This window comes from Bombus bifarius, unplaced genomic scaffold (genome assembly GCF_011952205.1).
Source record: "Bombus bifarius isolate JDL3187 unplaced genomic scaffold, Bbif_JDL3187 scf7180000007970, whole genome shotgun sequence".
NCBI classification, from domain to species: Eukaryota; Metazoa; Arthropoda; class Insecta; order Hymenoptera; family Apidae; genus Bombus; species Bombus bifarius.
In genome coordinates, this window is record NW_022884356.1 from 5680281 (window position 1) to 6806070 (window position 1125790).

The 1125790-nt window shown below is 39.0% G+C and overlaps 9 protein-coding genes, 1 long non-coding RNA gene and 1 pseudogene across 19 annotated transcripts; 6 read left to right on the forward strand and 5 right to left on the reverse strand.

The window, feature by feature from the left end:
• The first annotated feature begins 6595 nt into the window (after positions 1-6595).
• Positions 6596-493579, forward strand: LOC117213030. 5 transcript variants are annotated; one of them, XM_033458240.1, is made up of 19 exons: positions 6596-6650; positions 31902-32002; positions 173569-173631; positions 257957-258215; positions 287375-287512; positions 345824-345933; positions 360844-360962; positions 374252-374555; positions 411932-412225; positions 462075-462356; positions 470183-470297; positions 479147-479418; positions 479609-479965; positions 481321-482848; positions 483667-483770; positions 484567-484947; positions 485207-485290; positions 486169-486335; positions 488133-493579. In XM_033458240.1, exons 2-19 carry the CDS (start codon positions 31991-31993, stop codon positions 488470-488472), a joined length of 4929 nt encoding a protein of 1642 aa, XP_033314131.1. In that variant the 5' UTR covers positions 6596-6650; positions 31902-31990; the 3' UTR covers positions 488473-493579. The 5 variants fall into 5 exon arrangements, with proteins under 5 accessions (XP_033314131.1, XP_033314139.1, XP_033314168.1 ...); XM_033458248.1 differs by having other exon boundaries at positions 479150-479418; XM_033458277.1 differs by lacking the exon at positions 486169-486335 and having other exon boundaries at positions 488133-488336.
• LOC117213091 lies at positions 18819-26626 on the reverse strand. Its single transcript, XR_004488582.1, has 3 exons — positions 26586-26626; positions 19587-20173; positions 18819-19511 (listed from the first exon to the last, which is right to left on the reverse strand). It is a non-coding gene; the product is annotated as an uncharacterized LOC117213091 (long non-coding RNA).
• A 12205-nt stretch (positions 493580-505784) lies between the features above and the next one.
• Positions 505785-506859, reverse strand: LOC117213618. Its single transcript, XM_033459116.1, has 2 exons — positions 506790-506859; positions 505785-506722 (listed from the first exon to the last, which is right to left on the reverse strand). The coding sequence occupies exons 1-2, from the start codon at positions 506832-506834 to the stop codon at positions 506375-506377; spliced, it is 393 nt and encodes a 130-aa protein (XP_033315007.1). The 5' UTR covers positions 506835-506859; the 3' UTR covers positions 505785-506374.
• Positions 506860-509048: 2189 nt separating this feature from the next.
• Positions 509049-576717, reverse strand: LOC117212668. The gene is made up of 11 exons (XM_033457622.1): positions 576462-576717; positions 547977-548165; positions 547366-547584; positions 546219-546455; positions 525067-525363; positions 520429-520546; positions 519500-519516; positions 510474-510577; positions 509795-510400; positions 509381-509491; positions 509049-509311 (listed from the first exon to the last, which is right to left on the reverse strand). The coding sequence occupies exons 1-11, from the start codon at positions 576691-576693 to the stop codon at positions 509075-509077; spliced, it is 2367 nt and encodes a 788-aa protein (XP_033313513.1). The 5' UTR covers positions 576694-576717; the 3' UTR covers positions 509049-509074.
• A 5957-nt stretch (positions 576718-582674) lies between these two features.
• Positions 582675-660330, reverse strand: LOC117213602 (angiogenic factor with G patch and FHA domains 1). Of its 3 annotated transcripts, XR_004488691.1 has the most exons (10): positions 660075-660139; positions 659399-659598; positions 659087-659323; positions 658854-659012; positions 658499-658655; positions 658094-658254; positions 657555-657997; positions 657235-657334; positions 634307-634526; positions 582675-583371 (listed from the first exon to the last, which is right to left on the reverse strand). XR_004488691.1 is itself a non-coding variant. In XM_033459104.1 (9 exons), exons 2-9 carry the CDS (start codon positions 659579-659581, stop codon positions 634377-634379), a joined length of 1590 nt encoding a protein of 529 aa, XP_033314995.1. In that variant the 5' UTR covers positions 659582-659598; positions 660186-660330; the 3' UTR covers positions 634244-634376. The 3 variants fall into 3 exon arrangements, 2 of the variants coding, with proteins under 2 accessions (XP_033314995.1, XP_033314982.1); XM_033459104.1 differs by lacking the exons at positions 582675-583371; positions 660075-660139 and adding an exon at positions 660186-660330 and having other exon boundaries at positions 634244-634526; XM_033459091.1 differs by lacking the exon at positions 582675-583371 and having other exon boundaries at positions 634244-634526; positions 660075-660138.
• A 29-nt stretch (positions 660331-660359) lies between these two features.
• LOC117213590 (dnaJ homolog subfamily C member 13) lies at positions 660360-671863 on the forward strand. Of its 2 annotated transcripts, none has more exons than XM_033459071.1 (18): positions 660360-660723; positions 661233-661500; positions 662546-663391; positions 663757-664200; positions 664294-664704; positions 664802-665367; positions 665491-666406; positions 666481-666837; positions 666919-667110; positions 667190-667702; positions 667793-668371; positions 668445-668874; positions 668945-669227; positions 669303-669516; positions 669585-669770; positions 669846-669986; positions 670061-670301; positions 670388-671863. In XM_033459071.1, exons 1-18 carry the CDS (start codon positions 660656-660658, stop codon positions 670501-670503), a joined length of 6771 nt encoding a protein of 2256 aa, XP_033314962.1. In that variant the 5' UTR covers positions 660360-660655; the 3' UTR covers positions 670504-671863. The 2 variants fall into 2 exon arrangements, with proteins under 2 accessions (XP_033314962.1, XP_033314971.1); XM_033459080.1 differs by having other exon boundaries at positions 663832-664200.
• Positions 671864-673307: 1444 nt separating this feature from the next.
• Positions 673308-679129, forward strand: LOC117211306 (probable methyltransferase-like protein 15 homolog). Of its 2 annotated transcripts, XM_033455027.1 has the most exons (6): positions 673308-673561; positions 673781-674336; positions 674422-675413; positions 675500-675725; positions 675822-677315; positions 677532-677695. In XM_033455027.1, the coding sequence occupies exons 1-5, from the start codon at positions 673467-673469 to the stop codon at positions 676599-676601; spliced, it is 2649 nt and encodes an 882-aa protein (XP_033310918.1). In that variant the 5' UTR covers positions 673308-673466; the 3' UTR covers positions 676602-677315; positions 677532-677695. The 2 variants fall into 2 exon arrangements, with proteins under 2 accessions (XP_033310918.1, XP_033310928.1); XM_033455037.1 differs by lacking the exons at positions 673308-673561; positions 673781-674336; positions 674422-675413; positions 675500-675725 and having other exon boundaries at positions 676617-677315; positions 677532-679129.
• Positions 679130-679147: 18 nt separating this feature from the next.
• LOC117211293 (C-1-tetrahydrofolate synthase, cytoplasmic) lies at positions 679148-686380 on the reverse strand. 2 transcript variants are annotated; one of them, XM_033455007.1, is made up of 13 exons: positions 686340-686380; positions 685185-685250; positions 683959-684294; positions 683329-683421; positions 682993-683134; positions 682520-682631; positions 681514-682079; positions 680900-681203; positions 680609-680826; positions 680065-680528; positions 679731-679983; positions 679463-679648; positions 679148-679396 (listed from the first exon to the last, which is right to left on the reverse strand). In XM_033455007.1, exons 1-13 carry the CDS (start codon positions 686363-686365, stop codon positions 679307-679309), a joined length of 2856 nt encoding a protein of 951 aa, XP_033310898.1. In that variant the 5' UTR covers positions 686366-686380; the 3' UTR covers positions 679148-679306. The 2 variants fall into 2 exon arrangements, with proteins under 2 accessions (XP_033310898.1, XP_033310905.1); XM_033455014.1 differs by lacking the exon at positions 686340-686380 and adding an exon at positions 685328-685443.
• A 36707-nt stretch (positions 686381-723087) lies between these two features.
• LOC117212402 lies at positions 723088-724594 on the forward strand (annotated as a pseudogene).
• A 246222-nt stretch (positions 724595-970816) lies between these two features.
• On the forward strand, positions 970817-975735 carry LOC117212683. The gene is made up of 6 exons (XM_033457643.1): positions 970817-970973; positions 971069-971184; positions 972003-972106; positions 973575-973579; positions 973902-974020; positions 975349-975735. The coding sequence occupies exons 2-6, from the start codon at positions 971104-971106 to the stop codon at positions 975490-975492; spliced, it is 453 nt and encodes a 150-aa protein (XP_033313534.1). The 5' UTR covers positions 970817-970973; positions 971069-971103; the 3' UTR covers positions 975493-975735.
• A 2247-nt stretch (positions 975736-977982) lies between these two features.
• On the forward strand, positions 977983-980396 carry LOC117212338 (omega-conotoxin-like protein 1). The gene is made up of 3 exons (XM_033457092.1): positions 977983-978132; positions 979486-979597; positions 980072-980396. The coding sequence occupies exons 2-3, from the start codon at positions 979487-979489 to the stop codon at positions 980204-980206; spliced, it is 246 nt and encodes an 81-aa protein (XP_033312983.1). The 5' UTR covers positions 977983-978132; position 979486; the 3' UTR covers positions 980207-980396.
• The last annotated feature ends 145394 nt before the right edge of the window (positions 980397-1125790 follow it).

Sequence of the window (1125790 nt, forward strand, 5' to 3'; positions counted from 1 at the left end):
GACTGGACTTGTTTGACAGGTACCGTTAAAGTGCTCGAGCTGTGTTTGAGGAAGGGCGAGCTCGGTGAAGCGTGACACGAGGGTTGGAATGTCTGAAACAGAGGGTAGTCCGTCTTGCCGCGCGTTGGATCTTGGCACTGTCATTCGATAGAAACTACGAATAGCGCGTCCGTTTTGTTTGAAGCAAGATTTTCATTTAGCGAGATCTCTAATTATATGACAAATATTACGGATACGAATAATTTACGATTTTAGACACTGTTTCTAGTACATTTACGATAAACAATGCTCAATTTCTGATTCTACGGTCAATACACGAACATGTTTAAGCTGAGGATGGGACGAACATTTGATACGATAGCAAAAGAAACAAAACGCTCTAAATAAACCTAGTTTTCAGATCCTAGTATTTCATCGTTCGAACTACGTCAAATATCCACACGACGATTTTCACCTTAACCACTCTGATCCTATATCCGTGAAATTATAGCATAGAAAAAAGAGCTGCGAATCTCCAAGTTTATAACCTGCGCGCAAAACACACTTAAGCCGAGGTATAACGAAAACTCGATACAGTAGCGAACGAGGTGAAACGCCGTAAATCATCGACGATCACGATGGCATTCTGGCATCGAGTCGGCCAATGGGAATCGACGTTTCGAACGGACACGCGGCCATTCCCGCGTCCTCGCCGCCGATCGTGAAATATCGTCGGACGTTAAGCGGTCCGCGTGTAATTTACTCGGGCCGGCCTCGAATTAGAATTCCTACCTAGGGCCGAGCAACCTCGTATCTAAATGGTAATGGGTCCGCGTCACGCTAAAGAAGCGAGGGTGAAACGTTTGCTAACGGATAGTGAATCAGGTGGCGAGCGTCTAATGGCCTCTTCCAAGAGACATTGCCGAGTATCGAATACTGCTTGCTGCATTGCCGATGCATCTGCGAATGCTGGTTTATGTTTCTGTCAATTATCTCCGGTAATGAAAACACGCGAAAACGAAAGCAATCGTGCTTTTGCCTTGTTCGCTCGGCGAGGTATTTGCCATTTGTTGCGCGATGGAAATGCTTTTTAAATTGACAGACGATCGTTCGCGCATATGATATATGTATATGTAATATATATTGCGAGTTAAAAGTTAGAAATCGTTTCGCTGGAGCGCGATTCGAAGGGTAATGATTTAACTTCAACTGTTTATCTAATTGTCCGCTGTTTATTAAATTGTCCATGAGACATGGAAACGCGTAAAATTGAACAGAATGCATGTAATGAAATCTACGAAGTAAAGTGCTCGTTATAACGCGATATATTAAAACGAAGGAGGTCCATTTGAATTATACAGAAGTTAAACTGTTGCTCCACCGATTTGCTTTCTCAGAGGTTAAACGTCAGTTATATGCGCGAATTAAAAACTTTTTAGGAAGACAGTTGATCGGTTTGACATTTTAAATGGCTCGTTTATCGAACTTCTTTTTGGTATTAATTTAATCGTGAGTCTTGAACAATACGACTCGTCCGTGTAATCCTCACGAAAGTACAGAAGCTTTCGCTAATTGGTTATTAAAATTCAAATTATCTTCTCGGTTGGTAATTTCTTCCAGAGAAATATAATAGAAGATGCAAAATTTCAGGAACGAAAGAGATATGTTCGCATCTTGTTACGAAGCTCGCAAACTTCTTTTCGTATCCGGCGTTCTAATGGTCGCGTTCGTTAACGTAACGTCTGAGAATTGCCAACGTAGAACGACTGAAAACGCAGGCTGTCCCGAAAGCTAATATTATTAGTGGCACAATAGAGTCTCGATTATCCGACTCGGTTGGAGCCACTGCACAAGGAATGCCATGGAATAAAGTTTACCCTTTGACGTACTCCCATCATGCGAACGTCGGCTGAATAGGGAGTTACCAAAGCATATGCGTTATGAACTTTATGCACCGTGCCGCGATATTGCCTTCTCGCGGGACGATCGTTTACTGCTTTTCAGCAACGAACAGGACAGTCTCGTTTAATAACGATAAAGTGGAGAAAATTTAGTAGTAGAAAATTATAAGTTTTTAACGTTTCATTTTGTCCGGGATAAATCGGCCATTTAAACTTCTAAAATACGAATGCATTTGGAAAAAATTCGATCGATCTCGGAAATTGAAAGTCCAGCCATTAATTTGTTATTCATTGGAATTCTTAATATTTTACGCGCGTTGCTTATAGATGGATTACTGTCGCGTTTGTTTATTTGCCAAAGCGTTCATTTCTATCGCTATTGATTCACTTCGAGTGAATTACAAGTATATCGCGTAATACTCGATTGAAATTTCAATCAAGTGTGCTAAAACGTTGTGAAATCGTTTAAAATCTCATACATACAAATAACTTATAAATATCTGTTGCACCAATGTAACATGCGTCAATAATTTATAATTTGTCTCGTTGTTCGTATGTTTGACCTCAAAATAGCAAACTACAACAACGTACGTATATGTTTCGCAATTTTCCATAATAACTGAAGTGCTTGGGCGTTAAAGAGTTACGCTTTGCCATTAATTTCTACGAAGCGAAAAAGAACAATACCGACGGAAGCTAAAGAAAAACACTGGAATCGACCGCGTCTTCCGTTCTTTCTTCCCTTTTTCTTTCCGCGAGTACGTAAACCGAGGAAACGCACAATGGCGCAATCAAAGAATAGATTGGTGCTCGCGATAAAACGACACGCTCTCTCTATCCACGAGCGTAAAACCCGGAGTGCCAGATGTACAGTGTACAGTCGTGAAACATTTGTTCCGACTAGACCGGCAACGTTTCGAACACAACGTATTTTCCTCAGCATTTGCCGATATAACTCAAGGAAATCTGGCACGGACGTGCGACGAATGTATCCCCCTATGTAGACGCGAAAATCAGTATATTATACAGGTTCCTGTGTCCCCTTTTCTCTCCTGTTATTCCGTCGATTTCGTTCACGATTCAGTGACGAAAAGGTACCGTTGCAGCGTTACCTCGTATAGACAGGCGACTACGTTCTTTTCATCAGATTTGTGAAAGCAGGCAACCAAATTTTTCGAATGTAGCATTTTACATTTGGTCCTTGGTACATACAGTCCTTGGTCCAACAGTTTCACCTGGTGACGCCGAAAGTTTGAAAGAGAGAGAAGCGAAACGTCGTAAAATATTTTCTTAGATAATGAGTTCCGAGTTTGCAAATATGAGAAAGATCCGTATGGTTCTTTAAGTTTGTATATTGAGAATGGTAGGAATCTTTTTATACAATTCCTGGCAATTGGATTCATTTTACTTTCTAATTGCAACGCTGTATCACGAATAGGAAAGCGTACCGCTTGACAATAATATCGTACACATGATAATTAATTTATTACTACACTATATCGTAGATTCGAGTCTCTCACAGTGTTCCATCCATTGAAAAACATCCTTCAAACTGATTTAAATCGAGCCTACAAAATGACATATATTGTATATATACTTGGTTCGCCTAAATTAAATAAATTCTGCCCTTATTGGCTCTCTTATTCGATCTCCACGACTATCTTTTGCATTTCACGTAAATGTATGTATACGGTAGTCCCACGACAGGTAGGTTCGGCGTGTCAATAAATTGTTCATTCCGATCCACTTCTTCACGGACAGCCGTGTCCCGCCATGCGGAACCGTCCAGTTGTACAGTCAATTTAGAGTGGCCGTACCTCGTGCGGTAGATAGAGGCGACCTTTTTAACTGTGCTCCGTTACGCATAATTTACGTTCATTATCTTTAATGGGCGAGCTATTAAGAGGGGCGCGAGTAATAGTATGGCAATACCACTAATGCTTCCGCTCCTCTTACTTTATACCTTCTCCACCTTCACTCCCTTTCTCCCTTTTCTCTCTCTTTCTCTCTCTCTCTCTCTCTCTTTCTCGCTTTTTTATTCACGCACACATAGAACCTGGATATACACACCGATCTACTTTCTTTCTTTCTTCAGCTTTCGCAGCGTTCTTTCAGTCTGCTCGTTTCACCATTTTTCTGCCGGCACGGTTTAGAGGGCCGCGCGAAGCAAACGATGCCGGGGGAGCATTACTCTTCGCGTGGGAGAATGCAATAATCGGCGAACGATCGCTCTCGTCGAATAAAAGTATTTTTTACGCGGCGCAGAATCGCTCGAATGGGTAATTCGATAGCAATCGATGGACGGTCGTTTTTCTTGCCCTCCTGTCCTTCTTTTTCTTCTTTTTCGGTTTTTAGTTCGATTTGTCGTTCGCTCCTATCGATAACGAATGTGTTAACGACGATCCGTTTCGGGGGATGATTCCGCGAGACAGGTTTTCGCCTAACTGTTTAATCTTCGTCCTGTTTCCGCGTATCGTGAAAGATGGCTGCAGTTTTCGTGAAACATATTTCACAGGCTGGGCGATAGTAGATTTGTGTTGATTCGAAGCTTAGATAGAAGCGGATTGAGAATTTAAATAGACAATTTGATTGCACGACGAAAGAGAGGAAACAGAAGCTTACGTATAGCGGCTATAAAACATGTTTCCACATACTCTTCATTTTCTATCGAAACGTCGTTTTTATCATGTTTCGTGCTTCATCATATTCGTAGTATTAAAATTTTGTAGCCGTATGAAAGCGTTGTTAAATGATATGAAATTTGTTATACTTGAACTTAACCGATTAATATGCAAATGCTATAATAATATACAATGGTATGCAAATATTTTTTGTAGCCATTGCATATCGACTGCGTTTAATTTAATCTGAGAATCGAGAACGCAATTTACCATTCGATAATACGTTTCAACGATAAGCAATTATTAATGGTGAAATTTCATTCTCTCCATATATGCATCTCCTTTTTCACTCTAGCAACTTTGAAAGTTGTTTTGCTTTAGTTTGTCTTGAATTATGTACATATGTATTCCAGGAAAACATATCTTGCTTTTCATTAAAATAGGTTAATGTAATTCAACTTGAGATCCAAGAACTCCACAGCCGGGAACCTTGACGAAGATAAATAGCACTTGAATGAGTCATAAGTTCTTATCCAGTTTACGAAGAAGCTCTATTTATTCTATAAAAACTCAGGCTTTAAATTTTAGCTTCCGACGGAAAATGTATAGTAGAGGCGACGCTATAAATCAATATCACCTACATAGTACGCGAATAACGCTATTTTTAACCTTTCTACTGCGATCGAATCTGTCTCTTTCCTCAAACTGATACAATCTTTTCATTTCGAATTTTACCGAAATCAAATTTCTCCACTTCGTTCGTTTACGTTCGTGTTTTAGTAGAATACACGCGTTTTAGCAGATTTCGTGCTTTTTAATTTTTTTTAATTCCATCGAATCTCTTATTTTCTCCACTCGGTACATTTTTTCCAGAACAGTTCTTCGCGGAAACAAGAATAAGTCAAAATGTCCAAGATAAATCCTTCGCTTGTCGAAGTTGCTTTCGTTCACCGATATTACGAAGCACATTTTTTCACAAATCCCCTACTCTTATCATCTTCTCTAGCATCATCAAACCCTTTATTCCTTCGATTCATTATCTTCGAGAAGAAAGCTTGACAAAAACAGGATGAGGATGGAAAAAGAAAAATCTCCGGGACAACAATTCCACCGATTGTTCTGCAGAATTGTCGTCGTCGCGTCGGTCAAACGATCAGCGAGATTTTTCGCGACTAGTTTCATCGTCGTGTTCCCTCTTTCTTTGGCAAAAGTGCGTCCGAACTTTTGCACGATGACTCGCTGTTCGTTCAGCGGATTCGTGCGACCGTCTTCGCGACATTCTGGCACGAGTATCTCCGAATGTCTTTCGACCTGTCACTTAGCGTCCCAAAGAAATAACATTTCCTCCTCCAGCATCAGCGCGACATTGTCGTCGTCGTCGTCGTCGTCGGCGTCGTCGTCATGTTGCTCGTTGTCCGCCTCATTCTCGTTGGACACTCCAGTTTTCCCCTCTTTCTGCAGGACATCGCGGTGAGCGGATCCTTGTCCTTCCGTATTTTTGTTTCTCGCCAAGCATTCTTGTCCGACGAGGATCCACCCTTGCTAAGCGTCGCGTCACTGTCAGCTTGAATAATACATGTAAGCGACATAGAACGTTCAGCTTGACGTCCTGTACCACGTTGTTTGTCCTGTACGAAACTGCTCACGCGTCTGTATAGCTCGTTCGTGAAACTATTTTTATCATGGAGATTGTTTTTACCGATTTTTTTAACAGCCACGAGGACGTAGTTTAATTATCAAATGCATGATTAATGTAAATCATTTGTAGACCTTCGCGTAACGAGCGTTACCGTGTGAACGTAACATACGCGTGAAAGCTTTCCATTCTGTCCGTGTATTTTTGAACCATTCTACGTAATCTCGTAGGTGCATAACGAATTCCAAGATGTTTGTTGATTTAAACAAACTTAGTTTACAGTTCGCGCACACATTGTATATTTCTGTTCAGTGTAAAACCTTTTCACCGAGTACTCGTGTCGTGGCAGTGATCGAAGCCTAAAGCAACCCTGGCGCGGATTTCCTGTGTCGTCCCGGTAGTCAACAACTCGGTTAATGTTTCATCTCTCTGTAACCGTGTACCTCTGTGTGTTTCAGGGATTGCCTTCGACGTGAATTGGATGTACTGACGTCATCTGGAGTTCGCTACACGGTGAGTACACCTATGCAACGATGTGACCCGAACCCAGTCAACGATAATTCGTCCGGGAGTGTGCGAGGCGCTTTGAATTTTCAACCGAACCGAGTCGATTCGAGTGTTTACCTCGTTGCGCGCGCGTTTGCACGATTTCCAAAAGCGATTACAAGGCGAGCGTCGAGTGATTTCTAGATTTTTAAGAAACGTTCATTAGTTAACGCTTTTCGCCCTTCTTACAAATTTTGAAAAATCGAGAATTACAAAATACGTTTAATCGATTTGCATAGGAAACGCTGGAACTCGACTCGGTCCACGATCAGACGCAGATTGGCTTACAAGTTAAAACGTTTCAACCTTTCGAACGATACTGTGTGTTACTGTATTAAAATTAGTTGTTGCTAACGAAGCTGGATGCAGAGAACAAAACGAAACTTTAGTAATGGCAAAAGTATTAACTTTACCTTCGTACAGAATTAATTCTCCGATCGTGTCATTCGCCTCGCTCGACTTTTCCACGCGACAACCACCATACGCGAATTCTACTTCAACCCGTTCCCCAAACCGAAACCTCAAGATACACGAAGAAAGCCCGCTCGAACGAAGAACATCCAGTGGCGGTAGGTAAAACATACCTTAACGCTGTTAGCCGAGCCATGAATAAATTTAGCGCAGCGACCGAGATTACGAGGCCGGTCAAGTAATAATGCGCGCGAGAAGAGGCGCGCCCTTAGCCCCGTAGACGTTATCGAGCAAAACCATCCCCTTTCGCCCTCAAACTAGTTTCGTACGCGCGTGTACAGTACTGTACAACCGTGCGCGTTTCTATAACGCGTGTACACACGCACAACCGTGGTTTCACATACTCCACTCTCACGAAAGCTCGTAGAATCCACGCGAACGACAAATGGGGAGCGTAGAACACACACACATAGACAAAGAGAGAGAGAGAGAGAGAGAGAGAGAAGGAAAGAGAGAGAGTGTGTGTGAGAGAGAGAGAGAGAGAGTGGTCCAGCGGGGGTGAACAGGGGTTGGGAAGCGCTCGAAAACATTTACAGCGAATCGGATTAACGCGGGTATTTAATCCCGCCCGCGGCTTTCTCGTCGGCAAAATGAAAAGCGGGACGGCTAAAAAGGCGTATTAAAAAATAAGGCCGACGGAGGGTGAAAGGGGGGTGGCTCGCGGACGAGTGGAGGCGGTGAAACATGGCGGTGCTCGCGGACACTGTGAAAAGGGGCGGAATGGGCGAAGAAGCAAGATACAGGGTGCGCGCGGGCCTTCGATGAAATCTCATCTCTTTAATGGGAGAAACTTTTCCAACGAGCGAAGTCATCTCCCTCGAGCTTTCTCATCGAGTATCGGATTTCTGGCTGATCGCGCGCCGCCGCTGCCAACGACGCAGACACCCTTGAATCCGCCGCGTCGGGAGGGATGCTTCTCTTCTCTTCTTTCTTTCTTTCTTTCTTTCTTTCTTCCTTTTCCCGACGAACGAAAGTTAACGGCTGAAACGAAGAGCTGGTGAAAGGAGAGAGACACAGATGGGCCTGGTCCGTGTCCGTGTTTTTTAATCATCCTGAAAAGGAGCTCGAACGTGTCGCGTCTTACGTTTGAATCGGCCAGATGCTCGAATGGAAAGGGTGAGCGCGAACTTGTTCACGGTTATCTGTCGCAAGGGTGTCGCAGCTATTCGTACAACGCTCTCGTGTCTTGGATGTTCTGCACGAGGCGTGTGTGCATGGTTTCTCTCGTTCTTTTGGGCTTGTAGGCGGATGATTTGCGACGATAGACATGGGAAAAGGGTAGTAGAGAGAGAGGAAGTTGTTGAAAAAGTTGGAAAATTTCAACGTGGCGGAACTGTGATCCAGACGGAAGGTGCAGCGTTCTTGCTAAATTCGTCCTTTCTTTTGTCCGAGATTCATTGTAAATGAACGTTTTGTATCGAAATTTTCTATGGCGTTTTTTTTCATTTTTGTTTTCCTATGCAGATTTTTCTATCGTCTGCAATTTGTTCACCATCTTCGTTTGATTTTAGAATTAATTCTTAAAAGTCGTAAATCAAATCGAAATAGTATCGTCGATATTATTGATAATACTAATATGTGGCGATGATGTACGATGTGTGAGGATCTTCACTGTTAATTATCAAAAAACTTTCCTTTTTCCTTTTTGTTCTTGGCGATGTACAAATTTTTGAACTGTTTGAAATATCGGTACTACAGAGAATCCAATTATTGAATAAAAGTGCCGACTCTTTGTATTGAAATTTACAAATATATAATCTGCGAGAAAGCAGCATCGAGGAAGTGTAAGGAAACTCGTACAGTTTTTCAGTAGTCCGTGAAAATGATGTCTTCCTTTTTTTCAAGATCAATACTAGAATCAGTTTCCGGGTCTTTTGAAACAGTTTACTCTGGTTTAAAAACGAACGGCGAATAAACTTGGAAAAGAAAGGCCTCGGTGAAAAGTGGTGCAAGAACGATGGAACATTTTGAAACAGAAGACGTGTTGCGTTATGGCGATTCTTTTCACGAGCAAATAGTAAATGTAGATTCCTGACGGTACACGCAACAGAAGGATTAATGAATGTTGAACAGCGAAAACTTAATAAGCGACTAAAACTTTGTGTCTTGTATGGAAATACGGGCATTTAAAGCATTGCTTTTAACGTAAAGAATTTAATTTCAAATTTATACCGTAAATTTATACCGTATGCTTGGATTTTATTCTAAGATAAAACGCGCAATGATAGAGGGCACTGTAATTTTCTGATATGCCGGAAACAGAATGTAAAATTTTACTGGGAATTATTTTATGAACCCTTGAATATTCTTTTCAGTAATAATTTTAGACTTTTCGAAGAAACTTTTATGTATTTAATTCATTAAAGATAGGGGAAGCGAATTAATACGTAGAAGGGACAGGCAAGAAAAATATTAAATGAATTCTTGGAACTCCCTTCGGTAACCACGGTATTAAAAAACAGAATTGAAATCTCAGTTATTAGCTTAGTTACTTTCAACGCATGGTATATTTTTTTAAAAGATTAAATCGCAGTGAAGAATTCTATGAAAAATGTATTCGCGTTAATTATCGTGTGCACCATCTTGAATTTCTAAATCTCTATCATTTATCCCCTTTAAGAGACTGGCCGAAGAATTTCAAACGACGAAGACGCAAAATGCTCGTAGTTAAATGCTTTCGAATTTATCGAGGTAATCGCGAAGCGACCTGAAATCTTCCGTTTGCATCTTTGCAGTTGGTTGCAGCACGTGAGCACGATAACTCGAAGAGCGAGGCAACTTGTTCAGGGAACGCGTTTGTGGCGCAGAATCTCACGTACGTTCACACGAACGCGGCACGCTCGCAGTTGCTGCGCCTGTTTCGTTGGAAATTGCCATCGGAAAGTCGTAATTAGTTTAATCAGTTTCATATTGCTCTCTTCCTATGGATATTGCGTCCCAGCATCTTACGTCACGTCACATTTTCCTCTTTGCTGGCAAACAGATCTCTTTCAATGGGAAAATATTTTGGAAATTTTCTAGAAACGTTAAAATTTGGGTAGTTTCGATATTACGACCGGGCTTAACGAATCTGATTCACAACTCTAGGTTTGTGAAAAGGAAAACTCTTTACTTTGACGGTAAATATATTTCAAATTGCGTCGAATTCCACTGTATTTATATTTTATTCTTCAATTCTGTGATCATCGCTTTAAAGTTATTGACGTTTTATCAACGTCGTCTACGTTTAGTCGAGTATTTTATTTTTTATTGTTTACTTTAATGCTTCAATTTTTACATTTTTATTCCTATTAATAATAGAAATTAATTCTGTTCAATTCACTTGGGAATGAATATATTAATAAATACATTTTATTAGTAGATAAATGAAAGTAATATAAAAATACAGGAAACTCGACAAATGTCGAATTATTTTTTAATCATACACGAAGAATAGAAAATACCAGGAGTTTTCAATCTGCGGCTGTTTAGGAATATTTCAAATAATAATGAGTAACGAAGAAAGTGTGAGTAATATATATGTTTGGACTAAACGAATGGCAGTAACAATGTCGAAAGATAATGTACTATATCTCTGGTGTGTTGTTTGATAAAAGAGCATTCAGAAGCGAGAGGAGAAAGCGGTGGAAATAAATCGACGAGGGATAATGTCCCGAAACGTTCGTGTCAATCTCAAATGCCGTCAGTCCCTTCTCAAGATTCGTCTTCGCGGATTCGAGTGCAGTAACAAATACCTTTGCTCGTTACTTGTCATTCATAAGGTTTTATGTGGAGATAGCTGAACGTGCCTCTGTTCTATTCGTTTTCGTATAAGTCGAACTGACATTCCAATTCTACCCACCTTCCGCGTTTTCTCGCATCTCCGTACGAAAGTATCGAAAGAAATATTTCTGTCCAGTCAAAGGATAAACATCATTCGTCTTCGAATTGATAAAAATTCGCAGAAACATTTACGACACGGCGCTTTAGTTAATCTACGTTTTCATATCTTTTCTCTTTGCTGTAACGAAGAAACGTCTTTATAGCTGGTATATGTTTGAAATATCAAACGTAAGTTTACCTTCTTATTAATAATTTCGAAATAATTTCTCATTTGTACTTGTGCCGGATTTTCTAATAATCTTGATAATAAATTAAAATTAATGCTACAGATATCGATAGCAATTTTCTTCCGGTTTCGGTAGATTTTTGACAAAAATGTTTCCCAAAGTTAAAACGACTATTTCACCAAATTCTGGAATTTTATGGAACATATAGTTACTCTAAACTGTAAGATGGCAATGTAAGTAATTTAGGATAAATAATTTAGGAAATGTTCTTGGAAACACAAGATTAGGTAAATTTTATCGAACAGTTGGCCTTTAAAAAGAATCAGATTATCGATTAGAATAAATGTTATTTTGTTTTGGATTATTAATTATTTCCTTCTATAAATTGAAGGGTGTAACGATATGTTTTATCATCATTATTATTTATCATTATTGCTCTATTCTTGCCACTTTTTTCTACTATTTATTCTCTCAGCGTAGGTATTGGAAATACTGTTTCCTACCTCATTTGCCAAGAATAAAAATGGGCAAAAAACGGGAAAGTGATATTTCAATAGAATTGGCTTCGATCAGCTTCGAACTCCTCCAGCCCTCCAGCACGTTTTATGGAATCCGCTATTCAGCTAACACTAACAATATTCTTTCATAAGACATACTAATAGAAACAGTCTACTGAAAAATTAAGTCAGCGAAGTATCAAGAGATACGTCAACGTTTAAAAGCAATCTAATTCACCGTTTATCGATACTATATCGTAAATTGATTTTATAAAGATGACAAAAATTACATTTATAGAGATCATAACTATGTATTACACCCTCCCATCCAAAAAAAAGCAAAAGAAAAAGAAAGAACACTAAGACGTACTAAGTTAAATTTCTGTCTTTAAATTGCACTTCGATATAACTTAAGTATCTTCTTCGAACATCTTACCAGAAACCTTAATAAAACAAAATATTTCGGCCATAAAAACAAGGAATAAATAAATTCTCCTCGCGCAGCCCAACTTTCTAAAAGCAGATAAAAATCGTATAGTGAAGGAACAAACGACTACCGAAATACCAAAATACTAAAGGAAATCTACTCAATAATTCAACGTAAAAATTCAGAATACCATTGAGCGCAACACGTGCCACCCGTATCCACGTCAGCCCGAGACAACCATTTCTGGATCACTTACCATTCCTGAGACGTGTATCGTACACGTTGAACGGACCACCCATTTCCGTTCCTCGTCAGTTCACCATCACCGTGATAGCGACTGGTTCGTAGCTGAAAATCGGCTCTCGAATCTCCTACTTGCTTCACGAATCATACCTCGTCGGCTACTTCGCGGAAGGCATTCGCAATTCCTTCGGCCTTTCCCCTCCAGTTTCTTCGCTTCTGTAATCGGTCGTTCGTATCTCGCGGCACTGACGTAGAGAGAACGTAGTGCGGGTTCTACGTGTTATCGTGGAGAGCGAACCGCGTGATCGCGGCCAGGCCGATTTCGTGGCGTGAACGATGTACGATCGAGTCGGCTGGGTGAAAAATGAACAGGTTTCTCGAGGCGGGTAGAGGCTTAGCCACGCGAGCCGAGCGTACGTTACGTGACCTCAGCGAGACTTCATAAATCCGGCATCAATATCGAGCAGGCAGCCCGTGGCCGGCATCGCCCTTTTCTCTCACGTTTTCCTCGCACGCCACGCTCCGCGCGTCAAATTTATTGCGATTGTCGTCCGCTCCCGTTCTACGATTAATAGAATCTATCGAACGTACAGCGCTCGGCACCCTTTCTACGATACTTTCACGCGAAATCTTCCCGCCGCTGTTTACACCCTGCAGCTTAATTGTATTCTTCTGTCGTTGAAAGTGGTCTCTCGAGTACGAAAGAAATATGGTGGAATCGTTGTTAATATTTGCGTAGTTTCTCGCTTGTGCTTTTTCGTAATCGTAATGTTTGACCGTTTTTAACATTAATTAATTAGGGAAATTCTACGAAAACGCGAGAAAATATATCGTATTTGATTCAAGACGTTCGCATTGGATGACTATTGTTGTTATTTGACAATCCGAAGGAAAAGAGGTCAGCGTCATCGATCAAATACTTAGGTATTGCATGTTTTAAGAAACATTGCCGCACATCGGTTGATAATCGCGGATTATGATTAATGTCTGTATACGTTCTCACAAACCGCTCCACCAATTGTCACTTTTTATAACAGACATATAAAAGATCAGTCTTAGACGTAGATAAGTTACCTAGTTCTTATGAAACACGCTACTCTACGGAGCAGATAATCTGTTCGTTTCTTGTCAAAGGACACTCGCGTTCCTTCTCCATGGACACCTTAATCGCACGATGCAAAAAGTTAAAACGGTAAACGTGAAAAGCAAATAGAGAGGAAGGGAGAAAGAGAAATAGAGAAGAAGAGAAGGTGAGCAAATAAGAGGTTTGCCGCGTTGTTTCACGAATGCATATTTCATCGAATCGACGCAACCCTTGACTTTTGTCGGCAGCTGCCGTCATCTCGAGAGATCCTGCAGAAGATTTCTTTTGGAATCGAACGAGCCACCGCCGGTCTACATCTTGATTAAAGCGATTGTTTCGACGAAGAGCACTTTCGTAGGCGCTGCTCCTTCTTCTCTTTTCATTTTCCTCTCCTTTTTTCTCGTTCGAGCACGATTTCTAGGTCCTCTTCTCCCTCCAGAAACGTCCAAGCGTGATATCTACTTAATTACCGAGGCTTTTGTAAGCGAAACGAAGCAAGTGCTCGACAAAGAGCGTCGGAAAAAAAGGACGATTGTATATATGTATAAAAAAAGAGGCAAAGAAAGAGAGAGAGAGAGAAGAAAGGGAACGAGAGACACTGCGTTGATACCAATGCTGGAAAAGGCTCGAGGAAATGTCCGTTGGTAAGAGGCATTTACATGTAAATGGCCCCATGGTTACGAAAGTCTCGTCGAGTGGGACGAGGAGAGCGAAGTTAACGAGGCTCGATCGTCAGGAGGAAAAAGAAAACGGCTGCCAGACGGAAAAAACGGCTGCACCATAGAGAAAGAGAAGGGGGATATCGTTCCGTTCCGTTTCGTTTCGGTTCGGACTTTCGTCTGTCGTTAACATCCCCATCCTCCTGAGTTTCTACCACTTCCACCGTTCTTGCTCGCTTCGCGCCTCCAACTATCTCGATTTCTTATCCTACCTCGGCTAATACCCAGATATACTGGATAAATCGAAGCTTCGTGGATGAGCTACTATTGTCCTCTCTATGAATGTGCTTTTGTGATAAATATGTGGATACAATGGTTGATTTTTATCGCGATGAGATTAATTTAGGAATTGTTGCGATTAACAGCCTACGAATTTTGATGCGTTCGTAGGAAATTTTTAAGAATTTGCATGGAACGCACGTAATACGAAAAAGTAGGTAAAATATTCAGCGTACTATAGAATTTTCTTCGCTACTTATCGTTAGTAGGTAAAACGATTTTCTACGGAGGTTCTACTTTTTTAATTATATTCTCAAACATAGGAATTTGCATACAAATCCGCAGTATAGTAATCACTGTTTGGAATTCAGGATAATTCGAAAACTTAAGCTGCATGACATTCTCGGTATATTTAGAAATCTAGTATTTTGTACGCTTTCGCGAATGAAAGATATTTAATAATTAATATAAATATATGAATTAATATAGATTTTCGTAGAGACCTTTAGCTAATCGAATACAACCGCTTCGAGTAACTTTCGGTCAGATTCTCACGCTTAACTACACGACGCTTCGAACTGCTGTGACAAATTACAAATTCCTGAGATTATAATTACAGTATTATAATTATATAATTGTATAAAAAATATAATTATAATATCGAATATAATTGAAACCGATAGAAATAGAGTGCGAAGTCTAGGACCGCTTTTAGAGCGAGTCGCAGGTTGAAAATCGAAAATGGAGGGTTGGCCAGTTGTCACGAGGGTTCGCGTGTATGCGCATTAGGTACACGCAAGTGCCAAGCCAGACTGGTCCGGCAAATAGTTGGAAGCCTTACGGTCGTATATCATCGGGACAGGATTTATGCAACGTGGAGATTCGCGTGTAGGTACGAGTGTGTTGGCTTAAGCGAAGGTAACGGGCCGCGCGTACAACTATAAGTCACGAACAGTTTTCAGTGCACACGCGCGAACAACATTCTCTTCGACGTGTCCACGCGGAAGTATACGTGTTCCTTGACGCACAATTTAGTCGAGATTAGTTCGTCATTGTATACCTTGTACGTAACGTTATTACTAAATCGCAGATTTTCAAGCAAATTCGTACTTTAACGAACCTAGTCAAACGAATGAAATTTAAATAGGAATTTGTATAATCCACTGAGTGTTATAACAAGTATCATACTTTGGATATTTCGTGCACTTTTTGTAATTTTAAATTTACTATAAGTATAAAGATCTGCGTTCGTCATTTGACACCAAAGGGTTAAATTACTGTGACGAGTCAGACTCGTGATATGAGACCAAGGGATTAAATTACCATGACGAGTCAGACTCGTCATTCGATGCTAAGGGGTTAAATTCTTTCAAAAGGAAAATGGAGGTATCGTATCGTTTCGTGTAATTTTGCGTCCCAGCGCAACGGATACATTATCATTTACGAGCGCTCGGTTGTTGCAGGCGTTTGTCGCGATTGCAATTACCATTGAACTTGTTACTGGCTACAGAGGAATCGATCAGTGTTGAAAATTGCATTAATTCGATGATGCTGAAGTTAAATTTGTGGCAGCCCGATCGATTCGTTTTTCTAGCAACTTTTACGTTTCGTGCATAGGGGAAGGTAAATGGTTTAAACGAAGAATTATAGCGATATAAAAATAATTGATACTTTTATAGAATTGGTGGCAAGTTGATCGTCTATTGCATTTTTCCCTATAACGAAGAATAGACATCGCTTCTCATCCAGTAGATGTTCGCTTCTGCCATTTCTCTTAGACCAATAATCTACAAAATGATCTACTTTTTCCAATATTCTTGATCCAATATTATCAGTGTACGTGCAATAACTAAACCGTGAATATTTGTACATTCGTGACAAATATAAATTTGTAAATATCTACAAATATGAAAAAGTATATTAAATATCAAATATAAAATACATGTTAGATAATAATTAGAAAGTAAGATATACTTTTATTCGTCTTTTTTATCAGTGTCTACAAAAACACGAATTGACATAAACATTTCACAGTACGCTAATAAACATGTAATCGTTCCTTTCTTATTTTTTAAATTGCCATATTAAATATTTGTAAATGTGAAAAATTCAATTTATTTGCTTAGAAAAATCCACTCTCCTCGAGGAAAAATTTCAACCTGTAAGATCAGCCGAATGCTGCATCAGTTCGTAAGCTGTCGGTTATAAACCCGAGATACGATGAACACGCTTCAGAAGCACCTGACTGACGTCAATCTGTAATTGCATTTCTCGTGACGTGTGGATACATTTTGGTCGAATTGCGTCGGATTATCTGTTCTCAATGTGCGATAGCTTCCGTGTTCTAACTGGCGCTACGTGGACAAGGGATTCTAGATCGTGGTATTAGACAAGCTTTTCGTAGAGCTTTGTCTTTAATTAGATATCGTCTTTCAATTTCAATAATGACTGCTCTATCCTGTGAACATTTTAACAAACGTATAATGTTTTGTGAGACAAGTACAGCTATCAGAAATCTATCGGACTGGTCGATACAAATAACACGTAATTATAAAGATATGTCATCTTATTCTCGTTACAGATTTATAAACGTAGAAAAGAAATTAGAATCGGTCTGCTATTATACGATACCGAAAAAAAAGAAAAAAAAACAGTATCGACAGAAATACTATCTATACGAAAACTAAGCCATCGATCAATGATTCAACTTGAATCCGCTCTACCACTTGAAACATACCAGCTCACAGTTTCATCAATCATAATACATCTCGAACGATCGTCACAATTCCAACATATCAAAATCGCCGAATATCCAACGTTTCCATAAAACAAAAGGAAAAAAAAACGAAAAGAATCCCTGGCCAATTTCCCGAAATAGCCGAATTTTTCGCTTAACTAATCGTAGAGTCATGCTCGATGCGTTAATTTACAGTTCGTTTCAAAGGATCGTCACAAATTTATATTTCCAGAAAACGAAAGGCAAAGGGGAAAGAATTTTTGAACAATTCGTCAAACTATGCGCGTTTTTCGCTTAACTAGCGACGAGCGTGCAACGCGATAAAATAGAACGGCGGAGATGGGTAACACGGCCGCGGGAGAGCGATAGACCGATAGAGCCGTAGACATTGAATCGGCCCCGTGTAGCCAATCATTGGAGGATCCTCCCATTCCCTGTTTAATCGTCTCAGCAACCTGGGTTCCGGCGGCCCGATAATGAATACGCCCCGTAGCGCAGTTAGCTGCATCTGCAACCGACCACCGAGACACTCTTGGCCAGCGCGAAAATTCTCGAAACTTTGATACTCCGTGGCCGTGGTTAAATTTCAACTTTACTTTTGCTGTTGGAGAATAAACGAGATCGAAGAAAAATCATTGAAGGAAGAAGAGAATCGTAGAAAAATTTAACGACAATACCAAGTTGTTAGCATGGTGGTGCGATTGATGGAATATTGGCATTGGTTTCGGTTCTATTGTTCGTGGCTGCACGCTTCGAATGTTTGAAGTTATGCGTCGAAGATTGTTTCAAGCTGTTTAGTATTAATTTTCCTTTGTTTCGGAGTTCTTACGGAAGGATTTAACATTAATTTAACTCGATTAATTTTGGAAGGAAAATCATGGTATATGTAACTTTTGTTTTTATGTGAAAAGATAGATCTTTATCGTCTTTTTAATGGGCGCTATTTATTATTCGTGTTTGTGATCTAAACTACATTTTTAGGTAATAAATAAAATATGAAAATCTTACGAACATCGTATCTTCGGTGAATATTTATTTATTGCACACAAAGATATCTTTATGATATAGGACAGGCAGCAATACGGTGTTACTATATAATTTTAGTTTTGCCCACGAGAAATTCGTTTTCGTGCGATTCGCGAGAATCGATCTTAGAAAATGTTTCTGTCAGGCACAAGCCGCCGTATAAACCTCCAGCCGTTGATCGGTAAATTCATCTCCAGTTCCTTTCATTGAAACACAGAAAGTGTTCCACACGAGGGAAATGGATTTCTTGTTCGGTCGTGTGTCGCCATGGGAACTGGAACGTGTTTTACAGACTTTTATTTTGATCTCGATGGAGACCGTATGTAAGCTATGTAATTTTCGTAGCAGACGATGAACATAATTTCTGAAACCTCCGAAATACAGACTTTTGCAAACTTTCTTATTTCCTAAAAAGACAGGTAATCCCAATAAAAAATTGTTCATTAGAAATTTCTCTTGTACCATTTGCGTTATACCTTTTGCGTATTAAATTTGCATATTATGTGTATATTTTTTACATTTGCATATCACATCTGCAAGCTGGTATTCCGTCGTTCTAAGAGCAAAAATGAAAGAAAAATTACACTCTTGATTTGTTTATATGTTTCTTTATATATAATTCTACTATCTACGTTTTTAAAAATTATAAAACTGGACAATTATATCGCTGCTTTTATACTTATAGAAAGTGTATCGGTTAAACTGTACGTGCTCAGCTACTCTATTAGCCGAATATACCGATCGCGTGAATATCTTCCTGTATTTTACTTCTGGCCATGTATCTCAACGCTTATCAAAGCTTTCGAGAGTTCTAAATTTCGGATCATGTTCAAAGCGATTCGAATTTGCCGCCACATAAAATACAGTACAGGTTCGAAACGATTCGAAGTGTTTCAGATCTCATCGTCAGACACATCTTCGTGCAAGGTAGAGAGAAGAACTCTAACGATATCTTTCGATTATACTCCGATCATAATTCTCGACGACGATAACCTTCACCTTTTTCAGACATTTCTAGACATTGGTCGTATATCGATTGCAGCAACGAGGTAGAACGCATCTGTACACAGGGTCGTTCGAGTTTGGCATGATTTAACTGCGGAACAAAGTGACGATTTCGCAGGTGGTTTGAGTCGTTTGTAAGCGTCGCGCGTGTCTAATGGTCCCTGTACGTGTAATTACGTTGACAGCCCACGGCAGCGACGAATTGTACGACCGATGTGTGGCGTACGGTGTGCGTCGTCCTAGGGATAGGAACGTTCGCTTCGATCGGTGTCCTGTTTGCCTACTCGATGACGCATTGCCACGAGATCCTCTGACCTTTCCGATTCCAGCTCACGCGTTCCGCTCGACGATCTTCCAAGAGAAATTGCAATGTCAAACTACGTGTACCAAACAGGTTTAGTTTAGGATAGGAGTTTAAAGACTTACCTATATACATAGATCCCTTAAGGTGAAGATATCCAGGGTCTTGCAGTCTTGCTTAGTATTAAATACTTGCTGTTAACACACACTTGGAAACCTGATTTCGATATAACGCGGAACGAGTTAACCATGTTACAAAAGGCCTGTCTGTAGCAGAATTAGTTGGTATCAGTCGAGTGTTACCTATTAGTTAATATCGGAGAAAAATCGAAGCGATAGGTGTAAAAAGTTTATTTATCGCAATTTGTAATATAATTTTTTTCACAAGAATCGATAGCGTCTGTTTTATATATAAACGTACACGTGTATCCAGAAAACACACGTGTGTGGCATAGTTAGAATAATCTCGTAGAACTTTTTTCCTATAAATTGGAGGGAACGTAAGGATCACACAGGGGGGTAAACACTCGTGTCTAGTTGCCGGTTCGGTGGTATGTTCCGTATGTATGTAACTATACATTGACCAGCTCTAGAATTCCACAGGGACGGAGGTCGCATCTGCGAATACGCACGTACAAGCACTTATGCGTGTTTGTACGTAAATGAAGCTATAAGCGACGATAACGTTAAATTCACCGACGCTTCTGCAACATCTGAAACACGGGAAATATCGGCTTGATTAATGGCGCATTCGTAAATGCTTCGAACGTGTTCCGCCCGAGTTTCGATTCTAAAAGTCACGCACCGTTATGCGTGTATTTTGATGCTTGCGCAGGAAATGTCAAACACGCTGGAAATATTAAAATAGCCTGGAAACGCGGTAAAATATGTTTGCGGTAAAGTATGTGATTAAAGTTACAAATGTAGCCTCGTTTTTGGGTTATTAACGCTTATATAAATTTATTACCGAAGCATGCAAATTTTATATCCTTTTACCATTTTCCTTTTTTTTTTCTTTCTTTTTTTGACGACATTTAAAATTCGTCTCAAAATTTGACGTCGCCACTGTTGTATTGTCACCAGAAAAATATGTCCACCGCTGAGGGTTAACAGCTAAAAGCATTCTCTACCTAAGCCCTATTTTTTTCGCAGAAAGTATGAATTTGCAGAAATACGCACAGTCTACTGGCAATAAAAATCTACTGGCAAATATTCGAATCGAAAGCAACCCCTTAACAATCTGTGGACGCGTGGCCGTCGAGTCGAACGAGGCTTCGATTACGCGAGACAGCCAGGGTGCCGTTCAATTTCGGTGACGTTACGTCAGTCGACATTCCGCACGGTTTGCTGACTCGCGAACGGCCGCGCGCTCACCCGCGCGTGCATTTCCGTGTAAACGGTACACGCTTGAAAGTATCGTCTCTCTCTCCGTGAGTTTCGAGTTGTTTCCACGCGCGCACGGTGAAATCAAGCCTCAGCCAGCCCCCTGGCTGGATTTACGCTCGGCCCGCTCGTCTCCGCCGCATACTTCTCGACGTTATGGCAAAATTGCCTGGCACGTGTGAACGAACAGGCGTACGCGCCGAATGCGTGTGAATCGTGGCAAGAATCCCTGTGAATAAATGTGAGCGTCAATGTTCGCGTGGCCAGCCCCTTTGGCTGCTTGTCTCTCTGTAAAAAATACGAAACACGCTGCAGGGAAATAGCAATTTGTCGAAGAAAGAGATGCAGAAGGGCGATCTGGTTGGCGATGGTAATGTGTTTTTCCAGAAAGAAAGCCTCGCTGTTCGGGGTCATAAGAATTTTGATGGATTTTTATTGTTGCGGTTTATTCAGAATTATAGTCGTCGGGTTTTCGGAATTATAGTCAGAACTATACAAGTTTTTTTTTTCGATTTGATATTGATTTTTGGAAGGGGCTAAGCGTACGCTATTTTCACGTAGATCGAGAAACGATAGATGTATCGGTGGGATTTTATTGCCGGACTTTGTTTAGAGATTTACTTGGTATTCAGATTATTTATCTTGGATTATTTTTGGAAGGATTTCAATGTCTGCTATTTTAATAGAAGAATTGTTTATATTTGATTTGTAGAATCTTCGAATTAGTGAATTATCCGTAACTTATTACTGTTTACTTTTACTTACTTTTTTCAACATAATTCACAATTTCACGATTTTTGTTTAGCATAAAGTGGCAATAGGAATCATTCACATGTCAGTCACTTTCAGCTAATATACTTTGTAAAAACGTGATCATCCTCGATCATTTCGTACCCGATGTACGCGACACTGTGCTTTTTGTAAGTTACTGATTAATTAAACTTGTTAAGTTTAAATATATTTATTTTCTATGAGTCTATTGATTTGATGAGTCTATTATTTCTATGAGTCCTAAATATATTTATCTTCTATTGAGTCTACGTTACAGTCAACCGGAAAAATGTATTGCTACTATCAGTAACTAACAAAAGACAATTTTTTATCACAGAGCAAAGAAAGATTTCGGTCATAGAAGACTCGGATTGTCTTCAATTACAATTTCCATCGATAAGATACTGAAAATCTCGCACAAAGACTTTAAATGAACGTGGGTAGACGAACATTAGACGAAATTTCAGTACGCAGATTCGGTTGTACACTTGGTGGATGGCGGAAAATCGGAGTAGACGTTTTGCTACGTGAGCACGAAACTCGCATGCATGATCCCTGGGGCATGTCAGCCCGATCGGACAAGAATGTCAGGTGGTCACGTCACGGACCACCGGCTGTCCATCAATCCTGTCCATGGGGTACATGGGGGTCCCCGTCTCATTTCGATTACGTCGGCATACTGGTTGGATTTCACGTGTAAACTACGACTTACTCCCTTCGGTATTATCTCCCTCTCTCACTAACTTCTCGTCTTATGACCCCGTCATGGGTGATAATAGAGTTCTGAAACGCTGAAGGCATTTCTGGCCACGTACATTCTATAAATGTTCGTTCTGCTGTCCGTTGAATGTAAAAAATGGGCTATTTTTGTCCCTCGATCCTCGATAGCGCGAACGATTCTTTTAATTTATCCTCAAATTCCATTGATTTTTCTTTTGTCTTTTTGTTTTTGTAATTATCGAGTTTTAAAATTGATCGACAGAGCCGGTTGTAAACAGCGCGAGGGTTTTGAGTTTAAAATTTTGAAGTAAAAATTTCGCCTATTTTGTTATGGAAAATACGATATGTGGTGGAATATTGGGTAAAGTAGAATGTTAATTATAAGTATGTACATCGCGAGATATTTGTTGTCTACGCGTGCTAAAGAAGTTTGAATTTGGTAGAGTCTGAATCTACTAAGTAGTACAAACGAAGTATGAACATAGATTCATTCTAACTCTCTCTCTCTTTCTCTTTTTACAATACTATACTCTATATACTAATAGATATATTAAAATGAAATATAATCAGGAAATTGTAAAAAACCCAATCATGAACTTACGTATATTAATCGCGATTCAATAAATTCGTATAGTATATTATACTGAAATTCAGATCACTGTTACTTCGATCGCACCTTGAAATTTTATCAAAAATGTTTTCCTTATATTTTCCCCTACTTTCCACTAAAATGTTTCTCGATGTTGTTGCCTGTAGTTCGTTGATGTTTCCAAATTTCTTTTATTAATACCATCGATCGATACTGTTACAGTGATTTTACGTGGATTTTTGGCTTCGAGTGGTAGGAATAATAATATTCGATAAAATATTGGAAAAATCGTGACTAAAATTTAGTTGCTTACTGCATAGAATAAAAAATCGAAAGTTCAACAGACTCGAGACGAAGAAAGAAAAAAAAGGTGAGATGATGTAGGTTCGAACGAGGGGGAACAAGTTTCAATATCGATACGTCGGATTGGCTGATGCCCGGCGGCGCGCGCGTCGTGTCGACGATGAAGATCAGAGAGTAGCGAGACGCGTGTTTTCAAAGCGTGCAAAGGATCGGGTGAAATTGGGCGAGATATTATTGAACACGCTCGCTAGCCAGGTGGAAAGGCGGAAAGACTGCGTTCCGGTGATGTACGATCACGACTGCGTGCATCGAAGTAACGTAACTGGCGTGCATAAAGAATTTAGTTGCAGCATCTTTACTGGATGAAAGAGCTGATGTCTGTGAACAGCTCGTTCACGGTGCGCGAAGGAACTCTTTACCAAGGAGCACAATTTTTCGATATATTTCGTTGACGATATCTCGTATTTTGAGGATACATGAAAATATCGATGAATGTATCGTATTAGAATAACGAACAACGTCGATCGAATGAATATTTATATGAAATTGTCTGGAAAATTCACAGCGAAAGTTAAGGAAGGTTTAACGAGAATTGGATCTTTTTTCGTCTAATAATCTCACGAGTATTTTCTCGAAAAATCACTTTTTTCTTTTTTCGTTGATGATGAATCAAGTATAATAGCTTTTACAGGATTGTAAAAATATTTAATTTTTCGCTCGCGCCCTTTCAAGAAGTTTTGTTAAGACCATGATAAACTATAACGAGACTATTTTTATCCATAGAACAGTGTAACAAAATTGATGCAAAAGTAACGAACTGAGAAGAAAATCTTCTCAGTTCCTAAATGATAATGCAAAAACGAGCAAAAACCATCACTCGGTCAAAAATTACCCTCGAATCGGGCCAAATAATTCCACCTTGCCTCAATTATCACTTACACAATCTCCGAGTTCCATCGCGGCCAATTAGCATTCCGGGTGTGGAGGAAAAAAGCGTCGCTTCCGGAAAGAGAGCCGAGAGAGAAGCAAGCGCAAGGGTTAAATCAATTCGCACGATTCCCCGGCAACAATAAAATTCGTCGCGTTGTCGAATTTTAAAATTCAATTGCTGGTCGGAGCGCGGCGTGTAAAAAGCGTCGAGCGAAGACGAAGGAAAGAAGAAGGAAAAGAAAGGAAGAAAAATTGTAAAAGATGAGAATAACGAAAGAGGAAGAGGATCAAGAGGACGAGCGGTGACAGAGCGCGGGAAAGCACCGAGATTTCGCCGGAAATATTTCCCGCCATTGGCATGCGGCCCGCGATTATTCGTATATTTCGAAAGACCGGTACAAATTGTTCCCGCTTCCGGCCCTAGCCGCGTATCCCTGTCTCCGCGACCGTTTAAAATTCCACGCGCGACCCTGCCCACCGCGATCCAGGATTTTGATTCTCGCCGTTCGACGCCGCTTAGCGCAAACCAATACGATCTTGCGCGCGTTCACGCTCATATTCTTCTTTTTGTTGGAGAATGTGTGCGCCAACGACGTCTCTACAGAGCCGCGTGTACGATCATCGTTCGCCCGCTTGCTTCCCTTTTCCTTCTTCGGTGTGTACTTACGTGATCGAATACGTAAGCAGCCGGCTTTCTCGTTCTTTTACCGCGAATTCCACGATTCGCTTCCACGCCACTCTACCCACCCTTTCGAACTCGCCTACCTGCTTCGATCCGCTCGATGGAAATCCAGATAGAATTCGAGTTATTTGCTGGGATATTTTAGTTGCGTCGGGGGGCGAGGGGTAACGTCTCGATCCGCCGCCTCCCTCTACAGCTCCACTCGGCTTCCTCGGCACGACGTCGTCGTTTCCTTCTCGATTGGATTTCTGAGAAGCTTCTTCTTGGAGTACGCGTGACGCTAATAACGATGTCTGGCGAGATCGCCGAGGAGAGGATGATACGTTAATAGACGCGTTTTTGCGTTTGTTTGGTCGACGGACGATGGGGTTGCGTGACGAAGCTTTCGCAGATGAGAATAAAGAAGGAACGATACAGGGAAGATGCTTTAAATTGAACTTTAACTTCGTGATGGTCGACGATATTTCTTAGCGTGCAACTGGGCATTCTTTCAAGTTCTAGAATTGTTTACAGTTTCGGAATTTTGTATTTGTTCTATTGTTTTATGTATTTCATTCTTTTGAAGTCTGTAGCGGAGATAGGTGGAATAAGATGACGTAAAATTAGAAGAGTGTCGTATCTCTGACGTCAAGTACAAAGGACGCTATTGTCTACTGTATTCGTGGGTAATAAATTTTAATAATTGTATAATCTCATAGTTCTTTGAACACGGAACCAACTACTGGCTAATTGCAAGAATCGACATAAGTATAATTCGACCATCTTTCGCGAAACGTAGCTCGCGTACGTTGCAAGAGCGCCGAGGGAAAATAATTGAAGGTAATTCATAAAATTGTCCCTCCGTTCAAAGGATAAATACACACGGTCCACGGGCGACTCGCCGAGTCGTTTAATTAAGTCTTCGCGGTGGAACAAGCTTAACGAATGTAAAAGACAGGGTAAATTCGTTCTGCCGTGAACCGCCACGCGGCAGTACGTCTTCCTCGCGAGAGATGTAATTTAATCGCACGATTAAAGCTCCGTGGGAGAAAGAGAGGTCTATAAAAGTGGTGGAGGCGTGGCAAGGGGTTGTGAACGTGAGGGGGTGGAAACGAGAGACGCGTCCCGACAGATAGAAATGGGACAACACCGGACGATTCTTTTGCCACGCGTATTTAAGACGTTTAAGCGTAAAAGCGCGCAGCGCAGCCATTTTTCCTCGGCGAGATAGCGAATACTAGCGTCGTCGTTCTTCGCCGTGAACGCATTCGAAACTAAGTCGGCAATCGTAGTTCGTTTCTTTTTTTGAATTTATTTTAATGGTTTTAATGATTTCTTTGGCGATTTCTTCTTTGTGAATTTTTGCACCTTTTCTACGTGCTTTGCTTGTGTTATTTACGAAGCTTCTCTCAGTGACTCTCATTTATTTACTTCCTTCCGATTTTTCTCAAACTCATATAAATATCTTCAATATTTGGCTTGTACGTGTATACGTATCTTGTTAGTTAAAATTCCCTTTATCTTGCCACTGTAACTGGAGATTCAAGTTATTCATGAATTTATTATCATAATTATCGAATATTAAATAACATCTCCATATTGTTCTACCGTCGCTATTCTCTTATCGTTCGCTAAAAAATTTGCATCGTTGAAGCTTTCAAAAAGTTGTCCATCCTCATTTCCCTTTATTATTGTAATTTTTAGTAGCGTAACAAGTATGCCGAAAAATGTGCAAATCTCGAACAAATTTCACCGCAAGTATCCCTACCCTTACAAATTCTTCTCTGTCGTCGAACCACCAACGCCAACTTTCATTTTTCACAAATTATTCGGAGAATTCCATCTGAAGAATTAAATCTTTTACTTTTCACCACAAAGCCTCTGCATATTATATACGGTAAACCTGCACAAACTTTCGCAATTCACAATCTTCGCAAACACCAGCGAACACTCGATACATCGTATGATCGATACGCGAAGCACGTTAATTCCGTATACTTTTTATCGGTTTTAACGAGATCTCGGTTATGATAATGATAATGAGACGATAATCGATAGCCACTCGAGCTCGAGCCGCATTATCGTTCCGTTATCGGTTCAGGTATTTCGCGGTCGGATAATTGAGTTTTTCGCGACGAGTTACGACGACGTTAAAGGCGTGAAAGCCCGCCAAGCTGAGACGTAACACGGGAACGTCGATGGCCTGTTGCGTGTCTATCACTATGAAAGCGGTCATTCGCCACGTACGAGACGCTAGTTTGCGCCACGGTAAAACTGTACCCTGCTAGAGCGGACGTGTTGCCGTGCTCGCGAAATTATGGCGCAGCCCGTTTCATGTTGCAAAAGTGTTCTTGTATAGCGGCCACGACGGCAACTCGTTTCGAAACTGCGCTTTAGCGCCGACGAATATATCTGATACGGGTTTTCGTGGTCGTTGCGCCATGATCGTTGATACTGACGAGCGAAATCGAGGTTAATGGTTTGCTTAAGTGTAATATTTTGGAATTTGATAGCGATGCTCGTGCTATACTATGGTTTAGGAAACGTTGACGCGGTAATACTTGGTTAATTGTAAGCAAAACGGATGCTTTGTTTATTCGAAGTATTATAAATGTTAATATAGTATAACGACGGGAAACAAAATGTGATGTTCTAGATTGTGTTACAGATAAAAAGTAATGCTTCGTATTAGTGTGTTTCAGTGACTTTTCAATGTAAACACTCGATTGATTGGTAGATTCTTTCTTTTGTTATATAAGTACCATACGTAGATAAAATATTCTACTGTCATTTTACAACAACGACATTCCATTACTTTAAGAAATTGTTTGTCAGAAATACCGTTTGAAAATTATTAAATATATGATCTATAGATTAATATTATTGGAAAAACGAAGTAGTTTGACATCTATTGTTTGTTGGTTCGATAGTGAGCACACTTTTAACGACACGGTAGAATATAAGAACGCGAAATTCTACTTAAGCAGTCGATTATCGTATAAATATTATACGAGCGTGTCGCATCGAGTAAGATTAGAGCAAAGTACCAGAGAAAACGAGCAATTTGTAGCGAGCGTCTGAATAAAGGTTGATGCTGGTTATTTCCGATGAATCGGATATCGAATTGAAAAGAAGGAAAGCAGGATCGCAGAGTGGATTGGAACACTGTCGAATTTGTGAGAGATCCGCCGAAAGCTTTTCAGATTTGCATACTGCCGAATTTTATTGAATACATTACTCAACGACTGACAGATCTCTCTTCAAACTTATTGAAAGCAAACATTAGTATTAAAAGGGGAGAACGGATTTTATTAATAGCGGAGCTATACGAAAATCACGTCTATATTTATCTTTTTATATGTTCTTCGTCTTTCTGTATCTCATTATGGAATACTTGATACAACATAGATAGTTTAATCGACAAATAATTGTTCAGAGTACTGTACAAATTTCTTTTCGTTATCTTCTTCTATTTTAGTATTTTTCGCAATATTTTATTGATAATTTCGGAAACAATATATGTTTTCTAACTGAAGAGTTTTCTAAGCAACGTCGTTTCTTCTATCGTCATTTTATTCTATTGTTTAGCTCGTTCTGTAAAAATACTTTTGATACGTGCACATATCGCTTACATACATATATCCCTTTTGAAAATAATACAAAGATCCTAACATTTAAACATATTTAGCGGATATAATTCTCACCGCAAGGCAGACCGCACGTGGGCAGCCGCACAATTGTTTCTAGTTACGATCGATTCTCCTAATGAGATTCTATACGAAAACTACGGCAACGTATTTCATTGCTGCGAGGCAAATTACACGATAACACACACAGAATCGTGATCTAGTTTCCTCTGTGATCAACGTACCCGAAATTAAGATATCAATTTCCTATGAAAGACCGAGTCTTAAAAACCAATGTCTAAAATATATCATATTACGAGAACCATCAACGAATTTAATTGTTTAAATCAACAGAAACGTCGATATTTCTTATTATTAAATGTATCGTCCAAAATAAACAAAACTATCCAATCATCCGAGTATTTTTTATCCACTTCTCAAAGTGTACTTTCTCTACAGCTATCGACGCGGTAGAGTAAAACGATAAGTGTTTATCAGAGATAAATTTCTGCTACATTTTACCTTGCGCTCTTTTATCATTTTTCGTAAAATATATCAAGTACTCTTATCGCCAACTATGTACAACATACCAAGCAACGCATTATCCATCAAAGTACCATTCAATCAGAGTCGCGAAAGAATCACCCCCGCGGTGAACACTTACGACAATTCGACGGCAGTTAGGCGCATCCGAATCAATGGCACTCGACCATTATCTTTCCTCTTCATCCATGCGAGGCGAGCCGCAGGGTACGCCCCGATAATTATAATCAGTCAGTAGGGGTCTGGCCAGGGGTTAGCCTGGATCGTCCAGGTCACTCGGGGGTTGATGTAACAAGAGCAAGACAGACAGAGAGAGAGAGAGAGAGAGAGAGAGAGAGAGAGAGAGAGAGGGAGAGAGACGTTCAGCTAACGACAGAAGGAGAGAACTCGTGTGTCGTCTCTCCTCGCTACGACAGAGGGTGGACAGAGCATTTACATCATTTAATTTATGACCCTCTACGCTGCACCGACAACAAGCGCGAGAAGGCTGTGTCCCTGTAGGTGTACGCGTAGTCGCGCGTGTGTAGACGTATACTCGCTGCCGGACACAGCATGGATCGCACACGGACGCATATCCAGAATAAATTTGCATACGCATGTAACGGTGCACGGTTGCAGTCGTGGAAAGAGGGGAGAAAGGGGGTTCCTGCGGGGAAGAAGCAGAGTGGAACACCGATGCCCTCCCTCGAAATCGAACTCGCCGCGTTGGAGAACGCTGGGGTGAGAACGATCTCGATGTCGAGCGAATCGTACTGGCTGGATAATGCCGTGTCGTTTCGACCGGTTTGCGACTGCTCGCGCCGAAATACAGAGGATGCCTGAATGCCGAATGATTAGGTGATTCGCTGACTGTAAGCGCAGGGTGCTGTTGCGTGCGTATGTAGTCGACGCGTAGTGGATGTTTATTGGGATTATTAGCGTGGAAGAGAGTTTGAATCTTTTCGGTGGATGATCGGAAAATCAATTTGGCCATCTCTAGACCTAAATACTGTTTTGCGAGCAGTAACGTTCATGCGAAATATTTGACTTGAGTATTAGTGGATCTGGAAGTTTGATTGGCCGTGAACAGTATATTAAGTTTTGACGAGGCAGGTAGAACTTCAGCTTGTACGCCGTAAGATCTACGGGAAGCCGCAACTTGGCGAAGTCACAGACAAATCGGATTTTAGGTTGCGTGTTTTTAGTTAATACACGCATCGATATTTACCCGTCTCAGCGTCTTATTTAAACAGCAATTAATTGCGTCTAACGATTTTCTCGTTAAATATTCACTGAGCAAACTGTTCTGTAAATTCATTGCAATGGCACGGTATAAAAGAATTGTTCAAATAAAATTACCTACATGTTATATTAATTATCGACTGTTAATCGAACGAACGTATCATCTTTTTCATTCTCATCTCTTTCATTTCGTAATGAAACCGTGGTCCTTTGTGTCAGAAATCAATTCTTCGTTTGAAATTCGTCCTAATACGTTTAATGCGACGATTAAGTCCGACCACAGGCTGATAGTATTTTATGCGATTGAAGGTAAATGAAATCTCCATATGACTTGTAATATCGTTTCATCTACGAAAATTCCAAAATTGCAGGCTTGTATGGTGCTATCGAAAAATCATGTAAACAGTAAGCAGAATATCGAAAGCTGATACATTTTGTTGTATGGCTGTCTACTTCGTATTTGAAGTATACAATACTCGAAGAGTATCAATCATCGTAACATTTCATAGCAGAGGAATTTTTAGGATAAAATTTTTCGTAATATAAAGCGAGAGCAAGTTAAGATTCAATAAGCCCGATTTTTACGTGTGGCGAACGTGTTCAATTAAGACGCCAACGAACGAAGGATTAAAATTCGTGACCATCCCATTTTCCACGTCTTGGTGGCGCGACAGTTCGCTACCTTAGCGAACGAAGATGTAATTCTTTTAATTACTGGCTAGCTTAAAATACAGCCCCTTTTAAAGCGCGCGAGAAACGAAGGAACGCTGGTTACGCCAGGACAACGACAGCGAAGAAAGAGAACGAGAGAAAGAGCACTTTCGCGAGGCTTCAAATTAAAACGCGTAATTACGCTGGGCGAATTTAGCTGCAATTAGTTTACGATTGGCTTTCAACTTGCTCCTGGACCGCATTGCCATTCGAATTTCCGAAATTGACTTACTTCCCTGTCAAGCGACGACCGTGTAATATCTCATTTTCATTTTGAAAAACAGACGTCCTTGGCGAAAAAGGAGTTTAAGGATTGCTCGACGATCGACGAAGATACATTTCAAGGATGACACGAGTGATTCCTTTCGAAAGTCTAGAGATGACACGCGTTTCTATCTACTTTGTTATTTTTCTAACAATAGAGTTATGATTTACGAGTTAGGAGGTAGTCTTGGAATAATTTTATTATTTGTAATGGAAGATATCAATTTTCGGAAAATTGAGAAGGAATCTTTCGTGATTTCGGATAAAGTATGGAGAGAAATAATACGTATTTCATATTTGTTTTAAGTAAATATCAATCATCCTGATAATTCACAACTATTAGGTCGTCCGAAAAGTTTCTTTTTAACGAAATAATGGGTGCACAACATTTTCCGTTTTATATTACATCATCGAATTACATGGTCCATTTTGTTCTATCAAAATAAAGATCACAACGTTCGACTGATTAGGTTTCATGTTTGTATAAAGATGCGTTGTTGTAAAAGACGTGTCTGTCAAAGAAAGACACTTTTCGGACAACCTAATATATAATTGTCATGACGTTTATAACATTCGTGGACGAATAATATTTGATACGACGACTGTTGTTTCCAGTAAGGAAATCTTTACGTCCCAAACAAACAATGCCTGTAATAGTAATAATAATAATAATCGGACGATGGAATAAAGCGTATTATAGGAATACATTTCTATTGCAGAATGTCCAAAGGCGGTACAGATTCCGGTTGGCTATGGCTCGCTTAGTGAAGCCTCAGATCCCGCCGTCCGAGCCGCCCCTCATCTCTCCATGGCAGCCACGGTAAGTAAATTGACGCTAAAACATTGTTAACCAGAGACCCTTCGTTGCTCCTTATGCAACGCTATGCCAACAGTCTGTCCGTCGACGAGTTTCCCCGTCTTGATCTTAATAAGTGGACGACAATAAAATTAGTTTCGTTAGCAGGGAATCTCGCGTGTCCCATGCGCGTGTCTTCCGTTTTCGGCTAACGGCCATTCCTTTACCGCGTTTACCCTCGTCAACGCTTTTCTCGTCTGAGATTCCGATATCAAAGTTATCCGTTTCTCCACGAATATCCTCTATAGCAATTTGTTTCCGATGTCACTCGATAGTGGAGAAAGATTTGTTTCTGCGAGTTTAAGTTGAATTTATCCGTCGTTCTAAGGTAGAATTTAATGAATTTTGTACATTTGTACATTTCTTATTCTATTTCTAATAAATTCACGTTCGTTTATGTAGTAACTTTTAAAAATTATAAATTTCAAATAAATTAACAATAAATAATACATTGAAATAGAATGAATACTTGGTATTATGATATGTACAAGGGTGAAAATAATAGAGGAAGAATATATATCAAGTAATTAGTTTGGGGTAGTTTAATCAGATGGGTATTAATGTAAGTGCAAAGTGTTTCAATAGTGTTGTAGTTTTACTTCGATATAAAATTCAATGTATATTACTTTTTTTACTTTGCATATAAATAATAATGCCTAAAGCCGCGCTTTAACCTGCTATCTGGAAAGACGACTTAACTTGTCACAAAAATTGCCAATATTTTAGACACAGTGATTGATTTATTCGAAGATATTTATTCCTCGAAATGCAACCTTATATTTATATCCAAAATATGAAAAAGCTATATACAATGTTACTACACTTTGACCATTTTTATTAAGAAAATTTTTAACTTCGTATCTGAAGCAGTTTATGATTATAGTACAATCTCGTTAATAGGCCGAGGGTATAATCATCTTCGTATAATTAACGATAATTCCAGGTGGTAAATATAAAATGACAACCATAAGCAATGTTACATACATGAATTTTATTGTTCACAAATTTTATAATCTTCGGTAATCAAAGAATTATTTCATACCGTGAACCGTAGTCTAACGATCTTGAAATACATCATCATTGATCTTCCCTGTAAAACGTTACGATTTCGAGCATTGTCGCTGTATCCCCCCGGAGAACAACCCTTCCTCAATCTCGTAGTTTATACTCCGAGTCCCATCGGTCACTAGGCCCTAGAGGAAGGCCTGTTTGTCAGCGTGCACGTGCAGCAGCGCGTTACGATGGAGACAGGGGCACTTCGTTCTCCCTTCACGATGGACAAAGTCCAAAGTTTCAGACCGCCCCTTCCGGATATTCGTTCCTCGTATATCTCCAGCTTGGCCGGCCACGTACGCGCCTGCCTGGATCAAACAGGACGAACGTCGTTGCAACTAGGTGTTCACAGGGTGCAGGTTATTCTTGAATACCCGTTAAAGGTAGAACCTATTTTTTTGAAATACGATTGAAATACGTGTACTTTTGCGAGGGTGGACACACACCCTACAAGTTAAAAATATGTATGATTCTATGGATCGTTGTTGTACCTGTATCACTATAATGGAATTAATTGCGATTAATTATGTATATTATTTTGTCGTGTTGCGAGGATTCGTTACATTAGCACCAGAATTTCTAATCACTTAAGTTGACGTTCCTGCCATTTTCTCTTATACCAATCGTTTAAAATTCATTCTATTCCTCCGTGAAAGCTCACAGCTCACGCGCAGCCTTAATTCCACTCTTTATACACCATTTTCCTATTCCATTTTCCATCACCCAATTTGTAAATTTAAAATAACATACTTTCCAAGGAATGGAACAAGTAGCACACAGAATCTATCGCGAGCAAACTAGTCCAAGGGAAAAATTGAATTACAGATACTCTTTTCGCAAAATCGTCCGTAAATACGCAACTCACAGTAGGATCTGTAAATATCCTTATTGCTAAATATTTCTATTATCCTTATTGCTATAACGGCAATCCATCTGGCCCGTTCCACCCCTACAAAAGAATTCTACTTACCAGCTCCTTCCCGTGTTTTCAGCAACGTTGATCGTTCTTGAATTGCAGTAAGGAGGGTAGAAGTTCGGTGATCGTCGGTCAGAGGGTGGCTGCTTGTTGCGAGGGAACTAATTGGGTGGCTAGAGCACGCGAAGGGCTACGCTATCGGCACGAACATCCATTTTGATCGTTGGCGGCCGCAGCCGCGCCATCAGACTTACCCCTATACTGGCTCTCGTAGATGTTCCATCGATGTATTGGCCGACCGTTTATCGCTAGTCGATAACACGCAACACGCACCTGCGCTGGAATTCTCGGCGACGCAAACTAGCGTAGCCGAGGTCGCTGTCGGTTTCCGTTGTTTTCGTGACATTACGGACTCATTATGGGGTGACTGTTTGATGTAGAGTTGATCGAGCGAAGGGATATATATAACGTCTGGGGTGTAAGAGCCGTGGAAGGAGAATTAAGGGGCTGGTTAGGGTGGTTTGTTAGGTATGTTTGACGTGGTCGTATCTAGGGTGACTTTTCTGTAACATACAGGTGGTTGCTGTTTTCTTGGATTGGCATATGACTTATTGAATGTCTATTTGTTTTTCTTGATTAGTTGGGGATCGTTATCGTAACTATTTGGGAATTACTTGCTATCGGGGTTTTCTAGTTAAATATGAGGAGGAAAATTAGTTTTATATTGAAAGTATCAAGGTCCGTTTCGAATTGATCTAAGTTTAAGTGTGAAGTCTAGACTCTGAAGGGATTTCGCGAAAGCTCTACCACCATACACTTGTCCGATCGATTCAATCTATTTTCCCGATGCTTCCTCGAGCTTAGAGAGTGTTTAAAACTGATTGGAGAGCGGCCTCCATTAAACCGGTGAATAAATATAAGGAAATGGGGATTCGAGTTGCTTAGGAATAGATTGTGATGTATTTTAGCTGCACTGATATAGTATAGGATGATAGAAAATTGTTAGACATACGGGCGTACAGTACAGCGTGTGTAATGTTGAACGCAGTAGTATATGTCTGATAAATCAGACACGTCTGTCTATTAAGTTTTAAGCAAGTGTGATCCTTACATTATTTTGTTCCTTCAATCTTTTTGGAAATTTTTGTACGTAGGTATCGGTAAAATTTACAAAATCTTCGAAAGTTTTAATCAAAATTGGTTATTGTTTTTATACAATAGTTGATTTTCCAAGGTTCCATCTTCCATTTAACAGCGTAATTCCACCATATACGCTGTATTCCACTATGTGGTTCTGTAAATTTCAATTACCGCTATTACTTGAAGCAATAGGTGCAAAAATGATTCGCAAGAGTCATATGCCTGCAAAAGAAGATACAGTAGCAATAACTTTTTGTTAGGAGATAAGCATCAGTCTTGATTCTTTAAGTAGGACGTCCAATGCTTCATAATCAAATTCATTTCGTTGTTTGAACGGAAAATCCTGCACTGTGAAAAACGTGTATTGTATTGTACAACGCTATTAACATTCGGTTTGAAAAATCACGCTTCATCTGCAGATTTCCACCTACAAAAACACTGTTGCTACTACATTGTGCCTCTCATCTATCCTTCGAGAAGAAAGAAAGATTATATGCATAGATCAATGGTTATCACGAACAACATAAAAGGTCAGGTGGCATTAAGCGACGAGTTAAAGTGTCGAAAATTAAGGTAGCTGAATCCATATCTTGCATCGCCTTTCCTTTTGGCGTCGGTAACGCCTGTCTCGAAGGAGACGTGCTTCCAATTGCAGGGTAAACCAAACCTGACGTTTCCATGCCGCTGGTTTTCATTAAGAAGCCAAACTGCAACCACACGTAACAGACTAGCCGTGTTTAGCATTCAGCTCCGCTCCTGTTCGACGCCCACCCCTCTAAGCGCCAGCTTCTCACCCCTCTATCGACCTTCTGCCAACCTTCCATCCATAATAAAATATTACGCACGCCGATTATACGCGTAATTGCCGGCCTAGTCTATCGGAGAGTGTTCCATCAGTTTTGCGATCGATCACGTTACACCATGGTAATTAGTAATTAATATTTTTCCATGTCCTGATAGAGGATCGGATATTTAGGAAATTGCTTTATAACAGTAGAGCAACAGATTGTAAGTCGATTAAATATGTTATTTTAAATGTAACTCGATATATTAGAATCAAATTTCAACGTGTATATATATATATATTATATATATATACTCTATATATATATATATATATATATATATATAGAGAGAGAGAGAGAGAGAGAACGATCGATTATTTGAAAGTTAATTTAATTTTTCTAAATAAAATTATTCTATATACAGTTTCATAGAGCTTATATATTTAAATATGTTTATCGTTATATTAATAATTAAAAGTTGTTATTCGCGTTTAATATCAATATCAAGAAAATACTGTAAAATAAAAAATTCCCTCGTACATGAAAACGAAATTATTCGACTAGCCGAACATTTCGATTATCCAAACAGGGTATGCCATAATTAATTAGAATAATCACGGTTCTGTTGTATTTTGGTTCCCTTGTTTACATCGCATACGACGAATTTCTAGCGTATAAGTCCTTTTAGCGGAAAATTAAATTCTTCGTAAATTAAAGAATAAGCTTCATCCAATATTTGTGTAAATGAACATTTTTCATTATCCTGATGTCTACTATCGTCCAAAAAAATTCTACATATTCATAAACATCCTGTTGAAAATATCACGGATTGAGTTGCCGACTTATATACCATTATTTATGTACATCGATAAGCATCAAATCAGACGTATTTCTTTTTCTCCTTATTTATTGTTCAAACATTTTCCATTTCGTCGCATAAAATTCTAATTCCGTCCTAATATTTTTCCAATCGCTACCGGTGGTGTTTTTATTGAAAAAAATGTTTCATTTCTTTTCTCCGAATATTGTCCCATATAGCAACCGAACGATGCTCACGTGAAAAGCATTTTTGCGCTTTAAAACGAATCATTAATTTCACAATTTTTCCGCCTAACCGAGGCAACCTCGGCGAAGCAACTTTTTTTCTTTTATTACCGAGCAAAGAAGTTGACCCTCTTTCCTTACAGCATCTCAACGTTTTTTGCACGCGTGTGCCGTCAAAGCGAATCGATTAATTAAGCACCGACGTGCATGCTTCTTTCACGAGCACCGGCTCGCTAATCATTTCCGTCTTGAAAATTCATTCATTTTGCCGGTTAAAACGTCCGATGTTAAAATATCTTCTAACTTGCATGGGATTTTCGTCGATTAAAAGATCCATCGAATATACCGCGACCTTTGCCCTCATCTCGTTAACTTGTCTATTTAATCATTTTCGATCCAGTATCGGGTTTTCCACCCTCTTTCAGAAGGAGGTCTACTCAGCAGGGTTGAGAAGAACCATAGCGACAGAGTCGAAGGACAGACATGTAAGAAGAAAGGGGAAACAGCTTTGTATTCGAGTCCATAACAATGCCAGTGATGCAAAGAGTTGCTCCCCTCCGAACGATAGTCAAACTGGTCCGACTATGGGCTGTAGTTTATTGGTTTTTTATGATTCCACTTTGAAAACAAGAGCGCTTAACCTACAGCCGCGAACACCGAGGCTTCAAATATTTGGTTCTTGTGGAAAGATTTCGACATTTTTTCCCCCTTTCCGAGTTCTGTTGTCTTTTCAGGGTTGGAAGATTAGCTTCTCTTCTAATTCTAAGAATAACTGAGATTATTATTATTTTAAATTGCTTCTCTTATCTATTTATAAGAAAATTTCAGACTTCCTAGAGATTTTAATACTCTTTGCTTTTGTATATCGATCGACGTTATCATTATTCTTTAATTTTCTGATTTATATGAGATTTAGCGGCTTTTATCGATACTACTCGACGATTATAAGAGACAAAATTTTTTATTTAACGTTGTTCGATCAAATATAAATCATAGAAAAATTTGTCTTTTCATCTTTTGCTTTCTCAGATCGTTCACGGGCCAAAGACAGCGAGCACTCCGTGTAATTAGAATTAATTCGATCGCGTCGAGCAACGATGATTTCAGATCTTTTTTTCCTTTCCCTGGCTTCGTTTCGTTTTCCATCCAGTATTTCCGGGCCGAGCGTGCACTCGGTTTCAAGTTCGTACTTTCGAGCCAATCCAAGAGCGGTCTAGAGTTCTCAGACCCGTAAATCCTTTAAGTGTCTCCCCGCTTTTACCACTCAACCCCTGGAGTGTAGATAACAGAGTGAGGAGGAGTAAAGCGAAGTACTTACTTGTGCAGTTGTGCCATTTTTCTTTGCGCGCGTCTGCCCGCTATTTTTTATGCGCATCTCTCGCAAGTAATATCGCGACCGACGCGCAAACAAATATTCTTTGGCACGCGATACACAAGCATCGACCATCCACATCTTGCTCATTCTCTACATACGACGTGAATGAAAATTTGTTCGTTTCGTAGACCCGTTCTTCGTTATGCGCGCGTCACGTTCCATATTATCGCGTTTCATGGAAAAAGAAACAATTGCTTCTTTCGCTAATAATTGCGCGCTGGGTATAAAAAATACCTCGAGATTTGATTCGAGGAACAGCGTAAGGTTGAAAAATTCTCGCCTTTGTATCGTCGAGTATACCGTAGTTAAAGGCTTCTTTCTATTAAGCCCGAAATAACTCCTCGTAAAGTTTTTACGCTATAATTTTACCATTTTTTTTTTGTATAAATTAATGTATTAATTGTATTTCTTCGTTGGTAACACATATATATAAATGAAGAAAAAAGTAAAATATATTTATCTCTCTTTTTGATCGAGAGGTCGCTAGCTAACAAACTAAACTTCTAATTTCCACTCGTAGAAAGCTAACGAGGTCTAATCCAGGATATTTGCTAGAGGAGAGAAAAAGGCGAGTTCGAACGTCGATTCAGCTGGCTACCCGTTAAAGAACAAAAAAAAAAGGTCGAACTCCAGAAACAAAATCGATCGCTGGTAGCAAAACATGACTCGAGCACCGATCTCGGCCACGTGATCCGAAAAATTCGTGGCGAAAGGAGAAACCCTCGAAAACTGGCAAATTAGTTCGACCGGATTCCCTGGATTCTCGACTCGAACTCAAGATGAAACTCCGTCCAATCGTTAGGGTATCTCTTTTCGACGGGAATCAAAGCAAAGAGATAAAAGGGAACGTCAGAAGGTGAAAAAAATTCCCGTTTAAAATATCCATCCATCCGTTCGTCGATCTCATCGACACGGGTGTACAGGGTGTCTCAATAATCAGGTACAATTTGCAAACGGCTGCTTCTGGATGAAAAAACGAGTTGAAAATGAGGTTTCGTTTTCGAGAAAATGAAGCTTCAGTCTGTCAGATATACGTGAACTTGGCCAATTCCTAACCGGATAAGAGCGGACGATCGACTGAAGCCTGACACTTGAAAATAAGTTGAAACCGTAGAATAAGAATTTCTTGCTTGAAGTCTCGTCTTTTAGAAAATCGAATTTGCAAGTTTGCCGACTACCTATGCATCGAACTAATTCTACGCAAATTTTGTTCCGCAGCTCTGAACCTGCTGTCGATTGTTTATTCGTCAAATTCACATATACTTAACACATTCGTCGTATGAAACAATTTCATTTCCACTTGCCTTTTCATATAAAAACCACCGTCTTGCTGATTGCACCAAAATTACTGGACACCCTGTATGAACATTCGTCTGTGTATGACGGATTTTCTATCCGAGCACCGATTAACCGAGTTCCAAAGGGTTGAAAAGGGTTTCTCCGGTGGTCGAATCGCGAAACGATCAGCGAGGCAAAGCGAGGAGCGGCGACAAGAAGAAGCGAAGAGCGAGAGAGGACTGTGCTCGGCTAGTGGAAATTTTGCCAAGAACCACGGTAAATAGTAGTAAGGTGGAGGCTGGTGGCGTTCGCGTAGGCGTTCGACTGCACGCCACGCACACCACACGGTCGACCACGTGCACCAGGCGGCCACGAAGTTACTTTGTAGCGGCTTCGAAAAGACCGATGGCGTCGCCGAGCACTCGAGCCGGCGTGATTGTAATATAGGTCAACGTTTACACAGCTGCTTTAAGCTGGATTTACTGAAGAGCTTTCGCCCTGCCATGCCAACCGGGGCAAACTGGGACGGCAAATACATTTTTTTTTCTCCTTTTTTCCCTAATGTGTATGCGCCAATGTGTGAGTACGCGAGTACATGTATGTAGGTGTGGACGTTTGGGTGCTGATGGGTGGTACGTAGCACGTCGAGGACCTCGAGTTTGTACACCGTGATCGAGAAGACGGGGATTTTTTGAGGAAATCTTTCTCTCGAAAGGAAGACGAGGACGCAGGTTTTTCTCAGGAAAATTGGATTTTCGGAATTTTCTGGACGTACGCGGCTGAGATGAAGCTCGTTGGAAAACCTTTTAATGGATTCTGAGAGAATGTTTTTGTACATAGGGTTGATCGAAGGGTTGTTAAAACTGTTGTCGGAGGCGTGCGTGTTTTGAAGCAAGGGCTTGTAGGGAAACCAATTAATCTAGTAATAGATTACACGTCTCGAGCAATTACAATTTTTTCGTTATATTTCGTGAAACGTTAATATCATTGCAATTTTAATAGGAATATTGTGGCGATAGAAGAAAAAAATATTTGTAGTAACGAGGGAATTAATTTCGCTAGTTGGAACGAATTTGATGAAACTTAAGTTTGTCAAAAAGCGTTCCAATGGATGGTAACATTTGCGCAAAGCTGACCGCAACCGTATTTATGACGAATAATTATTACGAATGAAAGAATCTGAAGGATTACTAAGGATATTTTGTTAGAATTTCCCCGTTCGTACTGTTAAAGCTATTGAAATTAATCCACTCGTTAGGATATATATACTTTTCGACTAGAAGTTGCTCGTTGAATAGCTTCGTTTCATTTATAATACGTGGCACCATATTTTCTTATTATTTTTGATATAAATATGTTTTGCTTGGAATGTGATAACACTATAACACATCGGAACGTGTATTCAGGTATTTATAAAAAGTATGATATAAAGTAGCAAGAGTGTGCGAATACCATGGCTCGATTTGCTTATTATTTAGAACTGGAGTAAAAAGACAAGAAATTTCTTTGGTCTCAGAGTCACTGATAATTGGCCTCGCACGCCTTCTTCTGCCACTTTGTGCAAGTACAGTGACGACAGCACTTCTAACTTCGATACCGAGTTCCTTGCCTCTAGCCATTTCTTTCCTCGTAATATCTGAGAACTTGGTTCTGTACCTTGACAAATAAAACTGTCGACTTTTCGCTAAGTCTTTTAACCTAACCCATACCAGATATACAGTATACGCTCGGGAAACAACAATTTCGTTCGCGGGATATCATATAAACTAATTGCAAGCGGAAGAAACTGAACCTCCAAGTCATAGAGTCGCGATGTTACAAAGGTTCGTAAATGACATTAGACGCTATAAAAATGTATTAACTGTAGTTCAAAAGAAAGCTTTCTATTTTTAACAGCAAAAAGTCATATGAAAGATACATGAAAATTACATATAATGAAATATTAAATTTTGATTTTTTTTTTTTTATATATAAATGTAAAATATAAAGGCAGTAACTTCCCATCCGAAGATTTATATCGCTATTCGTTTCTTTGACGATAGTGTGATAGTATGTAATAGTATGATATGACATCATTCATGCTATCCACCTTTATAGTTACAGTATGTTGTTAAATTGTTATTGCCTTCTATAAAATAACCCTGGACCGCTACAACGTTAGCGGCTTTCCGCTTTAGCCATGAAAAGACGTAGTACTACGTCAGCGGTGGTTACTGCGTTAAGATATACAATGTAACCTCGTTTATAAGCGTCACGAAATCCTCAAAACCTGTAGGAATTGCCATTATGTTGGAGATCAAATTTTATCTCAACGTTATCGCAAAATTCTCGTCGCTTATTTCTTCTATCGCGTTTGTTGTTTGACTTCATTCCGTAGAAAATATTCTGCCAAACAAATTTACCTTACAGAAAAGTATGACTGGCTTAATACGACTTAAATATATTACCATTAATAATTAACAGTTAACTACATACAGCCTTCTTTCGATTGTCAGTCAATTGCAAAAAAAGTTTCTACACGGTTTTTTCATCTTATACGATTCGTTTCACCGTAGAATTATTTCTACGATTACCAGCACAGCTAGTATTCGTAGATGTCTTCTTCTTTTCGTCATTCCTCTTCGTTTATTTCGGTTGCCCGTATTTGAGCCGAAGCGGCCATGAAAGTCGAATTAACCTTTCGAACTGCCTCGTTTCGAGTTTAACGTCGGTTAGTCTGAGCTTCTACGAATTTTTTTAGGACAGCTGTATACGTGCCGCGTTTCTACGTTGCGTTCCGTTTCGTGGCTTTGCGCGCGGTGCCGGAGGGTTGTTTCCGCTTGAAATTTTCACGCGACCAGCGTTGTTTCACGAGGAAAAAAGAACAACGAAAACGTTTCGTTGTATCCGTTTCGTTTGCCGCCGCGTTGTTCCGCGTTTTAGAAATTGCTTTGTTTATGAAATTAATGTCAAGTGATTGTAAGTGTACGGGCTCTGAAAATTGTTCAGCAAGTGAGAAATAAAGAGATTTCAGATTGCTGAAAGATTCATTTTTATACAAATATTAAAAATATTTAGTATGTAACTTAAATAAAGTTAAGTAAATAATTGTGATTAAAATTATACGATAAGAATCGAGTAGGAATACAGTGGAATTTGTATTTAGAATTCAGTAAAATCAACATTTCCAACGGTTTGATGATTCTAGGTCGATATATCTTTAAATTTTCATAAAATATCACGTTCAATTTGGATAATACAATTTAAGTAATAAATTCATAATAAAAACGTATTGTCAGTAAAATGATAAATTTGCTTTTTTTTATCATTCGTTTCATTTCCCTCGTTCCTCCGTAATTATTATTTCTTACGTCATGACACGCTATGTATCATAATTTCTGACTATTTACGTATAACTTTTAATAATATTTTCTCAAATTTTTCATTGTACTTTTCGTTTAATTTAAAAATATATAATATGATTGTAAAACTACGTGACACTCTTTCTCGATCATGGCCTGCACAACACGCATACAGATCGGTATCTCCTAGTTTTATAAATTTCATTTCCGCTCTATTTTTTACACCGTCACGATATTCGGGAGCTTTCATTGAAATCGGAGTAATAAATTACGCGACAAAAACGTTTGTCACGTTCGGCGATCCATTACTCAGCTGCGGATAGATAACAGAAAAATTGCAGTAACTGTTAATCGAATGAATTATGTAGAATTTTCCGTGCATGCGCTCATTCGTGTTCACTGTCTCGAATAATTAATTCAGGAGATAATTACAATCAGAGAAAATTATTGCAAACAGTCAAACCATGATATTATCGGCATCGTGTATTATTTCTATCTGAAATTTTATTATCTTAATCTCTAGTAATATTATTTTTGCCATCTTATAATATAAAAAAAGTAAAAGGTATTAAAAAGGACCATTCGTCATTTTGATTAATTATTATTGTACAATAAAGGTTTATGAATAATTAATTGGGAATAGAATTTGAAATTGATTTTTATTCAGCTATTCTTTCGTTAGTTCTGCGTTTCTATCTATCCTTTGTTCGAACACGAATAATTATGAATAATTTGCTTTTTGTTCTGGGTGAGTCATCGATACGCGCGAGAAAAAGTTACACAACAGGTTGTTTACAGTTTGAATGAATCATTCGTACATAATTTTGCACCTTTTTACGTTGAATAATTCGTTCTTCTTGAAAGTAACAATCTCTACGTTGTGCCATTTTCACAGATCATAATTTTTGTGAAAAACTCGGCACTTGCACCTGCTTCAAAAGCAAATTTCGTTGTTTCTGTTGCTCGAAGTTTGGCCTTGCATCGTACTTTACACCGTTTGCTTGCGTTTCAGATCTAACAACAGATATAAATTTTAGCGACTGGTACTTGTTAGCGAGGAACATTGCACGGTGTTGGAAATCCGTTACAACGGAACACGTGCGTAGAATTCATATTAGTATGGATCACGAGACAAAGAAAATAAATCGTGTTTTAAAAACGAAGCGACTAAAGGTATTTATTGTTGTTGTAGAAATGAAACTTACATCACATGGGAAGGAAATATTGAGATCAAAAGGTAAAAATCATGAGAAATGGAACGTTTCCACTCACATTAATCTCTTCTTGGGATTTTCCATTGATCTACCTTTTATTGTATTTGACAAATCTGAAAGAATCTTCAAAACAGTTCTATTCATTCCTCCATGCAAAAAAAAAGTTCATTGTAGTTAATAATTCTAAGCGATACTGCAAAAAATAGATTATAAATTCTAAATTATAAATTCACGTGAAACAAGATTTTTTCCTTTTCTCGTGTACCAGGGAAGATTAAAATAAGTTTGCTTCTTAAATCTTCGTTTTATTTACTCAGATTGCCAAAAAGTGAAGCTGTCGGTTTTGTAGTTGCAATCTCTTCGATCGTATTTTCGACCTCGTTGTAATCAATAAAACGAGGCGACCAAAACGACAAGAAAGGAAGGGAATGGAAGAAAAAATGAAGTATGCTATTGGTTATTCGCAGGATGAGCAGAGAAATCGAGGAGATCGCGTATCAGCGTGATTCTGGCGGACAAACGAAATTTGTTTGCCAACGGCGCGAATTTCGCCTCGTTGTTCCAACGGATGGATCCAATGAGATTCCAAGAAGATTAAAAAGTTGTCAACTGCTCTTTCTCCACTTCTTGGTCCGCCCCCTCAGCCGCCCTTCTGCCTCATTTTCCTCTTACTATCACGTCGCCGTCGCGTCGCCGGGAAACTTTGCTAGTTAGAATTTTGCGCGGTACGTTCCGAAAGGAAATCACCCTGTGTCGTTGCTGAAGCAAAGAAAAGCCCGGGAAAGCTACACGGTTTATCAAGTAGCAAAGCTGCTCGCCACGCGCAACTTTCTCTCTTTTCCTCTTTCCTCGCCAACTCTGTAACCAACCAAGGGAACAGATGCTCGCAAGGATGCTGTTATTTTCGACAATTAAAGGAAGGTGTTTCGATAGTATGCAGGGAACGGTGTTCGTGTAGGTATTTACATTTAACTCGCAAATATCGTGATAACGTCGAACAGTGTGATCTGTGTTACGTTCTGTAGTTCGGAAACTAAGTTTTTGTTTGATTCGCTGTATCTTACGTTTCTTTTTGAGATTCAGAGTTTACCATAAGAGAGTGCTTCTTGCACGATAATTCATTAATTAATCATAAACTGCGAATGTTTATGCATTTATAATTTCCACTTAGGTTATATTTTCTATATAAAAGAAATTTCATAGTTCCAAAATAAAAATTGATACGTTAGATCCCAATACCAGAAGCAAAATTTAAGATACGTCAATTTTTTAAACAAATACAAACTTTTGTCTGCAACGAACGCAAAGTTCAGTCTCCTACCCACCCAGTACAAGTTAGTTAACGCGATAAATTTAATTTTAACGCTTCTGCACGTTCCATTCTAAAATTATAGGTGAAAAAGTCGCGATAATGGATCGTCGAAGTAAGGATAATCGCAACAGCCGGAAACAATGAATCAATTATGCGAAGGGTACATATAGCGTTCGGCAAACGGATGCCGGAATACGCTTCGCCGAGTTGCGAGCGTTCGAAATAGAATATGATTGCATTTCACATGACGCGAACTAGAATTGCAAAGGACTTCGGCCCCTTTGAAGATGCGTGCCGCTCGGTGCCGTTCTGTTCAAGACGTGCAGCTTCCGACGCTTTCGTCGTCGACGAAGACGCACCGTCAAAGACGTCACGCGAATCCGTCGCCTCCTCCACCCACTGTGAACTCACTTATTCCCTGCCTAGCTCTCTCTTTCCGTTCCTCCATCTGTCTATCTCTTCCTCGCCCATCCTCTCACTATCGATCGATATGTGCCGCTTTAAGTTCGTTTAAATCGCATAATCCTGAAGGCGACCACGTTCTCTTGAAATCGAGTTTCCAGCAGCACGTCCAAGTTTCCCGGGAATTTTCGAAAAACTACGTGGACGTTTAGCGAAAGGAATAGACGTTTCTGTGCGAGTAGGTTGCGAAAGTAGTTAGCGTTCTAATTAATAACGACAGTGTAATCTAATCTGATAAAACGACAGTAGATTAGAATCGTGTATTTGGTCCTGACCATCGACATGTTGTAACGTTGCTTACAATTAGTTGAAGGGTGCGAGGAGTGAGAAAGAGAGAAAGAGAGAGGGAAAGAGAGAAAAGGAGATACCAACGACCAAAGACACCAATAATCAGCTAAACGCCAGCTATTTCCTTCAAAGAAGTCCTCTGTTGGTAGTATTTGTATGCTTGCTACAACTTCGTTGAAAGTCTTTTGATGGGAATAAATAGCTGTTACATTAATTAAATCCGCTTTAATTATATCAACGTCTTTAGACCTTCCTCTCATTAACTTTATTCTGTTGTTGAAGAATAAGAACGAGTCACAAAGGCCAAGCCTTGGCAAAGAAGCAGAGGCCAAAATATGCTGCTCTCTTTCTATTCATTTTTATTTTTTAAAAACAAGCTCTTGAATCTTAGGAGTATCAGACATTTCAAAAAAGTGTTTGTCCACAAGAAGCTTTATTATACATTTTCACCCTACTTTTTCACGTCGAGTCTATCTAACAAGAAGCAGCCTACATTCGATCATCCTTTAACTCATTGTCAGTGAAACTAGACAGATATCAATGTACACTTTTAAAAACGACATAAACTGGAAGCCTGAAACGAAAATCATTTCGATAAATTTGCCCATCCTAACGCCAAACTTGTACATCCTTGGCTTGTACATCTTTACTATCGATAAAACATATTCGCACTAATTTCGAAATGAAAATACAATTTTTCTATTTTTATACAAAAACATGTGATTCTGCCGTCGTGTCTTAGACAGCAGAGATCTCGCTGTCGGGTTGGTCCGTAATTGAAAGACGTTCTTGCGTTATCGAGGGGCGGGTGTAGGGGTTGTTTTCCCTCGTTCTCGTCCTTATATTCAAGCCGCGGCCCAAGGCCACGCCGCGTCGTGACACGGGATCCTGAGTGTAGCCATGGCAACTTTTGATTATGTCTCGCCGCGTCGTTTCCTTGGAACGTAGACTCCTGGTGAGCGTTCGTCGCGTCTCCCCTTCGTGGCTGTCGTGTGGAAATATGCGAAAAGGTGTCTCTCCCGCCCTCCTCGTCTTCGACGACGACGATGCGCGATGATGTCGAACCAGTCGAGGAAAACGGGTCTCCTCGCGAACGACTGAACATTGCGTGACAATTGACGGTGAAATTGGCGTGTATGAACCGTCTGTTTCGACCTGCAGTCGATTTGTCGAGTTGTTTCTGAAGGGTGGCTTTTCTTTGTGGAAGTTAAACGGCCACGCTTGGAAAGGAATTTCATGCGTATCCTTGCGTAGCTTCGCAATTAAATTCTTGCACGAATACTGAATTGCAGACAGATTTTGATTGCTATATGTACGTTGGATAAAGTAGGCGTAATTCTCTAGAGAATTCACTTTTGTATTTTTATCGAAGGCGAAAATGGAGAATCACGCGAATCTTCTTACTTTATTACATTTATTTATCACAACATAGATAGCTCGTAAAACAGCAAACTGGAACGAGAGAGTAGTTATTCAAATATTCTTAATACAAAACGAAATTGATGATGCGATACGAATGAAGTACACATCTTAATACGTGGAGTGTGATGGCGAAATATCTAACCCTGTTTGCTGGTTACAAACGCCTGAATTGTTACCGATCATCGCTACCGACACTGGAGTAGACTGGAATTATTAAATAATTGGAAGCAAAATCAGGGATTGTTTCAACACGATTACGAATTTCGATAATTCAACATATTTACCGTAACATGCTTATTACGGAATATTCTACAATTCTACTAGTATCTGCATTATCCACAAAACTTATGACCTACAGTGTACATGATTTATTAAACCTTAAATCAATCACCAAGCAAGTTAACTAAACCGGGAACAAAGAGCCGTAACACGCATTGTTTTCAGCTAATAAACGCCATAGCCCAGCAAACGAGCAGCCGTTCGATAAAGTCAGCCCAAAAGAAGAATCATCAAAAATTACGTACCCCATTGTACGTCATGGTGTTTGGTCACCATGCCGGTCGGAACGGAACGAACACTCGTGGCAAGGGTAAACGGAGTATCGATCGAAATGGGTTAAAATCACTTTCGATGGTCTGGTCGACGGTCCAGGCGCGGGCTACACTCTCCATTCGAAAATCGATAACACGAAAGCCGCTTGATTTAGGCCGATATCACCGAGGGGATAATGTATGGTAAAGCCAACGAGTACGGGCACGCATAAACGATAAGCGGCCTGCTCGTCCCTTGTATGCGCGCTCTCCTGTACGAACCGCGAACGCGAGGGAGACGCGATTTACATACCAATTAAAGCGCGCTCCCTCCTTCTGCTCTTCAACCCTGTTCAATCCCGCTATCCTCTTCTGCACGACCGTCACTGTAGCCGTAATAAAATCTACGCGATACAGGCCGCGGTCATATAATAAGCAATCTGCATAAGCCCCTTCGATTCCGCCGCGACAAACCAGACCACCTCGTAAAATCCACTGCACTTTTTAAACGGTCCATTCCCGCGTGCCACCATTCCATTGCCTCGTTATCTGCTCGGATCTCTTTTACGTTAGATTCTGGTTCACCTGTTAACTGGGACAAACGAGTTGACTTCGCCAATCAATATCTCGAATACTTACTAAGCGATTTCTTAAGCTTTGTTGCGAAATTGTAGGAGAGGATCGCGAGCTTAATTACCGATCGTATTCTTCTTTGCTTTATATCGACTTACGACTTGTAATTTTAAACGTACGTCGCAGTGAAGTTTCTTTTTCAAAGGAAACCATAGAAGGGAAGCGCGAGGCGAAGACGAAGAAACATTTTTCTTGACAATATTGTTGGACACACTTGCAGTTTCGCATCGTACCTGTTGAGAACCTTTAAAACCTGCGAAAAATAGGCGATAAATCCACGAAGATTAGTAAAAGGAGAAAAATAAAGCAAACGGTGTAACTAATCTTATAACAATCGATATTTTTGAAATATTTTTCAGAGGATAGGAAAAATCTGTATTTAATCCGAGAACTAAATAGAGCAACAGCTTTGCTAATCCAGGATTGCTCGACAAGATTATGAATTTTAACATCGCCCTATGGTGTTTGGTTGAATTTTTCTGGGATTAAAAAGCCCCTTTATATAAAGAGCAAACATGTTCGGTAACTAATAGATTGGTTAAGAATCATCGAACAATTTATAGGAAAGATTTATGTCGCGTATCGGATAGTAAATTGTTGTTGACTGGCATACTTATCGATGGTCCATTGTTCCCGTGAAACGCACGCTTGCGAGCTTTCTAGCATTCGTGAAGTCATGCTGCCCCGTTGGAACGGGCTGAATTCAGTGCAACCGACTACCAGAGACTATTATTCTTCGTTATTTGTCGCTATTACACGTAACTGTTGCGTTCGAGGCATAACTAATAATTAATTTCAATAATTTATACGTTCGCGTTCGACGATCGTGTTGGCCGTATACTGAAAAATGTACGTCACTTTTCGTTTAATTAACCTGGCTATGTAATTGCTTCTTTTACGCGTAATGTAAAATTCCATCGTATCGGTAATTAATAATTGTTCATCGTCAGAAGTTGTTTACTGTACGCGGTAATTTGCATCTTGGTGTTTAACTATCGTTATATGTACATATATACATTTATTACAGTTTCATTATCGAGTACTTTTTAAGCTATTAATTTATTAAGCTATTTATTATTATCGTAAATTTTAAGCGTAAGAATCTCGATGCAAATGGTGTTTTATATATATTTTCTTAAGAGGCTAAATTTTCCCTTTTCCTCTTTTACTTCTCCGTTGCTTGTTAAATTTCCAATTAGTTCCTTTAAAGATACAAAATTTCCACACTTTTTCAAGATTTAACGCGCACCGGTCGTCAAGCAGCGAAATCTTTTTCCAACGTTTTTCGACCACGTTCTTCGCCGAGCATTATGCAAACTCGACCGAGCGCACTCCTGTTCGAAGGTTTTCCAAAGGACGATTTACTGGCGGTAATGGGACGCGAGAGGATCCACAGGCTCGTTCATGTATCATTCATACGTCGTCGCCGGTTACTCGCTTCGGCTGCGCGCGAAGTCGCGCGTTCACGCACCTGACGTTGCACTTCTAGTTACTTTCCAGAACGAAGGTTACGTCTTTCCGTCAAGTCAAATAGTTCAAACGTTTATCTTCATTCCCCGAGCAACGTAAGTAAAAATGAACTCGAGTTATATTTTCGACAGTCGATTTGTAACGTCGATTAAAAATGGAAAATAATATCGGTATATGAGGTTGCCATTGGAAAGGCAGCTACGCTCGTAGAATAACGAAGTTTAAAGATCTTTATAATTCATATGTTTAGTATAGTATCGGTTTTTAGTATCGAGAACTTCATCGGAGACGCTCGAAAGATGAAAATACCAAGATTATTTAAAATAACTGTTTTATTAATGTATTCGTAAATAGGTGGGAAGATGTCGTCCCGCGTTAATCATTTGTATAATTCATTATTAAAGGATGTATTGGATTACAGGCAGTTCACGATAGTTCCAACTAGATCGTTTCGTTTCAACGTATATCCCATATTAAGAATCGTCAATGGGATTCGTCGAGTAAGATGTACGATACAAATAGAAATCCAATATTGTAAAATTAAGTAACTTACGTTAAATTGGTTTCAAACTATCTTGATCATCCATGCTTCAACAGTATCGATCGAAAGTCAAAATGGAAAAATATCCTCGTAAAATCTAGATAAAAAATTAACACGACTATTCTTCACCTACAACTTGATTACAGATCTTTATACAATATCGTAGACGTTTATATTTTTATGAATAAAAGTAGAAAAATCGAATATAAGTAGAGATTTCTTTCAAGCAGAACGATTTGATATTCTAATGTACTTTACATATTATTGCGTTATATACATTTTCCACATGGTCGTGTATATTTTCCATAAATCCAGGAACATTTTTAACCTATTCGTTAGCAGCCAACGTTCTCGATCTACTCGTTATCAAGGCATAAAGGAAAAAGAAACGAAGTTTGCTTTAAAATATTTAACAATCCAATCAGGAACGACCCTCTCTTCGTTCTCGCACATTGTACACACGCAGGATCGGTGGAGGCGGATTTCATTAGCCCGTGACCCTTAATCGTCGCGGTCGATGATCAACGAGCGATCGAGGCTCGTTTAGCCGGCGCAACGAACGCTTCCGCCCCCGCGTCAAAGTTAGCAGCGCGTGTTGGGCTAACCCTGGTAATTTACGGCTAGCCCCGCCGGGGATTTAAATATGTCCGGGGGACCGAGATCCGTTTCCGCGCGGCGCGGCAACTTCCCGATAAGCCGGTAGCCGCTTTAACTTTTCTTTAACCGGAAGATTGAATTTCGCTTCCGCCCCTCCGCCTCGCTCGTCTCTTTTTTATCCTGAACGAATGAACGAACGAACCGCTGGCGAAACTTTCGCTCTGGAAAAAGGTATAGGAAGCTATTGTTACAACGGCACTCGGCGAAATTTCCTCGAAAATCAGCGTGGATCGCGGATTTACGTCATCCGCGCGCCCCCGGGGGGTGGAGACCGACCGAAGAGGATGGAGGAAGGGAAACTTTCGTGTAGAGTATCGACTCGAGTCGCGCAACCTTCACCTGTTTCGTTTCGGAAAATCGAGGGAACTGGGTGGAATTAATGGCTTGTTTTACGACTCTTTTTCCTCCTGATTGTTCCAGAGGTTGGTTGCTTAGTGCTAGCTTTTCTTTGATGGCGATGGATAGTTGAACGTGAAGTTGAAACTGAACTGTGTTACGAGGCTGGGATAGTATGCGAAGACGTTTAAGAGGAACCGTAGAACGGGCGATTTGAATTGCTAATTGTTGGAGAAATTGTGTTACTTTAATTTTACTGTTTTTTGTGTTAGAAAGTTTGTGCATTGGCTATTGATTGGCTCATATTAATATCGAACTACGCTCCTGATGTTTCGATTAGGGTTCTGGTTTAATAGAAACGGATTTATTTGTAAGGAACTGTTACGACCGTTGGGGGAGAGATGCGGTCGCTAGGAAAACGCGTCTGCGAGAGGCGTAAATTCTCGCTACGATTCTGTTAATCGACGCCGCGAAATAGTCGTTCCCCTGTTTCGGTTAAGATAACAGAGGTGGTTCAATGACTTTAACACTGTATTAACAGGTTAACATAAAATAATATATTTGACAATAATATGATGAACACGCCACAAATTGTCTAACAATGAATAAAGTAATATGCTACAGAAAGTTGACTCGACTTTACAATGTCTCTCAATGAATTCGTTAGACCATGTGTCTTTGATTTTGCTCGTCAGACCTCTCGATGTATAACGTTTGGCTCGTCGGAAGGGACTGATTGCCTTTCGATCATTTCTTTGTCTTGTTTGGAAGACGACTCCCACTATGCTCGGGTCACGCCACCGCTCGCGTCTATGATCACGTATGCCGCCTTCTTGTGTGGAAAACGTAACGGACAAAAATCGACGTTTCTAGAGCTCGCTGCTTGACGACAACTATGCGCTCGTCGATACATTGTATATGTTCCGTCGGGCAGATAAGACGATCTGCCTGCGACACTGCAGGACCGCGAGCGACGGTTAGAAATACAGCCTGTGGCAAGCCTCGTGGCGTAACAGAAACTGTCCTCAGTTTAATTAGTAAAATTTACAATTAGTAAAAACTGTCCTAAAAAATACGACAATCAGAATCAACGCTATTTCTCACCGTTCTGCACTTCGTTTTATAAAATATGCCTCTCTTCCTAAGTCCTGGTACGTTATGCCTCATTCACAAAAACATTCGAAGAATCTTTGTTCCTGCTAATAAAATGAATCATTCTCACAGACTGAAAAGAACTCGGCTCTTAAGTACGCAGGACATTATATTTCCTTCGAGACATTACAACAATCCCACGCAAACTATAATAACGTCGCAGCATCTTAGTAATTCTTTTCCCTCCGTTATTTCACTCTACCTTTCCGTATAGCCGAGAAAGGAACGAGGCAATTCTTCCTCGAATTCCAGGCTACCGTTCGCATTAATCGATCCTCGAGAATCCTGATCGCCATTACAATCGCGCAGCGTCTCGAAAACTTGGAAAGCGAACCCTCGATTTACGTCGGGGTTTGAACGGACAAGAAAAGGGGACGATAGAAGAGAAAAACGGGGATGCCTTTAACCTGGTATGCTCATACGTTCGAGGGATATAGATATAATTGCCATAAGGGCGGTGGTTGAGATGAAAGAGGGGACGAAGGAGGAGACGAAAGAGGGTGGCAGAAAGACGGTAAAACTTCCGTTCTTCTCGAAGTCGCGTATTGGCCACGCTGTTTTCTTCCGCATTTTTCAGAATTTCATTGTCCTGCCTTCGATCCAAGCCAGTAACAATGCTGCTCGAAGCACAATTCGAGAAGGATTTTCTACCTTACGTACCCATATCCGCTGTTCCCTACCTCTTGAGGATTGGCCACCACCTCGTCCGGTTGTACACGTCCGGCCGTTTTTCAATATCTTTCGCGTCGCCACGGAAATGGAGGAACGAAATTGAAAAAACCCGTGTATCAATTGCTGGACGCGTCGACGTCCGCGGTTTTGCTATTTTGTACGCGTTACGCTCGAATCGATCGCGGTTTAGGAGCTTTTCGGCTGCACGTTGAAATCTTTTAATATTTTTTTTTTCTACGTTTTATAGAATCGCATTGTATATACTTCTTTGGATTTCAGCTTGTAATTTCGTTGTATTAGGTTTGGTAAGATCGCGAAGCGGACCGTGGATCGATTCGTTTGGACAGAAATGCGTTCATAATTTACAGCGCGCAGGTGTTGATCAACTATGTATCGATTAAACCGGAGGAAACTTGAGAAGTTTTAAATATTTTAATTTATGGTCGTACTTTCATACAAAATTTCATTTTACGAACCTTTCCATCTTCGAGACTAACGTAGCAAAAAAATTCTTTGCGAATGTCCTTTAACGATATTTTTCAAGATTCTCGTCAATCGAAATGTTGAATCAGCGCCGGAATAGTCGCTTAAATAGAGCAAGATTTCTATTTTAATTTGTCACTTTTTTCCCTCTATATTTTGGTTCGGTGTATTTTGTCCACATTATATCTAGTCGCCTGTCACAAAGCACTGCTTATCATTTATTTCTTGTCTCTTTGTCTGTTTCTGCTGCTTGTTATTTCTTATACTACACGCTATATATCCAACCCAATTCCCACTATTTCCTCGGTCCCTTTGATTTTGCTTCCGTATTTTTGAATTATTAACCACATTGGCATTAACCCAAGCACATAATACAGATCTCTATCTCTATGGTATATTTTGTCTTCGTATAACACATTGAAAGGAAAATTTAAGCTATAAATCATAATATCTACTTACATGTTTCACGAAAAAAAATTAATAATTAAGAAGATAACGAGATACGTCTACGTCTCTTAACATTCAGCGTGTCTCTAAATTTTCCCATTTGATTAGCTATTTATTTCATGTTTCACATTAATACTACGATATTTACAATACCTTGAAGAAAACATATTAAGAAGATATTAAAAATATTAAAATCTTCTATTCACGAAAGAAATAAAGTACAATTATATATTTTCAATCATATCGCGGTAAGAAAGATTTTCTCCAGAGTGGATGAAAAACAACGTTCATTTAGTCGTACTACTTACACGACGAGACAAATACAGTACAACACATAAAAATCAATTTTCTAGCATTGATTAATCTTTATGCTTCTCTGTCGTTTCTTCTGCGTCTCCATTGGCTTCCGTTTGCAACGATAAATCTCGACGAAACAGTGATCAAATAAATAATCTGTTTCGTCCTTTTCCTGCCAGCCAGTTTTCCTTTTCGCGTAACTTTTCCTGATGACAAACTAGTTGGCTTGGCGCCATCAAACGCGACCAAGTCCAAACATTTAATTCAACCACGAACACCGAAAGAGGTCAGTCTTTCCGCTTCCTTCGCGCCATTCTCTTCCCTCCTTTCCATTCTCGGTTTTCATCTTTCTTCTCGTCGATCGTACGATCGATGATACGCACGAACAACGAAGAATTTAACGTATAATCGAAGAGAGACGGGGTGGAACGTTTCACGAGTGGGGGGAATAACGAGGCTTGGCTAAATAAAAATTCAATGCAGCCTCGTTAGATGGGCAGAGGCGCGATTACGAGAGGTCCCGCCCCGGTAACGGCGTATTTGCATACGAAAATTATCCCGTTGAATTTTTCACCTTCGTTAAAACCGGAAGAAGAGGGAAATAAGAGGGGTAAACGGCGCGAGAAATTGAAAATGAACGAGCTCAGCTATTTGCGCGATAAAATTGCAACACGACCGGTCCATGAACAAACGAACGAACGACGACAAAAGGAAATTTTTGAAGAATTTCCGCGCCAGTCTTTTTCTGCTTTTTTTTTTTTCTCCCTTTGTCGCTTGTTTGCGACGATGCTTTAAAAAGAATCGCTCGATGCTTGAAACGACGATTCTTGGAAACTTCTCAAGAAACGGTATCGGAAGAATGTTATTTGAGACTGGAAATTGTGCCATTGTAAATGTTTCCCGACATAATTAGTGTGTTAGCGGATATCGCGATTGGAGTTTGCGAATCTCTACCGCTCCAGATTACATTTTTTTTTTTTAGTTCGGTTTAATGCCTTAACGAAATTTTTACGCGATCAGAATATTCGTTAAAAATGTACATTCTCGGCGTACTTTCAAATCTATAGATTTAAATACGAGAAAGTCTTTTCACGTGTTCTTAATTTATATAATGGATTCACAGATTTACAGGTCTCGTCATACAGGTTTCTGCGTCGTTCAAGTTACTCGAACCTTTTTTTAACAATTCTTTGAACGTGTCGAATGGATTTTAGAAATCCGAACGAAGCTCGAGCGGGATAATCTTCTACATCTGTTCGGAGAACAATTCAATGCAAACTTTCCTTTCCAGCTATAATATCACAGAGCACGAATAACGTATGCACAGCCCACAGATTCTTAAGGAGTAAGGCGGCTTAGTAACAACGACGTAACCATATTATCCGCGATAAAATCTAGACACTGACACTGGCTGCGTGCACGCGCACCTTCCATAACGGTGATACATTTTTTACACGACCAGGCCTGGAAAAAGCCGCTGTAATCCAGAAAAGTTTGGATAACGTATGTACCGCGTAATATCGCCGCGAAAGTTCAGCCGTTCGTTGCCGAACAACCGAAAAATATGCTTCCATTTCAGAGGCCACTTAATTCCAAACGAGGTGGCGACTGTTGGCCAGATGCTCGCGACACAGAGTATCTTTTCTCAGTTGATGTTCGCTCTGTTCCGGGTTCTTGCTCCTTCCGAAACTAGTGTATCGTAATACTTTGCGTGGAGTTAAAAGAAGTCCGATTTGGGAAGGCAAAGATTGGAAACTAAGTTTCGCGAACACAAGTTTCGTCCTTCTTTAAAGAGTTAGATTTTGGTAATCTCGCTTGTGCGTTCAAGTGAAAAGGATGGTTTCTGTTGTTTGAAAAATAGACAGAGTTAATATCGGCGACAGAGGGCATGATGGTGCTTATGTTAAACAAAAATACCGAATCTTAAGTTTGGAATTTTGGATTTTATTGGATAGGACTTCGTATTCCGAAGCCTTGAAGTGTAATGGTCGAAGAAACTTGTGAAACTCTAGGATTTTTAATTTTGTTGCAATCGTGTCTAACAATTTGAAAATCTCTCCATTTTTTTTTTTTTTGAGAGCTTCCATTTTAATATATAAAATTTTTAGAAATCTACGAAACTGAACAATGCTTTCTTTGATCTTTTTCATTTCATTCTATTGTTGTTATGTATTCTCTAAAGTAGTGTAAATCTAGAGCCATACAAAATAGGAAACTATCAAAATTTTCATTTATAGACACATGCGGAATTAAATATTATAGCGCTATATTTAAATGCTGTAATATCGAACATCATTCTGCGTTATAATCATTCAGAAACCCTCTGAACCAGTACCATATTCAACGCATCTTTTCCTATTTTACAATCTTCTTTGATTTTTCTAACAACGTAAGTGCATATCCACTAAATATTTTGAAGAGTCTCGTTCCTCTCTCAGCGTAGCATCGAACATTCGAACTTTTCGCACATTTTTAGTCCACAAAATTCAATGACTCCCATTGAACAGTTAAATTCCCACCCTCACATTATCAATAAATTAATCGCTAATGAAACAGGTTCAACATTTTCAACCATCGTGCTACGAAAGTTATCCAAACTTATTTATTATTTGATTAATGGCGTTGCAAAATCCTGGCATAGAGCCGCTGCTGAATCGTTCAGTTTCCACGTTCAGCTGCTCGATTAATATATTAATATATAAGCATTAACGTTTAATGCGATTCACGGGACGAGCTGCGAGGGTGGAAACGACACTAATTCGCGTAATACGCTCGAAGCTTTTCCATCGGTTGTTCCGTTCTGATGTTTAGCGTTAAAGAGATCCAGAACGTTATTTTCACTTTTAATCCACCCCTCCCCTTAATCCAAATGCAGACTAAAGGCAACTGTTCGCTCGATGCAAAGCATGCTTTATTGCCGATGATGTTTAACCAGCGCTGCTAGTCGTCGCTGATATATCGTTTACCCTTTCACGGAAATCGCTGTGGACCCTTTTGTTCCTCCCATTAGTTCGGTCGAAGATTGTTTAAGGTCTGTAATTAGAAAACATGGAATTATAGGAGAAATAAGGATAATAAACGTTTCTTTGGAATAATCATTTATTTTTAATTTTAATATAGTTTCTGTTCGGAATTTTGAGTGGCTGTCCGTTTATGGCATGGACAGGCCCATTCCCTTCTTCAGGAAATTCCGAATTTCATGTCTTCCCCGAGTTGTAAACCCAATGATTCCGAGGTCAGGTCAAAACCCCGGGAAAAGTCCAGCCGGCGAAAAGTCTAGAGACGAAACCCAACGGCTGTTAGGGAGAATCAGCAACGTAGGGGAACAGTTCATCGACAGACCGTCGATTCGTACCGTGCGGCTGAAATACTCCACATCCAACAAAATTTTACCACCGCCATGTTCAGAACATCACACTTTACGTTTATACAACAAGTGCAAATACAGTGCCGGATTACTTTAACACTCGATCTTTTAAACCTCCTCCACCTTGTGCGTTAATTCATTCGAGGTACGCGATATCGACCGATCGGTTTGACCTGACCGGTTGCTCTTTAGTCGATGATTCGCAACAGTTTTCTTTAAAAAGGTAAAAGGGTAAAAGGAAATTTTGGTATTTTATGCATTATATGTATGCTATTTCGTGATATTGTAAACATATGATCATGGGATAGAAACAATTTGGTATTTAATAAAATTAGGTATAATACAATATCGATTAAGATATCAGGAAATTGTGTGTAACTGACAAGTACCATGCACTTTCCAATTCTTTGTACAGTCGTATAATAAAGATTACCTGTTAGTTTTTAAAGACAACATTAATTTTGGCAAGCTATTCTTTCTCTGTCAAAATTTATCTCGATAATCCATCGATATCAGTACATGAATCGTTAACCTACGTTAAAACTGTACGTATAATGTTGAAAATAACAACGTGTTTCGTGCTCGCCATCCATATGCAGATGCGTTAGTTATAAGAAATAGTAACTAGGAGATAATCCTAATCCAATCGATAGATTTAATCGATAGGCTTGAGATGCTTTTTTGTTTTTATCCCTAGTTTTTGTAAGCGCGTGCAATAAAGGTTTTTTTTTGGCTCAGAACGGTGTGATAAATTTATCCATTCAATACAATAATAACTATCGTGATCCTACCTCTGAGTATAGGAATAACAACATATAAATACGCGTATAATATATAATTTTTATTACATGACAAATTACATATGTAATAAAAACGATTAATTTTTCTATTCGTCGAATTATTAAACAATCTGCGTGCCGTGATAGACTTCTACATTTACCTACTACCAACGTTAATATTTTCGAGTTTTCGCAATCAATTCCTTCTCTTTCATAATTCGTCCTACTTTTTCTCGACTGTTTTCTAAAAATCGATCTCGTGAGTCGTTCGTTTGACCAAAGAAGTTCCTGTCAAGTGTTATACAGTGAGAGCTATACGAGCGGTAGTTGAACGCGAGCCATTGAGTTAACTGGCGAGATTTATCGAAGCTGGACGACCGGACGATAAAAGTACAATTAAAGCGAGGATAATATATTCTCAGCCTGGAGAAGGATGGTACACCTGTCGGATACTCTTCGTTGCGATCGGGCAAGGAGAAAACGAAGCTGAAGAAAAATTAACCCAGTTACAGGGAATAATAGGGGCGACGATTCGCTACTCGCCGTTTCCCGCTAATAATCGATACTTCCCTTCGATATTCATTTTTCCATCGTCAAATGATAATCAATTTCCTTATAGCGAACGATTCCATCTTATATCTTGTTACACAGTTTCTCTAATTTGGCAAAAATCTCACTTTGGAGAATGATGCTGTCGGTTTTGTTTGTTCCCCGAACGAAGTTGTATTCTAAATACAAATCTAAAACTTTATGGTAAAAGTCTAATTATGGCGATTAAATATTTTTTTACTTACAAAAGTTACCTACAAAAGTCTCGATACGTCTCAGAGGAAAGCCATTTCTGTTTAAGAAGAACGTATACGATATCGTGTTAAAATGTACAAATTTATTTTGTCAGAGGATAAAGCAAGAATAAAACAGAATTTTTCTTGGCACAGAATTTTTAAAAGTATTGACTTCGCCGCGAAATTTCGTACAATTTCACTGCGTTAATAGAGTTTATGAAAAGTTCTATCGGTGGGTGTGTGTTTGATTTTGCAATATGGTTTTGCATAGGGAAATTCTATTTCTAATTTAATGAAATCTAGAGATTTGAAGTGCCAGTCTTGAAATATTCAGCATGAAGGATGATAAATTGTATCGTTGTTTTCTTATAATGGAAAAGACAGAAGTAAAGTCGCAAGGAATATAAGAAAATGCTTTATATTTCTGAAATGATTCAGTGGAAATATATGGCCAGCAACAAGTTTCTAAAGCAGCCGGATCCTCAAGGTATCCAACGAGGATTAAAAAGTTTTTGAGCTGATTCATGCCGTGAAATACTGCAGTGTACAAGCGATCCTGATATAGGGACAATTAATACGTGGAAAGTTTATTTTTTTCTCTCCAAATGAGCAAATAAACGAAACAAATTTCTTCGATCGAACGAATTCTATTTCATTCTTTGAACAAATATCTCCAAAGACAAAGTCTAAAAAATTTCCAAATTGTACTTAATCATCATTAAACGTGACGACAAATTAAACGATATAACAGGCCAAACAGTAAGTTGATGAAACAGTGAAAATTTTACGGAATGAACGAATACAAACTCTGTAATATGAGTATACATCATCACAAAAAACTAAAAATACTGTCTTATACTTATTGTCAATTTGTTTTACAAATTACCTATCACAAGACAAGAAGATTTTTATTTATGCAAGACAAGTGCACTCTGTTACATTTTTAAATTGATCGTCTACAATTGCATCAACCATTACAATGCAAAAGATACTTTTGTTTTACTTATTTTACTTGTTATTCCCTTTATTTTTATTCCTTCAGCTTCGTTCCTCTCGTAGAAAAGAGACGACGCTTTCTACGAATAATATTCAGCAACGTTCATTTGGAATTTCTTGCTCGCAATTAAACGTCGCTTCAAATTTAATTACCGAAAGTATTTGACGCAACGCTTTATCAAGCACTCATTATCCTTCGAGTATAATGGAACGTCAAAATGTCCGGCAGTTTTTGAAGTCGTTTAACCAACTAGAGACGAGCAATGCGTTTGTTTATTCGACGTTGTCCGATGAAAAATCGCCGAACGACGAGGAACAGGTTACAGGCGTTGATCATCGAATTCGTGAACGACACGATGATGGCTCGAGCCATCGGCTTTCCATGAATAATGCAGGACAAACGCTTCTAATTATAAATGCTAATTGGTCGAAATGTAGCCACGTTAAACGGGACCTGGCAAATCATTACGACACTGATAAACATACGATTCTGATTTTGTGATAACAATAGCTTTTATTAATTATGGATGATGTTCGTGTTTGATCTAGTAACCTTAGGAAAATATAGGTTGCTGATTTACTAAAATCATTCGTAACAATACCATCGCAATAACCATACTACGAATTCAAGATTTTTTCTTCGAAAAATATACACGGTACTGTCGTTCGACTATTAAAATTCAACGTTGGATAAATGCATCGAATTTGTAAAAATCGCCAATCGACGATATACTGAATTCGATCCTGTTACAAGTATATGTTATATATGTTGATATATATATATATATATATATATATATATATATATATATATATATGGAATATATATATATATATATATATATATATATATTCACAATCAGCGATTGCCAATCAAATTATAAAATAGAGAACATTGTTTCACCTATAGCATAAAGAGCAAAGAAATTCTTCAAACTCTCATTGTTCCTCACGTATGCCACTGTTAGAAGGTAAATAGTAAATATCAATTTAAATCTAAAAACCATCATTTTATCACGTTCCAAATAACCTCGATAACTTACGCGCCCCTGTTGCAAATGATTAAAGACAAAGAGCGAAAATCAAAGTAGGAAGAGGGACCGCGGCAACGATCTCTAACCATCGACAACATTCACAGGAGAGCAGATTGACTGGTGGTGGATATCACGGAGACACGACATCATCGGGTTCGCGTTTTCCGCGAGCCATTGTTCGTTATCGATTACCGATGTCCGTCGTATTTAACCAGCGAGGCCCACAGTTTCCTCCGCGAGCACGCTATTTTCTGTTCATTGGCCGTCTTATCGCGTGCCACCCTCCCACAGCATCCTCTGTCGCTCGTTCACGGGGCACGAGAGAGCAGTCGGAACCCGCAGGTTCAAATTGTTTGCATTGTGCGGATCTCCGATGATATTAGCCATTATATTAAACTCTGAAGAGTCCGCCCGAAAGGGAGTACGACGTGAATAGCGACTCTATCGCCGCTGGCTACTGGGCAGGAGGATGGTCGCTTCCTTCCGCAGCGTCGTCCAACCTTCTTCTTGCTGCCTCCTACGGTAGCCAGACTGATTTCGATGCTTCCGTGATCGGAACCTCGCCGGGTTCTCCGTTTCGTTCGTAGGTCTCCGTTTGTTGGCGATGGAACGTATGTGTTTGCGATAAGAGCAAGTTTTGGAAACACTAACCAGGACGTTGGTTTCTTCGACTAGGAAATTATATGGTTTGGTCGAGAGAAGAGGGTTTTGATATTTATTGATATATGTATAATTTTGTGTAACTGTTCCGTTGGCAGCGTGGTATGGAAGATGGTGAGACAAAGAAAGTGCTGAGACGCGTTGCGAATGTATATCGACGAAGATCCTGGAAATCGTTTATTAAATAAGTCTAAAACTATTTTAATATGAATTCTAAGTGTAACCTTAGTGTTCCTTTACTTTTATTTCGGCAATTAAGATCCACAATTCTCATCAATATTAAAATAATTAATCGAGTCAATGTGGTCTATTAACGAATTAGCAAAAATTAGTTTCGTAAGAACGAGCACGTTGGCTTGCAAGCTTCTATATTGTACTATATAATGTATGGTGTAAATATTATATCATGCTTGCGAGTTTCTCAAGTTTAAAGCACAAGCGTTTGTCTATGACTTGTTTAAGATAGTGTATGATATCTTTAACGATTGTTTTTCGTTCGAAGAGGAACATTAAAAAAGGAAAGTTCTAGTATTCGTAGCTTTAAGCGAGACTGGTGTCAATGAGACTTTTCGGAGGAATTTTAGAAAATTGATCTTCGTTATTCAGCTCATTCAGCTCTAAAAATCAGAGCTGCAGGATCAACATTCCTTGTCAAAAATCCAAATTTTCATTCATCCCAAAGCAGATATCTACAATTCACCATCCATAGACGTTTACACTCAACGTTCCATTTTACTCGGCTTTCTTCGCTCTCGTTTCACGTTCGCGCTCTTCGGAAATGTATATCGAAGAAGCTGGCGCACGCACGCACTTTTTATTCGATTTTACTCGACCATTTTCCACCCTCGAAGCACTGTTTGCGTTCACCTTAGCGAGCGTCGCCCGTCTTCCGGAAAATACGTTCTCTCTCCAAGTATCCGCATTAATTTGCAGATTGCAAATGGAATAGCGGAGTCGCACGGTACACATCGATAACGATTATTAGTCGCCTTCGGATGGTCGGAGAAGACTTCGATTCGAATATGCTAACGAGAGAACGCAACGTCGACTTCGCCCATTTGCAAAATCGAAAAATGGAAGAACTGGGTCAAAGCGTCACGGTGACAGTGTTTACGTAGCTCATAGTCCTTTGAACGTAACATATTTCGTCACGTCACGTAAATGAGGAGCCGCGACTGAACCTATAAAAGCGTCCGCGCGATTGTTGCTGTAACGGCGTTAATTTGCACGAAACTTGCTCGCGACAAACGGCCCCTCGTGTTGCGGCTTTCAGTGTTTTGAAAAGGCTCGTTATGTTTCGGATAAGAGGCGCTGGTAATTTTCAATTTGAGAGTCGATAGTTTGAGAAATCAGCTTTTAACAACGCGTTGTATATATTATACATTGACGTCGAAGAGTATTAGAACGGTTGTTTTGAAAAGATTTGATTTCATCGCAAAATCGCTATTCGTCTTCGCGGTTGATCCTGGCAATGTTATAAGACAATTCAACTGCGATTTTATTTTTTACAACTGCAACTTGCAACAACAGATTGGAAAGAGTTGCTCAACGTACAAAGCTTTCTCCTACGTTTCAAGTACCTGTTTCCCGATAACTCAAGATTCCTGTCGATTTATCCAAAACAATCGCAGTAAATGCAATCGCTGAAATCTCTCGCCCCGAGCCACAGCCGCCAATTGAACCTTCCAAACGGAAGCTACGATTGAACGGGAAAAGCCCATCCCCCTTTAAACACGGTAACATCCAAAGCTCATCTCTGAAGCACATTTTACTTGTTGCATCCGCTTCGAAAAATCGACGCTGAAAAGCGGAAGCGAATTTTCGGCCAAATACCATCCAGCCCGGCGCGTCATTAGCGCTAAGCGTTTACGTAAACTCCGATACCGGGCGAATTGTTTACGCGTTTTACGCTGGCCGGAAGTACGATGGAAAGTTGGTTCGCGATAAGCAACGTTTCGACAGCGAGCACATCCCACCCCGTCTGAAAAACGGGCACCGGCTAAACGACACAACCGTGCAAATGCGACTTTGATCGTTCTACCTTTTGATGTTCATCGTCGATATCTGACAATCTATCCGTTCCTCCATCCGGTTATCGATTATCGCCCGTGGCGCAAAATGAATACGACTATATTCGGTGACGTGGTGCGCTCTGTGTCGCGCATGCAATTTGTCGCGCGGCCGCCGCCGATTCGTTAATGGCGGCAGGAAACGCGTTATGACGCATTAACCCTTGTATTTGTCGGTACGCGTAAAACACGCAATGAAAGCAACGATCGCGAATTGCTGGTAGTATACTGATAGAGATTCGCGTTTTTCGGAAACTGTTATTGGAACGATCGTGTGATATGCAAAGGATAGCTTCAGTTTGTGTCGAGTCTTACGAATGGTATTGTAGTTGTATTCGATTCGGAGTTGGTAATTGTACGTCGTAACGAATAACGCGTTTTATGTTGTAACGGTATATTTACAATATATATATATTAGGTGGTCCGAAAAGTTTCTCTCGTTTTATAAGGAAATAATGGATGCACGACATTTTTCGTTTTATATTATTTTACTGAATTACGTATGATCCATTTTGTTCTATCAAACTAAAGATTACAACGTTCGACAGATTAGGTTTCATGTTTGTATAAAGATGGGTTGTTGTAAAAGACGTGTGTGTAAAAGAAAGACACTTTCCGGACAACCTAATATTTGTAATTATATTCGATGTAATGTAAGTTGTAAGTACGAAGAACGACGAAATGCGCGGAAAGATCTCGCGTAGTAGGACAAACCGATTATTTTCAAGAGATTTTATTTTATATCTGAGGCCTAACGCGAGTATTAGGAAAATGAAAATCTGCTTTCGAATTAACGGTAAATATAATAGAATTGTTGTAATACGTAACTTCATTCCGAAACTGATACGTTATTCTAAACTCGAGTTTTATTTCAAACTATCGATTCTCTTTATTGACCGAGTCTATTTTGCTCAAAGATAGCTTAACCTATTTTTATCTCGTCGACACTTGTGTTCCCAGAGTCTACTTCAAACTCTTGTAGAATCTGTTTGAAGTATGTTACGTATCGGTTGTGCAACGTGAAAATGGATAACATGTACATCTACTGTACTCACTTGTATTTCAATTGTAGAAAGATCGACGTTATTTACGCGATACCGAAGCGAGCAAGTAATAGAGACGTGAACATTTTTGTTGCACGTTTTATGTCCTAGTTCTAGGCCACAGTATAGAGAAAATACGTACACTGGTTTATTGCGTGTTCCAAACTTATCATAATGTACTTTGTTCCGAAACTCGGCAAACATTCGCGTACCTAACATCCTCTAAAAACCAACCGCCCAACAAACCACAAAATCCTCGAACAAAAGCACCCTCTGCGCTCCAAATTCCCCCATGAAATCTGCAATCAAAAATCACGCAACAAACTCACGCACAACCATACCAGTAGCTACCAACCAGAGCCAGAAACAGAGGTCCGTGACGGGCTGGTCACAGCGACGCATCCGTCACGAGGCGTAATACATTTTTGAGAGCGGGCAATAAATCGAAAGCTGACGCGGGTCATCACAGGGCCAAGGATGTCGTCGCGAAACCCCCAGCTCGTCCCGACCGGCTTTATGGCGCACGCCAGCCAGAGGGAAACGCGTTCGACCCCGCGTTATAAATCAACCACTATGAACCCATTAGGGTGGCCATAACTCGTCGATATCTCGAGGACCGGCAGCTTATTATATCCTGCATATATAATTCGTCCAAGTGCGAGCATCCGTTCTCCAGTAGCGCGTGTTACACGTTGCGAGTAAACCGTTTTCACCGGATCTCCAACCGGTTTGATCGATCCGATTGATTGGCGAACGATCGATCTACGGTGATCGATGGCCAACGAAGCCAGCCTTCTCTACCTGTGGCCTATCGTTGCTCGACGCGTGTGCCTCGCCCGTGTAATTGGATTTAAAGATACGAACCAGCGATAAGCTTGACGAATGCTCGACCTAGACCGACACGAGGCTACGATTTGAGAATATTATTCGCAAGGGACGAGAAACGTCCATGGTTACGTTATTTCGATTATTTCTCGGGTGAATGTAGGGGTCCTGTAAGGAGATTTCTATCGTCTAAAGTCTAAAGCAAGAAACATTGGGACGTGGAGGATAGATTTGGAATAATGTGGAGCATTTGAATGAATCGCGAGGATTAAGCGAGATTAGATAAGATACTGTTGCTACCAGATATTATTTAAGTTACCTTGTTTCGGATAGTTTTAAGAGGTGCAGGTTTTGTGAGTAGGTTTTTGTAGCCTAAGGAAATGTGATCGATGGAAATTTTGAAAATCACGCGAGCAGATTTTACTTGTTTATCATGAAATTGGAAAGCTTGTGCAAGGGAAACCACGAATTCGTGAGAATCAAATTTTATCGTGAAAGCCACTTAAAGAAGATAGTATTACGTCATAGATTAAAATTTCACAAGCAAAGTTTAAAACCAATCTCTAGTCGAAAGATTCGGAGGAAACATGGCCGGCGGAGGTTCGAAAAAGCTGCCACGGCGTCTCTTTTCTCTCGGCCAGCCTCGTACATCACTCGATTCCTGTTCGATCCCCGTCACGATAAATCTTCGTGTTCTTCCGACGATCAGCGTTGCTGTCGACGAAGAAACTGGTTATTCGAGCCGTTAGTTTTCAAGCCTGGCCACGTTGTCGCGAGGAAAAAGGGGCGAAGCATCGCGTGAAATTCGATTACGCGGTCCGCATCGCGCATCCATCGACGACTCATCGCAACAGCATCATCGTTCCTGCTTCTGTACACGTGATAACGTACATATAGCGAGCCACGAGCCATGCTTCCGGTGAAGAAGATCCTTTGATCAAAACTCGCAGCCTTTATTACCTTGCACAATACGCCGCGACTGAATTATGCAAAATGCTCGCGAATTCGTGTTGCCTCCAGGCGTTCGTTACGTGAAAGCGATCGGAACGCGTCCTAGAGGAATTTAAAAATTTCGACGGTTGCTTGTTCCAGAGTTTTCAACTGATTGTTCCATCGCGCTCTTGGAAGTTTATTTTTTTCATTAAATTCCTTCTCAATTTCTTTTCTTTCATTTCGATAGTGAAAAGTTGTTGAAATAATAATATTTGAGAATTTTGTTCTCGCTCTCGTTGGTAGGAATAGCGGTTGTAAATTTGACGTTTAAGAAGGAACGTGTGAATAGATGTCGAGTATCAAGGAAATTACTATAATGTGTGTGGTAAGAAATATTATTAAGGCTCTATTACGCGTCTCTATTGTGCGATCGTTTAGAAAGATCGCTTCAATGTCTGACTAGCGTCTTATTCTACTTACGAGCGTTGTTCGAAAAAGGAAACAAAACAGGAGAAATAAATACTTCATTTTTGGAATTTTTTTCTCTCTCTCTCTCTCTCTGGTAGAGTCTCATTACCATATAAATGAACGAAAATGTTTCCACATTAAGTTTAGTGAATCGACAATTATATAATCTTCTTAAGCAGTCGTATCGTCAGCTTGCTAGAAGAATAATGCCGATAAGAGTAGAAAAATTTCTCAGAAAATCGGTTTGAAGTAGATAAAAAAAGTTTAGAATAGAAAATTTTTAATTATTCCACTATTTAACGGTCAAAGTATTTTCTCTCTCTGATTATTTAATTAACAAGCTCTTTTTGCAGCTGTCTAATAAAATATTATTCACGTGTATTGTTTATTATTAAAGCTGTATCGTAAGTTGTTCAAAAGCGTTCTTAAGTAACTACGACACTTTTATTCTACCAAGTGACACACTTTTCATATCAATTCCTGCAAATATCTCAGAAGCGACTATATTTAAAATACATTGTTCCTGCAGCAAACTTACAATATGCTTAACCACAATGCGCAGAAAAAGTAAAAGAGCCGGATATTATTAATTTTAACGGTATGAACTATTTTAAATATTACCTGAAGCATTTTAAATAATATATGTCAATAAACATTTCTTCCGGATAGAGCTCCTTACTAAAAGCATTTCGGTGTTCGTCTGATCAAAAAGTAAAATATCCCGCGATGTGAAACATTCCTGGGGCAATCTATACGGTCGTTTTTCGTGGAAAAACCGAGCTGGTCGAAAGGCAAACGTACTCGCCGCGAAACGTACACTCGTTCTCCTCTCGACTGCTCTATTCCCACCCTGTTTCTATTTCTCCTCGGTGAGTCTGGTTATGCAACTCGCCGATCGAAAATAGAAGAAGGTGCCGACATCGTCGACGACGCGACAACCGAGTGCGACCAGTTGATACGCCTTCTTGGAATTGCAAGGAGAATGAGACGGGTCGACTTCTTTGTCGAATCATCTTTCGCCTATTGTCTTTATGGTAGAATATAAAAAAGATATTAAAAAAAAAATTAGAAGCAACGCGGAAAACTGAAGGAAGGCCGAAGTAGTTTGGAAGCTGATATTTTTGGTTCGAATGGAAATTTACATTGTCTATATAATTTATATTAATATGACGAGAAATGACTTTTGACGTTCGAAATGTTACGTAGACCTGCTGACTGATAAAAGGTTTTATAGTCTGCACTTGTACATAATACAAATATAAAATTGAACGTTATGGTAGTATAAAACGGTATTAAATTTATTAGAATTTGCGATAATTTATTCTACCATTTTATTATTATTAGCTTGTTATTATTAGAATTAGGTCGATATAGATTCTTGACATCTCAGAGGGAAACTTTTCTAAATAATCAAACGATGTTAAAATCGAATGGCGTGGTTTAAAAAACGGATATGCTGACGTGTGACAAAAAAGAATGACGATGACCTTGGAATGGCTTCTAAGATGACTTTATGCTTCTTCCATTTCTTCCATCGTCATCGAACGTATGTAAATCTTGAAATTATATGAACTTTCCCTAGTTCTCTTTTCTTTTCTCCGCTATCCATAATTCAAATATTCGTTTTACAAGTCGCCATACAAGTCGTAACTCATCGAACACCAATTTTCAACTAAATTTACCAAGATAATTTTAAGCAGACGTATTTAATATATATCGAATTCCTTTTTGGAATATTACGACAACGATGACGATAGTAACGACGATAATAGCGAAAACAATGACGCTCGAATAGGAACGGCATTAGCAACGCGTCAAGTGCATTAATTGCAAATCATTCGCCGACCGTCCATTGATGTTGCTTTAAAGCGGCGCATATTAAATCAGAAGCTCCGTTAATTATATCTTTTGCCCCGGCGCATTGTTTTCGCCCGGGATAACGTTACCTCGTTGCATTATTTCTATATAAATTGGCGCAACGATGCTTGTTCATTGGACAGCCGCGTGATTGACAGCTGTTCGAAATGTTAATAAGCGTGTACAATATGTAACAACGAGCAAATACGCTGGCCCGATGGTAGAAAATTACCAAGCGTTGGAAAAATTCGTTGCATCACGGACTGCAGAAGATCGCCGTACAATAGACAGTGAAACGAGTATAAGAGGTACAAAGATCGGTGCGTAAATAAAGTTTATATTTCAGTTTCTATGAAGGTACGATGAAAATAAATAAACGTATATGATCATGTTTCTATTTCGATAAAAGCCAACATTAATTTTCCCCAAAATAATTGTATGTTATTTGTTGAAGCGGTCACCACTTCTAAGAAAACTCTACATCTGGTCTTTTTTAGTTTTCTCAAGCACCGAAGCCATCGACAGCGTGTAGACAAAAGACTGCGTCGAAGACAGACCATAAACGGTAGACAGGCGACGTTGGCTTCGGGGTTTTCAGTTATCGGGTAACACAGCTAGCGTGCGGATCTGCACCAGCTCAAATTGTATTCTTACTTCTAATTACACTTCTATTTAAATATATTTTCTGCCTTGCAATTTATCCACGAGTTTTCTCCGTTTACACATCGAATAACCTCAACATTATTAATAATTACAAAAGATCCGAAACTTGTCGGATTTTCTGATACTTATTTGAGATTATTGTTTCGCTATCCATTGGTTCTCTTGTTGCATCTTTTTCGTTTTATGTAACGTATACTTTCTGAAACTTCGTAAAACGTGTCACACATACAGACATCGTAAACTTCATAAAGAGTGCTACACATACGTTAATTGCAAGAATCGTAACTGTCGACGATATCGATTGTTTTTTACATCGATGATATCAAAGCATAGAAATAATATAGATAGCGAGCTGAATTCTGGAATTAACAGATTTCGAGGTTTTATGATAAATTTGCTTGCATCGTTCTACTGCGGGAAGGGTAACGTTAAATAATTACCGACGTATCGATGCACAGAGTTAATTGTATCGAAGCTTACAATTGCGTGGATCAGTAATGAACGTTATCAAATATGTCAAATTACCGTCTCTGAAAATTTGATTAGTAAATCGTCGGACGTTTGGTATTAAATGCGCCGTTTCATAATTTGTAACGTAGCTTTATGCTAACGCGGTTTTTGTAAGCGTTGACCAACCAAATTCTCTTACGGATAATATTATTATTTTACGCGAATAAAATTTCTATCGTTTTATTGTCTGGCCGACTGCAATCAAAAATATCCTTCCCTACACGAAAACATATTTTCATACACTATATTATCATTTGCTTGTGTAATGCTAAATGAAATTTTCCATGTACTAAATTTATCGCTTCTTTTTATCCTAAAATTAGAACCATATGTAAAGCTTTATAAAAAAAAAAAGTATCCAGATTTCAAATATATTCTCAGTCGGAAATTATTTGATGGCCATAAACGTTTGTTTGCGACTCTTTTGTCCGCGTATATGGTAGATGAACGAGTCAGACGAATATCTTGACATTTAAACCGAGCAAGAACCGGAATAAAGCTAGAGTAGGCTGTGACTTTATGATTAGTTTGTGATGAAACAAACATTCCACTTCATAATCGTAAATATATATTTATACGACTATCATGAATGTCACTATCAATAAATAGTAAATGGAGAAGAGAAACAAGTACTGCAACATAATCGCTCAAGCTTCTAATACATCGTATGTCGATTATGTAAACATCTTTCTCGTGTTATCGATTAACAATCAACAACTGGTCGGATAAAAAAGCGTGTGTTTTTTCTATTAACAACAAGTAGGTACATTCTCAATTACAGAAACTTTCTTCAAAAATAGTTTCATATGTGAATACAAAAATTTCATACACAACGGGTATACTTTTGATAAGCTATCGAGTAGTAGTATGGTAAAAACATTATTTTATCTTTTCACATAATCGCCGCGAAAGGTATTAAAAGTTAAATATCGATGAACGTATATGGAAAATTAATTTCTTCTAACAATATTCTTCATTCTCTCACTTTCTCTTTGAATCGTCAAATTTTTCACTATAATACATTATCTCGCGCGTTTCCCTGATACGACAGATCCTGACAAAAATGAACTACGACCTGCTATTTTTCTCTCGATCTTCAGACGTAAATATACGCGCGCACATATAAAACAAGACCACAGGCAAGCTCGTCGCGTCAATTCACCGATTATGGCTGGCGAACCGGCCCCGCGGCGCATTAATTAATAACCCGCGATACAGAGGGGTGATCGTTATCAGTATGTACCGACACTTTTTCAGAGACACGGTTGTTACAGCGGCACGCCGTGTTTCCAGATATCGTAACGCTTGCTGATAAATAAATTTCGCCGTGGCCGCGAGCGTGTTTCGTTGAGGTACGAGCGTATTTCCCTCGTTACCGATTTTTCCTCTAACGAAAGTTCGGTTGGCGAACATTCGCTGGGATACACGAGGAATATTTTTCGCGTCGTGTAAACTCGCTCCATGAACATTTCCTCTGTACATTTCCACCGCCATCAGTGATATGCCATGTTTAATACGAGTATATTAGTAACAATAATGATTTTATTTTGCATTTAACGAAAAGGGAATAGAATTTGAGTGGACAATTGAAAATATCATTGAAAACTGAGAAATAGAGGAAAGAGTGACGTTCTTGGAAGCTAGAGTAAAGATCGAAGCGAAGGTGAACACGTGAAAGAGCAATCGTAGATCATTAAGTGTAGATCGAGATATTCTTTGGTGAATTGAAAGTAAATTCTACGAGAATTCGATAGAATACGCGAAAAATTTCGTTCTTTGAGGAGAGAAAATATCGTCTTTTTATTATGAACGTATATATTTTTGTTATGAACGTTTTCTTTCGATTTTTATCAACTATGAAAATTTTCCACGTAATTCGTGTAACGACAAAACTATTTAGCAAAAATTAAGAAGATGTTAAAAAGAAAGAATCGCTTTTTAATAAAGTAAAATATCGAGCTTCCTCTTTCAGATTTCTCAACATTTATATAAATGTATATTCGATCATTTTTCGACTAAAGTGACATTCTTCCTGTAAGGTAGAGGATCAATTTTTCACCGCGGAATCAGCAATATAACGAGACAAAGATTTCATCAACGAATCTCGATCCATCATGACCGATCAAAAATTCATCGATTTTAAATGCACCGCGGACAAAACTCGCTTCTGAAATTACACTGGTGAATTTTTTCCCCCTTTACGATGGAAACTTCTCGTTGGTCCGGATGAGCAAAACGCGAAACGTCCCCATTCGATTCGCAAACCGACGCGATCGTAATGGCTGGCGAAGTAACGAGCAAATTTGTCGCGCGACAGGCTGACTACGTTTCGTTCCTGGTCAAGTTCGATTCTTTCAACGCCCGTGTCGATCGAACAAGACACGAGTGGGGTGCACGTAACTCCGCGTGGTTGGGAAACCAATGTTTACCGGACGGAGAAATTAAACTGAAGCTTGTGTCAATATCGTTGTCGGCTTTCGTCGCTGTTTCCGACCCGTTCACACCTGTGTCACCTTTTTCCATGCTGGCGCGTAATCGTTTTGGCCAATTCTCGCGGAAAAATTATTCCCTCGTTCGTTGAAATTTGTTCAATTCACCAATTTAAAAAATATTTTTAATTTCAACTTTAACGATACTTCGATTTCCATGTGTTTCCTTTTCTCTTTTTGTTTTTATTTATAATTTGATTCTTTGTTGTAGGTACTAAGCTGTAATCACGTAATAAAATACGTGAAACGTTGAATTTTCTTCTTTTTCTTTCCCAATCAAATTTTTGTGTCTGTAGATCCTTTCAATGTATCCTTTTAAAATTCAGAATTTTCTCTTGCACGTAGGAGTTTGATTTTTCAACGTTCATATATATACATATTATATATATATATATATATATATGTATATATATATATAAATGTATCTTTTCTAGAATTTATACAAAAAGTGCTAGAGCAAAGTAATCAAAAAATATCTTCTCGAAGGAGATGTAATTGTACTGAAGAAAGAGCTGTGATTTGAAACAATTTCGTGGACCAGCCTGCATATTACAAGTAGGTAGACCTAATGTTCAATCACATTTAACTTTGCTATTCGCAATTCGACAAACTAAATTATAAATTTAACTGTTTCAGGACTGACTGTTTTTATCCTATAAGAAAAATGATATTTTATTGATCACGAATAATAGTAATTCATTTTCGCTAAAATCTGCAATTAGTTTCATCGGAAACAAATATATTTATCTCTCAATCAAATATCGTAGTAATTTATTTCTAGATTTGCCCATCTACATGTAATGTACATACGTGAAATGGTAAACTGTCTCCAATTATTTACTATTTTATCACACACTTTACTGATCTTTAACATTTCACTGAAAAGAGGTAACATCAACAGAAATAGAACGTAGATATACGCTTACTGTAACCACAAAATGCAAGAGAGAGAGAGAGAGAGAGAGAGAGAGAGAGAGAGAGATCAAACTCGACTGCGTCCATTTCGCGACGGTTAAAGAAGTTCATTGAAGAGGACATTTCTATGCGCGTGCATTCACGTTCCGATTGACGATTTCATTTTGATCCTCAAAAGCAGAAGACCTTCTGCCGGACCTTTTGGGCCTCGCTTTTCGTTTCTTCCCTTCCATTTCCATCGGGAGCTTTCCCGATTATCGGTGACCCACCACCTTTGTGCGCATCGAACGATCGGAGCACAATGGTCGTCACAATACCACTGCATCGAGCCGTAAAACCATAGACTTTTGGAAATCGTGAAACGATCCGAAACGCGACTTACGTAAGTATATTGCGATGAAATCGTACGTATCCTGTGTACGTAGTAGGAATCAGCTTCTCAATTGTCTGATCTGGAGATTTTCGATTAGCGTTGTATTTCAGAAAGGCGTAAAGAAAGCGGAAACGCGTAGAGAAATTCTTGTAAGCTTTATTAGTTGGCAGTTTAAACGTTTGAGAAAGGTATTTTTCTAGTTATAAGTATACTTTCGAATATTTGATTCTGTAAAAAAAGGTCTCTTACTATGATATTTTTTTATTGTAAAATATTACTGTAACTTGTAGTCAGTTGTATTTACTTGTACATTCCTTTGGTGGCTTTTGCGTTACGATTGCTCAGAGAGAATCCATTTTTTAAAACTTTTGTGCTAGCGATGCAAATCGTGGATAAAACGAATATCATTTGCACTTATCAAGATAACGCTACTAGATAATGTAATAACTGAATGATACCAATAGCAAGTTTGATAGCGCAACGTGGCGCTAGACGATATTCGAAGAATAATTAATTTCTTGATTAAAATCGTCGATACAGTACATTATGTATTATGTTCTTACTTGCACGTAAAACACACTGTTAACAAAACCCAGAAAATCCAGCAATCTACAATTTCATCAATTTCCCAAGACTTTATCCGAAAATAAATTCTGCTTGGAAACACTGATTTTAATCAACCAACTCGCCAACGGTACAAAATTCTTTTTAAAAACACCGTCCACATTCGTAGGAAAATCGTAGTCGGACAAAAAGTCAAAGTTCATCTCCTTTGGTGACGTTTTCCTTCGTTACACAGCAAGAGGAACGTAACGGCCGTGTAAAAAAGAAGTCGATTAACGGGAAGGATAAATTCGTCCGCTTAAAAAATCAATCGAAGAAGAAACGGTTCGCCCCTTTTCAATTCCCCTCGCGGCTTCGTCCGTACAAAGCCGCGAAATTGCTGACGAATTACCCATTTTTCCCGCCTCTCGACGCTGCTCTCTCTGCTCGATCATACCCACACACATAGATGTGACACGCGTGCTCGTGCGTAAATCGATGCGAACAGGATAGAACGCGAAAAGGAGAAATTCCGAACGACAAAAGTGCGTTGGCGCGTGTATCGAGCGGTTCTCGAGAAAGATCGGACAAAGAGATTCGCGAGACGCGTATGAGATAAGAGGACAAAGAAGAAGACGCGAATCGTGGCGAATAATTTCAAGTAATTAAAAGTAGACCGACTGGTGAATCCAGCTTGACGAATTTCATTTCAACGCGAGCATTGTTTGCGCGCCGCGTGCGAGCGATTCGCTTCGTAAATTCGTCGTCCTCGTGCGTGAAATTGCTAGTGGAATCCGCGCGATGATCGTCGACGTAATTTCAGACGTGAGATTTTTACGAAGGCAGATCTTACAATTTAACGCTTAACTTAACACGTTGTAAATCTTAGAAGGAAAGTATAAAGCAAGGTGATCATCCTGGTATGAAGTGAAATTTTAAGATCATTGAATAGAGCGGTTGGCAGAATGGATGTTCATACAAATTTATATTTTTAGCGATACTAAGCAAAAAGGTAGAAATTGATTAGAGGTATAATTTATTTTTCAAATGTTGTACCATTTATTTTATCTTTTATATTTCATACATTTTTCCAATTATGTTACCAAATGTGTTAGAATTATCGTCTACTGTTTTATAATCCATATCCATAGTCTAACGTCTCGTTCCATTTGGTACGAAAGCATATTTGCATGAGCTGATGCGAAGTATAATTGTAAGGGGTGAGATTAGAGCGACGAAGGAAGTTTTGTAAATATAAATTTTAGATCGAACGTAATGTCGTAGACTGTGCCTGAACATATAGCAGAACATTTTTACGCATGTTTTATTGACAAGTAGTAGATGAAATGTCTGCTTTTTTCAACATTTCTGTATCATAACATATTCAATTGCTTTAATGGATTATGTTTCATTCATGCTACTTTTTAAATATCTGGTTTATAGATCGTGGTCTGTTCAGAGAGCCTGCATAAAATCGATAATAACTGTAGCTTAAAAGTTACAGGCCGTGCCATTTAGTTTCCAATATTTCCAACGAAGATTCCACGTATAAATATTTGAATGATACTAAACTATGTCGGACACGTCTGAAAAGGATTTAGAATCTTGTAACTCAAACCTTCACACGAGCGCTTAGCACATACTTGAATCTTAACGCATACAACGAGGATCAAAGTTTTCTTCCTAAGAAGATTATTTTACTGAAATAAAATGGCATGAAATTAAAATAACGTCGTAACATTAATTTGAGATAAAGTAGTCTTAGATACGCGTATTTAATTACTAAAATGCTTAAACAAAGCTCACGTTAATAAAGATAATCAAGAATAAAGTCACAATTGCTCATTGTATTTGTAATTGCATCCTGTTTAAAATAAATAAGCGATTAGATACTTTTAGCAATATTATATCTTCGAATAATACTTCCTGTACTTACAACTATACCAAATACATCCTATGCGTCACACTAATACAATTTTTTGAGAAACCATTACCATTTTCAATTACACCATCTTTCGCGAACGAGGATCTCGGTAAAGAAGCAATGGAACAGGATTTTTTCCCAAAAAGAGGTAAATACAAAAAAGCGTAGATAATATAAAGAATTTTATAAATTTCGAAACTTCACTGATTACATGTAACAACTTATTTTGACACTTAAAAATATCCATATTTCCCTAGGCTTTATTTTAACCCTCGCTGTCTGCTAAGTAAAAAATTTCTCCCTTGTCCTCCTACCTTCCTCGTTCATTCACCACCAACATCGATATCCATCACACCGCATCTTCCAAGCAATTTAAAAATCCACCACTACGTTGAAACTGTCGCCTGAAACCACCCCAAACAAACCGAGTCACCCTCTCATCTCTCCATTCATCCAAAAGCGTTCCGCTCGGTGGTCGCGTGATGCACGTTGGCGGAAAAATTTCGATCGTGAACGAGAAGGATCCGGCGGTTCCAGCGGCGCGCAGTCGGTGTCAGCGCGTACGCGCCGTTCTCCTCGGTAGTACGCGTCGCCGCGCGCGTAGTACGGTCCGGAGCGGAGAGCAGCAGCGTGTGCTGGCGGTTGAATATAGCGTCGTGGATGGGTCGATAACGCGCAACTCTCTCGCTCATCGCGGAGTCGCCGATGCCACGCTGTAGCGCTCCTAAGCCGAGCTTTCCTCTCATTCCGTCGTAAGCCCGCACTCTGGCACATCCATCCACCGCCGCCACCTGCACCAACCAGACCGACCGACCGGCCGACCTCCGCTACCATATCGCACCGCCGAACCACCACCATTACCCCCGCTATTATCGCTACCACCGGCGCGTGATATTCGGTCTGCCAGCGGCACCATCAGCAACACGGCCACCAGCAACCCGCCGGTTGTCATCTCTCGCGACCCGCGTCATTCGCGGCCCGAAACGTCGTCAGCTAGTGGTGCGAAAAGTAGCCGGCGAGGACATCGGTGCCCGTTTCAGTGATGTCGTCGAAAGTGATCTTGTTGATGTGAACATCGGGATAAGATCGACGATTCGTTCGATCAAAGTGTGACTGCGTGTGACGTTACTCTATCTGTTCGAGTTGCCGATGAAAGAAAGCTAATGCGTTAGTTTAGGTGTTGGTGAAAGGAGTTTGACGAGGTTTCTGGTAGTCAAGGTCAGTCTGGCGTGGATCATCGCGCTTTTCTTACAGTCGATGCGTGCCTCGTGCACGCGAGACGCCGCCAGGTGATTAACAGGTTGTTGTCGCAGAGCCCCTTTGTTGTCGCGCGTCACAGGCCAAGCATACTTTCGTCTCGTGTCTCCGCGATCGGCCTTCGAATTCCGCGAGCTTCGCGAATTTCAGTGTGCACGCGAATAGAGATCCTATTTGTACGTGGTGTTAGTCGGTCAACCGAGGATAGACACAGAGAGAACGGATCGATGGAAGGTGACGAGTGATCGATCGGTGATGCGTGAATCGAGCAGTGATCTCGTGGGTGTCGACGAACGAATCGGGCAGCCGTGTTCGCGTATATCGAAGCATTTCGAGGCGTCGTTGCTGACAGATTGATCGAAGAAGATGAGGAGTCTGCGAGAGCAACGGTGTGCTCGCGGACGAGCGGAACAGCGCACAGTGAAAGTGATTGCTAGTCGATCGACGCGATGTCAGTGATTCCGCGATCGATCCCCAAACCGATCGATCCCTCTCTGATCCGTCACGTGCGATTCATTCGAGCGAGATAGAGATTCGAGGGTTCGAGACTGAAGCTGGATAGATCGGTGCTCGCGAGTGCTAGTCCACAGTGTCGTGATGTATCAGTGGTGACCAGTCGCAGCATTCACTGTTGTGTCTTTTTACGATGCTATGGTGTTCGATTCGCAGCGAAACGACGGTTGCCAGTCCAAGCGACTGGCTTCGGACATCCACTCGAAACTGATCTTAACCAAATCTTCGAGTGTTAAGTATGGCACAGGGTGTAATTTGCGATTCGACGCGTGGCTAGACTCGAGAAGAAGAGGTTCGATCGTGTACAGAGTGTGAGAAGGTTGTAAACGCGCGACCATCGTCGTCGAACAGCTTCCGAGTATTACGAAGTGGCATTTTTACGCCACCGATAAAATTCAAATTCCTAAGTTGGAAATCGAATCTCGATTCCTTCGACCTGGCAAAGATCTCCGCTATAACCGTGTTCCACCGAATGTCCCAGCCAGTGTACGCGTACGGTCGATGGTCGAGCGTCGGTTTTACGAGTGCTCGGGAACGTTAATGTCCGTGGTCGGACGGCAATTAAAGACGCCGCTGCGTCCGTCAGCTGCGTGTGCCGTTGCTGGTCCAACAGATGTTTCCCCGCCTGGAAGATTTCGGTGCTACGAGCGTGTTGTTGCAACGAGCGGATCGTGCGAGCGCCGTGAGCGCACCGCTCATCCGCTAAAGATAACGAGTGTCATTTGCAAGCCGGCTGATCGTGCGATCATTGTCGTCCCGTAGTTTGTGGCGCAGTTAAATCACCAAGCCGCGAAACATTAGTGCCCCACGAGAAAATGAGGAGATCCTGTTCGTTCTTCATCTCAAGGTAGGACGTCTTCTTCTTTTCATAGCGTTACTTTTATCCCTCCATTTTTTATCCTCGTCAGCCCTTATCTTTTTTTCTCCTCTGTTCGTTCATCACGATGCAAACGAGAAACTTTCTTTCTTCCTTCCATCCATTCCCTTCCCATGTTAGTTCCGTGAGTTCGTTTTACACCAGGATGGCCCCAAATGATAAATTTCTCCCTTTGGGCGCCAACCTATTTGCCACGTACGTGGTCCCTCGCGTGAATTTTAATGGCACCCCCTCGCATTACGAGGATAATCTAACGCGTCGGTGCTGGACCTACGCGAGAAAGAATCCCACTGGATGTCTCTTGAAAAGCTTAAAAGATACGTGATCGTTCAGGAATTCACGTTGACGGTGGGTAGATTTTTATTGGGCTTTAAGCGGCTGTTTATTGTCAGCTCGGAGATCGTCGCGCCGGTAACTACGAGTTTATCGCTTTTGTCAATTTTTCAGGGCGCGATCTCTGCGCTCGCCTCTTGTCACGGTGGTTATGTAACGCGTTCTCTGTATTTTCTCTCTCTCTCTTTTTTTTTTTGTTTTTTAAAGAGCGTAGTTTTTTAGAGACAGTATTTGTTTTTTTAGATCCAGTAAATGGGATTGTATGTTCCAAGAGAAACAGAGAATGAATTATAAACGACAACCGGGTTAGCGATAGATACGTTAAAAACGGCCATGAAAGGATATTAATTCCGATGGATATAATATTCTTTTTATGGTGCAGACCGGTGATTTATCGTGTTATTATGATAATTTGCTTGCGACGAAGCAAACGTTGATCGTGAGAAGTTTAATACGTACTTCTTCCTGCTGAACAACTTATCAAGTGGTTATTATTAAGCGAAAATGTTTTCATTTTCGAAGGATTTCGCAGAAAAATCGGCGAGTACAGTTTCCCAAAGTTTAATAGCTTGCAGTTCACTGAAGATTGTCGAAGGTCGTATGCAAACGAAATTGTCGAGATGGTCGTATTCAAATTCCTAAAGTGACAGAGCTTCAATTTTTGTGTAAAAGATGAAAATTCTTTACAGACACCAATGGACTCTCGTAATTTTGTTATTGTCTAAGACTAAACAGAGTAGAAAACGATAGATCGTGAACATAAAGTAAGTTTAATGGAAGGTTCTAAGCAGAAGTTTTAAATATCATTCTCTATGACTTATGGATAGTAGTGCACATGTTGTCCTACATTACTAAAAAACCATCACCTACCAGCGGTTCCAAATTTAACGGGTGAATAATAAAAATAAAACGTTCTTTCAACTCGCTTTCACAAAGAGGAATGCTAAAATACCTGTCACGGAAAATCAATTTACGAGGGCGAACGCGCCCAGACAACAGCCCAATTCATCTTGACACCCACGTATCGCGAGGAACGCGTATTTTTTTCCAAGGCACGAATCCTGTCCGTCAAAGAAGCTAAATGTCCACTTCGGTGGCGCGCGATGTGATTAATGCTCGACGTCGTTCCGTTTCGGATGGTTTTCTTACGCAACCCGTGGAATGCGGACATCGCGAAATGTAATGTCCACGAACTACGGACGGAATTTCTTCTCGTCCTGTAATTAGCTGGTACAACGAGCCCACTCGAAACGAAGTTCCGACAGCGCGCCGTGCCGCTTGCAACGCTTTGTCCCCTTAACCGCGAAAAATGCCACCGAATTATCGCGTTTTCAGAATTATTTCTCATCTTATTTTTCCGTCAGTTTATTTTTCATCTCTCCTCCTTCTCGTTTTTCGTTTCATTGCGAACAGCTTGCTTTCTATTTCGAAGAGTTTGAAAGTGAATTATTGTGTTACGGAAGACAAGGAGACGTAAAAATTTGTGGGTCACCGTGAGAGATATTTGAGAACCGTGACAAGTGTATGGGATAAAAATAACGCCGAGCTTCTGTTTTATTTCGAATCAATTTCATGCATCGTATAAATAACATTTTACCACATTTTTATTTCGAATCGTCTATTTGTATGTTTCAGCGGATTTACGTTTAATCATGTTATATTGTGATTAATGCAAGATTTCGCGTGGTTGTCTTTTAGTTTAGTTTCGACGTGTCGCCGCTGGAACCTGTGGAAACGATGTAGTTTTTTTTTTAGAGCGACTTGTCAAACGGAATATACAGAAGTTTGCACGGGGGGCAAAATAAAAATAAAATTGTTCAGAATTAGACGCGAACGTGAAACGTTACCTGTAGTAGATCTAAAACCGTGGACTTATAACAACGTTTTAATTTTCTTCACTACCTTCACTAACCTTCGTTTAATTTAATCCCAACCTAATTTATCTCTCGGTGTCAAAAGGTCGATATAATGGAAAGATAAATAGTTAAATGCAAATGCCTTCTTGAAAATAATACGCTTAAGCATAAGCTTCTCCTTTCACTCACAAATAATAAAACGACGTGTAGTAAGACTATGCTATCTCCTAACTTCTACGTGTCAAATAGATACAGCAGATGGATAAGTGGTTGAACATGAACTTCAAAATGACAAACTGTATCTTTCAGACGACCGTTCTACGCGGTGAAACACCACAACGCCCGAATCCCTGATCCAACTTCCATTTAACAAGAAGCATCCACCTCAATTAACAAAAAAAAAAAAAAAAAACGGAATAAAAATCACACAACTATAGGTATCCTCCATTCACATAACGCCACGAAACAAAGGAACCAGGAAGCTGGAAACTCGGATCCCCGGTAAACGATCCAACTTTTATCGCCGCCGTTTTTTTATTATTATTATTTTCTTTTTTTTTTAACCGAAACGAAGAAGATGCTGTTTGCGTTTACTCGACTCGGCCTTTACGACCTACATTTTCGTTGGAAGAGCGTGCAGGGTGCGCACGGGGGTGCGTCAAGGAAAACGAGGCAAAATCTGTAACGTTCCGGCCGTGGGTAGAAATTTCACGAAGGCCGCCGGTAATTTCATCGGCGAGTGACGAAAACGTTGCACGGTTCGACCTAGCCCGGTGATATTTCGCTTGGAAACGATCGTTCGGATACGGATGGACACTGAGAAAACAACGGCGACGGCCAGTGGCCACTTTGAGAGCGGATGCAGGCGCACGCAACGCGCAGTGACAACCGATGCTTTGGTTACTTTAAACAAACGCGATCAAAGAAACAGGTGCCACGTCTAGAACGTGTCGACGACGATGTTTCTTCGTTACGAGCGTTTCGTTTCCTACTGGCCTGAAAAGCTTCTTCGCGGAACTGGCCGAACAAGCAAAACGGCCATTCTCCCTTGTGATATTTTCGAATGATTCGGAGTATACCGAGAGACTTCGTAGGCGTTTATTTAAAGTGTAGACACGGCCTTTAGGTTTCGTTTCTTTATTAATCGAAGGATATTTGTTTTTCCAGCGTTAGATCGGTGTTAGATTTTGCATTTTTTAACCAAGTGTTCGATTTTTTTATCAAGAAATTTTGACTAACGTTACTGTTGCCATTAGCGCAGAGGTTGCTTCGGTTATTTGAATAATGTTTTGCTATCAACTACCGTAAAAAATATATTACAGCGTTAGAAAAGCTTCTTTAAGTTGCGTATCACGTTTTTCCATTAAACGATATTATTCGATTTTAGATCTGTCAATGGTACGCGTTTACGTTACGTGAAGAGTATGATATATTACGCGAAGCAAAATTTTCTGAAATAAAAATACGTGATATTAAGAGGAATATATAAAATGTTTTGGTAAGTCTATCCCACGTTATTTTCTAAAATGACTATAGTAAACATCGATGATATCGTAGGATGCTGTACCAATGGTAACTGTACACTAGTCCATGTTCAAAATCAATTGACCGCTCAAGGCCACTACTCCCACTACAAATGACGTCACAAGTGACCCTTTCCTGAATACACTGAATATTCTGGATATACTAACTGAACTTCAATATGATAGAACTCATCCAAAAACGTCTACCTCCAAATTTACATACATTTTCTGTCTGAAGCGGAAGTCCAACGATATTAGCCTAACGTTGTTAGGTCATGTCACAAGTGACGTGAATATTTTTCTACTTTTATTATTATTTTAAACAATAGTTTTTTATTCGCCTGCAGAGTCTCCGTTTTTTTTTTTTTTTAATCAATTTTCCCATTTCATTGTCAAGTTTTTCAAATATTTGTATTCCTTATGGGATAAATTTCTAGAACAATATCAAATATGAGGGGAAAAAAGGTATAAGATAGGATAACGACGAAATCAATCAGAAATATTATTTAACCTGTTAACCGGAGAAAAAAATTGGATTGCCAATATAAACGAAAGTTGATTTATTTATGAATACCTTAATTTTTATACATTCCTTTATCGAACTTCATAAAAGACAAATTAATATAATATTTATATTTGAGGACTGGGAGGAACATTTTTCAACTTTTATAGTCGATGTATTTTACGTTATCAGAAGTGTCTGTTTCTTTTTCGAATTTAATATACACTTTCGTCACCCTGTAGAAAACTCCAAAAATATTGATTTTCATAACATCAGCTGTGGTCTACTGTTTCTCTACAATATTTCATGGATATATCGTCTATTTTTAAAGGACCTGTTTCTCTTTTCAATATTACCAAACTATATATATTATATTAAAAAATTCTCCTACAGACGTGAAATGGTGAAACTTCTAATATTTTCACTTTTCCATCTTCATTTTTAAGGAACCAGACGGATTTAATCAAAATTTAACAATTTTTAACCTCGATATTAATTTCTCGATCGTATCAACGTTTCTTAATCGTGCAACCAATAAAAAAAACTGTTAATATTTACGTAACAAGCTACCTAACGGATTACACACCCAACTTCTACAAAAGTATCCCTCGTTGTTTTATAGAATTTATCAAATCCTGTGTTTACTTAAGAAACAAACCATTTAATTAAGTAACAACGTCTACCCAATCAACAAATTAAAAATCACGCATCCTCTATAAAGTCATCTCCGGCATCTTCCTCGATCTTATCGATCTCTAAATCGATTAAACGCCTGATCAACTAACGAGCAACTTTACAAGATCCATACATCCCTATAGAACCATCTTTTGCTCCAAACTCTCGACTCATCTTTCGCAGAAAATAAGAAACAACGGATCAGCTATAAACGATCGACGATTCCAGGGACATTTTCGAAAATCCATGGGCCATCGGTGGCGTTGTAAATTGTCGCGGGTTCGACGACGCGTGTGGGTAGCACACGCTCAGCTGTGCCAACGCGAAAATCAACCAAACTCGGAACGTTATCGTGGAACGTCGGGCAATGGGAATTCGAACGCGTGCGCGAAACCATCGGCCTCGCCGCGCGGACGTATCGTGCGAGCCATTGAGCTTCGATTTTGCGTTTCTCTGTCGTGCGGCCAGATTTTCGTAATAACGTCACGTACACAACCGTCGACCACGTCGCCCGATGGATCAAAGGAGGAAGCTGGCTCCCAGCGATTCGTGCTTTTAATTTAGCTCACGAACCATTTGGCCCCCGGCTGCCACCGCGAACGTGTCCGGGTTATCCTTATACAGAAATAACAAGGGACTTAAATTTTCCAGCCTAGTTTTTCGAACGTACTCTCATGTCCAGCGTTTCGGTCTGTTGTTGGCTTTGGCCAGGATGGTTTAATACCTTGTGTTGCTTTCGTTTCGAAGGATTGCATAGTATCGTTATTATCATTGTGTCGGGTTGATTGGAAAGCTCTGTCGCCAGATTTTCTTTCTATATTCATAACTTCATTTCAGGATTTTCATCAATTATGGATAGCTTAAATGTATGTACTATATCGGCCGCAAATTTTGAATCAATACGTATCCTGCGGATATTGAGAATTTAAAAAATGGGAATTTAGGATTCTCTTATGCCAAGTTACGAATGGCGTTATAATTATTTCTTTGGAATTAGTTAGAACGAATTATTTACGAATAATAATTCCAAATGTTTGATCGTTAGTATATGTTCCAAGTGCGAGAACATAGAAGACAATATTGGTGGAGGAATTACGTGTTGTTCAAAATTCATTTAAATTACTCTACCACAAATGTATCTAATATATATTAAACTTTGCAATTCCTACTCTTGTCGAATAAAGCAATGAGAGAGAATATATAAAAAGTTGATAGGCTCGTACCAATGTTTTATAAATGGCAACCTGACGCTTGCTCTTTAAATTGCTTGTTCAAAGTGCAATATCTTTGTCCACTTACGGCCAATTTTATTACCATATAATTGTAAACTTATTTGTTATTTAGCAATAACTGTTGAGAAAAGCAAAATGTTAACTTAACAAGTGCGCAGAAACTTTCGTAGCCCAAGGGTTACCGAAGGAATGTTTTGCGATGAATAAACCGCCGAAAGAGGAGCCAAGTAGTAGAACGAATATAACCAAAAGCGCTCTGAAATTAAACGAAAGAATATTCGAAAGTACATTTTCGGATATTTTATATACTCACAAGAATCAGATGGAAACTAATAGAAATATCTGAATACCTGAACGTTTGCATAGTTTCTCTTAACTAGTGCGTCATATTTTACGGCCATTTTTTCTACCACCTTTTGCTTTCTTTCTCATAACCGCGCCAGAATCGAATATGCAAGATACGAATCGCGCGATTCTCGTTTCGCTGAGTTGCAGCTGCAGCAACCATGCCCGTATTTTTGCCTCCATATTTCTGATAATATCGACGCTTCAATCAAGCAGATATAACCCTCATGCGATAGATAGTTTTTGGTTTGCAAGGACAGTATCTTTTGACACAACTAAATTAGTTTCGTTTATTTCAATTACTTGCATCGTGTTCCTGGTATGCGATACGAATAAGAATGCATCGTGAAGAAACTAAAATGTAACTAAGACACCGTCATCTAAATGGGATATATAAATTGGAAAAGTTACGATGATTTGCTGCGAAGCAAAGGTACCATTGTAAAAATATAGAAAATACAGCACAGGTACAATGAAGAAAGCGATTTGAAATGTTTGAAAAGAACGGAAGAAGAATTAGAAACAGGGATCAGTGATTCGATTAAATTATCACTGGACTGCGGATGTTTGTGCGAATTTATATTTTTATAAAGGTGCGCAAAGGAATAAAACCAGAGTATACTTCATATAGTTTGTCTTCCGCGTATATTCTGCAATAAAATCTAATTTAACCTGCAATCTCTAATAACGATCACGTGATTTCGAGTGTAAAGTCGAGCTACCTTGGTCTCGAGGTCGCTCGATCGTCGAGATACCGATCGAATGGAGCGTTTCCCATCTTCTATCGTCGCGTTGCACTCGGTTCGCAGCTGCTGCTGCGTGACAAGAACGGACAGAGTTAATCGAGAGGCTCCGTTACGCAAATACGCCCGCGACGGACTATGTTTAGTCGGTTTCGAACGGCACCGATTAGAATCGTATTTTCGTGCTGGAACGTGGACGTGGCCGGTACTTTTGAAATATATCGTCCGACGTTGAAGAATGCTGTCCGCCACGCGGTGACTCGACTCGATTGTTCAACGCTGTTCGTCAACTTAATAGCTGGTGACTCGGCTGGATCGAGACTTGGTCGATCGCGATAATGTCGGTGGAAAGCGATACCAAGGAAGCGATAACGCTTACGAGCGAGAATAAGGAAACGAAAGAAATGTTCAAGTCTCAATCCGGATATGAAGTTTTTCTTCGTGTGTCGCGTGAATGACGACGAAGAATCAAGTAACCCGTTCTTCCAATAGAGATTACTTTCCATCATTTCATGTGCGGAAAGAAGCGAATGGAGAGGATTAAATAGAGCGAAAGACGACGAAGAAAATATGCAATGAAATAGCGTGAAATATTTACAAGCGTAAAGCGTAGGTAGAGAAATGTAAAATTCTTACTTCCGATATCATACTCTACGATCTTTCTTTTTTAACATACGCGTCAAGGTTTTCTCTTTTCCCAAACTAAATTATTATAAACTTGTCTAAAAGTTAGAATAAATAGACGATACCTCCTCGATATATATCACCAATTGCAAAGCAAAACCAAGGTATTGCTACGTAGTTCAAAAATGACAATAAACGTATACTTTGAATTCGCACCAACTTAGAACAAAGCATCGCAAATATATCCCGAGAATTATAATAAATTTCCAGCCGAAGAATAGAATATCGTGAGAAACTTGCAATAAGGATAGATGTTCAAATTCTAGCTGAAAACCGTCGGTTCGTCAAAGGAAGCCTTTGCGCTTGGTTCGAAGTGGTTCGCGGGCAGCCCCCGGGCCGATTCTAATTATCAAAGTCGAGGAAAAATTACATAAACCGGGTCTTCTGTTCCTGCGGGATATCTGGAAAGTGACGTGATTAACCGAAATGAGCGTTCCTTCGTTCACCCTTCCGGCCGTTAGAGCCTCCTTTGAGAATCCGCCGGCTTCTTCGCCCCCGGAGAGGAGCGTGGTCGCGTCTCTTGACTTCCGGTGTTATCGTCGAGAAGTTCAGGGACAAAAAGGAGGGCGCGAGCGCGCGTTTAAAATTCCCGTCCTCTCGCGATTAAATTAAGAGGGTCTCCTCCTCATCGTCGACATTAATCTTCTTTTGTGACGCGTTCCTGGAAATCTTTCCAACGATCGTTACACCGTGTGTCTTAACGCGAGGCGTTCTCCTCCCGTGCGCGTCGTAAGCCCGTTACGTTCCAAGCGGAAACGCGAATCGAGTAAGCTTCTTAGCGAGAAATTACTCACCCAAAAATCTATCCAGACGATGGTAGATGATACGTAACAGCGATTTTTAAGCGCTTTAGTAGAGCAGTGTATTACGATTATTAGACCGCGAATGTTTATGCATTTATGGGAAATTCGAAATATACGGAATGTACGATTAATATACAAGATAATATAGAAAATATTTCTCTTTCGATTTCTTAGTGTTCGGAGATTTTTCAGATAGAGTTGATTTTTTTTGTGAAAGGGTGAATTCGATAAAAAACATGGCAAATTTTTATTAATGTTATTATTACCAAATATATAGCTATTTCTGAACTGACAGTTGAATGATTTTGAGGGAACTTAGTTATTTTTGCGAAATATAAAATATGAATTACTATTGGAAATTCCATTTTGTTCCATCAAATTTTACTTTGAGTTATCAGGAATGGCGAAGCGTGGACAAGAGCTATCAAAAGCCAAGAGTACTGCCAGATAGCCCTCGTCCACCCTATTCACGTCTCAAGACCACTCTGCTTAAATTCGTGATGTGTCTGATAAGAAGTCAGAATGATAAATGAGCTTAAGCTACAGTTTCGCGAGCCCCGCTATATAGTATATGGTAGACAGCAACCCCTAACTTCGGAACGTCGCTTAGAGATCCTTGCTGAGTCTACAGTTTAACATACTTTTATTATACTGCCCTGTGATTTATTAATTTTTCTGCATTTACATGAACTTATGCTCGTGAAAATTTATTATAATTTCCAAGCATTTTTTATTATCTCGCATTAAAACACGCTATTTTCTTACGAAACGAGTTCCCAGCGAAATTTACGCAAAAGCTTCAACGTTACGTATCTCCGTAAAATCGAAATACGTCGAAGAATAAAGCAATGGCCAGACGAAGTCAACATTTCGCGCTAACAAACAGGTCGCGAGTACAAATGTCTTTGTACTGCGTATGGCAGCGTGAGGAAACATTTGCGTTGTTTGATAGGGGTTCGCGCTTTAATCACGTAATTGGTTGGTTTTCTCACGAGTCGACTTCTCCGACTTTCGAACGCCACCGAGATCAAGGAGGCTCGAACAACGACCAGAGCTATCCTAGCAAGGGAGGAAAGACGCCATGGAAACGGATAAGGTCGGTGTGGCGTTGTACGCGGCTGCATTATGGCGTAGCCTGCTTCTAATGGCATAACTCGTTGACGAGATTATAATCAGCTAGCAGACATTAAAGCTGCAAGGGCTCTGCTTCGCTTCTCGTGCTCCAACTTCTCTCATCGGCCTAAGAACTGCATCCAGCTTTCGCGTACAATCACACGATCGTCCATACGTACATATAACCGTTGCAGCGCGTGTAATTGTGTATGCGCGTGTGTCTCGAGCAGAGATAACGGTCGTACGTCCGCAGTGACTTTGTGTATCGGCCACAGATCCTCCGAAAGCGAGGGTTTGCGCGGACTTTTCCTTAATCGCGTCAGCCCACTCGCCTTTGATCCGGGCTTACCCATAAACATCCTTTTATCGAGCCTTCGTTAGGAGGCATCGAGCGAAACTGCAGGGACGACGTTGTAGTCGCTGTACAAAGGACCGGTTGTAAAGTAAAAAATAAAAATTCAAGGGAGTAGAAGAGAGAATGTACGCACGTATATGTAGAAGAGGAGGGAGGAGAGGGGTTAAGCCGGATCGGTGGACGATGCTTCTACTCTTCGTCTCGCGTTTTGATTAAAAACTTTTTAAGGGCTGCGTTGCCTGGCGTGTTCAGCTAAATAGCTCGTTAATTCGGCCACCTCCGAACTTTGCTCGGCCTATCGAACGGTTAATCTGCGTTGCACGGGACGATGGGATTTCATCGATTAGCACGGGGTTGCCAGCTGGATGTTTACTCGATTGTAAGTTGAAAAGCGCGAGATTTGTGCGGTCTATTCGAATGCAATGATATTGTTATAATAGTGCAGGATATGATACACACTAGTTCGAACAGAATATTAATAGGTCAATCGTAACTTTGCCAATGGGATATATATTTGCATTTCGGTTGTCGTGCTTTGGTTAACAGATCAGATTGACTGAATTATGAAACAATTGCGTTATTTGGTAGATTATTAGGTCGGAAAAATTGCGACGATCCAGTTATTCCTCTAAGAGTATCACTTAATGGAAGAATTTTTTTCTAGAAAAATTTGTTCGCGAATGAATCAGTTTGTGATACGCGTTCATAGCAGATGGCAATGTACTGAGTAGCAAATTACACGTATTTTATTCGCCTGATTCGTTATTTCGAAACTCCATATCGGCTGAAGTTTCTTTGGGCTAGCGTTTCTCTAATATTCGATATCAAAATTAGATTAAATTTCAATATAAAATTGAATTCTACGTGATATCGTAAATTCAATTTCCTCTCCTTACGTAACTCGATTTCTAAATATACCATACCTATAAATCCAATTACGCTCGCAGCTCGAAAAAACTAATAACAATGTATCAAATCCCTTACGTTCTTTTAATCTATTTTCTCCTTTCAAACACAATCGATATACCACTATTCGTGCCTCGACGATTTATCCTCTTATTTCCTCATAAATCCAAAAACTATCAAGAAAACGCTACGAATCTCGAGTTGAAGCAAAATCGAAGAATTCCAGTCAACATACGACTCATCCCCCGAGAAGAAGACGTTTATCCAGTTCGTGGAAGGATTCTACAATTTACTGGCACTCGGTCGCCAGATACAAAAGTCGTTCGTAACAAGTCTTTCGATTATTCGAAGACGACCGTTGGCGTCGACGATCGAGATCCCTGGAATCTGATTCGCGAGTTTACGATTTTGTGCTACGAGTTAGCGCTGGCTCGGCTCGGGAAACGAAGAAGAGACGAGGAAGAAGTTGTAAACCCCGGGCTTGAGCGGCGCGATAAAAACTTTCGAGGGCAGTACAGCCACGCGGCCGTATTTCCGGCCCCTCGTCCGGCAACAACGAGCCTAGGCAACGGGAGGAGTAAAGGGAAAGAGAGCGATGGAGGCAGCTTCCAGCAGAGACAATGAAAAAGACGAACATATAACGGTGAAACTTTTTCGTTTGTAACGTCGTTGCGCCTCGCTTCCAGCGAATTGGACCGGTGCACGCGCTTACCTGTAATCTTCTCCTCCCTCAACCTGGAAAAGTCGTGTTGATTCCGGCTTTGTAATTTCCTAGCTGGATCCCAGATATCTCGGGCGCTCGATGCGGTGTACCCGTAGCGAGAGGGGCCGGAATTGATAAACGGTTGAAGGAATTGGAACGATTAATCGGCTATTCTTTGCTTCGTTTCATGGTTTTTTGCTGGTCGACGAAGAAATTGCTCGAATTTTGCAGGAAATTGGTTTAACGGGTGTCGGATGCGATCGTAACGATCCTGCTATTTGTTCGATGGTTTTGTTTTAGGCTGACGGTTAGCCACTTTTGTGAAATTGCCATCAGCGGAATAGACATTTGGAAATATTTTATTTCTGGAACAATGGATCAATCGTATGTTGCAATTCGTAAATACGATTCAATTTTAACTAAACAATTCTACATTTTGTACGTCTATATTTTGAAATACCGCAAGAAGGAGAATGTGGATCAAATAATAGATCGGTTGTAGTCGAAACGTTCGTTAAATTTCCAATTTTTCCATATTTTCATTCGTAATGTCTATCCGATTAAAGATAATTGAACGAAAATATTTGTACGCGCGATACAACTTTTTCCAACGATAAATTTCATTTTTTAAAACATGCGAAGCTTCGATAACAATACCTCAATAACAATAGCAATCAATCTTGCTCTTCTACCAGCGCACTGTGATGAACAATACGATCAACAGAGAATCGCCAGGTTTAAAAACGAAAAAGAAAAACGATGAATTTTTCTTTACAGCCCTCCATAAATCTCGTTTACGTTCCGCGTTTTCCCCGGACATGAGAATGCATGCGATCATTCTACGAGGATTCGTTCCTCGCGCGTATTTATCTCAGCCTGAACGAATTTGGATCGTCATGGTGGTACACGGAGGAACGAATGGAGGGCGGGACGAAGCGAAGCAGATTTTTATGAAGCAGATAATGGCGTCTGCAATTTAAATCCCAGTCAGAAGAAGAAGAGAGAAAAGAAGTTATAAACTTCAGCTTAAGCCGCGATGTTTCCGACTGGCGGTTGAAAACGTTCGTAAAAATGGAGAACGCAATAAAAAATGACGCGCTCAGAGAGTTTCTCCGCGCGGTATCGCGACACGTCGGTCAAAGCGCGGCGAGAAATGGCTGTTTCGTCATTGACTTGCAGCGTGTAATTAGGTTTGGTTTAAGCTCTTTTTCTTTACTTGCTTTTTTTTTAAATTAGTTTCATATAGAAAATAGATGTTTGCGATATTAACCGTTTTGCCGGTGTAAACTCGTGTTGTGGTTTCAGATATTATAGTTTGCTATAGATTAAGAACGAAATTGCTCTCATATTGGCGAACGTCTTTTTTTCATTTTCGGGTACAACATCGACATCGTTTAATTTTTTAATATCGTCCATATCGAAGCAGTGATTCGACAGCAATGGAAACTCACGGAGTATTTAGTTTAGCGAGATTTTAAATATTTTCAACTTTTAACATCATATTTAATTTGTAACATAAATAGTATTTTTTGGATCCACTACGTTTTTTGTCGTAAGCCACGTTTCTTCTAATCGTGTGATTTCTCGTCACGAATGCATAATATTTGAGTACGATAATCGACCAAAATATTATAATTATTCGTGATAATCGAATATTATTAATTGAAACTCGTTTCAGAGCTAACAATATTTAACGCGTCAATGAGAACGCAAAAACCTATCCGTTTAATAAATCTGCCGAAATATAACACTCGTTGTTTCGTATCCAATTACTCGCTTTAAAACCACCCATAAATAAACGAAACAACTTGCCCTACTTTCGATTCCTCTACCCTCGCCTTGCTCTTGAATCTTCGACTCAACTCCCGGGTACAATGACCAACTTTTAAATTCCACCTAAAGGACCCACACCACCGTAAAGAACATACGACCTAAGAAGTTCAACGGCAATAAATATAAGCCGAAGAAGGAAGGTCCCAGAGAACAAATCGCCACGATCTGTGACCTGTGACGATCGACGGGAAGATCAAACGTTCTCGGTCGCTTTCGCTCCAGAATGAACAAGTACACGCGCGCTACCCACCAGCAAACTTTAACCCTCCGAGCTGACGCAAGCGGTGTAATTACCGTGCACTCTGTTTCCACGATCCTGACCTCGCGATGCGTGTATTCGCCGTGCTCTTTCTTCTTTCTCCATGCTCTCTCCCTCTCCTCGTTTACGGACGCGAGAACAGTCGACCTGGAGGGTGAAAATACAAAGGGGCGGTCGTAGGTGCACCGAATTTCAGAGTTCGCAGTTTATCTTGCCGCATTTGCAGACGTACCGGCTAGGCGGCAGAGTGTGTGTGTGTGTGTGAGAGAGAGAGAGAGAGAGAGAGAGGACGGGCGAGGAAAGGAAAGCGAAACGAGGCGAAAGGGTGGCTTTGTTCACCGTGTATGAGGGAGGAAGTAAGGACGAAACGGGGGAGAAAAGAGAGAAAACTGTCCGCGGTGATTGCTCTAGTGGGTGTGCAAATTGCACGGCGGGGTTGGTCCCGGCGAGGAAAATTATTTTTAAGCGACCAGAAAGGGGTGGATTCGGGTAAAGTGCCGGTGAAATGATGACGTTGCTGATCGATGATCTTTGTGTTTCGAGGTGAGTGATAAGGGTTTTCGGGGAGGAATTGTTTTGGGAGTTTGGGATTTTATAGACGACGTTGTTTGTGAGAACAGATGAACGTACAGAATAGCGAATGAAGAGTTCAACGTCGATGTTATGTATAGGACCTTTTTAAATTCTCGTAAAAAATTAAAGATGTTCCTATAGGAGTTGAATAACGTCAACTTTGCTATCGATAAAATATCCTGGTTTTTCGATGTTTTTACACTTTTCTTCCCAACTTTTTCTCTATCATGCTTTTTATCTTACCTGTCATAAGTAAAAATAATTTATCTCATCAGTCACGTTGATTGCCGACAATGTAACGTCTATGACATTACTCCTATACAGCGAACTATTTGTCATCATCAAACAAGTCTGTCGAACTTTCTATTATCCGTGTAACGTTGTGCCAATTATTTATTTTCATAGTTTCAAACACATTTTCTCAGAATTGCACTTACCATTCCTAACATGCTAATGTTCAAGCGTTATCCTTAAACGAACTATATACAAAAGCCATTACGACATGCTCAGCATTCTTCGTCTCCTTTACAACATTTCTATTTCACGTTTAACGCGTTCCATGAAAACCGATCATGTTCTTCCTAAGAACATAATAATTCGTCAGATGATCGTCAAAGGAACGTCCTACTTTCAATTAGTTACGCGGATAAGCAGCTTTATCCTGCTATACGATTTCCTACAGGTTCCTTCCATACCAACACATTCTTAAAAGATACTCGCGAACGCGAAATGCTCTCATCGAATTTTCATGTCGCGATTCCGACGCAGCGGAGATTTATATTTTCTGGCCGTTATCGGGCTTCCCCTTTTGTGCCGGTCCGTCGTTGCGTCCATTCGACCCCATTTTCGAGGCTGGCACACGAGCCGTTCCGCGCGTTCGGGAAAAAGCACCCTCCTTATATAAATAGCCCCGCGTAGAGCAGCGTGACAATAACGATTCAACCGTCGTCAGATGGAACGATTTTTATCGTCGCCTGCAGTTGTACGGTCTATTTCGAGAAAATCGAGAATAACGATTCGATGCTCTTGATACCCGACGCGCTGTCGTCCCCTTCTCACCCGTCAGCAATCCGCTTCGCTCCTTCCACCCGGTCCTCCGCTCTATTCTCTGGAACCCTTTCCCTTTCCGGGTCCTTCTTGAGTGGCCCCCTTATCTGCTGGCAAGGATCCAGCTCCGTGTTATCGGATCCCTTTGACGCCAATTACGCGATTTTTCAAAATGACGACACCGCCCTTCACCTTCCTACACGGAGTGGACCTCTGGCGCCAGTTGCCGCGAACAGAGGGTCGAAGATGTAGAGGTAGGTTCGATCGAACGACGAGTGTTCTTTCGCTACCGATATCGTTCAAACTCTAAAGGGGTGGGTTTGTTTATTGGCCTCTTGATAGGTTTCGTTCGATGCTGGAATTTTCAGGCGCGAATGGTAGTACTTATGGAACGTGTTATTTGTAGGTAGGATTTTTATTTTTCTTCGACGAGTCGAAATCTATCCGAGTTACACGAGATGCAAGTGAAGTTGCAAGCTTCTTAAGAATTTTATCTAGCGTTTGGCGCGTTTCTTTTTGTGTATTCGTTTCACAGGAATTTTATTTGTCCATTAAGAATTTTGATAACTCTCACATGACCGAACGTTTCTATTGTGTAAGAGAAAATTTGTTCTTGCCGACTGTCGATGATAAAAATATACTTCTTCTGGCTTTGTAAGGAAGATATAACGCATGAAAAATGGTATTATTAATTGCTTAATAAGTTCGCTGTCCATGCTCGATATTAAGTACGAAAGGGTGAACTTTCTATGAGAATAAATTTCGTTCTAAAGAATTGTCACGTTGGATTTTGATAAATCAAGCTTGGAAACTGGATAGACCGTGGGAATGACAAGACAATGTTCCGCAGAATTTCCTCTATTATTATCATCGTTCTCCTGAATGAACTTTGATTAACCAAGAGTTGGCTGAAGTGTAAGTTTAACTCTGGCGAAACAAAAGAATCTTCTGGCGCATCGTCTTTACTGTTAATATGCTTCCTCGCGAGAATATATTTAATCAACTTTCTCCAGCAATTTAAAAGCGAATAACAAACGAGAAGAGAAAAATTATAATGTTATATTCTAAACGAGAGATTCTTGAAGAGAATTTCCATCGTTTCCAACACCTGGCAGAATGAATTTCTTTTTGGAAGTCGTTCACGTTTTAACAAAGCCTGATTAACAAACGACTTTATAAAATTTCGGAAGAACGCGATTTTCTTCGTTTGTAAAAAGGATGCGCCTGGCATGCACGTGCTTTCTAGCGTCGAAAACGTGTCATAGACGCCGAGATCTCACGGAACACAACGTCGCGTCTGCAAAAATGTCTGTCGGCGCTCGGCCATACAAGTCGTCTAATTAGTTTCACACTAACGAGGAAGAAGGCCGGTGCTTCTTTTACAGAAACATTAACGAGGCTAATTTCGTATTTAGCTTTATACGCTTACGAGTGCCATTCAGATGATTACGAGGATGCGCTACAGGCATATTCTAACGATTCGTCTTCTCGTTTCCCTTGTTAAACAGCCATTTCTGAACCTTTATGCGTCTGTTTGTAAATTCGAATGATGTAACAGATTAGGTGTGGAACATGTGAGTTCACGTATGTATAGAGGAAGATTTACGACGTAATCGTGAAACACGAGTTTTAAATTTCAGGGACACGAGGTGGAGATCGAGTAAATTCGAAATCTAGCAGTCTGCGTTTATTGTCCATCGTAAAAGATGTTTAGAAAGCGCGGATTCTATTCTCGTTGCTTACTCTCTGGTGTTTTTCAGTTTGGAAATTATCGTAACGCGACACCGAGGTATATAAAGATAAGTGAAATTTATTACGACCGTTTTGTAATTGATACGCAACTTTAGTCGTATTTCTTTGTGATTTAAAGTTTTATGTTGTATAAGTTGCGAACTAGAAAGATATTACCCTCTCTTTTGATTAAACGCCTGTCTTTTATTATAATTTTACGCATTCGTCCATTTGGTAGCGCTATGGTATATTTTCAAAATTCGGGGAAATTATTCATATTTAAAGTAAACTTCGAAACTACGTTCTTAGTAGATTTTATGAAGAAACACGAAGAGAAATAGTTCGCTATGTAAGGAGAAAATAACAGACTATAAAAGAACTCGATATAGAAGCCGCAAGTGGTAAGGGACTCTACTATGGTCAGACATGTGTCACGCCCGACAAGACAGCTCTACTTACAACTTTTCAAGTATTATATCATAGCCGGTTATAAGCTTTTAAGTCACAAGACGAGTAAATGTACCATTTCCTGCGCTAATGATCAACATCATTCTTCGTATTTTTATTTCATACAAGTACTTTATTATGTACTGAAATTTTTGGTTACTAAAAGAAAGTTAATACTCTTCTACCTAGGGCAGGGAAATTCTTCCGCTAACACACAAAACAGCTATTCCTCAGCGAAATATTAAAACGAATGACGCTATTGCTTTTAAGCAGGTGTATCGCCCGCATCAACTGTTATATTTCAGCCACGTCTACGTCAATTTTAAATTCCCTCTCGCAAAGAACGCTGCGAGCGTGCATTGTCGAAAGTGCTGCTAGTAAAATAATAGCTCGCGTCTAGATTCTCAAAACGGTGTTCCGCCTTGCCCCTGCAAGGCTGCTTTCCACTCTCTCCGCGGCGACGCGAAAAAAGAGAAAGGTCAGAGAACAAATTCACTGTCTCTGCCTTCGCGAAGCGAGGTCGAGGCCGAGGCTGTTCGGAACGAGCAATTTAACCGGAAGTGCTTGTTACGTAAAGCCGCACTACAAAGATATCCGTTGAATGATATTATTTGTACACGCGACTCGGAGATACCGGGCACACGCCTGCAGCCAGCTCAAAGATAAGCGTTCCGCGTGGCGAAGACGCGAGGCCCGGCTCCTCGCGAGCCCTAATTAGTTTCCTCCTAACGAGCCTCGGGCCTGGATTGTATTCGTCATAGAGCGAAATTAACGAGGCCAATTTTACATTTAACTTCGTACGCCGAGAGAGTGGGACGCAACGGTGATTACGGGGTACCTTCTCTGCTTTCCCTCCTCTCCCTTTCCTCGTCGACACTCGTCCATCCGAAGTTCCGTGTGTGCTGCCACGAGTTCGTACGTGCGGTGTAACTGTACCACACTTGTCGTTGCGCCCACGCAACGACGAACACCGGCAAACAGGATGGAGTAGAAGCCAGCAACGAAGGGTCGGAGACGGGGACTGTGCGAGTTTACGTTCGTTTGCCTAATGTCTGCTGCACTGCCTTTGGATATGGCTACGGGGCTCCTTTCTCCGTGGCGTGCCTATTAATTAACTCCGAGACGTTAATTGCGCCGCGCGCACCAGGAACAAGTTTTCGTCGCGCACACGTGTATACGTAGGTACGTATGCGGCACACGCGGCGCGACAACTATCTGCGGATCTTCGGGGCGTCTGTTTCGCCTGTTCCGGACGTATCTGTGCGTATTTAACCTAACTACGGCAGAGCATGCTTTGGCATTTCTCTAACGAGGCAGAGACATCGGTCGAGCAAATTAAAAGGCGTTAATCGTGCGTCGGAAAATATACTTTTTCACTTTTGTTGCTGGTCGTCTTGTGAAAGGGCTGAAGGTTTTCGGAGAAGGGTTTAGCAATGGCTACGACAATAAGAAGATTTTCATTGCAAATTCGAAATACAACTTGGCCGCGTTTTTGTCACCTTGTACAATCCTCCAACGAGCAAACAAAGAAACAATTGTCCTGCAATAATTGGCATAGACAGCCAACGCTCAATTACGGGATCGTTATAACAAAAAGTCAAGCATTCCGCATTTAGTCCTCCGAACTAATCTAAACCTAATGTACTAAATCTTCAAGATCATCCGAATCAGACTACGAAGTATCCACAGACTTCGAAGTGGATCAAACAAGGATCTTCGAACGCCTCGAATCCGGCTACGATTCCACGATCGGTGACGGAGCACGTCGCTTCACAGCCTGACAAAACCGGACGCCTCGAACTTAATTAAGCGCGACGAGCGTCTCGCTCGTCGATTGATTAATTCGCAGAAAAAGCTACGCTTATTACTCGTGCGAGGGCGAAGCATACCGTGTCGCGAATCCGCGCTGACGAGCGTGAACGCACGCGGCGCTGACTCGCCGACACGGAAACTCATGCCGGCCTGATCGATGTGCCTATCGTTCGAAATTACGTTAATTGGACGTTGTCGAGAGCAGCGGGACAGTTTTCTATGCTACGTGGAGCGTGCGGCTTTGTCGAGTCGCGACAGAGAAAAACGGACGATAGGGAAAACCGACGGGAAACGGAGAAAGATGGAAAGGATAGAAAGCGTTTCAGGGTAAATGGGAAGGAGAGGCGTAGCGAGAAGCTGAAGCGACGCAGAAATAGCGACGAAGGGAAAGGGTGGAGTAAAATGTAACGGGGTAGAGTGCGAGGTGGAAAGAGACGGATGGAGAAAGGATGGAAGGGCTGGGGGTGGCGAGGGGGCGGGTTGGGAAAGCGCGCGCGGTCCCATTGGGTCGTAGTCAAGTGGTGCCCTTCGCTACGGTAACGCAGGCTCTCCATGTATCGATTCGTCTTTCAAACTTCGAATTTCAGCGCGCGCGCGCACCTCGCTGCTTCACACGCACGACACCTACGTGCGTGTATATGTACATGTGTGTTCGAGTGTATACACTACCGCTCATAAGTATCGGGACACTTTGATCGATTTGTCGTAAGAGGTACATGAATTGTAACTAAGTGTAGGAATTAATGGAAGATTTATGTGACGAGGAGCAGTACTTGTTGCCTTTTTATGGAACTGGTAGACCGTGAATTTCGATATTTTGAATATTTTAAAATTTTTAGATGGATATTTTAGTACGTCATAGTTGGAGACGTGATTTGGAAATGCAACTGTGGTGGATGGTTAGGTATTCTTGCTTGGATTAATTGCAGTGGTTCGTCAGTTTAGAGATTACAGGATACGAGATTGAAAAATTTCTCAAGCGACAAAAGAATTTCACGAGGTTCGATGATTATAACAAATGCGTGTAGAAGATCAAATTTATCATATTCTATCGTACATATAATGAACAGACGCACACGCATATATACAGAAATTAATTACTGCCGAATGTATTTCTCGAAATCATTTGTACATGGTATTAAATAGGACGAGACGTTTTGATATTCCCTCCGTGCTCTGGCTCAATTATGATTCCTCCCGATTTGCAATTGTTGAAAATGTTGTAATAAATGAAGTTCTGACCTAAATCTCGTAGAACGTAGTTAACTAGAACGCGTGAGGGCAGAATGGAAAGGCAAAAAAGGGGAATCAGCTCCTCGAAGCATTAAAAGAAGAATTACAAAGAAATGTGAGTTGTGTGTATCATGGGAGGACAGTCGTGCGCTATTAATTATTAAATTCTCTGATGTTTCTTACGAATTAACAACGAGATTAAACGAAACGTTCCTACTTCGTTCAAGGCTTTTAAATAATACTGTCAGCAAGGAATATACAATACAGTTCGACACTTTCAAGAAATTAGACACTCCTATGACATGACAACTATAGATTTACGTTTAATCTCCAAAAATGATGTTTTTCAACGCCAACGATAAAAGTAAAGGCACTTGTTACGTATTTCTTCCTTGTCTTTCATTGACTCTGTATCTGCCTCTAGCTTTGAAACTTGAAACTACGGTATTTCTACCGAATGTTATGAAACGCCCTATAGACAAAGCGTTTAGCAAAGAGAAACGTACGTACGCACGCACGGACATGGACGCGTTAATGCGTGCGACGTCCGTACGAGTAACGGGATTTCGAGCGATTCGAAAATCCGGACGCGCGACTATTTTATCGCAAGCTTCGATTTGAATTATGTGCCAGCAGTAATTGTATCTGCTGCTCTCGTTTCGGTCGTTTCGCCGATCGAGAGTCGTACTCTCGACCCGATATCCCTAGCATCGTCGATGGAATCGTATTCGACACCGAACTCGCGGATTTGCTCGGATAGCACCGATTCGCCTGTTCGGTTCAGTTAGATGCTCTTAGTTTTTTCGGGATGAAACTTGCGAATTTGATGGTATTCTCGAGTTCTCAAGGTAAAACCATTGGCTTTGTGATGTGAACAGGGAAATGGGAAGTGCGAGCGAGCAACGAGCGATTGTGGAAACAGATATTTTGTTATAGAAGATATTCGCATTAAACTTCGAAAAGAAATTATGTCAAATAATCATCCATTCGACCAAGATTTCTTTCTATTCGTTCCATTAACCAATTCTTTATACAATACGCGATTATTGAATTGGATGATTCGTTTGAATTTTCGTTTTGCGTTATAATGAATTTAATAAACACTATCTTTTAATAAAAGGTATATGAACCAATAGCTGTATTACTACACTATGTAATCCTATTGATAAATATTGTAGCTTAATGTTAAAGAATATTAATCCGAGTCTAATAATTGCAAGGGTATAAATCATGTATAAATTATATCTCGGTTAGGTGACTATTCCATAAAATTCTTTTTCAACGTTTAATACATATTTTGAGATTAAAGATCGTATCTTACTTGTTTGTCTTTGATGTTTGACGAACTACACAGAAATTCTAATATATCTTTCAGCTATCTTATTTCTTACCTCAAAATCACTGTACTTTTCCACGCTTTCTAACCTTTCGACTGCTTACTTTAGGATCGCATGCAAGAATATTGCAATTCAACCACGTGGAATTCATCAAATGCTTTCTGAAACGCCAGTCGGTTATATTCAAAGTCATTACCTTCGAGCCAATTTAACTTCCTGCGTCATAAACCTGACCAAGCAAAGGAATCATTCGACAATTATTCAGCCGGTGGAAAAACTATTTTATTTCACTGTGCTATTCCTCGATTATCAGTTCCGAAATTATATTAAATATTAAACAATAATTACAAAAGAATCTAACATCGCACCGGGAAGGAGTTTCGCTTACCAAAAATGAGACTGTTTAATATCATTTTATTCTGTATTATTCTTTCATTGTCGATTCCACGGTTATATCAAATATTAGACATTGAACGCTGGCACAAATATTACAAAAAATTTCACGTTGAGAGGAAAAACCTCAAAATAGAGTTTTTATTGAATCGCATATCGCAGCATGAAGGATTTCCCATTATGGAATCGTAGCTAACGAACAAGCTACTGGAAAAAAGGTAGTGGCTTGTTTTTTGGAAAGTGATCATATTACAGTGCAGAGTACTCATATATCGATTCGTTTTTTCAAACTTTCAACTGGAAAACGCATGCGCCTCTCGTGATCCCTGCGTGTACGGGTACATACGTGGAGAACCTGCACCACCAGTGCATTATCAACGAACAAAGCATTAAGCGAAAAGAAGAATTCTCGGTAAATTAGCAATGGTCATGGACGAACGTAACTAGCGATACACGAGATCGCGAGCAACAAAAATGTTTCAATGGCACGTGCACCGATCGAGTACTAATGCTATTTAGTACGGCGAAGAGCCTGTTAAGTGGCTTTGATAACAAATCGCTGTTTCTATTGAAACTTGATATATTATTCGCTGCTGATAAATTGGCAAGAACACTTCGATATTTAAGTTACAATGTCATAATATATCTATTGATGGTTAAAAGCTGCTGCTTACCGATAGTCAAAAGTGTTTACGTAGCCAGCCTTAGAAAATCGAAATATTCTGAAAATGTATAGATCGTACACAATGGATCGCGAGTTTTACCTCTATGTTTATTGAATAAAAATTAAGAAACGATGTTCGATGTACCGTTTAACGTAGGATATTTAATAATAAGAGGCAATTTATAAATACGAACATAGAGGTTCTCGAGATTCGAAACGCGAACCATTATTCACCATTAAGTCAGTTAAATTTAACAGAAAAACAGGGATGCACAATGTGTCTCGAATTAATTAAGAGGATTATTTAAGCAAACCACTCTTGGTTTCGCGTCATTTATCTTGCCCCGGTGAATTCCAAGTGGTTTCACTGTAATTTTAAGTAACTCACGATTAGTTTCGGCATAAATCAACGGGGATCCGATGTATTTCGAGTACGTGTTTTGAAGCCAGTTGCCAGCAGTTTGATTCAGCACGAAAATATTTGGTAATGTACATGCCTAACATAGACGCGATGTCTGAATGTTGGAAGAGACGACGGCGACATCGGCTGGTGAAATCGTGGCCATTGTTTCCCGAGCCAAGTGTCTCATTTACCATCGAGATACAGTTTGTGGTTTGCTTTGTATAGTTTCTAGTTTCGTCGTTTCCTAGGGGCTGGTTGTTCGCGTTCCTTTAATAGGATCCGCTTCGCGTGAATCGCGTTCACGAATCGGCAATTAAAATCATAATTAGAAACTGTTGCAATATCTCGTGTTAGCTTTGTCCCTGATACTTAATAGATTATGTGGACACTCTTCTGTAATAATTTATCAATTCATAGTATCGGTAAATTGACATATTACAACATGCAAATTATAGATTTCTTTTTTCGTAATCTTGCAATGTAGTCTTAACGTTGAAATGGATACATCAATGATCGTTTCATTGTCTGGGTTAATTACTATTGCAATAATTTCACTTTTGTATTTAATATTCTGTATCTATTATTTATCGTATCGAAAGTATGACCATATTTCGCTTCCGGTCTAATCGATTGGAAAGAAAATGTCGAAACCTTAAAAGCTATCGTACTATATGATCAAGCATCGAATTTCGAGCGCATCCACCTAATCCAAAACTGATCGGGAAAGGGCAAAATCCACGGCAAACAAAATTCGAGAATATTTTTGCCGGACGTCATTTAACCCCTTCCCCTGTTCGCCAGTGATAATCACACGTATTGTGAACACTGGCCTAGGGGGCGCGGCCATTTATTTGACCGTGCGCGTCGCTACACTCGCCATTATCCTTTTACAATGTGTTTGCAGCCTAACGGGATTGAAGTGGTTGGAAAATTCGGACCAGCTCCTGTCCGTTCGTTCCTGCCTCGTCATGCGAATTTTATCGGGGGCGCAATTTCGTCCGCTTTGATTATACTTCAAAAGCAATTGTATCGGCCCGCGTGCACGCGAAGCTTTTGCCAATCACCGCTACGACTTGTTGCTTGAAAAGGCGCGAAATTACAATGTATCAATTTGATGCGCGTCGACGTATTAATTTTACGAATAAATTTCAAAGAACCATCGCCCAAACCCTCGCCGTCGGTTACACGTTGCCTCGCTTTGTGCAAATTTACGCCGTCAGCAAATTTTCCGGCTGCAAACTTCGTTGCGCCTCTTTGTTTTCGTTTTCCTTACGCACTGCCCGTGATATTTTTTAAATAATCACGTGCGGAAAATTCAGGTCTCAGGCACACGCATACGTCGCTGCTATCGTTATCGAGTAACGCGACATCGTTAATTAACGCTGCGGAATAATGTTGCGGGGGTGATTATAACTGCCTGGGATTAATGTACAATTATATTCTAATTTATTGTGGTAATTCGGTGGGTTCCGTGGATCACTTCTGCGTTTCGATGGTTTATTTGAGAAATTAAATATCACGGGTCGGGGGGGAGGAGGGACGGGTAATTAGGTTGCACAGCGTATAACAAGCGAGAATTTCGTAGAATATACTGCAATCGTAATGCGAACTTTAATAAATTAAATTATCTTCGAACTAGTCTCGTCGTTCAAATATTTAAAAAGTCCATTAAATTTGCTCGATTCCAGCATTTTGGTACCTCTATCTATCTCCAGATGCGAAAATTTCAAAGGGACATACGCGGTATCTATATAATTATTCGAAATTATTCCGACACTTGCTGATTTACGACAAAATGTCTATCGATTATAAGATTATGAATAGAAAACGTACTAAAGCGATATTATTCTTCATAATTGCCATAAGTTTCTATAATCGGTAACGGTAAAAGTGATATTACAAAATGTAAAACCTTGTAGAATTATTTTTTACGCGACAAACTATCTATCTTCAAATTCTTTAACGCTAAAATCCTGCAAACTTAATTATTAATTAATTAATTATCCTTAAAAAATAATTCTTGACTAATATCATTCGTGCGTAGAGTTAATGGTAAATAGAGTAAATAGTAAAATATATTCTTGTTACATCGTGCAATAAATATTTGAAATGTATGGTCTTCCGAAGCGAAAGGTAGCGATTGTTTCTAATTATTGATTCAGCAAGTTGAACGCTATGGTTAAACTATTCGAACAAAAGAAAGCAACAGAAAGGCAATATTTTCATTCTTTCCACTCTATTTCCCACTTGTCGACAGAGAATTCAAAAACAACCCGTAAACTGGCCAAACAACACGATACGCGAACACGGCTCTCGTGCTTTCAGCTTTAGCTCGATGTTTTTCGCGTTAAAAGAAGCTTGCGTCGAAAGCACCGCGATAGGTAGCCATTTCGGTGAACGTAGCTTGCTATCAGGAACGAGAACGGTCCATCAAAATATCGTTGCGATTTCATCCATTCTGATAAACGTCTAGCCTTTCCATTGTTTCTCTTCGTCGTTCTTCCTTATCAATCCATCGTTTCTCTTCGTCGTTCACGTAGAAGAGTCGAGTATACGAGAATGTAGTGGCGTCGTTTACCCCGTGCAACTATTATATTGACCTTCTGTTCACGCAAACAGACCGATAGCCAGAATACGGTTTCACGTGGTTCGGATCGACAAACAGAACGTTCTCGGCGCGATATAGGTAAGTGCGGACTTTAGCCAATTTCATCCCGAATTGCACCTCTGCCCCGTAGCAACTATCCCTTAAATTCACCGGAATCACCTGACACCGGACGTGGATTTCTAAATGGTTCCCAGTCTACGTACGTTGTTCCATCGTTGTTCAAGCGCCTAGTTCATAGTGGAATTAATACGGGGATGAAGAGCCAGGTTCTGGTTGTGTGATGTTTGTGGAGAGAATTTGGGACTCTGGCTATAGCGTCCTTAAGATTAGAGAGAGGTTCAGAGGAAATGGTTCAAACGGCTCTTGATATGGATTATTTGACTTTCTATTTTGCACAGTAGCTTTTTGTTCGAAAGCTTTAGATGTGTGTAACGTCTGTGGAGAGAATTCAAGATTCTAGATATAGCGTTCTTAACACTTGCAAAATTGAACTTTTCTCTCGGTGTTTCGTCGATCATTGTGGAAAAGATCTTGGACGGTTTATCGACCAATTATTATTATTAGCGATAGAAACACGTTTCTTGTAAACGTAAAATAATCGATCTTTTTTACGCGCATTGAAAATGGTAAAATATTTCTGGAATATCGAGAAAAATAATTCCTTTTATATTTTTCTCCTCTCTGTTCCTTTTACTTTTGTATTCGCAAGAAAATTTGAATCGCAAACTTTCGCAGCTTTTTGGAATTCTCTCTTAGTCTTGTGTTCTATTTAGTTTAACGGTGGACGCAATTATATTTGTTCTACGCAATTTCTCAGAAAAAACTTTCCAGTTAGATTAAGTGGATGATGTTCAATTTGCATGAGAAAAAGGTGACTCGCTTTAAATTCCCGATGAAATACTTCTGGTTCAGCGGAAACTTTATCTTAGCCCATCGCCTTAGGTTTGTTCAACTTATTAAAGAACTTTGACGAAACGAATTAGACGCGAGCGCAATTAGATTCATCGATCGTGCAACTTTCTGTCTTATTCCTTTTTCCCCTTTGTGAAACGTTTCGCAGTAACGTTCGTATTAACATGTATAAAAGTTCGTGTCAACGTTTCGTGGAAACGTCTCTTCGAAAGAGAACGAAGACTCGAGGGATACTTTGACCAGTCTGAAATCGAATTAAAATGTAGATGCAAGAAACAACGAATATTCTTTAAAAAATAAATCTCAGTTAAAATGTTTTAAGTTCAATACATTCGCTACTTGCGGCATAGGTAACGCAAATAACGTTCACAGAGAACATGTATCGCCTCCTCGAAATTTCCTGGTTTCTATTAATCTAAATCAACTTCGATCGTTCGCCACAAAAGTACACGCCTACTTGAACTCGTACATACAGCGAATGACTGAGCCTAGCGAAGCAACGATAATCGCGCTACTTAAAATCCATTTCAACAATTCCAATTTCAGTGCAAATACTTAAACGCCTCTTTCGCCTACCACCCCCGTCCACAAAGTCACGAGTTTCTAGATCGTCCTAAAATTTATCCCACGAACGTCAGAACCATTCGCTCGATCGTCGGCAGAAATGCATCCAAAACTACTTACGATCGACACAATGGCGACGAAAGCTGCGACGCGATAATCGCATCTACGGCATTAGCACGGCAGACACCAACGTCTCGATACCGCAAACGTGCGTCTCTTTTAGCAGATATCATCAGCCATTCCCCTTTATTCCCCGTTGGATTCTCTTCCTGCCATTAGCCTCCTGCTTGGCCAAGTAAAACTCGGCTGCCACGGCCGGAATATCTCGCTGGAACAGACAGTTAGCCTGAAGTTGACTGTTGTCCCGGACCTAGTCTGGGAGAGTCTTGGCATAAATTAATCGACCGATGATAAATGCGAAACGCCGCGAATCGAGCAGCCAGCCACGCGCGCGCGAGACAAAGAGAGAGAGAGAGAGAGAGAGAGAAAGAGAGAGAGAAAGAGAAAGAGAGGAAGTGGCAGGGAAACGCAAAAAGAGATTGTCATGAAAGATGGATGTCTCTGGTCGGTAATCGCGTTGCATTCGCTGAACTTGGACCATTCAGAAAGTCCTTTCCCCTTTGCATTCGAACAGCCAATCTGCACAGGGTTGTTAACGATACGATGACTTTGGCGGATCCACCCTTTACACGAGATTTTCGTAGTCATCGACGGTGGATGGCTCGGAACGGCGCATAGGGGAGAGCACAGGCTTTATAGAGGAAGAATCGTTGCTTCGATAGGCAAGTTTGTCTTCGTTTTTTTTTCTTCTCTGGAATTTCGTGATTTATTGGCTGGAATTGGACCCTTTGTGCGAGCGATTGGTTGAAAGTTTCGGATCCATGGCCGTCAGGCTAGTTCATAAATCTTTTCCGGTGGAAGGTACACGTGTATGACTTTGATACTATATTCCATGAAGCGTGTCTTTGGAAATTTATGTCTATCGCCCGATGAAATCTATTCGCGTGTTTTATTGACGAAACAAGTGTCAATTTCAGCGTACAAGTTTACTTTACCGTACTACTCTTTGTTAGTGTTCTTCGGCAAATTTTCGAATATTTTTTTTTATCACAGATTCACAAAAATTGAGCTTCTATAGAAACGATACTTTACTTCGGATATTTGGTATTCTACGCATTTTGCACACTCGAATGTCCCACGAATCCAGTCTAATTATCGTACAATGCCAAAATTGTTTCCTTATCTTTATTCCAGTTGGAACATTCCTTCTTCTGTTCGCATCGCGTTTACCTCGACAAACAAAAGCTGGCCACGACTCCCAAACAGCTACCCGAAATTCAGACAGTCGACGTTGCACAGACATTCGAGGAAAGTGTCGAGAATTGCTGATCGAAGTACTTTCGAACGTTTCTAGTCGCCCGCACGAGAGAATTCAAGTGCGTGTTTCTATTTATTGCGCGTTTATTTGCGACGATTCTTCCGTTACCTTACCAAAGGCTTGTTTAGTGGGTCCATTGTCTCTAATGCATTGTCTGGCATGATTTCTCGGAAAGTATTACGAGATTAACGCGAAAAGCGGCAACAGAAGATTGGTGTTCGAAGCGGTGCACGATTGGCGTACCGAAACGTCGCGCCGCTAGCAGGTCTTGATTTATTTCGAGTTTCGTTCCAACAGATAAATCTGCGAACGTTACTTCATAAAGAATTCAAACAATCATTTCTCGTTCGATTTATTAAGTCGACTCATTGTCGCCACTAGAATCGATTCCCGGCTGTTTGTATGCCAAAATCCTTGGCACGAGTTTCGAAGGTAGTTGACGTTATTCCAGACGAGGCTTCGAACGATGTTTAAATTGATGGCAGTTTTAACGTTAAGTATGATTTTGATGAATATACAACAATGTACATTAGTGGCTGAAGACGTAATAAATTTAGCGTAATAATTTCCGCTGCTAATCTTCGATGTATTAAGTCGTCCGAAATGTTCCTTGCGTTTTATAAAGAAATAATGGATGTACGACATTTTTCGTTTTATATTATTTTATCGAATTACGTATGATCCATTTTGTTTTATCAAGATAAAAATCACAACGTTCGACAGATTAGGTTTCATGTTTGTATAAAGATACGTTGTTGCAGAAGACGTGTGTGTAGAAGAAAGACACTTTTCGGACAACCTAATATGTAACTGTTAAACGCAATATCCTTCTGCATATAATAAAATAATATGAAATGAATATAATAAAAAATGTGAACACATCAAACAGTGGAATAGTTTTCGCTACTAAGATACTTTAGTGTAATAACAAATACTTTAAATAAAACAGAAAGCAATAGCTATGTATAACATTAAAATATTTCTACCCTAAAGATTCTGAAGAGATAAAATGAAAGATAGTGTAGCTGATATTTCATAGCGATATTTTCGGTATTACGAAAATACGTTCGAAAACACCGTGCAACAAGTACTGTGTGTCTGCTATAGTAGAAAATATAAGAATGCTGCTAAATGGTTCGTTTAAGAGTTAAATAACAATTTCCATGATGACTAATAGCTGTTACGTAATTTATCTTTTGCCATAAACGTTCGAGAAAAAATTCAATACCCGCTAAGTAATATCGTAGAATAAATACTAAGAAGATTGATGTATCGATAATCGATACTCTAAAATTGTTACAATTTGCTCTACATTGTGTATGTTTTGACAAAAGTACAGTAATTTTATAATATTTTATGGCACTAAGCTAATTACGTTACGTCGATGAAATATTCTTGACGAATGCTTAAAACGTTCAATCAGAAGAATTTCATTCGAACTCTCGAAATTATGCAACTTTGTTCGACCCATTTTCCTTTAGGTATAATATTGACGTAAATCAAGGTGGTAACTTCGAGTGACTCATTCTGTGCAAGTGAAAAGTTCGAAAATAATTTAGAACTTTTCTGAAGAAATTTACGTGTGTGTATAATTAAAAGATCGTAGTTGCCTAAAATTTGTCAAGGACCTGTTAATATCTTCGTACTGCGGTAGAACGTTCAAGTATCCTCAATTACACATTGACTATATATGGAACAAATTTTATGAAAAAAACCCAAATGCTCACAGCGTCAATGTTATTTGTGATTATCCCAAGAATCATTTGTGTCATCTATCGTACCTTCTATCCTATCTATCCTTGCTACAAAAATGGATGGAAAAAATGCATTAAGACATTTCTTAAAACTTTTTACTACGAGAAAGTTTCCATAGTTCTTTATAGCTCTGAACTAAAAATAGCAAAAGCCGATCAACTAACAGCAAAATCACAAAATAAATTAATCGCATCTGGAAACACGTACCGACAAACGGATACGAAACCGTCTGAAAACAAAATCTCCTTCTTCTACAAAATAGAAGAGAAATATACGACAATATCAGCAGTTCCGTGGAACATTAAAATTGCCAAAGAAGCGTTCGGCAAGAAGTGGAAGAACTCGGAAATGGTGGAGCGGGTCCTTTCCGTGCTCTCGCGCTTTGTCCGTCGACGGAACGAGCGATCGGTTCTCGCTCTGATTTTCTTCTCGTTTCGCTTTTTCCAGCGCAACGATTTCCTGCCTCTGACACGGCCGGACTTTTAATTTTAATCATCGACCGGGGAATTATAAAAGTTGCTCCCGCTCGAGGACGCTTTCAATTAAGGATTTCCGTTCCTCTCGGGACGATCGGCCTCGTTCGAAGAAGAGAGGGCGGAAAAAAGAACGAGAGAAAGAGAAAGAGAGTGGACGATACGCTCGAGAAGCAAGCTCTTCCTTCTGTCCTTTTTCTCTCGTCTCTCTGGGCTTGTTCTTCTTTCCTGTATCCCGCGGGAAGGCAAACGACGCTGCAACGACATGCGAGGATTTTTCTAATTAATTTCACGGAGACGGATCACCGTTCCTTCACTGTGGCAAACGTTGCTTCGTTCGGCCAATGTTACCGTCGTCAAAGAGGAATCGACGGATAGCGGAATATGCATCGTTGATGAAATTAACGAATCTTCGTTTACGTTTGAACAAAAACGAGTAATAAGGCGGACTTTGTACATAAAAGTATAAAGATGATATAAGGAAAATTTATATGAACACGTGGCAGTTATTCGTTAAATGGGTCTACATTAATTGGGTCCGTAGGCGTGACATTTTCTGTCGAACTTTTAGAATGTCTGAAACTATATTTCGTACGTTTTATTTTATTAAACGACTTGAGTAATTGCTTTGGGGCGTATTTGAAGATAAATCGATGAATGTATTTCGATTAACAAAGTGACTGCTGTTTAACATAGAGTCAAATGCAAAAGATTCACTTCTTTAAAGTCCTGTTTAAATTGCCTTAAATACAACTAGAATTATGCATATCTCTCATAATACGTTTTGCTGATCATAATAGAAGTTATTATTGTAATATATTCTCTGGGCAAGAATAAAAATAAACAGTTTCGCTGTTAATCGTAATTCGATTCGCCGATCTTATACGTGGAGTTGCAGCGTCTTAAACAAATTTGTAACATTATGTAACAACGTGTGTGTGTGCGAATGAAGGAAGGAAGAACGCAGAGGAAGGAAAGAAAGTGGATAGAAGTAAAAGTATAAAGTTCTAGTCAGACACGTTTCACGCTCGATACGTTCGACCTCGGGGCAAACTAACTCGACTCGCTTGAAATCGTTTCGAGAGCGAGCGCCAACTCGCCTCAACTCGCTCTAATTCGCTCGAACTTGTTCGCGCTTAAACTCCAGGTTTGTTGGAAATCGCGCGAGCGCGTTCGAACCAGCCACGCAAACCGCTCCAATTTGTGCTCTCAAATGACGTCGATTTATTTCTATTCCCTTCGAGTTTGCGCTCTAAGCGCGCGTTCGCAGTCGCGAATCGAGGACACGCGTTTTTCAGGCCAGTCATAAACATCGAATTTTATAGGCTGTTTGAGATACACGCGGCACCCTCGTCACGTTAATGTCTACTAAAAAGGTACATTTCCATAAGCATTGTTAACCTTCGCTGTAACTACACGAGACGACTTTCCGATATTTCGTTTGACCCTGTCGGTATGAGAATTCTGTCATCCTATGTTTGCAAGTTATTTTAAGGCTCTTTCCTTCTGCGATCTTTCATATTTTTTACGATGGTTATCGTTCAAGTTTTAATTAAATAACACGTTATCATATTCCTTTTGGTCTTTGGATAAGCTTTTTAACTTTTTATAGAGCCGTTTCAAGTTATACGCTCATGAACCTTCTTTTTAAAATCCTCGTTCCATTTATTTATTACTATACTCTTGTACGATTTTATCGGTACCAAAAATTATATCGTCGTCACAAGAACGTCGGAAGAAAATGAACTTTCATGATCAACGACGGATCGAAGAAAATTGATCCGCTAAAAATCCTCTTCGTCGTAACCATCTCGAGTATTCCAACATCTTAAAAATCATTTCGCACTTCGTTCAACTTCTATCGTAATAATAAATTCTCGCTCAGTCGTCCAAGTTCACCCTGACGATTCGTCGTGTCATTTTTCGAGCAGCATATGCACGAAACGATACAGCCAGTGAACGGATGTTTCATGAGGATTCACACTGATGCACGAGCTATTAAGCCAGCTCGCGCATCTTTTCGTAGACCGAACGCTTGCACTGGCCAAGATATTATTCTTCCCGAAAGACTTATGCGAAACAGCTGCGCCAGCTCCTTACCTTCTCTCTTTCTCTTTCTTCTGTTTCCCGCGGTTGAAACTACAATTACGTTCGGTCGATCTTTACACAGCGTCGGTTCACTGCCGATGAAACAGCGACCAACTTCTTCTATAACTATATATAACGATTATTTGATCGTTACGGTGCTTTATTGCGGCTGGCTAACGACACCCCGGATAAATCACCAATGACGAACAAAGAAGCTTCTACAGGTTCCAATAGAATTGGGTCGTACTCTTTAAACTTTCTCGCGAATGTATCGAGGGATCACGCGGCGCTAATATGCCTGTGAATCCACTTCTACGTTGATTTTATTACGAGACTTTTAGAATCTATGAGTAATGCAAGTTGTCTGACGAACCTGTAAGCTGCGAGATTTCATGATACTTTAATGACAGAATTATTGCTTGTACAATACACATTTGTGATGAATAATAGGTCGATGATGGTATTACAACGCGAGGTTGGGCTGAAATTTTTCATAAAACTGAAAAGTTACATTAGTCAGCTCCATAGTTTCAAAACAGAGGGAAGTGTTAATATTACAAACGTTAGTTTTCGAAATTTACGATTCCTTATTTCATCTTCGCGCTATAAACAAACTTATGAAGGTTTATTTTTTAAGAAATCTGACTTCTTATACGCTCAATCCACGGAAAGAATAAGTAATCTTAGGAGATGAACTTTTTTTTTTATCAATGATTCATACTTTGCTAGTAGAGGGTACGAATTCCATTTCTGTATTACTTTGCTTCCTTTAACGAATTTAGACAAATTGTACATTTTATCGTTCTCCATATATTTAGGAAATTTCATGCTGAAAGTGCGATTCTCCGTTTACTTCACGCTGCCACGAAGATTTATCTATTGTACGCGTACAAGACGTATGAATAATAAACCGAAGTTGACGTTCGGAAAATGTTTGCCTAATTTCGTAAGGGAGCAACAGGTAAGGTATTGAACAGCAAGAAACAAAGCAAGGGCCTCGAATCGCTAGATCGATAAGAGCTTCGAACGATTGACGTTTGCATAGCGGCACGTACAAAAGGAGCAAGGAAAAATGGCGGAGCTTTGTTTCGTTGTGCTCAAGGGAAAGATAAGAGCCCTCGGTGGCTAAAGTAGCTCGACTACCAACTTTCGTGTTTTGCCTACGGATTTGCCGATTTCTCATGTCGATTTACCCAAACGAGAAATAAATATTTCCGAACTCGTAATCCCCTTCATTGTTCCGGAAAGAAAGGAGAGAATCTTGAAAAGTTTATCCGAAGAGGAAAGAAGAGAAAATAAATATCAACGAAGTGGATTTTCCTTTGATCTTGCATTGAGAGTAGATTCTACTATTTTCCAGGGGCGGATTTATCTTCACGCTAATGACACGGTAAACGTCGGGCCCCGGAAACCTATGGGGACTTCAAAAGTGTTTGCGAAAAAGAAGAAACGATTATCAGAATTACATAAAATACATTTTTTAGTACGCAATGACCGGATACAAATTTTAGCTCGGTTAAAACAATATTCGCCGAATCAACAAATATTATCGTTCGAATATTCGCGACGCCTATCGAGCGCTCGAGTTTTGAAAGATCCTTGCGTTTTCTAGAACGCGTAGAAAACAATCGACTCCAACTCGCTTGTTCGATACTCGATAGGAATTTTGGAGACAGCTTTGGACTGGCCATCGCATCGTGCGTATTCTAATTACTAGACACGAGGTTGATATTCACCGTCTAAGTGAATATCGTATTTTGACAGATAAGTTAAAGGATCTGTCAATGTAAATATTAATTTCCTATTGGTTTAACAAACATTGTCTTGGTCAGGCTACGCTTTTCCAAATCTGTTTTAGCTCAGGAACGATTACTACGATAGTTGCAGGCCCGCAAAGGATTAAATCCGCAACTGCTGTTCGGCGAACTTTGTTCTTGAATCGAAGATGCGCGGTCAGATGACAAAGCGTCCGTCCAAGGCGACGAATTAGCTTGGAGAGCGGCAAATTAAACGTCAACGCGATTATTTGCAAATACAAACGGGCCAGCGCTGAATTTCGACGGTGGCCGCATTCTCTTTGTGCAACCGGATATCCAAGCTCGCGTTAATCTGGCGCTTCTACGTTGAGCAGACGCGTCTTACCGAAATCCCACCGCCTCGTGTTCCGGAGTTTGCATAATTCCGCGACAAATCGCACCGTCCCGTCTTTGCGAGGGAAATTTTCTACACACTAGTGTACAAGCTTCGTGTTGTCAAAAGGAAAATCGTTTTGATTATTCACAGACTGGTTGATGTGTTATAAATGTTCTAACAGGGTTCGTTTAATCGTTAATTAGTTTTGATAAAGTTAAATAGCGAGCGTTCGTATCTGGTATACTCTCGTTAGCTAGAGCTAAAAATATTCTTTTCAAAGTCGATATCTTCGTAGTCGAGATATAATAATATTTCACAAAACATGCTACAACATTATCAATTACAAGAATGTTGCGAATTTCCAAAATATATAATAACAAAAATAAAAACTATTTCTAACATCTTATTTTATAGCAACGTTAATACTTTCTCTTCTGATATGCCTATCAGTACAGTATATCTACTAATATGTTATATAAAATATTTAAGTTCTTCAAAATGTCCTTTCAATCTCGTTGAAATATTTACTCATTGCCAAACTTTTTTTTCTGAAATTATGGCCCTAACAATTAACGAGCAAGCTTTTATAAAGCAATCAACCGGAGGACTAAGACGGAGCGGCGCAAACACGCGAGAACGCAACGTCTGTGTAGTACATCGGTTCAACTGGCAATACTGCAGCGCAAATAAATCAATTTTCATCGGTTAATCGAGGAATTTCATCGATGTCTCGAAATACGCTCTTCGAACTAATCAAGCGCCACGAACGAGCGCATCAATCGGGTGACTAGAAAATCGTGGCGCTGGTTTTCAAGGCGAGCCGCGCGTATAAATACGTCTATAGGTATGTATTTATGTTCCTGGAACGCTTGCACGCTCTTAGGGCGAGCCCGGAAACGACCAAGTTCCGCGCGAGAACTTTGCAAATTTGTTAAATTGCCAATTTACCTTCGCAACTAGCGGCCACCCTTCAGCCTCGTCGCCTCCATTCCAGCGTTCCACCTCCGTTCTGCCCTCCGATCCCCCTGTCCCAGCCTGTTTCTTTTCTGCTTTGTCTCTTGTTAGCGAACCAACCAACTTTTTAATTTTCATTTCCGTCCAATTAGCCGCGGGAATTAACTAGGAATTCCTCGAGACACGCGCCACGTCCTTTTTAAAACGTCTACGGCCCAGCTGCGTCGCGATTGCTCTATTAATTCGAAAGGATCCTTCGGATGAAACGTAACTGTACCTGTTGCGAATGAGCGTAGAAGTATGAAGTACGCATTTGCTTCGTTTTGTCCGAGGTTAAATCGGCGTGGATACACTAAACCGGTGTAATTTCTTCATATTCTAGCACCTAGCGACGAAAACACGTCGCGTACGTGTTTCAAAGCTGACACCTGTGTTGTAGGATATGAATGTTATATGTTGTTGAGGTATATATAATTATTTTTGGTACTTTGCACGATACAAAATACCTATTGCGAAAGTTATTTCGTAAATTTATAAATCTCTTCATCGCACACATATGAAATAACAAAATTATACTACTCCGCAGTGCAGTCCACTTGTCATATTAGCTTTATGTAATTTCTAACAAAGGAAACAGATCCATTTTTAATTGAAGATGGAAATTCGGAATTGCTGACCGTGATATATATATTATACTTGCTTTTCATAAATCAGTAAAGTGGCTCGTTTAGTAGAAATTTAAAATGATAAAAAATTTTGACATGAATTTTGAAACTCGACAGTGCAGGAATTTTATTTAGAAAGACAACATCGAACAGCAACTGTGCGCACAGAAATCTTTAAATGGATATATTTTTTTCTTTAATTACACACATCTTAATGCCATTAATTTCACGGTCGTGACTCGCATGATCGACTTTAAGCTGTAAAAAAAAAAAAAAAACATGCACGCGTATATTCCGCATGACCCAGTTTTGAGTTATAATTTCCTGTATTTTCATTACTCTCAAGTCGACCGTGCTCTCATCTCTTTCGGTTGCGTTAAAAAAATTCCCGGAATTATCCACTGCGAACAGAATTACCATCTTCCTCGTAAAAAATTTGTTAGGTATAACGAATCGTAATTTGCAGTAGAACAATACGAGACAATTGACATAGAAACTCCAAATGAAAATGTTAGCCGTCGCTTTTCTTTTCACATATCTGTTAAATTTCCATTATTTGTTGCGTATGTCGTTCACATGCGGCAAACTGTTATCATCCTTGTTTAATTAAAAACGATTTTCCGTGCCCACGTGCACGTAGGATCGTACATGCAGAAACGACTGCAAATCACAAAATCAAAACCAACTTAAAAAATACTCTAATCGCGTTACTTTCGAAACAGGAAGGGCATTGAGTCCGCCAGAATAAACAAGCCAACCAACGAACGAATGTATTACTCGATCCAATAATTTCTCCGAAATGTCTGTGAGACACAAAACCAAAATCCATTCGAAAAACACTTTAACTTTTTACAAATTTCCTAATATATCTCGAAATATCGTTCGGCTCGAGGAACCTTAAGAACAGACAGAGTATTAACTGTCAGAATAAACAAGACACTCGGTTCAGTTCGCTGTTGTCATTTTTTCCCGAGCATCGCTCAGTCAGTTGCCAGCGAAACGGACATCCAATTGATTCGCATTTTCCGCATGGAGGTTGATCCCATCATCGAGCTCGCATTGTCATGCGAACAGTTGCACGATGCCAGAAGGGACGCTGAAAGATGGCTGGTTATGCACCACCGGATAAGGATATCCGGATATAGAACATTCTGTAAACGAGTTTCATGTATTTACATTGCCGTTGCCATTATTCGTTTATCTATCGATCCTTGAGAGTATCTCAAGGGAGTATAGCGAACGACCATGGGGCACGCTGGTTATTCGCGGCCGATCGATCGGCGTAATTGAACGAGATCAACGGCTGCCAGAAGCATATCGCTATTTTTTTCCTGGTTCGTTATCGGTTCGTTCCAATATACCGGCTGGAATCGATCGAATCGACCATTTCGTTCGCGATTCGCGTTTTCATGTTAGTCTGATTTTGATACTACGTTACGTTTATTCTTTTTCTATTTTTCTTTTCTTTTTGTGTGTGTGTGTGACGCAATCGATAAGCTGGAATCGAACGGCGTATTGTGAAAAAAGATAAGGTTCAAGTTGGAGAAATTTCGTCGTTTGTTTAAAAAGAGCGTTTTGTGATAAATGATGAGAATTGAGTTAAATCGTATTCTGGTATGTTACAGTTTGATATTTTGAATGGTTTAACATTCCTGAACTTTTATAAAAATGTAATGGAATCATTATTAATGGAGTATGATCTCTTGTATCAATTTTATGCTAAAAATATTCTTAGAACGTTAGAACTTAGAGCGTCCTTTTATTTTTTGAAACAACAGTGAGCTATCTTCTTGTTTGATAAATTACTCTGAATTCTACGCTCGTAATTATAAAAGAAACATAAGTCGAAAGCTCAGAAAATGCAAGTTTATCGCTGTTGCTTCCTCCAGTCCACATTCTCTATGATAAAGTGAAACTATCTTCAAAAAACAGTTATAAAGAAAACGTTTGTCGCCATTAAAAATATTGTCTAGTACATATACGAAAATATTTCACAATAAAGATGTATAATAAAATTTTTGCAATTATATGTTCAAGATGTTTCGTAATTATTGTCGAAGTAGTTTAATTAGCTTAATTACATTGTCATATAATATGTTCCAATTGCTATACCGTCGGTTTGTCGAATCCTCGAGAAGTTTGCATCTTATACATCTGCCGGAAGTTCTCTCGTGTTTACCTGCGTTTCCACGTCTTTGCCACATTTATCGATCGTAATTTCTCTTTTTCACTTCCGCCATGGCGAAGACTTGAAAGCGAATCGCTCAAATCATCGAAGTTAATAGCAAAATTTCGACTTCGCCTTTCTTTTCTTCAAATTCAAACTCAACTGTTTGAATAGTTTATTCCAAAGCACTAAATAGAAATCTCGCATTTCTTCGCTCGCCTCTCAATTTTGCAACTTGATCGAAATAGTCCCAAAACGATTCGACTTATCCTAACTAAAAAATCTTCCAACCGGAGCCTGCAAAATTGAGCCAAACAAGCATCTCTAATAGCTGACAATTTACCATTCGACCAAAAAGTTTTTCAATAAAACCTTTCTACCCAACCTTCCCTCTCTCTTACGGAATACCAAAAAACCTCTGCAAAACGACTCTCTAGCGGTCCCTTTCGAATTTCCAAAATCTTCCACTGGCTCGTCCATCCATAATTCCGGCGCTTCTTTCCCTTTTGCCCACCCCCGGTTTAAGGAGTCGGTAGAAGCGTCGTAGTATATTCGTAGCGGCACACTCAAGGGCGAAATAGGGAGATACGTTTCCGGGCGACGGTTCCGGAATGTCGAATGTCCTGCGCCGAAGTTCGCCGCACTTACAGGCAACGACTCGTGTGTCCAGCTATCTATCGCGAGGAGCGGGAAGCGGCGGACGACGAGTGGTACCTCTAGGAAGCTTAGCTGTCCTGGCGTACAATGTAGCAATCGCAGCGGACCGTGGGGCTGGGCACGTGTAATTAAATGCAATCAGGGAACAGAGTGCTCCGAATTGCCAGCGTTTAGCCCTCACTCTCTGCCCTCTCGGCCGCGCGCTCCTCTCTCCTCTTTCCCTCTTACGTTTTCCGCGCACATAAACGTTCCGGGGCGGCTCGTTCGCTCGCTCGCTTGCTCGCATATAGACGGTTGGGTGCTGTCTATTCGGCATTTCATCTCCCCGCTAAGCTCTGGAAAGAGCGAAGTTGAAAGGCTTTCAATTCGATAAAACGCTTTCAGCAAACTTCAGTTCGGAGCAATTAACGGAAATTAATTCTCGTTTCTTTTTCCACCGCCGCTTCTTCTGCATCTTCGAATCACCCCCCCCCCTTCCCATCTCGCCTCGCCCTTTTTCTATCCCTTCTTTCCCCCTCCCCCCTCCGCCGCACGCTTTTACCTTCTTTCAAACCGGTTCGATTCGATCCTTTGGATTTTCTTCGCGCGATTTACCTCTCGACGACGAATTCTGTCGCGATTCACACGGCGCGTCCGCCGAGGGTGGCGATTCGTCGACCCTGGTGGAAAACCAGGGCTCCTCTTCTCCTCGTGGTCGAACGGTGAACGCTGTAAATTCGCGGAATTCGCCGAGATTTCGAGTCGATTGAACGTGTTCAATGGGAGCTCAGTCGGTCGAGAACGATCGCGAGTAATTAATAATTTACGCGCAACGAGGAAAATCGAAGCGGGTAGCGCTATGTCTCTCTGGTATGGCTTGTTCGTGTCGCTAGTTAAAAACGAAAGGTACAATTATTAGCAGAAACGAGATACAAAGGGAGCGATAATGCTGAAAAATTTGTATTTACTTCTTAATCACACCTCGGATCTGTTCGTATTATCGCTATTAGTCTTACGAATAGTAACGTGTCTGAGGAAATGTAGATTTTCTTATCTTCTTTGATCATTTCCATTCGTATCGACCGAATTAACTAAACCTCGGAAATACACAATATTTTCTAAAATCCCAGATAACGAATCTTCATTGCGCTATAACCATCCGAATTATTGATTTATCGATTAATTATGTTACATAGTAGTGGAGAAAATGAGATGCAGCTATTAACCGTGATTTCAATTGTATGTAGATTAAAAGATTAAAGAAGATATAACTATTATAGAAACATATTGCAACATCGAATACTACATTCATTAGAGGCAAGAAACAATGAAATCTTTAGTGGTGTCATTAGATACAGGATGCCATGAGAGGTTTCAAATATTCGATAGGGAAGAATTGTTAGAAATAAGTAAAAATGTCCAACATTCGTTCGGATGGTAATGAAACACGTATAAGATTTGTATAAGAATTAGTTCACAAATGTAAGACACAGAACATTATCCCAGCAAGGTGTTTTTAATTGCCCAAAAGGCAACTCCACCACGATGGATTATGTTTATGAACCGAACGCGACCTATTCGAAGGAAATTCCCCTGCGTTGTGCCGAAACAGCTTTGCTGTATTCGTATCCCCGCGTTAAAGAGCTACTTTAAAAACTAGCTGGTTGTTGTTCTGGTATATATTACATCGAAGCATATTGGGTAATTGCAGTTTCATTTGTTGTTCCCACGGTTCGTTTTGTGAACGTCGCTTAGCAATTCGTTTGGTTATTCGTCTATTTCGTAACGGAAGTCAAGTAGAACATCTGCGAGTCAACGATTAAGAAAGCTGTTTATCCAAAGCATAGCAATCACGACCAAACGCCTGTATATGTTCAAAGATTAGCAACGAACTCTAAAAGCATGTCCCATCATTTCCATTTGCATCACTCAAGACGTCTTCGAAGATAAAATGAGCGCGTGGCCATGTAACATCTCGTCGCTGGTGCTCGAGTACTATTCGTTGGAATTGAAGCGAACGGACAAGAAGGCTAGCCCGTTCTCGAGAAAAAGAACAAACGCTTCAGGTATTTCCGCGAGACTTTTCGCGGAGGACCATTATCCTCGCTTTTTACCCATTTATCGCGATGTTGTCGCGTTTCCAGCACGCGCGAGGAACAATGAACGCGGCGAGAGAAACGTTCTTCCGTGCAGTCCCCTGTTTTCTGGCTTGTAGAGTTCTGCAAGACTACGATCGATCGGAGGGGACATCGATCGGCGGACCGTAGCCCATTCTCTCTGTCCGATGCATCGTTCTTCGTCGTAGCTCGATAATCGTAGCGGAGCAACAACAACAGTTTCTTCACGCTTTAGATCCGGCGATTTAAGCGAGACCTCGATCGTCTCTGTAAGTCGGGAAACGAGGGGGATGAGCGAGCACCGTTTTCGCAACAATAAAGCCACGCTTTCTTCGTGAAATGGACAGAGAGAAGGGGAAGCTTGAAACGGGGCGAGGAGAAAGACAGGCGTTCCACTAAGCAAAACAAAAGCGAACCGAAAATCACGGGCGGCAAGAGGGGCAGCGAGGTCTCGAATCCTCGACAGGAAAAGCGCAGACAAAAGGGTTTAGAGGCGGCCTATAATTCAGGGTTGATGGTTGGATGGACGAAGGGGATGGAGAAACGGCGTTGCACGCTTCGAGGTGAAGAGGGGTTGGAAGGGAGAATTACGAGGTCACTTCCGGTGGCGCCTGCACGAGCTTCCGTTTCCGGTCGTGCTACGCTGCCCCTCCCGCTTTTACTCCACCGATGTCTTCCTCTTCTCTCCACCGTGTGCCTACTATTCCCGCCGCCCCATTTTATAACCCCTTTTTCATTCTGCTTCTCCACGATTCTTTCTCCCGTTCTCTGTCTCACCTCTTTGTCTCGCTTGTCCCTTCCACCGCATCCTCATGTATATGTCCATTCTCTACCGACTTCTTCCCCGAAACCCACTGACTTCCTCTATCCCCTTTCACCTCCTCTACACTCACGAATCCCACCTTAACGCGATGGCCCTGCATTTACACGCGGTGCAACCGAGGCTGTAGGACGCTCAGCGCAAGCAAACTTCGCACAATGGCGTAACTTGCCTATTACTATCGCGTGCCCTTGCCTTGGTCATACCTTATCGCCTCCACTTCGCCCTTAGCCACTTGCAACCACTCTCTCCCACCTCCTAGTTCGCCATCATGCCTGTTCTATTATGCAGAAACGCTGGCGCAGAGCAGATAAATGGGGGAGAGAGGAGACGCGCGGCTTTTCGGCACTGGCCCCAGCACGCGCGTTCGTACATCTATAATATAAACGTGTACTAAGGTGTTTGGAATGGTGTAGTTGGTAGTATGCGAGGCGGCAAGTTCCTCGGTGGGGTGCGCAGGTGACTCTATTCGGGCGTAAATTCCTCGTCGTTAGACTCGGGGGCCAATAACACGACCGATCAGGGACATCGGCTGCATCGGCCTGCGACACGGCAAGAATGTGGATTACCCGGCTGGTGATTAGAAATCGACGACTGGCCTGGTTGCGCGAATTTATCGCGTCTCGGCCGATTGAACCCGCTGCTTCGATTTAACGCGAGTATCCCCCGCCGGTAAAACAGCTTACTCGAGGGGAAATTATGTCTCTGTGTAATTGGAAATTAAGCGAATCGCTGGTGCGGTGAATATCGCTCGTTCGAAAACATTGTAGCCTCTAGCGGTGTACTGGAGTGTATTCTTTTTCTTTGTCAGAATTATCATTGGGCATGATTCCGTTCTTCGATTCTTTGCTCTTTATTTATCCTTTTGTCTAAGAATTTCTATCTTTAGTTTTTGTTATACGATTCTTCTTCTTGTGCTTATTATCGAATTCTTATACCAAACAATTTGTTTTCAACAATTCGCTAAAAAATCCTTGTCAATCTAAATTGTACGAGTTTGTGAAGCTGGTAATGCTTCAATTTTTATTTACGTGACTTTGGACGTGCACGATGCACTCTGCACTTTCATCTTTGAAATTAAAATCTATTCTTCGTTGCAATTAAACCTCCCTTTCCTTATATTACCTAACAAAAGTACTGTAGCATAACGTGGCGTAATCTCATGATCCAACCGGAATACTCGGTTCTCAATTACCGTCGATTGATCGAAACATCGTTCGTTTCACTGTCAAAGAATCAGCGTCAATCGAACCAAGCGTTGCTTGACTATAATCCCAAACGGATACAAACATCCTATCTCACTGACCGTTCGTAAACACACGGGAATCACGCAGCGGATAATTTTCGCGCTAATTGTCGACAACAGACCTTGCATAGGAAATTTTTAACAACACTCGCGAAGTAGAGGGTCAGAGGTAGTTGATACAATGTCAAAACCGCTGTAACTTGAAAACCAGGTCAAATAAGACTAACGTTCGCGGGAATAATTTTTTCCTCCCGTTTCACAACCGCGACGAAAAACTTCACGTTTGCGCTCGTTTGTATACGTTTGCACGAGACGCGTCTCTTTCCCTCCGTATCTGTTTCCGGTGGCTCCTCTTCTGCGTTAGACAGGAGGTCGTTTAAAAACGCGACGAAAATTGAAATTTTATTTCGCCGGACTCCGCGATGAAAGCACGACGATGGAACGCACGACCAAGCAAACGCTCATTGTTCCATCGCGAATCCGCGCGTATTTTCGGCGCGGCTGCCCTCTTCGTGTGTGCTCTACGAACGAGAAACGACGCGACGCGGCGTCACGACGTACGCCACGACGCCGCGCACAAATTGCGCCCGACTATTTGCATCGTGACCCACTTACCTCGAGATACGTTCCCGTTATTCGAGGCAGCGTTTCCTACGCAATGCCAGTGGAAAAAGCGCGGTCAAAACCGGCCATTCTACTTTTGTTCTCCCCCTTTCTCTTTCCTTCCCTTTTCTTTTCCTCTTTTCATTCCCTCTCTGTGCAGGTTTCCTTCTTTTTGCCTCTTCCACCTTTTGCCTCTTTTTTCCCTCGTGGGATGTCACGCGTTTCTTCTTCCCCCGCCACAGATTCCAGGATAGAAGTGGGAAATTTTTACGTGAGCAATTATTTCGCGGACGCTCGTATCGCGGCCGCGCAGCAACGCCGGATTGTAAATTACCAGAGATTTTTCGGGCTTTTTCCGGATCACGTTATAATTAATTCCGCGCGCTGCCCGGCCACGCTGATAAATTTCAACGTGATTAGGTACGTAATGTACGTTCTTCGCGCGGCTACGTCGAATTCGCGGTAATTAATGCGCCACCGATGCTTGTATTTCATTTCGCGCCACCGGTAAGGGGTGAGACTGCAAGGGTGCACACAGCTGGTTATAAAAATTTGGTCACGCTTTCGGCGTAAATATTTGTTATCGTTGATGGGCCGTTCTTATTCAGCCGCGTCGATATATACGCGTTTCGCAAGCCTGTTCTCGCGCACTGTTCTGATATTTAGTACATACTAAACTATACCATATTCCACGGATCTGCGCGCCAACGTATACACCAGGCCATGTATGTGTTTGCATAGGATTTCGAAGTAACGTTGTATAACGTGTAATAGTAAAACAGGCGGAGAGCTTTTTTTTGTTAAATTTTCGGAACATGGATTTCGTGGAAATAGAACGTCGGACGAAGGAGATGCGTTTTATTTTTTGGATAGCAGAACTGCATTTAGGATTGATTATATTAGAATTTCTCTCTCTCTTCTACACGTCGGTTTTGCGTATGTGGAACCTTTTCTTATGGAATGCCTTACAGCGAATAGGAGCTCAATAAAAGAAGAGTGTTTTTATCTCAAATAGACGTCGTTTGTCACGGATTATTTAGATCCTTTTCCACGTTTGTGACGAATCTGCTTCACATTCACTTTCAATTCACTTAGCCAATGTTATTTAGTTTGGCAATCGATCTATCGCGAGACTTTACGACGAACAAACATCTTCTAGATAATCGCACGATTTATACAGAACAAAATTTGGTCCTCAACTTTTTATTTATTTTTTTATATATTCTCCAATCTGTCCTCCAGTATATCCTAAATACCGTAATCCTGCCTGAAACACAAGCGTGCTAAGTAATCTTATTGACAATTCGATTCTTAGGCCTGAAACCAAAATGTCCGCTGCTTTTCTGTTCTCTTATCCTTCTTTCTTCGTTCTTTTCCTCTATTTCATTCCAGTGGCAGAAATGAAAGAAAAATTAAAAAATACGCATAGTCAGCCGTGTGTTTTTTCTTACGCGAAAGTCGTTAACAGCGGCGTTACGTTCGTGATTCGCGTATAACGAACGATCGTAATTACGGTTAACCCGCTAGGCAATTTCCACGGTTACAGTGACCGTGAAACGACTATTGGTCCTGCAGGGGCCGTTCGTACCGCTGAAATTACGATTAGGCCAATCGACTTCGTTCGCGCGTTTGCAGAAGCGGCCGCGCCATTGCTGCGGAATCCGGTCTTGATTCGTTTGCACGGCCAAGTTAATTACCGAACTGCAAAGCGACGGCACGTCTGAAACAGACGAGACGAGCTCGCTGTTTATTCGTACGGAACAAAGTGACCGGAAAGGTCTAAACTGTTTACGAGGCTTTCTTCGTCAAACGTTTAATTTCATCCGTTCTTTAAGACGCCGGAGGAATTGTTCCATTTTATTTCAGACGTCGTTTAATTTATCAGATATAACATTTTAGTGCGAAACATTTGCCAGATATAACTGTTCAAGAGCAATGCTTCTTAACAAAAATTTTGTTTGTTGTATTCTTTTTGTCTGACAATTTGAGAAATTGAAATTGTTTATGGTTCAAGTAGCAGAAACGAAGATTTTTTATGGACACGACGTTTGAACGTTATTGGTTTTTTAGTTTCATTAAGAGGCGCCATAAATGATAAGAAATGTAGTAAGAAATGTAGAAATTTATTTCTACGTTATACTTTTCATTGTTACCATTCGTTTCAATTACTTAATTAAGTAATAGTACATCGCGTAGCAGAGTTAGTTAAATTTTTGGTATCCCCGAGAATTTTCATTAAAAATGCTGTTTCATACACTTGCTGGAAAATTCATTCCGCCGTTTACTTTTTGCTTTTCACTTTCCGCTAGTGCGATGAAACTTGCACGAATATTAAACAACGCTTTAGTTCTTCTTTCCAATATGATACTTACCAGAGAAGACGGATATTAAGTTAAGAAGAGGCATTCGTCCTATCAAAGAAGACGATTAAAGTCGACTGGCGACTTTCCAGTCGCGACTGATACTGACTTTATCCACTGGAGATACGTGATCGTAGAAAGTTTTTGTTATTCAAATGCAATTCACTTGAATTAATATTATTTGCTCAATTTGATCGTGCAATAAAACAGTTCCAGGTAAACTATCAGTCGTTGATCGCGTTACCGTTTGCTTTACGAGACTGCGGAGTTTTAACTCTTTACTCGATCGCGCTAAAACTTCCAGGCTAAATTGCTATACCATGTATAGCGTAGTATAGGCGAATATATAGCGTAATCGCCTAGTTTATGACACTGTTGCGCTCCAACTTTTTAACAGCACGGAGTTAGATCGTGCTTACGAGTTTAAATGAATATGGGAATTCCATCACGCGACCATTCTATCCAAAACCCTAAACGAACAGTGTAATTGGTTTATTGCGTTATCGCTGTTTAATGTTAGATATTCTGCTTGAATTTTTTAAACAAAGTGTAGCTCATTTTTTTATTAATATCGAGAGCGAAGTGCGAATAAAGCACTAACCTTTTTCAACGAACTGTAATTTAACCAAGTTTTAAACGAATAGAGGAGTTAGGCGATCGTACAGTCTCTTGTTCACGCTATTGCACTTGAACTTTAAGCGAACGTTAGTCTATTATATTGTCGCTTGCTTCACGCGGTTTCTGCACGTTAATCTGTTTATCCAATTTTCAGGCAACCAACGAAGTTAAGTACATCAAGAACGAGTATTTTATTCGTTCAAACTTTTCATTTATTTGGTTAGAACAATTTGAAGGTATGACGTAATGCACAGAGAAGATAACGCATAATGCTCGTAAAAAAGCAACATTTTTTTCATTAATATAGATCCATAACGTATTAATCCTGATACGAATATCGCCGGATACAGAAATTTAATTTGGTCTGTCTTTCAAAGTCAGTAGGTATGGTATATGAAATATGATAATAAAGGTTCTGGGAAACGACTCATCATAAATGGAGACTTTTCTAAATGTTTGTAATTTCTTTTCGCGGAAACGTCAGATCCAAATTAAAATGGAAAGTAGTACGCTTTTATGACAAACTGGAATAAACATCTAACTTATGCTCTACAAGATTACTTTGCGGATTCCTCTCGAGAGAATATCTTTCGCTAATTTTAATTTGTACTACATGCTCCTATCTAAACTAGACCACTTAATTATCTTTTATAATATTATGCTCTTATATGAAAACTTGAAAACTCTGGAAACTACAGCTTTGGAAGAGAACTCCACGCAACGTATTTATCCTCCGGTTGCCGCTTAATTTACATACAAAAATTTCGTATCGCCGTAATTAGAGATGACAATTAAGTAGCCTGTTTCAAATGAAATATTATCATTACATCAACATAAGTTTCAACCTTTGTTAAGGCGTCAGCAATAGTTAGTTTTAAATCTGGTTGCGGACATGATTTTCTCGCTATCTTCCACTTTTATACCTACGTTTGTTTTAATTTCATTTATAGCCAGGAGAACCAACTTTCTAGCGTTAACGAACAATTTTCAAGTTGTACAATTGTATTATTTATCGTTGCACTGTGGATTTACATGTTGATTAAATGCGTTGTATACCTGTCACGACGAGCAAACATCAACTGTTTTAGTATGTGAAGTGATGTTTGAAGCATGGGCGTGGCGATTGTGTTCACTGTTATCGGAAATGACGCATAGTTTGACACCAATTTATTGAAGCCAAGCAGCTTTGCATTTTCACCAACAATTAACAAACAACGATTTTTCTTACAGGCTAAAGAAAACATCGATCTTGAAAGGATCAACCAACGACATCAACTTATTCCTCACCGTTTAATCCATTCATCAATCCATGTTGCCCAGTCCACCAAGATTTTACCAAGCTTCCAAACAATTTCAAACTTTTGATTAGGAAGAAGAAGAAAAAAAATTGATAGCCTCTAACAGCATGCCTCGTGCTCAACGCGTCGATTCGATTATCCAACGGAGCACCTCTCGGCCGGCCGAAAATAACCGGCGTGGTCAACCTTTTGAATCGAACGGCGTTCGCGTCGAAAATTCGCAAAACGCGGCGCGCGCACAACCGAGCGGAACCGCTTGTAAAATTCTAAATGCGGACGGTGAGTTTGTGAGGTCGTCAGACGCGGCGGAGGTGGCACGGGTCAGGTCGGATTACGCGTGGCCGCGCTTTCTTTTGCCCGCGTTCCGCGCGCGATTCGAAAGAAGGTCGGCGGGCTCGTTTCCGACGACGCGCATCCACGTGAATTACGTATTCGGCGAATAGAAAAGCCGTCTTTTGGCACCTTGCCAAGGAATGCAGACGCGGTTACGGTTACGCGCCGGGACCTATCGTAACAACTCTAAACCGCTGTTCGAGGAAAAAGAAACGAGGAATAATGAGTCATAGTTCGTTCGTGGTTCATCGAGTGGTTTTTAAACGAAGGAGAACTCGTACCTTGTTTCTGGAATTTGAAATAGCAATTAGTAGACTGATAGGAATTCCACCTGACAAATTTAAACAAGAATTATGTTTTTGGTTATTGATTGGTTGGTAAGTTAGAATAAGAATGGAACGATGTTAAAATGAAGATTTAACCGTTTCATTTTTATGCTAGTTACATGGCTATACATTGGCTATAGAAATTATTTACACGCCATTGTATTTATTCTACTATTTACTCAGTGATTGATTAAGTTTTAGTAAACTTTACTTTAAATTTCGTATCATTTGGTAACACTTTCATGAAATTGTTAGTATCTTCTGGTGATATGTTTGGTGTTTATAAAAGCGACACAATATTAAGGATTGATTGAAATAGAATAGTGATTGAAAAGAATAGTTCCCATTCATAGACCTACTGGACTCAATGTTCCATAAGGTAAGTACGCGTTTCTAATTAATTTTGATATTTTGTAAATAATTTCAATTCGAAGCAAATTTTACTTTATTTCCTGTGAAAAACGCATACACTTCGGTGCAATGTAAAATTGGCCAGTCATTTAGAATGCAATTTCACAATGTTAAGCTCGGTTCACTATCATTCTTACGGCCGACAGGTGGAGAAATAGCGAAAGCTCGCTAGGAAAATAGTCGGCCATCCTTCAGCGTCAGCAATAGTGGACCATAATATCTATACCGGGGTGAGTTGGTGTGATATATTGTTGCCCTAGACGGACGTTAACTTGACGGGAGGAACGTAGATTGTCTTGGTTTGACAGCCGATAACTTTCCAAAATTGTTTCTAAAGATACAACGGACCGGGCACCTTCGAAGCCGACAGAATGAATTGCTCGACGACGTTTGAGATGAGCCTCGATAATGGCGTTTCAAAACCATCGATCTCGGACTTTGCCAACGGGGTTGATAGAACGTTGATGAACAGAGCGATTCTTTCGTTAGCTCGACGGAAATACGATTGATAATGTTGGAATTCCATCGTACATCATGTTTCTAATGCTTTAACGTAACGGCGCTGTTGAAATTTTATAGAAAAGTTTGTCTTTCGATTCGTTGGATTTAAGTCAGTGAAATTGAACTTTTTCGTTCGATGTAGGAACTTTTTAAACTTGAAAGTTGTATCTGAATGTTTACGCTACCAATCTGAAATCCCTACTGTAAGAACATCGATGTGACATGATATTATTTATAAAATAAAATTCACATTTTTCATTCACAATTAGATATTCCAATTACAAATCATATCTCTCTATATAGTAACGAGATATTAGTTTTTCATAAAATAGAAACCCAAATTTTAACCAAGTTCTATCTTCGCGATCATGAAACATTTTTTTCTTAAATTTGATGAAGATATAAGACAGTCGTTATCAAGATATATAATTCCTTATTTATACATGCTATAGTTCTCGAAAAAGTAGAAATGGATTTGTTAAAACAAAAGCAAATCAATGGTACAAAAATTCAAAGCCAATAGCAGAATTAGCAGCCTAATTTTTCACTAGTTCAGCAACATCATCGCTTCTACTTCCCTTGCTCTGAAACAAAAAGTCATACCGTTGTCATTCGCGCGTTAATTGGAGTTCTTTCAATATACAGCCCAGTCTCAGATGCCAATAAACGTGCGCACGTGACAAATGGTCGCTCAAAACACGAATTGGTAATGGGTAGTTGCTATGTTGCTTGACGGAGACCAGTGAAATAGCGAAAGCTGCGCAAGAAAATAGTCGACCATTCGTCAGCGAACGGCGATCGTGGACCATAATATACCGGGTCGGCAGATAAGTTACTGCGAGGGACAAGCATTAATTTGGGGCTGAGTTGGCGCGCGAGACGGCATGCCACGTCGAGCCACACCGAGAGCTCTCGGTGTGTGCGCTTCAGGACTTGTCCCTCGAGGCTATTCCGTCCCGCTAACGGATAGCCGGTGCCCTTAGACGAATCGATCCTTCTTAGTTGCAGCGCCAACCTCGCCACGAGAAAGACCGATTCGAAGTCGGGAGACGACCTCCTTCGACGACGAAAAACAAACATTCGATTCATTCCTCTTTCACAGTTGTCCTACGGCTTCGAAACGTCGAGCTTGGAACTGTGGGACTTTCAGCAGGAAACGACTCGAGAAACGTCTCGCTTCGCTGATCGACGTGGTTGCTCTCGATACCTCCGCGCCGATGCGCCTTTGCGCTTGGGAATTTTCGATTTCTTCTCGAGAAGGCGTTTCGCTTTGAAAGTTAATGCGAGACGAATTGATAGGTCACTGTTCTGGGAAATAATGGTAAGAACTTTCCGGAATTTCAATAACGCTACGTCACGTTAGACGCAATTATCGTGGTTTTTATTATCATTTACCTCAAAGGAACGACACTACATTGGCAAGATCGCTATTATACAGACTATCTTACGTACGTTAACACGAAAAATTCTAAATGAATTTTTGTATTTCATACGAGACATGATTTTCTACTTTACTCGCGAGGACAACGAGATCTAACAATATGCTTTATTTCTCGAAGTTTGAAATTCCAGTAGCGAGGAAAGAGTCGAAAAGGAATGAAAAGAGTGGGAATGGCATTCCCCTTTTACCATTCCCAAAATCACGAGGCAAGGCACGGACTTTTGACCGGGCAAGTAGTGTCGGAGCACGGTGGCGAACACGAAAGGGGAAGAAAGAGCAATTCAACGCTCCTCTCTTCTCTTCGTGTTCGGCACGACCCTGAAACTCTGGCAGTCACGCAAGCACGCGGAACGCCGGTAGGTATATTCCTGCCCCGGCGTTCCTTCCAAGTCCCGTAGTACTGGGAGGGTTCTAACGATGCTACGGAATTTTAATTCGATTTGTACCAGGGAGATCCCCGCGAGAGCGAAGCCACGCCGTCTACCAGCAGGCGTAGAATCAGAATCCCTCTCGTATTCTTCGTGCAATAAATCCTCGCGCGATGTAACCCAATTACTTCTAGTCGTGGTGTGTTCGCGTGCACGGAGGGTACATCGTCCTCTCACTTCCGATACGGAACCGACTACCAGCCTTTTATCAACGCGTTAATTGGAAAAGGGTGCAACTTCACGGAAAAGTTACATCGTATCGACGACTTGCGAAGAAACTAAAAGATAAGAACTTGTACTATATTCAACTTATGATAGTAACATTCGTAGCAGGTAGATAGAAGGTTCTTTCAATTTACGGTATCGTGGTTTTTGATTTGCTGATTTGTTTGTAATGCAAGTCGCGTTTCATGTTTTGTTCTGATCGATTTAATGGATCAGGTGATTGGTAATTCAGCGTTCTTCGGTTTGTATATTAGCTGGAAATGAGCAGTGTTTGTTGGAATTCATTCTCTTTTATTAAGCGATAAATATCTTATCCATCCATTATATAGGGAAGATTTACTTAACGAAACAACTGAATTATATCTCGAATATAATACCGTTAGTCACGTTTAATCTATAATTTGTGGATCCTATTCCTAAACGTACAAATAAAACGTTTTGCTCGCGATAATAGGATTTTTTGTTTGGAAACGAAACGCAGATTGACCTACTTTAAGTTGTATCCCCGTGAAGCTAACACAGTCAAAGCCACGTTATTTTAATTGGTGACTTGTTGCGAATCATTTATGTGAATTTACTTTTATTTACTTTCTCCTGCAATCAGAAATCATTTCTATGAAACGCTGGCAATTATTTTAATTATTAATCTGCAGAAAAACTGCATTAGCTTCTGTTAACCAAATATTCTGTGTGGCAAACTTCCATTCCAGGATTTATTCCTAGGAATGGAGCGCTTTGCCTTTACTCGACTTAATTCCTAGCTGGATTGTATCAAGCTGGGGGGCGGCTGAATGGTTTAAATCTACCGAAACAAACGTTACCCTCGTGATGAACGTCGAGAGTTTTTATCTCGACGAACTTGCTCCTTGCACGTCTTATCTGGGATTATTTCTCCTGTTACGGCTATTTCCGTGGGGATCTGCATAACCTGGTTGACAGATAATTTATACGTTCCCAAGTATTCCTCTTATTTTCTTTTGGTTTCCTTTACTAATCGTAAACAGCACATTTACATTCGATTAAAGATGTTATTATGATAACGATAGGTTTCTTCAAGATGGGCAATTTTGATTACAAACGATGTAGTAAATACTATGGATCGAGTAGATGAAGCTACATGAAAATGATTGAAAAAAGACACAATAAGTCACATTTTTCATATTTTACAGAAAAACAACTTTAAAATTATCACATATTTTCGTATTCTTCGTATTCTAAGGCAGTGATTTATAGAATTATTTCGTTCTATCGTATGAAAAAGTGCAATATCTATTTCGAACTGTTAGGTTGAAATACAGCGTGCACAAACGGATCATATGACGTCATGTGTTCATAACATACTCCACTTTATTAATTCCAAAACCATCACGAAACGGTACACTATGAATTCAGTGTACAAACACGTCTTGCAAACAATCAACTTAACAAGTGTAACCAATCGAATGAAACGTACGTATCGATTCATCGAATAAACTCATCCCTCTTCTCTATACAAATTTCTGATACAAGATTTACCACAATTGGCCTCGTAAATATCTAATTATTCAAGCATCGCGCGTTGGTGTCCGACTAATTTCACACCGACGAGGAACGCGTCAACCGGCTGATAAGCCTCCGGTAATTACTCAAACACCAACACTGAAAACGTCAAGCGTCGAGCAACGAAACCGATGAAAAAAACAACAGGGATGATTCGAGACAGGCGGATTAAAAATTCCATTTTAGAGCCAGGGAGAGGGACAAGTTCAAGCGCGGAGCATCTCATTAAAACAGTTCGATGGACGGGACGCGCGATGACGAAAGGATTAACGTGGCAGAAGCTCGAGGGAGGCCGGAATGACAGTAATAACAGAGCCGTCCGTCAAAACCGAAGTTCCACGGACATGCTCGATAATCCAACGAGCCACGGTAACACCGGATGATCTGTCAGCTAGTTTTCCACCATCTCCCGCCCGAGGTCGACCTTCTCGAGAATCACAGCGAAGCTCTGGGAAATTTCGAAAACGACCGACCCTCCCGTCGACCAATTTTATTTTTCGCCCAGCGCGATAACGCACACGGGGGTTGGCTCGACTTTTCGACGTCATTTGGCACGGCCTGATAGGAAATGGAAACACAGTCGAAGGGGCTTCGACTGTCGATAATTCTCGGTGGTAACTGGCCGATTTCGAGGGGCATTTTGGCAGAGTGCGTGATTTCGATCCGATTGCTCGAAGGTGGAGCTGATCGCTGATACGTCTGGTTAATTTATTGAGCGAAGAAGCTTATTTTCAGCTTGTTTGTTTTAATAGAATTTACGATGCTTCAAATATCTTCTCGATTTTCTTGTTCTTATAAGTATGAAGCTTTCTGAAAATGGGAATCTTTTGAAGACGAAATGTCAATGAGAAGAATCTTTTTCAAAATTCTCGAATTTTCTTTCATAACAACAATGTGTAAAGTAAGATTCGATTATATCGATTGACTGGAGAAAGTGAAGAATTAGAAAAAAGAATTGCGAATTACATGAACGTAATATGTCGGATGAATACAACGTTTGTTTTTAATAAAAATGCTTCAGAATTACGTTCAATCTTTAATTCTTAATTCTAAGTTCAAGTATATACAACGGAACAACTATCCACGAATTTCTTGTTTAAGGGAAATTGCAAGTAATCACAGAGAGAAAATCTTTCTTTGGAAAATGCTCGGCTATAGAATCGTCATATTTCGACTTCCGGATACACAGCAACGTACGGGAGGTTGTTATAGACTTCGCTTAACATCTCGTACACGCAATATACGTGGAATAACATGTACCACTATTATCTTCATCTCATGCAAAGTTTTCTTCGTGGAACTGGTTACGTGGAGCAACTCAAATTAGACTTATCCGTGCTGCATCATCAACTCGTAGATGATGCATTAAGTTACTGCATTCGGTACAATAGGCCATGATACACGGGCAACTGTGCGTAAATGGGAAATTGCGAAGCGGAAAGTTTACTGCGCGCCGCATTGACTCACAGTTGACGAAACTGCATATTTATTTGTGTACCGGACGAAATTAAGAGCAATATAGCTACTTTCACGCCCTCTTCTCGGATAAATGGCTCTTACTTGTGAAAACGGTAAAAATATAACGGCAAAATGTAACGAGCAATTTGCTATATAGAGAGATGCATTTTTTTTTTGTTAATTATCTAACAACTGGTATTTTCAGTTTATTCATGCAGAGAAAAAAGTTTGTGGACTGGTAATAGTAATCTTGATTTTATTGTAAATGTGCATTACTTAGCAGAAGTAGAATAGTATACTAATAAAACATAATAGACAATAAAATAAAATAAGTCGAAGATACAGATAAATATACGAGTAGGTATATGCGTATAGATAAAACCAAATAGAGATAAGTTTCCAAGCTAAATCTCTAGGCTCTAGAATACTTGGAACTTTTGATTTTTCGATATAAAGTAAAATATATTCCTATTCTTGTTCACAATGAGATGTGCTTTGTACAAACCTTACTGTCTACTCTGAAAACATCTTAAATGTGTAGTATGCCAATTTTAATCGCAAATGTTCTCTACATGTTTTCAAATTCTTCAGATATCTACGATCTGACAATTCTGACGTCAAACCGCAAATGAATTTATCAGAATATCATGTATCATGATTGCACAACGAACAAATCCATACAGAACGGTTCTTGCCGAGGTTCGATGATTCAATTTTAAGGGCATTTTACAGGGAGCCGCGCTTTAACCAGCTAATATTAACACCATATTTCAGCGGATAACGAGAGAACGCGCGCCGTTTAACGCGCGCTCCGTCTACACGCAATGCGTAACAACGGCGATTTCTCTCAAAACCTCTCAACGTACGTCAGCGAAAATTTCTGGTAATAGTCCGGTAAGCCCTTTTCGGTGGGCGCACGATATTCCAATGGATTTTCGCAACGTTCCATGCTTGCCGATTCACGTGAATGCCCGGCATAAGCCACGTGGGCTTAACAAAATGATCCACGATGAATGAAACGCTATTTTATCTATAGAGCGGTTGGTCGAATATGTCGATTCGGAGCCAAAAAGATATCGTTGAATCCACGCCAGAAATTTCGTGACGGAATCTTGCGGTCGTGACGTTTTTCTAGAAATAAATATGTACGTGTATTATGTGTGCGTGTTCAAGTATGTGCGAGCATCATCCTGCCATTTCATGCGTTTTGGCTCGGTCGCCATTATATGACGTCGAATCGCGATACATATTTGAATTTCCATTCTGATCTATTCACTACACTGACTGACCATTTACTCGGCTTGATGTTTCGTATGTAGAATTCTCCCGTTCTCTCTCTCTCTCTCTCTCTCTTCTCTCGTTGTGTATTTTTTACTTTGATTACCAATTTTGATAATATCCGTGAGCATAGTGCCAATATCCGTATGCAAAATACAGAACGAGGATTATACGTTTTCCACGAAACGAATGTATGAATTTTCTGTCAACGAACTGATATGTGGAAAATATTACGAGGAAAAATCGATAAACCCTAGAAATATTGTAGATTATGTAAAATTCCAATTATTGGAGTCTGTTAATTCTGTGGAAATCGCAGTTCTACATCTTCCATAGCAAATATATCTGAGTATAGTGGTGTAATTAGTTAAAATAGTTTCAATAATTAAAAATATCTAAAAATTAGGTCATTTACAGTGAAATATCGTGATTGAGTTATGATAAAACAAATTTAGAATTGAGTAATGATGAGGTAGGGTATACAAATTTCGTGTGAGCCAGATATTAGGTTAAAGTAAGCAAAGGTAACAGCTTCTCTTTCGTTTCATTCTTTTTTCACTCGCCATTCCACCATATGTCTACCCTTTCTTCCCTCAGCTTCTATTCTCCTTCATCTTCCCCTCCCTTTTTTTCCTCTCCTCTTTCGACAATCCTATTTCTTCATTCTTTTCCTCTTTTTCGTTTTCTTTCGTTTCTCCTCCCTCCCCATTACAGTTTTGGCAATTGCTCCGAATAAATTTAATTTTGATGTCTAATAATTTCGCATAGTAAACGTTATATTTAATCTGCGGAAAATCGTACATTCTGCCAAACTATGAACGAGGAAACAAAAGTTGAGATCATCTGAATACGCCAAAGCACAAGCCAAAGAAAACACGCACGCTATCTTCGAAGCTCCGATTTCTTCATGAATATATCGAGCAATGTTGTATTATATTCCGGTAATTTTAAAAAGGTCATCCACTTCTTACTTCCTCTTTCTCGCTCCTTTCCATATACATGATATTAATCTGCATTAATTCAATATCGTGATTCACTTATACGTTAGAATGGAATGCTGGTGATACAGCGGGGTAATTTCCTTTCTTTTTTATCTGACGCAAAATGAATATTATATTTGGAAGAATACGATGCTCGCCTACTCCATGTCGGTATAAGAAGCGCATAGAATATTTTAATTAAATCCGAGCCCTCAGAGAATCTCGGCAAAAGGAAAGAAAGTACATATAGCGGGAGTATACTGCCTTGAGGAGATTTATTACCGTACTTGGAAAGACTAAAACGCGACCGAGTAAATAGCGAGGAACGTGGAGTTTATCCGATGCTGTTAAAAATTCTTTAAGCATCTCCCTCGGCCAGGTATATCTAACGTTCGAGAATTAATTAAAAAGATGTGCCTTTATCGCAATTATCAAGATGTTGCGCAACACGAAGTAAATATCCACGATTAATATTTTTTATGGATTAAACAATGAATCACAAAGACGAGTTATTTATAAAAGCTTTAATTTACATACTATTGCAAACATATCTGTGTGAACATCATCCAGTAAGAATGTATATCTTATAAAAATGAATTATGCTAAATAAAGCTCTACTAGCCGTTTCTTCTAAACATAATCAATCGTTGTTCTTTATTTTCGTCCCGATAAATAAATAAGCATGGTCGCGTAGGCGAGCACGCGGCAACACTTAATTTTCTCGGATAAAGACCAAGACTTTACGAGCGTTTTATCCAGCTTACCCGGAACCGTTGATTATCCCTGTGCAAGGGACGTAAAATGAATCTAACTCAAATGGATTTCTACTTGAACTAGACAACGCAATTATTTGTAATCGCAACAATGTAATTACTTGACATAAGTTATTGGAACGTGCGGTTGCAAATCACTCGCAGAGAGAATCCGTTGGCAACTATTTGCGGATCTATTGAGAATTTGGATCCGTAGATACGAATTGCCGCTATGCATGCCGTACAACCATCTCGCTGTTTCGTATCAAACTGATTCGCCGAGCTTTCTCGCGTTCTCTACTAAAAATATCGACGGATGTATCGGTTACAAAACACGAAGCAAAGAAGCTCGGTGCGAATAGTCACGACACGTTAGGAAGGGGGGCCTGGAATTAATGATCCAATGGGATCTCGTTAACATCGCCAGCAAAATTGTTATTAAATCGAGCGGCTTTGTTTGAATCCGCGGCTGCAGTTAATTAGGTGAGCGAGACAAATGGCGTTGTGCCTTTTCCTCACTTTGTAAATCCGTTGGCGGTTACTCTCGAAATTCGAAGTGCCATCTACGCGCACCAAAGTGACCTACGTGTATTTTACAAAAAGTCCGGGGAACAACCGACCACGGCAAAAAGAGACGATCCCTGTGGCGCCATTTCAACGATTTACAGCACCGCTTTTCTACGCTCGTTATGTTCCTAACTGTTCGTCGATCGTAATTTTCCCGGCTAATGTGCTTAACCATCGTCAACTCCTGCCTCCCTATCGGCGTGTCTTGTCAATCATATTAAAAATAGAACTGCCTACTTCCGATTGTTATTTCTTTTTCCTTCAAAATCACGGCGCGGCGCAAGCTTGTTCGTTGAAATAAATTTTCGTACGCGCGTATCTTCCGACAAAGTTTAACATTTCTTAGTGAAGAAAAATTAAAAGAGGCTGCAGCGAACCTAGTGAATGTACGGGAGACGAATCGAAAGTTCCTTCCTCGATCCTTTTTATTATCATTTCTCAATAGTAAATTTGTAATTTATTTTACTTTGACGTACACGCGGTTGCTTTCTCCCCCAGCCATTTGTATCCGATAAAATATGCTGCTTGCTCGGATGTTTAATGAACGATCTTGCGAATATTGAAAGAGCATACTTAGTCGACGGAGCATGTTTTACGTTTAATCTATAATCTACACGCATTATGCGGTCTAACGTTCCGATCTTGTTATACTCGCAATTTCTAAATAGAAAACATTTAGATATCTTCTTAAGTACATGCGACATCAGAACGTAACTTTTGGTATTGCCATATCCTTCAATCTCGTTTTACCACGCATGCTTTATGATTCACCAAATTATAATCCACGATCATAAAACACGACCACGTAGCTTGACTTTTACAACTCGTGTTTTATTCGGAGAAAAGAAAACGAGACCTGATCTGCGATTGCTCAGTCTGGACAGTAGTGTTCAAATAACGTGTCCACTAAAAAGTACCAAGCGTGCTATGTACATCATTTCGTAAGGAGGCATAAACGTTAAATTTACTTTAAATTGGAACGATTTGTTTTCCAAGCAATGACTGTTGGGAATAAGTAGGTCGAGATCAGTGAAAACAAGGAATATCAGTGGAGCAGACGGAAATATAGAGGCTGGCTTGATTTCCGTTTCTTTCGCGATGAAAATTGTGCGCGGGCGCAAAGAAACATCGAAGACAGGTGAAGCAATAACATGCGGAGCAGTAACAGGCTGGAGCAACGTCCAGCAGCTAACGTTGGCGGGAAAACAAAACGTGCAGATAATTCCCGGCTGAAATTATTTACACAGGGAATAACGAAAATTCTGCGGCCACGTTGACAATTAACAGAAGCTCTACGTCAAATAGATTTGTTTTTTCACGGCCATTAGTAAGGTTACACCGGAACATTTCCCTTAATCCGTGTTTACGGAGGGTCGAGGCTGCGGTATATCCGTTCCTCTATCTCTCCGTTAAGAAACGAGAAGCTTACCAGACGCTGCATTTTTTTGTAAACGAGCCGGGATAATGGTGCGAACCGCAAGTAAGGAACCACGCTAAAATGTTGCACCTTACACCTTACACCTTACGCCGACAGCGTGCGACAACGTTTCTGGTATGGTAACAAATTCGTCCAAGCTTTATTCGCATAGTTACCGTGCTACCGATGTATCTCGAAATTAATAACTGGTTTCCGTGCTATACTTATTGCGTTTGCAAAATTCGGTCTGATATTTATAACGAAAATCGATCAATTCTCTGGAATCCATCTTTGTGCTATATATGTTGATTATAGTTTAGACGAGAGCAAAGTAGTAATTGACTCTATAATCTGCATTTATTATGTATCAGTGTAATCTGTATGTACATATGTATTGAAATAGATTTGTGCCACGATTATAATAGCGTAAGCATCTTTCTTACATATATAAAAAGTAAAAGATTTAATTACTGTGATACAATACATACAACAGAAAATTAAGAAGTCTAATTGTAGTAATGATCGAGATAAGGTTATGTTACGACGTACATAGAAAACACGTGTACGAGTAGACTATAACGATAGAAATGCAATTATTTAATAATTAAAAAAAAATACTTTCAGTAGAAGTTACATATATCGAGCTTTATAGAAAAATTTTCAATAATATTCCGCCATTTTGTAACTCTGTCACTCTTAGTTATACTACAATATTAATGGTGAAACACTATAAACTCACAATAGCATGATACGTGCAGATTCGTACATTACAGATTCTTCGTTCAAGAATAAATTCAAACTGAACAACAATATTCTTCGAAATAACACCTTATCTTTAAGGAGATCGACTTTGAAAACATTTTAAGTATGTGTACTTAGCCTTAGCTCGAACACAATAACTCGGCGTGCCTTGTCGCGTATGTTTGTCGTTATGTTTCTAAACATGATTTTCGTCGTAGTTTACTACCCAGCGTCCTGTAAGTTTGTTATCGATACGAATAATCAATATCTTACAAGATATGTATATAGTAGTCAGAAAGTAAGACAACGTACAGATGAACCGTATTACAGCACGTAATATAGGACGATGACAAAGACTCGCGATGACAACGACACAACATAGACGTGAATTTAAAATTTGTTTCCCCCACTCGATCGGAACGTACAGCATGAAAGGGGTAGTGGGCCGAAAGGACGACATAGCGCGAGTGCGCGCGCCTATGGCGCGCGCGGAAGGACGGTTGGCCGCGAGGAAAAGAGGGTGAGCACTACAGGTGGTGGGCGTCCCAACGTCGTGAGCGCCGCTGCACAACGCGACAAACAACTAAAACGCGGCCGTCGAAAATCCAACCCAACGTGTGTGTCCATCCATCCGTCGGTGGTATATACGACACGTTTGTCACGACGCGATGCGATGATCCAAACGCAGCAAACGACCGTCAATTTCGGCTAAGTCTTCGTCGTACGCGTTCGCGCTCTTCCGTTGAATCCTAGCCATTTCTCTCTTGCTCTTCCTAGACTGCGCACATTATATATACGTACAGATATAACACACACATACAGCGATACACGATCTATATATTTCTCTTTCTACCCGTAGCCTACTATTACTACGTGCACGCGCACCGATCTACCTATCTCTCTCCCTTTCCGGCATCCCCCTTCTTCTCTCTTTCTCCGACCTTCCGTCCTTACCCCTCTCGCGTGCCCGTCGGATCGTTTCGACGAGATACCGCGCAGTGGCGCAGTCGTCGCCACGAGAGCGACGTGCTCTCCGTCGGTGGTCATGAATCGTGCGGCGGAAGAGGTCCTCGCGAGCCGGCCGCCGCCGTCGTCGTTGTAGTCGCGTCGTCCTAGTCATCGTCGTCGCGCCGTTGTGCTAGTCCTCGTCTTCGCGCGATCGTCACGCGTTTGTGGATCTTTGTAGCAGTCGTGTTTGATACGTGCGGTGGTCGTCGTTGTCGTGGTGGTGATCGTGTGGTACACCGGATCTCTTTGAACGGACGATCTCGGTCTCGCGTGTGGTCGATTACGAGCGCGACTGTACCGATCAAACTCCGCCGGTGTTGTTGTTGCCGTTTACCGTGTGACGATCGAGTGGTGGTTTTAACGAGAGGAAGAAATATGGGCATTGGTTGGCGCGTGCCGCGTCGCGGTGAACGTTGCGTCGCTGATCGCCGACAGCGGCGCCATAACGGGGCGCGTTCGCACGCGATCACAGTGTGAGACGAGAGAAAAAAAATATAGAAGAGGAAGAGGAAGAAGTGCGGAAGCCGGTTGCACGCCGTTCAACCGGAGGAGATATATAAGGCCTGCTGCTCCTGTTTGTATTGGTTTTTTCTAGTCAGTGCCGTGATCATAGCCGCGTGCAACCACGCTCGTTCGGAGATTGTGCTCTGTGCCCCAGCGGGAGAACGAGAGCGCGCCGAGGGCTGAAAATGTGAGAAACTTGTTGTTCCGGCTGGTTGGCGGGACACCGGACGATTTCGTTGACAAGGTAATGCGATACGGCTGACCAGGCGTTTTTACGCGCCAAATAAACGCGGGTATGGTTCGTGTCCGCGTGATTTACGCTCTGTACGCGCGCAAACGCGACACGTCGCGGATTTCGCTGAAACGTGTGCACGTTAATTACACGATTTGTGGACTCTGCCTCTTCTCGTGCAACCGTTTTTTCGCTACCCGTGTTTAGTGTCGATGTGCAGTATTGCTCGCACGTCTATGTGTGCGAGGTGCACTTTCCATCGCAATTTCGCGTGAAAATATCGCATCGCGTCGCGGGGATTCATCGAAATAGCCAACCCATTGTCGACGTCGATTAACGTAATGGTCGATCGCGTGTTAGACAGTGATCGATCGTAATATAGTTTGACACGGTTACACTTAGAAAGTAAGGATCGCGTAATACGTTTTCGCGATGACAGATGTAGGTTAGATTGTATGATCTTGGATAGTTAACTTCGACGCTTTTCAGTGTCGCGTATCGAAGCAATTATTAACGTCTTGTTATACATCCGTACGCTGTAAAGATGGCCGCCGTTATCGATCTATATTTCTCTTCGATATATCAAACGACACCAACTTTTTACTTCGATTCACAATTTTACCATGTATTTTATAATAATTAGAAACATTCAGAATAAGTGTTAACCCTCTTTAATAATTCGAAAAGACTCAAGGGAATCGATTCCTTTTACTTGCTCCGAATAGGAATGTCAAATCGCTTTTTCTTTCTGCAAAGTTGATATTCGAGCCGGTTGCGTTCGAATAAGCGGGAAGTGATTAATTGAACGCTCGTTCCGCGGTTCGACGGCGCGTAACAACGAAACTCGCTTTCCAGCAGGACCAGTAGCTGCTCCGTGAAAGCGTAGAATTCACGGACGAATAAAGAGACTCCGTGAGTAGTGGCGGCTGTTCGTCTCTGACGTTCGGTGGATTTACTGTTTACGCTGTTTCCGGCGTTAACTGTACACGTTGGAAATTTCGTAGTTTCGCGAGGCGTTCGGTGACTTGTGCTTTTTCAGATCGATACCAGAGTCAAGGTTGCCGGTACGGCGGCACGTAAAAATAATAACACGCCGCGAGTACGGCGAGGGGGGAGCAAGGAGGAGGGAAGATGGAAACAAAGAGGGAACGTGCAACGGAGTGTTTTACGCTCCCTGTTGCTCCCTACATTGTTCCATATTTGTCCGGCTTCGGTGACCCTATCGGAAAAGCGCTATAAATAGAGAACGATTTCCAATTTTACACAGAAAGGCAGGCAACGCACCAACTGCAGACGAGATGCGACTACTCGAGTGCGCCAGACGTTTCCTTTCGTAATTAGGTCAATCTGTACGTAATGAGACATTACTCGCGCGCGTTTCTCTACGACCATTCTCGCGTCGTTTCGCCTCATTTCAGACGGCGAGATTTGTCCCCTCGGATCGAAAGATTTTAATTAAAGGTTCGCCACCGAGATTCGGTGACGACCGCGCGTTCCGACGCCACGAGCTGTCGTCTTCGCGCACTCGTTTTCGAGAATACACTCGGCAACGATTACCTCTTTAATCTATGAAGTGAGAAATTGGTCCAACGAGTTCGATTCGAAGAGATACGATCGTTTTATGAATATATGGGAACGGATCTTTGTTGGTTCGATAGTACTAATGGCTGTGGATTCATTGATAAATGTCGATGAATATTGATGCGAATAATAGAGATAGTTGTCAGAGTAGAGGAGAGTAATGGGTATAAATAGTTGTTTACGAACGAAGAGAAGAGTGGAAATTGACATTAGTTGTATTGCTTGCGGAGAAAACAAAAGAATCGAGTTCTTTCTGCATCGGTACCTATCTTTCTCTTTGTTTTACGTTAATTTATTTTCATAATATTTTACAAGAAGCCCTAGAAACCCTTGATCATAACGACGATGAATAAATTTGTACGTGTGATTTTTCCCAACGATTCGAGTAGTTTAAAAATGCCAGAATGTAATTAAATTACGAAGACGTTACTTAACTAAAAGTACTATCAACATTTATCACTATCTGTAGCTTACTTATACTTCGAAACTTTACAATCATTTATAAATGATTCGCCGTCGACGGTCACCACTAATATGATCATTTTACGTTGTTGCTTCTAAACAGATAATTTATATACACGGAAGGGACATGGAATCTGTCGTGTCCGTGTAAATCAAAGTTAAAACTTTAACCGAGTAGAGATCACCGACCAGAGAATTATTACGGAATATCGTTGGACCGTGTCGCAATCACGGCCCCGGTATTAGTTACATTCTTCATTCAGTGAGTGCATCAGCGACTTCCTCGTCGGTGGCGTGTATTTGCGCGCGTGGCGCTTTAAAATAGTCACCGGTAAATATACACACCAGCGGGGGAACACTTTTATTTATCGCGGCTACTACGTGCCGTTTCTGATTGACGGGCATTAGCTGCGGCCACTCGAACGTTCGTGCGCGGTTACCGTTTCGAAACGAATCGAAACGTCGCCGAATATTTACGGGGAATTTCCGCTATCGCGAGGAGGCCCGCGAAAGTTTAGATCGCTTTGCGGAATCGAGAAGGTGCAGAACGGATTAGAATTTCAGATGCACGCTTCGTTGCTATAGGATGTTTGCTGAAGTGATCTGTGATTGCTTGATGAGGAGAAAATGGAGATTCAACTTTGATTACTAGGAAATTGTAATGGAAGAGATTTTGGGAATAGTAGTACTGTCTGAGAATTGAAGGATTTGCAGTAGGAAGATTCGGTATTTGAAGTGTGTTGTTTGAAAGAGAAAGAAAGCTAGAAGCTATTTTATATTCGAAAGTATAAAAATTTATTTTTACGAACATTGGTTGTTTATTCAGATGGTTTTCGTTGCTTTAGTCAAATTACTGGAAAGTGGAATTGTTTAACCGAACTGCTCCCTTTGATTTGCATTGAGCTATCTATTTGCTATCGAGGATTTTTGTCGATTTACAAGAGAGGGGAAGAATGTACATGTAAACGGTACTGTGATATGCACAGTCTGATCATCTCGGGTGAATCTACTGCGCTGCTATGTGCCTTTTCTCCGCTAGCATAATGTTAAAAAATTTAAATTTTCTTGAATTTTTAAGTAAAATTAAAATTATTTAAATTCATTTGTAATATTTATCAATTTGATAGATATCGTGTAGGATGTACTGCTGCTTTCGAAGATGATGCTACTGATTCAATATTGTGTGCACGTTACGTGTTTTGAAAAGGTCAGGAGGATCGGATTAAATCTTTGAAGCAGTCATTGTTATAGTGCATTATACGTATAGTACACAGATTTTCTTGCGATGAACGATATGAATACAATCTGTATGACAACAATAATAATTAAATTCATGCTTAGCTTAAATACATTCATAGTAGATCGAGTCACTTAAGATAAATTGGTATATACTACAATGTATATCCGTATATGTTCAGTTTATATAATATTTGTCACTGGCAAGAAAGTTGCGAGAGTATCTAGCGTAATACACAATTTTGATTCGAATTCTTTAACTTGAAATTATTGCAATCGACACGATAAGTTTCGTGACTGTGAATTTCTCAAAATTGAAAAAACAGCGCTGCGGAATGAGTTTCAAATTCTTCGTAGAAAACAAATAATCCGAATGAATAAAGTATGATTCATCGTGTTTGGCAAAGTATGCGTTTATCTTTTAGTATCATCACTTTTTCCCGCATTTGTTAATTTTTTTATTCGAAGCTCCATCAATTTTTCGTATAAAAATATCGCCCCGTCGAATGTAGATATTTATTTTCGTTTCACAACGACGTATCTTCCCTTTTATTCCTCTCCAATAAATCGTGCAATTATTTGCCTTGTGACTATCTCTCCGTGGAATGGATCAACGTCTCTTCGTTAAAACGATCGTTTCCTATTCATGAGATACAGTTTACAACTCATTCTATTTTCTTATCTCCATATACGTCTGAATACGTTATATATAATACATTTCAAGGATTGGTAGCATATATGTACGTACATATGTCTTAAGGTAATGAAGCATCGCATATAAAAACTGTATTTTTGTCAGAAATGTATTGTGCTTTCCCTCGTTCGTTTCATATTTTATGATATGTTATCTTTAACATTGCAATTTATACTTCGTGCGTAAATTTTTACTAAATTGCCAATTAATTACAAACTTACATGCACATAACATTTTTCTTTTTTTCGAAATGAAGAGAAACGTGTATTTGATAGATTTAAATAACCAATAATTCCTTTCAATATAATTATAGAATACCTAGGATTATTAACAACGAATATTATTATCTTATTTGTTATAATAATATACGTGGTCAAAAAGTACATGAGATACAATTAGCGGATTGAAAGTTAGTTTCACAGCAATTATCGTCCCATTCTACTTGTCTATCCATCGCTCTCCTAATCTACTAATTGCAACATTACACACTATGCCTATCCCCCAGACTTACTCGAACCAACACAAGAGTAAACCAATCTAGAAGAACCGAACAAAATCTCCATTCCACTTTCGTACATGTGTATTTCCAACTATCAACCAATATCTGCACGTTTTAGCGGCATTTGTCCTTTTTCAACGAAACCAAAACTACGCTCTAGAACCATTTCACGTCGATCGTGCATCATTCACGATAGAACCGTACGCTTTTCATTCTGATCGCGCCCGTGAGCTGCGCAAGAAACGAGCGGAAATAATTTCAAAGCCGGACGCATTTGCCGATAGAAAAATACAGAACGATGCAAAGGGATGCAAACGAACGGATACAGCTTATCCCGGCGTTATTTTTCCTTTCCATTATATCGAGAATCTTACTCGCGATTCATTTCCGACTGCATGGGTTAGAGCTTTAGATTAGCGAGGCTTTTCCGTTCGCTTGCTTCCTCCCTGCTTTTTCTCCCCTCTTTTTTCCTCTCGACCTTGGTCCCTCTGCCTGCGATAAACATTTCCACATCGCTTTGACTCATTTCAATATTCAGCCACGAGTGGAAATTGACAGAACTTGTTACGGTCTCGCCACAGGCGAGAAATCCGATGTTGCTTGAATAAAAAGCAGAGAAAACGGAATAAAAGAACCGAATGGACGGGAGATCCACTCTCGTTCTCTTTCGTTCCTTTCCATTCTCTGTCCAGCGTTCAAGTATTCAACGATCGTTGCGAATCGCGAATTAACCCCACGGGTTCGACAGGGCGAGCCGCCCACCCTTTCGCGATCCTCTTCCGGTATTCTAAAAAATAATTCTCGCGCTTCGGGCGGTTATCGTGTGCACGTGAAGCTGAAGTAAGAGAGCCGTTTGCCCGTGCTCTTTATCGAAAATTGCTTCATTTATTAAACCGTTTAATATCGGATTTAAAAGCGCCGCGAACGATTCCTTTGAAGTCAGCCGCAGACAGGAAACGCGAAACATCGGCCGGTTCGTAGGGATGTTTCAGTGCAAATAGCACACCGGAAGAAAGAAGGAATGGAAATTAAAAAGTTTCAGACAAGCCATGTTAGGTCATCGTTGTTGCATTTTTGAAGCAGTTATAATTATTGCTTTGCACTCGGTGTATAAATAAAGCATTCCTTTATGCGTCGTGAGAGTGGTAATAATAGTTTTTGTAGAATAATTCAAGACAGGAAGAGAAATATTGTTGTTGCTTGCAGAGCTTTGATATAATAAACATCGTAATGTGATTATTGTGTAAAATGTTAGGCTGTTGTCTTGTAATATCCGTGACGATCGTGACACAGATTACGATTATGGTTGTATTCGTATCATCCTTTTAATCCCAAGACATATCGTATTTGTAGTTTTTCTAGTTTCAAATATTTATATCGAAGATTGACAAATACAAACTATACATACAAATGTGTCACGATAGATAAATGATTAGGGACTGAATTTAATCACCTAACAGCGTCGTCACACGGTATTAATCACATTTGTACGGATATCAAGCTTATTTATTTGTTATCGAACACAGTGCTGTCGAAAAAAACGCCTAGTGCATACCTTTGTTATCGTCCATGGGATTTTCGGGTTCTGGCTTCAATTTTTTCCCCTGTCATATCGCGCTACGGTATCTGTTTCTTTGGCTGCGGTCCAATAGATTTGGACGCGACCATTTCATTATTTTTTTGACTCGGGGCAAAATCTGTGGATCCAGTTTGTATGTGTGCGGATTTGAAATCGAAAAAGAACATGGCTATGTGCGTGACATACGGCTGTCACGTGCGTTCAACGTCATAGTGAACGCATCCGGGCCAAGCATCGACAGCTGTTCTCATTTCTCGCCTTCTGGATGGATATTTCTGTACCATTTGATGCATACGCGATAATCAGGCTGATTGATATCGGTATTGCTCCGGAAAACTCAGGTTCTTTAATTAACGCGTCTAAATGGTCGCCCTAGTTTCTCCTACTATCAACTTCGCATCCTAATCATCTTAACTTTGTGAACAAAACACGACCTCTGTGTAGAAGAATTTCTATTTGAAATTTATATCAACGATTTTTTCTGTTTTCAAGGCTCTTTTCAAACATAGCTAAGAATATGTATTTGTAAAGTGTCATGTGGTATCTTGGATCTAAGGTTCAGTAATTTTGTATGTTTTTCGTGAAGTAGAATTAGGTGGAATAGCTAAGTAAAATAAGATTAATTAAAGTACAAGAAGTAGTCGAACATGTTCATGTTTCTCAGCAGAACAATTTATTAAGTTTCTTCTATCTTTAGCACCTTGGGTGCTGGTTCCTTATAGACGTGTATTTAAATAAATATCTAGTAGAATGTTAATATATTTAGATGTACTTGGATGTTTCTTAAATACCAAATTCGAAGAATGATTCATATGTACTTCTTCGTGATCACTTCGTATCTCGGCAAAATCGAGCTAGTAAATATAATATCTAATACCAATGTTAATTGAATACTAAATATTAATTATTATTACACATTATATCAGATTATATAGTAATTACCAGTTCATAAGGATCAAAATACTAAGGAGATTAACCAAATGATAATTACCATGGTTACTTAAAATATTTACCGATTAGAATAATCACTTAAACTGTATTTTCTATTTTTTACAGAATAATGGTTTTATAAATCAGTTGTGTTATCAAAATTATCTAGTTATTTGACCTTGGCGTCAAACATGTATTCTTCCATCGTCCGCATAGTCTAAAAAATATTGCTTGTCATCATATTAAAATACAGAAAAGCTCAGCGATAGTGAAAATGTTACAAAATTTATCTTACTGGTTATAGCATTGGCTAACAGTTTCTTCTCATTTTCATCTTTTTTCTTTTTATTAAAACATTCTTTTTGAGTCGTAAAGCGAGATTAAAATAAAAAAATTAACAAACATGTACTTACTATATTTGTTTCTACGATCTTCGTGTGCATATATATAATTTCCGCAAACTTCTATTTCCGTAGTTAGGAGAAACTGGAAAGAGGAAGTGGTAGGTCGTTCGATTTTTTGGGATTTTGGCCGGTCATGGTGCCGGTGGTTTTATCGTAAATCATTCGTGAAAACGTGGCGTGTCAGCGAGAACACGAAACGGTGCGTTCACGAGCGCCGGTACGTGCAAAACGTAAAATCGTGCAAAGCGCCAGCTTGCTAGCCTAATCAACTTAGCGTGCGCTACCACCAACACCGTCTCGAGGTCTTCGCGGTCTGCCAACGAATGTCCCCTGTCACGAAATCGCAGATGCGAAACAATGCGTAACGGCCAGTGTGCGCGACATTAGACAACTGCATTGCAAATTACCGCAGGATATGTCAGTGAGAAGCGGCTAATTCTGGTGCGTTCGTCATCGTCTCGATTGTTCTTCCCGCGAAATATCGTTGCGCCAAACAAGGAGATGCGATGGTGAACGAAATGAGAATTTTTTCCTCTGCGTTTTTAGAACGTGAACGAAAAAGTGATACGTGAAATGGAGTAAAATATTAATTTTCTTCCTTCGAACGAAAGAGTGATTTTATATTTGATATAAAGGGATTTTATTCTGTTCTGATTAAAAAGAAAGATGGAATTATGTTAAAAGTGGTTGTATTACATTTACTATAATAATCATTTCTACCATTCGAAGCAGAGAAGATTATTTTAAATCAATATCAGTCTTCATATACTTCTTTCTATAATTTCATTTCTTTACGTTATTACAAAATACGGTGCCTCCAATGATTTTGTAGCGCGTATTATTCGAATATGTTTTTGTACAAATAAACTTCGTAAATGTGTGAAAATGAAATATTACATTAAAGACAAGTCAGGGATTTAGCAACACTATCATCCATTTCCTGTTTTTAAATGTTCATATAATGCATCACACTCGTTCACGGATTATAACGTAGACATTCGTCAACAGCCACAATGCTCTCAAATCAAATTTCAAGCATTTCCTCACTCTGTAAAATTCAGTCAGCTGTTATTTCTTACTCCATTCAACCTACCTGTGCAACCCTAGAGAGACTGTCTTTATGAATCTTTTAATCGTATCTTCTCCAACAACGCTGCTACATCCCTCACCGGTGTACGTCTTAAAACTTTCCAACCATCGAGTACTCGCACCCAGGTTCCATTGCTTATTTCTCTCCGTTAATACGCCGTCGAGAAATGTAATAGTGTCGTAAAACAATTATTGAACCATTAGCTCGCGTGCAGCGAACGGGAGACGCGTACGGATGGACGGACGATAATTACGCTCGTTCAGTGTCTTTGGAACTATAACGCGTATATACTGGCGCAGATAGTGGTTTCGATAAATTTAACGTTGATCGTGTAAAAAGAAATAACTGTTTGATATAGAGGAGTTGAACGAAATAATGGAAACACCTACTATATGTTATATACGTACATAGCATATATGAAATAATGGAAACATGTTTTATATATTATATATATGAGGTGATCGTCCGTGAAGGTGCTCACAAGAAAATACCCTTGATTTTCAACAATAACGTTTATTAGACTCTTAACAATTAACAACAAATAACGTTTAACCACGATTAACGATTAACAACGATTAATAACAAGTAACGATTAAAACTAAACTCTCAAGAGTAGACGACTCGTTTCTCTAATTGTGTTTGCTTCTTTTAACCTTTCGCACTTCGCAGCTCGGGGCAGAATGAATCCTTTTGGTTCAAAACCGAACAGATTCTTTCCTTTGTTGCTCCTCGATATCCCCACTACGCGCGCGTTTATTACAAGTCCGCGACGGTTGCCGCGTATGCATTCTACCAAATATTCGGCGAAAGAACCGTAGGGATATCGATGGTATATTAGGCCTGTCGGCCTTACGCTTTAAAGGTATAGCGCTTTGTGCCGCGAAGCCGTTGGAAATTTCCGTGGTCGAGTGCCGCCACATATGTAACATATATGGCATGTGAGAAGCGTTTTCATTATTTTGTCCAACCCTTGTACATGCACACTTGTATACTTCTAACTTATACAGAATGTTACTTATACATACAAATATTATATTTGTAGTTAACACTTTTCGAAACATAAATTATAGCTTGTTATCGTAAAGTATATTTCGAACGAAGTATATTTGAATATTGTAATCTGATACTGAATATCTTAATACTTAATTTTATCTCAGGCAATCATATATGTTTATACTTTTAACTAACAGATTAGTAATATTGTGGCCAGGTGTTCGAGTACTTACAGAAGGGTAGTTAGCGATATCAAACACTTTAACATCGACCAGATAAGTGAAAAATCTTCGATATTATACATTGAGGAAAACATTGAACTTTAGCCGTTGAATCGTGGAAGAACCTGAGCATGCTCGGTACCGAGATAATAATTTCACGCGGAAATAGAAGCGTACGAGAGAAACGAGCCAGTCGTTCGAGAGTTCACGTCCACGTGAACAATAATAACATCGATCTAGCACTCTTCTACGTTTTCCTCTCGATCTCGTCATTGCTCGATCGTGCGTGCAAAATGGCGAGCTTTCTTCTCCCTCTAATGCTCCCACTCGTATTCTTTTACGGTTATCACATCGCTGGTTGACGATCGTTTCAAAGCGTGCGCGATATCTTCGCTTTAATGATCCTCTTAATTGCTAGCTGTAGCACCAACTACTTGGAACTTTTCACGACGTCCTTACCGGTTGTACTAGCTGGCTACTTAAGCTAGAAATTCGCGTAGAATGTCGTATCGTTTTTCCCCTTCAGACCGAAATATAATATCGTAGAAATTCGCTGTGTTAATGAAGAATTCTTACTACGAAACGAACATGGAGAGAGTCGCTCGAACAGTGTTTTCTCTTTGTGAAGATATTGTGTTAGACGAATAAGAAAGTTTGCGATTACAAAAAGAAAAAGAAATGAGAAAAAGCAGGTCGTTGCTAAATGAAGGAAAAATGGCATTGTATTATGGCGATTCTTAATATGGTAATAAAAATGTGGCTGATAAGATTTGAAGAGTAGACGAATCGTATGGCTATATTTTTTTAACTTTTTTCTAGGGTTTTGTTAGAAGCAACTTACTTCGTTTTAATTCTGTGTTGGAAAAATACTGTTCATGTAGGTTTAACGGTGAAATAAGTTTCGTGTTGCGTGCTTATTTGTACTTTTTAGAATGAAATATACGTTTAGCCATATTAAATGGATTACTGAGAAAAAGTATATTTCCAAGACAATAGAAAAGAATATCACGTATAAAATATAAAGAAGAAATTCAGTTACTGTGTATCTGGCAAAATATTTTACAAGCATTTTATATAGCCCTTCTTAATTCAGGATTAAATTCTAACATTTAAATACACCCTATATGATGTCACTTCTCTTATCTGTTAATGCAAAATTTATGATATAACCAACAGATATTTATCATCGAAAAATCATCGAGTTTGTCATTAGAAAAATTAATAAAATTGAGTATAATTAGTAATTTTGTTAAGCTGCCAAAGTAAGAACGAAGATGAGAACGTGGCGAATTTTTAATCGAACTGGAAACTCTCAGTATTCACGGTGCGGCCTGGGTGTTCGCGAACATTTGCAAACACTTAAAGCGGCGAAGACATTTCGTCGCGCAGAAACACGCACGAACGAACATTTTGCGAGTTCAGATGGCGTATCAAAAGCTATTCGTGCTTCTTCGTGCGCGTTTAGCATCGCATCGGGGACGCCACGGTGAAAATTTTGCGCGAATGTTTCCGAATATGAGCCAGGACCGCGAGCAGCGTACGAAATTAACTGAAGTTCGCCGAGCGGAACTGCCGCGATGGAAATTTCTAAAAAGATGCCATTGTCGCGTACTCTCGTGTCATGGTGTAACTTCGTACCGTTCGTCTTCTCTAAAAAGGACTATGATCGCGCGGTTCCTGTCCTACTTTCAGTTTTCGAGATGTTACCTTTTTTTTAAACTTTGTCACGTTTATCTCTTTATATCGCGTTTCTTCAAAAAAGATTTCTTCGAAGAAGATCCATCTTAAACGAACATTTATCGACCAGCATTATTATCTATGTGCAGAGAACGAGATCTATGTATTTTCTATCGATATCGCGGATTGCCAATCGTTTCTCCAAAGCATCGCGATCTGACACGATCGAGGTCTGACCTCTCGTCGAGATATCAAAGCTGGCAGATTCTATCTAGAGAAAACAGGACGTGGATTATGAAGAAGATACTACAGGGTCGATGAAATCGGAGGGTGTTGACCATGTCGATCATTCGCCTCTTAAAATCCTCTTTATAACCAGCTCTGGACAGAATCGTCTTCGGAATAGTCATTACTATGAAATCTTGGCAGTCATCGGGATATCTAGTACATCGTACGGATCCTTAACTGCCTGAATACTCGAATGGATTGGCTGATGTTACTGTTCGGCGATGCATCTCTAAAAATAACCCTCAAAAGATTTTTCTTTCAACCTCTCTTCCTTTCTCTCTTTTTATACGTGCCGAGAACTTGCGAAACTGCGAGCGTCCGTGTACACGGTACGTGCAATCGGAAACGTTGCTGCGTTTGATTATAATTACTTAATGCCCCTGTCGCTAAACTTCGATCGTTCCTGTTTGTTTGCTTTGCTTTCATGATACGATGGAAGCAGATACGTATTATTATATAGCTCGGTAATATGTAACGAGTAATGCGATTGATTAGTGAGATCTAACGTTTGTATTTATAATCTAACGCGGTTCCGTCTGAAAGTTTAAATTGTTTCGGTTGTTTATAAGACTTGGTCAGTTCCACTTCGTATACATTTCATGATTCCATCACACGATTACTGTCCAATTCTGAGAAGCGAAATAGCTTGCGTCTATGAGTTCACTTGTTCCAAAGAGGCGGCACAAATAATAGGAATTTTCAAGGTAAATTGAAAAGAAAGCAACTTCTCTAGTATATATCATCGTTCTTTTTCACTTTTCACCGAGAGCACAATCGTATGCACGATACACTTGTTTACGATGTTGGAAATCCGTAGATGAAAGAATACAGTCGATACAGTCCACCACTAAACGATACGGTTCATCTAGAACCGCTGAATCGTTTCTTCGTTCGCAAAATCCGATAAATCGTGAATTTACCTCCATGGTAGAAAGTTAGCACAGTGTATCACAAGAGAGTGACGCCGTTAGTAGCGGGTGTCAGCAGCAACATTAAGATGATATTACGATGCATAGTGACCTTCGTCATCGGTGTGGCGCGGGGCCTTTAATTTCACCGGACGGACGGTTCGCTCGGCTCTGCCACAAAGTGGTTGACAAATAAAGCTGCTGGAGTGGTTCGAACGAGCATCCCGCGAAAACTACCGTCTAGATAGATCCCCTCTGACCATCGCACGGGTGTGTGGATGGTGTGGAGCACTCTTGGCTGTCGCTTCCTCGGCCAAGAAACCGAGAGAAGTCAGAGGAGGAGCACACCAGATAAGAGACGCGAGAACGATGGAAAGAGGCAGATAGAACCGAGTGGAAGAAGAGAGGTGTGTCGTGTTTTTGACGATAGATAGGGTCGGTTCTAGCATTTTGGCGACACTCCAGCATCTATATAAATACCACCGGGAGTCACCACTCGTCCCTGTGGCGCTGGTGCTCGCGCGCGTTTATGTGTGAGCTTCTCTTCTTCGCTTCCCGCGTACTCGACACGCTTCGTTATTTTTCCCCTTCTTCTTGCTCCCGTTCCGACGTACGTACGTTCTGTTCATACGATCGTGTACGTTGGTGGCCTCTTCTTTTTCGTTTTCTTTCTTAGTGTCAGCTCGCGCTTTTTGTCACCGTTAACCGGCCGCAAACTGCGATCCGGCACATCCCTGCAAGCCGAGAGTCAAAACTAATAAAGAGCGAGCGCGCGAGCGACAAATGACACGCGTTTGCTACTAGATCCCGTAATTCGTGTTATCCACGAGCTGTTGTCCCGTTCCTCTTTCGGAGTTTACTGACGAGCTTGTTTTGGAATTAATCGCGATACACTGTTTTGTATCGGATCCATGGTTTTACGGTGATTGATTTCGAACGTAAAATATATGGATAATTTATTTCGCATTGTTGTCGAAACAAGAGTAATATCAGGCAGATATCTCGTGTCTCGGTACAGAGAAGCGTATATCAAGCTGCGTTTGTTGGAATAAATTGGAATTCGGAATGTATGTTTTCTTTTTCTGTGTCTTTTTTTTCGTGTAAAAGTTTCGTACAGGAAATTGAGTTTGAAAACGCACGGAGTACGGTCACGTTCAATCAAAATTCGGTGTAATAAACATCGCTATAAATACGTGAAATACGTGCGCGATTTATAGGAGCAATAGCTCGTAATAAAAAAATGCCCCATATCGGTCGGAAATTTCCGTGACCTCTTATAGTAAAAAAAAAAAAAAAAAAAATCCGACGTATTTGAAGAGCTTGAAGAGCTACTCAAATATAAACACGGCGGAAGTGGTATCCGGTCCGCATATTTTCATACACGATATTCTCGAAAACGAAGGATCGTACGAAATGTCATTTTTCATTTCCCATTTACTTTTTTCTGAAAAACCTCTTCGTTCGATGTTATATCGTAACGCGTCGATTATATTGGTAAAATTTGAAACCAAATTACACGTTCAACACGACTATTCATGTTACAATATTATATACAATTTCAATTGATTCGAAATTTTACCAATGTGATAGTCGTAATCGTGATAGTCATATTTCATTATAATACGAATTAAATGTCAAAATGTTTTGTACACGAATAATATATGCATAAATATTTTCTATAGTAAATATATTACTTTCGCCAGTTACTGTGCTTTAATTCCGAACAATTTTCAACGCGCCGAAGTTTGCTCGTGCTTTTTCATCCAGAGCAAAATTAAACGTCAGAGTGATCACGGGAAGACGGGAAAAAGGCAAAAAGAAAGATATCCAGAATTTCATTGTGACGCCAGTTTCACTTGGAATCGCAGGTTCCGTCGCGCCTCTGTTGCTCCTTCGCGAAACTTCTGCCGTCTCGAAAATCCAGGCACGAGTTATATACATGAAAAATGACAGTCCTGTCCGTGGAAGCAGCCACTTTCCCGCGACATCCTCGATATTCGCTTATTCTCGAAGGACGTGGCTTCTCGCGAATGGTTGAATGGGCCGACACAAGACGCATAGGTATTCGTTGGAAACCGTATAAAGACGTCGCGAAAGCAAGTACGGCCGGGATCCACCTGGGAAATTTAAGAGAACATTCTATCGCGCAGTTATCACGAGGATACGTGGCGGGAACCGACAACGTTACTACTTCTTCTTGACCTCGTTCAAGTTTCGCGAGCTCCTCGAGGAAGCCCGACCGCTTCGTTTCCAGAATTTATGTGCCGACGTTGAGCGACTCGCCGCGATCGATACAGCTCGCTCTCAGATCTCTGATTTTATTTTATCTCTATTTTCCTTTCCTCTCTATCGGTTTCTTCTTTCACGACTATTTTACGATCCTTTATAAGATATCGTTCGACGTAGCGTTTTGTTTACTTTAATTTATTCATTTTCATAAATACGATTTGCATATTGTATCGACGAAAGAGGAAGGACGAGTCGTTATCGAGCGTGTCATGGACAAGATTGTGATCTCTAAACGCGGTTAAACGGTCGGAGACTTTGAAATCGCTTTCACGAAAGGGAAAGTAGCGTGATGGAGAAAATTATAGATTAGAATAGCACGCTAGACTCGTCCGTTGTAATTTTCGTGACCTCGATGATATCGATTCTCCTCTATCATTAGTTTGAAATCGAAATTGAAAGGGAGAATAAAGGAAAATAGGAGGAGCATTCGTCGTAAAGTGGTAGGAAGTCGCGCCATTTATAATCATCGTGTCGCGTTCGTTTCGTTAAAGCGCTACAGATATTGCTTACAATATCCTCTATTATTATTTCTATATTCCCTGGCTAATGGACGCCGTTCACGTGAAGTTACTGCATCCTTCTTCTCGTTCAATTAACGAAGTCTTGTCGTTTTATTCTTAGCTTTATACAGACGCGAGGTCCGTTACATGCCAGCCGGGTCTCACTAGGCGCATGTTCTAGACTTTGTAAAAATATTGCTCTCGTAGAGTCGTTGGAATGTAAACGAACGTCTTGGAATTATAGACCGAGCAGGTGTAGAACCGTTTCGTCGTTTCGACGAATGACGCGCGCGCGAACCATCGTCATGGTAGCCGCTCGGTACACGGTACCTCCACTGGCAATAGACGTTTACGATCGTCGGTCAGACGTATTTTCCATGAAGCGACGCTCGATGCGTGGCCCCGACAATATTTTCCATAGAATTTTCAAAGAGCGATCCACGCCATCGTGTAACATATCACTCCCATTTTTTCTAATCGACCTCTTTTCACTCTTGTTTGTCACCATCCCTTTTTTCTCTCGACCCTTTTCTACTATTTTCTCTCCCTTTCCCCTTTTGTTTTATTTTTTCGTTTTTCTTTTTCCTTTTTTTTTTCTTTTTGTTCGTTTAATCCATTCATACGGCTTTGATCGGTCGCTGTTGATTCCGAGGCTATTTTTAATTCGAGGTTAATAACGTCACGCTGGAGATGCTTAAATTAATTAATCGGCCGTGTCGTCGACGTGCAGCCTTTCTCTTGGAAAAATGAATATCGAACGACGCGTTTTAATCGACCGTTTCTTCGTACATCCTCCGTCTCGTTCCTTTATTTCTCCTCTTAATTTTCTCTGGTTTTTTATAGTCATCTGGCATGGTGCGAATTAATCCGATCAATTTGACTCGGTCGTGGTATGAACGAAAAGGGTTAAAACTACGAAAGAGGAAGATTGTTGATTCGATCAACGGGCGATTATTGACGGAATTTCGTAATAAAGCGGATGGAACGCGGAAAATTTCGTTATTTAATTACATCGCTTTAGCGTGCACCCGGCAAGAATTCACAGACTCTGTAGAATATTTTCGTTGTCGACGGACAATTAGCGGTAAAAATGCTACGATTTGCGTCAGTCTGTCGTCTAATGAAATTTCTGCGGGCCCAGTGACGTTGGACACGCGTTACTGCCAACAGTGTCAGAAACGAAATGGAATTTCAAAAAGTCCAACGCGCCGTGGCTTTTAATTGGGGATGTATTATACCGTGGACGAGCTAACGTGCCTCTATTTATCATTTCGCTTCTGGCTCTGCTACTGTTCTTTTTTATTCTGTTTTATAGTCTTGCACGATGTACAGGCAGTTTGAAATAAATATCGTAAAAATGTCAGTACTCGAAACACGTTTTTTTTAATGAATGCCGTATTGTAGATGGTATGGCTAAAATATTGTGTATGGTTTATGGAAAAATTGATTATTATATGTACGTATATTAGAGTAAAATACATAAGCAATACGGTTTTTTGGATACTTCGGACGAAGATAAGCAAATATCTGTGTAGAATTAATCGGTAATGTATTTTCATTGTCTAAGATTATTTATTGTCCTTCCACTGAATTTCTCATTCCTCCTTTTATAAAACTTCAATCACGATGAATTTCATTATACTTATCGCAACGTTTGTTGTAAGAATGACATTCATTATTCATGTCAGGAAAAGAAAAACAAATTATCGGGTGATCTAATAAAGAAATTCGATAAAGATAATTTACACGCCCACATAATCCTGGAAATAACTTACGTGTAGGAAAAACACCTATGATTCTTGTACACAGGATCTTCCGACGCCTTACTAAAATTAAAACGAATTTCTCAATAGCATTTGAACAACTTTATTACCAATATTCGAATATTGAAATGTCTTTCTTTTCTTATCACATACAGCCAATAAAGAATTTTAAGAATTTCACAACGGTAGAAAGTTCCTTTTCGTTGTACGCGATAATGAATAGATCACATGCCACGTCAAATTTGAAAATAAAAGGACAGAAGATAAGACTTTCACGATTAATATATTTTCGTCTTTTAACACGTATCGGTCGTAAACGGTTACGTTGGAAAACTGATGAAACCAGAAGCGATATTTCATCGCCCGATACGGGAAACACGACTTTCGAGGACATCGAGAAACATGACGCATGAACTAGACGTGTAGCCGCATAACCGCGCAATTTGCCAAGAAGTTGGTGGTGTGTTGAGCGACAAATCAAGGCCGGCGTATTCTCCCCGTGGCAATTTGCGCCCGGCGGCGCTCTTGCTCCGCTTAAAGGAATTATAAATCGCGGCTCGTTCACCGACCAGTCGTCCGAGCGTGCTATGTGTATCTCTGTTTCTCCGAGGACGCGTGTGTGTGTATAAATCTGGCATGCCACTGTGTATCTTCGCTATACGCATCAACAAGTCCGTTGTCGTACAATTAGATCTCTATACGACACAGCTATGGTCGTTGTTCCGGACTGTCGTCACTTTCGTTAGCTTCTCACGTTGTTAATTTTTCGCTGGATTCGATAAGGAAATACAATCGAGAAGATTTCTAAAGATAGGATGTATAAAACAGAACATAAATCGAGTAAACTTCGTTGGAAGTTTTGATTTTACATCTATCGTTCTTTCTATATCCACGAAATAAGTACGATTTTTATAATGATTCAACCATACGACCAGAAAATGCGTTTTGCTTTTATGCGTTTTTCGTAAACGCGCGAGTTTTCCTTCAGTGCTCGCGAATTCCGATTAACGTGCAACGTGGAATACAATTTAATAATGGGTCGAGTAATTTTTGCGTTCGTTTATCTTCCCTCGAGATAGAAATCGATCGAAGAAGTTGGTCCGATACTGCGATCATACTACCTTTATGTAGTCATTATGTTTGAAATGTGTTTATCAGAGGTACTGAGTTACAGGCGAAAGGAAGCAAGGTAATTTGTTACGTGAACGGAGGTAGATAATCTACCATAGCTGTGTATCGCTAGTTCTTATTTGTATTTCTTACGTTTGGTTGACAACTGACATTTTCCCCACAATCAACATGTTATGTACATTGTAATCGTTGGTTTTACGTATTCGCGTTTGTCGTATATAAAACAGGTATTTATCAGAGGTCTATAGACTGTAGTTTTAACCGCAGACGTGGAAGACTTGTTCTCAGCGTAATTTACTTCGTACGGACTTGCAACGTTTGATAATAGCGCGTTACACGAAACGATCCTCGCTTCGTTTGAAGAAACGTTACCTGTATCTTATAATTCGTATCGTACATAATCACGGGAAGCGTATAATAAAGTTGTCGTAAAGGTAGATAGCTGCACCGAGTAGAAACACGATTATGAGCGGTTTGTAGGGCACATTTCTGCAGGAGCATATCCTTTACGTTTACTTGGTACACGCTTTATTCGTCTCTCTGAATCAAAACCTACATTTCTGCTCATCATTCCAAGAAATAATCTCAATCTTCTAAACTCAATATACTTTAAAATTCTTCAAACATTGCAAATACTTGTCTTATAACCAGCACGTCGATTCACTTTTACGTTTCTAGGTAATTTGCATGAAGAAAAATTGTTGAAACGTCAGAAATGATTCTCTTTCAACCATATCGCTGATTCACTATCCAGTACCATTTGCCAGGTAATTTGCATGGACAAAATTCTTCAAACATTGCAAATATTTTTTCTTCATTCACATCGACGATTCACCATCGGCCATTATATTTCTGGAAATTTGAACGAATAGGAATTCTTTAAACGTTACAAATACTTTTCTTCCCACGAAATATTTTATTGCAGATGGTACGCGTAGCTAAGAATCCTCGAAACGTTATAAATATTTCTTTTTCAGCAATCTTCCTATACGTTAAACGCTATGTTTTGGATTATTTGAGTAGAAATATCGTACTGTGAATGATACGAATACACAAAAATTCCTTCAACGTTCAAAATACTTCAAAATACAAATAAATATTACATTCCAGGTAGTTTGTAAAGTGAAAAATTCTCCAAATGTTTCCGCTGCCTCCGCAATTCCTCGAAACAGCAATAAATGTTATATTCCAGCCTACTATAAGTAGACAACAATCTGTCAGATATTAAAAGTATTTCTTTTTCAATTATCGTATTATAATTAGAAAGTACAAAAACTCACGAAACCTTATAAATATTTCTCATCCATCCATCTTCCGGATTTCACCGTTAAAACCTATCCAAACTATGGCGTAACAAGCGGGCAAGCGCACAAAGCGCAAACACCGTCAGTTCGAAATTGAATCTTCACCTCTAATCTCCCTTCTCTCGCCTTCTTTCCCGTGTTTCGTCCACGAAGAGCTTTCACGTAACCAGCCACGCGTCCCTCTGAAGCTCGAATGTTGGAAAGGACGTTAGCGAAACTACTGCGTGATTACGTGGTGCTTAAAAGCTGCTCGGTTGTATGTGCGTGTCTATGTATAGGTGGATCGCGCATGTGTCAGGTTACGTTATTAAGGAAACACCGGCGGCAAAATGTACGGACAAAGGACCGGGGGTGGAAAATGTTTGAAAGGACAAACAGAAGAGAGAGCGAGAGAGAGGGAGAGGAAAAAAGACGAAGAGAGACGGAGGAGAGCGAAAGCGAAGGCAAAGCAGCGATGATCGATGACTCTGTACGCGCGCTATTAGCATGACAATGCACGCGCTCGGTGCTGTGCTTTCGAGAATGCTTCTCGCGAGTTCGTTCTCGTCTTTCGTCATTCATTGTTCGAACGCCCGCGTGCTTCTTTTTGGCTGCGTCTAATGCTCTCTTCGATCGACTATAGTAAACGCATGCTGTGCTCGCGGTTGTTAGGAAATAAAACATTAAGCATCGTTAGAACGTAATCGAAGCTCGGCAATTTCAAGGAAGAACTAAAATCCTCGATTTATAGAGATTTGCTTGAGCGTGAGTTAGACAGGTTTCATGAAAACAACTTAAACAGACTTTGTGCCTTTCTAGTTATTTTTTTTTTATAGTCAGTTATGTTTCCTTCTTTACTCGGTTATGTTTTCCTTAAGACATCGATTGTGAAACACGAATTTTTCGAACAACCCAGTTTAAGCGAAGCCTCGACGTGAAGCATATTCGTTGCTAATAGAGTAGTTACTCCAGTTTTACAATTGCGTATATTTCCTCGCCAGAAGTGTCTTTGCTTTAACCGATAATTCTGTTTCAGCATATTGACCATCGTTTTCTTTCTAAAAATCAGAGCAAAACTTTTTTGTCGAAACACAAAAAGGTACAAACGCGATAGTCGCACTTACATTTTCTATTTATTGTTAGACGACGCAACGTATGCATCAGTAGCATTGAAAGTGTTAGTTTGAAAAACAGCTTGGCGATTGAAGCTTGAACGAGATTTTCAGTTACTCGCATTAACCGAAAAGAAGAGGAAGTTGTAAATTTGAAGTAAAGACGTGCGGTTTAAGATTGGGAAGTTTATGCAAAATGGCGAAAGGTTTATGATCATATGACGACTGTTGTCAGTTATGGGGTGATAAATTAAAATATATGTGCGTTCTGAGTTTCGAGCAGCCTTGACACCGTTTAGTGCAGTTGTTATAATGTTTCATTTGATTATGATTCTTTAATTCCACTGAAACTCTACACTTTTCTATAATTTCAATTTTATAAACTCGTAAAGCTTGATGGATGTTATATATTTTAAAACACATCGTATTATACAGAATTGTAAAATATCCAGTGTATTTGTAATCTGTCCTCCAGTTGCATGTCATTTTATTAATTACCTCGATAACATTTTGTCTTATCTTACGTGCTCGCGAGAAATTTAATAATTATTCCTTGTCGAACACGTGTCTCTCGATTCAGATGTCAGGTAGTTAGAGATAAAAAAGCATAAAATCTATCTATACGCGTGACGTAATTGTAGCTCTGGCGGACTAATGCATAACATTTCTACTGTCTGCTTCACGTTCGTCACTCTTGTTCTAAACGTTACTATAATCGTGACATTAGTAGCTACGCTGTCTTGTACGTTATAACGATACGTTTTATTCTGCTCGTAGCATGCAACGAAGAGGATCATAGGAATTTTATATAAGACTATTTGCAGAGAATCTTTCAGCTAAAAATAAACGAAAGCTATTTAAAAACGGATCGATGAATCGAAGGAATTTTCGATGTTCTCGACCTCAGAATTCTCAGTTTTACCGCTCTGAAAATAACTATCAAAGTAAATTACGTTCGAAAGAGTTATTCTGCCCGTGTCAGATAAATTTTGATTCAGTTTCACGTAAAATTGGAATATTTCGTCTTGGTGCATTAAAACGTACGAGGATAGTAGATCATTGTTTATTACACGAAAGATACTTTTACATACAAATTAAAATTATTTCTCCCGTAATCGATATAAACTCGGTGAAGATTTTCTATGGAATTAGTTCTAGTTTTGTAATATGAGCTTCGTTTTAATCGATAATTATAATAGCGCTTAAAAAAGAAGAAGATATAATTCTATCATCTGACCAGAAAATGTACTCAACGTCTATAATATTCACCATGGATCTATAGATTATTTTTTCGTAAAGCTTCTCGGTTACTAAATCTAAAATGACAAGTTGTCAGTAAAGAGAATATTCAAACGTATATTCTTCGTAAATTCTACTTTGAAACTTGAAACTACTATTATTTCAATGAGATCACGCGAGAAAATGATCAACGAGCTTCTTCATTCGCCCATCATCCATACAAACTATGTTCTAACTCTCCTTGCGCTTCTTCTCGATACAAACGTGTTGATTCAATATACAAGATCGACGTTCCATTTTTATATCTGATTGTACGATACGTATCGTTTTAACAAGATTATGTTTCAATCGTTCGAAGCGTGTATCTAATGTGTTGCGATTTTCGTAACCGTGACCCATGCCTACTCAATCCGTTTAAAGGTAACGAGGTATCGATCCGCAGTAACCTTGCAAGTCAATCAGTCGCTGATCGAAGTGCTGACTTAATTGAAAAAAGATCAAATTCTCGGACGATTTTAATCATTCTCCTAGTATTCATTCGTGCCACGTTTCTCATCTTCTTCGTTATTCCTATTTCTCCGTTTCGCACTGCTGCTCGCTGACTCATCGTTCCAGCAGAAATATCGAATCGATCGAGGAACAGGTTCGTTTATTATCGCGGATTATTTAACCTATCGATCAAGAAGTTCATATGTGTATCCAGAGGTATATTACCAGTGGCTCTTTGCGCTCCTTCTTGATTCTAAAGCCGTGGATGAGATACAGGATAAACTTATCGTTTAGTGCAGTTTTTTGATCGCTTCGAGGAATCACGACTTCCCTTATCTGCTTCATCGTTACATAGTATGATTCGTTATTAGACTTTGCACGTTTACGCAAATTCATATTTTTCTGTAAAAGAAAGAAAAGTGAAATTAAAATACAAAACGATCATTGTGTATATTTTTGCATAAATAAATTTCCTGTAAATTAACCGTTGTAATTGACAATAATCGATGCAATGACACATAAAGGCTCGTGTAATATTCCGAAACCTAACTAAAGCTAAGATACAACCTGTACAACGCACATTTCACAGAGTCACGAATCGAAGTAGATTTCGATCTTTCTCCCAGCTTTTGTGCCAATTCTCTCGTCCAATCTTTCAAACAAGTAAAGTTCTACCGAATTTTCACGTGAGTAGACATATTACCTATGCATATATATATGTGTGTGTAGATGTTACGAAGTCAGGTTTCTTCGAGGTCTGCACCTTGCGAGAAACGATGCGTCGCCTTTTTTCGTCATCGTGGCTCCATGAATCACGAGTTTAAATTAAAAGCCGGCGAAACGCGCGTGACGAATGACGCGAGGCTGCTTAATTATGCGGTAAAAAGCGAGTGGCCGTGACGACGTCGCCGCGAAAGAATAGAACGGCCCGGCGCAAACGAACGTCCGGCCAATGAAAATGATGAAGAGGAAGAACGAGGAATAGGCGAGAGAACACGGTCGACACACGCTACTCGCGAGGACTTTTCGTCTTGCTCTCTCGCTGCTTCTTGTTACCCGATGCCGCCGATGTCTGACAACTCTGCGGCCGTCTAATCTCCGCTGTTCCCTATTTTTAACAGCCCTGGCGCGTGTCAGCCATGGGACAGAACGAGAGACAGACCGAGAACAAGGGAGAAAGAACGAAGGTGAGAACGAGTGAAATATAAGGAAAGAGAGAGAAAGGGGAAGACGTAGCGGTGAATTATCGTCGAGGCTGCTGTGCGTTCGCTTCTACTGACAATCGGTCGGCCATCAATCACCCGGCATACTTCCGTTTGTAGAACGACCCAGGGCCGAGCTCTTTCTGTCGCCCATGCCCCTTGACAAGGTTTTAATGCACTCGATTCTTTTCGTTAGCTCGTGCCGACGCGACGCGACGTAACAAATACACGGAACAGGAAGAGCTTTTGACGGACGTGATGCTCGTCCTTCCTTTCTTCTTTTCTTTTTCTGTTTGACTCGCCGGTGCTGCGTATCCTTCTCTTACGATCGACGTGACGTGACGATACTCGGGCGAAGAAATTGCGGGACTCTTGGAAATGGATTTGCTGACAGACCGTGGAAGAAATATCGACTGCGCTTTGATTTATCGTTGTCACCCTATTGACGCGCATAAATGTGTTAATTAATGGCTCGTCTTTAATTTGGACCTAGTCAATCCCCTGGTGTACTTAGAGAGTTCGAATGTTGGTTTATGGATCATAGTCCGACGACAAACAGGAAGTAGTACGTTGAAATTGGAAATTCGTATTTGCTCGAGGTCAACTTTCGAATGGACAAATTTTTCTTTCGTTTATGGGGCAGGAAGTAATTAAATCTTTTTTAAGAGACAAGATGGGTATACTTAGAAACTATATATATATAAGTCAGTAGTGGTAAAGGAAAAAGTTATTTTAGTAAGAGAACAACAAGAAAGCAGCTGATCTTTATAGACTACTAAATCTTAAGTGGCTCTCTCTTTTCGTCTTATCGACTATGTCGACGTCGCGCTCGTACGCGTACGAGGAATTACAATTTGATTTTCCTTATCGATACGGTGCCCTGTCGTTGAACAGGAATCTCCATTTTTACGACCGCGGTCTTTGATTTGCCAAGACCGGGAAGCGATAAAGGGAATGAAAGACGAACTACAAGTGGATGGAACACAGAGAAATGTAGCAGAAAAAGAGATACGGCGACAGAAAGGGCGAAATAGGGAGGGACTGAAGCGCGGAAAGGCAAAAGGAAGGCAAAGCCATTCAACGACGTTTCTCCTATAAATTGAAGAACTTCCCGACCTTCCGGTACCCGTACGGGACCAAATTCCCGCGGAATTATTTAAATCGCCTACGAAGTCTCCTTAATATTGAGAAACGATTGTTGCGTCGTGCTAGATGTTATAACAAGTTGAAAACATTACCCTACCTTAATGTCGTTGAAAGATTTCTTTTCAGAATGATCTAGTTTTTCGAAGGAATTTTCGGATCATCCGGAATCTGGACGAGGAAACAATGTATAAAACCGTAGTTTCATTCTTTTTCTATTTTAGTAATTGTTATGCAGGGATTTTTTGTGATTCCGTTGTTGCAAGCTGTTGAATTATAAAGTAATTTGTGTAAGATTGGATTGTTCTTAGAAACTAGAAATAGATCTAAGAAGGAGAGAGAGAGTGAGTGAGAGAGAGAGGTACTTACGTAACTCTGTCTGTTTTTATTTTTGGTTTTAGGTTTAATAAAATCGAGGTGAGTTCAAGCCAGTTGCCTTTCTTTGACCCGATTTTTCTTCGTATTTCCTGCAGAGAAATAGAGAATTATTGTTCGATGAATATTAATATAACAGTGGACATTACGTAACAATCGTATCTCGCTACAGCGTTAACGAGGTTTCTAATTATTTTATACAACACACGTAATATAATCATAAAACATTTTTTCGTGCCTCGATACTTCCCCTTCTACAAAATACGATTATTCTTGAATTTGATTATGTTCTCAGGCAATTTTCCAAATATTCCTCTGATATTTCACTGTCATTCTCAAAGTATCAGTTGCTTCAAACAGAGCAGGTCGGAATATGTAAAGCCTCGTTCGTTCATTTCACGTTTTATACGCTTTTCCTTATCGCGTTTGTGATTCATCGACGACAACATAGTCGCGATGTCGGCTGAGATTAGGGGGTTCGAGATATTAAGGAGCGTTTCCACGATTGCACGGGTAAATAGGTCAGCGCAGGTCGATAATTGGACATCGTAAATTGCCAGCTCGCCGGAAGACGATCCTGTGGCCCACGGAATCATGTCGTTGACGAAAAGTGGTCGATCCTCTTTGTCAGTGCGCCATCGTAAATTAACGGCAGACTCTTTTACGACGTTCCCTGCGTTTCGATTTAACTTCTGGCTACATTCTATAACTTTGCACCCTGACTTTGTCAGACGACGTCTTTATATCTCTCCGCCGTTTTATTGCCGCATCCACACTTGGCTTAGCCAAGACGCTGTTTCGCTCCATGTTAAATCATAACAGTAACCGACTCGGTCGACGTATTGCAAGCAAACACGACGACGATCCAAGAATTCGTTTAATTGAAGGGAATAAAATTTGAAGATCTATCGGAAACCTACAGTGGCTACAATATATATTTGTACATATATTTACTTTCCGTATTTTCCAACCAAATAATTTCTTTTAATGGAACTCAATATTTTCACGACATGGATATTTTGCAGTCGCATGAAACTATCGCTGAACGATACGAAATTTAATATATTTGTACCTACCTAATTGGTGTATAAATGTTATAATAAATACTAGATATAGTATCAATTTTGTAGCTATTGTAAGTGTTGAGAATTGTGGATCTTAAAATAAAATAAAAGTAAAGGAACACTAAGGTTACACCTGGAATTCATATTAAAATAGTTTTAGATTTATTTAATAAACGATTTCCAAGATCTTCGTCGATATACATTTGCACGCGTCTCAGCACTTTCTTTGTCTCGCCATCTTCCATATCACACTGCCAACGGAACAGTTACATTCATCTGTTTTTCGAGACGCTGTGCACACACATACTTCCACACACTCATATTCACGTACGTCTGTCACTACTACGCGGCTAATCTAGTCTAGCACAGAAAATTATACATATCTCAATAGCAACAATAGGAAAATTGAAAAGAGAATTTCTGCTAGGAATTTCAGTCATCTTCTTTAACAATATTCGATTGATTTGCATGATTCTAGTTATAAAATCGAGGAAGTTGAAACGTTCCTTCATTCTTAGAAGATGAAAATACATTTATAAGAATGTTTTGAGTTTTGACAGTATCTTAAATTTAAGCGGAAGAAATGGCTAGATTAAAATATTTAAGCGTTGTAATATATTACATGTACTGCATTTGCACAGTATAGCAAACGATATTTTTGTTCCCCTAACGGAAATTTTACTTCTGCCGACTATACATATGCTGCGAATAGCCGATGGCTCACATGGAACATATTAACACGCATAATGCTCCGCGTGTTATTCCGATTTTATGCAACGGTAAAATTTTACTCTGCATTCCTGTAACACAAACGTTTATGACGGATTGAAAATACCTATTCCCATTTTAAAACTTTCGTTTTCGAGTTTGTTTGAATTTGTTGAACCATCATGCATCGAGATAATATTAACTTGAGGAAGGAAATAATTTGTTCTAAGGGAATATAAATTTTTTAGAGTAATTGCAGTTAATAATCATTTCACTTTCCATCGTACAATGCATATTAACCGTAAATTTCTTTACACATTGAAAATAAATCTTGTTCTTTCTTTGCATATCTAATTATAATATACGCATAATCGTACCCATGATACTCTATCACAGAGAATTTGCATCAGGCGCGATAGTATTTTAATATTTAAAATCTACTATCTCGCATTCCAACGCTTACGGTCTCTTTTGGCTGCGCTTTTATTCCACTTGAGACATCATGAAACGATCTCCAGCTTAGTTCATCGTCGTACAATCATAGCTCGTTTTATTTCTAATCAGAGTTTCAAAATATCTGATGTATAAAGGCTAAAATCAAATTTCGCTGCGATGCGTGCCTGTAATGTCTCCCGAAAATATTCGAACATTTATCACAGGTAACTTTTATATTACTCTATGAAACAGCTTGGAATTTCATTGCATTATGAAATTTAAAATATGACGCGTAATATATTCATAAAATGTTTCTATAAGTGTTCGAATACTCTCTTTGCTCAGTAACCGTGCAACGGGACTGGTGTGTAAAATATGTTTGGCCGAGAAATTGTTGCTTGGCAGATGGGGCAAATGGCGCTATTAAAGCTCGAGGTGGACCACTTCCACCCCGGAAGTCGTTGCGCGTAAACAAAATACAACCCAGTTTCGAGTCGTTCAAGGTTTCTGATTCTTGCCAAGTTTAGAGGTCCGATGGTGTTCGTCTTCGAATCACTTAGCCCGCCGACGTTCCCATTTTTGCTGAATTTTTCCACGATACGGTTTCGTGCCATCTATCTTCCCTAATGTATCCCGGTCGCGATCGCGCGACGAGAAACCGTTGAGCGAACGAACCTAATAAATTACCGTATTGGAAACGGACTGGAACTTGAAGTTGCACGCGTAATTCATCTCTTGCCTTCTAATGACTAATGCGCCGATCAACCTCGTTTGACTTTAACTAACGCTTCGTTGCAACTTTCGTCACGGCTTGTCACGCGTTACGGACTTCTGATTATAATTAATCAATGAACGTCGCCCTCGCTGCATCTTCGAAGGAGCACGAACGTGTTTAAACAGACAAAACTGACGTCTCTAACGAGTGAGGATATGTAGGATGAATCGCGAAAGCTCTTGAAGACTCGCGCACATCTTTCACGAGTATGTTGCATGTGTTGCGTGAAACGTTTCGTGGTCTCGTTAACGTACTAATAGAGTAAAATTATCGTGATCATATCGGTAAAGTTTCAATGAGATCTAAACTTGTGCAAGGTATTTATTGCAAATGCGAAGATACCTATTAATTTACGATGGATGAAAGGTAAACACGCATAATATATCCGTCCGTCTTGAGCCACTATATATATCCATAGAGTCAGAGAAGATGGCTATTTCTCGCAAAAGGGAACTACGCGAAGTTTTATTCCAATATTTCATCGAAACATAGTACGCGAATAGAGGATCAAAAGATGTTGGAACCGTTTTCAGCTAGTAACGTACGTAACTCAACACCCAACTAGTTGACGAGATGACAGATTCGTTTCAGAAACACGTCTGCGGAATGAAAACTGATATTGTGTAAGGAAAGTCTGTCAGACTGTCTTCTTCTAACGAAATCTATTAAATCTCATCTATATCTGTTTAGACTCGCTCATTCCTCGAAATAATAGCTGTACCCGCCGATATAACCACGCCACGAATACTTTCGTTCCCTCTATCGCGTGTATCATCGAACATACAACGTCCCAAACAACGAGCATGTTTTCCAACTCGTCCATTGTATAAATTTACCAGACAGAAACGAACAGAAACGAACATGATTCGGCGGACATCTTTGCGAGGCGAACTAGCAGCAACGGCAATACGAGCTTGAATTTCGCAGCATCATAAAATCGTGTCATCCGCGTGACAGAAATTAAAAACGAGTCTTAGGTCGTTTAACCCTCGTTTTACGAGCCGTCTTCGATCATCGGTATCACCGTTTCAAGCCGAAGCATCGTCGCGCTTGTCTCCTATCAGAAATTACACCCTCGTTTCGCTTCACACCTCCGAGCGACTATTCGCGGCCTGGCTTTGCCTAAGGCCAAAAAAACCACGATGGCTGAACGAGGAAAACGGAACGGTGGCAGTTCACGCTTTGCTTCGACACGTAAATTTATTCAAGCATAACCGATCTGGCAGACGTTCAAGACGGACGCTCCAGCTAGTCTGAGAAGTCCGGCACAGTTTTACGATCAAAGTTCGGAACGACGCTTGCACCCAGGTTGCTCTTTCGCCACGATTCCGTGGCCGACGTCGTCTTTGTGCCGTTTCTTCGTGTCGAACCCCTCCCGTACGATACGCTCCGATGATTCTCGAGCGCGTTTCCGTCGTCCGTGCATCGAGCACGAAATTTCCATCTCGATAATCCTGACTGGATCGCGCGAGATCGCCATGGACGACTCTAAACTGGACCGACCAACGTTTCCGCCGAATCGAGACACGATTTTTACCACGAATTACCACTAACGCTGCCTTTTGGCGAGATCGATTTCGAGTTTGGCTGGAACGTGCTTTCGTTTGGAGTCTGCGCCGATAGAGTTGCTTTTATTTGCCTCGATTCAGCAATCGTCGTGCTTGCGAGATACGAGCGTTTTCTTTTTGTCGTTTCGAGTTTCAGCATGATTTGCGTCCTTGTCGAATAGCCGTTACTTGGTAGAGAATAGCAGAAATTGTAGGTGAATTGTAATTGTTACAATTGTAATATTATCGTTCTTTCAAACAATTTGTATTTTTCAATAAGATCGCGTGACAAGATTTTTAGCATAGGATGTATCATGTAGCGTAACAATAAGTGAAATGTGTAAAAGAAGTAAAAGAATGTTAACTTCGTTTTAAAGTACTACTTTCGCCAATGTGTTTGAACATGTACTAAAGCGGAATTTATTTTTCGACGTTCCTTTTTAACGCTAATGTCTCACCCTTTGATTTCTACCTTCAAGCAGAAATGATTAAAAAAGTTTCTAAACAAATAATTTTTCAGCCTGATGTACTTTAAGAGTTTATACTCCATTAAGGAAATTATCGTTACCAAGGATATCGATATTTCGCTATATTTGTCTGATATTTTAGCGGCATTAGCGCTGCCTAATTAATGTCCTCGCTTGACGAGACGGTTTCGAGAGTCGAATAAGAAACATTTTCGACGAGACGAAATTTTAATTGCGACCGGCGGCGATTAAAACAAAATCGTGTGCCCAACGTCGAGTGCACTCGTGTTAGCCCTCATTTACCTCCGCTCTTGGGTGAATTCGCTGGGCAAAAATGTTCCTGTTACCCTTCCACTTTTCTTTCGATCGCGGTTATCTTTTCTTTCGATCGTTTTAATTTGTAACCCAACAATTTAGAAACTAAAATATTTGTCGACTTCGATCTATGATATTAACGAATCGGTTGATTCAGTTTTTCTACGTATTCTCCGTGTTTGATTTTTGCCACGTTAATTTCAATTGCAAATTTCGATGATTAACGATCCGTTGGATATTTAATTGTCGTGGTGATTTACGCGTTGTTTCCAACCACGATATCACCAATTTCGTTCGTAATTAGCGACTGGCTCTGTTATTTCTCATATTAACCGACAATTTTTTTCTTTTTTTTGTTGTAGAGTGACAACGGGCTAGTGGACACAGATCCAGGTCGAGTTAGCAGCATGACAGCCATCAACTCGGTATGTAATTAATGGAATCTTACAGACACTGATGTAAAAGATATGTCGTTTCTTAGTATCTCATTATACTTTTTAATATTCTAATTGACAAACTAAAATCTACACTTCTCTGTTTACTTGATTAAGTCTGTCTATTTGATCTGCTTATTAAGACTATCCGATACATATCTTTACTCTATTCTGCAACGTAATATCTGGTATACTAGCAACATTAATTACCCGATCTGTTTTACTAGACAACTTCATCGACAAGTTTTATTTATCACTCTAGCGTGTCTATTTCTTTTAGTCGCAATTGAACGTCACGTCAGTGGCATAGGTTATTAACGAAGGAAAGAAACGTTGTTATTATATCTGAATATTTCACGAAGATAGAATTCTACTAGACGAATCTTATTATTTCTTCTATGTCTTACTCGACATCTTATTATTTTCTGTTTCACCTTTGAAAGAAGGTCTAACTGTATATTTCTTACGAAACACGTCATACTTCACACAGACACGTATTAAAATTTCTTTTCTGCCCTATATGTCTTCTTCTACGTATTATATAAAATAAAATAAACGATCGACGTGTATCGAATCCAATAGAGGTTTATCACAAGTAGAAGTAAATACAAAAACCTGAACTACGTTGTCCGATTTGTTTAATTAAAATCTACAAACGTAGCCACCTTATTATCCGCATTTCCAAGCGAATCATCGAGCGTACGGCACTCCAAGTTCCTCTCCAGTCGCACAGACTCGCGCAGTTTGTAAACGATGAGGCATCAAAAGCGACGAGCACCCCTCAAGCGAGGGATGCGATAAATCAAGTTCCTCCTCGACCGATCCAAAGTCGCTCGATTCGAGCAAATTCTCTGTTCGATCCTCGAGTAGCTGCACGTGACGCGGTCTCTATAGTGGCCCGATCCATAGAAACTACCCCGATGGAAACGGGATTCGCGGTAGTATGGAAATGAGGAGCCCGAACGTAGTTGGCACAACTCGTGGGAATCGTTCGTCGACACGGCGCGACGTGCCCTGTCGGAAGACTTACATCTACGAGCTCTTTTTCCATCTTTTTTCATCAAAAAGTCTTGGAATTCCGCGTCGATAGGCGATTGAATGTATGAGAATTCCAGTGGACCATTCGGTGACCGACGTCGAGGCTACGCCCTCTAACCTACCCCTTTTCTTCGTTTCATTCTCGTCGTCATTCTTTCTCTTCGTTTGTCGCGTTTCATGGAACTTGATGTACCAGCTATTTGATGTTACCACACAGAAAGTTGGTTAATTTTAGCGGTTCTCTTCGTACTACGTTGAAACTGATTAAATTGTTAACTAACTTAACTAACTAATTGTTAACTAACTTAACTTCTTTAATTTAATTGGCTAATTTTTAATTTGGTTAAAGTAGGAAGTTACAGTGGCGAAAAATATTTCATTCTTTCGTATAATAATTTAGTTAGTGCAGAAGATTGATAACGTTTCTTGGTGGATGTTTTCACGTTCGTTCAGGCATAATTTGACGAGTTGATACGCGAGTTTTAGGAGGGCATGGTATTATTTAGCAACGATGCGAGTGTTTCAAGAGCGCTGTAAGTTAGGAAGTGAAATACGCCGGCGGTCGAGACTAAATTCCATTTTAATAGTTGAAACGCCTCTGTGTAGTGAGTACCCGCGCTTTGGGAGTCATATTTTAGCTGGCGTCTCGTACACGAGCCATAAGTTGGGCGCGCGTTTTGACCGCGAGCTTCTTTTTAACCTCGCGCTCGTTGCTGGGACGACGTTTCCGCAAATGATTTACCGATTCCGTTTCTCTTTTTTCCAACGATTAAATAATCTTCTCCCATTCCATTCTTATTCTCGAATCCGATTTATTATCTTTTTTTCAAATTAACATGTTGTGAGCTGACATATTTAACCAACTGGAGACTTGAAAACCGATTAAATTTCGACGATCGCGTATTTTCGCACTGTTCCAAAATGACACGACGATGACCAGCACTTTTTCTTCCGAACGTCAATGCATTCTAATCGAACAATATTCTCCCTGATAGAGCGTCGATGTACGATTAACGCGCGATTTAACGTGCAACCCAGTTTCGCGCTGCAAATAACTGGACACAACTATCTGGTCGCGAGGTGTGCAACTATTTTTGAAAAGGCCATGGAGTAAACAGTGTGTCCAATTACTTTTAGAATTACCGAGTAAAATCAAGCATCACGATACATCGTCAGCCTGTAGGTTAATGGTGTATCGATAAATTCGAATGACTCTGCCCACCACAGTTGGAGTGTGAAAATTACGATTTACTGCATAAAAATCGCAATTATGAATTTGTTTTTGTACATATAGAGAGATATTTCGTCTTTATTAGGGACAAATATTTATCCTCTTTTCGAACATGAATCTTCTTCTGATTTTAATTATTAATTATGGATTAGTACTATAGGAAACAATATTTTTATATAACGAAATTCTAAACGTACCTTTTTTCTTTTACTTCTGGGTTTATACGCAGCAGATGGTGACCACAGACTTTTGATTCTTAGCGCATCATGCGCATCTTGTTTTAAGCGCATATCTTGTTTTAAGAAGTTAAAAATATTTCTTCATAATTAAACTCTAGCGAAGTCGAAACTGTGTCTTTTACGCAACGCTCTGAAATTGATTCCGAAACGAAGCGGAACGCGAACTCGAAACCGATGACTCTTTTAATGAAATTGTAGCCGAAAGACGGTACTAAAGGACGCCAAGGAGGAAACCAGTTTAAATAAAGACCGCGCATGTGGGTCAGCCGGCGTGGCGTGCATCGTGCATGTGCGTTACGCAAGCTGATTCCGCCGCACGCATTACTTGCATCGAGCTTTGTTAAGACGCGTCGGTGGTGCACACATGCTGCATCAACCGGTCGCTCCTAATGGTCCCGAAAAACTCGCCGACATTTATTATCCGCGTACGTGTCACCGTTTATTTCATTATAAATGATGCTTGAAGACAGTAATAACGTTATATAAAACATTCTGAAATTCCATTAGCACTGTAATGAGACGCGACTATCATAATTATACTGACCAAATTTAAAATTAATTTAAAAATATATGTAGAAATTACAAAACATTTACTGTAAACGTATATTTAGTAAAAAATAGTATTAATAGTAGTAGTAGTAGTAGTAGTAGTAGTAGTAGTAGCATATATATATGTATAAGTATTTGAACGTTATTGTAAGTCTGCGTGTACGATATTTGTTAGTAGTTTTACGTAGTACAAGTTTTTCCAAAATTTCTTGCTTCTTTAACACAGATACAAACTGCACTGAAAACAATTAACTTGGCTATTATAAAATCGCAATGTCGAGATATCTCGCTACCATGTTCATTCAGAAAAGAATTTTTCTTAATAAAACTGAGACCACCTGACCCGTAATTGTATAACGGGGAAATGTATCGAAAATCGGATAGAAGAGTAGAGAACGGGAAAAAGAAATCAGTCGAGTCATGTGTTGTCGACCGGCTAAATATTTACCCGCATGCTCTTCCAGTCAGGAGGGTTGTCATATTACAGTTTTCGAAACGACACGACGTGACGAAGCCCGCGCTATATGCGACACGTTTTATCTGTTGCCTTTCGTTCCTTCTCTCCCTAAAGATAGGGCGAGTTTTACGAGCACACGGCGGCAAAAGTCGTCTTCAAAGATCAAAATATCGGGGACGTCGTCAGCTTGTAAAAGCGAGTAAAACGAGCAGAACGCCCTAGTCGATACGACCATGGTTTCTAAGAAAAATCGAATATAATGGACTCGTAAATTATCCATAGTCTACGATGTCACCGTTGTAAATGACTCTTAATTATGCGTTCCCCTTTGTGCACACGTATAGTGACTCTATCTACACGCTAAGAATAGATAGAGTGAGATATAGATGGAAAATGATACCGACGAATAAACGTTCGTGCAGTCGGATGTTTTTATTTCATCGTTCGGCTCGGTACACGTTGCGTTGAGAGCTTTTTAATTTCGAACCGGTTCGTGGGGTCCAGGTTTTACAGATACGTTGAACTTCAGGGGATCGATTGGTAAGAATGGTACAGAAAATTTATCTTGCGGGTGTTCGGCTCGACGATTAATTTCATCTATGTGAACAATTACTAAGATTGCTTGCGAAAGTTATTTGTTTATTTGGTTACACCTGCTTATTGGAAATAGCAGAAGTACGTTTCTTATGATTCGAATGAAAAATGAAATCTATTAGAGAATTGTTAATGTCATATCAGTAATTGATCACATATGTGTATCGATTATCGATTACATATATGTTTTTTGGGGTTAAGGGAAATTACGGAATACTTTAAACTTTCTGTTTCTCTATCCAAGTCTTCCAAGATTCTTCGTCACCAGATCTTAAACACACCGATGCAAATAAGTTCAAATTATATGATCAATCTTTACGGTTTAAGAAAATTTTTCATTAGGATTTTCGAATCATCCTTCACAGTCGATAAACAGGGTTGGGTGCTGGAAGTTGCATAAATCGTCACCCATTTCGTCGAATAGCGACTACGATGTCCCTTGGGATGGACTCAGGTGCTTCGATCTGCACGAAGGGTAAAATCCTTCGTCTTTTTTTTCTTCCTTGCTCGGGTACTTCGTTCCAGTCGCTTCCTCTTTTGCTCCGCGTTCTTCGTTCCTCCATATTATCTCGCGCGTCGTACTCACGAGAAGTGGAAGGCACATAAAATGAACTGCAGCCGGCGCGCTCGAAAAGAAAAGAGAACGGCCGATTCTTCGGCGGGATCCCAATCCCGAACGACGACGTGAGATTTATTTCCACGATAGAACGGAAGCAGCTGGCTAATGTCGTCGGCTTTGTTGTACCGAATAGACTGAAATTAGATTTTATTTGCACGATTAAATGGAGGAAACGCGACGAGTGATTGCACTCTGGTCCTCACCTGTTCTCGAGCGAGTAGACCTTCGAGTTTGATTGATCTTTCGCTAGGTTTGCAATAGTCTTAATATGGTTTAATAGAACGACACCGGATTGTTTCGAACGTGTGACGGGAATAAAATTTAGATTTCAAAGTTAAATTAAAAAAATGTTCGATTAAAGAGAATTGTAATGAAAGGTAGACTATGCTGAAATACGCAAATTGCTTCGGTTCATCTTCATTTCCTCGAAATAACAGCGAACTATTAATCTTGGAATGTTCAGAACTTTTAGACACCTCTTGAATCAATCAACTTTTCGTTTCATGCAACAGATCAAGAAGTTTGTCCATGTTTACCTAACATGGAGTTTTACGAACTTTCGCTTAACTTACCCTGTAATCTTTTTTTTTCCTTTCTTTTTTACGTTTTTACGAACTGAGTAAATCCTTATTAAACACAGTCACGTACCAAGTAAGTATAATCTTTGTGAGATCATTTATCCCCGCTTTTGGAACGCGCAGTAAAATTTACCGTCGTATCGCAGTCACTGTCCCTTGCAATTTTTGCTCATTTTTCCATTCTTGTTACGCGACCGTTCTGTGCCCGATTCTACTATTGTCGCCACAGCCTCCATAAATAATACCGCTGTTATTTACGACTTGACACTTTGCATTCTGCGAAGGTGGCACTCCGGTCGCATTGTTGCGCGACCAGAAAAATGGTTTACGCGTGGAAATGAGTCGATGGTGGAAGGTTTCTGTCCTGAGTGCGAATCAGTGTATGCATTATTATTGCAAAAATAATGTAAGCGAAGGATACTTATGACAGACGACTGATCGATGAACGTAGTTCTCTTAACAGGTGTAGCTCGTTTTAACGTAGCAGGTAGTAGGCGGACGTGGTCTTAAATGCTGGTAGATGTAAAAGGAAAGAAAGAAAGGAAAATACGTCTATTTACGTCTCTTATCGATATTGCTTTGCAATGGATTATCGGTTATTTGAAACATCGATTAACGAATGTTCCAATAAATTTCAGCATCCTTCGTTCTCGCCTACGGCGCCTTTGCTTATTTTGAAACCATGAATAAATCGTGCGATGAGGAAAGATTAACAGCGAATTGTCGTTCGTTCAATGAGCCATTCGTTTGTACGACCTCATAATAAATTGTTTTCATTCTTGTGAAGTTCCTTATATAAGATCCTTATATTATCTTATATATATTTTACATATCTTTCTGATTTTCTTCTCGTTGCTCATGCGAAGTAGCTACAAAGAGTACGAAGTAGCTAATTACGTCGGTGCTTCGTGATACGTAATATTTGCGATAATACAAACAATTTATACATAGTAGCTGGTAATTCAGATCTGATAAAAGGAGTAGACCGTGAAAGTATGTGTACTTATTGTTACCTCTGGAATTCCCTCGATTGTCGTTGCGGTACATCGAGCTTTATCCGTGGCATATTTTACCTGTAATTACAAGATACCATTAATCATAAGCTTGGTCGCTTTACTCCTTGAAACTTCGAGATCACATCGAAGTTATTCGCCGTACTTGATCCAATTGGAAACTGATATCGTTCGAGCTTTGGTCGTTGTTTATAAAAGGGAGTAATAGCTGGTTTTTTCATTGTTATTATTTACGTTTTACGATATTTCTAATAAACATGTTGACATTTTTATAAATACCATGTCTCTATAAATATGTGTATATATAATAAGTAATATATATAATATGTATATATCCGACAATCACAGTCTGTTTATATGCAGTATTATCTGTATAAAATTCGTACGAAGAACTGCGCAATGATTGGCCGAGAATTGTGCCAACTTTCAGCATTCATCGCCAACAAAGCGAATGCAAAACTGTTCTAGAGGTCGATCAGATTTTACGATAATACGCTTGAACGCTGGCGCGTTCAATATTAACGATGCAAACATCGCCTTAATTACAGTCTCGATTATATTTCAATTTCACTGGCGCCGTGTTAAACGCGTCGCTACGTCGTGTTTACTTGCCACGTTATGGCATCGTTTCGAGAGTCACGCAAGCCGAAATTTAATTTTCCCTTGTGATTAAATTAATCACTGTACTTTGTGATTTTTTAGCCCCTTTTTCATTTCGCTACATTGTTGTAACACATCGTCGCTTTCGTAGTAAAATTGTGAGTGCAAGATTACGTTTTTTAATAAATGGTACAACGAAAACATCGTGCTTGTTTTCTCTTTCACAACAGTAAATATTTTCCGTTTTTCCCACTTGAGATAAAGGTTTTTTTACAATATTCAGAGTTAACATTTATGAAATGAAAAATGGTAAAACAGAACCAAAGAGAATAGAAACGAAACCAAAGAGACGCAATTGCCAAATCGAGAAGCTAATAATATTTCCAACAATCTACTAAGCACATGCTACGTCCACCTGTTGATAATATTTTATCAAAGAAGCTGTTGAAGCTACTCGATCTTTTATTTTTCGATAAGAAATCAATTATTTCTCCGACGATGTTACTTTTACGCTTTAAAATTAGTAATGTTACAATTGACCATGGTTAAAGTCATCGCGTAATACCAATAAATTCGTTCGAAATGAAATTCTACTAGAAAAAGAAGCTCTCGAATTTTTTATTTCAAGGAATAAACCAATTTCTGCAAAGGTATGAAAACAATAAAATTGCCGATAAAAAGTAGACGAATAAATAGTGAAAAATAAAACAGAAGTAGCTAACCGTAGCGAAACGAGTCGGTTACTTAATCTCTCATCTCTGAAGAAGGAATAAACGATTTATCCAAACACACGTTGTTTGTATCTCGTTAAGCCGTCGATATTAAGACATAAAACAAGAAGGATGGATTCCGGTCAGCCTTCGCCTGTTGGCTAGGAACGCGAGAATATAGATCTCGACTGGAGTGACGGGACGTTCGCGGTTCATGGCTCGCCGTGAAAACCGGCTACGAAAATACACGGACGGCCGCGGGCCAAGGGAAAATTAAACGAACGTCCGTTCGCTCGCAAAGGCTGGCAGCGGCCGTTTACGATTATTATCCGACGATCGCCTCCCTCTTAATTGTTTGTGCAGCCTTCGTTTTGAACGAGGGAAGAGTTCCGCGCTGACTAACGCTCCTAATGGAATGCCCTGACGCATCGACTAATAATAAATCATCGCCTCGCCCGTGTAATCGCGTTATTTCAGACAATTGTTGCCATTAGATAGACGCCGGGGAAAGTGAATCCGTGATTTATTGTTAGAAGCTTCGCGTCGCGTGCTAGCTCGGCCGGTTTCATCGGTGCAAACTTTGCTCCCTAATTGGCAGCCTTGTTCCGAACGGTATTGTACTGGAAAACACGGGATACTGGCGAAATTGGTCGTCTTTCGGCAACGATATCGTTAGTGGTGTTTAGGATGTTTTCATTTCACGTGGATCGCGATCGTTGTTGGAATGTCGCCAGTGTATTAAGTCTTTGCGAAGAAAGGTGAAAACGTAGATTTTTGGAGAGAGTGTCGAACTGAACGATTGTACTTATTATGGCAAATTCATTGGGTTGCTAGATGTTGCGTTACTACCTGTCTGTTAACGAGGTAAAAGTAAAATTTGAAGGGGCTCTTGTGGGCGTAGCCTTGTATTTCTAATAGAAAATCAATATTTTCTAGATGGTTAAAGGAAACGAAATTTTTTAAAGGAATAAGTTATTGGATTAACTGTTTTGCCGAGAAACATATGTTGAGAAACTTGGAATTGTAGAATATCTTATTTATAACGTATACTAGTACAAGATACTTTCAAGATATTCATTTGAAATATCATTCTAGGAAAGAAGATGTTCTACAATTCTAGCTATTTTTAGCACTTGAAAACGATATATCGTTTCCATCTTTCGATTATTTGCCCACATCTATGAGAGCACAAGGAAAACTGAATCATCCGGAATCGCGGTATATTTCTTACTTAGCACAGGCTTCTATCAAATCATTTTCTCAAAAATATATCAACAGAGTGAAACTTCGTTCCTCCTAATTTCTTGTTTCAGTCGGATCAAACTGTTTCAAGACATCTTAAGACTCATCGTGTCTGCAAAAACGTCGTTCAACTACTACTCGGTTGCCGCCGTGAAAGCGATTTCCCGTCACGTTCCACGGCGTACGAACGTCGTTCGCGTTCGATGTTTTCTCGGCAAACAGCATTATTCACGTGCACGATGTCCCACTGTGAATCCGTCGTATCTTTGCACGCTCGATCCGTAGATATGTATCGTCGCGTAACGCAACTTCTCAAGACGCATTAATGGAGAAACTTGCAAATGATGAAACACCTTAAACGAGAAATCTGTCGCGCGCAGCTTCCTTCGATCGATGTGTTTCGTTTTTGAGTGTATTACGATTCGTCATTTCTTATTTCGTTTGTTTGCATCCGTAAAATTAGGCGTGCACACGTAGCCGATGCGTCAATGGAAAAATTGTTACAAAAATTACTCCACTTTTTATTTACCTATTGCGAATCTTATGTTTTTTAGTTTTCCGAATGTCGAACATTTTTATATTTTCAATACTTCTACCGATATTTAAAAATGTAAAATCAAGCAGCGCTATGGTATACTATAAAGAAAGACACAAAACAGAGTTCCAAGGAGAGAAGAAATGTAGTTGTTCTTTTTGTAGCCATCTAAAGGAAGTTACAGTGCCATATTAAGAAACAAAGCATCTGTATACGTATTTCTACGTATCGGACGTATCGTTTAAGGATGAAAAAATCATAAGCTCTGGGCGAGTGATCTTCTATGAAGCCATCTTTCTTTTTGAAACCAACCAAGTTCGTTACCTTTTCTCGGTTGATCGGCTGGACATACGAAAAAGCTCGTTCCCTGGAAAAGCGAGACACACGCCCTAATGACCCTAATTTCCTCCTCCGTGTCGTCTTTTGACGTTTTTCCTATGGGACGATTCGGTCGATTCATCTCCTTTCTATGTCTTGATCTCGACGACAAATCGGAGCACGCGAACGACGTGGTTTTCAACTAGAAGCTTCGGTTGCTTTTCGACGTTTCTTTGTGGATTCTTCGCCTGTTGGATATTGAAACTTCTATTGGCGAATTGTCTGCTGAACTGAACGAACGCGCGGTTTATTGTTCTTTCGAGATACTTCTTTGTGCAACTGAAAATTTCGCTCGATTTGGAACAAGAAAAGAAGTTTGCAAGTTTCGGCGCAAGGAGGGTTTGTTTAACGTGTTGAGAGAGATAAAACGATTTTTGAATGTGCGCTGGCGTCTTAGTCGAGCAAAGCGAAAATCAATACGTTCTCTCATAGCTGTATATCTGGCCTTCATTAAGTGCTATCTCGCGAATGTAATATTGGACGAAGGAAATGAAAATTTGACGCAAGGTTTTTATAATTTCCTCGACGAAAAATACAAGAAACTTCGGTATGATTTTTTAACTTTTCTCTTTAGCTTCCGTACAATGACGAACTGCTTCCAGCAACATATATACACTGTGCGAAAATTTCACTTTTAAAATAATATCGCGCGATGCTTAAGCAATTCCCAACCGTCGATTAACTCATCCTCGAATCTTCTCTTATTTATCAATTTTTTAATATTATCCCAATGACCGAAACAACTAGTAAAAATAATTATGCAAACAGTGCACCGACGATATCCTTATTTAAACACAGTCTCTGCTTTCCTTCAAATACATCTAGATATCAAACAACGAACGCGAAGCAAACAAACATTGGTAACGCGAGATGCTGATCCTCGGTGAATTCGCCAGGTCCTAACAACGCCGCGTAATAATGTATCCCGGTTGTTTGAAAATAAAGAAAGAAAGGAGTTGGGTGACAGACAACGGCGAATGTTTGTCTAATAAATGTCCAGGGAAGTCAAGTAGCGAAACGGTGGCCTTGTAGCCAGGGAAAAAACGTCTCCTTAAACAAGAGAGGAAGATTTCTCCCCGAAGTACAGCGAAGTAGACGAGGCCGTCCAACCGGAAAATAACCTTCGCCAAAACAACCGAGTCCCTTCTCTTCCAATTCGCATTCCGGCTTCTTTTTACCGCGTAACATCGTTCCTACTCATCCCGCGGCATCGTGTACTCTCTTAGAGCTTCGTTTCAGCTGGTCACCGATCAGCTCTTTTTTCTTTTCCAACGAGCTCTTTCCGTACCGACCACGACGCCCTTTATCGCCACGATAGAGCCGTCTTTTTCCTCATGGATCCACTTCCGCCGGCAATCGTAGCTTTCGAGAGCTTCGATGCCTCTCAAGGTATATGGTTGTTTGAAAAGAACGTTTAGAGTCGGTGTGTGAATATATTATACAGCGTGGTTCTAAATTTCCAAGAGTCACAAAATAAGTATTAGCATAAATCTTCTTGCGTTGGAAACTTTGTTTTTCAGGGGATCGACTTTGAGAGCTTATCAAATATACTTTATGGGTGTTTGACTAATTTCTAACTAGATAGAAATAGATAATTTCCAGGAGTTCGATCTTTTTTTTGCACAGATTTCTATTATTAAGATACACGGATTTTATTTTATTTTTTTTATTTTGTATTTATTACCTAGGGGTGACAGTAGTCGTCGCAAATTGCACCGCGTAGTATCCTCGTAAGAAAGAAGGTTAGCGATCGCTGTGACTTTAGTAATATGTCTTGGTCTATCCAAGGTTTTTCGTAGATTTTTTATCGATTCTCGAAGTTTGATAATTATTTGAAGCCTGTTTTTGCCAGTAAACGCAAATATTGTGTAAAAATTGTTGTTAATGTAAATATAAATGCTTTAAAGCGTTGGCCAAGATTGTTCTAGTAATAGAATAACAGGATTGAGAATGTTGATGTAAATACTGTAGCTGGCAGGCTTATCCCATCGAAGGGTTGCTTAAGATTCATGTCCCACTTGGGGATAACTATCATTAGCGGCCTGGACCATCCGTATTCGCAGTAAACGGGTTGAGAAAATTGTGAAACGATAGTCGAATCTCGGAAGTGCCTTTTAGGGAGCTTGTTACAGTACGTATGGAAGTTTAAAAATTGAAGTGGTTACGTTTCGCGAAATAGGATGCTTCTTTACAGTCTTGATAAATCTCAATCGTATACTTAAAAATGACATTAAATATACAGCGATGTTTCAATTTTTATTTATTACTCCCATAAGAATCACGTGTAACGTTTGGCAAAATTTATTCCACTGCGAAATATTGAAAAAAATAAGCGAAGACTGCTGATGATTCGCCCTACGCTGAATGTTTTGTAAAAATTATTGTCCATTTCAATTACTAAATTATATTCTGGATTATTTATTATTTATCTATTTCGCGCATAAAAATCACACATAATATTTGATAGATTCTATTCTATTACATAAAATTAAAATTATTAAATAAAACTACATAAAATTATCCAAGTACTTTACAAAAATTACTTTATGTTAAATATTACATCAGCGTTTCACCATCCTTTGTCCTAGGATGCTATTTTTTCGATCAGTTTCCCTCGTTTCTCATCCTTTCCGTTTCCATTCTCTTGGTTGCAACCAACCAGCTATCCCCGGCAATTTTTTTCGCCTTCCACGTCCCATTTGTTTTTCCGCGAGGGAATAAAGCTCGATGGCAAATCCTTTTTTCTCCTTAATGATTCCTTTCTTTACAGTATGCCGCTGTCAGCGTACTCACGGCAGATCTAATCAACCGAACACGCGATGTTCGATAATGTTTAATGGCACGAAAGAATTTTCATCTTTGTCGTTGTTCTCGAGTCTTCGCGGGGAAAATCAAGGCGAGTGGTAAAACGCATCAAACGTCTCAATATCGATGGAGAAAAATATCTCCAAGAGTCGTTGGCTCGCTGTATATTCGCGATAGTTGCGAAAAGTTCCTAAACGCGGTAAGTTATATAAATTATAGCGAATTTGTAAATGAAATAATTATGCGATAGCTCCAACCGATGCAGTTGCATTCAGAATTGTACGTATCTTACAGAAGTTTCTTAAATCTCAGGGTACAGGAGTCTTTTAAATTCGTGGTAGCGCAAAAAATAACGTCGTTTATGTTCTTTATCATCTATTTTTCAAATCGTGTGTTAAAGATCAAGATTCATATAGATCAGAATAGATCAAGTTTAAAGTACAAAGCCAGAAGTAATTTCGAGTTGATAATTTCGAATTTTTGTCGATGTTAACTTAATACTTACTTGATTTTGCTGGACTATACAGTTAATTATAATTAAAAATGGCAATTGAAGCTCAAATGATAAAACAAGTAAAACTATAGGTTATTTGCGTCGTTTCTTCCATTTAAACTTCCTTATTATATCAATTTAATTTTCGTAAAAAAATGTCTTTTATTAATATTTAACGAATTTCTTTACTTTCGCCATGGATATTCCACGGATCGATCATCTATCAGAACTCTAGCGCTCTAATTTGAATGAAAGATTTTCTCACCAAATACGAGTAGATATTTTCTCATTTTAGCAAGTGATCTAGAAATGTCTGTCCTCAACGTCATATTCTATGCTGCGAAATGTTGCATATAGGCACATGTATTCAAAAATTTGAATAAATTATATCTCGTAGCTAACAAATTGACGTACCTTGCGCGCGCTCGTCAAATATTCGCACCGATAAAACGTCGGTACTGCGCTGTTAAATAACACAGTGACAAGGTAAAATGAAATTTTATCGGTTCCTGGTGTTAACACTCGTGGTCGAATTTTCAATTTCGAAGCCGATCGAAGGTCAGGAGCTCCCGCGACGAGCACTACGATACGTAGCTACGAGGACAGGTATTCGAAATGCTGTTAAAAACTCGAACGCAGATAGCTGGTCGCGAGGCGAAGTATTGTTGTCGTGTAGCGGAATTTCGAAAGAGCAAATAAAACGGAATCGCACTCGACCGACTTCCATGAAACATTCGAGCTTTCGAAAAGGAAACGATCCGAGGTGTATTTACACGATCGAAGTACGCTTCAACCCGCATCGAACCGCAATTTTGCATCCGTATGGAAACGGTGATTGCAATGCTTCCGTGTTCCGTTTTTCGGTTGCCCGTATTCGTAATACTTCAAAATAAGTTCAAATATCTCGTACATGTACCGAACATGGATTATATCTCATTTTGTGAATTTATGATCCGCGAAGATTACAATCTGTAATATTTCATGTTAATATAGCTGTAATATTTTTAATATTGGTAACGAATATTGTAGCATTATTACTTTGAACTATTAGTAACTGCGTTATATAAAAATATCATCGATTTTTTATTACTTGCGGAATATTCAAAACATCGAACGTTTGTAGATACATTTTCGTTCATCCATCTGAGTCAACATAAATCGTCCTTAGTGAAATTACCAACGATATAAATAATCCTCTTAGAAGCTGCAAATGATATTTAAACCGAAAAAGTAAGAAAAAATGTTATCTTTCGAGAAGAGTTCTAAAATCCTACGTTGATTTTCTATTACAAAAATCTGCCATATAAAAATCGTTAAAAATTTACGATATAAAATTCCCGAAAATAAACGAAATAAAAGATGAACCAAAAGGAGATTTCAAAAACTCTCCAAATCCCCTCTCGGTATTCTCTGAAAAACACTGCGAGAGCAAAGAAAGTAAAAAGTTGGCTTGCCAAAGAAATCTTTAAAACCTTTTCCCCCTGAAAGCAATTTCCTCCGTAAAATCTTGAGCATTTTAATCCCCCGAAAATGGTCCTTCGCTGCCCGTTACTCGCGCACATAAACAACGACGATGTCGAAGTTGCACGGTCGTTCGTCAAAGGGGGTTGCAGCAGTCGCGGCGAAACGCGTCCCTGGTGAGCGGCGATTAATTTTCGAAACAGTGCGGTCCACGCGTAAAAGCAGCGCTCACGGGGCTGATCCACTGTCGCGTTACAACATTTACGCGGAAAGAGGCTCGTTCGCGGTAGGGCCATAAGGTGGTGCGGATAACGTTCCCTCTGGCTTGTTTATTTCGCATGAACGTATGGTTAAAGCCGGAACCATATCGCGCGCCATGCACAGCGTTGTGCAAAACCTGCGTGAAATTTCAGGAAGCCGTGCAAAGTCGCGTAAACTTTACTCGTTCGTTGCCAGAACGATCGCCAGTGAATGCAAGTACAGAAGTTTCGTGCATCCTTTGTCGGTAACTGGCGACTATCGCGCCACGAATGTATCGGTATTATACGCAATTATTTACGTAATTATTTACGTAATTATTTATATCGGATACGTATTATATTTGCGTAAATAACAACAGGGAAGCTAAATCACTTAATTCTAGTCCCTTTACATTGTTAATATCGTTGATTAAATGAAGAAAAATTGAAAGTTTATTGTAGTAGGATCTAATGAACGTTATTGTTCTACGAAGAATTTCAACAAATTGAATTGGTATTATAAAGGATTGTAGAATAAGATGTGTATTGTTCTATATACACAGAATAAAGTAGAAAAGTCCCTCGGTAATCAGCCGAACTAAACGCGCGATCTTCCTCAAGATGTTCCACGTTTCATCAAATCAAATATGCGTATACCAACTGAATTCTGAAAGAATAACAATGAAACTAAATTTTTACTACTTTAGTCTTCTTCTATATGTATTTTGTTGAAGCATAAGTCGAAGAATATCTTTCTTTGCCCACTGAAAATTTTATCTTTGGTTCAAAAAAAAAAAAAAAAAAAAAAATGGCCATGTTTAATTCAATGAACGTTTGAAAATATAATAAAAATTCCATGCAATCATGCTCTTGAAGGGATAATAGGCATGTCTGAATTAAGGAAATGCACATGTGCAGTTTCGCCTATTCCATACGCGGAACGAAACGCGACTCATGCTCTTTTTCTACGTTCTCGTCGAGCGGCTGAAGTTTTTAAATTCGTTTCTGCCCCATTAAGCTCGCCTCGTTCTACGCTCTCGTGCCTTCATCCTCTCTCTCTCTCTCTCTCTCTCTCTGTCTCTGTCTCTCGTCTCTGCGTTCGATCTATCTGTAGCTTCTCGAACGCAGTTTCTTCCCGCCCTGCCTCCCTTAAAAACGAACGATCCCTTCTGTTGCGGGACATAAGTCGCGCTGGTAATATCCATTTACTAAAACGTGGCCAGGCAGGTGGAATGGCGATGCTCGTTTACGGCTAGTCCCTCGTCTATGGTGTTCCATCAGGGATGAATTTGATAATGATATTTTTTTCTGTATGTTTTAAATTTAATTTGTTATGTATTTTCTTTGTGATTTTATTTCTCCAAACGGTGAACAATAATAGAAAATAAATGATGGTGTATTGAAACGCGAAAGAATTTGAAGACTGTAGGAAAGAGGAAATTCCTATTTGTAGCCAAAAATGAATGCGTTTTTATCGAAGTTCTAATAACAGAGTATTTGGAATTTTACTTTGACATGTCCATACAAAGGTAGAAACGACGTGTCTCGTTGCTCGTTTCTTCTACATGAAACTAAAATTGGAATGCTCGAACTTCTACGGCAAGAGATCTAGTCGTTGCTTAATCTCCAAGCTTTCTCTCCGAGACGACACGCGAAACGAGATACATCGTTCTTCGCGTTTACGTTTACCGTTTCCCCAGTCTTCCACTCGTTCTTGGTTTAATGGTCTCAACGAGTATGCTGTTTTTCAGCTTAGAATGCTTTGAGCGCGATAAATTCGACGAGAATTCCGTTGCTCCGAGTCGAATCGCAATCCTGAAGCGTAATTCTACGAAGGAACGATGTACTGTCCCGAATGTAAGAGTTAATAAATTGGCAGATTTTTCTTTGCGACATCTCGCTTCTAGTTCGATCCATTTACCAAACATGAGTATTTTATGAAATAAATTTTATCGAGAAAATGACATTTATTACCGCGAAGGAAATCACGAAGTTTGACGAATTATGTTAATATTCCTGCTGATAACTCTATTCTTATTAAACGAATGTATAATCGTTCATATTCGTTTATGCTTTAAAGAAACGTATAAGGGGCTTTCTTTGTCTTTTATAGATCGTAAAATTAATATGTTAAAAATACATGTATTTACAATTTTTCGGAATAATTTTATTTCGATTCGACTCCAATTTAATTCATAGTGAAAATATTCAAATAAAAAAAATGTACAAGTAAACCAAATAAAGAGAAATTAAATTTATTTGCAGAAGAATCGGCAACTAAAATAAAAAATCTCATTTTCCCTCGCGTTCTTCGCCTTGCATAAAAGAAAGAAAAAACGTAAAGTATTGCAGAAAAATGCAAGCTATCTCCGAAACCTTGTTCGTATTGAATACTTTCGAGACATTAGCAGAGGTCGTCGAGCAGCTCAGTCCGGGGAATCGCATTAGCCAGCCCGTAACACATCAACGCGTCGTTAACGCGATTTTTACCGCCCTCTATTAGTTCTCGTCAACGTGTCGGTCGCTTTAATGAAAGCATTCGACGCCCTCTGGCCAGGAACCGAATTCACAAGGGGAAAAGAATAAATTTCAACCAGCGAATGCGAGTTATTCGCGAGCTAATTTGTTCTAGCGATATTGCCGTGGCGACTATTAGCATTAAAATCCTTTATTTCGTTGGTCGACGAACGGAAAGAAGGGAGCGAGAGAAACAGAGAAAACCACGGTATTATCCGGACTTCGCGGTTGCATTACCGCGCAAATGATAGAATCTCTGTCATAAAGAGTAGCGCACGAATAGGGGTTGGTGCGGTGACTGGAAGGGAAGGGATGGTCGAGTTTATGGTAATGAAATCTAGATTATATTTTCGGTTATCAGGCGTGCTCGAAATTCCGTTGCACGCGTATACGAACACGCGTACGGCCACGGGAAAAAATATATTCGCGGATAGACTAGAAATAACAGAACGTAACAACATTGAAAAAGAAAGAGAAGAAAAATAGGGGAAGCAAAAAAAAAAAAGGAAAGGAATGGGAACAAAAGTCACTGAAAAAACAAGAGATACACTTCAGCAGTACGTGAATTTTTCCAAAGAGTAAAAAGTTAATGGTAAAATATTAATTCGAAGCAGCACTTAAGCTGCCTCGCGTCTATTAATCCAAACGCCTATCAAAAACACTGTAATGGTGTATTTTACTATCTATATCTTTGAATATAACAAATAGCCTTTAGATTCAGCAATTTTATATTAAAATATTCCATTTTAGTTACACAATTACGTTGAAATAAAAATACCAACAAAAGTGATCTTCGTATAGAAATAATGTTCAAATAGAAAATACTTTTCCCATAGAAATAATCATCATCTCATAATGTTCTCCGTATCGAATTAAAACATTGCAGTTCGGTTTACCCGTAGCTTTAGAACCAGGCCACATCTTGTCAAAAATAAACAAGTGTCCAAATATGTGTGTATTTCTAATCGATAAAGCGTACATCGCGTATATCGTTCGAGACGCATCCCCGTTGCCTAGTTTTCACCTATTTCAGAAGAATCTCGCCCATTTGCATGCCGCCTTTCACGATGCACGCCCGACAATGGCCACGCATCATCACTATACACCTACACGCGTGTATGACCTGGAGCGTGCTCGGCCGGATTTGAATTTAAATTTTCTAAAACGAAATACCATCGTCCGGCCCGCTTCTCATTCTTCGAACCCTCGTCACAAGCCTCGCCCCCTCGAGGGACAATTTTAATTTGTAATCAGAAATTTGCATGCGCCGCCGCTGGACGCGCGCCGCCAAGCCTCTCTCCTCTCGGCGAAGCTTTACTCGTCCACGCCGCGGACCAGCGGCCCGCGTATCCGCTCGAACCCGTATTATCATTCGAATTAGCCGCGGTCGAAGTGAATTGAAATCCCCGCGAATGCAAATTTATTCGACGCCACCGCCACGACACCGGATACCCCGTCGATGCACGCCGCTTGGAAAACCGTTCACAGATCGAAGGAGGGGGCAACACACCTATTCGAACACACACACGCGCGTACCCGCTTGCGTAAAGCGTTTTCATGCCCGCATTTCCGGATAATACGGTTCCCGTATGCGTTTTCTTTGGCCGATAGTTAACGCTTTGGATGCCGCGTGCTCTAGAAACTGATATTCGCTATGCGTGCATACATGCAACGATATCTGGAAGATAATAATTGAACTATAACAGTTATAACAGCGTTAAATTCTTAATTAAATGAAATATTCGTGAATATTCCGTTTTAGGTTTATATATCTCTTCTTCTCTGCAAACTGATATTTATCGTACATAGAACGATATTTGGATAATAATCGAGTTACGTTAAGCAGAGTTAAAATCTTGGTCATGTTGGATATTCGTGAATTTCTCTTATTTTACAAGGTTTCTCCTTGCTCTCGACGATTGATTATTTTGAAATATGAGAATCTAGAATGTTGAGGAAACGTTGGCTACCAACAGTTATTGAAGTTAATCGATGCTGAGAATATAGTTTGCGGTATGATTCGATAATTAATTCATCGTCACGATAGCTTAGTAAACGAAATACTATTTCTCTCGTGTTCTCTGCTGAATTTTTGGGGGATTTTTCATAATTGAAGCGGATTAGTTGTCGAGTGTATCCGTAGTGGAATAATACTACAATCCGTTTTTTACTAGCAAAACGTGTACGGAGCATCGGGAATTTTCGTGTTTGTATTTTATGTTCACGATGACAAACGTTACAGTCATTTGAGGTGAATTGATGCGTCGTTCAATTTATCACCGTGAACGAGTTACAAGTTGGTTTTATTACATTTTTGTTTATAATTAATAGGCTTGTCAAAAGCTTCGCCGTGACAAACGATACGACTGCGGCGCTTTCGAAATTCGACCGCGCTATCTGCGCGCGAATACATTTCTTTGCAATACGCGCCGGTTAGCTCGGTATTTTTTTATTTTCGAATTTTATCTTCGTATTAATTACACTCGCACTCGCATACGTTACTAAAAAATGCATCGTCTAGCGAGTTCACGGGGCACGTTCAACTTGCATAAAATTTTTCAGAAATATTTTATGTTCGGCAAAATAACGCGCATCGATAACTGCTACAACTAACAAAACGTTGGTCCAAACAAAACGTGCAAAAGCATGATACGGCATAAATATTTATGATCTAACAATCAGTATCGCATGGTATTACACGTTGTTCTATGTCATTGAAATACACACTTTTTATTTTCTATTGTATCCTATCTCTCGCAGGATACGATATTTTATAATATACGATATACAGGGTGAGAATTTCTATATTATTTCGTGCAATAATCACAGGTATCTGCGTAGTATAAATCAGCCAGGAAAAATTCAATTAATCGGGCATTAACAGCATTAGCTGACATTTCGTTCGGATAAATGGAGTTCCACTGTAAGTGTCAATGTCAAATCAACAACGATTTTATACTTTTGTCATCGGTAAGATACTTTGGTTGTTCCCCAACATCAAAATGAAAGGGAAGAGACTAAAATAGAATACAATGGAACAGCATCCAACTGTATCACGGTATCAGCGAGTAGCATTCAGGCTTAATTTACGTTGGTCGCCGCCAGCAGAGTGGCCGAGCAAGGTTCTGCGAACGAATCGATCCGCGGCGAACGTAGCCCGCGTAAATCATGCTCGGCGAGGTGCGCGCGTAAATCTGCCCGGTAAATTTTTCGCGACTGCCGGCACGCTCGTCCTTAAGTTCGTCTTTGTCGTGCCGGGACATTATTAAGTGCGATTTTACGTCGGACATGTCGACGAAATTGGCATCGTCGTGAAATTGTCTCGCGACACTCTCGGCTCCGCTCGGCTACCGGAGGTGCGAGCCTTCGCCTCTCGTAATAATATGCCGGCCGAGATATAAATCACCGTCTATTTTTGAACCGGGTCCAAAAGTTTCTTCGAATTTATTCTACCGCGGTTACATCAACGTGGAAGTGCGCTCGGCTACGTTGCCGTCGTTGTTATTGTTCCCGCGCAATTACCGCCCATTTCCGTCAACTCGCCCACGGATCCTGCGAGTGAACGTTTGTCGAAGGAGACCGCGGAGGAAAGTTGGTCGAAAATGTGAACGAACGTCGGACGAGGACGTATATCGAATGAATCGAGCGTTTCGACTAGCAAACGACGCTTAATTCATCCATCGAACGTCGTGCTTTTAGCAACCGAGATAAGTGTAATTTATTAAGAATCAAGGAATTCGTTGGCCTAATAAATAGTAGACGTATGGTAGTAACTTGTTAACAGCAATGGCGACTCAGCATATAATTTACTAGCACTGTGTCGTGTAGAACCTCGACACGGTACATCGCTATACGTTCGTGATAATTACACTAACTTCTTCAGGAAATCAAGTTCCTTTCTTCGTTCGAAACAAATTGCACAAAACCGAGTTCCCACGGTCTCGCCTTAAAAAGGTAGAAATTTCATTCGCGGTCAGGCTCGAATAAGAGAAGAATCGCGTGTTTCCTTGCGCGTAGCGAAACAACGTAACAGTGGCTCGAAAATAGCACGGCTAAGCTATTTATTCGTCCTGTAGGCCGCGAAAATAAATTCAAGAGATGCGAGGGACACGAGCAAGGGAAGAACAGCCGAGGCGACCGGAATATTTCCAGCGGTGTGGAATACACGAGATATGCACACGCGGACTTTTTATCGATCGTCCGTCTTGTACGATGCAGAATGAAAAATTATCGAAAAGAGCGAGCACGTGTTTGTTACCGCATCGTGGCGAGTTTAATGGTCCCTCATTATGTTCGTTATCACAACGATAGGGAAAAGCACGGCTCTTGCGTTCGATAGATACGAGATTTTTGTTAATCCATCGTTGTTCGCTCTGTTCGTAATTCGTTTCGATTACGTATATCCTTTGAAGATTTTTCTATGTAACTTGTTTATAAAAATAGATAGGCATCTGTTAGATATTGTCGAAACGACGAATTACGCGAGTTTGAGTTAATCGTTATGAGAAAGGTTACTAGTGGAACGTGTTAGATATTCTTGCTTGCACTCGTGTTTCTATAATTTTATAATTTGTACATTTTACAAGATCATAGTCTGTTTTTCTAGACTGAATATATTACCACGATAGTAACCAATTTGGTCGTTTCTACTAATTCACAATTTGACTTCTAATTAATATCGATCATCAATTAAAATGTATTATCTCATATCTGCTGACTATATATCATGTACAGTACCGTGAATTAACTATATTATACGTCAGAATTAATATACGTTCGCATATTAGATATTCGCATATTGAAATAGATACGAATGGAATCCAATTATCGTATAATATTTGTTTTCTAAATTACTCTGTCTTCTTCTAACGTCTATCGATATCGTTCGCTATCGAGCAAAAAGGACGAAGCTTCTGAAATATCAATTAACCATCGATATGATAATAATTCTAACCGATCTTAAACTAATAACGCTGTTAAATCTCAATATTCGAGATTCTCTAAAAACACCAAATGATTCGTGTTATTATAAACCTGGTTGAATTTAGCGTGTTGAACGGCCGCGTCTCTCTTACATCGTCGAGCTTTAGCGTAAGGCTCGTGTAGCAGCTCGAAAACCACCCTCCGGGGTGTCGTTAAACTCGATGCCTTCGAGCGAAGCACGTCGGCGACGCGTTCTTCCGCTCGAAAATTCTCACGAAAAGCATTCCCCCCACATCGCGTTGCCATGCGTTGGTAGTCTGCAGTCAAGGCGTAACAAAATGACAGAGTAATAATGGCTAACCATTTTGTAACTCTCGTTTCTACAACGCAAGCGTGAATTTTGCCTGATTTTCCTTCTGAATCAGGAAATGATTTTCGTATTCTCGACAGCTAATTTATGGTCGATGTTGGAAAAGATGTTGAGGAATGTCGCTATGTAGAACATCTGTTTCCGCAGAATTATCCTTACTTTGGTATATTGCTATATGTACAAGGAAAACAGTATTGAAAAGTTTGCTTTTATTGTGGTTTATTACTTTCCTTTGTAGTCCATTCGATTGTATAGCTACGTTGCAGAACGGTTATTGAACATTCATCGAGTTTTAATAATACAGGTCGAATAGTTTGCTTAAAATACAAAGCCTCTATGATGCCGAATTTTGAAGAGCTCGCGTGAATTTGTATTATCGATTAATATCGGTAATAAGTTGAAATTACACACGTTGTTCCACGAAGGTATTGCTTTTGTTTGATCGTGATAATTTATTATTCCTGATAATAGGTTAATTGTTAACGTAACGGATTACACGTATAATTCGAGGTTGGAATATCGATTGATTTAAGACCAAATATTTTTGCCTTGTGAGAAAACGTTATCGAATAACGACGATGCATCTCGCCAAAAATCTACGTAACCTGCATTCACGTAGAAAACAAAGCATATATTTTAATTAACAAGTTTATAATTAGCCTAGCGTTACGGTACCTGTTGCTCGTAAAACGGTTGCCTGTTCGTCAGAGCCGTGTGCAATAAAATTTCATATCTGTTTGCATGTGGCCGTCGTAACTGTGCGCACAGGTGTGCTTGTGAGTTCTTAGGATCGTGGAAACCAGCGGGAACAATTCCACCATTTGACCGCAAGCTCGTTCGTGAACTTCTCTGAATTTCATAGGATGTTTTACAGTCTCTGGCTGAACGAACGAAAGCTGAAATAAAAAACAGAAAGGAGAACAAAGTTGAAAAAAATGCACGTTAAAACAGCTCTGTATTACTCGTAAAATAAGCTTGAAACAGCTGTAAGCATCAGTTCCGAATTATTTTTCATATGAAAGTTTCATTTTATAGATATGTGATTTTTAACCATAAGAGGTTATACGTATGTTTCGTTTTCTGCATTTTTAAACCGCTGCGATTGCACAGTATTCAGCCATTGTATGCCGGTGAAATATAGTGCGATGGAACTTTAGAATTCTCAAAATAAAATAGATTTCCTCTGTCAAGTGTAAAAATCTGCCACAAACAACACTATTATTTTATTTATTCGTTACGTACATTTGGTTTTCGCTCAAGTTCAATATTGTAAACGAGAAATTAACTCAAACTTCTGATTAAAGTACTCATAAAGATCCTAATTCGCTCGATCAAGGTCTCGTTATATGTACTTACAAATTTATACTTTTTTACACAACTCAAATCTATTTAATCAGTGTTCAAATAACAACGTAGTTCGATAAAAGTCAACTTTAATTTTTTCCAACAACTCCTACATGTTTCTAGTAATCGCAAAATCAAAAGATCTGGAACCTACCAGATTGATGGTCGAGTTCTATTATTAAAAATAGTATTTTCTTTTGAAAAATATTTCTATTTACAATGTAGATACTTTGTCCCTAGTCTGCAACTCTGAACTAGACTCGACTTCACGAACAGCGGACCGATACCAAGAAAGAATTTTTCCACGAATTATATAAACCATTAAGAGAGAACGATTGACAGAAAAAGAGAGAAAGCTAAAATAAATTTTAATCCCTGGCGTGTTATTTGCCATTCCGTCGAACGAATCAATCTGCCAGGGACTCGATACAGGCGGCCAGGTAAATTACGTTTAATTGAACGTAGACAGCTTTATCTATGATTTCGGGATGGAGCGTATGGAAACGGTGCCGCCATCATCGTCGTTCGAATCGCGCATATCCCATATTTGCCGAGTGTATTTGCAGGGCATACAGTATCGGCCGATATCGCGTAGCTTCCCAACAGTTTTAAACCCGGATTCCCAGCGATAATTAATGATGAAGCCGTGTTTGTTCGAAGATTATTAAGTTACGTTCACCGTCCGCTTCGATCGGTCATCGAGCAGAGAGGGTTGGGGAAACATCCTCTTCCTCTCTGCCTTTCATCCCCATCCTCTTCTTCCGTTCGGCGAGATATCGAGAATCGCACCTACATACATACAGACACATATATCGCAGTTGGATTTGTCGAATTTCGTTATTGTTCGCACGAACCGTGAATCGAAGCAGGCAAAACAGCGCGTAATTCTCGTTTTCAAGTCGCTCGCAATCAGCGGCTAATCAGCTAGATAGAAAGTATTTGCCGGTGATTCTTGCGAACGTTGGCCGTTGCTCGTTGTTGTTATTGTTGTTCTTGCGAGCATCATCGTTAATTGGATATCGATTGCACGCAGCCTCGAAACGAATTCCACGGCTTGTGGTCTCTTCAAGTTTCACGCGATTGAAATTGCCCGCGAGCCATTTCTGCGCCACCGCGTGGTATAGATATCGATATTTCACGATCTTGCGTTCGTACGAGCTACGCCGATCGATGGCGTTTCAAGGCTGAAATTGCGGTTGAGCGGCACGGACGAATCACCAAATTGATCCCTTGAAAATACTAATAATTTGTATCGCGTATCTTCGTTATTTTTATGGCGAATATATTCGAAAGAGCTACCAGCGATAAGATAGACTGTGAACGTTCTTTTGCATTTGTAATATTTTCTGTAAAACTAGATCGTCATTTTAGAATTATATAAGCTGCGGAAGATTTTTGGACGTTGCGAGTGAGCACTCTTTGGAAATGTTTCCAGAGTTTGCTCGAACTTAACGATAGAGCTGTTGACCAGGGGGACGAAGAATGTGCGGGCGCAACGATAAATGTCGCGCGAAGATATATTCACGGATACTAAAAAGGTTTAAACAGTACAACTGTGATTAAGGATTATTAGCGTCGACTTAACCCTTTAGCGGTGTAGAAACAAATAATTCAAGCTGAACAATTTAGAAGACAATCGTTTCTTTATCTGCATTTCTAGTATCAAATACAGAGGATACGTGTAATACAAAATGCACAGTACTATATTTAACGATAATACATAAAAGAGCCAATTGTACGTGTATTAAACAATATATACCAATTTTGTCAGGAATTGCGTGAGCACCAAACGAAAAATCGACTCCAAAGACCAGACATACTTATAATATCACGCATGTGATAAAAACCGGTTTTTATCGCGTACGATGAACACGCACACAAGAGTCGGTAGAAAACGATGGATCGAAAGTTCGACGAGTCTCGTACGCTGGAAAATAGACAGCGTGCGATGTTGAACGCGCGCTAATAGCGCGTAAATTGACCGGTCCGCTGTAGAACGTCCGCAAAACTGTTTCCCGGAGGACGTAATAAAAATGTAATTACCTTTGACGTGGAATACAAGGGAGGGTGTGCGAAGTGGAGCGCGCGAGCATGGTGCATTGTTTTTCTCGATTTCGCGTTCACGGTGAAAGGCGTATCGATTGCAGTTTAATTACGAAAAGGTGAAATATGAAAAGAGGGAGAGAGAAAGAGAGAGCCGCGTCCTCGAAGCGTGTCGTTTGTATCGCGAAGCGTGGCTGGTGACAAATTGCGATTGGTTCGCGGTAAAACGCTAGCCGGAGCCATTTCGCCAGCGATCGAGTGGCTTCATCTTGCGCCTATTAATAAAACCTTCGTGCTCGAATTTGATCCATTCGAAAGGAATTCCGTGGCACGGCTGGCTTGTTCCTCCATATTTCACTATCAAAATTCTCGTCGTGTTTCTTTTCTTTCGCTTACTGTTAGTTGGTCTTTTATAACGCCTCGTTGGAATTCGATCGGAAGACAAAAGTAAGTCTTGATTTCGGTGTCGATTTAGGTTAAATATCTTGTTTCGGGTAATTATCATAGGCGAACTCGTGGTTCGAAGATGAATTGATCTTGAGCCACGGATATTCGTATTCTTGTTCTCGACATAGATAACGTTATAGAAAAATACAATTAAACGTAATGTAACAACTTTCTTCGATGACATATATCTGTTTGTGAAGATATTTTACGATTGAAAGAAAGTGTTCGAATGTTGGAGCAATTAAAATACTGCACCAGTGTGTGCCAATGAAATTATGTAATATACTAACCAGTTGGATTCGCGCTATAACACCTTAAACTTCTTTGAGTAAAATTTCTTCGAAAATTAAATTGCCCTAAAAATATCGAATACCTGCAACTAACGTCATTAGAAATGCGTCAGCAACGACGTTGCGATCCAATTTAGCTGTCATTAACGCTTACACGAAGCTGGGTCTTCCATCGTTTCTGCGAACTGGTCGCGCCAGTCTTTTCAATGACGCGATAAAGTCGCGTTTTACGATTCGCGCGAGCCCCTTTGTCCGATTTTAACGAACGACACGGTGCAGGGACCCGAACAGGATGAAAAGCTTGTCGTTTTAGCTGGAACCACGTCGTTGAAATCAAAGGATCCTCTTCTGGTATAAATTTGGCAAGGCTGTGTCTTCCAAACGAGCCGAGAGTACAATTCCTTGTAGTCTAACTTGTCTAGTTGCGAGCAAAGCGTTGTCAGGTATTTCAGACAACGGCGTTAAATCAATTTATCCGTCGTGGATGGCGTTTCTGTTGGATCAGACGGTTGCCGACAGAGGAAACCACGTTCCGGGTACGTTGATCGATTCGCTTTCGAAGTCGCCGCGAAACTGGCCGGCGTAAGTTTGCTTTCCTCCGCGGTGAAAAAACAAACGCAGCCCGTGGTCGAGTCTTTCGTTAGAAACTCAACGAGTTGAGAGAACTTCACGAGCTCGTGAATCTCCATTACATTGATGTTAGGAGCTGCTGTATTACTCGATGCGCGCCCAACGAATTAACGTTGTGCAAGTGGCTCGATCGAGCGCAGGCGGTTGTTTGAGCAAATTCGGGCTGTGTGAATACGAAATGACGATAAGAGTAGGTGAAGTTTTAAGAGAAAGTTGAAAGCATTAGAGATGTGAGATTTAACGTAGACCGAAGAATACGTTTTTAAAATGATTAAAATGATTTCTTTTTTTAATTTTATTTACATTTTACAGAGGTTCTTCTGTTTCTTCAAAATTGGTCTTCGAGTTCACGTTCTCCCCTTTGGAAAAGTTGGCACACATTCAACTTCCAACTTCGCGCTGCATAATTTTCTAATTTCACATTAGAGATTAATTAATAATTAATTCTTTATCTTAACTAATTATTTTCTTAACTAATAATTAATTCTATTTTAAATCAAGAAAAATCCATCTCGATTCGTAAACTCTATAAATAATTATCCCGATACACTGACTTAGTTACGTTGTTTCAAAATGTTTGCCAGGAATCTGTCAATCGGCGTTTCCTCTTTTCCTTTCTCGCTTTTAACCATCGAATATAGTAATCGAAGGGAGCGGAACGTCTGCGGTGCGGGTGACACCGGTGCAAGGATGTAGAGAGTTACGTGGTCGTTGCGAATCACCGTGCCAAGAATTGAGTCATGCTCGAGTGTTCCCTTGCCTCGCTTCATCCTCGGTTATCCTCTTCTCGTTTCCACAGACGTACACCTTCCCCTTATTTCGCGCCAACGTGTGTGCGTAACTGCGCGTACACACTCGAGAGATAAATTGGCAGCTCTTGTTAATTTCGAGGAATTTCCGCTGACGCGAATCGACTACGACTTGGTACTCTACGCGAAAGCGGAACGGAAGAAAAAAATGAGTCTTCGAGTACATCAGCCGATGTCTTTTTGAAACATGAAATATTATCTTCTTGTCACTCCTGGCAGACTCGTCCTGTTCCATTTACACAGCGAACGACATTCGTATCGACACTTTTAGATTGTACGAAGAGCTTTTGTGTATTTATGGGAAATTTGAAAATGCCAAAATACACAGAATGCAGTTTAAAATTTAGCTCGTTAGTCCTATATTACGAACATTGCTATTTTATTTTATTCCAAGACCAAACATATATTTTTCCATGCTCTTTATAATTTTAAAATATTACTTCTCATAGTATCAAAATATAATATATAAATATTAATATATCATTCGTCTTAATAACTACACCTTTGACTTGTACATAACTTGAGATAAATTTACTCGTTAGCATGTAACGGTGTGAGAAATAAAAATAAGGTGCTTAGCGAACGTGTTCAATGGGATTTCGCGAGTCTGCGACTAAAATCTTATTTTATCCCGAACATTTTGCCGTGCCAGAGAGACGTCTTTCCTCGTTGTATTTTATAGGAGGTTTCGTCGAAGTTTCGCGAGGGGAGATTGGGCAAAGTATCGAGAAATATGGTGTAGATGCCGTAGATACCGGGTCTTAATTCTATCGAAGGTGTTGCGGGATAAACGCGATAGAAAATTGAGAGGGCCGAGTCGAGGGTTCCAGCAGGCAGAAAATACCCGATCACGAAAAAGACACTACAAACTTAGTGAGAAATTGGCGAAAGTTTCTTCTTTGCAACTTTCTTCCTTTTCCTTTCACAAACTTTCGAGATATGCCACTATCAGAAGGTATTAATTTACGATGAAAATACATATGCTGCTATCAGAAAACATTAATTTACGATAAAAATACCGAACGCGTGAGGTTTAACACATTCCATGCGCGAAGTTCGAGTCGAAATGCCTTTACTAACCAAGCGGACAAACGTGTTCTTCGGCTTTCAAATTTAAAATATCGGAACATAAATCTTCGAAGAACCTGAAACAATACCTACGTTCCTCGCTTCTTCCAACACTTCATCAAAACCACGTAATCCTCGCCCGTTCTAAATCAAATCATCCTTTACATAACAAACAGCCCAAAAAATAGCTCGCTCTACATACTCGAATCTACGTACGTTGTACATTCACTATCTTCCATAAGTCATAGGAAATCACATATAACGTACATATGTATACCATCGTCTATAAGTCACAGGGCACTTATTGTCCATAGACATCGGCGTAACGTATACCTGTGTTCCTAAGTATAATATCAAGACACATGCTGATTTTAAATAAAATATGACAATCGAGCCAAATTATCCACGAGACGATCGATCGATCAGTTATATACATTTATAAATTCTATCGTGCTATAATATTTTACAACAGTTTCGATAAAAAACGATACTTTCACCAGTCTTTTTCGTTCTAAAAAATTTCATTCAAATTACATCCTATGAAAAACACACCAAGGTCCACAAAGCTTCTAACGAGTGTCCAAATCTCAAATCAAAAACTGTGTTAGCTCCGCGCAATTAGCGTCGCGTTAAAATCTCAAACTCGTCAACCTTCGTCGAGCGCGAATATTGAGCGAAACGGATCCAAAGAAGCCTGGAATTTATTCAGTTAGACGAAGTCTAGCAACGAGAGAAGAAGAGAAAAAGTCGTCGTTGGATTGGTAAAAAGCGCGTCTAGAGCACATGCTTGCGGTTTGCTCGTTCTGGTGTGCATGCACAATTTCTGAAAAGATCCGGCCGCCGTCCGAACGTCGCGTCGTCGACGTGGACAAATGGCCGCTTGCTGCAATAAAGTCACGACTAAAAGAGGGACACGGAAGGGCCGACGACTGTTCGCTCGTTCCACTTGCGCAACGAAAATCCGTTCTTATGGCTGGAACGTGTACGCAATCCGTGCCATGGGCGACACGTCGTCCTCACGTTTTGCTCGCACCCCTTCACCCATCGGTCCCACCCTCTTCCGCTTTTGTTGCACAGTTGCACCTAACCACGGGTTATGTACAGATTCCATACGAATGCTGGCAAGCATCGATTTTATTTTCTTAGAATAAAATGGGACGTCTGGTTTAATACCTTGTCTTCGTGGGGAATTTTTAGTCACGTTTTTCCTTGCATTTTTGAAATTGCTTTCTGATTAGCGCAAAGATGTGTGGATATTGGCAATGGTCTTTTTCTGTGGATAGAATTGTTTTTGATTTTGTGGTTCGTGTTCTTCTTCGCCGATTAGTTAAAATTGAAAGACGTGTTAAGTTGTTGGTGCTGTTTTCTTGAAAAAAACGCGTACCATAACGTGATCAAACAATAATTTACTTTATACTTCTAGATATTAATACAACGCGTGATGAATTCGTCTTATCTAATTAATGTGAATATACGCAACGATAATTAAGCGATTATTAAGCGATAAACTTTTTTTTCTTTTTTTAGATTCTTGATTTAGGCGACTTTCATAATCACAGACGTATTTATATACGTGGAGGTTATGAAACTTGAATTTCAAAAATGATTTTTTTTAAATGCTCGAAAATACGTTCTCGTTGTTCAACATATATACGTACTTTGATATGAAAATTTCTATCTACCAATTACGTTGCGTGTAAAACGATATAAAAATAAAATTTTGTATCGAAGAATCATTCGATTGCCTTCGAACGAAATAGCAAATTGTAGAATGATCGAGATCGATAAATCGGAATGCGTGTGTTTAGCTTGGCTTCGCGAAGTGCCGTTCCCGCAGACGACAATTGTAGGTCAGATTCTATTTTCGGTGCACGTAAACTAGCGAAGTCGCGATTGTTGGAAATGCCGCCCGAAGCTTTTCCTTCGTTACGTCTTCGAGATTTGTCGCGTTCGTTCACGACATGGTAACTTTCGACCCGGGAACAGTTTGCATTCATCAGACCTGTTTACCTAATGTCGTTGCCACCGTCTGTTGTTTTCAACGTTCAGAATGCCTTTCAAAGGTTAAAGTTTTATACTGGCGCGTGGTACGTTTGTCCTACGGTTTGGCTTTCGTTCAGACAAATAGCATCTTGGAATTTCTTCCACGTTGATATCGCGCAAGAGAATTTCTCTTATTTTTATATTTACCGCAGGAGATATAAATATCGCTCCGTGACCGAGTTAAAATAGTATTTCGTATAATTAAGCTGTCGTGGAAACTACTAAGCTCGTTGTTATTAAGTTTTGCATATACCACTTTTATCGATTTCTCTTGCCATCAAGTTCAATTTATCGCATTCGAAGTATCAATTTGGAGTCTGATTTATTTCATCGTAAATATCTCACATCTTCGTAAAGAAGGAAGAACGCAACGTCGAAGAAAGCAAGAAACATTAAAAAAATGTCATGTTCACAGCACACTTTGTATTATGAAATATTTAATTCTTTGTAGTTTGTTGGTACCGTTATACGCGTCTTAATTTAACTTCGTTTTCACCGATAAAAAGTTCGAGAAGGAAGAACGCTATTGTAGAAATATAAATTTATAAATACGTTCCCTTTTGAAATAAAATGTTAACAAACCTGTAACTTTAAACGGCTTTTTGATCTTCTACAATCTTTCTACCTGCAATTCACATTGTACTTTGTCCCTCTTATTGTTACTATACAATAAGTAATAAAGTAGTATAAAATAGATTGCTTAAAATAGATATATATCAAATATAGACAAAACGTAGCCAAATTATATAATAAACAATCTTTAAATTTAATCGCACGATGTTCACCAAGCTTCGTAATAGTAAAACCTTACGTTTAATAGAAAAATGATAACTTGTAAGTGAAATCTAGAAAGCTTCGATACCACCTCCCCCATTTTAGGGTAACAACTCGAGAAACGAATGAAATAAATAAATCGTGTTATAAACACAATCCAGCGTACGAGCTAATCACGGTAAAACGTTTAACGTTGTGCGGATCAAAAACGGTTAGTCAGACGAAATTCTTCGTTCTTATAATTAAAAATACATTACAGCCACAAGCATTAAAAGATGATTTCCCCTACCAAGGCTCCAAACTATCGAGATTCCTCCGTAGTTACATCAAAGTCAGCGGTGGACGCGCTAATCGATATCTCAATCTCGCATCTTTTCTTCCCTTGTTCTTCGATCGGAACAGCACACCACACCACAGCACACCGGAGCGAAGCGTGTCACGACGAATTGCCTAGTGCTTTCTCGGATCGATCTCTTCTTTTCTCTTTGGTCCTTACGTCGCGAGCTTTGGTTCGTCGTGTTCGACAGCGATCGCTAATAAACCGGCGCTGCAAAGGCAGGAAATCGCACGTTCTTCTTTCTCGTTGGACGGATCGAGGCGTGAGAAGGGGTTTCAGACAGAGGGTGGCGCGGAGAAAAAGGATTTCCCTTTTTCTCCAGGCAATCCCAGATAGAGCGGCCCGGAAAGAGTAGGAAATATCGGAGGCGTGACCCACCAAGCACAAGGAGGACAACCCCCGATTGAATATTTTTACATGTATGAGATTTTTATTCCCGAGATGCGATTGGCCGTTGCGCGCTTTTCATCCTTTGTCTCTTCTTTCTTTTTTCTTTTTTATTTTTTCTCTTCTTCTCGCGTTCTCGGCGAGATAAGGCGAGAAAAGAGGTACGAACTGGCGCCCCTGGATGCTTTCATCGTAGGATGGGGGCCAGACTATGCCCGCAAGCTAAAACCTTCGTCGATTTACGCCTCGATCGTCGAGACTTTGAGGCCATTTCGCGTTACCCTGTATGTGTGTTGTTTTTTTTTTTTTTTTCGTCTCCTTTTACCTACTCGACGATGGGATCGCCCGAGGGGTTTCACGACAACGCGAATTCCTGGCGATGGAGTACGTTTTCGAGTACCTGTGACCGATACCAGCCGATCATCCCAGATTTTAAACGAAATTTTTGCATGGCTGATCGCTCTCAGAGGATAATAAAGATAACGCGATATACGGAATGGTTCGATGGAATTCAGGATTTCGGTCTTTAACCCCCGGTCTTCTAGTATTTTTCCAGTAGCTACTTACATGGTCGTTACTTATTCGCCATGGTACTTAGGGATTTTCAGATCACAGAATCGAGATTAAAGCCAGAATTGAAATTGTAGTTTCTTGTAAATACGATTTACCTTTGCTCGATCGTAACGATATGCCGTGTAACGAGTGTTACAGATAATTTGCAAATTAAAATATTTAACAATTTAAAAATTTGCTGGAATCGATAATTACAAATCTGCGTTGTTGAATTATAGTCGAATATGCGGTGATTCTCGTCTATATAAATCGCATACAGTAAACATTTCGTTTTATATTTTACTTTACGTTGCAAGTCTATAAAATTATCATGAAAAAGTATACATTCGTCAGTTTTACTGGTCTGGTAGTCCTAGCGTTAAATTCTCTTTTTCGCGTGAATGTCTACAACTTGGCCTACTTTAAGTCCCGCCTAAAGACAACATAGCAGCATCATGTCACTTTTTATCGAGCTGTTGACAGAAACATCAGCTTTGTCGCCCGATATAACAGCCTCTACTCCCTTCTTTCTCAATTCAAACGTTTTAACAAAAATAATACGATGTTTCGCCGGTACAGCATCGCGAGTCTCAACAAACAGATCGATTGGATGATCGGGGCTGAGTGGATGTTTGGACACGACGTCTTCGAACGGTTTCTCGCGCGATTCCAGATCGTGGTCGCAACGTGAAATACCCTGTTGTTGATTTGGTCGCGGTATAGGCGAGCCAACGACTCGATTCGTTGCTGCTTCTCCTTATATTTCTTATTTCTCGTCCACATCCAGGCCGGCTGCAAGCGTGCTCATAGCACGGCAGAGTAAATAGAGCGTATTTCTTCTGGAAATGACAGGAAATTCAATAATCCTCGCGACGAGAGAGAGAGAGAGAGAGAGAGACAGAGAAAGAGAGCGAGAAGTGAAACAGCAGGGAGCAACGAAGGAGGTCATGGAAAGGAGAGGGTGGAAAAACAGGGGTGAAGGGGGTGTTAACGCGAACGTACGATCAACCGTGTGAAAACGAGGGGTGCGTTTGCGGGAAAAAGATGTGATATTCAGATTTTCTTGGATATTGGTGGCCGTGCAGCCTGCGATCGGGCGCACCAGCTGCAGGCTCTCGCGTTTTCGGCCGAGTTCCGTACAGGAAATTGCATTTAGGAACACTGGTTTTCGGATCGGCTTTTGTTAGAAAAATATGCTATTGTTTATGGTAACAGAAAAAATATAATAACAGTAAAAAATGTACTTATCAACTGATATTTTGTTAGTTTATTGTTTGTTTCATCTTGCAGCGATTTTCTTTTTATTTCAGGCTATCCATTCGTTTAGTCACTTACAAACTGTGATCAGTATTCTAGATTTAATTTTAGTGATTACGTATTAGTATCTCATGAATATTTTTTTTTAGTTATAACGCACATTGAATTTTGATCCGACAATTCGACTCTTTGCGTACAAAATTTATATGTTAAACTACTGCTGTCAGAGAGACAGGCTATCAAGTATATAGATACCAAACTTACAAATTTTCATTTCCAAACGCAAGTTTAATTTCCAAATTATATATTCCACAAACTGGAAATTAAATTCGAAACCATAATAACTGAATATATTTCATCAGAAACTCGTTTCCATCGATAGCCCCACAATTTCACGAGATACCCTACTTTTCATCGATGCGAAACTCCGACTCGGCAAACCAGAATCTCTCGATCAACTTTGTCACATGGCTTCTCAGCTAATATTCCAGTTCGAGGTGCGCACTCTGTACCTTACTTTCAAGCGACGAAATGAAAAGAAAGAATCGTCGCTACCGTAAATCTCCTTCGAACGTCTTCCAGCAATTGTTTTCTCGATTTTCTCACCCTCGGTCGTTTCTTGAAAAATACGAGCGGAAGAATTTTACAGCCCGGCCAGAAAACTTTTGTCTCTCGCGATCCACGATTATAATATTCTTGTCAGGTGGCGCGACGAGGGAACGTGCGAACGTACGAAGGTATCGCTACGAGACGAGAGCTCGTGGCAGTCCTTTCTGACCCGAAATTCGTTCCGGCGGAGGATCCTCGGCCGGTTCCCTCGCCATCCGCGGGGACCGGAAACCAGGCAGGAAGATCTCGTTCGCTACGATTCGAGACACGTACGGGGAATTTATTCGCGGAAAGGCAGGTCGCGTATGCGGCCCGGCGTGCTCATCTCCGTCTGAGTTTCCGGAGCAGTTTTACCGATGCGCGATACGCCACGCTCGACTTTTACTTCGACTTCCGCTAGTTCTCCAAACTAGTCAATGGGGAACTCGAATTATGTCAGATACGATTGGAACGATAGTTCGAATGAAAGTTTATAGGGAATGACACGTTTTTCGGCATATAAGGCGCGAAAAATTTGTTGGAGAGTCTTTGAAGTTGAAATGGAAACGTGTGAAATGGAAAACTGTTTAAGGCTTCGAGTGCACGCGAATGAATGCTTTTGCGAATTTTTACGAAGCTCGCTTAAATTGAGAAAGATAGAGGGAAAGGATTGTAAAGAGATCGTTTTTTAAGCTTAGTATTATTATTCAGGTTAGAACACACTGTCATACTCTTTCGACAATCTAAATATTTCGTATAATCTCACATTAAATTGATCGCTTTAAATTATAATAATTAATAAATAAAATCCGTGACAAAATTGTACAACAGTTCTGTACTTGTTTGAATAATGTGAAGTCGCAACTGCTATGACACGATATCATAGAAGCAGCGGAAAAGAGGAAATAGAATCGTCTTAGCGAGGCAAAGCTTGGTCGCTTTAAAAATTTTTGCTCGAGTCTAGCGGAGTTTAATTTTCGTGTGATGTCTACGGCGGAGTGTCCGGCAAGTTCTCGAGCGACTCGAAACTTGTATAACTTTTCGAGAACTCGATAAATTTCTGCAACCTTTCGCTGTAGCTAAACGCAGTCTCCTCTAGATTTAATTACACTGCGCTGAACTTGCGGTGGCTTGTTAACCCTCTGAAAGCTGTGTACTTAATAGACCTTTTTAACTGATCGAAACTTTCGAAACGTTTGCCCCGTCGTCTATTTTTTTTTATTCGCTCTTTTGATTCTCCTTCTCGTTCTTTTTTCAACTATAATTTTACAGTTTCTTCGTTTTTTAAATTGGAGTCTAGAGCGACCGATTCTGTTAAGGAATAATTATAGAGTAATCTATGGAGCAAGATATCGATTATCTACGTTCTTTTGTAATATAACAATTTTAACGAAGCATTTTAGGCAACATATTCCCTAGGATGGTATTATTACCATTTTATTATCTTTGAAATTTTTAAATCGAGAAAAGTTCACCTCGTTGAAAATTTTTTTAATAATCGTAACAAATCCTTTTATTCATGCTCTGCCATCCACCATTCCGATTTTAGTCCATAAATACCATGTAGCACATATTTCAGCGAAGCGATTTTTTAATACCAAGAACAATTCTTTTTTATTTTCATTTTCATTGTAATTGCAAAAGCTGATTGTGAATATTCAGTAAATATATCGTAAATTCTTTTATTCCCGGTACACCCGGTTATTGTTGGTACTAGCATTTCAACAATAGCTGCTTCTTCAAAACACTTTGAAGCGTTCCCGTGTCCGATAATAACCGACGGCAAAACGCAGCATTTCATTATTAATGTATAACAATTCCCAGTGCCCCTTCTACCTCATATACATCGGACAAATGAACAATTGAAACGTAAATGCGCGGTGACACTCGAACGTACGATATTTTATCACAGCGGTAAATAGGTTCCGTAATTTACCAGTGAGCACCAAGGATTATGCCTGTCTCTACGTAAATATATGCTAATGTCAATTTTTCCAACAAACACTTATGCTATTTTTCGATATTATACGTGTATTTTCGTTTGACGCGTCGATATTAGTTACATTGCGAACTCTTCGGTATTTGTCTGTTACGGGTAGAATGGTTTTAGTTGTTAGATCTTTCGTTGCGATAATTATTTAGATTAATTAAATAAATCGTGAAATCGATCGCAGTTTCAAATTTTTCACGATCGAAGACTAATATATTTCTAGACTCGTGTATCATCGTAATAATTCCTTCTCAATTATGAGAATTTCCTGTAATCATATTGAACCTTTTTTTAAAATATCGAAGGCGCTTCTCAATCCGAGATAGCTCCCGCGTCTATATTTTTGCGTTTTAAAGTGTCCCTTCTAAACCAAAACTTTGTAATTTTGTAGCGGCATTTATTAATAATAATAATAAATAATTTTGTTGTGCCTTGGAGTATCAACGTTGTTTTGGTTTGCCAGGTTCAAAGGTAAACAAACTGCGGACAAAATATTATCGTTGTTATTTGTAATCGTCAACCGGAGTTACATTGGAACTTTTTCTAATACCATTGTTCGATACAAATAGACGAATGTGATCTCTAGGACAATCAGTATAGCGAGTCATACAGTCGAACAGCGAGCGCGGAGTTGAACGGTAGTATCGAGCGAGCGACGATAACGACCGACACACGCTATCTCTGTACTTGTATTTAAAGTGATTTTAATATACACACAGACTATTATAATTTTATCACTCGTCTGTTTAATAAATCAACACGTATAATAATGCAGCTGAATTTAAAAATCAGAAGGAGAACAGTCTTTAAAATAAATATTTTTATGTTTACGTGTAAATCGACTTCACTTTTGTGCAACAGAGAAAATTCAATTTTTTCGTCTAAACGTTGGAAATAATAATCTGCGCATTATTCGATGAAATGACGCGAGGGCAGTGAAGAATAGGTTTTCGCATCATTAGATAACAAAACGGCGTCAGGATGCGCTGCAGCCCGTGTCTAGTTGGCTTTATTTTACCGAGTATACACTGTAGCAAATGCTTTTTGTCAAATCGTGCGAAAAGATAAAGCGAGAAGCATCTTAAAGCGGCAACGAGATTCGCTCCATCAACTCACCCTTCGCCGACCGTGAAGAGTGAGTAACGATGCCACGACGTTTCATCTTGCATAGAATCTACTCTGTGAAACCGTTTCGTTTCGAGGATACTACGCTTCCATTGTGGTTCTTTTCCATTATCATCTCTTTCACGTAATGTCGTATCGTGATTTATAGCGTAATACCTGTGTCATGAGAAATTCGTTTGCTTTCCTTCAATTAACCAATCCACGCTCTTCGTGATATTAATTATCTGCTATTAACGAGTGTTTAGAAGGTAGATTGCAGAGGTTTACGTGAATATATATATTTTTGCGAGCACGATTAAAGGGATAGAATCTAAGCAGAGATCTGTTTCTTGCGATTCGTGATTTTCTTGTTATCTGCTGATATCTCGAAATGTTATTTTGTTTCTAACATGTATCATAGAATGTTTGTCGAAATTACAGTCAATCTAGAATCTGTATCCGTTTGATTAGCTTCCTATAGTTCTTACGATATTTACGTTCGATCGAAGACGAAATTCGTGTAGAGCGTAGTTCGATTTTCGTTTGATGAAAAGTATGTGTATTTGAGTTTAATACCTTTTTAATTTTTGTAAGCGGATCGTGTATTTTAGTTGGAATTCTGTAATAAAACCATATCGAATATAGTAGAGTTTGGTTGATTACATATTAAACGGACTTGTTAATTCGACGAGAATTATCCTCGTTAGTTGAAATCGATTCTATCTAGAAAATAAAAGCAACACACATTTAATTGATAACTCGGGCACGAGCACGAATAATTTTTGCGATAGAAATGGATTACGGGTAATTGGTCTCGTTAATTCCATGCTTCCAATGTCATATTATTCGCTTTTAAATCTCATATTTTTGGACTTTAACTTCTGTCTCATGTATCTTATTTAAAACTCTATAAGAGTCCTTCTTATATTCGGAATTAAAAACACAAGTCTGGAAGGTTCAATTTTAAAGGTGAAAATGTAAATTGGCCTCTCCTCCTGCGCGCACGACCTCGTATTACGATAGAGAACAGACTGCGTGCAACAAACTGAAACACACCAACGTCCACCACAAAATTGAATCGCATCGATATAAAAGAAAATCAAGACAATTTTACCGCTAATGACACAGCGATGGATGCAATATAAAATCGATAACTGAGAAAAGCAGCGAGGGAAACATCGCATGCCTCGATACGTAACAAAATATTCACCATCCTGCTTCTTCTAATTTACAGAAAACGCAACGTCTTCCACTTAATCATCTTACGAGTCACAAATCCTCTTAGACCGGTATTTAATCTGCAGCGAGTTCGAAGAAAATTGGAACGAAACAGCGTAATTCTTCTCTCGTGGATGCGGCGCGTAAGAACTGTATCCTCCCTTCGTTTCTTCTCCAACCCAGCGAAACTCGTCTTCCATCTACTTCCGCTTGCATATCCGTGTAACGTGCATTTCGCATTCATCATCGCGCTGGTTCGCGCTGTACGCGGCAACAAGCGCCGATATTAACGAGAGCAGCGCGAGTTCCGAATCCCCGAGAACTCCTTTCGTTGCGGCGAAACTTCCGCCTCCAACTCCTCTCCTCGTCGACATGGCGCGCGGCTGCTTCAACCCCCAGCCGAGTTTTACAGCTTCTCACGGAAACAGTTCTACGCAACTAATTCCCAATGGCGGCGCACGCGAGCAGGATAACGCGCGCCCACCCTCCTCCAATGTTGCAGCATCGCGAGCAAAACCAACTCCCTTCGCGATCTCTGTTCCCACCGGCTGTTTCTTTAATAGAATACCAAGTTATTTCCCTTTGCAATTCGAGCCTTCGAAACTCTCTCGCGACTCGAGAAGCATACCGCGCATCTCCCCGTGGAGTCTCGCGGCTCCTCCGCGTCTTGAAGAATATGTAGGATTTGTCGATCTGCCGTGCCAGCTTCGTTCATCATGCAATACACAGTTTTCATGCGATGTGAAAAGTATTTCTTATCGATAAGCGGATGTTTCGCAAGATTTATGAATTTTTGCGGATTTTAAGATCGGCTATTTATTCTGGTTTATTCGTGCAAATTGTTACGCAAATTTATATCTTAAACAAAGGTATAACGTTGATTCCAACGATATTAGTCGAGGATGCGATTGTCTCAGAAATCAGGATGACGCGTTTTCTTTTGGAAGATCGTCGGTCAATTTCTCATCTTTTTTAATCGATTCGCTTTATAGGCGTCTTATCCGGCAGCGATTCTTCTTTCTCGATGACTGCAGCTGTTTCTTCCACGAAGGGGTTAAGATCGATAATAAAGAAAACAAGTTGAGTTACTTGATTAATAACAATCTTGCATGATAAACGAAAATTCTAGTGCCGACAATCCTCTTAGCGAGTATTGTACACAACGATATACCGTTGCAATTATCGTTGTAAATTTAAATAGAAAAACTTCGCTCTCTGTTGACTGAATTTCTTCCACCTTCTTCCTGTTATTCTTTCTGAATCTTGGCGAGATTTCCACGTGCAAACAACGAGATTACCCGAGCAATCTGAAATCTCATTGCAGGTTGAAAATTATTCGAAACGTCTCGCGCCTGTAACATCGCTTGTCTCCGGTTTCTCGCGCATTGCCAGATGTCTCGGCTGTACTGAAATCTCAGAGGGTAATTTCTGCGAAGGATCGCATCTGTCGCGGAACGTTTGACGCCTATGCGTCTCGACGACACGAGAGACGATGGGTCTTCGAAGAAATGGGGTTGGGGCGACAAGAACGCGGGGGCTGCAGCGCGTTATTGGTGGAAAATCATGGGGGGAACGTGATAGCTGGGGACGCCAGAGAAAATCGTTTTAGCGCAAGAGCACGCCACGTTGTTCGACAGGGCTTAGATAAATGGAAAACCCGCGAGTTAAGCGTGACTTTTCCCCCGTTTCTATAGCTATGGAGTGAGGAAGAAAACGGGAGTGGGCCAGAGAGTATAAATTGGCTGAGACTTAGTTCGCACTTCGGGGGTAAAAGAATTATTAGCGACGTCGTTTCATCGCATCAAGATTATGCACGAATATCAATTTATGTCAGGAATATTAATAGCGTTTCCGTGGTATAGTTATCGGTGTTTTTATTTTATAAGTGACGCTCTAAGTAATACGTTATTTTACAAATGCTGTTCACTGCAAATTTTTATGCTTGCGTAAATCGTTTTTCTTTTTCATAGGTCAATGGAGACCCGTTTGTACGTGCTAAGAGATAAATAGTTTGTATAATTGGAGCTCGGTATAACGAAAATTTTTATTCCGATGATTTTTCTTTCATATAACATTCGGGTTCGGATAAATGAATTGGAGCATACGCGGAATTCGTTTGATGGAAAATTAATTAACGTTTCGCTCGATTAAACGAAGTTTATATAACCGAAGTTTTATTCCGTAAATTAGTACAAAGAAATCTCGTCAAGTTTATTTTTCGTAAAAGTAAGGATCGTAAATATTGGAGTCAGTTTTACTTTATAACTAATGACGAATAATTGTATAACTTCTTATTTATTATCCATAATATAAACAATTCTTTGAGATTATAAAAAACCAAAAGCTTGGTATTTTCTCATATATTTCCAAAGAAATTCAATCCAAGTCAGCGTTCTCCTTATTTCTGAATTAATCCATCCAACTTCCCTCTATTCCTAATCAATATGACTATTAATGGACGCGGTATCATCTCTCGAAACTCGTACAGTCAACTAGCTGAAATTATACGAGCGACTTAATTGCCAACGAAACCAACGCTAAACCCTGAAACCTTGCCCAGGTTCATCGAGTGTAAGGGAACCGCGGGGGCGGCCAGTGGCACAACTGAAATTTATGGAAATGCAATGGAGCATCGGGAAGCGCTTTAGCGGAGTTGAAAACGAAGGTCGCGGTGAAGCGTACCATTGAATTGAACGTGTATTATTACCATTGTATAATAGTACGATACTATTATTTATTCCGCAGCCAGAAGAAATATTACATTTTCAAACCACCCCCTGGGGCCACCCGTTCCTTGTCTTCTTTCCCCATCGACCTCTCTCCTCGACCGTTTTCTTGTCCTCCTCTCTTCTTGGCCTTGTTTCCACACCTTTTGTCCCGGCTCGAGGTGAACACCGCTCTCCATTACCATTTATAGTGATTCTCGAAGCATCTCGCCACCGAACCTAACCGGGCTATGCACACTCAAAAACGCATATTTGCGTGCCACCATGTCCCGACCGCGTTGAATTGCAAAGCGACACGTGTGGCAGCTTCAATGGTAGACCGTCGAATCACTGTCCTTTAACTTTTCCTCAAAGACGCAGGTGATCTCGCGGTTTCTCCCAGCTTTTTGTATCTTCGTGCGCTTCCGCTGACTCTGCGAGGCAAATAAGCTAGCTTTTAATCGACACTTGCAATTTCATGGACTACGTATTTGGGATTTTTTGGAAATTAAGTTTGCAAAGTTTTGTGTATGCGAAATACTTTGTGATAAATGTCAGTAATAAACTGATACAAGTGATACCTCTGTGAAAGAATTTGATGTTAACGTTGATAATAAAATGTGATACTCGGGTTGTATTGCTTTTTTTTTTTTTTGTTAAAGAAATACTAGCGAGATAAAGAAAAATTGAAAGCATTCGTTTATTCATACGAAACATCTATTTCGTAGAGAACGTGGCCATTTTATCGTATCGCGATATTGAGATTGCATGGTTTTTGTAGCAGAAGAAATAGTAGTAGAGTGGAATTCGCTCGATCGTTATTTGGGTCATTCTAGATTTGCAAGGGGTCGTGGGCATAATGCAAAACAACGGCGTCCTACCGTGAATAGATTAAATTTAACCCACCGTTGCGCGTCAACAATTCTGTAACATCATCAATGATCGTATATAATCGAAGTATATTGTACCGGTATATCAGCCGGTAGATATATTACACTGTCGCATTATACGAAAATTGTTATCACGGTGCATTTCAACACCGACTGTTCGTCCATCGAAATAACTCGTATATCTCTGCATGTTTGTCGTGTATCATGAGTAAATTACAAAGATCGCATCTTTACCAAAATAATCAGACGCATCGCGCGTTATCCACTTTCATTTGTGCTAATTAAACGACCATCGCTCAGGTTGTAAACTAACGAGTTCTCCATAAATCTCAATTTCGTTTTCAGTCAATCGTAGCCTCTGAACCATGAAATAAAACGATTTCGAGCAAAGTAAGTAAAAGAATTATAAAGAGTCTTGGCATTGTTCGTTCGAGGAAGTAGATACCTATGTTCGTTCAAAGAAGCAAAATCCATTTCGTTGGCCGCTTCTGGACAGAGACGAATGTAACATACGTAACACAAAAGAAAAAGATCAATCAACTTTTCGGAAGCCAACAGTCTGCGCCTCTTTCACGCTATGTAGGTCGAATCCTTCTTTGAAGGTGCTTCTATGAAAGAAGAAATCTTCAGTCGTACTTTCGACTTCGTTCAAAGCTCTTCACCTTCGAACGTTACTTTCTGATCTTCCTTCAAGCTCCAAGGCTATGCATATTATTCTCGTCTGCTTCGTCGCAAAGTGTAAAGCGAATGGACCGTGTCACAGTGACAACGTTTGTGTTTCAAAAAATAGAATGTCGTTGAAACGTGAATTATTTATTTCCCTGTGCAATATCGATCTGTGATATTCTGTCGTAGTAGAAGCGACGTGTCCGACGAAACGCAAGATGTCGAGCGGTTGTGTATCTCTGAAAAAAATATACTTTGGAATTTTTCAAGTCTATCTGTCACGTACTTGCATGTGTGTTCGCGCCTCATTTTTTAAATCTCTATATTTGGACCATGATCGACACATCGCAACGATAGTTTTTGTTTCTATTCTTATCTACCCTTATTTTTTCTTCTGCAATCCTGCTGCTGTCACACGCCTTAAAACTGCATGACAAAATAATAGAATACATTGTTATGATATTGCATCATCCATCGATTCTACTCTTACGACATCACATCGTCATAACGCTATTTCTTGTGTCAGCCCGCGAGTCCTGCTTCGCAAATTCTCGACGAACTACGTAATACCACGAGAACGATGTTTCTCTCTTTCTCATTACGATCGGACGCCTTAGGTGCCAGCGGCAGCTCAGTTTACCATCGAACAGCGATTTCGACGTTTTCGACGCCACGTGGAAAATATGCGCGAATTTTCTCGTGGCAAAACATCTCGAACGAACGGCTGGCTCACGGCCAAAGGGGATGTCCTGTGTCCCTCTTCGTCGGTGAGTCGCACGCGAACGCCCGTCGGCGCTACAAAAGTTAATTTGCGTAATGGCGTGTTTAAAAGCCGCGGTTCGCTGATAGCTCGTTCGTCTACCGGAAACGAATTTTCGTGCGATTCGCGGCAGAGGTTGACGACCTTCGCCACGTTACTCCGTTTCGAACGACCATGGTCGAAATTGGCTCATGGTTTCCGAAGCTTGAATCGGTTCCAATCGCGCGAGGAACCGCCCATCTATCGAGCAGCTTCGCTATTTGTTACCAGAAACGTTCGCGGTTCTTTTCTCGATGCGTCGAAGACGAGCTGTCTATTCGCTCTTTTATGTTACAATCTCTCAATTATCAATCGTGTGGTTAATCTTCAGTTCGATTCAGATAGGAACGAGACGTACTTCGCTTCTTCTTCCTTCAATTCGCGGATGTAATTATTTCGACTTGTAACCAATAAGATAAGACCTGTATCTCCCATGCTATATAATTCTCGGGCCACGAGCAATGCTGTAAAAGAAGCGTACTTGCTACTAAAAGTATACAAAAACTATTCACGAAGTGCTTCGAAAACGCGTACAATCTGAACGCCGTTGCATAGCGTAAAATCCATTGGCAAAGTGGTCGCGTAGCGCGATTTCCAAAAGTTGGGTCGGAAGCAGACACGCGGAACGTGGGAAAAAGTGGAAGAAGTAGCGGGAAGTCTAGCTCTCGCGTAAACACAGAGCGTATTCGCGCACTTACATCAAGTTGTCGGGAAGACGGGTGGCGGGCGGGCACGTCAGCCGAGCACGACGTTGCCTTATCAGTTCCCGAGGGAGGCGTAGCTCGTAAAGTCCCGTCTCGTGTTGGACGGTTCCCGGTGCGGTGGCGCGCAACCTGCCAGCGTCGGGTTAGCTTGCAGCAGGCGCGCAATGGTGACCGGAGGGCCGCAGAGTAATTTGCCGCCGTGGAGTTAAATATTCCCACGTGAAAATGTTCCCGTGCTGTGCAAAGAGAAGGCCGTTGCCCGTTTTCCACGTAAAGCGAGGATACACGAAGAAAGGGGGAAAGGAAAGTAGACGTAGGAAGAGAGGGCGAGCTGAGTGATGCGAGAGTGTGACTAATGCAGCGTCCCCGAGGACTACGACCTAACCCACCTACGAGACTTCGACCTGCTGCCAACCTACGCTTTAAACCTCCGTTTACGTCCTGTTCCATATAACCTCCGTTGCTTGCCATTTCTCTCTCTCTCTCTCTCTTTCTCTCTGTTCGCTCTTTCCCTCGTCCCTTACCCCATCGTCTCTGGGTACAATCCATCAAATGGTCCGTTAAATATGAATGATTGCGCGGCTACGAGCGAGCAACCAACGTGGACCAACGGCTTTGCATCGGCCGTGTCTTCGTGCCCCTAACGCGATGAATTAACGAAATCCCGGCAAAGGGAGCTCTAATGCGCGGCTACGCGCTCGTCTGGATTCGTTTGCTGCGACGAGAGAGTCCGGCTGCGTTGCTAGGTTGTCGTTATCGGGAAACTTGGTTCCCACGATGTTTCCGTGGTTTTGAACTTTGCTAAAGCGCAAGTGGGGTGTAATTGTACATTCTGAGCTGCGATTGGGAGAGGTTGAACGTTTAACGTCATTTTGTAGATGGAGTTTCTGACGTATTTTAAGTCTGCGCTAGATCGTTTTATCGTAGAATCCTATTTATCTGAACGTTTTGGAGGACGTTATCAATGTTTTTTTTTTTTTTTTAGCATTTGATCGATATTCTAGAAGAATACATATTCGACGTTTTCATCGCTCATAATCAAACAACGCGTCTCAGTTCATTCGCCGAAAGATCTCCGATAACATCGAAAATCCATCCCCGCGGTGAAAGATTATTTCGTAAATAGCAAAAGGCTCGGGGAATTTCGTTTTTTTCACTCGGAGTCGCGTCAGTTTGGCCGGCGGTTGTGAAGTAATCTCGTTTCCACGCCGCGAACACGTATCGCATCGCCGCCGCAAAAATAGGATCCCTTTGTCGCCAAAGGGAGGCGTCGTTCCTTTGGTTAGCTTTTCCATCCCTTCGTAGCAGCGACGCGACACGTAGGCGCGCGTGCACGTAGATATCTTCTCGCGCGGCGCGTGCTTTCAAAGCGGAATCGTCCGTTAAGAAGCGGGCGCGGTTAATTAAGTTGAAAATATTTGCGGCCTCCTTATCGCGCCGCTGTTCTTTTGTCTTTTGCGGTGCTGGCGCGAGAGCGGCGCGCAGACATTTTTCATCGTTTGCCCGTAACAGGCCTTCGCTCTTAACGCCGGCTCTATTTCCTTTCTGCTTCTTTCGCGCTCACCCTTCGCTTCTGCGCGCTGCATCCCTGCATGTTTATTCAAGAGGCTCACGTACAAAAGATATTCCGCGCGAGAAGGACGTGACACAGCCACCAACCCCTCAGCCATCGAGTTTTCCAACGGGTACCGCTGGGAGGAAGTCCGTCGCGGAACCGGAAGACTCTAGGAAATGAAAAAGTTATGCTTCGACCTGCAACTTTGCCGCGTGCTTCCGCCTTTTCTCTTCGAGCCGCCACGAAACTTACGGATTTTCGTAAGAGGAAGGGAGCACGAATAATACGCCCTCGTGTGTTTCGTGGTTCTGCAGTCGAGGGAGATTTCAGATAGAATTTTCGTGGAAAACGTGAGACTCGAATAGTGATGGAATGTATGTTAGTGGTGTTAAAGAGACAGAGAACCGAGTTTGTAGATGGAAACAGAGGATGTTTCTTTAACGTGTCTTTCTCTGAGAGTGAGATTTAAGGTGACGTTTGGCTTAGTTCGGTTACAGTGGTAAGAGACGTGGATACGGGAGAAAATCGAAATAAGAATATTTCTGTTGATTTTAGGTTAATATTAACCTAAGTTGATGTTAGTATTAACTTCGATACCGTGTCATTTCTATATTAAGATAAATTCTTTTTTTAACGTTTATCTTATGACAATTTGAACTGAATAATTCAGCGGCTGTTTTACAACTTGGAACTTTCTCGCTGGAAGATTCGAAACTCAATTTCTTCAAATATCCTTTAGAAGTTTATATTTCGTAGAATAATTCTTTAGAACTACTTTCTAAATTGTTTATTGATCGCCACGTATAATGTATAATGTACGATATATTCAATAAGAAACACTTTATATTTTTCGTGCAAATCTCAAGGTGCTTAACATTTAAGAACGTACAGGAAAAGGAGGGAACTTATAAAAATTTACTTCGGTTACGGTAAAAACCGTACCTTTCTTTAGCTATTATATCTTGCAGTTCGCGTCTTGGTCGGAAATCTTCAAGAAGCTCGTGCAACTTTTAAGAGAGCTCACTCTCCAGCTCTTTCGATAATCCTCTCACGTGCAATTCCGGCGCGCAACGAGTCGAAATATCGTGTTAAAGGCCGTAACGATGCTCGTTAATTCGATATCGCTGCCTTGTATCAGTTCGCATTAACGGAACACGGATGTGCCAACGCAAAAGCGAAAGAACAACGATGCTTTCTTCGAGACAACGGGTCATTAAGCTGCATTTTTAACGTTGTCCCCCGGCGACCGGAAGTGGCACCAAAAAGAAGTCGCGATGAAGTCTCAGACTTCGCCTAACGACTCCCGTTTTCTGAATATTGCGAACTCGCGTTTAAACTTTCGTAAGCACCAAAATTTTCTTAGAATCAAAAGTACCGAAGGCCAGAGCATGAAATTTGTATTAAAGAAATCAGAACAGAAGAAGAAACCCAGCTTTCATCCGTAGATTTTAAAAAGATATCATCGAAATCTCTTAATACACATCTTTTTCGGTTTGTACAATTTTTATATACTTCGAATCTTTCATTTTTGCTATACTGGCTTTAACAGCTTTCTGAGGAAAAAGGTACTTGTTACGCTACAATTATGAAAAGTACTTTAATCGTATTTTATATTCAGACAACTTCTAATATTTTTCCGTTCAATGCTTTCAATCAAATATCGCGAGTACAATAATTTTCTTCCTAGTAAAGGAAAATAAACTTAATGCGATTAATGTACAACAATTGTAGCCAGAAAATGATCAAATAGCGAAAGAAATTGCTAACACTCTTTGTTTGAAAGAAAACAGAGTACAATGTCTTTTTTCAAATATCATCGTCGAGCATTTAAGAGAAAATCCAAACATCGGAAACATCCATCAACAATTTTCCAACATTTCTATTAATTCCAACATCAATCGTTTTCCGTTTCACATCGTTAATTCTACAAGATAAACGATCTGAAATACTCCAAAATTTGTTCTCAAGCAGTTTCTAAAAAACTTTCAAATTCCATCTCACGATTATCCAGAGGTTCATTCTTGGAAACTAAACTAATCTGATAGCTCGTGAACACTATGACAGGAGCAGCATTTCGGACCAGCGGATCGTATATTTAGTCGTATGCTTTGTAAATATTATACGGGGGATTAAAACGCGTAGGTGTACAGAGGAGATGGTATTAAAATAGCGATGGAAGCGGAGAGATCCAGTCCATCTACGATGGTAAACTTTTATTCCACGGGATTTGTACGCGTAGCCAGCCATCCCGGCCAGGCTAGTTGGAAACGAAATAAGCGGATCCCGCAGGAGGTTTGTTCGTACTTCGCTTGTTTTACTGGCGCTCGGTAATTATTTCATATTAGCTGTAAAAGTTCGGATAGCGATAAAAGATGTCGGACGAATCAATCGGCGTAGCCGAAAATAATTTCGACTGTATTTTAAAATTCGAAAGGTGAATTTTTTAATTCTTCGTTGCTCGCTAGTTTAATTACTTTGATTCTTTTTACGTATTTGTTTCGTTAGATCTTTTTATTCGACCGTGGAACAAATTATTACTCGTTAGGGCGAATCAGATAGTGGAATTAGATAAAGAGAAAAAAATTACGTGCTCCTCTATAAACTGTAATATATATAAATATAATATAAATATTTTATTCGCACCCTAGTTGAGAACTAAAAGTAACATCCGATTTTACGACGTTCGAACATTACAACGAAAATACTAAGAACGACAATAACAATACAAATTCATTGAACGAAGATCGATTAATTTAACACGCAGAGTGTGTGAAAAGTATCGTAATTTCTGCAATTTGTCCCCTCGATTCTTACGCTCATACCGCTTCATACATATCAAATTTGTTCACACCTACAAATTTTCTAGTTTATATTAAACTCGATGTGTATTTATTATTTCCAAAAGTACCAAATTTTTCACATTTAAAAGTACTCTCCAGTTCTATATTAAACTCGGTGTGTCAATTAGTTCGTTCAACACGTATGAAATTTCATATTAAACTCAACTTAAAACTCGACTGAAATTTTCCCTATGTACAAATTTTTTGGTCCCCGTTTATTTACTCTTGTTTACTCTTTTCGTATTATAATACAATCTGCACCATAGAACTAAAATACAGAACTTAACCAACGGACGATCTAATTAAAAATGCTGCATCGCGTATCATCCAACAATTTCATCGCCGATCCCACAGAACTCTTCCCGCTGATGATACACGATATTTTTACGATCGTAAGTTATCGAAATAAGCAGAAAGGTTGTAACGCGTGTGTTACACCAGTGCAAAGCGGTCAATAGATGGAGGAAAGTGGAGGAACCTCGGAACCACGGCCAGGAAACTTTCGTTCCCTGGGAATTGTCCAGCCGGGGTCAGAAAATGGGAGGGTATAAGCGGATGCTGGCGGTAGCTTGACCACACTTTTTAACTTCCGGTCGACCGGTAATTAGTTCGCATTAACCGTGAATCGCCCGTGGCCAAGCGTAAGCGCGGGCCTCTATGTAATCGGATATAATGAGAACGCCTGGCGCACGTATCCGTGGAAAAGGGCTCCATCGTGGTCTGTTTAATGAATTCAAACGCGTCTGTACCATACGCAAACACGACGACCAAATAAGGGCCGCAGTTGAGGAAAAGACACCGTGTGGTCAGTTTTCTTTGATAATTTATTATGGTCAGCGGTCAGATAATTCCGCCATCGAGATGTTTCGGAATGTGATTGTCTATGACAGTGTCTGATTGAAGAATTGTGTTAGACAGTTTAGGACGAAATAGTATAGGCTGCTTCTTGTTGATATCGTAGATATTGTAGCGGTACATGAGTCAATGAAAGACTTGAATGGGAGAGACCCATACTTAATGTTGTTTTGGTTTGCTAGGTTCAAAGGTAAACGAACTCCGGACAAAATATCATCGTCGCTATTTGTAATCGTCAGGCGGAGTTACATTGAAACTTTTTATAACAACAACTGTAGTTATAAATAGACGAACGTGCTCTCTAAGACAGTTCAATAGTAGAGTAATTAGCGAGTAGAGGAGTCGAATTGTTTCGAACGAGCGACGAGTACGACCAGTGTACACTATTTCTGTACTTGTACTTGCAGTGATTTTAATATAATCGACTATTACACTTTTTATCGCTCGTCTCTTTATTAAAAACGAATCGACACGTTTAATATCCACCTCGATATTATTCAATATCTCCGATTAATTCGTTTCAGTAATATAAATACGGCTAAACGAACCACTTGCAAGTCAAACTGATCGATTATATCTTTCATACGTTAGTCTCAGATATCGAACGATGTTCTATTTTCTTTATCCTCGTGAAAATCCAGAAAATCGAGAGTCAAATACAAGGTTTTAAAACTTATCGTTATACCGTCTGTTTCTTCAAATCTAATTGTACCGAACAAATTCATTCTGCTCTGAACATCAATTTCGAACAAAGTTTATCTTTCGTGTTTCCGTTACGTTTACGAACAACTCGAAATGATCGATCGAGCACAGTCTACAGATTTAGAAATCTATCATTATACCTCAAATATAACTGTATAAAATAACCTCTCTGCTTCTGACCGATCATACCACAAATCCTCATATTCTAACGTTCCCTTTATCGGCATCGGAAGTCCCTGGTCGAAGCACGATACCAACTATGCCAGTAAATACGCGAACATAAACGAAGCAGATACGTACACGATTCGCGAAAAGTCTTCCCTGTATGCTCTCACCCCTCAAAGGAATATACCGGCACTATTATTATCGCTAGGCCGGTAGTGCATCCTACCAGTTGGAAGCTGCTACTCCTCTAGCATCGCTACTGCGATTCTCTCTTCGTCTCTCTTTCTTCTTCTCGTTCATCCTGGCTTGCTCGCTCTCGCGCACACACAACGGATCCGTTTGGAACTTTAACCACCGAGTGGAAGGCAGGGGAACTTCGCCGAGGCGGAATTGTGTTGGAGAGAGAAACCTCGGAGGGCTACAGGGATGGCTGGTTTCCTCGACGTGGGTGGCGGAGAAACGAGAGGTTTTTGGGGAGGTGGAGCTGGTTGAACGGCGGCGAGGGAAGGGAACGTTTAAGCAGCTTTCGTCGCGAAGCTCTCGCATGCTCGGCAACGCCAGTTTTCCTACTAATATTTGCCACTTGACCCCCACCCATCCAGGCTTCCAGGTTTCAGGCTGCACACAGCCCATGCGACGTCCGCTCGCTCCGCCATCTCCTTCTCTTCTCTTCTCTTCTTCGTCGAGCTTGCGCCCCTTCTCCGCACAAACACACAGGCTATACATATCTGTACACGAATGAAATTTTGAGGCTACGACCACTGCAACATGCGATATTTCGAGTGTTCTTTTTAGACTGGCTGCGGAGCCAGATGAACCCAACCGAAGAACACGAGGCCTGGCCTAGTCGTTGGTGATTAGGCCAGAGAAGATTAACGTTTAAAGTCGAATCAACGTTCTGATCTCCTTTTTTTCTGCTTTTGTTTTTCTCTTGTCCTTCTTTTCTCTTTTTGCTCGCTGGTTTTTCAACGTAGCGAATTAGTAACTTTAATGCTCTGGAAATATTTATGATCGATTTGTAATCGATTTGCAATGAATGTATTGAACTGTAATCTATTGGACAAACTTGCGAACGCCTTGGAAGTTATTATTCATGGCTTAGTAACACCACCAAGTCCATAAATTTAGCTATGTAGCATCCATTCGTTATTCTCATACCTGTTCAAGCGGAATAAGTAATAGAACGAATAGTATTTGTTTATTTCCAAATCTGTCTAGAATTACCAGTACATTTTCGTATCCAATTTCTACTTACGTTTATAATTATGATAGTCGCGTTTCGTTACAGCGCTCGTGAAATTTCGAAATGTCTTTATATATCACGTACAGTATATAAAAGTTTGCTGTGGTAAATGCTTAACTACTTTCGCAGAGATCGGTGTATTCCTTGTTTTGCACAGAGGTCGACCAAATAGCGTTCCGTGTGTTTCTGTTGTGTTTTCGAACGAGTCGACGTCATATTTACCGCGTGTAACGATCGATGAATTCCACGAAAGCACGCAGGTAAACAAGCCCAGGACGATTTGTGCGGCGCACAAAGCGAAATGGCACGAAAGAGGGGCGAAGGAGAATAGTAAGGAAGACGGTTGGAACGAACGTAAATCGCAGTACGCTGGCGTTCCTTCGGCGGGAGAAATTGCAAAACTAAATTAATTATCCGTGAAGTCGCGCGCGAGTTGTACGAGAGAAAACGGGGCTAATAAAAGCGGAGCAGAAGAAGAGGCGAAGGAGAGGAAGAAGAGGAAGAAGAAAAAGAAGAAGTTGAACCGAAGGTGCTTATACAATACACGGAGGGTAGTTTAGCGTGGCAGCAGGGTGACCCTATTTACTCGTCCGGCTCATTAAATGTACAGCAATTATTTTCACAATTAAGTTTACTGAAAATTCAACGACCACTCCTGGCACCGATCGTTTCCACTATTTTGCGATTAGTGAGTACCTCATGGAATTGTTGTTACTTTTAATTCACGGACGAAGGGGATGACTGACATTGTTTCCTCGCGTTGGCCATTCGAAACTGTTGACTAACCATTCGAAACAATCACTCGTTTAACTTAAGTTTCTGTTCTTTTTAATACTTCGTTGTAGCGAGGGCCAGGTATTCCGTTTACTCGAGCTACGTTTTGGTTATTTTATTTTATACTAGTTTTATTATATTTTATACTTTATTTTATACTGGTTTTATTTGGTTATTTGGTTTATTTGGTTATTATATTTTATTTTTACTGGTTATAATATTTTATCGAAGAAACAAATCTCTGTTTAGGTTTTTTAATTGTGTTTATGAAAATATAAATTCGTATAGACAAATTACGAAACAATACTAATATCGTCTCGAAGTTATATACAGGACGTAGTGATATTATCGGTGTCTCCTTCGTTGTCGTTTAAAAACATTTCTGAAAAATTGTAACACCGACAGAACACTTTTATCCTTGTTCTATTTACGCTTCCCTAACAATACTATTTGTATAGGAAACCTATTCCCAAGAAAACAATCTTAATACATGTACGTAGGTCCTCGTCTTACGATTCGTATGTGTAAGGCTCTCTTTTAAATTAATGAATTTCATAGCGTACGCGATGTTAAAACGATGGAGATATTCTTTCTTTTGCTAATATTATATGCTACTTAAATTTATCGACTTAAATGTACTAGATTCTGTTTTTGAATGAGTATTCAAGGTCCTGCTATATTTAGGATATTGTTCATGTTAGACGAAACAAATTTATTATCCGAAGAAATATCGTCAATGGTAATTCATTTATGGGCAATTCTTATTGAAAAATGAAGATTATAGGAAGAGCTTCCCAGTACTTAATTCAGACTAAATTCTAATCAGTAAAATTCTCTTGAAGAACTTACGATATCACGAACAATCTCTAAAAACATTTCCCAAAATTTCCCTTCTTTTATCTTTCGCTATTAGCAAAGTAATAGCTTCAATCACTGAACCATCGCTGCCTGATCAAAATTCTCAACTATTTCAATATTCTCGCTAACCATTAAATCATCCAAAATAGCGTCATCATTCGAGATTTCCTCCGAATCACGCGTTGCTATCCTTCCAAGGTCCTCGTTGCAGGATCCTCGAAATTGATCCATTTCCAGCAGAAGATCGACTGAGATGCAGTTGGAAGCAAGAATAAAGCAGGATCCGGCAATCCTGTCACCTTCCGTCTCATTAAATATGCAACAATTATTTCCGTACGTAGGCAGGCACGTTCCGTGACGCCTCGAGTCTTCTTTGGACACCAGGAGGTTCGGACCGTGAAAATGGTAAATTTTCCGCGAGGAAATTGACGCTCGCCTAGCGTGACTCTGTTACCTCACGCCTCATTAAATATGCAACAATTATTTCCGTACGTACCTGAACACGTAGTCGGCTGCAATCATTCGTTCTCGTGTCATGAACCTGGTCCGTATCTTGAGAAATTTAGCGGCGATCAACGTGGTGGAACTGCTGTACCACCTCACGACACGTAAACTGATGCGAGTTTGTAACTGGTTCTTGCTCCACTTCCAGTTTCTTGGATTCCTTGGGCGACTGAGATTTCCTAGGATTTGTGTTTCCCTGAATAGTGATTTAATGTGTGGTTTGTCGCAGCATGAGATTTAGAATCTTCAGACAGAAGATATTGTTCCGTTGGTGCGATAGAATTTTATCAACATTTTATGTACAATTAATTATAGTGCGAAGAGCCGAATATAAAACTAAAATTGTTTATATAGATTGACGGAATAATAACGCGTAAACATTTGTAGAAATCAAAATTAATCTCGATTTTGTTGACCGAGACGATACAATGGTGTGAACGACGAATATTCTAAAGAGACGAAAGTCTAGAGAGTTAAAAAAGATTGTAAAGATGTAAAAACTGAGTATGTTGACTGAGAGTATCTAAATATCTTTTAGAGAAATATAAAAGGATCGAATTTACGTGTCCAAGAATAAATTATGAAAAATGCGTTAGCAGAATAATTCACGAAATCCGATCTTACGTGCAATTGTTTATATTTATCTGATCTTGAGCCTTCTCTATTAAGCCACAGTTAATTTTTACGAGAAATGCTACTCTCCGAATGTCAAATGTTTGGAAACATTCTACCAGCCACTTTGCGAAAATCTTCGAAGATAAAGATAATTATTTTTCAAAATTATAAGAGCGTTTTAACATTTCATTTTTTTTAGCTCTTACGACTGAAATCGATTTCGAATTTGGCTCTGGCATGGCATATTTGGAAACGTACGAAAGACGGTCAGGCTATAACAGCGAACTAAAATTGAAGGTAGGAATGAAACATGACATGAACACGTGACAGTGACAAATGCAGACGACTAGTTTGAAAAAGCGCGTAAGCTTCGAGAGATTGACTTTCAGTAATGAGTTTCCAGAATACATTCGAGCAACTGAAATCCACTCGAATCCAGAAACATCTTTTCTTCCACGCATTTGCTTATTAGGTACATACATACTTTTCCTATACTTTCGTATTTTATTAACTTTCACGCGTATAATTACAATATGAACAGGTTGTACAATTTTCGGTTGAATTAATTGCAAGAAACAAATTCCGAAATAGTAAAAGTTTCCTATTTTTGGAAATGCGTTCCCTAGACGATGCAAAGCTACTGATTCATAATTTCCTCGTAACTTCACTGGCTCGTGTCTTAAATACCGCACATGGAGGATGCTCGAAAATATTTTGCTTCACTGCAACGTGGTTCATCGTGCCAAACCCGAGGAATTCGGTTGTTTATGCGAATAAATTGCCGTTGCGTAATATTGCTTGCGTAACCCGATTGTCACGCCATAAACTACGAGACGGGAAACCTTGTTGAGAAAAAATTAATCGTGACTATGGTCGAATTCCACGTTAAACATTTTTCTGATCCGTCCATCTTTCGATTCGTTTCTTTTTCTTATTAACGCCTTGACAAAAGAAAATAATTTGATTTATATTTGTTTCTTTTTTTATAAAATATTTCCGTCAATGGCCCAAAATAGGCCCATAGTGTAAATAAAAGAAATATTTGAAGGAACAAATTTTATTTTCGTCGCATTCTCAGTTTAGTTAGTTTTTATTTGTAAGCTGAATCTGTTTAAGCTTATTGTTTTATTTTTGCAAGACTTGTTCCACTGTACGACGTATTTCCTGCGATGGTTTACTTTGGAGAAATGCCATTCGCGAATACAACTTCTGTGACTCTTTAAAATAGTACTTCCAAGGGTGCATTAGTTCTGTTTGTCCGAATCTTGTTGATGGATTCGTGTCACCGTACATTCGCGCTATACTTAAGAGAGTAGACACAAAGTTGCTATTATTAATACATCGTGCATTATTCACCGAATAATATAGTCAGTGTTCTATTATTGAAAAGTTACTCTCGCATATATAGTTTGCATTCGCATGCAATTATCTCATAAACTGTTTCCTATTCGAAAAGAGTAGAACTTATTGTTGGAGGCATTTCAAATAGAATTTGCTGGGTTTCGTGCGACGCTTCTTTTAATAGACGCAATTGTTTTCTGAATGTTTCAGATTAACTTCTACCGCGTTAAATAGAATACAAGAATAAAGCGCGAAATGTTAGCGCGAAATTTATTCAACTAGATGTAACACCTGTTAATATATTTAAGATTATGTATCATACTTTGAAATCTTTTTACAAAATAAATTTGTCCTCGTACTATCGACAATTTACAAGTATTCATAGACAAAGCAACGTCTCTCGAAATTCCTACATTCCAGCCACCACACCTTTCTACCTGTACTGCGGGTAAAATAAAATTCAGCATCGAATGTCGCTTTACAAATGCACATACGTGAAAGTTTAAGCGGCGACATTTCAACGTTCCCTTCTCCATTGTCATCGAGGGTAGCAATACGCTTTTTATCGTACGGCGACGTCTCGTGAAACGTTAACGACGATTCGATCGAAAACGTCCGGTTCTCCTTCAAGCATCAACGTTCGCGTTTATATTGGCCGTTCGCCGGCTAGAGTTACATCTTCTGGATGCATTATGGATACCATATCCAAGGTAAAATACACGGAGAGAGCCGTGCGAGAGAGCGAGGCGGTACGAAATTATGGTCGAGGAATATTATTTCGCCGTGTACGCTGTTCACCCTCCTTCGGTTGCCTGCTTCGAGTTATGCAGGATACCTCCCAAGTATCGCACTATATTATCGAGGATATGGTCATCGCTGGCCACACTCTGATATTTCGCTGCATATTTAACCAGCTGTAAGTAGAAAGAATTTAGCTTATTTCCGAAGGTTTACACCCTATTACCAGCCTCAGTCCACCTCTTTATCAGCTTTTTCGTCGATTTAAGTAGTTTCTCCTTTGTGCTTTCTTTTCTTCTCATTTTTATTTCTTTTAGTATGTGAATATAGGTTTGTGCTAAATTCTGGGTTCAATAAGTCGCGTCGCGTGGTTTTATGTTGAACGATTTTCGATGTTCCCGTGATCTAGATGGGGCGAGAGTTAGGCTTTTATTACAGAATATAGCGTGGTGATGATTGATGAACAGCATAGGTATATTGAATTGATACGTTTTAATCAGTATAGTGTGTACCAAAATGAATTGTCCGTATTCGAGTTACGAATGTATGATATACATGGTCTTCCTCTTTGTGATGTTTCACAATTTTCATTTGAAATATTTCTCCGTGCCTTTCATATTCTTCTCAGATATTTAGAACTGTTTCCATTTAGATTGGGCACGCTGTATGACTCGTGTTACGTATCGGTTATTGAATGTAAAAAGTTTGCTTGGGAAATTGTATATTGATGAAAATTTGTAAGAAAATTTGTAAGAAAATTTGTAAGATGATATCAAAGAGCTCTGTAAACTTTTCGAGAGTTACATGTGTGTGTGTAAACTTATTTGGCTTAATTGTATACATAGACGTTAACTTTGCCCATTTTTTTCTTTTTATGAGATATAATTTGAAGTTATGAAAATAGAGTGTATCAATGAATACCTACGTACGTTGCTTATTGTGTATAATAAGAAAGATTTTAGTAAAGTCTGATCTAGTAGGCGATGAAATATTCAAGCCAGACTTTAAGTAGATTATTCAGATGCAATTCAGAAGCGGAATCAGACACGACCCTACATCTTAGCGTACTTAGGTATTCTACATTCTGAAAGTAGTTATGAATAATGGTAATGTTGTTGCGAGCACACGCTACATTCTTAGCGAACTTACACGGTAGATTTCATTGAGAACATAACCCCATCTAGAAAAAGGAAGACCATCGCGCCAGCCTTTGTCCACTGAAAGTAGTCGTTAACGTTAGAATTATCAGAATAGTCTAAACGATCGATTCGTAACGTTTTATAGAAATTTTCTGATTTCTTGTAAAATATATAGACACGTTCGTTTTTCCTTTCTTCTCTTTTTCTCAAATTCTATGCTTCGGTCGTCCATAGTACTGTCGTTAAGACAGGATATTCTATGAGATTTGTCGCACGTGATGTACTGTCAATCGGAGTGATAAATTTTACAAAGCATTTACAACGTGTGTAATAAAGTCCTGTTTGCTGTGTTCAAATTATTATTAAATAAAATATCTTCGATCGGGAGCGACGAGTATGACAATAATACAAATATAGTCAGAATATGTAAATTACTCTGGCGGGACTGTAATCTTCCGTTACTATGACTCTAAATATCACACGAACGATTTCATTTGTAACAGTAATGAAAATGATCAAAACTTAAGTGCTAGAAATTGAATACGGTAAATATCCGAATTGTAGCATTCACTTCGCGAATTCCATCGTTTTAACACACACCGATCCTCGTCTATTTTCCTTTTTCCTGCTTTTAGGAAACAACGATTGTTGTAAACGCTGCAGATTCTGCCAATGCGTGGCTTTTGTTGATATATGGCTGTTACGTTTCTCCTCTATAAATATATTACCGGGTCTCTCCAGGTCAATTGGATGTGGTGCGATAGAGGCATCGATCACCAGCCCGGAGAATCCATTTCGTCGGATTCGTTCCGTAAATTCTGCTCGAAATTGAAATTTTACCTCTTCGCGCTTGTTTCGCGCCACGCGAAACTCGTAATGTTTGTGAACGATTCACGTGCGTGCACGTGGCTTTGTGTCGATACGAAACAAAATCGAAAATCGAAGTAAAATCGTCTGGAGAAGTTGGATTCTCGGAATTTATCGCGTCGTTATTAATATGTTACAACGTGCTTTGTAACCGAGTTTCTACTTACTTTCTACTTATACCGTGGTATTATATAGAGTTTGAACAATACCTTAATGCTATTACATTCTTAACAAGTTCCATTAGCACGTTCTAGGAACCACGTAATTAATCGATCAATTTCTAGTGAAATCACTCGCCGAGTTTTTGCCAAACTTGCATCTAAGCTCGTAAATTCAAACATTGCGTTCTTTTTACATCCTATATTTTTTCGTAAGCCCTTCGTTATAGTTTCCTCGCTATCGCTACTGCACTACGATCAACGATAATTCTAACGTTAAAGAGGAATTTGATTTTTTTTTTTTTTACGGGGCGAGGAAGCGAGAATCGGCGAGGATCGGCGAGGCGATCGGCGATGAAAAGTTTCGAGGCCGCGAGCTTTTCGCCGGGACCAGCGGAGCGTTATAATTTCGCGCCCCGTGAAAGGAAAGCGGCGCGGATAATTATCGGTAACTGCTAACTGGTAAAGTTTCGAGAAGGGAAGGCGAACGCGCCATCCCATTCTGACTTTCTCTCTCTTTCTCTTCCCTTCTCGCTTTCTCTCGCTCTTCGTGCGCCGCGTAAATTAAGTATAGCGCTGCAATTTATAGCGGCAATATAATGCGCCTTGTTTGCCGTTCGACCATTATTAGCCGGCTTTCCGATTCGTGGCTCGTTCGAGTGGGTCTTCCTCCGAGAGAACTCGCGCGTTCATAATGTTTCCCTCTCGTCGAGTTTTCCTTCTGAACGTGTGTTAGTTTAGCAGACAGCAAAGCGCGCTCGTGATTTCGTGTTTGACTTCGATGGATATGAAACGACGATTCTTGTATGGCTTTATGGTAACGATGGGAATAATAGAAAGCAGAAAGAATGAAATTGGTATTTGTAATAATATCGATAATAATAGTAATACGCCTTTATTGTACGTTGAATGGTTATCGGTAAGAGGAAGACATTTCTTGCGAATGTATATCTATGTGTGTTTTCATCGAGTTTCGATTGTTAGAAGTTTATTGCAGGCTTATTTTGTTTAAAACCTGGATACGAAGCAGGAATTACGTTCCATCGCAATTTACGAGTGTTGAAGGATTTAAGTGAAACGGAGAGGAATTTTCAGTTAGTTTTGAAGAACCGTAGAAGAGGCAGTAGGAGCAGAAGTGGGAGTGAAAGTTATTTGTATTATATGGGAACAACATTGAAATGTAAATATGAATTTTTCGTGTGTATTGAGACATAAAGATAGAATCATAAAAAAACGGGAAATTGCTAACATTCAAGTGACAGATATTTTATAATACTTCAGTATCGAAAAGTTGAAAAATGTTCACTAAAAAATCCTGGGAAGCTGTGAAATGTCAGGCAGAAAATTACCATGCAAATCACCTCAAGCTTAATCTCATAAGCAGTTCACTGTTGCTTCCATGAAATCTTTACATACTTTTTACGTCATTTTAACCATCCACGCAAAAAGTAGATAAACTTTGAGATCAATCTCCAAAGATTGCACGTATACAACGCTGTAAAGATAAAGAACATTTGCGTGAAAAATTTGTTTCGCCGTTAACCGAAGAATGAATGGATGTTTCTTTATTTATTATAAAATACAAACATACGTTTGCGATTGAATAAACTGGAAAGAAACGAAATTGGAAAAAAGAAGGGACGAAAACGTAGAAACCGCGTAATGAATAGTTCTTTATTCTCTTTATTTTTTTATTTTCTTATTACGATATTGAAAATTGAGAAACTTCGAGGAAGTAAAGGACAGAGGTAGGAGCGAAATTGTTGATGTTTATGGAACATGAATATGTTCTTTTTTTTTCTCTAAACCGAGCTTCTGAACGAGGCGAGGTGGAAAATAAAATTGTAGAAGCCGGAAGATGAGTTGCTGAATATGATGAAAATATACGTCTGCTTATTGTGCTACAGAAAATTGAAGCCGGAAATTACAACAACAATTCTACGATAAAAGTTGCCACTTTTAATTTCGTACAATGCTAATCTAAGGTTGTCCATTGCTTGCACAATATCTACCGCAATGTTATCAATATTCAAATTAATTACAGAAAATTCAAATCCCTAACATATATTTTGACCAATTTCTCATTTAACGAAGCCTAATATTTTTAAATCTGATATTTCTGAATCAAAGAATCGCAGCATAGAAAAGAAAAACACGTTACATCTCGAGCCAAACTATCATCCTGTAGAAACATACTGTAAACTTTAAACCATTAATCGAGATTAAATCGCGTGGATTGTTCGAATCCACCGCGATTATTACAATCTAGAAACGAACGTTCTTGTCGAAGGAAAATTGCGTTTAAGGTTTGTTAAAGCATAGCGCTTGAGTTATTCCGAGTACTAACGCTAATTAAGAGGGCGAATATTACCACGACGAGGCGAACGAATTTTGTGAAGCTGTGTACGTGTGTGACAGTACGCATACACAAGAACGTGGTATAACTAAAAGTCTACAAAGGCTATGTGTAACGACTGGCTACGCTCGCTATAACCAAACTCTTCTCTCGAGAGTTTCGGTTTTCCAATCCTCGCGATGTTTCCTCTGGTAAGGTTTCTTGTTGCCTCGCGTTGTGACGTCAATTTCGCTGGGGTTCGCAAGTGCCACTGAATTAAACGCGTGCACGATTTTCTGATCTTTGCTTGCAGTAAAAGAGAAAGAGACTGTTACTGGACGAAGATTCAGCTATTCGTTGAATAGCTACGTTTGTTCTAGTCGTTTGTACATCTTGTCAAAGTATATTTTATGATGGTTGATTTAATAAATAGTTTGTTATTTAGAAATATATTTATATATTTTATTGATTTATTATTTATATGTTTTTTAGTTGGATGATTATTTTTAGATGTTATTTAAAAAAAAAGTAAGTTTGCTATAGGTGGTCTTTTGCTATTTTGCATTTTTTCTTTAAAATTCCAGAAACTGTAAATTTATAGTATTGTCTCAGCGAATATAATCCGAAACAAATGTTTTAGACACTTCTTCCATTATTAATTCTACGTGATTGATACGTTTCTAGAAGAAATGCTTTTCGATGCTTTGCATATGGCTCATAACTTTGGCAGAGATATATTAAGACGTACCACTTGTCAAGTATAACTATCGTATTATATAGATCGACCGACGTTGTTTTTGTTCAAAATTTACAACCTTGTGCAATGAAAAACTATATTGTATTCTACTATAAAAATCCGCTATATCTTTTCTTCTGACAAAAGTTCTTCGGATAAACGACGAAACACTCTAATATAATAATATCATCCAGTATCATAAACAAATATCGTATATCAAATTACGTGTATCCTATCACATACCTGGTAATCTACAAATAAAGCACGCAGTTCGATCTAACTGGAGAAAGAATCACGTTGGAGATAAAAAGATGTACTGTTCACAGATTCACAGTAACGAAAAGCGGCGACTTTGACGAACGACAATACGAATATCGCGACGGAAGGATAAGAAAACAGCCCCGATGCGGAAGTTACGAACGGTGTCTAACCAAGCGTTCATCAAGAAGACCCGTAGAATAATTCGCCGCTAATGACGCCTAACGATCCCGTCGACAGACTTCGGAACCTGGCAATCGCTAATCGACAGCTAATTACAAGGCTCGCCGGCAATCGTTTCCCCGACGAAGGAAAGGAAATCCGTGTAATTTCCGCGCTCTTGTCGTGCCAACAATGGTGGTACACAGAGAGGAGCTAGCGATTCCTCTTTGAAATAGGAAAAAAAAGAGGAGAGACAGAGGGAGAATCGAACAGAAATGGAGGGAAAATACCGACAGCTGTCCCACCGTGGTCCTGTTTTCTCGCATAGGCGAACGCAACGAACCGCAATAACGTTTTAGTCGATATTCAATCGAACGAGCCTGGTCCGCCATGCTCACCTTCCTTCTATTCCTCTTCCTCTTCCTATCTAGCCTCTTTCTCGCTTTTTGTTCAATTCCCCGTCGCGAGAACACGTGAAACGCCAACCAGTTAAATCCTTTTCGTGTGCGTCTTCTTCGTTCTGTTGACACTCGATCTCAATCGAGTCGCCGCCACTGAATTTCCCCGATTTTCTCAGTATTACGGGGCTGCAGCACTTTCTCCTGGAAATTGAACAGTCGTAATTGTTGGTACGTTTGTTAAAAGCTTGTTTGACTGCTGTGAGATATGCATGTGGTCTTTGATGACATTCGATCGATTTTGATTTAGAAAGAGGACTTCTTTGTACTCTTTGCACTACGAGTTTTATATATTGGATGCTGTTTAGCACTTGTTTGGCAGAGTATATGAATTGTTAAGAGTGGAGGTGGAAGAGTGACGTTATCAATGGAATTCGAAAGTACGTTACATAATCTCAATAAATGCAAGTTGCAGTTTCATCGATGGATAAATTATTATTACGTTACTCGATGCAGTTTAACGACAGTGCAACGTACGTGTTATCTAATTAAATAGACAAATATAATAAACAAAATTCTCGTCTCATTAAACGAAGTTTACACTCGAATCGCTACGTTTCCAACACCCGCGTGTCGCTCAAAAAGGTTAAATAGCAAATCACTGGTACGACCTGCACAATGGCAAGAGTTGTTAAATTGTCCTGTATCTGGGCAACATCGATTTAACGAGGGGGAAATGAAGAGCGTCGGAGAGGCATAATTTTGCGAATGGAGGGGCTAATTCAGGTGCCTCGATAACGTTAGTTCCGGGGACATCCTCGCCCTTGGGAATGCTTGTAAATTTTGTAGCTGACAAAGCTACTGCGCGCTTCGTTCCGCTTCCGACACGAGCACTAGCTCCAGCTCGTGTAATTAGAGTCCATCGGATGATCAAAGCTTCTAATCGGTTGTACGAAAGCTGCAATTATTAATTACGATTACGTGTCAGCAACCATTGTTTTTACATCGCAGTCGAGTCGGTGTACTGGGCGATTAACACGTCGAAGCGATTGCCAAGTAATTGATAGTTCTTGTTGAAATGTATTGGAACTTATCGGATCGCGTATTATTGAAAATTATTCATAGTGTGTAACAAAGACACGGTACTACGGTAAAGACAGTGGGAAAGCAATAACGTCGACGCAAAGAAGAATTTAAAGGGATATTATTTCCTGAAATTTCAGTGACAATGTGCCTTAAAAAAATATTCTTATACAATAGTATCTTCGACTAAATTTAGCTGCAATTTAATGAACAAAACTGATGCATACGATTTATCGCGTGATCATGAAACAAATAATTCGTGAAAGAATTTTTAAAATGTATTTACGGGAGAAATTACTATAGGAACATAAAATGAAGTTGGATAAAAGATACGAAATAATGTTCGTACAAATTTTCTACTCATTTCTTCTTCTTCGCTCGGCAGACGTAAGCAGAACAACCGAGTCTTGTTCCCGAGCTGCAGGACGCGATGTAGCCGACAGGGCTCTTCCATTAAAAAAGAATTTTCGCGTCTAGCGTTGAACGATGTAACTCAATTTTCACGTGTTTCTTCGTTCGCGCGTGTTCACGCCCATCCATTTCCCTTTGCCTCGAAACAGGAGGAACGTATGGCTATGATAGATTGCTTCTTCAGGGCCCAATTTTCCAGCGCACGGTCTACGTCTAATGTTGCTCGACATTTTGCCTCCTACTTTCTATTTTCTGCTCCATTCCTTCTATTCTGCCTCCTTCGTTTTGTCCACCTTTCCATCTCTTTTCGTATGAAGTGCGTTAGAGAAATAATTCAATAACTATATAAATAATATTTTATCTTAAATTATTTTCTTAATTACGTTCCATCAATTTTTTAATTCTTCTTTCGTCCTTCTGAGAATATCGTTGCGCATTTTCATATTTCTACGGTTCTACTATCCTCCTCTATCTTACATTTCTATTCTTTCTCATCCCTCGGCAATAATTGTTACTCATTTTTCCGTTTCCATAGAGATAAGTCTGAGAAATGCTTCCTTAGATGGAATTTTTAAGTCCGTTTGACAGAGGGAAAATTATTTTACGCATTTTGTAGATTTCCTTAGCGTAGGGAACGTAGTTACAGCGTCGCTTGAGAAATAGGATTTTATTCAAGGGGAATTTCGCAGGTGGCAGTGGTAAAGACAATCATTTGAAGAGACAGCGTCTAATCGCTGGAACGTTGAATAATAATTGCACAAAGCCAAGCGGAGAATTCTTGAAAGCAAGAGTTAGAACCCTTCTGATCCGTTTAAGACGCCACAGATTTTCTCGACGTAGACTAATCGAAAGCGTGTTCGCGCATAAAGAGATCGTCTTACTGCTGGCTATCTTCGAAATTCGCAGCGTTATCATCTTGATTTAATACCCTCAATGAGAATCTTCGACCAAATGTAACTTCGTCTCCGCCATCGTTCGCTATCTACATTCTTATTTTTCGAAAATTTTATTATTCAAATTATTTCCATTAGCATACATGGCCCCCCCCAAAAAAAAGTATTGAAATATTGTATTTGGTGTTGCGTAATTTTATACGTATACAAAATATTATTATCGCATAAATAAAGTAAAATAGACGATAGAAACGATGATTAATATCACGTAGAAATTATGGAATCGCCGCGCCGTGCCAACGTATTTACATAAAACAAAGTTTTGTCCCTTCATCCCTTGACAACAAGATACATATATCATAAAAACGTCTCTAGCGTAACCTGATTTTTTACCATACACGAATCCATCTCTATTAAAGGGGAATTTTATTCGCGCGATGCCTGTTCCTAGAGAAAAACGAGGCTGGAAATTAGCCGGTTACGTATGCGTTAAATTAACGAGCAACTTGGACGAAATTTGCCACAGTCCTCCATCATGTTCACACGCGGTGTAGGTAAACAAAGTTCTAAATTCGCGTAATCCCGGAAAGTGTGACAAGGCATCTGAATCCTTTTTCACCATACATTTATGGACCGTTAAAAGCACGTGATCCCTTGGTGGCGCAGGGCAAGCTTCCAAAACGATGAAATAAACTTTCGGTTTGATTAAGAGAGTGGAACGACGCGATGTGTAACAGTGAGGAAATCCTCCAATATATCGAACGTTTTCTGATAGAATAGCGAAAAATTCTTGAATTGTAATGTAGACTTTGTTATCTCTGGAATTATAAAAAGATATTAAAAGGATTATAGTAAAGAGTCGAGCAATTGTAGTATAAAAATGATCACATCTTCGCTATTCCTAGAAGTATGGAAAAATAATACGTCGTTTTAAAAAAAATCGTAACGCATATAGTTGTCATTTACATAGAAAATACAAAATTTCAATCTATTATTTTTCATAGAAAATAACGAAAGATGCAATATTTACAGAAATAGATATTAGGTATTACATTCTTCTATTTTCAACGTTAAAAAACGTTATTCGACATTTCCTAAGAATACTATTTAGGATAGCTAGTATATCGTTATTTTTGTCCCTTGCAATAACACACATTTCAACCTTTAATGCAATATCAATTATTTAGATAACTCGGACGATTCGTAATTCAAGCTCGTCATAATCAGAGAATAATACAGAGAGTCAAACTGGAGCAACGAAGTCGAGCCAAATCGGTCAAGCGCGATCCGATAACTTTCGATGCGGTTTCCTCGGAAACGGCGCGTCGCCAAGGAAAATTCATTGCACGATCTCGCCTTATTTTCACCCGAGAAATCAGCCGCAGCACGGTCGCATCGCGATTTTCATCGCCCTTCCTTGAATACGTCCCGTTGGGTTTGCTGGTTTCTATATTATCGAGGCACGTGTTACATCTTGTATAAGGGTATCATTGGTAAAGCCTGTGGCGCCGCGACGCAGGGCGTCATCACCTGAGAGTAATAACCAATAGTGTTTCCATTCCGAGATTATGGATTAGTGTTCAGTCTTATAGCGTTTTGCTATTTGGATGGCGTAAATTAAAAGAAACAATTGGTAGAATTTGATAGAATGATTGTATTGCAATTGAGAAGAATTTGACAATTTTAGTTGGTTTTTCAGTCGTTTATTGTTTCAGAATTATATTTATGTTTTGAAGTATTTATAATATTAACGCGAAGGCAGCAGGCAGACAAGTTGTAATAATCAGAACGAATTCGTTTTATATATTGCGACATTAAATTGTCTATTCGTTTATTTGCGAGAGTGCCAATTATTTATGTAAAAGTTAACAAATGCATATTTTGTATGGAAATACGCGTATACAGAATGTTCATCGTAACTGTTGCCACGATATTTCAGGGACTGCCGGTAGTCGGAGAGAAAGATATTTCGAACAAAGTTAATCGGTTAATTCGAACGACTACAAATTGAAATATTAAGGACTTTTGAAAAACCTTTATTTCGATGAAAAACTGAGGTCACCTCAATGATTTTTTTTAATTTGACGAGATAGTTTTTTATACGTCACTCGATGTCCTTTTTAATTTGTTACAAAGTATTGAAAAATTGTAGCGATCGTTACGATGAACACTCTGTACATGCTCATGTATGAGTCAAATAAATCTTCATTAGGGTTTTAAATATTTAATAACAAAAAATAAGAAAGTATGTAATTTAGAGAAAAGTATTATATAGCGTGAAGGTATTAAAAAAGTTATTACGACGATTGCTTTTAACGACAATACGTTTATAAATATTCTGTAAATCAAGCTGTATGTCTAACGTTGTACAGTTTTCTTGAACATACAGCATATAGAAGAGTCGAAACATCAAACGAATGGCTAATAACTATGAATCGTATTATTATCTGTAAAAGATTTACTTGAAAATTTCAGAGAAGTTTGTGGTATCGAGTTTAATACGATTAAAGATATATCACCGTGGCGTGATTGTTTAAGACGAAAATCTAATCGATATTTCCAATTTAAACTTTATAAGTAGGTTAATCTTATATTTTCTGGATGGCGATCTTTGACAGTGTAAGACATAAGCAGAAACACCAACAGACTAATCTCAAACTTCATCATGATTGTCCTTGTATACATGCTTCTACCATCTTCAGGATAGGATTAGAAGCCAATCGGTATCAGGCTATGGAAACCAGATTTCGAAAACTACCTTCATAGAATTTCAACTCTATTCGAACGATTTTCTTTAGCGAGAAAACGAATACTTGAAAAATTAAAACGCAATTACCTTAGCTACAACGAACACTCGATAATTCTACCTTCTTCCTTTGGACACGTAAACATTTACACTTGAACAAACTTTTACCTTCTTTTACGATATTCGAAACTGCGTTACCGTAAGGAAAATTTATGACGATATCGCAAAAGTCATCGTTGCACCACAAAAATATACGCGTTAAAGCATCCACGAGCATGGACATTTCAGGCAAATCCAATCATTTACGTTACGATAAAAGGGGAAAAATAAAAAGAGTGCGTCTGTAGAGAAATAAGTGTAAAAGACAATTTGCTTTTGTAGAGACTGGTTAAGCGATGACTGATTTTGGAAAATTCTCTTCCTTTCCACCCCTACCACGTCCACGATCATCGTGATACGAGTGGTCTCATTCGCCGGAGACCGGAGAAAATCCCAATATCTATATTAGGTTAAGTAAAAAGTTCTGAGCGTTTTTCGCTAGATGTCTTTAGTGAGCCATATCTCACGATGTGCACATCGCATCGAGTCATAGTATACACCGATTTCAAGGTGATATTACGCATCAAAAAGGTTCTTTGTCAGTTTTGTGTTCGGTGAAGCCAGTTGTGTGTTACAGCGTTCGAAAATGGAGATAAAAAAAGAGAAAATTCGATACATTCTTCAGTACCACTACGACCAAGGTGAAAAGGCGGAGCAGGCGGCCAAAAAAATTTGTGCTGTTTATGGACCCAGTACAGTATCGAATGCAACAGCAAAGCGGTGGTTCCAACGATTCCGTTCTGGTAATATGGACGTCGAAGATGAGGCACGCTCTGGTAGGCCAATCGTCGAAAATGTGGATAAAATCATGGAAATCGTCGAGTCGGACCGGCATGTGAGCACTTATTCCATTGCCCAGGAACTGAAGATTAGCCAGAAAACCGTTTGGAACCATTTGCATAAGGCTGGTCTCAAGAAGAAGCTCGACGTATGGGTGCCACATGAATTGACGCAAAAGAACCTTTTGGACCGAATTGATGCCTGCGATTCTTTGTTGAGACGTAACGAAATCGACCCATTTTTGAAGCGGATGGTGACTGGCGATGAAAAATGGGTCACATACGAGAACAACAGCCGAAAAAGATCGTGGTCCAATCGCGGTGGGCCGGCCCAAACGATCGCCAAGCGTGGATTAACGGCCAAGAAGGTTTTATTGTGTGTTTGGTGGGATTGGAAGGGAATCATCCATTATGAGCTGCTCCCATCGGGGCAAACACTTAATTCGGACCTCTATTGTCAACAACTGACCAGACTGAAGCAGGCGATCGACCAGAAGCGGCCAGAATTGGCCAATAGGAAAGGTGTTGTGTTCCATCAAGACAACGCCAGGCCGCACACATCTTTAACGACGCGTCAGAAGCTCCGAGAGCTTGGCTGGGAGGTTCTATCGCATCCGCCGTACAGTCCAGACCTGGCACCAAGCGATTATCACCTTTTTAAGTTTTTGCAAAATTTTCTTGATGGTACAAAACTGGCCTCAAGAGAGGCTTGTGAAAATGAGCTGGTCAAGTTTTTTACCAATAGGGACGAGGACTTCTTCAACCGCGGAATTATGAAATTGCCTTCAAAATGGACAAAAGTAATCGAACAAAACGGCGCATATTTAATCTAAATCGAATAATCTTGACTATGTTAATTTCATCGTCGAAATAAAGCGAAAAAGCGCTCAGAACTTTTTACTTCACCTAATATTTCTCTTGAAAATGCACCTGAAACGTCGTAAACTAAAGCGATTATTACAGCAACGAACCTGCGATTACACATCTCGGAGTACGCGGTTCTTGCAGCAATTTTTCCTTCTTAAGAAGGCAAGAAGCGTTCCCAGGGCGCTGTTTAATCATAGAACGCGAAGACAGCAATCGGGAGCGGTGTAGAGGTGCACCTGGACGCGAACTCGCTTCGCGGCGACGCGTTTATCAAGCGCAGGGAAACACGTCCATCCGCAGATAGCAGCGGAAATATGGCGGTTGGAAAATTTTGCCACCGCGGGGAATTGCATTTTTCGTCGTTAAAGTGTCTGGACCTGTGCGCGTGTACGCGCGACCAGTCGCGCACATACGTGCATAATGCGCGTATAAAACGGGATTCCGCAAGATTGATTCGCGCTTTTATTTCCCTCCTTCGAGCGCGCGTTCGTACCCGACGGATTTCCGTAATAGCGGGATTCGCAGTTCCGTGAAATTTATTGCGTTCATTGGACACGGATTTCGGTATGATGAGACACGTTTGATCTCGTTTCGCGAGGTATTCGGGATGCAACGTGATTTGGTGGTTGTTGGGATTTGGCAGATGGAAAGTGATATAACGCTAGGGTTTGATTCGTAAAATAATTTTAAAGGTGTACGATAGTATTTTTGAAAATATGTTATTAACATCTGACAAGAGTATATTATGAGCGATGTGTGAAGCTAGATCATAGTATTTTTGGAGGTACATTGCATTATAGGTTATTCGTTATATTCTTTCGTGTATTTATATGTCGGTATATTAAGATAAATGGCGGAGCAGGTGAAAGCAAATTTACTACTGTAATTCTGATATTGATTTTGTAATTACAACATGTTGAATTCATAAAGTGAGGCTTGATGCTGTTATACGAACACTACGTAGGGAAGACACCTTTTCAAATAAAATACTCTGTCAACCAATCGCGTATTACCAAAACTATTTTTTTATTCAATTTTTCTTTTTTTTTTTTTTGGTTGACTATATTTTGAACGCACGGAAATTCATATTACAGGTGCGTTATTTACGCCAGTAAAATATTTCTCAGAAGGGCGATATAATGATTGAAAAAAACGCTCTCTTCGTATTTCATAACTTGAACGCTAAAATAAATATTCCGATATTACAAATATAAAAAACAAATGTAATCGCGGTATCTTCAAATGATGAAAACCATATCGTTTTGAAAAGGATCAATAGAATATTCGGAATGTTTCTCATTTTTCACGTATGTTCGTTCGGTGTTTACTCAATTTTTCGGATAAATGTAAACAAGATGCGCGCGCGATTTATGCGGATTTCCTTTGTGGATGCGGTCACATGCGGCGGTTATCGTGTTTGCGGATATCATCGAGGTTGGTTTTTAATATTCAGTTATTGAAAGTTTTCAACGAGCTCGTTTCGCGATAGATACGGACACGGGATTTATGAAATAACACGGGTTTCCATTCGTGGCCACCCGACGCCGCGCCGGCACAATGTAAATTCCTCGAATGGAATAAAGTTTCAATAATATAACGGTTGTTTTTGCGTGGGCGTTAATTAGCGGCAGCTTCGTTGCTAGGTATAGCATTCTTGTTATCGTTTGCGCATGCTTTTTCTCGCAATTTACAATTCATTACGTTCCTCTCGGAATGCATTATAGAAATTTAAAGACCGGCCAGTAGAAATTCATCAGGAATAATTTAATAATTTCGAAACTGACGTTGCGCGCGTGTGCGTTGCGATAATTAGTATGTTTCGAGCGAAAACACGAAGCAAGAAAATATTTATAATGGACCGTGCAAGTGATACGTTCTTTCATTTTAATGAAACTTTTACATACGAAATAAACGAATTTTTATCAAAGTATAACGTTACGTGCAGCTTGAAATAATTAGTTTTACGCGGAATAAAGTTTATAGGTGTATATTATACAGCAGAGCGAGGAAATTACGAAAAGAAATTGTTACCGTTGGAATTTTTCAAGTTGCTCGTTTTTTAAGAAGCAATCTCTCGCGTGTAACGCGAAAATATTCTTACATAATATTCTATCGACGCGAACGTCACAGCTATGAAAGGGAATTGGAAAGATTTGCTTGACATTTCATCCATTTAGATTCTACAATTTTATGAAACTGAAAAAATTGCAGTATTTCTAACGTGTCTCGGTTCTTAACGAATCGATTCTTTACATTTTTTTCCAGAACAAAGAAAACACGCTAAAGCGTCTTGGAATTCTTTCTTTACCTCTTCCACAACATCCTCGATCTTCCCCAAATCTCAAAACTCAACGTCTACGCCAACCCCTCCTCTCGTACCATCTCACAAACATAACAACATTCATCCTGCTTCCTCTGGCAAGAACAAATGATAGAACAGAAAGGAGAAAAATAAACGCAGAACCACTTAAAGTTAGCGTGGAACCATCGCGAGAGCACAAAGCGAAAGGATCGATCCTAAGGGAAACGAGGCGACGAGAAGGGAAGGTTGGTCGGCGTCGAAGTTGGTCCATGAGGGTTTATCGAGAAAACGAAGGTAGTAGGTCGCGGCTCGAGTCGTTGGTAGAAAAGGTGGCTATATACAACTGTCTCGGTCGCGAAATATTCCCGGCCCGTCGAGGCTTTCTCTCCGCGTCCCATTCTTCGCGGCTGCCCTTTCGCAGTTCCCTTCCTTTTCTTGCACCGCTTCGCGTAATTACGTCAGAAATGAAAGAAAAGCGCCCCGGGGGCAAGAGCGTTTCCGTGAAAGGCGACCCGTTTTATTATATGCGGCCAGGACGTTACCCCGATAGAAGCCAGACAACTTTTTACCCGGAGCAGCCGCGAAAGACAGGCCAGCTCGTTTTTCTCCACTTTCATAGGGCGTCGCTGCGGACCAGGGCGGCAGAGGAGGACGAGGGTCAGAGGGAAAAGTCGCGTCTATAATTCGCGGTTAAAGTTCCGTCGCTGTTCCTGACGTGGCTCCGTCTTTCGCCGAGAGGCTTCGCTAAATTATATCACGGTGTCGTTATATCTCGCGTCGTCATCCTTCGTTCACCGTTTCAAAAGCGTTGCAGGAACTCTTTCTAGAGGAATTCGTGGCTGATTTATTGCATCGTGATAAGTCGATAGTTATAGCGAGTGCATAGTCGGACGAAACGATGTTTCGACGCGTGAAATTGAATCTGATTCGAAAATTGGAACGCATAAACTCATAAAAATATACACAATGCGTATTTGGTTACATTGATGTATCGAATTCGTCAGAACGTCGATTCGTTTACCGTAATCATAGCAATGAATGGATCAGCATGATCGGAAAGCATACGCGGAGCTTGATAACGCGGTTTAATTTAGATTTTAACGATGATCACTTTCATCGTGTTGATAATTATAAATGCGTAACGACCTGCGCTAATATAGCGGTCGCGACACTTCGATCTGTTATTTTAATTAGAACTTTTTTGATACATATAAATTTGTGATGTTCGTAAAAGAAGGCCGTGTTTCCTTGGTCTATTATTTTGGTCCAATTCTTTGGCACACAGTAATAATTTGCGTTAATTGTAGAATTCTATAAATAGTTTCATGAATATTGAACCTTCGCGTGTTGCACGTTACATCGTTTGAAGAATGGTCTCTGTTGCGTGTTCTGAATTTATCAAACCGAATCTGTTGTACTTGTAATTGTCGAGAAATGTTCAAATTTTTGGCAAGGAAGTGTCTTCGGTATATTAATATCTGTTGTACAAAAGTTGGTACGTCTTTTGGCAACCGCAAGCGTAACAACTGTAGTTTGATTAATTAACCGCTATATAGGGTGTATACACTGTTATACACACATCCAGTATGTTAAGGAAAAAACGTATGTAGACACTCTTTATAACGTAGAATCATTTCTATGTTCGTATATTGCATATGTTATGTCAGAATTAATTTTACCGAAATGTAAATAATACGATCATTTTTATTTGGATTTATAATATTAATTTGATATTCTATATTCAAAGATGCAAAAATATAAAGATACGTTGTAGGAAAGAAATTAAATACACAAATACCTTCAAATAACGGAACAATAACTGGCACTAAATTTAATCAATAATAAAACGGAACCATCTCTCTAATTGCCTGATATCCTAATAATCTTAGTTTTATCTGTATTTTTCGTTATTTTTCATGACTGTATGAAATCGCTCTTTAACGCGCAAACGAAGCACAGTTGTTTATTCCTATTTTGAAAGTAGGTAACGCGACTTTAAAGAAGGAGACGTCATCGTTAAACTGCAATAATCCGTTGCAGCAAGAGCAACAGAAACAAGGACAAGTAATTTTACGAAGTAAGCGTTCCGTTTGTCAATAGCAGCGACATTAAATGCAGATTTCGCTGGTAGAAACGACAAGTCCGACAGTAAGTTCAGTAATTACGTTTTTCATCAATCTTCATTCGCGGAACGAGTTTGACGGAGAGAGGCAAGTTATATCTCGCGAAATATTTCGCCGATGGCCGCGTAGCGCGCTCTTACTCGCGTTTTGTTTTCAGTTATTGCTTCGGTTCTCGATCGTGACGTGACGGAATTATCGTGAACGTGTAATATTGTTCTTTTATAAGATTTGACGTCGTATTGATCGTACAATCGAGGCGAAGTTGTAGGCAAAGCGACCAAGTTCACGTGTACCTTCTAGTTTGCTTCCTTCATTCCACACAATTACATATTTTCATTTCCTATTTTATTCTACGTTTTTTCCCGAACATTTTCCGATATCCATGTATATTGTCCAATTCCTTTTTGTTTTATTTTCTGTCTCTGTATAAATGTAAAGATATTGGTGCAAGAAAATGTAATAATCTCACATTAGACTACCATTTTAATTTGCCGCTTTACCGTCGCATAAACGTTAAGATAAATCGTCGTAACTTTCATTTAATTATCGCAGAAAATACCTCTTTAGAAAAAACTAAAAAAAAAAGACAGGAAGAAAATATAATCAGCCTCTTTGCACCGACCGCAGTCGCTTTATTTATAATCGAGCAAAATTCCGCTCGAGCAGAAAAAGCAAAAGCAAGAAGAAAAAGCAAGTAAACCTTGCGCGCCCAGTTTTTAACCATTTTTCGCGCGAACAAACAGCGTGCAAACGGTATTACGCTGGATCGGGTCCTGGCGAAATGGCGAATCGTAATTTCATGCGGATACGTTATTCCGTCGAAACAACCAATTCGCAGAGTCATTCCCGGTAATTGTGCTCCGCGGCCAGTGGCGGCAACGCAACGGACAAAAAGATAAAAGTGAAAGAGAGAGGGAGAGAGAGAGAGAGAGGGTGAGAGAGAGAAAGCAAAAGAAAAGCGCTTCGTGCACAATGGCGGTTTAAAAATGTTAGCCTGGCCGCGCGCATTGAAGTTTTTACACAGTGGATAATAACTTTTAATGAAAACAAACGGCCACCGCGCCGGACTCCGCTTCTGTTTTGTCGCACACGCGCCGCTATCCACGTTGAAACGCACAGCCAACCAGAGAAATTCGCTGCGAAATCGATGCTCTTCGATCAGCAGACTGCTGTTCACGAGCAAAGATCACTAAAATATGGTGTTTTGTCGATGAATTACATAAACAATATGGTTATGTTGTTTATAATCGTATATCTTCTTGGTAGTTAAGTTGATTTCTGTCTATGGGAACATTTATAACGTTTAATCTCAAAGCATCGAGCACCGAGTTATGTTCGAAGTATAAGAAAGTGTATAAGAATGGATTGATCAGAGGGTTAATTTTGTGAAATTAAAAGCAGGGTTTCAAAATAAATTTCTAACCGATAAGCTACATTTCATAAATCTGTAGAGAGATTTGTAACATAAATAGCGACGCAACATCGTGGTGGACAGAGGCAAGACAATCGAAAGAAAGAATGGAAGAGAAACATTAGAAACTGTAATGACTGAAATCGCTGGGGGGGTTGCAGACCAGTAAAAGGGGCAGGAAGGGTTGTAATTACGCGATCTTCGTGACTGGGATAAGGTAGAAACGACGATAAGGGAGAGACGATGATTCGAGGGAAAAAATGAAAAGAAGAATAGAAAGAAAAGAATCTTTCGATCTAGTCATTCTACAAGAAACATTTAATTCTCACAAAATAAATCGCATGGAGGATTATGAAATAAATGTAAAGAAAAAAAAAACAAAAATTCGAAGCACGTGAAAAGAACTGCTATGAAAGCGTATGATTCATTTTAATAATATCAAGAATACCTTTGTAACAAACGATTCGCTTATACACAATGGCGCGTAGTTTAAAAAAACAAGCAGGTTTTTGCTTGGAAATTTTCTGTTCAACAAGGTAAAATTATTCTCGATCTCGAAAAATTCTATTCAAGCGATTATTAAAGCAACAGGAACTAAACTCTCTCGGTCGTTTTGTTTAAAGCATAGAATCGATAGCGACGATTCGAAAAAGCCGATTGATAAAATACGTATACATGGGCGAACGGACGATTTAAAAATTACCGCTTAGAAATTGCTCCCCATTTGTCAGCAATGTTTGCACGCCCATAGACTCGATCCAAATCACATTCTGTTTGCCTGTGACAGCGCAAACAGCCGGAGTGCACCCGACAGAGGAGAGTCTCCGCGTGCATTGATGGAAAAAAGAGTTGGGACGGTGTTCACAGGTGTCCTGTGCGCGAAAAACCAACCCCTATAAAGTGTGTTCTATCTGTTGTACGTATGCACGTCGCTCGCGTTTTGTTGCCACAGCGATTCGAGCGCGACTGTTTTGCAACAATAATTCATCCCTTGAACGTGTCGCGTCTGCATCCTATATCTCTTTTACTTGTTTCTTCTTTTGCTTCTTTTTTACTCTTTGCGAATTGCATTCTCTCAAACAAATCTGTATAATATGCTAGGATCGCTTATCATTTCTGAATATTTACAATTTTTTCCTTCGCTGCTTTCGCGCGTTGCTACCATTTTTTTTTTTTTTTCTCTTGACCATTCGAAGAATCAGTTTAGTTGACAGACCTGGAATCGTGAAGTAATCACGAATGCTGCTATGTAGTTATTTATGCTTTGCATCAGATTTTAGTAGAAATTTTAGCGGACCTTCTTTCCTACTCTATTTCTTTACGAGTGCATAGAGTAAGAAAGAGAGTAAAAATATAAAAGTTTGAACGGAAAAATCTATTAATCTAAATTCGCCAGAAGAAGATTATAGATGGAAAACAACAATCACAGATTGTGTTACCATTTGAAGAATTTGCTCGTGAAGACTCTATTTACCTTTCTTGATAGGACAGAACAATTAATAGACTTGAGTCACTTTAAATTTTAAATGTGCGCTGCAAGACACGGCGACAAAACAGCGCAGCAACGCGGGATTCAAATTCGATAATTCGGACAAGATACATAAAAATCTGCCAGAAACCCGCTATGGAGAAACCCCATTTCTTTGACCTGAATAATCGATACAATATTCTGCGTTTAAATTCAGGGAATCCGGCGATCGCCGGCGGAAACGAGCGATACAAAATTCGGCATACCGTTCAGAAATACTTTTACGAAACACGATATAACACAAACATCGCCGCAGTGTATTCGTCGTTTTCGAATAATTTCACCGATTTCACCCCTTTAACAACATATTTTTTGCCCCGCCACGGCGAACGCGGCAGCCGTTCTCACGAAAATATCATGTTGCTTTTCATTTAACGTGGAAACACCGACACTCACTCGGTTAGCCGTGGCTCGTGTTCCGCGTAAATTAACGGCTTCCCGGTGTGGTATCGAAGTGTATCGTCAGTTTTCAGTCGATTAATTGGCCTGCATTTGTAAGAATTTCAATCTCGACACGAGGAAACACGACGATCGAATATTCCGCGAGTCGAATCGAAAAAGACGATACAACCGCTGATCAAGTTTCTTTGATAGAGATCGCGTTAGGGATTGCCATTAGGCCACAATTATGATATAGTCGTAAATAGAAAATTGTATTTGTAGGTACTCTTATTTGAGATTCTAGATGCGTATAATCTTGCGAATATTGTCTCGTAATACCTTAGATACCATTTTGCAAATACCTGAAACATCATCCACGATATTATTCGAAAAGCTTTTAATTTTGTAATTGTCTATGACAAAGATAAGGCAAGAGCTTAACGATAGCCATAATCGGACAATCATTTATAATCATCCAATTTCGCACAGCTAGCTGATTAAATCACGCTACGACAGCTTGCAAAGTCACGTCCATATTACATACATCAGACAAATTTTCGACTTCAGCTGAAATTGCGTGCACCGGTTAACGACCATCAAAATTCAATGAAACCGATACCAAAACCACTACGAAACAGCGCATGAACTCCATCCAAAAATCCCCGGTCCACCATTGTCACGTTTCATAAACTGACGATTCACTCGTTTCAAAATTACCGAGTTGCGCACACGCGAGAACTGCACGATAACGAAAAATCCTCCTTGTCGTGGCACGAATCGTTCCACGACCTTCGTTACGAGCGTTTACCAGCGTTGCTCTTCGAAGCTGGCAGCGGTCGTCTGACGAACGACACGATGGTCACCGCAAAAATATAAATGACGTTGCAACAGCGAAGGGTGAAATGGGCGCAGCGGAGGGAGCGAAATCACGTGTATCTCTTTTTCGTGCGACCGCCTTGCAGCTTAATGCACTGCAGCAAAACGCACTTTACGCGCGCCAGAAAAATGAGGGAACAGGCCGTGCGTATCGCGCCATCGTGGTGGTCAGATGCTTCGTAAACAATGTGTTCAGCACGCGCTACCCCTCGTCCAACGGGTTACAAACTGGATACGACCATTTCGCGGCAATAATTCATCGGCGGTGAACATTTATGTGCGCCGGTGCGCGTCCCCTCTATGACTTTTTTCGCGTCGCATATACGAGAGCCAGTCCGTGCTTTACACGCTTTGAAAAATGTTTTATCGCGCCGATCTTTCTCGCACTCTCGATTTCCCTCGCTATCAATGAGAAACGATCTTCCTGCTTTTTTCTCCTTTTCTATGTTACTGTCTTTTTTTTTTTGGCTTTGAGTCCTCGTTATTTTCAGCGAGCTTTCTAGATTTCACAGGTCGAACGTTTATTCATAAGGTTGGAAAAGGAGAAGTTGGCGTCGCTTTTTGGCTTGTTTGAGATTTCTATCTGAAAGTTAAAAAGGATAATTTGGACGATTACCTTCTTTAGTGGTTGCCAATAAAATCGGTTGAGATCGATAATGTAGTAAATATAATTTTCCATTTTTAAAAGGACATACACATTAATTATAATACTTGCTACCAGTAGCAAAAGCAAATCACCGCAATTTCGCTAAATCCCGAACACCATCTTCTGCGGCATTGATCCAATCGAAATTTTAGACCGCTATAATCCATCTGTATGCGTTCCCTTATCCTTCTAACTATCTGATCCTACACGCTAAAGTCCTGCAGTGTGTTCAATGGCTCGCGAAAAGTTCTACGTCCACGTTATCGTAATATACGTAAACTCCAGGTTAAAAACTTGTACTTTATAAAAGAACTTGATAAGGGATATCGATCTGTGTCAATACGTTTACTGGTATAGTAGACTCGTAAAATGTCTCTACAAGTGTTGGGATACTTTCGTGAGCTATCATACATGGAACAACGCTGAACGACGTTGAATAGAGATACACGTTGCTCGAATTAACGCCGGAAGCGAGTTCGAGGCGGCTCAGAAGAGCGGAAAAAAGATTCCTCGGCGGAAAATCGCGCGTTACGTTCTAGCGAAGGGGTGTGCGCATTGTTAGGCTGTGTCGTTCGGCCGGCAGTCGTTAAAGCGAATATTACGGTAATACGGAGAAATTGTGGCCAGCCGAACGAACGAAGAGAAACCAGCGAAAGGGACGACTAGGTGGTGGCATTTGTTCGCCGCGAGCTAGACCGTGAATTTTCCAGGGACGAGCGATTGCCTGGCGTCGAATACACAAAGCGAGATCGCGCAACAACGGCTCAACCATCTCCGTTTCTCTTCTGGCTTCTCTTCTGTGTCTGTACAGTCCCGTGCTCTTTCTTTCTCACCAGACACGTTTCGTTCGTTCGTTGTGGGGTAGGAACGCCGGAACAAAGCAGATTGCTCTCCGGCCGGCGTTAAGTTTCCTCGCGGCGGCGACGGTGGCGGCTTAATGACTTATCAGACGGGAAAATAGCGTGAAAGTGGATTATTCAAATTCTTCGCCTCGCGTATTATTATGCATGGAAAATTATCAGCGGCGGCCTCCACCGGGAGGCGAGTTTGATTACGACCTGAACGAGCTTTCTCCCCGAGACCCGCGCCAACTTCTTTCGGTAGCTTTGTTTGTTGCGCAGGTGGATCCGTTGATTTCAAGCGTGTTCCGTGTGTTGAATTGTTTTTCTCGCAGATCGACGCTTATTTATACCTGACTATTGGTTGGTTTGTACGTTCATGCTTCGATTTAATTATCAGTCGAATAGTTGCATGTGACAACGTGGGATGGGAAATTTTGGTATTTGTACGTGTATCTGCCAGTGATAGAATTTGGATAATTAAAAGTGAGATATGTTCAAATGAGAATGAAAATGAGAGTTTGTTGCGAAATGAAAGTATATTATTTTTACTAATATCTTTCTTCCGCTTAAATTCTCTTAATTCAATGACGAGAATATTATCAGCCCTTCTAAAGTTTCCAAATTTTCCAAATTCTCGAAAATCCTATACTAAAATGAACGACCATTAAAGAATCAAGCGAATCACGCAACACGAACCGCTCCTAATCGATCATGCCCGAGCATCACGAACTCTGTCACGTCTCGATAAATGGCCCTAGATTCCTCGCGTTCCGTCGAACTTACGACGAAGCCTTCAAGTATGAAATCCACGCACGACATGGGCGTGTTTCGAGTCGTCTCGATAATTCAGGAAATCGATTGCACGGAGGACGAAACAGGGAACCGGGTCTTTTACGATTCTGCTCCGTATTTGCGTTATAGTCGAGGAAATCTGCGTCCTGTGCTATAGTGCGGTCTCATTGCATCGATATACCGAAGGTGCACCGGAAACGGCTACATAGAGATGCTCTCAGTCTGCGTATCCGCATTGTTATGGCCACGTTTCCGGTCGTTTGTCCTACGAGGAGACATTCTGAAATCTCCTCGTCAGTTGTGCATTGCGTTTCCCTATTCGGCTTCGGTACGCCTTCCTCGAAGATCGTAAAGCGGTCTTATCGCGCTGACAACGCGAGATGCATCGTATCGAGACGTATCGAGCAAAGGAAGATCGTTAACGATCGGAAAAATCGTAAAGAATCGGCGATACGAGCCGATGTTATGTTGCGTGAAGTCTAAGAATACTTACACGTTAAGAATTAAATCTCCGAATATTGATTGATCAAAGAAGTTGAAATATTTCTTACGCCAAACACTGCGTACGATACAAATCAAAAGAACTTCGTAAAATTAGCAAATCGAAGCCATAAAATACATAACAGAAGATTCGTGGATAGGGCTGTAACGATAAAAGCTTGACTACCAGAAACTCTTAACAGCGATCGCGATAAAATCGCTGTGGCAAGGACGTGAACGCAGACGCGTTGCCATTGTGGAGAGCAGCAGGTGCCATTCGGCGAATGGCAGCGTTATCGCGCATTCTCCGGTTCCAGGTTATGTCAGGGTTACGCACAGCCTATTCAGAAGTGGCCATGCACCGTGTTCAAAGGGCCATTACGAAAATGACCATTAAAATAAATTACTCTCATCGCGGGCAACGTAACGCCCGACAACGCTCGCCAATACCTTGGAATACGTGGCGCGGAAATAGTTCGCCGCGTACGAATCAATTTACGCAAATAATGGCACTGGGAACAGGGCGCAGGGCCGCCGGGCGAAATTTTCACCGCTAGAAACAGTGGACCATCGAACCGAACACCTTTGTGCACAGGAAAATGTTCATCCTCCGTTGGATTTTGGTCACGATAGCAACTGAAATTTCGTGATGAATACGAGTTCTAGAAATCGTCTATCCCGTTACAGTTATTTCGGGCTGCAGGTGGCCGAAGCCATATTTCAAGGAATTTCGAATGGATTATTGAGCAGTCAGATTTGAAATGAATGGCGGTGGCGAAGTTATTACTGGAAATCTTTTTCTGGTGTTTGGTCATTCCATCGCTTGTCCGAAGTATAAAGGTCTTTTCGGGCGTAGAATGAATTACAGATGTTTTTAGCTGTAACCAGTTTAAAATTCATTACGTTTCTCGAAGTCACGAAAATGTATCGCGGCGGAGAATGACGTTAACGCTGAATTAATTACAAAGAAAATGAGATCGTACTTTTAAACGTTAAAATACATAGATTAGAATTTCTTAAATCTTCATTTTTATACACCACTGTATGATTCTCGGCACGCTATTTTTAATCACGATATAGTTTTATAAATAGCGTAATATCAATTTTGAAAGCTATATAAAACTAAAGTAGACACCGACTGAATTGGCCATCTTCCTTCTGTTTCATTCTTGTCATAGGAAAAAGAGGATAGCAGGTATGTTGTAGATTAGGTAAGAAAACCGGAGGGGACCCACATGTAGAAAGACAAAGGCAATATAAAAGGACAGATACAGAATGATATCTCTTAGAAAGATGAGGAGATAAAATAAAGAGGGTATACCTTTGCGAGAAGAAGGGCAAAGGTTACATTAGAAAATAAATATAATACCCGTACCCTTCTTCTATAAAAAGTCACTTAGAATTAATTGAATCGAACGATAAAAATGATAAATTTTTTTCTGAAATATTGTTATTTCGTATAAAATCCATTACTTGTATCTACACGAAAAGGATAATTTCTACTTATGGATAAACAGAGAGAGAGAGATAAAGAAAGGGAAAAGAATATGGACGTTTGTAGAGGTATTTTTCTTCTTCCTGCTATTTCCTCGTCGACCCCTTTATTTTAACGCTCGATATTACCGTTTTTAGAGGAGCGAACCGTGGCCAGAGCGTTTGACGGCGAATCGAGTGGCGGTACATCGAAATCCTTTTTCGACGCGATTCAGCAAATATTGACGCTCGCAAATTGAAATTTGCATGGACGGCGAAATTGGCAAAATATTTCTGCTCGTAAAAGAACGTTCGGCGACGCGCTGCGTGGCCCGTATAGCGAGAAATGGAAACCCAGCTATGTCGAGAAGCGACGACGTCAACGGTGTTTGCCTCTAGGGAATATCAGTCGTTGCCTGACGTAAAACTGAACCCTTAAATTTAATATCACGCGTCCGATCGCCCCGAAAACATCTTTGCTCGCCCTCTTTCTTCGATCGAGTTACTGTCCAGAAAGAAAATTTCATTCGTTTGTATCGTACTGGATTAAGCTCGTTTCTAGTGTTCGATTGTTTATTGAATTGTAATTTTTGTTATATAGATAACTTCAGTACTGTCGATACCAAGATACCTGTAGCGAAGCTGTCTACTATCAGCGTTAAATCGATATAATTAACGTAATTCACTTGTGTAATTTTTACAAATTATTATTCCACATTTACGAAGTGTATATTTATCGGAAAGAAAATTTGAACATTCTCATCGCCCAATTGTTTCTTAACAACATCACGATAGACGCCTATCAACTACGTAGGACGAGTCTTCTTTTATCAACAAACATTGAAACAATCAATTTATATGATATATTTACTACAATTTAATGGAAACTAACCTATCAAGGTTTCGTAATTTAGAGCGCTATAAAAATTAATAAATCGTTGAAATTTTGTAAAAGGCAACGAAAAGTCTGATTTCAAACAGCAGTTCACAATTACAAACCAATCCCTCTTAAATCTAAAAATGTCTTAATTTAAATGTCTAATTTAAAAAATGTCTCTGGTCTCCAAAAAATCTGATTCTCAACATTATCTGGTAATATTTTCAGGGTCCGGTCGGGGAAGTGGGCGGCGTCAGGCTGCCGTTGCAGTCATTACATGGGTACGGATCTGTGTTCATGTACTCGGCGTCGACGAGTCCCGGGGGTGGAAGTGGTCAGGGTGGCGGAGGCGGAGGAGAAGTAACCCTCCGCCTCCGCGAACCCGAGGACATTCCCGAAGAAGTTCTTGCACGCCTTGAGGACACAGCCACCCTCTCCATCTCCCTTCAAGGCGACGCAGTGCTAAGGCTGGGGGCGGCTGGCACGGGTAAGTCCCATTTTTATCTCTTTCTGGTCACCTGTTCTTTCTCTGTATTGGATGAAGAGCAGTAAATATTTTAACAGGATAAAGCTTCATTGTGATTTTCGAGAAATCAATTCGTTCAATTTGTCGTATCTGTCGTTATTGTAGCAGATTTGATGTAGACCACTGCTCAAAAGTTTTATATTCATTTGAACGCTAGATAGAGTTAGGTCATAACCAAGAGACGTAGAAAAGCAAAGTTCGCGTGATTTGTACAAAATATAGGTAGGTTAATAGCGAGAGTGTTAAGAGGATGAAAATTCTGTATTGAGAGTAGCGATAGCTTGAATAACTGGTAAATTCGTTTCTTTTATTAACAAAGCTGAACACAAAATCATTAGTCATTAGTTTATAGGAATAAGAAGAACGTGAAAAGAACGCTTGAATGGGTTTAAATTAGAGTGTTTTAATTCGGTCGGACTAACTTTAATAAGGTTGATGTTTAAAATAAGATTTATTTTATAAAGATACGCTTTTATTATGCACGTATAAATCCACGTGGAAACATTATTACGTAATATTATCAATTCAAAATGTGTATTCCGTATGGAAATTCAATTCCCCTCCGTATTTGCATATAAAACCGATATTTCTTTTTTAACTTTATAATATCACCCTAAGAAACGCCGATTGATAGAATTTTAACGCGAAACGAGATTAGGAATATAGAATGGCTGTAGAAACGTTGGTATTCTTCGATAAAAGCATAATCGGAATGTCGAACTATAATCGAATGAACGTTCTTCACTCGGCTGAACGATTAATCGAGGTCAAATTAAAAAGTGTTACGGTGGTCAAAGTCGAGGGACGAGCGGCTGGACGATAAATAATTGGCTTATACGATGCATAAATTCCGGCGGGGTCGCAGCCTTCGTGAAACTTACTCCAGAATTTATTATAATGGGAATCGCCCCCTCGTATTTTTGGGATCGCAATTAATTTTCTCGTTTCCGAAGCGCGCGCGTATGCGGCCTCGGCCAGATTAGCCAGCGCGTTTGCACGCGTGTGTGCAGCCTAATGCAGAATTATTTTACTGAAATACGCCGATCCCTGGCACGCATTATCGCCGATACTACTTTTGTGCGATGCATTTTTCGTTGATAAGCTGGCCATTCGTTTCGTTTTATCGGCGCTCGATGCCGCTGCTAGCCTGTCGTGAAATTTGTGAGCTCGATTAGTTGGTGAACGATCGTGCTGCTTGCTCGTATAAGTACACTTTATCGCGTATTAAATATTCAGTCGTAAAATGTTATCCTACGAGGAAATCTTAATTTTACTTCAAATAGCAAGCCAGGGATCCGATAGTTGAATTAAAACAGGTTATTTATTGGTCGTTGTAACTGATTCTGAAGTAAATGAGAGGTTGAAGCGTGTTTCAGTTATACGTGCGACGTTTATACATAGGTTTAATTGCTTATATTACAATTAAGGGTGAAAATAGCGAAAAGATTAATTTTTGTAGAATCTTCAAGAAGAAAGTTATGCTTTTCATAGATTTATATATAGATCGATATGTCGATAAAATGTTAAGATCGAGCTGAAAGCTCGCAAAACACACGATCCACCAACTAATAAATAGAACCAAAAATAAACCAATTTCCTCGATGGAAATGTCCATTAAAACGGATTACACTTGCGAACATCTGAAAATGTAGCAAGAAACATCTTTGTAGAATCAGCGAAGCTATTTCATGAAACCGGAGCCGTTCGCTCTAAAAATACACGAGAACACAGTGACGGCTCTAGAAATCTAAATGAACGTCGTACTCGACGTTTCCCCTTGCCGCAATCGTCGGAATCGATTGCATTAACGATTAACTTCGAAGGAGATGGAGGCGTAACCTCGATCGAGTCTCTGCTTTCTCGAAAGACGGAACTTCCAGATTGCTTCAGTTTCGCGTATTTCCATTGAAACTAAACGTATAGCTTTGTTGGCCCAATGGAAACGGTCGCAGCGCGCAGCTTGATCTCGATAAATCGCTTTAAGCATCGCTATTGCAGCCGAGACGGAAGATCGCGTTTCGAAAACATCAGCTGGAAAATAAAAGTTTTCTTATTGCGAACACGGCGTTCGATCTGTTTATTCGAAGAAACTTTTCGATTGAGATGGTCTTTCAAATGGCCAACTGTTCGATATTTCTCGCATGTTCTTCTGCTTCTTCGTCATTCTATTTAACCTGTTTTTCAATATACATACAGATGTAATAGTTTTACAATTGACAGCTACGTTGCAGCGGATCGTATCATCGAAATAAGTATTATGTATTGTATTTACCGATCTCTATGATAGAATCTGAATGGACTTTTAATATTAACGTTCTTGAAAATGAGATTTTAGCCAACGAATTTCGTTTTTTATTTTGAATTTATTCTAAACGCTCTGTCCAGCTGTGTTTGTAGCGTGAAATTATAGAAATGAAAAAATATGTATTAAAATTACTTTGTTTCGAAAATGGTTTAACCATCTCCAAGATACGGTAGTCTCAGTTATCTCGACCACAAAGATTAAATATTTGAATGTAGCAAATCTTCTAACACGAAACCAGAAGGAAAACTCAAACGAGTAAATCGCTGAATTATGTACCAAATTTTTCGTTCACGCTCGAATCTAAATACTTCGTCTCGAACATTCAAAACTTAACGATGCAAGAACGAAACAACACGAACAAAACTTCACGCGGATTTCGAATTCTCGCAGTTAACTCGAATAACCTCCATTCATATTTCTCTAAACAGCTCTTAAAGCCATCTGGTTGTATCCACCTCGAAGGTCTCATTAAAAGCAGACATTCGTTTCCCGTATTTTTCTGGGGGAAACAGCAGACAAAAGCGGAGAATCCCGGGGCTTTCGCTCTGGCCGAGAGCAACAGAGGAACCACATCGGTAGAGAGCCAGTAGAAACGGATTAAAACTTTTATCAGGGCTTTCAAAGGCAGCTGGTCCACGGGACAGAGGGTGCCCCGTGGCTCTGCCGAAAAGAGGATTCGTGAAACGATCGAACGTTAACTTCCGGACGATTTGTCTGAGCCTCCCACGGTGGTGGCGGCTGCCTCTCGCGTATGCCGCGATAAATCCCGGATTTTCATAAGTTTCCTCTCTCCCTATGGTCCTTATTCGGTCGCGAGAAGGTCGAGCCATCGAAAGCTTTTTCGCCTGTCTCGTGGGCCACGAGTTTTCCCCCCTTCTCTTTCTTCTGCCTCGTATTCTAAGCGTTTCAGCCACGACGCAACGATCGAATCAAGATATATGTCCACCGTTTCTCTTTTTTTTTTCCTTTCTTTCCTTTTCTCGGCAAGACGTAGCCGAGAAAGGAAATAGCGAGAGAAAGAAGGAGATTTATCGAAGTTGCGGCTTGTTATCGAGGCTTTACGTCGCTCGAGAGCCGCGATAAAGGTGCTAGCAATTGATTAAGAGGGTCGTTTGCGCCAAGGAAATGCTACTTCAAACGCGACCCCCGCCCGATCTTAGCCGCTTTTCAGGCCTCTTCTGTGCCACACCACTCGGATTCTTTTGTTCCACCTCGTTTCGCGTCAAAACTTTCGCGGTAATCCGACAACCTCGCCGGGAATTCGGAGATTTTACGCCGGTAATCTGGTACGTTTTACCTCGTTGTTCTCCTGGATTCGAAACTGATTTTACTTGTGTGCACGCGCAGCGGTAACAAAATGTAGGTTGGAATTCGACGACTTGCAGCTCTGGGTGATTATGAGGTAGTAAATTGTCACGCACGTGTAGAATGTATTTCGAATTTATTAGTTGTAATGTATTATATTAGGTGCCTTTTAGATATTGAAACTTTATGCGCGGCTATAATATAAATTCAATAAAATTACTTAAGAAACTAAAATTCGAAACCTTATAAAGAAATGTTGATAAGAATTAAACAAATTTGTACTTTTTTAACAAATATGTAATTAATCACATTGCAATGTATTAAATTGAATTAGAAATTTCGTCGAACAGCATTTTATTAATAAAACACGTGAAATGTTTGGTTTTTGTTAAGTTTCAATTTGCAAAGCTCAGTCTTCCCCGATAAAAGCAACGGCGCAGTGGTATTAACCAGACTTAGACAGACGCCACGCGACGGTAAACGATACTCGTTTATGGCCAGCCAACACGACGTAAAAGAAGAACCAGAAACAAAGTTGCAGTAAGAAAACTACCGTTTTGCTAAAATCAACATTGCCGCGCGTTTCCTCCTCTAAACTGGAAATTCGAAACAGGACAGGCAATTTTATGGACATTAGCTTGGAAAAAGTGACACCTGTAAACCACACGTTGTGGTGTAGGTTTGCGAAAAAAATCTCAATCGAATTTTCGACGCGTGTTTAGAAATCGATAATCGTTCGGTTACCAACAAGAATAATCGTACGTTTCTATAAATCTATCGGAAGTAGAACGAGAACGTAGCTATATATAGGAATGCGTTGCGGTTGCGTCGATTACATTTCCCAAAATTAATTTCATTAACGTTGGGACAACAAGGTAAATACTCAAATATATTACAATCAAGCCCCTACAGGCTGTAATTACGTGAATTCATTGGTCATGTGTTATTTTAAACATTTACAACAAAGTGGAAAATAATTGATGGATATTCTGCAACGATCATTATGCACCAGTTTGATCGAACGTTGTTATTCGGTGTGTGATCATGATTTCATGATTATCAATCTGTAATAATTTCCTGATACATCCACGTTGGCGAAGAGATATTTTTCCAACCAAAAATATTTTCTAACCTTGGTATTGCTTTTTACGAGTTTCCATAATCTCTATAGCTGTGTTCTTCCTCGAAAATGAAACCTCCAACGAAATTTTATTATTCTCGATATTCCTTTCACTTTCAAACGTTCGGCTTTCTTACAATCTTCTGCATTTGTATGAAAGGGGATGAAACGATGATCTTGACGAATTTTATTATCCCCAACTAATCCATATCTCTTGAACCCAGAATTAAACTCCTCTGAAAAAAAACCGTTCTACAAATTCTCGAAATAAATTTACCATTCTCCCAACGATCATTTCCAACAACCAGCAAAAGCAAAAATCTACGAATCTTACGAGTAGAGCTTCGAAGCTCGTGTAACGTTTCTGCGCGGCCATAAACCGCGTAGGAATGGAAACAGGCGAAATAAAGGAATACTCTTGGCGGAATACTCGTCGCGCGTGGCAATAAGTCTGAAATATGCCAGCGTTTTATTCTCGCCGCGCGAATACCTACGAGAAAGAGCGGGTCGCGGCCGAGAAAAAGATCGGTGCGCCGCGACCTGTGAAACTGTAGGGTGGACGGGGGTGCGGGCGTGGATTTCGCGTCGAGGAAAAAATGTCTGCGGTACGCGCGGTTTACATGGCGAACACGAGATGTAGGCAGGGAGGGAACGTGGACGCAAACAATTCCCGTGGAGCATGCGCCGCGTAAATACGAGCGTGAGACTGTGCAAGAGGGTAGCGAGACGCGATGGGGATGGGTTGCATGCACGTATGCGAAGGAACACCGTGTCGGTGGAGAAAAATACTAGGTAGGGGGTTGTGTACATGCGAGACTCGGCCGGAAAAGTTTGCGGGCAGAGCAATTCTCGTTATAACTTTGGCTCTGCGGAAACTTAAACTGCTGCCGGCCGAACACGCGGAACTTTCCGCCGTTTTCCTGCTCGGGACAATCGTCCCGCTTCTGCTGCCTGTCCTTTCGGTTGGATAGCACGCAGGCGAGAGAACGATCCCTCTACGCTCGTCTTTTTCTCTTGGCTTCCTTCCCGTTTTCTCGTTTTCTCTTCGTACGGCTCGAACTGGTCTTTCCATACGTTGTCGCGGAACTCTGGTTTAGAGAGGTACAAGGAAAGACGTGGTACGAGCTTGTGAATTATTCTACTGATTTTCAATCGTGAACGTTTCGTATTTGAAATTATGAGAAATTTATACGTACTTGCGATTATCACTCATTTTCACGCAGCAACGATAAAACGTAAGCTTATCCTTGCTCCAAACCTAATATAATCCTAGTATGATTATTTTTAAACATCTGTGCGTATAACCTTGTAATTTAAGATCCACTGATGGCAGATGCTTCGTTACAATTTGTAATAATTTCTTTAAATACAAAAAACTACACGCTTTTTCTGAAACTAATTAGAACACTTATACTCTATAAGAAAGATCACACACAAATATGAAAGATCCTTTTAACCTACGTCGCTCGTTCATTCTCTATTTCCTATCATTTTAAGAAGATCTTACCACTCTGCTTTCCCTCCGCCAAACCACACCCCTAATAAAACTTTTAAAAGATTTCTGTCTTCCTACGAGAAAAAAAAAGAACTCGATAAAGTTTCTAAATCGGTACACTCCCCCACAAAGAAACCGCGTGGTTGATAAAACAACCGAATACATAGAACGCGCAGCGGCTATAGAGGCGGTATTAAAAGACCTAGAACTCGATCGTCGTTATTCCCGGCCGGCTTATCTGAAATTTCGAACCCGGTCTCGCTATCGTATCTCTCGTTCTCCCTTATCTCCGGTCATTAATAGGTCGGCCGCTGGGAACCGCGCGCTTTTTCTTCGAACTGCAATCACCGATCGAATCTTAATCCCGTATACGGTTGCTGTACGCGTGTGGTGTGTGTGTGTCTATGTGTGTGTGAGTTCGTACGAGTCCCAGCACTGTTTCTAGAGACGCTTTGGGAGGACAGGTTCCGTTATCCTGGCATCACGTATTTAAGAGGGAGCCGAGGGATACACAGGCTCGCGCACGAAACGAAATTTCATGACCTGTGTTCGTGTAGATCGCACGTGTTCCTTGGTTATCGAGGGTAGCAAACCAACGAACGAGTCCGGAGAAGATTTAACTGTGAACCCGCGCGAGAAAACACGCCCCTCGCCTCGTTAAAGCTATTCATTCAGCTGTCGCCTGATCTTGTCGCCATTGATTCCAAATAAATTCTCGAAAGCGTCGCCCCGAACCTTTCGTTACATGTTTTTGTAACGTGTTGTGTATGAATTGGACAGGGCTTTCTGCTTTCTTTCACGTTCATCCTGGATCACGTTCGTCCTGGCTGTTACATTTTCTGTTGCTGCCGGAGTAGATGTTTGTTCGATGGAGCTTGAGTTCGGTTTCTTTGAGCCGGAGGCAGAATTTTGATATTGTAAAATTATGGTTGAATGCAGAGCTTGATTGTAAGGAATTGATGCTTCTTTGTTTCTTGAATGCAGACTTGGATGTACTGTTTTTGATACCGTAGAAGGGTAATTCAACGGATAGACCGATTGTAAGAATTTAAAGATTCCTTGTTTCTTGCATCTCATTACGATCATTAAATAGAAGGCCTATATTTTAATTTTCAATTTCAATTTTTCTTTACTCAAAATGTTTCAAGTTTAGCTGATCGTATATCGTTTTAAGAAAGAAAAAGTAAGCAGTAAAAATGTAATTTCTATAAATAAAAGTATTTCCATACGAAAAAATAGACAGACAAATAAGAATTTCATTCGAATAATTCCACGGATTGTAATAACAAATGTTATAATTGTTTGTAACTGTTGGCCGGTGTTCGAGATTTGGTAGTTCGGAAGTTTATAATCTGTGTAATGGAGCAATGAAAGCTTGAGCTTGTTTAATACCACCGATTTCCCGATTCTGCCATTCAACTGTACATTTTAGCATTCATTGCGAGTAATTCTATTAGGGCGCTTAGGCGTGGTATAAAATAGAGTTGTAATTAAATCATCGAACCGTGCCGTGGGTTGTTGAAAATTTGCCAGAATCGATGCCAAAACGCGAAGAATGACAAAACAACGAAATCGGCAAGCAAAGAAAAAGAACATTTGATATTTCTCTCTAAAAATAAAGTTTAACTTTGTCATCACCCATCCGTTGAAAATATGTAATTAATTGATTGTTGGTTTTTTCTCTGACATAAATCTTTCATTATATAAACATTTCTTAAAAGGAATATGATTTTTTTGACAACTTTCCATACACGTCAACACGATCACAAACACTCTCATTTATATGTTTACAATAGTAAAAGGACTCGAGCACCCACTCTTTATCTCGAATATCTGTTTATACGACAAATTACGAAATCTATCGACTATAAACGTTTACTGGCAAACAATGCGCCGCACTTCTGTTTCTAATTCCACGCGGCTCGAAAAGACAGCGCGTTTTGTCGTGTTCGTTCAAGATTTATCGCTCGATAAATCGCACCACGCCGCTAATGATTTTGCATGATATTACAGTTCTATAGAATGCCTATTGTCCAGCTATTGTTGTAACGCGTGAACAGTCGCGAACAGCTGGCGCGTGGTCGTCGCAAGTTTGCGTTTAGAAAGCTACTTCTTTTTATGACAAATTAAATTCAGATTAACATCTCTGAATCATCGTGTGTTATCAAACTGTGGATTTTTATGCAATTTATGAGAAATTTGAAAGTGTAAATATAGTAAGAAAATTGCACAAAATGCACACATAATATGTATTTTAACTGATACTTATTTCAAAAATACGTACATGCTATCGACTCGTCATCATTTCTCGAAACTAACTAGAAAATTATTTTTTTCTATTTATCATCTCATAAATACGTATAACTCGCCGAGAGCAGAAAAATCTCTCATTTGTGTGCCCGTTGAACCGATCAATTTTACTCAAGAAGAATTATACACTGTCAGTTTTTAAGTCTTAAACAAATAGATATGTCAACTGGACGATAAGCCTCTTCCTATTCCAATGACGTCAATCCGATGTTAGAAGTAACAGCATTCTTCGGCTAGTTGACGTAAAGATACGCCCACTGACTCGATTTAAACGCGTCGTCTCAACGCATTTCTTCGCACGATCTCAGTCTGTAAGATCGCGCGAAAAAATAACCACTTGAACGCGAGCCTTCGCGTGAGTCACTTGTGAATCCGATAGAAGTCGATATATTCAATAAACTGTTAACGAACGTACGGATTGCTTGTTTCTCGAATCTCATCTTGAATCTGTGTAAATTACTCGTGATGAACGGGAAAATCTTAATTTTAATGTTCTCGATGAAACTGACACAACAAAGATCGATAATCTGGAAGAGTTATTGTTGAGTGTACGAGAAAGAAATGGTTTGTTTCACTCAGGAGTTTTCATACGCGTGTGTAAGCGTTTAGACGCGATTGAGAATAAGCAGGCTATGGAACGAGGATAGGAAATCGTCATTTGCGAATGAATTAATAGCTTTTAAACGTTAAAACGTGATTTTCATGTCCCACTGGCCTGATTTCAATGAAATATGATTCTGTCCTGATATTGACTCGATTAAGTACTCCGCTTTAAATTTAATTATCATGCTTGTAATATTCATTAAAAGTCTGTATTATCGTTTCGAAACTGTTTATTTCTGAAATATGGGACTTTATTATAATATGTCATTAATTAAGTACGCGCCGTCAAAGTGTTATAATAGCGTGTTAATCACGAGATGATAAAACGATTTTACTTAAAATGTTCAAGTTCCCTCGCGCCGTTCTTACTTATTAACCTCTAAGGTCACTCCACTTAACAAGCAACAACGAATATTTAATAGCAATATTTAGATTTTCTTTCTCCAAACAACTTGCACGATACTACAAAAGTATTAATCCTTTCATTTAACCAACCAATTCAAGCTACCATATCAGAGGAAAGCACCATAAAGCTAGAAACGCGTATAACCTGCACAAAGTAGATTGAACCTGTAAAGAACAGACCACCGCATAGAAGCTGACGCGAAATTAGCTCGAAACCTTTCTCCAGGCGTTACGCCATAAATTAAAGTTTATACGCACCACTGGACTCGTGTTTTTCTTCTCGTCTTCTCTGCCATCCTGTTAAGCGCCTATTTCCAACTGTTTCATGTCGCGTCCAGGTGAATTTTTTCTCTTTTTGTCTCGGCGAATTCCATCGGTCAGACGGCAGATTAATGCAAAAATATCGAGCTGCGCGGAAAGTGTTTCTTTAGCCACGACGTTTGCTCTGTTTTCTTCAATCTGTGCGCGGTGCAGACCACGTGTCGAACCGTGTGTCGGCCACTCGATCGAAAGAATCAAAGCAGAATCGCGAAGTTAGGTGAATGTAAACGCGTGAAAGAAAATGTGCGTGGGTTCGCGAATCATTGATTTCTTCATTGTTCCATGGAGGAACTTGGTCAGTTGTTATAACATCGGCGTTACCTCATTGGCTAGAAATTTCGATAACCAGACTTAAACATCTGTAAAGCAAATATTACGTCGCTAGATCGCGAATGTTTCTGCAAAGTTCATTTTTCATGAACGTAACTAAGAAAATAGAACGAACGCAAACGTTTATTCCAGCCATTAGATGTTCTAATAAATATTATACTTTTGATGTTTCGAATTTTCCATCTTATATTCTATTTCTTTAAATAAATTCGTATACATCTTTAATCTACTAATCGCACAACGCTAGATTTCTACGTGTAATGTGTAAAGAACATACGACACCTTGCGGTTCCATTTACTCTACATTTTTCAAAATTCTATTCACGTACAAACCTATTCGTGGTTTATAGATTTGAGTTGTTTGTTCGTGTTTCCTTTGGATAGTTGTTTGCTTGAAATGTTTTACGATGCAAGCGTTTGTACGTGAAAGAGTTGGGAACAGATTTTTAGAGTGGAAGCTTTGAATGGGTTCGAGTGGGTTGAATCGGCATAAAGTAGTGGTAGTTTGTAGCGATTGGTAGTCACAGAGTGACCGTACCTTTGCTCGTTTGTCTCCTTTTTCTGTTTGCCTCGCCCAGTCTAGCTGGTTTAAAACGCAGAGAACGTAAGTCTGTGAGTACACAACGTGTAAGCGCTCTCTCTTTCTCTCTGTTGGAAATATACGAGGTCAGCGTGTATGTTGAGATTGTAAAATAAGGGGTCACGTGTGACGTCATTTAAAATTACTCTGATAGCCTGCGGGGTTAAATTGATTTTACACGTAGAATGCAATAACATCAAATTTCTCCCACAATTACATCTAATATTCGCATACTGTTGTATTTTATAACGAAACGAATTATTTCTTATTAAATATAAAATAAACTATTTTTAAATAGAACTTGCATTTGTCACAATGTTACAAGATAATTTTTCAAGACTGGCCATAAAATTTCCATTACATTACTCATTCTATATGTTAGAAAGCTTTCACAATATTGTTACAAACTGGTCCATATCTAAATTATGGTAAATTAACATATACAAACATCGAAATTACCACGAAACTCGCCCTCGGACTTCATACGTCATTTCTGTCATATACTACGTTACAGTGTAACTACATAGTTTCCACCAGGCTTCCGATACTGATTTCCATATGTCACAAAATGTCAACACACCGGCGCACAATAGTATCACTCAACATACAATAGTATCGCTACAACTCTCTAGCCTATCTCGTTCACAATTTCGACTCTAGCAATTACATCGTTGCTATATTTTCCACGCAAACACACGCAAGAATGCGTTAAACTTCTATAGCCTACTAGCCATCTGACGAGAAAATAAGCTGTTTTATCGTCAAGTCTCGTTCCAATCTTGCCATCCTAAATATTCATGCCACAAACTACAAGCCTCTCGCAAACGAATCATCCCCATTCAAAAAAACCATTTCCCCCAATCACGTTGCACATGTAAAACGTTAGACACATAAAGAAACGTCTTCCACCACACACTTTCGAAAAACCACTCGCCGCTACCCACTCTCAAACTACTACGAACAATTTCGAACAACAAGCTACGCACACAGGGTAAAGACGTGCGAACGATTGAAGATAGGAAAGGGATGCAGCTCCATTCCAATGTCCCGTATTTACCGTGCACGGTTGTATCCCTCGGGACCGGTTTCGGGACCGGTTATAACCCGGGGCGTGCTGGTGTAATCGGCAGCGAGCCGCGTAGGCGTGAGTCGACCGCGGCCGCACATGCCGGCCGCATGCCTACCGGCTAAAACAGATGAGCCGCGCGCGATACATATTTTCACCGGGTTTACCGCGATATTGCCGCGCCACGGAGGATACCTTCGTTCACCTTTGGGACGCCTGTACCTGTCCATACAGCCGCGATCGCAGGATCGACGCGATACCGGATAATGGGGAATTGCCCTCGATCGATCTCGAAGCGGGATCGCTTACGAGGTTGCGTTTCGTGTTGCTTATAACGTCGGTTAACGCGTTGTGCGTGTCTCTGTGTAATAGAACTGTGTCTTATTGCGACGATGATGCGCTGGAATTTTCGTGAATATCGCGCTGGACAGATAGAATTTTTTTGTAGGAAATAAATTTGTTGTACGGGAAATAATTTTGCTATGGGTGAATTATGTGATGTAGAATCGTAGAAAGATGATCGAACTATCTTTTCCCTTGTGTTTGAGAAAGAGAACCAGCGTTGATGAAAGTTTGTCGTGTACTCCAGTGGGTTTTTGCGGTCCATATTATGGTGGAACTTTTGTGGCAGTAAATATCGGAAACGTGACTTTTGAGATAGTGTATACGGTGTTTCGAAATTGTCAAATTATGTACCATAAAACTATGGAATAATAAATTAATTTTCCTATTCTTTGCTCCTGAGGAGATATCTTATATAATTCTTTTATTTCTCTGTCTCTCTCTCTCTCTATTTCCCTCAGTGATAATAATTTATTTAACTGTTATAATGTATCTTCTAGATTTTCTATAAAAAGAAAAATGTTCCTGTTGTAAAACAATTTTCTTTGCCATTTTGCTTAATGAATATAAAATATCCGCTAACTTTTCAACCATATTATTAAGCGACATCTTCAATTGAAATCGCTTATTATAGCCTTTGATGGCTGATAAAGTAGTGAAGAATCTTTGAAATTAGCAAATCAAAGGATAGAAAGTACGAGGAGGCTGGCAGAGCCAGAAGGAGGACATTAAAGGTGATTTTTAGGTTCGTGGCACCGGAGATGATAGCAATCTTGCGATTATTGGATCCATTTACCGTATGAAAGGCTTTCGCTTCGAACCTTGCTATCCTGTTGCTCGGTCTCATGGACGTGAAACGGAGCGCAGATCATCGTATTAATCGGACGTTAATTACATGTGATCCTTGATCTGCTTAAGCTGATGATTCCAAACATCAGCCGTGAGGAGCGCGCTTCCGTATAAGATAGGTACCATGTATCGATTAAACGCGTGAATTAGATTAATCATCTAATCAGAGCTAGCCTAGCTTACATACAAGTTTCAGAAATATTCTAAATCTTGCAATTAATATTTAACGCGTAATTTTGTAAATCAATCACATTGAACGAAACAAACACATCATATAAAATCTAAAGAAATTTTTGCATCATTTCGTTTATTAGAGAACATAAAATATTCGTAATATAACTTTTATTATTAAGCCACATTTTCAATTGCCATACTACTTATCGTCATTTTGTTGAAATCCTATTTTATTGTGAAATAAAAGCGTAAAAGATATTTGTAATACTTCTACGAATCGATGCGTTAATCGCAGCGATTATGTCTGATATTTCTACTATACTCATGGTAACCATTAACATAGCAACCATTAACTAGAGTAGCAATGGTTTAATCTACGGGAACAGCTATTAGTTACTGCATCCAATAGAGTACGTTACGAGCTCTGACAGCGTGACTGTTCCACGCCAGGAGGTTGGCAAATAGTCACATCTCGTCCGTACACCGTACGTTGTCTTATTCGTTGAAGAAACTTGTAAATCGCTAATAAACTTTCTATAACGAATCAATTCAAATAGAATAATTTCCATTGAATGAAAATTACGTATCCTCGAAACATTTTCGATACATATCGAAATAAATGAAAGGACTCGTTTGAGTAAGGAAACCCTAAATTTACATTTCACTTCTATACATTTATTAGACGAATCCTCTTATATAGTACAACAAAAATCTTCGCAATTTTCCCTCCGTCTTTTCAAACGCCGTAATCATTTACCCATAATCCTCTGACGCAATTCCACTAAAATCCACGATGCAGAGTATCGAAAGCACAGATACCGTCTGATACCTAAGCAGCGCTTGGAAACGGAGATTCGGTCGGGATCATCTGGCTCCGGTTCTGGAGCACTGAAATATTTCAGCCGGTACCGCGGCTAAACTCGTTCCGCGTTACGACGTAATGGACGCATTCAGCTAAAAGCGTGATTTCACCGGTCAACGGAAAGTTATAGACCGTAATTGAAGGCACGGTAACAAGAGTTACAGGAAAGCGTAAGAGAAAGAGAGAAAGAGAGAAGTAGAGTGGCTGGCAGCGTCGGGAACGTTTACGAAAACTACAGCAGCGCGTAACTCTCTGGGAAGAGTGGCGGCGACCGGGCGAAGCAAGTGGCAGGGTTTAAATTCGAATTAGCCTACAGGCGAGAGATTCTGCTAGCCTCTGGACAAAGCTAGCCACGGTATTAAGCCATTAGACCGTAACGAGAGTTGATTAAGTGTGCGGGCCAGAGCGGAGGCTACGACACGCAAAAAGTAGAAACTGCGTGGGCGTGCAGGACGCAACGGGAATGCGAATCGAGGGAAAAAATTGAGCCGGCTTCGGGTACGAGGCTGTTTTTTCCATGGAATGTAGAAGCACGCGCTTGGTATTAATCGGGTCTGCGATAAAACCGACGATGTCACCGGCATTTCTTTCTCTGTAATCGATTTCGCTTCTACGTCCTCCGATGCGTCTAGTTTTTAGATTGATGCCTATATCTCGCGGTAGTACCATTCGCTCGATTTTTTCCCCAAGATTTATTTCAGATTCCTGAGAAGCTTTCGTGACTATCGTCGGACAGATTAGGATGGTCTTTTCGGCGTTCAAAAGTTGAAAGTTCCTTTGATTTGATTAATTTGTAGTAATAGTTAGATCGACGTAGAATATTTAGATTGATTTGGTATATCGTACGTTTGGCATAGTGCGTTTACTCCACGGTGTGCACTTTGCACGATCTTTTTCTCAAGGTTTATCCGAGATAGAATATTTTAGCTAAGCTATGATAGGATCTGAATTTAAATTCTACGTCGATAACGTGTTTATCGTTATTAGAAGATAATAATTTGTAAGCGATATGCGGATATGTGTGAATCTCCATACTTGAGAAACTGAAATCAAACCGCTCATTCTAAACATTCTAGACAGGAGAAATTTCAAATAACCTCCCTCCTATAATCCACCCCTAATTCCAAAAATGTATAATTCATTGCCAGATTACCATGCCCTTAATTCCGTAGCGTAAAAAAGCGATTCGAAACGACCAAAGAGTCACTACCAGCAGAAACAAAATCGCCTAATCATAGCGGAAAACAAACGAAGGTTCGCGCGTTTCATCCCCTCGGTGGATGCAGGCGAGCTTCAAAGGGGCGTCCCCCGACGATTCGCAATTCGAATCCGTCTGTCAAAGAATGATAATTCGCCACAGTGTATGCGAGCACCGGCCGCGAACGGATTAACATGAAAATCGTGGCCGGGGGGCGCGGGATGCGAAACTTATGCGCGCGAAATTATTTTCGTGCCGGCCAGTGTGAGCCGGGACTTTAATTTGCGATAGAAGCTGACTGCGCTGTCAAAGGGATGCCGCGCGCTTCCAACCCCCTCCAGCACAGCGTGTTCTCCACCCCTTTGCTTGGCCGCCAGCTCCAGCCAGCCAGCCAGCCGATTTAATTAATGTTCCCCGCGTAGATATGGCGGGACCCTCGTCGTGAAACATCGTTCGGCCCTCCCAGCTGTTGGTCCAGAGAGAAAGTCCCGAACGAACGAACGAACGAAATTGCGTTCACCCGGAAATTGCGTTTTTACGATGCCATAATGAGATGTCCATGCGCGAGATATCGGTGGCTCGATGGTTTTTCCCGACGCGAAAACCCAGGCGAATACGTTCCAAAAAACGGCGGAAAAAGTACCTGGCTTGTTGTAATTTTCATATTCGATGCGGTTTTTTAGGGAATGAGGGAAATGAGTTAGTGTTTGTTCGGGATGTTCGGTGAGGTGAACTTTTAGCAATGTTCTCTGCTGGCAATTATTGGACCTGACGGTAGATTGCGCTGGTTTGTCAGTAATGCGATTAAGAAAGGTTCTTTTAGAAGAGAGGGCATTTTTGCGATTAATGTAATTATTTTTTAAGCGGCCATTTAAATTTGGAATAATTATTTGTTTGCAATCTGTGACGGCGATAGATACGATTGAAATTTTCAAGCTATTCGTAGGTTGTGTAGTAGTGGTTGTAGATTGCAGTCATTTGTTGAAAGTGGTAGTGCGATTGAGGAACGTTATTGTAGCAGAGCCAGATTCTTTTTACTCAACGTGATTGTTTTTTGAAGAAATTTTTAAAATATTTCGAATTTAGGACAATTATTATTTAACTCTGCTAGCTCTTTCATATCGAACGATCGGTAGAAAAACATTTTAAAAATTGTTAGGAATAATCTGGAGAGGTTTTTGTGCATCTTGAATGGTTGCTCTTTTAATAAGAAGGCACAGAAAAGGGATACATAAATTATGGAGGCTAATGGTGATCGAGGTGGTGCTTATATGGGATCGAGGTCGAAACCTCTTAAGGGCGGCCAGCAAGCAGTAAAAGCAAAGTTTTAAGACGCCTAAAGAAGAACGTTTGACGAGATTAAATAAAAATTTCCTTAGAAACAGAACTCTGTATCGTAAATGAATCAATTACGTAGATCCATCGCAATAGAGAAGAATCCATTTGATAATTATCCGCTATTTGTACCTTTAATTAGATTTTCCAAATTCTGTTTCACAATATAACGTATCAATTTTTACATAAGATCCGTTTCAAAAAAAGACAAAGATAAAAAGACTACCCGGCTTCCAAGTAAAGTAACGAATTGGGCATAAATTTTTGAACCTATTCTAATTCAAATTATTTAACATTCTAATTTTCCTTTTCTGGCAAAATAGTATTCCGACTATATGGCACAATTTTTCAATTTATTTTATACAGAATTTCAGAGAAACTTTATCATGAATAAATTCATTAAAAATTGGTACGCAGTTTCTACATGTTACGTCGCGCAACAGTAATACTATACAGTGATATTTATTAATTCTTTTATCGACGAGAGAAATCCATTAATAAAAAAAAAAAAAGAAGATCATCGATCTTTTTCTTCGAAAGAAATTCTCCAACCGACATCACACTTTCGTAGTATCTGTCAGAGATCCTGTTGAAGTGTCTCGTTACTGTTGTCCGATTCGTTGAACACAGGGATGATATTCCGGCGGCGTTGTTATTTGGGGAAAACGGGTAAGTGACCTCAGATAAATTGACCACTCAAGCTCCGCAAGAGAACGCATCCTTTACCGTGTTCTCCCTTTGCTATTCTCGTTACGAAGGCAAAGACTTGATCCGTGACTCTGAGGCTTCTACGTCGTACACGTGTCTCAAACTCTAATTAGCTTCTGTATACTTTGCTGGGTAATTGTTTCGGAGGCTGTTGTCAGTGGGAACGAAAGGAGCGTGAATGCAATTAAAGTGGACGACGCTTTGTTAAACGATACGAGTGCTCGGGCGTCAAATACTTTAATATGAAAATTCTCTTTCTATTGTCTTTTATTTCTCACGAATAAATCATAACGAAAATTATGATTTTATTTTGGAATGGAATGATATTTGTTAATTCGTAATTTCTGTAGTTTCTTTTTTAATTTCTGGTGAATGAAATGAACGGATATTTGTCTGTTAATAAATAAGGCAGTTAATAGGGTTCAGGTAATTGGTAAAAGTCGTATTAAGATTGTTAGAATTAGAGAGAGGGAGAGAGAGAGAGAGAAAGAGAGTTGATAACTGTTATCGTAGGATTATTGCGGTTGGGAGGGATGTGGTAAATATTATGATAGGATTATTAGCATTAAGGTCTAGCTGGATTCTAGCATTAGGTGGAATTACGAGAGAGAGGATTGTAAAGTATTTAAAACATCTAAAATGATAAGATCTTAAATCTCATTCGACAATTGAATTATTCAGAAGACAAATTGAATCTCATTTTCTGAACATTTCTTGGTATTAGCGTCGAAATACCTGATCAGTTTTCTTAAATTAATTCTATAGGAAACAAAATACGAATTGAACAGTTTCATTCTCAGAAAACTTTATAAATTCCTCAGTTTCTCTTTTAAATTATTTTTCAATTTCACGAACGATTGGTCATGTTCGTTAAATAAATTATCTTTGATATGGCTCGATTAATGTTTAGTTTCATAATTAATAACTGCCTGTACAGTTGACATAGTACACTCGTGGTTAGTTCTATTTATCAAAATGCACGATTATGCATTATTCTATATATCGTTACAAGCAATTAAATTGTCGAAAAGTAAAACACTTTTGTTACCGAAACCGTGTATTTTTATATTTTTAAACGATCGCGTCACTGGCGATAATTCATAGCAAATCGAGGTCAATTTTTTCTTTCCTTCTTTTTTTGCGGAGGGAAAAGGACAGCTCGGATCGAAGAACGGACCCGCATTTATGAATTTAAATATTCGAGATGGTGGATGGTCGACTTTTTTCCCCAGCTCTTGCAACTTTATAGCTTCCTCTATATTCAACGCTCGTACCTTTGCCCTTGTTAAACGAATACACTTACGGACACGTTATATTTGGCATGCATGCGGCCATTTCTAAGCATTCTGCATTGTCGATCTATTTTCGCTGGCTCTTTCAATTTACCTCCTCCCCTTACGATTCCATCTTTTTTTATTTAAGCATCCCTCGACTCGAAAGATATTTTTCGCCTCTTTATTTGTGTTAGTCACGATCTCGCGGCATGTGTAAATAAAAGGATAAAAAGTCGAAAGACATAAGCGAAGAATTCGATACTCTAGAAATCTATGAAAGATACCGAAAGGAATTAATTACCAAAAACAAGAAAAGTAAGTAGTTCTTCGAAAGATTCGCGTAAAGAAACGACGCGTATATTATTTGATGGAATACCAATTTTATGGAAGCACACACGGCACAGTTCCTTTATATGTTTCTTAACTTTCGCTATCAATTTCCTGAATAACCAAATGTATATGTACCAACAAAATCATAAACCGTTAAATCGAAGCAAAATAACGAATCCATCGAGTCTGTGAACGTTTCTAGTATACTTCCACGGGATTGGTAATCTAGCAAGCTGTCGTCGTCATTTTTATCGTAGCAGTCAACGAAGCAGATACTCGCGTCGGATTAAGAAAGAACGGCGGCGAAGCCCGGGACGATGGAAATAAAGAAAGGAAACACAGTACGCGGGCCGGTCTCATTTAAATGTACGATACCGCTCGCCTCTTATCGCATTATAGTAAATACGGACTATACTCGTTCCGGCGGAAACGAGGGGAGAACGGCTGCACCGCTGATTGCAAATTGACTTCGCTACCGAAATAATACCGGCGAGCCCGTTACCTTGCGATTCTTATTGCACCAAGTTCGTTACGGTTATTCTTTTTCTCTGTCCGCTCGCTGTTTCGTTCCCACTACGCGCACATTTCGTTTCCCCTGTTTAAACGTACGTGTACGCCGCCCCGTAGCCCGCTCTTCCTCCCGCGTTTCGCTTACTCTCTTTTTTTTCCCTTTATTTTCCACCCTTTCCTCCCCTTTGCCTTTCCGTCCTTTTCTCAACTCCATTATTTACCTTCAGTCTCCTTTCTACGTTTCTTTGTAGCGGACCGTTTGTCGAGAATGTTGTAATCCAATTTATTCCTCCGTTCTTCGTCTTTACCCTTTCTCTCCTCCTTTTCCTTTCTTCATCTTGATTCCGTTGTTTCGTTTCGTTCGTTCGCTACTTATCAACGTTCCAAAGATTTTACCGTTTCAGACGATTTGACTCGTACAACGACGTTTGATAGAGTTTGTCGACGGTACTGGCAATCGACAGGTTTTGGAGAATTTTTGATCGAAATACAACGTTAAGTTTAAGATGCAATTTCATCTATGTGAACGAAGAAAGTTTTATTTATTATCTATTAGTTTTTTACTTATCTATTACAATTAAAAAGGTGAAAAAACTATTCGAACGTCGAAGCTTATAGTATTTAATAGTCGAACGCTTTCCCCTAATAGCTCAATAATTTTATAATTATCTACTTTGTCTCCTCGTTGCAATGAACAGTCCAATATTTTCATATATTGTGTATGTCTCATAAAATAGTATGATATCAAAGGATAATGTTAACACTTCGATAAGCGCATTAGATATACAAGATTTTGTTTCTTTCTGAAAAAAGCTATAAATTATCAATTACTGAATTTTCATTTAATTAAAAGAAAAATTATTCTTTCAACCGCGCTCATACAGTTTGGAAACAATTCTCCATTTCGTCTACAGTTAGAAAAAAGAAATTGAGAACAGAGATTCTGAAATGGGCAACGCCAGGAACTATGCACGAGCTGCCTTTGTTTTCCGAGACCAACCGACAACGTCCAAACAGGAATTTCGCAAAACTTCACGCTGGGAAAATTCTCCGACGCTGTGCATTCTTGCGCGATTTCACTGCGCGCGTAATTTGAATGCGTTTCATGGTCGGTCGGTTTCGAAAATAGACCCTGTGATTTTTGCAACGCGGTCCTCCAACTAGGACCTTTTATTTTCTTCAATGAACGGAGGGGACGAATTCGCCTTCCACGATAAATAAACTTCTCCCTTCTATACGTCAGGTTAATTTTAACCAGAATTTCTTCTGCCTCCGGAAAAATGTATCTTACGTAACTTGTAAATTATTATAATTTAATTTATCAAATTATTAAAATTTTAATAAACAAAGCTGTTTACAGTTACATCATTGTATAACTTGCTAAAAATCTCCTGATATGACGAACAATGGAACTAATTGAATTGAGAAATACAAAATTTAGAACTTATCACATTTTCGTACATGTGAAATTACCTAACATACATATATTTATCTGTCATACTGCTAATGAATACCAAGTATACATTTTTTTCAATGAAACATCTCCTCCCATAATTTCTGTGTTTTATTTTCTCGTTACGTACAACATCAACAAACATTTTCCAAGTTATTTTCCATTATACAAAATATTCCTGTCACATTCGTTTTCTATATATCGTAATATTAATAACAACGAAAAATCATTTATACGAAAGTTATAGTTCTCAACTCAGTTATGTTCTTCTACATGTACTGACTAATGAAATAAGCTTCTGCCATGTCAGACCCGAAAATGAAACGTTACTCGAATCTCCGTTTAAACCACACTTAAAACCTTCCATTATCCTAATGCGACCATAGAAAGCAGGGACCAAAATATCGCATTTTCCAGCAGGGCATGTCGTGTAACGAGCAGGGTTGCTCGCGAAACGAGGGTCGCGCATCGCGCCGATAAACGCGTCGCCTCGCACTGTGAAAACGTTTAATCGACAATCACGGCTCGATTGTCGGTTGTCCTATATTACCGCCTTAATTGCGGCACATTAATTATAATGGTATGATTATTGGGCCGTGAGCGTGATTACCCCTGCCCGTCTCATCTGTGCCGATTAGGCCGTCTTTGTGCACGCTGGGATCGACCCAGTAACTAATGTCGACACCGGCTGGGTGCCACCATTCGATCACTTGTCATGATAGCCTCACAATGTGCGTGTATATATACGTCTTCGTAGTGTAATTTCTTTGTTCATCTTCGTAATAAGAAGGAAGTTAAAAATACACTACGAAAGAAAATGTATAATTAATATCATCCACACCGCTTAACGCCGAGAAACACGACAAACCTCGAGGCTTTAAGGAATTTTCTAACAAGAATTCTCTAATTTGTCGAAGCGTTATTGGACGTTGACGTGCACCTCACAAATGTCTTTGTACGTTATGAATAATCTAGAAAATTCTCAAAACTTCGACGATCGTTAAATATGTAACCCGAATGCGAAGAACGCGGAGTTCCGCCGCAGTCTACTCGTCGTATTGTCAAACAATGAACAAACAATTCGCTTCGTTTTCTTCTTCAAGAACATTTTTCCCGCCCCCCTTACGAGACCAAACTTCGTATACGATATAAACGCAAATACTGGAAAGCGCACCCCATAAAGTCTTCCCCACCCCCAAAAGTCACCCTAAACCGCTTTCCATCCCATGGACCGAACAATTTGCCCAAGTCAGCATCCGCCAATGCGCGCCAAACTCTGGTGTCTCAGTTCATCAAGCCCGTCCATCGTCTTGGTCCCCTCGCCTCGTCTAAGTCGTTTAATTATCCGCAGCAAGCTGGCCGAGAAATATTTCGCGTGGAAACGTCCGTCGACAAAGGCTCGGCCTTGGAAGGATCATCAACGAAACGGAGAAGGGAGAAAGTGAGAAGGAATCCTTGGGAGGAATACGCAAGGACGTGGGAAGATGGCGCAGGGCCCGACGAGTAGCTCCGGTTCAAGTTTTGTCGCTGCTGGCCGAGAGATAATAGCTCGGGCTTAGTCTGCACAAAGGGAAGACGGCACCCGCAGCTCGCGACACTTGTGCGCTACGGCTTAAGTTTCGTAATACCGGCCGAGCGGCCGTGATACACTGTACACGTTAGGCGGACACTTAATGCAATTTGCATATCTTCGGCTTAAAGAAACCGACCTTTGGCCGAAGACCGTTGTTCCAGCAGTGCGGCTTGTTTTCATTGCCCTGGAGGGTTGTGAACCAGGCAGATGAAAATGGCTTTGGTCTGGAATATGCTTGGGTATTTTCTTTCGCCTCTTTTTTATTGTTTACTGGGAACGGGGTTTTGTAGAGTGGCGGTCAGGGATAGGGAGAAAGTGTGGTTAACTGTTTGTATTCGTCTTGTAGAGAGAATGATTCATATATACCGTGTATAGGGAATATTCTACAGAAAGTTTGAAACTAGCTAGAGAATAACTGTTCATCGCGCAATATATAAAATAATGTATCATGAAGCAGCAGTGATTCTTTATATCATAGTCTCAATGTTATATTTCTCGTGATTTATTAAAAAATATATATTTATACGCATCGTTTTATTTGATCGAAATTCGTTAACAACATCGATCAAATAAGAATCCGTATTACAGTATTAGCTCTTTGTTAACGACGGTTTTTCAACATGCAGAATGATTTTTGTCAGCTAATACGTCCAAAAATAATTCGACGATGTTTATCCTATACGTGATTTTTATTTAATATACTTGAAATCTCGTACGGGAAGTTTCATCTTTACTGTTTGGCGAACGAATTCATTTACGGTCGGCGTGCATCGCGAGAACCGCCGGAAGCTCCGTTCATCGAGCGGTGAAACGCGATATTTTTCATAAAATCCCGAGTCGACCGCGGCTGCGTGATTCTGAATATCTTTTACAGAGAGGAAACCGTTCGATTCCGCGTAACGGCCAAACAAAACCCCTATGTAAATTGTGTACTCTCGCTTGCATATTTTGTTAGTTTTATGTACGCACCAGTTTTTATTTTCGCAACTTCATAGACGAAAGGGCAGAGTTTCAGGTTCCATCCAACTGGACCTTATTCGACTCAGCTGTATCTGTTTTAAGCATTTAATAATAGTATCGATCTTGAAACCAGTTCCGGTGATCAGCCGTTCGTAAAATTTCCAATATTCTTTCCATAGCCGAGGAATATTAATTTTAAGAATTGATTTCAGATTTTGAAGAATCACATAGGCAGATATCGAATGCGTAAAATTGCAAGTTGGCGGAAAGCGGTACTCCTACAATTTTTTGTTCAATTTCAAATATTACCATATCATCTCTCGATAGATATGCATTCTTGTCAAACTTGACGATAATCAAGAAATTTCAAAGGTATCGATCCCTCGTAAATCACTGGCCTTTCACAATGGCGGAGGAAAGTAATGACGAACGGCCAGATACCAAGAAGAATTAGCCACCGACTCGAATTGCGTGCACCGTCAGATAAAGCATTCCATAATTCTTCGTGACAGGACGATCGTCAATATTAACAGAGTTACAATTGACTGTTAGTGCAACCTCGCTGTACCGCGGGTTGAAGATAAATTTAACGCGCGCGAGGAAATTGAAAATGGTTTACACTGTCGAACTGAATTGCAAAAAAAGGGGCGGAAGAAGAAAAAAATTGGAAAAAAATCAAACGGGGATATCGCCGATCGTAATTGTCAGCACATAGAGTTTCGAACCTCTATTCAACTGATAACACATATCTGACAGGATAGAATCCTGACAGCGCAGCTGCCGAAAGGTAAACAAAATTTGCGATGCTGGAATATTGAAATCGATCGATCCTACGTACATAGGTGTTTCGGAGAGAGAAAGAGAGAGAGCATGGTTTAAAAAATGTTTTTGGAGCCATAACATTTCGAACACGTTTACCGTCATTAATTTCAATTTGATTAAAATTTTTGTTTATTCACCGTTCGAAATTTTCGACGTCATCCTGTCTCGTTTGGAAATAATGATTGCTGGGTCAGTGGTCGAGTGGTCGATCTACTCTCATTGAGGCGCATGGACGCTCAATTTTGTTCAGTGATGTTGCAAGAGTTCCATTTGACTGCATATAAAGATTGCATTGTTTAATGTATTTCACTTTAAGGGTCGAAGAATGTGATGTACGCGCATGTATAATGAAGAATTTTAATGATTCTGTATTTTAGTTTCTATATTTTGGATTGTCTTAAATTTCCACTCTTTACTAGTCAATATTCTTTGTATAAATAATTGCAAATTTTTTTTTTGGAGCGTGTTAGGATATAATCCATAACAATATTTCTCCATTCTTCATCCCTCGTTTTCTTATATCCCCTAACAATTACCAGTATCAACTGGTGCTTGCAGATCTAGTTTCATTTTCAACGTATTCACTGAGACCTCTGAACCACCACTAAGAGTCAGAATAAAATACCTAAACGATAACTTCTAAGTTTCGGCATTTCGAAATCCTATTTATCTAACCATCTTTATAAACAGAAATATCAGCAGATTTCAAACTCATCCACCAGCAAACTACCCCTTACTGGTGTAAGATAGAAATATCCACTCCAATTTTAAAGACAAAGCACGCGAAGAGCTCGTCAAAAACCCATCCGAAGTAGCTTGAATTCTCCGCGACATTAACCTTCCATAAAAACCGAAGCGGCACGGGGAACGATACGTGAAACGAAATCGTGTTCGTAGCGAAGGATGGCGTTCGGATGGTGAGCGTCGGCAGAGCGTAGATGGGATTTTAGAAGGGTTGCAAGGGTAAGGTAAACGATATTTGCGAAGCTTGGGGGATCGATAGCAATTTAACCGCCCCTCACCATTCTGTACGACCGCTCCCCTGCGCTACATCTATGTACCTTCGCCGGACGTAGGTCCACCTCCAGCAACCAGCAGGAGCATCATCATCATCGTGGCTACCGCGGCTGCTTCCACCCTCTCTTACTCTCTCGTCGGGTTGTGCACCGTGGCCCAGTCGGAACTCATCCATATACATCGAGAAAATTAATATCTGGGCTTCGTTCACGCGTTGAATAAACTTGGTTGCGCGGCCGCTTCCTTCCAGCGTCGCTTCCTCCTTCGTTTCTCTTCCTCCCTCGCTACTTCCGGGCGACGATGATCAACCCCTTGTCTTCGAACACCCTCGTTTTTCCTCGCTCTAAGCATTGCTGAACGAGCCACGCGAACGTAAAACGGTCGCGTTCGTTAATAACTTCGCGGCGGAACTTTAATTCCGGATCGCCACTGTTCGTTCCTCCTTTTGTTTCTTGGAATTACGATCGTCGGACTGTTCCCGATCACGCAGCATGTGTGGTATTCTTGTTTCGTCTGGATCTGCTATTTGTATCCTCCTCGGTTCTTTTTCGTACCTTTGCGCGAATCGCGATAACACTGATGATGTATTCGCGACGTTCTAGGCTATGTTAGGTAATTGGGTTAGAGGCGTTCGTTTCTCGTACCTACGGTGTTTCTTTAGGTTTCTGAAGGTTCCTTTTAACAGAGTACATAAGTGAATAGTTGGAGAACTGTGTGCATGAAATATTAAGAGAAACGTTTTGGTCTTTACGGTGGAGGTTCAACGTATTCGCTGATGTATATGTTGCATTTTTGATTACGTATTTTATTGGTTGTTGTTAGAGAGATAGACAAAATAGCGGGCAATATATTAGAAGAACGTTATTATTTAAACAAGTTTGGAGGAAAATTAAATATGGTAGTTTCCATCATTTGAAAAATCATTAAACTTTAGAAAAACTCGTGGATAGCAATGAAAGTAATCATAGTTTACTTCATTACTTAAATTTCGACCACTTTTTCAGAGAATACTTCTATTTTTGTATTTACTATAAAAAATTACACATAAAGTATCATCATGGAAGCGGACATCAACTATTTAAACGTATTATTTATTTAATAAATTAAGAATGAGTTGCAGCGGTATACAAAATACCACGTGTTTCCAATGATTTATTCCAGCGTCGAAACTCTGCTCTCGTTTCTTTCAGAATTTTATTCAACCCCCTTTCGCGTGCGCATCTCTTGCTATATGCAAACGTTTTGTGTCGCGTCCTGTGTGTTCGCGTGTGATTCATCGATCTCTCGTAAGCGCGGATAACGTCCAGCATGGCTGGTCCGCTTATATTTACATATTTAACTAACCCAACGGCGGAAGCATTAACGCAAACGCGGACGGATAATCTGGAATATGTTAATCCGCCGCGAGATGCATACCGTCGCTTTGAATTAACGCGAACGCTCGTCTACGACGCGAATCGTGTACACGGCCGATGTCGAAGCGGACGAATATGGCATGTAATGCTTTGTGTGTACCCCTACGTCAAACGTATAATTGTGTCAGTGACAATGGCTGAATATCGTATATTTTTTGCGTTGAATTATTCCAGATATTGCCACCATTGCGACTGTTCGTATTAAAATTTCCCTTCTTTACATTGTTTGTTTTAATGATTTTGGATTATTACGATGTAAATCAGAATTTTTACATGTATTGTATTTCTGATTAATTTACTTGCTTTGATTAATTTCTTTGCAGTCGATTCATATACATTTGCATCTCTGACGTGAAATTTTAGTTATTGTTTACGAAGGACCTGGTCTTGTTACTCGGAGGGAATTGAACGTTGATCCTGTAACTGTGCAATGAAACTTAAGTAATTGGCAATAAGTTGAATGGATCAGTTTGGTTTCCGAGAAACTCGTATCTTGTAATATAGCCACTGAATCGTCAAACGAATTTACAACCTGTTAATCGTCGATAGCAACCATTGTCTCATAATTCTTCTGGTTAAACTGTAACGAAAACACGGGTGTATCTCGCGATTCCTCAACACGACTATGGTTGACGAGACCCAGTTGACGACGCGGTATAATCGAGTGAACCGAGACGATCGTAACGAGGGTCTGACAAGCAAGAAGACGGAGTTTAGGTCGCTTAGCGCGACGAGCTTCGTAACCTAAAATCCACAGTCAAAGTTTGCTACCACTTGGCAGCAGTTGTCCTCGGATCGCGAAGGCCACCTAAGGTCTCGAGAGATCCTCGACTGGCTGCTAGTTCTCGTAAGAGTGCTTCAGCGTTGTTGTCAGTGCGCCGAGGAATATGCGAAAGCGACACTCGTCTCATACCCGAGAACTTCTCATTTAACCCTCCCAGCCCCGTTGCCCAACTTTCATCCCTTCTACGTATCGTCCTGATAACGAAAATGATCGATCAACTCGTTGAACCATATTACGTATATTTTCCTTTTGAGTTTTGCTAGCTTTTATTTTTAGTTTGCCAAGTTCGATCGATTGTTCTTAAAACAATGTTTTGTTATTTATTAAACACGTAAAATCTTAATGAAAGTGTACGTGGGGGGTGCTTAAAATTTTTTCTAAGTTTCTTCTAAGAAATTCTTCGAAGTTTTAGAAAATTTCTGCTTAATTTCTTGGATTAATCTTTTTTTCGATTATAAAGATTAATCACTCGATTATTTATGATAAAAAAAACTACCGAATAATTCATGAAACTATTGAACTTGTATGGAGGAAATCATTCGTTACAAATCGGATTTCTTTGAATCTAAATTACATAGTTATTCCCATTAGTGGGAAAATAATTTACATATCGTAGCTTAGAACTATTTCCTATGGAGAAATTAAACAGTTTTTATGTCGATCAAACAATTAATTTCCCTATAGAGAAACATGACAGTATAGGCGATTAGCCGCGGATCATATCGTAACAAACGTAGCCAATTATGTTTGAGTTGCGCCCTTCGTAACACGCGAAGAATCTTGTTCATCTGTCGACGCCGTTCGCCAACTTTGAGGTCGAGCAACCTGGCATCGAATAGAATCAACAACGAACGAGATTTTGTTTCTGCGTGTTGCGTGGTCAGAAAAACGAGAATGGGGCCGAGCGTGTTCACAGAAATCAAGAGAATCATCTCGCCCACGTGCAGACGCTTCTGCTAATTTTTCGCCTCGATTCATTAACTTCGTCCCGTAGCATTCGTTCGAAGAATTCTTCTATTCTTGATATTTCTGCTAAATTTAGTATCATCATGCGATTCTCTTTGTTCATCATTGTTTTCGTAAGAAGCAACGTATACAAGAAACTACTTTTACTAAAAGGTATGTAGAGACATTTACAGAATAATAAAGATTTTCTTATAAGAAAATGTGGCGAGATGAACGTTGATGATAGTTTCCTTATTATGATGAATTTATAAACAATCAACAATGATAAATAATTGCAAAGTAGTGGAAATGCAATTAACGTTAATTATGTTACATAATTTTATAAACCAGCAGGGGGATGTATATACATAAACGTAAATAATAAATTATGAAACGGATAATTATTTTTAATGTAATACATAGCAATAAAAACGAAAGAAAATTTACAATTCGAACCTTTTGTTAATTATTATGAACGATAATGAATACGTGGAAATTACGAAGGAAATATGATGAAAAATAAATGAAAAGTATCAAGTTCATAGCAATGATATCACAATAAGAAAAGCTGCAAAATATTCTGAAACTGATTGACATACAAGGAAATTATCTAGTAAAATTTATTGTCGTGTTAGTCGTGTATTTTCTAAACTTCGTTTCAATTTATTAAACGTATTATTCAATTGAATATTGACTGCCAGAAAATGTATGATACATGTTCTGTTTCAGGCAACGGGAATTTAGAATTGTTCGATAGTGAGAGCGGGCCGGACCTCACACTATCACCTCAGACCTTCACGTCGACGGCGGAGGCCTTCATCAATGACAATAGTGATAGTCTTGGCGTTCCAGGAGACAACGATACGGGTGAGTGTCGTTTCCAATTCTACTTTTATTGCGCGCTGTCTGACCACTACCGTGCTTGTTCTACTTGAGCTCCACGTTATAAGCGAAAACGCGTCTCTTAAATCTTTCCTTTTATGATGATAATAAAGTTGAAATGATATTGGGGGGCTCTTAAAGTATACAAATTCATAAAAAATCTTTTACTACATAAAATTACAAATTGGTAAATAAAATTTCTGCAGCATTTTTCATTCGTTTTATCCACTTGTGTTGCGATACAAATATTTCAGCGAAGAGTATTTTCTATATATCACATTTTAAAGTCATATTAAAGTCATTAAATATAACATTTTAGAAGAGTGCACTTTTACAAAGATATTTTATTTCTAAATTAGTAAACAACCAAAATTCTAAAATTTCAATTAACTGAATTCCATCAAATTTTCTATTTCTCGGAGGAAACATTCAATTATTAATAATTTTCATTCCGATTATTTATGATTTGGTAGAATATTAATACTAAAATCTTGACCAACTAAATTTTCCCAAATTTTCTGCTTCTTTAAGCAAGCTTTAAATCTTAACAGTAATCCTATTCTCCCGAATTTATCTCGTTGGAATTCATCTCATCCATTTTATCCCATTGTTAAAATTTCAAAAACGCAGCGCTAGTCGTCAGACAACATTAAGACCTATTTAGACATCCGCTCAACCGATTAACCTTCGACAAATGAAATTGGTGATAAGGACGAATAAATCAAGATTCGAAATCGTCGCGGCGTTTTAGTGGAAGCCCGTGTTTCCTTTAATTGAAACGGTCTAAAGGGCGTGGGCCGTCGATCGTTTAGAGTCGTTAGGCGAAGGAACCGAGGACAATGCATTAGCGTAATTGTTGCGCTGCTCGTCAACGGGTACAGTTGAACAGTGAGTTACAACTAGTTCGAACAAGTCCGGGGGAAGCTATTTCCGTGCGTGCGCCACGCTACATAATACCCATTGTTCCCGACAAGTATAAGGGGTCTGTACTAGTTGTACACCGGCTATAAAATGTCCGCATTGTTTCCTGGGGACACGGTGCACGGTAATCAACACGCCTTTCCAGAAGTGGAAGCTACACCTTAATGTTCTGATTGAAACCTTAGCTCGTTTGTATTTTGTACGGACGTACACGTTGTTTCGTTAAAACGTCATTCACTTAAATGAAATAACGTTCCACTTAACGATCAATTAGTTTCGTATATCGTATTTATAACAATATTTGTAAAAATGATCGGTTTTAAAATTAAAAAAAAAAATTGTCCAGTTGCTGGAAAGAATACAAATTGAACGATGGAGAAAATGGAAGAACAGGAAGATTTACTTTTGAAGTTTGTTTGTGGCCATTTTTAATACACGAGCCATTTGTATTATCATATTTATTTTAATGAAGGCGCTTGTGTATCGAAACGTTATAAGAAATAATTTGCATTCGAGTGTGACAAGCCTGTTTTTCGATAAATAATCGCAACTTCAGACGCGTAAATCATCGAAAGAAGACGTGTTTACAAGAAACAAAAATACATAGTATCCAGTCCTTCTCGTAATTGCGATAGAATGTAGTAACATGACGCAATCTCTCATCCTTTGACGCGCGATTCACGCGCGGGATAAAACAAACGAGCCGCCTGGCCAAAAACTATCGGATTTCAAGCGGCGAGCCAACAACCGAGCGTGTCATGCCCGATGCCAAAAGCGCGTTGTTTGCGTTCGCTGTGTCAAACCGCGATTCGATTTGTTTTTTCTCGTCACATGGACGCATTCTAATTGCCGTCGCGTGTCTTCAGGGTTGCTTTCACCGGGGGAAAGTATGTCAGGATTCATCATCAATGATTGTTGATAGATTTCACGAACGATAACCTGTTATGGAAAAATACGTGAAAAATCTGACTTTGTATTTTTATTTTACAATGTCACAAGTAATTTATGCAATTAGATTTCATAAATCCCATCAATATATTCATCATCAATATATTCAAAGTTCCATGAATTTATTTCGTGGTAATTCATAAATTTCCCACATCGATAAAATTCGTATAGACACTATAGTTTCGTTTTAGTCACAATGTGGGAAATAATTTATGGAATTGGGAATTGTACCTGAGATACGTATGTGAATTCTAGTAGGTATTTCGCTTCGCACGTGTACCGTGAAGTTGGACAGTAACCAGATTCTAATTAATATAGAGTAAAGATTTATCATTTTTGAGGATAATGATTTATGAGCTGTTGCTGAATAACATTGTAATTGGATTTTATGTAGTGCTATATTTTCCCAGCGCTTTTGACGGATCTCAGTCGTATGGTCTTTGGTATACGATACTCTTGAACCCTGTCTATGTCTGACAGATTGAGAACTTGCAAATGAGATCGTGTTTTATATAACGCTTATTCTGTCACTGTGTATTACTACTATTTTCAATATTCGCATTTCCAAAGATACCAATGTAATATTATGATATATTTAAGTTTACCAAATGTTTACTTATCGAGGTAAAATCTAAATAAATCGCATTCTTAAATTCTCCAAATTTTTCTCTTTTCCCAACTAAAATTTACTGAAATCCATAAAATTTGTTCCAATAGCACCGATCGATCAAAATTCACGCAATCTTTATTCTCGATTCACTGAAAATTGCTCGAATTCCAATAACCCTTTTCGAAAGCTGCAAACATTCAAAATCATCGATAAACTATATTTTACTTGGTTTAACCACGTCTAAAACGGTAGTTCCGAGAACTACGGATTTATTTCATTTGTAAAATGTAGACCGCGATCACGGGGAATAAGGTGTTTTGCACGAGCGAGTAAGTTCGTTACGACAATTTTGAGGGACACAGAGGGTGGTCGGGAGAACTTCGAAGCCGCAGCTGCGGGCAGTCGCGTCCATGAATAAATTTCACCGTGACGATATGTCATTTGCATATTACCTGCTACGTGACGGCCGAACCTTGGTCGCGTCGAATGTCGCGTTAGGGTAAGCCAGATCGAAACGCTCGACTCTCCCGTATTACGAGGAACTGTGCGATACGAACAGAGTTCCTGTATGCTGCTATCGATCTACGCTCGCTCATATTGGTAGACTTTCTACGGGTGGCTTCAACGAAACACGTAGAACACAATGAAACATATCTACGATTGTTACTTGAAAGTTGGAACTTTAACTTTAAACCTCGTTCAAATTGTTTAACTAGGCAATTAATACGTAAAATTGAGAAGAAATAAAATATTATGAATGTGAAATATTTCGTAGATGTAATATATGTTTAATGATTAGAGGAACTTCGTTGAAGTTAAACAGCTGTTTATAAGAGGAATAAGAAATTATGTACACATCTAGCTGAGAGTAGTACAGAAATTAAACATTCGTTGCTTTAATAACGGTAATTATGCTTGCTTCGATACACCTGAAAGATCGTATAATCTTATTTCGCAATAAATTAAAAGTACAAATTATCCCATTGTCGTACCATTTTCTTATATCGTCACAAATATTCAATATTTTCTGAAATTCAAAAAACTGTTCCATCGACTATCTGAGAAATTTTGCCAAATTTCATGAAACCTTGGCAAGTTCCTACATACAAGCTTCGTTTTACTCCTTTGAAAGAAATAATAATAAAGTAACTAATAAACGATTTTTATGTCAACGATCCGAAGTAAAATCTTCATTGTTGACGGAAACTTGGAATCATCTCCAAAGTCTTGCCTTTCATTCGAATTTTCGACGTTCCAAGTTAAGGAAGTGCCACCGATAAGAATATTATTCGTCCGACGAGGTTAGAAACGAACGTCGACCAAGACGATCTACATATGAAAGACGACGCGTTGCTCGACGATAAACGCCGCTCCTAAGGAGGTTATCCCGACGACATTGTGCCGAGAAATGTCGTCAAGAGCGTCTTTCGCCTTATTCTTTGGCCTTTTTATACTACCTTCTGCCGTTCGGGGAATATTAATTCCCCGAATTACAACGACGAGGAAAATAAAAACGTTGTTATGCTAATCCACGGACGGACTGATTTTTATTCGACTTGCAATTCAAACGAGCTACATGGAAATCGCGAAACATGCAAATGCCGGCGTATTTTCCTGTTGTAAAGGGACATACATATATTTTTCGATTTTCAACGTTACGCACTACGAACTCCGACAAAGCATTATTTCATTACGAATCGATTTTTGATACCCTTTCAAATATGAAAGAATGGACATTTCTTTCGCAGTGACGTATGCAAATGACATGTTATTGATCCTCGCCATTTTATTCTTACGGATTTGTATACTAACGTCGAAATCGAGAATTGTAATTATAATTCCTTCAATAACGTGTAATTGTATGCTGTAAAGTAATTTCATCGTGGAGACTTCAATTCCCCCAATAAAAAGTCACTAATGGTAGTAGTGTGTGAGTACGTAGTCTATATCGAATAGATATCGTTATCTAATTGCAAGCTCATTTTACATTTACATTTGATGCCGAATTTTAATTAGATACATTGACTTAAAATTAAGATCCTTTCCCGAAAGAATATTTTTAAATAATATATTTTAAAGAATGGCTATATTTATGAAAATATTGATAGAATTTAAACATTGATTTTTTAAAAACAGAGATAGAAGTTTCTTCTGACTTTTTCTGCTTCTTATTTTCATTCGAATAATGGATTAGTCGAAATTAAGAACACTTATTAGAGTTCAATATTCAACCTGGTCGAACAAAAATACGAAAAAATGTAACAAAGTTGCATTTCCTAGTTTACTATCTCAACGTTTAATCGCAATAACTTTTTAAATATCGTATTTATAAATAAATATTTGAAAACAAGACTCGAAGGCATATTATTTTCAATTTTACATTATTTACTTGTTCCTAGAGAATCGTCGCATTGTATTACCAACGAGTCGTATTCCTGTTCCTCGCAAGCAAGTGAAATCCTCTACTTAAGATAAGTTACAGAGTTCGTTCCAGACAATTAATTAAACGATCCCGCGAAATAAGCTTTGATGAAATAGAAAGGCAGCGCCGGTATGCCATGGTGTTCGTATTAAATTCAGCGAGAGACGCGAGCTCTCGTAATAAGACATCAGACTGGCACGCGGACGTCACCAGGGGATGAACCTCAGCCTGGGGGGGAAAAAATACGCCGGAATCGTTGTAGACAGAAGAATATTGCATTCTTACGTTGAAGCAATTACTCGCGCGCCGAGGTATCGTTCTTCTGTCGCCTTTACACGTCGGAAACTTTCTACTAAGGAAAAATGCTTGAGAACGAACAGAGGAAGAAGAAACGAAGGGAAGAGAAGAAAAAAGAAGGATCACTTTTCTACCACCATAGAAAATACCAGGCAAAGGATCGTATCTAGGACTCCTCGTTTACTTTTTCCCTTTCCTCTTCGCTGCCTTTCCTACCGTTTCTCTCTATCCTTCGCACACAACTGCGCTTCTTCTTGAAAGAACTTCATTTCTGACTTCAAGACTCCGCAATTTGTGTCTTTTCGTGTCTCTATTTGGAATCATGACATTAGTCTCTCTCGGTGGAAGTTTTTTATTTCACGCGAATTCTCCGCCACGGATGATGGCGTTCAATTATTTGGCCAAAAACTTGACAAATGCTTATAGTACAGGTGATTGGATTTTTTATTTTCTATAGATAGCGTGCGTGATAGAGTACAAAGTTTCTTCGAATCTTCTGAGATACTCGTAAGAGATTCAAAGCAAAGGAAAACGCCATTAGGTTTCCTTAATTGCTCAGAGTTGCGGGATTTTCATTAAATAGTACATTGCGTGTTAAACATTTGATTGTTGAGAATTAATCTCACATTTCTTTTCAGCACCTAAATTTCGTTACTTTCGGACGAGCTTTTCCAAAAATCCACGAAATTCAACTGTTTTAAATTTTGCCTACTGCAAACTATCACGACCACGGTTGTAACAATAAAAAGCTAGGTTTTAACAACTTTCACACTATCAAACCTCGACGATCACCTCCGTGTAAGCGCAGCCTCGTGCACTCTAGCTGTCTATTTGCCGTTTTTTTTTCCTTTTTTCAACGTGAACCTGATGGTGTATCGCGAAACCGAGTTCTTTTTTCGTTGACCAGCTTTTTCACGCTTGTTTTTCTCCGGCTCGGTCCAGAGCGCTATCTATCCTTTTCTCTCACACTGAACGGAACGTGATTCAGCTTTCGCGCCCCGTTTCGTTGTTTTCGCCATGCTCGAAACTGCAACGGCGATCTCGTTTCAGGAGGTGTCAGTTTCAGAAGCGTAGAACGGCGGTTTTAATGGAACTCTGAGCAGGACGCGTCTCGATATCTCCTCGTGGACGATCGATTTTTCTTTTGTTCATCTTTCTAGCCGCGGTGTTCCTCGGCTTTTCGCCGTCTTGCGGCTTGTAAAGCTCGATCCATTGCTTTACTTGGTTATTAAAATACGGTTCCTACGACTTTTGTCCGAATTGTGAAATTGTTCGACGTTATCGGCTTGATTCTGCTTGAAAAACGCTATAAATAGCATAGTATATTTTTTAAACATCGATATGATGAAAATTATCGATAAAATTAATTGTACAAGATATAGTTCTCTAAATACTTTGGAAATGAAATTCAGCGAGATATCGCAGCTTATTATCCAATAACAGTAGATCGAGTTTAGAAATTCGCCTGAAAGTTGTTTCTCATGAAACATGTATTGGTTCTCTGTAATTTTGCTTATTATTCATTCGTCTCAGTCTTTGGTTTTAAAGATCGTGTATTATTTTGAGAAAAAACTATTGGAAAAATTTCTGAGCTATATATACGATATTAAAACGTGTTTACTCACGTGGAGCTACTATCCGATACAAAATTTGACAGAGATATCTGTTATTCCTGGTCGTCATGTAAAAAAAAAAAAAAAATTTCGATGATCGATTAAATTTTATGATATCAACTTTCCTTTCTATTTATAGCACATTTGCGTCGTGCTAAATCGTGTATTAAACGTGTATTAACAACCGCTAACGGATTATTATACTTTTTCCTGTTCAAGACATTGTCAAATAATCAATTACTCTAATAAGAGGGAACGCGGCTTCAAATATACTAACTTTCCTTCACAACTCAACGATAAGCCAAAAATTGCATCATTTCTCAGCCAGCCATTTACCTGCACCTAATACCCTCGACTAATATACAGTGAGAAAAGTTGCAGCTCGAAATGAAACTAGTCGAATTACAAGCAAACTACCGGGTCAATAATTACGAACGCGTATAAAGGGGGTGGTAAATGTTAGCGTACGCAACCATTTCGCAAGTTGTCCACCGTGTGCACCGTATTTCTGCCTCTTTCGAGAAGACCGAGTCGATTTTAGACGATGGCCGGAGGATCAATTACGGGAAGCCGTAAACATCGCACGTAACCCAATCACGAACGCGTGTTGCATGGTCGGGGTTGTACGCGGGCAGGCACGCGATCGTTTCAACCCGTCGGTTTATTGCTCGATATGATTGATCTTGTGGCGGGTATTCGCGTGTGCTGTTCCCGCAATTCGCGTGGGAGCTTGCTCTACCCTCTACCCTCTTGCCCGTCGTGGATGTTGGCCCTATTCATTCAGAAGGGCGAGCTGGAATTCGATGCGAGAGAGAGTGTGTATAAAAATTGTTAAGAACGGTCGGATAAAGTGGTTCGGGGATTTGGACGTTTGTTCTGATCGCTAAAATAAATCGGGCCGAGGTTTCTGTTGTTTTGCTCGCCGAGTTGAGTAATTCGCGAGAACGTTTCGCGAGAACAACAGCGAAATAGGAAACGTGTCGGAAGCTCCTTTTTAGGGGAATGAAATTTTTCGGCCCGATGGATGTTATATATTTGACACTTTGTTTCGTATATGACATTTTTCAAGATGAGATCTACAATTCCGTATATAAAACATGAAATTTTGTGCGCGACACTTATGAGCATGAAACGTATACGTTTGGGGAAAAATCCTTCAGATCAAGACAAATTCTTAGTTCTGAATGTGATTGATTTTGAAAGATCGTTCTTTGCTTCTATTTTTGTTCTTATTCGCATATTATTCGTATCAGCCTGCACATAAATCTTACTTTTTCAAGTTCTTAACGAAACGTTTCAATAACATATTTCGAAGACGGACTATCAAGAATTAGAACGAAAGTGATTTCATTAAAGTTCAAGGTTGAAGGTTTGGAATGAACTGTAATATTTTTAAATATCGGGGAAAGCCAAAAATATAGTCGGAAATTTGGCATGAGAATCACAAGTAGTACGTCTTGGAATTTGTAGCAATTGTGCAAATTGTTAAGCAAGCAGAAAATTAATCAATCCAATCTCCATAAGTATCTATCTAGTGCCAAAGAAGGCACTTTGATGAAATCGTAAAAATCTTCGCTGATTGCCGATTCTCCTTAGCTTTTCCGTCCAAGATGAACCCGTGCCAACTTTTTACGATGTGACTTCTGACTCTCCCTTGGCAATGAAATCCACTGATATTCTTCCGGAGCATTACATCAGCAACTACACCCACACGTTTTATGAATAGTAGCTTGTCGTCTCGCTATTAACGCATGGCTTCCGTATCGGTATCTTCTCTAGTAAACAGTGCGATAAATGTTACTTGATATTATAAAATTACCATTAAAAGATAGTTGACAATGCAAAAATGTTGAAAACATTCCTCACTCTATTATAAATAGAATGGAAACTCCTCGTCTATTTGAATAATTTCCTTTTTACATTTTACAATTTACTTATAGTTATGAAGGTAATAGAAAGTACCATACTTTCTCGAGTTCTATGATTGTTAAAATAATAATAATAAAAGAGCCATTCTCCATGGAATTACTCTATATAACTTTATTATCTTGTAAAAATTTCACGCGAAAGCTGAATTCCAAGTTGAAATCCAATGAAAATTTTCCCTCGATAATAGTTTCTTCCGTGCTGGGGGAAACTTAATTTTCCTGTGTACAAGTCACAAATAAAAATCTTCACAAAACAAAGAACTTTAATTTCTGATCCTTCCGTATTTCGTAATTAGATGATTATATATTTAATTATGGATTTAGATTCTCTGATCTGATATTTTATTAAACGTATTTTTTATATCTCTATCGACGCTAGTTAGATCACGCGTTATATAAAGTAACATTTTGTTTATAATTCACAGCACAATTATTTACAAATATATCAGAAACATATGTGTATTAATTCAAGATTAACTGGAAATTATTTATGTGTTTTTAGTCTTCGTATCGAATCAATATTTATAAAAACCAACATTTATCGCAAATCCGAACTCGTGTATATTTCGCATGCAAAAGGTTCGTTGCATTTTAGTAAACACAATTTCTATTTCCCCTGATCTTCTTTCTATACTTGTCATCCCCGTTTCATGCAACCATTAGCCTCAAAAGTTACCAGGATAAACCGCGCAGCCGACAAACGTATTCATCATTCTCTGGAATAGTGAAGCGAGATCTTCAGTTTGCAGAGACAGAAGGACAAAAATAGAAGAACTTCCAATCATTTTTCGCACAATAATAGCGTTACTTCCACGTAACGTGGCTGACATACACGCTGACCCGGATATTCTCGTTACACTGAGGACCAATTCAGCCGCACTGGTTGCTCGCTTCCGTAAATAACGACTGCCACGCAGAAGCGACAAGCCGCTCGTTGATATCGCCGTTTCGCGCGCGCGACCCAGCCAGATACCCAGAACATGAGAAAAAAGGATAGAGCACACTACACACTTCGTGGTTGTCGCTGGAAAAACTCGTGGCCGTTTTTTCGCCAGTTTGGTTTGTCGTTTTTTCCCTTCGCCTTACGGCTGTTACAGCTTGCAGTTGGGCTCCCTTTGTGACAAGGTCCGAAACGATTCCTGTTTTTGAGAGTTCAAATTTAGCGCTCACCATTTGCACTCTCTTGAACAGAATTGAATCGATATTGTTAGCAAAGTTTTACGAGTCTCAAGTTACGAGCTATCATTATCAGCTATCATTTATCGTGTCATATTAATTATAGCTATGTATATGTATGCTATGAAATATTTTGATACGTAAGAGTAATAGGAGTTTACGTTTGTTATCGAGCACTCAGTGATATTATAATAACGGAGTTTTACCGTAATACGATACAACGTTACTCTTTCATGTTAACCTTAGAACTGTTCATTTTCGTACCATTAACTTCGGAGAAGAAGTACAAAGAGGAAATGAAAGCAGTTGAAATTGTGTTTATCGAAATGTAAGAAATTATTTCCGTCTACAATATAATGTCCATTTTTACTAATATTGATTTGATACATAGTTATTCATACGAATGAAGTGACATTCTGTTACGATAAAATTCTGTTACTCTGTGTAATTTTAATCGATGCTGGATAATAAACGCGCGAAATGTAATAATATAAAAATGTGAAAATACTATTTTGTATATGTATACACAAAAATGAAGAAACATAGGTGATGAAAAGAACGAATGAACTCCCCTACTATATGCATGAACTCAACAAAGTACTTGCCCTCCCCCACCAATTCATATACAGAGTTCTAGTACGTGGTTGACATAAATGGCCCGGTTACAACGTTCTTTCTCTCTGGTCCACGACTTTTACGTCGTCGAACGACATCGCGGCGAGATCACTGGGGCTGGTCCTCCGAGACCGAGTTCTGTTCTCAAACGCGTGGAGATTACGTCAGAACTTATGGATTCCTTATCCAATCTCTGAAACTACCACTCACAGAGCCTCGCTCCGTTTCCTCTGTCTTTGTCTGTCTTTCACCGGCTCGAGAACCTCGTAAAAGCTCGGGCGTAATGAGAGGCGGGATCGTTCCCATCGACGCAGCTGTCGCGTCGCTAGGAGCCGGCCGAGATTGTTACGACGAATGGAGCGAGTATTTCGGAGAAAGTTCGGTTCTCGCGTCTATGCCTCTATGCCGCCTCGTCGCTAATAGATGAACTTCGAACAAGAGTGGTAAACGAGTACGAGCGGCGAAACGGGTTGCGGGTGAGAGCACGGTCTCGCGTTTGCGTGGCCCAACTTTCGAACATAGAAATTTTCAGCGACGCGGTTCGCGTTTTAGCGACGTGTTTAACGAGTTCTACCGCGGTGAATGGAGGGACCTTGGGTTTTAGTTTTTGCGTTTCGATGGGAAGAAGAGCAGGTAACGATCGTTGGAGATTTCTATCATTGACGAATAGGGTCGATCGAATAGGGTTGAACGTTTTGGTTTTGATTTTTGTGGATTTGCTCTTACAAATTTGGGAAACTTTCGTTGGCTGACGAAGATTAAGTAGCTAATACTAGAATCAGCCAGTTTTTCTTCTAGAATTTACTCAAGCTTTTGACGAAATTGATTATATATCTTTTATTAAGATCATCCTTGGAAAAGAAATTAATGGATCTAATCTTTTGGATTAGTTAATTTTTATTTGTATTTGCCCATCAGTTTACATTTACTGTTGTCTAGGAGACGAAAGGAATTAGTGTAACTTATTTTTAATATTTATATCGTTTATCATCCCAACACTTTATTTCTACACTTGCGAATGTTCACGCATTATATTAGGTAGTCCGAAAAGTTTCTTTCGTTTTATGAGGAAATAATAGACGTACAACGTTTTTTGTTTTATATTATTTTGTCGAATTACGTACGATCCATTTCGTTCTGTTGAAATAAACACCGTGACATTTCACAGACTTGGTTTCACGTTTGTATGAAGGTGCATTGTTGCGAAAAACACATTTGCGAAAGAAAGACACTTTTCGGACAAACTAATATATGAAATTCAACGATGAAAAACGCATGGAATGTGTTATAAATCTTATCGGACGAAACAAGCGTAGATATCATTTCTTACTAATATTTTCAAAAATATGAATTAGCATAAACATCCGCAGTTTAATGAATTTCAACAATCAAACACTACTTGGACATAGTCCTTTCTTTTATCGATTGAGTCGAAGCTTGCACGATCTTCCGAGCGTTAATTCGCCTCGTAATCCATAAACTTCCGGAATTCTCCTAGCCTCGCGTTTCCTATCTCGCTTCTCGTTCGTAAACAGCGTCGTAGAATGCTCGTTCGTGAACAAGGTAGTCGTGGGTGTCGGAATGCAGGGGTTCCAGGGAGGACGGAAGGAACGCCAGAGAAGGTTGAAGAGGAAGGAGGCGATGTCGGCGTAATGATACGAAGAGATCGTGGAAAGTGTGAGTGGGATCAACAGAGAAAGAAAGAGAGAGAGAGAGAGAGACAGAGAGAGAGTGGGAAACGGGAGAGGAAGGTCGATGGTACAACCTCGTTGGCTCTAATGCGGGCTATTCAGCTCCCACAATGCACTAGTAATACGATTTCACCGTCTCCGACATCCAACGAGCCGTCCACAGGCACAGGTGTTAGCTGTGAATGTGTGCGCGGCATCATACATACATACGCATGCTCGTACACACACACGCTCGAATACGATCGTACGGATTTTTAAACGAAAGTTCTTTGCTGGTGTGGGAAGAATGGAATGAGAAAAGAATGGATGGTATAGGCGTAAGCTGGTTTTGTGGGGCTCTGTTTTCATTTGTTCGTCGGTGGAAAGTGTAGACTAGCTCGCAGAAAGGATTTTAAACGTGGAAAGAAAGATTTAATAAAAGAATGGCATTATGGAAAATCGGAAATTGAGAATCGATTGATAGAACAGCGGCGGGTGAAATAAAATCGACGATTGGTATAAGAATTGATTGACAGTTGTTAATAAATAATTCTAGTAAATATTTAGAGTTTGTTAGGGGATATTAAAATAAAAAGGATTATTTCAAAAGTTATTATAGTCGAATCTTTAGAAGAAAATCCTTTTTCATCTGGAAACTATTCTGTATATATTTTTCTATAATTCTTATTATAACTCAAATTTTTCTCTTACACAAAAAAAAAAGAAAAAAAATTCGAAAGGATCACGTTTTCCATAATCGCTTCTGGAAACTTGCTTTCACGTCGGCTATCGATTAACCATTCTGCGAGACCTCTTTTTTCTTCCAATATAGGCATTCATTTCTCACGAACGTATCGTTATTACCAGCACACGTTACGATATAAAATTTGCCTACGCCCGTTGGAATATTTGGTCGAATTACAACGGTGGAAACGGCCGTGTGTCACAATGGCTCGGTCAGTTAAGTTTCTTCCAGCGGAATTACCCTGGAACGAGTAAATTTGTAATAAAGGAAATCGGGGGTGGAGAAGGGGTTGATGCGGAGACTTTATTCCAGAGAGCGAGCTTCGAAGTATCGATTTGTAATTATGAAGCGAGTTATTGGATATCGAATACTTTGGAGTACGCGTATATACGTGTACATAATATCTATATACCAATACAGAGAGAGGTAGACGTATAGTCGTATTTCCGGGCACCGTTCGCGAGTCTGCTTTACGTATTGGTTTCCCGTCGATCACGTGACATTTATTAACTTTTATCGCCGTTTTTTTTTCAACGTGGAAAACGCCTTCGCCCTCGAGCCCGGCTACGATTGCGTCGATTGTTTAAATTTGTTGCGATAGTTCGCTCGCCCCTGTCAATGTTTTAATTTTATGTCGAAGCAACGTAAATTTGTCGATTATGTCAAACGCTCGATATTTTATCAAATGAAACCTTGCAAATGTCCTGGCTGTGTAAAAGGTTACGAAAAAATATGCTCGTCGATGTTTGCGCTATACACTGGAGCCTGTTTTAGGGCCAGACTTCGATGTCGTTGACACATGAAACTTGTAATTTTGGTTGTTTAAAGAGAAAAAGGGGCTCGGCATAAAAAATCACGTGTCATATGGAAAATCGCATATGATTGATAAAAATAACTGAGCGCGCTTGTTTTTCAGCTTTGATGCTGCAGTTCGTCGTCTGTTAATGTATAAAATATTTTTCGACGGGGCTGGAATTTATAGACGTGCGCCCGTACATCATCGCCATACTTGCGATCGCATTACGCACACTCGGATCGTTATTTTTCCACGGTCGAGAAAGTGAGGGAGAAATAAAAAATAGCCTGCTGAAAACACGTACTATTCTTCGTGACGATAAATATTATGAAATGCACTGGCAACGAAATAATATATGCAACTCGTAATATATTGTTCCCTTTGGTGTGAGAATGAAATTAATAATTCCACCAAGAATGGAGCAAATGGGCCGTTGGAATTATTTCGTTTTATAGGCGGAAATGCCGACCATGCGTCAATCGCATAGGTTTCTCGAAGACTATATAAATTTCGTTTATTAAAAAAATTTATAAAATACAGAATTTCGTATAGAAATACAGGATTTTTTTATGAAATTTATTTCAGAGTAAGAATTTTCCACAGTTTGCTAGTAATACTTAACGCACCATCGACCGATCGATATTATTTATTGAAAGTTAAATTCAGTCAAGAGTTAGGATATTTCTTTTCCTTGAAATAAACCAAAATTTTTATTTTCTGTATACAATATTCCTGGGTAGAATTCTTAACAGGCCCTTTTTTTCCTATCCTTTAGCTGTCTACCTATCCACAATTTACTTCGAACAACACTGTTCTCTGTATTTCTCTTACTGTTCAAATAATTCATCCCCGAAACAATTAGCCCCGTATCACGTTAGCCTGTGCTGATTGCAACACGGATACCGTATCAATTTTCCGGCTTCGAGATTCAACGACGTAGAGCGCGGAGAATCCCACAGTGGTTCATCCTTGTAAGACCATAGAGTTAATCAATACAGAAAAGGGCTTTCTTTGATCGTTCCGGGACAAGTCTGGCGAAAAGCTCGCGAAAGACGAACTTAAATTGAAAGTGTCCTTTACAATGTACGACGAAACGTGGCGGTGGAATGGGAGAAAGAAGAGCAAGCTCACGGAAAGTGCAGCCTGTAGTAGTTTTCTCCTCTCTTTCCTACCGTCTATCCTCGTAGCCGCGTCACATGCTTTCGCCAAGGGATTCTACCTTTTTTCCCGTGGTCCTGGTGTAACGAGTAAATAGCTGAAAGAACTGCCGACTCCGCGGCAAGGAGAAGGAACAGCGGCAGGAGAAAGGGTAAAGGGGACGTGCAAAGGAAGAGCAAAACCAGTCTGCTGAATATAAGAAAAGGACCGAGATAAGAGACGGAGGTTGGATGAAGTGCATTTTAATAATCGTGGCAAAAGCGAGTGGCAGGTATCCGACAGCGCCCTCAAAGCCACGCGAATTGTCACTACTACATCGCTTCCGGGCTAAAAGTGGCGGAGTATTGAAATAAGTGGCGCCTAGCTGACTTCCTTTCTCTCTCGGTTCTTCTTACTCGCTGTACGCGTGGATCCGTGAACGGACATACCGTAGATTCCCTTTTTAAAAAGGAGCATGATTTGACGTGTTATAGTCGAATGGAACTCGTGTCTGGAAGACTTTCAGTTTCTTGAAATTCTTTGAAATGAAATAACATCACTTTCGTCGATGAAAATTTTCTTTTTTAGAGAATATTTTTAGAAGGTAGAACGTATTTTGTATTTTTAAGGAGAGTTTGAGGAAGTTTGACGATCTTAGCTATTTCATACAACAAAGGACAAGACATTTTACAGATGTAATTCAACATTCTAAAGATCAGAGACGTTACGACGTGTCTTTATGGTCTTGATGTATCAACTATCCAAATCTTTCTTGAAAATTCGCTAGGCACAGTAATTTTCGTAATTTGCCATTTTTCTTTATATTTATCATCGTCGTTATCGCCAATGTTATTTAAAATGATTCATCCTACCCTTCAACCTCGAAATGTACGAAAAAGTTACAAATTCCATGATACAGTTAATTAATAACTATCAGCGAAATATTTGTCTTTGTTCATGGCATTCGTCATAAAATCATCCTCTTCAACTTTACTCCCATAAAATGCTATTTCACTGAAGAAATTTAAACATCCACGACGAGAAGAACGGGTAAAACACGCTCAGAATGTCAGCAAGTAGAGAATACTACGGTAGCGTGCGCCAGAACGATGTAAGGCGTGTAGAGAAGTGTTAGCGCGAGAGAAACGCTGGTCGCTTGAAAAGCACCCCGTAGAAATTTAATCCGGGAACGTAACGTTAGCCCGGAACGGCTCTCGCCGATTAGGTTGCGAGAGAATGGGAAGGACGAGCTCTACACGGGGAGAGAATGGCCAAATAAAAACGTCCGGATGGCAATTTGCAATAGTAAGGTCGCTGGTTAGCGTGTACGAAGGGAGTGCTACATGGTGGCGAAGAACGACATTAGTTAAGCTTACTTTTCAAATGTTCGTGTACACTGAGTATTCTGTTTTGTTGAACTATATTCTAATATATATAAAAAAAATTTGCTAATCTTGTAATGGTAATTTTATCGTAACATATAGAACAATGTAATTTTACAACAATTTCATGCTATGTTATAATGTTAAAAAAGGGTGTAGTAATCTTGCAAAAATTTTTCATCAAGTATATTGATAATTTTCTTCGTGCTGGTATGGATATGTTGACTTATAATTAAAACGAAGATTTATAAAACTGAATGAAGGGAAATTGTAATTCCGCACATTCGAGCAAAAAAAAAGAAAGAAGAAAGACGGGAGAAACGAAAGTAGTAATTTCGAAATTTCGAATAATTACCACATGCCCTCGTGATTTGCGAATAATTTTTGGGAGTGTGTATTATACGGGAATAGATGATTTATCGTGAAGTTATTTTGTTTTGGAGTTGAATGATCCAATTTATCATTTCGTCATTCTCAATTGACGAGAGGTAAAATAAGCAGAAACAGGTATCGCGAAAATTTATAGAATTGGGATGATAATTGGGAAAGTTTTGATTTCGTATTATTACATGCTGTATCATATATGTAAATAATTCTTGGAAAGTTCAATATTGGAAATAATTGGATATTTTTAATGTGCAAGCGAATATGATTTTATCGAAAGAGAAAACTGATTAAATAAACAACGTTTGAAATATTGCAAAGTTGGAAGGATTTTACGTTTGCGTGATTCGCGTTCCTTCTAATTTTATATTATTCGTTTCAAACCAAGTGTATTTCGAGTATAATTTTTCAAAATTTGTTCCATTGGCTTCTGATCACCCGTTGCCTTTTTGCTTCGTTAAAACTAAACTTGACTAACGAACTAGCACCTAGTACTTACATAGTTTTTTCCATTAAGAAGTATAAACATTAACTTGAAGCCACATATACTGTTCTACCTCATTCAGTCACACACCTACCGTAGAAATGTTGGGTTGCAGATCGATCTTTTAATAAATGAAACTTAAAATAATATAAAATTAACTACATCGAATAACATAATATCTGAATAATAATAACAATTTCGAAGTACACTGATACATATTTAAAACCTTCACTGTCAAAAGTTTCAAGTCTGGTTGTCAGTGAATCAAACACTTGTCACAAACCGACGAAACAATTTCTTGCAATCTCAAAACTTTCAGAATGAATTTCACGAAATTACATGGATGCTAGAAGTAACAGTTTTTCCAGCCTCTTACCATTGATGCTATTTGGCGAGCAAGATCCATTCATTCAAAAACGGTGTTGCAATTGCGAGCATCGTTCCTCTTTCAAGCGCAACGGGGGCCGTTCTTCCGGCGGCGGACGTCCGCGATAAAGTTTCTGGAAAACGAGCGTTTCCACGGACGGCTGGATCGTCGCCGTACGAGAAACGATACGGTAACGACGCTCGTTCCATCGCAACCGGCACGGAACAATCGCTTGGAACGTCCGCGCGAGACAAATCGCGAGAGTTACAACGTGGCGTTAATTTTTCTACGCCGGACGAGAGCGATTTTTCCCAGTGCCCGCAGCACATCCACGGAAAAATATTGCGGCGAGTTTTAAGCCGTATCTTCTCACTGTGGATTAATGGAGCATCCGGAGAACTTGGGTGATCCATCATATTCGTTGAATCCTCGTCGTGACATCGCCAAACTTTGAATGCTTTAGATCGATTTAGAATACGTTTGATGAATGTACCTTTGATAATTATGTCGTTACGAATATACGAATATATGTTTCCCAACAACCAAGGATATTGCAATTTCGAGTAGTTTGACCGAGTAAATGAGTAGATATTTATAGGAATATTATTGTGTTTTACAAACATGAACAGCTTTGGATTCTTCGGATTGAAATGTACATAGAATATGTTTGATGAATGTATTTTTCATAATTACGAATATATAAATATATTTTTTCTCAAAAAGAGTTACATATTACCAAACGTATTTGAAATACCAAACTTGATAGCAAACTATCAAAATCAGAACCACCAGGATACCCTTAAGAATCTTCAGGTTCGCGTTCCAATCGTTCCAACACGAGAATTCTCTGAAAAACATAAAAATCCATAAATCTGCAGAAGAGAACAGCGTTCCTTTCATCCGCCTGGGTGAACGCATTAATAGAATTTAAATCATAAACGTTCCCGCGAGACGTACATCGGCAGGAATACCTAATTACACGAGCGTTTCGTCGGACGATTTCGCCTGTGACGGGTGCACGATGCCGTGCTGCATTGATATGCAGCCGCGAGCGAGAAGTAAATTGATCGAGACGGCTGAAATTCGACCACGAATCTCTCTCCCTCTCTCTCTCTCTCTTTTCCTCTATCTCCATGTTTCAGCTTTCTCTATGACATCCATGGTTTCTATTATGCGTTGCGACGCGTCGCATTCGCCACGCGGAACGCGTACACGCGCGCCTGCACACGCCAGGGGGTGAAACAGAGAGAGTCGGGTGAGGGAAGGGTGAGAGAGGCGGCAATTTAGCAAAGTGCGCGTACGCGACGATGAATTTTTATTAGTCCCGTCCGTATCGAACGAGCCGGCTAAATGGAATAATTTTTTCCAATTAGACGTACGCGGACGTTAAACGAGCGGAAATATAATATGCGCGGCGAAGTGGCGTGCGCGTGCTTAATGAAACACAGATACGTGTCGTGTGAGTTTCGTGAGCAAAGCTGGCATTTCTACTCGTTTTTGTTGCGAATGATTGATACGGAGGATTGTACAGCGCAGAAATATTTGTTTCGTGCAAGAACAAATTTAGTGCTTGATTTTGCTGCTTTCTCTGTGGTATATAATGTATTAGTGTAGGTATATACATATATGTGTTAACAGTGGTACAATTTGCGATGAAGTATTCTATGAAATTATCATGACTCAATACCACAACCAAAACCATAAAAAAAAATTTTTAATACAGAGTGAACGTAGTTTGTACAGATGATTGAAATAGAAGTTTATATTTGTATTACAATTTTGTTTTCTTGTTTGATATGTTTGAAATGCTAATAATATTCGCAGTCTTGTCTATTTGTAAGTAACATATAACGTAGTTAAGATGTCGAACGTGTACGTAAAATATTATTTCTGAAATTTTTTGATTAAAACAAATTTGTCAAGTTTTATAGTTAGCTTTTTACGACGATTTATGTTAGATACTCTAGTTTTCGATTTAGACGAAAGACACGAAGAGACATTTCGTGTTCGTACGACGCTTATCTAACGCGGCAAATGCATTCACGAATGGCTTCAATATTTCCACACTTCCTTTTCGACGATCTCAACGACGCGCGCCCGAACAAAGCACAGGAATAGAAAAGAAACGATGGAAAGCATTACGTGTCTTCTCGCGTTGCTGTTCCAGTGCGATAGGAAACTGCAATTTGCTTCCACGAAACCACCTCGTGCAATATCTCCTTTCTCCTTGAGAAAGGAGATATCGTTACAAACACCTTAGTCAAAGAAGAACATATTGAGCTGTGGTTATAATCATTCTCAAGAAAATGCTTTACACAGTACAAAACTGTACATCTTTGGAACATTACATTGCAAATAATGTCCATCAGCGATACCTAAATGTTTGTAGATAACATCGCTAGAAATACTGCGATATTTCAATATAATGATTCTATTATTTTCTATATAATATTTTACATATTCTAATTTTGCATTTTTTCCTAATATTGTTTCTACATAAATATTTCTACGTAATGGTATTTAGGTTAGAGATTTTCGAATAATAAAATTCTTGTAGCATTTAAAACGAAACTAATGAAAAGAACTATAAGCATTATACGTGGTTATGTACACTCGTTATATTTCTTTATTCTTCGGAATGGTACTTAAATTAATCACCAGTATCCTTGAGAGTTTAAAAGGTGAATTTAAGAATAAAAGGAGGTATTACTTAAATTTAAAAATCTTCACTAATGAATAAAGAGAATAATCATTATCCAGATTAAAGAAGGGATAATAAAATTGCTGAAGCATTTGAATGAGAACATTAAGTTTTTTATATCAGCTCAAAAAGGGAACTTAAGAATGAAAGAAGATATTATTTAAATTAAAAAGACTTTAAATTGAAAATAGTATTAAGCAGGGCAAACCAATATCAGTACGTTTCTTAATTGAAGAGAAAGTTCGGAATGACTGTGAAACTACTAATGAAGTATTAATTTGGCAAATGATGACAGTGAATTGGTGGTAATATCGTTTGAAATGCACTTTACGGAGAAGTGCATAGAATCTCGCGAATTGTCCTCGAAATCGTTCTCGATATCGATTCAGGAATAGTCCCTGAATATTCGCGAATGACATTAATAAGGTCATAGACTCGAGTGGCGTAATTATCTGATATGCGTGAAGCAATTATTCCGAAGTATTTCAGTGCAATTTAACGTGTGTCTTTTACAAGCTACAATAGTCGCTGTATTTATATTTCTAGCAACAAATTTAGGGTGGTAATGATTTATAAATTGTGGAATTTCGCGTAAATCCAAAGAAATCGGATTACTTTTACAGTAAGAATTAAAACTTCTAATTTGTCGATTTTATAATAAATGATATTATAGTAAATTTATTTTATTCTACCTTGCTCGTGTTGTTGGATATTTTGCTTCTTTAATTATTTATTTTCTATTTATTAAACGACTTTGTCGAATATTTCCTTCGTTTCACGTAAAATTGGAATATCCTCGCATGCTTCGTGTATAATTAGCTTAGCACCGTAATTGTTGCATTTGGATAACATAAATATCTCGCGTTAGCTCACCGTCAACGTTTGGAACTCGAAAGAACGCGAATCCTGCACACGGTTGAAGAAACCAGAGAAAGGAAATTAAATCACATAAAATACGTTCCAGTTGTCGCACAAGTTATACACATATATTTCGCGTTTTAGATTCATATTACGCGTACGTAGCTACCGGAGTTACATTAAATTCTTTCCCTTATGAAGTACCATTCTCTCATTATGGTATTCTTGAGATTCTCGTAATATTATGTTGAATTCGTTGCGACGTTTTATTAAAAAGAGCTGTGTCAATTTGACCGACGAACGCGTTAAATTGAGTTTCTTTCGTAGGTTACTGTAAAATGCACTTTTCCTAGGCATTGAATTTCAAAGAAATTCCTCGCATGATACTTCTTTCATATTTCGAACATTTCAAAAATCAGAAACACGCGGAGTAACCGTTGAAACAAAAATACGAGACTTTATAACAATGAGCATACGTTTCGATTCAGTCATTTTCTTTCAACTCTCTCCAATATTTCCAAGAAAGACTTTGCGTTGCTTCTAATTTTCTAGTATTTCTTTTTTTATTAGATAATTAATAATAATTATTAAATTTCTTCTTAAGTTTAGATGTTTTCGAAGAGAATGTCGAATAGAAATACCTTTTATGTATTTTATTCTGAATATTTATACAAAACATATACAAACAAATACATCTTGGTATTTACTAGATACTGTACCTGTTTTAATTTACTCCCTTACTATTTTCAAGATAAATTCGCGAATGGTCGAATTTATTAAATACCTCTTATACATTTTATCTCAGTTCGCAGTTCTCAAATACTTTTAACGAATATTTGCTAGCACAAGAAAATTCATCAGGTATTCTATGTATTTTATTCTATTTCGCAATTCTCAAACATTTCTACACAGCATTCCGAAATGAGAGTGTCTGTTGGTCTACTCGTTTTAATGTATTCTTCCGTTCATTTATCCTAAATATTTCCAAAATAATTTCATGCATGCAAACACGTTTATTATCTTGCCATTTTACTTTGTAATTTCCAAATATTTCTAAGAACGATTCATTTGTTTCTCTGACTCGTTAAAAATCTACGTATCCATTTTTTTACAGCAGGGCAGTTTCAAAATTCACCACATTATCGATTGAGTTCATACAATCAAAATTGTCCTTTTATTTAATTTTAATTAAACGCGCATTTCTTGAACTTCTTCGTCACTTTAAATATATTGCTTATAGAGATGGTAAAATATTAAAGATATTAAAATATTGTTTACCTTAACATACGTATATTTGATTTCTACAATATTTTATCAAGTATATCTTTGGACCTGGAATATTCTTTCCACTTTTAGCTATCTTGTATTATAATATTTCTTTTTAATTACTAAAATACGAATACCCACGAGAATGTACGTGTCATATCTTTCTTCCTTCTTTTGGGGAGGAGACGTTCGTTTATTTCTTCATTCTAAACAGTTTCCAAGGTGTTGGACGTTTCTCTCTGTTTTCACATTCGCTAAACGCACTCAGGTCCGCCGTTGCATTGCACCGCGTCGTTTTTCCACGAAATAATTAACATCCATCGCATCGTATTAGTTTCGGCAAACAAACGAACACGATGTCTCTCGCGCAGTGGTACACTGGTGTTTCAACAGGTCTGCTTTTCAGCCGGCCGTTTAGACGGCCATTACTCGGCTCGTTCCGAGATATAAACGGTATATGGTTAATTTTAAAGGAGTCGCGGCTGATGTCGTCCCGTTTTCCGCGGCCGTGTTCCAATTACAGTCGTGCGAGCGAACGGTAACGTAGAGCGAGAGAACAAACGAAGACGTTGACCGCGAGATATGGCGCGCGCGGAAGCTTCGAAAAGCTGTAGCGGAGAAAGGGGAGAAAGGGAGAGAAGCGTGGAAGCTGCCACGTATAATGGATTCGAGTGTAAATATGAATTTCCGCGAGAGCGTATTTAATTATTCTATGCGGGAGTTTGCAGCTTTCCCTTTTTTCCTTTTAACCCGCTCTATCTCTGTCGTCTTTCTTCTCCTTTTATCCTCTTTCACGCAGTCGTTCTTCGAGCATTCTCTGTAGCGGGTTAATGAAAATGTCACAAAGATTTGCGGAGACAGTGTGCACCGGCAACTGGATGGACAGAGAGAAAAAGCAAACGAGATAGGCTTCCACTTTCCCATCGAGATCCACGTTCAAGGAAAAAGGACAGAAAGATGAGGACAGAAGAAAAAGAAGAGAGACAGATACGTGGCTACGTAATCAATTCTCGGCGATTCGCGCGACTCAATTACCCGTGGCCGTCTCCACGGCTGCAACTGCACGGCCACGCGCCAATGTATTTTCATTCTTTCTCTCGATTGTCCTCCCGTCATTGCTCCCTTTTTCCAACTCGGTGTCGCTCGTTTCGCCGCCGTCAATCGGCTATATTAATAGAGAAAACTTCGCCTGCCACCGGGAAAACAGAGCAATTTAACGATCGCGCTCTGGTGACATCGTTTTCGAATTCTTCGCCACCTTTTCTCTTTTCTTTGGCTATTTCACCTTTTTCTTTTTTATTCCGAAGAATTTTGTGCCATTTAGAATCTAGTAGCTATCTTTAGCAGAAAGGTAAAGGTTTTAGTATTTATTGGCGAAAGGAAGTAAAATGGAACGAAATATGTTATCTTTATGGAAGCTTGAAATTTTATTAGCTCGTTTTGTATTTTATCGTGACATCGTCGTGTTTAAAATTCATTTAAGAAGGAGAAATGATATAGTTAAATGTTTTAGCTTCTAGCAACTTAAATCTCGTTAGTTTATTCTGTATTTTATTGTAAGATCATTGCGTACGAAATCTAGTATTTAGAAAGAAAGTGAAATATAACGCACATATTTATTCTAATATATAAATATTGTTGCGAATACAGAATATATTTGCTGAGAAGTTGGTCCTTGCTGGATAAGAAGAAAACTATCCACCCTTGCCAGCCAGAAGTCTGAGAATTGATCAAGCTTGATTCTTCCACGAAATTCAATAGATATAGTGCTAAAGACAGTTGTATGTTGTGTATAATAAAATGTTTATCATTCTATCTTTGATCCCTTCATATCTATAAATGAGATATCTCGTATAGTATTGTTCGTACGACGACATCCTTTCGATGAGATGTTACGCTTGTTTTATTTTTCTATTTTATACAAAAATAACATTTTTTTAATTTCTTTGAGAATATTACATATACGTTTAGACATCCTATGTAATTATTACGTATTCATTGTTTCTGGTAAATTTCGTAGGTATTCGTAGAGAATAATCAGTCGCACTCGTCTAAAACTCTAATTTCAACCACGTATTTCACTTTTAACATTTAAAGCTCCATGACTCACGTTCGTAAAAATGTCCACTTCTATTCGAAACAGGCATTGTTTGCAACACAAGCACCTTTATAGTCTAAAAAATTCGAAATTATTTTTATTTCCATAAATTGCATTAGCAATTACGCTTTTAAATTTTTGTGCGCGTGCACTAATTAGTCGGTGCGGAATGACGCGTGACTCCAAACCGTAAGTGTAATTAAGCACTTAGCTCTTTAAACTTTCGTGCACTAATTAGTTGGCACGTAACTCTAACAGTAATTTAAATGTTATCTGGAAAATACTTGAAAATATTTAAGTAGAATCAGTCTGATCTGACTAGTTCATTCTACTGATACGATTCTAATGGAGGATAATAAAATTTAACGTTCGTGTTCCGATGACACCGGTTTCTGAACCTTTCTTGTTCCTTTTACTGCTTGTTACAGTGGATGCAACGTCACGATTCCTCTGGAAGGGAAAGAATCTTTCCGTACTATTAAATCGACTCGTGTTTGCAGAACCTGTAGGCGTTGCGAGTTTATTACTCGTCGTAAACTCCTTCGGGAAGATATCGGGACGTGTACTAACTAGTTCCGGGAATTTATGCGCTCCGTTAAGTAGGCTTTCGCTCCTTAAAAAAAAAGAGCTCATCCCGAGCGAAAATAGGTCGCAGTCATTTCCTACTTCCGCAGTGAACAGGAAATTCTAAATAGACTAAACGATCCAATTACCCGATTAATAATCAGATCGCTTTTTTACGCGAATTTCTAATTTTATAACCGAAGAGATATTCTGTGAATTTTTCTAGAAAAAAAAAATCTAAAAAAGTAATCTAAATATTCTGTGAATTTTGGAACAAACTGGGTACATAAAAATCCGCAGACTATTAATAATTTGGAAGACAAATCTCATTGTTTTGATTGATATTGAGTAACCACTTCTTTTCTAACTATAATTCGGGTTACATTCGGGGGTTGAAATGGGCCACCCAGTGAGGCGTAGACTCTTTTTAAAAGTACCTCATAGAAGGCCGGTTAAATCTCTTTTCCATCCAAGGTTCTTCATTATTCTCGAATAACTTCGAGGATTCCATAACCCTTAGGAGTTAAAGACAGGTTGGGCTGCTCCTTGTTAATTAAAACCTAATCTGATCACACGAGATTGCTACGTGATGTTGGTACGATAGTGGCTCTACGACTAAGTCTTGATATCGTTTCTTAGTCCAAACTAATTTTATGCCAACTGCAAAAAATTCATCATTTAAAAAGAACAATAATTATTGGATCTAATTTAATATTATTTAATTTAACAAGAATATGTTCGTCTATAAAATGAAGGTACACTTCGTCATATTTTATTGTTTTATTTAAAGTACATTTTTTCTTTGCGCCTCCTTGCAGACTAAAAAACTGAACAAAAAATATGAAAAATATTTTTTCCAAGAAAAAGTTTTCAAAAATCTTCAATTTTTCAATGATTACTTCAAAGGATTCTGAGTGGTTCGGTCAGCTTTTCATCATCCCATAGTTTAATTTATCGCCGGCGCCACTCGCGGTGGCTGTAAGTTTCTCTACCAACGCTGGTAAAATCCAGCGTCGAGGATCGATCGAGTAAATCATCTTCCGGCGTTGTCATAATAAACTCAAACATTGTCGTTAACTATACAGCTCTTTAATAAAGAAAGTTATAATTAATATTTCGCCTCGAAGTAACGGCCCAGGGGTTGAAGCACCGAATGTTGCCCCTATCTATGCATGCGCAAACGAATTCCTCGCGCGAATGGAAACTCCGCGGATGATAATGTTTTTTCTAACGATTTTCTCTTTTTTCCCTTTCTTTTCCCTCAAAGTTGGATTTTAAAGCAAATTCCACGAAAATACTGTTGCTCTCGCGATACATTAAGAATCTCATTAAATTGAAGTTTTATTCGGTTATCTCTCTTTTGTTTCAGCTTTCTGTCTTTCTTGCAACATAGCTATAAGTAATTTTCTATTTCGCGTGCACGTTTCGTCGCTATGCCATAATCCTGACAAGAGTTAAATCATTGCTAGTAAACGTTGCCTGTTTAAAACAAATGGAAGAATTCGCATTGTTTGATTTTAGATACGCGACAGTATTTGTGTTGCCGATATTTTTAAATCTATATTCTGATATATATCTGTATATTTTAATGTTGATAGATAAGCAGAATTTGAAAAATGTAGAAAAATAGAACGCAAGAAATTTGAAGATTCGAGTATGCAAGATTTGCAATATTATAATTTCCATCGTAAAAGATTGAAAAGTGGAAAATTTGGAAGAGCGAGGCATAAGATATTTGAAAAGTTCACGCAAGTATTTCTTCTGTCAGCAAATTCGTTAGAAGATCGAAATATTTAATTACGCGGAACTCGAATTTACAAAATTTACAAAACTTCAATTTCCATTGTAAAAAGGCTAAAATCTTGAAAGTTCGAAACTGAAATTCTGTTGCAACTTTTTACAATTATTTTTTGACAAAATACCTACGTATTTTTGGTAATTATACAAAAGTAACATATAAAATCCGTCATTTCGATAAATTTGGTAGTACAATTTGATATCGAAGTAATTTGGTAGGTATCACCGATATTGCCTACTACCTGTTATCAAAACGCTCACAACCGATTTCTTTCAGCCTAGACGAGCCCTCTCCGTTCTCCTCGCTTCACCTCTCCTCTCGTTACACATTACATTACGCTCGTCGATAGCACTTTGATCTATTCGAGTCGGTCGGTTCACGAAGGAAAAACAGAATTACCCGGTTTGTCTGGCTGTTCGATAGCGGTCGAAAGAGGCGGACTAGGTGCAAGGAGAGTCAAAAAGAGAAATGGCGTTGGTAATAGTGACATACGAGCCAGGACGGTATCTGTCTGCACTGGTTATAGCGATGCTGGCACCGGGAAAGATAGCAACCGCGATAGGGCTGAGGGTAGCGAGTGTCGCAGTAGTAGAACACGACGATAGGGCAGACAAAGTGATCGATAGGCAAGTTCCAGTGAAGACGAGCCACACTTGTCGATAGATGGATACCCCGGCTTTTTCCGGAGGTGGAGGATGCAATCGACCTTCTATTCGCTTTCTACGTTACGTATATTTCACAACCATCCTTTATTATGTATGAACTTCCTGAATTCATCGATTTTCAGATTACGCTTTCCATGATTGTGCTTGATATATGGCTTGAAATTCTTTCGATTTGTTTCAAATATTGGTCTGTATGTGATAAGTCTGTGTCAGTGATATTTTGGTATTTTCTAGTATTTTACATTATTTATATTATTATATATGTAGATATTTTGAAAGCTATCAATGATATTGAAAAATGTTTCAGACGAAGGTCGAATAATTTCAAGGGAAACATAATTTAATATCGTTAATTTTGTTGCGAGTGTAGAGAATGTATGAACATTAAATCTGTTGTTTCATAAATGGAATCATATATTTTTAAACACATTAATCGAATACATTCGATTATTCGTTAATACATTAACAAGGAGTTCATCGACACCAGAGTAATGCCATGCATGAATGTAATAAAAGAGAAATTATTATCCGCGATTTATCTGTATCGAATAGATAATGTACAATGGGAAAACATGCGTTGAAAACACTCTTCTTTTTCATATCGAAAGGAAAACCACTTCGAGTTTTTAGAAAATATAATTCAGTCTCTATCACGTTGCAGAGAATATTCGTTCGCAAATTAGGATTACCATAATCGCAAGATTTTATGATCAGAACCGTAACATAATATATTCTCAAACTACATGATTTTCTCGTGGAACGTGTCAAGTATTTTCGATCGTTTTGCAACCATCTTCGGAACTAGGAAAAATTCCAGCGACAAGGTCCAAATTCCATAACACGATCGACATTCTAAACATTTAACAATTTATCTGAAACTTGAGTTTATCAGAAACGCCAATTCCATCACCAACGTCGTCCAAAATCACTCATAAACATGAAATCTAAGAAATCCTAGTTGTCCGTCATCTACAATCGAACGACTAAAGACGCCAAATACGACGAAAAGAAGGAGACGGTACTAGTTAACATAATATTCCGCGTTGGCTGATTTCCAAAATTATTCGATAATAAAGCTGGGTGCGTGGTACGTGGAATGCGCGCTAGGAAACGAAGCGGAAGAGTATAGCAGACACAGATGGAGGAGGAGAAGAAACGTAGAAAAGAACAGAGTGGCGAGGCAGTTTCGCTTGGCTCGGCTCCATAATATTATTGTTTTATTTGCCGTGTTTACGAGGCAATGGAAAAAGACGGAAACAGAAGCGCGCACAGAGAGACAGTTTATTATGCAGCTACGAAGAATTCTTCCGAGGAAACGAAGATAAACGCCCGACCGAGTTTCACGCAACGCTGACACGGCAGCAGCCTTGGACCGTGATAGACATCTGGCCACTTAGCACGCGTTTCTCACTGTCCACCGGCACCGGAAAAACAATTTTATCGTCGAATCGCTAAGATAGAAGATGCTCGTTTGTTCTACGCACCCTTCAGCCAACCCGTCTTTCTAATTGACCGTTTCGTTTATTTTTACTGCTGGTGAGTAAGTGATAACAGACGATAATTATTTCGCTCCAGCTCTATCAACCGTATGCGTTATTCTTTTGGATGGTTTACGTATTATGATAATGTATTGGAAATTTTGTTGGTAAATGATTGATAGGATTTGCACGAAGTTAAGTAATATATCGAGTTTTGCGATACAAAAGTAAATTTCGAGCGAAGATTATTTGTTCCGACATAGGACGAGTTAGCAAAATTTATAATACTCTATAATACTCGATATTAAGATCCACAACTAATGCAATTTCACTGCGTTAAATTCGAATCGCCCTTCGAATCGTCACTTCCATATACTCTGTCAACTTGACTGAAAACTTTCTCGTGCTACACTTACCTTACTCTTGCAACAACCCAACCATTCCATTACAGACATCCTACGCGTTCTGAAGACGATTTTCCAGAGTCCACAATTCAAGCGCATCGACACAATCAAAAGAAAAAAAAAAAGAAAGAAAGAAAAAGAAGAAAAGAAGGAGGAAACGGAAAGGAAGCTAAAAAAGGGAAAAGAATCGTGTCGTTTAACAGAGAGATATTCCCTGCGACTTCTAAACCATAGCGGATAACCATTTCACGAGTGGTCGTTGAAAGAAGCGTGGGCGGGTTGGAGCAACGAGCCGAGGCGTCGCGCACGGGCGCGGCAAAGCGCAAACAGCTGGGACAATGGCGGGACGGTTGTGTAACAAGGAGAATCCAGTAGTCGGCCGGGACACCGTGCTCCTCTCGTCTATTGTTGTCCCGTTCTCTCGATACGACGGCCAGAGGGTGAGCTAGGTGTTCTTTCTCCGTGAGTATATACGACACTCGGAGGCCGATGGCACTTCTACGAACGGCTGACCCGACAATGGACCACTCCACTCGAAGCTGAACCATTCCTATGCTAACAGCCTTTCACGCCAAGCGCAGAGGATCCAGGCCAGGTCTGGCCTGCACACCACGTAGCTTGCGTTCCTCGCGATTCTCTGAGCCGGTTAGCCCGCCTGTTATCCACTCCTTCCCCATTTCTCTCTCTGTCTTGCTTCGTTCTGACCTGTCGGCGCCGTATGCTGCCGCGAAAAACCATCTAGAGCCAGCCAACCGTGCAACAGCCGATTCCTCGTGATGGCCGATCTTGCAGATCAAGATCAAGTAGAAAGTATACGAGCCAGGAGTTTCTGTTGGTTGAAGGTTGAGATGAGAAGGTATGTGAGTATCGTACATAACGTTGTTGGTGATGGAAGATTAGATAGGGTAGATAGAGAATGGAGTTTTGGAAGTGATTGTTGGAAGTTGAAAAGTTAAATTAAATCGTTCACTGTGGAACGCGAATTGGATTGTCAATCTCTTGATTATAATATTTTGTTTATCTATTTGAGAACCGATTCGGTTTTATGGTTTCGGTTTTCGTTGCATTTTTATTGGGGACGAATTATATCGTACTTACATGTGCGAGGATTAAAACCGACCTAATAGAAATGGACACTTGTTTCTATTGCTTTTTAATTCTATGATTGTAGAATATTCTGTTTAATCGTCTTATAATAGTAATCTAAACGAACGAAATAGAAGTTTCGTCGTTCGCCGCGTTTTTTGCCATTCATTATGTACGTATAACTGAATTTTTTGACGTGCAACGAATGTGGTAACACAATATATGAATTATGTGACGCGAGGTAGGAAGTTTGTTCGCGATGTGATGACACGTAGTGCTGTTAAGAGACCACTTATGCCAGCGGCAATTATCTCTGAAGGGGTGAAATTCAAGAAGGATGAGTTTCACGTAGGACTGCAATGTAAAGTTATGGTACATTTAAGGGACAAGAGATGTGTTTCCGTGAATCATGCTGAACTTTCGAGGAAATACTTATGAGAAGGAGTTAAACACTACGAGGAAATGAATTACAGACGTTTGTACAGCAACGTTGTAAAATGAATATTCTCTGAATTTAGCAGAATTGTCGGTTGTCACTTTTAAAAGCAAAATTCTTTCCAGAACGTTTTCTTATTCCTAGAACTTTTAAATATTTAACCAGAAATAAATGTCATCCTCTCGCAATAAATAAACTCATGGAAGTTTTCTTCTTGAGAATATAATCCTATACACATGCAATGAAAGTAAAAAATTATCGAAAGGTGAAGTCGATCAGTCTGGCTCCTAATAGACTCGTATATCTGTTGTTTAACATTGGTCAAATCATATTATTAGCAGCACGCCAACTGGCGCGGCGTGACCCGCTGTTAAAATGTTAATAAACCACCTTGGATGAAGAACACGACGTGTCGCGATAAAAGCGTCTCGAACCGGTCCATTAACACCGAAAATCACCTGGCAATCCGCGATGACTATCATCCGCAATCTAAATTCCCAGACGTGGATGTGTTGGTTAGTTTGCCACGAGAAGACTCAACCAACACAATCGCTCTGTTTCTACTGAAGTTTCCATAAAATTGTTCTGAGAATCATGACGTAAGCTCGTGCCTGCCACTACATATCATCCACGTCGTGTCAGCAGCTGAGCCTAATTATCCAAAAATACCCGACGATTTCTGCCAAGATAACAATACGTATAATTGACCAGAGTATAGCGGTTAGTCAGCGTTTTGGCTACAAGCCAAACACGCCCGAAGAATTCTACAGAGTTGATGAGACACGCGAAGAGAGGTGTTCAACGGACATTGCTGGACGCACAGTTAGAGATGCGAGATCGCGGTTTCTCGTGGCGGAAGTGGCATTCGAGTCATGTGCTAGCAACAAGTGGCGATAGGCTGTAGCAGTCATGGATCGTTTCATGGAACGATGTATTCATTAGGCCCGTTTTATTGGAGTTAGACACGATGAATTGGACGTTAGGCAAAACTCTTTGGGAAGAAATGTTCGTGTTTGGAAGTTCGATGGTAAGTAGCTTGTAAAGCTACGAACATGCTTCTGACGTGGAGTTTAGTAATAAAACGAAATAGTTGGTTCAGAGAGGTGGGTTACTCGTGGGGAAGATTGAACATGGGGTGCGTAAAGTCATGAGGCTTTAATGGTGCGTTTTGCGTAATATTTTGTGGAGTTAGATGTGATTGGTAATAGAAGGAAGTTCGATTAGGTGTCGAACGATTGTGTATTGTTCGATGCGATTTATATTTATGCCTCTAGTTATTGAGGAATCTTCTTAAATCTTGAAATCGGTATGAAAAACGTAGATCAATCGCCACTTTGCTAACAAATTATAAATTAGAACATTTATAATACGTAAATAATTTTCAATATTTTCATCATACAGAAAACTTCATCTTTCTATATCACAGTACACGTCGTCTCTCGATTAGGTTTAGGTATATTATCATTTATAGCTTCCGTACACGATTGTTCATACCGTCATTAATTTCTAAATCGTTTCAAATACAACGATTTTACAACAAATACAGCAGTAGAATATCGATTATCACTCTGTCAATAAACGTTACTGCTTCGTATCCAAATTATATACATATCAGTAGAACATTAACTTTAAAAAACTTTATCAAACGCAAGTATACGATTCTGCTTTTACGCGAGGGTACACGTCGTTTCAAAGCCGATGGTTTGCCCGATAGAAACACGGCGCAGCGTTTCGAAGGAGACGCGAGAGCAACATCTAAGGCATTAGCGACAAAAGTGATTTGTTCTAACCGCGACGTCTCCCATCAGTCAAAGCGACCAGTTCCTCGAGTTACGAATGGATTTAACGATCGTCTCGAGACTTTGTCATTCCCTGGAATCTCTGACAGTGCCTGTCCCGCCAACCTCTTCGCCTCTCCTCCCCTTTTGCTTCTCCTGCGTCGGGAACCGCTTTGAGGAAACTCGTTAATCCACCTCTCGAAACTGCGAGGGTGCTCGAACTTCTCCAGTCGAAAATGATCGACCGGCACCGCGTTCGGTTTTCCCGGAGCATCGTTGAAGGGTGCATACAATTGTACGCGAGAAAAGGACAGAAACTCAGGGTTTCTCTCGGTATAATTGGGAATTTCGTGCGAGCCACGCGATCGTGCATTCTTCTCGGTACTTTGTTAACGCGAGAGTGCCCAGAGTATTAATGGAAAGGAGGAAAACTGGGCTGTGTGTGGGTTCCAGTTTAATGGGACTTTTTCATCGATTATTCCATCACGATGTTTGATATCTAGGTCTTGGATTTACGGCGTGTGAGAATTCAGTTTATTGTAGTTAACGATAGGTATGAACAGGTCTTTATGAACGTTTATTTCACTAGGGATCGAATTCTTCAATTAGGTTTATCGTCGAAAGATGAATTTATTATAACATTGATACGCGTAAGTAGCATACGTCGTTGTATGTATTTCTTTGTTCGATGAATAGTTCAACGAGTTTTTACGATAATAATATCGCTAATTTATCTTACGAAATTGTGAAAAGAGAAGTATTTCTTTAAATTATTCTGCAACAATTACCTGTTACCTGCGAGAAAGATACATATTCTTACGAAAAATTTCTTCTACCATACTCGTTGCTCTTCTTAAGTTCGCGAGAGGCTTTTTTAAACACAGCTACTCTATTTTACAATTGATCACTTCGTCGTACATTCGGATGAAACTTAATCGTACTCCATATTATGCTCATCTTCGAGGATCGTCGAAGATCTCCACGGTTATTACGAATGAAACGTTGTACAATAATTCCAAACGAGGTAGGGTGCAAATACAGATCGACGGTGGAGCGAGGAAGGCAAACTCTAAAACGGATATACGATCGAAGTTCTAGAGAGTATTCCCGGTGTAAAATATTGGTCTTCCGTGATACTCGGTGTTTGCCGAGTTAATAAGAAACGGACGATCTTTACGACCGATGAAACTCGTTAATTTGTTTGAAATAGGCGTGGGTGGACCCTGAAACGTTATTGCCTGTTCAAATTAGAAAAAAATAGAGAAAAACGTTAGACTGAGATTTAATAGCGAATAGTGGAAGAACGTGTATTGATTCGTGTATCGATGAAACATGCTCAAAAACTTTTCGAATATTACTGTTATTAAGTAACTAATATAATGCCAAAGGAATTATTAAGTAATGTCTTTGGTAAACATTGGTATTTGAATGTTTCGAGATAGGATTCATAGATTCGTGCAGTAGACACGGAATATCGTGATCAGACGAGTCTGACCAGTTTATGTTTCATAGAATTATTGAATTATAAATTTTATGGGAAGCTAGAGCAATCAACTTTTCAATTCATTCCCTTACTAAATATAAATTCATATTCATCATAATCATATTCATCTTATAATAACTTTCCATTATGTTTTATGTAATAGACATGTGAAATACAGATATATAAAATTCTACGTGGATTCCAACACTCCGGAATAACAAATGATTGTATAAAATGAGTGAAAATATAATTATCAATTATAGTCGTAAGTTTTCAGAAATGGAAATTTTTCGAAGAAATTTCTCTTCAGCAACGATAACAAAATATCGAATTACACGAGGTGTTCGAAAAGCGAGGATATTATGGTTCGATGGAAACGGATTGGTTTTCGAAGAAGATAGAGAACATGGAGCCGCGTCTGTTCGTCGCGTGAGCATAAATCTAAGCAATCCATCTATAAAATGAAAGCCGAGGGGCAAAAGGGTACATCGAACGTTGCAAAGGTAACGTGTGCATCCATGTGTCAACCCAAGCCCGTCTCGTGCTCGTGGTCAATAAGACCGTTGGTTCTTTCCATTTCTGAGAATTATGTCCCCGGCGTTCTCGTTTCTTTTCAATCCTGCTTTCATCTTCCAGTTATATCTTTCGAACGGAGACGAACGTCCCATCCGGAAGGATGAAAATAAAGGTGTTTTCGAAAATGGCGCGTGAGATACAGGAAGCTTGATGAAATGACAGAATAGGATGTAAAATTCCAATGGAAATTGTTCTGTATTAATAGAAATATTTTATAGATATAGACGTGTTGAATAAATATTTCGAAATATTCTATAAATATAGAGATGTATTGAATGAATATCTGAAAATATTTCAGATGATATTTTGTAAGGTCGTTTAGATCTCGTAAATATTATAAATTGTTATATGTATCGATAAACGTATCTTCAATTACTTTCTCTTTTATTCAACAAAATTTCACGTCACGTGTACAACAATGTAGAAAATGTAGGTTAATGGATTTTTTTTCAAACGTTAATTAAGGGTTCGTTCTTTAGAAAGATGAAAGTGACGGGGAAGGGAAGGTTGCAGTTCAGTGTAACTCCGTAAAAGGAGAACGGCACGAAACGAAATGAAGGAACAACTCGAGATACCATTTCTTCGTTCCATTTAACTGCAAGTGCCTTCATCGTGAAATAACGGAACAGCGCGGCGCTTTGCTGGTTTAACTTCGTTCCTTTCTCGATACTTGTCGTGCCGTTTGCGCGTTAGAAGCGCAAGAATTCATTAATTCATTTCGACGACGCGCTTTCTACACCTTAAAGTGACGTAAAAATGCGAAAACAATTTTTCGAAGTAAAATATACCTCGACGGTATACAATGAACGACGTTAAACTGCGAAACGATAGAATATTTCGTGTTGTGTTGTAACGACATTAAAGATATTCCAGACGATGTAGTTAATTAACGATATTAAAAATATTTCACATAACGTCGTTAATTAAAATCAACTCTCCGAACCCTCGAATTCTCTAAAATACTTGGACAATTGCATTGCAAATCTAGGAATTTCAATCTATCCAATTCATTTCAATGCGTGTCCAACTTTCTACATCGAAATAGTAATATTCATTCGCATCGACAAATAACATGTTTTATTTGCCATGTAGTCGACGTTCCACGAGTTGCATAGAAGATTATACGTATAAGGAACCATCACATCGAAAGTTTTCCTGCTCGTTTTCCAAGAACAACAACAACAACAACAACAACAATTCGCTAGATCTCTCGTGCTTCCTCTTCGATACTGTTTGAAGGGAAACAATTTTTGCCCGGATCAGCCGTGTAATGCGGTTCCTGGCGGTCGAGCAGCCGCAGTTTACGCTCGGTGCAAGGATTTCTCTGGTCTCTGTTGGCTCGTCTTCCTCCCTTTCAGCCTCTCCGTTCGATGTGCACGTAGAAGCCGCGAGCTAATCCCTCGACAAAGGGGCCATCGAGTATCGATCGCTTATTCTCTTTGACGTGCCGGCCGCTATCTCTTGGCTGCACACTCGTCCATGATAAGAGCTCTAGTTTACTCACACGTTCAACCCAACGATCGGCGCATAGAGTATCCCCATTTTCACCGCTACTTTCTTCTTTCTTCTCGTCTATGCATCTACGTTCTTCTTCTTGTTGTTTCGCAGAAGACAAGAATTAAGTGAAATTTTTCACGAGACTCTCTCGATGGTTAATGGAGCTTCTTCTTGCCTTATGTTGTCTTTTAATGCAGGTATTGGTAAATGACGATGACTGGAGATATTGGATTACAAGTCCTTTCTGAATGTGATATGAAGCATGTGATGAAAGACGATATTAGGCGTCCCTGGTATTGCAAAGGGAATTATTGATCGTTGATCTGTTTAGCAAGCATCGTGGGCTAAGTGTTTCTAATAGAACTGTTCGATACGTATGTAGTCTTTATGGATTGATTTCGATGTATCGAGTAGTTTAGAAATTAGAAAATTGCTTAGTATTATTATTTTAGTCGACGACTATTATTACTATTTTGTCATCTTTTTTGATCGATGATAATTCACGCGTTAGTTGAATCGTTTCTCAATCGTCGTCGTCTTAGGACAATGCGAAAGAACGGAACGTCGGTATCTTTTTTCACAACCAAAGTAACGTTCTCGCGAGAACATTTTCCTATATAAACGAATAACATGTTTATGTTGTTTTATAATTCCTTTTTGTCGCGTTTTATCGTTGTTTCCAATTATTTAACATACATGTATAAGGTACTTAAAAAGAAAATTCGTACAAAACGTGCGTAGCGTTAGAATTTACGAGAGAAAGAAGAAAGAACATCGGAGCCTGAGTTATTCGAGCAATCCATGCAATTATAGGGCGAATCCAGCGAAGTCCTGAACCGACGAGAAATGGCAGAAGCGTTCACCTGCTGTGGGTGCATAATTTGGCGGCATAAATTAATACGTCCCTGGAAATCTCAGGTCTCCGACACAATTAGGCGGAGATTAATTAAAGCCATTTCACATCTCAGCGGGCTTGCTCTCCCTTTACCGCCACCCTTTTCGTCCCTTCTTTCTATCCCCTATCTCGTTTATTCTTTGTCCTTATTCCGATTGTGCTGTACGCTATTCTTCTTATTGTGTCGGCGACCTCCCATTTTTTCTTCTTTTGGTTTCTTCTTCCTTTCGTTTTATGCCATTCATTTTTTCCATTACTTGCTTCCCACGGCAAATTAGATCCGCGATTGACGAGTTAGAGAAAATGGAGGTTGGACAAGATCCTAGTCGTTGTAAAAATTTCAGAATATCGGAAGATCTTTCAAAAGCAAGAATCATGAGCGGTGAATCTTCTCCTGGAATTATTTGAGAACCAATCTTTTAGGAAATATAAATGTCTATACATTTATGGGAAATTTAAGTATGCGAAAATATGTATATCTGATGCCTACAGCAAGCAAAAACCTATAAAACATCCAAAGTAGGGTAGAACGTTTACATTCCGAGATTTTTGTTTCACTTTGCGTAAGAACAATAGCGTCGAGTTACAACGTAAGAAATACTTGCCATTCAAGTTTCTGCAGTGTTTCGCGAGGTCCATTAACTCGTGGCAATACGCGACTGAATGCGTTAATACAATCCAGTTAGGGGCCTACTGACAGCCATGAAAAACTTACGTTTTAAAGCTAAACCATAAAGCATACTCATTTACGTGAGCGCAGCCGCGCTACTTTGGCACTGTAACGACCATAAAGAGAAAGGTGCTGTTAAAAGTTGCTCCCCTTTCCCAACGTAATTGTTTCGAAAGTGAAATGCTCTTGCGTCTTCGAGAAACCTGAAGTATCCATCATAAATGCAAATTTATTTACTACTAGCATACTCTAGTAAGTATACTGGAGTAAAATTGAACGATATTTCCAAGTACCATCATCGAATCGCACTTTTTACACCGTAGAATGACAGTAATAGTTTGTAAGGTCGTCGATTCAATTTTTGTTCAATTTTAGAAAATTATACCAAAAATAATACAGAGATTTAGTTGGGAGAGGCTTCTATGTTTATTTATTTTTATATATAAAATTCTGTTGTAAAATAATATCACGCTGTCGTAGTACGCTATTACAATAATATTACAGATGGAAATTTCTGAGGTCGATACACCGTAAATGTAATTTTACGACCATCTTGAGAAGTTCAAAATATTGACAATTATTTTAACAAGCAAATTTGTTAAATTCCGAAAACTAAAAATCACGAGATAGATTTGTAAACATTATTCCCTAAAATTATATGTCCTATTATCATCCAGTTTGCAATCATCACTTGTGATCATTTCGTCGCTATTAAATAACGTTAGGTTCCTTATTGTTATTTAACATTTTACCATCTAACTTCCATTTGGTTCCTTAGTATTACCCCAAAGAACAGATTTCCATTATTCACTCAAAAAAATACTATGTAAAAAATACTATGTAACATATATATTTATAACAAACATATTACCCGTTCTGTATTATACCAATTAACAACAATAATTTACTAATGTCATTACTCTACCTCGTTTCTCACTACTTTATTTTAAACTCCCCTTCAGATACGATTCTGCGTCCAAAGAGCAAAGTAATCGATACTTGCCAACGCCATTAATCAATTGTACAGATTTTCACGTTCGCCGTCAACGGCGACAAGCAACGGCTTGTTTACATTTAATCATTATACTTCAGGACGCGTGGTTTTATTGTCAAAGAGTGAGAGGATGAGGCATGGGTTTGAGTAGACAAGAGGGTGGTTGTGTCTTCATCTCCGTCACCCTTGCCGCCGAGTATGTAAATTCGCGATAATAGCAGGGGATGCTTCATCCCCTAACCCAGACTTAGCTTGGCCTTTATGAGTTAATAACTTGGGTTATCGAGAAATTCGCCTTGACTAGCTCCATCTCCTTTGCCCGCCTCGTGCCCACGCACTCGTGTGCGCGCGACCTTGCAAGAATCTCGAACAATCCTCACCACCGAGGCGAATACCGAGCAGCATTCAACGGTTAATAGCTGTCTTCGTCGTGATTTCAAGCAGACGTGGCACAAATTTATCGCTGAAAATTGATAATCGCAGATGCTTGATGTTGACCACGATATACAGTTGCGGATGAAAGATAGTTTATAAAATGAGAAATATAAAAAGCCATCGTAACTTTACCGAGATGGATTGTACGTAGTAAGAGGAACGAATAAATAAAAGTCACAGTGTCATAAAATTCACAAGTGTGCGAAGCTTTGATTCTTTTTATTCGCCGCTGCATCCGAGCGACTCGTAATTTTATTAAAACTTGAAACAAAATTTATCAAACGTAAACATAGAAATACTTCCATCCTTAACAATCGTAATTTAACGACCAAATCCTATGCGTTATCCAATTTAGTTCGCCAATTAATTACCAAGAACGAGTCTCATCGTTATTCCCGCAATAATAACCATTATACCAACCAAATACATTTCCTTCTCTAGGACCAGATTTAATTTTACGAAAATACCCGCTCTGCGAGCAACACTCGTCAATGGATCAAAAGAAAACGTAGGAGAACCAAGAAGACGAAGACTAAACCATGGAGAAACGCTGTCTGAATTTCGCGCATCTCCGCGAGCAAATCGCTAAATACGCAATTAAGGAGCGTCCGGGGATGTAACAAAGCTTGGTGTGCCAGCGATCGCGATGAAAACCGGAGTCGATCCGATGTGTCCCAGATTCGCTGCAGCGTGTACCCGGAACAAACAATCGCAGAGGGCGGCCTCTTTGCCAGCCGTTTCTCGTTAATGAATAAAAAGGGGATCGGCGATTCGATTGGGAAGCAGCCGCGCGGATATCTCGCAATTTCGCGGCGCTCGGCCAAACCTCGAGCCGGTGAACGCGAGAGTAGGCGCGCACACGCGTCAATATTTGAGAGAAAATTGAAAAGGGTTAATTAGCGAGCCGGTCACGCCGTGTGACGTATCTAGTTTGCGGCGTGGATTTGCGCGTGCTGCTCGCTCGATTCGCAACACAGTGAAACAGAGATGGAGAATAGAAGATGAATGTGAACGAGAGAGGGACAGAGAATTGCGTGCGTGTGGCAAATAGACACGTGGATCGCGTTGCATTGTGGGCCAGAATTTATAACAGAACGCATTATCCGCGCGAGCATAAACACGGCCACGTATGCAGCTTGTGGCCGGACAAACGGGATAGTTGATACGCGACGAAACGTATTTACGAGCCGCTCGTTACGCGCCATTCCCTCGGCCCGCTTTCCGTTTCGTTCGCGCGAATCGATAAGCTGCCTGCCGCGGGATTTACGGCCTAGACACGGCGATTTCGCTTCGGCGATCGCGCGGACAAAGCGCACCGATTCAATGGACGAATATTTGGAATCGCTCGACTAATGAATTCCGCGCGATGACTTTTTTGACGGATTTCTGCTTTGCTGGATACGTTCGATCCCTCTTTGTCCGCTGGATCTCTGTTTTACATTCTTCTTTGTAGCTTTTTCCAGGAAGTTTGCGACCAACTTTTTCTATTGAAATTATGTTGTTTCAGAAAATTCCGAATGATTCGACGATTCGTTGTTGTACGTAGGTTTATGAATCTTTCATCGGCACAGCTAAGAGATCGTATAATACGCGTTGTAACTGCAAGATCCATAAATATTTGACGATACAGTGAAATTATGTACGTGGGAAATATATGATACTAAGAATTTTCGTACATTTTTCGTTCTATCGAAGAAATCGTAACATTAAAGTACAACTTATAAATGAAAATCCACAACTCAAACTAGACGCTCGTAATAAATTTATTGGGACGATTCCGTTCGATTTATGAATTCAGCGCGGCTGTCTCGTTATCCCCAAATCGAACAAGAAACTGTTCCTACTACTAACAAATCTCGCTTCGATTTCGCTAATCAATCAACCCTCTATAAGAAAAAAAATCAGTAAACAAGAACAACAAGCAAACAAAGAAATAAAAAACGAAGAAGAAAGGATATATTCGACCGGTAGCGAGTATTTACCAGGAATATTACGAGAGGGTGGAAGCCAGCCATACGTCCCGATTCAGGATTTAAGAGGGGCCGGCCAAGGCCGTACATATACGCGCATAAACGCGCCAGGCGAAATTCCATTATCGGCTAGCGGCGATAAATATTATAAATTGGGGTGGTTGCTGTCGTTTCCCTCGCTCTCGCCTCCCTGTCGGTTACACGAAACACCACCTTCCCCGCACCCTCGTTCCCTTTTCTTCGTCCACTCTTCTTTCTCGCGTTCTATCCACCCCCTTCTACCGAAGCCATTCCCTTTCCCATCGCGTTTTCCGTGTCTGGCGTACTTTCTCTGCTCGCTCACAAAGCCACCCCCCGCGAGGAGGACTCCACTGAGCCAGCGAATATATATCGTCGTCCTTCGTTCACCATCTCCCACCCCTCTTCGCCTGGTCTCCTTTTTTTAAGCCCTTTCGTGATAAATCTAGCCCACGAAGGGGAATGGTTTAAGCGATTTTAACGGCGGGGATGGTCCGCGAGCGTTATTGGCCGCCGGTATCGCGACGCCACCACCGGGCTTTATTTCTTTCCTCTACATCCCATTTCTGCTCGATTCTCCATTCCATCCCTCGATTTCCGCCCTTCTACTTTTTCTTTTCCTTCGTTTCATTCTCTTTTTTTCCCCCGCTTTCTTCCATTTGTCGCTGTATTTTATTCCTTTCGTTTCTCCTCTCCACGGCGACGTTTCGTTCGAAATACACTCGAGGCGTACGGTGTTTCGATGGCAGAGATGTACTCCGTGCCGACGCAGACGACGATGGTTTTTGCGGAAACAAACGATACGCCAGCTGAAAATGCTTTGACGAAAACGGCGGAGTGCTTGTCGAACGGTTGAGTTTCGGATTGATGGTTTTGGAAGCGTGGATGTTGAGCTCGAGAGGTTTTTTTTTTATCGCGTTTCTAGAGACATCACAGCTTTGTTGCGTTTACCCTTTATTTTAGGCTGCATGCTTCTCCGACGTTTTACTTGTATTTTAAGATAACGTTGAATACCTTGGAATCATTGTGTTTCTAGAGCTTTGAAGTTAGCTGGAAACTGTGTTGTGTAGAGGGTAGCAATTGAAATGCGAGCAGAAAATTTGTGTCGCGAATTTAAAATAAAATGCCTGATGCAGAAAAAAATTCTCTACTTTTAGTTTGATACTGCAATTAGTTGTATATTTTGAGTGTCAAAACGGAAAGCCGAACGAGAAGGCCGTTTGTAAAGAGAGATTGAAGAAGTTCGAGATGCAGAAAGAACAAAAATTACAATTTTTAAAGTGTCTAAAAGTAAAACGAGGGATAGATAGGAAGTCGTTAATGTTTTATGAGAAAAGAACGCTTCGGTAATTGGAAATATTTCAATTCTTTAAAAAATGAGGATACGCTTTGTTCGAAGAAGCATAGTATTATGTTGGACGCATAGAATTTTGTTCTTTGCCTAATAAAATTCATTGAATGAAAGCTTGATTAATTATAATTTATCGAACCGCTACGTATCAATTTACGGATTTATTAATACCATTCAAATAATTCTAACTCGATCTTTTTTATCCCCTCTCCCTTCATAAAAAAAGAAAAACAATTAATGCAGAACGTCCTAATTTCGTTAAATTAAAGTCGAAAGATTCGCAGTGTAACAACGGTCTGTTCGCGTTCCACGTGAAATATTGAAAGAAAAATAATTACGATATAGTCTTGTTTAACAATGCTTCACATCCACGATGAAATGGAATTGGTCACAAAAGTGAAGCGTCGAGAAAGAAAGCATCGGGTGAGCTTCTTCACATGGAGCCACAGCTAAAAATGGAAACGCAAAATTGAATATCAAACGTCAGATACAATCGTCGGTTTGATTCCACAAAGGAAGATTCTTGATCAAAGCTGCGATGGAACAAAAGACCATCCAGCGCTGCGTATTGTTCCGCTATGTTAATTAATTTAATTAGCATCGAAGCGCGGATTAAATCAAGATACCAGTCTTTGTCAGGAAGTCAGCTTTCGGCCGTTTTCCGAATTAACGAAATTTCCATCCCCTTTGGGAGTGAAGAATGTCGAGCGTACTCAAAACGTTGATATTGATGTGTTAATTATGGCAATTATTGTGTTGCGATGCTACGTTTAGAATTATTTCATTTTCTTGCCACGTTCGTATTAATTTAATATTACTGCAATAATTTTACTTAAATATTTTTTAATTTAAATCTTCCGGTAAATGATAACGCATAGTAACAGCAAAGATATAGAAAACTTAATCTAAAAATTGTCTCTCGTTATTACTTTATTTTATTTTTACAAACACAGTTATGCATTCGTCTGGTAACGTCACCAAGAAATATCGTTTTAAAGTAATATCTTTGTTTTCCAAACTTACTAAATAAATTATACATATATACGTCACGATAGAAAGAGATTAAGGGCCGAGAAAACGTAACAACAGTATGATTAATTACATCTGTAGACACTGCTGCTCGAATTTATTAGTAAGAATCAATTAAGAAAACAATTAATTACCTTCGTCTTTGGAAGAAGCGGTTATCTATCCCACTCCCCCACCCCCTGAATTAATACTTTCCATTTCTCCTACGTTCAAATCTAATTTATGTATAAATCTACAAGATAGGGTATCTCTATATATATCTCTCTGTCCATTTAAAACAACTGACATATTTTTAACTCATCCATCCCTCGGCTTTACAACACAATTTCTCATTCGTTGTCATATTAATACAATGGCAACTTAAATCTCCAAATAAGATCAAAGAACTTTCATCTCTATTTCTTACATAAACATAACATTTTCCATGCCGTATGCCGCGAAGATTATCTGGTTTTACAGAGGCTTCGCTGTGATCTCACAGTCGCCTAACTTTATCCGAGAGCCATCGACAGGGATGAATTAAGCGCAGTCAGTCGCGCGATACTTATTTTCCCTCTGGTTGATTGATAGCGTCGTGTAAGGGAACGATAGTGGACGTTAACGATTCTCTCCATCTTCCCGCAATATATTCCACAGACCGTTGATAAAAAGCCCAACTATCTATCGCCAGACCTGCCCTCGATCCACGATTTTGCGCCATTGGCTCCGGCCTCGTATCCATTACCTCTGCCCCAGAACGTCAGCGTAGCTTTTTACCAGGACAAACGCCAACACACGTTTATGACTTCAGATCGTTTCTTGCCCCGTACCGTGCAGTACGGGATTGTTAATTCACTGGCTGGTAAGTTTCTTGTGAAATCTACAGGATAAAACAATTGGGTTAGTCGTGATATACCCGATACAGCTCGTGCAAGTTTGCTCTTTCTGAACTGAATTTAAGTAAAACCACCCCAAAGGTGGTTTCTTTCGAGATATTGTAGGATATTGCCAAATCTGGCCTGGTTTCACCTGTTGCAGATTCCGTTTCTTCGATCATTTCGAGAATTTATATCTAATAGGATTCTATAAGAAGGGAAGGAGAACAAATTTCATGTTTTTATGTTGTAATCATTAATAATTTTATTGCTACGGACGTCACTTGAAACGTCCATCGAATTCGTAATCTGATTAGAAAAACTTCCATGGCAATTTTACACCTTCAACAAAACTCACCAGGGCTGACGTTATTTGAAATCCAAGATTATTTTCTTCGACCCAGTTACTTAACGACTGGATTATGAGAAAGTGAAGAAGTCGATTTTACCTGAGCTTTAATTAAAGATCAAACAGTTGTTGAAACGAAAGAGCGTAGTATAACCGGAAAATACTAAGGATTATTAGCACGGAGCATCTATTACGAAAAATAATACTGTTTCTACAAGTGTCCAAGTATTATTTAAAAAAATAGTTCAAAATGATCACAAAATTAATCTAAATCGACAATTAATTTAAAACAGCCAAAAAATTAAATTGTGCCAAAATATTCACCGTTGTATAGGATTAAGTTTACAAATGTAAACGTGTACTTATCGAGTTTCGCCGGAGGGAAACTTTCATAGTACGGCGGTTTCGGACAGGATGGATTTTCGGCTAGTTTCTACCAGTCGACAAGATGTCGCGAAATACCATGAGACTGACAGCCGGCTGACGACGAATTGTTTTCACCCGGTCCTGCTCGGGCTCGCGATCGATCACTGCGCAAACCGTAAACGATTGCTTTGGTGAATATTTTAAATCGTTCTGGCCCTTCGTGACGTAGACATTTCATGCATCATCGATCGCCACTATTAATATCGATTGACCATAGCTGAAGCTTTAACGAGCATTTCCTCCCAGCGCAGAGTACAAACATGTTTATACATTGTTTTATCGAAAGAATTCGTTGATTGATTTAGTTGGCGAGTAACGCAGAGTGGGATTTTAATGTGGTTCGTTTGAAAATGTGCGCTCATTTGTGGTATAGGAATATTTTTTAGTACAGTGTTCTTTGAACGTTTTAACCATTTGTTACGTAAAAGTGTCCTTAATATTTTACCAATGAAGAAACTAATGAAAAAAATGTAGATAAAATTTAAAACATGATGAATTATTAGGTATTTCATAAGATTGTACAAAATATAATTTAAACTTCAAAGGGTTACAGTTGCCATAAGAAATCTTGATCTATAAAAATGTGTTTTGAACGTTCGACAATCGTCATAATTTTGATTAATTCGCGAATGAATAATAATAGTACGATGCTCGACCTATTTTGCAACAAATGTTTAAAAAATCATGTGCATTTGTACAAATATTCTTTTTTTATACCTTGTCACTGATGAACATGTATTTTTAGATGTTATTTTTATTGTATGCGCGTACCTCCGTGTTTTGGTGGAGTGTATTGAAAATAAACAGCGATTTGAAATTGTATCGGAACAAATAAACGTTCTGTTGTTTGCTCAAGTGAAAAGGATTCTTCGTATAACGCAACGATCCACGTTCTTGTGGAAGAGCTGGAATATATCTATATATATTACCGCAAAAGTGCAACGAAACGATGAATATCCATCAAATACTGGCTCGAATATTTAGGTATATTTAGATGCATGTATACGCGATATTTTCCCTCTATTTTTCGATGATAATTAATTATAATATTACCTTTCATATTCTGACACTGACGCATCTATCAATTCATAACGTTTTTTCCTTAAATAATTACCATTTATATATCATCGAGATAGATCAGCAAATTATACGTTTGTCATATTTAAATTTCATTTTATTCGCGAATACCCTACAGAATAATAAAAATTTATCGCTATTTTATGTTTGCGATACTAAACGATAGAATAAAAAATGTAATTTAATTTCGAAAGCTGCACGGATTTCTTAAGAAACCCAAAGGTTTCAGAAATTCCGCAAATTCTTTGCAAAACTTTCCCACGTACCATTTTTTTCATTAAAATCGTATATCGTTTTTCAATTTTACTTTTTAATCATTTCCACGTTGATGTGCCTTCTTCTATATTATATTTGAGAACTTTCCCTCGTATCTATCATTGTGTGTTCGAGACGAGGAAGAGAAGGAAACCAACGTTCGATATTATTTTCCTTTTGATATCGAAAGTTGCGTTAGCTGGCCGTTATATGCAATATGTTCGTCGTGGAAGGTGTGTTTGCTTGTACAAGCGACGTTGCGGAAGCAGCGAGATTGCCTCGTGCTCGTCCGCTGGAAGTAACATCTTCGAGAATATCTACTTCCTGCGTGAAACAATATCATTCGATACGAGTTACGAAATTTAACTTTCGTACTTTCGCGCTCTCGCGATTAAAGAAATGACGTAATTGTAACTACAGTCAAGCGATTTCCAACTTTTACCTTTACAAAGCTATCTTTCCATTTGTCAAAGTAAATATTTCCACAGTGAACGATCTTCAGCTTTCGTTGCAGCGTTAAATATCTTTCGTTCAAAACATTCGATGGTCGAATCGTTTCCAAACAAAAACGGCGAATATTCCACGGCACTTTTTATCATGTTACTCGGTTACATCGTATCCTTTTCAGCTGTCTCCGCTTTTATTTCAGTTTGAACGTGTGCTCTTCGTAGGCACGGTGGTTCCCTACTTATTTTTATAGGCCGTAAAAAAGAAGGCGGCTCGGGCAAGTCGGCAGAGTGTTCGGGCGGAGAACTTTGGAATTTTCGTTGCGCGGGTATTCCGGAATCAGCGCGAATTAAAAATTAAAGCGAAAGCCCGGCCACAGTAATAAAAAGGGAAGAGGAGAGGAGGGTTTGAAGGGATGGCGGCGATGAAAACATAAAGGGGAATTAAAAATATAAGTGCTCTCTGTAAAAGAAGGTCGAGCCGCGGTAAAAGTAAGCGGCGCTTGCAGGAAAAAAAGAAGAAGTTGGCGGAAGGGTTGCCACGAATAAATATAGGAACGCACGGGGAAATACGTTTTCGCGCGTTGCTACAAAGAACGCAGTTCTGAATGGTACAGCCTGAACAATTTCAAATTGCATCGCTAACGCCTTGTTAAAAGAAATACTTCTGCCGGTGGCCTTTATTCGCTTCCAACAGGCATAAATATCTTTCTTTTCACTGGACATTGTTCCTGCTAAATAACGCTGTAGTGAAAAACGCATTCCAGCGGAATTGGTAGTTTTTAGATGCTTTTTTCCGCTCTTTTTTTTCAAAAACATTTTCCAACCAAAATTACAACAATAGCTTGCACATCACGTAACATGGCATATAGGATACGCGAATTTATGAATTTGTTCAGCTTTTGAAATATAGCTGCAGAGATATCACGCTGAAAGCGTCAGTTGCTCGAACCAAGAATTTTTCAGTTTCAACCCGAGTTATTGAGATTAATTTTACATAAGTCAACCTCTCCGATTTATCGTCGTCAGCTAAACAGAATTTACGACCTGGCAAAATTCAAAAACGACAGATCAGGCTGTACGCGACGCTCGGTAATAAAACCAAGGATTGCGATGAATTTTAAATTAGGGAGAACGTCTAGTATCGCGTATTTTTGACATCGTTCCATAACTCGATCACTGTCGCTGTTCTGTTACTTTTGGAGGAATTTTGTTATCGTAACTCTGAGACGATGAAAGTAGTAGGAAGTTAAAGTATAATGTATATAGTGTATATAATTTTATTCATATATATAATTACAGAGGTATAATTTATTCAGTAATATAACTTATAGTATTGCTACTATCAAATAGCATAATTAAATGTATATAATTATATTAAGATTTCTTAGAAAAATTTCGTTTGTACCTATCTAAGGGTTAATCAGTGTGACCGATCACTTTTCAAGCATTCGACCCGTCTGCTCATCTTTAATGCTTTTAAACAAATTTTCCATTCATCTTCTAACAATTTCTAACTATCCTAAGAACAAAAGGCATGTTGATCCAGGAATAAAAAAAATCCTCGTCTCTCTGAGCTCTCAACGACGATCGTTTCAACGTTAAATGAGACCAGGGAACGACCAGTGCGTTGGTCTACGTACACGTTAGCGCATTGAAACGGAAAGATTCTCCCCGTGATACCTAGCTGGAATGCATATCGTGCGCGGAATTCTCTGCATCCACACGCAGAATCGCATTTTCATGTTTATTGCAACATGCATTTAGCGAACGGTGTGTGCATCTGCAGCGCGGAATGATGGCCCACTTCAGGAGTACGCGTGTTCATACTCCAGGCTCGAGTCCGTACTCCAACACACATGTGTACCAGCGCATTCATTCACAGTCGCAAGTGCCTCTTCCGTGCACGTGTCTTTTTGTACGTTTAATTGCATAGATGCATCGTGAATGCAGATGGAGATGCTGCGGATACTCGACATTGAGACGATCGATCAGCATAGAACGTCGAACAACTGTCAACGAGATGCTGTAAGCGTTTCTAGAGACGCAATGATCAGGATTCTGTTTTAATTTATTCTTGAAAAGCTGTTAAACAACTATCGAATATTCGATGACTTGGAAATATCTGTAATAACGATAAAAAATTGATTTTCTCAATCCGTAATTCTTTAAATCTGGAATTATATTTTGAAAAATCTACAGGATATTCTCGCTCTTCTTTTCTTTAGCTCTGCAAATGTGTGTGGTTATTGTGCAGCAAAGTTGCAAAGAATAATACGAAATTGGCCACGATCTAAAATTTTGATCAATGTACGAACCATACCAATATGTCCACCGAACTCTTTTGTGAATCTTCCCTTTCCACAGTAGAATATTACCTGTCTGCGTAATTATAAAAATGTCAAGCGACGAAACCACGAATAGGTTTTTCTTTTCAATGTGCAACACGAAATGATTCAGTTCGATTTCAGCGATACGTAATATCGCGGTGTGGACTAATTAAAATGTGTATTCTATAGCCAGATATTTTTATTACTCTATCGCGTATTTTCCGTGAAACCTCGTACGCAAAATACACTTATTGATCGAAAGTTTTGCATCATTCGTTTCTTGTTGAATATTGTATTTCACGTGCCCGAGAATTACGTCAATGGTGTTTTGTTCGCGTTTTAATTGGACACGGTCATGATCGTAAGTTGCAATTCAGTTTCATCTGTTCTTGAAAATCATCGAAAAAACTGAAATGTCGCGCATCGCGATTAAAAAACATTAACGTTTTAAAACTTTCCGATGAAATGAACTTAAAAATTATCGATAGTATTGCGAAATTTCAGGTTCTATATGTTATTTGAATTCCATTACGTAAATCTTTCATGATGCTTGGTAAATGTAAGTAAATATTGCAGTGGTCAAACAGATGCTGTTTACGTAGAATGATATCACAAATTCGCGACTACATATAATGTTATCTTTTCCTATATATGTAAATATTCACGTAAAATAGCTATTTTTTCCCTCAATAAATATTTCAGCAAGATGCATATGTCTCACAAATTAAGAATGTCAATAAAACATATTGTTTTCTTTCTTTTTTCTTCTTTTTTTGTCATCAATACATGACAACGATTATCATCGTAAAATAGTTGACCTTCGCGTCAATCAAGATGTCACGTAGAAAAACACAATAACGAATACTGTATTTTAAAGGAGACATCAAACGGTGACCGGTATCCAAGCTTTAATCGTAAAAAAAGATACTACAAGTTGTTACACGGAATCGTTTCGCTTTATACATCTGTTTATACTTTTTACGGTAGGGACCACTTCAAGAGAAGGGTTGTTTTTTCTGTTCGAAAAACAGGTCAAGGGACCCGTAGCGGCCTCTTTTCACGGTTTACGCACCGTTTTCATTATGCAGTCGTTAAGGTTCACTGCAGCCTTTTATGGATCCTCGTAAAAGGTGCACGTGTATTCGGGCCAGAAAACTTTCCGCGCGTGTTAAATTCTCGCAAGTTCTGTGTTTCGACATTCGTTCGCCAGGGACTCTATTTTGTTCCTCCCTTTTTTTTTCTCTGTTTCTTCTTTTTTTCTTTTTTGCTTTTTTCTTGCCACGATAAAACCATACAATTGCCAACCACTCGTTCGTACAGTTTTACGAAGGTTTAATCGATACCATCAAGTTTACCAACGCACTATACTGATTAATTTACGGCATCGACGAAACTCCAGTCTCGTCATTTGCAATATTTGTAAAGCCTCTAAAATATATTTTCTACTGTTTAACGTTTTCCATGTTTGTCCAATATACGTATCATTTTAAGCCCTCTCCCTGTGAAAAGCTCTCGCTTTGTGTAATTTCGAAAACACGCCTGTATGTTGATTCCGTTACAACGATAAGTTTGAATTTTTACGTAATATTCTGACGATGCAAATACTCAATCATGAAAATTAAGTGATATACAGTTGCACACGGACCATACGATAACTGTTCAAATACTTTCGCGACCCACTGTGTTTCAAAAATCCTCCAGACTTTTCCTAAATTCTGAATTCTACCAATTTTTTAAAAATCCGATTTTTCTTCAACAAAATAATGTTTCATATTGTGCAAATTAGATTAGTAGATTAAACAAATGGAAGGTAAAAGGTTGAAAAATATATATTAAAACTGAAGGAGAGAATTATTCCGAGGTTTTTCGTCACTCATCCTTCATCGATTTCTTTCCCATGATTCAGGGTTCCTAATTATACTATCGTTTCTTACATAAACTGTGTTCGTGTCTCGCGATACATTTATAAACGCGAGTTGTTTTCAGTATCCGTGTATTGTGCAAATCCGCGGAATGTAAATATCGGCGATATTTGGAAAGCCGGATATTTATAGATCCGTCTGTTTGACGTGGAAATACGTATATTCCGGCCGGAAAATCAATCGACCATTCGCGACCAAATCGAACAGACGAGTGAACAAACGTAGCTTACGTACGAAACATCGTCTTTCTTTTTCCATGTGTCCGTCGAGGTTATCATATCGGATAACCTTTTTCCACTGGATGAAGAGAAAGCGACAAAGTCATCCAAATAAACGGCGTACTTTTGAATAACCATGTTGAAGTTGTAGTTGGGAGCACGACGCTGGTGAAATCGATTTTGGCTTCAGGGATTTAACATAGCAAGGCGAGGCCACTACAGGGGACCACAGGTCCGTCAGTGATCAGATTTAACGATAATGCTAGATAATTAGATTCCACCTCTAATTCCCGTTACCAATCAAGGAATTATCAGAGGCTGGTAATTACTGGCTAAAATTACCTATTCTCTACAAATATCTTCATCTCCGTTCTCTACTTATCAGCGTGCCATTCCCGGTTGGCCACTTTTTGAGAAACGATAAGTAATTCCGAAATGGGCTATTGCAGTACGTAAGTTAGATCGTACATCTCCTAATCTCTCAATGGACAAATGTTATCCTCCTTCCTCGCTGAAATTTTGTGAGATTTTAAAAGAGTCAGATGGGTATATGTTTGATAACACGTTCAATCGTAACTTGGAGTTTACAATCGATGCAAGTTTCATGATTTATGGTTCATAATTTTTTAAATTAACTATCAGATACTCTGTTCTAGGTAATCCTGTCGTTAGAACATAAAAGATCACAAATTTATGTTCTAGCTGTAGTATTTAACTTCCAGTTAATAGTTCAAAAGTAGATATCGTACATATCTCATGGAATAAATGGCATTTATATTTTGCACAGAAGTAAGAACAATTATCAAACTCTACATCCAGAAATTAAAAATTCTCTTTTGTTTTGTTAAACACGTAATAATATGTAGCAAAGAAAGACAGGAAACACTTCTTAACGTTTGAAATATTTTGTAAAGCAGTTCATCAGATTTTCCAAATTCTGACAAAGGAAAAGAAAATTAGATTTGTCAGTATTGACAATTCGGACCCTCCCTTTGTCTCTGGGAATTCACGAACAAACTTTAGCGACAAATGAGGCTGGCGCGAAAAGCGCGCTACCGACAATTATTTCTCATGCATTATTTATTCCAACCGCGACACAAGGGATTATGATGGGATAGGGTTGCTGCATTTTCAGCGTTCCGACATTTTTGCAGGTCACGGCTTAATGCGGCAGAACGCGTGAAAAATTATCGTTGCACACCGGACAATGCACGGCTACGATGTTTTGCATGATCTGTAAAGTGCTCGAAGGGCCGAATAATTAAGACCAGCAAAATTCACGGCATCTGTTAGCCCTATTGCTCCATTTCCTTTAACTAAAGTCTCGTCTTTCTTCTCTGAACGGCGTAATGACATGTCGCTATCAAACGAACCAGCAAAACAATTCAGCGAAAAAATACGTAGGATCATTTGACTATGTGTTACTTGTTAGAATAAATGAAAAGAAGATGTTTGATAATCCTCTTTATAATTATCTTATAATTATCGTTTTAAGAATCAGAAGAAACATTTCGCACTTTCCAAATAGCAGTTTTATAATACGATGAAGAATCATGCAAAGATCAATACAGCATCGATCCAAAAAATAATATAACTCATATAATATGAGCAACAAACTCATAGCCTTAACTCCTTGATCGTATTGAAATTATTAAGTGATTGTACGAATAACATCGAGACATCTAATTAAAGGACAGTTAATTTTATAAATTCGTAGAAAGAACAAAAATGATCGCATTAACGTAACGTATTAAGAAACACAAAACAATATTACGAAACCGTCTAAATGTACATATGCCGCATAAGATGGACTAAAACAGACAAGGAACGTCGTTTATTTCCGAATATTCCCAGAACGTATTCTACGAGATATCCTGGCAAGTTAATCGCAACAGGAGCGAGTTACCCGGCCGTATGAATATTAAACGGTTTTTGAGCTGTTGTACAATTGCCGCGTCCTCTGTGGCCTGTTAAGTATACGCGCGGCTACGAGACCGTGTATTTGTCTAGTAAAATTAGCGATGCAATTATGCACGGGAGCCGAGGAGTGACGCTTCGCTTTCTGAGACACAGGCAAACCCAACGGGACGCGAATGAAATGCGACCGACCGACCGACCAAACAACGTTGGCCAATCGCGAATGTATTACTCTGCTCGCATATTGTTACCAATTAACCACTCCCCGGGTGACGAGCGCTGGACCACCCATTAAAATGCATCGCAACGCTCTCGTTAAACTTTTAACGGTGCAGTAGAACGAAGAACGGCAATTAAAAGATAGGTGTTGCAAATTACGACTCCGTTGTACCATGTGGTTACCGTGATAAATGTATTTCCAACTACGTAGTACTTTTCAAGTCAGTGGTACATTGATTCCTTCTTCTTTCGTTTCTTAGAAACATTGATATTCAATGCGAAGTAATGGAAGCGAGGAAATTCAAAAACTATGAAATATAAAATATAATATATTGCATGATTGTGTACATAACATTAGATTTGTAGGAAATGAATTTCGATATTGGTCATAAGATCTACATAAGGAGGATAGATCGGTCAGAGTAAAATTTAGAAAATGTACGTAGACAAAAATTAGAAAGCAACTTATATCGATTATTTCTCAGTATCTATCTCGCCATTGAAGTTCTCGATTTTACAGGCTACAAAATTTTTTTTGCAAAAAACTATCGTACGATCAATCTGAACAAGACCTGGAGCTTAGCGCGATATCAAAATACTTTAGCGTTAACGCGAAACCATCCCCGGAGGAGCATTTAGGATGTCACAGTACAGAGAAGATATCAGAAGATGGTTACGGAGAAGATAACACGCGCGTGTTTGCCACGATCGGCTATGCAATTATGCGCACTCGTCCTGGTGGTCGACGTCGTCATCGTGACGCTTCGCTTTCTGAGACAAGCTACAGCCGCAAGGAAGGGAAGGGCGAAACTCCGTCGCCCTCGGATGTGCGAGAGGCGAATGCAATCGTGACGGGGTCGTGTACCAGCTCGGCGTACTCGGTTAAGTACACTTTATTAAGCATGCCGTCTGCGCGTTGCATCACCCACTTACGTGGTAAATGGAATTACAAACGCATCCCGCCCACCGCCCGCGGATCTCCGCTTGCGGCTGACACCTTCTGCGCGCGGCTTACGCGTACACACGTTAAACCGACGATCGCGGAGGCGTTATATTTGCGCGATCCTCCACGGGTCTGCCTGCGGCTCCGCGCGAAATTGCTTCGCGTGCTCGCGAATTAAGTACCGTCGAGCGAGTCGAGTCGCTATTCTTCGAGGATGATAGATGTTGGACCGATTTGAAGATCGATCGAGATGGTTTGGTTAATTTGGTTTGCATGATCGTTGTTGGGAAATGGAAAGAAGTTGAACGATGGTGGTTACTAGCGTATCTGAGGACGAGGTATTTTTTGGATTCCTGATATCAGATTTTGGCGATGTTGAGTTTGAAGTTAGCACTTTTTAATGCTAGAACATTACTTACCATTTATTTAAAGTGACTGATATCGGAATTTGCGGGTTTTGCGATTATTAAAAATATGGCGAGTTTTTGGTTTACTTGTTACCAGATAGGTACTCGTTATACACGATCTAGCAGCGTAACAGTCTATACTTTGATAATGCAGCATCTCATCGAATAAAATCAGATTCAACGTTGAATTCCGATATAAGGAAATACAATTTATCATTCTGTGGGGAGAATAAATATTCTCAGTTTGCTGGATTCGAGATTCGGGATTCGAACCCGGATTTTCTTCTTACCAGGCTGATACCTTCCCAATGAAGCTGTCTAGGCCGTCAGCGAATACCTTCTCGTAAATCGCTAAGAGTCGCTATCGGCTACCTACGGTTTTCATATTTTATTCATAATCCATAATGCAAGTATGATTCAGAATTACAATTCAAGGTCTAAGAACAAATTATTATCCCATAAAACCACGTAATCTCCACTCGAAACAACTACTTTTTCTGCGTAATTCAGCACATTTCATCGCAGTCGCTTTCCAAACCATCGATCAGACCAGACCGCGAATTCTTGCCTGTATAAACGATCGAAAATTAGTCGGTGACTGGCTCAAATAAACTATAATTGGAGGTGGGGGTCGTTGAAAAGGCTACGGACGAGAGAATTGAAAATTCCGCGGCGTCGACGCCGAATTCAGTTTCGGTCGAGCGAATTACTCGCGGAGGACGCGAGGCGCGGCTCGTTTATCAAATTCGCTTGGTATGCGCCGCATCAAAGACAGAGCCGTTGATTTATTAAATTGCGGCTGGATGAAACCGTGGCTGTGCCGCCGAAAGAGGAATCTATTAAACGGCGGATTCGACGTCACGAGGCGTCGCCTACGTCGCCCGACGTCGTCGTCATCGTCGTTGTCATGGGTGGGGGCACGCTCGAAGACAAAATTATTAAAGTTCGCTGTATACACATTTATCTTCCGTCCGATGTTTGCGTCGCTGAGACGAGATAGCTCGCGCGCGAGAGAGAGAAGAGCTTCTTCCGGTAAATACGGCTCCATCGAAGGTGATGAAAAGCGACTTGTTTACCTCGTCGCTGCGCCCCGTTGACTTCCGGGACAGCGACGAAAAAAGTTTCACGGGGTGGGAAGAAAGCGGAGCCGCGTGTACTTAGGGCGGTTTCGACGAGGAATCTTTTATTTTAAGACGGGGAAGTTTCGCGAAGAACCCATCGTCCCTTCTGAAGATGGCCGGCACGAGCATCCGCTCGGGTTGTTTGCGTTACGGTACATGGGAGGGTGGCTCGAGAGTCGATGCGTTGATTGTTCAACATCGTGAAATTGGATTCGTTTTTGGATACAGATGATGGGTGGTACTAGGGTTGTGTTGGCTCGTTGTATCGAAGGGTAGTTTACAAGCTATGATGTTACAGGCAGAGGTGTTGTTGAAGAGATATTCTTCTTCGAAGACGCTGTTCGCAAAGGAGAATTGTCGTACGGCGATATGAGTATGATATTGCATAAACATTCTGCATAAACTGTACTTTACGAGTAAATGGAAACTTTGTTCGTCGCTACGGTTAATTTTCGTTTGTGTAAATATAACAACAAGACAATTATCGTTATCAGTTAATATTCATCGATTGCCCTCGTAAGCTTCGTCGTCTTAATCTCAAGCTTGAAAAGATAAACAGCATCCACATTTATAGCGGGAGATGTGTTCTCTCGACTACTTGATACGATGATAATTAGATCCTACGCAAAACTTCCACTTCTCTGTCTCTGTCTCTCTCTCTCTCTCTCTCTCTTTCTCTCTCTGCTCTTTGTAGCTAAAGATAAAGTAGAACGATCCGTACTTGTAGAATTCCGGCGCAACGGTCGTTCTTGGAACAATCATTAATTAGATTCGCCATGAAACAAGGATGAGAGGGGAAACTGGCCAGATACGAAGGAAGATGAACGCAGGTGTGGCTGAACCAGCACCGACGATTCAACGAAGAGCAATGGGGAGTGATAGAAGAGAGAAGAGAGAGCATGTTTCTCCTTGAAAGTAAATCGGAGGAGTAGGGCTGTTCCTCGGCCGGAAATGAGGCTTGCCAAGTACAATCTCCGGTCAGAGAAGGCCTCTCCATTTTGTTCTTTGTGATGTGTCCGCCATAATTGAAAATGTCGTCGCGGACTCAAGGGACTTTGCGCCGTGTGCTCCCTTTCTTCGAGCAAACTCCATCGTGGCAGACCATCCACCGGTCCACCTCTCTTTCAAGGCCGAACTGTGTTATTATCGTCAAAAGACACAATGGTCCCGTAAACGGATACGAGGCAACCTAGTGTTTAGTTCCCGAGCCTCGCGGTTCGTTACCGTTTTATGCAAATATCCTTCTCGCGACTGTGCAAACACTGTTTCTTGTTATCAAAGGGGGATGTTTTCTCCTTTTCTATTTTAACGATTCTTAATGGAGAATTGGTGGACTACATTAGTAGCAAACAGTGTGCTTTTGTCGGCTTTGTTAATAGTTAGCGGTCGGGCGTTCTTGCAAATTCCTGTTTTTGTATACATAATTGAAGAGATGCAAGCAAGAGATTTGCTTTATCTACTAAATACTGCAATGATTACTTCGTTTTGAATAGTTCATGTAGTTTTGTACACCGTATACTATGTATATCCTATACATCTCTGCGTCTTTAAGTTCGTCGAATAAACATCTACAGTCTAGTGAATAGAATTTGATTTTCATTGAACTGTTCCTTAGTACTTTTGCTATGATATCTTTGACAGAAGCACGAACCTGTAAACGTGAAAGCACCGGGTTATCTGTTTCACTACATTCGATAAAATATTTTATTAATACGCCTCTAATTTAATATCAATTCAGAAAAAAATACTTTACAATAGAAGCGTATAAAAGGAAGAGCTCTGTCCAAAAAAGAATCTCTATATCTGAAACAAGTCAGACATTTTTTACTCGTAGTCAATCGATACTCTAGATCGTTTCTTCGTGGTGGAATCGATCGGTGGTGACGGGCCAATCGGCCATTAAGTATATCTTGTCTACTGATCGCAAAAAGAGACGCGACAGGCAATCAATCTTCGATAAGTCGATGCTTCGAAGAAACAGCCGCTCGGTTCTATCGAACGTTCTCGATCGTACGAAGAAACTGACGCGCGTGTAAGAGCGAAATCTCTCGCGAGGTGTCGCAAGAAATTTTCGATCGGGAATCTCGAAACATCGGCTCGATGTGTAAGTAATGGTTTCGTCGTCCATCAACAAGAACAGGAAGAAAGATTTCTTATACGCGTGATCATCGTGCGATTTTCACTGGGGGTTATATTTTGATTCATCGAGATATACGTACATCGGTGAAAGGAAGTTAGCAGCTCATAGATCTGTCCTTTGGTTTCAGGGAGCAGCGAGGAATCGAGACCTGGAGCTGGTGAACCTGGAAAGTTGGGAGTGAAGAAAGCAAGACCGAAGGCTTCGTCGCCCAACCGACAGGGACCACAGCAATGCCAGGTAGAAGAGTTGTTATTTTTTAAACATTGCATATCTTATTCATTCAGTTGTTTTAGTTCCATATACGAGTCTTTCGAAAGCTGAACTGCTGCAATTCCTCTTTCAATAAATTTCTCAATTTCATCAGACAAGTACAAGGTCGATGTTCAATTATCAAGAATCTTGACTTGGCTTACTTCCTTCACTTCGTTTATCGTAACAAAACTAGCGTAATAATGGTAAAACCTAAAATGAATTACAAACAATAATGTCTACAAGAACGTGGCTTATTTCCTCTTTCCAATTTATGGGATTGGTCAGTCTGGTTTCTGAATATATATATAAATAGTTCATCATATTTTAAATGTAGTTAAAAATAACTAAAAATTAATACTGGGAGCGTGTATGTTGTGACTGTTTGCATAATTCAACGAAAGAATTATGTATCGATGCTTTCGTATTTCGTATATGAAGAAACTCACAAAGAGAATCATCGACTAACATTAGCTTTTCTTTAATGACAGTTTTATTAAAAAAATATATTATCCAGATTTTATAACTTTACTTTAAAAAATACTCTAAAGATAATCTAGTTGATTGCTTATAGAATCCCAAGATTAGTCACAAACAAAAGTCACAAAGTAAAAGCGGTATAAACATGTCAGTCGAATACTTGCAATTAAAATTCTGTGCGATAGATCATTTGACTTACTAATACGTTATCACGAACAATTTTCTTTCAATTAAAAATCGAATTGCCAGTCTTTCAAAGCTAAGCTCGTGATTACAGTATTCTTTCAACGTTCGAAATATAAAAGAAGTCGTTCCACAGTTGGATTCACGCGGAACGTCGAGATAAGAGAAGCGAGAACTCGAAACATGCTTTAACGTCAGAGGTGAATCGCCGCTCGGTCCGATCAGCGTCCCCGGTGACGTTCGTTTGACAATTTTATTAACTCGTCGGGACTCTGACTGCAAAGAGAATTTTCAATGAAATCGCGGAAAACGAAAGAACAGTTCATTAGCGACATGCAGACGATCGAATTAGAATGTCGATCGATAGCCAACGAAGTGTGCTCGCGAAACCGCAAGTCCACAAAATCTACGCCAGCTTACCGAACCGGTTTCCTTTTATTCTCTCGTTTCATGTTTTTACTCGGCTATTGTTCCACATGTACTTTACTTTTTATCGCTCTTGTTTCCCTAGGCATTCTGCTTTTCGTTTTTTCGTTTACGATCCGCGTGCTCCTGCGTTCTATAATGTTACAATCTTTTTTTCGTCTCGTTTCTTTTTTCTGCGGTTTTAGTTTTCGCGTGCCTATATTTCCCGGAGAAAATTCTTTCCTTTTTGCTTATGTCTCGCGTGTTCTGTACGTGTAACATTTGTTAGATTTTTCCCGGAGAGTAGCAATCGCAGCTATCGAAACTCAAACGTTTGGATTTCAACGCGATTCGCGATCGTAAACTTGAAACGAGTAGAGAATATAGTTGATTACAATTAACTTTAATTAACTGTGGAAAGTTAAAAAAAAAAGGGCGTTTCAAACTATATGATATTGTTCGGACATTTTAATTTTGAATTTCTAGCTTCAAATACAACATTTTGAATCCATTCAGAACTTTAAATAAACTAGCAATTTTGCACTTTGAACTTCGATTTTTTGGTGTTTGCTTCTTAATTTTTCATCGCTCGTTTGAGGTTTTAAATTCATTGTATTCTTTTTACAAAAAAAGGAACAGCTTTTTATACATATGATTTAGTATAATGGATCGGTGTAACTTAGTCGATTATGATAGAACGATAAACTGTGAATAATTATTATTCCATCGTTGACTAATTGCTGGTTTATGTTCTTGTATTTTGCGTACCTAACGCAGCTTAGCGGAAGCGTATCTGTGTAACAACCGAATTAGGCCAAAAGTTCAAGGCCATTTCGGTACTATCCGCTTCGTTAGCCGTGTTCGATTTAATTTCTATTCCCAATTTGTGAACAAAGTCAAGAGAAATATTGGAGCGAAACCTCTCAATCTGCAATTCAGTTCTATCTATTACTTTTAGCCCCAATCAATATGAAAAGTAAAAATGACTCTTTCCTACTATTGATTTGTATATTCCGACATTTCAAACTAATGTTATTTTTTCTATATTTATTTATTTACTTACAAACTATTTAATAGTGAAATTTTCATAAACTTATCACGTGATTGTAATAGTTATATTCATTTGATTATAATTTTAAATATATCAGTTTAATAACTATAAACATAAGAAAATTACATAATAATATTGTATGATAAAAGAATTTTAATTAATATCTTCTCTTTGTTACATTATCAAATTTGTAAATTTCTGATTTATGAGATTTGTCTCAAAGAATGTAAACTATGTTTGATAGAAATTAAGCATCGGTATCTCGACAATTTTGTACCATCTAACTTAAACCAAGAGTAATTGGGAATATAATAATTCAGTTAAGTCTGTTTGCATATAACCGGTTAAATGCTCAAACGTTTCGCTCAGGTACAGACGGCTCTAGAATAAATGTAGAAACGACTACGTCCGTAACATTCTCTGTTAATTTACATCGCGGTGAATCTCCTGAACATTAATAATTAAACACACGCATTGCGTACGACGCGAATAACGTAAACTGATTTTCGAACACATCCAGCTCAGTCGGTACATTTAATTTCATCTCTTTGAAGATATTTGCAAGGGCCATGTCAAAGCGAGAATTCGAATTCGTATTAATTAAATGTCGTTTCTTAGAGGAAGTCTGTTTATCGAGCAAAATACGCATGCTGCAGTTTCTCACAAGAACGTTTGAAAATTGTGCCCTTTCAATCTCTGTTTAATTCACTCTACACGTATAGTAATTTCCACAACGTTATACAGATTTCTACAACATTGCACGTTATTGCAATACATTTAATCTAACAAAGATAAATGTTGAAGTAGTTGAAAGTCGTAACGATATCCAGATCGATATTTGAATATTCTAAACGAGACTCTTGAAATTGCTAATCGCTTGCCGAAATTTTAAACACATCCTGATACTTCCAACGAATGAAACAGACGAGTCTACGACAAAATTAAATCTCACATCGAGTTCCATAATATTTGTATAAAATCGTTCTGTAATCATTTTTTAAGTAAAACTTTCGAAACAATCCTTGATATAAATAAAAACTTTTTCTACTAATTCAAGAGTGAAATTTTGCTTCGACAGGAGTTAGTTATTTTCCATTGACAAACCAAAAGAAAACTTTGTGCGTTGAAGGGTTAAAAATTTATTTACGACCCGATTGTCTTAAAGTTTCCCCGTAATAACGTTTTCGAATCATCTCGTCTCACCCATGAATCTCATCGAAATCCTCCAAAATTCCCTGAAATTTCGTCTGCCTCCAAGCTAGTCCGCTCGATCATAGTCGTATATAGGTATAGTTGCTAGATACTCGCGGCACGTGTGCGTTTTTGCGTGCACGCGTGACCCAGATTGGTATGAAACGACCGAGACGCGAAAGCCACGCTTCTATCGATGCCGGACTGTTTATGCAGGCGAGCTTACAGCGGCCAAACTGGTCGTCGCACACGTGTACACACATACACAGGCAGGCCACATTACACAAACAACGGTGGATAGTGTGTAACTCGGAAAGGCTGTTGAATATTCAGGCGATGCGATCCTCGAGCAGCCAGGGGGAACACGCCGCCTCGTCGAGTACAACACACGAACGCAATATCTCTTCGTTCGCGTAACCGAGCAGCGTAGTTACGTCAAGGACCATTTAAGGAAGCGCGACTGTTTTTTCTTTTCTTTGTCTTCGCGCACCCCGTTTAAGTTACGTCACGTTGCCGTTATTCTCTTCTTTCGCTTCGTTCCTCCTCTTTCTGCTCTGCTTTTAGCGAATACCGAGACCGAACGTTGACACTTTTTAGCAAGCTGTTCGATAGAACGAGACATTGTAATTTTAAGAGAAAAATAAGAATGGAGAAACGTTGAATGTTGTTGAATACCTGAAAGATCGGCTGGATTATTCCGATTCGTTATTAAATCGGCAGAAATGATTGTTTTCAGCGAGAAGAATAATTATACGGAAGTTTTTGAGTTGAGAGAAGCGACCTTTTTAATGCTTTGTTGAAAATAACAGCACATTGCTCTTCGGTAATTGTTTTTAAAGTATGAAATGAATATACTCTTAAGAAGGATAATAAGAAAGGAAATTCTGTTAAATCTGTTAAAGCAAAGAAATCGTTAAAATTGCAAAGTTCGTATGACTTTAATTACGATCATTTCTGTACAACATATTGTGTTATACGTTAAATACTGTGCTAACTTGGTATTGAGCTTATAACTGGAATAAAAATTATAAAAATTGAAAGCTACGGAATGTATATACTAACTTTCCTTGGCGTTTTCAACTTCTTCTTTTTTTATTCTAAATACAACTTTCCGGCCAAAGCTGAAGATAATTCGAATCTCTATAGCTAGTCTCATTCTCTGGCCTCAAAGTGGCATCTTCGTTTTGTATTAGCAACTTGGATAGCTGAGAACCGAAGGGCCGTGAATTACGGGTCGCCTTGTTACATAATTAAATGATGACTTGGCCGACTTGTTGACAAGCCCCGTCGATGTATCGAGTTAGCGACGAATTAAGCTGATCCTCCACCGCTCGATTATGGCTCGGATATTGGCACGAAGGATCCACAAAGGAGAAGGAGAAGGCGAACCTGGAGCAGAAGTGGCTCCTAGCTCGTGCTTCTCTCGCTTCTAAACGACGACCGTGCCGTAATTTTACAGGAAATTAATAGTTACAGGTTGCGCGGGGATCGTGAAAACCTTGGCGAATCGATCCGTGAATTATCGGCAACTCGTCGTTCACCGTTTCATACTTTTAATTGACGGCTCATTTTCAGACAGCCATTCGAACCTCTTCGTCTTCGATCTCCTCGATTTTATCGGTTTGCTAGTCTTAAAGTTGTATTTTTCAAATACGCAGATACATTTAATAAGCCCCTTCGTGATTTTTGGTAAAATTTGTCCGATCTTGTTGAGTTTGAGAAAAATTACTTTTACTCTGAGAAAAATTTAAGTAGTAGCACATCTGCTGCTTTCTTTTCACGATAATTGATTCAAATTGTTGAGAAAAGAACTAATCGATTAGAGTTTCATATTTGCACAAGATAACAAACCGAAATACATGGATTTTGTGAACTCTTTCGATCTAAGTTGCTGAGAGAATTTATCTTCGTAACGAAATGTACCTTTCATGTGAAACGATTCTGATTTTGCAAGAGAAGCATTACTGTTATTAAATATAGCATTAAGAAGTAGATAAAAGAAGCAGGTTGTATCCTTCAAAAAGCGGCTGACAATTATACGTCAAGCGTAGACCTTGACAAATGTTAGCCTTGACACCTTTATATTGTCTCCATTGTACATTTATAATATAAGCTACTCATTCTACTTAGCAAAAACTTTTTTGACCTTGCGTTGGACGGTAATTTAATTTTCAGAAAAGAACGATGAAAAATTAACTTGCCAAGTTAAATTGTGAAACAATGCAAATGCACGTATACGTGAGCGTAGCTGGCCATGCAATTGCCGGTGCCTGGGACATAGGGAAGCGTATAAATTCTCATAGTGACGTAGCCGCGTGTCCATTGTCGCAGAACAATGTAACGGATCCTCGAACGGAATGCGCGAAGATCACAAGCAGGAGGAACGTCCAAGATAATTCGAGCGATCGCATCGATCCTTTCAAGGAGCAGCAGGATACCAAACCTGTCGGTCATACGTACACGTGTGTGTACGCGCGTCGGTGGTCGATTCACGGTAATCTGAAAGCGAGGAACACCGAGCACAATGGGGGTAAACCGATTGAACCGAGCGAAATCTGATGGCATTCCTTCTCCTCTACCAAGTTCGACCTCTCTTCGTTCTCCTCTGTGTCTCGTTTTCGTCGAGCATTTCCCTCTTTTCTCTCGTGGATTCACCACTCTCGCAGACTCTCACATCGATACACACAACACGCTTACACAGTGAGTCCTGAATCCGATAACTTCGTAGAAGGGTTTTGAGAGTCGTTGACCTCGTCTTCCGATTATCCTCTCGCGATTCGAGCACACGGAATCGAAACTCTTCGAAGTTGGCATACAACGTACTCGCCAACGATCGGACCCGATAAGCGCGCACCTCTTTCAGAGAGCACGGCCGATCCGTTTCCCGAGTTATGGGACGTTAAAGCGTGCCGTTGCGCGGACCGTGCAGGTCGTTAAGTTAATTAATTGACTAGGAGGTTACCCGGTTGTACGGCCCGCTCGACGTTACGTGGCTTCCACCGAGAACACTTGCAAAGATCCGCCTGCAACCCCGGCAAGATGGGTGGAGAAACACTTCGGCTGATCGATGAAGTGGTTCATCGGGATTTATGGAGATGATTATGTGCGTCCGACTACGCGGTATTTTCGTAGTTGGCGCAGCTGTGTTTATGGTTCAGAGAGTTCGAGAGGTAGCAGGGGAAGGGGGTTGAACGATACTTGGAAAGGTTTTATTCAATGGGTATACTTCTGGGTGGTAAAGAGGTTCTTTGAGCGGAGGAAATGTAATTCGAAGGAACTGAGGATAGGAATTTTGAGATAAAGTGAAATAAATTATAGTGGAAAATGTAAGTATTTTGATAAGAACGTTAACCTTCAAATAACTTAGACGTTTCACGATACTGAATGATCAAAATTTCTCGCATCGATGTGACTTATAATTTTTCTCTGAAAAAATACATTCGCTCGACATCTGTCATTGACAAATGACACGTGCCAAACTTGGGATTAGTGAAGGCGTGCGAGTAAGAAATTCGATTACGAGGCTGTACTTTAGTTGGTCGTCTTTTATTTTGAATTCGCTAAAAATATCTCGGCAATTAAGCGATTCTATCTTCCTACCATCGCAGCAAATACGCGATTCTACTCTGCTCCTCTACCCTACATTCTATCCCTACATCATCGTTAGCAAATACACTCGCAACAAATACTCCTCCTCACTCTGCCAAAACTCTCAACTAAAACAAAATCACCAACCTCTATCTTCCGTACGAATACCATAAACCCTTCGTCAAGACAAGAAATCCCTCGAAGCGACAGGGGCTCGCATTCCCGCACCGGTAATTCCATAATTCCCCATTGAAAACGAACTCAAAACGGGGCTGGAGCTCGAGCGAGTGACTCGGCGCGATTGTCGTTCGCTTACAATGAAGGGGCTTCAAGTAGCGTCGCGACGCTCGTCGTCTCCTTTTCCTCGCGACGTATTCCGTTCGTGCCTCCAAAGCTCCTACTTGCGAATAATATCCCAGGACTACGAAGTCGTGGCGTGGTTCACTTTTGTGTCCCAGCAACGACACAGCAGCCAACGACGAGTTCACCTCGTCGACGTTGGCTCGCTCATTATTTACGGGGGCGCGAGATTCTCGTCTGCCTGCTGGCTGCTGGTAATAAGATGCACTTCTTTAAAGGACTCCGCCTGCAACAAATTGCATTGCCCAACCCTTCACCCTCCATCTAGAGTCCTCGCAGACCGCCCTGCTTTGAGGCAACCTCGTCGAGACGAATGTGGTTAGCCAGAACAAACGTTAACCGGATAGTACCGTGGACGCGTTTTAAGCTCGAATCAACCAGCTGCCTTCGAACCAGGGGAGGATTAACGAGGTAAACTCTAATGCGGGAATGTGTCGATGTTTCAAGCTGTACTGTTGTTTTTTTTTCAGGTTTGTTCCCTTTTTTGTGGTTGGTTTTAGGAAGTAGAGGGCTGAGCATGTGGACAGACGAGATTGGTTAGGGTAGATAGACTGGAGGATTGTCTGAGAATCCTGTGTTGGTTTGTTTATTTTCATTTGTATTGGTTTGTTTAAAATGCTGATGGAATTGTTTGTTTAAAATGCTGATACTATAACAAATACACTGATATTCAGATACTATTTATAACCACGTATTTTTTACGCGCGTTAACGATCATCTTAATCCTCGTTAGCAACAAAACATCGAGAATCCTAAAAAAAAATCGCACAAATGAATCCTTCTTAACTAATCTCTTCGACGCTTATAATAAATCCCAAAAAATCCTCGAAGTAGGTCGTCTCCTCATTTAGCAGCGTGGCGTAACAGCGTGAATGGCGAAAACAAACGTTAACAGAATCGACCAACCGACGATATGCCTCTCAGACCACGAATCGCCGTTTCTCCTGCCATCGTCTAACTCCATCCATCGACCCTCTCCTTCCAGCTTCCTTTCCCGGTAGCAGCCGGGATGAAGCTTCATCCCTAACGAAGTATCAATGTTACCAGCGGCGGATTACGTATTCAGGAGCGGCGTTGCTCGGTGTACATTGGCGGGTTTGGCAGCGCGGACACGAGGAGCCTGCTGCTGCAGACGTGCACGTTGATACGTTGCCGGGCAGAACGGGGGTGGCAGAAAGCCGAGTGGCGTGTCTGCTGGTGGCGGCAGAGGGATCGAGAAAGGCCAGGAGTAATGATGTTTGTTTAACTCTTGAGGAAGGACCGTTAGCGGGACTCGAAGATACGGGTTTTGGCACGAAGATGATGGTTAAGGGGTGGAACGACCAGCCGGTGTCGAGGCCCGTTCAAACGTCTCCGTTCTTTTTCATCTCGTATCCGTCTCTTCGTCAGCCTCTCTAGATGGTCCTCTCTTCGGGCCTAGCGGTCCTTTTGCTTCGTAAATTGAAACTCCCATGTATTCAAGTCCGTCTATCCGCAGCACCTTACGAGTTCGGCTACGTAAATTAGATTTTCTGCTTAGAAACCGGCAGTATGATTTTCTCGGTCTCCTCCCTTTCCGTAGGATTCGTCGATCTTCAGAAGTTATCTTCAGAAATGGTTAGGGAACTATTTAAGAATTATTATCTGGTTTGAAGTTAATGTAGGGATATATACAATAAATTATAAACAAGATTTCGTGGTTGTATATAACACTATTCAATGTTTTCTCAACTGTATCAACTATACCAGTTTAGGCAATTGTAACAGGAACTGATTTTTCTCGTCGCCTTGGTACAAGCAAAAGTTTCAAGCTTACCAATTGGAAAATAGAGAGAAATATTTGCAAGGGAATTTCCTCGCAATAAGTAGGTCACGAATGTTATAGTAATTTCCTGTACGTATGCAGATCGAGTAAAAAAGGTCCCGCTAAGAAAAGAAGAAGAATACGATATCTGACAGAATTTAGCTTTTTTTTAATTACGATAGAAAAGATCTGACAAGCAGTAGTTTAATTAAGATTAAAAGCCCGATACAACGAATTGTATGGTTAACTTGTCTTTCGATTAACCTGGATTCTACTGACGTAGTTGCATTAAGTGCAGAAGATAGAGAAAGAATGCGAGGGAGAGGGTTAGAGAGGGTGTTGTATATCTTCCGCGAGAAAACATAGTTTTGTTTTATCTCGAATAATAAACTTCTCTTTTTGATAAGAGGTTGCATTTTATGCGCGTAACGGCGGTTTATTTAAATTAGTGACCTTAATAACCAGCCTTGAACTATGATTCTTCATGAATTTCATTAAAAGATAGCGTGCGAGTTTTCATTTATGGATCTTTCACGTGTCCTACGTGATATGTGGTTATATGAAGATATTACACACAGTGTTCCGCATGGAATGTAAAAAATTTCTCAATATTAACTTGAGAGATCATTTTTAGCAGACTCTGAAATACTTTGTGGATGAACAGTGTAATATAAAGAAAAGATAATAAGATATAAATATATCGAATACTAAAATCATCGACCCAAAGGGAACAGCAAGCTGAAAACAAAAGAAACCGAGTAAGATTCAAATGGTTAATAGAAATCACCTGATATTCGATCAAAGCGCCAAAGCCCAGTAAAGATGATGGATGCCTCGTATCTTTCTTTCGAAAGATCACCTTGGATGATGAATGACGATAGAAAAAGAAGAGACAAGAGAAAAAGAGGAAGAATTCATAAGCCACATAGGATACATATTTCCTGGAAGTATCGAAATTCTAGCAGCCGTCTTCCCGTACGATCGTCCACAGAAAACCAGTAAATTTCACGGCTCAAGTATCAGCGATCGCTGAGTCGACAGTTTATCCTTTCTTCTCGTTCCATTAGGAAAACGGAAGTTTCCGGGCATGGATCGAAGGAAGAAGGAAGAAAGTTGGTGGTTCGATTGGAAGGCGAGGGAAATTTCTACGGACGAGTCGAGTGCGCGACTTATTCGCGTTCGTCGTCGTCGTCGTCGAAGCCAGAGGCTCGATCGAACCGATGAAAATAACGGCGAAACGAAAAGTGGAAAGAAGTTTTCCGATAATGGAGCCGAGAATCGTGGATCCGTCGCCACGTGCTGGCCGCAGCTGCATTGGAAATTAATTTCGACTTAACGATGCGAATTCCGAACCCGGCGTGTCGGTGGATTTCCGATGCGTTACGAGTTTTTGATGCGTGTAGATTTCCAGAGGGACGAGAAGAGTAAATGGGCGGAATCGAAAGTCGAGTTTGTTCCCTGGGATTTTACGATTCGAGGTAACGATTCGAAGTTCGCGCGGATGATGGCTATTCGGCAATTTGGAAATATATTAGTTGCTATTGAAATGCGGTAAATAGAAGTTTGATGAAGTTTTATGCGACGTAAATTCGTACGAGGGATGTTTAGACTTTTGGCTTGGAATAGAAATAAAAGCTGCTAGAAACACAGGCTAATATATGTACAGTGAATTGTGAAGACCGATAGGGAGACATCTTTTACTTCTTCAGGAAAAACGTTTTTCCATATGACAGTCACGTATTATCAAATTGTCTTTTCATTAAATTTGGCTGTGGAATTCTCTTGAAAAATATTTACATCAAAATACTAATCTGAAAAACGTTGGTTATCATATAGATACATATTTAGTATACATTTAGTTTTTTCCATAAAACTTGATGTATTTTCCATCCATTGTTGAAAGTTAAAAGGCTTAGTAGCTTAAGTATCAAAATGTTGAGGATAATTGTGAGTATAATAAATAAATCTGACTTCTAACTCGATGTTTTGAGCGTCGTTATCGTAGCGATGAAATGTTGTACAAAATGCAAATAGCACAGTTGCTCTTTTGATAGTATAATTACGATATAATTATGTGTGCTAGTTTTTCTTAATACAAATCTCTCTGTGAGCTCGTGTTTCACATATTCTCCCGGATAAGCTGACATAAATATTCCTGCAGATTCATTTATACTTATATTCATAAACATTTCTGCGTTTTTATTTTGTACATATTTGCTTTCTGTTTCTTATAAGAGAGGCTTTTTCAGTATCTCTTTCACTACGTCACTTTTGAATGTAGAAGCCGTGTAACTTCTATTAATGAAGAAAAACTGGATATTAACAACATCAACGTGATACGATAAATAACAAAAATAAGACGTGTCGTAATTTATTTGACCCAAAATTATCGGTATAAATGCAATACCACGATATTTCTATTAATCTTAATAAATTCATAAACTAAACCATGGATGTTTATGTAAACTCATATTGTATACACTTTGCATTACATGTTTTTTTACATAAATACAGACTCTTGGAAATAATTTGTTTCGCTTACTATTAAATATCTTGAACGCTGTACTTTCGACATTCTATATATATTTGCATTTTGTAGATTCCTCCATTTTTCAATTTTACACAATTGCATAAGCATCCGTAGTTTATTCATAACAATAAGCTTAATATTAGCTTACTGAAATATCACTCAACAAAATGCGACCTATTTTACTATTTCTAAATAGCAATTTAACACTAGCTCACAATTTCCAATATATCTCGAGGAAACCTTGTCGAACGCAACATTGAATAGAAAGTAAAGGTGAAAAGTAGCGGGAGAGTTTCATTGAAATTCTATCAGAAAAGCCATTCGTTCCTGGACGAATTCAAGTCAGGGAATTTGGCACAATGTTTGACGGTAAATTCGACGCCAATACCCGGTATTCTTGCGCGGCTTGTGGGTCTTTCAAATGAAACGGCGCCTATGCGCGCAAGCCTTCGGCCTTTGGCTTCCTGAAATAGTTGTTGTAATAGTACACTCCCCTGCCCGAGAAATAAACCCAATTCTACATACTTAACAGGCATACCATGTCTAACACCCTCGACCGTGTCTTCGGTCTTTCTGCTGTTAACACGTGAAATGTTGTGCCGACGTCTCACGTTAATTGAGAATTGTGCAGAACGGAGTTTCGCCTTATCTTCCTTCACACAGCATGAATTCGACTTCGAAGAACTTTTCTGTTTAAAAATATACATAAGATAATAAATGATTTAACTACTCTCTCTCTCTCCCTCTCTCTCTCTCTCTCTCTCTCTCTCTCTCTCTCTCCAGACTTCTATTTTGTAACTTTGTTATGAATTAAAGATGTTTGTAGAAAATTCTTATTGATTTTGATGTGTATGAATGAATTGTAATGAAAAAAATCTATTTATGTATTGAACTCTTCCGAACTACTTACTATGTGACATGTACGCTATGATTTATTCACTAATAATGGCGCAATCAAATTTGTCGATTTCTCTGTTTCTTTTTCTTTTCTTTTCGTTATATTCGAAGAACTGTGATATTTGAAATTTACACCATGTGTCTATTAATATCTGAACGTTTTACTCTCCGAGTATTCTCTTATGCGAACAGACTGTCTGCTAATAACAGATGATTTTTTCTCTCTCTAACAGCATAAACGAAAATAAATGAATAGCAAATGAAAATAACGAAGATACAGCCATCTTCTCGCGTCAAAGATTTATGTAGTTTGGCGGTAAAAAGTTAACTGACAATTCCCTCGATCGCTGCTTGAACAAATGAAATTTCGTATCAGAGAAAAGATTGTTCTGTTTTCCGAATATTTTTGCCACCCTATTAGTTTAGCTATGAGAGGCCCCGCTGTACATTAAACCATAGACGACGTAACCAAAGAAATTCGAGCTACTGAAATGGATCGTGATTCGTTTGAATGAAAAGGAGATCGCAATAACGTACAGGCAGAGTCAGACCACCCTGACGCATGCTAAACGCGAACGTGGAAACGCCGCGCAATGGTATCTTTATCGACGTTCTAATGTCCGTCGTAAAGCGCGTCCGGCCTGGTTTTACGACGGCTACGCGTGGTAATTGAAAATCGTGTCCAACCTCGTTCCGTTTCACGTGTCCGTAATGAACCGTTCGAAACGCGCGACGGCCCGCGCGGAATTGCGAACATTCGCGCGATACGCGCTGCGATTACCGTGTATTAAAAGCGCGGCAGTCTCGATTGGAAGTCGTTACACTTGATTCGACGTCGATCGCCGTTCGTGATACTCGTTAGACCGAAATTTTCTCTCGTTTCGATAGAATTCGTTAGCTAAATCGAGATAGTTTCGTGTAATTCAAAGGTTGAAACGAAGAGTTGAATGAGGCGTTAAAAAAATAAGATACAATTTTTTTCGCCAGAAACGAATAGATAGGAAAATGATACCAGAACTTTAATTGTCGAGATTAAAGTAGATATGGAACTTGTACGAAGAAATCAATGCGAAATTTTAGGTGAAGTGTGGCGGAGATTGTAAAATTATTTATAAAAGATCGCAAATCTATTTGTAGAATATATAACTTGGATTAAATTATGCTTTCCAGCTATGGCCAGAATTATGTTTTGGATTATTGAATGAAGATCCATTATAAAGGTTTATAAATGGCCAAAAATTAATGTTGTCTTATGGTTTGATAACGTTTTCATCACTTGATTGATTTTTTAATAATTTTTTGATTATCACACCACGGATGATTATACGTTTGTGAAATATTTAAAAGACATAACGTTCAAGAGAGTAAAATTAGTATAGCGTTCAATTGACGAAACAAATTTCTATTTACTCATTCGTAACTCGTTCGTGAAAAGATAAATTTATAGTAACATGTTTGCAGTTTAATAATTAATCAATCCATCGATTAATATTGTAGAAATTCTAAATTATCGAAATGAGCTTTGAATATGCACAAATATTTTCGTTTAAATTGTTGTCGCTAAGGTCTGTTTTATACGTTTTACGTTCAAATATTTTTGTAATGTTTCAAGCAAAGGTTGTCCGGTGGAAAACGGGGGGAAATAGAAGCGCGACTGTGTATATTTGTTTTGTAGCGTAAAAAACACAGGAAACCGGGTGTATTTTTAGAACGCAGTCATTAATGGATGCTAGGAAATGTGTGTACGCGGGCATATAGCAGCGCTGTCTACGTCAAGCACATTCGCACGTTTGGCAGTAACATGTGTCAAATGTTAGACGGTTCTGAAAACGTGTTCCGCGTAATGCTAATGGCCAAATATAGGTTTACTGAAATTACATTTTCCCTGTTTGTCAACGATGGTCGAATGGCTCGTGAAAAGTCATTTTATTAAAAGTCAGTTTGATTTTTCACGTAAATACGTGCGAAAAAAATTTCAACGGAAATTTAAGATTTTACTACTCCGACTTGGTATATATATATATAATACGTTCCATATAATTCATATTATATCTGATTTATAATACATTATACATTAATTGATATTAATTAAATAGGATTTCACATACATGTGGTGCCAAAATATCTAAATTTTTGTAATTTTATTAGCCCCGTGATGACACGACTGCAATGATTAAATTGGTAAAATTTAGAAGAAATTTGCAATTGCAAAAAATTAACGCGTAGCACGAATGAAATTTCAATATGTTTTGTTTAATACTCGTAATATATCGATAAAATATGTTCAAATACTTTCGTAAGCATATATTTAGTAGGTAAGGGCGAAAAATCGTGTAACCTTGAAAGCGTAAATAGCCAATTAAGCCGATTGTCAGGGATGGAGCATCAGCACAAAGACGCGCTGACACGTAGCACGGTTTCTGTCTGCAGGTCTGCGGGAAGGTGTTCAACAACGCATCGGCGCTCACGAAGCACAAGCTGACGCACAGCGATGAGAGGAAATACGTGTGCACGATGTGCGGCAAGGCGTTCAAGCGGCAGGACCACTTGTGAGTATAGATGCACACCATTCGCCCCTTTTCCGCGTCAATTAACCAACACTTGTGCCATCTCTTCCAGTTCAATCGTTCGTCGTGATAAAATTAATAAAAAAAAATGACAAGTTTCGGGGTAATTTTAGATTTTAATCTTTTACAACGATGTGTTGACATATCTGTAATTCTTCTTTAGAAAAATATTTTGTTTGTACGATGCAGATTTATAACACTGTATAGTTTAAGTTTGGGGTATAAATAACACAGGATTTACGAAGAAACAATGTCGATCAGTTCTACAGTAACATCGTAGAATTACAGTGGAATTATAGTATAGCGAATTGAAATATTTATTTATAAAATAAGAACTCTACATATGTCTTTTATTATTCAAAATAAGTGGCACATTTTTTAAATTTCCTAATAGACAATGAGCGATAACTAAAACCTTCTGAAAGTTACTCATTGTTAGGATCGTCACTTCTACGATATACGTACCTGTATCAAGGTCATTGGAGCAGATTTCCCTATAGCGCAAAATCAGTATTTTTTGTCTATATCTTTTTTTCGATTCTCAAAAGGAAGTAAAACTTTGCTTCTTTTCCTCTTTCATCGATAGTGAATCCTCAATGAGTCTTTGAACAAAACGCTTCTGTCTAAAAACCGAAGCTTTTCGTGTACGTCCGCCAAAGCCTCTCAACGAATAGACGCTATTCTGGTAGAGAATGAGGCTTCCTAAGGCTTGTGCATTACATAATATTATGGAATAGCTGTTTTGGTGCTTTGTACACTCGACGAGAGGATTGTTTCTGATATGCGATTCGAGGCAACGCACGAGTGGGCCACGACTGGAGTGCAGCTTGCTCTCTAGGCCGGATTTCAAGAGGAAAGCTCGCCTTTTGTTCCCAGCCACGCTGCTTGCGATTGGTGCTAGTTGAATGCTGATTTGAACTGCGGTAAAAAGGTTCGGCAACTTGGTGAATCGATGTTGCCTCTTATCGTTTACACATGCACACGATGGAGTAGTTATTTTATATTTTTAAATTTTTTAACGTTGCAATTTTAGAATCTTCGAATCGTTGGATTTTTATATTTCTGAATATCTTGATCTTTGCATTTTCGAAATTGCGAATCTCTGAATCCTTGAATTATTCAATCTCGATTTTCCAAACTTCTGCGTTTCTTAATTTTTAACTCTTCGCTATATCGCAGAATAAAATTCGAAAGGTCGAATTCAATACGTTGTCTTGCATCGTTCGAATCAAAGAAACATTTCGAAATGATTATTCTTCGCTGATCGTGAGTCAAAGTTGCGAACAGTCGAAAGGCGTGGAACGTGGGCAATGGCGTGAAAAGAGAGAGACTTTGGAGGATCGCAGGATCGCGAGAATTGAAGATTCTATTCTTCTCGAGAACGGAAAAAGAAATAAAGGGGAATCAATAGTAGCAGCAACGGTTGCTAGCCTTGGTCAGACTTGTTGGTTGGTAGGAAGGAGTTAGACTTGTATTACCTTTTGCGTAGACGGATCTACAAATCTTCCCTCTGTTTCTTCTACTTTCTCAACGGTTCTTCTTCCTTCTCATTCGAGATTCGCCACGTATCTTCGTCCACGTTTCCCCTCGGTAAGTTTTCCTTTTTCCTCGGCATCTCATGCCCTTTCTCTCTCTCTCTCTCTCTCTCTCTCTGTGACGTTCAATTCGGCTTTGCAGTATTACTAGCGATTCGTTGAATACTTTGTCGAAAACTTATTGATACGTCATGGAAATGTTGCTTCTCGTATTTAGGATATTTAATCATGTATGTTTGATCGAAACCTCGTTGTGAATTTCTTTGGATACGAGTTGTTTGTTCTTAAGGGAACTTTGCTGTTGATATTACGCAGATTAATTTTGCTATTATTTTATGGTTTCCTTGTCAATTGTTTTAAAATAGGATTGCCTCGAAAAAGTCGAGAAAGAGAATGTTTTTTAAAGACAAACATTTTATTAGATACGACGCCGTATGAAGTTTTCAGGCTCATGATATAAATTCTAAATGCTAAGTAAATTAGTAATACTAAATGAAACGTCAGGACAAAGAAGTATTGATGATTTTTGTAGTAATTTCAATTATCAGATATTTAATAAGAATCCTTTATAACTGGAACGTACGAAAGTTTATCTTTGTACTCTCGTCGAAATCGGCACAATCCTCTTTTGTGCTTGATTCCGTCTGTGCTACGTGCGCTGGATCCACTTCGAGTAGACCGTATTTTTCTTTTCCTCGACCTTTCCACTATGTCGCCTTCGTTTTATGTACGTATTTTATTCGATAGGGTCGCTCAACACTCAGTTCAATACGAGCTGACGAACAGCCCTTAGAATTACTTTCGTTTCGTCCATGGTTCCCAGAATTTTTCCCCCCTCTTTGTTGTTGTTGCTTTGTTCAAAGGTATCGTCTCGCTGATCGTTCCTTTTTCGAGTTTCTTCCGTGGCCTAAGATTCAAGATCAATTATCTTGCAATCTACTGTACGCTTGCTTTTGGCATGAAAGTTCAACAGAGAATTCCCTCTTATCGATTTTGAATTGAAGAATTTTCTTCAAATATGTTACTACCTTTGCGTGGAATATCTTAAAGTTTGACGGTTGGATCGTGTGAGTTATCTTACTTTATACTACTTTCAATTCATGCAATCTGTTTCTTTGAATACGAGGAATTCGATTCGTAGACTCGAAGATCGTAACGAAGTTGAGCTTATCGATCATCGACTTCCACTTCAAACAACTCATTCATCAGTTCCAAACTACCAAAGGAGCCACGATTCCAGAATTCAACGATTTTTTTTTTATCAATCCTAACAAGTTGCACACGATGGCAAGAATAGCTCGGCAAAAAACATTGGCCCATGCGGGCATTCCATTTGGCCTGCGTCCATAAAATTTCCTGGTCGGTTACTTGGAAACTCGTTTTCAAGAAAGCATATGCCGGGATTCGAGTAAACGATGTGGACGACTTTATCCGATCAGCGAAAAAGTCCTTGGCCTGTTTCCTGTTTTTATTGAAATCCTTTTAACCTCGGATATTTCGCAGAGATGAGGGACTTAAGTACCTAACTCTGTACGTACGGAATCGTAAAGAATTGTGTTTTCCCTCCCTACGAATCCTTTTAAACTTTGCCGGTAACCAACGCGTTGCTTTTCGAATGGCAAAAAAATAAGATCCTCGATGATTCGTATTCGGAATCGATAAAATTGGTATTGAGCCTGTCGATACGGTTCGCAACTGTTGCAATCGGCAATAAAATTATTAATCTGTATCGCGTGTTCCCAAAAATTCGATAAAAGATTATCAAGATATTTTGACAGCGAGGCAAATTTATTGTGCAAATTTATGTCGAATTTTTAGGTATTGATAATGTTGAAAATTCGAAAGATTTTGTTTGAATTTTTAAATAAAAGTAGAATGTCGTTTGAATGTTCCATTAGGAGAAATGTTTCGTTTGAAAAAAAGTAATGTTAGTAATAGGAAGAATAGAATTACTGGAGAGATTTCATATTTTAGTGGTTGTTACTTAACACATTTTTATTCCTTGTCAAAATAAAGTTTTTATAATTCACAACAAAAATTCCTGTTTCACTGTGGATGTCTCTTATTATTATAAATTGTTACAAGCAAAAAGAAAGTAGAAATTGTTTGTTATTAAAATAAACATTTTCCTTCTCTTTTTTTCCCACGCCGTACAGTTTATTACGTATGAAAATTAAGTATAATTGCACTTCGAGATTCTTGTCCCGCGAGTTCAGCGTGAAGTTTAATTCGTGCTCATCGAGCTGAAAATTTTCCTAGGTTCAGTGAAGAGAAAAAAATTACGTCCTGCCTGCTTTTTACGTAATATTTCAACCGGCTGGATGTAATATTGCAATTGTCGCGAATGAAATACTTCTTTGAAGTCTCTTGCCTTTCAAGTATTTAGCAAAGAATTTTCTTGGAGCGCGGGTCTGGTAAGAAACTCCCATTGCATAAAGAAAATCAACTAATTAATCGAGGGCAAAAGGAAGCTTGCCTGTTGTCTCTCGTGTTTTTCTCGCGTGCAAGAATCCTTGTTATTTCTTTCTTTTGTATCTTCGTAAAATTCTGCTCGCTGTATGTACATGTACTATCGTTAAGTAAAGATGTCAATATTAATTAACAACAATTTAAACACTCTGATAAATTATTCTAATGGCAATCGAATACTGACTGAGGCGCACAATTATTCTTTTTTCCAATTTCTTTTTGTTAATATTTTCTAGTCAATAACACAATATAATCAAGTGGGATGACACCATTTAACATGATTAATGTCAGAATTCTTTGAACTTTTGTCTTAAATAATAAAATACACGAATATAAACACTAAACAGTAAGTAAATCCTAAAAACGTAAAGACTATTATCTAAATTGGAAAGACAGAACAATTTTGTCATTGTTGAATACTTGTAGGCATATAAATATCTCGATTTTCATTTCATATCGTTCGATGTTCTAATTAAAAAGGAAAGAAAAATCGAGAAAAAAGGAACACGAGATCGATTCGATAGAAAAAGCAGAAATAGGAGATTATCTATAGCTTTTCTTGTCATTGAAATGTTTTGTGACGTTTAGACGAGCCTCGAATTACTGACAACAGGAAAAGTGCGGAGATAGGCACCCTCAGACCAAACGTGATTAGAGCTCTCATCGTTCAGAGGAAGTTTGACGGCTGATCAGGAAATAAAAGTAATGCTCCCATGATCGAGCGTAATTTAATTCCATTTGCACGAACTAATAAGCATCGAATTACACTTTTTGCTGGTACTTTCTGTTATCTAGCCCTTCAACTTCCTTTTTTGTTCTCCTCTCATCATTATATAATAGGGGAAAGAGCGGGTTTTAGATCACGTAACGCGTTCGTAGAGCTATCGGGAAATTTTTCACAAGAAAAAGGATGAAAACATCTTTCTTTCTCAATTAATTTTCCATTTCATACCGGCGGGCGATTGTTCTTGAACTAAATCTACTTCGTTTGGAATCTTTTATTAGACTAAACAGCAGATACCAATATTTCCTGCAAATTAATGCAATCAATTATTTTTACTTATGAATCGTTGTGACAATTTGTAATTAATGTGTGATTTTATTTTCCATTTTCTTGTTTTAATCTTAATATTCGATATTTTAATCTATTTTCATTAAAACGTGGCTAGTCCATGCATTTCTCTATAGAATTCAATTCAAAAGGGAATTAAGTAAATACAATCATTTCAATGAAAGTACATTAAATACAGTAATTCTCCAATATGATATCTTTGATTTTATTCATTATAATTTTAATAATACTAGACTGCTTGTGAATATTTCAAAGTACACGTGAAATATTTTTTAATTTGAAAAAAAGTCTACAAAGTTAAGATCTTTTCTAAAAAAATACAACTATCTAAATGTATACGAAATAAAAAGATCAGAAAATTCCATTTCTGTTACATTCAACACGTGACAGAATCTTCTTCTGCCTTGACTCAATTTTACCAAAAAGTAGACGCAGAAAACATATGATAGATTCTTTACACTTATCATAAGTCACAAGCAACAATTTCCTCGTTCTCCCGTTTGTTCTCGTTTGTACTAAGCGTCACGGTTCTCCCGTGATTTGCGTGCTCTTATTATCAAAAACATTCCAAACAGGCGTTTGCTGTTCGACTTTAGGCAACAGTACACTGAAGAGGAAAGAAAGAATCTCCGTGTACTTAACCTGTTTCCTGTTATCCCTTGAAAGCCTCTTATTTCGTGGACGCTACATAGAATTTGTATAGAATTCGTTGTTCCATGCTGCAGTAATTAAACGGGTAAGAGGAAATATAAAAGAACAACGTCGACGGGCTTTCCTTCCTTCGCTGCCAGCTTCGCAACTGCAATTGTTCTCTATTTTGCACATTTTTGATTTCCTCGAGTATAAACTGTTCGTGTGTGTACCCTTTGGCGAGAAGAGTTTGCGAAATATTTTAATTCACACACACGCACACGATAGAGTTATATGAAACTTTGAAACTGGGATACATCGTTTTATTACTTGAAATATTCAAGAGAATTTTTATAATGGTGTTTCGTGAAATTTATCTGCATGCAAATGTTATTTATTGTCATTGTAGAATTACACTTATGATATTAACGACGTAATCGAATTAATAGATTGGAGATATTTGTACCTCTATCGGATACTTAAATATGTTAAAAGGAAAAGATATATATACAGTGTTGAAAATGATCAATTTTTATTAATTAATTTAAAAGAATTGCGTTTAGTTTTCTATAAATCTACAGTTTATTATAATAACCTATAGTAACAGAATTTACCGAGCAAGTTAAGTCGCTATTAAGCTCTTGGCTTATGATTTCTTGAGTAGCAACTTAAGTGAGCGCGACGCTGTCAGATGGCAGAATATCGAAATATTCTATACAATTTGTATCTAATAATCTCCAGTTTGAAGAATGGAAGCTAAAGTTAGAGTTGAAAGTAAACTTTGTTACGAAAGAGAATATAAACTGCCCTCATTCAATCGGAATTATAATCTCTGTCACAAGTATGGCTCGATATTATAAGCCAGGGGTTAAAAGCTTTCTCATCGAGCTATAACTTTGATTTGAACTGCACGATACTGACATTCTTTTAGCAAACAATTGAACAATTTTGTAATTAGAAAACTTTTCGCACGTTCAACCATTCAAAAATCCATACACCAAACAAAAAAAGAGAAGAAAAGCAACCAGTGAATATCAAATTCTCAGATAACGCGAGCCGCTCCAACGCAACCTATAACGTTAATCACGCCAACAGGCAAATCCAACGACAACTCTTTTCTCTCCTATTCAAAGAAAAACGCTCCAGAGTCGCTTAATTGAAATCTAAAAAAAAAAAGAGGAGCGCAACATCTCCGGAAATTCTTATTCTCCCGCGAGGAGAAAGCTGCGTTTCCAGACTCGGTCCAGCGAGCATAGCCTTGCCACCCTTCTCTCTCATGCCTGTTCAACCCTTTCTTGCCGAGCGAGCGGACGCGCCATTGTAAGTTCTACGGCGTATCTCTGTTATCGAAGTAAATCCACGTAGTCCTTTTCCCGTGTTCGAACGGCGACGGTGCCGCTTGAAATGAGGAAAGACGAAAGGAAGCGCTTATACCTCGAGAGGTATTCTCTTCGAGAGCTCTTCTTCGGGAGCCAGGCTACATATATACTGTATACATAAAGAGAGAAAAATATATATAATATATATACAGAGTGTCCCAGGGTTTAACGGCCAAACTATGACAATAGATATATTTTACACGTATAAACGAGATAGTGTTATACGTATAAATACGAGTCATCTGAAGCTTTCTTAAAAGATTCTTAAAAGATTACGATAAAAGTGCGAAGTACGAAAGAAGAAAAAGATAGAAGCAACGCTGTTGCCTCTAATTTGATGTTATTAGACGATTATGGCTGGATAAATTTAAAAAACAAAATTTATATGCAAAACAAATATGAAACGAGGAGCTGCCACTTTGAACACTTTTAGTATGTACAAGCAAAGAAAGATAAGAATTTTCCTCTATTTCTCTATTCCAGCTATATATATAGAATTTATTTATTTGTTGAAATGAACTAAAGTTAAATGGACTAAGATTCATATAGTCTACTCTGACTTTTTTCATCCAGAATAACCTACCAAACATTCTAACAAAGTTATTCGATTTCCTCCTGGGACACCCTGTACATAGAAAGAGCGGAGGACAGTCTCTCCGTCCGAAAGGGATTTGCGACAACTTCGAGGTGGCGAGGGCGAAGGGACAGGGAGAGTGGGATTCAGAAAGAGTCGTTGCCGATGCAGCCAGTAGGGAGAGAGCCTGGTCGTTTCTTCGGTCTTCCGCTTGTAAAGAGGACTTGCTTTCCCACCTCGATATCGTCGATACCCCCTTTGTTCCTCCGCTTCCGTCTCGTCCGCCTCGCATTAAGGATGCTCTGACCCCGTGAAATGAAAGAAAATAGACCTGGGGAAACAGCCTCCACGAACCCGATAGTGCTTCCTCTTTAGTGGGAGCCTAGTCCCTACTGCCGTCTCTCTGTCATTGCTGGAATTAATGGAGAGTTGATAATTGGCGCGAATTTAATCTTCGATCCCGACAGCTGAATCCAGGAGGGAATTTTCGCGTGGGAAATTTGTTCGGGTTTAGAGAGTTTGTTGGATGATTTTAGAGGGAAGAATCGATGTTGGAGATGTTTTACGGTGATAGGGTTGTTCGAGGAATTCTTTTGTTCAGCGATCTGTGTATTTTGTTTTATTATATTAGGTTGTCCGAAAAGTTTCTTTCGTTTCATAAGGAAATAATAGACACACAATTTTTTTTTCTTTTATATTAGTTTATTGAATTATGCACGAACATGATAATAGGAATAGAACGAAATGGATCATACCTAATTCAATGAAGTAATATAAAACAGAAATTGTTGTTCACCTATTATCACCTTACGAAACGAAAGAAACTTTTCGGGCAACCTAATATAATCGCACTACTAACGTCTGCGAAACAGCGAAAAGAGGTGTAATATCGTAGTATCGTTTTAAATGGCTATGGAGGCGAATCTATGAAAAAGGATTGAAATTGGATTTATTGAAAAGAGTCACTAGTTGATTATATTTGAAAACCTGAATGAAAGATAAAATGCGCGTAGATAAATAAATTGCTAGGAGTTGAGATGGCGAATGGAACACTTTTCCCTCCTTATAAAGGATATTACAATTCTTCACGATGGATAATTGTATTCGATCCTGTGTTTAATTCGTTGGAATAATTAAACCAAAGGATATTTATGCATAATTAATCTATATATCTACGAACAAAACTGAACAGAAGTTTATTTTATTACACTCCCAAAATATTCTAACTTTGGACATTTTTGCTTGTTATATATAGTCCACATATTTTTCTAACTTAAATTTTAATAATTACCATGTTACACCGTTCGCAAACATTTGTCATCGACTCTTAAAATAAAGTATAATTTACTACCTCGCATTTTCACCGAAATAAAATATCCTAATCGATATATACTCGCGTCGCATTAATACGGTTGATCGAGCAGCATGTTTAAAGATAGGATATAGATGTTGAACTCTTCCGTGTCTATGTAACCTCGTTTTAACGTAGCGCGTTGTATTTCAAGGGGAATAAGCTGTCATAAAAGCTTTGGTGTTTTCATTGCTGAGTTGTTTCTCATGTTTGCATCGGATCCTCGTTGCAAGAGGAATTTTTTTAAACAAGAACTATGGCTCGTTTTCAGAGGAAAGCACTATCCTTTCCTTTCCTTTGTCGCCGAATCGTATGCAAAGTACGTGGAATGTAAATCGTTAAATTTTTTACGGAACTTAAAATAAAAGAGACGACGAACGTTCGCTTTTCTATTTCAATTTTAAGGAATCGAATATTTTGCTTTTAAGATTTGCGCTAATTATTCAGGGGCATCATTAGCCTTAAAAATTGATATGGCGATCGATTCTACTTTAGAAATATAGTTTCAACGTGGTTCTTTAAAGGGTACATCGTCATTAAAGGAAAAAAAGGATCCGCAGAACTCTCGTTCTTTTGTTTCTCCTTCAACAACGAAGCTTTCCTTTCCTGCTTCGACGTCTTCAATACGGTCTTTGTTCGTACATTTTCCTTTCCCCTCGTCGAGCTAAAAACGTTTCGCCGTGGAAAAGGAACTAGAACGAAAGAAATTATGGAAGTGTATATCTTCCATCTTTCACGCTCTTATCTCCGTCACGGCCAAACCTAAGTTTATTTCGAATCAACGAAAAATTAATCAATGTTAGTTCGTGGTCTTCCTAATAGTTTTTGAAGCGAAATGATATTACGTACGTAGTAAATCATAACAAATGTCAGCGATTTGTTAAACTATTAATTATCTGCAAAAATTAACTCTGAGAATGACTTGCATGCGCAAAGAAAAATTATCATTTCTTTTTACAAAATTTCAACAAACACCAAAAACTCTCAGTAAGCATACTACTCGTTGAGTATATTCAAGATTTATTAAAAATTAAATTATAATTCAGGTGGATTAATGTTATTAATATTTTGAAATTTTAGTTGTATATCTGAAACGTGAATCAAAATCTTGCTACAACTTTAACAATTGATCTACACAGACAAATGAAGTATCAAACAAAATTAATCACTCCATAAATTACAAAATCTAATTATTCAGATTACACTTTCCGCTGCACTATATATCAAAGCGAATGAGAAAATTACGAAATAAATTACTCCACTGTTTATTCACCCCGTCTCTTGCTCTTCCAATATCTTTGCAAATAGCTATTTGCTTTTCTCTTTCACCACTTAACAACGAATAGTCGCAAGAATAGGTCGATCGATTCCCGGATGGATGCAGATTCCCACGGGATTCAATGTGTCTGTGCGTGTGCGTGAACTGTGTGCGGATCAGAAAGGAAATACGTTAAAGTTGAACGAATTAGCTTTTACAAATTAAACCCTGCCCAGTTGGAAGTTCATCCTGCGATAGAATTTAAGAGACCTCGTTCGTATATCGATGGACTATAAAACTTGCACCAATAGAGTGAGAGAATGGCCTCGGTGGACTGTTGGAAAATTTACTGGAAACGATGTCATCCGTGCTATGCTCTGGCCACTTCTTAGCGCGAACCACAAGAGAATCCTCTCTGTGTCGAAAGATACGAGACGTGGACAATGTTGCAGGGCTCGTTAAAGTTTCACAAGAAGGGAGAAAGGGTTGCGACATGAGAATAGCTAGTTGGAATACATTGAAATGGATAGATTCGTGCGATGAACCTCCTGTTACATACACAGTGACTCAGAAAAGTATTTGATCGCTTACTATAGGAAAATTGTACATATACGAGTATATCGTATGATGTGTGTTATATATAGCGATTATAAAAAGTATTTGTGTATCATTGCATTTATCATAACATTTGTATACTAATTAATTAAATCCAAGTATATTAAGTTTCGTATCGTTTGGTAATATTTTCGTATGATTACAAAAATTTGATAGCTATGAAAATGAAATGTGGAACCTGATAAAAAACAGCGTTGTATTGGAAAGTAAGAAAGATTATAAAATAAGATTCGTACAAAACGAAAAATCTTTTTAAAATTTATTGTTCCTTCCAACTGCCACGAGAACCGAGAATAATATAAATATTTCTCACGTTGCATACTTCTATACAATTCCTAATTGAGGTGCGCGCTTTACTTTTTACTTGTAAAGCTCCAAGTATTCTTGCTTTTACTCTTAACAGAAGAAGCAAGTGGTTCACTCTTAAAAAATTAAAGGTTGACGCATAGGCGAAAGGTTAAAGGTAACATTTTTTTCAACGAGCTCAACGATCTCCTTAAACAGCGAACAATATTTAAAAGAACTTTGCCCATCTCCGTGCTCCTTTACTAATTTACTAATTAAAACCTTTGATATTTAACGTCGAGAAGATTCCATAAACGACAAAAAAGGAAAGATGGTACTTTCACAGATTGAACCGTAGAAAGCACCGCCGAATGAAAATGTCACTTCGTCCGTGATTTTAAAAGTCAACATTAACGGTTAAATAAATTCCTAAAATAGTCTCTTAGCGAGACGAGATATCTGATTGTCGTTTACTTCGAAATCGTTTTCGTTTACGTTTTCCACGCAACGACGCGACGGTGCAAATTAATCGAGTAATCTGAAAAATACTCCGTTAGAGTCGTTTCCCTCTCGGCTCAGTCGTCGCGATTGATATTCCAGGCAAATATTTGTCCAGAGAAATCGGATCCAGCATAGCGGTTCGTATCGATGGCGACAACGAGAGTAAGCATAGCGCCACCAGTGATACAGATCGACGATTTACCCTCGTACTTACTGGCTGTTTTATCCGCGTTAAATCTCCAATCTCTAGATTATAGTTACGACTAGACAATGGCGTTTAACGATGTCGTTTCCACCGTGTACCTCGTTGCTGGATTAATGCAATTATAGGGCCAACTATCATGGGAGATGAACGTATCAGACGATTCATGGTGGTAGTAAAGATGCCCTTTATTCGTCAGCCACATGGCCAACTTGTTGCACTTTCTCCGTCTTTTCTTTCGCACTCTTCTTGTTTTTTTTTTTTTTTTTTTTTTTTAAGGTAACAGGGGTTATAGGGATATGGTTTATAGTACAAATGAAAATAATTGAAAATGGTAAACTGGTAAGCAACTAAAACTTGTTTAATGAAGTATTAATAGTGTTGAAGTGTTTGATGAATAAAGTAGCAAAATTTGTTTACTCTTCAGGTAGTTGTAGTTGAAGAGATTGTTCTCCCAAAAATTTCACGTTTTTGGGAAAAATATGGAACAAAATTCTTTCGTAAGATGCTTCATTTGCGAGAAAAATAAATTTGAAACTTTACCATGCGCATGTATATATCACATCAGATATATAATTATATACATTAAGGTATATTACAAATTTTGCATTTTTTCAGAAACGAGGCGTCGTGTGAACAAATTTTATTCCACATCTTCGACTTATTCTTTCACATAGAACCACCCTCTGTCCGGTTGTACTACGATTAGCCTCTCGCCCTGTATTATGTATTCGAATATTATTAACACGATAATAGTCAGTCGGTATATTCATTGAAAGATTTCATGCATTGCTCATTCGGTACGTTTAACATCATTGAAGGCGTTGCACGCTATGGTTATCAGATAAATAGCCTGGAGAGATCGGTCTTTAGCACAGAGAAACGGTCGTAAGATTGTCACGTCGGAGGTAAGCTTAGATCTGTCTCGCAGATAACTCGATGCCAAGATCGCCGTGTAACTCGTACAGGATTTCCGGACTTCAGTGATCCTCCATATAGATAAGGACTTAATTGGACTGACATAATTTTCCACGCATGATTGGGGCGCCGGATGATCGAGTTCTCTTGGATATTTCTTGTATATCGGTGGTGGATTATGAATGCTTTGGCAGAGTGTTGGTCTGATCTCGGTGGAACGTGACAGGAATCCCATGTTTCTTGTAGAATGTGGGTTTATGGATAATATCACCGACTGTGTATAAATCTTTTACTACTGTGTTCAGTTACGTATTTTTGGTATTGTTAATTAGGACGGAGATACTTCTTGATACGTATTATCATATTGAAAAACGGTCTCAAAGAATTTCGCTAAAAATTTATCGTTTTTATCAAAATTTATCAAAATTTACTATAGGAATTCCTCGAACTTAAAATAATTCTTATCCTGTATTATTTTCCAGGAACGGACACATGCTAACGCATCGAAACAAGAAGCCATACGAATGCAAGGCGGAAGGATGTGGCAAGTCGTATTGCGACGCGAGGAGTCTGAGGAGGCATACGGAGAATCATCATGCCGGTAGCAAGGTGAATGAAAGCGTGAGTCCTAGCAGTCCAACTACGGGCCCGCATACACCAAACACTCCAGGGAGCAATCCCAGTACGCCCAGCACACCAGGTGCAACGTCGACACCGAATGGACACGGACATCCAGCCTTGAAGCAACTGCTCGCCACAGAACCGACACAGGCGCAACAGCAAAAGGTAAGTTTGCATACATTTCACATTTCACTTAGCTGAAACAACATAGCGGAAATAACAAAAAATATACTAAATATTTTTATAAAATAGAATATATTTTTATACAAATATACTAAATTGTCATATATTTAAAAAGTTAAAATTTCATCCATTTTTAATCGAGCTTGTTCTACGAGATATATTTAATAAGTTGATAATTTATAATTTATTTAATATTTGTTCAATTATACAAACGACCTCAGTTATGATGTCAAAGAAACGAAAAGAAAACGAAATCTTCCATCTATCATTCCGTTTACTAATATAGTTCAGAAGCTTGCCTACGCGTCTGTATATATGTATATATAGATATATGTATATCGTGACACCGTTTTCTTGAAATTGGTCCGATATTGGTTCGTCTGAGATAGGTTTAAAGGCTTAGGGAATAGCGGCTCTCTTGGATGAGTCCGGTCAACGTGGATCTGAAGATCCAGCGACATAAGAGGATTACGTTGATCTGCCTGATCGTCGAGCGATGTTACGCGACCTCTAACTGCACCCTCATTAATTTTTATACGTCATTCACGAGCTTCAATTTGTCCGGCTCGGTACAGTGACTCCGATAACTGGATTCAAGGAATTAGATCAGTTCAGAGACAGATTAGGGATTATAGTCGTTGCGAAAAATTCTTTAATAACGTCGTTCGACATTTGTTGTCACGTTTCTTCCTCCATCTATTGCTAAGTGTAATTATTGGAAAACTATAAGGTCGATGGAGAAATGTACGAAATGGTTTCTGTTGTTTGCACGTGTTATAAGGCACTTAGCTTTCAATGGAGAATTAATGATACACGTGATGGAATGGTTGGAAATATTATTGGAATTGTTCTTTTCTTCCAATTGATTCGTTAAAACTCTCTTTAATTTTGTGAAACGTATATTTCAAACTTTTTAGCGATATTGTATATTGTTATTTTGTTTTCAACGTTTTGGTTAATCGTGTATTTGTATTATGTATGGATAAATTATCTTGAAGAAGCGTCGCATTAATGTTAATTGAACGACTAATTTTATTTTTATTGCAATATTGGATAGAAAAGGAATAATATTATTCTAAGCTTCATAATAAGAATGCGATATAAGCAACTTGAGCGTATAATTACCAAGGATGTAGTAATACGATGTCCTAGACAAACAGAATGTTAATATTGCGGGCGATTACCAACGCAGTAGAAACTGGCCGTATCAGTCAGCTATCGTTTACACTGGCACACAGGGACGGACGCTACTAATAGTAGAGTTGGTTAGCATAATCAGCCAGCCGTGACACTAACAGGAGTTTGTAGAAACACCGCCCGTAGTAGTATCTATGACGATAGCAGTGGATATTAGGTGGAATAGTACTTTGTGAAAATAAATAACAAAAATTACATTTACGTCATTTATCGAATTGCCATTAAATGTTCCTACGCCTATAACCTGTAAATAATGCAAATATTTTATAGGTATTCGAAGATTTATCTATTTTCGTAAGCACATACTTTAATTAAAAATTATGTTACGTCGCGTAACACTCTACCTAGCCCAGGCCACACACCGCGGGCAATATGGCAACCAGATGTCTTCGGATACTCACTGCGTACCCTCAACAGTCTCAAGTACCTTCCATAAATCTCATAGATTTCCTAGTAGAGGTCCTTCAAACCAAACAAACGTCTGTTTCCGAAGAATTTCCAAAGACTATTGTCTACCACGGCTTGACAAGGGAAAGTTAGTTTTTCTCACGTATGATGCAACTTTCCTCCCACTAACCACTGTCTCTCGAGGGCGGTTAAGATTTTAGTTAGGAGAGTGAGGGAATAGGCTTCGTTGTTAATTGGTTAAATGGTTAATTGGTTAATTGGTTAATTGGTTTAACCAATTAACAACGAAGCCTATTCCCTCACTCACCTAACTAAAATCGTCACCAACAAATCCGATGCTCCCGTGCACTAGACACACCCATCCTTAGCTTTCTTCCGACACAGCATCGTCTCTCAAGACAGTACTGATTTTGCATCCTTCGAACGGTCAACATCCTTGAACCGGGTATACACACCCGTAGATCAGTCACTCACTCATCTCGTACATACGCACCAGCGTAACTGCCTTCGTTATAAGTTGTTGGAATAAACGGTGAAATATAACTTACTCTACTGTGTCATATTCATTTAACCACCTCTGTTATCTTAACCGAAACAGGGGAACGACTACTTCGCGGCGTCGATTCACCGAATCGTAGCGAGAATTTACGCCTCTCGCTGACGCGTTTTCCTCGCGACCGCGTCTCTCCGCGAACGGTCGTAACATTATGGATAAATCGATTTGCACTAACTTTGTTCTTTATAAGGACCATAGCAGCGTGCATTACACTATTATGATGCGATTAAGTTGATTTTTAGAAATAGTTATGTGCTAATGGAAAACTGACATTTTCGATTATCGAAACTTCCAAATTGTAAGCCGGACTAACAAAGAGAAGTTCTTTTGAACATTGGTAGAACAGCAGATGAACTAAAAATGTAAGAGATCTCTGCCTATAGATTCTACTTCCCCAATTGTGCTTATCGTAAATAAATTACACGATAGATCAGTGAATGGCAAAATTTCCCATTCAAGATCAAGGGTCATCGGTTAATTCGACGAACGGAAATGCCACGACTTGGCCGTCGCATTCGCTGTAGCGCTTTTCCGCGGTATCAGGCAGCTTCGTCCTAACCGTACTGGGTGCGACGGTTCGCGACCTGGTACAGCAGGTGGAGCTGGTTGGCCATTGTCGGGCGGTAAAAGGGCGCGAGAGAAAACGAACTACTTACAAGAAACCAAAAAGAAGAAGACGAAAGAGGAAAAGAAAGTAGAGGAGAGAATCAGAGGTGAAGGACGAAAGGAGGCGTTGGTGAGTCCACCCTTCTTCATCTGGCTTGATCCCCCGTCCACCAGAGCCGCCTTCAGACCCGGTGGAAATTAGTTCTCGGCCGTGGAGCACGAAATTATTGCTGCTTTCAAAGTCGCTGGAGCTCGAGCTCGCCGTGCTTACATCTTGGCCTTCTCACTGAGGCGCCCGAGAAAGTACAAGCGAAAAGAAGGACGGAGAAGAAGCGAAGGGAGAACGTATATGCGCGAGCATAAGAGAGAAAGGTGAAAGAAACGAGGGTAGTTAAACCGAGACTACAAATCTACGATATTGAGTTAGAAGTAAGGCGAACCCTTGAAGCGGGGCTAATAAAATTTGATGACCGGGAACTTCGTAATGAGAATGAGACGCGGAAAGAGGTGAAACCTGGGGGTGGTTGGGTGTTACCGGAGAGGGCTGGTCGAATCGGCCGTCTATGAAAACTTCGCAGACACAACGAGTTCCGTGATTTACGATATTTCATCGGACGTTACACAGACCTCGAGTTTCTTCACCCGCGTAACCCGAGTGGTTATCGTCGAGTTCCTCGTGGGGCAGGTGCTCCAGCGTCGCTCAACCGAGGTATTTTCATCATCTTCTTTTTTTTTCTTTCTTCATCTTCGTCGTTTTCGATTGTAAAGATTTGTACAGTGACGATACGTATTCGCCTTGGTGAATCTTTGCTGCAGGGCGAACGGTGGTTGCGCTGTAGAAACTTTATTTCATGCGGATAATTTAATTTCTTTAATAATTCGTTAATAATAAGGCTAGTCCTGTAGATTCTGCAGAGGATGATGAAGATAATAAGATATTGCTCTAGCTTATTTTCTATCGTTCTCTGAAACAACCGTAAAAATGATCTGACACATTATCTTGTATTTTTATTTGATTTTCAACTTATTCACAAAGGTTGGAGTTTTCAAAAAATTCGCAAAAGGCTCGTCGCTCGTTTCGTTTGTTCAGACACAATGCTGGCTAAAAATGCAAAGTAGAAAAATACTGCCAGAAGCGCAGAGGTATCTCTTTAAACACCAGACACGAGTGCAAAGAAGAGGTCAGTTTATACGCCGTGAATGTATCGACGTAAAAACGTTGAAGTACCTTTATTAAAAGTCCCCTATGATAGCGGCGAGAGAGCACAAGCTGAGACTATTTTCCCCAGTGTATGTTATTGTACGTTAAAGGGATGAAAATCATTTTTCGGGCTTGTTTGATACAAATGTATTTCGTACTAACAGCGACGACTCAAGACCCTCGGAGGATTATTAATTACTTCTAGGTGTTAAGGTTTACTATAAAGTTTAAAAGAAATTCAACGCCTCTATTGGAAAATTTTTACAGCTACTCTGATTAATTGATAGTGTACGTTTAACTAAGATTAATTTAATCGTTGTTAATGAAAAATGGTTGCTCAAACTTTGGATGATAATTATATCCCATTGCGACATAAATTATAACTGATAAAATATACGATTCTTCCAAAAAAAAAGTTTTTTAAATTTTTAGTTATAATTATGATCTAGATATTATAATGTTACATATTCTCATTTATTAATAGGAATCAGGCAAATCATAATTATCCGCTAATACGAGGAACTCTACTTTCTTTATTCAAATGTAACTACAACACGAGATAGCTACGACTTACGAAGTAATCGAAGGTCTTAGAAAGAAGGATGACGCGTGAACGCAATAGGCAGATGTAAAGAGCGGTTCGTCGCGTGAAATCCACTCGAGAGTGGCGGAAAGATGAGCCAGTAGAAGGGACGTTGGCAGTGATTCGACATCAAAAGGCGTCTGTCGGTCGTTCAACCGATCCTCTGATTGCACGGTAAAGGCAGCGTGTCTTAGAAATCACGTTTATCGCGGCAGAAAATCACTTTCTTGCTCGCGGAAGCGTGTACGCTCGACAAAAGCGGCAAAGGGCAAGGTGAACCATAAAGGAAAGGGGTCCAACGTGGCATCGGGTTTGGCATTGTCTTTCGTGTTGCTCGTCCCTGTGTATTGGTCACCCGCTAGTAATCCGGTAATTTTCTGTATCGATAGAAATACCTTTTTCCTCAACGGTAAAATAACATTTTTGATATTACATCATTTAGGAGATGTCGATCATTGATCTGAAAATTTTCGGCATCTATAATTGAATTTTTCGTTCGGATTAATTTGTAATTAATTTGTAATTTGAAAATATTAATAGCAATAGCTACGTAAAGAATGTCTCGTATATTAGATTTGGAGTACTAAAGACACTTCTGAGCTTTGAATTAGAATTAAACGGAGAATAATTGAGGATGAAGAGAAAAAAGGGTGAGAAAATTTCAAAGTTGATAAGAAATTGGCATAAGTGTTACCAAGAAGAAATGGATCTTCATTTCCTCATTTTCCCAAGTTATTCTTATTATATAATGAATATTGTATGGTATAAACTATTTACAAGATAGAATATTTAAAATACTATGATAATAAGTAAGAAATCGTAAAATCTTCGATATGGATATACATGAAACATTTCATCATCGATTCAACCATAGCTAGTTTCTATAGACATTTCCATTGGCACTTCTTCCGGCAAATTCTTATCCTGAGACAAAAAAAAAAAAAAGCAATGAACGCTCTAAGCCTAGTAGCTCTAATGCACTCAGCTAATGAACATTAAGCGATGTATGCACAATAGGGGTATATCGCACGGCAGTGTTCAATTTTATAGCAACGACAACGATATTCACGGGAGAATGAATGCACACTCATGGAAACAGGAACGTGTAATATGAAATTCCGGGACTCTTTGTCAATATTAATGGCAGCTGAAAGAGCTCCCGGTAGCTTCGAATTTAATATGATTAAAATCGAACCGAAAGTACCACGCGCGCGCGTGGTTGGCTATAAAACGCGTCGAGACCCATGAAAAACATTCTCATGGAACAGAGGATACGCAGCCGATGGAATTTCAGCCAGTAATTAGTTGGAATCAAGCGAATCGCCTGAATTCCATGAATTGCCCTTAATCATAGACGACGAGGAACGCGTGCATGCACTTTATAGCCGGAAGTCGATGGTATTCTTAATTTGCAGATGAATTCTATGAAACGAAACAACGGTGCACCCGTGAACCGTTTGTTGTTTTTCATTTATTTCTCGGTGAACATAGGCGTTTCGGGAATTTTAAAAACCATTTGAGCATGAAATACGTTAATGGAAATCGAAAACAGCGCTTTATCGATTTGCAAAATTGATATAATGTAGGTCTTTCAGCTGGTTCATGTCGTATTATAAATGTTTCAGTGAAAATTCAAATTGTGAATTACCGTAGATACGTTTCATTTTTAAAGATTTATACGTACCTCGTTTATCATAATCTTTGATAGTTAATACTATTTATAAAAAAAAGTACTTTTAATAAATATATTTTGTACCTTGTCTTCGCGCATTTCCACGCAAAAATTGAAATGCTCGAACGATTAACAGAAATATCCATTAAATATATCACAATATACCATAGTCAAAAAATACTTTTATTCGATAATTTTTCTATTCTTTTCATATATCTTCGTAGGAAAGTTGAACAAATTGCTTAAAAAATTAACACAGATTCCAAAGAACAGAAAAAAACTAAAATTTCTCCCCAAGCACCGAGAATCGTATCTCGAGCGACCACCTGATGACAAAAATTTCACCGAACTTCCGAAAATCCCAGCGCATAAAGTTTCCCTCGTTTCCAGGCTCCTACAGCTCTGTATAATTACGGTAAACGCGTGTTCCCTACGGAGTCCCACTCGACCTTGATTCGCTACGATCGTGATTACCGTTTCAGAGGTTCGTTCCGTGCTCGCTCCGGCCCGGAATTATCTTCTTAGCGCGGAGACATCGTAAACTGGGTCGAACGAGAGCCACGGTACGAACGGTACACATGGGATGCGCGCTCATGTGGTTCCTCTTGACTGTTTGTGCCCGCCGGCTTTAGAATCTCAATCGAAATCGGAATCGGAGTGTCTCGAAGTTTGCAAATTACGTTCGACCGTGTTCCGGCCTCGTGGCTGTCCCCCACACACGCAGCAAACCCTTTCAGTCGTACAGACAGCATATCACGATCACCGGCAAGTCAATCGTGAAATTCACAATTCTGCAAGTTAACGTTTGTTAACCGTGCTTGTATTTTGTATTGGAAAGCGAAGCAATTAGAGGAGAGAATCGGATTTGCGAGAGACAAAATTCGATAAAGTTTCGCGGTGAATGGTTCGACTGACACGCTATGGTTCGAATGTTTTATAATAGTTTTGGCTAATTGATTTGGAATGGATTGGTGAGGGAGATCTGGTACAGTGGATACATAATTAAAGAGTTCGGGGGAGGGAGGAGGGGTGTGAGCATATTATGGTTACGCGAAGTTAAGTTTTCAAATAGTGTAAACTTTTTGAATGAATTGGCGTTTCAGGATAAAATTTATTGTAGTTGGAGGGCAGAATGCTTTTTACGAATTTTTAACGATACGCGTTTTTATGTATATTGTCCATGTAAAAAGGTAAATTCTTTTGTTGAATTATGAAAATAAACTGACATTTCGCTGGCAAATCTTTTATTCGCATTTTTCATTGGACAATCGCTAACGAAACAAATTTTTCATGTCAAAAATTAATGAATACGGAATTGTATAAAGTAGAGCTAATGAGAAGATCGTGCCAGGGAAGTGACTGTACTTCGAGACGTGTCCTCGTTTTATTAACTATTCATGATTTTAATTAATCCCTTGATTTATTTCGCTGGGGGTATAACCCGATTACACTAATTAGTAAACGACAATATCTACTTAACTTTCGTATGAAAACAAGAATAATTGTTCCAAATTATTTTCAAACGCAACCAAGAAGAACACAGTGTAACAAAGTGTAACGAAGGGCACAAGAAACAAATATAACAAAGAAATCATATGTTTAATTAAAAGAAAAATATCTTACGTGGGTCTAAAAGTCAACACATCGAAACGTAATTAAAGAATACACTTTTTAAATCAGACAGAAAAAACGTTTTTCTTTTTTTTCAATTTCTACATATAACAGCATTTTACTCGGAAATGTAACTAAATTTATAAATTAAATACTGTACACGGGAGACGGATAAAAAAAATCTCTTCAATATAGTAAATCCCGAAAAATCATGATACAAGCGTATTCACAAAGGTTTAACGTATAAAACCGTAACTAAAAAGATTAATCAGGAAACAACGCGATTCACAACAAATACGAGAACCATTTTCAACGTAAAAACTAAATTAAATTTCGAAATTCATGGAACACGCGGTTCAACTACTAAAATACTAAACACTAAATCTCTAAATTCATAAAATACATACACCGCAGATATACGCGGCATATAAAAACGTAACAGGACGTAAAAAGTAATTCCTTGATATCGTAGAACAATGAATAACTAAACTTTCTACCAATTACTACATTTTATATGAGATCAGTAAGTGTCCTAGTATCTGTAACATTCCGTTTCGTAATTCTAAATCTGTTACCATAGAACCACTATGGAAAGATACCATAGAACCACTATGGAAAAAGGAATAAATCTCATCGCTACCGAAAAATAAAACCGTAACTACAAGATGAATATACCAGTGAACCCTGTTGCAAGCCACAAAAACATCAAGACAGAGATCTATCAACGAATCATTACAGCTTCGCGAAGAAAAAAGAGAATTTCCCTGTTGGCCGCAGAATTTAGTTTTCCCCGTACAAAGGATCGTTCGAGATGAGTTCTTCGCGCGGCTGTCGAGACGAGGAGGTCCAACTTCTTTGAGTTGCATAATCGCGTCCCGGTGTCGTCGCGTCGTCGTCGTCGTCGATTAATCCCTCGTAATCCTCGCGCGTTGCTCGTCATCGAATTTCCTTCGATTTCTCGGAGCAAAATTGTCGCCTGGTCGCGTTTTCGTTTCGTCTGGCCTGGATATATCGTATCTCCGTGGCGCCATCTTAAACGGAATTACGGCGTAATAGCCTGCAGCTCGCGAGCTACAGCTCTGATCCCTATCTACTTTCCCAATCGGAACGAGCCATCGCACGATTGCAATTATCGTCTACGCTTCGCGAGGCGAACTTTTAAGCGGCGAGAATTGTGACTCACCGATTTTAATGAAATCTCCAGACGATCACCGCGAAGACGTTCATCCTTCCGACTTGTTAATTCGAGCTTTATCTAGCGAAGGTATCTTTTAATACGCTTACAGCAACCGGTCGATGTTTTTGACTGGTTTGAGTAGTTGAGGCGAGATTATTGTCGATATAATGTTATTTGGGACGAGAAAAATTCTGCGGAATTGATTAATTGGATTTAAAAGAGCAGACAAAAGTAGAGCAGATAAAAGTTTAGTTTTTATATGATTAGCAAGGATTATTGTATTTCTATCATTTTATGGTATTAGATAGATAACCTTGGAGTATTTTTAGTTTTATAACCTTCGTGTATTTACGACGAAGATGCGATAACGACGATAAATAAATAATATTTGAATTCTTCGAACGAAACTGCAAGTCTTAATGCGGAATAAAATTACTTGAAGAAAGAAATGATCCAATTATCGAAAAAAATTATTTACGATAACGTTAGTGTTGAAAATACTATCTCAATTTCAACGATCAGAAACCTCTCTTCTCGATACTTCCTCTATCTTCCTTCTGTCTCCAGAACAGTCTCATCGACTCTCACCTCATCGACTAGGAGAAGCTGGTCGTGTTGTATCTGAAAATATCTATAATATCTAGAAACTCGCGAAACTGTACGTGAAAGTGGAGAATAGGAGAAAGAAAGGTAAACGAAGAGGAAAGAACGAAGGTAGAGGATAAATTTCCGGGCATCGGCTGGAGCAGCAGTTTCTAAGCATCGCCGTGTGGGATTTCGACGAATCGCCATCGCGAGCGGAAATTGACGTACTTTCCCGTGGGAGTTAGCTGCGAGGGAGGCGAATGGCTCGATATCGGCCGACTCTCCTTCTGAAAGTGTATCCGATTAGCGACAATTCGGACGGTTCGCTTGGGAGAAGCTCTTCGCTTCCTTCGTTGCGCTAACAACGTTACCTCGTGGTCGCTTTGCTCTCGATGTTGCACGTGTGCTTATACGGATTGAATTTGTTCGAGCTTTATTAAGAGGAATTCAAATCTGAATGCTTTGGATAGTACGCTATTTTCGTTGCTTTCGAGAAGAAGGTCTATGAATTATTGATTTTCTCTGAGTGATTTATTTCACAAAAGAGTTCTGTCGATGGAAAATTAACCTATAGCGGAATTCTACTTATCGAAACGAAATTTTAGTTGGTGCCCGAACTACGACGAAATTCTAGCGACAGAACTCGTTTATTTAAATGGGAGCATTTTAGGAAAGAAATTAACGGTGAATCTAAGATTTTTTAGCTAGTTGATACACTTTTATATAGATTTACGGAATAATATTTACGGAAGAAGAAAGAAGAAAATGAGAAAGGGACAAAAAGTTGCAGAACTTATCCAATCTCTCGTCCACCGTAATTTCAGCGTGAAAAATTTGCTATGCTGATGTAGTAAAAATCAGAATACGGAATAAACGCGGAACAACCCTCGAATAATTACGTTTCCAAACGTAAATCTCGCGACTCGATTTCCGTAAGCAGCTTCTCCTTCGACTGTCCGCATAAAAACGAGAACCGGAAACGCCGCCGATTTCCCGTCCCAAGCTCCTTCGTTCCCCTCGGTCGTGGAAAATAAACGAGCCGCTGCAACCGGCTGCAACGTTGTTCCGGGTCATTAAATGGCGGTGGTTCGCGAGTTTTACGGCGTTGCGCGTATCTTTGTACATGGCCGTTCGATACTACGCAACGACACTTTCACGATGTTGTTACAACAACCTAAAAAATATCTGTAAAGAAAAGAGAAATGAAAAATAAGCGAAATAGGTTTCTACTCGTACTACTCGTTATTTTAATATTTATAAGCATACGGATTCCCGTAAAGTTTTCTCAAATTAAACATTTTGCTAATTTCTCTCCGAATTTTACGACATATTCTACAAATCACATAAGGCGATTTTAACAGAGTTCAATCATCGTATGTATCGATCAATAACGTACGGCGTACCGAGTTTTCTTATTGTAAATAATAGGAAGAGAAAGAATATGATTTTTGTCATGGGGTGAAACGAAGGAAACGAAGAAAAATCACAAAGGAAGGTAAAGAAAAAAAGAGTACAGCGGTGAGTTAGTGAGCGCATTGTTCTCTTGCAGAACATGCTTTCGATATTCCGTTGTCGAAGCCTCGAAGAAAAAGTCTAAGCACCATAGTTATTGATGACCAACGTGTCGAATGGGCTAGATTGATTTATCGGTCCACGGGTGAGAAATATTCTCACGATGTGTAGGCGAAGAGACGAAGGACGAAGACGAAGAGAAAAAGACGGAGAATCGCGCAGGTGATACATATGGAGGTCGGCGAGGGGCTTGAAAATTTACGATAATATTTGCCGGAGTTGGACGACGGACTGTGAAATGAAATTTTGTTCCAGGGACTTTCACGGGAAACTTTATTCGCGTTCTATTAGCTCCCCGGGACAAAAATAATCGGGAGAATCCTGGCGACGGCGACGTCGAATTTATGCAGAGCACGCGGATGCCTCTTTTTTATGCGACCGAAAAGTACGCCAATCATATTTTCGGCGAAGAATTTCTGTCACGGCTAACGGGCTTATTGAATATTGGAGATGATCGTGCTGTTGGAAAGCGCTCTTCGAATCTGTTGTTGAAATTATTGCTAGAAACCTTTTAGTCATTTTAGTTGATAAGCATGAAACGATAGATCTTTGTATTCATACGATACCGAGGAACAGGTTACAGGAATAAAGTGGATAAATTAATTATGATTATTCGAAATATTTCCGTTATGTATACTACTTTTTCTATACCTGGAATAATAATTTATACTGGACCTGTGATTATCGATTTACCTGTAGTTATATATTTCTTCGTAACAATATCAATAACTTAACTGCTAAGTCGTCTGAATTGTCTCATTTCTATATATAACACGAACACGCAAAGAAAAGTTTCGTTCTTTCGTTCCCCCTTATAAAATAAGGAGAAAGAGAAGGTAATCTGAAACGCACACAATCCGTGAAGGCAATTTTCCCTTTTTAATAATTTTCCGAGCGTAAACTGAAAGTCAAACAAACGGATGGTGTATACCGAAATTGATCTGGAAATTATAATTTCGCAACAGAGGTTAATTTCCCTGTTGCTCCATAACGCGTCAATTAGTCGACGGTTAATCATCATCCTGGCGAAATTTCGCTTGGAAAGTGGATTGTGGCGGAATTCGCGTCTGAGGCAGACTTCCTGCACGAATTATATCGCAAAAATGGTCCTTTTGTCGCTCGGATCCACCGTAAATAGATAGTACGTTATCAAAGAGAACAGTTTCGATTCCCTTTCCGGCGATATCGCGCTGCGTTTAGGCGAACAAGCACCCGTTCGAGCGGTGCAGCGAAATTTATTAAACGGCTCGCTCGATACGGGGATAAATCGTGAACGCCAGAAGCGGCATCGAGTCGTAAATAACGCGTGACAATGGAAATTTATGTTAATACTGGCTGGCCTAGCGCGAAAGGATAACCGAATGAAATTTCATCGATCGTGTATTTTCATAGAGATATCGCTGTTTGGTATTTTCGAAATAGGGGTGTTAGAGTTTGTTGTTAGACCAAGTTTATGACATAATCAAGAAGGATTAACATTTTTCAGAATTCAGTATTTATATCGTCTGGTAATTCTCGAATCATACGTGACATCGTTGTTGTTTATTGATTTCATTATACCTTTCTATCTATTAATTGTAATTTATTAACTGAATTCGTTGAATAAAAATTCAACGCACAACAGTATCATGGCAATTTCTGTAAACATAGGAATTATAAAAGAACGCAGCAGGCAAAGTTCATGAAGGAACACGATTTGCCTCGATAAAAGCTGAAATTCTAAGATGCGTAACAATTCAACGATATATCGAACGCGTGAAAAGAACACGAAGAGCTCAATTTGAATAATAACGATTGAATCGCTTTCACCGCGTTTTCTTCGAGCATTTCCAGATACCCTTCAGTTAGCTAAATTATCTGAAATTATCGCACGTATCAGGTGCAAATTCGATCGATTTCGAACAGAACTCTCGTGCCCGGCCATCATCGACGAACAAGTGGAGGAACGGGAGAAAAAGGAAAATCCGCTCGGCTCCAAGTTCGAGTAGGGCACGAAATCGAGGAGCAACGATGCAAATACATAATAACCCGCGATTCAGTCAGGAACGAGCAACGAAATTTCTCGTCTGGTTCCACTCTTTCCTTTCTCCCGGCGGTCTCGACGTGTTCTAATTTCGCTCCGCGGAGCTTTTAAAACGAAGTACCCACTCGAACGAGGGGGAGTCCATCGATTCCATGGGAGTTCACGTACGATTTTTATGGAACGTCCGTATTCTCTTATTCGCGTCGGATACGGCTGAAAGGGAACCTTTTTGTTCGACGGAAAGTAAATTCCCAGGCAAATTGGTATCGTCCGGCCGCCGTGGCTCTCGATGGAGGAGAATAATTCGACGTTGAATAAAAAAGAAAGAAGAGAAAAAAAATTATGTACGCCCTTTGACGAGACGAACCGAATGAACGTAGCCCGTGTCTGGTCGAATCGACGACGTTCTCGATGAGAAGTCGATTTAAACGCTGAATACCTCGATTTCTATCTACTCCCTACCTCTTGTTTAAATTTCTCCTCTAGCTTCTAGAACTAGTTAATCAATTGTTTAATATCGTGAAGCTTGAAAATGGAGGTTTCACGCTATAAAACAGGCAAATTGGTTTTTTACTAAAATATTACGTATATTCTAGAACATTTATAACTCCGAATGTGGTCTCGATATCTTTCAACTACGATACGAGTAACGTATGACTTTATTTCTATTTCGATGGTTAACATATGTAAGCTAAACAAGCAGAGTAAAACTGGAATTTCTTGGTGTCAAATATAAATATAAATTTGGGTTCGTATAAGCCCAAAAATTAAGGTGGATATCGCGATTATTCGTAGCTTAGCTGTTTCGCAGCATGGCTCATTGAAATAATTTTGAAAACACGTCGTCCAGCACGGGTTTTAATAAGTAGAGGGATCACTTGTTCGTTTTGACGATGAAACGTTCGTAGCTGGTTGTAAAACGCTCGAAATTGTGCGTTTCAAATGTTTCACTGCATACGGATGATTTCAATCATTAGGGGAATAATCATCGGAGCGAAATGCACTTATTGCGTTGCATTTTGTTGGAGAGCGCGATTGCGCTTTTGAACGATTTGTAATCGAGGCGATCGAGTGCCCCGTCATTGTGATCGTCCAATTTCAGAGAAATATCTTTGTCGACCGTAGCTGCAAATTTATCGTGAATTTTCGACGATCACAAACGTACATGAAACAGAAGAAATTTTAAAAAAGAAGGGAATTTAAAGTACGAAGAATATAGTAAAATACAATTACTGTCCTTATTTTGGCTATTATGCTCGGTTTTCTTTCTTCCTTTGAAGTTCATTTCTCCTATACTTCTTATTTTCTCCAATTTATTTTTCCATATCCTTGTAGAAGGTAAAATAATACATTCGACAACGTTATCTTGGTTTAATTTTTAGATACTTAAAATTTACTAATAAATAAGGCAGGCATTAACTGGTTTATTTACACTAAATACCTGATAATTTCTAGATATTACATATATATCTTCGGATTGATATCAAACTATACCAATATAGTCGTAATAGTCGAGTCTCGTAACTCTTCGTGCTAATGAGATGTAAAAATATTTCGTATAACAGAGATATTATATTCATAAGAGGTTTCTACAAGTGTTTGAATGTTTTCGTGTCTTTGCTTTGTTCATCCGTATCTGTAGATATAAAAAGGTAATCGGGTTTGTGGGAGGCTTTAATCAAACGGGCGTGCGAGCCAGAATCTCGCTTTAGCATTGGCTTTATCTTTGGCCGAAGCACCGCAAAAGTCGTGTATCCCTTTCGAGCCATGGAATTAATCGAGTTTCCTGAAGCATCCCAACGGACAAAGTGCTCGATGAGAGCTTTAATCTAAAGTGCTCATACACGTGTGTGTACACGCGCCAGTTTCTCCGCGCAGATAAATACGCCAGCTACTATACCATGTACTTCCGTTTGCAAACGAGTCCTCTTGTACCTTCAAGAAAATAGTGGATTTGAGACCGGCAAGATAATTCGAAGATATCGCGTATGAATCGTTCTTGGTTTTTGATGTGAAATAACAGCGTATAAGAATTTTAAAAAAGGGCAGAATTTGTACAGAAAGATCTGTAAGGACGATGTAAGCTCGTAATTGTGTCGCATGAAATAGCCTATAGCTTGTAAATTTTAATAACATTTCCATATTTTCTTAAAATTAATTAATCCGAGTAACTTCATAAATTTTATACTGTCGTTATATATACGCGTTTCATACACTTTCATATAGATTTGTCATGGTCGTTATACGTGCAATACCTCTGTGTATGTTATACAGTCCCATGTATATTATGCGGAAGATTGGATTATAAAATAGATATAGGTGAAACCTGCAACCTAAAACCTCTTGATCTACCATTTCACAGAAGGTATCGTATCAAACGATCGCATTGAGCCATTACTCTAAAATCCTATCTAAAGCATCTCCAGGTATCCTAGTTCCCTTCGAAACGCTCATCCACCAACCACATACGCCAATCTCATCAGAAATATTATCCTAATCGTCTTCTCCCTATGTGCTGGAGAATCAGAGGGAAAGAGATAACCAGTGTCAGCTTCGGCCGAAAACTGTTAATCATCCACCGATCATGGTACATAGATGTTTCATCCGTCCATCTATTGGTCGATCCACTGATTGCAAGGGTGAATGCGAGTTACAAATCAAAGTCACCATTCCACGTGGATACTGACAGTCTCGCCAGCTATTGGATGAAGATGCAGAAACACGAGAAGCGACGTTTGTACACAGTGCATGTATATGTACACATATGTAGGCATATATAGGGTGTTTCGTTTATCTTGGATTTCTTAATGCATCAACTATTTTTACCAATATTTCCTTGAATTTTATTTCGAAAATAATATTTAGCATTTGGCAATTTATATCTTATACGTGCTCGTTTGTCCCGTTCAAGTTACTCTTCTTTTCTTTTCTTTGTAACAAACTTCCACTTTCCTCGGTTTCTTCGTCCACGCTGAGTTTTGCAAATTTAAACTATATTTTAAATTACCTTTCAATGGAGAAATAAAAAATATCTGATACTAATGATAACCGCGAAAAACACAGAAAATGATCGAATATGAAAGCTAAAAAAGAAATAATTGTAGGAGAAAAGAAATCGCGAAACACGATATTCGTCGTTGTCAATCAACAAGCTTTGCCCTGGCACGATTATTCGTATCGACGAAAGTAACTAAAATATTACGAAATCCAAGACAAACGGTACACCCTGTACGCGTATCCGTACACACGGTCGCGCATACACAGGCAGAAAGCTACCAACACCAAAACGTATGCAAACGGTGACAGTGGTGCTATCGTATAAACGGAGGGAACAGTGACGGAGGAGCAGGAAATGGGGATGGAAGAGGATCGTGCACCCTCGCATAAATCCTACGCAACGTCGACGTATACATATTCATATAGGGGCGCAAAACCAACACACATTAATGCGCCGACGATATTAACGCAAACACACGCACACCAGGATAGCAGTAGCGAGAGGATGCGACACAGAGAAAGGCAAAAGGCGGTGTACTTTGTAATCGCGAGTCTAGAATTTTGCTCGATCTTATAAAGTGGCAAGAAAAGAGGAATTAGAGAGTGGCGGAAATCAAATGAACGTTTGACAACATTCTATCTTTGTAACGGAATGTTGCACCGAATTCGCAGAAGCTAATTAGAGATCGAAATCTCGATTTGCCTGGCCGAGATTCAAGGGAAACGTTTTGCGTTGCTTTAGAGTGTACTTGTTTGGTTCGAGGCAGCGTTACAATCCTCTCACTGAGGGAATTTGGGGCCTGAACGCGTGTAATTGAGGAAGTGAGACGTACGTTGCTCGACCAGATAGCGTCAGTGCGTGAGATAAGAATTAGATTCATTTCACGTGTCTAATTAAAAAGAACTGTAAGGAGTATGTTTATGTTTGTTTGTTATTTGTTTGATTACGAAAGTTCTTAACGTGGTTGATGTATATAGATCGTTGAACAGTTTTCACAGATATGAGAATCGTTTTAGGGACATGAGACATTTTGGGAACGAAATCTTGAATTTTCTTGATGGGTTAGTAGAAGATTTTTTCTGTGAAACGACGACGGTCTTGAAATGATTCTGGGTACGTTCACAATTATTTGTAAAAATAAATTCGTTCGTTGTGCAATCACAACGGAACATATGTGTTCAATAATTATTCATAAATAGAGTGAAACATTTCTCATAAATAGAAAATACAGTAATAGAAAGATACTGAAGAGAATCAATCTTTCTATGTTTAAGAGTGAAAAATCGTGAATCTCGATTTACTCGCGTGCATCGAAGTACCTACTTTCCGTATTTTTGTACCATGTTTTCCCTTTTTGTGCTACGCTTTTATTAGCATAACTGCATCTACTTATATATTCGTTTAGCTGATTTATAGGTGCTTAACGACGAGAGATATCGCTGAATGCAGCCGCTTAATGAACAGCTAATTGAAGATTGGAATCTGAAAGCGAACGATTCGCAAGGCATATGGAGGCACTTTCAAACATCGTTTCTTGAAATTTCTGCGATTAATGGTGAAATGGAATTCGAATCTAAGATGAGGGAGTTTTAGAAAGTTTAAGTGTAAGGATAAAAGAGTTGAACAAGTATTTGAAGCAAACTTCGAGGAATTTTCTTTTTTAGCTCTTTAATCCTTAATAACCTTTCCGCGATCTTTTCAGATTTTGTAATTCACAGAAATCCTGAACTCTATTTTATCTTCTTTAATTTTGATGGTATTTTTCATAAATGTATCAAGACTTCTTTACGTTTTTAAGTGTTTGTTAGAATTACGCTTCTGAGCTCCTTTATCTTTTTTATCTTCACTTTGAAAATATATTTACGAATTGTGCCTTTCACACGCTTTATACTTTTCACAGGAATTATTATTGCACAGTGTTTAAACTGTGAAAGTTTTTTTTTTAATTTTTGTGGCTTTGAGGATGTTTCTAGAGGAGTTATAAAAGAAATTTTAAAACATAATTCGAGAACAAAAATGCCAGACAAATTGTTTTTGGAGAATTTAACAAATTTAATTCGCTACGAAATTTAGAAAATAAAAAAAAAGGTAAATACTTCAAGCGATAATTTTCATTGTTTTATGGGATTATTAGTGATACATGTATAAATAAAAATCCACTTTTGTAAAAACCCATCAAAAAGCAAAATTTTTCACGCGATTCAATTGTCGATTAATTCGATTTGTAGTTATAGGTATAGATAAAAAAGTATTACAAATAATTCGAGAATTGAATTCCGGATTGCGTAGATTTTCCAAGAATTTATTTTCCCGATATAAATATTCACTTATTGAATATTAAATTTTCAATGTTTTTTGTCCTATTCGTATTCGACTATTGGTCGTTCGTGCTTCAATTATTAGTAAACTATTTTCCATTCTTTTCATATTCAATGAGAAACAAGGCTGGTTGCCGGGAAAGTTAAAGAATAAAGAAGAAACAAAGAAGAATGAAAATTCGCGATCTAACAAATAAAATTTAATTTCATCATTGAACGTGATAATTCGATTGTCGAGTTAAGTGGTCGTAACGCATGGAGAAATAAATAATTTATTCAACGTCACGCGATCCTCTTATTTTTCCAGTTGCGTTTCGATTAATCGTTTTCATAATTTCTCCCATATTCCGATATTTGTATATGATAATTCACGTTCGGATCTATTTCGTTTCTCATTTGCATAGTAATCGCGACGTGCATGCAGCAAGTTGCTAAAATTATTCAAACAAAGTAACTTTCATAAAGTAATTCTGCTTTAAATTGATCCATGTCTGAAACAATAAATGTATCAGCGATGTCTATATCAGAAATAGGAAGATCCATATATATTTACATGACATTTACATATTGTTACACGATTAAATTAATTTTTTATCCCATATGCATTTATATGTATGAATTCGGTTGTGAAGCAATTTACATGTTCATAATTAAATCTCTAGAAATTCTATGCAGATATATGGAAAATATGCAACGATATTAGGTCAAAATTAAGCACTGTTCTCGTCTTCGAGACCAAATTGTAATGTACCTAATGATACTCGAGAATAATTCCTAAAGCATTTAAGTTTCATCCTCTACATAATGTTCTCTATCTACTCCATTCACATATTCCGAATTCAAGTCTCTTTCTTCCATGTTGCCTGTGTGCTCTAAAACTTTATATTCTTTCTCACATACATACATACATACGTACGTACACTTGTACACTTGTTCGTTATCGCATAAGAGTTCCTTTAGAGATCGAGCTGATCAAAATTTCTTTTCTTCTTTTCCTTCCATATCATATTCCCGACATAAATTAATCTAATTCTCAAGTATAAAAATCACTCTTTCTATCTATCTCTTCGTCTTTTCTTAATTTACACATTTTCTTAATTTATCCATGAAATCATCCTGAAACAGAGTGAATAAATCGTAATATTATGGAAAAACAACACTCAAGTGGCATTACCGTGACACCAGACGTTTTTCATCTTATATTTTACAAGGTACAGTCATTCGTCGAACCGTAAAAGTACGCGTAGGCGAGGACGAGTCTGAAAACCGGTCATAAATTTATCGCATCGAGTTCGGGCGACTACTGCTGCTACATACGATCGTATTTAAATCACAAACAGGCAGCCGACTTGATATAGGGCTAATTGAAGATCGGAATCTCGGCGCGTCTGCCGCACGTTGGGCACGCGCGAGATCGGCGTTAAAATCGACTCGGTGTCTCTTCGTTAGAGTTACTCCAAAGCGTAAAACACGAAGTAAGTAGAAACGATTAGAAATAGTTTAATGTACGACTAATATCAGACTCGTTTCAAGCGGAAAGGAAATTTCCGTGCAAGTGAGAATTTGAGTGAATGACAAGTAGATTGAGGATCGAGTGGAAGACATTGAATGTGTAATCTCTGGTATCTAGAGCATCCATTGTTAGTCGAGAGTCAGAGTTCGGAATTCAGAGAATCGGTTTGTGCCGAGTAAAAGTCATTTTAGAGCTAAATTATTTGTTTCGTTTTTTCCGAGTACTTTATACACGAAGTAATTTGCAGTAAATGAAACAGTTTCTGTTTTACTATTGAAAGAGGGAAGTAAATATAATTCTTCACATTATTCTTCGTATACGTATATGATCAGAGTATTAGAAACACGTTACATGTGTGTGGATCTGAACACAGAGAAAATTATCGATATCCTGATTTCATTTGTTTCAACTTGCGTTTGGACAAGTAGTTTGGCACGGCTATCTGTGGCGATTTAACTGGGTGCCTCATTTATCCCATTATGGTATTCTGTGATGAAATTCACGAGAACTACCTGGGAATAGCGATTAGTGCAAATGCTTCCACGGAATAATTCGAGAAATGCATGCGCCATTACACATTGGCCGACATAGAATAACATGCACGTGCGTCATTCGCGATTACTAAATTGCCGTAACTTCCTCTAAAATTCTCATGCTGGTATTTTACACGTTTCCGAAGGACTTTTAGCACCTAATTTACAATACATTTTGTGTATTTTTGCGCTATCAAAATATCTACTCCCGTCAAACTCATAAAGATCTGTAGTTGATTTACTGTGCAAACAGAAAAATGTGCATTTCGAGTTACCATTATGACAAATTTAAAGAAACACTCTTCGACCAATCGCCAGAAGCGTATCTTTTTAGCTTCACAAACTGCTGGAAAAAATTAATTCGAAATTGTATTTTTTAGAAAGATCAATATTTCTGTTTTATATTTGAATTCAGAATACGCTGCTGTTGATACCAGAAATACTTTCCATGGCAAATGCAATGGCAATGTTTTCAAAACTTACAATGAAAAGTTAAAACCGATTGCAATTTTTATTCTACAAATTGTCAGAGAAAGCTAACGAATGAATGTAAACGCTTTTTTTTTTGTAGTCGAAAAAATGACTCAGAAATTGAGCACAGTTCGATGCAGGGGCAGTGACAGTGGATTTCTAAAAAAAGCAAACGCACTAACCTCCGTGGATTTTCCTGTATTTTCTTTTATCGATACATCGAAATTAAATTGAGTATGGTGCGCTGTTTAATTTTCAAGCATTTCTCTTATTCTCTCGCACAAATTGCAAGCAAAGTTGGTTTTATGTTAATAGATTTTATACAAAAGTTGCATTCCATGCAATTCCGTGGCTTCATTACCTTCGTTATATCAACCACGAAATTCGATGCTTGTAGCTGCACGGTAGCGTATTTTATTACGCGTATCGAATGATCTTGATTACAAATATTAATTAACAACTAATACCGATCAAATTCACAGACTGCAATGAAAATCATAGAAATAGTTCTATCGTTTTTATATTTATTTTCTTACGGAATAGTAAATTAATTTAATCATGTTGCAAACTAGTTTATGACTGTCTGATATTTTATGCTATTATCTATTTAAGGTATTACTTGTTCAAGCCTAATAATTATAATTAAACAGTTAAAAATATTAATCGTGTCAGACCTTAACTATCGACTTCTATGTTCATAGAATTAAAAGTTTTCCTTCGATAACCGATTAAGATAATTATCTTCGATTTAAATAATTTGAATTTTTAGAGAAGACTAGGAAGAAGATTAAAAGACGATTTTATTCGCAGCGAATTACTATACTCTTGTGCTTAGTCGAGTTTTAAATGATCTAGGTACTTTATCAACCGTTATACATAGTAAAACAACATAAATATTACGCTGTATATAACATCGGTGCATTACGATTACGATACGATGAACATGGCAATTTTACGAGCACGTATTTCTAATTCCCATTCTGAATCAGCAATGGATTAAATGCGTGGCTTGGAAATTTATCGTTTATATTTGTTTCGCATAAGCGGCTTATCTGAACGAGATAAGGCTCGACAAATTCATAATTTAACGATACAAAAGGAACAGAAATCGATGTAAAATTTGACCATTTGCGTTTCCTATATTTCGCCATGTGTGCCACAATGGCAGAGTGTATTTTTATATATTGTACAAAATGTATAAAACATACGTGAAACCTCGTAAAATTACCGTAATATTAAAAAATATTAATGAAGTAGCTATTCGCCTCTAAATATCGTTTGGAATTGGCCGTACAATCGGATAATACGGTTTACAAAATCGGGCATTAAATTACCAGGCAATTCGTGCGTTTTTATTAAAAGAGAAATTAAATGTACCAATTATTACCGAATGAATTAAAACGCTTGATGAATGAATATTATTTACGGTGGTTATACGTAAAAAGCTAAATTAAATACTATAAAGGAAGAAAAAGTTGGGTGTATATGAAAGAGAAAAATTTGTTCACGTATACAGCTCATTTAACATGGATAACAAACAAAATATCGGCTACTAATGAAGAGTAATAATAAAAAATTATAATCACTTTAAAGATATTATAATAAATATTATTACTCTTCATTCTCTCGGATCGTCAGCTTAACATTCTAATTGAAACTATTTGAATTTATCCATTCTTCCAATAAAAAGTATGATGTTGTTATTGCGTGCAGAACTGATTGCGACGACGGTCTACAAGAGAAGAGGAAAAATATTTCATATGAAGACGAATACCTATCCACAGGTCTAAAACTTACATATATCGATCCTAGAAATAACGGCTCGGTCGGGATCTAGAAATAATATTTTTGCTTTCAGAAATAAGATTTACCTTTTATCGCGTCTAGTAGTTCTCTGTTTGAATAACCCAGTTTCGTCCCGTTGGACGATAGGACGAGGGATCGAATGTTCAAGCAATGGGTTCGATCTTTTGAGCGCGTTTACCAGTCTAATACCAGGAGCAGGGACGGGAATGCTGTTATTTCTCGTGTAAGTCTTAAGTGCACTTTGCAATTTAAATTTCGGTTGGAACGTAAGGAGGACCTTAAGTATACAGAGAATGAAATACATTAAAAGAAAAATGGTTAATAAGCAAATCATGCGGGATGAAACAATTACTTGGATAATTGATAATTCATCGTTTAAATTATCTAGATTTTAGCGCGACAATCGAATGATCAAATTGAAGAGATAAAGTCTTGTCTTTCCTCGTATCACATGTTTTTTCATAAATAAGTAAATTATGTGAATGAAAGTTTTATTAAATGAGATATATATCTTAAGTTTTGCAATTGCCGAGTAGCTAAGATTCTACCAAACATTAAAAAAAAAAAAAGAAATATACATCGACTCTTCTTTCATTTTCTACGAAAATATTAAACTAAAAACATAACAGTTTGATCTTTTACTAATTAAAATTTTACCGAGAAGTTAATCAAATTGCACGTTTCGTTTCCATTTAAGTAACAAGTTTAACTCCAATTTTGTTCGTTCCTCGACCGGAGACTCGATTGGCAAAGGTAGAGCGAACTTTTCCCAGCAGTCTCTTTGACTTCGAGCAAATATCAGTCGAACAGCAAGATCTTCGATTTCCGTACGAAGAGATGATCGGAAGTTTCGTTGTCCGAAGGAAAAAGGGGTTATCGAAAAAGAGGAGCAATGCTTTCTAGCGTAGATTTTGTCCCTCCGGGAACACAAGCAAGTCACAAAAGCCCATATCCTAAAAGTTTTAGCCGATGTGATGTGTAATCGGATCGAGACCTTATCGAGTTTTCGTACTTTCGAATTTCACGTGCCGAAACGCGAGGCCCGCCGCAAAATTTGCTTTTCAATTTTGGAAATTTCTCACTCAATGGGCAATTTTTGACGATGCCTCGCACTTTCTTATATCGTATAAAGCACTGACAGCAGAGCTTTCGAGGTTGTTCGAGAAAAGGGGACTTTTCAGTCGAGTTTCTTCGATATCGTTTAACCAAAGAATTGAATATTCTCTGTTTGAAATTGTATGCAAAAAAAAATGCGATCAAAGTTAAAACTTACGTTTCTTCATGCTTATAAAGATAGTGAAAAGTTTTATCAAGTTTAGATTCTGAATAATTAATAGTTTCATCAAATTTTGGAATTTTACTTTTATGGAATCTTAGCATATTCTACTTCAAAAGTCGATTCGTCTCGTTTCGAAGTTTCCTTATAATTTCATTTCGAAGGAGAGAAATGTGAAAAGTAGGAAAGTATTGAAGACAGAAATAAAATAAAAGGATAGAAACTACAAATCGAAACGTTCGAACGTGATTTCAATCTCACCCCTTCAGTTGTTTTTAAATTGTCTCCGTTTAATGGTCTTGAAGTCAAACATAAAAGGGGTGCGCGTTTTAAAGATAACACGATTTTCCAATGAGGTGTGTGTTAAGTGATTTTAATTATAGTTTTTCAATAGCTTGCAATTTTCTTCGTGGTACGCGTTCACAGTACATGCATGAGTAATGGGATTTTTCAATCAACAGGATAATAGATTATTCGATGTCGATCGATGTTTGTCCTTTGTGGATTATGTTTGACGAGGGAACAAAAATGTCTATGCATTGAAACGACTGCTGCTTTTTATGGCATTAACGCGCTACTCCTGCATACATGAACAGTTTATAAAATAAAAGACATATTATAAAGACGTATTATAGGTTTTTAAATGCTCGCATAATTTCTAAAAAAAAATAAGAACATTTAGAAGTATGAATAAAAATATTTTGAAATTTCTAATCTTTATAACACTCAGTCGCCCAAAATTAATAGCATTCAAAGATCAATAGAAAAGCTTGATATCCAAAGATAACGGTCGAGTTCATTTTCTCACATAAAATAAAATATAATCAAATATTTAAAATAAGACAATACCATTCTCAAAAACAGAAATATCACAACTCGTAATCTATTTTATTTCTCGAGCGTGAACAAAATCTCTGCAACCTAGCTTCATCACTGAAAAGAAACGAAGGCGAGGACTTTTTTCTGACTACCGTAAATTCTTCGAATGGTCGCACACACGGGCATCAAGTAGCCCAAAGAGAAAAATTGGTGTATCTCTCAGTTCGAAAACGGGTATTCATTCGTGGCAGTGGAAATCTTCCATCACATTTTTTCGAGGGTTTAACGCGATGCGTAACGGGGTCGAGATCTTATCAAGCTTTCTCGTGCTTTTCGGTTCGAGCTCGTCGACGAACGAAGAATATCGTAGCCAAAAAACGACGAATTAGCTTCCTTTTTAAATACGCAATATCCGAATGTTTGCGAACAAAGATGGCCAGAAATTGGCTTCGTTTAATGTACATTTCATTGTTCGTTCTGGCTCGCAGTCAGGACATGAATTTTTTCTACCCTTGTCGGCAGCTTCACCCCTTTGTTCCCGCGTATCCGATTAATGCTCCCGTTTCTGTCTCAAACGTTCGTGTATACAAATTTCTGCATCACTTTGGATTAATTGCAATTCCATTGCACGAACAAAAAAATGTACTTTCGTCGAAGTTTCACTAGTATTAGATATTACACGAAAGATTCGAATGTAATTCTCTTAAAATGGTATTTATGTATTAGTGTGTATTATAATCTATAGATTGGAAGGAAATGAAAAAATGTAGTTTTACTAGAGTATTTTAAATATTAGACACTGTATTAGGATTTCGAGTATAATTCTATTAAAAGAAGATTGAAATGAAAATTTGTAATTAATGAAAGAATTTTTAATGTATATAAGTTTCATAAATATGATATATTAACTATACCCGTGATTAAATCTATGAAGGTGTTCGATTTTATTTTCTTTGTACCCTTTGATTTATTAAGTTTCATAAAGGAGAGATCGTACTTTATCATTGAGAGAAATGGTTTTAACGGAGCTATTAATCACTGATATATTAATGGTCATAGCCTGGCGTACAATGGATGCATCACCTATATCTTGCAAACTGCAAATGACGATTTCATTTCATTTCTTGTTGGAGGTAGATTTTTATAAATCACGTACTATAGTACTGCGCGGTTGTAAATTATATCTTATCGTAGAACGATATGATTGTTACGAAACTATAAGGCTCCTGCTTCGCTCGAATTTTACAGAAAGTGTAAAATAGTGTGTTAACAGATAAGATTTTCTTCCTTTCCATTATAGACGTTTTGTTTTAAAAATGAGAATTCACTTGAACGAGAATTCGTCTATAATGAAATTCCTGTTGAATATTAATTTAGTTCAATACGGTGGATATCGTCAAGAAATTTTCAGGAATTTTTATTTCGCAAATGCTTCGAGGATAAACTGGTCAGGCGAAAGATTAAAGGGTGATAGATTAAAAGTGAAGCAGGAAGGGAGACGTGTATGTATCTATAAATGTCGTTTGAGCGTCGTAGCCAATCGAAACGGAATTCCACTTTAATGCCAACCCCGAATGCCAACCCCCTGACGATATTGCAATTAGGCTTGTGACAGTCGATCGAACAGAGCATACCCTGTTGCACCGTATGTATAGGGTGTTGCGTCAATTTCGTGACAAATTTTACGCGAACAAACTCATATATCACGGTGAACTCTTTTTTCGTTTCATTCAGTGAGTTAATAAAATACGGTATTTCATTCGCTATTTTTATGGAAGTTTCAAGCTAAAACTTTTATAGCGCTATCATTTATTCTGTAAACAGATAACATGGTTATATGTAACGCAATCAGAATTTCGTTTATTTTCTAACGTAGAATAGATAGAAAGAATACCTGAATATGTAAAATGTTTTCAACTATCGATCGATCAATTATAAAGTCACAGACCAATAAAGTTGTAGGCAATTAGGTCAATGAGAGAGATCAAATGGTAGTACTTGAGTCAAACGTACTATGCAAATTATACGTCTTCTTAGGATAAATTTATGATTTTTTCCTTTATTTGTTCGTACATACGTATCGGAAGCTTTACTTTTGTCCGATAAAACTGCATCTAATAAAGATAGAATTAAGAACAAAGTATAATTAATTATATTACATTTTTATATAATTGAGAATAAAATAGTATACGAGGATGAAAGCTTAGAATATAAGAATTTTGAAGTTTCTTCGTCAATAACAGACCTCTGGCTAAAAGAAGGAACGAAGAAATAGTTAGGATCGCGACCACATCCATGAAACTTCTGGAAAAGTTTCGCGAACGAACTAACAAACGAAGTTGTCTGGTTGTCGATTCCCATGGAAACTTGACGATTTGTGTAGTGAAACGATGCCGATCTCTCGCAGGTCGATAAGCCAGTTGGTTTGGGTATTAAATGCTCGCAAGACGAGAAACATATCATCTTTCTCCGTCTGGTTCTTCCTGTTTCTTTCTCCTTTTTCTCTTTTCTGTTCTAGTTTGAATCATACACACGCAAGTGTATCGCGTGGACGATATAAATTTTAGATTGACAAACTGCAGAATTTTTATGGTCAAATTTTTCTATCCCATCCCTTGCGTCAGTTCTACATCTTCCGATGAATGTAAAAAATGCGACATGTCCAGCACATCGTTTCTAGAAATATTATTTCCTTTTCCATTTTCAATAAGAGAGTTCGCGAATTTACTTGTTTGTGTTATCAATATATCGATCGTCTATTACGGTGTCAATTTAAAATCAAGGAGCAAATTAAATTGCGAGAACCAGAAATGAATGATAATCATTTTGTATTTCATTTTTACCTGTATTCCAAGAACGAAAGATATTGCGCTATGATAATTTAAAATAGAGAATTATTTAGAACATTGGAAATTGTGATCGATGAACTGATGATTAGGACTATGAAACGTAATAAAACTTCGTATAATTAATAGTATAAAGTACCTAATTTTATTTATAAAACTTATTTCTATACGGTAATTTATCAGAAACCTAAATGTTTCTCCCTATGAATTATACGAAACTCAAGTTTTTCAACTTTCACAAAATCAAACTTCTCAATCACATACCACCCTCGCTTATCCAACAAAAAGAGTTCTTAACGTTTAAAAAGAATTCATTTTCTAAAATCTGTTTACGAAATGACCGTGGATATTCGACCTCTCATTCTCTACGCAACAAGCATCAGAACCTAATCCCATGGAAGATGGGAGAGCGTCGAAGCGTGGATCATGCAATTACAAGACGCAGATACCAATCGCGATCCATACTCGTCGTATCGATAGCGTGTCCGATATCCGCTGGTAGCTGTATTTCGCATAATAAAACGTTCGTTAACGAACCGGTTGCCATAGTTTCGTGGCGTGGCAGATGGAGAATCAGGTCGAGGAGAAACGGCCCTGGCTTCGCCTCTCCTCCGGAATTAAATTAATTAAGCCAGATTATCTCGACGGATGTAAAAAAAACTTCGATAGAAGCGGCGTGGACGGACAAGTTTCTCCGGCAGACCGTCGAGGAGAGGCTGGAGAAGAGAAAAAAAAGCACGTCGTACTTTTAATTTCGTTTAAGTCCATCGTGGCCACCTTGGGACCTCGTCGCTGGCGAAAGCAGGTGTTAAGATCCTTCCGTGGTCACATATTTTCGCCTTTCCCCGTCAATTTTCATTTCGAAGTTTGGCTGACTCGCGTCTTTGCACCTTTTCGTCCCGAGACGATTAAGAAACGCCACTTCCTCGAAAAGTGACGCACTTAGAGCTAACTTTTCTCACCTGCCGTCTACTTTCGCCTCGCGAATAAACAGCGAATAAACGTATATAAGCGCGAGATACGTACTTTTCTAAGAATAATTATTTGCCGAAGCGAAAGGATCGAAAAGGACAGATTGATTTAAGAAATTTTTAGAGGCTGGAAATTTGCGCTTTCTGAATATATGGTAATTTTAACGTTTGAATATAAGCTGGAAGTGCATAAATAAAAACTAAGTTGGGGCTTGGAAACCCTATTTTCCGTTTATTCGTTTATAATTATTACTGACAAGACCGTAGGGTTGAGCGCTTGAGAACTTTAATGAAATTTAAAGGGCGAGTGCGGGGGTTAGAAGAATACCTTCTGTGGGATATTTTATTTCAACGAGAAGTTTCCGCGTTTATACATTGCAAGAAAGCCTATTTCATCTTCTTGGGTCTGACTTCTTTGTATGAATTTTTATAACACGAGTTAACAATTTTTTGAGAAATATAAAAGTAAAAGAAATTTATTTACGACTACTTTATTCTTCTTAATTATCGAAAAATATAAAAGTCTAAATAAAATGATTCAAGCCAGAACGAATCGTTTCAGTTCTCCAACTTTCGTCTTCGTCGTTATTCATCTTGCTTATTCGTATTGTATCGAATTTGATTTTCCAGCGCCGTTAACGCTATTACCAGGCACGTCAGTGTCTCTCGGTGGGCTTGACTGAAATTTTTCAGGGAACTAACGCGCGTGCAATCATCTTCCACGCGTCTCCGCCTCCCTGTGCTCGTTTACCTGCACACCGGATGTTCGTTCGCCAGTCTCCCGACAATAACATACGCGTCACTCATGCTGGAATACATTTTCAAACTCCCATTTCCTGTCTCGTGGAAAAGCCCTTCGATCGTTTCAGCCTCTACCAGCCGCGGCGAACTTTACGTTCGATTCAGGATATCACGTTCCCTCGCGTGTATAGGTCGTTTCACTATTCGTGTTTCGGAATATTGTATAATAAGTATATCGTGATAAAACGTATTCGTTAATTTCCGTGATTTATTCTCCCATTTCGTTTTAGAAAGTTCGAATTAATTTTCAGAGATCAAAGAATCGTAGAATTAAAGAATTCCAAATTGTTTGTTAAGGCAAATGAATGTAAGATTTATATAGTTTAGAAATCATTTTTAAATGAGTTATCAGTATGTTATAGAAAGTACATTATGAAAATTGGAAGAAAGACTTGATTTTTCTACAACAGCTACACGAGTCATTCTATTTTTAAAAGTAGTCGATCAACGAGTAAGGTTAATCGAGCAGAGTAAAATTATATTGGATCTATAGTTGTATTATACTTAATGTCGACCTCGACATCGTATTATATAAATTTGTATCTTCTTCGTATTTCTAACTAATGCAAAATTTACGAGTCTGTTGAAATCGATGAAAAGATTCGGGAAAAATGTCTCGCGACGTAATCAATGAAACGTCCTGTATATCGTCGAACGACGTTGCACACGCGATGTATAAAACGCGAAGTGCGAGCCGCCTTCGGGGATTTTAACATCTGCACTACTGTTTATTGAAATTACAACACGAAAGAAGGGGGCGGATATGGAAGTGAGAAATTCCACGCATTTATTCGGCTGCCTCGGAAGGGAGTTACCAGAGGAAAGAAATTACAAGAATCTCGAACAGCGTCGAAGTAATAGGGCGTCCTGTTAAAATGAAAAATAATTATGCTCTTGTGAATGGGACTAAAAAGTAAAATATTCCCCGTTGCAGATGTTGAATCGATGTTTATTTGCTTCCACGTCATGAATATATTAATATGCTAGTGCTATCATTAATCACCATGATTCATTATCGAGCACGTTATTAAATATATTAGATAATTAACATAATTGATTAAGCTGCATACCCATAAATGTTTGCACAACACTGTTAACTTGTGTACTTTTCTGCATGCATATCACATAGTTGGAGAATTTATAAATGTTGTAATCTCATAATAATCGTTACGTTACGATCGGATTATATCTGGCTTTGGTATTAATCGAATTTCCCTTAAACGAAATTATTAATGGCAAAAAGAATAAGACACGCAAGATATAATTCATTTATAGAGATGTGTAATGATACATAACAATATGACACGATTTGCAAATTGCCACGAGTTTCTTTGAAAGTTTTTTTACCGAAAGAAAATGTATTAATAATTCACAAAATTATAGTATGAAAGAAATTTAACTACGCTTTTATAAAACGTTGTAATTGTTTGGTGTATATGCATTCTAACTATAATTCTGTCCTAATCGCAAACGAACATACCTAAAGGTAGGCTAAATCGGTACCAAATTCCCATCTAAACAAAGTTTAACGCTATCACGCAAAGAAACTAGCACAGTGGCAGGTAAATCTAGAAAGAGAGAAAGGAGACGTAACGGTAAAGAGAATTGCATTGGCTATAGCGCAAAAAACGTGGTCGAATAATTAAAAGCTCGCCGCGTTTCCTTCACTCTGGAACAATTGAAATAAAAGAGCATCTCTGGTGGTTGCGGGACCGCGCGGAAGCAACACCGGAAACGAACAGAGGAAGCATCCGTGTATATGCTTATAAATAATAGAACGGAGACGCGAAAATATCATAAACAGTGGGAGGAAGGAAGACAGCCGCGCCCCGCAGAAAAGTGGGTCGTCTCTGAGAAAAGGCGGATGATAAACGAGCGTGGTAGCGACGTGAGAGATGGAGGGAGGCTGGCAGAAAAATAATGCGATTCTCGCGTGAGCACGATGGATTCTGAAATCGCGGACGCGCCAGCCGTGCCGTTGGAAAGTGTCGAACGAGGGTAGGAAGGAAGGAATTAAGGAGGGTGGCAAGATGATGCGAGACATCGTGGCCAATAATTGCAGCGAAAATTACTATGGCGTGCGGACGCGATGAAAGCCTTGGAATGGGCTTTTCACGCTTAAATGATGGATTCTTTGTTGAAGTAGGTATTTTTAAATATTGAAATTTCAACCTGAATTTGTAGCAACGTGATATTCTGAATCGAAATATCGAAAATGTTCTTGTACGAATATACAGACATTCGGATATCATTTAAAGAAACAGGTACGCAATTTTTGTGATTTTAAAATATCTCGGTGAATTCGAGATAGTAACATAAATTCATGATTAAAAAATTCAAAATTCGAGATAATTACATAAATAGAAAAATGTACAGTCATGAATTATTCGATATTTCTAATTTCATGAGTAACATGCATATATCTCCTTAAATTGAATTCATAGAGATAACTTCTTATTTTATCAAAAGTATCATTAAGAAGTACTATTGTATGTTAAATTCAATTGTCTTTGTCTCTGACAAGAATTGCTATTTTCGCTCTTGTGAGTAATTTTACGAAATGTTGCCTGTAATTGTCAATGATACATCGCACAGGAAGGTAGGAAGAAGGAAGTGTTCGTTCACACGTGGATAGAGAATATGGTGAACGTGCAGTAAGAACGAAGAAAGATGCAAGAGGGTGAAAACGAGTGCAAGTGGTGCCGTTCGTCGACATACTCCTATCGTCGGAAACGACGATTTGTCAAGGAAGCTCGTTCGTCCAACAAGAGATAACACCGAACTTTCAGAGGCGTTGTGAAGAACGAACATCCGTGAGCTAGTGGCTAACAAATGCGTTTCCCTCATGGACCGTGTCTGGAGCCACTTTGTTATGATTACAAATAGTCGTTTCCTCGGTGTACGTGCATCGCAAGTGTGATCTAGGTATAAAACGTGTCAAACTTTTGCGATGAAAATTGAAAAATGTCTAAGTTATAGAAGCAAGTCAATTTTTTAATAATTCCATGTATAAGATGAAAAATTCTTACTTCGAGAAGGATAGAATTATTTTTGTAGAACTGCTGCTTAGAAATTTTCTGACAATTTTAAACGCATCTTAAACTTTCCTTTAGGAATTGAGGAAAATTTTCAATGATGCTAAAAGACGTCGAAACATTTTACGTTTTCTTTTTTTTATTCCAAATTCTTCGTAATAGTTGAACTAATTCTTAGCTTTGAGTATTTTACTTAATTTTATTGCATTTATTAATTGTATTCTGATTCGAACAAACTATAAATAACTGTAAGCAGACAATTAAATAAATTCCACGTATCGCCCTTTAATAATAATTCACTAATTTCACTCTCAATCTTACAATTTTTATTTTTCTTTCTTAAAGCCTGCTAATGAAACAGAATCTACAGTTTCAAGCTTTAAACGATCAAAATAGAAAAATCAAAGAAAACAATGATCCACGTGGTCTCAGCGCCGAAGTACCACGCTGAAAAGTAAACGGCGTTAAAGATTCAAATTGAGGCGGGCTTTCGCGCTTCTAAAAGATTCATACGTAACGATCGCTTGAACGAGAACAATCGTGATCGTTCAGCAAATTTTTCCGACCCCCGCACGTGCATCGGTGTATTGAAATAACACAATATCATTGTGCCGCTTCGAAACATGCTCAAAATCAGAATCTCAAAAAGTCAATAGCGATCCAAAGCTCGGTACAGGGCCGCTTTGTTTCTAACCATAAACGAGTTCCTGTGAAAGCCGTGTCTCTTTCCAACGCCTTTATGCGGCCACAAAGTGTCCGATATTAATAATAAGCGAACATACGCCAGCCGATTTCCGTTCCAAGCAGAAAATTAAGGGGATGGAAAACGTACGAATATATATTTAGAAGACAAACATTGTACGTTGCACGCGTATGCAATCTCACGCCTTTAATTCTTCATACGGTATAAAATACAGCGGAGGGCTCTGCGTTTTCTCCTAAATATTTAATTATAATTATTCGATATTCACTCGGCCACATTAGTTAACCGTGCGCGTTTCGTTTTATTTCGCCCTCTGTCACTCACCCTCGCACCGCATGGGCAAGATTTAAAGCGAATTGATTGGGAAAGAATATGGTGGATTTATTTTATGCACCTTTGTGAGAACGACGGATCAGTGAAAATTATTTCTGATTGACTTTTACATTCGTATATTCGTTTTATTGGTATTTTTTATTTTCTTTCGTTCTGTATAGCCACGTTAAGTTCCATGAGCTACTAGCGACGTAAAAGAATTATAAGATACGATTATGTACATGTTACTATATGTTATTTAGAACATTTTGAGTGATTTAATAGTTTTCGCGTCGAAGTTCTTTTCAATTGTTTTATCAATATTATAAATGTTATAGTTATTTACTTCGAACGTTTCAAAAAACTACAATTCTGCTGTTTTAATAAGAATTTTGTGTCTGTATGTTCCTGGATAACAGGTTAATCGTGAAATAAACGTATCTGAATTTGACTAAACCAAGCTGCAAACGATTACCAGAGAACGAATGTAGTAAATTCCTCGTTAAATATATTATCAAATTTTACAGCCATATTCGCAAGAAATTCCGCTGTATTAAAAAATATTCCTCAACATCGTGAAACAATTAATCGATTAAAAACGCAATAAACAAAAGATACAATTCTGGAATTATTTTTCCAAACAAGGAAGGAAAAATAATTCCGCTAACTTCATATACAAATTTACATAGTCGAATGCAACTTTTACGTACAGAGGAACAACAATTCACCGTGATTTGTTCGCGTAACGCAACAATAGCCAACGGACGTGGCAGCGAGGTAGCATAAAATATCTTGCCCGATATATCGTTCTACCCTGTGTCAGCTCGGAGGGTGAGAAAAACTCGGTGCCAGCGGAAAACAACCGGCTACTGATTACAGCGATGACAAATGGTAGCGTGGGAATTACGAAATGAAGGTTTAATAAGGTATGAGACGGATCGGGAACGTCCGCGCCGCCACATTCCCTGTGCTAATTAACAAATCCAATTTTAATCGACGCTCCAATTCGTGCTCGCCACCCCCTGTAGATGTCCCACGGTCCATGTTCGTCGCGCCCGGGTAAAAGTGATTAGCGGCTGCCTCCGTGGCGAAATTATTTCGCGTCAGCTGGATCCGAGCTGTTTTTTTCTTTCTTTCGGCTTTGGATTGGACACCGTGGTTGCCATAAAGTGCGAGGGTCGAAAGCTGTTTACGTAATAAAATAAGTATGCGTACGCTTGTTTGTAGAGTATTGAAATTTGAATATGAAAATTCAGCGATCCATACACTTTATTAGTTTATTTCTTTATGGTTTGACTGGAAATACGACTAAAGGGTAAAATAAAATTAATCGTTTCAATGGTTTTGGATACGAGTGTTTGAATAGTTTTAAACTTTAAAAAGTTTAACTTTGCGAGTGTTTTTTTTAACCCTCGCCTAATAAATAAAATAGTTTCTCTTAAAATACAATAATTTATAGTTTTAAATCTTAAAATATTATTTAATTTCGTTATTCTTTTATTTTATTCCCCTTATGTAAATATACACTTCGCTGCTTGAAAGTAGAAAATATTCCCAACAATCTAATCGCAAACAAACATCATCCACAAATTGAAAAATAATACGTCTGGCTCTCTATACGAAATTAACGTTACGACTGGTCCTTACAAACAAGTCAGAATCAATGAAACCGCGTAACACAAATGCGCATATCCCGTACATATCTCTTGCTTGCCGTCAGTTGTCCGGAGATTTTTCGACTGGGTGCCGTCCGTAATAACCAAAACGCTTGCACAGGAACGAAGGGAGCATTGAATGGCCAGCCTTTCCGCGATCACACCCGAATAATTCAGGAAACCGAGTCCGAGGATCGTTCGGAAAGCGATGACACGAATGGCATGCCGGGCGTGTCCGTGGTAACCCAATGGGACCGGTCTCTTAATTAAAAATCGTGAAATCCGGCCCCCGTCGTGTCCCTTTGTTACCGCTCTCGTCATTCGTCGTTCCATCGAGTAGAATAAAAAAAAAAAAAAAAAAAAAAGAAATAGAAGAAAAAGAGAGAAAAGCAAAAAAGGTGAACGTACCGTCGTCTACGGTTTTTCCATGGTGTGTCGTCGAAAAACGATCAGCAGGCAGGACAACCACTGCTCGCATCCGCCATTCTTTCGTTGGTACGCGTCTACTCTGGCGCTCGCGCTCTTTTCCCCTATTTCTCTCTCTTTCTCTCTCTTTCTCTCTGTATTGCCCTTTTTTTTTATTGTCCTTCTTTCGTTCTTTTTTCCCCTCCCTCGCGTTCTTTTTTTTCCTGCATTTTATTGTACTTCATGCGGAACGTTCTATCCGAATTTATCGTCTGGATATTATTTCTCCTGAGTTTAGAATTGGAGGAGATAAATTACCGCGGCAGGAATCTGATAGTTTTGCAACAAACCCGAATCTTCGGATTTGAAAAATGCTCCCATTAAAAAAAGAAAAAGAAGGAACGGCTGACTGCCCCCGTTTTTCTAGCAGTCGATCTAGAAAAATTCGTTGTACATCAAAATTTTTTTTCTATATTGGTCTCTATATCCAATAGTTGCAATGAAAACTTTTTCTAACACTAACATCTGCCGCAGTTTGTATAAAACTATACAAAATCCAATTACGGTTGTACGTTTTATTTTCCTGTTTTCTTTCTATATAACTCGATCCAAATAAAATAACGCGGTTCGCTTGCATCTTCCTTCATTGCGCGTCGCCATGGGGTTCCGATCTGGAGAAATTGGCAGTAGTACGAACGCAGCTCACATACTACGAGATCTCCGACTATAAAACAATGCGTACAAGTATAGTGTACCATAGCACAGCTGCGTCGTCCAGTATATGCGTTGGCTATCAGTTTCATTGTTCGCTTGGTGGCCACGTATCGTGCGTTTAGGCGTGTGCATGTGCGTAAGCCAACCATATAGCGCGCCGATATTATGGGGCGATTCTTTCGCAAATATTACGGTGGTCGTTAACGTTCATGGCGAATGGAATTTCTTGAGAAGGGAAAAGCCCGCTCTTCTGTGTTATTCGTTCCATTCGATCGATAAAGATCGCGTTCGTTTAAAATTTGGTCACCCACTAGCTGTGCGAAATTCCGACTCTTTGAATATCGTCCCGCTTTTTACAGTATAATGTATTTGAATTATATTTATAATCGAGGAATTCGAAAGACGTGAGAAAAAGAAGCTGAAAAAGCTAGAATTTCAATTAGATTTCTCGTCAGGTTATTTCTAAAGGATTTGCGCGCGTTTATGCGGAACGAAGTGAACTTCTTAGAGAAGATCGTTAAATACTGAAACGAAGTTGTCCATTTTGAGGTAGATTTTCAACCTAGCTTTAATCGATTAAGGTTTCTAGGTCATCGTCAAATTTTTTCTGTAGGATTATTCTTTCTCTGTTCTTTTTTAAGCGAGACAGGGACACGAAAAGTTTCACGAACGAAATTAGAAAAATAATCCACGCTTTCTCAATTGTTTTATAAGTTCTGCAAATAATTATTTAAGATATTTCATATTTTTCCATTTATTTCTAGGCAATTGAAAGATATCGTTGAATTTCACACCAACGATTCACTAGCATTTTAGAGTAAAGATATTTCTGTACAGATATTAAAATCAGTGCCAACTGAGTTTCTTCATAAACAACGTGTTTTTGTATTTTTTATAACTTTAAGATAAATAAAAGTTCAATAGTCGTCGGATTTGCTCGAGAAACACGAATAAAATGCTGATATCTCTGTTTTTTTTCTATATTTTACAGAGTGCCACGTCTCCTGGTGCCAGTAACGACGGCCTCACAAAGCAACAATTGGAGCTTATTCAACAGATTATGCAGCAAACGCAACAGCAACAACAGCAGCAAACATCCGCGCAACAGCCTCAGCAACAACGTAACAATTCGTCAACCACAGTCACAGCACAGATTCCAAAAACGCAAAAGCCGTCCGTCAAGTCCACGACTTCATCTGGAAACGTTTCGAATAACAGTGGAAGTTCGAATGCAACGAACAACGCAAGATCCAGCCCGAAACCCAAAGTCTGGAGTCACGTGCAGGTGAGTAAAAATTTGAAAAATTATCTTCCGTTCAATCATTTTACGTTAAATATTGACGCCATAAATATAAATCTCTATCTTGGCACAAAGCTAATTTCTTTTACTCTTTTCAAAAGAAAAACATAGGCTCAAAGTTTTAAAGGTTTCTTCGAAACTTCTTCCGGTTTTATTTATTCCTCGAAGAAACTTGCTCTCAAGATATTGCGTGTATATATAAATGTGCGTTTATGAACAGAGCAAGAATTCCGAAGGAAATACGAAAGCAAGGAAATAGAAGAAAAAATTCTCAGAAGAGTACAAAGATTTGAAATCTAAAATACATTACACACAATATAATAGTCGACGACAATACGCAATATACTCGTTGAAATTACTGTCTGGCCAGGACGTGACGCGCGACAAAGAAATATCTTGTTGACTGTTACTTAATAGCAGTTGCACATTGTGACGTTGCAAAGTGCATACATTACTCGGGATATTTCGTGTCGGACGCAAAAGCATTTTAACGAGACAGCAGACGGTACGGTGCCTAATGATATATTTTGTCATTACAACTAATCAGCGTGACCCGTTAAAATGCCGATAGCCAGTGTTCAAATTATGGAAACGAGCACGTTCACGCGATTCGTTCTCTGCTAACTGTCGTTTTTTGGCTGCGATAATTTACCAATTTACATTAGCTGCCTTTTCAAACGGCCATGATAATTAATCTGTTATTCCCGCTCTCAGAAGTTGGTCGTTTCGATTTATTCGGTTAAATTCTCATAGTTCTATTAACGCGAATCAGTATGATCCAGATAATCCAACTCTTTGATCAAATGGGCGAAAATTAACAGGTGAAAGGATTTTTTGTAGCAAATAAAATTGATGAGAACTTTCATTTATTAGATATTTATATTAATTTAGAAGCGAACGTGAAATTTAATGGGAATTTGAAGCTTTTTAGAAAGAGAGGTTTTTCATTGTTCTGGTTCAGGATTCAATTCGAAATAAGGTTATTATATGGGTAATTTCTGTAATGATGAATGCGAGATTTCGGGGATAAAAATCCACAAAGAGAGATTACGTGGAAGCTTTGGAATTGTTCCTCAGCGGTTTCGCTGATCACAACGTTAAATCGTGATTTTTGTGGGTTATCGCTGCAGCTAATTATATTTTCTATGGCAAATTGCTAGCAAAAATTATAACGGACAGCGGAGAACATTTGCGAGTCTGCGTTAAATAAGATTTATTAGATTTCACGAACGCTGGAATAAGATAAGGAGATTATTGGCAAGCGTTGTTTTAGTATTCGTTTGGTTCCTTTTGTAATCACGCCAATAATTAATTACAAAAGAAATTGTCCTGTCGTTAATAAAATTACGTGTAATTTGAGATATCGATTCTACGTAACGTAAATATAACTGGAAAAGTGGTTTCAAAGTTTCAGTCAATGACGTGTTTCGTATAAAAATAGTAAGCTATTGGGCTATTTCTGAGTGAACGTTTAATAATGAATCAGCAACAGAGGGATTTCGAGTAATCCTGTCTCATGCAAGTTAGTTTCGACTGGTCGCGTGAAACAAAAGCAATCACGATCCGTAACATCGGTACATTTCTCAATTGTTGATACAAGAAATACAATCGGCAAACAGCCACGTTGTTGCCACAAGGAATTCAGTTTCCAGCCACCTAAACATATCAGCCATGCGTCTTGCACGTTGACTTAATCGATCTAATAGTAGTTACTCGGTCCACCGTGGGGACAAATTGTTTACCGTTTGCTCCAATCTATGTATAAGAACAATAAACGCTAATCGCGATGCATTAGCAAGAATCAACATCCCTTGAGAAATCCCCGAGGTATCCTTTGCCTTTAATTTTTGTTAACACAATTTACACAGTTCTACACTGTTCACGTATTTACATATTTTGAGTAATTTCGACTAGACGACCATTAATTCACGATCGAGATACGATCTTCGCAAATTTATGGAATACAAATATTATACGTAGGCGTAAAAAAAAAGTTGCAGTATTCTTTGTTTGCTATTTTTATTTTGGATAAAACCAGCAACGCGAGGAACGATTGAATTTGCGTGATTATTATCGGGCTTGGAAATATAGGAATTTAAGAATATAACAGTTTAATTAAATTTAAATATACGTCGCCTATTTAAAATTTATCGATCCTGTTTGAATGAACGTAAAAATGAATTTCACGTATACACCTTTGGAGAATATTCCAATGTTCCATTGAGGAATACCGCGGCATTCAGATTCCTTTCTACCCTTTGGAAGATTTTAATTAAAATATAAAGAAGGCATGGACGTTACTAATAAGTATTATAACAAAGGAGAAGAATCAGTCGTCGAAGAGAACGCCTTCTATATTCTACAGTCTGCAACATCCACTATGTTGCGCCATATTCTACGTATAATTTGCATTCCTTCTAATTAAAAAATCCATTGTTTTTACTCTTTTAATATCTACGTCTCTTACATCGGTCGAAGCATTCGATTAACCAAAGGACGCATGCAAAGATCGCCTTTCGTTTACTATCAAAATGCCTACGTTCCCTGTTTTATCACGATCTTCGTATTTTGAACAAGGCAGAGGCCGTCCCAGCGGCACCGAAACCTTTACCGCCACCTAACTTCATTACGTTAATGGCATAATAACCATTGTGGCCGACGGAAGGGCTTACGCGCCGAAACGTCGACGTCCCTAAACAGAGCAAGAAGCGAATTCGCTCCGAAATCGATCGGTTCGCCATTAATATGTATGAGATCTTGGCCGATAGAACGACGAAGCTGGATGAACGCGTCCTCCGCCCCTTCCACCCCCTTTCATTGCAGAGTAGGAACGAAGAAATCGTTGGAATCGTCGTTGCCATAGGAAGACGAGACGGGAACCTGCTCATAATTGGCTAGGAATTCGCGGGCCAACGAATTCTCACGGACTTTCGGTCTGCTTTCGTCGAGACAGGGAAACAATCGACACTGTCGGGATGCATTCGAGCTTTATTCCATTCCGCGAGATCAAAGGATGGTTCGTATTACTCTGGAGAGAAATACTTTTACCCAGCGGATCAATTCAGAACAGTTCTGACGACGAGGATATCGTGGATGGATTTTTACAGTTGTTTAAAGGAATTATTTTTCGAATGTTTGCTTAGAGGTTTGATTTCTTTGTGGATGATTATCGATTTTTCGATTTGAGATTGCATTGTGATAGAGTTGTACTTTTTGGAAACATAGGGTATTAAATGTGGGATATTCTGCGTGATGTTTGAAAATAAGCGGCTGGCTCTTGAAGGGCTTATGCTACTTATTGGAAAGAATAAAAAGACTGCTTGATTGATGTGGTACTTAGAGTAAGGATTTTGTGAATTTTATTAAGGAGATCGTTTCTCAAACCTTTGATCGGAACTTTTCTATTTAATCTACTATGCACGAATAAAATAAGTTCATAAAGTATTTTCAGAAGATGCGACGGAACAAGATTCGATACCAGAAGTACGAACTTTGCTCAATTTTAAGAATCAATTCTAAATAAACATTTTCTATTCCTCTTGACAAATTCTATAAACCCGTAAAACCTTCTTCAATTCTTTCTCTATCGTATTTCGTAATTGATGACATAAAGCTAACCCGAGCCAGCAACGAATGACTTTTTCCATTGGAAACTTCGTTTCTCCAGCTGTCTAATCTTCATCGATCACGTCGCCACCATCAATTTCCATAGAAAAAAAAATATACCATATATACATATATATATTTCTGCTTTCTACGGACAAAATAAATCTCTGGCAGCGTTACGAAGCGCGAACTGATCGATCAACGTAAATTACACGAACGGTGCAATCGGTCCGCGTAGATGGAAAAACGCGCGCGGACCGATCGGCTGCTCCAATTCCGCCGGAAATAGCTGTGGCCGAGGCGAGGCAGTGATTTAAAGCGGCCGGCCTAAAACATTAGACCCGGCCAGGCAGGGAAAGTGAAAGAGTAAACACGACGACCACAAATTGCACAGGTAATAACGACGTGTTCTTAGTCAGCGTTCTGGCAGGCGAACTTTTCGCTGCGAATAGCGTATTCCGTGTCTGTGCGTGCACAAATGCGAATAAGAGATGTATATGCGTTATTCGATACCATCGCACACACTATGAACAGCTTCCTCCGTGTAACAGCCGGCTGCAGACTGCAGTCACGCAACGTTTCGGGCTTTACACGCTCGGTTTAACCAGCCCCCATTCACGGAACGTGTCAACGACAAATCCACGCGCGTTCCTTCTCGCGTCGTGATATCCTCTTTTGCCCATCTTTTTTTTTCCTCCTTTTCGTGACTCGCGTCACGAGCCCATCGTGTTCGGTTTCCGGAGAATCTCGCGCTGACGCTTTCGAATGAGTGGTACAGTTGCGCGAAGAGATACGGTGATATGGTCGTAAAAATAGTGTTGGGTGCTGACGTTGGGACGTTTAAAGGGGTCGAGGCATGTAATATAAAATATTTTAGAGATACGAGGATACGATTCCTTTTGTGCGATTAAACTACAGATAGAATTTTAGTCTCTGGAAAGAACAGAATTTTGTTCGAGACGAATCTATCGAAAAACAAACAGGTTATAAGTATGATAGGAATTTCATGATTTTCACTAGTAACTAGTATCCGTTCGTATAATCGAAATTCAGAAAAACATTCTGATCGATCAAATTTGATAGGATTCTAGAAAATCGTTAAATTACGTCGACGAAAGTTTCAGAATTTACGGCGTTTATGAATGCTGGCAATGATAATTGTAAAACTTTTCCAAATGTACGCTACGACACAAATTCTCGAAACGCAACAGTTTTACTTAAAATACTCTTTATTCAAATTCTAATATCGTTGGTAAAATTTCTTCGTTAGAAATTTCAAAAATGTCATTTCACTCTACCCTCGATCTGCACCATATATTCTCTTCTCTCGCATATTTCACGCCTTGCCATCGGATCTGGAATATCAAACCACAGGATTCGTTGAAGGAACTGTTCGAGCAGATCACGGATTCGAATTTTCTAAATCCGTTCCGTGTTGTACAAGGCGCGGGCTGGCAATTTTCTGACACAATTCGAAGCACAATGACCCGCGCGACCGAGAAGAGAGAAGGAAACGAGATCGAATCGGCAAGGATTTGCAATCACAAGTAACCCGCTCCGACGGCTTTTCCCCCTATTCGAATTCCAAAAGCACCTGCCCCGACTCTTTTCAATCGCGCCGCGGACGGCACAGCTGCGAACCTAACTCTTGGACGTCGACGAATATTAATAAAGAACCGGGATTGAGCGGAGGGAACAGTCGCTCGAAAATTATTCTATCGATAGCTCGTCGTTGCCCGACGAACGAACCGAGAGGGCTGGCTCCTCGATTATCTTAAATCGTTTCCCTGGTGAGGCCTCCAGTTCGTCGATCTCCAATCGATACGAGGCAATAACAGTTACAAGACTCGAATGACGACCGATTTACTCTTCCATTTCGACTCAGACCTTCTTCCAACGTGTCGACAGTGTTGGGATATATTCGTTGGATTTACGGCGTAATGTGATGCTGCAGGATTAGTTTCTATAGATGAGTCTGTGGAGAAACAAAAAGAGGATTTTTCATAGAAATTGTTTGAATTAGTAACGATAATGAAATTTGAATTTTGAGTTAATTTCGTGTGATTTTTTCGATCAGGCTTGGGTAGGATTGGATGGAAATGATATTTCTTAAAGATAAAGTGAAAAAAATGAAACGATAGGAATATAATATCTTATTTTCTTCTATTTTTATTTCGTATGACACCATTAGCTTCGTTTATATAATTAATTATATTTTAAAACAGAACTTCAAATATAAATTATCAGTGAGATTGTAAACCGTGTTAGTTTAAGTAGATCGCTCTTTCTGCAACGTATCGAATGTGAAGTAACAAGAAGAATTCAATTCGACACTTTTGAATTGGAAATATTTCGACAACTCCGCTATATATATATATAGTTAGGAATTTACTTTGATCAGATAGACTAGACCAGTCTCATCTTCCTATCGAATCTATGCTATTTAAAGTTAAAGAGAAAAGTCACGATCAAGTAGAAAAGGAATTTTGGCTTTGACTTCCGTCTAACTTCGTTAAGACGAAGCACTGTCTTATCACTGTCCAACAAGTTATTACGAAAGAAGATACCCGTAGCATTATTAAAAAAACAAGCAAACTTTCTATCTAATATTACCAATGCTAAAATATCAAACTTCATCTTTTTATTACTTTATATTAAATATTCTGGAATCAAAAAATGACTAAACTACTCAAACTAAAATTTCATTTGATTACTTACTTCCTCGTCAATTTTCACTGCCCTTCAATAAAGATTACGCTTACTTGAAGCAATCTTGTTCCAACGAACGCCCTCCCTCCAAATAACCTCATTGCTAAATGCATCTGGAATTCTCGAAACACCTGCATCGCGTGTTTCATCAAAAACCAAACCAACATTCTTCCTCATCCCTCGCGTCCGCATTTTCCCATTTGGGTCCAAATTCGCGGCACAATGCAACCTCACGTGTACAATTCTCTGCTCAACCGCTGGAACCGAACAGTTAACGGTAAAACTCGAACAACGAAAATTCGTCGAAACTACCACATAGAAAGGTGTTCAATATTAACCAGCGACAGCGGTGGAAAATTGTATGTCGAAAGGAAACACAGGAGTAGCGATGAAAAGGGAGGATAGAGAAAGGGCGAGATGAAGAGACGAGACGCAAGCTGACGATCGTTCGGTTGCATTAATATGTATGCACTTTGGTCGGCCATCGTTGCGGATAGATCAGAAGCTGCACAAAGTTTCACCGGCGGATAGAAGCGCCAGTAATAATAATAAATATTTCCGGATTGCGCGATAGAGGCGCGTTTCGCGGACGTGCGCACGAATAAACTCGTGAAACAAATTGGCGACACGATCGAGAGCCAACCTCGGATCGCCGTTTCACCTAACCGGCTATAAGATAGAGTTTGTAACGAGAGTATGGATTAAATTAATATGATCTGGTACGCGCTCTTGGATACGCCCTCGCATAGTAATGAAGGGATCGAGAGGATTCGGTCCGTTCGTTGGACGGCTTTATCTTTATGCAGCTGGTCCACGGAGATTCGTATTTACGGGTTTCGACGCTTTCGTCTCGCTGCTTCTGACTTACCGGACCAAACTGGTTAGCGCATTCAAATGCATTTCCGTGCTCTTGTTGCTTTGCAGTTAGAGGAAGATGGAAAAGAAAAATGTGAAATTCTATTTTTCGTTAAAACCTTAACTTATGTTAAAAATTTTCGTAATGGTAGACCTTGCCGATGGTAGTAATTATTTTTTCCTTTTTTTCTTTCTTTTGGTCATCTAAATAATAGAGAGTAAACGTTTATCTGTATCCTATATATGCTGAATATTGCGTATTTGCAATGTACTATTTATTTTTCATATAATCGGATTTCTCGTATTTCATTTTTTTTGTTTTTTAAACATGGATTCGTTTATTTTCATTTGATTAGATCGATTTGTTAATAACAGTGATAGTGATACGATTAAAGAATTTTCTGTAAAAAGATAAGGAATGCAACGAAACTATTACACGAAGGAAATTTCGAAGAAAAATCATTATGGTATATTTCCCAGAGGACGTAGATACTTCTCCGATATTACAGAAGAAACTTTCCAAAATTGCGCAAATTCGTAATATAGAGCTTCTCGTTCTTCGATACGTTCTCTAAGAACAATTTTATGTTTTGATATCTGTCTGAATTCTCAATTTATAGAACGTTGTGATTCAATTATGATTTAAACGAAGATCTCTTGCCCAATAGATAGTTGAACTTGCAATTAGAATTACTGAATTATATTCAGAAAAGTAAAACATAATGGAAGATATAAAATCTTGGATCCCACTGAGAGAAAAGAACGTATATTATATATATCCCGCACGTTTCCCCGCAAATAGTCAAAAACAGTTATACGTACATAGCTATAAAGCACGCTTTCCGTGATATAAGAGGGGTTTATTCAGCGGAAAGAGAGCAGTCAGCTGCGAAAACGTACGTTTTACGAGTTAGTACAACGCTATAGTATGTAAAAATTCCGAGAAAATTGTCAAGTCGTAGCGGACGTCGATGTACACCAATTTTTGCGAACGCGTGTTCATTTTTGTGCTACTATATTACCTCTGCTTTGTTGCAAAAGAAAAATTACGTTGAATATTTTCCTAAAACAATAATAGAATCTTTCTTTCAACGTGCTTTGAATGGAATACTTGTATATATCATTCATCCATTTTTATTCTCTGTACATAATATTATTTATTTGTTTACATTGTTACATCTATCTCGTTGATAAAATATTTATTAAAATCTATGCAACGATATTGACAAAGTAACGATATGAAAAACGGTTAAATTTTGTGTTGTTCTTCTCAATAATATGGTAACTTTATTTTTTAGCGACAAAGTTATTTCTATGATTTCCTATTGATTATAAGAAGTTGCGTTTCATATATCTGACCTTTGAAACAGAACATTTTGTGATCGGGCAAGCGAGGAGAAATTATTCACGTTCTACATTCTGAAATTCTATATATGTATTTAGCGAACAGTTTTAGCACGTTTCCGTTGCAATTACGGCCCCTTTCGTTGATCAAAATGTATCGAATTTACTCGCATATCGGCAAGAGAGAGATGTAATTTCAATCTGAAGTTGAAATAATGCCAGAGCGCATGGTTAAAATGATACTTGGAGTAGATTGTAAATTTATACACGCGAAACTTTCCGGTTCAACTTTTGCGAATGTTGTTTCAATGAGCTACGTTTAGCGTAGCTACTGCGTGTTTTGTTTCGCATGTTACTATTATAGGATATTACAACTTCAGAGAAACAAAATTACGAAGCTTTCCAAATATTTATATCAAATAAATTATGTTTAAAAAAGCGGCGAAATCATGCAATGCATACGATTCTCGACGAATCGCCGGTATCTATTCGCTACTGTTGAATCGTTTGAAAATTTGCTATCAAAATTCCAGAAAAATTTGTACATATTGTATCTTTGCGTGTATGCATTGGCCGCAAAAGGTTAATTCAACCTGCGTTTCTATCGATCGGCCATTCAAAAGGGCGAACAGTTCGATTCGCTGAAACGATACGAACAGCGTCATGGAAATAAAACGAGTAATTACAAGGAAGACGTGGCAACAGTAAAAAAAAGAAGAATATTGACATAAAAAAATCGAAAAGAAGGAGCAAGAAATGATTAAAAGAAATATAACGAAAGAAGGAAAGAGGAAGAAAGTACCAAAAAGCAGAACCAAAACGAAACAATAGAGCAAAGTGTGAAAAGAAAGAGAGAGAGAGAGAGAGGGAGAGAGAGAAAGAGAGACGACAAAAGCAGAGACGACGAGGAAGAAAACGGTGAGAGAGAGACGAGGAAATTGAGAGCGCGCTCGAGTTTACCGGCCAGCAAATGGGCTGGTATATGTTCGCACGGTAATGGGAAAGGCAACAGATGCGAACGCTGGCTGTTTCGCGATGAAACTATCGTGTCGTATAAAAGGGCGCGAGAGGCTGGCAGAGGTTAGCCTGCAACCGACGACATAAACTTACGATAGTGCAAACGACCGCGACACACCGGAACTGTTCCTATTCCCCTTCCGTTTCGTTCTATTCTGTCAGGGGCGCGTTACCGAACTGTGTTTCTTGTTTCTCTGCGAATCTAACGACTCGATCGTAATTCTTATTCGTTCTCGAAACTCCGCTTTTAAATGATCGTAATGCCTCTGCTCCGTTCTTAAATGGCTGTAATCATTACACTCTCTACGAAGTTTTACGAAGAATATTCGAGTTTTGAGATTTTTGCCACTTTGCTACATTTTGCGGATCTAAGTTATCTGTTTCTTCATGTTATATCTATTATTGTCTATTATTTATTATACCTAATATCTATTATATCATATTAGTTTACAACTATGTATCGTCCACCGTTTTTAGGTCGAAGAAAATATCCGACCAGCACCGGCTTATATTTCGCTGGGTCTACATATTTTAATTGTAAAATCCTGGTTAAATCGAACTGTTTTAAATTTATTATTTTTAATTATTCTTTCGATTTCTTTTCTTTTTCTTTAATATTTTCATATAGGTACTGGTTACCATAGTGCAAACTGATATTATTGATCTTCGTATTAAAGCCCACACGCGTTACTTAATAACTGTCCATGCATCACAATCCTAACGACACACGACTATGATCTTATAAATAGCTTGGAAACTCTAGCGAAACTTCTGAAGGAATTTCCGAAAATAGTTCGTGTCATTGCGTTCGCTCTAAATCCGACCGGACGAAGCAAAGCGTTTGCCAAGTGTTCGCTAATATCTGAGGGTTTTTCGTGTCGCGACAATTTCATCCACTCAACGAAACACGACTTTATCAAGAATTTTCTCTTCGTTATTTAGAAAAGAAATAGACTTCCAAATAGAAAATACCATAAATACTTTAATGGTACTTTTTTTTCAAAGATACAAATTCTAAAATATACAAAATTATCTATGATAAAATTAAGAACATAATTCATAGCCTCCTATACTTTCGGATATACATCTGAATATTGTCGCATAAGCAAAATTTAACATCAACCGAGACTTCAAATGTTCAACGTCTAAAATAATTGAATAAAAAAAAACACGTATACGAGATTGTTTCTGCTTTAATAAAAATCAAAATTAATTTTACAAACAACGTCTGTATAATTTTAACAACTAGTTCTTAATGGACCTTAGGGCAACTTAAGATATTAATTCGGTTTATCGACAATCTCTAATTGTAAAAATATACCAAATATAATTTCAAGATTTCGGAAATCCAGAATCTCCTAACTTTTACCTGAAAATTTTGTCCAAACTCTAAATGACAGATATTTTATAAATCGAAGCATAACGCTCTTCGGAAAGGAAGAAAAAGTTGTGAGACGACTTCTAGATAATCTGCACGCGTAAAATCTTAGCTACGTTTCCCGAAGCGAACAACCAATAATAAAATTGACCACTTACAGCGACGTGCCTCGTGTGCGTGATTAAAAATTCAAACTGTCTCGACGACCGGAAGTAAAAGCCATCGTTCCCTTTAAATAACCCACTATTCTCGGAACGAGTAGCGGCAAAAACGGGTCGCATCGCAGGGGTACGTAAAGGGGTATTTTGCTTGCCTCCAACGACGAGGAAGATGTGAAACCTGGCTAACCCGAAACTCCTTCGGTTCACGTAGACTCGTACAACGTATCTTCTCACACTTAGATCCGGTCGGACCAGTGTCACATGCACCCCGTTAGACGAAAGAATTTCTCCGCTTCGTCCACCCCTAAAAAGAAGAAGAAGACCCCCAATGAATCTGGAAGGACCCCCAGCAAGTTTTATCGCGTCCTTTTCTCTCCAACGAGAGAAAGGACCCCCCTTGGACCGGATAGTGGCCAATGAAAGATTTCTGTCTTGATTTCGCCGAGGAAAAATCTTGATTTCCGACCAATAGCGTGTCTGTCTTTCTGCCTCGAAGCGTTCTGAGTACGTTGGACCGTCAGATGGCCTTGAAAAATGTCAAGCACGTGCGTTTTCTTTCCCGATTTTTATTACTCGACGATGACGAACTCGAAAGTCTGGACCAGCAGCTGCTCGTCTTCTCCTTCTTTTACTATTTTCTTCTTTTTCTCGCGTGAAATTTCTTTTCATTTTTCGTATTGCTATCTTTCTTTGATCGTCGGTAGTTCGTTGTTTCTAGTTAATAGTAGTACGTTGAAGACTTTAAAGGGATGACCTAGCTTCCTGGTCGCTTCCCTCCGCGATTCATCGCGGCGACTTAAATTTAAAAACCGAAACGTACATGCTACTAACCCTTCAGAGCTGTTCTTCCTCTTTGTCGATGGTGGATGGCCACTTTTTCTAGGTCACGGAGGACCGTTAGTATTCAGACGAGGTCCTCGGCGATGAACATGTATCTCGAATCGTTTCGTTTCTCCGTTTGTACGTCCGCCCGCTGAATTTCCATCGGTCGATGCTATCGTTGAAATATATTGACCGAGAGTAATCGTGATTTTCTGGACGTGATTGGAAAATGGTATTCTTGCCGAAGAATTTTTCGGTTATAATACTGCTTTGACGATTCGAAGTAGTAAATAATAATAGTAATAATAATAGTAATTTGATTAAAGTATAATATTCACTTGAATTCCGAAGAAATATATAAAATTCATCTTTGATTAGAACACCGAATACCTGATACAAATATTGCGTTTGAAAGATACGTTTCTACATTTCTTAACCTAACCAATTTCTGTCATAGAATACGAGAGAAAGAAAATCCACATCCAACGCTTTTATTAACCCCCAAAAGTGTCTTAAAATTTTTGACAAAGACACATGTCCCCGAAGAAATCTTCTTATTTCTATATGTCCAAATAAATTTATCGCAAAACTACAAATCTGTGTCTCCATTATCCCAATCAAATGTCAACTATACGAAAGTAAAGAATAATAAATTCCACGTTTCTTTTGAAACGCAACATTTTACCCGTATCTCACCCTCGTCAAATTCTTCGAAAATTCTTAACAAAAATATATTTCTTGGAAAAATGCTTGGAAATAAAAACAACTGCAGCCCTATCTTTGACAATATTTCAATGGAACAACAAAAAACCGTAGTGGAAACCTTGTCGTAAAAAAAAGGGGGACGGTATTTATATTGGATATTCCCGCTTTAAAGTTTGGCTGGCGCGTGAGGCTCGCCAGGGCGGAAGGAAATGATTTTTTCCCAGCGATGAAAACGCATATTTCGCGGGGCCGATCGGCTGTCGGGCATCCGGTACGCGGAGGGCATCGATCTCTGTTCAGATGACGGGGATGTCGGCGTAAAAGCGTATAGGACGATGCCGTGGCAAGGGAACAGGAAGCTTATATAGCGCGCGGGATTATGGCGGCGGGTAGTAGCAGGATTCTTGCAATAACTCGCCGCGGCTTGGCACGGTATCGCAAACAAACACGAAGGCGAATTGAACGGAGGCGCGCCAAGTATTTTCCAATTACATCTTCCATTAACGATCATTCCTTGTGTACACGAACCTCTCTTCCCTATCGAACGAATCGATCCAAGAAGCACGCCGGCTTCTTCGCCGTCCCGCGGTCCTCTCTCGCCCAAACTTCGGAAATAATTCCCTCGATCGACCAAGCGATGGAATGGAAGTGCTGTTGACAAACGGGGTTGACACGTTTGCTGCTACAATGCTGCGTACTAACGAAACGAACACCTTGTCTTTGTATCGTAAGATTTTTCGTACGATGACCGGTGAAAGTACATATTTGGATAAATAGCACAGAAGATTTTTACGAATACGAAGAGCACACATATGCGTTTTCATTGATTTGTTCGTTTCGATATTACCTGTTGATCGAGGTAGCTGTTTGATTGAAATGATACGAGTATCTTAAAAACAGGTATCAAATTTGTAAAATTTTGCAAACACTCGCGAATATATTTAATATTAATGACAGGAAACATTTTTGAAGTTTGAAGAAGATTTGATGGTAAGTTGTACATTTTTTTAAAAATTCGATTTTATACCGTTAGAAATCGTTTGGGATTAAATGTGTATCTTCGTCATATATTTAAAATCGTCTAGATATTTAAAAATATTAATTGTTGCAGAATTTATTATACTATTATTATAGGAATTGTGAACATTATATTTTTACTTTGTAATGCTTCGTTATCGATCTTCGTCTATTTAAAAAATTGAACGTGTCGCCAAATAATCATTCTGTATATTTTCTTTTAATCGTAACGACAATTTCATCGCAATGGAAATATCGCGTGCCACCTGAAAAGCTCGGCTTGACATACTAAAAAGGGCTCGACGAAAAAGATACGTACATTGGACTGATTTGCTAAATCTTCCGAAATCGTGGTAGACATGCACGAAATACATATTTCAATGTATCTATGCAAATAAGGGAAATGTTTCAACGTATCAAAGTCAAGACTTATTCGATATACGACCGTTCACACAGTTTAGCTGAAATGTGGCATAAAAACATCGAAAAGTATATAACGAAATATTTTAACTAACCTCGATCTTTATAGCCCAATTCCATCTTTTTACATCAAATATTAATCTTAACCTCTCGTATTTTCTTAATCTCCCCTAGTTTCTTTCCCAAACGATTAAGTTAAATCACTCGGATTTTTATAACACAGAATCGTTCTTACACATATAGGATCTATAACGCAAAAAGTAGAATCCAAAGTAGAGGAGGAAACCGCTCGAAGTTGAAATAGTATTAAAAACCGAGGGATTTAAAGTAATCCACAAAGGGGGGCCGTATTTCACGTTGAAAAACTGAACTTCTTCATTTCGTCCACAGAGTTCGGCCCCATTGTTCCACCCCCATTACGCCGGCGAACATCGTTAAATGCCTTCAAAAGCCATTATCCCTCAAACTTCATTAATCCTTTACCAACCTACCCCAACCCGTTCTTCCTTCTTCCCATTTAAAAAATCGACGAGAAAAAGTCGAACTAGAAGCTTCGATCGCCATGGAATGCCGCACATGGCGATCATTACCGTGGTCGTTACATGCAAAACGCACGCATCGTTCGCTGGTAATTTCGCAATAGCTGTTTCGATCGGAGACACCTTGCTCAGACGTTATCGTCGCCCTTTTCCAAGTCCCTCGTTGCCAAGCACTCTTCTCCTACCTCCTTCTCTCTCTGCCTCTCTTTCTCTTTCTCTCATATTCTCTAACCACCTTCACCGATGGTATGCAGCCGTCTGGCAATTGCGAATCCAAGCCGGGGGAATCATTTTGCGGCTTCGTGACGCTTCCGCGTTCAGGAACTCGAAGGCGGATTCGATTTCTATGGGCGGACAGAGTTAGATATCTAAAGAGAAAACGATCTTCAGAGACGGATACGTAATTGGGAGAAGAGCGTGAGCGAACGAGACATGGAAAAGGGGATCGAATCGGTCGAGGGGGTGCACAGAGTATTGGAAGGGATGGGGGCTCGCACGTGGGCTACAAAGCTCGTCGAGAATACTCTTGAAAGTGAATACTGGTATCCAATTGCAAGTACCGTGCCGCGTCTCTAGTTGTTCAAAGTGTGCATAACAGCCGAGTAAGGGTAGGAACTAATTGGCAGGTTGCTCTCAAGAACATAAATACGAGGCGAGAGGATCGCGAACCGGCAGGGGTTAGGGGGTGGTGGATGGCTTTCAGAGACGAGGCGGAACAGAAGACCTCCGGGGAGTCTCTCGTTGCCACGAGATGACGAAGTGCCTCGCAGCCTTTGAAACCTGTCCTTTTTGCCGGACCGACGAAGAACACGAATATTGGATAACGGGCACGCGGATTTATTGATTCGGACAACCTTCGAAGAACTAAGTGTGCATAATAAGATAACGATAGAAGTACGTTTTTTACGATTAATGATAAAGTATCAGGGAGGTATAAAATTTTAAATGCGTTTTTCTATTTTGATACGATAGGTAACGAGATTCTAAAATGTAAATGTAAATGTAAATTGCTTGTCGTTTCAACTTCTACGTTCTATCAATCTCCGACACGAAAGTGTTTCTCGTGTTTAAATAAACCGTACTTTGAAATCTTATTGCATCGGTCGTAACAGTCACGCGAGAAAATGACCACGGAAACAGTTGCAATCGTTTCCTTTAGTGCTGCTAATTAATGTCGCGTCGCTAGATTTTTCGGTGTAGAAACAACGTCAAATAACATCGTGGTAGGCAATGCGACCTGTACCACACAACGCGCGCATTCAAGTACACTACCGGTCAAAGATTTCGTGTTGCACATGACTTGAATTATAAAGTCGCCGAGCATGAACACACACGTACAAAATGTTTAACCAATGGAAAATTATATTTTTTCTATTATAACAAAAAATTCTAGCAGAAAGATTATTACTTGTAATACCTAGGAACCTCGGACCATACCATTAAAGGATTAATATCGATAATAGTTTACTTTATTTTGAAAAAATTTCGGCGAATAAATTTTCTAAGCTGATTCTTTTAAATTCTTCACTTTTATGGAACATATTGTGATTACAAACTTTTGGCGGATGGTATATATACGTGCGTGCAGCAGTCTCGTGTATATTTGTTCGTGGAATGGAATTACCAGGGGATCGTACAGATAAAAAGCGACTGCGTATCGCAGGGATACGATCGATAAATTTAACCAATTCCAAGCGACGCTTTATGGACTCGTTATACGGCTGCTATCGTAATTATCTCCATTTCGAATTTATACGTGCACGCGCGTGGATCCTTTAATCTTGTCGGCCGCGTGCTCGTTCGTCGCCCGTCGCTCGTCGACGAATTACTGTAACGTGCGTCGTCGCGTTATTAACCGGCGACTAAAATGTCCACCGAATTTCACGTTTACGAACGCCGGAAGACTGAATGTGTCGTTAATGTTTATCTGATATAGGAATTACGACGATAATGATGCGTAAAATTCAAAAAATTTGCCTATATTCCTTTTCTGATTCCAAAAGTATTTGAAGATTTTGACTACTTTTGTGGATTTTGATAGGTGACTGTTGCTTGGAACTGTTTTGAATTTGATTGTTAATCGTTAATTAATATAACAAAAATATACAAACAGACATATAATAAAAAGTGCAATAAAATGCATGATATATATATACAGGGTGGTTGGTAACTGGAGGTACAAGCGGAAAGAGGGTGATTCTACGCGAAAAAAGAAGTTGAAAATATAGAATAAAAATTTTTTTTTAATTTTTTTCTTTTTTTTTTAATTTTTTCATCGAGACAACGATCTACAGCGAGATCCGTTATATAACGTACCGCACGCGTACCGAGCGAAAATTCAAAGTCGATTTTCTCGAAAACAAAGCCTCAAACGAAAAATTTTTATTCCATATTTTCGACTTCTTTTTTCGCGTAGAATCACCCCCTTTTCGCTTGTACCACCAGTTACCAACCACCCTGTATATATATAGGCATATCACATTTGTGACTCTATTATCGAGTCCAATGTTTGATTTCAATAGAATTCTTCTAAATTGTAATATATAAATTGTCATGAATTTTTTTCTATATAAATAAGTTTTAATCTCAACGAACTGAAATTTTACTGTCGGTCGTTCCACCGATATTATTTCAAGCTTGAATTCGAAAAGTAATTAATGCGAAATTAAGGGGTTGAAGTAACCAAAGCACATTTCGCGAGTCTCATTTTTTTTCATCAGCGACATTCACGCAAGAGAGGACTATACGGTTGCTGAGCGTTCGAAAAGGAATTTTTTCCCCTGCAGAGATAAAAATACTATGGTAAAGAAAAAAACAAAATGGAAACTGGAAGAATTTATGGTTCTATAGGGAATGAAACTGTGAAGTAATCGGAATTTCGTGCGGTAGGAAAACACTTGAACTACTTCACGTAATTGAAATCAATGTTCTTGGTTGATAATTATACAATGATAAAAAACGAAGAAATATCAAATAACTGATTTAGAATGTTCATAAATATGTGCAAGTATCAAACGTATATCTACGCTATATCTTTAAAAAATCAAACGCCTACCTGGCATCGATGTTAAACAAATGGGAAAGATATTGCTCTGTAAAACATCCATCGAAATGATTCCTCAATTACGAAGAAACTAAACTCATGGATTCACATGATTATCCATAAACAAAACGCGTAGTGAATTTTCTTTATCATACTTAATAATCTATTTGTCGGAATGAATAAGCCAAACCAAATAGAAGCAGCGAATTTTCAAAAAGCTAAAAAATAAAACACAAAGAAGGGAGATACCGAATAAGCTACAATTTGTTTCAACGAACTCATTAGCCGGTGAAATCGCGTTTATCGATAGAAATGGTTAAGTTCTCTGCGTGTCTATAGTAGAAGGTAGGAAAAGGAAGGTGATGTTTCATCGCGGTGGCTGTTTTTGCCACGGCGAATACATACGCGTGGGTCTCCTCGAATCACGATGATTGGACGCGAAAAAAAGTTCTACATTGGCGATGCTCCGTCCAGCGGGGTCGAAATTCGTCGGTACAGAGATTCAAGAGGCATGCTATCCCGTTGCTTTTTGCTTGCATGTAAAGCTTTGAATTTTTCACCGGCCCCGCCCCCGCGCTGGTTGATTTTCTTTTTGTGGAACCGCGTACGCGTGCGAAACGAAACTTCCCTCGCTTCACCAACGCTGCCGCGTTTCCCTCATTTTCCGGCTACCGTATATATCGTTCGTTTCTTCCTGTTCCACGATCCAACGTATGTCCCGTTTTAATCATCCTCGTGGTCCTTCGATTTCGTTTTTCTTCGATTTTTCTGTCCCCTTTTCCAACTCATTTTATATTATTTATCAAATTAACTATGTATATTATGTTGACACGTATAATAATATATGTATACATTTAACGAGACAATACATTTCTTTGTAATATTCTCTCAAGCAATGAAAAATAGCACACGATAACGGTTGACTTTGAGATTGTCATCTGTATGTTGATAATTGTAGTTGTAGCCTTTGTAACATTTTTTTAATCAATTTTAATGTTCGTGAGCTTAAAACAGAGCTTGCACCGCCAACGTGATTTACATTTTCACTTTCAAAATTACATTTGCATTTTGGTTCGTTTGTAATTCTAGCAGCAACTAGAGAGATAGCCAAATTATGGTGATTCGCTCTAATTCTAACACTAATTATAACCTTTCTCTCACTTCCCTTCGTTTCTACTCGTTTTTAATCCTACGAATCTTGACCTCTTAAACAAAATTACGATATATTCAGTAAAAATATTCGTTGAAAATCTCAATCCTAATTTCTCTTCTCCCATCTTTTTTTCCTCTTAATTATCCTTTTTCTTTCCCTTCGCGTTCATCTCTTCCCTTCCTCTCCTTCCATTTCTTTTTCAGTTCCATCTCGTTTGACTTTCCCTGTCTCTTCTTTTCTCTCTCTCTCTCTCTCTCTCTCTATCTCTCTCTCTCTCGCTGCACACACATATACATACGTTGGTTCGACCTCACCCCATTGAACGTGCAGGCGCGTTTCCAGCGCGTGTAACTTACAATCGTGTTATCCCGGTTGGATTTTTACAAGCGCGTACCGCCATGCCGGAAGAATCGGTCGTAGAGCCAAGGGAAAACTAGGTCGAGCGTACTGACGTCAATTTTTTGAAATGATGTTATAGACGCCCGCTTCTCCCATGTTCTTTCTACCTTTTCTCCTCTCTTTTCCTTCTCCCTCCTTTTTTTTAATTGCTACTGACGGGCGGCTCGCCAAACCACACAAAGAGAATGCGAGAAGGTAGCTGTATAATTATGCTTGGGTTTTATCTTGTGGATCATTAAGGAATCGTAAATGTATGCGTGTTATTGGAATACGCTGTGGCGCTTTAATTATGTTAGACGTTTTATACGTCTTCTCGATAAGATCTGCACGTGTCTTCTGTGCACGATGCATCGGTGAATAGGGGCATGCTCTTTTTAAGATACGACGAGTGTAATAAAGATATGATGAATACGTAATGATAAATTTGACGTTCTCGATCGTTAAATCTTACGACATTTTCTGCTACTATTTATGGGAAATTCTTTATCTTCGAATTATTTAATTTCTATAATAAGGGAATAAAGAAAGTTTTAATAAGAAGACTATCGTAATTAATTCGAGTAACGATACCTAAAACGAAAATAAGAAAAAATTTTGGGAATTTCATGGAGTGAATTTTTATGGTCGCAACGCGCAACATTCTCTCAATGCAAGCTGATTGTAATCACAGGGTCAAAATAAAACAGCCTAAATAATAATAAAGCTAAACGAGTACTACCGCCAGCCACTAGAGCGAAGTAACCATTCCTATTTCACGATTTCTCTAATGCTCTCGTTTCAAAATTGCCGTAGCAATAACAGCGACGAATCGCGAGCTGCGATTACTGTATTAACATCTGGGCAACACGCGCGGATCAGCCAAACGACAGATCGAACTGTTCGAAATCGACATTTCCGCGGAACCAAACAGAAAGGTAAAGAAAAAAAGAAAACTACGAACGTGGAGGCCATTTGATCGGGGTTCGACAGTTTTCAGCCACTTAGCCCGTTCAGCGCGGAGAATAACCGCCGCTTAATGCTCTGCCCGGCGTGGTTATTAAAGAGGATTACGGCCTTTAATAATCCCGCTTCCGCAAAAATTTCGCAACGCTTTCGAATTACCTTCGCGAGCGGCCAACCAGCGTGTTCGGTCTCATTGTTTTGCCGACCATTTGTTTCTGCCTGGTGTAACGTTCGCGAAAATGGAAGCTCGTTATTACGGCTCTCCCCATTGTTTCCGAGGAAAGAGGCGCAGAAATCCGACGGAGAGGGAAAGAGAACAGTTCGAACCGACCAAACCCTGCTTCGTTTCGAATTTTTTCTCTCCTCTCCCCCTTCCACGGCCCTTCGTGGAAATCTCATCGGACACTTGTCGCCAGCGACGTTTCGCAGGGTGTCGTGGGCCGTGCATTATTAGATTTACCCTTCGGAACCACGCGAAAAGGGTTGGACAAACCCTCTCGGCTTCTCCCTATCCTTCGTCGAACAATCGCCTTTTTAGCAGCGTCCTCCGAGGGATTCCACCAAATCCTGTCTAACCTGTTTGCTCGCAGCCCAAAGGATGCGTCCGCGTACGGGGAAAATCGGGTGGATTTAAAAAATAATGATAATGGAGTCGGCATTGATAGGAATGAACGTCGAGATTGCGCGGATGTTTGAGAGAATTGGAAATTGAATGGGAATTATTAGTTGACAGAGTCGAAATAAAACGTGTTAAAGACAGCGAGCCGTATCCTGTTTGTCATTTTGAATTATAGTCCCGTAATTTTGACAAATAACGGAGAATATAGAATATATTCGTTGTAAAATTTATCATCGGAAATCGAACAAATTGAAAAATCATTACTTAATATTTATCAGTTACACGTATATTTCTATCATACCATATCTATGTAAATAATAGTTCATCGTTTATCTTTGCCAATTTTGTCCAACGGTTAAAAAGAAAAGTGAAAATATATCTCGCTTGTGTTTTAAATTAAAAACGTATCGAGGGTATCAAAGTCAACGGGCTATTAAATTTTGTAAAAAAATTATATAACATTTCCAAGTTAGAATTTTTCATTTTAAACTTGTGTGTGTGTCGCATGGACAGGCATCAGATAGCAATTTTTCAAATTCATTCGCGCGCTTATTCAGACCAGCGATCGAGTTACTCGTATTTGGTCCAATTTGTCACGCGATATTGCGTTCTCTCTTTCTCTCTCTCTCTCTCTCTCTCTCTCTCCCTCTCTCGTCGCCGCGTATAACCGAGATTTTTGACGGGTACCGTTGACGGGATTAATTAGAATATTCCTATCCAGAGTCGTATTAATTGCCTATGATGCAATCTAAATGGGTGGTAATGGGAATCGCGGCGTTGCAATTACAGTTCTGTAATGGACCGTCGCGACTAGAATTAATTTGAGTTAATGATTATCTGGCCACGATAAAACGAAACGGTTGAGTGTTAGAAGTGCATAATCGTTAACGGATTCGTGCCCGTGCAACTGATAACACGCGAGCTGTAATACTAGTGTTAATTGCCAGTTTAAATCAGCTTTAAATGGAAATTCACCAGGAATAATGAATTCGATATGTCGTATATTTTATCTTAATTCCATATTATCCCGGATCGTACTACCAATATTTAATCAATGAGGAAACGGAGATGTGACATCTTCTAAAAATACGCTGCACTGAAATTCCCGTTGCAAATTTTATTATCGCTTACGAATGAAATATCGTTGTATAATTGGGATAATGTTCGAACAACAGAATATTTAGAATAGATGTTTCGAATGGATATAATTTGTTACGACCGATCGCGGAGAGACGCGGTCGCGAGGAAAACGCGTCAGCGAGAGGCGTAAATTCTCGCTACGATTCGGTGAATCGACGCCGCGAAGTAGTCGTTCCCCTGTTTCGGTTAAGATAACAGAGGTGGTTGAATGAATATGACACAGTATAGTAAGTTATATTTCACCGTTTATTCCACAACTTATAACGAGGATAGTTACACTGGTGCGTATGTACGAGATGAGTGAGTGACTGATCTGCGGGTGTGTATACCCGCTCGAAGGATGTTGACCGTTCGAAGGATGTGAAATCAGTACCCTTGGGAGACGATGCTGTCTCGGTGGAAGGCTAAGGATCGGTCCCTCCAGCGCACGGGACCATCGGATTTGTTGGAGCCGATGTTATTTAGGAGAGTGAGGGAATAAGCTTCGTTTTTAATTGGTTAAACGAAGGGTCTTAACTGCCCTCGAGAGAAAGTGATTAATGGGGGGAAAGTTGCCGCGTGCGTGACAAAAAAAAACAACTTTCCCTTGTCCTGCCGTGGTAGACAATAGTGTTTAGCAACTCCTCGGGACCAGATGTTTGTTTTGTTTAAAGGACCTTTTCTAAGAAATCTATGATTTATGGACGGTGCTTAAGGCTATTGAGGGTACGCCGTACGGAAGAGCGGACCTCTGGTGTCCGTCTGGCCCGCGGTGTGTGACCTGGGCCAGGCAGAGAGTCGCGCGGCGTAACATAATTTGTTAAAGAAACAATTGAGAATATATCCTACCGTCGAATTTATCAGTACAAACTTCAAGAACGCAACGACTAGTGTATTCTTTTATACCTAACGTTTCAAGATCTACATATCCCTTTTTATCGAAGACACTTAGATTCCTATTTCATAACATATTGTAATAATCAAATATAACAAGTATTTCAATTTACAAAAACTACGAACTATCCTAAAATCGTAGCGCACTGAAAAAACAAGTTCAAACCTCGAGAAACCATCTATAAACAGAAACATCTTCGTTCGACGATTGGTTGTTTAAAAATGAAAAAGAAAGAACGCGAAGGAAGTGGTATCCGTCAGGAAGAATCTCTCCAGCAGGTTTTCGATTCAAACGAAAATTCTATACACGACGTGTACGTATCAACCCCTTCTCTTCCTGATGCGTGGCATCTTTTTCCCAAAGACGACCCCCAGCAGCAACGAAAGCTAAAAGGCTGACCGGTCCAGCGGATCTCTGAGAGAGAAAAAGAGACGGAAGGAAGAGAATCCTCAAAAGGGGCGAACAATAATAGTCCGTGGGGGTCAAGCAGAGTGGGGAAGACCACCAGCGGCTCACCGCGTTTTCGGCAATTTGAACACGAGTTAGTTGGTCCGCAATCATCACCTAGTAGAGTGCAATACGAGATCCGGCGGAAGTGCAAGCATCAAAGTTACGAGAATCAAGTTTCCTGTTCCCGTGAACTATGTGAAAATCGGTAACACCATTGGGGAACGAGGGATCGTTTCAGTTTTCGAATCTAAGTTTCGTGGTATCCTCCAGACATTGTAGAACGTTCAGTGACTAACTTTCTATGTGGCTCTCTTTTGCGATTTCGTATTTTTACAGCTATTAAACGTTCTGGATGCGCACCTTCGTTTATCGAATCGAGGACGCATTTGATCGTAGATGAGACTCGCGAGGATCAGATTCATGAAGCCCACCATCAGTTACTAATACAATATAGAAGAACGATAAAGGTAGTTCTATCTTTTCGTTGAAAATTTCTAAAAACCCTTTCAACCTTTGTGTTCGGTATTTATCTATTTACTGTATATTCGAAGATAAACGATCTACGCGTTCGTTACTGCAACATACAATCACGATAGAAACAGTAGGAAAATCCTTTGAAACGTTCGACTTCCAAATAATAATTCAGTGTTTATCCAATAACTGTACATCTTATGAAGATTCATGATCTACGTATTCGTTACTACGACGTAGACTAACGGCAGAAGTAACATCTCTTGATTCAAGTTTTCTCGAGACTCTAAAAATGTTTGTGTATTATTCGATTTTCAAATAATTATTCAGCGTTCCTGTGCGAATTATATACGTTAAAATCCATCGAAGTGATCGAAGAAAAATACAGGAGAAAGATTAAGAGCTCTCGGACGAAGCGCGCATCGGAACAATCAGGCCGCTTCGTTTTCAAAAACTCGCAATCGGTACTCGCGGGTGCGCAATAATTTTTCTCGTCGATTCGCCGAGCCATCCGTCAATCGGGACAAAGGAAGCTTCCAAACAATAGACAGATACGCGGAGGTCCGCCTCGAATGTGATGTCGGGGATTCCATGCGAAAGAGAATTCGGAATACGACGATCGAACGTCCGGGCCCTATTGGCAGGTGATTGATATGTTTGCCATTTGCGCGAGCTTCCCTTTTTCACCTCGAACTGAGGATACGTCCGAGGTTGTGAACCGGAAACGTGACTTCGTTGTGATATGGATGGTTACAATCATGCCTGGTATCACCAGCATCATCATCATCAGCATCAGCACCAACATCAACATCAACATCAGACGCATCTGGAACAGCAATACCAGCAACAGCAACAGTTTCAGCCGCAGCAAGGGCAACAGTATAGTCAGCAACCCTATCAGCATCATGTGCATCATCAGTATCTACAACAGTATCCACCAGGCTATCTCTATCGGTTCTCGTTGCAGGTAAATAACGTTTCGTCCAGACTTCTGCCACGAATTTTGACCTAATTTTTCATACCCATGGTAGTTTGTCCGTTGCCTGAATCTATTCACTGAAAGTTGAATTAATGTTAGGAGCAACTGCTGCCAAATTTAAATTCGTATAAAAAATTACAATAAAACTTCATATTGATGGTTTGCTCAACAATTAAGTATTCTACAAATGAAATTTCTGTGTTTCATTAATCTTATACAAATTTTTTTTTTTACTCGCAATTAAGAATTTTATTTTGTCATATTTGTATCTCCTTTTTTTTTTTTTTTTTTAAGCACATACACACGATTTTAGCTTTCACCTTTATTTAAGTCAGCGTGCAACTAATAAATCTACGCGAAACATTCTCAAACAATTTATCCAACGTAGTAAATTGTTGAGAACGAATATAACAACAAAATCTTTTACGCGTTATGTATCGGGGTGATATTTCGGATATTATCTGAACCCAACCGTGTTCTCACGGTCCTAAGAAACTATCGAAAGATCGGTAGAAGAAACAATGATTGGAAACGCTTCTTACGAGAAGATTTTCCTTTAAGAACCGAAGGAACGGTTCCTTGATAACTGGAAGCAACACTAGTGAATCTGAAAGACCATTTATCATGGCAACGATATTTCTTACGAAATACCGTAAACGATTTTCGAGATCCACCATATATATTCCTTATCAGGCGGGTGCTAGCGTTGGGTCGAGAATTAATCAAACTCGGCAACGTGCAACGTTCGCGAATGCGACCGTGCCCGTACGATTTTGCAACGTTCGTTCGTTCGACACATTGGTCGGCATGAACAACCGCATATCGAGCCGAGCAAACGAGCGAAACGCGGAAAGGGGACACAGATAGATGGACGTGCAGACGGATACATCGGTCGTGTCACGATTCACTCACCAAATGATTTAACCGTGTCGCGGACCGCCGACATAAACGTGCGATTTCAACGGAACCGATTTTAGGGAATTTCTCGATCGGTGCAATAATTATTTTAATTAGTTTTCATTAAACTTTTGAAATTATTACTGTAGGAATTTTTATCATGATAATTTTGGAAAAGCGAGAAGAATATGAAAGACGTTCTTTTTATCATCGATACAATTTTATTTTAAACTATTCGATGTTGTAAGAATACATAAACGCAACGACTGTTGTTCCAGAAGTGACTCACTGTTAGACAAACATGTTGCACATAAAATTGAATAACAGTAACGATAAGCTTTTATTAAATTATTAATTCTGGCATGATTTTATATAGTAGACTTTTAAAAATAATACCTATTCTTCAAACTTGCTAAATCCTGCACGTAACACATCCAAATACCGCCATTGTATAAGCGATCGTGAAACTCATTAGAAAGGTAGACAACACAAAGGAAAATAAATGTCTAGAAAATCGAAGAATGTAATGACATCGACCACTGATAGAATTCGTTATCCAACGTAGAGTGACGGTAACAGAACGGTGCCTTCATCTGACAAATGGTGACCAGTAGACTTACGCGTTACCTGTGTCCGAATTATGCTTCTGTTATCCCCTATGGCCGTTTCAGTAGTATAGGTCGATGGCAAGAGCGAAGAGCCGTGCCTCTATCGCGCTGCACGTCATCCTCGAAGTTATGATTCTCGCCGTGAGAGGCATCCGACGAACGAACCAGACGGAATTTCCGTTCGAAATGCCACGGATCTCTGCTTGTCGCAAATTTCTGACACGGAGATTCGAACTTGTCCTGCCCCGTTCTGCGGGATTACGCGTACAGCGGGTCGACGATGTCGACGAGCGAAACTCGGCTTTGTTTGTCGTTCGGTTACCGTTTTGTCCAATTACTCGATGGTTACCTCGCTTTTCCTACATTCCGCTGGATTTTGCGGTGTTACGTCAGAATTTGCCGGAATAATTGACGGATATAGGATGGAGCGTCGACACGAATGGAGCAACGATAGTTAGTGTTGTTCATAGTACGAATTTTTCCAATTGGAGCAACCATTTTCTGTATTTTCTGTAGAAGACAAGTACCTTAAAAAGAATTGAAATTTATTTCTTCCTGGCCTTTTTAGTTTCTTTATTTTATTTAGAAGAGGAACAGATTTTTTTTATTTGGGGATAATAAGAAGAGCGAAAAATTCATTATTATTATTATTTTGACAGTACCGATGAAAAATTAACATTTGAGAGCACAAATCTCCAATTATTAAAAAATTCAACTGTTAAATTTTTAAGTCCCTCAATTTTAATCAACGTTCAATTATATAATTGCACTTTCCCCTTCCAATTTCCAAGTTCCTATCAGACATAAATGAAAATTTCCCCATCCGAAACTAAAAATCCGTTCCACTATCGTCCGAAAATAAACACGAAGCACAAAATAAAAAACTGAATGATTCACTTGGAGAACTTCAAGCTAAATCTCAAAGCCGAAACAAAAACAAAAATATTTGACGATCATGGAAAAACAAACCACTCTCCAATGTAAACCAAAAACTTGTGGTTTGCCGTATTCGAGATTTAAAAAGCGTCGCGTGAAACGAAAAATCTCGCGAAGCGTTCGTTCACTGTGTCGTAACAAATCTCCACGGTCGTTCCCGTCGCGTCGTTTCGAAGTTCCGAGCCGGTAGCTGCTACCGACAATCGTAAAAATTCGAACAAAGAGCCCTAATAAAGACGCGTGCGCGACGCGTATCGCCAGCGTCGTATAGATACAGCGGTGAATTACGCGCGTCGTACGCGCGCGGAATTATGCTCGCTCTTCCCGTGGCGAACGATCGTAGCCGGCTATCTTCGCGCAGAGCGGATTTACGACTCGTCAGAGCAACGCGGGAAAAACCAGGCCGTCCGCTTCGAAACGCTTCTGATCGTTAAACTGTCAACTAAAATTGCATCGTCCATAAGCGCGCGTATTCGCGTGAACGGCCCTAGCTAGTTCGCGAGAATCAGCGGTTAAATCGATCGACTGGAAAATATTCTAATGTCGACGAGTAGCTACTAGACGAATAATTCTTCGCGAATATGAAAGTAATTGGGTTTATCGATTTACAATGAGCGTCGATGGTGAATTATTTCATAGAACAAAGATTAATTGTTGAACTAGGATTGTAGGAATGTGAAGGTATTGGAACTTAATGGGCGAACTGATCGACTGGAAAATGTTCTGGTGTCGATGAATAGGCGTTAGGTGAATTATTTCGTAGAAGAATTTCGGTTATTGGAGTGTCGATGCTCTTGGAATGGAATAACGTGGTGTAGCAGCATTCTGTGCGAGCGGAGTAATTCTAAACACACGGTGACTTTTATAAATCATAAAACATTCGCGAGATGGATACTTAGACACGTCGTTTAAAAAAATAATAAAATATATAAAAATGTAACGCAACGATTGCTACGTTTCGACGATATCACGCGTTATTTGAAATGCATCGTATAAACACAGGATACAGCACCGTTTGTTACGCAATGCCTGATTCTCCCTAAAGTCGTCGCACCCCAAAAATCGTTCGTTCAACGCAATATCATGAAAGACCTAATGGACTAACGTAAACATGGGTACATCAACTCTGCTATATTAGTGCCACTAATCAGACCAGCTAACGATAACTCGACGGACCGATCGTTGCAAAGCACTTGAAACGGTAGACCACCATAAATCCCGGATTCGATTACTCGCGCATCCATCATTCCGTTGGATCGTCAGAAGGGACACGTGGTTTTATCTGGATTGTGGTGCCCGAAAAACGTGGGTGTCGCGCGTATGGAAAACAAAATCAGCCGTGGACCGATAACGGTAACGACTGCAATAACGTGGCCAGTCTCGCAAATAGCGACGCGGGCCACGCTAACAATAAAGCGAAACAAGCGGCGCAGCGCGGCAGCGGCATGGCAATCGATGCGACCGATAATGATCGCTGGCCCGCGTTAGGCGTCGCAGCCGAAAGCGCGAAACTGTACACGCCAGATCGCTCGTTCGAGATAATCAGTGCACAATTTTCGTATCGACAACGTCCTCGTCCGATGATAATCACTGGCTATGTGCTGGCTCGGTCGAAGGTACGGCCGAATATCGTGCACAGGAGCATTTCGTCGATCGTGTACATTCGATCATGGAATTCGAGTACCTGTGCCATGCTGAAGGATTAATTGGAGGTCATTTCTCGTTTCTTTTCTTTCCTAACTGTTTCATGTCATGTATACAAGCTGACGGCCGCGTATGGTGGCTTTGGCTGCCAGTGATTATAACAGTGTACAGATGGCACAAAAATTATTACAAAATAAAGCAGATGTCTGCAGAAAGTTAAAACAAAAAGTGGAGCCTCAATAATACTCCATACTATGTTACTTTCGTGCAAAATTTTGAATGGTTGTTGGTATCTACTTTGAAGCCGTTTTTAAATTATATCAATTTTATCAATTTTGTCCGTACTCGAACGATTCAAGAATTCCTTTCTGCTGAAAGTGAGAATAGACAAACATTTTTCTCGCGAAATCCTGTCAGATCTAATTCCTCTTCTGTTCCGTCAAAGACCTACAATACAACAAACTCATTTCAAGAACAAATTCTAAAGAAAAGTCGATGCAGCGCAAGGAAAAACTCTCTTAAACCCGCTCGACGTAGACAGAATTATATCGGAGCAACGGAAACATCAGCTTTGCATTTGCAAAGAACGCAACGAAATCGTTTGAACTAAATAAGAAATCAGAAACAAGAGGATCAAATAGTGAACGAGACAGGGCGGCACGTCGACTGACGAAGAACAAATGAAATAAACTCCAAAGGAAAATTAAAATAAAAGTGAAACGATAGGACATATGGAAGGAATAAGAAGATAAAGTGATCGAGGAGGGAAATCATTACTATCAACGAAGGAATGACAGAGAAAGAGAGAGAGAGAGAGAGAGAGAAGGAACGAGCCATGGAGAAAGGTCGGAGAAAGCGAGAGGAAAAAGGTGATAAGGGTAGACAGGTTGATGTTGTACGATGGATGCAGCATTGACAGGACAAGAAGGGGTGAAGGGAAGATAGAGCGTTCTAAACAGCAACGGTAATTCGTTCACTGATAAAAGACTTGGCTTGGAACAATGACGTCTACATTCTGACCGCGTGTGCCCTGTCCGTGCAGATTCTCGACGCAGCGCACTTTTCATCGGATTTTCCTGGTGTGTTGAGATCGCGTTTAGATCGATCCACCGATGAACACTCGTCGTGGCCTGGTTGGAAAATGAGAGGAAAATGTGAAGAGTAACTGTCTCTTTGTTTCAGCGTGCGCTATTTCTTTGTCGAACGATCTCGTTGGAAATGAATGAGCAGCATGTGCGTGTGGCGTTATCGGTTAAACGTTAAGAAACAGCTTGTTACAAGATTTTATAGTTCTATTTTTCCCGCCGGTTTTCTCGAGTATAGAACGATTCGCTTCTACATATCGATTATTCCTCGTTTAGGGCATCGAGAGCGACTGAATCGTCATTAAAAAGAAATGTGTACATTTTCCTGTTTGAACCGAAATTTAAAACCAAAATTATCGAAATTTCACGAACATAAGTGTGAAAATAAGTACGAGTTAATTATCGAATATTATAGCAATATCAATGTGTGCGTTCTTCATAATGTACGATTTCGAACGAGATAGTAATTTCTAAATATTGTAATATTTTTCTCTAATGGTTATTCAAATTCGTTCACTTTCTCGCGTGAATCGTAATACTTATGTACGTGCATGGATTAACTAAAAGAACGTATCTGCAAAGTTTTTATACTTTTTTTCGTGATCTATTAACGGCAAGAATCTTGGGACAATAATCGTAGTGTGATAAAAATACTCATCGATGTATGGATCATATGTTACAACTTGTTAGTTTATACGTCAAATAAAGAGAAGAACGATTTACGATCTGTTGATTCGGTACGCGTGATTGGATCTATAATACGAAACACGTTGCGTGAAAACGATGCACGTGAATTCCACCGGTTGGAAAACGGTCGGCAGCGACAAATATTTCTCGTTGAGATTAATGTTTTCCATTATCCGTCAAACGCGCCAGCTCGACAACTAACTTCCTTGCCAAGACTATGTTGTGATTTACAGGGCGGTTCATAGTACATTGCTTCGCGGGGACGATTCAGCGTTTCCACATTGCAATTCGAACCATTCAACACCGGCGTTGTGCGTTCGTTGCAGTATCGGAAAAGTGATATATGCTCCTCATTAGCAAGTTATCGCCTAGTTTCCTGTCGCTATTCATTGCTAGTTGTTTCAAATATCGACCAAAGCTCCAACTATTTCGACCACCAAGTCATCGTTTATTCTCTATTCGTTGATAATTTCATCGCGTCTATCCACGTATTCTTATAATTCAAAGAATTCACGTAACCATTGCAGAGAGAAATTTTTTTCGTATAACATAAATACTTATGTGGTAAATGAGGAAGAGAAAGGTAAATGGAAAATGTAATTGAAAAGATTGTATGTCGTCAAAAGTTAACATCTGATTCGCCATAGATATCCAACTTTAGAGAAATACGAGACATCGTGATAAAACTAGAGATAAAAGAAAATTCAATGTTGCCTTATGAAATAGCGAAAATTGTTAAAAATTGCCGTAAATCAATCGATATAATTCGGTGTAAGAGACGGTCAATATGTAGAAAGAACTAATGTCCATAGACTAGTTATCGATATTTAATCTTTCCCGCTTTAAAATACACGTCAGAGATATATTTTTCTCTGAAAATCAAATCTATTAGATTCATGGAATCTATGGAAATTTGAAGTCGGTGCATTTTAAAGCCATAACTCAATTAAACCGCATTAAACCGAAGCCAGACTTGTCACGCAGAAAAGAAATTACAAAATTCGGCTTAACATTCGAAAATTGTCGTCACTGACGCAATCTACGAGATCATCGTGTACCGAGCGTGTTCCAGCGGATGCTCAAAGGGTCGGCGAACGAAGGAAGCTTTCTGCGAAATTACATTTTTTCCCGCGGTCTGATGCACGCGTATTTTCGGTGTATATCAAATATTCGCGAAGCACCTCTTTTGTGCGTGCGATTCCCCCTTGTCAAAATAGGCTCCTATAAATCCCCCGTGCACCGTCCGGGAAAAAGGTTGAAGCGCGGCGATCCATTTTATATTCTACGTCATACACGGTTCGCATTATTTGAATGTCAGCGAGATCCTCGCGCTTTTTTCTTTTATTATTTTCTTCTCTCTCTTTTTTTTTTAATGCATTTTTTCGCATTTCACTGTTTCCGTTGCTGATTCAACGTCGCGTCGTCGCGATACGTTTGGAAATTATACGTATAACCGAATTTTTGTCGCAACGAAATTTCGTTCGCTTCGTAAATAGCATGATACGCGGTCCGTCGAGCGGTAAATTTCGTCGGAACGACAAATAGCAGGCGAAATATGGGTCGATGCATTTTCAGAGGTAATTTTGTTTCTTGGAAAATGCTGTTGTTGTAACGCATTCGTAAAACGAAAAATATTTCTAACAGTGAGTTACTGACTGTATCGTGTTTCTTGTGAATCATAGATTCGATATAACAAACCAAAAGCTTTGTTACACGATCACCGAATTTGAAACTTGTTGCACGATAGAACGTTATTAGCAACGTTTCATAGATCACAAGTTACGAGTTGCTAGATCTAACATATCTTCTTTTATAATGGCAAGAATGGTAATAACTTTGATAATAAAACCAGTCGTATTCTATAAACGAATGATGCAAATGACAGGTGAACTTATTGTCGTTTACTGTTTATTACGGCACAATGATATCAACACAAAACTCAACCCGTCACAAGAATCATGATTCTTCTCGCTCCATCGGAATCGAAAGACGGAAAATATTATATTCTACGGCGAGTCGAAAGCACATTTTCTGTTGCGCACCTCTAACGAGCTTAACGAGCGCCTGTACTTTCGTATCTATATACATACATACATGCATACATCATATACATACATGCATCCAACAGTTGGAAAAAGAACGAGAACTGCCTTTGGCTTGGCCCACGGCGAGGCTGGCTTTTGCAGCACGTAATTAGACACGTCGTCCAGTTTACCTAGAGACATTAAACTCTCGGACTCGAGACGCGAGATAAAGAGGTCGCAGCCTTTTCAGCGTAACGCAGAGAGAACGGTCGTTCATTCGTTGGGACGAAGGTTCACCGGGACTAAATTGAACGATCCTCTGCCGGGCTGGTTCGTCGACCGAGTCTCGCCGTCCGGTACCGTTAAAACGGCGTAACGCATCCACGTCGCACAATTGTCGCGCGGAGTGCATGCGAAATGCGGATCGTCCTGGTTGGTTAGACCTTTCTGGTGCAACATCATCAGAGAGCGCGAGAGGAAGGGAGAAGGGAGGTAGAGAGGAAGATAGGAATAGAGGGTGAGGTTGAACGACGAAGCTGAGTTAACGAGCTACACAACCGTTAGCCGGTTTAAGGCACGTCAGCTTGGCCTCGCTGGACAAACTTGTATAAGGCATCCTGAGAGAGTTGAAGAGCGGAGAGAAAGTTTTATTTCGCGACGAGGAATGGTTGGGTAAAATAAGTAGCCTGGAATGCTTGCGAAACGCGATGAATTGCTTTGAATGTCAGGCGCGGGGGTAACTGGAAGAAGTAAAAAAAAAAGGGAGGGGGTTTTAATTAATACGGGAGTTGCTTTCCAATATTGGATAAAAAATTAATTAAAGAATTATTAAAGTACAGATACGAGATTAAGGTACAACGATGTCAAATACATTAAGCATGTAGTAGATTGAAGAAGAAAATTGTAATTACTTTGTGCAATTTTAATTTAAAGTGCCTCGTATTAAAAAACGAAGAAAAGGAAAAGATGTTAGTAGAATCTCTCGTATGAGAAGTGGTCCTACCATACATTTTATTATCCAAAATTTCTTAAAAAATATCTTTCTTTCGCTCTGAGAATTCACAAGAATGTAAAAGGTTCGTGTTAAATTCCAGTCGAACATCGAAATTCGGCTGATTCGAGATCGAAGCGAGAATAATGGGGATTTATGGGACATGCCTTGCTAGTTTTCAAAGTAAGAGCGGCTCGATTCTGTCGCGAAGATCTACGGGACAATCGGTAATTTAAAGAACAAGCTGCACGTGACGTGGCGCGTACCAGAGCATTACGGAGCGGAGCAGAGGGTTCGAAGAGAGAACTCCTGACCTAATCTCAGGATCGTTTACTTCTGCCAGGAACATTATGCAGATGATCCCCGGTACTCGGTCAAATAAGGGACATCTGTTACCGGGGCCACGTTTGGCACTCGTGCCTCGTCGGCAAGATTAAATCGTGAACCGAATATTTATGACGCCGTCGTATTTATTATCGTCGACGTAACGTGATTTCGCGAACTAAGGAACCGAGATGGGACCACGTATCCCTGCATCAAGCTTCCTTGGTTATGCTTCCTACAAATTGATGGCTGTTCAAAATTGAATGATTCGAACGTACGTCTTTTGGTAATTTGGATGCAGATAGACGAGGTATATCATATAGTGATAATCGACTTGACGGGAACTTGAATTTGAATTTGGGCGGGGGAATTATATGTTAAATGGATAATTAGTTTAGTTGAAAATGAACGGTATGGACATTAGTGAAATTGTTTAAAATGTTAGTAGAATTATTGAGATTTGAAGATACATTAATAAAATTAACAGTATGTGTACACATGTATACTAATGTAGAATTTTGTATATTTATAAAATTATAAAATCTACGTAGAATATTTGTATATTTAGAACATACGTAGAAAATGTCGAATATGTAGAAGATGAAAACTTGAGATATTTTGATGTATCGATATTTTTGGAATATTTATTATAATTTTTGATGCGGGTTATTAACGAAAATAGAAGCTTTTAAATAAAATTGTTCTGGCAATATCGTCGCGTTGAATAATTAATCGTCTTAAGCGACCGTTTTAAAATATGATATTTGCGAAACATTTTTATATAACGTTCGTGGATATTGTACGTCATGAGAGTAAAGATTGCATACAAGAGCCTTGTGTAAAAGAAAAAGTGTGTTTCGAAAAAAGGGATTACTTGATCCTTAACAAAATGTTTCTTGACAAATTTCTTGAAAAGATTCTCCTTATAAACTCGAAAAAGTGATTTTACTGTAAAGCTCCTTCGATTTCTTTAGGGAACATGTTTCATACATGCGGAAGACTTTCTGGATTTCTTCGATTCTACGAAAAGTCGTGTACCGAGCGTAATCGAAGACGGTTCTGCAAAGAAATATGCAAAGGAAATCTGCATTTTTCATTTATACCATTTTGTGTCATCCTTGTTGGTGGTACATCGTAATAAATAAATATTACACCATTTCCTTACACGTGTCCGATCGCTACACCAGTTTTCTTTAGAATAACCATTTTTCAATACATTTTATCTCACGGCGTAACACCACGATTCTGAAAGCAATTTACGAGGCTATGAATTCAAACATGTGTAGTGAATGGGGAACTATATACATAGGTGACGCGGAGTCTTCACTGAAATATACTTGCCCGATGTGTTAAATATTTATGAAAAATAAAACACTATAAATAAAACTTAATTTTCGTTGAAAGACAAGATAGTTCTTTATTGAGTAAATATTATCAGTATATGAGTTTTTTCTTTTCTTTTTCACAGTGCGGATACATTTTTTTTTCTCCTGGTAAAAAATACAATAGGATAGAGATATTTTATTGTGAATTCCAAGATCAATCGTTCCATGTACTTTTTTAACGAATCTATACATCGAGTTAGAAAGTTACGACATGAAACTTTTTATCTTCTATATTTTTCTAATATTCAATATTACACAGGATGGAAAGTACAATAAATTCTACTAAGCTGTCAAGTTATTGTGACGTTGGACGCGAATAAATATAACTGTATCGATAAAGGAAGAGTGAAATGTGTGTCAGTAGAGTAGAGGAACGAGAAATATGAAAAAGGAATACAAATTCAAAAATAAAAGAATCATATCGCGTGTTTAAAAATATACGTATAAAATATCTAAAGTCAAATATTCGTTACAACATTCAATAAGCGGAACTAATCTAAAACATATAAAACATCAAAAATACCTGCTACAGTTAACGCTTTAATTACAATTATTCCATTCGATGTAAACCATCTAAATCGAATAAAACATCTCTCGGCTCCAAACTAATCTTTCGTCCATATCGTATCCCAGAATAGAATTAGAGAATAGAACTAGTAGAATAGAAAATTATAATTTCCCCGAACGAATACTATCCTATCCGATTGCCTTAACCAACCAACACACTTTCATCCACCTACAGCTCTGTTCTCGAAGAATCCTGAGTCACGATGGTCGCGAAGCTCAGCGAGTTCCTCCTTAGTAGCGGACGCATGCATCACCGCCATAATAAGCCGGTTTAAATCCACGGAGGCCGGGTCTCCGATGCAGAAAACGTTATGCAGATGATTCGAGGCGGCGCGCAGAGGAGACATGTGCCAGGAAGCCACGCCTGGCACTTGTGTCCCTTGTCTTCCGGGCGAGATTGAACCGTGAGCCGAATGTTTATGGGTCTGGCGTAATTACCGGCTAGGAGGTCGGCTAACGTGCCGCTGGCATCAACGTCGACAGCCAGAGGAGGTGGAGAAGCCAGCCGTGGTTATTGTTCATAAGCTCAGGCGCCATGTGTTCGAGGAATTTATGCGCTGGCTGAACTGCACCGAGAGAATATCCTCGTCGTCTCTCGTGTCTCGAGCACACCATCGTCGCGAAGAGTGTACCGCTCGGTTTCTATCTGTGTTCGTGCACGTTTGTCCGACTAAGCGAGTGCACGCCACAGTTCTGTCTCTCTGTCTTCGCCCGCACTGGATTTGTCACCGTGCACCGATAATGTTCACCGAGGTCGTGTTTACTTCTCCGGTTAACGCTCGATCCACCCTCCACTACGTAGTAACCTCCACTCTCCTTGACCCCCGCGATGAATCATGATGTCGCGTTGGATCAAGATACCCCGACCTGCTTTGTTCCCGTGTCCCTTCTCAACGGATTGCTCGGCTTTCCAGTCCTCGTTCTTGCTACGTTAACCGTGTCCCTCGGTCACGTTGCTTCATTTTTTGGCAAGTCTGCCATGGATGATTTAGGGTTGGGTCCTTTTTGTCAAGCAACTTGGATATAGCTTAAGGTTGGTGTTTGATACGATGGTAGTGGATGGTAAACATCGGGAAGTATATTTGGTCGAGGATGATCTTCGTGTAATAAAGGTCTCTCTCAAGATTTTGTAACTTTTAATTTGTACTCTTTGTGTTCTTTCAGTTAGTAGACAATAAATATGTTAGGAGGATATAGATCATAGTTTTAAATTGAATTTTTGATAGGCTGTTGAATTTTGTTTTCATGAATTGGCTTGGTGTCGGGTATTTATTGGTTGATATAAAATACAAAGAACGTGATCCATGTAAAGTATCTTGTAAATATTAAAGGCATCCATGGATAGCATATTTTCCTAGAACACAACGAGTCTCTCGAATATTCCTTGAAATTAACGAATATGATTTATCAACCAACTTTTGGCGATGATGTATTTCTTGACAATTTCAACTACAATTAACGTAGAATACTTGAAGAACTTGAAATGCTTGTAAATCCAATTGCAAGTTGAAGCTCAATCTTAATATGCCCTGCGAATTATTTAAGAGTAATGCAAGACACGTTTGCATGAGAATCAACGTAAAGTTGCTTGCATAAATGAGATTCAATTTCAACATCTGTTTCTCAAGCGTGTCACGGAGCGCTCGCGTTCGATTCGTTGGTAGAGTGAAAGTATCTTTCCGCATCTTGTATTTCCAGCATGTCGGAAAGTAGGAGTGAACGAACGAACGAACCATCGGCACAAATAAAACCGGTAATTATGAAAGTTTAAATATTCATAGCTTTGTGAGAAACGAAAAACGCGAGACGGAGTCGGCATAAAGTTTGAAACGTGCTCGCACCAATCACCAAACTTTCCACAAACCCCCGAGCATTATTTATCAAGGAAATTCGAGAACCATGAAACGCCAAGGCCGAAAATTAACGCTGAGCCCCTTGTTTCCAGCATAATTTGTTTCCGTCGCATAGAAGTCAAACTTTTTCGCGGACGAGAAGTTCCGGAGATGGGAGCGAATAATTAAAACGTACCCTTTTTCGATAGCGACGACAACCTTAATGTTTTCACAAACGTCAAAACGAATTCGAATTAAAGAACACGATAAACGCTTTGGCAGCGTAATGTGTGCACTTAAAATTTAAAAAAATTTTTTAGTTTAAAGGTTATTCTTTCTTAGATAGCAAAATTGTTTTATTTTACTGAATTTCTTGTCCCATTATGTGGATAATAAAATTTATTCTAAAGGAATATATTTGCTTCTTTGGTTTTTATGAAAAGATTTTTTAACGAGATTTGCAAAAACAGTAGTTTTTAGATTAGTACTTATTTTTATTTTGATGCACATGTATATTAATATTAATATATTGCTTACATCATGGTAGTTTTGAACCATGCGACAGTTTACAGCAAAACAGCTTCGTGTTTGAAGTAACAGAGGGTTCTTCCCAGTATGATCGTTTGTCTTGTCACTTTCAAACGTGTGAAAAGAATCTAAAGAACACAGATGGAAGGACATTTTTAAGAGAAAAGGAAAACATTTTTTCCAAAGTATAATTTATCATACCCGATGAAAATAGTGTCCGTGAAGAAAACGAAAGTATTACAATTTTTATATTATTATCAAGAAGGAAAATAATTGATGGAAAATTTCATTCTTCCTCTATCGAAAGACGTTGGACAATGAAAACAATTGAAAATACTGCAAATGTTCGCGTTCTCGCAGAAAATTAGTAGAGAATATTTATAAATTACAATTCACTTTTCTAATTTTTCGTTTAAATTTACGAACACAACACGATAGTCAATACAATATCAGTTTCTTAAAACGTAACTCAGGAAACCATTTTTCACGTCTAATATTCTAGAAATCTCTTAGAATCGAGTACGAATCAGCATTTTACTCGAAGGGTACCTAATTATCCTGTAAATGGAACCAACAAGGAAAAGAATGGTAATTAGCTCGATGCGATGCTTGTTCCACTTTTTAATGCTTCACTTTTCCTTTCGTTGCTGCTCTCGTTCCGCGAGTTATATCAACACGGGGCTCAAGCTCCATCGACGTGTCGGCTCTTGTCCTGGAGAGCACTCGTTGCGAAGTCGACGTAAAATACGGAGATAAAGCAACAACGACGCGGCTGTTGCGCGACACATGGATGAGCTAACGCATAACCGCGCAATTATTAACGTTTACATTATGTTGAATGATCCTTCTGTCGCATGGGAGTATCATGAATTTCCTAAGTAAGCGCGATCGATTTCCATTATGGTTGATTTGACTGAATGGAACACTTCTTGGAAACCTTGATAGGTGGTTACTTTTATTCTCAAAACTTAGATTATCGATTTCTCGTCTAATAAATAACGCGATAGGAAAAATTAATTGACAAGATGTAAGGGATTAACTTAGTAATAAAATAATACAAATTTATAGTAGTTTTACATGCTGACTATACCTGAAGCATGAAGTACTGTATTTTCACATTCTTATTTTAACATCTAATTTTTCTCAATTTCTCATATTCTTCGCGAATCTTTCAAAATTCTTAGCGCAATATCTGCCCTTCTCAAAATCTTTTTTAAACTCAATCTGCCTACGACCTCGCTTGCGTCGTTTCCGCTAACTGCAGACGGTACAGCATTATACCTCTTACCTTTTTTATGCCAAAATCTAACCTTTCGAACCTCTCACGAGTCATCTTTCGCCCTCTTCACGAGTCTTTCAAAGCTCCTGCCGCCATGTCCCTTCTTTAAAACGCTCCTTAAACCCCCGTCGCACAGGAACCTCTAGCACGTTCAACCCCTGAAACAATCGTCCATACTCACCGAGCCGGAATTCGCCGGGCAATCTCCGTCTGCAAAAATTAATTACACCCGATGAGATCAGATTCAGAAGGCAGCCACGTGTCCTCTGGTTCGAACGTAATTCCGTTGCACGGCCGCTGGATCTGGACCCCGGCTAACCAGACCGGACGCCAGAAAGAGGAGGGTGAAACAGCCGAGACGAGGAGAGGGTTCTCCTAATCGGTATGAGAGTTTCCACCAGCCGACTCTCAATTCGTACCCGAAGCAATTCAACGAGAGCCCGCGGGAGCAACGGACTAACGCACCATGGAGGAACGAAGCGAGATAGCCGAGAATGGCGGAGATCGGAGAAGGAGAAACAGGGGAACTCGAGCGAACGACTCGAAGACAATGCAATTATTCGCAATTACCGCGTCCGTCCGCGGTTCGCGGAATTATCCCATTCTGTTTCCATTACTGGTACCGTCATTCCTGCCTATCCAACCCCCTTGCACGTAAATTCGTGTACAGGGGTGCGCGTCGATGTAAGATGACGCGTCGCGTCCTCGAAACATCGAAGAAACGATGAAATTCGTGTACACGGTGAATCGAGAGGGAATGTGAATATAATTTTGGGGTTTAGGATGCTGCAGTAGTCGTTGGGGAAGCATGGAACAAGTGGATGGTTTGCTGGAAGTAGAGTAGGTTGGTGTAGCTATGGATCATTCTGTTTTTGTTCGTTGCAAAAAGGAAATTTTAGATGCGATATTGTTTTGTATGACGTAGATAGGAAAAATAAGTTTGTCAATAGGGTATATAATAAAAAGAGAGTTCGTTAAATTAATCAAATTAATTAAAAAATACAAGAAAGCATGGCGGATGGTTTGATATCTTTCGTTATACATGTAACTACATTCTTCTCGCTGGTCGCGATACTCGTTTATTTTTCCATCATCCAGCACCACTGGCAAAATATGTATCGTTTCGCATCTCGCTTTACACACACGGATACGAGTACACACAAGAATACACGCTCGATTACCTTGCTACCGAGGCGCAGACGCTGCTATGATTAGACATCACATATATTTCATGCGAAAAGGTGAAAAAGGAGTTTCGAGAATTTATGATTTCACGCCGTGGCCAGTGTTTAAGAATTCAGTATTATAATAACGAACAATAGCTTCCGTGACGCAAGTGCAATTTATTATTTATTGCTATTTATACTTGAAAATTTAATAGAGAAGCAGAGAACTACCGAATCGCATAAAGAATTTCACTTGTAGGATTTATTCTCATTTATGAACAATGTCCTACTGAATTCGATATATCCTCAATTTCAAAACTTCAACTTTCATCGATCCAAGAATCGATGAATTCTTTTCATTCGAGAAATCAAATTGGACGGATTCTTCCTACACGCGAAAGATTACGAGACGTTGGCCCGATCGGATCAAGAGTAGCATTAGACAAAATTCTTCGTCCCCGCGTCTTCGACTATACATAAACCGAATCACGTTGATCGCTAAAAACGAAGGGAAGCGAAGGGATTCGATTACAAAGCCTTCGAGATCTCTTTTCTTTCCTTTTCATCCTCGTCGTTGGCGCGGCTCGGCTCGTTAAAGATTAACGTCGTCGGCCTGGAATCGCGTTCGTGGTTCCAAGAGCCGGAACAGGGGACAGCTAATGTAACAAAGGAAATCCGGGCGACGAGGGATGAAACTTAATTATGCGACTCTCTTTAGAACAGCAGTCATCCTATGGTTCAGTTTTTCGCCACCACGGAACCACTCGTACTGCGTTTATCGGTAAACGTTCTGCAACTCGATAGTAATAATAAATCGTGGAAATTCTATTTTACAAAAACACTCGCAAGAGGATCCTATAAATGAAACGTGTTTTTCACACCATCCCATCGCGGCTCGAAATCAGCGAATAATTTCACCAAAGAACTCGCAACAAATTGCACCCACAATCACGCCCACCGTTTCTCCTTTCATTTACCAAACAGTACAACGCTTACACCCAAGGAATCTTTATCCCCCCCCAACATTCATTCTGCTCGCTATTTCTTCTTTCTACTCTCGGTCGCCAATTACCTCTTCTTTCCTTTCGCCGTTCCTCGCCTTGTCTCGTCGTTTTTTCTCCAACGACGTCTTCGACGTGTACGCATTTCTTCCTCTTTATCTTAGCCTGCCTTTTTACGGTCGTATAAATTTTCTCGATAGCCATTCTCCTTCTCCTGTTCCTTCGTTAATTTCGCCACAATCTACCATCGTTTCCGGTGTTCGTTGGACGTTTTCAACGAAACAACGACACGCATGTTAGCGTACGATCCGTAGAGTATAAGGACGCAATCTTGGTCATGGAGTCTTTCATCTGTTTCACGGGCAGACCGTATTCCGGAAACGCCCCGTAATTTTCCACTTTAAGAGAAAACCTACGCTTTTTTAGACACTGTTTTATCGATGTCGTTGTCCGTGGCCGATTATGTGTCTCGAGATGGAACGATAGGGCTGTCGTATACAAGTGGCATTGACAAAAGAAGATTTAAAGGATAAGTAACACGAAGAAACGCGACGATTTTAGAAAATGAAATTATTGCAATTGACAGGAGCAACGAATGAACGTAATAGTTCAAAATAGATGATCATTGGCAATGTAGTAAAATATGTCTGATACAGAAATTACTGGCACCTACTACTAAAATTTTTAGAATTTTAAAAAACGTTGATGTCTTTAAATTGTTTATTTATTATGCGCGCAAATTTGTAACAGATTGTTAAAATGCTGCACTGGGGAACTAAATACAAATAATTCCACGGTTATTAAATTCAATCGTGAATCATGTCTATAGTAATATAATTTTAAGAATATCACAGAGATCAAGGTAAGAGATTGGAACCAGGTATTAGAAACGTTAAATCACAGGCGTAAAGCTGCAAGATTTAAAGTAGGTATTAGGAACAGGAGATCGCAGGAGAACCAAGGCGGGAAATTCAAATTGGGTATTAGAAACGTTAAATCGTAGAATCCAAAATGGAAAGTTTAAACCGGGTATCAAGAACGTTATTAAGTCGTAGAAATGAATTTTCTTGATTTACTTTAACTATTATGTTTATCTTGGCGTGTGTAATCGATGATTACATGAATCATAATACGAGTCTACCTAATTTCGCCATGTTGAACAATTTTCAATGCTGAACGCGATTGAAATAATCGGTAACGCATATATATATTATATATAAAATAAATATAAAATAACACAGATGTATGTTGCTTTCACAGTTACAGTAGAATAATGCTAAATTGCATAGCATATAAAAAAGCATCTTTCGTATCGCTTAAAATTTCAATCGCGTGTAAAGAAATCGGCATTTCAAGCCAAGTGATTAAGAGCTTATTTAGAATTTACTAAAAACCGTGTTCCAACGTTTAAGTTCGTCTTTTACGATCTTGCAACGAGGCCGCGTTATCGTTTTCAAAAGTGGAAGCATCGTTAACGATCAAAAGGAGAGCAGAGAAGTAAAAAGAGCTACACGAAGATTGTCTCGAAAGCTATCCGGCCACGGATCGATACTTGACCGTCGCGTCGTTCAATCGCGGCGACTTCTCGAACGATGAACGAGTGAACCGAGGGGGATATAATCGGTCGAGCTGCACGAATTAAACGGATTTTATCGGCGCGCCATTGCCGCGGTCGAGTCTTAAATTAAACTCGCTCTGTACTCCGCCATGCATCGGCGCTACAAACGAGCCGCGATTATCGTCGATCGACTGGATTACGTATTTGATGAAGCAAAAGGAGGAAGGTAATCGAACGGAATGCTTTCGGCACGAGAGATCGCCCGGAGGGAATCAAAATGCCAGGGAAATAATGATAAACGTCAAACGCGTAGCGAACGGCTATCTTCTTTCTTAATGAATCTGACGTTAGCTTGTAATTACGTTTCGATTACTTCACGGTGCTTTCCTACGAATTGGTTGATATTGCTCTTTTGTGAAAACGAGACGATTTTATGTTGAATTTTTTAAAATATTAAAGTAGCTTGAAGAGTATAAAGAGGTATTTATTTGTAACAGGCGCGTTGTTTTAATAGCTGTAAATTAAGGCGCGCGATAAGTATTTAAGTGGAACGATGTTTTCTTTATCTCTTGTCAGTAGAATAAGCAAGTGATTGGTCAGCCACCGCACGATACAACGACTACCTGCTTTATATCTATTTATCTATTGTCACTTGCGAACAAAACTCAGATATTATTTAAACTATCGTTTAATTTTTTCAAATGTGGCTTTATTAAAATCAAGAAAGATAATTGAATGTTATTTTTCTGGCAAAGAAAATGAACAAATATGTGTATATCGGCAATAAGATTAACTGTTTACGAAAGCATTTCGTAAATTCAAAAATATATATTCGTGGTAAGTTTATTGTATCCTTTTGAAACTATTGGAACTTGAATTCGACATTTATATCGATATTTTTCATGAAGTTAATGTATAATAATTTTATTTGTTTTTTTTTTAGTGATATAACAAAAAACAAGAGATTTTAATAATTTACAGATATTTTCGATCATAATTAAAAAAAGTTTGTTGTTTGCTCTCCATTTATCTTACCTTACTCCGTTTTTTATAGAAAGTAGGGCAAACTCTTTTCTCAAGCCCGCGCAAGAAACGTGGCCGTTTCTTCGCTTTGTGTGGCACGGTTTTGTCTTCTTTAACGCTGCCGTATCTCGTTATTCCTGCTACAATTCGCGACCTCCGAAACAAAACAGCCAGCCAGAAAAAAACGCCTCGTATTTCGTTACTGTCGCTATACTTCTACCCCTTTCAACCAAGACAGTACACTGATCGCTGCTACAAAAAATGTCATCCCGTTGTAATCAAGATACGAAGACACGAAGAAAGACGATATAGCGAAAGAATGATTACGATTCTTTTATTTTATGACAAATTAACTGTTGAATGTATCGTCGTCTAATGTGTTGAAATTCTGCTCTAGCTAAGATTTAAAATTTTAATTTTAGAATATTCGAAAATGTTACTCGATTTAAATGTTACTCAATTTAAGAATTGAGTGTTCGTAATGTAAAATTGAAGGTGAAATTTAAAATTCAAAATTCATAATTCACAATTTGTAGCTCGGAACAAAATTTTTATGAAATTCAACTTTCAATAACAAGCTATCGAACTGTTGATATTCGTTTGAACTATCTCACTTCGTTTTATGTACTTTAATAAAAATTCTCCGAGTCAGAAATTGAGGATAGATATTGCTATTCTTTAACGAAGGAAGTTTTAAATGAGTCGAACGTCGAATCGACTTCAAAGGTCCATATACTTTAGCGAGTTCAAACATTACGAAGTTCAAAGTTCTAATTCGCACAGAGTTCGTTAGTTTACCAAGTTCTGGCGAGTCCTTTAACGGATCCTAACTTGTTCACTTTGACGTACCAATTTGTTGTAATCGCAACGCTAACCATCGTGTCTAGACCCAACGTTTCCGTTCCAAGATCTTCTTCCTACGATGTTCTAGAACTGCCTTTTCTTCTCAAAATTTCGTATTACGAATTTTCATTTTTCTATCCTGGAAAGAACGAAAAACCATATATAGAATAAACAATGCGAAAATGGTATAAAACAATTTCAACATCGAATATAAGATTACGCGATTAAGTATTATATTAGGTTGTCCGAAAAGTGTCTTTCTTTCGCAAACGTGTTTTTTACAGCAGTGCACCTTCATACAAATCCGAAAATTATAACACTAAACTCAAAAACCACGTATATATTCAACGACTAATTCATAAATATATCATTCGTACAAGAAATGTATATATATATGAACACACTTGTTTGAAATTCAATTACTCACGTTAAACGTAAGAAATTCTCATCCTCGCGATATTCTATGCGAATAAATAAAGATCATATAACAAAACTTTCTTCGTTCATCGTAAACAATGTCATTTTGCCAATTTAAAACAGCAATTAAAGAGAAGAAAACGAATCGAAATAGATCGTCGTTTAACGATACGATACATAAGCGTAGGAAGCAAACATTTCACAATGATCCTTCATAAGCGGCTGGTAAAGTTGGAGCGCAAAAAGTGTCATCGTAACGAGAGGAAAAGAATCTTCTTCGTTAAACTCCTTCGGAGAAAGTCTGCGCTATAACTACGTGATCCTGTTGACTCCATTAATTAACCATTCGATCGCAGAGAGCCCTGCCTTCGCTTCTGACAGTTTTTCTTCGCCTGCTTCTCTTCTTCAGCAGCTCGCAGTCGTCGACATTCGCCGACATTCGCGACAGCGGATAGGGTCACTCGGAAACGAGATGTGACTCGAAATCCTTTGCCAACGTGAAACCTTCCGTAGAACGTGCGAGCCTGATGCGTTCCACGCAAGATGAACGTGTGGTTGCGCGTTACGAATGTCGAATCAACTTTTCCTGCGCTTTGATAAAGCTGGATACCACACGATTTCTTACTGCTACTACTGCTGGCTACTGAAAAGAAATCGGCTGCGTAACGATACTTTGTTACTTTATAGATATTATAGGATTGAGATAAAGTACGTTTTCAAAGCAAATGCTGTGACAATGATAAAAGTGGATGTTAGAAATATCAAAGTAAGTGCTCGGTTTTATGATATTGACGCTACATACGCGGGAAAATCGATATAAGTAGGATAACAGTACATAAGTGAAATTTTCGAACAGATAATCAGTTACAGGTATTTAAATTGCAGGTTTGATTTTAAAGTGTTTATCCTCGTTTAGGTATTTAATGATTTATATAGGATATACGTTTTTAAGTAGACCAGAAATTATTGGTGAAAGATTTTCCTATCTTCGTTTATCTATGAATTTTGATAGGATTTTGTAAATGTAAGCAGCTTGCATCTTGATTAATTTGAACTAAAATCGAAGATTTTCACGAAATGTGACGTATAATATATCTAAGGAGACACTTGATTCCTAGCTTCTAGAAACGTCATCATCGATGCTAAAAATTTACAAAAATAATGTACCTTGGTTGCTACGACAATGATAATATATTGTACGAAAAGATAAAACGAAAAGAATGATCGATATGGAACCTCTCGTATACAAGAATATATTCTCCTTAATCTATAACATTCAAATACGACTATTGCTTCCTCTTCCATTATTTTTCATCTTCTACGACGAATAGCCATACATTATCCATAAATTTTCATCGAACGAGCTACTCGATTCCCTAATACGCTGAATGTCCCTTCGAGAAAACTCGAACAATACTTCACTCTGAACTGCACACTGTAGTCTGAAATCGCACGGATTCGATGCTCTGCGATTTATCGTAGCGTCGAGATCGTCGTTGGAATACTGATGAGCTTGCGGCGGCAAGATCCTGTACCAGGAAGATGCACACCAACAGAATTCTCGAAAATCCTCGTCTAACCATCCCGTCCATATAAACACATTCTCTGACCTGACCTCCACTGTCTGCGAGTTTAAAGCTGATTACTCTCGCTATACGCTAAAGCTGGTAAAGTAAACCTGTAGATTGTCTCATAAGTTCTGTCGACTTTTCATTTTTCAGCTTTTATTGGATGTAAATTTCGAAAAGATTCACAGAATGTTATTAATCGTCTGAATGGCGCCAGATTACGAAAGATTGAACTTATCAGGCCTGTAAGTATGAAACCGGCATTTGTTTATAGATGGCCCTAACTGATAATGTAGTTATCACTAAACTGCGTCATTGATGCCAAAAGTCTTTGTTGACATCTCACAAATATTTTTTTTCTCGCAAATATTTTCTATATTTGATTACCTTCTGTTGAGGTTGACTGATAGAGGAACGAGTGGAGCACGTTCATATATTTATAGCAAAGGACATTACCAAAAAGTTAACCTTGATGTGTAGCTCTAGCTGAGGGCTACAAGAAACAGCAACAGAAATCTAATTATAGCTCTTTCGTTTCTAGATATTGTAATCCAAAACAAAATTTATATTCAAGAGCACAATAATATGGACCTCTCCTTATTCTGAATCTTTTTCACCAAATTCTATTTTCTTGGTAACAGCGGTCTCCAGGTGACGGATATACAAAAGAAAAGGTGTAGAGTTTATCTTGAAGTAATTACTTCAACACCTTCCAATTTTCTATAAGTGTATGCGCTGCGGTGCTGTTTTCGCGAAACTTGTTCTGTGTTTTCGCTTTGACGAGCAGGATCGATCGTTTCACATTCGTCGCGCTAATTCGACGTTTAATGAAACCTGCGTCTACTTTCGGAATCAATCAGCTTTGGTAGGGGTCAGAGGCGTAACGAGAATTAACGCGGCCCGGAATTACAGAGGAATTAAATGAAGATTAATTTTCGTTTGGGCGTTGCATGGACGCGACTTCCTGTATGATAGGGAACCGATTTTAAAGCTATAATTAACGTGGTTCCATGAAAATTTGGATGAATACTTTCGTTTGATCCTATGAATGCAGTATATGTCTGACAAAGCATGGTTCTATTCTACTTGAACTCAATGTCCTATCAACTTCCCCATGAAAATAACAGGATAATGAAAGTTTACGTGCATTTTTTGATAAATTTGACGTTGTACATCTCGACTAATTGCTATTTAATTTAATTTGTCCTTCGTCTCTATAGCCAAAAGTTTCCATCAACGTAAAAAATGAAATGAATACTGAATAATATAATTTTCGTTATTTTTGCAACTTGCCGAGGAAAATAACAAGAAAATGGAAATACACATATTCTTGTAGCATTTCTTCCTACGCTCTCATCTACTGCGATAAAACGGAAACTTCCTCTCACCTCTCGCAACGAAACGAAAATTACAGAACAATACGCCACGTAACAAGTTGCATCGTTCTCGATCTGTACTTAACCATTCCGCCGGCATCGTCGTTTCTCCCTTAACATTCGCGAAATTACAAAGTTACCTCAGAGCTTGAAGTAGGCGAGAGAAAAGAGAACAGACTCATGGAAAGACTTCACTGGAGGGCAGAAGGAATTCTATATTCCATGTAGCCGCATTATTTACGTGCATTGTTCTTTTTTTTATTATTATTCTTTATACTCCTTCATTATTCTTGTGAAAGCGATGAAACGAAAAACGTGTATGTGAGAAAGAAAGGGAATGAAATAACGAACATACGCTTTTATTAGAATTTTTATTACACCGAGCGATAAATTCTTGTTGGTTGAAGCTCAAATATGCAGCTTTCATGCCGAAGAACTGTCACAATTCGAAGAATTTCAATTTTCTTGCTGTAACAATAATGGATGCACGTGTATGGTCATGCGTGTGTTACGCGTTTTCTCGGTGAAAGTTGCAAATATTAATACATAGTTTACTACGAGCCATATGTCGAATTTTAAAGTATTTAAAAGTTCCTCTATTTAGAAAAAATTATTCATCTCTACGATATTCAAATGTTTGAAGTCGAATGAAAAATGTTTACGAACGATACAAAAATTCTATCGATTGAATTGATTTTGAGTTATGTGCGCCTACCTTTTAAACGTAATTTTCACTCGAAGACAAACTAGAATTTAAATTTTGAAGATTGCAAATGAAATAATATCTTGCCGAATGCTAATTTTATAAACTCGAACAATGATAAAAATTGTCATCGAGAAACACCATACTGTAATATATGTATGAGAGACCATTAAAACAGTGAGAAGAAAAAGAAGCTGTATGATATCAGGAACGATAACAATGTTGAATATTTAATTTCATGGTAATCGTTCGAAAAGCGTTTGGTGTCTCAAAGCTGTGGAGGAAAGTATGCTTGAATCCGAAGATGTTTTTATTAATTGTCAAAGCTAGTGTGAAAAGAATGCCTCGTTCTTCGTTTCGCACTCTGTTAGGCAAAGAACCACTTTGAACTATGGAATTAAATGTTATTCCGAAGGTCCCTTTACATTTGAAGCATCGCATCTTCCACTTTAGTTAGCATTGCTGATACCAGCAGCAATACCACCTATAAATTATAACAGTATATACAATATCAGCATAATTTAAATAATTTTCTCTAGATTTATAAAACATATTATATAAAAACATTAAGCATAATATTTAACAAATAATTCGTATGGAAATAAACGATATGATACTCTTTTCATATTTTGAGACAAGTCATAAAGTGTAAAGGAAAACAAATTTAACAACTTCACGAACTTACTTCATATATTATATATAAATTCAATAACAAACTAATAATTCCAGCTATTTATTTCTCGTTGCAGCAACAACAGCAGCAAGCGCAACAGCAAGCTCAGCAACAGCAGCAACAGCAACCGCAGCAACAGCATCAGCAGCAACAGACACAGGCTAATTCGCCAGGAGGCGGAAATGTGGGGAAAAGCAGTCCGTCGCCGGGAAATTCGGCGTCCCCTGGCACTGTGACGGCGTCCAACAAGACGCAGACCGAGCCAAAACCGGTCGAATGCAATTTGTGCCATCGAAAATTCAAAAATATACCGGCACTCAATGGTCATATGAGACTCCATGGTGGTTATTTCAAGAAGGTAAACAAGTTACGCTTTCCACTATTTTCAAGTGTTTTCTTTCGTATTATTACGTATACAGTATATTATCACAGTATTATATATAGTATTATAGGAATATTTTCAAAGAAAGGACAATATTTTATTCTAATAAGATTGAAATATTATGATAAAGTATTAGTAACGCAGATTTTCTTGGCACTGCTCCTTTTCTGCGTTTCTATTTACCGTATTCAGATTTCTAAATCGTTATTTTTGTATAAAATACATAAAAGTAATCATATAAATAAGAAACATAGTAATAATTAGTACAATGGTGTAAATGATAAAATACAATAATCTTCGACAAGGTTACAATGAAGAATTTTACAAAAGTTGCGAGCGCTATATTATAATAATTGCAGCTAATAATTTTGCAAGAATCATCCTAGGAATCATCATAAAAATTTGCAATATTTCATATCAGAAAACAAGAATAGCGAGATAAAGTAATTGAGAGGAAGAAGTCGTTAATTCTAGTCTCGCGTTTGTTCCGCTTGCTTCATCAATTCTCCTCGAGACGGTCTCGAGATGAAAATTATACGGAATCCGGGCTTTGCTTACCTCTTCCACGAACCGCGTTTCATCCCGCGGGGGCAGAATTGAATTTTCAAGAAGAATTTCATGAAGTTTACCAAAGGCTACGGCAACCTGCAAGGTTCAGCGACATTACCATATGAATTCGCAATCCCAGAAACTCGCACGGAGAGCTTCGTGTAATCAGTTGGTGATTTCATGAAAATCTCGACGACCGAAACGCAATCAACCGGTGATTTCATGAAAATTTCGACCGGTTACGTTCTACGACGCTCCTTTCTTCGTGATACATGAGACGATAATCACTGAAAAGGAAAAAACAAGAAGTCTTCTTTTGTTAAAATGTCAAATTCCTCGTTGATATCAATTAAAACGATAGATGATCAAAAGTGGACGAAAAAATGGAACAAGATGTCCAATAGAATCGAAAAGTATATTTACAATTTCTGTTCATTTTATTACTTACATCCAGTTTCTAATAGAATCGAGAAATGTTGCTTCGTCTTTCGTTATCCATATCCGCGTAAATTCTACGATATTATCGTTCCACCGACGACGTTTTTACGTTGAATGTCGTTTCTATCGAAATGGCGAGAAAAAACTTGGGGCGAATCTTTTTCAGCGTATCCCTACAAACGACACGCCGCGCCATTCGTTAAGACATTTTTAATCAGTGAGAAGAGAAGCGACTGGGGTGGAATCAGAGAAGAGGAAGAAAGAAGGGGGCAGAATCGCTGATCTTTCTATTCCGACGACTGCAACAGCCTGCCTCTTCCTTGACCTTATTAAGAGCCTCTCTGTTCAGATTCTCTCTGCTCGCGAAGAGAAGAGAAAAAGGAAGAAAAGTATGAAATCGAGCAGATCTCGCCTCGTGATCCTATCCCTGATTTCTTCTCACTTTTTTCCTGCCTCTGCAACGATTATCGCCTGCAGATGCATCGCAAAACGAGAAAACGACAATTTCCTGCGATAGTATATTTTTGATAAGTTTCTAATTGTAAGATAATTTTATGATCGATCGGGAAAATGTTAATATCGCATACTTGAAAACGAAAATCTTTTAGGTACGAAGATGTAAATCTTTTAAAAATAATTCATAAGTTGCAGTTTCGTAAATCTACTCCAACAATAATATTGTCCTGCGTATCGTTTTACATTTTGCAAGAAATTCGTCGTTTTTTCGTAAATTCGCTTCCGTAGTAGAGCTGATTCTCGCGTCTAATTCGACGTTCCAATTCGCACAAATTTTCTTTGCGACTATCGCTTGAAACACATCTTTGATAAAAAAAAAGTAAAAACTCAAAAGTTAGGAATCGGTCGATCGAGCAAAGACAAGAGGTAAACGAGCGCAGATCGTGAGAGAATAAAATCGAGAGATGGAATGGTAAGGCGATGATCGAATCCAAATGAACCCATTAACAAGCTCTTTGCTTGGACGGTGGCGGCTGGAGACGGAAAGATTGGGAAGCAGCCACGGTCGAAGAGGGCTGTGCAAACATTGTCTCGAGCTTTCTCCATTATGTAGATTGAATCTGAACCGGTTACCGGCTGGGTTTTCAACGGGGTCTGCTCTCGTTTCAAACTGCACCCGGAGTTTTCAACTCGCCACTCTCTCGTCCATCTCTGTACGTGTGTGTACGTTGAATCCACGCGCATTCCAGCGTATCCAAGGCTTCGCGTCCAGCCTTCCGTTCATGCACTAGCGCAGCGTCCGGATCCATTCATTTTGATCTGTGTACATACACAGATTCATATTCATGCTCGCGGCCGGGGGCCTTTATGTTCGTCGTGACCGTGTTCACGATCAAGCGTCAGAGAGGTCCACGTAGCCGTTCAGGGACACGAGGTGAACGTTCATGGTTCACGGCCGGGGAACAGAGGCGTGAGTGCATTCGGATATATTTGTAGTCGACATCTGAATACGTGGTTCGCCTGCACTTTGTCCAACGTTAATGGGTTACCACGTGGCTATTGCCTGGGGATGTTCTCCGGATCGGTGTTAGATAGCTGGCGCAGGTTGCTGATTATTTCTATGTCGATTACGAATGTTTCTGTAGTCGATGTGAAAAATTGAGAGCTAGAGGAATCTTCGAAGGACGAGAACTAAGAACGATGGAATTTCCCACGAATGTTTTTCCTTCGATTAATGGATAATCTATCTTTTAGAGGGCATAAAGTAGAAGCTGTGATGAGTAAGCACGAATTATCAAATGGAGGAAAATGCACGTGATCCCACACGCAAGCTGATTTTTTCATCGATTTCATACCGTTTATATTCGTGAGATAATCGAGTAAATTCTATTTATTCGTGGATTATTCTCGGTCGTTGCGCAGAAACGCAGCGTTTCCGGCAATCGGACGAAAAATGTTCAACCTCGACCTGAAACTAACTTGCCGAGCACTTTCGTATTGCTTAAAAGTCCACGTGAATCCCGTTCCTCGTGCGACGTCCCTTAAACGCTTCGGGCCCGACAATTTCCACGCACGGATGTCGATTTAACCGACATATTCCATGAAACGCGCCATTTTCCAACGCGCGTCCGCATCTGGATTTTCTATTCCCTCTCTTCTTGAGAATAAAAATAACACGCTTTAATTCGGATATACCTGAATGAAAAACCGTTGAAACTACTTAGTATTATAACTTTATTTATAGTAGTGATTCTGTTTCGTTCGATTCACCGAAAACACCATTGATTTCTACGATGGTATATGAGAGAAGCTATTCTAGGAAGCTAGTAGTAAGATTAAATATACACTGGCTGACAGAAGAATTTCGACACTTACCGTAAAAGAGTTCCATGTGTATATATTTGTTATGTGTTACGTAAAACGTTCTGAAATTTCATTAACATCGTAACAAGACGTGACTGTCACGATTGTATTGGTGAAATTTGCTGATCTAAACTAATCTAAACTAATGTAAAAATATACATATATAGAAGAAAGTAAATATATGAAATAATTATTATCATGCCATTGAAATGGATTTAGGTATATCAAAAATAGCAAAGCTTTACAACAGATCTTTCATAATCCCGCATACACGTGTCAAAGGATGTAATATCGCGAATGTGTTTTAACATTAATTAGCTGCCGTATTTAACTTTTCTGTTGAGAAATTGGAAGGATTTATGAGATAAATTAGGAACAATTGCTGTGATTACCAATAGAAATTGGGAGCAATTTAAAGCTCGAATTAAGGATAAAGTCATTAAGAAAGGCGGATAATGATGATTTATTCGCGTTTCGCTATGGAGAAAATAATAATTATATTTTTTAATCTTTCGTTGCGAATTCGATACGTCGGAACTGTATAATTCAAGAAAATTGATGAAATTCCTCGGCTCTCCAATCTGTATGTGTCTGTTCTTTCATTATTAAACTAAAAATCCCATCGAATCCATTATATGCCGTTCCGATACTATTCATATTGAAATTCTTTTATCGTTGAACCGCATTTTTAATTAAACATCAGTAAAAATACGTTATCTGAATATTAAAGTAACTGTTATCGTGATCGATAGTAACACTCGATATTAAAAAAGGGAAAGGAGTCAGGTATCCAACTAAAAGTGATATTAATATTTATACGCGTATACGTTCTTTACATCATCAGCACGAACTTCATATCGTATTAATCTCGTTCGTCATAACTTAACAAATTTAACAATTCGTTTATTTTTTTTAGGAATTCAATCATATTTTTAATCGCGAATCCGTCATACCGTTCAATTAAAAAATTTAAATTTTGCAATAAAATCATACCAGACTTTGATTGGAAATGTTAGAAACTGTTGGGAAATGTTATGCATGTCATAAATTCAAAATTCAATCAATATGTGAATTTAGTATAGAGAAGAAGTACAAAATTTCTTACGATACAATTTTCTTATGAAATTTTGTTAATTTACCAAGTCGAAAGCGAATTGTGATATTGAACGCGATACAATCGATACAAACAAAGCTTTGTACATACAAAGTCACCGCTCGAGGTTCTTTATTTCACAAAAGTATCGGGCGATCGATTTTCTATTATTCGAACTGTATCGAACAAAGCAAAACACAAAAGTGAACAAGCAAAAAAGGGGATGAAAAAATATGCGAGCAACGAAATAAAGAACTAAAACAAGAAAAAAGAAGGCGACTCTCGAACTCACTTACAGATCGACGCAACGAAGCATCCTGTGTTCGAACTGTGTCGAGAGGGATGTGGTAAAAAAAAAAAAAAAAAAAAACGGGAGCAAAAAAGGGGGGAAAAAGAGAGTACAAAAAAAGAGTCAGACGTGTGTACATTACGGCACACAAGAGAACTCGCGTTCGGGGCTGGAATCGACACGGATCGAATTGATGAGTCGGAGCCTGCGAACGTTCCGCAATCAATTCCGCGCATTAACGGCAGCCGATCAATATTCATGAAGCGAGCGCGGTACGCCACGTCAAAGACAGAGTTCAATTTCGCGGCAGGTCATATACACACATACATACATATATATAAAATACAAGAATACATAGTATATATTACTACAGTATATATATTATTATATATATTATATTATATATTACACACACACATGTATACGTGACATAATATATACTCTGTACAGAGTGTTGAAAAAGGGTATCTACGACTGAATCTACGACTTTGAGGGTTTGTAGTATTTAGAAGAGAAAATAAGAAATATTTAACTGATCGATATTTCTATCAATATTTTTGATATAAAAAGCAAAATATCCTCGTTTGGATATTCAAGTAACTCGATTTAATGGCCCACGAAAAATGCAGCCAAAGTACAAAATGTATCTATGTAATATGTGCGATATAAAAAATATAAAATGAATACCATATCTAAAAATCTATGCCATAATTTACACGCATAAGCGCAATATGAAAATTAAAAGAGGGAACATCGAACCTAAATTTAAATCTAAACATATCGAATCAAAACTTATGTACCCTATACTATAATCTCGACTTATTTTTTCATCCCCTTCGAATCACCCCCTTGGCAATCCTATCACGACTTCTAGTACGTCCCGTACATATTCGCATACAAAGCACAGAGAAACCCAGCTACATATCGAAGTAGGAAATTGAGGAGCACGATGACGATCAGCGATTACCGGGTTCACCGTAGTCCTCCTCCACCTCGTTCTATCTTGCTCCCTCGCCATTAAGGTTTCATCAAGATGACAACGTGGACGCCGTAGCGTGCGTATCACGGTGATGCATGGTTCCTCGAAGGGGACTGGCTCTCACGTGAAACAGGACGAAGATATATAGCACATCCGACGTGGACGTATGCTAATTGCCGCCTCGGCGTCCGAAGGACTGGCACAATTAACCCTTCGTTTCATCGGGACCACTAATCTGCGAACCAGTCGTACCCGATCGAAGTATCGGTCGGCGAGGGATGCGTTTCCGATTAACCGGCTGCACCCATGATAGACGAGAGGAGGATTATGGGCCGCGTGGGGAGCATTTGACGTGTGGGTTTCGAGATGCGTTTGGTTAGTTAAGATTTGTTGAGGAAACGGGGACAGTGGTGTGATCAGAGAGTTGTGGGTGTACTCGTGATTAATGGCTTTCGGTTTGATTAAGGGAATCCTCGTTGCTAAGCAAACTCTCTTTAATCTTTTAATTCATTTAATTGTTTTAATTCGATCGCCGGTATTTTGTTAGCGTAAAATTTCGTTATTTCGCACTCTGTAGCCTGTTTTCGTTGTACTTTCGCGCGTGTAGAGATTTTACTTTACTTTGCCTCGTATCACGATAATGATACTTTTCCAAGCAACGTGTCCGAAGATGTGATTCGATTGTATAGTCGTTGCAATTGGAGAATCGAAGAGTTGAAACGCGGAGTAATGCATTTGAACTGGCATCAAGAACAGTTGGCCAAGTTTTCACACTACCTTGAAGAGATCATTCGAGCGATCTTAAGTAGGGAGATATCACAGTTGATTCGTTTCTCGATTTTTATCGAACATTATGATTAATTGGTGCTAATATTCCTCACACAAATACGAAGGTTCCTCGTATGATTACCATTTCCGACATTTGTCAACGCGTTAGTATATATCCGCGACAGACGATAAGTTGTGAATGTTTCTAAGAAAATTTCGTCGAAAATCGAATGAGACGTTATTTTATGAAATTGACGTAACAAACTTCTAGGATTCTTTTATTCCCTTAATTCAGAGAACGTCTATATTGTTCCAAAAATAATCTCTCTTTGAAATGCTACCTCTTTCAGACAGAATTAGAAATTTATCTAAAGCAGGGTTACGCAGTTAGAACAACGAAGGGACTGCAGAGATATAAAAACGTTCTTGAACAAAGAAAAAAGAACCAATAATACAGACCACTATTGCTCAGTCATTTCCTCTTCCCCGTCTAGCCTTTCTTCAACTGTCATCTTTATCTTCTCCCTTCTCTTTTATAATCCTGCTTGAAACGCCTGATCTCTTCAATCTCATTCCACGGACATCCCTCTGCCTCCCCCGCCCCTTTTCCATGTTACTTTTCCACTGGATTGCTCCTCTTTCTTTACTCGCTCTCTTTCTTCCTCTTGTCGCGTTTAAGCATCGTTTAACATTCTAATCGATTTATCAATACAAGCCCTGTAAAATTAGATTTTGAATCATTCGCGAATGTTGAACTAGGTCAAATAGAATCGTGTTGCGCAACGAACTTTCGGTGGATAACCAAAACTTGTAGTAGATTCGTCAAATGAGCTAATTAGTAATTAGGAAAGTATATTTGCGTCGAATTTATTCCGAATCTTTGATACCGATTGATTTACCTGATTGTTTTCATTGTTTATATTATACGTATATCTCAATGTACAAAGTAGTGGGACAATTGAAAGGAACGTGGACTTGTTGGGATTAACGTCAATTCATGTGTTATTTTCTTTATTTTTCTCTGTTAAGTCATTCAAGTTGCAGTGCATGTATATGCATATCAAAAAGAATTAAAATAATGTTTTTGATCGGAAATTTATGACGAACAATATCAAAGTTATTAGCATAAATATTATTATATTACCATGTTATGGATAATATAAATATTTTTGATTGGACAAAAATCACCTAATTCCATAAAATACAGGACAAATTTTATAACATAATTGAAATATAAGAACAATTGGTAATTTTAAGATAAATGTCTGAAAACTTCTAAAATATTAATTTTCTTAAATATTTACGATAAACAAAAGCTTTGATTTGAAATGAAATTTATAGACGCCTATTATCTCTACTTATTCTAGGATGCTGAGAATAAGAAAAGTGAGAAGAAAGAGGTCGTCGGTCCGCCTTTACAAACCGCGTCTGTCAGTGTGAGAGCGCTGATCGAGGAAAAAATCATACAGAAAAGAACGACTGGTAAGTTGTATTAGGTACTCGTATTTTAAAGCATGCCACTCGCAATAATATTTATAACTAATGTTAACATAAATTTAATAACAAGTATCGATGTTTCGTATACACCAACCTAATAAGTCCAACACAATAAACGCGAATTCCAAAGAAAGGAGGATAAGGGTAGAAATATCTTTTGTTCGTGTAATTTATAGTTGTATGAAATATCGAATAATGACGTTAATATCAAACAACGTGAAAATTCAAAGAGCCTGCGGAATAGAAATACGATCACGATGATTTATGTGCCTTGAAACGTATCTCGGTTGGGTTACGTCTATCTTTCTTCCTCCCAATCTCTCTCTTTATCACGATCTGTCTTCTCTACAGATACATTTCGCGAACTATCATAAGGAGCAAGACCGAGTTATATTAACTGTCGAGTTACGTTAACTTTCCCTTAGACACATTCAGGAGTCTAACGTGACATCTGGTTACAGAGAATCTGTCGCTGAGCTACTCTGTATACACTCGCGAATACTTAAGACCGGAACTAGGGCAACTTGAACGAACATGGAATTCGTTCACCAAGTGTAGCGAGAGCGTAACTACGCGTTAGAGAAGACGTTTTAATATAATCGCGATAAAGATTAGAATAATCACAGGTGAATAATACAATAACAGTTTGAATTAGTAAATTATCTTTTCTTTGCTTTATATTTATATTTCGATCTCATTTAAGCTGAGAAAAGCTGTTTAATATTCACCGTGAGATTAGAAATACGTTCCTATTGGAAAACTATAATTGCACGTTGTATAACAATACGATTTGTACGAAAATGAACATAACATAACGTTCAATACAATCCACGTTATATCATACGTTATAGAAAACCATCATCATTATCATTGTAAATAATTATATACGTTATTAAAATCGCGATACAGTGTAGAATGCTGGAAAAAGTGCATCGATGTTAATCTTCAAATCAATGTTCGCAGAGTCGTTTCCGTAGCAAGATATTAATCCGATCAACTTCGAACGGCAACGCTGAGAACACAAAATTCGTGAACGCGATTCCGATGATTCATGCGATTCACGGCGTATCTCGATCCAATCCCATCTCCTCTCTCTTCTTTTCTCCTTACTCTTTCGTATCTATCCATGTTTCTATGTGTCCGTGTCTCTTGTATCTATACACGTGTCTATATTTGCGTCTATGTCTATGTTTGGTCCGTGTCTACATACTACGTCTGTCCGCCTGTGAAAACCGTGTACACTTGCCAGAAGCTGGCGTGATATTCCAGCCAGCGAGAAATCGCGCCTCCTCCTCGTCGCTCTATGCACTGCCGAAGAATCGTGATTTACGAAGCGAGCACGCCAGAATATTTCTCGCATTGTCCACGTTCGAACGATAAATCAAGCTGTGCCGCGATGGTCCTGGGTGGCGTAGGGTGGCGCGAGGGTGGCCGGATGCCGCGCTTTTGTAACAAAGTGCGCGTCGTTAACGATTTATGCGCTATTTCGTCGTCGACCGCTGCCAAGTGCAACGCGAGACGAAACTGTCGTTTCTTCCGCGATGATTCTTCGTGGATCACCGGTCTCGTTCCATATTGAGATTGGTCTACTTAAACTCGCCCCTTGACGTACAGTTTTCTTCCATCTATCCGATCGTAAATGTACAATTTTTGTTTTTAGCAATATTGTTTCATTTTTAATACGATATTTCAATTTTTGATACTTCCATTTTCAATACAATAGGATGCCAAGCGCAAAGTAAAGAATAGGAGAAAACAAACGACCTTGCAAGTACGGAAACGTGTGGATTAACGCAAAAGATACGTAAAAAGTCTCACCTCAATTTTTGAAATAAATTTACAAGTCAGTCGATGATTGGTTTATCATCGGATTGATAAAGAATGAATTGTTGGCATTTATTTTTTGGAAAATCAACCAGTCGAGCCTATAGTGGCAGGCCACGAAATCGATCGATAAATAATTTGGTGGAATCGACCGTTCGACACTGTTCGCTTGCTGACGACGCATCGCGTCGCGTCGTCCGTCGTCGACGCATCGATGCAATTAGAGGATGGTTTCTGGTTGAGTTAGTTGTCGACGACGAAATGGCTCGATGTTTGGTCAGAGTCTCAAGAGAAACGACAGTGAACAGCATGACAACGCTTCGTTGACGTGTGAATTCAATTCGACCATTTTGAAATCTGATTTGTGATCTTTCGAAATATTTCGAAATTCATTGAAACTCTTCGGAATCTTTCTTGGAAAATATGTTGCATATTCATTTTTCGAGTTGAACGACAATTTTCAAATATTTTGCTTTCGTATGTTTCATATTTATCCTATATGTTGATAAATAGTTTTCATACAAAATCTACGTTCTACTGTGATATTATTATATTGGAAAATTTTACTTGTTTTTTTAGTATAAAAATCCTTAATGTTCGTGAACTGTCATTAATGTCTCATGATCGAGCTACAGCTCATGGTCTGATAGAAGCCTGATATATTCTACTTATTGATAGTTCTAGCAATAAAAGCTGGAATTCTTTATTTAACTAAGAAGTAGAGATTCTTTCTAAGACGACGATAATCAGATACGATTGCTTGAAAAAATTGACTTTTGATTTAAAAAATAAGATACAGTTCTAGAATGACCAATATTAATTTTTACGTCCTTTTAATTAGTACTATCGCACGCATATATTATTCAAGTTATATTAAATACCTTTCCGTCTCCCGTTATATTATCATTAATATTCGCATAATTATTTCCTTTCTGTGTAAAAAGATTCGCTTGATCTATAAATTTACAATTCCGCGTTAATTAAAACGGTGCCTAAAAACGACATTTTCCCGTGTTTTGCTGCTTTTTAATTTCACCGGTATGCATACGTCTGACAGGAAAAACAATTGCACGTCAAAATATAATTTATTCCACTACACGTTGAAAATTCCACGTCACGGATAGAATTTCCGTTTCAATGAAGCTATTATTCCACTTCAAAGCTATCGCTCTTCGCTTAGCGCGCGCGTAGCCTTTTTCCTAACTGTCCGTTTCTACGCCACACGATTATTCATTTTAATAATCGCAACGAGGAAAAAGGGGAAGGAAAAAATCGTTCGGTTAGGAACGCGAGTTCTTTGATGAAAACACGGCACGCGTTGCAGCAAACACGATATAAATATTCATTGCGTATTTAGGGGAACTACGTATTCACCGAACAAAACATTCATAAGCAGATAAATTGATTGTAAATGAATAAGTGATCACAGGCGTGCAAACGCGCCGAAGCATGACGCTCGTAATAACGTAATAACAGAAATGATGCGAATTTTAAAACAATTTGCAACGATAATGCCAGCGTAAATACTTAAAATCCATGAAACATCGGTCATGGGGCTGTTCATTCATTAAAAATAATTCGCTCGAATGTAACATTACAGCTCGAACGATTTATTTCTTTATTTCATTTTATTTTCTATGCGTGCTCAAAATGAACAGATAGTCTTTTATAGTCTTCTCTTCCTTCTATAAACTATAATTCTATAATTGGATTTTCTGAAAATAGTATTTTTAATTCTTTAATCGCTATAACCATTCGTCAAGGTTGAGAAATGATAATTATTTCTCACTTTTATTGACGGTATTATGCCTCGTACTGTCGAAAACGTTTAAAATTATCATCTCTTACAACACATATTTTCTATCCATTTGCCAAACTTTCGCAACGATCAGCAGATAACCACGATATTTTACCGGCTCCCCATAACCAGCGCCGTCATCTTATCGTACTTTCCATTGAATTGCAGCGATGCACCCAGCATCGAGTTATGCATCGTCAGCAGTGGCTCGTAGTCCGCCAGGATCCCTGGCAAATTCTGTGTAAATCGTCGTTTCTACTTGAAGAATTATCGTGTCGATATTACTTCCAAGTTATGCCTCGTTTTGAGCGTTTCGTCAACAATAATTTCTCGTATCACGACTACTCGTCATTAATTGAAGATCACACTCAAAAGATATAAGAATACATTTTTATGGATTTTCTGTTAGTTTTAGAAACGATACAAAAACAGACGATAAATCGTGAAAATTTCATATCTATTTTGTATCTATTTATTTTTAATCAAAATCACAAATAACGATAAGCTATAACTTTTTGCGATATTCCAGAGTTAATGATTTGAAACAGTAAATATGCTTTTCTACGAAATAAAAATACGAGTAACGCGGCGTCAAATATATCGTTCGATAAAAACCTGCGAATTAAAAGAATACAAAAAAAGAAAAAATAAACAAATACGATCCAATCGGCGCAATTTAAATCGTTTCGATTTGCTTATTTACAATTTTATTACGTTTATTTTTAAACGTTCGATCGCCACGATTTACTCTTTTACTTCAACCATCGAGGTTTCTCGTGCGAAGACCTTGAAAAAATATCGACCACTCGACTTTTCCGCATGCTTTCCTCCGATATAGCGAAAGCCGCAACGATTTCCTCGCGGAGAAGTAAAAACAACATCGAAGGGCCCCTTGGACTGCGAACAATCTGCTTTTACCGCGATCAATGATTGGCAATTTGCAAAAATCCCCGGCGGTTTCGCCCGCGCGGATTTACGTCGTTACGTGACCGTACAAATGCGCGGCCATCAAATGGATTTGCGGTCCACATAACGTTATGCGTAGAAGCGCCGACTGAAAAATGTAACGAGGCTCCATCGTCGAGCACTGCGTGAATTTCGGCGGGTTAATATGAAACATTGATTTATCGATCAGCTGCCTCTGTAAGCTTTATTCTGTATCTATATGCACGTTTGTGTAAACGTTCGTTAAAATACAAAAAATGTTTCACATTTAAAAATAACAATTATGTATTCTTCGATTGGAATATCATCTGTTTTAATTAGAATTTACTTTCGATTGTAATATTATTTTTCAAATGTAATTTGGTACCTGGTTTTTATTATTTCCTCGTTTAAGAGTAATTTAGCGTCGTTTCATTGCGCCACTTAATTCAGCGTTTCCTCGTGTGGTAAAGGTAGCGAAAGAAAATAGAAAAAAAAGGCAGAAAATTTCGTCGAAATGTTGTTGGTACTACGCACGACAAATTGCACGGAGATCGATCGCCTTCGTTACAATTTCCATCTCCATTGGTCGAACAAAAGCGTTTACAACGATTTCAATTTACCCCCAGAGGGAAGAAAAGCAATAGTCAAAGACGGATATTAATTTCTTCCGGTTGATTTATTGGCCGCGTGGGCTATGTCGACAATGAGCAAAAACGTCGAGCAACTCGCGGTTTCTGGTGTATAACGTAAGGTAAAAAACCGAGAGGAAGTGAAACTCACGGGCTCGTAGCCAGAACGAGGGCCAAATATTCATGGAATATCGTCGTAGAAAAGTTTCCTCTCGCCCTACACAACTGCACACTCTCGACGTATCCCATTTCCTTCTCGCGCCTCGGCCAGGATATGCGCGCATTTATATCTGTCGGGTTTCGTTGCTGTCGTAAACGACGTTCCTCGTCTCGAAATGTATTTTTCAACGAGCCCCGCGTCGTGTCTCCGCGGATGCATCGGCTGTCAATGCTGATCGCACTCGAGGAATTGATGGAAAACCTACGGTATTACAACGGGGAAATTGTTTCCTGTTAATTCGTTACTCGTAGAGGTTGTTTATGTGCGACGTCTGATCACACACTCGCGTATTCTACTGATCGATTTTATAAAGGTGCCCTATAGGACACGAATATCTAGGAATTAGGTTGTTCTGCAAGTTTATAGCGTTTTCCATGTATTTTGATACGTATTGTTATACTTTTCACTAAATTGGATTGTTTACGAATGGATTGTTAACAATTACAAGATTCTAATTTTTCCACCAACTCTCACGCAATACAATATTTTGATCAAAATTATGGCAACAATACATGTTGTTCTAATTAGGAAATATACATATGCACTGTGGAAACTAGATCGTAGATAATATATAGTTTATCGGTGTTGATGACAGATGATGATGAAATAACCGTAATTAGAATTAGCATGACACGATTAAGTAACCTATATACTGAACCTTCCCTAGCGTGACTTTAATGACTATAACGTTGATTTATGTAAATTCGTATTTTCAGCAATGTTTGATATCCAAAAGATTCAATTTTGTTATTATATATTTGTTTTAGATAATCAATCTTCAATAGCAGTATGTAACTGTATTAATAAAAATCTGGTCCATTATCTATAATTTTCCAATTGAATTACATCCTGTAATGAACGAGCTCGTATATAAATTGATAGGCTCGTATATAAATTTGTTTAAAAAGCCGATATATTTTCTATTAAAGAAATAAGCTTCGAAACGAGATTTCTACTTCTAATTGGCTGGCCGTTCAGTGGAATATTCTACCGAATAAGTCTTCTACAGATAAATGAATTTTATTTTGAATTTTCATTTTTCCAGAAATAAAAAGAATAGTATTTATATGAATACGTATTTTAAATGAGGATCATGTGATCATTAAGTACCACGTTCTGCAGATACTTCAAAAATATAGGATATATACACGCTTTCGAGCTTACGAGCAACGTTAATGCTTTCGAGCAACGTATTGTTCGTAAAATATGAAACTTCCCTGTTTTCACTTTGTTTTTCCTGCCGATTTGTTGGAATATCTTATTCATTTTCGCTATTATGCGTTCAATTCATTATCGAAGTATGCGTATACTGATTCACGGGTTTTTGATTGCCGAGTAATTTCAGAGTTTATATGCTTTTAATCATTCGCATCGAATTTGCCAATAAATATTAAACGATATTCCACACCGAAAAAACGACAAAATCATATTAGTACGTTCGTTTCGTAGTAATCAACGAAGAATTTAAAAACGCAAATTAAAGCGTACTTTTAAATTACAAGAATCTTTTCTACTTAATGCTTTGAAGTAAAAATTCCCTAAAAAATATATATCTCTACATATGTGTTCTATCTACTTGGAAATGGCGAAATGTTTTCGAGTTCGAGATAAATACCAGCGTCCCGCTCTTTGACAGAGACACGTTAATAAAACCATTTCCCTTCGTCGGAAGATTATTCCCTTTTCCAGCTTGTACGGTCGTGAAAAGGCGAATTAAAGAACGCACAAATGGATGGAATCGGCGCTCGTTTAAGAAGATCACAGATCTTATAATTTATTCCCCATAAACTGAAACGCTTTTAGAAAGTGCGTTCGCTTAACTGGTAGTACGATTAATTCATATTAACGTCATTATAAGAGAGAATATGTACGGCTGAGACGAGCCAGGGAGAACGGATCGTTCCGCTGCATTCGCTGATCTTCTCCCCTCATTTTCTCCCTTCTCGTTTCTTCAATTAGTCGTTTAAAAAGATCTCGGCAAAGAAGAAGCCGTGCTCGAAGAACGTCACTGCAGTTCTCTCTTGTTAAGCCGTTATTTATGTAAAATTGTATGCCTGTTCGTGTTTGTAGCTGTCCATTGTCTGCTGGAAGATTATATATTGGTATATTCTACTTACAAACGATATTTTGTGCGTATAGGTCTGTAATATGGTTTAACTTGGAAAGTTTTAATTGATCGTAATATATTTCTTTTTCATATCGATCATCACTCTGTTATGTGTCATTAGAGAAAATATTTAGTATGATAATTTTCATATAATTTTCAAAGTAAACGTCGTACTATAAAATTAGATAAAAATACTTTGATATTGCCGGATCGTTTACAAACTACATTCTAACACAGTTATAACGTTGTCGTGTTTAAATGCTCTACTAGCAGGAAAATTTTCTCTTAATAATTCCAAATTGATGATCGATGCTTAGTATTTTCATCGTTAAAGATATATTTAATTGGAAATGAGTTGATATTAATTTTAAGACCCGTGCACGGCACAGTCCGCAAGGTACTTCAATTAACTAATAAAATATGTTCGTTCGTAGAATCGACAGGGTACAGTTCCGTTTCGAGAAGCATGCGCCGTGATCCCACGTTTTATCGACGAAAATTCACGCAAGTTACACGCAAACACACACGCCGATCTCCGGGAAATTAAACTGCAATGATAAAGTAAATAATTCGGTTTATTTGAATTGGAATTTATCGAAGTATCGTTTAATGATAACTGAAAAGCGGACTGAAGGTTTTCCAAAGGGTTTCTCAAACTTATTGCATTAACTGCATCCAAATAAGATTAATATTTGTACTACAATAGACATTTTAATTCCTTTTAGTCCTTCGTGTATTGATTTGAAATACATATAATCATCAAACTAATTTAAATACATCATATACTCTTTTTTTATAAGTCGGTAAGTTTAAGTTTCAATGATATTAGAGTGAAGTCACGTGTAATACGAGAAAAAGAAATACAGGAGAAATTTGATTGCAGAGCAAAAGCTGTATTTATGTAACATGAATAAACGTTAGGAAATTCGATACAATCCATATGGTATTAGTTCGATTAATAACCATTCGTAATAATTTAATGCGTCAAATAATGAATTATAGGAGATTTTAATCTATCACTGAAAATATGAAGAAAAAGTAATATTCAATTTTTGTATTTAATATTCCTGCACTTCCATATTAATCGAATGTAAAAAATATAATATTGAAAACGATATAAATAAAGCAAACGTCATATTGTAAAATAGTTGAAACATAGGAGAATATTTTAGAAATACAGGATATATATGTTATTATCGCTTAATCTGCTAACATTTCTCACAACAAATTTCATATCGTAGAAAGGAAATCTCTTACAAAAATTATTGCCTCGAATACACAGAAATAAAGCGAACAGTTATTTCAAGAAAATATTCTTTCATATTTCAGCAGCAGATACGAGCACAAATCAACAGCCTCGTACGAATGCAACGGTTTTTACCACGCAAGCCGACGGTGCGTCGCAGATTTCCGGTAAAACGAGCTTCGCGGTACCAGCACCGCCTCCTTTGGCCACTGCGGAAAAGGTCCGCAGACTTTCGGATGGCGAGCACTTCCGGCAGCCCAATGTCACGGTTTCCGGACACGCCACCGTACAGAAGCAACTGCAGGAAGCACAAACACAGGCTCAGGCGCAGGCGCTGGCCGACATGATCTTGAAGGTGCACTTCTGTTCTTTGATTCAAGATTTACCTACGTTTTTATATCATTCCTAAGTGTCTTATGGATAGCTGTATATTTAGAAATTTAGAAATTATATGTTTCCAAAATATAGCTAGCAATTTATAACGTTTCGTGTAGCGTAATAGATGTACATTTTGATTTTATAAGAAGAAATATTTAATCTTCCAGGGCACTACCAAAATGGCTGTGAAGAGGACGACTTCCGATCCCGGGCAAAGATTGCACCTGACGTATCAGACATCGGTTCAATCGACCACCAATCCGCAGCAGCAGCAACAGCAGCAGCAACAACAACAACAACAGCAGCAGCAACAGCAGCAGCAGCAGCAACAGGCGCAGCAACAACAACAGCAGCAAAATAACCAACCTCAAGCTCAGCCTACAGTTACAGACAGTTTCTCAATGACAGGTTATTCCGAAGACGGTGGCTATTTTAGCCCAAGTCTTCAAGACGAGGTGTTCCAGCAAGTCACCGCAGTTCCTGACAGCGTTCTGCTTCATGCAACACAATTGGATTCTCTTCAGGTGAGTGTTTCTTTTTTCTAGTTTGTTTCTGTTACCTGACCTATCTTGTCTCTTGTTATTCTCTGTCTTTCTGACCTCTGTCGTATAATCAGGCGATGAATCAATCGGTGATAATTTATCAAATTTATGTAAAAGTAAAAGTTCTTTGAACGTTTCTGCTCCCCTATGAAATATTGACTTCTTTTCCTTTTTGACATTTCAATAAATAACATTTGTCTATAGAAAACTGATACTCTAAGAAAACTATATTTGTACAATCTTGAACGATCAATCTGTAACTGTTTATAAACCTAGATTAAAACCTGATTATAAACCTAGTGAACCATTTTTACCAACTAGAAATCATGATCCAAAATTCAAAAATCACATAGCAAAATTCAACTTTGTTGAATTTGATGATACCTAACTTTAACGATAATTAAAACATTCAGTTGCTATTACATTTCCATAGTAAACCTCCGTAATAACCCTCAAATTCCCCACACACACACTCAGAATAATAACTTCATTGTTATGCACACGTTCTCGTTCGTTCATCCCCGAATGCTTCGCACGCACAACTTTCGCCTCGCAACTGCCATCCACCGAAAAGTACATGGCAAGAAGATTGCTAAAAGCGACGACGCGCGAACGGATATGAGAATCCGCGTTTTCGTCGCTTGTGTCAAAACAGAATATATCCAAGATCCTTTGATGGGCTAATTACACCTGGCGCCCCGTTCTTCGTTCCGTGTCAAGCGTCGAAGACGCTTTAGTTTCAATTACGCGACGGGGCAAGGGGCCGCCTCTCTCTCCGGGCGCAGAATTTAATAAGGCGAATTATCTAAGTAGTTGGCACCAACTGCACCGACGATGACGTCGACGATGCTTTGTGCCGTTTGGAAAGCACCGTTTCCGTCTATGTCCTCCACCTATCCATCGGATATCTTGCACGCCCTCCCTTTCTCCCTCTTCGTCGTGTTTCTCTCGTCTTCGAGGAGACTCATTAACGTCTGACCTATGAAATTCCACCGTAATGGCTGCATTCATTGACGTGCCATTGAAACGCTTTTATTCCGCGAATTTTTCATCCCCAATCCCTTGGAAAATTCAATTTTTGACGAGAACTTCTGAATGAGGATTGGTGTTCTAGGTGGAACTTGGGACAATGTTACTTTATGAATAAGAATTTCTATAGTTTATCGGTTTGATCGATTTAAACGTTTCGGCGGATTTTTATGAAATTATTTCAATACACTCTAGGAAGTATTAAACACGAATCGCAGTATGAAATTTGAGAGCAATCAAAAAATCGTGTCATCGTATAATAATTGTCTAACGAATTATTAATAATTCTAATATACCAAACCATTCAGTTTCAGACAACGAGCCTGTTACAAGAACAACCTGCCGAGCAGTTACAAGACATCACCCTGGAGGACCGATACCCATCTCAGCACACCGTGAATCCCGACTTACAAGCACTGGTCAACTCGCCGTTACCAGACTCGCTAGCCGAATTCAGTACTTACGGTGCCCAATATACAGAAAGCCCGCACACGTTACCAACTCAGTCTCCCCTGCCATCGCCTTTAACGAGACACGACAGTCCAAGTTTCACATATCCAACACCACCAGCGAGCCAAGAAGGCCTTTTAACCGGAAGCTTCCCTCTATTGAGTCCTCAAGAGGACCCGGAAAGCGTGAGACAAGTATCGTCGCCCTTATCAGCGGCTTTTTACGCGACCACGATGTCCTCCGCGGCGGCGGTGGAGGAAGCTCTGAGTGAAGTATTACCAGCTGAATCCGAAGCAGACGCTGATCTATACGGATCCGGTTCACCGAATCCGCATTCTCCACTGCCAAGCCCTTTGTCGGCGACCCCGGCACCGTCGCCACTGTCCTCGTTACCGCCGTCCTCGGTCTCGTCACCAGGACCAGTGTCGTTCACGGGCACCAGCTTCCCTGTGTCGCCACATCACGCTCTCCAGAATCAGATGATGCCCAACTCGGAGGACCCACTACTGTCGTCCACTCCGAAGGACTTCACGACAGCCAGCCGTAGGCGATTCGAGTTTCAATCGTACAAGTTCATCACCAGCCAAAACTTGGTCGATTTTGGACTGGGTAATGGTAGCCTAGCTGGTATCGTGGTAGATAACAACGGGGAGTTCAAGCTGATTCAGACGGCTGGGCTGCAAAAGACGAACGTGCTGGTGCAGACGAGCTCTCTGAGCCCGGCGTTGACTTTCAAGAAAGAGATGCGGCTGACGACTCCGAAGATGGAACCTGTCACTGTGAATCTCGGCTTAAACGTGCAGACTAACCATCAGTACAACGCTGGCCAGTTCAATCAACAGCAAGTGGTGAATCCGACGAAATTTCTTATACAAACGAATGTGGCTAAGAATAATAATATGAGACAGAAAACGGTCAGTGGAAACTTGCCTATTCCGGTGGAGCAGATCAAGGAAGAGCTTCTGGACGAGGATGTTTTCCTTAATCCTAGTAACGTACCAACTGGCAGTCCTGTTAGGCAGTGCAGAAAAAGGCCTCGTATGGATGGAGGATTGTACGCGAATGCGTCACACTCGTATCCGTCGAGATTGAGGAAGGCCTGCGATCGACATTGGGATAGTAGCTACACACCTCCACCGATTTTGGATCCTTCTAGACCTGGACCTGGACTGTACGCCAGGCTGCATCAGTATGAAAGAGATTCTGACTTCAGTTCGGATGATTCGCAAGGGAACGATGGACCTCCGCCGAGAATTAATATCGGGACGAGGTACCAAGCGACGATACCGCCGGTTGGGAGTGACGGGGATAGAGGAAAGGGCGAGCCTGAGGCTGATCATCTGCTCTGGGATCCTGGTATAAATAACGTGCTGACAGATAATGAACGTAAGTAATTGCGGCCTTTAAAAGTTATTGGATTTGGTTTATGAGAGACTTGGGTTTATTGAGAGTTTTTTTATGAGAGAGAAATGAGATAAATGTTTTTTTCTTTTCCTGTTTTCTTCTTTCTGACGAAATGGATATGAGATATAATATCTACAATTATAGGTATTTAGCTAGAGAACTTTATTGGGAATTTCCAAGCTTTTACGAATATGTGTACATATGTAAAAATGTTTTGATCCTTTTTTAATTAAATTTTTTATGATCCACGGTTTTTCAAATTGAAGATTTTTGTACCTTCTTTCCTCCGAGTCTCTCGTTTGTATTAGAGGCTTAATGTCAATGAACAATACTATCTCTGGCTTGTATATATACATTCTTGAATTAAGAGGGAATTGGTTATATAAACGATGGTTATGTGAACGATCGTACAGTGTATCTCTCATCGAAAGTATCATTTTGTATATAGAATGTGATTATACAACCGCACATTACATACGCAATAATTTCGTAAGAAACGCAGTTGTAATAATTATTATTTTCCATAAAGTTAACTCGAAGCAAATAATCGATATTCGTTGATTAATGTTTCCCAATGTTTCTATGTGGCATCGCAAGGAATGCATTAAAAGAATAAGTAGATTACTTTATCCATAAACGTAGATTGTAATAAAGCAGACGAGAATAATACGTAAAACGTTTGCAATATCGTCACGCTACAGATACACAAATTACATTTAGTTTACGCTTTCACGCCAGAGAATGCGTTGTTTCCGCGCGAACGAATTTGTATCTGAAGCAAAAAACTTTTGTTTTTGCAGTGGAAATGTACCTACAATTTGCATGCTGCGCTGCGGTACCAGGTGGAGGAAGGAACAAAGAATACGCGCTTCATCTGCTGCACATGTGCAAAGGAAATATTCATGTACGATTCTTTCAGTTTAATTCCTTTATTCCATTTCCACCATCCTTAAAATTCCTATACCATCCCTTTTCGCTTTTCTTTTTCTCTTGATATAATTTTGAGCAATGTATTATTGTAGTTGAAGACAAAAAGGTTAACAAAATTGTATATAACCAGTATCTTAATTTTCATATATTGCATACATTTCGTAATTTTATCCACTGGGGTTGTTTATACAAAATACATGAAATATCAAGGATTATTAAAAAATGATATCTTTCCCTTGAACTCGATCTGTGCTATTCTGTCTCTGCTATCTTCTATGTACATACGAAATCACTCTCATTGTCTATATTCCATACTTTATATTTTCCTTCGTTTTCAAGTTTCTCATCAATTACATATAGCCCCAAATTATATCAAATTGAACGTCTGATCGTTCGCTTTTTGTTATGGTTTGAAACATTTCAATTAACTCACAACCAGTATCGAATAGATTTATATCTTCCTGTTCTAAAGCAAAGAAATATCATCATCTTTAATACATCTTTGTATTTCCATATTTCATTATCATTTATTCTCTTGCATGCACAGAAATCAACACATTCTCTAACATTACTAATACGTAACTATTTTATTTTACTTGAACTGTTTAACTTCTATTTAGTCATTTTCATAAACTTATCTCAACTTCGTAATACTCTTATTATGAAACTTTTCCAAATACAGAAAGCTAGGATTTCTCATCTTCTCGATGTCTCTCTTTTATTAAATTCTTTCATTAATAGTATCAACGTGGTTCGTTGTTCGTTTCTAGGAAGCAATGTTAAAGCTGATGAGACCGACGCCTCCGTTGCCAGCGGAACATCCGTTGCTGAGTTACGAGTGCCACGAGACCGACCGATGGACGTCGCAGGAAATGGACGCATTCTACCAGGGCCTGTTGAAGTACAACAAGGACTTCTCTGCGATCTCGCGAGACGTGGGTGGCAAGTCCGCGAAACAATGCGTGCAATTCTATTATCTGTGGAAGAGGCTGTGCCCGGACGAATACAGGAGACTGCGTGTTCGTCACGGTAAACCAAAGATTAAGACAGAGAGCAAGGATTACAAGGACACCAGGGAGCTTCGCGACGCCATCGCGTCGGTCACGGAGATGGACTTCAGCGAAGACAAATCTGTTCTTCACCGCACTCTGGTAAGTTCAATCGAGATTCGAATAACATTATCGTTAAATCACGGATGCTTATGCTTTTAAGGGACATTTAAATGTACAGACGAAGAATTCACTTGCAATATTAATGTGGTTTTAAAGTATAGAAAATTATCCTTATACTTATATCGTATAAAGATCGAAGACTGTTTAATTATCGCGTTTCTAAATATTGTGATATTTGTATTTAACATTTATCTGTACGGAGTTTGATTTTTCGTTTCACGTAGAACTTGTTCTTCAGTTACAGACAAACGAGAGAGAAAACTCGGCTACTCTGACCACTAGCGACGGAGAGCTGAGATTATTCGCATACGACTGCCCCGATGTGAGTACCGTTACTTTATATCACCCTCTATGTATTCTATCTTTTACCTACAAGCTTTATTTGATACAATGAGACCGAGTAACTCCAAACGATAACAAATATTACGATTTTAATAAATAAAGTATTAGAGTAACAGAGTTTGTTAGCTGCTGAATATAACTTAATGTCACCGCTTCTTTTTGATTAGGAATATATGATACAATATCGAGCATTTTAATATTCTTTTATATATGTATCTTTTTTTTTTTTTAACAACAAACATAGATCGATCGTTAAATGTCTAGACGATTATCGAGACTATTAAATGTATCTTTCATGAAACTTGTATTATTTTTCTATTTTTTTTTTTAATTATTAATTATTAAACTAACCACTCGTCGAGTATTGAATACGAATCGTTCAAATGTACTCCTCCATTATTATTAACGTATTATTTATAGCAAATATTGTTACTACGCTAAATAGCATATTTTTAAAAACGGCATTTTTATTAAAAGAAAATACCTGAAAATACTGGAAATTTGAAAGATGTAACTCGGATACATAATATGTGACCGAAAATCTACAAAAATTCACAATGATCGATTCGTATTCGATTTGTACGTACAGCGCGTGACCACTCGACACGCGTAGATAACGCGTGAACGTTTAAGTGTCGCATGTGACTTGTTGTTGGACCTGTCGTTTCTACTTTTCTCTCACGCTTTCTTCTCACAAGGTACGAGCGCGTTGTGCGTTGCGTTAAAACCAAACACGTTTTGTGCGTTTACTTATCTCTGTCCGTCGTCGTCGTCGTCGTCATCGTCGTCGTCGTCGTCGTACGTGTTGTTGTTTGTTTGTGTTGTTTATTTTGGCTTTGTGTTTCTTTGTGTTGTCAGAGCTTTAGCGGAAGTGTAACAGTAACGATGGCCGGAAGCACCCAAACCGCCCAAACCGGCAATACCGGCCACGCCACAGTCAACACCAACTCACAAACTCACACTAGTTCTGAGCAACAACTACCCGTGCCCACCCCACTTCACTACCCCTGCAAGATTTGCGGGAAGTAAGTCTCCAATCTCTAATCTAAACAAAAAATTAAGTCCATTTCGAATAAAATGACCAACGGCTAGCCACTGACACAAGCGAATTAATTAACACGACGGGTTACGAGCGGCAAGTATCGGCGCAAGCACAACTATAGAGAACACCTTTGCTTCTTTTTAGAGGGCGAGAGAAACAGGCCGAGAAAGAAAGAGAGCCTTCCTGCATTAAATTATCTCGTCTTCTTCCCTTCTTTTTTTATCTCCAACCACGTAGCGTTTCTCAGTGCTCGTTTTTGTAGATTCGAATTTCGGTTACGTGTCGTATACTCAACGGAGAGTTCGCGAATAACAGGGATATTTTATTAATAGTAGTTCTATAAGGGATATGACTTAATATTATAATTAAATAATTAAAAGAGAGAGAGAGATTAGATTTATTATTTACAGGAAAAAGAATCTTTGGGAGTTAGAGTGAATTCTTGGATTGAACGGTTTTTGAAAAATTGTTATGACGTTAAAGTTGCGAAATAAGTGTTTAGAAAATAGAAGTTGATCGAAAGATGATTTGAAGAAGCCAAAGATATCCTTGGTATTCATTAGCACTCTGTACTACAAACATATTTTCACAAAAAAACTCATTACGATACTTGTATCCTACTTGCTGCTAGATACTGTTAATGCCGCTTTTTAATAGGTGTTTTACTTACTATATATTAACGTAGGACAATAATTATGCAATATGCTATTGCAGCAAGTTTGATATGTTCAATGAAAACGCATTATTCTCTGTATAATATACTCAAATAAATTGCTTGGTACGTATCTTTTCAACAATCATAGGTATCTTGCGGCAAATTTATTAAAACGGCATTGTTAATCGTCTCTGTCCTCTACTTTTAATTCCTTTTGTCTTGAGATTTATTAATTTGTTTCAAAATCTGCTTGCAACGCTCTGTGCATAATTGCATAATGAAATCGATGTATCTGCCTGAACGTATACGTCTTAAATCTAGAATTGAATTGCAATGTTGCAAAATATTGCAAAAATGTTACAAAAGCGTCGATGTACATATAAAGTAGAGAAAATAGTGGAAAATTTCTAACGATACGTAACAGCATATACGACTATGATACGTAAATCAAATTTTCTTTCTTTTTCTTTTCCATCGTACGGAAATGCACTGTGAAAAAATATTGTACATCCGTATCTTTTTGCTCGATATAATTTTTTTATAAATTTGTTATTCGCCTCATTAAATTACGTTTACGTTGCTGTCACTTACATTCCTTTCTCTGTTAAACCAGCATTTCGATCTCGTTCATTTGAATTGCAATCGTTCCAATACGGTTACACGTCGCACGTCAAGGTGAATAATTCCGGCAATAAATATTTAGAATGCTTGCATTACCATGGAATCGATAATTAATGTTGCAGCGCATCATACGCATGATCTGTCATTAATTAGCTCAATGTTCATACATCGTTGTCGTCACGATCGTCATGAATACCGAACACGTCGTTGAAAATACGTTCGACAAGAATTACAAATACTCAAAATCATCGAAATTGTACACCAATTTGTCAAAGAAAAAGAAGATTACAGAAACAAAATGAAAGATCCCCTTTCGATACGATACTATTAATGTTACCCACGTCTCAATAGCTTCAATTTCTTTCATTCGCATAGTCTGTGTGTTATGTACCGATCCCAGGCATCGTGTTTACATTTACCTATCTACAGTCTAATCCCTTCAAACTTAATTCCGATAGTAAATCGTCGATTGAACTAACGCGATCGTTCAATTTGTCTTTGCAGAGTTTTCAACAAAGTGAAAAGCAGAAGCGCACACATGAAATCTCACAGGCCGGTACCCTCGCCCGATTCAACGGGACAGGAATCTAAAAGGCCTGCACAGCAGCAATCGAAGGTGCAGCAATCCCAACAACAACGTCAGCAGCAACAACCACAGCAACAACAATCGCAGCAGCAGCAGCAGCAGCAGCAGCAACAGCAGCAGCAACAACAACAATCAAGCAGCGTTTCATCGCAGGCCCAAGACTTCAATCAGCAACAACTGCCTCCCAGCAATAGTGACACCGGCGCTCAGAATCAAGCGCATTTATGGCACAACCCAACCCGGCTCAGACCACCATAGGACGATGCCCAGCCGGTTCAACTAAAGTTACCTTAACGAAGGCTGTAACGGTACGGTAGGAAAGTATTTTACGGTCGCGCTACGTTAATAGGCAGGCACTACTAAGAGAAACTAAAACTAGAAAACAATAAATCACGATCGTCGAAGGATCGTCGATGGCACGACGAAAACGGGTAAAAAGTCAGTGACTCCAGTGTCAATCTACAGAGAAAGAAAGAGAGAGAGAGAGAGAGAGTCGTGTCTCGAAACCTCCTACACAGAGGCAAAACGTTAACTGACGTTCTAGGCGAGTTATAAATGAGAAACGGACACTTCCATATGATAGATAATATAGTTCCAAGAACAATGAAAAGAAAGAAACAGATGAAATAAAACGAGAAATACCTCTTGTACGCGCTATGGACTTGAGCGAAACGAAATGACGCGTGTTCTCTACCAGACCAGCCATACCATAAGTTATACGTACGCGGTCACACATAGGTGCGGAACACGTGCATCGCAGGATGAAGCTATCCCGAGGTACCTCTATCCTTTGTTAGTAACAACAGACTTCGAAAGAAACCGTTAGAAGCAAAAACAAATGGCATAAGTACGATCAGAATGGAAATTCTAATTTTTGAAAAAGAATCTAAATACTGAAAATGACGAAACGAGGATAGAGATATCGCGTGGGTGTTATACTTCGCAGCCGTAGTCGAAGCTCTGTTTAACGAGGAGACAGGGTAACGGAAGTCCCCCATTTCGTGTCAAACGAGGGATGGACGAAACACCGCGACGATCCAGCAACGGCAGCGGTCAACAGCGATCGGTTGGATTTGTCTATGGGATAATAATCGAACGTGCAAGCTTTCCGTCTGTTTTATCGATCATTTTCGTTTTGTCGATTAACAAAAGAGGATGTTGGAGACGCGTGAAAACGTCATCGACGAACCAAATGGCCTACAGGAAAGATCGTGTCCTACACGAACGACACACTGGCTGGTGTTTTTAAGTATTTCCTTTTTTCCTTTTTTTTTTTTTAAGTAGCAATCTAGCAGAGGTTAAAACCTGACTGGATGAGTCAGGATAAGGGAATTAGCCACGATTCAGTGCGATGTAACGCGTTGAACGATTATTCGCAGTTTTCGATGTACCTATTATGGCTATATGCACGTGAAATGTTCCCAGGATTGTGCCACAAGACATTAACTGTTACCTGTTGCCTCTTTGTCATTTTTTAAACATTTTAGATTAATTTTAATCGTCTTTTCTTCACTATCTACTCTTCATTACTTCTTTTATTTTCTTTTTTTTTTTTTTTGGTTTATCGTAGACGAGATCGGCTTACGAATCGAATCGTTTAACCTGCGATTAGAAGAATCTTTTCTTTCGGATATTTTTCAACGAGATTCGAATGGAAAACAAGACGATTAGAATAAAGAAAGGTCTAAATCGAAGTGTAAAGCTGATTGGTTAAATATAACATGAACGTAGTGTAATATAAGATGAACTTAATCTAAAATTGATCTTGTTTTTAAAAACGCACGAAAGGTAACGATCTTATAAACGGTTCGCGAGCACATCCCGTCCTTCTAAAATTAATACGACTTGTTGCACGTTCGCTCTAGTTCTACTTAGTTTAAATTTACATTTAGCGTATTTAAATGTCGATAAGTAAAGCGATCAATCGTCAAGAGAAAACGTTCGTAGATTTGTTGAAGCTCCCCAAGATTTTTGTTACCTCTGTTACTTAATATATATAATATATATATTAACTATATTTGTCAGAATAAATTTTAATATATATTATATATATATATACATATTATACATATGTATAAACAGATCGATGTAATTTGAAGATGACTCGTAGCCTAGGCGAGATATAGTCCTCTATAGAAGAAAAAAAAAAAGATTAAGAAAGAGAGACACGTTGTTCAAGTTTCACTTCGGGCCGCGATCGATCGTGCGATCGCGATCGAACTGTAACATAAATTAATTATACATACAGCCATGAATACATTATATATACACGCATCGAACGCAGACACGTGGCAGAGAGCGTTTATTTAAATAAATCGAGATGCGAACAAAAGAAAAAGTAAGAGATAAGAAAAAGAAAGAAGAAACAGACGGATTATTATTCGACTAATAATGATCGCGTTAGATCACCACTCTATGTGTACATAATTCGTGTACATGTCTGTACATAATTCTAAACGTCAGTGTCTGTATGTACAATTCGAATGAATTTTAACGCAAAAAAAATACGTAGGTTATAGGTTTTAGGTTGTTTTAGGAGGGATCTATATTATAAATAAAGTATATATACTTGGCTTGATTTTCTACCTTACTAGGGACTACGAGGCGAGACCCTCGAGCCAATGACGGTGAATCGCCTGGATACAAGTTTCGCAAATTTTTATCCTTTCGTTTTAACGGAATTCAACGATGTTCCTGTATGTAAGGTGCCTTAAATGATCGTTTGCGTTAATTTTATAAATTGTTACCGCGGTGTTGACAATGCGTTGTCTCGCCCTTTATGTTTCGAAACTTTATCCGATAGGTAGTACAAATGTAATTTAATTAAAGAATGATTACGTTAGCGATTATTTAGCAATTATGTCGTTTAATTAATATTTACGTCGGCGTACGAAATTCGGCCTGAACGGCAGAAATTCGATATGTTGCTTGTTTTTAGTTACGTTGTATTACGTTGTTTGCTTGTTTTAAATGTATATATAGGAACATCGTTCCCGGCGAAATTTTACAAGCAAAGATATACGAGAAACAAATATACGAGAAAAGCTACACGTGGCGTTGACACGTACTCGAGCTACGTTTCACGATACGTGTGAACGCTAAAACGTATACATGTGTATCCATTGGTCGACGTCACTCGAGAGATTGTCGTTCAGATTTGTCCGCCGATCGTAGCTGCTCTAATTCTACCTTTAAAGATATTGTTATTGTTAACACTCTTCTTCTTATTAACTTTTACCATTAAAAGGAATTAAAAAACCACGATATACATTTTAACTTTTTAAACTTTTCACGTGTAAAAAGGGGAAAAAAGCGAAAAAAAGAGATGCAAGTGACTGAGGATGCTTTTAAAGAATCTGCCAAGTTTTAAACGAAAACAAAAGGGGAGAAAGGAAGAGAAAAGTGAATGAAAGAAAGGATGGCTTGACATTTTCCAATGTTGCTTTTTTTTAGTCTGAAAAATACGCGAGGAAAGAATATCGTTACAAACAACGTACAAACACGTTTCGAAACAGAAGGAGAGAAAGATCTAGGAGAAAGGAGAGATACTTCCGTTTGACGTTCCGCATTCGAGCAGATTCGTTGGATTTTAAGCTTACGAGAGAATCGTCTGTCCTTTATGCGTGTGTGTCTTGTGTTTCTTCCATGTTTTCCCTTTCCAACCCTTCTCAACCCCCTGATCCACCGACGAAAATGAAATCAAGAAAGAAATGTGTAACGCGCTGTTCAAACGACAAACGTTCCGGCCACGCACCATTCGTTCATTTACAGACAAGAATTGCGTATCGATAGAAAAAGAAAAAAAAGAAAAAAAGGCGTATGGCCAAGGGCACCGTTCTATCTATTTAAAGAAAGAAAATCATCTCTCGAAAAAGAGAAAACCGCTGATAAATAACGAATCCTTGTTTCCTAGATACCTAAATATCGTTCCACAGACACGCAACGAACGGATCGTTTTCGTTTGAGAGAAATATTTTTTATCACGTTGACCACATTTGATAGCAATGAAGAATAAATAAATCGAAGCAGTATTTTATCGTTCAAACGTTCGACGCGTGTACTTATTTTCGAATCTTAAATCGCGAATATCACGGATACTTACGGCCCATGGGTATACCTCTTTTACGACCATAGAAGAACACACGATTTTGTAAACTCTGAGTGAACGGCCTCCAGTAAAGAAGGAAAGGAAGAGAGAGAGAGAAAGAAAGAAAAAGAAATAAGTCGAATAAGATGCGTAATCCTAGAAATCTATAATTAACTATACTAACTAAGATCCTAGGTGATTCGAGTATTTAAACATAAGTTCATTTAAGGTGTAAAAGTGTTATATATGTGAATCCCGACCGCAGGTCCGGCTCATAAGTCGAAATGCAACAAAATTAGCAGACATATCATTTAAGACAATACACTTGTTACAGAAACTACGTTTCTACTAATGTAATTCTTATTATATGTACGTAATCTAACTCTTAATCAGATTTAGAATCGATTCGAGGTGAAACACGACGTAGTTAGTGATTAAAAAAAAAAAAAATAGAAAGAAAGAAAGAAAGAAGAAGTCGAGGAAAGGGAAAAGAAGAAGAAAGTGTTGGAATTATTACACAGCAGCGAGATCAAATCCAGAGATCACGATCGTTAGTTGTTAAAACACAACCGAATTAATTATTTCGATAATTTCGTAGTTAAATAATTCTTATTAAATTGCGTTACGAATTTAAGAAAAAACAAAGTGATTATGTACTTAAAATTTAGTTAGCTTTTAATCAGCCTTCTTGGGTAAGATTATGTGTACTTAATAAAATGTAATTATTCTACGTTCTTTCTCCTGTAACGAGAAAGTTCCAAGCTTGGCCACACTCTCTGGATTTGTTTGGCAAATGTAAACGCAAGAGGCAATTCTGGAGGCTGATTACTCAGAATTTTGAGGAAAGGTACGATAAAACGAAGCAATGAAACAGTAACGAATATATGCATGAATTGTACAAACGAGTCCCTCCACGTCACAGAAAAAAAGAATGATATATATATATCTATATGGAGAATATATATATAACAAAAAAAAAATGATAAATATGTGATGTATTTAAATGGTATGTGGTATATGGTATTACATATTTGTACATAGGCGGACCCGTGCCATCAATTAGTGAGTTGTACCGATATTGTACTGCCATTAGTCGAGTTAGCGGATAACATCGAGTGAATGGAGATAGATTGACGACGAAACGGATTACGTTCATCGTATGAAATTTTTGTTTCTACCGGCAAAATCGTACAGCCGAACGAAAAGCGTAGCAGATTCGAATTCGGAGATTAATTTTATTATATTTAATTCTATGTGACTATCCAGACCGAGTGAAATTGATTTTGAGCAAAAATCTTATTTAAACACGACCTGAAAAGTTTTGTTTAATTTTTATCGAGCACGAAATTGTTACGCAATTTATTTAATACCGTACTAGACGTTATCGATTATATTTATCTAAGTGTTAAAAAAAAAATGTATAGTTTAAATTATTTCACAATGCGCTGATTAATTTTGAAACTTCGACGAAGTACAAAATTATTTAACGATATTTTAATATATATTATATTTGTAGTTAATTTAAATCATTAAGCAGACCAAGGCAACGTAGTGTCTTCGAGTCTATCGTTACCATTGTTCATCGTGAATGTGATTGATTTTCATTAGTCGAATTTTATTTAATAATTTATTAACACACCATAACTCGTATGTCTGCGAAAAGAAAAAGATATGTCTCATATCGTCGATAAATCAAATCGTAGGAATGGCGAGGTGACGTTGCGAAATATATTGGTACAACTCGGCGAAGAAAGTGTAGCGTGGTTATACACCTGAGGAATGTGCTCAAAATACTGTATTAAAATGAAAAAAAGTCTACTAAATGATCATCATCGTTTATGCAAGAAAAAAAAACTACTCTTAAACAAGTGAAAAGTTATTTATTGGATTATATTGATATCGTAATCTATCGTCCTCTTACCTATTACCTACTTTAATATCTATCTCTATACGCCAGCATGGTTCTTTATACTCTTCTATTTGATGTTAATACTATTCTCTATTATAACTTTTACTACGACGGAGAAACAAAAAACGAAATGTATTGTTAATAGTGTTTTTAAATGTATTCGAAGCATGGTCAGCTGTAGGTGAGCCACGGATACGTAATGTCGCGTTTCACATGAGAACTGATCGATTCGATCCTAAATGCACGAAGATAACGGAACGAGAAAAAAAAATAAGAGAAGAGAGAAATAGAAAAAAAGAAACAAAAGGGAAAGAAATAAATTCGTAGAACACGAGGCATTGGGAATCTTTGATCTCGTTCAGACAAAACCATCGTCGTCTCTCTGTCTTTTTTGCCTGACAACTTTGTGAGATTAGATTCGTTCGATTTTTCGAACCCTTCGATTATTCGATTTTCGTTCGTCCGATACGAACAATCTTTCGATTTCATGTTCAAAGATCCCTTGTTCTAGACAGCCCTTATCTTTGATCCCTTTTTGCTGTCGTGAAAACATCGCGAATATATAGAGAGCGTGAGAACGGCACGGTCCAGAGTATTCATGTGACACGGACATTTTTATCGCACGGTTATTATCGCAATAATTATTACGATAGAGTGAAAGAAGAAACGTGTGCTCGGTAGCAATATCGGTGTGGACGCGTGTCCGCGCTGTCGTTGTTTTTTCCACTTCTCTGCTCAACTAGTTCTTACCTGTAAGGTGTAGCTGTATACATTAAAATATCCTCGTCACGGTTAGTCTTTTAAACGAAAGGATAAAAAGAAAAGAAGGAAAAGGAAAAAAAACACCGTTCTCTCTCCGACTCTTGTATTGTCTTTTGCTCAAAACTCGCGTGAAAGAAAGAATATCGAGGAAGCCGATTTTGAGGCTACGCCGGGAAAAGCGCAGACGAACCTCTCGTAACTCTACAACAAATAAACAAAGAAAGAAAGAACAAAAATTTGCAATGATATCGCTCAAAAGTTGGTGCCATAAGCAATATGGACAATATATTATTAATTGTGTTAGATGACGTATGCGCTAACTACAGCTGGCCGAGTGAGGGATTCCACTTTAAGGGATTTGCAGACGAAACGTCTCGTGATCGTCCCTCGTGAGCAACATTTTTACTACCCTTACTTATCAAGTATCTAAATAAACTTAAACATTGCTTTTCAACCTTTCTTCGTCAAATTTCTCATTAATATAGTATAGACTAGTTGGACTAATTCTATAAATTCTTCCATTTGAACGATTCCTTTTTGACTGCGCTTTCACGCAGTTCCACATTCTATACTATGCAATCAGCTCATGAGAAACGATAGCGTGGCTTTCCACACATTTACACACAGTTCAGTCAATTTGAAGCGCGATGTGGTACCGAGTCGTCGACGAAAACGATGGAAAATCGATTCGAAGGCCTATTAAACTAGCTTTCCTCTCCGATCTACGAGGACAGAGGAACGAAAGACCCCATAGGAGGCATGAAAACCCCTCGACACGCGACTCCACCACATTGATCTTCGGCCAACAAAGACGGCACAAACGTCGCAGCTGATCCTCTGAAACCGAATGCGCGCGTCTGTGACTCTTCGTCGATCCTTTAAATAAACGAAAACCGGAGGAGCGTCGATTTTGTCCAGTTACGCATGGCCTCGTGAAAATTTCGAATCGATCACTGTGTTAGGTATAATACCTCTTTAGTCTGTCGATAGCCACGATGTAACCGCTTGCTTTTCGTCGTTTTAACGAAGTTTTAACGAAGTCTTTGACCGAGGTGCTACGACGCCCTTGCGCGAATTGTGAATATTTAAACAAGCTTATAAAGAGATGGATCAACGAGAGTTTATAGACGCGCACGTTTCTGATTTTAACGTCAGTCGACAAAAATCGAGGAGCTCAAGGTCCGGCCAAAGCAACGACGCAAACTGAAAGCAGAAAGAAGGATTCCATCGATGACGGGAGAAACGATGAGATAAACACGTTGATGTGTGTTAGTTAGGCTTAGCCGGAGTGACGAGCTTCTATGCATCAGTATTACGTTCGAAGAGCGATACTAATATACATTGGTCTAGTGATTATACATTATATTGCGTACATACGATTTTATTTAATATACACATATATATATATACATATTGGATATGAAAGGGCGATATTATTATTATTAACTATTAATTATTATTAATTATTATATAGATATGTGGGGATATATATACTTATATATATATATTTGTATATATAAATACTTATACATGTATAAATATATATATTCGTATATATATATATTTATATATATATGGGCGCCGATTATGTGCAGGGAGTAGGCAGCGACCACGCGCTTTGCGATAGGTCGCGGTTTAAATCTCGATGTTGTTCGTTCAAATGAAACAAACTAAAATAGAAAAGGGGAAGAGTAAAAAGGAAACAACAGCTCGCGCTTCGGAATCGTGAGCGATGGGACTTCGGTACGCGATAAAAGGAAACACAGATGGAACGGGCAGATTTTTGGAAAACGAGGGAAGCAGTTGCTTGCTTCGGTTGTTCAGTTTTTTCAACAATGTAAAACTTCCAACAGAGTCATCGAATATACAGGAAAACGATCTTGGCAAATTGTGAGTCGACTTGTCGCGATCGTGTTCGTTTAAATCCTTATCGATATACTTCGATATATTTGCAACGACATTTTGCAGTGAAACGATCGTCGATCCTTTACAAGGCAATCGTCGAACCGTCGATCAACTTATACATCAAATTCTTGACAAAATTGGTTCAGTTTTCGATCATTGCACGTGAACCAATCACGATCGAAGTTCGACTGCACTATTGAAGCACGATCGATCGATCGAATTTGAAACACCGATCCGCCTGTTGCAGAAATTCCACGATTCACGTGTCTCGAGATGAGTCGACGAAATTGTTCACGGATTAGCTGAACGAAACTTCAGTTTTTCCTCGATCGACCGATCCGGATGTTTGTCCTTTCGATGATATTGAGCAAAACTTACCGAAAACCCTGGCTCACGAGTGCACCAGAGTATTAAAAAAGATCGATATAACCGTGGAATAATACCGCTGCGGGAAATTCAAGACAAGCGTGAAAGAGAAAGAAAGAAATGGTTTTAATACTCAGATGTAATGTATAATCTAACCGTCGTTTATAAATGGATATGGATGATGAGCAATGGATATATGAAATAAATAAATAAATATATGTATATATATATATTATATATTAGATATATGTTATATGTATAATATATAATATATGATATATATACGTAATATATGTATATAATATATATTAAAACTGCATTGCACACGTAGTATATATATATATGTATGTGGCGATATATATGTATATATATACATACATATGGACTATTTTCTTCTATTGATATTGTGAGTAATTGCTGCGTGTTATTTCCATCATACGTCGCAAGGCACTCTGCAACCGACGACGAGACGCGAAATGAACGATTTTAGTCGATATTAACGTCATTGTTGCTAATTTAGCGGTTAGTAGACGAATCGATGTGATGTAGCGCTAAATGGAACTTCATTTGAATGTACATTTCTCGAGAAAAGACCGTAGCTAATCGTTATTCGTGCATCTATTCGAAAACTTTCGTACGAGGAGGAACGAAATATTAGTATGGTAAATAGTATATAGAATTTTTTATATGATGTAAATGTTCTTTGGAGTTACGACTTACTACCATTGTTTCTAATTAAAATTGTTACAGAAATAATCTTACATACGTGTAGCGAATTAAAAGGATTCCTAAGGAAGAAGGATATTTAATTTTCCGTGAGTTATTGTGTATAACTTAAGGAGCAACGAAACGTAATACAGATGATTATTCTATCATTATATTTTTCTATGACTTTTTCAATTTACTTCGATATATTCGATTCTGTTTTTATTATTCGTCAAGTTACAATTACTTAATTTTAAACACCTAAAATATCTCATTAATTTATCAGTCGATTAATTTATTCGCTATTGACGTCTTACGAAACTCGATTTAATAAACAAAAAAATGTTGGTACTTTCAGTGTGGAATAGATATATTATAACAATATTTTTCAATTGTAAACACATTGTAAATAGTAACTAGCGGTAGTGAATCGAGTCAGCTGCTTCTCGATTACAATGAACATAATCGATGTCTCGCGTCGTTCGTCTCGTGTATGCGGTGCGTCCTGCGCAAGCTATCCCAACACCGAGCTACACCAAAAGCAAGCGACTAACGAAAGAAATTAAAAAAGAATGAAGAAAAAAGAATAAAAATATGTACGATGTGTAAGCCAAGTGCCTTGTGTTCTGGTAACTAATCATTGATTTTTAACTATGATATTAGAGGAAGTGAGAAAACGAGAGAACGAACGAGAGAAAGAGACACCGAGGAGAAGCAAAAAGAACGGGAGAACGAAATCAAAGGTTTTTGATATCAGTTCGAAGGAAAAGTGAAGCGTGTTCTTCGATAGGATAAGAATACACTTTTTCTCCTCTTTTTATACGATCTTAAATGATCGTTGCTCCGTACTATATCTGCTCCTCGAGTAATTTCAGTCACGTTAATTTCGGTAATTTCATTGCAGATTTAACGACTCGTCGATTTTATCAATAATAACTTTCATAACGATTTTAACGATCGTAGAAAGAGCAAAGAAATAAGATAATTTCTGAAATGCGAATTGGTATTTTTTATAATACAAAGACGCACAGTATTTAAAAGATGGAATAGAAAGTATATTCGAGTAATCGAATAATCAAAACGCACAATCGTCCGCGTTTTACAGCGACGTTTCTCTTCGATACCTGTTTTCATTGCTCCGAGTGTTTTACTGGGAAAAAAGATTCGTAACAATGTTTTATTAATTCTGACGTATCGTAACGATGTGCCAAAGCACGGAGGTATTGCCATCGTGCATAAGAATCTAGTTTTACGTTTCTTCCGTCTGATTATGCGTAATGAAGAGAAAAACGTTCGTTTTGATTGCTCAGTTTCTCTCTACTTCCACTGCCTGAAAAAAAACTGATCTCAAGTTTACGAATAGCGAAATGTCGTTAACTCTGCAACGTGTCTTCGTTGTCGGAATTTTTTACCCTTCGTAGCGTATGTGCCTATGTTAGCGAAAGAGTTAATTGCTCCAAACAAGTCTTCGAGTTAATCCATTCTGCACTAAGCCTTACCTCTATCAAAATGATTATTTCGTATGATTCTCTTGTCAAATTTATTCAGCGAGATATACAATAGAAATTTAGTTTAAACGTTAATATGGTATCACGTTATCATGCAAGAGACGCTCGAAGTTTCGTCGACATACTCAGAAACCTCGACCGACTCCCTCGATTAGCTAGAATCTTCCTTCTAACGCTTGAGATAAAAGCTATGCTTTTAACGCTGTTTAATACCGCGAGCGTTTCCACGAAAGTTGGCCAGAAGCGAGGCGAGTGTCGGATATCGTATCGCGTTGGCAGCTGATTTCGCGAACGGAAGTAAGAAGAGGGAAAGGGATGGAAAACTCGACGACGAAATTGATCATCGAGCTGTTGTTAGGCTTAGAAGATAGAATCACTTGTGCCGCAGTGCACTCTGGGCCCATCCCATGCCAAATCCTCGGTTAGCAGAAATGAAAAGGAAACGGCGACTAAACTAAATAAAAGAAGCAAATAAAGAAATAAAATGTGGACATTTTCATTCGTAGCAAAAATCGTTTGGTGTTGCGATAGACGGCGAAGGTGTCAGAGCAGAATGGAATACGAGTGTTGCGTCATCGTGTGTATGTATGTATATGTGTATACCGTGTGTTATACGAGAAATACGAAAGAAAGAAAAGAGATGCGAGAACAAAGCAAAAGAAAAGAACTAGGGAAGGAAATGCAGCGAGTGTTCCGATTGCGCGTGCACGTACGTACGCCGTTTCTTACCGGCGACTCTATACTTAATGTAATAATCTTTTTAACTATGACGAGGAACGAAATATTAGCTATGTCTAAAAGGAATTGATGTACATAGTAGATCTCGGTAGATAGCAAATGTGTCGTGGCCGAGGGAGTTCTGCATTCATGACGCGCTTAAACGGAATCGCGTTTAATATTTCTTTCTCCAGGAGAAAGAACAAATCGTTCTGCGACGATATTAGTACGTAACGAGGGAAACGAATTATACGAGAGCGTTCGAATGAAATTCGAGGACGTTTCATAGAAAGTGTAACGGCGATTGCTGCCTCATGGATGCATTGAATCGGATGAGAAACCCCTTTAAGCAGACAATCCTTTGTTAGTTAGTCCTTAAATACGCGCGTGCTGTGTCCCTGTGTATGAATGAAATGTATGGAAAGTATTAATTCGTAAGAAGCCGAAATAATTGCGCCTGTTTGCCATCTGTAGCTCTATACTCTCCCCTCGTCCCTCTTTCTTATATTTTCTCATTCTTTAGATAGATACGAGTGTACTTAATTCCTAGAGAAAGCGGATACGATGCACGCTACTTTTTATTGGTTGAATGGATGAGTAATTTAGACGTTTTTTAAGTGTAAAAGGAAAAAAGAATAAGATTTTTAAACGATAGCGTATGTCGAATTGGAGAATCAAATTGAATCACGTGCCAATAAAGAGTTTTCTCGAAGTATGTTATAACGTATCTTCGTATCCGCTTGTTACATAGTACGTCGATCTTGCGAAGAGTTTTCTTCTTCCTCTTAAAACTCTTGTAGGCATTGGCTTATTTTACGAGCTTCGATACCGAGGACGATTGTATAATAGGAATAGTAGGTTGGAAAAATTCTTAAGGAAAAGTCGAGAAACGAACAGTCAACAGTCGTTTCGCAGCGTCTTCGCGACTCGCATGTTTTAGAAGAATTTCAATTTTACTCGAGAGAATACGAAATATTTTTTAACGTTTACGTTCTTTTGAATAGATCTAAGATTATGATCCGGTAATTATCGCCAGTGGCGAAACCGAAAGTTAGATAGAATTAAACAAAATTCGATCTTTAATAATCGGAGCATGGTTTGGAGAAAACGAAACGATTCGGAACTTGTAAAAAGATCACGAAGCAATGGTTCGATGTCTAGTCTAACCATGAACAACAGAGTATTGTGTCTTCGATGATAATTTCTGTAACTGCGATGGATTCTGAAAGGCTTGAAGATGAAGACGATGTCTTTATCAAAATCGACACAGAATAATTTATTTATTTGGAGTGCATCGCGATGTATAGAATTCTAAGCCGATACCTAAGTTTACAATAGAAAAATTTTATTTGATATATTGCGATAAAGTATCAAAGATTTTATCGCAATCGAATTATTGTAAAATGTTTAACCTTGTCGCTATGTCAGTCGCTATTAGAAAAATATACACGCTTATACGTACGGGAATATCTGTATAAGTAAATTATTTTATTAAAAGCAAATTGTCATCAAATTTCATTTGCGATCGTATCCTGCCAGCTAAACATTAATATCCGAAGTCAGTACGTTAAACGCAAATATCAAAAATAAATTTTCAAATTTTAAATTCCTATTTCGTTGAGTGACTATTATAGCAATGAAAGGTATCTGTTCTAATCAAAATATTCATTTTTGACGGTTATCAAAACTGGTACGAGAAATGTTTCAAAATTTCTTTCGCTGATACCTCGCCAAAGTTCTCTATAAAGAAGCAAGAAACTATTTGCACTGTGCGAAAAATCAAAAACAACGAAGATCAAACAGAAACGCGAAATTATTTGAGAAATGAGATCGTAACGCTTAACAATAAATACCGTGCCAAATATCGTCGTTGTAATCAAAAGACGCATCATCTCAGTCGGTGTAGTAAATCAAAAAGAGGAAAGAAACACTGCTGCGATAAAATTAGGAAAAATTCTCGGGTATGTCGTTCCGTGAATCTTCCGTTCCTCCCAATAAGTTACGTCGTCGAGGCTGAATCGACTCTCGTTCCTTTTCCACTCGTCTATACGTGCGCGTTACAGTACGTTTTAGCGCAAATGTGTTAGTGCAAATGTGGTGAATCGTAGCCCGCGAGCGACGAACGTGTAGTATGCAATAATATACTGTATAAAGAGTCTGGATTTTATATGTGTCGTGAGCAACGGTGTGCAAGAAGGTGCACGAAATCCTTTCGATCCTCTCGATCCAACCCCCCCCCCTCCCCCTGCCCCTCCGATACTCCTCATGAATTCCACGACTCGTGTGTTTCAATTTAGACGCGTAAGAGATCGAAGCGACGTCGCGTAGGATACAGACTGCGCTCGAGATTCGAAGATCTTTCAAAGAAAATATTGAAGAATCAAAATTGACAATCAAAATGGAAAACAATTTGTCGAAGTACGAAGAAGGTTGCATAAAGAGGAAAGGATCAGAGAAGTAAACGATGGAAATTATTGAATGATATCAAAAGTGCTTTTCGGAGAACAATTATCCATGATTATTGGACTCTCGAGTGCATAGTTCCGCGAGGAAAGCGCGGTTTGTGTCGATCCAAGGAGAATTTTTCGACTTTGGAGAAGAGATCGACGCATCCTCGCTCGCGCTTCGCTGCGTTCTAGCTACTATTTATGTGAAGGATATACATATATTATACAGTGTACACAGTAACCGTGGCTGAAGCTCCAAATCAAAATGCACAGATTTAGATACGAGCATCGATCATCGGGACGTTTAACCATACTCCCGATAGGATTGTTCGTCGAATAATTTTGTTCGTATTTTTAAGCGACGTTGTAAAGCGAAAGCGTTAATCAAAGGTCGTCATTGACGTGGACAGATGGGAAGCACGTGATTTTTTCATTCGTTGATTGATAATGGAAAATTTGTAACACCAATACCGTGTGAATGGGAATCGAACGATTTTTAATAGGATGAAAATATAAAAAAATTCGTAACAATCATCGATAGTTTTCGCTTTGCAAAACTTTATTAAGCTGTTCGTGCTTAATGGAACGGAAAATTAAAGTAAAAAACCATCACGTTAATCGAATAATAGGACTGGACATTCTTTAGGATAATTGTTGTATTTATTTATCGCATATTTCTTGTCGGTGCTCTTTGTGTGTGTACATAGCAAACACGTTTATCGATGTTATTCGTTTGCATTCGCAAGTGCACACGGAAAAGTCTACAGAGGTCGATCAGTGTTTCACTTTGATCTTTCTACCGAATGGCAGATGTATAAATCGCGGCTCTATTCCGATACGACCAGCCCTAGTTTCCTAAATTAAAAGTTCACCACTCTTCTCGAAATTGCAACAGATAATCTTCGAATTATATGTACAAATAATCCTGGACGTGAATTTTCATTGCGCGTAGAAAGTTTCAAATAATTACGAAAGTGAAAAATACTTTACAATTATAATTGAGTTCAAATGAAACAAGTTTGTATGAAACAAGAAACACTGACATTCGTGCGAAAGATTAGAGTCGAAGCTTATTGGTCCCCTGCGATTCGATGGAAATAAAGGATAAGAAAGAAAAAATCAAAAGCAGAGAGTGTGAGAGTGAGAGAATGAGAGCCAGCTAGACGTCTGACATATCAAAAGACAGGATTCTTCTTGACGAGAAACCACACAGCAATACCTTTCCGCTCAATATGGATAATAAAGGAGGAGAAACATAACGATGTTTTGAGAATGTTTTAATGTTAAAGAATTCGACACCATTTACAGAGACGGTAGACGAATGTATGTAGATATTTCGGCGAAATTTTAACGATTTTTTCGTCACGTACAATAGCGTGTAAAATTGTTTGTAGGCACAAAAATCAGTCTCAAAAGACCTGCTTCGTACAATAAGCGAATTGCCCAACTTCGTATCGCGTGCCGATTCTAAAGTTTCTAAATGTCACATCGTTCAAATTACGTCATTCGATTGGACGCGGTGTCTTCGTGCAAATCATGGAAAGCGGTTTGCCAGAGATTGTTCCAAGCATTGAACGATAGAATTGAACAGAGAGTGAAATTGCTAAAGTAATCAGCCGATAAAACACATTGAATCGTGAGTAGTTATCAATGTTATTGTTGCTTGACGATTTTCGTGATTGTGACTCCTTTACAAAAGTGAAAATAACGTAAGAGAAATGAAACGTCGCCCTATCGTCCTTTTATACCATATAGGAGCAGGTGTACGCGAAAGAAATATTTCGAAAACGCGCCAGCTGAAAGATCGAGTCGAAGCGGCCGTGGTTGAAACTTCGATTACAGAATGAAATAGAAATCGGCAGAGGAAGCGAAAATTTACCTAAGTATCGATACACGAATATGTTAGATATATATAGACGAGTAAATGTTTATATGCCTCGTTAACGAAAACATCAAAGACAATTTGAGAGGAGAGAAAGAGCAAAGCGCCCGGTGTTCGGAGCACGAGAGGCAGAGGTTCGTTTGTAAAGGTTAAAAAGACATTGGATAGACATTGCGAGATATTAAATCTGAGAGAGGAATGGAGTAACGAAAAATTCCATCTGCTCCGCGCCTGACAAAACGGTATGTCGAAAAAAAAAAACAGTTCGTAAAAGAGCGAGGATACGTACAACAGTACAAGATAGACAAAATAAAAAGTGAAATGTTTGTAAGATATCGGCTAAGCCCTGAGGAGTTTCACTTTAAAATAGTAGTACGATGAGGACAATGTAAATGTATGAAAGATCTATTAATTACCTGATCCTAGCCCTTTCCTAATCCTTTCAAAGATACTTCCTTCCCCTCCTCCTTTCGCAGAATCCTTCCTCGGCATCCTTTTCCTCTCTCTCTACGACGAGTGTAAAAAAAATATCATGTAAAATTAACACACCGATTAATATAAATATAAATATAAATATTATAAATAAATGAATAAATATAAATATATATATAAATAAATAAATATATATAAATATATGTATGTATACATGTGTGTATGCGTGTATCTATATATGTATACATATCTACACGTATGTATACACATATATATACATTCTAACAAATGATTGATTGTGAGTCATTTAAATAATTGTTATATGTATTTTCTATATATTATGACAACTAATACAATGATATATATTGAGATGACATTACGGTACTATTAACTAAGTGTAGTTAAACAAAAATTAGGCGGGCGGATGTTCGCGTTACAAGAAAGAGATAGGAAAAGGTTGGATTACTCTAGTCCAATATTTCTATAAATCTCGCTAAATGAAAACAAAAGAAACAAACAAACAAAAAAAAAAAAAACAGAAAAAATGGCGGAGAAGGCGGGCCAGCGTACTCGCGACGCGAAATATTTAAAAAACAGACAAAAACTAGAAAAAAAAAGAAAACGATAGGAACGAGACACTCGAAGCGATTTCCTTCTATCACGGTTGCTGAAAGAAGTGTATCTTTTCATCTGGAGAATCACTAGATACGAATGAGAAATAAGCGAGAGGAAACGCGATAATAAGAAAACGATACGTCGTGGTGCCGTTTCGAGTGTGTTCGTTACGTATTGCAAAAAAAAAGATGAAAAAGAAAAAAAAATAACACTGAGTGAAGAAATCAATGTGGAATTTGCAACAAAAAAAATGTATTTTCTCACTCCCACTGCGAGGTGTATGTTCATCGCTACATCTTATTTGGAACGAAAACCTAAATATTATATTATTATATAAAATTACTATATAATTGTAACGAAAATTGTTTTTCAAACGATGTGGTATTTTTATTGTAGATATTATTATATAACAAATAAAATCATGATTCATTGTATTCGTTGAGTTTTCACTTCTATAAACATCGAAGAATATTTTCAATAATTTAATTTATAAAACGTTTTAAGTCTCGTTTTATTTTAAACCCTTTTTATAATTACGTTATTGTTGAACTCTTTTCTATTTTATTTACATCTCCTTCTATAATTTCAAACTTACGTTCGTATCAGACAAGCAAATCAAGTAACATTTTATACATACATAATATATCCTATAAGAATGCATTTTATGATATTTTAGTTATTACAATGGACGCAACGATAATTTACCATAAACGACAATATAAATAGATGTTAATACTAATACGAAGGTAACAGATCATTTACAATTCTCAAAACAATATACTAGAATCAATAGAAACATTTCGAACGTTATACCTAGATATTCGATCAACAGATCACATTTTGTGGATAATCACAATAATTAGTATAGATGTTAAATACCAAGTCATCTTCACAATAGAGAGCCGTTGGAACTGCTTCCGAATGTGTACAATAATAAACTTTCTTGCAATTGAATGGGTCTCTGAAATATCCTTTTTTCACGCAAATTGGAATCAGTGGAGGGACTGGTTCGGTTGGGAAAGAATGAATTGCAGGATCTTTAGGTGATTGTTGTCTGCTGTGGTTTAATACGTCCTTCATATCATAAACTCCTATATATTTTCCATTTAACTTAAACGCGAACGATAATGTGAAGACTGCGATGATTAGTATCAACGTCCTCAAGAAATACATCTAAAAACAAAAATAAGTATGCATGTAGTAAATTCATAACTTTGTAGATATGATAAAACAGGTGCACCTCGTCGATTTCTATGACCTTAAAGTATGCTGTTAAGGTCGTCATTTTGAACAACTGCTCCCTGCACGAGCTATCGTCACTCGGCCTTAGTTTCCTAAATATTCACAAAAAGCTTCAACAGAATTTAGATTGTACTCTATTCTGGAGCAAGTGGCCGCATTGTTATAGTGGCCAACGTAAACTTAACTCATTGATGCAAGAGATAACTATTTTTAATATTGCATTAATGAAAAAGAGAAATTAATGCGTTATGACTTAAGCTAAATTAGTATCCGACCAGGCGGTCGGCGATGCCAGCGTGAAATAATTTTCAATGAATCTATTAATATCTGGTCTATTAATATATAGCTGTACTCTATTTTGACCTTCGTTCGATCAAAGTAATGTATACAAAATATATACATGCCCCTCTTGTACAACGTAGTTGGTGATAAGCTCGTATGTTCTTAGTCTCTGAATCATGTACAAAAGTATTTACGGTAATGTATATTAATAATAATAAATGGTACTTTCCCTCAAAATCGAATGAAATAATAATTAAGTCTTGCGTTACCGACCTTCTCGAAGCGGCCAAATGTTGATCTAGCCCAATCTATTATAACTCAAGGATTTATTTTTTTTTCATTTATATTAGAGATAATTAGCATCGATGAGTTAAGTTTGGGTTGGTCCGTATAAAAATCGGGCCACCCACTTCAGAATAAAAAATGTAATCTAAATTCTGTTGAAATTCTTTGTGAATATTTTGGAAACTAAGTCCGTGCGGCGGTAGCATGTATAGGGAAAAGTTATTAAGAATTATGATCTTGACGACATACTTCAAGGTCAATAAAATCGATGAGGTGCACCTGATTCCGAAAAATTATTAGGAAAACACATACATTTTATTGTGCTGAAACACACACTGAAACGTTCTGTGATGTTACATAAAGAAAGATTATATTCAAAACACTATTCATAGAAGATTTATTAAAAGAAATTATTAATTAATTGCAAACAGCTAAATATCTATATATAAAAAATTAAAGGAATAAACAAAATATTACGATAATATATATAAGGCACTTAGAATCAATAGAATGTTATGGACTATTTCTTGTCGAGATGGGTTGTCGAGTACGAGACGATCGTAAGGATAAACTTAATATACGTATAATATTTAAAACTATTTTATTTGTATTTACAATAAATGCATTTTTAGAATATTTCGTTTTATGTTTCACCTTTTTTTTGTCAAAATATTGTTGATGTCGAAAGGATAAATGTGCAATAAAGTTGTTTTCTTCATATTTGATAATTCATAAACTGAAAAACAGAATTCATTGAAAATTTGCGTATATAATATCTAATATACGTCAAGCAATAAATATAATTTAATTTTCACAGATACATTATATTTTCTAACGCTCATAACTTTTAAATGCGACTTACTAGATATCAAACAAATGTCACTTACGTTCTTTTGATTCTGGGTGCATCATATTATATTAACGATTTACATAAAACGGAGAAAAAACAAACAATCGAAGTTTACGTACAAAATTATGAATAAAAAAATATAAAAATCAAATTTATTTATCTTCAACATAAATTTTGAAATTTTCTACTTTTATTATCAAATGTAACAGTAAATAGAACGAAAATACTAACTTTAAAAAAAAATCGCAATAGTTGAAAAATTTTAACGATGTTCCAAATTACTTTTGTATACACTTAGGTCGATTAAAGTTCTCGTACGATGCTATCAAGCACGTTCTGCTAACTGCCGTTGACAGCGCTGGTACCACATTTATACATACATATGTACATATGTGCGACTTGTATATAGTTGAAGTATATAATTACACAGATTTCCATTTATCTTGTTCATAGTACATAAAACTAATGTAAATATGTAAAATGTAGCAATACTCGCAAATTTTGGAGTCATTAAATACTTTTCATGGAGAATTATTTTAAATCTTACTCTGAAATTGATATAATAACAGTGTGGTACGCTTAGTATCTGCCATCTCTCATGGACTTTATTGACTTTTTTCAGAATCACGTACCTTGTTTAATGCTTCTAAGACGATAAGAATATAGTTATAAAGTATAATATAAATGTATGATTTGCTCAATATGCTTGCGATAGTGATGCAAAAATGAGACAAAGCATATCAGGAAATACGTTCTTTTATTAACATTACATATTTTATTATTTTACGTTTTTTTTTTCTTTTTTTAATTAAATATTTAGAAAGCAAACGTCATTTTTTAAAGAAATTCGTATTTATTTCTATCAATCACGTAAATTTGGATACGTCTGGAAATTGTGCGACGTAAGAATACTTCCTTTCTGGCTCGATAGCTTTCGTTTTATTTGTTTTCACGGGTAAAACGTTCATTATATTCGTGGTTAATTCTATAGGCCTTAAAGATCCAAAGAAATCTGTAACTGGTACTTTATCAGGGTCCCTTCTAAATAAATCTTTTCTTACTCCAACTGTTGACAAACAATAATGCTTTGGACAAACTCTGAGCTAGAAAGATAAAGATACGTTAGTTTATTAGTGCAGTAAAAATTGCTTTCTATATAATATATAACTTACAAATTCTCCCAAAGTTTTGGAACTAAAAGGTTCTACTTTTTCCAGAAAATCCAATGCATAATATGTGTATCTATCTATAATGTAAACACCAATGGCAGGATCCAAATGATGCTGTAAAAAGATGGAAGATATTAATAATATTCAGCTAAAACCATATTAACCCCTTGCCGTATTTTAGCGAGTCAGACTCGCGAAGATTTTGGCCCAAACATGAATATCGCGAGTCTGACTCACGACCAGATATTTAGGCCAAACGTAAACATAACAAACCGAGCTCGCGGACTGTTTTTTTTTTGCCCGTTACGATCGTGACTGAATGTTAGTTCCTGTTTACGAGCATCAGTCTGGTCTGTTTCGTCGAACTAAATGGTACAGGAAAGGGTTAATAATTAGAAAATAACTTCAATTACTCACAGAAAGCGAATCTTCTCCCACTAAACTAGAAGCAACTGCTAGAATGTTTGGAGAATAAAACTTCTCATACATTGAACTTGCTTGGCAAGTATCAACAATGAACAAAATTTCATGGTATCTTCTTTTCTGCCACATTTGCTCCAATGCATCTCCAAGTTCTTTACTAGTAATTTCTTCCGAATCTTGGAATTTCAGGAATCCATTTCCGCCATGACCAGTAAGATAAATCAAAATATTAGAACCTTCGTCTGTTAACAGTTTCTTGGATCTTGGTGTTTCTGGTGCTAACCGCCCAGTTAATAATCTCACAAAATTTTCTACAGTAACTTCATAACCTCTGTAATCTACTTCTACATCGTCTCCATAAACATTAATATGTTGCTTAATGTTATTAAAGACAGTAGCAGGACTAGGATTCCTTGGGTTGCATGCCATGTCGTCTGCTATCATCAAAATAATTTGAGAATCTGGTATGCCCAAGCGTTTAACGCTCCTATAAATAGATAACACGTTTGCCACATGTCGATAATTAAACCAAAATCTTGAAGTATCGACTAATACTGCCCAGTTATTTGAATGTCCCGTCTTAGCGAAGTTGTCCGGTATCTGTAAAGGTTAGGTTTTCGCATTCGACAATGATACTTTAGAAAATATTATAAAATTAGATTGGAATACGAACCTCCCATGCATAAGTTAAATGAAAAATGCAAAAAGTAATCACAAATTTTAGATACATTTTGATAAAATTTCGTATCACATGAATCCGTATAAAATTTATTATTGCTTTTTATATGCAATAACAATGTGCAATAATCAAATTTTTAAACATAAAATAAAACATGTATCATTTTATTTGACCCGTTTCCATTGTCAATGAGTATTTAATTTTTTCATTACAGTAATCTTTACTACTTTACTACTGTTTACAAACTGTACTAATGAACATAACCTTTGAAATGCGTACTAAGCAGTTCAAGAAGGTGTAGTATTGTCTACCAGATGTCTACGCAATCGAAGCGGTAGGTGCTGCCTCCGTGTCAAGTGAGCAAAATATAATAGTAACGGTTCTCGAACGTTTGAAAATTTGAAGTGACGATAGAAATTTACTTACGTAAAATACAAACGAGATTCAGTGTAAATTTAATGTAGCGTGAAATTAATTATCGACTTCGAAAAGAAGTAGGCTACTTGCAATATGAAATGGTAAGTTTAAAAGTTATACTCTCCTCAATAAATGAAATCAACAGATACGAACAAATCTTTTAGTATATCAGCGAAAATGGTTATGTTGTACAGAATCGAATGAATTATCCACATAACATAAATTTAATTCTTTTTACTTCAAATAATCGTACATTCATTATCACTTCCTATCTATGATACAAAAATGGATGTTGTATGCATGATGTAATATAATAATAAATTAATTAATTTTTATATATAGCACGTCATATATGTATATATATATATATGCTTAGTAAATAGATGGTATAGATAGTAAGATAGTAATAATTTTATAAAATATATCATTTTATAAACTAATCTAAAATATATTATTATTAGATACAACATATAAGATAATATAAAATAAATATTAAATACATTCTCCTTAGTAGAATGATTGAACTAATGACGAATGGACTTACATTATAATGGTGTGTTTGTCATATTTTCTGTATATACATAACCTTTAAATCTCGCTTGTTTTAAACTTCGTTCAAAACTGCCTATTAGAATCGAATGTTTAGAAATTTAGAGTCAGTTTCTAAAAATTCAGAATGTTATTTCTTATCGAGAAAAAAAGGTATGATATCATTTTAACACGTCATTAATGGAATTTTCTCGCACACATAATTCTATTATACTTTTGCAATCTTTGACGTAATTTACATTTTTTTCAGTAGTATCGTTGGTCTTTTGGTTTTCATACAGAAATCCGCTGAATGATCAATTATTTTCAATTTCCCGATAGAATTACATACACGAATATATTAACTTCAAAATTCAATTCATATGGAATATTTATAGTAGAATTTTTCAGGAAATTTCCTATTTTTGTCAAAATTAATATAAATAGAATATCGAATGAATATTAAATATGAAAATTGGAAAAGACTGAACTTTTGAACTTTTAAAATATATCATTTATAAAACTTGTGAAATCGTCTATGTCCAATGATCTCTACATTTATGAATCAATGTACATATTATGAAACATCTAATGAATGGAAAAGAAAAGAGGAAGAACTAGAGGAAATAGAGAAATAATTACAGGAAAGAATGATTGCCACGTTATAATAATTTATTTAAACATTTATACACCTATGATGTTCGACAGTCTTGAAAGTAGTTGCTAACCGATATACACATATATATATATATGTATATGTATGTATATACATTCACATACATGCATACACACACATATTTATATACACATATACGCGCGGTACATGTATACATAGATCGTTCTCATAAATACATATAGTATGTATACATTATATAAATTCATTTATTTACTCGTTTCATTTATTTATAAGTTAAAACCACTTCGTTACCGTCTAGATAAAGCATTCTCGAAACTTAAGGAATTAATCAATGATTATTAGGCTATTCTGTTTACGTCTGTAGACTTCACGACTGCAGTTTCGATGTTATATACTCTTTACAGTGATTACTGTCGATTATTTTAGGTACACGGCAGTGCATGGGTTCTATCTTTGAAACATTCTGCATTCCTGACTTCGCGTTCCTCCATTTTTCTACGTCTCGCTGAGCGACAACTTCGTAAGTTTTTAAATTGTTTTTAAATTATTTGGAAGCTAAGATACACTTAATTTAATTTACAGCAGCTTCCTACTTTATCATCTATTGTATTCGTCGGTTTGTCTTGTATTAATTATACAGATTTTATGTAAATCATGCGATATGCTATATATCGTACACGTGTTGTGGAAAATCATATGGACAATTGCAATTCTTGAACTCAAGCTATAATCGCAGAGATATTAGTAGAAATTAAAGTGTATGTTGTGTGCTTTAAAAGTCGTGCTACTGTAATTTTCTTGTCACCTTCCTTTTTCTCTTTTTCAAATATGAATCCGAGCTTCGTATTTTGAGAGAGAAAGATTCAATTATTCTGGTTTTTCACCGTTTTTTTTCCTTGTTTCTCTCAGAGAAAAAGACATTACTTTGTTTTTCTCTCTTATCTAATGAAGATTAAACTATTGATATATTTTCTGTTTGTATTATATCACAAGTTTAACACTATATGTTTCGACGTAAATGTGGTATGATATTTTTGTGTCAACTGTATTTTGAAGAGTGTGATTTGAACTAATTTTTTCATGAACACATTAAATATATCATATACTTCCTAACTAAACACGACAATAAATAAACATTTACAAAATAACTTTTCTGTTCCTTTTTTATACATATAAGTGAAAATTATATTTAGATAATACTTTATACGTTGTTTGAGCTTTTCTTTAAGATATTGTACCGTGTGTTTCATAAATGAAAAACAAAAGTAAGTTTCATTTCTTAAAGGTTCTACTTACTTTCATTGCGTCACTAAGGATACCAGTATAAACGTTCATTTGTTATACATAACATAACATAACTTATGTCACGAGTTTAGGAAGTATATGATGAAATTGCCATTTTTTCTCAAACACGTTTGAAATTATACTCGGTGTCCGCCTCCATTATATATTTATTGTATAGAAATACCTGCGCCTGTGTTTATGTAAATGATATTTATCTTTTATCTCGGTTAGTGCATAGAATTATTACGAAACGATGTCAGATATTTTAATTATATGCGTTAGTTTCTTACACGAAGCAGCGAAATGGCAACATGTTTAAATCAAGTATCGCAATAAATTAATTGAAAGCACAGTCTTGATGAATACTAACAACGTTATAATTTAATCGAGAATTATAATATTAATCCATACTCCGTTATTAAATAAGTTATTATAGTAACGAATCAAATATAGAATTTATTACAAACGTCTCACTGAAAATGAAGTTCCATAATAATAATATTTAGCGAAAATAAATAGGATATGTAAATCAAATCTCGAAATTATATAATAACAAGCCAATGCAAGATTTTCTTTCCTAAAAACTCAGGGACACACGTCAAACATTTTTGCCGAAATTTCATTGATAATTTTCTTCTATCTTTCTCTTCTACTACGTTGTCTCCGACTTGATCAAAAGAGAAACAGTGAATGTAGATAATTATCTGTTAGATAATGTTGTTTTTTAGATTGTCTCTTGCTCGACGTTACCATATATTCTCGTATAATATACTGTTTTCCTCTCGTTTCGATGTTCGCCAGTACTCGAATCAACATCTCCCGAACAAAACTTTCGAGCAGACTTTTGAACGCTCGCGAGTTACGAGAGTTAGTTTGAATGAACATCGAAAGAACAATTACGACAGATATTAATGTGACGTGCAATTTTTGGTTCGTACAACGTACTACTGTTAGAATAATCTAAAGCTACTAATAGAATAATTTATATTAAATTTATATATATAATACAGGAACTATATTATCGCATATAATTGCGTTTCCATCTAAAAACGATTTCACCGTTCACAGGTAATAGACACTGTTCTTTAAAACTAAGTGTCACCAACATCTCGTTCGCGTATCTTTTACTTGTTTGTCGTTTCGGCGTTACCCTATGATTTTATCGAATACACCTTGCTTCTAACAACGATAGACAGGTCTCATCGGATCAAACGTCCATTCCGGTTCACGTAGCCTCGAAATAGACGAATAGAATATATAAGACAAAGGTTGAATAGAAATATCCAATACGAGATTGCTCAAGTGCTCGCGTAAATGTCGAAATAAGCATAAATTTATTGCCATTCGAATTCTGTAATACTATCGCACGCGTCACCCTGCAAGAATGAAATTATCCAGCTGGAATCTTTATATTCGATGGTTTTCTTGTCTTCGAATTGCAACGATTCAAATAACATAGATTCTTGTCTTTAAAGTATTGTGTTATATAGATCCTGACGTTCACGTTGTTTTGATATCTAATAATTGTTTTGATTGCAACATATTTGGCGCTGTTACGTTTTCTTGTGTTTTCTTAAGTTTGCGGAAACATGAAAGAATTGTTATCAATGTATTTTGTTTCTTAATTGAACCATTTCACGGTCGAATGTCTGTCATATACACACGTATACGTGTGGTTGTACTTCGACAAGATATTATTTGTTTGAAATTTTAGTACATCAGGTCTTTTTTCAAAAATACATTGACAGAAAATCTGTTTCTATTATTAATAATTGGTTTAAAAAAGACAATTTTCTCTCGGACCAGAAAATATTTGGTCCCGAAAAAATTAATTTTATATTAATACATTAAAACGTTAAAAATGTTTTTTTATATTTTATATTTCGAAACGAAATCTAATTTTATTTAGAATAACGAATAAATAAAAGAATAACACGGATGGACAATTATCTATGATTAAAATTATTGTATAGAATTAATGTATATAAAATTATTGTATAATTATTGTAAAATTATTGTATGTAACTAGAATCGCGAATTTTAAATATCATAATCGAAAAATTATTTGCAGTTGTTCCGAACGAATGAACATTTCCTGTTTCCGAAACAATAACAGAAAACAAACGACACTTTAACAACATGGCGATCGTTCGAGATGCCAGAGGATCATGTTTCCTTGTATGAATATTTGAGAAATTGTTTCACCCTTCAAGCGACAATTGGCATTATCGCAAAGCAATTCCAATCTTGTATTTTCATGATGCGGGGTGTCGCGACGTTTCCCCCTTTCTTGGAACACTTTTGCGCCTGTCAGGAACGTTAATTGTTTCGTGGGGATAGCTACGGAGCAGTTTGCATTCCGCAAAATCAGTCCCATGGGGCAGAATTTAATGAACAAAGAACCGAGTAAGTAAAGTAAAAATGATAGAAAAGAAGAAGGCGATAATAAGTAACAATTTAAACAATATATCAAATAGACACGTTTTCTAATAAATAAATTACAAAGAAAAATTGCACAGAATTTTATAAGCTTTTCGTTAAAAATTTCTTCATAAAATAATAACGATCTTTTTTACGTAAAAATTAAACCATTTTGAAAAATATTAAATAACACAGATAACGTTAACAAATTAAAACATGTTCAATTTTAATATTAATAATACACAATATTAAAAACATAATCAATTTCTATCACAAAAATAATAAAAAATTCTTCAACAATCTTTTCTGGATAATTAAAAATTCTATATCTCCCATGCAGTGTTTAATTTTTCTTTAAAAGAAAAAAAACTCGTTTAATTTTAACTGGCCATTCGAAGAAAATCATACGCCAGAATATCGTATCAATAATTTAATCAGGACCATTCTATCATTCTTCGTTAAATTGTCTTATTCATGGATTTTTTTCTTCCTCTATATTCCTATTAATTTAATCGCATAGTAGCTGATAACTAACCTGGTCATAGTGATGAAAAATGATACACGTAGAACGTTGACAATATCGGAAAAAATGTGAGATACGTAACTGTAACCAATAAAACGCAAGCGAATAAGCAGAGAGCTGTTAACGTAAGCGAATAAGCAGAGCTGTTAACGCAAGTCGTAAAACTAACATAAATTAAGTACGAATATTATGGGAATTCTACTGGCGCCAGACTGGAGGCATTGAAACGATTGGAAATGGTGCTGTCTGATATCGAAGATATGGTCTGTCTAATATTGTACATGTATTTAAGAACACGTAACTTAAACGCACGATCGTTAAATGCCATTTCTGAGCACAAAGTGGTTTCTGGTCGATGCGGATAAAATTATTGATACATACACGGTAGTGAAAATGAAACGATATCAATATGGAATTCTAGTTATCATTTAGAAATCAGAAATATCGTATAATATTACGTTGAATGTGGAATGAAATTTTGTCGATTTGACGAAAAGAAAAAAAAATATTATTTAACTCATCGAAGACCAAGAAGCGAGAGAATCTGTAAATTTTTAAAGAAAATTTTTGAACTGCTACGAAATTTGGAAAAATCGTACTGTTTTGATAATTTATAATCCTTGTTGCGTTTAGTATTTGTTTCTTTAGTATAAGAAATGAACGAATGCTAGTGATTGTTAACAAGTGATCCTTGTGAGTTAATCCTGATTCAGCTTGGTCGTTTATTATGATTCCACATAGTATATGCTTGCATCACATAAAATTGAATAATACTGATTCGTTCAGAATTAATCTTCTATCTGAATTTTAAAAGGAAAGGAACATAAACTCGATCAGAATCTTTTAGAAAGTAACTCGCATTTCGAAGTCAGCATTTTCTCTTTAAAAAAAATGTAAGCTAAATTTTAAGATGATGGAACTTTCGATTTTAATTTCTCATAATTAAACATCTGTTTCTTTAGAGTAGAGATATCATCCTCCTTTTTTCTGGAAAAAATTTTCTCACAATGAATCTTTATCAATTTTATAAAATTATTCCGAGCTTCAACATTGATAATTATATAACCAAAGAGAACAGGCAAACATGCTCAACAAGAACTAATAATAGATCATAAATTCCACAAATTAGAATAAATAATTCCACATAGAAACAGTTACAATAAATAAATAAATAAAATCATCAAACATCACCTATTCTCTTTTAGATGAAATTAGAATCTCTGCTATAAAATCCATTAACACATCGCGTACTGTAATTTCATAAATTACCGTCGATCCCATAAGCTTCGTTAAATTTAATTTCACTCTCCGCTTTTCAGTCTTTCCTGCCTCTTTTTGAAATTTTTTTTCATCGTTCCACCGCTCTACTCTATTAACTTCGTAACGGATAAATATTCATGCATACATCATGTCCCCACACCGGTTTTCTATTTTCTTCCTTCCTCTTCAAGGACGCAATTTCAGTGAAAAATTCCCGTAACTTTTCTAATGCGCGCTGTGCGACTACCTGGCGAGTTTTATCACGGACAAATATTTTCTAGCCGAACGTCGCCGGTATACGATACCTGCAATTTCCTTATTGCATTCAGTTTTAACCTCTAAGATTTTATTCAGCCATCGTTGTGCCTGGTTTTCTTCGAATAACGTTTGCGCTCGAAGCTTCAACAGCGTTTACGCGCTTCGACATGATCATATTTTCGTGATTTAATCTTAACCCCTTGCCTCACGATTTATTTACTTTATTTTTGTTCAGTTCGCGTTAATTAATAATTATGAAATTGTCGATCTACTTATGAAATTAAAATTAAAATGGAAAATACAACGTGCCTTTGTTGAATGTCGATCATTTGCCGTATCACGAGTGTTACACGATATTATAAGGCAAGAGATTAACCGATTAATGGCCAACGTTATCCACGATGTGTTAACGAAGAAGCAATATTTCAATAAAGTGTAACTAGTTTGCACGATGTAACGATAGCCAGCCAGTTATGCGAATTAAAATCGTAAAGATAAATTCGGCCGTCTGGATATTCGTATGAAGTGACTGTGATTAATAGACTGTGGATATTTATGCAAATTCGTATCTTATAAACACGACTAGAAAAATGGAACCTAAGCGGAGAATTAGTTGAATATTTTATATATTTTCTGTGTATTTTTACATCTTTAAATTTCTCATAAATGCATAAAAATCCGCGGTCTAACGATTAGTCCTGCGAAACTTGCTTAAGTCGTTTAAGCTTTCGGATTAGCTCCGTATTCTTTGAGTTTCTAAAATGATCTACTTACATAATACTCGTCGAACCATAGTAAGCACATGGATTGATTAATTTGAAAGTTTTCTCGAAAAGATCATGAATGGTTATTACTCATCGACGTCATTAACACTTTCGCGATTATTTTATGAAAACGAATGTTACATACATCGTCAGGAGCCAATACAATTGTATGGCTGTAATTGGTTAAAGCGAATTATTATTACGATACATGTAACGAGACAGTTTAAACGATATTAGTGAATGAATGTTGCTGGATTAGTAAATGTTACTCTTTAGTATCGATGAGAGATTTACAATCCTAACGTTAAGAAATAATGTATAAACGTAAAGTAAACGTGCTATGTACAGAATTCTACAATATTAAACGGCAGTCGTGGCTAAAAACGTGCATGGATGAAAACATTGAAAATAATAATAATATTACGATAATAAAAATATTACAAGCTTACTTTTCACGTACTTGACTTGTATCGCGTTACTATCTCCGTATGATATAAATGTATTTTATATACGCGTTGGTAATAAAAGTTCACGTTACACCGTGTATCCTGTTAAAATAAGAAAATTAAAAAGCTGGTATTATGTTGAAGTTTTGAACACGATTTTCCAATCAGACTTCGTTTATTCATATTATTTCGAACAATAAATTAATTAACATTATAATAAATTAATACAAAAGAACACTGTGGTACATTATCGATTAAAACTGATCCGAATAAAAATAACGCTAAAAAGGCAAAAGAAAGAAAGCAGATGACGAAACAATACTTACAGCAATTTACAACTTCGCTTAATTCGTACACTATCTATATTATAATAGTGATTTTCATCGACCGGAGTTAACATATACACCAACATTGTACTCTTAAAAACATCGGAGAAACACTTTATCTTTGTAATAAATTCACCAATGATACTTCTAAAATACCTTTTTCACAGAAAGTACTATGGAAATTTTAAAAATTCAGATATTTTTCTATTCGAACAACCGACAACACTATCAAACGTTCTCAAAATGCGAAATAATCAATTTCTTACGCAATTGTCTGCGTCAAACTCGTGAAATACTTATGTACACCGAGACAATAGATACAAACCTGCGCGAATGGCTCCCGACTGGTAGCAAATCGCGCGCTTCGATCACGAAAGTGTTAAATTAGTCTCGATTCGCCAGTTTTCCGCTTCCTTTCGAATGAAAAAAAAAAAAAAAAAAACAAAAAGAAATCGTCACTTGTACGCGAACGAACCTGCGAAACCTCGAAATCCTCCCGAAAACGGAGAAAAGAATACTGATCTGCCCTTAATCTACATTATCCGGCACGAATCTCGCCGCTCGTGCATCCACGCGATTTTAATGGCGTTCATATATGTACGCTCTTGTATAACCTGCGAAGAGGAAGCGCGAACATGTCTGTTACGCGTCGTTCCTCGAGTTCTCCGGAAGTTCGAGCGGAAATTCACACGATATCTCGCGTGACATTTCCTTAATACGATCTAGATCGGTTCTAGAGAATTGGACGCGGTAGTCGTCTGATTCTTTCACGTTGAATTTTATTCTTCGATCGATTTTATTCGATCGCCCACGTCGATCGTTCGTAGATCCGCGAATTGATGAATTTTAACTTATTATTCTTCGATCGGCCACGTAGATCCGCGAACGAATGAATTTCATCTGATTACTTTTCGATTATCCGCGTGGATCGTTCGTGGATTCGCGAATGGATCGGAGAATATCTCTCCGTTTGCGACACGTTTCACCTATCCGCGTGGTTCCTTCGAGCGAGCACCTATGGAGAAATCTACGACTCGTGTCGTGTTGGCGAACAGGATCGACCGATCGATCGATCGATCGCGCGCTACGACAACGCCAAAGAACGATGCGTCTGCCCGTTGTACGAGAGGGATTCGGCGTCCTCGAATCTCGCGTCCTCATCCGCCAGATCGACGCCGTAGTTGCTCGAGGTGTTGTCCTCCTCTGTAACAAAGAGCCAAAGCAAAAGGGTGGTTATTAAATTAAAGCCTGTTCGATATATACCGCCTCCGGGCATGCCACGCCGATTTCGATATCTCTCGATCTTCTACGGAACTGCTGCGAAACCGATGCTATCTTCAACTGACGATCGTGAACGAGACCGAACACCATGCGAATCGAAAACGTTCCGCGAGTTTTTTCTTCGATGGTGCGCCGAGCTGTTTTTCTTTTTTCTTTTTTTTTTTTTTTTATCGCGAGCACATGGTGCGATCCATTGTATCGTGGGCGATAAGAAATGCCGTTAAACTGGCTACATACTTCGATTTTATACGTTATTCTCCTCTTCTTCTCCCTTGGCTCGTTATTATCGAACGGGTTGATCGATGACGTGACATGTGAACGGACGAGGAATTGAAATGTAAATGACACGCGAGACTTAATTCATTCTACTATATGGATGCAGACTAAACAGCTCGATATAAGATTTTCAAGACAGATCGTAATGGATCGTTAGCAAATTTTAATCAATTAGATGACTCTAATTTAGTCCTTGAAGAACGTATCTCTCTTCTTTTTGTCGTAGCAAGCTAATCTTTTTCAATCTGAATTTGATAAACTGTTATTTAAATAGGAACAAATACCGTCTAACAATAGGGAACGTATTTTAGGACGAACTAATTAGACGTCGTTTTATAAATGAAAAAAATTACGTAAAGTAACGACGGTTATTTAAATATCTAATGCCTGCAAACTTGTACGAAGGTGATCTTGTGCATTTTTTCTTTCGAGATATTCGCTTCAAGATTTTTCTTTTGCGTGGATTAAGACGTACGTTTTTAATTATACGATGAAATATGTAAAACGAAATAAAAGAAAAATGATTTTCTTATTCATAAGTCTCTCACGGACTGGCCGATTTATCAATCAAATAACGTCAAAGTAAACAAGAACCGAGTTCTGTTTAACGATATAACTACCGACTTCATTTCACGCTTCAATTCATACGATTTTTCAATGATATTTCAATGTTATTATAATGTAAATCAACGTAACACAAAGCGTACGACAAGTACCATGTTTTTATATCTTTGACTTAGACTACTTTCAGAATCGCTAGCAGATATATGCTAACAAAAGGAAATAATAAATTGATGACAATTTCATAACTGTACGTAGAAAAAGCAATAATATATGATACCGCACATAAATAAATCTTACATACGGATCGTTAGTTGCAAACGTGGCATGTACCATACGTTATTCATCATCGGTATCATTCGTATGGTTTTATAAAAATGTCAACAGCTAGTACGTGTCACAAAGTTAGATTTATCTATATCCGACCTAACAAAAACTAAAACGTTGCACCGTTACTCCGTGTTTATGGTTTGCTGCGTAAAGACAATGCAAATTATTCAAAAGCTTCTGTTCCTGAACGTGTTACGATCTCTTTTATAATTTGCGTAATAGCGAACCGTCATTGTATCGTTTCCCGATGTAATTACGATACATATAAGCGCGTTTGCGGCATGAAAGAAAGCCGCATTCAACTGCGTCTATTATAATTTAGAGAAAGGAACCTATTCTACGCGTTGTTCTCCACGGGAACAACCGTTGAAGGTAATAAACGCGTGAAAAATATAATATGCGATACGATACACCGACGAAATGTCACAGACAGGAAATTTATATCACCGCGATATAATTCTATTTTTTCCAGTTCGTTTTATCGATTAACGATCTCTCCTTTGTTTTATTTATAAATTATCGTTCTACTGAAACATAGACAATTTTATTATCATCTGTAACTGATCTAGGTTATGGTTATGTTCCATAAGTTAAAAACGATCGTAGAGAAACAAGCTCTATCGCTTTGTGGTAGAATCCTTTTTCTAAATGCACGGGTGCAAAAATTAAATATTTCGTAAAGTGTCAAGCTTTGAATAATTTTAGCTTTTATTAATAAAATGGCACTAGGAATCAATTTACGCGAAAAAATTAGTTTAGTAGTTAGTAAACAAATGAATAGAGTAGAATAAAGAAATAACGGAATAATATAGCTATATAATAGAACGATAAAACTTTTTAAACAGCATAAAATTTTCCTTACTTCCTTTTCTTCTCCAGCTTAACTCGAAATCGCTCTATAAAATCACCCTTTATTGTCTATTTTATAGTGATTTTGCAATACAAAATAAATCACGATATGCGACAGAGTATACCATAAAATACTCTGTTGTAATTCTTCCAGTGGTTTCATTCTGTACGATAGTTATTTTAATTTTATTGTTAGCGTGGGCATCGGAACTTATAAATAAATATCAATAACGTTAGCGAAATGGTGATCGATGTCGGAATACGTTTATACCGGTAGCAATTCAAGAAACCATCGTAATTTAATTGATACTGTAGGTACTTACTCGTGCCAAGTAGAGCATGCTACAAGTTCGATAAATTCTAGTCGGGTTTGAAAAATCGTGGGTCGTGCCTGAGATAAAAGTCAGAATAATTTAGGATGCTAGACGCTGATGCGTAAACTTTCCCGTTTATGTCCGGCATGCAACAGGTTTCTACATCTACACAAACATTTTGTTCACGCACGACAAAAGCATTTTATCGACTGGAAGAAACGAAAGAATCGTATCGACAGCTTTTTCTTCGATTAATGCAATTACAGAACTTTTATATTTTATTGTGAAATAGGAAATAATTTCTCTTTCAAGATTATTGGGAAGGACAAGAGAAGTAATTCAATATTTCTCAAAGTTTCTCAATAAATCTTTTACTCATAATATTTCATCTGTATTATCTTCTCGAATTACGCATAACTTTCGATTATTCTTTTCCCTCATTCTTGCAAAAAGACTAAGAATCTAACTCTCAACATTACTAAAACATGTTCTAACAGGAAGCACTGTTCTCTCAAACTATCAATCGACTCACAGCTTCGCTCATTGAACGCGAGTATTTCAAAAAATTACTCGTCAAAATTTCACCGCGTCTCAAGAAACTCTATATGTATAGATTCATTGAAGAAATCATTCTAAATCGCCTAAACGATCACTCGTGTGAAACATTAAATATCGAATGAAAATAAAAAACGACAGCTAATGCGACGCGTTGAAAATTTGTATAAAAATCGATCTAGTTCCATGGGTTCCCATGGCGTGGCGACAACGCAACAGTAGGAAGCGTAGCGAGAAACGAGAGTGCACACGCAACGAGGCATCGCAAACGGAACTCTAGAATTCCATGGCTAGCTCTCCTCTGGGTTTTCGCGATTGACTGTGTTTAACGGGCGAGACAAGCGAGCGTGTGGGCGCGTATATTCTCAGAGGCGACTCGAACAAGGCGAATTCCACGCTGGATTACGACGATCGCTTGCTTCGCAGACGGCTCGTGAATGGCCCACGCCTCCGAGAGAAATAGATAAATGACCAGACGCGTATTCCGCTTTATCACGGCATGGGAAACGCGGCCCCTCGACATCGGCGATCCCTTGCTAAATGCGAAATGAAATCGGAATGGAAGTGTCGACCGCCACGCTGTTACCGTCTGCGCTCGTTCCGCTTGCTCTCCATGAAAAACGAGTTCACGCTCTGCATTTCAACTTTTTCTCTTTCTTATTGCTCCCCTTCTTCCTTTTTCCTTTCTTTTTGGTTCTCGATGGTGTTTAACTTTGCGCGTTTTATTATAAAATAAATAATAACGCAATAACGCAGAGAACACGCGAAACATTCTCCGAACTTTGAATTCAATGGACAATTACGATCAGCAAGGAAGCAGTTAAATTTTGCTTTATTGCAAGTTATTTCGATTTTTAGATTTATAAAACATCGTCACGAGTATTTAGAATATTTGTCTGATTCTCCTACGTGAAGTTACATTTGCAAGAAGCAACGTATTGCAAGTTGCTAGAATAGAATAAAACGCACAATCACTTTTCAAAATAAAAAATATAATAAAAAAAAAGAAAAATGCTAAAAATTCCATCTCCAATTGTCAGCATCAATAGAAAACACCCATAAATCAATCTCATTGAAACAAACATATTTTCTAATCCAACAGAAACCTATTCACTGACTTTCGCCATCCATGAGTATATGTATAACACGTGTAATACACACTTCATTCAAGTCCAGCAAACAACTTTTTAAACCTGTAAAACTCATTCAAACGAATAAAAACACATAAAACGAAACCTATACAAGATATAAATGTATCGTGTAAAATAATCAAAGTCGTGTCTTTGAATGTTGCTATTGAAATCTACCAAAGCCACAAAAACAACTGGTTGAAAATCATAAAACTCGTCAAATCCAATAAAACCAGCTAGAATCATAAGAAAGGTAAAAGTATTGCGCAAAATAATCAAATATCGTGGTCGCGTATTTGGATAGGCGTGAAGCGTCGAGCTTCGCTACTTGAATACAGAGGCTACTTGGAACAGACAGGGCCCAGCCAACAGTATTCATTGACTAGCAAGCGCGTGTTATCTACGTAATCGCGTGTCGAGGACTTACCGATATAGAGAGGAGAGGTGTCGTAGGCGTTGCAGGGGCCGGCGTGTCGCGTCTCGAGGACGAAGCCGGTAGCGCAGGCGTCCTTGACGATGTGACACCAGCTTGGATAGGTGATATTGTTGGTGGCACACAACATGGTCGCCGATGGATCTCGATCACGGTGTGTCCGGTTCCGGACGCGCTCCCGCTTCCGGGGACACCGATAGGTACAGGTCACGCAACGTGGTCGGCCCGACTTCATCTCCGATAGACACGTCTGCCCCTCGCGACAACGAATCGTCGTACAGTCTGCGTTCTCTATAAAATAGCAAGAGGAATCGTAGCGTAATCAGTGTTCTCTAAAAAGTATTAAAGCGAATCGTTGTACAGTTTGTATTCTCTATAAAACAGCAAAACGAATCGTAGTATACCTAGCCATTGTTCCAGAAAAAATATTAAAGCGAATCGTATATTCTTTACGAAGTGGAAAAGAGGAATCGTAGCACAATCTGCGTTCTCTATGAAATGGCAAAAGGAAACGCAGTACGATAGAGTTCGATTTATAGGAACTAGGCGCAACAAATTTATGTAATTGCGGTTCAAGTAATAAAAGGTTGTCGATTTTTTTCGCTACTAATTTTTATTCAAACAATAGAAGCTCGCGTTCAGACAGGTGAATTCAACCAGCAAAAATTGAGTTAATTGAGCGTCAACTAACATTTCGATTCGATAAATCGAGTTCTACCGTGCAAACTGTGTTCTTTATAAAATAGAAAAATGAATTACAGTACAGTCTGCGTTCTATAAAAAAGAATAATAGAAAAAAAAACGGCGCTGTCACGCATTCACCGAACGAATGGAAATTTTTTCGAATGATTAATATCGATGGATTTTGATTCGAGTTCGTTTTACGAGTAGAACGGTATTCCTTTTGCTCTTTGATGATCTCTCAGACGGAAACTGTAGATACGACGTATGCTGATGAGTCTGGAGGCTCGTTTGTGTTTTATAAAGGCGCTTGTGAAGGATTAAGTCTGCTGCAGAATCGTTTTTGTTTGGATAACTGTTCCTCCTTTTTTCATCTCGATGGATGATGATGTAACCCGAATGTTAAAAATCTTTTCCCTCTAGAAAAAGTGTGCAATGGAATTGAATTTAAGAGCCTCCACTTATCCGTGATCGCCTCTTCGTATACGAATGTTACTTCATTGTTTTATTAACTCCACGCTCCTTAAATTTTTACTTCCCATTCTTGCTTTAGTTTTAATCTTTAAACGTTAATTAACTGGACCATAAATATATTTGTTTCCGGTAAAACTGGTCTCAAATTTGTATACGGTATATCTTTTTTTATACAAAACCATATGTTTCTATTACCAACGACCGATAAAAAATAATTCTTCTCGTTGGTTAAAAAAGATTCGACCCTCAAAGGGTCAGCACAGAAACAAACTTCCCCAGCTTCCCTGTACTTCCCGTCGTAAGAAAAAAACGACTCAGCCAAAAATGAAGCAAAGAGCATAGTAGAATCGAGCGATGTTTCGTCAAAGTCCAACTTGACAAACGTCCCACAAACATTTCGATTATATTAAAGAACCTTCTCTGAAAGTCTAAACTGGTACCGTCTGAGAAACGCAAGTTCACGATCGTTCCTTGTACCAAGACCTTGAGAGCTCAAACGGATTGACCTCATCGCGGAAGATCGAGTGGCAGGCAAAGTCACGGATGTGGATTGATTTTCGCGAACGCGAGACATCACCGGGGAACGTGCACGTTACATAATAACAAATGGCACTGGAAGGAACTGGCTAGTAGTAGAGCTACTGTGACGAGGCAGAAACGAGAGACAGGTTCAATCGTCGAATTAGACGCGCTCTATCTTCGTCCACTCGGTAGATTCGTGCGGTGACTCGTTCGCAGACACGATTACTGCAATAATATGTCGTTACACCTACTTGGGTCAATGGCCCACTTCTCACGGAGGGATCGTGTAATGTATTGCTCATTTTTCATCCTGCCAGTCGTCAATGCGTACGCGACCCGATGAAACGTTACGCAATTCGTACATCGACCGTCTACATTCGGATAAATCACTCATTTGGTCAAGCGACACGATTGTTTCAAAATTCGCAATTTGAAGTTTTGAGTAGATGTAGCTGATACCGAGACACGAAGATGTTTAGTTCGTGTGAAGTGTCTCTCTAATATCCTTTCGCTAAAACGTAAATTTAATTTACGATAACAATTGAAATTTACGACGATGTAAAATATTTCGAGCCAGTCTCGCATACGTAAAAGTTTACCAAACTTCGGTCTATGCTTATCTATGTTTCACTCTTATGAAACTAAAGTACATATTTAATATAAAAATAACCGGATTCTCCATTCTGAAGATTTACGATACTAACAATTTACGAAAAAGAAGCTCCAATTATTTTGCGAAGAGATTTGAAAGTACGTAGCCGACGTTTAACAGAGCTCAGAGTGTTGTTCGATCACTTAATTTACAATAATTTAAAATAAATCCATAATTTAGAACGATCAATATACAACTTCTTTTCATTTTCAATGTCAATAATATCGATTATCTCCTGCTATTTTCAACAATCCCACAAGTTGATATCTTTTCGAACTTCGAGGAAATTTGAAATGCTTATTGAAAAATGAGAAAAAGAAACAAGAATTTATGAATTAGACAAAGCCACAAAGAGGTTAAATACGTTTGGTACACGGTATATTTAATTGCCATTATAAGATCAATAACGCAGATGGTGCACATCTACCGTATGATAGTCTATATCGATCTGTCATGGGCCACTGTTATAAATATCAATTATTCTCGAGCATCGTATGAGGTATATTTGTTTGTCTGCCGGACGTCTGACGTATAAAATGGCGGACGTAAATTCTTTGTCTAGTCTAGGGTTCCTAGTGCACGTGTAAGCCACGATCGGAGCAATCATCATATCACTCGCGTGTGTAGTTGTAGTCTGTGTTGTCCGTACCACGTGGCTGTACTAGATTAATATTAAGTGATTCACGCTCCGTAATGCGATCCTTGTTGTTAGACACGATGCTTAGGCTACGTGCGTACTTTTATATGAAAGTCTACTCGATGCTGGATCTCATTGCCTGTTACACGCTGGCTAGCGTTACATTGTTATACATTGAGAGACATCTGCTTAGAGGGAGCAATTGGATTTATTAAGACACATTACGCAAATTGTAGTACCGAGAACATTATATTAATGAGAATACAACGCTGCATCTTTATTAGAAAAATATATGGGAACGCGTGTTATGGGACATGTCGAAAACAACCACTTGCTCCCTACGAACGTAATGGACAAAGCATTTGTAGAAATTATATTATCCTCCTTTTGTTATTATATAGTATTATTGATAACATTGTTACTTTATTGCGACGAAATTAATTATTACCTTCTTTCTTTTTAAATATTTTCTTAGGCTATATTAGCTATATTTACGTAGCTATATGTTGACAGTATATAGCTAACAATGAAAATAGAGATAAATGATGCGTAAGTCTAGTTTTTATTATTTTTAATTTATTATTCCTTATTATTATATTTACTTGTTATTTTTTATATATATATATTATTCTTAACTATATTCTATATTATTCTTATTATTTAAATTCAATCGAAACTGTTTACGTCTAACCCGAATTTTCATAAAAAGCCTGCAATAACGTATTTATGTCTGAATTACAAGTATCTTTATCGTCATCGCTAAAAATAATTATATTCTCATATTTTACTCTCGGTATAATATATTCCAAATTTTTTTAAATAAGAAAAAAGACTTCATATGCATTATGCCACGCACGCTTTATCAATATAATTTCTCGCGATCGAAGGATGCTTGCAAAGTAATAATTCTGCAACCTATCACGAACGAAGTTGTCAAGGAAAAGGATTGACAGCATCAAAGGATATACTTCTTAAATCATCACTATAATCATACTATATTTCACCTGACGTTTCGTAAGATATTTGTACGGTAAAGAGATATCAAGGTAATCATGCCGGTTCGTGCACGTTTCCGTAGTTCAATCAGCACCTACATTGTGTCAATGCTACTCCAAGTTGAATGACCAATGACCCTCGTGCAAGGCGTTGCATAATATTACGTTCTGTTTCTTAGTCATTACGTATCAAACGATACGATAAATCGCAGTGCCTCGTTGCCTTTGACATTTAAGCCGAATCATTCACAGTGTACATACGTAATTATGTAATAACAGGCGCGCGGCCGCAGAGAAACAAGCAGAACAAACGTTTATTGAGACGATTCAGCAAGATTGTTTGCATTATTCTTCCTTTCAAAAGAATCTTTTAACACGTGCAATTCGCGGAACAGATGATTTCCGCGAATCTCTATATTTCCAGATCCAGGTATTCTTATAACAATTATTTATTTGCGTATTAGTTAAATTTCAAACTCGTCAGAACCATGAATACTGGTTATTGATCGAATAATCGGAAACAGAAAGTAAAAAAAAAAAAGAAAAAATACAAAATACGTGATGTTAATACGAAGAACAATTTCGTAAAACTGTTAATTATTATGGTATATTATTATAACATAAAATGTAGATTTCTATGAATAAATAAAAATATCGAAGATTAACGAAATGATTGCGATAAAATATTGACGACTTCTAATCTGCATAAGAGACCTCTCTTATTTGCGAGTTCGTCAAATATATCATATTGAACCGTTGTCTACGAAAATATAGCAACACGTTACTTGACACGCCTCAATAGAGCTGTAAATTTGTAAAGCACCAACGACATCTTCGACGAATACGAGACTGTTTGCAAATCCGCGATATAACATGCTTATGATTTATGATTCATATATGTGATGAGGGTCAACGCAAGAAGGAATGCACGCGGCCAGCCATTACGTATACGTATAAGCATTATGGCTCACGAATGGGCATATGTTCGTGAGGCACGTGCTCGTTAAAGAGAAATACGCTTCGTCTTTCAAGCATTATATTGTCTTATTTATGCATTTATTTACTCCCTGTAATACGTAACATCGTTCGACAGCAAACGTCATTCGACGTGCGAAGTGATCACCGATTCCGATAAGTGATTGATCAATATCATGAAATAACTGAAAGATTGATAAACAAATTATTTTATGATAATCCACCTTGTAATTACATTGTACGTACAATTATTAGATTTTATTCTAATTTTAAATAATTTGAACGGCGTATACGAAACTTTGTGTCAAATTTTCATCTGCTGTCCCTGCTGTCACTTGAAAGATTATCGCTATTTTTTTTTATTAAATCGTAAATTTAAAAATGTTCGTAGAATTGAAAAATTTTAACAATCGTTATATTTTGAACATTTAACGTTATCGTTCATTAGCACGTGTGTTTATTAACCGTTGTACGAATTGCCCCGACAGCGACGAGCGCATCGAAACTATTTGAATTACAATGCCGATGTTAATCCGGATTTCCTTAATATTTCTTTGCTTGTAGTACTTTCTTAGCAGACTAAAAATAGCATGGGATCGTGGTAATGTTAATCGCTACGATAAAAAGCCGGAGTGCATGAAAAAGGAAAGAAAAACAAGAATGAAGAGGAAACGGAGAAATGAGAAGCGGACAGCAGATGAATGAACCGTTTAATAGGCGGTTAAGTCAAAGAGCATGTAATAACTTCGTACCGAACAAACTCTTTCAACGAAATTTATTTGTTTTTCTCCATAAATTAAGCGTAATTTACGGTGTTTCATTTCACACGCCTACGCAGCCGTTCGTATGATTTAAAACAGTGCAGTTACTCGAGAGTTAAAATTGTATTCCGCTGAATATCTCTATGAAAAGAACGGCCGTGCTTTTAACTCCTCGCAACCCAATTCTTTCCTCCCTCTTCAAAGTGTCCCTCGTTATTTCATTTTATACAAATTCTGTGCTAAAAGGATAGATTGAAAATAAAATTAATAGCTGGCTATTAATTTTCCATCGAATAATTCGATTCTTAATTACACGAGAAAATAAGTCGTTTAAGTGGATCTGCAGAATCGCACAGTATAAACTTATACAGTACGCGTCTGTCTCCGATAATTCATTGACTTGGACACGAACGTTGTGCGCTGAATAACTGTGGTTATCAGTTGCAAGCAGTTGCAGATTGGGTAAGAAGAACTGAACTTTACGTCTTTTAAATTCAATAGTAGCAAGGAACTTGGATTTTAATGAAGCGGGTATGTAAACGAGTACAGCGCAATGTACGTATTTCTGTCGTTCGTATTAGGATGTTAGAATATGTCTATGCTGATAGAATGCTAGAATATGTCAATACCGATTGAATGTTAGAACATGTTCTCTTAGAATATGTTTAAACTATCCGAGCTCTCAAGTTTCTTCAGGACACGCGTTGATCGTTTGTTCAAAATTCGTCACGACCACCCTTCCACGCGTCCTTGACGCGCCTTCTTCCGGCGTGGCACCCGAACTGACGCGAGATGTCCGGTTTTTCGGAAAGGTCGCAATACTCCTGCAGGTCAGTAACCTCGGTATCTTGTACGATTACAATATGGTTTCAAAGTTCCCTTTGAAGATACTGAGTTTGTAACATGTTCCTGGCTATCGAGTGCGAAATAAAGTAAAAATGTTTAATGCGATTTGCTCGTGCTTCCCTAATAAGCTTTAAGATTCCGACTCGAAAGTAGTCCTCTTTACGATCGTGCTATAAACTTTACCAAGGAATACCTCGCGTGGTTCCTTGCGTGTTCCGGACGGGAAATTATATTAATTTAATCTGATAGTTAATAGCCTGTTAAATGGCAATTAGACTCTTGTTTATTTATTTATTACTATAATTATTCTTCATGTATAAATATTGTAATTTTCGCTTCATCTTAAAGGAGTTCGAAATTTTGTACAGTCACGTCGTGTCAATCTTTTTACACAATTATGCTATCTACAAATAGAACAATCGATTTTAATCGTTTCGGTGATATTCTCGGAGACACGCGCGTCAATCGTAATTAATGAGACGTGGTTATTAATAATGCAGAGGAAACATGGGGTAGCTCAAAGTATATCCTTTTCGGAACTCGTTCTACCAGTCGTAACAAAGCAACGGATAGAACGTTGCATTGCTGCGGATTCGTGGCTAGTTCTCTCTTAGGGATCCGATATAATTAATTAGCAACGGCATTAAATGGACACGTCAGCAGGAACCAGTTGTTAGTCCCGTAATTAACGATGCAGGATAAGATCGGCTTTCTTTGTCCGTTATAATTTTCTGTTTATCTTACGCCGATCACATTTCGGTGACCGTAATTGTAATTTAGAAAATTGTTAGGCTAAAATAAATTTCTAAACGAATATTGATTTTTATCGATGATTTTCAACCACGATTCGATGAGTTTTGAAGAAACATTCGTGAGAAATTATTAATTTGATGAAATAGGATCTCTCCTTTTTAGAAAAAGAGAATTCATTATGTTGGATATATACTTAAGAGTGTCAAATTAAAAGAATAACTTTCAAACATGTTTAATCAACAAAGGTTTTATTAATCTACGATATCTTTGTTGAACAGGGAAATTTCATTAAAAAAACGATATCGAAATAATAACGTTAAAATACCTTAATATCGCTTAAGAGCCGCAATAACATCCACCATCAAGAACACGGAAAGTCCCATAAAAATGAAACGTTACAATCTCGTCCCTCCATTTACCCCGCATGCAATAATCTCTCTGACAATCTCTTCAACGTCCATGCAAACGGATAATTTCCCCCGGAACTTGCCCGAAGAGTGAAAAACGTTGAGGCGCGAAAAAAATTTGATGCGCGAGAAAACCATGCCAATGTATGGAGGAGCTATTAGCGGCGAGTAAAAAGAAATAAGCAAATTACTTAACGCCTATGCTGGCGCGAGAAGATGGCACCGCGTGTACGAGAGGTCCGAGAATATCAAAGAATCCGGACCGGCGGGGCCAGAGGTGGAAAGGAAGAAAAGAGAGAGACTGGGAAAAGCTCGCACATATTACCGTATGCATATTTGCAGACACGTGCACTTTCGCGCCTCGGATCCTCGAGGAAGACGATTATTTACATCGCGACACCTCCTCGCTAAGCCGGCTGGTTTATTTACTTATTTACTTCCTTGTCCTTCGTGTGTACCGTTTCTTCTTCCTCTCGCGGCTGTCTATGTTTCTTTCGTCGTTTTTTCCCTCTCTTCCTTCCCTCTTTTTTCCTCTCTTCCTCCACTGCTTCTCTTCATCGTGTCTCGATCGAAGGAAGTTTTTACGTTTCACCGGAGCCTCTATTAACTCGAGCGTTAAAATTTCTGAATTCCGCCGGAACGAGAAAACAGAAACAGAAAAGCCGATGGCCGATGCTCGCTGAACAATCCATCGGTTTTTAGTAGGTTCCATCCAAGCGGTAACCGCGCGTTTTATTCGACGAGCACGGTGGAATTTTACGAGAAAACACGATGCTTGCAGCATGACGTTTGGTCGTAAAAAGTGTACCTATTTTTGAAGGTGTTTTATCGAGTAGTATTTTTTACTTGACTAACATCGACTACGAATTATCGATGATTTATAAACGAATTTGGTTTCGAATTAATCTTATCGTAATGAATATACATCTTTTGAACAGAAATATACCTACAGACGTACAATGGTGAAACATAATAGCGATAATCACGGGAGTAATTCCTTTGTTTCCAAACTGAGGCAGTAGAAAAAAATCAGTCGAATATTTTGAATTATTGATATTTTACTGATATAATTTTCCCCATTGAATTACTCAATTTGTTGAGTATTTTTTCATTACCAAAATGGCAGAGGTATGAATAAACATTTTATCCACGAAACGTAGTGTTCTCTTCGCGTCGAAATTGACAATGATAGATCGTAACAAAGTTTAAAACTAGAGTATCTATCGAAGTAAATAATTAAGATGTTTCAATGTTTCTTGCTATGGATACGAGAACTAAAGTTACCGATGAGTAAAAGTAAAAACATGTTCCTGAACTTGTTGCGAACCAGACAAGAACGAGATTCTTTTCACTTAGCAGATAGCTATTTGCTTAGTATAAAAATGCATTCTCGATTTGCGTGCATCACTGATACGACGTATAATCATCTCTTGTCTCTCTCTTCGGATCTTGTTTTACGATACCAAACAAAGATTATATCGATCGAAGAGATCAGTTTGAATAAACGTATCGTTATTTACAGAAACGAATTGCAACTTGTACTTAGAAAATTACATTTCAGAAAAAAATTAAATTCACTATAGTATAAAGAACAAACAAACGATGTTTATTTTCGTCTCGACATTTATCTCGACTAATACGCATTCTGTTCATAAAGGGAGATTAACATGTCGTTCAACGCAATACATACATATGTATGTAAAGCGCATTTCTACGCGTTCTGCCAGCTAAGTGTTAACCCATGTCGGGTCAGACGTTAACACATCGAGGATGAGACATTTTCTCGTGAATTTTACTGCGGGATAAACAACTTCGGTAAAAGGTATAATAGAAGTTCTGTTATTGCAATCAAGTTATAACAAACTCTTGTTAATACGGTTATCCGAACGTGAATTTTACCAGAAATTTACTAGAAATTGTAATATTTATGGAATGAAATTTTAGTTGAACCTCGATTTAATAAATTACAGTTGACTTTATCCGCTTGTCTCAACGTGAACTCCTATTCTGTATCTTAAAATTTCATCCAATAAATATACTTAGCTCTACTGTACTTTCAAACAGTCTCGAACCTAAACGAAATATTCCAGAAGGAATCTCTACAATTTTCCTTGCGTATTAATTGCACCGCTATAACAACGCGATAATAAAATACTAGTACAGTGGTACGATAAAACAAAAGGGTACGTGTCTCCTTCTCGCATCTCGGTTACGAGCAGACAAATTCTGCCAGAATTTCCGCTGCGACGCAAGGCGACGTATCGTCCCGTGCGTCGGAGTATACAGTTATCCGATCGGAATATTCAGAAACTGCGAACGTTCTCCCGCAGCTCCATCGTCGATGTGTCTCCTGAGTCCAGGGATCCGGCAGATTTCGCGGCAGCCGCGGTTGAATGCAGCTCGCATCGGCCCGTTACCACGGCGATATGTAAAACGCAGTCACGGGCGGACGATGCACGGTTTGCATACGGGCAAAGGTTCTTTTCGCCGATTGTTTACAGTATTGAGGAGCGGGCGAGCACGAGGACGAACGGTCGAGAAGTGGAAGGTCGAAGAGAAAGGGTGCGGCGAGGGGCAAACTTTTGAAGCGAGCGAGCGAGCGAGTAAGTCGAGTGAGCAGGGTAAGACGCGTGGGCAAAGGAGGAGACTCGCGGCCTCAAGAAGCGAGTATTCGAGCGGAGGCATGCGCCAGTGAATGTCGATGTCGAGACGCAGACGCGCGGACGTTGATATGGTTGCAAGGAACGGACGAACGAACGAACGAACTGGCTTGGTGCATGGTCGTGGAGTGCAAGAGACGGAGAGGAAAGATCGGTGCGAGAAAGAAAGAGAGAGATAGCCGGATTCGGCTGGTGGATAAAACGGGTGGATCGACCTGGAGAGAAAAGGAGAGGGCAGATCTTGCACAAGTCCGGCGAAAAAAGAAGAGCTTGGCGCGGACGCCGCGCCACGCCGCTCGCCGGTGACCAGACACCATGCCGCACCGTGCACGGTGTTACTGACGAGGAAAGGTTGAGCAACGCGCCTCCAGCCTTCCCGACCACGAGAGAAAAACATCGACTTTCGAAAAGGGCCCCTGCCGCTCTCGTGTCACCGGACTTTGCCTTTTTAGCGGGACCCCTCTCGAAATTCGAAGGGAACCAACCGGCCCGGCCCGGCCCGTACTCGCTCGCGAAATCGGATGGATCCTACAGATAGGGAATGGATTAGAGAGATACGCGTTCGTTCTTCGAGATATGAATCTTTTGCGGATTAAATCGATATCGTGTGAAATGTAGGTACAGTCGGTGGGAATGTTTGAAGTTTCAGCTCTTAGAACGTTTTTAGTAGTTGTTTCGTCGCTTGTTTTACTATATCGAATCGTACTTCTAATAGATTATAGAAGTATTTGCCTTCAAAAAGATAATTCGAAGTTAGAATAATTAATATACCGTTTGGTAGGCTAAAACTTTTGTACAAACCGAAGTCGATGACCAAGCTGTAACTAGGAAGATATTCAGAATGTTTCGTATATCTTGTAAAATGTTTATGCATCGCGTATGGACTCCTCGACGTTGCCAAGGTCGCAGGACGATTGTAAAGTTATCACTCAATTCACCCTTGAAGAGCTATCATATCGGCTCTAAATTCCAGTCGTCTTGAAATAAGTTTGCAAAATGATGATAAAGTATTCGTTACCTCGTTTTTCCCAGTATTCCTAAACATTACGGCAAATGAAACATCAAGGTATATTTAAACACCACACCAAGAATGTAGGATTACATCTTTGTACTATAACAGACAACGCTTATCGTCTTCGACGTTATTTAATCGCAAAAACATCCCCCGTCGAAAATTTCAGACCAGCATGGAGTACTAACAAACCTTCGAAGTTTCTTCGTATCCGAAATCTAAACTGATATTTCTCGAAGCGAGATCCGCGGGGGTGCGTCACGACGTATCGTTCGCACATCGAACGGTCCTCCGTAGAATCTTGTTGCGCGCGGAATCTCGGATAAACGTTCGCTTCTCTTTCTCTTCGCGTGGCCCCTCTTTCCATCGGCTCCTTTTCTCCCTCTTCTTCGACTTCATTTTCTTGTTTCTCCTCGTCTAACCGTCTCCCTATATTTCTCTTCCTCCTTTTTCGCTCCCTGCATATGCAGGACTCCCTTCTGGTTCCCCGGTCGTCGACGTTCTCTTTCTCTCTGTCCGCGCGTATCCTACTCCCTGTTCGTCGTCGGCGCACGTCCCTCCCTCTCTCCTCTCTCTTTTCCTCCCGCGGCGTCGACCAGTCGAAAAAGACGGTACGTATGGCATACCTCGCGCAGAGTCGTGCCACGAGGCCTTCTTCGTGCGAGGTACTCAACCTTCTTTGCATCTACCGGTCTCCTCTCTTACCTTCTTCTCGGACGGTAAATGTCTGACCTCGTGCGACCCACCTGTTCTCCTCAAGTAGAGAGGTAAGGTCCTCGTCGGACACGGAGGAGAAATAGGAAGAGCAGCCAGCAGCCAACGGCAGCGGGCAAAAAGTGGGAAGGAATAGCAGGAGGTTGGAAGCAGAGGCAAAACGGAATCGTTCTAAAACCTGATAGAATCGCAAAACGAACGATCCGCGGTTTCACTGTGTGTACCATCATAGCCCACCGATAGAGTCGCCTTTGATCTCGACCATGCTGGATCACGGAAGTCGTTCCGAGAATAAAGGATGAAGTTCAGCTGGTAGACGCTACCGGAGGCATCAAAGGTATCCCGGTGTCGAGCTTTTCTCGAGTCGAAACTACTGGAGGAACTTTTGGCGGGCGGTTTCTGTCGGAGAAGACGCCAGAGAAAATAGAGAGATCCCCTTTTTTTTTTTCATCGTCCGCTGAAGCTTTCCGCTAAAACTTGATTCTTCTGCGTTTCTCGTCTCTCCCCTTGTTCCCTGATTTGTCCCTTGTTGGTTCTTTTGTTTGTGCGTCGTTGCGACCTCCTCGGAGCATCAGGCAGCCGTGATGCCATTCACCGGCCGTTCACGAGTGCCGCGGATAAAATTTCGGTCTTCAAATCGGGATGGGAATAGTTTGTTGTTTCGCGAGTTCCCGATTTAGATGGTCGTAACGTTCCGTCGCGGCAACGCCGGATGGACCCGCGACCGACTCTCACCGAAATCCGAAAGAGCACGCGAGAGGGCGAGTTATCGGCCTGGAATGAAAATAAGGCTACACGCGGTTTGTTATTTTAGAAGACGTCTAACTTCGCATAATTTGTGGATCGAACTGCTTCGTTGTCTCACTCCCTCCGTTCTCTTCTTCGTTTCCACGAGAATCTTGAAAATGCGACCAAGGGACTGGAGTTTCTCCGATCGTTTTGACATCATTACATGCATCCAACTGATATTTTGCGGTAACACGTTGGATTTATTTTAACGCAACGCGTATTTCGAATATCCAGGAAGTGCATCAAGATTGTTTGGAAATTGAACGGTGCATGGATACATCTAGTTTCTGAGATTTTCATAGGTAGATTTGAAGATATTCTAGTTTTTTTTTATAATTATTAAGCAATCATGATTGTTATAAATATATCAGTATGATTTATTAGATTGTGCATACCTGAAGATAATTTCTTGTACAAAAGTTTATACGTTTAACAAAAAAGTCGTGATTTCCAATAATATTAACGAATGACGAATATCGAGTTACAAAATTAACGATCTAATATGAATTTTAAAGTACAAATAAATTGCGTGCTTGTTTGAAATGCTTCTAGATGAAAATCTAAAAGATCAATATATTCGAAACTATCGAAGAACTCGAAATATTATTTAAACGAAATTGAACATTTTATGGACGAAAATTGTTACCCGTTATCGGAGGATTTTAACGGCAAAATGTAATATTATCCCAGCTATAAAATACTCGTAGAACGTGCTTACAGATTAGAAAAAGTTTATGTCTCTAGCTTGAGAGTAGCGTTTCGCACGATCGAAGGTATCATTACGTTCGCAGACGTAAATAAATATATTTTAGAAAAGTATCCAGCGAGTTCTTTAAAATCGTTATGCAACTGATTTACATTCCGCAAAGTATTTGAATGCAAACATTCGCGATTCAAAGGATTCTCTCGATCTTCTAAGAATTTACATTGAGCCGCTTTAAAAATAAGAAACTTTCAATTCGAAATGCGTTTGTTTTTCATATTCCCACTTTCCACCCACGGCGAGATTAGTCACATTTAAAATGTTAGTCATAACGTTTTCTAGAAAAAACCCACAAACCACGTTACGTCATAGCGAATTAAACTTTTCGTGTAATTCCGCTTACTCACGTTCGTGAAACATTACTATCAGCCCCCAATTTCGATACCTGTCTCTCTCTCTCTCTCTCTCTCTCTCTCTGCAAAAAACTTTTCTACCACTTACGTTTTCTAAAACTCAAAAATAGAAAAAAATCCCGGCACGTAATCCTCTCTTTCTCGAAGAATAAGTCTTATCGAGTATGCCTTCAATGCATAGTGTGCTTAGATGCGTTCTTTCGAAAAAAGTTCAATGAAAAATATTCAATATATTCTTTCCTGCCAACGTTCGTTTTAAAAAACTGAGATTAGAGTCATCGTGTATATACGAATAGTTGAACTAATATTATTGTTCAAATTTTACAGCGAACATGTCTATAATTTATGACGACTCTATAGAAATGACTGATGCGAAAACATGTGTGTTTCATATCTTTTAATTATATATTGTGTCTTTAACTATTTGTTTCTACTATAAACTTTCTAGCGTACACCTTGCTCAATCTCGTAACACAGCAAATTCATAAAATGTGCAACACGCAACTTAACTCGTTTCTAAAAATCTGCGTTTCATATATTTCCCCATACTCATTCACAAATGTAAGATGAAATTCTTCATAAATCGCCCAAGAAACATCTCTGAAAACTACAAACTCTATCTACAAGTTTGTCGCATTCTCAAACACCATTAATAATTCCACCAAACCCACGCGTAGTGACAAATCTAGCTATATCTACGCTACTTTATATCCCATTTTACTCGCAACAACATTATCAATCTCCCCTTTGAAAATCGTTCCAACATCTTGATTATTCTAGCCATTTTCCCTACACTGAAATGCTAGAGATTAGAGAGTCGCGTCAAGGTCGTGGCAATAAAATTCTATTAGATTTTCGGTAGGCCGCTGGCGAACGCTGATCGATGCACGCCGAATTCCTCGAGTCGCCAGTTATTTTTAGTCGAAGCAGCAAGCGTGGAAGGGGACCGTAAGTGTCGTAAACGTAAAAGACCGCGTGTCCCGGCTTCCAAACATGCACGCACGTTGCGTGGGCGCGCTCCGACTGCATGCATGCGTGCGTGCGTGCGTGCGTGCGTACGTGCTTACGTGCGTGCGTGCGTGCGTGCGTGCGTGCGTACGGTGAACGACCGGAGGGCAAGGACGCCACAAGGACACGCCCTTACACACGTCCGCGCGCTTCCACGCGCGCGCTCACGTGCACGTGCACGCGTGTCAACCCTTTTCCGCGCGACGACCGCCGTCGCTGCCGTTTCTTCTTCTTCCTTTTTATTCCTCCTTCTTGTTCTTCTTCTTTCTTTTTCTGCCGATGCTTCCTTCTACGTTCCTGTTACATCGCGATAAACTATGCACGCGTGGCTACTAGTTTTGTGGGCGCGTCGCTTCCGCCACCGGAAGGACTAACGTGCGACCGGCGAACCACCGGAAGCCGGAGCGTAATTAGCCCGAACCCGAGCAAAGAAGTCGGTTCGAAGGAGCTGTTTTTGCGCCTCTTCCATTCGATGAACGCTCTTCGTACGAGATACGATGAACCGTGTCCTTTTCATATGAATTTACACGGTAATTCCGTGGACGGAATGTCCGAAGAGGTTCCGTTCCATAAATTTCGATTTCGAGAGAAAACACGACGAAGGGGATTGAATTTTGGCGAATACAGATAAATCGTGGAAGTTTAGTTTTTTAAAGTATCTACGAGTTATTTCCATTTACTGGTGTAAATGACGATGGTTAATAGGAATGAATATGTTCGGTAATACACCTCGGATCTAACATCATGAGTAGTCGAATGAATCTTCCAGTCTTTCTATTCTTCGATACATAATATCACGAATCCAATAATAACGTTGTAATCAATACGTAATCAATTTGTATTAAAATCGTTCGTATTATTTTCCAAACGAGCGATAGTTTTTTTGTGGTGACGCAAGCGTTGCTTGGAAAAGCATACTGACGAGAATATTCCGGTCTTCGACTGTAAAGGGATAATATTACAGGAAAGACGCCGCTGACGCGTCCTCGGCATTCCGAGCGTCGTAAATCAACGACGAAACCGCGGATTATCCTGCAACGGCCTCGAGTTATACACTCGTTACATGCGCTCAACCCCTTCCCTTCCTCCCTTTCTCGCGCTGATTCCCTTAACGAGTTTTTGATTCAATGTGTATACATTATTGTAACACATTGCTCGCGTGCTGCTGGCAAACGACGTTGCTAATCGAAAGAGCGATCAGCTTCGAGAAAGGATTCTCCCGCAAGATACTCCGAGAGAGAAAAAGCCTACGGAAAGTTTGAAAAATTTCCCTGATTTTGTGAAAATTGTTTCGCACAGCACGCTGATCGTTTATCTTTTATTTTCAATATATTTTAATTTTGCACGTTTGAAGTTCGTTTAATGTTGTTTTCTTCTCGTATATTCCGACGAAGAAACAAAAATGAAAAGAAAATATCACGATGGCTGTCGTATATACCGTGTCAATTATAAAAATGTCTCTAATAATCAAATAATAAATTATTTGTCAATTTCTTCCAGAATCATATTGCAAGTTATGATGTTCCTAATACCAAAATCTCCACAGAAATTATCACGCGTAGCTTTCGGTTCCTTCGAAAGCAGATCGATCTCCAAACATAGTTCCATTAATTAATATCGCGTCAAGCCGGTGGAAGTTGCAGAAACCTTTGTGATTTGATCGCAGACATTCTGGACAATTAGTCGGCGAAACGATCGGAACAGATCGCGTGAGGTTCTCGAAGGGATGGTGACGCCATGTTTAAAAAAAAGTCTGGCAAGCTCTTTCGCAATCGCTGATCTTATGTACGAAGTTGCAGGCTTTATTACGACTTCTTCGAAGGAATACGCAGAAAACGATACTTTCCCCCTCCTTCGTCTTGTCCCTCTCGCCCCTCTCTACTCTCTATTCCTTCTTTTCCCTCTTCTTTGGCTCTCTTCCTTGCTTGCACTGTCTGTATTCCCTCTTTTTATAATTTTTTGTTCTCTCTCACAGCCAGGCAGATCGCGTCTCGGTCGATGAACTTCCTGGAACGATCTTGCGATTGCCTCCCGATGTTTCCTTTTTTTTTCTTTCTTTCTTTTCACCTCTACGTTTCTTTCTCTCCTTTTCTTCTTGAATCCATGCAATGCTGGACATTCGAGTTGAGAGGCACCGGCGAAAAATTGTGCCTTCTGCGACACACGCTCGTGTACGAGTGTTTCACGCCACGAAAAACTCGCGAGCGCCGCATACAGTGGCTCACCAAAGTATTCGGACACTTATAGGCATATTTCGCGAACCTATCGTATGCAATATACCGAAAAAGAATTCATCAAAAGTTCGTGTCATTAGCAGTGTAGTGAGATTTGACTATTATGATTGTATTGGTATAGATTGAGACAAAGAGAATACATACAGAAATTAAAAGATATTTGGTAGAAATTACGTATATTATATATCACTTACTAGATACATCATTTGCTAAACGTTTTATCTTCCAAGTTATGATGACATGTCACGACATTTCATCGACTAATTAATAGATTCTTGTGAATTTTTTGATCTGTAGATTTATGCAAATTACCTCAAACCAGTATCCGTGCATTTTGAAAAAAATTCCAAATTTACGCAAGCATACCGAATAAAGGGAAATATTTAAATGCGCAAAGATACGTAAAATAAAGAATTTATAGAATTATTTGAAACGAATAATTTTCGTTCTTTATACTTTCAAATTATTACCTTCTGTGAGCACCGATCGCCTTAATGGCTAGTATTAATGTTAATCGAATACACGCTCGTGTTATGGACCGGTTATCGAACATTACGTTGGGGCGGTCGATAATTGCCGATGATAAAGAGAATGTATGCAGTGCATCCGTACAAAGGCGCTGGCCTGTTAAAAAAGATCTTTGACTCCGTTAAAATGTGAGAGCTGTCTATATTTGCACGATGCTCGGACCGATTAGCACACTTTTGAACAAACTGCGCGAACGCACTAAATTTCGGACCAAAAGGCACACGAGGCAACATTTTTCTCCAATGACTAATGCTTGAACTTTCAAATCGCGTCATTTTTGTGTCTGATAAAGGTCTAACAAAGGTGTCTTATCGTCACAGGACACGATAAAACGTACCATTCTTTCTTCTTAAGCCTTCTGAATCGATCATTGCTGAGAGTAACAATAACAAAATCAATTACTGGGGAGAGAAAAAGCACCTAAAAGCACGTAGTAGGGGTAAAGACAATGAAAGCGAGCTCGGACGAGGTACAAAGCGATTCGCAGAATACGTACACGGTCAGGATCTGTTATCCCTGGAAGAAGGATAATGTAACGGTTGAAAGATCAAGCGACTAGGAACGAACAGGAAAGAACGCCGAGAAAAGGGAACAATAAAATGGAATTTATCTTCCGAGAAGGAAGATCTCACTCTTCGTTCTTAGAACGGAGCCTTATAAAACTATAGAGAGCAATAAAGAGGGAAGGAAAAGTACTTGAATAACCATAATGACATAAGAAATGAGAATAATTTGCTACGACTAAAATGAATTGCGAGTCTAAAAGAAAATATACACGTGGACATCAGGGATCGGTGTTGGTCTCAAATATTGAATGATACCGTAAACATATTAAGAAGAGCCTCCTAAACTGATCTAATCCTATTAGAAAGAATTGTTATTAGTCGTTAGAGACCATAGAATCATCGATAGATAATCTTATTATTTGTCGATAATATCACTGATAATAGAATAAAACTAACAGGTAATCTCTGTTGGTATAAAATAAATAACAAATCGCCGTTTTTTACGTATCGTTGAAATACGACGTTTATAATAATTAACTGTGCAAAATTAGTTTTTATCTAAGTTCATCGTAATGTGTTTAAGAAAGCAATGTCATTGATAGATGTTACAGGAATCGACAGAGTTTTATTATCCATGTGATATTTTAATAAGGTTTCCATCATTTGCATCTTATTGAATTAAGAGGAAAAATACAGAACGTTGGTAAGAGGCAGTTTTGGTAGAAAAAGGAGGTCGAAAGGCGATTCACTCGTAAACGCTTGCACAGGCACAGGATTTTATTATTCCCTGCAAAGTCTTGTTTGGACATAACTTCGCTCGGTGACTTTATGGCACCTGTCAGAAGAGTTCGGCACTGTGCAAACCAGACAACAATAAGATACATTCCGATGCAAAGCAGCGGCGGTCTGGCTACTCGCCTGCTCACCAATGAACTGAACTTTTCTCTCTCCGCCTGTTTTGTTCCTTTCCTTCGTCACCGTCCTTCACCCTTTCTTGCTCGAATCCTTTACATGCATGATTTCATGCCGCTTTTTCTCCCGCCGCGGCCAGTAATAAAGAGAAAACATCCGCGTTCGTTTCTAGCTCAAGAAATATTATTCCTTTTCGTACAAAATTATTAATTACGTTTTCTACGATTATATAAATACGATCCATTAATTTCTTAATGAGTATTTCAATTATCTCATGATAATTATCATTATAGGTATATATTCAATATCTTCGTAAATTCTTCATATAGAATTTATCTTTGTAATAAGCATTTGAAATTATGTAGAGTTGATAAGAGAATATTATACGCTTGGTGCAATTAAAATTTATGAATTAGTCATAATCCGAGAGATATGAAATTATCGATCGATCCTTTTTTCATCTATCCAATATCTGTCTAATCTTTCTCTTATTTACTATATGTTCTATATACGAGGATATAAGTAATTATTGTAATTTAAGTAATATTTGTATCGGATAATTACCTGCATTAAATTACGCTATACACAGTACTTCATATTTTTATAAATATTCTCTTTGTTAAATGCAAGATTTTCACGTGTATTTCTCGTGCGTAGAGATATAAGAATCGTGTATATTAAAAATGTTTATCTCCGTAATATGTACCTCGATTTTTCGTGTCGTTAACCAAAACAGAACGTAGTCTTAAAAAATACGCTGTGACATCACCGTTCAATTCCAACGTTGGTCTCAGTTTGCATTAAAAAAATTCTTATTCACCAGTTGCATCGGGCCATATAAAAGCCACCCTGCAGTTTACACCCGTTTTCCTGCGTTTAATCACTCTTTTACATGAGAAGCAACAGGTAGTGCCTTCGAAAGAAAGCGCAAAACGTATTCGAGCTCTCTCGCACAGAAATTTATCCTCTGACATTAATCTCACGCTCATCAAAGGTAAAATCCAAAATACAAAAGCGCAATAATAAAACGAACAGAAGAAATCTACAATTTATATCAAAATAATAAACGAGGAACTTAGATGAATACAAGACACGTAAAAAGATTGCGATCAATTTGTGATTAATGATCATTTTAATTGGAATTCAGCGATACATTTCAAAACAATCTATCAAAACGAAATTGAAAAGGAAGTATCGTATGATACTTATCGATAATCTAATTACAATCTAATAATCTAATTAACTATCTCTCCATAGGATCAGAGGTAAAATGTTACGTAGGAAATAAATAAACACGTCTAGCCGTGTTTCTATCTCAACAGGAGTCAACATTAACGCATTCCACAACAATCAATATAAAATAAACTTCGCGGACTAAAAAATTCTCGACAATGCGAAAATGACATAGCTGCGCAAATGACAAAATTGATCATTTTGACAAGATCAATGAAACATTCGATCGATCAACAGCCTTTCCTATCCTTTCCCTTTCCCCTCTCAACAGAGCAGTCATTACGACAAACCTTTCCCATTACGAGGATCTCTCTATCGGGCGCTCGCCACTGTTTCCCGTGGGATATTTACGATTTCCCCGCGAGGCTTCTCTGCCCTGGAACCGATGGTTGCGCACCGCTGTGCTGAAAAACCGACTAAAAAGCAGGCCACGACGAGACGGTAAAGAGAGGCGAAAAGAGAAGGCGAAGAAAAGGCAAACACAGGGGCTAGAGAGACGGGGCGAGATGAAAAGAGAGAGCGCGTGCAACCGACGGAAACAACGGTGCGTCCGCGCAGTCACGGGGGTGTGAGGTAGAAAAGAAGGGGGAACGAGGTGACAGGAGGAAGAGAGAAAGGCTTGAAAAAAGAGGGAGAAGAAAGAAGAACGTCGGAGGATCGACGAAGGTGGCGGAGTTGAGCGACGAAACGAAGATAAAGAAAGGAGGAGAAAGAAGTAAAAGGAGACTCACGTTTGCAGTGGCCCTTATAGGCGACGGGAATGGCGCGACCTGCGCGGCAGGCGGCAAGTCGCAGGTGGCAGGCACTCTTGTAGGTGTTTCCGTCGGCCCCGCAAACGGGGCGTGCGGCGGCTCGCTGTTGCGGGGGCGGCTGGGGGCACCTGCGGGCGCACCTCACGCAGTGCGGGCTCAGGTTCTGGTCCAGCACGCAGCTCCGGCCTTGGCCGCACCGGACTCGTGCGCACGAACCTGCTCGACACTTTACACGTTATTACGCACAGTCGTAAACCGACCCCGTGATAGATGCGTCGCCTTCCCTGTTTGTTTTTCGCGCCGACCAGCGCGCACGCGCGAACTTCCCGCGGTTGCCTAGTACGCGTGCGCGCACACGCGATTTCTGACCACCCCGGGTTATTTAGTTTTTTTTCGATTGCAGTTTTGGGAGTTGGAAGTTTAGGGGCTGATATAGGAGATAGTCGAAGATCGAATAGTTTTTGACAATTTGGATAGTAACAGATGTGTTGTTAATCGAGTTAATTGAAATATTTGGAGTTAGTTGATTGGATTTAGCTTCAGAAAGTATGATGGAAGATGATGAAAATGATGTTGGTTGGTTGGAACGATTTTTACGACTCGGCGATATGATTGAATTTGTTGATATCGTATATGTTAATATACTTATAAAAGTCGATTACCGAAGTGGTCAGAAATAATCGACGATATGTTTTTAATTATTTATGATTATTAAGTTATATTTGTAGAGTTGAAAAGCATGAACGAAGAGAATATGTTAGTTTCTCTAGTAACTGATATCAGAGAAATGTTTTGATGTAATCGAATAGCTTCGAGAATCCCAAATATTATATATAATTATTGAAACATGCTATAGTATTTTAAATGAACAAATTAGCAATTTTCAAATGATATCAGGGAGCTATTTCATTTCATTTATGCGTACATGTGATCTCTGAATCAAATATAGATAGATTTCATAATCTTTATATTTAATTATTAGTTACAATTAAATTAAATTAAATTATATAGATCTACTCGATAGTTTCTTAAATTTTCACAGAATCTATCCTAAATGGTCTTTTCGATGGCTATTCAATTACGAAGCGGTGGTGATAATGATTCCATCTCTTTCATACATACTCACTTTGGCAGTGGCCGTTATAGGCAACCGCTAGTTCGTGGCTTCCCTTCTTGCAAGCGCGTTTCTTCAGTCTGCACAAATTTTTGTAGCTCTTGCCGTCTGTCCCACAAACTGGACCTCCTCCTCTTGGTGCCTTGCACTCAGGACTGCACACGCACCTTGGTCTTCCTCTACGCACCACGCACTTCTTCCCTTCCTCGCACCTTACTTCCGTGCAGCTTTCTATTAAAAAACATAGTTAATACGTTGAATTGGTCTTTTCATCAAACAACATGCAGAATAAGCTCTTTAATTACCAATGAATCTATACTAATTTATTTATCAAAATTATACGACGATTAAGATTTATAAAAGACTAATATATCACATTGATATATTAATAGAAGATTTCTAAAGATTAATATTTACAAAAAGTACCTAATTGTTAAGAAGTTCTGTACACATCATATTTTTTGGAACGGAATCGCGTCTTGATAAATAAATACGTACTGTCATAACAGGTTCGTATGTAATAATAATCATAAAGCTTTAGATTCTTTCTATTTGCAACTTTGATGAGAATTTTTCGCTTTTTGGAAAATATGATATAAAGCCGAAGTAAAATATTCATTTACCTCTGCAAGGACGACACTGGACACCTCCTCCAAGTACCTTCCAGAAAAAGAGACTTCCACTATCGAGGTCTTCCTCGGAGTATGCGGTCGCTGCCGCTGCGTTCGACGCGCAACAATCTTCCTTCGTCACTCCTTGTGACAACAATTCCTTACAACGACCGTTACTGATGGAAGACCAGCATATGCCGCCTATAACATATCAAAGAGACAAGAATTATTGCCTGAATAATGAGACAAAGTCAACGAGAAACTAATTATTGATGAATTACGAAGGGAAACATGAATCACGATGGAGCAATTTTAATGTTTAATACGCTATCGATCAGTCACGCATTGCTACAATTCTCTTTCAATACGATTCGCTATTTTAAAAATATAGACTGCAGATGTTTATGCAAATTCATATTTCTACGAGCACAATTAAAGAAATGCAACATAAATGGGAACTTGTTCCACCTACTAACTGTTACAAAGAGCATTTCACTTTAGACATTTTATAGATTTTTACATATTACGTGCATCCTAAACATTTTCGCGATATAATCATGAAATTAATTACTCGACTAATTTTTTTGCAAATCTTCGTCAATTTATCATCTATCTTCGGAAAAGAAACTCCTCTGCCTATCTATAATCTATATTATATCAAAGCGTTCCATTCTCTTCGATGATCAAGTGGTAGAAAAATAGAAAATCAAGAAAAAGTATCATCGCCTTGCTTTTTCCATATGATCGTTAAACATAAGAATTGAAAAATCATAAAATAATGTTCTGTAATCGACCAAACGCGCTAACAGTTACGCTTTCGAGATAAACGAGAGGAACAAAAATAACTCTGGCAGAATGCAACTGTAGGAATTCCAGACAAGATATGACGAAACAACGAAGCTTCGAGAGTCTCGACGGGAATCGTCGACAGGATTTTTTTCCTGTTTCATGGCGCGCCTAATCACGGCCATAGCTATGCTGGGTGCGCAATGCGGGGCTCGCGGGTTTAGTCGGTTTCTTAATGAAAGACAGCCGGCTTGCGTTAGTATTCCCGGAACGTTGTATTAATGAGACGCGTTCGCGGGGAAAATTCCTTCGAGGAGTTTTAATTGACACCGTGTACGGCGGGCGCGACGCGCGACTTTAAAAAAGTGGAACAAGGCTCGGCGCGAAATCGACGGACATTCGTTAGAAAGCCCGACGGACGTGTCATAAAGTTGCGAAAGAAACACGTTGTCCGCAACAAGAGTACACGTACGAACGTGTACCACCGACAGCCAGCGGTGATATGAAGAATGAAGGAACAAGAACGATGAGTCGTTGATTTTCTGGGAAAAATGACGGGCAATATATTTCCCAGATGAACTGGGAAAGGTGACTGCAAGTCGTGGTGAATTAAATGTGGGACAAGAATGCGAATATAAATAGGTGCGATTGGAAATTACGTAGCCGTGTAGGGAATGTGCAGATGCGTAATGTAACTTGTAAAGAATTACAGTATGCGCTAGAAAGTTTGGTCTCATTTTTCATACGTAAAGTTTACAAAGAGAAAGAAAAGACAAAATAGCGAAGGCCGATGTCTTTTGTCGTTAACGACTTGTCAATTTTTTATGCTCATTTATTTATGTAAGTAAACATTTGCACAGATTTCTATGTTGTTTCTACTGCGTTAATTTGATTATTATATGTAGACTTGTTTCATGCTTAACCATCGTTATATTACAGCTAGATAGTGTGAAGAAAGAATTGATTGAAGTGGTAGTATAGTATAGTACAGTAATAGTATATATAAATATTTAGGAAATATTTTTCTCTCTTTGGAAATCATTTTAATAAACTCTAAGGGTCATAGTATTCCATCTCTTGATCAGATAATTCACTGTTTATAATATCGAATTTAATGTATTAAATTAAGATTAAACTTGAGAATAAAGATATCGCAATAATAGTGTAAAAAAATAACTGTACTTTAGTCTTTTTGTTGCAAAAGTTCAAACATTCATTCGTACTTTTTTCGTTAAGAAGATTCAGGTTTCAGGAATAAAATCTTAATAGCATACGTAGTAGGTATACTACTTTTTGTTAAAGATTATTAAATTCTTAGTGGAAAGTAACTGTTTTATTTATTATTTGTAATAGGTACAAGACAGATCACCTAAACTGTGAGAAACATTCGTCATAAATATTCATTCAGTAAATGAATATTTATTGGGTAAATGAATATTTATAAAGTTTTTATGACTCGCATAGTTTTGCATTTCAAATCTTAATTAACCTGTTGATAAGATGTATCTAGATCGTACATTTAATCGTTTCTTTCTTTCCACTATATGCTGCTAATTATTATAATATCATTTTATACAGATGATCAAATTCGTCTAATAGTATTAGAAAAGAACAGTAAGCTTATGGATAATACAAGTTCTGTGAAAAACCATCAATTTAGTCATTTTAAACATTCTAATAGCTCTAGTGTTTAAAAAATTATAAAAATATCATTGACGTGGTAGACAGACAAACTGCAGTCTGTAGTCGCAGGTCCTGAGAAGCGGGAAAGTTAAGTATTTTTCTACACTACGAACTCATAAAGGAAACGTCCAGCGTGAACTCCGTATGCAAGTACTTTAGCTTGTATGATCAGCACACACGAGACTCGTCCAATTCCTGGCTACAAGTTAGGAATAGTCGACATTGTTTACCGAACTCTCCATCGACTTAGGGTAAAATTCCTCGAAGACGAAGAGTTAGCGGCTATGCTAACGTCTGTGCCACAATGAACCTCCCAACCCAACGTACTAATTACTTCCACTTTCGATTGTGTGTATTTAAATAGTCCTCGCATGCGTTGCATTCAAAGCACACCTCGACAGCTTTTCCGTTTTCTTGCTCTTAAAAAGTGTTATCAATGGATATTTCAAGCGCATACATTGCAGACAGGATGAAATTGCGTACAAGAGCAATTAAAAGACGATGTAATTAATTTTTATCGATTTTCTTTATAATATCGATCGAGATCACTTTTAGAAGATAAATTCGAATATAAAAACTTGAATTTTAGAAAGAAAGTACGGAAATTGTAATTTTAGAGGGTATACTCTATAATTTTAACAAATACTATTCTCTCAATTTTCTTACGTAATAGTATTTCTCGAAAGGAACAAGTATAGTTTCTTGTATACTTCAGACAACCGTTACCTTACCCTCCCATAAACTTAAATTACCAAATTAACATGTATTGTGAGGCACGTAAGCCAGAGATACGTAATCCGGTACAATTGTGACGTACGATTAAAATTTGCATACCGAAGCGATCACTGGAAAGAATATGATTGCATCGTGAGACTTACGTATTCAAGGAATATATCGATTACCCTAACTTTGTACCCTTCGCCGTTAACCATTCAGCTCGTCGAAGTCGTAAGGAAACATAACAACGGAATACGAAATGAATGATGCTAATAAAGGATGCTTTAACAGATATAAAGTATGCACGGCTGGTGGAATCACAATTGTGTTTTAAGCAGTGCACGGTTGTGGATCAACAGATCGGTAATGGGATCTGTTCTGCTCTCTTTGGTCGCGTTTTCTTTGACTGGAGTTAAACAGCAACTCAGACGTCGGTAACAAAGGCGTGTGTTTAAAATGCGTTTATAAAGCGATTATGGTCGTAAGAGGTTGTAACAATAAACGTCATTGAACAGTTATAAACGGGACGTCCAAGTGGATTAGTTAATAACGTCAGTTACGATCGCGGGTAAATGTTAAATAAAATAATTTGAAACTGATTCATCGTTGCGATAAATGCGCCACCGATTCGAGGTAAATACACGTCGACTTCATCGCGAATAAAAGATTCGTAAACGTTTTACATTTTCATTCGAAGATGATGTTCCACAATGATAGTGAAGCAATGCAAAAGACATCTTATTTCAACTTGCAATTTATGCATGTCCGTTCATTACGCATGTATATACGCAGTTTGATATTTATTAGCTGCAATCAGGTTTTGTTGCGATGCACAGTAGCGCTTGATTGCGTACGTCAACATTTTCTTTCATCGCTATGGAAAGGAAATATCGTCGACGCAGAACCTGTGCGTTTGAAATTAAAATTTTTAACCTTTTGCTTGATGTACGTACAGTTGCTCGCGAATGTATTCGATCATTCGTAAACTCTCTTTATGAATACGCTATAACGTGTATTATACGAAATATTTTGAAATAGACGACTATGGTAATCATATTGGTGACGTAACATAATATGCTGATAAAAGATTTCTAAAAGTATTCGAGTACTTTGGTGAACTACTGTGCCTAAAAAATTCTACGCGGTCCTTAAAACTTCATCGTGAACCGATTGACACTGTCTACATCGCGGAAGCAAAATTAAAAAATACAACATCCGACACGCACGTGGCGTTCCGCTGGCCAAAAGCCGCAAAGAGGCGGCGAAAGGGGTGGAGAAAGAGAGAGCTCGCACACGGCGTGGTTTTGCGTGGCGGCATAAAAAGGCCGAGATACACCACGGGAACCAGAACCGAGACGTCGCTCAGAGACAATGGAACTCCTCGGGCACCAATTAATCACCGCACGATAATGCAATTGGAAACAGCCGGTTCCCCGTCTTTTCGCAAGCTTGGCCAGCGTCTGGCAACGAATTGTTCCGACTACTGCCGTATCTTTTTGTCCCGAATCCTCGAATCCTTCGCCTTTTCTCCTTTCATCGTTGCTTCATTTTTCTACTTTCCCCATTCTGTTGCTTTTCTTTGCACTAGTTTCATTCTGACTCGATAGAAATATAGCATGGATCGTAATTTATGGTACGACTGGAATAACAGAGATTCCATGATCCAACACGAGACGAGAATCAAGAATAACAAAATTCTGTCGAAAATTTCATTTACGAAGAAAATTATTTCAATCAAGTAGAACGTATATCTAATTGTAAAAAAACCACTTCTTATTTACCAATTTAATACAAAAGCACTTAGAATGAAATTCGTATTTCCTATAATCAAATACACGCATATCCTATCAATCTTCAAATGCATTTTTCTCGAAAATGAAGCCCTCGATCTAATTTTGTTATCCTTGACTTTTATCTTGTTTCAACTCGTAGAATCTTCATTGTTACGCTTGTACCTCGGTTGACGGGGTCACACTGCAGATTTGTTTCTCTATTCCTTCGTAGCACCGACTGTTCGTCGATTATTTCTTTCGAAAGAGACGAAAAAACGGAACGACTGCAATGGACGACGACTAAGCGAAGTTTATTCGGTTTTTGGTAGAGTCAATCGTTGGCGATCGTTTGCCACATGTCAGTTTGCTCTTCTCCCTGATCGCTCGTCCTTCGGGTTAACCGCGCGGAAAGGACTTTGCTCGTCTCGTCGACGAAGACAAGTCGCAGAGCGGGATCGATTCTTGCGTCCGCCGAAAGGAACTTCCGTTAATCCGCGGTTAGGATAAATCGTAGGCGCGCCTCGGAATTCGGAAGAACAGTCGAATACTCGCAAGTTTTCGTTATTGTTAAAGTTTTTTAAAACGACATAAACACGTCCACGAGCGATGTTCTCTAACAGTTGTATTAGTAGATTGCAAATGTTTGTGCAAATTCGTAATTTTATAAGCATATTTTAGGGGATGGAACGCAATGGAAATCAATTCAGTCGTTTTTGAATAAACTTACCATTTATTGTCCACTTTGCTTTTGAATTATTTATTTATTATCTATTGGAAATTAGTCCTAGTAGAATCAAATGATAGGAAATCGTGTCTCGGATCATTCGAGATTGTACAACGAGTTTTTATTAAGCGAATTTCAATTAATTCACTCTTTAAATACAAAATTATTGTACAACGATTACTTTACTTAGTATGTACGAAGATGCATTCTGTGCACATGCACAGAATCGTGCGTAGAATGCATCTTCGTACATTTAAATTTCCCACAAATGTATAAAGATTTGCAATCTAATCATTAGCAGATTTCTGACGTAAATCAATTCTTGTGACATTAATTGTTTCTCCATTACTATAGTCAACGTAAAACACACTGGCATTCGTAGCAGAAACTTTTTCCATTATAACGCGATACCACTGATCATCAGCAGTAAATTTAGCAACCGCTTATTCATTTCTAGTAGACGTATAAGCACCCGGAACTATAGGATTAGATGCTACTTCGATGCAATTGCAGAAGAATATTTTCCAACGTTTTACGCTGATCAACCCGTTCCATAAACTGTTTTCGTGATTTTGCAAAGTACTGCGTAACAAAAGCTTGGTCTTTCCTGCTATTTCCTCGGTCATTTGTTAATTTATCTTTATCGTCACCTTTTGATATATAGATAGATAATTTGGTAGACTTGTTAGGGCAACTAACAATAGGATAATTAAGAAATTTCAAACAATTTTTAAAGGACGAGTAATCAGGAATTTGGAGATCTTATAGAATTCCTTGATGACTTTTCGATTATCGGAATTTCGCGTATCGGGTTGGAGTATGATTTCCTCTTTTAAAAAATTTGCTAAAATTTGTCCAAGACTTCTAACGAATATTTGAAACTAAAATACCAGTGTTATCGGAGCAATCTTAATTTGCCAGCTAAATAGAGAAAAGACGTGATAACAATGATGACATTGTGAAAGCTCGTAAGTTGTGCACATGAAATGTCACACTATTCGTTGCATAGTCACCATAGTGTAACCTGCATTGCTCGTAAAGTACCTAAACAACACGGTGACTCAAGTGATTTGATATTAAGTTTTCTGGCGGGCGACTTTCGCTTGTACCTTTTTTATCGCACCGCGAAATTCGAGATTCTTGAGCCTTAAACCACGCATTGGAGTTAAATTACGATGTTTAATTGTATGAAACTACCGAGTGTATTAAATTCTGTCCACTCTCCACATGTCTTCTTTCATTTCATTTGAACGCTTAAACTTACGAAGAAAATCATCAACGTTCGAGCAATAAATACATAAAAAACATGAACGAGAGAACGATTATTAATATTAATATAATTTACAATTACAAGAAATAAATATATTATTTCGGTGGTGCGTTTAAATTTCCATAGATTTTTTTTCGCCAAATTTGATTCCACATAATCGAAAAATTCGTCTCAATAAAAGAATCATAAATCATAAAAGAGAATTAAATTTAGCACAGCATCGCGAATTCGACGTAGAAATAGAATGTACGTCTCGGTAATCTTATTCATCGTTTGCATAATTTCTTTTTTTAGTTAATCCAAAACATTGAAAGATGTAGTTGAAAATAGCTGTGTAAAATACTGCATAAATATTGCACTGGTAGTCATTTCTCGATTTATTACACATAAAATAAGTTCATTCAAAGTCAAAAATACGTTGCCGAGTTAAACACGCATGCTTCCCAAACGCAGACGAACATTTTTCTTTCTGCAATTTGCAAGAAAGAAAAGTAAAGACTAATACTGTCTGACTAAATCTCGTGAACCGTAACAAGAATGAGCTGATAGAAGCATGACGCCCTGTTGCTAGCTAAAATAGCTGCAGAACCTTTCGAACCCAGCACAGTTTTCGTTCGAATGGTTCGTGTTACGCCTGGGAATAAAAATAGTTTTATAATCAAGCGTACAACGAATAGTCGTGTCCTCAAAATTATTAAGAAGAATGTTGAAGTTTAGTCTAGCAAAGAATATTCACGCGGTCCTTATCGAAAATAGAAATTTCACGCGAACTTGACAAGTTAGATAATAACATCAAATAGAAAATAATTAATTGAACTTCGAGCAGTATATATCCTACTTTATGGCAAGAATCGTAATATCAGAAAATAATTGTTTTCCAAAATAAGATATTTACTTCTGTATACTGAATTCCCGGAAATTGTAAAAATTAAGCATATCAAGTACTTAAGTTTCTCAAAAATTACTTCATTTTTATATAAAAGAAAAAACAATGTTTTCTAAGGTAATCTTTAAATACAATATTTACTTCTAAATATAACAATTTATTTTTGTGTAAAGCGTCATTAAAAATTGCAATAATTAGGTAGCAAATTTCTGTATTTCTCAAAAATTCTTCTATTTTTCATATATGATTAATTTTTCTAACTACCCTTTTTTCACCACTGAGGAAACAGAGAAAAATTGAAAGGGAAGAAGGGAAGGTGCACACAGCCCTATGACGATCAAAAAATTAATTAGAAACGAGCGAGTCACCGGTTGAGGGATTGAGATCAAAGGCCAAGCGGTCTGAGAAGATTCTCAGACGAGACCCACCCCCGTCCGTGGGCTCGCCTTTTGCCACTGACCTCCCTTAACGCCGCGCGAAATGCCTTCTTTCACACAGACGAAAATCAAGCAGCGCCTATTTTTATTTCGGTCAAAGAACGACCGAGATGCCTTTGCTCGATCCACACGGCCTTCATCGGAACACACTGCTTCTCGATTCTGTCTTCTTTTTCTTTTCTTTCTTTTACCTTTCTTTTCTCCTGCCGTCTTTCTTTCTCGAGAGAGAGAGATTTTTATCACGAGACTCGAAGCACGCTGTGAAATCATTCCGACGTTAAGAATACGCGATAAAATAACGTGGAATAATAAAATGATAATAAAGATGGTTATGGAAGATAAGCGTGGAAACGTACGAGTATCGTAGCATTTAATTTTAGTTGCTCAGCTTCACAGTACATAGATTTCTAAGCAAACGAACGGGGGAGCATAGTATTTAGCATTTTAATTATTTAGAGTCCCATTAGGAAGTTAAATAATCTTTTAATTTGTATTAATAGCTAAGCTCTGAGATTCCGTTTCTCTTTGTCTCAGCAATATCTACATGAATTAAGATACCGGTACTTCAATGTTTATGTTCTGTGCAATTTTGATATTTTTGTTAAATAACCAAGAAATAAGGGTTTGATAAATTCTATAAGAATTATAGGGTAATTATTTGTAATTATTTGTATCTTTATGCATGGAGATGGCTAATGAAAAATGTGATGTTTGCGTGATATATGAAAAAAAAGATTCAGTGATCGCGTTTGTGGTTACCGCAAATCGATGTTGTATCACAATATCATAGCATACTATTTTTCGCGACAGAAATTATTGGCGATGGTTCTTATTACCTGGTGAACTTTATTACTCACGTATACCTGACTTACATAATATTCGATACGATCATGACCACACGAACCACATATTCCTGATCTATCGACTAATGCCCATGCAAATGACTTTAATATGTATAGTAGTGTTGGAAAACATTGTTGGACAACAAAATTTTTAACATCCCTCGCAAAGGCACTTTTCCAAGATGATAAAAATTTTGTCAAAAAAAAAAATAAGGATTCGTCTAAATTTTATATATTTTTGTTTAAATTTATCGTCAATATCTTAAATCAACGATGTTCTATATTACTGTTACATACAACGATGTTTTAGCTTGGAAAATAAACGACATTCCTCTTTAGAGAAATTATTCACAAATTATAATTTCATTAATCATAGTTTAAAAATTGCTCTATTAATTAAATCTACGTCGGAATAAAAAAAACAAAAATCTGACTACCTATATCGATTCCTACACAAGCTAATAATTCATTATTAGAACGGTTGAACGTTAAAGCTATCTCAATCCTTCTAAATCATCATTCATTGCAGTATCTACCATCGCCATCTCCTTTCGGATCTACTAGCGCCAATATTTCATTGCCTGCTGGTGTATACTTTCTACAGAGAGACGGTAGAATAGATCCCCTTAATCCCTTCCCTAACTAAAAATCAATTTCCATCTGGAAACTAAAATTGAATTCGAAATCAGTCATGAAGTTAATCCTTCTTAACCCTTCTCGATCCTACCCTGCAAAATCTAAAATCAATTTTTCAAACAATTTTTCTATTAATACGTTAGCTCCTATTCACCCCGTTGCTGAGTTCTTTCCATCGAGTTGCGTTTGTTTAAGATTAAAAAGTATCTCAATCTGGACAAGACGCGAAACAATTACTATTATAATTTCATAGGAAAAATCTTCGTAAGACATTACGTATCTTTTCTATTCGCTAAAATGAAAGCAAGCCTGAGAAACAGTTTAAAGATCCAAGCGGTCAAACTATTCCTAATCCACTCGCCTACGATCCCAAAAAGCTCGCTTACTCTTACGCGAAACGGAAGTTACCTGCCGAGCAAGTAATATCGAAACGTGCAAACAAGAAACAGCCTGGTTCGTCTGAGAATAGCTTCGGTAGTCTGTGTGTGTGTTGCGACCCGGTTCCGCGACAAAAGTGCCGCGAAGCCATTATAATTAGTAATCCTTTGGGGCCGTCAGACATCACGGATTACGATCCGCCGATGGCGGAACCGCCTGCTTGTTACGGAGCGAAAAGGAAAGTCTGGGCGAACTGAGAACATTAATTCTCTGCAACCGCCGCGGCGCGGCGGTGTCTAGACCGCGCGACACAGCCACTGTTTGGCCCAGTTACGCCCTTCTTCTTCCTCCCTGGCCTTTCTCTCTCCCTGTTTCTCTCCGCTGGTCTACCTTCCCCTCTAGTTGATTTCCCCGCGTTGCGTCGTCGTCGTCGTCGTCGTCGTCCTTCCCTTCGTGTAATGCACACTACGTCGCTTTGCCATTCCCTCCGTTTGGTGGCTCGCTCGCTTGTTCGCCCCCCACCTCCCTCTCGCAGTTCGCTGAGAGCCACCAAGCGCACCGTAACCCGTAACGCGCACACCGGTGTGTGCTTCGCCTCCGGTTCTACAGTTCGTTATTTGCGAGCTTGGCCCAGATGAACGGAACTTTGAGCCAAGTCTTCTCACTCTCGAGTCCTTCCGCTTCTCTCTACCGCTTACGTCACCGACCCAACAACTCAGCCGCCACATACACTCGGACCTAACCGAGAACCGACTTTGGCACCTCGCAGAACATTATTCGTAGCAATCCGTCAGCGTCGCGTCGCGCTGTGACTCGCGTTTGCCGGGTCAACGCTGACTTTGAGACACCTTTCGCCACGAGATTCGTCGAATGCCGCCGTTCTTTTGCCCGTCGCGCACTGAAACTGCGAGTGGCTTTGATGCAGCCTCACGAGGAGGAGACACACCCCCGCGGGCGTAGGATTTTTTCACGCCGTTCGAGCAACCGTGTACCCCAGACGCTATTCGCGATTGTCTCTTACGTCGTTCTTATTTTCCTCGTCGCGTTTTCCTTACGACGAAACGTTTCGACTTTGCGGTATGGTCGGGTTTGGAAAATTTTCAGATCATTTTCGGATCTCTCTCTCTCTTTTTCTTACGGTATTTCTAACGGGAGTTGTTCCGTGTGATCGTATTTTATAATTTGAAACGAAATTGAGCAAATGGTGCAATTTATTTCTTCATAATCATTGCTTATATTTGAATTTGAAGCATATTGTTCTTGTATAACGAAGACTGTAGAAGAAGGAACATACAAGTCGCATTTTTATTGGTTATAGAAGAATAGCTTGAAAATTTGGTATTTTTCTAAGCAATTTCATGTTTGCAAAATATTTGAGAACTATCGCAAAGTGAGAGAAGTGATACAACGATATGGTAAAAGGAAATTACTCTCGAAATTTAGAATTTAATGTCATTCTTCTCGTATTTTGCCAATGACTGAAATTAAAGATTGACAGAATGTAAGTGTCTTTTAAAAATAGATCCTTTTCGAATGTTACGCAGATTGATTTGTTAGGTTGAAAGAACGGGAATCGTTTGTAACGAAGGAACTCTAAATTTAGAGTACTTTATCTTTCAGCCTGTTGGTGACCGACGTTCACCAGGTTAATGGTAACATTGTAACCTCTTTCTCAAATGTTACGTTGCTTTTCTGGTAGACTCGAGCGAAGGAGGTGATCGCTTTCGACGAATTTAGAGCCTAAATTTAACCGAACTAATTGAATTTCTCACGCTCACCGACGCGACGTGTACCGTTATTAGCAGAAAAATACGTGCGTTTAAAAAAAAAACGTGTAAAAGACGTAACACGAATTGCGTAACGCTTTATCGCGAATCAAACTTTTCAAGAATTATTCAGAAATTCTCAACAATTTTCATAAAAACCGTAGAAATCGCAGTAATTTCATTTTTCATTGAAAAATCAAACGACGTACTAGAAATCTTCGATATAAAATGTTCGCCAAGGTCAAGTTGCTCGTTATCACGTATTGGTATTTATCACGTTGCGAACTGGTGGCTTTAAGTTGCTTAAAGCTGACGGCGTGGAGCAAACTTAAGGTCCGCAGGTAGCACAGACGCTCGAAGTTCACAGCTAAGAATTCGCTTTCTGTTTTAAACAAAAAAGATCTATATAATCGCAATATCGTTATTAGATTAAAATAATGTTCGACGGAAACGATATTCTTCGATCACGAAATAAGCGAAATAACGTTTGTTCGGCGCACAAAAATCTCAAATGTTAATCTTCGTGCGTATCCCACTTGTATGACACTTATCAGACATCTGCCACCGTATATCCTGCAATTTCAAGATTACAAATAAAACCAATTTACTTGTATTCGGATAAAAACATCCATCTGCCGCACTCGTTTCTCATTGCACGAAACGAGGAAGAAGATTTTCGCAAAGTGGAAGATTCGGTCGGTTGAACAGGCGTGCTTGTCAGACGGTTTTATCGTAAACAGGAGGATAATGCGATCGAGCCGGAAAAATCTCGGAAGACTTATGGGTCTAGACTCGAGGTTCTAGGCTCTAGCCTCTAGGCAGTGCCAGGCACGCCGGTATGCGAGATACAAGCTGCCGATTAAACTTCCTATCCGTTCTCCTGTATGTACATTCTGTTGCTTTGGCTTTCGCGGATGCACTCTGCCATTCTCGTGTATCAAAAACTGGAGATTTTCAACGGTAGCCTTCGGCGCATCCCTGCTACCGACCTCAGAGGACGGTTATCGAAAGGCCTCTTGAATTTCAAAGTGTTAAATAACCGGTATACCACGATACGATACTTTGAAACGCCACTTTTTCTTTGTGGTAAACGACGATACAACGAGAGAACATGGAAAAGGTTTTCACACGGATCATTTGAATTTTTCTTGGAGTACAGGTTCGAGAATACAAGAAGAGAATGTAAGAACGCATTACGAAAGAAAGTTCGGATCGTAAACTCGCGGTATCGTTGATGTATTAGATATTCGTCGTTTCTCTTGCGCGTTTCTATGTCCGAAGAAAGTTTGAAAATAGTATCTTTAGAAGATAGAACGAAGTACGGAAGATAGAATGTACAAGGGATGTTTGATACCAACAGCGAATGGTAATTTATAATTTTGTTTGTGGAATACGCGCCTTGATTATCCTTAATCGTCAAAATTGAATTATTTTGAATTACAAAGAAACCTTTTTTTCTTTTTTAAACATTCTAAGAAACTACGTCGATCGTAAGAGAAATTCTCATGGAACGTTGCGGTAACAGCATCCTCCTTGCCCTAAAAAATGAACTATAACGACACGGGCTGTGCGAAAATCCCACGCAAACGCGAATTTTTCACGGTCCGCGCTATGTGGCTTTTCCAATTCGTAATTTCACGCCCGTTACGCTGGTCTCGTATGCACACACATGGCCGGGATCCACAGGAACCGTATGTCTCATTGTTCTCCGGCTCGTTCGCACGTTTAGCTCTTCCTATTATGCGAGATAACACCGGAAACCGGTTATCTCGGTTCCGATCGTGCGCCGATCATTATGCTTTTCAGGAAGCGCGACTTTCCCAAATACGGCTACAAATGGTTGAGAGTATACAAAGTCTTCCGACGGTGTTCCGTCGGCCGTTTGCCCGCTCGTTGTAATGCCGTTACATCGAACAAAAGACCCGTGCAAATATCTTGATAGCCATGGAATGTGCTCTCCAAAGACAGATTGTTCGAAAGCCTGGCTTTCTATTCTCCGTTCGTGAAACCTATCGTTATGAATGCAACTGTTTTGCATAAAGAAAGAGATGCAGGAAGAACTAGGATCCGATATTTTCTCTCGAGAATAGAGCTATTAAACGATTGATATTTTCTTAACCAGTGATATGTTGTTAATGTGAATTTTTTTACCATTCATACGTTATTTTTAGCTCTTTCGAGTAGGATTTTTGCGTTACTTTCATTTTATCAAATTTCTTGCGAGTATTCTATTTATATCGCGTGTTACTGTCTCGCCAATTCGAATACTTCAATTAATTCCCGACAGCTGCAAATAACCTTCACGGCATTGCCGAAGGTTGAAGATGTAATCCTAAATTGCTATAATGAACTGCTCCACTAAAGTAAATACGCTTAATTTAAATTAATGAATAAATTATTGTGACACTACGGAGATATTTATGGTGTCACATGTTGCTTTCGGGCAATAAACTTATGACAATATTTATCACATCTGGCACAGTGCGTAACCGTAGAGTAATTTAATCATAGGAAAATATAAATCAAACTGACAAATCAACTGGATTTATAATTTATGAATACATTAGACTAATTTAGAAAGGTTTAATGTTTCAGTTTTATACCTGGGCGACTATTGCGTGTAACTATTTCTCTACTTTATATCGATATCGATATCGCAAAACTCATTTCTAACATGTAAGGTAGCAAATTAGTTGCAATAAATTTAGAACGATTTAGATAAAACTTGTGTTTACCTTCTTCGTCAATTAAAATTCACCGGTCATTCCTGATCCACCGGTAATAACTACGTCTGTGAAAATCATTTAATTAAGCCGCAACACAGTTTCTCGGTCGGTATAAACCGATCCTATAATTTCTCTCGAAATAACAACATTCGAGACAACGTGTTCCCATAAATTAACTTCTTCGGTCGCCATCGGTTCGCGACAACGTAAATCGAATCTCGCTGGCGGAAGAATTACGTTATCACGTTAAGTAATAAATTACCATCTAATCGTAGATAAATTATAGATAACGTCATCAACTAGAGATTATGTAGCTGAAAATGAGGAAAACGTACGAAAGATCGTCGAACGAAATGCGTAAATCCATAAAGATCAGTCGTTTTTTCACTTTTCCCCTTCATTTCCTTTCTCTGATCGCGCCACGATCATTAAGCCATTCGCTTGCCATTTTTTTTACCGTTCTAGTCGTTCCTTTATGCATAGCATATGTGAAAAATAACGATAATTTATTAATCGTCACCTAGTGTATAGATAATTCGCGTTAGATTAAAAGGAGAGAGGAACGGGGATACTTAATTTTTAAATATTTGATTTCTTTTCAATCTACGATTCATGTCATAGGTATCGTGAATGGTACTTTTGGTATCGACGATACTCAATAAATAAGAACAATTCTGAAGATCTGTTTTTCGAATCGTTTTGAACACCGTCGTTTCGATCGCTTGTTCTGTTAAAATATATTCGTTACGGGTCGTTCGCTGCAAGTTTAAGTCTCGTAAATTGGAAGTAATCGTAGAGAAGCAAATCGAATGGACATTGTTTGCCTTTCAGATAGAAATTCACGTGCAACGGCGGTACGATGAAAGAAACCAGATGTATTAAGATACTGCCGCCTTAATCGTTGTAATTAGTATGGTATATGTTGCTATTTGCATATGCAAACATAACTTTTAAAATACCGCTAATTACCACCAGATGACGTTTGCACAAAAACTTAGAAGCGATTAATCCCGTTATTTTTCCAACGTATCGCATACAACGTCTCGTCTTCTTCCTTTTTCTTCTTCGTACAGAAATTAATTGCTTTAAAACCTTACGTTAGATTAGCTAGAAAAACCGAACAAATCTTCTGGAAAAACGAAGCTGAAATTAAACTATCGCGATATCCACTAACGATAAGCAGAATTTCACGAAACAGTTTAAAAGTTTTTCCAAGGTGTGCATTAATCGACTAATTACCATCACCCGGCTACCAGACGGCGATGTATGTGAATGGTTTAACTAAATTTATTTTCCCGCGGCTCCTTTCTCAATAACAGCGCACACAGATACGTCTACCGCGGCTGACGCCGATTAACGGTAAATCCGGCAGATAATCTCAATGAGCTTCGATCTAATCTTGCGTGTTTTCTTCGGCGGACGTTCCGCTCGTCGGGATTGCCTCGCCTCTCGAGATTGCATCACGTTTTTCAGCGTTAATAAACAAGTTATTTTACGTTGTTAATTAACCATGTTCGTTCTACATCCTCCCCTCATTACGATATTATAAATCCGAGCGACTCTTTCGTTGATCGGACCACGTCGAACGGTTTTCATTTCTCGTTCGACGATCGACGATAATTCAACGCGATAATTCAGACGCAAGAACGGCTCGCACGATTAACGTGTTTAAACGATACCCTAATAGACATCGATCCAGTCAGTTAACTTCAGTTTATTTCCTTCGCGTCAAATCTTTACTTCATTAATACGTCCGTTTTAATTTTCATCGTGATTAACCCGTCGATATTTCGAGAAGCAATCCAGACTCGACCTCCTATATAGATCGCGATATAATATCCCAGACCGATTCTATATTTGCATGTTAATGTAATGCGATGTTTGGATTAATGTCTGAATCTAGGTCGTGAAACGGATGATTAGATCGGTGATGTCAGAGACCAAAGAATATTACGAAACTGCATTAGGAAGCGATGCATTCGAATAAGTCCTGAACTAATCGGAGAATCTGGAGCTCGTTGAGAACGATTATTGATAGAATCTACAATTTCAATTGCTTGTACGCTGTTAATTTTATAGAAGAGCGCACTGCTTACCACCAATGAAAAGTTAAAAGCGCTCAATATAGCTCTATCTTGTTACGTAATAATTATTACCCTATCATTTCAGTAGCTTTTAGAGTTCATTTCTATAGATATTTCAAAGTTGACAAATTCATGAACGTGTCGCTCTTTTAATATTATCGTCGTTTTACATATTCGATATAAGATCGTTTGTCTGTAAACTGACTGCACTGTCAATTTCTATACTTCTCCATTGAAAGAAACCAAAAAGGGGCATCCTTAGTTTAAAAACCGAAACAAAACAAGATGTTGATGAAACAAATCGAGATTACTCCACGATTACTAAAGCTCCCATCATTGCCACGATCTAAACTGGTCCACGTTCTCGACAGGCCTATCCATTTGCTACTCGACTAAACTAATACCTTTTACGCCATGTCGCCACAGTACCAAAAATCCCGACGTCCACACCTTCTCAAGCGTGGAGGATCAGCGTGAAGCGTAAACGTATCCCCGCGAGCCTTTTCCGGGGTAGCGATCCCACCAGGGCTCCGATGAAATAACACGAGAGGAGTATCGCGGGATCGGGCGACAGCAGGTGGTAAAAAGATCGGTACTCGGCCGAACAGACGCTGCGCAGGCATTCGCGACGTGCCGCAGGGAGGCGAGTTCTTGTCGAGGCAAGACGGCCACGCGGTTAGTCATCAAGGTCCGGAGATTATTCCCGCGGACGGCGACCCGACCGGTTGACCAAAACCACAAGCTTCTCCCCCCGTTCGACCGTTCGTTCGTTGTATACTCTCGTCGTGCTCTCCTTCTTCCCCCTTTCCCTGGTTGTTTTGCCCAAGCCTCTCCTTTCTCTGTCTATCGTTCTCTTTCGCTCCTTGCTCTCTGTCTAACTCTCTGTCGTCGGAGGTGCGCATTTCCCTCCGCGTTTCGTGGCCGCGGTTGCCTTCGTCTCGAGTCACCAGAGCGTCCGATGCCAACCGAGATCGAGTAATCTTATAAAGTCAACTTGGTATCGGGTATTGATGGCTACATTGTTGCGCGTCCCCGTCGAGAACGTCCCTTCCGTCGCACGGCAGCTTTCACGCGATCCAACCCACCGCTTTTTTACTCGGCCCCGCGATTTATCGTCGTTTCACGGAGGATCCACGGTCGGTCGACTGCGCTCGGTCTGGCCTTTCGTCGCCGTCGATCGCAACAGCTTGGACACGCCCGCTGCGGTCGCTGACGCACCCTCCGCCACGCTGCCACGGTGTGTAATTTTTCGACGCTTGGCGCTTCATCCGGCTTTGGAAATTGAGCAGACGATGGCTTCTTCATCAGAGATACTTTTAAGAAGAAAATCTTCTTTCGAGGATTCTTTGACACTTGTCTGTGACAGATTTCCAGCTATTTACGGCTGTTTGGAAATATCCTGTACGATGTATATAAGTTTTACTTGCGCAATACCTATCGTCAACCTATCAAATACTCTTAATTAATTGACACCTGTATCTTCGAACCTTCTCATTCTCCATATCGTTTAATCATAGAGTTTGAAGAAAATGTTCTCCTCTGATCTTCGATTACGATCGCTATATTCTTTGAAACTCGAACGTATCGTTATCTATGTTGTTACATTATTACGATCATTCTTATGAGAAAGATCTATTTGAAAGGGGTTAAATTTTAACCTTTGCTCCTTAATTCTTCCTCTCGTCCGTCATTTTTCTAATCCTGATCTACGATCGAATACTATTCTCACAGCAAACTCTATCCGCAACGATCGACCATTTCTCCGACTTGGCTGCGATAACGTCGCTTTTATCGTGCAGGTTTTCGAGTAATCACTCTCGTTGTTGGAACTTGAAACTAACCGCACGCGCGCGCATAACTCAAGTGTTTTATCGCAACCTCATCATCACCGCAGACTGCGCCTTCGGCCATGCACGTCGCGTCGGTCTGTTTTTGCTACGCTACTCATATTAAAGGCCTCCGAGTCAAAGTGCTAATCCGATACGTGTGTACACGGGACGTAACTTACATACGCACGTATACACAACCACTCGCTTCGTAATATTCAAATACACTGCTCCGGTTCGCTCCTAACTTTTGAAAAACCAGCGCTCGTTCGCGTTATTGTTTCGTCCCGCGCTCATTATCCTTGAGTCAGACTCTCTGTTTTCACCGATCGCCAAGTAGTTTCGGTCATCTTGCTGTCAGACTCGTTTCCCGCCTTTTAGAAGCCGTCGCACTGCGTTCCGTACGTTTCGTTCGAGTTCACGCTCGAACCTAACAATGAAAATTCGGATATACGGTTTTCGTGTTACTTCGATGAAGTCGTATCGCGTGTTTCGGGTTCGTTTCACGCGTCTATAACGTATTTCCCAGTTGTTTATTGGAATTTTTATAATAACAGATGCTTTCCTATTATTATTCGAGTGGAAGCGTGTCATAATTTTAAGACTAAGACGTTATATCCACAGCTTTTTTTTTTTTTTAATAATGGGTTAATTTATCAGATACACGTGAAATCTTTTTATAAGTATCCTTAAACCGATGCATCGTAAAATATACCGACAAAAGATCGTTTGTTACATAATGTATTGAATTTCGTATAAATGTATTGTACTAGGTTGGCACATATAATATACGTCGTTTTTGCAAAGATACCTTTAACTGCGTGTAGTTTCTTTACTAAACATTTTTATTATTCAAGTGCTACGTTAAAATTGCTAAGCAATATTTGCATAATATATTATTCGTCCTCATGAATAATATATGCTTGATGGTCGATTTACGCTTTGCAATTAAGAATGATATTCCATTAACAGGCAATGAGTACATGTCCTTGTGACATCGTACCAGCAGATATGAAAAATTCATCGTATTTTATACTATTGATTGCACGTTTTCGTCACATTCGATATTCCTCGCATCAAATATCTGATAATGTACTAAACAACGTAAACAGGCGCGATGTTTCGCAGATGCAAACGAGAAAAAAAGAGTAAGAATATATTAATTCACGAAAGCGATGCTTCTCTTGGGCGAAACTGTGAAACAAACATGCCGCCCACTGATTCGTCCGAAGTGCAGGTTAAAGAGCTCGCCGACCCCGCGGTAGCATAATTTTACGTAACGCCATATCCGTTATTTTTCGCGACCGTTCGATCAGGTCTTTCGATAATGCGTTCAATAACATTGTTCAATAACGTCACGACATAATTGATTTTGGAATCATGATTTCGAGCCTAACACGCGATCCATGTGTATTGTATTACAGGATATTTGTTTAACGCTACAGCTACTAACGACGTGCAAAGAATCGTTCAAACTGTATCCTTGCAAATTTGTACAATTCCTATGAAAAATTAGAAATTGATCAAATTGACCGCTTTGACAATTTCACAAAAAATTCATAGAAGTATACCATATTGCTTTTTACTCGGTTGTCTTAAATTAAAATGAAGATCAAAATATTTATTATCTCCTCTTATCGTAATCTTCTAGATCACGCTATCGATCTAGTTATATTTGTTTATTAAAGGTCTCTTATAATTAAAGCTGCTTAAATTGAAGCTCGCAAAATTCTTCAAGATTCTAATTGTAAATCATAGCAATGAAATAAAAGTTCGAACTTCTCTGGAAAACGAGTGTTCTCTATTTCAGAGTTAACTGTCATAAAAGTCGAAAAGACAGACAACAAACAACGCAGCATGCATATGCGTAAAAAAAATCGAAAAATTCCTTTAGTTGTGTGAGCGAAAAGGATCTCGTGCGCGCCGGATTACGTAACGCAGCTGATTTGACTAAAAATATCGAACACGAGGATTATATTCCGTAAGCATCTAACGTTACACGCTCGATCGAATAACGCTGGACTTAGCAAATTTTCGTTCGCGTTAACGAACGTACGACAGTACGTTTGTTCCGGCTGCCCCGTGTGGCCCGGCACGATCAATAAGATCGACAGCGTACACGCGAACAGCCATATTTACGACGTGCAAACGTGATCGCGTAAATGCAACGCGATGCGGCTGATTGCCGCGCTCGAGGAGCTACACGGTACGGCGCGCTTTCGCTCCGTCAAGTTGCCAGCAATGCACGAGGAACATTTTTCTTTTCGTCGTTCTTCGTTCTCTGTTTTCAGTTGACTTTTATAAATACGATCATAAATATCGTTACTTATCCTGAGAGTTGTTACGTTCTTTCTTTCATCGGTGGACTGCGAATTTTTATGCAAATTCGTATTTTTATGAGCAGAAGTAAAGAAATTGAAGCCAAGTATAGAGATTTACTTTATGCTTTAAATAGTACAATAGCGGTACTTTTTCTTGGGTATCGTATACGCTTTCACGAGCATCGGAAGATTCATAATCATCGGAATATAACAGAATCAAAAATATTGTACGATAATGTTCGATTAAAAACGTAAAACGTTAAGACGAAATAGAAATCTGGTGTAAAAAAAAATAATATCTTCTCTCAATTAGCGATACATTGAACTGACCGGTGTAAGATAATGCTTCAATTCCTATACGTTTAAAGAGACGTTGCAATAGTGCAAAAACCAGGTCGATGCCTAGAGCAGTTTTAACGCCAACCTATTTGTCATTTGGAGCGAAAGGAGTTAACGAGGAAACTGAATACTGCTTTGTATAACGGTTGAACAATTCCGTTCTGTGTTACTTCGCAATCTATTCGCTATTGCCTTTATAGAAAAAATGCAGTTACACAATTTGTTCAAATAACATGCCTATAAATTTTCTTCCAATCAAGCTTCCACTTTTAATATCTATCGCTGCAAAACGTAAATTATTCATAATCCTACAACGCTAATCGAATAATGATCCCCAAGGAGCCAAGATCGTCGTTAAACCAACTGGCAGAATTAAAAAAACAAAAATACCAGGAAATTTGCGAAAATATAATTTCTCGTATTCGCAGATTCGTTCTCCTAAACTGTGCGCTCGTTCATGCAGCCGGTCCAGCTCAGATACCTCTAGAAATTCCTCGAACCATCCAACTCATCCCCTGAGTACACCTAACTACCTAGCCGTACATTTTCCTGCTAATTCGGCCGTTCAATCCCCAAAACGATAATGGACACGAAGTAGTCAGTCGCGTCGGATCTCGAGAATCTCTGAAATCCTCCATAACCGTCGCGAACGCCCCGTTGTCCCGAGTATTCGAAAGCACCATCATCGGTCGCCGGCGTCTACTATTCGTAGCCTCAGAGACGGAGCCGGCGAAAAGGCCTGCCACTCCTCCCTCTCTGACGGGGCCAAGGAGCCCCGTCGGACTTCCCCTCGTGGAGTCGTCGTCACGAGGGCGGAAAACTTCCCCCTTTCCTCTCTTTTTTCCCCTTTCTTTTTTCTTACTTTTTTCGAAAGGCAACGAGGAATGTTGGTTTGTTTCGGTGGAACGAGGAAAATGGCGCCAGAGAGCAGAGAGAGAGAGTGAGAGAGAGAGAGAGAGAGGATCGTAACCAGACCAGAGAAGGTGGAGAGTCCTCTCCCTCGCGCGTGGTTCACGCTGGTCAGGCTAGCCCTACACTCTTTGCTCTCTCGGTCGAGAGAGCGGCTTCGCGACTCGCCAGGCCCTTCTGGCCCCTCTTCTGCCTCTCTGGCCCTTCGTTCCTCCCTCGCCTCCCTGTTCGAGGACCTACAGGGTCCCTCTGCCTCCGTCGTCGTCCTTCTTTCGCTCGGTGGCATCGTCCTCGCGTCTACAGTCTCTGAAGCTCCACTCGCTGATGCGGAGCACTGACCCGCAAACTGGTTCCTCCATTACACCAGGCTTTCTCCCCCTCCCACCCTTTGCTCTCTCTTACGATATCCCTGTCTCTTTCCTCCCTTCCAACGATTGCCCCCTCGACTTCTTTCTTCCCCTTTCTTCCCCTTTCGTCCCTCTGTTTCATCGTCTTGGATCACTTCGATTCCCTCTAGTTTTCTCCCTCTCTCTTTCACCTTTTTTTTTCTCCGTTTCCCCTCGCGCCCGATCTCTGTGTCTCTTTTACTTACAATTAGCCTTCCTACGTCCGTGTCAGCTTCTGCAACCCCCTACGGGACGATCGACCTCGTCAAGTCCGCCGCAGATTCGACAAGACTGCACAGGCCCGATACCCTTCGAGCTTTTCTCCTTCTTTCCCTTAAATCGTCTTCCATCGAAGTATACGACTCGGGATTTTCTACAAAAACTCTTTCCATCGCCAGTGAAACGATATTTTTTCTCTTTATTCTTTCGCTTTATTTTTCCCCAAAACTAGAAGCTTTATTTGCCGATGTAAGAAACTCGGGTCGTAAAAGCTGCAAGAGCCGAGTCACAGTTAAGGCGGACAGACGATCTTTAACCTTTATCGTTCCAGTGAAACAGTTAACCATAACCTCAGACGTTTCCAAGGAACAATTGGCAAGTATTCGCGAGAAACGACGATTCGTCGGAGCATTGTCGTCGGCCAGAACTACGTGTGACCTAATGGAGTTTCCGAGAGCTGTTTCGCCAGACGGTGTACCGCTTGTTCGTCGCGTTTTCCCTGCGGCCAGTCGCGCCGGCAGACGTGGAATTAGCGCTGAATTAATTCGCACTTTATCGCCTGTACGAAGGCGAGCGACCACGCGTTTCCACGCCCGACTCGGCGTGCATCAACGCCACTAATTTCGCTGGCAACGCGCGGATAATTGGCGATCGTGGCTCGCGATTGTTCACCGCATCCTCCGCGTCCTGCTGCCGGCCGACAAACAGACCTTCGAGACGCGCTTTCCTCTCGCGTGACGCGCGATCGATAAGTGTTTGAAAATGCTCCGCGAGTACTCCGTTCTTTCTAGCGTCGATGGATCGAATCGGATCGAACGTTCGATACGAAACAAGATACGATCGTGATTGTCCTTCTTCGGTTTTCTTTTTATATTTATCGATCGATGATTAATCGCGAAAAGGCAGCTCTCGTTGCTTGGTTTTTCTTCCCACTGTTGTTCTATCGTCATTTTTACGATCGTTCTATCGATCGTGATAGAGTTTCAAGCGGGATATTGTGTTTAGATCGTTGGAAAAATTCTTCTATTCTTATGGAGGTAATAGTTATTCGTCCGTTGTGTCCATTTGACATGACGTGATAAATGCAAAAACGTAGGCATGGCTTGTATATTGCTTTGTTATTTCTGATGAATTGCGATATGTACAATCTTATTTTTAAACGCGTCGAATACTCGTTGCTATTAAATTCATACTTTTTTTTAGTCAGACAGTTTACAAAAATTATTCGTCTTTCCTTTCTGTTAATATTATATTGATTTTATTACATGTATATGTACTTTACTTGTATTTTGTTATGTATATATTTTTGAAAAACGAAGCTCGTTAGCATTGCGGTATTATTTGTTATTCGTGCGGAATATGCTCAACGCTCTCTATATCTCTGTAATCTGTTTAAAAATCTTCCATAATACAAAACGTAACCCTGTTGCTTTCTCTCGGAATATTTCTCGGTAGTGTGAAATAATTTTCATTTATTTGTGTATCCAAAATAGTAGATATAGAACACTCGAAGAAACTCTTGCAAGCAAACTCTTCAGCAGGCGTGTTCAACAAATTTTGCAGTGTTCACTTTGCAAATCTTTTTGTATCCGTGAATATATAGAAATTATCTAGTTCTTAGAGTAGAGAAACGAGGCGATGACGCGAGCAACGCGTCAAATAATACGAATCGAATCCAATTAATTGCATTAGATAATTAAGTTCGATTTTACGACCTATTATTGGCTATGAGCTAATCGTCCTCGTTACAAGCATTGCGACTGTTCTAGTTGAAAGAGAAAAACCAATCTGAAGGATAATCTCGTTGCATCTGAACCACAGTTTAAACCAGTTTTAAACATTAAATAAATCACAAAAATTTGAAACGTTGCGCGAATTATTTGGACTTGAATTACAAATTATTTAAATTGCCTTTCGTTTATTTTGTTATTTTTATTCCCTTGTAGAGGTTTATTTAAAATTTTGTACACGTGAGAAAATTAAATTTAACAAGTTTTTTATTTTACACTCGAACCAACGTGAAAGCTTTGCGGATAGTTTCAGCAACTTTTCCAAAGTGTCACGAATTTCATGTGCCTAGCGAAAATAAATTACGCGACACAGTCCACTCGCCAGCATGTCCTTTTCAATTATGACAATTTCTGCCTTATTCGCATATTCTCCCGTAACATATTGCAAAAGTTGGTCGTGTATGTCTACGATAATTATCGTTGGCCGATAAAGTGTCCATTGCGAGATTTCTGCGAGTGTAGGTCGCGTTTTAAAGAAGGGGCGTGATTTCTTTCGTACGTAAGCCTGCGATCTCGTAATGCACGACAGTTGGACGATTAGCAGCCGTTTTAAATTACGTGCAAAGTAGACAATAATAGAACGAGAACACCGGCTACGCGTCTTGCCGCGAGGTAAAAACATTTAACGCTTTTGCAGTAGCTCGGCCAACCGCGACAGTAGTATAACAAGAATTTCACGAAATCTGTCTACTTTATCTTCAATTATTGGCAAAAGAATAATTGTCTTCGAATATCGAATAAAGATGAAGATACTTTCTAAAAAATTTCACTGCCATACACCGAAACGATAACGATTTCTATCGAAAGTGCACATCTTCGTGAAAGTTTACATGTTTATCGGGAATCTCTAAAAGTCGAAGTTAAGAAAGATGGAAAATCGCAGTTACCCTGAACCAAGTTTCGTAGAATACATCGAAACGAAAGAATACTACGAGAAACTGGATCGTGCTTATTTAAGGTATTTAGTAATAAATACCTTTCTATAAATACTTATATGCTTCCAGCAAATTCGTTCGTTTTACAACATTTTGCAGTCTCATTTCTCGGTGAAGTTCTTCTTAACAGACTGGCGGGAAGTAGCCAAAATAAACGACGTGAACAAAAATAAGTACCAATCGTCTACCTGTTACGTTGGAAAATAGAAACTTACGAACGCACGAATAAAATGGAAACGAATCGACAATGCGATCGACGTCGAATCGAGACGCGTTTACGGTGACACAGTTTATTCTAAACGCGATAAATAAACAATCCGTTTGATCGATTGTTCACCGTTGTTTGCATAACGAGAATTGCGATCCTGCTAACAATCGAAACACACCCTGGTTCGTGTTACGTCAACGCCAGTTGTCATTTAGACGTTAACCATTGTCACCGTTGCAAAGTGTTCGCTAATGGTCTGCAACCAATCGAACGATCTTCGATCGACCGAATCGATCCCCACGCAATTCACTGTCGTTGGTTGCATAAAATTCGTTTGCTTTGGCATAGTTATAAATGGTAATTAATAGACTGGGAATGTTTATGAAAATTTGTTTCATCCGCTAAATATTACAAGGGATGCTTTATTTTTGATATTTTACATAGTTTTACGCACTTATTTTCCATAAACATATAAAGATTTCATTAATTAGATACAAGTATCGCTTACAGATTAATGGTTTATATCTTTAACGTGTTTATATCATTTATAATTCAACGAATGATAATTGATTTGAAAAAATTGGAAAGCAACAGTAAAACAGCTAATCTTTACAACGATTGCGTTTATTATTTTGTTTTCGTGTCGTTCTTTAACACAATTTCTTGTCCCAAAGGAGAAATTAAGAAATGTTTCGCGACTACTGTTGCCGAAGTATTTAGAAGGAAAAGAAATTTAGATGTTTCGAAGATTCAGAACGTCCCCTGTTACTTTTTCGAAGTATCTAGCGAGTTTCATTACTGACTACTCAATTACGAAAACATTTTCTTCCGCAACTAAAAGATTTTTTTTATTATACGTATATCAATAATGGCGCGCGAATGTGAAAGTCATCAGGCTATCTTCAAGGCTACATCGCACTTTTGTTGGATTCATAACGATTTTCTACCTTTCACACATCTGTCGACGATAAATTCAATATCGGTTCGCAGCCGATTCTCGGACGTTCAAATTTTTGCAGAAAATAATTGAGGGCGCGTATCGTGATAAGACGGAAAATACGGAAATCGTAAGTGGCAAATATTCTTGTCCGTAACTATTAAAAACGAAAGCACGCTGATTAATAGTGGCGATACGTGTTACACGCGTATAATTTTAAACAGGATACGTGCGACTTGCTCAAAGTATTGCTAATAAATATACGTGATTGTTATGTGACGTTTATTGAGGATATCGATAGCTGTATGTAATTAGCAGCAACTTTAAGAAACATAAAGAACATCGAGTCCTGATGTTCTTAATATGTACAACATAAGCGTACCTACTTAATCAGAACGGCAATATCTGCCGGACTTTATACGATTATTATTAAAGTAAAAGTCCAATAACGAAGGTCTTTCGCACATAAAAATGAAAAATGTAGGAGTACAATGATCCACTCTTTCGAAACATCCTGACATCTTTATGACATGGAGCAGCTGCGTTTTAATACAGGCGACGCGAGAAATTTGGGACGATGATTTCTATCGATTAATCGCGCGATTAATCGTACGATTAAACGTCGTTAACTTAAGAATTTAAACATACGAACAACACCGGTTTCGATAAATCGTATCGTAGTAATAAAGATAAGAGAATATATTTATTTATATATTTTCTTAAATATCTTTCGTAAATTTCTTCGAATTTATCTCTTTTTTTTGTATTAATACTAATATACAGATTAGATTTGTTTATACAGTATTAACTAAACAATTTTCTATCGATATTAAATCAATCGTATAGAATTAATTAACGAACAAATACCAGAGAAATTACATTTCAATCGTACTTCGCTACAAATGGTTCCACATAATTCAAGAACCACCATCATCAAAAATAACTTTAAAACGTTCAACATGCTTTATAGGTTAAACACATAATCAACAGCCCGTTACATCAAAAATAATTTCCCAATTTCCCAACCATCTGGTATAAACACTTTATCAAACATCTTAACTATTCGGAAGAAGAAACACTAACAATCTTTGTCGGTTACGATTAACTGACAGATGTTAGTTACAATGAAACATATAAGTTAACAATTATAAGAAACCCGAAAATCTCGGTATTACGATAAAGCTGAATTTTGAGGGAATTCTTACAATTATAAAAAAAAAATTGTAAATGATTTTATACAGAAAACTGTCACAAATATGTGGTCAATTCAAAGTTCGATTCACTCTATGAAAAGCTGTATCGTCTGATCGCACTCAATGACTTTATTAATTTTAATACTACATAAATACTCCGGACGTGAACGATTCTCATAGACGACGCGCTATTTCCTATACTCATCGCTGCGAGTATAGTGTTTTGCACGCTGTACAAAATATCAATTAGACGCTACGCATATATTCACGTTGTTACTTTGACTTTTTACTGAAATGTATCCGCACACTTGTTTATATTTAGTAGCATGTAACTCAATTACGAAATTACAGTTAAGTGGAATTACAGTGATTTTATCCTTCGTACGAATGATCGTCGTATAATTATGTAGCGTAGAATATCATGGCACATTAAGATCGAACAAATCAACGTTCGCGACTGTCGAATTTTGCGACCATTTTTTTTTTTTTTTTTTTACATTGAATATTACTTATAATTTTCATAAAGATAATAAAATTTAGCGGAGGCGAACCAATTGTGTATTTTCAACAGAAACAAAACGACTTACAAGAGATCCTTGAATAAAAAGATTATTATATCTCGTAACATTCTAATTTCTCGAAAACGATGAATTGATCTCGATAAAGTTTATCAATTTCATCTCTGTACAACTTACTGCGTTTAACATAAAGTAAATATTGGACTCACCCGTGGCGGACTGGGTCTGAAGCAATAGTCCGATCAGCGAAACCAGGACGTAAGTGTTGTACCGGGGTGCCACGATACCCCGTCGCAGGGTCGTCATCTCAGGCGGCCCCCGCCAGGTGCCCCCTCGAACTACCGCCGCCCCTGCGACCGCCTTCGGCAGCTTTGGCTTCTTAACTTCCGCCTTCGCTCCTGCCAGCTCCACGCCGCGTAGTCCTCGTGCTTCACATCTCATCTGCCACGCCGCTGTCGCTTCTTCCCCGTCCGGTGGCGACCGTCCTTTTCCCCGAATCTCGTCCGGACCGTTTTACCACGTATCGGGCCACCACCACCTCCACCTCTTAGGCCACCTCGTCATTTAACACACCGTTTCGCTGAAACGTTCGATCGTTTACAGTCACGATCCCCCAACTCGAGTCGTGTGCCGGCTCCTTTCGAACCGACTGTTAACCGGGCCACTCTGTCACTTACGTCTCTGTACTGTATATATGTATAGCGTGTATACGTTTACGTGTATCTAGTTTACGTTGAGACGTAGTCTGTATGTATATATATATATATATGTACGTGTATGGAACCACCGAGTAGAACTCGAGTCGAAAAGATTTTCTGAATTCCGAAATTTTGTTTATATGTCTTTCACGTAACGTCCCATCTGCCTCTGTGCGTAAGACGTAAAATTCGGTTACGGGGCGGCCCGTTCCACGTCCAACCTGAGCTCTGCGCCGAGAATCGGTGTCACGCGACTATAAGGACGCGCGGAGACGGTGCCACGCGAGATCGCACGCGATTAATATCGGTTGCATTTTCGCGAGAAAGTTTCACGTACACGTCGTTGTGACGCGACACACCGCCTGTCAAGATCCATCGGAACGACCGCCTTTGTATTTTACCGACTTCCTCGCGATTGAAAATTTTACGATCGTCTCTTTTTTCCTTTCTTTCTTCTTGCTTAATTTCCTGTCATATAGAATGGAATTAGAACGATTCGAAATAATTGACACTCGTGTCAGGTTCTAAGACAACTGGCTTACGGTAAAGGGACACTGTCCTTTCTCGTTCTCGATGGAATATTAACGATCCGCGTGGAATCCGTGTGTCCGGTGAAACTTCACGTCCGATAAACGCGACTCTCGAGAGAAACTGTAATGCCGAAAGAGGCACGCGACGAGAGCGAGAGACAGGATCAGTGCGAGAGTAGCGGATCACGTGTCCGGTGAAGGAAACTCACTGAACATCACACCATCCACGAGGAAAAGCACGGCGCGACAACGAGGGGAAAAGAGCGTTTGGCGGAAGCCGAGAAATCGATTCGAAACACCTGTAGAAGAAGCGACGTGTTTCTGTTCCGTTTCGTTCCGGCGTGTGGTCCCCAGCCTGGAACAGCACCAACGGAGTGTCCTGTCCTGTGCACCACCAGCGGCTTGCTTTCTCGGACTCCGTCTCTCTGTCTATGTTCTTTCCTCTTTTTATTTCAAAAGACACGCGTCTTCCGCTTCCGAACTGAAAATCGTCTCATGATCACGTCACTCGATGATTCACCACCCGCGTACTAACATCATCCTCTCATTTCTGTCCCTTCGTCTTTTCCTCCTTATTTTTCTTTATTTTTTCCCCGTTCCTGCGACCGTGACGAATCGTGAAAGTTGGCGGAACACGTGGACACGATAAGCGACGAAGAACAGCGGCGAGGCGCGAAAACGCGGTCACCCTGGGGTCTCTTTGGCGGCTATCGAGCCGTCAACGATTCGCGCGGCGAACGAGAGCCGGCTCCTCGACCTGCCTCACTCACGGATCCTCGTCGATCGTCCGGCGAGGAGTGACGACGAGCACCTCTCGTTTTCCGAGCCGATGCTTTCGGCGGCGGTGTAACGTACGACGACGACGACGGCCTGTGAGAGCTCGTCCGATCGTTCGTCCGTTCGTTCGCTCGCCCGCTCGCTCGCCTTCGTCTCGTCTCCTATAGCTCGTTCGTTCGTAATCGTTTGCTCGACCGTTCCGCCTCGAGAACGAGCGCGGGTAGTTTCGTGGCGCGCGGATTCGTCGGATGGAAACCAAGCGCGCACGAGGCCGCCCGGCAGACTGAGAGTAGCAGTCGGCAGTCGACAGTCGGCAGGCAGCAGCGGCAGCAGCAGCAGCAGCAGCAGCAGCAGCAGCAGCAGCTAGTAGCAGCAGCCAGCAGCAGCAGCCAGCAGCCAGCAGCAGCGGTACAAGGCGGAACGTTTCCCCGTGTGCCGAGCGAAGCTCTGCAAAAGCGGTCTGCACACGCGGCCGCGCTGTGTTATGTTGTCCCCACTTCCCTTCTTGGAGCGCGCGATCGCGGCTGCGGCTGCGGCAGCGACTCGCCTATCTGCCTGTATGCCTCTATGCCTTGCCTGCCTTCCTCCTCTATGTCTGCCTGTATGCCTGCCTGTTTGTCCGCCTGCCTGTCTCATGCATGCATGCATGCACGTTTCGCCTCCTTCTCCACCACCGACGACCTCCTCCTTCCTACTTACTCCTTCTCCTTGCTTACTCCTACTCCTCTTCCTTCTTTTCTCCTTCTCCTCGTACTTCTTGCATCCTCCTGCCTCCCTTCGCTGCGGCCCCCGAGACTGCCTTCCTTCCTTCCTCCAAACTGCTCCATACGTTCTTTCCACTCTCTATCTTGCCGTTCCTCCTACGCTTTCCTTCTTCTATCTTTCCATCTCTTTCTTTTCTCTTCATTTTCTTACCTCAGTGTATCTCTTCTTTTCCTTCTTTCTATTTCTCCTTTCTATTTTTCTTCTTCTCTGTCGCCTGTCGTCTACGTTTGTTTCTTCTTCTTCTTCTTCTTCTTCTTCTTCTTCTTCTTCTCCTCCTCCTCTTTCTCCTGGTCTTCTTTACTCTTCCGTGGTCCTTCGCTTTCTCGTCCTTCCGTTTTTTGCGAAGGAGACGCGCCTCTTTGTCGGGACCCGGCTATTAGGCTTCGCCGGTTCGCGATACCCCTCTCTTTTGCTTTACTTCCGGTATTCGTCTCTGGATGGTGGAAGGAAAGTACACGCCGCGGGAGATTCGATTTTGGTCCGGTTGTCGTCCGCCGGACGAACAGGAGGATCGGTCCCACCGCACGTCCAGATATTTTTTGCCCAGTTTCGCGATATTTATAGTACAGCCGCGTTTCTGTTTGTTTCGGATGCATAAATTGTGTAAGGCCTCTTTTTTCGACGAGGATCCACAAGCTTGAGAAGTGGGGAGTAAAAAAGAAAAGTAGTCGAGAGTGTCTTCTTTGTTCCCTCGTCGAGGGTCGTTAACTCTAGTCCCTCCGATGACGGATTTTTCGGATTCTTTTTGCGTCGCGCGCGGTGAGAGGGGACGAAATTGCAAGTGCGACGAAAGACGATTCTCGCGTTCGAGCGTAAATCGACTGCGTGAAAAAAATAGCTTTCTTTAGAAACGCTCTTTTTCCTTTTCGCGATAAAAGCTTTTAAACATAGTTAAATGACTTTCGTGATCAACCGATTGGCTTGTTTTTAGTCCTCAAGCATATTATAGCACACGATTTATTTATATAGTAGAAAATAAAGAAACAGCGGGAAAAATAAATAGAACGAAGCTTGTGAAAAGACCATAATTTTTATTATCTTTTAAGCGAATAAACTACGATCACTTATTACGGTCCCATTTTATTTTGAAAAACTTGTTTGAATTTTAAAGTCGTGCGGAAATTTCATAATTTTATTTTTATACAAACTACTGTAGAAATTACCATAGATAGTGCTACAAGTTATGTTTGTTAAATACACCTGCGGTAAACTTCCAAACTTTTATAGAAAAAAGAAAGAGAGACGGTAATCCGCACTTTAATTCATTTTCGCGCAAAAATTCCTACAATTTCATCTCTACGTTTGAATCGAGAAATTTTTCTCCATAAATGATAATAATAGCAGCGAGGAAACAATAGAGTCGACGATCGAGAATCGCGTTTTTCCTTTCACCCGTTTCGGTTTCGCTTCTTCAGTTTCCGTTTGCACTAAATGGCCCATTCTGTTTTCTTGCTCCTTCGAGTCGTGTAACGGTTTAATGATTGTTATTAGTACTTTTACCGCGGTTTGTTTTGCAGTCTGCGAATAAAATTGAACGCGAGAGTTGAAAAGTTTTTGGTTGTACCTCGTTCATCCGCTCGCAAACTTTTGCTCCTTTAGTTTTAAAAATTGTCCCTGTCTCCAACGATTTTACACCGATTCTTTCAGTTCAATCGTCTTTGGGTTGTAAACTTCTTCTACGTTTTTCTTTTATTTTGAATTATATGAATTAAAGTACATGATTTAATTTTTAACTCGATCTCTAAATTGACAACTCGATAATTAAAAGAAAAATCAAAGTTCTAAAAACAGACGAAAAACAACACGCTACAAATATAGTCGAATGTAGTCGAAATTTCTTTTTATTTTTAATTGGAACCAATCTTTTCATTTCGTAAATAAAAATTAATTTCTACAGCCTTCTTAACTTTATACAATCTATATATTCACCATATTCGTACAAAGGTCATAAACATTCTCAATTGAACGACCTCATAAAATGATATGAAACAATACTTTAAAAAACACATGTAATTTCACGATTCGTTTTATTCGTTTGCTACACGACTAAACACTTAAAAACGTTACTTTTTCTGCTACTCGTATCGTGCAATTTTGCCCTTTCTACAAGAATATTGAAAACAAACACGTTCTCCCGTGACTCTCGAAACAAAACAAAAAAAAAAAAAAAAAAAAGGAAAAGAAGAAGATGTGACAAACAAAGAAAGCAAAATCCTTTACTGCCTGCAAACAATAATCTATAATAGCAATCCAACCACTCTTAAAAAGAAAATAAAATCCTAACAAGAATTAACCGGCAAATTTCAAAAACGACAAAGCCCACAGCAAGATGAAGCGAAGTATTAAATTTCGCAGAAAAGCAAGTAGCGAAGAACCTCATCCCCCGTAACTGTGTCGTTCTTTGCAGTGAAGGGTTGACGCTTACCGAGCACCCTCAAACCGACGAACACGCGGTTGCGTGAGCGACGCGAGTTTTACGAGGCAGACGGGATGCGGATATCCCCGACATCGAGTTCCTTCGAATTCCTTGTACGAAATCGCGGTTACGTGTATATCATGTACGAACATATTTTACATACATCACGATCACCAGTCACCGTGTCGCTGGTCCGTGTTTTTAAGGGTGGCGTGCGTCGACAGCCGCGTGGAAATTCGTGCGTGAGGGCACGCGTCCCCGCGGATAAATCGTGCAGAACGAGCGCGACGATGCAGTAGCGAAGTACTGTGTTTTAGTCCATTGAAGAGCGTGAAACGGGGAATAGAAACGGACAGCGTGACACACACGCACGACGGCGAACGACGACGATTCGAGTTGAGAGAAGAGGGTCGTAACGGCGGCGACCTTGCCTCCGTCCCGGTGGCAAAGTGCAATAGTAATTGGTGGATGCACCGGTGCTACGTCTCTCTTTTATACCGGGCGGCCACGAGAAAACGGTACCGCCCCCTTGGCCACGTGACGATACCTTTGCAGCCGGACCTACCACGCGCTTCTTGCAGCGCACCCCCTTCAAACGGTACAACCAGAACCCCCACCAACACCACTTGCACCCTTCCTTCCGCACTTCCTTCCGTACTTCCTTCCTTTCTCCGTTTCCTTTTTCCGACTCTGCTTCCTACCGTCTTCGTGCACTTGCTTCATATCGCTAAGAAAAGAAGGAAAATAGGGATGGTACAGGGGTAGGGATTCTTTCCACATGGTACGAAGGTGTTGGCGTTGAGATGCATCGAGATGTTGACGAGTAAGAGGTTGATTGGGTGGATCCAGGGTGTATTGGAATTTGAGGAACGTGACTCGGGGGTGGTTTTATCGAACAACGAAGTGGTATAGGTAGAATTTGGGGGTTGATCGCTACGTGATATTTGGAACAGTGTGTCGTCTTGTAAGAAGATAACTGAATTGTTGGCCATGTTGACGATGTATATATGATGAAATTATATTTGTTATTTTTTTTTCCTTTCACTAATAAGAACGGGTAAGAGGAGATGATCGCCACGTGGAAATAAAAATTGATGGGCATTTTGTTTTGAGTTTTGAGTTTTCTGCGGAATGTAGATAAATCGTGTAAATTGAATAAATAAAGTGTTTTGGAAAATGTTTGGACGTTTATTTCTTAAGATAAAGACCAGGGGAAGAATGTTGAAATTGTCACGATTAACGCAAAGAAATAATTTATTGCGAAACTTTCTACTCGTAAAAAAATACTCTTAAAAATATACCAACATTTTCATCACGAAACATCAAGGAATATAAAACGCAATCACTATCGCTATTATACTTCACAACTAAGAGAGTAATAAAACTTCTCGTTTTCGCAAGAAAAGAGGAGAATCCGCTATAAAACAAAGTAACAGCAGTGTTAAAAGGCTAAAGAAAGCCTGAACATCGTAAAAATTTACGAATTATCTTTTTAAACTGCTTCCAAGAAACTTTTTCGCGACAAAAGATTGAATCCAGAATGGAATTGGTTTCTTTTCAGCTTGAGAAGCGTCCGAAGGGACGCGTATAAATAAAGGCAAGATAAAACGTTGGACAATGTCAGAAAGTTGCAATGGAAGGTAAACACAGTTGAACGAACCCATCATTTTAATGCACCGTGCAATGAAATTCTAGCGATTCGAACCGAATTTCCTCCATGACGATCTGCCTTTTATAGCAGAACTCAAGAAATCTCAATACGGATCCCGTTTCATTCGTTCTTCTTTCTTTCCTATCCTCTGCCTTCGAGAAGAACTCGTCGCTGCAAAGGGAAACAAACGTTCCTTTTTAAGATCTTCTGTCTAGACGCGTTCCTCTTCTTAATTCACCATAGGTTTCTCGTTTGCGTAATGCGTTTTGCGCGAGAAGCACCCTGAAAATACGAAAATTATACGTTTGTCTGTATCTCTTCTTTATTTCGAAATCGAAAAGATTGCTCCTCTTTCTTTACGCGTTAATAATCGTAATTCTACTTTGCATTTATTGCTTCTCAAATTCTTTCGAGAGAGGAACTTTATTTTACGAATGAATCTTTAGATAGACGCTTAAAATAAAAAGTACAATTACGATAATTTTTTAAATAGATTTCTAATACTTCTGATAGCGTTGATCCATATAATTTTCCAATCCCTTGAATTAATTACCACGTTACATATTTATTCACAAAACTGACCGATCAAAGAAACGGGGTTAAGGATACTTCTCAGACTTTAAAATAATTCTCCAATCGATTAAACGTTCCACTCGATAATTAACTGGTCCGTTTCGTCGTTCTGATCAATCGATAACCCGGATGATCGTACCATATTGATCGAAACCCAAACTACAAATTCTCGCAGATTTGAAAACAGCTGTTCGAACAGCTAAACCCTTCCACAAATCTAACCGATCGATATTCCAAAATTCCGCCATAGATTGATTAAAACTAAAACTAAGAATCTTTTCAGATTTGAAAACGAACGTTCAATAGCTTAAATTATTTCGCTTAACGACTAACTCGTTCGTTCCGCCGACCTTACCAATCGATATCCTGAATAACGCTAAGAAAATCCTGTAGTGCATCGATTTATCGATTGACAGTGTGAAAAATTCACCGACTAGATTCCATCAGCGGCGCAAAAGTATCCCGTGGAGAGTTCAGTCGCGCGCGTTCGTCTCCACTTCGAAGGGATAAAAAGCGAACGAAAGGGGAGGAAGTTGGACGGCAGTGGATCGTGGTGCGGTTGTGGTCGATCCTTCTCGACTCGATAGAATCGCGACAGGTGGTGAATACCTAGATAGTCAAGCGGTTCGGTGGTCACTCCGTCGATCGTCAAAGAATAGAACGAACAAGTCAAGGTCAGTTGTGCGACCGGATGCAGCGGCCTAGTCTCGTTCTGGTAATCTTTTTCCTTTGTGCATCCCCGCTTTTACGCCGCGCGATTCTGATACGCTTCAATGAAGCCAGTTAGCTCTCTCTCACGATGGAAATCCGGAACGTTTCTCTCGCTCCTCCGTTATACCTCCACGCTATCAGCTTGTCCTGTTTGCTCGCTGATGGAAAACGCTTATACTTATGCTATTTTTAATATTTTTCTATCTTTTATCTTACGATATTTTTGCGAAGGAAAGAAGAAGGCTATCTTTTCGAGGTTTCTATAGTAAGTTGGCCGTAACAAGATGAATTCTGTTTAAAATTCTATCTATTGGTCGTTCAACTCTTATCAGAAAGGAAGGACAATGCGTTACACGAAGAGTCTATGTAATAATTATCAATTAAATAAGTATGTTTATAGATGTTTCATGTTAGATATATCTATTTATTTTCGGCATAATTAATCCCAGATTTTCGAATCTTCCTAACAAAACTATCCAAAAATACGTGCTTCTTCTATCGATACATCGATCACATAGGAAAAAGAGAAACTTGGATTCCGAAAGGGTTCGAGCGAAGAATTTTTTACAGAATAAAATTGATCGATTTGACTGACATCGATGTTATTAATCTACTTTAACTTTCGTTCGATGTTCCGTCGTATTCTTCTTAAAGTCACCTACAAAAGTTTCAACGTGTTTTAAAAGCAGTCGCCCCGGTCTGGATTGCGCCACAATTTTCGCCGCACCCTATATATCGTGGTGCATCGATCAGTGCCACGAGCATCTCGCAGGACGTAAGGTCGAATTACACGAACGATCGTATCCTTCGCGAGACTGTATCTTCTCTGCCAGCTTGATTCCCCAATTATTCCTGCCCTTGCCGCAGTTCGTGCGCCCTTACAGGCTTCTTTTTTCATCTCGTTTGCTTCTTAAAAACAGGAGAAAGTGTTGCACGCCTCGATATCGTCCACACTTTTCGTACCCTCTCGTCTTTCCTTCTTCCTCTTTGTATCTTTTCGAGGCGAAGCAAAAGCGGACCATAAGTACTCGACAGAGAATAAGAACCTGAAGCCTCTGGCATAATTTCATCGAGTATAATCGACGGATCGTTAAGATTCGTAAGGATTTGGTAGTTGGCGATTGATACGTTTTAGTATTCGAAATTACACCTGAAGCTCTACGACGGATGATCTTTTAATCTTCCGATGTGTTTTTGTCCATTTAACTTCGGATAAATTTAGTAACACGGAAGAAATTGACGTTGGGGAAATTTTAAGCGCGGAATAACGAAACGAATTGAATTTATAACGCGGTATTAATTATATTTAACGTATTACTGGATCATATCTCTACATATATCTATTTGATCGCGAATTGAAAGCCTCTTTCCGAGAAACTTGCACAACAATTCATGTTTAATAAAGCACGTACGCAGCATTTCGCAAGAAATGAATTGTCTATGAAAACTATTCTCTAATATGTACCACTGTAAATAATGAAAATCAAAATCAACAATAATCACCGCTTTCCACTCTATCCATTAAAAACGTTCACTGTCTCGCTCACTGGAGTACGCTTTTCGTTAACTAAAATTCCCAATTTCCACCAAGGTCTATTTCCATCGAAACGTAAAACATCCCCGAGAGCTCAGCAATTCGTGTACCAATAAAGACATTTCAATACACGTTCCTCTAATTGGTCCGCGGTCCGTATCATTAACCGAACGAACGGACTGTACGGCTTAGCTGTTATTAAAGCGAAACCAAAAAGGAATGAAAACACTGGCTCGTATGATCGAACACCTGTACGATCGCGTCGTCCAAACGATCGGCGGCCCATTATGCCACGCAAACGGCATCGCTCGGTGCAGAGACAGGAAGCGGCTACAGAAAGGTACCTCAGCCAGCCTCCTATCCCTCTCTCTCTCTCCCTCTCTCTTTCTCTCCCTTCCTCTCTTCCTCCCTTTCAACGGCCGTGCTGCACAGAGAGCATCGACTTCTCGCTCGCGCGCGACCGACGACACGAGTGAATCTAGTCTGTATATGGTCGGGCCCAGTCCGTCTGGCCGGCGTCCAGTCAATGGACGTGATTCACTGTTCGGCGACGGAATCTCAGGCAGACGGACGAACGGATGGCCGAGTGGGAGAAGAGGGTCGAGAGGAGAGGAGCCGAGGAAGAGATACCGCGAGCAAAGCGATCGTCGCTGCAGACCTTTGCCGAGAGACGAGCTGCTACCGGTGGCACAGGTATGGATATACATATGGCGGGCCAAGGATCGTACTTTAGTTTTCTCAGTTGTGTCGCTCTTTCAGTAAACCGACGACCAATACCATCCAAGTTCGATGCTTAAACGGATATCGTTAATTATTTGATCGTAGGATATTCACGCACTGTACACTCGCTACTGCGAATATTTCAAACATTTGAAAATAAGAACGAGAGCTTGAAATAACAATGTTACGGTCGATGACATCTTTAACTGAAGGAAGTTGTGAAATATAGAGGTAAAGTAGCTTGCTACGATGTAATCTTGAGAACTTCAACATGTTTTGTACAACGCGCACAACACACTCGTAAAAGATACGCGCGATAAGCCGATAGAATTTGGAAAGATTTTCTGTAAAATACACCTAACGTATCGATAGAAAAGTTTCGTAATGAACGTTCAAATACTTTCGTGAATGACAGTAGATAATGAAATATCGTGGAAACGTCTCGTTTTTAACACGGTCCTCCGTATTCGCTTGGTACACGTTTCTCGTGTTTATTGGATTCCCTCGCCGCGTTTTTGCACCTATCTTTCTTGCAATTTTCTGACGTCGATCGAGAGTTCTCGAGAACTGATGCGACAGTCGAGCGGCGCTCCATTCATGCTTGCCGTCGTCTCGACTAGATACTCTATATGGTAGTCGGTCTGTCAATCCACGTGAAACTGGAAAAACTCGACGGGACGAGGAGAAACGATGAAACGGCCCTCGTCACGATTTAGGCGTCTACAAGACGACTAAACGACTACGCTGATCCAAGGTGAAACTGATTTTCGGCAGCCAACGATAGATCTGAACATATAAGGTAACGCGATCGGGATACCTGTTTAAGCGCTTTTATTTTATTATCTCCCTCTTAGGATAAACGAACATTCTGTCTCTTCCATGCATTGTTCTTCGTTCTATATCGTTATTCTTAAATTTATAATTCGAGAATCTTTGGAAAGGATCGGCAAATGGTGAATAATTAGAATATAATTAATTGCAATCATATTAGGTGGTGAATATCTTAAATAAATATAGATGGTGAATATATTAAACACTTACGATGAATATACGTAATAATTCATGTATTAAGGAGTATGGGATGAAAGTGTTAAATCGATCTTTACTTTTATGAATTTTATATTACGAATAATTGTCATGTTCTTTCTTTTGTTCCATATCGTCTTATAAACTCGAGTAAATTAAAATTAAAGAAATATCACGATATGTTCGCTAAAATTCTTTCCCATATTTTATTTTACAAATTGTTCTTTGAAAACAAAACAAATTTTATCGCGGTATAATGGTTCTTCGAAACAGAATTCCTCAGAATCAAGAATGAAGTACTCGACGGTAAATAAACCACAGGATATATAACTGTTCGCAAGGAAATCAATCTCCGCGTTCGAAGGCCCAACCATGATTGCATGATTATTACTTGGATTATTGTGATTACTCGAACGAGCCAACAAAGTACATTTTTGTCAATGAATACTTTCTATTCGATGTTATACGGATAAAGCCAGGTAACTGAATATCTCTGAAGGCAACGTAAAAAAGAAATTGTTACGCGTCAACATTGATATGTTTCGGGGAGCCAATTATCTTAATTTAATTGGCTTTTTGTACATGAAAAGATCAAAAAGATTTCAAGATCATTAACTGTTCCCCAAAAAAGGATGGAACCATCGATATAATTCGTATTCTGACCTATTTAATAATCACAGTCATTCACAGAGGTCGGACAAAACGGTAAATCGATCGAAAAGATACTTTAAGTTAAATTATTTTCTACAAATTCCAACAGGCAATCCCATTTCCAAAATTGTCGTTATATTTGCTTTGAAACTCGTCAAAATTAAAAAAAAAAGTGCTTATCGTGATATTAAAATATCGAAAACGTTTTGCTCGTCTTAATAATCATATCTTTGACTTTGACAAAATTTCATCGACGTATCAACCTATTCTCAAAAGATTGTACACGTGTTTATCTTTAAACCAAACAGATTTTTCTAATAATGTGTCATTAAAATCCCCTGTTTAGTCATAAAGTGGCGTTAAAATCAGAACTTCGATAAAAATGTACCAATCGTATTTTTCTTCCATGATTTTCATCTTTTCTATGCGTCTTTCGTTCTAATCGATACAGAGTTATGTATTGCTCGTAGATAGTTCTGACGTTAACGTTATCGTAATGAGGGATGTGACCTTGAGAAGGCAGTAGATTCGGGACGCGACACAAGCTCTCACGGTGTCGGCCAGGAAGCGAGGAGGACCCGCGTATACCGGAAGCAGTCGCTAAGAACGCTCGACTCGCCGCGCCGGCCTAGGCAACTTCCTAGACTTTATTGCCGTTGCATGAACTGGTAGTGGAGCGTGTGCACGCTGCAGCTGCACCTTCTTCTCTCTCTCTCTTTTTCTCTCTCTCTCTCTCTCTCTTTCTCTTTCTCCTTACCTTTTTCCTCGTCGATCTCCGCTTTACTTTTGTTGCCGGAGACCCAGCAATGGTGCACTCGCGTCGAGCAATTGCGCTCGATGCATTTTGATGCCCTTCGAATGTCTTTACCACGAGGGGAAAAGCCATGGTATTTGCCGCGGATTGAATTCAACGATATCTCGTTACAGGACCCTGGTACCCGACGAGTCCTTTCTGTTTGGTTAAAAATCTGGGCATTCATTTGCTTCGTGGTAGGTAGAATAGAAAGGTAGAAGCTCAAGGTAGAATAGTTTCCTCGAGGGTGCCGTAGACGTGTACATTTTCTTGAAGAGATTCTAATGTGTGCGGCGCAAGATTCACTGAGGATCTTCGAAGTTTCTAATGTAGTGATTATTTAGCAGCGTAGGATCTTACTACGCAGTGATTGAGATTTACTTGTTATTAATCAATGGACTGTAAATGTTTACGTATTTATGATAAATTTAAATGTAGAGAAAAAGAATATATAAATATATACATAAATAAATAGATGTAGAAACTTGTAAAAAAAAAAAAAAAGAAATAGCTTTCGTATTATACTATTTAGAAGATGAAATAAATCATCATTCTGCTTCCATTTCTTTGATCGTTCGATCTTCATAAAAGTATAACAGGATTATTGAAATAATCGTCTTGAAACATCGGTTAAGTTATGTTGAACGGTTAAGTATCCATTAAAAAATCATAAAATACGAAAGATTAATAATAACTCAAATTTTACCAGTGTTCACCGCCGTTCGATTGCCAAATAGCCATTGAGTACACAGTTAAAACGAAAAAAGAGACTTACCTCATCTAAATAACAATACGACGCAAGTCGTAATAATACGACGAAGCAGCCGAGGAATCAATTTTAATTCCACGCGTGTCGAATGGGATCGGCAAGTTATCGGATCGCGCCGTATTTTGGCGCGTTCGATTGCCTTCGACACAGCTCAACGGTCGAGTACATACGCCCGCCGGTATATACTTATGCAAGCACACGGCCGGTGTTCTCTGCACGCGGAATTGTCGGCGAATAATCGGCGAATCTGTGCCGAGACTCGTGAGCAGCCCCGAGCGAACATTATGCTACCGTACCGGCAATAGCGTTGCGTAATTACACGATCCCCAAGGGGACTACGGGACTTTACATTGTAAGCCATATGCGAATAACGTTTGAGCCCGAACGAATCGAATAACTACATATATTCGACACTTCTCTATTTTTCCCCCACCGTCTTTCGTTTTGCCTCCCTTTTCCTTCCTCATTTCCTCTTTTTTTCTTTTTCCAACCTAACTATCACTCGCGGTGAAATGCTCTAAATCATAGCCGCGCGAAAGTATGTCCGACGAATGAAATTAAATTGGTACATACTACTTTTCGCTCTTTCTTTGATCGTTGGTTTACTTGTTTGTCCTTGTTTCTTTCTAATACTTCGTGTTTTGGAATTATTGTAATTTTTTAATTTTCTAATAGATCGTATTCTCTGATAGTTTGTAACTTGTCATTTTCGAATTGTAATTAAGGTTTGCCTGACAAACGAAATTAGCTTCGTAGATATTCCTTTTTGCTTTTCTTCGTTTGTTGATTTTCTTATGTAACGTGCTTCCTTTACCGATATTTTATTAATATTTATATTTATTTCCTGGTTATTGTAGTTCTCTTGAACTATTAATTTCCTTCTATATACATATATATATATATATGCTTTATTTATTGTTTCGCTTACGAATCGCGTTTTTTCTATCCATAATCCATTTTATAATACGTTTTGCGAGAATAACCCGCGTAACGTGTATACTCTGGACGTCAAAAGTCGACTCCCGAGTGATGTAAATGCTTGCGTAAGCTTTGAACAATCGAAGATACTTGCATATTTTTAACCGGTTACCCGGTACCACCGAATCTTTCTGACGTTTGTTTCTTTAACTCTGGAATGATGAATCGTATCCTCGCATCGAGTAGGTTCAGATATCAACAAAAGTGTTTTTGCGAGCAAATATTCTCTCGAAAAATTTGCATCAACCCAGTTATGTCCATCGTTCTTTCAGTATGATTATTGCAAATTAATCTTTCCTTTTATTTTTCGATTTTTATCAACTATCTGGATAATTGGAGTAATAAATGAGTAGTAAATAATAAAGCGATATTTGTTTGTCGAACATTCTGAAAAATCCGAGGACTATGTTGAAAATATTTAGAACAAACTACCTGTTATTTCCAAAATAATACAATTCTCTGTTTGAGAAATGAAATGTACACGCTGATTAAATTATTGCGTTACTATTTATCGTACATTTATTAATAACATTTATTACGTGCATCAAAACTTTAGTTTCGCTTCTTTAGTTGCAATCATACAAATAGACACTTCCATAAACAAAATTAACACCAATCTACTAAAAGCAATTAAAAAATATATCGTTGCATAACCGATTCGAAACTAGTTCGATTATACTAAAATTGACAAAATCGTAGATAACTGGAAATCCTCAGTACGTGCACGTTAATATTAACTAACTGGATATCGGAGTTCTTCGGCAGGAGAGATCTCTATTCCTTCGCTATTATTTCAGCCCTCGATATTTTCTGGCCGGACCCAACAACGTTGCAAGTTCGCCTCTCTTTGCAACGAACACTGTCCGACGGTGTTTGTTCCCATTCCTGAGTTTATGTCTGCACAGTGCTTTCCTCTCTTTCCTCTACACACGGTCACATCAGTAAGGTTAAGAGATTTACGCTGCACACGTGCACCAACAGCATCCGCCATGCACGTTCTCGTGCATCCCGCGTAACGAGACAACAGAACTCTTTATAAGGCACGGAATGCTGTTTTAATTTTTCACCGTGCGCTTCCCTCGTGATGGGGATGCAATATTCTACGTCGTGTTAAGAATATGATATTAGAGTTAAGCAACTGCCACGGGTTAACATCGCGATTGCACGTGCGTTAACAAACGTTACCAACACACCCGGTTGCGGTTTTTCTGCCGAAACCGCGAATTTTCATGACTGGATGAACTATTCTTTTCCACATATCGGCTGTTTTCACAGTTTTAAAGGATCTTTTCGAAGAAAAAAATATTCTTTCGTTATCGAATGGTTGAACAATCTTTTACTTTAAACAATTAGATAAAAAAGAACTACAGTTAGGAATCGTAGTAAAACTACAAATTCATAATTACATTTAGAAGGATTTGAATAACTTTCTCTAAGAAATGTAAATTATCAATGTTGCAAAATATATCTACATATAGTTGTTTCTAATGTATTTCTCCGTGTACCTTCCACTTCGATTCCTTTGGTAAAACATTCGTATCCTTGTAGTTATCGATAATTCTAGTATCAAAGTACAGGCACAGTATTATACGATCTTCGATACAAAAAATTCCTGCATCGTATAGAATCCTTATGAGAAATTCTTTAATCCCCATTGTCTTGTCGAACTTCGTCGACATACGACTTACTTCGATACGCCCATAAAAACTTGGTACAACCCCGTTCACCAGCCGATGTATCTGCCGTAAGGAAGTTTCATACGACGATTAATATTTAATATTTCGTCCAGTTGCAACGTTCTTTGGACCTTAAACATGCCCTTGGAATGGTCGGTCGCGGTCTTACTTCGATCTTCGCTACGAGTTCTCTGTTCCTCATTTACATATAACCGTCTCCGCAAACGCGAGAGTAACAGGCCGAGTTGCGAGCAGAAACTTGCTGCAACCCAAGAACGTTTCCGTGGCTGTGCAAAAGGGAGTCCAATGATTGGTCATGCAATAAATTCGGTGAACAAGAAGAGGAATCCGAACAAAAGAACCACCAAAAGAGAGAAAAGAAATAAGTTGGAGAAGTATTCAAGAAACTCAAAGATGTACCTGATCTTCTTGGCTCCTTTTATCTCTTATTCTTCTATTTATTCTTCTTCTTGGCTTCTTTTACTTCTTCTTCTTCTTGCGATTTCGCCTGCTGTTGTTCCCCTTCGTTCTTCTCCTCTTTGTGCAGTATGTATTATGCATGTGAACCAATCTTCATAATTTCACATATCAGATCCGCCGTAACATTAACTCAAAATCGATGCACTTCTTGGCATCGTGACGTAAGTCAACAGCATACTTCGAAGACCTTTAACGAACTTTGTCGCGCGGCGATTTACATAATACGAGTGCCAGGATCACGACCCGAATGGACGATCTCGTTGCAAAGAAATTGTCTCGTTTACTGTCACGACATTATTTCAATGTTAGCGTTTCGTCGTTTCTAACGCTGTAGCAGATTTACGCAGCTGGTCGGGGTCAAAATCGTATTGCTATCCGCTCTTGAAAATAAGTTAGAAGTAAGTAAAAGTTACAACGAAATGTAAAATCGTTAAAGTTAAACATTAGGGTTGAATTAAATTATAGAAGTGACAAATTTCTTCGACGACGCGAATGAAACGTAGAATTTAGAACGAACGATCCCTTTATCCTCGAGACTTTTTGCATTTCTGGAATCAAAGACGAAAAATACATACTTTCAACTCTTTACAGAAAACAAATATTAATAATCGCGTTCCATGCATATTATTGTATGACGTATGATCTACGTGTCGTGTAATTGTTCCATTTTCCGATTGGACTTTGAATCGAAACTCGTACGGTTTTCGTAATTTTGAAATCGATTGCGATAATTTATTTGTATTGCGTTTCGTTTGTATTTTCCTAATAGGAAAGTGACGAGAGCTTGGCTCGAAAAATACCGATAAAATTCCAAATAAAAGAACGCAGAATTGAGAAAAAAACATGTGCGTATAAACTGTACGAACGACTGGGCTTGTTTCACATAAAAACACCCACGACCGTCTTATTTTTTCTCCAATCTCGAAGGCATCTAAACGCCTAAAAATATTGCCTTGCAACATAAGAACGTCTTAATGGACGCAAAAGAAATTACACAATTGTTTCCGATCATTTTTGCCAAGTAACGTTTTAAACAGCGCTTTTAATTTTCTGCATACTCCGAACGTTTTCATAATATCATCCATCTGCGCGTATATCGATGCTAAAAATACCAAAATTTTCGTTTCCTAGTGTCCCGTTTAAGTCAGACATTCGCTGTAGCTTAAAAATAATCGGCAAGAAATAAGATGTACAACGCTGCTTAATACAAAGCTTACTGAAATTTTACGAACAAACCTTAAAACAACGATACTTGTCAATCCATTGTTACATCAAATAACAATTTTTATCCATGTGTTAATGTATCGGAATAGCCCAGCTGATCTTCCTAATATAATAAACCCGCTGGCGGAAGAAAATTTCGGGTGAACGTCCGACATAGAAACGAAAGTCAATCATTGATTGCGTAATTGGTTGGTCGGGTACGTTAACCATACGCGTCCGCGGACGCATGATAATAAAGACTACCTATCCGGACTGGCCGCTTACCTCTTCATGGCCATGATGAGTCCATGCTGGTAGCAAGGTATTTGTGGTCGTTTGTGTAAAGGCAGAGCCAATCATGGTACCGGCCGACTGAGAGAGCAGCATGCTTGGGCCCGAGCATGTTGTATATCGTCGTTTTGCCACGTCTGCCAGCAGTCTAGACTTTGCCGCGAGTTCTCCTCTCGAGTCCGGTCGCGACGTCACCGAGTGAATTCACCTTTAGGGCGGCGATAAACGTCCCCGGCTCGGTTGTGTTTTATAACCGTGGCTGCGCCAGGTAGCCAACCAGACCCTGATTGCTTCCCCTTAGAGCACGCCGATCTCGCATCCACGTGTAACCTGCCGAGCCGATCTACCGATTCGTTTCTTCTTCTCTTTCTCTCTTCGTCCGCGTATCCTCTTCTCTTTCTCCATCTGTCTCTCGCCAATGTTTCAGATGTATACTCTTTCTTCGCTTGTCTCGCTATGGTCGAACCACGAACGCTTCGACGACGACGCCGTCGATTTCTTCCTGTTGAGCCGAGACGAGTCTTGGTAACGTTAAGAAGAGACGTTTGTTTTTGTCGTCGATACTTTCTCGTGCTTCCATGAGTTTAGGATGCTACGTAAAAGAAGGTTGTGCTTTGACCAAGTACTTCGTTGATCGTAGCGTTTTTATTCGACTTTTTTCGTATTTTAAGAGACTCGTCGAATGTGCGAAACAATTAGGGATGTATGGAAGGATGTACTACCGTACTATGTACTATGTACAGTATAGTTTTATAAGTTCGAGCGTGAGTGTATTTTCCGATTTAACCCGTAAGAGTTCGTTCAATCGAACGTCAACTAGAATTTCGTCGAAATAAATGGGGTTCGCATAAATGAAGTTCTGTTGAAATAAATTTGTATAAGAATCCGTAGTTTGCTCTTCATCGTCTTCGCCAAAATGCCCTTCGCCACTTTCTATGAAGAGACTTTTGCCAAAGCAACCCACATACGAACACGATCTACGTTGAAATGACTCAAATCTCAAATCTCATCTTAAATGCGAAAACTCATCGATCAAAGGAATTACGTGTTTCATAACGCGACGTTGATAGTATATGACCGCGTATCCGAACAACCGAAGAATGTCGAGGGTGGAAGAAAAATTGAAGGGGAAAGGAAACAAGAAGGATAGAGAAGGAAGCGTGAGAAAGCGTAGCGGAGGCAGATAAAGAGGGTGGTGGCGGTGTGTACGGTAAAAGAGTCGAACTGCGGCGCGAAGGGGGGATGGAAAGGATGCATGAATGTGCTAGCAAGAACAATTGATGAAAAACGGTGCGAGGAGTGGTTGGGTTTCTTGGAAAGTCTCTCCGCGAGAGGCACGCTGCAAAATGAAGGGAGGCAGGTGCATCGCGGGTGCAGCTGGGAGGCTGCATGCAGCGTCGTTGCAAGATACTCTGACGTCCTCTCTTCTTCTCTTCTTGTGCCTCGCCTCTTCTCCCTTCAGCTCCTCCTCACCTTGATCCGTACCCTTGTTCCGTTCTTGGGGGCAAAGTGCCAAGACAAAGCGGCTACGGGGGAAAATATCGTGCCACGGCCACGCAAATACCTTTCTTTCCTTATTTTTTCTTCTTCTCTGTTTTCTTTTCTGTGAGACGAATCAAGGGAAAGGTAGATAGACGTTGGAAAATATTTATGATCGTTGCCATCTCGAGACTGGTTGTTTGGGAATTTCGTTAATTTTTCGTTGAAAGGAAACTGGTTTGGCACGAGGTACGAACCTTTTTATCTGCAGTCTCGACGTTCAAAGTAGCTCTTCTCAGGCGAATCGAAGTGACTCGATTTTATATAATACGAAACATCTTGATAAGCGCGAATCTGTTATTTACTTGACTCGAAATATTCTTCTTTAAATACGCGAAAGGAAAGAATTTATTTAAAAAAAGCTACGCTACTCGATAAATACTTAAAATTGTTTACGTTTCTGGTTCCTAATTTCCTTTGACGTCCAATTAAAAACGGTACCGTTCGTATCGCTTGATGAAAATTCCTATTGAAAACGCTACGATCTTTCCGAACAACCCTATACATTGACGTAATTAAACATTGACATCAGCTAACACCGTAAATCAAAAATCTAGAAAACATCCTCTACCTTTGAAAAAAAAACCCAGCAAAATTTCCATCGTCTACTATCCTCGCGCGAACGACAACCTCGAACGAGCTGGAAACATTTCGTCGAAACGAAGCAGGCAACGACGAGGTTAGCGGCGTTTCCCGCGGGAGCGCTGGTCAGATATTACCCGGGCATTGAGGACGGTAGAGCAGCGTTACAACGGCACACGGGTGTTCTTCGTCAAGGAGGGCACGAGACGCACGGAGAAACGGACCCTCTCGGCTCGGAGATCCTGAATGGTAATGATTATAGCAAATTGCTCTTGCTTGGCTTGGGGGTGCCTAATAGCCACTCAGTAGGGCTGTTGAAACCCGTGCACCCCTTCGTTCAACCTTTGATCCCCCCGCCCGAGTCAACCCTTCAAATCTTCATTGTTTCTACCCTGTTTCAAGCGCGGCTGGACCCCTGAACCTCACCCTTCTCTCTCTCTGTCCCTGTTCCCGTGGATGTTCTCGATATATGTCCCGGCTGGCTGACTGTGCCGTGCTTCTGTCTGCATGCACTTCCTTGCTCCTCTATACAGGGTGTCGCAAAATATGTGAAAAATATTTATACAACAGATTCTAGACGTCGCAAGAAGTTCGCGTATGGCAATATCGTTATTTTTCAAATTGTTACGCTTCTATCTTGCGCTGCTACATTTAGAAACAGGTATCCGGTATCTATGAATCAGTCGACGAATCCTTTTCTCTGTTTCATTCGCGGCACGGTGTTCTTGCTCTACAAGACCGACGAACCAAAACAAACGACATATTTTGTCACACCCTGTATATTTTGCCCGCCTCTGCTCCGGTTTGTCTGTTCGTCAGCCTCTCGTTCTTTGTCGCGATGCCTGATGTTCGTACGTTAAGAGTGAGTAGAGAGTGAGATAGATGGGATTAAAGGGGTTGGCGATATACGAGACGACGTAGAAGGGGTTGGAGAGGCTCCGTTAAACTTCTTGACTCATCGGCGTCGCTCTGGGCTGATCGTTGCGTTGCCTGGCTTAATTAGCCCCGCGCAAATGCGGCTTTCCGGAGGATCAGTTTTTCAGCGACCCTTTGTCACATCGCGTTTATTGCGTAGTACGGGCGAGAAACGCGTTGTCCTCGCGTGGCGAGGGCGACGCTGGGTGAACTCGAGGAACGGTTGGTGCGATCACGTTTCGCGACGGATGCGAGGTGGAATTTTCAGAGATTACGATGGAATGTCTGTAAAATATTCACACAGATATGGAATACGTAAGTTCTGGAAAAATTGCGCCCTTTTTTTGTAAACTTGGATAACTATATTCGTAATAATAATGTCGAGTAAACGTGAATTTATGACAGTCACGAAGAACTATGCTCAATTCTATAGATTCAGAACATAGATTCGTAGTTTTCTTAAACGATTTACTGACCGATTAACGTTTTAAAATATTACCCTTTTACAAGTATGACGAGATGCGTTCTTATTAGTCTTTCCACCTTACGGGATGATTCTACGATGTAATGGGGTCTTCCGATATTACAAATTAAATTCTTCGACACCGATTGCTGTGCATGCCGGTACAAAATATGTGTTCTACCGTGTTTGGGCTTTAATATACAATACATAGTTTATATTACATAGTAGCTAAAGTAAGGGGCACGGCGAACGAAATTTGTTAAGGTATAAACTTTGAAGAAGTCGAGAAGAGGTTCGACGGTAAATGAGATCGTTTCTGCAGATATCTCTAAATTGACGATCTTCGAAACGTATCGGTGTCTTAACACACCGACGAATGGACTTCTATCATTCAACGTACCAAGACCGTAATTACGTATGTTCGCTGCGTATTCCACGTGTACTAAAAGATCAGAAAAAGCAATTCTATTTCAACAAGCTACAGAAATACCGTCTACTTGCAAGCGAAAATCGTCGCCAAGAAGTAAAACCTCAAAAACGCCAAACAAAGCCAGAAGCCAGAAGTACAATGTAGGATAAAAATAACCAAATCAACCCTTTTCCTTAAAAATACCATATTTATACACGTATCCTGTGAGCCTGGTCGTCCTGCTGTTGCAACTTGTTCGAAAGCAGGCAAAAAGGGTGTGAGGCGAGAGCAGCTTCTCAAGCAACATCCTCGCGAGACAAACACGCGATCGCAACCGATGATTACCGCCGGCGCGGATCCACGTCAGACGTCGGGACGCGGCTCTCGTGCGACCGCCGTGCGTTTGCCTTCGATATATTTTTTCCCTTTTCCTCCATCTCCTCCTTTTCTCTGCCTCTGCCTTCGTTCTTGTTACTTTGTTACTACACAGTGTGTGCACGATGGCGTGCATGCAGGTGATTGGAGTGTACCAGTTAGCCGACTCGTTGCTCCGGGAAGAGAAAAAAGGAAAGAAGTCGAGGCGATATATGCAATAAAAGCGAGCGGGGAACACCGCGCGGTGACCCAAGTGAGTGAGTGACGTGTGCCGGGAGTGAGTCTTCCGGGGGCTTGTGGACCGAAGTGGAATGGCCTTTTCGAGTTCTCCAGTCAGGAAGAGAAGGCGGTCAGAGAGAACGTGTGTGGTGGTAGTAGCACCGGCCGTTGGAAAAGGCGAGGAGCAGGAACACACCGAGAGGCGGTCGTGCAAGGGAGAGACTCGGCCGACCGCCTCCAGGGGCTACGCTCGTTGCTGCCCACGCCGTGGCACATCTATCCACGTCCAACGTGGCCACCTGCGCAACTTGACAGCCCCGCTCTCTAACGATGCGCGTACGTAGGATCCTTCAGCAGACGCGTCCTCCACTCTCCATCTCTCTCGCTCTCTTTTTATTTCCGTCTTTCGTATTTTCGTACTTCGCTGTCTCTTTACGTTTCACGAACTTTATGTTTCTTGGAACGATGAATTTGTGAAAAAAGAAAAAAAGAAAAAGAACGGATCTCTCGTCGAGATCGAGGATCTTACGTGGATGTCGTTCAAGTCGCGTTTTCGAGTCTAGAAAGCTGCCACTTCGCATTGGATCGAGACGTCTGAGGACTCTGATATCAGAGGATAGAGACGTTGGTTGCGAGGGTGCACATTGTTTGGTTTTGTACGTGGCAGAGAAAGCTGATGGATGGTTAGTAAAATTGTGGGAATGACAGGATTTACGTGGAGCGAGTTGAGATTGTTTGGGAAAGAGCGATAAATAGGTGGACGAAGAGCAGTCGATTTAGAGAGTTGGAGGTGCGAAAGGAAAGTGTTTGAAGTTAATGTTTGAGAATGGAGTGCTAGCGAAGGGTGTTAGGCTATTCGTGTCTCTTAGCAATGGCAGGGATAGAAAAATAGGAAGAGAAAGTACGGACAACGTAAAATGTTAAAAATAAACAATTTGCTCTATAAGTTTCATAGTGTTGTGGAATGGAATTTCATAAAAAAAAATGGGATTTCAGTAAATCGCCATTCGACTCGAGTAGTATCGGGAAACGAAGACCAGGAATGTCTAACGGGCGACTCACGAGTCCGCGTGATTTACGACTTGTTTATGTTTTACGTGCCTGCCGGTCGTCATTTGTTACGAACACCAATCTGTATTTAAAACAAGCCGATCCAACGGATTTTTCGCGGAAACCATCCGCTCCATCCGCTATAGGGCTAGATCTTGGCCATTATTTCACGGTCGTGGGTATTGTGCGGACAGGGTGTTAGCCGACTATAAATTATGCTGAATTCTACTATTCATCACCGTGCCGTGCGCTGAACTTAGGACCCCAATTACCCACATTTTATCTTCGCGCCAGCCATTAATCATAGCCTCGCCAGATGTAATGAATGGCCTGTTCGATAACAATACAAACGTTGTCACAATAAATATGATTTCCCGCGATGGGCCGCGGTTTACGCGAGCTTAATGTCGTGTTCCGCTTCCGAGACGCGCAATCTCATCAATTACGTTATTCTTTCCCGTCTATTTCCTTTTTGATAAGAGAATCAGATTCTTAAGTTATGCGTTTGGACGAAAGAAACTGAATATCATGAATTTCGATACGATTTCTTCTATTTCAATTCTAAATTAAGAGTCGATTAGGTTTCAAGCCTTTAGTACGTACCATTATTTGCCCACCTTTGTCTTCCTTACGTTAATTTAACGCATTTGAATACTTTTGCAAAATATGATCAACATCTGAAAAATCCTTATCGATATAACGCTGCAAGTGACTATGTGTGACTAGTCGTTGTACATAACATTCTACGTAACAACGTTATACACGACGGTCAATTATATTCCACTATAGTTTCCCTATAATAAATCTCCAATGATAGATGACAATTGCCTGTGTGTGGCTTTCAATGAGAAGTGTGAGTATCTTTTTGTATTCTACCAATGGTCAGTACCAAACCACTACAATTGCCCTCTAATGAATCTTTAATGATAGCTGGCGATCCAGAAAAATACTTACTGCTTCAACAATCTTTCGATGATAAGTGGTTATAATTCTTCTTAGTTAAGTTTCTACGATTACTCTACAAAGAACAAACCATGCTTGACTTGCCACGAGCGACTATGTTCGTTGTATAGTAAATTCTTAGTACTAGAATTATCCGAGTGTTGCATATGATTAATTCGAAGCACTTTGCTAAAGTTTCATAGTTGACAACGGTAATCCTGGCCGTGCTCGCCGTTCACGTTCAACGAATGTTCAATGACAAGTCGACTGAAATCAGCGTCAAAGTAGCGAAAGGGTAACCGTCGACGTTTCCACGCGATTCTCGTTCGCCGTTACCGGAAGATGCTCTCTCGAGGTTTCGCGTAAAGCGCTGTTAAAAAACTGAAAGCCACTAAGGCCAGCGGGACAATGGACCGGTGCTCGTTTCTCGTTCTCTTCGGCCGCTGGCCGAAGGTTTTTAGCGCCCTAGTGGTCAATTTCCCACTCAGACGGAATCATTAGTCTACGGGCACGGCGCACGGGGTGCGCACTCGCGCATCCTCGCAAGAAGGCGAAGTACACTCGATATGAACGTGGCAGAGAACGAGCGCACGCTGAAACCAAACTCTCCGGCAATCAGAGATCGGGAAGGGCGATATCCAACTGCGAACGCGATCCCCGCGACCCGTTGCTCTCGCCTGGGGGACGCTCGGGTCGAGTATTTTTGCGCCGAACGGACCGCCCTTTGTCGTTGCTTTTGCTCCAACACGTACGCGGTCAAACCATCCAACGATCCCAATTGATACTGACGTGATTCTTGGCAAACCACATATCACTCGAATAATGTAATCTTTTTAGAAGGCAAACAAATCGATTCTACAATTTATCAAATTTATCATTTGATTGTACAGATATACAGATGAGAATTGCAAGAATTACACCTGCTTTGACATACACCTAGGTACATACACGGGATATAGTAAATTAGAACTAACTATAAGCCGATGTGATGAAAATAAAGACATATACACGATCGTATCTCTGTCTGTACAAAAATAAAAATGTAGTATTAATAAACGTGTTTATATGATTTTGGAAATTGTAAATATTTTTGCGTTGTAAATATTGCAGGGGAAAATATATCGTGAATACGTACGTGTATCGATAGGAAGTGATAATTAAATTAATATCATTGTCATATCTTAAGAAATACAGTAGAAGTATACCTATATGAAGAATGGGAAGAAGAATATAGAGAGCAACACAAACTTAATAAATAGAGAGAAGATTGAAGAAACTACGAACAAGAATAAGATAAGCGATGAATGAGGATAAAATGAACCTAAAAAAATTTATAAATTATTTACTGAAAATAAGAATTTTGTTCATTTTAATAAGCAGCGAAGTAATTCCGAGTACAATTTTTTCTATTAATAAGTTCGGATTAACGAATCTTATCTACAATATATTATTATACTATAATTATGAACGAACTTTTACTAAAACGCTAATACCGTTTTAAAATGCTCGTTAAAACGTAACATACGCGGCAATCTCGCATCGTTATCCCCAATAATCTTTCGAATTTAAGCATATTAATACGAAACGCGCACTTAATGACTCACATGTTCAGGTATTTATCATCATCCGGCACAATCGATACTTTTCTGATCAATCGCGCATCGATAATTATCGTGGTCGGTCTTACACGAACGTAGAAACGTCATTTCATCCAGGAAGAAAATTAAAGAAACCAACAATAAAAAAGATATTAGAATCTTTAAGCATGCTTCTTCTAATCGCGAAGAGAAATCTAAAAATACGATTATTTTTCATGAAAACAAGCAAAGTACTTTCTGATCTAATCGCAAAAATAAAACTCCTCGAAATATCCCTCTTTGCCGAGAAAGAAACAATCAAGTAAGATCAAAAGACTATGAAGCGTACTATTTCTAAGCTAACCAGAAGCAAAATAAAAAGATCATTCTCCTTTCTGCCCAAAAAAAGAATAAAAAGTAAGTCAAATAAAAATCAAACGACAAAGATAAAACCGATAGAGGAAAAAGACGAAGAGCATCGAAGGATGAAAGAAATTCTCGCGAGGACGTGGAAGAGAGGAAAAGCAAAGGACGAACAAAATAAGAGGACTCCGAATGAAGATGAAGATGGACGTCTGGTTTTACGCCTGAAATCAACTATATGGTTGTGTAATTACGATTACTATCTACAACCAGCGACCAACGACGTGTCCAGTGGCGTGAGAAGAAGATCTTCGTTGATTCATTCTGCGAACAGGTTCCACAGTGTTCATTCGATCTTCTTCATTTTTCCCATTTCATTTTAGATTTTTAATCTTTTTCTTTTCTTCGTCTATTTCCTCTTCAAGGGCTCCATTCTATAATGCGCAAGCATGGATTAGAGAGCATGGATTTATCCCGAGAGGAAGTAGGCGTACCGTTCTCCACTCCATTGAGCTCGATCTCACGATTTTTCGTGTTTTCCTGGATTTCGTTTATAGATCGAGCCAGCACGTCACGTTTCCCCTGTAAATACGTAGTCTCAGCCGTGTTCTCCAAACGCTGCAGCATGTAGTCGATCATCGATGCTGATTTATTTTCGTCAATATCGCGTTTCAAGAGCCGCGCTCACCGTCTCTTTTCTCTAAGCCTTTGTATACCTTGTACGTGTAATAAATTTACGTAAATTGCTATAAACACACGAATCGGCAGGCTTTATTATCGAATCGCGTCGCGTTCGTTTTTCCTCGCGGAACACGAACGAAGGTATTATTATTGTGATTTATAGTATAATATTAGGGTGAAAAAAAAAGAAAAGAAAGGAAAAGGAAACGAGAGAAGGGAATGTATAGTTTATAGCGTATGTTGGAATTGATGGGCTTCCAGATATCGTCTGGACTTATCGGTCCTTTTTTTACTGGGCAGCCGCATATGGTGTAATTTAATGGTCGCCGTTATTCATCATTATTTGTTTTAATTTAAACTCGTTCCGCTAAGTAATGGGTAATTAAGCGATCCGGATTTTTCAGCTTGTCGCGGAATAGTTTCGAGATAAGTATAAATAGGAAATTTAGTGCGAGTGAAATAACTCACGAGGAAATGGTTAATAAGAGTAGATCGATCCTGATTATTTTTCATTCACTAATTTCAGTTTTTCATCCTTGCTTTTATGTTACTTTGTTTTCCCTGTCTTTTGTACGTCTCTTAGGTAACAATAGAATTTTTAACAAGAAAAGAAGATATTTTGAATAAAGTCATTCCGATCTAGTTCTAGTTGTACACTATTTTATCGTTTATCGACTATATCTTTACGGTTTTGTTTTCATAGCTACGATATAATACGAAGGAACGAACTGTAATTTTCTTAAGCCTTCATAAGCAGGCTAAGCTTCTTACGGTTTCAATGAAGCAGCTTCAATCGTACGTACGAGAAATTCATTAACGGAGAAAGAAACCTATAATGAACTAAAGCTTTTGATAAATGACTACAATCCTGCAATGGGCGTGGATATGTCGTGTTGCTATAAATTTTAATTAGACTCTGTAGGAAATGGTAGGATCTTTAAGAACCTTACGTAAAAAAAAAAAAGTTCGGAAGATATCAAAACTTGCATGTCTGTATCGATCCATGTAATTATAAAGAATAGCGAAAAACATCTGAATTTCCTTTCTGTCTCAGTGTCGCAAAGAGAGATAATTATACAACAAAGGACAAATCAATTTCGAATAAACTAACAAGCTTTCGACTTACCTAATTGCAAAAGAAAAGAAAGAAGGCGTTTGGGAAAAATCGGGTTTAATAGGATTAATCGAGCAAAATTGGAGGGAACGGTTATCGAAACGATCTACAAGCCACCCATCTGCCTGGCCTGTCAAAAATAATTAACGAGAGTAAAAATATCTCTCTGATTGTGTTGTGCCGTAATGAAGCTCCATCGCAGTGTAATTTACAGTGTAACGCGTGCAGATCTATCATCGATAATTGAACGAATGATTGGAATAAGCACGTGAAATAACACGCGGCCATAGATCATGCATTTTCAATCGATTTATCTGCGTAAATCTGTACTCGTGTAGCATTCGTACTTCTCGTATCCTTGGTATATACGGTGTTACACAAGACTTGACACACAATGTAGTCATGGGTTAACATACAGTGGCTGACGAAAGTGTTCAAACATTTGTAGAAAGTTTTTGAACGTATTAATCTTTTTTATGAATCTACTGTTATAATGTGCGTGTTACACGGAACATTTTAAAGTCTCATTAGAAATGTATCGAGATCCGACCGTCTTGATTATATCGATAAAATTTGAAACAAATCTGAAAATGTACATAGAAGCTACAAAATATTTGGTACAAAAGTATATGTATATTTCACAGAGAGCAGGAAATTGTATTTAAACGATTATTCTTTATATCAATAAATCTTTACTAGAATCGTCTTTAGCACATATATGTTACATATATGTTTAAGATGGCTATTAATTTCGTGGTAAATTGTGTGTACTAATTTTTTAATAAATACCTTGTAACTTTTATATAGATTTTCAGATTAGTTTGACATTTTTTCGGTATAATCGTGACTGTCGCGTCTCACTATAGAAAGGATAAAATTTGTAAACGTTTTATATAAAACGCACAACGTACACGTGATAAAGGTTTTCTATGAAAGTGTCGGAAGTATTTTTGCGAACCACTGTACACGTGTAACACACGCGAGATATAGGGTCAAAATGAAAAGAGAAGAAAAATACAATGATGCAAAGGGAGCGAGAGGTGGAATGGGGAAAGGAAATGATTTGTTCGATGAGAATAACAGATTTAATTGATTAGACCACAGAGAGGCGCAGCTGAATGAATTATACGACGTAAGATTAATAATAAAAGATAACGCGTTAAGTCGCGTAAATGCGATACCTTAAACTCATTTTGAGGTTTTATATTCCAATAACGCTCACTGATGAGTATAGTCTTTTATGGTTTGTTTGGTCGTACCAACGGTATCGGAGATGATCTAACAAAAGGGGGATACCAAACTTGATTAGTTATAATGAAAAGAATCTCGAGTCTCGTATCTTCCTTGAAAAGTAATTACATACGATCTCTCTAACTGAGAGGTGAATGCACTACGATATTCTATCGATCATCAAATTTATTCATTTTGGTTTTATCGTTAAATCGTTGTATCGTTTTATCGACGAAGAGAACGAGGAATTATAATTTCTAAACAACGAACGATTGAAAAATCTCTTGAATCATATACGAGAAGAAAACCCATACTAAGCCCCAGTTCTCAATCTCAGGCTACGTGTCCCTGGCAAAATCGAGTTCGAAAAATTCAAGCAAGAACGACGAAAAACCCATACCAAATGCCCAAAACAGGCTCGCAAATCCTTAACACCTAAAAATTTCAAAATTCTCACTTCATTCTATTAATCGTCTCGTTAAATACCTGACGATCGGAGAAATCTCCGCAACAAGTAACAACTCGCCATTTGCGAAATCCAAGAAAGTTCATAAGCAGAATGCAGTCTCAAAAATTCTCCAAACATTCCCGCATCTTATATCCCATTATTTCATCCGTGGTTCACCCCTCTGCAACATCCCCAAACACACTCGAAGCATGAAACTCGATTAACCCCGTCTGCCGGCCGCACGAGCGTAACCGTATCAAAAGAAGCTTGTCCCCGCTTGAAGTCAGTCCAGTTACTCCCCGCGAGTGGTGTAATCCTTTCGCGTCTAACAGGTTCGGGAGGCGCGCAGGATACGTACAGGATACGTCGAGTCGGCACGCACTTAACCCCCTGCTCCTCCCTTCTCTCTCACCGTATTCCTCTCTCTCTTTCTCTCTCTGTCTCTCTCTCTTTCTGGTCGACCATTAATGTAAGTATGTATACGTGTACGGTGGCGCGCATACACGAGGCACCGTTGTGGCCGCCCGCTGGATTACACGCACACGGCCGTTCGTTCGTAGCCCCGTCTAGACAGCCGTCAGACGTATTATTGGGTTCGCGTAACTCTATGCTACATAGCTATCGCGTTACACGTGTATGCCGCGGTCGCGGCAGCGCGAGCGCGCGCCCGCGCGGACGAGTTCGCGTACATATTACGTACGCGCGCGCGAATAACCGAAGGAGTACGCGTTGTTGCGCTTGTACAGCACCGTTTACGAACAGTGGGTTCGCGGTCCGTTTGTTTAGTTATTTAACGCTTTCGCTACATACAATGGCTACGGTAACTATTTCTACTGACTGGTCTCGCCATTGCTCGCCGTCACGCGTTGCTGTAGTGTCTTATTCGTGCATGTGACGCTTTTGGCCAATTCGTGCGACCATATCGTATTACATAAATGTAAAATTTTCATCGTCTTTGTAGAAAAGCAGGAAACGCCTTAATACGTATCTACAAGCTATAAATGTCAGTATTCTTGGCTTTTTTTTCATAAATGGCTTTTTTCAATTTAATATATTATATCGGATATATTCTATTTAAATTCATATATTTATTTGACGTAATAATATAGATTCGTGTCTTGTTTAGAGGTGAGTCACATTGTTTAGAAAAGACAAAAAAATATGAAACAGTTGAAAGAATTCTAGGAACATCGCGAGCTACTAGAAGTACGCGATCTTTAGTTTTCGAAAATTTGTACTGAGAAACATGTCAATTGAATTTAATCGAAACGTGTCTACTCGATTCGCTGTTTTATCTAGCTAGCTAATTTTGTCAGTTGTTTGCTAAAAATAAACGTATGTACTGCATATTGATTTCTTATACTTCGATATTAAACGTCGATCTAAAGCCTTCTCTATCAAATTCAAAGCTGATCATCGAAGGAACACCATTCGTGAATTGTATTGTAGAGACACGAGAGCTCGACGAGTTTCAGCTGACATAACAGTCGCTAATTACCAGCCCGGCCCGATTGCCTCGCTAAATCGGCCCGATGCCTCTTCTACACGTGCGTACGCGTGTGCGTGTCATGTACACCAGCGTGTGCGTACGTGCGTGCATTATGTACGCTCGACAGTATCCACGTGCACGACAAATTGCAGCTTCGAATCAACATAATCCTCCTCGTCTTCCACGGACAAAGGAATTTCGTTTCTATTTCTATTTCCAGGCAGAACGATTGCGGTAACATTTGCCAGAGAAACGATTAGACAATTTTGATTCTTACCTGAGAAATATTACACGAAGTCAATTTACTAAAAGAACGATGCAACTGGAAAAAATTCCTACTACAATGTCGAAGTTAAAAAGCAGAAAAATGAAGCACGAGCATTTAAATGTTATTAATGGTTTCGAAATACAATTTCACTGCCCGTAAAAGACATTAATCTTCGCAATTTTTCTTTGCTCGAAACCTACAATTTAGCTTTCAGACATCCCTTGCATTTCGTTATACTTACAGTTATTTTAAGTGAATTTAGAATAAGTTATAAATCATTCGCATTATTTTCTCCAGAGAAAGTATCTTCTATATACCGAAGCGCGTCATTTGACTCACCCCTTGGCACGAAACGTAAAAAAACGAAATAAATGCAATCGAGGAACTGCAAACAGATTCCGCGTACTTTGCAATTTTGTTACAATTTTAATCGTTAAAAAAGCAAAAAGTATCAAAGCCCCGAATAAAATGAAGAAATTATATCCTTCCGTCTTAACAACCGTATCATTATAAATCCATAGATCACTGTCCAATAAAATGTTCCAACGGGAGAACGTAACGCGATTCCGAAAGCCACATGACATTCTCCGAAAAAAGGGATCTTTCAAAACCGCGCTGGCCACGGTATAAATTACATCGAGGGTTTATGATTAATTCATGATTAATTTACGGAACGTATCATCATTTTCTCATCTGACATGGTTGTTTAAGCCAGTTGTGTGTGCAACAGGAACACGCGAAAAATCCTTGAACGCCACTCGAAGTGAATCGGTATTGTCCGTGTTCAGAAACGTGATAATTGCACGCGCGTAAAATCTGCTCTTTCGTTGATCGAGGTCGATTCATCGATGTATCTAGACTCGATTCGCGACGTACCGTGTACGCTTAATGCGAACGATGTAGCGCGATTCTAAAATAAAGCAGTAAAATTGTAGTTAATTACCGGTTGAATGGTTGGCAGTAAAAAATCGTTTAACGCTAAGACTTTAATTCGTGGCGCTAAATATGTTCTACAGAGTGAGTCATAAATACATATCTATATTTCAACAGGTGAATCTACCTGCACACTCGTAAAAAAAACTAAACGTAAACGTACGAACATATGTCCTACGTAACTTAGTTTTTGAGTTACGGATGATTAAAGAAAATGAAGTTATCACCTCGTGCTGAACGCATGCTACTGCACGCCTTAACACTGAGAAATCGCAGATTGCTGTCTGTCAGTGTCAAACACTGCGAGCCAGTTTGATTATTTAGCTACGAATAATATGGAGAAGGTTCTTCCAAATTGATACAGACAGCATATCGTGACCAATTCTACCAATAATATTCCAAATCGGTTAACACTTCGATATTTAATTATAATATGCCATCGATAAATAATTAAACAATATCAATTTCGTACTTTTAATTCCGTATTTGTTGATTCTACGAGAAATCAACAAATATCGGTTTACCTCGTTATTTTCCCATTGATTCGTATATTTTAATGACGTTCGTGTTAATTCGAATGTGCCAAATTATCCACACATTTGTGAACATAAGTATACGTCAATGTACATACGTAAAAATTTCTTGACTATCGAACAGCTCAGCGTGAAAGACGTTACACGTCGACGTCGTTTTGAAACGTCGACGTCGAGGACGAGGACGAGGACGTTCGCGCCGGCTAACCGTGCACGCCGTAATTATCCGTTCCTCCAATTTGCAAACTTATATGTAATTCAAATCGGTGCTCGGCCGCCGGCTAATGCAATAATAATGACTTCGTGGAAACTACGCTGGCCTGTGAACGTCGCGTAACACACAATGTGACGTTAACGCTTCTAGTTGGCTCTCTCGATTTGATTCCAGCTAATCGACCATCATCCTTCGACGGCTGGGAAAATCGTGCCGAGTTTAGAATTGTGGTACTGATGGAATTTTTTTATTCAATGAGTTGTGGAGAGGCGAAGAGAAGCGTAATTGGAGTTAGGAGAATGTTCGGATGGAAGGAAAATATCAAATGCTTGAAATTATTATGTGAACGAAGGTTGCATGGCTATTCAGGTTTCTTAACTATCATTTAGAAATGCAGTAGAGCTCTGTTTGAATTTTATTTATCGAATTTCTGAGATAATATTACTAGTGAAATTTTACAGTTACGAGTTATCGCTAACGATAAATTCCATGAAATAAAACGAACCAATCTGATAATAAAACAGATGAAATTTAATAAACAAATTTTAGTTACCATTGAAATTAACCCAGAGGTAGTCCTTTCCGATCGTTCAGAAATACTCGTAACCGATATTTATTAATATTTTTAATTATATTTTATCGGAAACACGTCACTCTTTCAAATCGTATAATACAAATTTCGCTATCGATCCAGTAATCTTAATTCCAAAACGATATCACCAAGATCTTAGAAGACAAAAAATGTATAACAGAGATCACAATCACAAAGAAACGCGGCAAGTTCCTTCCTGTCCGTTGGTTTCATAGGCTGCTCTAATTAGGAAGCACGCGCGTTCCCCTTTCGCCTTTTCGGCGGAAATATCGCGTGCACCTACGCGATATTTTTGTCCCCGGGAAGAGGCAAGGATCGTCCGAAGCGAGACCGTGGCACGACTTTCTGGAACCCGTCTCAATGAGCCTACCTATTTATAGGTGGACGTCAACAGCGTGAACGGCGATCCGACCACGTCCAGCTGAATGAACGGTTACTAGAGCTACGGTAGCTGAAATTTCACGTGATCGATCATCACGCTTTCCTGTTCCCAGAACAGGAAAGCATTCAGGTAGAAGAAGGCCACCGGTTTGGGTTTAGAATACATTAGGGTGCTGATGCACTTTCCTCGTTTTTTCACGGCATTCAACGACTGACAGACAGCCTTTCGTGTTCATAGCCATTGAATCTTGGTCCTTAGAATAGAACTTCAACGTGTTATTTTCTCATCATAATGGTATATTAAGGCAACTATACGTTAACTTTAGAACATAATGTTGTTCACAGCTTTGCGACTGACTAAAAGCTATTTATTGCAAATAACGAGTTCGATTATCGATTAGTTAATTAATTTGACGAAGATATTAGATAATCCATTATCGAAACGAATAGAGGAAGTAAAAAGCTTTTTTTGTAATAAAGGTGATATAGATAATAATATATTATTACTATAATTATATATCGTATGAAAAGCGTAGAAATCTTTCTACTAAAATGAAACATCAGGTACGGTATTATCAATTTTTTTTTTTTTTATGTACTTATGCACGGGATGCGCGCAATATAACGAAATATATAAAATATCGAAAAAATTACTCGATAAAAAAAATTTTCCACCGCGCTTCTATTTTTTCACTTGTATTATCAAAAATATGAATTTGCGTAAAAACACGCTGTCTAACAGTCGTATTTCTGAATGATAAGAAAGGTAAAAGATACGGATGATTCTACATTAATTTACATTCAGTATCTGTATATTTACCGATAAGTACTTCAAGGATTGGTATCGCAGGCAGCGTACATAGCGGTTTAAATTGCCTCAACATTTCACTATTCGAACAGCGTATGCAGCCATTCAGATCAAATTTATCAGTAAACTCTCATTTACATAGGATTGCTAATGTTAGCCAGACGGAAACGCGCAATGCACAGTTGCTAATCGCAGCTTAGTTGCTAACCGTAGCGACTAAGTACGAAATAATTGAGGAACTGTAGAGCAACAAAAGTGTAATTTTATTAGTGAAAAAAAAAAGACTCGGCACAGCCTGACCAATGATTACGGATATCCAAAAGCGGAAACTCGTTATTGAAAATTACTTATACAAGGCTGACGTAAGAAAATGGTTTCAGTTCAATAAACCTTCCTCGACTGGCGATCAGATTGTACATTGTATCGCATATCCTCTGAATAATGGAACGGAATATAAGAGTGGCAATATCGATGTATCCTGGCATTGTGAAGCAATTTCTGGCTTTTAGAGAAAATCAAAGTGAAATTTATTCGTACACGGTTTTTGTCGAACAAGGGATCCGTAATTCCGACGATGAAAATTTGGAATAAAAGTAGAAAAAAGAGAAATAAAGATACAAGGTAATAAAAGTAAAAAGATAAAAGCAAAAATGTACAAACGTAATACGTAGAGACATAAAAAATATTGAAAGCGAAATATCTGTTGCGCGATATTTAATAGACGAAATACATTTTTATGTAGATTACGTTTCTTTGATCGTGCTAATGTAAATACGAAATTGCATAAATATCCGCAGTTTATTAATCAGTACAGCTACTGAACGTGATAGGCTCGTATATCAATGAACTGCAAACGCCTAGTTCTTGGTTGCCCCAAGAGGCGACCCCCTTTGATAATCGTGGTAACGGCGCGGCGCTAATCTGCTTATCTCGCTGCGTCTGGTGCAGAGACCAGCGTCGCGTCGCCAGTTCCTGGTGCCGCTTATGGCACGGATATTCTCCGTGTTTTGTCTCTCGATGCACGCCAAAGACACAACTATCTGATATTACACTTGCACCGCAGCAAGGTTTTGATAATTTATCGATCGAAGTCATATTCTTCCGTCGCGTTCCACCGATTGGCCATCGTATCGAGACGCCAACTCCGATTTCGTATCGATTTCATGCGGTTCCCGCGAAGAAATCGAGGGAATGTGGCCGATTATCGCGAACCAGTCGAACGCTACTCATTACGAGCAACGTTTGTATAGCCTCGGCGATAAACGTAGGAAATCGAGATGGTGCGGTGATCGGAAAGAAATACCAGCACCGATTCTATATGCTTTTTCTCTCATATACAGTTTCATTTCGCGACATCATCGATTACCAATCTTGATTGTACCGTCAGTTTGGAGACGTACACTCCCGTTCACAAGTATGAGCATAATTTAAATCTTATTGAGAAAGTTTCGTATCGTATTTCGTAAGTACGAAATAGATGCAATACTCGCGTGAAATTTACTTGAAATCCCAGCTGATTTTCAGTGGGACGCGTTAAATATTAAAATACGAAAGTAGTTCACGCGTTCGTTAAAACGGTCTTACTCGTTGAAAATCGTCGGATGAACAACTCAAAATCGATCGAGTCGCAAATTACAGAAAAACGACTATCTACTTAGTTTCTCGATTTTTTAATTGCTCGCCGAACGGCTCTCAATAATAACTGTACTTCGTGTAATCTGTGAATGGGTCGGGAAAACTTATCGTTTTCGAAACTGGGTCTCGATCGATGAAATATTGAGAAGCCCTGTACTAGGGTAAAGCAGTGGGAACTTGAGTCCCGCCTAAACCTCTCTGTTTATGTCCGTCTATGCCACTCTGCTCGAATTCTGACGTCACAGACTTCGCGTTTGCTCGGTCAAGCTACAGCCGCCCTTACTAAAGCCACGTTACACACGGCAAATGCATAAACACATCAATAAAATGTAACAGCGTACCATTACGCCGTCCCAAGATACCATTAGCAATCAAGTGACCAAACAATGAACACTCACGAGGCAAGAGATGCCCGGCAATCGAGGCGAAGCCTGAATCGCTCAATCGTCGACGTCTGAAAGGGCCGTTTCATCGAACAATTATAGATCACGCGGTGGAACGCATTAAAATCCCGTCAGCCTCGATCGTACCGAGCCTGGTCACGATCGATCGCTGGGCCATTTCATGGAAGAATTATCGGCGGCGATCGAAGCGTTTCGCTTCGACGCGAGGCTTTCTTTTAATCGGGACACCGGATCGAAGGTCCACACACGGTTCTGCTTAAGCATCGCCTAATTGGTCGTGGAACTCGCACACCAGCTACAATCATTCTCCTGGTATAATTACGACAGCGTCCGGATTACACGGTAAACGATCTATAAGGATCGAGCGGCGCGCGCGCGCGTTTTCTTTCCGCTCGCTCCGCACGTGTCGATCGTGTCTTGGTCGGAATTTTGGTCGTGTCCGAGAGTTCATCTTTGTTTTCGCTTGAAGCCCGTTGGTGAACGAATATTTTAAGCAACGTGTGTTCTCGTATGCTGTTTTACTTTTAAATTCGTAATTTCTTGTAGTCTGATAAAATGTATTGAAATTGCTAATTAGCATAGTAGAGAAAAGTAATGAATAGTATGTAAGGAAACAATTAATTTGTATTTTGCTTTTTACGCGATAAAGACTATCGGTAACGTTTAAAATAGAGGTAAAATTAAAGTAATACGAAGTAAGAGTTAACGTACAAGCCTATCTTCATGCAGGAAAAAGTTTTATCGTCCGTCCGATTCCTCGAACATTCATTTTCATAAGATGAGACTCCCACCAATGTTAATAGACTAATAGAACGAGCTCTTAACAATATACTTGAGACAGAGACTGTTGGTTCCGTATACTTGTTCTGATGTATCCACCTCGTTTGCTTTTCCTCCTACGCTAGATTAACGTGCAAAACAGGAAGAGCCACTTGTCATAGATTGGGCGGCCCTTTCGTGGACACGCGTGGCCCTAGTCGATGCTAACAACCGCGCAACCTACATATTGACCAACACCTTCGACGCAAAAAGGACACGTGTACGACTGGGCACGAGGAAGGTTGATGTCGTGTGAACAGCCGTTCAAGACACGAACGACGCGACAGGAAGGAACGTCAGCTCTAATCGAGAGATTTATATCGAACGGAATGAAGCGGTGACCCTTTTGGGAAGTTGGCCGACTTGGGTGGGATTGCCTTCAAATGATTCACCAAGAAAATGTTCATCGTATTGAGGTTTCTGTTGTTTACGAGTGTAGTTATTAAATTGAATTACGTCGAATCGAATTAAACCGAATTGGTGCGTACGAAGCGTTGTTTCGTCAAAGTTTGAGTTTGAATTTGCGTTTGGAAAATGACACGATTGTTAATTATATTAAAGTAAAAGAAATCTGTTGCGAATTAAGCGTATCGAGCGTTAAGAAGATGTATAATAAAAATATCAGCAACACGTTATTCGTTTATCCGTTATTTATTCAAGTTTCGTAATAATTGACGAATAATTTGGAAATAAAAAGATCGGATATACAACTATACCACTGTGTTGTTGAAATTTTATCACAGGAACGCATAAAAAATTTTCTGTCGAAAAAAGCTATACTTAACCGTAGTTCTGAGAAATGATACGTACCTGAAGTTCCATAATAATCGATAAATGCTGGTTCGTGCGATCGTCTCGGAACGTAACATCGATCAATACGTGTTTAGAACATGTAGAGGTACGCATTCCGCGATATACACGCTCGTCTGTTAATGCTAATTAATACCTGTAGCAACGTTAATTGATACCAATGCCCATATAAACGTATCGCGATCACATTCCGCGACTTCGAACGATATACCGTCCTCTTGGACGAGCGAAAACGATGAAAAGAGAAAAGGAAAGAGAAAGGCCTGACGTCTTATTTTGCTTATCATCGGCTTACTCATTTCACACCGACAGCTATATCCCTTGACATCGTCGATTACTTCGGCTAATTAATACCACTGACCATTTCAATTAAAGTCGAGATTAATATACGTATGTAACACGGTCGCATCTTCCTAGTAACAGACGATATATGTATGTTGTCCTTTGCGAGGAATCGAAAGATATATTTAACTCTCCTTTTGTTTATTTTGTCGTATATAATCATAAGATTATCTTAACCTTCGAACGGGCAATATTTCTTAATATAAATGATATATATCGCCATCAAGGTATACATTCTACGAGTATTTAATTTCTTGAGAGTTTGTGTAAAATTATAGAAAGTATAGTGCACGAAGGAATAACCATGGGAAGATGTTACGCAAATGCTTGGAATTTTCTTACGTAATCGTAATATTGAAAAACGGAGATCCATACTGTAAATTGACTTGGAAAAACAAGCAGATAAATTAAGCATTGCGTTGTGATGTTTCGAGGACTCTCCAGTAACGAAACATACTCCGAATTCCAATTCCTATTTATTTCTTTAAATTCAATAACTATATGGATAATATACCTGAAGAATATTTTACGGGAACTTTGCTTGCGACAAATATCGTTAATAATAAGATTGAAATGATAGCGGTTTCGCGTTTCATAAATTACATACAATCTAAAGTTATTACTGGTAGTTAGGTATTCGATAAAAATGCTTCTCTATTAAATACATAATGACTCTATAAAGTGATCTTTCACGCCAAACACCTTCCTGACCTTTCCTCTGGTTAACTCAGATCTTATCACTAATCATACACACGAATTCCGTAATATGTACCACACCTATCTTTGCATCTAATCTTCCACACCTACCTATATCTATTAAACTATCTACCTACGTCCATACTCTGTTATCTATCAAATTTATGTTTTAATTTTCTCAGCAAGTACCTAGAGCCACGAGTAATCAAACTTTAATGATATAGAACTAATTATTATAGCAGGAGGTTTTCAAACTTCCTTATGAAATCGTTTCTTACGATCCTTGTCTAGTTATCTATTACAATTACGCATTGTAAATTATAACAAGTAGACAGGAAACAAGACTTGGAATAATTCTGCTGGCAACTTTTTGTTTTGTTCGATGACAGCAATCAGTTTAACGATGATCGATTCAATTCCATTCACTCGCAATAGCATATTTTTCTATCGTAACAATTCTAATCTAATAATTTTAACCTAATCAACTCTGCTCTAACAATTGTGATTCAATCAATTCTATTCTGGGAATCCTAAACGATTATATCGTAACGATTGTCCTTTCTATGACAATACATAGTCACCGATAATTGATTTAACTTGTTTCTTTCATTCTCAACAATCATTCATTATCCTTCGTTCTTTCGCAGTGTCATCCACTCTAACAACATCTTATTCCATCCAACGACAACCGACTCGGCTTTCTCCATTTTTTCACAACAGCGTCTATTTTCCGTCATTTCTTTCACAACACGATCCAATTTAACAATAATCCTCTTCGACCCTCTTTTTCCCCTTTAGCCGGAACATACATTTGAACAACAGTCCGAGTTCCAATTTCATCCGCAAATGAATTTGGCGATGACAGTAACAATTCTACCTTCGTCGACTACCTTTTGTCCTTTTAGAAACAGCTTCTATCTTCCTTCGTTTCTTTATAACGGTATTTACCATTTTTCTTTATTTCCTTTATAATTTAATCCAATCCAACGATAACTTCGAAGCGGCACCTGTTGTTTCTCTCGAACGACAGCATCCGAATAATAATCCGATTCGACTTTCCCCGTAACTCCGCGACTTTAACGTTCCGTTGTCGACAAAGTCAGCATCCTCGAGATCATTCGGCGGTTGTTTTCGTCCGCTTAATTAACGTGTAACGCGGCACACGCACGCTCCACTGTAACAGGGACACGCGCATTAATGTTTCAGAGGTATGGGCTCTGGTGGGCTCGTACGCACGCGGTACGAGCGCGCGGCAAAAGCGTATCCCCTTGCGCGTTCTGTCTACCGGCTGCTACCTCATGCGTGCGTCCGCATTCCTAGCCTTCAATTACGTTAGGCTTACGTACCGGGGGCTTACGTCGCTTACGCTGCACGCGGCCCGCCACGATCGTCCATCAGAGGCGCGCAAACGCGGCTGGACAAACGCGAACCGAGGCCGCAGCGTTATTATTCAGCCAGAACTAGCCGCTTTGTTGGTACCAACGTTGCTCGACAAGAGTTAACGGGCATGCCGCGATCGCCATCCGGTTTCCTGACCGCGACGGCCTCCTGCCTTCTATGCCAGACGTTCTCGCATGTAAATCGACTTTACCAAGTCTGTTCTTCGTCTAGAGCTTGCCAAACTTCAGCCCGAGACCCACTTTCATTGATGGTTATTTCCAAGGTTATGCGGAAATCGATTGATAATTAAGCATTCGAAATTGATTCGATGAAAAATGCGCGAGCTCGGAGAAATTGGACAAAAGGAAAGACAATGGGAAAATAACGTCGTCTTGTAATTATCTTTTTCGCAGTATGACGGATGTATTTGAGTTGAGTATTGTAAACCGGAGGAATATTGGCAGGAAGATGTAACGTTGTGAGAAATATTAAAACAAGGCGTCATCCGCCTTATAGAGAATAGGAAATCCCGATGACACGTAAATTCGCGTCTTCTGCATTGGATGTATTAAACGGTAAAAAAAAGAGACTGAAATTCCAGTGAAATTAAGGAAGAAAATAATATGTCATTATATTCAAAAGCAATTGTTCGCATTTCTTAAACGATTAACGTTTTTTCAATTGCGTTACGTTCGAAGCGAAAGTGCTTCGCTATAAATAGGTAAAGATATCCTATGAATATACTGCTTTAAATTTAAGATGAGAAATTCTATATGCATGAATATTGCCATCAGAAATAAAATCGAATTTTTCGTATTAAATTTAAACGTTATACGGAGCGTTAAATTTAATACACAACTGAGAACAGGTACAAGAAATTGCTGATGAGTCAGAATAAAAAATTTCACCGGGATTTCTGTAGTCGTGAGACAGCTTTACTTACCTCGCGCCAAACAGAATAAAGAAATCGAGGCAAATGATAGCTCAGTACCGCGCCTAAAGGCGTTCACGCAAGAAAAACGGTACCTGGAAATACCTGGAAAAGTTGGCGGTAATGACGGAAGCAATAGCAAGATCAGGCTACCTTTGCAATTGTAACTTTCAAGACCGATTTCCATTCGCGTGAACGCCTCTAATCTCACGGTCGGATCAATTCGTTCGAATGCCGATACTGATATTACTGTTAATCATCGTCACGCGAAAATTATAGCCCCGTCAGACCAACGAAAACAAGCTATAAAACAGCCACGTTCTAGAACTTTCGAATAGGGTGCCATTTTCTAAACTAAACTCTCTAGCACACTAATCGCTATAATTTCATGGAAATCCTCCCTTCTCAGATTAGAGGTCATTTGGATGTCAATACCGGAATTACCATAAATCTTCATCAGTAGATTAGTTCAAAGTAACAAGAAAAAGGACACGTGATATGTTTAAGGTTTTAGAAATTTTAAGTAATGATCAAATTTTGTAAATTCGAATTTTTTAATTAAGCTGGTAAATGATTATCTTCGACGCATTAATTTTCCTTTCTCGGTTGAATTCATTGAAATTGTCGAAATTATTGAGAAGCTTCGTCATATGACTATTATAGATCATTTAAACTGCATATTAGGAGAAAATTAACATCTCCATATTTAAAACACCTTGCACATCTGAAAACTTTTAAACAATGTGAAATTTTCCAAACTCTCTAACGAAATAATTATCGTTATTAGACAAATTCTGCCCCTTCGACTCGATTACCTCGAACACTGGTTTAAGAAGTCACCAAATATCTCTCGGGCCAAAAAACTGTCAAATACCGTGAAATATCTTAAACTCTTTAACAAGTTAATTATCACGATAACATAGATCCTGTACCCAATCTATTTCTTTAAAATACAGATAGCCCTTGAAAATTATTTACGTACATCATCCCGTTCGATCATTTGGCAGACTCAAGAACGAAGAAAAAAGGAGGGAGAGAAACGATTTCGAATTGCAGGAAACGACACGAATTTTTTACAGACGCAGACGCTAATTGTCCGACCAACCAGTTACAATTACACTGTTTATGGATCGTAAAAACGCGGTCCGTTGCTCGATTCCAATATAACAACTCTTAATCGTTGATTTCCGTTTTCACCTTCACCTAATAATGACATCTTGTCACTACACCTTCCCAGGAAGATCGTTAAACGATCCTTCTTCTTCTCCTGAAATACGGGCACAGCCGAGACAACGTTTGTTCGCAAATCGAACGTAGAACGCGTTTTAGAAACAGTTCGAATCTGTTCGAGCGGCGGAACATTCGCATTATAATTACGTCGACGTTTCGTCTCGCGAAGCTTAGACATCCGGCGACCAGTCTGTATACAAACGAGCGCAAGTATCCCAGGAAACTTTAATAATTACATTAGGCACGAAAGAAGGCACGGCTGAACAAATGTCGATCCGCTACAACCAGCGTTTCAGCCGTCGATTAGAAATAAGAAGAGATTATTTTCTTAGTTAACGTATTATAATATCGAATGATTTCATAAGTTGTTAAAATAATGGAAGTTTTCAGCGTAGAAGCTTTATAAAATTGTATAAACCTCGAACATTAGACTTTTATTCTAAAATTGTTTTTATAAATGGAATATTACAAACGATTACGTCCTTTTTCTAATAATTTCGAGCAAGCTAATTTCAGTAAAATTACGTAATTACAAAGTAACATACTTTAATGACATATGTGTAGTATAATACACACATTTATATTCATCAACTTTCGCTACATTTTAAGTATATTTTCTTGAACAAAAGTTTATCGATATCATATAAACAGTATAAAAATCTTGCATTTTCTAAATGTCCGATGATGAACGCCTTGGTAAAAGGGCATGAAAGAATCCCGATGAATCGAGCAAGAGGAAACCATCGATATAAGTGGAATCGTAATCAGCAGTCGACCGGATGTTTTGGAAAAATACGGAAAACACGAGATTCGTCTCTCCACCCTTTTCCGCTCTCAGCTAGGACAGACATCAAGGCCAGACGAGATGCCGAGCACGCAATAAAAGGTGGCCGAAAAATTGCTGACAGTGAACAAACGAAGGTCATTTGTTACCACCGACTTGACCCCTCTAAGTAGCGATGAAAATCAATCATTCTCGAATTGCTCGACGTGATAGAATTCGAATGATCTAAAGTTTCTTCGACGTTGCAACGTTCATAATCGTAAATTATTGCACGTAAATTTAGAGAAGAAGTTAGCGCAAATATAAAATAGTTAAGCGACGAAACATCTCTTTTATTTCGTCATTGAGGGGAATTTACATTTTTGTTTGATAGATCGTACGAATAAAATATAAGTACAATTATTTTTATATTTTGATAGATTAGAACGACTACAGTGAAAAATTTGGCTATTAAGCGATGTAGTTTCTTTAGACAGGATGCTTAAAAAAAAAAATATTCAAGAACTTATAGTATTCAACGAGAGGAGCAAATAAATGTCTAATTAACATAGCTCCTAAAAGTAATCCTTTCTATGTAAAATCAACTTTTATTGCTTATTAGCATTCGATCTCGCGAGTGTATCTCTTCGCAACGCATTGAATACACGTAAACGTATAATATATGTTAATCAGGAACCTAAGATGATATTAATCCGTTTATATTTTTTTTTTTTTCATCTTCGTTCAAATTTAATGCCCAATATTGTAATAAGTAACACGTCCAATAAACAAGAGCATCTCGCATAATTCAACAAACCAAACTAGTTATCAGCACATCGTAAATTTCCTATAACAGTGTCATGAAACCTACCTAAACGATAGAAGGTGAGTAAATGAACGACTCCCTAATCATCGTGAAGCGTTTGGAAACACGATCGTTCACGACGCGACGAGACGATGACAACGAGCATGATACGAGTCGAGGCTAATCTTTGTAGAGAGGCCACAGGGAAAAAGAGACACGAGCGACGCGAAGTGGCTTCGGCGTGCTGCGAGCATCAACGAAGAAGAAGAAGAAGAAGAAAAAGAGGAAGAAGAAGAATAAGATGAAGACGATGGAAAAGAAAAAAGGGAAGGGAGAAGGGAAAAAAGACAGAAACGAAGGAAAGAGGAGCAGCAGGCCAAACGTGAACGGGGAGAACGGACGTGCAAGAAGGCAGGAAATTGGCGAGGCTAGAAACAATTAGTGCGGTTATTTACGATGCTCTCCTCGCCTTTCAATTATGCATTTCCGGGCGCAGAAATGAACTCGCAACGCGCCGTGATATACATTGGCAACCACAGATATTAGGACACCTCTTGGTTACATTTCAACACTTGTACTGCCCTTTTTAATTAAATTTTCCTATCTGTGCATTTCATTTTATATTTATTTTCCAACATATGTTGAGATATTTGCAAATCATAGGGAAAACAGGATACGCAGAACACACTGCGTATTTTTCAATTTTAATGCCACTTTTATACCTAATAAGAAATATTTTCTAATATGGAATATTTATATAAAAATGAAAAAAGGAAATTGTTAGATCAGCTAAAGGTATAATCCTTAAGACGAACAATATTTTAGTATTCTCGATAGATAAGTGCCATTCAGTGTTTTGATATTACGATGAACAGTGTTTTTTTTGAATCGTAAAGCGATTGAGAAATTGCTACAATACATAATACAATACACGTTTAGTTTAAAACTCAAACGCGTGTTTTCCCTTCTGAGCCATATTAAAATCTTATACATAACGTGATATTAAGATAATAAAAAAAGTACTCATCACAATTTTTTCTGTCGCGTTCGCACATTATAAAACTCTGTAATACAAATGTATAATAAGTATGTATCGTAATAAGTATATAGGCACGGATATTGCAAATTCAGAGTCGTTGTTTGTCTTTTTGTTCTTATATGGAGCCTTTTGAGTGTCGTTTCTGATAGAGGAAGGAAAGAAAGAAAAACGAGGGAAATCGTCGACGAAGTCTATCCACGCTATTGTCTTCGATAATCGATTAATCGGTTGCTCTTTGCACCCTTACTCCACCCTAAGCCCGCTAATCCTTTAAGAAGATTGACCTCGTTGAATTATTCAGCTGCGCTGGCGTTTTCAATGAACCGTACTTCGGTGATATAATACATTCGGTGAAGTTTCCCTTCGTTAAATAAGTTGAAATCTCTTTCTCGTGGCTTCTTTGGTTAACTTTCGTTTTGTAAGGAATAACAGCGATGTATGTTAAGCTTCTTAAGTCTTATCTATACACAATACGTTTGCGAATCTTTTTTATTCGTAACGATATTTTTAACAGATTGTAACGATTAGATAAAATAAAATATAAATAAATTGTTAGATATTAGAATGTACGTTGTAATTACATTTTTTGTAATAATTTGTAATAATCACAATTCTCAACATTATTACCGATTTACACCAAGAAATTGCAACAATTGCGTGTTCTACTATAACGAGTGCTCTTCACTCTTATTTTATTTTAAATAAAAAAAGAAATAATTTGAACAAAGCTGAATATACGTTTGATATGAATCTAATAACTCGAAGCCTTTGATTCTCTATACTCACCAAAGATCGCAGTAATTCAACGAAGAAATTAATTGATCGCTTAACAAACACAGCTATATATTTGATTCTGTCTGTTGATTAGACACATATTTTATTTATTAATAGCTACATAATCTGAAAATAACAATAATCAAATACAAATTCATTTGATCTAATCTACATCCAAAGAAACTGAATGAAAAGTTGAAGAAAATATATTCGTACGCGGAATAAGGACATTTCTGAGCTTAGAAAGGAATAATTATTAGCCAATAAATGTGCAGAAACGATTAGGCTATCGCCTAACAACGTTCGTTTATTCTTTTTCTCTAAAGGATTCGAAACAATTTAAACTTGTGTCCATCGGCGACAGGGTAGAAAAAACTAACATTCCCACGAGCTTGCCCGCGGAAAAGAAGAGGGACAAAAAAAAAAGAAGGAAAAACGCGTGAGTCGCGATTGCGATTTGTGGAAAGTCAAAGCATCCGGAAGCATCCCCCTTGCGTACGTTCCTGAATGGTTAGGGGCGCTTTCTTCTCGTCGTTGGCAGGAGGACCTTGACTGATTTCACGAGTAGGCGCGCATCTGCACGTACCACGAAACCTTTCGAGGGGAGAATTTACGAGAGGGAAAAAAGGACAGGTATGCCACAAGAGGGAAGGAAAGGAAAGAGAGGGGAGAAAGTGATTGAGCGAGTGCTGTTGCCATGCAATTTGAGTACCTGCTACGAACGTGTACGCAGGTGACTTCACGAAGTCACTCGTCTTCTTCCTCTTTCTCTTTCTCTTCGTTTCACCCTTTCCTTCTTTTTCTCTCAGCTCGCGCTGTATATTTTTTTCTCTCTTTTCCTCTGTCGTTCCCTTTTTCCTTAGAAACCCCTTCATTGCTTCGTACAAAGCTATAGTTACACATTGGTCACCGGCAGAAGTTCGAGTACCGGGCACGCTTTCCGATCGAAACAGTGGAAAATATTCGTCGACTCGCGTTTCGTTCAAGAACCATTCTTCCTCTGAAATGTTCCAGCTGATGTACAGCAATTTTCGTTGAAATTATGACGGAACGAACTGATTTTCCGTAACGATTTTGCGAACGATTTCGATTTTCAATGTTACTGTTTACTTTGTTACGAGTCGGCTCGTTATAGCTACCGTTAATGCTATCAGTTGTAATTTCATAAAATTCTATTTAGTAATTTGTTACATCAGATCCTTCGAAAAATTCGAAAAAGATAATCAATCTCAAGTTCTATCGTGGATTTGGCTTATGATCTTTCGATATCTCCGTTGAATTGGGAAAAGTGTCTGCTAATCGAAGAGAAACATCTGATAAATGAATAAAATTGTTGCCGAACAGCTACCAAGCCTCGGTAAACTATCCCGATCAGACATATACCATCAACTGAGAAGCACACAATGCATGGACAAGGATTTTGTCGAAAGCTAAGTAAAATAAAAAAGAAAACCGCGGAATAAAAAAAAAGAAAGAAGAAATAGAACAGAAGAAGAAACGCGGCGAGGGAGACGACGGGATTCCTCGAAAGCTACGATTTCTATTTGAACGAGAGATTGCTTCGAGACGGTCGTCCCCGTGAGTCACGCGGCTCGTCCTCCACGAGATCCCCGAATCGTCGTCGGGGCCGCTCTTTCAGGATCCCCCTTTCTCTCTCGTGGTCCTGCTCCTGCGGCGCGGTTGCGTGGTGCCATTTTTATAAGGCTCATAAAGTCCGCGAACGGCCGTCGAAACATAGTTTCGTGGCGTCCACTCGAGCGGTGCCCCGCGGGTAGACGCTATTAGCTTCGGGTACCCACCGGTATAAAATTGACTTTTTATCGCGGCGAGCACGAGAGCAAGAGGAGAACGGGAGAGAAAAAGACGGGGGAGAGAGGAAGAAAAAGAAGAGGGGCGTAGAGAAGAGGAAAGAGAAAGAATTAAAGAGAGAGGGTGAAGAAGAGGGAACACCGCTTGGAAATTAGTCAGCGACGTTTTCGAAGATTCCTAAGACGTCCCGTTCGCTTGTGCTTTTTCTTCTACTTTTAACAAACATCGAAAATATCATTCTACCCGTGGATGCACCGATACGATACCAATGCCTTTCACTCTCTTTCTGTATGCGTGACTAAGTTTCTCTTTTTGCTTCCTCTACTCGTTTCTCCCTTCACGTTCCACTCTCCTGTGCTTTTCCACCTCTTTATTTCCGCTTTCTTCGTGGTTGTTCTTTAGACGTTTTTACGAAATCCCGTCGCGGATCCACGGGACTTCTTGTCCCGTGCACGTTGTCAACTATCGCGTTGAAGAGAGATCAAGGACTCTATCAAGCGAGAATCGCTTCCTCCGTGGACGCGTAATTCCTCGCTGAAGAATTCGATCGTTCCTGTCTGTGTATCGCGGATGCTAACGATCCCGCGAACGATTGTTGGACTTTATCATCGGTCGTCATCTTCCCGATATGGTGCGTACCAATGCTACACTTCCATCCATCGATTATGGGATCATCTTTTTTTTCACGCAGCGTATATCGTTTACTACGTCCCACGAAGTTTATTTAGAGATTATTTTATGCAAAAGATACGATAGTTTGGTGTAATCGCGTTTTGTTCCTTCAATTTCCTATTCCTATGGAGATGTTTCTGAACAGATTACGATATTGGTAATGCAATCATTAAGTGGAATACAAAATGTTTTGTGGGAAAATGTGTATTTTTATTTTTAAAATAATATTGAAATTGGTATCTGAATATTCGAGTCGCTACTACATTTCATATTTTTGGTACAGTATAACCTTTAAAAAATCTTCTATACTCTCTTTATAAACGAATGATGCGATCCTGATGTACAATTGGTATAGAAGATATTTTTAATGTTTTTTATAATATTTGTACTATTATAATATTTAGTAACAATCCTGATCGAGTAATTTTTTGAGTTTCTATAATTTACTTGTTTGCAAAAAGAATTTCAATTGGAATTAAGAAACGAACATTTTTAGTAAAATAACCTTTTATGAAGAAGATAGTCGCGTTTATTTTATGTATTTACACGCATTAATCATATACTCTATCCTGTACGCTTGTTACGCGAATGTCACGCAAGATGCTCTTAAAGTATTTTATAAAGTATTCCGTTTTTTCTGCCAAATTATCCGGAGGGCACGTCTAAAAGAGAGTAAAATATACAAGATTTTCTGCTTTACGTCGTGAAATTGCTCTTATGCGCTTCTCGACCAAGTACTCCAGCCTTAAGTTTACCTGACAGTGCTCTCTAGAGTTTAGGGTCTCAAAACGTATATTTTAGAGAACTTCTAGTGGTAGAACACTAAACTTGCGACAGTAAGTATAAAATATATACTGCTCGAAAAACATCGTCTTAAATTTACGTTTCATCTCGTTCGTTCGACGAAACTGTTATACGTAGTCGTCGAATATGATAAAATAGAACGAATCGAACGGATTCACAGCCAATTACAAGGTAATCTCGAAACATAAAAATAATATCGGAGCAATAAAATAAGAGCTCGCGCCGCGGTGACGAATGATAAAACGGCCATTTGTATTCGTCACCCGTTAATACGTTTCGAGAAATCGTTCCATAAACATATTTTTTTCTCCTCGAATAATTGGTTCCCGGCTTATTTTCAGGCGAATTTACGACTTTGTACTGAGAAATGCGAATCGACGGCTATGTAACTCTGGAATTTCGAGAATAAAAAAGGACAACCGCTCGTAAAAAGAGTCATTCGAAATTCATCTTCAAATCGCTCCTTTCGTTCCTTGTTAATTTGTATACTCACAAGACAAACATTTAGAATTCTTACTTATATTTCCTATAAAAATGGAGATAGTATCTTTTCCGCTTTAGAAGATTATAGCGAGAAGAGACAATGAAATAGGAGTTATCTTGAGATAAAAATGTTGAGAGACCTAAAAATTGTCTCAGAGTAACGTAAAGAGGACATTTATGAACACCATCCAAAGAAAATTTCAATTTCCGATTGTCTGAAATAGAAAAGGTTGCGATATTCCACAATTGTATATAACGTTACGATGATTACATTACATATGATTTACAATTTCGCATGAATGGAAAGAGACCACGCACAAAAGAATTCTTCGACAGACTGCAATTACCTCCCAATTTTTCCACTTGAAAATGAGTAAGCGGTAACACGGTTTAATTCGCATTATCCTAGGTAGATATGCTATTATCAGGCACCCAGTAATATTCTCGCGTATACTATACGCTCTCACAAATTATGGTATTGCCTTGGGAATTATCCTCAAAGAATATGGCGCTTAATCATTATCTAGAGCAGAATAAATCACCCGTTTTATAATAAAACTTTATTACCTAATGAAAAAAACTCCATGCATAATAATCAAGGATTGCATAACATACTTGAAACAAGCTACACGTCTGTCAACACGAACCACGTATTTTTCGATATTGAAAGATTATGGGGTAGGCCTTACTAACAATTTTATAAGGCACAGCCATATCGATGGAGTATTACGTCAATTCGTGCAAGTTACGCTTACGTTTCGATACGATATTTGCATTGCAAATATATTTAATTATAGACCAATATAACATTTAAGCTATAACATTTAACTATAGAGTAAAGTACGTATTTAGGGCATAAAACATTCGTTAATATCCTTCCTAACGATAGAAAATTTCATAATACGTATCTAAAACTATTTCAGTGGCACGATTCAATTCCTTTTTGTCAAGTATCTCCTTTACGTGTTAAGATTAGCAACTTAAAAACTGTTTTCTCAAGAGGAATATACTTACGTCGATTATAATATCGACAACGTTATCAAGTCGATTATTATTCACAGATCATCGAACTACGAGCTACTTCAGATTAACGAGAAATTTGGTCAAAAGAATTTTACGATTAGTTATTAGGACGATAGAATTTTGAAATTATTTTCAATGCTGTGAAACATAACTTTAAACGCCAGAAAACTAAAATAAGACGCTGCAATATTAAACTATGACAAATAAGAATATGCACAAAGAAGAATACAGCCTGATATTATAACGATAACAGCAACTATAATTTGGAATATTACGTGAAAACGTTAGCCCTTAGGCCCTGTCGATACACGGAAGCGCGTATTACACGCTCGTAGTTGGCCGAAAAGTCGGCTGTTGCTCCGACGAGCAACACGAGCAACGCGTGAGCCATCAACTTATCAAGACACTGTATCGAGCGACTGATGGATATACGCGGCTGATGCGTACGCACGGTTATTACCGCAGATTTGTGGGCCTGTGTGCACCTCGTAAATTCGCGGGAGCTTCCATGGAAAAGATGTGACGCGGCGAGGGGTTGGCTGGTGACAGGTTCGCGCGAACGGGATTTCGATTAATACAACGTGGATCCTCCAATGAATCACGAGCGCCGGTAATTCACTCTTACGAGCTTCTATGCGCCAGTTAGCTTAAGCCTCAAATCCACCGCCCCCGCATTATTGCCAGCTTTATTAAATTGAAATGTTTCTTCCGTTCTTGGAATCGGTGGAAACGTAACGTCACGCAACGGTTATAGGATTTAGATGATACGAACGAGAGGAAAGTACGAGCAACGGAGAAGTTGATGTTATGGTACGTTGAGACGATTTGCGACGTTAATTTAACGCCAAAAGCGCACGGCACGTTTGATTAAACGTTGCGTCCTATCTTCTCACTTATTCGTTTGGATTCTCTTTATTAGTTTGTGTAGATGGAAATGGTTATTATTGCAATCATAGATTTCGATAAGAATTTTAGAATCTTTGAGAGAATCAGGTTTTTAGCAGAGAGGTAATATATCGTGAATTTGATTGAATATTTTAGCCGCGTGAGAAATTATTATTTAGAATTTGAAATGTCTTTAGTCGAGTAGAAGTTCTAGAAAGAGAAGTCTGATTAATTACGATGTAATAATTAAATTATATATGTAATAGTAAAATATCCAATATTGCAAATTCTTGCTATTTTATATGTATGAAATACTATTTCTTAAAATCCTAGAATTTTATTTGGTAAAATACACATAGTTTTGACCAAACACCCTGTATACGTGACAGTGCTTCCTTTATTTTCCGTCGTTGTCCGGATGTTCTCGTTGCTGTCCTGCGGTTACATGGTGTTCACGGGATTTACAATGTTGGGAATAATTGATTGGTTTTAAGTGACTTCTTAGTTCAAAGAGCACGGCATATTTTGAGTTTTAAAAAATGCGAAGCATTTAAGGCTTACACGTGTCAGTATGATACGTATTCCAAGAGAGTGTACGAATTGTATTAACTATCGAGGATCAATTTTGAATTTACAATCATATAATTAGCTGCTATTTGAAGTTTATATAAAATAAGCTTATATGTTCGAGATACGTTAAAATCATGTGATAAATGGCGCAATCGTACAGTAGATACGTAAATAAGGAAAATTCTAGCTATAATATTCCAGGGTTGGAAGAACAGACATCTTAAAAATCAAATAAGTACGAGTAAGTATTTTAAATAATTATTATAATTTACAGAAATTTTATTATTTTACCATGCCAATCTTATTTGTGAAATAAAATATTGATATAACGTAAGGTAACGTGTAGATATATTTTTTAATGAAATACATTTTTTCTCAAATCAAAAATGAGTTCTAGGTAAACTCGATTCCTTGCTTGTCATATGTAATCATCCTAATAGCCGTAAGCTCGAAACATATATCCTTATTCACAACCATGAATCACTGAATAACCAGAAAACCGGAAAAGGCGAGTGTGTACATGTGTGTGACCAGGAGAAATACGATCAAGTCCAGTTGCTCGAACTGTCTTCCGTAGAACTTCATTTCACGAAACAGTTCGTGCTTATTGCTTGCATAGATCTAATTATTACGGTGGTTTGCCTTCGCTCGAAGAAACTCGATTCCTTAATTACAACCCCTTCTAACCACTGAAACTCTAATTAAACGAATAAAAAGCTTACTCATTTGACTTAAAGAACGCGTCCTAAAATTTGTTAAACATAAATTAAACTGTACTATAAAGTTACATTTAAACATAAATTTAATATAAGTTTATAATAAGAAACTTGTGATACGAAGAACTGCTGTTATTGGAAAACTATTTAAATGGAAGAAAGTAGAAACACGAATACACCGTATTAGTACTACTATATAAGTATCCAACTATATTTCTATGTTGTAAACGAAATTGCAATCATTTTTATGGTTTGATAATCGCCATTATGAACTGAATTAATTCGACTTTAGACCTTTGAACATTGTAAGCAGGGAAAGAATCAACTGATTGGATTTGCTGAATCAGTTCAACCAAGACTTGACTCCGGACCTTTCTTCAACGATCGACTGTTTTAACCAATTGAGCTATCCAGGCCATCGATAATTTCTTTCAACCTTAGTCTAATGTTGAAAAATACTATTTTTAATATACACACTTCGCCAGAGCCAAGCAGCACCGAAAAAATATTCGGCGTTAATAATTGAATCGTAGGAATGAAAAATCATTATTTAAAATTATAGAAACGGATAGAATCGACCGATTAGATTTACCGAAGCAGGACACGAGCAGAGATCTTTTATGGTCCAATGATCGATCTAACCAATTGAGCTATCCAGGCCAGCAATGAATTCTTCCTCGCTAATTGCCAGTCTAACGATCGAACCAACCATGTCCTATATCTGTAAATTATTTAAACACCCAGCTGAAGGACTATTAACCCCTTGCGGTTCTTTGCCATGCTCTTCTGAATGAATCGCTGATCTTCCACTATCAATATATGTAGGAAACATTTGTTCCACTAAGATTTCATTTAATCGGCAAAATATACCTATTATTCTTTGTTTCATTTTCTCTCGTAAATCGGGAATATTGCAAGAAATGTCAGACTAGCGAACGCTAGCAAACAACTCGATATTCTAATATAATTTAAAAAATTTCTTCTTTTTCGTCCCTATCGAGCAATTAACAAATTCCTGTTGATACGCTAACACGGATATCGCTATTTACGAATCCATGAAAATCCGAGTACATTAAAAGTGACTCATCGAGAACGAATCAATTGGGATAAAACATCGAATGCGACTTGGACCGTAAAAGGGTTAACAACGTTCACTTTGTATCTCGTCTAATCTCACGAAGGAATCACGTGGCTCGTTTCAGTGCAAGAAAACATATGAAAGCTCGTAGAAAAGCACGATGCAATTAGAGGGCTGAAGAGCAGTTTCTGAGAAATAAAACGAAGAATTCACAACTAGCGAAACACATATGCTTGTCATTCTTTGTTTAGAGTCTAAAGCGACGTGAACTGCAAGAAATAATCTGAACAAGCATGTCTCGCGTAAGATGTATAAGATGCACTTTCACGTGCTCGTAAGTTCTCCCCTAATCCGGGCTGCTGATCCTCTCCATCGATAACCAACTGTCCCGTGTCTTAGCGGAAACTATTTTAGCAAAAAGGACGAATATAAGCGTGAAGTCGTGTCGAGTTCGATAATTAAAGAGACTAATTCGTTGTCTTCGCTTGTCACCGCCATGTTTCCTGCCACTTGTCTCCGTGTTTTACGACGTCCCTCTGCTCATGGTTGAACCCGTTTACGAGCGTCTCTGTGAAAATGGTCGCAACATGACGTTGCGTTCGTTAATTCGAGATAAAGCTACGGTCGAAGAGGAGAGTATAATTCGAAGAAGAGGAGAAATGAACATTTTGTTGAATTGCGTGAAACAGAGACACGCGATGGATGAAAATCATAGAGAGAAAAATGATGTCGTACGTTTCTTGAATTTTAAAACTTAATGCATCTAATAGCAGAGAACTGTTCTTTCATTTGGCTTTATAATTAAATATGCAACATGTTTTGGAACGAACATTGGATTTTTGTTGGGTAACAATTGCAATCATTTTCAAAGTTTTAGTTCTCCTGGTGTAAGCACTTCGTATTTATTTTAGAGAGAAAATAGCTGATTTATAACGATATATATTGATGAAAGGCGATAGAACAGTAATAGAAATGCTGCAATAGACAAAATTTATGAAGTCAAACAATGTTAAAATAATCATCGATATACTTAAATCAAACGAGTCACCGTAAATACTTCTAACGAATATGAATGTCCGTCTACTGATGGAGGCAGACAACAATAGCACCGCAAAACGATCAAAACGAGCGACACAAAGTGAATAACATAAAACGAATGACGTCTTACTGTCTTCGCAACAGAGCCGCAGTCTCGTTGTTCTACCGAACCTTCCACTGATCTTCCTGTTGAACTTTCCTTAACTTCAGATAGTAATTCAACTTATTAAATACAATCATGTAGAAACATAAACTGTTTGACAAATGTCTCTCATTGAAGACTATAAAGAACTGTGTATAAGTGCACCGTAAAGTTCATCATATTTAATAACACGTATTTGGGATAAGAAGGAAACATACGATACGTGTCCAATTTAATAATTAAAATTTCTGTTCATCTAATATTTTCTATTAATTGAAACAGTAAACGTAAAAACTTATTGTACATCGCATTCCATGCGATTTTCTGAATCTGAATCTCGAGTCTTTCCATTTCCATAGAAATAACAAGATGCAATAAAAATGAATGAAACTTAACCATTTCCTTATTTACATGTAGACGACTATTTGTGAAATTGATCGCGAATATGTTAATTCAAATATATCGAAGAAATAAGTGTCGTGTGGCAAAACTCGTAACAAAAAAAAAACCGTTAGAAACACGTATAGGGAACGCGTTTAAATCATGCAGAAATTTTAATAGACCGATCAGAAAACGGAGTTGCAAGCGTCGTGGTTCCGGTCGCGAACCGCCTGGAAATCGTGACAAACGTCGTGGCCACGAGGCGCGCCGTAAAAATAATGGAGATCGAGCGTCGCTGGAAGTAGTTTATTATGAAAACCGCACGATGTGCCGAAGGAGTTAAGGGCTTGGCCTAAACTTACGGCTCGGCTCGGTACACTTGCGCCGAGGTCTTTGCACCGTGAAGTTTGCTTTATAAATATCGCCGGTGCACCGGAGTGTCCAGAGAAACGAACCGTGTCTTGGATGAAATGAACGGTCTAAGACTCTCTTTGCTTCAATTGCAACGAATCCGTACGCGTTTTCGATGCGAGATGCAATTATTTCCTCTGTTCCCCATCGTTTCCCTCGTTACTTTTCATGGTGATATTAGCAGCTTAATGATGGTAAAAAATAGGACCGTTGTGTGATTGACGGAAACTTTGAATCGTTAAAATTGTTCATACAGTGGCTTACGAAAGTATTCGGATACTTAGCATAGAAATTTTTTTAGAATAGATATATTATGTATCGTATACGAAACTCTTTGAAATTTCCTTATCGTTGTAACGAGATTTCCAGTTTCAATGTAATAAAACTGAAGCGGTGATTGCACAATTGCATGAATAAAAATTGTTCGTGAAAAGAAAAAGGGTGGATTCAGATACGGGAATATAAGATACATGTAGCTATCGTATTTGTTGCAAAAAGAGAAGAATAAGGAGTATCATGAAAAAGTAAATTAGGATAGAGGATTAGAAGATATGAAATAATAAATATGTCGTCTAATTAGAAAAATATAATAATAACGGAGCGGATATCAATAAATAAAAAAACCAATACAATTGATAATTCTTGTTATATATATTAATCCTTAAATTGAGATCATTTTCTCATATTCTAACAGGAACATGACAATTTTTAATAATATTTCAATAACCACTAACTCATAACACACGCAAACATATTAGGAGAAATATTCTTTATTACAAAAATATTTGTAATTCATACTAGAGAAAAATTATAAATCGATGTATGAGAAATTCATATGTAACATTAACAACTTAACATATTCTTATTTATACTTTACACTTTTGTTTCTATTTTCCACTCGATTTTCTATTTTTGTTTCTATTTTTGTTTCTATGTATATACGATTCAAAAATCGTCTAGCAATGAGCGTTAGAATTTTTCGGGATTCCGTGTTTCACATGACGGTGATGAGAATTTTTACGGTCGAACGTAATTGTCTTCGCTTACCGTGACAGACGATGAAAAAGCGCGTGCAATGCAAATCAAGCGTTTTTCCCGACAAACGTTCACGGTGCAATTATTTCGCATGGTCGGTTATTTCTTTGTAACGTTGCTGGGTCTTTCGCCACAGCGCCTGCTTCTTTTCCGTCGTAGAATCTAGCTCGATTGTAGGAAATTCGCTGGTCGCGCCGAGACCGGTTTTGCTCGGATTATTCGTCAAAGGTACCTGCAAGCAAACAACATAAATGAATACGAGATAAGCAGATAATTGTTCCCACATAATGTTTCATACGCTGTTTTACATAAATGCGTTTTTATTTTTTTCTTCTTCCTTATCCTATCGTTTAATTATAGCAAGCGGACGTTACGGTTGGATACTATAGATTATTTACCGTAGTTTAACTGTAGTTGCTGGCTATTTTTTTAATATTAAAGATACAAGGACAGCCTCTATGTGATGCAAAATATCACCACGTTCATTGAATTTCCGTCTACGATATGTGTATCATAAAATGTTTAGAAAGAAAGTAAAATTTAATCAAACCATAGAGGTCAATTCTACTACTTATTTAAGCACCAAACACAACTGACTATTTACTTAATTGTAGATTGTTTGCTATGCTTTATTCGCGTCATCTCTGTAGTATAAATGTAAAGAAGAAACGAGATCGAAGAACGGAGAAACGAAAGATTATTCAGCGACGGGTGTTATCGAGGGAAGGGTTATTTTAAGTTTCGAGTCGCAACCACTGGGCAGAATACCCTCTCTTGACGCGTATTTAGGGCAAGTGGCCTCCCCCGTCTGGCTTGTAAATGAGGCCCTATCTAGCTTCGTCGACACTTGACTTACTTGGTTGAAAGGAAAAGAGACGAAAATGAAAGAATGGAAAGAGCGTAGAAAGAAAATACGACGAAAGGATTTCAGCACGAAAACAAAGTCCGATCTGGCTGAAGATAAAAATATCTAAGAAAAGTGCCTCAAAGCCGGAGACGAATGAAATGATAATAAAATTGAAAAATAAGACCAGAGAAAGACGATAAAAGTATCAGAGGAAAATTTGTCAGTTTGAGATACAATATAAACAAGAGAGATAAAGATAAATTTGCTATATATACAGTTTCATTAAAAGGAGCATCTATTGCCTTTCTAGTCGGGACAAACATTTTCATACATTTTTCTGAGAAATAAAATTTTATTTTCTTACGGTAGTCACTAGCTCTAAATGCTTCGAATTATTAATTGAGAATATACATAGATAAAATTTTAGATTGAAAGTGGGACATGTTAAATTTCTTACGATGGTTCAGAATGGTTGGTATTCGAAATGGAAACTGATCTGATGAAACAGACATAATAAGAATTTTTGTATAATTGTATTGAATTTATGATTTCTATTTATACAGCGACTATATAAGCGAATCAAGGAGTAATAATCAAAAATCGCTAAAGGGAAAGGTTTAGTAGAACGATGGGAATTGAATTTATCTTATTAAATATTAACCACTAGAAATTACAAGGAATCTCGGAGTCGTTTCACAGAAAGTCAAGCGCCTCGAAAAATCTCAAGATCCATTTCATAAAGTTTCTTTGCCTACTCGCTGTAACTTAAAAGAACCTCGTTTATAAGTTTGAAGCAGCTGCAAAATGCAATACAGACGAATGGTTTTTAGGCTTTAACAGAGTCGAGTGTTCTTACTTTCGCCTACGTGGAATTCACCAAGTCGCAGAAATAACTCATTAAAGAAACGGTAAACTAAGGTATAGTGAAATATAATAATTAACACGGCTTTGATTAATACTCAGTCGCTGTATTGATTTTTACGATTTTCTTACCGCAAAAATACCGCTTTAATTACTGATCAATTTTTTCAAAGCATACATTGAATTAATTTCCAGTCGGTGTAAAATTAGACTTACGTAAACGTGATACATAAGAAAAAACTTGTAACCAACTCTTCAAAATCGTTAATTACAACATGGTACAGAAATTTTTTAGGTGATTAAACTTTCCAAGAAAATAAAAGCGCCATTCAGATTCTCCAACTGTAGTTCACCGATCATCAAGGAAGAGCATCAAAGGGGTTGCACGGTGTTCCCTGCGAGTCGTAATTATTTTTAGTTGCAATTATCTTTATAGACTATTTCACCACCAAGATTTTTAGCAGTTACTTATTTACTACTCTACTAATAGATATGCAACATCGATCTTATATAAAAGGGAATAGGACTGTGAATCCTCGCTCTATTAAAACCTCAACGCATCATCCTGTTCCCCAGCTATTTATACAGAAAACATTCTAAAAATATTTAATTCACACGATCTCTTTCCCAAACTATTAAAAATATCACATTCTTGCGGTACTTTAGCCAACATTTAACAACAAGAATTTCTACTATGGAAATTTTCTGCTTGTACCATTCTCGCCAACGTGTCTCGTACTCGATTCCTCGAAGGAAGCAAGAAAAGGACGAAGATGGTAGTAGAAATTCGCGAAAAGGAGGTATACAGGGAGGATCGTCGGAGGAAAGACGAGAACGGATCATGATCGAGCGACAGACGCGTTATCGTGCGCGTAAAATGAGCGCTCGTTACTCGATTGACGAGCTCGCGAGACGTTCAGGAGCAAAACGGCTCGACTCGAGTTTCGCTTTCTCGCTCGACGATGATGGCGATGATGCATCCGTCTGGCCTGTCTAGACCACTTATATATATTATAACTGGCGCTCGCTCGTCCGTTCTCTCCTCTCGCTGCTCGCAAAAGACGAACACCACGACGACCTTTCCTCTTTCGTCTCCATCTCTTTTCATCCCTCCTCCGTCATAGCCAATGGAACCATCGCGAATATATATTTTACCTGATTTATGTCACGAAGATGATTAATCTCCCCGGCCCGAAATGTTATCTCGGAACGGAATTAGTTTTTCTGTTGGCTCATCGTTGAGTCATCGCCTGGTGAATTTTGAACGGTTACCTAACCTTTATGTAACGCCGCGTCGCGTGCCTTTTATTACTCTCGATAGACGAGTCCACCTGCTATAATCTTGCACCATTAGTTTCCGTTCTTTTGCTCACTTTCAAGATCGGCCGAATTTTTATGTAATTTAGGTAATTTATTTGCTAATTTCTTGGAACTTCGTAAGATCGTAGAAACTAGGCGAATGAAGAAATAACGATGATAAGAATATTAGGTAGATCAATGAGATTTTCTTTTATAATTACGATGTTAGAAGGCAAAATTCGTTGATACAACCTGACTGAAAAAAAAATTGTGAATATTATGTTAACGCAACGTTGGTTCTGAATGAATTAATGAAGCATTTGCTTTTGTAGCGGACAGGTACGACAAGATTTAATTGGCGATAATTAAACCGCAACTGGACCGAGGATAATTATTCATATCGTACTACCTATTAAAAGTACACCTATCAATGGAATTTTTACATATGGATAATTTAAACATTTTCATAGAATTTTAATCAATCTCGTATGTGCAACCCCTTAGAGTTATATAAATTTTAGAAAATGTGTCAATATAAAACGTTCAAAATAAGAGGAGAGTAGTTACTATGGACGAAAACAGAGAAAGAAAAAGTCTCTAATTGTGTTGAGCAGTAAATGTTTATAAAATTATATCGAAATTTACATCCTTAAAAACCTTTTGTTTTTCTCTATTTATTATAAAACTTGAACATACAAAATCTAACTAGGATATACTACAGAAATAGTTAAGGGTCAACAAATGTATCACGTTATCTTTCTGTCTTATTAAATATTTTTATTACGATTAAGTATCTCGCTATCTTTTCTTACTAAAAAGAAAGTAGAACTTTTAATGTTATTAATTCCTTACTGATCTCGTTGCAAGATGACAAGATGCCACACGAGCAATCGTCTCGATTCGATCTTTTAAAGAAGAGACAGTATAATACGTGGGCCATCGATCGTTCAAGTCTAAACTTATCACAGCTGCTCACGATGAACAGATGGACGAGACAATGATACCCGGATTACTTATTAAAAATGGATTAAAAATGTCTGTTGGACGATGGAACAGCGCGACCGTTTTCTTATGTACGATGCAGACAGACATAAATCGATGGCTGAACGGAGAAGCGGCTCGTAATATAAGCTATAGACAGCCAAGTGAACCGAACAATGTTCGATCATTGAATTATTTCCATCGAGTCCGATCGATCGTTGCTCTAATGTCGCGACCCAGATATCATACTTACTTTATGAGAAAACTCTTTGTTTTATCTGTGTGAATCATTGCTTTAGCCAGGTCTTGACGACACCAGCCGTGAGATTCGAAATAATTCAACCAATCCCAAACGAATAATAATTAAATATTAATTAGAAACGTATCTTTCAACTACTTTAGATTTTCTAGGGATTTCATGATTTTAAATCTTTATATTGCGTAATTGATTTCTGTAACTATTCTTGAGATGCTTTAATTTTTATAGGAAAAAGAAACTTTTTAATCCGTAACCTTTTTGTAACTTTTTTAAATTCTAAATTTTTTATAATTTTTTATGTTACAACTACTATAATTTGTTCTGACAATTCGTCAGTAGCTCTGTTCAAATATATGCAACAGAAAGATGATCTTATCCGAGGTTTCGGTGTTAGCTATGGAAATATATATATATAATAGTAGTCTGGTCCAAAAAGAGCTGTAAAGTAGACAATAAAGCATGGAACTCCTGGCAACGAAACGCGAAAACTGATGCGCGGAGACAAAGCGGGAACTAAAAGGGTGGAAAATAGGGAAATAGGCCAAGCTGGCTAGATGAATGACACAGGCGAGCGGAGGCAATGTACCGTGATTTCCTATTAGACGATGCAAACTCGTCGCCGCGTCGATGATGTTCACGCCTGTTACCCATTTTTCCTACCCACGCGTTTTCCTTCCGCAATCTTATTCAATTCCTATTCTATTACAGATAACAGCTTCTATTACGATATCTAGCACTGATGAAGCTTTTAAAAATGCTCTCTCAAATCCACAGTATATCGACGTACGAAATGATCGTAACATTTAATAAATATCGATCATCGTACGAAAAGATAAAAGACAGGCAATTAGAAAGTATTAATTACATTTCCATATCTATTTTATATTCTACACAAAATTTAGCGCTTTAACAAAAAAAAGAAAAAAAAAAATAAAACCTTTCTCCCATCTCTCAAGCATGGAATTTCACCGATGCGATCCAAATGCCCGAAAGTAAATTTCATTCCCGAGCGAGCAAATTCGATCGCGCAAGATCACGCCGATGACCAGGGCTGTTTCCGCTGGTTTCCGTGTCGGCGAGGAAGTCAGGCCACCAGCGCAGCGGTGCAATACACGACCGGCGCCGACGATTTCCAACGAGAGAAAGGAGACATCTCGGCCGGAATCGACGCAGCGTGGTGCATATGCACCTTTGAACTTCCAGGCCACCCGGTTCGGGACGAGGAGGAAGCAAAATTGCGAGGCTAGAAACACAGAGAGAAAGAGAGAAAGAGAGAGAGAGAGAAAGCGAGAAAGCGCCAGACACCGACAACAGTCGGTCGTTCGTTCATTCGTTGCCAGTTGGGAGAGGCATCCACAGATAAAACGGTGCCGCTAGTACAATAACATATTGAGAATTCGCGGGTTCGCCGGCAGTAGGTGGTAGGGTGCCAGACGGTCTGTGCCAGTTCGAAAGTTTGTCCCGGTTTGCCCGTCTGGCATGCCGGGAAGCGAGACGCGGACGCACGTGCACCAAGCACCTTGACAGGTTGAATATGGGCTCTCCGGAGCGCGGAGACAGCATATTGGGTTCGAAACTTTGCTCGTTTACAACGTCGCCACTATGTCTGCCAGAGGCGTCGACGATGGAATTGGTGGTGGTGGAGGCGACGCTCTGTGTTACCTGTAGAAATAAATGTCGCGACTCGCACTCTCTCTATCTCTTCGCGCTTTTCCTTCGGTGGCTTTCACAGGATGTCGCTTTTCTTTCTCTACTACAAAGTCTATTTCTCTGATACGCAGCTGTCGAAGCAAAGATTGAATGAACGACATGCCAGCGCGATTCGATCTAGGGAACGATGCTGTGATTACGTCGTTCTTTTCGGAAATTGCTTTGGGAAAATAGATGGTAAAAAGACGAAGATGGTCGAAAGTTATTTGGGGAATAGTAATTTGAAGAATCATTTTGTGTCTTTTGTCGAGTCTCTTGAAGTTTCGGGTATTTCGTTTCTAATTGCTGAGCCATAAGCAGATTATGAACGTATGTGCATTTAATCCATTAAACACCAATGTTCGAAGATGCTCAAAAATTTGTATATCATAAAAATTCGCGATAAAAAGTCGTATAATTGGTACAGGCTTAGAATGTTCAATAAGAAAAGAACAATTATTTCAAATTATTTTCATATTAGCAAAGATTTAAACAGCTATGTACTTAGACCGTCAGTAAAACAGTTTTACAGGAGAAAAATAAAGATAGAATAAAAGCGAATAATTCACATCAAAATAAAAACACATAAATACCACAATAGAGCTTCTACGACTAAATCGTTACATTTCTTTATCGTTATTACCAAAACATCGCTTTACCAAAATTATTTTCTGTAGAATAATTCGAAGAGGAGCGCTCTGCCTACAAAAGAAATAAGAGAACATTCTCCTCCTCTCTAGTAGATCAAATTAAAAGCAACGGTGATCGTGAAGCGTGCACTGAAATAACTTAAAGCAGCAAGAGCGGAAGCCCTGTACTCGGAAAATGTGGGCCAATTACTTTCGGTCAACGTTTCCCCTGGTAAATACTCGAAAGCAAGTCCAAAATGAAACTGCAGGAACTCTACGAATCCTCCACTCTTGGAGGAACGTTCTTGCGCAGCCATCGGAGCCAACGATCTCTTAGTCGCTGAGCCGCGGCATGTTTGCACAGAATTAATTAGTGTTTGGTCGTCTATAGACTCTGGACTTGCTAGACTAAACTAGATAAACTAAGGCGCAGGTACCTTCATCCTCGTCACCATCACCACTTCCCGTCGCGCTTCTACCTCTATGTATACGTGTGAATTTGCGTAAAACATACACCGATGCAAGCCTCTGAATCAAGACTCATTTAAATGATAGAATTATTCCACAATTCTTTTGCGATAAACGATCATCCAGTTACAATTTTAAACGATTGTAATTTGTTTCATAAATTCGCAATGGAATGCTAAATTGCCTTATCCCCCTAGATTCCTAATCGTTAATTAACTACGATTACCTAACTTGATTAGATTATTATACGGTAACCTAAATTAACTAATATAATTTTATACGCGTTACATTAGTTAACCAATATTATTACGTATATGAATAAAATGTTTAATTACAATACGAATACCAAAGTAAAAATGTTAGGAATGCGATATAGTATGATTTTTTAAAATATTTGAACAAAATTATTTAATTTAATCCATCTTACGGATCGCTTTATACGATTTAAACTAGCAATTCTTATACTACATAAGTTTAACACAGAGGGATATACATAAAAAATGTTAAACTAGACAATTAATGTCATAGAACAAACGACCAGACGGAGCTTTCGTTCGTGAAACGAGGCAACAGATCGTTGCCAGTCGCTTGTTCATTCATATGTCTCGTTCGCAGAATGCATACACATGCATGTGCATCCGTCCTAGACAAGCATATAGACAAATGGGCAGACGTAGTCTTACATGCGGCATTCAGACGCTTGTATACATACACTTTGACGGCTTTATGGAGAGCAGACAGACACAGAGATGCCGCACATCCTGACCAAACTCGACACGATGTTACTGCAATGTCCTGCCTTATTACCTTTTTATTCTCTTTCCTTCCGTCTCTCCTTCGTATTCCTCATTACTCTTCCTTTTTTCTTGTACACTCTACATCCGTTATCTATTCTGTTACGTTGCACTCTTTGCTTATCTTTTTTTTTTTACTTATTTTACTTCTTCTTTCTATTATATTATGAAGATAGAACAAGGCAAAAAAGGTGCAGAGGAATTTAATGTAAAAGAAACTTTTTAATGGAACGCTATTAATTATATTTAGTTCAGAAAAATGATTTTTAGTTAATCTTAATAAGTCATTGTCGGTCTAAAATATTTATAGAAGGACTGAAATATGTCTGCTTTATCATTTCTTGCGAATACGAAATTAAATATACAGGTACGTATATTTGGAATTTTTTAATTATTATTATTAGTTCATAAATATATTTGTACCTTATATTTGCTTTATTCTTGCCTTTCTTCGATTTTTATGATGGCAGACTTATAATTCAGACAATGAGTCTAGTTTAATTCATACCAGTTACGCAGTAGATCCAGACGACAGTGGTCAGACAATTTTCTACTATTGCGTTTCCTTCTTTATTTATGTCTTCCTCTTCGTTCTCGTAGAATTTCATTCATGAATTATGGAACTACCTATTACCTCCAATACATCTCCTAACACCACTAAATCTAAAATATAATTTCCCTTCCTCTTTATTCTACTTACAGTAATTACAAAAGGAACTTATACACACCCTTGCTTCTCAATGAAGCTTCTTTTTGTTGTTTCAGTGTTTTCATTAAGTCGACATTTCATAGTATCAAATTTTGGTGATCATATGAAAGAACTATTAGATAATACGAAATTTACTACAATTGAATTTAATGTCTAATTAACTACTGCATAAATGCAATAATAAACACAATGGTATACAAATACTTCTTGTGACCATCGAACACCATTTCTTAACTTAAATTCCTAAAATTCCTGATAACTGAATTTAAATTCCTCCATTGCAATAATATAATCAATAACAATTAGCAGTGCAACAAAATTTGTATCAGATTGCTAGACACAGAACTCGAAAAACATCCCTTCGCTTCTTTTCTCCCTCGATCTAAACATTCAATCACATCTTTATTCCGTCCAGCCCAATTCCCTTTATCTCTTCACCTTGTATCAATTCACCCCCTTTCCACCCTATGTTCTTTTTCTTTTTTTCTTTCAGCCACTCTTCGACTACTTTATCAATCAATTCCAGGCTCGTTTAATGCGTACACGTCGATGAATCGTCGAGGCGACGTACAGACAGGCGGGCAGACGTAGTCTTACATGCGGTCCGCTTGCACATGCACGCTTTGGCGGCTTTATGGAGAGCAGACACAGAGGAGAGGCCGCACGTCCTGACCGCGCGCGAGCATGGTCGCGCGATAATCCTGTGATGGATGTCCCTAGGTAGTCGGTAAGCCCTGCCAGCCAAGCTGCTCGCCACGTCGGTGTGTTTACCCAGACGGAAGCCGTCTGGCGGCGATAGGAGGACCGACCTATCGCGTGCGGTGTGTGCGGGCGATACGTCGCTTCTACTTCGACTACCACTAGGATATGCACCTCCGACGAGACGGCGTTTCAACAACGTATCTAGCCAGCGAATAATCGCGGCGGCGGCAGACCTCGCACCGAGAGCGGGGGCAGCTCCTTTTTTTCCGATCCTCCGATCTGATTGATCGCGACGATCACCCGCGCGATGGAAAGCACCGACGGGTACACGTCGTTTAACGTCACCCCTTCTGGGAGGTGGATACGTTGACGGCAAGCTAATTTGTGGAGATGTTCTTCGGCGAAGAAAACGGATGCATGATGGGTATTAGGCATGGTGTGGTTCAGGTTGCTTGTTGATATAAAAGATGCGAGATAACAGTAATGTCGGGAAAATCCGCCATTTAACTTGTGTGGTCGATTGGAGAATGTACACGACATTTAAGTCTATGTGAATTTATTCTTGATAGGATGGAAGTTGTAAGTGTATAGAAGAAAATGTGAGTGAGTAGTAGTTAAATTATTTATAATAGCAATGGTTCTATTTAATAAGAATTTGATATAGTATGTAATAAATAATATAAGTTGGTATAATTCGACATAATTTCTAACTTTACACGTTACCATTCATTATCGAATATTCATTAAAGGTTATGACATTTGTTATTTCAGTGTTTTCGTTTGAAAATAGAATCATCTGTGCATTTCATATAACTACGGAAGCTCGTTAAACCTATTGCATGTTGCATGTGCAGTGGAAGCTCATATCCGCGATGTAATGGGACCACGTCTGATCCGGATGAACGGAAATCCGGATAAACCGCGCATTTCCCATCTACTAATTTGTACTCACTACAAATACCATTTCAAATATATTTCTTACTCATTCACCAAAAAAAAAAAAAAAAAAAAAAAAGAAAAAACGAAAGGAGAAACAATCTACCACCAATAAGGCTTAATCCTCCGATTAATCTATCGAATACACCCTCAACGTTTAGTTGATACACCGCGGGAAAGAACGCGAATTAAATAACATTCTGTTTAGTGGCCAATCGAGCCTCGGTCAAAGCGCTTAAGCGGCCGCTAATAAAACGCACTCTTTAATTGCTTTCAGCAAACGTCGCAACGTTTAATCATTTAATCAATTATTTCATCAAAAGGAGCCAAAGGAACTTCCGATCGTGCGCAATAATTATGTTCTTTCTGGGCTGTCTGGTTGCGTCCCGTTCCACGGGATTCACCGAGAACGGTCGGTTTGCGCTCGTCGATACGAGTCAGAGCCGGCTGCTGCTGGTTGTAATTAATAGATCTCTCGTTGTACATATTTGTATGTCGGGCCTGGTCGATTGTTCGGACAATGTACGCCTGTGTGTCGGCGGCATGGACGCACACCTCGTCTAGACCGATCGACCGCTTCTGGCTGCCGGATTCCTAGTCTGGCTAACGTTACGGACAGCCGACATACGGACGTATTACCGTCGCGTATACACGTATACACGTATACACGTAGACACGTGGATGTACACACAGTTGGACAGACTGTTAAACTGACGACGTGGTTATGCGCGCACGTGTGCGGCCCTCCTGTGTGCACAGCATTATGCGCTCGCGTCCGGTTCCTCCTGGCTGAGCTCCGGTTAATTTCGTTCCGTCTCTACGTGTCTCCCTGGGGTATCGTGCTCCATGGCCGGATCCGTTCTCGGACTCTGCCACGGTCAACTCGCCTATTACTCGCTTTTTACCGTCACATTTTTCGCTAATCTCCGGCAGCTCACGGTTTTTATCCTGACTGCATACTACTCCTCGAACTACGCGACTTCTTCCTTCACGAATCGTCATCCAATGGATTCTTGCCAAAGAATCGTTTCGAACAATGATTTTTGACCGACTTTGATTAATCATTCTGTTATTCAGATAGAGTAGATTCTATAGTTTGATCCTTGATACATAATGTATGTTTGTATTATATATTGTAAGTAGAATAAACCTTAATTGGTATCGTTGGCTCGTAGATGATACACAAATTTTGGTTATATCGCTCAATTTTAGAATATTCTATTTTAATTTATATATCTATATCTCATATAATAGAAACTGAGTGAATTTTATTTATCATCAGACCTATGACATAACTATTTGCTTAAAATTTATTGTTTCATGATCTATCAACATATTTATATATAATTATGCACAATTATGGGAAAATATTTAATAAAAATATTGAAATTTAGTATATTCTGTGACGGAAACATGATCAATGTTTTATTCTTGCTACGTTAGGTTACTTTCGTTCTGCAACGGAAATACGTTGAACTACACGGCATAATCCATTCACAGAACGTAATGAATGTTTCATTCGACAGTATCGTTCCAGTACTCCGATTAAAATATTTGCAACGTGAGAATATTGCATTATAACGCGATACGATCCCCTTCATTTCACAAGCACTTAGGGCTGCATTGCGTTCACGTACCGAACACAGATTCGATGCACGTCTAGATGGAAAACTCCTTTCTGATATCTGCTGTGAATTCAAATAAGTACAATAACCAGGAAATGTTTAAGTTATACAAATCATACGCGAAATAGTTAAATTAAGCTATAAATCTTCTAGTATATTTAATTCTCGATTGAAAAGATTCTATATACTTGAAAACAGTCGAAAATATAATACAGGACCAGCCATAAATATTAGGACAGTTACTGGTTACCTGTCCAGTATACAGAATATACAGTCGGATATACATAGTAAATTTATTAATAACACGATATTAAGCGAACAACTCCATTTTTATATATGCAATTTTGAAATGTAAGATAAATGATAAAATCTATGAAATACTCGAATAAACATATTCCATACAACATCATCGAACTAATCAGACAACCATGATCTACTTAATTTCACAATTCTAACTGAACAACGCTGAGAATGCCACTAGAATCCTGGCGGAAAGCCGAAAGCGTAAAAAGTATAAGACCATGAAAAATTACGAAAGCGAGAACAAAACAAAAGCTAATAAAACGTCGGACCATTTGCGCGGACTCGCGAGCAATCGAATATGCGGGTATCTGTCAGAGGCAATGGGGAAAAGAGATTCTGTCGAGTAAACAGGCAATCTGTGGCGCTATGGCAGCAACGTGCGGACACCGATGGCTGGCCAATCTGACGGTGCACCCGCATGCCAAGCGGTGCACCTATCTCCGCAACGGCGCGTTACGTGCAAGCGCGTTTACGCTCGGGAGCGTGTGTAACGACACCTGCACAATCTCTGATCCTGTCGTGCGTACGAGTCGTCTCTGCCTGCCTCTATCTACCCGGGTTTCTTATCTTTCTCACGCTTCTCTCTTCTCTTGCTATCGCTATTCTCCGTATGTACTTACGTTCTCTGGTCCGTTCATGCACCATCATCCGCAGAAAGTTTTTCTCTCTCATTTTCGCTCTTCCTTCATCGCCTACTGTCTCAGAGGTACACACACAGAGAAGTAAAAAGAGAAACAAAAGCCGAGAAAAAGAAAAGAAGAGCGGTGAAGGGGTAGAGAAGAGAGAAAAAACGACAGAGAGAGAGGGAGAGAGAGAGAAGGAAGGAGAAAGTAAGCGGCGCGATAATCTGGTACCCATGGTTAGTCAGCAGATCGCCGTCTAGACGGCAGCGGCGTTTGTGTTGGATTTATTTGTGACAGTGGGTTCCCACCTGTTGCCTCCCGCGCCCCTTACGAAACGCACCGCTACAACTTCTCTCTTTGCCCTTTTTCCTTTCTCCTCCCTTTTTATCTTCCTCCTTGTCGTCCTCGCCACCACCTCTTTCTCTTAGTCTCCCAGCATCTGTCTGTCTCTTTGCCCATTCGCTCTATCTCCCTCTTTCTTCCAGTTCCGTTCCGTTCTCCCAATCCGTTAGCGTACCATAAATCCTATGCGTTCTCCATTCACTCTATAGTCAGTCCTTCCTAACATTCCCTCTTCGCGTTACAAAACAACGCGCGCAAAGAAGGACAGACCCTCTCCCTTCCTCCATTCCTCCTCCTCACTCCTCCGTTGCCCTGCCGCCCACGTTGAACTGACACACGGTGAAACACGCATTCATGCTGTCCCCGGAGAATTAGCCCGTATTGCCAGAGAGAGAGAGAGAGAGAGGAATGGAGGGAGGGAGGTAGATCGTGCAACTGCCGAGGGGAAGACTCGCCCCAAGGAGATTAAAGAATGCTTCGTCAGTGACTTTGGAAATTTCGACGTCTGACTGACGCACGTCGGAAGCGGGATTTAATTTAGAGAGGAGGAACCGATCTGGCTCCTGCTGCTCTCCAATGGCTATACGATGGAGCCACGTGGACCGAACTATGACGGTCTCACGAGATCCTTCTTACGAGGTAGGATGCAGAAATGCAGACGATGTTTTAACCTGGATAGGTTAGACAGATTTTTGTATGAAACCAGACTTGCCCTTATATTATATGTAGGAAGCAGTCGATATTCTACATGTTCAGATAAATAATTGATTTTCCGAATGTGTCAAGCTTGAACATCATTCTTCGGTACCAGAAATTAACAATGATTAATAAAGAAGTTCATAAAACAACCACGACTACAGAATCCACATCAAGCTTCCATGTCATGGCTATAATTATCATGAAACGCCTTACGCCTTTTCTATGTACGATGAAATATGAATCTATAACTTCGGTCTTGCTAGAGTGGTCATTCAATCAACACTAGCTTAGCGGAAGATTGATTTTGATGATGTCATACCTTGGTATATGCATAAATTAGTACGCAATGAGTGTGCGGATAAAAAATCCTATCGGCTCACGCGTATTCAAGCGTATGCAAGTAGGCTCGCATGCCAAGGATACTTTATGTTTGAGAGAAGTGTTCAGGCACAGGTTAAATGTGTCTACCGTAATAAAATTTCATAAAACTAAATTCAATGCCATAGCTATTTGTCCTCTTTCATCCTCTCATTTCTCCTATTTACATATGAAATGTATAGCGACGTGTAAAAACTGTTGGCTAAATAAATTTTTCATTTTGTATTTTAAAAGTGATATTTTAAAGAATTTTAACTCATATTTAATATAAATATAAGTACCGTTTTATAACGATCTTATACTCAATATACTAGCTAAAATTCTTTTAGATATCACTTTCGAAACATAAAGTGAAAAATTTATCTGGCCAGAGACTTTTGCATATCACTGTAGTTATAATCTGTCAGGACTCGAATAATCGATTCTTTCTTCACTGATAGAATTCTCAAGGTAATTGGCCAACATTCTATGTTTACCGATTTTATCTTCTTTGATATTAATTCAATTCGAAGTGTACATGATGTTTACTAGATGAGATCTTGCAATTAAAAGGAGTAGAAGTTTTTAAGTGTAAGCAGCTTGCACTTTAATATTTATCCGTTGCTGCTTTCAAACTGATATGCTAGATACATAGATAAGTCGATAATTAAGATATAAATTGTGTATGAATACTAATGAGGAACTAACAAATCGCGATAGTGTTTCTTTTTCTCGATTATTTATTTATATTTTCAGCGTTATGTTAGAGAAACCGTGGGAATATAATTTTGTAACTTTTTAGTTTTAGTATTCGTTTAGTATAATTGGAACAATAGAATACAGATTTTGCCAGACTAATCGAAGAAATCAGAAATAAAATTCTATTAAACTAATACACGGTTGTATTTATATTTATTTACCGCAATTTTTATAGATTTGTCTTATATAAATAATAATATGTATGTAATAAACCGACATGAAAAAGTAAACACTGATATTTTAGCATTAAATTTAATTAAGGCTTCTAAGAAACTCACGTTACCGAGAGGAATATTATGGAAACTTGTACGATAATGTTATTTAATTTACATGTTTCATTTACCGCGATCACGATAGACATCGGCAATTTTCTGCCTCAATGTAAATCAAATACCAATAAATTGTATAAAAATTCCTTTTAAAGTAGCTCTAAATGACCACTTATGAACAAATATCACGACAGTGTGTATATAACGATCGTAAAATGTTGCTTTTTGATTTAAATTTATAATCACGACAAATCTCGCATAAAGCCAGCAATAGCTAAATAATAGGCTCGGTTAATACTTAATGTTAACGATCCGAAATAAATAAAACCAGTTTATATAAAGAATGCAGTAGATATATGACGCGGTACACGCCCAGGAACAGCATATATAAAAGGGCGCAATTATGAACCCGTTAAAAGTGGTACCGAAGTAACTTTATAGGCACAAGTATATAGAATTAAAGTTAAGGAAGAGCGTTAAAAATTTTGTCCTGTAATTTTCATAATTTACAGAGTGGACACAGATCGACGAATAAATTTCACTAAGTGACTGGCATCGGGTCTTTCGTTCGTCCTTTCTCGTACACCTTCCCTCGAGATGCCTACATTTCGAGACAAGATTAATAAAAAATGTTCCCTTTTTTCACCTTTTCACCTTTCGCTAATAATCATCGATTCAGTGTCTTTCTCGTGGGTCAAATTTCGAAGAAATTCTAGCAAGCAAAAATCGATTCCAAAGTTATGCCCTATTTTATGTATTTTTACATATTATGTGTATTTTGTAATTTTACCAATACGACTTTAATTTATTTCTACAATTTCAACTAAGATTTCAATTTATCTCATAGAACTATATGTATATGATATACTCGTTTCTCTGCAGTTATTCAACCCTTCGTTTCAATATATATTAACGTCCATTTAGCGTAACAGAACTCTTTCCAGTGCACATATTACTCCAGAGCAGGCGTCATAAAAAGAGTAAAATAACATGCTATCGTAAAGAGATTAGAAAAGCCGTCTGAAAAAGTGGCGAATGGAAAATTGCATTAGCGGAACACAATGAGAATTTATCACCGTTGATCTTTGCCATAACCGGTAATATAGCATAATGCCACGGCTGAACTCTTAATCTATGGTGGCTGATGTATTAATTGCTCACGATTGTGACTTATAATCGCGCGAAAGGCTCCATGGCCGCTTTATCCGGCACATCAGGCTATCACGCTCTGAGGGTTTATTAGCTGGTGTAATGAAAGTGTCCGAATGCGTGAACGAAAATTTCCAGTGAGTGAACGAGCGTGAAGAGGGCGAGGGGATACCCTTTCCAAAGAAGTTGCGGGTAGAGAGCCCTTAAGGATCGTTCGAGCATGGAGATGCGAATCCACCGGTGCCGTGGATGTAAGCTGGTCGATCAGAACCGGCAAAAATCGGCATATCTGCATAAACCGGCATGGCAATGAACGAAGATCGTAGATAAAGATTGCACATTTTTTCGCATAACTTTGTATCGTTCAGCCGTGACCGACGAAGCTGTACCGACGACGACGTCACAAAAGAGAAGCCATTGTATTATATGGACATGGATACTCGGACACGTAGATATTTACTTGAATGGACATGGATCGATGAACGATACGATAAACGCGCAAAAACACGGAGCATAAAACGATTTGCAAATCGTTAAAAGGCACCTCGTGAGTAATTGATAAACAGATTGATTTATAGGTACCGGAATATAGATTGTACCGTAGAACGTAAATAGGCTAAAAATAACATTCGAAGATAGGATCAAAATCGCATTACCACCCTAAAACATAAAGATCGTACAACCCGATTTGAAAAAAAAATTAGTCAAAACATTGACTAAAAAAGTCCTTCTAAAATAACTACTGCCCCGAACGCCAGAATTCCTGTAACCTTCCCCGGTACGTCATGCAAGCATTAAAATCAAAGCCCTACGGATAAAGAAAGTTGCGGGTTGGAAGAGGCAAACGCTGGATGTAGCCGGGAGGAAGGGTTTTTTTCTCAGTTTTCGACGATGATCTCCCAACGTTGTCCCGAATTCCAAAGACAATGGGTTCCCTCCGGGGCAACCGAGGGAGGTCGAGAGCTGATCCTCTCCGTATCCTTGCACTCTCCTGCCTCTTTGCATTACATAATATCGAAACGACCTTGCGTTCCGTCGTACCACCTGCGGCAGGACTGCACACGTACACTTGGTGTACAACTTCCGCTCAGAACCCTCTCTCCCTCCTTTTCTCTTCTCTTCTCTTTCTCCCTCTATCTCGGCCTCTCTTCCTCCCCTTTACTCCTTTTTCCTGGCCCGACCTTTACGTCTTCGTTCAACGCACGAACTTCGTGCATTCTGCCCCGCGTGCCTTTTTCTTCTCTTACCACTATTTTTACTTTCGCCAGAAGAAAAAGGGACCGGTGGATGAATAGAAGGCGCGCACAAGGCAGCGAAACGAGCAGGAGGAGGACGCCAGCAACAGGTTTTGGCGGACAAACAGGAGACCGGGAGAGTCGCGAGTCAAGACCTACGATTCACTTTTATCCGGTTCTCCTTTTTTCTCCTCGCTGCTGGATCTGGCGCGAATCAAAACACTCTCGATTCGGACGCGCCGTCAATTATCCCGGGAAAAGACGAAAGTTGAAAGCGAATCGGAGAAATGTGAGATGAAGGGGATGGACGAGAAGATATTCGAGGCTCTCGAAAAAGTCAAATTTTCCTTTTGTAAATTTCTCAATTTCGTCGTCCAAATACACAATTAACGTTGAATTTCTAAAAATCAAACGACTTGCTTCCATGAATTTATCTATTGGAAATAACGTCAAAGTATCCATATTCGGAGTGGTATCGATCTCTAAGAAAGATACTTTGAATAAAATGCATGATTTTTCCAAACATCCTCAGAAATTGGAATTCGGAATTCCGTTGAAATTAATATATTGGCAACCTCGCTACTTGTCAGACAGGTTGTGTACATTTCCTTTGAATTATAAAAAGACAAAAATCTATGAATTTTCAGTCAGGAAACGTAATTAATCAATGACACGCATTATTGCACCATCGTCGTAAGATCTGAATCTTTGGATCACGTTTAGAAAGTTGCTTTGGACATGGCAGGCCAAAATCAGCTGCGACTAAGGGTGATTTTCGTACGAAACCCACGAATATCACCAAATCAATTTATTTTATCGAGATTTGTACTGCAATTATTCATGTATGAAAGTACAAGATATAAGAAACACTGACACAGGAGAAATATCGATGGATATCAAACTATGTTGCTTTTTGCTAGTTAGGCGTATTTGAAAAATTAGGATGATAAATGATATAACTGAGAAAATAATAAAAACCGATTCCTTGATGCACAGTCTCGATACAAAACTTTTTAATTTCAAACGCGCGTGCAATATTATGCTTCTCAAAGAGAAATCGTAGAAAGCTCTTCCAATGAAAGATTTTATGGAAGCACCACGAGCCTCATTCCTTTGCGAGACTACGTTGGATTATTTATTACGTCATTAATCAATCAGGTTTTTCCTCACTGGTACTGTAAAGGGCGAGGAAATGCAATATGGAAATGAATGTAAATCGTAAAAGGCACTACCGTGGATATTCACGCTGTAACCGTGAAATGGCTCGCAACAGCCGGTATACGCGAAAGTCCATAAAATGAAATTGTTGCAGTTTCCGGATGCACTTTAAGGCTGCCTCATATAGAAGCGAATTGTAACACGTTACATCTATTGCGTTTCAGTTGCAATTGTTTAACGATCGACGTTACAAGTCGGTTCAATTTTACAATACCAATACGTTGTATAATGCAGTCCCAATAAATTGGAAGCTTATTGTATTATTTATAAGCGAAACGGTATAATCCAAATGAAGAAAATTAAATGTTTGAAACAACAATCTAATAATATTTTAAATTTCGATTGTTAATATGATCTATTATAACAAAGTTCCATCTTTTTCATTATAATTATTTCATAAAAATATTAGCTTACATAGATATCTGCGGTTTAATCAAGGGATTGAACATACAAAATCTAGCTAGATAATACAACGAAAATGAACGTTAAGTAGCCTTATATATTTTCATGAAAAATTTCCTTAATTTCAATAACCTGCAACGTATAAATTCCAAAGTTTCAAAACAACACTTCGCTTCATACAACTGAAGACATTTTTAAAGTATGCAGAATAAAAACCGAGTCCTTTATTCTAATTCTTAACTCCACGTTACCGAAGCAACAGCCTTCTACGTCAAAGCAGCACGCTAATAAAACTTGCATTGACCTGTTATCTCAAGTGTCTCTTGTTAGAGATCGACTCTTTTACGCGAGCCAATAATAAAAAGTAAGTACTCGCCTTACCTTGCGCGAGTGAAGGCACTCAAATAAACGAACCTACCGAGATTTCATTCGGTCAGATAGGACACGCATCCACCTACACCTGTTAAAAGCACTTTCATAGCACGGGACAATTTTATACTTTATCGCATGCTCGTGGTTTACTGTCAATCGCCATTCGAGAACTTTACAATGTCTGGTTTACGAACTCTCGGAGCGAACACGCGGATTCACCCTCCAAGAGCTAACCGGCTCTCTCTTCCTTCTCCTACCTTTTCACCCCTTTCTACGACCGTGAACGTGTTTCCAGTTTACGATGTAGGTCATATAGGTTGGACAAAGAGAACCTGCTGAAATAGGTACGCAACGTAAAAACGGAGATAGTCGATATAAAATTGTAACAACTGGTTGCGATGTAAAGCGGCTAGACGAAGAGAACGAACGCGGTATTACGTAGTTGCGAATTTAATTTCAATTTTATTTAGAGTTTCATCTCATCGGTAAATAAGACGTATACTTGTCAATATAATTTGTGAGACATAATATTGATATTTTTTGATAGTGACACATAAATGCGTAATATAATATAATTTATGCAAATTTATATCTTTATGAGCGTAACTAAACAAGTGGAACCTGTGTTTATGAATAGTCAATGTACTGTATAGCAATTAACATAGTTTTATTAATAGATGCATAATTTTAAACGAAAAATGTTTAACAAGGAAACAACTTATTAAGTGCGTTTTTAAATGTGCAACGAAATACGTATGCGCAAATAAATCACGCGATCTCATGCCCAAGATAGATCGTAATAATCTTCGCGAAATTATAAAGCCATAAATCATATTTCTCCCTTAAAATCACGCGATCTTAACGTATCTTTAATTGCTTGAAAGCTAGTTATACGTATACGATTAAATCGCGTAATACATGTACGCTCGAAACTGTACCATTTCCCTTTGCAACAAAATTACAATAACTCGAAGAGAAGAAGAAATTTCCGCAGTATCTCGAGTCGACTTAGTTTTCTGTATCACAAATTTCCGTAAAATACATTTACCATCCGTAAAATTGTTTCCTACATTATACAAGCGGTAAGGACAGAAACAGCTGATGCATGAAAATATATTAATTACTTCACACTCGTTAAAGACTCGTAGAAAGAAGCACTGACTCTTCTCTCGGTCTCTACATAAGGTATGGTATGCATCGTGAATCGTGCAACAATAGCAAAAGTCAAACGGTGTTTTACGAGCAAAAAACACATTGTAGAAGAGAAATCGTCGTCCACGGAGGAACGAGGATTACAACGAGAGGGAAGACCATCACACAGATAAATTTACTGGAGGTTGTCGGACATCAAGAAGGATAAAGGTGTACAAGCAAATTTAGCAGACACGCGTCAAGGTACACAGAGACGAGAGAAAACAACGGTCTCCATCTGCCTCGGTTTCCTTTCTCCCTTAATCCACCCCCGTGGAGGAACGCGCTATGTGCCTTTCCTCATCCCCTCTCCTTAAGCTCAGAGCGTGCAATAGAGCATACGATGCGTCTAGACAAAATAATGATTTGGATTTCAATACATTTGCATTCATTACCCGGGGACACCTCTTCTGTCGCTCCCTCTCGCTCTCTGCTGCTCCCGTTTTCGTCTCTGCCCCTCGCGACGATCCCCTCTACTATTCCGTTTCATGTCTCGCAGAGTTACGCTCGTTATCATATGAATGCTCTGCTCGTACCGTCGGCGCTCGTTTCGTCGCCGTCGAAACGCGATGCGGCCGGACGAGTAAGCAGCACCACCAGCAGCCAGAACCTGCTTGCTGTCTGGCTTTTGCACACGCTATCTTCCATGTCTGTATTACACGTATATACGATGCACGTGTATTGGTATCGTACGGTGTATCGGGCGGGTCAGTCAGGGGGTGGTGATGGTGATGGTGACGGCGGTGTGGAAGCAGTAGAGGAAGAGAAAAGACTCGCAGGGGGTGAGCAACAGTAACGGCAGCCCACAGTTTTTAGCGTGTCACGTCGCGTCACTTCGCTTGAAAAAGGCGAACGAGGCCGGATTGCGAATTGCAGCGACACGACCCCGTTCAGCTAATGAGCGGCTAAGCGGCCGACGTTTCTATGCACCTTTTGCACTGGACACACGTGCTACACCACGTTTGGCATGATGCTACAGGCCGACAGAAAGGTGAAATAAGAAACGTATCGCAATTGCCGATTGACGTCATTGGCATCGCGGCGGCGCTAATACGCGCGCTGAGAACGACATTCTCTGTCGACGTTTACATACCGTTGGCATCTGGCGTCTGGAAAGCCGTTTCTGAGAGCTACGAAGACGAGACATTTGACGCGGACACTTTAGAACATACTGCGAGAGAGATGTCAGTCTTCGGATTGACGCCACTCTGTTTTTAAAGGAGAATTTTGGAGATTTTGAATTGTTTAAGTCGAGAAACAACTGTCATGTTGTATTAGAAATATGCTTGCAATCTATTTGATTTTGTATAATATGATTTAAATTTGTAGGGTGTACAAAGAGGGAAAAATCCAAGAAAATAGCGAAAATTGACGTACCCTATCTTATTTAGATGTTGCTATCTTGTCTAGATATTCCAACTTTGACTTATTGTTAGATATTGATCTTTAGAGAATGCGAAGAATATGTTATATAGTTTGCGATAGAAGGATGAACTCAATTTACTTTGAAATTAATTGTTACGAAAAGTTTGTCGAGACTGAATTTTTCGATTGCAATTGTAAAATAGTAGTTCTAATTAACTAATCTATTATTTTCTCACATGTGAATAATTAAGTAGAATTGTACCGTAATAATTATACCTATAGTTGCGAAAAAAGATAACTATTTTATTGTAAAGTATACAATTATTTTCAATGCAATATTTAGGATATACTTAAAGAGAAATGGTTAAACTTATGAATGTTTTTTCTTTTTTTACTGCAAACGAATCAAATTCTGTTATATTTAAACGATTAAATATCTTAAAATTACGTATCCCATTACAAGAACCGTTGAAATGAGCTGAATTTTTTTTACATTAGGACAAAATTCTTTTCGTTAATGTATAACACAATAAAGCGACGAAATATTTGAAACATTTAAAATAGTCATAAATTCTCATTTTATGAATTACATCAACGTTTTGGTACGGAACATAATTGTATTACTCATTTAACGTAAGTTAGATATATATTAATTCCAACAAAATTCAATATAAAATGATATAATAATACATAAGTATTATTAAAATCCCTATTACCTTTCATGGTGCTATAATTTATATGTTTATAAATGTAAGTATTATCATTTAAAATATTGGTACATTTATACTGTATAATATATCATAATAAAAAAATCACATGTTAGAATAAATAAAAAATTTGTAAGGAAGAAGACTTACCGGTTCAGTTGGTCCATCTCTTTCCTTCCCTAAGGATTGCCCCTCAGACCAGCCCATTTTTGATAGCAATTTAAATCCCCTGTTGTCTTTTGCTATAGATCTGTAAATAAAATACGTAACAAATACATAATAAATGAAATGTATGTAAGTGAAAACACTGCATGAGGAGAGTCACAAAATAAACAAGAAATAATACAAATCTGGAATTACAAGGAAAGAAATGAAAAAATAAAATAAAACACTGATAACATGTTTTAAATATATCTTAATTGCTTAACTGCAATTGTTTTAAAGCATAATATAACAAATAAATTACTCACGTATCCATTGAACTTTGTTGTGTTTTAGCATGATGATTCAAAGAACCAATGCACTGTCTTCGATTTTGCGCTCTGTCTTGGTACCCCAATGCTAATTGACTAGCACTTGCAACATTATCTTTTTCTATGCCAAACTTATGCTTCAGCCGTCTCAATTCTTGTTTGTGTTGGTCTTTCTTAGAAGCTTTGTTCTCTTCTGCGTTAATGCTTTGCTGAACAAGTCCTGGCTCACAGTGGCCACAAGTTTCATTTCCATTATGAATGTGACACAACAATTTCGTAGTACTAACTTGTATAATAGAACCATGTGAAACTTCATGAGGTTCAGATTCTTGCTTAGCCACAGATAATCTTTTACCATTCAAGAACGTGCCATTTCTTGATCCTAAATCAATGACTTCGTATATTTTTCTATCTTCATTATATAAAATGCGGGCATGATGCTGAAACATCAAAGTTTTTTACTTAATATCTTATACAAATAATATTGTATACGTAAAGAAACTTTTGCTGTTAACTTAAAAATCTTTTTAACTTACTTTACTTATATTTATATCTGGTATTACTACAGAATGATCACCTTCACGACCAATTGAACCACCAGTATATGCAACAAAAAATAGACTCCCAATTTTTAATTTTGATAGATTGGTTTCCTTAACTATGATTCTCATGCATGGGGGATAGGTTTTCGCTAAATCTGAAATAAAAAATCAAATCGTTACAACAAAATGTTAATGAATGTACTTCCATTCATAAAATATTCCAAGTATTATTTGCAAACGTATATCTATTCTATTAATTATATTGTAATTGAAATTAATTATATAACTGAAATGTAACTAATAGCAATTATATGTGTAATCAAAACAAGAAAATTAAAATCCATGAATCATTAGTTAATAAAATTTTTTTATTTTTGTGCAAAATAATTAAAAATAAACCTTGATCTTCCTCATGGTCACTGTCACTACTAGTACATAATTCTGGAGTAATGTCATTAGAATTGCTGTCACTATCATTGCTTGAACATTCACCGTCCTCAAGTTCATCTTCCGACTGTTCTTCTCTTTCCGCAAGTTTGCGTTTTTTCCTCTCATCCTACAAGAGAGACATGTGTGCATATTAAGAGCATAGGACAATTACCTAGTGCTTGACGCCTGTATTTTTCAATTGATATGTTTGAAAGGCCATTTATTAATTCATGTATGTCATCTGAAACCTGGAATAAAAAATGCTTGTATGTGATAGATTTTCTTTAGAAATGTGGTATGTAACAATAATAATTTAAACCCCAACCTTGGTTGTCTTTCTAGTTTTCTGCTCCTTCTTGCTTTTCACATGTGCAGCTGCTTCATTCACAGTTACTTGTGCTTGACTATGGAATTGATATGTTCCACTAGTTTCATCATAATAGTAATATGTACCTGTATTACCATCATAATATAAACCTTGTTTCTAAAACAGTTTTTTTTTACAATATGTAAGGATTATCAATGAAAATTTAATACTGTTATTGCATACATACTTACCGCATCATAATAATATCCACTGTTGTAATCATAATATAAACCAGAAGTTTCTTCATAGACAAAACCAGTTTGCAACAAAGCAGACTCAGCTACTTCTTTAACTTGTTGTATAATACTAGTTGATGTTTTATCATTATTAACATTCCAATCCTGACATGATTCTTTTTCATATTCCAATGGATTCGTTTGAGTTCCATAGTCAATCAAGGTTTTCTTCTCCATTAATTTTTTACTTTTCTGTGAGCAGATAAAAGTATAAAATAAGATATAAGAAATAACAGAAAAACTATATTTAAGAGATGTAGTTCTTACATGTTCACTGAGTTTATTTTGTAATTTGGCAATCTTTTTGTTTTGTTTTTTAATGTGATCACGCATTCTTTGAATAAATCTTAAAATATGGGGAAAATTATGTAGTTCTTCTTGGAAATCCGCCTCAAAATCTGATTTTATTTCTCCTTCATCACTTTCACTAGATATGTTATTTTCTATCATTCTGTTTGCTTTATATGCTGAAACCAATAAAATAAAATTTATTTGAATTTTTAATTTCCATTAAATTAAAGAAATGTTTAATAGTAGTTTATTAAACAATTTTATTTACAATTTTTGATAAAACATATAAATAATAAACTCTACAAAAAATTTGAGCTTTAATGTTCTTCAACAACTTATAAACAAAAACGCTAGACTTGAAATATAACCTCTAATCCAGATAACATCAAGAATCAAACTCACTTATACAAATGAAACAGAATAAAAATAAGAATAGTACATATAAGATCATAACAATATAAATAAAATTTATATAATATTATTTATAACTTATAACTTATAAATTATAAATTATAAATTCATACAATAAATTTATACAACATGTATATACAATATTGTAATACAATATTCCTATTTCACATTTTCGTTTTACATTTACGCACAAATTACAATATATCTTGTTCTTTAATTTCAATTAAAGCATGATACCTACACATTCGATGTATCTATAAACAAACTTATAATTCGTAGTGCTAATTTAGTTATGTCAACAGAGATCAATTCATAGTTTTACTTGTACATTTAAAATACTGTAATTCTTTACCTTTCGCGCCTTTTTAAAATATGTATCCCTTTTCTTATGAAGACAAACGTAAGAAACTTTTCCAGAGAAAGTATATTAACTTTAGATTATATATCTAACATAAATAAATGAATAAGTTCCTAGTGTGATCATTCTGCCATCTGGAAACAGCTGTTTGTTAACACCCCCGAGCATCATGGCCGCTCCCAGTCCAATGGAGCCGTCGAAAATGTCATTAGTCGGCTAAAATGCGATTAAATAGTGCCTAAATATCATTCGCTAATACGCCAAACATAAACATTGCGTACGTGATTCAGATTTACTTTGTGTTTCTCGTATCTGTCATTTTGAAAATGACTCTGCTGTGATTCATTTTCAATTCGTATGCGAATGTCCCTCCTACGCTACGCATCTTTCACAAACAGTAACCAGTGTTTTGTTAAAGCATTATTTATAATAATAAACACGCTGCATTGTCAGGACATGTTACAATGATGCCGATAAAGGATAACCAGGATGTGGCATGTTTTCTGGTCACAAAACATTCATGGAAAGGAAAGTAAGTTCGCGTTTTTTAGTTCTTACTACTTGTCAAAAACTATCCGTTTTATGGATAATAATATACGTACAATGGGCAATAAAATAGGTACACGCGATTTAAAGCATCGTAAATTAGTTATGAAAAATGGAATTGCTATTATATGGTGTACATGTGTTTTTGCTGTGTATATTTTAAATAAAACAAGAACCTAACGCTGGATTGTCTGGGATACAATAATACAAGGAAAAATAGTTAAATAAGAATCACATGTTATATATTTGTATCTTCCAATGAAAAGATTGTAATACTATCATATTATAAACACATATTAATATTATAATATATTTCTAACATATTTTGACATTCAATATCATAACAGAATATAATTAAACATATTGAAATTAAGTAATTTCTATGCTTACTTATTTTTAACATACATATCACTTTATTATATGGAACCTAATATAAATTAATATATTTTTATCTCAAATAAATATTAAAAATCTTATTTAATGCTTATACAACAGGTACAAACGTATCTTTTCTATTGGATCCATGGGTATAACAACATATAATCCTACTACATTAGAAGTTACAAATAAATGGGAATACTTAGATTTTATAAGTGTGCAACCAACAAACAGAAATCAATTAGGTCTGCATGAATTTAGTATAACAATGCGCAAAGAACGAAAAATTGACAATATGAAATTTAGTTCAGAATACAGAGCTCATTTATTAACTGAAGCTCTGAAATATAGAAACCAATTTGCTGAGAAACCTAAAGAAATTTTGGTAAGTTATATATTCTTTATATAACACTTCTTGGAAAAGATGCTATTAAAATTTAATCAAACCTGTTATCAACCTAGCCATATGGTTAATATATATGTGATAGTCTGTAGTATATTTGTTTACAGTTATCTGTACAACTAATACATGCAATACCATTTATATCAATCTATATAATATCTACTAATTGTAATTCAATATTTTTATCAAATCATCCTATTGAATTTTGTAATTATATAAAATATTCAAAATAAAACAATAAATGGTAATTATATAAAAGAGGGTACATTAAAAAAAGTTACATTAGTATTAAAATTTTTGTAAATAAAAATGCAAAAAGTAATCAAAATATCTTATTAAGTTTCTCTCATGAAGTCAAGCAACTTTCATCTAAAACACTGTTTTATATTTCTCATACTTGCATAAATAATCACATGTATATATTTAAAATGGACATACTGTATAATTATGAAAGCTTATGAATAAAAATATTAAGGTTTCTACATAAAAAAAAGAATTTTAGAAAAATTATTAATATTTCTTTGTAACTTTTTCTAATTGAACAATTGATAAATCCTTTGCCAGTTGACTGCCCTAATTAAAAGCAGTAACTTTTATCCTAAAATTTTTTCTTCTTCTTACTTGCAGTTTGCGAGTTACAATATAAAATCGAAAAATAGCCAAATTTTCAGGGGTCAATATCACTTTTGCAATGAGTTTGGGTAGCAAAAAAATTGCGTTATATATAACTATATATACGAACACACATGTAATATCATCATATCCATAGATAAAGCTAATCCAAACCTAACTCACATTAAGATAAAAAATAAAAGTATTTTTATCAATATCTCGGAAATTAAAGCACTGCGATGGTTATATCTATAGGAAAATCTTGTTCAGAATCATGGTCATAACATATATTTGAAAATCATTGAAATTGGTGAGATGTACCCTTTTCTATATAACTGCTCAATAAATAAACTATTATGTTCGCCATTTTCAATGTGTACTGTATTTATTAAATTAATATTTTCATTTTCTCTAGAGGTATCAAGCTTATAAACATCATTGGTCTGATACAAGATTACCTGTTGTGTTAGAAGTGACACCATATAGTCTTGACCAATTAGATCCAGCAACTAATATGGTATTAGCCAGTTATTGTTATAAAGATTTTGAAGGAATTCTTACAATGAAAGATTATTCTAATGGATTTGTAATTGTATGTGGTGGATTTGGACGCTTACATCTTTTTGCTTCTCAACACATGGAAGAAATTAAAAAAAAGCTGCTGGAATCAGCTATGAACAATTTAGGTATCAGCATAAAAGTTTTGAAAGAACCAATCAAATTAGATGATTTTGTTGCTCAGAGGTTGGGTAAATTTAGTGCTGATGAACATATAACAAGTGTATCAGAATTTACTGTTCATAAGTATTCATCTAGACATATAGATCCTCAGAGAAGAACTCTTTGTCTTTCTGATACTTGTTTATTGGAAAGAGATCCTCAGACGTATAATATTTGTACTCTTAGACCTCTGTCAGATATTTTTGCGTTGATTCGTGACAATGAAAATCCACAATTATTTACTATACAGTATCTCAATGGTCAAACACGTAGTTATACTGCAACGGATAGAGATTCTTTGTTAGCTTCCTTATTGGATGGAGTTAGAGCATCTGGTAATAGAGATGTTCATGTCAGAATGTATCCAGTACCTAGGGGCAAAAGACTTGGACCTCTTAATTTACCTGTTGATGAAGAAGTTGAAACATCTCATGTTAAGTTTCTTCAACAACCACCAAGTGGACGTAGTTTTGCTGAAATTTTGGAAAGATTTAATGCAAATATTCCCTACAGTGGTCTTAATTACTCTGTTACACAAGATGTAAGACATATTCCCTATATTTAATATTGTATATATATATACATATATATAATATTAAATTTCTATATGATTATCAAATATAAAAATGAATATTGTGCAGTGCATTAAAGCGGTGATAGTTTATTAAATTTGAATTAAATCGTATTAAATTTTATTAAAATGTATGTGTGATACAAAATAATACATTATACTTATCTTTGCAGATTGGAATAAATTGAATAAATATTTATGTAAAAAGTTGTTTCTAATATTTTGTATTTTCTATTTCTTTTTTATTTACAATAATAAATAGATCATATTGATCATATTATATAGATGAATAGATTATATAGTAATCTGAATAGATATTTTCTTTTTTTGTCTAGGATGTTGTACCGCTTGAATGGACTGCAACAACATTACAACTTCACATATACCATTTGATGAATAACTACTTACAGGGTCTTTTTACTGAAAATAAAGATAAAATTATTCTTGGTGCTTTAAATGCATTGGTCAATAAGGAATTAGAAACAAACAGTGAAATAGAAGCACAATTCCATGCTATAAGGAGATTGGTTGCTAGCAAAATTGGTTTTACTGCATTTACAACTCTTCTTGGATTTAGAGAAGCTATTGGACATAAAGTTGTGAAAGCTTTGAAAAGACAAGATTATGGTGTAACACAAGCTGCTATAGATTGTATTTGTGCTCTCATGCAACCAATGCATGATGATTGTGATTTAAGACAAGAACAGTTAAATAAAAGTAGCCTTCTCAGTAGTAATAAATTTTTGGAAAATTTACTTGATATGTGGATTAACCATATAGTAAGTGTGAAAATATTAATCTTATCTTCATTTTCTTAACAATAGTAGTTACTGTCCTGTAGTATGCTAACATTGTTCCTATGAATATTTCAGAATCATGGTACAGGTGCTCTGGTAGTCTCTGCCATGCTTGACCTCTTAACTTTTGCTCTGTGTGTACCGTATAGTGAAACGACCGATGGTAAACACTTCGATAATCTTCTAGAAATGGTCGCTGCAAGAGGAAGATCGCTTTTTAAACTGTTCCAACATCCGTCGCTAGCTATTGTTAAAGGTGCTGGGTTAATAATGAGAGCGATTATCGAAGAAGGTGCACCAGAAGTGGCTGCAAAAATGCAAGAACTTGCTCTTGCGGAAGGAGCTTTACCGAGACATCTATTAAATAGTCTTTTTACTGTTGGTACTGATGGTAGACTGTTGACACATAGACAATTGTGTAGACATCTTGTAGGACTTTGGGTTACAGGACATCCTACAGCTATGGGACTGTTGAAAAGGATTATGGTAAATTAGCATTATTGACTGAACTTATATAATATCATTTTCATTTAATTACAAAAATGGAAGTATCTAAGTTTGTATTCATTATGCATTTATACAGCCTGTTGGTTTATTAAATTACTTAGACTCCGATGAAAAAGTACCCGATTCGTTTCTTGAGAAAGAACGATTGAACAATCGTGATAATTTAAAGATAGCTATAGATCACGCATCAAAAAATAAGAAAAGCCCACAGTGGATTGCGATCGAACGTCAAATGCGTGTAGTTGAAAAACATGTAGAACATGCTCTTCAACACTGGGGAGCTAGGATTGGGATCGAACGTAAAGAGAAAATCAAAGAACGTCCGATAGTATTAAGAAAACGCAGAGAAAGAATTAAATCAGAAGCAAATTGGAATTTGTTTTATTATAAGTTCAATCAGGATCATTCACTGCCGAATTTAATTTGGAATCATAAAACACGTGAAGAATTAAGAACCGCGCTTGAGAATGAAATTCGCGCGTTCAGTTCTGACAAAGATTTAGCAGGAGGAACCCTAATTGCTTGGAATCATAGAGAATTTGAAGTACAGTATCAGTGCCTGTCAGATGAAGTGAAAATCGGTGATTATTATTTAAGGCTTTTGTTGGAAAAAGATAGTCCAGACAGTCCAATAAGAAAATCGTATGTATGACAGAATTTTAATTGTTGTGATTACAATTCAGATTATATTAAATTTATTTCTTAAATTTTCTCACATGTATTATGTTGTGCAGATGAAGTAATAAATTGTTATTTTCATCACAGATATGAATTTTTTAACGACTTGTACCATAGATTCATATTAACAACAAAAGTCGAAATGAAGTGCCTTTGCTTGCAAGCAATGACTATAGTATATGAACGATACTATGAAGATATTGGTCCATTTTCGGATACAAAATATATTGTAGGAATGCTGGAACGTTGTACAGATAGAATGGAACGTGATAGATTAGTCATGTTCATAAATAAACTTATATTACATAGAAGAAATGTAAAAGATATAATGGATCAAAACGGAGTACGCACATTAGTCGATCTCTTAACTTTGGCTCATTTACACACATCTAGAGCAGTTGTACCTACACAAACTAATGTAATAGAAGCAGGACCACAGCAACAACAGGTTATGGAAAAAGAATGGTATTACAATGACGGAGATCAGCGGAAAGGTCCTATAAGTTTGAAAGATTTAAAGGAATTGTATCATACAAATCAGATTACATACAAAACGAAAGTTTGGGCACAAGGATTAGACGGATGGCGAATGATCTCGCAAGTTCCGCAATTAAAATGGACATTAGTCGCGAAAGGGACACCAGTAATAAATGAAAGTGAATTAGCAACATTGATTCTAAATATTTTAATCAAAATGTGCGAGTATTTTCCAAGTAGAGACGTTGATGACGCGGTAATTAGACCTCTACCGCGCATGAAGCGGTTATTATCGGATCTTCAGTGCCTACCTCATATTGTTCAACTTTTATTAACGTTTGACCCGGTTTTAGTTGAAAAAGTAGCTACTTTATTATGTGAAATAATGCGAGATAACGCAGATGTTTCAAAAATTTATCTTACTGGTGTCTTCTATTTCATATTAATGTACACTGGTTCAAACGTTTTACCGATAGCGAGATTTTTACAGTTAACTCATACGAAACAGGCATTTAGGAGTGATGATGTAAGTGTGAAATTTATATTTTTGCTAACTGACAAAACAGATCAGTTGTCTCACATAATATTTTAATATCATAGAATGTATCGTCAGACATCATGCAACGGAGTATTCTTGGACAACTTTTACCTGATGCAATGGTTAGCTATTTAGAAAATCATGGCGCGGAAAAATTTGCGCAAATATTTCTTGGTGATTACGATACACCAGAAGCAATATGGAATGCTGAAATGAGAAGAATGCTTATTGAAAAAATAGCAACGCATATAGCAGATTTCTCACCAAAATTAAGAAGCCATACTATGGCTAGATATCAATACATTGCTATACCTGCGATAAGGTATCCACAATTAGAGAAGGAATTATTCTGTCAAATATTTTATCTAAGACATCTTTGTGATACTGTAAAATTCCCACAGTGGCCTATTCCTGAACCGGTAAGTCAATAGTAAATGATTTAAAAATATCTACTTATTAATTCTTAAAATATATTTAAAATAATAATACATAATTTTTAGGTACATTTATTGAAAGATGTGTTAGATGCATGGAAGAAAGAAGTAGAAAAGAAACCACCACTGATGACAATGGATGAAGCTTATAAAGCCCTTCAATTGTCCAGTGGAAAACAACATAATGAGGCTGAAGTTAGAAAATCATATTATAAACTTGCGCAAATGTATCACCCTGATAAAAATCCACAAGGCAGAGTAAGTTGTATCAAATTCTATGTACATTAGCAACATATAAACGTATTAAATTCTTCATAGAAGTGTTTTCTGTTCATAGGATAAATTCGAAGCTGTTAATCAGGCATACGAATTTTTATGTAGCCGAAGTTGTTGGTCGACTGACGGTCCAAATCCTGATAACATAGTGCTTATTTTAAGAACACAGAGCATTCTCTTCCATAGATATTCCGACGAACTTAGACCTTACAAATACGCAGGTTACCCGCAGTTAATTAAAACAATCAAACTAGAAACAGACGATGAGCAATTATTCTCAAAATCCGCGCCATTATTGGCAGCCGCTAGCGAACTTGCATATCACACAGTACACTGTTCTGCATTAAACGCGGAAGAACTTCGCAGAGAAGGAGGATTAGATGTTTTATTAGAAGCTTATACACGATGTGTTTCTGTCCTAAATAAATCGAGTAAACTTAATGATATAGCAGTGCAGGTATGCATGCATATCACTAGATGCTTCTCGGTTGCTGGGTCCTTTAGGGGCTGCAAAGATAGGATTATTGAACTACCACAATTAGTTAAAGACCTCTGTAGAATATTACACTTCAAGGTTAGTACTGGCAATTTTGAAAACATTGTTAAAAAATCACTATTTATATTATATATATTTTTTAATTATTATAATGATATATATTTACAGCATTTAACAAAATTATGTTCGGTGGCAACAGAATGTGTTTCTTCCCTTGCCACGGATAGTGCATTACAAATGCAACTTTTACAGTCTGGTGCTTTATGGCATTTATTATTATTTATGTTTAATTACGATTACACGTTGGAAGAAGGTGGCGTTGAAAGAAATCAAGACGAAAATCGTCAGGAAGTGGCAAATAATTTAGCGAAATTAGCAGTTCGAGCATGTGCAAGATTAGGTGGTTACATGACAGGAGAGAATGAAACACCTGTTAATCCTGTTACTGTTGCCGCGTTAGAAAGTTTATTAACGCCTTATCTAGCTCGTCAACTCTCAAAGGATAAACCGGAAGAAATATTAAAAATCCTAAACTCGAATTGCTCCAATCCATATTTGATTTGGGATAACGGAACAAGAGCAGAATTGAACGAATACTTGGAAGCTAAACGACAAGAAAGATTAAATGGCAATGATAGTTTTGAACATGATTTTAGTGACTTTAAATATAGCGTCCATGCCGATGAACTTATTATTGGAGAAATATTTGTAAAAGTATACAATGAACAACCCAATTTCCCTATAGAGGTAATTTAACATTATGTAATATTTTTCCGATGAAAAAATTATTTTTACTTAAAACAAACAAATATTTTTTCAGAACCCCAAAAGTTTTACAATTAATGTACTTGACTTTTTGTCTGAATCGTCAAAATATTTGACATCAATGGGCAATATGGCATTAGCTAAGAAGGATCAAGAGAAATTGGAACATATTGTTATGTCTTTAGAAGCATTAAAAAATGTTATAAAAAATAATCCAGGAATTGAATTACAATGTATAGGGCACTTCAGATTATTATTTGGACTTCTGAGTTGTAATAACTTTAAGTTGATACAGAAAAACGCACTTGAAGTTATTAGTAATGTTACAAAGAACCAAGAATGTGTAGATGATATCGCAGCAAACGAGGTTATAGTACATTTATTATTAGCTTTAAATTCTCTGCAGGAGTGTCAGTTGCTAATATTGGAAACTTTGTATGCTCTGATGAGCTCCACGAAGATCGTAAAAGATGCACTGTCTAAAGGTAAAATTAAACATGAGCCATATCTAAAATTATACCTTTCTTTTCAAAACGAAATTTATGAAAATTTTAGGGGCTGTTGTATACGTTCTTGATCTGTTCTGTAATTCAAGTAACACTCAGATACGCGAAACAGCCGCAGAACTGCTTGGCAAAATGTCATCTGATAAGTTGGCTGGACCAAAAGTAAAACTAGATTTGTCTAGATTTTTACCCAGATTATTTAGTGAAGCTATTAGGGATGCTCCAAAACAATGTGTGCATATGTTTGAAACAAAACACGAGAATCCTGAATTAATATGGGATGATAATGCCAAAGCTAGAGTGTCGAGGATCGTTGGGGAATTAAAAGACGAGTACATAAACATTTTTTAAAAATATTTATTTTCTTGTTTAATTACATTCTTCTAAAGCAAAATAAATTTTTTCAGATATTACATGTTACAAAGACGAAATTCCAATGCAATATTAAAGTTACCTGATACTCAAAGTAATATTGATATCGCAACAAATGAACCCGCAGTCGGAGGTGTATATCTTAGATTATTTATAGCCAGTCCCGCATGGGCTCTTAGGAAACCTAAGGAATTTTTAAGCGAACTTATGGATACGACGTTAGCCCTTATGTCCAAGGAGAAAACTGATGTAAGTGTACACTTTGGTGTGTTGTAGTATATGTGTATATTGATTAATTTAATAATATCCTTAAATAGTCGGATATGTTGGAATTAACAACACAAGCGCTAGTAAATTTACTTCAAGCACAACCAAGTTTAGCAGATCAAGTTCCATCATTAGGACACATACCTAGACTATGCCGACAAATGTCAATGCAAAACAATCAACCATCTGTATATAAAACTGCGATATTAATACTTCATCAATTAGCAGCAAGCGAGGTGAGTTCGTTGACTTTTCTTTATGAAATATTAAATAGTATTTAATATCAACAACACTAATTAATAATCTTACAGATTTGTATATCATCTATTTGTCAAACAGAATGCATAAGTCCACTGAAACATGCTATGCAATCTAGACGAGATATGATAGCAATAGCGTGCGAAACGCTGAATAGATTATTTTCGACTAATGAGGATAGACTTATAAAACAGGTAAATACAAGACATCAAATATTATTTCTATCAGTATTATAAATTCAAGATTTGTTGTTAACTGTTCCTTATAGGCACTGGACGCTGAAATGGTACCTTATTTGTTAAATATACTAGAAGGACGGTTAGATGTAATTGAAAACCCTGCAACTGCTAAAGCTCAAATAGTCAAAGCTTTAAAAGCAATGACTAGAAGCTTGTTGCTGGGTGAGAAAGTAAATGCGATACTAGAGAAGTCAAGTGTCTGGGCGGAATACAAAGATCAGCGACATGATCTGTTTATTTCTAATACAACTAATTCTGGTTACCTTACTGGTACGATATACATATCAATTATTTTCATTTCTATATTAGATATAATATATTTACACATACGAATGTAATAATAATATAATATATAGCTGGAACGCCGGTGTCTGCTGGTTATTTAACGGCTGGACCCAGTACCACATTAACCACCGGCCCACCCCCAGTCGACAAAGAAGATAGTTTAATTAATAGAAATGATAGTATCTGATATAGGTAGCATCGTAATTAAAAAAAAAAAAAAGGAAGGAAATAGGCAGTAAGAATGCCACTTCTGGAAATTCCTATCGGTAAATCGGTAAATCGGTACCGATGTAAAGACTACATTGCCTGTGATTTTTGGCTCCTTAAGATAAGGAATTTATCAAACGAATAATGTTTTTGTTGAATTTACATTTATATTAAGATTATCACAATACAATGATACTTTTTATTATGCTATATAGGCAAATTATATAATTATGTCAGATATGTCATTCTTTACAGAGACATCATCGTGTGGCAAAAGATAGTATTCAATGAAAGTCTATTACTAAACAAATTTTTCTAGAAAATATCCCTCGAATAAAAAATCTCCCTCGTCGATTGTAAAAATTTTCTAGACAGCGTTTCATTTTGTACTTAGCAAATCTTCTGACACGATTTTTCATCTTATTGTGACAAACGAACTTACATTCCTGGCGAATGAAGGAATAATACGTTCGATGTTTAGCGTTGTTGCTGTATCTGAATGTGATTAATATTACTTGGAGAGATTTTTAAATACTTACTAATAAATACAATATATACATATGAACTTGGTCCAACTTCAACTGCTCGGTGTCCCATGTATCAACGAAAATTTTATTGTTTAAATTACCATCAACATTATATAAAAACATTAAATTTATATTTGTTGAATGTATCTTCACGATCTAATCGCATTTTTTGATATGGCAAAATGCTTTCATTTTTTATATACATTAAAAAATTCAAGAGCGTTTAAGTATGTAATACACATAAAAGCACAAATGCGTTATTTTCATTCATTTTAAAAAGTAACAAAAATGTAACTGTATGAAAATGATTTATCATTATTTCTTCACGGTAATTTCACGTTATATTGTTTTCTTCAGAAATCTTATAAGAAAACACGACAATTACGAGCGTATATCGAACGTCTACAACAAATCAAACAATTATAAGAAATTTTAAACATACATAATCTTAAAACAAAATCGGTTATATATTTTAAAGCGATATTCATTCATTATTTCAATATACAATATATGAATGTATATCCTTTACTTTTGAAATGTTACACATATATGTATATATACACACACACGTATATTGTACTTTGTTATACATATAGCTTGTTTTATGTAAGCTTAAGGCCGAAAAAAAGCGCTAAAACTTCTCGGTGATACTAAACGAGGATCTATCGAATGGATTAGATTCCATGAGTAGGAAGTTCCTCTTTTTCATATCAATTTCTAGTATTCTAACAAAGCGATCATTCAGCAAATACGGGCGGACATCCGTAGAACTTAGGAATATAAAACAAAAGTAAAAGAAAAAGAAACACGCTACGCGTTGTATTTTACTTGCCATCCACCAGTATTGTAATATACTTTTGCTACTTTGAATCGATAAGTTGAGTGTTCACGGCGTTAATCAAGCAACAAAACTACGTAACGAAGACACAAAAATGCTAAAAGTAATAGTTCCTCTGATAGCAAGAATGTAATATGTAATGAATGTAGGAATGTTCACGTGTCTGATGGACGGGACATAAAACAGTATTTCTATACCTGCACTTCTATAACAAAGGCGAACAACTAAGTTCCTTTTAGACTTCAAACCTTCGTTTCCGGCAAACTGTAAATTTATGAAATATTTACAATTCTTTCGTCACCGTGTACTTGACTTATCGATCGAATCTTCTTTTAGACAGATGGGAAAAGAAACAAAGTTATTAGTGATATAAAAAATAAAGAGATCGAAACGTTAATCATAACGAAATACAAAAAGAGTATAAAAACTGATTGCCATGTTCTTGCTGTACTTTGTGTAATATTGTTACTGACAGTCGAGCAACGGTGTGAACAAATATGGAAGAGCCTTAGTCATTTTTATGTATTTGCACCTGAGTTCTTAAGATTGAGAATAAGATATTGTATATAAACAGACAGACACACACACATACATATATACATATATATATATGAAAGAAGTTATACCACAAATTATTGTACGTATAATTAGAAAATAAATGATTTTGCACATGGTACGATCGACTGTAAAACGACGTGATTTTTCTAATTTCATTGTCGTGTTTGTAAACACTATTTTAACGAATTGTGGAAAATTTGCCATTTTTTAGATATACATATGTTATTATTGTTAATGCATACGTCCATATTTAAGCATTTGTTGTCGGACTGATAGGAAATTAATTTGTCTAGACTGTTTTTGAATTAAGTAAACATAGGTCTACTGTGAAGCTGTGCATTCCAGCAAGACAGTGAAACTCGCTTTTTACAATTTTTTTAACTGAGCCTAGGGTGAAAATGTAAACCACACATTTTAAAGATTTATACAGGTATGTATATGTCGAAAATTTCATCAAAATGGACTAACATTACTATGAGCTACGAACGGTTAAAAATGGTTGAAATCGCAGTTTTTCACGACTTTTGGTCTAAAATCTAAAGATTCTTACATCTTTGTAACATCATTATTTCCATATCAACCGATTCCGACCAAAATTTAACAATTTCTTAAACTGAATAATATAATACTGAAAAAATGATACCACAAATAACTAGCATTCCGAGTACAACTTCAGATTAGCATAATCTTATATCATATTAATAAGTAGAAAGTAAAACAGAGTTTTATGTGTAAAAATATATAGATAATAATCATCTATGGTAATAATAGAAATTTAATCCTCGGAAGATAAAATCAGTATTCAGTACAAATCGAAAATACCTAGTTAGTTAACGCCATCTTTTAAGTATTGCTAGAATTATAATTTCTGTACATGAAATCATTGTCTGTGATCAAATAACACAGCTACTGACAACATCTCGATAATAAATTTAATATAATAGATTAGTCTATAGATCTAATGAAGAAATTAGCAGAAAAGTACATAAAATTTATCATTTTTAAATTGAAGTGTTCAACATGAAGATAGTTTGCGCTGCCAAAACTTGTAAATACTCTTTGGATAATGAAGACTCGACAAATGTCAAATTCATTCACTTTCCGAACAGTGATACGTAAGTCTTGTCGAATTATAAATTAATCACTACTTAAAAATAATATTTCATTCGTTATACTAGTCGTAGTTATACATATTTTTAATTTGCAAGCAAATAATATTTTTCATTATCATAATAATCATTATGTAAAATAATATACTTAATTAGTAGTCTTTCTTTATTTATTGGAAATTAAATATTTTGTTTTATAACTTGTTATAAATTATTTTCTTTCAGTTCAAAAATATGGGCACATCAGTGTGATAGAACGGATCTTCTAATGAAATCTAATGAAGAATTGTATTCAAATTATTATATATGTTCTCATCATATAGAAGATCGTTATTTCATAAATAAGACAGATCCTGTGATAGTAGATCAACATGCTATTCCAACGTTATTTGAATCTGATATTATTGCTGGAAAAGATTCAAAAAATGTCTTTGATAAAAATGAACAAACAGAAATAACTGATAATGTTATGTTATCATATTGTGATATGGATGTTGAAATGGATCAGTATCATGAAATCAGTATTAAATTTTCAAATTTATGTAGAATATGTGAAGAACCATGTTTCGATGGTATAGAAATATTTTCACTGAAAGGAATAGATCTAAGGCTAAGAGAAAAAATAAGTTTACATTTACCAATCATGGTTGATATGGAAGATATAATGCCACAGAAATTGTGCATGAATTGTTATAATAAATTAGAAGTTGCACATTCGTTAGTTATAACATCTTTAAGAACAGACATGAGGTTGAAAAAATTTTTGAATATTAATGCAGAAGTAAGTAGCTAGTATATATAACTTAACATTTAACTACTATATATGTATCATAATATTAAGATCAAATGTATATATTATTTTACAGCTAAATTATGATCATAAGTATAGTGCCATAGCAAAAAAGTGTTCCTTAGAAATAGATGAAGAAATGTCTATGAATGAAACAACTGATGTTACACCTGTAGAATTATCTTCTAGCAAAATGAATGAAATTTCTATGAATCAGGAAGTTTCTAAAGAATTTAGTGACTTGGAAAATACCAATATGCAAAAAGATAGTTTTCAAAATAGTATAAGAAAGGAAGTGCAATCTGAATTAAATAGTTTTATTGCATCACATAATGAGGAAATTAAAGAAGATGAATGTAGAGATAGACTAACAAAAAATTATTCAGATAATGAAATATTAAATAATGAAATTCAATGCTTGTATTGTAAAAGTATGTTTAAAACACAAGAGATGTTTGAAAACCACAAAATGTTGTGTGATGGAGGAGAAATAGTTGTACAGAAGGAAAAAGAAGCTAATAATAATATGAATGATAAAGAATCCAATAATATAAAGATAATGAACTTTCAATTTATAACAAAAACTTGTAATGTTTGTCATGAAAATTTTGAAACTGAGAAACACTTTGTTGAACATAAACTTTCGTATTGTAAATTTCTTCAAGTAAAAGATTATCAAATTACTGATAAAATAATTATGAACAAAGAACAGTGCAATAATCATAAAGATTTCTACAATACCAATAATCCATCAATGGAAACCAATAAAAAATGTGGCCATTGTGGTTTGATTTATATTACTAAAAAGGAATTATTAAATCATATTATGGACTGTCATGAAGGTCAACTTCTATTTAAATGTATCATATGTGATAGAAGCTATGAAAAGTGGTCTAGTTTAGATGTACATGAAGCCACTCACAGAATAGATAAACCTTATTTATGTGATTTATGTGGGAAGAGTTTTAAACATTCCAATAATTTAAGAGGTCATAAAAGAACTCATTTAGATGATTCAAAAAAGAAACGACACATTTGTGACATTTGTGGAAATGCATTCAGATCTAGGTAGCATTTTAAAACTTTTAAGTACTATATCATAAAGTAAATCATTAATTTTGTATTTTTCAATAATTGTTAAATATGTAATTCAGATTTCATTTGGGAGAACATATGAATCAACATAATGGAAATAAACCTTACTCCTGTGAAAAGTGTGGCAAAGCTTTTTACAAAAGAATACAACTAAGACAGCATAAACTTTCTCATGGTTTGAATAAACATGTCTGTCCAATTTGTGGTACAGCTTTCAATCGTAAAGGAAACATGAATACACATCTTAAACGTCATAACAGTGGAAATGGTATATATACATGTAGCGTAAGTATACCATTATTAGAAACAAATTAATAGCATTCAAAATTAATAATTCATAGCATTCAGTATTACGTAAAAACATATGCGTTTTATTTCTAGATATGTACACACACATGTAAATCAATGAGTGAGTTAAAGTTACATAGAAAAAAACATATAGAACAAGATACTATAGAAAATATAGAAAAAAAACATATCGATAAACCTACATGGAAATGTAAGAGTTGTGACCGAATATTTTCAACTCGAGCGGTATTATTAAATCATGAACGTACACATAAAGAAGATAAAATAAGTATCGATTGTAATATTTGTGGGAAAAAATTAGCAAGCAAAAATTCTCTGGTGTATCATAAAAAATCCATTCATTCTTCTGAGAGACCGTATATGTGTCAATATTGTGAAGAATCGTTTGTTTCCAAAGAATCACGTCTTATACACGAAAGAATACATACCGGAGAACGTCCTTACGTTTGCAAAATATGTAAAATGGAATACAAATGTTCAAGCAATCTTAATCAACATATAAAAATTCATTCTGGGATTAAGCCTTATATATGTATATATTGTAATAAAAGTTTCACGCGTAGAGGAACGTTAAATGTGCATGAGAGAATACATACTGGAGAGAAACCATTTGCTTGCGAAACGTGTGGTAGAACATTTTCTCAAAAAAATGATATGATCAAGCACACTAAAACACATAATGCCAAATCGTTGTCTTGCGAACAATGCAATGAAGTTTTCACAAGGAAGAAAGATATCCTAAAGCATATTGCTTTGCACGAACAAAATAATCCTATAATTCAGGAGTATGTAGAGATACAACAAGAAATAGAACCTTACAGTGTGGATATAGCATGCTCCGAATTTGAATAATTTTTTTATGTATGAGATAATATAAATATTAGGTACTAAGATAATTTGTGCATGTAGGTACATAAATTTAGTTAACAGATTTCGCCTGCGTTTAGTTTCAATTTCAACTACCGCTGCTAATGTCGTATTTATCTTGAGTCGATAACGTTACATGTGATATGAAGTTGGTAAGGGAATCACCACCATTTTTGTAAATAGTAAAAATTGATTTGTATATTTGCTCAGGGATTTACCTCGATCACGTGATACAAAACCCTTTAATACGTTTGGTTTATTTTATTTTACACTTATTCATGATAGTTGGTGATATGTATTTAAAAGTGACTAACTTTTTGTAAATTGGTACTTTATCACATTATTATTACTATTTTTACTAACATAAATCATTATTGCGCGACTTTGCCAGTTTCATATTTGTCTATCTCAGATAAAAAAATAGATATGAACTTTTCCGTAGAACCGTACAATTAAATAGGTTCTTGTCTATGCTAGTGTGCAATCAAACAATACAGATCCCTAATTATATAGGTTCTTGTATATGCTAACTTTAGTTGACCTCAGCACTTGACCGCATGGTGCAGCACCTGTACTGAGAAATAACTAGAATTACGGGCGTGAGCATTCTCGTTTCCTCTCTGTTATTACTATGGGTACATATAGAAATTATATGAAATTATTAGAAACATGGCCCGTGGATTATTCTAAACCTGGCAGGTAATTTTGTTAAATAAACTAAATTTGACTATTTTTTCCTTCCTCATAACCTATATTCAGGTTAGATTTAATATTTTAAATAGTTATGGTTATAAATGCTTTGATACTGTATACAATTAGTTATATGTTTTATAGTATTTGAATATGTTATTAATTTTATACCTAATTATTGTAATTGTTGCTATAAAATATAATTATAATTTATATGTATTTTAGAGACTTAGCTCAGCATATTCGTGATCAATTAAAACTTGCTTTTGCAAAGGGTGAAGCTAGTGAAGTAAATCGTGAGCAATGTGACCGTTATTACATGAGTTTGAAGAGACTTTCTTCCAATCATTATGGACAAATGTATAGCCGTACACTTTCAAGTACTGCTAGTGGATTAACAAAAGATCAATGTAATTTATTGCTTACACCAGAAGCACAGGAGTACTATTCAGAAAATAGAAGAGGATTTTTTAAGAGTAAATTTTCAAGATTGTTCAGGAATATTGTTAAGAATGAAGCTAATAAGTAATATAATTCATGTATATAAATATTATGGCTTGAAATATCTAAGAAAGGATGTACATTATTTATTTTGGGCACATAATGATACAATAGATTTAAGGAATAGTAGAAAATATAGCAAAATAGCAAACAAAGCTGATAATACTATTAAAAATATACCTCATGTGCCAGTTATGGTTAAGGAAGTATTACATTATTTGGAGCCATTACCAGGAAAAGTTTTTGTGGATATGACATTTGGAGCTGGTGGACATTCTACAAAAATTTTGGAATCTTCACCTGATGTAAAAATATTTGCATTGGATAGAGACCCTGTTGCATATCAATATGCACAAATTTTGTCAGAGAAATATCCTGGACAAGTAATACCTTTATTGGGGAGATTTTCTGAATTGCCACAGTTGCTTTGTAAATATCAGGTAAATGTACATAGCATAGATGGCTTCTTGTTTGATTTTGGTTGTTCATCTATGCAATTTGATATTGCTGAAAGAGGATTTTCAGTGTCAAAAAATGGACCTTTAGATATGAGAATGGATGGATTTAGATGCCCATCAGAACCTACAGCTAGTGAAGTTTTAGAGCAAATAACAGAATCAGACTTAGCTTGTGTGTTAAGAATTTATGGTAATGAAAAGTATGCTAAAAAAATTGCACGTGCTATTATAGAAGCTCGATATAATTTTAGAAACTTAAAAACTACACAAGAATTGGCTCAACTTATTGAATCTGTGATTTCTGAAAAAAGATTTGATCAACTTGGCAGACATACTCATTGTGCAACAAAAACATTTCAAGCATTAAGAATTTTTGTAAATAATGAATTAAATGAGATTAACTATGGTATTATTATTGCTGGGTCATATTTAAAAACGAATGGTCGTTTAATAACAATATCTTTTCATTCTCTGGAAGACACAATCGTTAAAAGGCATATGTCAGGAAACATAACAGAAACTGTAGCTAATGTGTTACCATTAAAATATTTAAATTATGGTAAACATTATAGTTCAACTGAAATGGAAGATTTTAATAAAACACCTTGGAAAATGTTGCATAAACATGTAATAACACCTACACTGGAAGAAATAAACGCAAATCCAAGATCACATTCTGCAAAGTTACGAGCTATCTGTAAAATAGCTTAAATTACTGTCAGATTTTAAAGTTGACACTGTAGATACGAATAAATATTTCCATTCATATCTTTTTTTAAATACAAAATATTTATTGGATCTTTGACAATATATGTACATTGTATCATGTGTAAACAAAGAAATAAAGAGTTACAATTTAGAGATGCAAAAATGTACAAAATATTCAAGGTAAAATATACTTTATAATACTTCATACATGAAACAAATCACCATTTAGAATCCATTTTTTAATTTTTATTCACAAAGATATGAATTTGCATAAAAACCTGTAGTCTAATTGTAAATCATGATAACGTTTATAACATTGTAGACGTAACATACTTAAAATAAGCCTTCTATTTCATCTGTTTCACTGTTCCACTCCATGTCATAAATGCTTGGTCTTGTAGAAAGACCTGGCATCATCATTATCTAGAAATATAGTACATATTATAATTACATATTATATCGTAATATTCAATAATCTGAAGTACTTACTTCTCCTACTATTGGTACTATAATGCCTGCTCCTACTGACACAAATATATCAGTAATTTTGAGTGTGAAATCTGTAGGTGCACCTTTAATTGATGGATCACCCGTTAAAGAGTTTGATGTTTTTGCCATGCATAGCGGTAAATTATCATAATTTAATTGATTATACTTCTTTATTTTCTCCTGAACCTGTGTTCATAATTATTGATTGTACACATAATTGTGTAAATTTTATATCAAACAAGAATTTTCTACAAAATTGAGAGCTTACCTTGTCTGCAAGAACAACTTCTCCAGCTCCATACATTTCTTTGGCAATAATATTTATCTTTTCTTCTATACCAATATTAAGATCATACAATACTTTGAAATTACTAACTTTATTTGTAGCAGCTATGACTGCATCAGCTAGTTCTGTGGCACCAGCACCACCCTCTGCCCAATGATTACATATAGCTGCATTAGTGGCACCACTTTCTATTGCTGCTCGTTTCACCAATTCTAATTCAGCTTGAGTATCAGTACTGAAATAATATTTTACGATTCTGTATTTACTACGCAAAAGTATTTATGAGGAAAATTATTTACCTTTATGTAAAATTTACCTGTGAACATTGATGGCAACAATAACTGGAACACCAAATTTAATTCCATTACTGATATGCTTCTGAAGATTCGGAAGACCTTTCCTAACTAAATCAAGATTTTCCTCGAGATATTCTTTTTTTAATGGAACGCCAGTCTTTACCGGAGGCCCTCCACCATGCATCTTCAATGCTCTAACAGTTACAACAAGCACAACAGCGTTTGGTATATGATTAGATGTTCGACATTTAATGTCAAAGAATTTCTCCATACCGATATCAGAACCGAATCCACTTTCGGTTACTACGATACCTTCCGGTCCAACTAATTTTAATGCAATAGCGTCTGCTATGATGGAGGAACAGCCGTGAGCAATATTTGCAAACGGTCCAGCATGAATCATTACCGGCGTTCCTTCCAATGATTGCATGAGTGTTGGCTCAATAGCATCTTTCAATAAAATTGCCATTGCTCCAGTCACACCCTAAATGTATGTATATATTATTACCGAGCACTAGAATGAAATATTTGCAATTTCATAATTTGGATAATAGATATACTAACGAAATCTTCGGCAGTTAACGGTTCTCCATCTTTGTTAAAAGCAACTACTATATTGCCGAGTCTTCGCTTCATATCATCGACGCTAGTTGACAATGCAAGTATTGCCATTATTTCCGAAGCAACAGAAATGCGGAATGATGTTTCTCGCGTTCTACCTTTCTCGGTCGGACTTTGACCAATGGTAATCTTCCGTAAATATCGATCGTTTGTGTCGACCACTGAAATAAGTAGATTTGTGTAAAAAACCGTATCGTTTTTTTAATCTTTTGTGCATGATGTGTTCTATGTTACCTCGAGTCCAAGTAATGTTTTCTGGGTCAATATCTAATCTTGCGAATTTCCTCCTTTCTTCTTCCGTTAAACTATTTGGATCGGTCTTTGTGATACCTAGTTTTTTTAAACGTCTTAATTGTATCTTAGAAAATTTCCTTTCATTTTTGATAGTTGGTACAAGATGATCGTAAAGGGACTGATCACTTTGAGTACATTCGTGGAAATATCGAGTATCAATTTGTGCTGCTAATAGATTATTCGCTGCGCTTATGGCGTGGATATCACCAGTTAAGTGCAAGTTAAATTCTTCCATAGGAATGATCTGAAAATTGTATTATATTACTTATATCTTTTTATTTGATAGTATGCTTTGATATTTTTTTCATTATTGTTTCTTCTTTCATCTAAATCATACAATTTTATGAAGAAATTAAAATATTTATAGTACGACGATGAACATCTCTCTTGTTTCGTTCCTGATTTGTGTAATGAGTTTTTATAAAGTATTTATCATTCTAATACATCTTTTAATAATTAGTGGGTTAATGAAATTTTACATGTTAATGCTAACGTGATTGGCAGTAAGATTAAGTTGTATACTTAAAAAATTTTTTAATTTCAATAGACAATACCTGTGAATATCCTCCACCAGCCGCTCCTCCTTTAACTCCAAAAGTAGGTCCTTGACTAGGTTGTCTTAGAGTTGCAAATGAATTCTTTCCTTTGAACGCTGTTAATGCTTGCACCAAGCCTAACGACATTGTACTTTTGCCCTCACCAAATGGTGTTGGCGTGATACCGGCAACTACCACGAGTTTTCCATTTGGTTGGTTTTCTAATCGTTTTAAAACTTTCAAGCTGATCTTTGCTTTTGTACTTCCATAAGGACTAATTTCATTAGGAAGTAAACCAATTTCCTCGGCTAAACTCGTGATTGGTTTAGGTTCCTGATTTCTTGAAATCGTTATGTCGTTAGGTACCGGCTTTTGGGGATTGACTTTTAAAATTTTTAAATTCCATTTTTTGTTTAATACTTTCTCTGCTGTTCTTTGTGCAGATATTACTGTGTTTTTCATTAACATAGCAACGGTCATTGGACCAACACCACCAGGTACGGGCGTGATATAAGAAGCTACTTTAACAGCTTCATCATAATCTACATCGCCCACCAAACGTTGTCCACTTTTTTTTGTAGGATCTGAAAGAATTCTTCAGATTATTATTTTATAAATGAATTCAATGACTTTATAATTATTGCATTTAATTGTCCGGCGCTCTCTCGCTATTTTCGATTGAATCGTATTTTTTTATCGTTAAAAAATTTCATTAAAAAAAAAATTGCTACCGATTTTCGTGAATCGTCGTTTTAATTGTATATTACAATTCTTCTTAAGACAGTAAAAATCTTCTTCGTTTCAAGATTACGAAATACAAAATTTGAGGATCGCAACTATGTTGATATAAAGAGAAGGTACCTGCGTTAAATATACTTTTCATAACAGTGATAATGAGCTTAGGAATTATAACATTAAGTACAATAATTATTGCAAGTTTAACATTAATAATACACAATTTTAAGGGAAATAATATTGATGGTAGAATAATATCAATGAATGCAGTACGTGAAATTATGTCTACCTGGAATGGAATTGATTCCGCAATCGATTACGACTGCACCCGGTTTAATCCAGCTTCCTTTAACCATCTGGGGTTGACCAATACCAACCACTAAGATGTCAGCTTGTGAAACCTTCAATCATAATCGAATATTCGATGTAAAATATAGTTAAAATTTTCTATATCTTCGTTTAAAAATTCGTAAAAAGCATAGTTAAAATGTTAATCTTATAAGTGAAAAATGTCTTATCTAGCATTTTTTATTTTTCAAGATATACTGAAATATTGTAAGCTATCTATCTTTTTACCCTTTAAGCAATGTTGTATTATACAAACTGTTACGAAATGACGACCAAATATTTTGAATTGAACGAAGAAAAACGAAGACACAAGAAATAATAAAATTGAATTCTTCTCAGGTATTTCAAAATGATACATAAATCATATTAACTAAGGAAGACAATATATTGATCCAATGGAGATAGAATACTTACAATTTGTGGAAGATCTCGCGTTTTTGAATGGCATATAGTTACAGTTGCGTTATGCCATTTTAATAATTCAGATATAGGTGTACCAACGATTTTACTTCTGCCTATAACTACAGCTTGAGCACCAGCGATCGGTACGCCGCTTCTACAAAACATTATTTCAATTATTTTGCATTAGATATCATCTTATACTTTATACAGGTATATAACTATCATGCGTAATCATTATATTTATCTATTTAAAAAGTTATTTCTTTTTAATTATCATGTTGTGTCCTTTTTTCGAATGGAAAACATAAGGAATTGTTAGCTGAAAAGAAAAAAACATTTTCAACATACTTTTTGATAAGTTCAATGCATCCATTTGGAGTGCATGGTAAGAATCCAGACATATCGCCAATGGCTACTCTTCCTTCGTTAATTGTGTTTAATCTAAAAAAATAGAGTATTTTAATATTCATTATTCTGTGCATAAGAGGAAATAGGCATTACTTCTTATTTTCGGTCATAAATACAGGTTAATGTTTGAATATTTTCCAATAACGCTGGATCGACGGAAATATTGTGACGTTCCCTAACAAAATAAGTAAAAAATTGTTATCGAGTTTGCTAGTGTTTAAACGGAAGGTTTTTAACGACTACGCTCTTATCATTTAATTCGAGATGTTCTGTGTCAAAGGTCACATTACTGACGCGTTTTCTTGTATGTGTCAGCATTTATTTCTTACATTAAGTTATCATAAAACACATTTTGCTTAATAAACTTGTCATTTAATAATAAATTTTTGAAAATTTCGTTGCGAACATTGATTAATTCATATTCGTATACGTGACTCGGTGCATAAAATATATTTAAAATAGATGTTAATTATATTATTTTTTTTTTCAGTTTAAACGAACAGTATTTCAAAATTGAGCGCAGTATTAAAAAAAATTATTACATTGATTATGACAATCTGGAAAACTTACCCATCCACATCCTTTTCGGGCGATACTAAGTCGGTAATCATATGAGAATTAATTCTATTGATACTATCAAGCGGCATTTGTACGATGATACCGTGTATGTTTGGATCATTGTTCAATTTATTTACTTTGTTTATTAATTCTAGTTCTGTGACGGTATTTGGTAATTTGACATGATCTGTGATAATTCCAATTTCACTTGCCGCTTTTATCTTCATTCTTATATAAACATTTGAGTCTTCTCTGCCGCCTACTTGAACGATCGCTAAACCAGGTACATAATTTGGTAATTTCTCACTCAATGCTCTCACATCTTTCTTTAGATCTCCACGAATTTCGCTAGGAAAGTAAAAATTCATTATAATATGTATTTTCAATAATATATAATATATTTAGAACTATATAAAATGATTTGAGGAAAATAAAGTATTAAAATTTGTTAAGTTAATAATTTAGGAATGTATCTATTCAAATTTCTTTTTTGTAATATATTTCAAATTAAATTGATTTCGTATACATATTTTGCTGATATTGACATTGATAATTAGAAATTTGAAATATTTTATTGGTAGAAATTTCCTATTTGTATATATATATATAAATTATATCATATATATGTACGAATTATATATATATATATAATTCGATAATATTTTTTAGAAATACGTAGATAAATTAATATATTCATATGTATATCTACATTTTCGATATCGCATGCATCTCTTACGAATATTTAAATTTGGCGCTTCTTAATGCAGATATATATATCCATGCTTTCTAAGGGTAATATACAATTAAATGTCTTACTAAATATCAAGGATTTCATTTTAAAAATTATTTGTATTGTAATGAACGCTTTTTTTTTATTATGTAATCAAGTCACAAAAAATATACATAACCTCACATAGGGAAAGAGGCATACTTTTATAAAGCATATAATTATTAAGAACTGGTTTAAGAATTAAATTATAAAAGATAGGAAAGTCAGTACAATGAATAGTATCGACCTCTATGCAACTATGAAACACTCGGAAAATTAATTTAAATCGTAATTTCTATTCGAATAGCTTTTGTTTTGAAATTTGAACCACGTGTAAGATCAGATCGATAAATTATTTCGAGGATCTATTCTGAAAGCTGTAATACATTCTATTTGAATAGCTACATACGAATTAAGTATGCTCTTTTTATTGTTTAAAGCTTATTTTTGATAGCTTTTAATAACTTACCTTGCCAATTTAGTGCCGGATAACACAATTCCTCGTGCATCTGTCGACATGATTCTGTGCAAGAATCTATAATCACACAAAAGAAATTACTTTTACTTAATTTTTCACTGTACAAATTAATCGCTGTGTAAATTAAGACGTACAGATCGATACGATCAACATGAATTTACTGGAAGACCGACACTGTTCGAATGAACAGTTTAAGTGCAGGCAACCGGTTTACAAGCGATTCGACTCGTGACTCCTGAATACTCATGTATATATCATGTATAAGTATATATCTTTGTAGTGATATCGTTATGCGAGTTGTTCACACATTGAAGCACCTAATCGATCATTTAAACGTTTATACCCACTCGAAACTTGAGTAAAATATAATATGTAAAGCGTGTGTGTGTTAATATCTGCAATAAGATAAAAATTAACCCAAATAATTGTTCTAACAATTACTTTATTTTACCGAATAAAGAACCAACCCCCAAAGTCAGTCTTCACAATTAAATAAATTCTGTCAGACACCTCGGACTTTACTTAGACAAGAAACCAAACTGAAGAAAACACATTCAAGGGAAAATAAAACAAATAAAAATTACTAAAAAATCAGTATAGTGTGATATATTAGGCTTAAAATAAGAAACTCCGAATTGAGCAGAGACAACAAATTCTTAATATATAAAACCATCATTAAACACGTATGAACATATTCATTACAAATCGGGAGTATGGTGGTCAAGTGAGACTTCAAAAAATAGAAAATCTAAATATAGGTATAATGTAAATAAATGTATTTAAAAATGGAAACCAAACTATCATCTTAAGATTCATCCTCAAAGCGTTGACTTTTATCAGAATCGATGATATAAGGAAAGTGTTAAAAATTCCCACAGTTGAAGAAACTACATGACACACCACAGCACATAAACAATCACACAAACCCACTTACTAAAAACTGCTGCACAAACTCCGATTTATTAATGCTCACGCACTAACACATTACACACGCACATGTAACAGTAGTGGAACGTTTCACTAATTCCCGATAATTGTATCGGAATGCACACGATTCTTTTTAATCTTTAAAAAAATATACTTGACGATTAGGAAGACGAGAGTATGAAGAATTTGAAAGAGTATTATAAGAAATATTATTCTTACCTGAAAGTTTGCAGTATTCGTGCCATCTGGTGGAATTAAGATGATGATCCGGTAGAGACTAATGAATCATTAACAAATATGATCTCCATGGGGGGTAAGGAAACACATGCAACAAACAAGAGAATAATGTTCACCGATAATTTATATCGGAACTGTAGTTGATAAACTTTGATCTCCATTATTTGACATGCATCTATAAAGACAATATTATTATCTTTACGAGATGCAGAGTATATACGAGTAAAATAATTTCTTCTTAAATTATCGATATTTTGTATTCGTAATAATAAGTTTTTGTCTGAATATAACAGAATTACAATGTTGAACATGAATGAGATAAAAGTGAATGCATTTTCGTAATACTTATGTACGTCGATATGAAAATGAATCTAAATGTTACGTATAGTCGGTGTAAAAAGTAGTAGTATAGCCTTTAAAATAGAATTTTTTTAAATTGGACTAAACAACTCGATTTATTTGGAGAAGCTGGGAAGATTAGTTTACTAGTAAAAAGACTTTTGGAAAAGTTGCAATTGTTCGGAATTGCGAAGAAAGAAGTAAAGGTTGCGCTTCGTATCTTTTTTATCGAAATCGATTGATGTGGTAACAAGTGACAGTCATCGAAAGAAAGAAATGCAAAGAAATGCAAAAATCTTTATTACAGTTTATACACCGAAAGTCGTGAAAAAGTGCGATTTTCACTATTTTTAGCCGTTTGTAGCTCATAACGACGTTTATCGATTTCAATAAAATTCTCAGCATGTATATGACTGGCATAAATCTTCAAAATTTATTGTTTATAAACATAAAAAAGATGTAAAACGCTTTCTCTTTTTTCTTCGCGATTACGAACAATAGCAACTTTTCCAAAAGTCTTTTTACGCTTCATCTAGTAAACTAACCCTCCTCCTAACTTGTCTAAAAAACTCAAATCATTTGATCTAACTTTAAGAAAGTTATTCTGTTGTAAAGAGCATGAATACTTTCTACGTCAACTATATTTACTGTATATACATATTTATATTCGTTTTTAATAAATAACTGACGGATATATGATTGATTGTGAGATCTTACTATATGTTGATAACTAAATGATTTATTAAATCTTATCATAGACGTCAAAGCTTCGTAATAAATTCTTGTAATACGATGCTAAAAATAATTAATTTCCTAGTCAAACGAAATATAACTAGTACATATTTCAATATTTTCAATATTCACTACACAAAATTCGAGAATTTCATATCCTATTAATTAATATTTTAAAAATCTATGTATCTATAATATAATCAACGAATTTTAGAACAGGAATAATCGAATATACATATAGCGCCTCTTAATTAGTGAATTCTGGTTTATTTTTCAAATACGAATTCGTATTATGATTTTAATTAATGTACGAGATACGATAATTATACTAAAAGTTTAAAATATTTATGATGAATTAAAATTGAAAATAATTGATGCGCGTCAAGCTCAAGCGGTAACTATACAGATTTAATACTTACTGAACTAAACCGCTAGTGTCTCCGTACAGCCTCGATACAGACTCGATACGAACTAACCATGGCTATTTATTTAACTGACTAACCATACGACTAGTTATGACTACCATCGACTACCATTGGCTACTATCCCGAACATCTCCTCGTTTCCCCTTTTCCCGGGTGCCGACGAAAGGGAAAGCTTTTTTCCGAGATGGGGATGGAAAAACTCATAAGCAATAAAACAACAAATTTTCTTTTCAAAGGCCCATGGGTTTGTTGCTATGTCCCAGTGTCTATTCTTTTACGACATTTTGTCCTCGGACACCGTCTCGCAGCTCATGCGGCCAACATCTGTGCATTAACTCCGGAACTTTCTCTACAGCCATGAGCCGCTACATAATTTAGAAACGTTAAAAAAAGCTGATTTCTTATCAAATAAGTAATGAATTGTATTGTTTACTAACTTACTGCTTTATCTTCTAAGAACAATTGATTTTTATTTTATATTTATATTTGAACGAATAATTTTCAAAGAACACATAATATATATGTTTGTTAATACATGTTCATATTTAATTAAGGAAATATAGAAAGGCTCAAAGTTGTTTATACAGAGCTTTGGGAACAGTTCAAATTATACTACTCTCCGGAACTTTGTGGAGAACCGTGCAAAAACAGCTTGCTTTCCTCATTCTGTTCTGTGTTTCAAAACCCCACGAGTCGATAAACCCATCTAATTTACTGCGGACGTTTTCCAAGACTAAGCAAAAACTGAATTTAAGCTTCTTGATGTTACGACGGTGAATTTCGTCGTCGTATTATTAAAACTATACCCAAGTATTTTTCGATCTATAAACGATATAACATTTATTTAATATTGGGCAAATGACTGGTATATTAAACTTTGATCTATCGAACATTTTCTAAATAATTCATAATTTAACTTAATTAAATTTGTTACTTTGCATTCGCATCTTGCTTAAGTCGCATTATTCGTATTATTGAAACACGTACAATAAGTGTTCGTCGGTGATTAGACCTCTTAGTGTCTCGACAACTTGAAAAGACTATACGTTCGCTTCAAACGGCTCAATGAAATTAAGCGTAGTATGTTCTACGTCCTTTATCCGGTCTTCGCGCTGATTGGGGGATCTGTAATGTCATTAGGCCGTGGTCTTCAACTGACCGTTCCGCCGTTTCGTCATTCGAGGTTGGAGCAAACGGCGAAGATTAGTAAGATTAACCAAGATCCTCCTTCTGCGTGGCTTTCCGTGTTCTCAGAAGGGCGGAAGCCCGACGAAGAAGCGTGAATCGTGGCTACGTCTCTGATATTTCAGATTTTCCCTGTGCTTCGGACAAAGCGGTCCTGATCTGTGTTTCCATCTTTATTGCTCTTTCATCGAGTTCAATTGCGTTTTCTCTAATTAAAGGTAGTTCTCGTAAAGATTTGGTTAATGCGATACCATGAATTTTTAACAACACCTGCACTACCGCTCAGACAATTACAATGACTACAAAAGATATTTGTATTTCTTCCTCAGGTTCTATATTTTATTCTCATAAAATTTTCTTAATCGTATGGAAGTATACTACCAAATGATATGAAATTTAATATACTTGGATCTAATTAATTAATTTGTACATGTCATAATGAATACAATGGTGTGCAAATTCCTTTTAACACTATACGTATATACATAATGAATGATTTCATATCTATAAGAGCCAAACATAATGGAGCATTTCCGTTATTAACATTCATTATCCTCGGCTGACTAGTCATCAAGCTATAGATAAGATTAAAGTTTTTTGAAACTGATGGAAAGGCTGTCGAAGCGATAATATTTAAAATCAGTTAACACTTCCAAATATCGTGTAGTTTATCTTAATACATCATTGACAATGTTTTGAATAAACAACTTATATTTCATACCCATTTGTCGATTCCATAAGAATATATTAAGTAATAATTCGTTAATTATTAATTCGTCATTAATTTATATATTTGAACAATATTCATATAGTGTTAATATAAGTCGATAAAAATTTGGTGGACTGCAACCACTTTAATAGGGATTTCTGCTAATTGATAATATTCCATGAAATTTAGATGCATGTAAACGTTCGGATCGCTAACTGTTTAAGTACACTTTCAAGGCAACTCCCGGAGGATCTACGCTCGCACAAGTCTCGAATCTCGCGGGTCTTCGTAGCTTAAAGTTAATTAATATTTGACCGACGGTAGCAGGGTCGAAGATCACGTGGAAATTGGCGGTCTCTATGAAATTGCTGGATCGATGTAGCAATCGGCATCCACAATTTCTCGCCGTATGTAGATTTCCGTTAACTCTGTAATCTAAATGCTTTTCCTACATGAAACTGTTTATCGTCTTCGTATCGTCGCATGTGATTTACTTATCGAGGTTCTCCTTCTCCTTCTTTTAGCCAACCTGTCGATTCGTTTCCTCTCTGATACGACCCTACGACTCAATCTTGATTCTGAAGATCTGCCTCGGGCAATCTTATGCAAAATCAATATTACCCTAACTTCCATTTACCCTTCATACTGTAGAAATTGTTTGCCCATTTTGTTATTCACAGTGAATTGATTATTTTAATGTACATCGTTGGTTCAGTGATTCGTAATTGAAGTATTACTTTTGTTGAAAGCGACGTTGGTTTCCACGATATTTCTTTCGACAAGAAGTAGCAGGAAAGATTTTAAAATTTGTCCAACAGGTTTTGTTAGTCCGGTTACACCGGAACAGTAACCGGAATAGATCGAATGCTCCATTATGTGGAAGAGTAAGGTGAACGTTAGGATATTCTTTTGTATCTCTATTGATCGCTATATGATATTTTCTTATTTTAAATGAACAAAGCAACAACTATAGTAAAAAGTATTTGTGTGATTAAAAGAGTGCGATATGAACGTAATCCTGTAATTCGATCTTTAAGCTTTACGTATCTTAATCAGAATCTGAATCAGAAATAACGTATTAAAACTCGAATAACCGTTTTAACAACTAAAAATTATTGTGATTCTAGACGAAATTAATATTCTCTCGTTCGCGTATGGTAAAAATATAAGAATTTTTCCTCAAATTTATCTTTCATTCGCTCCATGTTTACCGCAAATATGCTCATTGTCCCAATAAAAAAAAAGGTGTTACGTTTAGAATTAATCTTTAACTAGCGAAGATTTAGAGAAATGTATAGCAATTCGATAGACGATGAGAAAAGGTATTGTACTATTATTTCACTTACCATATTCACTCTCTTGTAACAGCCGTTCCGAAACGAATCTAACTTCTTAATTCGTCCGTAAACATTGATTGTATGCTCTGTTAAACCTTTCACGTCGTTAATGTTCGATTAAATTAACTAAAATTGCCGTTTGTGAATCTATTTATATGAATTTCTACTATATGAAATTATTATATTATATAGCGGGGAGAATCAGTGGATTCTTATTACACGCACTCTAATTTAAAGTATCCTCCAATAAAATCATATAAATGTAGTTCCACAAGTAACATTCAAATCACGAATATCATTACTAACCTTTTTCGATTCTTCTATCGATCCCCATTATCCAGTGCATCTTCATCTCATAGGCCATGCTCTCCCTACGCTCTTTCCAAGAGGCTTGGATTTGATTTTCGTTTCACTTTCCATCTCTCGACCGGTTTCTTTATCTCCCGCTTTCTTCGTTGCTTCTACCAACGCTGATACAAGTCGAACCGGTACCGGTTGAGCGTTTAGGTTCGAACGAAGGGTGCTGCTTGATGGTAGAAGAGGGGGTGAGTTTGTAGCTTCGTCGTGGAATAGGTACGTACAGATTCCAACTTCTGCGGATAGTTAAGCTTAAGGGTTCTACGGAGAAACTAGCCTTGGGGTGACTGGGGCCACGGATGATCAGGGCTGAAGTAAACTGGCGCGGAGAGGCTATAGGGGGAGGGGGAGAGGAGTGAGGCCGAAGGAAAGGGGCTGGATTGGGTGTTATAGGGTGGAAGATTTCTCCATCTCGAATAGCAAAGCAACTTGGACCGCAAATTCCTTTACGTGGTTCAGGGTGGAGTGCATCCACGGCTACAGTCTAGGAACGAACTCGATTTCGTTAATAGGTCGCGTTTAACTTGTGCATTTTATTTGTTGGATATAGCGAAAGGGCTTTTAGCTTGTTTCTCGGACAGACTCTTACCGCAATTTCGTGTAGTCAGATAAAAAGAGAAACGAGACAAATTTTTTCAATGTTTTTGGATCTTTCACTGGTTTTAACTTCGTTTCGTGATGATAAGAGTCGCGTTAATTTCTCTAAGTAACTTAAGTAACAGAGGTTTTGATTTTGCCAATATTTTTTGAGAAAAAAGGTAAAAAACGCGTAGGAAAGATGCAAAGGACTATAGAATTATGTTTAGATATACCGACCAAAATTTAGAATTATTGAATTGTGTGTTCCATAGAATTTAATAGTTTGAGAACGTTTTAGCATGAGATTCCTTAACCTTAGAACACGTTTTGACAAGAAATCCAACGAGATAAGGGAATTACTACTGATATCTATGCTATTTATTTCGAATGAATTACAAAATTAGCAAAAGATTTGATATAGATAGGTAAACACAGATCTTGGCCAGTATAGCATATGGTATTGATAAGGAGAAGTTGGAGAAGTCGACAATATCGCAAAATATAAAAGAAGTAATAATTTTATCGAAGGAAAGCGTAGCTAAGGTGGCGGTTAAACTTCCCTTAAAAAGCAAACCAGTTGGAGATACAAATCACCCGATGAATCAAGTGACTTCGCGAGCCACTTGTAAACTGCTGCGGTCGTAAACCCACCATTACTGCACTCTACATTTAGTATCTCCCCATAAACATTTACATTTACACTTAAATTGCTCCATTCGACTAAACATGACTAAATTTCAAGCCATGTAACAAGCCTATTATCACGCTTTTCCACCGACATTTCATAATTCCCATTTTTAGTAAAAATTCATATTTTATACAATGCTTTAACTTCCAATCTTTTTTATTCACATTGCTTCATCGAGAAAGATCTTTTACGCGCGCCAAGCTTATTTTAATTCTTACTCCAACGGAACAAAATATAGTTAAACGTTATAAATTTCCATATATATCTTCATAGATATCGCAGTAGTGTATTTTCTGAACAATGTTAGAAAAACAAATGTTTCTTCAAGCAAATGTTCTTTATTTTATTTACTTTATAATTTATTCACTTATATATTTTTATCACTGTATTACTGTATTAGTTAAAAATAAGATCGTCACCGTATAATTATACGTATAATATCTGAATGATATTTTAACGGTATATTCTAATAATACATTTCTATATTTTTATGATACATTTACATAACGTTTACAATTTCAATAAAATACACATAACATTATTCACTTTGAAATCCGTTTTAAATTATACATACAAAGGATTTTCTTTCAATCAAACAAGATAAATTGTTAATCCTGAGCTATCGCGTAATTCAAGTATATTCTTGCGTAAAGTTAGAACATGTGTCCTGATACAGGTGTGGAACGCAATTCTGCTTCCAATCAAGGATCCTTAGAAGAGACTAATCAAAATTAATAGCCAGTTGCCACTCCTCCGCATCTAGGCGATACCTCGTGGAGACCGTACGAGATTGGATATGTCGGCAATAAATAGACGATTGAACGTAGTCGTTCGCGTTGGACGGCGGAAGGGATATGAAATTAATACAACTCCATCCTGCAGGCCTGTCATGGAAGGCGCTTCTGCCTTCACATAGGTATTTCTGGCATCCTTAGGCTCTTCGACCGTAAGGACCCTTCGACGTGAATATCAAGGAAATTAGAGACGTTAGTAGATAGGCCTAAATTATCGACGGTCCGACGAATCAAGATTTCGTTCTGCCAATGATTATATGTGCTGTGTACGTTAGAGTCACGTTTTCATCCCTCTGATTCTGAGGAAGATTCCAATCTTGATTAAAATATGAGAGTTTTCTAAGTAGGAGTATGTTGAAGTAATTTAACGCTAGAATTGCCAAACTTGTCAATAATTCTCAATACTTGTCAATATTTGTGTATTGCGTATACGGTAATCATGCAGCTGCTTTTGAGGAAGTTAATATTATTTTGTTTCTGAATATCTTTACTATAGTATACATAAATTACTACTTACTTAAAGTGGTTTGGTGGAAATAAATAAATATAATACATATACTCATGTACGATGACATATATTTATTTTATATTATTCATATCAACGTATTATATAGTACATTTAGCTGGACATAGTAAAGATTGATAGTTCTACTGTTAAGGATTACTATTTTGTTCAAATTACACTGTTGTGGTTAGATAATTTTCATAATTGCAAAGGTTACGGAAAAGAATAGAATGATTCTATATCTAAATTCTTTTTTACGTTAAAAAATAATATTACGAGGAGTGGAATCTTTTCTTTATTTAAGTTTAGAACGATACAAGATATTTTCTTGAGATTTTGTTTCTATCTTTCTAAATATTATTACGAGATAATAGGAATAAATATTACTACATTTTTGGATTTGCGAGATAATTGTAATTGTTAAACTAATTTCATTGGAAAGAAAGTCGTTGAATTTGCAACAACTTTAATTCGGTAAAATAATATAGAAAATAAGATAGAAAACTTTACTTCGAGAACTACAGTACAGTAGAAGTTTTAAAGTTTAACGAGATTAATAAAACGCAACGGGTACATCGGAGCGAGGTGCGGTAGAAGTTTATATGAGATAACTTTGCATTCGACTTCTGGAATGGGAACAGTATTATCGTTTCGAGCTTAGGTACTCTTGTTGATTAGCCGTAGAAATTCGACAGCTTCGTAATCGAAAGCATTACGCTAGAATTATACGAAAGTACTTGTGAAAGGTTACTATTCCTCGTTCAATATTATACGATATATTTTAAATCTTCTCTTAAATACTTTAATCATGAAAAACAAAAATTTAAGAAACATCTTAGGCGGAGAAGAATATTGCGAATCTTCGTAACTCTCTTTCGTAAATTGTCCAGTTTCATCCGTAACTCTCACTCGCGAGGGAAAATTAATCGAAACATGAAATTCATATTGCGTCTTTCTTACCAGCACAAGTGTCGATTGATCGTAGCAATGGTCTGGAGTGGTTCGGTCAATAGTTGGGAATTTCGAGGGTGCTCTAACTCTGCTCAGGGCAGGGACAAGAAAGATAACTTTATAGAGAGGGTAAGACGCGGCTTGCTGGGGGTTGATTGGATGACCCCTCACCATCTCTGCTCGCTGCTCGAGCATCACCCTCCATCCAGCATCTTGCTTTCACTGCGATCAAAACGATTTCATCCCCCTTCCAGTTTGCCCACACCGTAAAAATATGGCCGACCAGACGTGGTTTCAAAGGGTTCAAATCCAACGTCCTAGAGGATTGACGACTTGATAGAACGGTGATTGCCTTTTCTTATAACAGTCTGTAAAAACTGGTAGCAATTTTTAATTGGACGAATTGGCGATGAATAATGAAGTGTTATTTGTGAGAGTATTTTCTGGGAGAATCGTAGATTGTTCACTTTCTCGATACATCGTTATCGTGAATGACGGCTAATGATATTTACTACCGAGTTATCAGAGAGGTTGTAAATTTAATGCAAATACGGACAAAATTACGTGTAATTTGTTCGATTTTTGTTTATTATGTACAATGTGAGGAAATTAGTGTACGCGCAGTGAGTTGACTGGGCATTGATTACCTGTGAATGAAAAAAATTAGAGAAAGGATTGGCTACTTATTAGAGATTAAGAATTATATAAAAGAGACTTGACGAGATGTAACGATACGTAAATGGAAGATAGGTTGATTGCCGTACATATCTCGGGAAATTTATTTCTGAGAATAATTTCATGCTCTGTATGGCTCGTTCATTACTTCTCCGTGGTATTATAAATCTATAAATAGCGAAATGTTATCTTCTACTATCTCTGTTTTTACCACAGCAACTTGAGTATCCTCTTTTAGTCTTTATTCTTTCTTTGATCAATACTATTTGACAAAAATATTTTTAAAAAAGAAACATTTATAATTTCCTCCAAATGTCTTGTTAAATAACAACAAGGAAAATGATAATTATTTCCACCTTAAACTCATATCCCACCTATAAAACTAAGAACGACGAAAAGAAAACAAGATAATTAAAAATATTTTTAGATATTCATTCATATCGAATAAAACTTATTGATTCGTTTCAATGAAAAATTTATTTGCACGTATCTGACTTACGCGAGAGCCGATTGTGCGCAATTCAGAAGGATCAATCGTCCGATATGCGGTTATGTCTCATTGTAACGAGGACTTGGCGGCGAGGCAAAGTTTGTCCAAAGTTTAAGGAGTATCGGTGCACTGAGGCTGAAGCATCGAGATCTCTGAACAGAGAACAATGGTACACCCCGGATTCTCTTCTTAGATAGCATCTGTATCGAGGACGCGGGGTACAGAAGAGAATGAGTAGGAAGGTCTTGCAACCCATTCCCAACCCCATACAACTCCGCCAGCCCAGACCGTTTCGAAGTGCCTACCATCTTAACAGCCATATTGAATTATGGTTATTACGACGTCCTGTCCTTACGATATTTCCTACCCCTTTGAAGTTCACGGAAATTGGACCCACGAGAGTTGCGTGTCTTTTTTGTTCGAGGTTACTAGGGATCGTTTAACACACAGGCGACCAAGACTAGACATAGGCAGATAGATATTTTTCAGTAGGATGTTATGTTAAAATTAACTTAATCGATTAATTTAACTTCGTTCAAGTAATACCGAAAATTGAATGATTTTTTAGAACATCGAGTAAAGAAATAGTTTTTGAAGTTGGTAATTAACATGGATATTAAAACAATTTAATTAGACGCGACAACTTTGTTTCTTCAGTTGAATTCTTTTTAAATTAACGAATAGTTGAAGACGATTTAAGAGGTAGAACAATTTCTTCTCGATATAATTTCGAAAGGAAATTGTACAAAAGTAAGGTAGAAACGAGCGATCGTGCATCTTCTCCACGATTCTAATTATGAAAATCTTGAGGTGGTTGGGGTTTGCATGCTCGATCAGGAGCAGCCAGGAATCTCGTGGGCACGATCACTCAACTGAGGATATCTTGATGCAGACGCCCACGATATCGACAGTGCATCCCTTAGGCCCGACCCGGAACTCTCTCCTTATCCACCTTCCTGCGTACCTCCGAATAACCTTAGTTACTTTGCTCGACTGTTAGGTTGCTGAAGCTAGCGCGAGCGAAGTACGAAACTCTCAGTTCCTAGGAGAGTCCTAGGTAATCACCGAACTTCGCCGCTCCCTCAGGAACGGGCCACGTCGTATCACCCACCCCCTTTCCTCCCTTTTCGTTTCACCCCACGCTTCTAGTACGAGCCGATATAACTTTGTTCCTGGGGGTGTAGTACCGTTCCACGAGCCAAGGCTGCCTCGTAGCTACCGCATGACGTTGGCTTTTCTCAGTGCGGAACGTTTGCACTTTTGCGATAGACATCGTTGCGGTTCTTGCAATTTTTGGTTAAACCTAGAATCATTTTGATCGAAATTGTGATATTTCAAAGGGATTATTATATCGTGATATTACAGGGAATTATATCTTTTTTCATTATTCAAATAGAATGTAAGAAGCGTGTTGCGAAGATTTGAAAGCTTTAAATTATCCTTTCACTAACTTTTGTTAAATAAGTCATACAAGCGGTATAGATTAAATTATTATAAATGTAATTCGTTAAAAAAATCTCTATTTTTTTTAATTGAATTTTGATACGTTTGAATGAATATAATATATATTTCATCAGCGTGGATGAACGCGTGATATTTCCATATTAGAGAATAGAAACGCGAATAAAGAGGAACAGCTGTTTAAGACAATTAAGTAGTTCGTTCATAAAGAGAGAAGTATATAATTGGAATAAATATATAATCGTTTGCGATATTTTAGAGACGTTTAATCATTTTCTTAGGAAAACGATGTAAAACATATTTGGAATTTTGCTTGATTGTCTAGAGTTCTGCCGCTACTGTTAGACATTTACAAGATTTAACGAGATCTCTTCGACGCGAGCTGATGCACGTTTAGTGCTTAATGTATAGCCCGCAAATCCACGTGGTCTTGAAAATCCTAAACAAGCCGTCCTCTGTCTGGCTTAATTGGGTTTCTAGAAAATCCTGTAATTGTACGTTAATACGCGTTCAAGTCTATTGTCCCTCTGCCTCGACATTGCAGCTCTCACACGAACAATCATGTCACACCGTACCTATGTACTGACGATCGAAAAATATAGTTATTTCCCTCGAAGATATAGTTATTTCCCTTATGAATTGAAATCAACAGCATTTAATAAAGTTCAGAGAATATGTTTTTCTTGTATCTTTGAGAACGATAGCATTCTTCCAGTAATATAGCTAAATGTAAATTTATCTTTAAAAAGACAAAATACTATTACTAAGAATATGCAAACTGCGTTTGTTGAAAGTTATTGTACATATATATAATATATTGCATGATTGTTTTTTTAATTAAAAAAAGACGTTCTATTTTGTACTTCGATACAGATTGATTCAAATCTATTTTTATTTCATTTCTATACTGTCATTTAATTCTGTCACTCAAAGGATCAGTTAATTAAACTCATTTAAACTGCAAACAACGACTATACAAACTAAACGATCGTTATCCAATATTCCGTCACATTTCAATCATTCTTTAAAAGCGAACAATGCATACCATGAAAATTATTACGAAGAACCAAAAGTCATAATTTCTTCAGTATACGAAGATTCATCGTTCCTCTGTTAATCTTTCAAAGTTGGAGAATCACGTTGATCCAGCAATAGAATCTTTTCTGTATCGCATGGCGGGTAACAGCTCGAAAATCAGTGGTCAGATAGAAGAGGGGTATACGTTAGTCCACGACTTCACGAGAATTTGACTCTTATCGCGAATATTCGAAGCAAAGCGGGTCGATGGACAATAAGGTCGTTGGACGGATCCACCTATCTCAACAATGGTGGCTTATTATCTCGAACAAAAGCAGAGTTCTAGCAGCGTTGAGGGGGTGGTGATGACCACCCTAGGAAAGATGCCGACGCCATAAGCCTACTAATGGATTCCTTCAGCAGCAGCTGTCGCCTTAAGATTGACCGACTTCAACTAAATTAATTTCCACGTCTATGCCACGCCACTTTCCCTGAATTAGAGCTGAAAGAAAATTTTCGTCGGATTATGAGTCTATTTTGTAGAGTTTAGGAATTTCAGGAATTCAGTGATATCGATCCACGGTTTTACATCGATGAATTTAGTAAATTTTGAAACCGATACAAATTTTATTTTAACTCTGAAATACTTTCTCCACTCTCGTATCTTAATTTGGCTTTCGTATTGAAAAACGAAAAGGCTATTAATGCTTGGAGGAAATCTTGAAAAAAGATATATATAAAATTAAACATATCGACGATGATTCTTTTATTTTATCTTTAAACAGTTTAAACGTGAAAAAGCACTTGGCGACAAAACAGTGCAATACGTAACAGGGTTCGATGAACGAATTTACAAGTAACAAATTGAACAAACGTTCATAGCAATTGTAGAATAATTTCTGCATCAAAAAACGCTAAGAATATACACAATGTAGAACAAAAATGCTCATTTTGAGAAATTTGAATATTAATTTGAAAACAATGAAATTTGTTCCAAGATGAAGGAATATTAACGAGCTACTTACAAGCAGTTAGTAAAGCAGTTAAAAGTTTCAGTAAAACACGATATAAGTCTGTAAATTAATTTGTCAGCAACGTTAATATCAGCCTCCTTTATCTTCAGAGTCTATATGCAGTAAAAAGTATCTTAGTTTAGTAAACCGTGTAGAAAAATTATAATATATTTGAAATACTATTTTTACATGGCTATTTGTTAAAATAAAGCTTGTACAGACTAAATATTGCTGGATAAAAATGAAGAAATCGTTATCTATTTACCACTTCCGAACAAAACTATTCATACGTTTAAATTGTTTGATGAACGATAGCCATTGTTAGAGATCTTTTCTTATAATCTATAACGTTGAAATAAAGTTCAATTGTTGGTTAAACAAGAGCAGCAGCACACTGTCCACCGGTTTTCTAAGAGATGGCGTATGCTGCCATTTTGCCAGTATCTTGTACGTGGGAGTAAGTAAATTATTGATCAAACCAACCCCATGACTTACTAGAGCCACCTACGCGAGAACACAGCAAGTTCCTACGATTATTATTCCCAAAAGGGCTGGTTACTGAAGAAATTTGTCGGTAATTGACACGTGTTTTCTCTTGCTACAAATTAATCGCTAATCACTGATTAATTGCTTGAAACGATTAAAGAATATCATCATACTTTAATAACTTCAAATAATCAATACACGAATTTCATGCATTTTGTAAGCTAGATATTTAGTACCAATATTATTACTGTAAATACGCGATGTTTCTCTCATAGATGAAATTCATCATTCTTCGTAATTATGCACATATGCAACACGCTCACTGTATTGATTAATATATTATTCTGATAAAATTAATATATTCTACTATCGCGTTCATACAGACGCACTTTACATCCTAATTTCTCTCCAGGTTTGTTTTTTTTTCTTTTTTCTAATCCGAAACTTATTAAATCCTGAATTTCCGTTTTTTATACAAATATAATAATTTAATCGATCGTTTAACTATAAAACTTTAAATCGCCCTTTCATCGTAATAGTCATACTTTATCATAGCATACCAACGATAGCATGCATAAATTATTTGAAGAGAAGAAAGAAATTTTCGTCTTTCTCCTGTACGAGAGTAATCTTGAAATAAAATAACGATTTTAAGATACAGAGAACATTTTTTTTAGTTGGTTTTGAAATTAAATTTGTTTCATTTATATCCTTGTGAACGTTTCAGAGATATCGATTGTACCGCTAGAAGTCAAAACGAATTAGAATTCGCTTTTTTATTAAATTTCGTGAATTCCAAACGAAAAAATATTTTTTTTTTTTTACGCTCAAAAAATTTTTTACAGAAATGGACCTGACACGTTTATTTCCTATGATCTTCATTCGCAGTGAAAGAAGAAGCAACATTTTCCAAGCTCTTATACTCGGGGAAAGATAAGGAGATTATGAATGATAGTTTGCTTACCTCAGCCAACAATGTTCATCACCGTTCCCATTCACAAGCACAATGCGAACTGTTCACGTGGATTCCGCGCGAAGATGCGACACTCAAAGAAGACACAGCTTTCGAAAACCAGTCCTCTCCCTCTGTCGAGGGGTGGCTGGACGATCGAGCCAGTACCGGATGGACTGGTCACGATACAGAAAACTGTACAGGGATTCTTCCAGCATCCTGGTGGATGCTGACCGGTCACGGACCGGTCATTGGTGAATAATAAAAAAAGAAAGAGAGATAGGAAATTCCGTTGCAGACTGGACATGGCGCGAGATGACCAACAACCGGTCTGGCAGATGTTGGTCCAGCTGCAGTTTGTCTAGCGTACGATTGTGGAGTTTAGAAAAGTACTATGGATTTAGAGGGTTGAATCGTCGGAATTCTTTGTGTTGGATAGTTTGATTATTTTCATGCGTGTCTATTTATTAATTGAAGATCATACTGGAAAAATGACAAGTCTATTTTTGTTAATTTAAAGTAGGAAATATTACTTCTATCGTCGTACGATACTATATTATGTTAGATATTATTTGAGAGTATCCGGAATATTTAATTTGTGGAAAATAACAAAATATTGGAGTGGAAGTAACAAATAGTTTGAAGGGATATCGAGTTGGTATTGAATAAACGTTTCTTTTTTTTTCGCAACATTTATTGTGTTATTCGCAATCGTGTTATTTTTATGTCAATATTTGTCAGAACGATTGGCAGTTTATATTGGAAAATATGAACAAATTAAAAGAAGAAAATGCGGTTTATTTGTGTAGATTGCGTGAATATCGAATATCACGAAGTTTACGTATTATGTTTGTAATGCGAAAGATAAAATGAGGTGGTAAAATCAAACCAAAATTTGTTACGCAAAAATAATTTATAGCTTGCATGATCGGAAGTAAACGTTAATTTTTGATCAAGTAATTTCTGCACAATGATATGGGTTTAACGTGTACACCGCAAAATTTCACGTTTATTCGCGGCTACGAAATATTTTACTACCTTCCACTGAAGAGAACGACACGCTCATTAATGCTATTGAGTTTGTTTGAATGAACGAGATACTCGCGCTTCATAAAATTATTAAAACCGTCCCATCAATTAAAGCGTTAATTTCCCTTTCGTTGACACAGCCACTTTTAATTATTTCCACTTTCATTCAATTGCTTGCACACCAAATTATCGAAAATAACAGCTCGGTGAATAATTTACATTCTTATGTTCAATTTTCCGATAGCTTTATGCGGTATTAATATATCGTTATATGTATTCATTTCTACATCAAACAATTATTTTAATAACAGTAATTTCGCGCGGATTCCATAATCGTTTCTTTTTCACAGATTATTGTACCCTTGACCGTGAAATGTGAATTATTCAATATGTAGGGTAATGAAATTATTCGATGCAATGAAAAATAATGAAACGAATTTACGCAATAATTCATTCTGGGTGACAATTAATCCTATATTAGTAAATAAAACGCTGTCAAATTTAATTGATGGGTACGTAGATAAATCGCCTAAACAGTGTTTGCAAATAATTGTTCCAACTAAAGAATATAAATTTCGTAAGTTGTAGTAAGTAAGTGTTGTAACAAAAATCGAATTTTTAGACGGTTTACTAATAAACAAAACCCACGGTTTATATTTTGTAGAAGACGGATTATGACTCTATAATTTTCCAAAAAGAAATGATACAAAATGTAATTTCCAGGGATATGTCAACTATATCCTAATCACAGCTTACAGCTCGTGTTTTACGAAAAAAAGTTATATCGTTCGATCCAAATGGTAAACATATAAATTCATATATTTCTTTCATTTCGATAGAGATTTTTATGAGAAATTTGAAATATTCTAGAGGCTGCATGAAAAAGGGAACTCGCGTTTGAACGATATCCTGTTTACGATTAACATCGGAACCTGGTCGAACGCTTCTACAAAGCGAATTGCTGCAGTGCTTTACAGAAACGTGGAGAATTGTCTGCGCATGAATAAAGAATGGCCGCGTGTCGCGGTCTCGTTTAAACTCGCCGGAAGTTGTTTAAACCGTGGGTCCGCTGATTAGCGCGAAAAGGTCGGGAAGCAAAGGGCCGCTTAGTAAACAATTAGACGGCCAGGTAGCCGGTATAGGCGGCCGGTTGCATGCTAATAGGGCCGCGATAAAGAATGAAACTTGCCGTGTGGTATAATCCGGTGGAATGAACTCGGTAAATAAATAATTAAATAATTAGCGGGCCGTATGCTGTTGCGGAATTGTCGACGACTCGAGCGTTTTCTCGGTTGCTCGCCGCTTAAGAGTCGCCGGCGCTAAAGAAAAGGGGAGAAAAATGAACTGACGGCGCGGGGTTGCCCGCGAAACTTTTGACCAGACGTCGTTCCTCCTATGAACCATGAGGCGAGACACTGCTTTTTCGACGTCTTCGCGGCGTGAATTTCTCGCGAAGGGTTAAAAACACTGAGCTCTTCGTCCGCCGTGACTCTCAACCCTTGCTTTCCAGGAAGGTGCGACTATTTCATTCGAAATTGCTTTCACCATTGGTGGTGTTGAAGATTCTCGTGAGAATTGCAACGTGAAACGTTGGTTTGAATCGAGCTATGGATACCTCTTGATAGTTTGGTTTTATTCTTTCGTTCGGAAGTTTGAGTGGCTAGATTTGATAAAGACGACGATCGAATGTTTGGGTGGTTCCAAAGCGAGGACGACGTACGGTATATGTGTAGATTTATTGTGGGAATTTTCGATCTTTTATTTTAGCGTATTATGATTTGTCCGAGTTTTTATGCCCATAAATGCTAGCAAATGTTTATCAATGGTTTGTTAGTTTTAGTGTATCGTAGTTTCGTAGCATTGAGATTTCATTGTTTTCGTTTCTTGAAATTCCATTTTCCTTGAATAGTAACAGCGATAAGATCGTAAATTCGTTACGTGTATTTTTCAAACTGTGATGCAAGAAATGTAATTTTTCAAGGAAAATTACACTGCTCCTCGATATTGTAATTTATTCTTTAATTATTCGTTCGAAGCAACATCATCCAAACGTGAGTACTGCGGAACATCTTGCAAAATCTCAATTCCATTATCGCATATTTCAACAATTTTTTCTGATCAAATACAGATTTCACAGATGCAATAACAACTTTATCGAAAATATCTTTTTATCGTTCGATATTTAGAATTATTTTTTGATTATTTTCAGTATTCAAAAATGTACAATCATACGTTTTCCCTCTGATCTTTCACACCAGCGAAATTTAAGAAGCTCCAGGCAACGAATTCGATGTTATCGATCAAAGATGTTCGCACGAATCGAAGGAAGCAGCCTGTAAAAAGGTAGAAGAATTTTGAGAACCACCTGCATTTAGTCGGCGAAGTTGCAGAGTGTTGGAGCAGAGCATTATAAACGTTTCTTGGCCGTGTTTCTGCCGTTTCTACTTTACCGCTTTCCACACTGCCGTGCGAGAAACTAAAATGAAAAAGAAGTGGCTCTATGTGTGGGTGATATACACGTGCCAGCGGCGTTTTATCGCGCGGTTTATGTTGCACACTCGCCACCCCCGACATTTGCCTGCAGCGGCAGGAGTAAGAATGCTAATTGGAAAGCCGGGGCCATTTCTTTCTTTCGTCTTGCCGGGGGAAAGATATTTCCTTCTGTCGCCCTTTTTACACCGGAAATTTATAGCACGCGCCTTTTCAAATCCTGCCAGAGATGAATTTCGATGCTTTTAACCGTAACTCTTCCGTGCTGTTTAGAATTTTAATTGGTCTTGTAAATTTAGGTTATACATAATGCACTTTTGTCGACTATTTTTTCAGCTCTGCTATTAAATATTTAGTTGTTTGTATTTTTTACTTTCTTCCTCTTGGTATATTTGTTTTGCTTTCCTGGCCGTACCGAATTTTGAGTCCCTAATTTTCAGTAGGTAGTTTGTTTGAAGTTTTGATCACTGTTTCTTAAATAGCATGATTATTTCCTTTTTTTTTAAGTTGTTTCTTACTAGTTCCAATTGCTGGTGGTATTTAATTATTCCTTTGATCGTATTGACACTCTTATCGAATCGTCGTGTGATTCTTTGAAAATTATTATCTTTAATTTCCTTTGATGGATTTTGTCAATCTTTCTTCGATTTTCGTTCTTCTAGAATTACTTATTGCGTATTTAATAAATTTTCAATCTTAGCGTGTTTTTTTCTATACGTTCTTCCTCAATGAGGACTATTCCAGATTTAGATGTTTTCATTCAGATTTGCATTATTTCGTTTAATTCGAATTCATAGAGGTACATATTTACGTAATACGTAAAGAAACTTCGATCAAAAATTTGTTTTAGTCTTTGGATCTTTCGTCAAGACTGCGAATGTATTTCAATTTATCCAATAATAATATCTTGAAAAATATTTAGCCGCGAAAATTGTTTCTGTCTACACCAATTTATTTGAAATTCCATAAAGAGGGTAGGATGTAGCAATTTCGAAACGATTCTGTACCATGAAAGAAACTTTGTCAGGGATTGTACCGGGGCCAGTTTATGAAACGGAAAAAGTTCTGACCGTCGAAAGAACTTCGAACTTTGGACAACCCTGAATACAGGGGACGGGAGAAAGGAGGAGTATGCGATGCACATGGGAGTTTAAAGGGTTTATTATAGGTGGTGTCGGAAGTTAAGGTTGCAGCACAGGGGCGTGGCAATTCTGTAAGTTGCACAACCACAATTTATGCAATGGCGTTGCATCAAATAAAGTTCTTTTCGTTGTTGTAAATATCGCCTCGAATTTTCTCAAAGTTTTACTTATTGCTTCTATCGTTTTAATTTGAAATAAAAAAATCCAGTTATTTTAATTTGTCTGTTGATTCTAATTTGTTTAAATTGTTCAGAGCGGCAAAATAATCATCGAAGTTTAAAGAATCTTTGTCTTGTGTCCGTATACGTTAAATATTGCGTTAATTTTTTAATCTAAAGACGAACTTGTTTCGTCGTAATTTTTATTTCCTTATTTATAAGAGCTGCAATTTCTCATCAAATATACGTCATTTTAAATTTCACTTTCGAGTTGTATGCGTCATCCGTATGTATTTAGGAGGTTTTGTGTTTCTTTGTATTTATCCGCGTGTCTTCGGTTTACTTTTCCAAGTCATAGACAAACTTTCGTATCATAAGGAGCCACGCACTGAATTTTCTTTCTACCAAAATCTTGTGTATTCTTCAAAGAAGATATAAAAAGCATTTTGTTAGTCATCCTCGTTATTTTTACAATTTTTCTGGTCATTCTCGTCACTTCTAAAATTTTTCTAATCATTTCTGTCATTTTTGAGACCGTAAACAATGTTTCTTCGTTTTTCCTTTTCTATGTAATTTCCATGTAACTTCTTCCTCGTAACTTCTTCCTCTTCTTATTAACTTGCAAACCTTTTTTTTTTTTTTAAGTGAATTGTATGGATGAAGAATATTCCTTATTTCGTGTTAGGGTAGGACGTGTCTGGCCAGGTCGTCCGGGGATAATTTTCGGGAGGGTCGTGCCGCAGAAAACGCTTGAAGTGGCTCCTACTTTTGCGCGGGTTTATGCTTTCCGGTTCCTCCGTGGCTATTATCCGGCCTCCTCTGTTCTCCACTCGCGTTCTGCCTGAAACAATAAAACACGTTCATGAATGAAACCCTTCTCTGCGCTCTCCCTCGTCCCTTCTGACACCCGCCTACAGTCCTACACCCTCGACGGCCTTCAGGAGTAGACTACCACCCTCTTTTACCACGCTTTATCATGCTCCTTCCATTCATTCGTAGCTTCAGGTAATAAACTTGGGGCCGCGAAGGGAAGAACGGCGGAAGATCTTCGCTCGTTCACTTCGCCACGCATACGCACGTACCAGGAAGCGTTGCACCCGCGTTTATTTTTATAAACGGAAGGGTGGATACGCTATAATTACCATGAGAAACCCCGGTTTCGAAGGTCAGCCATAGATTTCAAGGGCGACCTCGTGGTCCAGCAAACAAAGGGAGATATTAATTTCTTCGGAAACAATTTATTAATTTTTCGATTTCATTTCTCAGTGTGAATCAGTTACGATAAAATATCGTTCGTCGTTGACAGTTGATCGCAATAATCTTTACTACTTTCTTTGGAATCAAGTTCGAACTAAAGAAAACCTAGACGTACACATATGTATATGGTAGTATCTTTCAGGAGCTTAAGCAGAGATTTACATTTTGTTAGTTGTCGGTTGTAGCCGAAGAGGGTGCAAATGAATTTTCCATCGTGTGCGTGTATACGACGCGCTTAGATGACCGATAACTCGGTTGTTTGCGAGTCGCTTACTTAGAAGTAGAGTACGTTGTTTTGTTGTTATTTTGCTTGCACGTATTTTTCTATGTTTTCTTTTACTTGCCGCTTCCTATAATAAACTCCTAGATGCAACGCAAAGAAGCGTGAAGGAGTATCTTGCTTGATTTTTTATGCACATGAACGCCCGATCAAAGCTTACATAATCCGTTATTTATAACGAAGGCTTGCTAGGTTAAATAGAGTGCCTGATCTATAGGTCACTTTAGATCTTCTTCTTTTCACGTGCCTCATCTAACCTTTTTCAAGTAATTTTCTCAAGTAGCTTCCTCAAATATCTCTTTTATATGCGACTCTTTTGTATCGTTACAAATGTTTATTACACGAAGGTGGCAGGTTATTTGGCTGCTGTAAAAGAAGATCGCGGCAATCGGGAGACTCTCGAAACGTTTCAGAAGGACAGGCAGGTGACAATCGCTGTTGAATGTACTTGTACATAAGCAACACTCTGCGTCGACGAGCGTTTGTTTTATTTCTCGCATCGTTGTCTAGTCTATCCCTGCCTGTTGCGTAATTTTAATAAACGTACAGTATATTCGAGCAAGCTGTCTTCATCTTGTATCATTTTTCATTACATTATCTTTCATAACATTATCTTTCTCAGCTCGGAGTCGAATTAAAGTCGTATAAAAAGGGCTTCTATCCGAAGAGACGTGTAAATGCATTTAATTGTTAAGTCAGTCTCGAGACAAGGGACCTAGGGCAAGTGAAATAGAGAAAGACAGAGCTTATATGCAGACAGATAGAAGAGACAGACTGAGAAGGCTCCTCATTCGTAGCACAGAGCTAGAGATCGCAGTGGGCATCCATTGGCCGGAACTATGGGGTGGGTTGGCAGCGCTATGGGCTACTATCGGCTCCTTGGGGATGTTTCCACCCCTATTTCTACCAACTACCCCCCTTACAGTGTACACCGAATACACTGGTATAGTTATACAGACTCGTACGTGCCGGGCTGTTGGGTATTGATCGTCGTTGCCTCCAGAATACCACGTTCTACCTACTTCTCCTTCACCTGCAGTAGCACGTCCTTACACATCCTTGCTGGTCCTTCTCTGGCCGGAGGTGCATCCCTCTTGGTCCACGTCCGATTTCTATCTCGCTGTTAGCCGCGGAGTTCGGCCGGAATGGTATCGAGATTCGTTAAGGGAAGCTACTGGTATACGCTCGATATTACGGACGATTCTTCGTCGAAGGAATGTGAGGCATTGCTTAGAACGTAATCGTAATGCAAGGAATGACTTTTTAGATATTGGTGAACCGAGGAGTTGAAATGGTAAAATATATATATATAAGCGTTACAAGTGTTTCTAATAGAAACGAGAAATGATTTTTGTTAATGTTGTCAGTTATATCACGTGTCGCTTGAACGTTGTAGACTTTCGGTAGATACGTAGAAAAATGATAAGAAATGTATCAGGTCGATTAAATTGATTTATCTGTATTTCACATCTGCATTTTCTTCAGTCGTGGTTTAATTGAAATCTACGATCATGGCTACAGCCTTCGATATCCGTAACAGCTAAATTACATACAAATTATTCGATCATTTATAACTTTCTTCGTCGTATTTCCTATACAATCTACATCATTTTCACAGCAAAGATCGTTTTATATTTTCTTTACCACTTGAATCGTTTGGTATGGGAATTTTTTAATTACCGAAGGATACGTCAGAGTTTAGTCTTTTGCTTTAAATATCATTTGTGTCTGTATTTTTAACACCAAGAAGGAGAAATAGTAATTTGATAGTGATAGTAAATGGTAAATAGGTTTTTCTACATTAAGATTAAAAAATGCTGAAAGTTTTTAAGTTTTCATCGATCTTTTTAAACCTGCCAAATTTCAGCGAGCAATCGGAATAAAATGACGTAATTTTATACTTTGTATTCGTGACAAGCTAGCCACTAAATTCTCACAAATCTATCTACGACGAATACCTGTGGAACGTTGAAAAGATAAAAACGACTGAGTAGTTAGAGAGAAAGAGAGATTCGAATGGAGAAAGGGAGGACGTGAAAACCTCCGGTAATCGAAGACTCTTATCTTTATTGCTGAAATTCCACGTATCTTTGGGAGCGAAAGGGCCGATGGAAATGAGGACATTCCGTTCCCCGACCGGATTGGGTTTCGACGATTAAGGATCCTTCTAATCCTTCCAACCTGACATTGTATTCTGCCATCACTATTTCCCGCTTTCTCTCTCTCTTTCTGCTCTGTTTGTAACCTTTCTTTAGTCGACTATGTACGAATGTTGCTTACATCTGGAAATAAATTCAAATATGCGGTCGACACTGACGAGTTGCGAAACTATTTCGAGCGGTTCTTCGTGTATCCAACTGTAACTGAAGTTAATGTTTTTGTTAAATTACAGACATTATTAACGTATAAACTTGGAATCGCTTCTGAAGTTGTAATCAACGCTACTATTTTGGAGTTGTGAATGTTTCAAAAGCTCCTCTAAAACTGACTTTATGTAGTATTTCTTTACTTTTTCTATTGTTTTGGCTACGAATATATTTTTCTAGATTTTTATATTCTTGAGAATTTGTATGTTTTTTTGTGTAACCAAAATGTTGTCTGGTTACGAGTAAAATATAATTTGAATTTGAACTAGGAACTAATGATTGGATTATATGAAGGAAATACTAACGAAATACAATGGAACATTGATAGAAGATCGAAAAATTAGAAGATATATAGGTACGTCGCGTCATGTATCGTTTTCCCATTTAGTTAATCGATGTTTTTATCTTATTCGTGTATATTTATTTATTTAATTCGTGTGACCATATTTTGATTAATTATCAATTAAAGAAAGAATTTCGTGAACATTTAGAAATTAATTGCAAGGAACATTTTTTTAGCGTATCGCTAACGTTTGAACAAAATATATGCTAATTATCCAACAGTGTCTGAGGTTTAACTCTTATTCGTCTAAAACAATTTCATTTTCAAAAAAAAATCAATTTAATCATCGTTAAAAAATCACGAAACTGTCGTGGGAAATATGGCATTCGAAGAATAGACCGAATTTAAAGAGAACTTCCACTGTAAATAGTTTAAACGAAATTACGATATTCCAAACGGTATAAATGGAGCAAGGAGAAAAGTAAAAGTAGGAAAGCAGTAAAAGTAAAACAAACGCGAAGCTTTTAACGTAACATTGGAGAAAATTTCCGATACGGTACAGTTTACATTGAACGGAACGCGTAGCGATTCGGTCGCCGGATCAGCGACGGTCCTTTTCTACTTACTCGATTTTTAACCTAAGCGATCGATCAGCCAGACGAGACAATGTAAGCGAGATTTTATCGGCCCAGGCGATTTCAACGATCTTAGTACTTCCAACAGAAATTGCTTCAGAAAGAAAAATCCGTTTAGCAGATAAGTATATGAAAAGTAATCAAAAAGAAGAGGTATACGATTCGTCTGTGATAATGGAGACTCGAGGCTGCAACCAATTAAATACCGAAATCTCGTTAGAGAAATTAAACGATACTTTCTCCGAAAGACGCTTTGCTCGCGAAACATCGTTATCAAACAATCGACAGAATAGAATGGCGAAGTAAATTGCATTTGTATAGATTTGTAAGTCCATTTTTCAGAGAGCCCTTCAATTATAGTATTATACAATGAAAGAAATTGCATAATTAGTTTCCTTCTCTTTTTAAATTATTAGTACATTTCCTCCTTGTTATCCTCGGCATTTTAAATACCTTGCTTCTTTACGACTTTCAACTCTTTTAACCGATTACTTTTGACACGAAACTACGCTCATTTCCGCAGAGTGCATTTCTTATCCTTAAGAGGGAAAGAAATTTACGGAGTGGTGATAATACCCTTTCCTTTGCTTGGAGGGGGTAAGTCAGAATGGTGGATGGAAAGGGTGGGGCAAATGGTATGGGGAACCAGGTTTTCCAGAGAGGGTAAGACGGGACTAACGGTGGTGGTGGCGATGGTGGTGGTAGTCTAACATTTGCAGGGGAATATGAAAGGGGTTTTGCAAGGAAAGGCGGGGTAACAAGATGGCCGCGACCACCGACGTAGGGGAAGTAAGACATTTATCCGTAAACAAGACTGCGCTAGCTTTTGCTTCCACTATGCTGAAAAAGTAACTAACATCGCTTAAGGATTTGTCTCATCTTACCGGCGATATTGTTGCCACGGCGCCTTTTTAGAAATTACGATATAATCGCTAACAATGATGACATTGACAGCGATACGTGCAAGATGAAATTATTATTTCAAATCGTTGAATTAATTCTTGCACATTAGGATTTAGTATCCTTAGAAAGACAGATAAGCAAATAAGCAAGTATTATGCAACTGTCTTATTTTATTAATATTTCTTGATAATTTTTCGAATTTGCAGTATATTGCATAGAATTGTAAATCAATAGAAATTTATTATAAATAATTACTTTTATATATCACGCGGTAAAAATAATCGTTTATAACGTTTCGAAATGTCTTGAAATAAATACGATACTGTTGTAATTAATTGTTTGCAAGTTAATTTTGAAACGTCCTATAGATACACCGCGGAGTATCCCAGTTGTAAGTAACTCTGTGGTCATCCCGGCACACGCTTCTAAATTAACACCGGGGTCTATTCTATTAATTAATCTCATTACTTTAATATCTCTCCGGATCTGTATTTCGAAATTTATATCTTTTGTCTCCGAAACATCTCGTCGAAGAATATCGTGTCTGATTCAACAATAAGTAGGGGTAAACCTAATCTCTAAATCTATGGTATTGGATTTATTTTAGAGCGTTAAACAAATTATGTATTGACAAAAGTGATCAACTTTATCAGAAGCAAAAGTTACAGAAATTTTCTCACGGCCTTAATCGTCACGCTATCCAATTGTAAGAGACGATGGAGGCGATTTCTCAAATATTTGATCGAGGTTCCTTCAATTACCATCAATATATTAGCCATGTCAGCTCAAATCAAATCCTGTTTAATATCTAACCGATACGTAATTCTTTATTATGGAGCAATGAATAAATAAGAATATAAGAAAAATATCTCTATACCGATACACCGAACGCTATTCGATATTTACATCAAATCTGTTTTCCATTGTTAGAAGAGATCTTCCCTCTTTCTTCGTTATTAATTGTATCTATCTTATCATACTAATCATGTTTATATATATATCAGCCACCATGGTTGTTCTACGACGATCACGAGTCTCGCACGGTGTGTTCGTGCGAGGATGGTGGTAGTTCGCGTCGGCGCGAAAATTACGCGGTTCATTAGGCAATTAGCGGGGCAACGAAAAGTCTGGTTAAAAGGTAACGAAAAGGAATCGGCGATCGCGTCTTCTTTTTTCTCCTTCGAACGGGCGATCATAAAAGAGGTTGGTTGCTCAGTGGTAACGATCGATCCAGTAGTAAAGTGCCACCCGGTACTCGGGCGGAAAATAGCGTTCGGTGGATGTTGACTACAACCGCTCTACCCCTTCGACAACTCGAACGAGAATGCCCGTTGGTTAGATGTATATAGCTTTACAGGAAGTCACTCTGTACCTTCGTTGAATGACCAGTACACACGCTAGCACGCTTTACGTACTGCTACCACCGTTCGCAACCATAAGTATACGCCCGATGTCGCTGTGTCTTTTGCGTGTACGTGGTGGCTATGTGTACCGGGCTGGTGCTCTCACGAGCGTATTCGTGCGTATGTGTATGCGTATGATACGGACGTACGTAGGTACGGATGGACGGGCAGGCTGGACAGAGAGGGTGGTAGCTGCCCGGACAGAGAAATGAGAATAGTGTCGGTCTACGAGCTGAGTGGAGTTGGTGAGCAAATTGCTCAAAGTAATTAATCGCTTTTGCCGGGTTGGCTTGCCACGCTGCTGGCTGAAGCTCATCCAAGGGGTGGCACCAGGTACCCTAGGAAAAGCTATCGAGGGACTCGGCTAAAATGGCTGATTTAACGAGCCTGCTGTCTGGATACACCTACAAAATTTTCGAATTACGATTATCAGGGATCTAAGGTGTTTGTCGACTGACGCCTTCGAACGCTTGCTTCCGGGAAGCGGAAGAGTTCCCTGCGCATCTTTCGCGTTGCTTTGCTCTCTCGTCAAACGAAACGTAGCTTCCTCCTTCGTCTCGGTACGTGATACTAAACTTTTCTTCCATTTGGAATACGATTCTTTTGTTTATATAAATAAATGACGAGATACAATTGTGTATATATAGAATAATTTTTGGTTTCTCTTGCTTCGCGTGGTTATATAGTTGAGCGTAGTAAATCGGGTATACTATTTGTTAGGTATTTATTTTAAGAGCATCATGCTATCGCGAATATATGCTTCGCGCAAATATTGAATCGTTATAATGTAAAATTGGTCGAACGTTATTACAAATTCACCGGAAAAGCGATTACACGCGACTGTGGAAATAAATTATGCGGTACGATTATTAAATCTATACACCGCGCGCGTACCGTACCGTGCTTATAAACCGTGTACTCTACAGAATATCGTATTAAAATATTTCGCTTTCGAATGATATTTCCGATTGGTGCATTTTCTGCGTTGCTGTAATACGGTAATTGTTCGTGCTAATAAACTTCTGCAGCGTGGGTTATTCTCTTTCGCGAGTTTGATAGAACAACGTTAGTTGCTACTACTTCGTACTTCTTCTGTCAACAATAATTTCCACTGTCCTCGTATTTGCGTTATTCGTTACCATTTCGTGTCTTCCCTATTTGTCGACGCAAAAAACAGTTGACGAGTTTTCCGATAGAAGAAAAGCATAAAAAAGACAAAGCTCTTTAAGAGCTACTATAATTATCAATTCGAGACTAAAACTAATACTTCCAAGACAATATACTCGATTTTGTCTTGTACATCTTATCCCTAAAAAATTCCTCGATTCAATGTGAAGATATTCTACAAAGAGTTTTCAACAAACAGATATCGACGCTCTTCAGGGAAGCATTCTAAAACCATCACGCTGGCGCTCTTTATCTGAAATACTGCCATATCTCACGCCAATGGGGGTCCGGAGATTGTTGCTCCTTCTCGCGAGAGGTTTCCAATGTTATATGCGTATATTGCAGTAGAAACTCACAGAAATTCCAACTAGCAGCGCTTGCGCCCCGTTAAACGAGGAAACGGTGGAAAGGGGGTGAAAAGCTCGGAAGAGCGAAGAGGTGGTGCGGCGCGAACGGGGGATAAGACGCAGACAGGTTGCTTGGGAAACGACGAGGGAACGACGAGGAGGAGAATTATTCGGACGAAGATGCGAATTTGCCGAGCGAACGAGAGCAACAAGGAGAAGACAGTACAAAACCATCTCGAAGGAGAACGACGAACAAGGATAGACAGGAAGAGAAGCGTTAATGAAAGATGAAGACAAAGTCCGCCGAACAAAGACGTGGCGCCAGGCACTGGAAAGATACGAATGAGGTAATAAAAGATAGACTTTGACGAGAGCGAGGGAGGAACGCGAAAAAAGAGTTCTGTGGAGGACAAGGATGAATTAGCGGAAGAAGACGCGACGATGGAAAGCTCAAACGTGGCAACAAAAGACGGAGGTGGAAGAAACGCGGATAGAGAAGTCCTGAGGTGCGACAGAGACGAGCGAATGTTTAACAAGGACGAAGGTATTCTCGGGAGCAAGTGGCGGCGAAGGAGAAAGATGCCAGAAGCTCTGGTAAAACAGAGAACGTAGAAGGATAAGACGCAGACAGGTAGATGAGAGAACGAGAGCAAAGGACCGGACCGTGGTCGATGAAAGGAAGATGCAAAATAGGTGCAAAGGGGTGAGTGTCGAGTTGAAACGGGACGCGAATAACCAGGTTTAACGCGGACACGAAGGGTGGGGAGATGAAGGGGAAGGCAGAGCGTGTTTACAACGAAAAGGAGGAAAAGAGGACTGAAAAGCACCCCACCACTGTGGAAAATCTCGGTCGTTCAGGAGGCAGCCGTCAGGAGTCGACGCCGCGAGCTTTTACGCGCGCCTCGAAGAAGAAGAAGAAGGAGACGAAGAAACAACTTTCCACCTCCAGAAGGCGACCGCCTCGGGTCACCACCACCACCACCCTGCGGTGCCTAGAAAAGGGGTGGGTGCCTTCATCCGCGGAACTGGGCGCGACTAACCTCTATTGATCGTAAGAAGACTTGCACACCTACGATCCTCACACTTTCATGCGGCGGTTCGTACCGGGTGGTTCGCGTTTAAAATAATTCGTAAATGTTTTAAGGTGTAAAAGGTTGTTTGTTTATTCAGACAGTTGCGTATGTCTTATTCTTGTATTTATTTCTTTCGTCTTTTTATCGATTTTTAGGACATCGTTAAATTTCACATATTCGTATTATATATTTTCCATTACTTAAAGCGTAACACGTAAATGAATCTTCCGTACCACGAGCTATTATGTTATTATTTTTGTTTATCCTACTGTTTACGCAACAAGAGTTTTTAAAACGTCTGTGTTTTTGAAGAATTCACACAGAAACAAATTTCTTGAACCTTATCATTTTCTTCTCGATGACACGCCATTTTTTAAACTTTCGTACAATCTCTATACAATTGCAACATTTCCCTCATCTTCGTCAAATACTAATCTTTTGCCAAAAAGTTCATCACCAAGTTTGTAGAGCCAACGAATTATTTTTCCTGTAGCACGTTTTCTAGGGCGTCACCCGTTAGATTGCGAAACTAACCGGGCGGGTTTTGCAGGTCCGTGGGTTCGTAAGAAGCGCAGCTTCGTCCGCGACATAAGAACATCGTAGTTGGCGATGGTGGTGGTGATACAAAGGGGTTCGTCGGAGGTTGCCAGAGGGGGTGCAAGGAGGGGGCGAGACGGGAAACTAAGTTGTATTGATCCTAGGCTGCAGGGGTGGAAAACCAGGCAGGGTTAGTACGTGTTCTTAATCGCCAAGTGACCACCCTCGCGTTTCTCTCTCTTTCTCTCCACGTCTCTCGTTCTACTCTCTTCCTCCGGCTCCGTCTCCTCTTCCTGTTTCTCCACCTTCCAACCCCCGAGCAGCGCTAACATCCGACCAGCTAAAGGGGTCTCGGTTCTCACCCTCGAGAACTGTACCCTCCTACCACCTTCCAAAATCGCCGACGCCATTCGGCCGAGGCATTGTTTCAGGATTAGGTAAGGAACTGCGGCATTGTTCTCTGTTGTATGACGAATTGTTACCTCGATGAAAAATCATTCTGTTATCGGATCTGCATTCTATCTCCAACGTCTTTATCGAAGCTCCTTGAATACGGAAACTACTCGACCGATTTAACGTTTGTACAATCGAACCATCCGATCGAAAGCTTGAATATTATGCTATCAGAAACATAATTTTCCCAAAAATGTATTTCCAATGGGATTTTTAGATTTCTATATCCTCAAACCATACGTGTAAAGGCAAAACAAGTATCATCCGAATTTGTTTAGAATTCAGAGTCAGCACTCAGCTGAGCTATCTTAAATAAAACACCCTTTTAAAAGCGAAACCAGGAAAGTCTTCTGAAACTAGCTTTCAAGCTCCTATATGTCTACCATCCTTTTCATCCTATTTACACCACATGGAGTTGAAATTCTTGGCGGGGACGTCACGGAAAGAAATTCGATGGCCAGTAGACAATTTCATTACGGTACCCCGAAACGATGTTCGGTTTTCCGTTTAAGGGTGAAACAGTCGGTAGTTCGAGAGGCTGACAGAACGTGTCTGGCAGCATATTATGTCGCTTAAAATCCAAAATGGTGAAAGACATCCAGAGAGGTGTCAGCATTAATTGGATTCTCTTGAAACTCGTATGTTACTGTCCGTGTCGACTGGAAACGTATGAAAGGAATGATGTGAACGGCGGGGCGGCGAGGGGTGTTGAAACGAGGGGGCATAGGAGGAGGAGGGAGACGGGTTGAAAACACGATTAACGAATACGCTGGCCGCTTTGCTTAAATTTCAAATTGGCGAGGTCAGATCGTAGGTGAAATTGTGTACAACCGCGGTCCGTTCGGTCGCCAGTCGGAGTTAATTATAGAATGAAAATTTGAATTATGGAACGTAATTAAGCTTCGCTTTTATTCGTACACCGGGAACAAACCGTGAACGGTATCGTTATGAACATTCATATTAATGGACACCGAAAATGAAACGGCCGTATTCGACGAATAATCATGGGAACAAAGACGCTTCTAATGTCGAACCAGGGAATTATCCATTCGATGGAGTTCGAATAAAACAATTTTCGATCGCAACGGTCCACAATTTGGACTCGCGGATGTCAACCGTGTGTGTAGGGTTCCAAGATATTATGGACCAGTTCCCAAAGAGGAATTCGTCCCACGACCTTCGAACCCTACGGAATTCTTCCCCTCTCACTAAGAGGAGTTACCCTCTTCAAAATCCGGATTCTGCGGTCCAGGGATTCCAGTAGCAGAAGGTGTCCCGTGGGATTTTCAGATGCACGCGAGCAACATCGTCAATTTCCAGTTTTTGTGCTCGCCCGTTGAGGATTTCTGGTTTTACATTTATCTGCCGGACAATTTGTGCGGAATTTTTCTTCGACGATACGAAAGAATGCCTTACGTTGAAGGATTTTTATTGGCCTGGCTGAGATCAGCAGTGGAGTCGAGTGAAGTTATGTTTTTAGATTTCCAGATCTGCAGTTCTTGAAATCCCCTTTAATCCTGCGTAGACAAACTGAGTGGTCGGCAAAGCAGAAGAAATTTCACCCTTGAATTTTATCTTTCCTTTGAACTTTTATTTTTATTGAAAAACTTACTAGATTTTACCCTTACTATTTTTAAAATAGCAGTGTAGTTTAGCTAGTTGATTTCTTCTTCATATCTCCATGTACTTTGTTCCATGATAATATGAAAACATTCAGAAAAATTAGTACGCATCTCGAAATTCGTTATTCACCGCTGTGAAATAATTAGTATTTCTTAAATTGTCGGATCTGCTGTTACATGTATTAACGATGAATTAATTGATTCCTCGCTGTTAAATTAGAGGGGAGACTACTCGAAATACTCGTTTCATTAATTAAGCTTTCATTCTCCAATTTTGTGTGATTATTGTTTCTGATTCCTCTGATTGCTTTACCGGCTCACTGAATCCTGGGTGTTGTGCTTGTCTTGTCATAACGTGCTAAGTTGGCGTTTCTCGATTCGTATACTAATTAATCACACTTCCAACCTCAATACAAAAATGTCAAAAATACGAATACAAATGCAGATTTAATATTCATCAGAAATACAAATTCAAGAAGACAGTTTACGTTTCCGATCCTTAATTTGTAATCGATTTCATCTGCGAACGTTACAAATCGCGAGTGACTCTCTGCGACATCGGTTTCGCCATCCGATTCAATGTTACACGATCCAGCGGCATTAAAGCTATGGTGATTGTGTAATTTCTCGCGTTGCTGCGGTAATATTTCCGCGCTGGCTCATTGGGAGGCGCGGTTCGGCCGCAAACAAACCCCGAAACAACAATTGATTCCGGCAAACACGTCGCGTCGTGAACGCGTGCAAAACAGCGAACAAGGGATTTTCTTGCTCGCCATTGGACAGGGGGTTGGTCCGGTCCCGAAATTTACGGGATTGTATCCGTGCGAGAGGCTTTTTGCCCGGCCACGACACGACTTTGCTTCGCCGTTAATTACGCGCTGATAAGTTCTCGACCAGTGGCGACAACTTTTTATCGAGCTACGGGCCAACCGGTTCTTTGCGAAACTTGTTGACCCCGTATCAACTCACAGTCTTTTGCTTTCCTCTTCTCTGCTGTTTTCCTTCAATTTCGCGTGTGATTTACAGCAACATTCGATTGAGACGTGGGCCAAATTTTCGGTTGTTCCGTCCGAATTCCAATTAATATCTTTACGAAGTCAGTTCGTGATTATTGTAAACTAAATTTTAATACGATAATACACGTTGTTTCCAAAAGAGCAGAAATGACAAAAGAACTATAGGAAACAAGAGATTGTGACATTAAATCGTGTGTCTTGCTTTGAAACGTGTCATACAAAGCTTAGAAATCAAATGTTGCGTATATCATAAAAATGAAACACGTAAGTACAGTCGAATATATAAACAATTCTTGGTTTTGCATATATTCTATTATTTGTTTCTCATTATTGCTGTTTGTATCGTAACTAATTCAACTGTCATAACTATTTAAGCAAGAGACGGAGTGAACGAAAGATCTTCGTTTCGAATATAATACGATTAGTTTTAATGATCGAATTTCCAGCGATCTTTTCCTTCTTTTAAAGACATCAAATTACTTTTGTCGAAGTGTAATTCGGTTTGTATTTCACGCAATCTGAAGCGACTAGCGTTTAATCCGATGGTCGTTTAGCAGGTAATAGCTCGAAAGAAAGCTTGCTCCGTTCGAGGATCGTCAAGCGTTAAGTAAAAGTGCAAATGTGCTCGCCGGAAGCAGAGTAAAACGAGTTCACGAGTAAGAAATCTTCTTTACTCCCGTGCGAAAAATTTCCTCTTCTCGCGTAGTTTAAAGTGCTTATCGTCTTTAAGCGTATTTGAAAGTGGATTCAAATTTTAATTTAGCAACGTTGTTCGGTAGGAAACATTAGGTTATTTGAGAAAAGTAGATAGTAAAGTTTAAGGACAATTTAAAGTACCTTCATCGATTAGGTTTTTTATCGAACAACATTTCAAAGACTTTTATAGCTATTTATAGCTTTTAAAGAATTTTTTAGAAAAATAAAATACTCAATTTCTTGTCGATAAATAAATTTTATAGGAATGACAATAGAATCCATCCAATAGTTATAATAATTCGACATCTATAGCTTCACGAGTTCTGCTTTGAAAAATTACGTCATCTTTATCGATAATAAATTTTTCGGTTTACCTTTTACTCTAGAGTCTACAGTAATTTAGTTCCTCTTACAATTGGATAAATTTTGTAACGATTACGATAAATGATAGTAGAGCTGTAAATATAGTGGTTTCGATACAAACGGTATTAAGTATTGTATTGCATAAACACGTTTTCGAATCTTGCAATGGTGATTTCGCACTTATGTGAGGGAACTGTCAGCATATCGAGGATGCAGGGAATATGGTAATTCAAGGGCAATTTGCCTTTTACGTTCCCATAACAGTAAAAGCATCGCATTCACCGTTTAGATTGCAAATTGTACGAATGTGCGTTTACTGGGCACGAAGTAGTTGTCGGACACGTTTGAAAAAGACTATTATTACATATCGCCTAATTGTTGTGGAATTGATGAAACTGCAACGAAACCTCGGACTTCTGTGTTAACGAAACAATCTGCATCCATGCGCCTAAATTCCTTCACACCTTTAGATATAATAATTGTAGTCCGTTTCGTATTTCTTCTAAATATTTATTTATTTAAAAGAAATGGAATAAAAATGATTTGTAATTCCTCTCCGAGAAATTTTACTTTGCAATTCCAAATGTGTAATATTATAGAATTACCGTAAAAACGAGGAAGTTAAAACCTACTAAAACTGCTAGCATATAATAAGTGTCTAAATATACAATACGCAGATGATTATAATTAATGTGATATTAAATCAAATTATAGTTTATACAATCATGTTTCTATCTCCGTAGAAATTAACATCAATTTCCCAAAAACATCTGTATATTTTTAATAATCGTATTGAATCATGTGAAATAGCTTTCTCATTACGTAATCAAGTTACCTGTCATGACAGAAAATACTTTCTTCCCTCGATCCTAACACCTGTACACATCAGCAACCATCGTCGACTAATTCGTGCCATTATTTTGATCAATTTCTATTTTTTTCGTGTCACAAACGCGTCGCTCATGGTGTCTGGAATTCGTAAGAGGGACCGGGCTGCCAGAAAATCTCATTTTGCAGCCGAATGTCGGACGAATCTTAATCGGTCGACGGAAATATGCTGCGAGATGTATAATGCTCCGTAGGAAATGACGTCATCACTCAGTGCAACGTTAGAGAGAGACAGGAAGAGAAAGACAGCGCCGAGGTGGAAACGGTGCGAGGAACTAAAGGGGTTCGGCACGAGGGAGAACGACGATGGGGTCGAGGGATGGTTTGGGGTGTGGAGAATGAAATAGACAGAGATAAATAGAAGTGGAGATACGTGTACACACATATTGCGCGAGACTGTATACCAGAGACTGACGGAGAGGGACAGAAAATGCGTGACGCGTTTCGTAGAGAGAGAAAGATAGTCGGCGGATAGAGAAACAGTGGGACAGAGAGGGAGATTTTCGCGAAATCCCGGCAGGTAGCCTCGGTTGAGTTATGCTCGTATTTCCCGTCAACACATCCGATGATGTCTACGGTAATGTAACCGAAATGTATGAACGTTTCGTACTGCTACATTTGCACGTGTAAATGCCTACCCGTTGCGGACCCCGCGACGCTCTCCTCTCTCTGTGTAACGCCACGCACGATCAGAAGTCCGTGTCACGAATCGTACGATTTACATGTCGATAAGCTCGTTGATTACCTTCGTTGTACTAAAGTTTCCATAGGGGAACCATGTACGCTCTGTTCGTTCGTATACCTTTTTTCACCGTTTGACGGGATCCGAAAGGCAATCAACGCGGATTCCTGTTTGCCAGGAGGTTTGGTTTCGTTGTTTGTGGTCCATTTGCTCGCCGGTTTGTGTGTCATACAGAGTTTTGTGTAACGATTTTGGTTGCTGCAGGATTTCATGGTTTAGTGAATGAAATGTTCATGGTAACAAGTTCCAATACACGTAGGATATATTTGTTAGAAAAAAGCCAGCGGATATGAAATTTTTTCTTTTTTCTTCTCTACTTCCTTTTTTCTTTTTTTTTTTTTTTTTTTGATGTTAAATCTACATTTTGTTGCATCGACATCTATAGAAGTAGTGTTTTATAGTACCTATAGAGATTATTTTACTATTCTAGTTTTTTTTTTTTTTTTGTTGGAAATGTAGTGTGTTATTTACTTTACGACAAATCAGATATCTTTTGCCTATTGGATTAAACAATTCTATAACCACAGCACAAAAACATTACGTGTCATGGATGTATTTTAGTTAGTTAAATTAATTTAAGGAACATTGGAATTTATCTTCGAATTCATGATTTCTGATATGATCTCATTGGCACGAATAGACGGAAGTAAGTCACCTGTATTTCGAGAAATTCAACACCATTAAGGGTAGAAATAAATAGAACAGTTAAATGGTTTATGATCTTATGAACGTTGCATAAAAATCTAGTAAAATTTTTTTAGAATTCGCTAAATTATATTTATATTTGTATTATATTCTATTATATTACATTACATTATAACGCAAATTTATATATAAAATTACAACCCAAAGAGTTAAATACGTCTTCATCGAATCTATTCTCACTCTGTTTAAGAAACGTTCGTCCGTTCGTTTATCGCGATTCTAGGTCAGGATATTATCTGTTCCCTTTTCCGACGATTTTATGCCGGATCGATAACTGATCCGCGTCGCCGAAGTTTCCCCAAATAAAATCCGTTACCGTAATCGAGGCCGCGGGACGAAGGGTGGAAAACAAGCGGTCGAGTTCGATTCTCTTTTGACCCCCACTTCGTTCCTGCTGAAACGCCCGCATGCGCCGTAAAAAAGCACGGCTGCCACGGGTTCGTTTTACTCTTCGAGCTTCGTCTACCGGTTAGCCGATAAAAAAGCTCCGCCGCGAGACTCTCGTTCGACGTTGCTGTAGACGCGTTGTCCGCTCGGTTCTCGGTGCTGAATTCCATCGTGAACGCGATTCTCTTGGTGCGAAAAGGGCCGTTCAGTGGACGTACGAGAAGTTGGCACAGGGCCAAAGGACGAAGAGAAGAAACGTTTCGGGGAAAGAAGAAAATTTCGAGAACGCGAGGAAGATACGAGCAAAGGGGTGGAAGAAACGGGAATTTTAAGGATATTACACGGTTATCTCGCACGATCTCGACATCTGTTCTCGTGATCATACTAGTTGACGTCCATGGCCTCCACGTCGGCTATAAGGGTTGCTTCTCCGTGGAAACCCGGGGGTGAGAATAGGAACAGACCACGCCTCTTGTCTAAGGTTACCCCCACCTAGATCCTCGAGCAGTCTCCCTCCGCCACCGTGCGGGAAACCTAAGATTTTTCCACTTCACCCCCTTCCATACCTCTTACCGCCAGTACCCTCTTGGCTGCTACCCCCTCCTTTGCTGCTCGTTCACCCCTTACACCCGCCCCTCTCCTCTAGGAGAGTACCAACCCCCCTTCTTCTATTGATCCAGGTCTAAGGTCGTTTCTTGCGCTCCAGGAGCTGGCTGTGCGAGTCCCGCTGGACCGAAGAAAACCCGCCTTTCAGCTGTTCCTCCCTCCTTTTTTTTTTCTTTTTCCCTTTTCTCGCTTCCGAGCGTAACCTTGAAAAACTTCTTTTTTACTCGACCGCGAGATTTATACCGAGCTTCAATGGGATTTCTTGCATGGATTTGTTGCACTTGTTCGCGTGCTACATCTACTCTTTAACGATCGTTAATTTTGCGCCAGAGGATGATTTGTTTGTTTTATGCCAATTTTATACGTTGCAAAGCATTAACTCATTTCTCTTTTTATAATTTGTAATCATTTCGTTTTCATATTTTTCATCGAAATTGCGATTCGTCGTAGGTTATTGGCGTTGATTCGCTGCTCAATTAGAGTTCGGTTACGAAGTGGAAAAATTCACATTTCCTGTCACAGGTATTCTCTTTAGAGGGAAAATCAAGAAGCATCAGAAATCTCGCGTTTTCCACCATGCGAGACAACTTTCACCGCTAAACCGCAACCATGTCGGTCGTTTCTGACGTCATAGCTGCGACAGTTTTATAGAATCTAGTTCTGTGCGTGTATAGAATGTAACACCCAGTCTACGTCCCATGGTGAATGAACGTGGTGGTTAAGAGAGCGCGGGGGTGGAGAAGCGGTGCTTTAGCCGGCGGCTGTTAAACACGCCGGGTCTTATCGGTAAAACTGTTCTGTACAGGACTACCACGTTCAGCCATTGGCCACGAGAGTATCTGTAGCCTTATACTCGTTGTCTGTCAGGTATGCATGTCAGTACATTATACAACATTAATGCCGGCTCGCTAAAATCGTTCATGCAAGAAATCCATGGTGAATCGTTAGCGATGCACCTACGTGAGATCATTTTTCGCTCTTTCAGTGCTCGTTATCTTTAGTATCTTTAATTTATCGATCGAATCTCGTATATAAAATTTCTACTTTTTGATCCTTCACCATAGAATATTTTAACTCTCCAGTTCCCTTAACATAAATTGTGATGCGATATTGGAAGTTCTTTTTATCATTATATTCATTGATACAGAACAACAAGATTCAAAATTTCGTCAATAGTATTATAAATTAACGCGTTGAAACGTTATAGAGTACATAAAAAAATGCTTATTCTTATGAATCGAGCGATCAAAATCGTAGTTATTAGCACTATGTCTACGTTGCATTAGATGGTTTCCATTCCTAATTTCATCGTTCTATTTTGATTATTTCAACTTCGCGTCGTCTATTGTCGCTCATCTATTCGATATTCGTTCGACACGTTTGACTTCGAGGGGGCTCATCGAGGTACGGTGCACGCGTTGAAGAAAGTTCAACAAGTTTCCGACGAATTGTTCTAGTTCGCTCGATTGTTCCACTTCCACCATCGGTTACTCGATACCTCGGCTAGTCCCGTAGCGATTGTTCTCTCGTACCGTCCCAGAGAAAATTTTTAACTTCCTTGCAAAACTCTCGCATTGGGAACGCTTTACGTTCCGACCTCTCTATAGATCCCATATTATTCGGCGTGGACGTTCCTAGACTATCGAGAGACAGAATTCTCTTAAACATTAACAGTCTATTGTACGATCCTTAAAGCCTAACTTCTCTGAGGCAGGAACATCATTTAATTTGCATCGATATTTGCTGTTTCCCGGTTCTGCCCGATAGATAGGCTGTGCTGTAGCAGATACATAGGCGGGATCACTTATAAGCTCGAAGTACATATGTATTCGCAGCAGCCTTTCTCGGCATTAGGTAGGCACGCTAGGGCCTTAGAGGTCTCCTGGCAACCAAGCCTATCAAACTATCTTACGGTCTAACCCTTACCAGCCCTTTCCCGAAACCTTTCTCAACCCCTGGAATCTCACTTAGAGCCCTTAACGACTGACCCCGCGGGAGACACTGTGAAATTGAGAAAATTATCCTGGCCCCGATGTTACACGGAGTCGATGACTGTACGGTTCTCACGTCCCCCGTTGCAACTGTCTGTGACTCCAACAAGCCCCGACGCCTAGCTGCGGTGAGCTTTTATCGGCGTAAGAAGTGCTGGAGGGACGGCGAAACTAAATGGCCGACAGACCGACTGCCATCTTAGTTGTGAATTAAGGAGAGGGTGGATGACCGACCCTCGTGCCGAAAGACCCAGGCGAACCGTCCGTTGCAGGGGGATGCTGCGTTTCATTATGATTAGCCTAGAGGCTTCGTTTGCTCCACCATGCAAGTTACGATGGTAGTTTCGTATGCTTCTTCGTGCGTATCTAATGACGTCGATTTTTGGTATTGGATTCTTCTTCGTTGAAAATGGGAAGTTGTTCGATAGTTTCGCAGCTATCTTGTCGGTAATTTAATATAATTTTGAATCTTAACGAGTTTGCGTGTAACTTTGATCATTTGTCTTTACTCTTTTAACGGATAGATTGTAAATTCATTTTAACACGTTTATTTTATTCTACTTTTTGATTCTTTGGCTAATCGCTAGAAACAAACGTATCTGAATAGCGTATCTCAAAAAAAGAAATCACATGAAAATACAACAAAGAATCACTTCCTTTAATCTATCCACCAAGAAAACATAATATATTATTCCTTAAAGCAGTAAACACCTTCAAATCCACGTATCACTTCTCTTAAATCGAAATTTTCATCGTCCAACGTCAATAGGAACACTCGGGACGATTAAGTATCCGTTCTAGAATCGAGATTCACCCAAATTGCGAGCGATCAGGAGGTTTTCGACGGACAATGAGCGTAATCGTTAAGTTTACCGATGCAGAGCCGTTGAGCGTGTGCATACATGGTCGTAAGGTGCAGTATGGGTGGACATAAGTGTGCGGATCGTAGAGGGACACCGACGACCAAAGGGTCGGTCTGTCGTCATTCTAGTACGGTTACAGCAGCCACGGAGCTTGACAGAAGTTGTAAACTTTATGGTAAACCGTGGCGGCGGCGCCGGCCACGGCCAGTAAATGGGGAAGGTGCCGGTGCAGCCGTGTGCTTAATCCAATCCGGAGTTTGTTCTTTCGACGATCGACGTAATCACCGGCCGCACGTAGTTTCCAACCTGGCTTGACCGACCTAACACTTCGTCTAAGGTTCAACCCCTTTCCGCGTATGTATCTAATTTGCCGGTGTTTGTCGATGCTCGCGCGACCTCGTGTTCCTAATTGCTTCCGATCGACTATACTTTTCCAAAGTATTCACTTCCATCTTTTCACGTGGTAAACCGTATTTGCTTTTTTACGATTTATCCGCTGTGGAATTTGTAGGATCTTTCGCAAGTCGGGAGAAAATTAGGTTTCTTAATCGTTATTGTTTAACTGAACACGAGTAATTTTGTTATATATGTGTATATTCGGAAAAAGGATATACTATTTTAAGGAATCTTGTACATTTTTACTGCAGGCTAAGAAAGAATTCAAGTTTGAAAGGACAAAGATAATAGTTCGAACAATTCGAAAGACGAACAGATGTGTTTAATCTTATTTCTACATTCCGATACATCCTCGGTCAGATTAAATTAAAGAACGCGAAATGTCTAGATTCGCGTTAAATTGCTACTATATTCTTTGTATCCGAGAAGCAATTCAGTCACATGTAAAAATCTTTCGCTCTACTTAGAATTACTAAAGTGAAACGTATTATTCGGAAAGGCAAAAAACCGAACGTAACTTTTTAACCGAGAGGAAAAAGAAACGGTACTTGAGTAATTTAAATAAAATACGCTTATGAACCCTTTCCTTCATCAGACAGGAAGAAAGTAAAAGAAGAGCTTTTTGTCTCTCTGCTTTTCTCTCGGAAATAAATGTCAGGAAACTGGAATATACCAAGGGTTTCCCGTCACGTGTTTCGAAGAATAGTCGAAGAAACTGATAATCATGATATGATTTTATATGTCTCGACCTAACTGTATAGAGAATCTATTTAGCATCTAGTGATAGACTGCCTCTATTCGAGGGTGTTTCGCTTGGGACGCGATTAATTATTGGGTTCCTTTTGGGGCTGCGAAGCTCGAGGCTTTGAGCTCAGTTGGGGGTGGCCGGTGGTATGGGAAATATAAGATACGTTCACGGCCGACGTAGACACTCGGCTTAGCTTCCTCAGAGTATTAGATCAATAATTCTAACCTTAAACTGGCTCGGTCACGAGTATCGAACATGGTACTGCATGTAACGCGATATTGCTTTGCGTCGAATATTACTCCGGAGCACCTTTGCTTGCTCCGTCGGAATATAATGTTTCGATAGAGAGTTCGATATTTTGTTTCAATGAAGTTGCTTGACCAATTCCTACGCTAAAGTTGCGAATTTAACTCTCCGAATCGCTGTTCTTCCTTTTTCCTTTCGAATTTCAATTATCGAATCGATATCACATTACGGTTGTTATTTAATAATAGATCGTGATAAAAGGTGGCAGACAGAGTTGTTAAACTGTACGTCTCGACGATGCTTTTTGAAATCGTTATATCGTTAGGTAAAAGTATGCGATCGTTTTAATTGATTTGGTTAGAACACTCGAAGTTATTGGTAGTTTATATGAAATCGTTTAGAGAAACAAAGGAATTGTAATAAAAATTTGGTAAATTTGAAATTTTGAATGAGACGATGGAATATTGTAAAATGAGATGTGATTAAATAATATCGATTTTAGCGAACTATATTGTAGAATTATTGTTAGAGAATTATTACAGAGAAGTATTCTTTTCGTTTTAAGTAAAAATGTATCAAGTAATCAACACTTTCTTTTACCTAATCTATATTTCACTACAAGACGATATGATAATTTTAGTTGATAGCGTTACGTAAGAAAAATTAAAAAATACTCACCATTATAGTAACGGAGATGTAGAACGATCATCGAAGTCGCTGTTTCTTCAGTTTTTCCAAACACTAAATTGTACAGAACCGTAAAACTTTACACATAAAATACTTTACTACTAAATCGTCCAAAGAAATTATATTTTATCGGTGTCGAAACGTATCGAAACGAGTAATAAAAATTTGTTTATGAGCCGAGTAATGTAGTTTGTCACGACGGTCGAGAACTGTTACAAACTGTTGGATTATGAAAAATTACTTTACGAGCAAGAGGGATGCTGCGTGGACCGCAGCATCCCCGATACTGACCAACAGACCCAGATTTTCGTCTCTTGAAATACGCGGAACCAGTTCTTTGCCGTTAATGCACGCAATTAGGAAGTGGAATTTTCTTTTTCAAATTCTAAACATTCCCCACCCCGCGAAGACTTGTTCTCTTTTTTCTCGGCTGCACGGATGATGTCCATTGGTCCGCGACACCGTGAGAACGTAGGGTGGTCCAGCGCTGCGTCACCCCTAGCCTTCGGAAGAACAGGTTCCTTTTTATCTTCGGATACGCGTCATAGTATCAAGCTATCGATGCTCTCTTCTCGAATTTCCAAAACAAATTGTCTATTTTTATTCTCTTTCTTTGCCTTTTCTTCTTCTTTGACGGGTAACGGATAACACGATAACTCGTTTACCTACGTGGACAAAATGATCGAGAAGTTTTGCAACCTTCGTGGTAAAGTTTGTGGTAGGGATCATTTTTATGCGCATTTACGAGTGCGGTTTGCGTTTTGTCAATGCATTATTCATAGTAACAAGGTTTATAGTTGTATACTTGTGAAGAGGGATTTGCAAACTGTAAACTTGTCGGGAGCAGAAATGGAGATAGATTTTTAGTACTGTTGCATTGAAGGTAATGGCTAGTTCAGTTTGTTCGACTTATTTAATTATTTCATGTAATTTTTAATATTCGTAGTAATAGCTTATTTTAAATGAGTTTATACTGCTCGTTAATTTTTCCTGTTAGCTACTCTTTTGCTGTTTAAGTACTTTTACAATAAATATCTCAGAATGAAAAAGCTTGTGGATAGATAACGTAGAATTTGAATATTAATTATTTATAATAATACGTCTGTTACATTTTATCAGTATCGTCATAAATCTTTGTTCCTATTTCACGTATAATACTTTAGTTGCCATTGTTTATTGCTACACTTCTGCAATAATATTTCTTCTATTATTGATATTCATTTTATGTCATGAAATTCTTACTGTTTAATTTTGCATTATTTTCCACGTATATAAAAAAATATGGAATTTTTGTAAAATTTATTAATCAAATAAAAATGACATTGAATGTTTAAAAATTGCAAAAGCCAGTGGTCGAGCATGGCAAACGAATTGTCATATGCAAAATCGTTGAAAGTTATTAAATCTGCCCCGGCCAGTTTCATCCCCCCGAACTCGTCAAGGGTGGATATCTTTCCACGCATCTTGTACGCGTTTCGTAAGATGACTGGTGGTCAAATGCCGTGAGAAAAATACGCGGTCCAGAGTAACTTTCCGATAGAACAGGTTTTCACGAAAACAGTTATGCTGTGAACAGATCTGCTAACTCCTTGTCTGCCATGGACCTGTTTCGAGCAGCGGAGTTTCGTATCTTGGATACGTAACTTGTATGAGAAATATTCCTTTCTAATGTACAAATATTTTCAACTAAATTTCTTATATTTACGTTAAATTTTTAATAATTTGATGTTTTATATAATCCTTTAATCTAAACGATCCGATCCGAATATTATAAGAATGCCGATTTTCGTGAATTTATGGGAAATTTAAATATGCAAAAGTGTATTGAATTTGTATAAATTCGTTGTTCGAAACAAAATAAAATTAATAGTGCTCCCATTATTTGTTGTTAGCGAATTCTCGAACGTGAACTTTTAAAATTTCTACAACTTTTAAAAGAATATGTAAAAAATGAAAAATATTCAGTCTTCATTTCTAGTACGAATGATAAGTAAAAGATAAACAGACATAGCTTCTATGGGGTTGGCGATTAAACGATTACACACAACACGAGGGGTTGCTGTGTCTTTCTCAACTTTTCACCTACGCAGCCCTCTCTCTCGGTCACGATCCTTTACGGATTATGCGGATCTATCGTTCGCAAAATCGCATAATACCACGATGGTACTTAGCCGTGTAAGGGTTGAGACATGGGTTTAGGGTGGGCGTGTACCGTAATGTTCGTATCATTAATCGAGCGTCAAATAACTTCGTACAAAATGGACCCCTATATTCAATGGAATTTTCCCTACGAGTAACTCTGTAGAAATGTTATTGAAACGAAGCTCCATTCTCCATGTACACCTTATCTGATTGAATGAATCTTCGTTTCTTTACACCTTTCTTACACCAAACTTTTCTGGAAACGGATATAAAAAAATTGACGTCGAATTACAATATATTTCGTAATTTTTTTGGTAAATAAAATTTACATTTTATTTGACAGGATCGTTTTTGCAAGGTAACGTAACCTGGATCTCGCGTAATGCGATTTTTATAACGCGACATTTTATTGAAACTTAACTCTCCGTTGTACGAAAGTTACCTGTACTTGGTTTATTCGTTCAATAAAGAGACGATAGTCCGCTGTAGAATTTCAGTTTCACCTCTGAAAGGGGGAAAAACACGTGCGTGTAATTGAATCCATTGCACCCGTTGAATTTCATTTTAAAATTAATTTCGACTTTGCTACCAATTGGCCGATGGTCTGCGCGCTTAGCTTTTCATTAAATGTCTTATTCCACGATTATGGCGGTCTTCGTGATTGCATAACTTCAACTACGATTGCACACGAATTCCATTTCGAGTCGATTGCAGTCACGACGCAGTAGCAGCCATATTTGCATGGGTTAGGAATGGTAGTAGCAGAGTCCGTTGATTTTCCGAGAAATTCGCACAGAGAGGGGATTGGTCGAAGACACAAACCGCAATTCCGTTTGTCGATATACGTTGTTTGACTTGAAGAACTCGATATCAATAACACGTTCGGAGTTCCTCCTTTTGCAAAACCTAAAATTCCCTCGTTGCTGAACAATGCCTTTACGAGGATGTCTTCACGTGCGCTCTTATATATTTTTTTAAACGGCTAACGTCTGTGCGATATCTACGATGTAAAATTAATTTCATTTCTAATAGCTACAATCTTTAACTTTTTACATTTAAATTTTATCAATTTAACACCGTTTTTACTTCAAAAATTCATCGATCTAATCGTTCACCGAAGAACGAGGAAGCAGCAAAGAAAAAGAAAACACACAGATTTCTGCATACGTTTTTTTCGCCTGATTTCAATATTAATATTTCTAGAAAAGTTGACAAGAAGACAGGTCCAAACAGTTCCAAAATAATCGGAACTTCTAGATCACCAAACTTCTTTCGCGAGTCTTCTGATTCACCTAAATTCCCTGGTTCTCACGTCCGTATCCTCTATCGACCCGAAAACTTCCAAAAGAATCTCATCTTTTAGGTTTACAACTGTAACCTTCCTCTGCAAATCTTCCAGATCGTTCAAACACCCACTGACATTATTAGCCTGGTAAATCGTTGAAGCTGATGAAGAAAGCTCGATAAAGTTGTAGAAGATAAAACGGGAGGGTGCAGGGGGCCGAACGAAGAGTGTATGGAGGGAGCAACGACGTCGACGGTTGGGGGCGGCGGGGAAGACGGGAATAGAGGCGCTGCTGGAGGCCGTGGTGTTTGGAGGTTAGACCGCAGTTACAATATCGCTTGATTAGAAATGTACATAGCGTATATGCGCGCGGGCCGCATATCCAGATGGTAGGTGGTCGGGCTGGGTCGATGCCTGGGCAACTCCATAGTTTAATGCACGAACCGTAGAACTTGCAATAAGGAAGGGTTGAATGTTGGAAGGGGCCCTGGTTGAGGCGGAGGTGAACAACGGGGTGGCTCCTGGGGGTGTACAGGGTCCCCGTATGTACCCACACACACGCGACTAACGGGAGTTCTAGTCTGCAACATAACGCGATCGCACTACTTGCAGCTTGCTTGTTTGCCCTCCAGAGAGAATGCTCGTGGTCTCGTATACCTTCGTATACCTTCAAATTCCCACGAAATGCTTTCGTGGTATCGTTCTGACGTCAAACTCCCAGGGACGTCTCCTTCGAACGCTTGATTCAACAACCGTATCTTCACCGCGATGTTTGATCGCATTCGCTGGCAAAGACTCGTACGAGAAGTGGTCGATCCAGCACGCGAAGGTGTACTCACAGTTTCGTTACGCTTCTTTTTTTTATATCGATATCGAAGTCTGGACCCTCTTGTACAATTGAGTTAGTAAAATTTTTCAAATCGTAAGTTGTATGCTATGTAGTGACAGTTTCGGTAAGATCGTGAAAGAGAAGTCCATAATATCCATTTATCTTTCTATTCGAACTGTACTTAACTTTACTTCCTACGAATTATTCTGTCTGCGTATAAAGTTAGAAATAACATGCACGTTTACGCTATTTATCGTTCAATCTGTTATTTTTTCCACGTAAAACAAGTTCTTTGTATAAATGCAGAGTAAAATTCGAACTTCTAAAATATAAATTGTCAAAGAGGCATAAATAATTTTCGCGATAGTTTTGGTAAATACCCGTGTATATTCTGCAAAAGGCGCGTTTACTGCGTTTGTATGTGTATTCTGTATGTCTGTACGTACGTAGGAAGATAGCTCTATATTAGCGTTATACCTTAGTTCCTAAATCAGCGTGCGCTTAGACGTCCATGCTACCGGCCACTGCAGCTTCGTCCTCGAGGAATATTCAGCCATTCCTCCTGCTTTGCCCTCAGCTTTCTCGTTTCTCGGTTGCTGCTTCTCTCCGTCTGTTGCTCTATCCTCGATTCGCCCAAAGTTTGGAGAGCTCGCGCTTGAGAGGAAACGCTGAACGTCAGTGCAATATCGTCTAATGTTCTCGAAGAAGATGGCGGTTGTAACATTTGATACGTTTCGTGTACTCGGAATAGACATGATTTTCCTTTTGATGCCGTCCTGGGAAATTGAAACTGAATATTCGCCGTGTTAAACTTCAAATCAAAAAGACTTGGTTTCGTTGAATTTTCTAATTCGTGCATTATACGCTTTGGCCAACGCAGTTCTCAGCCAAATAGTAATTAACCGACGCTTGGTTTACTTAGATCCTTGTAATTTGTGCTAGGAAACATCAAAGCACCGATCAACTATCTCTTGCATATATTTACTTATCGATATTAGTTTGCGCGGAACTTTACCACAAATTCCGAGTAATAGACTTCTGTTTTGCAAACCACAGCGTAGAAAATATGTCGGCTGAAAGTGTCGTACAAGCGAAGAGGAAGCGATTCTTTATGCAAAAATAAATGAAAATTTAGGAGTAAAATTCTTCGTTTTGACTTTGGTAGGCTTTAGTTTGGAGAAAATTCTTTTTAGAAATTCTTTACGTACGCATGCATTTACATAGCGAAAAGCATCGAAGAACGTCGTTCACAAAAATTTTTTTATGCTTACTCGAATCCAGCAACTCGTAAAAATCGATACTGTGGATAAAGACAACAGACGTTACAGTCTCACTCGACTCGGACACAAACTTTTTATTCCATACTTTTAATTTACTTTTGCACAAGGAAACGTCTCCTATTCGTTTCTGCGATACTTTCAACTTTATAATTACCCCGTGTATTTGTTCTTTCAAAAATATTATCTAGAATACTATTCAAAATTAATCTCCGAACTTGAGCATTGTATGTACCGTGTGTGAAAGTTATTTCATTTGAAGACGCGAAACATCAATATCGTAGGAACAGTAGCGCGGCAAGTTCGTCGTGTAGATCGAAGCGTGAAAGCTCCCCGGTTCTTACTGCAGCTAACTTATACGCGGGCAACTGAAATAAGCCAGCCTTGAGCCTACAGTGGCAGCAGAGCGTAACGGCGGAGTGTCTCACGATCAGAGCGGAGGCGCAAGACAAACGACGTTGTTTTCAGGGAGATACCGAAAACACTGGGAGAAGCGTTTCTAGCAGTTAATTAGCTGAATAATGCAGCGTTAATCTAGTCAAAGTTGCATGCATCCAGACCACGCGCGTAGTTTCGTTCTGGCAAACTCAGGGCGGCTTCGCTGTTCGCACGCCAAAGTACACGTATTCACGTGTGCAAACGTACACGGACACGTGGAGACGGCTACAAGTACAGCAAGTTGGATTCGCTCTGGCCGGGTGCGAACAACATCTTTCAGCGTATTGAATATTTTAAGGATACCATTTGCCCGCTATCTAGCCCTGTTTCAAGACACAACTGGCTCGATACATCAGCTCACCCCGACCCCGCCGCTCTGTTCGGGATGCAATATTTTGCTGCAGTTTGCACAGTCTCCATTATTCAAGTTCGGAGATTAGTGGACCGTTACCAGCAGGTGTTTGCCAGCTTTTGCATGCTGTGGTTAGTCTCGTAGCTAGACCAAAGTTTAAGAGAAATCGTGTTATAACATAAAAGACGTGTCAGCAAAATTGTCGAATTGCTACCTTTCCACGCGTACAGTTGGTTTCATTTGTTAATGTTAAATTTTTATTGATTTCAGTGGTCTTGTGGATTTTCATAATGTGCTGTTTAAATGCCTGCATTTTTCCGGAGTGTATATTTGAAAGTTGTTTAAGTATTCTTTCCTTTATTTATCCATCAGACTCGTAAAGGCTTGTTTAGATATTAAACTGAGATTCAATAAGAAATATCGATGTAACGGATCGACTAGAATGTCTCTTATAAGCTACAATGTAATTTAAATAATGTTATATAAATAATGTACGGACGACGTAGACGTAATAGTCGGAGCTTCTTTAACACGACCGTAAGCTATTTCATTTTAATATAATCTTACGACAATTTCAATCGAATCTGAACAGAATCATTGTTCGTGTAAATTTTTCGAACAAATCATCGCGCAGAAGCTACCCGTTGATAAAATCTTAATTAACATTTTTCCTATTTATGCTATTGTTAACGAAATTACAAAAGATCAGCGTACCGTATACAACGAAGTATTTTACAGATATCCAGCATACCTGAAGAAAATGAGTGCCATTTATTCGATTTGTAGATTCGTATAAATCCACCTTGCATCAAGCTTTCAAATTACATTTGCGGAGCAAGTCCGCATTTATTTAACAAGACATTCCTCCACAATGTCTCGAGCAGACGTTAATTCGTTAACATTTAATTGCACACTTAGTTCCCTTCGACACTTGCCTGCGCTGGTACGCAAGCCTCGACACACAAATATTCCAGGCATTGGTACACACGCGCACGCACACGCGACCATGCCAACCGAAGAGGCGACGAACCAATACCTCATGCAACAGCTTCGGGGATGTACAATGCAATTAATATAATTACTTTCGATCACACTGCAGCTGCTTTGCTTCCACTACGGATTTCCAGGCAACGTTGAACGAAAGAGATTGCACGTTTTCCTATCATCCTGTATTTTCTATATTGTCGCACAAAACCGTCTGAATATTTGCTTATTTTTTTAGTGTAATACGATTTAATTATAAAAGTATAGATAAAAGGAATTATGACGTTTTAATTCTTTGTTATCATCGTAGTTACTATTGGTACATAGTTGGTTTGAAAGATAAAATATCGCGAAGCTAACATCGAAATTTTGTAATTTGAATTTTTGAAAAGTAATATATGTTGGAACTTTAATTTTTCTTTAACGAAGATATTCTATCAACGACGTGTATTCTTAGAAAAATATTTTGTTATAAGGTTAAAGCATGGTATCAATTGCTTGAAATGTGCGACGTCTCATGCGCAGCAACCTTAAGATCTCCACAAAAAAGTGAAAAATTTAATTTTTGGAACTTAGCGTAAAAATAATTCTTTTTACCAATTATTGCCGCGAAAATTTCTCGCGACTTCTTAAGAGAGTTTCGAAAAGATGATAAAATTTATCGTTATTTGAACGTTCTCCGATAATCGGTGTACAAGTTTCTCCCACGTTTCCGATGCTCCATACGATATTGCTACATTTCGATTCGCAAACAATGGGAAGGGAAGCGTGACCAAAGAGAACGCGAATCCACGCACGGGTCTCAATGTTGGCCACCACACAGGCAACGCCCGTCATTTCCTTATAATTACTCTATTTCCTCTTGCGCCTATAGTTATGTCGTAGCAGCCTGTAGGGCGGAATCGATGGTAGAAAACGGTAGATATTGGAACGCAACGTACGATCGTGCGGGCGAAACCCGGAGGAGGGGCACGGCTCGTTCGTTTCAAGATATCGAGGAAATGAATGGGATTGGCTGCTGGGCAAAATTGCACTCTGATAATTACCTATTACCTACACTGTGCCTGGCACCGTTCGCTATCCTAAAGAACAATGCCTGTCATCCAATCGTGCAAATAATCGCCGAACTCTGGCATCTTTCGTTCATTCTCTACATCTCGGTCGAAATATATAAAGGCATCCGTGGATATCATGTATGTTATATCAGAGATAATGTTATTAATTAAAGTACGCTCGAGATATAATATTGTTTGAGATAATCTAGATTTATATAAGCTTGATATATCGCTATAAGATTCACGTAAGTTGGTTAATGAGATGTATTTAAACAAGAAAACCGATACTTGCGATACTAGCTTTTCTTCAAACAATTACTTCTAAATTTACTATTTACTATTTACTATTACTATTACTATTTACTATTACTATTACTATTACTATTTACTATTTTTCTATACCATCAAAGTTCCTAACGATCTTGATCGTGAAAGATGTTCAAGATTGCGAATGATTTTACGATTTATAGCGTGCTTGTCTAATTAGAGTCTGACTATAATTTACTTGTACATGGTAGTAAGAAAGTAACGGATATTTACTCAAATGGTATCGATTCTTTTACGTTTATTCGTCTTTCGATCTACCACAGGTGTGACAAAGTAATAAAACTGTGACAAAGTAACCCTGTTCGCATATCCGAAAACCTGTGAAACGTCTCTACTTTCCGTACGCGAGGGGTAACCGAGAACTGGGTCGTCGACAGTGGACCGTTCGGTCTTTCAATCTTCCATCCCGCAGCCGATGGAGATTCCGGTCGGTGCTCGATGTTTATGCGGCCCCGGTGGTGTATGTGTGCAGCAACAGGGTTACTGCGGCTCCGGCCCGCTCGACCTCGTCTTTCCAGATAGAGAGACGTCTCTCTGAGGAGACTGGAAAGCCGCGATCCCTGCTGCGGACCGGTCGAAATGCCTGGGGGTTGATTGATTAGAGGGTACGCGGTACGTCCGAGAGAGCTTGAGTCGAGGCAGAGTTGTACGGTGTGGGTTAGTTCGGCAGGGACCCTAGGTTATATGGGGGCGGTATGGAGACGCGGTGTTGGTTCGAGCCGGAGGGTGAAGAGTCCGGGCGGGGGTGAAGAGGAAAAGTAGGTGGAGGCAGAGGAAACGGTGGGCACCGGGGGAGGAGGTCAGAGGAGAGGAAGAGAAGGAAGGCTGGAGGCGGTAGTTCGAGGTGCTACAGTTTATAATAGTTGCCACCGCCCTCGGGCCAACCGACCCTGTCCGCAACTTTCACAGAGTTGCTTAAACCTAACCTCCTCTCGGCTGCTGAACGATCAAGTCTCGTCCGTTGACCAGGCCAAAGAATCGAGGTTCTTCCGGTTCTCTCGCTGTAACTCGTTCCCATTTCTAAAGATCCACTCGACTCGTTTCGATGGTTCTTTCTATTTGAGTATCGCTTGGAACGAGCGCGTCTTTGGAATATAGCAAGCTTGCAAGTTTCCGTTACCAGCCAATAGCATAGCAGCGAGGTAGGGCACGTGTGCCGTAGATTAGTTTGTAGTTCGTGGTTGAAGAAAAAGCGGAGTTATTAGTTGCGGCTAAGGGTCAGTGAGCTGACGGAAAGATGACGAGGTCAGGTGAGCGAGATTCAGAACTCGCTCGCCTCCTCTCCTCTAGATCGTTTTTGCCTGTTAGATCGAAATTGAGAACGAGATAAATTTCTTGTTGCGTTGACAAATGCTTGCTGTTGATTATTTAGAGATGATGCATGCAGAAGAGGTCGTACGCTACTTTTAGGTTGTATCTTTAGATGTTTCCGTTTCTGAGGATCGAGGATTGGGATGATTCTTATGCGCAATATTGCTTCGTTTATGCTACATTCTATCGTATAAATGAAGATCCGTAAAAAAAATACGAACATTAATATATTATACACATAGTTCTAAATAAAACGTGATTTTACGTTTATAAAACGAGGCATTCTAAAGCAGGTTTTGATCATACTTTTCTATAAGATAAACGCGTGAAAGTTGGTTATTAAAATTTTTCTTCGCGATGCAATTGGAACGAAAGAAGCAATTTATACGTCTGCGAGCGCTCGCGTACTCCGAGCTATATGCCGTGCAGTTTCTCGGTCGCGTGACAGGGGGCTCCGTTATAATTCTCCGTTATCTATGGAAATTCTAAACCGTACTAAACAACAATATATATCCCAAAACTATGTAATTCTCCGTGCGCGTATACACACTGTGCAATATGCGCTAGGAATAGCTGCGAACTGACCCTGGTTTTTGTTCGCTTTCTTTTTTCATTTCGCTTCTTTCAAATTTATTCATCGACGATTAATTTTTTCTATCGTCTTTTAAAATGAAAATTTTTACTGTAACTCTTTGACGTAGTAAGACATTTTTATTATATATCTTTTTTATACCAATAAAAACCGTGCACAGTGATTAAAATTATTTATATTTTTATACATATTCTCAATTCGACGCTATTTATGTTTAAATGTTTTTAAATATTCAAATAATGAAACTATATCCCAAATTCAAAATCAGCCACAAATATCAGATTCGATATTCAGATATCGAACATCGGAAAGGGAATTAAAACAGAATATTCTAATAAATAGGAAAATCCAAAGCCTCAAACGTGAAAACAAATAATCACGTTCTTCTTATCGGTATAGAAAAAATTCCAAAGGAATTTATAACGAAGTAACTTTCTCTTAAAATAACTTTCTCGCTGCACATTCATCACAGACGTCGCTCGTCCATTAAGATTATCAATTTTCCGAATCTAGTTCCTTCAAACGGTCGAAAGATTCACTGAGGATTTCTATCTATCCGGAACTGGAACGACGGCTGATGATGGTATCGAACGTGCGATCTTCAATTAAATAGGTAGATAGAAGCATGCAGTGTGCAGCTCTAATCAGCCGTCTCGAAGAGTTTTCACGGTAACTGGAGCACGTTCGCTCACTGAAGAGGGGCAAAAGACCGAACCGCGTATGTAGGTGGAGAGTACTGGAGAGACAGGAAGATGGATCGTTGCTCAGGTCCCGCAGCAATGTCCTACGACGCTGTCTGTGCCTTAGGACAGCACGTAATCATACCAGTCCGCTATTACTTCCTATAACGCTATCTACGCCAGGAAACGCCATTGCTCGCTCGTTCCTACGTAGGTACGTGGTCCAGGGACGCCGAGGATGATGAGATCTGCAGGCTTGCATCCTGATGAGACTATTAGGATGGCTTGATAAGTCCATAATATTCTGGTCGATGCCGGGCAGCGCCGTCGAGTCCACCCGGTGTCCTCGCCAAACCGCTGCACCCGCCCCCGCATCCCTGACAGCCCTACACCACCGACACCACCCCCCACACCACACCTCTCTTTCACCCACTCCCTCCCCTCCCGTCCCCTTTTACGTGTAGATATACGTAGACTACCTTCGGTCAGATTGACGACGAGATAACTGATGCTTCCCATCGACTTTGTTAACCTCAAACTCCAATCATTCCTCAACCCTGGAATCGTAGCTTTTGGTCGATGAAGGATTTTCCACGAGATTTCACACCAATCGTTCCTTTGCCGATACTCTATTCCTCTGTGACATTCTATCTCTGTATAGGTTCTATTCGTGGTTCTTTGAGCTCCGAATTAACGTACATTACGATAACTACTCTTTACTTTCTTCGCATCGGTGACCCAATAACTTTTGGGATCTTGTGTTGGAAATTTTCTTCGTAAGGGGAAGTTCAAACGGTTTGATAAAAATATGGTAAACAGATTGGAACGATGATGGAAAGAAGTTCTTGTTTTTTAAGGAATTAACGCGTGGAACGTTCAAACGATTTTATACCGGCGAAAAGACCTTTCTTCTGGCGATCATTTCTCGAACGAAGAATCGTTATAGAATGATGAAACTTGAGAAACTGTCGGATCTCTATTCTATCTGTTGCGGGCGAACGGTCTGTGTCACCCTCTCGAAACGGTTGGAAATTAACTTTGAGTATTACAGATGTCGAGGCGCGCCGCGGTGAGAAGCTAGCACCTTGTTAGTCTGACAAATTCGGTCTGTCTCCCCTTCCTTCTGTCTTCCACTTCGCCGTTATCAGCAGTTAGTTCCATCTACAGAGAAATAGCGGCAAGCGAGCCTGTTACTTTTCGCTGTTACCGTACATCCACTTGTAAATTATATTTTGCTTCTTCGATACGAGGGACCTTGCTCGATCCGGTTAAACGGGTCCTTATCTTGTCCTACATAAATTCTGCCACACGCTGAGTAAATTAGCCGGCAGCTTGATTAAAAGTAAACTGGATTTGATATTCTTTTTTTTTCTCTCTCGCTTTTTTCTTCTCGTTTCGCTTTAAACACGCAGCAAAAATGATTTTGACAAGAATTTAATGCAGAAGAATTTATAACGTTCCAACTGTTACGAAAGTTATCATTACGAATTAAAATATATTATTAAATAGAGTACTATTTGTATACTATAACGGAAAGTGATATTAACAAGAATATCTCAGAATTTGGACACTTCAATTTCTTCCTGAAATCTCCTCGTTCAATTCATCTATTAACGAAGCAAAGACTTAGCCAATGCCCTAAATAATTTTCGAAGGATCTTCTTCGCTTCAATCTCATATCACGGACAGAACGATACAATGAAAACTAACAGCTTCAAAAAAATCGCTAATGTATTTCTGTAAACGAATCTACAAATACTACTTAACCGCAATAAATTTCACATTCGACTAGTTTCGAACTATCACGTTCCTGTGACTTTGATCGGTCATAAATCAAAGAAAAAAAAAAAAAACGAGCATGTCTCATACTCTCATTCGCCGTACCAATAACCGATTAATACTACAATTCAAACACGTACTCTTCGTTCCACGGGAAAAAGCCTTTGCCTAATTTATTCGAATTGATGCGTCGCGAAGCGGTCCGGTAGCTGTCGGAATGCCACAGGCAGCTGGTCCTGGCTGGTCGTTGGAAATTGGCGAGAATGGAATCTCGAGCAGTTCCAGAAGTCAGCGTCCTTGCGGAGGGTGTCGATCGTTGGCGGAACGGTGTTTGCTCGCTTAATCGGCCGGCCCAGGGTGCCACCCTCATCCCCGTCGCCATCGCATCGGACACCCTTTTCTCTCCCGCTTTCCTTGTCACCGAATAGTACAGCCGAATGACTATCGGAAAGTGATATCGAGGATTTCCAACGGCTACACTTCGGTATTGCACGATTCCGTGGCACTTGCTTTGTTTCGTACCCGCCTCGAAATCGAGCCTTTGCCACCCTGCTAGAGGCCGGACCTCGAAAATGGGGTGACTGAGAACGGGATGAGGAACGGCCGACGACTCGCTGCCGCTCACCCGTGAGGGTAATAGAATTGCATGGCCGAGGAGTGCCAATATCCGGCGCGGCCTTGTCGGCGGCGTTTAATTGCGTTAGTATTTCATCGCGGAACTCAACGGGAGTCGACCAGACTTTTCGATTTCAACATACCCTGATGGATATTCAGCCGAATCCAGGTAGACTTCCACTTGGTGGTGGAGATGAGAGGGTGTTAATTAGTACGTAAAATGCAGGTTTCTTCTTTCGGAAGAGTTTGTCGGATCAGTGGTTTCGTCGAGGGTTGGAAGATTTAAGATATAGAGACACTTGTAGCGTCTCTACTAAATAACGGTATCGCTGTTGCTAATTAGTTTCTTCCTATGTTTATTTAAAATCGGAGAAACATTTGAAAATAATCGATTTGAAAGACGAAAGCTTGCTTTCATCAACCGTATAGGCGTATTTCGAAGCGATCGTAACGCTTGGTTCTCGTCTATCTTATCTGATCGAAGCGAGATTCAAGACTGAACAGAAAGCATCAGCCGAGCGGATTATTATCCAGAGAAAATGATGTGAAAGCTTATGAAACGGCAGTCTAGTTCAGCGAGATACCGATGTACGCTGTGTTTCCAGCTAGCGTAGAGAGATAATACTAGGGGATAGTAACAGTCGGAGGTTTATCTTCGCAGGGCTATAAAACTAACCCGTTGTACGCTTAATGACGAGCGTACCGCGGTTGCCAGTCTACAGCTTGTTTCAAAACTCCTACACAATTTCCTCCCCTAATAGAGATCTTAATGTTCTACCCTGATTACTGCACTTTTACGCGTTCCAACTCTGTTGTAGTTCGCTGAAGATTTTATGTCTCGAACGACTAAGTTCGCGTTAGAGGAGAACGTACGTAGTGACTTTGAGACGTCGACGTCTTATTCGGCTCGTTAGACATGGTTTTTCGGATTGGTAGGAAACTTTTTAGTACGATTATAATAATCATTGGTAAATCGCGGTTGTCTGTGAAATTTCATATTTTTATGAACTCCAAATAGATTGCGAATTAATATTTTATATATTTTATACACTTTTTTTCTTTCGATGAATTTGGTTTCGAAGATTTTTTGTGTAATGGCTTGCAAACGATGAAATTTCTCGAAGTATGAAAATGTGAATTTCAAGTGGAAAAATGTTGTCTAAATAAATGTACGTAAAATAAAGGAATTTTTATGCAAATATGTTTTAGTATTTTCTTTCCGCATGAAATGCGGTTATTCGACGTTTTTATACCTGACCATACGAAAACTAGGTTAAAGTAGTTGTCTGGCAACTACTCAAAACATTTAACGTGTCAAATATATGGCTTAACGACAGAAACATAATGTTTTAATGTATTTTCGCATAAAATTGTCAAATTTGAGAAACTTTGCAGAACGGATGTTATAAAAGAATAACCTGATAAGAGCAAACTAAAAATTTGTTTTAGAATATTAATTTATAATTATAATTAATTAAAGTTCTCCGATTATACATTGGATTAAATATATTGGTATATCATAATAGACATATTAATGTTCGATATATTTGTATGGAACGATAGCACACACACACACACCGTGATATTTCTATTAAATTTTGTAGTATCTCAATAAGTAATTGATATGTTGGATCTGTAACTCGATACATTCGTTCGTATTTCTATCAGTGTATATTTTATAAAAATATCCTCTTTTCAAAGATGTATTTTACATTTGATAATTAAGGAAAACTCTTACTCCATTATTATAAAAATCAATTTTCTTCGCAAGCGTATTGTTTGATCGTAAAGCTTTCTTATTCCAAAATCGTTAACATTTAAATAAATTTGTAAGCCAACGGGCTTATTTTACGCTTGATACAAAATTCTCTTTCGTACCAGTTTTCAATGTAAGTTAACACGCTACGGAATTATCAAACGTTTCAAATAAATTTTACAAAAATAAATCCATTCCATTCCCAACTACTATACTCCTCACGCTATCTAAATCTTCTTATTTTCAATTTTCCAAGATTTCTAAAGAACATCCTGAACATTCTGCATTGCCAAAAATATTAAGTGTTCGTATCTAATCGTTCGTAGTATTATCCTGCTATACCTTGAGCGAAGACGTCGCAAGGACTCGCGAACCTTAGACAAGACACTGTGTATCTTTTCACGGCAGGTTGATATTTCAGGAGTGCGTGTACAAGCCGATCGTAAATTGTAAAATCTATCAAGACCAACGCGGTCGACATAACTCAGGGGGTTGCTATCCTGGTGGTATGAAGCATGGCGGCCAGACTCGGCATAAATACCCGGTAGCAGAACAGAGCAGGAGCAGAGAGCAAGCCCAGACCCGTTGTGGCGTGGCAACATCATCTATCTCGAATAATTTATTATCGCGCGACTACCGCATCCTCGAAATCCGGACAAGAACGCAACTATAGGAACTGTGAACCGGAAACGAGTGTCGTGCATGGAGATCCTAGATGCGGCCGGCTTCGAGATTCAACAGATCTGCGAGAAAACTTCCACGGAACGTCTTGGAATTTCGCGTTCTATTGAAAGTGCTGTTTTGTTAATACGTACAATGTATATATATATATATATATAAAAGACTTACGTGTATAGTTTTACCAGAAAAACGATTGCAATTTTTTATTTTAATTATACGATTGTTCTTCGTGGTTAAATTTACCTTTGAAAAGCGTTAAGAATTATATGGTTGAAAAAGCATAAGAAAAGGGCAAATATAGCAGAAATGCATAACATATAATAGTGTAATTTAATAGTAATAGTAATAGTATAATTTGGATATTAATCTTTTATAAGTAATCTTCTGTTTCGTATGGAATAAGTGTTTAAAAGAGATGTAATGGACGGAAGAATTTGAAAATCTGTCTTATCTGTTATTTTCCTTAAATAGCCTTGGAGTATGCCTTGGATTTCTACACGATTTTTATTAAGAATATTATACATATGTAATGTTCTAATAATATTTTGTTAAAAGAAACGCAACGTGACTTCGAACGTGAGAATTACTTTCGTGTGTCGAAAAGATCCAAATTTAAATAGGATTATTTTGAAAACTTGAAAATGATACACGAAATTCATCGATAATAATAAAAAAGTAAGAACATGTGGTTGTCACGATGATTATTACGGTAAATTGTGAAAGAAATCTGTACTGATAAGTGTGTTAATTTGCTCATAGGTCTGCCTCCACTTTATGTTATGTAAATATAACGTGATGTTAAAAATGATTCACTTAGTTAAACCAAACGTGTGATTTACATGCTCTTTATGATAATCCATTCCATATAAGCTGTGTAAATATACTTTCTGCTGTATTATCTAAGAACTTAACAAATAATCCTATCACTTAGTTTCTCTGAAGTCTTAATTTTTTTCTTCTACGTGAATCATCAAGTTATCAAGATTATTCGAAAATTACCTAGATGCCAAAAGACATAAGTATCGAAGATTTCTAAAAATAATTAACCAGACATTTACGTAACTAGTCTTACTTTTTATTTTCTTCCTTAAATTGAAAGTAAATTAAAAATAGTATACAAATATCAGATTTTAATATCAAATCTAAAATTTGTACGAACTTATTCCATGTTAAGATTTCCTACTATTTGACGCAAAAATGTTTATTTTCGTCTGGTATATTTAATAATTCACAGAATTATTTGATCCCTTTCCCCCCACTTTAAGCCATGAAATTGGGTATTAAACGGTGTTAGGAACCGAACGAGGCTGAAATTTAGTAGGATTATAACCGACGTGAAAGATTGTGCAATAGCTTGGCCAGAGAAGCAGCGAGCTCTCGAGACGTTCATCGAATGTAAATTAGTGGTAAAGGTCATGGAGCTTCATGTGCCAGTTATCGATGGTGCGTCGAAACTTAGTTTCATGAATTCGTATATATCCTCGAACAAAAGTTTGAAATTGCATTTGCCAAAAAGATATAAAATTAACTAAGAAAGATAAAATATATTATACCTTGTAAGAGACATTAAAATCTATGTAAATAATGAAGTGTCTTTTATAAATCACTGTCCTAACACCATTTATATTAGATATATATATATATATTATTTTGTATAAATATACATGGCAATTTAATACTGTTAGAAAGGATTTACTTCCATTGCAATTTAGTCCAATTAAGAAGAATTTGATATTTCTCATTTGGTGAATGATCACAACCTTTCATTTCAATTCTGTGATTATATTCCATGGTTAAATTCATCTTTGAAAAGTGTCAAGAGTAAGAAGTATACGTAATAAGACAAAATTTATTATTTCATTTGTCACAAGCATTTCAAAGTTAATCTACTAATCTTAAGCCACGTACAAGATGAAGAAACTTATAACCAGTTACTATCGATAAAATATTCGGTTTAAAACTTAAAAAGATATTATCATGCACATTTTAAGATTTCATAACCTCACAATCATTCTGCAAGAAAGAAGTTTGTAGTTTTCACTTATCTAGTTTATTTTTACGTATATAATTTCAAATTAATATTTTGACAATTTTTTAACATTTTGTTATCTTTAACAGTGATCTTACTCTTCTTAATTCGTAAAAATATTTGTAACTTACAAGCGTTTATTCCAAAGTTGTATCGTACGATCCGTTTGACCATTTTCCGTTCTATACTACTGTCGTTTAATACCGTATGGCGTATGGCATTGGAACAGCATCACCATCTAGGAAACTCACAGAAGAGCAGAGGACCGCGCTAAAGTGCATCGTTACACGTTCATCGTAAAAGTTAGTTAAATGCCTTTCTCATTAAAACTTTGTTAATTTCGTTCGACATCGGTGCACAAAGCGTTCCGAAAGGACGATGTATAATTTTCCACTAAAAACTATCTGCATTCGTAACTTAAAAAGTCGAAACTTTTTAATACCTTTTTTTTACAACATTCAAAGAAACACATTTACCAAACAGATATCAATAACACACCTGCAATTCTGGAATTTTATCATTTTTTTCACGTCCGTGTTACGTGCTGCCATCGCACGGAGCATCCCGGAACCTTTACACACATTTAGAGGTCGAAGAATATCTTGTATGAAAAAATGTCGACAGATGGCACCAACTCCCTTTCGTCAAGCCAAAACTCATCTCTTTTTTTCGTTTTCACAGCAGCCATGTTTTTTTCGCGGGGCGGGTGTTTTTAACTTTTTAAACTTTTCGATTTTATACGATACTTTCATCGAACGGTACAATCGATTAAACTTCTAAAAATTCTTTTACTTATTCTAAATATCACGCTAGACGTTGCGTGTGCGTTATTTTTCTTCTTTGTTAAAAATTTCGTACGTATCGTGTATAAGCGGTTGGAGTTCGCGAAAATTCGCTGCGATTCATTGATTCGAGGAAAATGGCGTTCCTGGGGCTGGATCGAACGAATCCAGAGCAAAATGGTGTATACGTAGAACATCGTTTCCCTATCTTGGTATGCGGTTCAGGTGTAGACACGGCGTAGGAAGGGAGGGAGCAAGGGGCAGTGCCACGTTGGCGGGCAGATTTTCAAAAAACCGGAGGGGCTGCGCGCGCTTCGCCTTCATTGATCGGAGGGTTGTGTCCGGCGGCCATCCTCTCCGCTGCGCCACGAACGTGAACTACCCTCTTCGTCGGCTAGCGGCCGAAGAGGGACTCGTTCCGCGTCGACTTTCAGGGCGGAGCCCAGGAATCTCCGAGGCCCTCGTTTCGGTGGGAAAAAAAATTCGAAAAATTTCCTTTTTTTTTTAAAAATCCTGAAAAATGTTAAGATTAAAAAAAAAAAATGTAGAAAAAGGAGGAAAAAGCGGAAAAATTCGTAAAATTTGAAAAACTCCGCCATTTTCAGGCGGCCCGCGGGATTTCAACTTTTTTCCGCGGACCTACACCGCGTACCGGAGGGAATTTAAATGAGGTAGAACGCCATAGGAACGTGTTCTTCCTTTTATCTCGTGATTATTTCTCATTTTATAACCGTTTTCAACGTTATAACACGGATCGCTTGATCATCGAATGGACGACGTGCTTTTTCATTCTTTTTTTCTTTTTTTTTTTTTTTTTTTGTTTTCATTCGCGGAGACAAACGGACAAAGGAAAAATAAACGGTCGCCGAGATCGCGCATGCTTGAAGACACTTGAAAAAAAATTGAAGCCTATTGAAGTCTCTGCCTCCAGCGGGACGTCGAGCTCCTCTTCGCTCTTCGTTTCAGCCGTTGAACACAAACGATCCCATTGTTTTCCCTCGTCGCGCTGCCACCGTACATTTTCCAGTCATCTTCCGCCAACCGCCAGGTCGGGAAAAACCTACGGGTCCATAGCGCGGCGAGCACGTACACGCTCGCGTCGAAATGGAATTACCGACCAGTCCTTCAGGTCGTGGACGTCCCCTTAAAACGGAGGATCCTCGGACGCTCGGTGGCGGTTGGTCACGATCGTTTCCGCGCGAGCTGGTCAGCGAGGAAAATCGGCCGGCGAGTTTCTCATTACAGTTTCGGGAGGATTTCGGAAAAGGACCCCCTCTGGTAACGGACCGGGTATACCGCAGCATTTTTCAGTCTAGGGGACCAAACCCTGACAGGTCCTCTGGGTTCGGTTCACTCGAGGGAGAGAATCAGCCGGGAGAATGGATATGCCAAGGATCGAGTAAAAGAGAGGAGGCAGGGGGAGGAAGCACAGATGTATATACGTGTACGGAACGAGACAGGGGTAACGAAGAACGAAGGAAGGAAGAGGAGGATCAATCGAAGCGGGAAAGCAGAATATCCCGTATTTGAGACAAAGTCCGAGTGAGAACGGCTGAAGAGAGGAATAGGATGAGAAAGAGGAAACAACAGAGGGAAAGAGAGAGATAGATCGATAAAGAGGGATCGAGAGGGAGAAAGAGAAAGGTAGAGAGGGAGAGAGAGAGAGAGCGAGGGCGAGTTAACCTAACCTCAAAATTCCAGCATCAATTCTGGAGCCCCTCTAGTGTCCCACCCAGCCGGTGCAATTAGGAACTACCCCTTCTATCCTATTCTGGCTCTATCCTCACTTCCCTTCGACCTCCCACCCTGGAAAGCAGCGGGACCACGTGATCCGGCAACTACACTCTTGTTTTTAGGGTGGCGGCCCGGGTGTTGGTGGTGGCGGGCAACGGGGGTGCGTGTACGGAGGAGGAAGAGGAGGTGGTGGTTCGGGGGAAGGGGACGAGTTGCCGGGTAGGAATACCACGTCCGCGTCGCCATGGCTACCGTAGGGGATGGTTTATACTTGAAGGGTTACCCCCGCGGTACAGTCTCTGCAAAATCGTGAAAACTACCGAGCTACGACGGTCTCGCGAACCGGAAAAAGTGCTGGCTGCGGTCTTTGTACTTTTGGCCAAGCTTTCACCCGGGGGCTTTCCCTTTCGCGACCTCCGCTGTTTACATCGCTTAAACGTCTAAGACAATTAATGACCGGGTTTTCGGGGCTTTCCCCTGGTTTTTCATTCTACGATTTTTCTTTCTCATTTTCTTATCTACGACTAACGTCGACGTCTAAAATTCGACATGGCGAGTTCCCGTTTCTTTCGATCAGCAATAATCCGTTTTTCTCGAAGATGTTACGAACGTTCGAGATTTTTGAGATTTCGTTTCTTTTTAAACCGTGGACGATCGCGTATAAATCTATTTAGAAAGAAAGATTGAAATACATTCGTCGCATTAGGGATCGATAGTTACCTGTAATTTTTATTTATTGCTTCCTCTTCGTTTCTTTTTTCAATGGTTTCGGTTTAAAAGGATTTCTCGGAGAATTTCGCTACGTTCCGTGGCGTTATCTTTTCGACTAAGCTCTGCTCTGTTTGATAGTTACGAAAACGATTATGTTTATTGTCCTTGAAAGTAATAAAAATAAACGATATCGCCGTCGGTGTCGACATTCGTGAATCGCAGGAGTTGTTCGGCTCGCGCGCAATTTTCCCGCTGTAACCGCGCGCGAATCCTACACGCCACGATGTAATATTCATTTCAGATAAGGAAGAATTGTTAGCTTGAGAATAAAACGTAATCTTTTTTTTCAACGCTCAACTATGTCTCTGAACGAGCACAACTCGATCGTTTGTGGGGAAGTTGAAAAAAATTGTGATTTAACAACGAAGAAATTCCATAGTAAAAATTTATTCCGCTCGTTTAGAATTATTTTATTCGTTACTATGGACACTCCAAAGCGATGTTGGATACACATAGAAGAAATCTATTATACGCGATTGTTATTAAACAATTGACACAATTCTATTTCTATAAATACAATAATACTAAATTCTAATCGCTAGTGATAACTTACTAACGAAGACTTATAATTAAATTCATTACGCCTATTCAAAATTATTTAACGTAAAATAAATTACGCAACAACGTTAAGTATTTAGATATAGAAAAAATGTATTTTCCACTGTTTCGTTATCGTTAAAGAATTTATACTTAATCATTGATAAATTTTCATTTATAAACTTTTTCGATAAAATAAACTGGATTTAGCATTTCTGTTATAATTTCTCGCTGAATCACGAAGCTACATAGCCAGTTACACCGAGTCTGTTCAAATTGGCTACTTTGGAAATTGCAAAAATTTCAATGTCCTATTCGTTCGTTTAGAAAAAGGGACATTGATCCGCTGCTGCGATGAGTTGTCATCAACAATTCATACTCCTTCCATTAGGAACGCACTAATTATTTTAACTGACGCCGAGTCGTCTGTTACTCGCGCACTGTAATTGCAAGTTCCTCTTTTCCCTTTGCTTCTTTTCCAACTGCGCTGGAATTCGTGAAATTTATCCGTCCTTCCACGTGAAATTTTTGTTTCGACGAAAAAGAACATAGAAAAGGAAGAAGGAAAGAAAAAAAAGGGGGCTGTAGAAACTAGGAAAAGAGACGCACGATCGAAGTGCTCGATATATTCTCGAGGGTAATACGAACTGCTTCTAACTGTCGTCAATTATTAGCGAAGTCGGCGCTCCGACTCGTGGACGTTCGCGTTTTTAATCAAACTTTCGCGCCGCGCTGCCGCTCGTCTTTAATCGATTTTCATCGAACTTTCAGAAAGCGCTTTTTAAATATACCCACTACCAATTACGGTCAAGTTGCCTGCTTAACTGAATTATCGATCGATTCGTTTGCCTCTGGCATTTTCTTCGCTGTTACTGCAGCTGTCCCGCAAACATCCGTTAAAAGTCTTTAATTTGATTAATTTCCTTCCATTTTATTCGAATAGGATCTGTCATTGTTATACAAAATAATTGAAGAACAATTTCAAGCTTTTGTAGAGATCGAACGTTTATAGACGTTAGATTGGTTGGTGTCTTTTTCATACAAGAAAAGTTTCCTATAAATATAAGTTTGATATTTTTTTAAAAGGTTACAAGAATTTTGGTTATTGGTTGGTATGCGTGTATTACAATCTTTCACGTTGCCAACGATGAAAGGATATACGTACTAAACTTTCCAAGTATTCCTATGAAATAAATTGCTCGTATCACCACCGAAATTAATTCGAGCATTTTTTATGCATCTCTGCATCATACGCTTTTAAAATCGACTTCCTCTTTTCAGTTTATCCGTATATCGGTTTATGCTGAAACATGAAAATATCGTGACGGTTAATGTTTTTATCAATCGATGATCAAAGAAACTGCATTCGATTTCATATTGACCGCAAACAATTTTTTGCCTACTTTTCTATTAATTCTGATATTTCTCCTTAATATATTTCCTATCAATCTGCCGTTACATAAAATCAGGTTACAAAATAGAAGATTTCATAACTGAATCTACATCTATAGAATAGTGAATCGTTGACCAATCAATAATTCAATGTTTCCATTCCTTCCGATTAATCGTAACATATTTATACCTCATCGCCAATAACTCTCATTATCTGTACTCTCTTCCATTCCGATACAATTTAACCTTCTCACCTTCTTCCTATCCATCGACTAAATTAAAAATCAACCGAAACAATCAGTTTATACGGTTGGCGATCGAATCGATAAGAGACCAGTCGACCGATTTAACAATCAATAATTGGACGCTTTCATCCCCTTCGATCAATCCACGCCTTCCCCCTTTTCCACTGGCAAACATACTTATATGCCGACATCGATCATTCGGTGCGTTTACCACGCGACTAGTCTCGAAAAGCAACGAAACGAGTAGCGAAAACACGCGTCGAAACCGTGGTATAATGGGCCGAGATCACCGGCAATAATTCAATCCAGCGTGGCCCGGCCACCCTGTCGCAAAATTCTAAATCTGGCCCGACCGCGCGGTCGGCGTATCGTTTACGTGTAGCAGGTGTACCAAATGGAAATCTATCGGCGGTTCTACTTGTTCTACCTGTACACTAGCGCGCATAGGGTGCATCGGGTTTCCTATTGGCATTGGCAACTCGCGGAAACCTATCCACTCGGGCCAAGAACGCCTCGCGGTTTCAGATAATGCAACCGAACGGAGAGGAGCGGCACGGCCCTAAGCTCGTTAGAATTACACGGCCAGCGCTAAAGGCGGCCGGGAGAGCAGGATGCGGACTTGTCAACACTCAACGGACCGAATTCGCTAACGTGCTGAACCTAGTCGGACGCCTCGAGCACAAGCCACAATCTAATCATGGCTCGCCGCATTCGCATCCCCCATTTTGCTCGAATCTACGGAATACCTTGTACAGCTTATTCCTTTCGTGTTTTATCGTCCACGCGAATGGCTAGGGATAATAGGGCGCGTCGTTCCGTTAGTTCGTTCCATCGATCGATCGATCATTGCCATCTTGGTGTGAGTGACCGCAACGTTGATGAGATTTCTTCGATCTTTTCGCCTTTGCATCGTTAGCTTTATGATTGAGGGAGGGGGGGGGGGAGGAGGCGATGAGTCGATTTTAAATTAATTTGAGATGTTTAAAAGAGATCGTATGACAGTATATTTGTACATGGGAAATGTTTACGATATGTTTCGGAATACGCGTATTATGCAAAAATACATAAAATATTTATTAAATGTTAATAGATGAAATAGATCTATACCTACTTAGATATCTAATCGTATTTATAGAAATGTGAATTTGCATAAATGTCTGCAATGTTGTTACAATGTTTGTAACGTATTACTAAGAAATGATAGTAAAGGTGCTTTAGAAGTAAAACGATCGTAAAGATAATTACTGTCAAAAGTTGCAGGATAAAAGTTGCGGGGAAGAAATTTTGAAATGGAAATAGATAGAATTTCATTATGACAGATTAAGAGTTTTATTGCTTTTTATAACTTGATTTCATTTGGAATGATTTACACAATCACTAGTGATTTCGTAGATGTGTTTCTTCTTTAATCTCGTTATTTTAATGGTATTCGTGATTTACGAATGTAAATGATGGGATAATAATGTAACGAACACGTAATTACCATTGCTTTGCAAATCTCTCATGTTTAATCAATATTTACCGTCAATAAAGAGCGCCAATTTATTCTTTCCTCTGAATGGATATTTATAGCCTATCAAAAGTTGTTGGTATGTAACAATACTAATGGAGTGAACGTGATCTACAATGTTTCTCATCATGAATTTATGATCACTAATTGGAGCAAGTTTTAGTATCGTTCTTTCAAATTCTATAAAATCTTAGAAAGAATATTATATATATATATGTGTGTGTGTATGTGTGTGTGTATTTAAAGAATATATTTAGAGAATGTACAGAAAGCAGTTGTCTTCCACTATTTATTCATACTACTGTTTCCATTCGTTTCTCTTCATCCTCTTTTATTTCTTCGCCTTTTCTATCTCTCTTCTCATAGTATCTCTGCAAAAGCTTCGCTTTAATTTTGCGTCTCAATTATCTAGTTACTACATTGAATCTATCGAGAACCATACTCAAATGACAAATACTTTCTGAGATACTTATTTTTACATACAAATAAAAGACAATTAATTCCACATGTATGGAATATATCGATAAGAAGAAGCGATTAAATATTCAGCTTTCATTCCGGATCAAATTGACTGAAACAGCGAATAAAAGTGAAAAAGTTAAATCGATTAAATAGTCGCACAGATTTCTATCTTTAATTATTATTTAATACTTTTACTCTCCAAGCCTGTATTACAAAGTAATCTATTCACAGATATTTAAATTTCATTAAGAACAAAAGTATCTAATGAAACAGATGATACAAGAGAAAGGAAGTCAGCAGAACTAAATAAAATTATAGAATAGGAAAATTTTCTGGAATCGTTGGAACGTTATTTCTATCGAGCGAACCCGCTTTACTTTCCGAAGGAAGGCAGAAATGATGCACCCTGGGCGTACACGCCGGCAACGCGTCATCTACAGATGATCATCTGGCCGAGTGGAGCGTTAGTATCTAGGCGGCGATCAACCCACCACTATAGCTAGTAGATGAAGGCGGAGTCTACCCCCGTAGTAACATAGCATTAGGTAAGCTTTTCGTTTTATTGATTTTTCGAAAAAGCGCGTGCGCGGCCGGAGCTGCCCTCCGCACTATCGCCTACTACTATACGAGCTGCACCGTGCTCTCGTGAAAACCGCTCCACTCCCCTCTTTCCTACTCGAAGAGTCCTATCCGGTTGCGCAGCGTTCCCTTCTCCCTTTCGCCTTCTCGCCTTTCGTCCCCCAATTCCCGCCGCGTGTCTACGATTTTTGAATCCCGCGTGAAAACCTTGTGGAAAACTCCCCCACGACTTTACGGAAGCAACAGTTTCTTCTGAGGTGGTCGCCTGGTGACTCGGTCATTTCTTCTGACAGGAGTTTCTGCGCGAAAGCATTGCAATAAGCAATTTTATAGTTTAGTTTTAGCTACATTTTCATTTGATACCTTCGAAGAAGATTATCTGTCGAGGTTATCGATTTAATGGATCTCTACGAGAGGCTTAGAACGATGAAAATAAAGATGTTGATTAGAAAATGGAATAGGGCAGATTCATTTCGCTATGTGTAAATCACGCGTAGAAGGTATACGTATACCTCGCTGGGCGTGACTGCCGATTATTCTAATCGTACGTTACGTGTTATTATCTACTAGTAATTACTAGTAATTTGAGAAACAATGGGATAAAATATAATGACGAGCTGTAATAGCTCGGACACAAGCTTGCATAAAACGAGTTACCGCCTGAAAGTTTATAAAAATGAATTAGAAGTGTTTCCAAGTTTTAAGGGCCTTTAACGTAGAATAGCTCAGAGTCGGTTACGAAAAAGATAAAGGGAAAGAGACCACGTTGCGATGGGGTGATACGAGCAACGCAAGTAAATACCAAATTAGCGCAAGTAGGATACATTATGAAGAAGGAGATAGACGATTCTAGCAACGCTATTGGACGGAGCAGACGAAGATCCGTCCACAGGTTGAAGCAGCGAAAATGAAGGCTTAGCCGCCGGCAACAAACATTCATTATTACTCGACGCAAACCCTGTTCGTTTTCCTCCACCCCCATCATCCCACCCGGTCATTCTCTCGCTCGTGTCGTCTCTGTCCAACCGATTTCGTCATCGCGTATTGCTGGTTGCCCGGCCGGCGGTCGGCGTGCTGCCATTGGTCGACGCGGGCTGCCGTGTTTTCCGAAATCATCGCCTCTCTCGCGCGCGTACCCGCAGACACAGCCGAGTGGCACGCATAAGCTCGCGTCCGTGTGCCCACCTACGATGAGTATGCATAAGGCGTTGTTCCACGGACACGGGACCAACACATCCGGGAGCTCGGTCTCGGCCACACTGACACACGCTCTCACGCATACACGTCTCCCGGCTCGTAGTTTGCCGTCGTCATCAATCATCGAATGCCACGGGCAGCGCTGACATTTTCCGCAAAAAGCACACGCACGCACGCAGCCACCGAACGCACACCGTGTTCGTCCGTGTCGCCACGCTACCAGACGTTTCCGTGCCTCTCCGCCGTGAAGGGTCCTCTCCTCCACCAAGGATCTCCACCATCTCTCTCTACCATCTTCGTTCCGTCATCGTCGTCGACGTTTGTTGCGGCGAGGAGAGCTCATTCGCTCGCTCGCACGCTCGATTCTGGTCGCACGCACACCGTCGGGTCAGCGAACAGGGAACACCGTGATGTCCAAGTGGAACAACTTACTTTGCACATGGAACGTCTTAAGAGATATATTATATACATGACGTATAGATATTTTTCGCGATGATTCTTCGAAAACACGCGACAGGCAACGAAAGAACGGGAACGATGGTTACCGCGCCGCGTAAAAACGCAGAACTGAATCCGCGGCTTGGCCACGGGCACAGAGGGGTACGCCGTGGCAACGTATGATTGGCAACAATCGGCACTCTGATCGAACGTTTGTTTCAGAACACATATGCATTCGTCTCGCTCTCTTCGCCGTCCGTGTCTGTTCGTCCTCTCCCTCTCTATCGCCCTCTCTTTTTCTCTTTCTATTTCTTCTTTCCCTTTCTCCAACTCTCGTTCTCTCTTTTACCAGGTCTTCTCGTCTCGCTCTCCCGTATCTCGTTTCCGCTTTTACCGTCCTGCGTTCTCTTTCGAACCACACCTCTGTGTGTTTCTCTTTTCGAAACTTCCCTCTTGCTCTCTCGCGCAATACCTCTTCCCTCCTCTTCGATATCGTTCTTCGTCGAACCAGCGGGGTGGCCAGTCTCCGACTACGTGCATCCTCTCGTTCTCTCTCTGTGTTCTCTTTTCATACCACCGTTTCATTCAGCGTCTCTCTTTCCCCGGGCTGGTCCATGCTCTTTTTTCATCCCTCTGCCTGGCTGGCCCATCGTTTCGTCTCTGTCTCTCCCTGGCGGATTCTCTTTCGCCGATGTTTATATATCGCGACAGGTTGGTATGCAGGAGCGTACATCATACGACGGGCACGTGTGCGTGTATACGTGCAAGGATTCGCGCGCCAGCACACGTACATAAAGTTACCTCGATATGTATGTATCTCCGTAGTCGAGCGTCCTTCCCTGGCTCGTTCCTCTTGGGAGTGCATACAAGGTAACATCGCGTATACGTGTGCGAACTGGTTCCGCTATGCGTGTACGAGGGAAACGCGAAAAAATGGGCGGATGTATCGCTTGGTGCTGTCAGTGTACCGGGATGCCCACGTGCACTCTGTGTGGCACCCATGTATCAAGTGTGCGCACGCGTGTGTAACACGTACTGGGTCAGTGGAGGATCTTCCCTCTTTTCTTCGTGCTTTCTTTTCGTATCGGTCAACGTTAAAATATGCCCCGATTGATTTTTATTGCACGCTTCCGAACCATCGGTCACACGCTGTTGCGTTGCTCGTTCACGCGTTATAGCGACCATCGAGGTTAGATCTTCAGTTAGGAATAGAAGGTAGATATCTTAATTACTGTTGACATGTTGAGTTTATTCTACTGTTTTAATTTACTTCTTTAGTTTTTTAATTTGATTATGATTGTTAATGAACCATAAATATTTAGGTTAAATAACCTAGTTAGATGTGGAATTAGACGTGGGAAGAAGATGTCTTCATCACGGTTAGTATTTTACTTGTTTCTTTATCTTAATTTAATTCCTTGGTTTGATCTATCAATATTTACTGAGATTTATCTTATTTCATTTTTATCTTATCTTATTTATCTTGTTTTATATTTGTTTGGATGTTGGATAAAAGATTGAGGTCTTTTATCGATCTTTTGATTAGTGTGTTAAATTAATACCAAAAATATGTTGATACTATTAATGGACGTTTGTTGCTTAAATGAAAACAATTACACCAAACTATGTCGAGTATTTTAACGTAGATCAACTATAAAATGTATTTCTTACTAACAATAAGATACAAGTAAGTACTTGCGATGCATGAAACAATGGAGCAATTAGATTAAACTATTGTCAAGAATACATTATATTATAGTTACCCTCAGAAGAAAATTACAAAAAGAAAAATAAGTCTCGACTGTTAATTAAAATAACAAAAAATCCACTATTGGCAATTAGATTAATATTCGATTAATACTTTAATCGATATATTAACTTCATTCCAATCCTATTTCGATTTTTTTCAAAACATCTGTTTGTGTAAAAATTTTAAAAATTCTTCGAAGTTTTTTCATTATCTAAATATTTTATATATTTGAAAAATATCTTAGATAGGTATTCATTCCGTAACCCTAAATACTCTCGTCGATGGTGGCGACCCTTACGAAACCGTTGAGAATCTGTTCCAACCACCCGGTGGATTCCGGTAAGCCAGTTTTCTGTCCCGGTTAGAAGCAGTCGGTAAAGATGCCGTTTCGTGCAATGGAATGGGATCGAGGCGTGCGGTGATCGGGAAAACGAGATTTATCGGGGCCACCAATTTATTGGATTTTAAACGTTTAATTGCTGGATCGCGTAGTCGAGCCGCGGTTAACTTCCTCGACCGAGTCATGTAACGCCGCAAAAATATTGGGTGTTGGCGGAAACAAGGACGGATAAAATACCGGTTAGATCTTTTTCCGGGAGCGGGTGGATCCTATTAAAGCTTCCGCGTCGAGACAAACCGCACGTCGATTATAAAATCGTTCAACATCGATCCGCCGGCTGAATTCCCAGGGCGGTTCGGTTCTTTTTTCTTTTTACCATTTTCCTATGAGGTTACCGAAAACCGTAGAGTCAGCCGCGGAGAGCCATCATCATCAAATTTCGCTTCTCCCGCATTTTATGATTATGCGCGGCGGCCGGTGCATTAGCATCGCTCATGATCTCTGAAATAACGATTCGCGCGGACGACCTGTTCCGATCACGCGTGCTGGTTTTCTCATCGTTGCGGACCGTCAACGAAAAAATAAGAAAAAAACAGGCGTGGAAATAGAGGAAGGAAGCGCATCGACTGGAGGAAATAGAGGCCCTCGCCTTATTGCCTTGCCAATCGTATATACGATCGACAGTAGTACCAGTTTCGTGTTTTTTCTTCTTCCCATCTGCTCTTTTTTCGTTTTTTTCCCTCTTTTTTTCTTTGTTTCCTTCTCTTTTTTGCGCCCTTTTTTTTGTCTTTTTCAGTTACAGTTGTGTCGATGGACAGTGCAAATTTTATCGATTCTCAAATGTCACGCGTTGTCGCTTTCATTGTTGAAGTTGAACGTTGTATCGATGGCTGTAACAAAAAGCAGAACGATCGCAATGAGGCACAGTTACAGACGCTTTTCATTTGTTATTTCATGCAGAGCGAGCTAATGCAAGTTTGCAAGAAGAATTCGTCTGTCTCTGCATAATTACGCCTGTGAATCTTTAATTATTTATAATTGGAAATAGATAGAACGAATATCTCAATGGATATATTGCAGATATTATAATATTTTTGCAATTAGATTACATCGTTCCAAAATAATATAAACAAAGACTTACTTCTATAAATAGCATCACGCATTATACTACTCATTCGTTTGTTATTTTACGACATCGACTTACTCTCAAGATCTTAGCCGGTCTGTTAGTAACACTTTAGACATAGCTGTCCATGACTCTTCGCGATCACCACGAGTATGAGATTCTAAGCTCGGGGTACATAGTATGGCTTGGATCCAATGAGCTCTTCCCTGTGAAATGGGCACTCAGCCATCTCGCTGTATGCCTCATAAAGCCGCACGGAAAATCATCTCTTAGGATGAAACGACGCGTGGGTAAAACGTAAAATGTTAGGACGTAAAATCGTCTCCCCTTTTTCTCCTTCCACGGACCGCCATCTCGTGGGCAGCAGCTTTTCAGCTTGAATAGGGTACGCGGGAGCCGCAAGCTGGCTAAATCGTTCTTTTGGTGGCGTAGGAATGCCGCGGGACCTTAATGTTCTCACTTCTCATTCGGCATGGCCGGAAAATCCTCCACGTTTCGCGGAGTTCAGAGCCGAGACGGCCCAAAGTAATCACGATATGTGACGCGTGCGCCATTTTTGCTTTCGCCGTTTTAATTATGAATAGGGACCGTTCTGCATTATTACGCGGCATTCGAGCGAGCGATGGCTCTAACGACGTATATAGGAAGATCGGGCTGAATGCCTGCAAATTCTGTAAATCGCCAACAACCTGCAGGTTCCAAGTTTAAGATCACTTCTCACGCTGTAGCGCAATTATTACGTTGCGAAAATATTCTTTCATTTTTTTACTCCGCCAATTCATAGTTTTCAGATTGCTTCTTTCCTTCAGGCAATCTGAAGGATCCTGAAGAGTTTATTTTGTAATACATCGTATACATTTACGTACAAAATAAGGAACGTCTTACAGATAGATTGTTTCCTTGCATCGTTAGGCTACAGTTTTTCAAAAATAAACGAACGTACAAGTTGCAACTATAGATTTTGGCAAGGATTTGCGAATGTTAAGATCTTGAAAGGAATTTTCACAATTTCAAAGAGAGGAAAGATTGAATAAAGGTGCACATTCATAGGCAAACAAAATTTTAATATAATTTTTATCGATATTTTAATATCGCATGAGTAGTATTTTGAAGAAAATGATTGATAGATAGCAAATAAAACATTACTGCGCGCTAAAGTTAATTATTGTAGTTGAATAAGAATAGAGAAAGGAGAGATTAGATCAGTACGTCGTTATATGTAAGTGCATGATATTTTCTACAGAATTATGGTATACACATGATATATAGGCTCAAGCTTTTTGATAAAATACAATTTTCTGTTTGCAATATTTTAACGATTCGTTTAATTAATTCGAAAAAAGCAGTAAAACGTTCAATCGTTGTATTTGCAAATAGCTTTCATCGATGCAAGGCAGAAGCTCCTTTATGGAGGCACCTCAGTCTTCGTTTAGGCACGAGATAATTTACTGGATCGCGAAGCATCGGTTATTTGCACGGTCTCGCGCGCCGCATGATCCCGTCGCTAATCGATTTTCTCGATGTAGTCGCGTGCGACACAGAATTGCACTTTTTAGATCGGGTGTCGCGCGTAGCCGCGAACGTTATTTTTTTCTGCTTTTTTTTCTGTTTCATCGGTTGGAACAAACAGTGGACGAGACACAGAGCGATGGTGGGAACGAGAGGAAGGAAGATGGGAAGGATAGAGGGAAAGAGAAAGCGAGACCGATGAAATAAAAAACGCCGATGCCCATGATGGACGCGCGCGATCGCGCGGCCACTTTCTGAAATTATTCAAAAATCGCGTGTTTCGGCTAACAATGCTCGAATGGAGTAAGCTCTGGCCGGACCGTCATTGGTTCTCGATATTTCAACATCGGGCCACGGACATTGGAAGGACACAATCCTCGCGCCTGATTAAACAGCACGCTAATTCGGCAAACTCATACATCCTGAAGCGAACGCACGGTAAACTGACATCGTGTAAACAGGACACCCGTTGAATCCTACGAAAATATTGATTGGCGGTCCGGAGTTCCGCGGGTATGTCTACGATTCCTTTGTACGTGTGACAAATACATCAGCCGGTCCCGCCTATTTAGGATCGTTTCCTAGATTAATCGAAAATTCGCGCCAAAACCGGCCAGGTATACGCGTGCCATCACGGTGGAGTTTAAACGCGGTTGAAATGAAAATTTCTGATTAATCTTCCTATTCACTGCTTCGAGGGAAGGAAAATGACAGGAAAAAGCGTACGGCTGGGGAATCGACGAACTTTAATCAGCTGATACACGGCCAAAATCGAAATTTAAGATTAAATCAATGCGCGTACCGGCTCGGGTAAAAGGCTTCCAATACAGCTGCTCTGGCTGACTTCCTTTTACGCGGTCGCGTTCCATCAAACCGGAATCATTCTGGAATCGGTAATGACTGATTTTCATTCAAAGTAGCGGATTTCCGTGCAAATCGGTCGATGAATGATAAATTTAGTAGGGCGATCTGCTAGGCGAGGAAAATAATTTTGCTCTATGATAGTACAGGATTGGTTCTGAAACGATTTTTTAAATATGTTGTTCTTTTTAAATATCGATTTAGAATGACGAATACTGCGGATTTTTGACGCCAAATAATGTTTATTTAGGAAACACGGTCACGATAGCGAAGGTGAAAGGAAATCGTCAAAAAGTTATAACATTTTTTAATCTAAAATGACAATAAGGTATTAAGAAATAGAACAGTTTATAGAAATTATTAATTCTACGACTCTTTATCTTCCGATATTTTATACTAATTGCAAGGAAATATTTCAACAATCAACATAGGCATAAATATTTTAAAATAGGTACAATTTTGAAAGTCAGCAATCGAATTACACGAATAGTTTCGATTTTCAAATACATATCGCATTTACTGTTTAACAACATAGAAGCTACTCGGTACTAAGTATTAAGTAATGACAAAGTGTCGTATGAAAAGCCAAAAAGCAAATTGTACGGTTTGACGCTTTGTCTGTGTGACGTGAAATTCGAAGTTCTTTTGCAATTCGATTTCAGCTACACGCGTACGTGGAAATGAAAATTTAAATAGAACCAAACTCGCATGGCTACCGTGCTGGGCATGATTAAAACGCGAAATCACGTTGCTGTAACGTTAGCAATCATAATCGTTATTCAAGTTGATATAAACGTCATTTGCTCTACAATTATTTGATGTATGGACCATTCTGCGGTTTGCAACATCCGAGAACTCGACGCTATCCCTATCCGTTGACAAATCAGAACTTACACGTTTCATCTTCTGTCCTCTTGCACATGGGAATTCCCATCCTCCGTCTCTGTTCGATCCATCACTCACTTCATTCTCCTTCTCGTTCTCTCCTTCGTTCGCGTAAGCGTGCGTTGATACGACGCAAACACGTTCCTCTTGTACTCGAAAAGTTTTGATAACAATAGGTGCAGAAAATCGTCTGACGTTTCGAGCAGCGAAAAGAGAACAGAAAGAATCGTCCGACGACGTGTTTTACGGGAACGAAATCGTTGCGATTTCGAAGCGATGGGTAATTCGAGGCGTTAAAGTTGGGAACACCGACATCGACTAGACTAGCACGGTACAATTTTTAGTTACGCCCGGCTTCGATTGTTTCCCGCCTCTGCTAAACTTGTTTTCCATGTGCTTAAGTCTATACAAATATTTGCCATCGTTCGATTACTCGGTATATGGCCCGTGGACCGCCTCTATACCGCAAGCCACGTAATTTTCTATGAAAATATTATCACGCTTTCCTAACGTCGAAAATTTAATAAAGCCGTCGGGTCGGTGCGTGCTGCTCTTTTGTTTTAGGCGATAACCTCCCATTCAATTAATAATAACAATTCATTATAAAATCCCCAGCCCCGCTTGTTTGCGTATCCTTCTATGCTAGAACTTGTTTTTACTCTTTTTCGGTAGACAATATCAATTTCGCTATTTTAGTATAATCAATCCACAAATATTTTACTTGAAATTAAATATTTTAAATTCTTGTTCGTTTAAATCACGAGCCGCTCTTAATGTGCCACGGAATTTCATCGAAGATCAAATAACGTAGGCGTTCGTCTGAACATTCTGCGGTGTGTATTTTTGCGATAACTCATCTTACGAACTGCAACGTGGTCTAAATGAACTCATCGAATGAAATCGAGCCCAGCAGGCGGTAAACATTGCTGGAAAAGCGACGTGCTCTTCGGTAAGAATCGAGCGAAGCAGCGGCAGCAGTCACAGCGAGCCGCGCGCTTTGACGTTTCCGTGAGGTCGACGATGTAGCAAAGTGAAACTTGCTCGTCCCATTCCGAAAGTCCTCGTCGTGAGCCCCTGGCTTTTCTCTCTTTCCCTCTGGTCTGTTCGCCAGCCCCGTCCGCATACATGTTTGAGCAAACTGCAAACTGTCGGAACATTCAGCGCGGGGAGGCGGTCGAGTGTGTTCCACCGTTGGACGTTCTTCAGCTTTGACTTTTGCATGGGAATGTTTTTCATTTCCATGTAACGTACAAGAACGCGTACCACGTAGAGCGCATACGAAAAAGTTGCCGCAGTACTCGCACCGTGAGCAGTCGTAACGATACTCCTATAGTTATATATAGATACTAAAGCAACTTTCGTGTATATGTAGGCGCGTGTGTGCAAGCTACAGCCCTCTAGCCCCCTTCGGGGGCCGATGTGTTCTCCAAATTAAAAATTGCAATTCCCTATTCATTACGAACTGGTTAAATGCACACATTTAATGGGCAAAAGGAAGAAAAATAGTACCCGGAAGAATGGAACAACGATTCAGCGAGCGTGACTCTGTGACACGAAGTAACGCGAGCAAGTCGAGTCGAGGGGTGATACGTGCATTCCAGCCGGATCAAAAGCGTATCGATACGCCCTACGTACTCCGTGACCTACAAGTGGCGAGTTCTCGATGTATCAATGGACAAAACAGAGCGGTTCGCATCGCTCATCCCTCGCTTCGCGTCCCCTTCCATCTCTCTCACCCTCTCTCTCGCGAGTGCGTGCGTGGACCCACCTAAACAGCCGCCCGGCGGTGTTCCAGCGGGGAAAAAATTCCATCGTGACACACCGAAACATCCCACGAATTCTGTCCTGCTCCAGGTCAGGAGAGGGGAGAGGAGCGCCATTTTTCCTTCCATCACGTGGAAGCGTGAGCATGGGTGTAGCCAGGGGATGAGGAAGAAAGAGCATGTGAAGCGAGAGAAAGGGAGGAAGGACGTATAGGGATAATGCTAAAACTGGAGAAGAGGACGAAAGTGGAGGAGAATGGTGTGGAGAGGGTGGAATACGAGAAAGGGACGAAGCACGCTGTAAGCGTGAGAAAAGGAAGGTGAGAAGGGTTGCCGAGCCAGGGTGAGCGAGGCAGAGCGAGGGAAACATTAAAGAGGCGCTTGAATAGAATAGAAAAGAGCAGAACGCGAAGGGTAGCGGAAAAGTACGCGGAGGAATAAGACGTATAAAGTGGTAAGCATGGCTATGGAACACGGAACGAAGAAACAAAGAATTCACGATATCAAAGAAAGTCAGAGAAATTGAGATGAGAAAAGTAAGGAGAGAAGGATATAAACGAAAGGGGGTGGGGGTATGAGTGAAAAACAGAGAAAGATCAAAAGACAATCACCCGAAAAGCGAATCAAAGGAGGAGCATGACAGCAGGGGCAAAAGCGAGAAGCATCGAGGGAGGCTTAAGGGACTCGGTGGAAAGGAGAGGGAGAACGAATTAGGGTTGTCTCCCCTAGCGAGGGAGACAGCGGTGGTGGTTTCCTCCGAATTCGGTCGGAGCAGGATCGACTCGGTTTTCCCTAGCGCTATATTCGTGATACGTAATGTAGCATAATACCGACGCGGCTGGCGGCGCGTCGGCCGTGTCGGCGGCAGCGTCGGTGTCAGCAGGCGACGGGGGTGCGGCAGGCGTCGTCGTGGACGGGCTGCCGGTCGGCCGACGCTGGCCCAGGCTACGTCTCTCATTGATTACGCGAGAAAGAGGGAAAATTCCGGCCGTTGCGTGCCTGTAAAGGTGGCGTAGGCGTGGCAACGCGTCGGCGTCACGACGCCTTATTCGTTGAAAACTTCGCGCAAAAGCACCGCCCTCGCGCGCGCGGCTGCCGCGTTCTCGGCACGTGTGCGTAGCCCCAGCTGGGCTTTTCGAGGACCTCGTCTATCGTACGTACGGTTAGTACGCGTACGTATTGGAGGAAAGAAGAACAGCCAGGATGGATGCCACCCAACGACACCCTCTCGCGCGCGCCACCACCCTTCTCTCTGCCACGAAACTCTTCCACCCCTTGCCATCGGGCTTCTCTCGTCGACGGCGACGGCGCCATCATTCCCCGCCAATTTTTTCAGACCCTGGCTCCCTCTATGCGGCCAGCCCTCGAAACTTCCATCTCTTTCTCTGTTCTTCCTTACACGACCACCCTTTTCTCCCTGTTCCACCCGTTCCCACGAGTTTCTTCTCCTCGTCTGATTCGCGCGTTCTCCGTTCAGCTTTGCCACCTCGAGGAGGACGAGATGGAAACACGAGAGAAGGGGTTGACGTCTCCGTTGGAGAAGGATAGAAGGCACGAGAGAGCGCAATAAAGAGGGAAGAACCCTCGAACGGCACGATAAGCGACGAGAGGAGTCTCCGCGTCGAGACGCGCGGTCGATTTCCGTTGGTGGGAGTTTTTTCGGTGAGACAGAGGGACGGACGCCGGGTGCTGGGGGATGCCATCGTGTCGTCTCTGCTTTTGTCCGGTTTTTCTTTTTGCCACTCTGCAATTGACGACTCTATTACTTCTGCGAAAGGGAGCCTCGTGCCGCGGGAAAGAGACGGTAAACGCGAGGAGAGGGAGAATTCGAGAGATAAAGAGGGTTCGTCTTGCTGGTAACTGAGGACAGGGGTGAATGTCGAGGATGGAGGGAAATATTTTTCTTTCTTGTAAACGAGGAACGCAACGTATAGACGATTACCGTTGGTTTTCCGCGTGTTTCTTTTACAGCTTTTCCTATATACAATCGATGCCGCCTAATGGGTTGATTAAATCGACGTTCTTACTTCGTCTCTCGCAAAGAGATCGGCTAGCGATACCAACGTTTTCAAAAGTTCGTTCAAATTTCTCGAACAAAATGTACATGTTTATTGAGTTCGCTCAATCGCGAACACATTACTTCTCTTAATTGCGTTGTCCGTTAACTCCGTTTTTTTCAAATTGGGTTTCGTCACAGCCCCTTTCAATCCGAATCCACGCAATTTAGCAGAAGCCAAGCTCCATTTCTGCTTCTTTTTTTTTTTTTTGCGAAACTACCAGCCACGCGAACGAAAGACATTTCCGGCATGGTATTTTATCGACTCAGCTCGTTCGAATTATGCGGTAAAAATGAATGGATCATCCGTGGATGGAAATCCAGGTTGAACTTTTCCCGTTCTTCCGTTCAGCTATCGATAGTGGCAACGTCTTGGCGGCAAATCGGAATCGAATTACGTGTACCGCGGGACACGCACGTGCTCGAATTCCGGAGAACGCGTGCGCGTATTGACACGCGCGGATCGAACACACACTGACACTGTCCATCACGCGATAGCAGGGGAACCAATACGACGGAATCCAGCTGTACGACCACGTGTACGCCTGCTGGTCCGGTATTCAACGGGCGAGAGAGCCGGAACTTTGGTCGGGGTTAATAAGTGGTCGCGGTCTCGGTGTACGTGGTTCCCCGGTTCGTGCTTCGAGCGTTGAAAAATTAGCCTTCTTACAAAAAGCACGTCGAAAAGGGGGATTTTTCCAGGGGCGGCGCGGTGAAACGAGACAGCTTGTTGTACGCTTTGCCGTGGACGAACGAAGGAACGGTGGCCGCGGGGGTGTGGGGCAAACGGAATGAAAAAGTTACGGGACGAGGCGGGAAATCGAGCAACGTAAATACGGAGCACGTTGCTATGTGCCGTAAGCATCCCGCCCAGCCAGCCTTTTTACAAAGGCCCTGAAAGTACGGTACGTGTTAGCCGGCGGAGTAAAAAGGAACGAATGAATAAATTAGCCTCCGTCCCAGCTTGGTGACGGCGAAGAAGGTGGTGGAGAGAAGGGGAGTAGGGGAACGAAACGAAGGAAGGGTCGACGGTGGCCGCGTAGAACGTAACAGCGTCGCGCCATTTTGGAGAACCATACGGGTCCCCCACAGGAAAAAGGACAAGGGTAGCGAACGGTTTTTCTCGTGCGTTGCATTTTACCTAGGTCACCCATGTTTTTAATCGTTTTACATATCTTCCGTGGAATTATTGCGCGCGTACTCGTTGTTCCACCGGCCTGTTTAATTTCCGGTGACTCGTGTGGCACGGGAACGCGAAGCGGAGTTCCGCGCTGCTCCAATCTTGAGATTAATTTGGTAACGGATCCGGAGAGTTTTAACCGGAGAGAATATTTTGCCCTTTTTCGATTGAATTATCGAATATTTCGTTTTTCCTATTTTATTTTTTCATTGTCCTCTTTTTTGTTGTATCTGAATACGAATCGGATTCCAGTGGATTGAACAACAGTTCTTTTCTACGGATGAATGAAACAACGCCGATCTCTGCACACGTAACCGATATCACGGAATTCGCATAAGCAATTCGCGCGGAACATGGATGAATATCCGTAATCTTCACGTTCCTGTGGCCTGTTAAATATTACCGATTCGATCGCCAGTAATGGCTCATCGTGAATTCGAAATGGTAAATAGCAATAATTAAATCGGAAGTTGAGCGAATTCTGCACGTTGCGCCGATGAATTCGACATAATCGCCGACAGATTAACCAATCGCGTCGCTAATCAGTGCCGACCACGACGAGCTGTGTTAGTTGCGTTTTAGCAATAAATCGTACCCTTCGCGAATGCACGTCCATTTCACCCCCTTGTTTCCTGCAAGGAAGCTACCGTTGCTTCGAAAACGGCGTTTTTACCTTGAGGTTCGAAAGAAATTCCAGTATCAAATTTACTTACAAAGACCGATCTTTACTCATTTATAGTCAGCCATGGAATTAGCGATTAAATGGATTTTATCTGGTTCCATTTAATCCCTTTATTAGGTTGTGGATATATCTCCGTTTATTTCGATCTGTTAATCTAATTTGATGGTAGACAAATATTGGACGAGTTGTTTGTTTTGACGTGTACTTACCGTAATATAATAATTCATTATTCAAATGTAATTTTATACAAACATTTATCAAGGGTGGTCTAGTAATTATTACTACTTTTTGATAAAATATTGCGTTCGCGGAGACGAAAGTAGTCTTTGTATCTTCGAAATTAATGAAACCGATGTCGTCATACGACGATCTTCTTCGTTATTCTTCCATATTCTAAAAGATTAACAAATTTTTAGACATCAAAGTCGATAATTATAGGTGAATAAATAAATATTGATTTTCACCGTAGTATGATATATTGCAACTTGATTTCGATTACGTTGCTATTGATTTGTTAAAAAAGCAGTTCTAAATTGAAATAGACTGAAATGTATCGATTACGTGACAAGTAAAATTTATATCAGATACGTGTAACTGTTAATTCTATACAAAATATTTTCAGTTGAACTGTTCGACGATATCACAAATATGATCTAATATAATCCTTTCTACATTTAATTTTATTGAAATTTTGAAACTAAATTATTACAACGAAATGATAAATACAGTAAATATCTACTGTTTACAAAACTAGCTACTTTATCAAAACAGAAAATTCTATTGAAAGAGAATTTAATCAAATTTGAAGCGTTGAACTAGTAATAATAGGAAATAATCATCTCTGATTGTCAGTAGAGAGACAAAGAAAAATAATCGTGTTAAAGTGTCGTTATAAAACAATAAGGTTCAATTGGATGGAAACTGAGCCGGTATCAGCTGATTTACTGTGGGCAATTACAAAAACGGGCCGCGTGCCTGACGCGGGTCGCAAACAACGGACGCATTACATAAAGTAATTATAAAACGCTCCGTTATTAATATAATCGATCGGTTACCGGACTCCATTAAATAATTGTGTAGAATTGCAGCTGCGACGCGATTAATGCCGGCGCACCGTATAAGCTGGCCGCCGATAAATAACGCTAATTACGTAACCGAGACAATTAACGTAGCGCAGAATTCAAAATGCATCTCGACCAATCTTCGAGTCTCTCACGGAATCCATTTTCTTTCTTTTCCGATTCTTTTCTCTTTTCGACCACGATGAAAGCCAAAGAGTACCGGAATCGGTAGCTGGCAATTGCTCTTGGAGTAGGGATGGAACTATAGGGATGACAGGTGGTGGAGGACAAGAAGGCTTCGGTTAATATCCAATTTCCGAGACGTCAATCCCTCAACAAATTACCGGTCATCTCTATCGTGTTCCAACATGTAGCCCATCTCATTTCCCGTCTTTTCCACACGGTCGCGAGGAAACATGTGCGTGCACGCGTGCCTAAAATTCCGTAATACCAATCAAGCTTGATGCGGTACATCCTATGGATATTACGTGATATAGGCGTGTTTAGTCGAAGAGGCATGGGGAATAGCTGAAGCATGTCGAGACATAAGGTGACGTTCTTGCGATTACTCGCAAGGAAAGTCTTTTGATCTTGAAAGATAGAACATTATGGTTAGCGTAGACTAAGTGAAGTATGTTGTATTAAATACGACATGTTGTATTAAATGTTTTATATGTTTCTGCATGAACCTATATATCTATAATTACGATTTGAAAATGCGATTAATTTTCTTAAAAACAATCGTTGTGTATTCTTGAGCATAGATTTTTCTCCAACTAGAATAGATAAGTTTTAGAGAAGATTTTTTCTGAGAAAATAGGAATTAGGATAGTAGGATCGTTGGCGGGTTAACATTCTGTTCGTTGACGGCTGACGTTTCGTCGGTTTGGAGGGAGCCGATGAAAATTGCTTACTTAATGGAAGCCAGCTCTGCCTTTATGGGCTCCCTTCGGCTCGGTCAAAATGATTTAATGAATCATTAATGCAGAATCGATATTATAATAACCATGGGTGATGGATGCTTTTCGTTTAATATAATTTCTTTCCGCATAATTATCCGGTCGGTTGTATCGATCGTTTCCCTCATCGAGATCGCCGCCTCTTTCCTTTGACCGTGCTACTTGAACAGGTTTTCCCAGACCCCGTTATAATCGACAGCTTTGTAACCAAAGATCGCGTTAACTATCTCGCACTTTTTCCTTCCTTTGCGTGTTTTTCTGAACACTTGGACCACACCCATAGGCAGATCGGTTGGAAAGGTTGTAGGAGTGATGGGTAGAAGAGAAAGTCGCCCGGAGATAGTGAGCTCATTTGTACCAGGTACGTGCTTGCGAAGTAAAACTGTTGAAAAATGATATCTGAATGCTCTCAGACTCTACCATCCACCATAACGCTTACCGCGTTACCATCGCCATCACCTTGCCACGTCCTCTCTCCCCCCCCCTCTCTCTCCCCCTCTTTCTATCATTTGATTTTACTGTTTCTATCTTCGTTGCTTCGATGCTTTTCGCTCTTTCTTCCCACCTTTACCATTTTCATTCCCTCGTGATGTGGTCTCATATCGTAGGTAGGAAATTCTATCCACGCATATTCGTCCTCCTTACCACGCCACGGTAACAACTATTAAAATATGGAATTCCATTTAACAAGCTATGACAAAGATCGGGTATTTTAGCGAATGTACTTGCAAACTGAACTTTAATTACGATGAGATGCCGTTATTGTGCGTTATCCGCCCGGCTTCCTTTGCGAAACTTTCCTACGTGCGGCAAGTTTCATCTCGAGTACGAGAAACGCAAATGAATACAGCCTCATCGTATCTTCTCTCGAAGCGAGATCTGTTTTGTAGTTTTATTAAATTAAAATATCTCTCTTCCTCGCAGTTAAGACATTATTTCGCAGTACATCGTATGTTCTTCGTCGCAGGATGAAGTACCACTTACAGATATTTTATTTTCCTAAACTCTTGGAATATAATTTTTTAGAAGCGAATAAACGAAGTTGCAAATCGCTAATGTGGACCTTGAGAGTAAAATATTACACGATAACGAGACCAAATGGCTCAATTTTTGTACTTGTTTAATTAATTTACTTTTCTGTTCGTTACAATACACATAAGTATGGCGATCGCATGATACTTAACGTGAGATTGAATGAAAGAATAAAATGCAGCATGTATTTAAAGAATTTTTTATTCCAAAGTATTTTATTCGTCATTTAATTGTTTATAAGACTGGTCGAGTAGCTCATTTTGAAATATGATACTTAAATGTACAAAATAATCATTTCTTGTTAAATTCATACCAATTTGGAAGAATTAATTTTATTTGCAGTGATTCGTATCTCGTTTTATGCTGTCATGGAATATACTCGAGCCTTTATAACTCTCCAAAATAGACTCCTCTATGAATACCTTTGATGTCAGTTCACCACAGTGTGATACTTCGTCCTGGTTTCATAAAAGATTAATGGATAACTTCCTCTTTGAATTATCTTTCGTTTGAACTGACACAAGGGATGTACCAGTCCTTCGAAGAACCATTTAAAGATATTTCCCATGTCAACAGGTTAGAAACTATCCACTGCATCTATCTCGTGAAACATACATAGTATGTACAAAATGTACTATCAACCAAAAGTTTAGTATCGCTATCGTTTACCACTAAAAGAATATGAAAATTACCAGAATAAAAATTTTCTTATCTTAGGAGTCATTTTTGCCAAAAATCTATCGAAGTAAAGAAAATTACTACCGATAACAAAATGAAAGAAATTTGAATCAAATTGATTAACCGCACTTTTCTAAAAAATTAATTAAATAATAAATAAATAAACACGATGGACTTGGATCAGTTTGATTTCTGCGTGGCTTACATTCAAGCAACTATAACGAAATAAAAAGAATTAGTAGATAACTGTAACGTTGACGTTGAAATAATAGCAAGATTAGCAGAAAATTTAGTATAGGGTGGTGATTGCAAATGTTCGACCAGCAGTCTATGACATCTAAAAGCTGCCATAATATATCTAGCAACACCGAACAACCAAGAAATCAGAGAAAAAAGTGTTATTCATCGGATGAAAATATCTCAATCTGCAGCGATACTCTAGAGTTTAGAATACCGCAAGTATCCTCCGGGATGTTCCGGTAGCCTGACGATAGCTACGAAGCCATAGAAAAGAGGACAAGGAGTCCACTAGCCACATCTGAACGTAAGGGCAGTCGGACTGTCCGCAAAAAAAGAGCCGGACGAAGGTTAGATTAATGGTTGAGAAATGCAAATTGTCCGGTAACCCCTAGAGCGGGTCGGGCGGTCCTCCAGTGGGTGGTTAGCAGCGTCTCACCCGTTTACCAACCAGCAAAAACCCCTTAGAAATATATCGTAGGTCATTTCCCTTGCTAAACTCGAGGAAAAAAAATTACCAGCGAACCCCGGAGCCGAGCGTGCTACATTCAACGAACCCATGCCACCGACCACCACCGTGCGCCCCCTTCCTCCTGTTGGGCCGCCACCCTCTCTAACCACCCACGTATGCAACCACCCATCCACCCGGGCCAGCCGCCCACACACGGACGTGGCCGAAGCGTGTCCAGAAAGCAGACCAACCGACCACCACGGCTGTTGCCTCCCAGCGCCTTTTTCGCGGCGTGGAACACGCGCCTCCGCGGAGTAGAAGCGCGGAATATATATATGCGGGCCACGGAACAGAAAAATGGCCGCGAATTTGTTTTGCGAGAGGGGTAGCCGGGGGTGGAGAGGGAGGGTAAAGAGGGGTTGAAGAGGCGGAGGCAGGGCGAAGGGATGAGGGTGTCGGCGACTAGGGGGGAGCAACGCGTCCACCAGAGCCAGAGGGGAGATGAACGAACGGACGAGGAAACGGAGGGTGTGCGGAATACCGGGAGGCGAGGAAGCGGCGCGTGTGTGCGGAATTCGTATCGCGCGAACCGCGTCGACCGAGCTGGGCAATCGGCCATAGTTTATTTTTGCGGTGGGATTACGCGCGCTCGATTTATCGACTATATTCGATTGATTATACAAATCTCTACCGCGGGTTCTTTGCTTGCTCTATTTTTTCGCGCGCCTCTCGCCGACGCGTCGTATCGTTCGCCGCCTGTCTTTGCTCTTTTCTCTATGTGGGACTCTGTTATTGGAATTTCTGGCGTGTCTGTCGCAGGGTATCGTTGTGTTTTTCGATTGTCTATACACGGATCGATGGTAACGATCGAACGGTAATAAAATTCGCCGGCATAATGGGCGCTTAATGCCAGCTATTTAAATTCCAAAGCGATCAATTTGACGCGTTTTATTCGTTCGGATCCGGCTGCAACCGCATCCGGATTATTCGCGAATCCGCGACGTACGCTCGTTTATTCTTGTATCAATTTATTTTTAGAATTAATTAATAGGCTTCGGCGATTTCCTTCGCGGTCGTTTCTGTGCATTTCGATTTTAATTGGCTCGTAATCGATACGATACCTACGTGACGCTGGTTCGACGGCCGTTAGAGAAATCTTGGCGCTCGTAGAAGAGAAACTGGGTCGCTTTTAGTTTCGAGTTTTACGTGTATTTTGTGTCCGCGATAAATACCGGGGATAGTAAAGTGTGTAATCTATGATTGTTTAGAAAAAAAGCTGGGTTTGCGTTTACTCATCGCAGCGAAGAAATAAAAAAGAAAAAGCTTCTGCAGTTATCTAACTTTTTTTTTTATCGTAGAAGGAATTTTTTTGTACTCTTGTACCTTCTTTCGTGAACAATATTTTTATTTGTCACTTGTTAAACGTATTATACAATATAAACATGTTTTAATAAATATTTCATAATATTTAAATAGTTTTTATTTAACGTTCTCAATTGTTTCGTTGCGGTGTGTAATTTTATCCAAAAATTTGTTAACCTTAAGAGTATTGTAGCAATAACACGTTAACAGCGCACCATAGCACAGTGGTAATAAATACAAAAGATGGATAACTTCTTCCGTTTTATGTAAATTTTTCCGTCCTGTTTATTCTTGTATTACCGTTTCGTATAATAGAAATTACAAATTATATACCTACACGAATAAAGCAAAATATCATCTAACCTAAATCTGTCAAAAATAGCTTAAAAATATATCAGTGTTTTAAGATAATCTAAATCCTAAATTAATTAATTTTCGTTAACACAAAAGATTTACACATAAACATTCGACAAAATACTCTCTATATTTTTATATAAAAAATTTACATTCGAAGAAAATAAGGAACGAGTTAACAAACGAAATTATAATAATCGAATAAACGGCAATCTGATACGATCGTTCCAATTATACGTGCCGCGTGAAAACATACGGATCGAGGTCTGTGTATCGGAGGCGGAGACCGCGAAACCGATTTTCCCGGCGTCAACCTGTGGCATTCTTTCGCAGGACCGTCGACACAAATTCATTCCTCTCGATAGTTCGTGTTGCATCAATCGCACATCGGCTGGTACACACGGCTCGGCCGGCTGGCCGTCAGCTCGTTTTCTTTCTTTTACGCTTGTATACGCGCGTCTCGATCCTCGCGCATGCACGCGAGCTGACCGGAACGCGAACGTGGCCACGCTTTCGTCCAATCAACAAAAGCCGGCCACCGCGTCCTACGGGATACCCCGTTTCGCGCATAATCATGAAAAAACGCTGCTACAGTATTTTACAGTTAGTAGACTTCTTAATCCCTGGTAATAATCGAGAAAATATTTCCTCGCCATCCTGCTTCGCCTCTTGTTTTGTTCCTCTTTGGCGGAGGAGACCCCGCTGCTTCGCAACTGTTTACCAATTAGCCAAGCCGAGATTTTCATTTTACGCTTTTTCGTACTTTAAAACGGTTTGGTAGTCAACGCTAGAACAAGCAACCTCCAATGCGTACTTAAATTATAATTAAAAGGATTATGATATGAAAGTAAAATATATTTGTGGCTCGGTGCAAGGAGTACCAATGTCGTATTTTTGCAAAAATGAGTTAAACCCGGTATTGGTTTTCTAAACTATTGTATTTTCTATATAAAGAAACGATAGTTTCAGATTCTATCTAGAAAGTCAATATGGAAACAAAACCAAATAGCGTAGGCTTTAATTCTCTCTTTTTGCATTAGAAAAGAATTTTGGGGCAGTTGAAAGTTCTGTGTCAGAAATTATTCGAACAAGAAGTATCAACATATCTTTAAGTGTTAATATCTCAATGTTATAAATACCGACATTGGCGCTTCTTGAGTCAAGCCACAGACGTGTATAACTATGTGTCGATTTTGATAATTGTCTATAATAATAATAATAATTTTTGTATAATTATATGATATATTATTTCTGTATAATAAAAAAAGTGTCTCGAGTAATTATAGAAAAAGAGGAAACTGGAATCCGTCATTTTTTCAAAAACTCATACGCGTTTTGAATAATAGTAAAATAAAGATATTTATTTAAAGATAGGATTAGTCATGTCGATAGATATGATAGATACAGTGTCAACTCTTTTTCGGAACGTACTTTTGTTAATAATGTCAATCACCAGATCGAGACTATTTGTCTTATGGTGTTAGATTTGGATGATCGTATAGCGATGATAATTATTACAATTTGTTCGTTGTTACTAAATTTTAAGTAAGACAAGTAAGAAAATTAAATTGTTTCGAAATAGGTCGAGATTTGCGTTTTAAAACCAAACTGAAGTTAATATAGATCGTAATTGTTATTAGAAATCAAAATTTTCTGCCCATTCCATATTTATAGCACTGTAAAGAATAGAAAGAAAAATAAAAATACGTTTTTAGATAACACGATTAGTTGAAACCAGTAAATATTTCTCTATTCCCGTTCTCACTGTGGATAATTGCGGACTTTTGTACAAATCAGAATTTATAATATTTTAGCGCGAACAAGACAAGAAAAACTTGACTATGAAATAAGCAGAGAGCAATTTTTCTAAGCGAACAATTAAGTATTTAAATCGTGTACATAACTTTTCCAGAAACTCTATATAAAATATCGAAACTGTAAGAAAAAATTGTCTCGTATCCGTAATTAACGCTATATATTTGCTCGAATTAAACCAAATCTATATCTTTAAATATATGAACTACTCAGAAGTCAAACTGATCATCTTCATTTTTTAAAAAATTGTTAATTTTGATACTAGAATATATCACTACGCTGTGCACGTTTATGCATTTATAGGAAATTCAAACAAAAATGCGCAAAATAAAGTACTAATTATAACAAGTCCTATTTAGTAGTTGAAACAAATTTCTGTTCACCGTCCGTTTCGCTAGATACATTCATAAATTTATGAACATTTTGTACAAACACCCGTAATCCGATGATTAGTGTTTAACTTCTGAGAAACGAAATGATTACTCTCGGTAGAGTTGCGTAATTTGGCTCCTAGCTCATACCTATATGATTCATCATACATCAAAGTTTCTTATCCATCTAAATTACCTATACGCTCTGATACGAACATTACTAATCTCCTATATATGAAGTGATACATTAATCGATACATATACAAGTTATGTCGAATAATACAATCGTAATACAAAGCATATAAAGAAATCGGTAACATACAAAATGATTACTTCTATCGTGCGTCTAAACTATCTATCTTACGTATCTGTTGTGTACCAAATAATCTGCACGTCAAAACGTCTGATACACGTATCGTGTACCAAGATTTTAGCCGCTGCATGTTCGAATTTGCGAGAAGAGTAGTCCGTAATTTCAAATTAATCAAGCGCGAGATTAAAGGATCGGCCTTGAGCAATTAAGCAGGCGCCTGGTCCGGCGTGAAAATTACATTTCTGCTTAATAGACCGAAGTAGCTAGTATTTCGCAATTAACGCATTCCTTAATCCCGGCTAACTGCTAAATATTTCCCGGTGTCGTCGGAGTGTGTGCGGTACAGGAGTGCAGCTGGCGACACGCCACCTCGGTTCAGCGCTTAGAGACGCCCCGATGAAAGTCCTCCGCGTGCACGGTGTGCACGCTCCGCTAGCCGCGCGCGCTAAATTTCTGTCGCGCTTTCTCGGCTAAGCGTGGCTCGTTTAAAAAATCGAGTCAGCCAGAGAAACAGGAAGTTGGTACGAGGACGTCAAGAGAGAACCAGAGGGGGTGGTAAAAACGGAGGTTGCAGGGGGGTTGGAGAGCGAGAATAATGCGTGGAGTGCGACAAACGGGCGGCTGGAGGCTGAAGAAGCAGAGCGAAAGAGAGGGTCACGCCGTCCGTGAGAGGAAACGAAGAAAAAAGCTCGAGGTACGTAGGAGCGAGGTACACTTATTTTCATTCCCGCCACCTCAGTCGGAAGAGAGTCCTACGGGAGGACTAGGCAGCCTCATTTGTTACCCTTAATGTCCTGCAGCCTGTGCTCCTCTGCAGCCACCCTATCCTCGCTCCGGATCTTATAGAGCCATATACGTGCCGTTCGTGACCGCGCGGTCCTCTTCACGAATAATTTACGAATTATGGGGAATTCTATCGGGACGATGGCCGGCTGGCTGTGATTTATGGCGTGAAAGTCGTAATGGAGAACGTATCGTTTCTTCTTCGGTCAGCTCTGTTCTCTCTGCTGGCTGGTGAACGCTCGGAAATTATCGCGACCCCTTTTCCCTTTTTTTTCTTCCGACCTTTTTTCGCCGAGTCTCTCTTCACGGTTCTTACCACCGTGCCATTATCGGCCATTCTGATGGTTTCAATCGGCAGTGGGCGTCGAGAGAGGATCGCTTGATCGCTTAGAGAACGTATCGTTCTTTTTCATTCTTTTCTTCTCTTCTTCTTTCTTTTTTTTTTTTTTTTTGCTACTTTTATGCGGGGAAAACTTTTATGTTGCTCGGTTTTCTATCGCTGTTGACGTGCTCGTTTTGATTTGTTCTTCTGGCTCTTCGTCGATAAAAGTGTACACTTCGAATAGAGTAGAAACCAGGTGGTTAACATTTCTCGAACACTAGAATTATCAATGAGAGATGTCAAAATGTTTCGCTGGAACGTTTTAGATTTACAAACGTACACTTTTGGGCCATATAAATGAATTTTTTTTTAATATATGGATTGTTGCCTGGTCCCCTTGTTTCTCGTATGTCTTTCATTTTAATTCCTTTGATATAAATTTTGTACTTCATTTATCGGTAGTTTCAGTGTTAAATAGTTTTAACGAGAACAAAATTATCGAAGGCAAGATTATTAAACAATTTAAAATTGTTTTTGAAATATTGAAAGTATAATACAATTGAAGTATTGCTGTATTAAATATACATAACAAATGGTACTTGTTTGAAGATTTTTAAGTAATACGCTTGCTTCGTATTTACTCAACAAATTTGAAACGTCGGCGAGAGATAATTTGTCGAGACACTCAGGTTATAGTAACTCAATTAATTTTGCATTTTCATTATAAAGAATAGAACTAGTTAAATTTTGAGTAAGTACTTCATCTATGGACGGTAGAAGGAGTCCTGAAAATTATCAATTTACTTCATTAAAAACTTTCAATTGCCATTAACTTGCTAACTGGGACATCCTTTGTACAAAAATTTCTATAATCATGAAATTATAAGTTGTTAAGGACGAATCAATTTCAGATAGGTCTAGAATTCATCAAGTCCATCAGTTCGCTGCGTTCATCGTGTCATGTTTCTTGTCGTCAAAAAATTGCTTAGATTGCAGGAAGATATAAAAAAATCGTTGCTGATGTATATAATTTTTCGGTTGAATTTTATGCGAGAAATTTCTTAAAATATCGAGGATCTTCCTGTTTGTTGAAACGAAAGTGAAATTGAGACAAAAAATCGGCGACTGCAACAAGGTATGGTCGAATTAGACGAACAGCTATAAAATTTTCAATTTCCCGACCAAATAAAGTTAATAGGGTAAGACGTAAAAATTCCGACCAGTTAATTTAGCTGCCCTTCTTTTTTCACAAAGAATAGAACAGTTTAAAAGTCAGTACCATTAGTACCCAGAACTTTGATCGTGGGTAGCGTAAAATATTCAGAGCCGATCGAAACATCTAATTAGCAAGCGTCGAGAAACTTCAGCCTCGGACTCTGCCGTTTTAAATTCAGCCTCCAGATTTCTCATTAACTCCTTTTCAATTCTACCTTCTTACTTCTCTAATGAATCGGCGGAATCGTCCGAAACGAACCAATTCAAACATCGGCCAGACTTTCGTTTCGATCCATTAATTTAGCACCTTCTCCTCTGCAAAAAGTAACCTCGATCGAAGGCCAATATATACCACTTTCAACTGCGATTAAGCACGATCAAGGTACATATCCGGGTGTACCATGTACATACATGTCCATTAGCAAGGGATTCGTTTCGATGGGAACCTTCAGTCGCCATTCTTGTTCTAAATTCACCCTCCGGATCTCTCATTGGCTCCCATCGGCCTCTCACGATAGAGCCTCTCGAGCCCCTGAAGACTATAACTCGATCAATACCTCCTTGTTCGCAATCCTCTCTCCCTATCTCTCTTTTTCTTCTATTTTGTGTCACTTTCTCTTCTCTCGGGTTCTCTTCCCTCGAGTATACCACCCTGTTGGCCTGGTTACTGGCGAAAATGCTGATATTTTATGATTATCAAAACAGAAGAGGGTTCGTCCGAAGGAAGTTATCTACGAGGTAATTAACCATTACCAATCAGTGGCTTCCACTCTGTTACGTTCGTGCGAACGACGCGAAGAGGAAGAAACGGCTGGTAGGTTCGCTAGGTATCGTTCCCATCGTGGAACGTGGCGGAAGGGAAGGTCGAGAAAGAGAAAAAGCGGATGGCATGTGGTGGTTCGCTAATATGAATGCCCTGTCAGTAGCAGCGGCTTCTTGCCAAGAATGTACCGCCTGCTAATATGCCCGTTTCAAAAGAATATTTACGAGGTTAAAAAAAGATATCGCCCAGATTCCTCTGCTCGAGTTTTCTTCTGACTTCTCTTAGTCGTCAGGGCCGGTCATGTCGTTCGCCATGTTGTTCCGTTGTAGTCTTTTCTCGTAGTCCTTGGAGTTCTTGATAAGCCATTTTTAATAAAATTTTCTTTCTTCCTTCTGTATATCCTTTTGTCTTGCACGTTGATTCTTGAGAATTGTCTTGCTATGGGGAATCTAGAAAGGGAAAAAATTCAGTAGGTACCAATTCAAATTTCTGTCATTCGCGTAAGTATATGTGATCGTGCAATTGCATATATTGCACGTTAGAAACATTTGAAGCGTAATTGGTATGATAAGATTGCAAAGGATCTTACGTTTGTTTCAGCAAGATGACGAAGATTCAACATTCGTTAAAAAACCAATAGCTTGAATATTTACGTTCAAATATTTCCTGTTCGTATTTAAAACAAATTGGCAAACAAATTTTACTAACATGCTATAATTACAGGTTGGAATATCAAATTGTATAGCGTAAAATAATCGAAGAGTGTAGGTACCTTCTTAAATGAATCTCTTGCCAGTGTCGCCTCTTTTCATAAAATCCACTTTCGTTTAAAGAAAAGTCGTGGCGCTTATTTTGTTAGTAAAATTAATTATTTTATCTTTGGTTTTATAAATTTACTTGCTTGTCTCTCAATGAGCAATCGGTAAATTCTATTTTGCACCGCTTTCGCTTGACAGGATAAAGTTTTCAATAATATATTAGTAGAATGGATATAAAAATGATCAGCGAACATTTCTTCGTGTGAAGTACCATGTTATATTTGGAATTTAAAAACGTCGTGGATAATTTGGTGGAATAAATTTTTATGACCGATCCACGACAAGAATCGTAAATATAATTAGGAGTCCATCGAACAGTTTCGGTGCGTATTTTCGCTGTAAAGAAAACTGGATAATGCTTTGCAATTAAAGCGGCAGAGAAACAGTTGATACATCCACCGTGCCGTTTCAGAACACCCTCTATAACATGTTTCACCGGCAGCGTTTACACAAGGGGCAGCGAAGGTATTAAAATTTCAAATTCTCTCAAGCGAAAAACAACAAAAAGTGTTCAAAATCCGTCTGTGTATTAATTTCCATTGGCACAACAGTCAACGCCTTTCTGACCATTAACTTTTTTAAAGAAAATTCCTTTTCCAATGAAGTTTTCGACCAGTTCCATTATAAAATCATCGAATTGCGCTCGTTGCGTGCTTCAAAAGTTAATATTTATACGTGTAACCGATTAACAATATATTAATACCAACAGATTATTAATAAACGCTTTGAAACAGAACAATGAATGATACTTTTTACCTGAATTAATGGAACGCAAATTAACGCATCTAAATCGATAACCGCACCCATCAAATGGCAGAACAAATGTTTGCAATCTGGAAAATTACCACTTTTACAAAGTTGAGAGAAACACGAAAGAAGAGCGAAACCTTTCGAAATGTAATCGTACGTAAGTTCGTCCGGTTTCGTGTTCTTCCGAAACAGTCGAGGAAAAAGATGAAACACGACGAAGACCTCGTATCGTCAAGATTCTGACACGAGTATGCATATTGGTGGTAAAGACAAATACATTCTCGCCTGATAATGGCCGGGTCCGTATTTTACGACGGATATTAAGATTCTAATCGTTTTTAAAGTCCACCGACGAACGTGACCTTTTACCATATTTTTTCCATTTCCTACACATAAATTACAGGTATTTCCCCGGCAGCAGGTCTCCCTTCGATTTACCCATTAAAAAACACAGGAAAAAAGGAAGGCGAAAAAGAGGAGAAGTAAAAAAAGGAAACGGCAATGAGAGGGAGAGGGTGAGGGAGAGCGAAAAGAAAGGAGAGAACGATTCGCATTGTCGAAGCTTCGTTTCCCGAAAGCCACTGGGCGTTCCTTTTTTTCATGTAAATTTTACTGCGCAGCGGAAGGAGGCCTAATTTTTTTCGCAAGGGCGGTTCCCGCCGCCATTTTGTGCGGCTGGAAGGGTCGACCGGGAGCCCCTGAATTTACTCTAATTACTTTCCCGGGATATTACGGCCTCTGCAAAAATGTTATTGATAACAACGGCTTGTCGAGTCTGAATTATACTTCTCCTCCCTGCTACCTTACTACATGGCCTACCATCGTTTCTGGATTATCTTTAAATCAGTTATTATTTTTGATTCCACAATTTCAAACGAATTAAAGGTCTCGTCAGTCGGTGACATCTAACGAGATGATTTTATTCGATTTAAAAATTATCTATATACACGTGTATTTTCATTTTCGTTACATTTACCTTCCTCGTATTCATCTGTCCGTGACTACTTTTCTGTTACTATGGCTACTGTTGATATTTTCGTTCTTGGATATTAGGTCAGGCTTGTAGCAGCGTTAGAGAGAGAGAGAGAGAGAGAGAGAGAGCTCTTGAAATTATTTTCTGAGAAGCGAGTAGAATTTTCGCGATTCTTTTAATTATATTTTGAGCAAAGTTTTCCGCTAATACCCATTGACGATTTATTTATTCGAAACGTAGCAATGACGTAGAACAAAGAGAAGGACAAAGGGTGCATTCGCGTTTTACGGGCACGAGCATGCAAGCAATACGCTAAATTCGCCATGCGATTATTGTTAATAATAAACATGTTGTTTGTTCGAACCTGGGTATTGCAACGAAAAAGAGCGATTCACGAACGATTACAGTATTTTTAACTTGTTGGGAAATTCGTTATGCTGAGAAAATCTTGTCGACTATAGAAAAATATACAAAATTCCTGTTTGTAAATATTCAACGAGATATCAATATATGACTACTTCGTACTTTATTTGCAATTTGTCAAGTAATTTTTACGAATTTTACGAATTCATCTATCAAAATTTCGTAGAAATTATTATTGACACGAATAGAAGTTTCAGTTGTTCTATTTTTTGATATTTTACTAGAAGTTCGGTTTAATTGGTTTTCCATAGTTACAATGCTCGTTATAAATAATCGAAAGGCTTATTTTCGGTTTATTTATTTATGGTTTTTCCGATATTTGCACTATAGATCAAATTATCATTTTACGTTTCTTGAAAGGATTATCGTAAGGTTGCAGTGATAGTAATTATTTACCGACCTTATTCAATTCTTAGCAAACTAGCGTGACAAATGAATATTGAACTTGCAGGAAAACCGTGTGCCGTCGGATCGACTGCATTTTCGCAGTCTGCTCTCCTCATTCGTCCAAAAATATTTTTAATGGTCGTAACCGCATATTGCGCTTTTGCTTAAAATTTCAACAAAGAAAGTATCATAATTTATATACACATGAATACAAAATACTCATTTCTTCGGTCAAAGATCTCGAAACGAGACACAGCGTACTTTGTTCCTAAAAAATATCCCAACTTTGAGCGTAACATAAAATACGTATACCTTTTCATATAGATATTGGAATCAACAATGAAACGTTTTTCCATGTTTTTAATTGACAAATGTGTTCCTTCGAAGCAGCATCAAATTTCTCCGTTCCAAAAGGGACACGTCAAATTTCTTCCAGCTATAATGAAGTTCAAAAGATAAATATGATTTTACATAAAAAAAAAACGTTGTATCGTGTTTTCCAATTCATCAGCATTCTGTACATTCGATAAACATTCGTAAAATCTTCTTTTTTTTTTGTAGAAACGGGGACTGGTCTACTTTCACGTAACATTTCGATTTTCATGTTTCAATCGAATTTCCGCGCTCCGTGAATCCGCGGTGTGAGGTATGAGTTAGAAAAAAAAAAAAAAAAAAGAAAAAAGAAACAAAAAGGGGGCAAATAAAATAGATAGAGAGGGGGTAAAGCAGAAAAATCCTCGCGATATTTTATCGCTGGATTAATACACGCGCGATCTCAAAGTCTGTGTATCGCGTTTATTTCGGGGAAGTTATTGGTCGAGCAATCCATTGACCGGTCGGCCGGCTGTTTGCATTCGCGAGAATTCAAGGTCCCTCCTGCTAGGATTTCGCAAGTCTAGTAGAAATTGCCAGGAACTGGATACATCTTCATTAGGCCATCGATCGGTACATTAATATCGTCACACGTGCACCGACCCGATTCAATTCGGCTCCTGTTGTCCGTGACTACGGTTCTCCGATCGATTTCCATCGGGTTTCGTGCTTCGACCCTTGCATTCGATGCACATGGTCTGATCGTGACCTCGAGAGATCGTATATCGTTTCGTTATTTTTTTTCTTGTATACCGTTTCGTTGAGTTTAAGATACCGTCGTGAATTTTAGATGGTTGATGATTATTATCTTTTAGATAGCTACAAACGAGAATCGTCGATGAATGATAAATTATCTAAAAGTATAATTAATTTCAATAAAAAAAATCGTAATTAAAAGATTTCGTTCGGTTTCAGTTTTGTTCAGTTTTTGTTCAGGCGATCAGTTCCTCAAAGAGACGTCCCTATCCTGTTTCTGTTTTCGAAAAGTGTTTTACGATGGAGAAAATCGAACGAAGATCGTTTATAAATGTGTACAAATAAATCTGTCTCATACAGATAAAGAGATTAAAGCTGTTAATGATTTTTTTCTGATGCGATTTGTTGGGAAACGAAGGTCTTTTGAAGCAATTCACAAATGAATTCATTGTTTTCCTTACGACCGAGTTTTCCTTATCGCGACGCGTGTCGTATTCATGCGCCAAGGTTGTATAATTCTGGAATTCATTAAAATGCAACAGCCACCAACGACACGGTACAAATACCGCATCCGCTGATTTGTTTAGCCATCGCTATAGATTTAAAGAACTCACACCGACGAATAACGAAGGATTCTTCATTAAATTTGTTTATTAACCTTTGAGTCCTTAATAACAAGCTATTGAAAAATTAAAGCATTTAATTTTGATTTTCTTAAAAATAGAAACGATCCTTTTATGTTTCCGAAAATGGTTATTTGATTAAATTTAGAATTTTTCGTGAAAGATTATTTTATGCAATTTTTAATTAAATCAGTTTTTAATTAAAAGACATTTGAGATGTGTAATGTTCAATTTGGAAGAAAAAAATGGAACAAAGATGATCATTAATTGTCGTTTCAAATAGAAATTATGAAAGAAATTATCTGCACAGAATAATTTAAGAAATTTGTCGAATGACTATCTTTTCGTTTATTTTCACATCATCTATTCATTACAAATGTTTCCTCTCTCGCCTACTCTATCTTTTATTTCGTTATTTAAATAATCTATTGTTTCTTGGTAAATAGCTTTGGAGCGTGTAATTAATTTCTTCCAATTTAGTAATTTTATCTTGTCTTTGAAATAGCAATTATTCAATAAAAGAATACATACTTTTAGGATTTCTAAACTCTTTTAAATCTCTCTTGGTATCACCACCTTGTGTCTACGATAATTCTCCGATCGATTGAAAAAAATACATAATTAGATATCAGTATTTGCAAGACTCTTACATATCTGCCACCGAAATCGCTTAGAATATAGCGAGTGAATTTTTTTATTGTATCTGGCCAATCTGCAGCACCGTTGATAGATACACTCGTGTTAACTCGTACGTCTGTAAGGGAGAACAAATGAAATCGGCTTGTTACTTGTAACTGCGATATTCTGATCATACGTATCGAATAAATGCCAGAGGCTGCGGGTAGCTCAAGCTAATTCGAGAATAGCAATCGTTCGTGAAAGGAAATTATTCATCGAACATATTTCGCGTTGACGGAGGATAAAAATATAAAAAAGGGAGAAACAAAAAAAAAAAAAAGAAAAAAAGGGAAAGAAATGATCGTCGAAAGGAATCGATACTGGCCTCGCGCCTTTCGTCCTTGCGCCAATTAATATTTCAATAATAGCTATTACTCTTTATATTTGATCAAAAAGGAGAAAAAGAGAAGTTGTAGAAGAAATAATAGTATTTATACGCGAATGTACGAACGTGATACGCTTTAAGTAAATCGATGCACTGCATTGGTCATTTAAAATGTTGTTAAATATATTTTATTCTTCTTTTAACCATCACTTTGTAACTGATCTTTTAATACGAATCTCTTCTGTTTTCGCTAAAGTGTAACCGCATACGGTTTCGAGCAATGAATGAAACACAGTGGTTTGCGAACGTTTCCTCGTCCCTTTTTTCTTTTCTCTTTCTTCGTCTTTTCCTTTTCTTTTTTCTCTTTGTCTCCCTTCTTTTTTTTAATTCGGTCAATGTACCAGGAATTCGAGGACACAAAACGTCTGACTCCAAAAGATCGAAAAAAAGTTTCCGATCGATCGGACCGTGTGTGTCGAACACGTGTCACGTATGTAACGGGTTGAGTTAATCCGAGCCATTGTTCGTAACCAGAGTTCTCCAATCATACGGCGTGGAACTTGCTCGTAACAGTGCATCGCGAAACGTTCGAGTTAATTCACTGGCAACGATCAAAGCTGACCCAAAAATTCCAGGAATTTTCATTTTTTCGTTGCCTGTACGAAGAATTGATTTGTGTTTTTAGAATACGATACAGGATTTATTATTATTTATGAATGCGAGAAAGAACGAAACATTGATATAATCTTTAGAATACAAATTTAGATATCGTTTGACAAAAGTCAACGTGTATAATCCAAACAATTGAGAAATTACTAATTTTCAATTAATATTCTACGAGGTTTATATATGATCGACGTGGATATATTTCATAGATTATTTGGCTGTGTTGTATACGAAACTAGATAAGGTCGTGAAACTATTTAGCCTCGTTGTCATTTTAATTATAGTCAAATTGAACCTTTGCCACGTTAATTTGTACGCGCGTTAAGAAAACATGTTTAATATATATTCTATAGTTTCGATTTTATGTGTTACTTTTGTTTTATATTGAAAATTTTATAAATGTAAATGTGATATAGAAGAGATATAGAAATTCAAGAGAATAGAGCATAATTTTACAACCAGCGATATTTACAATAGAATTTTCGTCATTGAAGCTTTAATAGCTTAGTTCTAGCCAAAAGTGCGTATATTTTTGCCGAGATGTTCTACCAAAAACTTCTGTATCCAAAACTATTTCACAACTTTCCACTAATTAAAAACGTTATAGATTTACAACGTTGATACCAAACGAATTTTCCATTTATATAACCTTCTCTCAGAAATTATATCCAAATGAAAAAAGGATCGCTTTCACTCGGTCAATTTCCATAAAACTCACGAAAGAGTCGAACGGCGATACATCGCAATATCTCGAAATTCGGTCTTGCGCGCGATCGATTGTCCTTCGACGTTTTCGAAGGTGACGAGAGCGAAAGGAGTGCACGCTGGTAATCGATGAAAAACCAAAGAGAGGAAAACAAAGGAAAGAAAACCACGAACAGAGAAAAAAAAATGGAGAAAGAAGAAGGGGAGCACAATAATCGGTTTATACTCGAGAAGTCTGCGTATTGTTCTCTGCGAGTATTCATTGCCGGAAGTACCGGAACCATTTATACTGCATCGGCGCATAATACACATTATCCCTCCTGTTGTAATCATACGATCGGCTGGCTATCTGAGCCAGAGTTGTCACGAACATCGGTCCTTTGTTCACGGAGATTCGATTTCTCCGAGGAGAAATAGGCGGACGCATGTTTACGAAACGGTACGTCAGCGTGCGGGTGTCGATCTTGAAAGGCAGAAATGGAATTTCTCGTTAATCGTCCAATTATTTAAAACAAAGCGTGGCAAGGATTCAATCTACGGTTCCCTCTCACACTTGTCCGTGTCGACGTACGTGTGTATGTGTCTCGTTATTCATTTTTATGAAAACCATGTCGACCACTTTCGTAGTGGGTCGTTCGTTTCTGGCCTTGTACGACTTCGAAGACTTAAGCCGTGTACACACACCGCGTTCACGAACTTTTCGCGAACGAAAGGGTTTGTGGAAATCGACGATTTCGATGAGGGTACGAGCCAAGCCTAAGGCTATGTAACAGATTCGTCGATGAGCGGCAATTTGTAATCGTTTTCGAATGCGAGTGTTGACCCTGGAGGGAGTCGAAAATTCATTCTGACGAACGGTCTCGAGTAAGCGGGCCGATTTTCACGGAAAGTTCGCAAAACAAGCTTTTCTATCTGTGCACGCGGCCTAGCCTGTGAGAATTTCAAGTGTATCCTATATTTCTGAAGGTTTTGCGAATTTGTCGAACATTGATTCTTGACTTAAATTTTGTTCTTTCAAAGAGCCGACGAAAATGCAATTTCCAAAGGGAACGCAAATTTTCTTTCGTGGAGAGAGATTTAATATTCGAAATATATATCGGTAGGTACGGTTAATTGGGAAATATGTCAAAAATTTTATCAATTTCTCTACGTCTATCTTTATATTGGGAATTGAAGAAGAAAGTTTGTGGGTCAATTTCGAAATATCGAAATGGAAATTTTTAGTTCGATAAAAATGTTAAATACGTAGTGATAACATAGAAAATGTTAGTTGCAAGTAGCAAGAATTCGGAATAAACAAAATTTTGAAGCAAATTAGAAACCTTTTACGTATACGGTATTCCAGTCCGAGTTTAGCGTTTCTCTTCGAATAGGAAGAAATAAGTGGAACATCTAAGTACTTTCTGAGCCACGCTATACGCGATAATTATCGATGCAGTAGCATGTAATTTAAAAATGATACTTATAATTTCAGTGACACGTTCCATTATAAAGAAAGCACTTTTAAATTATCAAGCGATAAATTTCATCTCGAACGAGTATCTAATTATCATCACTATAGGAAATTAGCGTCATGCATCTATAAAGGATATTCACAGTTATCCCTGATACCGAATCTATCCTCTTAATTATCAAAACCGACCCTATTATCCAATTGAAGCCCTAGTTGCATCCGAATCGCTAAACCGTTCAAAGAATCGTCTTGCTGGAACATGAAACCGAAGTCACTGAATACAGAACTGGAAACTGTCACGCTGAGAGCGATGTCGTTCACGAGCGCGGTTAGAGGATAAGAGATGATTTCGGTTTCTTCGTTTTCGAACGGGAAAAACGAGGAACGAACCATTAGCGTAAAAATAGAAACGCCGGTACTTCGCCAGGCGGCAAAAGCCCAAAAGACCGGCTAAAGGGAAATCGTGGTAGCCGGTTAATCCTTGAGGAGGCCGGTCGCGGGGCATATCACGTTGTTCTCCGACAGTATTCGTTCCCAGGAGGGTTGGAACGACAGTGCCGGTCGTGCTGTGGCGCATAATAAGCATTATCCCTGCCGTTATAATCGCGCGATCGGCTGCTTATCCAGGCCAGGGCTGTCTGGCACAGCGCGGCCCTTTGTTTGCGGAGACTTGCTTTTTCCAAGTGAAACAAGGAAAACAGCGTTGCTTAGGGAGCGAAACGAGCGAACCCGAAGGGATCGAGATGAGGGAACGAGCCAGCGAGAGTGCCAGCGAGGATCCGAGCAAAGTCGGAGAGGGAAAGAATTCGAGGGCGACGAACATCATCGTCCACCCTTTCGGCTGTCTCTGTTCGTGTAGCTCTCTTTCTGTTGCCGCGCACCCTCGCCCCTCGCGTCGCCCTGCACCCTTCGGAGAAACGAAAACGACGACGAATGCTAAACGATCCCTCAACCTCAGGCCAACCCTCGGCAACCCTCTTGTCCTCGTGTATCTCCGCGTTGTACGGCCTCGCTGATAGGGTGGCCACGGGGTGCTGCTCCGCCGTTGATGCGAACCTCGTGGAAGATGGCTGCCCACCATTGTCCCGCCCGTTTCGGTTAGGCACTTTGAAATATTATACCGGCCGTATCGCAGCCCTACTAGTCGCTCTCGTAGCATCGCTGCCAGCACAATCTACCTACGTAGGCCTGTTAACAATAAACGATATCGCGTTGGTCGTCGTAAGGAATGTTCACGGCCATACGTTCGCAACTATTACAGGTTCAGAACGTACAATAGTAGCGACGCGTAATAGCTCGACCAAGAAGAGACCATCGAGAAACCAGACGAAGAACCAGCTTCGTCGGTGAATTTTGTTTTCGGATAATTTTTAATTAATTCCCAGCCTGATTCCTGAGTCAGCTTCTGCCTCGATTTTGTGCTCCGCCTCTTCCACGCTACTTTCCTTTATTCTCCCGCTTGACGCCGTTTCCGTCTCACCCTTTTGCAACGTACGTCGCCACCTCGTCCCTCCCTCCCCCCTTCCACCCCAACCTCGTGGTCCTTTGCCGTGCAAAGTTCATCAGGACAGAAATGGCTCCTTCCGCAGCTTGACAGCATCTCCCTTTGCCAACGCGGCCCCAGGTTCTGCCGCTGATAGCCACGAATTGTACTTTGATGGTGACGAAACGCGACCGAGCAGGTAGAATGTTTTGCCGCCCCTTTCGAGAGCATCCCTTCTTGATTACCACCTCTTTTTCGTAAAGGACCGGGAGGGTGGTTTTGTTCGATCAGGGCACGCCCGCCCTGACGGGAATCGCTGATTAATTTTCGGAAGCCTTTGTTAATACTTTCGACGGTCCAATTGTAGGCTTCGATGGAGGCGCACGATTTCGTGTTTGGGGTTAATAGAAGCAGCCACGAGTTGTTGCGAAGTTTAACGTCGATCCCGAGAAGCTCCGAGAAAATTTTGTTGCGAAATACGAAAGGGTGAGATGAGAATCGCAAGGTCATAATTGAACATTTTTGGATTTTGCAAGAATGTTTCTCAGAAATAGAATGGACGATTCGTTACGTTTTCTATTTGTATCGTTCAAGGTTTTAATTCGATGGAACTAGCGAAATGAAAATTTATAGAATCTTGGACTCGTAACCTTTTAGTCTCTGTTTTCAGATATTTAATATGAAATTATTATCAATTATAGATATATCGAACGATGTATTAGTTTAGCATTTTTTTAAAAATATTCGTTGCCGAGTTGCTCAATTCCTTCGAATTATTGGGCCAGTCAGGATGGAAGATCGTAAACTTTAAAAGCTGACAAAGTAACGTCGATAATTCCGAAAATACACGAAACTAACATGTGGATAAAAATGGGCTGGTAAAGTCGACAAATTTTCTCGCATCGAAACTTGAAAACTGTAATTTTTCATCAAAGAGAGATTCTTATTTTTCTCAGATTTCCTTAACCACGCATTTATATAAATACAAAGGCGAATAATCGTTTTTATTTAAAAACTTTGTCGGATTAATACGTCAGCCGATACGCGTAGCACTAGGTCGAAAATCGAGGAGGATCGCAAACACATGGGCCCGCCGTTCGATACGAGGCGAAATTTCATTAAGCCTCCTGAAGGTAAATTGATTGGATAAAACGAAATGCCGTGGAAAAGTTCGTGAACCAACTTCTCGAAATACGAGCGTTAATAATTTGCATTCCAATACCGATGGTATCGGGTCGGTATCACTTCCCGTTTGCTTCCGATCGTTCGTTCCTTTTGCGTTACATTAATTCCTCTGCCATTCGTGCTTTTTCGCTTTCGCCAATTCTGATCGTTCATTTTCCCTTTCTGTTTCGCGACAATAAACCGTCAACCTTCTGTCTTTCATTCAAACCGAACGATAAGACGATTAATCGTGAATCGTGCGAACACGTGCTACTATTAGCTTTTTTATTCAAATACAATTCAATGTTTCTGTATTTTATCGGTAACAAGCGTCGATTGTAGAAGATTGTGATTTTCTTTATTTCACTTTTTTTTTATTTCTCTTTTTGTTTCATTTCTTCCTTTTTCATCCTCGTCATCGATCGAGAAAATATGTAACAATTTCACTGCGATAGAACAGAATTCTATGTTTGCATATTTTATCGATAGAAAACGTTTATTGTACAAGATCGAGATTTTTTTTATTTCTCTTTTTCAAAAAGATTTGTTTCGTTATATATCATAAGCAAGTACTATACTTTGGACGCTGTATATATTTTTACGTAGCATGTAAATTCTATGAATTTTTAAATACTTAAATTTTTTGCACAAATGTATAAACATCAATACGAATCTAATCATAGTGATTGATCGAAGAAGAAGCAATAATTTCATTGCATGCGTAATGATAATAGAGGGAGTTATCTAAATAGGTACATATCGTACGCCGCCATATTCGATGACAATTGGTTATTTGCAAAGAAGAAATATTAGTCGTTGTTCGGTAATAATTCAATATAGTGTAATGTACCGAATACTTTATTGGTAATACGTTCATTAATATTTCCGCCAAGAGCATTATTCATGTGCGTTTAAATCAACAATCAAGTTCCATTGTCGCCACTCTATTCAAAGAAGTTCCGCGTTACCCTTAATAAGCTGGCTGAGATGATAATTGATTAAATTTTCAGTTGTACGAAAAGTCAATTAATACAGCGAATTACTCGGATATTTTTACTAAAAATACGTTCTTCAGTTTGAACGAATCAAAAATAAGCAACCACCATTTTTCAAATATAGTAACATAAAAATGTCGTATCATTCGTAAGAACATATCAAGCTTAATCGGATATTTAGTAGATTATAAAATTAGTTTAAGAAATTTTCAACGGGTGTTTTAGTTAAACAAAGAAAATTTTCTATTATCTCGAATAGATATTAATTTCGTTTAATCGTATCTCAGTATCAACATAACGGTATGTATAGACAATAAATGATAATAATTTAATATGTTATCTCTATAATTCAGAATAATTTACATAATTAATTAATGTAATTAGTATCGAAATTACAAACGAGCAGAGATACAAGTTTTCTTTTAGACTTTCGACTTATTATTATCGTCGACACGGTTTTGAAAGAGGTCGTGTGTTTTCCTACGCGTAAAAGAGAAAATGCATCACGGAAGAGGACAAGAAACAGAAACAAGAAAAATCCATACTCTTTTGCATGAGTTTAAAAGAATATGGAAATTGATTATTGATTGATTCCGGGCAATGTCTCTTCGAGGTGACAATGTGCCGTCGATCGATCCATTTCCGGTTTCACTCTCACTTGCTATCAAATAGTCTGTACATAGACGGTCCGGGTAGCGTTATGTAGTTAATCTATATATACTGGCGTACATGAATATGCAATCTTGTGGCTATACAGTGGCATCCTCGAGAAATCGAAAGCGAAATAAGAAGATGAAACCGTGAGCAACGGTATTGGAAACGCGTTAAATCAAACGAACGATTTTGAAAAAAGAATCGCGTATGTATCTCCGATTTTTTTTCTGTTATCGTTACGAACGTTCGCTCTTTTTTCTTTCCCATTGAAATACTTTCACTTAACGGGGAGAAAGTGTGTGAAAAAAAATTTTTTTCGATATCGCGTCTATATATGGATTTATACGTCCACCATTTTGTCATCGGTGTGAAGAGACTCTAGTTACGCTAGCCTGTTGTGTGTATCTGGTTGCGTTGCTTATGGTTGTTTACGTTTATAAATTACCCGTGGCATAGTGAGCAAAAAACAAAATACACCAGAAAAAAGTACAGAGGGAGCTGCTTTTTACCTGGCAACCGATTGGCGGAAACAAGCCATTCGTATCTATTCGATGCACGCGGCCGATATATCACGTCGATTAATATAAGTTTATATCGGCTGGTGAACGAGTCAATGTATGTTTCGCGACAAGAAATTTATGCGAAAACAAATAACTTGGATAATGTATTCGTCGATGTTCGTTAATTAGAGATATTTGCGTGTACCAAGAAAGGGGAAAAAGAGGGAAATTTCAAATGTTTATCGTGAAAAATTCAAGCGAAATTTTACTTGCTTCTTCGAAGCTCTGTTTGTTAATAACGAAAAAGGATAGAAAGGAATTTGATAATAAAAAAGTAGAGAATTATTAATAATAAACTAATGAAATTTTTAGAATAGTCTTTGGTGCGATTATTAGTTAGTCGATCAAAATAAATATTTCTTCGGCTACGGTAAATGATTTGTTTTCTCATTCAATTGATACAGCAAATATTACAAATTATATATGTTTATTACGATAGAGACTATTTAATAGCTGTTTATCGAATACTTCGAACTAAGTAAGATACTTTTGATGTTTTAGGCGAATTTATTATCTATCTGTAATGGATACGAAACTTATTTATGCGTAGCAATAAACGAATTGCTCGCTTTATATGGAAACAAACAAATAAAGACAACTCACAGGAAATTTCGAGAGAAGAAAAAAGAAGAGAAAAATGCAAAAGACGGAGAAACGAATTCCTCGAATTAAGAAGCAGCTTAATTATACCAAATATTTCCAAGTATGTTGAGAAATGGAATTAAGTCTGTACGGCTCGGTGAAGGTACATCGTACGCGTTCGTTCGTCGTATTTCTTGTAACAAAGACAAGGTTCGTGGAAACGGGGTCAATGTTCATCTCGAATTGCGCGAAATAAATTTTCCGGCATTTTGAATTGTCCCAGCCGGATAGACGATGACGCGTGCGTGCGCAGCTACGTAAATTAATCAAACGCTAGAAAAATTGGAAGAGGAAGCTATTGACAGCCGGGCCGGTATAAAAAATAAATGAAATTCAACGCCCAAGCTAGGGACGAGTAGTTAATAAGCAAAAATCTGTCAGCCGTCGCAACGATACACTTAATTATCCTCGTTCTGTATGGAAAGTCTCCGAGACTCATACTTTTCGTACGAAATTATTTTCCTATTAGCAAATATTATACTTTTCTCCTTTGAATCCGAAGAATTTCTTCCTGTTTCTATAAAGACACTTTTGCTATTAATTTTGTTGTTTCTCTTCGATGGTTCAGTGATTTTTGAAATTTGGTGCACGATAGAAGATGTATCTTAACAGTAGTATAAGTGTAAAAATCATTGGACTGGGATTATATAGTATTTCGTCATTAATTATGGAAGATTATATCGTCTGTGCGTGTCTATAAAATATTACGTTGTATATATACGTATTTTGAAATGAGACGAGAAAGATATTGGTCTATCAAACAGTCGTTTTTCACTATTGATATTTGTTTCGTGTTTAGAAATTATTCAAAGAGAACCGGCGAGGTGATGAACATGAAAATGTTTTTATACGAACAAAAGAATGGATATCAAAATTTGTGCGCGAGAATTTCTAAGCAATAAACTAAACAGTTAACCATTTTGGTAAATATGTTGATGAATTCTTGGATATTTATCGGATTTGTTATTTGTTTTTATTATTAAACGTTTCCTTATTTATAATTCTTATTGAAACATTAATCATTTCTATTATCGAATAAGTTGGTTCCAATGAGAAAAGAGTATTCGATTTATATATAAGACGGAAAGATCGTCCAAATATTTAATTTTATCGATCTTCAGTCTTGCGTTTCATCGAACAATTTTGTCTATGTTTTGACAATTTTTTAAAAGATTATCTCTTCCCTGTTAAACTCGTTTGGCCTTCAAATTTCTATTTTTCACAATGTATTTGATCGTATTAAAAATTCCATAAATCATCCAGAAGTATTATCAAAGAATACAATTTTTTGGAAGAAGAATTTTTTATCACGATTCACGATCAAGATGATGCTTTTGTGATACCCCGTATTAATCGGAAGTTATTCGAATTTAGCGTAAAAATAGGATGTTTTGCCATTTGGAAAGTGTAATGAACCGTATGACACGACCAGAATTCTGCACAAAATCGAAATTAAATACAAACGAACTATGCGAATGAGAAATTCCGAATACATTAACGAATTAATACGAAACTCACGAAACACGATAGAACATGGCGTATAACGAGCGCAGAAATGTAAAAAGTGTTCGCGAAACGAGTACATCATTTTGTTAGATTTTCGGTTGAATTACGATGATTAGGAAGAAGTTTTAGTTGTCGCGGTGTTAACTTAATCTTGCCGGTTAATTTCTGCTCGAACGTAAAACGCTGAAGTTTTATATCAGGAGTTACAATAGTTTAAAACAAACGTTAAACAAAGAATTATCGCGGTATTTAAGATAAGAAATGACTTTTTCGCGATTAAACGTGTATATAGAGACAGCGGTTGTGGAACTGGCCGACGGAAAGAATTCGTACGATTTTTTTTCACTTTGACTAGCTTCTCCAGCTAATTAACGCTTTTTACTAATATCCCGATCTTCTATATATCTGGTTATTTATTTCGCCGGAAAAAATTCATCGTTAATATAATATAAATAAAGCAGTAAAATTTCATAGTTGTATAAAAATGTACCAAGCTGACCATATTTACTTTTCCGAACAATTTTTTCCTTTTTTTAAACATTCGATCACACAAGTACGTACGCAACTGTTTGGAGATAAAAAAAAATAACTTGTGCTATTTACCTCGATACGATTGAAAAATAAAAGATATGCGAAATATTTACGTGCATTTCGATGCGTTCACTTTCTTTTCTTTCGATGTAGTAGGTTCGAGTAACCCAATTTTATGAAATGCGGCCAGGAAACGTCAATGCGTTAAAATGACGATAGAAATCACGGAGCGCGGATGAATTTGCAAATTTTTAGGGTCACGATTAACGTTTAAACGCGGCGAACGCCGCTTTTACTTTCAGTGAAATTGCGCGTAATTTTCCATCGATTTCGCCTCGAAAAATGTTAATATTTCGGAAAGAGCCACGCTCTGTTAAAATTTATTTGTTTAACGAATTACATTATCACCCGATAATGATAGCTCATGAATTACTAGCAAGTCGCGGCTAAATTCACGCTGTAATGCTCGATTGCGTTTATTTACCGTTATTAAAAATTAATCCTTTCGAATGAAAATACGCGGCGCTTCATTTTATCGTGGTCAATCGTCGATTTTGTTGCTTGAAAATCACGGGAGCGACGAATTCATCGAACGAAAACGAAATGTCGAACACGCTCGTCCACCATTTTTACGCCGGGCTCGCGTCCGTCGGAAGGCGCAGCCTTCGCCATGCCAACTTTCGCCAATAACTTTACACTTTTAAACACTTTTACTTCCATCGAAATAATATTTCACCACGCACATTTCATTTATTATTATCATTACTTCGTTATCACTCACCGGTAAAATTTTAATTCACCAATTTCTTTAAATATTCTTCTTGCAATTCAAATTTATAACGTTCCGTTTCGTTTTGACAACTTTTTGACAAACGATTTGAACATCAAACACTACGCAAAAATTGCTAGGAATTTTTGCTACAGATAATGAGAACTTTCGCGCGAAACGAAAAGAGACGCCGCCTTATGCGACGTTCTAACATGATTTTCAACGCGTTTGACCAAATTTTGGTTACTTGTATATCGATGTAACAGAATTGAATTTAAGATATGTGGTCGAGAAGATGTTTCGGTAACATTAAGGTGGAATTTTATCTCGATAAAGGTTAGAATTCGATGTGACAATGGCGTGGCAACGATAAAAATTCGGAGATTTCAACCGACGCGACGCGAAGCGACGCGACGACGAGCCCAAGTTCGGTTCAGGTGGATCTATTTTTTCACGACTTTCGATGTTTTCTCGAATTTTCGAACGGTACCCGATGGGATCGCTTCCTATAACTTCAGCCTGTGACCGATAACAATCAAAAAGTGGTGGAAAGAATTTCCAGATAGATAATATTGATTCGAACTCTTCGATTCTCACGAGCTTCGTGGGACTCTTTTGAAACGCTTTAAACGAAGAAAATTATTGTCCTATTTCTCATAATAATCTTAAATGATTCCTTCTCTTATTACTAAAATACGAAGAAATGAAAAAAGTTCGGAGGAAATATCAATTATTACAAATCGATATCCAAAGAAGCTACTTGAAGAAGTGATAATATTTACAACGCGATCTATATGTTAAATATTACTAACAATTATTATTTTCAGTTAATTTTTTTTTATAAAAAGCATTTAAGAACCTTACAAGAATATAAAAAATTCTTTAGACTAATTCGAAATAAGTTAAAAACGTTGTGAAAAAGTTATGACTCTGTTTTTCTGAAACAAGTGAAGTCAAATAGAAAGTACGTAGTATTTTTATAACCAACTAATAGATTTTCTTAATCTCTCTCTCTCTCTCTCTCTCTTGTACTTTTAATTACGTTACGTATTAACGTCTTTAAGTTATAATTTTAGGTAAATGTTAATAATTTTTCTCTGAAATAAATGCGACTGTGATTTTTCCGACAATGCCCATCAATTTTTGGAAATATAAATTTAGGATATAAAATAAAACGAAATAAAGTAAAACTAATCGTAAGACTAAAATAGAAACTTATCTTTTGCTACGCTTACACTTTTGACGTATCCAAGTAAACATTGTATACAAATAGAAATGTTTCCATAATTTGCGTTTTGTTATGATTTCCTAAAGAATGCCCATAAAAATGTCTAAAATACGAATATAATTATAGAAGATTAAACGATAAGTAGCGTATATTTAAGACATAAAATAAAAGTATTTTCGAATCGCAAGTAGCGAGATTACAGACATCGAGTAAAGTAGCTAGAAATGATTTTGATTTGGATTTATCAGACCTACTATCTATCCATACATTTTTTTTTTTTTGTTAACAACATATTTAAATACATATGGAGAATCAATGTACGAGATAGAAATACAAGAGTTATCAAAACTAAATAAGGATAAAAATAAATCACTTCGCTTCCATAAAAAAAAAAATGTATAATAATATATATATATATATATTAAAGTAGAATAAAATAAAATAAAATAAAATAAATATAGGTATATTAATACTTTTCCAAATAATATACAAATAAATAAAATAGAAATCTTCCAAGGTATCGAGCATCCAAAGCGGAGAAACAAATAATAACTACTGCTCGAACGTAAATACGATTTCGATAACGCGTCAAACTAAAATGCTCGTAATAATCGAAGAATCACGATCCGTCTGTTCGGCATATCGCTTCGATTGCTCTTTCGTTATCAGCAGGAAATTCCAAGTAATAAATGCAATCTACGCACGATTCCTTTTTTCGTTCGTTTAAGAATCCAATTGGTTCGCTTTGCTGCCGACGAATACGCGAACATGCGAGAAGCGGATAAAACGCAAAAGCAGATCGATCGATTGGAAGAAAAGAGAGGCTATAGAGCCGGTGGCGATTCCTTCCGCGGATTCGATATCAGAAATCGAAAGTGATCAGGCGTTTTGATTTCAGCATGCAACTGCAGGTGGAAAGAAAACAAAAGTGCTCGGGCTCCACCGCTCTGTTTTCCGCATTTTCGCTCCAATTGACCGGAATTAATCGGCGCTGTTTTACATGCAGTTTGAATTATCCGTAATAACAGCCACGATACGGTTCGCGATCGAAGCTGTCAACGAAACCGGGCCGGCACCGTTTTATAATCGTGTTGTTCGACAAATTTCTGCCTGTTTTGCGTACCGGTTTGCGATATTATGAAGGTTCGATTGTTATTCGGTGTTTGGATTAAAGAAGATGTCCGCATGACATTTTTGTTTCATTCGTATTTTGCGTGAAGTAACCAGGGGATAGTCCGTTTCAATCATTTTAAATCATTTAATGCGGTGTTTGATAGATCAACAATTTTAACGAGTTGAAACGATCAACCGTTCACCGAGAATATGTCGGAATCGATTTCTTTCTTATATTATCGCAAATTGGTATTTTTTTCTGTTTCGTTCTCAAATAATTTTGGACCTTTGCTTGTGAATTCGACAGAATATTCTCACGGTATTATTACGTCTCGTATAATTATATGCAATTATTAACACGTAGATATCTATCATGGAAAAATAATTAATTTTTCGAGAGATTTCTTACAGATTTCGTTTGGTATCGCTTATGTAGATTAATTAATTATCTTTCAATATTTAACGTGATATTAACGTCAGTAGAATTTTTCCAACTCGAAGTATCAGCCAAAATAATTTTTATCACCCGATATTCTATAATCAATTTACATTAAACATTTTGTCGAATATGTACAGCGAATTGACGATCAAAACAAGCAGAATCTAAATAATTTTGTGTCTTTTTAAACGTGGTAAAACGAGTGGCGTTAAAATATGCAAAGAACATCGATTTAACAAATTAAATATTAATACTAGTTAAAGACTAATATTTAAGTATGTCATTATTTAATATTTACGGGATGACGTACCTTTCGAATAACTTAGTTACGTAGATAATTTAAGAATAATCAATGAAAAAACACGATACATCAAACATTGCCAGATTTCTTTCGTTTTGCCCATTTTCTGCAATTGCTTGGAGATTATTTCGAACAAAGTAGACAGCGAAGTATCCGATACCGATTAACAAAAGGAATTTGACTAACAAAAACAAAAAATTCTTTGTCAAATAGAAAATTCTTTTTAAGAACGTCATTTTAAAATAATCATACATTTGTATTCAACATTGCGTGAATTTTCCTTTTACCATCTCTTTTACCGGTAGATTTTCTATTTTTTGAAGCTGTCAAAAGAACTACATAATCCTCTTTTTCAATTTTATTATCCTCGAGTCGGCGAATAATTCCCACGGTTAAACGGACGTATCTAAGTACGTTGTTCCAAGTTTCTGCTGATCTTTTTTCCAGGAATCGTAAAAATTCGTATTTCGTGATTCGAACAGGTCGATGATCGTGCACGTCCAGAGATTCTTTATCATTTTTCACGCGAACCGGATCGTTTTGCATCGCAAGTATCGAGCAGATCCCCTAATTACGTTCCACAAAACTTTGTTCTCAATAAAATTTCATTCGAGGCTCTTTCCGCGTTTAATTACGTTCCGTGGAATAATTTTGCAAGTCGTCTGATTTAAATTCTCTCTTTCTTCCATCTCTCCATCCCTCTCTGTCCCTCTTCCACTTTTCGACGTTAAAAGCCATTATGAAGCAAAGTAGAGGAACTCAATTATCGAATAGGCTTCGATCCATAAACATTTTCCTGTGCGAAGATCAAAACGAACGCGTATCTCGATCGATTCGTTTCCGTTATTGCTACGCGAATCTTTCAATTTTCTAACTAAGAACCACCACTGCGTTCGAAATTTTCGAATACAACGACGCACACTGGGCCAACATATAAATTTAGCTAGCGAAGAATTTGAATAGATGAAATAATTGCTTCTGCCAATTTCTGTTACCGATAAACGTCGTCAAAAATACCAAACGTTAAAAATGAACCGAAGAAGAGAAAATTTATCGTTATAAACTGCAATGATGAGAAAACAACGGTCAGAAATATTTAAGAAACGATATGAAAATAATGAAAGTTGGAAACTTCCAACTTCAAGGCTGTATCGTTACTTGAATAACATCGCTCGAATAATTAACATTTCTTGGAAGATAATTCTAAGATACCTATAAAATAATAAATTATTACTTTGAAAATTCTGAATTCTAATTTTTAGTCATTGAATCGTTAAATTTCGTTTGTGCATCGCTGTACGATGTCGAGACGAGCGGTGAAATTGTTGAAAAATAACAATGAAATTTCCCAGTCCTGCTATCGCGAAGATTTCGACTAAAATTTTTCTTCCCGTGCTCGTTCTTGTCGAGGTTGTCGTCCCATCACCGCAAATACCGACCGTCGAAACGGACTTCATGACGATTTCATTGACCGATAACCGCGATTCATTCGATTCTCGACCGCACCACCGTGATTCGATAAGGTATCGAAACGTAATATCGGACGACGACCGTTCCTTCTGGGTATTTTTAAAGGTGTTCTGCCGTACAATCGTCAATTCGTTTACCGTTTGATTCATCGTGCAACCGCGTGTGTTACTCGAACCTTAATTCGGCGTGTTTTACTTGATTTTTCGCTGATTGATTCGTTTCGAAGGATTGAATTGGTTGAAATGCTTTATCGATGGCGCGATTAATGGATTATATAATTATCAATCGTCCACGTATATACGAAATATCTTCTTCTATTTTCTTTTATGACTTTCGTTTTTCTTGCTCCATTTTTATTAGACGTAGAACAACACTCGTTTATCCAATTTCATAGTCTGTTTTCTATCGTTCACGGTTTTAAAATCTATCGACACGAAATTTAGGTATCATACGGTTCTTTAGCGTACTTGTAGTACTAATATTTCATTTTTGAAATAACGTGTCCAAAAATTGTCTTTCTAATAATTCGTTCCGTTCTTATTATAAATGGAAACTTCGTGGTTCGTATTATATTCGTGAAAAATGGAGCGAGGAATTTTTCAAACAGGATTATAATTCTAAAATCAGTCATATTCTACGGATTTTGTAAAAGTTTTAAGAAGAGGAATTACTTAATTAAAACGACCGAAGAACGAAACAGTCGAACGATTGAAAATATTTCAATTTCGAAGAACGAAGATACGTCTTGTTCGGAAAAGCTTGTAGAATATAAAACTGTGTAAAGCGAACAGAGTTTCCCTCTACACCTAATAAATGGCCGACTGTTAATGGACACAGCGCGACGTGTCAATTTTCCGCTCTCTAGAATTTTTCTGCAGATTTAATGTTAGTCAGAGGACCAACGATGGAACCTTTCGTTTACGTGACTTTTTTTAAGAAACTTACGGAAACATTTTGATTAAAACTCGTTAGTGAAATGCGCGAACTTTTAATGTTACAGTAGGGCCGTGATTTTGCAATTGTTCGAACGTACGCGTTTGTTAACGTTTCCTAACAAATTTTACATTTCCCATGCTCGATTGATCCCACCTTCCGGCCTTTCGTTCGAATTCTATTCGTTTTATCGATCGAATTCTGGTCCCAATCGAGGTGTCTAATTTACTTCCATTTTTCTTCTTTTACCGTGTTCGCAATTGTAATCACAGCATCAGATAAATCGTAATCGATCAACGGGTGCCGATGAAAATATATCAATAATTTCGTATCGGATTGGCATGTAAATTAGAAGACTAAGTCGCGCGTATCGGCAGGTTACAAGGCATTACACAAACGCGATCGTGTAACGCGAATTTACCCTGTTAACAACGCCCATCAACGTCCACACCGATGGTAGATATTTATTGAATAAAACAGCAAACCGACGTACTTGTCCCTCCTCCCTTCCACGCGTCTACATCGAATGAACAATCGAATTTTACTCTCGAGATACTGTCCAACGTATCTCTACTTTTTCGAAATAATTAACATTCGTGAATTTCGCTGTCGCGTCGAAATTTCAAGACAGCCTATAAAATTGATTTATGGAATTAATAATACCAAGCTTTTAGATATTAATTTTCTCCTCCTATCCTTTCTTAGGAATTAGTCAAGTTGCAAAATTATTTAATTTGAAAATAGAACGACAGAAGCGTGTGAAAAATCGTATAACTTTGAGTCATCGCGTGTTCCTAAATTTTCCTGTAATCAGCAATGTTTCGTACGGCTGTGAGCAATTTTAAGACGCAATTTTAAAATGGTAGGTTGCCACGATACGAAGCGATCAGACGGCGATAATTATAAATTTCGAATTGCTACGCGTTTTCGTAATTTCGAGTTACTACGTGTTCTTAAATTTTCTTGAAATTCGCAGCGTTTCGTGTGGCCATTTAATTTTCAGATGGAATTTTATAACAGTGTTGCTTACTACGATATAAGCGCTCAGACGACGATAATTATAAATTTCGAGTGGCTACGCGTTATCATAATTTTGAAATCGCTAGAATCTCTGACACTTTGATTCTCTGTTGGAATTTCCGAGAGATAGGGTACACGAGGGTAATCAAGCAGTAAAAATTAATAATTTCGAGTTGGTAAAAGTTTAAGCCGCCGTGGTTCCGTGTTTTTCTTACGGAATGGAACGAGTTACGAAGGCAATTTCGAACTCGAGGACAAATTTCGTAATTATGAAACTTGTTCAGTACGCGCGTTGCGACTCGTATTGATCACCGGCAGCATCGAAAGTTTCCCATGCTTTAATATCGGGAGCCAAATTTCCGCGAAGCTAAGCCAGAAAATTAAACCGTAAAATCCTCGAACAACTCTAAATTGAAATAGTAAGAAAAACTGTTTCCAAGAGGCAATTACAACGATATCTAATGGATCGCCATAATTATTCCATGTTGCTTGGTTCTAATAAAAAAATCCCTCGATTTATAACGAATAAAAAATCTTCCAAATTTCACATTCCATGAGAAACGAAACGATCACTCGATCTCTCGATTACACGGCACAAATCACTGTTCCAGCGTATTACTTTCGTTGTTAGAAGATGTTCACCACGACATTTTGATCGAAACTCGCGGCCACGGGTCGAATCGAGGCCTCTGGTGGGCCCAGCGCCGAGATCGGCGAACCGTCTGACTCTGTCCACGGATATCGTGGGCCTTAAATTTCGTGGGACTGTAGGACAGCTTTGCACGGCCAGCCAATGGGGAAACACGCCGGGAACGGGTTCGAGGTACTTCGTGGGGGACCATAAAGGCCGCCACTCCGCTCCAGCTACCTGCACCTCGAGCTCGCCGCGATATTATTTATGCGTAGATGCTGCGAAGTATGAGAATTCGCTGGCTGGTTCGCAGACATCGAATCGATTCAAGGAAAGGGTGCACCTCGTTGCAGGAGATGGGGATGCTGCATGAGAAATGTGAGCAGATTGCTAAGATTGTTATTTAAAGATTTTATACGATGGGAAGATAGGGTGGGTTTTTATAGGAGTATTGTTCGATCGACAAGGTGAGGATGGAGTTTTGCGAGAGACAGAAATGTATTATTTAGATGTACGTATAATACGATAGAAAATTTTATCGCAGGAGATAAATTTTAGATGGTTAAAATATTTCTTATAATAATTGTTAGTAAATGTGACGTATTTAATAATTATTTAATAACGTAGTAATTTATGAAGAGTACAACGTAATAAGTTTTGAAAATTTGTGTTATTCGAAAGGTTTCATTTAGTAGGAAGAAATAGCTACGTATTAGATCATCAAAAAGAGTTTGTATAATTTGGTCTTTTAATTCAATCTCTTAGTAGTATTTTATATTTTAATCTCATTGTAGATGTACGATAGATACAAAGTAAAAATGAGACTGAAAGAATACTGTATTATTGGAGGAAGAATATTGTCTTTTGCGAAATTCTATTTTTAAATATATTCTATATTCAACGTAACATTATATATACTATTGTTCATAATTGTTAAAAATTCCGCAAGCTAGCGAATCAGAGAAGTTCAATACAATGTAAAGGAAGAACATTTTATGGGGAAAAAGGAATATGTAGGAAAGATACGACAGAAAGCTTTTATCTAGCGGGGAAAAATATTAGATAGCTGAAAAAAGCTTGCATAATATAATTTTTCAAAATATTCTGTATTCTTCTTTGTCACAGAATGAAAAACAAATGTTGTTGTTTGATAAACGTGGGATATGCTGTCAATATGTGACAAAAACTTTTAACCAATAAAAAAAGATATATAATAGGTATAGTAACAAAAAAATATTGAAAACCCATAGTTTTTGAGTGATTAAATTTTAGAATACGTTAAATTGAAACGTACCTTACATACTACATTACTATAACTCGATATTTATTGAAAATTACGCTACATATTTATTTATCTGTATAACGTTTATTATGTAAATTGTATACGCATACACGTTTCGTACGTAAACTTGTCTTTATCTTACTACTGAAATCGTTTATAAGAAAAATAAAAGTAAGAACTGTAATAAAACTTTTTTACATTTAATCGAATCTGTGGAACGGACAGTTTATTATTCGCCATTTTTACCTGAAACCTATCGGCGTTTCCGAAATTTTAAACGAAAATAAAGCAAAGGTCCACTGTTTTTATACGAAGCATAGGCGATTTTTTAACGTGAAATTTTTCCCCAAATGAATCTGTTTATTTTTTGTTACACCCTCACCTTCCCGAATAGGGAATAACGCAGCATTCAATTTTCAAAGTCGATTTCGCTAGTTCGACCTGCGTGAAACATTTTTTTTTATTTCATTATTAGCTTTCGATCGCTTGGAGTAGTATTGATCTTGTCAGCTCAATATACTGGAAAAATATTTGGTAATTTAACGATGTGTCAGTGTTCACCAATACACGCGTATGTGTGTCTATATTTTATAATATAAATATTGCACGATATTAAATGACCCAACAGCTTTTCGATACATCGGTCTTTGTATACCACCGAATATGCTTCTTTCGTTACACGGGTTACTCGTCCAAAATGTGTTTAAAATCCCGGCCAGCGTTTTTGAAAACAGAGACTTGTGTGTGCCAGCAACTCCGAACTTCTGGCTAACGTTACAAAACATTCTACGTACAATATCATAATTTAATAACAACTCGACCGTACTTCTCGAGTTCCCGCTGATCTACAACGTTTTGCATTGGGTAGTTTTTCTTTGATCGGTAGAGCTACGTTTGTTCTGTTAACAGATATACTCATTCTAAACGATTGATAGTTGGGCGACTACGATTTTAATCGTTACTATTGGCGTCTTTTTCAAACGCATGGCGAATATCAAAATAATTGAACGAGTTTGCGTGTGTTAATTATTACATAGTTTCGTTGCAATGTCCTAAAAGTATAGAGTATGGTTTCCCTTTGATATAATGGTCAAACTATAATAAATACTATTCTCAAGAGCAGGTAAATCGCGGTTGGTTATTTTTAAGTGAATAAACATATCAAATAAGAATTAACAAATGGCAAAAATTAATATAAAGAATTTAAAATATATTTATGCTATAGAGAAAAATGAACAAGAAAGAAAGTAACGTATGAAATATTTAATTTTTCATCACTGACAATTCTCCATTCGTTAAGATTCGACAAGATTTAAGATTCGTTAAGATTTAACCGCCAGACTTACGGATATTGCAACTATACAACCCCATGATCACATCGATCGCTATATTTCTGGAAGGAAATACTGGTTTCATTTACCACTGCGAAAACACTATTAAACTGAGAAGTTACATGATAACGCGATGATAACAAGAAGAAACAAAATCAGAGAAGCCCCAGGTAAAACGTGAAATCGGCTGAAAGTCATTGAGGCGCTGTTATCGGCAGCATTTTTCCGAGCACGACGACAGGAAATGAGGAAAGGCACGCGGCGGCTCGTCTCACCTGCGCCCGTAGGCGCACGCATTCGGAAGATATTACGTTTTATTAATATTTGTACTGCACGGCTGGCAAACATTTCCAAATCCATATGGACCATGCCTGTGTACCTTTCAGACGAGTACGACGTACGGTGAGCAAACAACGCGAGAGCCACGCGATTCTTCTTTCCTCTCTCTCCCCCCTTTTCGCGACACTTTTCTCCGGGGTAGTCGCTGCGTGTAAAAATAAAAATAAAGGGAGGGAAAAAACGAACGAGGCTAGAACGCGAAAGGAAAACGAGAATGGGAGAAAGAGACGAGGAGAATAAAAAAAGTTCAGAGAGAACGAGAGCCAGTCTTGCCGCATCCTCGCTGCCTGCAATTTTGTTCCCGCCTCGCGTTTCGAAAACTACCTTGGAGCGCGCCGCGTATACAACCTCTCTTTCTTCCCTCTCGATTTTCCTCTGTCGCCGTCCCATCGCTCCTTCTTTTTCTCTGCGTTTCGTTTTCGTTTCGTGCGACGTCTCTTCGCTTTGTCTCTTTTCGTTGACAGGCAGCGCCGTGGCGCTCCGCCCCCTTCGCGTCTCGCCTTCTTTTTTCTCGCGCTGTCTTCCCTTCGACCGGGCTGTACGTGCGCCAACGAAGGGCTTTCCGCGGTAATACGTGCGTGCAATTACTCATTTTTGTTTTCTTTCACCGCGTTCCTGCCCGCGGAACCGCGCACGTACGGAAATATTTAAGGTCCGTCTCGCGCGATGGGCGCGAGCATCCGTGCACCCTCTGGAGGAGCGCCCCTTTCATATATTGCGCGAGTGTGACCGCGCGTACCCGTTGCTATCGCGAGAATATGGTAATTTTGGAAATCCGCGTGATTTCGCGACAGAGACCGAGCAGCAAGAGCAAAGAGAAATGAAGGGACGCGATGTGCACGCTAATGGACCGGCTGGGCAAAAATTCCGCGTCTGATGACGCCGGATGATTTCAAATTGTTTACGCGAATGCACACGGTAATTCGCGGATCGTGTGCTTTCGTGAAAATCATGGCTTCATCTCCTCTTTCTTGTTTCCTAATGAATGATTATTAAATTCAGGGATACATAGTTTTTTCGAAAGAGCCACGTGTTATTGAAAGTATAGATGCTGACTAAAGAGACTCTTCATTTATAAAACATGGAGAATATGATAAATTAAAGGGATAGAAGCTAGAAGGTTTAATTCTTACTAATTATTTCGCTATAATTTTATGAAAATACGCAGCTGCTCGTAACTACCTATGCACACACTTTGGTCGATTTGTATTAAAAATACGATTTATTTTGAAAAACTTTTTCTATCCTATCTATAGTTTATCGATTCACGGGAGAGGATAATGAACTCATTAAATAACTCATTAAATAATAAAATTTCTATATAACGTAGATTTTACTCCTACAGGTGCCAATTTTTCTTTAATTAGATATTAACAGTAAAAAAAATTTTTTATTATTATGACGACGGCTCTAATATGTCATAAAGTCATTCTGGACTAAGTTGAAGTATATTTTGCCAAAGGTAATTAGAGTAAATTTGAACGTCAAATTCGAATTCTTCAGCAAACCCATACGCGGTAGCATTCGTCTATAATGAAATGTCACAGCGTAAAGTTAAAATAGTAGATGTCGAAGTTGCTGGAGTAACGATACAGAAGAATCGTGTTCATAGGAACCAATCATTGCACACGCTGCTCGAATAATCGAATAACTTTGCTTTCGTATAAGAGAATCGCTTATTTCGAACTATTTTATAAAAATTAATATTGAACGAGAATAAAAGTTTTTGAATAAAAATGTAACGATTTCTTTTAGTTCGTATTTTTATTTTCTTGCAAAGGATCATTCGCAAATTTTCTGTTAACCTGTGTCGATAATGATCGAGGTTCTATCGTAATCTTTTTCTTATAGAATTTTTTCATATATTAATGGAGATAAATTCCTGCATCAACAATAGAAATTATTTTTTCCACAAATATCTTTGTTTATTAGAAATTGTTGTATTACTTGTTGTATAACGCGACATTCTTATTTAATATCTTTGCGAGTTAACTTTCTTTGTAAATATCCAAGCAATTTATGGCTGGCGGGGTTTGACGAATCCTATTTAGTCCATAGAACCACAGAAACAAATTTATTCCAGCGAAAGGAGCATTAGTCGTCCTTCGTGAGTAAGAAACAACTTTATTCCAGCGAAAGGGGCATTTGTCGATCTTCGTGGGTAATTTAATTTTTTAAAACAACAAAGCTGTTTGTTGAAAACAACGATGAATCTTAAATTTAGTTAATATAATTATTTAAATCTTTGAAAAATACAGTTTTGTATCAGGAATGTGTCATATCGTTACTGCAAGCATACTTGACCATTCGCACGTATTTTTTCCAATTTCATGCACTATTGTTACTTTATAAACAATCGAACAATAAGTAACAAAGAAAAAAAAGTAGTCCCATTACTTTGTAATTAATGAAACGTTATTTCTTTTAATTATCTATTCAGCGAATAGTGTCGGTTGTTTACATCCAACTTAACTGTGGAAAGTGTACTTTTTTAACTGTTGTTGAAGCACAAGGGGAAAGAAGAGCATCGAAGAAATTATTCTTCTCGAAATATGTGTAAATTTCATTGAAAAAAAGAAGGATTCTTCTTTTGTTTCTATAATCGTCTTAAAATGGTAATATTTTTACAGCAAAACGTTAACTTCGTTTTATTATTGTTATGAACAGTATTTCTTGTTTTCGAATTTTCTCATAGACGCGTAATCCTTTATGTTGCATCGGTTTTATCTCAACTTTCCCTACTTAAGAATACTTACAACCGTAATTCTTTCTCCCTAAATTTTCAAACAAAATCTTCAAGTTAGAAAGTAAAAATTCTCGAAAATATTTTAAGACCATTTCCAATTCCACCCAAGGCTTCCCTCGTCGAAGAAAAGAAACACGTTCGAGTGGCCCCGTAAGCGACATCTCCAAACTACGAAAAGGTGAGACAGAATCAATAACGAGGAGACGATTCCTCCAGACGTAGTTGATACGACCGGTAATCCGACAGTCGAATCGACGACAGACGCCTCTTTATTAGTCGCCTGTTTTGCAACGAGTCAAACAAGTTATTCAACGGCGAGTGCTGCAGCTAGAACGCAGTCGTAAATACTGGCAGCGCCGCATGTAACGACCGTATAAATTCCGCGGAATTGCCCGATGCCCGTTCGTTATATGTGCCAACGTCACGAGCGAGAAGGAAACGGCGGAAAGTTGTTGGCTCGAGGGAGAGATCGAACCACGGAATCGTGCTGAGGGGTTAAGAGGGGAGGGGGCTAGAGGTTGAAAAGTCGAAGAAAAACCGTGGCGGTGTTTACTGGAGCCGTTGGTGGAAAAACTTTTCAGACGGTGGCTTTTGAATGGTCGTCGATCGTTCGACGAACTCCGCTGCCCCGTTTCACGATCCTCGGATTTACTGGACACACGCATGCTCTTCGTTTCTCTCTTCTTTTTTTGTTTTCTCTTTTTGCTTTTTTTCCTCGTTTTCTACTTCTCTCTTCCTCTCTCTCTCTCTCTCTCTGTCTCTCCCTGTCTCTCTCTGCTCTCGTTTGGCTGCCTTTTTATTTTTATCGGTGAATTCGTCGTAAATTTATCGAGTACCATTTCCCGCGACGCTTCCTGCAACGAAAGTGTAACCGCGCAATAAAACTCTGTTTTTCCGCGGCGCGCGTACTTCGACCGCCTAAGTCCCGTGTTTAAATTAAGACGGAGTAAATTGCCAACGGTAGGTAATTGTTGTAGGTTAATTACTGCATATATTTTATACGCATTATCCGCTTTCGTGGAATGCAAAGGTACGATCGGAGAGATATACCGATAGCTCGTTTGCTCGTAGTGAGTTTGGGAAAGAAGATTTATGAGTTCTGATGTCCGTATGAATATTAAATATTTAAGAATATTCTATTGGCACGGTCACTTTCGGTTAAAGATTATTGGGACTAGTTAGACATTAAAGTAAAATTACATTTCGAAGTAGCTATTTTAAATATCCCTTCTCTACCTCCTTAAGAAATTTCTTTTTAAGAAAGCTTAGGAAACACTGATGTAAACCAATCGCTTGGTTCAAATAATTATTGTCTTTTTACGTGAAGTATCATCGTACTTCGAGACGAATAAATTTGTACATTCGTAGGGAGAATTTTTCGGAAGCCAACAAATGATCTGGAAGTTCCTATATTCCTATGCTCTACAAAACCAGAATCTTCCGTGATCGGTCAAAGCGTGGCAGTTTTCATGAGTATCGAGTTGCTTGCATCGCAGCGCTTTTTCCGTGCTTTTCACGCTTTATATGAACGTCCGATCCACGCGGAAGTTTGTATACGCTGACGTCTAATTACCACGATTCTCGAATCACGATATCCCGCGTACTAATTAGCAATTACCCGTCAAGTCATAGTCGTTCTGAACGCGGTTCTCGCTGTTACGGGCTGGGTTAGAGGGCTGAACGGGGGCTGGCCCAGGGAGAGACGAGGGAGAAAAAAAAGTTCATCGATCCGGTGTATTCGTCTCGTTAACCTGATTTAGGGAAACCATCCGTTTCGTTGGTTGCGCCAATTTAGCCTATTGTGCCGGGCCAGAACGTTTGTTGACTGTAACCGACGAAACAATTTCATTCATCGGTTAAGCCGCATGTAAAAGCCTCAGCTGATTCTGCAACTCGTTCCCTTTGGCGGTGTAAGTTCGTTTTCGCGCCCACCTCTCAGGATATCGTATCGCACGAAACCTGGTATATGGCCAATTTTTGACCTATCTGCCAAAGCAGCAAGAAACATGCAACCCTTATTGAGAATTACCGTTGGTTTTTACAATATTGGGTTGTTCAGTGGGTTTATAGTAAAATTGAAGAAAATTTGAAGGCAACATATTTCATAGAAACGCAATATTTTTTTATTATATTGTTAATATTATTTTGTTAGAAAAGGTATATTTTTTACCTGATCGAGACAATATTTTTCTCTTTTATAGCTGTATTTACTGTTCAACTAGAGGCAGTGCTCCTTTGTAGCAAATAAGCTGTCTAAACAATCTAGAATCTTACGAATAAACGAGATATTCGAGAAATTCGTTTATAATGTTGAATATGTATTTCTTGTAAAGGTTCCAACGTCACGTTCGATCTTGTGAATGAATTTGTACAATATTAGCGTGTACAGTGCGCGCTTTATTAATCATTTATATTATATAATAACGTATAATATTAATCTATAATTTATAAATTACGTTTTGTCTTCTATTCTTCTTTTTAATTAAAACGGAACATAAAATCTATTTCGGAGCTTTTAAACTAGTTAACAATATTCCTAATTTACTCGTAGATATTCAATACTAATTAAATGAATAATAGTCCTCTGATAATGACAATGTGCTTTCAGCTATCTTCTTAAGCATAATCAACCAATGAAGTTCATATGCTGTTAGGGTAAACGCGGCTAAGTGACCGTGTCGAGTGACTCTACGTAGTTAGATCATTATTGTACGAGATCATTACGCGCTAGATTCAATCGACTGTTCCGCGTAGTACATTACCGTCGAGTATAATCTGTATCCGTATTAATTGTAGCTGGCTCAGAGATTTCCTGTAGGAGATACAGTGGGATTACTTCTATGTTAGAAACTATGGGATATCAATTCATTGCTAGATTAAATGCACACAGTATGATCTGTTATTGTATCAAATGCGATAAAGACGGTAAACTCATGCTATTAATTACACTGTTATTTTTATATACCTACGTATTTCATTGCAAATACACAATGTTCTTTAATTGTAAACGTCTAGACACGAGTTTAATAATTTGTTGAATTTGCATAAACCAAAGGGATAACTGTTCGGTGTTTCGTGTAAACAGCGATTAAAAATGATATTCCCAATTGATTAATAATTTTCTAGCCATAAGTTAAAGAAAAACTCTTTAACAATTATTATTTCTTCTTCTGGATGTAAATTGATTATTTGTCAATTATTAACGATCGAAATACATCTTTTACGATCTTTCTCTAAGGAAAACGTAATACGCTAAAATTAGTTTTATCGAAAACAAGTATATTTATCGTTTAATTGTTTAATAATATCTCAAAGTACCACGATCACTTCACATCAAGCAACAAGGGTGTCTACCTACTAAACCTAAAGGTTCTAGCCTTTAACGTTGGTATCCTATATACACCTAGCAGGGTTAATCCAAGGAGATCCGGATCATATTGCTCAATATCAATCTAATTAGCCTCCGTGGCCTTACCTGGAGACACGGTTGCATTTGGGTGCGGATGCACTCGGCCATCTCTCCGAACGAAACGAAAGCATCGAGAGGCGCAGGTTACGAGACGACGAGATGGGACAGCGTTTGAGTTTTCGATCGGCGGCCAGGGCGGGATAATGCGATTAACGCCATGCAAAATTGGACCTCTTTGAGCAACGTGTCGTTCGGTCGACGATGCAACGCAGTTACCACGGAAAAGGGCGCTGCTCCATGCAATAACCTGCACCCACCATCGTGTGAGCATGTAACCGTTCATACGTATATATCAAGCTCCTCTACAGACGCTCAAAGTGTGTGCAGTTTTTTCGGGGAAATCGCAACGAGCAAATTTACCTTTACCGTGCGAGCCGCCAGACCTGATTTGCTGTTTCCGTCTGGCCGACGATTAAAGGAACGTACGCCCACTTTTTGTTTGCTGCGATTTCGAAGAATTTATTTGGCCGTATAAACGCTACGAGATCATCGACGACTGAGCCGGCTCTCGTCGAAGTTTCGTTCGAAACGAAGAATCAGGTGAAATTCCGATGTTTGATAGGTTGATAACTGACGAGACAACTTCTCTTTGTTGGGACAGATAGTTATGCGTTTTTCAGGAATGTAGGACAAAAATTATCTTCGTGAAGCGAGACTCTTGTATCCCATGAAATCAGTACATGCAATAATTCAGGAAATTATTTGAACACTTACTACAGAAAACCTGTATGAATGTATCACGCGTGTTACACGGAACTTCTTGTAATTTTATTAGCATCGTTATGAGATGTGACCATTTTCTAATGCATTAATCGGAATAATAGCAAATTTAAACTTGTAGTGAAGTTCCTATAAAATGAAACTCGTAAATATTGTAGTAAAAAATTTCTAATGGATCAATCTCTATTGGAATTAGATTTTTAAAAACCTAAGACTTGTTCGCTTTGTAAATTAATAGCGATCCCAGATGTTTTTATTTAACTATATACTATTAATGAACTCTTGAACGAAGAACGAGATTATTCTTTTTAAATAATAGAACCTACAAGATACAAAGCTTTATGAAAGCAAACAAAAAAGATATTCTCCATATTTGATTTCTTTCGTAATATGTAATTGAAGATTGAATGAAAATTTCGAAAATGCTGTCTATTGATTAAAGTCACGTTCAACGTATCAAAAGGAGCAAATACCTGCACGTCGATCGAGGAAATCCATAAATTACGACGAGGGAAGGGAAAACGCGAACTACGAGTTCTCGTCGGTACTCGAGAAATCAGTGCAGCCAGCGATATCATCGTTGCTATCCGTTTACTGTCGTAATGGTAAACATCGTTATTATGCTGACAGACGTAGACGTAAATACGAAGTCAGAGACCGGCTCCTTTTTCACGAGTAATGAGAAGACACGGGGCACAGACGGGCTGGAAATTAACGCGGCGATCGTCTAATATTTGCCCCGGTTCTTCTACTTCGTGTTTCGACCGCTGATTACTGATACTGTTTGTGCGGAAACGTTTATTCTGCGGTAATTGGTACCCTGCAGGCTACGTATCGAAACTCAGTGAACTTAGAGATCGTCGATCGACCCGTGTTCGACTTGCTTGACCGGTCAACCCGATGTTTTAAACGCTCCGAGCAGTCGTTCGTGAGAAAATTGCGCCGAGTTCTTTATGCAATGTTACATTTAAATTGTCACAATGAGAAAATTTATGTACCAATTTTTTGTCTCTTTGAACGAGACGATTTTTATCTTATATGTCATAGAAGGTAGTTGATACAAATTTAGGTTATAAAAGTTTCTAATTTATTATATTTATCGTGAATTACTAAATATTCATATTGGAATAATAATGGGCTAGAATTAAATTCATAACATTTTAAGGTAAGCACAAAAGCAGCTTAAATAGTGAAGCGTTTGTTCCATTTTTATATACGCTTTAAACTGTTTTTACATCGTGATGGATCTCGCGGGCATACTTTTCTTTTCAACCAAATTTATAGCAACAACAAGCGGACATAAATCATACTTTTTCGCCTTGTGTTTTACCTTCTATTTAACGAGATAAGAACGCGCAAGTAATCGTACATATCTTTCTTCCTACAGTGCGAATAAAGAAGCTGATCTTAAATAATGAAATCATCTAAATGATAAATAGCGTTTACCCAATAATTCATATTACCAACGAATTAATTTAAAATATCCAAATATCCAAATAATGAAGGTTTAATTAATCTCAGAAAACAACTAACTATTCCGAAGATAAAATAACACGAAGAAGCAGCAGATTGCTCGTCCGCGATAACCGATCGAACCGAACGTAATTCGTCAACAGCATCTGATCACCTCGATATTTCATCCATCCATTCGTACAGACCACCCTCGATGGATGGAGAACGAGCAATTCCTCCACACAATCGTTATCTTGCGCGAAAGATCAGCGAAGAAAGGCTGAGAGCAAAGGGCGAAACGAGAGTGAAGCCCGATACTCGAACAGGCTGTAATTTCGCATAGACTCGGCGATCGCGGTCGGCCGAATGGAACCCTTAATACGCGGCATTGTACGTTAGATTGGAATCGCTGAGAACGATTCTCAGCCTCGTGGCTGTTGCATCGTTCAGACAGGACAGAGAAACGACGAAACAAACGAACAGAGACATACATATACACAGATTGAAAGCTCCGGCTACCATAACCACGTCTCTAAATCGTTCGATGGAGACGATCGGGGTGACCCATTGCTGCGATTTACCCTCTATAGACTGTATGCGGGGGTTAACGCGCGGAAGAGGTATGTCCTACAAAAATACAGATTTCCAATAACCGATAGCCCTCTCTCGCTTTGCCGACCTTTCCTTCTTTCTTTCTTCAAACTTTGCCTGTCTCTGTTCCACGAACAACAGGGGATACAGAAACAATACAGCATTCACGGGAGAGGGTGTGCTTTCCCTCTCTTTCGCCTTTGTCCCTCTTGTTTCATCGGTATTCCTCTCTTTCGTTCTTGCTTCCTCTCTCGATATGTCATTCTTTTTCGCTCACCCCTGACCATCATCCCTGCCCGTTCTTCTTCTATCTCTACCTCGGTCGTTTCGACCACGTCGGTTCTCTCGCTTCTTCTACCTTCTTCTGGATTTTTTTTTTTTTTTTGTGCGAGTGTACGATGCATGTGTACCACAGGACCATGTGTTAAGGTCCATCGTCCAAACAAACCGCGAACCGACTGGCTGGCCCTTCAACCCCCTCGAACCCCGTTCGCCCTTCTCACTGTTCGCCTGTCGATTCCCTGCGATCCTCTTCGCGATACAATGCTCACCGTGCCAGCTGTCTCTCTTTCTCTTTTTCCTCCGGTACTATTCGACGGTGTTGTCTTCATCGCACTTGTCCGGTGGCTGTCTTCGTCGTTCACACGTCGGTTAATAAACCATTGATTGGATTGACACCGATATAGGGAAAGCTGTCCGAGTTGAACGAGCATCTTTTCTTCTCTCTTTTTTTTCAGTCCCTCTCATTCCTATCCCCGCAGGGACATTCTCTCTTTTTAGCTGTTTTATCATTCCTTGGGCGCCTCTTCCCCTATTATTGTGCCGGTATCGTTTCGTTTTCTGCGTGTTCATTTGACTTTTTACTTTATTTTTATTCCGTAGTTCGTTTCGCGTTTCTTCCTTTTTTTGTGTCGCACTTGATCCGTCGTTCAATGTTCGATGCCTCCTGTTTCTTTCTATATACTCTTAACATACAGTGATTAATAATTATAGTGAGATCCGGACTTTTTGTAAACGAACGATCCTTTAATCCATTCAGAATCTTTATTTACTTTTCTAGGATCGTTTTTTTTTTACAGAAAAATTTGTTTCGTCGTTTAAATATTATAACGAGTACTTTATTTCTGATATTCTTTATTTTGATATTCATGCGTTTTGCAGGTTATATACGATCTGTATATTTTTACATAATTTAAATTTTCCATAAATACATAAACATCCGCAGTCTAATAATTAGAATTTATTAGGAATTTAAATCAGCTATTAATTATTAATATGCACTCTTTTCGTTAGTTATTTGGGGTTGATGCATAGGCATCGATGAGTTTAATACAGCGATTATAATTTTATTTTAATAAGAAACATTATTCTATAATGAAATTTTTTCGCCTTTGGCAGAGAATTATTTAAATAATATGTGATGGAATAAGGTGGAAATTAAAATCGACCTTTAATTAAGCTCGATTAAATTAATTCCACTCAGTCACAGATCTTTCAAGGCAACAACTTTGTTCGTTAGTAAACGTAACTTAATCGAATATTTTATTAAATCCAATATTGGAATGAAATCTTTGTAAATCACGTAGTCAGAGTTTATAACTTGATTTGTCTGCAGAATTATTGTTGTACGAACCTCTCTTCGTTCAAACTGATCAATTCCACTTTTCGTAAATCTCACAACACCGTCACTCGAATGGATCGATCAAAATTTGAGCAAAATTGTTCGTACATACGATAGAAATAAATGTAAATTCCAAGGAAAATTGTTAAAAATAACTTGTACAGTTCACGAAGTTAGTCATTTTGGCTTCCGAGTAACTCGCATACTTTTGTCTTTTCTTAAACTTAACTCGATTGGGAATTACAGTGCTCGTAACGTTACAATACAAGGGATTTCCCCGCGACAGCAATTTCACAGGTACACGGCCCTTGAAATGGGCCACGCCACGTTGCCATAGGGGATTCACAGAAGCCAACGGGACGTACGGCCGTGCGTAATATCGGTCATTGACAGCGATAGTGTTCCGCAATGTTCCGGAGAATGTGCGTTCACGGTCACGCACATACCGGGTGCCGGTGCGCCGACCCACTAATGAAGACAGGGTGCGTAATCAGTTGAAATGACCGACGATGAATTGACTTTCCATCTGCTCGAGCGATCCCCCTCGATTCTCTCCTCATTGCCTCAACTAATTCTGCAAACAGATTATATCCGTTTCTTGGTTTGCCTTGTATGTTTTTAATGAAATCGTTCGCCTTCCAGATAACCATTTAGACAATTATGCCTATGTAGTCTTGAAACCTGAAATATCAGTCAAATGCAATACATATTTTATTGCATTTATATATACAGAATGCAGTCGAATAACATAACAAAAGTGGGAAGTGATTCCTTGTGAAAAAAAGAAGAAAAAGATGTAAAATAAAATATTTTTGTTTGAAGTTATACATATATATTATATATTTATTTATTATATTTATTATGTTTATATTCATTTTTATTTATTATGTTTTTATTATATTTATATTTATATTATAACATATATATACAGGGGGTGTTTCGTTAATCTTATTCTCTTTAATATCTTCGTTATTTTTGCAGATACAAACAAATATGTGAGAAGAAAGTTGTTATCAATGAAATTATCATGACTTTTCTACTGAGGGTTATTTAAAGGTCAACATATCTTCAACATTTATTTGAAACGTATTTTTTGTCAGCTACAATAATGTGATGATAGAAATACGCCATTGTTATTGAAAAATCGTCCATGAACATGAAAACTTGTGAAAAGTGACCTTGAAGGGAGAAAAACTTGAATCACAATATTCGCCATACTAAACCAAACATTTCCCTCGTACATTCGTTTGCATCTGCAAAAGTAATAAAGATATTAAAGTGGATAAGATAAACATAACACTGTGTATGCTTATAGTTATAGATTTGTTACATTTCCGGTTAAGTTACAGTTTATTGATCAATCTGTTAACGTCTAAAATGATCAGTCAAGTTATGTGTTTGAAAGGGTAGAATGAATATTTCTAGTAGCACGAGCATATCAACTTGGATATTGTTATAATAATTAGTATTATTACAGGAATTCTACGATAATTCAAGTATGTCTTTTATTGTTGTACCTTCCTGCATTTTTCTGGAAGTGCTGGTAAGCACTTATGACAAAGACGATAATTTCTTTATTCCATAATAACTATTATTGTATTTTTCTGAAATGTTACATTTCTGATACTGTTCTTCTTCTACTGTACTTCTGAATTCAATACTGTTCTGAATTTAGTACAAAACAATCTATGTAAAAATGGTGTAAAGGTACATGGAAATTATACAATGATGAAAATACCAGATAATTTACACGAGCAAATCACGTATCGTAAACATTTACAACTATCAAACGAGCAATATAATATAAAATTGCAATATAAATATGTCCATTGATCTCAAATGTCTTTTATATATATAAAGTACTATATTTCATAATTTTTGGTTTGTTCGAAGCAACTATAAAAATAAAATGAATTTTATATGTCACCAGTAAGTCTAAGATCGGGCTTAGAAGTCGAAATCGAAGAAAAATAGACACGCTGTATCTTTGTGTCATATATGGGAACTATGCCAAGATCGACAAGGCTGCGTGCCATTGATTTAGAACATCAACGTTCATTCAGAGCTGCTTTGCCATATAATCATGGAATTGCATACCAACCGGTACGATCCACCCAGTATACAGTCCGGTCTCGTGCATGTGGCTGTTAACCTGGCACATGTATGTACAGTAGCATTGGACCACAGATCGGGGGTGGTAAAGGGATAGAGGGACACGAAGGGGGTTGGTACGCGTTAATTGGTCCAGTGTCAAGGTCAAACCTCTCCAACGCGTCATCGCATTATCATCGATTATTGAACATATCTCGTGGTCAGTTCGAGACCGACACAGATGCCAAATCGATGACAGAGCAACGATAAGACGACCGTTTGAGTCATTACGTCCATCGTCTAAATTCCCTTTCAAATTTCGATTTTTAAGCTCATCGACGTACAATAAAAGCGACTTTTATGAAAGGAACTCTGAAACAGAAAATTCCACCGTGCTCTTAAATAATTTTTCCCGTGCAAATCAACGATTAGTAATGTATTGAATGATAGTCCATAACGAAATCATTATGGAAATTCTAATTCCCAAGCAAAAGCCGAGATAAAAAGATTTTTCAATTCTTCGTTTCTTATCGAATATACAATAAAACTTATTGAATATACAGAAATGTTCAAACTTAATATTTATATTTTTCCAATTAAATTGTCAATGCATACGGATATATAATTAGATAAATTAGATGTGCAACCTAGATAGAGGTATAGTTTATCTTTTAAATATCACAAGGAATACTTTACATTGAATTTTATACCTGTGCACATTACAGATTTCTGTATATTTTTGTAAATTAAAATTTTCCGTAAATAAAAATTTCAATGTAATATTCCATATAAAAATATTTAAAGAAGACGTTTAAAGAACCACCATAATATCATAATAATATTATGGTAAATATATTTGAATGAAAAGAAATCATTTGTTTCGTATCATTCGAGATAAAACACGTCGTCCACGTGGTCTATTCGTCAAACCCACGTGGATGATTGTATCTTCGTCGCGACAGAGGTCGCGGATTAAACGCAGGGGTCGGCGAACAGTTGGAACAAGCGAAGAAAAGGAAAAAGCTGCGTCGGCGGACGCGGCAATAAATCGGTCAGGTCAGCCGTTCGACTGTGCGCGTTTCTTTTTGCTCCTGTTCAATTTTTCCCGCGGTCAGCTGCAGCATTGATCGAAAAACGAATCGAATGTCGCGTTCCACCTGTCCGCCGACGCGCTGTGACGAAATACCGACTGTTTACGTCTTCTCTCTATCGCGTACACGAAGACGATCGATCGATCGGGCATGTGTTACAAATGCTGCACTTTCGTTTCTTCGAACTTGAACTCTCGCCTGACATTTTAGGTTGAAATGAAAATTCCTTTAATGTTTCGCTAAATACATTCCTATTTACGAGCATACAGCGACGGCTAAATAAAAAGACAATTTTAGGAACACTGGACTGATCGATAATGTTCTGAATTTAAAAATTCGTTCCCCATAAGAAAGAAATGTCTCGAATTATGTTATTGTTATCTTTCCCGTTCTTTTACCATTTCTATTCTATGGAAACTGTTCGAATAAAAATACGAATCAAAAATAAAAAAATACCTAAAGCGTCATGGTAAATTTTCTAAATCTGGCTTGCTTCTGTTGTATTCACATTAACAGTGTTTCGAAGCTTTATATTCACGATAGTCTGATAACGACAGTGATTACGTCCGCCGTCCTATAAAATTCAAAGTATCTGCATCGAAATTCAATACCATATCGAGTGTGAATCATATTGAAATCGATAAATCTATGCGCTTGACAAATACCCTTATAAATTCAAATATACATACGTAAGAAAACATTGCCCACTACTTAACTGATCCAAATAGTCTTATCTACATCTAGATCGATGGAAGAGCGAGTAGAGTGCTAGAACGTATGTTTCCAATGTCCGTGTTATTTCCATGGCCATTCCAATCACGGCTGGTAGGAAAATACGAAATTCTCATATCTAGCCATTCCAACTTAGCTTCCATTCCCTGGAAATCCGAATGTATCGCAAGAAAGTCGTTCTAGGGCTCCGTGACATACGTCGCGACGTTCGGAAAGCGAAAGTAGATGACACGAATGGATACGGGCGCGGACGGCAGATGGACAATAACCAATCATGTGCAATTAACCTGTGACACCATGACACCTAAATACTACGAGTACCTACATAGCGGTTATGTTCCCATTATGTGGCCGTATCGACATGTGTTTCGTGCCATGCCACGCCGGCGTACGCTACGCCACGCTGAACCGCGCCACGCCATCCCGTTATACCCGGCACACGGCCGCGCATTGTCCGATACTGTTCACGGGATACGATGGCATAGACGTGCCTGCATATGTACACCAGACATATTGATACACAGCACGATACACACCGATTACATAATAGGCCTATGTCGCGTGGATCGGCCCTCGAACTGGCCGTCCAGCCGAGCCGATGCAACGTCGCTCGATCTGATGCAGTTTACCCGATCAAGATAACCCGGTTTAACATGGATGATTCCGGCGTTCATTGCCGATGCAACCAGACTCGCTAGCTAAATCGACGGTCGGAAGAAGCTGACGACACACGAGTTCGAGGAATCTCGATGGAATGTCAGAGTAGACCTTTTTAAACTCGCGGCACACAAGTTAGACATCGCGGTGTTGAAGCAATCAACTCTCCTCAACTGGTTGGTGGATTATACAGTTTGTAAAGAAAAAAAGAAGCTACATGAGAGTAACTACAATTTACAAACAAAAAGCAAACTATTTCTCACAAAGCTCTGGCTTTATCCAGATATTAACATATACGGATTTATTAACGCTGTTTTCTATAGATTAAAATTGGAAAATTAAAACAATGGCGTTGATTAAAATTATAGAGGACAACGGTAGTGTAACACGGCATTAATGGCAGGAACCATGTGAGTTATTGGTATGCAATATCGGGATACGCAGAGGAAAGCGTAACAGGGGAAAGATACGACGAAAACAGCTATTCGCGAACAGGACTGGGTATGCCCGAACGAGAATACAATCAGGGATATATTTTCTATTTCCCAAATGTGTGCGTTCCAATCACGTTCACAGGTACGGTTACACGATTTATATTTATGTCGATCCTAACCATGTATTTTTTATTTGTACACCGATTCTACGCGTAATTTAATAGTCGCAGAGTTCACAAATTGACAATCTATCAATTTAGAATTTTCAACAAAAACTAATATTCGTTATGGGGCGCGTGTGGGTAACAGTTTCAGCCGTTTCTAAACGCGTTTGTTGTCCAACCATAAATGTACAAACGCCCAATTGCGGGGTTAATCTAAAATTTATTCAGCCCCGTGTCTATTTCCGTGATTAACAAATGTCTATTATATAATTTACTAAACATGTTTCTTCACAGAATAAACGTTCGATGAATTTATCCGTTCATTGAATTTCAATAGAAAAAATTTAACGCGTATCATAGTTGCGTTATAACGCTAATTAAAGTACGCGTAAAACTTACGTCGTTTTGTAAAATAGTTTGTAACTATCTCGTACGATTTTGAGGAATGAACGTTGTTCCAGGATGAAGAATACAAACATCAAAAATATTATACAATTATATCCAGATTCTTAGAATTATATTAAAATCACTCACACTGAATTCAATAATTTTTCAAAACTTTTAAAAATTATTAAAAATTTAAATAAATTTTCTAACAACTCTAAAAAGCTTTCGAAACATACACTACCCAGCAATACGTTTCAGAGGTCATCTCCAGCTAATGTAATCTTCAATCCAAATAATTTACCCTAACACCAAAAATACCTGCAGAGGGTCAAAGGTGTTACCTTTAGGTCGAGACCTCGTGCTCTGTAGTCTTTTGGAGCAACCTGTTATCCCTAGCTAGTCGTTGATCTCGTCTCAAACCAGTTTTCTGACCCTCGTTTATAATAGAACTACAATGACGATGTTATACGACACGTCTGCAATAACCGGTTCTTCGCTGGGGGTCCTTACAGAGGAAGAAGAAATCGTTCAAGAAACGATCTGTTTGCACGTTTCTCAAATCAATGCGATCCTTCGTGCCATTCTACTGCTTAGCTTTATTCATTAGGACGATATTCTCACGAAAGGGTGATGTTATACGATAACTCGAAACGAGAGGTCATTGTCTGAGCACTCGAGTTTCAAGGGTCGGTTCTTAAACTTTCAGAAAAAAATGGCTCGAGGGAAATGAAAATCCGATGGATTGATATCTAAGGATAGACGATAAACTGCTGCATACGAAATTGTGGGATTCGCAATTGTTTCGTAAGAACTGGAATTAAATTCATCGTACTATATGCAGCGGGTTATTAAGAGATCTTTCTTCACAAATGATATCGTGTAAATATGTACGAGAAGGTGCCTCGTGAGAATTTTTATTTTAATGTTCTAATATCATTCGTTATATTATTCCTTTGTAGTGATATTGAAATTGGAATTAATTATTTTTAAACACGAAAGTTATAGTTATAATATTCTTTAAAAAAAAAAAAAAAAAAACAATAAGGTGATTCAAACGTTTAAATGAAAATATTTAATAGAATTCTTAAATTGAATTTCTTTAATCATTTTGTTTGTCTACCTTACAAAAATTGTTTCGTAGAATGTAAGGGAACAGCGGTATACGATTGATAGTAAAAAAAGTTCTACATACTTTTTTGAGCGTGATTAAGTAATTTTCAGATATTATCAGTGCTCCAAGTTATGATTAAATTATTTTCGTAATAAACGGGCAGTGTGGTTTTATTACCAATTAATGAGACGTAATGACTGCTCATTTTGGGCGTGGCGAAAGACACAATGCCGGCGAAAATTTGTTAATTTCTATTTGCGCAAGTATTTTCCGCAAAATTCATTCCAACCATTTTCCGACACGACCTGGAAGGACTGATATGAGAGAGAACTTTGTGCAAGTTGAAAGCACGGCATACTGAACCGCAAATAGTTCGAGGCGCAAGCACGAAAAGTTCTCACAGACGTATCATGAGACGTTCTGAAACGGAGCTTGATAACGTCGTTGTTTGTTTGAACATGGAACAGCGACGTGTTTCCTCAAGAACTTTTAGTTAACCGACATAGCTCGCAAGAAGTACAGAAAAGCGTTTTAAAAAGCATTTTAACTGAAATATATATATTTATTGTTATTAATATTGACACTTCTCAAAACATCGTTCCCAGACCATAGAATGAACCAAAAAAAAAAAAAGAAAAGAAAGAAATATTGAAGCAATAATTTCACTTTTTATTATTTTACTGGAGGTAAAATTATGGGAAAATTTAATTAACTTCGAAACGACATATTTTTCACAAATTTTTATCCCTAGTGTGTAATAATTCTTGTTTAAATGCTTTGCATGAATTAGAAATTTGTAGAGAAAGGGATTAACAAATTATTGCATTCATATACTAACCTCGGTGTTATTTGTTATTAAATTTGTATAATGAAGAAGTAAAAGAAATTCAATACGAAAGAAAAAGTAACAATATTACAATAAGAAAAAATAAGTTTACTAATATCGGTCATTAATTAAAACATATATTATTTTCAATAAATATATTATATTGATTACAATTATTCATCGAGAAATAATATTATTAATTAGCTATAATACCGAGGAATGTCTATATTATGTTTATATAGCTAGTCCAGAAAAATATTTCCGGATAGACAATTTTTATCGTATGTAAGAATTAATTTAGATTTACTTAATTATAAATTATGAGTTATTAGTAAAATACGGAACGAGATTATATTTTTGATGAGAAAAATAATGTCTTTTCTAATTTTTCCACATAAAGGGTATTAAAATAGATAAAAAATTCATTTCCAAAAAAAATTAATATTAAATTCTAAATAGTGGGAAACTTGTTCAGATTAAATAACTTTTAGATTACAGTAAATTAATTGTAAATCAGTTCGTGGAAATAATATTAAAATGCTTGTCATTATGAATATCCTTGGAAACATTTATATCGTAAAAGTATAAAAATTTGGTGGAGAAAGAAAAAAATATTAGCTTAAAGTGCAATTAAAAGAAACGAGCGCGTAAATCGAGTAAGTAGAAGGTGCTATATTACGACTTACGTCTACCTTCGTTTAATTCTATTGCAGCTTCACTTTTCCTCTCGCGAAAGTCTTAATTACATCTCCTGCGATATTTCTTCCATATGCTTAAGCTAAAGAGTTACTCACCTTCTTCTAAATTGCAGTGAAATTTATTTCATCTACTTATGTCTTTAACTTTATTTCACTTTTTATTTACACCTTTAACGAACGTCTTCGTTCTTGAACGATTATTTTTAATTGTAAAATTATCACAGCAAAGTTCTGCTTTGTATCTATCGCGTTTTTGTTTTTGTTAGACGTAAAGTGAGTTAGTAATATAAATTCATTAAGTATTATTTTACTATAAGCTAGATAGGAAAGAGAAATGAGAAGATTATTTAATAATAAGATATTATGGTCGTTCTAAATATTTCAAGCACATACGTAATACATGTACAAATAATATATCAGACGTTATCACATGGAAATAATTTATGAAAAAAGATTCCGATAATTTATTGAAAAGATAATGGGATAAAAGATAAAGGATATAACTAAATTATTTTGCCCCCTGAGGAAAATTGTTTTTCATTAATTATATTTAATAGAAGCACATACTCTAAATGTAAAGTAAATGTAAAAAAATGTAAATATCGTAAAGATAAAATGCGACAAAATATTAGATGAATGTCACCGAAAACAAATAAGTTTATCTCCTATTTAATTATATATTAATTTGTCACAATACAATGTTAGATATATCTACGTAACATCAAGGGCGAAAATGCTAAGAAGAAAAGAGGTCTCTTTACGATACTACTCTTAGTAGGAATTTTTCAAAAGTATTCATGTACAACGAACCTAAAGAAATTTCCAGATTTCTCTTCTATCGACCATTTGAACTCTTACGAAGTCGCTACATGTTCAACAAAACTATACAATCGAAAATAATAAATTATTCATAATAGATATTAAACTAGTAGGCTGAACGAACTTGCACTCTTCATCTTCCATTTCATTATATCTTTCATTGAATTTCAATCCTTAATTCACTTTGGCGCTCTCTTCTGCAAGAAGCTAAGAATACCATCAGTTCCACCAAGTGGAGAACTCGTGAACTTCTGCAGCATCCTGCAGACGCCTGCAAGGTCTGCACGCGGAGCACGGGGTACGATGGAGGGGGTTGAGCTGCAGCTTTATTGGGGGTCCAACAATGATCGGTTGCTCCACCATAAAAGGTCGTAGCTGTACTAGCCTCCCTTTCCAACTCTATCTCGTTCCGGTTCTTCGCCAGCTCTATGCAAATCGTTCGGCGACCAGGCTCAAGATCGAAGAACGCGCTGCGCTGCTCGATCAGTTGAAAATCGGCCGCTGTTCGACACACTTGGTTTTCCTAAACGGTGACGAACTGTGATCGTGAATTTGTCTGATAGTCGCTTGCAAGACGATCGAGCAGCCATGTCGAGTAAGACGGTGTCGGGACGTGGACGCGGAGAAAAATGGCGGGAAAAATCGGAGCGTGCGTGGGCGCAGGATCGATGAAGAGCGCAAAATGGCGACGCGAGAAAGCAGGCAGAGAGAATTGACGAAGAAGGGAGAGGGTTCGTCGAGGAAGGGGATGAAGGAGCAGTCGAAGGGAGCGCAGGCGGTTTGGAATGGGTGACTAGGAGAACGGTGAGTATCGGAGGTGTAAAAAAAGAGAAAAAAAAAGAGAGAAGGAAGAGGGAAAAGAAGGGAAGGAGGGAAAAAATTGAAGCCACCGTTGAAATCGAACCCCTTTCTAGGTCAAGGATGCCGAGAGTGAAAATCAAAGAGCGCCTCCGCTCTCCGATCGTAGACGGTCTCGGTTATACTCTTCGTTTTTTTCCCCTCTTCTTTTGTCCGGCAAATGAAATACCATTGTATGAATTCCCTATATATACTCCGTCGGCCGTCGTGTTATGATATCGTTAAATTTATCGATAGAGACGAGAGCCACTTTGATTGCAGTACGTATACGCTTAAAGCGAGCTAACCGTTATGCAAAGCTATTCTTTTTGCTCGGCCATGCGAAATTTTTCTTCAGATATATCGACGTTTATCGTTATGTTCGTTTGCATTATTAGTGGTCTCTATTCGTTTTTCGTTTAGACAATCGTATTTGGATTTTCGTGTGCAGTATTCTTTCGAAGAATTTGGAATCGCTGGAGTTTTAGCGAAATTGTAGAATCTCTTATAGTCTAACTCCGTTGGAATTTCTCTAGATCTGTAAAGTTATTTGCCTAGTCTTAATCTCCAAATTGATAAAAAAAGTGGACCGAAATTTGGACGAACAATACTTCGAATCCTGTTAGCTTACACATTTCCATTGATTCTAATTTATCCATAGAGCATTCCGTCGTTAGATCGATTTCTTTTATATTGAGAAATATTTTTATATTAGCAAGCAGTTATCTTCATTATTCGTTAATTTATTCATATTTTAAACATAATGATAAAATACATAATCGTTGAATGAATGAAACATAAAATGATGAAAATGTACTTGATTCGATCGGAAGAATTTCCGCATTAATAAAATACTATAAATTCTTTTACGTTCTATACCAGAACTGTTTGTTTACCATTAACATGAGAGAAGTCTAGCATTTTTTTTAAATAACATCTTTATATATCATAATAGTATCTGAAGAAAGAAAAGCAAAATTTACATTCGGTAGTAAATGTGTTAATAATTCGCATCATTTATTAATATTTCCCCCGTTCACCCATCCGATCTTTCTAACGTGTCATTTTCATCTTTCGTTTGGACAAAAGCTATTAGTAAATTGCGGATATTTATGCAAATTTACATCCTCGTGAATATAATTTGAGAAATGAGAACTGTTATTTATTCATCAAATGTACGATAGCAAGGAATTGTATATTTTGCTGATTCTGAACATTTTTAACCCTTTGATAGTGTCAATCAGAAAACTCGGACAAGTTGTGAAATATGAAATCTTAAATGCCATCGTCCATGACGCGATTATAATCTTCATATCTGATATCAGAAACGTACACGATCACAAAGATAAAGAGATAATTTTGTCTAAAATCGTTCTAAATTCTTTCGTTATTTTATTACACTGTCGAAGAGTTAAATATCGCACGTAATCTGTACAATTCCACGTGTTTAAAGTTCTCGCAAATGCATAAATATCCATTAAACTAGTACAAAACACGAGGTTAAAAAACTAAATACATTGTCGATTAAAAAACAGAACAGAAGCAGATGCTTCCAATTGGAAGTCGTTAGCGACTTATTCCCCTTCGACTTCCTCCTTTATCTCGTGCACGAGAAACTCAGCAATTCCGTACGCGCGTGTCTCCTTGGCTCTAGACGGATATCGGTTCACCTTGTGTCTCGACGTGAGATTCATTAACTTACACGGGCGCGGCAACCCGTTCAGTCCGCTCGAACTCCACGGAAAAGTGTAATCGACAAAGTTTATCGAATGGCAGAAGGGTACGAAAAGGGTCGTGGACGTGGGACGAGTACGTGGCAGCGATTTTCCCTCGTTCCTCTGGAGAGTAGCCGCGTCGCTCGTGGTTGGTTACCGCTGCTCGTTTCCACGACAGCTCGTAAAATAGGAACGGTACGCCCACGAGACTAGGCGAGAACCATAGACTCCGAAGGCTCGGTTAATTAGACACCGAATCGATCTTTGCCGCTGTGCCCGGAGTATTTATTAAAAAGGCGACGATACCTCTGCAGTTGATGGTTAATGGCGATAATTGTCACGGACTTTGTCCTCGAGATCGTTGGAACTTCTATATGTATGCACTTCTGTTCAAGATACAGTAGTAATCTCATACAAAACGTGATAATTACGTTATGGATATTTATGCAAATATATATCATGATGGATACGATTAGAAAAATAGGATCTACTTAGAGATATAATTTATTCGGCAAATATTTTAACGAGTATCGTATTTTAGATATTTTGTGTATCTTTTGTATTTTGTACTACATATATTCCATAGATTTTCATCAAATTTCTCCTAAATGCATGAATCGATTTAAGTGTTCGTAAGTGTGCTAATATTTATAAACAGTAGAGTGGAAAACGTGAACGTGAACAGAACGTGAAAGTAGTGCGTGTACAAAGAGAGATAGGGCGATAAAGATAGATTAGTTTCAATAATACTTAATATGCTTATTAGATTTGCTTTAGCACGAAAAGTGTAAATCTGTCGTGGTAAATGAAGTTCCTGGATTCTTTCATGAAATTTCTTTGAAGTCGTTCGTGAAATTGTGAAATAATTTTTCAAATAATTACAGCTACCGGTGATTGCTTTTGTGACGAAGCAGTATTAAACAGTTTAATATAAGAATAGAACGAACGCGAAGCCTGTCATTCCTGTAGTAGATGTGTATGAGATATACTTTACTTCAATATATGTAATTCTAAATGGAAGAAATATTTCGTTATTTTATACCATTCTCTGTGATAATACATATTTAAATTTATATTGAGAAACGAATGTTAGTTTTATGTTGGTAAAACACCAGTCGTAAAAAAATTAATCTATACGTAATGGAAAACGAATGTGTCACATAATTCCTTGCAAAAATTCATTAATTCTGTCAAAACAATAAACGAATAATATATATTTCTTAAACGTGGCAATACAATGACGTACGATTGTCACAATGGAATACAATTGGAAATGAAATATCCAGGTAACAATATTTTAATTATTTCCATTTCATTCGGCACTAATTTAACGCAAATATCCCTCATTATTTGAAACTATGAATTTCATCAACAAAGATTTCTAAATCTAAACTAAAAATATACAGTTCTGTTCGCGTCGCGTATACATATACTTAAAAGAAAAGTTCATTCCTCTTTCACTCCCCACGGTACGGCCGGTCTATAGAATCAAAAGGAAACAAGAAAAATGAAGAGCGCCAACGCTCAAGAGAGCAGAGGTGGCCGCGTTGAAGGTGTTCGCCGCTTAAATCATCGTGAATTCAATTACGATCGCAAGCGACGTTTCAGCGGTGGTTCCAAAAGCTGTGCTTTTTAATAACTTTGATCGTGGCGCATTGTCCCGACCTGGACGTCGGTCAATTACGCCCACCTATCTTATTTACACTCCTGGTCGAGCTGGTTTTCTCCGTTTCTCTTCAGCGAGAGAGAATGTTCGTCGCGATAACGCGACGACACGACGTTTTCGCGATAGTCACGTAAAAACAGAAACAGCACGCCCGCGAGACCGCGTCTCGGGTTAATTAGATATTGAATTAATACTCCTAGGAGATACTCCTGGCACGAGTCAACTCGCATAACTCGCGAGAAAGCTTTTCCCCCAATCCTCTTTCGTTTCTGTCCTCTTCGATACTCTTCCTACGCTCTCACGCCCTCCTCTCCCATGGATCGGCCTCTTCTTCACGGGGATTTTAATTACCGGCGTATCCTTACTCTTAATTAATTATCGGCTCGTGCAACGCCTCTAAATAATTTTAATTAAAGTCGTTGAACGGGCCCGAGCCGATTACGAAATTTAATTACCCGCTCGCTGTTAAGTGGTTCGATGCCTTCGCAGCCCAAGCGATAAGAACGCCAAACGAGGCCCTCACTCAGGAATTTTGACCACGAATTTTGTTTGGTATTTGGCTTTCTATTTTTTTACACCTCAAAGAGCTTCGTTACGTTTGAGAAATTCTGCTTATTGAAATATATTGGTCCTATTTGGAGGATACTTGAGTTAAGATATATGTACATCGGGGATATTTATCTGTTAAATTTTGGAACAAGTTTGGGTGAACTTATATTTAAAAATTCGCAATTTACTCAGTAGTGAAAAAAATCTCAGTTTTTATTATTTTGTGATGATTGTAACGTTTGATATGAATTTTCTGATGAAATTTCAATCATCCATTCAAGGTGAGAACTATCGATGATTCTTTTCCAAAGGTGTTGCGTCGATAGTTTCCTCTTTGGCGTTAAATCTTCTTGATACCAATCGATTATGCTCTTAAAGAATCAGATAATCCGCTAAAAACTGGAAGTCGTTCGATAACTCCTGGCTATAACGCCTCGAAGCAGTAGAGCACCCGTATTATCCAGTAACCTTCATACATACCGCCTAACCTGCTTCATTTCTCACTGCAAATTACGGCGGCGCTCTTTCCAGTTAGTACGCATATTTTGTTAATTCAACTAAAAACCCCTGATCTCATTAACCCGTCCCACGTAACGTTCCGCGGCGCAGTTACCTTCAGAAGAGTACCAGCTTATTTTTTTTTCTCGCATGCCACGCCCCCCCTCCGCGTCCCTCGACCTCAACTCTTTTTAATACCGAGTACCAATTAGGACAACGGCGGAGTAAGTTCTGGTGCCCCTCTTGAGCCGCCATAAAGCTGGATAGTTGGCGGGCGGTGGTAGGGGGCCCCTTTCTCTCGTTCCCGACTCCAGATGGGGGCTTCTCCCGAGGGTGGCGGCGGTGTTGGTTGAGCCAAAATGGTGGCTCCGTAGCGGGGTGACCTCCGTGCACGGTTCGTAATGGCGAAGTTTACTTTGGCCATTTGTATCGAGGAAAAGGAGCGAGACGGATGGACGCTTGCGGGACGAAGAGAACGCAAACGACACGAGGTGAAACGAGGAGAAGAGGCGGCTAGAAGAGAACAAAACGCGGCATAGAATGAGAGAAGGAGTGGATAGATAGAGAAAGACGATGAAAACAGTAGAGGAAGGGAGAAAGGGATAAGAGCAAAGGCAAAGGGGGATGAAGAGAGACGAGGAACAGGTCGAATCCTCGGTCTCCGAAAAGGAGCGAAGGGGGTTGAAGCCAGGCTGGCCATAATAATTCACGATATAAAGCTAAAGTACCTTGGCCGGAGGAAAGTTTCGGGGTGGTGCACTGGGCGTCCGACGTCGATAAATTAGCTTACACTTTTTACATAATGCGACGACGAGGGCCGAGGAGATGGAAGAAGCAGCAAACCTCTCCCTCTCTCTCTCTCTCTCTCTCTCTTCTATCTGTTTCTACGGCTTCTACCAGAAGAGACTGGAGGAGCTCTGGTGGTTGGATCAACGACGAGGGGGCGGCTGACGGTCCTCGTCCTCGCGTACAGAGGTGTACCTAACTACCTCAAACTCGTCTGCCTCCTCGGGTCAAATTAATTCCGGTATTAAAATTTGGCTTGCAAATATTCCCGACCCGCGGCTATACGCGTGTGCCGGGACACACGCACCGGTCGAGCGTGTGCACTCTTCGTCGTTCGACAACGTGTGCATTCATCTACCGTTCCGGTTTCCTCTGACCACGCACACGTTCGCTGGTAGCGCGCGCGTACACTACCGTTGTCCACGCGTACCTATCCATGTACGCACGTAATTTACATCTGTTATTATGGAAAAGGCCTCGTCTCCTTCCACTCGCTCCGCTCGCTCGACCGCGTTTCGATGTTTCAACTGTCCTGTAGAAAGTGGAGGAAAACGCCCCCGGGCCTGGGAATTTTAGTCGGCAATGAACGACGCGCTCGCTCTCTCCCCTTTTTACCTCTTTGCCACTTTTAGTCACAATTTCTTGTCTTTTTGGGAATAATTTCCTCTACACGACGGTTGTAACGTTTCGTTCGAACTGCAGCCAGCTACGGTTTGACGTTAATCGAGTTTGAATTCTCCTATCAGCTTTGGAATTCTTTATCTTTCGTCTATTCCGAGGATTTGTGTTTGCTCCCCGGCATTGCTTCGTTAATAAACGTACATTTTTGTCTTTAGATCGCACTGCTTTCGAGCTTGTTTCTGGAAAAACATCCGGCTGGTATTTTTGATTCGCGAGCATATTCGTTCGTTTCGGCTATCCCGCGATTTTTACAGGTTTTATGATAAGACAATGCAGTTCATGGTATTATGGAAATATTCACAATTCTGGAAACACGAATATTAAAATCGTAAAGTATATTAATGTATTAATGAAAAAAATGATAATCTCTATTGAATTTTTAAAAATACGAATAATTACTTATTTCTATTCCGTGAGAATTTTTTGTAATTAAACAGCTTTTTATTATATTTATTGCACAAGCATAAGATACAGGTACTTGCAAGCGATACGTATTCCAAATTTTTCCAATACGAAACAATACCTATTTTGATTTTAACTTGTATGTGGCAATAGATAAAATATTTAAACGGTCTAATTTTGCTTTATAACCTTTCATAAATAAATATTATATTTGTATTTGAAATACAATCCTCCATAAATCTACGTATTCCCAAACACGTTTCTCTAATCCGCGCTCCAAAATTCATTCATTAAATTAAATTCTTAAAAAATTCTTAAGCCAAACAGATTTCTTAAAACTTTACGTAAATCGTCGTAATGCTTGTGCATTTTTATAATAAAATTGAAACAAGAAATCGCACAGTTCGTCATATTTTCCGCAAGATTAAAAACTAAAAACTCATCTTAGAGATAGAAGAAAGCTATTGATTAGGAAATAATTAAAACGACGTAAGTGAGCCAATCTGACCAAATTCTCACCATCAACGTTCTTGTTTTCTCTACTCAACGTAAGTCCCTTACTCTCTAATACCTTCTATAATTAATTCTAACCAATGCATAAACACCTATAAATTACATAAATCCTGCGATCGCCTCCGCCCAAAACGTGTGCTCATAATCCACGCACATCGGCATGCGTGAAATCACGGTCTCGCGATCCAATCAGAGACGATCGATGCGTGCCGATATGAGGCGTGCGTGTTAATATAATCGCGGCATTGAGAACACCCGTCACCGTGGATGTACGCGGGCGAATTCTCATGGAAATTTTCATATTCATGTATTCATTGTTTATTGGCGTGTCGGGCCGCTGCGGTGGTCGTTCCACTGTAGTTGGAGAATGGGACAGTCAGAGGAACGGAGAAATAACGTTACAGGCGACAACGTAAGAACAACAAGGTGCGTTCACAAGGGAACTCCGCATATCCACAGCTACATTAACCCATCGTTACGTACTCGTCGGTATGCTTGACCTGCGATTGCTTGATCGACCGGAAATGCCGATGCGCGATTACTGTTTACACGAGAGTTTACGCCGATTGAGAGCATCCGTGTGCGCTAACACAGTGTACTTTGCGCGAGAGCCTGGAAATTGGCGCTCCGTGTCTTACTTCTTTGCATAATGACCGATCGATTCGTTTTTTCGATACCGTTGCAACGTAAAACATGTTCGTAATCTGTTCTTCACCGAGTTCTTCCTTAGATCATTAGATGTTAATGCAAAAATTCATTTGCGATCTTCCTTTTTCGATCAATTTATATCATCGAATTTTGTCTCTTTACACTGTGGCTATGAAAGAAAATTCCAAGAATTCGCTAAATGTTTCCTTCGTCACTGTTTGTTTTCTTTTTCGATTCTAGAATTTTGTATAACTTAAAGAAATCGACGTATTTATAATTGCGACAATTTACTTGATTCTTCAGGGATTAATCAAGAACTTCTGCGCTTACAAACAGGTTTTTTCAAGTCCGTACGTCAAATTAAATCTTTGAGATTCTTAAACTAACTGAATCCTTTAAAACAATTGTCATTGAACGAGAAACACGGTTTCGCTTGGTAAGTCGGCTTTGAGAGCATGGTTTTTGGCGCCATTTTTTGGTCGAATGTAGATGTTCGATGGTTGCGAGGGATATTTGAGACTGGATATTTCGAGGATTTAGCCATGTAGACTTTGTCCTGTCGAACATTTGGATTTGTTCATAAATTGTCGGTTTTGTTAAATCGTTAAAAAATTGAGATCATGTCGCTCCTCTTTTTTGTACTTTACATCGATTTTGTTATTCATATTGCTGTAAAAATTGTTTTCAATGGTAAATTATTGACTACCTATAACGGATAAATTTTTGCAATAACATATCTTTGCAGTTAAAACTGTTTTGATTAAAAATTGTCGCCATTTAATAAGCACAAGATGAGGATTAGCGTCAAATATTGTATGAAAATATAAATATTAAAATTAGTATGAAAATCTGTTACTATTTATCATATATACCTACATAGTATATATGTAATAAAAATCGCGTAATATGATTACATATATAATATAAGTATCATATATTATACAATATATTATAAATATAATATAAATATATTATACAATATATATTTACACTTTTTGTATACAATACATACATATGTATATTTGGGGAGTAAATTGATATTGTATATATCTATATATATACATAGGTTTATTATATATATTGTATATACTATATATTATATATTACATGTACAGGTTTATTTACTCGTCAAAAATATAACCGCTAATAGAGTCTAAATCCGCGAATGCGTTTCGAAATTTCTCGCTGCAAAGTCGACTATCATATTTTAATCCCTTTTTAAAGCAAGTGAAACAGCAGCAGCGTAGCAGAAATATTTTAAAGTGTCCCCGAACACCGATAAAACAATTTATTCCCCTCGCTAGATCGATAACAATAGAAAGTTGATTATTTGACACGCAGGTTCGATTAGATGGGCCTCTGCCGGTCGATCGGTCAAAACAAAAAGAGGAAAAGGGAGGGAGGGAAAAAAATACCGCTCCATGGGATTGAAATTATTCGAAAAAAATATGTATTCGTGCGACGAATCCTGGGCCGCTTTGTCGTACATTTTAATACAGGAATTTTCATGCCGCTTAATGTAAGCCCCGGGCTTTAAGCCCAGTGCGATCTGCGCGTTCTTTCATCGGCCAGATATTTATTATTTTTATACCGCCATAGCAAAAACCATCCCGTTTTTCCCTGCGCCACCGCTTGGAAATGCGCGCATCCACCTCGAAATTCTTCCGGGAATGGATCGTCACGCCCGCTTCACCAAGATCAAATGAGAATTTCCGTCACACAGCTTTGAATCCTTCATTTTGTTTAATATCTTCGTCCCGCGTTTCAGCCGTTAACTGTGTAACTTTTACACGATTTCTATGTACTCGCGCCCTATTCTCGGTCTGGTTCTTATCGTTCTTACTTAATGTTTGTTTGGCCGCGGACGACAGGTTTCCGATGTTCGTCCTCTCCGCGGGACCAAGTCGTCGTCGTAGTCGTCGCCGTCCTGCCTCGTGACACGTGACAGCACTTTGTTTCGAGGGACTACGAGAAATTCTCAGATTCATTATGTTTCCAAGTCCTTTGACTCTTTGCTGTTGATAAGCGCGTCAGTCTCCGTCCTCTGGCCATCTCACTCCTTTCAGCGGAAATTTCTTTCAGAGGCCACTTAGCGCATGAAACGATTACCTACCCCCCGGAGTTTTTATGATTGAATTCCCGCGACGTTATCGTACCTTTTGCATCGCCAACTTTCTGCCCAGCCTCTTTATTGTCCGGAGCAACTGGGATTTTCGATGATATCCTAGCGATGCCGGCTAACCTAACGTTCCGTGCAACGTCCCACGATTAATGAAAAATATCCTGTCGATGTTGTTTCGTGAACATGGAAAGATCGAAGAATGTGAATCTGCTTATTACTGTTGCGAGGGGATAGTGAAAATTTTGTAATTAATGGCTGTTCGATTTTCTCGTACGCTGTACGAGGTGTTTAAAATGAATGTACGACGTAGTTTGATAAATTGAAAAGTTATTTTAATCGAGACTGTTCGATGATATTTATGGTTAATATTTACGCGATTATAATTATTATAATCGAACTTCGATTCCTTATGTACGATATAGAAGCCTTGATTTATAGCCATTACGTAACATTTTCTCTGAAGATTATTTCGAATTGTACAGAGTACAGTTAGCAAAGTAAGCAAGTTATAAATAATTAATAAGACATTAATTTGTACTTAATAACGAATATTAATCAACGGTCGAATAGTTTGAAAAATGCGAAAATTTATTATCGTCTGTTTCCGAATTAAACAGGCAAAAGGAAGAGAGAAATGCCACTAAATCTCGTTAGTTTACAAAAAGAGCTTAGCATGTGGTAAGCGGAATGCTTAGCGGGAAACACGGAATGCGCGATGCAACAGATCTTTTTTCGTGGTTCTCAGTCATAAGACATATCTCACGGCACGGCGGCGACAAGTGTAAAGGGTCGTTTGTAAACGTCGACTTACGGATACGCGTGCGCTTGGGCGCGCGCTCGTGGGCTAGCACCCTTCCCGCGAACGCACACACGCACGGGTAGATTTCCTCTTGGCCATTTTTAACGAACTTTTTCCGAAACTTCAATCTATATAACTCATTCTCGTGCAGACGGCACATTCATTTTTCCACGGTAGTTGAGCGTTTACATCGTCTGCGTCTCTTCACCGCCCACTGACCACCCTGCATAAGTAATTTTCTGCCCTGCATAGGTAATTTTCATGACGACCTCGTAGTTGTCGGCGTTGTTCAAGCTAATGTCTAGCATCTGAATAAACGTGTTTATTCTCGAGGGAATTGCAGGAAATACACGGTTACAGTGCACCACCGACAGAAACGTTGGCCGCTCGGTTTTAGCAATCGATAAAAGGCGCTATTCTCCAACCGTTGTGTATTATGTTTCCGCGTGAAATTAACGGAGGAACATAATTTGTTCTCAGACGCGTACAATGCAGTACGTGATTGAATTTCGCGATGGAGTAACGCGGCGTCCAGGCCGTCAGACGATTTTCATTGGGCTTAGAGAAATTCGAACGTGGTATCTACATAGTAAAATAGATGATGTGCGTATATCGCGTGTGTATTAACGAGAATGAGATTACTATTGAGATTAAAAGAAATACTTTCTATCGATGAAAATCGAATCGATGGCTTCTGTAAAATCAATTTCACGTTCATTGACTTTTCTTAATTACTTACTTCGTTGTACGGATTACTTCGTTTTTCTTTTATTTTACGTGGTTGGGTACTCGACGTTGTTTCTGCAAAAGTTTCCGCGATTCTGTAAGTGAAAGTAAAAATATTGTTATTTTTTTTAAAGTGATAAAAAAAGAAAAGATAAAATTTGAGAAAAATATGAAATTACGAAATATATACACATTGTAATTTTATCGATGAAAACAGGTGAAAAAGATATTAATTATTCCATCGCTGATAACTTCATCGCGTAACGAGCTTATACGCAGCGAATTATACTGTCGGCAATAACGTAATCTTATAACAACGGATACTTCTAGACAAATATCTGGTCAACGTAGCAAAATAAACTTTGATTTCAATTTTTAATGAGTGCTAGATACGCTCCAAAATCCATGATAATGGGAATCAACGAATGCGTTCCAATTAGCAAATTTTTCAACAAACTTCGAATAGATCCTTCCTCATTCTATATTTTTAAAGAACATATTCATCTTTCTGGAAATAAAAAGAGTTATTTTTATAAAATTCAACTTATGATTTCGACTGAGTCGCTAATAACCTATTACGCGGCAATTAAAAAATTATACCATCAAAAAGTGATAATATTATGAAAATATGAATTTCGCTGATTTTCCATTCTAGAAATGATCCATCGTTTATTCAAAGATATTCTGTTGAAAATGACGAAATAATTCGAATAAACTATGAATATTACTCGACGAGAAAGGCATAATCTGTCTGACTTGGCATCAATTTTACCGTAAAATTTCCAAGAGTTCCGAAGCAATTTACTATGAAAAGCCGCATACACAAGAATTTTAACATACGATTACCCGACTAAACATCTCATACACTTGGAGAGTCGTGCTTCCAGGGACTGGCAAAGGGTCCTAAACATAATCTCACTTAAAAAAGCAAAACCCGTGTGTTTCGTTGCTTTTGAAGCGTCCTTAAACGCAACGGACGCGCAGCGCGCCGCGAAATTGCAAAATGACGAGCGCTTACAGTTCCTGGAAAGCGTGGCGAAGAGAGCGAATTAGCTCTTTATCTGAGCCGCAACGGCGCGCGACAAGAGATATCGGATACCCTTTCCAGACAGGAAACGCTGCAAAACACAAAGGAACTTTCGAAGCGTTTGCCAGAGCGCGCCGCGCGTATCCCGCGATCGTACGCGTGTGTGTATCGAGCGGGCTGCGTGCTTCAACGATCAGAAACGCGCTATAAAAGCGCGCGGATGCAGAGGAAGGGAGACAGAAAAACAGAAATAGAGCGAGAAAAAGAAAGAAACGCTTGTGCCCGGTCGCGTCCGTTTCCAATCGGCCGAGTCGGTTGCGCGGCGAAATAAAGTCGAAGGGACGCACGGCGGACATGGTCCGGCGGAGTCGATCAAAAGGAGAGAAAGAAGGAAAGACCAGGCTCCGCTGGTGTGTCCGGTCGCTCTCTTACGGAGAAACGAATTTACCCGGGGATACCGCCTCGTTTCCAATTGATCCAAGCCGCTCTTCTGGGTCGTGATCAAAACTCCGCCACGCTACCGAATTTGATCTGCTGAAAGCTTCTTGTAATTGGACGTAATGCCCTCGTCCCGAGTGCCGTGTCTCGTTCGACCAACGAGACCGAGGAAAAAGGGCTACGAACACGCGAAGAGGGGAGGAAGAGGGTGAGGATTCCGGTTGGAAAAGCGAGTCGTAGAAAAGCGCTCGAAGGAAAGGGGCGAAGAGGTGGGTGGACGAGGGTGGCCGTCACCGGGGGACCAGGGAGAAAATAAGAGAGAGGGCCGCTACGAAACGAGCCGTCCGAGACGGCTGTTACGAATTCGATTGTCCTCCGGCTGGACTCTATTCCTTTCTACCCTTGCACCCTTCGTTTTCTGTTTTTCGCTCGTTTCTATCCTTGCCTTGGAAATATCCCCAGCCCCTATTTTCTACGCAGTCCGGAGCAACCCTCGCGGGCACCCGCCACCTCTCACGAGGAATCACTTGCTCCGGCATAACGTCGCGCGAAACCTCTCCAAACAAAGTCTCGGCGCGTTAGGGGACGGCATCAATTTTTCGCTCGTTGCACCTGCGGCTTTCGGGGCCGGTCCAGCACCGTACCGATCGGAGGAAGCCTGTTCGACGACCGATCGCCAACCGGTCTAAAGCTTAAGGGTGACGTTTCGTTATGCCGCAAGAATAAAGGAGATAGGTGACACGCGACCTCGACTACTCGACACGCGACACTGTGCGTTGGATACGCGTTGAACGAATGGCTTCAACTTTGTCCGGTTTAACAGGTTCGGCATAATACGTCTTGAATTCGAGCCGGGATAGACTTTTACGATTATGCATACTCATTGGCATGCGACGTATTAATGCTTTATCGACAAGGTTTTGGTGCGAGCAAATTCAAATTGTGTTTCATATCAAAGATTTTGATATGAAAGTTGAAAAGTATATTAAAGATGCTCTGATTGCCTTTTTCGTCATCATCATGTTTAACGTTATTGGAAGTACTTATATCTCGTGTTTGTACATTGCAATGCGATCAATTCGCACGAGATGTCAATTGGAGTGCATCGTTGTTGATGTATTAATAAAAACTAATGAAATTTTGGAGAGAACTTTTATAGTATCTAATTTATTCAAAAAGCGAATGTAAATTTTTGTCATATGAAAATACATTTTAATGAAGATTCGATCGATAATGAGGGTGTTAAGTATCGAGTTGGTGTAGGTGTCTTGTTTGTTGGTTGATAATTTTTTGATTTTGAAATCACGTGGTCCGAGTTAATTATCGCTGGAGTCCGAAATACATTTTTTTAGTTTTGTTATAGAGAGATGCGTTAAAGGAAAAGTTATCTGGTCTGTGAAAAGGTGTTTTATCCGACAAAAATTACCGTCTTTAAGATCTCAGCGGACGGATTACAGTGGATGCAACAAGTATTTATACGTATCCATGTTTCTTTCTAGATAAATTCTTTCTAACTACGTTCCGCTGTTTGCTTCTTTAACGTTAAATATCTCAACTGATATAAAATTATTTACGCACATTTGAATTGTAGAAAATTTAATATACTCGAATTTAATTAAATAAAGTGTAAATGTCGAAATAGATATACTTACAAGTGCGCAACTACTTTTTACATTTATTGCATTTTCTATGTATTTTCAACTTTATTTAAAATTACCAAACAAAATCTAATTATAAATTCATTCGCCAGAATATTCGACTCTCTGAAATATTATGCTCATGTTCAAATATGCTAGTTTAGTTATCAACATATTCGTGATTTTGAAATCTTGTTGTTTTTTCTTCTAATTGTTATTGTTTAAAATATTTATCGACAAACGCGTGTACGAAAAGATCGAATAACGAAACGGAAAGTGACCTATCCTTGATGGAATTGGTAGACTTTATCGAATTACCTTATTTTTTGGACGATTTTTATCGACAAAAATAGTATTGGAAAAAATTTGTGCCACGTGTAAAATATTTGATGTCGAAACTAAAAGCCTCCGATGTTTGAACGAGTTGATAGATTCGATTGAATCGATTGACCTTGCGTTCAATTTTCTCCGAGAAAAAAACCGTCTTAAAAGAAATTGACGCGACTATATAAAATTGCAATATCAAGATTTAATATACCTACTCGGACTCGATCAATCAGTATGTAAACATTATAAGAGATACAATGGTATACAAATAGCCATTGTATTTAATTTGGAATCGATCAAATTTAATCTCTTATTTAAATTGCCAATTATAAAATTACCACGTCACTTAAAATCATAATTCATAAAGCTTCATCTCCATGTTGTATTCGTAAAATTTCTAGTTCGTAAATCTTCGCAGACTGCTTACGATGAATAGCTGCTAACGGAGGCTATGAAAAATCAAGTGGCTTGTTCCACAAACCAATATTTTAATAAAACCATCCTATTCCCACCATGTATGTGTAAAAAAAGAGAAAAAAGAAAGCAGATGAATTCGATTGCAATTCGAATTCGATTTCGAGATTAAAATCAATGGAACCCTCGGTGGAGCGAGGCTGGGTAGTTGCGGGGTAGTGTCTGATCGAACGGGAACACATGATCGAAGGCACGGTGTCGGACGACAACGGAGCTCGCGTCGTGAAAAATGGCACGGGACAGGCGGGAACGGGACAACGCGAAAAGCAAAAACGCGCCACGTGTTGCGTTCGAAATAAATAGCCGGTACGCCGGTAATAATGTAAACAGTATAACAATCATCGGCATTACGTAATTATATCGAGGCCGGCGGTATCACCGATAAAGCGACCAATGCCCGTAATTTGTCGGGGTGTCAAAGTTTTCGGGAAAATATCGAAAAATCAGCAACGCAGCGCACGATATATCGGCGTCGGCCGTTTCTCGCTTCTGTGGCTCGCTGGATATTATCAGATGGAGTATTGCCAACAGGTGATTTCGAAAATAACAATAATTTAATTTCCCCGAATATGTGGGTCACGGGGACTTTCGATTTCACGGGCGACGCGTTAATTAAGTATCGCGTATGCATTACGTGCCATGTTTCTGTCTACTATCCCGTCCGTTTCGAAATCGGGTTATAGACGGTTAAATTATCCTAGGTTTCCAGTTACGTTTCTATCAGATGAGAAAATCACGCGAAAGATACGATACATATATATACGTATACTGGTGGACGTTATTAGAGACAAATAATATACAACGTTTAATACACCTTTCGGATATTATTTTGGCAATCAGATAATCAGAACGAGGATCAATGTTTTGAGTACGAGCCGACGATTCAGCCGTAGTTTCAGTCCGTAATTTCTACCGCGGGGCAGTATTTTTAAGTCGATTATGAAACAACGAAACAGTAAATTCGTGCTATAGGTTTAAAGGTAATTTCCAATAACCGAAAGCGTTACCGGCGTAGATACACGAGGCTGTATACGTTCCTCCTTCTGGAACGAACGAATAGGGAAAGGGCAGAAGGAGAAAAAAAAACAAAGGAGAACTGTTTCCGTTTAACCCTTTATCTAACCGAGATGCATCCTCCAGAAGACAATCAACCCCATGGAAAAGCCCGAGAGGCTCGTACGGCAGACGGAGATCCCCCAAACACGAATGTATTTTTAAAGTAAAACGTTAGTGCCTAATGTTCGTCCACATTTTGCGCTTAATACAGGATCGTAGGGGGAATCAAGGGAATAAGAGCGGCTGAGAGAGCGGCGAGTGTGTGTGTGTGTGTGTGTGTAACACACACGTCCGCGGCGAGGGGGTTGACGTAGTTCCGTAAAGGGTAGAGAGAAACTCGAGAGAGAAAGAGTAAGGGCGTGAACGAAACGGGGGGACGGCAGGGGGTTGGAAGGATTGCGGGGTCGGTGGCAGAAACCCCCTTCGCGCTATCTCGTGGTAGGGCTGTTTTTCGCGGCTCGCAAAATGGCCGCCACCCCCACTCTACTATCGGCCTGTTCTGGTTAGAGGGTGTAGAGGGCTCGAATTTTCTCCGTCCTGCTCTCTTTCTATCCGCCGTATGTTCGTTCGTTCGTTCGTTCGTTTGCCGTTCGTTCGTCGTTCGTTAGTGCACCCCCTCTCTGCCGGCGGCGGAGCTTCAGCCTCTTTCAACCCTCTCCTATCGGTCCCCCGGCTACAATATTCCCCTCTATTTTCCATTTCCACCACCATACTTGTGACTCTCCCCTCCCCGATTCGCCGCTTGCTCAGCGCCACCGCCGGCAACTAGAAACCAGCCTCTCTTCGTTCTTCTCTTTCTCACCCCATTCGAATCCTCCTCGTCTCCCGTTCAACCTTCGCTCTTTCCGTCCTCCCGCCACTCTCTTTCTCTGTCTCCTTTTTTCTCACAACCTCCGTTTTCCACCTCTTCACCCCTGTCATCCTCTTTCTCCACCCTCCTCTAGTTCGCCGTTTCAGCTACTCCTACCACCTTTCGCCCTCTCTTTTTCGCACGTCCACAACCCCCTCCGTGCACAGTGTCGTTGCTTTCTGTCTCTTTTTCCTTTACTGCCGACCCTCGTCGGCCTCGCACGTACACACCGGTACACGGTGTTCCAGCGAGGTCGGGCACGAATATTGTTACGTAGAACGCGAATGAAATTTATAACTAATTACGGGAAAAGTTTAGATGACCGTCGAGCCGTTCGGCGGCCGGAAAGGGGTTGACCCGATGGCTGGCTGGAATATACAGAAGCTAGAGAGACGCTACGGAGACACAAGGGGCGGTGGGGGCATGATACTGGAAGGAGGGGTGGCCATCGGGGGAAGTATGGAACGGTTTCGGTCGGACAGTTGGGAGTTGTGTCGGTATAGAAACCAAATTACATTAATTAGGGTATTAAGCGTCCTCTATCGTACGGGAAAAAAGGACGGGACTGGACGGAGGATCGCGGGGGTCACAGTGAACGCGGCTTAAGACGGATTCCACGGTTTTCATGTGACAGAGAATTTAAAAGCGCGTTGCGTCATCCCCTTCTAATTAGCCTTTACCTCGCTGGCTGGAATTTCGTGACCGATGAAGAGACCTGTAATAAACGATTCTCTTGTATCGTAGATCGCTTATTGATCCGGAGGAAATCACCGTTGAAACTGTATGCCCGACATTTTGCACTTTCCACGAGTAGAATTATCCGCTTACAGCGCGAGAAAGTTTAGTAAGACGTTCGTACGTTAAAAAACGATTTTTCAATCGGACGCGTTAGTGTGTCACTTTCGATGATAAGAACATTTGACCCTGCGACTCGGATTTATTTTTCGTTCTTGTCGTTACTGAGGTAAAGTGCGATATCTGATCACGTTGAATCGGAGGCTTCAGCAGTAACGCGCGCAATTCAATAATACTATTTGTAAATTTGGAAAGCAAAGAGGAACTCTCTGTTTCCGTACTCTAAACAGAAGCGAAAAGCTAATAACGACCTGTATGTTATTTGTAATTAATTTATTTCTCGATAGATAAATTATCTGTGTCGATTCGTGTCTTTTTATAATCTGGAGACTTTGATTCTTCGCCCATTACTGCACGTTACCTTAGTAACTTCCTCTTTTTGCCCCGTTCTTTTTTCGATGCGGTTCGATAGATTTCATGATTGAATCACGAAAATCATGGCGCGCAGGGCGTTCACCCAGCCGCTGTAGTTGCGTTGGTAAAAATTATTTGGAACGTTTCTGAACGGTTCTTTCGGTCGTGTACAGATTCCAGATTTTCCAATGTATGTAACGCGCATATTACTTTTCCCAGTTCAGCTTAATTGCAGATTTCATTGTTCCGCCGGTTCATAGAGCAATTCTCCCTTTCATGTACATCGTACCAAAATTGCTGGAACATGTTCGACTGGCGGCGTTACCTTAACGAGATTCGCAAGCGCAAATTAGCGCGGCAAAATGCGGTCTGCTATAGATTATTGTCTGCAACCATTCAAATTATACAGCATCGTTTTTGTCATGTGCATTCTTAATGATTACTTCTCGTTCTGTGAAATAATCAATTGTATCTAGATTTGTGTTTACATAGTCGGAAACATGTTACAGCTATAACGAATGAGAAAACAAACAAAGAATTTTAACTGCTGTTTCGTAGTACCAATTGATTTCTATAATCCCCCCAAAAAAAGAACATGAAAGTAAAAATATAATTTAAAAATAGAAACGTTTCCTGTTAAATATCAACGCATAACTAATTATCTATGTAAAAGATCGAAGTCAAAATATTTCATTTCATTTATGAATAACAATATGCGTAAGCTAATTTACATACGTACTCAAACTTCTTCAATTCCAAATATTTCTTTTATCGTCAAATCTATTCTCAATATTTCTATCGAATAAGAAATTGTTGGCGCGTTAAACGCACATCGCGTTCGATTCCTTAAAAATGACGACGAAATACCTAATACAGTTCGTACAACACGCTCTAAAAATTTCCACGAAACAGTCCATCGCTTTAACCCAATATTCTCTCAATATCGTAAACTACACCAAGCCCCTAAAACGAAAAGAGAAATGAAATCAACAGAAATTATATTACGCGACACGTTGGAAAAATGATCTTCTTCGGAAGCAGATCAAGGGAGACGGGTCGATCCAATCGTTTTCAATCGAATCGTGAAATTCTAACGCGATTTCCCGGCGGACAGCCAGGGGGAAACGTCCAGAGAGCAACGTTTCACGTACGAAACCGCAAGCGGATGATCGGCGCGGTCGTCCGGCACGGTATTTCGAAATTTTTCAATTTACGTGGCTGGCGCGCGCGCGGCCGATCGCTCTCGCTCGCTCGCGCGCGATTTCCTGTCCGCGTTTAATTGCGGATCTCCCGCCGGATGTCCGGCCCGTTCGCGACCCCGAGAATCATGGCTGCCACCTTCCAAGTTTCGTTCTCTCCCTGTGCGAAATGACGCGCACCAGAAACGCGCCGCGCTAACGAGATTCGCGAACGCAATTTAGCGCGGCTAAGTGCGGCCAGCGACGAATTACGAATGCGCACGCGATCCAGTCGCGCGCTCACAATGGACAGTCCGAGGATAATTCGATCGCGGCGCGACTTGTCGCGGGGTTGGCGAAAATTCGATGACAGGTCGTTTCGAAAATCGAAGGAAAACGGATGCGCGAGCGATAATTAATTTTTACTCGCAATTTCTGTCGCGGACGTCCCTTCTCCTCGTCCCTGCTATCGGTGGGCGCAGGTGTAATTTTCAACCGTCACGAGAAAGTTTTGTCTGCTCCTTTGGCAGATGAAAAACGAGCGTCCAGCCTTCGTCGTGGATTTTCTAGGTTTTTTGGTTGGAACAGCAAAAACGGGGAATCTCTTTGTTTCTTGACAGAGGCGAAAGAGCTTATTTTAAGATGTCAACAGTACTATGGAAAATTTTGGTGGAATTTTTGTCCAAGTTATAAATATTGGTTCGTGGAAATTTAAGAATTTATAGGGATTTCTAAAAATGTACAACATGGATAAGTAACTTGATATCCCGAGTATTTTTATATTCTTTCGCCGTAAGAAGATTATTTCAATTTTCTACGTATGCTCCTCGATTATTCTTCAGTTTTATCTTTTACTCGTGTACACACGTGCATACATTCTTAGTCATCTCTTCTCGCGCCCCGTATCTCGCTTTTCGTGTTTCCTTATTACACCTTGTGTTTTCTTCTCGGAATGCTAAATTACTTTGCATAGACCGTAAGTAACACTCAAACCCGGGCACCTAAAAATTCTTACCGTAGAAAACACTTTAAAGACGTCACGTACTCGCCATTTATTTTTACATTGAAATTCATTAAAATTCACCGAAATAATAACGCGACCACTCTCTGAATAGCATTTTTCCTCGCTATACATTTCCATGTAAAAAATCCTTTCCGCCGTATTTTAATTCGTAGAAATTCGATAGTAACGGTATAACGTTTAAATTTTGTTGAAAGCCGGGCAACGGACGGACGGAAACAATTTATCCCAAGTTTCGAAAGAGAGGAGTCCCAAGTGTGTCTCTCCGGGCGGAAAAGAGCGGAGGATCGAACAAAAATGGTAGGAACTGTCATGATTCCGTATCCATGGAGCGGCGTTCGAGCTGTTACGCAATCCGTTAGATGCACCCTCGCGTGCATTTGCTCGTTGCAGTGCGCGCGGCCCGATCGAACTTTCACCGTGGAAAGTTCGACGTGTTCCCGCCAAACCGATCAGTCAGTGTACTGTAACGTGTTTTCTCCTGACGCATCGCACGTGCCAATAAATGGGAACAGAGCAATACTTCCAGCTAGCGTTTTAAATCTCTCTAAATTTCGAGCGAGAAGGATAGAAAAATAGCGCCACTTGCGCTCGCGTGCACTCCTGCACGCACGTTTACGCTCGCTTATACGTAAACAGCAGTGACGTATGAACGATTTGTCTCGCTAAAGGCAACACACCAGCCGTAGTAATTTTTGAAAATTAGAAAATATTTTAAAGAGAAACTTTTTTCTTGTGTTTGGATAATTTGTAATTTGTAGTATAATCGTGGAACAAACTACTCATCAACGCGTGATATGTAAATTAGTTTCTGATATTACTAATTGACTAGTTCATTCGACAGAGTGCTTATGCCTTGAGTAATACTTTCAATGTAATTTGGGAGAGCTCGTAATCGTAATTTCAAAATTGTTAAACAACGATAATAGTAAAACAGATTGAGATGTATAAATTACGTTTCCTTGATGACCTATATCGACGTCTACGATCCAAAAGCTTTCTGAGAAATGAGCCCATAACGCAAAATGGCAAATTGGATAAATCGCAAAAGTTCTTAATCTAATTTCTTATTATTAGCTAGTTTAATAATTATAATTGACAATTCTAATGATTCTTAGAAAGCTTTGTTCATTCTATCTTTATAAAATAAATTACAGTTTCATGATAATACAATATCTTTTTTCAGTCGATATTAAAATCCAATTGTGAAATCTTTTTTGTAATGGGAAGTTTCCAGCAGAAAGATACGTAGATGCAAAATTTCTGAAAGGTCTATCTATAACCTGTCTCGATCTCTCTTTCGCTTTCTTCGCTTCATGTTTTCGATAATTTAATTTATTCGATCACGATAATAAATTCCTATTACCGTAGCAGGATATTGTGTTTTACGCGAAACTATAACGCTCGAGTCTCATCAGATATGTGCGGGCTTATTTGTTTTATAACTTTTTCCACATCCAGCCAGTCCGGGGATTAAAGATGCGCGTCTGTCAGGTAACCTATAACTCCCGTGGCAAATTGATCGATCCGTAGCTGTGCTATAACGTAGTTCTCCGTGACGCATCGCACGTGCCAATAAATTTGCGCGGAGCGCAGATACCTCCTGGAACACCCTATAAATTTTTCTGATCCTCCCTCGATGAGAGAGGGCGAGCCAGGGATTGTGCTGCTTCGATGAATTCACTTTTTCCCCGCCGTCTCTATTAATACATTAATATATATCCTCAGTGTCTTTCGACCGTGACGGTCAATTGATCCTGAACAAAATAATCGCTGTTAAGCTTCTTGCTTGCGACTGCATTTTTCATCGTCGTTCATGATCTACCGACATCTGATCGTGCCCGTGTTTCCATGTAATTATCGACGATTCTATTTTCATAGAAATCCTGACAATAAAAATAATCAACCTGTTTAGCCGGAATATTTAATGTGAATTACGTAAATTATTCTTTTGGCCTGATGTCGATTTTCGACCGAATTGTTTCGTTGAACAGGACGTTGACAACATCAAAGCCGTGCAATGCGGCGCGTGTATCAGTCAGTCGTTAAGCGTACTTTTATCTTGTAACGTTCGACGGTTTCCCGCCAAACCGATCGCTGTGGAGCACGTTACCCTCAGAGTGAAGTATCGTGTGTGTCAACCGGAGTCAGTCAGAACGATGCCTCCTCTGGAACATCCTGTAAATTTCTCCCAATCCTCTCCACGGAGACCGAGGCATGGCATCGACTACCGTGTGGTTCCCTCGATATGTTCCTCCGGCTGCCCCTTCTCTTCTCGCCCCCACCAATTTTCGACGCTGACCTCTCCACCCGTCCTTCGTTCCCCGACTTTTTCTCTCCCTCTTGAAAAATGACCCCCATACCACGAGTCTTGCGTCTTCCTCCCTTTCGGTTCTTACGTGCTCCACTCGACGTCTCTCCTCTGTTACCACGGAAGACCACCGATCTGCCAGGTCTTTCCCATCCCCGCCTAATTTTTATTTTCCCACAAGCGGCGTTTTAAAAATTACCTTCCGCCCGCTTTTCCGTCCCCTCTATGAGTCTCACCTCTCCCTCTACACCCCTCTCGCTCTCTTTCTCTCTCTTTGGTGGTGCGCGGAGTCGCGGTGGTGGAAGAAAAGTAGAAGGGATGTTGGTGGTCGAGGGAGTGGAGTTGCTTCCTCCCCACCGTGACGCGTCGCTTTGAAAAAAACGTTGAGGGAGAAGATGGTAGGGGAGCGTGGAGATCGAGGCAGAGAGGAACGATGAAGGAGAAACAGAAGAGAGAAAGAAGAGGAATCGAAAGAGCAGGAGAATCGTTTATCCCCCTCTCGAAGGTAGCCGTAGTTTTTATTCTTTTTTCCCTTCCCCTTCCGCCCCTTTTTTTTTACTTTTTGCCACTTGTTCCCTCCGCTGGTAGAAGAACGTGATGTATTGCTCGGCGTGTTCCCCGTCGTCGTGTTTGGATTCGTTTTTCCCGCCAAATTCCCTGCCTACAAGCTGCTGCCACCTTTCTGTTTGGAATTCAGCCTCGTGTCTCCTCCCCGTTCCTTCTGCTTCTTTTTTCTTTCTTCCCTTCGACCACTACCCCCACGACCGACGCCACGGTTCACGGTCGTACGGCTTTCTTAGCTTGATTAATTATCGCGTCGAGCTGGGTGTCGGGATCTAGAGGTCCGCCTTTTTCTCTTTTTCCCTCATCGTACCTTCCTCTCTTTTGCCTCGATTCTCGCTTTTTTTTTTCTTTCCTTTCGGTAGATCCACCCTATTTGCTCTCGTCCTCTCCCTCGGCCGGTGGCGGTCGAAACGCGCCCGATAGGAGGACATTACGGGGAATTATGAAAAGGCATCCGGCCGTGAACGATTTCCTGAATAAAATGACGCCTTCGGGAGGACGATTTAAAGATAAATTGAGCGCGACCGGAAAGCTTTCGATTATCGCGAGGTCTTCCCCGATGTAGGGGAACGACTGTGCAAATTATCGCCCGATAGAATTTTTGACTTTCAGATGATAAGGTAGCAGCATCGAAGCCGATACTTTTAACCATTCGTCCACAAAGAAATATAATTAAACAGCCGACTCCGTGGATTTTCATTCGACTGAACGAGATCGTTTGTTAAAAAAGTGTACTATTTCTTTGTTATTAGTTTTTGTTGTATCATTATTCGTGTATTCCTTATGATATTTCTATTATTTATAGCCTCTATACGTATATATAATATTAAAAAGTTGTTTTATATGAATAGTAAAAAACAAATACATGGATTATTAAAATCTTCAATATCATGATATTTTCGTAATGTTTAAACTATTTTACGACTTTAGAAATTTCTCTAGAGAGGTGTGAACTGTAGCAAATACTTCAAATTTGTCATCTTTGGAACGTATTTTGGAAAAAGTACGAATTAGACAAATTTTTCCAAGTTCCATCTCCTTGCGGTGTTGAACATTGTATCGAACAATTTATTCAAGCGAATAAGAGACATAGCGAGCAAAATTAACAAAGAATCATCTACTCTCATAATATCTGTAATCATTATTTATTGAATCTTTAATTACAAACAACATTCCAAATCTTCGAAAACTTTGCACCTTTATGTCGAATTTAATAACCTCTCTTAACAAATATAAAACATGAAACGAAATGTAAATAAAGTTCAAGATCAGTTACACGGCATTTCTCCCTTCATTCTGTCTACCAATTTGGATGTTTCTCGGAAATATTCTTTAAATTTATCTCCTGACGACGAAAAGTTTCGAACTCACCTCGGCGCGAAATTCTGCCCTTTCTTCTGGCTGAGAAATGGATTGAATTAATCGCAAAGTATTTCTCGAACAATTCGAGAATCGTCGCGAGGGAGATAAAAGGGACGGATGTTGTAGGAAGTCGAACTTTCCCAGGCGAATAATTTAGAGGATGAGATAATTAAAATGGGTCCGCGGGAAGCCTGTCAACCGTGACGGGCAGATAGGTCGCGCGCGAGTCTCTAGAACGAAATTATTCTATGAATGCTGATCGCTACGTAACGCGTATTATGCAGCAGCGCGGCTGAAAGTGACAATTTTTGCGTTTCGAGGGCGGCTCGCCGCTCGTTCGTCGCGCTGAAACGAGAAATTTCCATTAGGCGACAAGGAGCCGGTCACCGGCCGCTTTTTTTTTCTATTTTCTCCTCTATTTTGCTCCGCACTGTGTATCGAAAGACGCCAGACACCTCCGCCAGGCATTCGCTTTTTCCGAAATCCAGTTTTTCTATTCAAATTTTGAATCTGGAATTCTGCAAAAATGACGAAGTCGTCGTAATTTATAAACAATTTTTAAAATTCAAAGTGTGTTTCGTAACGTAGTTTGTTATTAAAGGGCCAATGATTTTCAGCTTTATAGCTGATAATCAGGTTAATTAGTATAATACAATAGTATAATAATGTATAAGATGCATTTGTGATCTCGATGTTCATTAAACAGTTATTATTATTTTTTATAGCCTCTGGATTTCTTAGAAGTGTTTGTACATTTCATTATGTTGAATTTTTCTACATCTCCGACACGTTTCTGTAAATCAATCGAAGAAGACAAGCGATAGAGACGCATTTAAGTTAGTTACTCCAATCGTGGACTCTTTTCTCGTTCAATTCAACGATTCGTACGTATTGTCAAGTTCATAAATTGTTTTGGTCTTAATATAAATCGCAAATCCACTTTTTTCTATCATAATCGTATACATAAAGAAAGCCGATATAAAATTAACAGAATTTCATCTTAGTACTCGATCTTTCGACTCATATTCCACCTTGAAATTTTCGCCACGAGGTTTCTTTTAATCCTACGGAATAATAATGTCGCGGAGGATTTCTTAAAAATATCATCGAATCTCCCTTCGGAGAGTAACCCGGTGGACGTTTGTCAGATTGAATTCAGAATCACAAAACAATACCGATATCGCGTAAAAGACCAGGACTGTATGGAGTTTCCGTGGGGCCCTGTACAGTGCCGTTTCGCAGAGGAAAAATATTTTTTATGAAAGCTGACGAGCGAGGGTGAACGACGTGGCTCGGCCCGACGATGGTTTTCGGGGCAGCGAGGAAAGAGGAACGACAGTCGAAAAGGTGCCCCACCCCAGGCTAATAGTCCAATCCGGACCCGGCGTACTTTTTGCCTACCTTTCCACCTCCACCGTCGGCACGACCACCACCACCACTACTGCTATCACAACGACAGCGACATCGTCAGCGCCGCCACCCTCTCACGTCCCGCACTCACTTCGACGTGTATTTTTCCCCTCTGAAGTCGTGCGAGGGTGGCTTTCCGAGCTTTTCCTCCCCTCTCTTCGGACCGTGTCTCCTCGTCCTCGTCGGCATCGTAGGGGTGGAAAAGGGGTTGTAGAAGGGGCTATCCATGCACGGGTGTGCGCAGTACGCTACTTTTCCGCGGACGATGGCGCCGAGCTTGGGATCAATTTCAAAATAATCTGCCTTGGATTTTCAAGGCTCTCGAATCGATTGGAATTCCGCGGATACCATGGCCAACTCTTTAACACTCTATCACTTTTTCAGTTATTTTTTTTTTTTCAGTTTTTTGTATTCGGGTTTATAACTGTTAATGGATGTAAAAAATACTAATTTTTACTTCGCTGCCATAACCGAATGGTGTATCGGTACCGAGCGAAACTTGCGTCCTCAAGGCCCGCTCTCCTCGCGTGTTTTGCCACCTTCCGCTCGACCACCCCTACCCCAACGATGCTCGGCTTCTCGGTCGCGGCGTGGACGCTGATCGATATACAGATGAGAAGGATTCGATGTATGGATGGACGAGTATGAATGATAGTGTCACGCGGTCGAGGGTGTCATATGGTCTTGGCTTTAAACTGTGTCAGGTTATGTCGGAGACGAAGAGTGATTTGTTTCTAATCGATAATCCCTACTTGATTTCGGAAACGCTTTGGGTACTCTATTATATTGATCGTCGTATAAATAATTAGTAATTAGATAATTATAAATTTATATAGAATGTTTAAATTGTACAGATATAGTTGCTTGTCGTCCAGGTTATCTACGTTTCGTCATTTTCCATCTCGTCCCGCGGACATTTTTAAACCAAATAGGATTCTAAAAAAACGTCCTGTTCCCGATGTTGGGAGAAAGAACACGTCGCGATTCCGTTACCGCGGGACAAAATTCGAATATTTTTCGAACGCAAACGGTATCCATCCTCCCTTTTGTTAATGAAACAATAACACGTAAGTAATCGATCGCAGGATAAATAACTGCGGGCATGGTACGTTTTTTAGCAGCTATCATTCCCCGCAAAATTTCGATTCATAACTGATACGATGTGTCTGTATTTCTTTCCACTTCCGTCTACTAACATTCATCGATGCCGATCTTCGTGGTACTGCTGAAATTACAAACCTTTTACATCTACCGAGCCTTGGAAAACATAGACATAACTCATGAAAGAAAACACAGTTTTAAGTAACGATATACTTTCCTAAATTCGAAATTCTACGCGCCATTTAAACTACATTTTTTCTTGGTGATGATACATCTTCAAAATTTTCGCAGTTTTATTTCGTCGCGTGTTTACTTAAAATACAACTTAATACAGAAATTGCAAATAAAATGCAACGGAACGAAAGTTGACGTAGTTTCCTTTTGTATTTAATTATTTTTTTAAATTCGAAATTTTACATATCATTTAAATTATTCATTTTTCACATCATATATGTATTTAGTTGAATTGCAATAGACAAATAAATAGTAAAATTTAACAGTCATAAGACCATCGAAATCGTTCAAAAATTAATGGCAAATATTCAATATCCGAATAATACGCTACCGCGTTAAACATACTATAATTATAATTAATTCTTTATTTTTGCCAACTATGCTGCGCGTTCATGAAAATTTCACACGTAAATCGTCATACGTGGTTGTTGTAAATGCGTTGATACGCGCCAGCTTCAAAGCCCGACGTTCGCTCGCTCGCTCGTTCGCGTGCGCGCGCGCGTTCGTCTGTTTTACGTTGAAAATGTGCGCCCTTCCGCGATTCTAATCGCGCAATACATCTGGCATTAATTATGACGCCTGTCATTTCATAATGAACTAAAGTAAATACATGCATGATAGCCACGACTGAACGATTCTAGACCGGTTACGATTGTTTCAGTTGTACTTTGTATTTAACCAGCCTCGAAATTGACGTTTGGGACGGATATCGGTCGCTGTTGGAAATAATAAATTGCATTATCGTCGTGTCTCCTGTGAAAATAACGTGATGATTTAGTAATTGCGATTACCGATCGGCCGATGTCTCCGAAGAAGACAAGAAAGAAGCGCGAAAGAGGAAAAATCATAAATCCAAATCGTCGTGCAAAAAATTCCAATACACGTGTAAATATTTCTTTAAATCGGTATACGATACCGTCCAATCGCAACGTTTGAAATCTGAAAGGAGAATATTTTCAGCAAACAGAGTACAATCAGGCTGAATAGAAGGTAAATTCGCGAGAGGTTGAACGCCGTGGACAATGTCCGAGCTGCTTGGAATCGTTAACGACGTAATTCGAAATTCGCGTGCAAAATTCCGGCTGCAGACGACCGTAAATCGAGGGTCCTTTTATCAAAGACGAGGACACGAGAACGAGCATTCGTAGGACGTATACTTTGCCTCCATTTACATCAGTTTCTTGATGCCCCGAGCGAGTTGCTGCCGCAGCAGCGCGGCACCGGCACCACCGCGGCCGCTGCCGCCGGCAGACCACCCTTTTTCCACCCTTCCTCTGTCCCGACCCTCCCTTTGCTACTTTCCTCTCTCCTCTCGTCTACCTAGCTCTTCCTCTATCGCGGTGCTCTCTGCGTGTTCTCGCGAAAATCCTCGCGATAAATTATGCCGTGCGGGAGGGAAATAAATGACCCACCCCCTTCGGCCCTTCTCTTGCTCGTCCACCCCCGTGCCGTCCCGAACTTCAATCCCCAGCGTGTGCACACAGACCCACCAACACCCTCGTTGCCGCCGCTGCCACCCTTCGTCCACCTCTTTCCTCTTCCTCTTCCACTTCCTCCGTGCCACCCAACCACCCTTCGCCGCCACTTCCTCCAACCTCTTTCTCATCCTACCCGTTTCTCTATGTTCCTCCTCTTTTACCCACTGCCAGAACTCTGCCACCTCCTGTGGTCCAACGACCAGGCGGCGGTGCTGCGAGGAAAGCCGGCTTTAAAATTATAATGGCACGCGCAATTTTGATAACCGTCGCCCGAACCACCACCCACCGACCACCATACTACCACCAGCACTCGAGCAGAGTCGACAACAACTCTGTCGAGAATACTGCCTAGCTTCTACGTTGCTAATACCACTACATGCTTACGAACGTAGCTCGAAGCTGCTGCAAGACACAACGACACACACCGCGACGACCTCCAACCCCCTTTTTCTTCTTCTTCGTCGTCCCTCCCTTAGCCGGGTGGGGAAGGTCTTTTGATATTTCAGCGCACGTAGATCGGCGGAGTTACTTTACGCGCAACATCCCCAGACAAGTAGCCGAGGATAAGGATCGTGCTTTTGGAGTGGACGTGAGCTTTGTCTGTTCTTTATTTTTCTACTTTTCTTTACTTTCTTTTCCTTTCCTCTTTGTGTTACAGATATCACGAGAAGATTTCGTTAATCGACGCTCATGAAATATCCCTGAAATATATCAAACGATTATTATTTATTGCTATTTTATTGAAGTAGATTCGATAATTATTAATTGCAGGGTTTATAATTAAATAGTAGTACGATCTCGAAATTGTTTTATCGGTATCAAAATTGATTTACTTTCTTTTGTTACGTTACATGGATTAGTAAGATATAAAGGACTTTAATAAAAGAAGTTCGAGAACTACATAAAGACTACCTTTCTCTCGATCATCGCTACTGAAACTGAATAATCCTTTAATGGACCGAGGATAAATTATTGTCAAACAAATCTAATTCGTTACTTTCGGGAAGTATTGCGGAACTTAAAAAGTCGATCGATGTTTCTACGATAATTAATCCATTCGATTTAAATACTTAGTAAATGAAAAGTAGCGTAAGTTTTAAGGTATCGAAACTATTTAATCTTTAATTTTCTAAGAAATATTTTCGTCAAATATACGTATAAATCTAGAAACACAAGATTCTACCTTTTTGAGCTTGCAAAGAAAATTCCTCTGCAAAATTATTCTTATGTGTAAACTCTTTTGCTAAAAGACTTGCTTTGACACTTTCGCGAAGTATTAACAAAAACGTAATTCGAAGCTTCGTCTCACGGAACCTCAATCTATTTTCCGAAAAAAAAAAAAAAATACTGAAGCGTTGTTTGACGCCGCTTTCTTGCCGAATAAAACCCTACATTTGCGGTCATTAGAAAAAAACGCCGAGGCAAATATTTCACGAGCTCGTTCCCAGCATAGAACACGGGTCTCCTTCTTAATAGGGCACCACGCGGCGTACTATTTAAAGCGATATTGCGCGATATGTCTGCAACATACTACCGCGGCATCCCGTTCCTCATTCCACGCCCTGGACTAGTCCATCCCTTCCTCATCGCGGATTGCAAGACCAAACAATGACGCGACGTCCGACACGAGAATGGAGAATGGTTCCGCTTTGGTAGGCGGAAATTGTTTAAGCTTTTGTTATTTTGCGGCTTCTAAATCTCAGACGTCAGGCAGCGCCCTCCGAAGCGGGATGGCGCTCGCTTGCTCGCTCGCGCAACTCTCTTCGAGAGCTTGGATGGACGAGTGTGCATGCACGCTCGAATCCACCGGGTGGCCGGAACAGCCTGTGTTCCGCTTTGTAACGCGAACTTTCAACCGGAAGCGGATCTCCTTCGCGTGGTCGTTGCACCGTGTTCGAGCATTTAAGCGCAATTCCTCGCGTTCGACAACTCTGACCGTGCAGCACTTTTTTTCTCGCCCTTTCGTTTCTTTTCACCGTGGCACTCTCATTACAAGAACATTTTGAGCCTGATTTAATTTCGCGGCATATTTGACAGGGAGAGGCAGGTGCGCCAAGTTTGACGCATAATAGCTAGGAATCCTACCTCTCCCTCTCCCTCTCTCTCTCTCTCTCTCTTACTCTCCTATTTTTCCTGTTTTCCTGTCTTTCTCTCTTTTTTCTTTCTCTCCTCTCGCTTCTTTTTTTTGCTTCGCTCGTTTTTAATTAAACTTCGAAATGAATTTCTTTGTCCCGAATTTGCATATTTTAGGCGCTTATATGAATTTCCAATTAACCGACTCTTTATGCGTTAATAATAAAGACGTATCTCTGTGCTGAACCACCGTTGATCCTTGTTTTCTTCGATTGCTCGATAGAAGATACTCGGCGCGTACGCCTGACGTTTACAGATTACTTTTTTCGCCTCATTTATTCTCTTCTTTTTTCCCCTCCCTTCTTGCGTCAGTTTCATCACAATTCGATGATTAAACCATGCCGGTGGCGGGAATGGTATCAATAATTACTATATGCTTCTTGCGTCGCGTGGTGAGTTTCGAGAGTAACGTTCGCATCCCATCGTCTCCATTTCCGCGGAATTTATTACCCGGACCCCAGGCACAAAGAACAAATCCGTTTTCGAAATGCACGGCTAATGAAATTGACCGTGTGTACGGTCTGAGTGTTCTACAAGAGGGAGAAAGAGATCAAATTGCCCGATTTTTTTATGGCTCAAGTCTTTTTCACTGTTTCTCTTGTTTCTCTCTTTCCATTCCGCCTCCGCGCGTCGTCTCTTCTCTGTTTCCGTGCAGTGCGTCGCGCGAGTGCAAATAAATTCGCGAGAGGCGAAGACACGCGCTAGAGAGGGCACTGCGATCAATATTTTCCTTTGAAAATTCACTGGCAACCACCGACAACCTATTCCCTGCCATTTTTCCATACTTAATGAACGCGTGCAAGTACTCGTTACTGTGCTAATGCAATTAAAACGCTTACGGTGAATTATAAATATTTGCATGAATAAGTAAGTATCCTACCAAACGAGATTATCGCCGGTTATCGCCACTCTTACGTGTAACCACCCTTCAATAGCCTCCCCCCGCGTACCTCGTCCCGTGGTCGTTAACATTTATCGCCGGCGACGTTAAAAAACTCGCCCCCTCTGCCCCCGATATCGATCACCATCTACGAAACCGCGCCTACACGATGCTCTCTGCGCTCTTTTTTCGCGAGTCACCCGATGGCGCGGCACTGGAATTTTAATCAAGATAATTTCTTTCGATCACGTATTTTACTGAATTTTGATTCATACCTCTTTAATTCGGAACTTCGTTCCGTTTAAAGAATATGCATAATCCGTCGTTATATGTCGTCGCACGAGATTACTCGAAAGTTTGATTAGAAAACTTGGTTCGGATAAAATCGATCGATCGTTCAAGCTGCTAGAAATTTAGCAAATCGATATTTACTCGATAAATATTTATTTTTATTTAACGAGGATCCTTCGTCAAAGTTAATGACACGTTTAAAGTAAACTTCGTCATACGATCATCGAGATAAAGTAAATGATACAAATAATACGGTATTTAAGAAGAATAAAGAATAAAGGAAATATCAGATTCATTAAAGTCTCCTTGTATAAAATAATTCGATGTTTAACAAACACTAAAACGAATATAGACAACGATAACTCGAAACTTCAGAACCGTCGTTATTCCTTCGTTGAATCGCTCTATAGCGTTTAGCCCGACATTTTTAAAACTATGGATTTTTTAATTTGCACATTCTTAAAAGCGTCTCTGCCTATCGATTACCGGCTGGAAAATAACTGAAAAGAGCGTCGTTCCACCCTTCCGTCTCGTCGGTGCGGAACGCGGCTCGTCGACAAATGGTCGCGCAAGGGCGCAGCAGCAACTAATATCAAGCGTTATTTCTTTTTTCATTAGTAACTAGCGAACTGTTTAACGTTCCACGGTAGATATTTATAAAGCGGGCGTCGCACCCCCGCCCCAGCAGTTGGTCCAAGGGGGCACGAGGAGGCCAGAGGGTGAGCCGTAGGATGAGGCGTCGGTAGAGGAAGGACGAGGAGGAACGAGGAACGAGGAAGAGCAGAAGGGTGGTGGCGGCGGTGGTGCGCGGACTTTTGGGGTGGTCGGTGCCCACCTATCGACCCTCTCGGCTCCTGGTACCCTTTCTTTTCCTCCCTCAGTCCACCGGGCCTCTCTCTTTCTCTCGCGTTTTCTCTCCGCTCGCCTCGTCCTCGCGCCTGGCCAGCGACCGACCTTCGTGCGCGCACACGAGAAAAAAGCACGCAGCCAGAGAGGATTGAAGCGAGATCGAGATTCGCAGAGAGAGAGTGCGAGAGAAAAAGAGAGGCGACGCGTAGCGTACAGCAGGCTGGTGTATCTGTGTAGGTGAGCTCGCGCTCGCGATAGGATTGAGAGAGGCGAAGCACGGCCGAGAGAGCGCAAAAGCTTACTACGGACACAGGGAACGACGAACGCGCGAGTAGAACGCGCGTACACGTATACACGGCCAGACACACGATCACATATACGCACGCGGGCACATCCTAATTTTAGCAGGCATTCGGCGCAGCTGTGCCACCCACACGTATCGTGCGGGCTCGAAACTCCGAAATTTCGTGCAAATAGCACGGGAAGGAAGCCGTCCCTGATTAAACCGGTTATTTCCTAGGGAAAAAAGAAGCGGCCCGCCGGCGCGAAATTTACAGGAAATCGGGTTATTAGTCTCCGGATCGCGAGAGCTTCTCGTCGATCGACGCCTCGCAGTCTCGTTACGTTCTTCGTTCTTTATTTTCACCGTGTACCTTCGTCTGATCGTGGTGTTATTTTAATCAGCGATGAAAACCTTCCACATCCCGTTTTCTCCTCGCCTTCTTCCGTCTACAAGCATTTTCAATTCGATCGTGAAAGTTTCGAATTTTATCACCTTTGTCGTCGCTTAACTTCGATTACTTCGTTACGAATTTTTCACGTCGACCGCTGGTAAAAAGTCCTGCACCTGCCGTATCGTAGCCGGTCTTCCCGTTCTTCTCTTTCGAGAATCGTGCATTCCAGGGACCTCGATCAACCGGATAAATTTCGTGCGTTACGTTCGATTCAATTAGTCGGTCGTGACAGATTTGCATACAAAATTAGAAACCGGTAACCGGTTGATACCTTGATCGCTCTCGTTGATAACGCGATTCTAACGGCCACCGAACCGTTGGTATTGTCATTAATTCGATTGCTCGCGCGTCCGGGCTGATTATTTATGTTTCGTCAGGATTCTTCCGTGACATCAGCGTGCGTAGGGGGAGTGGCGGACGAGAGGCTGCCTGTTTTTGTTACTCATTCATGACCGCCGCTTTGATGTGGAACGGATCAATCAGAATGATATAATTCTGCGTATACATCAATTAGCAATAATGATAATTATCGCTAATGTTTGTAGATAGCTGATAGTGGTCGTGCACGGGGAATAGATGTATTTTTGGAAATTATGCGTCCACGTTACGGGTTACATCAGGCACCGATGGAAATGTCCGTTTAATGTCTATTCTGTTCTACGTGTCACTCTCCGGGCGTCTCCATTTAGGGGAGTAATATCCCTATGCGTTTTCAAATTATCTACACATATCTTCTCGGTGTATTGAGGGTAATTTGTTCGATGTTGCAGTACTCTAAATATTACGCGATACGAAAAGATTGATACACAGTTCTCAACGAAATAGAATCTTTTGCTCGTTAATCGATTAGTTAGTAGAGTTGGGTTCGTAAATTTTAGACGTAGGTTCGAAGGAATATCGTAGCTGATGTAACAAAGAAAAAGAAAGAAATCGATTAGCGAGACGAAATAAAAATTTATTATTGTAATTTAAAGGGTATTAAAAACCATCGTTCATTTCCAAAAATACAAAGAGGAAGTGGTTTGTTAAATTTTCAAATCCTAACATGCACTCGTCGAATTAGCGCAGATAACAATTCAATATCGTTATTCTTAAACTATCGTTGTATCGATTAGTTTCAATGCGATGTTGATTATTTATATAGCTCGTATTTTATTCTTCCAACTAAAACGTAATCTTCATATATCTAAAATCGTAAATGTCGATAAAATTATAAAAAAAAAAAATTCGATAGCCATAAATTTGTAAATTGGTTGTTGCTATAATTAATCTAATGTGAAATAATTCCATGAACTGCGCACAATATTAAAATAAATGTAGGCAAGTTTAGTCTTACTTTTGTTCTTTACTTCCACTTCTGCTAGTCGCATTTCGAACATTATTATTCATATTTCCCGGCAAATTGAATCCATCATCTTTACAACTTCTCACTCAAACCCAGCGCGAACAACCTCGTAACGTCTCTGCAAATTCACGGCGTACGACCTGTGACAACAAAATTTCCCCGATCGTTAATCGATTACTCCCTCCATCAACGGCGGCGCGAGCCATAAACGAAGATCGAAACCCCGTGGCCATTCTCACGAGCTAATTTTTCCTGCGCGTGTATCGCGTATTCCTGAAAAAAGAGCGCAGTCATGGCTCCCGCCCTGCACTGGCGATACACGGTGCACGCAATCGCGCGCACATTACAAAAAAATTACGGGGAATACCGGCGGGAACGGCGAGTCTCCTTTCCTGGTGAATTCGAAATCTCGGAAATTCAACTAATTATAACTCCGGACCAAGGAGAATTACACAGCTTGCTGCGTTCATAATACGCGATCAGCGTCCCGGCGAATCGTAACGATTGCAAAAATGTGTCCGTGTATCATAGCCGTCTCTTGGTAGGACAAATTTTCTAGGGGAAAAATTCTGGCTAGTCTCATTCTAGTCTGACTACCATTTCCTGCTCTTTTTCCGTTTCGTGTTTTGTATTTTTTTCTTTCTTTCTTTTTTTCATTCTTTTTTCATTCTTTATACGTCCAGTATCTCCGCACCATTCCCTTTTTAGTGTTGTCGTGCTCGTTTCGCGTGCGTGGGCGCATACGTTTCAATTGTTTGCCTTTTAAATAGTATAACGTCGGCCACGCGGCACGCTTCATTTGCGGAAACGCGACCGCCACGGAAATTGGGACGCGACTATTAATCAACCCTGCCGCGAATACATCGCGGCTTGGACAAGCGTTAAGATAGCCTAACTTTCTTTGGTGGGCCGAAATTGTAGCGTTTTAAATAAAGTTCGAGCAGTGGATGAAGTTTTGTGTCATTGTACTATTTATTTGTTAGATAATTTCTTAGATCATTTGCGAGTCATTTAAATATCCTTCGTCGAATTTTTCTTTTCGTAGCGATACATTTGGTAGTTCCATCTTCGTAATGTAAATGAAAGATGCATGATTTGAACGTACTATAATTCAAGGATAGTTAGCTATACAGTTAATGCGAGCAAATATTTAAATTTAAAGAGTATCCAAATTAACATTAACAATTTTTTGTTATTCCTAAAGAGCTCCCATTAATACATTTGATAGCTTGATGAAATTTTTTAAATGTAAACAGAGTTTTCGATGTATTACAATATAAATATGGTGAAACTTAAAGCGTGTTCGACCTTTTTTAATCATATTTTTTCATTTTGTCTTTACTTATATTAATACGTTGTTTTATTACTAATAGTTTTTGTTAAATATTATACGCCATTTGGAAAAGAAGCATGATACATAGATTAAACTAAATATATATTTTCAGTTTTCTGTAGATAAATTTGGCATCCTAAAGATCAGAAAGTATTTGAAATGAAAATAGATATTTAATAGAATTGCTTTCGTGATGTAGATAATATCATCTAACTAACTTTAATTCCCTTTTCAATTTCCTTCCTTTTCTATAAGTAGTTTCGCTTATAACGCGTTATAACGAATTTGATCAAACGAGATAATTAATGCGCCCCATAAACATTTATCCCAAACAAATTCTATAAAATCGCCGAATCACATTTTCCATATTGTTAGAAATATAACCAACAAATTCACGACTTTCTAATCCGTTCCATTCACTTTTCATATTCCCAACACGTAATTACAAAACTATCGTTTCATAATAACCAAACTGCGAATATTTATGTGTTAGTATGCCTAACATCTAAAAGTAGAAACATATACATAAGAGATATCATTTCTCTAGTTATGTTCACAACAATATTAAAACGTCTAATAACGATTAAATTGCCTAATGATATCGCCCTGTATCCGATAATTCCCTGTATTCAGAATCGAACGTACGAAAACTTGCCCTAACTAAGTCCTCGTAATCTATCCCAACATACTTAACTAATAACGGTGCAACAACAAATAAACGAAATATCGTCGAAGCGAGGCGATAATCCCAAATTCCACAGACACACTTAAATTTCCGGGCAAGCAGAAATCGCCGGATCTCTGGCGGTGTTTCCTCTCCGGAGGATTCCTCGAGATCGGGTTCTTGCGCGCGTTCGCGCATCACGTGCAAGTTTTCTCACGTGGCAGTCGGTCAGGGCCGCGGAGAGTACGCGGTTGACAAAAAGGGGGATAGTGTCGATGGGATACGAAAGAGCGATATCTGCCGGCCGATCGGTGGCCGCTACTGGACGTGTGTAGGCGATGTAGAAAGGGGGGTGTCGATGCCGGGTGGAGGGACACGGGCTCGATGATCCAGAGGGGTGAGGGCAGAGTTTACCTATAACCCATAAATCGACCCCACTTTTCTATTAAGAGACGCACGATTGACTTGCGTTGTTCAGTTTCCTTCCCCCGATACCGTCGCTGCACGCCTCTTTCTGTCTTTCTTTTTGCTTTGCCTACCCCTCTCCCGCCTTCGTGCACCGATCGCTACACCATCCTACACCCCCACCTCATCGTTGCTTCTCCGAATCGCTCGTCTTTTTCCCTCCAGTCGCTCCCCACCATTGCCACGTATCCTGCGCAAAACTCTCGTTCAATCCCTTCCAACCTGTTCGTCGTCGACTACCTTTCTTTTTTCCCCAAATTTTTTTTTTACCTTTCATTTCCACCCTTTTTTTCCCCTGCCTGCTTTTTCCCGTTCTTCCTTTTTCCGCTCGCCTGAGAATTCCATCTTCTTCACTCGCCCCGCGCGTCCGGAAAACACGGCCAACCCCGTATCGGCGCAGAGGGCGGGAGAGGTGCAAATACTTGGCCATCTGTTTTCCACGAGTCGAACGTACGAAACGCCGTTCCCGCCGTTCCCATTGACTTCGATGCGACCGATCGCGACTACGTCCGATCGATCACGTGCCTCGCTTAGAGGTGAACGCTTTCGTCGCGTCGACGCGCGCCTCTCGACGCGCCGGGGTCGCCAAGTTCCTACGCGGAATATACGTTCTTCTCTCGTGTAACCTCTTGTTCGATCACGTCGCGAGCGCAATTTCAATGTCTCTCGACGATAATTTATGTTTCTCGCGGCAGTTTTCGTCGACCGTATCAAACAATTACGTGAAATTCGGCAGGAACTTCGCTAGACGGTGCACCTCTCGTCTCGTAATTGCACGCTGTCGACCATTTAACGCATCATCGATGCAGATGCTTTTCGCCTCGTGAATTTTCAACCCGCAGCTAGAGTAACCCCGCTCGTTATCCAGCCGCGCGGACTTTTGCTTCCGAGAGTTTAATGCCGGCAAATTTCCTTAGTTTTAAGCGTCGAAAGCTCGCCAGGCCATTGTTTTCCGGCAATTTACGACTTGGGATAAAACGAACGATTGAGAAGATCGAATATTACGCGGAAGAATAAAGCTGGTACCGAGAGCTACGTTATCATAAAACCGTTCGCATGACGGTTCGCGTTTCTAGTTCCGTTCGTTGCGTACCATGAAACAGCCCTCCCCAAGTGGCAGTTTTCTACTAAATCCGCAAACTACTGCAATTAACGACTTCGAAACTAAACGACGCCAATACAAACTTCTCTCTATAACGCGTTCGTCCGCGTAAACCGTTCCCCGTCGTTTCGCCAATATTCCCCGTGTTCCCCGATCAAAACGTCCAACCCGGTGAAATGAGCAAACGAAATGGAAGAGTAACCTGGTCGAAGGAAAGCGTTGAAATGGACCAAACTAGAAAAAAAGCACGATAGTGGGGGAAAGGGGAAAAACGAGGACGGCCTCGGTTGAAACGAGTTCTCTTCCTTTCGCGTCATTGAGCGGATACACGAGACTGACGTGTTTCATTGTATTCGCGAATTTCACGATTATATAATTTCTTGACGTTTCGAAAGCGAGGCGTGCGCGCGCGTGCCAACGCATCGCCATTGAGCGTGCCGATGGAAATCCAGGGATAATTACACGCGGCTGTGGCATAATTATAATTATCGAAGCTCACAAACCAGCCCTTTAAATTTCGTTAAATTTTACACGCGCCCGTGCACTACAGGCTGCAGGGCCGCGAAGGGAGGCAGAGATAGAGCCACAGAGAGACTACCGTTAGAGAGAAGTTCATAGCTGTTCATACGTGCGTAATACGACGAGCTATGAACGTTTGTACGGATTGGACCTCTTGATGAATCTCGTTAATTTTCCTCGTCGCGGATATCATCACAATTAAAGCACGATCTTCGACCAGTGGAGACAGTTACTGTCTGTTGCACGATAGAAAAGTAAAGTCTTTAAACGAAAGTTACAATCTTTCGTGCATTTCGTTCGATGTTATTGATTCGCGAGATAAGAATTTGATTTTGGTGTGAGAGGTTTGTGAGAAAACTGTGAGGTTGTTCGAACGACAATGGTCCTTTGTGAAATTTTTGGCGATATCAGGACTTTTAGGCAGAATAACGAGTAGTCGAATTAAAATTAAGAATTTACATTGCAGCAACCGGGAGACAGGCGACCGCGCACCGTGATACCGTTGTTCTGTACGCATTAAATTATTGTTTTGCACGGTAGGTTTATATTCTGATTACCTTATAATTGCGAGACATCTCGCGAAATAGCCGAGCCAACGGGATTTGCATTTATCAGCCGGAACGTTTTCGCCTGGTTCTCTTTTTCTTTCCTGGAAGAATGTTAATTACGTGGAAGATTTGCGAGTCGAACAAACGCGTTTCATGGTTTGAATAATTTTTGTTTGTCTTCTTGCTACTTCCACATTTTACCATCGAAACTTCTTTCGTTCGATTTATTTAACCCTGTATAATTACTATTCCAATTACTTCAAGTTTTCCCGATTTCCTCAGTAATAACCACCTCCAAACATTTTTCTGAATATCCTTTATAGTCTAGAATGGAAAATTTTGTTTGTATTTTACTATGAAAATTTCTTTCCCTGGACTTACTTTCAAGCTGTTCAATTAATATGCCGATTTCAAATCTTTTTTCTGTTAAATCTTTGTTTAATATTCTTTTGTGTTACAGAGTAAAAAATGTTGCTTTCTTTATACTTGAATGAAAATTGTTTTCCATATTTTACCATAGAAGTTTCTTTCATTCGATTCATTCAATTCTATGTAATTAGTATTCCGATGTATCTCGCGTTTCTAAACTAACTAACTGTAAGTAACTGTTCTAAAAAAAAAAAAACTCTTGTCAATAGTCTTTTTTTAATGAAAATTTTTGTATACTTTATTCATAGATGAAAATTGTTGTTTACGTGGTACGTAATTTTGGATAACAAATTAAAAAAATCATCTGATTTCGTAATTTTAGCGAATCTCGTTCTTTAATATTGCCTTTGAATTCGTCGTCTAAAATTTCCCTTCTAACTTCCCCTTTTAACATTCGCGTACTAATAAAGCGCCACAGGAATTGTACGGTACTAATCTAGGCTCGTATTCAGGATAAAATTCAGTTGGCGTGCTTCATGACAAAATTCATAGAGAAATTTCAGCGGATGGACGCAACGTGGTATCGCGTCGATGGCTGTTCACGATATTCCAGCGAATTTGATGTTAATCATTCGTTCATTTACAAACGCACCATGATGAAGAACGAACTGCTCGATCTCATTATTGTTACGTCGGCTAAAACTATGTTTAATCTTCCATGATGATGATTCATGTTCGTTTCAAGCGGAAATGAAAAGTTCATTCTCTTCTTAATTTAATCTTTTTCGGTTTCTGTTGCTTTTCGAATTGGACTGATGGAACGCCCCGCCAAGCGAAAAGGCGATAAACCAACCATGGCAACGATTGATAGGTGTTCGATTAGCATCGAGCACGAATTATCGACCCAAACAAGCTTCAAGAAGCTTGCACGAGCTAAGTACACATTTCTCCAAGTCGGACAAATATTGACTCCTTTGGATACACACGATCGAGAGATGGTCATTCATCGGATCAAATTAGCTCTAATTAAGAAAATATTCCACGACAATACGAGAATAGATCGAATGTCTTTAACGTGATTCGATGTTTGAAAAATTTATCGACGTTCTTAAACCTGAATTCATCTTACTTTTGCGAAAACGTTTCTACGGAATATCGTATGTATATTTACATGACTACTTTTGGTCGTTTACGTTCGCAATATTTTCAAGCCGTCGCGTAAATATGAAATAACGCTGAGCACATTATCAGTAATCACAGCGCGTCGAGTGCGGATTATATCTCAAATTCTAATCCGCAGATATCAACTCTTAAATCCTGTAAATCTATCGTTTATAACATCCACGAGCTTTGCTAATCGTTCGGCATAATCGGCTGTTAAATCGAGTCCTCGCTGTGGTCCCACTTCACAGGGCGTTATTTTATAACGTAGTCAGATTCATCGATTTCCACGATAACATCCACCAAGTACGATTTTCCATCGATTCATCGAAAACCAAGGTTCGTGAAATCGCGTCAAACCTGCCTCTAAACAAGCCCGGTTGACCGATGCTAAATTCGTTGCCTGCGTTCAAATTTAGGCTGAACCAACGTGTTTGGTCGACGTTGGGGTTGCGTTCGATCCTGACAAATCCCGATCGAATTACGTACTAGCAGATCAATTAAAAAGCATACGAACGAAATCGATACGACATAGAGCAACGAAGCATCTAACCAAGTCCGCCACGATTGTCCTGTGTTTCTTCTTCAATAACGATGGAAGCGGAGCAGCTTCCATAAATCGATCGGAAACATCAATAGCATTCAGCGCGACTCATTAACCATAGGGACCAATCGATTCCTGAGCCGAGTCCGTATAAACACTCGATCAAAGACGTACGTACACATTACACGAGCCAAGTACAATGCACACAGACAGTCGGCGTCGTAGCCACGGGCCTGTTTGAGAGACCTCTTAAAACACACCCTTGCAGCTCACAGCGGCGAGAGAAGGAAAGCTGGTCGGCGAGCTGTTGCTGGTCGTCGTACTAGTCGTCGTCGTCGCTCTCATTCAAAGGGTAACAGAGACAAGAGAAGGAGAGACAAGAGAGGAGAGAGGCCGTGAGATGTATAGCGTGTGAAGGGGTGGTAGTTAACGAGGGGAAAAAAAAACCGGTGGAAAAATTAGAAAAATTGGGGTGGGGGGTAGTTGGGGGAGAACAGTAGGCGAAAAAGGACGAACGAGGGGAAAGCTGGGTCGGAAGCGAGAAGGAAAAAGATCGCGGGGTAGCAGGGAAAAGGGTGCCGCCCCCGCGAGAAATTTCGGTCCCGCGGCCATTGCAGCGGGAGGGCGTGGCCGCGCAGACGCTGCCAAAGAAAAATCGTCGCTCGCGACCAGGAAAAGCAGCGCGCGCCGTGCCGGAAACGCGCGACGCGTTGCGCGAAAGAAAAAAACGGGTTGCAGGGAGGGCGCGGGGGTCGCTGGCTAAGAGGGCAGGAAGAGAGAGGCAAATGCGCACGAGCGGGCAAAGAGGGCGCCCTTTCGCTCCGCCGGAAGTCGCCCTCTTCCTTTCTCCTTTACGTTAGTATCGTCGGTACCTCTTTTTCCACGTCGCTCTCTGCTACCCTTCGTGTCCTCTCTGTCCCTCGCGTCGAACTTTCTCCTTTTTCCCCGTAGTCTCTCCGCTTCACGATCGAGAACATCGTATAACCGTAGCGCTTTTCGGCCTGCTCTTTCTTCACCGAGAGCTGGCTCGGTTACCTCTCTTTCGCTCTCCATCGTCGACATCCCCATCGCGTCACGGTTACCGAGCCGCCTGCTTTCGTCCCTTCTCCACTCGCGTCCCTCTGCTCGCGACTTTACTCTCGGCTCTGTCTGTTCCACGTTAGTCGACACGGAAGGAGACAAGGTAGGAAAGGAAGAAGAGGGTGAACAGCGGGATTAGCGGCCTGAGGGGGTTCATAGAGGATGGCGGGGGGTAGGCAAAGCGTGCGTACAAGTAGAGAGCGAGCATCAAAATTATTTTCCAGTGGGCACCACCGCCGGCGCGGTACCAGCCCGAAATTTCAGCCCTTTAATTTCAGATGGTATGATAATTCGCGGCGATATTTCACACGAGTCTGGAACCTGGCTCAACGTGGATTTTATTGCGGCCGGCCAGCACAGTCGGCTACCAAGAGGGAGAGGGCGGGGTCGGGGCAAAAATTTTCACGGAATTACGGAAAGGGGTCCACGAGAAGGGACGGTCTACGAAGTTGTTAATTAATCTAGGCATCTAGATATTCCGCTCCTCTCTCTGACGCTCTACGCAGCTTGTCCGACGAAACTCGCAAATACACTGGATGCATCGTCAGTTTACGCTCGAAGCGAACACGGGCCACGCGTGTTGAGTTATTCGGCTGACTCGCGCCGAATGGGAGAAGGCGGCAACTTCTTCCGCTTCCAGAGTCGCGTCGTCGCGATACGCGTCGTGGCACGTGATCGTATCACGAAACTTTAAAAAAGAAATATCTCCTATACTCACATCGCTGATAGCCTTGGTTTTATTTTTGCAGGTTCACCAGTAACGTTGATTCGATCGTGGGCGAAGCTGGCTGGAGATCGAGTGAAATTATTTGGAAGAAGAATGCAATGGCGATGATCGAGCTCTGTCGATGATTGCGCAAAGAATAATAATTTTGCGTTAGCAAAGGCGTTACAAAATTAGTAATTAACTTATTTCTCGTTATAGCCGCTATATATCGTATAAGCCGTTGAGAAGCTTAATTGATCTGCTGTGAAAAGTTCAGAAAACTGACGACATTACAAATACTATCTTCTGCGTTTATTTTAGAATTTATCTTAGAATTTAATTTCGAATTAATTATTAGCGATTAATTATTGATCGATTACATACGTAATAAAATTAACAACTTGATAAAAAATGGAGTTCATCCATTTGTCTTCTGAGAGAAAGATATATTATGGAAATGTATGCATTATGAATAGAAGAGAAATATATGTGTCTGTATGTAAAAGATTAGCGTTGGAAATTTTTTACAGGCAACCTGTAAATTTTTCCTTACTACTACTTAGTATTATTTATCTTTTAGAATATTTGTTGTATTTCTAGGAATAGTATTTTTAGGTGAGATAAAGGTAATTTGGTACACGTGATATGGGTAAAAGCCGAATTCTGTCAATAGTAGTTGCAAATGCTTTTCGTCTATAGGAACTAGTTTACTCTAGTTAATTACAAAATTAATTGTGTGTTGTTAATTAAAACTAGATAAATACGTTTGGGTATTTCTAGAATTAACTAGTTAATAGTAGTATTAACGAAAAGCTTCTGGTCAAATTAGTTTTGGAAATTAGTCGGATCGTGCATAGATAAATCTCGAAACGTGTAATCAAAAATTGCTACTAACTAATAACTGATAGATATTTACCATTTATTTTCTCTTTAAGTTCATAAATATGATGGTCAATAGCATTCAAGCCCTAGAATTAACATAAATACGTTTCCTGATTTAGAAAACATCACTTGTGGGATTTGCATCGTTCAGCATTTCAAATTTCCAATTACAAAAACAAAGCAGAGCGATAATTACAATCCTTAACATGTCGAGATACATTCGAGACAATTACAAAATGAAATATCTTTGACACAACATATTAATCCATTGAAACATGTAAATATGTATTGCCCAAGCCTCGATTAACCATCTTATGATCTGAACGCAGCAACGTAAAATGAAGGAGGTCTCTGGTCGAAATTCCATTGGTTCACAATTTTATTTTCCCCGGTGTCTACCCTTGTCCACGTTAGTCACCCCCAAACAATTTTCCCCGAAATTCCGACGACATATCCCTGCCACTTCGTGACGTCTAATCCCGATCGGTGAGTATAGGCAAGCGGCAAATGGCCTGAGCCTCCCCGTGCTTTTCCACGTCCACGATGGCCAATGTGGCTCAGTTGTAGTTCTCGACCGTAGAAACACCATCGAGGGTTCGAGAGAAACAGAGAAGGCCGCGCAGAAGTTGGTTCTAAACGGCGCAAAGCGACGCAATTTCGTTTCGTCGTGGGAAGGGTGTCGAGGTGATACGTAGGGGTGGCGTGAACGGTCGAACGAGTCGGATAGGGAAGAACAAGAGGAAGCTCGTCCGAGGGGCAAGAGGAGAGAGCAGATCGTCTGGGGAGAGGTGGCAATTTTTTAAAATTAAGGCTGTTAAACCTAATCTGCAGGTGTGCAGGCGCACGCGCGAAGAAGTCGTATAAACTCCGCTATACGTATACACCGTGCTGGAACCTATCTACTTTTCTCTGTCTGTCTCGTTTCGACTCTTTTCCCGCGTTTCTTTTCAGCTATATACCTTCCCTTCGCGTATATAGCTGTTCAAGCTGGCTTCAACAGCAACGCTGACTGCGCCGCTCTCGGCGTCCCTGCTAGGTGGTTAAATTGCCGCACGAAACGTTCTTAATGTCCAACGGTGGTGAGCCTCCCTCTCTCTTTTCGCTTGATATCAACTCTCTTTTTCCCCAGCGTCCACCCTTACTCGTCCCTTCGTCCTTTCTTTACCTATCTCCGTCTCTGTTCCGCCAGCCTATCCTGTGCTTCCTTTTTTCATCCCGACAACCTCTTTTTCGTCCGTCCTTGTTCCATTCCTTCGTTCGTTTCCCGTTTATCTTCTTCTATCGCTTTCCTTCGTCGCTATCGCGTCCTCCTCTCCGCGACCATCGTCGCGCTCTCTTTGATTCTGGTCTTTTGTCTCTGTCCCGCGATCACCCAGCGTCGTTCTTTTTTCCCTCTATCTATCCATCTCTTGGTATCGCAGCGTGTTTTCGAAGGGTCGGCTCTCTCTTTTGTTTTCCGCGGGGCTCTCCACGCGGCGTAAACGACCGCGTTGGTCGTCGCGGCGCCATCGCGCGCGGGTGCGTCGAATGCCGGATTACGAGCGGCCGCGGCGCGATAAACGCGCGAATTATGTTTAATATCGCCGGTTATCTGGTCTCGCCACGATGCACGGCATCTACGGTCACGAGGATCCTCTTTTTTCAACACTGGTTTTCCCGCCGCGTTCCCATCTTTCGTGGAACGAGGCGAGCGAGATCAACCGGCTAAAACTCAGCGAGAGTCGCGAACGCCTGCTCTAGTTGCTTTAATGGCCGCCAATACGACGTAATGTGGCGGAAAACGCAATGTCGTGGTATAATATCGCTGCGCTACTTGTCGACGATATCGTAACGCTGCCAGAGCTTAGCAACTTGCTTGCAGAACATTTTGTTTTCCAACCTACGATCTTGAATAAGATTCTTTGATGTTTTTTTTACTGTTACTGCTTGTTTTTGTTTTTATTCCTACGTTGTAGAATTTTTTATTTCGTACCTTCGTGTGTTAGGGAGACGTCCTTGCGCCTCTTTACAAGTTTCTTTTACTATCCAACGGGGATTCTCTTTTATTTATTTATTTTAGAAGCGATGTAGCTTCAAGCATTTTTAATACGCGATTGTTTGACGCGTAGGAATTTTTAGAGTGAAATATTTGAATATTATCTTTGTATGTTTTAAACGTTTATTTGTATTTTTTGCGCGTTGCTCCTCTTTTTTTTTTAAACAAACACGTTTTTCATTGGTAATAATGGCAAAAACTTTTATGTAAAATTCAATCCTCTTGTTATCTCAATATTATTCCATTTGCAGCATTTTACGATTTTTATGTATTTTACAAGGTTTTCGAAATTGTATCACGCGAAATAATGACTGCAAATAATAACTAAAAAATGGTTTAATTTCTATCGCGTATATCTTAAGAAAATGATTAAATATCAGAACGTTTACTCTGCGAAAAATTGAAAGCAAATGTTTTCAAAACAGCAAAATAGAGCGTCGGTAAATTACTTATAACTTGTTCCGTATATTCCGGAAAAATTGTATAAAAGCTAGTAACAGTAGTAATAGGTTTTGCTCTTTTTCGAAAGAAATTTATATTCTATTTTATTAAAAAAAAATATTCGGTTCGCCCATTTTTTTCGAGGCTTTCAAGGTCAGTATCGATTTCCTTTGCATAGTTACTTACCGTACGATGAAATACACTCTGTGTATATAGGAAAATAAAGGAATATGGCCGCGAATGGAAAAATTGAAATTTCAGTGGATAATTTAGTTAAACAACAAGTGAAAAATAGAAAAGTAGATTTTTTGCAAAAGATTAAATGTGATTTAGAAAATTATTACTAACATTTCGGGATGAAATTATTCAAGCTAATAGGGAGCACAATCGGTTCTCTCGTAGGAAAAGTGATGTTTTTCCTTCTACGTAGATGTTACGATATCGCATTCTTCCCCTTTTTTGGATAATTAAACGTACCAAATATGAAAAATATTACGGAATATTTTTACTTAAACGTAACAGCAGATATTGAAAATGACGTGCCGATTAATGATAGCTTTCTAAAGAATCGAAAACAGAACCTGTTTCCTAAGCACGTTCATTATAGATCCAAAAGTACGATTTTATTTAATTTTCCAAATTAATGAAAACTTTTATATATAAAAATACTTTATTAAAAATAAAAAAAACATAAAACGACGTAAATAAATATTAGATTCAGTTTCACAATTCAATTTACTAGGCGTTAGTCTAATCCTAGTCTACGTTCCTATTTGGATATCACGGTATTTTGCTAGAGTATATGTTCGAATTATATTCATTTTCAGTATTATCTGCTAACAATGCTCGACACCATTGTTTCGTGCTTGCTAAGTAGATCTGGCAGCTCATGAAAATCACAGAAAGCTTATGGAAGTCGAAATTCCCATATCCAACGTACAATTCAAGATGACGACTGCTTTAAGGCATATATGCGTTTAAAATGCAAATAAAATCCTAGCAGAAATGATACTCTTTGATGTAGCGATGCACGATGGCTACGTGGAGAAAAATGCTTCTCGAAATATTCCGATATTAAGGCGAAACACATGTTGCGCGTAACTTTTCCTCGCTGCGATGACGAACACACGGTAATTTTCGCTAATGAGTAAAACGCTGATCGCTGAATGAAAAATGAGTATCTAAGTTTAACATGTTTTTAAACAATATCCTCGAAATATGGAGAAAAATGACTTCTTATATTCTTATATTTGACTCAAAATTAATAATACAATCAATACAGTGAAATATTATATATAATATAGTAAAATATTATGTAGGTACTATATATAATTTTACATATGCATTTTACACGCATGTAGCTAATACATAATTTTGTTTGCGCAATAAAACAAATTTATAAATATTGAGAATATATGTAAATCATATTATACATAAATAAAAACATATGTTAGAGATGTATGTAATTTTCATATTGTAAGGTTTCTTAAGTTTTATACGTCGAATATAAAATTTCATATATGTAATGAAAACGCCTCGTAAATGTCAAAGATACATAGGCATAAATCATATTCTTGTGTTTGTCACTGCAACAAATCCGTGTCACGATACGATATTCGGCATTGAATGTGTAAGCCACGATAGGTCGATGTTCGGTCTCGTGCGCGATACTGAAAGAATTCGAACGAGGTGCTGGGCAATCTTATTACCGTAATGTACCGCTGATGGGATTCTGAAGCGTGTGGACCGTTTCAGCAATTATCAGTCGATTATCAGACACTGGTGTTACAGTGTTTCGGGTTTCGTCGCGCGCAAACGTATTCGACGCTTCTCCCAGTGAAGCGGATCGTTGCGAGGGTATTGCGAAAACCGCGAATACCCGGGAAGCTCGAGTTGCTTCCGGTCGACACGCCGCGGTAATGCGAGTAGCGATTTTCAAAATGGTAGAGAACAGAGAAACGACCGTTTCGGAAATGATAAATAGGAGTATTCGTTGTTTCCCAGCGCGGTCTACCGTTCCGGCAAACGCCGCCTCTTTCACTGCAAATCGTTCTCGTTATTTCGCGATGATATTCGGCGAACGACATGCTGAAACGTTACTCTGCATCGTTTTAATTCATCGTCGCCGTTTTGCGATAAAACGCGCCGATTTGGAATGTTTAAGCACCTGGAATTTTTCAGGGATCTAAGAAATAATATTTAGAGATTGAAAATATATATTGGACTATATCTACATCTGTTTCGTGTGAAATTGAAAAAAAAATATAGAGAAAGATTTTGCGATATTTTTCGAGCTCTATCGTTCTGTCGCGTGAACTTTTCCGCAGGTGCATCGATGCATTTTTCTATAGTGGAATCTTATTATTCTTTTTTTTTTTATAAGTTGATTCCTTAAATTATTCCGCAAATGTATGGTGTCGTTAAGTTTAATATTTTAAGAAATTACAGCTCCACTAGTATCGTAACGTTTTATTAGAGCTTGTAAAATAGAATATAGAGCAATTCTGTGCAAGTATCAAATTCAAGCTTATACTTTGGACATTAAAATTAAATTTCAGATTCAACTAATATTTTAACCCAAACATTTCTCACTGAAACACTGAAACCTTTCTGAGATAGTTACTCCACTCAAGCTATCTAATTACATGTTAAAACAAGATACCATGAATATTATAACCAAATTCATCTACCAGACAGAGAATGATCATCGCTTGATATACCTATCACTATACAAAATTTACCACAACATGTAACATATAAATACGGAACGAACATTCACTGATTACGTACCAAGGTTCTTCCTCCATCTTATTCCACTTATCCAGTCGTTGTTAATATGTTTTTCAACGATATATACGTAGTTGTAGCGGTGTCGAAATCGTTAGGCAGGACAGTCGCGAGAATACGCGACATGGAAGTTCTGGCGGTTGTCGATATCATTTATTCTACGTTTCAGATCTGTAGCGGCGCGCTCGAAAAAAACTCGTCCCACGTGGAACGTTGTTGAAAGAGCAATACAAATAGAGGTCGCAGTTTTCAGCACGCATATCCCTTTGAAGCAGAAATTGCAATGTCGAATGATGGAATTATGTGGCAGGAAAGTGTAGATCGCGAATGGAACGAAAAAGATACATATATAATATGTATATATATACATATATATATGTACATACTCCCGCACATAATCACTACCAATAAAGCTTATAACATGAATCGCAAGTAAATGCATTTGTAATTGAATCCGTTTGCTACAAGTTATATATAAATCATCTGGAAGTCGAATTATATTTCTTGTCACGCTACTACGATATTGCGTAATTGGTAGTTGATCATGACAGGTGCTAATGAGATGACAATTCAAATTAAAGAAATAGAGGGTATATTAAGTTGGGTAATCTTAGGAGTTAATTTAATCTAAGTAACAGTATCCTCAGTGATCAGGTATTAACCTAAGGTTGATATAATATACTTTACACTTTTAACGTACTAAAACAGTAACGTTTAATCTCTGATGTTAAAAATTATATATTGTAGTGAAAAATTTGATAATGCACACACACATGAAAAAAATAGCAAACTTCGGTTAATTAATAGCAAAGTTCAATATGAACTACAGTTTCGTCTCAACAGATATGATAACTACTTTGATTATTCACTGCGAAGAGGACATTGAATAAGCAGGATGTTGAGGATATTCAGTGTCCAAAGGGATATGTGCATCTAGAAGTTGCATTCAGAATTGTTAATGGATTATGATTGATACCTACATTGGAATTGATTCTCTCATTAGCAAATTGGAAAGTGAGAGTGGAAGGTTGACAGATGGGTTCTGTTTAAATTTTACTTTTTGAATTTCATTTGTGGGAGCCAGCATTATTTAGACTGAGCATAGCACGCGAAAATCTCCTAAAATATCAACATACGTATCTGTCGCTATTAAGATATTTTTATATATTCTTCTATTCTTATCATTCAAGTTGCGATTGAAATTTGAAAGATATTTTGTGTGGTATTTTATACATATTTATATCAGAGCAAGTCATTATCTTGTAACAAATAATTAATTTTAAATATTTAATATTCAAAAGACGTTTCTCGAAGCTAATACCAATGTCCTCGTTCGAAATCTATCTAATCGATCCAATACGACATTGATCATTTTTTAATAGCCCAATGTCTTATAATATCTTATAAATTGTATATCGAGTTGTGGAATTATAAAGAAGTATTAGAAAATAAATAATTTCCAAAAAAGACGTAAGAAAATGCATAATTATATACGCATAATAAACCGTCTGGCGTAAAGAAAAAAGATACTTAACCCAACGTATGATCTATTCACGTGCATTCGCTGAAAGACACTTTAAAAGCATTTTGGTGCAAGTCAAAATAATACACGAGGCAAGAATGCAGTTACGCGATCCACTATCGGTTTCTTTTTCTCTTTCCATTTTTTCAAGAAGGAGAAAGGAGTCAAGTTTAAAATGTCCTTTAATAGAATCTAACACGGAGCGACAGGCACGAAGCGAAATGTACCGCAAAAATGAGACGTTCCGTAAAAAAAGGGAGGAAACGGGGGGAGAAAAAAATATTTCAACAGAGTCACGTGTCAGACGCACATTAAATAATTTGAACGTGCTGCTTTCAGGATTTCGTGTGTCAATCAAGATGTCCTGAAATTCATTGTTGCAAGAAAAATGTTACGTTTTTCAATTATTAAAATATGCCATACTAGCTTATTAGAATGGAGTTTTTCGTGGAAGTGGATTAATATTAATATAAATGTTATGTGTTATTATATTTTTTCTCTTGAGTCTCTACTTTATTATAAGTTGTAGACGATACAGAATTGTATTAGAATTTGTTCGTAATATAATGTAATTACATATATATGTATTTACAGTATTATGTTATTTGTGTAATAATATACTACTTTTATGTGTTACTGTTCTTCTAAGGTGAAATGTTATAATCTATTATTGAACTTATTGAAAACTGGTACTTTACTTGGTCATACCTTCTTCTCTTTGTATACTGATACAAGATGAAATAGCAATATGAAATTTACATACAAATAAAACCTCTCGATTTCATTATTATCCTCTAGTTAATTTTTTCACAACGAAGACAGAGCTTCGCCATTCATGGAAATTTTGTTATACAGCGACATCAACTTTTAGTTATCTTTTATGAAAACAGTCTAATGTTTATGTCTAATATTTGTTGTTTCACAATATTTAGATAATTATAATATAAATTAAATATCTTTGTTAATTAATTTTGTGAGCCATTTGCTACAACAGAAAAGTTAAATTGCATAGATATAGGGGAATGCATACCTATGAAATAACATAACATTAATTAAGCCATCGGTGGTTGAATCCCACTTGTACAATTATATAACTTAAAATACTCAATACCCGTAAGAATATCGAGCTTTAAAAAATTGAACGGAAGGTTAAGAGAGATTATGAAAAAATTCAGAAAAAATTATCATTCTCAACTTCGCGTACCTAGTAAGCTTGTATATCAGAAGAGGTCGGATGTCGTTGCACTATAATTTACCAGCTATATAATAACGTTGGAAAATTAGATGTATTATAAGTTATATATTATAGACGTTGCTTTCGCAATATTACAATTTTTTTCTCAAATATAACAATCAGATACCTTTCAATTAGTAAATATTTCTGAAATTTAATTTCTTTTGTTACAAAAGTTACTGTTATGTAAAAGTATTCATCGATATCGATATCCTGTAACTTGTAATTTCTAAAAATTTACTAATAGCATCAATTAAATTGAAGAAAAACGACCGGAAGTTTACTATTATCTCGTTCAAGCAGAAATTCGAATTATAAAAACAATTTCAGAAGAACGTGACCGTCTCCGACTTTTTATCCAAATGCAAAGGTCGTCGTTCTACCAGTATCGAAGTCTCCCGGGGTGAGATTCGAAAGGGTAGTAATTCCGCGGCGAGCGAAGCGCCGCAGCGTGGCCGCGTTTTCGGCGGTGATTTCTTCTCCGGCCGGCAAAGTAGAATGCACCGCGGCGGTACGGCACCACTTCAAGGGGACCAGTTACCGACGTCGTGCACGCGAAAGCGAGCGGCCATCTTGGAAAAACGAAAGCGACGCGGCGACGTACGAAAAACAAAATGAAGGCGCTTGCGCCGCCGCTTCGGTATTGAGCGAGGCCCCCGGCGCCTTTTTGCATTTTCACCCTTTACTCCGCCGCACCCGGCCTGATCGTGGCTACCCACCCCCCTGTCGGGACCCCTGCGTGCGCCCCGGCCACCCCCTGGTATCCCTTTTCGCTAGCAGCCTCACTCGTTCTCGCGCTCGTCGATCTTTCTCCTCCCGGACCACCTCTCTCTCTTTCTCTTCCTCCTCCGCCGCTTCCTCCGGCGAGATTCCGGTGTTTCCAACCGTCCTGCCGCGCTCCACCGTCGCGCAATCCCTGCCTCTCGTAGTCTGCCATTCGCTTTTTTGCATTTTAACACGTTTTTAAATGGATGGAAAAATAAATAGCGCTGCTTGATTCGATTATGGCCTCGGGTAATCGGTACTCGGCGATTCCTTGCGAACGCTGCCACTGATTGCCTCCATACTATCTCCATACGTTGTCTCCTCCTTTTCCTTTACCGTTTTCTTCTTCGGTCTTTCGACGGGTGTTTTTCTTATACGTGTGGAAAGAGGAGCGCAGCATAGCAGAGAGTTTTATGTTTCGCGGCCAGCGAACGATTTTTCCTGTGTCGATCGGTTTGACGTGGGCCGCGAAGAATGTTAATTCGATATGTTCTAGGCACGGTTACGTGGCGCCCTCTTTTCGCGAGGGATGCTGGAAATATCGAGCGCAGGGGAGAATCTAATCGTACGGACCCCTTTAGTAATTGAATCGTGCCTTAGATGTAGTCCGGTTTGAAGAGTTTACTGCTGTCCAAGCATACGAGAATTGCACGGACAAGTTTTCTTCTGAGTAATTTCTGAGGTAAAGAAGAGGTGGTTGTGAAGCTCTGTTTTACGATACGAATCTTTCTCAACGAAGTATGGCTACTGTGCGTAGATTGAAAAAAAAACAGTTTTAATATATTTTCGCTTTTACATCTTTTATACTGCTATACTTACGTTCTGTTATAGATATCTATATAATTTCTGTATTAATGTACAAAATTGACATATTCTTGTTTAATCCTGGGGCAACGCTAGAACTACAAACAAGTAATTTTTAAAGGCAGTACATTTTGATAAAACTATACATATACTACATTTCTTCCGTTAATTAATTGTTCACGTCCATGTGTAAAGTATTCGTAGGTACGTTCCTGCTCTAATATTCGCATTTGTTGTATTTCATTAATTAGACCATGCGATACAGTTACAGACAAATTTCTACAAATACCAAACCAAGTCTCCGAATTCAGTTATTTGTAACAATTAAATTATGTTCGATGTAGAAATTCCCTTAGCAATTTCGCTATGACTCTTGGAAAGCAATTTAATGAAACCTATTTACATTACAATATAATACACGTAGAAGTATAAAATTTATCGAATTTCTATATTTCCGAGTGTCTTGCAAATCCGTTAGAAATTCCATGTTTTAAATTCAATATGTTCCACGATATATAAAACATACATATATCCCATAACTCACCACAATTATTTAGAAACTTTCAATGTTAATTATTCCAACTTTACCAATAATGTCATGATATTTCTTTCAATTATTCATCCATAAACGCGAAACGATTCTAAATAAATTTCACAATTTGCTCACTTCCACATCATTACGCGCGTAAAATTATACCATTCCGTGCACATTTGAAAATTACGATTCTCGCTACCGTTAATTCTACTCGCCATCATCCAGATCTCCATTACCGCCGTAGTCTCATTTAACATAAAAAGTGCACTCAACTTTCCTTCCTTACTCCGTACCATCTACTTGCAAAGTCCACGAGCGAGGCTGAAATTTTTCTCGCGGAAAACACTCTCGTGGACTTTCTTCTAACTGCAACGAACTTGAGCTGGGCAGGGTCTGCTCGTTGAAACTTTAAGAAGCACTCGACGAGCGTGGTCGCGTCTCTCGAGGAAGTCAACAACGGTGTCACGGAGAGAAGGAAAAAGGACAAAAGGAACAAAAGAAGAAAATATGTGCTTTATAATGCGCGGTCGTATCCGACGAAAAAATAAAAAGTAGAGAAATGTTTTCGCAAGTATGTAATACCCGCGGAAGCGGCAGTCTCTCTTAATAATCTCACATTCTTAAGCACGTCGACTTAATTTACATTTTAACCGCTTCGCGAGGAGAAAAAAAAATTCCGTCCTTTCCAGAGATGACGGGTCTCGCCCTGCGATCGTCACCCTTGACCATCTTTCGACCTCGCTCTTCCGCTTCTTTTAAACCCCGGCAATCTTTCGACGACGTTTCTCGCTCGTCACGAGAGAATGAGTTTTTATTCCGCGTGACGTTGAATTCGGCGAGACAAATCCCTGGTGAAACCGTGAGGCGGTGACCAATACTAATGGAAATAGACGGATCGATTTATCCCGAGATGAACGTCGTTTCCATTGATTGAATGAATTGATTATCGGTGACCTTCAGTGAGATATTTTATCACACGTAAGAAATAATCGGCATATTCCTTTTTGCTGTTAAAATGATAAAGGGTAGTTTGGCTTTTAAACGAAATGTTTTAGTTTGTAGGTATGGTAAATGTGGAGTTTGTAATTTAGTGGTTTTTGCGCTTTGCTTATGTCTCGTTGTGTTTCAGGGTACTTCTATTAATGAATGAAAACGTGTTGTAGAAAAATGCTTAAGATAGAAATTTTATTTAGTATTTTAGCGTACGTGTACGAAAGAGATTTTGTTAAAATATAGTTATCTAGGCTTTATAGCACCTATTGTTTAGATATTCAAACAATATTCAATCTTCCTATTAAATATTCTAGCCTCTTTGTTATATTTCATAAATATCAGTTAAAAATGATATATATATATATATATATATATATATCCACCTGAAAAATTGAAGATTTACCTTTATACAAAATTACTAACATTCTATTCGTCAACTGAAAGCATATTCGATGAATCCTGTCGTTTCAAAATTCAGAGACACGAAAAAGCGTAGAAAGGGTGGTTAGGATCCTAGAAGGTCGCGATGATTGTTACGCAGTATAAAAGGGTCGTAAAATTGTAGGTTAATTCCCTAAGACAGCTTCACGACGATCTTTCTTAACGCTCTTTCACGAGCTGCTGCGCCCTCTTCGAGTGCGCACTTATTAAGGGTTGTTACCCCTTCCAGCGCGATCCATATACGCTTATTCGCTCGCAGCTGCGTGTGTGCAAGTTTCCCCACCATCCTCCACCAACCCCACTCCAACTCCTTTCCTGGCCCTTTCATAGAAAATAGTGGTGGGGTGGCGCGATTAGATGCATAGGGGAGTTTAGATGAAAGTTTAGATAAAACGCAGGGTGCGTCAGCTCGCTCTTCGCCGAGACTGCTTGCCGGGAATCTACGCGCGCACGAATGTGAATGGCGACCCAGCCACCCTTTTCGTTTCGTCAGCCAGGCCAGAATCTTTCATGTCTACGTTGGCAAATTATTTCACGTGGCAAGATATTATTTCTTCTATCGGCTGTTATTAGACATATATAACTATTTTAAACATTATGTTATCGGTACAGTTTTTGATTGAGAATAATTAATATCCTCTATCAATATCAATTTGTTCCTCTTAATTGTTTTGAACATTAATAAACGTGAAACTCGCGAGGTAGTTCTGCCAGTGGTTTTACAAAGTCCATTTGTGGTTTGTAATTTCGAAAATTCTACGCAGAATATTTCGTAATCTTTGTTCAACTTATATTAGAATATTTAATTAATATCATTTTTATCAACATAAATTCGATTACTTTTGAAACTTTCTCAAACATATTTTTACGAAGCTATTTAGTAATTCAACGAATTGAAATAGAGAACTTGAAGTTAAACGCAGCTGTACGTATGAATAAGTCATGAAATGAGAAAATAATTTTCTTACCAAAATACTTTTGCTTCATCTCTGATTTATTCATCCTGTTAGACTGGATTAATAATGCAATTTCATTAAATTTTCAACATGTCTGAAATTATGAGTCTACGAGTTTTAAAAAGTTTCTTACCATTTTTAGGACGTATCAGAGCTATAACTGAGGAAACCAAATAATTTCTTCATAGGTGTTACTTCTCCATCGAAGTATTAGAATATAGAAGTTGCAAATATTTATTTATTGTGATATCTATATAATACGACATGATATACGAAATATAATATAATACGAAAATATATAGTAAAAAATCTCAACATGGTGAAGTGGTTTGTCAAGAAATATCAATGGAGAAATCAGGAAAGTGAATGAGAAATGAAATTTATAAAACACGTATCATTAACATCTAGAAATTTTTCTTTGTTAACATGAAAGAGGTGGCAGTATTAATACACTATATTATATCTTTAATAATCAAGCGTAATCGGTTTAACGTAATTGCATATAATATATTCTGTATATAATATCGGAAATCTTTAGATAGCGGAAAGACCTTGGTTAAGAGAGAACGTTGAGAAACCACTTAATTAATACCGAGAAAATTAATAAATGTACCATAGTGGTTGTTGGAATGTGAAACAATCCACCGCATACATTTCATGTTAGTACATTTTAACGTTTAATTTTTTGGTACCATCTAACACGAGAAACGATGCCTAACGTTTTAATCGTTTCTGCGACTACAGCTAATTTTATCTACAAAATTGAAATTGTGCAAAAAAATGTGCAAATTTTTAAACGAATGAACGGATCGAATGACGCTATGCTATATAAAAATTACTGTAGCCAGAACTATTTCGAAATTCTTTTTCATATTATCGATATACTGGTCAAAACGGGTATTTAAAAGGTAATTTCGATCAGTTTATCCAATAAATTAGAAAAACAGCCATTATCGTTTATTTTCCATTTTTAATTCAATCATATCAAATTAATGCAGATTACTATACCTCATTATCAATTTTAAACTAATTTCCTCTAATATTTTCTATTCTGTTCTAGCAACTAACCCGAATGTGCATATTCTTTTCTCTGTTACATTAAATCTGTCACGCAAATTAAACGAAACTCATTTCCAAATTATGATGTTATCCCAACTCTGATTGTAACTTTGATTTTCGAGTAGTCTTCTTGAACCAGACTGACAAACTCCTTGTATGAAAATTTTCAAGTACATTTTAAGCTTATACACATTATTTTCTAATAGTCGGTATAATAACTATTTCATAGCTTGGATCTTAAAAGCTTAACTTATCTATTTTCACGAACAACTTCCGTAAACTACCAAACCGAATTCTTGGTCACTCACGACCCCATCGCCAGTGCCGCGAGTCGCGAATCGCGAATCGCAAGTGCATAGGGCCGTTGGGTGCAATGACGGTGAATTTTCAGGAAAAGGGGGATCCCGTTTCGCCGGTTGGTTCCGTGCATATCCAGGAGCTCCGGCGGTCCGACGTTGCATCGCGCATTATTTAATGGACGGTTTTTCGCTTTGTTCGGTCGACTCATTAACCACGGGGGCTCCCGATTGTACTTTGCGCCGGTTTTCCGGTGCAACAGAGAACCGGCGCTCGTTGTACCGGGGGGATACAGTCGCGTCGTTGCATAATGAACAGGACGCCGCCACCCCCTAGAGCTCGGTTCGTGCCTCGCCAAGCCCCTGTCTCCCCGTGGCTGCCTCTCGCCGACGTAGCCGCTGCCTCCTCCGCTCCTCCTCCCTCCCAACGTGTAACCACGTTCATCCCCCTCATCAACCTATTATTTCTCCGTATTACGTTACGTCGCGTTGCGTTACGTGCCGCGCCTCGCCGCGACGCTGTTCGAGCCTCGCTGGAACAGCAAAAATGATGGTACGTGCCGCCACGGAAAAAACAGCCGCGTGTTCTGCTCGCGAGATGAACGGAGACCAAGATATAGTGCAGACAAGAAGGAACTCAAGGGATGGCACGAGGGTGAGGCACGTAGGATGGATAGGTGCCCGGAACAACTTGTCAGAGTCGAACTGTAGTTCATCTTCGAAAGGGTATTGGCGATTTAGCCTCTCGACGTACAACTTTTCTCCACCTGACCGGCGAGGAAAGTACAATTTCGTTCTTGGTGAAATTGCCTCTTGGTTATACAATACCGCGTCTCTGTTTGTCATTCTAACGCTATATCTTGCGTTTTTCGTACTATAAAATACAGGATAGGAAATAAAAGAACACAAGCGTTTTTATAAATACGAAAGCGAGATTGCTTATTGGTACTTAGGCAAGGGTAACGTTATTTATTCTGTGTTCCAACTAGAACATTTTTTAACGTATACGTTATTTCAAGCGGGAAAGGGTTGCAAATGAAACAAGTATAAATTCTGTTCTAGGAATTTTCGAATTCTTCTGAACTCAGAATTATTAAAAGTCTGTAATAACGAAATTCATTAGTCGCTGGAGAAATGCATTAAATCACGTGAAAATCACTGCACTAAGTAATGGAGAAATATGATACTTTGAAGGAACTACGCTGTGTTAAAAAAACAACATTTTATATGTTCAATTTAATAATTAACAATGGAACAACGTTCTGTACACATTCCTGATCGTTTATAACGCGAGAAGCTTCCTCTAACGACATTCATAACGTTCGAAACCTGTCCGAAAATACGATTATGTTCCCTGTTAATAGATTATTTTGTATCGTTGCTAGACAGGAAGTGGGGGGGGGGGCAGTGACGCGTCGAATGAACGGAATTCGAAATGTACGAGTACTTTGTGAGATTAAAGCACGTTCGCCTTACTCTCTATCTCTTTTCCCTACTCGATCTCGATAATCCGGTTCCCAGCACGAGCCGCCTCATTGCCGATTCGATGTTAACGTTCGATTTTTCGATCGGGGAAATCGAATGAAGCGAACGCCCGCGCATCGACCATTTTTCACCGACTTTTTTCCGATTGTGCGCGTCCATCGCTGATAAGAAGCGAAGAAATTCATGAGAAACGACGATAACTGATAAAGAACGTCTGTATGCGATTCGAAGAAGGAAAGAGTCTGCTACACCTGTTTTTATTACGACTGGCAATGTAAATTACAGAAACATTTCTCGTATCCTTCTTTCGAGCTTTTTTTCTATTCTCTCAGTTTCACAAAATCGAGTTAGTCACTATATTATCTATATCGTTTTCTTAGATATGGCTATTTTTCTCTTGTTTTATATTATATTATTTTTTTATGTAGGTATACAATTCTTATTTATATTAAAATGTTTATATTAATATAATTTGATTGAATATCGCGAGGCTTACTTTCGTTCTTGCTTGTGATTTTTAGTATTTCTCTTGTAGATGATGGATTGTTAACGTAATACAAATGATCATTAGAAAAGAATAATTGTATGGATATGCGTATAGAATGATTAAAAGCGTGCTCTGTACATGTTGCAAACATTGTTTTATCGTATAAAAGGAGATACATAAACCTTGACAGCTTTACTTTGTACATCGTTCCATTAAAAACGATTCTCAGAGAACGGTAAAAAATCTCGATACGTAGATACAATTGCGCCGATAACTCTTTGTTGATCAATGGTTCATTACTCTTATCGAAGTAAAACTAAAAAAGGTTCTCCTATTATGTATCCATTATTCAAAAAAGTATATCTCGTTCTCTTCATTTAAACTCTCAACTTACTATTCGATTGCATTCCGCGATTTAAATTTTAATTCTATCTTCTCATTGCAGTTTTCCGATAACGATTTTATTTAGATTATTTTAAGATTTAAATTTCCTGTACAATTAAGAATAATACAAATTACAACATCCTGAAATAATGATTATTTTAAATACCGGTTGTAGACTAAAAAGCTTTTCCCGATACGATTGCTTTTATACTTAATTTATCTGTATAGTTTGATCCTATTTCAATATTACGTTTCACTAAACGATTAATCTTTTCACAGTGTATGTTATCTATAAGTAACAATGTACCTTAAAATATTATTGATCAATTAAACGATAAATATATTTATCTTCGTTAACATTGGTTCTACGTATTTTTAGTATATTACGTTCTCCATTGTAAGAAGCTTAGAAAAAAAATACTTCTAATCAATAACTGACAAAAACATATTTTATTTGGATCAGAAATATTCGGTTGTAAGAAGGTTCAGAATATTAAAAGTTACCAAATCAAAAAATAAAGGTCATTTAAATGTAGTCTTAGTATACAAAAGACCTTATCTTATTGTTGGTTTATTCGAATCTCTAAAACAAACAAGAGATGGAAGTTCGATTTTCTCCTCATTAATGTAATTGATTTCCTCTTAGAACCTTTCATTTTCTATCGTCGTCCGTGTGCCGGTAAGAAAATGCAGCAAATCGAGCCTCGGCCAAACAAGAACCCTCGTTTGAAAGCCGTACCCCTCTTTTAACATCGATTCACCCCTCGACTACGAAATCGTTCTTACGAACCGATTTAATCGACAAGGAACGTCAGACTCTTTCGAATAAAAAGCGTAATGGAGGCGCGTAAAAAATAATTACATTAGAATTCTTTCTCTTTATTTATCCGTCTATCTACGCGGCGTCGACGCGAATTTCACGCAGCCCGGTCGTTCGTCTCTGAATTTTTCTCTATGTTTTTAGATATTACGTGCAGAACTCTTTAATTACGAGATAGAAAGGCAGAGAAGAGACAGAAATAGAGAGACAGCCGGTTTGAAGTTCTCTCCCTGACACCCCCACGTTTCGTCCCGCTCGGCCCAGCTTTTTTCCACCACCTTTCGCGCGCTCACGTTCTTCTCGCGTGTTTACCCCCTACCCTTTCTTTCGCTTCATTCAAATGTCGGCCAGACGTTCGCGAATTAATGCAACTCTACGTGGAACGCGACCACGAGAACCTCTCTAATGATCCGTGAATTTTCATCGCGTACCAACAAACCCGTTCCATGCTCTTTTTCCACGCGTGTGTCCTTCGCAATGCGTTCTAACGCATAACTATGCGAGCCACTATGTATAACATTGAAACCACGTTCCTACAGTATGTTTGTACGGTTGGCTTTCTTTGTGCAATGGATACGTGTTTAGCGGGTCTGATGGTAGCAATGAGATGCTGCTTGTGGAAAATGTGGATAATGTTGTAAATGATATGAAAAAGGGTGTGGGCGTGCTTGTCGAATTTTTTCAAATTTTTACAACAACGCAAAATGAAAATTGTGTTAAAATATGTATAAATACGAAATTGTTAGTAGAAGATACTTTGTTAGTATTTTGTAAAAATTTAATCCTTTTTTTGTTCAATAGAAATTGTTAATAAATTTAAGATATATGCACAAGAGAATATTGTAAGTTGTAATGCATATTCTAGTCGAGATAAAAATTGAAAATATTTCAAAATACAAGAATCACAATATCGACCTGTACAACATTTTTCGTCGATCGATCTTTATTCAAAACCAGCGCAACGTATCGATACCTAACAAACTTCATGGCATCGTATCTAACAAACACGTATTGGATTAATTTTTCGCATTAGAGAAAACATTTGCAACATTTTTACCGCGTATTTTACTTTTAACTCACTCGAATGAAAACTATACAAAAAGGACACGATAAATCCATTTTTGTTAAGTTCTTTAATCTTGATGTTTCTGGATGACTAAAAGTGGGTATTTTAATATTACACGATTGAAAAATAATTCAAAGATATAAAAATAAGTGAACCAAAACCACGAAACCAGCGATCTAACTAATTTTACGACAATTAATATTTTTGTATTATTCAATTTATATACTCGATCTAAAAATTAAATAACGCAATTTTATTTATGTAGGATCGATTGACAGTTTGAGCAGTCGTTGAAATATTTTCCCATAAAAAAATTGATCGTATTTCATCTACATGATCTTCTAATACCAATGAACTTTCCATACATCGCAAAAATTTTATCAATACACTTCCTCGCGAAGATTCAATTTCAATTTCCTACAATCGCGATTGGATAACACCTTGCAAGACTATATTCGTCAAACTTCTCGAATAAAACGCGAATTCACGTTTTGGAGAAGGTAAAAGTGTGGATGGAATGCGATTAAAGGAACGACCGCGTGAAAACGGCAAAGAACTATCAGAAATTTGGTAACGAGGACAATCGGGTTCCAAGAGACTTTTCCTTCCACTTGCGGCCAGTACCGGTTATCAGTGGATAGGAGGGATCGGCGTGAAACTATGCAAAAAGTTTCCAACGACGAGCCGGAAACCGCACCGATTTCGCTAGGCGCCCTCCTACCGCGACCCTTTCGCTCGTTGTTCCGGTCGAATTTGGAAAGAGGACTGTACGATGAAAATGGAACGCAACTTTACAACATGAACAGACACGTACAGGCGTGACAGGGTGGTGCCTTCTGCGGGCTAAAATTAGAGGGTGCTGTCCGAACTTCTCCGCTACACGTTTGCATTTCCTATGCACTATTTCCCACGTGTGGGTGCGTACAGTCTGCGACGAAATCGAGCGAGGCCGGATACGAGAGACGCGTGTTGCCCGAATTTGTCAGCTTATCGGCGAGCAGTTCGCGGCGTGTTGCAAGAAACAATGACTAAAAAAAGCTAACAACAGTTAGATCGAGAGAGAAAGACAGAAATAGGTGGGGGTTAGGGATGAATGAAAGCCGCGAATGAAATTGCTTTCGTTTTTTTCCACGGCTGCTCGACCCGCGCGTTTCTATTGTCTCTTTCCTTGTCTACGCTCCGCTTTCGTTCTCGCTCCTCTTTTTTCCTATTTTTTTTTTGTTTTTTTGTTTTTCCTTTTTTATTTTTTATACGCATCCATAATATTTTATGAAATCGATTTGTTAACACGTGTCCAAGAGGAACGAACGCGCGGCGTTTTTTCCCACGCGTTGATTTACACATTGCTCGATTAACATTCGACCCACTCTCAACATAAATTACCTTAATTTAGTTCATCTGATTATTTCGCGTGCTTTACGACGCTCTTATATTTAAAAAGTCAAACCCGTTAATAATCTACCGGTTCCTTACGTTTCATTAATCAAAGTTAATTAATTGATTAAAAACGCGATGACCATTACAGCATACTCCGTACTTAAGCAAAGAGGAAAGAGAAGGGAAACTCTTCGCGTTTCGTTAAGAGTAGGAAAGTGCAGCGCATCTTCGTATCCTAAACCGACCTATGCTTATCCCCTGTTGCTTCCTCTACTCGGAACGGCATTCTTTTCCAGCCGTGCAACCCTCTGACCTTTTTACCCCGGTGACGTGACCTCGACTTTTGCTGCGGACTGTACACACATGTATACACGCGTACCCTCTCCAGAGGCATTAGACGCAGTGTATCGGCGGCCGTGCTCGTGCGCGAGTATTAGACACCATGCCCACAGCTCATTTGCCAACTCCGGCAAATTTACCAAATTTAAATGCAAAATCGGCCGGTGCTCCGTCGCTTCGTGAAAGTACGAGCGGGCGGGAGATATAATGGAACGGGAGTGACGGAGAGGAAAATTCGAGGTTGATGAAGAGAGGAGGATACACGGTGGGACGGAGAGAGGGAACCTGCTGGTCGAGGGAACGAACGCTCGACGATATACGTATAGGGGTGGAAAGAGGACGCTGGACACGGAGTGCGAGAGAAAATGGAATATAGATAGATAGAGGAACGATAGTATCATCGGTGCGACGAGGAGGAAACACGAAAGAGAGAAAGAGCCAGGTCGAAAGCTGGATAGAACGCGCCCGAGAGAAAGAGGGCGAACGTTGTAGTAGGAAACTCAAATGGTCGCAACGGTGCAGTATAGTAGTCGGCTGGTTGTCAGGCGCAGCATGCGATTGGTTCACCGACCGTGTGTTGTCTCTCTTCTCCTCTCGTTTCTCTACCCTGTACCCGTCCTTATTTTCTACCGTTTCTACTGTTTCGACTAGCTCGTTCTATCGAGCACTATTCCCCGTTCCTTCGCGAGCCTTGCCTTTGCTTTTGCGCGTCGAGAACGTATCAGGGAGGTAGTTCGAATGAGTGAAAGGCAGAGAAATTGCAGGAGAACCGCGGTAGAATAGGATTTATCTTTTTGTTTCGCAGCCTGGCTAGGTGCGAGGATGATGCTCCGTTTTCACGACAGACGACCGAACTGAGCTTTTCAAGGTTGGGGTTGCGAGCTCACGAGGAGGTACTGGCTACTATATTTCATGTGTCTATTATTTTTCGACGAAGAATTTCTTCGATACAGTTTTGCAAACAGGGTTGCATTTTCTGCAAGATGCTCTATGAGACGATAGGTGATTTTTCAGGCGGTGTATAGTATAATGCTATATTTACAGTATAGTGTATTTACGTACTACATTTTGGGACAAAGCTACAATTTATCACAATAAAAAGAACAGAAATATACGACCTTCTCTACTAACATTTCCTTAATCTTATCGTTGCGTGATTTCTTGTCTTAAATATTATCTTTCTCCCTTGAACATTAAAAGCCATATTGTTTGTGAAAACAAAAATGAGATTCGGACTATTTGCTTAACTTGTGTAGACAGGTGTAAAGGCGTGTGCTATAGCTTATTGCGCTAAATATATTTATTAAAACCTATCTAATTATTTCGTTAAATACCACACCATATACATTTATTTTAGCAACAGAGTTTAAAAATAGTAACAATTCTTATTTCCATTCTTCCATCCTATCAATTGTTACAAATTGTTACGATCTCAATAACTAGTTTGATCGGACAGAAAAGAAAGCAAAAGGAATCTATTTTAAGAGAAGGAGGGTGAAAGAAGTAATTCGTCCACAGTAAACACTTTAACCAAGGTAGAAAAAAACCTAAATGCTCAAAGCGAACCGAGTTATCACTGCGAGTAGTAGGTTAAATGTCACGGCCGCAGGGGATGATTACTGACCGCGTTAATTCTTTCGCTTCGCGTGATCTTTTCCTCGACTCGACAAACGTGGAACGGACACCCTCGAAACGCAGCCATTTACCATAAACCAAGAAAACCTCTTCCATTGGCTCGGCCGTTCCCGGTTCATCCCCTAAAAGAAGCAAAAAGAATTGGCGGGCTATCTCTCCCGATACCGGTACATCATTCAACCTCAATCTACGAGCCGATGAAACATGACAAAAATGTTTTCCAATAATCGAGTGCATCCTGAGTGCGGATTTAAGGTGTTGTGTAACCTTTATTCGACGATGTGGATAAAAATGTCTTAATCTACGTAATACTCGCTTGACAACTATTCCTTATATGTCATTTAATAGAAGAATTATCGACAAGCTTGTTAACATACAATGACGCCTTTTTCGAGCAAAAAGTTAGTTTTCTATTTCGTTTGAAATCAAGAAAGATTAGCGATTAAAGTGGAAGATTTTTTTAAGCTTCTTACTTTTGTTTTTAACTTTTAAACGAGTTTCAAGCTTGCAAAATACCTCTAAAGATATCGTTTTATTCCTGCCAATGCATATCTAGATCTCTGTTTTTCTTCTTTTAACCATACATCCTTCATACTGTATTTGAGTTTAATTCGTCAATGTTTTTTCTTCTTCAAGCATAGATACATCCACTGCTGTCGTTTATATTTACCATTTTGTTACCGCTGTTCCAATTATCTGCCGAATACGAGAAATAGAAATAGAAGATTCTCGAATATCGAAAGCAATTAGATTAATTAATGACAATGATTAATTTCCTAGGTATATTGTAATATTGCAATATTAAAATATTGAAATAAAATTAATCAAAAATCAAGAGTCGTGTAATTCGAGTTTCGGCTTTCAAACATTCCATATTTATTGTTTCTTATTAAATACGATAAATATTAATGATAAGCATTTAATAAGTAAATATCAAGCAGCGTCGGTTTTCCAATTCAATTTGTCCGTCGGTATTAAATTACCACAATGATAAAAAGTCAATATAACGGAAGGATGAATGGTCATGAATCGTCAAGTTCTTCGAGTAAAAATGGTAAAAGTATAAATTGACACAAGAAATAAATAAAAGTTAATAAATTGCTATTAGACAATGCATATACATATTAATAACTTATTGTCAATAATTACTTAAGCAAAGATATAAACCTGTTTATTTTATTGACAATTCTCAGATCATTATTTTCCACAACAATGTCATATATTTGAATTCCTTAACTACAAGTCTTATACTTTAATCGTCGGTATTTGGTTCTAATGTTAAATCGTTCCAAAGACGATCATCAAGGTGCTCGTCTAATTCGTGCCACACTAATACTTAGGTGCCAATGCATCACGCTAAAATTGTTACCGGACCATCCACGCCTCTTCCAGTCTCCTCACCCCCTTGGTAACTTCCGGTTCGCCGCGCCGGTGGACGCGATCGAATCGTTACCAATTATTATTTGCGGTATACTTCGCGCCGTTTTGTTGTTCATCGATAGTGGCGTTTATTATTCATCGTTCATCATATTGCGGTGGCCGTAGCACGCAGTTACAGCGGAACGGGACGAACCGGCTGCACTGGCGCGTGACGTTACAGCTTTACATCGACGGTTACACAGCTAAACGGAAAAGAGAGTCGTGGTGAGCGAGCGTGGGCGAGCGCGCGTGCATGAACGTCCGTTTCCGCTTGTGTGTGCGTCGAAATGCAAAATGGACACGGCACGCCGCAGGGAGAGGTTTATCGCGAGGCTCTCCTACATTTTCCTTTTTTTTTTTATGGGGGGTTCTGTCCTGCTAGACGATAGTTTCAACTTTCTCGGACGCACGCTCCCTCTCCGCCGATGCTTTTTATTTTTTCTCTCTGTCCCTCGTTCCGGCCGCGTTGGCTGACCGCGTTTTTTTTCGGTTTCGAGTGGAAACGAGAGACGAACAGAACGGCGAAAAAGCAAACGCGACAAGAAGAGCAGCGCACGCTGTATGCGAACTTTCCTCTTTTTTGATCTATCCTGCCGGAGACAGGTGTCTTGCCTCGCCACTTTGCCGTCCCCGAGTTCGGCTTTCTACTGATTCGTGGTTACGATTTTCCTCGAGAACCTAGCATTCACCAACGGAACCTGATTTTCCACTGAAAATGTGCAATCGGCTGTTGTTTCAGATTGAACTGCAGCCGGTTCGATGAATGCGTTTAGGAAATGGTTTACTGTAATGCGGAATTAGAGGTTTGAACTTTTCAGTTCGGTAAAGGGTTGAATCGAACGTTGAGAACAAAGGGAGTACTGTGTGTTCAATGTAGTAATGCTTGGCGTCGCAGCTGTAGAAAATTAGTTAATAATTGTGCTCTTCGTTAATATTTATCTAATAAAATAATACATATCGCTATATAACACGAATTAAATTCTATTTCTCATAGACTTCTTTTGAAATACAATATCCACGTGCAATTGACATAATTTAAGATGTAATTAATCACCCTGAAACACTTCTGAAACGTCAGGAGCAAATGAGTCTTTTTAAAGTTATATACTTTACTATATTTGTCATATATGTAGAAAATACTATAACAAAAATGTTTTTTTTTTCTTGTTGCTATTTCCAATTGCTTGATGCGTGCCAAACTTTATAGCGTCAATCTCTGCATTACATTACCTACGTGTAATTCGTGCAGGGAACTTCCATTTTCTTTTATTTCACCGTCAGGAATGGAAGCGATAAATTGTCACGGCGCATTTCGCTGGATCCTGAGAGAGCAATAAAAAAGTTGGGTTTATTTATATATCGCTATCTGCCTTTTTTTATTTCGCTTAACATATCGGGCCTTCGACTCATCGATTTTCGTCGGCAGTACCAAACGATATTACGAGTTATTACGCGTTTGAAGGGTTTATCGATGAAAGAGGTTTATCAAAATGTAAATATATTAGCGGATTGTGTGTATGCAATGATTACGCGTGTCTATTTGCACGGAATATCTGCGGAAATAAAGCGGCCGTTACATTTGGTTAATACAAATCGTTAATCCGCGATTGGCCTGCAACGCGTTCAACATGAATTTCCATTAAAATCGAAAAATATAAATATTTGTCGTTGCATCTTTACATGTGCACGGGGACGCATTGTTGGCTCAGTTTCAAACGTGCTCCCCGTCGTTTCGATCCGGCGTAAATATTTTTTGAAAATCACCTTGTAATTATATATTAATTTTCACTTTTTACGTCTCCTACTTATCGTTGTCGGCTTGGGTTTGATCGCGCGCATGCGACCACCGAAGAATTTGTTTTTACGGTTTTACGTCCAGCCCCGTGCTCGTTCGCCAACGCGTGTTAATTATTAAAGACATTTACCTGTTGAATTGATTTATTTCGCCGTCAGAATATTCGGCCCAATACGAAAATTACAACGGGGGAAATTATCTTTTTAATTAATCGCGGAATAAAATATAAATTGACCGCGAATGCCGGCGATTAAATTAATACACCGCTTACATCGCGAACAGCTGTTAAATAAATTATACAAAGAATTTCATTCAGAGAGATCAACACTTTCCGTAAAATTCGATTTCGTTCTTGCGAATGATACTGTTTCAATGTATACACCCACGTGCGTGAGTATTTATTTAAAAACATTCTGCTTTTATATGAAACGTGCACGTGGTCTAAATCATCGAGCAAACGATTAATCGATCAAGATTTCGCATTCGTAATGTCATAGCTTGTAAAAACTGTCTGTAAAAGCTACATAAATTAAATATTATACGGCATCCCTCACAATTTCTTAAATCGAAACGCACTGAAACAATGTAGCACGAACTAAATATACGATAAAATTCAGAGAAGTTTGTAATCAACATCAGAAATTTGAAACAAGATATGGAATCGAACAAATAATATTTAAGAGAAAATACGGTCTTATTATCATAAAGATAGACTTAGGTATATTTAAGGCTTAAGTATTTCATTTTCCGAGTCTCCTAATATTTCTAAAAATATATTCGAAAGAACGGAGAAAATTTATTTACTTCTCCAAATTAAGAAAGAAGAGAGAAATGGAGAAATAATGGCTAGGTAACGTTAACGCAACAACAAAAGGAAAAAAAAAATACTTGGAACCTGGCGAAGTATGATATTAATAGGGGAAATCCGGAATGCGTCCAACACAGAAGATATATCTCTATTCTCCTTCTTGCGCTTTCCGTTCGACTGGCGTAATTTTAAATCCCCACGAAATTTATAGAATTGCTCCCCTCCCCCCTTCATCTCTCTTACTAAAAAAGATAAGACTAATGATCGTGAATGCTCATTTGAAGGAAGACATTCTATCTTTATGCACCTGTCGCTCGATTCTTAAACTATCCCGAATCAATCACGCGATTCTATCCTAATGTGTTAAAATAAATAAAGGTCAATTCTACAGATTAAAAAATTTATCTCAAGTAATAGGAAAAAGGTTCGTGATTTGTATTAATTTGGATAAATTTTGTATGAAATTTAACGCAACTCAAAATACACTAGAATGAAAATTTTCCAATTTAAATACAATTTTTATTCTTTCCAGTTTTACTTCTTAATTTGATCACTCTGTCATTTCAATATACTTTTTCCAATAGCATACTTTTTCCAAAATTTCGTATCAATTTATATTAATTTAAATAAATATTGTACCAACTCTGATGCAGTTTGACATACACTAGAATAAAAATGTTTTATTTAAACGAAAATTTCGATCATTTTTAGTTGCAACTCTTAATTTGATCAATCCGTAATAATTTTCACTAATTTTCCCAACTATCGTACCAAAACTGAATGCTAACACTTGGGAGGATTTCCGATCATTTTTTACTTTCTTTGACACAATTTCTAGGTTGTCGCTTTCAACTTGGCTCATTCCTTTCAAAACGGAGCTGCGCTGCGTTTGCGGAACAAAGTAATTTAACATGAATTAACATAAATCACTCGAGTTCCACGCGGTTATTCACTCGTACGGTCGCTCGGCCGACGCTACACCAACCCCGGGTGCCACCCTGGAAACCAACCTTGCCTGATCCCAGGCAGTGGCCGATTACAACGTTCTGTCAGAAGTTTTTCATTTTCAAACTTTTCACTCGCGCCATGACGTCCAAGACACGCCCAAATTGATTTTACATTGCCGATTCGTTCCTCAGTTTCGATTTTCACATGATCTACTATATGTTCCGTTCATTTTTGCGTGTATCAAACGCGTTTTGATTATTTAATTATTTTCCTTTGACATTTCTATATGGAAACATAAAATGCCCATCGTCACGCGCGTAGTTCACAAGGAATGTATTAATCTTTAATCGTAATTTACATGCAACTTTAACGTGTTGTATACTTTATGTAATGAAATATGAAAATTGTTTGTTTTAATCTGTAAAGGTTTACAATTTATTCAAAACCAAAAACGTGAAATGTTGCGAGAAATATTGATAGTGTAATATATATTAAAAATACTTGAAGAAATGTGAAATATTATCCAAGCTACCTAAGAAAGAAATATGAGATAATCTGTGTTGCAGAAGGAAATGATTTCACAATATTGAAACCGAATCTTTGGAACTCATTGAAATTCATTGAATTTCATAATTATTATGCGTGGTATACAGGGAAAAATAATGAATACGAGAAGGGCTGTGGAATAATAATATCGACTTCGTTACATTGACTTTAACGAAGCGCATTTTAATATTATGAAACCTTACGATAAAAAAAAAAGAAGATGTACTATTCAATTATGTAAATTCTAAAAAGTGTAACATATTATATGAAGAAGTCTTGAGAATTTAAAAATTATCCAACGTAAACTTAGTACACATGTATCTACGTTTCATTGAAGTTCCAATTTCATCATAATTGAATTAACATTCGATCTTTCTCTGCAAATATAAACTTTTCCTCCTAACGTTACACATTACAAATTAGAAATGCTTTTAACAAATTAAATTTGCAATAATATTAAACAAATTGTTCAGATGAATTGAAGTTAGCAACCATTCTCCGTATGTTATTATGAAACGTGATTATACAGTTGTCGAAATAATACTTAATAATCTCACGTATGAAAGAGAGTTTGTCGAACACCTCGTTACATCCACCTACACTTAACAAGATCTCTTTTGAATCTCTTTACATCCATTCTTTCGCTTACTCCGCCCCAATTCGATCTCTTCGGCCAAGGAAGAAAACTGCAGTGAAAGTCCTCGTCCCTCAGGTACGGTATCGTGTAAGTTATAAAACGAAATCCATCAAATCATTTTGCAGGTCGTTGCATTTTCGAAACATTGTTTTTCGCCGTTCTATTCGAAACGCAGTTCAAGCAGCGCGCGATTTATTTCTATTAATGCGAAACGTTTGTACGCGCGCTCGTTCGTGGTAAAAGGATATAAAAAAGCATCTTAATATTTTTCGAATATTCGTGACGTTTTATGGGAGGCCCCTCGAATTTCGCTTTTTCACGCAAACGCTTGCCGAAACTGGCTATACGACAATTATTCCTGCTATGCACTCGATGTTGAATGTGTTGAAATCGAACAAAAAAAATATACGGAGGGCAGTTGATGGGGGCTAGATAGATAAAGAGAGAGAGAGAGAGAGAGAGAGAAAGGGAGAGAGATGGGAAGAAAAAAATTCAGACTCACATGCCGCGCGCATCTTGTTCAAGCGGTTACAATTCGCAATACGTGGTGTCCCACGCGAAATGGATACAAATGGATTTGTACGATGAAAATAAAACAATACCATTTACAAATAATAGACACTTGCGCGCACCGTTTTTCCCAGTCGTCACCAACTAGTGCCATTTACATTTCGAAGTTATTCAAAGGCTCACTTCAATTCACAAGCTGCTGTCCCTATTTTTCACATTATTACCGATTTTTAATAATTTTTTAAAAAAGTTTTACCGCAGATTTTCGCGTTATTTAAATACAATACGCTTGTCTGGAGTCATTTAAATAATGTACTTTATCTTATATGAAGTTACTTTGAAATAATTATATGTCAATCTGTTATTAGACGAAGAAAATGATTTCTAGTTGAATTATCCCGTTATTTGGTTATCAAATGAAATGAAATGAAATAAGAATTATATATTTATTGCCAAATAATTTAGTAATTTCCATTGTGTAAAGGGAAGATATCTCGGATATATAAATAAAACATAAGAAATATAAACTCTTAGAATAAACTTAAAAATTGAAGAAAGCTAAATAGTAATCTTAAGGATAATCTTAAATACAATCTTAAGGATAACGCTTTTATAATATTAAAACTTTATAATACGATTACAAATGTCACAGATTGATTACACATTGCTAATAAACACGAACATACATACAAAGACTCGAGAGGTATTATTTTAACCTTCGTCAAAAGCGATGTCAATTATTATCACATTTGATACGTCGATCAAAGATTAGCGAATACCGTAAATAAAGATGAAAGAAGAAGCATTAATGGTCGAACGATAGCTAGTGTACCCACCATTTATTTTCCGAGAGCCGTGAACGCACGGCCATACGGGCATCATTAACGCCAACCTTAACCACCCCCCATGTGTGTCTTATGGCCGATCCATGCTCTCTTCGAGGTTTATTAACCATTTGCGGCGGGCTGACCTCTCGCTATCCAATAACTGCTCACCGTACGCTAGTCGTTCCTTTTTATCGTTAACCGGATAAGGCCAGGTGTATCGCCTTTATTTGCACCGCTGGTCACGTACACCGATCAGTTCTGTCACTCCGGGGACGCGTTCGTTCCCGAGAAGCTGTCGCATTTTTATTATTTTTTTCGCTCGACGTCGCCACCGTTTCTCCATGGATATGCATTGTCACGTTGTATATTTGATACACGCGAAAGTGGCGGAATGTCGCTTCAGCGTAGCTTTTTTTTTAATGGGAGATCACCACGATGCTCGCCGCTTGTTGCTGTTGTACTTGCTGTCGTGATGGAGTTATGGACATAGAACACATGTTTTCGCTTTTTCCCTAACGTCGTATATTTTATAACTCTTCGTTGGTTGAGTTACTACTTGATAATGAGGCTATGTAATTAACCTCATTATCAGGTTTCGCGACCGCGAACGAGATATTTTGCTACTCCAATGTCATTTATGCCACGCTATAGACGAAATATCTCGCGTTGCAATGTCGTTCAATCCACGTTATGGATGAGATATCTCACGTGTCTTCATTAGGATGCGAAACGTCTCGTTCGGAAATTTAGGATAATGAATCTATTTGAGAAATATTTTGCTCTTGACGCAGGAGGGTTGTATTTTTCTGAATAAATGCAACTGTAATTGCAACTGTAATTAGAGAGCAAGACAGATTTTATACAATACATAGTTACCTTAAATCCGTCGTAGTTTCTTCTTACGTACGCTCAATTTATTTTTCCACGTGCAATTTTCATATTGTTAAAATTGACAAAATCTTACTGTTTGCTGTAACTTTGTTTGTTTGTACTTTCAACAAGTAGAAATTAAATAAAAGAACATACTAACAAATACTCGAGAAACGAGAAATACTTCTGAAACATCTACAATTCTTCCACTGGCTTTTCTTTCTCTCCTCACTTTCAAATTAAAAATTCAAATGCAAGTGCAACAGATTCTTTCCTCAACAAACACGTCGCGTCCGTCTGTGTCTACGAATCGTTTCGAAGACGGTTAAGATTCTTGCTTCGAAGCGTAGAAAATTTTCTCATCCGGCTCGACCAACGAATTTTTCGCGGAACGGGTTTCACTTGAATGGACCACCACGACGGTTGCTCGCGACTCGTTTCAGGAGAAACTCGTTTCTTCGGATGCTGGACCGCCACGAGGGATGCTGCGAATCAACAGGATCGTAACACGAACCCCACGTGGCCAACGATGAGACCACGGCGATCCAGTTTTTTGGAATGAACCAGATGAACCGGTGTAGACCCCACCTGGACCGAAAGGACCCCCAGCCGTCATTCAGGTTTCTATTCGGTGAGGAAGTTCCTTTGATATTCAGATTTGTCGAGGATTCACGCGATCGCGACGATCGGCTTTGGGGTGCTTTCAGTGTCGCGTTTAGTTTGTGACGCGCATCAACGCGATTCTCTCGAAAGAGACGGGACGTGACCGAGACGTTTTTGCGACTAAGAATAAAGAAGGAGGGACTCGCGAGGCTCATCTCTTTGAGGCCTTCACGCCACAATGAGTCCGCTAAACTGATACACAAGAAACGATATCGTCACTCGGTGCTACCATGTGTCATTCGGCTTTTTTTGAGAACGAGCGTCATTGCTTCTGAATTTCGCAGGTATGATCTTTCTTCGCTCTTACGAATCGTTGTAGAGATATCGTATTACAACATTAGAATGGACGAAAATCTTTGATATTATAGAATATAATATAATTGTATCTTAGATCTAGAGACATATCTACCTGGAATTTGTAAAGTCTTAATCATGTAGATTGTAAGTTACGTACAAATTCAGATATTATCTATCTCTTAATTCAAATCGTAAATCAATCTTATTTTAAATGTATTCTAGTATAAAGAGTTACTTAGCTTTTGTATTACAATTTTATTCCGCTCCTGTACCCATCTGTAAAACCATTACGATTCTAAAATTTATTTGTCATTTCGTAGAAGCCGATATACAAAACCATCTCATTGTTCTCGTCTTCACAAGTACGAACGCTCACTTTCTAAATAATTTATGTCTCTATTCTAGTCTCGGTGTTTTACTTTCGCCCATGTTTTAGTGCCAGGACATTCGATTTAGTTTCCATCAAATAACATTTTTCGAAGAGTAGAAGAACGCACAGCGTGTAATCCGGTATCCGAATTTAAACAATCCAGTTGGTTTGAAGGTTTATCGAATTCTTTGATTTCTGCCTTCCTTTTTCCTTTCTCCTTTTTTATTTCGTTTATTTCGTCACCCATGTCGATCGGCCGCGCTTGCGTTCTTTTTTCTCCGCTTGTCGAGATCGCTTTAAAGCTGCTTTCACCGGCATTCTTGCAACTTGCCGGCTCTCTTTCTCTCGTTCGTTCTTCTTGCCTTCTTTTTCTGCATCGAGTAACGCGCGTCCGCTTTTCTCCTTTTTCTGACCCGATGAATCGATCAGACGTAACGGAATTAACTCACGAATTACCGATTTATTAGCACCACGTTCCTCTCTATCATCCCATGCGTGCATCCCTCATTTTATCTCTGTTTCGAATTCCTCACTTTTTCGTTTCGCATTAACAGTTATCGATCGATTTGTAAGACGACAGATACGAAACTTTTTAGTTAATATGCGGATTATGTTACGTTCAATAAATCTTTTAACGATGCTCATTAGCGAATCAAGTAAAAAGGAACTACTGTGCTTCCTGTACCTGTAATATTTCTATATTTCAGGACATGATTTTTAGAATCATGTATCAAGAATGTCATTGTTCCCCGTTTAATACTGACTTCAAAAATCCATTCCACGAATTCAGTGAGTTCATTTCACTGAATAATTCAGGAAACGAATGCGCGAAGATTAAATGAAAAGAAATCATTGCCATTGCTATGTAATATTTCAATATTAATGCTATTCCTTTTGTTCGGTATAATTTTATCTGAAAAGATTAGATAGGAAACGACAATTGTTACGCGATGTTTCCTCTGCCAACTTACGCGATAAATGCCAAATATACACGAAATGTCAAGTATAGCAGACCGGAAACAGGCGTAAATATGTGGCAGTCTCGTGGCGCGTTATAAAACGGCCTTGACCGAATGATACTGAAAAGAAGTTAAACTTGAAAACCCGTGGCGACGAGCAAAATGAACAAGTAACAGAGGGCAACCCTGGCATTCTTGGAAGCCGGGCTAAAACCCGTTGTTCAGCCGGTGCTTCAGCGTGAATTGCAACTAAACTAAACCGCGTTTTATCCACCGCCTCCCCCCAGCCATTCCGTGGCACGGCCATTCTCTTCCACCACCGGACAACCTCCTTCACCCCCGCGGATCTGCGTACACCGTCCTCTACCCTCGACACCGAGTCTCCCGCGGGAGAGCGGTTAAAACAAATGAGCGGGCAGCGGCGGCCTTAAATTAGCGCCGGCAAGGGTGGTTTTCACTTCTACCCTTAAATTAGGACTAAGCCCGCTGCCTTCAAGTTTCGCAGTTTTGATCGGACGAGTTGCCGTCGTTTTAGAGTTACGCGGATTAACCGTTTCCTACTCCTCGTCAATGATCCTGGCTATAATAGCGATTCAAAATATTTGTTAGAAAGGTAGAAGGTGTTTAAAAAATAGGAATCTTCTAGGTGGATTGATTGTTCGGTCGAGAGGTGAATTTCACGACGATAAATATTCTTTTTCTAATTTTTAACTAATTCAATGAGCTTCTAAATGCTATAAAGCATGAATGAAGGGATAGGATAATTTATTTATAAGAAAAATTTATATCACGTATCGTATGTTCGTGTATATCCCATCATATATGTACATATAATATACTGATGATTAAGGGTACTTTAAAAAACTGAGTATCGTTGAAGTGTGTAATAAATAGTTAAATTGATAATTATACATAAACAGGAGATTTCATTTGATACAGTTTAATAGCGCGGATATTCGTCGTAAAGAAAATAGTATATTATCCGAAGATTAAAATAGCTAGTACCCATAAAAGAAGACTCTCTCAAGAAAAAGATCCATTAAGACGCAGAAGTCGAGCCAGGAAGGTTAATCACTCGAGAAATGAATCCTATTAAAAGCCACGAAAGATCCTGCGGGATATTTTACGACGAGGAGATTAAATTCTTTTCTCCTGTTATTGCTCACCATCCCGACCCTTCATCACTTCTTTCCAACGACTCTTTTGTTCTCGCCTTTCCCGGCCAAGATCTTTCTCCGACGAACGTAATAACGTTCTCACACTGAAGAGCGTCTTCGCTCTGCATTTCACCCTTAATCACAGATCTAATTACCCTCGTCATTTCTCGGCGCTCGAGCGAATGCATCGGTTTTCATGGAGGAAAGTTAACCGAGAACCGAGTGCCTAGGGGTAATCAAGCCAATGGTAGGTGGGCACGTTCGTTCAACCTAAGTTCGAAAGCGACGAGAATGTCAGCGAAAAACATCGTGAGAGGCGGATTAGTCGAACGAGGACGACGGGGCGCGAAATCAGTCGCGGAATCGCACTTAATCCAATAGCGGTCCTTAATAATCGAATAAAGCCGGGTCCGAGAATCGCATCTAAGCAGACGTTGTACGTGGGGTGTTCGAAACGGGTGGGTCACACCGGTCAGAGGAGAGAAGGTGACGCTGGCATAGGAAATCTAGTCTCTCCCACACCCCCAGGAACACCATTTCCCGGAACTCACTTGGTGTACGTCGCGCGGCTCGGTCGCGGCCATGTTGCCAGAATTGCCACCACCTACCCCCTTTCTCCCTCTTAATATCCCACCGCCTAGTCATCTAGTCCTGCCGGGTCCGCTATGTAAATGTGAACCAACCCGACCCTCCCTCTTCGTCGACCCCCATATACCTCGCCCCTCTTCTATCCCTTCGACTCACCGGCTCTTCTCGTCGCCCCCCGCGAACTACCCCCAACTAGCAGCCCCTAAATCTAAGTCCACCGGAGCGGTACAGTCCCAGGAAAAAGGGATCGACCCGGCCGGGAAATAAGGAGGCAGATGCGCAGCCATCGCGATTAGAAGCCAGGTTCCCTGGATGGAGGAATATTTTCGAGCATTCGGAAACGTTTCGTGGGAAGGAATTCCCTTTTTCTTTTTTCGGTATTCCTATATACATATATTGTGCTGTGTTGGTAGTCTCGTGTGAAATTGTTTGTTTTCTTCCATTCCTTTTTAGGAAAATTTGAGAACCAGAAATGTCAAGAGAGAAAATGCAGATATAGTAGTAGTAACTATCTATCGAGTAAGAATCGGGTAAGTTTGTTTTAGTATGAAAAAAGATCATTTATTTTGAACTATTTCATGAATATTAATATTAAAGAGGAATTGAACGTTTTGAATGAAACAAGTAGTTTCTTTTAGTTTCTAATCTTATTTTTCAATCTTTCCTCTAAGAGACAAGCTTCCAATAGGCGTTAATCGATGCTTCGATAATTGTGCGTTTCATTGATCACAGTCCGGATAATCGAGATTCTACTGTAATATAAAATATGCTTTCTAAATATGAGTAATATAATACATTTCAAAGGTTCAAAATAGCGGACTTTAATGAATATTAAATAAAGATATTACAATAACAGGAAGAATTGTTGCAACTTATTAATTACGTTTCTTATTCTACGTTATGTTGTGTGTGTATTTGTGTACAGTTTTCATAGTTACTTTGGTAGTTAATATTTTATGTACATAAAAAAGGATGAAATTGTTGTATGCATAATCGATATTTCCTTTTGCATAATCAACAAAAGAGAATGGATATGCAGATGCGGTTACAAACTGGAAAAGCAAAATGAAAGAATATTCTTAGAGCGTTAGTCGAACCACACTGTTCCTTTCAATACTTTTTTATTAGTAGCGTGAAAAATGATTATTTTTATCAATAACAGTGCCCCAACTAATCAAATTTCCTCTTTCAAGAAAAAGACTCTAATGATTTAGATCTGAAACATTTTCATATAAAACTAACTATTATTGATTGAAATTATAAATAAGTAAATGTTACAAAGTATAATATAATATAAATTGCATTGTACGTTAGAATGGTACATATCGTTAATGCTATATATTCTCATTAATATTTTGTCGTATCAAGTAAACAACTGCTAGTAATTAAGCGTTTGTCTTAATAAAATCTGGAATAAGAGAATGAAACACAACTAAAATTAACCAAAACCGAATGAAAGATCCGTTTGTAACGCGACAATTTGATGGTATCTACGCAAGCTTCAACCACCTCTGCCTAAAATCGCAAGAATAATCCGACGTTAGGAAGGTAAAAAACGAATTTCCATTTCTCCCTCGGAATTCCAGGCCCGAAATAACAAAACGGCCGATTCGTTCGTGGATCTCTCAGTGCGGACCACCCCCTGCTGGCAATCGAGCGAGGGATTGACTCATTACGGACAAAGAAGTAACAGGAATTCCTAGATTGCTAGCAAGCCAGGCTCTTGAGCCCGATGCCCCCCGGGCTACGTTGTCGTCATCGCTATCGTCTACGTCCCGACGATGCTTCGTCTACATGGAGCGCACACACACGTGCAGAGAAGGGCGCCATTACCCCACGGCAGCAAGTTCTAAGCGCGCTAAATAATGGCCGCTAGAAATTCAACGGGGGGTCGAAATGCCCGTATGGCGCTACGAGTATTCCAACCGTGCGGCCATGTGTTCGTGCGTCCGTGTGTCTTCTAACATACGCCCCGCTTCCATCCCCGTAAACCATACTTAAGCGGTCACACATGTGTGTGACCATTTTCCTACGTTGAAAAGGTCACCTTCATACACGTATACATGTATGTGCATATCAGTGACATGCGTAGTTGTGTGTACGCTCGTAGGAGTGGGTATTAATTTAGGCACGTAGTCCTTTACCGGGTGAGCTAAGAAAAATGCCTGTACGTTGGGGAGCTGGCCCGTTAGAATTTAATCTCACGTCATAGGAGGGCTGGCCCGCTCATCGACGCGTATATGCGAGGGTGGTGAGCAGACTCACGCATAGTACACCGACACGGTTGGGTGAATAGCGAACCAGCCTGGACGTCGACCGGAAGGCCGAGTACAACCCGAGGAAAGGACGACGTAAGAAAAATGCGCGCGTGGGAGAAAGAGAAAGAGGGACGAATGGCGAAGTAAGGACAGACGAAAGTGAAAGAGGGTTGGACCGCGAAAGTGACCGGGGATGCTTCGAAATCACTTATATTCCGTTCCTGCTAACTCCTGGATAAGGGATAGAGACGCGTACACGTCTGCCCGCTGAAAGAATGCAATTACGTAAAGTGTAATTAAGATTAATTGACGCCCGCGAGCATCGAGAGGGGGAAAGTTCGGTGTTGAGGATCTTAGGTGGATTGAGAGGATTTAATCGAAAAACGGGTTGCGAAGTAGAATGGACCGTGGTATCCCCATTTTGTGGTATTTTTAAATAGGTTCGGGATAATGAGCATTAATTGTAATAATGTATTACGTTTCATTAAATATTACGTACATTGGCTCACGAAAGTATGGATTGTGCAGATTTTTAGATTTTATAAAAAATTTTTGTGAACGTATTATACGTTATACGAAATATTTTGAAATTTTATTAGCACTGTAATGAGACGATATTATTATAGACACGCTATTGAAAAACGTGAGATGAATTTGAAAATGTATAAGTATTGAAATTATATTACAAGCAGTCCATTTCTCATTAGCTATAGGTATTAGGTGTGCCCGATCATAGCGCTAATAAAATTTCAAGATAATTTATATAACAAATATAATATATTCAGAAAGTTTTTTATGCTGGATGTCCAAATATTTTTATAAATCACTGTAGGATTTTTTAGCTACATATATTTGTCAAAGGAAAATTATAAAAAACATGCTCAAACAATATTTGATCATTGTGTGTTATATGATAATCAACGTTTCTAAAACAGTCCATTTTTACCTTACATTTTTATCCTAGTGAACTGTAGTATAAGTTTCTTTTATGTCACTTTGTATACTAGAAAAGTTGGTTTCATGGAAAAATTTCGCAGGATATTATCATAGAAAAACGAAAAGTTTGGTTACATAAATTTTCCTTAAAATATACGTGCTCATATTTATTCATTTTATGCAATTAAAATATCAATTTCTTAATCATCTTGCTTCGTTCTCGAGTTATTGAAACAATACTCGTCACGGCAGAATTTATTTATATACGAAACGTTTCAGCTGTTAGAGAAAAGAAAAATCCTCTCAATAATACGGAAAATAATTAAAAGAATATATCCCAAGTAAGAACAAAAATGAAATGTAAAAAATTCTTAAAAGCATACCGGCGCGCCTCAACGAAAATAGAGAAAGAACTTGACCGTTATTAAAAGTGAACTTTCAGGAAGCATATTAAAGCACTTCCAAGCCGTAGAAAGACACGCACGCAATGATGATAAACATATCGCACGAGGAAAGAAATAATCTGACTCTCTTTACCGCTATCCCGTTTCACAATTACCGGGATGACTGTGCCCTCTCAGGGATGTAGAGACGAAAGGAAGTATCGAAATCCCACTTTTAACTCTCCGACAATCAAACTCTCCCGCTCGGTTAACACATCGCATGGAGTAGAGAGAGAACGGAGAGGAGGAAAAGAAACGGCGAAGAAGAAAAAACTCTAAATCCTCTCTGCGTGCTCGAAAAGGGGAGCAGCGAGCTGGTTGGCCGCAAAAAAAGAACCCCGAATCAAAAGGTAGAGTGCAAACAAAGGAAAAAACCGATGGCAGAGCCGAGGACGACTTAGACGAAAGAAGAAGCGCAAGAGGGAAGACGGTAAGAGAACATGGTCCGAAAAGAAAAAGAGAAAATTCGCGAGAAACGGGTGTGCGTCGAGAAAGTTACGGCGGGCATGCATTGTCGGTGCGGTCTTCGGGCGTTACACAAACACAATGAGACTAGGTTGAGCGTGGGTTTAAGCGACTTGCGTGTTGGTTAGCTGCTTGTGAATCCGGGTAGGTCCGTCGACTAGGAGAGAAAAGGGGGATACACGAAGAGGTGGCGTGTGATGTGGAAGAGGACGAGCGCAGCGCAGGGGGTGTTGCGGGGGGCGAGAAAGAGAGTGAGAGGACGGCAGCGTAGCTGGCGGTGGCGATGGTCGGGGGTTGTCCCTTGCTAAGCCAGCGTTAAGGGTGGCTTGGAGTAGGTACGTAGAGCTTACGGGAAGGTAGGAGGAACGAGAAATCCATGAAAGAGAGACGGAAGGAGATAGGAAGAGCGAGAGAGTGACAATACCGGGCTGTATGCACGTTTGTAAGCATTTAGAGGGAAAGAGCAAGGTAGAAAGCACATAGAAACTAGAAACGAGGGAGTAATAGAGAGGGAAAACGGTGAAGCAGCCAGGTATAGAGGAACAGAGGGAGGACTAGATAGAAAGGGAGACACGCTGGGTAGGTACATCGTAGGAAGAGAAGCCGGAGGTGGTGAATGTGGAGAACGAAGAGGAGGGCGGGTAAGCAGAGTGTGTAGGTTGGTTGGCAGTCTTACAGATCAATAAAGCTAACCACCCTCACCCTCCCCCTTTCCTCGGTCCATCCTCTTCGAATCACCCACCTGACCACCTTCCACCACCTCCTTCTCATTCGCCACCTTCTCTCCTCCCTCGGGCTGCTGCCTCAAGAACAAACCTCAATATGTCTGACAACAATACCCACCCGATGGATTAGACGCTTCCGCCGGTCTCGTATAAACACCATACCACCTACGCATGCACACGTAGGTTTCAACCCCCGTACGGTTCACCTTCTAGGGGATACTTGGTAGCGGTGAATGTTCAGTCGCGGACACAGTATATGCATACGGAACGATCAAACATCGAGGGTGATATCTCTTCTGGCGATAGTCGGTGCTAACCCCTCTGTTTCCCTCGTCGTTTCTTTTCTTCGACACTTGTAGCGATGGTCGGCGAAATCTAGCGGCTATTAAATTCTCCGAAGGGGGATGAATATTCATGGCAGATCTCGGCGTCCAGCTTTTGCTTTCATCGTCGTTAATTGACACTGATTCCTTGACGGGCCTTTGGCGCGATGCGCTCGTTCTCCACGACGCGAAATTAGATTTAAATCGATCTGCGATGTAACTTCGTTGTGGTTATTTTTTATTCACTCACCGGCGGCAACTTGGAGCCTCGGAAACCGACACACGGCTATCGCATAATTATTCTGCGTGACCACAGTCTGTTGATTTGTTGCAACTTTGTTCATCTTAACGAGTGATTGAAACTTTTAAATTTTTCATTTTTTAAACGAAAAGCTTCGTTTCAAAGACAAATTATTGAGTTGCTTACAATGTGTGCGCGTGTGTTATTTTTATATACATATATAACTGTTTAAATAACACTTAATATATATAACATTTATGAGTATTACGATAATCTTCTTTAAGTAGGATTCGATTCCTCAATACTTTCGCTAGCAGTTAGAGATACGTGTATATAAAAGGAAAAGAACGTTAGGTATGGATTCATCGCAAAAAACTGTATCATATAGCGAATATCGATTCCATAGATTACACGTAGCGCCCTGCAGAACTCGTACAGCGAGCGCATTCAAACAGGTGTACGTTATTTTTCTCCGTACGAAAAAGTCCGACCACGTGGTCGCTGAAAAAGCTGAGGAAAAACATGTAAGCATCTAAATCGCGATTAATGTTATTCTTTCTTCTTTAATCTTTTGTCGTCGTTTGATAACATGTCATAATATCCCATTAAAACAGTAAAACAAAAGGAAAACCCAATAAATTGCGAACGTCTTACGCAAAAAGACCGAAGTCACTCTTCTTTCTGTAAAGGAAATTTCTCTGCCGCAAAAGAAAGAAACTCGTTCACCCTTTGAACGGTGGCGTGTTTACCCGCGGAAACGAAACAGAGAGGGAGAGTAATTGCTCGTGCGATTTTTTTTCCCTCGATACTCGTTTCCTCCGAAATTTTCTCTCAGCCAACAAACCCTCGCTGTCGTAAAACTCGAGGAATGAAACAAGCACACGTGGTCAACGTGTGTGGACCAAAGAGGGAAGGAGCGAGAGAACGGTAGAGAAAGAGCTGTGGCTGCTTGCTCTTACGTGTGTAATCTTCCTGTGATTGTGAGAGTGGCACGCGATCGAGGGTGGGAGCCAAAGTTCACGGACTGAGCGTCGGACAGGCACACGCACACAGAACCACTGTCACGACCCCTTTCAGAATATTTTCTCGGTTCTTTCTTGCGGACCCTCACCCTAAGCAGGACAACGTAGGGGGTAGCTTGAGGTCCTGGTAAGACCCCCCACCAGCGATGCTTCTTATTGATCGTCCTCCGGCCCACCTACGGAAAGGGGGCATACACCATACTGGTGTGTGCTTTCTCCTTCTCCTTTATCCTCGCTTAGGTCCACCCTCATGGGCCACCCTCTCGCCTTTGTAGCCCACCTACCAAAAACCACCCTTGCTCTCGTCTCCCGTTCTCGCTCTAGCTGAAGTTAGCTCATATCGCATCTCCTCGTCTAACCAAACCGAAGCAGTCTGTCTGTCTTCGTTACTCTAGCGTGTTGCTCGATGGTAACCATCGGAGCACAAAGAGCCAGCGTGATCCCTAGCGTCTGGGCACCAACACGAGAGTAACGGATAGTCTGCAAGTACAGTTGGCCTAGACGAGGAGGCTACCGGCGACGTCAATTTACCGGCAATTTCGTTCCCGGGGAAAATTGATTGCGGTCTACAGAAATTCATAATTAGCTAGACGTACCTGGACCAAAGTCCTGAACGGGAATACTCCTAACGGAAGCGAGTCCTTAAGCATGATTAAACGTGGGGATAGATGGCGTCGGATCGGATGCTACGCCGTGCCTCGATCCCCGGGTATCTGAAACTAAAAAATAGAACGGTTAACTTTATCCATGTTTTAGGGGATCGAAACTAGAAAAGTTTTATTTCATAAATATTGGTACACATTGGTTATTAATCGTTGGTACGTCTTACTGTTACGTTATGATTCTTTAGAAGCAATATGTTTCAAAATATGTGGATTGAAAGAGTTGAAAGAACTATTTTGCTATTAACGAATTAATATTGATAGTATTAATCATACGTTAAATATATCCATTCTCGAACAGTGCAGTAAAATGTTCGTTCCTAAATCCTCAATTATTCAACTACTTTTACGGATATGTTATCCCTTTTTCATTCTTTGCATCTTAAGAAAATGAATGAAAAGAAAGATAATGACACGCCGAAGAATTGCAATAAAATATATCTTATGGCTTTCTATATAAATTCTATATAAATCTTTTAGAACAACAAATATATCCGTATAAATTTCTTCAACAACGAGAGAATCCTTTGAAGAGGCCTACTATATTACCTTTCTTGCACTCTCAGTTATTTAACTTTTAAAGTAGCATTATTAGCAAAGGGAAGGATATTAAAGGAGATAAGGCGGTCACGTAAGTGTTTATAAAGTCGGAGAAAAAGGGCGGCAAAGTCGAACAGGTGCTAAGCACGTGGTCGATCGATGGCCGGCCAGCATGGATTGCCTCCTTTTTTTCCAGGCGGGGCTTTTCCCGAAGAACCGCGCATAGCCGTTTTTCATTCATATTTCCACGGTCGTGACCCGTTCATCGAAGGCTATAACGCCGCGCTGCGGAATCGATTTTGAATGGCGTACCAGGCGCGCCCATCTCCGCCTCTTTTACCGCTGCGAATGTTCCCCTAGGTCGGGGTTACATTTATGTACGGCCATGCTACGTTATATTTTTTTCCCCACCACCCTCGTATTTTACAATCCGTCGACTCGACCGAGCAATAAAAATAATGCGATACACACCGCCACTGTCATTCCACGTCGGTTAGCCCAACTATAAAATTTGGATGATGAAATTTTGGTTGATGAAAAAAAGAAATATCATGTAATATGTACGGGAATTTCGCCCATTAACTTGGACCATAATAGAAAATTAGAGAAAATTAATGTACGCTGAACAGTTTGAAGTTGTTATAACATCTCCTATTAGAAGAGTATTTTTAATACGATAATGAATATGTTATTTTAGAATATTTAATTTAGTACATACATTTCATGCTATTATATACTATAAATGTACCTGTGCATGTATAATATAACATACATATATGTATATTTATGGAATATACTTTTCTTTCAAATTGCCGATAATTTGAAACATTATAAATATAAGATAATACAGAATGAAAATATACGTATAATGGTATACCATACAAAAAGAATGATTAAAAATTTCTTAAAATTTTTGCATTAATTTCGTTAATCTTGTTACACAACTTAAATTATATTATTCCCTGTATACCGTATAGAATTTTTAGTTGCTGTTCACCTGTTACTATCCTTTTAAGAGTATCATCGGTACTTTCGTTTAAAATAGATGTCAAAGTAAGCAAAATCAAGTGAACGCATTATCAAAATTAATGTTACCAGTTTTCCTCCTATCAGCTTGCTTAAAATGTTACGCTGCATGAAAAAAACTTTCCTACACGTATCATGGACTAAACATCGTGTACATTCGCGTAACAGAATATCTTTCCATGCGTAATTACAAATCATCGTTCTCTGCCGCTAGGAGAACCTGACAATTTTATTTCTCGAAGCTACCCCATAGAGGAACATAAATCTACCGTCGTAGATTACTTTACGTGTTTGTAAAGTTCCGCTGAAATCGGAGTATTTGTTTTCGTCGGTTTCCCTTGTCAGTCAGCCTGAACACGGATAACCCTGTAAGTAACATGATTCACGGGATGACCATTAAACGAAATAGATACTTCGAGTTTTTAATTGGATATATTTTTATTTCGGGACGAATTACTGGATAAATTACTCCCCTGGCTGGACGTACTCCACGTCAGACTCCGTTGAATCACCGATGCGTTCGCTTATACGGCCCCGTTTCCTTTTCTTTTTTAACGCCAACATTTCATGCTACGTCGACTCGCGAGACGATAAAAAATCGCGCGACTACGAGGATATTGCGCGATGCTGCATGACGTAGGAATTTCGCTCGATAAAATTGTCTTAACGAGCGACATATTCAACGATACGCATAATGAAACTTTTCCGTCGCAGCGACGTCCATTGGCATTTATTCGCCCGATGGATGATCACAGTGGCTGTGACGTGAATTCGAGTAACATTAAGCATCTTATTTGCAAATTTTTTTAATCTTTATTTTGTCCGTCTCTATGTGTTTCTTCGTCATCATTGAATAATCAAAACTTCTTTAATAGATTTTACAAGATTTAGATCTTTAAAGATTTCTTTAATACGGAAATTGGATCGAATAGAATTTTACGAGAAAAAAGAAACGGTGATGATAACATTCGAAAAAGCCCATAATCCCATAAAAATAAAAATCGTGAGAAAATCCCACCGAAGTATTCGGTGAATCGGATTCGAGCATGCGGCAATTAAATTATTTTTACAAAACGCATCGATAGCTCTTTCACGGGACGTCGGCCTTCGGCATAAAGGCGAAGTTTCCAGCCACTCGAAGTGCCAATTTATGAGGGCCAATTTAGGGGATCACGGTGGTCACGCAGCGATGCCGACTACGCCCAAACAGAGATAGCTGATCAGCGCAACAGCTGATGGCTCGCCGCTATCTATCGATCCATCGACCGGTATCGATATTGTAATAGTTTGCTAATAGTCGCACGATTGTTCGTGCCGTAAGCGTGCCGGTGGCCAGTCAGCACGAGTATAGAAACAACCTAACAGAGAAAAACGCGACGAAAGCGAGGATTCGCTATGATGAAAGAAGATTCGGTGTACGCGTACGAGAGCAAAGAGAAAAGAGAGTAACAAGCGCGGACCAACCGATCGGGTGGCCAGGGAAATTTTAACATTCTATAACGTGCGGTGAATTCGATTATTCTTGGCTGCGGATTCTCACTTTTTGCTCGGCTCGGCACGTTCGTTTGCCGCGGCGTATGCGCAGATGTATCGGCACGCGGTCGCGGGCAAAATTTCGCCACGCGAAATCGCTGGCTTTCCCTCGCCTTAATTCGATCAAACGCCTGCGGGTTACGATTTATGAGAATATAGGAACAAGGAGAATCTCATAGGATTCCGCTCGAATTTCTTTTTATAGAACGTGGCAAAGTGACGTTGACTTTATGATGTTGCTCTCGATAAATTAGCTTTTTCATTGATTCCTAACGTTGAAATTATAGATTGAGTTCCAAATTTTTCAGAGAAGATTGACTTCTTTGAAAATATATGTACATTCGAATCTTTGACTTTTTCCGTTAAAGTTTAGTCTAATTAAGTAATAATCTTTATATTATACCAACATAAATTATGTTACTCGTATTATACATGAAGCGTCAACAAATGTATTAATAAATTAAATTGTGACGAGCAAATAATATAATTAATTAAATATTACTAATTAAGGGAGTGAATGAATTAAACATTTGAAATGGGAACTAATCAGATGGTAGAAATTCCGTATCCAGTGATAAAATATTAACCATTAAAGAATGGCTTAATATTTATCTATATACCACATATATCAATCTATAATCTGTTTTCTATAAAATTCAATTTTAAACATCAACTGTAATAAGAACTGTAATAAGAATATTTTTTAACGTTATATCACATTATTCTAGATCGACACTGTACTTCGTAACAACAATATTTTTATATCTCTTTGTGCATAATTAATTAATCTTCATTCGCCTCACTTTGATTATGTGTCAGAAATCCTGTCCTATTTTGACATTAAGTATTCTGTTTGATTACTGCTTTAGCAATTAATCCACCAATTATCATCTAACTTCTACCATTTTCTATCAAAAAGATGACGTTGAGTTCTTTCTAGTTCGTCGTAAAAAGCAAATGATTTCGTTCGATCAGAAATGAAATAACTTAATGAAAAGAATACAAAATATATAGTAAAATTATTTTATGTATTATTTGACAACATTTCACCCTCGAGAAAATCGAGTTTAAACATTGCTGGGACGCGCGTGTAGTTCGCTACTACTTGATTAAGGTGTCCGTCTACAACTCGTTACTTCTACTTAGACTAAACTCGCGAGCAACACGCAGTTGGTTGCTTGAAAACAGCGCAACAGGTTTTAATAGGTTATACATTTTTTATCTTCTGAATGAAAACGCACGAGGAATTATTCTTTTTACTGGCTACTTACAGTTAAGAATATTACAAAACACTTTATATAAATACCATCATAAATATTATAGATTATTTTATACATCTTTCTTTACATATTTATTTCGATGTATGAACAATAACATATTTCTTATTTCTACCTTTGTCAATACGACGAATTATAAAAATACAGAATTAAACAGGCGAATGCAACTAATGGAAAATAAATTATTTCTCTTTGATGGGTCCTTTATCATTTTTCTTATCATTGGGTGGTTTATCATTTTTCTACCATGGTGATTCATGTCGTTGCGAAACCATTATACTTTATTATTACAATACCAATTCGCTTCTGTCTCCTTTCTTTCTCCCTGTGGAGTTCGATGGTAAACAAGACGGACAAAGAACCACGAAAGAGCCCCATCCTCGGTATTGCCTGGCGCGCGAAGTTCCGCAAATATTTCACGGCGAGTAATCCATGTTTCATAACGTTAATGCACGAGCGTAGATACGCCACGAGGCCGCGAGGAAGGAATGTTAATTTCATACGCGCGATATGCATGTGCATGTATTTAAATATTTTACAATCACGAGCGGTACTTGTAGTTTTTAATATTAAATAGTTATTCGCTAACAAGCACTTTATTGTCTAATCTGGATCCGCCGAGCAGAACCCATGGGCCGGCTACGGAAAGTAGTTAACTTCCAATTAACATACGCCGGAAGCGAAAATATTCCTCCGACGAAAATTCGTAACACAAACGGGGCAATTGTATATTAAAAAGTCTACAGTCGCAACGTTTCATTATATCAAAAGACGTGCACCGCTTTCGTAATAAAAATTTTGTTTCAGTCCACCTTTTATCCTCTATATCGCTATTCACAGGTATTTCGTTACCCGGTAACATTCGATCTGAAGATGATATGGATAAGAAAAATTTGACGATAATGTGTTTTCCTGGAAGAAGAATTTTATTGAATAATGTTTAAAACCGTGACTCTTTCCCATCGAGTAGCTTCGTATGTCTTTTTTCAATGAAAAGTTATTCGTCTCTTTTAATAATAAATTTCTACAAACAAATTCTCCTAGCTCTTAGAGTTTCCAATTTAATGTAATTAAAAGAGTTCTATATAGAAACTAAAATAAAGCCATAACATAACTATGCTATATTCGATCAATGGAATAAACATTACAATTAGGATCCAAAATTTGTTGCCTTTTCTTCATTGATATAAGAGAATTCGAATGAATCACTAGGCAAATTACATAGTTTGACTTAAATATCCTTCGACTCAAACAATCCTACCTTATTCTACTTCATATATTTACATGACGTATACGTATATTTACATATTTGCAATGACGTAGACGATAGTGTACACATACTTCTATTCTGTTCGTTCTCTGTCCCCTCAATGTTGTACGTAGGTATCAGTGAACGATGGCAAGCAACACGTCGCACAATAATTTACGCTTCTCGTACGAGCAGTGTGTTCAAATGTTACTGCAATAATTAATGAAACTCACTTGTTGCGAGAATCTTTTAACGTTTCATGAATCGCAGTCGCTTCGAAAACATTTCATTCCGGCGAATGCGTTTAAATTTCGCTGAACACGGCATGGTAGTGGAAGTGTGTGCGAGTTTTGAGAGCATCGAGACAGGAATAGGTTGGTTGTATTATTGGAAAGTAATGTCTAAATATTTGTACGCGGTAAATGATAAAGGATGTTTTTAATTAGCACTTAGTAATGAAAAAGAGAGTTAAATTTCCAAGTGAAAGTGAAAGATTATCGAGAGAAATAATGAGTGAATAGGTTCATTAATTGATAAATGTATTGCGATAAAATTATGAATGTTTGTGCGAGGAATTATGTTGTATTTATATAGAAAATATTTATACTTTTATCATAAATAACGCATACATAATGAATTTTATCATAAATAATCTATACATAGATGGATTCCACGACTGTTGATATTTTGATAATTTTAGGTGAACGAACAGAAGAAAGCGGATATTTAAACAATAATATATTATAAGAACGTGAAAAATATCTAAAGTAATACATTAACTCATATTTGTTTCCTATAATATTTAGAGGATGAAATAAATATTGCTTTAAGCTTTATTCTTTTAAATTTTATAGAAATATGAATTTCCATAAAAATCTACAGTCTAGTGACAACTACATGACAATATAGTGTAGCTTCAGGCCTTACATTAAAGGCTTATAAATTAAATAGCATAAATCCGGGAGTGCCATTGTCCTATGTAGGACCACGGCTGGGTATTTACAACGGGGATAAACCCTTCCGTGTCGTGATTCAGAACAACATTCGGCGACTGACGGAAGTGAGTGGGTATGAGCGAAAGAGAAGTCAAATTGTTATGGGACACTTCACCTAACAATTACATATCTCTAATAATTACGAATTAAAATATTTGTCGTAGTTAATATCAATTGTCTGATTTATGCAAAGTTAAATATTAATTATATGCCTAGATAGTATAGAATATATAGAAGGTGAAGTCGATTAGCTTAACTTCTTTGTAATTCAAATGTCCTGAAATATATTTGTATAAAATGCCAATAATAATATATGTATATATAAGTAGGTGTATATAGTTAATATAAAATCCGAGAATTTCAAAATTTATTAAAAGCTTTGAGAAATAAATGCCCAAATTACGCACAGAAAAATACATTTATATATATACAATATATGTGTGTGTGAATGTGTGTGTATCCATTTATTTGATTGATATCTTTAAACTTATAAAGCACTGAAAAGTTCATACTCAACCTAAATTAAAAGTAATTTACCTTTTTTTTTAAATTGAGGCTCATAAAAGCATCTCTATCTTTTCTACCGAACAAAGTCCAATCAAATCTTCTCACTTAATTGACACGAAACGAATCAAATTCTGGCTGCAACAAAACGGCAAGCTTGCTACGTGTACTTGTGTGTATTTAGAGCGCCATGAAACCACTCCACAGGTCGTCCGTGAGAAACAGACGACTTTCTGTTTTGACTCGACGAATTAAGCGCGGCGTCCGATCTTGGGCGGATCCCGGGCTCTTTGTAAACGCGTGTAAACACTTTTTACCGTCGCCATTAGCGATGGCTAGTCGGTCATCGTAGACTTTGGTCGAGGAACACGGTAGATCGCGTGTCCTCAAACAATCTACCCCTTTTTCTTTATTTCTTCCCGGCTGCCCCCCTAATTATGTTTGCGCTGCTGAGTGCTCCCGCGCTTTTTTCTTCTAATTAGTCACTCGGTTAATCATACTGCTCGCGCGTACGACTGACGAGCTTCCCACCTCCGTCCGTCTTTCGTCTATCCGTATGCATTTCAGAAAGGAAAAGTGAACGCTTAAGCGTCGCGAAATGGTTTTGCATACTTAAGGTGGACGCATCTCATGTATAATAATTTACTCGATGTTAATGCACCTCCAGTGAAATTGCTGAGATTTCGTTAGCACGATTGTGTGCTTAGGAAGTTTAATATTACTTTCCTTTCTAACTGAAGTTTCTTGGGCTGAGACTTATTAAAAAAAAAATATATATATTGTATAGAATTGATATTTGAGAAACGTATAGCTTGAAATATTTTTAATTTTCTGTACTATTTTTATTGGATGAATATAAGCTTATCTATGTAGGTGTGTAACGAACTCCTATGAAATGTAAATAGTAATCCAATGTTAAAATAATTTTTATATACTTGGTACTATCTTTGTTGTAAGAAAACTTATGGAATTTGGATACTAAACCAATCAACAAAATGTCTCTGAATTCTTATTGACACTTTTCAAACGCTTTTAAATTTTAGATAAATAATTATTTATATCAATGTACTATGCTATATAATACACAAAAATATTAGAATTTTTTTTTATAAATGATGAAATAAATTAGTTTATTTGGAGAGGAATAGCGGATCAATATGATATATTTTATTAACAATATGCTATATTTCAAAGAGATCTTAGATTGTACAGATTGGTCAAGCGGTTCAAAGTCAAGTTGGATACATGGGGTTCGAATTCGCTTTTTTTTGCGTTTGCGCGTGGTACGCGGGGATGACGGACCAACAGCTGTTTTCTCATGTGTCGTGACGGCACCAGCAGCAAAGAGGGAAAAAAGAGCGCGGAGACGGGGTGAGTGTACGGGGGCGGAGAAGAGTGAAGCAACAATCGAAACCATGTCGGGCAACGACCGTGGCCCGCACGTCGCTTTTCACAAATGGACCGTCGCGTCGTCGTCGTTGTTGTTTCAATGTCGCTGTCCTGCATCGCGGTCGTCCTTCTTCTGAACCGCGGCTATTTACTTTTCCTCTTCCATCCGTGTGAAATCCGCGACGAGGGAGAAAGTGGCCCTAGATAGCCGCTAAAGTATCAATTAGTTCAGGAAGCAGCGAGTTGAAGAAGCGGAAGGAGTACAGGTAGAAGAAGAGTGCGAAAAAGAGAGTTTCTTTGGTGAAATAATTAGTTTCCTGGCTGACGGAAGAAGGGAAAAAGGAGAAGCTTAAAGAGTCTTCTCTTAATGATAATTGGTTTGCTCCAGATTGGGAAACGGAAGGGAAAAGAAATGGGAAGAAATGGAAGAAATAAAAAGTCGCGATTCGAACTGCATTAAACGGTAGTCGTACGGGCCTCAGCGTGATCGACTGTTCTTTTCCCCGATTGAAACGGTTATTTTCTCTTTTTCCGATAAAATGTGATATCGTTATGGGAAGGCAACGTGGTTTGTTTATTTTATATTGCCATAAGAAAATAACTTCTATTTTCGAGATAGAATTATTTATTAATTCATTGGAGATAGTAATCATTTTATTTTGAAGAAATATTTTCTGCTTGATGGTAAATTATATGATTTGTCGATTGTTACGTAACTAGATTACTAGAACATTTATCGTATATTTTAAAATATTCGAGTTGCTCAAGTTGCTTTCATCCTTTGTTACATTACTATCCTAGTTTATTTTACTTTTTCATCTTTTTCCAACCAAATATTTTCTGCTGAAAGAACTTTTTGAAAAATCGTCTTGAAAAAAGAAACAATTATCGAACAGTAATCCTTTAATCAAAGGAAAACACGCGAGCCAATCGAGTCTTTTACTTTCTCTTTTTTGGGTGAATAATGAGCTGAGGTCGTATTTATTTCCGTTCATTTCACATGCTCATTAAAGCGTCGGACAGAAAGTGTATCGGTGCTAAAAGCCTGGCAATAAATACAAGATAACCTGGTTAATTCATATTCCTCGGTACCGTTTGCTAATTATTCGTAATATCGATTTCAGGTGTGCGATTGTAAACAAGATTAACGACTGTCAAAATAAACTTACGTCGTGAAAACAAGACGTGCTAGGGGTTCTACGATTTCCTTTAATTTTCTGTCGTTGAACAAATATGATGTTATCGAGGTACCTTAAACGAAGTGTGCTTTCATTAATCACATTAATTCTTATCACGTTCGATTAACACGACTTATTCGTAATTATCGTATAAAAATAGATTTATCGTGTAATCTCATTGTAAATGCATCTCGTATCGCCAAAGGAAAACGGAAAATGTCAAATACATTAAACCGATAACGAGACATAATCAGTTCATCGATTATTTGTATCAAATAAATTGTTTGTATCGATATTACTCTGCGGTGATTTTATTACACGATTTTAAATATCCTAGATTTAAATGACAAGTTTGCGATTGTAAACGGTAAATATTAGGAAGAATCAACCAAAAAGCTATTCTGATACGCGTTCCTCGATCTATTAACTAGTTTTTAATTAATCCCGCGCGGTGCACAGGATACCGCATTTTCATTCAGCTTAAAGAGCTAAGAGGAGTGGTATATATTCCAGTTGGATCAGACTTTTTCAGAATTGTTTAATAAATTATTTATACGCTCGTATCTCGTCGGTTTGGCGAGTGACGATATCCGCCTACGCTATTACCGGCGTACATACCAGCCGAACTGGAATTCATCGTGCCGCTTTAATTAGTTATTCCTTCCAGTTATAAGGTCTCGCCCGAAACAAACGCACTTTTGAGCAGACTTTGAATTACATCTGCTCAATTCGAGGACTAATTAATAACGGACAGGTTACTTTTGATATCGATGCTGAATTATTAATTAAGAAATCGCTGTAGAAATATCGAAAAGCTCCAACTTTTTCCTGTGTATCTCACTTGCATGAATTTTTCACAATTTTTCAATAATATTCATAATTCTTCATTTTTTGTGTTACGTCTGTGTTTCAGAAATTTGAATTTACAATTTGATATTCATTCGCTGATATTCTATTTCGACCTGATAAATTCACATTCAGCAACGAATTAGAAAAAATATAAGTGGCGAAGAATTCAAGGTGTTTAAAGGATTCGATTAAGTGACTCGAAAATTGCGTAAACAATGAGGCGGTATTTTGTATGCGATTGATGGAGAAATTTTTAATAACTATAAACATCGAAATATCATTAATTGATTAGAAACGAAACTGATCGTATGAAATGCAGTCTAATCAACTTATTTTGTTTCGAACCTTGATAATAACTTGCAATATTAACCGCTATAAACTCTGTATACGTCATTTAATACTGATTCAATATGCAGGCAGTCATCGCGGTGATTCGATATACACGTTATTAATCAATCTTATCGCAAAAACGAGTGGAAACATCGATTTATAAGCAATACAGCCATGATAAGGAACAAATGAAACAAATTTAATCCCTATGCAAGCGTTAAAAGAGTAATCGAAGACGAAAAAGGAATGAAATGCAAAAAGAACGTTAGAACGAAATCCCACAAGAGGGAGAAAGCAATAAAAAGAGTAACGCGCGCGGATATCTAAAATTCGATTTCCTGCGAGTTAGAGGAGAACGTCTACGACGTGTTCGGCACGTCGCGTCGTGCAGTGAAAGTCGAAGTACACGTGGGGTAAAAGTGTTTCCTGAAGAAATTAAAGAGTGTTCGGGCTGACCATAGGGGCGAGCTGCTAGCAATCTCCTCTCATTGTCTACAAACGCAGAACAAAATCGCCGCTACCCAAGACAACAATCGAGCTCTCACGAAACCGCGTCTCAAAGCGTGAATTTCCATATTTCCAGCGAGGCGGTTCTCGCTAGCGAGGTTTGCTGATCACGTAGACACGATCGAGCAAGCTCGACTCTCGTAGTTTCGCGCTCACGCTCTCGCCCTCAGGGGCTAGACAGCAGAGACGACTGGAGAGGGTGGAGAAGAGGAAGGTAAAGGAACACGAGAAAGGTGAGACGAAGAGAAACGGATCGAGAACGAGGATTCAGAGAGAAAGAGACGAGCGTAGCGACCACGGTGGCTAGTTGGAGCAGCGAGGAAAGAGGGAGGAACGCTTGGTAATTCCTGGGGCAAGGAAGCGAGGGTCAGTGGGGCGACAGGGGGTGCGTTAAGCCACACCCGCAAAAACAGCCCCCTGCAGCTCCAGCAGCGACCGAGCGCATCGACCGACCAGTTTCCCCACCATCAGTACCGCACACAACGCAAGCGACAAGTTCGACTCGGTTTGCTAAAGCTTCTCGAGGATACTGGCTCTAACCTACCACCCACCTAACCACCCAGCCTCCGTCACCCCTCGACATCCCCTTTTCCTTCGACCCCCGCTCTGCTTCTATTCCCGCTTCGGGATCCTCTTTTACGGGGTTATATGTGCATCGTTAGGTGGTCCGTGATACTCCGCACTGACACCCTCTCTTCCCCATACCCATCCTCTGCATACATCCTGCTACCTCTTCGACGATTCACCGTTTACCCTTAAAGGTTCATTTGCACCTGTACGCATACGTATGCTCTGTGGGAGGTCTAAAAGTTCAGAGCGAGCAGGCGTCCAGAATTGGGTAGGTAAGATAGCCGCGAGCACGTTTCCGCAGGGACGAGATGTTGTTGAGAATATTTTTGTTCGTTTTAACGTTATTACGTGTTATTTTATTTCACTGTCCTTTTTCTCCTCGGTGGCATGTTGTGCTATTGTATTCAAAGGAATATCCTAAATACAAGCATAATCTTTTGTTACCTTTTTAATTCATCGAGGAGTAATAGCATAATTGCGAATAGTATATCATTACGAATAGTGTAAAAGTATATTGTATAAACATACGTCAAAAGAAAAGCTTAAATGTTTTTAATTATATTTCGATTCTTTTCTAGAAATTTTTGGAATCGATATCAAGAAGCATCCTAAGATACGTTGAGAAGTCGACGTTGCGTGAATAACGCGATATCACCTATTTGCTTTCGCGTTAATCACGCTTGATATGAAAACAAAAGGTTAACGTCGATTGCGATGTTGTATCGATTACGCGACTCTTTCATCTTTCTATCTTTATTGTACAAGGGATGATCTATGCGTACTTTTTTTATTTCACCTGAAACAAGTAAATCACTTACGCTACAAGAATGGAATATCACTTTTTATTTCGTTACAGGCAAAAGCTATACACTTTTTTTCTTGATTTTCTTTCTTTGCCAGCTTTCTCCTTTGTATACCTACAGAAATTACATTAATCCTATTCAGAGTATGTTCCACGTGCTAGGAATGTTTACGTTTTTCAGTTTCTTTTCGCGAGACCTTCGTACTACGAACCTAACTGCCGCTTAACCTAGAACTCCGCATGAATGAAATTGTCTCCGGAGAAACAAGTGACTAAAAATATTATATGCGATATCGCTTATCTTTCAAGAAAATATTTTGTCTTCTCAACGAACCTAGAATAAATATAAAGTAGAACCTATATATATGTGCGTGTGTGCAAAAAAATAAAAATATTGCGTTTGACACACATCTAAGAATAATTTCTTCCAAATATTATAAATATGGTTACATGCGCGTAAAATTGTACCAACAGTTGAAGACAGATAAAAGACAAAGGCGAGCAATTATCATGAAAAACTGGCGTTCGCTTCATGTCGCGTTTTAGATAGTTTATAGCTACGCGTAAATTTACGGCGAAACGTATTAACATTACAAATCTCGACAAAACGTTTCCTGTATTTTCCACAATCGCTCGCTAAATTATTTAGTCGTTAAACGAATAAAATTGAAATTTATTGAAATTGAGCAACAGCCGAGCTGCACGTCTAAACTTCCTCTAACTCAGCCGCCTCATCCCTTAGCAAATATTTAAGATTCAATCTTGAAATGGAATCGTGATGTTGTTCCTTATAACGAAACGAGTTTCTATTCTCTAAGGGATTCTAATACAGCGGTACAGCTTATAGCGGTAGAGAGATGAAAATCCCCTCCTCGAACTACCCCATCTCCCTCCTTCCGGTTCTCTCTTATCTGTCGATCTCCCCACTCCTCCGACTCCTTCTTCGAACCCTCAGATGCCACCCCCAACATCGCCACTTCCACTAACGGCACGGCCAGCTCCATAACTACCACCAACCCCTACAACTTTACCCTCCTCCGTGACACCGTGCGCACCCTCTCGCGCAGGCGGCCAAGAAAACTCTGAAAAACTCAGCTTTTTACGCGGGAAAACTTTTCGAACTTCTTGACCGACACGTCAGCGCACACGCAGATGGAACGAAAGTTTTCTGACGGAAGTGGGAGGCCAAACATTACCCGTGTGAAAGAAATCTCACCCCCTCGAGCGCGACTAACTCCGTCAAGCGAGAAGCTCGTGAGAGGGAAAAAGAAAGATACGTAACGAGGGTAGTTTCGAACCTCTTTTTCTCCGTTAATTTGCTTTATATAATTAACCAGAGAGAGAAATGAGCGCTATGAAATATAAAAATATATTAAAGCAAAGTTTTATCTCACACTATTTTTTTCTGTTACCTCGAGTGCAACCTCTTATTTGAGAAGGTACGTTAAAATAAAATTCTCTAATAGAAATGGAAATTTTTATTCTGTTATTGTTTGATCTATTTCATTATTCTCTATATGAAAACAGTGTATGTAAATACGAATCTATAATTGAATCATTATGTTTTACGACTAATGAACTAAAGAAAAATATATAGTAAAAATTAGAATAGTTCTGAAACCTATTTTCAATCAGTTTGTTTGTCAACTCATTTTACGATTATCTATAGAAGAAAATGAGCAACAAAGAATATACTTACAATTATAGAATCTCAATTCAAATTGGTCGCATGACTTTAACTTTTTGATAGTGTAATCAAACATCAAACGATATGGTACAAATGCTTATCAAACATTGAAACGTTAAAGTGACATTGGTCAATCTCTAAATTCCTCTATTAAGTGTTCGCCGTCTTTGTTCCGATTGACATTCAGCGTTAAATGCAATCCTGTCAGGGGTAGAATCGTCGTAGGTAGGGTAAATACGAGCGAAAGGGCGGATCCATAGACGCAGTCATAAGGGCGGCATGGGAGGGCTTTAATTAAGGCAAGTAGAGGAAAGAAAAATCCTGAGGGAATTTATAGAGGTCGACGGAGCCACGACGGGGGTTAAGGGACCGAAGGGAATGGAGAACATTGGTTGAGACGGGGGATGCTCCTAAACTCGAAGGATGTGCCCATGGTAATTTAGACCTTCGAAACGACTCTGGGCCTCGTAAAGGTTTGAATGTAAAACAGACTGTCCTGCGTTAATTCCTTTAGACGATTAAACAAATAACTGTCTGACTTTTATTCCTTTTCCTTTCACTCAAATAAATTTATTGTAAATGTATTTCTATTAAACAGACAATTGTAATTCCAACTTCAATTCTATAAATCTATTAACGTTAATCAATAATATCTGTCTATAAGTAATTAATTCTATAAATCTTCAATTTTATAAATGTATTTTATAAATCTAATACATTAACACAATGTATTACATATTATCATATTCATGAATTTCAATAGAAAACATTCGTTGGTGGATTTAAAATTAATCGCCATAAATTAGCTACATTAATTTGTAGAAATCATCAAATCATCCAGGATAGCATAAAAATCGTATGAAAACCGTTTTAACGATGATTACGAAATTATCGTAGGTCAAAAATCTGTACAAAGGACAAAAACACGAAGACGTTATCAACGGTGGTTCATTGAATCCAGCCTTGGAAAAAAGGCGTACCATGGCAGAAATCTGGGCTTGTATTCAGACCAGCATCTCTCGTCAGCGATGGTTCGGGTCACGCAATGTAACACGCTCGTCTTTTTACCAGAGTTAAACTCCAGAGAGAATTTTCCTCAGGGTAGCTCTATTAGTGCACCGAATAATGATGAGTTTAAACATGGCGCCGTCGTGTACGGATACATAGGCGCTGGCTACTGACCAGACCGAAGGTAGTTCGCTCGGATTAACTTGGTCCGTTGACGAGGTGATTAAACGTTGATTAAACGCAGACTAAATTGCAGTCAAAAATATCGATCCACCGCCTTGACTCCGCCATCAGCCTCTTCCACCTCACCTCCTCCCCGTCTCATGGAACTACTGTGCGTCTATGCTACTCTTGCCGCTCACATTTTATCCGTTCCCTCCACCTTCCCAACGGGTCACCTTTCAAACCCTGGTAATCACGGTTATCTTACTCCGTCCTAATGGAATTACAGCACGCTGCTTTGATATCGTTGTGTCTCGTACTGCATAATTACGAGATTGCTTAATGACGCGGACTGAAATGTGGATCATTGTCGAAAACTGCGGTTACCGATAGACTCGTTCGTCCGTGCAGTTGGTAGAAATTGATGAAGGTTTAATATGATCAAACGATGTGAAAGTTGTTTTTGAATTTTGTGAAAATAGGATATAACATGTTAGTGAAAAATTGAATATTAAGAATGTACCCACTGAATGGATACGTATCATCTAATTACGTTGTAATCGTACGATAAGTTTATTCCGATGAACCTTTTGGATTAGAAGTAGCGAGGGAGACTACCTGAAAAATGATTTTAGGAAACTGATTGATATTTGATTTAACTTCTTACTGTGTATATCCACGCGAATAAAATGCTAAATTTCGTTGCAAAGTTAATACAGTCTATGATAAAGCGACCAATTTTATTATTTCTCTTTGGATATGTTAACAAATGAATATATTAATGTACATCGTGTTGTATACGTTTTATTGAAGTAGATATTATTTATAAGACTCGACTTTCGTTTATTCTTCCGTATCTCGTAGAAAAAGAAACTTATTAAATTATATTGCTTTTTAAAATAAAACCAGATTCATCAAAGAAATGTAATAAAAATATTACTTTCTCCAAATTCCTTAACATCCAAACTTTTTCCAAGAATGTCAACCTCTACGATTAGAAAATACTGCAAAACTACGCTAATTACAATTAGATAGCGTATACAGAACTACGTTCTAAAAGGAAACCAACTTTTTCCCAAAAGTTCTCCACCTCCGGGCAAAAACGTTTCTATCGAAGCATCAGGAACAGCTAGTTGGCGCATTAACGCCTTTCGCATGATCGAACGCGGCCGATTTTTGCGTGGTTGTTCGGCGAGCTCGGTAACGTACAATAATTAGCGGCTCATTAACGATGGATGCGTCGACGTGATACCAAGTGCTCTCATTGATTCCACGATTCAAACGTCGCGTTCCCCGTTCACGTGGCCGCTTCTGTGCATGCACATGCATGGATGCTCACACATCCTGTGAATCCGGTCTAGGAAATCAGTGTCTATAGTCGTCGTCGCGAGTTCACGCTTCGCGCGAGAGGGTGCGAAATATCGTCGATAGATCGGCGACTTTTAATCAATCCGATTATTGTCGGTAGCATTGGACTTGGCACTGTCCGTGGAACACGCCTCTCCGCTTGTGTTAACGTTTTACAGGCATTCAATCTCGATATACGTCTACTCTTTATCGTTCCGCTTCTTCCCAATCTTCCGTGTCGTCGTTCGTCTCGTTTTAGCCTGTTGCAACCATCGTGTGAGTCGTTTATAGCTCCGATACGCATTTATGGTTACACAGATGGAGAAGAGGCGGCTTCCTCGATCGATCTTAATTGACTCGTACACGGTGTGTCGGCCACTTCTCCTTTTTCATTGCACACCGCTATTCCTATGGCCTCGAGCACGACGAGATAATTTTGCGGCTGGAGCCGCGACCCCACGAGAATTGAAAATCGAATAAGGAAAATATTTTTCTTGCGAGGAATTGTCCGGTCTGGCGGTTGTCCAAGGTGGTTTCCCTACGTCTCCATAATCTCCTTTCTTCCAGGAATTCTTTCACGTTTTACGAACGAACATTAATTGGCCGCGCACGTTCTTAGAGTGCTAAGGATCGGGCCTGAGTAAATGTTTGACTTGACGCTTTTTAATTCTTTCTTCGGGTGGTTTCTTTGAAAGCAGAAGTCTGATTTCTGAACTTCGTGGAGTGTCTATTTGAAGATGCAGATTGATTGCTGGGATTTTAAAGGAAATTTTGCCGGAAAATTTAATATCGCAGAAAATTTTTATTTTATAAATACTGTTTGTTGGTCTATGGCGGGTATCGTGATTTTATTGGTTACCACACCAATTAAAAAATGTATATAAATTTATACTTATAGGTCATTTAGTATAAATATATGCTTCATAAAAAAATTAATGTGCAGCATAAATAGTCATTTTAAACAGGTAGGTTCTACTTAATGCTAAAGATATTTTCACTAAGTATACATATAATATAATGAATAATTGTCTGTCCAAATTACTTTTGCGATATCGTGGCTTCTACGTATATTTTTAAACTCGAAGTCTTGCTTCGAATACAAGGTGAAGCAAATTTCTACTTAGGTTCTATTTCGTTAGTTCATAAAATATGAGTTTGCATAAACAACCATGGCCCATTAATCAAAAGAAAAATTCACATGGTACAACGCCATAAATCCGATTAAGGTGGCCTTCGCGAGTAAAACCGAAAATAACACACGCCCCGATCCAAGAATTCCTCATTTACATAATCTCCACCTAAACAACCCTCTAATTCCGAACATTATCCAACGCGCGGATTCCCCGTCTCTGCACATAAACATCAAGCCAAAGACAGAAAAAGAGAAAACAAAAGGGAGGAGAAGCGGGGAAAATAGTAATAATAAAAGAAAAAAAAAGAGAAGATTGGCCCGATATCCGCGTGCCAATACACCGATCATGCTTAGGTGGCGAACACACGACGGAGCCTCGAATCACAATACAAGTCCGGCGGACGTTGTACGTGCTCCCACACCAGATAGTACACACGCTCACAGTCTCGCAAAGAAGTGGACAGCCTGGCCCTGACACTCAGAAGCACCATCAGTTATACAGAGACCGCCGCGCGACTGAACCAGCTCGCACACCATCTCACCGAAACGGTGACACCAACACCATCGTCATCTACCACCGCGAACCGTAACACATGGCCGTGCGAGGGGCACCGCCTGGATGGGGACGGTTTTTTAAATCTAGCCATCAAGGATCCATCCTGGCCTGGCTGAATGCCCGCACCGGCACACATCGAAAGCCATCTAACGCGGTCGCGCGCGTATTTGTCGGCCGCCCATTATCCTCGTCGAAATTCAATTACCGGTGCGGTCGTTGATTCTATTTTTGCGAGCACCTGTACTCGTTCAGCCTTAGTTTCTTACCTCGGACCAAACTACACGTTCTTCTGTCTTTTAGTTTCTTTACGCTCTTTATTCTGCCTGACAGGTTATCAAGCATCGAGAATGAGCGTGGATCTTCTTGAATTGAATCAGTGATACGTGTACGTATTAAGCATGTATTTTCTAATCGTATAGCAAACTTTTTTTTGAACGGGTTAAAAAGATATATTGCGAGTTACTGGAAGAATTGGAAAAGATGTTAGAAGTTAGAATGATAATTGATGATAATGTCAGAAGTGAAGATTTTTAATAGAGGTGAAGAATGTATTTTTTGTTGATTTTGACACGTATATCGTTTATCACTTGAACACTGTGGATTTTTCACATTTATTATCTTTATAGATTTAGTCTCTATAAGCGAACTATTTTTGTAGGACAGAAATATCCTTCAAAATCTGTTTGACCACCATTAAATTATCGATTTGTTGAAATTCCATGGATCTTTCTGCGGAATAACTAAATTAATTTCTAATCAATCTAAATGCCTGTATTTTCTATTAACGGGAACACGACCGAAGAGTGAAAGTAGCATCATCTGGCCCACAACAATGCGATTCTTTTTAATCAAATGCAAAGTGTAGGGAAAACGAACAACGAAGAGATATAATCACGGAACGAGAACCGTGTAACGCCATCCCGTAAATTTGTCGGCTTCCTGTTATTCCCGTTGAAATTCAATTACCGATACTAACGGTGGGCGCTTTACATTTTTGTTACAGACTGTACGCCAATTGGATTGTTTTGGTATTCGCCACTTATTCCGCTTTTGTCCTCGTTCTTCAGGCTTCATCGTTCACTAAGCTTTCTTCAAGTACTGTATATTCATTGATCACGTAATTACGGACTGTTGATACGATATGGGGATAACAAGTGCGAGGTATAATAATTGATAATGCGTCGTAATAATAAATTGACTTTAATGCTGTTTCTTTAAAAATATATATTTTTATGGAAAATCAAAGAAACTTCAATATATTGGAAACTTATTAATCTAAAAATTATTTATTCAATCCTATTATATTCCGCAGATGAAAATAATTTCTCTGCTAGATATTATACATATATAGATATCTAAAACTTCGAATATGCAATGACTTAAATCTGTAACGTATTTTTATAACATGTTATTTTTAATATCATAAAGCGAATGCTATAAGTATGGAAAACGAAAGATTCCAATAAATTGAAAGTAGGTACATAATTAAAATAAAAACTGCATTTAGACAGGATTCCGCTAGATTAGTGAAACGAGCGGAATAAAAATAGACGTCGGTACCTTCTGACGCATATTTTCATTGCAACTTTTTCACCGGCCGACTTCCTCCGATATCCCGATAGAACAGGGAACGCAAACTTTTTTTTTACGGAAACAAAAATTTTTTTCAGGTTAATCGAGAACCGATCAACCGCACGGTGAATTCTCGAAAGCCCGGCATTGTTTATCTCGCGATTGGTAGACGCGATTGAAATCTTTCTCCCGCGCCACCTTTGTTCCCGACCTCTTTTGATGCAGGGATGTTCATAGACAAGCTGCAACCGTCTCTTTAAAAGCGCGAATCAACCTCGCGTTGAGACCTCAGACGACATGACGTTGATGCAATTAAGATCCCGCTTTTCGTCTCATACCGAAATCCAACTCATCATAAATAAATAAATCTCATCTTCTTTCTTCTTTTTTATTATCTTTCACGATCCCTCTTGTACTTGGTACAATAAATAGTACTTATAAATAGTTAGTACTAATAAATTTTTTTCTACGATACTAACAAATTTAGTAATAGAAGAAACTAAGTGTTGCGAATTATCAGCCATTCGGTTATTCTATGTAACGTAACATTGTAAAATTGTAAAAGAGTCTATTCTCTTCTTACTCTAATGTTATCAATTAATAAATTAGTATGTAAAAGCGAGAAATATGTTCTGCACGAACATGTATATTTTCAATAAAGTGATTGATAAGCCGTGTTTTTGAAACAGAGAATTTATTTGAAGTTCCGTGGAAATATCGCTGCGAAGAATCGAAGTATCGAACGATCATCTATACGTTACAAATTTATTTAACACGAGTTAAAATTTGATATTAAATTCTTTTACAGTTATATTTACGAATGCTTATGGTGACTTATATTGCTTGTAAAAGCGTATGTTACACGAATTAAAGAAGACCTGTTTAGTTTATTTGATCTTTTAAATATGTTTTCCATACATGTAGAATATCGTTGATCAGTTCACGTAGTATTAGAACATTTAGATACCCTAGCAAAATTAGCTACATTATTCGAATCGTGCACAATTTAATTTTGTCTTTCATCCAACGATCAAAGTACAATTATACTTGACAATGTACATACATCATTAGAAAATGATATCTTTCAAAAGAAGGATTCTCGCGTGTACAAATTTTCCACCACAAAAAGGAATACTCGAAAGAAAATTACAAATAGTATGTAGAATAAACAAGCGTAGGACTATCAAAAATAAAAATATCGAGTATCATTAATTACACATCAGCTTGTAGTAAAACGGAACCGTTCTATTAGTCGATGGCACGACAAGGATGTCCATTCACCGATGTTCAATGGACGCAGGGCTTGACAAAGTCATGAACTTAATATCCACGTATCGCGAAATTGCCATCTGGCCTGATCCCCTTCATTTATTATTTCCCTGTCTCCTGGACGTTTCGATTTGCCTTCTTTTTGCGTCCAGGGTTTCGCACGACGCTTTTTCTTCCCTCTGTAGACGAAGGGGTTGCGTGCCGAAAAAGAGAAGGGGCTGTTGTTGCAGGCAAAAAAAAAGGCCGGTTGAAAAACGACGTGCCGGGCCACGATGACTTTCGGAATCATTTTTCAAAATGTCTGCCTCTGCCTCGCGGGGTGAGGTGGGTGGATGGTTGAGTGGGTGGTTGGAGGGGTCGGTACCGACGAACGAGGGGGGTGTGGGGGGAGTGGGTGGTCAACCCCCGTAGCGAAGGGTGGCAAGATGGCGGCGCACAGTAAATCGATGGAGGCTAGTCACTGCAGGCGCCCTCGCTTTCACAATCCCCAAACTCATCCCCCCGTACCGCCGCCACACCGCCAACCTCTCTGCAACCCCCTCATTTTCGTGCTTCACGCAAGCGCCCGCACCCTGGACGCCGTGTCTTTGCTCATCTAAGAATCATTCTGCACTGATGACCTATACTCGCGCCAGGAAAAATGGAAAAATTCACGATCTTTAATTTTTTTTTTCTTTCTTTTCTACAAGAAAAAAATCCGTTTTTCTCTGGGGCACGATCGTTTCTTTTTTACGAGGATATTTTTTTAATCGATAAAGTGTCGAAATTATGGTTGGAACATGCGTTTGAAGGAATTTGCAAGTGTCGTAATTGATTTCGTTGGAATCTTCTTGGTCTCTTTTTCATCGAACCTATTCTAGCCAAATACTACGTGCATCCCATTGACTGGAACGCGTCATGGTATCGAAACAGTGAAAGCAGAGATAACACGTATTATTCCCCTTTCGCTGCGACCAACGGTATCCATTCGTTCGTATTCTTCACGATGCGACGCGACGTATTGATGAATTACAGTTTCACCTTGCGTACGGCCTTGATTATTAACGTTCAATCATAACCGTACCGGATGAAAATTTCATCCTCACATTTAGTGTACTCTGAACGAGTGGTAACGAGCTGATTGATCGAAGCGAGCTTCGTAAAATCCTTTAATCAAATATCGAAGGACACGGGCAAGAACACTGGTTGATAAATAAACGATAAACAAACGAGTTCGATTAAATCATCTCTGTTACGTGGTTTAACGTTCATCCATGACTTAACGTGCCCGATAAAAGGGAAAAGTAAGAGGAAGAATATCAAGCGAGGCAAGTTCGTTAAAGAATTAAGTCGCTTACGTTCGACGTAAGAGATAAAAAGTTTCAAAGGAGTCAACGGAAGATAGATTTTTTATGTGGCACCACACACAAACACACACACGGATACACACCGGTTACGCAAACCTGTTTGATTCTGTCTGAGAAACGAACACTCCGCTTTCGAGAGTGAGAACTTACGACGGCTAAGGGAAAAAAAGAAACACGTGAAGCCACCGGAGTTGGCTAGGGCACAACAGGTTTCCGTCTCTTATACCTTTAACTCCGAGATTTTTCCTTTCGGTCATTTATTTCGTGCCCCGAAGGGGATTACACGTGCACCGCGTAACACCATTAAAATAACTGAATTAAAGTCTGCTAACCGCATAAAAACGCGTTAAATAGAGCTGTTTATTCAGTGGTGACGAATCGCCGCGATGGATTCTTCGATTCTTGTGAAAATTGAGGAACTATTTAAGAAAGGGACCCATAAGACAGGATGGCAAAGGATTGAGTACATTGCATCGAAAGCTTCGCTCTTAACTTTTTAATATTAGCTACGTTTGAATTGATAATTGGATATGAGCTGTTTTGGCCCGTGAACGGATTGTACAATGGCACTTAAAGAACTTGATTCATTTTATATTTACAGACTAAATGAAAATTTCATAAAATAATAAAAGTATTTGATTGGCAAATACACTTGATACTGATATTATTTACAAATTTATATAAGCCTATATACAATAAATTCACGTCTCTGAAAAGTAGTCGAATATTTGTCTACTTTTGATAGAATATACCTAATTTAATTACGGATTTACAAGTAGAAATTGGAAGAATCATTTCGCTGGGTAATAGTTATTTATAATATGAAAATGCATTGATCTCATTTATTTATAAAATTCAAAAGCAATTTTATGAGACTGTAGGATAAGCACAGACGCTGTCAAATGTTCGATTGTAAATCGAAAACCGTTACGTGTTGCATGGCTCTTTGTTAAAATTATTCCATAACCTGTCAAGGGAAACGAATCTAATAGCGTAGATCGAATCAAAATTTCGTACGTTTTACATGATGTTGATACAAATAAATGAATTACTATCGCTCATTGTGATGCTTTTACCGAATTAAACTCTCGTTATTTCGAATACAATATCGTTTCATGCAGTGTTTACAGTTGAAATAAACTAACGGAAAGCGTCAGCACGCGATGCAAGTTGTTTAAAAAATATGTTCAACATACGTATCATGAACATGTACGCTCTTGCATAAATAAGAATGTACCATAAGGAGAATGGAAATAATTATTTTGTCAAGAAAATACAATTTTTTCTTACGTTTGTTCGAATAAGAAGTTCAACGATTGTTATTAATAGCACAGTCGTCATAAACATATTATTTTACGATCAGATCAAAATTTACGAATACAATGTGTAATTCAAGGCAGCTAATGAAACTCCATTATACATGTCAGTTGATTGAAGCATTTAATAGAAAATTTCATCTTAATTTACATCATATAAAATTACATGTTCATCATTGAATAATATAATTATTTGATCGCTGATTTCTTATTATCACTTTTTCAATTGTAATATGCATAATTATTTCGTGAATACATTTTTTTAGTTAATAATAAATCATTTACAGTAACCTTTATATAAAGTATTACCGTATACAAATAATTAGAAAAAATGCAATGCATAGATACTTTATGATCGTAGCATTAGATTATATACACCTAATTATCAACAAAATTGGCGAATACGATATCACGTTAAATTCATCAAATTTTCCATAATTATATTTTGCATAATCTCTAGTAGCTATCAAGAGATACACTGATTATTATCCAGGAGGAAGCTAAACGGTTATTACTATATTTGTAATACTTATACATGTATATATATAAATGTTATAAGGTAGTTTTACTTTACTATTTTCATTTACTCAATAGAATTATACAAGTGCATAATATATAATATATTTATATATCGATACTTTATAAATACTTTGCATTACAAGAATATCGTATTTTTCTTTTACGAAAAAGTAATATACGTACAATATTTTTTAAGATCCTACTACGTAGTTCAATTTCTTTTAATAATGTTATCTCCATTTTAATAGAAAAGGTTCAGCTATAAATAACGTGCTAATTTGTTCATATCATATTTTATCATACCACATAAATTATGGCATTGCTAAATAACACTATGTAGTATCACTGATACAATGTCATTATTCCATTATCATCGATGAGTAAATACGTTTAGTCATAGCAATTACATCTTAATTTCTAATCTTTTTACTCTTGTGTTCGTTTTATTTTTATTCACTATCATCTTCAATTATTCCATTCATAGAATCTGAACATTTTTGAATGATTCTAAATCTAAAATATTATTTCGAACTTTTTCGTATTATTAGCTTTAACAAATATTTTAAATAATTTTACATTCTATTCTATGTTTCTTTGTTTCCAGAGAAATTACAACGAATAAATAAGATGTTCCTTCTTTCGACGAGGATGTCGTGGTTAACGTGTTAATTAGCAAGCTTTGTGAATGATCAGGTGGAAGGACGAACATCGTTAAGGATGTTCGAGTTTCGTCAATGGTTCGTTTTAGAAGACGGGATGAAAAGCGATCTCTCGTGAATGCAAAACTCCTCGGGTGAACAGGGGAGCGAAGTGACAATGAACATACCTGAAACACTAACACGGAGTGAAACATTATCCTGCTATGGGATGTCCCAAACAGGAATGCACCTGATGCCGTTTCAAAAAAATCCCGGTTCCGACTACAAAGTCCTTTGCGGATCTGTGTACCTTGAAAAAAGCTACCTTTCAAAGCTATCCCCCCCCCCTAAAACAGTCTTTTGTCCGCGTCATTAGGAGGATAAATTATCGCTAAGCAAGTTAGTAATTGTGATTCGATTTGTCCTGTGTACTTATCAAAGAATGTAATCGAGCAGTCGTTTATTAATGTCAAATTGCGTTTTGTAAAATTCCATTGTATGGAAATCTTGCGGAATTCTCAATATACATTGTAAATAATATTTTGATGAAATTAAGGAGAAACAAGCAATTTGGACTACAAGTAGAATTCCACTCTTTAAATATAAAATAGAATAATGAAAACAATATTTAACAATAAAAAAAAAATGATACAGTAAAAATAACTCTTAGTTGGAACAACTCTATTTTTTCAAATTCGCGCTCTAAACTAATTATCTCAACAATATATTTTCTTATTATATATTTTCTTTCGATCTCCTTGGCGATAACGCGAGTATATTTTTTCCTAGATCGGTCGTTCTCGTGATTATGCGTGACAAATCGGCTCGTTATCGGCAAAAATCGTTATTCGTGAATTCCGTCAGGTGCGATTCGGTTAAAGATAAACACGGAATTATTTAAAGTGACAGTGAAGCGACGAACATATCCCCCATCGAAATAAATTATCGATCTTCTCTGCCAAGCGTACGATTATTAGCTTAGATTCAACCGAGTCTTAACTGAAACACCAAGTAACACCTGTGTAGTTCGCATAATATTGGTCAGAACTGACGATATATGTATATATAATACATAACGTACATATATAGATACAGTAGAAAACGAAGTAATGCATCTGGATTCAGTAAAAATTGCTTATCGATCAGCCGCCTGTTCAATTTTCGAGTGGTCACTTTACTGGGAAGCAATTAATGTTGTTTTCTGTTCTAAACTGTCTATCACTAGCAGTTGGTTTTTCAATTGATCGACTCGGAGGCAATCGGATTGTCCGGTAATCTAAACCCTTTTCCGTGAATATTAAAACTTGCTCGCGTGGCCAGTAGGTGATTCACTGATTGTTTCTTTAACGCTTTCAGATTATCTTGTAAATGATTTTTTAATTCGATTAAATACTACTACTATACGTTTCCACTCCTTCATTCGAATACCAATATTGTCATATTTTATTTGATTATAGAGAAAAGAGTAAATCTTCATTAATTTTATTTGAAATCAAAATTTTATTGGAATTAATGCTATATCAGATTAAATTTTATTTCAAATCTAGTATCGAGTATTCCTCATTCCCTATTTACGCCTACGTTCATAAATATTACAGTGTCTGTTCCAAAACATAATATTGAATTATTAGGAATCTGATTAGTTGATTAGAATTTTATAAATTCGTACAAAATAATGATTTAGAGCATGCGATAGAAATTGAGAAAGATTTCCTGACAGAAAAAGATAAATTATCAGATTAATGAAATGAACGAAATTTCAAAATGTTTCACATAACATATATAATATATTCATCAAAGATTTCTATAAATGTTCGAATACTTTTGTCATCAACTATATTTCTCTGACAATTAGGACGAGCAAATCGTCCGATCGAACCACCTCGAACGGTCAATCATCGGGAAACGAATCGACCGCGGCGGACATTTTATAGAATTTCAGCATATTTGCGTTGCACTTGTGCACATTGCCAAGTGAAAATTGCCGGCCGAGAAAATTGTCCTCCTACGCACAGAAATCGCAGCCTAAAGAACTGGAAGCTGCATCGGCGACAGTAATTCTTGTCACCTGGTCGCCACGTGGATTCGGTTGGGCGGTCAAGATTAAAATCCGAAATTGACGCCCAGGGAGAAATTAAAGTTGTAAAGTTTCTGGTATCTATCAACGCGGCCCGGCTCCATATATCTGCGAACATGGCTCCCGGTTCTTCCATTTCGGCCCCCAAACTATTGGACTAGCTTGCCATGTTCATTCCCTTATGAAAAGCGGACAACTTTTTCTCCGTCGTCTGTCCTCCGAATGGCCATTTATTTTTCTCAGAAAATTGATGCCGAACGAGATCTCGCTTCTATTCCCTCTTTTTCTCTCTCGCTCTTACCTATCGCTGGAAAAATTCTCCTACGCTACCTTCACGCACCGAGAATTAAAATTTCTCGATTCAGCCTGCTCGTTTTCCAGCTTTCTTCGCTGATCCCGGAGGAGGAGGTATAATATGGATGCAGATGTTCTTGAAAGATTTTTTTCTATGAGATATGTGTGTGGACTGATATTTTAGGATCATAGATTAAGGAATATATTCTGTTCGCAATTTCCGGTTAATTTCTCTCTCCATGTAAACCAATGTAAATCAAATACAATACAAATTCTTATATATTATTTACTCCTCCTTAACTCTCCTAATCTCCTCTTAAGTTTCTACTCTTACTCTTTAGGTAAGAACAATAAGTTTCTAAAGTCTTAAACTGCCCTGAGATTGTAATATCTTAACTAATATTTTAATATCGTGTCAATACAAATTTCATATTGGTTCGGATGATTTCACGTAAAAGAAGAATATACGCGTGCTCTCCCTAACGAAAAAGGAATTTCTACAAATAAAGGGAAGAAAAGGGAAGAAAATGCTTCCTTTTCCCTGACAATGAAAGCACTTGGAAAAAGTGTAACATGTACGATTAACGAGGAAGAAATATACGTGTTTCCTTTTGTGTGTACGCGTATGTGTGGTATGTATGGTCACTCTTCGAGGTATATTTAATAACCACTGCTTGTTTTTTATATCCTTGCGGAAACTCGTTTCGCGACCACTTCTGACCGTGAGAAACGAGGTCGAGAAGGGACGAAAAAATCTACTTTCTCGAAGGATACTCATATCACGTATGCTCGGCTACACCAGCCTCCTTAGTTAAAATGACCGCTTTGAAATTGAAGAAAATTCCAGTTTTTATCTTCTTTGATACATCAATGAATTTTCTATTAAATTTACATATACCGTTGGTAAATTTTTAAACAAATAATTAAAATTTATTACTGGTTTTAGCTACTTGTTTCTCATTAATTTATATATTTTACTAACATTTATGTGCTGTTACTACAAATCGGCTGAAGTGTTTGGATACTTACGAGCGATAGTATAATAAATAAATTAAGGTCAATTCTCATACATCTTTTCTATGAACGAGAATAAATGTAACGAGCCTATTGTTTGTTTATCAATCGTTTTCCAGCGATTTCGTTCCTTTCGTTGATCCCCAATTAGTCATGAAATTGGTCAAATTACCAAGCGGACGGCACTCGTTTCGAAATTTTCCACTTTGTTGACCGGACGAACGTGTGTGTACGTGTTCCATGACGTCTTTCACTGAATTTACGCGTGCATCGCATAAAATAATTGCTAAATGAATCGCGACCCTGTTTTTCCCGGTGTACTTATTAAACAAACGTTTCGATTAACACGGTGATTAATAACCAAGGTCATCGGTTGATGATGATATGCATCATATTTACAGTGCAGACCGCTGCGTTTCGCAGCCAGAAAACAAACGAAATTTTAAACGATCATCGAAAACAATTTAAAGCTCGTATCGGCCAGTAATATCTCCGATAACGTGCTTCATTATGCCCCGATCAGAAGTAGTACGTCAGTAATTAATTGAAAGTGTTAATCGAATGAATCGAAATTCGAAATACGTTGCCGTTTCAATTGAACCATTCACCACAAAACGTTTCGTAAATCTTTCTCTTACACTTTTATCGAGATATCCTCCATCGTTTTCAGCCAAGTGCTCAAGGTGAAGAAACGTTGTCGGTATAGTGATGTACCTGTATGTACGGTTATATACCGTGTTATTAACCGTAATTAAAATCAATCTGAATTAGTAGAAGAAACTGAACTTCGTCTATACGATTTAGGATCTATTCATGTTTTCTATTGTTTAGAAAATAGCAAATTTAACACAGAAAGTTTTCAACATATTCTTAAGAATTATGTGATACATCTTTTAAAATGATAATGGACGTTTGAATATTTTAACGATTACAGCAGTTTAGGGCGAAAGATCTAAGCTTTCATTTTCTATTTGACGAGAATTGAAAACTTCAAGATTCATAAGGTAACCTAAGGTAGAACACTGTTCTATTCTTCGTTTATATAAATAACTATTCCATTCAATAGTTACAACTATTATTCGTTATAACTCTTTAACAAGATGTTAACGCTTTAAAACTATAACGAAAGACACACTTGATAGCTACATTTTCATATTTAAAACGTCATCGTGTGTAACACAATTATTAATATTTATTTGCCATAACATGTTGTAATTGATATGAGAAATGGAAGAAATCTTTACGACATATAGTTAATTATTCTCTAAATCGTTCATTCTAAATTCTCCATCATTATATGGCACCGTAGAAGATACAATTAAAATTGTTAATCCAATTAAAAGTGTCTTTGACAGAAGTAAGATCTTTTATGTTCAGATTATCCAAAAAACCAGGTGTTCAAATAGCGTTCCTATGCCAAGGGTCAGTCTGAAGGAATGATGCGACAAGAAATGGGAGATCGAACTACGAGATGAGCATAATTTCACATCGTAAATACGTAACCGGAGCTAGGCCGGTCAGCCACTTACGTTTAATTGGTTCTTATGATGGCCATCTTAATTGACCATCTAACTATTATCGGATTGGGTTACCGTGTATTTGCATGGTGCCTTATGGTCTCCCGCGGATGAGTCAACTTCCACCCAAGGAATAATGCGGTCTGTATAACCTGCACGGATTTATCTACTTCGCAAATAAGGTAATACGTCAAAGTCATCGTGACACAGCTAGAATGCCGATAAGTCTAGTCGATGAATTATATTACCCGGCGATTAAAGCAGACTCCTTGTCCATTGATATCACGGATGTATTCGATTGGTTGCAGATTTGATCGATCGTTAGGTCTATTCTGGGATATCCTGGAACTTCGCGGACTATTTGAAATATTAGATCACTTATCCTTAAATATTCTTAAAAAATATATCGAGTATTGAAAAATTTTTATATGAAATGTTTATATGCTATTACCTTCGTTCAATTTATCTTATTTGTTATTTGAAATAACTACACAGTTCTAATAATTTTTAGTGACACGTGGTTTCAAGCCTTCCACAAAAACTTGGGTATAGTTGCCAATGTAAAATCGAGAAAACGAACACGCGAAATATTTCGAGTATCCGGAAGTTTCATATATTAAAAATGCATAGGAATATTTAGAATTCAAAGCTGTTTCAAATTTAAGTAGGCAACTTCTCGCTCGCATAAAATCCGATGGATTACTCGAGACCATTACAGCTAATTCTGAGTAACTGAGTTAATTTTCAGGTGCCTAAAACTTTCGAACACTTCACGTAATTCGAGGCAACTGCACATAATGAAATTTTCAAATGTTTGATCCGTTTCAGGTATCCAACGTTTTCTATCTACGTGATCTGAATATGTGTTCTTCGTCTTTTATTTCCTTAACTATTCAGCCATTGAAGAATAATCCATCTCATTTGTATGAATAGATATTAAATAAAACTTCGAAGACTTACAATTGCACAAATAATTTCTTGCTAGTAGTTACATTTTTAAAGTGACATAAGCAAATTATTTGGAAGAACGTTTTATATTTACCTATTTTGCAAAATATCGACACTTTAATGAATAATCAAAGGGTTAATCCTCTTTCGTCCGAAAATACTCTCCTCCTAATTCTTAATTCTTTTAATATCGCAAATTTTTCATGTAATTAGAAATCGGACCGTATGTCCAAGGTCCATGTCAAAGTTAAAAAAAAAAATGGCCGAGTCAGGATTGGAAGAGCGTGCTAGCTCAGTTAATAAACCTTGAAGGAGACCCATTAATCATCGGCTATCTCGTGGTCGAGGTTGTCCGTGTAAAACCGGCTAGATATTTGACTAAACGCGCCTAAGTTACCGTGACCACTCTGGCGAGACAGTCATACTGGTGGCAAAGAACTCAGGGATAAAGAATGAAAATAAAAAAAGTAAGAGGGGAATGGGCTAGGGACGAAGGTGGCAAGGGTGTCCTTAATTCAAATATTGACCGTTCATTTATCAAGCGACGAGGCTTCGATCCGCGCTAATTAGCTTTTCCTGCTCGTTCCCGGATTCCGTTTCCGCGCTGTTGGCCGATACCTCGAGCGAGTTCGACGCTCCTTTATTTATCGGCCGTTTGATCTTGCTGCGTTCACGTAGCGATAAGCAGAACGTTTTGTCTCGCGACGTATATTTGATATCGAGGGAGAGGCCGGGCGAAAGGGTGGACGCGTGAAAAAGTTAGCGCCGACGACACCACCTATCTAACGCCGTTATTAATCAGCCTTCGTCGATGGATTTTCATTAGGACCGTGAATTCCTGCGTCTGTCCGTTTTCTCGACTCCAACCGTATTAAATGTACGACAGGTAAATGTGAACGTTGTTTTTCAACCTATATGAATTTTCGAGAAAAGTTTTTGTTCGAAGATAAGTACCTATACGAAATTGATCTTAATATGTTTGTAATGTTACATGTGTGTCACGTTTTAAGATTAATTTAGATTTACTAAATACTCGAGCTAAGTATCACATCTACTATAAGTTTCTAGATGTCATTTATATAAATAATACCTTCATCTTTATTGTATCTTCAAAAGGAGCTCTGTAGAATACTTTCTTTTAAGCTGGATCGGATATAAATCGTATCAAATTCATGAAATTGTTCCAGAAAATATAACGATTGTGTAAAAGTGCTGACATTATCATATTTAGAGTTCTAATCATCGTCATAAATCCTTTATGAGTTACAAGTCTTCTCGAGGCAAGTGTTAAATGAGACCTATTTATAAGAGTATTAAAAGACATATTCCGCATAAAAGCAGAGTTATTCGGTTGAAAATTAATAAAAATCGTCTGAATGTTCCGTTCACTCACTGTGTAAGTCGATATTTTTAACCCATTGTTCCTTTAATTCGTTATTCGATCAATTCATTGTTGAAGATCAAATTAAGAGAAAGAAGTTAATAGGAAAAACACGTCATTGATGTCAAAACCGCGTCTATTAACGTATCCATTGATGTATCGAAATATTTATCTACACCCTCCAACGACAGATGCAAAATGTTACCAAGATATATCTAAAACATTTATGATGGGAGATTTCAATACAAAATATCAACGATCAATTATCGTTACATTATGTCAGAAAAATTGTATTTGTTCCGCTTTCAGTATAAAATCTGTAATTTTTCCGATGAAAGGGTATTTGATCGAAGAATATAAGTACATGTAATACGCGAGTCCTCTATGCTTGATACGATTTTTATCGAATAATAGTACCTAAAAAAATTGGAAAAATTTATATAGTGTTTTCAAACATTCTAGATTAAGATCGTCATAAAATGTTTAACAAATGATTCGTTTAAATACATCGTACAATGAATAATATACGGTGAAACACGAACTAACACGGATTCGAAAGATCCACGTTAAGACAGTAAAGTTTAATATGTAAAATGGTATTCGATGAGTTTCAATTGGGATTTTATAAAAGGTATGAGTTTCATATAAACAGGGCATATAGTTATTCCAAAGTGCTTTTTAGATTAGATGCTAATATAAAATTGTCTAATCGTTTATAATGTAAGTTTCGAATATGGTACTTAATTTTACACGACAATTCTATCATTGCCTATAAACGTACATAAAAGTAACTATTGGAAGTTTGAAATGTTAAAAATAGAAAAAAATATCCATATACTTTCGTGAAAGAAAACGAGATAATCTGCAAACTATGATTCGTTCAACCACGTTTATCGTATCGCATCGTATCGTACCCTTAACAACGTACGTTAGCAGTTCTCACGCTTTCGCATCAAAGACGATCAACTCGTCGAAAGCTTCTACCCTTCGTTTCCCAGCTAACAAACGAACCTCTATAAATCAACACACTTCGAAAATCAAACACCCGCACTACGATTCCCTACACAGCGCATCGGTTCGATTCTTAAATCACAAGCATTCTAACTGTCCCTGCTTGGTGAAACGTCCGAGGTGAAAAGTATCGGTCGAAGAAGCGCGAGTGTCGGCGAACGCTTAACACGCGGCACACGTATCAGGCCGCGAAGCTAGTACGGTCGATCGGTGTTATAGTGAACCAATAAACGTCACCTATCCGCCTCCAATTCAGATCAACCGCAAGATCGATTATCCGTCTCGCAGACGCGCTTAACAAATATGGCCGACTACGAACCTGCAGGGCCGAGCGACGCGCGTCCGCCGCCGCTGCTCTCCGTGCACACCGGTATACAGCCAACGCTGCCAATGTGTATTTATCACGCACACGCGCACCAATACGCGAAATTCACGCGCAATCACGCTCATACACAGACACACGCCTGAGAAACACGCGACGGATCCGATTCTCTTCTCATTCGAGGTTGGAGAACCTTCTCCCTCTCTGGATCTCGTCTTCAACGAGAAACACCGGGAAACACGTAAACGAGACGAAACAGAGAACAGATCACGGTGAGAAATGGCGCGATGCAAGACACGATCATCGCCGTATAGGAGAGAGGTTGATGCGGCTACGACTGGCTGGTGATGCAACATAAATTAAACTGCATAGCTAGCCTGCACACCCCAATCAGCCCCGTGTCCCATGGTCATCGTGCACAGTATTATCGGACAGTTGTGTTTGCGTGGCCGTGCGTGGGTGGGATCCAGCAGCACGCCGCGTATAAGCGTACACAACGGTACGGTGCGTGTGCAAAAATTGGCATTGCGCGAGGGTTACGCGTCCGCAGGCCGCGCGATACCGCGCCGCGGACCGAGCCCTGCTGTTTCCCAAAAATACCACCCACCGGTCCCCTCTTTTGCTCTCTTTCTCTCTCTCCGCTTCCACGATTACGCGTCACCCGTGCGGCTGCTTCCCTCGACTACCTTCGCGTAGCTGCCCGCTCTGCGCGCCACCCTGCACCTGATAACGTTCTATCTTCCTTTTTTTCGATTTTGTTTTGTCAAAATGAGCTTGCTTCTACCAACCGCTGCGCCGATCGTGCCTTTTAAAATTATGCGCGTTTTATGCGAGGATAAAGGACCTTTCACTTTAGGATCGTGCTTTCTGATAGAGAGAACAGTGGCAAAAGATCGGCTGGCCTGCGACCCCAAAGGGCGGAACTCGCTTTTTACGGATGTGTTTCAAGTGCCTGTATGATAACGATTGACGGGGTATAGGGTATCTCTTATCGCGCAGAATGAAAAAAATGGTGATGGTGTACGGCGTTTTAGGAAATCAAGATTGATGGATAACGTGTCAATTGAGATACGATATCTGCAGAAGGTTTTTAATAATTTTGTAGCTATACAACTACATCGTGAAGCGAGAGAGGTAACTGGGATCTTTTTTTTAATTATTCTTTACCTTATAAATTCGAAATGTATTGTCCAAGATTTCAAGTTTTTATGTACGTACAACTCTCTGTCAGGTGCTCCATCTCAACATTTCAAACACGTCTACTGTAATTCGCGGTCCATATCAACTCCTCTACATCGTCGCTCCTTGCTTATCCCTACTCACCCATATGCCCAGAAATGGAGAAACCTATAATAACCGTCGCAATTTACTAAGTACGCTTAACTATAAAAGTGGTGCAACGTAGAAACAGAAACGTATGAAGCTTGGTAGCTTTCATCATACCGATTCAAGTGGCTGTAGGCCATGCGATAACGAAATACCGAACGAATACACACAGAGAAACTTTAATAAATCCTTGCCAACAGGGCGAAAGAAAATCAGGCCGTGGTGTGTACCTCCCCTGTTACCTCCCCACGAGCCAATATTTCCTAAATATCGCGCGGATAGCCGTAGGATCACCGCAGAGGCAGATTGGAAACGAGTGATCGTCCAGCGAATTTCGAGGCGAGAGACCGCGCGTCGCGTCGCGGCGACTCGCGTTCGAGAATTCGGAAACGAGGTGAAGTGGAGACCACCGGCACAAGTGCGGCGCAGGAATTTCAATTTTCGCGGGTCGCCGCGTGCATATACAAACTGATGAAAAAGTCGCGACCCCGCGACCAGGCTCCATATCGCACGATAGAATATTACCGATTGCAGCGAGTCCACTTCACCTTTTCGCCTGCTTGCCTCGACGAATACTTGTTCCTCGATATCGTAACGGCCTCGAGCTCGCGAGTTGGACGGTGGTCTGGAAATCGGCATTCCGTGGTTAAAATTAAAAGCATCTATACAGATATATATTTTTTCAATATAAATCTAATTTCTATATAATAATTCGTCTATTTATTAAAAATGACACGATTGTTGTCCACGAAACAAAGATATTTCAAGCTTGAAATTGAGAACATCGATTGTTACGTCTGGCGACAGTCTACCTTGACTAGGCCACGCACCGCGGACAGGATGGTAACCAGACGTCCGTACATCCTTGCTGCGTACCCTCCATACTCTCAAGCACGTACCATAAATCTCAGGAATTTTCTAGCTAAGGTCCTTCAGAACGAACAAACATCTCTTTACTAAATCGTTTTCTAAAGGTTTATCGTTTACTACAGGAAAGTTACTTTTCTCACGTATGACGCTTCCCACTAGCAACTTTCTCTCGAGGGCGGTTAGCACCCTTCCCCACCAACCAAAATAGAAAATTAACCAATTGACAGCTAAGTCTTTCCCTCGCTCTTCCAACGAAACCTTGTCCTTAACAAATCAGCTTTTTCTTGTAGATCAGACCCACCCACAACAAGCTTCCTCTTTTGCATTATGTCTTTATGCATTTTTTGAACCGTCATCGTCTAAGCGTACGTCGCGTACTACACATTGTAACTTTGACTATCGATCGAAGCTTAAGTATATCTCTCTAGTCAAGACGTTGTTTGAATAAACATTAATTTATACCTGTTAAATTAGTGTAACCTCATTTGAACCACCCCTATTGTCGTAACAGAAATAAGGGAATCGATCAGTTCGTGGCATCGATTATTTAATCGTAACGGGAATTTACGACGATGTTCGGTCGAAACATCGATACAGCGATATTTTCGGTATACAGTTGCTCACTAAGGTATCTGTACTCTTTTATGAATATCTTATATGCGTGTAGAAAAGATTTCGATATTTTATAAATCTACAATGAAATTATATTGGACAATTATATTGGACAATTTTCAAAGTAACTTAAGGACGTGTATGGGTTTTAGCGAAGCCTGAAATAAAACTGAAAATGAATATAAAAATTAAAAAATATTTAATGCAATGTTTCGTAAGGACCACAAACATATTTAAATAGTAAATTATAGTTATATCAACAATAATATTGAATATATTATTATATTATAATATAGTCATAAGACTGCCCATGCTATATACTAATTTTTCGCTATAGTAAATATCATATGTGTATCTTCTATATATATTTTTATATTGGTTTCAAACTTTATTTGGAAGTTTGGAGAGTCATCATTTTACAGAGATTTTTTTCCAAATGTTGAAGTTGAAAAAAGTGTGTTTTTGGCCATGAAGTATCAGATCATTGTGGAGTCATAAGCTCGTTCACGATACACGAGATTCGTCAAGTAAATTCACGAGACTCCCAGCGTTTAATATTGTCACCTTTCGATCAAAATTAGCCAAAAAGGGAACGAGTACCAACAACAGGGGAACATAGCAAGAGGAGAAGTTAGAGAAGAAACTAGAAAAAGAAAGGGCGATGGAGGGAAGAGGAGTATACGAGAACGTTGAGAAAACCGTTGGGAAAGAGACGGAGAAAAACCGTCGGTTCTCTTTTAATTGAAAACTCAAGTGCCCTCGCGATCTTAATTAAGGGTTGGAAATTTTCAGCTCGATCGATTGGATAAATGAGAAAGACTGGTCCCTATCGGTTGTTCCGCACTCGACCAATGGTCACTCGCGCACCGTGCACTTTACACGGCTATTTTTTCATCTCTGTTTCTCCCTCTCCCTGTTCCTTTCTCGCAGCTTTCTCTGCGTTTTTCCGACTAGCCATTGTTGTACTTCTCTTTTTTATCGCCACTTTTACTCGTGATTCTTAGAGTTTTTCCCCTTGTTCTTCTTCTTTTTTGCAGGAAGAGATCGCCGATATAATCTGATCGAGGAAAGTCGAACTTTACGAGTCGAAGCTAAACAAAGCATGAATGAGGAAGTCACGTGGTTCAAAGTATGGGACCAGTTGTAAAGAACCTGTGTATATGATATGAGCATTCCTCAAAGTTATCTTTTCTCACATGTATTTCAAGAGCGTCACAATTCAAAATAATTCAGTCCTGTGTTAAAAGAACATCAAAACCGTCAAAGAATGATGTCAGAAACTACGACTAGAAGATATTATTTGGAAGATGTATTTAGTAGATAATTCTTTTGTAAGTTGTCGAATCAAGTTCCTCCTTATCAATGTTGTAACAGAGTCTCAGCCAAGGTGTTTAGGATACACGGTCTGGAACGAGGTCGCATCTCGAGGCCGTATCGAGATCCTCGAGTGGCACAGACCATAAGCTCGTTGCTTGCTCGGAGAATGATCGATATCTAAACTCTCTAGAGCTTCTGTTTCTCCCATGCACCGTTAATTCTGCTCGTTGGGAACGCGGCTGCAATCGTAGCTTGATGCTCTTCGCGACTAATTTGCGCGTAACACGAGCCCGCCGACCTGAGTATCGGCTATGCTTACCGGAAAATTTTGGCGTTGATTACGGTGACAGGCTCTTTGTCACGGTGTTTAGATAATAGACGGATCATTGTATTGTATTGTAACGGATTTTCACAGGCATTTCCAATATCATGCGAAACGTGTCGACCAGCTCGCCTACGTTACTATGAGCATAATGCGGAAAATCGATGATGATCCGAGGTAAATATTTTTGCCAATTTCATTTCACCACGAAAAAACATTGTACTTCATTCTTGTAGAATTTAGCTTTACGGTTAATTTTGTTCATTAGTCTCGTCGATAGATGGGGTATATTTTTGGAATATTATGTAAGAATGTAAAAAATAGATGGTACGAGTAATAACTATGTAGAGTATGATCGTGCAAATTTCTATATTCGTGATCACAGCTGAAGAAATGAGACCTAAGCAGCGATTCGTTCATTCACTAAATATTATAGTGATATTTTATATATTTTTGCATACTGTACGCATTCTATGGCATCTTTAAATTTCCCCTAAATGTTTAAATCTATTGAAATTTTATAATTAATCGGGAAATCTAGGTATCAATGATAATCAATGAATTCTGTGAAAAGGTATCAGCCTTAATACATTAAAAGATACTTACGAAAATATGTACTTAAAATCTACATGAAATCAACTATTTCCAAATATGTTAATTTATATAACTATTTCCTAATTCGTTACTATTAACATGAATTCATTTATTCGGAATGTAACAACGTCGTGAAACCCTTGTATTTTACTTTAACGTTGCAACCATTGCACTGAGAATGCAGCGAATGGACGCCTGCAGTCTGCAACCCATCGTGCAAGTCGGCACGAAAAGAGTCAACCCTCGGGAGAGGCTTGAAAAAAAATCTTTCTAAAAAAATACCGTTGTTCAGTCCTCGAATTTTTGTCATTTTTCCAATTACTTTTTATTTTTTCATTTTTCTATGTATTTTCTAAATTTTTATGGGTTTTTCGTCATTTCTAAAATGCGAGTTTCGCATCGAGCTCCTAATTTCTTCACATTATCGATCTCGTTAGGAATCCCCGTTACCGACCTTCTCTATTTCTGATCTTTTCTGTACAACGCGCATGCGTCGAGCCGGTTAGTTCGCGTAGTCCACGGCAGGTGGCACCAGCGACCTGCTTAAAAAACGGACAAAGTGTTGTCTGCGATACTCGCGGGAATTAACACTGCGGCGAATCTTTTGTCCAATTGAGCAACATTTTACGACGCCCTTCGGCTTCATGTTGCGGCCTTACCACTGTTTCAGTAATTAATTATCCGAATTAGAACGCACACATGCTATGTGAAATCTTAAGCGAGAGAAAAATTGGTTAATTTCACGTAATGAATCGTATTCTCAGTATCTGTGGTTATTTATATCTGTAACATTAGCAAATATCTTACTATGAAAACATTACAAAAAGTAAGTTGTTCTAGTGAAATATTTCATTAATTAAAGTACTAACAAGTCATCTAATGTATACTGATAAGATAAAATTATAGGATATCATTCAATGGCTATACGTATTTCTCAATGTTAATGTGACAAAAGGAATAAGATTTTATATAGACCGATAAATAAATTATTTTTTCTTACAACTAATAATACGAAGGATGTTTATAGAAATTGAACCAATTTGCGTAACGAGATAATAGAACGACATGTTTACGAATCCAAGAATAATGAAAAAATAATAAAGCAATAGGAAAGATCTATGTGTAACTAATATATAGATCGTTCAAAGACAATAAATAAAACCGCCTACTTGAGAACTAATGAATTTTTTAATCGTATCTGCTCGCTATTTAAATACTTGCAGAAATTCGCAACGTACGAAACACGGCTCGATCAAAATGAAACAAAATGTGCTACGACGGAACGATGGAAATCGTAGTTATAACGAATGACAGCCAACGGAGACACGCGAACAAAACGAGAAACATTTATTGAATTCAAATTTAAATAACGATTTATTTATTTAGCGTCAAGTAGAATTCGATTGTTATAATGTATGCTAATTGAATCAATTGGTAGCCATTAACTTCTACTTCATAATTAAAGCCTCGTTATCAAGTGAAATTTGTTATCGGGTACCGGAATAAAATAATTCCGGAAATTATTACCGAGAGTGTGAGCTTTTCCTTATTCGTTCGACTGGCCATCCTCTATCGCATTACCGCGTTTCCAAACAGTCCCCAATAAAGTTGTAAAAGTCGATTCACGTTTACACAACTACGTCGAACAACATGTTGCGCGTTAAATTAATAATTTACAACTGGATTTGTATTCGCCTCTTTGTACGTAAATACTATACTATGGGGTTTACGGAATTATAAATCATACATCGATTTTTAGAAGCCAATCAAGTGTAGATATTTTATCGTAATTTTGTTTAATTGCGTGTACGATAATGCCGTTGAATATTAAGTATACATTTAACTCACAAATTGAACTATTGAATATGTAATAAAATTGATACGTTTATTTTCTGTTTAAATCTTCGAGTTAAAATAACGAATTCATTTTTCCTGTCTTTTCTGTATTAACCGGCATTCCAATGAACTATAACTGCGAGCATATGAAGAAGAGCAATTTGTATTAACCATATTCTGTGACCAAATCATTCGTAATTAAGTCACTTAAAAATGAGCAATCGATAACTCTTTAAATTATTTTTCAGATAATTCGTTCGCAAATAAATGTTCGACATATTGTGTTCACATTTCATCAAGTTCGTTCATACTTCGGGTAGAATGTGTTTGCTGCGTGTTTCAATGCATACTGTGGGTACGTTATAAAATACTGCCGATTACAATGTCAAGGGTATTGATAAAGATCATTGATAAGACTGTTAATAAAGATTTATTTGAATTAAAAAGAGACCTTCCAAAAAATTATACCTTCGACGATATATCTTCTGGTTACAAAATTAGAAGATTACAGCTGTATAAAAAAATACAAGACATTTACAAACCCTTTATGGCGGGAAATTTGAAAAAAATAGTTGAATAAATATTGTAGTGTGCTGTGCAAATATAAGAGCACAACCACTGGCGACTCATATGCTTTAACATTTTTAACGATAAATTAACTATCAGTCACCGATGAACGCTAAATTAAATTTCTAATAAATATATATGATACCTCAGTACGCTACTCGCAATTTAAGCATGGTGTCGTGAAACGCTACTTTTCTTGCCAGTTACTGAACAGCAAATGCGTGCATAACGATAGTTGAACGTTGTAACGAGTGTAAAATACCGTTTACAGGTTACATCGTCGCGGAAAACTACACGACCATCCCTTTTTAGGATCTGCTGCCCATAAACCGAACGGTGGCACGCCTGATGCGAGATAACCGTATGTGCATCCGAGCACAGGCCACATTCTGTCCCTCTTTACGATCTTTCGCACGTTTTAGTGGCGTATTTAACGAAAACATATTCAGACTTAGTGGTGTTTTTTTTCCTTTCTTCTCCTTTTTTCCATAGGAAACACGCCATTGTCCTGTTTCAAGATTTAAACGCACTCAGTGCTGACGAGATCGTGCTTCTATTCGATCTTATCAATCACGATGCTTGGACGAGCAGGATGAATATTTCAGTCTGGCTGGAATCACTTTAATCACGAATCGCGTGCCAAGGAATGACTAACTCGTTCGTCGATGTAAAGAATTATGCATATACGGTTAGCGGGCGAGGTATTAAAGTCGGGGATATCGTATGAAAAATGCAACGATTACGCGCGTGAAAGTGAGAGGGAACTGCGTAACGATATCGTCTCGTGCAGAAGCGATAATTTCCTTCGTGAATAGAATTATAAAGATTTAACGTATTATCGAGAAAAGAAGCTTTCTAAAACGAACGCAAAGACAAAATTGTAATTTCTGTGACGCGCGAGTCTCTAAATCGTTTAACATTTGTCTTTTAGATATTTAGGGAAGTTAGTTAGAACATAGAAGTTAGCGATATAAATATATCGTTTGAGATGCAAAAGACGAGTGTATTTTTAATCTCTTAATTTCTCTTAGTAGAGGAATTTACCAATTTATTATATTACAACCCTTCGATTATTCGTTCGTATGAATCACAATTTTGCACGATCATTTCGCGCTTCGATCACGAGTTACAAATCACACCATCTCCTCGCTGAGCATCTCGATAGCCCTTATCGCAGGGGCCGGAAACTTTGTTCGGCGGAAACTCGAGCTACCAAGACAGCTCGTTAATTTTCGAGTCCTTTTCGTTCGCCAGGCACACGGATCGTTGTCCAGCTCGCATTAAATATACAGGACGCATCTGGACATAAAAGGCCGGAGCGTGGGCCATTTATAATCGGCCAGTCTTGCCGTGGCTACTTAGCGAATATTTTCCAGTGAAAAGGTGCCAGGATAGGGGGGGAAAGGGAACAGTTCAAAAGTTCACGTGAAAAACAGCGTCAGGAAATTGCTAGGAAATGGCCACCCTTTTTGACCACGCTCGTCCCTACGCTCGTTCTCGTCTAATAGCCTAAACGGTCACAAGAAAAGCCTTTAAAAGGCTGGCGCTCGTCGAGTGGAGACTAAAAAATGTCGCCTGTTCATCCGCGCGCGCTCGATACATCGCGCCGCTGTCCTCGAGGAAATTAAACGACGTCCCTGCGGAGTCTTGACCAGAGCGCGCCGAAATTCGTGTTTACCAATGGCCCTCTTCCGCTCGATGGTCCTCGTGCGTCTCTGTCGCGCGTTCTCTGTCCTTCGCGATTGTGGACGCCGATCCAAGGAGGCGAGAGAATGGATGTCCCCGCTGTTTCATACCCGGCGCTTGCTGATTGGATTCGACGAAAGAAGCCACCTCGATTGACCGTAAGTCGATTACAACGCGTTCTTCCTGTAAAAGAAGCTACGCTAACACTCGAAAATTCGTGTTTTACCCAGTCACCGAAACACGATTTTTACGTGTACGATCTTTTGACGAGCCATTCCACGCGTCGTTTCGATATACCATTTAAGTAAGACACTAAAATCGAGATTGCACAAGGGGTGTGTACAACTCGTCCAAGATTTTTACTTCGCCATTTCTAGCAGTTGTTTTATTGTAAGGTCGATTCCTTTTATCGCGGATAAAGGTTATTACCGAGCTCCCTCTCTCACGAGAGGTTCATCCAACAACGTAACTTTAACTTTCCACGTTTCTTATTTCTTACTTTATGTCTTCTCTGTTTGCGATCAGGAGTATCGTATACGTGTACTTTAAGAGGCGGAAAGAAACTAAGTAAAAAGATCCATTAGTTTATTCGGTAGAGGATTTAATTAATTAAATGTTGGGAGGAATTTGTATTTCGAGAATTTTATTATTAAGTATAATATTTAAGAGAAATTGCTATATACGCATAGGAATTTACCTGTTAATTCCTTTTACAATTTTAATATTCGATTCGCATTTTATGCATTTTCCTTTTTCGAAGATCTATGTTTATCTTTAATGTCATAAAAATCTAATTAAACTTTGTTTTTCAAAAGAGCAAACTAAGAAACAATATATATGAAAGATACGAATAAAAATAATTCGGGTTAATTACGTGTAATTTATCGTGCAAAAATGTGAATTATTAATAAAGCTAAAGTAAAGTCCAAAGCTAAAGAAACGTAGACCATCGAAAAAATTTTCGAAACAAAAGTAAGAAGTCCAACAAAGTAAAGCGTAATTTACAATTACAAACTGTAACAGAAATTTTTATATATTCTACGTATTATATCATTTTGGCAAGCGAAACTCAGTCGGAGAATGAAAAGCAGCGTGATAAATAAATTCGCGCAATGCCGGCTAAAAGTCTCCTCGATTACCGAAAGAAACGATGCCGAAAATGGCAACAATCCTCTTAACGCATTGTTGATGGCAGGATTTATGCGGAAACTAACGCCCGTGGCTGACTATTTTTCACGCAAGTCAGCGTTGAAACAACCGCGTGCGATATAAAAATGATTAAAAATAGCCTAACGTGACAAAATGAGAATGACGAGTAAAAAATTCTCTAATGAACGTGGTATCGAGCTTCGACAACTTCGTACGATAATTCTAACGACCAACGGAATTCGGATAACGTAAGACTTATTGACACACGTTTAATGAAAAATGTGTTGACGATAACTCACCTCGAACAATATCCTTTCAGCATTCGTCAACGCCATGCGCAGCCACCAAACAACACATAAATACGCATGCAGCAAGGATAAGTGGAGCTCTTAACCTTTTAGAAAGAATTGCACCAACAAGGAAGCTCCTTCACCCTTGATGAAGTTTAACACGATCTCAGGTTACGGTATACGGTTGAGAGAATAAGTCCCGGAAGAAATTAAGAAGAACTGTTCTTGACGAGGCGACGACAACGCGGAATGAAAGAAAGGAACGATAAAAAGGGAGAAAAGGTTGGAAAGAGCGAGACAGAAGAGACGGTAGAGGATCGTGGAAAAAGGTATCCGGGCGCGTAACGTGTAATATTTAAAACACCTCAAAGGCGATGTAACGACAATGGAAAACGGGGAGGAGAGGACGCGTCTTTCTCCCGGAAACTTTATCCTCCCCCAAACGTTTTCGTTTTACTCTCCCCGTTTCATACACACCTTCGTTCGCCTCGCCTGGGGTGCACTTTTTCAGCCGGCAGCTAGACGCGGTAAATACAGCAAAGAAGCGGAGAAGCAGAAGAGAGCTTTCTCTTTTCTTAACGCGCTCGACGCTGCGACTGGCCGGCCTCTACCTCCGCTTTCTGTCTCTGTCTCAGTCGTAAGAGGAAAGATTTATATACACGGGTGCGCGTGACCGCAAGAGACTGCAAGAATAAAGCCACATCGTGCTCTCGATCCCAAGCTTTTTACTACAGTCGAGAAATCCTCTTATGCAACAGATAAAACCTGACAGCGCCGCTGTGTTTACCCCCGTTGTTTTTCACCACCTTTACCTTTCCCCTCTCTTTTCCTCTTTTCCTCTTTCTATCTGTTACTCCTTTTAGGTTAATGGTTTCATTCGTTCCGGTTAGCCCGATAATACGGGCTGACGATTTACAAAGCCACCCCGATGATGACAATGATAAAAATAATAATCGTAATTCGAGGACGATAATAATCCGCGGTGGTTGCGTCGTATTATCGTGTGTTGGTTGTCATCGTCGTTATTATATCGTCGAATAATTACACGAGAAACGCAACGCGTTATATACAACAAGCGATTCGAGCGGCAGGGGTGGCTTGGGGGGAGCGTGGTTGGGTATCTTCCGGTTAGCGAGACGAGTTGAAATCGCGGCCGCACAAATGCTGATTAATAAATTATTGAATTTATTTAACACGAGTGTTATTTACATTTAATGATTGATTTTCATACTTTTAATCCTTACCGATACGGGCAATCCGCGCAATTTACTCTTCATCCTGATGGCCGTGCGGCAGCAAAGTAAATTACCGTTTATCGTCGTTCGTTGGTCGTCATTTTTTACTTCGCGGACCACGGTAATCAATTAACTGGCTCGGTTTAATCACGCTTTATGCGTTATTAATTTATTATCCGGTCGTATTAACAATATTTAATGCCGTTGAGAATATTAAATAACGATATACAAAATCGACTCGTGTTACCGCGAAAGACATAACCGAACAGATCGGTCTTCCCGTTTTTAATGTATTAAGTCTTTCCAAGAGTAATTTTTCAAATGTATATTATCCAAATGTAAATATACAACTATTTGACGATGATTAACCGATGATATATTTTATCTCATCTTTTTCAACTTCTACAATCGTTTTTATTAAGTTCTCTCTTTGCTTGTTTACGATATATAAGTTCATATAAATTTCAATCTCTTTAATAAGAAACAAACAAACAAAAAAAATCTATCTTTCCAAAACTATTTCTGGCTAACGTGTCACGAATAAACGTAAAAGCGTGAAAAAAAGAAGAGGAAGAGAAAATGTATATTCACGTGAAATTTTTTCGTCCAGAGAAGTTTGAAAGAAATATCGACTAGACGTCTGTGGAGAGATTCGTCAGCCTGGAGCGTCTCGCGCGACGAAAGCCAACCCTCCGACGAATTTCCAAGTTCCAAGTTCAGCGAAGCCAGAGTGGCGAATAAACGAAGAAACAACCGGCTGCCGGTTTATTTCTCTGGTGACGGTGTTTCCTGCTTCTCTTTTACGGTTGCCGTGCACGACGACGACGATGGCGACGTGCAAGAGATACACGCGGGCCAACTTGCCATCGGTGTGAAAAGAAAGAGAGAGAGAAAAAGCAACGATCGTGTCGGCAGCTTTCACCCAACGGCAAGGAAGCTTTACGAGGTTCTTTCTGCTACCTCGTCGTTTGATTTTACGGGTCGTCGCCTTCTTCTTGCGACGCGAATTCGATTCAACGCGAACAGCCTATCCGGAGGCTCGCTATCGAACCGCAGGCAATTTTCCTACGGCCATTTCAACTTCTTTTATATCTTCTCTTTCGTCTCACACCCGGTAACCGAGCTATCATCATCAGTGCCCACCAAGATCGGAAAATTATCGTGCAACTTTATTCCTTTTTCACTTCCCTTCTCCCCTCTTTTTATTTTTAGTTTATTTACCGCTGTAGATAAGGGAGAGTAAAGGCGAGATACAGGATTCTGTGTTAAGGGGATGTTCTAATATAAACCTCTGAAAAAATCGATCTTTCTCCTTTTGCAGATTTTCTTGAGGAGTATAATTTTTAGAATATAGCGAGTTAAAATATAAAATGAAACGAACTTATAGCTTTTTAAAGAATCTGAGACATATGCCACATTTTTGTGCTATTGAACGTATCATCTCCTTCGCATAATCGTACAATTTTAGCGTCTGTCTTAACGTTATAAACCACTAGCTCTAAAAGTCATAGAAATTAATAACAACGAGTAGTAACAGTAAAAACAGTAGTAACATCTACGAGAGAAACGGCAATGTCAACAAGAAAAAGACATTACTCCTTAAGAACAAAAATTCACATTCTCAAACAAAATGTTCCTTTTTTTTTTAATAAATTTTTTTGATAAACTTTAAATACATTTTTAATTCTAATAAATCCAACTCCTCATAGGATAATAATGAATAGTAAAAGTTCCTTGTCGCATCCCTGGAAAGCTTGGATAATGGGTACATGTGACGCGATAATTTGTCCTATCATTGGAATTGCGTGGTAAAACATCGTCTAGCCGTGCTAGCAACGAAATTTTAGTTAATTCGCAGAAGACGCATCTCTCCAAGCCGATTGTCTCCACTTGGGGTCTTCGAGGGTGGATGCATCGCGTGCCCCCCGCACGAATGGTCAGCTGGACCCTCGTGCACGTAAATCACGCCACTGCCGCAGATCCAATTATCAAATTGTCCGGCACTTCAACCGAGTCAAGAGAAAACGGGCTGAAGCCGCAGAAGGAAGAGGGATGAGAATTCGGTACGAAGGCGAATTTCCAAGAAAAGAAAGAGACGAGGTAGGAAACGCGTGAAGACGAAACCGAGAAGACCAGGAAAACCGGAAAATAGGAAGAGAGAGAGAGAGAGAGAGAGACAGACAGACAGAGACAGAGACAGACAGACAGAAAGAGAGCGAGAAAATGAATCTAGGTTGGATTTATATAGGTTGTTCTAGAATCGCATAAGATAAATAACAATTAGAGGATGAGTTTAAAATTCTACTTGTTTACCGTGAAAGACGAGTTAATCTTACTGTAATCGCTGAATTCGTATATTTTAATTTTCCTCTCATTCAAAAAAAGAAAGATTTGCGATATTTTAAAAGAATATCTAATGTGAAATTTTGAAACGAGAAGTTACGAATACCAAATAATAATTTCTTCATATTTTCCACCAATTTGAGAAGGTTTTTAACGTTAGAAAAATACAATTGTGTCATAACTGACGAGATGATTGTCATTTGTTTTAATAAATTATTCATTGTAATTACTACTTAAAAGTTACAACGATATATGAAAGTGTTTCCTTGCGCACTATTCACATCATTTGATTGAAATATGAAAAAGTACCTGATATCCGGTGTAATTTTTTAATAACTTGTTACATGCACTTCTCGTGTTGGTATACGTGTTAACTTGCAGTCTGTTACATTAATGGTATTTTGATATATCATAATACTATTTTCATCTGTACAAGTATTTATGAATACATACCTGCATTTGTATGGAATAAACCACTTACCATAACAAAGGTAACTGCTTCGAATACAAATGACACTGTCAATATTTTAACGAGAAAATGGTTAAGATAGGCAAAATAAACCGAACCTATATATTATTTTAACGAAGCTAACAAACTTATAAGCGTGACTATCTTCCTCGAAATATTTTGAAATACTAAATCTTTATAAATTCATCAACCTATTACATGTGGTGGCTTGTTTATACAAATTTCCGAATTTGCATCAGTTTAAAGCATTCATAACTGTTATTTAAAGTGACAATTTAATCAGCTTTTAAGTTTATGTGCGGAATGTTTCGTTAGTTTAAAATTGTTCATCATTTTAGTTACATTTACGAATGCAAGAAATTATACAAAATATTCAGAATACAAAATTGCATTTATTTGTACTTCCATTTAAGAAAAATCTCGATGAGTTTAACAGCTTTTCGTAAAAGATGATTTCGAGAAGAAACGTCTCGAAATGTCACGATGATCTCCGTTCTGAATTACTTTCTCTTGTTAGGACATAAATTTGTGTATCGATAAAAGCAATTAAGAACAAATCAGACCAAAATACACGAAACACTTTGTACATAAATGAAATTTGAATTTTGTATTCTTTTCTAACATTGAAATTTGGCCGTCTCTTATAACAATCTATTTGTAATTTTGAGCCACTATTTCGGTAACGCGCAGAGCAGACGATAGACAAGCCTAAGTGCCGTGAAATGGCCAACTAAGGGAGCAATAGATTTTGCCAGGCAAAACCACTAAAGACAGCTCGACGTTAGCAGCGAAAATTTATCACTTAAGTGACTGGAAAGCACACGAACCCTGGGGAGTATTTCGTCGTCAGATAAGGTGATAAATCGATAAGAACAACGGGCTGTAAACATCGAAGAATCGATGATGAAAATGACAATGAAGAAGCAACAAAGTGATCTTCTCGGTCTTTTCATGTTTTCGGAAAATTAATATAATTTGCATATATCGCAAACGTCACGTAAACTGAAGCTTTTCACAATATATACTTGAATTCTGTGCATCTATGAAATTACTTATGATGTATAAATTTTTGGTAAATTGTCCAAAATAGAGGTTTTAAAAATAACGCGGAAATTACCGACAGAATATATGGCTACACTAAAGTAGACCATTAGAAGTAGTACAGAAAGTTCATTTTAATTTATACGAATTGACCGATGTATCAAGATTACCGTAAAACATGTAACTCCACTAATAAGATAAAGTTTTAGTTCCAATTTTATTTTTATTTGACATAATTCATTCGATATGATAAAATAGAGAAACGAAAATGTTATTTGGAAAGGGTATAATTTGTCAGTGTAACCTTGAGAATAATTAAAAATCAATAAATAAAACACGATAAAATATTCCTATTACAAAGAAATTGCTGAATTGTTGTCACGAAAATTACAGTTACCGTTAAGAATAGCTTCTTCGTTAGATGATTATCTGAAAAATTCGAAACGATCAGCTTTTAGGCGACTACACAGTTCACCCTGATCCCTATCAACCCCACGAGACACGTAAACGATGCAATTTTTTGTTCTCCCCTTGGTAAGAACGTCCATGCTAATTTCCTTTTCACCTAACCACAGAGTTTCCTTGAAGTTAAGGCGACACGTGTACAGGAAAATGATTATTAGTGCCTGGAAATGCAAACCGGATGTGCGTGTGGAATGTGTACACACACACCCCGTTTGCACGCGATTCTAATGCAGACATCGTCTTAGAGACCAAGTTTAATTCAGTTACGATACACGCAATATCGTAATCGCCAGCAACAAGTAACTGGCTCTTCAACAACGGGAATTATTGAACTAGGGAAATTAAGCACAATAATTCCAGCAATATGTTGTTTGAATTTTCAGCTGTTTAAAAAAATTTTTGATTCCAGAACTACTGACAGTTAATAAATAATACATGTATCGAATGCATAGAACTTCAAATCAAAGAAATGAAAATGGAAAAGATACGAAGAAATATATTACCTATATATTTTATAAAAAATCATTGAAATTCCAAAAAATCCACTTTCGTAGATCTATGAAATATATATGAAGAATGTCTGTGACAAATTAGTCATTTTGATCAGTTTGGTATATTTGTCGAATGTAGCAACTGACAGTTCGCTTCTAAGATGTAACGTTTGCTCTTAAACTGGTCATCATTAACATTGAATTGCTAATCCTGTAAGTATTTATATCAAACGAATATTTAAGTAGTATAAAGTAATCATTTGTCATTTAACATATAAATCCTTCAACTAAGATAAATATACTACATCGTATAGTTCAATTACAAATAAAAATTCCTTGATAACATTGCTTTTTAAAGAAGGATATCTACAGGAATCTCAATACGTATTTCCCTTCCTAGCGAGTCATAACATCGAAGCTTATCTGTCCTAAATGAAAAATCGAGTAAACTGAAATCGTAGAACGTATAATTAGATATTAACCCTGAAAATTAATCGATATCGCGGAAATCTACTCGAGAATCGTAACAAACAAGTCCTCCTCGTGGAAATGCGTTTAATAATTTTCCAAAGACTAGGAGCGCAACATCGTTCTAAGAAGAGATATCACTTTTATCGCCTCGTAACTAACCCTGAGGTTGATAGACGTCGCCTTATTTCACCGACCACGTAGGTCATGCATATTGGTTATTCAAATTTAATAGATGACTTCGCAACGCAAATGTTCTATAAGCAATGTTCGTATTTTCATTTTTATCGAGTACGATTAACACAAATTCTGATAAGAGCAACGTAGACAAATTTATTAGATGTTGTTACATTCATGTATAATAGGAAAATGAGTTTGGAGTATTCGAAACATGGACAGATAACTTCACTTTCAGTGAATAAATGAAAGAGGAAACATAAATGATAAACATAAAAGAAGTTAGAAGACTGAAAAGTTCACGTTGTGAAATCTTAGATAAGCAATTATTGACACCGCACGCGTCATTGTTTTGCAAGAAGAGTAATACGACTCGTTAACTAAAGGAATGATACGGTACAGTCTCGTAGATCTCATTTTTTAGTTAACAAACATTATGTTTAATAAAAGTACCGTTTTGTGAAGAATTCAACTGCATAATCTACGAGTTGATAAATTCTACGTTCTTTCGTGAAGAATAGGTATGAGAAATATGTACTTTAGTTTAAATAAACGTTTATCTAATACTTTTGTACAATAATTATTCGAATGAATTTCGTTCGGTCGAATATTTTGCCTGGATAATAATTATTGGTTATTTGTAATATATTATTCTATCTGCATATTCAAATGATTCCTCATTACGTATTCGAATAATTTATTGAAGCAACTATTCTGAAATTATCCGAATAATGATGCAAATAACTACTGACAGTTTTCAGTTCCACTTACAACATTACAGGTTGTAATATTGGAATAATTGTTAAATTTGCAAAAGTTAATTTGGATAATATGCTGCATTGAATACATCATTTGAAAACGCATTAATTATATAAACCAGGTTAAAAACAATTACGCGATAATGACTACGATACGCTAAATGATTCACTTTCCGATGCTTTTCTTTTAAATCTTTTTCGATTAAAGACTTATTTACCTATGATAAGAGACTTTATGAAAACATACTCGTCACTTGTTATTGGAACAAACTTATGCTCGATTTTGCCGAAGACTCTAGTACATGAAATTTAATAATAACATTCCTCAAATTCTTTAAAAATTTTAAAAATTTCCCGGTAAAAGAATAAGACTCGAAAATATATGATACAATTTGTATGGCAGAATCAAAAAAAAAATATCTTCATTCACTATATTAGTCTTGTGTAATTTTCTCTTAAAGAGCAGCCAAATTCTTCCCAAAATCAACTCTTCTCAGCCTTTTACGACATTAGAAAAGACGATATCGCTTATTAATCAAAACGTTGAAATGGATTTTCGTTGAATATTGTTAAATTTATTAAACTAATCCAGGATCTTACTCGAAGTACGATAACTTGAAAGAAGAAAAAGAGGAAGGCTGGTAATCCTGACGAACACTTCGATTGGCGCAACAGGAGCGCAACAGCTTGATCTTCTTTCGGATGCAACGAATTAATCGGAACAGGCATTTAATTATCGCTTCGATAAAATGACTGGTCGCTCGTTTGTTTGCCGATTATCAAAACCGCGCTCGATAAATGTTTTAATTGTCTTCATTGTATTAAATTGCAAGCAATGATGCACTTGACCAGCCGTGTTCATCAGTCAGAGAGAAATATTATTCGCGGTTAACGGAGCCCCGGTTGCATACATTTTATAATACATAATATCGTGTTTACGTAAAACACGTGATCGTCGATTCAAGCAGCTCGTTGCTCTCTCGTCACTCCAACTCGTTCTCTCATCTGCCCTTTCTCGTTCTCTTTTTCTTTTCCTCTACGTTCAGAAAATTCACCGCGGGATTCGTTTTCGAATTGCTAACGCGTTACATAACTCGTCGATCGTTTACATTTTCTATATCAATGAGTGTAATTTGAGTCTTGCCAACGGATCAGAATTTCTGATTTACGGGTTTCAAATTTTTCACCGATGTAGATTGTATTACGTTCTTCTTTGGAGCGAATCGTAATTGTAATCTTGTAATACTATCTGCTACCTTCTGAATTTTTTTTTCACTTCACGAAATATTAACCATGTTGCCTTAAGAAAAAAAGAAAAGAAATTTTGACAGAAAATTGAGATATAGACTCATACACGTTAACGTTAGTACTACCGACTTCGATATGTATGTACATGTTGTACACAGGTAATTAGAATTGAAGCGATATAATGCAAATAAGTAAATACAGTTTGTGAGATGTAAATATACTACTTTTATCATTCACTACATCTGTTACGGTCACATCAATCGATTAAAAAGTTAATGAATATTAAAGCGATAAGTGATATCAGTGCGTGATTTCAAATTTGTTAAGGTTTCGGTGACTGTATTTCCAACAGCACCGGCATAAATATGTGCCACGATAAAATTTTAATAATATAAATGATATTGAATTCCATAAACGATTTTACGAATCCTTTATGATCGCGCGAACAATAAATTTCGTTACTTTGTAACTTTCGACGGTGCGTTTTATTTTATAATGTTTTTTCCGTTTACTGCTGCGTTTTCCAAACCTCTCGATATCGCTCTTTTTAATTTCGTAAAAATCCTATCTGATCTTGCGATATTGCTCAACGTTTTTAATGAAAAATTCCATTTGCGATATAAAATTGGAAATGAAAAGGAAAATACGGCCTAACTACTTCGATTTGAAACAAAAGCTATCGAATAACCTTCGCTTCTTTTTTCAGCTCAACATTCTTCGCACATTACGATTTTCGATGCAATGATATTTTTCATATCTTTAAACGCTTAATTTTTTTTTACATATAGATAAAATAAATATAAATAGAAATAAACGATGTTATTCAAGATTTTTGTCGTTTTACTACTGTCGTTAAATATCTCCAGTTACGCAATACTTTAAGGCGGAACATTATGCTCCAAAAAGAAGAAGCAAGCAACTTCTAGATAAAAGTCATCCACAGATAAAATGGTTTGTTTCATCATTTAAAAGATTAGACAAATACAAATAACTTAAAATTGTGTGAACTAATCGAGTGGATATATATATCGCGCACCACTATCATAACAACTTCATTTCTTTCATTTCCTCGTTCGTAGAATGCGAAATCGCTAAATGTTTCCAATAAAAGTTGTATCACTCTCCGCATGAAATTTTTTTAATATCCTGCCACTTGTTGCGGATAGACTCGAAAAGAATCGTTTTTCGAATAACAATCTCGGAAAAACAATTTCAGCCAGCGAAGAAGGAACACGTTGTACACGATTTAACGCCTTGAAACATTTAGCTTGGAAGTTTATCGGCAACGCGCATTTCCATAGCGGGTGAAACGTTCGATCGCACGACAATAATTTTTAGCCCCGAGAAACGCCTCGAGAAAAGCGTCGGAATTGGGGGAAAAAAGCAACAACAAAAAGAGCAGGCAGAAAAAACAGAGAAAAGTAATAGCAGTCGCGGTCAACGGATTTACCGGGTTCCCAAAAAATAAGCGCACGAGAAGGCCTCTCTTTCCCTCGGGGAACGACAATTGAATCAATTTAGAGGGCGGTTTTGATAGGCCGTACGACATGTGAACGCGTTACACGGCAGGTGTTTTGAAATATTACGCCGGTGTTACGCCAATTATCGTCGACAGCTCGCAGAAAAAAAATGCGATCGGCTGTTACGACTCACGTCAGATCGCGATTTTTTTCGCGGTATAGGTCGTATTAGACGATATATTGACATAAGTATTAGATCGTAGTATAATAAACTTGTTACGCATTTGTTTATCTAAAAATATCAACGAGATTGTTATTTTTATATTGTAAAATCCGCTTAATCCACGATATACGTATTATTTCCTTTCACTGTCATTTGATAGTGGATTAAGTAATTTTTGTGATTTTATTATTCGAAAGTTTTCGTTCTTTGAAATAATTTCAGACAATAAAAAATTTAGCACTTTTAGCTTCCACTACTATGGTATAGTTTAATAGCATGAAAACTGAAAACGAGAAAAACGATACGTATGCGTGGTGAAGTACGTACTTGCATTTTCAAGTGTTCTTGTTGACTTAACTGCAACTGTCTATTCGAGTGAGAATGCGTAAATGTTTGGAAGCTGATGAAGAGCATTTTGAACATCTATTACAATATTTTGACGATGTTGAACATGTAGTAAGTAGCAATGGTAACAGATACCCTTTTTTTTACATGCATTTCGTCAGCAAGGAATAGATTAAAATCATTAAAATCAGTTGAGAGTGGAGTAATAATATTTGTCGTTGAATTCGACTTGTCGAGTTTGTCGAATCGTAATATTTGTTTTTCTACATGATTATGCCCTAAAAGATGAAAATGATAATGAGAAGTTTCCCTATCTAGAAATATTTCGTTTGTCACAAAGAAATGGCTTTTTTTAATAAAACTTCTAAGAAACTAGTTCCATGATAATTACAAAATTAATTTTAGATCATAAAAATTCCATAACATTTTAGTCTTTCGCATAGCACTTTTTCCCCTCTAAATAGTTTAATGAGAACGAGATAACTTGTATTTATCTTCAATTTTAATGATAACGAGTTTTCTGTTCTTTTTTTAACTACTTAAATTTATTTACTTCTGTTTATAGTTCCTTCACTGCGCTTGAAAATCATTGTGCATAAGATTTCATCAAAAGGATATGACAAATAAAATTTTATCTTTGAGAATGATACAGATTGCCTTTAAAAGAAATATGATTAAATAATGTGTTTACAGTGGTATAAAATAATTATCTTATAGTTAAACGATAATTACTCGCGACTCTTAATTAAAATATACAATGGAATATTAACTAATAAATACAAATGAATGCAACTGTTTATCCTGCTTATTTTGTCGAAAGCGATGATTTTGAAAGTTCATCTATCGAATACACGTGGCTATATGTATCTCCTGTTTATTCAAAATTTTCATATAATAATAAACATACTTACTATCTCACATTGATTCCATATTCATTTTTATACGTTATTTACAAAATGTAAAAATATTATTTACATATTATAAATTAGAAAACTATAACGAATAATAAACTTCGACGATTTTAACATTTCAAAATGATATACATTTTGAATCAATAAAGTAATTCATTTTTATAAAATGTATAGAACTTTTCATAAGGATTTCTTGTTTATGCAATTTGCTAAATTAAGAAGAAAATTAGTAATTATTAAATTCTTTATCAAAGCGGTTATTATTTGATCGTATGAAACTTTATTATTTTCGATTCATAGAATCTGCAGTTTATCGATGATTCAGACAATGCGACGAGAAATTTTTATAAAAAGGGGAAAAAGAAAATAAACGGAATCTTTTTCGAGGCATTGTCAAAATGAAAAAAGGAAGATCTGGAAATGTGAGTACAAAAATTTGTCGAGCACATAGAACTCTTACATAAAGTTTCAATATTGTCCTGGTTAACAACAAACAGAATAATGAATACACAACGTCGTGCAAAATTCAATCATACAAATTAACTGCTTGCATCAATTTCGTTTACCTTGTAACCCAGTCGAATCGCTCGATTCGATCGAACAACTGGTGAAAACGCCAAGTGTTTGTTATACTTTCAAATTATGCTATTTCCTGAAAATGTTGGTGACCAGCGATCGACGTATTAATGACGTTCTGGAAACACGACATAAAAGTTTCATTTTGGGAATAACGATCGTATCGCAATTCTGGAAGTTAGTAACAACTCGACGATTAATTTAAAACAATAACGATTACTATACTTTGATTATTCTATGTACTTTTAAGTTATCTAAATGACATGAATTCTTCTTTTACGTAAAAGGAAACGTACGAGTATCATACACATGTATATGTAACTTTAAAAATGGAACACTTTGATAAAGATACCTTAGAAGTTTGAGATTCGATTTTTAAATAAATTTATTGAATGTGAATAATCGGAAAATGTTATTTCACTAATAGAAAACGCGTTTGTGTTACATTCGTGTTTGTGTAACTCTTCTATTTCTATACACGTGAACAAAATTTCTGACAAGACATATCTTTTACGAAAAAAAGTAATATTTTAATATTATAGGTATATTGTGATTACAATAACTTTGCAAAAAAATGTAAATTTCTATTTCTTATTATAATTTATTATACTATCTCGTTATCTATTATTGCAGTGTGATAATATCTATTGTTACTAATGTCAATTGAACTTTAATTATAGATTTACAAGCATATCTAATTATAAGTTTATTAATTTGGAAATAAACACTTACAAGATAAAAATTATGAACAGAGATTACAATCGAATTTCTTGGAAGAAAATGATAAATTGGCAGCAAAACAACGATCTTTAGAAAAATAATTATTTTATCAAGATAAGAAACGACAGGGGGTTTGTTCTTCTCTCTCGTGGATTTCTGCGAAACAGGAAGGCTTGCGCAATATGTTTGTCCAATACGGTGTTTACCTTGCAGTCGGTGAATCTCGATAAAATGCAGTGGTATCCGTGACGATCACAAATAGAGTTTGATGATTCGTCAAGGTGTCCCGTCCAAATAGAAAAAATATTATCTACAGATTTGTCGGATCATATAAATATCAAAGTTATAACAAATATGCTCAGACGTTACAAGCTACATGAAAGAGACTGAAAGCTGAATCTAAGAAAGGTAAGTTTTAAGTTTGTATATCAAATATACTAAATTTGTTTCAAACAAACAAATACAATCTTTATAATTACGCTTCATTGTATGATATTTTGCAGTTTCTATATTTGTGGAATCATATCGAGTGATTAAAATGAGAGTACTGTTCGTAATTCTCTTCATTTGCTTACTGGCCATTTCAGCCATTACTGGTTGCAGACCAGCAGGTGCACTAGTAAGTAAATTTGCTAACGATGAAAATTAAACTTAAGAGTATCAATTTTGTTATTATATTAAACTAAGTAAAACTGTTTCAGTTGTTTGAATCCGCCAATTAGGGCTAGGCTTAATTTGAATCTGTTATTTCATTCGAATAGAAATATCTTTTCAAATTTCAGTTAGAATTGAGATTCTCTTAATTATTCTTTGTAACGAACAACACTTGTTAGATAGCATAATGTTTTTTACAATTTAGTGTATCGCTGATACTGGATCATTTAATTTTCATTAATCAGCTCTTATTAGTCAAGTTACTTCCAATTGCTTGAATTCAAGTAGCTTGGAATTACACTACCCTTTTCCTTCTATTTATTTATTTCAATATCGATTACAGTGATTATTCGTGCAAATAGTAATATACATGTACTTGTTACTTTACCTGACTTGAGATATTATTTTTACTTTATAGAACTATTGACAAAATGTGTTCCTATTATTAGTAATTAATAGGGAACAAATTTTCTCGCAAGTTAAAAAAAAATGGAACCCCGAAAGGGTAAAATTTAATTTATAAGGGTAATTTTAATTTATACAACTTGATTCGTACAAATAAAAGCTTAAATTCAAGTCTTTCGAATTCAAATAATTTGACTAATCTGAATAACGATTGATTCTATGCGAATAATTTTCCAATCCAATAGCTATACGTAATGTAGCCAGATATTTCTTTAGAGACCAACGAAACTTATGCGTCGTCTGGGAATTTTTCGAAATTTTTGTCACGCGTCAATTGGCTCGTTCGTATGGCTAATCATCGGGTATAATTTGTCGTAGTGCTCTGATGACAAAGATTGCTGTCAACCGTTGATATGCAACCCATGGGCTCGCCGATGTACCAAGAAAATGGGTCCGCCTTCACCACTAGAATTGAAAAATTAGCTACAAGATCAAGCCGCGCACGTGTTCTGGCCCGGCAATGAATCAACTTTCGATTGATATCAATGTTATTTCGTTTGTCTACGAATCTAGTTAGATACTCGTCATATTTAGAATCTTAAAATTGAATTTATTTTCCTCTATATTAATATATGTATGCATATGCATAATAAATATAAGATACATTTGTGCTAAATTTATTGTTCCTTAATTTTCCTTATCTAAGGTCCTATATCTTTCTCTGTTTATTAAACAGATAAATTTATGTACGGTATAATTTGTAAATAAATTACGGAACTGCTCTGACTAAATTAATATTATTAGTAAAATTTGATGATAAATGTATACAGTGGTTACAAAAAGTATTTACACACCATTGTATTTATAGTACTATTTACTACATACTAATTAATAATGAATTGAAATATACGTAATACAAAAAATAACATTCGCAAATGATAAAACGAAAGAATCTATTATATCTACACTGTATGTATTAAGATTCGCAAGAAATTATTGAACTTCTTATAACAATACGACAATAACATTCGACGATAACATGAATGGCTCTGTGATTTCAACCTCGATCGACTATGTCGACCGTATAAATACACGAAACTACCGATTACACGACAGTTTGAAGCGTACTTCGACGCTGGAAGCACGCAGATAGAAGTTAGTATATTTCTTTATTCTCTAAAATTATTTGTGATCTAAAACATCAAATTATTATTATTTCACTGGAATTATCTACTTTGAATAAAAATCTCAAAATATGGAAATATTTTCTAATTTGCTGTTTCCGTTCACACATACTGTAAATTTCACTGTAATTAAATTTTAAAAGAATACATAACTTGAATTAATATCTACAACAAATATAATAAAATAAATATTTTATAACTTTTCTTTCAAACATATTTCGTTCATGTTAAGTTCAACTTTTACGTTGAATTTCACCTGAATTCTACACAAATCATTCTTTAATTTTATATAGCACCTTAGTATCAAATTGTATTAAATACACGCACATATATATTACATCCATATTAATTCGCTTATGAAAAACTATAGTGGAAAATATATAAAGTTATATTCCAGCCTTAATCTATAAAATTATACTCGTTTTCTAGAAAGCTCCTCAATTAGTATTATTCATATAAATATGTGCCATAACTAGCATTCATACTGTCAATGTTAATCGCATTTTTAGTCCAAAATATTGATAAATTGTATTTTTAACGAAACAGAAAATTCCAGGACCCGATAATCTAAAAGAAAATGATTTAAACAAATGTTTCATACTGGAAGGAATTAAAAATTTACATTATATCTATTTTGTCGCTTTGAATCGTATCGAATCTCTGTTCTGTGAAACATAATTATTAAATTTTTGAGGAATAATCGCAGAACCTGCTCAACCATACGTAATAGAAGTAATGTTTCAATTTCACTGCACATTTTGTATAGCGCAAGTATAACAGCAAAAACGAATGTAATGGTGAATTTTTATGAGCTATGCGCAATCGGACGGAATTCAACGTGAAATATGAGAAAAGTTTGCAGTTATGTTCACAACGCTTCTGTTATGTTTTTCCTATTAGATCTCTGTATAGAAATATATATAATTAGCACGAAACGTTTATAAATAAGGAGAATAATCATGAATAATAGACAATTTGTTTATTAAGCCTAATTAAAATATTTATTCAATTTCTTGTACGTATCATATTTTCCTAATTTCTATGCTTACAGTAATCTTTAATTATATCAAGTTCTTTTCAATAATTATTGCAGCTTCGATAGCTATTGAAATGCGATTTCTGCTGCCCATGTTGATGTTTATGGCAGTTTGTACTGCAGTGCTATCGACTCAATCGAAAGAAACCGGCACTTGCAGCCCTTGGAATGGAAAGGTACGTGCAACAGGCATAAAACTTATAAAGTACAAAAAGAAGTACTTTTCTTTATAGAATATATTAATTTCAAGGTATTTCATTTATACCTATAAATTATTTTCCTTTGTATTTCCTAAATTATCCTAGAAATTATAGACATTTCTGTTGTTTAAATCAGAGGAATCACGTAATTTTATAACAGATTCAATACTAATAAAAAAAAAGTTACTTATGTGTTGAAAAACTGAAAAAATTTGTAAAATGAAATATACATAATATCGGATATCGATATTGAAGATTATATTTTCTTTTTTTATACGGTACAATATTTTTGCTTGTAGTATCTTGAAAAGTGTATGTGCATGACGTTATTCTTTACATATCACAGTGACACATTTTATTTTTGTCACATTTAGATCGTCGCTGACGCTTACTTAAAGACAACTTATAGTATTACAACCTAACATCACTTACATGACATATAAGAATATAACAAATGTAAAATACCTTGAACTTTATTCTACAAACTATTAAAAAAGAGTCATATACGACTTTTTCTCTGCAGCTAGTAATTTTTAAGTATACCTAATGCAGTGTGTACGGTTTATCGTTTAATCTTAAACGATTCTGTAGATACAACTTCGCCACAGTGTCGCTAATATGAAATAACAAAATATATAATAATATATCTCTCGTGCATATTGATGATACACTTCTACAATGATATCTTCCACTTGTTCGAAGATAATAGTCAAGATTTTTTATTATCTAAGATTTTAACCCACATTTATTTTGTTTACAGGTGCTAATAAAGCATTTACATTGTATGTAATTTTGTGATAACAACACACTAAGCGTTATTTTACGACAATGTTTAAATAATCTCGTAGAAAATATGACAGTAACCTAAAGACAAGGTTGATGCCTTATAATTAGTTTCATACTAAGAAAAGTAGTTTTTCTTTGTCATCTTCTTTTTTCATTTTTGGTATTAGTAGACTTCTTTTAATAATTATGTATACAATAATATTTAACACGAGCAAAAAACGTGTAACTATCCAATTGGCAATGTTAAAATTCTGTTATGAGTATGAAATATGCACATATACAAGTAAATGTTATATTCATATATATATGAAAAATTATATAACTTTTATCGAAAATTTGTACTATGCAACTTCGCAATTCGAGTTTGTATAAAGCTTGAATTTCAATAGATTTATTATACAATGAATATCGATATATTAAACATATAAAATATCAAGTACAGTTTAGTTACCGTAGCTCTAAGTCTTAACATCATTTTTAACATTGAATATTCTATTATTTTGTATTTCTGATTTTAGTGTACAGTGTATGAAGATTGTTGTCGCCATCTTCTTTGTCTTACATATGCAGCTAAATGTGTGCTAAATTCAGTGCATATTCCAGGACAAGACAAAAGACCTATTGGAAATGGACCATTTCCTCCTGGTTATCCAAGCGATTGAGTACTATGTAAAATTATTTACGTTTTCGCTTTTCCATTTAAACTCTTTATTTATCCATAACAAAAACGACCCTTCTGGATTTTTATCTTTTTCTAGGAAAATAAAAAAGATACTTTAACATGTTTCATTTTTGTTTAATAAATTTTGATGCTTTTTAACAAATCGTATAAATATGTATCCTCGTTCGAATTGAACGTTCCTTATTATATAAAAAGAAAACAAGCAATAAAATACTTAAAAATATCAACACATATTTCGTCGTCTTCGTTGTTACTATAATAGCTGAATCATATGGAACCATGTGAATCAACGGCTAAAAAGAAATAAGTGACTGATAAAAATATCTGCTGATAGCAACGCAAAAGTAATATTAAGATAAGAAATACTTCTCACACAAATTTTTTTTTGTAAAACGTTTCAATTTTCATTTGTCCTATGTGAAGGTTCATTGTGATATCAGTTTCATCATATCACGAGTCTTATTTCTGACTGTTAGCATACGTTGTTATTTAAATAAACGAAAAATTATCACTGCTCGTTTATATTACATATAACATAGCAACATAATTTGAAACTTCATCCATTCCTGCGGATGTTGCGTGGAAAATGTCAAAGTTTTCAAATGACCTAATCTTTTGACAGTTTAATGGTAGTATCATCGTAACGATAAGTAAACGAAATTGTATAACAAACAAACAACGAGATGCGTTAAAAAATTTTTAATTTTGAAATTGCAAAGTTGTGACGTTGTATGGTGATGTTTTTCAAAAGCAGATTTACCAAGGAGGGAAAGAAAGCTACGGTTGCGGCGCGCCGGTTCGTTGTACGTGAAATTCAGTGACGTTAAAAGAAACAAAAAAAAAAAAAAAAAAAAAAGAGAGAGCGAAAGAAAGGAAAAGAGAAATAATCGACGTTTTCACTTGGCTACCGTCTACGGATAAAAGGACAATATTACCGGATGATTCGGTTTTCTTTCCTGTTGTTTCCTATTAAGCGAATTAAAGAACAAGAGGGCTTTGTCGGGAGATCAATGGAATGTATAAAGCCTGCAATATGCAGTCGATGGAATATCGGCGCAGAAAGCAAAAAGTGCTCGACCATTTCATAGCGACGAATGGAAAAAGAATGTTCGCAGTGACTGCCTCTTTTCAATTGTTATACAGTTTAGAGTATAATCGGAGTGAATTATAATTGTAGGGAAAATAGTACGGCAGGTTTTGACTTCCTCGAATTTGCCGAGATACAAACTAAATAACAGGTCCAGAACAATCTTCAGTTACTATAAGTTAATAGGTGGCCTTTTCCTTCTTTATTTTCTATTTTCTTTTCCTTTTCTTTTTTTTTTTTTTTTTTTTTGTTAACGCAGAAAGGAAAAGAAGGATTTGTACATACGACAGAACGATTGAACTCGAAGATAGAGATCGAAAGTAATGTTTCATTGTTTACGCTCATGCGGTATATTGTGAAATTGAAAAATGAAATCTGTTAGCAACAAAGACAACGGATTTCCCTATTTTATCTTCCTTGTTATTTTTATTCGCGTTTAGCCAGCAATTTATATTCTCCAAACGTTATCTGTTCAATTAATTCTTTTTCTCTTCCCTTTCTTCTTTCTTTTTTTTTTTTGGAGAGGAATAATTGTAAAGCATTGCTTTATGCGCTCTTAATACTTTACTGATGTAAGGTCCTATGAATGTTTTATAGATAACCAGAAAAAAAGAGATAAAAATATACTTGTTGCACGTATACACGTTGTGTACATTCAACTTTCAAGGACGAACTGTATCACGTATTTTCCATTTCCGACAGACTCCTTAGTTTTCCCATCGTATCTGTTTTGGAAAGTATGACGAAATATGTTGAAAGACAGTTATATTATAGTTATATACGTGTAATCTACATAACAATTATAACTGAAAGATAAAAATTTGCTCATTATTAATTATAATTTTGCATTATACTTATCTTCTATTATCTTCTAAATACGTAATTGTAGTTAGTCACTTAAAACATATAAATTAACACGGATTAAAACATGTAAATATTAATATAATTTAATACTTATAATTTTAATTTAACCAATTTAAATTTAATATCTATAATTAAATTAATTAATAATGATGTGACAAACCTACTCGATTAATCTCTCAGTAATGAGTTTTAACACAATTTTCCAACCATGTTGTTTTAATATAATATATATAACAGTTCTAAATGACATAATTGCATTTCACAAAATTCTACAATAAAAATTCCAAATTTCCTCCAATAAATAGGTCAGAAAGAGGAAAGAAAGTAAGACGTGGAAAATTCATTCAGTAGCTAAGCTAATCGTTGGAACGAAAACTCATCAGTGTAATAAAAAGCGAAACAACTGCACAAACATTTCTTAAAACTGAATCACGTGTACTTGCAAGAAATATAACATTTCTCGCTATTACCCAGCACTCTTCCAGCTACGCACACGTGCCGCATACTGTATGTGTAATACACGACTTAAACAGCGGCTAGAGTGACGCGATGTTGCGGTATAAAAGCGTAGTATATTTCAAGTTGAGAAATCAGTTAAGGTCGAACTCTTGAGACGTTAGCTGTGAAGAAAGAGCCGTGAAATCGCTCCTACAGATCAAGTCACTTCTGGTGAGTAGAATTGCGCAGTTTCTTCGTGAAGCACAAATTACTTCTGAATAGCTGGCAACAACTTGTTTTTAAGCTGATCATCGTGAAAAAGTGTTTGAAAATAATATAATTACAGTTACAGATTTTACGTATAAACCGTTTTTCAGTGATTGGTTCGATTCGATTGTGAATTTGAATTTCGGTAAATAATTTTAGATGGTGAAACATTTGAATATATGATTTGGAGTGAATAAATATCAAGAGAATATAGAAAATCGTAAGAAGTGTACGAAGTGTAAATATGAGTGTATCGTAAACGTCAAACTTTCTCAAATTTCTCGAGCTCTTCAAAGAGACGAAAACGTTCGACAGCATGTTTTCCAAGTGACTTCTTCTCGATGCGTTAACTTGGTCGTGCATTGAACTTTGAACGCCTGTTGTCACGTATTGTTGTTATTTTAGTACGTTATTCATCTCGTCATTGTACACGCAACTATCGAGATAGTTATCTTTTTCCAAATCAAACGCTATGATTATAAACGTTTTATTAACGATCTGGAAAAATAAAAATAAAATTGGCAAATTAGGAAAGAAGACAATTTTAAACTGACTATAGTGCTGCTATCGATTAAATTAAAAATATTATTCTTTTAACGAAAAAAAATTCCAGACATGTCGATAACAGAATTGTGTATTCGCATAATTTCCATAAAAAGTGACGTAATAAAAAAACTTGAGCAGATAAAGATAATATATTCGTAACTCGTCAGTAAGTTATTTTGCAGAGGAAGGCCAAAACAATGTGTTTATTATTTCATGTCCATTATAAAGCACGAAAGAATTCTGTCACACTAAATACGTGACAACCACTTGGCGAAGTAGATTGATGCCGTACACGGTTGGCCGTGGCCATATACTTTAGTCACTCTGATCGCTATTCAAGAACGAGTCAGGTCAGTAGTTAATGACTCATTCACGGACACCTGTGTACATCCTTCCTGCGCAGAACTCATACATATGCCCGGTCGCTTGCGTAATGAGCTAGAATGTTATGAATCTGAGTCCGACCTTCGCAGGAGAGCGTCTTTCACAGATCTATTCAGACGAGATATAATTGAGTTAAGAAGTATCTTTCTCTTGATATATTCCGGTTCGTTTTGAATTTCTTCTAAAGATAAATGCCCCGAATTTGACAAAAAAAGCAAGTGTTCGTTAAAAAATGTTCGTTACAAACGAAAATAAAAAGCAAAATGATAGTTCGATGGGAAACAATAAAATTCCTAGTGCTATACGAGATTAAAAAATTGAACAACAAGAAATGAATTGCATTGCAAGATGGGAAGAGAAAGTGATACAATTTTTTCTCATTTACAGTATGAAAATACATCGCAAAATGTCCAAGTTTATGCTATTCGTTTGCGTCGTTTTGCTGGCTACAACCGTCATTACGGCCGTCCCCAGCTCCTGCGGTAGACACGGTGACCCCGTAAGTAAAAAGTTATTTTGTTATTTCTCTGAATGTCCACCAACAAAATGATGTAACGTTGGTTCGTTGTCAACACGTTCAGTAGCGTGAAAAAAATTTCGAAATTTAAAACGATATTAGAAATTTATATTCGAATATTTAATTGTCCTGATTCTCGACATACTCTGCCTGCCATTTTCCTTCAACAGTAGATAAAACAATATCTCTGTGTTTCATTGAATGAAACTATCACTTTGTAAACGTGTTGATCATCAGAAACGTTCGACGTCAGCTTGACACACAGGTCATAAAGAGGACCAGACATAAAAATAATAACAGGGTTACGCGAAGCAGTTCCGCTAATTAGAGTCTCGTGGACGATGAGAGCCTAAAATAGAATTTTAAAGCAGCCGTAATAATATGCAGCCAGAGCTGCACAATGTCATTTATACCAGCTGATAAATTCGCTAACGCGAATTTATTTCTTCATTTCAGTGCGTTTCCAACAGAGACTGTTGCACTAACACAAAGTGTCACATATACGCTAACAGATGTCAAGTACAGATCACGGAAGAAGACCTGATGGCTGCACGTGAAAAGATCCTTGGCCGGAAAGGGAAGGATTATTAAGTAATTAGCCATTTCAACGTTGAGCATATATCAATCAAAGTCTCCCATTGAATCAAATCAACGTTCAAAACCGATTAATACCTTTGCCTCGAAGTTAATGTTTACCTAGAAACAAACAACAGCGCATGATTCATGCAACAGATGTAAATATGTGAAACAAATAAATGAAATAAATCGTACATACAAGCAAGTCTAAAACTACATTCACGTATTTTCTAACGACTATCGTAATTATATTGTTGAAATTTGTTTACAGTTATCTATTGCAAACGTATACTTAATACAAAATTAGCGTACATCATGAACAATGATTTTATACTTAGAATCAGTGCTAAAGATTGTCTTATTAAATAATATAGCTTATTAGTATAATTAACAATTGACTGTTCAAATAATAATGTATACAAAATGTATGTTTGCAATGACTATCTTGTAATTTCTATATACATTTTCAGATTGGTTTCAAATGTGATTAATATAATCATGACAGTCGTGTTTCATTACAATATTAATAAAAGTTCGAAATAATTTTATATAGCAAATGTAATATATTGAAAGTTTTTTATGTTAAGTGTCCAACTATTTCCACGAGCCACTGTATTTGAATTAATCTCCGAATTGACTTTACTTTTGTCAAGGTTCGCCTTAGAAAAATTAGCATTTATCTTTTAATTTCGACGTCCACATTCGATCGAATGTGTGACGATAGAGCGTTACGTGTAAAAACGAACGAGCTGTGGAACACAGCGTAGATGGAATTTCCATTCGTCGAAGAGGTCACGATTATTAGGCTGACGATTATTATTATCAGCTAATACGAGATTATTGTGCTTCGTTTCTGACGCAGGAAAGTTGCACGCAAGATAATATCCGCGTAACTTGTGGCAGCGGCAGAAATGCGATTGTTATGAAATAAAATTCCGCTAATTTTATACGAAACCGTTCGAACAGCGTGTGGTTACTAGGAAGATAAACATTTTAGAAAATTATATGCGATCAAGCATGTAATTGCACGGTGCCCGCTGGAAAATTAAGCGGCACGGCGTTCGATTGCGCTACATGCTGTATCGCTTTATCGCGCGTATCGCATCGCGTTTCGAACTTACTATCGCCTTTAAATTCGCTATCTTCGACGACATTACCATTGTTCGTCCGAAACGTATAGTAAGCTAGGATTATTTGAGTCACCTAAGCTTCAATATCTTAAAACTTTATTTTCAGCTTTATACAGAGTAATCGAACTTGTTGTGTATTATGAGACACCGTTAGTTTTAGGATAACGACGGCAAGATGAGAAAATATCGTACAAGTACTTTAAACTCGGCAAAAAGTATTTCTTGAAAAATAATTAGAGTTATTCGAGTCAGTAACGAAGTATCGTACGATGAATAATAAAATAAAGAATAAAATTTCTCCTAAAAATAACTTCCTGCTTTTTGGATGAATAGGCGTTGAGTAGAAAATGATAGTAATCGAGCTGTCAATGTAAACCATATATTTCATCGTTTAGCAAGTTGTTTTCGAATACAGATCGTTAAAAAAATTCTTCTAACAGGATTTAACAAATTACAAGGTAGATTAAATTGCTTAACTTGACCCAAATATCCTATTGATTTAAATAATCCTATCTTAGCCGAGATATGCCTTGTCCTGCTGATAAAGGCACTTTGCCTCTGATCGGAAATGTGAATAGATTGAAAAAAAGAATCTAGCAAATAAAACTGACGCGAAAGGAACAGGTGCGCGTTACAGGAAAAGGGTGTAGTTTAATCGCCTCGACTTATCATTCGATAAAACGACAACTGAATCAGCCATATGTGACTTAATCGAAATCGCTCATGCACAAGGTCTGTCTGTGTCTCGAGATTTCTACTGGATAGGTTAATAAATTATCCTCTGGCTTTTTCCTTGTTGAACAAATGATTCGTCTAGAAACACTAATGTTCACCAAGAATCGACTGCTTCTTCAACATTCACGATTGCTGGCACATCGATTTGTTTCTTTTTACTCCTAATTTACATGCGTTTTTGTAGAATAAAGAATTTGATGCAGTCCGAATGTCTAATACGTGTTAGTTTCGTGATCAAACTTATGGTTTCTGACAGAAAAGAATATTTTCACGCTGAATTTCGAATATTGTTTTAGTTTCTATCGTTAGACTATAACTGATTAATCCAGTCTACTCTGAAACGATAAATACATACTTATTTTATGCATTAGTTTACATACTTTGAGATATTCCTCAGTTACACTTTATTCACATATTAATTTATATATTTAAAAATATTTAATGAAAATTTTCTATGTGCAGTATATATGTATTTAGATTTAATAGAATAACGGAAATACATAAATCTAACAGGTAATCTCGCAAAATGATATTCCGCATATTTCTAAAATTACCATCTGTACTCGTGACTTACGAAAATCAAAGCTGAAAAGAGAATTTCAAACTCTGCTGTTTTACAGATGTCGTGAAACTTCGCGATCGCGTTGGAGATTTTAATTTCAGCAGAAGTTGTTTAAAAATTGAAATCGGCCGAAAGGTAAGCTCGTTACTTGGGGAAAAATTCTCGATCGTTGGTCGACCATGCTTTATCGACCATTAAAAGGCATCCTAATTTCCAAAAGTAGGCGTACTTTGAATCAAAGACCGAAAGCTTCTTCCGTTCGTTAGACGACATTTACGTCGTGCTTCAATCTCATTAGTTTCAGCTTAAAGTTAAGCGCCTCAACTCTTTTAGGCCGAGCTGTTTCCGTTCTTTGACCATCACGGAGTTTACAAAGTTCTTTTCGACGGAAGTTACGCCTGATAGCCATAGAGAAAAAAGAAGAGCGCGCACGAGGAACACTGTACCCATAATTTAAACTTCTACATTTCTTCATATTCGAATATCGACGAATCTTTACTACTTTCGCTCTTTTACAATCATCTATGTTAATCAAACTGGAATGTTATCGAAAATAATGAATCAAATTCAGATTTTAATTAGACTTTTCTTATTCAAATCAGACTTTCATTAAAATTTTCTTTTTAATTTACCTCAAATTTTGTCACTGAATTTTACTACTCCAAGCAAGTATCATGAGGTAATTGTTCATTCATCATTTTTCTATAACTCCTACAAATAATAATTTTTGTCAGCTTTTATCGTATATTTTAAGTCGTTATCTCACACAATACCAAAATTTTGATTGATTGTGTCCCATATGAAATTAGTAGACGTCCATATTTATGTATATAAACAACACAGAATGCTGATATATAAATACATAACTTTTACATTAAGGTTTTACATATAGAAAGATGATTCATGAGCTTTTTAGTAAGCTACGTACTCAAAGCAAAATCTTCCTTCGTCAACGCTTATTTAATTTTTATATTTCCGAATCTCGATCCGTGTGACTCTGATAAGATGGAAAAAGTCCTATCTAGTGGATCGAAGGTAAAGGCATCACTGGACAAATATTTGTCTGATGTACCTTATCGTGTTCCAGCTTAATTGCCATATGTTATACTCTCATACTTTGTGGTACACCTTCTGTCTTAGGTAAAACGCGCGTACGTGCCTTTATAAAACGATATATTTTGATGAGATTTAGCGTTCTATTAATTCTAAGCACTCTGGATTTAAGCGTTAAATTAATCTTTATTCTTGAAATTAATCTCTTACGTCTCCTAGGTTTTAATTTTGAAATTACATTACTCGAAATAATTTTTACAGTAATGAAAAGGCGGTATGGTATGATAGATGATATACATCAAACGTATATAATCTACGAATAACGAAATGATTGAATGCTATAGATAAATAAGAATAGTACAAAGATATTTAAATTTTGATATTAAAACGTATTCAAATTCTAAATTTATTTTATTTTAGCACCGAACATAAAGAATACTTTGTTAAAATTCGTTCCTGGTTTAGCGAAGTACTTATCATAATCCATTACATTAACTTTTATCCTCAGAACTGGCGAGTCATTAATTGAAACATTTTCTATTTTCTATTAGGAACTTTTCAAATTACTCCTTCGAAATTAATAAAAACAATTTTTCTTCCACTGTTATGGACAGAAAAAGTAACGCTATTCAAGTCTGAATTACTAACAAGTAGATTAAATAAAGTACATATTTACAAATTTTTTAAAATTCTTTTTATCAACAAATTCTTCGTCCCTTGAATCATCGGACTCCTAAGAGGTAATAGATACTTGATCTACAAACCACAAAAAGAATAGATCTTTTTCAATACAAAGTTCAACCCCCTAAAACCCAGTCTCATACAAAGCCAAACGATACCATTTACCTCGTCCACAATTGGAACGTAAAAATCATCGATCCGTAAGCTGAAGGTGGCTTGGTTGCCGCGTGAAACATAGAGAAATCCTAAGCGGGAAACGAGGGAATCGCTCGTACGAAAGCTGGTGGCGAAAAATTGTCGACGTAGCTGGAAAAGCGTAAAGGATAAGCATATGGTGGAAACGAGGGAGGGAGCGAAGTCGACGACGAGTTGAAGACAAACGGTAAGCGGAGGAAAGCACTCGAGCTGGAGTCGAGTGTCCCTTTTCGTGGTTCCTTTCAAGTTCTCTTCCGTGAGGCAAGCCGAGTCCTTCACTGCTTTTAAGCTCGTTCTCGTTGGAAGGCCGTCCGGGTGAGAAGCTGCTCGGATGCCAAGAGACACGTTCCGGTGCAATTCTGAGCGCCAGCTCGCGCTGGCTTACCGGATGTGCCAAGAACAGCCTGAGCTCCAGGGTTGAGGGGGTGGAAAAACGTCGAAAGGACTTAAGTTCGTGGAAGAACAGTGAACAAGCGACGGGCAAAACGGAAGAAGAAGCAAGGGAATAATGCAGCTAGCACGCCGTAAACATTCGGGGCCATAATATGAAAACATTGTCGGATGTAAGCCGGAAGGCACACAGTAATGTGCTGAGCTTAGCTAGTGAGCCTGGTGCCGGCTCTCGCTTCTGTCGGCGCACTGCCACGTCAGGACGTCAGGATTTCAGGCAGCTACACAGCTCTCGTTCGATTCGTGGGATTCGCCTAGCCCAAAAGCGCTCTCAGGCCAGCAGGGTTGGAAGGACAGGGTGCAAGGAGCGCGCCACGTGGAATTCCAAACGGCTCCAGCGTGCCATACGCCGCTGGTGAAACGCTGACGAATCTGACGCGCGCTTTTTGCCAAATTGTTCCTTAACTCGGCGACCGGTCCGCGGAAAATTCGGGGATAATCGAAGCGCCGCGTTGTTTGCGTCGCTCGCGACTCGGATTCACGTGCGTCCGTAAGTCGCGATCTAGCGCTTGTAATCGTCGCTCGGTGTATTCGATGATGGATTAAGCGCGCTCCCGAGACCAGTCGGTGTGTTTCAGTTCATGGATGAATTAGACGCAGAAGTTCATACTGGCTTTTATATGCTGGTGCTAGTTATCCTTTCCTTTTTTGCTTTGGTTTTTAATCGACTGAAACTAAAGTTGTAAATACGTTGTTTTCACTCATTGAATATTAATAGAATATAATTGTAAAAGAATATAACAATAAATTTTTATTAGGAAGATAAGAATCGTAGGTTTATCATAATAACTAACACGTTTAAACATCGTAGCACAGACTATTTCAACGATTTTACTGCTTCGTTGAAGAAAATACAGCGTAAACGTTTCATGCGATAAATGTACTTTCTAAGTGTCGAATTTAGGTTTCCTAATAACATGTACATGGAAAATACGATAAATCATTCCTACGCTTATAACTCTTTTCATCACATTCCTTATAGAATCTACATTTTCTCTAGCAAAGAAAATCTACTCTAACTGTTCGATTTTATCAGGTATAAAGGCTTCTCGAAGAAAACTAATCCACGTACGTCTTCGTCGACGGACCTTCGTAAAACGAGCTATTCACAACAGACACCAGCGGACATTAGTGATTTCCCCCTTATCGTATCTCGATCTGACGTTCACGAATAAAGGGGCTGGCTAGGAAACGCGTATAGGCCTCGACGATAGGTGTGTAAGTTATATCGGTGAGAGGCGGCGATAGTGAGGCAAGGGCGACTGTACCGTCGACAGTACAAATACCTAGAGCTACTTAGAGAAGAGGGAAATGGGACTAGCCATTTAGGGCAAACTACCCCCGAGTTGGCTCACGCGACTGATCTTATCGTTCGCCCAGTCGGTTCCCGGCTACGGAACGCATACACTCACGGTTATCTCGCTGCAGAATTGATTTCTTGCATTCGTTATTTCCCTGAGACCTCGCCTGGTGTCACACGCGCGATCTTTCTGCTGCCTGCGATGACTATACACGCAACAAAGTATCAATAGAAATGAGATATCAGATATGATATATTGCGTAATGCACGAAAAGTAAGGTAAAATCAAGTTAATTGGGTGCAATTAAAATTGGCGATATTACATCGATTATATCATGACGAATATCATGGCTCCTTTTTCCAGATATTATTTTACTTGACTGGTCTATTTTCTAAGATAGAATTGACATTCTGAGATCGGTCGGTGAACAGAGCATCATTTCATTGGCAATCGAGGAATTTTCTGAAATGGAGGACTATACATATATGGTAAATATGATCGAAAGTAATGTTTTCTAATCAAACGGTTAAATATTTTAGTAAAATTTTTATTTATTTTGCAAACGTAGAAAGTACAAAGCGTCATTATATCATTTTGTTAAATTTTTCTAGAAAGCTTTTCAACTTCTCTTCTTATTTGAATTTTTTATTTGAATTCTAAGAAATTATAGGGATGAGTTCTATTACATTGGTAAGTCCATTTACTTTTTACTATACTGTGAATTGAACGTAGAGAGAGATTGACTCGATTGTGTTTGGTTAATATGCCTGAAACACAGTACGTGCGATTCAGTCAATTTACTGTTGTGCCTAACAGGTGTCAATTGGATTTCATGAATAGTTATTTATTTTATACTGTGTTCTACTAATTAATTTCCTAAATTCGCGTAAAATTTAAGTAAATAGGTAAAAGATGAAAATTGACGAATTATATTTATGTCCTTTCTTATTTTATATAAGAAGATAATTTATTGAAATGATTGAACATTGCTCGACTACCTATGCTATTATTTCTGTATCATATGTCAAGCGTTATACTATCGTAAAATGCTCACATAAAAATGAAGCGATAGCTGAAACGGAAATTTTAAAGAAATACTGACTCACATATTTTTCAAGAAGAATATTTCATGATGTACTAATATGATATGAAAAATTATGGCTTCATGTACATGCCGATATAATATATAATATATGATAACTCAGCAAACATATATTAGATTCAAAAGTGAATAGAATTCTGTGGTCGAAAATATTACATATGCATTTTATAGATACTATTTTTTCTACATTTTCTCTGTAAATTAAAAACAATTTTTATTAACTTTGATAGGCATTTAACATATTCCTAAGAAAGGATATATTGAGAAAAAAGGTTGAGGTATTCGAATTATTTAATAAAATATCTATTTACAAGTTAATGCTCTAAAAATGTAAAATTTGTTGTGACGCGAGTGATATATATTTTTAACGTCACATATCAGATTCTTGATTCTATTAAAAATATTATAAATTTTTTTTGCAATAATCACATAATTATCTATGTTATCATGCATTTTAATTCATTCGTGAAATAAGCAGAAAAAGATTTCTAAGAGAAAGAGTTATTGACTAAATCAAATTTTAGAATTGAAATATTTTCATGAGTCACGATATATTTGTACAAAATTGGAAAGAAATTTCATTCTCCTGATCATGGAATTTAATGCGACACTAACAAGATACGTGTTGATTCGATTCGTAAGAGATTCCTGTTATGGGCCGCGGAATCTCATGCCCCTCGTGTTTGCAGTTCACGCGTCGACATTCGTCATATTCCAAGATTTCGATTGAAATCCATCCCCAGACCAGGATTCCTTCGAAGCAGTCGCGTAGCGCTCGCATACTCAACTTGCTGCATTTTCCTACGGATCCTGCAGATTAAACGGGTTCGATCTTCGGAGTAACTCGAATCGAACTTAACAGTCGGTTAAGTCCAGACGCTGGTCGTTTAGTTAGTCCGTTTAGACCAGAGGCCACGAAGTTCGATCCGTAAGCCAGTACAGTGTAGGGACTGAAGAGGGTCAGTCGAGATCGTGGAGATTTGCTAGTCCTATCTCGATTTGCATAAATTCATAGTTTGCGGCTTACATCTAAGGACGTAAGGAAACCTAGCTGAAGGGACCGCGAATATTCTTGAGGCGAGAAGCTGATGTTCCTTTCACTATTAAGTACTTATAATATTTGACAATAGCGATATAGATACAATTGTAATATATACATATTCTATAATATATCTATTTCACTGCTTGGTCTTTAATGAGTTAACTCATTGTTAATTTCCTTTGGTCAAATCTAAATACCGTTAGTACAAATTGGCCGAATTATCTGTATTCTTACGAACGATAGTGTACGTCTATGTACATCAGTTTCTTTTTTACAATAACCATTCAGACGATGCATCAAATTTCGCCAGTCTCCTCCAAAAAGGCATTGTCACAGTCTTTTCCGAAAAACTGCTCATAAGCTGATTCGCAGCTTTCAATGCTCAATCCTTTCTCTGTTGCTCGTAGAACGACATAGTCGTTGTAGAACCTAACCGAAATTCGACAAAAGTCTGTAGTGACGAAAATAGGTACTTGCGACTCGTGCACAGGCAGACAAGACCCGCGGGTGCGCGCTTTATGGAATTAATAAAATATTCACTCGACGGACAGACGGCAAAGTAAGGCATATAATAATTTTCAGGCACGCCACCTTGTGTGTTGTCTCCGGCGGTGCGGGTCGTACGTGACCGTTATCGCGAGATCTGATCAGAAAATGGCGCAAACTCCGATAAATAAGATAAATAATGTAACGCGGCTTCCGTACAGGACACAACCCCTTCCCGCGAAAAACTTCGAAAGTCGCGTGCACGTCCATCAGCGTGCCGAGCCCTAATATCGTGTTTCGCGCAAAGCGACCACGATTGGCCTCGTTCAAGGAGATTCGCTCTGGAACAACCATTATCGGCCCGCTTTCGCCATAGAGTAAAAGTCGTTACACGTCTATCGTCCGATCGGTATCATAAATTGCCACTGGTCTAGTTTTCTTCGTGCCGTGTCAGCCTCGACGACTGCGATACTTCAGAGGTAATAACGCCACGCACAGGCATGCGTTCCTTTCAAAGGCTATTAGAATCGATCCGATAGAATTCACCCTGAGTGAATTTTAATTACGATCTTCGATCGTTTCCATCGTTGATTGACTCTGGCGTGATTAAGGCAATCAGTTAGTCCTCCTTTCTAGTCGCAGTTAGAAAAGAATCGTGTGTCGTTGGAATGAAGGGGGAAGATACATTAATCAAAGTGTATTGTACCGGTTGCAATAATCTCCACGTCATACGGCAATCTAATGTTTTGTGACTAATGAGCGTAAGACGTACAGTGGAATTAACTCATTCTGAATTTAATGATATTGCGTGCTACGTGTAATACAGAAGCTCTTTTTTAACAAATAGAAAATGTCTTGTTTTTGTAGAAATAATTGCGAAGAAATAATATAGTAAGTTAGATAACTCGGTAAGAGTTTTATTTCTTACATAAGTCATTTGTTTTCTCTGTCTATCTTAAAAGAAAATATGAAACATATCCTCAGAATGTTTGAAAATTATAATTAGTTGAAAGGGTCAATGGGATGTATAGGTAATACACTAAACTGAGATTGAAAATGCTTCAAATGAATTTATATAAGTTGTATAAGTAAAACATGAAAGTCAAATTTTTTTAGTAGTAAAATATTAGCTACTTCTCATAGGAAAAATAGTCTTTTTTCTGCAATTTAGTATAATTTATCTATATTTGCAGGTAATAAAAATTTCTATTTGTACATTTTGTTCCTACAATTCTGGGCCGTTACTATCACACTAATCCCATTTCTCGAATGGCTACAGGTAAAAAAAAAATAGAGGACTGAAAAAACGTATTGTATCTACAACATGTAGCAAGTTTCGCTTTTCACAGCATGGATATATTGTTTACAAAATATTTTAGATACAGAGGTATCATCCACATCCCGGTGCATACATTTCGCAAATGCATTTCATGCATGCGTCATGCATATCTATTATCTCCATTGATACTACCCTAAAGCTCGAACCATACAAGTTGCGATAAATTTTATGTCGAAACCCGAAGCTCTCAAATTCTCAACACTCTCTACTAATTCGGTCTTGACAGTAACGATATGCGCCGCGAAAACCTCAGCTTTACTCGTAAATTCAACCACCAACCACCGGCGAAAATCAAAATACAAACAATGGATTCCGAATCGTGGAACTACAGTCGCATTCGTAAGTACTAAGACACTTAAGGAGAAATAAAATAAACCTTGGCAAATCGTTAGGAAATTATTTAAATTTTTAAAAAATACTATCTCAAACATTAAGCTATAAAGAACTCGTATGTTCAACATCGTAATAAAAAGCTCAGAAATTATGTACCAGATCATTTCGTAAGTGATGTCGTACGGAAATATTAAAAAAATTTTTAACGTGGATAGCTTATCATATTAATAAATAATAAGATCCCGAGTAAAGTCGAGTCGTTAAAAATCCGACATTTTTAATGTTACAACTTAACGCGACATTAATTTCTTTTTAAAAGGAAATTTTTTTAATACAATATCTACGATGAAACATTTATATTTCAACGCATGATCTATCCTAAAATACCAAAAGAAATTTGACAATGCTTTGCTTGTTTGCTTGACAAAACAAACGCTATACTCGATATCGATTGTAAATACATATTCGGAAATTATTCAATTATAGTTAATCGACTGTTCGATCTGGATTCAATGAAGATTAGTCAGTATCGTAACATTTCTGAACAAGACAGTACATTCTCCCTGTAACATTTCGTAATTTCGCGAAGAAATCGAGCCGAATCGTATCGCGTTTTGTAAATTATTCCACGATACACGAATTCGCATCGAGATATTACTGTAGAATACGCTCGAGTACGCGTTTTCGTCGATCTTTAACCCCGTGAAAATCCACGGAACGCTGACATTTTTAATGAACGCGGAAGTCTGAATTTTCATGGGATCCGGACGGTCTGAGGATGCGCGATAATCATTAGACATAGATTCGCAGGGGTGACTGCCCGTTCCCCCGCGGCCCATTCGCCCCTCTACCTCGGCTAGCTAGCGCCGCACTTATCCACCGAAATTCAGGGTCCCTCCGACGTCGTCCCTCTGCCCTCCGACTCACCCTTTCGCCCTCTACACCGCGCCCCCTTCTCTGTTCTGCAGGATGCAGTTCCGCTCGCAAACTCAAACTGCAGCCGTGGGGGATGCACAGGGTGCCGTGGTGGTGCAGTCGGTTACCATGGCGACCCATCGTCACTGGACACCCTCATCCCACGGTCCACCCACGTTCAACCCCCCTGTGCACGGTGATCCAGCGGCCGGACAACATCGTCCCATGCCGAGCCAAAAACACTGGTCTCTTATTACGCGGCTAAGCCCGTGAATTGTCTTCCCTCCGAGCCCCGTTTGGTCGTTCGCCTTTCATGCGACTCTACCCAACCCGGTTCAACTTGATTTTCGACTCCCTCCGACCCTCTCCGCGCGCCCTTCGCACGAACCTGCTTCCACGTTTCTCCAAGACACCGTGCGCTGTCGACTTCTGGAATATCGTGCGAATTCAACGATATTTTGAAGTTGAACCAGTGTTTGAATATTTTTCGTTCTTGTAATTTCGGTTTAGAAAGATTGAAATAACGAGTGGAGTAAAGTTCACGAAATTACGGACACGTATCGATCCGGTGTTATTAATATGATACGAAGGTCTCGTGTAGACAGGTTTTGTACGAAGATGAATTTTAATATCGCGGAAGGTTAGGAGGTTAGATGTTCTTCGAATTACAGGTTCGGTTAATAATGTAATAAAGTGAGATTAATGTATGTTTACGGCATTAATAAACGAAGTATTTCAAGCTATAAATATTTTGTGAATTTAAGTTCAATGCTCTATGTGTAGCAGTATTTTTATCCCAACATGGATAGGACATATTATAAAAAATTTTAACGAGTTACATCAAGCGCTTTGAAAAACGTATGCAGCAAAGTACAATTTTTTGAAAATATTCCAGCTAATTCATTGGCTATTTAGAGAAAAGAAGAGAAAATTTTCTGTACAAATTCCCTCAGTCAATTTCTACTTTTTTCATGAATCCACTCATAGTATTTTTTATTCTTTAATATAAAAAAAATTCACGATAGACAAAAAGTTCTCAATCCATTGCTGTATGATGAACAAGGTGTATAATTATAAAAACTGACAATTTACTTTCAGGTTTTATCGATTTCGTTGGTATGAGACATCAAACACGCCTGATAAAAAGTGTTTTAATTACTGCGACGATGACATGGCAGAAACTTAGAAACTAATCAAATGGATTAGCCATATTGGTTCGATAAATGAAATAGCAGCTCGTCAGAGCTTTTACATAACCAAGAGAAGTGGTAACGTCTTAATATCAGATATCCGTCGACTAACCGGATGACAGCCACACCCTCTTTTGGTCACGCGAGAGACGACTTTTCAAAGCCGCCTCAAGCAGACATAATTAATGAAACACAAGGGAGTGGAAAGTGTAAGCATTTTAACGGCTGAAGTCTCTAAAACTTCTGGATCATTTCAACCCGCTTCACGATACGTTTCTCTTATAATTCAGAAATATAATGTCGTGAAAGTATCCTTTTATGTCATCCGAGACTATTAATTGCGGCGTTTTTAAGATATTTGAAACACAGTCAACGTAAAGGATTCAAAACTGTCTGATCACGACGAGGAAAGAATTATTCAGTAAATTATTTCCTGAACAAACTGATCATAATAAAAATAAATTGTATACAGATTTGTATTTCTCATCCTTCTTCTTATTGTAATTCAAACTTTGAATTAATCGAAGAATCGCTTATGGTTAGTTAATTTTTCAAAAATTGTAGATTTTAATACAAAACAAAAGTTCTATTTTGATTAGTGATATTTTATAAATAATTAATTAATTAAGACAAACAATAACTTTGATGATATTCTTCTCTAGCAAGTTAATATCTATTGATGGTTTGCATTTACAAAATAATATTAACAAATTAATTTCACCATGCTTAATTTAACCAATAATTTCTATAACTATGAGATTCAAAATTAATGATAAACACATATTCAATTTTAGGTAAATCAGTTCAAATTCTTGTAAATACGAACATGAACAAAAGCGAAATTATACGCAACGATATAGGGTATCTTTAAACAAAAAATTACCATTTAATGACGAGTGAATTCGCCTTATCTGATTAACAGATTAAGAAACTAATCAAAGATATAGTGAACAAAATACACGAAGACTTTCGAAACAACTCAGCATGGCAATCTTCTACAATCAAGACAAAATAAGATTTAGCCAAGCTTCAGATCATTTTCGCGCGTATACCCTCGACGATTTAACATTAATAATTCGACTTACGCAGTCACCGTCAATAATTAGTACACAGGACACGCGCCTGAAGCGACAGTAAATCCTGGCAGCGCGTTTATAGATACTAAAGCGTTGGCTACGGCTCTGAACGGGATCGATCGATCGAACTTGACGATACGATCGGTCGTTTACCATTACGTATCCGTATGATCGTATCGAGGGGTGCACAACCCCCTTAACGTGTGTTCCACTGGCATAGTGACCTCGATACCCGTATACAAAACGGGCACATTCTCGTCGAGCACACAGCCACGCTCATGCCTGACCACGCCACGTTCCCCCCGCGTCTGTTGTGTACATGGACACGCACGTATTGGTCCTCATCGATACCGATCAAATACCAAAGATTCTGAGGCAGCCCGAGTGTATGTGCCCTTCGACCGAGGCGCCTGTTGCACGTCGCCTCTTCCTACGAAACATTCCTGAATTTCGCGTTTCTGATGCTTCCGGTCGTCGTCCCTGCACACCTGCAATGCTCCGTGTTTAGGTGTCGACAGACTTTTCTTTCTGAAACCTAAGGGAAAAAAGGAAAGATTGTAGAAGAATTTGAAATTCTGACCAAGACGAGATGTAATTGTGTTTGTGTTAATATATATTTTTATGGAAGATTTTTTATACATTGGTTGTCAGTATCACATTATAATATTAACGTCTTTTAGCACTTAACACGTTTGTGCAATATAATAATGAATAGACTGAGAATGTTTGCGCATTTATGGAATATTGAAATACGCAAAAGCGTACAAAATGCCATTATACCTGTAAATATCTAAAATAAATACTCGTTATAATACTTAAATTATTAAGCGAATCTCTATTTAAATTCTATTTCTTCGGTTGTATTCGTAAGGATCCAATTTTGCATAAGCATCTGCAATTTGATAATAAAATTTTACTAAGACTATTCCATTTTACACAGCTTGAATTATTCAAAGATTTCAAAAGAATCGAACAGCTATCATCGTAATAAGCTCAATCGTAAGACCGATAGTAGCCACATTATCCTCTGTCTGTTATTAACTGGAAACGTTGTAAACACACGATTGAACAATTATCGAAGGTCCCGATCAAAATACCGATCGAAATAACGATCGATCATTGATACCGAATTTATTATTGCATGTATTTGTCCAGCCTAATGAACAGCGCGCGGCCGACTCAATCGTGTTGCTGTTGCACGCACACGTCTGCATGTATACGCGTCATAGACGCGATTACAAGCGTGGATATAATATATACACGTATACGCCGCACCCCGTGCGATCCCGTGTTTATTTCCACAATCAGGCGAGTCATAATACTATTATCAAGGGGTGAACCATGGGGGGAACCACCGCGTCGATGTATCGTGGCACACGACCCACTGATACGATGACCCTATTGAATGTACAATATCGCACGTGGGTTGACCCGTAGTTAGGCTTCAATTTCGATCTGGCTTCGACGGATCGATGATGCGTCGGCGTATTTTCTTTCAAACATTCCATGAGATTTCTTTTGCTTCAACTGGATAGAAGCTGGATATTTTGGGGGAAAGGTCATGGGTAAGTACACCGTATCGAAGGAAGCATCTTTTAATGATGGAAATTTTGTTAATTTGCGTTAATATTTTAATTTTTTAATTTAAAACAGCTTTAGTGCCATTATCTATCTCCTCAAAGTAATAACACGAGTACAGAAACTGCTTAATCCTTAAGTGCATAATGTTGTCATTTGCAAACACACCTATATTTCCTAATATACCAGACACATTGCACTTACTGCATGATATGCTGAAACATCAGTACGTTGAAACAGAGAAACAAACACAAAAGAATTACTTTCGCTTTATTATCTTATTACTCCTATAACTCGAGCGTCTCAATACTCTTTATTTATGGTTGTTACTTTTAATGTTATATTCAAAATATTATTTAACATTACATTATTTAAAATGTTGTGCTATACCTATTACCAGAAGATAAATAATTTATAGTATTTTTACAATGACTATTCTATAACTTATTCATATATTCTACATACGGTGCATCCAGGGAATAACTATACTCAAGTGAAACATGCAAAATGGTGAAATATCCAAATTCGTATTCTACTCGCGTATAGTTTCGTAGTATAAAGATTAGAGATTTTAAATTGTTCTATTATATTTGAAAGACTATACATTTAAGGTTCAATATAGAAGACCTCAATCGTAACGTAATTAAAATTATTGTCCAAACATTTACACCTTAACTGCTTAATATGCGCCTGGTATATCCTATTTGCATATAGATCACGAAGAAGCAGTTCTTCGAAGAGTAATAGCACACTTCCTGGAAAAGGTTCAAGGAGACGCCACCTCATCAAAGATGCACTACTATCGGTATGTGAGACCAGACCAAATTTTCAAACGTATAATCGGCATTTCGTTTGGATAGTCGTTAGTATACGTGGCCGCGGTTGATTTATTGTGACGGCGTACCGTTGTTGCTAGTAATTTTATCTCCATCGAACGTTTTTCCAGGAAATCGAAATCAAATGGGGGTATTAATATCTCATTGTACGGTCGCGTGTCGGCGACACTTTCCCAGCGTGCGCCGCGGTTTTCCATCGGTTTATTTCTCTCCCCCTTTTTTCCATGCGCATTAAAGCGAGGCGACCGCCAGTCCATGTGCAACGAATCAACCGTGGCTCGCTTTTGGAAACGACAAAATATTCGCGATCGTCGAAACAATTACTCGCTGTTTGCGCTCATATTATCCAATCGCGACGGTGTCAATGAATATAATGACGCGAAGTGTTTGCGTGTAATTAGCATGAAGGTGAAATGATCGGTGGAAATGACGCGTCGCGAAAGGAATTCCTGAAACGGCCGACTGAATTTGTAAGTTAATCGGTTTCCCCGGTCGCTCTCAAACCTTTGCCCTTCAAATCTCGATCGGCCACTCGCTGTTTTCTCGATTAATCGGCCTCGTGTTTGCTTTTAAATCATACTTTCGCCTTTAAAACCGCCCCGACGTCGTTCCTCGTCAATTGTACTTTTCAATGCGTACTTCCTACACACCGTCATTGGCTAATTAACGACTGAAGCGTCGATCGAAAATAATATATTTCTAATTAAACCAATGCGCGATGTTAATTTCAACCCTAATTATAAATGTTACAAATTATCGTGGGGGATTTGATTAGTTTGATTTGATACTCGTAAACTGGTAGAGGACACCCAGATGACCATTTTTAGGCAGAGATACGAGTATATCGTTTACATAAAAGAAAAAGTTTCAAAAAAATGTCAAAAAAGAAGAACAATTATCTATGTTGGCAATTAACGTTTCATTGTTCTTTTGAAAATCATATGTTTTGACATAGATATAGACATGTTTTTTTAATTGATCATTAGGATCGTTGTTTATCTTCGAGCAACTACAGTAGCATTATTATTAGGATAAATATTAAGAGTTACACATTAAAGATATTATAAATATCAAGACTTGTAAAAAGAGTATAGATAAACGAAAGAGTATAGTTTAAAACGATTCACATTAACATTAATATTTATTGTACATAATATGATGACCTGGGATATATGTACATAATTATTATAAATGTATACAATACAAATATTGTAATTGGTAGAAACGTATGTTTAAATAATAAGCAATAAACTAAATGATGCTGAAATTTCACATATGCAAAGAAGCATATATATCAACTACATATTTTAGGTCGTCCTATAAGTTGATTTTGAAATATTCAAGATATAGGACATTCAGAATCACAGAGACATCAGAATCAATAATTTCAATTACGTATGATATAATAATAACTTATTAATTTATTAAATTTACACATTTACGTGCCCATAATATCTTCGATTTCACGAATTTATCTTCCCATCAATGCAGCTTTATTCTGACGAAATCCTTAACTAACCGGTTGGTTGTTGCTCAAATGTCTACTAGTCCGTGAATAGAGTGAGTTTCGAAGGTTATTGCGAATAAAGATAGTCCCTTCTTGATAACGCCGTGCTAAGATACCATAGTCCCGAAGCAAGTGGCATATCTTGATTGGGATCTTCAACCCTCGCGCAATCCAACCTTTGCAGGCGGTGCACAGAAGATTTTGGATTTGTGTGTAAGAATCGATTCTACTTGTATCAAATCGCAGGTTGGTACGAAACAGAATGGAATACGCTTCATACGACGAACTACAAATAATATGAGAATATTTAAATGCGAGAAATTTTATAGAAAATAATTAAACTGCGAGTATTTACGCGTTTATCGAAAATTTAGCAGTAAATATCTCCTTTTACAGACAGTTCAAATCACAGATGCAGTGCAGCGTATTAAACCATACTTACAAAATTGAAACTTGTCGTTTATCATTGGACAATTAATTTCAAAGCAACGAGCAAATTAGAAGAAGACAAGAAGAAATACTAAAATCGATTTGTAAACAAATTCGTGGCATTTGAAATCACAAAATGTAGTGCTAATGATTAATGGGAAGAAGAGACATATATTTACAAATTCACAGAATGCCGTAAACGTTCCTGGCATATGGATACGTGTGTGATGATCGTTCTATCGATCTCCTGTACTCGAATTTCAATTTTTGAATTTCACGGTGCACACGAAAGTGGTAAATTAATGATATTATGTTCGTGTAAATACGGCAATGGCAGATAATATGTAAATAATTTCAAGCGGCATCATTAAACGAACTGTTACATGTTGCAACCACATTTATCAGGCGCCGCAAATAAATCGTCATTTTAATTACTCTGCGATACTTCTAACCTTTATCGTGTCATTTTCTTCCATTTCGAATGTTAAAACCATGTCAGTTACATTGGCACATGTAGAAAAGACTAAAAACAGACACATTCAGTTTTCTCTACCGAGTGATGTACATATCGTAACCATAAATTTCAATCTTTAAAATTACCTTTGTAAAAATATAAATTCGCGTAAATATACATAGATGATCTACCTATAAACGCCATTGCACCTTTAAACACAGGTAGGTCTCAATTCCTACTTCAACGATAACCACAAACAGCAGTCATGTCGTAGGTTCTCCCTTAACAATTGTCGAAGGAAGGGTTCGGTGCGCGTGAACGAATTTCGTTTCCGGTGTTCGCATCAACGTTAAAAGTTGCTGGTGATATCGTGCGTGCGTACTTACGGACCTGCCGTCACGCCCTTTAATTATCATACTGGCCATCACGCCATTACACTTCCGTATACAATTACTTAGCTGCTGTATCGTCGCTACTCGCAAGATTCATGGGAAGATGTCGGGCATCAAGATTAACCGCGCTAGCCATTTCCTCGAAATAGAATCGTCCCGGTAATTTATCGCGATTGACTTACGTGCATACGCGCATTTTATATAGGCGTCGCAGGTAGAATAACGTACAATAAGCATAGAGAATGCGTTGTTTGTTTCGTTGAAACGGTGCATTACGCATCATCGAAGCGGCGATGAAACAATGAATTAGTCAACAAGTGAAAAGCCAACTTTTGGAGGCGGGGCCGATGGAGTCGCGATTTACGGGCCGGGAATGAGGTGCGTTATTTCAGTAAAATTTCCTCTCACCGCGTCGATCGACGCAGAAAAACTAATATTTCTGCGCTGGTATTAATTACATTATAAATCCACATAATCCCACATTATCGCACGCCCTCTAATTGCCATCAATAATTATCGTATATCTGTCAGCGGCCGAGAGCGTTGTTAAAATAATGTTTAAACTGCACGCTTTAATTACATTGCTACCTGTTGCTGGTTGATTGCAAAATAAATATTTATTTGTTTGAATATTAATCCGTTGCCACTCCGTTCTCTACCAATGCCAGACGATGGGCGCGAAAAATGAATTCTTAAAGTTTACTTTGAGAGAACGAGTTGGGAGGGACGATCGACAAATTTTTAGGATTTTAATCGTTAATTATTAATTAACGGTAGGTTCGAATATATTCATCATCTACCGTACTTATCATTCTCACAATTTATTCATTATTATTATTATAGTATGTGATTTTTAGTTTGTAAAATGTAAGAGAATTCAATTGTAAGGATGATGAACAATAAACAATTAGAAAGGTTATTCATTTATATGAACTATTTGGAAAATCAATTTTTCTCATTTGTAAGAAGAGATTCAGGTCGTAGAGAGTTAAAAAAGCTCAACTTCAATATGATCCTTTCTAACAGAAAGAACAAACGTACAATTGTCGTATAAACTAATAAGTCAAACAAAAATTGTACACTCTCAATTCGCTGGAAAAAAAGACAGAATGCTCGTTCCTTCTCATCCTTTATGAACTTTCCACGAACGATGTAAACGCATGGCAGTATCATAACTTCACAGTTTGAAGTACTAATTAGAAACTTGCGCAACCGAACATAAAAAGAGCAAAGAATAAAAAGATGGAGAAGGATGAGTCCCGAGGAACTTTGTAAAAAAGATCGAGAAAACTCTATATGCACAAGCTCAACAAGGCGTTCACCTGTCGCGTATTTCGCATGGCTAGTTTAAAACGTTTAATAGTTCATGTATATCCGTGCGCGTATTAAAACCTTGCAAACTTCTCGAGCCACGTTACGGTAGAAGTTATTAAACAGCCGGTAAAATTTACTGCGTCAAACTTTCCTAACTTCTCCAACGGCCGCTCTAATGGTTTCGATATTTAACGAGTGTCCAACAGAAAACCGTTACACCCAACGAAGGAACAGTTGCGATACTTCGTATGATAAAACGAAGTTAACCGACAAGACGAAGGAAATCGTAGTTAAGAAAGACGGTTAAGAATGCATTATACGTTCGACTCAAGAGGTGGTCAACGTGCGTATCGTGGGGTGCACCTGTTGGGGGCCCCCTTAAGGTGCACCGCAGCAGAACCCCGCCAACCTCTGCTTAATGTTTGTGACGAAGACGTTGGTCGAACGTGGACGTTTAAAGGCCCAGTGTCTGTTACGTGTCTTTTAAAAAATCACCAACCGACAATTTTGTTCGGTTAGGTTGCTATTTAAAGAAGGCTGGTATTTAACTACGATGTATAAAATAGTTTAAGTATAGAATTAGATGTTTCCAATGTTTTTGTATATTACACGCATTATAGGCATTTATGTATCTTCGAATTTCCAATAAATGCGTAAAGATCTGGTAATTAGCAATTTATCGTCAGCTAAAATCATAGATTGAGTTTTATGATATTTGAAAAAGATCGGTTTCCAATGTTTGATTAAAGTACAAATATCTTACTGGCGTAATGAAATCGAAGTTTTGCTGATTCCTCTTACCACAGTCACCTCGTACAATCATTATAAAATTTGACGTTCTAGCGAAGCGATACCTTTCTTTCTGTAATATTTCAATGGTAATTGCAGCGTGGACTGTGTAATCGAGCAAAAAGAAAGAAGAATGAAGTGAGATCGCAATCGAGTGGTAGAACATCAAAAATCTGAGCTGGCACCCGCATCCGTTCGTTGAAAACCATAGCACGAGGTGAATGAAGGAGGATCAGGCTTGGGTAGTCGTTTTCTCGCTTCCGAAGAGAAGCTTTCACGCAATCTAAAGACATTCCTTAATTGAACGAGACTGGTGTTTGCACCAAAATCCAATGATGGTCCTACTCTTGACGTGGCACTTAACAGGCTTCGTTAAAAGCAGAAATGTCACGACGAATTATAACAGCGGCTGGGTACCTTCGCCGGCTTCAAAGGATTTCGATAATTCTTGATCGACTGGAAATCGTTTTCCCATTCGAACGCTTTGAATCTATGGGCCGGTGCGCATCATCTGTATGTTTCTCGAGAAATAAAACGAACACGATTGATTCAAGCGTTAATTTAGCTGAAACGCCACTCGCCGTTGAGGTTCAACCGTTTTCGAAAGCGAAAAAGTCGAAATTTCGGGCGCTGCAAGTGGTACCTCTTACGGATTCACTCGCGAATAGTAAACGCGTATATACGAGTGCGTGGATGCGTGCGTTCCTGAGTGCATAGAGGAACGTGTTGCGGGTTCGCGCCACGGAACCATTCGGAGAATGTGCTCGGCCGGAACGAGGTGGACAGGATTTCGGTGCCATTACCACAGTTATTGTCCACTGGAAATCATTAAACTAAAATCTAACTACGGACTAATATTGTAAACCTGCCACCTATTCCAAAAGCTTTCCTGCCAGACGGTGGAAACTTGCCACGCGCATAGAATCGCGAAAACGTCGTTCGCAAGGCCAGGCAAGTCGAATGACGAGTTTCTGCGAACGTTTCGCTGAATTGTCGAGAGAGAAGACAAGGATACAACGCGACACGATTACCGATTACATGAAGCAACTCTTCGTCAAGCGAACACGTGTACGGCAATCCTTTTCAGACGATTTCGCTGTCGCTAACAGATTCGCAGCAAGTTGAAGGTGCGTGGGATTAGTCATAAAACTTTTTAGTGCTTAGGAAAAAATTTAATCTTTTAATCGAATCTAAATCTTGCTCGTACTATTTTTCACTAAGATATCTTGTAAAGTCCTGGATTCGTAAATTAAATTAAGGGTTTATATACTGTACTAGATTGCAGTGAGTTATATAATTACCATTGTATGTTTCGAAATGAAACTGGTTGATTTTATATTGTATATAAAAAATTATTGTTCTCTAAAAGACGTGATATATAAGTTTGACTTATCTCTTCCACTTATGACCTTCACATTGCATAAAATCGTACAGCATATTGTACACAGAATGAAATTGTTGATAAACCCGTACCATACCAGTTGACAGTTAAAGCGAAAACTGAAAAAGTCGGAAATCTATGGACGAGCAAAATCGACATCGTGGGGATACCGGAGACTGTCTGGGAAGGAACTCCTGCGTCGCGAACTTTAAATAACAATTTCACGGGAGAAAATGAGCCATCAAAAACAATGCGACAGTTAAAAGGTTTAATTCGACTGGTCAAAGGTGAAGCAGACCGAGTCTGTTTGGCTGCAGTCCTGCAAGCCGAGGGAAAGCGAGAAACGGACCAACGGCGGAAGGGTGGAGAGTAGAAAGAGAAAAAGAGCAACGAAGGGGGATGAAGGCGGACGAGGCAGAGGCGGATGAAGAGGACGAAGTTGAACCAGTACCTTTCAACCGACGTAGCCGACCTCCGTGCAAACGTAGATACGCGTATACTTGTACGTCGGCGAATTATTATGGTAAAACGGATACGAAAGCACCCCGATATCCTCCGTTAGCGGGCCGTGTTCGAATGTACCGTGGCCGGGATTCGTATGTATGCGAAGTCATACGGACGTGCGTACGTGCGCGTGTTTTCACGGCACGGCGTATATCCTCCGCTATGAGTAGTTACTGGTCGGAGTAGGAATGTTAATACCGCGGCTGTCACCGGCAGAACAGCAGGACCACCAATCCGTCCGACCGGCTTCAGACTTTTCCGACTATTCGCCGTGTGAAAATCGAACGCCAACGATCCCTAAGCTACGTTTCGACGCTGACTTTTGTTTAATTAATGCGAATTTGTTGACGAACGGTTTATTTTTTAATTTTACTACGTTGTCTGGATCATTTTCAATCTAATCGTGTTTCTTTCAACGTATGGAAGGATTTTTCAAGTGTAAGGAATATACGAAAGGATCGTTGTTAATATGCTTGATTTCTCGTTTCAATCTTATGCCACAACCTTTTTGAAAATACTTATTTTTAGTTCGTTTCTATATATAATAAATAAATATCTTATGTTGAAGAATCTGAGAAATGCATCCAATCAAGTGGATCGTAATTTTGATCACTTTACGTCATCGGTGTAACACGCGAGTAAGTTAAGAGTAATTAATAATTACCAGTGTATAGATCAGTAGTCTCTGATAAAAGCAAGAAGCTAGGATACTTCAACGACTCTGATCTTAGTCGTCTAATCATTGAGTATTTGAGAGATAAATTTCACGTAATCAGAGAGCGAGTTGCGGGAAGGAGATTAAAGATAACCGATAGAGTAGAACCGTACTTATTGTTACGCGGATGTCGCAGATGAAGTTGATACGGACATCACCAATTAAAGTTCTCCATTATCGCCGATGAGAAATCAGTGAGCATCGCTCTATGCATCGATTATGTGTTTGCTTTTTTTCCGATTTATTCCCTCGGGTTTCAAAGGAGATACGCGATATACTGCGAATAATAAAATAATCATTGATCACATTTAACTCTATGTACATGGAATTTCAATCGGACTGGTATGGTTTTTTCGACGTTATGAGTAAACTTATAAACGTATCCAGAAGCGAACTTTATATTCAAAAATATTTTCGTTCTTTTAAAAAACGTTCACGCACATACACACGTGATCAATCCGTGTGAACGTTATAGACGTTACATATAGAAAGAAGTTGCAAAAGAATAGCTATCAGTTTTTGACTAGACTACAAATTATTCCAAAAGATTTGAACTCTTTTCTGTAATTACTCTTTCGAGTAATCATTCGAACAATTATATTTAAGAGATAGGGGGTTATTCGAGCCATCGTTTCTTTTAGAATAACCGATACTCTTTTCTTCTACCTTATGAGATTTTCCATGACAGTAGAATAGGCTCGTGCCCACTGACGTGTTAGGTGAGATCGGTTTGTACTTCGGTCGCTGTGCATCCAACGCTCGTATATGTGTACACTCGAGGCTGATGGAGTAGGAAGGTGGAAAAGACTGACTCTAGGGAGTCGATGCTATCGATTCGGTCGATCTATGGAACCTGAACGCTCACAAATCAACCTCTACACCTATTTCCCTCTATTCTGTGTACGTTGCTAACCGATAACTATTACTTCCCATTGCTTAAACGTGTCCCGTTCTGTATATATTTTGTTCAACATCCGAAAGCGGAGAGGGAGAGGGGAAGAGATGCAAAGTCGTGTCAAACGGTAATTACTTGTAATTATCGATTTCGTGGGACACAATCGAAGAAAAGGCATCGCTAGTCGAATGGAATTTTAATTAAAATTCTGTCAACGATCAGGCATCGCCGGAACGAAATTAACCGGATAATATGAAATTGCGCCCTGAACTACTTAACGAAGTTGTAATACGGATATACTTTTTCATTTGAAGGAAACTGAAAAAAAGAAGGGGAAAAATGCCGTTTTCCGTTTGGTACATTAGCCGGGGGCTCTTGCCGCGCGCGGCTTTCCCGCGCGATTAAAAGCAAAATGACGTTAATTAACGTGAACGAGCTTACAAATATACTGCTACGCTGTGTAACTCCATCAACTTGGCGATTTTTCAATGCGTTTTCTTCCATCCGACACGGGCACAGTTCGAGTTTCCTGGCCTCGCAAATATTCGATTTCGCGAGACACGAGCGAAACCTCGACTTCTGGACAGAGCCGTATTTGAAGCAGGACTCGTAATTGAAGCCATTTACATACGGCGGATGAAAGTCAATTTGGAATTTCTGATGGTAATTTGTAACGTGAAATGAATCGCGGTATTGTAAAATTTTTAGGTTGGTCATAATCTTTTTTAAATTTTAGTCGAGAAACTACGTCGACTGTCATAAAAATAAAATACATTTTAACATTTTGATCGTATTGTGAGATCCATATGTATGGACAGAGTATTGTGACAGATGTAGATGTGAGAGATATGAGTCACTCATGTTGATCATAAATTGAGAAACGAATAGAAAAACAAAGTTCACAGACATTTTTTAAAGATTTGCCTTGGAATTTGCAACTATCGTACCATCTAGTGATAAATAAATTTACGAAAATCATTTAATTAATCATTACTAACTATTTATATCAATAACGTGCAATTAATAACTTTATAAAAAGTGTAGTTGATCAGTTTGATTCCTAAAAGATTTGTATATGTATTCAACAATGAGATAAGACAAGAACGTGAAATGGGAAATATAATACTTTTATAAGTATAGGTAGCAAAATTCTTATCGTAAACAAACAATTACACAAATATCGAATCAAACATCCATGCACTAACTTTAAGACACACTGTGTACATACTGACGTTTAATCGCTCGAAACGAGACGAAGTAACTGCTTTAAAAACAAAACAGCCTATAAACACGTACCTGATTAAACAGCGTGCCGGTGGACGGTAGAGTAAAAACAGAAACCGCTGAAACGAAACGATATCCCGAGGAAGAAACGCGAAGGTGAAGAAGCGAAGGCAAAGAAAAGCCGCGGATGATACGTTGTCCCTGTTGTTGTTTTTGTTACAGAGTAGAGGAGAAGTACGTCACGGCGGCCGACTAGCGAAAGCTGCGCAAAAAAAACCGCAACGGTGGAACCCGGACGGTCTGTAAAAAAGGAGGAAAAAAAACCGGAAAAAAAATAGTGAACCGATCCCCACCACGTTTCCTTTCCCGACGCTTGGTCGACGGTACGGTCAGTGGTAGGGGTGGAAATGAAATCGACAGGGCGTCCACCTATCGGTCCGATGGCACGTATACAACACACGATCGCATACATGCAACGCCTTGCACACGGTGCTGGCCGATGCTTTGTCCACGTGTGTCGCGATACGTGGCACGGACTCGACCACACCGCCACGCGACTGCACACACGCTCTCTGTATGCATGTGTGTGCGCGCATGTTGACTGATCGTGTGTACGCCGACATAACTAAACAAGCAACAAGTGACCTTAAAATCTGCGAATAAAAATACCGGCTACTGATCGGGTATCGTGCGCAGCTGCGAGCCTGCCGGTGGCAAAGGGGTTGCAGGGTGTGTTTCGCCGTGCCAAGGAACCACTAGCAACCCGTTGCCGCATGTAAACACCGGGATCGTAGTTTAAAAAAACAGAAAAGAAAGAAACAAAAAAAAAAAGAAGAAAAAGAAGAAAAAAGAAACCGCTGCTGGCAACGTCAGTTGCGCTTTCCTTTTTTCCTCCCTCCCATTTGCCCGACACGCGCTTGTTTCTGTCAATAGGAGAAAAGTTTTACCAATCAGTTACGCGCGCGTAACTTAAACCGGTAGCTCTATCGTTGATCGATCTATTACACGTGTGTGTATGCGTACATCGTATTTTTAGTATTTTTGTCTTCGCTTCTTTGAGACGAAACTGGTACGCGGCATTGCGCTGTTAATCGTCGGAGTTATTCACGGTGGTAATTGGTGTACGCGTGTATACCGAGTTGGGCGAGTTGAAATGTAGGGACGGTACCTTCGGTAAAGAGCGAGCTAAGTGGTTTGCATAATGGGAAGCAAAAATTGTGCGACGAACAGTAGTGGAAATTGTAACGAAACTGCGTAATTCATTGAGCACTCGATAATAATATTCGTTATTTTACAAGTGACGATAATAGAATGACAAAGGTACCTAATAGAAGGTATTCGACCGTATAAAGGTTTTTTCCATAGAGGACTTGAGAAAGGAATCCCCGCAAATTGTTGCGTCGGGTCGATCGATCAGCAGCTATTTTCTTTTTGCGGAAACAGCTGTTTTTTCGAAAAGAGAAACAGGATTCGACCCGGGGCCGAGATATGAAATTAAAGAGCAACAAGTGACCTCAAAATGTACGAACATAAAAATGCGAACGGCCGATCGAGAGTTTTACGCGGCTCAATCGAACTCAAAGCGGTAAGCGAGATCATTCGGAAAGGGGAATATGGGGTTAGAGTAAACCGAGAGGTAAAAAGGGGCGAGAGTCGACACGGCCGAGGGTAGTTCAGATAGATAAATACTTAGAAGTTACGCTGCTTTATTGACCATTTCTGACGTCATCGGCGACTACAAAGAAACCGAACCCCTCTCATGCATATCTTGGGGGATAAAACGAGGGGTACTGGGTTTTCATCAGAATTAAAAGCACAAACATCGAGATCACGAGACTGCTTATACAGAGTTAAACGAATGTTTTTTGCTTCTTTAAAGAAACTAACATAAGCAATCTGAAATTTTACTTCGCGAATAAATTGATTAAAAATTATATTTCTGACGATAATCAAACGTTCAATAATAAGATCTAAGATACGTAAATAAGTACGAATGAATATTTTCTAAAATTAAAACAAAAAATATTTCGACGCTGCATACGCAAGGGTTTAATAGGCTAAAAGGGGAAATCGCAGCAATAGAATCGCGCACAAAGAGCGGAAAGGTCTTTGATTCAAGCTGTTTCTACGTTAGTTCCAATATCAGCCGTCTAAGCAAGAGCTCGCCACTGTCCAGCGACCCTTTCACCAACACAAGCAGGATTCAACCCCTTAGCACACACGGATACGTCTCCACAGACGGGGGTGATTTTTCTTTGGAACACCGACACAGAACCGAGTCGTCTCACCGTCAGGAACACAGACTCGATACGAGCATGCATCAGTGGGGTTGCGAGTATCCTCGTTTCGCTTCGAAAGCGATAGCTACCCTCTCTTTTCTCGAGAATCGCGCATGACCGAAACCATTCGCGCTCTTCCTCGCGCTATCTTCGTCGAAGCAACATCAAATGAATCGCTTCTTCCAGAGGACATAAAAGTACTCGATTGTTATCGTTAATGTCGTTCACTGAGGCTCGTATCAGCTTAAAAAAGGGAAAAAATATCGTGTACTTTCTGAATTGACTAAATACAGTTTAAAGTTTTCTTGCTTTAGAATAATAATTTATGTTACGATAAGTTGCTTTAGAATGACAGCATTCTCGTAGTACCATTTTAAATATCATTTTATACTTCCGCAATCAATTGTTCTTTCTTTGTAAAATAGAAATAATCTACATTCCTATATAAACCATCTTAGTAACCAGTTATGCTTCTTTTGTAAAATAGAAATAATCAACGTTCCTACATAAACCATCTTAGCCTGCCTAATTTCCGTTGCATTCGTCCGAAGCTTGCACGTGTCCAGCCTATCCGATATCAGCATATACCATCGCCTCGAAAGCCCCCATTACACCTCGACGTAGACACGCACACGTACACAGGGGCAGCGTGATAAAGTAGAAAAGCTCTCTGTTCCTGTCCATCTAGGTGCAACGCGTTTGTCCGTCCTTCTCGACGGTTCACCGTTGCGAAGCATACGAGCGCGTGGTCAGCTTGCGAAAAAGCTCTCCGTCGTTCCAATGGTGTCTATTCTATCATCCTCTTCGTCTTCGTCCACACCAGCCGCGCGGCTCGTTTTCTCTTTTTCACCAGCGATCGTTCCACAAGCTCCGTCTCCGTCTTCTGAACGGCTGGCCAGTCGAGTGCGTCTCGGACGAGATCGGGGATGTTCGTGTCGTTTGCAGTCGTCCTCGTTACGCCCTCGTGGACGTCACGGCGCGTCATCTTCCTCTCGTAATTTATCCCCTTCTCCCGGCGTAACCTGTTCACCCACCACCGACGATTCCGTCGCAAGCTTCCACGATCGAGATCCTCCTCGTCACACAAACGACTCCCTCGTTGATATCGTCTTCCTCTGAATTCATTCAGTGCCGGCTGCTGGACTCTGGTTACCCTATGCAACGAGCATTTCTTCGAGTCAACGAGAATAGGCCAACGTGTAATAAGTTCTTAAGCTTAATAAACATTTCTTTCTCTTCTTTTCTTATTTCTATTATTCTCCATCTCTAGAAGATGTTGTTACGTATAAGAAAATTTCATGCTGATAGAATAAAAATAGAATCGTCCTTTGTCGAACACTGCCCCTAACTGTCTCCCTATGACAAAGATCGTATCGGAGAAAAGTTAGACTGGAAAAGAAAAACAAAAAGTGGTCCGCGACAACGACCGAACGGTAGGTGAAACGTTCGCGAGAAACATCTCATCATAAATCTTGAATTTTGCCGGGGCAGTCGGAGCGGGTGCCGCTAGGCCGGTGCCAAGGGGCGGTCATGTCCTCGCCGTCGTTCGGCTCGTTCCTTCTTTCTCGCGTTACAAACATTCCCGCATAAGTGAGTCTCTGTCGCGCATCCGGCGTTCACTTTCTCTGTTCTTTGGTCGGTCGGATCCGATCGCACTGCCGCGGCTCTCACAGCTCGCTAGGAGAAGCAGGCGGCGAGCTTTCGTGTCCGAACGGCAGGGGAGCCACCGTCCGGGGCAGCGGCCAAGAGGGGCCACCGGCTTGCCTCCGCTTGCTGGCCGGCGCGCGTGTTTCTCTCCCTTCGGCTTACAGCATCCGCCGGACCTTCTCCTCTCTCCGCCTACGCGGTGCGAGTATGCTGTGTGCGCCAGTGCGCCCGCAAGCCCGCAAGTTCGCGCTCCGCCACGCAGCCCAAGCTCTCTCTAGCCGCGCGCTGATCGGCCACGTTCGTCAGCCGGGCCCCACGCAAAAAGGCAGCGGGGCCGCGCGCGAGCCGACTGGACACGGACACACACGACGGACGATTTCTTACTGTTAATTCGAAGACAAACACGAACGAACGGACCGTGCCGGCTTGGCGAGCAACGCGTCTCCAAGACAAGTCTCTTAAGGAAACGATCATTCTTATATACTATATATACATATACATAGTAACGTTCTCGCTCGCCGCTCAAGGAAACAGTTCGACGACGTGGTGTGACACGTAATACGAGTGAAAACATTCGAAACACGCGCGCTCCGACCTGATCACACGAGACCTCTTCGAAGAAACGGGCAGTGACTGTGAGGAAACGAACAGGATATCACGGACTGCTATCCAGTGCGCTGTTTTCGTTTGTGAAACACCGTTTACGCACGTCCTCGAACACGTCTTCTTGGGATCGCCGCGATCGTACAGGTGAGTCCACCTCCTCAACGATCATCAGGATTTTTTTGTTTTTCTTTTTCGTTCGTTTCTTTCGTTTCTCCTTTTGGTGTTCGATCTGCCTTTCACAGGAACGGTCGCGAGGAATGTCTCGTGGGGTGGCACTAGCGAGGTGTTTCAGTGTACGATGAAGAATTTTTTAATTTACGTCGTTAGAATGTCTCGAGGGAATATACTTTGTAATTGGAAATTGATCGTTTCGTAGGTTTGTAAGGTGTATCGTGAGGAAATGTCATCGTTGCCAAGAACTGTCAGATCGATTCTGACTAACAGTGATGCTCTGTACTTTAAAATATTTAAATATATCATTTTTAAAGAACGGGTAGCTATTAAGTTTTTCTCTTTTCGTCTATTATCTGTTTATTCTGAGGTTGAAAGAAACCGTCCAGTGACGACAGAAGTGCTCCCGTTGGATTTTTATATTTTCGCTTCTAACTTCTTCAAAATCGTCAAATGATTACCCTGTTACAGTGCTTTTTATTTTCCCACTGAGATTAATAAAATTCTGTTCCTTCGTTTCATGTTGTATCGCAAGTTGTATCGCAAGTTACTTTCATAGTTCGATTGCTTCTTTTCTGTAAAATCTAATAGGAAATAGCGTATTTTTGAAGCTGAAGGATGTATTTTTCAGTCGCGATTAGGCGATTTCCCTTTGGTCTAAGTGGCTTGTCTGTCGTTCACAGATACATTCCCCTTTTTCGTAGACATTTCTCAAGCAAAGACGCGTCTCTGATTGTGTGGTGACACTCGTGGTGACAGTGTACAGTGGTGGTGGTGCTAATTGTGAGCTAAACAACACGATTAATCAATACGATTGCGAGATGAGAATAAATTTTGAAAATTAGCCGGAACGAGGGACAAATCGTATACTAACGATCGTATGAAAACAGTGCAAGTGACATTTCGTTCTAAGAATTCGGTTAAAACACGTGTCACTGGACGTTTGTGTGATGGAAAAATTTCTCGTAAATATAAGAGTCTGTTAATAAAGTGACAATTACGTATTAATTTCGTCATTATTAAATCGAAACACAATTGCCGAGGTGCAAATATAATGAAAATCAAAGTCACGTGTGCGCGTAATTAAAATATCGCAAATATGAATGTTTCATTCTCGGTATATTAATATTCCAGTCCGTGTATATTAATAAACATATGCCGATGGGCTTCGTCATCGGAAAACTATGCGGCTGATCTTAAAACAAAAAATAGGAGAATATTTTAACAGCTAAGATTTCCATTCAATTTGCAAGAAGTCCAGTGAAACGCGTATGAATAAATATAGTCGTTTTCAAAGAAAATGTGAATGAAATCGAGCCGATAAAATCTTTGATCAAGACGTGTGAAAAACTATTAGAACATTTTTATAGTAACACATTCTACTATCAAATATACGTAAAATGGTATAAATTGGTTGGTGTTGAAATAGTAATGAAGGTATTATTATTAGAGCATTAGAAATAACTCGTGGAACGTGTATCTAATAAAAAATGTACGAATCGTCCGCCTCGAAGTAGATACGGTCAGTTCTTGTCAGACGTAAGATGATACATACGCCCGAACTACTCTTCCGTCGGCAACCAGATAAAACGGGACATGTTTAGAAAATAAAAGATGAATAACACGAGATAATGAAAGATAACATTATACATTTTTAAATAAAACTTGTAAAATGATAGATTAAAGATGCGAATAATACTGACGTTACCGGAAATTGAAAAATAAGAATAATCATATCTAACATACGTATCAAATCATTAATATACACTAAAAAGTAATAAAAACATCTCTAAATATCACGTCCGTATTAATAAAAACATATTTTCGTTTAATCACAATCGATCGTGTTATCAAGTCGTATTAAAACACTTAAATCGTGATTTAAAACCGATAAATGTACTCAAACTGTCTAAAACTCGATGAACGATCGATATTATCGTAAAAATTAACGAAATTAATCTTTATAAGCATTTCCGACTCTAATCGTAAAATCACCACCGAAATAATCTTGTCCACAAATTCGAATCGGCTGCGTTGGAGGACAAAACAACGTTTACAGAATGATTTTCGGTGCAATCACGAGAACTCTATCGAGTACGAAAAATTAGACACTTTCACGATACTATAAAGACCCCTAATCGTGGCGGCGTCCTCGTGGAACTGAGGGTCCGAAAATCAGTATCTAGCTTCGATCACGAATCCGGTGGAACCAGTTTCGCCGGTCCGAGCAAAGGGTTGGGCAAAAAATAAAAAAGAAAAAAGAATGTATGCACAGGCAGTCATGCAGGAAGGGTTACCGATGGAACGCAACCTCGGAAGCGTTTTGTTGTTGAAATGCCGCGTGGCAGTTGGCAACTCGATCGATGACCGCGTATAAACAGCTAATAATCAAACGAATCGTGTCATAAACAATCCTGCGGGGGCGGTAGAGTGGTGGTAAAAGTATAAATGAATTTCGATGGCAGAGTGGGGTGCAACAATGTGACGGGGTGGGGGTGATCAATTTGAAAAGCATAGGAAATCTCGACCCGCTGAAAAATTTCGTTTCGATGTCCGACTTTCATCTGGATGTTTCCAGTTTTCAGTTACATCGATGTGTCATAGTGTGATTTCTCGAACATTCTAAGTTTTTTGATATTTTCGAATATCAAAAGTAACTTTCTTTTTTCCTCTATAACTTCGTTCAACGATTCTTTTCATCTACTTTGGACAGGGAAAGATCGTCAGATACAACGATAGGAAGAAAACACTTGATGTACTTGATCGATTTTGAATTGGATCTTGTTCGAATCCCAAGCTCAACTTCTAAATCATTGGATCCGCTCAGATTTTGCGTAGGTTGCATTGAATACGTTGCGTATAGTGGAACATGTGTTTGATCAAGCCCGTGCTGCTACTTTGAAAAGCTGAACGCTACTTTCGCGTTGAAAGGTTTCATTGACGTTTGTTCTTGTTTCTATTAAATCGTAGAGGCACGCGCTATGGGAAAGAAACGAACGTGTTCCACTGCGAGAAGTCAGACAGTGGACTCTGCTTTTATTCATCTTATTCTGCTATGACGTGTCTCCGTACCAAAATATGTACCAACTTATTTTACTTTCGCGAATCATCCAACTTATACATGGAATCTAGTTAGATCTTTTTATTCGTTAAAAGTCAATTTCGTAATCCTTGTACGGAGATTCATTGAAATTCCAAATACACACCTTCGCAGAAATTTATATTAAAATGCAGCAGGCAAAATTGAATAAAGTTCAGGCAATATCAGGCAAAGTTCAAGCAAATTAAAATCAAGTAAGAGCATCCTGAAATTTTCAACGTTTGGTCAAATTTTTCGACGTCGAGTCAAAGTTGAAAATGTCTACAGTCGTATAAATCTCGCAAAAACGTAACAGGGATCACAAACTATATTTCATTTTTCTCTGTCACCCATCGTCAGTTTAATCTTTCGCATCCCTTTACGCTGCATGTCAACGCTTCCGTTAAAATCAGACACCTTGTCCCTTCGTTAACACGCAAAACTTCTAATAGCGCAGGGAATCTTTCGCTATTCACTTCTAAACCTGTCAAATAATTTCCACGTCCGTCCCGCATCGTTTACGTCCTTTGTCAGCGCGAAAAGTTCGAATCCTGACCCCTTTCCTGACTATTTCTCCGAAATACCAAAAAAATCGACTCCTGAAAGATCCGGGCAAAAACTAAAACCTCGGAGCTGGTACGTCCGATCGGGAAGAAATGGGGGCGAAAGTGATCTTGCCGGTCACGTCACAGCAACACGACGACAGGACTGAATACGTACACGTCGAAGATCGATGTGCCTAAAAAAGGTCCTCAAAAAAAAAAAAAACAACACACTGACAACAATATATACCGACTCTGTGAAAAAGCACGAGGTCGTTCTCGTTGTTGTCGTCTCCCGTTGGTGGGAGACTCTGGGTGGTCAAGGTGGGGGTATGTATGTTCCGAGGGTGAACGGTATGATAACGTCGAACAGGTCGACACGCGATGTATCGGTCGGTGAAGAGAGGAAAAAAATGGGGGTGGACGGGGAGGGGGAGGATTGAAGGTTGCCCCCGAAAGAATCGAAAGTTTCGTCGAGTCAGAGTGAGAGAGAAAAAGAGACTGTGCGATCGAGTGAAGAAGAAAAGAGAAGGAGAGGATTGAAAAAGGGGTTGGGTTGAGTCGTGGTTGCTTGCAAGGGCTAGTATAGAGAGAAAAGAGAGAGGAAGACAGAGAGGAGAGGTTAGGAAGAAGGGGTAGCCTGGTATCGAGAAAGAGAAGGGGATAGTGGTAGAGAAGGTATAAGGAGGGGTAGAAGGAAAAGTCTGTCGGATGGTAGGGGTACACGAGGCGAGGGTGAGTGGGTTAACTGCAAAACCCGATCGTCCGTGTTTTTATCTTAAGACGACTCTCCGACTAGAAGCCGCGTAGGAGACGAAGAGAAGAAGGGGTTCGTCGGTGGTGATTCTGGAAGGGGTTCTTCTCAAGCTCGGAGTCCAGCTGGAGGGGTAGAAACGACAACGGCGGCGGCGTCGACGTCGGCGGCGGTGGCGGCGTGCGTCGCGGGGTATAGAGGTTTCTGGTGGTGGCAGCGCTGGACCGTCTGGGGGTGGGTGGGGGTGGTAGTCTCACTCCTACGGAAGAAATGGTGGGGATAAGACTACCCTCGGAGGCAGGAGTGCGTTTGCGCCGCCGCCGTGGAGGTGGCATCGGGTGCTAAGGGTTGCTTATTCGCCCCAGTCCCTGGCGGCGGAGGGGTGGTCTCTCTCTCGCCCGCTCACGACGGGGGTGGGGAACCCCTCGTCCCCGACTGCAGGGTTAGGGTGGTCTTTAGGTCTGTCAGTAGCAAAGCGGCGGCCTCATCATACGGAGCTGCCGGGCTGACCAGCCAGGCCGAAATCACTTAAGACGCGTACACCTTGTAATATAACCACCGTAGAGGCGCGCGCGCGCTCCCGCGTCGTCCGCACCTACACCTACTCACACGTATATACATACACGTACATACGACTACCCACAACCACACCGTACATATACATATGTGTACATTGAAACGCGCGCGCGCGACCAAAATTCTATATGTATATATAAGCTGGTACACGCACCAACACTGCAACTCACATACGCACAACTGCCCAACCAATACAGGTCGATCCACATCGCGCTTATTTACCACACACGATCGTGCCGAAACACGCGGACACTGCTCTCTTATACTACGTACACGCGCGTATCCGATGCGTATACCAGTCAACAACGCGAGCGCGGTCATCGGTCAGTTCTCCTAATATACGTGCACCTTAAGGACACGGAGGTGCATACGTCCTGCGAAGACGCGTACGTTGAAACAGTGGTGTACACGGATCGTTTGAACAGAGGTGAGATGTGAGGTGAGGAGACACGACGCGCAGTGGTGGTCGACCGATTAAGAACGCGAACAGACGGTGATTCTTGATTCAGTGCTGGACGCGTGAACATAGAAAGAGGAACAAAACGGAATCTATATGTGTCGTGATTGGCATTCGTCACCGTGTACATCGTCGATGCCAGTTATCGTCACGATGAAACGATCGTGGATTAGTTTACCGCCGTAACAGGACACCGTTCGTTGGTTTTCGTGAATGAAAGATGCTCGGGATTGTATAGAACAAAGATGACCGGACAGTATCGTGAAAATCGAGTACAGTGTGTAAGAACATTGTGAGGCTGCTGCCGGTAGAAGGCAGTAGATCCCTCTGCTTCTTCGTCACGTTGGTCAGTGGTTTGTCGACCTTCGACCGAGACTGTTGTGTTTCTACGTACAACTCTACGCTCGTGTGACCGACTCGACCCACGACTGTTCCGTTGATCATCCCTCGTGTAATACTACGTCGTGACTCAGTGTGACACGTGTATTTTTTATCGTCCGGATAAACGTGGCTGCGTCGACAATAATAAGGTAATACATCGTGAATGTCCCGTTGACATGTGTTCACTAATCAACCGGGTTCAAGTGATTCTAGTGATTCTAAATTTCTTCATGTTCCCCAATTATCTTAGGATTCGTTTCTTCAATTTCCATCTATTAGAGTATTGTTATAGGAGAGATGTTCGTCGACTGTCCCGTGATCATCGAAGAAGAAACCTGTGCTAATCATGTCGTTAAGACACTCGGCGGTACTGAGTTCCGCCCGTGAAATTCGACGTTATTCTCCGAAAAAGTTTAACGAATCGAGGAATAGGTTACGTGATACCTTCCTTCGCTGATTATTGTGAAGTACGATGAAAATTAACCCGTCTCGGTGATCGACGAGCAAAATTGATTGGTTTGCAATTGTACCGGTGGAACTTCAGTATCGTCGAGTCTCATAAAAAATTTCGCATGTCAAAATTCGACGACAATAAAATCGCGGTTGTTAGCTGTTGACTATCAGTGGCCATGGATTGTAATTTTAATGAAGCCGCCTTTACGATTTGTACGGAACCGTTGTTCGACAGTGATTGCGTGCTGTTTTTCAAGCTGAATGAACACACGATCGGTGTTTAACACAGACAGAGAGAAAGGGCGAGAAAGAGAGTGTGCGGGTGTATGTGTGAGTGAGACGAGTATTTAAAAAAAAACGCGTTCGCTTGTCGAACAGCGCTGAAAAGAGCAGCGGATCGTATTATTTGGTGGTGTTTAATTGAGATTTAATTGACCCCTCCATTATTCATCGCGATTGTCAATGAGCGGTTTACGCGGTGTATGCGACCAGTGTTTCACTTTCGTTCCATCGAATCCTAACCATGAAATACAATTTATGTTTTTTTTGTGTTGCGTTGCATTTTTATTTATTTCTTTTCCTTTCTTATCCTTTTGTTTTCCTTACATCAACTTGATCGCGCAAGTTCCATCATGCCATTTTTCAGCAGTTCTAGCAAAAATTTCATACAGTGACGATCGTTTTTTCACTTTGAAAAAATTAAGAAATGAAGTATAGAAAAGTCTTGCGCGATCAAGAGCACTTATGCTCTTACATTTAATTTAGTTATTATTCATTTGCTTACTGCAATTTATTTGCAATTTAATTGCTTCTCACAGCGTGAAATTTCAATCATCGAACGTGTCAAGGAACGGTGCATGTTTCAACAAACAAAAAAAAAGGAAAGAAAAGAAAGAGAAGAGAAAATGAAAGAAAAGGAAACAACTGTGAACACCGTGACAACGATTAATTAGCACGGCAACGAGCGCATTGCCGCGGTACTGGAAAGAATGGGTACGCGTGACGTTTCAATAATCATTTTAAATCCATTTCGTGATTCTGCGTCCTCTCCGTCGGCAGTCTTTCGTATCAGATCACAGTCTTTCTCTCTTTTCTCGGTTTTTGTCCATCGCCAAGTGGATTCTACCCAATAATAGATCAAAATCGTGCTGTTATCCAACCAAGACCGATATTTCACGCTCTTGCGCTTCCGTGATAGCTTCTGAATTGTTCAAACGATCCAGTCTACGATACGTACCTAAATTCAAACAGCCAAATTTATACAAGATACCTACGATTAATTCAACGTCTCGTGGTTAGGACCATCGCGGAAATGACTATTCTGTTCGCTTTAAATAGCAATAGTCTAAAATCACGAGGAAGAGACGCGAGATTACTCTGTTGATCGGTCTTAGTAGTAGCAAGCGTGTGTGGTCAGACGTCGCGGTCCGATAGACTACGAACGCCTGGCGCCTGAGACGAGAGAGAACCCGTCATGCACAATGGTAAAGCTCCATTCAAGGGAATTATATTTATTGTGATCAATAGTTCGGTCTCTCTTTACCCTATATCGAATAACTAGCCACGGTGCTTGCTGCTGCTGGTTTATTTATCAGAAGCGAGAGACACTCGAGTTGTTCCCCGACCTTCAATAATTCAGTCAGATGTCATTATTTCGATGTATATTTCTCACCGTAGTAAGGGCTTGATTCTGTATGCATTCCGACATGTTCGAGCTGTCAGCAGGATGAACGTAGAGGAAACGGGTAATAATACCATTTACAAAGAATTCGATACGTTATCGCGAGAAGTCGAGAATAATCATATATATATACGTAGGACGTATGCAAATTTTTGACAGAATATTATTTGTCTTCGCTCTTCGAGTTGTCTAATTCGACTTCATCGAGTCGTTTACTATTTTTATGCTTGGCGAATTTGAATGGTTCTTGAACTCGAAGGGATCGGTCGGCGATCGCACGGGAAATCGGAGGCGGCAGAAAAAAAGCGGTATTTTTTTACAGCGATGAGGGGGAAAAATGTCGAGCCTTTCTTCGATAATTCTTTGATTCGTAAGGGGCCTTTGACCTATAATCAGCGAACGTGTCGAACAATACGGGGCAGCTGTCACTGTCCCTGTCTCTGTCGCTGTCGTCCGTTATCAACATCTGCCTCGTAAAGCAGCGCGGTCCGCGTGTGCATGTATGTGCACGCGTGCACACACGCGCGCACGGGTGCAAACAACGCCGAAGCCAGCATAATCTACGACAGCTTCGAATTCAGAGTTTCACGCTTATCGCGAGCACTCCTTCCAATATTTGTTCTCGGCGAAAAGGGGATCGAGTGACTTTTATCAAATGGATGTATTGTTAGCGAGAGAATGGACTACGCTTTCCCACACGGGAACAGCCTCCTTAACGTTCGCGATCGTTTTCACGGGGTTCATTAACCATGCACGCGGACCATGACAAAGCTGTCCGGTATCGTTGTCCGTAAGGAAATGCGACGACTCCCTTTTGCTTTCGAAACGCAGCGCGATTTGACAGCTCGATCCCGTACAACGATGGTGTCGCTTGTTTCTGGTTACGAAAAAAAAAAAAGAAAAAGAAAAAAAGAACGTTGAATACGATCGCGTATTCGATTCGAGGTCGTTCAATTAGTATCGAACCGGGAATAGAACAGTGACGGTTGTTTCGAACTTTTTTCCGCAATTTATATTGCTACTTTCGAGTATGCTGAAAAAATGGTTATGAAACTCCATGAGGTCATTAGACGATGTATTTGTTAATTATTCGATGATTTCTTACGTTTGATATAATTAATTCGTGAAATGTGTAAAAATAGTCTGAGAATTTTTAATTGACTGTACAAAAAGCTTCTTTGATTAATAGTCTGATCAATCTGTTATATTTTATCGCGAATTGTATGATATCGTATGAAAATTGGTCTTTTCCGTTCGATGCCATACGCTACCGAGTTTTACGGTAATGCTTGGTAATAAGATAAGAAAATTAAATATTTGTACGATATTTAATGGCTAATAGTTTATTCGCAATCATATTGATAAAAAATACTATACGCGAATTTACGATCGAAATCCATTGACATTCCTAGAGAAAAATACATCAGAGAATTTCACATAAAAGAAACTACTTTTTCGCATAAATGTTTCTTGCTATAATACTCTAGATTCTAGACACTTTGAATTCTTCACGATTCTATTCAACAATTTCGAATTTTTCTAACTTAGCTTATTTATGAAATCTAAAGAAAAATACGTTCCTCGCCATCCTCGATATTTCTTCGAAATTCTGAACTGCAAGGTTGCGTTACGAATTTGATATCCTGTCAAAAAATGAAAGAGATTAGACGAACTCTAGCGACTGAAAGTCAATCGGTCAGAATTAAACTCTCCGTCGGTTCTTCGTTACTTAAGATCTTAGATCTCCTCGGCTTCGAATCTTAATTAATTTTCCTAAAACCAATTTGCCACGGGGATCACGCGAAATCTCGGTTGCGCGGAGTCGACGGAAACTTTTTCCACGAGCGGCTGTTCGAGGCTTAAAATGGGAACGAGGTATACGTTGCCTAATGAAATCTCAGAATCTCGCCATTAGGAATCCCGCGGGGGTGCGTCGCGTTTCTCAAACTTCTCGTTCACTTTGCCTGCGAAACTTGAGCTCCGCTTCCGGCTTAACTTTTCACCGACGTTCTGAGGAACGTCGCGCAAACGGTAATGCGTCGCGACGATTCGATTCGTTGGAATGTATCCGGCTAAAGTTGTCCATTGTAATGCACCGAGTTGCAAATTTATTTCTGAATTTATTTTATTTAGCTTTGGACAAGGCTTAAATCGAAGCCGAATTTCAAGACCTGTCATTTTCAACGAATAGAATCTAGCCATGCACGGTTATCGAATGTTCGTAAAAGCAACAGTAGATGTTTTAATAGCGTTCTCCTAAAATACGATAATCGTAAAACCGAATAAAAATTTATATTCGTAACTGTCAAAAATTCTGCTCGTGTTACATTGAAAAGAAAATACGTTGTGCATTTATATTTGAATATTGACAAGTGTTTTATAGATTTATATCTATAAAAATACCTTAATCTTCGACGCAACTTTTCAAATTCTTTAACATTTTTGCATGGAAGCTTATCTCTTACTCGAAAAGAAATCTTTTACTCTAAATTCCGAGCAGAACGTAAAAATATGGATGCATTCTCTTAGTTTAGGAGATTTGTCCATACGATTTCATTCTGAAAAACAGTTGTCACATTTTTAACGCCGAAACTGCAGCCGTGTTGTCAGCAATGGAACGAAGATCGAACGATTAGGCGACGTTCCAAATGCTTCCCATTTCATCGAGCCGCTGCTAAGCTTTCAAAATCGCTATGCAGGGTTATGTCTTGGCAAGTGTTGGGAATAACGACTTCTAGGCGCTCCCAAATGGCGGCTGTTGTCAGGATTTGCTAAGTTCTCGAGTGCCACACCGTGACGCATCTTAACGTATCCTCGCGTCATCGTCTGAGTAACGAAAGTTTCATCGTCGAGTCTCGATTGTCGAGCCTAATCTCGTGGGAGGCGAAGAAGTCGCGAGCTAAATCGCATACGAATCAACCGAATTTACAATTATGAATTTCATCTAGAGGACAATTCGTTTTGTCAATTTTGAGAATAACTGCTTTTTTCTATTAGATTAATGGTAAGAAGCAATTTGTAAATAACTAAGTATTTTTTAATCTTGCGAGATTCGTGTTAGTCACGCCAATGTTAATCTTAACTACTCTGTTGACTCTAATGTCACCTTTACTGTTTGTTATATGTTCCTAGAAAAATATGATATAATACATAGATTTTTTGTGCCGAGCTTTTAATTTCAATGAAGCGAAGTCTCCATGGATAAAAACTATTTTGTCCTCATCGTGTGAATCGATTATCTTGCTAAGATAAATAAATAATAATAATAATAAAAGCTAAGATAAAAAAGTCCTCAAGTTTTTCAAACTGTGCAGCTTTATATTGTTTTTAAAATTGTTTGTCTTGGTAATTTATATTTGCATAAAGTTTTCTTTGCTCTACCTTTAACATTCGAAATTACAAATTTTCGTCATATAGTGGAATAACTATATCGTTACACTTCGTTGTATCCAAATAGGTTGATAAACGCTTACTAATATATTTTCCATCTAATCGTGGTATTACTTAATTTTATTATCACTCACTTTCGTGACATGTCGGATAATTATTGATTCTGAGTTAAAAATGACTATTTTATAATTGATCTTAAATAAATAAGTAGGTTCCAGAATAATCTATCGGCTTCTCGTCATGTTTTTACAAATATTATTTATGTATTTTTCCTTCCTTGTTTAATCCGTTCGGTTTATATGTATCTGCAAAAAATATCTGATAGCCCGTTCCGTCAATCATAGTTACACCTAGTTTTTTCCTAAATTTAAAAGTACATTTCAAAATGTATGCCCTTAATACGCTAAATAATAGGAATCTTGATTGGCAGAATGTCACATAATCCAATAATCATAAAATCGATATTCTAGTATAAAAATTCATAGAATACCATAGAAATCAAAATTTGACAATATTCAAAATAAAATTTCAATCGTGTACAGTTTGTCGATTTAATACAGTCGCTATAAATATTATAATCCTTTACTCAATTATTTCAACTAATTTTTCATTTAATACTAGTAATACACGTAATAATAATACGAAACAAGTAATCAAATTTGCTTATCACTAGTGACAATTGCGGTATTTACAAGACATCGTACGTTCCTCGCTACGTTGCATCATTTTCATCTCATCCTCGATTTACAAGGCGTTCTAACAAAGAGAGGAAAGTACGAGAAAGAAAGAAGAGAAGGAAAGAGAAACGATCGCGACTGGCAAACAACATTCGCGCACGGTAGCCGTGAAAATGAAATCGAGACAATAAAAGTACCTACAGGAAGGTGGAGGGCAGGGCTCCCCTTGTTTTTGAAAGATTTCAGGCCACGCGGCGAACTTTTATGAGCCTTCCACGAAGGAACCTTGCCGCTTCTAAGCTCGTTGAAACAAATGTAGCCGAATGCCGGCCTATTTGCATACTCATTGTAAGCCGTAAGTGCTTCACCCTAAAGCCTGCGGATAGCTGGTCTCGTGACGAAACCGGGAAACGATAGTACGAGAGGGCGAGACGAAAATTTTCGTCACGGACGTCCTTGCTCGTTTCACTAACAAGAATTTATCATCGAAACGAGAAGCGGCGCCCTTTTCTAGCCAGTTTTTAATACGCACGGTTGTTCTGTTACGTCGAAACTGATAAAATATACGGCCGTGAGCGTGTGACCGGGCTTATTTTTCGCAGGTTTCCAACCAAAATATCCGATTTCACTCAACGCTGAAAAATAATTTTATTGGTACCTCGATGCGAACAACGAAAAAAAAAAAAAAAAAAAAAAACAAATTGGAAGCCCTGGAAGTTCTTACGAGCGATGTTTGATGTCGACGTTACACGCTATCATTTTTACAGTTTCGCGGGTTTGATGGAGTAAAATATTGAGAGAATTCGGAACTAAAATTTTCCACTCTCTTCTATTATTTATATCGCGATAGGTGAAATCAACGATGAAATTGTTAAGAGTATTTTAACGATGCTACGTACAACTATGTATGGTGTTCCATCGCTAAGTTCCGAGAAATATAGATGCCTTACTCGGAACTGATAAACATTGAGAAATCATTCTTATCGGTGTTCGAGTAATCTCCGGCTTCCGCTACAATTAAAAGCAAACCGCAGAATATTCTTTCTTCGATAGAAGAACTTACTTCGATCGACATACAGTAATTATGAACTTTTAATTACGATTTACCGAGGGAAAACCGATTTTCCGATGACTTTCCGAATCAAGAAACTGAAGCCAAGGAACTAAAAATCTTTTCATCTGTTAGAAGAAGAAGAAGAAGATTGGGGCATAAATATTCGAGGACTGCAGTAGCATTCATAGACTGTAATATCATTCACCTGATAGAACAAGATCTTCTTTGAAAAAGATAACACGTACGTATGTGATTAGTCGCGGGTTCTCACGCGTTCCTTCAATTATTTCCTGGTAGGCGCGAAAAGCGTCGTTATCCGACGCCGACTGAAAATGGGGAACTCGTCGCAATTAATAATATTGGTAATTGGTGTACGCGTGTCGTGTGCCGCTGAACTTCAAAGGTCATCGATTGGCAGCCAGTTTAATTAACGCAATCAAATGAAAATATTAATGCACGCGCCGCGGTATGCGTGAACGTGCATGGGGTGGATCGGTGATGGTGCGTCGCTCGCGGCCGCGAGGCTCATTATGCAAAAGTCCGTCGCGCTACCCCACGCCGCACCTCACCGTCATGCAATTTCGATATTCGTTCGGCCTCCAAAAAGATTGGATACACGCGTTAAATCGTAGCATTGACCCACATCGAATGATTTCGAGTTTGACTGCGTCGTCATGCCGACACTTCTTGTAATTTGTGTTCGATTCTCAGTTTCAATTTTCTCTATATTTTGATCGTTAGATCTGAAATGAGCAGTTTCTCTGGTAAGGTGATGTTACAATTCAACCTTAAATTTTGCATAAAATCATCCGATTTGTATATCGTAAGAGTAAAGAGAGCTCAATTTTATTATTACGGCGTATAAAAATACACATTCTCCATATCTTAATAAGGCAAACGAAATGATAATTCCAGAGGTTTTAATAATAAATTCCTAACGATTTTTTTCAGTTTAACCTGATTATCGCGAAAAATCTGATACTTTATTATGTAATCGGTGAGATTGTTATTAAAACGTTCAGTATATCACTTTTTGTACGATCTAAATTTCCAAACGAAGCTTAATAATTTCCTAATGATTTCTCAGGTTTTATCTTATTTTTCCGTAAGTGTTTTAGTATCTACACATAAACAAAGGTATACATGAGTTCATAGAAAGAGAATGAAAGTCTGTCTTTAAAACGTATCACGTTGTCACATGGATCGGTCGAGGTAGCCTGGACTTATCAACGAGGAAGGATGTTTTAAAAGAGTTTGATTGTACCGCGACGTTGTATCCGTTCGATGACGTGCTTGAGGTCGAATTTATCGCGCAAGGAAGCCGGAAAAAGCGTCGCGGCCACGGAAAAATAACATTCAACATTTAATTGAAGACCCGCCGCGCCGGTAGGTGCATTAACGATAGTTTTACAGTGAGGGGGTCGGGGGGCGCAATCGCAATTTGAAAACGGCTTTTAATTGCGTTTTCCCTTCCTTTTTTTCTTCCCTATCCCCCTCTCTTTTCCATCTACTTTCCTTTTTTTTTCAAACGATCCCGCGTAGACCGTGAAATACCATTAAATTATCTCGACGATCGTTCCGAAACTAATTTCGAAAAAACGTCGGTAATAAAAGTAAAACTCTCGTGCTCAACATTTTACGTTTCGAACAATGCGTCCCATTGAAAGGAGCACTCGAACGAAACGACACTCGAGCGAAAGATCCGGAAGACTGCGATGAAATTGCGAATTGAATATGTTTTTTAATATTCATTTCGACCAGAAACCGATTACCGCATCTCTTCTCTCTCTCTTTCTCTCTCTCTCTCTCACTCACTCTCGTTCATTTCCCTTTCTTGATTAAATAAAAAAATCAAGAAAGGAAACAAAGAAGGTAAAGCTTCTCGTGTTTCTTCTTCGATAAAGCCCGCACTTATGATGCATGATCATGCACGATGCTTCATACGATACTAAATATTACCGTCCCGGAAATCGTGTGGCTTTCTGCTGTTGGCTCAGTAGCAATTGGTCGTCCTTCGTCACCCTCCGCAATTGTCTCGAGGATGCGAGCCGATTCTCGCACGGTAATTGCGAATCGACGTGTCGCGTTAATGCGTCACAATCGCGTCACGTATCCAGCGGCTCGAGTCCGCCATTAAAGCGCAGTCTTCGAGCCGTGGGAACACATATTCACGGGACTGGACTTCGTTAAAATAGAGAAGAACGCATCCGTGTTGGACTATTGGTTGCTCTTATTTATTAGATCGTCCGAAGAGTTTCTTTCGTTTTATGAGAAAATAAGAGACGCACAACGTTTTTCGTTTTATATTATTTTGTCGAATTACGTACGATCCATTTTCTTCTGTTGAGATAAACACCGCGATATTTCACAGACTTGATTTCACGCTCTTACGAAGGTGAATTGTTGTAAAAAAACACGTTTGCGAAAGAAAGACACTTTCCGGGCAACCTAATTCATCGAGATTTTGTTAATAATAATTTCCACGCGAGTCAAATTTTCACTTCATTCGACCGTGTTTTCCACGAGTATTGCAATTTTCCCAATTTGTTAAATTTTTCTTCAATATATTCTTTGATATATCGTGATATTGCGATTACGTGTAATTGAAAATTCGTTGATTCATACTTGTTGGAATATTGACAAAAATTCTTCAGGCTTAACGCTAGATTTGTATAAGTCTATTGTATTATTTTAGGCAGCTTTTAGAAATGTATGACACAAAAAATTACTTTGTAAAAGATTATCATTAAGATTGCAAGAAATTGTACCATATCGTAGAGTTATAAATTATGAGGAAGATAACAAATAACGACATTTGTTATTTACAGCAATGAAGGAATTAAATCCAAACAATAAAGTTGCGATGAAATTTTGATTAATCTGTACTAATTCATATAGTTTTACTTCAAAGACCAAAATACATGTTTTCGAACATCGGTCATTGTTTAACGCGTCGATTCTGAAATAGATAGCATCAAAATTGTATAACCTTTCTATCGTGAAATTTAAATATGTATTTCTCTGAAAAATTCATGGCACGTAAAACAGTCGAATGTAAATATCGCCTTTTCCAAAAATGAGCAACGTTGGTCATTAAAAATTTCTTAAATCGTAGGTTACTCTGTTTCAAAATTCCTTAAGAATTTAAATAATAAATTAATACTCTAAATAGCAATTTGCAGAGATCATTGACTACGATAGCTAAATAACATTATAATTAAATATCTTAAAAATTTAGAAACTTAAAAGAACCACGAACTAAATGATAAAAAATAATCAAAGTTGACTTTGTCTATCCACTCGTATCAAACGATACAGTAAGTCACAACGCGCGATATGTCGATTACAGGCATACACACGCATACATCATTCGTTAATGAATCTCACGAGAAATGTATGAGTAAATGTGTATATCGTGTGTATACGACACATGTGCGAGTAAAGGACACGGGATCACGACGAAAGACACGAACTCGGGGTACGGAGACACATACTAATTAAACGGCAGCATTGTCTGGCCCGTTGTGCGAAGACATGCTAATTACATTTCGAAGAAGAAATCCTTTTTCACCCCATAGACTTGGCCATGAATGAAGCGCGAATCTCGCGCCCGTTTTCTTTTTTCCGCCGAATGAAAAGGATTTCTCCGTTGCTCGCTCATCGCCTCTGTCTGTCTCTCGTGCGCCCGCGTACGTCTCCTCTGAAACGACCAACTGCTGTGTGCCAGTTCGTATATCCACGGGCCGACCCTAACGTCGCCATTGTATTCGACATATACATATATGCTCATGAACACACGGTTCTTTTAAAAGAAAACTACTCGTCCGTCTGTGCCTTCTTCTCCTGAGAAGTCTTTTTCCTCTTGAACGAGGACGATGTCGTCGATAACGAGGATGTTCATGGCTGTTGGTATTCGCGTATAAGCTATACATGCTTCCATTGGTTATTATATAAGTGATATGATGATACAGAGAGATCATAGAGTTTATTAGTCAATCGGTTAATTTCGGAATTAATCAAACGAATTGCATTGTATTGGGTCATCCTATAGGGAACGCAGCTTTTCTGAGAGCTGAATCAAAAATAATAAATCTTGTTACCACGTGAGGGTTTAATAAGTTTCTTTAGGTACGTTCGTAAAACTACAAAGTCCCGCAAATATTCGTAGTCTATGCACAGTTTTACATCAAATATTCACCGAACTCCTGAAACGATGCAGTGCTTTTCTGACCAATACAAATTTATATTTATATCACAATTTCTCCTTTCGTTTTAAACTTATTGCATTGGTACGTCTATTTGCGGTTTTTCTATTTATGAATGAGAAGATATCATAAGTTCCAAGTAGGTAACTTTTTATCGTATGGAATACTTAAACACAGTTGGTGTCGAGAGCTTAATTAATGACTACGCTATATCTTGGCCCATACTATATACAATTGAAACGAACAATAAAACCCCGATGGTGGTAATTAGCGATCGAGGCTCGATAATCAGGTTGGTTTGTTGAACGGCATTGTGCCGGCCGTTCCCGGCCAACCGTTTCATTCAACGCATTTTGTTGTTATTTTGTATAAATATTTGCGGATTTTAATATGAAGTGACCGACAGAACGTGACGGCATAATGCGAAGGTGATGCAATTTAATAGAAATTACTTGAAATTCATTAAAACTACCGGCGCGCGAGTATCGAAATTAATTTATGCCCGTCGGTGAAACATGCGCCGCGATAAAATCGAAATTATTATAAATTCCGATGCCGCTGCTCTTGACCTTGTTGCATCGAATTAAATGTTTAAACGGATTTCGAACCCCCGTTTCGCGCGCCGCGCCGCTTCGAAAATGAGAGGAAAGCAATCGACAATCACACTCGAAACGCACACATTCGTTTCCCCACTAACCGTTCTTTCACCGTTTCGTTTGTTCTTTAGATTGACGAATGACGACGTAACAGAGAGCTGGCTGGTGCGCGGATACCGGGACACAAGAGGTAAGTCGAACTATGATTAAACAATAGGACTATTCTGGTGCGCGGTTTTCCTTTGACGGTGCATTCGTAATTTCCTAAGTGTCGCCCCGTGTCGAATCGCTCGAAAAATCATCGGCCGCGTAACAAGCGCGAAATTAAGCGAGCAGAAAAACGCGAGGAAACTGAATGCATATTGATTACGCTCGCTGAGAAGAAACGAGGGAACACGGTATTTATATTCGATGAAATATGTATCGCATTGACACGCCAGAAGAGCGAATGCAACACGTGTGAAAGGTAGCTTTCAATCTGGATATTTCAATATTTTTGTCTGCTCTGTTCCTTTCGACTTTTCGGCCACTTTTCAGCCGTCTCGTTAAAATCACTCGCACGCGCTCTCGTTTCTTGTCACTTTGTCGATCCACTGATAAAAATGCTACAATCGGATCTTGTTTTATCAGGTGTTTATAAGTAAATATACATGCACGATGCTTTATAATTTTATTAACTCAAACTACGGTGGGTAATTGAACCGTCGATGTGAAGTTTAACGATCGATACAGGTTTTTGTCAATCATAATTTATACCGAAATAAAAATATGTAAAGGAATTACGTTAAATGATGGAAAGATATATAGATAATTTATATTTATTGACATACACAAATTTGTTATATTATTATTGCTTTTTTATTATTATTATACCGCAGATGTTTATGCAAATTCATATTAATAATAAGGACAAATAAAGCATTGAAACTGGAATAAAAGAACGCTTTATTCTCTAAATGCAGTAATATATTCTTTGCTTTTAATATTCCGTTCCTTCTAATACGTGTTCCTTCGTGTGTGCATACTTTTTTCAATTATTGCATATGTACATCTACTTGTCATAAATACGTAAATATCCACGATATAATTGTAGTATAGCGGACTTTTGTCGTGCACTTCTTTGAGAAAATGTACTAATCTCGCAATCAATACCTCTAAAATTACCAGACTCTGAACATAAACTTAACTTCTCTTTTCTTCTCCTCAACGTGATCTATCGACTGAATTTTATACCTGTAGTTTGCTTAGCCTGCAAGTGCACAAGCACCTGCCGCTTACAAGCAGGCGAGCTATTCATAGGAAACATCGTGCGATATAAGCGCCGAGGCAGTCTCCGTCTTCGACGGATATCGTGGACGAAAGTTCACGTGGCCTACGGCTGCGGAGGCATCCGGCAAAGGTCTCTGATTCGACCAGTGCATTTTAATTCCTCCCCGTTGGCTCTCCGCCGTTCTTTTTTAACTTTTATACATCACCGGGCAGGATTATGCAAGCAAAGAGCCGAGGTCTTTCCATGACGCGGAGCGAATGCTTAGAATTTAAAATGCATTTCATATCGTTATGCTCTCCGCTTTCTCTTTCTCATCGCGCTCTTCTTTTGCCGGGCACCGTCTCTCGCTTCTTCGTACATCGCACGCGCCCCGTCTCCCTTTTTTCACCCTCTTTCTCTGAACCCCACACCCCCTCTTGTACCGTATCTGTTTCCCTCTTTTTCTCTCTTTCACCTTCCTCTCTGTCTTCGCTCTACTCCTCTTTCCAAGAATCAGTCCTCCTGCCCGCTCGTTCAACAGACGGCATATATGTCTTTATGAACGGTATGTGGAGTAGACAAGTGCATTAAAACCTCGGGCGTTAGTTCAAGCTTCAAGAGGGAGGAGGATGACTGGGTTGTAGGAGGGTAGATGGAGGGCTCAGGAGGACACACAAAGGAATGCAAAGTAAGAACCACGACCTCCGCCAAACCCCTTCTCGCGGCTGCCCCTCCATTCCGTGCTTCATCCGGCCTCATCCTCGGCAACCTGCTCCTCCACCTCCGTCATCTCCAACCATCTACCTCCTTCTTCACCGTATCGTTCTCCTCTGCCGGAGGTTACAACGCATTATCATACAAGGCGGTCCTCTCCTCGCCTTCCCTTAATTGTTTTCCACCCCCGTGTTTTCTTCTTCCTTCTCTCTCTCTTCCTTCTCTTTCGCTCCACGGTTCCATGCCTGTCATCCGCCTCGCTCTCCAACGTCTCCGGACAATCAGTGCCCTTCCCCCCCCCCACCCTTCTCTTCGCACACCGATCACCTGCGTTGAAACCACCAAACGACACGGAAAGAGTGTTTCCCTTTGCCTTGGATGGAGACACTCGTCGCGGATCCACGAGTGGTCACTCGTAGGGCGCCGAATTCCACGCCTTCGAGCGCGATCATCCACGATTGTTCGACATCAAAGGTGGTTCCCAGCAACACTTTGTGCCTCGCCCGTCGAGTCTGTGTAACCAAGAGAAACTCGTGAGCCCGACAAGCCCAGGGATTCTGGTCTTTCCCCCTCCTTCTTCTCTTCCTTCCTTGCAGAAATAAGAATCAGTTTGATGAATTTTGAACGCGCCCTCTCTCCTAGTCCCCAAGCACCCGACAGATTCGTTTGAGCGTAACTGATTAAAGGAACGACGAGGTGTCGAAGGATCTTCGCGTTTCAATTATCGCCTCGCTTTTCTCTTGTTTATACGTTCGAGTGGACGCCAATCGTGATCTTTTACCGACAAAAATATCGGCTGTCTGCTTTTAGCGCGGTGATTGTTGAACGATTCGTTTCGTGTCTTATCCGCACTGGTAGTGAATTGTCGTACATTCGACTGTAATGCATGGTAATCTACATATATGTATATGAGGTTAGAATAAACAGTATTAGTTAAACTACAGATATTTCTGAAAGCAGCTTCCACGGAGGAGTAGCTGTATTTTAATAACGGACAACATGAATTTATAGTACCTTTCAAAAAGTGATTCGATTTCGATCGATTTTGAGTTGGAGTTTGTTGGTTTATTCAAACTATGTATTGGCAAATGGAGGTGTCTCCTTATGAATTCTAATGCTGGTGATCAGTGATATCCGTGCCAGTGAACGTGCTAATGCGCAGGAAGCAAACAGATCCCACGATCAGCGACCTTCTATATTTCCGCGTGCTCGTATATTTTTTCCTCTCGCGATGCGTTCCATTCGCGTTTCGCTCACCGATTACAATTTGCCGGCAAGTTGTTTGCCGCGCCAATTTATATTCGCCCAGCTCCCAGCACGTACCGCGTTCTCCGCTAACGTTCGGTTGCTAGGAGACGAACCGGGCCGCGGTCTGCAATTGAAATTAATTTGGTTGACTTTTTGAAAGCAAGCACGGACAATGGTTCGTGCGCAACCCGAGATGCTTCTCGCCATGGTTTCCGGTGAAATTTCACGTTCGATTCTATTTTTTATTTGACGCGGCTCTCGTTTTACCGTCGTTACATCTCTGATGTAAGAAATATTTAATTGGCGAGGGAAAGAGGAGGACCAACTGGGAGGAAGGAAATCACACTTGCCACAATTATTTACCGATAAGTTTATTAGCAGAACCGTTCCGGTATATGTTCGCGGTATATGTGCAAAGTGTCTATTTGGGGATAATTTCGTGATGTTTATCTATGTAAATAAATGTGGTGTTCGAGTACACTGTTGATTCCCGTGGTGGATTAGGGAATCGAATTGTGCCTGGTACTGCTCTTATGGGAATAGTCTGTTTCAATTTGTGACGGCGTCAGGTGTAGATTAGATAAATTCTTGGAAAAGATTATGCGAGATAATGTTACTAGAAAAAGTTCTATTTGAATATCTATGTATATTCTATTTAAGGGATTTTCTGATTCTTCTATGATGAGGATGTAGTAGGAGAGCAATGTATTTTTCAGTGAAAATATTGAATTAGTATTATGACATTTTTATTCGTTGAGCAAATATAAAAAGAACGAAGAAAAAAAGCAGCTAATATTAAAATACTAGAATTAAAACTTCCGACTCAATTCGTCATTTCATTTTACGAATCTTTTTCTCAGAATGTCCCCTATTTTCTTGATATTTTAATATGTTTTCAGTTTCAAGATTACGAATAATAGATGTACAAAGCGTAGTGTTTCATTCACCCAGGAAATAAATAACGTAACTTTACACAGAAAATTCGAACAAACGAAAGTGAAACTAAATATCTCGACTCATTATGTTTAACGTAATGAATTGTGTACAATATTCAATGGCAAAGGTATTAATATTGGTAATAATTTCTGTAGAATTAAATTATATATTCGTTTGAAGGATGATAATACTTCTTTAACGTATTATTGAATTATTGTATAATTACAGAGCAATTACAATTACACATACATAAAATAATATATGAAATAATTGTATCCAATTAGAATTAAATACCGAAATATTGTTGCTTTTAGCGCTAGAAAATAGAATGTTTTCTCGCTTCTGTAGTAAAATAAACAATGGTAAACTTAGAAATGAAAAAAGAGAAAAGGATATTACAAATACATATCTTTTTTCTCATCTTCGAATGCTAACGTAATTGCATGCTTAACTATTACGATTATCGTATCACACTTGGTCATTCTTACACGATACTACGCAAATTGTCAAAGATCACGGAGAGAGCGGCGATTAGTTACGACAAGTTACTGAAGTTTAGTCGCAACTTCCCATTCCAGATCGACATCTGTTTAAGATGAAACGGTTCACCCTCGATTAACCTCGACGGATGTGAAATTTCTCGAACTCTCGTTAAGGATTCCAACGCTGTGCGATTCGCTTCTAAACCACAAGTAGTCGTTCTCGAACTCGATTAGCATTCTCATTTTCGGAGATATCAGAAATTGGCTCGGTTTCAAGAAAGCACCGTCTGAATCGAAGCGAGAAGCGTGACTTCGATAAAAGCGAAGTTGAGAAACATTAACGAAACAATTAAATTTATAATGCCGGTCGTGACATGGAGGAAACCGCGTGATATTCGATCGATCGTATTTTCAAAAGTGACAATTCGCCACGCCAGCGAGTTCACAAACACTTTCTTTCATCTGGTTTACGGTCGTGCGTCATCGGTACGATGTAACGCAATTACAAAGCCGTAACATACTAATTCGGTTAATTCCAAATTATCACCCCTGATTTTACGCGTCGTCAAGCATCGTTAACGCGGTGAGCTTGCGCGCGCGCGCCTATGCGGGGGCGATAAAAGCGATTCGCGTCGATTATGTATATGAGCGGCGGAAACCATTGCAAATTTTATTACGACAAACTAAACAGGCCGCGATCGCCGATCGAGAGAGGTTCTTCGCCGATTATAATGACGAAAATATTAATTTGTCGACTATTGAACCAACTGCGAAGATCGTAATTTCGTTTGAAGGAAGTTAGGTGATGGTTACATCGTCCATCGGCACGAGAATATGATCGGTCTCTGTAACGCAAGTGGTTTGATCTTGTTTGTCTCAGAAGGATTCTATCTTTCTAAATATAAATAAAAATGGATTCACGATTACGATGATGAGAATTATGGTTGCAATATACGAGGAGAAATGTCAACTGTGATTAAGAGTTGTACGAAATTAATGAAAAATATTGGGATGGTCGACCATTTGATCGATATCGAGGTAAATTATAATTCGTCCAATATAACCTCGCTAATATGTAATTAAATTTATTAATTGAATAACAATATCGATAAAACAATTTTGTGTGTTCAAGAAATACCAGATTTTACTCTATGTGGGACGTTTGAAGTGATTGAATAACATTGACATTAATGCAAATAAAATTTTGCTAATAGATTTTACAGATTACAAGCTATCTAATCATACTTGACTTGCTTGTCATAACAACTTGAAAACTTGAATGCCATAACAACGAAAGCTACAACCCATGTGATATTACGTAGTTGGCAAATTATTGTACAATAGCTTCAATTACAGAGCTACGTAATTAAGTATAAAGAAAAAATGTTAGGGTTGGCAGATCATCGATAGGATGCATAATAAATATCGAGTGTGAAATTTGACAATGACCCTAAACGTGAATATAAAGGTTTGTTGAACGCCACACGACCTTGCTCTGATCGCAATTTCTGATATCAAAATACATCGATTTACACCTCCATTGTTCCTCGACTCGAAATGTATCATAAAACAGCGACATGTGTGAATACCTGCGACGCATCCCATGCTTTGTGTCGTTCGACCAGTCGACAGGCTTAATAGTTTTCTGAAATTTCTACCCGATTTGCGAAATTGCTGTATCGGTACGTTTTTCATAACAAACAGCTATAATCGAACCTGTAATTAAAATTCCATCGCTGGAGCGATTTAGACCTTCCATAGAGAAAACTCGAGTGTTCACGTCTTGGATAACTTGTAAGAATTGCTTAGACATCGATATAAACCTTAGAGGAGCGAACAAGTTATCAGATCGGTTGATTAAATCGTCTTCGACGTTTGTCAAACGTGAAATTAATCATTTCAGAAGTACGTTGACACTTTTCATGGATACGACTTGAAGAAACGAAACACGATCTGTCGTGGTTGTTTCGTTACAACCCATTATTACTTATCGAACACGTTGAACTTTATTACAAGATACAATTGTCTCTGGAAATATATATTGTATCAAACAAATCAAAATTTTACCGTATCTCTACCCAAGCAACTGCCACCTAGTTACGTGACAAATTCCTAGGTACCAACGTCGACAGAAGACATAAGTCGCAAATGCCTATCATTGGCAATAATCAAGAACTACGAATTACCGGTGTTTTCTAATCACGCAACGAATACGAAAGCCTTGACAACTTCCCGGGGATCCGGTCGCTAATTAGTCGGAGCGGTTGGTACGAGAAAGAAGCAACACCGGATGCCGAAGGCTACCTCGACTTCGGAGAATACGAATAATTTCCCGAGCTAGGTGGAGCTCTTACATCACGGCTCGTCACCGTTTACGAGAACACTAGAGAATCACGGTGAATCTGCGAAGGCGTGTGTAAGTGTATCGAATCGCCGGCAAACGAAGGCGAGGCAATGCACGCTGAATGGCCATTGAGAATGGCGACCGACAATGGACGATCGGCGTTCTTCCGGAGCGATCGCCGTTTCCCGCGCGCTGTTCTACGCCCATTCCCGACGAACGGGGCCGGATCTTCGCTCACTGGGCCCCCATGATCGCGATTCGAGTCTACCAGGTTCCAGTTGTTACCAGGTTACCCGCCAATCGCGACTTTCCAAACGGAATAAAGAATCCGGATAATTGCACCCGCTGCAACCGTTCGCACGCGATCCGCGCCGTCTGCCTGCAACCAGTCCTTTTCCAGATGGAGGCATCGATTTTTGCGGACGGCCTCGAGCACCCATCCGCCTCGATATCGAGTTACTGACCACTTGGGGACGTATTATTGCTGAGGATGAGATGTCTAGGAACGATTGCTACCTCTAGAGTTAGACACTTATGTGATGGCTATTTCTGGTCATGTTAGATATTGGCAGAATTCTTGAACACGAGAAATTGATTCTCTATTTGGAATTTAGTCGTCGGAAACTCTGCCATGTACGTTGGTCTTGGCGTATCTTGGTGTATTTATACGAATACGTTTATTGCTATATTAATGAATTAATGAAATAACTTCTTAGAGGGTAGTCAATGATCTTGCTTCTCTTTGATTTGTTCGTGGGCAAAAACTGCGCATCATAATTACCCAAATACAGAAAATAGAGTAGAATATTTACAAGAAATTAGAAAATAAGCTTTCGTATTGGTATCGTATAAAATTTTGAAAATTATCGAGTTACACTTAGAATTCTGAGAACCTTCCAGATAAAATTTCGAATTTTTCATAGAATGTTATATTTCCGCTAATAAATTTTAAAGCAGAACTCGAAAAAGTACAAGAATCCATATTGACATCAACATGTTTCGCTTTATTCAAAATTAAAATTCGCATTGGACGTGGCCGTACGATCGACTTAGCATCCCTGAAAAGTCTCTACAGATCGTTAACCATCATGAATCCAAGAGAAAAGAAAAAGAAAAAAAACAGAAAAGTGGAAAGAAAGTACAGAGAAAGGCGGCAGAATTGTGTCACGGTTTCCACGCACGCAGACGAGCTACGAGCGGTAAATGGTGAAACTAGAGTGCTTAGATCACGGTATAATGAACGTCGTACGAAGATTACGTTCGTGGGTGGAGAACCTATTTACATAGATGCAGAGGGTATGTTTGGATGGTAGGGAGCCGGAGAATTGCGTCGTCGGTATGGGGCAGAAGTACGTTCGCTCATGCACTTGCACTTCCACTCTTAACGGAGATTATGTGACGCGTATGTCATGTGGTCGGAGGCTTATGAGTCGTCAGTGACGGACACGTGAAGATGATTCTTTATCCGCTGTCTTTATCGTTCGACTAATATCCATCATTCTAGTAACCACATACACATATATATCTGCTTGCTTTCTAATGGAGAATATTTTTCATGGTAAAATTTTTACGATAACCAAAAGATTCTTATTTATCAAAATAAAACTGTAATTTAATCAATAGCTATTATACCACGTGTTATTTGAGCTCAAGTACTGGATTTTCTTTCCTCTTTTCTACTTTTTTCGATATAAATATTAACATTATTAAGTGATCGATAAAACTCATCTTATATATTAGTAATCGCATCATTCCTTAAAATACTGTTCGTAAAGATATATTGGATCAATTAGTTATGTATCTTCTCATAATTTAAAGGCTCATGTACGCCTTTCCTCGCCTCGACGAGCTTGATAAGAGGACCTTCTTTGAAATCCAGAAAAACGTAGGTGTAAAAAACAATTGCGGTCAAGGAGTATATCGCCGCGGGTCTTGCAAGATACCGCCCGACGCTATCGTCCGGCAATATTTCCGGTTCCTGCCCAAGAAGCGTGTTCTCGAAGATAAATGGTTTATCGCGCTGTGAACCGGACTTTCTGTTCGTTTCTGCGAACTAAACTACACAAGACGGCGATGACGACGTCGACGAGGCAACGGGATGGAGAGGCGGCGGAGATAATTAAAGAGGGAGAATAATCCTGAATCAGCGTGTCCTCGAGCGGACGAAACGGATTCTCCTCGTGGCAGAGCGAAGGCTAAACGGATGCGCATTGTGCGCCACTCTTGCGCGTCGTCTTGTCACTGGTATCACAATCTCTGCACGTGAGCACACGACGACGATGAAAACACAACCTGAACGCAGTGACGATCTATCGGGTCTAGTCAGCGTGTCCGTCGCATCTTCTTTCGCTTTTGTGCGGCTGCGAAGGACAGATTCGTTGAATAGATTCTGCGTGGCGCGCGCGACAAGACGCCCGATCGGAAAGCTGTCGTCCGATCGCTTACGATATTTTCCATTCGCCCGCCATCCACCTCCGTCCGGCCCCCTGGCCACGAGTATTGATCGGAATCTCCGGTTTTTATGGAACCTTCTCTTCTCGCTCGGCCTGGATAACGCTCTCTACCTCGAACGATAACGCAACAATGAAGTCTGCAATTTCAAACAGGCAACCGCGGCATAAGGAGCGTATCAATGAGACGAAGGATAAACCGAGGAGGCGTAGTTCGATACGAAACCGCGAAATCAAGAAATGATATAATGGGTAGGGTTGGCGAATAGAAAGAAGTTGAACGAGCATAGAGAAACTCGTTTTCGAACAGCAGGCACCGATCAAACCGAAACAAAACGATGATGCTTTGATTGGCTGGCTTCGAGAAGTCTTGGAGTTCTGAAGTAAGAACGGATGGATGGAGAGAGGGGAGTGTTTGATCGTGAAAGAAAATCCAACGAATACGATAGAATTTCTAGGTAGCACGAGGAAGAGGAGAGGCAGCGACTGCATCCGCAGCTGCAGGAAAAAGAGAGGAGCATCGAACGGTCGAACCATCGGGCCGGCTCGTCTCATGACTCGCGGTATAAAACAATATTGATTGGTCGTACAATGTGGGTGGGATTATGGGGTGGATCGGTCGTGGAGGCGGAGAGGGTGGACCACGGTGCATTGTGCTCGCTGCGTCCGGTCAAACTTTTCATCGTCCCTCGCAGCTCTCCTCTCTTTTCTGCTCTCCTTTCTTTTTCTGTCCGCGCGCACCGACCTCTCTGTCCCTTTTCCCGTTGCCCTTCCATTCTCCCTTCGTCGTTCCTTTTTTCTCTTCTTTCCCGAGACCCCCGATAATTATTGCAGACTGTCTCGGTTTCGTTGGTCGCCCGATTCCTCCCGATTCCCGCTAACCTGCACGCTTCCAACTTTTCTACCCTTCCGCTCCAACTCAAGAAATCAGCCAAGATGTTGTACAGTCTGTACGAATCGTTCGTTCGTGTTATTTTTTCCATTGGTAATTTTTGATTGAAATGGAAATGGTCGTGGCACGATGTTGTGAGAAAAACGAATAGTTAATCAGCTACGTGATAAATATATCTATCTATAGATATATCTGGTAAGATTGATCTTAGCTTTGTTACTCAAACGTGGGAAAAAATCTTATCCTTTTAGGAAAAATGTAATTTTATTATTGATAACTGAAAATTAAATTTTGTTCGCTGTTTAGAAAAACGTAGCCCAGAAAGGCTTAAATAATATGAATAATATAAAAGATTGAATCTCCAACGTAGGATCGATCTGGAGGAAATGCAGATTTGAAAATTTATCGTATAAATTTGACAAACACGACGTTATCATTAGCGTTATTGCATTTACATAAATATTATGTACTGCTTGCGAATTCCTGCAAATGGAAATATTACAACAAACGCGATGAAACGTTATTTATTTAATAACTTATATTTAATCTGTCAACATGAAATTACTATTAACAAACTTTCCAATTATATGAATTCCATCTCGTATCTTCTGTTCTTTTACATTTCACAATTTTAAATAGTCCATGCTTCCTTTAATAACCACCAACGATATCTGTCAAGTAACCACACTCCACATTGTCTTTAGATTAAACAATTCTTCGAATAAATGATTTTTTCAATTCTTTAGTTAATAATACAATAACTTTACTATATTGCCGAACATCAGAATCGTACTTTGTCTCCAAAGATCATCGTATTTATGCTACAAACGGCAATTAGATAGCTGTCGAAACCGATTCACGGGTGTCGAGTAAAAAAATCAATTTTTCCGTCGAAACGAAGTATTACACAACTTTGGTAATATTTAAAGCTGTTGCTCGTCGATTTCGTCGAACAGTATGCGGAAACTTTGAAAACTAATATCACCGTCAACTCTGGCTGACAAAGGCTCGCCCCAACGACATCACGCACACGTTCCTTCCACCCATACACACGCGCATTTTATAGATGCTCGCGCAAACACACGCGTTGTGTACACTTGGATTACTCGCAATTACGCTCCGTAGATCAGATGACTCTTCTCAGGCAGCGCCTTTATTGCGGCTTTATTAAACGGCGATGGCCGATGCGATCGGTCGTGGATCCTATAGTGACTATAGTGTGTAGTTACAAAGTCTGAAGGCGACAAACAAAAGAAGGCGCGATGAAAAATAAAAAATAGCGTGTGGCAGACTCGGAAAGGAACGGACCGTCACGGAACACACACACACACACTGCGCAATAAAGAAAGAGAGAGAGAAAGAAAAAGACGGGAAAGCAAGAGCAACGGAGAGCAGAGGCGAATATACGAAGGAAAACGGAGAAAAAGGAGACGATGGTTCGCCAAATTGCGAGCTTCGAGGAACTCGCTACGAGAAGCTGTGAAACACCTAAACCATACGTCTACTTCTCCGCTTGGAGATACGCTTGCAGCCAGAGACCGTGCAAGTATCGTGTAACTACGCGATAACTGTAGCGCACGACCGCGATACTTCTCCAACACGAAAGCAAAGGGTACACAGAACACACGAGAAATGTTTCTATGACTCGCTATTGCTCTGGCCAGGGCCAGGCAGTAGCGAGGAAGGCCACGTATGAGAGAAAAGTCGGAGGAATTGACGGCAAGGTGTGCACTCTGCGACCGTATACCGGAAAAATTCGAAACTCGGTAAACTCTACGAACTACGTAATGATACACATGTGTTATGGCCAACTTCGGCCCTTCAAACTGCCCGCCTTGTTACCATGGCTAGCTCACACGCTGCTACTCGTCGAATTTTCCAAATATACCGGCCAACTTCGCGATCGTCGTTTTCTTTTACGGTCACGTTTTGCCGACCACTGACAACTTCGTGGGAAGTTATGAGTGTGACGGCTTTGGTAACGTTCTTTGATAACAAGTATATGTCAGAAAATTCTGTTAAACGAGAGGTAATTTTGTTCATCGTATAAACGTTCGTGCGACTGATAATTTACGATAGATATGGATATCCTATGTGCATATCGGTAATAAATTTTCATTATGAGTACACGTTGTAATTAACTACCATTTTTACGATGATGTTACTTGAAAAGAACCATTAAAATTATGATACAACACTACGTCTCTTTTTCTGTATTTTAATTGATCTTCTACAACCATTAACACAAAATCACACAAACCTGCATATTATTAACAGCAATGAGCATGCATAATTGGAAAATTCCAAATTTCTCTTTACTCACAAAACATTCTTTCGTATTCCTTTTTTCGAACATATACCACGACTTGGTACAATTATTTACAAATTAATATTTAACTATAACCGTCTCTTTATTCATTTCCACGAGAAAGGATTCGCCTCCTGTTTCTCATTAAAGCCTAAAAAAACCGGTTCGAATGCTCGTTTCCCCGGTTTCAAAATTTCGCATTCACCGAATCGATTTCTCTTCTGGAACACGGTTCCGCTCGGTCCTCCCCCAACGGAAGTGACAATCGAGCCTCGTCTTTGCCGTTGCCCCATCACATCGGAGCGGTTACCAGAGGGAAACGAAGAACGAGTCGTTCGATCCGCGTCGAGATTGTTTCGCGAACGGTTCGACGTTTCGGAAGAAGGGTGGACATTCTTGGGAACAGCGCGCAGTTTGGTAATTTATTTCTTGCTGGATCTCCTGACCACAGGATGCCTGACGAGGGTGGCGCTCAGGTTCATTCCCAAACTGAACTTGGTTTAGTCCGCGCCGCCAACTATTTCGGAATTAATTAAACTATCGAGGCGACCGAGTGTGTGCGATTGAATCGTTAATTAGCAACTGCCCCCCGTGCTCGTCCCTCCACAAGTTACACAATCGGCACGCCCTGCCCTTTATTTACACTTGTCACGTCTTCAAATGTTCGGGGTTAGCATCGGGATGTTCTTCCAATTAGAAATTTCTTTCTCTTTCTCTTTTTTATCATATAAAACTATCGGTATATTTAGTAAAGCTCAAAACAAATAAATGATACTAAATGTTACGTAGTTCGCTATTTTTATATATCACTCTGTAACATGGATAATATACCAGTATGTATCAGATACCGAGTTAAAAAATAGGAGATTCGTCTGAAAGACAGAAAAAATTCTAGATACTCAATGTACCATGAAAACATAAAACGAAATCTACAATGCAAGAATTATCCAAATGTCAGACTCCACAGCACTTACAACTCAAAGTGCAGTTAGAACGCAATAAAAACAAATACTAAAAAAATCAAATGATAAAAACAACAATGCCAAACAACAGGCCATTGTTCCAAAGCACTCCACTTTCAAATCCGACAAGAAACGTGCAAACCTGAAATCGATAACTCAGTCGATCAAAATGAAAACTAATTATCGAAACGGCATACGAATTGATAAGAAAACGATTATCGAAGATTGCTATCCGGACAATAAATACCATCGCGTCGCCATAAGTGTTGAAAAGGAAGCTCGGGGAAAAATCGCAAATAATAATAACTGTAACCGGTGGATATTTCTTTGAAACGTGGTGTATTTATTTGCGGACGAAAAATTATTCGGTCGAGGTCCAGCCACGATTTTCCCTGCACCCTTTCGACCACGAGTTATACCTGCACCGGCGCCGAAAGACGCGCAAGATTGTCAAGAATTACACAATGCCGCGCGACAAATGAAGCATTTCAGGGGAATGCGATCCGCCCCCCATCTCGTGCATGAAAACAAGGGGGAGCAGAGCAGGAGTTTAAAAAACAGAAAAAAATCAAGAGAAGGAGAGAGTCGGAGAGAGATAGATAGAAAAAGAGAGATTGTCCGTGCGGCGTACGAGCCTCGGAGCTCCATCAAGCCCTTCGAAAGGTTATGAATAAGGGATGAAGTTCATGCGTAGTGACGCACATACGCCGCCGGTGTCCACGCATTCATACGAACTCGGCCGAGTTTAAGCTCGATTGTATGCCGATAAACGAATAAATGTGCAAATTTGACGAACCAGCCCCACTCTCCCTGGCTGTCCTCTCTCACCCCTTGTCTCCCTTGCCCTCTCCTCATCTATTGGAAAAAGGACGCGCGTACAAGCACGCCTGTCAGCGACCAGTGTACGTGAGAGAAAATAGAAAAAAAGCAGAGAGAAAAAAGTTAAGAGAGAAAAAGATAGCAGATTATGCGCGTACGCTCATGCGTCCATACTTTCGAGAATTTTCTGGTCGCATCGTAGATGCGTGAGGGCTTGGGCGCGCGTTCCATGAGCTTCCCAGAAAAATTCGACGTATATCCCAGGAACAAGTGCGCGAATATGTACATACGTGCGTGCGCACGTGAGTATATAATATATATATATATATACATATACGTGGAATATGTCAGTGGCCCCGAGTGGTGCATGTTGACGCGTAGATCGGCCCTGATGGGCGCGTTGGGCGTTCCTACGTGCGGAGTCGTGAATAAAAATAATTAACGGAAAATATATACGAACGTCGAAGCGGCGATTGATTTACGGGAATGCACGGAGGTACGAGGCGGGACCCGTAATTTCGCAAAAACCGCGTATCTGCGGGCTCGGCCTCGATTTTTGTTTTTACCCCGACCAACCAGATCGACTGCACACCTCGTACCTCTTTCTCTTTCTATTTCACGCTTTTTCTTTCTCTCTTTATCTCTGTCGATACACGCAGGAACAAGAAGCGCGCGTGTGTACGAGTGTGTCCGAGCCTGTGCAAATTTACGTTCGTGCACAAGCATTTAGGCGTGCATGAAATTTTTTCGCCGTTCATCGCCCTCTCAAACTGTGCAGACTCGACGTTCCACGATACTCGTTGCCACAGATATTACGGATAATTTAGCAGTAGCTTTTTACCTTTAATCAAATACGACAGCTGATAATCCCAGGACACTTCACCATGGATAATGTTTTTTGTAGCGTCAGGAGGGTTTTACGTTTTGTTCGGCCAGTCGATTTTTTCGACATCCATCGTTAAACAGGGACAAAGACGAGAAAGTTTCGTTCGTTTCTTCATGGACAAATCAATATCTTTTTTGTCCACTGTTTAATCATCCAATCTCTCTCCTGTCATCGTTTTTGCCGCGTGGAGCCGTAAGTAATAGCTAGCATCGATGTTCGTTGAACAATACCCCTGTTTGATCGAATCGAAGAATCGTATTTTGTATAGAATCTATACAAGTCTCTCGTATTATCATTGCCTAAGTCATTCTCCTACAAGAACTAAAACTTTGTCATTACGCCAATGTATCCAGATGTACGAGCTTGCAAATAGTATATAGCAGATGGTAGCCCACACCCCTACAATAATCGGTGCAGTTTACTCAGGGTGGCGTGGAGTTATCTTTAAGAGACGTTGCGAGTTGCTTCCAAGTAATAGAATCGAAATAATACGTCACATAATCCGAAGAAGCTTCTAAAGCTGCTATAGATCGAGCCGAACGAGCGCATGGTCTGCGTCTCGTCCAAAAGAATTTCGTTGATTAATCGCTCTTTTCCTAATATAATATCGCAATTGTTCCTGGTACAATCTTTTCTGTTCTCGAGGGTTCTTGTCCGACTACCACAAAAATCGTTCGTCGCTCGCGAGCTCCGGCACGGTCAGCAAACACCGAGAGAATAAATACGCGGCCCCGGCCCAGTGCTTCTCTTTCTTCCAAGATAATAACTTTTTTAATTAAAGGAAGCACAGCGACGGCAACGGAAAAAACAGCGTCACTGTGGAAAAGAGAGAAATAAAACGACAACACAGTGTGTCGCGTGACGTAAGGCACCTAGCACACCGCCGTTGCACTTTGCATTATCTTATTCTCGAGAGGGTGAGGCAGTTTACAAAGCAACGGGTGCGCGAAGCGGCGGAGCCGAAGAGACGATTTAACGCCCTGAACGACTTTCTCACCCCAGACTTAGACAGAGGATGGAGTGGGGGGGAGGGGGTGAGAAACGAAGCACGAGGCGCTAGGGAGAACTAAGAACCTTGAGCGTTCCAGAGCAGAGAGAAAGACACACCGTTGGAAGAATAGCACGGTTGAAGAGGGACAGAGGACGAGTCTTGTAGACATAGGGCTAGGGTGCTTAGTTTGCCCGGTGTGAAAAGCGGAGAAAAGCGCAAGAGAGCTTTTTTCCAACGGGCTCTGAAGTAAGTGGCTACATCGTACATAGCACGTAAGTCCACAGGTGTCCGCGGACAATGACTCGCGTCCCTGTTGTACGTCTGCACATGCACATGGTCCCGTGGATAGAGACCGCTGTGATCGGCTAACGTGTGTGCGTGTCACAGATTCGCGGCCCCGAGTGCCTGTGCGTTGCACGTCCGTATATACGCGGATCCTGCGAAGGGGTTGGACTACCGGCAGAAGTCTCTTAATTTCCGTGCTTCGGGACAAAGGGGAAAAAACGAGCGCTCGAGAAAAGAGTCGAAGATAGAAAAGGACCGTCCGACGTCTCCCTTTCTTCTTCTATCATTTTTCCGAGCCCTCTTGCTGCTTTCTACCGGTGCGCGTTTCCTCGCGCGTCCCCGTCTTCGTTCCTCTCCTGCTGCGCTCCTACGTGCCGCTTCTTCTTCATTCTCCTTCTCTCTTTTCTTTTTCCCTTAACTCTCTGCTCTTCGATGGTAAATAGTAAGAGAGAGGGAGACAACCAAGGCGACCACACGGAGAGGGTGCGCTGCGACTCGATACCGTGTACATATATATGTATATATACGCAAACATTCGCGTACCAGACAAGATCCTTTGAGTCTATCTCGTAACAGGTTTGCTCGGTACGTCAACCGGTGAAGCAGCCGTAGGATCGCCGTGACTTCAATTCCGCGATTGTTCGTTCCGCCAATCCCTCAGAAGTTAACTGAAGTGGCACAGAAGTTTTACCGCGTCATACGTGTCATTATATCTTCGGTTTATCCTGCGATTGTGCGTTCCGCGAAACAAGCTCGGCTCCGTTCCCCGGCAAATTTCTTTTCATACGAGGCACGCATGCGTTTCGTCGGTAATCTCGTCCGTGACTTCCGTTTGTTACTCCGCTTTATATGCGACGAAACCGCTGCATCGTTGATTTTTCGAAAGACTCGCGAAACATGGGCGTATTGAAAATTTCATGCGCTGGCGTTACTAGCACGGAATCGGGGACTAGATTTCTCTTCTGCTCGCCGCGCCGGTTCGTTGATCTTCGGCCGCTATCGAGTCTCCTTCCGTTTCATTGTCCTTTGTTGCGATTCTTATACGGCCTGTTCCTTTCTTTCAGAATTCACGGTGGAGACCACCCTTCGTTGTTAATATTTATTGGTGCTTATTTGAGAGCAGACAAAGGAGAGATTTATTGGAATAGAATGTAAAGAATAAGCTTAAAACGTAGTGTAGGTGCACTATCGATTGTGGCTACTCGAGATTATCTCTTTCGTTGTTTCAACTTGAATTATGAATAATATCGTGAGAACTATTTGTCTGTGTTTATTCTTGTGTAGGATTGTTTTGCTCCGATACTGCATTTATTTCTTGAGATTTACTAAGATGTACGTGGGTATAATTAAGAATGTAATAGCTATCGCGAGTATCGGAACTGAATTGCGGAATAATGCAACGTGTCTATTCATCCAGACAAAACTAATATTTCTCCTTCTTAATTAAAAGTTAAATATGTATATATACGAACGTTATGAAACAATCGTATCAACTGGTGGTTGACGATTTTAGTCAAAGTCTCCCTTAACTCGTTCTTAATAAATCAATAACAAAAACTCGAAAATAGTATCGGAAAAGCAATAAATCTTCCGATTCGATTCTAACGTAGTTAGCGCTTAAGAAACGACGGTCCGATACTTCGGCTAATAGCTGCTATAATATTAACAACTATTCGATAATAAATAAACATAGCGTGCAATCGTTTTATCGACTAAACGAAATTTCATTTTCCGTATCCAAAAACGATACACCTATTTTATCAAAATTATCCTCTCATCGAGCTTCGTTATCAATCATTACGTAATTATCAAAAAATTATCGCGTCATATGCGTCACCAACAGCAAAAGTATAAAACTAAGCAACATCTATAAGGCGTCCTCTTATTTCCGTACAATTCGATCACCATACCAACAAACTGACATCGATCTCAGAGTTCTCGACTTAAATCCATTATCCTCGCGTTATTGTCTCCGCGATGAAGCAATTTCGACATCTGCCGAATGGCAGCTGAGAAAGAACAGCATCATCTCAAATTACTCTGGGCGCTTCTTCGACGTTGCGGTTCCCTTAGATTCCTCGTGCGGCCCGCGTGTAATGTCCGCCTGTCGCTAATCCCAAAAATCTTGAAAAAGGTTCATCATCTGCTCGTGTAGTAGGTGGCTGTTTGTCTGTCTGTATGTCTGTATACGACGACTGCATAATGCCGATCGTCTCGTGTTTACGGCGTTTTGTGGGCAAACAGAATCGACGATCTCCTCCACTTTTCTTACTGCTTATTTTTGCCCTCCACCCCCGTTACCGTACTAAACGAAACGAGGGCCACCCTCTAGCTTCGCGGCTGGCACACCTTTTGTCGGTGTTCGCCCGAGCGATGCGCCGTTGCTCTGCATATTTTGAATATATCTGAAAGGATCCCGTGCTCCTTTTCGACGCAACACAGAGCTCGTCTCTTTTCTCGTCACGCGATCGAGCCAGACCTAGCCCCGACGTGATCGAGTGCATCCCGCTGCTGGGCGTCCTCCTGGCCGGAAGGATGCGTCCGGATGCATTCTGGGATATTGACGTAACAGTACGACACGGAGCTTGTTAAATATTTATCCTTGCGTCGGGTTTGGTGGATACAATAGACGTATTCTCCAATAAGAGGATGAAAAAGAACAGTTCCTGGGCTGGAAGTCACGCGCCGTTTAGAGGCTGTGTTTCGCGAGTACTTTAGGCAGATGAAGAACGATAGGATCCGGAAGCGGCAGCTGAGAGGCTAGCCCGCGATCAATCCTGTTAATCGACTGGAGATGCCGTGTACGCGGGCGTAGATTCTTTTGACAGATTCGAGGAAATAGGGTGAGATAGAGTCGATTGTGCAGCCAGCCCCTTTGTCGGGGTAATTCTTTGTCAATCAACGAGACAATCGAGGTGGACGAAGATTTTGGTATCGGACGAAGCGAGGAAATATGAACCCGATGGAACAAAAGAGGTTTAAAGTTGTTTGGGTAGTGGCAAGTGATATTCTTTTTTTGTGCTTTAGCTTATCGGATTAAGAGAATTTTTATTAGTTATGTTCGGCTTGGGATAGTTGTTCGAGGATATGGATAGGAAAATTAGAAATTGCTTAGGTAATATCGTTTTCCTATTAAGGCATTAAATTTAGTTTTCTTTGCTATCGTATATATTGGATCGTGAAATTTATAACAGAATTTTTTTCATTAATATCTTCCGTGGAATAATTGATTCCTAATTGCCATTGTACTACTAACAATTTCTCTACTATTATCAACAATGATGTTATATATAGAATATTTTATACAATTTTGTAATATTTTTATTGACATTAAATACAATATACGCAAGCTGGTGAAAAAAAGCAAAAAATGTTTCGTACTATAACGATAATGAACGGAATGTTATTAAAGATCTTTAACTAATTATACTTTGATCTACATACATTTACAAATGTTGGACCATTTGGTAATACGTAAACACTTCATATATAACAATCCAAACTGTTATATAATCGTATCAGCCCTTAATTAAAAATTTAGCAAATCGGTAAAAAAGCAGGATCAACAGAGATACTGTAATTTTTTATTAGCAACCTAAGATATGCGAATAATCATCCGTATGAAGAACACGCGTGGTGTAGTTAACGCGACGCCATCCAAGGGTTTTATCTTCGTCTCCACGTAATTTTCTCGTAACGCCAATTTTCCTGAAGACTAGTAACCCTTCACACCACGCTCGAGCGCCCTTTGGGAAAACAAAGGTGTCACTTCTTCAAAGAGCTCTTGGCTGCTCTGACTCTCTTACTGTCTCTCTTCAGGGATTCGCCGTGTCGCGTCTTTCCGTCTGGAAAGATCTCGGCTATCATTCTTTCCTTTTCACGCTTTGCCACTCGTCGTTCTATCTATGTCGCTCTATAGATTTTATCCCAAGCATCTCAAGATTCTTGCACAGCAGAGGCCCCCAACTAAACTTTCAGCCCCTTCTTCATCGGTGCCAAGAAAGCACTTTATCTCTTGAGGGGTTGCTTCAACAGGTTACAAGACATCGGTCGTTTGGTTTTTCTTAAGGCGAGTTTACCCCCAAGAAATGCTCATCCTCTTGATCTCACTCGGCTTTCTTAGTCTACGGGAAATGTCTGCTAATTACTACACCCTCCCTCGGTGATTTTCTCGGCTTGTTAACCATTACCATGGACAATAAAGCAATAAACTTCCTGTAGAAAGCAACCTGTCAGGTAGGCAGTCTGTTAAACTTTAAAGTTTCTTTAAGTTTCTTTAAGATTTTATCGACTCGAGAGACGATCACATTTTAATAAACTTTTAAAGGTTTTTATAGAAACATATTGATGTTCAATCTAATGTCTGAATTTATATTTTATTTATTCTGTTATAACGGCGAATTTAGTAGATAAAAAGTCATTTTTATGTTTTCACTGACATTGTTCATCTATATTTGTTGAAAAGTACTTTATGCTCGTGTTTTGCCTTTCTTATAAATGATAAAAGATCTCAATAAACATTTACTCTCTCAGTTAACTAAATCTCATTCTTTATTTGTCTGTACATTAAACGTAAATCAGCGAAATATTTCCGTTCAGGATACAATTAAATATAATAAACTGAAAGTACAATTAAAATATAATATTAAATTTAATAAAAATACCACAGTACAAATAAGAACTAGCAAAAGATATAGAAAATATCCTTTTAATACACCTTCTTAATAAGTCACTACCTTTGTTACCTTTCTATTTCATTACCTAAATAAATAAACTCTCGATTACCTTAAATACCATATTACCGCGTTATCTCAGCACGCACAGTAAACAAGCCGCCATAATCTCGACGCTTCGCAGCCGCAAAACGCCAACCAACCACGTAGTTCAATGAGGAGGTACTTTATCCCATTCGAAGAGGGTAATTCCAACAGGTTACAAGACGCTGAGTGCGGTTGAATCGTCTTCACGGTAACCACCCCTAAGGAAACACCGTCCCTTTACATCTTGGTCGTTTCCTGAACCCTAAGGAAGCCCATTCTACCCCGAATTCAGCCAGTTTTCTTAGCCCCTTCACGGACGAGGAACTTCCCTACGAAGATTTTCCGGGCTAGAGGGTACGGATAAGGAATCTGTTGATGAAAAGGGACAACCAGCTAGGGGATGAAAGTAAGAAAAGAAAGGAAAAGCGTTTTCTTACGACGATACTCTCCTCCTCCTATTGCTCGAGTCCTCCTACCCCCGGGCCGCCCTCGAGGGAACAAGATATCAACTTGTTGCTGTTGGGATTGAGCGTGGGCCAAGGATCTAGAGGGTCGAGGTTTTTATTTTATTATTTAGAGACGGCACGCGAAACCGACGCGCCCCATTCCACGTCGTGTTTCTCCTTCTTTCTCGTCCCTGGATTAGGAGCGCTTTGTTCCGTGTTAATACGGAGAAACTTTGATACGTTGGAAAGTTACTTCTTTCTTTCTTTTTTCTCACGTTTTTTCTTTTTTTTTTTTTGGTTTTCTTCGCCCGTTTTTTTTTTCTTTGGTTCTTTTAGAGATTAGAATGGAAGGTGGAAGTGATGAAAGTTTTAAAGGCTAGGAGTTCTTTAGAAATAGTTCGATATTATTATTTCTTCTAGGGCTGTGAAATGTCAACACAGGAATTGCGTGGAGAACAAGTGAAAAATAGATATTAGAAACAACGTACATTGGATGTCGTGATAAAGGAATGTTATTATTAGTCTTGTTATCGCCTGGATACTCCTGTTTCCTTCCACAGTACGCAAAATGAATGCAACGAAGGTTTACAAACACAGTGAATGGTTCTATTTCGATAGTAGCGATGAAGTATACATTTTTTTTTAAATTATGCATTGGTAAATATCATTTTAAGATTTTAGGTAAAGAGCTACAGAATTTTACAAATGTCTGGGAAAATTATATTTTTATATATATCTAATTAATATGTAGATAACTACTAATAATATGTTTTTGATTTCAATTTAAACAAATGCAAAGCCACGCTATATTTATAACTAAAAAAAAATACAGTTGCTTTTTTAGACCAAAAAAAAACGATCATAGTGTAATAATAAGAAACATTAGATAAATAAGAATGTAAAACAAGTGGCTTAACATAACGAACAAATTGTTTTACTAGATATCCAGATAATTCAATTGAACTGTACGAACATTTCGTGACAAGCAGCTGCTTTTGCTAAACTTCCTGCGAAAGATTCCCAGAACATGCGTCCATTCGGAAAACACTTGTTGAACATCGAACTAAGATTGCCTGAGCTAAGAAGCCACTTGTTGCTTCATCCTTCCTGTAAGGAACTCCCTGTCCCGTTTCAGGATACTTAGCGTAACAGCTGGATATATTCCGTCTTACTTTTACCTTGATCTTCTCTTTTCCGTGATTCAGGTCGATCGAGTGAGAATCACTCGATTCTTTTAACTTTTATCATTTTATGGACCCTCGTTAAAATTTTATTTTGAGGAAAAATACAGCAAGATATAAATAGTAAATTTTTTCAGAAAATTAATCCGTAAGATATAGATAGTAAATTTTGCAATTATTCTGCAAAAGATGAATCGTAGAATATTGTTTAAAAGTGTAACATTTAAAGATACCTTTTTATTAGTTACGGCGAATGAAAACTAAAATACGGTGAGATTATTAGGAATCTTGTTACAGCGCATAAGTAGTAGAATAATCTATAATGATAGGCTGAGCATAATTATAGCTTTCTGAAGAACGGTAGCGATCCCTCGATTCTTCGATTGAAATAATCCATTAGCGGTGCAACGATTAGATGAAAGGGGCGTCTCCTGAGGCAGGGGCCACGTGTTTCTAGCATAGTTCCAGACACATGTACAACTTGCACGCACGACACCAGCTTAATCAATCGAACGACGTATCGAGCGCTGACTTCGAACTGATATGAACGTGTAACACATCGAAACAAATCTTTCCGATTGCTTTGCTACTTTGCAACAGATATTCATGCTAAATTTAATAAATCCGCCGAGAATACATCTACTTTACTGTAAAATATAAATACGTCAGCTGTTATTTCAATATCAAACAGTAAGTAAAATGTTAATTGCCACATCTTTGTTTTATTCCTAGACGTCCCTTCGTCTGAGAGACTGATATCGGATAATTCTAATGAATAAATCCAAATAAATTCCTAGATGAGTTTTAGAAGCTAAAAACTATTGTAAATTAAAATCCTTAAAATCGAACAAAATGTTTGAAGTATGTCTCGTAGCTCGTCGTTATATAACAGCTCGTTCGTTGGTTACGATTATATAACTAATAAAATTCATTTCACGGTTTTCGGAGAATTAGTGAAAAGCAATTTCTTGAGATCGATAATCGAATTAAGATTGAGAAGGGGCAATAAAACGACGCCAAATATATCCAATCGGTCTTTACGACAAACCAACGAATCCTAACCGAAACTCGATAAGTCGGATTGACAATTGGAAAAAGGAAATAAATGTACCAAACGCTAGTAGAATATTATCGTGTAAATTATAGGGGCTGAATTGCAAATCATTCAAATACGTTCGTTCATCCCGACATTTACGTAAATATCGTTTTGCGTTGCATGAAAACAGCTCTGTCTCGTAGAGCGACGCGGATTAACGAACCATCTTCTATCGACTTAACACGCTGAATTGATGGAACTTAAAAAGAAAAAAATACAAGCTCACCCTGAAACTTGCGAGTATGATTAGATTCTGCCACGTGCCCATTGTGCCAGCCATCGACGTAACGCCCCTTCCTATACGCGCGTGTGCGTTTCAGTGCGTTCAGACACGTTCATGCGTGTCAGTGCCATAACGTGAATCGCAAGACACAGGACTGTAATCTAGCATCACGTCATTCGTATCGAGAGACTGGACTTTACGGTAATTTATTGTTATCCGGAATTATTGGATCCACGATCGTCCTTCTCTCGTGCGAGCTTCGGTCCAGAATTTCGGAATATTATTCGTTTCCACAACAGGTTACGACGTAGTTGCTTCGAAAGAACGATAACACAAAAATATAACAAGCAACAAAATTATAACTTTCTTATTTCATTGTTCGTCTCGATGTTCCGATATTACGAATAATATATTTCTGAACAATACTGTTTAAACCATTTTTACCATAATCGAACAGAAGTAAACAATAGTTGTTTCATATCGTCATACAAAGCTCGATCAAATTTCGTGATGCTATGTGAATTTTCCAGGACAGTGTTATATCGCCCATAAAACAGAAATTTCACCTATAAGTCCTTTGGAAAACAATGTTAAATGTAAATCACGTACATATTTACGAAAGTGTAACTCGAGCATAGTAAACACGAGACAAATTACCAACGAGGGAGCATTCGTGACGAGCAGTTCAAACGCGGCCGCGCCATTTGCGGTTGCACAGTATTTAGAAACGTTTCCCCTGATGCGATCCGCCGATCTCCCAAAACGCAAGCCCGACGGGAAAAAAGAAATCACAATACCGCAGAAAAAGCGTGGAACGATCGTAATTCCCGCAGCTAATTCCACATCCAATAGCGGGTGCCGTAACGAGGTTTTGCGGAAGGGAGTCTCCTAATCGTCTAATCGTCATGGAACACGGCATGGAGCACCCTTCGATCGTTCTTGACGCGGTTTTCGTCGTTTCGAGGGGGAACTGAAACTTCTGATCGGCACGATCGCGAAGAAAGATAAGAGGTACGGTCAATAGAGAAGGAACGACAGAGAGATTTCAATCTTGACAACGATCAAGGTTTCCCATCGAGACGACGCTATTTGATTTTCAACCCCATCGTCCCTTTGACGATCGGTCCGTGTGCCTGCACGAGGGCAAGAGCGTTCACGTCGAAGGACGATCGACTTTGGACGCTGGTTTTATCGAGTTACGCAACGCGCCACGAAAGGCAGTAGACCAAGTTCTTTGTCTAACGGGCCATCTGTCACCCTGAAGAGAAGAGAGGCGACGTCGTCTCTCGCCAGGAGGGTGGTGTGGGGACAACGATGTGGGCGTTACGACAAACGCGTTACGACGACCTACTTGTGTTTGTAAATGCTTCGCTCATCACCTCTCTATCGTCTGAGCAGGCGGCGTACGACCGTATTTCCCACGAGCGCGCCAATACCAAACAGATAGCATCGTGATAAAAGAGAGATAGCGCGAGACAAGTAGAGAAGCGGACCTCTGCAAGGATACGTATGTGTATCGGGTATTGATTTTCCACGTACGGAGTTACGCCAACGGGGTAAGCCGAGACGCGACAAAGTTTATTAATCCTGGGGGCAGCAGACGCGTCTGCGTAGCCCCGGCCACAGCGAAACGCGCGTTCCACGAGGATACGAAACTTTTCACGTCGATCGCTGCGCTTGTATCCTCTGCCGCTTAGTTCCTCTGTCCACTTTGTATGAAAATTCGGACATTTTTCTTTCTTTTTTTTTTTTTTTTGTAGCTCATATTATCCGTGTATTAGTAAAATTCTATACTTGAAAGAATTTCGAATAATTGTAACGATCAGCTCTACAACGATTAATACGATAATCCAACGATAAGCTCAGGAGGAAGTTCTTTATGAGCTTAAGTGTACCTTAATCCGATTCGCATCGAGATATATCACGGTGCGTTTAGTTTACTGAAATATTTGAACGATTGCGACGAATTTGAATATATTCTATATATATTGAAAATATTCTATGTGTATTAACTGTCGAAGGTATTCTTTCTATAAAAGGAATTCATAACGAAAATCTGTATCACATAGTAAAGTACCATATGTTTCTTCGCTTATTTCCTATTTTAGAATCTAAATCGATAGAAAATCTAAGTTAATCGTTTGGTATAGGTGTATAGGAGTTAGAAACTCAAGTCAAAGCAGATGGTTCGCACGAGAAATTCATTCATATTACACTCTGTGTTAGGTATACATCCTATACTATAGTACAAGAGCTATTGTTAAACTACGTACATTTCATTGCTTTAATACGAGTTTATCCTTTTAATTCTTTTCTAGTTTTACAATTGCAAACCTACCCAGAGTTACACGTGCATACGATAAAATAAAGGTTAATATTTATTAAATAACCATTAAAAACATATTAAACCTCATACCAATATCAATATATTACTAGTTCAAATCATTTTAGAAGATACATATGCAAAAACTGTATTAATATATTTATTATATTAATAATACTAAATATATAGGTGAAATAATATTAATCGACAAAGGTATAACACTCGCGTCAAAGAAATCAAATTGCAAGGTAGGAAAAACACATATGTATCATTTTATATGTATATTTATGAATCATTTTAATCACTATGCCTGTTCTATCGTTGAGAAGTCCGCGGTCCATCTCATCCAAACTTATTCCAACACATAAACCCAATCATTCTAAATTCTTGTGTATCGCAATGAGAAGCGTCGTTAATTCGGTTAGATGGAAGTTTCGCGTAGACTGCCGGGTACGACATAAATTGGTCAGCCGAAAGGCGCGGTAACGGAGGAAAGGAACGCGGCAGAATGAACGGGGAACATCTAATACATCATAAACTTGGAAACAAAGAGGAGAGAGGATGTCGTGGCAGTGCCGGAGAATCCGCCGGGCGCGGTATCCTCGGAACAAAACTTTGCCTATTTGTTAAGTCTTGCCCGCTGAAACTGTCTCAGATACTGGCGTCGAACTATGCCTCACACCTATGACCTCCTTAGTTTCGTCCTTCTTCCTTCCTTACCCTCGCCACCAAAGCGTTGTACCGATGCATCCTTCGCCGAGACCGCTGAATAGGGGCACAGAAAGACGCATTCTGATTCGTGGAATTTCGCTGTTTCACGAGAAATTGATGATACACTACAACTCAGTTTTCCTCTCGCGATGAAAGTAAAGGAGGTTGAAACACGTACATAAATTTTTGGTAGTGTTTCGGTTTTAAATATCATGAATCGGTCGAGTTCGAAGTTGACAAAACGTTGCAAATGGATAGGAAGATTTATATTTACTCTGTGAATTATTATTATATAATACATTTATTATATATTATATAATATTTATTTAAAGATTTATTATATATTGTATAATAAAATAGAGAAACTTGGGAGAGTATTCGCTGAAAGGACCGAGAAGTATGTAGAGTCAGTGTATGGAACTTTGCATTTATTTCATATAAATAGACGCTATTTCGTTTATATTACGTTGTAGTCAAATTTTAAGGAGTTAAATTTCTCATTAAAAAGAGCGAGACAAACAATATACACGTGTAATATGAAATCAGAAACATTTCTTCATCGTAAGATGTAATCTTGTATTTATGGATAATTTAAATATATCACTTGGTGATATATCAAATGTGAATAAAAGATCGAAGTGCGAAAAGATTAATTGAACGAAAAGAAATACCGTATCGCGAGAGAAGATCATTATTATTACGATATCAAAGAAAATATTCACTCATAGTAAGGCTTGAAACTTTATATCCGCTTTCGCTAGAAATGTACTTTCCTTTTATTTGAATACGATATTCACATATGTAAATTTTATATCGACAGATGTATATCTTCGTATTTTCCTGTTTTACTCTACATTGTTTGCATAGATACGTAAGTATATACATTTCCCATGCATTATTGTAATTCAGCTACATTATTTACATTGAATGAATAAATTACAACCGACAAGTATTCATATAAGATGCATATAGGTGTATTATTTTATACCAAAGATACCTATCGATCTTAGAATCGATGTAGAGTAAATATATTTCACTTTTCTTGGTGAGTACTATAATTGTATGCATTTTACATATTTTTGCATCTTTAAACATCTCATGAAAGCATAATAAACCATAATCCAGCTACTACAATTCTCCTAAATTTACAACTTTTCGAAACCCGTTTCTGTAGTCCACATATATACACTTGCAATCGCTTTTTTGCCGAAGCTGCAATTTAATCGTCAAATAACACCAACTCGAAGACACGAACAATGGGTACGTCGCCACCTGCAATGCAATGTAAATTAGCAGGAAGGCTAGCGTAACTATTTCGAGCCGGTAATACCTATCGGAAACTAAATTCGTGCCGGAACGAGAATTCAAAATTAAAAAGTTTGCGCGGACGAGGCTGGTCATCTGCATCTAAATTTTCTCCGGCGCAAGTTTCGGCTGGCACACGGCTGTTTCAAAAGGATTTTAGCGTGTCCAGAGGGACAACTCGAAAACTAAAAAAAAAAAAAAAAAAAAGGAAGAAAAAATACGAGAGGAGAGGAAAAAACAGAAAAAAAGGCTGATAAAATTTTTTTGTTAGCCGTGCCGTGATGTATGCGTGATCAGAATTCGCGAAGTTTCGCGCATCTGGTTCGAGGCGAAAGTTCGAGTGCGACACCCGCACATGACATCGCTGTGTCGGAGTGTGTATCGAGGGATGGGACAGCGAGCTTCGGGGGGAGGGTGGTTTCATTGTGACGACAATATCGCCTTGGGCGGCATTGGCGAGGCAGAGATGCAAATTTCGTGGAGGACGGCTCTGTTCTCTGCGTTTTCATCTACGGACAACGAATTTGGTAATACTGCGAGGGATTCTAACGGCACTCGCTCCTTCAGGATCTGCTCACCGAAACAATTAATTTTCCTTAAGACGGAGTACCTTTGATCATTATATGAATTTAACGTGTGAAATCATTTCTCGAAATACTTTCAATAATTTTAGAAATAATTTGAACATGAGGAAACGAAAATTAATATTACTAAAAATGGTTTCCCTTAAATCTTTATTACCAAGAAGCCTTCATTTTACGAAGATGTACATTCGCAATTTTCTTTTGTTGCAGGGGACAGCATCTTTCAAATCGCCACAGCAACGTTTATCGTAAGTACCAATATCCTTCATCGTTATCCATCGATACTCTTCAACTCCTTCTCTAAATCACCCTCAAGCTAACCTCGACGATGTTACGCAACGCGATAGATGTCTATACGTATAAGAACTTAAGCTTAACCCATCGGAGCTCTCGAAGAAAACGAAGAATCGTTTATCTCGCGTCTATAGAGACGCGATTCCTCGGCTTTCTACGCCATTGCGTGCATACACTCGTGCAGGGAGCAGCGGGTTAGCAGAGGGAAGGGGTTGACAATGCAGCTGCGACGGGGTGGCAGATTCGTAGTCGTCGTAGTAGTCTCGTCGTCGTCGTCGTCGTCGTCGTCGTCGTCGTAGTCATCGTCGTCGTCGTCGTCGTGCAATGTCAGTGGCGATATGACGGTGACGGAGACAGAGTAGGAAGAAGGAAGGGTGGTTAGACGTGTGGGAGAAGGTAGGTAAACGGGTGCTCGAAGAAGGGAGGAGAAGGAGAAGGGCGGAACTGATAAACGGAGGTGGAGACGCTCTAAGGTACATAATCATGCTTGCTGATTCCTTCGCTAATAAAAGTCTCACTGTCTGCCCATCCCCAGCAGTTTCGTACCTCACCCTCTTTTGCCCTCGTCATACTCTCGTTTCTCTCGTTCCGTGGTGTTCGCAGCACACGGAGATCTACCTTTCCCGCGGCCTCTGGCTGACTCTGGTTTTCTTCTCTCTTGCTCGCGCGCTCGCAAGTCGCGGCACACATGCGTCACGTAGACAAAAGTGCATGTGTGCCTACGAGCGCGGTAACCGGGTCCGCGAAATGCACCCTTGCACGTAGCCAAGTCCCGCGACAGAGATCGGGGTGAACTCAAGCTGTGTAAGAAGACAAAAGTAGCAGGGTACGGGAAGGGGCAATGAGAATTGCACGAGATACGGGTCAGAAATGCTTGCCGTAGCAGCATCTGAAGTTGCAATTTTTTTCATCTCCCGATATCCACTCGAAGATTACGCATACGTGTATTCGTACAGTCGTTTCGTCTCGCGTCTCGATTTCCTACTCTCTTCTGTGGACTTGCCTCGTTTCTGCATTCGTTGGGGTTCGTCGATATCGTCCGGGACTTGCGACGATGAACACTCAGTATGTATATCGATTAGGCAGCGACCGACGATCCCTTCGAGATCCGCATCAAGAACGATTCGCAAATTAATTTGGCTTTGTCGGTGAGCCTGCCGCGATACGCTGATCTTCAAGGTAAACAGTCCATGTACGTCGCTCTTCGTTCTCTTTCTGTGATTCTATAAAATGTTAATCGGTATTCAGTGGAAGGATGCAAGATGCATGGACCATTGCATTAATATTTTATTTGAAAGCACGAGATCTTATAGATTATAGATGCATCGTTCTTTCGTTCGTTTACTCACAGAGTAAGACTTTCGATAAAAATCCCATCGTCGTAGTTTTACTTCTCACAGTTTCGTGAAAATATTCTCATCCTCGTTGGTAGTTCACGTGGCATTTGTATCTCGATTTAAGAAAATAATTTCGGTGTAATAAATTCCCGTTTCCCAAGCAAACAGAGAAGATGAAACATATCGATCTAAATGCAGTTCGGTAAAAACTATCCATCACCTAAACACACCCCTTCAATCAAAACCTTAAAAAAAGGGCTCCTGCGAGTCCATTAAACCCGATACAAACCAAACAGCGAGATGTCCGTGGAGAAACACGATCCAAATCAACGGAACAGAAGAACGTGTACACGTATTAAAAAAGTGAAGAGAGAGCCGGACCATTGAATGGTGCGGTTACCCTCGAGGTTGTTAAGGTGAGCCAAGGGTAAGGTCTCGGTGTCTTCGTTTCAGGATCGATCTTTAAAGGGCCAAGCGTTCGAGTTCGAGGGCCCTTGGTCCAAACAGGTCTCAAGGTGTGTGTCTCTGGTGGATTTAAAAGGCCCTTAAGGTGGCCGTGTGCAGAGCAAAGAACCAGATGGCTCGACCTACCCCACCCTTCTCGTCCTTCTGCTTCCTCCACCCACGTGTCTAGGCGCTCCAGTCGTTCTCGACATGAAAATGGATTTTCCTTCGTTCTTTACTACCACTCCGTCTTTCTCTATCTTCCTTCCGTCTAGATTTCTTCTTCTACCCGTTACAATTTCCTACACGAGAGAACGAACCGTTTTTCCCCTCTTCTGGCACGCGTTAATAACGTATCTTGATGCGGCCGAGAGAAACTCCGTCGTTCGACATATGTTCCAAAGTCATTGTGCATCGTACGGTGAAAGAAACGATACAGTCGCGTTGCTCGATCGTGAAACGCTCCTGGATGCGGTTAGTTTTTGATGATGTTAAGCTCCCGTTAGGGAGGGGGCGGTTCAAAAATGGAGCCGGATATAGCGGAGTGTGTTGGCCAATCTGTCGCGAACAGTCGAAGAATTGGAAGGCTCGCGAGGGTGGAAGAAAAGATAGAGAACACTGGTGGATTCCGTTTCGGTCTTTTTATCGGAGGCACTTTAGCCGTCGAATCATTGCGTTCGCATGATTCCATAGTTCAGTTTCTGACAGGCACGCGTGTGTGTATAATATACTTGAAAGTCGAAAACGTAACGGAATTCGACGTTGAGAGGTGAGAAACGGTGCTGAGGTGGGTTTCTGGAGGAAACTCGTGCGGGCAGATGTTTCGCGAGACAAGTTGTTTTGTAGACGATGATAGTATTGGAGGAACGTTGGAGAATTGAATTAGACGCTGAACGATGAATCGGCTCTTTAGTAAATGGCAGCTTCGTTAGTTTCTTCATGACCACTTCGCAAAGCCACTTCAATGCAGATGTGACGTTAGTAAGTTTGATTGAAGCGGAAAAGGAACAGGGATAGAATCGGTTGCTAGAAAAATAATGATTGTACCAAATTGATAGTACTGTACCAAAATAAACAACGATGCTACAGCCATAAAATTGACCATGTATATTATGTTATATAAAATTGATATACGTAATAATGAGCATATAAGTAGCGAAAGTAGTTATAGCAAATTCAATTTGATTTAATTCGTAATTATTACTCTGTACTTACTACTGTAATGATTACACGAAAGGTATCTTTATATTCGATATTGTGAAATAAAATAGGAATAAATTTTTCCATAATGCCATTAGTTGAATTTACGAGTAAGCATTTGCATATTTATAAAACTATTTTAATTTCACATATGAGTATTTCTATTCTGACAAGTAATTAGATAATACAAAATTGAGAATAATAGCCTATCTTAAATACTTTGATACATAAGAAAATTCAAATATAATGTCTCGTATAAAATGAAAAAGAAACAAGAAAAGATCCAAATTCCGACACAGGACTCCAATACGATTTAGTAAAGATACCAGGTGTAATGCTCGGAAAAGACCGATCGGGCACACGTTCAATCCATGCGGAAAAACGAAGGTACACAGCGCAGACAAAAGGTTTTACGGTCAGGACATTATGTTTACCACACGAAACGCCCCCGCAATACCTTGCTCGGCACACCGGATGTCTCGTGCTGAGAATTAGCAGGAAAGATTTACGACCGACGACAAATCGGTCTGTAGTTTCTCTCTTTCAACCGAGGCGTGAAAACGGTCGAGTCTTCCTCGTTACTGGCCATTTTGACGCAGTTTAAGAGGTTTTAGTCACTGTGCAATAACACGCCGGACAATGAACCGCCTCGCTTTACATCCATTTTCGCGCCTTTGTACATTTTTATGGTACCCGTTGTAATTAGTTCGGATCCTTTTTTCGATTAAAGAATACGGTCACTGAAGGCAGTGGGCAGGAAGTTTTCCTTAACATAACCGAATCTTTTGTCGCTGTATTAATAGATCAAGAGGCTAAGGTCCAATTGAAAGGATACAATGATATTCTTCGGATCTTTTGTCAAGTTTTGTGTACAGCTTGATAGAAAAATTCTACAACTCCTTTTACACAATAATTTATTAGATTAGTGATATTAACGATTTAGCAAGTGATCAATTAGAGATTATATTTATACATTAACATTGCAGAAACAATTCCTTCATTTTTAACGAGTATTTGACAATGTACAATGATGATGATGAACATTAGCCTTATATCAATTCATCGAGTAATTTGGTTTCCTTGATAAACATTAAGAAATTCTGATTTTTGTTCTCTACCAAATTATCTTCCAAGTTATGTAAACAATTTTTCTCTCTTACAATTTTACAATTTTATGTCAAATTTGATAAACTGTCTTATAATTTGTGCTTGCTTTAATACCAAATCTGTTACCCTTGTACATTATACAATTTATTAGAACAATTTATCTGTTTATTAGAATTTATTAATTCATTTGTGTAAAAGGATTTATCGCCTTCGAGCTTACGAATACTAAAATCTATCCAATTTGTTATATAAAAAATATACTTCCGTGATCTGAAGATTAGTCTGCTCCGCGTGCCGTGTCATTTTTCCAAAATAAAATATTGCATTTCTGCCCCTTTGGTACATATACCGAAGAGGGCGCATCCCGAACAAATCGATCGAAAGTTCGTCACCTTAATAATCTCTTTCTTTCTGCCGTCCCCCGGTTCACGGTATTGCACGCAGCACGCGAGGGAGCAGCCGGGCGTCTGGCCAGACGGAATTTTAATGGGGCACGGCACCCCATGGCAGTTCCGTTCTCTAATGTGGAAGTAGCTCGTGCTACCTGAGCAGCTGCGCATGTGTGCGAGGAAAAGGGAACTCCCTTGACAGAAGTTTTATTTTATTTTGCCTTACCTTATGGGGCCACCGATGAAGAGGGGGGACCACGCTACGATACACGGCCAGAGAAAGAGGGAGTAGGGTGAGACGAAGAGAAAGGAAAGAAGCCCCATGGGTAGACGCCGCCAGGTACCCACTGCGGGCCGAACGTCACGGTTGAGAGGGGGGCCCATCTGCCCCCTAACGAGTGTGTGACGTCAGGTGTGACGACGTGTGTTACGAGCTAGACGCGTCTTCTGCGTTTTTCACCCTCTTCTGTATCCCTTCGTTACAAAAATGTATAATGCACCAATGATATACACTATACAGGATGTTTCAAAGAATTTCGATCAAACTTCAGAAGCATGTAATACAAACCAAAATAAATTCGATTTTCGCTGTTCAAACATTCGAAACGATAAAACATCCGGTCGAATCATTTATTTCTCTTTTTCCTTATTTACAATTGTTCAACATCAACTGCATTCGTGTATAAATATTTTGTTAAGATAATACATATATATAAATATAAATAAAGTATATATACAAGTATTTTATTTCAAAAATTATAATAAATGCGAGGCCAGGAATATTATTAATTTTTCAGTTATACATTGCATCTTATTTTATTATTTCATTACGAACAAGTTCTTTGGGATTCTTTAATATTATAATATGCAAATGCCAAGAACGCACTTGTTTCTGTCGATTCTGATTTCTTATCTTCTTTTCATGGTCCTTTGCATGTTTTGAGCCGCGTTGTTTTTCAAGCAAGGATACGATACGATATAGACTAAAGTCTTAAATAGCTTCGAAATTAACGATATTCGATCTATTCTTTTTAAGACTTTCTTACTGATTTTGGTGAATACTATATGCTGCTGACTTTTCGAAACAGCATATGTAATCTGTCTGCGTCGATTTTTGTTTCAACTGGGCGTATGTAGGTACGCGCGTGGAATCGTCCAGCGAGGCAATTCATCGAATCGAGGCCGCTGCGTTTTCGCGGCATCCATTTGCCGCGATTGTGCTCGCCGCAAAAATTGTCTCTTTCAATTTGCCCGGTGTCGCCGGCTGTATAAAATATGAAGTTCGGGGTTTCACGGTTAATTGTATTGGCGTCTGAAGGGTCACCTTTTCAATTCGTGAAATTAATTTCGTGGCCAGCGCGAGCGCAAGCGGCCATCTCACCCTATTGATTGGAAAGTTTACGCGAATGCCTATACATCGATTTCGATTTCGCTTGGAACTTTGCCGCGCGCGTCTCAAAGCGACCCTTGATTAATGGAAAACCGTTTTTCACGTTCCGCGATCCTTCGTATAATTAATTATTTCTTGAATCAGCAAGGTTGAAATAAACGTTTTGATTGGAAACATCGACCGATTCTAGCCGCCTTTTTATCTTGGCAATCGATGGTGAAAAAGCGGAAACGAGAAGTCGCGAACTTTGGATGGCAAACGCGGAAAGTCACGCGCGCCTTATGGTCGTTTATCGCTTCGATACGTTAGGAAGTTCGTCGAAGTACCAGGATGGTAGGGATAATTACCGGGTTTTCTAAATTACAGTTAATTATGCCAGTCAGTTTGGCAACAACTTGCTTTCTTCCAGTGGCAAAAGCTGTTCTATAAAAATTTGCTTGAATCGATAGCGTGGTTCTACCGGTTTTGTCGATTCACGAGGTTTCCTTTTACAGGTCTTTCACGGTTCCTGTACGAATTGATTTTTACGCGAAACGTATGAAAGATAAAAATCTCCTTTATCATGTGTGATACGTTCTCTTTGAAATATTTTCGTTTTTACACAATTCAAATATTAAAAATTACCGATAATCGTTAAAAATAGGCAAAAAGACTACCGAATTCGAGGCATGAACATTTTTTAATCTACACAAATAATAAAATAAATTGGAATATTTGAAAGTTAAACAATGTTTCTGTCTGAGAATAAGATATAGGTTTCCAGAGATAAGAAAATGACAATTTACTAGAAATTAGGATAGAAATTCTTAAATTCTCTAACTTGAAATGACCGAATTGATTCGTAGATGTAAATTTTCTTAGAACAAATACACGAATATTCAAAACTACATAAACAGGGAACGACGTAACTTATAAAATCTCGCATTTCCGTAAATTATTACCTATGTCTATCAAAATCATGTTGTTTTCGTACTTTCAAAGGCACTGCATTATATTCTTATTGACACAGTGGTTCGATATCCTTGGTACATATTACGTTTCAACGATCGAAACACGCTGGCTCACTCACTTTTATCGCAGTAGGCGTATTTCGTATCTTTAACAAGACCGTTAAATTGTTCTTTATCACACGGCTCGGAGTTATCGTGCTAGGCGGTTTCTGGAGATATATGCACGCACACTTACTTGTTCTCAGCACGCCCAGAAAGCCTGTGCGTGATTTCTGCTGTTTACAAAGAACATTCACATCCGAAGAGACGAGTCAGACTTTTCCGCGCGCGTTGACATCCATTTCAAAGTCGTCGTTCAATCAGCGTCAAAAGACTCGAGTAAAACACGTTCCCCAACTACGCGAACCCGTTAAAATAGAATATTACATTGCAACAAAACACTTGTATAAGTCGAAATTGTTGCAACATTTTTTTCTATCAATTTCATCATTTTGTTGGGAATGGAATTTTCTTTTGGAAATATACTTTCTAAGATCGACGTGTCTTTACGATTATAAATATTTCTTTTCAATTTTTATACGCTGTATTTACATATATTTTATATTTATTTAATCTTCTAACGATATGCTGAAGATTTTGAAATTTTTAATACACCAATCTTTTAATAATTCTATTTATGTTGCTACACGATGTTGCATTGCTCTTACGATTGGTCCCACATTGGAAACTTGAACACAAAATTAATTCGGTTTCAGTTTTAACTAATTTCCTATTTTCACGTTATAGATACCAAAATGTAGAAAAGGATAACGAATTAAGATAAGGATAATGGACGCAATTATATTTCATAAGTCAGGTCATCGATTTTTACTATATATTTTTGTTTCGATACAAATAAGCTTCGAAAATTTGGGGATAAATGAGGATTATGACAGAGATATTGCAAAAATGAATTTCGGTCAACTGTATCCTACACTTTCTGCTCCGAAACGGAAACCAGAATAGACGGCCAGTGACCCTATCTCATCTGACGTTTCAAATAACGCAGAAAATCAGATAGTACTTAGAATTAAAACATTCGTCAAGTGTCCTATTTTCATGTTACGCCTAGGAATCGACTCATACAGAATTACATAAAAGTACATCATTTTATATAAACACGTACTTTCAAAACCTTCTGATCGTAATAGAACTTCAATGAATAATACTTAACACCCTATTTTCCAACCTTGCCTGCTAATTTCAATTCATATCGTTATAATTATCATACAAATATTTTCCTGCCACCTCCAACAACCTCGAACCATTATCAATCCAGACACGTGCCTCTACAGAAACCATAAAACTGGTGTGTCGTTGACCATCCGGAAAACACGGGATTGGTTGCGCAAAGGGTTGGCTCAGCATGCGTGCAATCCATCAAAGAGTCAAGAGTTGGCCCTCCTTCAATCGGCGTTCGCATTCTTCGAGGCGAGCAGGAGCGCGCGCGTGCACGAACGCCGAAAGAATCGTGCATATGCATATCGATCGATCGGTGGTCGGTCGGTCGGTCGCGTGTTACACGCCTTGCACGAACGAGCTCCAAGTATAAGTACGTAATACGCAGGAATGAAGGGGCATGCGTCACGGGACATCTGCCGCGGGCGCGTGGCCCCCGTTTGTACCCCAAAGAGCACCGACTGAAGAGAAGGGTCCTTTGAGACAAAGAAAAAGTATGACGTACCGGCAGCTGCCGCTCACGGTGACGTAGGGGCCCCTCTGTCTACCACCGATCATCTAAGGTGAGTCCCCGGTGGAACGAAGATTTACGATCGGCGATCGCGCGTATGACCGCAGCCGCACCGCCAATTCACACCCGAGGTGGCGTTCGGGGTGAAGCCACAGTATCTTTTCTCCGTTTAGAATTTGGACCATCTATTCTTATCGTTGTAAGAATTGTTTACATAGGTTTCTGATATCGGGAATATGTGTAGTGGTATAGTAAAGGTATAAAGTATAGTAAATCAAATATTTTCACTGTTATGCATGTATGGTTTCTTCCGAAAGAATTGGATACAGTAGGAGTTTTGCGCAAGATCGCATCTTTCTAAACGCAACTAAAAAGATGGAATCTAGCTAAAGGATCGTTTCATGCTTCAAATACTTCTTACGTATAACGAGAAGTTTGCTTTGCAAGTTTTATATACTTTTCCACGTAACCCGAGTACCATAAGAGAATGCATTAATAGTTTACTTATCTTTATTGGTAGCTCACTTTGAACAAGAATATCATAGTCTTTCATCTATTTTAAAAAGAAGTGGACAAAACTGATTGACATTTAGTCTTTTGCCATGACTTATAACTAGGTCCCCTATTATGGTAGTATTTGACTTCTTTCCACGACTACGTTCTTACGTAATACGTGTAACTTGAAAGAGAAGAATTGAAATCTCCGATGGACGACGCAAACAAAAGCTTCGTTCAACCTGGTTTCCATTATAATCCGTCGACTCGCGATCGTAGCTACTTTCATAAGCATCTGGAAAGTTTAACTTGAACGGTGGACTGATGACTTGCGAAAATATCGCGTACCAGTGGAACTCGGCGTAAGCCTCGATCCGGCTTCTTTTTTTTCACCAGTGTCTCCCCTGGCTGTCCGATAGAGACGAAGCAAAGTCCGAGAGTCCATCCTCAAAGCTTGCAGGCCGCTGAGTGCATGCCTTTCTTCTCGACAGAGACGCGAAAGAGGAAAGGAGACAAAGACAGAGGCACGCGGTAAAGCGTACTAATCTCCCAAGTAGACACGCTAATGAAAGCTCGGATGCCACTGTCTTTCCCAGTTTTTTTTCAAGGCTCGCTCGCTGTACGCGCATCTTTTGTCTCCCTGTTTTCAACGGAAATTAAACCCAAGACATTGAGATTCCGTACGTCGTAATAAGGATCCCTTCATTCGCCCGATAGGCATGTTAACAAATTCCAAAGTTACGTCGTTACCGTGATACTCGCATTTTTAGACATAGATTTCAGGAACAAGTTTTCTTATTTAATTCTGTAATGTATAGAAATTCGTAATATAGTTCAGTATACGTGCATTTGGCTACTTTCTAACTGCATCGTTTTGAAGAAAATTGAACTGGAATATTTCTCGAGTATACGTGTACCGATGTCAGATTTGGATTATGGTAAACAAGATCGATTTTCTCGAAAATAAAATCGCCAATTCAGTTTTGTTATTTTCGGTCTTCGTCTTATTTTCAGTCATAGAATTTCCACGTTTGTCCACGTTTGAACCACGATTTTCGGTCAAATCTTATATAATGTGCGTATAAGTAAGCTAAAAAGTTAAGAGAAATCATTAAAACATTAAGAAGAGCAATAACGAAATTAACAAGGAAGGTTGCGCTTGAATAGGCAGGCATTTGTATAAGTCAAAGTAAAACTCACGTGCTAGCCAAAGAATAGCGTACTGGGATCCTTGTTATTACCTGATGGTTTCCGCGCCCCTGACTAAGGGTGCTCACAGTACCTCTACCATTCCCAATCTCCTCGCATCTGTCAGGGCACGCGAATCGCGTTTGCACTTGAAAGATGAGGTCCGGAGAGAAAAGAAATAACACGTCCACGGTGGTACTTCCCCTTCTAAAGAGATCAATTAAACCGTTCTTGTTCAATTGCACGAAATTAATTCGCGTCAAATGGAACAATAGAAAAATATATTTTGTCCATTCTGGTATTTTTCCTTCAGTTCCCGATTATTATTGCGTATAATACGCAAAAATACAAACAAAAAAGATTAGAAATTAAAAATAAAGTAAAAGTATAATATATATAGAGGATGAAAGAAATTTTTATTTAAATTCCATTTCCTTAGTTCTATTGTAGTGCAACGATAAATATTATTAAATTTCGTAAAAATATGAATTTGCATAAATATGCAATTGGTTTTGTTAATTAATCATTTTTACAGAATAGTTTCGTTAATTTACGTTTAATAATTTTGAAGTTTTGATAATTTAACAATTCTTCTGGAATGTTATGGATTATAGTTAGAAATTGAAGAATGAAAATTTAATATTCTTACGTGTTGTTTGTTATGAAATTATCTGCTTACGGAGAAGATTTAACTCTGCAGATTTTTAGACGCGAAGAAAGCACATGTCAGAATAATCAAGTTTACCTGAAAGAAATAATTAATTACCGTGAGTTGGAGCATAACTGCGCTCGTCCGCCAACATGACATTTCATTTCCTTTACAAACAGTGTAAACATCCTCCATTCCCGCGTCTGCTGAATATTTGAACGTCTGTATAAATATGTCGCGACTCGTATTTTTCCTGACCCCACCCTTCAATTTCAAAGCGTCAATTATTCTTGTCCATTATACCGCGCATACTCTTCCACGGTTCATAAAAGTTCCGTGATGTGAATGTCTTGACCACGATTTAATTCTTTGAGCTAAATATCAGGATTTTTGACAACACTCTTGTACAATCGTTTTCTTATCAAACCACGACACATAATTATTTTTAAATATGAAATATAATACGACTTCTACTGCAGAGGTTTCTTATGTGACAACTAAAAATCATTACACTTATCAAATCAAACGAGGTTAGTATTACAAAAAGTATTACTGAAAATTCGGCACGCGATTTACTCACATCGTTCTAAGACTTTGTCTTATAGACTTCAAGAGATTAAACCATTGATAGTCAATAGTCATTTCTGACTACCGTTTCGCAAGCTTTTAATCGAATCAAATCAAAAACACACACTTTATGAGTATCGTATACGCGACACAATAGGAGTAAACTAATAGATCCACAAGACAAGTCGAATAATTTACATAAGCGATACATTTATAGTACTCCCCTTCTGGAAGCTTTTAATCCTTGCACACGTTAATCTCCAAGTACCTTCGAAACGTTTCCATCCTGAAGGATTTCGACTGCGACGATCTTCCGCGAAACATTTTTGCTCGAGTCATTCGCCGGCGGTTTTCATGAGCCGAAAGAATTGCACAAGGGGTAGCGAAGGGGTTACTCCTTGTTGCAAGACAGAATTCCGAGAGTGGCAGGGAGAGAGAAACAGAGAGGATCGAGAGCACAATGACCGCAGCGAATCACGAGTGAATTTGAGAGCGAAATCGCAGGATATTGTTTGCGAGACAGATGCATCATACACATCGAGAGGAGAATGTGAGCTGCTGTCGATGAAAAGGATTCGCAAAAGGGCCCAGCAGAGCAAAGCCGCGATTCCTTTGCATTCGTCTATCCGGGAAGAACCCTTTCATTTGCATCTGTCTCCGAAATGCAAAAAGGCCTTTTCCAAAATACAGATGTTCCTAGCCGGCGGGTTAGTTCGCGAGCAGCCGCTCAAGTGGAACAGAAAATAGGATATTGTGCGTTCTTTGGCTTCCTCCAAGACATTCGTTTCCACCTTCCAGGTACCCTTCGAATCTCAATTCGGTCGTAGGAGGGACAGATGTGACCAGCGATCATCTGCTTACCCCTTCGATCAAAGAAAATCACGTTTAACGAGCGATGTTTTCAATCGCTTCCGCTCGCGGCGAATAGGCGATTTTGATATGCATTTTTCATAAACGTGGCGAACTACCATAAGTATTTCTCTGCGTTGTACTTTTATTCCTCCCGCGAAGAAATTGTTTTATTCTCTGAAACTGTTTGGTTTGGGATAGTCAGGACTTTTACAGATATTAAGGACTAAAACCAATAAAGACAGTGAAATAATTTTGAAATTATAGAAAATTGGTTGATAGATGTAAAGTAATATTTCCAATCACATTACCGTGGATTTTATGAATTTAAATTTTAGGCTTGCATCGGATAGAAAATATAGGAAGGAAAGATTCGACGAAATAATCTCGATATAGGAGATCGTGGTTTATGGTTATGCTCCTGTCACACGACAAATTAATCAACTGATTATTTTTAAATAAGCAGCGTCGACACTTGGCCGAATTTTTCCGCTTATAATTCTCATCGTTAGAGCTTGCAGCTGTACGCGTTTATCGGTGTCGCGTTTATCATCGTTAAAATATTTTGCATCGAGTGTCAATGCGCGTTTAAACGTTATTTGCTATCGCGCGACCGTGATTATCGTTGGTCGGTGGAAAGCTATTAACGGAAGAAGCAACCGTGCACGCGAGTAGTGGAGAAGGAGCTCGAAACAACGAAAGAAAGGGAAGGTGAAAAGAGGGTTGACGGAGGAAAATCGACGTGGAAAAGAACGTGGAAGAAGGTAGACAAAAAGAACGGAAACGGAACCACGGTGATAATGCCTATTTGGCATTTCGATTATCGAGATCAAAAAAGATTTTCAGTTCGTAGTTCATAGGTACGTGCGCGTATTAGCTGACAGCTCTGAAATTGCGAAAAAAAGGAGAAAACACAAGATCGGTCCGCTTCACGAACGGTGAGACGCAAGCGCAGAGGTGTAGAAAAAGAGAGTACGCGTTAGATCGAGTTTGCTGATTTTCTGTCGTACGTAAATTCTTCGCCTTTTTTCCACCTCGCCTCACCTCCCGCCACCTCGGCTTAGTCGGCAGTGCCGCCGTCGCCCAGCCTCTCCCCCTTGGTCAGATTCCATCCTCCAGCAACCATGCTCCTGGAATGCGAGGACGAGGGGACGGAGGGTGGCGTGCGCACTTTTTGCGCGGAGATTTTTCGCAACGCCCTTCGGCTTGTCCTCCACCTCCACCTGTGCCACTGGCAGTAGCCCCCTCCTCCACAGCCTGCTGCTAGCCTAGCCGCGTTTTTTATTTTACCCCGCGCGTCGCCGCTCGGACCGTGCCGGGCGATCAATGAATTGAAGCGTCCGTCCTTTTTCCTTTTTTTTTGGTCAGCTCCTGCCTCTCCTCGTTCGACGCACTGCCGCCTGCACATTTCCATCTCCTTTGCACCGCGTTCCATCTCGCTTCGACTCCGCTCCGAATCAACCTTCTACCTCTGTCCCTCTCGTGTTTCGTCCACCTCTTTCTTTCCCCCGATTTTCCTGCACTCTCTCTGCATCTCCTCTTTCTATCCAACGGTCTTTCTCTTTTGCTGCCGGTGCCGGTATTCGTTCGTTCGTTCGTTCGTTCGTTCGTTCGTTCGTTCGTTCGTTCGTTCGTTCGGGCCTCTCTCTATCCGCATATCTCATTCTATTCCCATATCCTCCTGTTTCTCCTCTCCGTTATCGTCCTTCTCCACCTCCGCCGAGCTGGTCCACCTCTGGTCCTTCTCGTTCCTCATCCGACTCACCCTTCCGCGTTCGAGAGAAACGGACTGGAAGCTGTCCCGCTCGCACCCTGATCGCTCTTCTCTTTCGCAACGTCGTTCCACTAACGGCCTATCCGACCCTATCCTTTCTCCGTCCCTCTTCGATGCTCGCCGGACACACAGCCACCCTCTCTCTGTTTCCCTCTCCACACATGCACGCACTCACACACGTGACCGGTTACCACGGTGCATATACATTCCACATGCACCTGCACGCATGCAACCCTCGCGTTTCGCGATCTCGCATCGCCAGATAAATCTCACTGACGCTTACGTGCGAGCGACAGAGAAAAAGGGAGGCTCGACGAGAGATAGAGAGAATGAAGACTGGTGCATGCGCCCTGGAGAGGGAACATTACCTTTCCATATATGTATCCGTACTTCTTTCTTCTCTCTCTCTCTCTCGCTCTCTCTCTCTTTCTCTCTCCCACTAACCGACGCCTTTTTTCGTCTTTCTTTTTCACGTTGCACTTTTATTTCGACAAAGATCCCCCTCGAAGGTTAATGCGAATTTCCACGTAAAGCGACTGATGCGCCTTCGAGTAATATCGCGCGGTTGAGCGCGAGACGCGTGACCGTAAACAACCGGCTCCACCGGAAATGGACCAGACCCCTGCTCACAGACCGGCGCTCTTTCTCGCGAGCTTCGGATTTTCAGGGGAAAATGATTTGAATCGTCGGATGAAAGCCAATCGATGTCAGTCCTTCCGGGAAAACTCCTCGAAATTCGCCGGCGAAGAAACGCTTTTTCCACCGGCATTGTTCCAGCCCGGAATGGAACGTTGTTACACGAGACACGCAATTAATTAAAATGTCGCGTAAAATTCCATTAAACGGAGCTCGTTGATGCTGAAACATAAAAATGTCAAAGTCGTCTTCCTAAAATTTGAGATGTGAATCTCACGCAAAGGATTTCTTTCATTTTAATGTTTAAAGGGATCGTTCGATTTAAAAAGAATTTATGGAAATGAAACGATTCGTAAAGTCGGAAGATGTGTTGTATCTTGAGAAAGTATCGATACGAGTGTTTTTTGCGTAACGGCAACGTCAATATGAAAAAAAACAAAAAATATTTGCAATTAGTCGAGTCGACTAACATAGGAATATTCCTATAGGGGGGAAAAGATACACAAATTCCGAAAAATTATTACCAACGCGCGCTCTCGTATCGGTGTTTCAATATTTTCAGAGATTCACTTATCTCTCTGCAGCATTCCTGCTCTGTGTTATTCTTCAGAATTTTGTTTTACATACTTCCATATCATATATTGCGGTGGCACAGCCGCGTGCTCCACAGGCTTGCAAAAAGCGCTTCCCCTAGAAACCTGTGGCAGCGACAAATGTAAAATTTATAACGCATTACGTGCTCGCGAATATTGTGACACGCTCGCGTCCGGTTATCATCTATAAAAAAAAATAAAAATAAAAAGCAAACGCAACAAGGTAAAACAAAAAAAAATACATACATATATATACACAATTGCACAAAAATAGCGACGTGATAAAAATAATAATTATGTTCTTCTGCCTGGTATAAAATTGCCGGTCCCCACCCTTTCTTTTTTTGTCTCTGTTTCTCCGCATCTCCGTCCCTATCTCTCTAAAAAGACGTAAGTTTATTCATTATCCTGGACGTACAGTACTGGACAGTAGTCGACTGGACAATTGGACTGCCAACCCCATCGAGGATAGCCTGGGAGCTCCGGCGGCAAATAAAATCGTATTTCATCCCCTTGCCGGCGAAAATTTTGTCTCTCTTTCTTGCCTCCTCGCTCTCTCTCTCTCTCTCTCTCGTGTCCTCTCTTTTCGCGGCGCAAGCTCGTACATCAAAGCTCGTATGCGTCTATCTTCCTCCTCGAATGTTGCTGCTGTAGCTGCTACTACTGCCGCTGCCGGTGCTGCTGCTGCTGCTGCCGGTGCTGTTGCTGGTGCTGCTGTTGCCCTTTCTCTCGCGTTCCTCGCTTCTCTGCCGACCCATCAGCTCGAATCCCCCACTGCTCACCCCCGTGAACCCCCACATTGCCCATACCCCCTTTTGCCGCCCTTCCGACCGCCACCCACTCAAGCCCATCCTGTGTACAACTCATAAACTTTTGCACCGAGGTTTAGTAGTTGGAAGCTAACTTCCGGTTCTCGTGACACGCTCCTCTGTCCAGTGTCAGGCGTTGACGATGCCAATCGAGAAATCGTCGTGTTGTTACTGTTCGTTTCCAAACACCCGCCACGCAGCCACGCTAACCATGCGTTGTGTTCTCCTCACCGTAAACATATTTACCTGTTTATTTCCCTGTATCGACAGCAGAGATATTCTTTCATAGATGTCGAAGCGTGTTTTAGTAGATCGTATCCGATGTATTCTTCGTAATAGCAGTTTCTTGCTTTTTCAATGTTTTGGTACTTGGCAAAGCGAAGGAGACTGCGCTAAGGACCTGTTTAGCTGTTCGTGGGAAAATAGATAAGCAAAGAATTCACGATGTAATACAGAAAGTTACGTTGAATATCTAAAACACAGTAATCGTTAAAATATCTAACCGATAGAGTCTAGACTCTGTATTTTAATTATTCGTGTAAGAATATACATTTTCATAAACACATCAACAATTTAGTGATTAACCTTTGTATTAACAAAAGACAGAAGATATCAGACGCGAATTTCAATTTTTCTTTCGAATATTCCTCCGTACGTAAGAAGGTAGACATCTAGACGATTACAAGGGACAAAGTAATCAGTCGCGCAAGAAGTTAACTCGAACGCAGCATCGCGATTTATTTCAACCCTTTCATGGCCCAGGCTGGCTTCGGGACGCAGAATGCAAACCCCGGCGGTAAAGCTAGCTGACCACCAGTGGTTTTCATCGTATAACTCGATTAGCCCTGAATTCTCTCTTTTTCGATATAATTCAACGCCAATGCAATTTTCAGTAATTACGATAGAGAGCGTCGGACAAAAGAGGACAAGGCAAAAGGGAGGGGCGGTGAAGCCGGAGATCCCATCAAACTCGCGGAATCCCATCTTTATGAGACTGGAGGACATTGCAAATCGAGTTTTCGTTTACATCCACGAACATCGACTTCGCATGGAAGGGAAAAAACGACTGGACAATTTGCGAGAAAACGACAATTAGATCATCCGTCGCAGACGATCGCAGGCAAAGAAATACACGGCTATGGAAAGACTCGAGCTTAACGAGATTTCCATTTTATCTCAATATTCGACGTCTTACGCGCGTTAAAGTCAAACGCATTTCGTTTTTGAGAATTGAAAATTTTGTTAAGTCATCGATAGATCGACGTCCTCGTTTTCCTATGGCGCGATTAACTGAACGCTAACGCTCAAAGGGTAGGAGAGAAACACGAAGGGGGTGTAGGCTGAAATACATTTCCGCGCTGATTCTTCGAAGCGGTTAACAGAGCTTAGAAAGCTGGTTTCTCCTTTCTGAATACGGCGGAGACCTTACTTATTAGACTCAAATTACAGGAAACTAGGTTGGAGGAACGTTTTTCAGCCTGTTTTATTCAACGCGGAAAAGATTAAAAGTACAAGGAGAACTCGCGGTCCGCCGTCACGAGGCGGAAGCTGTACGCCTCTTTCGACGTTTACTTACGCGCTTCCTCTGCCACGCGAGCGTAGGTCTCGCCAATTAAAAAACCCGACTTCTGCCAATGCGGTTTCGCTAGGCTCCCATTTGTGACTGACAGTTTTCATCGGTGCGCTTGCCGCCTGCCGCGTTAAAAAAGAAAGCCTCGCCACCCTGGAGCAGAGCGAACCAGGTAGAAAGAAAGGCGGGCGCAAGGGAAGGAATGAAAGAAGAAGAGGAAAAAAACTGTTTCCCGAAAACCCTTCCGAGCGTACACATCAAAAGCATCAGGCCGCGGCGGATGCGAAGAGAACGGTCCGCCCTCTTGGCACACACTCGAAGGTGCGCTCCTAATTGCGTTATCCGCGGCGAGAGGAGAAACGAAATGAGGGAAAAAACTGTTATAATTTTTAATTGGAGAACGCAACTGTCGTCCATCAAATTGGACCATTTGGCACGTGGCTGCCACGCGAGACTCCCGTTAAACACCCCATACAGCGTACACCGTTAGGGTCTACGCTACGCGCTTTCCTCCTGGAACTATAATAACAGGTGCTATGTATAGTAATTATAGTGTAGCGGTTCGTATCGGAACGCACAAATATCGACGGCCATTAAGAAGACGTAGTGCGCGTTCGAGAATACCTTCCGATGACGAGGAGATTTATGACACTGATCGATAAATCGGAAAACACTTTGCCTGGAATTCGAGGATAGTTATTCTTGTACTCGTGTTAAGATTTGCATTTTCTTGATATTTAGAAAATACAACTACGAGATCTGATACTTGACTTTTATACTCTTCTCGTATCTTGCGCGACACACCATAGTTGGATCTCTTTTCTTGTATTTTATATGAAATATACTGCCTTCCTCAGTTGAAATGCCTAGCATTCTTTTTTTTTTATTTTTCGAGATGGGCATATTAGAATATTTGTAGCTGCCGGTGTGTTTTCTCCTTTATATAAAGTTACGTAAATGTATGTATGTATAGGATGTTATGAAATAGCGATTAAATGTTTGAAATTGAACGAAGAAAACCAAAATCGACGCAGAAGATAATAAAACTTGAATTTTCTCGAATATTTTGAAACGATAGTAGAACGTTTTAATTATCGAGGACGATATTATAGGTAGATCGTTGTATTTTCTTTTTTTCATGTTTCTGTAGATATAAAGAATAGCAGGAAAAATGAAGTTGGCGTTTCTATACATTCGTTAAATAATATTTGTTACGAGATGACCATAAAACTTTCTCCACGTGGATATTATTAAAGCACGTTTGATTAAATGCGACCAACGATGTTCGAATATCATTGGTTTTTTCAAACTTTTTGCTCGAATAAGTATTTAACTTCCCAATAAGAATTCGTAACGCAGTAAAATTTCAAATTAAGTGTCTTGCTTTTATAATTAAACGATATGAATGAGAAAAAAGATTTCACCAGTCAATTATTGGAAAATGAAAAGACAGCAGATAAACATTATAGAAGCGCTCGATATAAAACGTTCGTGAAATGTAAAATATAAAAGATGTCTATGTACCTGTTTGTTTTTGTTTTTAAAAGAAATTTAGTCATTTCAGGAAAGATATATATAATCCAAATACTGTTTATACGACATTTCTTAGAATACATCAAAATCTGTAGTTCAAAGTTTTACCATACTTCTCTAATAATCTCTATATATTTGCATATATGTATTTCCAATTTGATATCGACGAGTTTGCGTCAAGGCTGTCGTAAATGATTGAAAAAGCCGTTAATGCGTTTTCTTGACCGAATCTGTTGCCTAATTTCTGTCAGAGCTTTCGATCGCCGCCTGTCGACGCGGAACAGACGCGGTCAAACAGATTCTTTCCATTTGTTTCGATTGGCGGACGATCGGCGCGCGTACTCACGGCCGGATTCGGAATCGAATCGTGAATTTTGCATGCGAGGAGGGGCCGTGCAGTATTCGCTCGCGCCACATCGCAGGAAGCCTCCTCTCTCTTCGTTATGGCGAGTGAAAAAAAAATGAGAACCAGAGAGAGAAAAAGGGAGGAAGAGAGAGAGAGAGAGAGAGAGAGCTTTTGTCGCGTTTGTAAATCGAATCCGTCGTCAAGTGCTCGTTCATATTTCACGCGGCAAGCTGCGAACGTTGTTCTCCGGTTGGAGGAGCTATCGAGAACGTCGCTGTCGAATGGTCAGAACGTTCGGTTCTTCGAATAGTGATGGCTTCTCGTTGTTTGATGGCGTTCGTTGTTTTGGTAGAGCTTGACATTCGTTTTCGTTGTTCCGTGATAAGGTTCGGCTAGACGACAGCTCGTCGATTATTGCAGGATATATGACGATCTCTAATGCTAAATAAATTTCCTGAATTGTGTAACGATAAAGACTAGATAACGTATATCGCCTGTTCTAAGTATTAGGATGCTTGCTTATGTTTAATGTCAATCGAATGCTTGTCGCGTCTTTTATTTTTTAGGTATTTTATTGTTGATCTGTTGTTTCGTACACGTATCTTGGAATATAAAATATGACAAAAAGTAAAACTAGGCATGATAGCCTTCGAGACTCCTAAAATCGAATTTAAGACGCATTTTACTTTTGTTCTTTTCGTAGTTTATCGTAATCTCGTTTCGTCTACAAATATTTATCAATAACGAAAACTTATTTCTTGTTTTATTCCTCATTTTTTCCTACCATCGGGTATCTTAAAGATGAGTACGATGATTTCATAAAAGTTGTGCAAGTAGACGTACAGGATGCTACTACAGTGGATAAGTTAATTCTTATAAAAAAATGAATACCCAATCGTGTAACACGAATCTCAATATTTAAATAAATTTGGTTTCCACGACTGACGTTTATTATCGATTGAATTGCTCGTAGTTCAGCAATGAACGCCAAAACGAAAATGTCCGTTTATTTATTCTATCTCTACCACGTAGGTTTATGACGTGATTTGTGTAAAGGAAAGTTTTCCCATACGGAAAAAGAGATAAGCTACGGTAATTAATTGAATGCAATCTAATAACTCATTTTGAATAAAAGGAGAATATATGGAATAAAGAAGAAGGATATAAATAGGAGAAGAATAAAGATAAAATATGAGAAACTAATAGCACACGTAGATTCGTACAACGAGAGAAGAAAAATGGAGAAGATATACGATATAAAAGTCACGTATGTTTCCTTAAACAGAGATAACACATTCTAGTATACAAATCGTCAAAGCAGAAATGCATTGTTAAAGAAATACGTTACATAAAAGTACGCGGAATTCACGATGAACGTAGTGGAATTGACGAACAGGAGAGCAGATACCAAGAATATTGATCGAATCCCATAAATCCTCATCGGTGATGTCGATAATCGGAGAATCCAATAATCGAGTCGCGAGGCCGACGTGCACGGCTAACAATCGCGGAAAAACGAAGAACGCGAGAAACGAAAGATCGCTTTGCATTCGAAACCTGGACAATCCACGAGGTATTTGCAAACGTAAAAGTTTGGTCGGAGAAAAATGGCGATTATTCGGACGAAACGATGAGAGCGGAGGGAGCTTGTGCCGCTTGAATTGCTCGATCTTCTTCTGTGTCGGTGGCACGTTCTCGCAAAAGAAACTGGTAAACGGGGAATCGGCGTGTTCTCCATAATTAAGGAAGACCGTTTAAAGCTTACACGATCCGGCGAGTTTTCGGGGGTTGAATTGTAACTTTCTCATGAGGAAAGAAACGCGCAAACGGCTCGGTGCTCGAGATTTAACGCATTTGCCGCGCTGCGGGCCGCGTTGCGGTTCATTCTTCCCGTGATTTCGCGTCCACTGATGCGTGTCCAGCCAGACTTTTTCGACGAGCCTCGCCAGCGCGTATCCGCACGCACCGAACCGCGGCTTGCCTCGCCCGAATATTCGTCTCTACACATACACACCGGCTTTTTTAATCTATATCTATATCTATACACACGTACACAGGAGCAGTAGCGAGCGCACGCGCGATCTCGCTTCCACTCACATAGGAGGCATGCACACGCACACGAAGAAAGAGAGAGAAAGAAGAAACAGAACGCACAGAGCGCGCTCGCGAAACCAGCCAGGAATTTTCTACCGTCGTCGTCCTACCATCGTCGAATCCAGAATGCCGTCGTGAATTCTGCATAATGCACGGGCCACGCTCGGCCGAGCTTCCTGCATAAAATAATCTCTTTCCGCGATCGCGATTCGCGGCCCAAGCCGGCCAAGTGAAAGAGTGGCAGATGTCACGTTGCCGCGTATTTTTCACCGACCCACTCCTACCCTCTCCGCCTACCGGTCCCTCTCCTTTTTACCTACCCTGCCTCTCCCTCGTGCCGTATTTTCTATCCATCGTCCCTCTTTTTCGCGGTTGTCGTCGGCAGGGACGAAACGTGAGCCGAGGTAAAGAGAAAGAGAGAGAGAGAGAGAGGGAGAGAGAAAGAGAGAGAGGGAGAGCGAGGCATAAACGGAGAGGAAGAGGAGGAAGAGATGGAGGAAGAGCAGAAGGATGGATAGGAAAGATGAGAGAGAAGCGTGGTAAAAATGAGAGAGAAAAGCAGAGAGACAAGGAGGGGTGGCTACACCGGGGTGGCAGTGTAACGGCGCGGTACGCGGGAACGTGCGTTAGGCGCGTGTACGTGTGCTGGCGTACGTGAGAGGGCTGGGATTACGGGAGGATAAAGAGAGAATTCGAGAGTGGCGATGAAAAATCATTTCGAGCCCGGTACCGAACCTTCGGCACGACGATTATTATCGTTATTAGCCGAACTGGTGCAAATTCGACGAGAAAAAAAGGAATGGGACGTACGGCCTTCGTACGGGAAGACGCCTAGAAACCAGGCGTCGATGACGTTGGATCTGAGGATATTAATGGATTACGGTCGTCCTTGCGGAGATGTAATTCGTTGGACTACGTCCACAGCGCAGGCAAAAATGAGCGAAACGGATATCACTTTTGCTCGGCTGCTGTCGACATTAATGCCTTGTTTCCTGGGCGGCACGGCGGCGATGGTTTTTAATTAATACTTGTTATGTCTGACTAGCGCGCGCTGCCGGTTCTTTCGTTTGGTGAAACACGGATGATATGTTGTTTGCACGCCGGGACAACGGACGCGGCGCAACACAGGCAGGATTAATGGGAGACGGTCCGATGATGTAATTCCAGGAACGTTTGATATTTCGCTGGCGCGGTAACAACGATTTTTTCCTTTTTTCTTCTATTTTTACGCGCGCGTGTATGCGTGTATGCGTGTGTCGTTCGTTCTCTGTCGGAGGATCAAAGGTACACGAAACGCCGACGTATCGATTCGAGACTCGCGGAGAACACGACGAAAGTCTTCGCGGAGATCGGCGATAAAAAATTTTTGTAATTATCCTTTGTTATCCGATTATCGAACGTTTCGATATATTCGCGGATAAAGAGACGGTTATCGTGTAAAACGTCATTTTCTGGGTATATTAAGCGGCGAACAGGGGAAAACGAACGGCTACAATCTTTTCAACGGGAATCAAATATTCCGAAAGACACGGCGTGCAAACGAGGCAAAAGAGAGATGGGAAAAGGGAAAGAGGAGCAGGCGGTGGAGATGGTGGACGCGGCACTATATGACGACGGCAGACAAATTAACTCTACGCGTTGGCGAGCGCATATTTTCCTGAAATTAATAAAAAAATAACGGATAGCGGATGCTTCAAGCGCGCACACAGCAGCACGTTACATGCACGCATAATGCGCATAAAAAATCCGGTACGTCGGGTTCGTTTAAAAAATTCAACGTATCCGGGCTTCTAGCCGCGATGCTGGACGATTTTATATGTAAAAAAAAAAGACAGCCAGGACGTCAGGAGTAGGGAAAAACGAGGAGAGCGAGAGTGAGAGAAAAAGTACGAGAGAGAAAATACGAGAGAAAAAAAGAAGCGGGAAAGATGTTAAAGGTAGGAGAAAATTAATCGCGATTTACTCGATGAACCATCGCGTAGATAAAGCGCGAACGTTCAAGGGTCGGCAAAGAAACGAACACAAAAACGGCCCTCCGTCAAAAGAGAATCGCGTTTCTGCGATGCATTAGCGACATACGAACCCATTATTTTTCACGAACTTAATCTCCCTTCGAAACGGAAAATCGAATTCGCGTACGCGAGTTTCGCAGCGCGAAAAGAGAAAATCGCAGCGAGGCAAGCGATCCCGGTGAACACTCGCATCATCCTCGATCACGGTCGACCATCCTCAAAGCTTTGAAGAGTGGCGTGGATTTATCCTAGACCGGTATTCTAATGAGAGTCCAACACGCTCAAGGACAGCGAGCGGAAAAGCAACGGGGTGCGAGTGGATGGAAGGGCCGTGCACGCCGCGTGGTGCAGCTCTGCTTGGTGCGGCTCGGCGTGGCGCGACGGTGACGACGGGTTTCGGGAGTGGGAGACGTAGGAGAGAACGACTGCCGAGGACGAATTAGCCCAGCGGATTAGCGTCCGCATATTTTTGCAAAAACGAGATAATGCAAAAAAGCGTGCTGACCGGTCCAGCCAGGCTGGTACGGATGCTGCGTAGTAGAAAGGCAGGTAGAGGAAAAGGGGTGGTTGGGTGAGGATGGTTCGTGACGGACGGAGGGCAGGAGGTGGAGGAGGTGGTCGGAGGTGGATGAGGGGGCTGCGTCGGGGGTGGAGGGCGTGGCCAGGCGGCCTCTGGCAGGTTTCAAACGAGAAAGAGAAAGAGGAACCGCGTTTCCGTGGTACCAGAACTCGCGAGAGCGAGAGCCAGAGAAAGAGAACGGCATAGCAGACCAGAGCAGAGCAGAGCAGAGCAGAGCAGAACAGAACAGAGCAGAGCAGAGCAGAGCCGCGGCGATAGGAAAGAGGGCGAAAGAGAGAAAAGCGGAGAGATCGAGGGAAAAAGAGGAGGGAAGAGAGACAGAGAAGGTGAGATCGTAGAGAATCGTGTACGGATAGAGAGGAGCGGAAAACGACAGAGAACGAAAGAGATGGAGAGAGGGAGGACGATGAGAAAAAGTTATAGATGCATCGTTTGCATGTGGTTCACGTACGTGGCCCGACAAGACGCGTGTGTACTGGTGCGTTGCATACGTGACACGTACGTGCACGCCACGTATGCAGCAGCGGCGCATATACGATCGCACACGCTCAGACACACATATACACGTGGCCGCGTATCGAGCACGGACCTGTGTGCGTTTAACTATAGCCAACGTGGCCCGTGGGGCAACTGGGGGATGGGGTGGGACAAAGGGGTAAAAATCATTGCGCGGTCCAGCCTCGAGGCTGATCGATGGTTGCTGCACTCACCCCTGCATCTACTACCCTCTACCTCTCTGTGCCCGTACCCTCGACGACTACCCTATACCACCTACATCCCTCCCCCCGCGCTCACATTCACTGATCCCTGGGACTCACTGACTGGCCAGACAAAAAATGGCCGGTTCGAAGCCCATCCGCCTCTGCCCAGGCTGACGTCGGGTGTTTGATGACCTCGGGGTGGCAAGAGAGGCCCGGGAGGTGAAGGGTGCAACTACGAGTCAGGGTGCAACCGACGGCGGGGGACGGCTGGTGCACCCGAGGGCCGACGGCCGGAAAACCGACACCCTCCACCCACTACAACCCTCTACCCACCGACCACCCTCCCGACCCACCCTCGCGTTTCGACCACCTACAAAAGGGTGGACGCCGGGAGGGAATCGATGACGGTAGATGATTTTACGTAGACTAGTTCGCCGGTCAACTCTGCCCTCTTTTCGTGGATTCGGTAGCTTCACGATTCGTAGCGGACCAGCCAACATGTTCCAAGCCGACGCCGTCATCGTTGCACGCCTCTTTTCTCACTACTCTTCTCGTGTTTTTCAAGGAGTATCGTTTGATGAACACGATAGAGGATCGACGTTCTTCAGAATGGACGAGAGAGAGAGAGAGAGAGAGAGAGAGAGAGGATCATAGGTAAAGAAAACGAGAAGCAGTCTGAAGGATTTTCTTCTCTCCCCTCATTTCTTTTCTTTTCCTCCTTTTCTCTTGTTTCTTCGTGCATTTCACAATTCGCATGCAATTTGTTTTGCGGTCGAATAGATATTGGACGATCTATTATCGACGAACTTCTCGCTTTTCGAACGATTACTATCCAATACCGAGAAAGCGTTTCATCATATCGAAACGTTCGATTTACATAGCTCGATCACGCGTGTATTGCATGTTTTAAAATTACGCGCTTGTTGACACGGTCCGCTTGTCCGATCGCAAAAGCGTCCTTATCTCGCACGATGTTTCTACATTTTTCAAACTCCGTCGACACAACATTCTAGAAAAAAGAAAATATCAGAAAAACGAAATGGAAAAAATACGACCGACCAGCCAAAGCCGCTCCCTTCGATGTTGCCTCTGGAAATTTCGATCCCCAACCGATGCTTTACAGGCGGCCCTCTAAAGTCGATCGTTGGTAACCCCTTGCCGAAGCTCTTTCCGCGCGGCAAACTGGCGAAGTTCAACGCCAATGACACGTCGTCAGGGCCGTTAATGATGCGCCCCTACCCCCGAGCCAGCGGCGCCTACACTCGACTCCGATCCTTAGGTTCACACCCCCGGAGACAAAACGCTCCCTCTGCAACCGAGGCGTCCTAAACGGATGTGTGTATGATAGAATTTCTTCCGTCATTAAGAAAGCCTTACAATGTATACGGGTTTCTAAGCGCGGCCGTACAACTCTCGTCCGTATCGTGAGACGAGATGTCGCGCCGCGGCGTGTGTCGCCGTGGGACAAAACTTTCGCGGTCCTCGGGGCGACGAAAGTACACCGGGTCCACCCCCCACCCACCCCTTTTTCGTAGTATATATCCGCGGTGTCTATTGAAGTAACGGTAAACGCGACTCGTGAAAATTCCTCGCACTTTGCGCTCCAGATCCGCCAGGTTTCTTGTCTCCTCTTTCTTTCTCCCTTCCGCCTTTCCTCGTGCTCCCATACAGCCTCCTTTTTCGCTCCCGTCACGCTTCTTCTTCGAACCGCCACGCTTTTTTTCTCCCCCGCGAAACTGCTGGCTCAATGGTTACGCGCGTCCCGCGTCTACGCTCAGGTGACGACTCCAGTCGGAAAGGGGTGCGGGCGGTACCTGGTATCGTTGTCGGCATTATGCACTGAGTTTTCCATGCGGGAGGGTAGAACGGAGATGTTCATCGGTTCTTCGTGCCGCAAGAGCGTGTTACAGTTTGATATTTTTTCTTTGTTCCGACCGGCCTTTAGAGATACGTCTCCTCGTGTCTTGCTAGCACCTGCCGTGGCTTTTTTTCTCGCCCGAAGATACCCCCTGATACGTATACGTATACGAGTCGGTTTTAGACCCGTCGCCACCACTCCGACGGCTGTTTGTCTCGAAAGGAAGAGACTGCCGTTGCTCGGTTAACCAACGAGAACTATATTGGCATTCACCGTTTCCGCGTTCGCAGTTTCGGATATTTAGATCGGAAAAGTGAGAGCTATATACATGGACGTATATACATCGTGACAGAAAGTCAGGGACCGTGCTAAAATGAATCGGATTTTTATTCCCAGCCGAATACTTTCAACGAACGCCCGTTCATTGGGAGCTTCTTTAATAGACGATATTGATCTTTCGCTGCACGATTATACAATTGTATTGGCCACTATTGAAGGTCCATTTTATATATAACTGCCGCTTCGTCCTACAAACTGGTGAACGAACTTATTCGTATTATCGATTGGGCCAATTGTATCAGATCGAAATTTAGTTTCAATTAGAATTGAAAGTAGCCTCGTAGGAAATAAACCATACGATAACTGATATCCGAACAGATCGGCCGTAAACGGTATACAGGAGTTTATTACTGCCTCAAGTTGCACGACTCTATCAACTTGTGTATACGGTAGCATCGCCTCTTCCCCAATAAAACCGATCAATTCATCGGCGAAGCATTCGTTACAACTCCATCGACGATCCATCGCTCGGCGCTCTTGCCTCGATCCTCCTGCACCGGTTATAACACGGTCACGCGTTCAATCGGGTCTAGATACTCCGACATAGTAGATAGCGTATGGCAAAGTACGGCAAAGTGTCCCATCGCGTTTGGATACCGGTCCGTGCCGCGTCGACATACCGGCAACCCTAACCAAGCCGAGTCGATTCAGAAAGCGGCGTAGGAGCAAGAGAGGACAAGAGGAAGAGTATATGGATATAAAGTAGCTCGAGCACGGCTGATAGAGACGGAGAGAGAGAGGTGGTTCAGGCGCGTTCGTGAGAGAGAAGGAGGGAAGCGAAGAGAAAGAACTCCAACCCGGCCTAACCTACCCCAATCGAGGGCTTACGTTGGAAAGCTTGTACGGTACAACGCAGTGCGCGGTGGAGGCAACGGCAGGAGAATCATCGAAAAGCCCGGCGCTTTGCTGGGTGGTGCAGGGTGAACGAGCTACCGGTGCGCGGTCATTGAATGGACGGAAAAGGGAGTAAAAATCATTGAAAAGCGATGACTGCAGCCCGACGCTGGCAGAGTGGATCATCGAATGACCAGAGGCCACCCCAGCCCGCTTCTAGCAGCCGCCCTCGTGTGGACCCCGCTTTCATGATTTCTACTGGAAATTAGCCAACTGGCTAACGACCAAATAGGAGCCTTTCGCCTTCTCCCTTCCTCCCTGTACACCTCTTGTCTCTGAATCTCTGTCTCTCCTCTTGCCCGCCCTCTCACCTCTGTTCTCTCTTCCTGGCCCGACCGTCTGTCCCTCTCTATTTCTCATTCTCTTTCCTCTCGCGAACGCACCCTGTGTCGATCGCCCGTCCTCTCTCTCTCTCTCTCTCTCTCTCTCTCGTTCCCTCTCTCTTTTGCTCTCGAATTTACGCCCTCCGCCGGTGCACCCTGTCGCTCGATCGGCCGGCCATGTCTGCGTTTTTATTTCGCCAACTCTCCGGCAGTGGCACGATCGTCCGGCTAAGTCCTTCCTCGCTGAGATTTCACCCACCCAACCCGATCAATGATCCAAAACTTTCAGCAATTACTATTACGAACTAAGTTCGAAACTAAGTTTAACCTTTCGTCTGATTCCATATTTTTTGTTATTCTTCTTGAAGGAAACCTTAGGGTATCTTGAAAGCAAAGAAAGATCGATAAAGAAGAGAAATTATATAAAATTTGTTTATAAATATTACAGATTAAAATATTGATAATTTAGCCCTGTCGTTGTATGTCATCGTTCGGAAGAAAGTAAGCTTAATAATCTAATCCACTTAAAGGTAACGAAGAAAGTTGAAAAAGAACGCGAAAAAATGTAAATCGGAAAGCAAGGAAAGGCAGCAGAAAGTCTGTATAGTGTCGTTCGAACTCGCACGGAGGAAACGATCAATTAAAATGCTCGTGATTGAGGGTCGAGTGGGATCATGAACGCGCGCGAACGCAATCGTCGAAAAAGTCAAAGTTAAAGTTGAATTCGCGGCTGTGGAGGCGCCTAAAACGGTGTGTCGGGTTCTCGGGCCGCGCAAGAATATATCTCGACCGAAGGAAATATCGGATGATACCGGGCCGATCCACGCGAGCTGGAAGGTGGAAGGTGGGACGGGACACGGGAACAAAAGTTTCGCGGTTCGTGATAGAATGATAGACGTTTGTTCGGGAAAGAAAAATGCAAGATTCGCTGCAGTCACGAAATGGCAAATTGGAGTTGAAACTTCCCTCGTACAGGTTTGGGATAGGTTGGGTTAAGGCGTGACGGTGGAGGGTGCGAGAGTGCGAGGGAGGAGGGGAGACCGGTTCTCCTACGGAAAACACAGGTCGAGGGTGAGAGTTCTGGTTAATCGAGTTTCGTCTCCACGGGAATTACGAATTCGTGCGTATCGCTTTAAGCACATCCCACGATATTTACCCACCCGGGAAATTATAATATTTCTTACGTAAACTTCTTTCTATTTTTTCCTCTTTCTTTCTTCTAACGCGAATCGCTTTGCTACTTATCACCTTCGTATTGCGGCTTCTCCTCCAGTTACGGAGAACAAAGTTTTTCTTCCAAGCTTTCTTTTATAACGGCTATTTATTCGCCAACGAATCGGAACAAAATCGTAATGCCTCTTTAAAGAGATACGTATCGTTTGCTTTTGCAAATACCATCTATGTGTTATCGTTGAATATCAGAATTTGACAGATATGGATAATCGAATTTGCTATATATTCAATGAAATAAATCTTGCTTGATACGGTTAACTGTTCTTTAACGTTTGTTTCTTTACGTGTGTTTTCATATTAACAAATGGGTTTTATCGAATTGAATTTCAATTAAACAGTAGAATTCGAATAACTCAAAAGTGTGTGTACGTACTTATCATACGTTCGAAATAACGCTCCCCGTTAAATTAAACGTATACACTTTTGATGTACTGAACCGAAGTTTCAATACATTAGTCTAGGAATCTTGGAAATCTTCCGATACTTTCGATTCTTAGAAATCTTTGGATATTATTTTTATTCCGATCTTTTTGTGGCATTTCGAACGAATCCTTTCGAACGAAGTTTTCAATTACATATATCACAGCAAGCAAATTCAAACTCGGCTTACAACTGTACTTTACACTTTCAAATTTAATTTTATAACTTTACATTCAATTTTTAAAATGTTCCTTTTTAAAATGTGCCTCAAACTTAGCAATCACGACATGCCTATAGACAGTGAACTAACTTGAGTTAAACTATACCTAGATATACGTATAACGTGTAACAGACATTCCACCAAACTTTGTATACCTGAAACTTCGTTCGATATACCAATTGAAAAAACCTTTACGTTCAAAAAGCACTAACAACATCGAAAATTGTCTCCTGCGTCGAATAGAATCAGACCAAATCAAACGCAAACTAGAATCAAAGATAAGAAACAAATATTCTCTCTCTTCCAGAACAACATTTTCAATATCCAAGCATATACAGTCGAGCATACAGCGATGGCAAGAAATGATTAATCGTATGATGATCGAAATTAAGCGCGACACTGCAACGAAAAAGGGTGGCTGGTCGAACGGTCGCGCCGCGCCGCCATAGATTCTCTCGTAACCTTAAAAAATCTTAATGTGGCTTTCGGGGCCGAATCGGGGTAAAGTTTAAATTGAACCGAGCTGGCGGAAGGGACGCGAGATGACGGCAGAAAGAGAAAGACGTAGGCCAGGGGAGAAGGTTAGGGGCTTTGGAAGATATACACCGAGCGTTGGCTCACGTGGCTCGTCGTTGGGGTTCGGCGGGGGGTGGTACAGGGTGTGGGCCGTGCGTGCGAATCCCCGAACGGAACACATGCAAGCTTTGATAAGCTTTAGGAACACATATACATGGTAGCGAGTCATTCGAGCTTCTGGCATCGCGGTTCGCATAATATTACGTAACGCGCGATTCAACGCGGTTCCTTTTTAGCGCCATCGTGCCGTGCTACGAGAAAGACCCCGTCGAAAGAGCAAATAATAGCCGGCGTCTGACTCTCGCGCGATCGGCAGCTACTCGTTCTCGCGATGTAACGCCGATTTCCTTTGGCGGTGGCATTGATGTTCCGCGATGAACGAAAACGTACACATAAGGTTTGATGCAGACGAGAAATTGTAGCAAATCGAGACTGTGCGATCGAGTAATTAGAAACTCGGTTTTCGAGAGGTTCTTTGACGGAAAAAGGTTTTGATTCGGAGATTTTATGTGTTGCGTTTAGGTTGCTGTATTCCGTGCGTGAAATGAAATTTGTAATAACGTAATGATGTCTTTTAATAATGTATCTACAATCCGTACAATCCGGAAAATGATACCGCATATAAAATGGAATCATACGATAACCCATATCAACAATTAACTTTCTCATTTATGTGTTACTCGCATATATCGTTTCATTTTACTGCATTTCACTCTCGTTATTCAGTTTCCAAACATCGCGTAGCATATTACGAAAACATCTAGAAGAATGTCACTCGCCTAACATCATCACCAAACGGATCAGTTTGTGAACACGCATTTAAGTTCAATTTACGCTCGAATTTTTGTTCAAGCAGTATCTTTTTTCCTACAAAAGAGAATCGCAAGTTTTTTCCTCGCTACTTTTTTGTACTTCTTACGTATTTTTTATCTTACCGTGTCTTCTCCGCGAGATACCATGGACCGAACCCTGACGTTAAAAGTAAGGGTTGCATCGGACAAGTAAGGCGCAGCAAGAGAGGGCAGAATATCACCCTAACCGAGTCTGGTGGCGCACTCCCTCCACTAGAGGATGCTTCAAGGAGGGTCCCTACTGCTTATTTATTTCTCCATTTGAATTTTATTATCTTGTTCCGTCGTTACGGAGCCCCGGTTCGTTTTCTTCGTTCTTACATACACGACACCAACCAGCACGTCCGCCACCAAGGACCCGGAGGATAGTCCTCTGTCAACGACACAGAGAATTCCTTCTTTCGAGGGCAATTCTGCGGACGCAGCGACGCGTTAATTCGAACACGATAATGGATCACCGTGTTTTCGCTACATAACATTCTACGCCGTCTTTTATTACATCCTATTGATACCTTCTCTACGTTACTTTCGAAAATCTTCCATCATTATTATTGCACCGTTTCGTGCTACGAAACCGTCAATAATTCCCACGTAACTACAAAACGACTTAAAGATTTGCAATTCTTGAAACGTTATGGTAGAACCGCGATACTTGTGTCTGGTTATTAATAAAATTTCAATATGTTTTATATAACCCGCACGATATTACATATAAGTTTCAAGTGTTGGAATGCTTTCGCGAACCATTGCGATTATGAGACGCCAGCGTATTTTGAGTATCCCTGGATCTTCACTGACGGTGTCCTAGAAACGACCGTTTCTCCACTCATAGAATAAAATCAAGCCGCGTTGAACGACTAGTTTTGCGCGGCGTTTGTTCTTCCTTTTCGAGGAGGACGCTCGAATATTCGAGCGATGCCGCGTTTTAACTCGGCATAAGTTTTTTAACATGGCCATATTACGTTGCGCGGACCCGTTCGCGGGCGTCACTCGCCAGAGAGAAAAAAGGCAAAGCGACGAGAAAGAGCTGGGAAGGGGTTTATACATAAGTTTCGAAGGTCCTCCAAAAACCGGCGTTCGCGGGCACCGTAGGTTTGCCAAATTGCCGTGTAGAAAAAGTTCTCTTTAAATCGTCCCGCTCTATCTGACCGCTGCAAGCCTCCTCTTCCCCTCCCCCGTCACCCTCGCTGTGCCTCTAGTCGTTTCCGGGCATAGAAAACATGTGTGCTAACATGGCACGCTGAACCTGCCGAATGTTAGGTAAAACGCGCGTGTACGCGCGGCCGGCCCTCCGAGTTTTGTGGACCCTTCTCTCTGACCCTTCAGCGCTCGCGAAGTTGGGTTTATCGATCGCTGATGCAGCCCCATGTTACGCTGCAATTTCGGTGTTTTCGTCATTCGAAGAAACTCTGACTCGTACGATATCGGCTCTCCGGCTTTCTCAGAATCACGCGTTTTCGTTCTCAACTCGTTTCCTAGCAAGTTTGCAGTGTTCGATCGAGCGCGACCAACTACATATCTCTCGTTGACATTTAGAATTTTTAGATGGCTTTTAATATTATTCGTTGGAGTTTTATCGATGATAAAATGATTATTATGTATTCGTAGAAGATCGAAGTATATGACTGAAGTACATACGCTATCGTTCTTTGATCATTTTTCGAGATTACGTAGCTATCAGAATAAATTATGTGAAAATTTAGAGTTTCATATTGGAGCATTCATCCGAAAGAAAATTATAAAAATTAAATCTTTCTTCAAGATATTTACATCTGAACTATTGTCGCGAGGATAGAAATACTTTCAAGAAGATAAACCAACAATACTATATCTTGAAACAAAGTATATCATTTCTAACGAAATAATACGATTCGTAAATCGAAGTTCGATATCCAACGGGGGACTCTCTTTTCTCTGATAGTTGATTGCCCGAGAGATGGGAGCCAAATCGTACCTACCTTAACCTCGCTACGTTTATGCACACTTTAATCTTTTTCGTTCACTCAAACTCAGTTTTATCCTACTTACCTTCGACGCTGGTTCGACTCTCGTCAGTCAGAGTAGAAGAAGGGTTCCAGTCTTTCTTCCCTCTCGACCGAATCCTTCCGGCTCCCTCTTTTGCCCTCCTTGCGAACATGACTTAAAGCTTGCCGTCCTTCAGCCGAATGGGGTTTCGATGGGGTGATTTCGACGATTCGCTCGTCGACTGCTTGCGAGCCTCTAACTTCGTCTCGAGTCGTGGCTACCGTGGGGAAAGGGATCTCGCCTCCTTGGAAACTCGTTAGACTGACGAATTTATCGGCCTCCCCTCCCTTCGATGCTTTAAAATGCATGCAGCCGTGCACATTATTCTCCGAGTTATTTATTTTGCCCATCGTTCTCCTTTTTCTCAGGTGATATCGATGGCTCCTTTATCCTCTGCATTAATACAACAGTAATCGAGCTGTCCTGTTCCTGGTTTTAGCAAGGAGTCTTTCATTTTATGAAATTATTTCTTGACGTCCCGACGTTTCGCAAACATAACAGTTTACTTCTTCGAGACAGACCTGATCGAAATCGTGGTGGATTTAGTAATATGTCGTAGTGAAAGTTAAAAATCTAAAATCATTTCTTCGTGCGTGCTTGCTATCAGGTAATTAGAAATCGGAGGTTTCAAGTTGATACTAAAGTTAATGTATATCGAATATATTATATTTTAAGATATTTCGTATCAGTGGTATTTAAATTATAATTTTCACAAGAGTTGAAAGTTTTCTAAAAACCAGACTATCCTATGTCACGAAGATACTAAGAAGCAATCTCCATTGCTGCAATGGAGAATGCAAACAATCTGGATTGAGATCCATAACAAGAATTTACAAAGTATCCAAATTAAAAAAAAAAAAAAAACACCAAATTACAAAAGAAAGAAACAAACCCGAGGAATCGCGCGAATATTCAAGACTATTCTCGATAAGTCATCGTACCTTACTCCATACTCGATCTAAAATCATGGCGTTATCGACATGGTATCAAGACGTAACCCGTCCCACAGGCGATTATTATTCGAATCCAGAGAAATCGAGCCCTCCCCCATTGTGCAGTGAGAAGTTTGACAAGGGTCGTTGAAACTTTGTTCAGTTCTCGTTGGAGCAAAAATCGCGGCGCGCGTACCGACGAACGCACGATCGAGCGAAGAAAATCGGATCGTTCGACAGACGCTGGGCGTCGTCGTCTCCGACACGCAAATCTTACAACGTCTCGGAAACGCATCGCTCGAGAGAGGAAGAAGCTCTTCCGATATTCCCGGCAGGCATTAAATCGGTCCGCGACGTGGAATTTTCTTAATAGCGAAAACGAGCTCTGGTTCCGAAGGGTGACTCGAGGATGAGGGGGGGTGGTGGTAGAAGCTACGGGGAATGGAGGATGGGCGAGCGAAACGGGCCGCGGAAGACAGAGAAACCGGCGAGAAAGGAAGAGAAGTAGGCAGGGTTCGGTGGAAGAAACGAAAGAAACGGGAGCAGAAGACGGAGAAGAAACGAAGGTATCGGTGGGGTGAGAAAGAAAGAACGGCAGAGAAACGAAAAAGGAGAGAGCGAGAGAAAGGAGAGAGAGAAAGTCTGAGGAGTCGGCTGCCGACTCGACGACCTCCACCACGACGATGAGAACCCTTTAAAGAGAGACGGAGAAGGAAAGAGTTAAGAGTCGGCTTGATGACGAGCGTAACGGAGAAGTAGAAAGAGAAGGCGAGGGGGCGGAAGGGGTGGAAGAGGTGGCGGGTGGCGTAGTCGGGAGGTGGAGTAGACTGGATGGAGGAGCCCACGTTGCAATGATATCGATTCCAATGCTTCTTACTAGACGCGGTTGGTTAGGGTGGGCAACCCCTTACTTTTTATCCCTTTTCCTCCGCCTCACTTCCCTGTACGCGCTCCGACCACAGTTCTCGTCCTTCTCCCGGCCCCTCTAACCCTCTTCCGATCCTCTCGCGATATTTTACTCGGTTATTTTTGCTAGTATTCCTTTTACCCCTTTTCCCCCGGTGATAGCTCTCTATCTTTGCTTCTTCGCCGTCCTTCTGTCACCGTTTCTCCTCGCTTTTCCTTCTTCTTAGTCCGCTATCGGTTTCGGTCACTTAAGAGAGACGGACGGTGTTTTTCTCGTCGAGCAGTCAGTCAGTCAGGGTCAGAGGGAGCCGAGACGAAGTTAACGAAGTGTTATCGCCGGCATCATGATGCCGCTTGTTAGCATGCTGACTCGATTGCGTGACACGGAATTTTGATTACGCGATCAGAGAGAACCGAGTCATAGACGCTCGTTAAATTCGACGTTTGCTTGGACGGACGATTAATTTCTCTTTCATTTACGGTATCTGGTCTGTGTAAAGTCCTTTGCCGCACAGATCGTTCGACAAATCTGAAAAGACACGCGGAAACGCGTACACGAGTAAATTCGGTACGACGAAACGGAAATCCATTCACGCTCGTGGACTTGTTCTTCGTTAAACGATTCGCGTTCAATGAGTCGGCGGTGAAATTAAATGTATTACAGGTTCGGGAAAGGACCGCAGTCGGTTCCCTCCTTAAATTTCCCCCGCGTGCAAGACCGAGCCAGAAAAGTTTACCAACGCTACACTCGAACCACCGCTTCAGTTTTTCTTGGCCGCGATATTATTATTCTTTCTTTGCCGCGAGCTGACTGAACTTCGGTATCCTTCTTATCCGAACCTCCGCTTGATGAACTCTTCAATGAGCAGAAACGAAGACGGGAAAAGTGAAAGAAAGCAGGAGGAGAGGGGGGAGGGATAGGATTGCAAGCGACGAAATAGATGAGGAGAATCTGAGGGAGTTAGTGAGAGAAAAGAGAAGAGCGTGTATATATATGTACATATATCTAGAGATCCCCTGATTACTGCGAATTCCGTCTTTCGCCGTCTGTCTTTTCGTCTTTCCCCGCTTCATCCACTTGACAGAGAGCGGCCTACCTTCTGCTCGCCCCTCCTCCGCCATGCTCCTTCTCCTTCCTTCCCTCTCCTGTTCGCTCGCACTTTCCATCTATCCTTCTCCATCGTCCCTTAGCTGGATTCCCCTCCTCTCTTCGTCGGTCCTCCTCTGTCGTCCTCTCTCCCCGAGCAGCAGGCTCTCTTCGTTTAATTGATTTCTTAAGACCCGATGGGGTTCGCGGATGTGACTCGAACGGATGCAGTTTTTCCTGCTTCTCGCCCCACTGTCCTCCAGCGCTCCATCCCCGCGGCTTCGTCGTTCGCTCCGTTGCTATTCCCGGATTTTCTTCCTTCTCTTTTTTCCTTCGACGACGACGTCGACCACGACCATGACGCGAAAGTCGTCGATGACGACGACGACAACGACGACGACAAATACGAAGATCGCGAGGACGACGTAAGCGGACGTGGAGATGGACGGGATAGAGGAGAAGGCGTAGCAGAAAGAGGAGACGGAGAAGGGTGCACCGATGCTGGTAGGAGGGGGATGCAAGATATTGCAGCCCCGCGGGACACACAGAGACGTAATCTCCACGACGGAGCTGGAGACGTATTACAATCCCGCGGTCCTCCAACTACCAAGTCACTCAGTTTCCCGTGCATGAATGGCCCATTCTCCTTGGCCTGTCTCTAGGAAAGTCTCTATCTATCCCGATTACCGTTCCACCTCCACCCCTTCTTCCTTCTTCTTCGCTCATCCACAGTGCTGGCTCACTGGTTGGCGTTTCTCGCTCTCGGAACGAGCATCAGCTCGCAGTTCTACCTTGCTTTTTCAACTACCAGCTGCCTACCTAGGCCGCCGGCTTCGGAGAACAAAGATTTCATTTTTCACCAGACGCCAGGGACCAAGGCGGCGGGTTCAGGAACGGAGGCGGAGGAGGCACGCTTCTTGCGTTGCAGATTTCTTCCATTATTCCTCTTAATCACGCCTCGCTGCGCTGACTGCGCCGTTCCTCTCGTGAGTTCTGACGCGCGGAATCAGGACAGCGAATGAGATTCTTTTAAGAAGACGTTCCTCACCCCTACGCCGCCCTCTCCGCCGCTTTTCTAGATCATCCCTCAGAGCTCGAATTCCTGATTCTCCAACGAAGAAATTATTCTCTTAACCGCGTCCTAAACGGAACCGCGATATTTCTCACAACCATTGAAAGGGCGTGTGCAAATCTTTGGAATCACTCGGACTGGAAATCTAGACCGTCGCTTTATTAGGACGGAAACGTATCGAAGAAAGTTAACGTTACGGTCGCCGATTCCTCTTTTCCCTTCTTACGTATTACTTTTCATACGATGTAAAAAAGAGTGGAAGAGTCTCGTAGACGCGCGTAGAATAAAACGAGATAGGAGTAAGTAAATCGAGCGTGTAGGTAGCACGACAAGAATAACGATTCACTTCCCGAAGCCACCTTCCTTAAAACATCCTTCTACCCCCTTAGCACAGACGGTAGCCCCCTTCGTCCTCGAGAATCCGCGCACTTCTTTTCTCCCTGTCCTTCGAGCGTCTCCCTGCCAGCCTCTGAAGCTTGTCTCTCCCATCGTAGACGTATATACGAAGGGGTGCGAAGTCGTATGAGCGTGTATACGGAACAGGAATTGGAGGAGGACGAGGGCCAGGACGAGGGGGACCGCGTAGAACAAAGAGTGCAAGTATAAGGTGGACGGGAGGGAGGGTTAGCTCCGAGGGGTGGGTCGGGTGGGTGGTGCATATAAGATGGGCGACGTACAATGCACGCACCCTCGGCGCACTCGAGGCTCCTCAAGCAATGCCCGTGAAGGGACGAAGGGTACGGAGGGAAGATTCCAAAAACTCGGCCGCTCAATACCTCCGTGCTTCGACTCACCCTCGTATTTTCTTTCCTACCTTCTTCTCTTGCTCCTCTTTTCGCCGCGTCTTTCCTCCCGCGCTCTCTCCTCTTGTATCGCTGCATCGTCGTCTTTGTTCAACTTTCTTGTTTCTCCGCAAAAGCCTATCTATCTCTCTTCGTCGATATCTCAGTCGCACTCTCTCACCCTCTGAATACCATCTACGACAGCGATCGCAGTTCGACGCACAGTCAGGCCGATCGAGCATCGTCATAGACGACACCAGGAAGCTTAATTGCGTTTAATGGGCCTCGAAAGGGGCCGCGTAACAGGGATGGAACTTTGTTGTGTCTCCAGCCGCGGTTCTGCTTGCTTTTGCACGACCAAGCGGTTTCGTTTCCCTGCTATCGGATCGTTTAAATTGGCCAGCTTCCGGCTTGGCCAGCGGGCCGCTGTGTTTCTAATAGATCATTTCGTAATGCATATTACTCTCCCCGTGTACTCCCTCTCCTCTCTGCGCTAATTGACCGTTCAAAATTGCGACATTACGCGTGTAATTAACGCTTCACGTAAACTCGATCCCTCATTGATGTCGTAATAATAACCTTATCGGCATAGGTTGTCGTCAAATAAGCACAACGCAACACGTGCCTTGCGCCTAAAATTCAACGTTGCATGGAAAGTTCGCGTGCAAAAGGCATCTCTGCTTCTACTTTTTTCGTGTTGGTCGTCGAACGTGGTTCGATTTTTCAGTTAGTCGAACAGACCGATATCGTGACGCCCGCAACGTAATGTTCTCGCAAGGGGATATTTGAGCACCCCTTGTAAGGTGGATACACCGGCGACACTCCAGCATTCCTTGCGCATCCTCAGGGGGTGGGCGGTCGAAGCTCAAGTGGAGTCATCGTTTGCGAGAGTGCTTACCAGCCCAACGTCATCCTCCTCTCCCCCCTTCATCATCCTCCAATCTCCATCTCCATCTCCTTCCTTCTTCCGGAGGAGAAGACTCGCCGGGCGAATCCTCGAGCATCGAGGCATCGTCTACAACGAGAGCGGCGTAAACCTTATTCTTACGCCACTTTGCCACAAGATGTTAGTCACGGAAGGGGGCACTCTTGCCATCAACGTATGTATAATCCCTTCATCGTAACGGTGACGAACTTTCGAGAGGACGGTCCCTCGTCTCGTTCCCTTATCGCGTATTACTTCCTGTCTTCCTTCTTCGTCTCTGTCTCCTTCGCCGTCACGCTCTTTGATCCAGCCCGTGTTTACACGCGACGAGAAAGAAAGACAGAGGAAGAGTTGGAGGAGACGCTCCAGATCTGCTCGACGACGAGAACTTGGCCGGCTGCAAAGTTTCCTGCGTCTTCGACCCAGTTCGCATCGTCTGCACCCGCTGGTCCGCGATCAACGTCGTTCAGAATTATTATCAAAGATTACTGGGTCATCTCGACTCCATCGACATTGCCAGGGAAAAGCTTCCTTTTCAGAAGTTTGAGAGCCTTCCAGATGCGGCCATGTCCTTCTTTCTTTTTTCTTTTCTTTTTTTTTTTCTTTTGTATAGTTCGTTGTTTGTAGGTGATGGATTATAGGTTTGTAGGAGTAGGTAATATCAATGGAAAATTTCTGTCATTGTTGTCTATCACTTGTGTAGTCAGTTTTAAGGAATGTAATAAACGTAATCATTGTAAGGGCAGTAATTTAGAAACACATGAAAATTGCAGATTTATTTTATAGACTATTTGCTTTGAATTCAGTAAACGAGTTTCATCTGTTTATACAATTAATTGAATAATTACAATATTCGAAATTTAGAGATTTCTATCCCAAATGTCTATCCGAGCTGTGGAAGTATTTGCAACATCAAATAATCAAATATGTACAAAAAATTTGTTCCCTTATGTAATTGGTCAAATATCGATTACAACATTGAACATATGAATTTTCGGCAATAAAGTTTCGGCAATCTTCCGATAATTTTTCTTAAATATGGTAATATTTTCAAACGACATAAAATTATATATTTCCAAGCATATCGCGCACAGAGAAAGAAACAGTTCGTATTGCTTAAATAAATCGCGTGTCTGTAGACCAACCATCGACGAAAGTAAGTAAGTCGACCGCGATTCAAGCTCACCATCATCCACTCGTTCGCCGAGTTAATCATATCGTCAAATTAATGCTCCCGCGAGCTCTAGTTCGGTCGTTAGCTAAAATACCCTATTCATCCGTACCCTTTCCACGAGCAGAAGCTTTTCTTCGGCATCGTTAATGCAACGTACATACCAGTAATCTCTGCACAAGCTGCCAGCACTGTACAAAGAACGGAGCTGCAGACGGTCGGATGCAGGCACTTCCTATCGGAACACTTTCCACCATCGTTTCCCATCTTTCTTCTTTAGCTTATAAGGGAGGCCTTTTCCGGACGACGAGGCTTATAAAGAAAAGCCGGTCGTGGCCGTCGTCGTCGTCGTCGTCGTCGTCGTCGTCATCGTCGTAGTCGTTCTTGGTCGTCGTCGCCGCCGTCATTCTCTTCATCCGCGTCGTTCTCCATCGGCAGAGTGCTACTTAGAGAAATCAGAGCGCGGCTCGGTATACGGTTTCTCGTGCTACTTACATCGTAAATAGAAGAAGACTAAGAGAAAAGAGGTATCCGGTGGATGGAGCGGAACCCGTTGGATGCCTCGAACTCCAACGGTAATGTCGAGTGCACGCTTACTCGTCGTCAGAAGAGCTTTTCTTGTTCTTGATGCGCGTTGGACAATGGCGAAAAAACACTCTCCTACCTCCTCGCTCTTTCCCCACCACGTCCCCTCTCTGTCCCTCTTTCTATTTCGCGTTCTCTGTCGTTCTACAGGCAACTTTTCTCGTTCCGGCAACCCCTCAGTGTGGTCTTTTACCACTCCTGTCTGTTGGCTTTCGTGATGACACGAGAAGGCAAAGAGGAGGAGGTGGAAGAGGAGGAGGAGAAAGAGAAGAAGTAAGAGAGCGGTGGAGGAGGAAGATGAGAGGACCACGAGAAAGAGAAAGCCTCCTGAATGTCCTCCACTTACTTTTCTTCTTTTCCTCCGCGCTGGCTCCTTCTCCTTTTCTACACGGAAGAAAAGACGCGTAGGTGGAGCAGGAACGCACGTGGAAAGGACAAAAGTAACGCGCGAGGTACGATTTGAGACGTAGGTACACGGCATTCGTGGAACTTCCTCCGGTCCTCGTTTCGAAAGAGACGAGACGACAAAGAAGGTGTAGGTGTCGCCTTCAGGAATTCAAGAAAGCTGCAATGCTGAATGCGTCGAGGAGCCACGCTTTTTACCACTTCTTTCTCTTTCCTCCTCTTTCCTTCCTATTTTTTTCCTTTTTTTTTCCTCCTTCTTTTCTCTTTTTTCCACCTTTTGCCCGAGGGTCCGGATACGACGAACCAAGAACAGAGAAGGAGGTCCGCGAGAGATAGAAGAAGACCGTGACACCGAGCAAAGAAAACCGTAATATGCTCGAGTGGTGCGAAACGAGGATTGTCCCTTTCTTCGCCGCACTGCCACCTTCGTCTTAACGCCGACAAGTGTATTAGCCACTCGACTCGTTGCTTCGTCCCAAAGAACTTCTTCTTTTCCATCCGACCGATGGTGTCATCATTTAAACGTCTTTTCGCGCCCAAAGGAGCCGTTCTTCTAAGTCCTTGAGGCAATTATAAGCCACTTTAACGTCGCGCCGACTGACGACTAATTTCTGGTAGACTTAAGTGACATATTCGTGATATTAATTATCTAAGCAAGATATTAATCATTCGGTTATTTCAAGTAACGAACTTGAAAATAATTTCTCTATTTCTTCCTAACACTTGTAGGAATTATAAATACTATGGCTCGATTATCTCATCATCATCTATTAACAGCTTTAATGGTGCCACTTTAAAAGAATTGCAACTAACTGCGAATTGTAATATGACATTTATTGTTATCATTCGTGTTTGTACTTCCATATATATTTCACCATATAATTTTAAAAAATATTATTTGATTCACTAAAACACAATTTACTTTTCAACGTTCCATACCGTTTGTATGTCTTTGTATGTCTTTCAGCGTTCTGTATTATATAACGAGCCGTTCTCTGATTATCTTCCTTCCAATTTTTAACATTTTAAAAAGATGCGTAATTAGCAAACCAGAACCTAATTGAAAATTACCGTATAATATAGTAGCCATCTTTAAATAACAGATAAGTTTTTGTATAATGGTCAAGTTCGCATAATTTCCCTTCACCTATTGTATGAATATATACGTAGCTTAATTTGTAATATTTAAAGGTAATTTCGAGAATCGTGCCCGAAATAAACACATATGTCTGTCAATATACGTCAGCGTGACTACAAAAAAGCCTGCGGTTTGAAAAGCGGTGTCTTCTTGAATAGAAAGCGATTGAAACACGAAAGGAAACAATTCACGGGTTAATTACAGTCACTCGCCGGAATATATTACGAGGTGTGTCAAACGACGAAAAGGCAATATAATTTTCTGCGGAGCGTAGCGTTCCCGAAGCGCGACAAATAGGCGCCGGAAGTTCGTATCCGCTGGACCAGGTATCCTTACTGGAAGCTTCCACTTTCATGGAGGAAATGAGCTCTCGCTCCTTCCGTTCGTGCCGCGATAAAGTCTCGATACGAGAACGACCACCGAGCATCACCGTACCAAACGATTTTACTTTTTCTTCCATTTTAATTCAATTTTTCAAATGCACGTACGTACGTGCGCAATTATAACCACTTCCACCCTTCGATCCGGTGAGCAGACCGAAAGATAGGAGAATGTGTTAATGCAGAAAAGGCCAGGTGAAAAGAAAAAAAAAGATAATTTTATTCGATCTGTTCAATATTCCAGTCGGGCGTATAACTTTTTATTACGCTACATTATATCAGATTTCTTTCCAGCCGGGTCCTGGCTGGAAAACGCCGGATAATGGACTTTGAAACAACAGGCCAGTTCTGCACGCTGCGTGTGAAACGCAGTCCAAGGGGAAAAGCCGGAACGAAAAAATATTTACGCTCTTTGTTACTCGCCCTTGCTCCTCCTCCACCCTCTGCCCCTTTCTTTCTCTGTTAACAGCGAAACGACGAAAAATGATATTGGGAATCGGAGGACGGCTGAAAAAGTGAATGCACGAATGTTTGGAAAACATTACTCGGCCAGGATCCGGAGAAAATCACGCGGAATCGAACGACCCAACGAATAAGCGAGGACTACCAGGACATAATAATATTGGTAATTCAATGACGAGATCAGGATTCGATGTAATATGGGAAATTCGCGCAGATCTTTACCTTTTACCGAACAAAAGGACTCTTATAGGTGAACTTAAAATTACAAAAGAGATTCAGATAATCAGACTCGTCTATCGATATCAGACCGTATATTACGAATAAAATAATTCGCAACTGAATCTTGTGCACGAGAGAGTGCAAAAGAGTAATTAGAAACACGGGGAGGAGTCGATCGCGAGATTTGAACGGGTCAGCGAGCCGGAAAGAGAAAAGGAACCGGCGACGGGAGAAAATGAAGCAAATCGAATTCTAGCCGGTGCACACGAATCTAATATGATAGCACGGAGCCTCTTGTTGATCGATCAATCGAAACCCCTGGAAACCTCATCCCAGCTGCACCTAATTATTAGAAGCCGCCAATTACCATCTATAAACCACCCCCGAAAATCCGCTTCCCCCCCTCTCCCATCCTTCGTTCCGTTTCTGCCCCACACCCTATTCTACCCTTGTTCATCTTGCTCCCCGAAGCGGTCGTTACTTCATCGACAAGATCCTCGCGCGCACGCTGTATTACGAAACGTGACCGGAAACTCGTGTGCGCTGGACCAAGTAACCTCGCCTGGAAGCTTCCACTTTTCCAGAGGAAACGAGGCTGTGGTTCGTTCTTCGTTCTCTGTGGCGGACCAGAGATGCACGCTACGAAAGAAAGACGGATGCCTGGATGGGGGTAGAAACGAGTGTAGAAAAGATGCATAGAAAAACAACGCGGCGGTGGCTAGGAAGGGGCAAAGAGGACGAGAGAGATCTGATCAGCGACGGTAGAAAGGCTACAGAGATATCGGAGGGAGGAATCGGAAGACAATGGGTGGGACTGAGGCGAACGAAAAGGGACGGAACACGCCGGTGGAGAAAACGGTAGTACGAGGTGGAGTGAAAGGGAAAGAGTAAGTGGCAGAGGGACGCAGAAAAAGAGAGGAAGGGACAGAGAAAGAGCGTGAGAGAGGAGTGTCGTACTAAGGGGAACGATACCTGTGCGACTGTCTGTCGTCCGGACGTCCGTTGTTTTGTTACAATCACGTATCCGTGGTTTACGCGGGCACATATCGGCGCGTTGTAACCGGCATACCAACACGAGAAAACGAACCAGGATGTGAGCCGTGACTGGGGCTCGGCTCGAGTGGACGCGGGCCCGCGATGACTCGAAAGGTGCGGAACCGTGTGTTCCGGCCTTCGTCAACGCATTATTGTACGTCGGACCGGAAATGATGTCTTAATTGACTCCGTTTGCGCTGCCGTGACCATCGACCATCGCCAGTAGTTGGTAGCAGTCGAACACGTCGTTTTTATCGTTCAAATTGCTCGCCAAGAGATTGATTCGAAATTTTCACTCGGCATAGATTTATCGGGCCTCGTTCATGCCATTACGGAAGAGCCAATTTACACGGACCTCCAGCAAGGGTCTCTCATGACAGAAATAGAAAATCGCATGCTTCTTGTTTTTCGTTGCTCGGGCTGCTTCCGTGCGATTTCGAGACGGAAACGGTGCGAAGATTGAAACTGTATTACCGTGGTACTGATTGCGATGATGTTGATACGGAGATTTTTAGTAAACTATCTTTTGTAAAGACAGTAGAGTTTTAGATAGTAGAGTCTTTTGAAAAGATAAATTATATGAATCGTTTTGCCTCTAAAAGACTTTCTTACTGGCTTGTTTCTTTTGTTTTGATCGTAGAATGATGTACTCTTATTGGAAACGATATTTCTTTAGCTGTTCGTCGTGAATTACATTCAATGGTCTTTAAATATTATTGTAGGTAGCATTTGACTAATTTTTGTCCACGCTAACTTTCATATAACTTTAACTATTGTATCATCGGTGACTTCTAAAGTAATTTTTAGATTCATTTGCAGTAAGGAAAATTCCTTCTTCTTCCATTCGATTGACGACAATCGATAATGCGAGAGAATTTTTCGGGAAAACTACGTCGCGCATTAACATAATATTTGTCATTTTCGGTCACTGGATACGAACAATATAGTTATACATAATTTTATTAATCCTAACCTTAAACATTTCTCCGCGACATTCAAACCGTTATAGCCGTTATATTCATAACCGTTCAAGTCATACCGTTGGTCGACGGTAAGCATTGCAGGCCTAAGCTGCACCCTTGGTCGACAAGTTTAAAATTACGGTTACGTGCAAGAGGAAAAAATACTTATAACAAAATATGCAAACTTCTCCGTCCCCTCGCGGGCGAACTTCGATTCTATTTATTATTTCAAGCGATTACCAGCAGCGTCTACGTCCATCGCATCTAATTGATGCAACGATGGACGTTAAAGGGGTCGCGAATTGATGAAATATTAACCCGTTCCTTCGTCGCAGTTCTTTTCTTCTTGGTAAAAAACAAGAGGCGGAATGATCACGATGAACATCAAGGGAGGGAAAAAAATGAACAGAAAGTAAAAGGATAGTTTGAATAAGCTGTACGAACTCCACAAGCGAATAAATCCTCTTTTCAACTTAACCGACGAATAATATAGTTGTACGTTAATTAACAAATGGGTTAAATCTAACTCGATATTCGCCGATCATTGTCGGCAGGAAAACTGCGTTAAAACGGGAACGGAACTTTCGTTGGAACGACAAAAATATTCTTATTGAAATTCAATTTTTAACAAATTTACAACAGTCGTAACAGTTCTCGATCGTGAAATATTTTACCAGAATTTACAGAATTGTATCTATAATTATACAATGTTGACATTTAGCAATATATCTGATTAATATAAAATAATTGTACTTTTTAACAAGATATCGAACAGAAAAGTATATCGCCACTTGTCATTTTATTAGAATACGACAGGTATCCTGATTTCAAATGGCGACTCAAAAATTTACAGCTTTTCCTAACATCGACAAATAATATGAAATAGTTCTTATATTCATTCACTCATATTCTACTTAATAACAACTCACGAAAGAACATATTGAATTTCTCTGGAAGCTTCCATAGCTTTTCTAAGGAAATTTAAAAATACCTTTGAAATATCCAGATTTTTTAACAATACGCAAACTCTCTTTTCTCTTTCTAAAGTTTTAATATTTATTAAATTCAATCAGTTTACTAAAATTTTCAAACGACGATCTGATCAACCCACGATTCCACTTCAAAGTCCGTGATCGAACGAGCGGAATAAAAAAAAAAACGCCCGAGTGTCCGAGCTATCTGGCGTTTTGAGGGGGTGCCGAACGTTGTTACGTCGCGTAGGGAGGGAACGCGAGAACGCGTAAAAATTCGTCGACGGACTTGCGACGTACTCTCCCGCGGACAATAAAATGCTTTTATAATACTTTGTAACGTAGCCAGCCGGCTCGTTATGTTTCTCGCGGTGCGTTACGACCGCTCTTTACTGCCTTTGAGTTTCTGGCGGACAGTTTACAGCCTTCGTCGCACGACTTCAGCCGAGAGGCGTGCACGCTGCAACGTGGTTCGTTCTATGGGAAAAATTCTCGCGTTGTAAAACTATGGCTGTAGGATGAAATTGTAGAAAACGGTACTGCGGGCAGAAAAGAGGAGTATCTAAAGTATATACAGTACATGAGACATTATTAGATTTGGAATACAACTCTTCGCTATTTGGAGAATTGTGAATTCATGTTTATCAGTGACTGTCTTCAAATAGAGTCTAATAATTTCATTATTAACAATATACATATACTGCGTCTCTTGAATTATCTAATTAATTCATTCATTATCTTATTAGCTCACAAACTGCTGCTTTCCCTTTCGATGTTTTTAACATCGAATATGTTAAGCTTTAATTACATAATTTTTTCTAAATATACAGGAAACTAACATGGGCTACGATACGCAACGATGATAAAACCAACGATAGATTATACAAAGTAGATTACATTAAAATTGTAAACAAAAAGATTGATTATAAAATACATATGGTCCATAGAGTTACTACAATTATCTCTCGGCCAACCAATAAAATCTTTTTCATAATTATTCATAAAATGCCAGTTATACGGTACACCTGTAATTATCTTCGCGAGGACTTAACATCGTCTCTTCCAAAATTCTCCGGCGAATTGATGCATGGTAATTCCGTAGAGAGGAGAATCCACGTACGGAGCGGTGCTTAGCGTGACAGATACACGCGCGAATACTCAGTAAAGGGTAAAAGGAGTAGTATCCGCCACGGAAACGCACAATGGCTGACGCGCACACGCGGCCTGCCCGTGCAATTACTAGCGTGCGCGGGTCTGAGTCACGAGTGTGCACGCGTGCAACGACGACGAACGCGCGGATACCGCGTACGCCTCCCACACGTCGTTTTTCTCTGTTCTTCGTTGTGCCGTGAATCCGCAACAAGTTTGCTGCACGACGGACGCTCGCGTATCGCTCACTGGGTAGGTCTAATGTATCGTGATTACGTATTTAGAGCGACAAAGCGCCCGGGAGAATTCTCTGGGACAGTTATCGTCGGTCGACCATGAATGCGCGCGTAAAATAGTCGCGATTCCTTCGCATTCTCTTCCTTCTTCCTCTTTCTTCTTTATCACCGAAAAGAGCCGGCGTAATTTTTGGAGAGAACGCGACTTTTGTTTAACTTAATTGAAGGTATTAGAAGATTTTGTAATGATAGGAAAATTCAACATTTATTAGCAAAATCAAACATGGTTCAAAATCAAATGGTTTGGTTGGGTCGTAAAATTTGTATTTGTTTGGCGTAGAGAAATATTTTGCAATTTTAGTTTTGTATATCTTATTTCCTTCATTGAAATTCGGATATCTTATCGTTCTTTAACGCGTTCATTTCATTTTTAAAGATATATATCGATTTTTGCAGTCTGATCGCGATATAATTGAAAAAGCACAATGGCAATCGACAAAGCGCTCGTTTAACACGAGTTTTATTCATGAAGTATCTAAAGTGGTTTGATCTGTTTTTAATGATACATAATACATATGTAAGAAGTACTTAATATGAGGGATTTTTTTGAAAGAGCTTTTGATTCCAAGTTATCACATGTGTAGTCCACGTCTGAGTAATTGCTGAAAGTTTGGAGCTCTTTAACAGGATGACGTATGTACTATAGAAGTAATTAACACTCTCGTCACGTAATCGAGAAATTGAAATGCGCGCTTATGTTTCGTATCTTTTAACTGTAACATTATACTTAATTTCCTAACAGAGTTGTTTTCGCTGTAGAAATTACACGAAAGAAAGCGTCCAACTATGACATTCACTAAATTTAAAAAAATCTAAAACGTACTAATTTGCAGAGTTCAAAATTTCTAAATGAATCACTTGGGAATTTGGAAACATTAATTCTTATCAAAAAAAGAAAAAAAAAAAATGAAAAGACTAGAAAATCACTCGAATCTCGTTTCCTTCGAATCTTCTCTGTCGTCTGTCTAATTATTCAATGCTCGTTCGGTAATCAAAAAGAAAAGAGAAAGAGAAAAGTTAAGGTGTTTCATTATTCGCAAACGCATTACTCTATCCTGCTCCATTTGCCGTCTGGGAAAAATTTCGATCGCGAGGATTGCACGGTACACGTACGCGCACAGGCTCGCTGAAAATCGAGCCGAAACTAATTATTCTCGCAGCGGTCGTGCGCTAATTAAGCGCGTGTACGCTTAACATAAATAAGCCGCGGCGCGAGCGAGTGCCGTCATCAAAGGAACGCAAAGGCAAAAGACGCGTGATAACGTACGCGCTACCTACGACAGCACTTAAATCGTTCAATTACCAATACATCGTCTCTCGGGAGGGACAGTGACAGGATTATTTATTACGTTTCGCGTGAATCAAAAGAGACGAGTCGAGATTGCATTCCGTTCGATACCGGCCCTGATAAAAAAATTCCCGTTTGATCAGCCGCCTAACAATAATGAAAATATTGAAGCGTTAAGGCGATATGCTTGCTAATGAAATACAAATTAAGATGTATACATGCACCGAGTGAAAGATTAAATAACAACAAACCCGTTACGTATTAATAAGTCTGTGGATCTCTCGATTATTATCCAAGCGAGCCATAATTATACGAAGACGGGAAATAAATATAATCGCCAGTATGACAGACAGAGAATATACTATAATACGTCGGATCGATCAGTCGTCCGTTAAATTCGATTCAATCGAATTTAAATCAATTAAGATCTCGCGAAGGAAGAGAGGAAAGAAGCTTAAAGCAGAAGAGCTGTGTATTTGTCACGGCCACGACAAACGAGCGGATGCAAAACCGGACGCAGCTACGGGGACATTCGCTATCATGGACCGCGCGCGTTAAATTAATCGTTGCACACTTACGTTTCTTAATTGCCATCGAAACGGACCTCAAAAGATCCTGCCCCGTCCAGTGACCGCGGATGCAAGTGCTTCGATTACCATAAACGTTCAAAGGCCGGGTCTTGTCTACGAAACGACCGACGCGGCAACCGGTTGACCCTGTGAAGATACGCTAGAGGAGAGCCTTTTCCTCCTCTTCTTTTCTATTCCTTTTATTCTTCCTTTACTTGGTGGTAAGCCGCAAGGCAAGTGTCTTGACCGGAGAAGAAAAGGAGAGAGCCGCTGGGAGCCGAGGAGCTTCCGACAAGTGGCTTTTCCTTAAGGAGAGACAGACGATAGGGGTGGGAGAACGGTGATTGGTAGTAGAGGCACAGAATGAGAGAGAAGTAGAAACGCGGATATCGAGAGAGGAAGAGAGAAGCCGTGATAGAAAGGGAAGGAGGGATTATGGTCGTGAGTTTGTCGAGGAACGATGGCCAGGGACGAAGAGGGGTAACTCAAGACGGGTCTAAGTGAGTCTTCCGGTCGACAGGCAATGATAGCCCTGAGAACTGACCCGACCCCCGGATATGTGTTGCGCATATATGTGGGGACACATACATAGCAGCATCGCAAACGTGTCACAACATTGTCCGCCGGCCCGGACCTGGTCATCGTAATAGCTTATTTCGTAAATCGGAGATTCGTAATGGGGTACGCACGCGTGACGATAGGTAAGCCAGTATGCGGTCAATTCGGCATAAGCGGTTTGCATGATGCCGAAGAGTTTCGGCTGTTGAGGTTACGAGGTGAACGCCAAAGACCAGGCTATTAGGGATCGGACGATGAACGCCGTTCCCGAATAGAGTTCATTCGTGTACAGCGACCGTGCGATTCGATTTAGGCCTCTGCAAACGTTTATGCGAACGATTTTGTTCGAAATTATCGATATTGAATACGATGATGAGAATTATCACGTTAAAAAGCTTTTTGGATTACAAGATGTGACAACTATGGTGCGATAAAAGAGAGTTTGATATAGTGTAACGAAGTAGTAAGATCGATTGGTAGTCAAAGTAATTATACTTTGGATGTGGAGACAAAAGTATCGATGATAGAAACGTAGGTATATACATAAGTGTTTGATACCTCGGACAGTGCCGTACGAAGACATTTCTAATACGGAGTCTACGTACAACGCTTTGATATACCGAAATAAAAATTTATCTTAGAATTTTCCTTCCTGGTTTTTCAATTTATTAAAATAGTAAATAATATAATTCGTTATTGATAGAATTCCAAAATAGAATATATTACGCGAAATAAAAGGTCCTTGGCGTACCTATAATTCTAAGATATCATAATCCGTTAAACGCTGATTTAATTTACGACATGACATCTACAAAAAATAACGAAGACGTAACAAAAATGTTAAACAAAACAGATTTAACTGCTAGATATTTCCAGTTCCTTTCGGATATTTTGTCAATATTCCAGATGCACGAGTATCGTCACATTCGAACAGTTTGAACAGACGCGAACAGAAGACAGATTACATGACACTATAAATCATGAAACAGTGACATAACGCCTCCTACGCCAGCTCGCGACCTCGTAGTTGTCAGATAATTAGCTCGACCAACCTTCGTAAGAATCTTCTCTGCACTAGAAATTACGCAACTGCCAGAGGAAAATCCTTTGAAAAACAATCATTTTTCTCTGTTGTATGATTAAAAAATTCGTCGCGATATACGTCGATCTTCCAGAATGAACGCCGGAACGAGAAATACTCGGAAGATAACTATCAGACTGAGTTTCAGTTAAATCGCTAAAGCAGTTCGAAGGAGCGATCCTCCCCCCCACTTACCTCTTGGGCGTCCATTTAATCGTCTACTTCGTAATTTTAATTTGTGAGAACGACGTCTCATTAACACCCGGCCGACCATTTGCCGCGTCTTACTTATGTTCGACTTAAAGCTTAATGAGAGCCACGCGGTAAGTTCGTGCCTCGTGCGCTTAATGACGTCGAAGGTATCAGTTTGAGGGGATGACGAGGGACAGGGGAAAGGGGGATCGAGCTTTAAGGTCGTAGGACGATCGATGGCTGGAGAGCACGCCGGCTAAAGGAGTCATTTGTCTTCGTAGCCACTTTGCTTGTCAAATCGAGCCGGCCTATTATTACGGCAGAGCGCTGTTAGACGCCTTAGATTTAAACACGCCCGTTTTAAGCTAATATCCTGCCGCCTCTGACGCGGCTCCACTTTTCAAACACGGTTAACCCTTTTGAATAGTGGCGCGCGAGCGTTGCCGCTTCGATCGCTACCCTGCCATTCAGCCTCGTTTGTTCGAAATTTGGCGACGCTTGCTCGTCACGATTTGTAATTGCCCCCGTTCGATCAGTGTGTTCAACGTTGATGGCGAGATCGTGCGTGGAATCTTATCGCTGGTTGACACTGAGAATTTTAATACGAATAGGATGCACTGTGGCGATTCAAATTAGACGATTTTTTGGGATTGTAAATCCCAAGGAAATATCGCAAGGAATTTTCTTCCGTCTGTCATTGTAGTGATTGTTGTCTAAAGCGTATAATTTGTGATGATTTTAAAAATCTAACGAGATTTTAGATACCTTATAGAAGAATTTTTAAGAATTGCATTAAACTTATAATTTTAAACTACCAACATAAATTTGAAGGTAAAAGTATCGGTAATTCTCAATAATAGTATCGTAGTATAAAATACACGGGTTCGTAAAACGAAGTTCCACCACAGAGTTGTCTCTATCGTCGTGTCATATTTTCCCAGAATTTCAACGTTAACGAGACAAGATTAGCCGAGCTATTTAGAGACGCGGTATCCAATAAATAAATTACCAAGCACTTACACGGTGCTCCTATACATTGCCCACAAGCCAACACCGTTTCCCCGTTACTGTTAGGAAGAAGACAGTTGGTATTTTCTCGAAATCGCGAGCGAAGGATCGTTCTGGGTCATCTCCGTGGATGAACGGAAAGGTTGAAAAACATTTTTCCCTTTTTACAAGGCACGACGGCGTATGCACCAGCGTACAACCAGCTAATTAGCATTCTCATTGAAAAAGGCTTTTCTCGAGCGAGGTTGAATCCTTAGCTCGGCGAACATGATATGCGCGGGGAATCACGGATCTCGAAAACGAGGAAAGGCCCGCGCACAAAGGGAGTAGCAAGGCTTGTACCGACTTGCGGAAAGAGGCGGTCACGCCGCGTTTCCGAGTCGCTGCCGGCGCGTCTGCTTATTTACTAATTCGGAAGCAATGTAAATAATCGCACCATCACAGCCGGACGGCAATCACGGCACGAATAGCCGTACCCGGTGTCTCTCAGGAGACGAGCTTCACTGACCACGTGGCACGACGAGAAAGTATAGTCGAGAGGTATAAGCGAGCCGACGCAGGTGTGACGGGTCAATAAATGACCGATTGTCGCAATCGTCCAGGTGTATCGCCTTCCGTAGCATTGTCAACATGTTCCGGATCTGAGATACCCGCCTACGTATCTATCTCGGGTAATATGGTCCTCTTTTTCTCTCTTCCCTCCAACCTTTTCCTTTTTTCCTTCCTTTCCTTTTGTTTTTATTCTTTTTTCTCTCTCTTTTGTCCTTTTTCCTTCTTTGTTTTGTTTCGTTGAGCCGGAGCCACGCCGAGCGCGAATCCGTGATCAATTCATTTTCCAACGACCGCGGCGAGCGCGTGCATTCAATTTCTTAATGAGGTTTATTACACTCCACTCTTTCTCGCTCCGCCTCCCCTCCGGTTCACCCTTTGCCTCGCCCTTACGTCTTCCTTTGTCCCGCGCTCTTTTAACATTCGCGTTTGATAATATTTTTATTTCCCTGTTATTCTCACGCCCCAGGTGTTTCCATTGTAACCTCATTAACATTGCCGCAAACTCGATACACTTTCGCGCACCCTCTCCCTCTCCCTCTTACTCTCTTACGTACGCATTCCCTCGAATTTTTCTCGCTGTCTCGCAACCGGCGATGTTTCGGTGCATCGGGCGTCGCAGTCTAGACGGTCCTCGTCAGATTTTCCTCCGTGACTCGCAGAATCGTTATTTTTACACCGGTTCTTCCCGTGGGATCTCGCGAACCCGGCATAGGAACGGCGATACCCTGTCGTTCGTTCCTGTCACGTTATCTCGGCGACCGTGCATCCAGCACGGGAAACTTTTTCCTGTTCTTTCTGCGCGTCCACCGTCCCGCCGCCCCTTCTCGTCCGACTCTTTCTCATTCTCTCTCTTTTTCTCTTTGACTCCCTTTTCTTTCATGTCCTGCCGCAAGGTCTCGTTTTATAACCACGTAAACTCTGTTTAATTAACGCGTGGACTGAAAGAGGAGGAATTTTCGATGTAAGCGGCGCATTGCACCGCCGGTGCATAAGGTACAGCGCGCATTGCGATGATCCTATGTCGGTGATGGAGTTGGTCGAGACGGTGCGCGCCGTGTGGAGGAGTGGAGATGGTTAGAGGTCGGTCTGCAGGGGTTGCAACAGGGAGGACCGTAATACTGGTGCCGGTGGTCGTAACGTTGATGATGGTGGTGGTGATGGCGATGGTGGTAGTAGTGGGTACTTGAGAGAGCTCGCCGTTTCCCTTATTCCTTCAATCAACGTCAGCTGGGGAGGCGAGTCTAGTGTGTACCCTGAGCAAATACTCGCGTGCTCCGCACTAGAGCAGCATAGAGCTCAATGACTACATCATCCACGAAGGTGGTGGTTAGCTAGACGCGCCTTTGCCCCATCCGGTCAGACAGTCATCGAAATCGATTCTTTCCGTGATATAAACGGCCAGCTCGCAAATACCGGACAGTATTACAGTAAATACGCGGTCCGTGGTTGCACGCCGATGACGCGATCTCGAAATATAGTAAGACGCGACTTTTGCGCGAAACATACACCGGTTAAACGGTAAACGTACGAAACAACTTAATACACAGTTAAAAATCATCTTCTTATACCGATATTAGCGATAATCGTTGAAATTAATTATCTGTAAAGTAACGAGTTATAAAAGAATAACAGACAATGGTAGTAAAAATACTCGCGCAAGAATATCCAAGCCGAAGGAAAAGTGTCAATCTTCGATGTCTCGTGATAAATTTGTCCAACAAATTCCCCAATCGCGTGTACGTTCCAACGTTGAACCGATGTCGAATGCCATCGAAATTAACGAAACAATCGAATCAAGGAGATGAAAATGGAACGAGCTTTAGAAGATCCGCGTCTGCAGAGTTCGTGGAACGTTCGTCCTCCGTTGAGCATTTCCTCCTTTAAACGCATCGTATGGGTGTCGATGTCTCGCGTCTGGAAAGGTCTCGTTAAAATAGGAAGGAAGAGGGCCGGATACACGGCGGTTACGCATGCATCATGGGTCGTCTAAACAAGCTGTTTAGACGACTTCAAGTTAACCCAAATTGACTCAATTGGATTAACCGCGCCGTGGCTCACCCGACACTTGGGAACCGGCCTGTACCGGCGTCACCGTATCCGCGAGAGAGCCAGTCCTTTGCTTCTCATGCAAATACGCATCGCGTTATTCCACCACTTCAGCCCGTTTCTCTCCCTCGTTTCTCGTCCGAGTCCTTTTTTCTCACCCGTTTCGCCTGTCCCCTGTGCCCTCCTTGCCTCGTTCGCGAATTTAGCTGGTTAGCTGAATTGATGGCGTTTGGGAAAATTGCCTCGTCTACGCTTCGTACGGGGCTATCAGAGAGGCCCTGCTCTCACAAGGAGACCCTCCGCGTCTTCTCCGTTCGCCAGCCGTTTCCCTCTCTGTTGCTCTGATATCGGCGGGGGCGATCTCTTCTCCGAATAGCATCCACAGCGTTGCATCACGAGCACATTGACGCGGTTAGGCTTTACAGAGGCTCTAGGCCGAGGCTCTTTCAGGAGAGTATCGTTCGGTGTGCACGCAGACCGGACCATGTCAACGCGGACCACGAAGAGTCTTCCGCTCCTCGAGCCAGTTTCGCGTGTACACGTGACGTGCTGACGCACGTCGTTCTCCTCTGTCCTGTCTCTCATGTCAATTTGCGGCCGAGGGCCGCGGAAGGAAGAGACAGAGTAGTGGAGAGGAGGAACAGGAGGCAGAGCGAGCGGCAGAGAGGCGGCGTAGGAGAGCCCAGAGAGGCTTACGTTAAATCGTAGGATCAAGGGAGTGTTGCGTGGATTGAAGTGTCCGTTCCTTGGCTAACCGTGGACCCCATGCGTATATATGAGTAATACAAATGTAACCTCCTCCACCTCCATCGGCCTCGATGCTCTGTGTTCTCTGTTTCTCCGTGTCCCCCGACTAGCTTTGTCTTTTATCGTCGTTGCGCCCGACCGGGCGGTCTTTCTCGCTCCCTTGGGCTGCTCTCCGCGATATATGGATCGTCGGAAGTCACCTTCCTCATTATCATACCAACAGGCTCGCTCGCTCACTCGGGCACAGCCTTCATCCTGTGCCCTAGTCACTTACGGTTCGCGGGTGACCAACCCAAGTGCGAGCTACTCCAGCGTCCGACGATCGGTAGGGTGAACACTGGATCGTTCCAGTAAGCCGCGAGAACCACTGGCCTGGGGAACAAGACGCAAGTCCATTATACTCAATCACGGCGTGATTGGCTCAAACGATCGGACCACCGCTCGCCGCGCGTCGTTCCACGGAGATTCGCGCGGACGTGCCGCGTTGAGTTTCGTAACGTCAAGAAGGAAAGATCCTGCTCTGGACCGCTTCTCATCGCCCTCGAGTTTCCTCTTCCCGTTCATTTTTCTCTCGTTTACTTAGACAAAGGCATCTGCGACCTTCTGACATTCCAGTTTCAGATAACTCGCCGATTATCTGATCTCAGAAAATAACATACTGCGGTTTGAAAATCTTCAAGTAAAAATTTTGAAATTATGTCGGTAACGACTTTTGGTAAAACTTTTGCATAGTTGGAGGAAAACGATATCGTTACCGTTTCCTTGATATATAAGAACGAAAATTTACAATGAAAGCAATCAAATTGCGAGGGTTAGTATCGTTATATGGATTTAAGATCTGGAATTAGTTCAATTCATTTAGAGCAGGTAATATCTGATTCACCTAGGAAACATTTGCTTTTCTTCTTCTTCTTCTCGAAACGCTTAGAGTCAATATCATTCTCTTTTTCAACAATCCAATCGTAATTAAGAGAACCTTACAGGTTCGCCAGTCTCCTAATTCGTTAGCATCCGTCCGATAAATCGAATCGCAGTAACCAGGTGTTTCCGATTTCGAGAACGATCAAAGGTGTGTCCCATGCACTCCGTTTCTAGAACCACGAATGTAGACCAAGGTCCAGCTGCAACAAAAGATCCACGGCACACTCTAAACTACGCAGACCCCATTTCGAGTCTATCTATTCTCACATCTGTTCCGCTAGATTCGAAAGGTGACTTTCCATCTCCAGTTTGATCTATCTTCCCAATCTCTCTATCTCTCTTATACTCCCATTATATTTTTTATTCAACCATTTCCAGGCAGATTATCAGAGAACTGCGTCGAAAAAGACGAACGAGTATCGCTCTGCGTCCGTGGTTCGTATCTCTCTCGTAATCGGGCTCGTGGCGAGCGATCGTGCACGAGCACCTTAACGACTCGAAACATAGCCGTTTCTTTTTCTCGTTTTTCTCCGGCTGGACAATAGCAGACAGATATTTGCAGCGGCTCGTATCGAGACTTTCGTCAGCCACGGCGCAATGTATCTTTCTTTTATTCCCGTTATTTCGAGATGACGATATAATTCGCGAATAACGGCTAGAAGAAGCGGAATCGTCGCTTCGTTCGTTGGCATACTTTTCGAAATTGCCGTGACTTCGAGACAGTGAGGATAGGTAGTACGATGATCGTTGGTCCGAGCCAAACGCCGCGAGCACGGTAACTTTGGCAATTGAATATAATTAAGTAATCTCGGTACGATATCGTGGAGATGGTTGGACGACAGGAAAAAGCCGGCGCGGCAAAAACTGGAGGGCAGGTTGGCCGACTGCCATAAGGAGGCCTCGCCTCGAAATGCCAACGACAATAACGCCGATAATCCTGCAGGCTCCTGCTTGCCAATATGCTGCGGACGTATCTACGTAACTGCCTCGAAAAGTAGCCCGTGGCCAATAAAATGCAAACAGGGAAAGACCGGGAATCTGTCGTTAAGCCTCCTCGATCTGCTTCACCGCTGATTACTCGACTCGCGAATCTGGGACTCTTGCTTGGCATCGGAGAACGAAGGAGGTGGAACTCTTATGCCGAAAACTCCATATTCCACAGGGGTGGACCAGCCTGGCCAGTTGTTTTCCACCGAATTGTGGCGAGGTGGAAATTATTGGCTGGGAACTATTGGAGATTATTTACATTCTGATCGAAACTCGTCGACTGAACGTTGAAATTAGCTTTCCGTATAACTTTTTTCCTCTTATATCTTGTTTTACGTATTATCTTCCTTTTTTTCCAACTACGTAGGAGTGAAGTTTTACGATGCATAGAAAATAGCAATTGCTTTCGAGCATTGGTAATGGGTAATCTTCGTGTGTCGATATCTCGCTATTTTTGGTTCTTGGCATTTGATTCTTCCGTTTACGAATGAACGTTGTTGGTGTAATGGTATATAGTAATTGACAGTTACAAGAAAACAGGAAAAAGGAAATTAAAAATTTACATTTCTGCAGTAGAATTCCAAAGATATTAGCGTAGGTTTGTAAATTCTAAAGAAACACATTCGTACACTTCGAATTATTCCAATAAATGTAAGCTATTTCTTTCCTTAATTATCATTACATATGTACTCTATTTGTATGCGATTTCCATTTACAACTATGGAAATAATTTCTATGTTTCCAATGTACTTCTTCCTACTTCTTTGTAAGAATCCATTCTCGTGTTCAACCATTTACTTAGTCTATTCAAATACACAGCAATTTTCTAGCAACCGGTTCCCCTTGAAACTTTCCCACTAATTTTTTTCTAGAAATCAATGATGTAACGCGGCGTTTTTTCCATAATACTTGTTTTTGCTTTCGAAATTTCAGAACTAAAGTGCAGAATCTATAAACGTAACAATATGTAAAACAATCCCTACACAAAAATCGAGTTTACGATAGCAGAAGGATCCTAATTTAAACTAAAATTTAAAGTATAATTAGACAAATACTTAGTTGTCAAAATCTGCTCGATATCTTCTAAATTAAAAATCGTGATTTTCGAAACAAGTTTTAAAAAACTGATAAAACGTGATAAAAGTTTTTCAATTGGCACTTGTCCTGATCTAACGTCATCGTCCTTTTTCAATTCTACGTAACATCGTCGAGTTATTCGAACCTGAAAAATTCGCGTCGCTACAATATTCTGCACGCACGAAACTTAAGGACGTATTGAACATTTTCGTAAAATGAAAATTTTCAAAAGATTTCTAAATCACCAAGTTGCTGTATCCCGTTAATTCTTCGAAATAGTAAACATTTAAACGCTACTTAACGCTCGAGATGTTTCTCCCCTGCTAAGCGATCCAACGTACGCTGCTTCGTGTAATTATTAGCAACCCTAAGACGAAACGGTGTTCCGAGCACCCTTATCTCGAGCGTATCGGATCGAACAGAATGACATGGTGTCGTCGAAAGGAAACAGCTAGACCGTTACTCCACCCAGGCACGAGTCAACCGACCGAGTCGCGTGATTCTTAAGACGTTGAAAAAGTAGGGGTTCGTTTGTGCTCCAAGACGTTAGAGCGACCTCGTCAGGGGTTCGAATAATGGTAACAAGAAGCCAAAACGTCGGTTACTGCTCGTCAACGGCAGCTGGCACGCGCTCCTTCCAATTCCTAAGGAGACCTTTCCTTCTGTCTTCTTCGCCCTTCTCCGCCTTAAGTCTTGAGCGCACGCTGGGGAACCAAACTAAGAGGGGAAGCCAGTCTCGAGAAGTTACCTTACCTGAATCCAGTTGGGGATACCTAGACATTTAAATCGGGGGACACCACCCGGCGGAACCACCTGAATACTAGCAAGGGGGCCTTCTTGATCTTGCAGTGGCGTAGAATTTAAGGGCTGTTTCTCACGAGTCGGTTATGTTTCCTTGATTCTGCTGAGATCATTCGGATCTTTATATTTTAACGTTGCTCTCGTTTCGAGAACAATTCGAACGAAAGATCACACGTACGAAAGAGGATCTTTTGGTTGTCAATAATATTTCCCTAGAATTTGCATTAAATCTACTGCATTTTATAAATATTACGTTAATATATTAAACATCTTAAAAGTTTTGAAGCGCGTGTTATTCGCGTGAAGATTCGTATCTCGTTTCATAAATATATCCGATTCGCTTGAAAAATTAAAGTAGCGGAATGTTTAAAAAGTGGCGTGAAAGTTGAATGTTCAATGAATGAATAAATGGCACGAGATTCTTTGCAATTTTAATCATTTCAACTGAAACAAAAATATGAGCCAGAGTAACAAAAATGTCATTAATTAAAAAAATTAAAGTATTTTCGATTGTAGTTTATAAATTTACGATGACTAAAAGTGAAGGCGATACAAGAAACGTTTACAAATCCAATCGAAATCGTAAGTTTAAATGTCCCACGAGATTTCAACGACCGTCACAGCGACAGGGTAGCGTCTACGCTGTTGAGGGCAAGGACCGTTGTTCCTACTTCCTTTCCAGAGGGAGGACGAAGGGCGCCGTAGGATTTTTTTTGTAACTTTCAATATTAGACGTTAGCGTTTCCCACAGAGAGAAGTCATGGGAACACATTGAACGAAAGGCCGCAGAACGTCTCGTGGAAATTCTTCAGAGGAGATTTGCGATTGCACCTTGGGAAGAATTCCCCGTATAAAGGACGTTCAATGTGCGTTTAAATTTTTCTCTTTCTTTGACGTTCGAACCTTAAATTCGTACGGTCCCTTCCTTAGATATTTCGTGCTTTAGTGTATTTTTCGTGACTGTTGTATCAAAAATTCGATCTATCTTGTTCGTAATTTTTTCCCATGAAAAACAACGATATTTCGATCGATCGTCGCACAAAGCGACGATTTAGACGAAGGAAACACGTTCGAACGAACGAAATACGTAGAATTTCGTTCGACGACAAATTTCAACACTCGACGCTCGCCCTTTAATTCGCGAGATGTTCGCTGATCTTTCTCCTCTGCTTTTCGTAATTTGCAAAATCCGGTATGTGGTATAACGGCGTAGCAATGTCACGGACAAATCGGACCGGTATTCCCATTCATCCCGCTAAACCAAAAAATTCCAGCATCATCGAGTCCGCGGCTCGTAAAAGTGGCGCGCTCATTATCGCTCGTATTATCTGTAACGCAGCATGAATGGCGACCGAAATCGAAATGAAAACGCAGGAAAGGTCATGCTCGCGTGCCAGGAATAACACGGTGGCCGTGGCGTTGACCCACATTGTTTTTGAAACGCGATTAAACTCATTGGAAACGACCGAAGGTAGATTAATGGTCCTGGGTCGCGTAACCGTGCGCGGAAAGCGAGGTAAAAAGCGAAACAAATTTAACGAGCTGTGAATTATGAAAATCGGTGACAGGCCGCCGCTTTTAAATGCTCTTTCTCTCTCTCCCTCTCTCTCTCTCTCTCTCTGTCTCTCTTTTCCTCTCTCGCGTGCCGATTCTCTCCACGTTGTCTGGCTCTCTCGCGCTTGCGAAGTTTGGTTTGGGCGCGTGCCAATGAATCGAAACGATTCGAATGCAAAATAATAATAAAACAGTGGAGGGTGTACGGCGCCGCGGGTGTGACGTCGGGTGGACGGGGGAGGAGGGCGGGGTCGGCAGCGCATTAACGCAATTAACCTCCAATTAATAACACATCAATTGACACCCGGTCAACTTGTTGCATCGGAGCAACCCGATAATATGCAGAACGCGTGTGAGCCGTGTATATACACATACGAGTCACCATGCTTCTGCTTTTGTATGCGTGTATCATTCTCTATATAGAACAGAATAGCTGCCTCTCTCTCTCTCTCCCTCTCTCTCTCTCCCTCTCTCTCTCTCTCTCTCTCCTGCAGCTTCCTATGTCCATGTGTTATTCCATCTCGTGATCTCCGCGACTGTCTGCCTGTCCGTCTGTCTGCTAGTCATGTACATACGTGTAAATACACATTGACGATTAGGCGTCATGAAACGCTGATGCGTTTGCATGTTTGCGAATTCCTGTCACCAAAGGGGTTGCTACCTTCGTCCCGGGTAGTGGATAATAACGAAACGAATGTTACAATAATTTACTATGTATATCGAGAGGGAGAGCGATGCATAGCGATGCGTGCGTGGTGTACACGTATAGCACCACGATGGACATGGACTGATGACCATAGCCGGGTTCCCATGCACAACCCCCTGCGAACACTACGGCCACATGACACCTACAGGGGGTGGAATTCCGATACACATGCCATTGCTGCGTCACCTCGACAACACCATGTGGGGTACGCGCACCATGTGATATTCAGCAAGTAGGAACTTGGTAAACCTGCTTGCGCTCGTGGTTCGCGGCTTCATGCCGGAAGGAAGTCGTTGCCAATCGCAAAGTATAAGTAGTATTGTTTCGTTTTCGCAACGGGTTCCGTGCCGGTGGATCCCTTTGTTTCGCGCAACGATCGGCCAGTATCGAAACCAACGGTTTCTGGCTCGTCGACAGGAGACTTTCGAAATCGAATGGAAGCATCGAGGAAAAAAGATCGATTCGTACCGTTCCGATGTCCTTTTCCTCTTTCCATCTATTGATCTTCCAAGTATTATTTTCATCGTGAAGAAAAGATCTGCTCGAAGCACCGAAGATCTTTGCCCGATAAGACAGCAAGAAAGAAATTTTGTTTCAAGTATAAGCTACGCCGATACCGCGAGTTTGTTCGTCTTATATCGATTCCAACAGTGTATTTGGTTGTCGTTCCGTGGTAGGACAGTGCAGTCAACGCGAAAGAATCGGCGCTGTAACAGAGGAGATATGCCCTCTTTCTTTTCATCGATGGATTCATTAAAAAATTTCGATTCGCGGTATTCCCTTTGAAATTTCATACAAGGTCGATAGAAACCACGTAATGGACGGTAGGAGATTAACGAACGCTTTCCTCGCCCCGGGCTCTTTTGTGTTCCGGTCTCTTCCTTAATTACCCGAGCTATAGGTGGAAGTTATCTGCGTCGATAGTTCGAAACAATGGCTACCTTAGATTCTAACCCCTTCTCGATGAAAAATCTTCGGGAAAAGTTCACGAGATTACAAAGCCGGTCTTTCGTTAACTTTCTCGTATAATCGATAGTTAATTTTTAACGTGATATAGATACCTTGCTAACTCGCACTTTATATTGTTCGTTTTTAATTTACCTGGTTGCGTCTCATCCATATTCTTCTATGCTTTTTTCTTCACAATTCTTCCTTCAAGATTACGTTTATTAATATCGTTGAAATCCAGGACAGAGTATTGAACGAGTAACGAGCCAGACAAGTCGGTTCCAACCAGCGATTTTCTAATCTTGTATCGCAACCCCACCGGCATGACCTGCAATCACCCCTTCAAATCAAGTCACCTGCTTAAACGGTAAATATCGCATGACGCACAGGAAATGGCTGTTGGTGGTTCATCAGACTGTTTTCGTCTCGCTCGAAGATGATCGATGCGAGTGTCATTGCCCATGGAAATACAGGGTTTTGTAATGACAAAGTCACGTTCGTTACTCTCTGGCTGACGTGTTTTGTAAACTCGTACGTGCTTCATCATTTCGTCACATTTCGGGAGGAATTATAAAATCGAACGCGCAAACAAAACGATTTCAATTCGTTCGTTTTGTCAGCAACGTGATATATTTATCAAATTTAATAGATGTCTTTACTTGCCGATATTTGCGAATGATAAATAAAGGATCGATGATTTTTCTAACGTGCACACTTTTTCGGACAATTTCTTCGTTAAGCGATGGTTTATTAATAACGTTTCATCGGTAATAATTATAGATCGCGAATGTTTATATAAATTCCACGTATTTGTACAAGTAAAAAATACAGCCTGGCCAGAGATCTTATTCGCTCGTTAAACGATAATTAGTCGGTACTATACCTTGGATATTTTATATATTCTTGCAAATTATACGCATTTTGACGATCGTCCATTAAGAAATTATTTTCTGGAGACCGCGTCGAAGTAACAGAAAGTAATTTACTTGCGAATCGAACGAAGCGCATCTGCTCGATATAACATATATCGACAATGGGGTCACGAAAGCTTCTCGAACACATCGCCACGTATACACGTTTCTCGCGTGTAATTAGCCCGGCGTGTCTACTTCCGAATCGAGTTGGTGGGAGAGTTCCTAAAACCATTTCCGGCCGGAGCACCTTTTTATTCTGAGCGTCCCACGCGTGACGGCACAGGAGGGAAGTGGCGATCAAACGTAGGAAGAACAGACTTTACTGACCCCCCTCGAAGCGTTACGTTCTTCGAGGCAGGTACGATCGTAGACGTTATCGAGCTTGAGACCATATGTCACTCTTTCAACCAATAAGAGTAAGATAATTATTGCCGGGGAATAGTATCCCGGAACAAAATGTCTTTTTTTCACGAGAAATACACTCGAAAATATGCTTAGCTAGTACAATCGTATACGTTATTCTGCCACATGTCGATACAATGCGTTTAATAAGAAATATCCGAATGCATTTTCGATACACAGAACAAGATATAGAGATTGTAAAAAAATAATCTGCGAAAGTAGAATTCTAACTGTTTGACCATCTTCGTTGCATTTCATTCTCATTGATGTTCGCGATCTTATACGCATAAGAACAAGAACAAGTTTCTATTATTGGACTTTTTTACTTACTTATGCATTTGCTTATGAACGAAAATGCGTTAGGAATGACGCAGACACTAGTTACGACGTAAATTCGCTAGATAGTGAACGAAAATGTTAAATTTTCCAATTGCAAACGAGATGCATCTTTTCGTTTAAAGAGAATGATTCAACTTTGTTAAACGTACGTGATAATGAAATTTTGGAATAGACAGTCCTCGACGTATATAAACGTTCGCGGAACATCATCGTGATAAAAGACAAGTGAGAAAAAAATAGCAAAAGTGGGAAAGGAACACGCGATGGAAGTAATCTCTGGCGATGCCAGAAGTGGCAAGTTCTAATTCAATTTTCATTCGGCTCCAAGTCCTTTGTATCGATTCGACGGGGTAAACAGAAACAGTGGATAATCGTTATTCAATTAGATGCATCGACGAGGCGAACGAATAATCGATGAATTCTAAGCTGCTGATTTCCAACCCTCCTTGCGCGATCGCGCGAACACGAGAGAACAGTAGAACTGGAAACGAGCGTTCGCGCTCGCGCGCCCGCATACGAGTTCTGCTCGTACCGGCCGAGGGGAAAAAGTACAACGATTCCATGCTTTCACCAATTCGCCGCTTTTGCCACGTGTTGCTATATACGTATTCCTCTCTTTGAGCCTTCTTGTCGCTTCGTGAGCCACGCGTATATATACGTCTAGTCTCTCTTCGTCAATATACGTATAGGGGCGAGTGCTCGTGTCCTCGAACGCAGGCGGCTCGTGCGTAGGCAAACTATGGAATATGTCAGCCTATTGAGCGCAGGTGCTTTAAGCTGCTCAGCTGTTGCTTCGAATCTCATGTACATTCGCGCGGCTGTGTATCACGTTGATATTGGTGCACACTAAGCATCGTACCGTATCGGCCATCCGCGTGCGTGCAAACGCTGAACCGACTCACGTGTTCACCCACGCACTTATGCGTATCGGCAATTGAATGGTGAAACGATCGGGCCCTCGCCTCGCCGTGAGCACCGTCGTCGCTCAATGAATTCGTTGAACAACCGTCGATTATCATCCATCGACGAAGTCGTTTCCTGAGAACGATGTCGTGGAAATAATTTACCCTTGTTTGGAGCGAAGAACGTTCGCGTTAACGTTTTACCAGGTCTACCTTTACTTATCGTCGAAACTTACTAATCGGAATACGTACTCGTGTTGCTTTCGAGAAATATTATTGTTTTACGCTTTTATAAAATATTCACGGATAAAAAAAGAAATAGTGACATCCTAAACAACATTAAGTCTTAACTCATAAATAACTCGAAATTCGTGTGTATTCGTTATATCGTAGCAACGAGAATATAGTATCTCAAATAAAAGATACCTACACAGATATACGAAACAAAAGAACATCATAAATCGATAGTCAATTTTATATAAATTATACGGCGGATGAATGATACACTTCTAGATAGATACAATCTAAAAAAAGAATCTGAAAGGATCTACAGAAACGTTCGAATGGACAACTAATAGTTTAAGACGCAAAATCATTTCTAAAAGAACGTAAGCATATTTGAATCATTAAGGAAACAAAGCTTTGGATACAATTTGTCTATTAAATCAATTACAGGAATAGAATTTTCTAATAATATAGTTTCTGCACAACTTTTTATCCTTGAGTTCGATTAAAACAGACAACGCATCCAGTTTATGACGGAGGATTACTGTCAATTACTTTTTTGTGCATCTTTGTCTCCAACTATCGATCAACGACAGGGTGTAATTGAGAAAGAGTCGACTTGCCGGAACTGACTACGTTCTGAATAAGAAATTCAATACAAGTAATTTTCTTATGGTCTTTCCACGGCCATCCTCGTCTTCGACAAATCCTGCAGTTCGCTGTACTTGCAGTTTTTCTCGCTAGAACTCTCGGCAGAAGACTTCGGCAGACAAAGTTAAACCATACCGTTCCCGCTACCGCTCTATTCCTCGTCTTGTAGTCATGATCGATTACTAGTATTTTTAACTGGTAACACTTGCTATTCTCCCCGTGAACATTCTCTTACGGTTACGTGACGTGATCGTGCATTGAACCGGTATACTTATCCCAAATATACGAGACCTGACAGAGGAAAGAATGCTACTTCCTATGTAAATCTGTACGATTTCGATGGCTATATAAAACGCTGATGAATTATAAATCACCTAGTACGTAAGATGAAACGAATATAATTCCGAAATACCTTATCAACGAAATCAAGATAAGATTCACAATGAGAGATAAATAAGTTTTTTTCTTTTTTTTGATAAAATGACAATTACGCTTTTACTTCTTTAGAAATTTGAAATTTAGTACGTGTTAAATATTTCCCCTCTGAAATTTTCTCCATCTTTTTCTCGATTTTCTCTACTTACAACGAAATCATCCTTTCCTCGTAATTAAGTCGGTCTATGTCGTAAAATGAAGTGAACGGCAATCGTATATAGAGTCTCAGACGCTTTTATCTACGGAAGTAGAGAGCCTATATACGGAAGGCGTTTAAGCTAAAATACGATTCACGATCGTAACTTCTCTAAGTATGGAGTATCGATCGTGTATCACTATGTACAAGCGTGATCGAGCTCGGTATTTTTCTTTTTCTTTTTTTTTTTTTTTTTTTGTAGGGGCAAGATAAGTAATGCATATCTTGGTGTGTTTGTGTTGCAGACGAATAAGAAGAACCGCGGGAAGGAAAATCGAGACGAGGGAGCGAGGGGCACCGAGCCCTTTGGCGAGCTCGAAGGATGCAGCTCCCAGGCGGGAGCACGAGAATTCCGCCCGCGAGATCACCGGCCTCAGTTCTCGTGATCATCAACGGAAGTAACATCGTATCGACTGTCACGAAGAAACGTAACGGCAACGGTAGACATTGTAACGAAAACGACGGACCTGGTACGAATAGCGGTAGAGACTTAAGGAAAAGTAGAAACAGTCCCGAGAACGAGCCGCGTCTCCTTAAAAGAAATCGTCATTGTGAGACGAGGACGAGTCGCCGACACCGAGTCATCGAGAAGCCCCAGCTGTTGGCGTCAGCTCCAAGGCGGAAGGAGCGGGGCGAGGAATAGTGAAAAGAAAGTAGAGAAAAACCGAGGAACGACGGAAGAAGAGGAAGAGGAGGC

Coding starts and splice junctions, on each gene's coding strand:
- LOC117213030 (XM_033458240.1), top strand. Junction 258,216..287,374: donor GCTGGGGGCGGCTGGCACGG/GTAAGTCCCATT, acceptor GTTCTGTTTCAG/GCAACGGGAATTTAGAATTG. Junction 287,513..345,823: donor TCCAGGAGACAACGATACGG/GTGAGTGTCGTT, acceptor CTTTGGTTTCAG/GGAGCAGCGAGGAATCGAGA.
- LOC117213618 (XM_033459116.1), bottom strand. CDS start 506,834: ATGACGACCTTAACAGCATACTTTAAGGTCATAGAAATCGACGAG. Junction 506,723..506,789: donor AGGTCATAGAAATCGACGAG/GTGCACCTGTTT, acceptor TTTTGTTTTTAG/ATGTATTTCTTGAGGACGTT.
- LOC117212668 (XM_033457622.1), bottom strand. CDS start 576,693: ATGAGATGTGAAGCACGAGGACTACGCGGCGTGGAGCTGGCAGGAGCG. Junction 546,456..547,365: donor CTATAACGGCCACTGCCAAA/GTGAGTATGTAT, acceptor AGTGTCGAGCAG/GTTCGTGCGCACGAGTCCGG. Junction 520,547..525,066: donor CACCTCTCCTCTCTATATCG/GTAAGTCCTCGA, acceptor TCTTTGTTACAG/AGGAGGACAACACCTCGAGC.
- LOC117213602 (XM_033459091.1), bottom strand. Junction 659,013..659,086: donor GTGGATATTATTATGATGCG/GTAAGTATGTAT, acceptor AAACTGTTTTAG/AAACAAGGTTTATATTATGA. Junction 658,255..658,498: donor TGACCATGAGGAAGATCAAG/GTTTATTTTTAA, acceptor TTTTTATTTCAG/ATTTAGCGAAAACCTATCCC.
- LOC117213590 (XM_033459071.1), top strand. CDS start 660,656: ATGATGCCGATAAAGGATAACCAGGATGTGGCATGTTTTCTGGTCACA. Junction 663,392..663,756: donor ATTACTCTGTTACACAAGAT/GTAAGACATATT, acceptor TTTTTTGTCTAG/GATGTTGTACCGCTTGAATG. Junction 665,368..665,490: donor GACAGTCCAATAAGAAAATC/GTATGTATGACA, acceptor TTTTCATCACAG/ATATGAATTTTTTAACGACT.
- LOC117211306 (XM_033455027.1), top strand. CDS start 673,467: ATGAAGATAGTTTGCGCTGCCAAAACTTGTAAATACTCTTTGGATAAT. Junction 675,414..675,499: donor GGAAATGCATTCAGATCTAG/GTAGCATTTTAA, acceptor TATGTAATTCAG/ATTTCATTTGGGAGAACATA. Junction 675,726..675,821: donor ATGGTATATATACATGTAGC/GTAAGTATACCA, acceptor TTTTATTTCTAG/ATATGTACACACACATGTAA.
- LOC117211293 (XM_033455007.1), bottom strand. CDS start 686,365: ATGGCACGAATACTGCAAACTTTCAG. Junction 680,529..680,608: donor CGTTAACTGCCGAAGATTTC/GTTAGTATATCT, acceptor ACATACATTTAG/GGTGTGACTGGAGCAATGGC. Junction 679,984..680,064: donor GTTGCCATCAATGTTCACAG/GTAAATTTTACA, acceptor ATATTATTTCAG/TACTGATACTCAAGCTGAAT.
- LOC117212683 (XM_033457643.1), top strand. CDS start 971,104: ATGAGAGTACTGTTCGTAATTCTCTTCATTTGCTTACTGGCCATTTCA. Junction 971,185..972,002: donor GCAGACCAGCAGGTGCACTA/GTAAGTAAATTT, acceptor AATTTGTCGTAG/TGCTCTGATGACAAAGATTG. Junction 974,021..975,348: donor GCAGCCCTTGGAATGGAAAG/GTACGTGCAACA, acceptor TTCTGATTTTAG/TGTACAGTGTATGAAGATTG.
- LOC117212338 (XM_033457092.1), top strand. CDS start 979,487: ATGAAAATACATCGCAAAATGTCCAAGTTTATGCTATTCGTTTGCGTC. Junction 979,598..980,071: donor GCGGTAGACACGGTGACCCC/GTAAGTAAAAAG, acceptor TCTTCATTTCAG/TGCGTTTCCAACAGAGACTG.